The sequence below is a fragment of the Muscardinus avellanarius genome (assembly GCF_963383645.1).
Source record: "Muscardinus avellanarius genome assembly, chromosome: X".
NCBI lineage: Eukaryota > Metazoa > Chordata > Mammalia > Rodentia > Gliridae > Muscardinus > Muscardinus avellanarius.
This window is the reverse complement of record NC_137792.1, coordinates 118,805,504-119,958,936: the sequence shown is the minus strand read 5'-3', so window position 1 is coordinate 119,958,936 and position 1,153,433 is coordinate 118,805,504. Positions and strand designations below refer to the sequence as shown.

Here is a 1,153,433-nt window from a genome sequence, read left to right as displayed (position 1 = left end):
TTAATCTGTTCTTCATATCCGTGTCATCCTATTCCTCCACATTTTGTAAAGTGCACCTGCAATTTCAATACTTAGAAGGCTGAGACAGAAGAATCACAAGTTTGAGACCAATTTCCACAACATAGTGGCACCCTGTTTCAAAATGTGAAAGCTCTTAAATATGCAATAGCATTATGTCTAGAAAATGTACATACTTTAACTTAAAATATTTTCTTTTTAATTCTAACAATTATATGAGCTGTTGGAGAAAATGCACTAATAAAGGATTACCACAGACATTCAATTTGTACAAAAACAATGTACATAAAGTACAATAAAGTAAAGCACAATGAAATGAGATCTTCCTGTATATAATTTCTTATTCTTTGCATGATTTTATGGTCAATCACCAAATTATCAGTCATAAAAATTATGTTATAAAATAAGACATAAAAGCTGCTTTAAGCAATTCCAGTCTGTGAACAAAGTGCATTTTATTATGCCGGTGAAGAAAAATGATTATTTAGATACAATATTTTACCTTTTATTTTGGTAGATTTATTTCTTGATTTTTGTTTGTTTGTTTTAAATTTTGTAATGCAACATGATGCCTTAAGTTACAAATGTAAAATGTTAAATAACAATTTTTGACATACAACTTATTTCACATACATAATCTTTGTGGTAAAAACTTAAAATCTATAATTTTAGAAAAGAATTTTCAATATATTGTGATTAACTATGTTCACTATGTTTAAACCTCTAAGTTAGATGTTAAGTTTCTCTGGAGTATATTATTAGTGTTGACTTTTCCTGTGAAACAAGACAAAGCATGAAATTTTCACTCTACCTGCCTTGTACTGTACATGAGATTTCTTTGTCGCTTATACTCCTTGGGTTACTTACCATTTTATGATAATCTTGGCTTACAAATATTAAGTTATAGTTTTAAGAGTAAAGCCTGTGACACCTGTTGCATTTTATCTGTTAAAAATAAACAGCTCAGAACAAATCTAAATGTAACTTTTCCAAAAAACAGCAAAAAGTATAGTGTAAAGCATTCCTCATTAAATACAAGCTTTCCTTTTGTGATGCTCTGCATCAATGTTTTGCCTACACCTTGATGCAAAGAAAATTTTAAGTTGCATCCTGTTTAAAAAATCTTTAAGAACTGAACAAGGATGACTATAACCATATTTCAAAAATTTTTCTTCCATGTTATGTTTTGTTTATATAAAATATATTAGCACTCACACATTTTAATTTAGTTGTACCAAACACAAATTGTACTTTAAAAGAAAATTAAATTATAGATGCAGAATAAAGTTACCAAAGACATTTTGTTATTCAATGCACTTAATGTAAACATTTGGGACATTTTTAAGGTTTCCCAAAAATGTCATTAATAAGTCTGTATGATTTAAAACAACTGGAAAATGAGTACACTTTTATACCATATTTTCACAAAGTGTTCTAAAGAGACAAAAGTCATTTCTGAGTGCTTTTCCTTTGCTTTAAAACAAACTACCAGTAATTCTAAAGCAGTCTGGATCAAATATAAGTATTCATACTTTCAAAAGTGTGAGTCCTTGGCCTCTATGAAAAACATCAAATAGCTAAAAAGAGATTAGAAATCTGTGACTGGTTTCCAATAATCCCTTATTAAGTAGAAGAACTGGTAAAATGCTAGATATTAAGGAACAAATTTAATTACTTAATAAAGGCATGAACTACTACTGATACCTTCCCATGATTAGCATAAACTGGTAAGTAACCCAAGGGGCATGAGGGACAAAGAAATCTCATGTACAGTGCAAGGCAGGTAGAAGTGATAATTTCATGTTTTGTCTTGTTTTCACAGGAAAAGTCAACACTAATAATATACTCCAGAGAAACTTAACATATAACTTAGAGGTTTAAACATAATAGTAAACCAAAAGTTCAAGTTTCAAAATGATCAATGTCGTGGATCTTTTTTCTTATGATTTATTCTAGTATTTTATAGTTTCAGATTTTATGTTCAAATTTTTAATATATTTAAAATTTGTTTTTTTATATTCTATAAACCTTTGGTCTAATTTCATTCTTTTGTATATTAGGCATACAGTTGTTACAATGGTATTTGTTGAAGAAACTATTCTTTCCTCATTGTGTGCTTGGGTCTGCGAGGGTGGTTTCATAGAGGGTATACTAAGACATGCCTGAACTCAGGTTTTTCTAGATTAGGCCAGATCCCTAGGTCAGCTGTGGTATGAACTTGTAGGATACAAGATGGAATGTAGGTCAATAAGGAACTGGCCTAGCACTGGGCAGGCCTGGAGCCTTTGTCCACAAGTGCCTATCTTGTGTTTGAGGCTATAATTGCATACCTGGTTCTGGAGTAGGCTTGTAACCTGTAGTCTCAATACTGGTTTGGTGCTGGGTACAAATGGACTCTATATCCCTAGGAACTAGAATGAAGCCTGGGTCCATTATCCCCTTTCTTATGACTGTGGATTCTGAAGTTAAGTTGGTTTTGGTATGAGCTGGAAACTTGCATCCATGGTGCCCAAGCCATGTAGATTTTCACTGAGACAGGCCCATGTATCATGTCATAGGCTTGAATTTAGTGTGTGGGAGAGGATCTGAGATACTGCTTGACACTAGGATATGCTTTTAGGTTCAGAATACTGGTACTAGCCTAGAGCTTAGAATCTTAGAATCCAACCTAGAATCTGGGTCCATGAGAGCCATAGTGATGCATAGGGCTTCAAGATTTGACCTGGTGCTGAGGTTCAACAGTGTCACTCAACAGTGACATGTGAACACTAAATGAATAAATGTACAACATAAATAGAAAATATAATATCTCTAAAACACCTTGTTCTGTAGATATCAAAAATACTTAGACAATTGTTAGTAAAATCTAAATAAGGCTTTATTCTTCATAGCATAATTTCTGAGCCCTTGATTTTTTTTCATATGAAATTCTTTAACTGATTTCTCTATATCTCTAAAGCATATCATGGACGTAAATATATATATGAATGTTAAACACTAAATCAAGCATGGGATTGAGGGAGGAGAAGGGAACGGCATGGAGATTGGATAAAAGTTGATTGGACCATGTGTACTTGGATATCCAAACAAGTCTTGTATTCCATTGTGATGTTTGACTACAATGCACCAATAAAAATATATTAAAAATAAAAATAAAAATAAACAAAAACAAATCTTTCTGTTTTTATTTGGTAATTTAATGCTATAAAATTCTCTCAATATTTTTATCAGAGTCCCATATATTTTGTATGTTGAATTTATATTTTAATTTGATTCTAGAAATTTTAAAATGTCTTCCCTTATTTATTCTTTGATCTAATCTTCATTTGGTAATGTAGCATTCAATCTCCATGTTATTTGTGTAGCTCTGTTGGACCTGATGGCCCCCAGGAAGCGCGCACCCCTCCCAGGAATCACTCACAGGCAGAAGTCGATGCAATCAGCAAGAGGTTTATTTCGGCCAGCGCTGGGGTCTCCCACAAACAAGAGGGAAGCGACCCCTAGTAACCAAGGCTTATAGCTTTTATACTCTTAAATCATTAAAGTACAGTTTACACTGAACATTAGGTGTCTCATTGTCATTGGTTTTTACTTCTGACCTTTACTAGGATTAGGTAGTCTATCGGGTATTATTCTTTTTGGCAGTTAGCAACAGCTGCAGCTAGCAACAGTTTCTGCGGTGAGCCAGTTCCTGGAACACAGGGATGTGAAAAATCCCAGCAACGGAAAGTCCCAGTACCTGTAAACAGGGGTACTGGGGCAGAAAGTCCCGAATGCCGGGGCGGCTGGGGTGCTGGGGTCTTACATTCCCCCTTTTTCTTTAGGTAATTCCAATCTTGGAATTAAGGTTTTTTTTTTTTTTTTTTTTTTTTAAGGGCATGGTCTGATATCTCTTTTGTAGCATGAGGACCTGAACAGTACTGATGCATTAAGAGGAAGGGTCCAAAGGTTAACAGTATGATTAATATAATGAATGAGAGGGCCTATGATTATGGAAAGCAATGTAGCGAACCAGTGGGTTTTATTAAACCATGCCTCAAAATGAGGCAAGGTCGCCAAAGCCTTCTCCCAGTAGCTACTCCTGCCGTGACATCTAGCCCTAAAAGAATAGACAGAGTAAATCAAAATATTTCTCTAGATCCCAGTCGGCCGGGGCCCCCATGGCTAGTTTGCAGACATCAGGAAAGAGGTCTGGCCACCACGTTCCCGGGGGACTTCTCCAGACAATGTCACCCGCCCCACTTAACACTTGTCAGGTTAGGTTAAGAGGTTGATGGGGGTAGGGAGCCCTGGTGTTAGCGAGGCTCAGACACAGTACCAGTACCGGGAGAAATTTCATTTTGCTGGAGGGGCAGCTTCTGGAGTTTCAGTTTGAAAGGGTGAGTTGTTCGCAGCACCGTTCATCATCTTTTTTTCTGGGGTTCAGGCGCTGGTTTGGCGTGTGCCGCGTGGATCCAGGCTGGTATGCCGTCCATCTTGATGGCCGTCCCCAGCTTGTAGACAGCTGCCAACTGCGACCATATGTGCTTTTGCACCGCCTGTAGTCCTTTTAACCGGGCATGTATATCATTGTTATTGTGACTGAATAATTTACTCCCGTTCAGACTGGCCAAGGGGGCAGAGGCCTCGTACAAAATTTCAAAAGGGGTCAAGTTAAACCTTGTGGGGTATTTCTGGCCCTGAAGAGGGCCAAGGGAAGGAGCACCACCCAGTCTGTTCCGCCAGTCTCCACGGTCAATTTAGTTAAGGTCTCTTTTAGAGTTCTATTTATTCGCTCTACCTGTCCTGAACTTTGGGGACAGTACATGCAATGAAGTTTCCAATTGGTCCCTAAAAACCTGGCCACTCCCTGAATTACCTGGGCAACAAGGCAGGCCCATTATTTGATCCTATTACCTTGGGTGCGCCAAACCGAGGAAAGATTTCTTCTAGAATCTTCTTGGCAACTATCATGGCCGTTCTCTTTTTGGTTGGGAAAGCTTTTATCCATCCTGAAAAAGTGTCTACAAAAATTAGGAGATATTTATAACCATACCTGGCTGGACCCATTTCTGTAAAGTCTATCTCCCGATATACTCCAGGCCGGTCTCCCTGCAGGTGTCTCCCTGGCTCAATTTTTGCTCTACCAGCATTTTCCTTTTGTCAGGGGACACAGTTGTGGACCGTCTCATCGAGCAGTGGGGTCAGGCCAATTGCATAATATCGGGTTTTGGCCATTAGTGTTGCCAGTTCTTTTTACCCCAAGGTGGGTCCATTGATGCATTTGTTGTATCATCTGCTTTGCTTTCTCTCTAGGCAGGATTATCTTTCCGGCTGGGGTTGTCCACACTCCAGCTTCAAAATGAGAGCCTTTAATTTGTTTAATGGAAGCCAGGTCCTTAAAAGATTGCTCTGGACTTTCATCCTCTGCAACCACTAAGGCTCCAACTTAGACGGTCGCCTCTTTTGCTGCCCTAACCGCCATGTTATTTCTTTTCGCTATTTTGGAGTTTTCTTTCTGATGTCCGGGACAATGTAGGATGCTTACTTTGGTAGGCAGATGTAGAGCTCCAAGGAGGGCCAAGATCTCATTTTTATTTTTGATTTCTTTCCCTGCTGAAGTGAGTAGCCCACGCTCCTCTTAGCTCCTCTAAGTCTTTTTTGTTGTTTATCTCGATTTTCATTCTATATGATCTGAGATAATGCAGATAATTACATTAATATTGTTTTTAATTTACTGATGCTTGTTTTGTGGGTTAGAATATGGTTTATTTGGAAAAGCTTTCATGAGCATCTGAAAAGAATGTGTATTCAGCTGTTGGTGGGTGGAATATTATGAAAATATCAGTTATATTCAATTGGTTTATAGTGTTTTAGGTCTGAATTATCTTTACTGATTGTCTGGATGACAGAACAAATTTTTTGAAGAATGTGTTGAACCTCCTAGGATTATTGTATAGGAGTCTATCTGGGTCTTCAAATCAATAAACATTTGTATTATATAGTTATGTGTCCCAATATTAGAGGGATAAATGTTTAATATGGTTATGACTTTGTTTTGGATGGCTCCTTTGATCAGTAAGAAGTGGCTATTTTTTCTATTCTGAAAAATTTTGGCTTTAAGTCTGCTGAGTTATATATAAGGGTAGCCAACACTAGTTGATTTCAGTCTCCATTTGCATGGAAAAAATATTTCCCATCCTTTGACCCACAGCTTATGAATCTCTCTCCCTATAATGTATGTTTCTTTCAAGTAGGATATATTAGAATTATGAGTTTTAATCCAAATTTCTAGCTGATATCTTTTAAGAGGGAAGTTAAGGCCATTGATATTCAGTGTTAACATGGAGAGATGATTTTTGTTTCTTGACATTTTGAATTTAATTTTTATTGGATGTGATATTATTTTTGTTTAAATGTTTAGCTGGTATTATTCATTCTTTCATTTGTTCTGATGTTTATTTTTAATTTTTTCTTTGTGTAATATTTATTTAAGTGTTTTCTCCAGTGCTTGTTTGGTCATCATGAAATCTCTTAACTTCTACATTTATCTCAGTTTATCTTAAAATTTTACTCAGTATACTATTTTTCTAGCTAATACAAACAGGCATTTTCAGCCCCTTTTCATGATTACTTTATATTTTTTATTAAAATCATCCTATACTAAGTGCATTTTCAGAAGCACAGGAAGAAAATAACTTCACCCAATTTGGAAATACTTATTTTAATCTAGAATAGTATCATGGAATATTTATTGGAAATATTTATTATAACCTAGAATAGTTCCATGTAATAAATTACAACCTTTGACTAGCATGTTTGTAGAGAATAATATGTAGGATCAACCAATTATCCTATAATAAACTTTATTGTTGAGAATACAATACTGACTTGTTCTGAGAAGAACAATTTCAATTTCAAGATTAGAAAAGGTTCAAGAGTTGCTGTAAACCTTAGTAAAAGCACACTGATATGGAATATTAACAAATGACAGCAAAAGATAATCATAGAATCCTTGAGGAATTTGTGTGAGCAGGTTTGCATCTGTATACATGTAAAATAAATGCTAAGTAAACACGGAAATAGTAAAGAATATTTTATTTATTTATTTATTTATTTATTTATTTATTTATTTATTTTTGGTGGGACTGGGGTTCCTGGAAGCCCTTCTACCTCTGGGCTACACTCCCAGACCTATTTTACACTTTTTTATTTTTGGAAACAGGGTCTCTTTAGCCAGCACGGCTGGCTTCGAACCTGAGGGACCCTCCTGTCTCTGCCTCCCAAGCGTGGGGATTACAAGTGTCCGCCACCACGCCCGGCAGAATTTATTTATGCAAGAATTAACCCAATTAAATTTATGATGTTTATTACTCAAAAATAAGGATGAGGTATTTGTGGTTGGATGAATTAGAATCTGATTCCCAAGAAGATCATGATTCATTTGTGATCTTGCCAAAACTTGATTTGAACCATGTGTACACATAGTTTGTATTTCATTTTAGCAAACTGTAGGCAAAACGTAGATGCATTAACATTGATCTCAAACCATGTGGAGATTTATTCTTTTAACTACCCTATACTCACAAATGCGTTGTAACACAGGGAAGTTTCTGTAGTGATAACATAAATAAAATTATCATAGCATGAAATAAAATGTAGCTGTAGTTCTATTTAATTTATATGTGTGTTTTTATCTTAGAAGCTAATAGACCAAGGCATTTTAATGATGTTATTAGTAAAATGTTTTGATATAACTGATATTTAGAGAAATAGAAGGAAATGGTAGAAATATACTGCTCCTAAATCTTAAGTACAAAAAATTTAAAAAATCTATAATAAATAAATCCACATTTCTTTCAGAAATATTATGAACATATCATTTATGATATTAGATTTTTATGCATCAAAATAATGAAGTGAGAGGTTGTTTTTATTACTTAAAATATAGATAGGTTGAAAGACAAATACTACACATTCACATTTGTATATTGTCTAATGTGATGACAGACAATAGAAAAATTCTAATTAGTAGCATGATAATAACCAAGAACATCTGCAGTTTTCTAGGTGTGTATACACACAAAAAGATATTTTTTATTTGTTTAAAATAACTCCATGATGTCAGACATTCTAGAGTAAAGAAAAAGTTGGTAATAAAAATTCTAAGAAAGAATGGGAAAAAAAGAATTCTTACCCTGAGATTGGATTGATAGACTATGCTCCAAGCTATCATTTTCTTTAACAATCTATGTCAAATTAAATTTATGGAAGTTTCAGTATCATCACTTCAAGACACAGCAGTTTCACAAATATATTTCATGAAATTCTTCCATCTTAGAATTTCATTTCACAATTGTCCTATGTGTTATGATTTCTTGGAAATGGCTAGAATTTGTTATGTCACCTCTGGAGTTTTATTGCTGTCCTCTAGGTAAGTGCAAATAAAGTGCAGGACAAGGTGAAGAAAAATAAACATAGTTTTTTAAGAAATCTCACAATTTTGACCTTTGTTCTTGGTTTATAAATATTTTTATGGGATAATGGACATCCCTGTCATGTTCCTGTTTTTAGCGGGAATTCTCAAAGTTTTTCTCCATTTAATATGATGTTGTCTGTGGGTCTATTGCCTTTATGCTGTTTAAGTATGTTCCTTCTTTCGATTCTTTGCAGTGCTTTTAGCATAAATGGATGTTAGATTTTGTCAAATGTTTTTTCAGCATCTATTGAAATGAGCATATGATTTTTGTCTTGATTCTGTTTATGTGATGAATTATGTGAATTGATTTTTGTTAAAGAATATCATTTACAGAGAAATCAAATTAAAATGTTTAATGAAATTTTAAAAATTAAACCATAATGTAGATTGTTTTAATTTGTCATGGAAAAATTTATTCAAAATAAAATGTTTTCCCCAACTAGTAAAGCTACAATGCTAAAAGATTCTCAGAGTCTTTTCCTTAAAATGTCTTAGTTGCTTATAGTTACCTGAACATCTTTCTGAAATTCTAGGCATGGACCTATATTATTTTTCCTTAAAAGCATATGTAGGGAATTTTGGTTCCGTCAAAATGTATAGCTACATTCTTATATTCCCCTTTATAGAAAAATACTCTAAAATAAAACAACAAGCAAGCATAGGAATATTAAGAAATAAGTCAGATTATCTCAGGGACTTTTAAGTTTGGTGAACAGAATAGTGTTGAGCGTGAGTTCACTTGTTTTTTTTTTCTTATTGTCTCCCATTTATCCTGCACAGAACACTGCACAGTTCTGAACTCCGAATCACTAAAAGTCACAAAAATATGTTCAAGAACTGCCTGTGTCCCGTAACCAAAACCCCAATAAAAACAAAAGACAATGACCTAACAAGAACAAAAACACTTTGGTAATATATCCTGTACCATCCCACTTATATTCCCACTCTACTATCTTTCCAAAGAAAGCAGGTACTTTTCGATTTCCCTATAGGATTGTTCATCCAAAAAAAAAAAAAAAAAAAAAAGAAGCCTATCTCTAATCACCTGTCTTACAGAACCAAATGATAGCAGTTCAGTTTCTACCTGGGTGGTATCAGAGAAGGCAAATATTCTTTACCTGCACTGCTGGAAAAGGCATTCTTTCAATTCAGCCCATAGGGATATATCAGTGGGTCCCAATAGATTTAGCTTCCACTTCCTCTAGGCAAAAATAAATTTTTAAAATGTGGTGCAAATCATTGGCCAGATATCACAAGGCTTTCTTACCCATACTCCATGTCAGGGAAGACCAATTGACTTACAGCTTTAAATGTGAAAGAAAACACTGAGTAGAAATAGGACTAATCATATAAATAGTGCCCCACTTTTCTTCAGTGTTTTAAATTAAGTACTGGATAGAAATTACAGGTTCATCTGATATATTTCTCTATATGTAGAAAAAGCATTTATTATAATAATTATTTATTTATTTATTTATTTATTTATTTATTTATTTATTGCGGGTCTGGGGATGGAACCCAGAGGCATTTGACCTCCAAGCTACACCCCCTGCCCAATTTTTTTATTCGTTATTTTGAAACAGGGTCTCACTGAGTTGCAAAGGGCCTTGCTAAGTAGTTGTGGCTGTCTGTGAACCGCGATCCTCCTTTCTCAGCCTCCCAAGCGCTGGGATTACAAGTATGCGCCACCACGCCGGCCTATTTTGTAATTATATTTTAAAGTGGGAAAGATAAAAGAACCTCGATGCAAATAAAGATTTTATGGTTTTGTTTTTTTTTTTTTTTTTTTTTTTTGGTTGCACTGGGGTTCCTGGAAACCCTTCTACCTCCTACTTCGGGACTACACTCCCAGACCTATTCTATATTTTTTTTATTTAGAAACAGGGTCTCCTAAGCCAGTGCGCGTGGCTGGCTTCGAACCTGCGCGATCCTCCTGTCTCCGCCTCCCAAGCGCGGGGATTACAAGCGTGCGCCACCACGCCCGGCTATAATTTTTTATTTGGAAACAGGGTCTCCTAAGCCAGTGCAGCTGGCTTCAAACCTGCACAACCCTCCTGTCTCCACCTCACAAGTGCGGGGATTACAAGCGTGCCCCACCATGCCTGGCAAGTTTTTATGTTCTTTAAGATTTAACAATATGACCTGGGTGTGATGGTACATGCTTGTAATCCCAGCATTTGGGAGACTGAGACAGGAGGATCACAGTTTGTTAACAGCCTCAATTACTTAGTGAGGCCCTTTGCAACTCAGTGAGACACTGTTTAAAAATAAAAGAATAAAAAATAGGGCTGGGGGTGTAGCTGGGAGGTAAAATGCTCCTAGGGATTGTCCCCAGTACCATCAAAAAATAAAGAAAATAAAAATAAAAATATACAAATCCAGACAGTGATAAATTGTGTGAGTATATTGTAATTCCCAGAGGCATCACTAAGGAAAAGTGATATGTTGAAAAACACTAAATAAATCAAGATAAATTTTTAAAGGCATTTCAATAATTCTTGGGAAGTTGAAAGAATATAATGAATAACAAAAAAATGAGAAAAACATACAACATAACATGTAAATATAACATAACTAACCAAAAGACAAATTTTTAAATAAAACAAAATGAGCTTATGGTTTACCAAATGCTGGGGAAATAAAATGGCATATAACAAGAAGCTCAGATCAAATATATAATGACATTGGAAAGTTAAAATGTAAATGGCAGAGGAAGCTGTATGATACAATTAGAGTATAAAACTATGAAAGCAGGAGTTTTCATATGTATATGTAATAAGGTAGAACTGAAAGCAAGGAATTACATTAGAGAAAACATGTACTACATAAGGATACAATGGTAAGTTATCCAGAAAAATATAGTAACTTTAAGTTCATGTGCACCATAAGCATATTTTGAAAATTAATGAGTAAAATTTATAAAACGGATTGAGCAGAAAATAAAAACAGAAAGGTCTACTGTCCTAGACAGATTTCATCAGTGTGGCAAAAATACCTGAAGAAAAAATCTTAAAGCATGCAAGATTTATTTTGGTTACAGGACTCAGTTCAGGGTCAGTTGATTGCATTGGTAGGAGTCTTTGGTGAGGCAGAGTACCCTGGTGGAATAGAGATGCTCACCTCTAGCAGATAGCACACTCCTGTTGCCTAACTCTTCCAATTAGGCCCCTACTTGTAATGTTTCAACTATCTTCTGTCATCACCATCAGTTGGGGACCAAGTCTTAAGCACACGGCCATGGCCTTTGGGGAAATTTTAGGATCCAAATTATAATATCCACAATTAAGCTGAGTACTTCAAGACCTTTCTTCTATTAACTGAAATAATTAGCAGAGAGTAAATTAGCAAGAACACAGAAAATCTAGAAGACAACTTCAACCAATTCTAATTGACATACATGGAACCTTCCAGCCAACAACAACAGAATATATTTGTTTTTCAAGCACACATAAAAAATCACCAAATAGAACACACTCTATGATATAAAATGAATCACACCACATTTAAAATTATTAATTATTGAAACTATATGTTTTCTTTTGTGAATTCAACCAGAATCACACTAGAAATATGGGTGTAAACTAAAAGTAAATAACAAAAATACAAGAGAAAAAGAGATAAGCATGTGCTTTAAGAATAATGCAGTTTTATGTTTTCTATGAGCCAAAGAGTGAGTACCAAATAAAAATTAAAATATATAGAACCAAATTAAAATAAAAATGCAATATATATATATATATATTATGCTAGAAGTTTATCAATGTTATACATATTTTGAAGAACCAGCAACAACTTTACACTTACAAATTTGCAGATTTAGCAAAAAGATCCAATTTTCCCAAAGTCATCACTGTGCACCTAAATATGTCATCCCAAAATATATGAGACCTGTCTTCACTGTGGTGGTAATTAGAGATGGGGCCTTTGGTAAACAGTTACATTGAGACAAGACCATGACAATAAATTCCTCATATAAAACCATCAGTGCCCTTATAAGAAAAAACAGTCTCTTTCTTTTTCCCTCCCCTCTCCTTTTCACCATCTTTACACTTTCACTCTCCCTGAGGAATAGAAAGTGGTTGTCTGTGACCCAGGAAGAGAGCCCTAAAAAATTCTGACATAATGCCACCTGATTTTGCATTTTCAACCTTCCAAACTTTGAAAAAATAAACATCTATCATTTAGGCCACATTCTATGAAAATTTGTTCTGGTATCCTGAACTGACAAACCACAAAATGCTAACTTATACATAATCAAGAAGAAATAGACAATATTATAGATCTTTAAAAATTTATCAATTTTATTTATTATTAAAATATATTCCCAAAGAAGAATCACTAGGACTAAATGATTACTGTGATAATTTATACCAAATACTTAAAGAATAAAGACTGTCAACATTATATAATATCTTTTAGAAAATAGAATGAACAATCTGATTTATATAATGATGTCACTATATTCTGATAATAAAAAGAAAAATATTAAAAGGTGAAAAGTATGGATCAAAATGATTTTTACACTTTTATTGGCCAATATATTTTAAGAATTTGTTTTCTAAGAAAGAAAGCAAAAAGAAATATTGAAATGTTATCTCTAAATGATCACAAGTTTGATATCAGAAAAATGAATCTGTTATGTGGGATTATCATTCTTAATTTTGGATAAAATGCTATAATATTAAATGTCAACCACTAAGCCAAGCATGAGAAGGAGGGATGGGGAGGGAATGGGGAGGGATTGGGTAGGGGCTAACTGGGCGATGTGTGCATATATGTCTACACAAGTTTTTTATCCCATTATGATGTATGAATACAGTGCACCAATAAAAAAAATTAAAAAAAGAATTTGCGTGAAAAACCCTCAAGAGGCCAGGCATGGTTATGCATGTCTGTAATCTCAGTTATTGGAAGACTAAGACAGGAGGATTGCAGGTTGTTAGGTTTAGCAGATTAGTGAGACCCTCAGCATTTTAGCAATACCTTGTTTCAAAATTAAAAAAATAATAATACTTGGCTGTTAGTTCAGAAGTAGAGGTTGGGTGTTTCTTGGTTTGATCCCCAGCACACACACGATAAAGGAAAACAAAAAAATTCAAAAACAAATTCTCAACCATAAAGCAAATTTAACCCATCAATACATAAAAAAGAATTACGCATATTGATGGGGATTGAGCCTGTATTGATTGTTAATAAGATTTGTATTAATTGCTAATAAGAACAAGCTTTCATACTTAGGCAGAACAATAAAATCCCTTTCTCCACTTCTAAGCTGTCAGCCAAGATCTGTAGCCAGGAATGACCTTGGTCAGCTAAAAGTTGGCCGTTGGCTGTTAGCCCAGCTAAACACTAGAATTATATGGATTTTCACAATATTTTATGTTAAAGTTAGAGGAAAAGCAAGCTATGTTAACCTGATTGTAATTACTAATTACACAAAACAGTTATAGCCCCAAACCCTCATTCTTTAAAAGACTATATTTCTGTGTCTTTCCTTTCTTTATTGTAAGACAAGGTTATTTTAACATAATAAGCAACATTTTAGCAGACAGAGATAGGGAAAAGCTAAAAACTCAACAAGGAAACAGATGGACAATGCATGTTTTAAAATTAAAACCAAAGACAAAGTGGGCTTCTTCCATGCAGCCCTCTGATTTTGTTAACCAAGTTACACATTTTGACCACTTTTCTGTTCACATGAGGATGAACAAAGAAGGCTAACAAAAAGGCTTACACAACAGAGATAACTGGCAAGTCTGCATCTGTTTTTGGTGGGAATAGAAGACTATTGGATAAGCAGGATGGGAAGGAGAAAATGAATTCTTATAAAAATGTCACATGTTCAGAGACTTTACCTTCAAGGCATTCCACTGCATTTATCTCTGTAATGCAGTGTTTTATTGATCTGTCCCTTCTTTCTACCTTTGTAATAATAAATTTGTTTAAGCCTACGGCAGTATAGTTCTGGCTATTTTTTCTAAACTAGCTAAGAACAAGAACCCACCACAACATCTCAAACCATCACACATATTGGTTAGTTGGAATTTATTCCAAGTATGTAAAACCTGTACAACAAAAAAAAAAGGCTAGGAAAATTCATCATTTTAAAATGTTGAAGAAAATTGGCAAGATGGCTGAATAGACTCACCCAGAATTCATTTATCCTACTCAAAGAAATAACAATTTTATACTCGTGTATTTAGCAATCAGGATGGACTATTTAAAATCAATAGGAAAGCAGAAACTTTGTAAAATCTAGAGACCTGGGCGAACAGCATAGCACAAGAAACAAAATATTACATTACCTGGCACCCAGATCCACCAGGGGTGAAATAGAATCTCCCCTCCCAAGCAGTAAAGTTGAAGGAGAGTTCCCAAGTAAACTCTATCACCCCAGATACTGGGAATAATAGAATTTTTTAAAAAATGTTTCAACTCATGCAGATTTAGAGCCTAAATTGATAGCAGTCCCGAAATCTGCCCAGCAGTCTGCCTTTGGAAAAGAAATTTTTGATATGTTTGTGAATATACACCATGTATATTAGGGAATTTTAATCCCCCCATCATCCTCAGATTAATCTCTAAGTTAAACATCAGAAGGAAGTAGGGGATAGGAAATGGAGTGGGAATTGGGAAAGGGCTAAATGAGTGTCTCTATGACTCTACCATCTTATATACATGCACAAAAAATGATCTGTGCATGTATAACTCTACCATCTTGTACACCATAAAGATGGATGACTGCAATGCACCAATTTAAAAAACTCAAAAAATGAAGATAAAAAATAAATTTTCATCATCTCACATTGAACTACCAGGGTGCTGTCAATAGAAACCATCTTGAGAAAGGACCCATTTTACCTGACTTTAAATTGTTCTAGAGATCAGTAACCCCTGCATATTCCCTTATCTTGAAATACAAATATATGCCACTGTAGTGGGTCAGTGGGTAGCTGACTCCAGAGCCAGACTTGGCTTGGTAGAGTTGCTTGGAAATAAATCCAATGAGATCGTTACACTGAGGTGAATAGGTGCTCTGATACAGAGAATAGTGGAATGTACCATTCTCAATAAAGAGGGGGCAAGAGATGTACCCTCTGAGAGCAGGTGTGTGGCCAAGCATGCATGTGGAGGATAAGACATATGCATCTAATATCAGAGCAACCAATTTTATAAGAAAAAACTTGTTAGATTTAAAGGAACAGATATACTTCAATACAATAATTGTGAGGGATTTAGAATTGATAGATCATCCAAACAAAAAACGTGTATAAACATCAGAGATAAATGACAATATAAATCAAATGCCCTTAACAGACATTTACAGAATACTTCACCCAACAGCTACAAAATACACATTTGTTTTTTAGTACATGAAACTTTCTCTAAAATAGAGAAAATAAATAAATTATAACACATAATAAGACTTAAAATATCTTTAAAAATCAGAAGCATTCCTGTATGCCAACCATAAATCCACTGAAAAAGAAATTCAAGAAACACTTCCACTCAAAATATCCCAACCAAAAAAAAAAATACTTAGGAATAAACCTAACCAAGGAGTTAAAACACCTCTACAAAGAAAACTATAAAACACTTAAAAAGGAAACTGAAGAAGACCTTAGACAATGGAAAGATCTTCCATGTTCTTGGATAGACAGAATAAATATCATCAAAATGGCCATTGTTCCAAAAGTGATGTATAGATTCAATGCAGTACTCATTAAATTACCAAGGTCATTCCTCACAGAAATAGAAAAACCAGTCCTTAAATTCCTTTAGAACAACAAAAAAATCCCCAAATAGCCAAAGTAGTTCTCAGCAACAAAAAACTTTCAGAAAGAATCACAATACCTGACTTTATACTAGAAATCCATTGTAATAAAAAAAAAACATCATGGTACTGGCACAAAAACAGATACATAGACCAATGGAGCAGAATAGAAGACTCAGAAACAAATCCTCACACTTACAGCCAATTGATTTTTGACAAAGGGGCCAAACACATACACTAAAAAAAAAGACAACCTCTTCATGGATATTAACATTTTATCCTATATCTTTCTCTATTCCAGTGAAATTAAACTACCAAACAGCAAGAAATACTTTAGAAATTACACAAATACATGGAGACTGAAAAACAAAATTTTGAACCAACAATAGGTCTTAGAGGAAGTAAGAAGGGATATTTTAAAATGTATTTAAACAGCCAGGCATGGTGGCACACACTTGTAATCCCAGCATTCGGTAGGCTGATACCAGAGGATCACGGTTCGCAGACACCCTCGGCTACTTAGTGAGGCCCTCTGCAACTCACTGAGACCCGGTTTCAAAATAAAGAATAAAAACTAGGGCAGGAGGTGTAGCTCAGAGGTTGAATGCACCTGGGTTCCATCCCCAGACCTGCAAAAAATAAAATAAAATAAAATAAAATAAAATAAAATAAAATTTATTAAAACAAATGAAAATGTAAACACACTGTAACAAATCTGTGGTATAAGCTAAAGCAATACTAAGAGTTTTACAATGATGGGTGCCTACATAAAATAATACAAATATAAATAAACAGCTAACTGATGCATCTCCAAGTCTTAGTAGAGCAAAAATGAGCAGTACTCGGGTGTAATGGTTGATATTTGGGTCTCCGCCAGTCCTAATGAAAATTGTGCTGGCAGTGCTGGAGTAGGGCTTGGTTGTAATCTCAGCAGTAAATAAGTTTATGGTGATGAATTTCTCTGTGTTGTGGGTCAGGCCAGTAGGAGAAGTTGGATAACTGGGGCTGTAGCCTTGGGGACTATATATGGTTTATGCCCCTGTTGTTTACTCTCTTGTTTCCAATCTCCTTGATGTAAGAAGCAAAGTGTTGTGCTCTCTTCTCTCTGCTTTCCACCACCTATCTTGAGATCCACAGACCCTGGCCTCACATGGACTGCACCCTAAAATGCCCAAGGAAACTACAACTAAATAAATCTTTCTTCCTCTAAATTTTATGGTCAAGTTTTAGCTAATGTCTATGAGCATGCTGACCAATACACAAAGATTGGTTTAAAAAAAAAGGAAAAATGGGAGAAAAAAAGTACAGAAGAAAGATAACAACAGAAATTAAAAAGCAGAGTCTAAAAGAACAATAAAAGTGCAATAAAAAGGATCAATGAAACCAAGAGTTATTCTTTTGAGAAAGTAGAAAAAATTATAAAACTTTAGACTGTTTACCACAAAATGATGTGTTCATGAGAAAGAGAGAGAGAGAGAGAGAGAGAGAGAGAGAGAGAGAGAGAGAGAGTACAAATAGAGGAGAAAAAGAAAATATGAAAATATAATTGATACTACATACATTAAAATAATAATTTTGTATCACTTGTAAAAACTATATGATAATAAATTGGAAATTCTAGAATAGTTAAATATCAGGACACATATAATAATCTACCATCAATTAACCAAAAGGATATAAATAATTCTGAACAGACCAATAACAAGTAAGATTGACTCAGAAACAAATGCTCCCAGCAAAGTAAAGTCCATGAATTATGACTTCACTGTTTACCTTTATCAAACTTTCGCCAGGCATGTTGGAGCATGCTTGTAATCCTAGTTACTTGGGATGTTGAGACAGGAGGATCTGGGTTGCACTAAGCTACTTAATGAGACTCTCTGCAACTTAGTGAGACCCTGTATCAAAATAAAGAATAAAAAATAGGGCTGTGGGTATAGCTTGGAGATGGAACACCACTGGGTTCAATCGTTAGAACCACAAAAGTAAATATAAATAAATAAATAAATAAATAAATAAATAAATAAACTAATAAATAAATAAATAAATAAATTTACCAAACTTTTAAAGAACACTCGTGCTTTTTAAAGTATTCTATATAATTAAATGGAAATGGACCACTCCAATCTCATTTTATGAGGCCACAATTATTCTGTTACCAAAATCTGACAAGAACACAATAAAAGAAAAGTGTAGGTCATTTTTTCAGGTGAACATAGATATAAAAATCCTCAACAAAATTCTAGTGATTTCAACAGCATATCAAGAAGATCATTAAACATATCAAGATGCTTTCACTCCAGAGATGCCAGAGATGCAAGGATGCTTATATGTGCAAATAAAAAAATGTACCACATAAAAAGAATGAAGGACAAAATTCATAGGATCATGACCAGAGATGCAGCAAAATACAACCTTCCTTCATGTAAAAAAAATCCCTAAATAAGTTAGAATTAACGATCATAACTCAAAATGATATATATGAATCAACTATAGCCAAGGTCATAATTAATTGACAAAAATGAAAAGAATTTCTTCTAAGATCAGAAACAATGTAAAGATTTTCATTCTCACTATTCTTACTTAATATAGCACTATAAAATTTAACCAGAACAATTAGACAAGAGAAACAAACAAAAAAGAATGAAGTTAAATTATTCCTGTCTGTATATAATAAGATTCTCCATATAAAAATGCCTAAACACTCCACAAAGACTGCCATTTTGAAAAATGAACTTATTACTAAGTAGCAGTATACAAAATCAGGATACAAAAACCAATAGCTTTCCTAAACAGCAATAATAAACTTACAGAGAAAGAAGTCAGGAAAGCAATCCCACTCACAATAGCCACAAAAATAAAACTCCAAGGAATAAACCTAAGAAAAATTAAAGACTGCTAAAATTAAAATATCAAAACCTTGAAGAGAAAAATCAAAGAAAGTATTAAAACTTGGATAGACATTTTACATTCATGTATTCAGAGAATTAACACTGCTAATAATAATAATGAATCAGAAAAATAAATAAAAATGTAAACCACAGTGTGATATTAATTCAAACTTTCATAATAGTAAAAGTAAAAAACAATATAATAATACCAAGTGCTAGTGAAAATGTAGAGAAACACATTGTACACATCTTTCTGGTTTAAATACAGAATTAGAAAATCACTCTGGAAACCTATTCGACAGCTTTTCATGCATTGTAACATACAGCTAATTTATGATCAAGCAAAAGTAGTCCTGGATTTTTATCTCAGAGAAATGAGAACTTATTCCCACACAAAATATTTTAAAAGAATGTTTATAACAGTTTTATTTGTAATAGATCAAACTAAAAGTAAAACCCAAAAAACATAGAAAACCTTAATGCCCCTCAGTAGATAACTAAAAGAAAACTCAATCAGCCATGCTACAGAACACTTTTCAGCAAAACAATGAGAGTCATTTCCTGAATCAATCTCCAGGGAATTAAATTGAATAAAAATTCCAGTTGCGTAAGTTATAAAATGTGATAAGACATATTTAAATGACAAGATTAGTGGAAATGGAATGTGGTATAGTGGTTACAAAAAGCCTGGGGGCAAGGTGGTTATTGTTATAAAAAGGCAATGGAGAGATCCTTGTGGTGATAAAACTCTTCTGAATTTTGCCTGAACCAATGCCAATACTCAAATGTAAGAACGAACTACATCTGTGCAAAATATTAATACTAATTTAGGCATGGTGGCACCTGTCATGCCAATAATGCCAGTGCTTTAAATGCCAAGACTGGAGGATTGCAGGTTCAAAGCTAGTCTCAGAAACTTAGCCAGACCCAAGCAAATTTGTGAGACCTTGTTTCAAAATAAATAAAAACCAGCTGGAGGCAAGCTCAAAAGTATAATGTTCGTGGGTCTGACATTCAGTATCCTCCTACACAAAAATTAATAGAAAACTGGGAAGAAAGATACATAGGATATATAAGCATTTGTTTTGTTTTGTGTTACAACTGTACATAAATTTACAGTTATATCAAATAAGAGAAGCTTAATAAAAGAATGCATGTAAAGATATAGTGACTTTCAATTTGGTTAGCCTCATTACTTCACATTTTCTGTCTTAAAGATCTATGTGGTAAACCAAATGAAGAAATGCTAAAACTCACAATTGTTTTTGAAATATCCCAGAGCTAAGCATGGTTGTGTAGGTTTCCCATCCCAGTATTTGGGAGGCTGAGACAGGAGGATCACAGGTGCCAGGACAGTCTCAGCAAGTGGTGAGATTCTCATCAAACTAGAAAGACACTCTTTCAAAATAAAATTTAAAATAGGGCTGAGCATATAGCTCGGAGGTAGAATGCCCAGGGTTCAATCTCTAGTTCCACTATATATTGTGTGTATATATTCACACACAAACATATATATATATATATATATATATATATATATATATATAAAACTAGAATAAATTTAAATATATATTCATTTATTTAAAAAGCCAATACAGCCGTGCGTGGTGGCGCGCACTTGTAATCCCAGTGCTTGGGAGGCTGAGACAGGAGGATCGCACAGGTTCGAAGCCAGGCTCAGCTGGTTTAAAAGACCCTGTTTCCAAATAAAATATAAAAATAGGTCTGGGAGTGTAGCCCGGAGGTAGAAGGCCCCTGGGTTCCATTCCCAGTGCCACCAAAAAAAAAATTAAATAAATAAATAAAAATAAAAAGCCAATACATTTTTACATTTTTTCAGTGCAAGGAATTGAAACCAGGGAGATTCTTCCTCTTAGATACACTCCCAGTCCTATTTTATTTTTTCAATTTCAAAACAGGACATTCCCATGTTACCACGTGCTGACCTTGAATCATCAATCCTCCTGTCTCAACCTCTCAAGTACTGGCATTAAAAGTGTGCCCATACTGCAGAGTCAATGTATTTGACAGAGACTAAGGAAAATCATTAAATGTGATCTTATATGGTCTACTGGTCTACCGGATCCATAAAGAATTCATACAAATTAGACTAAACTATAAACTCTTTGAGTATACATGGTTTGTCCTTTATTACTTTGTACATGGATGTAGAATAGTGTCTTGTACAGACACTCAGTATGTGTAGTTGAATAGATTAATTAGTTAACATAATGATTCATCTCTTGTCTTTATGAGTTTATGTATGAAAAATTATCTAAGAAGTATATGCAAAAAACCTAACGCTTCCAAGAGTTATATTCCAAAATAAAACTCACCCTCATCATTTCAGCATACGCATTCACTATTTTAAGCTTTCTCTCAGAAATGTATTCAATGAAAATATGGTGAGAAAATTCTATCATCAGATAACATTACACCATAGACTGGAAAATCTCATGATACTGTTTTCTTTCCACTGTCAACAGTTCTCTGTACTCCCATTGTTCTTTTGTAACAAGCCTTGTTATTTCAGGGAACAGGCAGTCAAAGGCTAGTTCCCAACATATATCCTATGGTAGTAAATCTTCATCTAAAGTGTCATTTTTAGGTTTGAAATTAGTTTTCCTCTAGCTTTTTAAATATGTTATCCAATTCTTAGTGTTTCCAATGACCTTTCACCAGGGAATTACAGTCAGGATGACATCAGAAACTGCTGAGTATTTCATTTTTTAAAAATTGCCCTATTTCCTTGATGAGCTCCAGGTTTACAGGAGAGAATAACTAAAGTGCCAGAGTTTAGGTTTTATATGAACTCTATAGCTAAAAGTCTAGTTTTGACTCAGAATAGGATCTGCAAAAATTTAGTTTAAAAAAGCAATTAAGCAAAATGTCCTAGGGTAAACTTGTGAAAAAATAATCAAATTTGAAATCTCTCTCTTGGCATCCTTCAAATCTTGAAGCAATTTTGATATAAGGATTTATCTAATACTTTATAAAAATCTATGTTGTTGTATTTCAGTATACACAGATTTTCTTTCTTTCTTTTTTTTTTTTTTTTTTTTTGGTGGTACTGGGGTTCCTGGAAGCCCTCCTTCCTCCGGGCTACACTCCCAGACCTATTTTATATTTTTGAAACAGGGTCTCTTACGCCAGCACGGCTGGCTTCGAACCTGCGCGATCCTCCTGTCTCCGCCTCCCAAGCGCGGGGATTACAAGCGTGCGCCACCACGCCCGGCGTATACACAGATTTTCAATGATATCAAAAGTCAACAACATTTCAAGAAAAATAAAATTCAACTCATTTGTTTTTGTGGCACTGAATATTAAGCCAAGGGTCATTCTATCTCTTAAGCTACACTTCCAGCCCTATTTTTAATTTTTACTTTAAGACAGAAACTCACTAAGTTGATGAGAGTCTCATTAAATTACTGAAGCTGGCCATGAACCTGTAATCCTCCTGTCTCACTCTCCCAAGTACTGGGATTACAAGCATGCAAGCCAAGTGAAGCTTAAATCCAAATTTTCAAGACAAAGAAAACGATTGATAAGGTCAAAAATTCTCAGCAGGACATGGTGGTTCATTCCTGTAACCCCAGTACTTTGGAGGCTTAGACAGGAAGGGTTTGAGGATAGCCTTAGTAAGCAGTGAGACTTTCATCAACCTAGTGAGTGAGTTCCCGTTTCAAAATAAAAATGAAATAAGGAAATAGGGTTGGGTGTGTCTCTTGGAGGTAGAATGTTCCTGGGTACCCCCCACACAAAAAATTCCATATTTTTGTTACTCTTTATAGTACTCAAGTAAGAATCTCATGCTAAAAAAAAGTTTATTTACCACATAGCATACTTCTCATACCTCCTTCCCCATTCTCTACTAAAGCATTGCCAATCTGGTATATTTGGGAGCAATAATTTTAAAATATTTAGTAGCTCAGCTATAAACACTACATTCAGAACCTGGAGAAAAAGGGAAAGTGGACACTGGAGGAGGGAAAAAGTGGTTTATGTGTTCCTCCCACCTTCTGGCATACAGTACTATCTTCTGATATGACTTGTTTTTTTCTAGCTTTAACATAAAGTAGGACAGGATGAAAAGACATACTCAGGAGAACACTGAACTTGATAAACCTATAGTTTTATTTCCCAATGTTAGAGTGAATATTGGATGTTTGGCAAGCACACTAGTATCAATGGATATTACAAGTGGAGTATTATTCCTTACGTCCATACACCCTAAATTCTCATGTCCACGCACTTTTTTTCCTAGCCTGCCATGAGGGGAAGTAAATAACTGTTATTTTGTATCATTAAAATAGACTGTAATGGCCGGGCGTGGTGGCGCACATTTGTAATCCCCGTGCTTGGGAGGCTGAGACAGGAGGATTGCACGGGTTCGAAGCCAGCCTCAGCTACTTAGTGAGGCTCTCAGCAACTTAGTGAGACCCTGTTTCCAAATAAAATAGAAACAATGTCTGGGAGTGTAGCCCGGAGGTAGAAAGCCTCTGGGTTCCACCCCCAGTACCACCAAAAAAAAAAAAAAAAGACTGTAATGTATTTCTTTTCAGAACTTCTTCAAGTCAACTGATTTACATTCTTAAAATCTCTCTTCTTGTAAATTATTTACACATAATTTTTGTCATAATATGTGTTGATTTTTATATCCTTAGCATCTCTGCATTTTAATTCGTATTTGTATTCTAAAAAATAGTTGTCATTTGGTTAAATTCTTTTCTGCACTAAAACTCATTTAGGAATCAAGTTTATTTTTATTTTTCTAAAAATTTAGAGAGAACCACAAGTGCTATCTTAAGCAGTCACTAAAAGGCCATTTCTCTATTTTCCTACATATTCTATTAATATTATAAACATTGTTAGTCAATTTTGCTATATCCTTTTCATTTCCTTTTTTTTGTGTGTATGATACTGGGGGTAGAACCCAGGGGCTTTTCTACCTCCGGGCTATACTCCCAGACCTATTTTTATACTTTATTTGGAAACAGGGTCTCACTAAGTTGCTGAGAGCCTCACTCAGTAGCTGAAGCTGGCTTTGAACCTGTGTGATCCTCCTGTCTCAGCCTCCCAAGCGCTGGGATTAGAGGTGTGCTCCACAATGCCAAGATTTTCATTTCTTTTTAAAGAAAAAATTTGTTTGATAAATTTGGTTAAATTTGTGCACTCATTGAATAACTAACCATTTAAAATCAGAGACTGTTTTTGAGCATTAAGCCAAATGGAACCATTGTGGGGGGCATGCTAGGGATTGAATCCAGGGGCACTCTACCTCTGAGCTAGACCCTCAGCCCTATTTTTAAATGTTTATGTTCACATGGGATTTCACTAAGTAGCTAAGAGTCTCAGTAAGTAGTTGAAGCTGGCCATGAAACTGTGCGCCTTCTGTCTCAACCTCCCAAGTACTGGAATTATAGGTGTGCACCAGCACGCCTAGCTGGGAACATCATTTGCTTTCATATTTTAAAATATGAGGGCCTATGTTTTAAATTTTATGCATTTTACAGTTACAGATTATCAATATTTATTTATTTTTATTTTTTTTTAGGTACTGGGGATTGAACTCAGGGACATTCTACCTCTAAGAGACACCCTCAGCCCTATTTTTTATTCTTTATTTTGAAACAGGGTTCGCTGAGTAGCAGAAGGCCTCACGAAGTAGCTGAAGCTGTCCACGAACGGTGATCTTCCTGTCTCTGCCTCCCAAATGCTGGAATTACAAGTGTGGGCCACCATGCCTGGCTTAGATTATACATTTTTAATCTGTATCTTTTTAAAAATTGTTTATTGGTGCATTTTAGTCATACATTTTAATAGAGTACAAGATGGTGGAGACATACGTACACACATCACCCAATTAGCCCTTACCCAATTCCTGCCCCATCCCCTCCCCCTCCCTCCTTCGCATGTTGGGCTTAGTGACTGACTTTGATATATTTGTGAATTACATCATGTACATTAGAGAATTTCATTTTGTAATTGTATTTCTGTCTTAGAAGATGAAGCTGAATTTATATCAGACCTAAAGTAGGTCAAAATATGTCAAAAGAATTTCAAGTGTTAGTGTGTAAGAAGCACGGCATTCAAAGGTGCTCACTACATAGTATAGCTATCTAGCATTTAGATGGAATTCTTATTTGTAATGTGCTCATGTGGGCACTTGCTTGTTCATGCAGCTAAGCAGTAAAAAAGCAATCCCAGCTATTTTGCTACAAGTTGGTAGCTATTGCCTATAAGTTTAATGATTTCCATGATTTATAATTATTAGTCACTAGGAAATACTGTTTTCGTTTTGGTAAGTTATTGGAACATTTACTATTTATTTATTTATTAATATCTTTTTTGCAGTACTGTGGATAGAACTGAGGGGCATTCTTCTTCTGAGCTACACCCCCAGCCCTATGTTTTATTCTCTTATTAAAAGAATTTATTTTTTTCTGTTGCCCTTTTTATTTTATTTTATTGGTACACTATATAGTTTTATATTGTAATGTGAAATATATTGACAATGGCATACATTCACACAATATTCGCTGCCCTTCCCCTTTGCTGCCTATCCCCCCCAACAATGAGTGTCCAGGTTGACCGTGCTACATTCACACTTATACACATATTCGAAGGTAGCTCCTCCATTAATCAACCGCAGCCTTCTTCCTTCCCTACCCTTTTTTTATAGCTTTGCTGAGATTTCGCTTCCATTATCTGGAGTCCCTCTGGTATTCCTAATAGTCTCTAGTTTGGGCATACTAGAGAAAACATATGTCCCTTCTCTTTCTGTGCTTGGTTGATCTCACTTAACATAATGTTCTCCGGGGCTTTCTATCTTCTTGCAAATGATAATGATTTTGTTCTTCTTTATTGCTGAGTAGAATTTCATTATCCTTTATTTTGAAACAGGGTCTCACTGAGTTGCAAAAGGGCCTTAAGTAGCTGACGCCGGCTGTGAACCATGATCCTCCTGTTTCAGCCTCCCAAATGCTGGGATCATAAGCATGCACCACCATGCCAGCCTCCTGGCACACTTATATACTTGCACATTTATTATTTTTATTTAATTTTATAATAGAAATTGAATTCAAGGGCTTTCTATCTCCGAGCCACACCCCAGCCTTTTTATTCTTTATTTTGTAACATATTTTGCTAAATTGGTGGTAGTCTCATTAAGTTGCTGAGACTGGCCTCAAATCTGCAATCCTCCTGTCTCAACCTCCCAAATGCTGGAGATACAGACATGTGCTGTCATGCCTGGCTATAGTTACAAAATTATTTTGAGGATACACTGCACAATTAACTCACTACAGTCACTTTTCTCAGTGTCAGAATAGCCAAAATATTCACATGGAAATCTCGAATATTCTTAATTGCAGTTATGAGACCAAGCATTCAAGTCAGTGCATTATTATTAATAGTCTTAAAATTAATGAACAACTAATATTTGATAGTTTTCTTTATATAATTAAATGTTACTGGATTTTTTATAACTGTATATGTACAATACAGCCTAATAACATTGATATCTGAGTGATGTCACATATATGAATTTAACAGTCACAAAATTAGTAAACTTTAAAGTCCAACAAACAATTCAAAATAAGTTTGAAAGTGGAAGAGATAGTTTAAAGTGATTATAGATGTTCAAGAAAACCTCAGAGTGAGTGATTTTAGTCTTAAAAATGTTAGAACTGGCGATTCCCCAAAACCACCTCTGAAGAGTTGACAGAACCAGATATGGTGACATCTCTGTTCTCAGAGATGACACTACAAGAAAAACTATTTATGAGCTCATCTTTCAGAGATACAACTTATTTATTAAAACATATTTATTCCTAAATAATAAATATGATCTACAGTCACTTCCCCATACCTTGACGGTTGATTAGTGTCAGTAGAGGTTAGCCCATAAAAATGAGTTATTCTTTGAAAGTATGGGTAAGTGCTGCAAGACACAGTCTTCTTGGGGGTCTTGTATTTCTGTGACATAATAGCAATATTATTTATGCTAGGAAGGTAGTCGAATTTGAAGCTAATTGCATAGTAATTGCATACTGTGTAAAATGTATGCAAACAGAAATAAGTCAGTGACACTTAAAATGTGGAGATAAGATGATTTTTTCATTTTAAAAGATGTGATCAAATTTAATGTAATATTTTATACTATATTGTTAATATAAGTATACTTGAATCTCATCATGGTATGTGGTTGTCAAATAAATTATTGTCATCTTAGTTTCTAATGGTAGATATAGTGTGTGGACAAAAGGATTAAGGATGCCACAAATTTTTATATTGTGCAGATACAGATTTTGCAGGAGTAATGGGTTATGAGAGTTGGATTCAAATATTTGATGATTCTTCTATAGATCATGGAGCACATTATTTATTTTTATTTTAGAGGAAAATACTAAGTCCAAAAAGAAGCAGATGTGTGTTCAATATAAAGAAGGATTTTATTTATAAAATCGTATGCCAAATAGAAAAATTTACTCATGATTGTTCTCAAACCTAAAAAATAAGTGCAAAAAGTATAAAATTTCTAGAAGAAAATATAGGATCTAAAACTATGTGACTTTCTTACAAGTAAGGTTTTCTTAAATAGAATACCAAAAACAGAAGTGACAAAGGCAAAACACCTAAGTTTAACTTCATTAAGTTTGAAACTTTTCATACAGTACTAACATGAGTATGAAAAGGCATATAAAATAGAAGAAATATTTTCAAAACAAATGTCTCAAAATACACATATAAGAATACATGAAGAAATCTTATATGTCAGTTTTAGAGATCAATATTCCATGCCAGGCGTGGTGGCGCACACCTTGTTTTAAAATAAAGAATAAAAAATAGGGCTGGGGATGTAGCTTGGAGGTAGAATGCTACCTCCAAGCTACATCCCCAGTATTGCAAAAATAAAATAAAACATAATAAAATAAAATCAATAGTCCAATTTAAACATAGGCAAAGGATTTAAACAGACATTTATCCAGAGATACAAAAATGGCCAGTAAGCATAGGAAAACATGCTCAACATCATGATCTATTACAGGATATAATTTAATGCCACAAAATACTATCCAATAATCAGAAGTTTGCCCAAAAAAGGGAAAAAGAGTTGGCAGATATATCAATAAGATAGAGCTCTTTTACAATTCTGGTGAGTTTGTAAAATATTACATCTAACCTTGTAAAAAGCCTTTCCTTTTTTCACGAAGTTAAACAGAATTACCAAATGACCCAGAAATTCTATTCTTAAATATATTCTGAGGAGAATTGAAAACCTATGCCCGCACTAAACTTGTATTTAAATGTCCATGGCAACATTATTCATAATAGCCAAATTATAAAAACAACCCAATTTCAATAAACTGATGAGTAGATAAATAAAATGCACGTGGCACATGCATAAAATAAAATTATTCAGTAATGAAAAGAAATGGAGTACTGATATATGGTATAACATACAAAAATGTGAAAGAATACTAAATAAAATAAAAAATATAAAAAAATCTCACATATAGAATGATCACATTAATATGAAGTGTTCTTAGTGAGGAAAATTAGAGAAAGGAAGTAAATCAATGATTGCCAAAAATGGAGAGTTGGCAGCAGAGAGACTTGTATTTTCCTTTGAGGGGTGATGAAAGGGCTCTGAGATTAAATAGAAGGTATAATTGTACAGCTCTGTGGTTATACTAAACAACGCTGGACTGTATTTTTTAAATTATATATGAATTATATCTCAATAAGATGTTTTTAAAAACTAGTTTTGACATCGTGGGTGGTGGTGCACGCTTGTAATCCCAGCATTTGAGAGGATGAGACAGGAGAATCATGGTTTGTGGCCAGCCTCAGCTACTTAATGAGGCCCTTTGCAACCTAGTGAGACCCTGTTTCAAAACAAAAAATAAAAAATAGGACTGGGAGTAGAGCTCCAAGGTAGGATGCCCCTGGGTTCTGTCTCCAGTACAGGAAAAACAAAACAAAAAAAGTAATTTTTGTTTAACAGGTCATGCCTTCCCAATCAATGTTGAAAGTTTGTAAGTGGACACTGGGAGACTGAGGATACTGTGGAAGAAATTATTGTCACATTAGGATGGAAGGGCATGAGATGCTGTCCCTCCTAGATACACAATGATTTCCAGAAGGAAAAACAATGGATATGATGAATGCTAGTTTTCAGTAACTAAGAAAACATATAAAAAATAAACAAATTTTTTATAATTTTTCTACAACAATAATTGAAAAACACCACTTCAAAGATGAAATTGAAAATAACAGCAAAGCTTAGTAAAAATATGTATTTGAAGTGCTATCACTAGGATCTCCAATTTCAGTAGGTATGCTATGTAGACCAATAAAAACAAAAAGCAATAACTAATGGTATCAAATTAAAACCTTTTTCTGTATAGAAAAGGAAACAATCAAGAGTCTGAAGAGAGAGCACGTAAAATGAGAGAAAATAATTCCTCTGCTAGAGGACTAACATCTACAATATATAAAAATCTCAAAACACAACATCAAAAAAATCAAATAACTCAATAAATGGATATTTGAGCTTAATAAACACTCCTCAAAAGAAAGTGAAATGGTCAACAAATATATGAAAAATATTCAATATATTCAGCAATCAGAAAAATGCAATTCAAAACTACACAGATTTTATATAATTCCTTTAGAATGACGATAAGACTCAATAAGAAATGCTGGTCATGATGTGGGAGTTTAGAAATTTTTATATACTATTGGTGGATTTGTATATCGTACTACTACTATGGAGATCAGTATGAAGATTTCTCAAAAGAATAGGAATGGTATCTTTCCAAAAGAATTAAAATTAGAGTGCTATAGCAATACTTGTATACTTGATTTTATAGCAGCACAATTCATAATAGTCAATTTATCAAACTAAATTTATGTGTACATCAACAGATTATTAGATAAATAAAATGTGGTAATACACACAATGGTGTTTTACATAGTCATAAAGAAAAAAAGGTAGGAAAATCAATGGAACTTGAGGTTACTAAGCAAAGTGAGATCAGCCGGTCTCAGAATGTCAAGGGCTGTATGTTTTCATTCATATGTGGAAGGTACTGAGAAAATAGAAAATTAAAGAGATTTCAGATAAAAGAACAAAGACACCAATAGAATAATGCGAGGTTATAGTGGAGGGATAAGGAGAGAGGAAAAGGAGACTTGAAGAAGGAAATAGAACAAATAAAGTTATATGAAGTTATATAAAGATATATGAAGATATCACTACCAATCCCAGTTAAATGTAAGAAGGGGCAGGGTGAGATTCCTAGGGAAAAATAGCAAAGGAAATGGGCCTGTATAAATGTATCGCTTTGAATCTCATTACGCTGCATAATTACAATGCAACAATAAAATGACTAAAATAGTTTCATTAAAATATATGGTCATGCATGTTGTGAAATGGTGAATTGTGCACTATTGCTCCATATTCGTTGGTAATGAGCATACAATAAATACTACATATCTATTATACTTCAAAATCAAATATGAAGCAAACTTTTAAATTATTGTAGAGGTCCCAAATCAGTGTTAAATCACAATGTTCGGTAGTTTTTGTTTCTTACAGCTACTGAGATGTGCTACATCTCACAGTCATCATTTTCTCCTCTATTCAAATAGTTTGATTGATCACATTTTGAAAAAAAATGTACTCCAGTATTCTAAATCTCTTAAAATATTTCCCATAAGAATGAATAGATTTATATGATTGGAAAAATTCTGAAATTAGAATTAGATTTTTTCATAATATATTTTCTCTATTCAAGTGTAATTTCTAACTTTTTGAAATAAATGTTGATATCTCATAATTTGGAAACTTTTTCTAATCTTCATATAGTAAGTCCTATTAGAAAAAGTAAGTTACTGCCATTTTTCATAATGTTAAAATAATAGCTTTTCTTTGCATACAACCCCTGTTAGACAATTATTAAATATACATTGGAGAATCTATAAACTTTTAAACAACTGGTGCTGGGGAAACGATATCATTATACAGAAGAATGAAACTAGAATCTCTCACCCTGCACAAAAATATGATTAAAGTAGATCAAACATATGATAATTAGCTCAGAAACTTTGCAATTACTAGAACAAAAGCATAGAGCTAAATCTTCAACAAGTAAACACATGTAGAATTTCTCTATAAGACCCCAAAAGCACAGAAAATAAAGCCCCAAATCAATACTGTGATCACATTGAATTAAAATACCATCAAATAAAACAATCAAGGGAACAATCAATCAAGAAGATAGAGAGCTGGGCATGGTGGTGCATGCTTGTCATCCTAGCATTTGGGAGGCTGAGACAGGAGGATCGCAGTTTGCGGACAGTCTCAGCTACTTAGTGAGGCCCTTTGCAATTCAGTGAGACCCTGTTTCAAAATAAATCCTAAAACATAGGGCTAGGGGTGTAGCTTTGAGGTAGAATGCCCCTGGATTCCATCCCCAGCACCACACACAAAAAAAAGATGATGAGAACCTACAAAAAAATCCTTGCCTGATACTCCTCTAACAGAGCATTACTATGCAGAACATATAAAGAACTCAAAAACCACATGCAAAAAAAAAAATTCTTACTGAAAATCTTGATGTCAAGATTTAAGTTACATACAAATTAGTATTTCAAGGGCAAATTTTAGGAAAAGTTAGTGAAAGGACATCTGAAAATTCTACAAATTATGTTTTTAAGTTTTATAAAACTGTGAACATAAAAATTATGAACAAGTAGATATCATCTTACTTTAGAGTTGATTATATGTCTGTCTTCTTCATAAAATAATAATAACCTTCCTCAAGGTTCCTTGAGGGTAGGGAATGTCTTCCTCATGGTGATAATAACTATTACCATAAAAATATATAGCATAGAGATCTACCACCAGGCCATATCTTATATCCTCTGTACAAAGAAATAATTTTATACACAATCTCAAGTTCTGAAATTTCTTCTTTGCATCAAAACATGGTTTTATGTTTTTCCAATTCAACTAAGATTTATCTGGCTCACATTTCAATTAAATATTTAGTTCCCACACATTTTTCCCAATTGAATTTCTATCGTAAGATTGCAAATGAACACAACCAATTATTTCAGTGATTCTCTTGCTAGCATCCTGCTGAAATTATATTGTCTATGACATGCCATTTCTCAATGCTAAGTGAATTCCTACTCTGTTTTCTTGGCTCCCAATTGTGAACTGTGAATCATTACTACAGGGATCCATGAAACTATGCTAATTGGATCTACTGCAATTTCTTGTTGTCTAACCTCAACTGAACCATCTCTGTTGCTTGGCAATCCTTTTATTTATCAGTGTTGATTCCCTACTACACTTCCCTAAACATCTGTGCAAACGTCTTCTCATTTTCAGGCCCCCAAACTCAGCATTTCTGTTTTTATTTTAAGCCAGATATCTTCCATTTATGATAAGTTTAAGTAACTCTACAAACTTTTATTTTTCCTACCTAAGCTTTTTGGGTTTTATCGATAATAAATATTCTTTCCTACTTAAACTCCTGTTTGTCCTATGCCTCCTATTTTCGTTGGAACTTTTCTCGAACAACATGTATGTATTTCCTTCCCTTTACATCTTAAATCTTTTCTCACTCACTCCATGTTTTCAGTCTGTGAACGTACTTCATAGCCTATTCCAAGAACCACTTGCCTGGATATATCCACATTTCCTAAATGGTGAGTCCATGCTGTCTTCTGATATTGCCAACTTGTATCCTAACTTCTTTTTATATGATTTTATTTGTGCATTATAGCTTCACATCATAATATGAATCATATTGACAGTCACATACATGCACACAGAACTTGGTGTCCTCCAACTTCCTATTTTCCCCCTTCCCAACAGAGAATACTGAGATTGCCTTTGCTATATTTTCATATGTACACATAGTCAATGGTAGTATTTCCATTAATGAACCTCACTACTATCCTTTCCCTTCCCTTTGACCACCTCTCTGTTTCAACTGAGGTTTCTCCTCCATTACCTGGAGCCCCTCTGGTATCCCAATTACTCCCTAGCTTTCACATATTAGAGAAAACATATGACCCTTCACTTTCTGTTACTAGCTAGTCTCACTTAACATAATGTTCTTCAGGTCCTTTCATTTTCTTTCAAAAAGCATCGCTTTGTTCTTCTATATTGCTGAGTAGAATTACATTTGTGTATTCCCCATGATTTTGTAATCCATTTATCTCTTGATGGATACTTAGGTTGGTTCCATAATTTGTCTATCGTGAGTTTTGCTGCTATGAACATGGGTATGCACATATCATTGTAGATCTCTGATTTTAGTCTCTTTGGAAAGATACCAAAGAGTTGTACAGCTGGATCATATGATGGGTCCATTTCCAGTTTTTTGCAGAATATCCACCCTATTCTACAAAACAATGTCTCTAGTAACCATCTAGCATAAACCCCTTTTAAAATTTTCTCATTATTATCTCCCAGAATGTAAATATAATTCTATTGAAATTTTTCCTTTGGTATAGACTGATATAATTCATGTTTTACACTTTTATCACCAAACTATGAACATTTTTTAAAAAAATATTTTTGTGATACTGGGGATGGAACCTAGGAGCATTTTACCTTCGAGCTACACCCCCAGTCCTATTTTTATTCTTTATTTTGAAATAGGGTCTCACTGACTGGCAAATGGCCTCACTAAGTAGTAGCTGAGGCTGTGGACTGTGATTCTCCTGTCTCAGCCTCCTAAATGCTGGGATTACAAGTATGTGTCACCACACCCAACTTTGTTTTTCAAAATTTATTCTTAGTTGTCTCAGGTAACGTTAGCACTATTATAATCTAAAATAACTGGTCCCACAATTTAGAAGATAGATTTGATTAAATTAGAGGTTCTGGGTGTAGTCCTTGAGAAGCTGGGGTACAAATCTCAGAGCCTAGAAGCAGAAAGAAGATAGAGGGAGAGAATAAGTCTCTCCTCTCACATCACAGAGCCTGAAGACAATAGAGCACCAAGTAAGCAAGCTAGGAAATTCAAAGGCATAAGTACAATGCTCAGTGCCACAACCCCAAGGATGCATCTCCAGCCATACCCCCCCCCAGGCCAGGTTCGCACTCAGGCCATATTAAATCTATTGCAATAAGTGTATCTACTGATAAGAGTACAACCCTGAAACCTCAATTACATAAACTCTTGCCATAGGAGCTCTTCAGGGGACCTTATTATATCTAACCATGACATTAGTTTTTCTATACATTTCCCTTAGTTATCACATCTGTTCCCATGGAGTTAATTGTTATGTCTATTCATAACTTCTGTTGCAAAAACACTCAAATTCTCTCTCTCTCTCTCTCTCTCTCTCTCTCTCTCTCTCTCTCTCTCTCTCCCTCCCTCCCTCCCTCCCTCCTCGCAATGTCTTTATTTTGTGGAAATGCAGATTGAGTTCAGGACCTCATGCATAAGTGACAAGTGTTCTACTACTTGGTTATACTCCAAGCCTGAGACTGGCATATTGTACTGCTTGACTGATATACAAATTTAAATGCCTTGTCTTTATGAGATGGTAAGTTGGCAGTGTTTCTCATGTATGACAATTAGCTTTGGGGGTTATACAAGATTTCTTAATGTATTATACTGACAAATTTGTTTAGTTAATTCTTCATTTGAATGTGTACTAAAAATAATAGAATCAGTTCATCAAACCAGTGATTTCATAGTTTGAGGTTATTCTATATTACTTAGCATACATTCTCCACCTACATAAACTCTACTCAAAGCAAAGGTTTTATAGTTAATTTAAATATATTATATAAATACATAGTGTGCATTGTGTGCAGAGATGACTAATATTGTGATGATGATATACACATGGTTAATGTTTCTTTTTTAAATATATTTTTATTGGTGCATTGTAGGCAAATATCTCAATGGAATGCAAGAGTTGTGAGGATATACAAGCACATGTCACCCAATTAGCCTTTATCCAATCCCCATCCCATTCCCTCTCCCTCCCTCGATCCCATGCTTGATTTAGTGACTGACTTTGATATATTTGTTTAAGTACATCATGTGCTTTAAAGAGATTCCATCTTGCCCCTCCTATTCCCTCAGATAGGTCACCTAAATTGCTCCTCCATAGGGCCCTTTCTTCAACTAGATTTCCTCCTATTACCCATTTATTCCTAGTTTTTGCATATTAGGGAAAGCATCTGATTTTTTATTTTCTGTGATATTTCCCTGTGGATGTAGCATTGCAGGCTCTGATCCAACTCTCAAAGGCCCTGGCACCGGCCTCGTTGCACAGCAGGCTCCAATCCCGATCTCACTGGCCCCGAAACTGGCCTCACCTCAAGACAGGCTTTAATACTGGCCTTGCAGGCCTTGGCACCGGGCCTTGCCATCCAGTATTCTCCTATCCTGGCCTCAGAGGCTCTGGAAAATGCCTCACCACAAGGCAGGCTCAGATCCCAGCTTTGGAGGCCACAGAAACGGCATCACTTCAGGGCAGGCTCCAATCCTGGCCTTGTTAGCCCCAGGATTGGCCTCACCACTCGGCAGGCACTGATCCCAGCCTCTAAGGCCCTGGCAAAGGCCTCGCCTCACCAGCAGGCTCAGATCCTGGCCTCACTGGCCCTGACACCAGCCTCATTGCACAGTAGGCTCAGATCCCAGCCTCACTGGCCCTGGCACCAGCCTCACTGCACAGCAGGCTCAGATTCCGGCCTCACTGGCCCTGGCACCAGCCTCACTGCACGGCAGGCTCCAATCCCAGCCTCACAAGCCCCGACACTGGCCTCGCCTCACGGCAGGCTCTGATTGTGCCCTCTAAGGCCCCAGCACCTACCTCACTACATGGCAGGAGTCAATCCTGGCCTCACTGGCCCTGGCATTGGCCTCACTGCATGGCAGGCTCTGATTCTGGCCTCACTGGCCAAGCAGGCTCCTATTCTGGCCTCAGAGGTCCCGGCACTGGCCTCTCTGGGCAGCAGGTTCTTGTCTTTGTCACTGTGAACAGGTCATTTATAGATGTTCCATTTTTCTTCCATTTTTATTTTAATAGGAGAAAGCAGTACATGTCTTTTCCAAAAGCTGGGACCCTGAATAACTAGTGGCAATAAATTTTGCATCCACTCCAAAGGCAGAGGCCCACAGCTTCACCACAGAGAGCAGGCTCTGCTGTTCCACATGCACCCTGGCCTCCTGTGCTGTGCAGAGCAGTGCAGTGGCCATGAGAGCTGATGTCTCCAAGAACACGCATCATGGTGGCCCAACCCAGCTATGTGGGGCTCCCTCTGATACACCCCAAACTCTTTTACCACTTAGCATGTTGCCCAGAATTCCCAATCATGTAGGGAAGGAGCAGTCTACTTCTGGGGAAATTTCCTCAAAAGTTCAAGGTGGATTGGACTGGATCTGTCTGCCCCTCCAAACACTGGTCACCTCCACCGCCACCGCCACTGCCACTGCCATCTCAGTTCTCTCCTGAACACTTTTCCCACACAGCATTTTGTCCAGAATTCCTGAGCATGCATGGTGGTAGCAGCCTACTTTGGGGAGATTTCTTCCAAAGTTCAAGGTGGATTTTATCGGATCTATGCCTCTCCCAACTACTGGTTGCCGCAGCCCCTGCCACCGCCATCCTCCTGGTTCTCCCCTGAGCACCTTCCTTACATGGGATGTTGTCCAGAATTCCTAAGCATGTGTGGCAGGAACAGTTCCCTTTCACGAAGTTTTTTTTCCAAAAGTTCAAGGTGGATTGGATAGGATTTGTCTGCATCTCCTTAATACTGGCTGCCGCTGCCGCCATCCTGGCCCCTCTCTAATTTTTTTTTTTTATAAAAGAAGACAGTATGTGTTTTTTGAAGAGGTTGTGAGATAGAGCACTCAGCAGCAATGTATTTTATCTCCCCTCCAAGAGCAGAGGCCACAGCCTCACCACATAGAGCAGGATCTACTGTTCTGAGCACATCATGTCCCCCAGCGCAGCATAGACCAGTGCAGCAGCCAGGTACACTGAGCTTCCCGGGACGAGGCTGGGCTTCTCGCCTGCATTGCTGGGCTCCCTCCACCACACCCAGGTCATTTTTCTTACAAGGTATATTGTTAAGATTTCCCCATCATGCATGGCTGAAGTGGTCTTTTCTCTAATCTCCTTGAGATGTTCTTCCAAAAAATCACTTTTCTTGCATGGCAGGCAGCTCCTTGGAATCTTGCTTCTAATTCTGCCATTATCTTCTCTCTCTCTCCTGTATTCTAGATAGGAAGTCATGGCTGGAAATTCCTCCTTAAGTTGTCTCAATCAGATATTAAACCAAAATCTGGTGTCCAGGGCTTTTCCGAGGAATGCATGTCCTATTTGGCAGCTGTGGTCGCCACTGAAACTGCGGCTGCCACCATCTTGCCTCTGGTTAATGTTTCTTGAGAAACACTGGTATAAAGGAATGGTCAAGGGCTTTGAGACATACAAATGCAGATATAGCTTCAACATTATACTCAAAATATTTGCCAGTCCCTTAACACTTCAAAATCTAGGTTCCTTTAAACTAAGAAATAAAAATCATAAGACTTATCTTGAGTGATTATATAAATCAGAAATAATATATGTTCTGCTGAGGTCACTGTATACATATTTTTAAATGTATATGTACATTTGGAAGGGAAGAAACATTCTAATTATATATGAATATGAGTATTGCTTTTTTTTAGCAGGAAAAGTCTGTATTAGCCAAAGCATGACTTATCCTTTTGACTATAATTGGAAGTACACAGTATTTTCCACTTAATAAGAAAATTCTCCTTTTTCTAATTCAGCATCTTCTTTTCTAAGTCAATAAAAACAACACTACTCAGTACCACAAAGATAATTTATTAATTGAAGATTAGCAAATGGTGATTATAGTCCTGAATTCTTCTTCTAACAATCACAGGAAGCCGGGCATGGTGGCACAGCATTTGGGAGGTTGAGACAGGAGGATCACACAGGATCGAAGCCAGTATCAGTTATTTAGTGAAGCCCTTTGCAACTCATTGAGACCCTGCTTCAAATTAAAGCATAAAAAATAGGGCTGGGGGTGTCACTCAGAGGTAGAATGCCCCTTGGTTCCATCCCCAGTACCACACACACAAAAAAAAATAAATCACAGGAAAACTTAAAGTTACTACAATTTAGCAATGAAACTGATTCTTCTTCACTACCACAACTTGTGCTTCCCAGAGCTTATATTCTTATCTAGACCTATTAGACTATCAAATTTTCTTGATCTCATTTTCAGGCCTTTGAAAAATCTTGAGTTGACTCTTGTGTTGAGTGAGACTGGGATCTAATATTAGTCTTCTACATGTGTAGATCTAGTTTTTCTAACAGCCTTTTTTAAAAAAGGCTATCTTTCCTCTAGTACATAGTTTTGATTTAATTGTAAAAGATCAGTCAAAACTCAACTGACAATAAGTGTTAGGATTTGTTTCTATATTCCTAACTTCAGAAAATAAAACTTAGAATCAATAAATGGGAGGACATCAAACTGAAAAGCTTTAATGCACCAAAAGAAACAACTAAGAGTCTGAAAAGAGAACTTAGAAATTGGGAGAAAATCTTTGCCTCTGATGGAATTCCTCTGATAGAGAACTAATGCCTAGAATATATGAAAAACTTAAACTTAATACTAAAACTACAACATGGTAAAAAAAAATGGACAGGTGGAAACAAGAAGGACTTTAAATAAATAAGGAAAGAGATCAATAGAATACTAGAAAGGGAAGTAGGAAGATAAATAGAAAACTTGTTGAAGGAAATAGTTAAAATAATGTTTTGTTAATGAACAAAGGTATATTATAATATGCGGGGTTTTGGGGAGTGGGGTAGGATATGAAAGTGAACACACTAAGTGCTTTTTGCATGTATATTTGTATAACTCTGTACATCATCATGATTTTTGTCCTCTGAACATCATTATGATTTTTGGCGGAACGTGGCCGGAAGAAGTATCTATGAAAAACTAGGACATGCTGGTTCTCATAAGAAAAACTCCAAGGACAAGGACAAAGGGTCTCAGCCACCTCTCCTTGTACCCAGATATGGTGTCTTTTCTTGATTTTGTGTTTCCTGATGGCAACATTTGGTGTATGTGCAGGTCTGCCTGTTCTCTCCTGGATGTTTTCAGATTGGCTTATATTTTAATATTTTCTAAAGAATACTTTGTTTAACCAAGGCTATTTGGGTCTGACCTTGCATGCTCAGAACTGGATAACAATTCTGCTTAGATGAATAAACTTATCTGCTTTCTTGAATCCTAGTCCACCCATCTCATTTTCAGGTTCTTGCACCCCCAATCCCCTCCCAAAGTGCAGAAGTGGTATCGAAAAGTGACCAGAGAATTCGAATTACAATGCACTAATAAAAGCATATTAAGAGTTATGATTACTCATGCAAAAATAGCCAAATTTTGCAGTCTATTTTCTTTTTTAATTTTATTGGTGCATTGTAGTTATATATCTCAATGGGATAAAAGACTTGTGAAGACATACATGTACACATCATCCAATTAGCCCATACCCAGTCCCCACCCCATTTTCTAAAATTTGTGTTAACATCTTTGAAATTCTTAATAATTTTAACCTGAACAGCTCTAAAGTTAAAACAAAACAAAAAACAAAAAACAGAAGTAGTGGCAAGAGTAATGACACATGTCTGTAATCTTGATTTTTGGGAGGCTAGGACAGTAGCATCACAGGTTTGAGGCCAGCCTTAACAATTTAGCAAGACCCTGTTTCAAAATTAAAAAAAAAATTCCTGGGGGTATAGCTCAGAGGTAAACATCCCCTGAATTCAATCCCTAGTACAACAAACATACACAACAGTCATGTTTTTTCACACTCTGAATGATTGATACCTTATTTGAGGTGCATTTCTATGATATAATTAAGTGTATTTAATCATATCTTTGCATCATCTGTTACTAATTATAACACTATATGTTAGACAAGTAATTAATTTAGCATGCATGGGAGTGTGAATGCATCCACTGAGAATATACTCTGAGGTTGTTTGAGATAAGACTAAATTCATAATGAACATTACTTTATATACAAAAATATCCTTTTGTTTCTAATTTTAAACTATGAAAAGGAATGTAATAGCTTCACTAATTCTCAAAATGATTATACTAAAATCTTTATGTGTGATGCAATGGTCTGGATTTATAATGTCCCCCTAACCCTCACAGAAACAAGGGAGCAGTGTTAGAGGCAGGGCATGTTTGCTATGGAGGGGTCCTTGGAGGTGTGTTTTGGGGGATTTCATATTCTTCTTCCTCCCCTTGTTTGCTCTCTGCTTCCAATCTTTATGAAGTGAGAACAGAGCTTTGTGTGCTTCCTCTTCCTGATTTCTGCAGACACCTTCACAAACTGAGCAAATCAGTCTTTCTTCCTCTAAGTTGCATAGCCTGTCCTTTGGGATTATAGCAGTAAAACCAAGATACATGATGACTACTCAAATCACTCACACACACACACAAACACACACACACACACACACACACACACACACACAAAGAGGAATTTGAGTATAATTTTACAATAAAATCTTTATTTAGATTTTCATTATTCTTATTGATTCTCTGCTTATACTAGATTCATAATCTGAATAGTACAACCATCCTTGTTTTATTCATCAACAGATGAATGGATAACAAAAATGGGATATATACACAGAATTAAATTTTACTCAGCCCTGAAGAACAACAAAATTATATTACTTGCAGGAGTATTATTGAAACTAGAGAATATCATGCTAACTGAGATCAGTCAGTCTCAGAAAGTCAAAGCTTCTATGTTTTCTCGCATATCCAGAATCTAGAGAGAAAATAGGAAACAAAAGAGACTTCAGATAAATGAAGACACCAAGAGACTAGTGACAGGGGACTAAGGGAGGGATATGGAAAGGGGAAAAAGAGGGCTTGATGAAAAAGTCAGTTCAATTAATGTTATGGCCATATATGAAGCTATCACTATCACTCTCACTAACATGTACAAGAAGGGGAGAAGGAAGTGGGATCAGAGAGAAACACACTCAGTGCTGTGTGTGCATGTTTGTATCACGTTGCACCTATGTTTTTTAATTGCAATGTCCAACAAAAAATATTTTAAAGAAAGAATTTCAGGAATTAAAACATAGATATTGTAGTGAAGAAAGATCAATGAAGTTAAAGTATGTGCGTTTTGCCTTAAACGTGGCCAGTCTACAACTAGATATATAACAATTATATTACAGACAAATGGTTTGCAGTAAGGTAAGTTTTAGATTAATTAATGTGACCAGCAAATAGTTCTTTTAAAGATTCCAGTGAGAAATTACTTTATACAACTCACTCACTTTCTTCTCTTTTGCACTCTAACTGTTGCTGTATTGTACCTTAAGATAAAGCGAACTTATATCTAAGAGCGGAAACTCCTGAAAAATGTTTTCCTGTTGTATTTCCCACAGGACTGATACTAAACAATCCTGACACCAGACATTATTTCCGGAGCTCTATGCTTTCCATTTAAAAAAATAAAAAGTTGCAATGTCATCAAATATCTCGTATTGCCTTTTTACAAAAGAGAAGTAAGATCCTATAGATTTATTTTTTATTTATGAAAATTTCTAATAATTCATATAATTGATAGGTATTACATTATTTCAATTTTTTGCTTACTTTTGACACATTACAAAACTGTGAGATGGGGAAATTTTTTTCTTACTAAAATACATGTCCTTAGCATATAACTGAGAAATACTTCTTAATCTTTAGAACATTTTGCACTTGTGAACCATAGAAGTTTTCTTGTTTTGTTTAGTAAATAAAATTTATAAATATTCTCTAACATTTTGCACATTAAATGATCAATTCTACATAGATGCATATCCTTTTCAGTGTATTATTTCCTGGATCATATATATAATGGGTATTTCTAAGCAGGGCACACTGATGTAAACCTGTGATCCCAGCTAATCTGGAGTCTGATGCAGGAGGATTGTACATTCAAGGACAGTCTCAGCAACCTAGAAAGGCCTTGTCTCAAAACAAAAACTAAAAAATGGCTGAAGTATAGCACCCCTAGGTTTCATCCCAAGTACCAAAAAAAAACCCTCTATTACCACAGTCTTTAAAAAGTTATTTTTTCTTTATTTTTAAATGACATATTAAAACAAGCATAATGATTCATTATATGAATAGTCTCTGCATAAAAATTAATGTAAATAAAGGCACTACAGATTATTTTTATTGAGAGTTATGGAAATTTAATAAAGGACCAGTTAAAATTTTTACAACATTTGCCTCTGAATAGCTGGGAAATATGGACAGCTTATACAAATCATAAGAGAGGTTATGTGGGATACTTTTTCCCATAACAAGCTCTGTAAAAATATTTGGTTCCATTATCAATATACATATATCACTGTAGTTTCAACTACTCAGGATGCTGAGGCAGGAGGATCAATTAGGCCCAGAAAACCATGCCAAAATTTTTGTAGCAGCATAGCTCACAGCGATCCTCCTGTCTCTGCCTCCCAAGCGCGGGGATTACAAGCGTGCGCCACCACACCCGGCTACAATAGTCAAATTAAAAAATCAAGCTAGGTTTTCATTAACACATATGGAGTATTCAGCCTTAAAGAACAACAAAATTTCTAAAGGGGTTGAATTCAGAGAAATACAGCAACATATGCATACCTATGTTCATAGCAGCACAAATTGTAATAGCCAAAATATGGAACCAACCCAGACCACCATCAACAGATGAATGGATAGAAATACTGGGAAATAAACACAATGGAATTCTATTCATCCATAAAGAAGAACAAAATTATATCATTTGCAAGAAGATGGAAAGCCCTGGAGAACATTATGTTAAGTGAGATCAGCCAAGCACAGAAGGAGAAGGTACATATGTTTCCTCTAATATGCCCAAACTAGGAAACACAGAGGATACCAGTGGGACTCCAGATAATGGAGGGGAAATATCAGCAAAGTTTTAATGGAAAGATAGGAGAGGAGGAAGGCTGATCTTGATTAATGAGGGTCTACATCTGAATATGTGTAAAATTATGAATATGACATGGTTAACCTGGACAACCATTGGTGGGAGGGGGGAAGGGAAAACGGGGGCGGGGGGGAGAGGGCACCAAATATAGTTTAAATGTATACTATTTATGTTCAATAAAAAAACGATAAAAAAGAACAACAAAATGATGTCATTTGCAGGAAAATGGAAAGAACTAGAGAATATATTACTGAGATAAGCCAGTCTCAGAAATTTGAGATTTGCTGTCTTTTCACATATATGGAGGCTGTATAAAACACAGAAAACAAAAAGAACTTTATATCATTTAGAATGACCTCTAGAATAGTGAAAGAGACTGGAGACTGGGAGGTGGGAAGGGGAAAAGGAAGAACTGATGAAAGAAATGGTTCACAAGATACTGTGCTCATGTATGAAAATAACACTCCCAATTTCACTTTACTTATGGACTAGGGAGGGTAGAGGAATGAAATATGAAAGGGAAAGACACCGAGACCTCATTGTATGTTGGTTTGTATGACTTTGAACCTCACCATGATGTATAATTACATCAATAAACTTATTAAAAAAGACAACCAGGGATGGAGACACATAGTATCTTAGTAAAAAACCTATGTGATTATTCTGAGCTTTATAATGTGTATATTAATATTTTATCTTTTTTTGTGGTGCTGATTGAACCCAGGGGCATTGTACCTCTGAGCTACACCCATAGCCCAATTGTTTTATTCTTTATTTTGAAACAATGTCTCACTAAATTGCAGAGGATCTCGCTAAGTAGCTGAGACTGGCCACAAACCCAAATCCTCCTGTCTCAGTCTCCCAATTACTGGGATTACAAACATGCACCACCACACCTGGCTCTGTATTACTGATATTTTATAAAACATTTTACTGTTAGAATCACAATTCTCTAACAGGGTAGTTTCTATGTTTCATTCATTCATGTAATATCCTTTTAAAGAATCACTAAGAAACTTCTTATTTTGGAAAATTTAAACAATGAATAAAACAATGCAACCTGTGCCGCAAAATTTAAAAAGCTGTATTTTAAAGCTTCCAGTTTTATATAGTGGGGTTTTTGTCAATTAAAACAGAAGGAACAATTAAAAATTGAAAGAAGGTGTTGAGGTTTAACTATATATAATGTATGCTATTAATTTGATACTAGTTATCAGGGAAAATGCATAAATTGTATAAAGTAGTGGGAGGCCAAAACAATAAAGGTGTTGAACTTGAGACAGGATCTATGTTATATCTAATTAGAATGCTAATATTTAAGTGCCAATAATTTTAGTGGTGTGTAGCTGATAAATTTCAATGGTTAATTTTCTTTATACTTCAAAAAGGTATGCATTATTGGCTATTGAAAATCTTATATATACCTAAACTTTTAATTAAATGTGTTTTCTGCTGCTGTAGTAGAATACTGAATGTTGAATGGGAAGAAATAGACACTTCCTTCCCTGTTTTGCTCCAGTGTTTGTATGAAAATTTCTAAATCATGAGGTCCCTCTGCTGGAATACTGGGTTATTGAAATTTAAACTAATTCCTTTTACAGATCATGTTCTGTTTTCTAAAGTGAATTATCTGAAATTATTCTAATTCTTTCTTTCTTTCTTTCTTTCTTTCTTTCTTTCTTTCTTTCTTTCTTTCTTTCTTTCTTTCTTTCTTTCTGGTGGTACTGGGATTCCTGGAAACCATTCTACCTCCGGGATACACTCCCACATCTATTTTTATACTTTTTTTATTTGGAAATAGGGTCTCTTAAGCCAGCATGGCTGGCTTTGAACCTGTGCGATCCTCCTGTCTCCACTCCTGTATAATCCTTTCTAATAAACACACTATGTCATTATACTGTTGAATTGTAATAACAAAAAAGCAATAACATGTGAATATAAATTATATATAAGCTATTCAGAGAAATTCTGTTAAAAACTATGACACACAGCAACGCATGTTCTATGTGAACACCAAATTTCATCTCTGCTCCCATTCTCAATGAATAAAATTTCTCTTAGCTGAAACCTGATTAATGAGAGAGCTTAGTAAGCTACTAATTTCTTTACAGTTTCTGCTTTTGTTAATTTTTCCTACCTTCCTATTTTCTTTTTTTTAAATTTTTTATTGGTGCACTGTATTCATACATCATAATGGGATAAAAAAAATTTTTGTAGACATACATGCACACATCGCCCAGTTAGCCCCTACCCGATCCCCACCCCATTCCCTCCTCATCCCTCCTTCCCATGCTTGGCTTAATGGTTGACATCTAGTATTATAGCAATTTATCCAAAATTAACAATGATAATCTCACATAAGTTTCATTTGTCTGATACCAAGCTTTTGATTACTTAAAGATAACATTTCAATATTTCTTTTTGCTTTCTTTCTTACCAGAGAATATTTTTTCTTTAGGTGAAACTATCATACATTTATTTATTTATTTTTCAGAAAAAAACTCTATCCTAATATGGAATATGGACTCTAGATACCCAAAATGATCTCAAAAAAAGAACAAAGCTAGAAAATGTATATTTTCTGATTTCAAACCATATAAAGCTACAATAATTGAAACAGTGTAGATATAATAACTAAATCCTTCATTCTAAAGCCACTCAATTAAACAAATTTTGTTCTTATATTCTTCTTATTTTCTACATTAATGATCTTTTCTTTTACATAAATTTTATGATGGTAAAATGCACACAACATTCCATTTGGGTCTGAAAATACACAGAGGAGTAAGTTATATCTTTTGACTTTGCTAGTGCTCACTTTGTGGCACAGGATGTAGTCTATTTTGAAGAAGGTTCCATGAACAGCTAAGAAAAATGTGAATTATACTGTAGCTGTTTGGAATATTCTTTATGTGCCTGATAGGTATACTTGGTTTGTGGTGTTCTTTAGGTCTAAAGCATCTAAAAGATCAGTCTAGCTAGTATGAGAGGAGTGTTGAAGTCTCTCAATATTATTGTATTGGAACTTATGTGTAAATTAATGTCACAAAGAGTTTGTTTTATGACATGGCTGCACCTATGTTTGGGATATAAATGTTAATTATCATTATTTCCTCTTACTGGATTTTTTTCTTTGACCAGTAAAAAATGACCTGCTTTTTTCTTATGATAAGCTTGGGCTTGAAGTCTAATTTTTCTGATATTATAGTTACTACTTCTGTATGTCCTTATGTTCTGTTAGCATGGATTACCTTGCTCCAGCTCATCACACGTAGTTTGTGATTATCTTTACCTTGAAAGATCTTCCATGTTATTGAGCATGTAGAATAAGTATAATCAAAATGGCTGTTATTCCAAAAGTGATCAAAGATTCAATGTAATACTCATTAAATTACCAAGGTCTTTCCACATAGACATAGAAAAATCAGTACTTAAGTTTATTTGGAACAACAACAACAACAACAACAATAACAACAACAAAATAGCCAATATAGTTATCAGCAACAAGAACCATGCAAGAGATATCACAATAAATGACTTCAAACTATACTAAAAAGCCATAGTAACTGGTACAAAAAAAGAAGACTCAGAAACAAAGCTACACATTTACAGACAACTGATTTTTGAGAAAAGGTCCAAAAATATGCACTGGGAAAAGCCTCTTTAACAAATGGAGCTGGCAGAACTGATTAACCATATACAGAAAAATAAAAATAAATCATACTTTCTAACCTTCCACATGAGTCAATTCAAGATGGATCAAAAACTTGGAAATCTTACCAGACACCTTACAGCTCCTTGAAGAGGGCATAGGTTCAACACTTCAACACATAAGCACAGGTAAAATATTTCTTAACAAAAACCCAAAGGCATAAGAAATTAAAAGAAAGATTAATGCATGGGATTGTATTAAACTGAAGAACTTCTGTACAGCAAAGGAAACTCAAGAACCTCAACAGAGAGCTGACAGAATGGGAGAAATTTTTTGCCAACTCTTACTTCTATAGAGGAATAATATCTAGAATATACAGAGAACTCAAGAAACTCAGCACTAAGAAAACAAACCAATCTAAAAGTGGGCAAGGGAACTAAATAGGCACTTCACAAAATAAATTCAAATGGCCAATAAATGTATAAAAAATGTTCAACATCTGTAATCATTAGAGAGATACAAATCAAAACTACCATGAGATTTCACCTAACTCTAATTAGAATGGCAATCGTTCAAAACACAAACAACAACTAATGCTGGCGAGGATGTGGAGAAGTGGGAACCCTAATACATTGTTGAAGGGATTGCAAATCAGTTTGACCACTTTGTAAAACAGTATGGAGGATCCTAGAAGAATGGGAACAAATCTACCATATGATCCAGCAATACCACTTCTAGATATCTACCCAAATGAATGGAAACAAAACTACCAAACTACATGTTTATCTATGTTAATAGCCACACAATTTGCAATTGCCAAATTATGGAACCAACCAAGCTCTCCACCCACAGATAAATGTATTACAGAAGTAGGGGATATGTACACAATGAAATTTCACTCAGCTATAATGAAGAAAAAAATGACATCATTATTGGGGAAATAGATGGAACCGGAGAACATTATGCTGTGAGATTAGTCAGTCACAAAAAATAAACAATAAGATGTTCTCCCTAATATGGGGAAGCTAGGAAGAAAAGAGTCATAGGAGAAAGTCTAGAGGAAGAAGGAAAAACCATAGATAAGCAAAAAAGGCCGCCTAACTGAAGGCAATGGGAGGAAGAGGGAAATTCCCTAATGTCCATAATGTACATTTATAGACATATCAATGTAAATCAGTAAACCAAATATGAGAAGAAAGGAGGGGGGAGGGAATGGAGTGGGAATTGGAGAAGAGCTAAGTAAATGATATATGCATGTATGCCTCTAACATCTTGTACCCCATTAAAATTTATGACTATAATACACCAATAAAAATTTAAAAGAAGTGGTATAATCAAAGAAGTATGTAAAGGACACATAAATTTTTTTCTTAACAGCAGTTGAAAAATTAACTTTTTAAAGTGGATACCCCATGAAAAAAAATAAGCTAAGCTTAGTCACTGATTAACAGTACGTATCTACTTCTCTTCCCTTAAATACATGTCTATGTTAGTGTTCAAAGTCCTGACTATTGATGACCCTTCTTGGGGTGTAAATTTCACCACTGTATTTATTTGGAGTTCATCAGTCATCCTGACACTATTAGACTTTATCTCATCAAAGGAAATGCAAAAATTTGGTCTAAAAGAATGGAGAGGATGTCAAGGCACCTATAGGTAAGTAAGGCTTTTTAATGAATCCATTGACTGAACTTTGAATTTGGGTATTTATGAAAACTGTAGGAGAGAAAGAATTCTCTAATAACTAACAGTTTAGGCTGAGAATAGTAATAGAGATAAGTGAGCCAATTGAAAAAAAACAAGGTAAATTTAATGTGGACATTTTGAAACAAAATAATAAAATATCCAACTGGAGAAATATTTTAGACTATTGGAGATTGAAAAGAAAGTTAGCAATAATATATGCAGATATGAGAATTATAAGTACTGATATATTTTCAAATTCTGATAACTGAGACAGAGGAACCAATGAGCTCAAGGACAATAACATCTCCCATTAAACTAATCAATGATCTTATTTTTCTACCAATCTATGCATTCAAAAATCACCAACAGCCACTCCCGGGAAGGCCTGCTTATGGGAAGCCACCTTCCGGGCTGGAGGCCGGAAGCCCGGCCAGCTACCGGGAATGCCTGGAGCTGGGCTGGGGGCCGGTGCCAGGCCCACTCCCAAGAAGGCCCAGAGCCAGATTGGGGGCAGGCGGCCCGGCCTGCTCTTAGGAAGGCCTGGTGCTGGGAGGGAGGCCGAGCCGTGGGTTCTGAGGAACTCAGCGCTGCTGTGCTGCGCCAGCCGTGATGCGCTTAGAATAGCAGATCCTGCTCTGTGCGGTGAGGCTGGGGGACTCCATTCTTGAAAGGGAGAAAAAATTCATTGCTACTGAGTGCCTGATCCCCAAACCTCTTCAAACCACACATACTGTCTTCTCTTATTCAAAAAGAAAGAAAGAAAGAATGAGAGAAAGAAAGAAAGAAGGAAAGAAAGAAAGAAGAAAAAAAGGAAAAGAAAAAACATTGGAGAGGGGTCATGATGGCCACGGCAGCAACCAGGATTCTGGAGATGCAGATAAAACATATCCAACTGACCTGGAACTTTTGGAAAAATTCCCTGCAAAGGGGGACTGCTTCTTTCTTACATGCTTAAGAATCCTGGACTTCATCTATAAGGAGGGAGCTCAGGGGAGACCTAGGAGGAAGGTGGTGCTGGCAGCAGTGGCTGCGGTGGCAGTGGAGGCTTGTATTTGGGAGAGGCAGAGATCTGATCCAACCCACCCTGAACTTCTAAAGAAATTGCCCCAGAGGTGGAATGCTACTGTCAGGCTTGCTCAGGAATACTGGACAACATGCAGTGTAGGAAAAGAATCTGGGAAAGAATTGAAATGGTGGAGGCAGTGGCAATGGCAGTGGCCAGTACTTAGGAGAGTCAGAGATCTGATGCAACACACCTGGATTTTTTGAAGAAATAACCCCAGAGGCAGAACGCTACCACCGCTCATACTTGGGAACTTGGGACAACATGTAGTGTGAAGAGGGTGCTCGGATCAAAGCCTGCCGAGGGGTAAGGCCGGTGCTGGGGACATCGAGGCCAGGATCAGAGCCCGCCATGAGGCAAGGCCAGTTCAGGGGCCTCCGAGGCCAGGATCAGAGCTTGCCGAGGGGTTAGGCCGGTGCCGGGGCCAGCAAGGCCGAGATCCGGGCCTAACATGAGGCAAGACCTGAGCTGGGGCCTCAGAGTCCGGGATCGGAGCCTGCTGAGGGATGAGGCCAGTTCCAGGGCCAGCCTGGTTGGGATTGGGGCCTACTGTGAGGCAAGGTTGGTGCTGGGGCCTCTGAGTCCAGGGTTGGAGCCTGCTGAGGGGTGAGGCCGATGCCGGGGTGACTGAGGCCGGGAGCAGAGCCTGCCATGAGGCAAGCCTGTTTCTGGGGCCTCCAAGGCCGGGACAGGAACCTGCCAAGGGGTGAGGCCGGTGCCGGGGCCATGAGGCCGGGATCGGAGCCTGCTGTAAGGCAAGGCCAGTACTGGGGTCCCCGAGGCCAGGTTTGGAGCCTGCTGAAGGGTTATACCTGTGCCGGGACCAGTGCGGCCAGGATCAGAGCCTGCCATGAGGTTTGGCCAGTGCTGGGGCCTCCGAGGCTGGCATCAGACTCTGCCAAGGGGTCAGGCCAGTGTGGGTGCCAGTGAGGCCAGTATTAGAGCCTGCTGTGAGGCAAGGCTGGTGCTGGGGCTACCGAGGCTAGGATTGAAGCCTGCCGAGGGTTTAGACCAGTGCTTGGACCAGCTAGGCTGGGAACGGAGCCTGCCATGAGGCAAGGCCGGTGTTGGGGCCTTACCTCCGAAGCCGGGATCAGAGCCCACAAAGGAGTCAGGCCTGTGCCAGGGTCAGCAAGGCCAGGATTGGAGCCTGCCATGGGGCAAGGCTGGTGCTGGGGTATCCAAGGCCTGGATCAGAGCCTAAATAGGGCTTACGCCAGTGCTGGAACCAGTTAGTCCAGGATCTGAGCCTGTTGTGAGGCAAGACCGGTGTTGGGGCCTCAGAGACTGGGATTGGAGCCTGCTGAGGGGTTAGGCCAGTGCCAGGGCCAGCTAGGCCTGGATCGGAGCCTGCTGTGAGGAAAGGCCAATGCTGGGGTCTCCGAGGCCTGGATCTGAGCCTGAAAAGGGCTTACGCCAGTGCTGGAACCAGTTAGTCCAGGATCAGAGCCTGTCGTGAGGCAAGGCCAGTGCTGGGGCCTCCAAGGCCAGGATCAGAGCCTGCCGAGTGGTTAGATCGGTGCTGGAACTAGTTAGGCTGGGACCGGAACCTGTCATGAGGCAATGATGGTGCTGGGGCCTCTGAGGCCGGGATTGGAGCCTGCTGAGGGGTTAGGCCTGTGCTGGGACTAGGGAGGCCGGGATCACAGCCTGCCATGAGGCTAGGCCGGTGCTGGGGCCTTCTCTGAGGGGTTAGGCCAGTGCTGGGGCCAGCTAGGCCAGGATCAGAGCCTGCTGTAAGGCAAGGCCGGTGTTGCAGCCTTCAAAGCCAGGATCAGAGCCTGCCAAGGGGTCAGGCCTGTGCCAGGGCCAGCGAGGCTGAGACTGGAGCCTGCCGTGAGGCAAGGCTGGTGCTGGGGCCTCTGAGGCTGGGATTGGAGCCTGCTGAGGGTTTAGGCCAGTGTCAGGGCCAGCCAGGCTGGGATTGGAGCCTGCCACGGGGTGAGGCTGGTGCAGGGGCTAGCAAGGCCTGGATCGGGGCCTGCCATGAGGCAAGGCCGGTGGTGGAGGCAACAAGGCCAGCATCAGAGTCTGCCAGGTGGCTAGGCCAGTGATGGGGCCATCAAGAGTGGGACTGGAATTTGCAAGTTGGCATACACAAAGAGATATCACAGAAAATAAAAAAAAAACAGAAGCTTTCCCTAATATGCAAAAACTAGGAAGAAATAGGTAATAGGAGTAGATCTTGTTGAAGAAAGGGCCCTATAGAGGAGCAATTAAGGTGACCAATCAGAGGGGAGGGGATGGGGGAGGATGGAATCTCTTTAAAACGCATGATGCACGTAAACAAATGTACCAAAATTAATCACCAATCAAGCATGGGATCAAGGGAGGGGGAACGGAATGGGATGCAGAATGGAAAAAGGCTAATTGATGATGTGAACTTGTATATCCTCACAAATCTTGTATTCCATTGTGATGTATGACTACAATGCACCAATAATATATATATATATATATATATATATATATATATATATATATATATTCACCAACAATATTTGATTTACCATTTCATAATCATGGTATAGAAATATGTATGGTAGTAGAGGTTTTTCTTTTAAATTTCCAGATTGAGCATAATATATTTTAGGAAGCTAAAATAAAAAAGAATAAAGTAGATCAATGTTTGAGAATTGACAATATACATATTTAATCCTGTCCTACCCTAGGTTACCAGTAAATCCTCAAAGTCCATATCTCACCCTTGGCACTGACCAGTATAAGAAGTGCAGATTATTAAAAAGGATTTTCTAATGTGTCATCATAGTTGGCTTGAAATTTTCAAATGTTACAGAATCGCCATTCATTTAAGCTTTGTTGAATTTATATAGCTACTAAAGTTTATGTGAATAACAGGTACCTGAGGGCATACTTTCCTGTTCAAAAATGTGCAGGAAAATAAGTAGACCAATCAGTGCTAGATAACAATCCTGAAGCATGCCAGGAGTAACTATATTGCAATTTTTCTTTTTATTTCATTCATATTTCTGCATAATAGTAAGATTTATGACTATCTAAGCAGTTTTCTAAATGATATTCAGTTTCCATTAATAATTCTGTTAGGTTTGTCTATTTTACAAAGCTATACTCATATCACCATAGATTACTATCCAGTCCTCTATTCAAAGGAACCTAGAAACACTGCTCTAGGAAACAAATTAATGAGAAAAGAGTTCTAAATAACAGTGATTTATTATTGATATTTAAAGTTAGCAAAGAATTCACTATAAACGAATAACTTGAGCTTGAAATTATCTACCATCAGTGTAAAATTTCTCCTGAAAAGAAGATAATCATTTTGAGCATCAGAAAGCACTTTGTCTTTGATGAATCTAACAGAAAGTAGCAGGTATTTTCATTAGGACAAATGGATCAGGTAGAGAAATCATAGTGGAAAGAGTATTGCCATATAAAAATACTCGAGGTATCTTAAATTTTTCCAGTGTTAAAATACTATATGTTTTATACAGTTCATAGTCTTCCACAATGATGCTGCATGAAGCTGGGGAAACATGTGAAAGAGAACCATAAGAATGCTATGGCTTTGGTTCCAATACATATGTAACACCAGAAAAAATGGCCATATTAAAAGAAATTATAAAAATTAAAACATTAAAAAATCAAATAACAGTTGTTTTCTACAAATAATACACTAAATGCAAAGACACATCTATGTGTTGCCTATTCTCCTCAGATTACTACATAGTTTCTCATTGCTAATTATTTCTTTTATCACTCCAGCTAATGAATAATTAAGACTTTCTATAACCAATGATTATTTTAAGAAACATTTTAAAATGCCAGTAGCCAGACAACTACTATATGCCTGTAATCCCAGTACTTGGGAGACTGAGACATAAAGATTGAAGGTTCAAGGCCAGATTCAGAAACTTAATGAGACCCTGTTTTAAAATAAAATTAAAAAGGACTGGGGGTAGAGCTCAGGGGCAGAAGAGCCTATGAATTCAAGCCCCAGTTTCAAAAAAAGAAATTAAAAAGAGTAATAGTTGGTATGTATATGTGTGTGTTTATAAACAACTAACTGCCATTGGAAATAATTGCATATAAATGGTAAAATATAAATAATCTGTAATAAATATCATTTTATAGTATTAAAATCATTCCTTTTTTGAAGTAATATATTTTGGAGAGGGAGAGTAAATACTTCACAAAATGAGATAGATTCCTAAAAAGTATTTTGGATAAACAGTAGATGGTATAGATATGCTGTTTCCTATGTAGGGCTGAAATCAACTAACTAGAGAAAATTTTAAGTGATTTATAGAATCTAAGTAGAAAGCAATTCTCCCATTGTAGGGAATTGATTTGACAATGACAAAGGAAAATTCCCTAATGTTCATGATGTACATTCACAAACATATCAAAGTCAGTCAGTAAGCAAAACATGAGAAAGATAGAGGGGAGAAGGAATGGGGTCAAAAGTAGGGAAGGGCAAAATGGGTAATGTGTGCATTTATGCCTCTATCATCTTGTAGTCCATTAAGATGTATTACTACAATGAACCCATAAAAAGCCTTCCCCAAAAAGAAAATTTTAATAGTGTTGTGCTATATGGTAACCTGTACTTCTGTCTAACATAATATCTGTAGTAAAATACTTTCTAATATGTTTTAGATTTAATCCCTTTGTTTTGAGAAGCAGTGAAATATTGAGTATTGTTTGAAGAGGAAAATAAAGTGAGAGCAAAGGCTCAAGCAACAGTGATCCCATTATGTCCGAACTATACACATAGGCTTTTGAGCTTTAGTGACTGCAGCAAGACATGAGACATCTCATGTTATTCAAGTATTGTGCTATGATGAAGTGATATCATGCTTGTTTACATGACATGTGAAGTATCTATTTATCTTAAGTTCAAAATTTTTTGGACTGACACAAAACCATTATATATGTTTATGTTTTACAATATGAAATTTTGATTTCATATTGACTAATGATAATATCTGACTTTTAAGTGTATTCACTATAAAGATCATAAAAGTTTACAGTTATACTAATTTTTGGTGTAACAAGGGATTGAAATCAGGGTAGTTCTACCTCTGAGCTACATCTCCTACTTTATATTATTTTATTTTATTTTGTTTTATATTTATTTATTTATTTTTTGGTGGTACTGGGGTTCCTGGAAGCCCTTTTACCTCCGGGCTACACTCCCAGACCTATTTTTACATTTTTATTTGGAAACAGGGTCTCTTAAGCCATTGCAGCTGGCTTCGAACCTGCGCGATCCTCCTGTCTCTGCCTCCCAAGTGCGGGGATTACAAGTGTGCAACACCACGCCCGGCTTTATTTTGTTTTTTAAAGAAGGTCTCATTAACTAGCCAAGCCTGGCCTTAAATTTAATGTCTTCGTGTCTATTTCCTAGATACTTATAAATCCATTTTTAAGCTGAATATTTTAGCAGAACTTTCCTGATAATTGATAATTGATAAACATAAAACCAGTATGGGCATAGTAGACTTTAACAGAAACATCAATAATTTTAACACTTATATAACAGTCTACCAACTAATGATAAAATTCACATATACAATAACTATAGTTGTGTTATTTTCCCTTTGGCTACAAAACTTATTTCCTAGTGGATTTCTGAGTTTAGATTGGATTCTTTTGTGGAACCATTTGGGCTTTTATATACTGATAATAGAATTATAAAATTGTACAATAATTTATTAAAGCAGTTCTTCAGATCTTTTATAACTTAAGACATTAATTTACCCAATGACTCAACCACTGTACTCCTATGCATTTACTCAAGAGAAATGAAATTATGTCTTAAATATGTTTAACATGTACTCCATGATAGTCTTCTTCTATCATAAAGCTTTTCAACACCCATAAATAAATGCTAGACCTGAATGCACATATGTCATTTAAAAGGCTTTAGGAACTGCTCTAGTATATTGCAAATCATCAAACAACAACAGAAGCACCAGCAGCAACAAAATATTGCTAGTTCCACATCAGCCACACTCTACCTACAAATCGATCATTTATCTTGGTACTACTTTATGTACTTTTATCAAAAGTATTTATGGAGAAAAAATTTAATCTCTTTTTAAAACAATAGTTTCAAGGAATGTTATATATTATTACGGCAACTATATGATATAATTTAAACTATCCAGTTATAGCTATTGATACATTTACTGAGTCCTCACTACATGCCTGACAATGTCCTAGATCCAGGGATATAAGGGTATACAAGATGCATTCCTTATTCATAAAAATAATTACAATCTTCTATGGGAAAGAAAAATAGATAAGTTATAATATATGGCATTATGAAACAGTATAGACATGTACATGATGGCCTTCTATCTAAGACTGTGGAGTGTGTGTGTGTGTGTGTGTGTGTGTGTGTGTGTGTGTGTGTGAAAGAGAGCGAGAGAGAGAAAGGATCAAAATGGGAACAGGATTACAGAAGGCCACTTCAAGTACAAGTGAAGCTGTTCTTGTAATGAGTCTTGAAGGATAATTAAACACTGATGAGGCAAAGGAAGGTAGGTGTATCAGCATTTATAGGTAGGTAGGTGTATCAGCGTTTATAGGTAACAGCTCACTCACTGACTCAAGAAAATCTGACACATTCAGGAACTTGTAAGTAGTTGACTGTCTAGAATGCAGAATGTGAAGAGGGCTTTGATATTGTGGATGGCTGAAGGTGAAAGATACACAGGATTAAGGTCATAAAGAGATTTGTCTTATATGTTAAGGTGCTAAATATCATTTTATCACATTTTTCTCATCATTAATACTTATCTAAGAATAGCCATTAAGAAAATAAAGACATTTATGAGAAGAAGGAGGGCAGCACTCAAATTTATTGCGCATCTATTGTGTTATGCTTGGCACCACCACGTATCTGGTATGATATCTATAGAAATCTACATGCTTCTTGAGAACTTTGTGTGAGTTGAAAAACACAGACCTAAAAACTCTGCTCTGACCCTAATTTATCCATTACAAAAGTCAAACCAACTCTGCTCATTGATATTGCCATTCCTGTCATACTACCTTGTTTGATTTGTGAATAAAATAGTTTCTTAGAAAATTTCAACATGTTTTAAGTGGTATCAACTTGGTAATTGATCTATTAATTGAGCAGGATCTATCCCACCTTCTTGTAAGTGATTATAAAACAAAGAGACTATATAAAGATTTATCATATATAATCATATTTAGTGCCGGGCATGGTGGCGCACGCTTGTAATCCCCGCGCTTGGGAGGCAGAGACAGTTAGGATCGCGCAGGTTCAAAATCAGCCATGCACGCTGGCTTAGGAAACCCTGTTTCCAAGGAAAAATATAAAAATAGGTCTGGGAGTGTATCCCGGAGGTAGAAGGGCTTCCAGGAATCCCAGTACCACCAAAAAAAAAAAAAAAAAAAAATCTTATTTAATCATCGTAGCAACCATCTCAAGTTGCCATCACTACTTATGTTCTGTAAAGAAGAATAATAATCTTCAGAGACATTACTTAATTTGTCAAATGTTGCACAACTAATGAGTAGAATATCAGGAATTGAATCCAATTCTGTCAAAATCTAAAATCCTTTCAGAAAAGAGAAGTCATAAATAATGTACTGAGTATGGCTTTGCATTACTAGAGACAATGCTTACCTTATCTGTAAATTGGAAAGTCTGGAAGATAAATAATTGGCAAAAGCCACTTTTTCTACATGGCTATAACCCATAGGGAAACTGCAATGGTATGGATCTAATCTAAACAGATTTTTTCCTAAATTTAGTATTACAATTAAAAGAAAGTGTAAATGGCTGAAGGTATGCTTGGTAGCTTCTGCTGTAGAGGTAGCAAATAATCTTTCCCCTAAACTCTTTTAAATTTGTTATTTCTTGCTTGGGCTATTCTAAAGAGATTTCTAGTCTTTGTGGATTCTTTCAGAGAGAATATAAACACCTAGAATGAAAATAAAATTAAAATCCTTAGAATAGCTCAAGAAATAGAAACATGTTTATTTCTTTGTGAATCCCTTTGACCATATCTAATAGTTTAAATTGTCAAGGTGACACATGGTGATCTCCTCAGGCAAAGTTTTATCAACCAACTTTGTAGGAAGTCAGGAGTTTAGAGATTAACTTCAAACACATGAGTAATCAATCAAACAATCATGTCTTCTTACTGAAATTCCATTAATAATTCTGGACACCAAATTTCACAGTGCTTCCCAGGTTGGCTTATTCTGTATGCATTCTCACACATTAATGATAAGAGAATAACAATGCCCTGAAAAATATGATAAGAGAAAAAATGCCCTGTCTCTTCTTTTGGACAATTGTACCTTTTCTTTATACTAAACTGTAACTGTGAGTATAATTTTTTACTAAATTCTGTGAGTTTCTTTAGTGAATTATCAAAAGAAAGAGTGGCTTTGAGCAACCCTGAACTATAATACCAGAAATGAATCTAGTCTTGTTGTAGGTCCTTCATCTGATTTTTTAATTTTTAACTTCAGTTTTATTTATGACTGGTATATAATCTTTGGTCATGTTTATGAATTGCAATGTGATGCTTTGATATATATGGTGGGTTATCATCAACTTTGGTACTTAGCATAACCATCACTTCAAACTTTAATCATTTACTTATGATAAGAATAAACAAAATCCTTTTTTCTAACAACTTTGAGATATATTAGAGCTTAGTTTTTCACAGATAAGATCAGGAACCTTTGCTAGACTTGGTCATCCTGTGGACTCTGCCTTCAACTCACATTGTGGTTATCTCCAAGAACTTATATAGCTAAAATGCAATGTAATAACTTCTGGTTTGGGGAAGAGGATAGCAGTAATAGTATTTTTGTTGACTTCCATGTCACTTATATAAAAGAAAATCAAACTGACACAGACTATTTTTAAATATAAATATATTAGAGTTAAATTATGTTTCAATAGGCTAGTAAATGCTACATAAATCTCACAAAAATGGATAAAATAATAACTATTATAAAGTACAAATGCTTGTGGCACATTGATTTTTTACTAGGAAATTAACCCAGGATGTTCTATCTCTGAACTACATCCCTATACAACCTCAGCCTTATGCATTTTTCACATTGGTTTCACTAAGTTGCTGGGGCTGGCCTTGAACCTGATTCTCTTTTCTCAGCCTCCAAACACTACTATCTTATTATTAAAGATTAAAAACATGCACAATCTGTTGCTTTATTTTATTACAAGCCACAGTACTTTTCTTTTATGCTAAATTACACAGTACTCCAACTATGCCACTAGAGTGTGCTAAAACATTTTCTTAAACAATTATTTCTAAAATTGATATTGTTAACTCTTCTGAGCAAAATTTCAATTTTTGTTGGATAAATATGTTCAAGAATGTTTTATAAAATTATTCTAATAACAGAAGTTTTCATTTTTTCTATTGTGTCAGAATTTTACACTATTTTTTTCAGACCTATGAGTTTTCAAATTATAAAACTATTAGAAATTCTAATTGTAATAGCTATTAGGAACTACAGTATGATATAGATAATTTCTAGCAGGTCCCAAAAATCCAGGAAAATGAATGCATAAGTAGAAAATGCATTGTAGTTTTGTGCCAGTCTAAGAAAAAATAACACAATGAAACCTTTTGGAATGAGAAAAGTTTGGGATAAATAGGGCAAGCGTTTCAATTTTTTGTTATTTTGGTTTTATTGAGTGTATTAGAAACAAATATTGATGAAATAAGTGTACATAAATTATAAAGATCTTTTAATGGCGCAAAGTAAGAGAAAATTATGGCCTTTTATAGACATAATATTGTGTCTAGTAAGCATCATGTATAAAATAAGGCAAATCCTGCAGATTGCAATTAATGTAAACAGAATTATGGAACAGCAGGGAAGAAACAGCAAACATCTTTTACTTTCTTTTTTAAAATTGTTTATTGGTGCATTATAGTCATACATCTTAGTGGAGTACAAGATGATCTAGGCATACATGCAGACATCACCCAGTTAGACCTTACCCAATTCTTGCCCCATTTTCTCCCTCCTACCTCTGTTTCATGTTTGACTTAGTGATTGATATATTTGTAAATGTAGATCATGTACATTAGGGAATTTCCCTCTTCCCCCTCCCATCTCCTCAGTTAGGTCGCTTTATTTACTCAACTATAGTATCTCATTCTTTGTCTAGAGTTCCTCCTATGACTCATTTTCTCCCTAACTTCTGAATATTAGGGAAAGCTTTCGATTTCTTACATTTTGTGACTGACTAATCTTAGCATAATGTTCTCCAGTTCAATCCATTTCTCTGTAAATGACATAATTTTGTAAAATTCCATTGTATACATATCGCATAGTTTTGTAATCCATTCATCTGTTGATGGACATCTTGGCTGGTTTCATAGTTTAGCAATGATGAATTGTACAACTATTAACATAGGTACCCATGCATTAGTTTGGTAGTTTGGCTTCCATTCTTTTGGGTAGATATCCAGAAGTGGTGTTGCTGGATCATATGGTAAATTCATTCCCATTCTTCTGAGGATCCTTTATACTGCTATCCAAAGTGGTTGCACTTTTATTGTTTGACTTCCTGATGATGGCCATTCCACTGGGGTTAAATAAAATCACTGTGTAGCTTTGATTTGAATCTCCCTGATTGCCAATGACGTTGGACAATTTTTCATGTATTTTTTATATCTACTTACATTTATTTAATGTATTTATTACATCTTTAAGGAATAGTACACTCTTCTTTAAGAGGATATAATATGTTCTATTTTTAATTTTTTATGCTTTAGTAACTTTGTAATTTCTGGCTAACAAAATAACTATTTAATTCTTTTTAGTTTGTATGTAGGTGAGCATTGCTCAAAAGATCAGCATTTTTAATCAATAATATCCAGAGAGCTATGGAAATATACCTGCATTTCTAATTATTTGCAACCCCTTTATTGTTTAAGGCTGCTATTTATACTATTAAATCCTAATGTGAGCTCATGATTACATTTCCATCTGTTAGGAAAATAAAATAATGTACTACCTGAACACATGTCCATACAGTTTTAATTAGAAAAAAATGACCAAAAAGAAGCCTGTAGTATAAAATTCAGAAGAAATAGGATATTTGGACCCACACACAAAAATATATATTTCAAGAGATGAAGTAGATAAATGTAATAAATTTGTAATATTTTGTATTTATTTACATCTGCTTAACCCTCATTACTTAATTTTTATTATTTGGCAACTGTGCTTTTCTGTAATAAATTATAGCCCCTTTAGAATCATTAAATATTTAATACTCCTGAAAGATTTTACAAAGCCTTTTGACTGCTTTATCTCCCATTTCATTTCTTTTAATATCCACACAAACTGGGAGCCACACAAAAATGACATTGTTGCTTTGACATATTACCATATTATAGACATCAATAATTCCCCAAACTCATCCTCACTGTGGTGATTGAAATTTCCTGGATGATATCAATGGCACTTAAAAGATCAGAAAAAGTGATAGATTGTAAAGGTTGTACTTTGGCAATCTAATTCAGTGCCATAAGGACATGAAATAACTCACCAGTCTATCCTAGTAAGTAATCTAACAACCTAACTGACTTTTTAAAAACTCAAACTCTTGTCGAATGACTCTCTGAGGACAAGAATGCTATTTGTGGTATTCAAAGACAGAAGCAAGCTAAAATGAAAACTATTTTGGTGAATTGTATATAAATATGCAACATACGACCAAAATATCTGTAAATTATATAGTACTAAACAGAACATCATGTTCACAATGTTTTCTTAAGATCAAAATGTAAATTAGATTTATATTCAGATCATTATTAGGTACATTTTTCTTACAGATTGAAAATCGTTAAGTGCAGCAAGACACCTTTTAAAGTTTATTGGAGTAAATAAGGCAACCTAACTGAAGGGATAGGAAGGGGGAAGAGGGAAGCTCTCTAAAGCACATGATGTACTTAAACATATCAAAGTAAATCACTAAGCCAAGCATGGGCAGGAGGGATGGGGAGGGAATGGGGTGGAGATCAGGTATGGGATAATTGGGTGGTATGTGCATGTATGTCTGCACAAGTCTTTTACCCCATTAAGATGTATGACTACAATGCACCAATACAAAACTTAAAAAAATAAAGTTTAGTTATCTAAGGAGTTAAACTAGAAAAAAATGAATAAAAAATTTAAATATCAATATAGTGCATCATTTATGATGTCACTGTTCAAAATAGTATGCCTACAAATTCAAAAAGGTATTTTGCTTATGTAATATATTTTGATAATATTTTTCAAATTTAGATCCTTTCATCATTTTTTGAACCAAAGATTACAATAATCTCTGCCTTCACTTTTAAATTAAAATACTTTTGGGACACACATTGAATAATATCAAATGTACCTATCAATTTCATGCTTTCAAAATTATACACTTGACACATATAATAAATAAACTGTTATCAGAATCCCAGATAATAAAAATGGGAATTTTTACCCACTTCCTAAAAAATTCTTAATTCTTTTATTTCTATGCTCTTAAGACATGCATTTTTCAATTATCAAACTGAATATGATAACCATATGATAAGCCATTATTCAGTAATGCTACTAAATATTTCAAATCTGTAGTGTCTCTTTACCACTAGTAATGTGGATGTAATGAATTATAATATTCATAGATTATTAAATTATACACTTTGTTGAGCTGGGCGTAGTGGCGCACACTTGTAATCCCCGTGCTTGGGAGGCTGAGACAGGAGGATCACGCAGGTTCAAAGCCATCCTCAGCTGGCTTAAGAGACCCTGTTTCCAAATAAAATATAAAATAGGTCTGGGAGTATAATCCGGAGATAGAAGGCCCCTGGGTTCCATCCCCAGTACCACCCAAAAAAAAATTATACACACTATTAAATACCTAACCAGACGAGTGTCTTTATTTGAAATAAAGTTTGACATTCCTATAAAATGATATGCTGTCCTATCTTCCCCTTCAAAATTTGTACACTTTACCATTATATAGTCAATAAATGTATTGGTAATTGTCTTTATGTGATAAATACAAAGATGTATTAGTTTTCAACTTTTAACAAGTTGTAAATGTGGAATAAGTTTTGTCAAGAAAAAAAGCCCATGAATAAAGATATTGTATTCTATTAGACAACATTAAAGATACAGCAAAACATAATTTTGTCTTTATATTTTAAAATGGTGGTTTTATTTTAATAAAATATATTTCTAAGGCTTCATAACTTAATTTATAAAGTAAGTATAATATACATGGTGTATTGAAATGCTTATTTACAAAGAAGGCCAGATAGCTAAAAAGTTTAAGTTATAATATTAGAAATTTTAGTCACTGTAGTTCTTTTTTAAGCAGAACATTATGCTTTTTCCACTGTCTATAAATACAACACATAAAAGCTCATTATTATACAATGCCTTATTAACACCATAAGACAGTCTTATGACATGAATTATGGTTGACTGATTTGCCTGACAGCCACTTTAATACTGAGGAAGAAGATTATTTTTCTCTAGAAAAGAATGACAATGTAATAAATCATTTCTTCCATCATCTTATATAGCAATGAAGCTAAGGCTATCAGTTGATAAGTATCTAAATCAAGAGATGATTCTTTGTATTAAAGCATAGGGAAATGGAAAAATGGCTTTCTCATTTTCAGAACCTTCTAAAATAACAAATGCATAATCACTAAAAATTTGATGATATAAGTAAGAATAGTTTAACTTGAATGGCACTCTTCTGAGATCTTTGCATGTCTATTAAAACCTGCTTCAGATGCAACATTAGAAAACAGTTTAATCCATTAGAGCTACTATAAAAATACCTTAGATTAGGTAACTTATAAACAATATAAATTTACTGCTTACAATTTTGGAGGCTGAGAATTACAAGCTCAGGATGACAGTAGTTCCCTTCTCTCATGAGAAGTCATTCTGTTCTTCAAAGATATTGCCTTCTTGCTGTATTCTTATATGGCAGAAGGAACAAACTACCTTCAGCAACTTTTATGTGGATTTTGACATCAGTCTAATCTCTTTTTTTATTTTGCAATACTGGGGATGGAACCAACGGCCATTCTGCCTCCAAGCTACTTCCCCTCCCCTATTTTTATTCTTTATTTTGAAACAGGGTCTCACCAAGTTTCAAAAGGCCTCACTAAGTAGCTGAGGCTGTCTGGGAACTGCAATCCTCCTATACCAGCCTACCAAATGCTGGGATTACAAGCATGCACCACCACACCTGGCTCAGTCTAATCTCTTTTCAAAGTTTCTCCACTTTTTAAATGCAATGGTGAATAAACAACATAATTCTAAATAATAAGTGCATCAAATAAAATACTTACGACAATTTTTTTTCAGTAAAATATAAATAAAAATATAATTTTTCAAAACTCATGAAAATGCAATCAAAATCAAGCTTAGAGGGAAATTTATGACATTGCATGTATATACTATTAAGCAAGAAATAGCTAAAAACAATTACCTAATTTTCCACCTAAGGAAATTAAAAAATAAGAGCAAGCTAGGTGTGGTGGCACACTCTTATAATCCAAATACTTGCGAAGCTGAGGAAGGAGTGCAGGTTCATAGCCAGCCTCAGCTACATAGCAAGGCAGGCCCTCTACAACTTAATGAGTCTCTGTTTCAAATTTAAAAAATAGAGCTGGGGGTGCACCTCAGAGGTAGAATGTCTCTGATATCAATCCCCCGTGCCAAGAAAAAGAAAAAAAAAAAGAGAAAGAAGAAAGAAAAGCAAGTTGAATTCAAATGAAGGAGAAAAATTTAAATATAAAATATAAATCAGTGAAATGAAGTGATCAGTAAAATGGAAAATCATCTAGCCAGATTAACAGAAAAAATAGGATCCAAATTACTAATATCTCAAAACAAAGAAAGAATATCACTACAGGTGCACAGATATTATAATACTAATTTAAAAAAATACTAGGAAATCTTTTATACTTCCAAATGTGAAAATGTGCCAGACCTCAAACAAGAATAGCCTATCTGCATTAGCTTGTGTTACAGAGGAACCACCAGAGAAGACCACTCAGACTTAGATTAAGCCTTATAGAAAGTCTTTATTAGCGGGCCATCAACTACACTGCAGGGTGTTTAGTCCTGACTGCAGCTCAGAGCCCTTTCTTAGGACTCCTTTTACACATCAAAACTACAAACCCAAGAGTAAAGAATTTAAGTTATTGCAATTGATGTAATTTTATTTCTCTTTATTGCTGAGACTATAATGCACTAATAAAAGCACTAAAAATGATTTAAAAAACAAGTTTAGGTTCTCAAATATATGGACAGCCCCAACATTTTCTCTCAGTGGGTGTGCAAGTCAAGTGGAAAGTATAGAAACCAGTAACCACAGTGTGCAGGAATGCAACAATCCATGTTGGTCCCTTTTATCATCCACCTCTTCATTGCTTTAAGGATAGAAAACTCCTAACAGCCTTTGTTTCTCTGCAAATGCAAGCTAAGTAGGAGTGACAGAAGCTAAAAACAGGCAGTAATGCTGGATTAGCAAGGTATCTGGTGACAAACATTAGTTCTCAGGCTGATGAACATTAGTGCCTTAGGGTCACCTAGGATAACTTGGTGTTACTAAACCTAAGGTCTAGGCTCACTTTATCACACTTGTATGTCTATATGTATCAAAGAAATTGAATCTATAATGTATAACTTTCCAAGACATAAAGTATCAGTCCAAGGTGGTTTAACAAGTAATTTTTATTAACATTTGAGAAATAAAGTGTGCCGATTCTCTCCAATCACTTTAAGTAGGTAGAAGCAGAGAAACTTCTTACTTTATTCTATAGGTCCAGAATTACTCTAGTAATGAAAACCAGATAGACATCAAAAGAAAATAAACTACAAACCAATATCTCTTATGAGGATTAATGTTCATATGTTCAACAAAATATTAAAAATGAAATCCAAAAATCTACAAGAAACATATAGCACAACCCCATAGTATTAATTCCAGGTATCCAAAGCTAGTTAATATTTGAAATAACATTTCATCAAAAAGTACAATTGTGATCTTTTCAATAAATTCAGAAACACCTTCAACAAAATTCAGCACCAATTCATGATAAAATAGTAAACTAGGAATGAAAGAGAAATTTCTGTTTATTTTTTAATCTATAGAAAATTTAGAGTGAAACAAAATTTTATAATGAGAAATTATACACTTTCCCGCTAAGATCAAATAAAAGACACGCTTGTTCCTTCTCATGACTCCTTTTCAAGGGCATACTAAATTTCTAGGTAACACAGTAAAAAAAGAAAAGAAAATAGAGGTAACTTGGTAAGGAAGAAAAAATAAAACCATGTTTGATCACATACGATAGTGTGTGTGTGTATGCGTGTGCATGTGTGTGTGTGTATGCGTGTGTGTGTATGCGTGTGTGTGTGTGTGTGTGTGTGTGTGTGTGTTACTGGCGATTAAAGCCAGGGTTACTTTGAGCTATATATATAACCTCAGCCCTATTTTCTCTTCTTTCCTTTTTTTTTTTGAAACAGGTCTTTACTAAGTTGCAGAGGGCCTCACTACGTTACTAAGGCTGGCTGCAAACCTGTGATCCTCCTGTCTCAGCCTCTCAAAATACTGGAATTACAGGCCTGCACCACCACATCTAGCTTTCCACAATAAGAGCTGATTTTCTTTTTTATTTTCAGTGAGCTTCCTATATGCTCACATGATGAAGTCAAGTAAAATTTTAAAAATTCCTGGAATTAATGATACTTTTGATGCTGAAAATGAGTAATAAGCTAGAGATATTATCATCTACATTTTAGAAAGAGTAATATAATTTGAAACCTGAAAAATATATGGTGAAACTTAACTAGGCCAAGTTGAACAAGACTAAAAAGGTCACTTCATATGAAGAATATATTTTATAGCATTATTGGAGTTCCAAGAAAGAAGTCCAAATATCAAAGAAGAGCATCTGACAAATTTTAATATTTTGCATTATTTCTGATTTAGTATATCTTGCAATGTCCCTCTCTTACAGGAGTTTTGAAAGGTCAATGTACAAAATATGTGCTTTTCCCTGAAGAATAATAAAGGTAAATAAGATCTTAAAAGAGCTTGAAAGTACCAAATTATTTTGACATTTTTCTACTGAATGTAGATGGATAGTAAGTGCCCACATAGAGTAGTAAACTGCAAAGCTGATTAGATTTAAAAAGTCCATGTGTTCATGCATTTGTCTCCTGGATTTATGTGAGAACAAGAAAATAACACAGTTTAATATAAAATTTTGACTCTCGATTCTAGAAAATTCTCTTTCTTTTCTTAATACTTTTCTTCAAAACAAACACAAAAGAGATAGTCTTGGTCAACATTCTCACTACTATCATTCAAAGCAACTGACCACAGAGCTTAGAGGAAGAAAGATTTAATTGCTTTAAGATTTTTGAAAATTTTAGAGTTCAGTCCATGTCAACCAGTTCTGAAGAGCTCCAGGCATGGCCACGTGGAGCAGAGAGAGGAAGAGAGCATGTTCCGTGCGTTCATCATATAATGCAGAAGCAGGAGAACTCAAACAAGAGGGTTTAAATTAAGAAAGCATAGTACCTAAGGTCACACATACATGTACCCATCCTCTCCAGCCACAACTCACTTGCCTAGATTACCACCCAGTAAATCCATTAGAATGCATATTTATCCACTGATGTGGTTTACAACTTAAATACATCAACCTGGAACATTTAAAAGATGAGCTCTTCAGGGAACATCCTATATCTAAACATAAGAGAAATGTATCAGTAAACGATATAGACCATGAACTTTGCCCTCATAGAAAGCATTAACTTTGCCCTCATTAGAAGGCTATTGCAAGTATTTAGAAGTAAAATGGCAGTTAAGAGCAGAGTGAGAAAAAAAATTGAAGTGATGATAAATTATTTGATTCAACATATATATTTTGAAGGTGTAGTAGATAAATATTCCACTGGATTGAAAAATATGGGGATGTGGATGTCAAAGACACAAAGACAAAAGAGTCATATATGACTCAACTCGCAGGTGTTTGACTTGAGCAATGAAAAAGATAGGGCCACTGAGAAGGGTTTTTTTTTTTTTTTTTCAGTACTAGGGATGGAACCCAGCAGCATTTTACACCCAAGATACACCCCCAACCCTATATTTTTTTCTTTATTTTGAAACGGGGTCTCAATTAGTTGCAAATGGCCTCACTAAGTTGCTGAGGCTGTCTGTGAACCAGGATCCTCCTGTCTCAGCCTCCCAAATGCTGGGATTACAAGCGTGTGCCACCACACCTGCCTTTTTTTGTGTGTGTGTGGTACTGAGGATGGAACCCAGAAGTTTTTTTTTTGTGTGTGTGTGGTACTGGGGTTCCTACCTCCAGTACACTCCCAGACCTATTTTATATTGTTATTTGGAAACAGGATCTCTTATGCCAGCAAGGCTGGCTTCGAACCAGAGTGATCCTCCTGTCTCCGCCTCCCAAGCACAGGAATTACAAGCGTGTGCCATCACACCCGGCTACCCAGAAGGTTTTGAAAGAACATTATTATGAAGTTGAAAAGATTAAGGGCTCAGCTTTTGATCTGTTTAATTTGAGATGTCTCTTAGATATAAAATCAATATTGATATTCTGATATAAGAAATAATATTATGTGCTTAATCAAAGTAGTCTATATGTGGGAATGCATATCCAAAGTCAATTCAGAAATTATTGTGAATATTATTTAATATATAAAATATAGCTTAATCACAATTTTCAGATCTCTTCAGGATGATTGGAAAATTCAATTTTGTTTTGTTAAATGTTGAATCATTTAATTTTGTTAAATATTGAATCATTGCATTAAAATTTTACTATTTAGCAAGAGAAATAAAGTGCATATATTATTTGTGACTTATTGTAAGATATTCTAAGAATTTATATGTAAAAATGCAGGTGTGGATATCTTGATTCACTGAATAAATTTCCTGAAAACATTTTGATTGCTGTGGACATTGCATATTAAATAAGGTGTCCTGTTGAGTTTTTCATTGTCATCACTATAAGTTTGGAATAAGTCATCTTGGATTTTGTAGCAACTGAAAAATGCAATTTGACATTTTTAATATGAATCTCATAATGGTATTTAAAGATGAACTTGAGCTCAGCTAATTCTATTAAACTACAGCCTGCCAATGAGCTATAAAGTCTAATTAATCATTTTGTCATATTTGCTTTCTGAAGCTAGTCAATATAAATTTGAATAAATAGGAGGCTGCTGACCGAAGAACCTTTGAACATTCTGAATAGAGATGCGGCAACTGTAAAATATTTTAACTGTAATCTGTTTGTATAGTAACACATCCACGCCCCTGTCAGCCAATCATTCTGAAGCATGGAACACTGGCTCTGTCATTTGAAAAGTTCCAGTGAATGGGACTAGGTAATTTTAGAAACATTTATTTTTAAATGTCGTATCATGCAAATGCAGTTTTAAGATAAACAGCTTTTACTCCAAACTTTTGTAGATGACATCATTCAGTGACTTTCCACATCAAAGTGAATCAAAATGTCCGTGTTATATCAAAGTAATTCAAAGAGATAGGTGATATTCAAGCATAATGAGATATGTCAGCATTTTTATTGGTCACTTTCAAAATGTACTTATCTGGTACACATGCTTAGATGAAAGGAAAAAATACAAACAAAAATGTATGTAACTTAAAAATGAGTTTTCAAAATAAAAGTCACTATTTTATTTAAACTGTACTTCCCTTTGAATTAATGATTCTTTTAAATTATTTGTATTACTTACCCAAATGTTATAGGCCCAGATTTCCTTTCTTGTTGTACACATTCAGAGGTAGTATCGAAAAACCTCTGCACTATTTTTTTTAGCTAGTTTAGAAAAAGCAGTATGCCTTAGTCATGCTCACTACAAAATCACAAGAATTTGGTATTAGAATGTAAGTTCTTTGAAAATAAGTTCTCTGAAACCAATATTTGAATCTGTTTTGGGAATCAGCTGGCATATTCTTATTTTCCTTGTAGTACACAATTCCCAATTCAATCACAGAATAATTTTGAGGTTAAACACCATATACCTGCTGGGTGTGGTGGTGCACACTTTAAAACCCAACATTTGGGAGGCTGAGATAGGAGGATTGTGGGTTCACGGCCAGCCTATGCTACTTAGTGAGACCCTTTGCAATTTACTGAGATCCTGTTTTAAAATAAAGAATAAAAATTAGGGCTGGGGTTGTAGCTCAGAGGTACAATGACCCTGAGTTCCACCCCCAGTATCACAAACAAAAAGCATATACCACAAGTGTAAAATAATTAGAGAAGCACATTGAATGTTGTTTATTAAAATATCATTAAAGATTTTGGGTATCAGTGGAAGAGTACAGCTTGATATATATGACATATATCATTGCCATTGATGGGTTTTCTCTTAACATGAAGGAGAGTAAAATGTTCATCTTCAGGAGAACAATGGGGACGTCATTTGTGTCTGTCTGACTGACCAAGAACAATTTATAGTTTAGTTACTCAGAAGAAAATACTTGCTGATTTGAGTACACCTTTACTATAGCTTTAGGTAGAGGATGACATATTTTGCTTTCATTGTGATAAACTAGCATTTTATTTATTTTTGCAATAAAATAAAATAAAATGCTTGTAAATGTGTTTGGTTCAGCTGCTTACCAATCATCCAAACTTCCTTGGAGAAAGTTTTGAAGATTTCAATCAAAGAGACACAAACTGACTTCATTTTTCTTTAGGGGGTCATTTTGTTTCAGGTTTAATGTTTAAAAATCTGTTATTAGTCTACTTGCACATATCCAATCCTCATGATTTTTCACACACCCTCACTCTTTCTTATTCTTATTAAAGATGAATGATTATTATAATTCTCCATTTTGGAAGTTGTACCTAGAATAGCCTTATGGAAATAAACATATATATTGGAGAGGGGCCAAGATGGTGGCGGTAGCAGCCAGGATTCAGGAGAGGCAGACAAATCGTATTCAATTCACCAGAAACTTTTGGAAAAAAATCCCTTGAAGGGGACTGCTTCTTCCACACATGCTAAAGAATTCTGGACATCATATCATGTAAGGAAGGAGCTCAGGGAAGAACCAGGAGGAAGGCGGTAGTGGTAGCGGTGGCGGCAGTGGCAGTGGAGGCTAGTATTTGGGAGAGGCAGAGATCTTATCCAACCCACCCTGATCTTCTGAAGAAATTGCCACAAAGGTAGAATGCTACTGTCGCTCATGCTCAGGAATTCTGGAAAACATGCAGTGTGGGAAAAGTGTTTGGGAGAGAATTGAGATGGTGGAGGCAGCAGCAATGACAGTGGCCAGTATTCAGGAGAGGCAGAGATCTGATTTAATCCACCTTGATCTTTTGAAGAAATTGCCCCAAAGGTAGAATGCTACCACTGCACATGCTCAGGAATTTGGGACAACATGCTGTGTATTCATAAGGTGCTTGGAAGAGAACTGAGATGGCTGTGGCAGTGGTAGAAGTGGTCACTATTTGGTAGAGGCAGAGATTCAATCCAATACACCTCATAATTTTAAAGCAATATCCTCAAAGGTATATTGCTACTACCACACATGCTCGGAAATCCTGGAAAACAAACTGTGTGGGAAAGGTGTTCAAAAGAGAACCGAGATGGCAGTGGTAGCAATGGTGGTGGTGGTGACCAGAATTTGGAGGGGCAGTCAGATCCAGTTCAGTCTACCTTGAACTTTTGAAGAAATCTCCCCAAAAGTAGACTGCTTCTGCCACACATGCTCGGGGATTCTGGACAACATGCTAAGTGGTAAAAGGGTTTGGGGGGTTTGAGATGGAGCTGTGTGTTCTGGGAATCATCAGCCCTCATGGCCACTGTGCTCCTTGTCACCTTGCTTCTAATTCTGCCATTATCCACTCTCTCTCCTGTATCTAAATAGGAAATCATGGCTGGAAATATCTCCTTAAGTTGTCCCAATCAGATATTAAACCAAAATCTGGAGTCCAGGGCTTCGCTGATGAATGCATGTCCTTTTCGGTGACCACAGTCACCACTGGGACCGCGGCCACCACCATCTTGACAGAGCAGGAGGCCAGGGTGCACATGGAGCAGCATAGCTTGTTCTCCAAAGTGAAGCTGTGAACCTCTGCTTTTAGAGAAAAGAAAAAATTCATTGACACTAGATATTTGGGGTTCCAGCTTTTGCGAAAGACATGTACTGCTCTCTCATATTAAAAAAAAAAATGTTAGAATGCTGGGCGTGGTTGTGCACACTTGTAATCCCCACACTTGGAAGGCGGAGACAGGAGGATTGCACAGGTTTGAAGCCAACTTTGCTGGCTTAAGAGACTCTGTTTCCAAATAAAAATATTAAAAAATAGGTCTTTGGGCCCTGTGGTCTGGGCCTCTGGCCCCGACCCTGGGCAGGTGGGCAGGTGCTGGCAGGGCACCCTTCGGTGACCCCCTCTCCACCTGGAAGGCCCCTGTGGTCTGGGCCTCTGGCCCCGACCCTGGGCGATTGGGCAGGCGCTGGTGGGCAGCCCTAGGCGACCCCCTCCCCACCCAGAAGGACTCTGTGGTCCGGACCGACCCTGGGAAGGTGGGCAGGCGCTGGTGGGGCACCCCTAGGTGACCCCCTTTCCACCAGGAAGGACCCTGTAAAAAAGGAAAAGAAAAAGAAAAAAGGAAAATATCAGAGAGGAGTCAAGGAGGCCGTGGCGGATGCCAGGATACTGGGGATGCAGACAAAACTTATCCAAATGAACTGGAATTATTGGAAAAATTCCCCACTAAGGAGGACTGCTTCTTCTCTACATTGTTAAGAATCTTGGACATCTGTAAGGAGAGAGACTTTAGCAGAGACCAAGGAGAAAGGCGGTGCTGAAAGTGGTCTCCACATTGGCGGTGGAGACTTGTATCCAGAGAAGCAGAAATCAGAGCCTACCAACCTTATTTTTTTTTTGAGAAATTACACCAAAGGTCGAATGCCACCGTCGCGCATGCTTAGGAACACTGGACAACATTCAGAGTGGAAAAGGAGCTTGGGAAAGTTATGAAATGGTGGAGACAGTGGCAATGGCAGTGGCCAGTACTCATGGGAGGCAGAGATCTGATGCATTACACCTGGAACCTTTGAAGTAATGGCACCAGAGGCAGAATGCTACCACCATGCACCCTCGAGAACGTGGGACAAATAGTTGGGCGAAGAGGGTGCTCGGATTAGAGCCTGACGAAGGGTGAGGCCGGCGACGGACACAGCAAAGCTGGGATTGGAGACTTTCATGAGGCAAGGCCGGTGCTGGAGCCTCTGAGGCCAGGATCGGAGCCTGCCGAGTGGTTAGGTCGGTGCTGGGGCCAGTGAAGCCGGGATCGGATCATACCATGAGGCAAGGCTGGTGCTGGGGCCTTCGAGGCCGGGATCGGAGCTTGCTGAGGGGTTAGGCCGGTGCTGGGGCCAACAAGACCGGGATGAGCCTGCTGTGAGGCAAGGCCGGTACTGGTGCCTCCGAGGCTGGGATCGAAGCTTGCCGAGGGGTTAGGCTGGTGCTGGGGCCAGTGAGGCCGGAATCGAAGCCTCCTGTGAGACAAGGCCGGTGCTGGAGCCTTAGAGGCTGGGATCGGAGCCTGCTGAGGGGTTAGGCCGGTGCCGGGGCCAGCAAGGCCGGGATCGGAGCTTACCGTGAGGCAAGGCCGGTGCTGGGGCCTCCGAGACTGGGATCGAAACCTGCTGAGGGGTTAGGCCAGTGCCGGGGCCAACAGCCGGCACTGGGGCCTTCAGTGAGGCAAGGCCACTAGCTATTGAGGCCTCCGAGGCTGGATTCAGAGCCTGCCGTGAGGCAAGGCTGGTGCTGGGGCCTCCAAGGCCAGGATCAGAGCCTGTTGAGGGGTTAGGCCAGTGCCGGGGCCAGCGGCCAGCATTGAAGCCTTCTGTGAGGCAAGGCCGCTATTGAGGCCTCTGAGGCCTGGATCGGAGCCTGCCGAGGGGTCAGGCCGGTGCTGGGACCTCCGAGGCCAGGATCGGAGCCTGCCGTGAGGCAAGGCTGGTGCTGGGGCCTCTGAGGCTGGGATCAGAGCCTGCTGAGGGGTTAGGCTGGTGCTGGGGCCAGCGGCCGGCATTGGAGCCTTCCGTGAGGCAAGGCTGCTATTGAGGCCTCCAAGGCCTGGATTGGAGCCTGCCGAGGGGTTAGGCCGGTGCTGGAGCTAGCGAGGCCGGCATCGGAGCCTGCCGTGAGACAAGGCCGGTGCTGGGGCCTCCGAGGCCGGGATCGGAGCCTGCTGAGGGGTTAGTCCTGTGCCGGTACCAGTGGCCGCATTGGAGCCCTCTGTGAGGCAAGGCCATTATTGAGGCCTCCGAGGCTGGGATCGGAGCCTGCTGAGGGGTTAGTCCTGTGCCGGTACCAGCGGCTGGCATTGGAGCCTTCCGTGAGGCAAGGCCACTATTCAGGCCTCTGAGGCCGGGATTGGAGCCTACTGAGTGGTTAGGCCAGTGCTGGGGCCAGCGAGGCCGGGATCAGAGTCTGCCGTGAGGCAAGGCCGGTGCCAGGGTCTCAGAGGCAGGGATTGGAGCCTGCCGAGGGGTTAGGCCAGTGCTGGGGCCAGCAGCCATCATTGGATCCTTCCATGAAGCCGGGGCCATCGGCTAGCATCGGAGCCTGCGGTGAGGCTAGGCCGGTGCTGGGGCCTCCACGGCCGGGATCAGAGCCAGCTGAGGGGTTTGGTCAGTGTCGGGGCCAGCGAGACCAGAATCGGGGCCTCCCATGAGGCAAGGCCGCTGCTTGAGCCAGCGAGGTCTGGATCAGTCCACTGGGTAGCCAGGCTACAGCTGGGGCCGTCAAGAGTGGGATTGGTATTTTCAACATGGCATGCACAGAGAAATATCACAGTAAATTAAAACCAGATGCTTCCCCTAATCAGCAATAACTAGGAGAAAAGGGGCAACAGGAAGTGGTTGAGCTATAGAAATGGCTCTATAGTGAATCAATTAAGGTGACCAATCAGAGGGTATGGAATAGGGGAAGATGAAGCCTCTTTAAAAAGCAGGAGGTACATAAACATATGTATCAAAGTTAATCACCAAACAAGCATGGGATTGAGGGAGGGGGAGGGAATGGGATGGGGACTGGATGAGGGCTAATTGGATGATGTGTGCTTGTATATCCTCTCAAGTCTTATATTCCAATGTGATGCATGATTACAATGCACCAATAAAAAATATATATATATATATATATATATATATATATATATATATATATATAATAAAAAAGGAAAAAATAAAAATAAAAAATAGGTCTTCGGGAGTATAGCCCAGAGGTAGAAGGGTTTCCAGGGGTTAAAACTATCTTATCAATAAGTGGTATTGGTAAAATTGAATAGTCACATGTAGAAGAATGAAACTAGACCCTTACCTCTCACCAATTACAAATATAAACATGAAAAACTAAAGATTTAAATGTAAACCTGAAAATTTGAAACTTCTAGTAGAAAATATGGGGAAAATATTTCACACATAAATATGGCCAACAGCTAAATAGTTCAATATCATTAATCTTCAGAAAAATGCAAACCAAAATCACAGTGATGAGAGATATTGGAACATACTCCAGAATCTACTACAGCAAACAGACATTATATGGGTCCTATTTGTGTAAATTTTGTATACTGCTTTTTTTCCTTCTCACCATCACTCATTTTTGTCTTTGATTTACTCTTATAGTATTTAGTTTTTGTTGCTTGTTTTGTTGTTTTATGCACGTTTGTTTGCTCCCTCCCCCATTTTTTACAAGCTTTCTCTCTATATTCTATTTACTCTTTCCTCTCAAAACTTATTTCCCTTACTATATCTCCTTGTTTTATGTTCAAGATATTTAATATTTCCATACATAAATATTCCATACTAACTACAAGAATCTTAGTATATCACCATCTCACATTCTTAACCAGACAATATCTTATTAAACTTAAATTCTTATTCAACTTAATCATACCATTTACTGTACCCTACTTCTCTATCACCTCAGCTCCTCCTCCAACATCATTAAAAGAATGCTATGTAACCATTCATGAACCTGATAACACTTCTAAATCCCTACGGCTAAGATTGGTTCAGATAGGTTATCCACAGACTTACACACATAAAGAAAGAAGATGCCAAGAAAGCAGAAACAAAAACCCAAGAATTTTGAAAATATGAGAATGAGGAACAGTGAGAAAATAAGAGAAATCACGAATACTGACCTAAAAGAAATGCAAGGAGAATTCTGAATCCTGATCTTCAGTATGATGAAAGGCCTCACAGTAAGTGTATAGCAAATGAATGAGGAAATTGAGATATTAAGAAAGAATCAGAAAGAGGTCTGAAAGGAAATGAAAGAGTCAATAAATGAAATGAAGAAAGCAATAGAAAGGAATTTGGGAAGATTAGTTGAAATGGAAAACAATATCATTGTTAGAACATAGTTTATTCAAAACTGAAAGCACAGTCAATAGTATACAGAAGACATTACAACAGAACAATAACTATGTGACCATATGAAATTTTCCAACTTATAGATAAAAGGTATTGAAGAAGGGATAGAGGCACAGACCAAGGGTATCCATAATCTCTTTAGATAAATAATTTCAGAAAATTATTCAAATGTGTAAGAGACTTGGACATCCACATATAGGAGACATACAGAACACTGTTAAGACAAGATCAAAGGACCTCCACATGCCATGTTAAAATAAAAAAGACCAACATAGAGGCTAAGGAAATAATTTTAGAAGCAATGAGAACAAAAGAACAGGTGACATACATGGGCAAAACAATAAAAATCACTCCAGACTTTACAATCCAAGTCATAAATGCCAGGAAAAAATGTTACGATGTAATCCAGATCCTGAAAGAAAATAAATACAGCCAAAACTGCAATAACCAGCAATTGTATTATTCAAAATTGATTGGGAAATATTTATTATTCAAAATTGATTGGGAAATAAAAGTGTTTCAAGATAAACAAATGCTCAAAAAATTCATGAATACTAGGCCAGCACTAGGAAAAATACGTAAAGAAATAAATCATAAAGAAGAAAATAGAAGCAAATTTCAGAACCAGAGAAGAGATTAATTTAATCAGCAGGACAACTAAGCAAAAAAGAAATAACATTATATGAAAGAGAATATAGAACGTGAAGTGACAGGAAACAAAAATCTTACCTTAATAACACTGAACATCAAAGGACTTATCTCACCAATCAAAAGACATAGATTGGCAATGTGGATTAAAAAACATAATCCAAATATATGCTGCCTGCAAGAAATTCACCTTATAGCCAAAAATATTCATAGACTAAAAGTGAAAGGATGGAAAAGATATATCATGCTAATTGAGATCAAAATGAGAAGGGGTAGCAATGCTGATATCCAGTAAAACAGACTTTAAGCTAAAACATATCAGAAGAATCAAATCAGGGTGCTTCCTTTTACTAAAAGGAACAATTCAGGAAGAAGATATAATGATAGTAAATGTTTACATCCCAAACTTGGGTGCAACCATATTTGTAAAACAAACCCTTCAGGACATCAGATCTCAAATATACCCAAATACAATAATATTGTGAGACTTCATCACTCTTACCACTAGATTGACCTTCAAGGAAAAAGATGAGTAAGGACTCTTCAGAATTAAAGAAAATTATAAAACAAATGGACTTAATACACATATACATAATATTTTACTAGGAACAGCAGAGTATACATTCTTCCAAGTGGCCTGTGGGGCCTTCTCCAAAATATCTTACATCCTGGGCCACAAGGCCAGAACAAGAAAATTCAAAAGATATAATATAATTTCCTGTACCTTTTCAGATCACAATGGAAAGAAAGTAGAAATCAACTAAAAGAAGACCAAAAGAAACTATTTAAATACATGGTTATTGAATGATACACTATTGAATAAAGAGTGGGTAAGATCAAGAATAAAGGTAGAAATAATGAAATTTAAAAACAGAAAACCTCAACCAATTCAGTAAAGTGGCAGAATACAAAATCAGCCTAAATATTTCAATTGTTTTTCTATATGCCAACAATCAATCCGCAAAGGAAGAAATACAGAAAACAATTCCATTCACAGTAACCTCAAAACCAATAAAATACCTATGAATAAACTAACCAAAGAAGTAAAGACTTCTACAATAAAAACTATAAAACATTAAAGAGAGAAACTGAAGAAGACCTTGGAAGATGTAAAGATCTCCCTTGCTCATAGATAGGCAGAATAAATATAATCAAAATAGCCATTCGGCCAAAAGTGATCTTCAATGCAATTCCTATTAAAATACCAATGATATTCTTTATAGACCCAGAAAAATCAGTCATGAATTTCATATGGAGAAAGAAAAGATCCAGAATAGCCAAAGCAGTTCTCAGCAATAAGAACTCTGCAGGAGGCATCACAATGCCTGGCTTCAAAATATAGTACAGACCAATAGTAGTTAAAAACATGTTATTGACACAAAAACAGGCACACAGACCAACAGAACAGAATAGTAAAGTTACAGAAACAAACCCACACACCTATAGTCAATTAATCTTTGACAAAGGAGCCAAACTCATATGCTGGAGAAAAGACATCACTTTGCACTTTTAGTTGTGTGAGAGTGGATTTATTTTCCCCCACATATCAGAACTTACTTAGCAAAACAAAGACACAACTAACTAAAACAGAAAATGTAAGTTAGGACAATACTGATTAAGTCCCACCTCTCAGCCTAAACAAGAGGCAATACAAGGTGGATAAAAGACTGGAGAGTAAGCTAGAAATTTTGAAATTATTAAAGGAGGTCATAGGTCCAAAACTCTTGGTGATTGCCAGTCTGATTGGAGATACTTGTCTTCCACTGGAGGAGTAGCAGGCAAAGATCTTTTTCCTTCTGTCAGATATCTGTTAAAGTTGTTGATAAAGAGAGGCACAGGAGTGCTTTAATTTAATGCAATCCCACTTTTTAGTCTTCACTTTTTTTTTGTTTTGGTGGTACTGGGGTTGGAATCCAGGGGCTTTCTACCTCCGGGCTACACTCCCAGACCTATTTTATATTTTATTTGGAAACAAGGTCTCACTAAGTTGCTGAGAGCCTCACTAAGTAGCTGAGGCTGGGTTCGAACCTGTGTGATACTCCTGTCTCAGTCTCTCAAGCGCAGGGATTACAAGCATGTGCCACCATGCCCAGCCTTAGTCTTCATTTTAATTTATTGTGTTGTGAGAGTCTTATTGAGGCACAGAAATAGTATCTATAATACACAAATAACTTGAGAAAATTACTATACACAAATAAAACAATCAAAAATGGGAAAATGGGCTAGACACTTCTAAAAAGTACTACAGTGATCAATAAATATATAAAAATGCTCCATATCATTAGCAATCAGGCAGATTAAAATCACAACTGCAATGAGATTTCTTTTAACTCCAATCAGACTGGCAATCACCAAGAAATCAAACAATAGTAAATGTTAGCAAGATTTTGATGAAATGGGAACTCTTCTTCCATGTTGGTGGGATTGTAGATTAGTGCAGCCACTATGGAGATCAGTGAGGAGATTCCTCAGAAAACAGGGAATGGATCCACTATGTGATCCAGGTACACCACTCCTGGGTATCCTTCCAAATAAACAGAAATCAAAATATTATAGTGATATATGCATATCTATGTTTGTAGCAACACAATTCATAATAGCAAGATTGTGAAGCCAACCTAGGTGTCCTTCAATAGATGAATAGATTACAAAATTATGGGACATGCACACAATGGAATTCTGCTTAGCAATCAACACCAAAATCATGTCATTTAAAAATGGTTTAGCCTTGAGAACATTATGTTAAGTGAGCCAGTCATAGAAAGTAAAAGGTCATATGTTTCCTCTCATGTGCCAAAGCTAGGAAGTAATCGAGATACAAGAGAAACTTTAAAGTGAGGAAGGAGGGATGTTGTCCAGGAGATGCTGGTGGTAGAAGGAGGAAAAATTAATAAAGGAAACACATCCACTGTTATGTACATATGTGAGAATATCAATGCCAATATCAATATCATGTATGAAAAACAGAAGGAGCCAAAGGAAGATCAAGCTCTGTGTGCATGTCACTATCACTCTGAATTAAATTATGATGTGAGACTACAATGCACCAATAAAAGATATGGTGAACAATTGTATACAGACCATTGAAATAATCCAGAAAAATAAACAAATTTCTCAAATTTAAAAAGTATATAAACTGACTCAGAAATAAAAAAAACCTTCAATAGACCTCTAAAAAGTGAATAAATAGGGTTGATAAACAAATGAATTCGAAATCACAATAAAAATTTCTGGGTCAGATAAAATTGCCAGTAAGTTATTATATGATGTATTTGAAAAAAATAACACATCCTAATCTATAAAATATTTAAGAACACTTTCTGTTTTATATTCTAAGAGAATTATTAATCTTTTACAAATGCCATATAAATACATCACAATAAATAAAAATCAAAACCAATATTCTTTATAAATGTACCTACAAAAGTCCTCAACAAAATATCATTAAATCTAATCCTATACATGAAAAAGATTGTTTACAATGATAAATTGGGATTCATCCCAAGAATGATCTTGTGGTTTCATATAAGAAAAATCAATGTAATTCATTACTTTAACAAAACAAAGGTAAAACTGCATGACTACCTCAATTGATGAAAAAATGACATTTGAGAAATTGATCATTTTATTATGATAAAAAATTACTATGAAAACTAGAAATAAAAGAAAATTTGTCAACATGATAAGGGATATTTATTAAAAACAAAATATCTTATAGCTAACATAATACTCAGTGGTAAAAATTATAAAGCTTTTCCTTTAAGATCAGGAATAAGATAAGGATACTCCTTTCATGGCTATTGTTCAGTATAATACTTACTGGTCATTCTGTAAAAAGCTGTCAGAAAAAAATGTATTCAAATTGTAAATCAAGAGATAAAACTTTTTCTACTCTCAGATGACACGTTCTTAAACATTCTCAAAAAATTTAACAAGAAAGCTGGTAGAAAAAATAAATGAACTCACCAAAGTCATAGGGCACAAGATCAACACTCAAAAACTCCGTTTTGTTCCCATAATATAGCAATTAAAATTAAATAGAAAATTAATAAATCAAATTCATATATTATAGCATTTGAAAGAATTAAATATTTGGGAATAAATCTAAACAACTTGACTCTTGTGCTAAGGTCTAAAAAGTTGTGAAAAACAATTTAAAAGGCCCGAATAAATAAAATTAAATTATATCTTTATGAGTTGGAAGGCTTAAAATTTTTAAATAGTATTAATCCACCAATCTAGAGACTCACATCATTTCTGTCAAAATTCAAGTCTTTTTAAACAAAAAAGTGAATCTTCAAGTATGTGTTGGATGGCAAAGAAGCCCCAAATAGCTAAAGAATCTTGAAAGAAGAATACATTTACTTACTTAGAGAGCATATATTATTCATCTTTGAAACTTACTATACTGCTACAGTTATGAGCACAATAAATAGTGATAATGCATAAATAGTGATAATGGCTGCCCAACATTGTGTATATTAAATGTCACTGAATTGTCCTATTGTGAATGATTTAAATAGGATATATGTATGTTAATATAATAAAAATACAAGAATACAAACTTCAAATTTTATTTTTCCATCTGAGAGCATTCCATTTGGGAAACTTCAGATATGGATGATCTCTCTGGTTTCCCCAAATTGTATACATTCATCTGTATTCTAAAAATAAGTGAATACATAGAAACAGATTTGAATGGTAGGCAGTTATGAGGAGCATAAAAGAGAAAAAAAATGGGAGTTGTGGTTTAAAGGCTACAAACTTGCAGTTATGTAGAATGATTAGATCAGGAGATCCAAAATAAAACAAAAGAACAATAGCTAATTATATTGAAAATTTGCAGTTAGTATACTTTAAGTGATTTTACTATTTACTACACAAAATAAAAAATTTGAGGTGACAGATGTGTGAATATGTTAATTTGCTTGACGATAATAATCATTTCTCCAAGTATATAAATAAAGCATTTTACACCTTAAATAGATACAAGTATACATAAATATTGACACAAATTGGAGAAAAACATTTACGTAAGTATAACAAAAACTATGTGAAAGTAGTGGAGATACTAATATACAGACCTATGAAACAGAATACAGAATATAAAAATGTACTGTCAGGAAATAAGCCAGTCTTGAAATGTCACATTGTATATGATCCCACTTATGTAACCTTTTCAATATAACAAAATTATAGAGATGGTGAAGGGCCTTAAGGATTCTGAATGTTATTTCTAATTAGAAGTGGGAAATATGCCAGATATATTTGGGGATCATAGACTAGTTTGCTCTATAGCTACCACATTGATAATGATAGCTCTACATGTGTGGTAAATTTACATAGAACTGTACATATACTTTGTACAAATATTCATTTATTGCTTTTGGTATTATACAATAATATTGCAAGATATAACCTTTTGGGGAAACTTAGTGAAGGGTACCAGGGGCCTTCATATAAAATAAATAGTTTCAACAAAAGAAGAGATTTTTTGTGGCACAGTGGATTGAACCAAGTGGCATTCTACATCTGAAACATAACTCTAGCTCTATTTTATTTTGAAACAGGATCTCACCAGGTTGTTGATGCTGATCTTGAACCTGTGATCCTTCTGTCACAGTCTTCCATGAATTGAGATTATAGGCATGAGCCACCATGCTCAGCTTAGAAGAGCTTTTTAATAATTGAAAAAGATAAACAAATACAGGTAAATGCAGATTAGATTAAGTCAATAGAAGGAAAATCAAATTTATTGCAGGAGAATTTTTTATTTTTATACATGCCATACATAAAAAACACAGAGATCAACTTTGCCCATATCAAAAGAACATAGAACACTGTAGCATGGTATTTTTCTTGAAAATATTGAAGATATGTTCAATGCCCTTAGAAAATATGTCTTATATTTAGAGATCAGTCTTTTGTTGCTACACTACATTAGTTTAAAGAAGCAAGATTGAAAAATATATCCCGTTTATAGATATATTCTTATAGTGAATATTATCTAAAACAAAATTTAAAAATTCTACAACAGTTTATTTAGAAAACAACTAAAGTCAGATGGTTTCAGATTTCTTGGCATCAATGAATGATGCTCAAAGAAAAATCTATTTTCATATGGGCAAAAGCTTTGGGAATGTATCACTTTTTTACCTTTATGAAAGTAATTACTCCAAAGACATATTCCAACTGAGAAGTTGATTAAATAGTAATAAGTCACAAAAGAAAAAAACAGTATAAAATGAAAAGTGATTCTTAAAAATCAACAAATCATAAAAGATTCAATATAAATTATGTGTAAATATAAGAAAAGTAAATAAATGCCCAAAAGAAAAATCATTCAAAAGAAAAATTACATGTTAAAACAAATAATTACTCTGAAATTGGTTTACATTCTCTGGTTGAATGAACATAACTCAGAAGATTGGAAGAAGAGGGTAAAAATAAAGGTGTTTCAAATTACTCATAATGAGTATGACGATAATATTTCAGTGCTTTCCTCCCAAATGAGTTATAATGTAGGGAATTTCTACACAAAACAACCACTTATAATTTTAAAATGACAATTACATTTGAAAATATTGAAATTATGCACAGGGAAATATATGTGTGCATGCATGAATCTATCACTTTGAATCTCATTATGATGTAAAATTATAATGCAACAATAAAAGTTTAAAAAAGACTGAAAATAGGGTTTAGTGGTTTTTAATTTAATATATTCAGCATAGCTAATTGGAATGACTAAGACAAAAATAATAAGAAAGTTTTTACAGACTCATGATAGAATTCTAATTTTAAAACAAATGGGGTTCACACAGTTCTGTCTCTTTCAAGGTGTTTAACATTACTCTCTGCTATTTCTTTATCTTAATAAAATGCATTTATATTAGAATAACTACACTTTGTGTATAAATTGTCTGACATTTGGAACAATGAAACTATTGAAACACCACTGCCAGCCTGGGGCTAGTTCTTAATTTGATAGCTGTACAAATACAGAGAGGTATTAATACTGCTCCTGTGGTAAGACTACCAGCTTGAGGCTAAATTGTGTTCTTACTTATATTCAAACATGTTAAGCCTCTCTAGAGGCCTCAAGAAGACTATCAATATTTCTTTGCCCAAACACTACTCTTCTTACTACCTAGAGCAGTTTCTGATATATATTTCATTAAGAGGCATGTTAGAAAGCTAATTCTAGACTTAAAATTTGCTTCACTATTATTGCCTCAGGGTATTCTGCAGCATCTATTGACACTGTCATGTCCCTATGCTGTTTCTTACAGTATTAAACATCTAGAAATGAGTTACAGTAGTTTTCTATATTCCTTTAGTTGATTAATATGATGGTCAAAAACAGCTGATTGTTCTACAAACCCAAGTTCAAAGAGTCCTATTCTGCAGGTTCTTTGACTATCTCTTCTTGACTGATTCTTTCAACCAGAATTCTGCTCAGGCATACATAGCTTCATTTTTATGTTACAGTACTTACTTTTCAATATATTATTAGTGTAGAGAGACTATTTTAATCACTACTCATGTATTGCCCCATATGGAAGATAGCAATAAATTGACTTACTTTTTCAATATGTATTTCCAGTTTTGTCTACTATTTCAATATATCATAGATGTAAATGAAAACAAAATGTATGAGCTTATATTTCAATTAACTTGTTATAAATGTGGGAAAGTTCTTTGGATCACAGAGGATATATTTGTATGTTTTAACAAGCTCTTCTTACCATCTTAACATGTCAGTATGCTCTAATTTTACCATCTGAACATGGAATCTTTCTGACTCATTGAGTAGGCTTTTCAGTGCAGCACATGTTTTTACATATTATAATTTTGTTGACGTTTATTGAAATGTTACTTTTTTATGGTACTGGGGATTGAACTCAAGGGCGTTTTACCTCTGATCTATGTCCCAAACCCTTTTTCTTATTTTGAAACAGTTTTGCTAACTTGCTGAGGGTCACAGTAAGTTGCTGAGGCTGGCTTCAAAATCACTCTCCTGTCTCAGACTCCCAAGTACTGGAATTAAAGTACTGGCACCACCATGTCCAGCAGAAATATTTTAAATATTTTAAAAACTAAACTGTTTTATTCGTAAGACTTCTACATTTATAGAATTATTTTAAAGATTATTCAATGTGTTCAACACACAATTTTACCTATTTTAACATATACACTGGCCACGTATATTTAACATAGCTAATTACTCAACACTGATAAATTACTATAAACTGATGTTCACAATTTATTCATATTCTCAAGTTTTTACCAATATCCAGTTTTAGTTCCAGGATATCATCTAGGAGGCCACATTGCATTTATTTGTCAACATGTTGGCTTTCAAATTTACTTGTTTTTCCAATGTTGCTGAATATTGTTCACAGATCTTTTTTCTTTTGTTTGTAGAATTGAAGATTGATATCACGGCCTTGTATAAGCTAGGCAATTGGCCAATCACTAAGGTACATCTCCAGACTCCTCTTCAAAGTTTTGAGGATTATTAGCCAGATATTCTGGAAATGTTTCTTAACTATCATTTGCCTAATTTCTTTCTTAATTTTAAATGGAGGTAATTTGTTTGGGGAAGGAAAATAAAAGAGATAAAATATCAGTTTTTATTACTACATATCAAAGGCACATGCCATCATCGTGACATCATTGTTGAGGCTAAAGTTAACAATATAGCCGGAGGTATTGTTTCTCAGGTTTCTCCACTGTAACCTTATTTTTTTCCCCATTTCTATACTGTACTTTTAAGAAGGATGCCAGTATGTGTAGCCCACACTTAAAAAGTAGAAAGTTAGACATCACCTAATTGAGAGTTGATATCTAAATAAAATTTGGGGAATTCTTCTGCATGGGTCATTTTTCTTTCCTTCTCTATTCATTTATGCATTTAATTATTTACATATATCAGTATGAACTCAAGCTTATTTATTTTGTATTTTGGTTAAAACACAATACTACAACACTACTCATTTCCATGCTTAAATTTTTCCATTATCAGCCAATGTAAGATTTTTCAACTAACTCCTGTATCCTTTTCATTTATATCCATAATTTTTTAGTATGTTTCAACTTTCTGGTACTGCAAGATGCTCCAGAATCACCTTTATATTTCACTCCAAATCCTAGAGTTATCAATTTCCCAAAGAACCCTGTGTCTTATTATTGGAGTATTAGTATTTATTGGTATTAGAAATTAAAAGAATGGTGCTAGGTGTGCAGTGTGAAACTGCTTCTATGTCATATCAGTTGATGGATCCTGGTCACACAACTCATGAATGTATACACATTATAAATATTTTGACATCCTACCACCTACCTCTTTATTAAACCAAACATGAATTTTTCCTGATGATACCAACTTTAATACATTTTCACATGGATCATCTTACCCTTCTATTTTTCATGTGTGTCCTTCTATTTCAACAAGCAGAAATCTAGTGTATTTTTTTTTTTTGCGGGTCTGGGGATGGAACCCAGGGGCATTCGACCTCCTAACTACATCCCCTGCCCTATTTTTTATTCTTTATTTTGAAACAGGGTCTCACTAAGTTGCAGAGGGCCTCACTAAGTAGTAGCTGAGGCTGTCCACAAACCGCGATCCTTTGGTCTCAGCCTCCCGAATGTTCTGGTGTATTTCTAAAAGAAAATATTGAATGGTTCTAAAAGGAGGATTTCGTCTACTTTCATTAAGGCAACTTAATAACATGCACCATTCTAGTATGACCCTGCTGTGAATAAACCTTATGCTTTGTGCACATAATGAACATCTGGAAACATAGCATCTGGAGCCCTACATAATAATGAAAGAAAAAGAAAAAGGTAATAAAATAAAATAAAGAAGCATGCCTATTATTTAACTACTTTAATTATTTTCCCCCTAATCTCTGAATCCAAAAATTCTCTTAAAATGGTAACAATTTAAAATAGAAAATATTGAATTCATAAATGTTTTATTTATTAATTGTGATGTTTAATGAAATATTTTGCTTATATTAAACTCATTTACATAATGTAAATTTGTTTTGATCTGGAAATAAATATTTAATCATAATATTCATTACAATAAATGGGTCTATAATTGTTTAAAGATAATATAAAAATTTCAAAATCTTTTGAAAACAATTTCTTGGCTGGTACATACACAGAAATCTATTTCTAAACAATTATTTGTTCTTTTATCCTTATAAGTTCATTATTTTAAAATAATTTACAATATATTATTTTATCTAGTTTATATTGCTGAAATAAAATTTCATGAGAATACCACCTCAGTCAACTTATGCTCATTAATCACATCACTAATGAAACAATTAATCCATAAATTAACACTCTATTTCATGGATAGTATATATGCTTTATTTCTTTAAAGTGTATATGTGTATAAGAGCTACTAAACTCCATTAAAATGATGTAAGATTTTAAAATACTTACAAGTAATGCATATTAAATATTTCTTCAATCTTCAAGGTATATACTTCTAAATCAAAAGCAAAAAATGTTTAATAAAAAGCTATGTTTTTGCTATGAAGTCATGTTCACATTTCTTTAAATTTCTAGCAAATGTTTAATTTCTACTCAACTTTCATTGTCATTATAGGATTAACCTGTAGGGTATGTTTAATTATGACTGTAATCTCAGTAAAGTGTTATGTATGCTCTAGGATAGGAACCAAGTAATCTAGAACTTTTGAAATGTATGATTATTTATTAAGTGCTGCTTCCAAGACTTTCACTTGTTTAATTGATTGGCAACTTTGACCGAAATCATCATTTATATTGTCTCTGTCCCTCTGAATACCAGTAAGACTCTTAATATTAACAGTTCATATAAAACTTTCAATTGCTTTCTAATCAGGCAGTTAAAAAACCAATATCACATTTTATAATTAAAATACTTCTGGGTAATTTTTAATTAAAATAAAAAATATTTTAAAATGTATATTTGTTTTTTAAATTAATTGTGAATTAATGAGTGACTAACAAGAGAATATATATTGAATTTATAGAAGTGAAATCACATTTGAACTGAACTTCAATTAACATACATTAATTCAAAATTAAGAAAAATATTTAAGAAAATTAGTTAACAAACATGATATAACCTTCGTAGGAAAGATTCAGCAAAAGCTCCAGCCCAGTGCCACTACAATCATAAGTGAAATTGTGGTCCCTACAGGAAAAATCCCAGCGTTGCACCCTCAGGGTCTCAACCAGCTTTGATAAACTCCCTGGGTCTGAGATCTAGCTGTTCAACAGAGTTCAGGAGTAGGGCTGGCAGAAATTAATACACCCTACTCGCAGCACCCTCAGAGTCTGGTGCAACTGCGACTAACTCCCTGGGTCTGAAATTTTGCGATACAACTCAGGGGAGGAGCAGTGGCAGTGGAGATTACCCCCCTCCCAAAGATCCAGAGCACGATAAGTGAAGTCCTAATGAACTGGAGAAGAACCCAGAGAAGGTGGGAGTGGGATCTACTGTTGATCATATCAGAAGCTCAGACAGACTCAGGCTCAGATCAATGGAAGGTATGGGGGAATCTTATGTTTATTTCTAAACCCAATGAGTAGAATTTCCGGGAACATCACAGACATCCCAATTGTGGTGAACAGGGAGAAGTCATACTAGCCAAGCCCTAGCTGTGTAGAACTGAGACTCCTAGATTGAGTTTTGTTTCAGAGGCATATGCTACCAACAGAGGCAGGGAGAGACCTAGACTCCAAATCTGTGGAAAGTGTGGAGGCTGACTTTCAATCAATATTAAATGCAACCCCATTGATATCGACCATCTGCATAGAATGAGAAGACTCAGAGAATCAGATTCACAGAGGGATAGGTGCCAATAGCACTCAGTATCTACACAGAGAGAGACTGCTAAATATACTTGTAGAGTCACATCAATTCATTGTTGGGATTATTTGTTTTTTGTTGTTGTTGTTGTTCTTTTTTGTGTGTGTATACCTGATTGCTTTTTTTGGAGGGATTTTGTGGGTTTTTGTTTTGTTTTGCTTTGTTTGTTTTTGTTGTTTTTTAACCCTCATACCAAATCCTCTCCCAAGCTTCTTCCCTTCTACAAATCTACTCTCACCTCCTTATCCTTCTTCTATCTTTTATCACTCCCTAGTCCTGTATTAAATCCAATTCATATCTCTATACCAGAAACTATACATTGGTTACTAGAATTCTACTATATTGGTACTATCTCTAATCTTTAGTATATACTACCTTAACAAACTCATATATTATTCAACCCTATCTGAGACATTACCCTATTCTTCCATTACTCCTTCACTTCCCTCCTTACTCAACCTTTACCGTTGAAAACAACTTGCCCTTGAATATACCAGCTGACACCTAGAGACTGAGAGAAATCTACCAAAAGCAACAGGAACAAACTTCTGAAATCATGGGTAAGAGGAACAACAATGGAGCAAAGAGATCTCACAACCCCACAGTAACAGAACCTGATAACACAGAAATGCAGAGGTTTCCAGAAGATCAAATCAGGAATGTAACTGTAGAAATAATTCAGGATTTTAGAAAAGAATTTAGAGAGAGACTGAAAGAAATAAAGGATGCAATCACTGAAGTAAAGTCATCAATTCTAACTATAAACAATCAATTAGACCCCATGAAGAATAGAATCTCGCTTCTAGAAGATCACTCCATTGCATGAAACTGAAGAGCTTCTGTACAGCAAAGGGAACTCCCAAGAACCTCAACCAAGAGGCAACAGAATGGGATAAGATTTTTGCCAACTCCTCCTCTGATAAAGAACTATTATCTAGATAATACAGAGAACTCAGGAAACTCACCACTAAGAAAACAAGCCAATCAAAAAATGGGCAAGTGAATTAAATAGACACTACATAAAGGAAGAAATTCAAATGGCCAATAAATGCATGAAAAGTACTCAATATCATTAGCAATCATAGAGATGCAAATCAAAACTACCTTGAGATTTCACCTAACTCCAACTAGAATGGCAATCATTCAAAACACAAACAACAACAAATGTTGGCAAGGATGTGGAGAAGTGGGAACTCTACTACATTGTTGGTGGGACTGCAAATTAGTGCAAACACTTTGGAAAACAGTATGGAGGATCCTTAGAAGAATGGGAAAGAACTTACCATTTGATCCAGCAATACCACTTTTGGGTATCTACCCAAAATAAAGAAAATCAAACTACTAAACTAATGCTTGTGTATCTATGTTCATAGCTGCACAATTCACCATTGCCAAACTATGGAACCAGACAAGATGTCCATCAACAGATGAATGGATTACAAAACTGTGGGATATGTACACAATGGAATTTTACTCGGCTATTAAAAAATAAACTCAATTACATCATTTTCAGGGAAATTGATGGAACTGGAGGACATTATGCTAAGTGAGATTAGTCAGTCACAAAAAAATAAGAATTTGGGTGCTTTCCCTAATATGTGAACACTAGGGAGAAATGGGTAACAGGAGGAACTGAAGATGAAGAAGGAGATTCTATAGATGAGCAAATAAGGTGACCTAACTGAGGAGATGAGAGGAGGAAAAGAGAAACTCTGTAAAGTACATGATGCACTTAAAAATATAAAATTTAAAAACTAAGGCACGTATAGGAAAGAAGGAGGGGGAGAAAATAGGGCATGAATTGGGTAAGGGCTAATTGTGTGATGTGTGTATGTATGACTCCACTACTTTTATCCCATTAAAATGTATAAATACAATGCACCAATAAAAATTTAAAAATATGTATGACTACAATGTACCAATAAAAAGTTTAAAAAACATAAGAAGGAATTTAAATTTATTGTCATAATTTATTTGTGGAAAAACAAGAGTCCTCAGTATTTGTGAGAAAAGCTAGTTTTGCACTGTAAAATGTACATTACTATAAATATAAAAATGTGAGTCTCTAAAATTCCCTTAGTGAAACTTTTGCTTCTCACATATTTAAGCCTTAGAACATATCATTCCTATATCTGCTTTTAAGAGCCATAAGTGCTAAATGTATATGTGGTAGGTTTTTATTTCATTTATAATATTGCAGTTATATTTTGTTCAGATGAATTATTATACTTTGGGTGTAAAAATCTTTAGCTACCATACGGCTTTCACTCACTTACATTTATGTCTCCTTAAGCCTGGTGGTTTGGACCTTCCACCTCTTTTGTTAAATGGCCTCAATATTCTGCTGATTTTTTTCCTTGTTTTTCTCTACCTCACTTTACATCTTAATGGGATACATCTGTTAGTGGACAGATTGCCCAAGAAGAACATAAGGCACTGTTTCAAAGGTCAGCTAAATTGCCCTATTTAATCCACTCTGGTTTTAGAAATAGTCATAATTCTTAATTTCTGCCTATGACCAATTTATCAAGTTTTAGAAATATCTGGTTACATTAGAAGATCCTATTTTGAAAAAAGACATGAAATTTAGATCTAAAGATTTCTGTTCCTGATTTACAGAATGGCAGAGTGAAAGCAGGCAATTAAAATAAATAAATAGGCCAGGCATGGTGGCTCATGCTTGTAATCCTGATGCTTGGGAGGTGGAGACAGGAGGATCACGCAGGTTCGAAGCCAGCCATGCTGGCTTAAGAGACTCTATTTCCAAATAAAAAATAGATCTGGCAGTGTAGCCAGAGGTAGAAGGGCTCCCAGGAACCCCAGTACCATGAAAATAAATAAATAAATAAATAAATAAATAAATAGATGAAAACATAAAGAGATCGGAGATTCACAAAGCTAATGTAATTGGGAGGCTGAGACTGAAGTATTGCTGTTCATGGACAGCCTCAGCTTCTGAGTGAGGCCCTCCAAAACTCAGTGAGACCCTGTTTCAAAATAAAGAATAAAAATTAGGGCAGGAGGTGTAGTTCGAAGGTAGAATGCCCCTGAGTTCCATCCCCAGACCGACAAAAATAAACAAATAAATAAATAAATAAATAAATAAAACCCATAAAGCTAATGTACAAGTAAAAATGTTTTCATTTTCTTTTGACATCTTGAGAAATTTCTAGGACACATTGAGTGAAGTAGTGAGCATGGAGGAGATACATAAAGAAGCAATCTCAGTCAATGAGGAAGTCAGATTTTATTATTGAAAAATTTAGTATTTAAATTGCCTGTTCTTAAAAATTTGAATTTATTTCATTCAAATTTAAAGTCTGTTCAATTGAAAGTATAACATGAAAATTTGAAAAAAAAAACACTAAATATCAAGTGTTGTTCCATCAAGTTTGTTTACTTTATATAATTTAATTATTTTATTAAAGTTAAATAAAATCCTAAGTGGTATTGATATGGAAACTCATGTCTCATGGTATTTATGTGGCTTTTGAAAATGCATGTGGTAGAGATTAAAATATATTTCTAACTCAAAACCTACAATACATTCCCTTTAAAGAGAAATTGTCTTACTAACCTGCCTCCTTAAGAACTTTGTGATTCAGCATACTTTTGAATTGCATCTCCCTGATGGCTAACCATGCAGAACATCTTTTCATGTATGTATTGGCCATTTGTATCTCTTCTTTTTTGAAGTGTCTATGAGATTCCATCTAACCGCAATCAGAGTGGCAAGCATAAAGAAATCAAATAACAACAAATGCTGGAGAGGATGTGGGGAAAGAGGAACTCTTTTACACTGTTGGTGGAGGTGCAAACTAGTTCAGCCACTATTGGTATTAGTGTGGAAATTTCTTAGAAAACTGGGAATAGATCTACCATATGATCCAGCTCTGCCACTCATGGGTATTTTCCCAAAGGGATTGAAATCAGAGAACTACAGTAACATAGGCATACCCATGTTCATAGCAGCACAATTCATAATAGCCAAACTATAGAACCAACTCAGGTCTCCATCAACAGATGCATGGATTGCAAAATTATGGGAAATACACACAATGGAATTCTATTCTGCTATAAAGAAGAACAAAATCATGTCATTTACAAGAAGATGGAAAGACCTGGAGAACATTATGTTAAGTGAGATCAGCCAAGCACAGAAAGAGAAGGAACATATGTATTTCTAATATGCCCAAACTAGGGATTAGAATACCAGAGGGCCTCCAGATAATGGAGGGAAAATCTTAGCAAAGCTAGAATGGAAGGATAGGGGAGGAAGAAGGCTGACGTTGATTAATGGAGGAACTATATCTAAATATGTGTAAAAGTATGAATATAGCATGGTCAACCTGGACACTCATTGAAGGGAAACCATGGGCGGGGGGAGAGGACACCAAGCACAGTCTGAATGCATGCTGTTTTCAATATGTTCCACTTATAAATAAAAGTAAAAATAAACTTTGCAACTAGTTTATAAAAGTGAAGTGAATTTAACTTAAAAGAAAAAGCACTCCAATATCAAATGGGTTTTTTTTACATAACCATAAATAAATATTTGTAAGTTTTACATACCTATATTCTCAAATATTTGACATGTTGGTAGAAATGAAATTGTTTAAAATAAAATGTAAAATCTAAATAAAAGTTAATAATAAAAATAAACAAATAAAAGAACTTAACTAGCAAATATCTGGGTTATTTATTTAGGAACCTTAGGTCAAACTTCTGTCATTTGAGTTTTCTTCTTCATATATTATAGATTTGACTAAAGGATTATGGATTTTGATCAAAGGGAACCTAGGCATGAAAATTCAAGTGAAGATTTCTTAACTGTACACTGACTACTGAAAACTGAGTCCATAAAAAGTATTAAAGGATTCAAAGTGGATTTAGGACAAGGGAAATAAACTTTATTGATAATACTTATACTTTGTAATAATGCACAACATTCTAAAAACATAATTTTTAGAAGCTTACCATTGGATACAATGAGACACCTACATATAAATATTTGGTTCAGATGCTAGGATTTACTGTGTTTCTTAATATATGAATATAAAAATTATATTCAAATTTTATAACTTGGTAAATTAAAGAGTCTCTATCACTGAAAGGGGATGGCAGGAGGGAAGAGAGAAATTCCCTAATGTTCATAATGTACATTCACAAACATATCAATCAGTAAGCCAAATATGAGAAGGAAGAGAGGAGGGAATGGGGCGGGAACTGTAGAAAGGCTAAATGAGTTATGTGTGCATGTATACTGCTACCATCTTGCACTCCATTAATATTTATGACTATAATACACCAATAAAAAACTTAAAAAATAAACAGATAAAAAACAAAAAGTAACTATCAATTACAACATTTTGTATTCAATATTAGATGGCCAATATATATCTTTAACAATAAATGCCATAATTATTTCTTATATGCTCTTTTTAACATGCCAAATTCTCATGAAACATACAAGCATATATGCTTGAAGGTTTAAGCAAAATATAGAAATTTTTTCAATTTTTTACTTTTCTCCAGATTTCATCAACTGCTTTCTGCTAGATATGTAACTAAAATCCACCTTAGGTTAGATATGGAGTAACAGACTCCATAAAACTGAACCTAACAATGGCCACTCGTTGATCTCTTATTACATTTAAGAAAGGTGAAGTGTATTGATCCAGTGCCATATCTGACATCGCAACAAATGATTTGCGATGGAGCAATACATGCAAATTATGATTGTCTCAAAGTATGCTGAAGCCTATGTCTCCATATGTCTTGTTTTTCCAGGTAAAATACTCTTAAGTGTACTTTCTCACAATTAATTTTAGTCAATTAATTTTCAGATTTTGTTATTCTTTTTCATCTGTTTGAAGAAGCTCAGTTGGACAGTCTGGTGCCAAGAATCAGATTTTATCTTTACATGGATGAATGGGTTTTGTACATGGTAAAACTCCTTAAGATGCACAGTTTGTATCTCCTCCTGCTATCTAATCATCTCATAAATATATGTTGTGCTGGGCGTGGTGGCTGCACACTTGTAATCCCCGTTCTTGGGAAGCAGAGACAGGAGATCAGCAGTTCAAAGCCAGCTGCGCTGGCTTAAAAGATGCTGTTTCCAAATAAAAAGTATAAAATAGGTCTGGGAGTATAGCCCAGAGGTAGAAGGGTTTCCAGGAATCCCAGTACCACCATATAGTTAGTTAGACACACAAAACCTGGATAAAGGAATTTGTTGAGCACAGCACAATTTACTTATATTTATGAATGAATATCTCTAAATGTTTCATAATGTTTTTGAGAATAACTGACATTCCTGGACTGCTTAGCATTTGCCACTTTAGGCACCAAATTAAGGAGAGATTAAATGATACTGTAAAAGCAATGTAACCAAATTTAAAAGTTATATGACTTATAACTTATATTAAGTCTAGCATTTTCAAAGCACACTTACATATATGATTGATTTTTATTCTACTGACAGATTTTCTTTTAATTTTAATTATTAAAGTATGGGCATATAAAAGTTCTATCTTTGCAGCATCTCATAATTTCAGTTAAGAGATGAAAAATATACATTTAAGTACTTATGTATATAAGAGAGTGGAGTCAGAAATTAAGTGTTGGCAGTGACTATATATTTACACAAACATGAAGACAGTCATGGATATGCACATATGTATATGAATATGTATAATTATACATATGTGGTTTTTAATTTTCAGTGTAGCCTGATGAATTGGGTAAGCAGTGGGTTCAATGTAACAGAAACATACATGCACACAACACTTGGTGTGATTCTATAAACATCCCATTCCACTACTCCCTCCCCATACATGGTAGTGAAATTTGTAGTGATACCTTCATATAAGGACATACCATTATGAGAACTGTTTCCTTCCTCAAGTTTCCTTTTTCTCTTCTCCATCTCCTTCCTCCAATAACCTTACATTATTCCATTGGTCTTTTTCCTCATTTATGTGAAGTGCCTTTGTTTTATATTTTTTCTGTAATTTCTAAATATTAGAGAAAATATATGACCTTTTACTTTCTGTGATTTCGGCTACCTAGTGAGGCCCTATGCAACTCAGTGAGACCCTGTTTCAAAATAAAGAATAAAAAATATGGCTGGGGGTGGAGCTCAAAGGTAGAATGCCCCTGGGTTCCATGCGTAGACTCACAAAAAATAAATGAAAATCGAAAAAAATAAAAAGACTGGCAAGATGGCGGCTGCCAAAAAGGACATGCATTTCTCTGAGAAGCCCTGGACACCAGATTTTGGTTTAATATCTGATTGGAACAACTTAAGGAGGCATTTCCAGCCGTGACTTCCTATCTAGAATACAGAAGAGAGTGTGGATAATGGCAGAATTAGAAGCAATATGACAACGAGCCGCCTGCCACGCAAGAAAAGCAATTTTTGGAAGAACATCCCAGAAGAGATTAGAGAAAAGACTGCTTCATTTTTTTTTTTCAAAATGGTGACTGAGGGACACAGCACTTCTCAGTAGCTGAAGCAAATAAAGTTTAAATACATAGAAAGCAGTGTCTTAATCAACAAAATAAATACATACCAGGAACCAAAACACATCCAGGTACCTCGGCGGAACCCTGAACTTGAAGAACAAAGATCGGACACGGGACCTGCTGCAGATACAATCGGAACGCTGATCGGAACGCCGATCGGCGGGCTGCTTTTGCAGCTGCCCGAGGAGCTGCCTGCCCGATATTACTGCGGCAAGATAATCCGGGACTAAAAACGGACTTAGGACCGCATCTTAAGCAGCGAGCAGCACCCACATCAGAATTCTGTGTGCTCACCAGCGACCGAATCACAACTGCATATAGACTCCCACGGGATCCTGCACCAAGTCAGGTACCTGAGGGCGCCCTGGTAAGTTGGGGTCCTAGCGTGTGCGCAGCCCCAACCCCCCAGCACGGGCCCAAGCCTCAGAACCGAGCACTCTCCTCGCGCACCTTGCCTGCGCCATGGTCCCCTACTAGTAGTCAGTCCCTGTGCCACTGCCACCCCTAAATTGGAGCCTGCTTGTGTGTCTAGCCCCTGCTACCTTGCCAGAGCCTGCCTTCCAGGCTGCGAAAGCCCTGTGTGACCCGGAAATCTCCTTGGGGCACCCCCAGCTTCTACGTCCCGCGAGAGGCAGAGACCATTGCTGGACACCGCGCACTAGACCCTTGAGCACCTACCCTGCACCCCTGGCCCACCGCTGGGTGTTCCCACGCTCCTGGTAGCCAGATGCTTAGTTCTAAGCAAGAACACAGCTCAATACACCTTGGAAGAGCATACCAGCAGCAATAGACAGCTGCATCCACTCACACTTGGGTCCAGTATTAGTAGCGCATCCAGCCTGCACTCTCGGAATAGGCGTAGCTCTGGCAGTAAGTGTGGGCATCCAGGAACCAGCATCCATTTGCCCAGGGTACATCTTGAGACCACACCGGCTAGCCCAGCTGGAATTTCCAGAGACACAGGAAAATCCATCGGGCCACAATATCTGCACAGGATTTCAGGGGGAGGTTCCAATTATGCTTTGATCATTCTCCACCCCTGCTATAGGGAAGCACAGGCTGGTGGCTAGGGTGGTGAGTGCAGAGGTGCTGACCACAGGTTAGAATTTCGCAGAACCTGTGAATTGTACAGAATCAAATAACAGTGAAACCAGACATCCGGACACATAAACCTAAAGCAGCTAAAGGAGAGAAAGGTGTCCAAACACCCAGAGTGAACTAAGAAGATAAAAATAGAGTAAAAAGAAAACTAAGAGACATTGGATGGTATTCTGAAAGCTACCAAAGCAATCAGATACGCACATATTATATGGACCTGACCCCATATGCGTAAATAAGGAGGACTGTTTGTTTTACTTTTAATGTGGATGTTTTGTTTTATTTTGCTTTTACAGTGCTTTTGTTTTGGTATGGTTATTTCTGGTTTTTTTTTTTCTTTTAACCCACACTTCTTTTACTTTAACTTGTTGTCATATATATATATATATATATATATATATATATATATATATATATATATATAGGATAGTTTGCCTTATTTTTTTATTTCACACAGCTGCTAGTTCCTTTCATTTTATTCTTGTTCTTTTTTCCTCTTTCTTCCTCTTTCCTTCCTTTTTTTTTATTCTCCTCCTTTGATTGGTTTTCCTTCCTTTTTCTTGGATTACATAATAGTCTTGGTATCTTGTGTGGATTCTTTTTTTTATGTCTGTCTGCTCCTTCCATCACCCCTATTTACAAACCTTCCCACACTAACCTACATACTTTTCTCCCCCAAAACTTTTCCCCATAATATACCTCCTGGTTTAATACTCAAAGTATTTCTTATATCCATAATTACTCTACCAACGACAAGAGTCCTAGTAGTTAACTCTCTCTCATTCCTAGCAAGTTATTACCTTATCATTCTTAAAGTCTTTCTCAACCTAACATATCCTCTACCTAATCCGGCTCCTTTACCAATCACCCCAGCTCCTCACACATCACCCGCCCTCAACAATGGAAAGGCTCTGCTGACTAGCCAATACCCCTAAACTCCTAATATTAAGATTTGACTAAGTACATTACTCACGAACGATGGGTAGAAATCAGAAAAACAGGACAGAGAACGCTATAAATATGAGAACCAGGAAGTATGAAGAGACAGCAGAAATCACAAATACTGACCTACTAGAAATGCAAGAAGGGGAGTTCAGAATCTTGATGTTCAATATGATGAAAGGATTTAAAACAAGTATAGAGGAGGTTAAAGGTGAATTAGAAACACTAAAAAAGAATCAGAAAGAGGTCTGGAATGAAATGAAAGAGGCAATAAGTGAAATGAAGACAGCAATAGAAAGAAATTCTGGAAGATTAGATGAAATGGAAAACAGAATATCAATATTAGAAGACAGTACATCCCAAACCGAAAACACAGTCAGCGATATACAGAAATCTTTACAGCAACAAAACCTAAACATCCAGCAATTATGGGATAATATGAAGCGCCCTAATTTATGGATAATAGGCATTGAGGGCATCTGTAATATGTTCAAGGAAATAATCTCAGAGAATTTTCTAAATATGGAAAGGGACTTGAATCTTCAAGTCCAGGAGGCATACAGAACTCCACTGAGACAGGACCAAAGAAAAACCACGCCACGCCACATAATAACCAAATTGACCAGCATAGAGGGCAAGGAAGGAATCTTAAAAGCAGTGAGAACAAAAGGATGGGTGACATATAGAGGCAAAACAATAAGAATCACCCCAGACTATACAACCCAAGTCAGGAATGCAAGGAGAGACTGGTACGACGTGATTCAAACCCTGGAAGAAAATAACTTCCAACCAAGGCTCATCTATCCAGCAAAACTACTATTCAAGATCAATGGGGAAACCAAAGTCTTTCAGGATAAACAGAATCTCAAAAATTCATGAATTCAAAGCCAACACTAGAGAAAATTCTTAAAGAAATAAACCATAAGGAAGAAAAAAGAAGCAGACTTCAGAATCAGAGAAGAGAGGAAGTTAAAAAGTGGGCCATTTAAGTAAAGAAGAAAGATCGCACCACCCAAGAGTAGACAGAACACAAAATGACAGAAAACAAAAATCATATTTCAATAATATCTCTTAATGTCAAAGGACTTAACTCACCAATCAAAAGACATAGACTGGCAATGTGGATTAGGAAACATAATCCAAATATATGCTATCTGCAAGAAACTCACCTCACAGCCAAAGACCTGAAGGTGAAAGGATGGAAAAAGATATACCATGCCACCAGTGACCAAAAAAGAGCAGGGGTAGCAACCCTGATATCCAACAAAACAGACTTTAAACTAAAACACATCAAAAGAGACAAATCAGGGCACTTCCTTTTATTAAAAGTAACAATACACCAAGAAGATATAATGATAGTAAATATTTATGCCCCAAATATGGGTGCAACCACATTTGTAAAACAAACCCTTCTGGACATAAGATCCCAAGTAGACCCAAATACAATAATTCTGGGAGACTTTAATACGCCTTTCACACCACTGGATCGATCTTCAAGGCAAAAGATGAGTAAAGATGCTTTAGAACTAAAGGAAACCATAAACCAAATGGACCTAATAGACGTTTTCAGAGTATTTCAACCAGGAACTACAGAATACACTTTCTTCTCAGCAGCCCATGGAACCTTCTCCAAAATAGATCACATCCTGGGACACAAAGAAAATACCAGCAAATTCAAAAAATGTAATATAATTCCATGCATCTTTTCAGACCACAATGGAATAAAAGTAGAAATCAACAACAGGAAACTCAAAAGAAAGTATTCAAATTCATGGAGAATGAATGATACACTATTGAATGACGAATGGGTAAGAGCAGAAATTAGGGAAGAAATAAAGAAATTTATGGAAACAAACGAAAACAGAGACACAACCTACCAAAACCTATGGGACACCATGAAGGCAGTACTAAGAGGAAATTTTATTGCATTGAGTGCCCACATAAAAAGGACGGAGTACCACCAAGTAAAGAACCTAATGGCACAACTCAAGGATCTAGAAATTCTGAAACAGTCTATTCCCAAAGCCAGCAGAAGACAAGAAATCATCAAAATTAGAGCAGAAATAAATGAAATAGAGAACAAAAAACAATTCAAAGAATCAATAAAACAAAAAGTTGGTTCTTTGAAAAGATTAATAGAATTGATAAACCCCTGGCCAACCTAACCAAAAGAAAAAGAGAATCAACTCAAATTATCAAAATTAGAAATGAAAAAGGAGATATCACCACAGATAGTGAAGAAATTCAAAATATTATCAGAAACTACTTTAAAAATTTATACTCCAATAGATTTGAAAACCTGGATGAAATTGACAGATTTCTAACCACAGTTAACCTTCATACACTCAACCAAGAGGACATAGCAAGCCTAAACCAACCAATCACAACCAAAGAAATAGAAATGGCAATAAAAATTCTTCCACCAAAGAAAAGCCCAGGCCCAGATGGGTTCCCAGCTGAATTCTACAAAACCTTCAGTGAAAAAATAATACCAATACTTCATAACATGTTCCGGGAAATTGAAAGAGATGGACCTCTTCCAAATTCCTTCTATGAGGCCAGTATCACATTAATCCCCAAACCAAATAAAGATACCTCAAGAAAGGAAAACTACAGACCAATATCCTTAATGAACATAGATGCAAAAATTCTAAACAAAATACTAGCTATACGCATTCAAAACTATATCAAGAGAATAATACATCATGACCAAGTCGGTTTCATCCCAGAAAAACAAGGCTGGTTCAACATACGCAAATCAATACATGTTATTCACCACATAAATAGAACCAAGAACAAAAACCACATCATCATAGCAATAGATGCTGAAAAAGCATTCGACAAAATCCAATACCCATTAATGTTAAAAACACTGAAAAAAATTGGGATAGAAGGAAAGTACTTCAACATCATCAAGGCAATATACTGCAAACCCAAAGCCAACATTATAATGAATGAGGAAAAACTGCAAGAATTTCCGCTACAGTCAGGCACAAGACAAGGATGCCCACTATCACCACTCCTTTTCAATACAGTCCTTGAGACTCTTGCTGCAGCAATCAGACAAGAGAAGAAAATCAAAGGAATCCACATAGGAAGGGAGGAAGTAAAATTATCCTTATTCGCAGATGACATGATCCTTTATCTGGAACACCCAAAGAACTCAACCAAAAGACTTCTGGAGCTGATTGACAAATTCAGCAAAGTCTCAGGTTATAAAATCAACCTAAAGAAATCAGTGGCCTTTCTTTATGCCAACAACGAATCCACAATGAAAGAAACAAAAACAACAATTCCATTCACTATAACCTCAAAACCAATAAAATACCTAGGAATAAACCTAAACCAAGATGTAAAAGACCTCTAAAACAAAAACTATAAAACATTAAAGAAAGAAATAGAAGAAGACCTTGGAAGATGGAAAGATCTCCCGTGCTCATGGATAGGCAGAATAAATATCATCAAAATGGCCATTCTGCCAAAACTGATCTATAGGTTCAATGCAATTCCCATTAAAATACCAGTGAAATTCTTCAGAGACCTAGAAAAATCAATCATGAACTTTATATGGAGAAAGAAAAGACCTAGAATAGCCAAAGCAATTCTCAATAACAAGAAACACGCAGGAGGCATTACAATCCCAGACTTCAAACTATACTATAGAGCAATAGTAGTAAAAACAGCATGGTACTGGCACAAAAACAGATATACTGACCAGTGGATTAGAATAGAAGATTCAGAAACAAACCTACACATCTTTAGTCAATTAATCTTTGACAAAGGGGCCAAACACATACGCTGGAGAAAAGACAGCCTTTTCAACAAGTGGTGCTGGGAGAACCAGCTAACCATTTGTAAAAAGATGAATCTAAACCCCTATATCTCACCTAACACAGGAATCAACTCAAGATGGATCAAAGACTTAGAAATTAGACCTGAGACTGTGAAGTTAGTAGAGGAGAACATAGGTTCAACACTACAACATATTGGCACAGGCAGTAACTTTCTCAACAAAACCTCCAAAGCTCAGGAAATTAAAGCAAGAATAAACAAGTGGGATAACATCAAACTAAAAAGTTTCTTCTCATCAAAGGAAACTATCAATAACCTAAAGAGGAAGCCTACAGAATGGGAAAGGATCTTTACCAGCCACCATTCTGATAGGGGGCTAATATCCAGAGTATACAAAGAGCTCAAAAGACTCTACACTAGCAAAACAACCCAATCAAGAAATGGGCAAATGAACTAAATAGACACTTCACAAAAGAAGAGATACAAAGGGCTAATAGATACATGAAAAGATGTTCTTCATCATTGGCCATCAGGGAGATGCAAATCAAAACTACACTGAGATTCCATCTAACCCCAGTCAGAGTAGCAAACATAAAGAAATCAAACAACAACAAATGCTGGCGAGGATGTGGGGAAAGAGGAACTCTTTTACACTGTTGGTGGGAGTGCAAACTAGTTCAGCCACTATGGAGATCTGTGTGGAGATTCCTATGAAAGGTGGGACTAGATCCACAATATGATCCAGCTATACCACTCCTGGGTATCTTTCCAAAGGGGTCGAATTCAGAGAACTAACTACAGCAACATATGCATACCTATGTTCATAGCAGCACAATTTGTAATAGCCAAAATATGGAACCAACCCAGATCACCATCAACAGATGAATGGATAGCAAAACTGTGGGAAATACACACAATGGAATTCTATTCAGCCATAAAGAAGAACAAAATTATATCATTTGGAAGAAGATGGAAAGCCGTGGAGAACATCATGTTAAGTGAGATCAGCCAAGCACAGAAGTAGAAGATACACATGTTTCCTCTAATATGCCAAAACTAGAAAACACAAAGGATACCAGTGGGACTCCAGATATTAGAGGGGAAATACTAGCTAAGTTTTAATGGAAAGATAGGAGAGGAGAAAGGCCGATCTTGATTAATGAGGGTCTACACCTGAACATGTGTAAAATTATGAATAAGACATGGTTAACCTGGACAACCATTGGTGGGAGGGGGGAAGAGAAAATGGGGGCGGGGGGGAGAGGGCACCAAATATAGTGTAAATGTATACTATTTATGGTCAATAAAAAATTGTTAAAAAAATAAATAAAAATATGGTTGATGCAAATATTCTATATTATGAAACCTCATAAAAATCTGTAGAGTTATACAGCAAAAAAAAAAAAAAAAAAAAAAGACTGCTTCAGCCACGCATGCTGGGAACTCTTAACAACATACCTTGTAAGAAAAATGATCCGGGCATGGTGGAGGGAGCCCATCAGTGAAGGCGGGAAGCCCAGCCGTGTCCCAGGGTCTCAGCGTGCCTGGCCGCCATGCCCCTCTGTGCTGTGCTGGGGGCTGTGCACTCAGAACAGCAGATCCTGCTCTATACGGTGAGGCTGTGGCCTCCATTCTTGGAAGGGAGATAAAATCCATTGCTGCTGAGTGCTCAATCTCACAACCTGTTCAAAACACACACAATGTCTTCTTTTATTAAAAATATTGGAGAAGGTCCAAGATGGCGGCAGTGGCAGCCAGTATCCAGGAGATGCAGATAAATCCTATCCAATCCATCTTGAACTTTTGGAAAAAAAACTCCATGAAGGGGGACTGCTCCTGCTACACATGCTTAGGAATTCTGGACATCATATCATATAAGGAAGGTGCTCAGTGGAGAACCAGGGGAGCAGTGGTGGTGGCAGGTGCAGTGTCAGCCAGTATTTGGGAAAGGCAGAGATCCGATCCAATCCTCCTTGAACTTTTGAAGAAATTCTCCCAAAGGTGAGCTGCTATGGCTGTGCATGGTCAGGAATTCTGGACAACTTGCTGTGTGGGAAAAGTGTTTGGGAGATAACTGAGATGGTGGTGGCAGTGGCGGTGGTGGTGGCCAGTATTTGGGAGAGGCAGAGATCTGAGTTAATCCCCCTGGATCTTTTGAAGAAACCTCCCCAAAGGTAGAATGCTACCCCTGTACATGCTCAGGAATTTGGGACAGCATACTGTGTGAATAAGGTGCTAGGGAGAGAATCAAGATGGCAATGGCAACGGCAGCCCTAGCCAGTATGTGGGAAAGGCAGAGATCCAATCCAATCCATCTTAAAATTAAAAAAAAAATCTCCCCAAAGGTAGACTACTACTGCCGTACATGCTCGTGAATTCTGGAAAACATGCTGTGTGGGAAAGGTGTTCAGGAGGGAACCGAGATGACAGTGGTGGCAGCAGTGGCAGTGGTGGAGGGGCAGACAGATCCAGTCCAATCCACCTTGAACTTTTGATGAAATCTCCCCCAAAATAGACTGCTCCTGTCACACATGGTCAGGAATTCTGGACAACATGCTAAATGGTAAAAGGGTTTGCGGTGTATCAGAGAGAGCCCCGCATAGCTGGGTTGGGCCACCACACTGTGTGTTCAGGGAGACATCAGCCCTCATGGCCACTGTGCTCCTCTGCACAGAGCAGGAGAACAGGGTGCATGTGGAGAAGCAGAGTCTGCTCTCTTGAGTTAAGCTATGGACCTCTGCCTTTGGAGGGGAGACAAAATTTATTGCTACTAGGTATTAGGGGTCCCAGCTTTTGCAAAAGACATATATTGCTTTCTCACATTTAAAAAAAATGGAAGAATGCTGGGCATAGTGGTGCACTCTTGTAATCCCCAAGCTTAGGAGGTAGAGACAGGAGGATCGTGCAGGTTCGAAGTCAGTCTCACTGGCTTAAGAGAACCTGTTTCCAAATAAAAATATAAAAAATAGGTCTCTGGGAATGTAGCCTGGAGGTAGAAGGGTTTCCAGGACCCCAGTACCACCAAAACAAAAAAAAAAGGAAAAAAAAAAAGGAACATCTGTAAACGACATGCTCACAGTGACAGAGACCAGAGCCTGCTGCACAGCAAGGCTGGTGCCGGAGCTTCTAAGGCCAGGATAGGAGCCTACCAGGTGGCAAGGCCATTGCCGGGGCCAGTGAGGCCAGGATCAGAGCCTGCCATGTGGTGAGGCCAGTGCTGGGCCAGTGAGGCCTGGATAGGAGCTTGGTGTAAAGAAAGTCCTGTGCCAGGGACAGCGAGGCCAGGATCAGAGCCTGCCATGAGGCAAGGCCGGTACTGAGGCCAGCAAGACTGGGATAGGAGCCTGCCTTAAGACAAGGCCAGTGGCAGGGCCAGCGAGGCCAGGATCAGAACCTGCCACACGGTGAAGCTGGTGCTGAGGCCTTAGAGGAAGGATGGGATCGGAGCCTGCAATGTGGTGAGGCCAGTGGTGGGAGCCTCCCATGAGGTGAGGATGGTGTCAGGGCTTTCGAGGTCAGGAATGGGGCCTGCCAAATGGTGAGGTCGGTGTTGGGCCAGTGAGGTTGGGATAGGAGCCTGCCTTAAGGCAAGACTGGTACTGGCACCTCTGAGGCTGGGATTGGAGCCTGCTGAGAGGTGAGGCTGGTGCCAGGGCCAGTGAGGCCAGGATCGAAACCTGCCATGAGGCAAGGCCGGTGTTGGGGCTTCTGAGGCTGAGATAGGTGCCTGCCATGAGTCAAGGCTGGTACTGGGGCCTCTGTGGCTGAGATTGGAGCCTACCGAGGGCTGAGGCTGGTGCCGGTTCCAGCAAGGCCGGGAACAGAGTCTGCAAGGTGGCAAGGCTGGTGCTGGGGCCTTTGAGAGTGGGATATGAGCCTGCAATGTGGCATCCACAGAGAAATATCACAAAAAATAAAAAATCAGATGTTTTCTCTAATATGCAAAAACTAGGAAGAAATGGGTAATATGAGGAAATCTAGTTGAAGAAAGGGCCCTATGGAGGAGCAATTAAGGTGACCTATCAGAGGGGATGGGATGAGGGAAGATGGAATCTCTTTAAAGCACATGGTATACTTAAACAACAAATATATCAAAGTCAATCACTAAATCAAGCATGGGATCGAGGGAGGGGGGATGGGATGAGGATTGGATAAAGGCTAATTGGAAGATGTATGCTTGTATATCCTCACAAGTCTTGTATTCTATTGAGATGTTTGGCTACAATGCACCAATAAAAATATATTAAATAAAAAATAATAATAAATAAATAAATAAAAATAAAAATACTAAAATATAGGGTTGGAGTTGTATCTCAGAGGTACAACACCCTGGGTTCCAACCCCAGTACCACAAAAAAAAACAATAAATGAAAATCAAAACTACACTGAGATTCAATCTAACTACAATTAGAATATCAATCACCAATAATACAACAAATCCTGACAAGGATGTTGTCTGGGATTGCAAATCAGTACAGCAACTTTGAAGATTACTTTGGAGGTTCCTTAGAAGACTACATATGTAACCTCCATATAATCCATATATGCCACTCCTGGTTATTTTTCCTAAGACATGAAGTAAAAATACTACAGAAATACATGTGAATCAATTTGTATAACAACACAACTCACTAAAGCCAAATTATGAAACCAGCCCAGGTATCTGTCAACCGATTAATAGGTTATGAAACGGTAATATATACACATGATGGAATTATACTCTACCATAAACAAGAATGAATTATATCATTTGTGGGAAAAGAGTAACCAGTCTCATAATGTCAAGCACCATATATTTCCTTTTATAGGCAGAAGCTACAGAGAAACTGGAAAACAAAAGAGACTTCAAATTAGTAAGAAAAGAGACCAGTAGACAATGAAAGGGGATTTGGTGAAGAAAATGGGTAGGGAAAGGTGAGATTTGAAGAATAAAGCATTTTTTTAAGTGTTATGTACATTAATGAAGCTATGAATGCCAATTTCTATATTCTGAATGGAAAGGAGGGGACAGGATGGCACCTGGAGAATTTTATGTGCAATAATATTTTTATCACACCAAACCACAATATGTGTATGGTTACAATGAACCAGTATAAATATAGTAAAAAAAATTTTTGGTTTGTATATTTTGAAGTAGTATTACTAGATATATATTCAATTTAAATATCTTTCTGGCAACGCTTCCTTCTTTGGCATTAAATTTTTCTGAAATCTGTTTAGCCACAACAGATTTCTTTCCATTAATATTTTTCTGTATATTTTCCAACCTCAATTTTTAATTTCTTTTTTATAATGATATTTTAAAATTTCTTATCTAAACATTTTATATGAACTAAATTATAAATAAAGTATCTTAAAATGTCATAATGGCACTCTGATATTGGCATTATCACTGCTTGCATTTTGTAGATAAATTAATTGGCATACAAATTGTTAACATGATCCGCCTGAGGTAACACTATTCAGTTGCAGAGCCAAGCTTTAGGCCAACCCTCCTGACTCTAGAGCGTGAGAGTTTAAGCCTTTTGCCCTTCTGCTTCATTTCATCATTATGCGTATGTAACATGGATCTGACAAAGTCTATACATAAATAGGTCATACACAGCTGTGTCCACACCTTTGTGTTGTTCTAATTGATTAAAATAACTAATTTGAAGGCTGTATAAAATCCATTTATGCCTTCAGTGCCGTTTTTGAATTATATAAAGAAAATCTCATTTCATTGGATAGTTGCTATAATAAACCAATTGTTGTGCTAATGAAGACTATGGCCCACAAAAATGAACCATTGTAGTGCAGTAATTATTCTTTCTTTATAGCACTGCATTTTATTTAAATCAAGTACCTTTTCTTGTCTCTACCCATTCAGTAGTCATACTTCAGAACAAAACAACTTACTCTCTGATGTTTATATGAGAAGTGTAAGACAATAGATAGAAAAAAATCAGCTAAGCTGTTTGTAATTTTTATTCTAGTGCCAAGTAACAATTGTCTTTCAAGTCCTGTAACCTTTTTGTCATTTTTTATAGGTGCATTGCAATTGTACATCATAATGAGATCCAGACCGATGCATTCATATATCCACTTAACAATGTTTGGTCTGTTTCCTTCCACATATTGCTCCTTACACCTCTCTTACATGATAGTTTCATAGGGATACATTCATAGATGCACACAAAATTATTTGTTCTGCTTTCTACCCAACATCTCACCTTTCCCTCTCCTCCTCCCTTCCCCAATATACTTGCAGTATACTACTGGTCTCTCCTAATATTCATGAGATGCCTTTTCTTTCTTTCCCCTTTTCTCTCTATGTTTTACATATGAGAGAAAATTGGTGGCATACCCCACTCAGTTCCACAGAGCTTCACGGCTATAAACTTTGGTCTGCATACTGTAAATTTTTACTACCTAAGTACTACCTATGTCAGCTCCTTCCACAATATTCACAAAACCCATTCATGTAAAGAAAGTAAATCCCACAGGAGTAAGGGGGCTAAATCTCCATATCCATTCTGGCCCCATACTTCTCCATGAACGGGACAGCTGGACGTCCACAGCTGGACCAATGGCTTTAGGACAGGAAATTTCATCCGGACAGAGAACGGGCCACGCAGCTCGATCGGACAGGGGAATATGGGCAAGGGGAAAGTGTGGCAAAGCCTCTTCCCATTTAATACCCTCCCGGTGGGCAGCAAAGCATGGGAAATGAGGCCACCCTCTAGGCCCCTACTTACACAGGGTGCAGGGACAGGAGGACGACCTTCTGAGCACCGTACACTTCTCTGTCTTAAGATGAGATTCCATACATGTCCTAAATGCTAGGATAACTCGGTTTAAGTGCACAGCTCTGGGGTGGGGGGACGACCTCCGCCCAGACAGGACACTAAAACCACACCCTTTTCCCTCTCAGATGTGTTCTCAGCACTACAAGGTTGAATCCGGATCTCCACTCGCATGTGTTCTACAAAATTGGGAAAAATTTGATCCTAAGAAAGCTCTCATATTTTTTTTGCACCCAAGTATGGCCGCAGTATGCGCTAGGGGACAAAGACACGTGGTCCCCACAGGGAAGTCTCAATTACAATACTTTAAGGCGATTAGATCTATTCTGTAGAAAGGAGGGTAAATGGACAGAGATAGCTTATCTTCAGTTATTTTTTTACTTATGGGAACATCCAGAGTTATTTAAAAAGTGCAAGGTCGAGGCTATTGTGGCAGCTTTGGCTAAAACAGAATCTAAAGAGCAAATGGGACAGGACAATCTTAGAAAAAGGGCCTTATAGGAGCCACAGATCCCCTCTCATGCCCACGGGATCAAACCAGACTAAGGCCCCTCCACCTCAGGGTAGCAACCCTGATATGCGGGAGACTCAAGGGGTGCCGGATGTTCAGGGGCAAAGAGGGATGTTTCCTCTCGTTTCAGTAGGAGGAGGAAGAACTGGGTCGAAGCGAGTCCACCAGCCTTTCTCACTAGCAGAATTGAAGGAAATTAAAAAGGACTTGGGAAGTTATACTACTGACCCTGACCATTACATCAAGGCATTCAAGTTAATCATCCCCCACTGCTTTAGCCTCTTTATATACCCTCTCCCTTTCTATAGATGTCTTACTTGGAGAAATGTTAGATTACTTCTTAAACAAACTCTGACATCTATAGAAAGGGAGAGGGTATATAAAGAGGCTAAAGCAGTGGGGGATGATTATTTTGTGGCCTCCACGAATGAGGAATCAGAGGATAGACGGAATATGCCCACAGGGGAACTGGCAGTGCCACTCGTAGACCCCAGCTCCTTGCTAGGAAAAAAAACAACTTGCAAAATGCAAAAGTTCTTGGGCCTGGCCGATAAAGCCAGTGCATTCCAGGTGCAGCTTTAGCAGCCTGGGATCTGCAGGGTCTTAGTGCTGCCAGATTAGTTTCCAATTGGTTTTGCCTGCGGGCCTGGAGAGGAAAGTTCACAGTTCGATCTGTCCTCATGCAATTCATTCATAAGGATTAAATATAAGGCTATAACACCACCTCAAAAGAATAAATACTAACATTATTAGTTAATTCTTTACCCAGTAGAAGGGAAGGCCATCCTCAGACAGACTAATACTTCAGGCTGCCAATTTGGTTTGACAGAGACTTGAAAAAGGAAAGATAGATGGACAAAAGCCATTTAAGGCTTCTGGCTGCTCGCAAAAGCCTAGGCTCAAGTCTGTTTAAGATGGAAAAGCAAGCGCAACTCTGGAGGAAATGCTCTCAAACAGGAGACCATACAGGCCCTCTGAGGCCTGGCTCACAGTGCAAAGGGGGACCATTAAATGGCTGAGCACCCCCAGTTCCGGAGGGAATTGGGGTCCTCAGACCTACGTTCCCAGTGAGTCCTCCCAATTACCACCACCTGAGTTAAATAAAAGAGCCTTAGGCGATCACACAGTGAAATCTAGGAGGCCAGATCTGAAGCAGTGTCCTTCTTTCCCGGCCCAAGGTCCAAAAGCTTAGCCAGGGTGGGGAGGCTGTTCAGGCCAGCCCTGAGCCATCTGTTTACTCAGCCTGCAGAGGTATTTAAAATGACCTTCCATTCTATGTTCTTAGCCACACCAGAAAATTCAGCTCCTCTGATAACAAAGGTTTTTTTTTTCTTTTGCTGGTTGCACTAAAGTTATTACTCAAAAATATTTTTATCTCAATCAGTCTTAGCTAAAATGGTTACTTCAGGAAAGTTGTCCAATTAGACTCCTGTGAGAGGTGATTAAATAAAGTTATTTTCTTTGACAAAATAGATATTTTAAGACACTAGGAATATTTTTATGATGTCATGGATTTCCATGGTAACTTATGATACATTTTTTAAGGTGTGTGGTCAAATAAAATATAGTGTTTTCTTTAATATTACTCCTTTTGCAAAATTAAGGTTTTAAGGTGCTAATGATGTTTATTTGATGTCTTAATTTTCCAGATAATTTATAGTTCATTTATTAAAATGCCAAATGCAATGCTTTAAAATGCTCTTAACTTCATAAGATTGAAAGTAACACCTAAGTCTTATAAATGGGTTTCTTTAACTGCTGATATATGAACAACATTATTAAATGGTATGCTTTTGGGGGGTTTGCTTGTATGTAACAACAAAAGACAGATTTAAAAAGACTATAGATATATTTCTTTATATGTTGGTAAATACAGAAAAAGAAAATGTTATGAAACTAAAAAAAACATGTTGTAAGGTTTATCCTGATTGTCCGAAATGGGAAACAAGGACCAGGATAGGAAAATCAAAAGGTTAAAGTAAATTATAAAAATTCCAAAAGCTTGTTAAGTCCACCAGACAAACAATCTAGAGACACGTTCAGGTAAAAATTGACAGCTTGGTTTCACTCATGCCAAGGGAAGCTTTTAGATCTTTTCTGACTGGGACATAGTCATAGATACCAATGTTACCCTATTGTCAGCTACCAGCAAATCTTAAGTAAACTTCAAACAGGGCCAGAGAAAAAGGGTAAATTCTGTTTTGTCCAGGTGACCTGGCATTCATTAAATCATCTAAAATCTTTATTCCAAAGCCTATTCCAAGTTTCCACAGCACTACTTTCTGGATTCACGTGGTGCAAAATAAACTTAATACATCCCACTTTTATGTGTTTCAGCTTAAGTCAACAAAAATTTTAATTTTTCATTTAAATGATGTTATTAACCTATATCATAAATATTATCTCATAGGGATAAAGCTTTCTGACAGACAGAACCTGGCAGATATCTACCGAGGCCTTTGACTCGTCATAGACACAGACGACATGGACCCATCTGATATCCCCATGCCAATTACATACATATGTACCCTAAGCCGGGGCCCCCTTACGTCGCCCCTGTTCAGCTTCGAAGCAGCTCGATGAGTCGTCGCCCTGATTCCTTTGCTAGGGGTACATGTATGTATGTAATAATAATGGGATAACATTGATGGAAACTTAGCTCATGTTAAATGTTTGTAAAATTATAAATGTCAAACTATATTTTCTGTACCTACCTTTGGCCTGACAGATGTCAGGGAGTTACGAGACAAAGGGGGGAATGTGCCAGTATGGGGAATGACCTAGAAAGATTTGGGAAAGCTCTGATTATTAATATATTTCAAAAGAAAATAATTGGTATATTTCAAAATGGTTGTGTCAAAATGGAGGCAGACAGGGATAAAGAAAGGACTTGGTTTCGGCCTAACAACAGGCAGCTATTCCAGTGTAAATCAACCTAGCTCAAAGTACTTAACAAGTCAATAGAGGAGAGCTAGGGCTTCCTCTTTCTAAAGACAGATCTACATGATGATCTAGGGAGGATGGGGCAGGGTTTGACCTTGCCCTTTATGAAAGGAGACACCTTGCTAGGGGAGGTACCTTACAGGATCTGTCACGTCAGAGTCACGCAAACAAGATGGAGGTCATGGGTATAAAAAGGCCAAATCCACGTGTAAGCCCTTTGGTGTACTCATTCGAGTCATCCCCTCATGCCATCTTGGCATGGGGCTGTATTTCTATTTTCTGTATTTCTATCTTTCTAATAAACTCCTTTAAATCTTCAAAAAAAAAAAAAAAGAAAGAAAAGAAAAGAAAGTAAATCCCAAACAAAAATGAGACCTGAAGAAGGAAGCAATGCATACCAATCTAGAGACAAAGACAGAGGTTTATTTAGGAAAGTGAGGAACACATCTTCAAGGGAGAACATGGGCCACCTCAAGAGGGAGAGAGTGACTGCATTCTAATTTTCAATGTATCTTTTCACTCAATAAAGTTCTCCTTTGGAAACTGATAGCAAATGTTTCAGCACCAGGGTTTACATAATCAATACATTAAAACAGTATATACATTTAACCAGAAGTTGATTATGGTCCAAAAGTTCATTAGTACTAAAGGAGCTGTACTTTGGAGTATTTTTTATAAAGACCCTTTGCCTTACCTAGATCAATATGTTTACAAAATTATACACGTAAATATGATGAATTCTAACTTATAATATTATGAATTCTAATAATACATAGAAGGTACATCACATTACATAAAAGCTGTAGTAGAAAAACTGAAATAATTTAAACTAAATATCCTTAGTGACATATAAAATTATCTTGGAATCATATAGAATATACATTTTATACTAGATAGGGTATTGCTGGGGTCCAGCCCTAGCAGAGTCGGGGTTCGTGTGAAGGTGAGGGGGAAAAACCAAGGCCGATGAGAGAAGACGACACACGATCCAGATTCGAACTTCTTCGTTTTATTCAGGATTTGTTACTGTTTTTATACTTTATTTTTTGGCATAAAAGCAAGTGCATAGTTATGCAAGCAGGATCTTCAAGGACAGGAAATGTTATAATTTCACACATCAGGACGGGGTGTGAGACATTTAATTAGTCGTAGTATGCTTTGTCTCACTTCATAAAGCTGACTCAAACCTAATCTGATAGTGGCTCAAACTAAGGTCAGTTTGAACTTAATATTTGGCCCAATAACTTTATCCTTGGGCTTTGCTGTCTGAGTCTCTCACAAGCCGCTGCCCATCAGTTTGAGTCATAATGTTTATACATAAAGTTCCAATTATACATATTAATCCAAATAATCCTAAAATAAGTTTATGAAGAAAGGAATGCCAGACATACTTCATGGGGGATCTACGCCGTTGAGGATTTCCTGATCGAGCTTTCTCAAGATCTACATGAAATTGCTGTGGCAGGGTATTCTGAAACTGACATCAAAACAGGGATGAACCCAGACTAGTTTTAAGTGTGTGACAATTGAGAGATAGAGGGATAGATACCATGTTTTGAAAACTATATTAAAAATCTGTATAGGGCTGGAATATTAATGATATTGATCATACTTTAAAGGTAGTGATGTGAATTAGCAACATATTTATTAATAAGTGAAATTATTTTATCTAGGTACTTTCAAAACCTTATATATACATATTTGTACACACACACACACACACACACATATATATAATATATATGCAAAAGTATATATTATATTATATACTTATATATTATACTTATATATTATATATACTTATATACTTATATACTTATATACTTATATATTATATATTATATAATATAAAGTATATATTATATTATATATATGCAAATGTATATATATTATATATATACATATATTATATATATATGCAAAAGGGAAAATCTTTCTGCCACCATTAAATAATTTAAAGAAAATATGTTTTTCTGTGGAAAAAAGTAGTATAATCTTTCACACGCAGTTATAATTAGACATAAAATGGCTCCTTGAAGAGCTCATAAATTGGTATTCAGAGTTGATGCAATTGACTCCTAATGGTTGTGGTCTCAGCAGTGGATAAATCTATCTTAATGGATTTATCTAGGTGGTGATCTAGGCTGGTAGTGTGGGACCCCAGAAACGGGGTCCTTGACAGTATGCTTCACACTTTTAGATATTATATATAGTTTCCCCTCCCCATTTTCTTTCTCTTGCTTACAATCTCCATAATGTGAGAAACATAGTCCATGTTCTTAGAATAAGCAGAAAGTACCTAGATAAAATCATTTCATTTATTAACAGTAGAATACTGTTCTTATCATCAGAGTGGCTTGCAAAATTGCTGAGGCTGGCCTTGAACCTGTGATCCTCCTATCTTAATATCCTAGATAATGGGATTATTGGTAAGTGCCTGCAATTTCAAAAGAAGTTAAATACCTTTCTCAAAGGAATTCTAATGATTAAAGCAGGAAACTTCCTTTTTTCTGGATTAAACTGTGTAGCTTTGCCTGAGTGAAGTATAGAAACATTAATAAAAATGCATACTTTTGAAATAATTTCTGGCATTTCACTTTATTTCTAATTATTACATTCTTCTGTAAACTGATCTGTTGTCTACATATATTATAAAATAATTACTTAAGTGATAACTATGACATATTTTTAGAGACAAATTTCCTTAAGTCTTTGAGCTATAGACATTAAGTTGCAGTGAGGATTGGAAGTCATTTATTTTATTAATTAGTACTTGAGATTTATCTTTCATTGCTTATGAACAACAATCAAGTGGACAATCTAATGGATATTATAGTAATGCATATATTTGATTGTTTCATAATAAAGTAAAAACAATACTGGTAATGCATTTTTTGGGCGGGCGTGGTACTGGGGTTCCTGGAAACCCTTCTATGTCTGGGCTACACTCCCAGACCTATTTTATACTTTTTTAAAATTTGGAAACAGGGTCTCTTAAGCCAGCGCGCCTGGCTTCCAACCTGCGCGATCCTCCTGTCTCCGCCTCCCAAGCACGGAGATTACAAGCGTGCGCCACCACGCCCGGTGTAATAATGTATTTTAGAAAGTTCTTTTGTACTTTGTAAAATCTTATGCATAATTATGTATATATTACATATATGTATATAAATAATTGATTTCTGTACTTTCAAAATCTGAAAGATGAAAAAAATTTTTCATATTTTTCCTACAACACGCATACATTTACAACTCTTACCTCATTATATTTATGAAAAATCTCTTTTAAAAATATACTCTAAAGACAATAAAATTATTATATAAAGATAAACTGAGTGTGTTACTACAAAGAATTATAAATACCTTTAGAAACCCCCAAATAAATACTGGCCTTAGTTTTTTTGATAGAAAAGAAACAAAATAAAAATTTGACAAAATAATAAAGAAATAGCCTTTGCAAAGAATTCTGAATATCAATTTAATATTTAATAGTTTATCCCATAGCAATAAAGTTTTTATTCTTACATTTATGAATGTAATCAACACTTCCCTTTTTCCACCTGTAAATTAGAAATTACATTTTTTATGTTTTTTATGGTGAGCCATTAGATTAATTTTATGGCAAGTCCTGAAAGTTCATTTCCTTTCACTATCAATCCAGTTTTTCCTTTATTGCAAAATTATACTTACAAATAACATATTTTAGAGTAGTCATATTAAAACAGAGACCATGATATAGCACATTTTCAGGTTCACAGAGTAAACTGTTAATTTCAAGAAAATTTCTATTTATTTTCCACATTTCCCACTGAAATGAGAGCGATAAAGGATAGTTAATGTTAGCAAATGAGGCATAGATATGAAATGTTGCAACTAACAAATTTTCTTTCTAGCTAGCTCATCACTAAAAAATTTCAATAAAATATCTGGAAGCCCTTTTATAAATTATTCAGGACAATTCCACTTGAGAAAATATTCTAAGTATCTTATGAATAACTAAATTAATTAATATATTTTCTGCAAATTTTTATAGTCATTTCTTGTCCAGGCCACTGATATATAATGGACATTAATTTTCTGGTTTTTCAATGGGAAACCAAGTCATTGATGAAAGTATTTAAACTATATTATATAAAATTTATATATTACTTATATAAACTACATATATATTCTTTTTTGGAGGGGGGCAGTGGTAAGGGATTGAACTCAAGAAATTTCTACCTCCAAACCACACACTCAGCCTACTCAGCTCTTTTTCATTTTTTGTTTTGAAACAGAGTACCACTAAGTTGATGAGAGCCTTGTTAAATTTTTGAGGCTAGTCCTGAACCTGCTAGCTTTCTGTCTCAGCCTCCATTTACTGAGATTAAAGACATGTGTTATCATGTCTGGCTAAAAAATGAAGCTTTCAAAATAAATGCTATTTATTAATCAATTATTTTATTCTTTCTTTATAACTCTAATATACTTAATTCAATTGATATTATGAAAATAGTATAATAGATAACTATAAAAATTATCAGACTTTTATACTCCCTTTAAAGACACCTAAAAAGAAAATTTATAAAAAATTGCTTTTCTACTTGGTTTATTTCCTGTGGTAATGTTTTCAGCTGTCATAAATACTTTATCAAATGACTTTCAATTAGTTAAGTATATGCATAAGAATATCTGCATATGTTAAGAAGCTAGATTTCTACAGCTGGCCATGCTAAATGTTATTAGCTCAATTTAAAGCAAGAAAAATAGACACTGAATGAAATCAGGCACCAACAGGGAGAAGAAAATAAGCAGGTATGTATTTATGCTATTAAAAGTTACATATTACATAAAGCTATTTAGCTGAACAGCAGCACAGGTCTTAATTATTTTTATTCTTTTATTTTTATTTATTGTTTTGTAATTATACATCACTTTGGAATACAAGACTTGAGAGGTTATACAAGCACATACCATCCAACAAGCCCTCATCCAATCCCCATCCCATTCCCTCCCCCTCTGTCGATCCCATGCTTAATTGGTATATTTGTTTATGTACCTCATGAGTTTTAAAGAGATTCCATCCTCCCCCATCCCCTCCCCTCTGATTGGTCACCGTAATTGCTTCTCAGTAGGGCCTTTTCTACTACTCGACCTCCTCCTTTTACCCCTTTCTTCCTAGTTCTTGCTAATTAGGGAAAGCATCTGGATTTTATTTTCTGTGCTATTTCTATGTCCATGCCGCATTGCAAGTTCCGATCCCACTCTTGACAGCCCCAGTAGTAGCCTGGACACCCAGGGGACTCTTATCCCAACCTTGCTGGCTTCAGCTTTGCCTCATGGGAGGCCCCGATCCTGGCCTCATTGGCCCCCGCACAGAACTGACCCCTTGGCTGGCTCCGCTCCCGACCTCAGAGGCCCCAGCACTGGCCTAGCCTCATGACAGACTCCAATCCCGGCCTCGCTGACCCTGGCACCAGCCTAACCACTTGGTAGGCTCCTATCCTGGTCTCGCATGTCCCAGCTCCGTCCTTGCCTCACGGCAGTTTCCAATCCTGGCCTCGCTGACCCTGGCACTGGCCTTACCCCTCAGTAGAGTCTGATCCCAGCCTCAGAGGTCTCAGCACCAGTCTTGACTCATGGAAGGCTCCAATCCTGACTTTGCTGGCCCCAGCAGCAGCCTAACCCCTTGGCTGGTGCTGATCCCTACCTCGGAGGCCTCAGTAGCGGCTTTGCCTCATGGCAGGCTCCAAACCCAGCCTGGTTGGCCCCAGCACTGACCTCACCCCTCGGCAGGCTCCTACCCAGGCCTCGGAGGCCCCAGTACTGGCCTTGCCTCACAGCAGGCTCTGATCCCGGCCTCCTCTGAAGAAATTACCCCAAAGGTCGAATGCTACTGTCACGCATGTTTAGGAACACTGGAAATTATGTGGTATGGGAAAAGAGCTTGGGAAAGATTTGAAATGGTGGAGACAGTCACATTGGCAGCGGCAAGTACTCAGGGAAGACAGAGATCTGACGTAATACACCTGGAACTTTTGAAGAAATTACCTCAGAGGTGGAATACTACCACCACGCACCGCGGGAAAGTGGGACAACCTGCTGGGTAAAGAGACGGCTCGGATTGGAGCCTACCGTGAGGTAAAGCAGGTGATGGGGCCTCCGAGGCTGGGATCGGAGCCTGCCAAGGGGTTAGGTCGGTGCCGGGGCCAGCGAGGCCGGGATCAGAGCCTTCTGTGAGGCAAGGCCACTACTGAGGCCTCCGAGGCCAGGTTCAGAGCCTGCCAAGGGTTTAAGGCAGTGCCAGGGCCAGCAAGGCTGGGATCAGAGCCTGCCATAAGACAAGGCTGATACCGGGGCCTCCGAGGTTGGGATCGGAGCCAGCTGATGCGTTATTTTAAAAAAACTAAATGGAGGTTGTATAAGACATGAAAATGTGTGGTATGCCATTCATAAAAATGGAAAACCTTTCCTTTTCTATTATTCAGAACCCTTACAAATGAAAAATGTTGATGTTACTGGTGTTTTTCTCATTGTTAACATCACTAGAATGTTAGCAGCAATTTTACTATTTTATTGTAAAATGATATTCTTAATGCTGTGTTGAACAATGGAGATTTTTCCATGAAAATGAAAAGATAAAATGCTTCTATGGAACTCTAAGCCATATTTTCCAGCAACTAATTATTTTTACATAAAGTATTTCATAAACAAAAAATCAATTCATTCAACTATAGTCACTTTCTGTACTATTTAAAATCATTTGTAGTGAACTATTTACTCTTCCTTCTGCTTCCCTTATGACCAGTATGCTAACATTCATAAGCCAACTAGCCAGTTTTAGAATAATACTCATCATTAATATACAAATAATGTTACCGACTTACCTTGAGTCTCAACTAGATGGAGGTCCAAATAAGGACTGGAACTAAAACTTGGCTTGGATATTTATATAATGTATGGTTGGATCTTTATCTTTCTCAATGTTCAGTAATGTTTGTTTAATAAACTGAGGGGCTCTGATATGTGGCAAATAAATATCTGTTGTCATAGTATCCTCTTGTTTTATTGTTCCCTTTATCAATAGAAAGAAGCCCTCTTTGTCTCTTTGATAATTTTGGATTGAAACTGCTTCATTGGATCTGAGAGTAGCTACAATTGCTTTTAAGGTGTGTTTTTTTTTTTTTTTTTTTTTTGCAAGCAACACATACTTTAGTGCTGAATTTTAATTACTTTCTCCAGTCTATGTCCTTTAATTGAAGAGTTGAGACCAGTTTCACTACTGTTATAAAACAATATTGGTTGTTTCCTAACATTTTGAGTTTTGTCTGTTATCGTTAGGTTTTAATTTATTTGATTATTTAAGTTATTAAAGTTTCTTCTCTGTGTTTGAGTTGTATTTCTTGTTCTTTTTTGTGAATTTTTTCTTTAATTGGCTTCTATAGTGATGCCTTGGTGTTTATGTATTTATTAGTTTTTCTTTTTTCACAAGTGATTCTTATTTCTTCATTAAATTTGAAAGATATCTTAGCTGAATATAAAAGTCTTATTTGGAGATTGTTTTCTTTCATGATTTGGTAGATTTCATTTCATACCCTCCTGGTTTTAGAATTGGAGTTATGAAGTCTTGTATAATCTGTATTGGTTTGCCTGTGAAACCTGACCTTTAGCTCTTACTGAGAAGAATTCTCTCCTTGGTCTCATAGTTCATTATTTTAATTAAGATGTAATATAAAGTGGCTTCTTTGATCTTGTCTAATTCAAGTTTTTAACATCTCTTGTACCTGAATTTCCATCTCTTTTACCAGGTTGGGCCATTCTTTTATATTATTTTTTGAAGAAATTTATTTAAATTTCCTTGGTTTGTTTCTCTAGGCCTTCCTCAATTCCATTTAATTCAAGATTAGGGCACTTTATCATGGATCACATATCTTGAATGTTCTTTTCAAGTTGTATTATTATTTTTCTGTTATTTGCATTAAGTTCAAGATTGAATGTACTGTCTTCTAAAGTTGAGACTGGATTCCACATGGCCTAGACTGTTGGCAATTTTACCTATTGAGTATGGAGTTTTTTAGTTGGTCTTGCATTCTTCATGGCATTCAAAATTTCTACTTATTTTTTTTTCAAGGATTCTAGATCTTTGTTGACATACTCTTTTCCTTATTACTATCTCTGAGTTCCTTCATCATATCTTACTTTAGGTTTTTTATAAGATTCAGTCAAATTGCTGAGTTTACTCTCTGGAATTCTCTTTCCCTCTTCTTGCTGTAGCTTTCACTCTTATGGATGTATTTATGTATACTGATTTTTGAGAATTGAATGAGTATCTTCCAAATTCCAATGAGGAACTTAGTACAACCCAAAGGATATTAAATACTTCAAATAACAAATAACAATGTGAGTTAGCACAGAAGCAAATCTGTCCCATTCAAGCCCTGAGATGATTTCATCTTGAGCCAAAACCATGGTTTCAGTCTCTTGTGTCAATGCATAGGCCCCATTATAAAAGGAAACTACTTTGACTGATAAAAGGGAGAAGAATTAGACATTTCCATAGAAAATTTAGAAAACTAGAGAAATGAATGAACAAAATTTGAGAAGTGTGGACAGAATGATGGCTGATAGTGAGAAGGTTCCCTGGAGAAAACACAAATAGTTAGCAGGGAAAATAAAATTTGCATACTGTGATTCATAATATAAAATATATTCTCTGTCTCTGGACTGCTTATTAAATATGTTGCATTATTATGTTCTTTTTGATAGACTCCAAAGAGAGATCTGTTTTTACATCTTGGTTGGCATATGATAAAAATAAAATGTTCTACAGGACTCAGTGCTCTACAGTAAAAATTGTAGATTTATCAAATGCATATATATTTGCTCTTTTTTGGAGCATAAAGACATTTTTGAAAGCATATGCATAAAATAATGGAGAATACAGAAAAAATTTTGAGAAGTTAGAAAGCAGACAGATTATTTATAAATATGTTGCAGAATTATAAAGGCGAAATATTCAAGTATCAGAGAAAAATAGAACTAGCTTGATTGTTTAATACATAAATATAAAACAATCCAAAATTAGCAATGCCAGTCACTTCTGAAAGTAGAGCTGAAGAAGAGCATGGCCTTCTGCACCCTAGTGAGACCCTGTTTCAAACTAAAAATAAGACTGGGGGTGTAGCCCTGGGTTCAATACTCAGTACCAAAAACAAAAAACAAAAAAACTAAGACTGGCATTGTAGCTCAAAGTCAGAATTCTTCTAGATTCAATCCTCAGTACCACACACACAACACACACAAAAGCAGTTAGATCAGAGTAATTTAAGCAAAATGACAGAATAGGACGTCCTAGACTCCTTTCTTCATGACTCTAAAACTCTTAAAACCAAATAAATATAAATTTTATTTGTGAGAAATCTAGAAACCAGTCAAAAGAGTTCTGCATTCTGAATGAACATGTAATCAGGTACATTGAAACCACTAAGACAGATCATGAGCCCCTGTTCCCATGAGTTCTTCCTCTGTTGCAGCACCATAAGAACATGAGGAAATCCTTAGGTCTTAACTTCTCTCTGGAAAGGGAAATAAAAGGAAAGACTGTGCATTTAAAAGTTTAATTTTTCTGAGGACTGTCAGAGGTATTGGGTTCTGGCTTAGCTACCTTAAAAGGCTGACAGTACCAGTATGTTGTAGTCAATTGGGGACTACTGAGAACCAAGCCGTAGGTTAAAAGAGTAACCCTACATACAGGGCATGGTGGCACATGCCGGTAATCCCAAAACTTGAGGGGCTGAGACAGGAGGATTATAGGTTTGAGGTCAACCTCAGCAACTTAGTGGGACTCTCAGCAACTTTTAGCAAGACCACGTTTCAAAATAAAATAAAATAAAATAAAATGGACTGGGGGTGCCACGCACAGTCTGAATATATACCATTTTCAATATAAGCCACATAAAAATAAAATAAAATAACAAATAAATTATGTAAAAAAGAAAGACTATTGGTTCAAAGTTCTTCCTGAGAAAAGAAGAAAAAAGACATGCATCAGTTTTGTAGAGGGAAGTCTAAGACATTTTCATTTCATAAGAGTTTACATTTTCATGAGACATTTAAGTTGTTATGATTGTAATCTACTTAAGAATGTCTGCTTAATACAAGAGAGTAGATATCAAGGTTTTAGTTAATTTTATCTTTGAAAATTAAGATTTATTAGTGTGTGATTGCCCAGCAGAAAATAAAATATGTAGTTTTAATAGGTCAACATTAAATTGTACTTATGCCACCTCTAAAGTGTTACATTTTTATAAATTTCTTAAGTGCATTAATAAAATTTTGCTATACATATATAATGGTAATAGATTTATTATCACATTTCTGTTAAAAATCCTCAACCAATATTATTATTTTTTTATTGGTGCACTGTAGTCATCCATCTTAATGGGATACAAGATGGTAGAGGCATATATGCACACATCACTCAAATTAGCTCTTCCCCACTTCTCACCCCATTTCTTCCCCCTCTCTCCTTCTCATGTTTGGCTTATTGACTTTGATATGTTTATGAATGTAAATCATGTACATTAGGGAATATTATTCTTTATCTTAGATTATTATAAGTATGAACAGGATCATTACCAAATGGATAAAATACTAAATAAAATTTGTAGAGTAAAATAGAATAATACTAAATTCTGAAATTAAAATGCATTGCATTCTACTAAAGTTTAATGAGTCATTGCAGTGAGATGAGTTTTATTACCTGCTTACTGAAGTGAAAACTCCAAATACCACAAGTGGATAATTTGGATAACTGAATAAATAACATTTGAAGGCAAAATGGCTTTCTGTATTTCTCTTTCTAGGGGTCATTGTAGTAAAACTTATAGTGTTTTAATATTATCTTCAATTGAACCCTTATGCTAATTTTAAAACTAGAAACCCTCCTAGAAACAAAGAGGAGGGCAAAAGAAAGAAAGAAAGAAACCTATCTATATTGGGGGATATAAAGACATATGTAGAAACCAAATTAAAAATAACTTGACCCTTTGAATCCAAAGATCAATAAGATGAAATTTTCTCTATATAGGAATAACAAAGAGATTTCAATAGAAACTCTTTTAGGAATGTAAAATAGAATAATTGGATATTTTGCATGACAAAGATTGAGAAGCAGAATTTACAATGTTGCAAGGTAAAATTCTATCACTTTAACTATTAGCATAAAAATACCACCTAGGAAAAAATAACCTTTGTTTCACAGGTGATCTTTGTCAGTTGCTTTAAGGGATAGTGAAACCTTGAGGACTTAAATAGACAGAAGTGAGTGCTATAAAATTAATAGCTCAATTATCATGCAAAATAAAAATTTATTGGTTCATAAGTAGAAAACTAAGCCCAATATTTTAAAACATGGACCTTTGGGGACCTGGATGGGGTAGTGAATATTAGTTAGTGTTAAGGTAGACACAAAAACAAGAATGTGTGTGTTTGCATTTCTGTAATATAGATTCCTCATTCTCCTCTCTCTTAATGTTCTTAAGTCTTCCAAAACACAAATGATTTATGGGTTTAAGAACACCCCGAGAAATTAGATTCATCAATATTGTGCAGAAAACCCGAGAATGATTTTATACCTCTTCAGTGTGGAGATTTAGAGGTTTAAGTTCTTATGTAGGTATCAGTGAAGATCTCAGCTAATATGTCTGCCATATTATTTTAAAGTGTTGGGTGTCCAGGCGAAGGCTAAAAGTATCATAAAGCTTGCTAACAATACAAGGTCTATCATGCTTCTGGTCGTACAATGAAGTTAAGACACTGTTATATTTAGATAAATAATGGCCCTTTGAAGACCTTATAATTTGGGTGTTTGGAGCTGATGTGATTAATTTATGAGGGTTGTAATCCCCGAAGTGAATAAATCCATTGTAATGGGTTTACTTGGATAGTACCTGGTAAGCCATTAGGTTATGGCTGAAGGAGGTGATTACTGGGGGTGCAGCCTTGGAGATTATACATGGATCCTCCTGCCAGCTCATCTTCTCTCCTTTTGACATGCCCTGAGATTTGTGGTCCCTAGCTTCACATGAACTGAGCCCAAAACTATAAGAAAAAAAAAACTTCCATAAGAAAATAAATCTTTTTGCTTCTACATTTGTGGTCATATCTTAAATTATGGCTGCAAGAATGGCTACATATACAGACACCATATCTAAAAGAATAAAACTCCATTTTTTAGCCTGGTTTGTAATGTGTATGTTTTGTTTGCGAAAGGAAAATAATCAAATGACAGAATTTTTATCAATCAATGATCCAGCAAATCCTCATTGAATGACTATTGTAAGACAATCACTATAGCAAGAAATAGGTGTAAGAGTCAATCTTACAATCTGACAGCTTAATGTAGACACTTTTAAAAATCACCCCAATAGATTTATATGTACAAATTTATGTAAGATTCTATGTGAAGTATGAGGTTGTATTAGAAAATCTGATGTAGAACCAAACTCAAATATGATGTGGAAGCCCTATCAGAGGAAGTGACATTTACACTAATAGTTGAGTAATAAGGAAAAGCCAGCTAAGTAAGTTAGTTAACTGTAAAATATTTTCATTAAAATATTTAGCTATTTAAGAAAAATAGCTATATATTTGACAGAAACCATTGTTTAATTCAACAGTAATTATAATATTTATGTTTCACTTTCACATTGATTTTAATAATAAATAACACTGATATTTAAATTAAAGTAGAAAAATGGATACTTCAAATAACAAGATTAACAATTTTCTTATTACTAAGTAAAAAGTTAGATATTAAAGAACTTTCTAATAAGACTTCTAGATGAGTGTTTTGAAAATGGGGGACCTAATAGTCCTTTGTTGTATTATTATGTTTAAGTTCTATATTTCTTTGACATCTTCAAATTGTAGATGGAAATGTCTTGGCTAAATATTTATTAAATCTTTTTCCTGCTTTCTTTTTCTTTTAACCATTAAAAAACACAATCTTTCATAACTACTCCCTGTGTTTTTTTTTAATAAGTCAGATCTTTTTATGAAACAACAACAAAAAGAATAAAATTTGGCATCAAATTAAAAGACTATAAATCACTTTCTGTACTAAATTATCTTCAAAGGTTTCATTAACAACAAATTTCGTATCACCAAAGCCAACTTCAAAATTGGAAACCTGACAATTTTCTCCCTTGTTAGAAGGGAAAACATTTTTTTTTGCCTCTTTATTCTTTTTGTTTTTTCACCCTTTTAGGAACGAAGGAATATAAGTGGGGGGTTAAAAACACATTTCTGAATTTGGAGTACACTTAGAATTCAAAAGCAGCACCTGAATCTTTCCTAAATTTGAAGGAAATTCAATATTGTATATAATTTTGAAGTGTTTTTTTCAAAATTATGATTATAATGAGGCTTCTAATTACAAAAAGAAAGAACTATGGAATCTTCCATATTCAGGAAGGTCTTAGGGCAGATATGCATCATTTGTAATCATTGCATAAATTAGTATCCACTTAGTTTTGACTAGTATCCTTGATTTTGTTTCTTGATTATGCTTCAGAAAGATGAAAGTGTAAAATAAGAATAATAAGGATCATTACTATCTTAGCAATACTTATTGGGCAATATTGTGTCCAAGATAGAGTAAAAAGTTACTGGATCATTTTTTATTCTGTACCAAAAATAATCCCATTGGAAAATACCATTTAGAAAATTTCAATGAAATTCATAACTGTTAGTTATAGGAGTACATTTATCTGAGAAGAATGGAATTTTTCTATTAAGTTCATTCTTGGATTAAAGTATTCATTATGTAGTTAGCAGCAATGTTTTTACATTAACCAATGGTTTTGAAACACGAGTTTCATTTTCAGTAAGACCCCAGTATTCTTATATGCAACCATTTCTCCTGAAACAGAATGTAATGAGACTCCATTTTGTCACCATGAAATTTTGGCATAATTTAATTCTATGAATAGTGTAACTCATTTCTATTTTGAGAAGAATAAGAAACCATTTCAGCAACAGGTGGAATCTATCTAGGTAGAAAGACTAAGGTGAAAAAAAATGTTGCACAATGAATTCTAACAAAGGGAATAAGTCAATAAACAAAGAATACAAATTCAAAAGAAATAAATAACAATCACATCTAAATATGTGAACAAATTTTTGTTTTCTGTTTTAGTGTGTGTGTGTGTGTGTGTGTGTGTGTGTGTGTGTGTGTGTGTGTGTGTGGGTTACTCAGAATTGAATTCAGGGACATTTTACCTCAGCCCCTATTTTTTCATTTTTGTTTTAAAACAGGGTCCTACTAAATTGTGGAGGGCCTTACTAAGTTGGCTGAGGCTGGTCATGAACCCGTGATCCTCCTGTATCAGCCACCCAAGTACTTGAAATACAAGTGTGTGCCACCATACCCAGCTGAAAGTATTAATTTTAATTATATAAAATATTTTCTATGTTTTATCAGCTTATTTGTTCCCCAAAATTTAACTCAAGGATTCTACTTCTACAAAACCTTCTCCAGTTTCACAAATCTTCCTCATTTTCTTCAATAAAAATTTTCAATGTTACCAAAAATAAAGGCTGTAGAAGGGAAGGGCTTCCAGGAACCCCAGTACCACCAAAAAAAAATAAATAAATAAAATAAAATAAAGGCTCATTATATTTTAATATAAATCTCATAATCATACCAAATGATCAATTTAAAATAGTAGAAAAAGCATTAGTCCTCAAAAAAGATAGATTTTGGTTCAATTCCATAATCTTGATCAAATTATTTGACCCTTTTGAAACTAAATTCCTTCATCTGAAAAACTAACAAGAACATATTCAAGTGTTGTGGCAATAAACATCTCATTATTTCAAAAGCCTACTTGAAGTATTTTCATATAGAAAATAATTGTCTTTATTTATTCATTACCACACTTAGTAATATTTTGAACATATAACAAATTTTCAGTGCACTTTTGGTTCTTTAATAATACTAATGATAGAAGAATAGTGAAATGTGCTAGTTTCAGGCTAATTGTTGAATATGCTTTTTAGCATGTAAAGATAAAATTTTTGTTCCTATTGAATGAATATCTGTAGAGTTGCATTAGGTTCTATACTAAGAATTTTTAAGTGGACACTTGTATTCCAGAAAAACTTAGGGACGATAGAAAGAGGAATAGTCCAGAAACCATGAATGATGAAAGAAAATGAGGTTATTCTCTCAAGAAAGACTTAGAACTCTTTGCTATATTTGATAATGCATACTGTATTGTTGAAAGAAGAGACAATGTTTATTGTTGCAGGCAAAAGTAAGAAGATAGTTTATAAGGAGATAACTACTTCTTAGTTTGATATGAGACATTCTATCAGAAAATTGAATGAAGTCACTAGTTTTATATCACTAAAATGTCAAAGAACAGACTGAATACTGACTATAAATATCAGTCAAGAGGTTGGACTCAGCATAAATCATTCTCATAAATTCTCACTTCATTGTTTTTAATGCTAAACACTGAAGCAAAAAATAACAAGAAGCAGCAGAATCCTGGGATCTTGGTAGGAGTAAAAAAGTATAAAATTTCCCATAATTGAAACATTTTCTAGACCTGACTTTAGATCATATTTTGAAACATGCTATTATAAGGAAATATATTTAGTGGTATAATTTAATGTATAATTTAATATATAGCATTCCTTCATTGGCAGAAATTAAAGGGAACAATATATGGAACTATTTTGTGTGTCTGTGCTTTTATTGGTGCATTATCATCCCAGATCATAATATAAATCATGTTGACAAAGATACACACACACACACACACACACACACACACACACACACACACACAGCATTTGATGTCCCCTCACCTTTCCATTTTCCTCCTTCCCAGTACAGACTATACCCAAGTTGACATTGGTATATTCACATGTATACACATGGTCTGTGGTAGCATTTCTATTAATGAATCTCAGTCTTTCTCCTTCTCTGCCCTTAGGTATCTTCCCTGGCTCCACTGAAGTTTCTTCTCCATTATCTGGAGTTCCTCTTTTATCAAAGTACTCACTATTCTGCACATCTTAGAGAAAACACATGACCCTTCACTTTCTGATCTAATATGAATTAATGAGAATCTTTTAAATTAATGAAAAATATATTACCAGGTTGAAAAATGCAATGCTCTAATTCTCTATGAGTGCATATTATTATTATTATTATTATTATTATTATTATTATTATCAATTTGAGATACTAGGGATGGAACCCAGGGTCATTCTATCTACATGCTACACCCCAGCCCTATTTCTTATTATTTGTTTTGAAACAGGGTCTCAGTGAATTGAAAAGGGCCTCACTAACTGAGGCTGTCCTCAAACTGCGATCCTTCTCTCAGCCTACCAAATGCTGGGATTATAAGCGTGTGCCACCACGCCCAGCCCTGCAAATTATTCTTGATAGTTTCAAGATTCCAATACAACTATAGTAAAATTTTAAATCTGTTTTAGAAATGGCATAGTGTATATGAGTTCAAAAATAAAGATAATAAAATTATGTTAAAATATAATTATGTTTATATTTTAAACAATGAATTTTTATTTGCTATATTTTCTCAAAACTATTCATAGCAAATCATATATTTCAATATTATTATAATTTGAAAAATATATTCTATACAAACAAGCTGTCCTTTTATGACTAGAACAACTGTTTTCTAACAAGAAGCTATGTTTCAACTGGAATTTAATTTAGACTATATTATGTGAGTATTTTTCTATCTTAAATTTAATGCTCTTGATATCACAGTCCATTGCTTTGCATTATAATCATTAGATAATTTATATTGCTTTAATATCTTAAAATATTTTATGGTACATGTTTCATTATAACTAATATAAGCCAATTAAAACAGGGATACATAGTAGCAAAATAAAAAAATCCCAAGAATATTGTGAATTGGAGCTATGGAGGAAAGAATTATTAAGAATCAATGGTATATAAATAGTCCGTGTTGTTACTGGAATGGGGAAGAGGGACAAGAGGAATGGTGAGGGAAAGAGCTCTTTGTTAACATCTCTGTACCTGAAGACACTTTTAGAGCCTTCAGAGACACTTTTAGAGTCTCTATGAGTAGTTGGTAAAGTACATATGTTCATTGTACACAAAGTTCATATTTATGTCATAGCACATTAGTTTTATACGTACCTTGTGGTGACTGTGTATGGTAAAACATAGAGCTGGTGAATTGGCCACTTGTGAATAACTTTCTGTTATAATTGTTATGTAAGATTCATCTTGAGCATGGCATTGTTACACCTCTGGGCAGTGTGTATCAGGATTTGTTAATTAGCCTGGCAGCAGATGGACGGTAGGAAGTACCCAGGGAGAGACTGGAGCAAGTGCTTTTCAGATTTACATTTTGATGTGAGCCATTGGTGTGTATGTGCATTTTCTGTGAAGTACCATATCAATACCTTAATTCACTGAGAACATGCTTTCAACCTATTTTTTTAGTAGAACTCTGATAACTCTTTTCAAAACACACTTGCCTTAGCTCTCATTTTAAATCAAACATGAAGAGAATAGTGTGTCACTTGTAACTCTGCCGATATGTTTATCAAGAGGGCTATTGCTATTTCTGTATTTAGTGAAATTTTTGTCCCTAAGAAAGGCAGCACTAGAATTTTTTTCTAAAAGATTGAGTTGGTGTAGGATATATTTCGTTATCAAAAATTACTCTTGTAGTTTTGGGAGTTTGAATTGGTGGATATTGATGGTATGTAGAGAAGCACACAACATATTATCATTTTGATCACACAAATAGAATATTGTGTATGTATATATAGGAATTGGAAGGCCATGTCCACCTACACTGCTTGCGATCAGATGAATTTGCTCTTTTTTTCTTCTGTTTTTGTTTCTTGTAATGCACATATTAATTTTTAAAAGTTAAGGTCATTTTACAATACTGAAAATAAAATTCCCCAGCCTGTGCTATTCTGTTACAGAAATGCAGAAAGGCCTAAGATACTATATCACATGAAGAACAAACTAAAATCACTTCTAGCTAATGTCCTATAACTTTTTTATTTGGTTAATAGTAAAATGGAGGAAATTTTTTATTCAAACATTTTCTCAAGCTGGGCACTGTAGAACATGCTTGTAATCTCAGTATTTGAGAGGCTGATACAGGAGGATCACAGTTCACGGACAACCTCAATTACTTTGGAAGGCCCTTTGCAACTCAGTGAAACCCTGTTTCAAATATAATGAATAGCTGAGTAGAATTCCATTTTGTGTATTTCCCATAATTTTGCAACCCATTCATCTGTTGATGAAGATCTAGGTTGGTTTCATGTTTTGGCTATTATGAATTGTGCTGCTATGAACATGGAAAGACCTGGAGAACATTATGTTAAGTGAGATCAGCCAAGCACAGAAAGAGAAGGGACATATGTTTTCTCTAATATGCTCAAACTAGGGAGTATTTGGGATAACAGAGGGACTCCAGACAATGGAGGAGAAACTTCACCAAAGCTGAAATGGAAGGATAGGAGAAGGCTGAGGTTGATTAATGAAGGAGCTACATCCAAATTTGTGTAAAAATATAATTATAGCATGGTTAACCTGGACACTAAATGTTGGGAGGGGGAGGGGAAGTGAAGGGAGAGAGTACCAAGCATACTTTGAATGTATGCCATTTTCAATATGTTCCACATAAAAATAATAAATAAATAAATAAATACTTAAAAATAAAGAATAAAAAATAGGCCTGAAGGCATTACTCAGAGGTAGAATGGCCATGTATTCCATCCTCAGTACCGCAAAACAAACAAACAAACAAAAAAAAACTTCTCATTTCACAGTATGAATGACTATTTGGGAAGTATCCATTTAATATTGATGCATGAAAGAACAGTATTCACATGTGGAAGGTATTCCAAGTTAATATTAATGTTCAAATATCATATTAATAATATTCCACATATACTGTATAGCCTAAAATATGTAGTAAAATAATAAATGGTCAGATGTTTATATGAAAAATAAAGGAGTTTTGTTTGATAGGATAATGATATAATGATATACTCTTAAGACTAATATGCAACTAGCCTTTCAAGTTTGAAAGACCAATGGCCAGTCATATCTGTGTGTATCCTCTGAGGGCGGTTATTTGCAAGTAGAATAGTTCTTCTGCTTAATAAATGGATTGCTTTTGTAATAATATAAATAAAATTGAAGTATTCCTATTGGGAGACATTTCACACAGCCATTTGTGCAGTCAACTGGTAAATAGTTTGGAGTGATTTATTTTTCTAGTAAAAATGGTCAGAAGGGACTGAGTTGTCTGCAGAAGGAAATATTATTTCAAAGCTTCCTTACTTCTGCCAGTAATACCAAAGATAGTATGTGTAGTAATATCAAAGAAGAATACTAAAATATTTTAAGTGAGCTAGTTAGTGTAATACATAAAATGTGAATCAAATCAAGTAAATGACACTTAAACACACAATTTCTTTTAAAAAAATTAAGATAAACATTTAGTAAAATAGGCAAGTAGTGCTACTATATCAACAAAAATCTTTTAATTTGAAAACAAAATTCTTGCCTATGTTTCTTTTCTTACTGATATTAATACTTTCTCTATGAAGGTATTAGATGTAATTATTTTTATGCAATTTTTCTAAATACAATAAAAGATGAAAATTGTATAAAGTAACCATTGATATTCTGCTATAATTCATTCATGCATGCAAATATTCATTCATATAAGTACCCATCATGTGCTCAGTCCCTTGGAAAAATATGACAAGTCCCCTGTTCTAAAGAATTTTAATCTAGAAAAAAAAAGTGACATGGAAGTATGCCATTATACTTCAACAGGTTAATTCATATTGTTTTAATACAGTCCCTAGAGTTAGTTTTTCCTATCGCCTCCAAAAACCCATAAAATGCCTCTGGACTAAATAATCATTTTAGAAATTTACTTAACCATAACTATCAATACCTGCATTTTAACCACTTTGCTCTTTGGTCTATTTTTTTTTTTTTTTTTTTTTTTTGTTCTGTAGTGCGGAGATTCCTCAGAATATTGGGAATGCAGCCAGGAATAGTGACACAAGCTTGTAATCCCAGTTCTTCGGAGGCCGAGACAGGAGGATTGCATGTTCAAGGGCAGCCTCAGGTACTTATTGAGGCCCTCTACAATTTAGTGAGGCCCTGTTTTGAAATTAAGAATAAAAAATAGGTATGGGGATGTAGATTGGAGGTAGAATGTCCCTGTGTCCAATCCTCAGTACCACACACACACACACACACACACACACACACACAAATATTGGGAATGGATCAACAATATGATCCAGCTCTGTCAATCCTGAGTATGTTTCCAAATGGACTGAAATACAAATATTAGTGATGCATGTACTTCCATGTATATACCAGCACAATTTACAAGAGTCAAATTATAGAACCTACTTAGGTGTACATCCACAGATGAATAATTACAAAATTATTACATGTAATGGATTACAAACAATGGACTACAAAATATTGCATGTATTAAAATATATGTAGTAGTTTTCTGTTTTTTAAAGTTTATAAAGCTCAAAGTTCTGCATATTTTGAAATTTAAAGCTATCCATAAAATGAAATTCTACTCAGCAATAAAGAAGAACAAAATTATTTCATTTACAAGAAAATGATGGACCTGGAGAACATTATATTAAGTGAGATTAGCCAGTCACAGAAAGTGAAGGGTCATATGTTTTCTCTCATATTGCAAAAGTTATGGATTAATCAGAATACAGTAGTGACTTTATGAAATGGAGGAAAAACTCTCTTGTACTGAGGAAGGTGGCCTACAGGGGAGTACTGGCAGGGGCAAGAAGAATTAATAAAGGAATTACTTCCATTGATGTTATGTACATGTGAGAGTATCAATGCCTATCTCACTATCTTGTATGGAGAATGGAAGGGAATGGGGAAGGACACCCGAGGAAGTTCATTAAGGGCTATGTACATGTATGAAACTATCACTGTGATCTACATTATGATATGAGACTTCAATGCACCAATAAAGGCATATAGATATATGGGAAACACAATTGTGACATATATACAGAATGGAATATCATTCAGCCATAAAGGATGGCAAAATATGTCTTTGTCAGGAAAACGGATGAAACTAGACAACATTATGCTAAGTGAGAATAGTCTCAGAAAGTCAAAGGTCAAATGTTTTCTCTCATATGTATAAGGTAGAGAGAAAGTGGAGAACGAAATGACCTTTAAATAATTGAGGAGAGTTGCCAGTAGAAAAATGGAAGAGGATAAGAAAGGGATACAGGGAGGGGAAGAGGATGAACTGATGAAAGAAATAGTTCAAATGATGCTATGTCCATATGTGAAAGTATGACTATTATGTACAGAGAGGAGTGGGTAGTGTGGTGGGACTTAAAGGGAAACTCACCAAGACCTGTGTGCACATTTGTTTGGAAGACTTTTAACCTCACTGTGATGTGTAATTATAATGCATCAATAAAAATATAAAAATGAATAAAAAGTATTTACTATCCAAATTGGAGACCTTGCTTTTTGACTTATATATCCACCTATGCTGTTGTTATCATTGGATAGAGTATGAAATTGTAGGTTTTTAATAGTGAATTCCTTCCAAATTAATTTATAATGATAATGAAAATATTAAATACCCTCTTTGATGGTGCTGGGTATCAATCTTAGAGCCTTACACATGTTAGGCAGTCACTCTATAACTGCTGATCTATAACTCTACTGAACAGTACCCTCAGCCCAATAAACATTTTACAATTTAAAATATATGTAGTAGTTTTCTGCTTTTTAAGGCTTATAAAACTCAAAGTTCTGCATATTTTGAAACTGAAAGCTTTAAATATAATTTAATCTAGTGTTTTTTGAAATCATATATAAATATATATGTGTAGGTCTCTGACAATAAACTCAATTATAATTAGAAGATATATATGAGGTGACAGATTAAGCATGACACTACATCATTTGGTGTCACTTTTATTCAGCATTTAGTAATTTAAAGCATTATTTGTATTTGTCATCTGCTTATGATGTATTCTCTGCATAAAGTATAGCACTCAGCTTCTACATGTCTTTTAGGTTTCTGTAATTTTCTACACCATATGGATATTTAGAGTATCATTTGAGGATGATGTTGGAAGCTGTTCTTATGATGACAAACATTAAAGGATTGTGTTATAGAATCATGAAGGAACTTTCTTACACAGTTATTTGATAAACAAATATCTGAATGTCATGCCTGAGTGAAAATACAGAGTGAGAATCATTGCAAACAGAGAGAGAGACCACCTTTTAGGAATAAATGCTATTTTAGACTATACCTAAAATCTGCCATACAATATACTAGAGCATAAATATTTGAAAAGCATACACCTAGTATAAGTACCCTTGCTGTACAGAAACCGAAATGAGATAAATTAAGGGATTTTGCCATAGCGATATTACTTAGGTTACAACAGAGATCAGAAACTCATTTTCTGCCTTCAAGGCCATTTCACTTTCCACTACACCATACTGATCCATAATTTCTGGTAAGATTATTATTTTTGCCTTGGGACTTAATGACTAATCTTGTAAATGGGTAATCATAGTTCTGTCACAATTTCATTGGACTCTCTGGAAGCAAGAAATAAGACCACTCTGTCTTGTGGTCTTCTGGAAATTGACACTTTTGTCATAAATACCAAATGACCTTACATATAAAATTGGAATATGTCCAACTTCTGAAATATTTTTGTGCATGTTTTAGAAGTATTTCAAGTTATAGACAGGATTCTATGATTAGGACTTAAAAATTAGTAGTATTTTGTTTTAGGGCACAAAGTTTGGTGATGAATAAAAAGACATCTTTATTTTATTTTTTAAATAATTTAATAATATATAATTTAACATTATTTTGAATTGTTTTTAAAAGAATTCTTTATCATCATTTGTTTTAATAGCAGTAACTATTATAATACTTGTGAAATATTGTTAATTTTTCTCATTCATAAAATAAAAATGTTTGATAAAATATGCATCAGGAAATAAGACATATCACAAAAATAGCCACAGTGAAAACATAGTAACTTTTTTTAAGAAAATTTTTTATTTTTTAGACACATGTGTACCAGTATTGGGAATGCCTGTTAGGGTCCCGGACACAATTGTTTTAAATTGATATATTCTATGGGGATGATATCAGATTGTCACATAGGAATAAAGTCTTTTAGTAATGCATCAAATTATTTTGACATGGTTTCTGAAAAACAACCTCAATTTGTCATGGTACTATCTCACTAATTTTTTTGAACTTTATTTTTTCTTTTTCATCTGGAAATGTGAATAAGGGGCTCTAATCTTGTCATTGTTTTACAACTGGGAATATAGCTCTGGTAATAGAAAGGGAGTTATTGGCTATAGCTAAAATATGTATATGTCTACATATTCAGTAGAAGATAAAAGTATAAAATTTATCTTAGAAAAAAGAGAAACACAAACTGACAATTTCCTGGTTAGATTATTCCATATGCTCTTTACTGGTGCTTAGAAAACTGGAACTTTTAATAATATTGGGCTACTTAAGATATAAGTCTTTCATCAGCTTTCATGACAACTCCAAATAATTCTCACAGAATCAATTCAAACACTATTCAAGAAGTACAGGGACATTCCTCTACTGACTAGAGTTTGAGACTAAAAAGCAAAATAATAAGACTATTTTCTGGGACTCACTACTTTAACTGGTGTGTGTGTGTGTGTGTGTGTGTGTGTGTGTGTGTGTGTGTGGTGTGATCTTGCTTCTTTTCTGAAACCTATATGATAGGCATGATTATCTAAAAAATTGTGGATTTTGAAACCGGCAAAAAGAAGCTAAGCAACTTTTTTAGCTATCGCATAGCTAGTAAATTACCAATACCTGATATATTTTTCTTTTCTTTTCTTTTTTTATTCGTGCATTTTGTCTATATCTTAATGGGGTACAAGGTGTTAGAGACATACATGCACACATCACTCATTTACTCCTTCCTCACTTCCCACCCCATCTCTACCCCCCATCCTCTTTCTCATGTTTGGCTTAGTGATTGATATTTTTGTGAATGTACATCATGTACATTAGGGAATTTCCCTCTACTCCTCCTCCATCCCCCTCAATTAGGTCACCTTATTTATTCACCTATGGTTTCTCCTTCTTCATCTAGAGTTCCTCCTATGACTCATTTTCTCCCTAGCTTTCTCATATTAGGAAGAACATTCAATTTCTTCTTTTTTTGTGATTGACTAATCTCACTTAGCACAATGTTCTTCAATTTTATCCATTTACCTGTAAATGATGTAAGAAGAGTTATCCATTTACCTGTAAATGATTTTGATGGTTCTAGCACCTTTCAGGTTTAAGGTCCAACAGTGACATGTACCTGTTCCTTGCTTCCATGTGTCAAGGCCTCTTCCACAGGAGTCCAACAAGCTGATGTTCTATAAAGTTTTCAAGTATAATTGAATGCCTGCAGAGACCAATTTAAGACATGACTGCAAATGGATAATGGACACGATGAGAGCAGTCAGCACTCTTAGTTTGGAATGGAACAGGAATACATGCTCATGGGCATGGATGGGCATCCCTTTGGTTGGCCTTCCGATGGATTTCTTGGGCCCCACTGTCCCTATTACTGTGGTGTGGGAGGAGACAAAGCCTATGGTAGGGATATCATGGAGGCCTATTACCTATACCTGCTCGTATGTAAAAGTCAAGATTACAGGGTCAAATGCTGAGGTCATGCCTTCTCAGTGGGATTTCCAAATAGGACCTGGTGAATGAATCGCATGGGAGATCATTTTTGGGTGGCCTGTTTCATCTCGCACCATATATGTGAAAATTTTGGAGTGATAGCAACTTTTGATCCCAAGTCCATTCCTTGGAACTGCAATGGTACAGCCTGCTCTCCCAACTTTAGTGTAAGGTCATGTGGGAAGAGAAGAGCTTGAAGTACATTGAGGAAGCCATGGATAAACTAAACAAGTGGAACCAGTACCACATTCACAACCTATAATTCCAGAAGGTGGGGCTGAACCATGCCCAACACCTAAGTGGATTTCACAACACCAACATCAATGACTTTTCTGCTAGCGGAGCCAACTGTAGCACCAACATCTGTATCCCCAGGAAAAGAGGGGTAATTTTGAAGGCCATCTGCCCTCTGCCAACTGTGACCCCTTTGCATGACCAAAGCCCTCAAATGCATGTGTATTCTCAACCAAATCAGTGATGAGCCCTTCCAGTACAAAAGCTAAGCAGACTAGACTTTAGCCATGGAGCCCTTCCTAGGTCTTCTGCTACTCCAACTGCCCCCCAGTTGTCCTGCTTACCCACAGTGTAACTCAAAGGTAAAATATCAAGGTATTTTTTATTCCTTGTTCCCAGTTATTCCTGTTTTCTTTGTCCAGGAGAGAGAAGCTGGCTTTGTGCTGCCTGCAGCAGGCCAGCTGTGATTTTCTTTTGCAATGACTTTTAATTGCCATGTGCAGTAAGTTCAGAGTTAGATAATTCTGAATGTAAACAAACTGTGTAACTGACAAGAACAGCACTTATAAATCAACTTAAGATTTATAAGATTTTTTTCTGAAAAAGAAAGTGTTTAATTAAAAATTACTCAAAGACAATGGTCAGGTATCACATTTATTACAGATAAAGTGGCAGTATATATTTCTTAGTTGGGTTTCCATTATTATAGCAAACAACTGAGATAAATTATAAAGATAAACTCTGATTTGGGCTCATGATTTTAGAAATTTCAATCCATGATTGATTGCTCCGCTTTCATGCTCTCCATGACCTCAAGACCACCTACTAAGTTACTTTCTCTTAAAGGTTCCAATACCTCCCTGTAGAGCTGACCTAAGGACCAAGATTTTAACACATTTTCCTTTGGATGGCATGCCAGATTCAAACTATGGACAATATGGTCAAACTCTTTATGATATATTTAAAAGATAATTGTGATATATATATATATATATATATATATATAAGCATTTATAGAATATACATATACATGTATATACATGTAGGCATATCGATGTATGTATATATATATATACATACATCAATATATGTGCATACATATTTGCATAGATGTATGTGAATAACAAAGCTCACAGGATAAGTATATCATGAAAGGAGACTTCTCAAATTAGCTTGCACTCGGAAATAGTGCAATCACAGAGTGGCTGCCTGCACCCAGAAAAGTAGAGGAACCAGCAGCTACTCCAGTCATCAGATAGCTGGATTGTCAGATTCAAGTGACCAATGATACAGTCCCGGATCTAAATAGAAAGGCTTGAAAATGCTCCAGAGAATCCTCAGTGAGAGTCTAGTTGGAAGGATGAAGGTGTTGAAGTCCAATATACCAAGTGAGAGCAGATGCACCTCCACCCAGGAAGACTTGAGATTGCCTTCCTGCCACTTCTGTCTTATCCTACCTTTTATTCCATCTGGATCCCAGCCTATTGGACAGTGTTGATGTCATCCTGTGTGAAACTTCCCCCTCAATCTGCTTTTCTACATGTCAATTATCTCATAATCCTCCGTGATTCTCAGTCCAGTCAAGATGAAAATCCAGATTAAGCATCACATCACATGTGTGTGTGTATTCCCATATCCTTTCTCCATCATCTGTTCGTTAACATCTATTTTCTTCATGGCTATTGTGAATATTGCTGCAATGAACATGAGAGTGCATATATTTCTTCTCCATCCTGTTTTCAATTCATTTGATATATGCCCAGAACTGAAATTGTTGAATAATATGGTAGTTCTATTTTTAGTTTTTTGAGGAACTTTCACATTGTTTTCTATAGTGGATATGCCATTGTTCACATCCATAGAGTACAAAAGTTCTGATTTTATTCACCCTTGCCAATACTTCATATGTTTTTGTTGTTAATATTCATGTTAACAGGTATTAGGTAATATTTAAGAAATACTTAGTCTATCAAAATCATGTGATTATATTAAAAAAATTCAACTGGCTTTGAACAAATAATGTTAATTACAACAAAATATCACATCATTTTTACTCTTAATGCATCCCAGGAGTAATGTCTAGCATCAAAAATTTTATGACTGCACAGAAGACTATTTTAATTGCAATTTCTGTGAACTAAAATTTGTAAATTATACATTTTGGGTGTAACTTACAGAGGGATATGACTCATCCTGATAGAAAAAGCTTCTAGTTGTCTCTACTGCTGCTTATTAATTACTTTAGCAGACATGTTTTGTTCTTTTACTTCCTCTAGAGGATTAAATACCACACAGCATATGTTAGATTTTGGCACTCTTATGTTTACAGAAGTTTAAAAATATTTTGAGCAGTTGTGCATGAAATTATCTAATGTCTCTCATGAGAGGAAATGCTAACAACGTTTTAGCCAAATGAAGCCACTTTGTATGAATACATTTTATACTACCAGAAGCTACTGAATTAGCTATCAAATCTAAAAATTATTTAATAACTAGATAAAAGACAACATAGTAAATGATAGCATTATATATAAAGATATATTATCACAGAAAAACACAAACTAGAAAAATGTTTTAAGAAAGTTAAACTTTAGTAAAGTAAATTGTATGTATTAAAATCATATAGACTTATGACTATGATAATGATGAAATGGGTAAAGTCTATCATATTAGCTGTATGATAAAAAGAGTACTCATAAGTTAGCCAGTTATTTGATCACAAGTTATTTATAAGCAAATTAAATCAACCTGCCGTTAAATTTAATTTTTAATTAAAATTAATACAAAATTCAAGTATAACTTCTTTCCTAATATATAGAAGAGAAAACTTGCTTTTAATTAATTAGTTTTAATTGACAAATAAAATTTTATGTATTTATTATGTTTAACACGCTGACTTAAATTATAATTGCTTTTTGTAATAGCTAAATCTAGCTAAATAGCCACAAATATGAAAAGATTTAAATTAATTCAATAAATAATTAGAAGTATGTGGCCTTTTGGATTAGCCAGTCTCAGAAAGTAAAGAGTCATATGTTTTATTTCATATGTGGAACGTAGAAAGAATTTAGAAACCAGAGGAAACTCTGGAAAAAGGAGGAAAAACCTCAATGGAGTGATGGAGGGAGTTTGAGGTGGGGAAAGGATTTATATGAAAGGAAACACTTCAAGGAATGGTAAATAAATATGCAAAATCATGAGTGCCAATTTTAACAACATGTAGTAAGTAGGAAGGGGAGAATGGTGAGGTGGATTTCAGAGGGAAAATCATCAAATGCCATATGTTTCTAATAGGAAACTATTATTCTGAACCTTAATATGATGTATAAATATGGTATATCAATAAAAGTATATTAAAAAGAAATGTGTGGACACAACAGTTATATTTTTGTTTGTCTCAGAACAATCTGACACCTAAATGCTAAATAAGTACTGATGAATGAATTTATTAATTATACTGTCATTATTAATGAGAGAACTAAAAATCTGACCACAATTATTGTAAAATCAAATATATTTTCTATTTTATTAATAGAAAATATACTTATAATTGATTATTATTGATTTGCAATTATATTTTATGCCAAGCATTATATATAATTTTAATACAATTATGAAAAATATATTGATGTGATATTTAAAGTACACATAATACATTCTGAATTTCTAAAGGGGTAAAAAGTTTAAATTTGAAAATTGTATTAGACTAAAATAAATTCAAGACCCAGAAAACATATAGGATTGATTTTTATTCATTTAATATGTAAAATTATATTGGTTGAGATATAATAAGAGGGAAACAATGATTCATCCTTATTGTTTCTCTAAGTTATGACCAGGAAACAGATAATCATACATAATCAGAATGAAATTTCAAATCATACAAAACTCCAAGTAAAATTCATTTGATATACATCAATACCTATATCATCTATTTATAAATCAAGGAAAAGGTATTTAACACTGTAAAAGACACTGTCATAAGCAATCTGTTTGAATTCTTTAGTTACTATCCACATGCACCTCCCTTCTTCCTATCAAACCTAACAAACATAAATCTATATTATGTGTCGAAAATCTTCATATCATGGACATGTATACAAATAAAACCATATAATATTTGATCTTCCATAACTTTCTTCTTTACTTAGAACAAGGATCTCAAGTACCATTTACGATATAGCTGAGATCATTACTTCATTTCTTTTTTACTGATGAATATTATTCCATTGTATGGGTGTACAATATTTTATTTGTTTATAAATTAGTTGATGAACATTTAGTTTTCAGTCTTGGGCTATTATGAACATTAAGGTTATGTGTATGTTTATTGTTGGAACTATGTTTTTATGTATCAAGTATATATACCTATGTGTGGAATTACTAGATCACATAGCAACTAGATGTTTAACTATTTGAAGAGCTGTGAGACATTTTAAAAATAGTTATGCTCATTTACTATTAATCAAAATTTCTGGATTTTTAAGGATCTTCAAACACAAAATAATTTCATTTTAAAATAGAGATATTTTATTTTTTCCCTGAAGAAAAATGTCTATATATATTTTTTTCTGCCTAACTAGAGGATAGAACTTCTGATATGATGTTGTGTTTAAATGGCAAAAACAGATAATTTCTGTTTTCTGATCATATGGGAAAAACTTGAAATGTTCCATTATTAAGCATGAGGTTAATGATGGGTTTTTAATAAGTTTTTGTCAAAGTAAAAATTGCCATTCTAGTCCTAGTAGTTCAACTGTATTTTTTAATTTAATGACACATTTTATTTATACAGAATAATGGACTCACTGTGATATATTCATTCATGAATATGAGATTCTTTGATAAAAAAAACCCATTACCCTCCCTTATTTTCATTTACTCCTCCCCCTTATCCTCATATTTTCTAAAAGTGTTGACTCTTTTTATTTATTTATTTATTATATATTTATTTATTTATTTGTTTGTTTGTTTGTTTGTTTATTTGTGGTACTGGGCATTGAACCCAGGGGCTTTCTACCTCCGGGCTATATTCCCAGACCAATTTTATATTTTATTTTGGAAACGGGGTCTCACTAAGTTGCTGTCAGCCTCACTAAGTAGCTGAGCCTGACTTTGAACCTGCGTGAACCTCCTGTCTCAGCCTCCCAAGTGCTGGGATTACAAGCATTTGCCACCACGCCTAACTAGTGTTGACTGTTTTGATTGAGGAATATTGTTGGTCATAATTTTCTACAGTTCCATCCATTTCCCTGTAAATGGTATAACTTTGTTCTTCCTTATGGCTGAGTAACATCCACTGTGTAAATATCCCATAGTTTTGTAATCCATTCATCTGCTGATGAACATCTTGACTGGTTCCATAGTTTGGCAATTGTGAACTGTGCAGCTATAAACATAGATATGCATGCATTAGTAGAACACTGGCTCTCAGAGTTCTCCAGAGAGATTAAGCTCCAGTCACCCATAACGATAAATTACTTGACAGAAAGCCTTCACTATTTGCTGATGTCTCTTCTCTGTCTTCCTTCTCTTTCTTACATATGTTTCCTAGTAATAGTTACCAAATAAATTACTTGCTTTCTGACTCATTAATCCATGTCTCTGCTTTTGAGGAATGAAAATTGCACAGGAAAGAAAATAACACTTCTCTAGAAAGTACTTCATACAATATGCATATATTTGTATGTTTTTGTTTTGGATTTTATTGAGGTGTGAATGAGAAACAGGAATTGTATGCATTTAAAGTGTAAAATTTGATACTTGGATATATGAATGTATTGTGAAATACTCAACACAATAAATTAATTATAATACCCATCAGCTCACAAAATTACTATTTTCTTTTGTGTATGATAAAAATATTTAAGATATAATATTTTATCAAATCTCAAGTATGTAATATGCTCTTTTAACTCTAATTAGCATGTTATTCCTTAGAACTCCAGAATGCATTCTTGCATAACTGAAACTTTGTACTCTTTAACCAATAACTTCTGACCTCTGAACCTCACCAATCCACTATGTACTACATGAATTTTATTTTAGATTTCATATACAAATGTGTCATGTAGTATTTTTCTTTCTTACATGCTCAATTCACTTAACAAAGTGCCTTCCCCTTTCATCCATGTTGTTTTCAAATGAGAAAATATCCTTTGTTTTAATGATGAAGAATATCTCATTCGTGATTAATATTGGGTAATAGGCATGGGAATATTTCACACTTTCTTTCTGTAAGCATCCACCAGTTCGTGTGTAAGTCATTTCTAGATCTTGGCTTGTTGTAATGAATGTGTTATCTAGTGTGAAGGATGAAGAGGAAAGAAACTCCTATCGCAATGTTGGTAGTAATATAAATTAGTATAGCCATTATGACAAAAAGTATGGGAGATTCTCAAAAATTAAAGAAAAAATACATGATTCAGAAATCCAAATATTGGTTATATATCCAAAAGACAAAATCAGTATGTCAAAGAGTAACCAGTGTTCCCATGCTCATTACAGCACTATTCACAAAGGCCAAAATATGGAGTTAACATAAGTGTCTATCAACTAATGAATCAATAACAAAAATGTGATACATCTACACAATGAAAAAATATTCAATCATATAAAATGAATCTTAAATATGCAACAACATGGATGAATTGAACTCACTATGTTGAGAAAAATAGATCAAACACAGAAAGATGAATACTGCATAATGGCATTCCTATGTGGAATCTAAAAAAGTTTATCTCGTAGAAAGTGAGAACAGAATGTTTGCTATCAGATAGTTGAGAGAATTGAGTTAAGGGACGGATGGGGAAATATTGGTGAATAGGTACTAAGTTACAGTTAGATTAAGTGCAAGAAGTTCTAGTGTGCTATTATACAGAAGGGTGAATATAGATATTAAAAATACACAGCAGATTTTAAAAATTAGTATTTTTAAATTTTTCTATAAAATATTTTTTCAGAAATAGGAATGTATAGTTGGGCACGGTGCATGCTTATAATCCCTGCACTTGGGAGGCTGAGACAAGAGAAATGCACAGGTCCAAAGCCAGCCTCAGCTACTTAGTGAGGCTCTCAGCAATTTAGTGAGACTCTGTTTCCAAATAAAGTATAAAAAAATAGGTCTGGGAGTATAGCCCAGAAGACCCTGAGTTCCACCCCCAATACCACACACAAAAAAAAGAAATAGGATTAGCCGGGCGTGGTGGCGCACGCTTGTAATCCCCGCGCTTGGGAGGCAGAAACAGGAGGATCGCGCAGGTTCGAAGCCAGCCACGCGCGCTGGTTTAGGAGACCCAGTTTACAAATAAAAATGTAAAAATAGGTCTGGGAGTGTAGCCCGGAGGTAGAAGGGCTTCCAGGAACCCCAGTACCACCAAAAAAAGAAAAAAAAAGAAATAGGAATGTTTAACCATATTTAATAATTATACCATGTATATATGTATTAAAACATCTTGTTACCCCAAAAGTGAATATGTGCCATTTTATGCTTTCATGTATTAATTAAAATATTATTTTATTATATATGTGTTACAATAATTATTATTATAAAAACATAATAAAACATAGTAAGTATTTGTTTAGTATGTAAATAAAAAAACCTATACATTGCTGGTGAAAATGTAAATTTGCATATCCATTATGGAAAACACTCCAAAAGTTCCTAAAAAACTAACATTGGAACCACTATATGATCTAAAAATCCTATTTCTGGGTATATTTTCATAGGAAATTAAATCAATATATCAAAACAAATTTTCATTCTCATGTTAATTGCAACTTAATTATCCTCATTTCAGCAATGGACATTAAATTTTTGTTAAAATTGTCAAATCTTAGAGAAGCAAATTACTTCATGACTTTGTAATAATTAGCATTTTTATTCTCACTATGACAATTGAAACTTTTTCCTTGTAGGCTGTTTATGCCTTATTTTATTCTATAGTTTTTATTTGGGTGATCAGCTTTTATTAAATTGTTACTAATGTAAGAGTTAAATGTATAAGAAAGTTATTTGACTTTTGTTATATATGCTGCAATTATAAAATATTAATTATATTTTGTACTTGTATAAATGTTGACAGTTTACAATTTTTATGTATTAGACATATCAAACCCTTAATTCATTTTGGATTAGCCTAAAATTCTGAATAACAAATTCTAACTAGGATTCAGACTTAAGAAATACAAGTGAGCTGATAAAATCTCTAGAGACATTCAACAGACTTCACCATACATAAAGATGAATTAGTGAACTTGAAGGCAAGTCTTTTGAAAGCATCCAATTATAGGATTGAAAAAATAAAGAAAGAGCATAGGAACATAAGGGAAACTATAAAATACATCAACACACCCATAACAAGAATAATAAAAGTGAAAATAAAGAGAGATTATTCCAAGAAGTAATGGCTAAAAACTTAATCAAATTTAAGGATAAAAAGGGCCATAAAAATCAAGAAGGTCAAATTACTTAAACCAATGTAAATCTAAAGAGACAAACTGAAGCACATTATAATTAAACTATAAATTATAATTAAAAGTAAACATTCAATGACAAAGAATACTGAAAGCGATATGAGAACATCAACTAGACACATATGAAAGAAATTTCATAAAATTATCAGTAAATTTCTTAGCAGAAATCTTGCTAGTTAAAAGAGAGTATAATAATGTATTCAAAGTGCTAAAGACCAATCAACCAAGGGTATTGTATCTGATAAAACTGTTAAAAAATGAAAGAGAAATGAATATTTTCTCAGGTATACAAAAGCTGAAGGAATTCATTACCACTAGATTTTTTTCTCTGAAAAAAATACCAAAGAAGTCCATAAAGATGTAAAGAAAATGTACAGTAAGAACAACCTGAAGCTGTACACAAATATAAAGGTTTTTTTTTGTTTTTTGTTTTTTGTTTTTTTGGTGGTACTGGGAGTGGAACACAGAGGCTTTCTCCCTCTGGGCTATACTCCCAGACCTATTTTATACTTTATTTGGAAACAGGGTCTCACTAAGTTGCTGAGAGCCTCACTAAGTAGCTGAGGCTGGCTTCAAACCTGCGCGATCCTCCTGTCTCAGCTTCCCAAGTGCAGGGATTACAAGCGTGCACCATCATGCCCGGCTAACAAAAATATAAAGTGAATACATGGATACACATAGTAAATTGTATGAATAAAATTTGGCACATTAATACAATACTAATTTAGTATAAAATATAAATAAAAAGAAATTTATGTGTGCTAAGCTAATAGGTATATAATATGAAATGATATAATTTTAGCATCAGTAACATGAAGTGGAGATGAAGTTGTAAAGAATTAGGGTTTGTATATGATTAAAACATCTGTTAAGAATAAAATTTTATAACTATCAGACATCTTATATAATTTCCATACAAAAGACAAAGAAATATCTGTATAACACCGTGATGGTTAATCTGGATTGTCAACTCTACTGGGTTAAGGGACAATTTAGAATTACATGACTTGGATGAGATTAATAGAATGTGGAGCAGCACACTGAGGGGAAGTCCTGCCCTGATAGCAAGCACTTTCCAAAAGGCTGGGGACCCAGATAGAATAGAGGATGAAAGGAGGAACACCCTGGGAAAAGGCAAGTACATCTCTTCCTAAGTGAAAGTGCATCCAATTTTCTCTGGGATATAAGATTTCATCCTTTGTTTGTCTAACTTGACTTTCAGTAAAGATTCTCCAGAGAGTTTTCTGATATTCCTTTTTTCTTTCAATACTTCTGTTGGTGTATTTTATTCTCACATAATAATGTGGTTCCCAGTGATAGTGACATATATACATACTTACAGTACTATCCATGGGCTTTACGCTGGCTCTCTCCCCATTTCTTCCCCTTACAAGGTACTGAAAATTACATTGGTATTCTCACCTATGTATATGTCAATGAAAATTATCTCTTCACTGATTCTTCTTCTCTCTTCCCCCTTTTCCTAGATTACTTCTCTGGCTCCACTGGAGTTTTTCTCTATTATCTGAAGTCCCACTGGTACCCAAATTACTCCCTAGCTTCTTCATATAAAAGAAAACACATGACTCTTTACTTTCTGTGACTGGCTAATCTTACTTAACATAAGGTTCTTCAGATCCATCCATTTTCTTGAAAATGTCATAATTTTGTTCTTCTTTATTCCTGGCATTTCCACCTTGGACTGGGACTACATCATTTGTTGCTCCTATTCTGAGACTCAAGTTCCTGGACGGCTTGACCAGCTGCTGTTTCCTCCAGTTCTCTGAATGTGGGTGGTCACTTGGGACTATACTGCATCTGAGTGTAAGCCTATTTAAGAAATCCCCTTTTATAATATACATATCCTGTAGATTCTGTTACTCTAGAGAATGTTGACTAATACAAATCTACAAAAAATAAAATGAAAAGGAAATCACAGTATGCCACTATTGAAAAGGCAATGACGCAGGAAGGAAAACATAGAAAAGAAAATTAGAAATGCACAACTAGAAGACAGGCAGAGAACAAAGAACAAAATGACAGCAGTTAGCTCTTCCATATTAGTGCTTATTTTAAATGTAAATGGATTAAGCTCCCTAATCAAATGATATACATTGGAAGAGTAGATAAAAATTTAGAGTTGAACTATATTCTCTCTGAAAGAAATTCACTTTAAATTTAAGGACAAACAGGTTGAAAGTGAAAGGGAAAAATAATTTTCCATAGAAATGATAACCAAAGAGAACAGGAATGATGATACTAAATCAGATAAAATTTGCTTAAATTGAAAGCTGATATACTAGACAAAAATGGGCAATATATACTAATAAGAATCAACCATTAATAAAAAATAGGGAACAATGATAAATGTGTAATAACCAAACTTCCAAGCTCCTAAATACATGAAGCACATTTGAGAAAATTGAAGGAAAAAAAACCAATAGTCCTGTAATAATGGTTGAAGACTCTAATACTGCATATTTAATAGTAGATACAATGACCATAGTGATAATCAATAAGAAATCACTTGAACAAAAATAAATATCAATTGGACCTTACATATTTACAGAGTACTTTACGCAACTTCAATAGAATATACATTCTTCTTGTCGCGTCCCTAGGGCTCCGGCCCGCAGAGCCCCAGGAAAGAAGACACAAATGCTGAGTCTGTTGACGATGCTTCCTCTTTAATGCTTCCCTTTAATGCTTCCCCGGCCTTCCCCTGCGTTCCCCGGCGTTCCCCTTCAATGCGCACAGCAGGCAAATATATCAGTCTCATAACCCCTCCCTCATCACCCCATCAACCCCAAGCTTCCCACAGCTAGGGCATGCGCATTTCTAACCCTCTCATAGGCAGGCTGGTGGTAGCACAAGGCGCTGCGTCACTAATCATCCATAGGATGCCTGATAGGGCTCACTGCGCAGGCTCAGGGCACTGCCTCGTGACTTGGCAACATGCCTAGGCGCCATCTTGAGTCCACGCTGGCAACAAGCCTGGGTGCCATCTCGGTCCAGCCGAGTGGGCCCTGACACTTCTCAAGTGCATAACAACATTTTCCAGGATTCAACTCATATTATGCCACAAAATGAGACACAACAAATTCAAAAACCTTAAAAAATCACATGAAGTAGCTTGTCAGAACATAGTAAAATAAAACTAGAATTTAATGGCTATGAGAATATTAGAAAATCCACAAGCATTTTCAAAGTAAACAATGCATTCTTAAACAAACAATACATCAAGAAAGTCACAGGGAAAATTAGAAAACAGTTTAAGTTAAAATAAAAACAATACAGGAGTACTTAGGATGCTTTGACGGATTGCTGGTTAAAAGCAGACTCTGCAACTTAGCAAGACTCTAAACAATCTAGCAAGATTCCTTCTCAAAAAAAATAAAGGCTAGGGGTATATCTCAGAGGTAGAATGCTCCTGGATTTATTCTATAGTACCACAAAAAATAAATAAAAACACAACAGCAAATTCCATGGGATGCAACAGAAGTAGTACTATAAATTCATGTGTTAAATAGAAAAAATATCTCAACTAACAAACTTAATGTTATACCTCAAGGAACTAGAAAATGAAGACATAAAATTCAAATCTAACAAAAGGAAGGAAAGAACATAGTATGGTAAATAAAATGGGAATAGAAATAAAAACGAAAAAATCAAGAAAACTGTTGCCTTTTCAAAAGACCAGTAAAACTGACAATATCTACAGCTAGAAATTAAACACTAAATAAAATAGTAAACATGAATAAAAGTGAATAGGAGAAAAATATTCCATAGCCAGTATATTTGTTGCCACAGAATTATAGATTATAAAAGGCGGTCTTTACAATGAAATTGAAGAAATTTTAAAAATTGAAGAAATTTTTTAAATATCTAAACTCAACCAATGCACTATTATGATAGGATATAGAATGTTCCCTGATTAGCTCATGTATTAATGTTTAGAGTTGTAATTAAGCCATGAGTGTTGTAATCTTATCAGTAGATAAATCCATTCAGATGGGTTTACTGGGTCATAACTTAGGCAGATGGGCTATAAATTGAGAAGATGACTCCTTGGTCGTGTGGCCTTAGGAACTGTGCTTTTGTCTATGGACGCTTAAAATCTCAAAATAAATGATCAAATATTCTTTCCTTTAAGTTGTGTGGTCAGTTGTTATCTGTTAGAATACTGATGGAAAAATACATCAACTAACAAAAAAAGGGGGAAAATCACCAATCATCTTACTTGACCCAAAACATCATTTGAAAAGAAGATTTTACACCATTTCATAATAAAACACTCTAAAAATTATTAATAAAACAACTTTAATAGACTGAAGGCTACATATGATGAAATGACTTTTTTTAACCATTTCTACTAAACATACTGGTGATCCAAAGCAGAATAACTAGACAAGGAAAGACATTTAAATTTAAAAGGAAATTAAACTATCATTTTTTCAGAAAACATCAACAAATGTTTAGAAAATCTCAATACTTCACACCAAAAACAAAGCTAAGTTAGTTCAATAAAGTGACAAGAGTAAAGAAACACCCAAAACTAGTCATATGTGTGTGTGTGTGTGTGTGTGTGTGTGTGTGTGTGTGTGTGTAACATTTGGGAAAACAATTTCATTTATAAAGAATAAAAAATGCTATGTAGAAATAAAGTTAACTGAGAAAGTTGTCTTACAAACTAAAATGTTGCTGGAAATAATTAAAGAATATAACAATTTATTCTGAAATTTATAGAGAATTATAAAAGAGCAGTCCAGCCTGGTATAGTGGCACACACTTGTAATCCCAATGCTCAGGAGGCTGAGACAGGAGGATCACATAGATTCAAAGCCAGCCTCAGCTACTTAGTGAGGCTCTCAGCAACTTAGTGAGACCTTTATTCCAAATAAAATATAAAATAGCTCTGAGAGTGTAGCCCCGAGGTAGAAGGCCTCTGGGTTCCATCCCAGTACTACCAAAATTAATTAATTAATTAATAAGAAAAGAGCAGTCCAATGGTTTCAAGCATAAAGAAATTATAGAGAGACTTCCGGGAAGATGGCGACCAAGAAAAGCGGGGCTTAAGAGCCCAGCTAACAACTAATCTCCATTACCACAAAATCAGTGCCTTTCATAGCCAGAAAACACCATCACCAGAGAAACAAAAAAATCACCAGGCTCCAGAGAGAAAGTGGACTGAGAACAGAGCTCAGAGCCACAGAGGAGATACACTGGCCTCACGCCCAAGGACACGGCAGCAGCGCCATACTGCCGGTGGCAGCGGCGAATTCACTGGAAGGCTACAGCAAGCCGAGGTGAGCCGCTGCGGTACAGCCAGGCGGGATTTCTCGGCGAAGGAACATCTAAAGCTCCCAATGGCTGAGATCAGCACACGCTGCAAGGATTCAGAGTGGAAATCAAAACCAAGAAGAAATACGCCAGCCTCATGGCCGAGGGCGTGGCAGCGGCGCCATATTGCCACCGGCCGCAGCAGCGGCGAATTCACCAAGTCCAGTACGGTTACATCTGCGTACTCAAGAACAGTGAGTCAAATTGCGGGCCACAGAGGAGAAATCCCAGTACTGTACTCCCTGGGACTTGACCCAGTGGGGGAGGGGCGGTGGCAGAGATATCACACCATAGGAGAACGTGCAACCTGGCACCCCCCACAGTCTAATGCAGCCTCTATCGACTCTCTGGGTCGGAGACTCTGTGATACAACCCAGTAAAGGAGTAGTGGGGCCTGAGATACTACAGACTCGAGATCCAGAGCACCTTAAGTGAGGTCATAGTGACCCAAGGGAAGAACCCAGAGAAGACACAAACTTCCGAAATCATGGGAAAGAGGAATAATACTAGAGCAATGAATACCCACAACCCCACAACATCAGAACCCGATAAAACAGAAAATCAGAGATTTCTAGAAGATCAAATCAGGAAAATAACTGTAGAAATAATAGAGGTGCTTCGAAAAGAACTCAGAGAGAGCCAAAAAGAGATAAAGGATGCAATTAATGAAGTAAAGGCCTCAATTCAAAGCACAAACAACCGATTAGACTACATGGAGAACAGAATCTCGCTCTTAGAAGATGAGCAATCCAAAAATGAACTCATAGTTTCTAATCTAGGAAAAAATATCCGACAGCAGGAATCTGATATTGAAGAAATATGGGCCCATTTTAAGAGAGCTAACCTAAGAATAATTGGAATCGAGGAGGGAAAAGAAAGTGAAACCAAAGGGATCAACAATCTCTTCAAGGAAGTAATAGCAGAAAATTTTCCAAACATAGAGCAAGAGGTTGATACACAGGTCCAGGAAACTTATAGAACTCCCTTTAGACAGGATCGGAGAAGAGGATCCCCACGCCACATAATTGTCAAAAAGACCAATGTGGAAGCCAAGCAGAGAATATTAAAGGCAACAAAAACAAAGGGCCAAGTGACATTCAGAGGCAAACCAATTAGAATCACTCCAGACTTCCCAAACCAAGTCATGAGAGCTAGAAGGGCTTGGAGTAACATATTCCAAACTCTGAAAGAAAACAACTTCCAGCCAAAAATTTCCTACCCAGCAAAACTTTCTATCAAATTAGATGGAGAAATAAGAAGCTTCCATGACAAACAGAAACTGAAGGAATTTATGTCTTCAAAACCAGAGCTATAGCCGGGCATGGTGGCGCACGCTTGTAATCCCCGTGCTTGGGAGGCAGAGACAGGAGAATCGCGCAGATTCGAAGCCAGCCACGCGCGCTGGCTTAGGAGACCCTCTTTCCAAATATAAAATGTAAAAAGAGGTCTGGGAGTGTAGCCCGGAGGTAGAAGGGCTTCCAGGAACCCCAGTACCACCAAAAAAAAAAAAAAAAACCAGAGTTATAGAAAATACTCAAAGAGATTAACTACAAAGAAGAAATAGGTAACACACACCAGAACCAGAGAAACAAGAGTTTCCATCCAAAAGACAACTAAGATTGGTTATCTGTGGAGATTCATTATTTATGTTAGTCTTTTACCTATCTCTAAATGGTATTGTTTGCCTTTATTGTTGTTAATTTTTAGGATTTCTAGTTGGAATATTAATATACCTTCAGATATAGCATTTGGAAATATTTTATCCCATTCTATTAGTAACTGTTAACTCTGTTTACATTGTCTTTGGATATACAATTTTTTTTTAGGGAGTTTGTATACTCTTCTGTTGCCTGTGCCATTGAAATCATATCCAAGAAATCACTGCCAGTTTCAATGTTGTGAGGTTTTATGACCCAGATTTTCTCCTAAAAGTTTATAGTCTTAAGATTTATATTTAGGTCTTTTATCTATTTTGAGTTAATATTTGTATATGGGATTAGGTAAGGGTCCAACTTTATTCTTTTCCATGTAATTATTATGTTTCAACAATATTTAGTTAAAAGATTATTATTTCCACCACCAAATGTTCATGGAAACCTTGTCAAAAATAACTTGACAATATAGGAAAGAATTTAGCTCTAGGCTTTTATTTAACTCCAATGGTTTATATATCTGCCTTTAGAATAGTACTACACTGTTTCAATTATTGTAGCTTTATATGGTTTGAAATCAGAAAATATATATCTTCTAGCTTTGTTCTTTTTCAAGATCGTTTTGGGTATCTAGAGTCCATTTTCCATATTAGGATAGATTTTTTTCTGAAAAATAAATATATAAATATATGATAGTTTCACCTAAAAAAATAAAAAAAATTCTCTGGTAAGAAAGAAAGTAAAAAGAAATATTGGAATGTTGTCTTTAAGTCATCAAAAGCTTGGTATCAAACAAATGAAACTCTTATGTGAGATTATCATTTTTAATTTTGGATAAATTGCTATAATACTAGATGTCAACCACTAAGCCAAGCATGGGAGGGAGGGATGGGGAGAGAATGGGGTGGGGATCGGGTGGGGGCTGACTGGGCAATGTGTACATGTATGTCTACAAAAGTTTGTATCCCACTATGATGTATGAATACAGTGCACCAATAAAAAAATAAAAAATAAAAAATAAAAATTGTGTAAATTGCTGAAATACAATAGAATATAAATGCTATAAATTTTATGTTTTTTATAATTTTCACAAGCTTATAACTTTATGATTTCTGGGTGTTTTTTTATTACTGGGGATTGTTCTATTTCTGATCTACACCTACAACCCTGTTTTGTTTATTTATTTTTTGAAATAGGGTCTCACTAAATTTTTGAGGGCTTTGCTATATTGCTGAACTGGCCTTGAACCTAAAATCCTTCTAGACGTCTCAGGCTCTCAAGCACTGAAATTTCAGCTATGTACCACCACGCCTGGATATGATGTTAAAAAAAGCAAGTTAACTCTTAATTCACTTGTCTTCATTTCAAAGTAGTTGTTTTGTATTTGTATATTTTGATGTATGAATACAGCGCACCAATAAAAAAAAAAAGAAATTATCATGTTAAGGAGATAGAAATGCCAACTACACTGATTTGATTATTAGACACTGTATAAATGTATCAAATGAACGTACTCTATTTCAAAAGTATGTACAAACATTATGCTAAGTGAGATTAATCAATCACAAAAAGTAAGAAATCAGATGTTCTCCCTAATATTCAGAACCTAGGGAGAAAACGATAATAGGAGGAACTCTAAACAAAGGAGGAGAAACCATAAGTGAGCAAATAAGAATACCTTACTGAGGGAATGTGAATTGCAAATATTCACAAATATATCAAAGTCAATTACTTTGATATAAGAGGGGGGAGGAAATGTGGTGTGAATTTGAAAGGGCTAAATGAGTTATATGTGCATGTATGCCTCTACCATCTTGTACTCCATTAAGATGGATGACTACAATGCACCAATAAAATATTTTTAAAAGAACAAATAATAAAACACTTAAAGGCAAAAATAATACCAATATTACATGTAAACAAATTTTTTTCTCTAAAAATTACTGCACCAACCACTGAATAAATATATCATATTCATTGAATTTAAGTCCTAATGTTAATATGTCAAAACTACTAAAAGGCATCTAAAGATTTAATAAAATCTTAACACAATATTTTTGAAGATATATGAAATATTTTCCTAAAATTTATGTTAAATCTTGACAAATCCAGAACAGCTGAATAAAAACTTTGAATAGAACAAAATCGGAGGCCTTACACTTCTCAACTTTAAAATTAACTACAACATTGTAGTAATCAATAAAATGTGGCACAGATATAAAGCAGATATATAAATAGATGAGATAAAATCAATAGCTCACAAATAAAACATCACATATAAAACAAAATAGTGGGTTTTTTTTTGATACTGGAGACTAATCCCAGGACAATCTACCTATGAGCTACTCCTCAAAGTAATTTTTTTAAGAAGAGTCTCACTATTTTAACAGGCATTGGCCTAGAGCCTGTGATCTTTTCTTCATCTCTGAAGTAATGAGATTACAGACATGTGCCAACACACTATGTTAGACACAAATGAGTTTTGACAAATTTATAAAGATCATTTGATGGGAAAAGGACAGTCATTTCAAACAGTTGAGAAAATTCAGTAATAAGATGCAGAAGCATGAAGTTAAACTCCTATAGCTCTAACACAGTTAACTAAAAATGAGTCAGGGACTTTAATGTGTGTAAGAGCTGTTCAATTATTAGCAGAAAAATTATAGTTGAATGTTTCACTGTGTTGAGTCTGGCAATGATTTATTGGGTTAGAAATTAGAAACTAGACAACAAAAGAAAAATACAGATAAGTTGAACTTCATTGGAATTAAATGGAGTAGCTAAGAGTGGTGGCTCCTACTTGTAATCCTAGCATTCAGGAGGCTGAGACAGGAGGATTGCGGTTTGAGGACAGCCTAAGATACTTGGTGAGGTCCATTGCAACTCAGTGAGACCCTATTTCAAAATAAAGAATAAAAAGTAGGGCTGGCAGCATAGCTCATAGGTATAATGCCCCCATTTCATCTCCAGTACCAAAAAAAAAAACCAATTAAATTAAATGGAATAGACTGGTCAGTGATGATCGAAAAACCATTTAGTACCCCAGGATTTCTTATGGCAAGCAAATGCTGCTATCAGTTGGCTATCTCTTCCTCTCTGTCTCTTGGATCAAAGCCTTTTGAAAGGCTAAAATGAAGTTACAAAACTTTTAAATTTTAGCAGCTATTAACAGGTATGGTGTCATATGCCAGTAAATCCCAGTACCTGGGAGACTAAGATTGGAGGATCACAGGTTCTAGGCCAGCCTCAGAAATTTAGACCCTTAGAAAATTAGCAAGACTGTTTAAAAATAAAAAATAAAAAATAAAAAGGCTGGAGGTGTAGCTTGGAGGTTAGAATGCCTCTGAGTTCAATACCCTAGTACAAAAAGTAACCCACATTATGTCTTTCTGAATATGATATAGTCACTGTCAATTGCAAAGCATGTTCTGTAAAGTCATAACAAATGTTTCCACACCAAATTAACAAGCTTTTTACTCTTCAGAGGTAGATGGTCAAAGAGCACTTCAGTATAAGTAGAGAAGTTATTTATGTGAACATGTACAAAGCAGTTGCTGCAAATGAGCTGTTGAGAATTCAAACTACTCATATAGTCATTAAACTTCTTAAACAATGTTTCTCAAAGATTTGGGCTTCGAATGTGAGCCCTATAAACCTGAATATCCTGTCTATCTGCTTTTCTTTCCTTTTTTTCTTTCTGTAAACACATCCCCAGTTTCCCAGCAGGTTCAAACACAGATGGCTGCCTTATTGTGACAGAAGCAAAAATGCTACATTAATGTTTAACGGGATTAAAAATCCTCTTGGCAGCAGTGGCATATGTTACCAGTTAATTGTTGCACTGGAAGCTTCCCTGCTGCTTTAAAACATGGACTCATTTTACATGCTTTCTGCAAAGCAGTATGAAATGTCAAGTTTGTTGGGCGAAATTTTAAATTGAGTTTGACAAAAATCAGTCATAAAGAATATGACTTCCATGCTATCTCTTTGTGGGCTTAAATAAAAGTGGGTGCATGATCATTTCTTGTTAAAAGGAGCCTGTGTGTGCTTTGTATATCGAAAGGCTTATGTGAAAATCACAGACTACTTCAGATAAGATCAATGATTTTATTGTCTTATATACATGATTCCGCTTGATTGATGCTATGCCTATGTAATGAAAGTACTTCAGAATGCAAAACAGATTTTGTATCAAAATAAATGAAAATATATAGGGCTGAGGGTTTAGCTTGAAGGTAGAAAACTCCCGAGTTCAATCTCCAGTACCACCAAAAAATAAATTATAAATTATATATCTTTTGTAATAGCACCAGATACCTTTAAATATTTAGAAATAAATCTAACAACCTCAAGAACCTACTGTAATAAGTGGACCTTAAATGACTGAAAGCATCCATGTAGATTCCTTTGTCTAGAGTCACTCCAGTATCCCAATTTCTCCATAGGTTTTTAGTGGTGATAAATAAAAGCCATGAATCCCCAGTGTAACACCGGGATTGAACCCAGGGACATTCTACCTCTGAGATACACCTCCATACCTTTTTTATGAATAACTTTGAAACAGGGTCTCACAAAGTTGCTGAGGCTAGCCTAAAATCTGTGATCTTACTATGTTAGATTCTAACTGATTAAGATTATGTGAGTGTACTACTGAGCCTGGCTTAGAACCTCTTTTAAAATCCAACTTTACAATCTTACATTGGTTACATATCATCAATATAAACTTATTTCAATGTCTCCAACATTGTTTCTTAACTCCACCAGGTCAGACCTTTTGGTCTCTAGATACTTTATTATTTTTATATTTTAATTTTTATTTTTATTGGTGCATTGTAGTCATACATCTTAATGTAGTACAAGATGGTAGAGACATACATGCAAACATCACCCAATTAGCCCTTACCCAATTCCCACCCCATTCCCTCCCCCTCCCTCCTTCTAATTATTGGTTTACTTTGATATGTTTGTGAATGTACATAATGTATATTAGGGAATTTTCCTCTTTTCTTCTGCCATCCCCCTCAGGTCACCTAATTTGCTCATCTATGGTTTCTCCTTCCTCATCTAGAGTTCTTTCTATGACTCGTTGTCTCCCTAGCTTCTGGATAATAAAGAGAGCATCTAATATTTTATTTTTACAACTGACTAATCTCACTTATAATGTTCTTTAGTTTCATACATTTCCCTGAAAAGGACATAATTTTGCTCTTTATGGCTGAGTAAAATTCCATAGTTTACATATCCCACAGTTTTGTAATCCATTCATCTTTTGATAGACATCTTGCCTGGTTCCACAGTTTGGCTATGGTGAATTGTGCAGCTATGAACATAGACATGCATGCATTAGTTTGGTAGTTTGGTTTTCATTATTTTTGGTAGATACTCAGAAGTGATATTGCTAAGGATTCTCCACACAGTTTACAATTCTACCAACAATGTATTAGGTTTACCATTTTTCTACACTCTTGCCAGTATTTGTTGTTGTTTGTATTTTGAATGATTGACATTCTAGTAGGAGTTAGGTGGAATCTCAGTGTAGCTTTGATTTGCGTCTCTTTGATTTCTAATAATATTAAACATTTTTTCATTCATTTATTGGCCATTTGAATTTCTTATTCTGTGAAGTGTCTATTTAGTTCACTTGCCCATTTTTAGATTGTGTTATTTGTTTTCTTAGTGCTAAGTTTCTTAAGATTTCTGTGTATTCTAGACAGTAGCTCTTGATTGGAGGACTATTTGGCAAAAAAATTCTCCCATTCTGTTGATTGTCTGCTGAGGTTCTTGAGAGTTTCCTTTGCTGTACAGAAGCTCTTCAGTTTAATGCAATCCCATATATTTATTCTATGTATGCAGTGTTGGACCTCTTCCCTCTTCAAAGAGCTGCAAGATCTCTGATATGATTTCCAAGTTATTGATCCATATTCAGTTGAATTTTGTGCAGGGTGAAAAAGTGGGGTTTATTTCCATTCTTTCTGTATATGGTTAACCAGTTTTGCCAACATTATTTGTTGAAGAGGCTATCTTTTTGTTTCCAGTGTATGTAAAAATCAATTGGCTGTAAGTGTGCAGATTTGTTACTGAATCTTATACTCCATTGGTCTCTGTGCCTGTTTTGTGCCATTTTTATTACTATAACTTTGTACTATAGGTTAAATTCAGGTATTATGATGTCTCATGCATAGTTCTTGTTGCTGAGAATAACTAGCTATTGTGGGGGTTTTGTTATTGCCAATGAATTTAAGGACTGATTTTATATGTTTATGTGGAATAACCTTGGTAATTTAATGGGTATTGCATTGAGTGTAGATCACTTTTTGAAGAATGGCCATTTTGATGATATTTATTCTGCTTATTCAGAAGCGTGAAATATCTTTCCATCTTGTAAGGTCTTAAATTTTTTTCAATGTTTTATAATTTTCCTTGTGGAGGTTTTTTACCTCTTTTACCTCCTTGGTTAGGTTTATTCCCAAGTATTTTAATTTTTGTGGTATATTGTGAGTTTAAGTGTTTTATTTTGTATTTTTTGGTGGATTTATGGTTGACATACAAAAAAGCTTCTGATTTTTTAATGATTTATTTTATATCTGGATATTTTGCTTAATTTGTTGATCAGTTTGATAAGCTATTTAGTTAAATTTGTTGGTTCTAAGTATACTATCACGTTTTCTGCAAATAGGAATAGTTTTAGTTCTTCTATTTTTACTACTTTGATTTTCTTTTCTTGCAATATTGCTCTGGCTAGAGTCTCAAGAGCTATATTGAAATGAAGTGGTGATAATGGACATCCTTCCCTTCTTCCTGTTTTTAAGGAGAATGCCCTCAGTTTATGTCTATTTAATATGAATTTGACTTTAGGCATATTTTGTATTACCTTTATGATGCTGAGATATGGTTTTTCTATTCTGATTTTCTACAGATTTTTTTTTAGCATAAATGGGTGTAGGATATCGTTAAATGGTTTTTCAGCATCTATTCAAATTATCATGTGACTTCTGTCTTTGGTTCTGTTTATGTGATAAATTCCATGGACTGCTTTTTTTGTTGTTAAACGAGACTTGCATTCCTAGGATACACCCTACTTGGTCTTTGTGTATGATTTCCTTGATGTGATATTGAATCCATTTTGCTAGTATTTTTTTTAGCAGTTTTGCATCTAAGTTCATCAATAATATAGGCCTATAGTTTTTATTCTTGAGCTATTTTTATTTGGTTTTGGTATTAATGTAATCTTGGCTTTGTAGAATGTATTTGGGAGTGTCCTATTTCTTTCTATTTCATGGGATAGATTGAGGAATGTTGGAGTTAGATCCTCTATAAATGTTTTATAAAATTAACTTGGGAAACCATCTGGTCTTGGACTTTCCTTTAATGGTAGTCTCTATTGCTGCTTCAATCTCTTTTCTATTGCTGGGTTTAAATTTTTACATCATATTGACTCCATTTAGGAAGGTTGTGTGTATTTAGCAATTTTTAAATTTCTTCTAGATTTTCCTTTTTTTGCAATATAGTTTTTCAAAGTAGTTTCTGATAATCCTCTAGATTTAGGTGCTATTGATGGTAATATCTCTTTTTATCTTTTATTTTAGTAATTTTAATCAAGTATCTCTTTCTTTTGGTTAGGTTGGCTAGTGGTTTATCTATCTTTTTTATTTTTTAGAGAAACTAGATTTTGGTTTTGTTAATTTTCTGTATTTTTAAATTCTTTACTCCAATGATTTCTGCTCTGGCTTAATAATTTCCTGTCTTATCCTAGCTTTGGGGTTATACTGTTTCTTCTTTACAAGGGCTTTGAGGTATGTCATTAGGTTATTTATTTGGTGATTTTATGTTCTTATGTGAACACCCGGTGCTATACATATTCCTCTTAATATTGCCTTCAAGGTGTCCCAGATGTTTTGATATGTTGTATCTCTATTTTCATTTGTTTATAGAAATTTTTTAATTTCACCCCTTCTTTTATGACCCATTCCTCATTCAACAGTGTGGCATTCAGTCTCCATATGTTTATGTGGTTACTCTAGGTCTTCTTATAGTCGATTTCTAGTTTTATTGCATTATGGTCTGAAAAGACACTAGAATTATGTCACATTTTTAAAAATTTTCTAGTGCTTACTTTGTGGCCCATGATGTGTTCTAGAGAAAATTCTGTGAGCAGCTGAGAAAAATGTAAACTCTGCTGCAGCTGAGTGGAATTTTCTCTATGTGTCTAATATGTTAATTTGATTTATGGTATTCTTTTTTATGAGGCATCTTTACTGAACTTTTGTCTAGAAGATTAGTCTAGCAGTTTGAAAGGAATGTTGAAGTCTCCCAATATTACTTTATTGGAATCTACATTTTACTTAATGTCACAAAGAGTTTGTTTTATGAATGTAGCTGAACCTATGTTTGGGGCATAAATGTTGACTATTGTTACTTCCTCTTGCTGAATTGTTCCTTTTACTAACTAAAAATTGAACTGCTTTGTCTCTTATAAGCTCAGGTTTGAAATCCAATTTGTCTAATATCATAGTTGCTACTCTTGCTCGTCTTTGAGTTCCCTTGTCATATATTACCTTGCTCCAGACCTTCACCTTTAGTTTGTGAGTATCTTTTCTTGTAGGGTGTATTTCTTGCAGGCAGCATATAAAGAGATTATGAGTTTTGATGCATTTTGCCAATTTAGGTATTTTTTGAGGGAGTTGAGGCTATTTATATTCAGCACGATTATTAAGAGATAACTTTTAATTACTAACATTTTGAGTTTTAACTTCTGTTTGAGGTACTGTTTGTTCTTTTTTGCTTACTTGTTCATTTGATGGGAATTATTGTTTCTCTGGTTCTGGTGTTTATTACTCATTTCTCCTTTATAATTAATCTCTGAGTATATTCTCTAGTGCTGATGTAGAAGACAAAGTCTCTCAGCTGAGAGGGATTGGACAGGGGAAAAGGGAAATTCCATAATAAACATGATGTACATTCATAAACATATCAAAGTCAATCACTAAGGCAAATATGAGAAGGAGGGAGGGGAGAAGGATTGGGATGGAAATGGGGAAGGGCTAAATGAGTGAATGGATGATGTGTGCATGTATGCCTTTAACATCTTATACCCCATTAAGATGTATGACTACAAAACACCAATAAAAACCTATAAAAATAAAGTTAAAATAATAATAATAATAAGATCTAAAATTCATTTTTGTCCAGTTTTTTGGAGATGGAAATATTTCTTAATGACCCATCCAGATGTGAATATTACCAGGTATTAGGAAGTGTTTAAAGTCCAGGCCTCAGTTGTAATCTCTGAATGTCTCTAAGCATGGAGGTAGCAACTGCACTAGTCATCTCTGTGCTTGGTTGGTGACTTGTATTTTTCCCTTATGTATTTCAAAGTTCTGGTTCAAGAACTGTACAGAACACATGGTCTGAGAAGGATCTGAGAGAATGTCCCAGGATTTTCTGTATCCTAGAGCCTAGATTTTGTATTGACTCAGATAGTTGCTTTTTTATGCTAGGTGGGAAACTCTGAGCCTTGAGTTGTTAATAGAGAATTTCACCCTGTTCTTTGCTAAAGCAAAGCTGTCTTTGAAAGTTCCATGATGAACTTTACCTCATATTTTCCCCCTTCCTGAGTATACTAAACCATACCAGACTATAGTTAGATGCAAGTGTGGTGTAGGCAGCACACCCAAACTTTTTATCATCTTGCCCTTTCTTCTGTGCTCACTTTGCCCTGCTTTCTTGCCAGCAGAGGCAGGGCTTGGTGACTTTCAGTTCATGGTGAGCTGACAGTATCAGTTAATTAGACCAATCAGCCTGGTAAAAGGCATCCCTAATGAAAATATCTGCTAGTGTAGGACAAAGTTGTAAGAATTCAAACTTTTACAGAGCTGCCAGATTAGTTGTAGTCTTTACAAAATAGCTGCTTGTCAAATTATCTACCAACAAATTAATAAAAGCAGATGACTTTCACTATTTATTTGGTGCATAAGATTATACATCACATTGAAATTCAGAGTGACAGAAACATACATGTGCTGAACATTTCTGTGTGTTTTTAAAACCACTTCTTAAATATTAACCCCTATCTGCAGCTTTTGCCTCAGCTTATTCAGCCTACATTTCTCTTCTGTCTCAGAAACAGCAGTGTTTTCTTCCTTCCTTCCTTCCTTCCTTCCTTCCTTCCTTCCTTCCTTCCTTCCTTCCTTCCTTCCTTCCCTTCTTTCTTTCTTGTCAATTATTCCCCAAGACCTACCCTGATATTGTGGGTACAGGTTCAGGACTGGTGCATTTTTGTTTCCTTTCAAAATTTCTAAGTCTCTGATTACTATGGCCCTTTAGTGCATTACCTCTGACATACACCTTCCTGCCTTCCTCAGTAGCTATTCTCTTGCTGATTTGATATACAGCTACAAAGAAAGTGGGATCTGCAACCACTATCTGCTCCAACATCTTGATTCCTGTTTTGGATCTTTGCACAATAAAACATGTCAGCTATGAATGGGAACTGAATTCTTTCCTTTTAATTATCATTGTCCATTTCCCCTTTCTCACTGTATTTCATAAGCTGAATCATGAAATACAATGTTATATAATTTATAGTGGAAAACTTTTGCTTCATACAAATTCAGGGAAAAACTTTCAATATTCTATCATTAAAAAGGCTTCGTTTTTTTTGATAACTCTTTTACATACTAATGAATTGCCATTCAAATTCTGGTTGCTAGCATTTTATTCATGAATGGGTATTGAATTTTATAACATGAATTTTCTGCATCTATTTACATTCTCCAATATTTTACTTCACTGATAACATGAGTTACATTGGTTTTCTAATGCTAAATCAGCCTTTCATTTCATGTATGAAGAGCACTTGATCATGATATCTTCTACCTTTTATATATTACTTGATTTGATTTGTTGATACATTTTGAAATTTTGTGTCTATATACAATAAGAGATTTACATGTAATTTTCCTTTCTTGTAATGTCTTTGTCAGATTTTAGTGTCATAAATGAATAAGTTGCTTTTATATTATCTGGAAATGTTTAGGTTACCGTTACATTCATATCTTCCTTTAGTATTTATAATAATTCACTGGTGAAATTATAGAAGCCTGCATTTTTTTCTTATAGGAAACTACAGGTTTTATTTCTTTAATAAATATTAAATGATTCAGACATTTTTTTCTCTTTTGTGTGTGAAATTGGGGATTAAACCTAGAAGCATTTTATTTCTGACTTATATTCCCAACCATTTCTACTTTATTTTGAAACAGGGTCTTGCTAATTACCACTAGTTGTCTCCAGACCTGCAATCCTCCTGTCTGAGCCTCTCAAGTACTTGAATTACAAGCATGTGCCATACACTGCTCATTCTTTCTTTTTCTATAAGTGAAGTTTGTTACATTTTTTCAGCATTTTATGATGTTATTTCAATATTTTAATTCACATAATTATTTGTATTATCTACTCTTAATTTCTGCATAATCAGTCAGATTTCTAATATTCTCAATCTGTGCTTTTGATTTATCAGCCTTACCAGGTGATTAAAATTATTTTCAAAGTAATATCATTTCTTTTTGAAACTCTTAAATGTACATTTTCTATCTTAACAATTTATGATCTTTATTTTTATTATTTCTTATTTTTATAAGATTTTGTCTTAAATTACTGTTGCATGTTACAAATGATTGAGATAGATGTGTAGATTATGGAATTCCAGTCTTTCTTCTTTCCTAATACATAAATTTAAGCATATAAATTTGTCGCTAAGCATTACCTACATCTCACTATTTGATGTTTAATTTTTATCAATTCCAAAATAGTTTCCAATTATGATTTCTTCTTTGAAATGCATATGTAAATACTGAAAAAATCTGATTGCCAATTTTCATTGGTGCTATTTTTACTTCCTCCCACTCCAAAATTCGTTTGTATATGAAGCTGCAATAATTTTTTGAAGAAGTGACATTTCTTGGACAGGAATATCTAAGTTCCAAACTCAATGCAAATTGTTATTAAAAATTGAACAAACACGCCGGGCGTGGTGGCGCACGCTTGTAACCCCAGCATTCTGGAGGCTGAGATTGGAGGATCGCGGTTTGCTGACAGCCTCAACTACTTAGTGAGGCCCTCTGCAACTCAGTGAGACCCGGTTTCAAAATAAAAAATAAAAAAATAGGGCAGGGGGTGTAGCTCAGAGGTCGAATGCCCCTGGGTTCCATCTCCAAACCCGCAAAAAAAAAAAAAAAAACAAATGAACAAACAATTATAGACAGAGCTGTCTATAACTGATTTCCAATTCCATTTCCATATCAATTATTTCATATGCTTAAAATATTCTTAATTGCAGCCGGGCGTGGTGGTGCACACTTGTAATCTCCACGCTTGGGAGGCAGAGACAGGAGGATCGCGCTGGTTAGAAGCCAGCCTCGCTGGCTTAAGAGACCCTGTTTCCAAATTATAAAATAGGTCTGGGAGTGTAGCCCGGTGGTAGAAGGGCTTCCAGGAACCCCAGTATCTCATATATATATATATATATATATATATATATATATATATATATATATATATATAGTTAATTGCAGGATTGGAACTTTCCTCCACAATAAACTTAAGATGGCATTGCAAACAAATAAGAGTACCTTGTATTCCTAATTTGAATGTGATACATTAGAAATAATAAATAGAAAATTTACCCAGGAAGAAAATAACCTAAAATCTATTGCCACTAAAAAATGTTCTTTTATGACATTTGGAGACTTTCAGTCTTACCATCACACAACTGCACACTTTAAAACGTGCCTCTGAGAAAAATCCATATGATAATGCTAATTATTTTAAAGCATATATGCATTTATCATGATACAAATGCTTATATAAATAACATTCTCCTAATTACTAGCACCAGTTACTTCTGAAAGGAAAAGAAAAAAAGTTATTAGAAAGTGACAGACCACATTTACATTTTATTCATCCTACTCTGTTGCTCAAATCTTTTTCAATGAGAATATAATCAGTAGATTCATATGTTGTTTATATAAAATATCTTAAAAACACAAAATGAAAAGTTTTTAAATTTATTGAGCAACTAGTTTTTTCTAGGTACCTTGTCAAGTTCCAAATTGTCTAACACTGTCATACTGTAGTTGGTTGAAAGTAAAATAAATATGTTCTATTTATGTGAAGAGATTAAGGTAGATCATTGTTATGTATGAATAAACTCTATAATAGTATGTTAAACTAACTCTTTCAAGTTACTGATTGCTACAACAAAACTCTAACTTAAAATAACTTAAAATAAAAAAGTGAAAACTATTGGTCTATTGTAATGAAAATGCAAGTAAGTCATTGTTGTATATGTTATTAGAGACTATTGGACTTAGGGACAAGAATACTTTTATGAATCTCTCTTGCCTTTGTATAAGGAAGCATAGACATAGGAAGCTTCTAAGCTAACCTGACAACTTTGCAACCAGAGAAGAAAGCATAAATTGAAAAACTAAGTGAATGAATAACATCAGTCTATTTTGGGCTACAGATCAATTGTTGTGGGAGTGGAGATATATTACCCTAAGAACAAAATATGGTGCCAGACTTGAAAAAGTGACATACACTCACTGGAATATTTTATTATGAGTACAGCAAGAAACAAAAAGCTAGCCTCAGCTTACAAAAATATGTTTTTAGACAGATAATAACCTAATACACAGAATTCAAATTCAGTAGAATACTAAAATCACAGCTACAAAAGGTGGACCTGACTGAAAGTAAGGAATATAGTGCTTTGGAGACACTTTCTCCATTTTCTCTGATTCTGTTGGTGCATTGTTTTACCTTTTAAAATCATCAGATATAGCTACTGCCAAGTTCAGGCTATTATTTTTTAAGCTTTGTAACCAGATTGGGAAAAAAAAATCTGTTTCTTCCTAGATTCAATGTGGAAACATCTCAGCAAATTATTTTCAATGTTCTGCCCTCTGAATTCTTCCCACCTTTTGAATTAACCATTTTAGCTGAGTATATAAGACATTCCAATGATAGTCAATATTGAGTATCATGACTACTCTTGAAACAAAAAATGGTGAATGGATAGTGGAAACAAAAATCAGTAGATATATATTAAAATATTCAAAGAAGTTTTGCCTTAAATTTGACCATCAATTTAATCATTTGATAAAAATAGCGTTAAGGTGATTTGAAACAAGTCCAAAGCTTTACCAATAATGTTAGCGACTGTATTTGATTTATAGCGTATGTTACAGTAATGGAAATAAATATTTTGAGGCAGAAATCTAAGCAACATTTATACGTATTTTTTCCATTTTAATTTGTAACTTTTCAGTGGAGTGGTATCATTTATATGCTTCATCACCTATTAGTTTCCTATATAATGTTTCAATTATGTTTTAGTTATGTTTTAATTATTTTGTAATGTCCACTTGCCAAAGCACTTTCACTTTCCGTGAGATTATTTTTGGTTTTATAATTCACCTGTAAAATATGCTCCTTTAGACCTAAGTATATTTTCTAGCCCACTGGTTGATATTTCTATTCTGTCAAGTAAGAGCTCTCTGTAATTTGTTAGAAAACATACTTATTTACTTATCTTAGTCCACCTAAGTTTTATATGACCACCACTAAGTGGCAGTGTAGCAACATTCTTATGCATATTACTGACACCATGAATTCCCTTTTGTGTTTGGTTTTTCTTAAGAATTTCAAAGTGTTTTATTAATTGTTTTCAAATAGGTATAACAACTGTATTTTTATTCTCAATTTTTAAATTTTTTGGTTTTACCTATAAAAACAACAATGGAAATTTCCGTGAGTATGCAACCAAAGAAATGCATTTTTTCATACAGAAAGAAATTAGCTGGTCTTGCTTGCCAAGTCTTCTTCTCAATATGAGCATTAAAATAAGATAATTTTAAATTGGTTTGGTTTCTTTCTATAGAATTATAGTCAAAGATATTGATCTAGTTAATTGAAGCCATATATGTGATAGCCAGAAGAAAGCTTGGTTTAACATTTTATAAATATTATGACATTACCTCTAGAAAAGCTTGCTGGTAAATTTAACTGATTGAATTCTCTGTGCTAATGGTTGTAACAACTGCTATCAGGTATACCAAGAGGGACAGAAGACACCCTGAAGATTGTCTTATAATACAAACCCCTCATTTTAAAGATGATGAAAAGTTGGACATGGTCATGCATACCTGTAATCCCAGTACTTGGGACAGTGAGACGGGAGGATTACAGGTTCCAAACCAGCCTCAGCAATTTCGCGAGGCCCTCAGCAACTTAGTGAGACTCTGTTCCAAAATAAAAAATAAAATAAGGCTGGAGGTATAGCTCGAAGGTTGACTGTCTTTGACTTCAATATCCAATATATGAATGTATGTATTATATATATACATATAATATAATGTGCCTATAATATATATGTATTATATTTGAATATATGTATTTTAAGATGGAGAGAGTTGAAATATATGTATTTTAAGATGAAGAGAGTTGACCCTTAAAGACTCAGATGATTGGCAATGCTCACATATCTACTATGCAACAAAATCAAGACTAGGTTTCAAATATTTTCATTCTCAATTTTGATATTTTAATAATTTTGAGCTTTTGAAACTTAATCTATTATTATATGATCCTAAATAATTTTATTTATTCAGCTAATGGATATGCACAAACTGCCATATATTTGTCATATAGGCCAAATCTTCAAATTATTTTCCTCTATTGGAATAATTAGTGTTAAGTAGACATAGACAGAAAGATCTAATTTGCTATCCATTTTCTCTTAGATCGTGGTCATAAAGGTGGGGATTATCATTAGGCTTCAAAAAAGGCATATTTTAAAAAATGTTTAAATCTTCCAATTAGCATAGACTAAACTGTAAGCAAAGTGTAAATTTTAATATATTTGGATTAAAACAGTGTCCCTAATACAAGAAAAATTGTCTTATTTAATATACAGCAGTTGAATGCTCCTAGTCATATGGGTAAAGTTAAGTGTTTGCATTCTGTCACATTGCTATAGCTCTCAGCTTGTAACATTTTAATTTCAGAAAACACTCTATCGGTTCAGTTTTAAGTTTTAGGGCATCAAACTCAGGGAAATAGAATTTTTTTTTTGGTTGTACTGGGATTCCTGGAAACCCTTCTACCTCCTGGCTACACTCCCAGACGTATTTTTATATTTGTATTTGGAAACAGGGTCACTTAAGCCAAGCGAGGCTGGCTTTGAACCTGCGTGACCCTCCTGTCTCTGCCTCCCAAGCGCAGGGATTACAGGCCTGCGCCACCATGCCCAGCTGTTTTTTTTTTTTTAAAGGGATTATTTATTTATTTATTTATTTATTTATTGTGGTACTAGGGGTAGAACTCAGAGGCTTTCTACCTCTGGGCTATACTCCCAGACCTGTTTTATATTTTATTTGGAAACAGGGTCTCACTAAGTTGCTGAGACCCTCACTAAGTAGCTGAGGCTGGCTTCGAACCTGTGCAATCCTCCTGTCTCAGCCTCCAAAATGCGGGGATTACAAGCGTGAGCCATCATGCCCAGCTTGAATTTTTTTTTAACAAGAGAAAATTGTAATGAAACTAGATGACTCCTTATGACCTGAAAACATTAATCAGCTCACTTTTGAAATTCTTATGAAAAACTTTAAAAAAGAAACTTTTACTCATTATTAATTGCAAGATAGAAATTTCAGTAAAGGAATGAAGGACATGACTTTTTCTGAATCACTGCATAGTAGTAATAGCAAAATACCAAGGATCAAAAAAGTGCCTCATGAAAAAATCAGTTTTATATGTTTATGAAATAATAATTCTTACTAAAAATAATTAAATTGATTAACATTTGTTATATCATTTTTATGATAATGGAGTTTGATAAATATTACTCAAAAACTTATAATTTTGAGAATTTCAAAAGCTTATGGGCGTTTTGTACTTTGTCACATTCATTTACCTTGAATTTAATTTATGTGCTATATTAGATTCTCCCTCTTTTATATGAACTCAAACTGTCAATATATAAAAGCTAAACAGCTTCCAAAAACTGATTAAACACAGATTATGACCAAAAGATCTATCAAGTAGCAATAATTGACTATTAGTAGTCTATCTAGCATGAAACATGATTCAGATCTTTAAAACTGATCTATATTACGTTTTCTCCACCCATCTTCTGAGTTCCTAATGGACCTTCTTCCTTTTCACTCTATCTATGCTATCCAATTTAGTCACAAATGAACAAAATGTCTCCTTAAATTTGTTTATATTCAAAAATAAGGAAAATTTAGTATTAAATTCCTCATCCAAATTTCAAGTTCTTAATAAACACACATGTTAACTAACTTCTGTGTAGGACACATTATAGAACATTCCCATCTTTGTAGAAAGTTCTATTAGACAATGCCATGAGTCTACCTACTTAGCCTAAGCAATCACATCTAAATCATGGCTCACTTAACACTGAAGACTATTTTCAAATTTTCACATCTATACCTCAATTTCTACACATATTAAATAGGTATAGTATTAATACCTATCACATAGGATTCTTGAGAGGATAATATAAAATAATACATATAAATAATTTTGTGGTGCTGGGGATGGAACATAGGGGCATTCTAACTCTGAGCTACACCCCCAGTACTATTTTTTAGTATTTATCTTTTTTTGAAACAGAGTGTCACTGACTTGCAAAGGACTTCGCTATGTATCTGAGGTTTTCCATGAACCATGATCCTCTGGTCTCAGCCTCCCAAATGCTGGGATTTCAAGCCTGTGTCACCACTCCTGGCTATAAATAATTTTTAAAAACTAGACTTTTAGTAGGCCTTCACTTATTTTATTAAATAAGGAATACCTGATTGAGCATGGCAACATACTCCTAGAACCCCAGGACTTAGGAGGCTGACCCAGGAAAATTGCAAGTTCAAGGCCAGCATAAACAACTTAGTAAGAAGAAAAAGAAAGAAAGAAAAAAGAAAGAAAGAAAGAAAGAAAGAAAGAAAGGAAAATGAAAGAGAGAGATTTGGGATGTAGCTCAAAGGGAGAATGTCTCTGGTTTCAATCTCCAGTACCAAACACACAAAAAGAGAAATGCCTTCATCATGGTTAAAATAACACTCTTTTGAACTCCATAACTCTATATTTGATGACATACTGAATATCTGTATTTGAATTTTATACAGAAACCTCAAACTCAATATGGCTGAAGCAAAATAATTCATAAAATCTATTTTTTATTTTAAATTTTTTATTGGTGCATTGTAGTCATACCTATCCATTTGGTACAAAACAGTGGAGGCATACATGCACATATCAACTAGCTCTTCCCCAATTCTTGCCCCATTCCTCCCCTTCTTCTCATGTTTTGCTTAGTGATTGGCTTTAATATGTTTGTTAATGTACATTATGAACATTAGAGTTTTCCTCTTCCCGCCTCCCATCCCTTCACTTAAGCCGCCTTATTTGCTCATCTATAGTATCTCCTTCTTCATCTAGAGTTCCTCCTATGACCCATTTTCTCCCTAGCTTTCGCATATTAGGGACAGCATCTCATTTCTTATTTTTGTGACTGACTAATCTCACTTAGCATAATGTTCTCTAGTTCCATCCATTTCCCTGTAAATGTTGTAATTGTGTTTTTCTTTATGGCTGCTGTTTTTCCTTAATAAACATTTAAATACTTGAAGATAGCCATTATTTTTGTGTTTAGATTAATCTTGGTTAAATTTATTTAGTCCCTTCAAAATTTTGCTAGATGTTTTCTAAATTCTTGTCATTCATGAAGTTGAACTTAAGTGTCACTTTTTTGTGACATGTAGTGATTAGTACATGAATCAAAAATTGCATCCTTTATCCTGCACATAAAATTTTGTTTTCTTTTATTTCTATAATTAGACTAAAAGTATTAAACTATAGAAGCTGTCTGTTATTACATTCATAGGTTATAGCACAAAAGTTGGTGAAGAGTAAATACTAGCCAAACTGAATACATAATTTTAATATAAAAGAAATGTTGAACAATGACTAAAAAGTGAATAATTCGATGGTAGAGAAAAGGCAAAAATGGCACTGGTAAAGCTATCAAGGTGAGCAGTGCAAGATGATTTGCAGACATGAGTTTGGACCAGGTCAATTTGGTTAGCGGAGATAATTTGAAATAGATTGCAAGATAAGTATAAAAATATTACTGAATTTGCAAATGAGAGCTCTACATTGTCCTGTAATCATTGGGGAGTCACTGGTCAAATGAGATGAGAACAATGAAAATATGAAACCAAAATTTCCACAAGATTAGTCTGGAAAAAATCAATGGGAAAGACTGGGTGAGGGAAAACACTGTTGGAGGTGAAATCAACGAGGTGGCTCTTGTAGTACTCTAAGCATGAAGTCACTGGTGATAGTGATGAGAACCAGGTGATTATTTTGATAAAAGTGGAATGACATGTGAGGTTGATGGACAGATAACGGGGATTCCAAGAAAATGGAAATTGAAATATCTGATTAGGAACAAGGTCACAAAATGAATAAAAGATGTTTGCTTTAAAAAATACTTTGATTGAAGCTGGGTGTGGTGTGGCACGCTTGTGATCCCAGCATTCTGGAGGCTGAGACCAGAGGATCACGGTTTGCAGACAGCCTCAGCTACTTAGTGAGGACCTCTGTAACTCAGTGAGACCAAGTTTCAAAATAAAAATAAAAAATAGGGCTGGAGTGTAGCTCGGAGGTTCCATCCCCAGGTTTCCATCCCCAGACCCGCAAAAATTTTTTTTTGATCGAGATACCTGGTTGTAAGAGCTACAAAGGAAATAAATTGCCTGTGTTACAAATGATTATTGGAGTGATAAAATTATTGGGGAGCACTGAAGGTAAGAGTATAGAAATAAAAATGAGGCTAGCATTGAAAATGGAAGAATGTCATATTTAGGATTTGTGAGTAATATTTGAATCAATGGAAACTGAAAAAGAACACCAGAGAGGTGGACAATTTTACATTATGTGCCCTATGGATAAAAATTTTATTCTCTTCAGACAATGATTCTTTTTTTAATGCAAGTGGTAAAAAATCTTATGCGCTTGGCTTAATTTTTTAAATAATACCCCACTTTCTACAAAATGAGTTATACATTTCTATGACAGGCTGATCTTATTCATCTCTATGTCTATTTTCATGTTTCTGCATCTTATATCATTATCCATGCTATTATTTTCTTCTGAATAATTTTACTGTGAAAGGAAACCATTGTTTATAAAAGGACAACAAATATAACAATTTGATTTAGTTGTTCCATTTATCAAATCAATAAAACAAATGTATCTGTCTTTATTTTAAAAGTGTTCAAGATAAAGTTTTCTTTTTCTAATGAATTCTAAAAAGTTTACAGACACACAGGCTCTGATAAATGCACATCTTAGGCACAGTTTTTCAAAGTCAATTCCATAAAACCCTAGGATCTTCTGTTGTAATCAGTGTTTTGCAAGGAAATATTTTCTCTGTCGAATAGGTTTAAGAAATGATAGGATAATTTACGTTAGATAGGATTTCTAATTGCAGCAATTCACAGAGTTTAATGTGCTCAAGTGTACCAAAAGTCTCAAGGAGAATAATATCTTATAAAGTATTTATTTATGAACCATCTCACTGGGTCAGTAGTCCATGGAGCACATTTTGGAAAATAATTGCTTAAGGTAAATTGGTTTTCCTCAGGCTGTTGTATGTGTTTATGATATGGGCACAAGAATAACTTTTTCCCCCCAGATCCCACTCAGTTTCCCCCTCCCTCTCTGTGCATGTTCTTGAGATTGGTAGTGATTCCTTGATATATGAGCATAAAATTGATGTATTTTCTTTTTTCTCAAGACTGCTTTTCTTCCCCTCTTCCCATCCTTTTCCACTCTTTTACTGGCCTCTCTTTTCTTTACTATTTTCTTTCTTGGAAAAGTAACAATTGAATATAAATATATAGACATAATTGAAGTTTCTAGTCAGTAAAATTAGGATTTCAATATTATAGTGAAAAATGTCTCCCATCCAAGTACTGACCAGGCCTGACCTTGCTTAGCTTCTGGAGTGATAAAGGGGGTTTATGGAAAGGATACGGGAAGGAGGAGGGAGACTTGATAAAGGAAACACTTCAGTAAACCTGATGGACATACACAAATTTATCATTGCCATTCTCAATGTCATGTATGGGAAGGGTGAAAGAGTGGGGTTGGAATTGGAGGGAGGTTCACTAACTACTGTAGCCATGTATATCTCTATTACTCTGAAATTTGTTTTAATGTATGATTACAATGCCCCAATATTAAAAAGTCAACAGATAACCTAATAGCCATCACAGCATATTTTTCTTGCTATTCCTAATTATTTTCATAAAGAGGCCAACTTCTCAGTCCTCAAGCCCTTTTCTCTAATCCATTTGGAGCATAAATAAACATATCATATTGAGTCTCACTATATTGTATAATTACAATGCACCAATAAAATTATTTTTAAAATTTTTACCCTCCCAAAGTTTTTATCTGGACCCATTCATATATTTTATAGGGAGATCCATAGAGATCTGTGTATCTATTAATCTATATATACCCATATCATCGAATTTACATATCACTTATTTATATATAATACTCAAAGATGACATATGTTGACACACATATCATCTATTTTATGTTTATAGATACTGAATGAAAAAGTGATTTGGGAAGTGCCTAATACCCAAAGTCAGCAATGTATAAGTCATTACATGTTTATTTAAGGTCAAATCTAGGATATATAGTCCTTGTTAGGTTAATCAAATATTATAGACATAACTGAGGAACCTAGTACAAGCAGACATGATGCCAGCCAATCAACTGTAGAAGTCACAAGTGACAGGGTGGGCAACAGGAGATGGCCAAGAACCCAGGATACACTGTATCCTTAGATGGCAGAATATAGTTGTTCTGCATAACTATGCAAGGCCTCTAAAGAAGTCTACAATGGCATACCTATTTCTGTACCTAAATAATATCTAGAAACGTATCTCAAATTAGAAATTAAGAAAAAAATGGTAAACAACATGTGCTTTCAATATAATATATTGTGTAAGATATACAAGGATTGCCTAGGAGATTATATTTAGCCTCTCTCTCTCTCTCTCTCTCTCTCTCTCTCTCTCTCTCTCTCTCTCTCTCTCTTTTAGCAGTTTCAAACCAGTTTATGTTTCTAGTGGATTACTATGTATTTAAATTACTCCAGTTTAATTACTGCAGGCTGTATACATGTATAAAATTATCTTAACTGTACCTCATATAGATGCAAAAATATTATATCTAAAAATAAAAACACATTTCCATCTTTGTTTTTAACTCATTTTAGAAAACATCCATGCGATTTATTTCTACAAATAAAAGTGTTGATATGAAAAAAAGGACTATAGTTATTGTTTTCTTTTTCAATTCTATAGGGCTTGTGAATGTTTGAAGAAAATGTTCACATTTAAAATTTATAATTCTCCATAAAGTTATATAGCTATCGTGAGGAATTCCTTTTGGTATTCAAAAACCCTTTCTTTATCCCAGTGGGAAATAAAAATGTTACTCTTTATAGATTTCTAACTGATCTTATTAGGATCAAGAGGCTCTTCTACTTGAGAAAGAGTTTTAGAAAGACACAAGTATCCTATGACTTTATTAAGTATAGCAGCAATGCTACAAAATATTTACATTAATAAATAGTAACATATCTCCACAGTTTATTTTAATAACCAATTAGTGAAAATCTTTTGGAAAGAAACTTACATGAATGAATAATATATTTATTTTGATATCGTAAATAAAGTAATATTAGTTTTCCTTTGGAAATGTTTGATACCCCTGAAAATAATTAATGGTGCCTTGATAGTATTGAAATTGGGTATCAGTAGCCAGGCATGGTGGTGCACTCTTGTAATCCCCATGCTTGGGAGACAGAGACAGAAAGATTGCACAGGTTCAAATCCAGCCTTGCTGGCTTAAGAGACCCTGTTTCCAAATAAAATATAAAATAGATCTGTGAGTGTAGCCTGGAGGTAGAAGGGTTCCATCCTCAGTACCACCAAAAAAAATGGGTATCAGTAACAGAATTATTATTATTGCTATTTTTTTCTCTGGACGCTTTTTAAACAATTGGATCAAGTAAAAACTAAATAACAGTAGTTACTCTGCATTAATATTTATGATTGGTTGTCATGTGGGTAGATGATTTGCCTTTTACCCAATGGCCCTAAGTGATAAAACTAAGTACAACGTATTAATGACTCAGAGAGAGAATCTGCTTCAATATAAAACCAGCTCTCTGATAGCCAGAGCTGCACAGGGGTTGTTTATGGGCTGACAATTTACCAAACATTTAAAATGCTCATGTGAAGGATGAGTGACACTTTGGAGACTATTAAAAAGAGATTCAAGAACCAAATCATCTTTGAAGGTATTTTATGTCTCAACACTTAAGAGTCTATGATTTTATGATTTGTAAATTGATATTATTTCAGTATTCGATCTTTTAGTTTAAATATATTTTGTGAGTTTTAATAAAAAAGTAACACACACAAAAATAAAAACTAGAGGAGGAACGGTTTATTTGTCTCATGGTTTTAGAAGTTCAGTCCACGATTAGCCTGCTCCAACGAAGCAGTAGCATCATGGAAGGGTATTAGGACTAATAAAAGCTGCTTCTGCATTATGGCAACAAGAAGCAGATATAGAGAAAAGTGACAGCTAGAGACAGATATATTCCTTAAGGCCATGCTCCAAATGAATAGTCTCCTCCAGCTATGTCCCACCACTGAAGGTTCCTGCATTAGGAACCATACTTTAAACACATAAACTTTTGGGAATATATTATAAATACAAAAATTAACAGTCTCTCCAAAATAATCTATGATGTGAGTATAGTGCAAGTATTTTCTTCACATAAGCAGGCACAAATGTATGTGCAAACTGGAAAATAAAATTAATACTACAATACTCATTTAATTACTTTTTATTATGTTAGGAATGTAAAAGAATACAGTCATTATGAAAAACAATTTGGATTTTCCACAAAGATCTAGAAATAAAAGCTTGGCATAGTAGTACACACTGTAATCCCAGTATTTGAGAGCCTCAGCAATATAGCAACATCCTGTTTCTGAAAAAAAAATATAAAAAGGAGGTTGTAACTCAGAGGTAAAATGCCCTGAGTTCAATCCCCAGTACCCCTCACATAATAAGAAATAAAATTACCATATGATCCAGCAATTTTACTACTGGGTATGTATCCAAAGAATATAAAATCAGTATGTCAAAGAGATATGTACACTTCCATGTTTATTGTAGAACTATTCTCAATCACAAAGAATTGGAAACAACTCAAGTATCCATCAGCTGATTAATGAAAAAAGAAAATATGATACATATATAATACTTTTCAGCCATAAGCAAAAGTAAACGCCTATAATTTACAATAATATGAATGAAACTGAAAGTATATCAGTCAATCTGCAAATTATGCATTTTTATCTACAGTGTTTTGGCACAAGTAACTCAGTTTAAGTTAACTTGGCCTTCTAAGAATAAAATTTCAATTTTGGATATTCAATGGATAATGGTAATGTCACATAGTCTTTTGATGAATTGAATTGCCTTATATATTTGATATTAACCAATGAAGAATTTTTGGGATATAAATAAGATTCTTATAAAATTTTCAGGGACTTCCAGGAAGATGGCAACCGAGAAAAGCAGTGTTTATGAATCCTGCTATAACTTCATCTCTATTGACACAAAATCATTGCTTTTCATAACCAGAAAACACTAGCAACAGAGAAATAAAAAATGTAAACACAAGGGAAAGAGAAAAAAAGACTAGAACAACCAGAGACCAGAAAAGTAATCAAGCCTGCAACGTGGCTGCCTCATCTTCCCTCACAGCACCAGGCTCCAGAGAGGAAAGTTAAACAAGGAGCTGAAGTGAGCAGCTGCAGACCATTCGGGTGTAATTCAGCAGTTCTTTCAGCACAATGAACAACTAAAACTTCCAGTGGCCAAGCTCATCACGCCTTCCAGGGACTCAGAACGGAGCTCAAAACCAGAAAAGAGATAAGCCAGCCTCACAGCCGAGGGCATGGCAGTGGCGCCATATTCCCAGCAGCGACAGTGAGCTCACCAGGCTGGTGATAGCTCTTGATCAACGCGCACAATAAAGGAGAAATCCCTGTACTGCACTCCCAGGGACTTGCACAGCTTTGATAATCCCCTTGGGTCTGAGATTTTGCAGTCCAACCCAGTGAAGAAGTGTAGCGGTGGTAGATACCACACCATAGTTGCAGCTCCCCGTGGGAAAACGTCTAGCCCAGCATCACCACGGTCTGGTGCAGCCTCGATTAACTCCCTGGGTCTGAGACTTTGTGATACAACCCAGTAAAGGAGTAGTGGCAGCTGAGATTACCACAGACTCGAGATACAGAGCACCCTAAGTGAAGTCGTAGTGACCCAGGGAAGGCACAAATTTCTGAAATCATGGGAAAGAGGAACAACAATAGAGCAATGAATGCCCACAACCCCATATTATCAGAACCTGATAACACAGAAATTCATAGATCTCCAGAAGATCAAATCAGGAATATAACTGTAGAAATAATACAGGACCTTCGAAAAGAATTTAGAGAGAGTCTAAAAGAAATAAAGGATGCAATCATTGAGGTAAAAGTCTCAAAGTACAAACAATCGATTAGACCACATGGAGAATAGAATCTAGCTCCTAGAAGAGGATCACTCCAAAAACGAACAAATAATTTATAACTTAGAAAAAAAATCAGACAGCAGGAATATGACATTGAAGAAATATGGGACCATTTTAAGAGAGCTAATGTAAGAATAATTGGAATAGAGGAAGGAAAAGAAGGTGAAACCAAAGGGATCTATAATCTCTTCAAACAAATAATAGCAGAAAATTTTCCAAACTTAGAGCAAGAGGTCGATACACAGGTCCAGGAAACTTATAGAACTCCCTTTAGACAGGATCAGAAAAGAGGTTTCCCACATCACATAACTGTCACAATGACCAATGTGGAAGCCAAGCAGAGAATCTTAAATGCAACAAAAACAAAAGGCCAAGTGACATTCAGAGGCAAACCAATTTAGAATCACTCCAGACTTCCCAAACCAAGTCATGAAAGACAGAAGGGATTGGAGTAACATATTCCAAACTCTGAAAGAAAACAAGTTCCAGCCAAAAATTCCCTACCCAACAAAACTATCAAATTAGATGTGGAAATAAAAAGCTTTCATGACAAACAGAAACTGAAGGAATTTGCGTCTTCAAAACTAGAGCTAGAGAAAATACTCAAAGAGATTAACTACAAAGAAGAAATAGGTAATACACACTAGAACCAGATAAACAAGATTTTCCACCCAGTAGACAATGAAGCAAAGAAGAATAAACAGTATTTCTAAAAGAAATAAAATCTTAACTTGTTAGGAATTAAAAGTTATCTCTCAATAATCACACTGAATGTTAATGGCCTCAATTCCCCAATAAAAAAACATAAAGTGGCAAAATGAATTAAAAACCAGAATCCATCCACCTGCTGCTTACAAGAAACACACTTTACAAGTAAAGATAGTAACAACCTCAAGGTAAAGGGCTGGAGCAAGTTAATTCATATTAAGCAGCCATCCTAACAAATATGAAGTAATATTTCACTATAGTTTTTATTTGTATTTCCTTAATGATTAGTTATATTATAATAATGATGAGTGATATTCATGTGTTTATTAGTAATATAAAAATCTTTGGAGATTCTTTATTTTAATATTTTACCAATTTCTAAATTGTATTGTTTGCTTTTATTGTTGCTAATTTTTAGGATTTCTATTTGGAATATTAATATACCTTCAGATATAGCATTTGGAAATATTTTATCCCATTCTATCAGTAACTTTTAACTCTGTTTGCATTGTCTTTGGATGTACAATATTTTTTTTTAGGAATTTTGTTTATTCTTTTTCTGCCTGTGCCTTTGAAATCATATCCAAGAAATCACTGCCAATTTCAATGTTGTGAAGTTTTATGACCCAGGTTTTATTCTAAAAATTTATAGCCTTAAGATTTACATTTAGATCTTTTATCTATTTTGAGTTAATATTTGTATATGGTGTTAGGTAAGGGTCCAATTTTATTCTTTTTCATGTAATTATTATTTTTCAACAATATTAAGTGGAAAGATTATTATTTCCTTCACCAAATGTTCTTAGAAACGTTGCCAAAAATAAATTGGCCATATATGGAGAAAAAATTAAAAAATAAAATTTTCATAGCATTTTATTACCCTCAAATATTTAAACACTCATATTTGTTGCTTGGAAATTTTATTTATTTTATACCATTCATTTATATTAATTTTCTTTTCATGTGTTCCAATATAATTTTTTATATAATAGATTATTAGCAAACTGACATTGCAGACTAATTTTTGTGCTAAACTTTATTAGACTAATCTAAACACACAAACACACACACACACACACACACACATATATATATGTATATATATATATATATATATATAGAGAGAGAGAGAGAGAGAGAGAGAGACAGAGAGAGAGAGATAATAAATCTGTTATTAAAATTTTAAACTAGCAAGTATCTGTCTGATTGAAAATTTGTACCCTTTAACCATCATCTCCCATTTCCTCATCTACTCCCTTTGTTCACACAGCCTCTGGAAACTACCATTCTAATTTATACTTCTATGGGTTAAATCCATTCCATTCTACACATACATGAAATAATGTGTCTTTCTGGGACTGACTTATTTCCTCTACTTTCACCTATCTTAATTTGCACCATATAACATATCTGACAGTACAGATGTCAATAAACACTTTATGTAATTTACCAGATAGTAAAAACAATACATTTGGCTTTGTGGACCATGCTGTCTTTGTAAGAACAAAACTCTGTAATTGTAGTATAATTGCTCCATATGCAAAGTGTAAACACAGGACAAAGTCCAATGAAATTTATTTACAAGAATAGTTTATCCCACAAGGGAAAAATGGATGACCTAATAAGATGTAAGTACATTTATTATTTGGAAAATATTGCTAAATTTTAAGATTATAAGAAAACTAATGCCAGTGTTGGTTTCTATCAGATCTCATTGAAATGTTATCTTGTACAAATATGTGACAATGAAACCAAGCACTCTTTATAATTAATATGCACCAATATTTTTAAAATAAAAGAAGTAATTTGAAAATTATATACCATTATTTACATCATTGTTTCATTTCCCTTTCAATGCTAATGAAAGTAAATTTGAAAAAGAATTATATGTCTGAACAAGAAAGTAGATAGCATTAGTGTAGTCCAAAGAGATAAATGTACTCTATAGACCTTGAGGTTAAATGGAAAAGCTGATCTACACATGAGAGATCTTACTGGAAGACTAATTATTAAGCAAATAGATATAGGTATGTCTTTAGGATATCATAGTTGATAAGGACCCCAAATTACATGATAATCATAAGCATCTTCCTAGATCCATGTGATGAAATAAGTCGAGGAGCAAATAAGGCAAAATAAAACTCATTTTTATTGCTATTGTAACTAATTTGTAAGGAATGTTGCAAAGATTTGTTATGTGGACTTGGCTACCTGGTAAAGGAAAGAGGTAGTAATCAGAGACAACTTTGCCATACAAAGATCTTTATTGTGTCTTAGAGACATTGTAGAGAAACCTAGGAAGGAGTAAGTAAATGTCTGGCAGTGATCAATAATTCACAAGCAAGGAAATGGACCAGATAATCCAATATATCTTTTTGTTGTACTCTAAAATATTTGTCTTTATCTTTCTATTTATTTATTTAAAGACATTATAGGGTCAATTCATTCCTATTTATTTATAAATGGAGACAAGGGAACATGTACTTAAAGGAGCAAAGACAAGTTGTACATTCCTCACTACTGACAACATATCTAAGAATGATAATAGCCTCCACATGATATGGAAGCAAATATTCCCTGAAAATCTTTATGCTGAAAGAACTGAATACTCCTCTGGTAAGGCATATGTGGAACATTAATGACAGAGTAACAAAGATGATATATTAGACTTTAAATCTTTTTGTGAAATGAACTTCTTGTCTTTCCCCATCTGCCAGTCTGCTTTTAAAGTAATCTCAATGGTATCTATAGTCCTAAACAGAACCTCTATATAAATTAAAAAATAGTTTTATAAATTTTAATGATGTACATTTTGCAAATTTTTCCATTTATTTCTCATCTGTGCAACACTAGAATTTTTTATTTTTAACTTTTAAAAGACTTCATAATCTAATAAGTAATTCCCTAAAATGAAATACCATAATAAAATTTTCTATTCTCTCTAGAGCTGTTATAAAGACATTTTGAAATTGCCTATGATTTTTCCAAGCCCTGAGACAATATTTCATGCTTTTACTATAGGTGCTCTTCACTGACAGAATTCAGAGACAGGACCTTTCTTTCTTTTTATGTATCATTTATTAAATAATGTCAAAAAGAAAAAAAGATTTTGTGGTACATGGCCTCAAGGGTAAAATAAAAAGGGATACAGAGCTTTGCAAATAAGTCTACATTCTGCAAGATGTGCACAATATGCCATAATTTTATACTAAAGAAATTTTTAAGTGTGGGTTTTTTAAATACTTTTATAAGAGTATAGAAAAGATGATATTTCTGACATACTTTCATACAAGTCACAATCTATATGTCAAATAATTGGCCTAATAAGCAAATGTATTATATATGGAAAGATCAATTAGATGGAAGATCAATTACTACAGCCCACCAATATTCACTTTGATAAATAAGAATATGAAAAAGATTATATGCACTCTGTTATTCACCTGTATATTGACATTTATGTGATCGTTAGTAAAATATCAAGGCACTTGGCAAAAATCATTTAAAGAAATACAAAACTCAAAGAGGAAAAATACTAATGTAAAAGAAAGAAAGATAAGAAAAGAAATGTTAACTGTAGCTTTAAATAAAATTTCTCCAAATATGTTTCTTTAGGAAAGTAACAAAAGCTTAAGCATCTCCTGCTGTCTTGTTGTTCAACATCCACTATTACCCATCTGCCTATTGATTGGTAGGAAACTCCAAATGGGAATTTTCTCTCATTAATCATGTCATATCACAAGGATCAGGACAAAAATCCCTTTATTCTTCACAGCAGACACCTACTGCCCAGTAAGACAAGTGAACAAATATAATATGGATAGAGTATCTTCATACTAATTAAAGATCATCTGCTATAAATTTATGCATAAATATTGCTTACACTAAGCCACAACCAGTTTTACCAATTTTCTACTCTCTGTATTGTGAATAATATGAGAACATTCTATCCTTTAAACTTACTATTTTTTCTCATAGTCCATAATTGGGATTATTAAAAGTCCAATTGAAGAAATGAGTAGAAAGCATATTTAGTTTAAATATCACATCCTGGAATTATATTACACAATGTAAATAAAGTAATGTTAAAAATACTATTACACTTTCATTTTTCCTTTTGTCTTTATAGTTCATATAAAAACATATTCATAAAATTAGGTGGAAAGTAAGCATACCAAAAGTAAAGATAACATATTTATATACTGATTAGTTGTACTTTTATCTTTTTATATGAAGTTTCAATAATCTAGAGACTACAGTCCAAAAAAATATTTATCAATCCACTGTTTATCTGGGCTCTATGAGACTACCAAGACTATACACTGTGTTCGTATGGGTCTTCCATTGTTGTTTCACAGATATAGTTAATGTTTTTAGAACTGCTTCATAAATGTCTTATTTTCATCCTACACTACCAATGTTCTATTTAGTCAGAGTATTGACTGTAATAACTGAATGTTTTCCCATTAATCAACTGCTAATGTTGTCAAAAAGTCCAAAGATAATAAATCTAAGTGCAAAAATCATTTGCAAAATATTTTAAGTATAGCCGAGCGTGGTGGTTCACACTTGTAATCCCCACGCTTGGGAGGCGGAGACAGGATTATTGCGCAGGTTCGAAGCCAGCTTTGCTAGTTTAAGAGACCCTGTTTCCAAATAAAATATAAAATAAGTCTAGGAGTGTAGCCCTGAGGTAGAAGGGTTTCATCCCCAGTACCACCAAAAAAATATATCTTAAGTATAATTTAATCCATCTTCATTAACACATTTTGTGGTGCTCTTACTGGTATGTCTCTCTGTTGTACACAGTGTGTATATTACCATTTCTGTGAGTGTGAATGGAAACTGTAGAAATAATGGATTAGCACTTCCATGATGGAAATGCAATTTATAAAAAAGAAATTATGAAGGCTTTAATCAGTTGAATTTGAAAGTTTATTAGAAATAGGTTCTAGTCAGTTGAATTAGAAACTTTTGTAGTCTTTAGACTATGAAAATTTTGAAATTTCTACTCAGTAAGAATTAATCAAAAGGGAAATTTACCTATATGGACCTTAGCTAATCAGGTGAGCTCATAAAAGACAGGAGCAGCAGATGTTTCTTGTTGGTCTGAGTGTGTGTGTGTGTGTGTGTGTGTGTGTGTGTGTAGTACTGAAGATTGAATTTAGGGACAGTCTACCTCTTAACACACCCCCAGCCCTTTATTTTCAATGTTTTATTTTTAAATGATCTCCCTAAGTTACCAGGTGTTGATCTTGCTATCTTCCTGTCTCAGTCTCTCAAGTACTGACTGGTATTATGGGCATGTGTTATTGTGTTCCGATTCCTGTTGGTCTTAAAGAAGAAAACTATCACACAGCTAGAGGGTTCCATGGCAGCAAACAATAGAATTCCTCTAAGAGATAAGATAGTCAATATTAGAACCATAAGAAGTTAACCCGGGCATGGTGGCGCACGCTTGTAATCCCCACGCTTGGGAGGCTGAAACAGGAGGATCGCACAGGTTTGAAGCCAGCCTCAGCTACTTAGTGAGGCTTTCAGCAACTTAGACTCTGTTTCCAAATAAAGTACAAAAATAGGTCTGAGAGTATAGCCCGGAGGTAGAAAAGCCCCCAAGTTCCACCCTCAGTACCACATACACAAAAAAAGAAGTTAATACTTCCATCAACCAGTGATCTTGGGAGAGGACTTCATGCTTAAGATAAGATCACCATATCTGCCAACATGTTGAGTGCAGCCTACTGACATTTGAAGGAGAAGAAACATCTAACTCATGACCAGGAACCTGATCCACAGAAGATAATATTGTATTATACTGCTAAGATTGTTGTAATTTGTTGCATAGCAATAGAAAACTAATATGTACACTCATATTTATATATTTTGTTCTACAAATTGAACCCGGGGCACTCTATCTCTTAATTACACCTCCAAATAAGTTGCCAAGGGCCTTAATAAATTGCTAAGTCTGGCCTCAAGTCTGAAATCCTTCTGTGTTAGCCTCCCACCTACTAGGGTTATAGGCATGCACCACCAAGTCTGGCCTCCTATGTATGTTTGTTTATTTATTTATTTATTTATTTATTTATCTATTTCATGGTACTGTGGATGGAACTCAGGGGCATCACCAAGCAACAGCCCCAGCCCTATTTTTTATGCTTTGTTTTGAAACAAGGTCTCACTGAGTTGCAGAGGGCCTCACTAAGAAGCTGAGGCTGTCCACAAACCGCGATCCTTCTGTCTCAGCCTCCCAAATGCTGGGATTACAAGCATGTGCCATCATGCCTGGCCATGTATGTTTTTAATGGGAGAGAAATGATTTTTAATTACATATTAACACACAGAATTACACAAAATATGACATTTGGAAAAGGAGCAGATGATTTCTGTCTATATAGAATCCTATGTAACCTATAAGGCATCCTGAGCTCCAGAAAAAGAGTATGGAACTTGGGTCTTTGGGGAATGCTGATTACACAATTTATGAGAAGACAAGAAATAAAAACGTTTTGTGAATAAAGTCTGTTGTGTGTGTGTGTGTGTGTGTGTGTGTGTGTGTGTGTGTGTGTATAGATAAAAGTTTCTGGTAAGTTTTCTCAGATAAGGCTTCAAAAGAATAACTGAATAACTGATATTCTCTCTGGGCAGGGATTTTCAACTTGATCTCCTCTCCTGTGATCTGAGTTAATCGTTCCTGATTGACTCAAAGAAAGCCTTTGCCTTGGTTGCTGTTTCCCAAGGACTCAAAAGTATTCATCCAGCATGCCAAAGTGTGGTATTTTAGGGTGGTATTTCTTGAACTCCTTCACAATTATGGCTCCCTCCTGAAGTTCACAAATTTATTAGAAAGGTTCACAGAACTCAGGAAAAATTTGCCTTAGTTATCCTTATTGTATATTAAACCACATGCTCAAGAATACAATTGAGTAGTGGGGTACACTTGTAATTCCAGTAGTTCAGAAGCTAAAACGGGACGATAGCAGCAGGTTCAAAGTCAGTCTAAATAATTTAGTGAGGCCCTCGTCAGCTTAGTGAGACCCTGTTTCAAACTAAATAATAAAAAAGGGCTGGGCTGAAGCTCAGAAATAGAACAACCATAGGTTTAATTCTGAGTACTGAAAAGAAAACAAAAAAACAGAATATGAACAGCCAAATGCATAAGTACATTGGCAGGATTACAGATTCTCAAGTGCCAAGTTTCTGTCTCTATGGAGTTAGAGTGCACTACCCTCTCTCCCAAAACTCCAATATGCTCCTTAACACAGAACCTCTCCAAACCTTGTCCTTTAGGTACTGTTAGAAAGGTTGACCATGTAGGCATTATAGAAAATTTAAATTTAAATTTTGGATATTTATTAGGAGGGAGTGGCTTCTTTAATTGGTACAACTTAAACATCACATATTTTAGGGATATATCTGGGTTTTTATTTTTAATTTATTTTAAATGATACATTAAAATATAAATATGAATGGAGTACAATATAACTTTTGATATATGCATGTAGAATGGAATGCTTAAGTCATATTAGTTACACATATTTTTCTCCCCAAACATTTATCATTTCCTAGTGGTAAAACTTCAAAATACTTCTAGTTTTTTGAAGTTCTTAGTTAATTACTTCTACCTATGTTTTTTTTATTAAATTTCCATGCTTAATGCCTAATGCTTGGCACTACTGAGTATCTGTGTTTGATATATGTCTTAACCCATGAATAGCCATTAATGGTGAGAATTGATCATTATAAACATAGTTTATTCATATGCAATTGTAATATACATCCCTTGACCTTACAATTGCTTTATTTTTTTGTCTCTTTGGTTGACTGATTGTTTTATGGTACTTGGAATTGAACCCGGTTTATTCTGCCTCTGAAGTACACTTCCAGGCCTATTTTAATTTTATTTTGAAACAGGGTCTTGCTAAATTGTTGAAGATCTTACTAAATTGCTGAGGTTAGTCTCAAACCTGGAATACTCTTGAATCAGCCTCACAAGTACTGGAATTACAGAAATGTCCCACCACATGTGGTTTACAATCGCTTTATATAAGAAAGATTTTGGTTGTTTTCTTTAATATGCTTTATACCCTCATTTTCCCCAAAATACTATTTGAAAAATGTTCCTAGAATTTAAAGTCACACTATCCTGTCAATGACATCAGTGAAAAATTGCAGAATTGCCCTTGAAACAACTCTAAATTTTATAGTGAGGGCTCATTAGTTTTACCATGGAGTGCTTCTTCTCAAAGGGCTTTATGAAAAGAGCTTCACCATTTCAAATGGATTTTCATTATCTATTCTTACTCTTCAACTTCAATTCATCAAATACTTTTACTTTTCATCCACTACTCTTACTCAGAAAATACTGGCAGAGATAACCAGCCCTGGTCAAAGTGTTCTTCAAGGCTTTATACTCATATTTTTTTTATAACTTGAGAGATATATTTTCAACTGTCCTGTCTGCTGGTCATCTCCATTATATGCCCTCAAATCAACATAGCAAAAGCAGAGCTCAGAGAGCATTTCTTAAAATATAGCCACATTTGTTGTTCAATTTTTTTTTTTTTTTTTTGCAGGTCTGGGGATGGAACCCAGGGGCATTCGACCTCCGAGCTACACCCCCTGCCCTGTTTTTTTTTTATTTTTTATTTTGAAACCGGGTCTCACTGAGTTGCAGAGGGCCTCACTTAGTGGCTGAGGCTGTCCGCGAACCGCGATCCTCCGGTCTCAGCCTCCCAAATGCTGGGATTACAAGCGTGCGCCACCACGCCCGGCTCTGTTGTTCAATTTTATTTCCTTGCTCACTCAATAGCATTATCACCCTTATATATGTATACGTACAAAATTTATTGACATGTATTATATAGTTTATCAGAATTTATTTTAAATCTGTACAGATAATATATACACTTAATTAAAAAGTTCAAAGAAAAAGCTCAAATTTATTTATTTATTAATTTTTTTTATTGGTGCATTGTAGTCATAAGTCTTAAGTACAAGATGGAGTACAAGATGGTAGAGGTATACATGCACACAGCACCCAATTAGCCCTTACCCAATTCTTACCCCATTTCCTCCCCCCTACCTCATGTTTGGCTTACTGATTGATTTTTATATGTTTATAAATGTACATCATGTACGTTAGAGAATTACCCTCTCCCCCATCCCATCCCCCTCAGTTAGGTTGTCTTATTTGCTCATCTATAATATCCCTAATATCCCTCTTTGTCTAGAGTTTTTCCTATGACCAAAATATTCTCCAGTTCCATCCATTTCCCTGTATATGACATAATTGTGTTTTTCTTTATGGCTGAGTAAAATTCCATTATATACATATCTCATAGTTTTATAATCCATTCATCTGTTGATGGACATCATGGCTGGTTCCATAGTTTGGCAATTGTGAATTGTGTGGGTATGACCATAGATACACATGCATTAGTTTGGTAGTTTGATTTCTCTTCTTTTGGGTAGATACCCAGAAGTGGTATTGCTGGATCATATGGTAAGTTCATTGTCATTCTTCTGAGGATCATTCATACAGTTTTCCAAAGTGTTTGCACTAATTTTACAATCTTTTTTTTTTTTTTGGTGGTACTGGGGTTCCTGGAAGCCCTTCTACCTCCGGGCTACACTCCCAGACCTATTTTTACATTTTTATTTGGAAACAGGGTCTCCTAAGCCAGCGCGATCCTCCTGTTTCTGCCTCCCAAGCGCAGGGATTACAAGCGTGCGCCACCACGCCCGGCTAATTTTACAATCTTATCAACAATGTATTAGAGTCCCCACTTGTCCACATTCTTGCCAGCATTTCTTGTGTGTATTTTGAATGATTGCTGTTCTAGTTGGAGTTAAGTGAAATTTCAGAGTAATTTTGATTTACATCTCTGATTGTTAACAACGTTGAAAGAAAAAAGTTTTTCTCTTCTCTTCAATCCACATCTACTCAGCTTAACTCTATCCCCATACTACACATGTAACTGTTTTTATTATTTTGTTCTATATTATCTCAGAATATCATCATAAATATAAGCAAATAGGGCCGGGCGTGGTGGCGCACGCTTGTAATCCCCGCGCTTGGGAGGGGGAGACAGGAGGATCCCGCAGGTTCGAAGCCAGCCCCGCTGGCATAAAAGACCCTGTTTCGAAAATATAAAATAGGTCTGGGAGTGTAGTCCGGAGGTAGAAGGGCTTCCAGGAACCCCAGTACCACACACACACACACACACACACACACACAAAATATATATACATATATATATAATATATATGTATATTGTGTATATATATAATATTTTTATTTTCCTAATTTTTTACACAATATAGCTTATGAATACAATTATTTGTAACTTTAATTTTCTCAGCAGTGCATCATGCTATTATTTTCTAATCAATGCATTAGAATATCTTCATTATTATTTTAAAACTGAATATTTCAATGTACAAACATGCTATAATAACATAAATAGTACCCTTATGTGGAATTTTGGGTTGTTACTGTTAATTTGTTATTAGAAACAAAGTTGTAACATATAATCTTGTATAAATGACCTTTTGCATGTTTTATACTAAAATATGCAATAAATTCATTTACATAGGATTAGAATTTTTAGTTTCTTATAAGAAAAATGCTAGCTCAGTATTGTGTTATTTGCAGTCATTTTACTCTAAGTTTAACAGAGTTACTATTATATTTGAGGGTTGTAGGTATTTCCTTTATGGGAAAATCTTTACTCAGATATTTTACCTATTTTCCCATTAGGTGCTTATTCTTTTCACTTTGAATTTTGAAGCTATTTATATATTTGAGAACTTAGCACCTTATCTAGTAAGTTACTTTTTTCCAGCTGAGCACCTATGCTTGAAATTTGATTAACATGTTTTCAACTACAACTTAATTTTTTGAAATATCCTAGCTTAATTATGACTCTTTCCTTTAATGGTTCACTGATTTTTTGTCTGTGTTTAAGAGACTTCTTAAATCCCAAGCTCTGAAATAACTCTAAGGCTTTTTACTAATACTATTTATGGTTTCCAAGCCAGGCCAAATAATGCCAATTCCCTTCAAACTATTATGAAAAACCTGAAAGGAGGAAACTCTGAAATTCATTCTACATGACCAATATTATCTTGATGTCAAAACCAAACAAGGATATAACAAAAATAAAAAAAAAAACTATAGGCCAATTTCCCTTATGAACATTGATGTAAAATTCTTGACAAAATATTAAAAAATCAAATCTGACCATATATCAAAAATACCATCCATATTGATCAAGTGAGACTTACCTAAGGAATTTGCAGATGGATGAACACATGCAAATCAATAAACAGAATACAGCACATTAACAGTATGAAGAACAAAAATTCATGATTATCTCAATAACTGTAGAAAAACCTGTAATAAAATACAATATCCTTCATGGTTAAAATCTGAACAAATTAGGTATGGAGGGAACATACTTTGATGTAGTAAAGACTAGGTCTGAGGTATCTTTACTGAACTTTTGTCTAAAAGATCGATCTAATGGTGTGAGAGGTGTGTTGAAGTCTCCCAGTATTACTGTATTGAGATTTTATGTGACTTCATATAACAAAGAGTTTGTTTTATGAAAGTAGCTGCACCTAAGTTTGGGGCATAAATGTTTATTACTGTTATTTCCTCATGCTGAACTGTTCCTTTTACCAGCAAAAATGACCTTCTTTATCTCTTCTAATAAGCTTGGGCTTGAAGTCTAACTTATCTGATATCAGAGTTACAACTCCTGCTTGCCTTCTAGTTCCATTGGCATGGATTACCTTGCTCCAGCCCTTTACCTTAAGTTTGTTGCTGTCTTTACTTGTGAGTTGTCTTCGTTGTAAGCAGCATATAGAAGAATTCTGGTTTTTAGTCCATTTTTCCACTTTATGTCTTTTTATTGGGGAGTTGAGGCCGTTTACATTCAGTGTGATTATTGAGAGATGATTTATAATTCCTAACATGTTGAGATTTTACTTCTATTTTAAATACTGTTTGTTATTCTCTTCTTAGTTGTCTGCTGGATGGAAATTATTGTTTCTCATGTTCTGGCATGTATTACTTGTTTCTTCTTTATAGTTAATCTTTTTGACTATTTTCTCTAGTGCTGGTTTTAAAGACATAAACTCCTTCAGCTTCTGTTTGTCATGGAAGAATTTTATTTCCCCATCTAATTTGAGAGATATTTTTGCAGGATAGAAAATTTGGAGCTGCAAGTTGATTTCTTTCAAAGTTTTTTTGAATATGTTACTCTAGGACCTTCTGGCTTTCATGACTTTGTTTGGGAAGTATGAAGTGATTCTAATTATTTCCCTCTGAATGTCACTTTTTCTTTTGTTTTTGCTGCCTTTAAAATTCTCTCCTTGACTGGTTCGGAGCCAGCCCCGCTAGCTTAAGAGACCCTGTTTCCAAATAAAAAATATAAAATAGGTCTGGGAGTGTGGACTGGAGGTAGAAGGGCTTCCAGGATCCCCAGTACCACAAAAAAAATTCTCTCCTTGACTTCTAAATTGGTCATTTTGACTATTATGTGGCATGGAAGAACTTTTCTATGGTCTTGTGTAAAGGGGTTTCTATAAGTTTCCCATACTGTGTGTCAATCTCTTGCTCTATATTTGGAAAATTTTCTGCTATTACTTCTTTGAAAAGATTGTTGAGCCCCTTGGTTTCCCCTTCATTTCCCTCCTCTATGCCAATTATTCTTAGGTTAGCTTTTTAAGATGTGCCCATATTTCTTCAATGTCAAATTCCTGATGTTGAATTGATTTTTCTGTTATAAATTATCTGTTCATTTTTTGAGTGATCATCTTCTAGGAGCGAGATTCTACTCTCCATGTGGTCTAAGCAATTGTTTATAGTTTTAATAGGTGCCTTTACCTCAATGATTGCATCCTTTATTTCTTTCAGACAGTCTCTAAATTATTTTTGCAATTTCTGTATTATTTCTACAGTTACATTCCTGATTTGACCTTATGGAGATCTCTGAAATTCTGTGTTATCAAAGAACAACAAATACTGGCAAGGATGTGGAGAAATGGGAACTCTAAAACATTGTTGGTGGGATTGCAAATTAGTGCAGCCACTTTGGAAAACAGTATGGAAGATCTTCAGAAGAATGGAACAAATTTACCATTTGACCCAGCAATACCACATCTAGGTATCTACCCAAAAGAAAGCAAACCAAATTACCAAACTAATCCATGTGCACCTATGTTCATATCTGCATAATTCACTATTGCCAAACTATAGAACCAGCCAAGATGTCCATCAACAGATGAGTGGATTACAAAATTGTGGGATATGTCCATAATGGAATTTTACTCAGCCATAAAATACCACAATTACATCATTTTCAGGGAAATGGATGTAACTGGAGGACATTATGCTAAGCAAGATTAGTCAGCCTCAAAAAGTAAGAAATCAGATGCTTTCCCTAATATGTGAAAGCTAATGTGAACTGGGTCATAGGACGATCTCCAGGTGAAAAGGGAGATCCTATAGAGGAACAAACAAGGCAACCTAACTGAGGGGATGGGAGGGGGAAGTGGGAAACTCTCCAAAGCACATGATATATTTAAACAAACATATCGATGTCAACCACTAAACCAAGCATTGGGAGGAGGGATGGGGAGGGAATGGGGTGGGGTGGGGTAGAGTCTAACTGGGCAATGTGTGCATGTATGTCTATACAAGTTTTTAATCCCATTATGATGTATGAACAAAATACTCCAATAAAATATTTTTAAAAATTATCCTTGAAATTGTTGCTGACTCATATCTTCTCCTTCTTCATCTCATTTTCCATCATCCTTGATCAATTGCAGGTGTTCATTCCTTAAACTTTGTTACAATTATCATATAATAGGTCTTCCCTGACAAAGTCATCATTATTCCACCTTCACATTAAAATCATCTTTCTTCTCAAAGATACTCTTCTGTCTCTCTCTTTACTGTTCCTACTTTTCCTGTTTGTTTTATTCCTTTTTTATTGTTCCCATGCTCTCCAGTAGAGAATCTACCTTTTTATTTCAGGTGTTGAACTCCTATTTAATGGTTTGAGAATAATTTTCTTCCTGTTTTCCAGACTTTCAAGATTTCTATTGTTCATTTTTGCTATTTCCTGAGATGTTTACTGATTGATATTGGCTCATGGGTATTTCAGCCTGAACAGGATGAGGAATGGGTATTGAGTAGTTGTCCAAATATCGGAATAATCCATATAAAAGTTGTAGTCCAAGTCAAATGATAAGTGATACATCTCTTCCTAAGATTATTTCATTCCTGTTTTTACTGGGTTCATGTTGGTTCTACAGCCAGTTCAACATTTAAAATCTGGCCAACAATAATTTTGCTGTTGTCTCTCATTACAGTAGCCTGAGATTTTCTATCATTGATATACTGAATAAAAATAAAGACTTTATGAACAGAAAAATTAAAAATGTTGCCATATTTTCAGCATATTGCTTTCTCTTTAGACTTCTTGACAAGAGTATTGAGATTTTCAATGAAGACAGTAGAATTTATGGAGAGAGGATCAGATAAAAATGTTGACTGTATAAATAACTCAAAATATACCAAATAAAATGAATAATCCAGTCTAAGTGGAGTTAGATCAAATCTTAGTATATTTTTGATTTTAATATGATGAACTCTAACTAGTATCAAAGGGGAATTTTTTTTATAATTCCAAGAAGACCCTGTGAACATTACTGAGTTTGTGAATACTTAATGCTTTTGTGATCTCTTCCCACTATTATATTCTTCAGTCAATGCCTCTCAGGCTTTAGGTATCAAGTTTTTTTAAAAACTATAAAACTTAAAAATATTTAACTGTTATGGATTTTTTTAACTGGGGATGGAATCCAGGGGCATTTTATCTCTGAGTGACACACCCAGCCCTATTTTTATTCTTTATTTTTTGAAACATGATCTCACTGAGTTGCAAAGTGCCTCACTAAGTAGCTGAGGCTGGCTTCAAACCTGTACAATCCTGTTCAACCTCCCAAATGCTGGGATTACAAGCATGGGCCTGGCTTAGAAAATGTATTTAATATAAAAAACATTTTTAAAAGCAGCAATGTTATATTATATAAATCCTGACACATCAGGGAAGAAGTGGATGAAATCCTTTTGTCATAGAGAATTTGGGGGTTAATTGATGCAATCGTCACTCAAACAACAAAGCACTAAGATTGTGGCCTACCTGCTGCGACATTAAAATAGCCTTGTTATAGTATTATAATGGCTCTAAAAAAATGAGTCTTCCGTAAAATTGTTTTTTATTTGTTGATTGCTCATCAAATGGATTAAAATGCTCACTAGTTATACATTCAGGTATTCATTAACAATTTAATTCCTCCAAATGATCCTTGGTCTAGGTACTTAAAATATTTTATTTTACACTTTAATCACAAACATTATTTTCTTCTGTACATTTCTTCCCAGTATAGCTATAAATGAGATGTCCTCTAAGAGCTCATTTATTAATATTCAGAGCTGATATAATTAATTAAGTCATGTGGTTTGTAATCTCAGCAGTGGATACATTCATTGTAATGTATTTACCTGAGTGGTGGCTTGGACTCATAGAGTGTGGTTGAAGGAGGGGTGGGTACCTGGGAGTGTGACCTAGGGGATTATATATGGTTCCTCATTTCCCTGCTCTTTCTTGATTCCAACATACAGGGTGTGAGGAACACAGTCCATGTGCTCTTCCTCTCTCTACTTCTACCATCATGGCTTGAGATGCACAGTGCCCAGCCTCACATGAACTGAACCTGAAACTGGTTTTTACAGTTTTTTACAAAATCTTTTTCCTCTAAGTTACATGGTCAATCATTTATATTATAGCTATAAGAATGCTCACTGGAACAGATTTTGGTAGCAGGGAAGTGAGGTTGTTGCTCTTTCAAAGTCTAACCATATAGATTGTGATTCCTTGGAACTGGTTTGTGAGGTGAACTCGAAAGGGACAAAATGTTGTAGAAAGACTGATTGTAGGGACTATTATGCTCATAAGATCTTGGAGAGTAAAGATGACCCTATAATAAAATCAAGTACAGGCCATGTGTGTTACACTTTGTCAAAGAAATTATTGACATTTTGCTCATGTTGTAAAATTTTGTGTGAAGTCAAATTAGTTGAAGGACTGTTTACTAAACTGGCAGAGGAAATCTCAAACCAGCAATATACCCAAACTACATCGAGCAAATTATACACCTTATTTCAGGGAAGGAAAATAAAGCAGAGAAAATTAATATATTTGCAGCTTGGTTAGGAAAAGCATAAGTAAAGCTGGAGCTCAGATAGAGGATGTCATGTAAGGAAGTAAGATTCCTGAAAGGAAAAACAAAGTGCTGGCTTTCATAGAGGTGGGCCCAGTAATGGCCAGGTTGGAGGGCATCAGATGGAGTTGAAACCATGGGCAGCCTAGGTAAAGTTGGGGCTAGGAGCAGCCAAGATGGACTTGATGCAAATAACCTCCTGAATGCAGTGGGCTCAGAGGATGAGATTAAAAAGGTACGAGTAGCAATAATTAAGGAAGGTGTGACTGCCTTTCTGTTGGTGGCCCATCTTAAATCCATGTAATGCTGGCTCTGCTAGGAACAAGAAGCTATGGAATCTTGCTCTCAGATTTCAAAAGAAGGCCTGGAAGCCAAGGGAGATATGGAAGTGTTAGAATCCTAGCAAGCAGTTCCAAATGGAACACTTAGTAAAGCTATGAGGGTGAAGCCAAGTTCGCAAGAAAAAATCCTGAAATTTAAAGCAGCCATAATTGTGGCACAACTGCAAAGAAAGGTTGCTTGCTTTGAGCCATGAAGCCAGGTTTAAAAGAGGCAGTAAACTGTCCGTTGCAATCAGCCAGGCTATAGGGGTGGGGCTGTAAAAACCCCTTAAACTTTGCCTCTCACCATCATGTGCTGGAGATGCCAGAAATGTAACTGCAAGATAAAATGCTTGTCCTCGTGGACTTTGTTGTCATTTTTTTCATTCCATCTCTTTCTATGGCCCTGTTTCTCTTTTGGGAAATGTAAATGTTTACTCTTTGCCACTGTGTATTTACTGCATGTAACTTGCTCATTTTGATCTCCGTTGTTGTTTACAGGAGCTCACGAGAGCTCACTTTGAGACTCAGAGGATAATTTGGACTTTGGGATTGTTCAGCAATACCAGCACTGTCAAGTCTGCTTGAGTACTTGAAGAGGGATAAACACATTTTGCATTCTGAGCTGGGCATGAGCTCTTTAGGGTCCAGGGACAGAATGTTATAATGGACATACAATGTCCCCTAAAGTGTTCATTTATTAATATTTGGAGCTGATGTAATTGAGTCATGAAGGTTGTGATCCCAGCATTGGGTGGTGGCCTGGGCAAAGATGGTGTGGTTGAGAGGTGATTGATCCCCTAGGGTACAGATGTGGGGATTATGTATGGTTTTCCTTTCCCTTCTCTCTCTATTGCTTCTGGCCTTCATGGTATCAGGATCACAGCCCATGTGCTTGCTCTCTCTCTCTACATTCTGCTGCCATGGAATTGAGATCCATGGCCCCCAGCCTTCCATTTCCATGGACTAAACTGAAACCCATGAGAAAATAAATTTTCTTTATGGAACCCAGGGATATTCTTCCTCCTAACTACATCCCTAGCCCTATATTTTATTTTTTTATTTTGAAACAGGGTCTCAATGAGTTGTTGAGGGACTCACTAAGTAGATGAGGCTGTCTTTGAATCTGGATTCTCCTGTCTCTGCCTTCCAAATCCTGGGATTATGAGCATGTGCCACCATGCCCAATTACATGGGCAATATTTTTATTTATTTATTTTTGTGATAGTGGGGATGGAAACCAGGGGCTTTCTACATCTGGGCTACACTTCCAGATCTATTTTTTATATTTTATTGGAAACAGGGTCTCACTGAGTTGCTAAGAGCCTCACTAAGTTGCTGAGGCTGGCTTCAAACCTGTGAGATCCTCCTGTCTCAGCCTCCCAAGTGCTGGAATTACAAGTATGCACCACCAAACCAGGCTTCAATATTTTAAATTGTAGCTTTTAAAATCCAGATGGGGAGAGGGGCAAGATGGCAGCGGCCATGGTTGCAGTGGTGATTGCGGGTGCCAAATAGGACATACATTCTTCAGAGAAGCCCTGGACACCAGATTTTGGTTTAATATCTGATTGGGACAACTTAAAGAGGCATTTCCAGCCATGACTTCCTATCTAGAATACAGAAGAGAGAGTGGATAATGGTGGAATTAGAAGCAAGATGACAGCAAGGTGCCCACCACGCAAAAAAAAAAAAAAGTGATATTTGGAAGAACATCCCAGAAGAGATTAGAGAAAAGACCACTTCAGCTGTGCATGCTGGGGAACTCTTAACAACATACCATGTAAGAAAAAATGATCCAGGTGTGGTGGAGGGAGCCCAGCAGTGTGGGTTGGAAGCCCAGCCATGCATCCCAGGGACTCAGTGCGCCTGGCCGCCACACTCCTCCATGCTGTGCTAGGGGCTGTGGTGCCCTCAGAACAGTAGATCCTGCTCTATGCGGTGAGGCTGTGGCCTCCACTCTTGGAGGGGAGATAAAATTAATTGCTGCTGAGTGCTCAATCTCACAACCTCTTCAAAACACACATAATATCTTCTTTTATTAAAAAACATTGGAGAGGGGCCAAGATGGCAGCAGCGGCAGCCAGTACTCAGGAGATGCAGAAAAATCCTATCCAACCCACCTTGAACTTTTGGAAAAAAATCTCTACGAAGGGGAGATGCTCCTGCTGCACATTCTTAGGAATTCTGGACATTATACCACATAAGGAAGGTGCTCAGGGGAGAACCAGGAGGACAGCGGTGGCAGCAGGGGCGGCTGCAGCCAGTATTTGGGAGAGGCAGAGATCCGATCTAATGCCACCTTGAACTTTTGAAGAAATCTCCTCAAAGGTAGGCTGCTACCACGGCACATGCCCAGGAATTCCGAACAACATGCTGTGTGGGAAAATTGTGTGGGAGAGAACTGAGATGGGGGTAGCAGTGGTGGTGGTGACCAGTAATTGGGAGAGGCAGAGATCTGACCCAATCCAACTTGATCTTTTGAAGAAATCTCCCCAAAGGTAGACTGCTACTGCTGTGCATGCTAAGGAATTCTGGACAACATGCTGTGTGGGAAAAGTGTTTAAAAGAGAACTGAGATGGTACTAGCAGTGGCAGCGGTGGTGGCCAGTATTTGGGAGAGACAGAGATATTATCCAATCCACCTTGATTTTTTGATGAAATCTCTCCAAAGGTAGAATGCTACCACCACACATGCTCGGGAAATTGGGACAACAGGCTGTGTAAAACAGGTGCTTGGAAGAGAACTGAGATGGCAGTGGCAGTGGCAGTGGTGGACAGTATTTTGGAGAGGCAGAGATCCAATCCAATCCACCTTAAACTTTTGAAGAAATCTCCCCAAAGGTAGACTCTTACTCCTGCACATGCTCGGAAATTCTGGAAAACATGCTGTGTGGGAAAGGTGTTCAAGAGAAAACTGAGATGGCAGTGGTGGCATTGGTGGCAGTGGCGGTGACCAGTGTTTGGAGGGACAGACAGATCCAGTCTAGTCCACCTTGAACTTTTTGAGGAAATCCCCCCAAAAGTAGATTGCTCTTGTCCCACATGCTCGGCAATTCTGGACAACATGCTAAGTGGTAAAAGTAAGTTTGGGGCATATCAGAGGGAGCCCTGCATAGCCAGGTTGGGCCACCATGCTGCATGTTCTTGGAGACATCAGCCCTCATGGCCACTGCACTCCGCTGCTCAGTGAGGGAGGCCAGGGTACATTAGGAGCATCAGAGCCTGCTCTCTGTAGTGCAGCTGTGGACCTCTGCCATCAGAGGAGAGACAAAATTCATTGCCACCAGGTATTCAGCTCCCAGCTTATGCAAAAGACATGTACTGATTTCTCATATTAAAAAAAAAAAAAAAAAAAACGGCAGTCGGGTGTGGTAGCTCATGCTTGTAATACCCGTGCTTGGGAGGCTGAGACAGGAGGATCACGCAGATTAGTGAGGCTCTTAGCAACTTAGTGAGTCCCTGTTTCCAAATAAAGTATAAAATAGGTCTGGGAGTATAGCCTAGAGGTAGAAAGCCTCTAGATTCCACCCCCAGTACCAACAAAAAAAAATGGGAGAAAAAAGGGAACATCTGTAGACCACCTATTCACAGTGACAGTGACAGAGACCAGACCGGCAGCACAGAAAGGTGGGTGCCAGGGCTGGAAAGGCTGGGATCCGAGACTGGCATGATGCGAGGCCAGTGCTGGGGCCTCTGAGGCCAGGATCATTGAAGCCTTCCATGTGGCAAGGCCGGCGAGCCTGGGATCAGAACTTCTGTGCAGTGAGGCCAGAGCTGGGGCCAGAGAGGCTGGGATTGGAGCCTGCCATGAGGCAAGGCTGATGCCGAGGCCAGTGAGGCTGGGATCAGAGCCTGCCATGAGGTAAGTCCGGTTCTGGGGTTTCCAAGGCTAGGATCATTGGAGCCTGCCATGCTGTGAAGCCAGTGCTAGGGCCAGTGAGACCAGGATCAGAGCCTGCCATGAGGCAAGGCTGGTGCTGGGGCCTACCAGGCTAGAATTGGAGTCTGCCATAAGGCAAGGCCGGTTCTGGGCCTCCGAGGCCAGGATCAGAGACTGCTGTGCAGTGAGGCCGGTGCCAGGGCCAGTGAGGCCAGGATAGGATCCTGCTATAAGGCAAGGGTGGTGCTGGGGTCTCCGAGTTGGAGATAGGAAACTGCCGTTCAGTGAGGCCGTTGCTGGGACCTCTGAGGCCTGTATCAGAGCCTGCCATGAGTCAAGGCTGGGATTGGAGCCTGCCTTGTGATGAGGCTGGCACTGGGGTCTGCCAGGCCGGGATTGGAACCTGGCTTATGGCAAGGCCGGTGCTGGGGCCTCCGAGGCCGGGATTGGAGCCTGCCATGTGGTAAGGCCAGTGCCGAGGCCAGTGAGGCTGGGATTGGAGCCTGCCATGAGGCAAGGACGGTGTTGGGGCCTCCTCCAAAGAATGGGATTGAAGCCTGCCAATATTGGGGCCTGAGAGGCTGGCATAGGAGACTACCATAAAGCAAGGCCGGTGCTATGGCCTCCGAGACAAGGATCGGAGCCTGCCAGGTGGTGAGACTGGTGCTGGGGTTAGTGAGGCTGGGATTGGAGCCTGCAATGCAGCATCCACAGGGAAATATCACAGAAAATAAAAAGTCAGATGCTTTCCTCAATATGCAAAAAGTAGGAAGAAATGGGTAACAGGAGGAAATCTTGTTGAAGAAAGGCCCTATGGAGGAGCAATTAAGGTGAACTATCAGAGGGGACAGAAGGGGGGGAAATGGACTCTCTTTAAAGCACATGATGTACTTAAATATATCAAAGTTAATCACTAAATCAAGCATGGGATTGAGGGAGGGGGAGGGAATGGAATGGGGATTGAATAAAGGCTAATTGGATGATGTGTACTTGGATATCCTCACGAGTCTTGTATGCCTTTGAGATGTTTTACTACAATGCACCAATAAAAATATACTTAAATATAAATAAAATAAAACTAACTAAAATAAAATCCAGACAGAAATACTTCCTCTAATAGTTTAAGGGCATTTTTTAAATAATCTTAAATTTATTCACATCTTAAATCTAAAATAGTTTATTTTATTTTATTTTATTTTTATTAGTATGTATTCATTGTATATATAAATGGGATTTGCTGTGATATTTTCTTACCTGAATACAGCACGAGTCAATTAAATTCAGACAAATAAATTGATTTATACTATATATACCTGTGCTATTGGTTTCTTAAACCAATTAGTATTGCTATGACAATTTATCATTTCTTTTCTTAATAAAAAATATTGGTCAAGCCCTTAATATTATGGCATCAAGGGGAGAAAAAGTCATTTGAGGATGAAAAATTATGCATGTAATTTTCTAACTTTCTACATATAATTAAACATCACTGTTATTTTTCAAGACACTAAGCTTCTCAATGTAAAACAATCAAAAATATAACTCCAGTGATTTTAAAAATTTGCATCTGAGTCATGTTAAATTATGCTAGAGATGGTTTTATTAGTTTTATTTTTCTTGAATTTCTGTCACAAATAATGTACACCAGGACATTTTATACTGCAGTATTTATATATAAACAGAAATAAAGTATTTTACTCAGATATACTTTTTCTTGCAAGGTACATATGTTTGTGTATGTGTTTTATATACATATAGATATACCTATACATATAGATATACATATAGAGAGAGATAAAAGAATGATCTCAGGAATTCAGTGGAGAACAGTTGTTCAATAACAATTCCTGTCTGCTTATTCAACAATATAGCTATTGTAAACAGAAAGCAGGCTGGCTAATAAACCATAAATACATGTTGTATAAGAAATATTCTACAGAAGTCAAGCATTAAAGTATCTCAGTAAAATAAAATACTCTGTATGCATATACGACTTATTTATGTGTCCAATGAGATGGTGTATTTTCCTTGCTAGCAAATTTTATGTCTGTACAATTATATTTTTTTCCTGAGTTAGATAAGGAAGAAGAGTGTTCAGGATTATGTGAGGGAGGGTCCATTAAAGCAGTGACTGTCTACCACAGTGTTTATATCTTATCCAAGCAATTTATTTGAAGTGATCCCTTTTAAATTATTTATTTTTAATAATTTTATTGATATTTAAGAAGTAAAATGGAGGTTCAATACAATTATAATGGTGATACTGTAATTCAAAAATATTTGTGTTTTTGATAAGAAGAAGAGTCATCAAAAGTATGCATCCATAGCTGGATGTGGTGGGGCATGCATATAATTCCAATTCTAGGAGGCTGAGAAATGATCACAGTTTTGAGTGCAGAGTAAGAGAATAATGCCCTATTTGATAATAAAAATTATGATATATGTTAAAACACTGCAGAAAATAAGAACATAAGTCTCTTACATAAATATTATCAAAGAAAAATATTTGTTTCCTGACTGTTTAATGTTATTGCTAAATGCTTCATAACTTCAATATTTTACTGAAAACAAGTTGCCAATAGCTATCTAATCAAATGAATTCATTTTTCATTCATGAATAAAACTACTGACTGCCTACAATCCTGTGAATGCATTTAAAAATGAAGTGAAAAATACAGGAATAGCTTTTAACTCAAAAGGAAAACTCAATTTTACCAAAAGTTTATTTGATGAGTCTGCTATGTGCATAATAAAATTTCAGTATGTATCTCAATGTAATTTAAATTTATTCTAATAAAGAAATATTTTAGCTCTATAATCATTTATTTGTGATTGAATTTAGAATAGATAATCTGGTTCTATGCATACACATGTGTTTGTACTTGTGTTAAGGCAATAGTACACTTGTACAAAGACAAATAACATATGCACTTAAATCTGTAAAGTTAAGATAATGATTTTAATAAATGTATCCACACATCCAGATTTCCTCAAACTAGAATATTTGTTGCAATTCACAGAATCTTTTTTACCTGATATTAGACCTACTAATATTTCAAGAAATATCAAATAAAATATATTTTTCTTTTAATTTTATGCCAATTGAAGTCAAATTGGTTGTTTTAAAATGGAATCTGAATGTTCATATGAGAAGAAAATTTAATAAAAAATTTAGAATTGTTTAAATGAATAAAATATATGCTTTCACTTTATGATTACCATCTCAACTGATTTCTTTCTGTAGTTGTATGCTTTTGTTCATGGTTGTTTTTTTTCACTCCTACATTTATTGAACAACAATATATTATCAATTATGTGGCAGATAATACCAATATACCAGTAAAAGTTATGTTTCTCCTGTACACCCAAAGTTTAAAAACTGATAAAATTAACATCAAAAGAAACAATTACTTTTCTGATACATACTATAAACAAACAATATAAGGTGTTATGAGAGGATATGACATGGAGACTTCACTACAGGGGAAAACAAAATATTTCATGAGGAAATAATATTATTTTGAAGAATAATTAGGAGTAAATAAGTTGAATAATTCTGAAAAGAATAAAAGGTAGTCATACTGTCTACATATAGGATTAAAACAATGGCTAAAGGAATTAGTAACTGAAGAAAAAAGAAAACCACTTAAGAAAATGGTGGCAATGAATTTTTTTTAATTTTTTATTGAACATAAATGGTATACATTTAAACTATACTTGATGCCCTCTCCCCCTCCCACCCCTGTTTTCCCTTCCCCCCTCCAAGCAATAAAACAATGTCATATGAGTTTTATTAGTAAATTTAATTAGTAAAGTACAGAAATAAATTATTAATGGATTTTTCTTCTACATTAGACCCAAATATATGCATTCTTATTTTTTCCCCTGTGGCACAAATACTCAACAGGCATAGTATCTCATAACATAGAATACTACATACTTTAATACCAAATCTCAGTAATAATAATACTAAAGATTTAATAAAATACTATATAATATCAACTGCATTATCACTTGAGAAAATTTGTATTTTAGTTTTTAGAGGCTTACTGAGTTCATAAAAAGTAAAACCTATAATTGTGCTGAACTGTTAAGTTAAAATTGTTGTTAACTAAATTCCAAAGGCATAAATTTTTCAGTGTTTTCTTTTTTGTGAAAGTTAATAGAGACATTTTTTATTTAGGTAGTCTTCTAGGAGGTATTTTCCCAATGTATAATACCTTAATTGACAGCCCAATCATAAGAAGAATCAACCAGTTGAGTGCATGATTTGAGATGATAAACTTTGTAGAAGCTGATTTAGGGTAATAGTATCCATGGAGACAGAATAAATGAGTATAAAACTAAGTCATGTTATATAAGCATGTGTTTAATAAATTGGTTCTTGAATATGAACATAATTTTTGTTCTATTTTTTATACTTGTATTGGTGCATTATAGTCTTACATGATAATGTAGTTCATAGCTATAGTGATGTACATACACTCAAGGACTTGGTGAGCTTTCCCCTAGCTCACTCTCCACTATTCCCCTACCCCATACATGATACTGAGATTGGCATTAGTTTTCACAAACATGTACATAATTTAAGTGGAAGTGTTTTCTTTATTAACATTCCATCTCCCTATTCCCTCATCCCCCCAAATACCTTCCTAGCTCTACTGAAATTGATCCTCAATTGTCTAAATGTTATATCTCAATTGCTCTAGCTACTGTATATAAGAGAAAACATATGGCCCTTCACTTTCTGTGATAGGCTATGCTACTTAACATATAATGTTCTCCAAGCCCATCCATTTTCCCACAAATGACATAATTTTATTATTTTTGTTGAGTAGAATTCTATTGTGTTTATAATCTATAACTTTGTGATTCATTCATCTGTTTATAGATATCTGGGTTGATTTCATCATTTGGCTATTAAGAATTCTGCTACTATAAACATGAATATGCATGTTTTACTATAAATTTATATTTTGGTACCTTTGGAAAGATACCAAGGAGTGGTATAGGTAGATCATATGGTGGATCCATTCCTATGTTTCTGAGGAAACTCCACAGTGTTTTCTATGGCAGCTGCACTCATTTGCAATCCCACCAACAGCATAAAAGAGTTCCTATTTCCCCACATCCTCACCATTTATTGCTGTTTGATTTCTTGGTGACTACTCTTTAAATTGGGGTTAGATGAAAGGAGTTTTAATTTGTATCTTTATGATTGCTAATGATGTTGAACAATTTTTCATGTATGTATTGGTCAGCTTTATTTCTTTTATAAAGTGTATACTTAGTTTAATTGTTCATTTCCTGATTGGGTTATTAGTTTTCTTTTATAATTTTATATTCTAGATATTATTCTTCTCTCAGAAAAATAGCTGGCAAAGATATTCTCCTATTATGTAGGATATTTTCACTCTTCATGGTAACATTAATGAGCAGAAACTCGTTTATTCCTATTCCATTTATTATTTTTTTCTTTTTAAATACTAAACATTTATTTTACTAAACATTACTTTAAATAAAATTTTACTAATATAAGCATAAGTTGAATGATCTACTGTTCAAGTTTTCTTCACTAATTAAACATTTTTAAATTTAGTGCCTTGTGATTAATTTTATATCATATTTGAATACAGAGTATTAGAAAATTACATGAACACAACTCTTGGCACCTTTTCTACTGTGCCCCCTATCCTCCATCCATTTGTCTTTGAAATTGGAAATGATAATTTTGTATATTTTTGGCACTATTTCAACTACTGCATTTTATGACTTTAACACCCACTTTTCCTTCCCTAATGCCCCTCATTCAACCTCCAGAATTTCTGCTCATTTATCTAATGTTGTCCTTATTTTCAAATATCTCTCTAGCTTTCACATATAATCTACATACATCTACTCATTTTTTGAGACAGGCTATACTCTGTTTAATATTGTCATGTTGCATTCATTTTTCTGTAGATGGTATAATTTTGTACTCTTTTAGGGTGAAGTAAACTTCCACTGGGTGTATGCATCAACATTTTCTAATTCATTTATCCAGGTGATGGACACCTTGGCTGGTTCCATAATTTGACTGTTATAAATTGTGCTAATATGAACATGGAAATGCAAGTATCATTATAATTTTTCAGTTTCATTTGCTTTAGAAGGTGCCCAGCAGAGCTATTGCTGAATCTTAGGGTAGTTCCATTCCAAATCTTCTTAGAAACCTCCACAATGATGTCCATAGTGCCTGTATTAGTTTTCATTCCCACCAACAGTGTAGTAGGGTTCCTATCTCCTGACACCCTTCCCGGCATTTATTATCATTTTTGTTCTTGATGATTACCATCATAATTGGAGTTAGATGAAATCAAAGTGTAGTTTTGACCTGCATTTTCCTGATTGCAAAAAATGTTAAATACTTTTTATATATTTGTTGTCCATTTGTATTTCTTTTTTAAAAGAGTCTATTCAGCTTTATTGCCCATTTTTGGATTATTTGTTTTTTAATGTTATGCTTTTGAGAACATTAAATATTCTAGATATTTTAAGTTTATCAGATGGGTAGGTGGAGAAGATCTCCCATTTTTCAGACTGTCTCTGTAGATTATTGATGCTTTCCTTTGCTGTGCAGATTTCAAATTTAGTGCTATCCAATTAATTAATCCTTGCTTTAATTTTCTGAGATTTTGGGGTCTTATTGAAAAAATATTAACCTGTAATTGTTTATTGTAATGTTGGTTCAATATCCTCTTTTTGCTTATTAAAAGTTTCTGGTTTAATTTCTAAGTCTTTAGACCATCTTAAGTTGACTCTTGCTTAGTGTGAGAGGTTTTGGTTTAAATCCATTTTTCTACACATAGATAGACAATTTTTCCATCATCATTTGTTGAAAAGGCTATCCTTTCTCAAGTGTATGTCTTTAGCACCTTTATCAAAGATAAATTGGTTATATACGTGTGGCTATTTTCTGAGTCATCTATTCAGTTCCATTGGTTGCTACGTCTGTTTTTGTGTAAATGCCATGCTGTTTTTATTATTTTTGTAGTATAATTTGAAATTGTATATTGTGATGCCTCTAGTATGATTTTTTATTGGTGAAAATTCCTTTGAATAGTCTGGTATTTTGTTTTTTTATGTAAATTTCATAACTGATTTCTCTAGATTTGTGAAAACTGACTACTGTGTTTTTTATAGGGATTGTGTTGAATATATTGTTTTTGGTAGGCTGGTCATTTTGATTATATTAATTCTGCCTATCTAACAGCTTGGGAGAATTTTTGTTGTTGTAGTTGTACTGGGGACAAAACCCAGGGGCATTCTACCTCTGAGAGACACCCTCAACCTTATTTTATTTTTATTCTTTATATTGAAACAGAGTCTCATTTGAGTTGCAGAGGGCCTCATTAAGTACTCGAGGCTGTCAAACCACTATCCTTCTGAGTCTTTTTTGTTGTACTGGAGATGGCATTCTACCTCCAAGCTACACCTTCAGCCCGATTTTTTATTCTTTTATCTTTAAAAAGGGTCTCACTGAGTTACAAAGGATCTCACTAAGGAGCTGAGGCTGACCATGAACTATAATTATAATCCTCCTGTCTGAGCCTCCTGAATGCTGGGATTACAAGTGTGTGCCACCACATCCAGCCAATATTAATTTTTCAAAAAACCAGCTTTTTATTTTGTTGATCTTTTGAATTGTCATTTTCTCTATTCCATTAATTTATACTGTGATTTTAATGATTTTCTTCATTCTACTGGCTTTAGCATTAGGATGTTGCTATTTTAGAAGTGTCTTGAGATATGTTGTTAGATTGTTTATTTGGTGATTTTTTTTTAAAAGGGCATGCTATGTTATAAATTTTTCCTCTTAATACCACTTTCAAAGTGTCCCATATGTTTTTATATGTTGTGCCCTATTTGTATTTAAATTTAGAAAATTTTACTCCTCTCATTATTTCTTCTATAATGCAGTCTTTTTTCAATAGTGTATAACTCAGTCTTCATGTAGTTATGTAATTTTTAAAATTTTCTTGTTATTGATTTTTGTTCTCATTCCCTTATTATCTGAAAAGATGCAATAAATTATAATACATTGTTTTGAATTTGCTGGTACTTGCTTTGTGGCCCAGAGTATGTTCTAATTTGGAAAAGCTTTCATGAGCAGCTAAGAAGAATTTGAATTCATAGTTGTTAATTAGAATATTCTGTATATTTCCATTAGGTCCCATTGGTTTATAGTGTTCTTTAGGCCTAAAATGTCTACTCATTTTTTGGTCTGAAATATCAATCTAGTGGTGTAAGTGGTGTGGTGAAGGCTCCCAATATTATTGTATTTGGATATATTTGATAACTAATGTCCTGAAGTGATTTTTATAAAATGGTTACACCCACTTTTGAGGCGTAAATGTGTACTATCATTATATCTTATTGTTTGATTGTTCCTATTATTTATAACAAGTGACTACTTTTTCTCTTCTGACAAGTTTTGGCTTAAAGTCTGCTTTATTGGATATGAGATTTTCTATTCATGATTTTTTATTTGCAATTTAATCTGTTTCATTTATCATTTGGCTTCAAAAGCTTTCATGAACCTTTGAATGAAATGGTTGAAGAGATGTGACAATAGTTCTTACAAACTATGTAATTAATATGTAAAGTCTCATTCAAATTGATACTAATCTAGTGTTTTCTACATAACATAACCTTCAGATTTGTTTTTTAGAAATACTATTTACCATCATTCATTTTTTGTGAAAGTTAACTGAAGTAGAATTTAATGAAATATTATTTATTTTTTAACTAAAATGTGCAACATTCTGCAATCTCCTCAGAAATGTTTTGATGGACATTAAAGTATTTCTCTGGTTTAAAAAAGGAAAACAAATGTGCCCAATTTCTATGTCACGGATACATTTTTAAAGACTCCAGACAATTTCATGAGTGTGGCCACAAGTAGATTCTAATCTATTCCTAACAGTAAGGGAAACTGGTCATGGTCATGCACTCCTGTAATTCCAGTTCTGGGCCTTCTGGGGAGCAGGCCAGACCACCTGCCCCCCTCCTAGCTCCGGGCCTTCCAAGGCATGGGTCGGGCCACTCGCCCCCCACCAGGCACCGGGCATTCCAGGGAGAAAGACGGACCACCTGCCCACCCCCCCTCCCTGCACTCATGTCCAAGAGGGTTTGCATTAAAAATGTGGCTGCACCCACATTCAGGGCATAACCATTTACTATCATTATATCTTCTTGGTGGATTGTTCCTTTTAATAAAAGGAAGTGCCCTTCTTTTTCTCCTCTGATGTGTTTTAGCTTAAAGTCTGTTTTGTTGGATATCAGTGTTGCTTCTCCTGCCCTTCTTTGGTCCCCTTTGGCATGATATATCTTTTTTCCATCCATTCACTTTCAGTCTGTGGATGTCTTTTGCTGTAAGGTGAGTTACTTGCAAACAGCATATATTTGAATTATATTTTTGATCCACACTGCCAGTGTGTGTCTTTTGATTGGAGAGTTAAGACCTTTGATGTTCAGTGTTATTATTGAAATATGGTGTTTGTTTCCTGTCATTTTGTGTTCTATCTTCTGTTGTATATAGTATTATTTCTTCTTACTTAGATGCCCTGCTGATCAACTTCATCTCTTCTCTGGTTCTGGAGTCCGCTTCTTTTTTCTTCTTTATGGTTTATTTCTTTAAGTATTTTCTCTAGTGTTGGATTAGAATTCATGAATTTTTTGAAGTTCTGCTTATCTTGAAACACTTTTGTTTCTCCATCAATTCTGAATAGTAGTTTTGATGGATATAGCAGTTTTGTGTGGAAGTTGTTTTCTTCCAGGGTCTGGATCATATCATGCCAGTCTCTCCTGGCATTCATGATTTTGGATGTATAGTCTAGAGTGATTCTTATTGTTTTGCCTCTATATGTCACCCGTGCTTTTGTTCTTACTGCTTTTAAGATTATTTCCTTGACATCTATGTTGGTCATTTTATTATATGGAGTATAATGCAATGTCTCTTAATTTGCTCTATACTCTATTATCAACTTCTTAGGCCACTCTCTGGGTGTTTGGACACCTTTCTTTCCTTTGACAACTTTGGGTTTAGGTGTCAGGGCATCTGGTGTCACTGTTAATAAATTCTGTACACTTCCCTGGTTCTGTGTATTTCTAGCCTGTAGTCAGCATCTTTTCACTCTCCACCCTAGAGTCAGGCTTGTGCTTCCCTACCACAGGGGTAGAGGATGTCCAAAGTAATCTTGGAACCTCCCCCTGAGGTGTTGTGTAGGTATTGCATCTTGATGACTTTTCCTGTGTCTCTGGAAATTCTAACTGGGCTAGCCTGTGGGTTCCTAAGATGCACCATGGGCAAAGGGTTCCTGTAGGGTCCTGGGATGCACACAATTACCACCAGAGCACTGCCTGGTCCCAGGGCGCAGGCTGAGTGCACGGCTATCACTGGACCCAGGTGTGGGTGGGCTCAGATGCCTAGCGCCTGGTCCAGGGCTCGGGCTGGTTATACAGGGCTAGAGCTAGACCCAGTGTGTGGGCTGGGTGCTCTGAACTAGTGCCAAGTCTCTGGTTGTGGAGCAGGCGAAGATAGCCAGCTGTGGGTCTGGGGTGTGGTATGGGCACAGAAAGGTCTGGGGGAATAGGTGGAGCACAGGGTCTAGCACTGGTCTTTGGCTCAGGCAGAGCGCATGAGGGTAGCACTAGGTTCCCGGGCATGGGGCAGGCATACACGGCTAGTACTAGACCAGGTGCGCAGGCTGGGGACCCAAGGATAGCTCCTGATCTCGGGGTGCGTGTGGGCTGCACACAGCTATTGCTGTCCTGGGGAGGGGGCTGGGCCTCCGAGGTTAGTGCCCAGGCTCAGACAAAGCGCACAAGCTAGGCCCACAAGTTGAGCACTGTGTCTAGGAGTGCAGTTGGCACAGACAACTAGCGGGGTCCTGGGGCATGGTCAGGGCACACAAGGGTAGTGGTGGGTCCTGGGGCGGGAAATGGGCGCCCATGGCTAGTGCCAGACCTGGGGCACACCCTAAGACCTGTTGCTTCTCTGGACACACTCAGATACCTGGCTTCCTTGATCCAGGTGTACGGAGGACTCGCTGGGCTACTGTGGTCCCGTCTTTGGTGAGAACACAGGCTTCTGGCTCAGACGCCGCTCGTTGCTTAAGATGGTGGAGCTTTATGTTTGTTTTCAAACTCTTGGATTATTTTGCCACGGTGGTGTCAGTCTGCTCCAGGGATTGTGGTTTGGGCCGGCAACCCACGCTGGTACCGGTGGGCGGCCCAGTCGTGTCTGCAACAGATCTGATGCCCAAACTTTTTTTTTTTTTTGCATGGATCTCGTAGTTCAGGGTTTCTGGATTCCTTCTGCTGAGGTTCCTGGATCTGTTTTGGTTCCTGAGATATATTTATGTTGTTGGTTAAGATGCTGCCTTCTAGGTTGTTGAACTTTATTTATTTCAGCTACTGAGAAGTGCTGTGTCCCATAGTCGCCATTTTGAATCTCCCATGTTTTTTTTTTTTAGTTTACATTTTTGCTTTCTCTTGTACCTCAACATGCTGAAAGTTTGTAACCTAAACTGTGTACTGAACTAAGGATACTATACATTGTTTCTATATGACAACTTCTACCAAAAACATCATCTGAATATGATTTATTTATAGAAATTTGTTTAATCAAAGTTCTGTGTAAAGTAACTATTCATAGATATTTGGATAAAATTCAGTAATAATATTGAAAACAGTCTTGTTAGTCTCTTAAAACTTATATCAAAAGATTAAAGTAAAACAGCCACTCAATGGGTTTAATCTTACTCTTCATCAATTTATTACTGTTTTGGTAAAACAAAATTATATCACCTATTGAGCATACAATGTGATAAAGAAGATAAGGTGTGTTTCATTTTATCATCTTATAAAGAACAGGGAGGAGTTTGGTGGTCATAAAAGATGGCAGATGTGCGTAAAATGTACTACAGACATGACTTCTCAATTATTGGCTACTATTGCTAGGAAAATGATCTTATTATTTGGATGGCTGTCACATTCGCATTAAGTCACTTTATATGTGTTCCTGTCTAAAAGTTTTCCTGTCAAAAGGATAAGAATAAAATTACAGTGTCAATGATATGATATAGTCTCTATAATCATTCACGTATGATTCAAGATTTTCCATAATTGATATCTGCTGGTTTTTCATAGATTTTTATTTTCATTATATTCCAGTTTGTTTGTTTGTAGGTACTGAGTATGGAACCCTTCTCTGGGCTACATTCTCAGACCTATTTTTATGTCTCTTTATTTGGAAACAGGGTTTCTTAAGCCAGCGAGGCTGGCTTTGAACCTGCGCGACCCTCCTGTCTCTGCCTCCCAAGCGTGGAGATTACAAGCATGCACCACCACACCCAGCTATATTCCAGTTTTAAGCAGCTATTAATAACTGCTAGACCAGGTGTGGTGGCTCAGGCTTGTAATCTCAGCATTCAGGAGGCTGAGACAGAAGGATGACAGTTCAAGAACAGCCTCAGATACTACTTAGTGAGGCCCTTTGCAACTCAGTGAGAACCTTTTTTAAAATAAAGAATAAAAAAATGGGCCTGGGGGTATATCTCAGAGGTAGAATGCCCCTGGGTTCCATTCCCAGAACTGCAAAATAATAATGATAACAATACTACTACTAATAATAATAATGTAAATTGAGGACTTACTAAGTACTATTGTTCTAACCATCTTACATATTTAACTCTTATAGCATTAATATTTCATAATATACAGTGTTTTACAAACTCTTACTAAATGTTCATATACAATGTTACTTGAAATCATTTCCTGAATTTCACATAATGTTATACACTTAAGTGCATATATTAAGACTAGATTCTTAATCATTATATTAAGCTGATAATAAGGGTAGTAAAGAAAGGAAAATTTAGAATAGCCTAAACTCCAAGAGGTTTTATGGTTGTTGTGGAGTTTTTATTAAAATAGTTCATTAAGTTTACGGGCATGGTGGTGCACGCTTGTAATCCCCATGCTTGGGAGGTGGAGACGAGGATTGCACAGATTTGAAGTCAGCCTCGCTGGATTAAGAGACCCTGTTTCCAAATAAAAAGTATAAAATAGGTCTGGGAGTGTATCCCTGAGGTAGAAGGGTTTCCAGGAACCCCAGTACCACCAAAAAAATGTTCACTAAGTTATCTGACACAGTGGCATGGTGGTACACACCTATAATTCTTGAGAGGCTTAGACAGGAGAGTTATAGGTTTGAAGATGGCTTAAAGAGCTTAGTGAGACTCTCAGCAACTTAAAAGATTCTGCTTCAAAATAAAAAAAAAATAGAAATGGCTGGGAGGGTTAACCCAGAGGTAAAATACCCCCAAGATTGATCCTCAATATTTCCCCCAAAATGAAAGTTACCTGACAGAATGACACAGATGTAGAGAGACTCCAGACTCTAGGAGACCCTGTGACCATTAAGACTGTCAGCAGAAACTTTGATGAACTGAAAATAAGGCTTTATCTCCCAATCTTCTGGGCATAATGCCAACTTCAGTATTTTACTGTCTTTATGGGAAAGGAAGTAAAGTAGGTACCAGGATCGACTGAAAGGAAATTCTATAATTATTCTGAAATAGTTGGATTGTTCCTCAGTCCTTGCTTCCCAAGAGAAGGATTTTAAATATAGAGCACAAATAGGGGAATGTGTGGAATTTATTAAGGAAAGTGAGGATACAGTTTAAGACAAGACAATGTAAAAAGGTTACGTTCCAGTGAAAGAGCCTAGAATGGTCCCATTCTGGAGTGGAACACAGCTTCAGTTTCTCTATGTGGCAAGCTTTATTTAGTCTGGAAAACTTCTCCTGATGTATATGCATTTTGGAGTGTCATTATCTCTTTTTGTGCCAAAGCTTAATGCACCTGCACTGTTTGTACCATGTTGGAAATGTTCTCAAAGGTGCCTAAGTGATACCATAGTGGTGAAGGAGTCTTAAATGGCAACTGCCTCTGAACAGTGAATCTTCTCATGAAGACTGACTGGATCCTCAGTCTCATTCCATTCCCTGCACTGTTCATCTCTCATCTGTCTACCTAACAGGATTGTTTTGATTTTATGGAACTAAAGACCCTACTAAGAGCTGGATGTGGTGGTGCACATTTCATTACTTGGGAGACTGAGATAGGAGATTGTCAGACTCAAAGCCAGCCTCAGCAAGTTAGCAAGTATCTCAGTAACCTAGTGAGACTCTCTTTCCAAATAAAAATAAACATGGACTGGTGGTGTATCTTGGAGGTAGAATGCCTCTAGGTTCAATCCCCAGTTTAAAAAAAAACACAAAATGAAACAAAATAAAAACAAAGAAACACCCCACCAAGAGTCCTATTATTCATCAATGCTATTAAATTGAATTAAATAATTTGCATTAGCAGCTACAGAAAAAGATTAAAATATGAAAGTGAGGTTGGAATTTAGTATAAATGATAGGGAGAACATTTTAGCCCAAATGATATCATTTTCTCTCATAGCAATACAATATTCATGTCTAGGTTTGCAATGACTTGACAAACCTATTTAAACCTGACATTATGAATGGAAGAATGAATAGAGACAATGATCTGAAAGTAGAGCCAAGTAACACAGAAATATATCTACAATTTCATTAGTAGAAAACAGTATAATATAAATATTAGAAGTTAGGGATCTAAAATAAATCTATCTATATCATATGTTATGTGACCTCATCCAAATACTTAATGATTCTAAATTGTATAAATATATGAGTATTGTCTTCTAGGAATGTTTTGATGATTAGTTTATATAATATTTCTGAAGTATTTACCACAATGATCTTATGTAGTATTTTTTCAATCATGCTAACTTATTATTGAAATATGTAGCTACCTAAGCCAGGTGTGGTGGCACACCCTGTAATGCCCAAGCTTGGGAGGCAGAGACAGGAGGATCACTCAGGTTCAAAGCCAGCCTCGCTGGCTTAAGAGACCCTGTTTCCACATAAAAATATAAACAGGTCTGGGAGTGTAGCCCAGAGAAGGGTTTCCAGGAACCCCAGTACCACCAAGAGAGAGAGAGAGAGAGAGAGAGAGAGAGAGAGAGAGAGAGAGAGAGAGAGACCCTCAGAGATCTGGGTGTCCCAGAAGAACCTGAAATGAAATGAGTGCTCAGAACCTGGTGCACCAAGCAGTAGTAGCCATACCAGCCGTAGGCGCAGCGCTGGGGCCACCCTCGAGTAGAAACTCCATTCCCCTTGTCTTTGTGCCTGCTTCCCCTGACCCAGATATTATCTTGGAAAATCCTAGGACTGCAAAATGTTTCCCTTGAGTGATGCTGAAATGGGTGCCTTTACCTTCTTTGCCTCACCTCTGCCACATGATGTTTGTGAAACCAATGGACTTCCTCTTACACCATATTCCATCAAAATTTTAGGGTATTTTCAAATCCTAAAGACCATTACCCATTCCAGACTGTGCCAGTATGTGGATATTTCTAGGGGAAAACATGAAAGACTGGTAGTGGTGGCAGAACACTGTGAACAGAATCTGGAAGATTTGTTTCAAGAGAGGAAATCTGCGACCTATTCAAAGGTTTTGTGCATAGCATTTGAAGTACTTTGGGGCTTGCAGTATATGAATAAACATGGTATGGTACATCAGGTACCGTCTCCTCATAATATTCTGTTGGACCAAAAGGGACATACTAAATTGGCTAAATTTGGACTTTATCACATGACAGCTCATGGTGAAGATGTTGATTTCCCAAGAGGTTACAGCATATATAATAATATTAAACTTTATCCAATGGGGAAGCATTTACTGAGCACATTCTTTTCTGCCCATTGTGTTATAAAAGAAAGTTGTGGTATGTTCTGTTCTCAAGAGTGAGCACATTTTCTGTTTAAGTATGTGGATTTGTGATCTTAGTTTTTCAAAAAGTTATATGCAGAGACAGTTAAGATGGTGGCAGCAGCGGTCACACTGGCGATCATGGTCACGATAAGGATAAGCTTTCCCCAGGGAAACCCTGGACACCAGATTTTGGTTTCATATCAGATTGGGACAACTTCCTATCTAGAATACAGAAGAGAGAGTGGATAATGGCGGAATTAGAAGCAAGATGACAAGGAGGCACCCGCCATGCAAGAAAAGTGATTTTTGGAAAATCATCCCAGAAGGGATTAGAGAAAAGACCACTTCAGCCATGCATGCTGGGGACACTTAACATCTTATCTTGTAAGAAAAATAACCCCGGGTGTGATGGAGGAAGCCGAGCAGTGCCAGGCAAGGAGTCCAGTCACATGTCCCGGGAACTCAGCGCACCTGGCTGCCGCGCTCCAGTGCTGCACCAGGGGCTGAGGTGTACCTGCAACAGCAGATCCTGCACTTCACGGTGAGGCTGTGGGCCTCTGCTCTTGGAATGGAGATAAAATTCATTGTTGCTGAGTGATCGATCTGACAACCCCTTAAAAATAAATAAATGAATAAATAAATAAAATATTGAAGAGGGGCCAAGATGGTGGCGGCTGCCAGGACTCAGGAGATGCAGACAAACTCTATCCAATTCACCTGAAACTTTTGGGGAAGAAATCTCCACAAAGAGGGACTGCCCCTGCCACACAGACTTAAGAATTCTGGACATCATATCATGTAAGGAAGGAGCTCAGCGGGAACCAGGTGGAAGGCAGCTGCATGGCAGCACCAATGGCGCGGCGGCACCAGTGGAGGGACTGGATGCCAGGAGAGTGGGCACCCCAGTGCTAGTGCTGGTGGCGGCAGAGGTGGAGCCTGTTATTTTGGAAAGGCAGACATCTGATTCAACCAAACTTGATCTCCTGAAGAAATTGCCCCAAAGGTAGAATTTGGAGGGGCAGATGATCCAGCCAAGTCCACCTTGAGCTTTCAAGGAAATCTTCCCAAAAGTAGACTGGCTGCTTCTGCCACACATGCTCGAGAAGACTGGACAACCTACTAAGTGGCAAAAGAGTTTGGGGTGTGTCAGAGGGAGCCCCGCATAGCGGGGATGGGCCTACACACTGTGTGTTCTGGGAGTCATCAGCCCTCATGGCCACCTCTCTCTTTGGTGCAGAGTGAGAGTCCAGGGTGCACGTGGAACAGCAGAGCCTGCTTTCCGAAGTGAAGCTGTGGACTTTTACCTTTGGAGGGAAGACAAAATTATTGCCACTAGGTATCTGGAGTCCCAGCTTTTGAAAAAAAAAAAAAAAACATTCTGTGCTTTCTCATATTAAAAAAAAAAAAAATGGAAGAATGCCAGGCGTGGTGGCGCATGCTTGTAATCCGAGTGCTTGGGAGGCAGAGACAGGAGGATCACGCTGGTATGAGGTCAGACTCGCTGGCTTAAGAGGCCCTGTTTCCAAATAAAAATAGATATTTAAAATAAAGACTCAGGTCTCCAGGAGTGTAGCCCGGAGGTAGAGGGGTTTCCAGGAACCCCAGCATCACCAAAAAAAGAAAGAAATAAAGAAAGAAAGGGAACATCTGTAGACAACCTGCTCATAGTGACAGAGACCAGAGCCTGATGAACAGCAAGGCCAGTGCCAGGGACTCTGAAGTCAGGATAGGAGCCTGATGTGTGGCTAGGCCAGTGCCAGGGCCAGGGAGGCTGGATTGGAGCCTTCCTTGAGGCAGTGCCGGTGCTGGGGCCTTTGTCTGAGACAAGGATCAGGATCAGAGCCTGCCAAGGGGTGAGGCTGATGTTAGGGCCAGTGAGGCTTGGATTGGAGGCTACTGTGAAGCAAGACCGGTGCTTGGACCTCTGAGGCCAGGATCAGAGCCTGCCGAGGGGTTAGGCCAGTTCTGGGGCCACTGAGGCCAGGATTGGTGTCTTCCATGAAGCAAGGCCCGTGTTGGGGCCCACGAGACAGGGATCGAAGCCTGCCGATGGATGAGGCCGGTATCGGGGCCTACCGTAAGGCAAGGCTGGGGCTGGGGCCTCCAACGCTGGGATCGGAGCCTGCTGACAGATAGGGCCAGGTCCGTGGACGGCCTGGCCGGGATTGGGGTCCACCATGAGGCAAGTCCAGTGCTGGGGCCTCCAAGGCAATATTCGGAGCCTGCTGAGGGGTGAGGCTGATGCTGGGGCCACCGAAATCCAGGATCGGAACCTGCCATGAAGCAAGACTGTTTCTGGGGCCTCAGAGGCTGGGATTGGAGCCAGCTGAGGGGTGAGGCTGGTGCCAGGGCCAGTGAAGCCAGGATTGGAGCCTGCTGTGAGGCAATGCCAGTGCTGGGGCCTCCGTCCGAGACCAGGATCAGAGCCTGCTGAGGGGTTAGGCCAGTGCTGGGGCCAGTAAGACTGGGATTGGAGCCTGCCATGAGGCAAGGCCAGTGCTGGAGCCAGTGAGCCCGGGATCAGAGTCTGCCAGGTGGCCAGGACAGTGCTGGGGCCTTCAAGAGTGGGATTGGAATTTGCAATGTGGCATACACAGAGAAATATCACAGAAAATAAAAAAACCAGATGCTTTCCCTAATATGCAAAAATTAGGAAGAAATCAGTAATAGGAGGAGATCTAGTTGATGAAAGGGCCCTATTGAGGAGCAACTAAGGTGAACAGTCAGAGGTGATGGGATGGGGGGGTGGAATCTCTTTAAAACTCATGATGTGTATAAACAAATGTATCAAAGTTAATCAACAATCAAGCATGGAATTGAGGGAAGAAAGGGAAGGGGATGGGAATTGGATAAAGGCTAATTGGATGATGTGTACTTATATATCCTTACAAGTCTTGTATTCCATTGTGATGTATGACTACAATGCACCAAATATATATGTATGTATACATATAGCTACCTAAATGGAAAGAACCCAATAAAATCTTGTGGAATGAGTAATAAACAGTGAGAAAAATTAATATTTTAGTTAATATTAAAATTAAAATGACAATGGTGATTATAATAACATTAAAAATATTGCATAGAATTTATAAGCAACATAAATTAGTGAGAAAATTACTAGATTATAACAAAACTTACCTGCTTTCTTCTCTGGAATCAAAGAAAAATGAGCTTAGATCACTTCTACTCAAGAACAATTAGAGTACTGGGAATCACATACAAAATCAATGGCTTAAATGATCTGGAAACAAACATCAGGCAGGAACTGGAGAGATCAGTATTGTTGTTGTTGAAAAATAAATGAAACCTAATTAAACACCATATTTATTACATCTTCCTGCTGAAGATACTTCTCAGATCTGGAGAAACATATAAGAAGCTTTAAGAGAAAGTGATTATCACACTGATAAGAAAAAATCAGTTTAGAGTTTGTGGATGTTAGAATAGTTGGAAATTGAGGTAGGGGGGATTCTGGAAAGCTGATAGCACATAGAAAAAAAACAAAATTTATTTATAAATTATCTTCAAATCTGTGGCTAATTCCGAAATAGTGCATTCCCTGTGTAAGATTTTTAAGGAGCTTAGCCTAAAGTAACAGTAGACAGAAATCAATTTCAGAAGACTTTTGGTTCTGAACAAAGAGTTTGGAGTTCTAGCTTTTCCAAGATAGAAGTGACTGGAAAAAACTATTGTTATATAATATTATTTTATCTTGAATCTCATGATGATATATAACCATATTGTATAAATAGCATTCTAAAATGAGGAAATATTATATTCTAGATATTAAACTGTCAAGGATGAAGAAAACATTATTTGTAGGAAGACAAAATATACAAATACAAAACAACTACTTTGAAATGAAGACAAGTGAATTAAGAGTTAACTTGCTTTTTTTAACATCATATCCAGGTGTGGTGGTACATAGCTGAAATTTCAGTGCTTGAGAGCCTGAGACATCTAGAAGGATTTTAGGTTCAAGGCCAGTTCAGCAATATAGCAAAGCCCTCAAAAATTTAGTGAGACCCTATTTCATAAAATAAACAAAACAGGGTTGTAGGTATAGATCAGAAATAGAACAATCCCCAGTAATAAAAAAACACCCAGAAATAATAAAGTTATAAGCTTGTGAAAATTATAAAAAAAACGTAAAATTTATAGCATTTAAATTCTATTGTATTTCAGCAATTTACACAATTTTTATTCTTTATTTTTTATTTTTTATTGGTGCACTGTATTCATACATCATACTGGGATACATACTTTTGTAGACATACATGCACACATTGCCCAGTCAGCCCCCACCCGATCCCCACCCCATTCTCTCCCCATCCCTCCCTCCCATGCTTGGCTTAGTGGTTGACATCTAGTATTGTAGCAATTTATCCAAAATTAAAAATGATAATCTCACATAACAGTTTCATTTGTCTGATACCAAGCTTTTGATGACTTAAAGATAACATTCCAATATTTCTTTTTACTTTCTTTCTTACCAGAGAATATTTTTTTTCTATTTTTTTAGGTGAAACTATCATATATTTATATATTTATTTTTCAGGAAAAAAATCTATCCTAATATGGAAAATGGACTCTAGATACCCAAAATGATCTTGAAAAAGAACAAAGCTAGAAGATATATATTTTCTGATTTCAAACCATATAAAGCTACAATAATTGAAACAGTGTAGTACTATTCTAAAGGCAGATATATAAACCATTGGAGTTAAATAAAAGCCTAGAGCTAAATTCTTCCCTATATTGTCAAGTTATTTTTGACAAGGTTTCCACGAACATTTGGTGGTAGAAATAATAATCTTTTAACTAAATATTGTTGAAACATAATAATTACATGGAAAAGAATAAAGTTGGACCCTTACCTAATCCCATATACAAATATTAACTCAAAATAGATAAAAGACCTAAATATAAATCTTAAGACTATAAACTTTTAGGAGAAAAACTGGGTCATAAAACCTCACAACATTGAAACTGGCAGTGATTTCTTGGATATGATTTCAATGGCACAGGCAACAGAAGAGTATACAAACTCCCTAAAAAATAAAAAAAAATATTGTATATCCAAAGACAATGTAAACAGAGTTAACAGTTACTAATAGAATGGGATAAAATATTTCCAAATGCTATATCTGAAGGTATATTAATATTCCAACTAGAAATCCTAAAAATTAACAACAATAAAGGCAAACAATACCATTTAGAGATAGGTAAAAGACTAACATAAATAATGAATCTCCACAGATAACCAATCTTAGTTGTCTGTTGGATGGAAACTCTTGTTTCTCTGGTTCTGGTGTGTGTTACCTATTTCTTCTTTGTAGTTAATCTCTGAGTATTTTCTATAGCTCTGGTTTTGAAGACATAAATTCCTTCAGTTTCTGTTTGTCATGGAAGCTTCTTATTTCTCCATCTAATTTGATAGAAAGTTTTGCTGGGTAGGAAATTTTTGGCTGGAAGTTGTTTTCTTTCAGAGTTTGGAATATGTTACTCCAAGCCCTTCTGGCTCTCATGACTTGGTTTGGGAAGTCTGGAGTGATTCTAATTGGTTTGCCTCTGAATGTCACTTGGCCCTTTGTTTTTGTTGCCTTTAAGATTCTCTGCTTGGCTTCCACATTGGTCATTTTGACAATTATGTGGCGTGGGGATCCTCTTCTCTGATCCTGTCTAAAGGGAGTTCTATAAGTTTCCTGGACCTGTGTATCGACCTCTTGCTCTATGTTTGGAAAATTTTCTGCTATTACTTCCTTGAAGAGATTGTTGATCCCTTTGGTTTCACTTTCTTTTCCCTCCTCTATTCCAATGATTCTTAGGTTAGCTCTCATAAAATGGGCCCATATTTCTTCAATATCAGATTCTTGCTGTCGGATATTTTTTCCTAGATTAGAAACTATGCGTTCATTTTTGGAATGATCATCTTCTAAGAGCGAGATTCTGTTCTCCATGTGGTCTAATCGGTTGTTTGTGCTTTGAATTCAGGCCTTTACTTCATTAATTGCATCCTTTATCTCTTTTTGGCTCTCTCTGAGTTCTTTTCGAAGCACCTCTATTATTTCTACAGTTATTTTCCTGATTTGATCTTCTAGAAATCTCTGATTTTCTGTTTTATCGGGTTCTGATGTTGTGGGTTTGTGGGCATTCATTGCTCCAGTATTATTCCTCTTTCCCATGATTTAGGAAGTTTGTTCCTTCTGTGGGTTCTTCCCTTGGGTCACTATGACTTCACTTAAGGTGTTCTGGATCTCGAGTCTGTAGTATCTCAGACCCCACTACTCCTTTACTGGGTTGTATCACAGAGTCTCCGACCCAGAGAGTCGATAGAGGCTGCTTTAGACTGTGGGGTGTGCCAGGTTGCATGTTCTCCTATGGTATGATATCTCTGCCACCGCCCCTCCCCCCCTGGGTCAAGTCCCAGGGAGTACAGTACTGGGATTTCTCCTCTGTGGCCCGCAATTTGACTCACTCTTCTTGAGTACACAGATGTAGCTGTACTGGATTTGGTGAATTCTCTGCTGCTGCCGCCGGTGGCAATATGGCGCCGCTGCTATGCCCTCGGCCTTGAAGCTGGCGTATTTCTTCTTGGTTTTGATTTCCACTCTGAATCCCTGCAGCTTGTGCTGAGCTCAGCCACTGGGAGCTTTAGATTTTACCTGCGGCGAGAAATCCCGCCTGGCTCTTCCGCAGCGGCTCACCTCGGCTTGCTGTAGCCGTCCGGTGAAATCGCTGCTGCCGCAGGCAGTATGGCGCTGCTGCTGCGTCCTCGGGCGTGAGGCCGGTGTATCTCCTCTATGGCTCTGAGCTCTGTTCTCAGTCTACTTTCTCTCTGGAGCCTGGTGATTTTTTTGTTTCTCTGGTGATGGTGGTTTCTGGCTATGAAAGGCGCTGATTTTGTGGTAATGGAGATTAGTTGTTAGCGGGGCTCTTAAGCCCCGCTTTTCTCGGTCGCCATCTTCCCGGAAGCTACCCAATTTTTAATTGAATGATTTCTCCTTTTTAATTTGTCTTCTAATTCACTTAGTATTATCCCTAATTTGTTTTGTATGGTTTGTTTTTGTTGTTTTTTTTTCTACAGAAAAATTTCTAAAATGTCCCTAAATGTTTTCTTTTTAAAAAAAATATAGTTTTATTGGTGCATTGTAGTCAAACATCACAATGGAATACAAGACTTGTTAGTATATCCAAGTACACATCGTCCAATCAACTTTTATCTGTCGAGATCCAGCCAGACAGCGGCGGGGCTTGGTGAGATGATGAGTACCGATGGCCCGATCAGCACACAGAGCTGGGAAATATATCAAGCAAGGTCTCATTTATTCCTCTTCAAGCAATCATATATATAGCACAAAACCACGAGGGTAATTTCCAATGGGAAATAGCCTAGCCTATCAGGATAAAGATCACTAGCACGTAGTTCACAGCCAATCCCAGGCCAGTACATGAGCCATTCATGTGTGTGGAAGCTCCTTTAAAGGGAAAAAGGGGAAAACTGCTCAGTCTCCCCACCCATAATGAATGGGGAAACCACGCCTTCGTAGCTTCCTCCAGGCGCCATCTTAGCCCCTTTTCTGCTGAATCATTTTACTGCGGAAGTTCTTAAACTTTACCTAAAGCTTTGCCTTAGCCTGCAGGCCGTTCAGGCCAAGGAAGGCTGCATCTCTTTAGGCGCTGTATGCACACACCCCAACATTTATCCAATCTCCATCCCACTCCCTCACCCTCCCTCAATCCCATGCTTAATGTAGTTTTTAACATTGATATATTTATTTACGTACATCATGTGCTTTAAAGAGATTCCATCTTCCCCCATCCCATCCCCTCTGATTGGTCACCATAATTGCTACTCCATAGGGCCCCTTCTTCCATTAGATTTTCTCCTATTACCTATTTCTTCCTAGTTTTGGAAAATAGGGAGAGCATCCGATTTTGATTTTTTTTTCTGTGATATTTCTTTTTGTATGCCGCTTTACAAGTTCCAATCCCACTCTTGAAGGCTCCAGCACCAGCCTGGCCACCCATAGATTCTGCTCCCAGCCTCGCTGGCTCCAGTACTGGCCTTGTCTCATAGCAGGCTCCTATCCCAGCATCAGGGGCCCCAGCACTGTCCTTGTCTTTAGGCTAGCTACTATCTCAGCCTCCCTGGCTCCAGCTACAACCTCACCAAATGGCAGGCACCGATCCCAGCCTTGCTGACCCAAGCGCTGCCCCCCCCCCCCTCCACAGGCTCTAATCCCAGCCTCTGAGGCCCTGGCACCTGCCTTGTCTCATGGCAGACTCCAATCCACCCTCACTGGCTGTGGCATCAACCTCGTCCTTGGCAGGCTCTGATCTCTGCCTCCGAGCCCCCAGCAAAGGTCCTGCCTCAGAGCAGGCTCTGATCCTGGCCTTGCTGGCCACGACACTGGCCTCACCCCTCTGCAGGCTCTGATTCCAGCCTCGGAGCCATAGCACTGGCCTTGCTCATTGCAGGCCCCAATCCTGGCCTCACTTGTCCTGGTACCAGCCTTGCCTCCTGGAAGGCTCCAATCCCAGCCTCCTTGGTCCTGACACCAGCCTCACCCCTCAGCAGGCTCTGATTCTGGCCTCGGAGGCCCCAGCACCGGCTTTGCCTCATGCCAGGCTCTGATCCTGGCCTCACTGGCCCCGACACTGCCCTCACCCCTTGACAGGCTCAGATCCTGGCCTCGGAGGCCACAGCACTGGCCTTGCCTCACAGTAGGCCTCAATCCAGGCCTCTTTGGCCCCAGCACTGGCCTCACCCCTCAGCAGGCTCTGATTCAGGCCTCGGAGGCCCTAGTACCAGCCTTGCCTCAAGGCAGGTCCCGATCCTGGCCTCGCTGTCCACGGCTCTGGCCTCACCCTTTGGCAGGCTCCGATCCTGACCTCAGAGGCCACAACACTGGCCTTGCCTCACAGTAGGCCCCGATCCCAGCCTCGCTGGCCACAGCTCTGGCCTCACCCTTCAGCAGGCTCCGATCCCATCCTCAGAGGCCCTAACACAGGCCTTGCCTCGAGGCAGGCTCTGATCCTGGCCCTGCTGGCCCCAGCACTGGCCTCATTCCTCAGCAGGTTCCGATACCGGCCTTGGAGGCCCCAGTACCAGCTTTGCCTCAGGAGGGGCCCAGATGCCAATCTCACTGGCCGTAGCATCAGCCTTGCCTCAGGGTAGGCTCTGATCCCAGCCTCGCTGGTCCTGACACTGGCCTTACCCCTCAGGAGGCTCTAATCCCAGCCTCGGAGGCCCCAGCACTGACCTTGCCTCAAAACAGGCTCAGATCCCAGTTTCGCTGACCCCGGCACCAGCCTCACCCCTTGGCTGGCTCCAGTTCCGGCCTCGAAGGCCCCAGCACTAGCCTTGCCTCATAGCAGGCCCCAATCTCAGCCTCTCTGGCTCTGACAGTGGCCTCACCCCTTGGCAGGCTCTGATCCCAGCCTCCGAGGCCCCAGCACAGGCCTTGCCTCATGGCAGGCTCCGATCTTGGCCTCACTGGCCCTAGCACTGGCCTCACCCTTCTGCAGGCTCTGATCTTGGCCTCAGAGGCCCCAACACAGGCCTTGTCTCATGGCAGACTCTAATTCAGGTCTCACTGGCCCCGGCACTGGCCTAGGCACTGGGCAGGCTCCTATCCTGGCCTCTGAGGCTCCATCTTTGGCCTTGCTGTCTTGCTGCGCATCGGGCTGTGTTTTATGCATAAATGTTTTCATTCTTTAGGATGACTATAGCCTTCATCATCAAGCATATTTTTCTGAGTAACAAATTCTTGGGTCACATTTTATTTTCTTTAGGAAATGTGTTTAATTTTTCTGAAATTATATCAACTAATCATGAGGTATAATTTATTTTGAAGACTGTCATTTTTTTTTCTGGAGTCTTTATTACATTTTTATTAATTTCATGGCAGTATACTTTATTACATATTTTGTTTTGTTTTGTTTTTGTTTTTTTGTTTTTGTTTTGTGGGCTGGGGGTGTAACCCAGGGGTATTTGACCTCTGAGCTACACAACCTGCTCTGTTTTTTATTCTTTATTTTGAAACAGGGTCTCACTAAGTTGCAAAGGGCCTCACTAAGTAGGTGGGGCTAACCACTAACCACTAAGCATGATCCTCTGGTCTCAGCCTCCCGAATGTTGGGATTACAGGTGTGCGCCAGCACACCTTACTTTTATTACATATTTTAATAATTGTGCTAATACATATGTCAAGTTCTTTACTTTAGGGAACCATTTATGAATGTAGAATATTTTTTCATTTCTATTTCTATTTTTTCACTGATTACTTGTTTCACCGATGTGTTCACTGAAATTATCTCTATACTTTCTTCCATGTTTTATTTATTATTTATTTATTTACTTATTTAGGTGGTACTGAGGTTCCTGAAAACCCTTCTACCTCTGGGCTACACTCCCAGACCTATTTTATACTTTTTTATTTGGAAACAGGGTCTCTTAAGCCAGCGAGGCTTGCTTCGAATCTGTGTAATCCTCCTTTCTCCACCTCTCAAGCACGGAGATTAGAAGTGTGTGCCACCACGCCCAGCTCTTCCATGTTTTAAAATAATTTAAATTGTTTTTTATCCAAGTATATCCTATGCTTTTTCTAGTTTACTAATTACAAGATTTTTCCCTTTGTCATGATAATTAAAAATTCTCATTTTTTTATCATTTAGCTCTTTATTTTAGTTTGAGTTGTTCTACTGTAAAAATCATTTGTGGAGGTTATCCTTATATTACTTGGATTATGTTTTTATTTTAGTATGTTTTCTTCTTGGAACTTTGTATAAAGTTTATGGTTTTTTTTTTCTTTGTTATAAGTCACTGAAATAATTTCCATGTGCAATCTTATTAGCTTGCTCACACTACAGAAGCCCTTTTACTCTGTTCAGAGATTTTTTTGTTTTGTTTTTGGTGGTACTGGGGGGTGGAACTCAGGGACTATCTACCTCTGGGCTATACTCCCAGACCTAATTTTTTAAATATTTTATTCAGAAACAGGGTCTTCCTAAGTTGCTGAGAGTCTCACTAGATAGCTGAGGCTGACTTCGAACCTGTGCGATCCTCTTGTTTCAGTCTCCCAAGCGCTGGGATTATAAATGTACGCCACCATGCCCAGCATGTCCAGAAATTTTATTTTACTCTAATATAATCTATATGACTTTAATTTCCTTTTCAATTACTGTGAAATATTAAGATTTCATTTAAAAATACATTTTTGGTAAATGTTAGTTATACATCCTAGTGAGACTTAAAGTGATAAATAGGTACATGCTCAAAATATATGTATTTCCATTTAGATCCTACCCTGCTACCTCTTTCTCTCCATACCTATTAGTGAGATTGGTATGGATACCATCATGTATGGACATAGCATTATTTGAAAACTTTCCTTTAAGAGTTATTTCTCTTCTCTCTACCTCCCTCCCCCAATATCTTTCACTATTCTGATGGTCTCTTTCCTATTCTAAAGTCTCTTTGGTTTCCTATTTTCTCACTAACACTCACATTAAGAAAGCAGATGACTCTTGACTTTCTGTGACTGGTGGATGTCACTTGGCATAATAGTCTCTAGTTCAATTCATTTACCTATGATATAAATTTATTTAAAGACTGAATAAGATTTCACTATGTATAGTCCAAAGTTTCATTATCCATTCATCTTTTGATGGACACAAAGTTTGGCTTTATAGTTTGGCTATTATGAACATGGCTATAAACATGGATATGGATATATAAGTAGAGTATTATGACTTAAAAAGATATCAAAAAGTAGTATGGTGGGTCATATGGTGGTTCCATTTCTAGTCTTTGAAAGAACCTTCATACTGATCATCATAGTGATTGTACTAATTTACAGTCCCACTAATAGCATATTAGAGTTCGTATTTCCATACATCCTTACCAGCATTTATTATTATTTGTATTCTTGATGATTGCCATTATAACTGTAGGTAGTGGAAATTTAGTGTACTTTTGATTTACATTTTCCTAATTTAATTGCTAATGATATGAAACTTTTATATATTTATTGGTCATTTGTATTTTTTCTTTTGAGAAGTATCTATTCAGTTCAATTGTCCATTACTTGATTGCATTTATAGTGTTAATTTTTGAAAGTTATTTACATATTGTTAATATTATTCATCTATCAAAAGAGTAAGTGCCGTTTTGTATACTCTACCTTCCATCGACTTCATTTGTAGCATATAGTGATAGAGAGGAAAAAGCTGAACTCAGCTTTCTTATCCAGAATTCATTATACTTGATGTACCAACATGTATTCCACTGGGTTGTGAGGTGTACTTTATTTTCTTAAAATTTGCTCCACTAACTTGTCATCTATCCTTAGAACCTCCACTTTTTTTTCCTGAAAAAAAATTAGTCTTGTTACATTTATCTATTTTAAATATACCTTTCCAGCATCTATTAACACTTCAGAAAAGAGTCAACATAATGGTACCAAATTAGTTTGATTTTTCATATTTGGTAATATTGTCTAAAATTGTAAGACTTTTGTGGAATAATCATGTTTTCTAAAGGATATGGGTTGGTCAGGTTGTCATGTTCCTTTTTAATAATTTGCTCTTATACCACATTATCATTGATTTCTTTTCTCTTTTCTTGGTCACTTTTTGAAGCTAATTACTGACTCCTAACTTTTTTTTTTTTTTTTTTTTTTTGCGCGTCTGGGGATGGAACCCAGGGGCATTTGACCTCCAAGCTACACCCCTTGCCCTAATTTTTATTCTATATTTTGAAACTGGGTCTCACTGAGTTGCAGAGGGCCTCACTAAGTAGCTGAGGCTGTCTGTCCATACACCGCAATCCTCTGGTCTCAGCCTCCCAAATGTTGGGATTATAAGTGTGCACCACCACGCCTGGCTTTTCCTAGCTTATTTAACTATTACTAATATTTTGATCTTTTAAATTGGTTTTTATGTTTTTTCTTATTAGTTTTGATTGTTTTTAATTAAAAATTACAGGAGAATTGGATCTGAACCTATTTTTAGGCAGAATTTTCTTCTACTAAAATCTGAAAATTTGAAGATTTGATTTTTTGTGCTCTAAATCTAGACTCACTAAAAAACAACAAAATATTTTTTCTTGTAGCACTGGGTGATTCAACCAAGGAGTGTTCTACTTCTGAGATACACCCTGCCCTATTTATTTTTACTTTTGAAACAAGGTCTCACTAAAATGCTGAGGGCCCCCTTAAATTGCTGATGCTAGACTTGAACCTGTGATCTTCCTGCCTCAGTCCCCCAAGTACTGCTTAAGGCTTGCACCACTGTTCCTAGCTAAGAGAATGATTTTATGAGAGGGGGCAAGATGGCAGTGGCCGCAGTCAGAGTGGTGCTCTTCTATGCTGCACTGGGGGCCTTAATGTGCTCAGAACAGCAGATCCTGCTCTACGCAGTGAGGCTGTGGCCTCCACTCTTGGAGCGGAGATAAAATCCATTGCTGCTGAGTGCTCAATCTCACAACCTCTTCAAAACACACATACTGTCTTCTTTTATTAAAAAATATTGGAGAGAGGTCAAGATGGCGGTGACAGCAGCCAGGATTCAGGAGATGCAGACAAATCCTATCCAATCCACACTGAACTTTTGGAAAAAAATCTCTGCAAAAGGGGACTTCTCTTGCCACACATGCATAGGAATTTTGGACATCGTACTATGTAAGAAAGGTGCTCAGGAGAGAACCAGGAGAACGGCAGTATCAGGGGCGGTGGTGGCCAGAATTTGGGAGAGGCAGAGATCCAATCTAATCCGCCTTGAACTTTTGAAGAAACCGCCCCAAAGGTAGACTGCAATCAGCACACATGCTCAGGAATTCTGGACAGCATACTGTGTGGGAAAAGTGTTTGGAAGAGAACTGAGATGGCGGTGACAGCAGCAGCGGTGGCCAGTATTTGGGAGAGGGAGAGATCTGATTCAATCCACCTTGATCTTTTGAAGAAATCTCCCCAAAGGTAGAATGCTATTGCCACACATGCTCAGAAATTTGGGACAACATGCTGTGTGGGAAAGGTGCTCAGAAGAGAACCAAGATGGCCGTGGTAGTGGAAGCAGTGACCAGTATTTGGGAGGGGTAGAGATCCAATTCAATCCACCTTAAACTTTTGAAGAAATCTCCCCAAAGGTAGACTTCTACTGCCACACATGCTCCGAAATTGTGGACAACATGCTAAGTGGTAAAAGTGTTTGGGACATATCAGAGGAAGCCCTGAATAGCCTGGTTTGGCTGCCATGCTGAGTGTTCTGGGAGACATCAACCATCATGGCCACTGAGCTCCTCTGCACAGCAGGTGAGGCCAGGGTGCACATGGAGCAGCAGAGCCTGCTCTCTGTAGTGAAGCTGTGGACCTCTACCTTCAGTGGGGAGAAAATTCATTGACACTAGGTATTCGGGCAAAAGACATATACTGCTTTCTCACGTAACAAAAATGGAAGAAAAAAGAGAACATCTGTAGACGACCTGCTCACAGTGACAGAGACCAGAGCCCGCTGCACAGGGAGGCCTGTGGCAGGGCCTCTGAGACCAGGATAGGAGCCTACCGGGTGGCAAGGAAGGTGCTGGGGCAAGTGAGGCTGGGATTGGAGTCTGCTGTAAGGCAAGGATGGTGATGAGGCCTCTGAGGCCGGGATCAGAGCCTTCCATAAGGCAAGGCTGGTGCCGGGACCTGTGAGGCCAGGAACGGAGCCTGCTCTGCAGTGAGGCAGTGATCAGAGCCTGCCTGGCAACAAGGCCATTGCCATGGTCTGGAGGTCAGTATCAGAGCCTACTGTAAGGCAAAGCCAGAGTTGGGATCTCAGAGGAATGGGATCAGAGCCTGCTGTGTGGCGAGGCTGGTACCGAAACCTGCGAGGCCAGGATAGTAAATTACCATTGAGAGAAGCTGGTGCCAGGGCCAAGGAGCATGGGATTAGAGCCCACTGGTGAGGCGAGGCCAGTGCCAAGGCCAACGAGGCCTGAATCAGAGCCTGTCTTGCGGCGAGGCCATTTCCAGGGCCTTCGAGGCCAGGATAGGAGAATTCTTGGTGGTGAGGCCAGTACCAAGACCTGCAAGGCCAGGATTAAAGCCAGTGAGGCCGGGATCGAAGCCTGCCATGTGATGAGGCTGGTGCCTGGGCCTTTGAGAGTGGGATCGGAGCCTACAATGTGGCATCCACAGGGAAATATCATAGAAAATAAAAAAATCAGATGCTTTCCCTAATATAAAAAACTAGGAAAAAATGGATAATAGGAAGAAATCTAGTTGAAGAAAGGGCCCTAAGAAAGAACAATTAAGGTGACCTATCAGAGGGGATGGGGGGAAGCAGGATGGAATCTCTCTAAAGCACATGATGTACTTAAACAAATATATCAAAGTCAATCACTAAATCAAGCATTGGATTGAGGGAGGGGGAGGGAATGGGATGGAGTTTGAATAAAGGCTAATTGGGTGATGTGTGCTTGTAAATCCTCACAAGTCTTGTATTTCACTGAGATGTTTGACTACAAGGCACCAATAAAATATATTTAAAAAGCGATCTTATGTTTTTGTAGTGAACTGATTTTAAAGAAGCTTTATTATAAATAATGCATTTTGAACTACTGTAAATTATAAAGATACATAAGTTATGAAAGCATGAAAGTCTGGCTCTCATGGGCATAAAAGAAATCTTGATCAAACAATATCATATAAAAATGATTAATTTTTCCCGGGAAACATGTTTCATATGTGCAAATAATGTTAGAAGCCTTATTTAAGGCTACAAACCAAAGGAACTGTAATGTCTTTTTGTAAATCATTTATATTTATTTTTCATTATTATTTCATTTTAGTTTCATCTACTATATTACTAATATGAAAGTATTAAAATTTTTTCATATGATATTATTTTGATCTTTTGATATAACCTAATATGGCATTAATGTGAACAAATGGAAGAGATCTACCACCAAATCATATAAATTACAGATGAAAAAAGACATTGGTCATCTTATTCAGCCTCCATTTTTCTAAATATACATTTTGTTTTAATAAGAGCCAAGATTTTGCTGTAAAACAGAGCACACATTTATTTGCTTTTATGCTGAAGGTTTAAATAAAAATTAATCTCTAATGAGACAATACAAAATCCTATTTTAAGTTTATGATCTTCAGCTGATTTTGTGCATTATTAGATTTTCCTCTAGCAGTCATGTATACATTTTATTATTTTCTTCAATGAGAAAGTGCTGTGTATGAGTTACAAGTTACTTCAATGTGAACTAAAGCTTAAGTCAGTAAAACTTCTGACAGGAAGAGAATGGGGCCTAATTGCATGCACAAGAGTTTTATATATAATAGCAACTATATTTTTTAAACCAAACTATAGCTTATATTATAGCATGAATATTTCTAAGCAGTTAATAGCCAAAACCTTATTATTCTTTAATTTCTCTTTCATAATATTTTCATCAAGTATCATTTTATTCGTACATACACAATCAGAACAATCAGAAATCTGCTAACATTGACCTTTTTTTTTTTTTTTTTTTTTTTTTTTTTAGTGGTACTGGAGATGGAACCCTTCTACCTCCGGGCTACACTCCCAGACCTATTTTATATTTTTTATTTGGAAATAGGGTCTCTTAAGCTAGCGAGGCTGGCTTCGAACCTGTGCGTTATTCTCCTGTCTCCACCTCCCAAGCACGGGGATTACAAGCGTGTGCCACCACTCCCGGCAACACTGACTTTTTTTTAATTGGATAAGTAGAAGATCCCGAAATTTGAAGACACAAAATCTATAAATATAAATTCAGAATAAAGAACGTACATGTCTAAAATTTTATGAATGTATAGTACATTCAGGAAGCAAAGAAAGGCAAAAAGAAATTCATGATATATAATATCAGATAGTGAAAATTTTTTAAAAGTGTTGGGTGCAGTGGTGCACACTTGTAATCCCGGCATTTGGGAGGCTGAGAGAGGAGGATTGTGGTTCGAGGACAGCCTGAACTACTTAGCAAGGCTCTTTGCAACTCAGTGAGATCTTGTTTCAAAATAAAGAATAAAAGATAGGGCTGGAGTTGTAGCTTGGAGGTAGAATGCCCGTGGGTAATTTGAACAAATTATTTCAAAGTAGAAATGGAAAAAACTGGAGTTAAAGAAATAATCGTTGTGAAATTGTTATGTAACAACATATAGTCTTGTGGGAATCGTGTTCTATGACTTTGTCTTAAAGTAACCTGCATTTTAATGAAATAATAATGATAACTTTGCTTTTGAATTCTAAATTGTTTCACTTTGCAAATTTTATTCTTCATACATAACATATTCACAAATACAAGAAACATTTTATGAATTGTTTTCCTAAACAATAAGTACATTTCTTACTGTGATAAGCCTTGATTTTTCTGCATGCTGTGCACTGGAGAAGTACACAAATATTTTATGGGATGGAAAAAATCAGTTTTTCTTTAAAAAAATTGCCAACATTTTGAGCCAAACACATGACAAGACATTTCAGTGTATTTTTAAATGCTATGCATTTTAATATGGTTGAAGTTAAGGCAGTAAGTAATTTCAGAGGTTTTCCCTTGAGCTGCATAGTTCTTTTCATATGTAATTATTCTTTTAGTGCATTAGATAATGCTATGGTTCCCACAGCCAAATACACATCTATAAATCATTAATGAGGCAGTTAACTGAAAGAAAACTATAAAAGATTTGCATTACCCGGCAGAACCCTGCTTTAATTAACTTCTAGTTATTTACAATTAATTTTTCCTTTTGGAATAATAATTGGAAGTAATTTAGGTTTTCTCTTTTCACAGAAATTAGATGATGCCTATTCTTTAAAGTTTTCTCTTTTTTCATTAAACTTACAAACATTCAAAAACTCATTGTAACAGAAATCCCACCAATGACCATTATAAAGACTGCGGTAATATATTTACTAAATGAAATCCTCTTCTACTTCTCATTCCTAGCCTCATGTTTACCTATTTCCTTCCCAAAAGTGTATAGAAAATTAGGAGAATTCAGAAATAAAAGAACATCACTAAATTTTCCTAAAACATATAAGGGAGAATTATGTCAGTAAAATATATTTTGAAATATACTAGTTGATTATAATTTTGAATAAATATCTTTTTATTATTTTCTAATCATGAAATAATTGAAAATAAAAACCAAATAAAAGTTTTTGAATCTATGTAAGTTGAAAGGAATTATAATACCATTTAATAATGAGCACTATCTATAAAATAATTTCTTTTCCAATACGATAAAAAGCTTTAAACTTTATTGAATCATTTTATATTGCTGTACCTACATATCACATTGTAATATATTCACTTTCCATATTTCCAACTTATCTTTCATATCACTGATATATAATAAATGGCTTATTTATTCCAAAACACTATCCTTTCCTTGTCTAATATACATCAATAATGGAATCATATTAAAGAAAGGGAGAAAGACATACACAAAACCAAATCATTATTGCCTACAAAGTACCCAAGGACGTTATCCAAATATTCAACATTATTATAGTAGCTCTAACATAAATTATAAGAATTAGTTCTCCTTGCCGGGCGTGGTGGCCCACGCTTGTAATCCCCACTCTTGAGAGGTGGAGACAGAAGGATTGCACAGACTCGAAGCCAGCCTCACTGGCTTGAGACTCTGTTTCCAAATAAAAAATATAAAATAGGTCTGGGAGTGTAGCCCAGAGGTAGAAGGGTTCCATCTCCAGTATCACCAAAAGAGAGAGAGCGAGAGAGAGAGAGATAGATAATTATTTCTCCTTTTAAAATTTGTTCATAATAACCATAAGTATAAATAAAATCTGGCTCTCAGCTTTTCTTTCACAGAAAAGTAAATTTTAATAACCTGCTGTTTTGACTTGCATGTGGTAATTCTCACTTTGTCACCTATAGCCGCTCAGAAAAATTTCTTAGTAAAGAAGGGAAGGACCAGGTGTGCTGTATCTTAGTTTAAAAACAGTGATAACTAGCATTCCATCCTGGAAATTTGAGTGAAACTTGGAAACATTTAATGATTATTCGGGGCCCTCACCAATGCAAAGGATTTCCTAAGGTGAAAGGGTTCGAAGAGTGAATTGTTTTCACTTGTAAATATCAGCATTCAACCACCAAAAGAACGTCTAAAAATTGAGGTTTTTCTGCTTAGTTTACTTGGTATAATTTGCAATTCATTTAGCAGATAAATTAAACATTTAAAAAATTACAGTTATCCTTGATTGGAAAAAATATGTTAAGTGGGACCACTTTGGAGAAATGAGTATGAAAAATTATCTTTGTTATTATTACCCCCAAGATTCCTATCATACTCCTAGAACTTAGACTCAGTATGCATGATGCCCTCATTATCTATATGCTTAACTCCTCATAATTCTCCTCTCAGAATTTTCTTTACTAAGAAGAAAGACTAAAATGGTCATGTTTTGTGGTAATTAAAAAAATAATGACATAGTAAGCCTTTCTTCCTTGTTCTAATCTTGATCCTTGAGACTAGATTACTTAAAATGTGGTAGAAAATGTTTTGTTTTCAAAAGTTTTTGTGTTGTTTTGTTTTTATTTGCATTTTAAGCAAATTAATTTTATTATTTTAATAAACTTTTATTTTTAGAGCAGTATAGAGTTTGTAGCAATACTGAATAAAAGGAAAATTTTTCAAATATAATTGTTCATCATCACATATTTATAGCTTCCCAATTATTAATATTCCCTACTCTGAGGCTACTTGACAATGGCATGTATTCATGACTATAGTATTATATAGTTTCACTGTCCTAAAAATATTCTTATCCTCTGTATTGTATTCATCCCTCCCTTGTTAACCCATGACAACCATTGATATTGGTGAAATCACACAGTAAATAGACATTTCAGGTTATATTTTTCACTAAGTAATATATATTTATATTTCCTCATTTTAATGGCGTGATCATTTTGTTAATTTTAGTGCTGAATAGCATCATATTTTCTGCATATACTACACAGGTGCTTTTCACTTCAGGCTTTATTTCATGAAGGTTAGAAACTCAAGAAAATTTATAATATTAAGCATAAAGCAAAAAATTCTCTTACATTTATTTTCTTGCATTAGGTTTTAGTTGGGATCTGAAATGTCCTTCAAATGCCATATGATTAAGGCTTATTTGGCAATCTGTTCTGCTTTTTGAAGGTGGCAAAATCTTTATAAGATGGGGCCAAGTTAAAGAAAGTAGGACCCAGGAGACAGGCCTTTGAAGGGTATATTGTGTCTCTCATCCTTTTTCTCTATCTCTCTTTCTTTGCTTGCAGGGCACCATGAGACAAACAACTCTATTCTACCACACAGTCCCCACCATAATATTTTGTCTCATCAAAGGCACAAAACCATGTGATCAAGTGAAAACACACTGAAACTTTTGAAGTCATGAGCCAAAATAAATATTTCTTCTGTTATTTTTGTAGCGATTATTTCACAATGATGGAAAACTGACCAGTACGTAAAAACAGTAGCAATAAATGGGGTAATTGTTGTGGCTATTTCTGATAAAGTGAGCCAGAAACTATTAGAGACAGTTTGCAGGTGTTTGGAAGTGTTTAGGGATGCAGGCTGGAGAAGCATTTAGAATGTTATAAGCAAAGCTCAGTGGCCTCAGAAGAATACTGATGGGAATGTAGAGAGTAATGGCCAGGCTTATAGGGTTCAGATGGAAATGAGGACTTTACTGGGAATTGGACTAGAGGCCACTACTGTTACATTATGATATAAACATTTGTCAATATTTTGTCTGTTCCTGAGACATTATATGAGGCAAAATTTAATGGTGGTGGACTAATTAATTTGGTGGAGAAAATATCAAGGTAGCATAGCATTCAGGAAATGGCATGGATGTTATTTTCTGCTTTTATACAGATTTACAGTGAGAAGAGCAAAAGCAAAGCAGATTTTAAAAACTTTCAGTTTTAAGCCAGGCATGGTGGCGCTGCTTGTAATCCCTGTGCTTGAGAGGCTGAGACAGGAGGATCGCACGAGTTCGAAGCCAGCCTCAGCTACTTAGTGAGGCTCTCGGCAACTTAGTGAGACCCTGTTTCCAAATAAAATATAAAGTATGTCTGGGAGTGTAGCCCAGAGGTAGAAAGCCCCTGGGTTTCATCCCCAGTACCACACACACACACACAAAAAAAAAACCCCTTTCAGTTTGACCATAAAATAAGTACATGTAAATTTTTGTCAAAGGAGAGTGTGATGTGGATATTAATGCTATTAAAAAGAAGCCTAACACTTTGCTTTAATATGATAGAAGAAATTTCTTGAAGTAATTTCAGGAATCAACAAGAACCTACACAAGCCAGACATGAAGACATAAAAGTACAATTGGAAAAAGATATTCTTGGCAATCCATTTCCACAGAATTTCTCAGAATTTGTTTTCTGAGGATTGATTTATCCATAAACATACATCCAGTCCATTGAAAAGTGATGCAGTCATGGTCTAAATAGGCCTGGCGACTGTTCAAGCTGCAGATACACCTTGGCATCATATACATGGTTCTGATTTCATAGATAAACAAAATTCAATGATTGTAGGTTCATAGAAAATTTTACAGAGATTTTAAAGGAAGGTCCAGAAGACTAGGTAGTATGTAGAATGTTTTGAGTCCCTGCAGGCAGCTTCTGAGTAGGCAATGCATAAAACGTGGGAGAAAAAAAACACAGCTATGATAGGGACCCCAGGAAGTTGGAGATACCAAAATGTAGAATATATGTGTTATAATCAGATATAAAATGTTCCCTAAGGATATCATTTATTACTATTTAGAGTTGATAAAGTTAACTCATGAGAGATATGATCTCAGCACTGGATAAATTTATCGCAATGGATTTATCTGGGTGGCGGTGTGAACTGGTAGGCTGTGCTTGGAGAAGATTGGTCCCTAGGGCTACAGCCTTCAGGATTATATGTGGTTCCTCCTCCTCTCACTCCACTCTTTCTTCAAGCTACCAATATGTGAGGAGTAAAGCCTTGTGCTCTCCCCATCTCTACTTTCTGCACAATGACTTAAAATGCATGGTCTCTGGCTTCATGTTGACTAAATCTTACTCGCTCTAAGTTACATGATCATTCTTTATATTATTTTTTGTGGTACTGGGGATGGAATCTAGGGGCTTTATACCTTCGAGCTATATGCCCAGACCTATTTTCTATTTTATTTGGAAACAGGGTCTTGCTAAGTTGCTGAGAGCCTCACTAAGTTGCTGGGGCTGGTTTTGAACTTACACAAATCCTCATTCTTTATATTATAAAGGTAAAAATGCTCACTAATACAGAAAATGGCACCAAAGGAGTGGGGTCATGGCTAAACCTAAGTCTAACCATATGATTATAAATATTTAGAATTATTTTTTGAGAGAATATTGAAAATGTCAGAATATTGCTAGAAAGACAGATGGTAGAGACTATGCTCAGGAGATTTTGGAGGGCAAAGGAGACTCTATGGAAAGATGTAGTAGAGTCTTTTGTGTTAAACTTTGAGAAAGAACTTATCACCATTTTGACATGTACTAAAACTTTCTGTGAGGCCAAATTTTAAAATGATGAGTTGAATAAACTGGTGGAGAAAATTTCAAAACAATCAAATATCCAAATATCCAAAGTGAATTATGAATATTCATATCTACATTCAGTGAACCGTGCATTGAATATTAGGAGCAGAAAGTAAAGAGAGGCTTTACAGATTTGCAGTTTGGCCAGAAATACATGTGTAAAACTGGGGCCCAGAGAGATTGTTCTGTGAAAGAAAGTAAAACAGCTGAAGGGAAGTCAAATGCTTTGATTAGAAACATAGAAAGCAATGTGGTCTTACTGGAATTAGGCCCAAAACTGCCTATCACAGGGCCAGGTTCTGCCATAGCCATAATAGAGGCATCAGATGGATTTAGGACCAGCAGCAGGACACATAAAGTTGGAGCTAGCAGAAATCCAGATGGATATGGGCCCAGCTCTGGACCGAATGGAGTTGCCCAGCAGCCATGATTGAAGAGGTCATGACTTCCTTTCCTACAGGTGGATAATCTTGGTGCTTACATAATGCTAGTTTTACTGAAATAAAAAGGGGTCATGGAGGCTTCACCCTAGATTTTGTAGGAAGGCTTGTGAAGCCAGGCAACACATGGCAATGTAAGACTCCCTGCACACAGGCTCAAATGGGGACACTTTATGAAGCTAACAGGGTGAAGTCAAGGTTGTAAGAAAAATCTCAATGTTAGAAATGCCAGAAATGTGAAATGGCAATAAGAAAAGGCTGCTACCTGTGGTCCATGGAACCAGGCTGGAAGAGCCAATGCAATACCCATTGCAGTCATCCAGGCCACAGGGACAGGGCTGCCAAGGCCATTTGAAGATTGGTTTTCACTGCCAAGTGCCCTGGATGCCAGAAGTGGAGCTGCAAGATCAAATGCTTACCTTGCCAGCTTTAGCTGCTATTTTGCTTCCATCCCTTCTTTTTATGGCCCTATTCCTTCATTTGGGAATGCGAATGTTTACTCTTTGCCATTATATACTGGTTGCATGTGACTTGCTTTTTTCTTGATTCCCATTTTCTTTTACAGGGGCTCACAAGATTTCACCTGGAGTCTCAAGAGAGACTTATAACTTTGGAACTTTTGAGTGATGCTAGAACTTTTAAGACTGTGGGAACTCCCGGAGATGGACTAAATGCATTTTGTATTGTGAGGTGGCCGTGAGCTCTTCAGGAGCCAGGAGAGAAATATTATAAGTAGATATAGAATGTCTCCTAAAGAGCTCATTTATTAATATTCTGGTTTGATATAGTAAAGTTGCAAGAGTTTCAGTCTCAGCAGTGAATAAATGCATTGTAATGTATTTATCTGGGTGGGGGCCTGAGCTGATATGGTGTAACTGATGCTTTGGGCCTACTTTCAGTAAGGTTACATTACTTTCTATGTTTCTAATCAAAGCATTTGACTTCCCTGTGAGCTGATATGGAGAAGGTGGGTCTCTGGGGCTGTGGACCTGTGGATTATATGATCCCTTTTACCCTCACTTCTCCCTTGCTTTCAGCCTCCATGGTGTGAAGAGCAAAGCCTTGTGCTCTGTTTCCACTTCATGCTGCCATGCCCTGAGATCCACAGGCCCTAGCCTTCCATGAACGAATCTGTGAGCAAATAAATCCTCCTTCCTCCAAGTTTTGTGGACATTATTTAGATTATATCTGTTAAAATGCTGACTAATACAGTCTGCCAAGGAGATTCACAGAGGTTTAACACTGCCAGCCTTAGAAAGGGATCATGTGGGCTTAAACTAGCAAGCACATACGGTTAGGGCTGCCTAAACCATTTGAAACTCACAACATGTCACTGCTTCACATGAAGCTATAGGATTTCACATTTACTCTGTTACATTTTGATATTTCTTTGGTCCTATTTGTACTTTCGATGCCCTTATGCCTGGTGCCGGGTGGGCAGCGGGTGGCCCTGCCCATACCCCGGAAGGTCCGGGTGCCGAGCGGGTGGCCCAGCCCCCCCCCCCTCCCCGGAAGGCCCGATGCCGGGCGGGAGGCCAAGCCCTCGTCCTGGGAGGCCCGGTACCAAGCAGGAGGCCGTGCCGCATGTCCCAAGGAACTCAGAGCTGCTGTGCTGCACAGGGGCCACGGTGTGCTAAGAACAGCAGATCCTGCTCTGCGTGGTGAGGCTGTGGGACTCTGCTCTTAGAAGGGAGAAAAAATTAATTGCTGCCAAGTGCCTGCCTGATCCTACAACCTCTTCAAACCACACATATTGTCTTCTCTTATTAAAAAAAAAAAAGAAAAAGAAAAAAAATATCGGAGAGGAGTTAAGATGGCCGCGGCAACAGCCAGGATTTTGGAGATGCAGACAAAACATATCCAACTGACCTGGAACTTTTGTAAAAATCCTCGTGAAGGGGGACTGCTTCTTCCTTACATGCTTAAGAATTCTGGACATCATCTGTAAGGAGGGAGCTCAGCGGAGACCTAGGAGGAAGGTGGTATTGGCAGCAATGGCTGCAGTGGCAGTGGAGGCTAGTATTTGGGAGAGGCAGAGATCTGATCCAACCCACCCTGATCTTCTGAAGAAATTGCCCCAAACATGGAATGCTACCATCACGCATGCTCAGGAATACTGGACAACATGCAGTGTGGGAAAAGAGTTTGGAAAGAATTGAGATGGTGGAGGCAGCGACAATGGCAGTGGGCAGTATTCAGGAGAGGCAGAGATCTGATGCAACACAGATGGATCTTTTGAAGAAATAGCCCCAGAGGTAGAACGCGATCACTGCACATGCTCGGGAATTTGGGACAACATGCTGTGTGAAAGGGTGCTTGGAAGAGAACCAAGATGGCTGAGACAGTGGCAGCGGTGGTTAGCATTTGGTAGAGGCAGAGATTCAATCCAATCCACATCATAATTTGAAAGAAATATTCTCAGAGGTATACCACTAATGCCACACATGCGCAGGAATTTTGGAAAACAAACTGTGTGGGAAGGATGTTCGGGAGAGAGCCAAGATGGCAGTGGCAGCAGCGGTGGTGGTGGTGACCAGAGTTTGGAGGGGCAGTCAGATCCAGTCCAGTCCACTGTGAACTTCTGAGGAAATCTTCCCCAAAGTAGACTGCTCCTCCCATACATGATCGGGATTTCTGGACAACATGCTAAGTGGTAAAAGGGTTTGGGGGGGTTTCAGAGGAAACCCCGCATGGTAAGGGTGGGTCACCACACTGCAGGTTCTGGGAGTCATCAGCCCTCATGGCCACCATGCTCCTCTGTACAGAGTGGGAGGCCAGGGTATGTATGGAGCAGCAGAGCTTGCTCTCCAGAGTGAAAATGTGGACCTCTCCTTTGGAGGGAGGACAAAATTTTATTGTCACTGGGTATCTGGGGTCCCAGCTTTCACAGGAGACATGTACTGCTCCCTCATATTTAAAAAATATCAAAGAACGCCAGGCATGGTGGCACACACTTGTAATCCCTGTACTTGGGAGGCAGAGACAGGAGGATCGTGCAAGCTCGAGTCCAGCCTTGCTGGCTTGAGAGGCCCTGTTTCCAAATAAAAATATATATATTAAAAAAAGTGGGTCCCCAGGAGTAAATCCTGGAGGTGGAAGGGTTTCCAGGAACCTCAGTACCACCAAAAGAATAAATAAATAAAGGAGGAGAAAAAAGGGAACATCTGTAGAAGACCTGCTCATAGTGGCAGAGAACACAGCCCAATGCACAGAAAGACAACAAGGGCAGAGTGGGGCCTAAAGGCCAGGATAGGTGCCTGCCAGGTGGCTAGGCCAGTGCTGGGGCCAGTGAGGCCTGGATCAGAGCCTGCCATGAGTCAAGGCCTGTGTCGGGGCCTCTGAGGCTGGGATCAGAGCCTGCCGAGGGGTGATGCCAGTGCCAGGGTCAGCGAGGCCAGGATTGGAGCCTGCCATGAGGCAAGGCTGGTGCTGGGGCATCCAAGGCCGGGATCGGAGCCTGCCCAAAGGGCAAGGCTGGTGCCAAGACCAGCAAGGCTGGGATCGGGGCCTGCAGTGAGGCAAGGCCAGTGCTGGGGTCTTCGAGGCCAGAATCAGAGACTGCAAAGGGGTGAGGCTGGTGCAGGGCCATCAAGGCCAGGATCAGAGCCTGCCATGAGGCAGGACCTTTGATGGGGCCTCGGAGGCAGAAACTGGAGCCTCCAGAGGGGTGAGGTTGGTGCTGGGAGGGAGGGAGGCTGGGATCAGAGTCTTCCGTGAGGCAAGTCCAGTGCCAGGGCCTCAAAGGCTGGGATCAGAACCTGCTGAGGGGGGAGGCCAGTGCTGGGGCCTTGGAGGCCGGTACTGGGGTCACCAAGGCCGGGATCGATGCCTGCCATTTGGTAGGCTGTAGCTGGAGCCAGCGAGGCCAAGATAGGAGCTAGCCTAAACACAAGGACCGTGCTGGGATCCCTGAGGCTGGGATCGGAGACTGCCAGGAGACAAGGCCGGTACTGGAGTCAGCGAGGCCAGGAGCAGAGTCTACCAGGTGGCCAGGCTGGGGCTGGGGCATTCAAGAGTGGGATTGGAACTTGCAAAGTGCCATACACAAAAAAAATCACAGAAAATGAAAAAATTGGATGCTCTCCTTATTATGCAAAACTAGGAAGAAATGGGTAATAGGAGGGAATCTAATGGAAGAAGGGGCCCTATGGAGGAGCAATTAAGGTGACCAATCAGAGGGGATGGGATGGGGGAAGATGAATCTCTTTAAAGCACATGATGTACGTAAATAAATATATCAATTTTAAACACTGCATCAAGCATGGGATTGAGGGAAGGTGAGGGAGTGGGATGGGGATTGGATGAAGGCTGATTGGATGATGTCTACTTGGATATCCTCACAAGTCTTATATTCCATTGTGATGTTTGACTACAATGCACCAATAAAAATATATTATTAATATTTTTAATATTTTTTATATTGAACCAACCTCACCCCTAGGCAGGCTCTGATCTCAGCCTCAGAGGCCCCAGCACTGGCCTTGCCTCATGGCAGGCTCCAATCCTGGCCTTGCTGGTTCCTGCACCGGCCTTGCTGTCTTGCTGTGTATCGGGCTCTGGTCTCTGTCACTATGAGCAGCTCATCTACAAATGTTCCCTTTTTTTCTTCCTCTTTTTTTTTTTTTTTGGTGGTAATGGGGTTCCTGGAAACCCTCTACCTCCATGCTCTACTCCCGGAGACCCATTTTTTTATATTTTTATTTGGAAACAGGGTCTCTTAAGCTAGTGAGGCTGGCCTCGAGCCTGCGATCCTCCTGTCTCCACCTCCCAAGTGTGGGGATTACAAGGGTGTGCCACCATGCCCAGCATTCTTCAATTTTTTTTAATATGAGAGAACAGTACATTTATATCATAAATTCCTTGAGAAGAGAGAAATACTATTATGGCATAAAAATGATTTAACACACAATAGGTATTCAAAAGTTCTTGAATAAAAACTTTAAGAGACTTACTGAGAATCTACTCTGCTATAGACCAGTTGCTGCAGATATAAAAAAAAGAATAAATAAAATGCCTACCTTAAGAGAACTTACAGCATAGTAAGATATTAGACAAATAAAAATATATGAGTACAGCCAGACGTGGTGGCTCATGCTTGTAATCCCCTGCGCTTGGGAAGCAGAGACAGGAGGATCATGCAGGTTCAAAGCCAGCCGCACGTGCTGATTTAGGAGACCCTGTTTCCAAATAAAAATGTAAAAATAGGTCTGATAGGTCTGGGAGTGTAGCCTGGAGGTAGAAGGGCTTCCAGGAACCTCAGTACCACATAATTATAATAAATTAAATAATTATAATATAATTATGATAATTATAATAAATATAATTATAATTATAATAAATTAAATACTATAATAATTATCATAAATTAAATACTAATATAATATATTACATATTTCATAATAAGTTTAAAAACTTATTTATAATAAATTTATGATAAAAACTAAATTGTGGATAAATTTATATTAAATTTAATAATTACTAATAAATTACATAATACTAATGATTATGTTTTGGACATACAGATTTAACAAAACCCACTGAAATGTGCAACATATCATATTGTAGATGTGTATATATTTCTGAATTTGTAGGAGTCAGCATATTATTATATCAGCTGGCCTCTCACTTGATATTATCAAAAAGAGTATATAGACAATATTGGTAAGTTTTGGTGGGGATATCTACTTTGGAAAATAAATATTTCATAACAAGAAACAATCTCACTAGTACAAGTATGAGTGGAGCCCTACAGTGGAGTCTCTTAAGCTACTAGAAAGCAGATTGAGGAAAAGGAATCCCAAGGTTATAACATGAGGGCCAGTAAAACAAGAATTCTAAGACAAAAGAACTATGAAGTACACAAAACTTATTTATAGCATACTTTCTTTTTCCTATGTGTGTGTGTGTTTGTGTTTTAATGGGGATTGAAACCAGAGGCATTCTACTACTGAACTTTACCCTGAGCTATTTCTGTTTATTAATTTTGAAACAGGGTCTTACTAAATTAGCATGTGCTTGCCTCAAACCTGTTGTCTTCCTGATTCAGGTTCCTAAGGACTGGAAATACAGGCAAGTGCCACCACCTTAAATTTTTCTACATTTTATTACCTTTTATACTTTGTATTGGTGCATTGTAGTTATACATCTTAATGGAGTACAAGATGGTAGAGGCCTACACACACACATCACCCAGTTAGCCCTTACCCAATACCCACCTTATTTTCTTCCCCTTCCCTCCTTCTCATGTTTAGCTCAGTGACTGACTTTGATATGTTTTTGAATGTGCATCATGTACATGAGAAAAGTTTCCTCTTCCCTAATCCTATCCCACTCAGTTATGTTGCCTTATATGCTCATCTATTGTTTCTCCTTCCTCACCTAAAGTTCTTCCTATGGCTCTTTTTCTCCCTCGCTTCTGCATACTAGGGAGAGCATTTGATTTCTTACTTTTTGTGACTGACTAATCTCACTTAGCATAATGTCCTCCAGTTCCATCCATTTCCCTGTAAATGACATAATTGTGTTTTTCTTTATGGCTGAGTAAAATTCCATTGTGTACATATCCCAGAGTTTTGTAATCCATTCATCTATTGATGGACATCTTGGCTGTTTCCATAGTTTGACAGTGATGAATTGTGCAGCTATGAACGTAGATATGCATGCATTAGTTTTGTAGTTTTGTTTCCATTCTTTTGGGTAGATACTCAGAAATGGTATTACTGGATCATATGATAAGTTTGTTCCCGTTCTTTTGAGGATCCTCCATACTGTTTGCCAAAGTAGGTGCACTAACAAAATTCCACCAACTATGCATCAGAGTTCCCACTTCTACACATCTTCACTAGCATTTGTTGATGTTTGTGTTTAGAATAATTGCCATTTTAGTTGGAGTTAGGTGAAATATCAGGGTAGTTTTGATTTATATCTCTCTGATTTCTAATGATGTTGATCATTTTTCATGCATTAATTGGGCATTTGAATTTATTTCATGAAGTGTCTATTTAGTTCATTTGTTCATTTTTATTAATTTATTTATATTCTTAGTGCTGAGTTTCTTGAATTATCTGTATATTCTAGTTTATTAGTCCTCCATCAGAGGAGTAGGTGGCAAAAATCTCCCATTTTGCTGGCTCTCTGTTCAGGTTCTTGGTGTACAGAAGCTCTTCAGTTGAGGTCTTTGCTGTACAGAAGCTCTTCAGTTTAATGCAATCCTACATATTGATCTGATGTTTAGTTTCTTGTGCCTTTTTTGTCTTGTTGAGAAAGTTTTCACCTGTGCCTACATGTTGCAGTGTTGGATCCATGCCCTCTTCAAGGAGCCTCAAGGTCTCTGGTCTAATTTCGAAGTCTTTGATTCACCTTGAATTGATGCTTGTACAGGGTGAAAAAGTGATGCTTATTTTCGTTTTTCTGCATATGGTTAACCAGTTTTCCCAACACCATTTGTTGAAGAGGCTTTTTATTACCTTTCTAATTTCACATCTCTTCCCATTTCATTCCATTGTGATACCCATGATTCCTTCTCTCTTTCTCTCAATAACATTAAATTGTATAAATAAGTTAATTTTATTCAATAGTAAGATATTTGATTTTCTTGTTTTTGTTTGTTTTCACATACCCACATATTTATTTTCAAATTAAAGACACAAAAATTTAAAATAAAAACAACTAGATAGTGCAATTTCTAATGCTAAAATTTGAGATAATTTGGGAATGGAAATTTGGTTTTCTGACAGTTCCCTCCTGCAATTCAATTTACTCAACTGCTTTTGTCAGCATATGGAAGCACTGGAAATAACATTCACCTACATAATATTTTTACCTCAGGTTAAAACTATTATCAATAATAATAGATGCCAAATAAAACTATTGTCAATAATAATAGGTGCCAGATTTCCAAATTTTGAATTACATTTTAGGATAAACATCTTGAAAGGAAAATACTATACTACTATAAGAGGCCTAGAAAAACTTTTGACCGTAAAAGTATACATTTTTCTGAACAAATACAATTTATTTGTTCAGTCTTAGATGATGTGAAAATTATAATTATATATTTTTAGAAATAACAATACATTTATTAAGAGCAAATAATTTTGCTATATATACATTTTATATTTATCCTTGATACAATACTTTACAGAAGTAATATTTTAAAAATTCATAAAATTTATAATCACATATGTTTAATAACATGACAGATTATCAAATATCATGTAATTTTAAAGAAGTAAAACAAAATTAGTGGTTGGATTTCTATCAACTAACTTTTATCTATAGATATCTTGATATCTATAGTATTTCTATCTATATCTTGATATATATAGTATTTCTATATTTCTGTATTTCTATATTTCTATATTTCTGGTATACTTAGATTATTTTTCAAACAAATAAAAGTTACGTCACTCACATTTTTAAAGTGGAGAAATCAAAATGAAATACATTTTTAATTTGTCAGAATATGAGTTATTCTCCATTGCCTGTCAATATGGCATACAAAGTATTTTGAAATAGAATTACATATAATGCCATTTCTATGGAATCATGAGAGGAGAATTATCTTATAAGGCTATCTTACTGCAAAATATATTTTAAAACATATTCCAAAAAAAGAAAATTAAGTATAATATCCCATGACAGAATGAAAGGAAAAGCAGATGTTCATCTCAACTTGTACAGAAAAGACATTTGATAAAATGCAACATCTGTTCATACTATTAACATTGAACAAAATAGCCAAAGAAATAATGTACTTCAACACAATAAAGACTCTATACAATAAGATATCAGCAAACATTATGCAGAATAGGGAAAAGCTAAAAGTTTGCTGTCTAAGATCAGGAATAAGACAAAGATATCTAGTTTTAACCATTTCTAGTAATATAATACTTAGAAATATTAGCTAGGACAATCTGACAAGAGAACGAAATAATGGAATTCTAAATTATAAAATAATTCAAATTGTCACTCTTTGCAGATGATATGGTATTATTATTATAAAAATCCCCAAAGGCTTCACAATGATAGAATTATAAAATTGACCAAAGCTGTAGTATACAAAATTTACATGAAAAATCAGCAGCATTGTTATATTCTAATAGAAAATTATCTGAAATAGAATTTTAGTAAGAAATCTCATTAACAATACTTAAGAATTTTAATTATTTAAAAATAAATTTAACCAAAGAAGCAAGAATATATAAATTAAAATGATGCAACACTGTTGAAAAAAATAATAAACAAATGTCATGATGATAAATTTGTAGAGTAAATATTATTAAAATGCCCATGGTACTAAAAATAATATATATATTCAATGTGTATCATTATATCAAAGACATTTCTTTCATATTTAAAAAATACCAAAAACTAGTATGAAACCACAAGTAATATTGGATACCCAAAGTAATATGAAGTAAAGAGAACAAAGTATGTTGCATTACTCTCTTCAATTTCAAATTATACTTCAAATCTGTAGTAATAAAAATGTGGTATTGGCATGAAAACAGACATATATACATGTAAAAGCAAAGTTACAATTTAAATAAGAAATGACACATCAAGTGATTCTATTATCTAGAAGGCAAAATTATGTCACAAAAATATTGAATGCCTTACTATATTAGAAGAATTAGTCCACAGGGTCTGTTGTGATATATTATAAATTCTGAAAGAAAAACCTCCAACTAAGACTCCTATACACAGAAAATATACCTTTATAGGTATATGCCTCTAAAAATGATTGATAAATAAAAAATCTTCCAAGACAAGCAGAAACTAAAAAAATTCATGACTATCAAGTCAACACTAGATAAAAATGCTTAAAGAAATAAATTCCAAAGTGAAAAAAGAAATACCATAACCAAATAAGGAACAAAACTACCAGCTGAGCAATTAAACAAAGGATAAATAGCAATATATCAAATAAAAATAGAATTTGAAGTGACAGGAAACAAAAATCATCTCTCAGTTTTAACACTGAATGACAAACATCTAAACTCACTGATTAAAATGCAATGACTATCAATGTGGACCAAAGACCATACTCCAACTATATGCTTTTTGCAAGAAACTCACGTTATAGGGAAAGACATAAACTGACATAGGCTAAAGGTGAAAGGATGGAAAAACATATTCCATGCAAATGGAGACTGAAAAGAAACAAGGGTAGAAACTCTCATTTTTGACAAAACAGACATTAAGATAAAACTTATGAGACAAAGAAGGTCATCTGTTACTGATAAATGGAACAATCCAGCAAGAAGATATAATGGCATTAAATATATATGCTTCTAAAATGGGTGAACCCACTTTTATAAAACAAAATCTGTAGGATCTTAACACTCATATAGACCCCAATAACAATAAATAATACTGCAAGAGGTCAACATAATTCTCACACCACTAGATTTACCTTCCAGACCAAAGACGAGAAAAGTCTTTTCAGACCTGATGGACTCTATAAACCAAATGAATGTAATAGACATATATAGAATATACCAACCAACAACAGCAGAATACACCTTCTTCTCAGCTGCTCGTGGATGCTTTTCCAATAGAGACCGTGTTTTTGTTCACAAAGCAAGTATCAGAAAGTTAAAAAATGTAATATAATTACTTGCATCTTTTCAGATCATGATGAAATGACAGTAGAAATCCACAACAGGAAGACCAAAGGAAATACATCAATACAATACATCCTGCACAAGAGGCAGGTCAAGATGGATCAAAGACCTGGAAGTTAAAGCAGAGATTTTGAAAGTTACCAGAGCAGCACATAAATCCAAAACTCCAACGTATAGCCACAGGTAGAAATTCCCTCAATAAGATCCCAAGCTCTGGAAGTTAAAATATGAATTAAATGGGATTGCATTAAACTAAAATGTTTTTATTCATCAAAAGAAATCATCAAGAGTTTAAAGAGAAAGCCTACAGAATGAAAGATCTTTGCCAGCTGTTCCTCTGATAGAGGATTAATATCTAGAATACAGAAAGTAGTTAAAAGACTTATCACTAAAAAGAAATAACTAAACTAAAACTAGGCAGTTTAATTAAATAGGTACTTGATAGAAGGAAAACACAAAAAGCCAATAAATATAGGAAAAAATGTTCAACATTATTAGAAATTAAGGAGGTGCTAACCAAAACTATACTGAGATTCAATCTAGCCTCTGTTAGAATGATAATTATAAAGAAGTCAAACAAAAATAAATGCTAGTGAAGATATGAGAAAATAGAGACTATTATACACGGGTGGTGGGACTGGACATTAGTGCAGCCACTATAAAGATCAGTGTGGAGATTACTCAGAAACCTGGCGATGGATCCACCATATGATCCAGATGTACCACTCCTGGAAATCTTTCCAAAGGCATTAAAATCAAATATTATTATACATTAATATCCATGTTTATAGCAGCATAATTCACAGTAACTTAATTATAAAAGCAATCATATGGAACCAATTAATAGATGAATGGCTTACAAAATTATTGGATATACACACAATAAAATTATGCTCAGCAATGAAGAACAAAATTATACCATCTGCAGGAAAATGGATGAAAATAGAGAACATTTTGTTAAGTAGAATTAGCCAATCACAAAAAGTAAAAGGGTACATTTTCTCTCATATGTGGAAGGTAGGGAGCAACAAAGGTACACAAGGGACTTTAGGTAATGAAGGAGAAATTCCAGTGGAGTGATGGAGGGAATCTAAGATAGAATGGTGGGGGAAGGAAAATTAATGAAGAAATTGCTTCCACTGATATCATGTACATATGTAAAATTGGCAGTGTCAATTTCTATAGTATCTATGGAGAAGGAGAGTGAGTGAGGAGAGAGCCATGAAGAAGCTCACTAAGTGCTATGTGAATGTATATCACAATCACTCTGAGCTACATTATAATGTGAGATTAAAATATACCAATAAATCTATATTTTAAAAAAGGAATAATTAGTTCCATTGACAGGATATCAATATTGCTAATGGTCTATCCAAAAAGGGTATTGTTTCTGTAATTATAATGTTATTTCTCTTTTTTAAGTGATCTAAACTTCATGTCTTGTAAGTGGAACATTCAGAAATAAAAAAAAATGGATAGCACTGATTTTAGTGAGTTGCAAATACTTATAACATGCCATCCTCTCCATACAATTTCCTGCAAACTTGAAAAAGTGCATTAACATTAATTGATCTAGACATAGTAACATGAGATGATTCACAAGATGCATGCACATGTTTATATCAGGAAGATCCCATGAATCTCCATAGTCATGAAGAAAATTAGTGTTTTGGGGACAAATATTCCTACAGATAAAATGACAAAGACAACATTTGATGCAGCAATAATTATATCAGAAGTTTATACTTTCAATCTATTCTTATACAGAAATATGCTTATTGAAAATGTAGCAAAGATAAGCTTTTATAAATATTCTGGACTAAAAAATAGAAACTTCCTAACTTCAAAGTACATAGAAATGCCAGATACTACTTATAACACAATAAAAAAAAACTTAATTCTGAATCCAGTTTGGAAAAAAGTAAGAAAGATCCCTAGTAGCCAGGCGTGGTGGTGCACGCTTGTAATCCCAGCATTCGGGAGGCTGAGACCAGAGGATCACAGTTCACAGACAGCCTCAGCTACTTAGTGAGGCTCTCTGCAACTCAGTGAGACCTGGTTTCAAAATAAAGAATAAAAACTAGGGTAGGGGGTTTAGGTTGGAGGTCTAATGCCCCTGGGTTACATCCCCAGACCTGAAAAAAAAAAAGAAAAAAGATCTCTAGTAGTTGAAAACAAACAGGAGACATAAAACCAGGAAATCATGTACACTAGTAGTTGCTACATCGATTAAAAATATAGCAACATAATTAAAAGCAGTAATGGTTGATGGTTTGTTTGTATTTAAAAAACCACAGAGGACTGAGCTATGTGGTCATGGACAAAAGAGAGTAGATCTGAAATGGACGACTTTGTATAAATACTGGAATCTGGAAGTTCTAAGCCTTCTAAGAAAAGGGGTGTGTGTGTGCAAGAATTATACCTATTGGATCAAGAAGGTTCAAAAAGTTTTCTTACCTAAACTGAGTTCTAATTAGAAAACCATAATTTCTCATAAAACTTGGACATCCAGTCTTGTGCAACAAACAGTTTCAGGGTTAAAAATCAAGCAACAATAGGAATTGGGAATCCTTAGTCATGAAACTAACATTTCATCTGGTGCAAGTTTGAAGCAACTTCTAAAATGTTTAACAAAGCGAATTAAAGGCACACTAAAAACAGTTCTATAACCAAGAACATAAAAATATGCTCAGAAAGAATGTTCCCATCAAAATAAAACGTATAATATAATGTTACTGTGATCATCATTAGGGCTTTTCAGCATATATAGTTTTATTCTCATTCTGAAAACATGACAGAATTGAAATTTCTTGTGCCCTTGATTTAAGTGTGACAACAAAGCTTGCTTTGACCAATTAAATATGATAGCAGGGCAGGGCTCACCTCTAACTCCAGTAATTAAGTGACAGAGACAGGTCAAATGAATGTTTGAGGCCAGCCTGGCAAACTTATTATGAATCTGTCTCAAAATAACAAAAATAATAAAGGTCTGAAGAAATAACTTGGTGGTAGATCACTCCTGGGTTGGATCCCAAGTACCATATACACACAAACACACATGTGTATATATAATTAGAAATATCTCATTTAGGTAGAATACTTAAAAAAAAACTGATGTTCACTTTGCCTTACTTTGTCATTATTTATATTCATTTACATTTATTCATACATCTCCAAATATAGATTCTGTCAATATCAGTTCTAAAGAATCACCAACTCAACTAAAAAGTAAGCAAGAATAAAACCTTTGCCATTTTTAAAACTGTAGGATTTCTTTTATCACAGCAGCATAGTAAGCAGAAATATAAATTATGGGAAAGTACTTCAAAAAGCCCCAAATATTTAGCATCTGGTCAGTAAACAACAAAAACATTTTTAGTAGAGGCTAGAAGGGTGGTTAGTACACAATATAATTTTTAGTATATGGTTCTATACCCAGACATATAGAATAAACAATATTAATATTCTGGTTAACTTTATAAAGAAAAAGATTTATTTGTCTCACTGTTATTCCATAAAAATATGTAAATATCTTCCCAGCAATAGCATAAAAGACAAATCATGTACCAGAACAAATTGTGATTCAGGAAGAGGGGTTAGAAAACAGAATATCTGTAGTATAAGTTGCATGCTTGGGGATGTTTTGGAATAGCATTACAAAAAAGAGAAGTGCTCAGAAAAGAACAGCCCCAAGGAAATACTAAAGTGAAATAATTAGAAATAGCACTGAAAGTATTTATAAAATTTGAGGTGACAACTACTCAAATTAAAAATGTTAAAGAGTAAAAACTATAATTGAGAAATGATCTAACCTGGAGATCATTTCTTTGAAGAAGAAAATAAAATATATATTTGCCCTTCCCTTTTAAAAAATTTCCTGAAAGAATTAAGGTGGCATGTATATAATAAGTAAAAAATATGTACATAGATGTGTGTGTATAAGAAGAATCATAAGTTTTCTGTTTGTCATGTTTTTTATGTTTACTCATGATTTATTTATTTATTTGGTACTGGGGATTGAAGCCCAGAGAATTCTACCTCTGATATAATAATACACTGATGCCCACAAATGGAGAAAACATATACACAGCTACAATATGATATGTTGGATATTTTAAGAGGTTTGTTAACTTTATATGTCTAAAAATTAACTATCTTCCATTAGCATTTATTTATTATAACTGTGTTTTTCATATATTTCTACATAATCTTTACTCTGCTATAAGTTCTCTGAAGGCAGGCATTTTGAGAGCAGGAACATCAGTTGTGGAGAAATATCAATGTCCTAGCTCAAGCAGTCAGTCAGAGAGCTGGTTAATCCTCCCTCCCTCCATGTTTCCTGTGTAGTATCTATCCTAAATGGAATAAATGATACCCGCCCACAATGGGAAAAGAAACCTGCTTTACTCATTCTTATTGAAATGCTAATCTCTTCTGGAACAGTCTTGCAGACTGTTTTGTATTCTTTTATGCAATGGACAGTCAGGTGTGACCATAGAGGAGACACGGATTAGGCTCAGGAAAATAGCTTATTATATTCACAGGTCAGAGAATTAGGGGTCAAAGCATGTCACACAAGGCCACATGGGAAATACATGAGGGTGGTCAGGAGGCAGAAGAGAGGAGCACTGGGGTAGATTTTTTTTTGGCATTTCTGTGGAAAAGTGAGGCAGCAGAGGGTGACCAATCTAGGATTGACTAGTGTGAACAATTTGGGCAGACTTTGAACTGTATGGGTGGTCTCTAGTTGTCTGCTTCCTAGCTCTGGGTTAATCAAGACAAGAATATGTTTTCTTGCAGTGTAAGAATGAGATAAGGGAAGCATGACTCTGAATTGGTTAATTTGGTTATCAAATCCATGTCTCTGTATGATGTTTCCTTTGTTATTTTTAAGAATTGGCTAGAAGAGTGAAGGACAGTTTCTTCCTAGCCATAAAAATTATGTCAAAACATCATAATATACACACTTGATAATACACATAATATGTGTGTGTGCATATATCACATAGACACACCCAAAAATAAAGTTTATCTAGGTATCTGAACATCCCATTATCCAGACAAGTTGATCTATATAATTATCACAAGTCCACTCCTTGTCAACTTAGACTCATTCATTTTCTTAAAAAAATACTTAACCTCAAAACAAAGAAAATAACAGTGTCATAATACCACCTACTATGATACAGTAATACTGTGTACAACTGAAAATACACTAACCTCTTCCCTAGAAAAGGAGGTATATTAGTCCCTTTTCTATTACTATCACGAGTCTGGTTAACTTTATAAAGAAAAGAGATTTATTTTGCTCACAGTTCTGAAGGGTCCAGTGTATAGCAGTGGCATCTGCTTGGCTCTGGTATAAGCCTCATGGCTGTTCATACCATAATGGCAGGAATATTTTTGTGAATGAGAGATCACTACACAAGCCAGGAAGCTAAAAATCAATTCTGGGTCATGCTCACACCTTTAACAATTCAGTCTCATGAAAACTAATTTGAGGTTCATAAGAGTTACATTAATACCTTCCAATGGCAATACCCCCAAGTAACCTAATTACAGTATACCAGGTTCCACCTCTTAAAGATCCATGCTACTTCCCAGTATTGTCCCACTTAGGACCAATCATTCAATACATAAACAAAAACACAATATAATTTTTAGTATATGGTTCTATACTCAGAAGTCTAGAATATAGGCAATACTAATTTGATTATTAACTTTGGCAAGATAGAATTGGTAGTGTTTAGGGAGTTAACCCAAATTTCAGGTTGATAATTTTACTTAACTTTGTTGTAGTTGCAAGGGAATGTTAACTTTGTGATAAAAATCACTGGAAATGGAATAAAGATTTTTGGACAAAAAAAACCTGGGAGACACACTACAAGCTAACCAAATTGGAAATCTTTGGATGATTTTTTACTCTTCTCCTTGATATACTTAAGTTAATATTATCATGAAAAATTAAATTTATACTATAATATAAAATCAATATTTCTCATGTTACATGATGAGAGAAAAAAGAAAGAAAATATGTGACACATTGTATATACACATATAAGTATGTTCATAAAAATAAGGAGGAATATTCATGGCAATTGTAGTTACTGACCATATGCTCATAAATGTTTTTGCTTGTTTGTTTGTTTGTTTGTTTGTTTGGTTGGTTGGTTGGTGGATTTGGTACAGAGAATTAAACTCAAGCACAGTCTACTTGTGAGCTACTCTCACAGTCCTATTATATTTTTTATTTTGAAACTGGATTTTGCTAGGTTGCTGAGAATCTCACAAAGTTGTTGAGACAGGCCTAAAATTTGTGATCTTCCTATCTCAAACTCCCAAGTACTGGAATCACAACCACAACTGGCCAAAGTTGATATTAACTGCATCCTTCCATTCTTCATTTTGTATCCCTTTTGCCTTCAACAAATCAGCTAGCTATGTTTTTGTTTGTTTGTTTGTTGCTGTTTCTTTCCTTTTGGCTAAGATCAAGTGTAGTATCGTTCTTATCAGTTTCTTTTATTTATTTATTTATTTATTTATTTATTTATTTATTTATTTTTTGTTTTCCTGATGGGATGACCTAAACCTTCATTACTGAAGGGTCTGGGCTATTAATTGGGTAAGGCTATTGCATTGCCTGTATTACCTGCAGTTTGCTAATTTTCCATTGACATTAACCACATGCATGGGCCTCTTAAAAGGGAACCTAAAGAATCTCCTGTATTCCAGACATGTTCTTACATCCATTGTGTAGTAGGAGTTCCATCTCCCCTTGGTAGCCAGGATTATTTTTTTCAGCCAGCAAAGCATACCCTTGTTTGCCTGTTGACTCAGAATACAGAGGAGTTCAAAGTGGCTGAGTGTCAGTGTTAACTTCCAGACCAGTGAAATAACTGTAGTATTTTCCAATGGAAAAAAAATTCTTTAAGAATAAAGGTTTCTCTTATGTCTATCCAAAGGCCTGTTGTTCTTTCTATCTTCAGTAAAATTTTCATCCCAAGGAAGGCAGGATTACAGTTTTTTTAGTTTGAGTTAGTGTACTATATTTTTGGCTATTGAAAATACTGTTGTAGCTTTGGGGTTTTGAATTGAAAACTGATGTGTGGAAAAGCACGGTACATACTAGAATGTTGATCACACAAATGTCTTGTTGTGTATGTGTACAAAAGAGTGGGAATGTCACAGTCAACTAAGCTGCCAATGACTGGATGACTCTGCTCTTTGCTTTTCTTTCCTGTAGTGCATATATTAACTTTAAAAAATAAAGGTGATTTTATAAACCTGAAAAAAAAGAATAAAGGTCTCTAGTTCATTTGAGCATAAGGCTAAAGGAATAGTAAGACAATATTTGTTAGTAGGTCACTAGGCATAATGCTAAGTGCTACCATTCCCATTTTTACCCTTTGAATCCTGGATTCATGGCCCTGCTATGAAAGGAATAGTATTATATATTCAACAGTAAATCAGAGCAAAAGCACAATTGGGAAAGTCTATGCATTTTATAAATTGATATCCTAACTTTATAGACACAGTTACTTTTGAATTAGTCAAGACTTAAGATAAAATGATAAAATAAATTTGACCTTAGCTTTATATACAAATTGTTTTTGGTGGTGCTGGGGGTGGAACCCAGAAGCTTTCTACTTCCAGGCTATACTACCAGAACTATTTTATATTTTATTTGGAAACAGGGTCTCACTAAATTGCTGAGAGCCTCACTAATTAGCTGAGGCTGGCTTCGAACTTGTGTGATTCTCCTTTCTCGGCCTCCCAAGCACAAGGGATTCAGAGCAGGTACCACCATGCCTGGCTTAATATATATTTTATTTTTTAAAAAAACTTTGAATACCTATAATAACACACCATAGTCACTGTAGTGAGTTTAAAATCCAAACAAAGAAAAAAACAACTACATTTACAATACTCACTTTCAAGTTTACAATATGTATATGTGACTGTGCGTCTATGTAAACATATCCACATTAAGTGTTCATGTGTGTATGCGCACGTGTGTATGTGTCTCTGCAAGATTAAAGTACACATAATTTAGCATCTGGATTTTTTCACATATTTAAATATTGTAAACCGTTCTTTAAGCCCAGTAATGGATTATAAAGCAGTAACAAAGATTATAAAGCAGTCCTTTAAAGATACCATAATTTATTTAACTTACATTTTGCCTGATATATAAAGTTTATATAATGTAAAATGCTTGCCTAGCATGCACAAAGCCATGGGTTTGATCTATATCACAAAACACACTAAAAATTATTATAGTAAAAACAATGTAAATTCAAATTCATTTTGTACTATCATAGCAAAGTTATGAATTAGAGTTTTAGAAGAGGAATTACTAAGTCCAAAATTTATACATTTGTAAGGCTTTGAAAACATATTGAAAACTTGTCATCAAAAAAGTTTGACACTGTGTGAATTATCCCACATAATTTCATTAATACTAGCCATACTTAATTATTTTCTATTATTCTCAATATTTTTGTGATAATGGTGGTTGAAACCAGGGACATTCTAACTCTGAGATTACTGAAAGTTTCACTATATTGCTGATTCTGTCCTTGATTCTGTGATTCTCCTGTTTCAGTGTCCCAAATACTGGGATTTCAGATATACACCACTACACCACACACTTTATTGTCAATATTATAGGTAAAAGAAGTTTTCTCAATTCAATTTTCTTTTTGTTATAAATGAGGTTAGATAAATTTCAAATTTGTATCTTTAATAACAAATTGACTTGCCTATTTTTATTTGATAATTTCTTATCAATTAGCTATAGCTTTTATATATTGAAGTTATTAACCCTTGTTAACTCTATATTGTAATTATTTTATCTACTGTTTTCCTTTAAGTTTTGTTTTACAATATGTTAAATGTACATGTATGGCTGATTGCTAAAGTTTTTTATGGTTTCTCCCCAAGGTATTATGCTTCAAAAAGTCTTCCTCTTTCCAACAAAATACAGATATTAATCTATTTGAATTTAACTACTTGCATTTAAAAATTAGCAGTAAATACATTTGCAAATTCTATATAAGTACATTTAAACATATATTTAAGAAGCAAATTATTAGCAATTTTTAAAAGAATGATATAATAGGTTTTATAATATTCTATAATTATAAGCATACCATTGTGCAGAGATACAGGTATGAATGCACATTTGCATATATATAAGCAAATTGACTCATTTGTCTTTTAGTCAGAAACATCTGTGTTGTCTATATAAAGATATGCAGATATTCACATTAATGATGTATGAGTTTATCAGATAGTTGATGGTTTAGTCATAATTTTCACTCTCCTTTTATGGTTATATTCTAAAATATTTTTCACTGGCTGATTTTCTAAACATTTACAAATGTGCATCTATAATATGTAATTAATTAACATATATACAATTAAGGACTATTGATATAAATTTAAACAATAATTTATCATATATTTAAAATAGCTAGAAAAATTTTATATGTTCTAATTACAGATAAATGCTGAATGTTTGATATTGTGGATATGCTAGTTACTTAATTTGGTCATTATACTTTGTGTACATGTACTGAAATATGACTTGGTACCCATTAATATGCACAATTATTTAAATATAAAATAAATTATAAGCACATTTAAATGTACAGTTATATTACAAATTAGTCAAATAGATCATAAAATTGGATAGTTTGCTCTTAGGCGCTTCTATACATCTTCTACACCAATTATGAACCAAAATTTCCTTTAGTAACAACTTTGGATTATTTGTAGTTTCAATAAGCCTGGATTAATAATGATAATGATGCTGATGAATGCCTCTTAGTTAGATAAACCTGACATGAAGAAGATTATTGTTAATTTCAATCTCTGTGAATTTTAATTTCCAAAGTGAAATCACTTATTATGGGATAAGAATTATATGCTTCGTCTTTAGTATTTTCACTATTACTGTCCAGAGGAAAAATCTCCTCCTTTCTAGAAAAATAAATCTAACTGTATTCAGTCACATTTCATTGCTGCAATGTATCATTAGGCATTGGGAGACAGGCCACATTACAAATGAATATTTTAAACATTAAATAGCATAATAAGTAATGGTGTGCAGATGGCCATTGCAGTTATGTTTTTTATGGCATGGAAGTTGCTCTAGTGCCTTAGGGCTTCTACAAATGACCTTTCTGGACTGCAATCACAGACATATACCTACTTTTTTATATCCATCACTGGGGGTTTCCATAGATAGGAAAATGTTCATCCTGAAGGAAAATTTTACTGACAAATATTACTCTTCCAGAACTCTTTAGCATCCCAGAAATGAAAAAAATATTCAACATACAGAAATATTTTTCAGCAACTCAATTCACATGAAAGTTACAAAGAGAAAAGGTTTTTGTTCTTATTAATTTGAATGTAAGAGTTAGAAACCAGTATCTGCACACAGATAATCCTAATTTGCCAATATTGAGACAATGCAAAAACTCAGCAAAACAAAGTTGTTATAAGTCATTTGATTAGGTAAAGCTGAGATATTTGTACTTTATATCCTGGCCTGTCAGTACTTATCAGTAGCAAGTTAATATTAACTCAGAAATAGTTTTTCCCCAAAGCCTATCAGTTCTCTAAATCTCATTTAGCAGTAGTTTAACATTAAGAATTATTCTTGGAAGGAAAAAAATAGAAAGCAATGACATATTCACTCAGGTAGTATCAGTACAGTTTAAAGAAGTGTAAAGCAGATTTTGAGTGAAAATACTAAGATTATAGCTGTGATGTATTAAATAAAATGGAGATACTTGATTCTCAAGGTTTTCTGTATGTTATTTTTTATAATTTTAACACTTTTAATGCAGCATTATAGTTTTGCATCATATTGCAGTTAAGAGTGATGATGACATACATGCACACAGCACTTGGTGGGTTTCCCCTGGCTCCATCCCCACTCCCATCTCCCCCATACAATACATTTGAGATTGGCATTGCCATTCTTACATATGTCCATAATGTTTATGGAAGTATTTCCTTCCTTAACTCTTTCTCTCCTTTCCCCTCCCCTAGATCACCTCCCTCACTCCACTGGGGTTTCTCATCCAATATCTGAAGTCCCTCTGCTAATCCCAATTACTCCCTATCTTGCTAATATGAGAGGAAACATATGACCCTTCACTTTCTGTGACTGGATAATCTCATTTAACATAATGTTTTCCAGGTCCACCCATTTTCCTACAAATGATATAGTTTTGTTCATCTTTATTGCTGAGTAGAATTCCATTGTGTGGCTATCTTATAGTTTTGTCATCCATTCATCTATTGATGAATACCTAGGTTGATATCAGAATTTGGCTTTTGTGAATTGTGTATCTATAAAGCAGGAATATGCATGTATTGCTATAACATTCTGATTTCAGTTCATTTGGAAAGATAGCCAGGAGTGGTATAGCTGGATAATAGGGAGGATCCATTTTCAATTTTCTAAAGAATCTCCATATCGATCTCTATAGCAGCTGTGCTAATTTGCAATTTATGCCTGTGCAGCCCTACATGTATTTCTGCTGGCATTGGGAGTGGGGGGGGGGGGCTGAGTCCTGTGCATGGCTTTTGCCTGCTCTGCTAGCTCTGACTCTGCAGGGTCAACACACTAGCTAAGAAATGGGATGCTCTCCCTAATATATAAAAGCTAGGTAGGGAGAACATGGGTCATAGGAGGAACTCTAGATGAAGAAAGAGATTCTATACATGAGCAAATAATGTAAACTAACAGAGAGGATGGGAGAAGGGAAGAGGGAAAATATCTAAAGCACATGATGTACTTAAACAAACATATCAAAGTAAAACACTAAGCTAAACATGAGAAGGAGGTAGGGGGAGGGAATGAAGCAGGAATTGGGTAAGGGCTAAGTGGGTGATGTATGTCTCCACCATCTTGCAGCTCATTAAGATGTATGAATACAATGTATCAATTAAAAATGTTTCAAAAATTTTAAAATATAAAATTAAATAAGGAAAGAAAGGCTTAGGGCAATTTTCATATGAAGCTCTAGGTTTTGTGTCTGTCCAATTTACAAATTTGACAACGCCTCCTAAATAGGCTTACTTTTTAAGAATATTCTTACAAAAATCTAGTGTGTGAAAACTGGAATAACTACTTACTTCTGCAAGCATAGTCACTGAAGCATAACAAGGGTCAAAATAATTAATGAAACATGACAACAGAAAATAGAATAAAGTATAAGTGCCTAACCATAAAGTGATACAGATGTATAATCTGCATGATAAAATTTTTAAATAGTCTTTTTTTTAGCTTTCTGATACTGTGACAGAATACCTAAGGCAAAGAACTTAACGAAGGGAGTTTCTTTTGGCTCACTGATTAAGAAGTTTCAGTCCATGGCCACTTGACCTCATCCCTTTGGGCTTGTGGAGAGGAAGAACATTATGGTAAAAAAATGTATAATGGAACAGAACTGCTCACATCATGGAGGCTGAGAAGCAAAGAGAGTGAGAGGGAGAGAATGGGGTAACAATATTGTGTTTGAGGGTATACTCCCAACAACCTAACTTTCTTCTAGTAGACTCTACCTCCTATAGTTTTACTACATTCCAAAAATTTCATGGAGTGGCAATCACAACTTCAACATATGGGCCTTGGGGATGCATTTAAGACCCAAACCATAAGATTCTTCCACTGATCCTCAAAGAATCATAACAATATTATAATTCAAAATATATATAGTCAATTTCTAAGACTACCCAAAGGCTTAAATCTTCCAGCATTTCTCAGATGCACAAGTCCAAAATCTTCTATGAAACCCAAGTCATACTCTTAGTTGTGATACCCACTTAAAATAAAAAGGTACATACTTAGGGTATTAATAACTTCATCTTTACATAGTATTATTCTTTTTTACTTGGGCATTGTAGTCATACATCTTAGTGGAGTACAAGGTGGTAGAGGCATACATGCGCACCTCACTCATTTAGCCCTTGCTTAATTTCCACCTATTCCTTCCCCATCCCTTCTCATGATTGGTTTACCAACTAATATGTTTATAAGTGTATATCATGCACATTAGAGAATTTCTCTCTTCCCTCCATCTCCCTCAGTTGGGTCACCTTATTTGTTCATCAATGTTTTCTCCTTCATCTAGAGTTCCTCTTATGACCCCTTTTCTCCCTAGCTTCTGCATATTAGGGAAAGCATCTGATTTTTTGTTTTGCGACTGATTAATCTCAATTAGCATAATATTCTCCAATTCCAACCACTTCCCCACAAATGACATGATTTTGTTCTTCTTTATAGCTGAGTAAAATTCCATTGTATACCTACCCCATAGCTTTATATCCCATTCATTTGCTAATGGACATCTTGCCAAAAACTTCTGAACCACAAGGTCAAGTTAGTCATAGAAATTACCCCACTTCTCAATACCAATGTCTGTGTTACTAAAGTTATTAATCACTATGATCAAAATACCTAATAAGAAAAACATGAAAAGGTTTATTTGGCTCATGGTTTCCGAAGTTCAGTCCATGATCAGCAGGCTCCAAGGTAGAAACATCATGGCAGTAGGGTGCAGTAGAAGAAAAGTGCTTGGTTCACTGAATCCCCAAAACAGAGAGAGAGAGAGAGAGAGAGAGAGAGAGAGAGAGAGAGAGAGAGCAGACACAGATATAGTCTTCAAGATTCCACTCCCAGTGATTTACCAAAACCAAACTAAGATACAGAAAGGAAAGAAAACAAGAGTCCTATATTCCTTATGCACAAGAATGCAAAGATACTCAACAAACTCCTCAGAAAAATAATTTCCAGCACGTATTAAAATATATTCTCCTTAGTTAAGTAAGTTCATTCACAGGGATGTCAGGATGGATGCAAATTAATCAATGTAATAGAAAATAAGACAAGATGATCATTTTAAGAGATAGATTAAAATCATTTCACAGAATTCAATATCGAGTCATCATAAAACTCTCAATAAATTAGATATAGAAGGAATATAATCTCAACACAATACAATCAATGTGTGAAAACCTACAGCTAATTTCACACTGGGTAGAAAAAATGGGAACCTTTTTCTCTAAAATTTGGAATAAGACAGGTTGAATATTCTCACAACTTTTATTAAACATACATCCTGAAGACTTAGCAAGAGATTAGGCAAGAGTAAAAAATAAATAGCATCCAAATAAACAAAATAAATTGTCCCAGTTTGCAAAAACATGATATAGTATAAACCCCAAAGACTCTTTCAAAAACTGTTAGAATAAATTTTAACATACACTGAAGTTGTGAGATAGAGCTCTGTATACAAAGATCAGTAGTATTTCAATGCTTTTACAGTAAACTCTGAAAAATGAAGTCAAGAAAACTATGCCATTTTCAATTGCTACTAAAAAGTTAAGGATGTAATGAAGTATGTGAAATATCAATAAACTAAGAAAAGATAGCAATGAGAAATGGAAGAAGACTCAAGTAAACACAAAGATACTACTATTGTTTGAATGTCTCATCCAAAACATACATTGAAATTTATTTGCCACTGTGATGGTACTGGAAGATAAAATATATAAAAAGAACCTTAAAATTATATAAATGATGTAACTGGGATTTCAAAAAGACATTACAGGAACAAAGGACCTCAAATAGCTAAATAAATCTTTAGTATCAAGACCTTTGGAGTCATCATACCACCATACTCCCTGACGTAAAATATATTATAATGCATCAATAAAAGAACAAAAAGAACAATATATATATATATATATATATATATATATATATATATTATCAAGACATCAGAATGTCTGTGACTTCAGACTTTTTTGTACAGAATTCTTTCTACATCAATTATTGGGTGGCTCTCAGTGTGCTAATGGGTGCTCTTTATCAAGGGTGTTCTTTATCAAAGACAATCAATTTAGAGATGTGCCCATGGAGCATGTGTTTTTCAAATAAAAATGCCATGCCAAACAGGTTGCCTCAGCCTCACTCTGTGATAACTTGAACTCCACATAGGGAAAAGAACAGTTGAAAACAAAGAGCCAAAAGAAAATAAAAAGCAGACGCATGGAAAATTAGCTGAGTCAGAACATCCAAATACTACAGATGGAATCTACAAAAGCCTCCTGAAGGGAAAGAAGAATCACTGAATCCCTGGAGCTGCCTGGCTCCTGGACTCTGTCATTTTCCAAACTGGGTCACTTCTGTAAGGTCTGAGAATTACAAGCAGATTGCCCTAATTTCCTTCATATCCTTACAATAAACTGTACTATTTAATGTGAGGGATAACTCCTCCTTAAAACCTACACTGATTAATGTAATATTATATATTAAAATGTTTACCTTTAAAGCACTTTATATTTATGATCATACAATATGAGCTCTTGTCATTGATACCATTTAATGTAATGTGTGTAGGGTGTTAGTAAATAGATTAAGGCGGGGACACAGCAAAGTGCTAAATTAGAGAAACGAAAGCATCAGAGTGGCACATTAACAGTAAACTAAAGACCATCATCCTACTTTTGCTGTGAGTTAGGTTCATTAATAGAAGTACTACCACAGACTATGTGCATACTATGACTATATATCAATGTCAATATGGACATTCTATATTGGGAAGGAAGGAGGGAAATGGGGAAGAGTAAGGTACCAAGAGTATGTGCAAGTATGTCATTGTTAGCATAATTTACATTATGATGTGAGACTATAATGTATCAATCAAAGCGTGTATGCACACGCGTGGGTGCACGCGCACGCATGTGCATGCGTGCACACACACACACACACACACACACAAAGCTAGATGGGCAAAAAAATAAAATAATGCTCGGGAAAGAACTACTGAGAAGTATGAAGTTTACAGTCAACCCAAATCAACAAATTCAGATCCCTACAAAAGAAATTTTTTTTTAATAAATAGAGGAACAGCCAGCAGCAGCAGAGTGGGCCAATTCCAGTGGCACTCTCCTCTATACACAGGCCCCAGTGAGCACTGCTCCAGTCACAAATGTCAGACCCCATGAGCAGTTCCCCTCAGGCCTAGTACTGACCTAAGCTCACACATAGGGAGACCTACCCAGGATCTTTTATGACCACTCCAGACAGGAGTGCCCACCAGTAGGAGCAGCAGAAGCAGACCTAGATATTGCTTCTTTCTAGAGCAGTCTCCATGCCACCTGCCAGTCCCAGGCCCCACGGACAGCACCCTATCCTCTAGGACCTGCCAGAGCAGAAGCCAAAGCAGGCCTGGGTCTCTTGGTACCTCCCCAAAGACAACACCCAAAGCTTTAGTTCTACAGGTAGCAGAAACTGAACCAGGCATGGGTGTTAGCACCCAGAATAGACTTCATACCACTCATTGGTCGCAGCTCCCAAAGATACCACCCCAGGCCCCATTGCAGTCTAGAATCAGAAGCCAAACCAGTAATATGGATTACTATACCAACAATGGCCTCCTTCCAAACCCAGGTACCTGTCAGAAGAAGGTCAGAACTTTAGGAGTGGACCTTGGCACTAACATGGCCATCCCCAAATAAGTCTCAGTTCCCATTTGGATTCCTAAGAATCCCCAGTTTGAACCACCAAAAGTGACTCTAGGTGCAGAAGGAAAGTACTGACATAATAAACCAAAAGTAAATTTCCACAGAGCATATGATTACTTGAAAATCAGAGCTCTAATACCTGCTTGCAGTCCTGTATACTGAACAAGAAAAGAGCCAAGAAGGGGCTCTTATGAGCTAAACTAGACCCAGAACCATCTAAAGTTAGGGAAGACATTTTCCTTGAAATTTCCCAAGTGGCAGTGAGGTAGGATAGGAAACATTAAAATAATAAATAAAGTAAAAATAAGACAAATGGAAAAAAATGATACTGTACTTTAAATCTGAAAACTACATAATGGTCCTCATTTTTACCCTAAAGGTCAATCTAATAAAACTTAGAACACTATATCCTAGTGAATCGTGCATACATAGTTTGTTTTTAGACTGAACAAAGAAACCTAGAGAGATTGTTCAAGGCCCAATAATATGGGTACAGTCCAAGTACTACCCATCAAGCAGATAATGTCAACCTGAAGATAATGTCAACAAGACAGCTTGCCATCTCTTCTATGTCCTCTATCAATGCAATCCAACTATTATGTTGAAATCTCCCAGCCTCTCAAGTTTTCTGTTTACAAAAATTCCTTAAGACAAGCCCTAAGCTGGGTGTGGTGGTGCATGCTTCTAATACCAGTACTTGTGAGGCTAAGATAGGAGGCTGATACAGGTTCAAACCCAGCCTCACCTACTTAGTGAGGCTCTTAGAAACTTGGTTAAACCTTGTTGCCAAAATAAAATATAAAATATGTCTGGGAGTGTAGCCCAGAGGTAGAAAGCCTCTGTGTTCTACCCCCAGTACAATTAATCAAATAAATAATAAAGACAAGCCCTTCACTCCAAAGGCATGTGTTTCTCTGTAGGTGACCAGAATTCTCTCTGAAACATAAATACACCTCTGATTATGTTTCTGGCTGGATTGTTCTGAAATTATTTTCTTTATTGTAAGTCAAGGACAATGTAGATCCTTAATTGAGGAATCAACTCCTTATCCAATGGCAGTAGATTAGTACCCCATCCACAATGCAAGGTATTGTATTTTCCCCCATTTGTTTCACTTCTATTTATTTTTTCTTGTTTGTTGTATTAGTGCTGCCAATTCCTGTGCTTTTTAATCTCTCTCTCTCTCTCTCCTCTCTCTCTCTCTCTCTCTCTCTTTCTCTCTCTCTCTCTCTCTCTCTCTCTCTCTCTCTCTCTCTCTGTGTGTGTGTGTGTGTGTGTGTATTTGTTTGTCTGTTGTTGTTTATCTCTTTTTTTCTCTGTCTATACAACAAAACTAGAATCCATTTAGGAATAACTGCCTAAGCCTGGAGTGAGAAGTTTGAACTTACAGGGCAGTATACTTAAAAAAAAAAGAAAAGAAAAGAAAGAAAAAGAATCTTATTGCTATGTATCCCACTGAACCAAACAGAGGATTTGCTAACAAATTCCAGCCACCCAAAGTATACTGTTGATGGTCACTGGGGTGCTTCTCTCAATTGATTTGCATTCTGGGCAAGCTGAACCAGCAATACCAAAATCAATACAATATCAAAATGAAGAACAAAATATTCTCCTGAACAGATACCAATACTGACTCATGGAAGCCCTATAAACCCAGTGATGGCCAAAAGAGTACTCAGATATGCCAGTTACATTTGCATCATGTAAGTATCTATATTGTAAGGGCTATCCTCTATATCTCCAAAAAGAATACTGAGCAACATTTTGATGAGATTTGTGTGAACTGATTGATATTAGCAAATTTATTTTACTCTACCATACCAAACACTGTGTTAGAGTTAAATAAGATAGTGTGCAAGTTAAATAGATCCCACCAATTCTTTCTTTTTACTCTATTCACAATTTCAAACTCCCATCACTCATTTGCAGAAAAATGGGTGGAATTAAAGAATAGTATGTTGAGATCAGCAAGTCTCAGAAAATCAAGAATCAAATGTTTTCTCTCATATACAGAAACTAGAAAGAAGATCCAAAAGGATTTTAGAACATTGAAGAGTTACAAGTAGAGTTGTGGAAGGAGATGGGGGAAGGGAAAAGGAGACACTGATGAAAGGAATAGTGCTCATTCTTCTGTACCCATACATGTATAAAATTATCACTACCAATCTCACTATTATGTGTAAGGAGGGTTGTTAGTAGGTTAGGACCTGAAGGGGGAAACACACGAACACCTATGTGCATGTTTGTATGACTTAGAACCTCACTAGGATGTATATTTAAAATGCACTAATAAAAGTATTAAAACATTAAGACAAACACATATGGAGGGAATTTTTTATAATGTATTATCTCTTTCAAACAAAGTTTGAAAAATGTAAAATTAATTCTGTGACTTAAAATTTACATAATAATTTGGGCTAGAAATAGCCTCAAACAAATCATGCAAATATTTAACATGTGATGTACTTTGCCATTTAGTATGATGCAATTGCCAGATCCTCCTTACTAAAGAAGTTGTAAAAATTTAATTTAGATTTGTGATTAGTTTGAAACTTTGAGGGTCAGTAGAGTTCACCAATGGGAGTCTCATGATGTAGACAATGTCAGGCTTTTGGGATGGACACTTTCTCCCACCCCTGCAATTGGTAGAGGCAGTCTATAAGAAAATAACTCTAAGCCATGCATAGTGGCACACAGTTGTAATCCCAGTACTTGGGAGGCTAACACAGGAGGATAACATGTTCACAGGCAGCCTCAGCTACTTGTGAGGCCTTCTGCACCCTAGTGAGACCTTGTTTCAAAATAAAGAATAAAATAGGGCTGGGAATATAGCTAAGAGGGAGAGTGCCCCTGGATTTAGTCCCCAGTACCACAGAAAAGAAAAAAAAACTCTAAAAGTTTTTCTTTAATTTTTATTGGTGCATAGTAGCACTCCAGAAGTTTTAAAGCCTTCAGTTGCAAAATATTTGGTCTATTATTACTGATGTCTTCTCTTTGTAAGGCTTTAATTTTGACCACATTATGGAATATTTTCATATGTAGGTAAAACACTATAGAAGAGAATAATTTTTACATTTAAAAATTATATTGATGAGAAATTAACCCTGATTTTTAAAAATTCATGTTTTGAGATAACTATGTTTCTATGTAATGATCAAAGTATGTTTGAAGCAGAAAAGAGAAGACAAAAATAAATTTACACATTTGTAGTCACTCAATTTTTGAGAAAGATAACAAGAACATACAACAAGGAAATAACAGTCTCTTCAATGAATGAGTTTGGGGAACTGTATATCCAAGTGCAGAATAAAATTAGACTCATCCCTAGCTATATACAAAGATTAGTCAAAATCAATCAATGACCTAAATATAAGTCTAGAAAGTATAAATTTCTGAAAGTAAATATGGGGAAGCTCCATGATATTGGTCTTGGCAATAATTTTACATCACTTCAAAACATGGGAGAAAAAATTAAGCATAGACTGAAAAGCTTCTGCAAGCAGTCAAAACAACCATAAAAAGCAAATAGGACACCTTCAGGATAGGAGAAAATAGCTGCAAACTGTATATGCTGGAAGGGGTTAATATCCAGATTGTTTAAAAAACTAAACTCAATCACATGAGAAAAACCTTGTTGAAAAGTTGGCAAAAAAAGTCAGTAGATGTTCTTCAAAGGAATACAAATAGCTGATGGGTATATGAAAAATGCTTAACAACACTCATCACCAAGGAAATGCAAAACAAAATCATGATGAATTTTCACTTCTGTTAGAATGGCTATTATCAACAAGAAAAAAGATAAATAGTTCCAGTGAGAGAATATTGATATATTGCTCATGGGAATGAACCTACTATAGAAAATTTAATTCATATTTATCAAAAATTAATATTAGAACTAAAATATGGTCTGATAATACCATTATTGGATATATATCAAAAGGAAATGAAATTAGCATGCTGAAGAAATTTTGTATGACAAAGTTCATTGTAACACTACTCCCAATATTTCATAAATAGAAATAACAGGATAAAAATTATATATATATATATATATATATGCTTATATATATATTTATACACTCACATAATAGAAGACAAGACAATCTGGGATAAAATAATGAAATCTTGCTATTTCTTAAAACATGGAGAGCATGGAGGATATTACATTAATTAAGCCAGGCTCGGAATGGCAAATACCATATGATTTGAGAAATTCACGTATTTGAAATTAAAAAGAAGTGTTGATTTGATATATGAAGAGAATAGAATGCTGGTTACCAGGGTTTGAAGTTCTTAGTGGGGAGAAGGGTTTGTGAAGATGTTCACCAGAGAATACAGACTTAGAGTTAGATAGGAGGGATAAGTTCAAGAGATCTATTGTTCGTCATGTTGACTATAGTTCTAAATGACATATGGTGTTTTTGAAGAAACCAAGAAGGTTGGGTGTTGTGTTCTTATTAAAAAAATGATAACTGTGTGAAGTTATGTGTTTGTTAATTAGATAGTTTTAACCATTCCAAAATGAATAACTATTTCACCTCCAAATAGCATGTTATACATGATTAATGCATATAATTTTTTTCTATCAATTAAAAACTTCACCAGGTGGGAGACAGAGAAATTAAAACCAAGATTGTGACAGTGGAATGAGAATTAACTTGAAAGATTTCTGACATAGAAGAGTTGGGATTTAATAAATGGTTGGGTTTTGATGATAAAGCAAAGGAAAGATTCAGGATATCTCAGAGTTTTCTAGCTTGAAAATTTCAGTGATTGTTATACCTTAACTAAGAAAAATATTGTATTGAAATAAACAATTTTGAGCAAAAACTAATAAAAATATGTTTTAAATAAATGTGATGACCTTAATATTTCATGTCTGAATGCCTACATCCAATAGGTACTTGGAAATAGAAAAACATAAGTTTTTGTGGTCCGGTAAGACAGTATTTTGTTATTGTAGTAATGATTTTGTATTATTTGACTTTGAGTTCTGATCATATATATTCTTCAGAATGTGCTAAGTCCAAAAATAAGTAAAGAAACCTCATAATGTACAATATCATTCACAAATTTACTACACAAAAACAATAAAGTATATTCCATTAGACCCTTAAATTAAAAGCATTACTATTAGTGAATTTAACTAGTTTATCTTTTTCTAGACCCATGATACTTATGAGAAACTTCTTGAAGAAGAGACACAAGAAGTATCAAGGTATATGATAGAGGAATATATGTAAATAAAGAAAGTATGTAACTTTGGACATATTCTGATTATTTGACATTTAATGAAACTATATTACGATTTTCTTCAAATGTGAATTGCTTTGCAAATGTCTACTATAGTTTCTGTTATTCAAGGTAAAACTTGTCATCCACAATAATCAGGAGAATAAAATATTTTTTCTTTGTCATAGTTACAGATATCTTAAGGACTGAAGGGAGATGGTTTGAGAGATATGTTTGGACCCTCAAGTGACTTCAGAACCTTTCGAGCCCTATGATGTATTAAGTGAGAAACTTGTACTTGGAATTGCTTTTAATGTTTATTACATTTTATTTTAATTAGAAAATAATAGTACAAATATATTTTTAAGGTACAGTGTGGTGTTTCAATATATGTATACATGGTGGAATAATTAAGAAGTTAATTAACCTATCAAATACTTATTTTTTGTGGAGAATCATTTAAAATTTACCATTTTAGCAATTTGGAGTTACAAAATTGACTGTTGACTATTGTTGCCATGCTGCACAATAAATTAATAATAAAAGATTCTATCTGAAACACCTCCCCTGTCATGCTGCATTGGAATCCTAGTCTCTGGTAGCCAACATTTTACTCTCTAACCATATGAGTCCAAAAATGTGTGTCACAGAGAAGGGAAAAATAAAGGGATAAAAGAGATTATATGGTTATTTCTTTTTGAAGCATCAATATATTAAAGAAGAAAGAATTTGAAGGCAAACAGAGATAGGATTTTCATGGTTCTCAATTGCTTAAAGTTGCATATGAGGTGTTATTTTCTCTAGGAACTCTTTCTTGACCCCAGCATTTTCACAGAAACCTTTATTTCTTCCATAACACATGGGAGTGATTTAATTATCTGTAGTCCATGAGTCCTTTTACGTCTTATGAATTTAATATTCAGAATAGTGAATATTCTATGCATATTTATTTTCTGAATGAATGAAAGGAATTAATGAGTAAATGCTCTATTTTGTAGGAATATGACTCACTGTATAAATGGGAGTATTATAGAGTTAAAGTCTGATATACTTTAATATTTTGTCTCCACTGCAATTCATATTGTAATTTGAGTGTCACTGTGGCAGTTTTGAGAGCTCACTAGAAAAAACTAGTGAGTTTCCCAAGGGAATTAATTCTCATTCTCCCTAAACTAGATTATTTAGTATAAGAGTGGGATGTTATAAAGTGAGACCATCCCTAATGTTTTCTTTTGTGCACACACATACTTGCCCTTCCACTTTTTGTCATGAGTTGAAGAAGTCTGATGCCCTTATCAAGAGCTGAGCAGATGCTAGCACTATGTTCTTGCACTTCCAAACATTCAGAATCATGAGCCAAAATAAGCCTCTATTTTTTATAAATCATCCTATCTCAGGTATTTTGTTAAAGAAATAGAAAATAGACTGGGACAGGGATCCAAATAAACAGACTTTGATGCCAAAAGGAGAATATATATATATAGCAAAAAAGAAGGTGGGGAAAAAAAACATTATTAGAGTCAGTCACAAAAATGACAAAATTTATAGCTATTGCCTGGATCATAGAAAGAGAGGTCATGTAAGTTGAAAAGCAGACTTTCAAGCATGTATTCACATAGGAGGAATACAATTCTAAATCATAAAATATATAGATTAGACTTGAGTGTGGAAGTGGATAATATGTAATGCATATGTAGTTGATATTTTAAATTCAAATATATCTTTCTCAATATTTTAGTATCTAAAAGACTATTTTTAGTCATTTAGAACATTCATTTATATGATCCACCTTGTTCCCTGTCAAGGGCTATTTTTGTGGCATTACTATGAAGCAACCCCTGACTTCCATTTCCAACTAGGCCATATTCAAGAGTTTCATTGTGGTTTGGAGTGAAAAATACAGTTTTTATATAAAACTTGTCATTTAAAATGTTTATCTTCTTAAGACAACAAAAATACAATTATACTCATGAGACACCTTATCTTTGTAACCATCTGTGCTATAAAAATCATGTTCATGGGGGAAAAAGCAGCCTCATTCTGAGTTCCATATTAGACCCAAAAGATACAGCAACTGGTGCATCCTTAGTATCAGAATATAAAATTATTTCTTCATCATTTCTATCTTCTGGGTGATGGGAGCAAGGAATTTCCAGGTGCTGTAAGTATTACAAGGGTGCTCACCTTAGTGTTAGTAGGGACAGGGAAGTAGAAGTGTATACGGCAAGAGCGCACAGGGAAACTTATTTTCTCAGGTTGCAGAACAACCTACATTGAAAAGTAGTAAAAGGAGTTATCAGTGTGTAAAGTGTAATAAAGGAGATGAGATCTAGCTGGAGCCATACTTCATATATAAAACTAGTCTTTTGACATGCCATTTAGGGTTCAGGTTTTTCTTTTTTCAGTACCAGGGTTGAACCCAGAGACATTCTACCTCCAAGCCACTCCCCCAGCCTTAATTTTCATTCTTTATTTTGAAACAGGGTCTCATTAAGTTGCAGAGGTCCTCACTAAATTGTTGAGGCTATCTTCAACTCCGATATCCTCCTGACTCAGCCTCCCAATTACTGGGTTTACAAATTCCGTTTTATGATTTATGAAGTTTACATTCAAATATTTAACTTTGCAATGACATTTCTTCATATTGACTAACTCATGGACTACTTTACATCTCATAGGATTGCACACATCTGTAAAAACTGATAGCATATGTGTTATCTTGAATTATATGGCATCCTCTTTCAATTAAGAATATGTAAAACAGGAAATTGTAATTTTATGACATGCAATGACCCCTCTTCCCACACTTTTCTCATTCAATCTGAAACTGTTCATAGATTCGTTTTCCAAATAGATTCCTATTATATATTTATTGCTACCTCTTCAAGGTGCTATATAATATAGTCTCATATTGCCTATCAAACTGAAACTGAACACCACCAAAACTGAATGAGTTTGGGCTTTCTCATAGTAGGTTCCTACTATTCCATGAGCAATACACACCACTCTATGTTCTTATTCTAGGGCTTATCTGATGTTTATGTCTTTCCCTCCAGACATCATACTTATTCTTTAGAGTTTAATGCACATTTCATAAACCCTATTTATTATTCTTGTATATCTATATGTACTTTATTCTTTACCTTTGTATCTTACATATTGGCATTTAAGTATCTAGCATTTGTAGCGATATCCAATTGTTTATACTGTGAACTCTACTATCTTGATTCTACATATCTCTTTTTAAAATTTATTGGCACATTGTAGTCATACATCGAATTGTACCTACTTACCTTTAATTTAAATAATCCTCTTTTATTGTATAAAATGTATTTTAAGTGTGTTTATGTTGATATGGAAATTCTAAGATCTTTAATCTCATAAGCGCCTGGCAACCCAAGAGGCAAATTCTTCCCATAATTTTAGCTTAAACATTACCCAAAATATTAGAGCTTAACTCATTTTTAAAAGTAGCCATCTAAAGGTGAAGAAATACTCTGCTCATCAGAATATAATGGACTATTTGGTTTAAGAAGTTCATTAGCTGAGTTCAAATTCATTTGTGGTTCTTTCATTACGTGATTTTCATTAAGTGAGGCTTGTCAATGTGGCAGGTCTCAATTACAAATGTTTAATAAATATTCATGATAACCTAGAAAGTTTTACCATTGCTAAATCACTACATTTGCTTTATTAAGGATTCAATATTTCTAATGTATCCTAATTTAAAACATAGGGTGTTCTCAGCTTTAGTATCATTCAGTTTAAACCTAGAAACTTCAGAGGATAATTACAAGGTAATAATGAGATGGCATAAAAGGGAAATCTTCAATTGTCCTGTGAATTCAACAGAGGGAAATGTATGTATATTTACAGAACTGAGCTTCAGATTTCTCATCATCTAGGCATTCTATGTTCTAAATGACTGCCATCCCTCCCAATAATAGCCAACTATATACTGAACCACTGTTTTATATCTATCTCATAAATTAGTTGCCTATATGCTTCAAGAGCATGCTGAACCAAGAAATATTTAAAAATATACCCACATTTAATTTTAGAAATTGTTGACAAAAACAAAAATATTTTTGTATGTGAATGTGTGTGCACATGTATGTATAATGTATATTCACACATGCATGAAAACATGTAGAAAAAATGGAATAAAAATATTTTGATTCATTTTTCTTTACCTGTAATATCTGACAACCTGTAATATCTGACAGACTTAAGATTTCTATAATAAGAACTAGGCATGGTGACATACACCTGTAATTCCAGTACTTGGGAGGCTGAGACAGGAGTATCACAAGGACAGCAGGACAGCTTAAGCAACTAATGAGACTGTCATCAACATAATATCTTGTTTTAAAATAAAATTTAAAAAATAGGGATAGGGTATAGCTTAGGGGTAGAATGTCCCTGGGCTCAATCTCTAGTACCCCCCTACACATTTGACAGATTTCTGTAATTTGATTGATAGAATAAATTATGTTTATGATTTAGGATGGTTTTACTCAAAGTTCAAGTTTAAATGGTGAAGTTTTAGGTTCAAAATTAGTTTTTATCTTTATAACATTAAAATATAACAAAAATCAGCAGCTCTTTGGTATTATAACTTTTAAAGTAGTTATATTGCATATTACCTTTGACTTTTGAGGGCTTTCAAAGACCTTCCCATATGCTCTTAAAATCTCACATTCTATTTAAATTATTTTTGGAACACTATTCACAGAGACATATTTTTCTGACTAAAAAGGCATAAAGTTGATGTTTGCTGAAGAAGAGATCTTCATGACAAAATCTATTGAATCCCATTTACATATGAATTACATTATTCATGAGATCCGTTTTGGATGTTTGTCTCCTAAAGTGAAACACATGAAACTCATGTGTTAAATGTTGGGTCAGCCTGTGGTATTATAGGGAGGTAGTGGAACCTTTATGACATAAAGGTTCAGTGGGATGTCTTTAGGTTACTGGAGGTCTCTTACTGAAGTGGATCATAGGAATATAGCCCATTTTTCTTCCACTCTCTTGGCATTCTGGCCATAAGGTGAAAATTTTTCTTCAGTTCTGCATTCCCACCATGTCATTGCTTCATCATGGGCTTAAAAACAATATGAGCAGCCAATCTTGAACCTCTAGAATTGGGAGCCAATATATAAACAAATTTTTATAAGTTGATTACTTCAGATACTTGTTATAGTAACAGAAAAACAACTAGAAAATCTGGCATAAGTTGTTGCTATTATTGTTACTATTAACTGATGGTGTTGAAAACCCTTTGTAATTGATTTTTAGGAAGAGTTTGGCAAAGACTGGAGGAGAAAACATAAAATTTTGTGAGTGAAGTTCGACAGGCAATTTTGGTGGGGACTCAGAAGACCAGAGTGCTGCAAGAATGTAGATAGTAAAAGGTATGCTGATGAGATTTCAAATGGAAATGATTATTCTACTAGAAACTAGACTTGAGACTTCTTGGGAGGTTGAGCTAAAAGGTGATAGCTGAGTTTATGTGGTGGAGGAAATTCCAGGACAGCATGACACTCGGGCATACATATTATTGGCTGCATTAAACCAAATTTTCAGTGAGAATTGGGAGCAAAAGTAGCAGATCAGGAGAGTTTGAAAAGTCGGCAGGTGGTCTGGCCAAAAAAGGACATGAAAAGTTATGACAGATGAGGGCGCCATTGCTAAAGAGATTGTATCAATTTAAAACGCCAAAAGCTTTGCATCAGGATAACAGAAAGTATGCCTCTAGGTCATCTCAGGAATTGCAAGGCCAGCCTACCCAGTACAGGCTCAAAGGTGTAGAAATACAAATTTGCCTCAAGATTTTCATTTAAGAAGGAAACTCCAGATTGCATTTTATGAACAAAACCACCAATAGATGTGTTCCCCAGTACTAAGCTGGCAAGGCAATCTAGGCTATTGTAGCCAGGGTTCAATATGACCCAGGTACAGCTCACACTGGCAGATAATCTTGGGGTCATCCATGTAATGTTGGTTTTGCAAGCCTGCAAAAAATAAGAGTTATGGGTTCATAGAGGATTCCACTATGAACCCAATGGAAGCTTGAAAGGTCATGTAGTGTGTTTCAGTATTAGAGTCTCTGCTAGCAGCTACTGATGGAGTGATATTTGGAGCTATAAGAGTAAAACTGGAGCTGAAATATAGATGCCCCCAAAATATCATGGAATACTTGCTGAGGAAATCTACAGGTGGCATGGAGAGTCAGCCCAAGAGAATAGCCGTGTGGACTGTAGCCAGTAAGGTTGCAGGAGCAAGGCTGCTCAAGTGACTGGAAAATATCTTACTCCAGATGACGGACATGAATTTAGAATGTAATGTTTGCCCTGCTGAGTTTTGTTCTTGCTTTTGTTCATTCCATTTTTCTAACTCTGCATTTTTTTGAATGTTGGCTATGTAGCTTGTGCTTATACCACCATTGTATCTTGGAAGTCTTTTTATTTACTTATTTTTGCTTCCATTTCAACCATTCATAGGATCCAGAGTTAAATTCCTCCCCCAATTTATGTTAAAATAGTGCTTATAACTGCTAACAGGTGAGGTTAAGTAGGCAGACTTGAGCACATTGATCCCCAATAGTTGGGCAACAAATGACATAGTTATCTCTGGTAGTTACATTAGTCTGTAATTAATGCAAGCATGAATAGCATATAACTTTAGGTGCTCTCTTTTATTATGGTGATGGGTATACATTTCTACCAGAAATGTCCTGCTTAGCCAACAAAAACCTTAAGGATTTTCTCCTCCACAGCTAAAACATGTAATCCTATGAGAACTCTTTTTCTCTCCTGTATGGGGCGTGGGTACTGAGTATTGAACCCAGGTTTATTTTACCTCTGAGCTACATCCCCATAATTATTTTTATTTTAAAACAGGGTCTCAGCCGGGCGTGGTGGCGCACGCTTGTAATCCCAGCATTTGGGAGGCTGAGACAGGAGGATCGCAGTTCGCAGACAGCCTCAGCTACTTAGTGAGGCCCTCTGCAACTCAGTGAGACCGTGTTTCAAAATAAAGAATAAAAAATAGGGCAGGGGGTATAACTCAGAGGTCGAATGCCCCTGGGTTCCATCCCCAGACCCACACACACAAAAAAAGAAAGAGGGTCTCATTAAGTTTCTGAGGTCCTCAATAAATTTCTGAAACTGGCCTCATACCTGTGATCCTTCTGTGTCAGTCTCACAAGTTCTAGGATTACAGGTGTATGCCACCACATTCAGCCTGGGCCTGGGAAGATATTTTACTACTGAATAGATGGGAATAATGAGAACATAACAGGAAGAGGAATCATTTGTGGATGTGCCAACATGATTCCAGACTAGAAAACCGAGTGGTCAGAAGTACTGAGAGTGGGCCGGGCGTGGTGGCGCACACTTGTAATCCCAGCATTTTGGAGGCTAAGACAGGAGGATCAGAGTTCGCACGCAGCCTCAGCTACTTAATGTGGCCCTTTGCAACTCAGTGTGATCCTGTTTCAAAATAAAGACTAAAAATTAGGGTTGAGGTGTAGCTCAGAGGTAGAATGACCCTGGGTTCCTTCCCCAGTACACACACACACACACACACACACACACACACACACACACACACACAAAGAAGTACTGTGGACACAACCCTTCTCACAAAACAGACAAGAAGTGAAAGTGACACTGTTACACTGTCACAGCATAGAGAAAACTGAGAGGTTGCTGAGAGAAACAGAATTTGAGTGGGCTTCAAAATTTTACTGGAAATAAACCAAGCATAAGGTAAAAACAGATTATAATAACTGGAGGGCAGAAGTATGATTGGTCTTGGTTTTATAACTACATTATGATAGATAATTGGACATACACCTGGAATTTCTCTTGGCTACAGTGGACATATACCTATTTCTTCATTTTTTACTGAAGGTAGATATAATAATAGAAGGAACTTATTGGAAATAATAGACATTCACAACATATTTTCTAGTTCTTTGTCCCCTAGATTTTTTCCTGTTTCTGAGTAAAATCCTTCCTGCTGGAAGCAGGTTCAATAAACACATATGACAGAAAAATCCAGTGTGAGTCAATACAACAATTGAAGACAAGAATACTGGCTTGTTTAAACAGGTGAACTGAAATAAGGTGTATGTTTCCATGTGATTGTAAATAAACTCATTCCTATTTCCTATCTTTTTATTTGCACTGATAACTATGTTTCAATGTCTTCAGTGGTATTTAAAAAAAACTAAGTGGAAAATCAACAAAGTCAAAATGCTTTTATTTATACTGAATTTTAGCAAGTACATTTTTAACAAAGAAGGCATTTTTAACTTAATATATGGTAGAACAGAGAAACCATATATATATAAGCTTCTAGTCTCTAACACACTACAGTATTTTTTCCTTAAAAGACAAAAAGCCAAGCTGAAATGAGCATCAAAAAGCATCAAATATTGTCAAGTTACTTTAGCCATTAAGATTTAGTTCATATTCTTAAACTGGTCAATCTAATATGAGGACAAAGTTTACATCATTGCTTTTAAAATGTACACGTGTTCGTTTTAATATAACATAGATTAGATAGCTGCTTCGGTAGACAATGCTTTGCTGATAAACACAACTGAAATAACTTCATGTTGAATAGTTTCAGAAATAAACTGGAATCACAAGCATCTTCACTTATGTAAAGCCAGCGAGGACCTTTCAGGCCGAATAAAACTGTTGTGCCATTGCTAAACAGTAATAGTTACCTCCTTTAAAAAAAAGAAAACAAGTTAGTTCTTCTGTGGAATAATTAGGACACATGCTTAAAAATACTAAAACTTCTATTGTTAGGAACCTAAGATGATATCATGTAATAGGTTTTATTTAGAATTGGTAAAAAAATTAACATTTCTGTATGTTAATATGTCAGTTTTTGAACATCCTTCAACTTTCATGCTATAGCTTCTGTTCATCTTTCCACAGCACTGAAGACATTGAAGACTGATGCTCTTTTCATGAACTACGTTATAATGTCTATAGTGAACTATATTATATTTGCTTTTGTGCATAATGGTACATTTGAAGTTCCTATGGTTTACCAAGATGGGGGAAAGGAGTTATATCTGGTTTTTATCTAAGATAGTGACAGCTTTTACTTTCAAAATTTGCTCTCTTTGGGTTAACCCTAAGACTGTATATATTGCATGAAGGGAGACTGACTCTGAATATCATTTTGACCATAGTTTATGATCAACCTAGTATTTATTGAAATGTTGGTAATTCAAAGAGTCTACAACATCATAGAATTGAATACCATTTGACAGGTGTTGGTAACAGTTATCATTGAAATATTTTTAATTTTTTATTTGACCTCCTTTTGCCTTTTCCTTAACAATGGCTTATGATCTGAGTATCTAAGCACATCACAAAAACTAGCCTTTGGTTATCAAAGGAAAAGCAGGGAAGAAAGTGTAGATAAATCAGTATGAACCTGTTACTTGTGTTTAAGAAATGTTTAAGAGTTCATGTGGATCAAATCTATCATTTTCACATATAAAGGAGAATCCGGGCACAGCATACCATTTTGGGATGAAAGTATATAATGTTTTAGCTTTATATATGATATCTTCAAAATAAGTATTCATTCTGTGTAGAAGATACCACGGAAAGTCAATGAGAAATTCTGGATAACACCTCAGAACCAAAATTAAAGATATAGTAAGGTAATAAAAGAATAAAAGTTTGAATCTTTATTAGTTAAACTGGAGGGTTAGACATCATTAGAGGGCAACCAGACCTTTTCCCAAGTAGCCCATGGAATTAACCTGAATTTTTTTCCAAGGACCAGAGTAAAAATAAAGGTTGTATTCTTGGAAACTGTCTGGTAATTTGTCTCACCAGAGAATTGCTCATACCTCTTAGTGAATGAAGTATGAAAATATTAACTCTGATGAAATTGACTAGTTAGTTGTTTGGTTCTCTACTTTATCTTTTTTATACACAGCCTAAATGCCAAAGGAAAGTTCTTCAACATCCAACAGTAATTTTACCAGGATTGAAATTTATACAGTAAAGCTCAAGTAAGTCATGCAGTATAAAATGTGAATATTACAAACTTGAAAGCAATGGCAAAACAAATAATTTCATCTAAAAGAAGATACATTAGCACAACAATGAATGCCAAAGACACTCACAATTTGTCCTTTAGAAAAATGCAATTACTAAAAAATGTCCTCATTTGCTATGTTTAATAATTCTTGACTTTACTAAAAGAGACAAACATATTTGCCCACACCCATCATTAAATGTGCCTGCTTACAAGACCTATCAGGAACAGTTTCCACAGCAGCTCGAAATATCCAAAGAAAAACTAGGCTCACAAGAAAAAGACAATATTAATATGAATCAATTTTTTACCGAGAACACAATAAATTAATATTTCATAGTAGTAAGACATTCTTTCCAAATTTGGAGAATAACAGCAAAACAGATTCTTGTGTAGCGTGCTGTATAATACTGACACATATTATGACTGTTTTCCATATGTCAATACTAAATGATCATAAAAAGGAACAAGTATTGACCTGCTCACTGACACTGATCCTTGGAGCATTCTTAAAAGTTTGCCACATTTCAATTTCAAAATGCATTTCAGCTATAATATGAGTGATTTATCATTTAGTAGTAGCTGTCAAAGTAAACTCCTAGATAAAACAAAAACATCTGGAACCATAAACAGAGGAGAGCAGTAGCTGAATTTTAATCCAAACCCAGCATGCTCACTTCATTAGGAACAGGAAACAGCTAATTAGTAATTGAATGTTTCATGTTTTTAAGAGGGTTCATACTTGAACTCCAAACAGAGATGATCTGATATGCATTCTAGATGTAAACAAGATTAAAGAATAGGAAAAGCAATGAAGAAAGCCTCTCCAGAGGAATGTTAGGAGCTTGGGAACTTACAAGGAGGAACACACACTGACTTTTGGGGAGAGGTGGAAGAGTTATGATTTACTGAATAGGCAAAATATGGAATTTGATATCTACAAACATAACAATACATAAATAAATATGCAGATCCATACAGTCCTTCTTTAACCATAGTGCTATCTGACACAGAGACACCCAACGACAGAGAAGCCTGGTATGGCCTTCTCCATTCAGGAGATCTGCTGCTGATTGAGTTATCTTTCAGGGCCACAATTGGGTGTTTCAAACTCAAGTAAGTGTGAGCATTGCCTCCTGTGTCAATTATACAAAGCTTACCCAAAGGAATAGCTAAAATCACGTGTCATGGAAAGGGTGAGAAGAAAAGCCATGAGGATTCTTAATGGTTCAACTACAGTAAAATACATCTACTTGTAAAAAAACTACTGTTTTTTTCATTGGCTTAATTTGAAAATGTTGTTCAATTTCCCCTATCATTTAATATATGCCCTTTCATTGTATAGTCATAAATCATTTTGAGATTTTATATTTAGACATACCTAATTGATATATCCACTTCAAATATTTGATATTAATAAAAATTGATTCTATTGACACAGTTCTTCATGACTTATTTTTAAGTTGGCATCATGTTGTTGAATTGAGCTAAAACATCATACCTATTATACATAAGCAAACCATGTATAGTCCATGGAAAACACTAGAAGCAAAATGCCTATGCCACAGAACAAATTCAGAGCATGATATCATTAAAATGTCTCATTAATATGAATTAATGTAATATGAAAAAGCGTGTAGAGTAGGTGATCATTCCAACAAAAATTGCATGTATTTTCATAGGGAAGTCATTGTTAGAGAAAGGATTACAAACTCAGTTGGCCTTTTGCATGAAATGAGTGGTGCTTTTCACATCAGAACTTAATTATAGGACAGATATAGGTATAATACAATGCATTAGCTTTTGCTTAGTGTACGGAGAGTGCTTTAGGCGTGATACTGAATAAATTTGATCACTCAGATACTCCTATATAAAATTCTTGGGAGGCATGAAAATGACGACAGGTATCTATCATCAGCCTGTGACCAGGTTTCTACTAAATAAACAGTTAAAATATTTCAAGCCATTTCCTGGGCAATTGATGCCAAATGACCCATTAGGCATCTGGCCATGTCTAGACCAGTGGGGGAACAGTAAAAAATGTGCATGATGTTAATACCCCACTATATCTGTCTTAATTCCTTCTTATATCTATAGATTTTTCATTCTTTGCGCTTGTTGATAGCATAACAAAGAAGAAGCAATATTAGGGATAGGAAGAGAGAAGCAAAAGAACAACGGGAGTATTTGTAGTAGCTTAGGTATGCGTTTTTATTATTATTATTCCCTTTCTTACAGATAAGGAATGTGCTAGCAGAAAGGGATTAAAGGAACTGTTCCACAATTAATAATTCAAGGGAAAGCATAGGTGTCATAAAGTCTAGAAAGTAGAGCTCCCTAGATGTTCTTAAAGAACACTGTATTCAAAATATTTCTTTAAGCTCCCAGGCTGTGATAACAAATATTGATCATATGTACAAATGAAGTGTCTCCTGATATAATTTCTGTTAAATACCTTGCTGGACAAATATAAAGCTATTTCATATTAATTATAGCTTAAAGTAGGTGTGTCTGCATTCATTTTCTCTTACCTAGAAATAGAATTTTCCTGAATCTTAAAAATTCTTCCACCTACTTAACCCACTAGTGTGTCGTGTGAACTAATGTGATAATGTTTGTGAAGCACTATGAACTCCTTGGAAGAAAAGGAGTTAAAGTAGTATAAAGTATCAGATTCACTAATCATTATGATTATCCCCTAAAAACTTATGAATCCCATTCTCTAGCACATTTTTCCTGTAAGTGCAAGGTTCTACTTATCAATAATGAACAAATAGTAATCGAAGGTTCCATATTTTAAGAAACTGAATATGAAATCTAAAGAATTCCAACACTAGATAAGCAGGTAACTGCTACAGCACCCTATCCGTGCCTATGATCAGTTGGAGTTCCGCCATCAGTGTTCAGGCTGCACAGAAAAAACAATAAGACCTTGTCAAAATTTCATTTCAACAAAGAAAATTCAAAATCTACTCAATGCATGTCACTGAAAACCACAACTCTATAAAAAGTATTTTGCTATGCTATATATGTTCAAGATTTGAATAAATTGGTGCCTAATAAATGCATTATTTTATCAGGTATATCCCTTAATCAGATATTCATCTATGTGAGTCTTATTCTGTTAAAATCAAATTATACAAAGATGAGCAAAATTGTAAATTTACAGTAATTTAAAACTTAATTTTATTCTCTAGGGCTAATATTGACAATATAAAAATGGTGTAAATGATATTCTCTAACTTTAAAATATGCTTATGAGCCCCTTGTGCATGTTCTACTGCTTTAAAACCTGCAGCAAAATGCATGACTAGCTTCATAAGCAAGGCATTTAGGAAGTTTTCCTTTTTCTTTCACAGTCTGAAACATAAAGATCCACATTTTTTGTTAAGGATTACAATTTTCTCTTAGGATGAGATTTCCTTCTCTGAAAGGATGGTTATTTGAAAGTAACTGCTCACTTTTATTTTTCAAAAGTTACTAGGTGTGTCTATGATGTTTTGGGAGGTTTAATAAGTTTGGAGCAAAATGTATTTGTGTTTTTTCCTAACCAGAGCTCATATTTTCTTATAAATACTTCTTTATCACTTATTCATTTATATAAACACTAAAACACCCTTGTGGGCATACTTTAGATTGCCAGATTTTTATTTGGGGGTTTCTCACTTATTCTTTAACTAATGTCAACATTTAAAAATAAGTCTCAAGGACTATGTTTCATGGTTTCTTTAAGGTATTTAATGAGTGATATGATTTTGAAATGGGCATATTACTTGGCACCAAATAAGATCACCTCTGTCAGGTCATGGTTTTCTAAAATGAATAAGAGGAAGATAAAATAATGTGCTGGTTCAATCAGCACACTTTATTCAGAGGTCCAATTCAAATTAAATTTTGAATTAATTGCATTAATTGTATATCAGTTCTGTAAGCATATTCAGTATATAACATTATCAAATAATATAAGCAAGTGGTGTTTATACATCATCCCCCTAAAGAATCTCATGGTAGTGAGATTAGTTTAAAATCCAGTTATTAAGAAGTAAACAATGTAAGAAAAGTAAACTATTGCATGTCAGAGAGGAATACCAAAATAGACTAGTATTTGATTTTCCTTTGTTCAGAGAATATTATTTTGAGTTTTTCAGAAGGGTATGGTGTTCATTTTTAGAATAAAATAGTTCCTTGAAAATAATCACTTGTCCTTAGTCTTAAAAAAATTGAATTTATAATTGAAACAAAACAAAGGCCAGTAAAGGTCATCCTTTTTTTGAAAGTGATATATTAATGAAATATCAACCTCTCTCCTCACTCACTTTTCAACTTTTTTGTGGGTTAATTGTTTAATTCTCCGTTTTTTCATTTATCTTCTAAGATCCATCTTAAACAGGGAGAATAAATACCCTTGGTTTCTCACACAGGGATAAAATATATTTTTATTTTTAATTCTTAAAAATTTTTATTGGTGCATTGTAGTCATACATCTTAATGGGATAAAAGACTTGTGGAGACATACATGCACACATCATCCAATTAGCCCTTGCCTGATCCCCACCCCATTCCCTCCTCATCCCTCCTTCCCATGCTTGGCTTAGTGATTGAATTTGATATGTTTAAGTATATCATGTGCTTTAGAGAGTTACAAATCATATACACCATAACTATAAAGATATGTTTAAAAAAGTTTTATACATCAATTATATGCAAAATATTACATCCCTGTTAAAGTCTACATTTACAATAACAAATGCTAAATTCATGTGTATTTTATAGGGAATAGTAAGTGATAATTTTTTTTCTTTTTTGGGTGGGGACTTGGGATTGAACCCAGGGGCATTCCACATTTGAGCTATACCCCGACCTATTTGTTTTTTGAAACAGGGTCTCACTAAGTTGCTGAGGGCCTTGCTAAGTTGCTGAGGCTAGCTAAGAACCTGTGATCCTACAGTCTCAGCCTCCCAAGTACTGAAATTACAAGTGTATACAACTATGCCAGGGTTAATAATGATAATTTCTATTTGTTGTATTTGTCAGAGTTAAAAGTTAACTTATTAATGAAAATTTTACACAAAAATTATGTTTATTTCACTAAAATTAAGACAGAAGAAACTGAATGACTTTTCAAGATTAATAAATGAGTTCATTAGTAAGCAAAAACTTTGACTACTAGACCTGAGGTCATTCTACAACTTCTTCATGCCTCCAATATTCCAGTTATTAAATGACAATAAAAGTGTGGATATCCAGTATAGACCTAAAATTTGGAGCCAATGTCAAGAGCTTTCTAATTATCTGAAATCTATTTTATGACAAAGAATAGAAAGGAAGGGAAAGGAGAATAAATTAAGACTAGTATTTGCAGAACTTAGACTATGTCCGGAACCACTGTAAGCATGTATCTCAAATGTGGAATGTCATCTTTGTCTTGTAGATACTGTTAGAGTAAAAAGTGCTGTTTATATGTAATTCTCCTAAAGAATCTCATGTTCTATCTACATCCCACTTTTTGGTACATGGTACTGGGGATTAAACCAGGAGAGTCTATTTTTGAGCCACACCCCCAGCACTATTTTTTTTTTGTAATTTCTAAACAAGAACTTTCTTAGTTACCACAAACTGGCCTTAACCCTGAAATCCTCCTAGCCTCAGCCTCCCATATACTGGGAATTCCACTTTTCCTAAGTTATAAAATGTTTTAAAAGGTGAAATTTATTTGAGTTTTATATAGGATGTACACTAAAATAATATAATAGTTAAGTGCATAACTAAGTTCTTTTTGTGAGAATTCTAAGCTATTTTTACTTGCTAAATAATTATGAAAACATTATAAAAGCTAATTTCAAAGGAATAAAATATGAAGGAAAAAGAAAATTAATGGAAAAAACATTGAACCACAACTTGTACAATGTTTAAAATGAAAACATCCAAGATTCCCCATTCATTTATATGTGGAGCTAAAGAGAAACTGGGAAACAAAGAGGGTCTCAGATAAATGAGGATTGGAAACACTGGTGGGTGAGGGAGGGGGTTTGGAGAGGGACTTGAGGTGGGGAGGAGAAAGGAGAGATGTTGCTGATGGAAACTAGTCAAATATCCTTTATTCACACATGAGGTTATTTGTATTGATGTAAAGAGTATCCATTATAGGAGAGTGGTGAAGGAAATGGAGGAAAATACACAACAAATGCTGTGTGCATGTAGGTGTGTGTCACTCTGAGCCTCACAATGGGTTGTACCAATTTTTAAAAAATGAAGGTTAAAACAAAGTTAGTAATACTTACGTATTACTAATTTTTGAATTTCGAAACAAGATCTTTCTGAGCTTTCACAAACTGGCCTCAAATCTGCAATCCTCCTGGCCTCCGCCTCCCATATACTGGGAATCCCACTTCGATAGTAATATGTAAGTATTTATTCGTGCTCTCTGTTGCTGGTTTTGCTTTACTTGTTAAAAGATTGTTCGTGGATGCTGAAGTTGCCATTGTATTTATCTAATTTTCTTAAAGAAAATAATAGTACTTAAACATTTGGGAGAAGAAGATAGGGAAAAAGTGTTGATGAAAAATGATGCTTCTTGAAAGTTAATATAGGAGCTGGTGAAAATGTTGCCCTTATAATCACTTGCATTAATGACAAAAATGTAGATTCTAGCTTAATATGTATATTATAATCAATGCTACTTTTAAACGTTAAAAAATAAAAAATAAGCATGGATAATCAAAGAGGTATGTATGATTTTAAATTTCTTTATTCCCTTTAATTCTCAAAATTGAATTATATATGGCTACTATGAATGAAAAAGATGGTCCCCAGAAAAAACATAATTTACACTAATGTCCCACAGTAAGTAAATCTCAGTTGAAAATTAAACATCTGAGGATCTACTGAAGTCTAGTTCTGAGAGGCAAAGTGCATTTAACCACAAATGTAAAAAAAATTTTTCTTTTCATTACTATTTCAGCTGTCCTATACAGCTTCAAATACAAAAGGGACATGTATGGTATCTATCTAATTTTAGTAAATATTATCTTAATCTTTAAAAATTTCAAGGCAGAAGTAATCATTAAATTATAGCTTGCTCTAGACCATTTGGTTTAATTAATTACAACTGGAGAAGCCTTCTCTCATGCAACATTCTATATGGGATAGAACTATAGTCTTGTTAATATATTATATCTAATTAAATATAAGATTTTTTTTCAGTACTGGGGATTGAACCTAGAGGCATTCTATCTCTGAACTACACCCCCATACCTATTTTTTATTCTTTATTTGGAAACTGGGTCTTACTAAGTAGCTGAGGTTGGCCACGAACATGCAATCCTCCTGTCTCGGCCTCCCAAGTACTGGGATTACAAGCCTGTACCACCATGTCCTGCTAAGATATTTTTAAAGATATGGATTGACAGTGATACGTAGTGAGAGCAACAAGTGAGTTAAAATTCCTGTGTCTTAATTCCTACTTTTAATAGCAAGTAAATGCATTTATATTTGGTTATTCCCACATGTAAAAAACTGGTTAATCACAAAATTCCAATCTACCATATAGGGTTAATGCTGACAAAAGACATTTTTGTTAAGAATGGTACAGAGTTCACCTTGATGTATATACACAAGGTATTGCCTTTCTTTTTTCTACTATCCCAATTATAGGCTGTGAATCACTCATTCCAAGCCTGATAAAAATCAGCACAGGATCACCACACATGGGTGAGGCAGAGATATAATAATTTTATTATTTTGTGGTGCTGGGTGGTTGAACACAGCGGCTATGAACACTTTGAACTATGCCCATGAACACTTTGAGCTATGCCCAGATTTCTATTTTTTATTTTTAAGCAGGATCTCACTAAATTGTAGGAGGCCCAGTTTGCTGAGGCTGGCCATGAATCTATGATTCTTCTGTCTCATCCTCTCAAGTACTAAGAATACAAGTGTGTTTCATCACACCTGGCTCGCTATGATGCTACATGATTACACACTTATATTAAATGCTATGTGTTTTATTTATTAAAACACAGAATTGAAAGTGAAAATATAAAACTTATACTTTCAAAGACTTTTTCTTATGTAGTTCCTCAGGTACACACAGGTTGAAAGCAGGGTAGGGTGAATGAATCCCAAGCTTAAGAATTTGAATTGTATATGTATAGTAGTTCAGTCATGAAGTAACTGGTAAAACAGCTATTAGAGTTAAATCAAACAACTTCTACTAGATGATAGTAAAAGAAGACCTCTTGATTAATAACTTATTCTTGTGGGCTCAAAATGCTGAGTAGCAGAACAACCATCCTGTCTTGGCTTATAATTCTCATTATCTTGCTATCACTGAAATTTCATCTATCATGTAAGTGGGCTGTAGGTGGAATTATAAGTCCTAGAAGTCCTAGATCTATATATGAGATTTTATTCTATCTTTGCAATTAGGGTGACAGCCTTTCAGATACTACAAATAATTCTGTTAACTATGTAAGTGGTACAAGCTATTCCATGAAAAGCAGGCTCTAAATGATGCAGTAATTTAAGCATTTCACATCTTTCTAAGAAATAATCAGAACCATGTGTGCTGTAATCTGACAGGTATTTTAAAGCAGAGAGATATAATAAGAGAGAGAACAACAATCAAGATAAAATACTGTGGAAGAAGATGAAAATAATAGAAAAATATTCCGGAGGATGAAAATAGAAAGATGCATGACACCTTATTAACCTAATAGAGAACAAATCTACTTAAGAGAAAGATGTTCCTTGAACCTTCTCTGCAGGCAATATGCTCGAAATATTTCCAAATTTATGATGGTAGTAGTTGCAGTCACGTTTCTCTGGATAGTAAAAGGCTCCTACTTTCAAGAAAGCATTTAAGAAAAAATCTTTAAGAAGGCCTACTAATTATAATTTGTGTCCTCTCTGATTTGCTATATATTTATACTTTACAAGAGAAAATTTGCATTTTATAATGAAAATGTTAAAAGTGCCAGTGATTGGAACTGGCAATTTTGTATACATATGTAGCACTATTTCAACTGTTATTCTCTTTGCAAAGTGTTCCTCCTCCTGCCTTTCCTAAACCACCTCAATTTCTCCAATCTCAAAAACACATATAGACTTGGGCGTGGTGCCACACGCTTGTAATCCCAGCATTCAGGGGCAGAGACTGGAGGATCATGGTTCTTAGACAGTCTCAGCTACATAGTGAGGCCCTTCGCAACTCAGTGAGACCTTGTTTCAAAAATATTTTAAAAAGGATTAAAAAATTGGACCGGGGGGATAGCTCGAGTTACAATGCCCCTGGGTTCCATCCCTAGTACTGCAAAAAAAAAAAAATGTATAGGGAGGGGCAGGGTGGGGGAACCTGTAGGGAAGTGTTCCAATAATCGTGTGGATGCATGTGTCTATCACTCTATACTCCAATATGATATATAATTACAATGCATCACTCTATACTCCAATATGATATATAATTACAATGCTCCAAATTTTAAAAAAGAAAAGAAAAAAAGAGAGAGAAGTGTCTATGTATATCTTTTAACTCAGTACAAGCTATGAGGGGGAGACAAAAAATTAAATGGCGATGAAGTTAGGGCAGGAAGCAATCAGAGGAACTTCTAAAGGACAGAGATCACACTCTGGTGGAAGTTGAAAGAAAAGTCGATTAAAGAAATTCCATCTGTTCTTTCTTTTTTATCATATCACATCTAAGGAAATAAATTATATGGTATTTTTTCTGTCTCTTTTCATGAACTTAGCCTCACATTTTTTACCTATTCTTCCAACTTCCAAAGCCACAATCCTATCTCAATTCTAGTTGGTTTTAACAAATATTGGCATCACATCATGATCTCTGCACTAATGTTATTTCAGGTTAATAAAAGCAGTAAACGAAGTTTCAGGGTTCAAGGAAGGAAAACACTGCTAAAATTGATTTTGAGAGAATAGATACACATAGCAATAATATTCCATGTTTAAGATATAAATATATATATATAACATTAAGAATTTTGACATAAAATATGAAACTTGATTTATATTGTCAATGTATTTTAAACATATGAAATTTAAAATTGCATCTGCTGCTTTCAAAAGTGGAATTTCAGTCATTTGCTATTGTTCTTTGTATCTTTAGCACATTCTATGTGGATGAAATTAAGAATTTCATATTATAGAATTGTCAGTCTATAATTAGGATACATTTCACTTTTTTCTGAACAGAAATATTTCAAACAAAAAAAGTAGGTTTATTAAGTTTACTTAATAAACTTACATTTTATTTATTTCAAATTTTATTTTACTTTGGCACGTAGGTTGGATTTAGTATCTACTTCTACTGTGTTGGTAGCAAAAAGAAGAAAAAATATTCCAAGTTCCATAACATTTATGGATAAATATCAGAACATAAATATAATCTAGGTTAAATTACATCTGTCTTTGTAATATATGTAGCCAAAAAGGCAAAAGTAAAAAATCATTCCCAGACATTGAAATTCCACCTGCAAAAAGCAGTTCCTAGGTTTTTGTTGTGTTTTCTCCTTACCCAATCAAATATAGTGGCTGAAACAGAATCAATGTATCACTGTGTCCTTGTGCTTTATGTTATTATCTCTCATGAACATTTTTATTGTTTTTTTAATAGGACTAAAATGTGAGTTCATGAATGATGTTGTCTATTTTCTAAAATTTAGGAACTTCATATTCTGTTTTTTTTTACCTATTAAGATGATGTCAATTTTGAAGAATTTAAGAAACATGCACTGTCAACTGTACCAGTTGCCCCAAACAATGAAATATAGCCAGACAAAAGTTAACTAAGGTATAAACATGCAAAAGGAGAAGTCTCCCTGCGATCATAAAATGATGTTATTTTCTGTTCAGCAGTTCATGTTACTGCTGTTCATGCTAATTAATTAAAGGAGCTGTTGCAGTAATGTGCAAACAGGGAATCTGAGAAACTGAGAGGGCTTTTAGGTCTCCAAGTGAAGTTAAGTCAATCTGGGCATGGGCAATCAAATGTAATGAAATCACTTGTCAGTGCTAAGCTTGCAAAAACTGTGAAGTTTGACTAGGGAGTAAAAGGATTATAATTAGATTTCCAATAGGATAATAACTAAATGGCAGAATGCAGTAAAGAGAAAATATTACTTTGTTAGCTAATGGTACTGCTGTTTGGTTTTAGTTTTTATCAGCTCACTTGTAGTTGTGCTAATTAAATTTGCTTTTATCAGCAAAAACGTAGTACACAAATGGCACTTGAATGTTATTTGCAAAAATCGTTGATCTGAAGGTGCACTTAATGACACCTGGTATGTTTATTTTATGTGAAGCAGAGATTGGTTGATAAGATGGTTGATGTGCTGTCTTTCATGTCCACAACAGAGTTATAGGGATCTGAATAAGACCATAGTACTGTATATGAACCCTTGAAATTTCACCTACAAAGATAGTGGACATATCCATCAGAGTGAATAGTATTCATTGTTATATTGCCTAAAAACATTCACGAGGGTTTGTTATGTAAGCTTGCTAAAAATCTATGTGGTACAGAAATCATTTTATTGGACATATCTCACATGACATTTTGTTTAACATTCAAGCTACATAAAGAATAAAATAACTAAATCTGATTAGATTTATAACAAGAACCATGCTACAATGATACCTGCCTACATTAAAATCTATCAGAAATTATGATAAATATAGATATGACTTATTGCTTCTAAGGGTGGCCATGCAAAATATTTTCAAATCTCTTTTATATCCTATTGAGGAGAGGTCAGGTGTTCAAAGGGAGTGTTCCAGGTTAATGAAAAATTTCTATCCAATGGAGCTATTGACAACAGAAAAAGATTTTAATGATGCTGGAATTATTTATTACAACAGAGGTGACTACTGGAAATGGCATTGCATTGACATGCATGAATTGATACACACAAATAAGGGTAAAAGTAATTTACCATGTTAAGAAAATGTGTAATTGAGGGAGATGGAAAAATGAAAACAGTGTCAAAATAGGTCACAAAAACAAATGATAATACACAAAAGCAGATTTATTAATTGTAAAGCCTGAATTTCCTGTTTCCCTGCATTATATGTTTTCAGAAGTTCATAGATATAAAGTTAATCTTCCAAATCTAAGCATTTCAAACAATAAGCAAACTAATTGGGATTTTTAGGGTATCATTTGACCTGATCAATTTAATAAATTATGTGTAAGATTATTTCTGGCAATATTTTCAGGCATCTATTTCCCGGGATAATAGAAGAAATAATTTCTTTTGCTCAAAATAACCTCTTTTAATACTGCTATACTATCATTTAAACACAAGACATTCACCCTAGTCATCCATAAATGGCAACTTTATCATTTATAGTGTTTAAATACTGAGGGTAGAATGTGTACTTTTCTATATTTATCATGCTTATCAAGAATATTGTTTGATGTAATCTGAAATGTATATATTCAATAAGCAATTATTTGCCCATTGCATTTATCACATATGGTTAATATTAGATACAAAATCTATAAATCAGTAAGTCAATTCCCTTTCTTTAAATTGCAGTTTCATATCATTTTGCAGTTTCATATCAAATTGCAGTTTCATATCATTTTAAAGTTGTGTCTAATTCTGTTATGTTTAGCTAGCAAAAAATAGAATATTATTAAAAGTAGGCCCAGTGAAAATAAATATTAAATATGTTCTTCCCTAAGTACAAGGTAATAGATAAAAACATTTTTGCAAGTGTTATAAAGTTAAAAATTGCAGGCAAATGGATAGTGAATTTACTTTTGCATGTATCACTAAACTGATCACCAAGGACTAAAGTATCTGATATCTGTACACTGATTCAGAAAGGATAAAATACATTCTTCATGCTATCTATCCCTACGGTGGCACTAGTATATGATAGCAGCCTCAAAACCAGCACCCCCAACTAGTGGGGCTTTCTTCATGAACCTGAGCTGTGGTGAATTGATTGGACAAAAACTGAATCTTGCTCAATTTGCATTTGCTCACATAGACATAGCTGTTAAATTGAGGAAAGAAAGCAGGCAAGCAGAAAGGGATTAGAAATAGCAAAAGCTTCAGTGAATGAGCTAAACGGCACTCTTTCAACATATAACAAAGTGAATACATTTAGTCTATTCAGTTGCAGCAGAATCAGGCTTTGCTAGATGATCCAGGAGTTTTGACACTCCTGGTTTTGTAAGAAGGACTTGCCAAACTACATGAATAGGGTTTCTAAATACGCTGAAGCTGCCATATAAAATGATGGCTTTCAGCTACCCCAAAGGTTGTTTTGGTTAACACGTTATGTTGCCGTCGCATACTCATCATAAAGTTGAAAAGCGCCAATTTCTTAAGCCTCCAGAAGCAACATATTCATTGTTATTTTTTTTCAAAGTTAGGAAATAATTTTCTTGTACAAATGTCTTTTTATTAGAGTGAGGCTTTTAAAATAATAAACATAAGGATCAATACAATATACATAAACTTAAAGGGCTAGAAATCTATAAAAGTTTATAGTGGAAAATTTATAGTGGTAAAGTTTAATTCTTATTTTTAGGTGCTTTTGCACTCTGTTAATACTCATATTAATGGATTTTGTTTACTATTTTGCTACTAATATTTTAAATATTTTAAAGGGTCTAAGTATTTATTGAAACCATGTAAATCATGAATTATAAGTGTTGCTCTCATTTTCATACTTAGGTGATTTCTCCAATTAGCACTAAAATTTAAGACTGGTTAAAAAAAGATGTCTAGAATACTTATATAATGTTGACAGGTTATGATTATTTTATTTATGGCCTTTACAAAAAGTAAAGTGTAGTGAAGTTAAAAAGACATTAAAAATTCTGAAATGTAAATTATATTAACTTACACATTTTAAAAATATGCCTAATGTATAAATGTATACCATTTTAACAGCTAAACATACAATAAATTTGCTCACATTGTATATGTGAAATTACCAGTTTCTAAGTATCTGTACTGTTACTGAATTTTCAGTCATAGTAATTATATGTTTTTATAAGAAATAAAACCCTGGATATTGCTTCCTATGTCATAGAATAAGGAGACTTAAAGTTCTTTGTTTTACTTATATGAAGGGTATCAACATACATCATCCCCACCTCGCCCCAGGGGTCACATATTAGGCATTTGTAGGCAGACATATGCTGATTACCATACCTTGCATAGCAGCACTATCATGAGGAGTCCCATTCTTTTCTATTTCAATATCTGGAATTCCAGTATCTGAAAGAATTGACATCCATTAGGTCAATTTGGCATTCCCTGATTCCATTTAAAGGGAAAAATGCAGTAAACCAGTACGTTGGTCCTATAGATACAAAACCTTGAGCACTGTTGGTGGTTGTCTGTTGATTTTTTTTTTTTTTTTTTTTTTTGCTTTTGGTTTGTTTCTGTATACAAGTCTGCTTGTTTTTCATGGCAGTAGGGGGGAATTATAAGCTATAGCTGGATTCTACAACTGAATGCAGGTCCTTTGATATATCTTATATAAATATTATAGATAGTATGTTATAGATTATAATTTTACATATATAATTAATATATATTTATAGGTATATAGTAAATACTTCTTAATTCATCTCATTTCCTAAAGACAGCTTTTAGGGAAATAATTTCTCTCTTAAAAACATCTTTTTTTTTGCCCAGCAGAAAGGCCTTTGATCAGTTTCAAGTTCCTCACTGCCTACTTGACTTCCTCCTTCTGTAGGTCCCCCAAGGGTACCGGGCCTAGGAAATCCATTTCTTCCTTGCTCCCTGATGCATCTTAGCCACAGGGGTTCATGACAGCAGCCTAACCTGTGACCAGGCACCACCCAGCATTTGTGGGGACTTATGGGGTACTGCTCCTTGCCTTTAAGGTTCCTCTAGTATCTCACTCCTCAAAGCAGAGGTGGCATAGACAGGGCAGCGGGAGACCTCCTGCCTCCCATGCATCTGCTCCTGCCTGGCCAGCCATGAGTCCAAGCCCAATGACTCCCCACACTGGAAGCAGTTGTGGGGCTTCTCGGCGACGTGGGCCTGCTGGTGTCTGGAGGATGGGATTTCTTGCTAAAGGTCAAGGGACAGTGGGGACAAGAGAAACCTTTGAGTTCTGGGGGCTTCGCTGGAGAATTACTGGTTCTGGTATCTAGGCAAAAGGCTCTACTCTCTGTTGTCTGGGTCCTGGTTATAGGGCCCTCAGTTCTTAGCCCAGGTTCCAGGGTCTTAGTCACAGGGCCTTTAGTTCTAAGCCTGGATTCCTGGATCCTAGTTACAGGACCTTCAGTTCTAAGATGGGGTTCCTGGATCCTGGTAACAGGACCTTTAGTTCTAAGTCCCGGTGCTGGGGTCCTGGCCACATCCACAAGCCCCTGAGTGGACTGTGGTCTGCGAACAAGGGACGTCTATTCATTTGGTAGTACCCTGAATCATCACGATGCACTCTGGCCTCCTGGCCACTGGCTCCTGATTCTACTGTATCTTCTGGTGCCGTTTAAGCTCTGCCTTGTCTTGGAAGCCCTTCCCACCTGTAGTCCAGGTGGACGTGATGGTGGCAGCTAAGTCCAGATGAATTACTGTAGGTCTAGTCACAGAGTGAGCAGCAGAAGGGCTTCTTCCCATGATTATATGTCTGTGAGTACCCAGAGCCTTGGGGTTCCAGAACAGCTTCCCACACGGGCTGCAGATGTTGGGCTGCGTGGGGCCGTGGACAAACTGGGGCTGCGAAGGTAAGAGCTCTTGGGCTGCAAGACTGGCAGGTAAAGGGCAGTCTCACCCATGACATCCAATCTGGGGAGGGTGATGAGATTTCCTCTGTCCCTTCCAAAGCAAGGGCAGCTTTCTTATCATAAAGGGAGACTCCTTCTTGTCATCGCTGGGCCCCTCATCATGCAGGTCCTGACCTGGATCTTCTAGTTCTTCCTTCTTGGTTCTTAAAGAGAAGCCTTCTCTCTCTGTCTGTGGAATGGACACACAACCTCCGCCCTGCACTGTCCCTCCTCTTGCTCAGTTTTGATGGATAGATTTGGTGGAGGCTTGCCACAGATGCCAGGTTCTTGAAGGTTTCAGACATCACTCCCTGTTAAAAGGTGCTCTGGGTGGCATCCAGACATTCCCACTCATCCTGGGTGAAGTGCATGGCCACATCCTTGATGGTGATGGGCATCTGGAAGAGGAGGGCGGGCTCAGGGAGTGAGTGCACAGATTGACTTCCAGTGTCAAGGTTTAGAGAACGGAAACCTCTAGGAACCCAGTTTGCAGGGGCCTTGGGCTTCTGTGCATCAGTGTCATGCAGGGGACCTGGGTCTCTGTGCCTCTAAAAAGCTTTCTAACACTATCAGGTCCACATTTACTGACTGTAGAACAAAGAAAAGCAGAAGTGCCCCATCTTTATGTTACACTTTCCATTTATAATAGAAAAAAGATGTGATAGACAATGCAGTATAGTTTATGGTTTTTTGAAGTATTGGCTTTAGAAGTAAATACTATTCCCCTTTTCAGGTAAAATATAAAAGCTAATAATTAGGTTGCCATCTAGCTAGTTAGTTCTGTGTGTGTGTGTGGGGGGTGTGTTTACTAAATAGTTACTTCAAAATGGGTCCAAATGAAATGAACCAAAGTTATGTGGTTTTGCAATTAAAAATAAAATCAGAATATTCTGGAATTAAGATATTTTGTGATTTATGCAAATTTTCCACCAAATCTCCAGAGCTTTACTTCAAACACTCTTTTCAACCAGATGATCCTTAAACACCTCAACACTGATGCAATGTGCATTAAAGGAATCAGCATGCTATAGCTGATCACAACTGGAACCAACAAAATTCACAATATCGAACACAAATGGACCTGAAGTACTCAAATGTCAGTTGAAGTGAGAATATCAGTTTTCCTGCTTGTACTTTCAAAATCCAGCAAAAATTCCTATTATTCCTAGACTTTTTGTATTTCCAAGAATAGGGTTTTTATTGTTGCATTATAATCATCCATCTTAATGGAGTACAAGATGGTAGAGGCATACATGCACACATCACTCATTTAGCCCTTCCCCAATTTCTACCCCATTCTCTACCCCCTTCATACTCATGTTTGAAATTATTTTGACTAATTTAATTCATGACCTAAAGCATTTGGCCTTAAATTGATTTTTTATATTATTCCTTGATTAAGTTTTTCTCTTCTTCCTTTTCATTATGCCCTTTCCTCCTTGCTCATTTAAATCAAGTTCCTCTTTGTTTAGCTACAGTGGGTCCAAATTCGACATTACCTTTCAACATCCTCAGGCCACTGTCAGTACTAGTAGTTGCTTGCTTCAGTGCCTGTTCCACTTGCTCCCTGCGCTTTGATTCAAATTCCAAGGCTTCCTGTAGTTTTCTTTTGGCTTTCTTCTCCTTCTTTAGGCGCTTTTGCATGGTAGCTGAAATGTGGAAAGGTAGTTTGCAAAGTATTGGTCAGTACAATAGGCTTGGATAGATTACTTACATAACATAGAGATAGAAATAGAAACTGGGAAGGAGGGAAAGGGCGATAGAGACAGAAAGACACAGAGAGACCAGTTGACATAGGATTTACATGTTTGGTCCCAATTCTCATTTGGTTCATCCAAAGAATGTTTTGTTTATTATAGCTTAATCATGCAACTGACTTTTTAACGTTTTTGTATACTCTATAATATATACAAATGTCTATGGTCGTGAGAGTTGAGTTAGAGAATTATTTTCTATTTTGACCAACTACATGTGTTTAATGATAACATTAATTATTCTATAATGTTCTTAAAGAAGATATTCTTATTATTCATTAGGTTATTGTAATTTATCTTTCAAAATGCAAAATAATTAAACACTGATACAGAAACTTTCATTACCTGAATGCGTGATTATTTCTGAAATTGGAAATCTTAAATCTATGATAGTATTTCAGAAATATTGGGCTCCCACAAAGTATTGGATCAAAGCAGTAATATAGACAGATGGACATTTTTCCTTAATCTACTTTTGGTAAATGGGATTGAACCCTGAGGCATTATGCCTTTGATCTATAACCTCACACCTATTTTTAAATTTTCATTGTGAAAGAGGTTTTCACTAGATTGATGGAAGTCTCACTATTTGCTGAGGCTGTTCTCAAACTTGTTTTGGCTTCCCAAGTACTGGAATTACAAGTGTGCAACACCATGCCTGGCTCCTTAAATCTATTTTTAAAAATTAAAATATTGATGTTACAAAAATAGAAACACACTAATAGACCATTAAGGAAAATAATAAATTATACCACATTTAAAATTTTTAATGAATCCTTATATAATTAAGACATTTCAACTGAAATTACTATGATGCTAATTTGAGTTTGAATTTTATTCATCTCATAGATCAATGTCTATTCAAATGAATTATCTTCAGCAACTTGGAGAGAGTCCATTGCCCAAGTAAATTGCCAAGAAAATGAAAGAAAATGTCAAGATTCTGAGTTAATAACAAAAAGTAATTCTTGAATCATAGACAGTGAGAAAGTATGTTTCCTATTATTTTTGATGAAAGTTTATTAAATAAGATTGAATAATAAAGTATTTTACTAATATAATTGAAATCAAACCATTCAAATATAGCACTACACAAATTATTTAAATCAGAAATCAAGATTTATTGAACTTAATGTATAATTTGTCATTTTTAAATTATTTATTGATGCAATATAGTCATACAATAGGTCATTGATAAAAATGTTACTGATTATAAAATTAATGGATCAAATATATTTTATATGTTGATTGAGTTGAAATTTATGATTTAAGATTTTACAAACAATACTACAACAGATTATGTTTAAAAATATAAATAAAGCTGGGTGTGGTGGTACACACTTGTAATCCCAAAGCTTGGGAGGCAGAGACAGGAGGATCGTGCAGGTTCGAAGCCAGCTGTGCTGGCTTAAGAGACCCTGTTTCCAAAAAAAAGTATAAAATAGGTCTGGGAGTATATCCCCAAGGTAGAAGGGTTTCCAGGAATCCCAGTACCATTAAAAATATATATATAGTATAATTTATTCAGAACCCATTTTGTACTGAGTGTTTTGCTAGGACTACTACATGTAGGTTGAACGCAACCCTGCAAGACAAACACTATCATTTCCATTTTATAGAAGAATATTGAATCCTTAAGAAGACAAGAAATTTACCCAAGATCCCATCCCATAGCTAGTAATTGTCAAAGACTGAGGATCAAAGATCATACAAATAGTTGTTTCAAAGCCTAGGGACAACAGAGTTAAAGAACCAAGGCAGATGACCCTATATGATTATTAATGTTTGATATAAAAATAATATTGTACATATGTACATTATGTTTATAGATATATACATTATTGAATACATGTAGATATGTTTAATTCAAGTAGCATTGTCTGACTAGAAACAAAAAAGGTGACTAGGTTGAAATTTTTTAGTGACTGACGTTTTCTTTTATAGAAAGGTCATAAGCATTTTTTTTACCATATGTATGATATAGTTTTCCATATGTACTTATATATATAATTATTTCATATTCTTTCAATGATATTACTTTATCACAATAAAATCAACTTTTTCTTCTGTGTTTCCACCATGTGATCCTGAGTGTTAATATAGTATTTCATAAGGCAAATATAAGAAATATACTAATTTTCCAAACTTAAAAAAATAACTATGGTTTTGCTTTGTAGTATTTAATGAATTTGGTCAGTTAAGAAAAAAAACATGTTTAATTTTTTAAACAAATTGAAATTATATTTAAGTTGAATCAATGATTCCTCAGCTCAAGTAAAAGCATAGAACATACTTTTAAACTTTTGAAACAAATTTTAGAGTATAATGTTACAATTTAATATTTCTTCATTCCTTCTTTGACTTTATTTATAGTTCTGCTACACTAATGCAGTTCTAATCATCACTCTTTTGATGACCACAATCTCCATTTGCATAGTTTTCTTGGTTTTAGTTTTAAACCAATCCTTCTCAGCCGGGCATGGTGGCATATTGTTGTAATCCCAGCACTGGGGAGGCTGAGAAAGGAAGATAGCGGTTCGCGGCCAGCCTCAGCTACTTAGTGAGGCTCTCCACAGCTTAGTGAGACCCTGTTTCAAAATAAAGAATAAAAAATAGGGCACAGGGGTGTAGCTCAGAGATAGAATGCTCCTGGGTCCCATCCCTAGTACTGCAAAAATAATAAATAATCCTCTAATTCGTCCCCAGCCTCAGAGTGATATATCTTATTAAATTCAAACTAAACCACATCCTTGCTTATCTTCTAGTATTTCTCATCACCTACAAGGTAAAATTCAAGCTAAACTTACAAGGTTAAAAATAGTCTTCATAGTTTATCTTCTACTACTTTTTTATGTAGCACTTCCCACCATTCATTTTAAAAATCTTAATAACAAACTCTCTGTAGTCACTCATGTATGAAGTTTTGTTTTTGTCTCCACACTTATACTGATACCCCTTGAAAAAAAATGCCTAAATATCTGTATTCACATACCCCTCTTTACCCTACTGGATCCTTTAAGACTCAGATTCAGCTGTCAGCATCAGGAAGTACTCCTTTATCTTCTTATTATAAAGTTCTTTATAAAGTACCCCTTTATAATCCCAGAATCCAGCAAGGAATAACCATTTCACATATACGGAACTGTGAAATTATCTACATCCAGATGAATTTTATGGAATTGTGAGAGAACTGTAAGTATATACGTTTCCATATCTGTAACTGGCCCAAAGTACAGATCTAGTTCATTTTCTTTTAGTATGAAGAGATATAGTATGCATTTTTACCATGTGGCTTACACACAGTATTTGAGTTGTAGTTTATCATTAGTTTCCAGCCATTGCGAGCTATCCCTGGTGATATTTCGATTATTCTTAATTCACTCTGTTATTAAACTTGTTTAACTTACTTCGGCTTTGAAGTTCAACTGCAAGCTGTCTTTCAAGGTTTTCTCTAATTTCTCTCTCTCTATAGAGCTCCATTCTCAGTTCCTTCTTTTCTTGCTGAATCTGCTTCTCCTGGATACGAGCATTATCCAAAGCCACTTTCAGCAAACCCTGTCAAAGTACAGCAAATGGCATGCAGTTCATCTTATTTGTTTGGATTTCTCAAATATAAAATAATTTATGTAGGTGCTAATGTCTTGTATTACATTTATTTTGTTTATAGAAATATTGTTGACCTGAATGTTGGTCAACAGAGTCTCCACGGAGGACAGACTATCAGCAAAAATGAATGGTCCAGGGAATCCAGGGGGCAATGCCTGACCAGGAGCCAGTTGGAGCTTGTCCAAGGGTGACTTCATCAGAGGAATTTGAACTGGTACCTCTTCTGCAAAAACAAAATTAATGTCAGAAGGTTCACAAAATAATAGCCTAAATGTGTCACTAAGTTACTTTTCATAGACATCTACAGAGATTTTGTTTTAAAAGCTAAATGATGGATGGATGCTAACTCATAATTAGAAATCATTCCTATTCTTCAGGTGCCTCTAATTTCCCAAAATCAGTGATTCAATACACGACTCATGAAAGTGAAATCACTCTTATTATTAAAGGGGCATTATTAAAGGGTATGTTTATGAATATCTATAAACTAATCGTATCACTTCCTGGATAAACAAGCTGAATTTACATTCTCTTCAAATATATGTATTTGTCTACCTATTTATCTACCTACGTAGCTATACTCATTATTTTAATAGCTTCATTTAGTTATATTCATTTTGTATAACTAACTGAATCTCTTACTTTGACAACCCTAAACACTTGGCTATCTGTTTGAATTCTGGCTGGCAATCTTTTATGTGAGATATATAAAATATATAGAAAAGTTTCCTCTGAAACTGGGAATGGGGTTATTTTTAATATATGTTAAAATGACTGCTACAGAGAAGTATTCTTGGGATGTAACCCAACATACTCCGTTACTCCTAATTGCAGTTCAGTAGCATGATGGGTCCAATTCACTGCACCACACTTAACTCTACTCGCGATCACCACTAAATTCAGTAATAGGGCATACAAAATTTAAAAATTATGCATCTTTTAGGGATGCAATACAGTCTAATTAGTTATATTCAAGAAAGTGACTAGGCTTGAATTTTGACCTAATCAATTTTCACATGATTTTTTTAAAACAAAAAAAATTCTAACTATTGGTCAGATTCCTGGAGAGACAAAAATATATATTTATCATACAGTTAGACTTCATTTTTAATTAGATGCAGCCTACATATGTGGTGTGCAGAGTCTTGAACCCCATTGATTTTACAGTCATCATGTTTTGTTGTGGGATTTCTTGTGTGGGAATTGATGGAATAAAATTGCGGGAACCTTCAGTGAGATAACTTAATGGGATTGCATTATCTCTAAATAAAATGCTCTTAATATAGATCAGTTTACATTTTCTCTTTTTACAAAGCTGGCAGGAATAAAAATGCTAAATAATTATTTTAGAGAAGCAATGGTTTCACATTATTTGAATCCAAATGTTAAAAATGTGTATTAGTCTTTAAGAATTCAATGGTTTGAACAAACTATCTCATTAACCTTAGCACAGAAAGCTATGGTAAATATCTTCCTATAAACTATCTTTTGGAAAACTTAAAATAGCATTTAGATCATTGATGTATTATACATGTGTTTTCTATAATTCCCATGTAGTTTTATTTCCATAATATTTAGTTATATTGATTTAAATAGTTACAATTAAACCTAACCTCATAGCATCACTTTCTTCCCTTCCTTTCTCTCTCTCTCTTTCTTTCTCTCTCTCTCTCTCTCTCTCTCTCTCTCTCTGTCACTGTTAGGTTTGAGAGGTGAAATATTCTAACAATAATCTGAACATTATCACAAATTCCTTGACCTTATTCAAATAAATACATGGCTTAATTTGAAATATTTTATAAAAATTTAGAAAATAACATAAATCCTAAACCCATCTGCTATAATGTTTAAAAAGTATTGAAGACTAAGTTATATAATAATTTATTTGAAGCTGGGCGTGGTGGCACACACTTGTAATCCCACGATTAAGAGGCGGAGACAGGAGGATGGTGCAGGTTCGAAGCTAGCTGTGCTAGCTTAAGAAACCCTGTTTCCAAGTTTAAAAAAAAGGTATTAAATAGTCTGGGAGTGTATCCCAGAGGTAGAAGAGTTTCCAGGAACCCCAGTACCACCAAAAAAATTTATTTGTATTGCTTAAGGTCTACATTTGGGTAGTAATTTGTCTTTTCCACATGAATGTATTAAATGGGTAGAATGACTTCATAAAAATCTGTCAGTATTAATGGTAGCTAGAGAGATTATATACCTTTATATTGATGATTATAAATCATAAAGTATCAATTTATATAGCCTGAAATGTATGTTTTTACAAAATGAACCACTATGGGTTAGAACATTGACTGTCTACTGATTCAGAGATAACATAATGTTCCCCTTGAGTAAATATTTGGTAGCAGGGACAGAGTTCTTAAAATAATGGATTCTTTTTTATGTATCACTCCTTACACACATGTAAGTGGTGAGTATATAAGGGGTACTTTTCTGAACAAGGAAGCAATACATTCAGTATGCATAAAACAAAATTAGAACTACATTAAAATCACCAGAAGTGTTCTATTTGAAGATGAAAGAAATGCCATCAAATTGGCTGAAAGGAAAATTACTATTGACTATGAAGACAGGTTGCATGGTCTATGGTTTGCAATGTCGCTGTACAGTAGATTGAAGTTTCAAAATAGTATCACTCTTTTTTAAAGAGATAGACACAGCTGAATTAGGTGTTGCTTGATGCAGTGAGGATCAAATGCAAAAAGAATCATATTTCATCAGACCTAGTCAACACCAGGAAAATAAATAGAAATATAAGAGGTATACAGGCAATGATTCATTTTGATAATCTGGCCCAAGAGAGACACATAGAGACAGCACACAGATCTAAGCTTCTACCAAAAGACAAATAGGACACAGAGGGTGGAAACTGGGATGACAGTGTAGCAGAGGTCACATCGATTTTCAGCAGCAGTTTTCACACAGATGAGATAACCCTGGACTCTATTTGGCCCATTGTTCATATCCTACCTGTCCCACAAGCAATAAATTTCCTAGTCCTAGAAAAAGGGCAGTAAAGAAGAAGGATTCTACTTATGACTTCCTATGATTAAGTTTCTGTGCTAACCAAACATGCTTTTCAGACCAAGGTCACATTGCATGTTAAGGTCTGTAATAGCCGAACACTAGTAGAAGTATATGAGTTTTAGTGCATATGAGTGGAAACTGCCAAACTATTTATCAAGGACTTTTTCTCATTTAAATAATATGATACAAAAGTGAGTGATAAATGCATTATAAATTGATTTCAATGTTTTCCTCACATCACATCTGAATGACATACACATTTTATGTCTCAGAGTTTGAATAAATGCACTGCTATATAGATGTACTAGGTAGGCTTGAGAAATCCTAAATGGCACTGAAATTAAAATGATCAAGAATTTTTGAAACATAAATTCTCAGCAAAATAAAGCATATCTTTGTCATTCCAGGAACAAAGGGTTTGACTGCCTATTTTGACTGAAAAGATTGAAAGAAATGTATATAACACAAGGGTATATAATAAAAACAGAAATAGAACAGGACAACTGCTATGTAGTAAAAGTAATAAGTAACTTATTTATTGAACCAAATTGGAGATCGCTTTTATTGAACCTGTTTGTTAAACCTGCCATACTTTGTAATAGCTCTTGGGAATTTACTTAGAGAACAAACTCTTTTTTTTAAATTTTATTGATTAGGGCCCAGATGAATACATGTGAAAGTTAACTAGAATTTTATTTTTAGAAAAAAGATGAATATATGATAAATGCTCCAAATAGTAAAGTCCTCTTGAAAATTAAATCAATGTTTCTAGAGACCTTTTTTATGATGCCAGTGATGCTTATTCTCCCACTTTTCCATGGAGTTAAGTGTTTCCTCGCTCCTCTGGGCTTTTAGGATTGTGAAACAGGAATATAAATTGAACATGGCTGACTCACTGAGCAGTAGAGAAATGGAGTTACCTACCAGGTCATCAGTTTTATTCTTTAACAAGTAAATTATATTGCATTATTTGATTTGAGAGCTTTCTCCTAAATACAGCTGGCCCAAGGGACTCTCCTTTGTGGATGTCATTAGTATTGCATTCAGCACAAGCAAGACACCTGCTTCCCTTCCCCAAACTGAGGAACAATAACAATAACAAAATGATCAACTGCTGTGTAATGATGTGACCTGCATGAATATAAGGTAACATTCATAGTCTCAGTTGAACAATAACTCCTCAACTGTTGCCATCATTAAATGTGGAAATGAAAAACTTTATTCCCCAAATTGTTGCATATGTTTAGGGAGATGGAATAAAAATAAAAGAAAATAGAAATAGAATGCTAGTTATTGAGAATTGAGGAACGGAGACAGAATACTTCTAAAAAACAACTACTTCCCTCTTTTGTTCTGTATCCTTAGATTAGCAATTAGACAGAACATGCTATGTTATAAATTACGAATGGGAATTAAATCATCTTTCAGATAAAATAGTTTGCCATTAACAAATATTAATTCCAGTGAAAGACTTGGATGATGTAATAGAAGCAGTAATTAAGGAGCTGATACATTATTTTGCAACAAATAAATTACAGAAGTGGAAAATTATGCATGGACCATGAGACATATATGGTTAACTACTTCAAAGTTTTGAAAGGACAATCAATTTGTAAGCATTCAGACTAACCTAATCATTTACTAGCTGAAAACTGTTTTCACCATCCTTAGAATAATGTCCAGAGACTTTCCATAGGCTATTAGGTGTGTTAACAAGGGTTCCTTGCACAGATTAGCGTTGAAAAGCTTGGAATAAATGATGCCAAATATTTTTCATTAACACAAGGGCTGCCAAATGCATTACAGGTACTGTTTTCCTGAAATCTGAATTTCAGAAAAACGGCAAATCATGTTTTCTTTTTCTTTTAACAATTTCTTTATTGAACATAAATAGTATACATTTAAACTATATTTGGTGCCCTCCCCACCCCGTTTTCCCTTTACCCCTCCCACCAATGGTTGTCCAGGTAATATGGATATGTACAGATATTCCCGATGACAACCTTACGTTCAAATGATAGGCCATTTATCTAAAATTAAAATTTCATAGGGCAGAGCTTTACTTCTTTATATTTGCGAAGTCTCTAATGTAGAATGTCTCAGAGCCTTTAGAATGCTGGTGCTAATTATCCCAATTTTGTCATTGCACATGTACAATTATGTATCAATTAAAAATAAAATCCTAACATTAAATATTAATTAACTAATATTAATATTAATTATTACATGTTAAGATAGGTGGTAGTATAGTGATTAAGGTCAAAGATACAAGAAATTCAATGCTTCAATACTGCATAAGCATTCTACAGGTTGGAATCTCTGCCTTATTTCTTACAAGCCCCTGAGAAAGTTATTTAAATTTAGGTGCCTCAGTTTACCTACAGTTAAAATAATGATGATGATGATAAAATAATAACAATACTAATAATAATCAAGCATACTGGTGCACTCTTGTAATCCCAGTATTTGAGGATCGAAGGTTCACAGCCAGCCTCAGAAACTTAGTGAGGCCTTCCACAACCTAGTGAGACAGTGTTTCAAAAATAAAGAACAAAAACTAGGACTGGGAATGTAGCTTGGAGGTATAAGGCCCCTGGGTTCAATCACCAGTACTGAAAAAAATAAATACTACTACTACTACTACTACTACTACTACTACTACTACTACTAAATCTACTTCTTAGAATTGTTGTAAAGATTAATAGGATAATATTTTTAAAGTTCATATAACAGCCGGGCGTGGTGGCGCACGCTTGTAATCCCCGCGCTTGGGAGGCGGAGACAGGAGGATTGCGTAGGTTCAAAGCCAGCCGCGCTGGTGTAAGAGACCCTTTTTCAAAAATATAAAATAGGTCTGGGAGTGTAGCCCAGAGGTAGAAGGGCTTCCAGGAACCCCAGTACCACCAAAGATAGATAGATAGATAGATAGATAGATTGATTGATTGATTGAAAGAAAGATAGTTCATATAACAATGCCTGACTCTAAGTAAATACCATAAAAGGTTAAATCAATTTAATGGTAATTGAAAATTTTTAGAAGTGGGAGATAGGAATATAGTAATGTATTTGACAACCTGAACATTTACTAACACCTGTGAAACACCATGTTTGGACAGATCCTATTCTATGTAATAATAGCATGGGCATGGCCTCATCTTCAATTAAGTAAATTTCATTTTCTCAGTCATCAAATACCTGAAGAGACATAGGTCAGTTGATCTTAACCGCAGGCCATTCGGCTGCCCAGAGGATATTTGGTAATAGCATGAGACAATTTTTTTTTTTTTTGTCAAAACTTGTAGGAGTCAGGGAGTAGCCTTCTATTGACATCTACTGGGAGAGTTCAGAAACACTACAATATATCCTATGAAGGTTAGAACAGCACCTCCTTCCCATCTTCAACAAGAATTATTTGTAAAAATGTCATTATGCACTGAGAACCACCATTCTAGAATTATATGGGAAAATATCAATTGAATAGAGTTAACTGCATCATTTCTTTTCTTTTTTTTTTTTGTTTGATGGTACTGGGGGTGGAACCCAGAGGCTTTCTACCTCCGGGCTATACTCCCAGACTCATTTTATATTTTATTTGGAAACAAGGTGTCACTAAGTTGCCGAGAGCCTCACTAAATAGCAGAGGCTGGCTTCGAACCTGTGTGATCCTCCTGTCTCAGCCTCCCAAGCGCGGGGATTACAAGCGTGCGCCACCACGCCGGGCTAACTGCATCATTTCTATACTGATTTTTTTCTACTAGAATTTTTAATATTAATGGAAAAATAAAGTTCAAGTCAATGATTTTTTTAAAAAACTGCTTTACAAGGTATATCTTAGTAAGCTAATGTATTTAATGTGGGGTTGTAGCTTTCATTCTTTGCTTAACTGTCACCTTTTAGCGAAACCTACTGTGTGCATCCTATTTAACATACCAATATACACACCTATTTCTACATCCTTTGGATCCTTTTTAATGTAATATTTATTACATATTAATATAAAATACAATTTACTTAATTAGTTGTATTGCATATTTCAATCTACTATGAAATATGGGCCTTTTTGTGGTTTTATTCTCTCGCGTCTATCTTCCTCAGTACCTTGAACAGAAACTATGCTGCATCTATAATCTTAACAGTGACTGAATATTCACAATATAATCCTAATTCCATGTATGATCAGTAACCATAAAACTGATTACAGCATTTTATTTCAAAAACAAGGTTGTACATGAATATATACGGTAAAATATTTTTTTATAAGTATATGGTGTGAGGAAGAAAAGAAAGAAAGAAAGAAAGAAAGAAAGAAAGAAAGAAAGAAAGAAAGAAAGAGAAAGAAAGGTACAATATTTTTGGTCTACTTTCAGCCTTTCCAATAAAATAAATGATTATTACAACCTTCACATACTGTGACATATTAGCATTTTTAATGTTAAAAAATAGCTTATATAGTCTTATAAAATGCCTAGCATGCATTTATTGAACTTTTCTACATATCATGGTCTGTGAGCAAAAGTATGAAAGTTTTGAATCTATCTGACCTGTGAAAATATTTTCCATAATTATATCAGAGATAAAGCACACCTGATTTGGTTTGAGGCTCATTTAGGTTTTCAAAAGCCTAGAAATAAAGAGGTTCCAGAATACAAAGATATTTCATATAGAGACTAGGATTTGATGCAAAATTTGCAAAGACACAGATTTCTAATATAAACAACAAGGCAACAACCTAGACATGCACACATATCTTGTCCAGAAAAAATAGCCTGACTTTTGCTGTGTAAAAGTCTGAAAAGACAAAACATTTATAGAGAACAAATAGAATAGTCATCATCACAGATTAGCAAACAAGAGGCAGGTTTGGAGTAGGGATTATGTGAGGGAAATAAGATATTTTAAGGAGATGTGCTGAGGATATATGGCACAGAGAGTACAAATTTCCACCAATGAGTTGACTGTTACAGGTGATCACGTTTTGTCATCCCGGTTTATCTGCAAAAACGTTAGGGTTCTAATATAAGCTTGCTTTTAGCCCTTCACTCGGGGTTCAGTCATCTGGCTGACCGCAGAGGCTGTAAAGCAGATTTCTCATTTTCCTTCAGTGCCAGGAAATGTGCAGTCCTTTTCATCAACCAGGGGAAATAAACAATCCTCTGTTCTTAATCTGGCACAAATCAGGACAAGAAATTTACTGCTCCGACCTGGCAATTCAGATGTCAGTTTTAAAGTCACTGCTTTTGACTCCTTTGGTTAACATATCTGAATAAAGACGAACCATGGAAGGTGTCATAGAACAGGTTATGAATCAAATACCCTAGAGCAGAGGTTCTCAAGCTTTATCATTCATAAGGACAATTGGGAAGCCTTTTACAAGGACATTTCCCAATCCAGGAGTTTCTGATTCAGTATGTCTAAAGTACTGCCTGACAACTTGAATTTCTAATGATTGTCCAGTTGGTGTTGATAATTCTGGTATGAGAATCACACCTTGAGTATTCACAGAACTCTAGAGAAGTCAATTTTAGATGCATATAAAAGATGGTTACATTTCCTATCACTATAGCTTTTTAAATATTTGTTTTTAAGATTTCAAGAAATCATTTGAAAATGATACCAAATTTAAGTATGTATTTCCAAAGCTTCAGAAAAAATTATATAAAAATTAAGAAGGTAAATTAAGCAGCTAATTATAGAGATTTAGAGATTATGAAATAATAAACATCTATTCTATAGATTTGGAGATTCTGAAATATATGCATGTTGTAGAAATAATGTATAATGAATCTATTTATAACAGAATTAGGAAATGAATTAGGAAAAACATAAGCCTACACAGATAAAGGCAAAGTTTATTAAATAAGTTTACTAAATAAACAGGGTTTCTTTTTTGCAGTACTAGGGATAGAACCCAGGGAATTCTACCTCCAAGCTATATCCCCAGCCCTATGTTTTTATTCTTTATTTTTGAAATAAGGTCTCACTGACTTTCAAAGGGCCTCACTAAGTGGCTGAGGCTGGTCACAAACCACATTCTTACCAATTCTGTATATTTATGTGTGCATGCATGACAGCTAGAGAGAAAGAGAGAGCTAATGAAAATAGAATATTCTCTATTTTACATCATTGATACTGTGGTAACATACCATATTAACAGTATGTATATGTTATCATATAAACAAATGAATTGCAGTTAATAGTGAGCATATCGATATAAATACCAAGCACACACAATTATTTATACCTTCCTCATTAAAGCATTTGATTTCTAATCACCTTTGATTTTTTAGTCTTAGCTAAGAAAATAAAACCTTGAAGATACAGGCCACCATGTATGTATGGTAGAAAAACGTACAGTTTTTCCAATATATGAGTTCATAAATTATAATTGTAACATTACTGTAAACCTAGCCAATTAAAAATTACCTCAATAACTTAATTTACCATACAAAGCTCAATTTTTCTCAAATATATTTTAAATATAAACACAAATATTGCAATTTTATATTTTTCTTTTATCATGTGATGTAGGTATTAAGGTCATAAAAATACCTAGTTTTGGTGGTGCATGCCTCTTATTCAAGCACCTGAGAGACTGGGACAGAAGGATCACAGATTTGAAATTGGACTCAGCAATAGGATTGGAGAGTCAAGGCTGACCTCAGCCAGCAGTTTAGAAAGATCTTGTTTAGCCAGGCATGGTGGCACACGCTTGTAATCCCCATGCTTGGGAGGCTGAGACAGGAGGATCACACGGGTTCGAAGCCAGCCTCAGCTACTTAGTGAGGCTCTCAGCAACTTAGTGAGATCCTGTTTCCAAATAAAATATAAAACAGGTCTGGGAGTATAGCCCGGAGGTAGAAAGCCTCTGGGTTCCACCTCCAGTACCACACACACAAAAAAGAAAGGTCTTGTTTAAAGTTTTAAAAATGAATGTAAAGGTTCTAGTTGTTTAGCTTGGAGTCATTCTCAGGTACCAAAAATTAAATCATTAAACCCATTACTTTTCCCTGAATATCTCTAAAGCTTTATCAAAAGAGTAAGCATCTATTAGCCGGGTGTGGTGATGCAGGCTTGTAATCCCCGCGCTTGGGAGGCAGAGACAGGATGATCGTGCAGGTTCAAAGCCAGCCTCGCTGGCTTAAGAGACCCTGTTTCCAAATAAAAATGTTTAATATCTATTATATTTTACAATATTATCTGTTGCCATGAAAGTTTATACTATCTCCTAAGAAAATTATTTTTAAATAATATGAATAATTCATGATATAACCAAGGGGAGATGACCTAGGCTGGTAGGGTGTGTCTGGAGAAGGTGAGTCTCTGGGGATGTGGCCCACTGATTTAATTCTTTTTTTTTTACCTATTTGTCTGCTATTTTATTTATAGCACAGTAAATATGACTGAATATTTCTCTATTGGGATGCTATGTTTCTAAACTTTTATGAACCTGTTCAAAAAATAAGAACTACTTCAAGAGTTAAAAGACAGAACAACCTCAGACTGAGGGAATTTTAAGTGAGAAAAATAAAGTGAAAACAGAGGTATAGTACTTATTATACAGTATGCCCTCAATAAATATTGTCTGAATATTCAAGAAAACTGTAGTGTGTATGCATTGATTCCAGGACTACTTATGAAATGTTTTTAAAACAATCTTCAATATATTGAGTATAGAACCTAGTTAAAATAGGAGCAAATAATTAAATTATTCAAACATACTTTAATTGGTACATTGCAGTCCCACATCATAATAAAGTTCAGAGGGATAAGAATATACATGTACACAACACTTGGTGACTTATTCCTGACTCCGTCCTCACTCCCTCCCCTTCTCAGTACATGCTATTGAGATTAGCATTGATAATTTCATATACATACATAGCATTTTGTTTTCTCAATAACCAGACCAAAAAATCACTATTTTGTGAGTAATATCTCTAAGATTAGTATGAAATTAGTTGGAAGCCCTTAGTCTCATATTATTTGAGTGACTTTTTCCTCTTATGTTTAATTTAGGTTGCACCTTTTTTTCGCATAGAGACTTGCAAGTTTAGGATAAATGTGCTTTCTGCTAAGAAAACATGAAAACTCTACCATAAAAACTTCTTGATAAATTTTACCATATTTTATTGAGATTCCGTCACTCACTACTTTTTATAAATATTTATAGATGCATATGGAATGGCAGATGTTGAAGCACAGACACTGCAAACATTGTTCACTTTCACTTAAAACCATAGTACTTGAGGGTTTTTTTTCATCTTCTATCACAAGAGCTTTAGTTTTAAAGAAGAATCTAATGTTTACTTAATATAAAAGTTAGAATTATTATAAGACACCATATATCCAGAAGTTTGATTTATGCAGGCAGTGTAGAGTTTGATGCTCTTATAAGCATATATATATATATATATATATATATATATATATAATCTTTGTGGCACCAGGGATTGAACCCAAGGACATTCTAACTCTAAGCTACACTCCAATCCTGATTTTATTTCTTATTTGGAAACAGGGTCTCACTAAGTTGCAGAGGGTCTTGCTAAGTTACAAAAGTTGACTTCGAACCTCCAATCCTCCTATATCAGCCTCCCAAGTACTGGGATTAGAAGGATGCTCCACTACACCTGGCGTAAGCATATAGTTAAATAAAAAGCCATGTATTTAAGATGGTAAATGCATTTAAAGGCTTGGAACATAAAGGGAATTTTAGATTCAGCTCTCTAATTTCAGAGATATTTTAGGTCACTATGAATTTGACCCATTTTCTTTCCCTATTTGTTTGTATCGTTATATACATATATATAAAGGAATAACTATTCTTAACATTACGGTACACAAAGCCCTACAAAATTCAAAAATCAATTACAAATGCAATAGTTTAACTTTTTGTGTTTCTGTGAATGTTTAAAGATTATGAACCGAATATCCAGAGAAATTTTGTAATGTAAAGAAATGAAAAATAAAGTAAAAATTAAGAACTAATGTATATTTCGATAGTAATGTCTTATAATAAGACTTGAACAAATCACACAAACTTTTTTCCCTAGACTCCAATCAATGCAAGTAACATTTGCATTAAGAAAAAAAGAATAGTTTTGGTATAGAGTAACATGACTGGTTATTCCAAAATCATGGAAAAACCTATGCAAAACCTGAGTGAATATAAGTACCATAGAAGATATATGAAAAGAGAATCTTATTTTTTACAGTCAACACTGAAAATAATTACTTAGAAAAATTTTCAGAAGCTAATAACATTATTTAGAAGATTTAAAAAACTGTAGTATAAAATATATACTAATACAAATAATAATGTGATTTTTTCTATTAGATTTCTTGAAGTATTGATTTTCTACAAAATAAATTAGTATATTTTATGACTTATTATAATAAAATACCTTAAGAATCAACTTCATAACATGTGGGATAGCCTTAAGGAACATGCCTGTATTATGAGAACAGTTATCAGAACTCAGCTATCTTAGAGATTATCCTTTTTCTAATCCTCTTTGATCACTAAGGAATTTCATTTTGCTCACTACCACTGTGTCTTATTACCTCTCTTCATTATCCATTTTACACTTGGTATTTTTCCAGTGTAAATATCTAAGTGGCAGTACTTTTTCTGTGTCAATCAGTAAACCAACCTTGAGAAGGAGAGAAGGAAGGAAGGAATGGGGTGGGATTGGGTAAGAGCTATTTGGGTGATGTGTGCATGTATGTCTCCACCATCTTGTGCCACATTAAGATATAAGACTACAATGCACCAATAAAAATTTTTTTTAAAAACTAAAATTTCCTCCTCTTCTTGGTCACTGACAAGGTATTCCATTTTACTTTCAGTTAAAACACCTGTATTAATAGGTAGATAAATGTACTATACTCTGCCTATGATTCTCAAGAATGGTCAATATCATATTTTTTTGGGAAAATTTACTAAAAACCTAACCTTATCTAAAAAGAGTTTCAGAGAAGAATGGGAATGAACATACCAAATGAGACAGCAATATTACAACTGATTATCTACCCCAAAGAATGGAAACCAAACTACTAAAGTAATGCATGCATATCTAGGTTTATAGCTGCCCAATTCACTACTGCCGAACTATGGAACCAGCCAAGATGTCCATCAAGAGTTGAATGGATTACAGAACGAAGGGATATGTACACAGTGGAATTTTACTCAGCCATAAAGAACAAAATTATGCCATTTGAATAGAAATGGATAGAACTGGAGAACATTATGCTAAGTGAGATTAGTCAGTCACAAATGTGATAAATTAGATGCTTTCCTTAATATGTGGACGTGAGGGATAAAATGAGTCATAGGAGGAACTCTAGATGAAGGAGAGACCATAAATGAACAAGTAAGGCAACCTGAGGCGGATGGGAGGGGGAAGAGGGAAATTCCCTGATGTACATTCACAAACATATCAAAGTCAATTACTAAGCCAAACATGAGATGGGGGGAGGGAATTGGGTGGGAAATGGGAAAGGGATGAGTGATGTTTGCATGTATGCCTTCACCATCTTGTACCCCATTAAGATGGATGACTGCAATGCTCCAATAAAAAATAAAAAAGAAAAGAATGAAAGAAAAATTATCAGAGAGTAAAGGTAATACAACATGCTATTCAAGTTTCAATAGTGATGTATATTGCTTAATTGATTTTGTTACAAATGCCTAAAAGATACTTTCCTATTTGTACATTTACAGTACATATTATCTTCCCACATATGACTAGAAAATGAGCTCTTAGCAGAATTCTATTATTGACATCTCATAGTTACTTAAACTTTGTCAATTCTTCAAAAATTTGAAGCACATACAGCTTGCATTTTTAAGTTCCAGGTGATCATTTCTTATTTATTTTTCATGGAGTAAAACAAGTTGTAAAGGAAATTTTTGTTATTATATCTTCTCCTACTTATAATTAACAAATATTCAATCCCACACCACTATTGTAGCCAAAATAATGTACACAAAACACTGGTAGTATCTCCATAAACATAAAATTCCCTTAAGGAAATAGAAGTAGTACTCAGATCTGCTTTAAGAAAAGAGTGGCATTAAAACTGTATTACTCTTATGATACTAACATCCCCATAGGTACTTTGTGTATACACTTTCAAAGTTGTACACCTTGTTCAAATGGCATCGATGTCTTTTTGCAATATTGTTTGTGTCCAAGCAGATACAGGACTGTAGCAAATTCATCCAGGGAGCCATAAAACTGGTAGAAAACATATTTCTCTGTGGAATTTAATACTTTGAAAAATTCAATCACAGGAAAACATGTTTTACTGTAAACATTTTTAAAGCCTTATAAAAGCAATGGCTTCCCACTGCACCTGTTTAAATAATTTTAGGAGTGAAAATAGTTTTTTTTTATATACCACATCTCAAATTCCTTTTATTTCCTTGAGTTTTCACAGTCCCATCTTTTCAAATTTAAAAGAATTTAAGTGCAAGTCAATCTGAGTAATAGTATGATGATGAATAATCTAATCTGGTTGCTAGAACAATATACGCTTTTCCAAAATAAAGGTAGAAAACCTATTTTTACTCTTTTGCACAAGTTATAATTTGATTACTATAATTTAGCAAGAAAGATGTCACATTTTACATTATCTATGTTTTGTATATGTTTTTGTGAGTTTCAGAGAACCAAAATTAAAAAAAAAATACCCTCAAGGTAGAGAAATTTAGGGTTGAAATTAAAAGTGAAGACAGATGCTTTCAGGATTTTGAGGGATGAAATTCGGGGATGATTTATTTTTTATGTTTTTTCAGTTTTCAGAAGACCTTTAGAATTAAGAATTATGTTTTCAAATATCATGCACTGCCTTCTAAGTCCTGATAAGTATCAATTGCATATTTGTGAATAAGGTATTTGGTAGTGGGGTGGTGGTAGCAATTGTGGTGTGTGTATGTGTGTTTTTGTGTATGTGTGTGTGTGTGTTTTCTTATCTTTCAAGAGAGTAAAATGCATTTTACCATACTTATTTCATTCTATATAAATGTATTTTATTATATGTATCTCAATAATCAATTTTATTAACTATTGCCTTTTCTCAAAATTTGCTAGCATTTTCTAGATATTTTTTCACATACTACAGTTAAAATAATGAAATGTAGAACCACCATCCTATTTTTATTAGGCTGTCTTTATGCTTGTCTACATGCTTGTCAAAATACAAAAGCCTATTAAACATCTCATAAACATCTATCATTTCTCTCCACCTACTAAATGTATTCACACTTTTAAAGAAAGCAAAGATATAGTACCCCTTTGTTTTACTTTATAAGATAAAGTTAGTAAACTTTACCTTTATCCCTCCCCTCCCCTCCTCTCTTCCTTCCCTCCCTCCTCCTCTTCTCCTCCTCCTCCTCCTCCTCCTCCTCCTCCTCCTTCTTCTTCTTCTTCTTCCCTCTCTCCCTCCTCTTCCTCTCTCTCTCTCTTCCTCTCTCTCTCTCTCTCTCTCTCTCTCTCTCTCTCTCTCTCCCCCCCCCCTAAGGATTAAACCCAGAGGAATTCTACCTGCAATCCTCCTTTCTCAGCCTCTCAAGTACTGGGATTACAATCATGCATCACTATACCCAGCCCTTTAAAATTTTAAATTATTGCTCTCGAGTGAACCGTTTCTTGAATACCACAGCCCAAAGCAGCCTCCCATTTATTTTTTAAATTCTTTGGAGTAAGTTTTCTGCATCTTGTACTATATTCTTAAAATGTTTCTCAAAATGCTATTTACATGCATTTTCAGTAATTAAATCTTAACATGATATTGCCTTAAATCCTCAATTTGGCATCATATTATCATCATATTATTTTGATGTTTGAGATTATTATCCTGTCTGTTTTCTCTTTTTACAGTGGAGGCTACCAGTTCTAAATTACATGGAATGGAAAGCCATAAGCACATTTTTGAAAGGCTAGGGCTACCAAGAGAGCATAAATAAAGGCTTAGTACACATTAGCATAAATAGATTGTAGGCTTTGAATATTTGGAAACTCTCTATGATCCCTAATTTAAGGATAGAACACTAGAAGGGTGACATTCATTATCTGGTGGGAATGAAACTGTTACAAATTGTGGACAGTCTAGTCATCAGAAAATCAGTAAAAATGAAAAGATTTTGAAGTATTCATTTGCACCTGATCAAATCCCAGTTCCCTAAATCCCAAATAAATAGGTTTGTATTTGTGAAATTGAAAATGTGCGATTCTCTTAAAATAACTTGAGGACATTTCTCTAAGTATCTCTCAGTTTTTGTGTTAGGTTTTATGAGTTAGGTTTTTTGAGTTATTCACATAAGTTCTGTTCATGCTTAGTAGCAATATGGTATTTAAAATTTAAGTTGTTGAAATAGCTCAATTCAATTTTAACATTTTTAAAATCTGAATTTAAAATTTGTGAATTCTAAGATTTTGTGTCTTTGTTTATTGTATTCAACAAACCTAATGTAACCTTGAATACTGTATTTATACAAAAAGAACTAGTCATAATGATGATAAAAACTAAGCTTCATCTATACATATAACTATAATGACCCTTTATGTTGAACTATTTCGGTTTTAAACATTCAGTAAATTTAGAGAAAAATAAACCGTCCCTGATGTGTTCTCAGGTAGAATTGATTGTGCAATTCAATTTTAATGACCAAACTTTGTGTGTGTAATGCATGTGTGATAGTCAAGGGCATATAAAATTTAACCCACCCTCCTCATTTCTACTAAGTATAGAACAATTAAAATATTTTTTATGATAAATTAAATAATTTTTATACTCAAGTATTACCTAAAATAGATTTACTACTGAGATATTCAGTTATTTATTGTTGCTTCACTTTGATTAATTTCACCCATTGCCTTTGTCAAATTGCATATAACTTGAGAAATAGGTAACATCTATTTCTAGTACCTTAAGAAAATGTAGCAATGTAGCACAGTTATTTTAATATCAGATTACATATGTAGAATATAGTTTACTCTGCATTGTATCCATAAAATAAAAAGGCATTTACACATAAATGTGTTGTGTTTTTATCTCTTTAATTACCTTCAGTGTTATCAATATGTTCATATTTTATAACTTGTTCAAATTAATTTAGAAAATTATAAGATAGATCTACATGCTGTTGTTTAGGGTTTAATAGATGTGAACTTCTTTTTATGTTTTGTGAATAAACACAATAATTGAAAATAATTAAAAGGCAAGGAAATAGTCTTCAAATTATAAACAGAGATTGAAACGAGCTACAGCAATTATTTTTGGAATTAAAATAATTATTGATACAAAATGTAACCTCTGCCGGACGTGGTGGCGCAAGCTTCTAATCCCCACACTTGGGAGGTAGGTTTGAAGCCAGCCTTGCTGGCTTAAGAAACCCTGTTTCCAAATAAAATATAAAATAGGCCTGGGAATGTAGCTTGGAGGTAGAAGGGTTCCATCCTCAGTACGACAAAAACAACAAGAACAAACAAACAAAAAAACAAACAAAAAAACCTCTGGGGATTCAACAGTTTGTAATGGAATGTTATAATGTAAAGGTTAGGGTAAATTTGTGTATGCTAGCCATGCAAACAAAATCCAGTCCAAATAGTCATCTTTTAAAGACTTGCAATTAAATATCCACAGTTTGAAAGCCATGCAAAAATATACATCAGAGACAAATGTGATTCTCTCCTTCCTTGAGGAAGATAAAATTACCTCATAAGAGTCACTGTCATTTTCCATTACAGAAACTACAGAAATAAACTAAAATATAAGTATTTGCTGTATCAATTTCAACTTTGTTCCTGTTTCATCAATCATTAATCACATTTGCATATATTCTTAATAAATGGTAAAAATAATACAGAATAATATAAATTGAGAATAAAGATTTGGCTTAAGGGGAGAAAACCTCCTTAAGCTCAACATACATGTATATTTTCTAAAGTGACCTCTTAATATCTTCTAAAGAAAGCTAACCCCTCTTATATAGATATACCAGAAAAGGAGGAAGTGTGGTTAGATATCCCGTAGCACTAGAACTGGACAGTGTTAGAAAACTCCTGAATTTTCTCAGAGCCTCAACCAACTTAAAATTTAATTTTGCTACTTTATAAACAGGATACAAGAAAAAACAAAACACAAAGGAGAAACTTATAATGAATCTCCAGTGGCTTAAAGGTTCCTTTCTGCTTAATACCAATGTAAAAGTTTTTATTTACTGGATGATTGTTTAGGAGATACCGTCCACCCTTTCCCCCTTGTAATTTAGCTCTGAGAATGAGGAAAACCTCCACTAGATTGGAGAGAAAAAAAGGAAAGGAAAACTCTATTTGTAATGTAGATACTATCAAAATAAATCATTACGGAAAGATGAAAATGTGTATATTTGCATGTCACTGGGATCCAACAATTGTGAATGGATACACAACATGTAAAGGCATATTCAGTTCTATTGACTGGAGTTCCAAATAGCATGCTTCATTTCAGTGATATGGATTGGAATAGCAACAAAATAGTAATGTGTCACCTTCTAACCAGTGCATCTATATTTATGTTACAAAATAAACACTGCACATTTTCCAGTCCTGACGGAGTAAAAGGAATCTTTCAATTTTTACTCAAATGAGTCACAGCACAAAATTATTTTTCCATGTAAACCTCTAGAGACATATTTCTATGTCAACACTGGGTTCTGGTGGCACTGTTTGAAGATTTATTTTTCAATTCCTCATTAAAGGCAACGGTGATGAAAGAAAATTGTTTCTGGAGGGAAAATATTGTTTACCACATCAGTCTTAAATTTGTTCACAACTCTTGTGAATTAAATAAAATACAATAATTCCCAATTCAGTATCTACAATGTTGGAAATATTAACCGGAAAATATCAACGGGACTTATAAGTGGTTGATGAATAATTAGCTGACACTACAGTGAACATCTGAGATGCGACTATTCCCGTTTTTCTTTTATCACAAACTCAGTAACGATTTTCATCAGACCAATTTGGACATGCTGTTTCCATCTACATCCTCATCCATCACTGAGAGTAATTAGTTTGGCTGCCTCCTTATCATGATGATAACCATGACACTAGCACTGACTGCTTGTGGTTTGGTCCCTGCAGGTTGCAGATGTATTAACCATGATAGAATCACTACCAAGCACTTACAACGTAATGGGCAGCAGATTGTTCTTTAGGGCAGGCATGCATGTGCATGGCTACTCTCCTACTTATTATTCCAAGAACTTCAAAAGTTACGAGATTATCTCTCCTACAGACATACTAAGTGCACGAACATTCATAAGTTGATGATGCATGGAACTAAAAGGTGCTACAAGTCCACATGCTTAAGCTTTACTCCTTTTCTACAAAGCTTGAATTTTAAATGAAATGAATGTATTTCTAAAGTTTCCTTACAGATATTGTCTATTTATATCCATGCAAAAAAATGAGCGCCATTGTCATTAGTTACAGAGCTGAGTCAGGCTACTCAAAGGAATGTGGCAATGGCTGTCAGAAGAAAGTAGGGTTGACAAGCTATTTATTCCAGAAATGAAAACTGAACATTTTATAAGTAACCCATTTAAATATGTCATTTTTGTTGAGAGAGAGAGAGAGAGAGAGAGAGAGAGAGAGAGAGAGAGAGAGAGAGAGAGAGATTCTCACAGGGGATTTATTCAAGCTATTTAAAATATGTAAGTATTATGAATGTGTATATATTTGAAATTTCTATATGTGTAGTTTCATCAAAATGGTGATATTTAAGGAAATAGGAAATAATATAAAACAAATAACAGAGATCCTTAACATCAGGAAGTGACTAAATAAATTTTCACAATGTAGTAATGACTATTCCCCAGGGACCAGTAAGAACCTTCTTCTCTAAAAAGTTTTCTTTCTTCTTCCTTTCTTCTAATTCTCTCTTTCTCTCATTTCTTTCCTTCCTTCCTTCCGTCCTTCCTCCCTTCCTTCCTTCCTTCCTTTAGTTCTGTAGGAAAGATTGAAACCAAGAGCATTCTCTCCAAAAGATACACCCCTAGCCTTAGTTTTTGAATTTTGAAACAGGATTTTGCTAAGGTGCATAGGCTTGGATCCTCTTGTCTCAGCCCCCCAAGTACAAGGGATTATACACCATGCCCAACTCTATTTTTTTTAATGCACAGGGTCAGGTGTAAAGTTATGTTAAATAACTTTAATCCCTGTTATTCTCATTCAGGAAGGGATTAAGTCTAAGAAAATAAACTTGTTCAAAGTAAACTAGGGCTTACCCTTTTGTGCACAATTTCATTTGTCTTAAAATATGTGCCATGGACTGAAGGACTGTGTTCTTCCAAATTTGTAAGTTGAAGCCCTAATTGCTGATATGGTATGCTGAGCTGTAGTGTTTGGAAGGTAACTTTTTTTTTTTTTGGTGGTACTGGGGTTCCTAGAATCCCTTCTACCTCCAGGCTACACTCCCAGACCTATTTTTACATTTTTATTTGGAAACAGGGTCTCTTAAGCCAGCGTGGCTGGCTTCGAACCTGCGCCATCCTACTGTCTCTGCCTCAAGCATGGGGATTACAAGCGTGCGCCACCATGCTCAGTGTGGAAGGTAATTAGATTTGGATAAATTCATGGTGGGAGAGCCTCCATGATGAAAATGATATTTTATATGTAGATGAGGCAACCTGAGATCTCTCTCACTCTTTCTCTTTCTTTCCTCCTCTTGCCACTCCCCCTCCCCTCTTAATTAAGAACACCTGATAGCAAGCCCGCTCCAGACACAGATTCTGCTGATGCTTTGGTCTTGCACTTTCCAGCCTTCATAATCCTGAGAAATATATGTTTAGGACATTCTATCCAGGGTATTCTTGTTACAGTCACTTGAATTGACTAAAACGTGCCAGTCTGGAGTTTTTATGAAAATAGCATGTGATTTTCTTCACCTCCTAAGACTGGTGGAAACTGGACTCAGTGATCTTGGGTATTTTTTTTCTCTTTACGCCTCAGTTTTATCATCTGAAAAATGAGAATAAAATAGTACTGACTTCATAAACTTGTTGTGACATCTAATCCAGTTAATATTTATAAAGTTCATACCTGACCTAAGATAAAATATTACTATGTTTTTCTTATTATTAGTCATAATTTAAAATATTTTGGATGAAAGATTAGGTAAAAAGAACAAAGTGTAAATTCAAATTTGACATTTCCCTCGGAGTAGCACTGTGATTTCTACTGCCATTAAATTACTACTGTTCTTTGTTCTATTTGATAATATGGAATGAATGCATTATTATGTTCTATACACTTACATGTGTCATCTGGAACATCTTGTGTTAGCCATTTTACATTGTTGTGACCAAAATAACCAACCAGAAAAATGAGAGGAAGAAGGGCTTCTTTGGGTTCATGGTTTCAGAGTTGAAAGAGAGAGAGGAAAGGCCAAAGACAGACACAGTCCTCAAGGTCATGCCCCAAGTGACTCAACTCTTCCATCCATGCTCCACCTCTGAATCTTACTACTTTGGGGACCAGGCTTTCCACACATGAGCTTTTTAGGGGACATTCCAGATACAAACTACAACATACCTCATTATTTCTCTCTGTTTAATCCAAACATACTTCAACATTTTATTCATTCTCCCCTCTTCCATAAAGCTTTTCAAGAGGATATAATCCATTCCTCCTGCACCCCCACATCAATTGCCTATAACAGTCATTTGTAAAATAATCCTTTTTCTACTGTGTGACATTTTCTTTTTTTCATATTTTTAGTGCTCCTAAATTTATTTTAAATTCCCAATAGGACAAATCGTGTATTAAAACCCTTTATATTTCTATAGCACCTAGAACACTGCTTTGCATACATAGTAGATACATAAAGATTATTTGCTGATTATAATTTACCCTATTCAGCTTAATGTTGTAATAATACATAAAAAGACTGAATTACACAAAGTTCACGTAATAAAAATTACCCCACAACTTTCTAACAAGTGTATTTGCATCACAGACACATATGTATATGGTCATCCTTACACATGTTTATTAATTATATCCTGATTATAGTTGCTTTTATCAATGAACTTACATTAAATAGAATACAGCTAATGCCTCCTACTAACCATTTCCACTGAAAATAAATTTTGTAGCTTGTTAGTGAGAAAGAACTATGTAAATGATTCGAAACACCGTGTTCAGAAATGCCATTGATTGTCTTTATTACTGGAATAACAACCCTCCCAAGATAATAGCAAGTAATATGATCATTGCCCTAGCAGCACCATTAAACTGGGCAGTGAACTACTTCAAATAGCTGTGAATGTTAAACATTAGTTCAGCTTTAAGTAGGTTGATTTTAACAGCCAAATGTGCACTGCAGTCTATCTGAACATTAAAAGCACCTTTCAAACTTAATTTTACAGAAATGTTAATGACCAGAACAAACTATTGAAGGTAAAAAGAAAAGTAATTATTTCAACAGATGAAAGGAAACAATAAAAGAGGGCTCATGTTTTAAAGGGGGCAGTAACATCTCTTTTTAAGAAAATGTTCTGAGCTCAAAATGCCATGAAAATATTTAAGCTATTGTATATAGGAATTACATTCAATTGCTAACAAAACTCTTAGGGAGGAAATTAACATCTTTACTAAACTCGAGCTTTAAGTAAAGCACCTTGGGACTATTTTGCTCTCAAAATGAAATTTCATTAGTTTCTAAATGTCTAATTTAGTCAGTACCTGCAATGATGAGAAATAGATTCGAATAAACTACAAAGAGATAAACGTATATGGTAAGAAATTGAAACAAACGTTAAAAACTGATGCTAAAGGTTTTGATACACTGAAGTATTATATTGGTAAAGGTGGTAATTGCGAATTTTAGGTATATAGAATTTAATTGCCTATTCCCACTGTTACCAATGAGTAATTCTAGGAATATAGTGAAACATAAACAGGTAGACAAAGAATATAAATACTGAAAATAACACATTCTTAGAATTATTCTCATTATTTCTATGCTATTCACAAGTTACAGGTATAAATTTAAATTGTCAAATAATTAAGTTATGATACAGAAATACATTTTGAAAGAAAATTTTTGAAAAGAAACAATTTGTTGACTACAATGCACCAATTTAAAAAATAAATTAATTTAAAAAAAAATAAAAATAAAAAAAAAAAAAGAAAAGAAACAATTTGTTAATAAAATATACTTGACTTTAATCAATGTTATAACAAAACATGCCTAAAGAGTATGCAATATATATTGTATATATAGACACTTAAATATATATATATATATATATATATATATTTAAGTATTTTGTTCTATTAAAACTTTTTACTTCAGAAACAATGCAACATTGCTACATTATAACCAATACCTTAATTTTACAGTGAGAATTCTGTAAAAAATGGGAAGCTGAAGCTAGTATCTTGGTGCTTTAGTTTCTCGAACTTTGTATCTCTAGCTAAAATGTATAGTTCACTTTTAACAGGATGAGGAACACGCAGGCCCTACTAAGTAGCTAGTAAAAACAGGAGCCTTATTTTCAGAGCATTAAATGGGTTCTAGTGACTACACGGTTTCAAATGAAGTGAACTAATCACAAATTAAATAGATCCTTTGAGTTAAAATTATTTCTGCAGTTAGGAATATTTTAAGGATGGATTTTAGGGGAAATTTAGTTATCTCAAGCAGATTCTAAGTGTCTGGAAAGTAGGAAATAGATCTGTGTAGTTCATGTACTTCAACTGGAGCATCTGAGCAAATGTTCAACGTCTATGGATTTACTCCGTATTTTACAGTAAACAGTAACAACATTATGACTTATACAGTATGAAAAAATTTTTCTCAAGGGATATAGAAATTATATAAGTGTATTTTACTATAAATATTCTGAGTCCCTGAGGGCAATTCAGCCCAGAATTTCATTTCACTTGCGTGTTTAGTGAATCCATTTAAAAATAGTAGTTATATGCAATGGGAGTAGAAATATACACTCTCATCTTTCTGGTGATTAAAACGTAATAATGACTGAGACAATATGTTTCCTCCATCTTTCCCACCCTTACTGAATATGACATTCCATCTCCACTCATCCAAATGAAGTAGAAAATACCTGTGTCTTATTTTTAAGGATTTCACAATCTCTATGTTTTTACAATTTTATCAGTTATATACAAGGTGATAATTTGCACTCTGCTATTGCAGAAATACTTCTAAGAGGCTGACATTGGGAAGAGCAAAATGATCTAGGTTTCTAAATGCAGCAAAAGTAACTGAAATGGATGGATAGCTTCTTGCTAGTAATACAATTAAATGGCCTAAAACAAATAGTTATTTGTTGTAAGAATTCAGTTTTTGACCATTTGTGGGGTTTTTATATACATAATATTATATCAAACACTACAGTTAGAGTAATAATTAAACAGTTGCCACAATCTATGCTAAGCACTTTGCATTATCATGTCATTTAATCCTCATATCAACAGCAATTTTTGGTTGAAAACAGATTTTGAAAGGTTAAATATTTTTTCTCAAATGACAGAACAAAGCTAAGGAGTGAACCCATTTTTGTCTGACTATAGATTCTGAACGTTTAAAAACTCTCATAACTATAAAGCATAAAATGTCTGGCTTGAGATACCCTGAACTAATACATCAACATTCACAAAGTTGTATTCTTTTTTTTTTTTTTTTTTTTTTTTTTTTTTTTTGCAGGTCTGGGGATGGAACCCAGGAGCATTTGACCTCCGAGTTACACCCCCTGCCCTATTTTTTATTCTTTATTTTGAAACAGGGTCTCACTAGTTGTGGAGGGCCTCACTAAGTAGCTGAGGCTGTCTGCAAACCACGATCTTCCTGTTTCAGCCTCCCAAATTCTGGGATTACAAGCGTGCACCACCACGCCTGGCCAAAATGTTGTATTTTAAAAGGAAGAGAAACTGGGATGATTAGGTTTTCTTCTTTCTTTTGTTCTTTTTTTACGGCATTATAGATTCTCAGTCATGATTGCTAATGGGACATCCCTAACATACATATATCTATATCTTTATCTATATCTATATCTATCTATGTATATATATGGAGGTAAGTGGAATTTAAGAAGCCAAGAGAAAAATAAATCTTCAGGTTTAGCTGTACATTTATTTAAAAACAATATCAAATGCAGTCTTCCACAAAAGCAGCAGTGTCATTAGAAAACTTGGGTTCCAAGTTTTGTAAACGCTGCATTTTCAATATTAGGGTGTCAGTCTTCATTCACTCTTTGACAAGGTTGTCAATCAAGTAGCAATCAAGTTTTGTAAGACTTTAAAGATCAAAGAAATGATACTGCTGAGTTAACATTATCTTCCCACTTAAACACTTTCTTTCTATAGCACTGATATTAACTTCAAACTATCCTTTCAAAGCAAGCAAAATGGTAGAAACTTTAATATGTTTGAAATACCGGTTTAAGTTTATATTTTCAAGGTTGGATAAAAACATTTTGCGAATCTAATCATTAAATATTTTGTATATTTTTCAACAGAGATAATATGATTAAACATAGGCTGCCATTATTTTCATTCTCCTTTTCAGAACAAAGGGAAGCAAATAAAGAATTAGAAAATCTAATAAAGGAGTCAAGAAACCCAGCAAACAAAGGCAGTGGAAATGTTCCTAGTCTTCTCATCAAGCTTACTTGTAAACAAAACTGAGCCTAAGTCCTGAATAGTATTTCATCACAAGCCTTGCAGGACATTTAAACAAGGCCTAGTACATTTCTGTGATACTCATATTAAAAGAGTGAATAGGTCCAGGCGTGGTGGTGCACACTTGTAATCCCAGTACTTGGGAGGCTGAGACAGAAGGATCAAAGGTTCTCAGCCAGCCTCAGCTACTTAGTGAGGCCCTCCGCAACTCAGTGAGACCCTGTTTCAAAATAAAGAATAAAAACCCGGGCGTAGTGGCGCACACTTGTAATCCCTGCGCTTGGGAGGCAGAGACAGGAGGATCGAGCAGGTTCGAAGCCAGCCTCAGCTACTTAGTGAGGCTCTCAGCAACTTAATGAGGCCCTGTTTCCAAATAAAATCTAAAATAGGGCTGGGAGTATAGACCAGAGGTAGAAAGCCTCTGGTTTCCACCCCTAGTACCACCAAAATAAATAAATAAATAAATAAATAATTAAAAAATAAAGAATGAAAAATAGGGCTGCTGGTATAGCTCAGAGGAAGAATGCCCCTGGATTCAATCCCCAATACATACAAACACAAACACAAACACACACACATGTACACACACACACACGATTATTAATATTTTTTTGAATTTCAAAAGTGAGGTTTGTTAAATGCCATCATAAACCCAAAGTTGTACCGGAAAAATAAATGATAAAATACAGTATATAAATAGGCACTGATGTTATATACTAGCTTTTATTGGAAATTATGCACTGAATGATTTTTAAAGTCTCCTTTATTTACTAATGTTTGATGGATATCAGCAGGTATATGATATCATATTAAGAATTACAATCTCAACTGAATAGTCCTCAATAAATATTTAACTATATTTTTTGCAGTTCTGGGGATGGAACCCAGAGGCATTTGACCTCCGAGCTACACCCACTGCCCAATTTTTTATTATTTTGAAACAGGGTCTCACTGAGTTGCAGAGGGCCTCACTAAGTAGCTGAGGCTGTCTGCGAACCACGATCCTCTGGTCTCAGCCTCCCAAATTTTAATAGTACATTTGAACATTTCAAAACCAAAAAATAATTTTGAATTGATTACTTAAGTACAGTTAAAATATGCCCTAAATGTGTTATTTTCCTTTTAATAATAAGGTATGAAACTATATTCAAAAATTTGATCTTTTCACCTGACAATTGGTGATATAAACTATAAGGTGAGAGCCATCATGTAGCCATGTTTGAATAAAGGACTCTATAGATTTATAAATATATTATTTATATTTCTGTATCAATTAAAGGTGAGAATTAGGAGTTAAGGAGGAAATACAGAATTTTGTTTTATGTTTGTAATTCACCAGGGAAAAAATTAGCTATTTTGAGGTGAGGAGACCAGAGGCAATTCATGTATATTACTATTATATCAAGTGAAAAAAATCAACAAAGAGCTCTCTATGATTCTTCAAAAGATATTCTGAAGCAAAGACACTGGCAGTTGAGTATCCTTTAACATCTTGAACTCAGGATGTTTTTATAGGTTCCATAGTTTCTTAGAGCCAAAGATGACTCACAACAATATTTTTCCTATGAAAACGCTGCCCCCTACTTTCAGACATATTTATGCCTGAGTAAAGTAAGTAAATATCTCATATTTAATCATTGACTAGTTGTATTTGTATGCATGTGTTTGTGCTTTAAAATTTCTGGTGACTTCACTGGGCATTCTTCTTGTGAAATGAGGGCAGACTAAAGGGTCATTGTAATTATTGTTTCTACTATCAGAAGACCAGAGAAATCTCACAAAGCTTCTGGTATCATTTTGGGTGTCAAAGCCAATAACAGCATTTTGTCATTAATATAACACATATGACCTTTCAGGTTAAATGACTTTACCCTAACCTATTCTGATACTGCCAAGAATATGAGAATGTCTATGTCCTTGATTCCTAAATGATTATATGATTACAGAAGCATGCTCCTAAAATAAAAAATAAGGTAATATTATAATGTTACACTCATTTCAAATGAGTTAATAATATCCTTTTTCCTAAAAACTAGATAATACACAAAGTAATATGATTTTCAAATTCATAGATTTATAATCCAAGTTCATTTCATCACAAGGTTACTGAATTTCCACCAGTATCAATTCTTTCATATAACTATAAGCAAACACTTTATAGATGCTACAGTTTACTTCCACATAGGGAGAAGCAGTTTGGAATACATGGACTCTAAACAAAACTGACAGTTTAACAGTGCTTTACCCAGAATGAATTAAAAAAAATACTTGCATCCTTTAAAAGAAAATATAAATGTGATTACTTTGGAAAGCTGACATTACTAATCATGAAATTCTACTGTACACATAGTCATTCCCTTTGCTAGTGTACTGATAATGTAAGTACCCACTCATTCATTCACCCATATTTCTAGAAGGTACTCTATTTTTGATACGTTCTAGGAAAAATCAAATATTGTTTTAATACTTAAAGAGCATTTATTTTTGTGATAGTTTGCTTAAACTGGGGAGGAAATAATGGTGTGTGTGTGTGTGTGTGTGTGTGTGTGTGTGTGTGTTGAATCCAGAGGCATTTTACCTCCAAGCTAACTTCCAATCCTTTTTTAAAAAATTTTATTGGTGCACTGTAGTCATACATCTTAATGGAATAAAACTTGGTGGAGGCATACATGTACGCATCACTCATTTAGCCCTTCCTCAATTCTCTCCCCTTCTCTCCTTCTCATGTTTGGCTTAGTGATTGTCCTTGATATGTTAGGGAATCCACATTAGGAAATTCCCCTCTTCCCCACTCCATTCCCCCTCAGGTCACCTTATTTGCTCATCTATACTTCCTCCTTCTTCTAGAGTTTCTTCTATGACCCATTTTCTCCCTAGCTTCCATATATTAGGGAGAGCATCCAATTTCTTATTTTTGTGACTGACTAATCTCACTTAGCATAATGTTCACCAGATCCATCTATTTCCCCAGCCCTTTTATATTTTTTTCTTTTATTGTTTTGAATTAGGGTATTGCTAGGTTGCTGAGAGTTAGGGTATTGCTTAGTTTCTGAGCCAAGAAACATATTTAAATAATTCCACAAAATAAATTTAACAGTATTATTCGAAATAAATATTGTTTTAGAGGTTTTACTTTGGTTTACATAAGAAGAAAGGTTAGGGCTGGAAATAGAATTTGGAAACATGTGGTAAAGGCAGTAGCATATTGGAATTGGATCACACAACTCACCAGAGCTAACAATTTACATCTATTCTCATGTCTCTGTTCAGAGACATTATAACTTTACCTTGAAATTTCTGTGGCAAGAGAAGTTACAGAGAAAAATTCAGCAACTTTCTATAAGGTAGGGTTTTCCTTTTTTTCTTTTTCAGGGGCAGATAGACACTTGCGTGCAGTAACTGTGTTTAAAATTTTGAGTGCAAAGGTCAAGAAAATATTTTCGTATATAATTTGAAGTCACTGGAGAACTTATAGAAGAAAATTATATGATTTGGTAGTCATCTACTCACAGCTGAAAGATAAAGCCATGGTCATGGACAGTATTTAACTATTTAAAGAGTATACACAAGTATAAACAGTATTTCAAGATAAAATGTGATTTAGAGGCATAAATATTCAGAGAGAAGACTATTTGGGAAAATCTATACATGGAGAAGGAAGGGAAAAAGTCTATCAGTGAAATATAGAAGAAGAGAATAACCAAAAATAAAGAAAATTTAATATAGATCCATGTTGTAGAAGAGAGAAGTTTCAAGAATTAAGTGCTGATGGTGAGATATTAGCTTTCTCACTCTGAGCAACATTATGATGTGAACTACAATGCACCAGTGAAAGTATAAAAACAATGATTTAGCAGGACATGGTGGCACACACCAGTAAACCCAATTTTAGGGAGGCAAAGACAGGAGGATCACACATCTCAGGACTTAGGCCCTCAGCAACCTAGTGAGCCCCTGTTTGAAGAGAAAAAAGAGAAAGGGCTGATGTGTGGCTCACAATTAGAATTCCCTTGGGTTCATACCCAGTACCACACACCAGCAAAAGATTTAGAAAAGGTCCTGGGAGAAATACAAACAAATGGTATTGTATGGTCACATAGGCAAGTGGTTTCTATACATTTAGTACACATTATAGAATAATGCATCCATCTTACGTACTGAAGACCAAGTTTACAATAGGTTTTCCTAGAATGATACTAAGCCTAGAGTAGTATACGTGATAATTTAGTTCTCAAAAATAAAAAATAGAGCCAGTTGTGGTGGTGCATGCTTTTAATTCCAGCATTTGGGAGGCTGAGACCAGAGGATCATGCTTTGCAAACAGCTCCTTAGTGAGGTCCTTTGCAACTTGGTGAGACCCTGTTTCAAAATAAAGAATAAAAAATAGGGCTGGCGGTGTAGCTCAGAGGTAGAATGCCCCTGGGTTTCATCCTCAGTACCACAAAAAATTAAAATTAAAATAAAGTAGAAACTCTACACTACTGATTTAATTGCACTAGTAAAACCATTATGGAAATCAGTTGGAAGTTTCCTCAAAAAAGTAGGGATGGAAACACTATATGACCCAATTCTAAAGAACTAAAGTAAGAATTCTCTAGTGATACCTATGTTTATAGCAGAATAATTCACAATAGCCCAATTATAGAACCATTCTTATGCATCATGTGATTGTTTCTCAGTCACTCCTAACATAAAAAATCAAACCATCAAATTCATGTTTTAATTAACTTGTTGATAGATGAATGGATAAAGAAAACATGTTTATACATGATGGAATTTTGCTCAGTCATGAACAATTTAATTTAATTAAAATCATTAAAAATAAAATATTTAGAAATAAACTTAAAAGAAATATAGAATATATACTATAAAAAGAAAATATTGAAACATTGTTGGGAGTATTGAAAGAAAACCAAAATGAAAGAAAATATATCCTATGTTTATGTTTATGGATCATAATAGTTATATATACATGTGTATATATTAGATGGCAAGACTCATCTAATATATCTACAGAGTGAGCACAATCCATTTTTGAATTTGTTGCATTTTTAAAAGCAGAAACTGATCCTAAAACTGGTACTAAAATTCTTTTTTAAAAATTGCTTAATTATGGTCTCACATCATAATGAAAGTCACAGTGATTGATAGTTCCATACATGAATTTAGCATTTTGTGGACTTCCCCTGGCTCCCTCACCATCCCTTCTTTCTCCATACAAGATATTGAGATTGATATTTGTATTCTCACCAATGTATATAATGTCCATGGAAGTGATTCCACACACACAAAAGGCGACATATTGCATCTATATTATGGAACAAACCCAGATATCCATTGACAGATGAATGGATAATGAAATTCTGTTATATATGCACACAATGAAATTCTAATCAGACATAAAAAGAACAAAATTATGTCATTTGCAAGAAAATGGACACAAGTAAAGAATATTATGCCATGAGATTATCCAATCTCAGAAAGTCAAGGGTTTTATGTTTTCTCTCATATGTGCAAAGGAGAGAGAAAATTGGAAACACAGGAGGCTTTAAATAATGGAGATAGTGACAAGTAGAATGATAGAAGGAAATTGTGTGAGGGCTGGGGAGGAGCAAAGGAGGACTGAGAAAGTAAACATTTCAAATAATACTATGCCAGTATATGAAAATATAACCACCAGTCTCACTACCATGTATGGGAAGGGAGAAGTGTGGAATATGGTGGAATACAGAAGCAAGTACACCAAGAGTTATGTTTATGTATGTTTATGGTATACTAAACCACACTAATATATAATTGCAATGTAATAATAAAAGAATAAATAAAAATATCCATAACAGGCGAACAAATATAGAAAGATATCAGACTAGTGCTTGTCAGTAGCAGGAGGAAAGTAATGGAAAACAACTGCTTGAGGGAACAGGGTTTCTTTGGAGAACTATTAAAATGTTCTAGAATGAGATAGTGGTGATGTCTGCCAAATCTTGAGAATACAGTAAAACCCACTAAACTGTACAATTTAAATGAGTGCATTTTGTTATATATGTGGTACATTTCACTATTTTTAAGAAATGAAATTAGTAAGATCCCTGCTTCCAAAACTATTTTCCCTATTTCTTTAAGTAAAATTAAAGTCCCTGGGTATTATATATATAAGACAAAAATAAGAATCTGAAAGTATAGAGAAAATGGTTAACCATCTAGGAACATACAGACCAGAGAAACAACACAGAGGTGATTTTTTTTTTTTTTTGCTTTATTTCTTACTGAAGTGAAAATGGTGCTGACAGAGAAAAAGGCATAGTGGGAATTTAGGACTTGAATCACTGCTTAGCATCACTGGGTCAACCCCCTCAAACTCACTGTCAATAGAGACTGCAGGGGTAGAGTGTTATTCCTTCTTTCATCAAGTAATCTTGATCTTTTCACCTAGTCTTATATCAGAAAAGTGATTTTGGAAAGTCAAAACCTTCACCACTGCTCACATAGAAGGAGGTCATATATCCTGGTCCTGCAATGTAAATACATACAAGATAGGGAGCATATGTCCCCTTGTAGACAGAATGATTTCAGCAGAATGCATAGCCTGATTTTCTATTCACACTGAGTAATAATGTAAAGCCTCTTCAACTCTGGTAAAATTTGGACTACATCCACATTTGGTAGAAATGTAGCAATCCCCTACTCCCTACTGTATTGGAGTTATGCCAAAAGAGTCTTAAGAAAACGCAAGATTTATATAAAATTAAAACCCTTAGCTGGGTGTGGTGGTGCACACTTGTAATCCCAGTACTTGGGAGGCTGAGACAGGAGGATCCGGGTTTACCATGAACAGCCTCAGCTACTTAGTGAGGCCCTTTGCAACTCAGTGAGATCCTCTTTCAAAATGAAGAATAAAAAATAGGGCTGGAGGTGTAGCTTGGAGGTAGAATGTCCTGAGTTCAACCCCCAGCACCACAAGCACACACAAAAAATTTAAACTCTCATAATGACTACTTTAGTTCAAGAAAAAATGCTCATTAAATCAGGAATCATGGGTGTTTCAATATAAATGCCCAAATATAATGGAAAGCAACCCAAATATATTCTACAGATATTAGACTTATCTGAAAATAATTTTACATTAACTTTCATAAAAATCCTTCAATAAAACATCATAGTCAAATTTCTAGAACTAAAAGACTAAGAAAAATTTTGAAAAACACTAGAGAAAGAACTCATTACCTATCAAATTAAAAAAAAACTACAAAAATATCAGTGGATTTCTCATCAGAATACAAGGAGTCTAGGAAAAAGTGGAGTAACATTTTCCAGGTGCCGAGAAAATAACCATTAATACAGTATTGTGTGTCTAGTAAAATATCCTTTAGAAAATGGAAGGAAAATGAAGATATTATCAGATAAAGGAAAATCATGAATATGTATGGCCAGTAGACTTATTCAAAATGAATGGCCAAAACTTCTCTAAACAGGAAGAAATCATAAAGAAACACTGAATTTCTCAAGGATGGAGAAACATCAGAAATAGCAAAAATAAAAGCAAATACTTAGGAAATAGAGTAAACTGTCAAAATTGCTAGAACCAAGATAAGAAATGTATTAAGAGAAAATCTTTGGGGACTAAATTCTTATATTAGCATAACAAACCATACTCAAAACATTCATCTAACTTTCCAGTTTAAAAAAGTAGCTTTATAAGGTCTGAAATCAGAAAATATACATCTTCTAGCTTTGTTCTTTTTCGAGATCGTTTGGGGTATCTAAAGTCCATATTCCATATTAGGATAGATTTTTTTTCTGAAAAATAAATAAATAAATGTATGATAGTTTCACCTAAGAAAATGAAAGAAAAAATATTTTCTGGTAAGAAAGAAAGCAAAATGAAATATTGAAATGTTATCTTTAAGTCATCAAAAGCTTGTTATCAGACAAATGAAACTGTTATGTGAGATTATCTTTGTTATTTTTTGATAAATTGCTATAATACTAAATGTCAACCACTAAGCCAAGCATGGGAAGGAGGGATGGGGAGGGAACAGGGTGGAGATTGGGTAGGGGCTAACTGGGCAATATGTGAATATATGTCTACAAAAGTTTTTTTTTATCCCATTATGATGTATGAATACAGTGCACCAATAAAAAAATTTTAAAAAAGAAAGTAGTAAAATGAGCAAAATAAAGTGAAAGCAAGAAGAAAAGGAAAACAATAAAGATAGGATAGAAATGTATTAAGTAGTTAGGAGAGAAACAAAGAAAATCAGAGACAAAGGCTGACTTATTTTAAAAATCAATAAAATGTAAAACTTCCAGCTAGAATAAAAAAGAAAAGAAAAAAACACAAGTTATCAATATTATTATCCAAACAGGAGGTACTACTACAGACTCCGTAGATACCAAAGCAAAGAAAAATACCAAACACATAAATTCAAGAAGCAAAAATAGAGCAGTTCTTCAAAACTTGCCCAAAATGCAAAAACTGGTCTAAATATTTCTATAATTATGAAATAAATTTAATCAATTTTTTAAAAATTCCAAAATAAAATGTCTATACATAAATGTATTTAATTAATAACTCCATCAAACATCATCAAGAACATTAACATGAATTATATAAAATCTCTTCCAGAAAATGGAAAATGAAGCACTTCCTAATTAGTGAGGCCAATGTTACTCTGATACTAATTACAGACAAAGCCATTACAAAAACAAGACTATAGGCCAGCATGCTGCCTAAACATACATACAAAAGTTTTAAGAAAATGTTAGAAAACTAAAGCAAATCATGTATAAAAATAATTATATACAATGACCAATTGTGACTTATTTCAGATATACAGAGCAGATTTAACATTATAAAAAGAATTAATGTATTTTACCATATTAATATGTTAGAAATGAAAAATAAGAGAAACCTATAAATATGTACAGATTAAGCTTGTGACAAAATCTAATACACATTCATGAAAAACTATTAATAAGTTAGAAACAAAGAGAAATAACTTTAATTTGATAGAGAGTGTCTAGGAAAATTCTAGAGCTAACTTCAAACATAATGTTAAAACTTACTATTTTCTTTCTAAAATTAGGAACAAATCACGGATGTCCAGTTGTAACCATTCTTATTCAACATACAACTGATGGTTCTAGCCAACCCATTAAGGTAATAAAATGTAACAAAAGCACACAATTCAAAAAGGCAGAAATAAAAATGTTCATTTGCAGATGGCCAAAGCCTGCTTTTAATTCAGAAAAGCCTAAAGAATAAGGAGAGAAGATCTCTCCTAGACCCAATATGTAAAGTTAAATAAAATGGCATTTAATAGTATCAACATATAAAAATCAACAACTCTATCTACTAAGATAGAAGAAAACTGTATTTGAAAATACAGAGACTTCCGGGAAGATGGCGACCGAGAAAAGCGGGGCTTAAGAGCCCTGCTAACAACAAATCTCCATTACCACAAAATCAGCGCCTTTCATAGCCAGAAAACACCATCACCAGTGAAACAAAAAATCACCAGGCTCCAGAGAGAAAGCGGACTGAGAACAGAGCCACAGAGGAGATACACCGGCCTCGCGCCCGAGGACGCAGCAGATGCAGCACCATACTGCCGGAGGCACCGGCGAATTCACGGGACGGCTACAGCAAGCCGAAGTGAGCCACTGCGGAACAGCTAGGCGGGATTTCTCCGCGCAGAGAGCATCTAAAGCTCCCAGTGGCCGAGCTCAGCACACGCTGCAGGGATTCAGAGTAGAAATCAAAATCAAGAAGAAAAACGCCAGCCCCATAGCCGAGGGCGTAGCAGCGGCGCCATATTGCCACCGGCAGCAGCAGCAGCGAATTCAGCGAGGCCAGTACAGCTACATCTGCGTACTCAAGAACAGTGAGTCAAATTGCGGGCCACAGAGGTGAAATCCCAGTACTGTACTCCCTGGGACTTGACCCAGTGGGGGAGGGGCGGTGGCAGAGATATCACACCATAGGAGAACATGCAACCTGGCACCGCCCACAGTCTAAAGCAGCCTCTATCGACTCTCTGGGTCAGAGACTCTGTGATAAAACCCAGTAAAGGAGTAGTGGAGTCTGAGATACTACTGACTCGAGATCCAGAACACCTTAAGGGAAGTCATAGTGACCCAAGGGAAGAACCCAGAGAAGGCACAAACATCGGAAATCATGGGAAAGAGGAATAATACTGGAGCAATTAATGCCCACAACCCCACAACATCAGAACCCAATAAAACAGAAAATCAGAGATTTCTAGAAGATCAAATCAGGAAAATAACTGTAGAAATAATAGAGGTGCTTCGAAAAAAACTCAGAGAGAGCCAAAAAGAGATAAAGGATGCAATTAATGAAGTAAAGGCCTCAATTCAAAGCACAAACAACCGATTAGAACACATGGAGAACAGAATCTCGCTCTTAGAAGATGAGCAATCCAAAAATGAACTCATAGTTTCTAATCTAGAAAAAAATATCCGACAGCAGGAATCTGATATTGAAGAAATATGGGCCCATTTTATGAGAGCTAACCTAAGAATCATTGGAATAGAGGAGGGAAACGAAAGTGAAACCAAAGGGATCAACAATCTCTTCAAAGAAGTAATAGCAGAAAATTTTCCAAACATAGAGCAAGAGGTTGATACAAAGGTCCAGGAAACGTATAGAACTCCCTTTAGACAGGATCGGAGAAGAGGATCCCCACGCCACATAATTGTCAAAATGACCAATGTGGAAGCCAAGCAGAGAATCTTAAAGGCAACAAAAGCAAAGGGCCAAGTGACATTCAGAGGGAAACCAATTAGAATCACTCCAGACTTCCCAAACCAAGTCATGAGAGCCAGAAGGGCTTGGAGTAACATATTCCAAACTCTGAAAGAAAACAACTTCCAGCCAAAAATTTCCTACCCAGCAAAACTTTCTATCAAATTAGATGGAAAAATAAGAAGCTTCCATGACAAACAGAAACTGAAGGAATTTATGTCTTCAAAACCAGCACTAGAGAAAATACTCAAAGAGATTAACTACAAAGAAGAAATAGGTAACACACACCAGAACCAGAGAAACAAGAGTTTCCATCCAACAGTCAATTAAGATTGGTTATCTGTGGAGATTCATTATTTATGTTAGTCTTTTACCTATCTCTAAATGGTATTGTGTGAAGAGCCCCACCCATTGCCTGCTAGCTCGAAGACCTAAAAATAGCGCCGAGCGGAAGCTCTGTGAGGCCCATTAAGCAGTAAACAACTTTCAGGAAGTCCGGTAACCGGAGCATGGGGCGCACGGGAACACAACATACCACTGTTTGTAACAAATGAGCTAATTTTGCATGGAGCAAGTGATCTGAGGCTGATTGGCTGCTTGGGATATATAAGCGGGGAGCGGGGAGCGGAGAGGGGAGAGTATGTAAGAGCCTGGGATAATAAAGAGTCCGAAGAAGATCGTCTCCGGTGTCGTGCTTGAAAGCGGCAAGTGGTGGCCCGTACGGGGAATCTCTCTCAACGAGACGGTCAGAACTTTGGACTTTCCAGGGCAGCCGGCTGGTAAGTTCTCCTGTGAAGAGGGAAGCTCTACAAAGTAGAGGATCATAAGATTGTTCTTTCCCAACTCCGTTTGAGGACGAAGGGGAGCTCCTTTGAGGGGAGGATTTATAGGGTAGTATACTCTCAGGCTGGACCTGAGGCTGAATAGGTATGGGAAATAATCCATCTCATCCAATACAAAAGGCTTTAAAAGCCTTATTAAACGGAAAGGGGTTAAAACTTAGGGATAAGACTATTCAGGGTTTTTTGAGCCAAGTGGATGAGGTGGCCCCTTGGTTTGCAGTATCAGGAAACTTGACCCTGGCAAGTTGGGATAAGTTAGGGAAGGATATTAAAAGGGCAGAGAAAAACAATCAAGTCACGGGAGGAACTTATCCTTTGTGGCGCCTCGTCAGGGCATGTTTGGAGCAGAAATACTACAAACCGCTAGTGCGAGAGGGACAAGTGGCACTTGATCTGTTAAAAGAGGAACGGTCCACTTCCTCTCACCCAGCTAGTGAACTAGGCTCTGAAGGGGAGGGGGACTCGGACGAGGAACTTGCGGCAATAGAGGAGGAAGTCAGCAGATTAACCCTAGCTACGGGCCCCTCGCAGGGCTCTGTTCCTCCGCCCTATAATCCCTCAGCTCCAGGACAAAGCGGAGGCCGCTCCTTTAATGAAAAGGTATGGCGTGAGCCGGAAATGTTACTATCCAGACAGGCTTTCCCCGTGTTTCAACCACAAGGAGGAGGACCTCGGTATCATGAGCCTTTAGATTATAAGCTTGTAAAACATATTGCTGAGTCCGTGCGGACTTATGGTACCAATGCTGCATATACCGTAGCCACCTTAGAAAGCATTTACAGGTATGCCATGACCCCTGGAGATTGGCAGAACTTGGCCCGAGCGGCTTTGACCCCAGGACAGTATTTAGATTGGAAGGCTTTCCTTATTGAGTTCGCAGCAGAGCAAGCAGCGGTGAATCAGGCCGCAGGACAACCTGCCTGGAATTTGGATATGCTTTTGGGACAGGGACAATTTGCTAACAACCAGACCTGTTACCCTCAACAAGTGTATGATCAGATAAACAATTTGGCCACCAGGGCATGGAAAAGTTTGCCTAATAAAGGGGAGGCGTCAGGCAATCTTACTAAGATAATTCAAGGTCCCACTGAGCCTTTTTCTGATTTTGTGGCTAGGATGGTAGAAGCTGCTGGACGAATATTCGGGGATGTCGATGCAGCCATGCCACTTGTTAAACAGCTTATTTTCGAACAATGTAATACTGAATGCAAACAAGCTATAAATCCATATAAAAGTAAAGGTTTAGAAGTATGGATGAAGTTATGTAGAGAACTCGGCGGACCTTTAACCAACTCGGGGCTCGCTGCGGCTATCATGCAAGCATCTGGCAGGCAAAAGGGCAATAACAACACCCGACTAGGAAATTGCTTTTCATGTGGGGCGACAGGGCATTTAAAAAGAGACTGCCCAAAACGAGGCTCTCTCTCTCAAAAGAGCCCACCAGACCTATGTAAGAGATGTAGAAAAGGCAGACATCCCGCCTCAGAGTGCCGGTCCGTTAAGGATATTGACGGCAATATCCTACCGTCCCATGATCAGTCGGGACAGGGTCGCCCGCTGTCAAAAAACGGGAAACGGGGCCCCCATCCCCAGGGCCCTTACAAGTATGGGGGCCAACAAATGTACAATGCTATAGAGACACACCAAACACCCCAATGGCCCAATCTCCAACCGCCCAAGGAATCCGGAGAGCCACTCCCGGTTCAGCGGGATTGGACCTCTGTGCCACCACCCGGCTGGTATTAACCCCTCGAATGGAAATTCAAATTATGTCGACTCATATGTCAGGGCCATTACCCCCAGAAACGGTGGGCATAGTTTTGGGGCGATCATCATCCACCATGAAAGGCCTAATAACTCATCCTGGAGTTATTGACCAAGATTATGAGGGCGTTATAAAGGTTATGGTCTCCGCCCCCAGAGGAATTGTTGCCATCTCTCCTGGTGATCGGATAGCGCAGCTGTTATTATTACCTAGTCTACATTCTCTCTTCCCTTCAAAAAAGGAACAGCGAGGAGAAAAAGGGTTTGGGTCCTCTGGTACTAATATAATATCTCTCGCCTTTGATATGGGAAAACGACCTTTAATTACTTTGAAAGTGGAGGGAAAGCCGATTCTAGGATTGCTTGATACAGGGGCAGATACTAGTGTAATTGCTTCTAAGGATTGGCCCCCCGCCTGGCCCATAAAAAAGGCTGACACACAGCTTAGAGGATTAGGATACATTAAAACACCTGATATTAGTGCTAGACCCCTTCATTGGGAGGACCAAGAAAAACATTCTGGGACCTTTACACCCTATATGCTGGAAATTCCGGTCTCCTTGTGGGGTCGAGATCTACTTCTGGACATGGGATTCCGATTACATAATGAGTATTCTCCCCAGGCGCTACATATGTTTAACAAGCAAGGTTTTCATCCATCATTTGGATTAGGGCGAAACCTACAGGGACGGAGGAGCCCTGTCCCCACTGAAGGACAAAACACTAAACAGGGATTGGGTTTTGTGGAGTAGCCACTGGGGAGGCAATTCCCATCACTTGGAAGACGGGGAATCCAGTATGGGTTTCCCAGTGGCCTCTCCCCCGTGAAAAATTGGAAGCAGCAAAAGAGTTAGTAAAAGAACAACTAAAATTAGGACATATCCAATCATCCACATCACCCTGGAATACCCCTATATTTGTAATAAAGAAAAAATCAGAAAAATGGAGACTATTACATGATCTCCGAGCCATAAATGAACAAATGCAAGTTATGGGACCAGTCCAACGTGGACTCCCCCTTCTCTCAACTATTCCAAAATTCTGGCCAATTATAGTGATTGATATAAAAGATTGCTTTTTCTCTATACCATTAAATCCTCTAGATACCCCACGTTTTGCTTTTACTGTGCCATCCCTAAACCAAGAGCAAATTGACCAGAGATATGAGTGGAGAGTGCTCCCCCAGGGTATGACGAATAGCCCCACTCTTTGTCAACTATATGTGGATGCTGCCTTACAACCTGTTAGGGATAAATTCCCTCCATTGCGTTGTCTCCATTATATGGATGATATCCTATTAGCCTGTGAAAATGAAAAGGTACTGGATGAAGCGTATTGTGTGCTTGTTAAAGCCCTTGAGGAAAAGGGTTTAGTTATAGCATCTGAAAAGGTTCAAAAGGGCACCGTCACCCATTTTTTGGGAAATATTCTTTATCCCAATTTTGTCACGCCTCAAAAGGTCACCATTCGTACAGACCAGTTACACACTTTAAATGATTTTCAAAAGTTATTAGGAGATATTAATTGGATACGTCCTGCTTTAGGAATCCCAAATTTTATGCTAAAACCTTTATATGATATCCTCAAAGGAGATTCTTCCTTAACCTCTCCTAGAATGCTGACTGCTGAAGCCCGGGAAGCCTTAAGTTTGGTAGAACAAGCTTTAACTAAGGCTTCCCTTAAGCGCATTTCACCGAGGGATTCTATTTGGGCATGCATACTGGCTACTGAGCTCCAACCCACTGGGGTCTTATGGCAACAAGGACCTCTATTATGGATTCATCCTAAACTATCTCCTCAAAAGGTTATTGAGTATTATCCCTCTATGGTGGCAAAGGTTGCTGTTCTTGCCATACAGCAATGTATTCAACATTTTGGCCAAACCCCTAATAAGCTTATTGTTCCCTATAGTAAACACCAAATATTAATTTTACAAACCTCCCTGGATGATTGGGCTATATTACGATGTGTGTTTAATGGAGAGATAGATAATCACTTACCTAAAGATCCTATATTACATTTTGCAACTCAACATCCTATTATCTTTCCAACCATAACCAGAAGAACACCTATACCCTTCGCTATCAATATTTTTACTGATGGATCAAAATCTGGCCTTGGAGCTTTTATGATAGAAGGACAAAAACCCATAGTTGTTCAATATCAGCATATATCACCTCAGCTAGTTGAACTAAATATTATATTAGAAGTGTTTGAGAGATATGATTCTTCCTTTAATTTGTTATCGGACTCCTCCTATGCTGTAGAGATGATAAAGTCCCTTGAATGTGCGGGGCAAATATCAACACATACGCCCATCCACTACTTGGCATCTAAAATTCAACATTTAATTTTGATGAGGAAAAATCCCTTTTATGTACAACATATTAGGGCACATACAGGCTTACCAGGGCCTGTTGCCCAAGGTAATGATTATGTAGATAAGCTTACGAAGATGCCCATGATTTTCTCTCTCACCCCACTTCAACGGGCACAAGATTTTCATCGCCAGTTTCATGTAAATGCTAAAACTTTACAGATTAAATTTAAAATTCCTCGTTGTCAAGCCCGTGACATCATCAAGGCCTGTGGTACTTGTGCACCCTTTATCCCCTCTTCTAATGTTGGTGTTTGCCCACGTGGGTTGCTCCCCTTACATTTATGGCAAATGGATGTGACCCATATACCTGAATTTGGCTCTGTTAAGTATGTACATGTTTCTGTTGATACTGTTTCTGGAATTATATATGCTTCTACTCACACAGGGGAAAAAGCTCGTGACGTTATCGCTCATTGTCTTGAAGCTTGGGCAGCATGGAATGTGCCAAAAGAAATAAAAACTGATAATGGTCCAGCTTATACCTCACAAAAATTTCAGTCTTTCTGTAAACAGATGGGCGTAACATTAAAACATGGCCTTCCATATAATCCTCAAGGACAGGGCATTGTTGAACGCGCCCATCGCACAATAAAAGAATGTCTAATAAAACAAAAAGGGGGAATAGGTGAGAATCTGAAACCAAGGCAGCGATTATCTTTGGCACTTTTTACTTTAAATTTTTTAAATTTAGATATTAATGGCAAATCGGCCGCAGATCGCCATTTTTGTCCTTCTAGTATTCCCCATGATATGGTAAAATGGAAAGATGTCCTCACCGGAAAATGGAAGGGACCTGATCCGGTACTCACATGGGCCAGAGGCTCTGTTTGTGTTTTCCCACAGGACGGAACCGATCCGATTTGGATCCCAGAGAGACTGACTCGTCAAATAATATCGCAAGATGGCGCCTCAGGGATGGATACACCTGATCACCATGCTGATCTGGACAAAACCAGTATGGAGTGAGCAACAATGGGGCAACTGGAGCTGGGAGTTTGATAAACTCACCGAACAATTACGTGCTGAAATCATCAAGGTCAACACCACCCGAATCGACCGAACAATTACGTGCTGAAATCATCAAGGTCAACACCACCCGAATCGACCCCAAAGTGGCCCAAACGCTGGCGTCCCGGATCCAGAAGGCAGCATTCCATCTAAAAGAATGGGCCGGGTTGGGAGCATTGGGATTTTGTTTTGTTTTCCTGTGCATTCTATGTCTCTGTTGCCTGAGACGTTTATTTCTGCAGAGGGCCAAGGATCAGATGCTCCTAGCTCAGGCTTTCATGGCAGTTGAAGCAGGACAATCGCCTACTGTTTGGCTAGCCGCAATGGAAAAATCATAAAGCAGAATGTCAGCAAGGACTGCACTTGGGACCCCGGGAGGGTGCATCCCAAGGAGGATATGCTCAGCTGCATACGGGTTACCACTGTATTGCTCGCCCGTCCCTGCAAAAAAGGTGGTGGCAAATAATTGCATAAACTATAGCAGGGGTTGAGTCCTCTATCCTCTTCTGCTTAAAAACAAAAAGGGGGAACTGTGAAGAGCCCCACCCATTGCCTGCTAGCTCGAAGACCTAAAAATAGCGCCGAGCGGAAGCTCTGTGAGGCCCATTAAGCAGTAAACAACTTTCAGGAAGTCCGGTAACCGGAGCATGAGGCGCACGGGAACACAACATACCACTGTTTGTAACAAATGAGCTAATTTTGCATGGAGCAAGTGATCTGAGGCTGATTGGCTGCTTGGGATATATAAGCGGGGAGCGGGGAGCGGAGAGGGGAGAGTATGTAAGAGCCTGGGATAATAAAGAGTCCGAAGAAGATCGTCTCCGGTGTCGTGCTTGAAAGCGGCAGTATTGTTTGCCTTTATTGTTGTTAATTTTTAGGATTTCTAGTTGGAATATTAATATACCTTCAGATATAGCAATTGGAAATATTTTATCCCATTCTATTAGTAACTGTTAACTCTGTTTACATTGTCTTTGGATATACAATTTTTTTATTTTTTTATTTTTTAGGGAGTCTGTATACTCCTCTGTTGCCTGTGTCATTGAAATCATAACCAAGAAATCACTGCCAATTTCAATGTTGTGAGGTTTTATGACCCAGATTTTCTCCTAAAAGTTTATAGTCTTAAGATTTGTATTTAGGTCTATTATCTATTTTGAGTTAATATTTGTATATGGGATTAGGTAAGGGTCCAATTTTATTCTTTTCCATGTAATTATTATTTTTAACAATATTTAGTTAAAAGATTATCATTTCCACCACCAAATGTTCGTGGAAACCTTGTCAAAAATAACTTGACAATATAGGGAAGAATTTAGCTCTAGGCTTTTATTTAACTCCAATGGTTTATATATCTGCCTTTAGAATAGTACTACACTGTTTCAATTATTGTAGCTTTATATGGTTTGAAATCAGAAAATATATATCTTCTAGCTTTGTTCTTTTTCAAGATCGTTTTGGGTACCTAGACTCCATATTCCATATTAGGATAGATTTTTTTTCTGAAAAATAAATATATAAATATATGATAGTTTCACCTAAAAAAATAGAAAAAAATATTCTCTGGTAAGAAAGAAAGCAAAAAGAAATATTGAAATGTTATCTTTAAGTCATCAAAAGCTTGGTATCAGACAAATGAAACTGTTATGTGAGATTATCATTTTTAATTTTAGATAAATTGCCATAATACTAGATGTCAACTACTAAGCCAAGCATGGGAGGGAGGGATAGGGAGAGAATGGGGTGGGGATTGGGTGGGGGCTGACTGGGAAAAGTGTGCATGTATGTCTACAAAAGTATGTATCCTACTATGATGTATGAATACAGTGCACCAATAAAAAAAAGAAAATACAGAATATTTATAGCTCTTCAAACACTGAAATAGTTATAAATCTTGCAAAACATGTACAAGATGTATATGCCAAAAGCTAACTCTGCTAAGGAAGTAAATTAAAAATCTAAAATGTGAGAAGACATACTATGTTCATGGGTTTTAAGACAACATAGTAGAGTTATTAATTTCCCTCAAATTAATCTGTTGGTATAATGCAATCCCTACCAAAATCCCAACAATCATATTTTGTCTATATTCTAGCTTATTCTAAAATACACAGAAAGGCAAAAACTATACAATTGCCACAGCAATCTTGAAGAATGAACTGGAAGGAATAACTATTTTATATTTAACCTTACTATGGAGTTTCAATAACCAAGACTGTAGTACTAGGAGAGAGAGAAAGAGAAAGAGGGAGGGAAGGAGGGAGGGAGGGAGGGAAGGAGGGAGGGAGAGAGAGAGAGAGAGAAAGAGAGACAGAGAGAGATTATAGAGAACCAGCCCTGTGCAAATACAGATTGCTTAATTTTTACATGAGTACGAGAGCATTTCAATAGAGAAAAAGTATCTATTTCAACAACTGGTTCTAAAGGCAAAGAATATCAACTTTGCCATCATAGCCCGTAATTTAATAGGAAAAGCTGTGAAACTTAGAGAAAAAAATAACAGAAAACCTTCAGTATCTGGGGTTAGTTGAAAACATTTAGGACTCTATACCAAATGCACCATAATAGAAAAAGTATAAATTGAACTTCATCAGAATTAAAACTTTTTTTTCTGCATAAGACTCTTTAAAGAGGATATCAAAAACAAGCCAGACAATGGGAGACATATTTACAAACCACATATTTGGCAAAAGATTCATTTCTAAAATAAAGAACTCTAAAATATCAACAGAATGAAAACAAACAGACCAATTAAAAGATGGGCAAAAGATAAGATAAAATTTCAACAAAGAGAATATATACACTTCCGATTCAATATCATTAGCCATTAGGGAAATGTAAATTAGAACCACCAAGAGCTCCACTGCACGTACTTGATTTCTGCTAAGATTGAAAATAAAATAATTATCAAGCAAAATGGCTAGGATAGGGAGAAACTCCACTACGCATATGGATGGTGAGGATATGAAATGGTACAGCTGCTCTAGAAATATGTCAGTTTATTATCAATCTAAACATATACTTACCTTATGGCAAATACATTGTAGTCTTAGAGATATGTTCCAGAAAAAATGAAGTTATATCCACAAAAACTATATATGTATCACAGAAAACTCATTCTTAATACCCCCAAATTAGAAATAGTGAGATGTCCTACAATAGATAGTTGGCTACACACAAGTACATCTGTATTCTGAAATACTTCTCAGCAAAATATAGGAAAATTGACATAGGCAATAATCTGGGCAGATATAAAAGGAATTATACTGACTCAAATAAGGCTATTCTTCAAAGATCACATGCTATTTGACTCTGTTTATAGAATATTATTAGAATGATGAAATTATACACATACGTGTATATTTGTTTTATATTAGTATTTTAGTTTTCAAAGATTAAAAAAGAAAGGTAAAAATGGGTAAAAAATTAAGATACAGTGTGAGAGAGATAGATACCCCAATGTTTTTGGAATGACCATATATATATTCATTATGGTGGTAGTTATACATATATACATATATTTAAGAAAACTCAATAGAATATACATATAAAAGAATATTTGTCAAATTTGTGAATTATGAATAAAGCCTATGGATCATATCAATGTACATTTTCTAATTTTGATTTTACATTATAATTATTAAAGATATTGCTATTGGGCCGGGCGTGGTGGCGCACGCTTGTAATCCCCGTGCTTGGGAGGCAGAGACAGGAGGATCGTGCAGGTTCGAAGCTAGCCCCGCGTGCTGGCTTAGGAGACCCTGTTTCCAAATAAAAATGCAAAAATAGGTCTGGGAGTGTAGCCCGGAGGTAGAAGGGCTTCCAGGAACCCCAGTACCACCAAAAAAAAAAAAAAAGATATTGCTATTGGGAGAAACTTGATGTAGAATACAAGCCATCTGTGTTTTTTGTAATATATTGTAACTGTATAACAGTCTTCAAATAAAAAAATTTAAAATAAAGGTAATTCAAATAAAACAATCAGTAAGACATGTTTTGCATTTATTTTAGTTTAGTGTCACTCAATAGTATAAATATTTAAAAATTGCACCGTTTACTTTCCTTTATATAAATACATAATAAATATTATTTATAATATTTATATTTTAGTTGGTTCAATATATTAATTGTTTTAGAAAAGTATAATGTTCAAGCTGGGCATGGTAGCATATGCCTGTAATCCTAGTACTTGAGAAGGAGGATCACATGTTTTCTGCCAGCATCAACAACTTAGAACTTGTTTCAAATTAAAATAACGTTGAGGGCGTAACTCAGGTAGAATTCTCCTGGGTTCAAGCCCTAGTACCACAGATACATATATGTATATACATACATATACATATATATTTCTGTATGTATATATGTATATATAATTTCAATCTCCAGTACCTCTCTATATATTTATGCATCTATGTACATATTTTTCAGAAAATACATTTTCCACTTTAAATAGGTTTAACAATCATTTTTATACTTTTATTAGTGTTTTATAGTAGTTTTTCAAAATGCCAATCATGAATCCACTAAAAAAGTCTAGAAAAATTTTTATTCTCAAAAATAGTAAAATGCAAGCTGGACATGGTGGCACATGCTTGCAATCCCAGCATTCGGGAGGCTGAGACCATAGGATCACGGTTCGTGGACAGCCTCGGCTACATAGTGAGGCCCTCTGCAACTTAGTGAGACCCTGTTTAAAATAAAGAATACAAATAGGGCAGGGGGTGTAGCTCAGAGGTCAAATACCCCTGGGTTTCATCCCCAGACACAGAATAAATAAATAAATAAATAAATAAATAAATAAATAAATAAAATGCCTAGGAATAAATTTAACCAAGGATGTCAAAGATTTCTACAATGAAAATTGTAAAACACAAAAGAGAGAAATTGAAGATCTAATAAGATGGAAAGATATCACATGCTATTGAATAGGCAGAATAAATTCTATCAAAGTGATTGTCTATCAAAAGTGATATATAGAGTCAATGAGATCCTTACCAAAATTTCAGTGCCATTCTTCTCAGAGCTAGAATGAGCCCTAAATTTTATATGGAGAAACAAAAGACCCAGAATAGCCAAAACAATTCTCAGCAATAAGAATTATTTGGGAGACAGCAAAATTTCTGACTTCAAGTTATACTACAGAACTATAGTAATAAAAACAGCAAGGTATTGGCACAAAGACAGACACAGAGAGCAGTGGAAGCAAATAGAAGATATAATAACCCCACACAATTATAACCAATTTATTTTCAACAAAATTGACAAAGAGATCCTTTTGAACAAATGGTATTGGTAAAACTGGTTATCCATTTCTAGAAAAATTGAATCACTTCATAACCTCTTACCCTGCACAAAAGTAATTTTAAGATGGACCAAAGACCTGTAAATTAGACCAGGGACTTTGAGATCACTTGAGGAGGGCATAGGTCCAATAGTCCAATATATAGGCATAGGCAGAAACTTTTATTGTTTCTAAACTAGATCTATTAAACTGCCACTACTTCTGAAAGATAATATCTTATTTATTTTAAGAATAAATAAATTAAAACATCTAATTAAGTACAGCACAGATACTCAAAATCTATGGTACCACTGCCAGGGTTGGGGTGGACATTTGACCTATCTAGCCTCACACAAACCTGGCAGGTATTGAATATAAGGAGGGGTTGATTGGAAGCTTCCAGGGGGGGTGTTGAATAATATTTTTCTGAAAAGTGGATGTCAAGGCAATAAGTTTGAAAATATATGAAACAAGGCATATTTATATTATTAAAATGCCAATAGTAGCCCAAACCCTCTCCTAAGCTGAAATTTCTTGCTATTGACATAAATAGAAATATTATAATACTTTTATTTTAGATGAAAGATAGTTTATATTCTTAAAATTAAAAGATATCAAAACTATTTATTATTCATATGTAGACTGTGGACTAATTTAAAATATACTATTTCAATGGCCTTAAGTCTTAGACATGGTAATTTTATTTTTGTAGCTGTTTCTATATAATACCAAGTAAGATCATCAGTGTACTTTCGACATGTTGTACATAGAAAATTTTCAGTAAATACATTTAGTGTCATATATAAAATATCAAAGATGAAATTTTTGCTAGCAGTTGAGGAGACCAGTTATGCTTTGTGTCTATGCCTCCACCTGGGTGAACTAGAGAGAATTGTCCAACTATTATACTCTACAAAATACGAGAATTGATTGTTAAAGACCATGAAATGAAATGTCCTAGCAGGAAATTGATTTGATTAATTTATTTAACAATGTCTGTAGAAAAATAAATTTTAAGGCTTGATTTGTGTATCTAGTCATTATATTCAAAACACTTGATTCAAAACCAAAATGGCAAGTTTGGTAAGTCGCTGTCAATGCAGACTAAGTGGACATCACTGACAGAGAAGCCCAGTTCATTTATACTTTTATATGTTTACATATTAACGTTCAATGTGAAATGGAAATTATCATTTGAGACATGTGTTGCATTAATTTTACCCAATTTTACAAGGTGAAAAAAGGGTGGGCTACATGAAACATAGTCAAACAGTATTTTATCATTTTCTGAATTTTTTCATAGTAGCAAAACTGCCATTTTATAATTTCCAAAGCTATAAATCATTTTTAAATCATGATCATAATACTCAAAACAGATGCGAAAACATATGTTTTCCACAGTTACATAAACTGCTTACTTGTCATACTTAATAAATGTTAAGACTCCTACTTTAACTTTTTAATAACTTAATTCTATTTGAGGAAAATGTATACTTTAGCTTACTATCACAAATATAACTAGTAAAATTTTACATACTAATTCTCATTTTTTCACCCCACCATAAAAGAGGTACAATTTAATATGCTACTCTTGCTTATTAATGTCCTAATCGGGATATGTGACCAACCTATTTGTTTGAAATGAGTATAACTGTGCCATTCCACAGCAAGAGATTCAGAAATGCCAGTACATACCACTGTGTATTTTATGAAAATCAGCTATGGTACATCTGCACTTGTGCTCCAGCTGATTTTTCATAAGAAACAACATTGTATACATGAGTGCTTCAGTACATAGACCAGTCCTAAATGCCATTTTGACTTATGGAGTATACAGTTCCAATGGAATCCTCTGCATCATATAGAGCTTGAGATTTTCTTAGAAAAGCTGCTTTACTACTAACTTGTCCTTCAAACACTCATGATTTTGTGGCAAAGAGGTCTCAGGAACAAATTGTTGCTGTGTTATGAATGAAGTTTCATCTTTAACTAGAATATCATTACCTGTATAAGAGTTTGGGTAGTTTGATATACTGAACCTGACTTCTTCCATTCTGACAACTACCCTGAAATCAGTCATTTGCATCTTGGAGCCCCAGAGGATAGCCTTTCCATGTCTGGCTAAGAAAAGACAAAACATGTGGCAAGGAAACCAACCATGGATCAATGAAATTAAAAGCATACACTATTCCAAATGCCAACTAAAATGCTCATCTAGGTTATTATGAAACAAGTCAAGCCTAGAGAAAAAAGGAAGAAAAATTCTCCATTAACCGTTCAGCTCACAGTTTTGTAATATACACTGAGCATTTTTTTAGTAGAGATAGAAAATGTACCCTTTGGTGAGATGCAAACAGACCATCTGATGATCTGATAAATTATGTGTTAGCTAATATCTAATTTATGATAACAACAATGTATAATCATAATATATGATTACATATTTTTCTCTTAACATTTCAATCTTTTCAACAAAGTTGTACACAGTTTCCATTTCAAGAGAGCATCATTTTTAAATTCTTACTCTCCCTACAAAAGTGGATGATTTATAAAAGTAACATATGTACCTCAGCAGATCAAAACCGAGTTGAGGTTATGTCTATCTGCACTCCAGATAAATATGTGAAAAATTACCTTGATATACTTTCACTCTAAATAATCAAATTAGCATATATTTTTTTTAAAATTGCTTTTGAGGATTGAGAGAAACATCTCTTGCATATGGCAGCACCTCCATTTTTAAATGTAACAAAGTGGTGAGTCATTTAAAAATTTAATATGTATATGTAAAATACAAAGTTAATATATGAATATATATACATATATGAACAAGGTTAATATATGAATACACACACACACACACACACACACACACTACAAAGAGTTATCATTGGTTCTAAGCAGGCATAATTAAAGGGCTTAGGATGAAGTTTTCCAACATATGCATTGATAATTTTCAGGTTGATATGTAATTTATGACAAAAATAAACAAGCTTAAGATAAACATTTTTTACTAATAAACTAATTTAGTCAAAGATATTATAGATCTATTCTCACTCAAGAAAACATAGATGCAATATTTAATACTGAGATACTAATTGAGTTATCTGATTTTTACACGTATATCAAATAAGCAAAAATCATTTTACCTTTATTATCCCTTTGGAATTTTTTGATAGTTGGTCCATTATCCTGATCAACAATAATTTCCTCTCTACTGTTGGGCATCATAACTATAAATGAGAGATGAGACTGAGTAATTTGTTATGCAAAATATTCAAAACAAAGGCTTAGAAAAGCTTCACATAATTAATATTCTTCAATAATTTTTGACATGAATTTCATGTACTTCTAGTTATATAACAGTAGAAAAAATTTATTAGTTTGAATATCATATAATTTAAAAATAAGTAAGATGTGCAATCATGTAAATTTTAAGTTTAACTGATATGTAACATTTACATAATTGCCCCTCTGTCCTCATTAAAGTGTTTAAAATATTTCTTCTTTTAAAATGTATGTGAAATTAGTTACCACCATAATTGATCATATATTTCCCAAAATGCTCCTGGAATAAATCTATCATTTGATAGGGGAATAATTTAAGATAATTATGCAGTTAACACAGTGTGGAAATTTTGCAAGAATCATATATTAAAAAGATTAATAAAATATAACATTTATTAATAATTAATCTTCACCAAATATTTACATTGAAAGAGAAAAGAAATCTCTTCAGAGGTTGTCCTTTGATTCTGTGTAGTAATATTTTATTAAAACATATAATCAGGCATGGTTGTGCATGCTTGTAATCCCAGTACTTGGGAGACTGAGACAGGAAGATCACAGGTTTGGAACCAGTCTCAGCAACTTAGTGAGACCCTGATTTCAGATTAAAGAATAAAAAATAGGGTTGGGGGTGTAGCTTGGAGGTAGAATGCCCCTTGGTTCAATCCCTGGTACAACACAGGAGAGAGAGATGTGAGAGAGAGAGATGAGAGAGAGAGAGAGAGAGAGAGAGAGAGAGAGAGAGAGAGAGAGAGAGAGAGAAGATAGATATAGTCACAAAGCTGAGAACCATAAACCCTTTATATTTTCTATAAATAACCTCATTATCATGCTAGAACAACTATGGGAAGTGCATATAGAAGCTAACTATTGCCAGAGGAATTAGAAACCAATTTTCTCAAGACTTTTATAGGATTACACATTCTTTTGAAAATATTTTAATTCTGTTACCTATTTTTTGTGATATATCCACCACTAAGTATATACCCTATGTGTTCTGCTTTTAATAAGCACTCAATACATAAATGCACCTTGATCAATACAAAGATTATCCCAACAGCATAATGCAGATTTTAGTTTCTTAATTCATTGATGATCATTCAGTTATAACCTCTTGTCTTGTTCAGACTCTATTGAAACTAACTTGTAACAACCAGGTAGTGTGTGTCCATAGAAAAAAGTAAAATTAAAGGTTCTCTGTCATTTCTTTCAGGAATTCAAGTTAGTAAGTTTGGGGCAAAAGCCTCATGTTTTCACTGACAGGTTCTTAACCCTGGCTACACGTCAGAATCTCCTGAGGAGAAACTCAGAAGCAAAAAAAAAAAAAAAAAAGAAAGAAAGAAAGAAAGAAAATGAAAAAGAAAAAAGAAAAGAAAAAACTGCTATTGCCCAGGCTACATGCTAAACCAGTTAAACAAACCCTGAGTGTGAGAACTGTGCATCCCTAGATGTAACACTCCTTTGGTGATTATAATGTGGAATCCTATTAAGAATCACTGAGCTCATTTTGAAGCTAGATGCGTACAAACAATATATGATATTTACAGTCTGAGACCTGGATGAATTTCTACAAGGGAAAAATCACCTTCATCCTTCCCCAGCACAAATCCAAAATTTAACATATTCTGTAATTCCCTAAATTCCTCTATTCCCATCAAAAACACATTATTTATGGAGAGGACTGAAGCAATCACTCTTATGAGCTCATATACCCGAAGTCTCTATAGTAAGACTGAAAAAAAAAAAACAGAAATAATTTTCTTAAAGGAAATTGGATTGTATAGATGTCAAAAATTAATGAAGATTTTATCCAGTTCAATTGATCCATAATTACTATTTACTATGTGAAAATGGGTTACAGCTGAATATACTTATAACTTCTATAATACCTGAGTAATATCACATAGTAGGAGATGTTAGGTAGGAGGTAAAGTCACAGAAAGTGTTTATCACATCATATTTTCCTAGTATTTCAAATTTCTGAAGTGTTTTTCCACATATTATTTGACCTCACAATAATCCAGTGCATTAAGCAGAGAGGTAATTGCTTTCATATAATAGGTTAGAAACTCTAGGTGATAAAACACATGTCCACGATGTTATAGCTAGTTAGTGCTAGACCTATAGCCAGATTCAGGTATCCAATATGTGATATCACCACCAATTTCTAGAATAGTGTTTTATGGTGTAACACTTCTGAGACAATAAAACTATAGGGAAAATAAGGTTCCATATTTATGATACAAATTGTGGCAAATGTAGTTTATCATAATTTGTTCACTTTTTAACCACTCTTAAAAGACCAACTGCCTAAACCATGATTTATCATCCATGATTCCAAAGGATATTCCAAAGAATGTTCCGAAGGAACGTTCCAAAGTGTATTGCACTATTACCTACAGCATATTGAACTAACATATGTTCTACCAGAAATCTCATAATAATTGTTCTCATTCGATAAAATGATACAACAAAGGAAGGCTTTTGCAGAAAAAAAATCTAACACTTCAAATTTTATTTTGTTGGTCATTCTGGCTTCTCAATGAAAAGTGACCACTTCAAAATGCCATCTTATATTAAGAAAGTATCAGTTCCTCCAGGTTCTTTCTCTCCTATCCATTGCCTAGTGAGGGACTTTCTGAAAGAATATCTTAGACTAAGTACACATTTCAGAAAAGATATTCACCCATTCTCTCTGAATGATGATCCATCTGAGAGGGAGAGCTGGACACACTGCTGCTGGGGTGGGAGGAGGTCTGGCTCCCAGGGCGATGACTCTCTTCCAGAGAGGGAGCAGGAGAAGGACTCTCTGGGATCCGCTCCTGATACAAAAGGAAACAGAAAGGGAAACCCCATGTATACGCTGGTTTTCAAGAGAGCTGAATTCATAACATTTGAAATGCTGGTGCCCTACAGTATTACTCTGATAGTGCATAGCCACCGTACCTTGTACTAAATATACATTTTTAGACAAAAAGCATTTTGGGTTCTTGTGAACTTAATAAGATACTATTGTGAGAGTTAAATAAAAGTAGAAGGCAAAAGGGACCAGCACCACACTGGGTACAGGAGGAGGCTCAAGAAAAGTTTGTTCCCACTTCACTTCCTAGAAAACTCATGAATTATCATAAACATATGGGTGTAGTTAAAGTTACTGTTATAGTAGAATCCTGGTTCATTTAAAATTCCTGCCAAGGGCTGGAGAGGGAAAGTCATATCTAACTAGAAAGGATATCTCCTATATGTGAAAACTGGAGAGCAGTGGAGAAAAACTCACAAATAATAGCACCTGGTATGTGTTTGATTTTTCTGCACAAAAACTATGGAAATGATAGACTTTTAAGCAACCAGACTTTAAAAACTTATGTAGCATTCTACTAACAAAAATTAGGATAGTCATAGGATATAATAAATTTTTTTCCAAGTGTTAGAAACTAAGGTCTGACATTGTTATTTTCTTAGATTTTTTTAGATTTATATAGTTTTAACTAACTTGAATTAAAATGTTTTACATATTTATATTGTCTCTGCTATGGCTCTGAAGATTTGTGATTATGAAAATTATTATGAAATATCAAAGTTATTCACTATGCTTATGCATCACAAATTGTTGACTAGACCTAATTCAATCGGTTAATTTGATCAATAGAATAACGAAATTGCAATGTTTAGGCACATACAGAATAAATGTAACCAAATGACAGACATTCTAGGACAGAGAATATTTATTTTATAAAATATTTAATTAATATATAATGAATTTCTTAAATTGAATGTTCTGCCGGGCATGATGACACACACTTGTAATCCCTGCACTTGGGAGGCGGAGACAGGAGGATAGCGCAGGTTCGAAGCCAGCTGGGCTGGCTTAAGAGACCCTATTTCCAAAAATAAAGTAGGTCTGGGAGTGTAGCCTGGAGGCAGAAGGGCTCCCAGGAACTCCAGTACCACAAAAAAATTTCAATGTTCTATTAATAATTGCAAAACCAGTATTCAAATCACTATGACATGCCGGACATGGTGGTGCACGCTTGTAATCCCTGTGCTTGGGAGGCTGAGACAGGAGGATCGCACAGGTTCGAAGCCAGCCTCAGCTACTTAGAGAGGCTCTCAGCAACTTAGTGAGACCCTGTTTCCAAACAAAATATAAAAAAGGTCTGGGAGTGTGACCCAGAGGTAGAAAGCCCCCCAGTACCACCAAAAAAAAAAAAATCACCATAACCTTAATCAACTTATTGAATGTATAATGTACATTTTCATGTTGATTTTGCATGAAAGGCCCATGATTTATGAATCTTCTGGAGCCAAATAATTTTTCTAATGCAAAAATAATAGTATGAGAGTTAAAAGTTATTTCATTAACTCCAATTAACATTTTGCGACCTGTCATTTTAGAAGGCAAATGATGCCACCCTTTCCCAAGGATACCTAGTTCACATCTTAATTGTAAGAACCTATGAATATACCACATTACATGGACACGCAGGCTTTGTGAATGTCATTGAAGACCTTGACATACGGAGATTATTATTTGTGTTTGTGTGTTTGGTACTGGAGTTGAACACAGGAGCATTTCACTTAGAGGCATACCTCCAGTCCTATTATTTATTGTTTTTATTTTGAAACAGGACCTTAATAGGTTACAGAAGGCCTTACAAAATAGCTGAGGCTGGACTTGAAACTATGCTCCTTCTGTCTCAGCCTTCCAAGTACTGACATGTGCCACCACATGCCGAGATGGCCATATGGAACTCATATTGGATTATCCGAGTAGTCTCAATCTGATAAATTTTCTTAAAAGTAGAAGACAGAGACATAAAGGGAGGGTCACAGTGAATCCAGCATTGCTACCCTGAAGGTGGAGTAAAGGGACTCTAAGCCAAGCAATATGTGACCAATAGATGGGGGAAAAGGCATATTCTTCCTTGGAGACTACAAAAAGGAAGGCAACTTTGCTATCACCTTGTTTTTAGCCTCTTGAGACATTTGTTGATGTCTAACCCAAAGAACTATAAATACTAAGTTTGTATTGTCTTAAGCCACTAAATTTGTGACAAATTGTTATAACACTATTAGAACGCTACTACAGTGATAAATGTGCTGCACACTTTTAAAATGGTGTTCTACAATGTCACTTAGCATTTAATTAACCATCAATAACTATGCTGAAGTAAACAGTAGACTGTGTGTATATGTACTACATTATTGTGTCTTAATTAAATAAAAATTACAAAACATAATACATTTATTTATTCTTTCCATTTATTTATTTATTTATTTTTTGCGGGTCTGGGATGGAACCCAGGGGCATTTGACCTCCGAGCTACACCCCCTGCCCTATTTTTTATTCATTATTTTGAAACAGGATTTCACTGAGTTGCAGAGGGCCTCAGTAAGTAGCTGAGGCTATCCGCAAACCGCGATCCTCCAGGTCTCACCCTCCCAAATGCTGGGATTACAAGCGTGCACCACCATGCACGGCTTACATTTATTTATTTTATTTTTTTGTGGTACTAGGGATGGAACCCAGGGGCCTTCTACGTCAGGCTACACTCTCAGACCTATGTTATATAATATTTGGAAACAGGGTCTCACTAAGTTGTTGAGAGCCTCACTCAGTAGCTGAGGCTGGCGTCTAACCTGTGCAATCCTCCTGTCTCAGCCTCCCAAGTACTCTGATTACAAGCATGCATTGCCACGCCTGGCTAATACATTTATTTTTATAGCTACTTTCATAACTTGAAAACAATGTTTTAAATGGAGTAAAATACTGATACATTTCATTTGCAGTTACTATGCAGGACATTAATGAGAAATGTGAAAATAAAAAGAACTATGAAAAAAAGCAAAACAAAGGAATAATTTTTCCCAATTACTCTATGTATACTTTGGATCATTGGTGTGTGAAGATAAAACTCTCATGCTGTACATCCTTTCACTTTTTGAAGAGACTGGGTGTTCATTAGTTAGGAAATGCAACCTAAACTGTAATGTTTAAAAATACATTCTGTAGGGAGTATGTGTACATGCAGACATACACACACACACACACACACACACACACACACACACAATAAAAAGAATTTCATATGTGAGGCTAATTTTTCAGCTTTTACTGTTATGTAGTCTAATTTATTTATGCCAAAATATGCGCATAACATGCAGAGCACTCAGTATCTGTTTTTGAATTCTAACACTGGAAGTTTGCTGAAAAGTGTACAATTCCCTGAACTACATTTATCTCGGTTAGACCTCTGTATGAATGGATAGAGACAAAGCACAGAAGTATTTGTGCAAAAATAAAACTGAAGAGACAGAATTACTGTGTAGTGGCCAACAAGAATCACACATGCAGCATTATTGGTTGCCATAATAAAAATGGAAAATTTTTGAATGATTTATACAGTTGATCATTTGGAAAAAAAGAGAATCCAAATGACAATGATACTTGGTTGTGTCCATTCTATTTAATAAAGATTGAAAGCTCACACTGAATAAAGAAAATTGGAAGAACACCTATACAAATGGAAAATACTATGAATCATATGAAAAAGTACAATTGTCACAAACGTTTCCCCTACATGCTTAAAATTAGCATATGATCAGACAATATAAGCTTGAATAATATATCTTCAAACTATTTTGCCATTTTCAAAAACATATCATATGAAACAGTAAACTAACTTTGAGAACGTGATTTAGAGAGTAAATATTAAAAGTGACAGTAACATTTTGCACAAAGCAATATTTCTGTTCTAATATCTTGTAGCCTGCACTTTTAAAATTCAATCAAAGTTTAGTTGATTTTTCTTATTTTCCTAAGGCATCTTGGAGGTCAGCCTTTTTCCCCATGTTAATCAAGTTCCATCAGTCCAGTGTCTTATATTGATTTAGAGTTAGGTATTTTTTTAATCTATGTGGAACTGGAATGTTTATTTTTCCTCAAATAATGATAGTTCTGTGAACAATTTCTTCTTTGCAAGTAAACAGATTCATTTTTCAGCCCTGTAATCAGTATGCATCTATTTGGCTACTTAAATGCAATGTGCTTTGGTTCATTAGGTGGCTACTGTTGTGTCTCAGCCTAGTTAAAATTTCACAGCAAGTTAATCTGTTTTATTACAAATGAGAACACAAGTGATAATGTCCTCACCATTTGCCAAATACAGGGTTAACGGTATTTTCGACAAATCAATAAGGGCATTTAAAAAGGAAAATTGCGAATCTAAAACCCCAATCATTTTTACTCATTGACGACTTCATTTTATGTGGCATTTATGACTTTTATAACCATATTACTCTTCATGTATTTCATTCCTGCCCCATCAACACTAGCTGTAGCTCCTCTGAAACACTGCAGAAGTGTTCGCCAGATTCAAAGTAGCAATGGAGGGAGCTTTCCAAAATTGATACATTCCAAAACAACCAAACCTCTGTTTATCCTTGCAATTAGTAAAATTATCTTAAATAATAACACAGATTCCATCATATAATTGTATAATTTAAGGTTCATATATAAAAAGAATCACTGGAGAAATGATTATTAATTAGTACGTTGCATTACCCTCCTCTGGAATAACACTTCCTTTTTTTTGAGATATATCACAAATAGTCAAAGGAAATATTCATCATATAAAATGATATCTTCCTTTATAAAGAGCAAAACCAATGTTTAGACAATTCAAATTTTTACACAGTAACACAATTTGGTTTAAGATTCAGTTTATTGCCATTAAAATGTCAACTGTAACCATTTTTTTATAAATATCATTTTTCACCTCAGTATATTCTCTTATCTGTTTGAAAATATGGTAGAATAAATAGAATTTATACATTACAACTATATGCATATTAAGCATTTCTATTTTGTGGTCATATGTATGAGCACATGTGTTTCATTGTTTTTTTTTGTGGTATTGGGGATTGAACCCAGGGACATTCTTCCTCTGAACTACACACTCAGACCTATTTTAGCTTCTTATTTTTTAACATGGTCTTGCCAAATTGCAGAGGATCCTGTCAAGTTGCTGAGACTGACCACAAACCTACAATCCTCTTGTCTCCGTCTCCCAAATACTGGTATTAAAAGCATGTGACAAGCCCGGTGTGGTGGGGCACGCTTGTAATCCCTGCACTTGGGAGGCTGAGACAGAGGATCTCACAGGTTCGAAGCCAGCCTCAGCTACTCAGTGAGGCTTTCGGCAACTTAGTGAGACCCTGCTTCCAAATAAAATCTAAAATAGGTCTGGGAGTATAGCCTGGAGGTAGAAAAGCTCCTGGTTTCCATCCCCAGTACCACCAAAAATAAAAATAAAAATAAAAATAAAAGATAAATAAGTAAATAAAAGCATGTGACACCATGCCCAATTTTTATTGTCTTTTAATGATAGATATCTCAATGTTTACTTCTTGCCTCTAATATTTCATTAGATTGATCATTATCAAGCATTCAGTTGGATTAAGTATTACATAATATGTAATTTGTGTTTTTATTTTTATTTAATTTGAATTTAGCTTTCAGTATGCTCTCCCAAATGTTAATCCATTAATGAGTTACTAAAGGATTTAATGGAATTTCACTACTGAGGAGTGGCTTTTGGATGTTTATCTGAATACCAGTATTTTATTAATGTATTTGTCTTATTTCATGTTTAATTGGTGTATTCCTTGTGTCCTGTCACGAGAGTTCTATAGTAGAACAGATTATAAATTGACAGATTCTAATAATAAAATCAAGAACAAGAAAACAAATTTGTTCATTATTGCTCTTAATTTGGATTACCATTCATTCTGGGGAATAATTTAATGTTCATATTTTTCATTTATCAATATTATTGAATGCATGATTCTTTGTTCATCTTTATGAACCAATTAAATTAATATGTGTTCTCCAATCACCAATTTAACCTTGCTAAATTATAGTTAAAGTAGAAGAACAGAGCAGTGTTCATGAACTAAAAGAAGGAAAAGAAAAATGGGCAAGGGGACTCATGAGATTTAAATGGAAAAAAAAGTATAGCAGCAATTGTTAAATTTCCTATTTTAAGCTAGAAATTATATATGCATATTTTATAATCTATGAAATATTGAATATACAATTATTTTATCTTTTATCTCCAATAGTGGTTAAGTAACTTAAAATTCAGAGAAAATTCTCTTGATATTAGTTTTAATTCTGAAATGATTTTGAAGACATAATATCAATCCTCAAATTAAAGAGCCAACATAATACTATACAATATAAATAATGCCAGATTGTGGATTAAGATGGAACATGTAACCATGAAAGAATCCAAAACCATAGGCATACTATATTTGTTACCTATGTGATGTTTGGACAAAGACCCTTTTACTCTTCAATGTGATCAATTTGTGCTGGAAGAAGTTTCCAGATTATGGGAATCAGCCATGATATCTGCTGGTTCTTAACATGTAAATGGGCTCAAGTGGGAGGACGGTGCTTCAATAGGAAAATATGTCTTCCAAGTAGGTTGTGGGCTTGGAGCTCTGACACTCAAACAAACAAACAAATACAAACAACCTTCACTTCTCAATGTATCTGTCCATTTCATGTACTAAAAGACACTAATAGCTTTGTCGTTCCATAGAGCACTTAGAATAACTCAAAGAGTGATTTTCTAGTGTATTTGAATGATCACAAAAAGCCCTCTACATGTTGACTAATTCTAATACCAGATGTTCACATGCTAATGCCACTGCCTTGTGACCATTTCCTATCAATTCATTAATTGCCAGCTGCTCAACCAAACAAGAAACAGAGCTAATCAGATGATATTAGTAAACAGCCAAAAAAAAGCTTCCTACTTAAATTTTTAAAATTTATCAGAAAATAAGCATAGCACACTGACATTAGAATGTATCCCACAAATGAAGGGAGAAATGAGGTACAGAACACTGAAATGACAAATTGGGAATAGACTTTTATGCAGTCTGATGTCTTACCTATTTTTGCCTATAGAATTTTGCCACATTCCATGATATAACTGAATAGTCTTATAAACCTAATGATAATAATGCAATTTCCAATTCATGTTATGGCTATATTAGTTAGTAACTATGAATGATAATAGCTCAGCCAATAACTAAAAGGATCTGAGCCAGTACTGAAAGTAGCAATGCTACTGTAATAGCAATATTCCAAAATTAGTGGCTGGCAAAATAACAATAATGACAAATATTTGTTTGTGAATCTGTACTATCTTTTCCACTTTCAGAAATATAGCCTATATTAGTAAGGATTGTTCATGCTGCAAACACACCCCAAAATTTAATATGTATGGAATCCTTAGCTTTCATTCATTTATGCAACAAATATTTATTGAATGCTTAATGGGTATTTCCATATAGTATATATGTGCCTGTAGGTCAAATGAAAGGTGAAATAATTCAAATGCAAACATTCAAATATTGTTTGAAAGAAAGTACAAATCCGGTAAGTTTGGATATTAGAATGTGCACCACTCTAGCTGAACCAGGCCCCTAATCATTCCTTTGTGGCATTAAGATAAAATGCTCTTTAGAGAGAGCATCAAATATCTGTAAGTGGTCTAGGTTGGGGGTACTCTTGGTCCTGGTACTGATAAGAGAGCTCTACAGAAAAACCTACATACATGAAACTACTTCTGTCTCAGTCTAGCTTTTTGCTATGGTATTTATTCCTATTTATTACTATTTCTACATGGAACATGGAATATAACATAAATGAAATAATATTATCTAATATACATTAAATATTTATGTGTCAATTATTGATATAATTGCATTACATATTTTCTTTCATTTAGTAAAATTTTAATGCTATGAAGCAGGTAAAATTATCAACTCCATTTAATTAAGAAATAAAGCAAACTGGACACATGATGTACATTCACAAACATATCAAAGTCAATCAGTAAATCAAACAAGAGAAGGAGGGAGGGGAAGAGAATGGGGCAGGAATTGGGGAAGGGCTAAATGAGTGGTGTGTGCATGTATGCCTCCACCATCTTGTACTCCATTAAGATTTGTGACTACAATGTACCAATAAAAAATTAAAAAATAAATGGTGAAATAAGATTGAAACCCAGGAAGACACCCATTATGTCATACTGCCTTCAATAAAATCTGCTTCTGAATGCGTCTTATCTAAGATATTATAATGGCTCCTGTTGCAAATCGCATATAATTTTATAAATTATATTTAGGGTGGCCCTTTGTTTCATTTTTTTACAAGCCAGTGTGACACATTCTTATGCACATCTTACATATTTGCTCAATCAATAAGTTACATGCTTTCTGTTTTTGTCTTTTGAGAGAAAATGATGGAATTAGTAACCTTCAGAAATAATTATCATTTCTGTGCATCCGAAAGCCTACCTGCGAAACAATTGTTCATTTTTAATTGAAATTATTGGATTTTTTTCAAAGTTGACTAATGATTCAGGACATTTCATCCATATTTATTTATTTATTTATTTTGTGGTAGTGGAGAAGGAACCCAGTGGCATTTTACCTGTGAGATACACCCCCAGGCCTGTGTTTTATTCTTTATTTTGAAACAGGGGCTCACTGAGTTGCAAAGGGCCTCACTAAGTAGCTGAGGCTGTCCTTGAACTGTGATCCTCTTTTCTCAGCCTCCCAAATGCTTGTAATCATCCAATCTTCTTCATCCAATTCCAACAGAAATTTCTGTATTTCTCTATTGTTGTTAATATATCCATAAATAGCACATGGTATTGAGAATTTGAAATAAAACTGTTGCAACTGAGGAACTGACTGGACTTTAAATTTTATTTAATTAACATAAATTTAAGTAGCCATATGTAGCCTGTGGCTACCATCTTGAGTTGTAATGCTATAGTAGGAAGGTTCTGTACACTTAAGATTTATTGTTTAAATCCATGGAGGTAAGTCAATCTACCCAACTACTAAAGATATATTTTTTGTTTAGAATTCTAAGTCTCTAAAAGTTAAATAACTTTTAAGAGCTCCAGAAAGCTATTTTTTCTCCCTATCTGTGGGAAAATCAGCAGTTGCAAGTATGCTAGCCAGTTCAATTCTCCTGTTGTCATGTTCACTACTTAGGAATATTGGCAGGCATTACACCTCAAATCTCCAAACTTTTTACACACTGGGGTAAAAGTATTCACATACAGATTGAAGAAATTGGGCCAAATGCAATTATGCCAACTGCTTTCAAATTTGACATCATTCTGTGATAAAGGGTTATGAATTAAATTGAGGCCTGATTGCAGTGGTATACACCTATAATCCCAGTAATGGGAGGCTGGGACAGGAGGTTAGAAGGCTGGAGGCCAGCATGGACAACTTAGCGAGCCTCTGTTTCAAAATAAAAAATAAGCTGGGTATAGTGGTGGTGCATGCTTATAATCCTAGCATTTGAGAGGTTGAGACAGGAGGATGATGGTTCATAAACACCCTCATCTACTATTTAGTGAGGCCCTTTGAAAGACAGTGAGATCCTGTTTCGAAAGAAAGAATAAAAAATAGGGCTGGGGTGTAGCTTGGAGGTAGAATGCCCCTGGGTTCCATCCCCGGTACCACAAAAATTTTTTTAAATAAAAAATAAGAAAGGCTTGTGGTACAGCTCAGAGGTAATGTGTCCCTGTGCTCAATCTCTAACATCACAATAAATATGTGAGTAAATAAATAAACTGAATCACTTATTCTTTGATTTGTATTGCTATTTTTCAAACATTGAGTTAATTTGCTATGCTTTTCTGAAGAAATGCAAATAGGTAAACTGGTTAGAAAAGTTTGTGTTGTTTTTATTGAATTTATATGGGGAAAAGAGGTGTGAAGAGTTTTATTTGCTAAACCTTTCCTATTTTAGTCAAAGGAGAGTGTTATCTTGGAGCCTGTTTGATTCAAACCCAATTGTCAAGTGTTCAGGAATTTTGTGAGCCAGTGTTTAAATTGTTGGTAAACCCGAATCAGTCATGGTAGGAATATTTATACCACAGAAGTTGCCAAATATTATAAGTCAGAATTCATTCTTTTATTTTGTTTCATTTTGTTTTTAGAAGCTGGTCCATATACAAAATCTGAAACACCGAGCACTAAGTCCATTAAAGTAGTCTGAATTTTTTATTGTTATGATCAACACTATTTGCCTAAGAAAATAGAAGGTAATAAATACGTACATAAGTATTGTGTTCATCTATGTCTAGGAGCTCTCAAACAGACACAACTGGACTCTTACCTTATCAAAAATATGTATATTTTGTAAATATACACTCAAATTTTGTCTGCATCACATAACTTTCCTTTTAAAGAACCTAAAAAATGTAGAGACAAACATACCACACTAACTACTAATAAAACACAGAGAAGGTAGGAAAATTTAAATTATTGTATGTACTTTTTCACATTATGAATAAGAAACCCTTGTCTCCTAGAGCACAAAAGCAAACTATTTCCAATAATTCATTTGTCTATCTAAATTCTCAATTAAGAATTTATACAATAATTTAGTCCATTGTTTTTCTTTACCTGCTAAATTGTAAACTTTGGCAACTACCTGATACATAATACTCGACAAATGTAAAATAAAATTATGGAAGAACTTTTTAAACCAGGTATCCAGAGCTTCTTCTCATTCATTTGGTTGTCAATAACTGATTTTGCTAAAAAGTAACAAATTTGTTTGCTTGAATTAAGTCTAGAGGTTGGCTTAACCAGTTTACATATTTAGTCTAACTGCAATGTAAATATAAATTCTGAATATAAATATCAAAGGAAAGTATGATCCATTTTGAAGAAAGGAAAATTGAAACAAAAAATGTTAAAATAGTTGTTCGCATGGCTCCTTGGTCAGAAATGTTAAATTCTGGATATAATTATGGCTTGTATAGCCTGTCATCTATTAACTTGATATCTTCTATGTATCACAAAATCTGAATATTCAAAGCACATACTGCATGACTGGTGTCCAGTAAAAATGTTTCATGGTCATCAGTGACAAGCATTAGCACAGGGATTGGCTTAATACAAACCATACTAAATAGTGGCAAATATTTAAAATATACTCTGAAAATATGTTTGCATTTATAGCTTGTTGTATTCCTTTTCACTCAGGGAATTTAAAAAATAATTTGAAAAAATTAAATTTTCATCTGAAATTTAAAAATAATGCAAACAGCAAAAATAATTTAAACACATTGATAGGGCTGACAGTTCTTTTGTGAATTTTTAAAATTTTTAATACAACTAAACACATAAGTTATTTTTGTAAGTTGTCCTAGTATTTTACTGTATATATAAGATTTTTGAAAATTTTGATTTAAATTGATTTTTTATACAGTGAAGACAATTTAATAAATCAGGCCATTGTATCTTTCCCTAATTTTTATAGTTTGTCAAAAATAAAATTCCCTAGTTATGGAATTTTTTCTAAATTTTTTGTCATACATATTTTAGGAAGTTTATCTTTAAAATATAAAAACATGATAGCTTCAATGTAGATATTTTTAAAACAATAAACAATACTAATTACATCTAGTTTAATGTCAAACTAACAGGATAAACATTTTTGTAAATGCAAGTACATAAAATATATTTTGATTGGTTAGTTCCCATATTCAGCAAGTATTATTATAAGATAAATTCTCAATATATGTTTATCCAATGTCTTCAGGATTCTAATAGATTGAACTTTGAAACTATCCTTCACAAAGAAGCAGAGTGAAAGAGAATTCTGTTGCAATACAATTGAAACTTCATAATTCAGAATCATATGACTGGCATCATATTGATAACTTCCTGAAAGGGGGATAAAGCTTTAATACATAAACACCTATTTGTCAATTACTTCGAAGATTTTTATTACAGTAGTGACTTGATTTATTATTTTAAAATTGGATATAATAGATTGTTTGCAAGGCATACAACACTTGACAACTTTATTAAAAGCCTTTCTTCTAGTCACTGAAATTATGCTATTATTTTTATATTTTCGAGACATGGTCTCACTATGTTGTCCAGGCTAAAAAAGGAACTTTACAAATATTTTCTTCATTTCCTTTTCACACTCAAATAGATTTATAATTTTTTTCAAAATATATTTGAATTAAATATATATCTTCCAACCTACTTTAGTCAAAATACATGAAAGTAGAAATAATTTTTTTTCAGGATAAAATGGCTTCTGTATATTTGGCAGGAATAGATGCATGTGATCTAATTTCAACCTTTAAAAAGCAGTAAAAATGTGTTTGTGATGGTTCCGATTTCCTTTTTAAAAAGTGTGCATATGAAATAGAGTACTCAGCAATAAATTATAATTATAATATTTAATAAGCTAACAATAAAACAAGATTTGGATTTAAGAGACAGTAATTATCTTTTCCATTTTCATAACTATAATTATCACTACCAATGATCAAATGGTAGTTGCAAGCCCCATTCCCAAGTGCCTCTTGGCTTCAGATTCTTCACAAAGCTTTCCAAATTTCCAAACATTGAACAAAATTGTAGCTAATTCAGTCTGAGTAATGGTGCTCATGAAAACTAATCAAATGTACTTCTGAAGGACCATAAGCATGCATCTATTAAGAGTACTTTCCCATCATTTCAAAGCAGCATAACAATATCATCACTTTTAAGTATGTTTGTTTCTTAATAAAATTTTTCAATTTATGTGTGAGGCTATATTTTATTAGTTGTTATCCAATTCAATCATAAGAATCTTAGTTCATCTTTCAAACAATGTTAATAGGTAATTTTGTTCTCAAAGTTATCAGTAATTCCCAGATTAAACTCTGGCATGTTCAAACTATGATAAACTAGCCCATTAACAAGTACAGTCTGTATAGGAGCTACACTTCCACTAACCTAGGAAAATATTTTCAGAGCTTTATAAAAAGCATAAATTTGTCTTTTCTTTTTCTACAAAGGTTATGTTTTAAACTTTGTTCAGAGATTTAGAAGCTCTCTGAACTGAAAGCTAAATTTAAAATGGGACAAAAATGGCCACTCTACTACATTTTCTCTGTCTTTACTTCTCTCATAACCATGCCTATTACAACCACAAATATTTGAGTTTCAATATAAATTCATCAATGGTAATTCCTTTTGTGATGCCTCTTCCATATCTTCTCCAAACTAGGAATGATCTCTCCCTCTTCTAAACTACTGGAGTACTTGGTGGTTTTCTTATGTCGTCTGCCATAGTCTGTCCTGTCAGTTCAAGTTAAATGGATATTTAGGTCATATTTAGCTTATAAGCTCCTGGAAATTAGGCATGATATAGTATGTATTAGTTTCCCTTATTTCTGAATATAATGACATGAATCATATATCAAGTGCATAATAATTGTTGAGTAAATGAAGGGAAAATGTAACAAATTACTGGGTTGATATAATTAACTATACTGTTAAGATACTATATACTCTAAGAACACCTTTTCACCAAAAGAAAAAAAAATATTTGTTTACATCATTTACAGGGAAATAGATGGAACTGGAGGACATTATGCTAAATGAGATTAGTCAGTCACAAAAAATAAGAAATTGTATGCTTTTCCTAATATGTGAAAGCTAGGGAGAAATGGGTAGCAGGAGGAACTCTAGATGAAGAAGGAGATCCTACAGAGGAGCAAATAAGGTGACCTAATTGAAGGGATAGAAAGGGGGAAGAGGGAAACTCTCTAAAGCACATGATGCACTTAAACAAACATCAAAGTGAATCACTAAGCCAAGCATGGGAAGGAGGGATGGGGAGGGAATGGGGTGAGGATTGGGTAAGGACTAATTGGGTGATGTGTGCATGTATGTCTACACAAGTCTTTTTTTATCCTATTAAGATGTATGACTACAATGCATCAATAAAAAAATATTCAAAAGGCTAGTTCATTAAATTTGAAAAAACAGAGAGAACATGTACAAAAATAGTAGTAAAGAGGAAAATGAATTATAAAATATTCTTTGATTTACATTACCCAATAGGAATAACATTTTAAAAATATATTCTAATTTTGGTATTAATAATGTAACAAATTAGTATAAATATTTTAATGTGTCACTGACTGTAAGGAAATTTTATTTACATTATCTATAGAGACCCAATGAAATACATTAGACAGATTATTACTATGATCTTCACTTTATAGTTGAGGCAACATATTCAGGCAGGTTAAGTAATACCAAGAGTATTCAGCCAATCGGTGACAAATCAGAATTGGATAATGGGATATAAGTCTGTGCGAATATAAGTCCTGCACAGTATACCATATAACACAAATGTCTCTTAAATTCCAAAAAGGTGCACATGGTAGATTTTGTTTCATCTTAGCAATGGGAATAGTTTTATACTCTTCTACTCTGTCATCAGTCTAGCCATTCATTTCTTATACTATGCACATGATGTTGAGATAGACTGACAGAATGAATTAATACTGTGATTTTTGGTCATAGAATGAAAAAACAGAACAAAAAACCCTGTCAGGCCTTGTCATAAACCAAACTCATCAATGCTATATGATATTCAACAAAGTCAATGAGCTGTATGTTACTATAGAAGATTCAGTGATGTTGCTAATATTTTATCAAAAAAATTTTATGCAATTGCCACTTTTGTCCTCTTCTGAATAATGAGTCTTACCTTTATAACAGAGGCACCAGCTCTGGAGAGTGGACTGTGAATCTGGGCTGCAGCAGCCATGTTGGCAATAGTATTGAGATGGTTCATCTGATTCATTGCCATGGCAACTGATGCAGGAGGTAAGCTGACTGGAAGTAGAGGATGAGGCATCATCATAAATGGCAGATCCAGTCCTAAAAGAGACAGTGCTTGTTAAACTTGTCATGTTACGATGCTATAAAATTGTTTTCTAAAAGTATATAAATTCATATCAAGGCTTTTTTTAATCAAGTTTCATTGTATCCTAGAATCTATTGGGGCCATTAATAGCACCTATGGGATTCTATATTGTCCAATGATTTAAAAATATCCACAGACTTTTAATCATAAATATATTTTTTTGCTTTTGCTTTCAAAATATTAATAAGGTGCAATATTTCATCTACAAAACCTAACATAGTAAAGGCAAACATCTTTAAATTTAACAGATGAGAAATAACTATTTTAATTATTATAATGTATCGACATGTTTATAATTTCTACTTTAACATTTTCTTTAAGAGACTTAATAGAAATGCTGGTAGAAGAGAATACATCTTATGTAACCTTCAGAATAATTAATAAGACAGGAAATATATATTGTATTTTAGATATAAATCTTTAAAATGAATGCTTATAGCTCACATTTGAAGTCTTTTTCAATAAAGAATATCTTAATATTATAATATCAACTCATTTTCTATTTTAATAACAAATATCAATATTGCTTAACAGTATCAGCTATTGCATAAATTTATTTTCTGATGCAAGTTGAAATAATTTTCACATGTTTTGAAGTTCTTAAAGAATATCCCTCAAAAACTATCCTAATTCAACTTGTGGTAGTCACAGATATATTACCATGTAAAAGTTAGCAAACTTAAATTGGTATCTACTTACTCCTTATCAGGTTGAGATTTTAAGAAGAAATGTGTGTTTGAGTAAAATCTAGAGAAAGTAAGCTATGTGCAATAGTTGTTAACATGATTATAAGTAAAGCAAAGCATTTTATAATCAATTTTAAACTACTGACTCTACAGTGAGCTTTCATTATGTTAGAATCCTATAAATCAATAATCTTTAACAAATGTTCTAAAACATCTTTGCCTATAATTTTTTCAAGTGACTCTAGACTACAGCAATTCTATGAGAGTTAACATTGTATTCATACTACTCACAATTATCCAATATTAATAACAACTTGCTTGACTCTTTTTCATCCCTTTTTTCTTATTTCCCATATCATAAAAATAAACATCATGGAATCAGTATGAAGCGTTTTTTGAGGAGATATATAGATTTCATTCCTCTAAATAACAGAGGCAGAAATTCGGCTGCTATTAATTAGTTCAGTGTGGAGATTCCTCAGGAAACTGGGAATGGATCCACCATATTATCCAGCTATATTACTCTGGGATATCCTTTCAAAGGGGTGTAACCAAAGAAATACAGAAATATATGCATATCCATGTTCATAGCAGCAAAATTCACAATAGTCAAATAATGGAGCCAACCCAAGAGCCCATCAACAGATGAATGGATTACAAAATTATGGATTATACACACAGTGGAGTTTTACTCAGCAATATAGAAGAACAAAATAATGCCATTGTCAGGAAAATAGATGAATCTGGAAAACAGTATTTTAAATGGGATTAGCCAGTCACAGAGAGTGAGGGTCATATATTTTATTTCATATGTGGAAACTAGGGAGTAATCAGGAGGTTGAAGTAAATAGGGCATTAGAGTAAAGTTTTATATTAATCAGGCTGGAAATTAATCTATCTTATATACTTTACTTGCCATATTTGGGGTCAACCTTTCCTCTACTGTTCTTGATTCTGTGTCTCTTATGTTTTTGTTTTCTCTAGGGAACTCATCTTAAGTAGGTTCCAAAGCTTTCAGCTCTTTTAGCTGTAATAAAATCTGATTACATAAGATCCCTATTACTGGAGGAAAAAAAGTCTACAAATATGAGGCGGAGAAAGCAGGGTGTGGTGGTACACACTTGTAACCCTAGTACTTGGGAGGCTGAGACAGAAGGATCACAAGTTTGTGGCCAGTCTCAGCTATTTAGTGAGGCCCTCTGCAACTTAGTGAGAACCTGTTTCAAAAATAATCAAAATAAGGTTGGGGGTGTAGCTTGGAGGTAAAATGCCCCTAGGTTCAACCCCCAGTGCCACAAAATAATATGAGGGAAAGAAACATTTTACAATCTTATTATATGGGACACAGAGAGTGATTCTAGATTCTTGAGATGTGACTTTTTATTTTTATTTATTTTTATGTGGATCATATTGAAAATGGCATACATTCAGACTGTGCTTAGTGTCCTCTCTCTCCCCCTGGTTTCCTTCCCCCTCACAGCAATGAGTGTCCAGGTTGACCATGCTATATTCATACTTTCACACGTATTTGGATGTAGCTCCTCCATTAATCAACCTCAGCCTTCTTCCTCTCCTACCCTTCCTTTCTAGCTTTGCTGAGGCTTCCCCTCCATTATCTGGAGACCCTCTGGTATTCCTAATACTCCCTAGTTTGGGCATATTAGAGAAAACACATGTCCCTTCTCTTTCTGTGCTTGGCTGATCTCACTTAACATAATGTTCTCCAGGTCATTCCATCTTCTTGCAAATGACATGATTTTGTTCTTTCTAGCTGAGTCGAATTCCATTCTGTGTATTTCCCATAATAATGAGATGTGACTTTTAGAAGTGCTTTTTAGCTTCCACTTCACTTTAGAAAAGATAGAAACACTTAAAGGGTCGGTACCTAAATTTTCCCTTCCTCTAAACATCAAAATTTAAAGGTTAAAGGATTTTAGTATAATCATTTCCCTATGACAGTCTCTGTTAAAACTAGTTGTATAAATGTTAAGTAAACTAGATTGCAGGCTTTTCTTAAGGAGAATGAAACACTCTGATCATATTATAAAGTGGTTATTTTCACTTCCCCCTGACATAAGCATAAATAAAATTTCCTTATATCTTCACCCTGAGAAACTGGTAGGGTTCCTGAAGATAAAACTCGTGGAAGATAAGGGATTAAGGAATATTGTCCACTCTGAATATTTTTTTAGTCTGTGAAGTTAAATTTAGTAATTACCAAACAATTAATCAATTAATTATTAAATGTTTCTATCAAAATATAGCTGTAGCTTTGTCATCTTCTAACTTTTGAACTTTGTTTTTGATGTCTTTGCCTGTTTCTTTCATTTTTGAAATGGTGGTACCCTGTGACTTTAAACTTTGATGAATCTAAAGAATTAGTGACTTTCATATTGTGCAGTTTTCATTGTTACAAAGAGAGGAGTACTGTCCGCTAAAATATTTTAAATGCGAGATTAGAAAACAGCAGTGCTCTAAGTCACCCTCCTTATTACAGAAGTCGAACTTATTCAGTCTTTTTTGTTACTCCTTATACCACAGTACTTATAATTCTTTTAGTATTTGTTTTATTTGCCTTTGCTCAACAATCCATTTTCTATGGAAATGTTCTCTTTGAGATGATAACTTCTTTAAAGTAAGAAATTTGATTAATTTCCAAGATTTGGAACATCATATTAAGATATCTCAGAAGTATTCCATTGTCTGAATCAAAGAGTTTAGTGGTAAAAGTTTTGAGGCAAAGAACAATGAAACTCCTTCCTGGACTTTCTGCTTGTGAAATAAATCACACAATTTTAGCCAAGTAATATACACAATACTTATTATGCTATAGGAAGATTTCTGAGTCTTTTAATTCAAGACCCTTAAAACACCTTCTAAACCTGAATTTTTATAAATTAGCCATGATTAGATTATTAAGTAATAGAAATGCTGATAATTTATATAGTATTTACTATATGAAATTCACTACTAACAACTTTTACATAATTATTTTAGCCTTCATAATAAACGTGCACTGGTGTATTTTATCCCTTTTTTGTAACTGGAGAAATCAAAATCTAGAAAAGCTAAGTGATTTCTCAAAGGCAAACAGTGATGCGGAATTCAGCCTATTGTGTGTTGCAAACTTCTAATCCTAGCTACTTGGGAGGCTAAGGCAGGAGGATTGCAAGTTCTAGACCAACCTAATCAACTTATATAAACCGTGTGTCAAAAAGGGAGGGAGGTAAAAAGGGTTGGATATCAAGCTCAAAGAGAGAGTGCTTGCCTAAGATGTAAGAGACCCTGTGTTTAATCTCCAGTAGTAAACACACACAAAGAAATATGCAAGTCAAACCTAAGTCTATGTGATTCCAGAAAACATTAACTACTCTGCTAAATAACCTTCCATGCAGTTTTACTCTGCTCCCTGGCATCCCAATTTATCTCCACTCTATAAGTCCCATGATTTTAATTGTTTCCCTGTTTCCCTTCCTTTGTCACTACAAGTTGTTAAACTTTATTGAAGAGAATTAGATTAAGTTCTGCCCCCTCAAAGTGTCTAGTGGGTCTTGGGCTCCATTTTTCTCAACACATCTAGTTTGAGGAATGCAGTATACATACGATTAGTTAGCAGATGGTTTTGTTGCAGTGGATTGAGAGTAGGAGCACTCCCAAGGCCAGGTTGACCAGCCAGGGCTGCATGAGCAATTCCATGTTGGGGTCCAGAAGCAGCAAGTGGAGACTGCATCTTATCTTTATCCCATGATGATTCACTTCCACCTGAAAAAATACTCATATAAGCCAATTGCAACTTGACAATTTTCTAAGAAGGCTTTTTAGTTTGTTTTTAGAGTTATAACCACTAATATTGCTTCTTAAAATTACTACTGACCACACATATCACATTTTGTGACACTTTTAAATCCTTAATAGTATAGGGATGTAAGCTATACCCAGGAAAACTAAAAAGTTCTCACTAATTATAGAAGCCCACTACTCTTACTGGTTATCACAACAAATCTGGAATCATAATGGATATCTTTTGGAAGCACTTATATACTGTACTGAAGGCCATTAAGTAACCATACTACCTTCCATTCTATATTGTTAAAGGACAGTTTGTGTCCACTCAAAAAGAACACACAATTTATAAGAGCATAACACATAAAGGTACCAGTAGAATAGTGGAAGGAGATTCGAGGAAAGAGATGGTGAGAACAAATAATGCTATGTTCATATATGAAGCTATCATCACCAATATACTTTAGTGAGGAGTGGGGATGTATCTGGTAATAAATACACCAAGTGTTGTGTTCATATATGTTTGTAGCACTTCGAAACTCACTATGATGTATAATTACAATGCACTGATAAAAATATATGAAAATATTCAGTAAGAATAAGACGACTTATATTCAGATTCAGCCCTCAAAGAAGCAAGTATTTTCTACATACCATGCTTTTTATAAAAAATAAGTTGGATAAAACATGAAATCCTTGCTTATAATTTGAAATACTTTGATCACCTAGTAGAAGTTGCACAAGTGTAGACTAATATATTGTCATGATCCACAGTCGCAAAGCTATTTCACCTGGCCCTTAACATACTGTGCAGAAAGAATCATTATTTCAATCTATAAAGAAAGCAATCACACATATATGGGGCATTTAGAATAATTTGAACAGACACATAAAAGGTTGTATTCAAACAACTGTAACACCAGATAGTCTGGATTTAAAAAAACAAAATGGTTGTGTTTAGTTCCATCTATTTCCTTGTGTTTCATTTACTAAGGGGTCAGTGGCTCTGGTCCCATTCCCCTGCTGGTACGGTGACCATGGTATTTCCACTAGACTGACACTATCTCATATGCTGCCTAAAATTCTGACCTTGTTTTGTATAGGGTTTAAGCTTTGGATACTTGGGCACTTTATAAAATGTGTGCATTTAATGGTTATAAAATATATTAAATCAACATATTTATATTTTCAATATTCAACAGTATAATTATTTGCACTTGATTTTCTTCTAAGTTTTGTTTGAATGATACCCATTTTACATTGTATACATTGTAATATTGCTGTAGTTATTGTACTTACAAACTATAAATGTTTTATAGTAGTCTAATGAGTTAATACACTATAAGTTTTAAACAATGTCTTTAAGGGTTTTTTTAAAATATGACACTGCTATAAATTATATTGAACTCAAAGCACTTATGTGATTTATTTCCTTAAAATAAATTAATTTCCTCATGTTGAATTCTGATTAAAAGAGATAGACATTCTTATACTTTTGCTTTAAAATGCTATATTTATAAAAGCAGTTTTAGAGCACAGGAATTTCAAGAAAATGTTCTCAGGAACAATTGGTATTTTACCTTATAATTTAAAATTAGATAATCAAATATCTCTGAATAGATTCTATAAACTTTCTACCCGCTTTTCCATTCTTTCTCCTTTTTAGGGCCCTTTCACATTCCTTTGTGGTGAAAGTTATTTTCTAATCCTAAACTGAGAGCTTTAATCAGTTTTCAACTAAATGAATGAAGACAAACATCAGACTTGTTAGCAATATATGTAAAAATTAAGGGGTACCTGGCCCAACCTATAGAGATACAGATTTTCTAATGAAATGGGGAGTAAATAAGTAGCAAATTGTTCAGTTCCCGCTATAAGCATTCAGTAAACCTACATGATAAGGCAGGAAATTTGGTCAAAATTGACAGACTGGATTAATTAATACAAAATTATTATATTGATCATATGGAGTTTGCTAGGTTCTTTAAGAACTTGTAACAATCCTATGATTATACCTATTGTTCTCTTTTTTCATCCAGAACTTTGTTGATGTACACTTGCTACCAAAGGGCAAAGAGAAAATTTATGGTTTGGAGCACTGACATAACTTACCATTCTAATATTTGAGATTACAATTAAAATCAATAAGACATTGTGATTCTGTAATGAAGAAGGAATAGTTTTTGTGGATAGGAATATTTTAATAAGAAATTAAAGTAACCAAAATAAAAAATTATAATATTTTATAGCAGTAATGGGCCAATAAACATGATTAATGCCAAAAATGTAAAAGATGATTGCTGAGCAAAAATGGAACCACATCATTATTTTAGCACTACATTAAGATGTGAATTACCTCACTATAACATAATTGTAGTTTTTAAAATGAGCAAAATATTGACAAAGAAAGATAAACTTAGGAAATACTAAATTATACCAAATGATATTAATGTGGTATTTCACTACCACAGCAACAACAGCACACAGCTATACTATGGTTGAGACTATATCAATATTTATTTTATAAATTGAAAACTGTTTAGTCCATCTTCGATGTTAAATGGTACATTAGGCATTAGTCTTATACATTAGGCATTAGTTTTATACATTGCCTATTTCAAATGAACTTGAATCAAAAGGTTTCTAAAACCTCATTAAAGGATTCTAAAGTGCTCTTATGTTTACTTTGATGAGAGCTTTGGATGAATTTTCCCCTAACTGTCCCCTTTGTTAAATGCTGTGTTAATGATACAACGATGGTGTTTTCCAGCTCTTCCCCTGCACATTGAGATACCATCTTACACTACAAAAGTCAATTAATATGAAACAAACAACTGAAGAACATGAGGCAGTCTTGATGTTTAGATTAGAAAATGTCAAACCAGGTGTGGTGGCGCAATCTTGTAATCCCAGTACTTGGGAGACTGACACAGGAGGATCGCAGGTTTGAAGCCAGCCTCAGCTACTTAGTGAGGTGCTCAGCAAATTAGTGAGACCCTGTTTTAAAATTTAAAAGAAAGATAGAGCTGTGGGTGTAGCTCAGAGGTAGAATGTCCCTGGGTTCAAACCCCAGTATCACATAAAAAAAAGATGTCAATAATGTTCTGAATATATTTTTGTCTTTTGACCTAAAATTCTTACCAGTTTTAAGTATATAAAATTTGACTTGTATCCAGGCATGGTGGCACATACCTGTAATCCCACTATTTGGGAGGCTGAGACAAAAGAATCACAGGTTCCAGAAGAGCCTTAGACACCTAATGAGATTATAGGAACCTAGTGAGATCCTGTTCCAAAACAAAAACTAAAAATGGCTAGGAGGATAGCCTGGAGAAAGAATGCCTCTGAGTTTAATCTAATACTAAAAAGAAATAAATTACTTTTGACTAAATATGCATTGTCTTGTCATCCTATGTCCCTCTGCAATATTGTATACTGTTTTGTCAAGATGCAAAAATCAATGCCCTTTAAGAAAAATAGGTATTTTTACTCATCTAAATCTAGGGATCAGCCTTTTAAAATCACTATGTTGGAGATTTAGTTATCCATCCTCCATTTTCTCGCTCTTTATGCATTATATTTCTGGGGCTTCCATAACAAAATACCACAGACAAGGTGTCTTAATCAACAAAAATATTTTCAAATAGTCCTTGAGGTTAGAAATTAATGTTCAAAGTTTTAGAAGGTTTTATTTCTTCTGATGACTCTGTTTTCAGATACCTGCCTACTCCCTTTTATAGTCATATAGTCTTTCCTCTGTGTAAATTTACCCTTGCTGTATGTTTGTGTGTTCAATTTCTTTTTCGTGTAACAACTCTAGTCAGAATGTATTATAGCTTGTCTTAGGTTTCATTTTAATTCAGCTACATCTTTAAAGTTTATATCTCCATATATGGTCACTTACCTTAAATAAACATTAAGGAACATAATTTAACCCCAGACTATACTAGCTTTTTGAGGAAATTCCTCCAGAGAAACTAGATAGCATTTTCAACAGGGCAGGACTAAGATACCAAATAGCTAGTAGGTTTGGGAAAATAGGGAAACACCATTAAAACTTTACTCAATGAAACTGTATTATACTGTATTAAGTATAAACCTAACTCAATATAACCCTAAGTATATAAAGACAATGTAGAAAATATGGAAATTACTTGGAAAATAAATAAGATTATTTGATCTTTTTTTCTATTAACTACATGTTATTATTTTAGTTTAATGTTTAGTAAAAACAAAGTTTACCAATAGTGTATGAAAATAAACTATTACTACACCAATATATAGTTAATTAATTATATTCAAACCTTAGCAATGAGAAATCTAGAGTGAACATCATTTTTTATAACCATCCCTACTTTGTTGAAATATATATTGTTGACAGGCATGGTAGCACACATTTGTAATCCCAGTATTATTATTTTTTCTTGCAGGTCTGGAGATAGAACCCAGGGGCATTTAACCTCCAAGCTACACCCCCAGGCCTATTTTTATTCTTTATTTTGAAACAGAGTCTCACTGATTTGAAAAGGGCCTAACTAAGTAGTAGCTGAGGCTGTCCATGAACCAAGATCCTCCTGTTTCAGCCTCCCAAATGCTGGGATTACAAGCGTGCACCACCACACCCGGCTGTAATCCCAGTATTTAGGAGGCTGAGACTGGAGAATTGTGGTTCACAGATAGCCTCAGTGACCTAGTAAGGCCCTCCGCAACTCAGTGAGCCCCTGTTTCAAAATAAAGAATAAAAAAATAGGACCCGGGGTGTAGCTCAGAGGTAGAATTCTCCTGGGTTCCATCCCCAGATCCTCAAAAATAAAAGAAAGAAATATATATTGTTATCTAGAGTCAGTGTAATAATAATAAAGCAGTAAACAAAGGGGAGATATTAATTTCAAGTGGCATCTGAGACACCTTTATTGCCTTCATTATAAACTCTTTAATTTATAATTTTTTGAAGCTTATTGTGAGTCAGGCATGGTGGCACATACTTGTAACCCCAGTACTTGGGAGGCTGAGACAGGAGGATCACGGTTCACAGACAGCCTCAGCTACTTATGCCATTTGCAACTCAGTGAGACCCAGTTTTAAAATAAAGAATAAAATATAGGGTTGGGGGTGTAGCTCAGAGGTAGAATGCCCCTGGGTTCCATCCCTAGTACCATAAAAAAAGAAGACTCTGGATCAAATCATACACATCAAATTTAATTTTGAAAAAGGTGCCAAAAACACACTGGAAAAAAAGACAGCCTGTTCAACAAATGGTGTTGGAAAAACTGGCTAGCCATATGCAGTAAAATTGGAAATCAACCCCACTTTCTCACCCTGCACAAGAATCATTTCAAGAGGGATCAAAGACTTGGAAATAAGATCAGAGATCTTGAGAATCCTTGAAGAGGACATAGGTCTAACACTGCAATACATAAGCATAAATAAAATCTTTATCAACAAGACCCCAAAGGCACAAGAAACTGAAAGGTGAATCAATATGTGGGATTGAATTAAACTGGAGAGTTTCTGAAAAAAAGGAAACTATCAAGAACCTCAAGTGAGAGCCAGCAGAATAGATTTTTGCCACCTACTCCTCCGATAGAGGAATAATATCTAGAATATATAGAATATACAGAGCTCAAGAAACTTATCACAAAGAAAACAAATATCCCAGTTAAAATGGACAAGAGAACTAAATAGACACTTCACAAAATAAAAAATTCAAATGGCCAATAAATGCATGAAAAATGCTCAACACTGTTAGCATCAGAGAGATACAAATTAAAACTAACCTGAGATTTCACCTAATTCCAAGTAGAATGGCAATCATTCAAAACACAACAAACAACAAATACTGGTGAGGATGTGGAGAAGTGGGAACTCTAATAATTCATTGTTGGTAGAATTGCAAATTAGTGCAGCCACTTTGCAAAACAGTATGGAGAATCCTCAGAAGAATGGGAGCAAATCTACCATATGATCCAGCAATACCACTTCTAGGTATCTACCCAAAAGAAAGGAAACCAAACTACCAAACTAATGCACATGTATCTATGTTCATAGCTGCACAATTCACCATAGCCAAACTGTGGAACCAGCCAAGATGTCCATTAACAGATGAATGGATTACAAAACTGTGGGCTATGTACACAATGGAATTTTACTCAGCCATTAAAAAAATCTCAATTACATCATTTTCAGGGAAATGGATGGAACTGGAAGACATTATGCTAAGTGAGATTAGTCAGTCACAAAAATAAGAAATTGGATGATCTCCCTAATATACGGAAGCTAGGGAGGAATGGGTCATAGGAGGAACTCTAGACGAAGAAGGAGATATTATAGATGAGCAAATAAGGCAGGCTAACTGGGGGGAAGTGAGGGGGAGGGAGGAAATTCTCTAATACACATGAGGTACTTTAACAAATATATCAAAGTCAATCACTAAGCCAAACAAGTGAAGGAAGAAGCGGGGAGGAAATGGAGTGGGAATTGGATAAGGGCTAATTTGGGCGATGTGTGCATGTGTGTCTCTACCATCTTGCACCCCATTAAGATGTATGACTACAATGCATTAATAAAAAAAGAAGTACAGCAGTAGCTCAATGATTAGCCTCTATGTTAGAATCTCCAATAAAGTAGCCACGTATTACATATAGTTACTTAAATTATTTATACCTCAATTAATTAATAAAGAATAAATCTAGCATTTTCAAGTGTTCAGAAACCATATACAGTTGATGGCTACTGCACAAGGAAGTGCAGATGTCTATTATTTCCTTCCCTTCTGGAAGTTATATTAGTGCTATTCTAGAGTACAAGTGATCATGGGTTAAATTTTAAAAAACAGTTAAAACACAGAGGCATCTACATCTTCAATTTTCAAATCTAAGACTAAATAAATGATAATTCAATAAACAAAATATTACTCATGCATTTCCTATACCTGTTAGAGGCAAAATTTAATTGTCTCAACTGGGAATTCTTGAGTTTCTAGCATATGTTAGGTACTGTTCTTATGCACTAAAAAGCAGGAATAAAATGCAAAGTCCTTGCCCACAGAGATCTTTCAGTCTCATATATATCCCTGCCTTTTCTTAACCTTTCAGCTCCTGCTAAATTGCTAGCTTCTCTGAAATTAATTTTACATTTGTTTCCTTTGAGTGCCTACTACCACTGCCTTCATTTGAACATTCATTATTCTCACTTATAACTGTCTCATGAAGTTCTGAACTTATTGACCTAGGTACTATTGCAATTCACACATGTCACTGTTATGAACATTGCTATCAAAAGCAAAATTAAGATGGAGTATCAGGGGAAATAAATAGAGTAGTATCTGGAAAGCAAGAAAAGAATATCTTACTTCCATGACCAAAATGTTTACAAATAATAAACTCTTCTGAAAGGATTCAAAGAAGTGTACAAGAACTCTCTGAAAGAGTGTGGTAGATAAACCAACATGTTCTACAAGTGTTGAGTCAATGTATCACTGTCACCATGATAGGTGAAAAATTCAATGAAACAAACAAAAACTTTACTAATTTATTATTACTATAATCCCTAAGGAACTGGAGATAAGCCCCCCAAATTAAAAAAATTAATACTTGGTGGAATAAGTTTATTTCTGAATTATACAGGTTTGCCTTAAAGTATACTAATAATTAAAAATTATACACTCTACACTTGGTTGAACAAATTGCACCTGACTCTTAGGATAACAGATTTCACTAAGTAAATGTAGACATCAAACAAACTCCCACTATATTTGTTTCTGAATTAAAATGCTACAAAATGTAAGTATTCCCTACATACCATTTTGAGGAACAGTAGCTAAAACCTGAACATTACTGTTAAGTTTCAAAGATTATTTTGGCTAAATATGGAATTAATTCACATGAAGGAACAGTACTCTAATAGGTGACATGATGAGTATGATAACAGGGTTGGAGAAAATCTCACAAAACCATATTAGTTTGCATAATTTGAAAAGGATTCTGGTTTAAAATAAGTTTTCTCTAGACATAGGAATAAAATGTGACTGCCTACTATTATTTTGCTATACCAAATGATAAATCCATCTTAATCGCTCTCCTATGGTTCCAACAGAATTTATTTATTGTATTTATCATGCTGTTTTATGTTTCCTGTAGCAGAATCAATTTTTGAAATATCATTCAATTCCATAAAAGCTGTGGCTAGTATAAAGAATTGTGTTACAAGACACTGTTTTGAAATTTAAATTAATTTCTTGCTATTGTAAGTATTACAAGTTGAAAGATCCTTAAAAATGAATATAAGTTCAAGCCAGTGACAGCATTTTTCTTTCTGGGTTTGAATTCCTCCTGTCATCCTTAATGGCATGTGGTCTGTCTAAATGACAAACATATTATCAAGTAACTTTGCAGTAAATAATCATATAATACCACAATCTATCTTTTACCTCTCTCATATTTCTAAAATATTAAACATCTATTGCTAAGAGTTCATGGTAAGGATTTATTTTAAAGAGCTAGTTCCTTGAATTTATAAGTTAAGCATATGCTTCTGTGAAATACACCTTAAACTACAGACTGCAAAATTAGATACATACACTTCAGAACAAATCTACAAAGACAAAATAAAATAGTACAATTTTAATTTCAATTTTGTATTTTAACTAAAATGTAAGCACAAAATTATATTTCACTAATATTTAAGATATGGATCATCAGTAATATCCCCCTCCCTCAAGAATTACAGTAATTCTGAAGGAAATGTGAGATTTCTCAGTAGAACAACTGAATAGCCATTGCCAGCTCTAGCATCTCATTTACTCTGATCTCATTTTAATGTGTCCTATATCTACACAATTGAGTGGATTTATGGTCTATGTTAATTATTTTTAATTAAAATAGTTCTTACTAAATATACAATACATCACAACCTCAAATTAAAGATAACACAAGCACAGGAGTTCAATGATAAAATAGCAGATTTGATACATGTACTTTTAGTAAGAACTCTTTGTAACCTTCATTACAAAGCAAAAATAATGTAAAGGGCATAATATTTGCCCTATTAATCAGATTTTTCTCACTGATACTAACAATTTCTTTCTCTCTCTGTGTGTGTGTGTGTGTGTGTGTGTGTGTGTGTGTGTGTTAGCGGACATTGAACCCAGGGTCATTGTACTTCTGAGTTATTCCAGTAGTCCTATTTTATTTTTCTATTTGGAAATGGGATTTGGATAATTTGCTGATAGATTCATTAAGTTTCTGAGACAAGCTTTGAACCTTTAATCCTCTGGTCTCAGCCTTTCAACTAATTGGATTACAGACATATGCTACCATGCCGGGATGATACAATATATTTCTAAAACTTTTATGTAATTAATGAGTTACATACATTAGCTAAAATTTTGTTTTATTTTTAGAAAATGATGGCAGATTAGAAGTGCCTTGAGATAGCATTAAAACAATAAAAGATAGCTGCTCATTGTGGTAGAGGAACAAGGGAGAAATTTGGAGTTTAATGGTGGACAGAGAGTTAGAGAAACCCAAAAACATAGAATAATTAGAGAGTGAACCAGAACACTCCAGCAGTGATCCCAGGGAAGTGCCTGAGAGGGAGGAGGCATGCCCCTTTGGTGAAGGTAGAAGAGAAGGAGGGAGGATCCCAGTAAACACCACTGGCAAATGACTTAGCACCCTGCATAAATACAAACTGAACAAATGATAGTCTTAATGTTTGCATGGTGAACTAGCTCTGTAGAACTTTTCTATACTATCGTCTGACCTCTTTGCTTTGGAAATCAAGAGGTGGTTGGAACAGAAAACAATTTCATTTTGGAATGGTGATTTACTAGGCCAGAAATTAGAGTTTGAAGGAGTGACCAATCATCTAGGACAACACATGGGCGCCATGAACAGTTAAATCCATGGGTAGTGGATCACACCATATTTCCTAGACAAACAAATTCTTGAGACTCCATAGCCGTCTATCTTTCTGGCTTTGGAGGCATGTAGGGACGTGCTGAAGAGTCACTGTTATCTCCACTCTGAGTGCAGAGATCCAAAAGTGTGGAAACTTAGGAAAAGCTACCTAAGATCATCATGTTCCTGAGGCCATGTCCTTCAGGCTTTCAAATACAGATAATTATGAGAATGAAACCCATCTGAATTGCTTTTTCTGTGATGACCTAGATCAGCCACACCTTGATGAGATCCTGACTGCAGTACTTCAACAGTGTCCCTACCAGCTCAAAGCAGCCAGAAAAAATCTACAGCTAATTTCTGTAACAGCAGTTAGAGCCACTTCATCAGAGGGGAGACATGAGGCATGAAAGAGCACTTGAGAACAGAAATGATTAAAAGAGGTCAACTGAAGAAAAAATTATAACAGGAAAGTTTAATACATGATGAGGTAACAATGACCAGGCGAGGACTATGGGAATCAAAAGAAAATATGAGCCTCTTATGTGGGCTGCATTCTGTGTATACAAGGATGGAGGTAGAGGTGAGCAGATGAGTGGCACTGGGAAATTAGAGCCCACAAGTTAATGATTCAAATTAAGAATTGAACCTTGGAAAAGATATTGAGTCTCAGAACCCAATTCTGACCAAGTACAAAAGAGCAGACAGGATACCACAAGAAGGAATAAAAGCTCATATCCTAAGAACTTCAATAGAACTTCTTTCAGAGGCCTCTCCTCTCTGCTTTAAGGAGCTATTATTTTCTTGTGTCTTTCTTTAAATTTAAATATTTATACTCATACCCATTTAAAATAAATAGAATATATAATATATCATTAAAAGAAAATCATGTGCATAATATAAATAAACAAGAGAGTAATATGGACTGAAGACAAAGACTATTCAGAGAATAAAAGCAGAATATTTCCCAGAGCCGGGCATGGTGGCGCACGCTTTTAATCCCAGCACTTGGGAGGCTGAGACAGGAGGATCACACAGATTTGAAGCCAGCCTCAGCTACTTAGTGAGGCTCTCAGCAACTTAATGAGACCCTGTTTCCAAATAAAATATGAAATAGGTCTGGGAGTATAGCCCGGAGGTAGAAAGCCTCTGGGTTCCACCCCCAGTACCACCAAAAAAATATATATATATATATATTTTTTTTTTTCCAGATCATGGGAAAGACATGGATATCCCATTACAGAAGGCATTTAAAACCCCAAGTGCACATGACCAGGAAAAGAACCTCACCACACATATAAGAGTACAAAAATAAAAAATAAATATTAAAATTAACCTGGGTGTGGTAGCACACATCTATAATGTGTACTACCACATTATACTTGGGAGTACTTGGGAGGCTAATATAGAAAGGTTTTAATTTCAAGACCAGTTTCAGCAACTTAAAACCTATTTCAAAATAAATTAATAAATGGGATGGAGGATGTAGCTCAGAGGTCGAATGTCCCTCGGATTAATCCTTAGTACCAAAAAAAAACAATATTAAATACTATAAGAGAGAAGTACCAAGTCACATTTAAAAGCAAACTCAGGCCAGGTGTGGTGGTGGCGCACATTTGTAATCCCCACGCTTGGGAGGTAGAGACAGGAGGATTGTGCAGGTTCGAAGCCAGCCTCTCTGGCTTAAGAGACCCTGTTTCTAAATAATAAAAATATAAAAATGGGTCTGGGAGTATAGCCCAGAGGTAGAAGGGTTTCAAGGAACCCCAGTAATACACACACACATACACACACAAAATTAACAGTGGATTTTTTTCATAAATTTTAAAGTCTAGAAGATCATGGAAAAAACCCTTATAGAAAGTAACTTAACTGATAACATAGCCATCATTACTATTCTTAAGAATTGAAGGAGAAATTAAAACCTTCTACAATAAACGTAAACTGAGATAATTCATGACCACCCATCCAGCATTAAACGTTTAAGGAAATCCTGTACACAGAAGATGAAGAAAAATACATGAGCATAGAAGAGAATAAGCTTTACTAGAGGAGTAGATGAAGAAAATATTATTAGAATAAAACAAACATTAATATGAAGCTATCAAACATCTAAGATGAATATAGAAGGAAGAGAGTATTGCAAATAATCTGAATAACAAACCAATTGCAGAAATCAGTATATAATTTTAAGTAATAACCATGAATTCAAATAGCTTTAATTTCCCAATTAAAATATAGAGACTAGTAGACTTGATTAAAAGTAAGACCAAACAATATTCTTGTAAGGAACTCATGTCACCAGCAAAAGACATCCACAATCTAAAATTGAAAGCATGGAGAATAATATTCCAATAAATTATAAACTGAAAACAAATAAGAATAGCTCTATTCTTATCTGATAATAAAGACATTGAGCCAAAATATTTTACAAGATACAAAGGTCACTGCATTTTAATAAAGAGGATGATTCATCAAGAAAATACAATGATTATAAAGATACATGTACTGAATTTCAGAGCACCAAATTTTATAAAACAACCACTTCTAGACATAGAGGAGGATATGGGTGCCAATACAAAAGTAATGGGTGGATTTAATTCTCTTCGCTCCCCAATACATAGATCATTCATACAAAAAAGGAACATCATAGTTAAATTACATTATTGATCAATTGGACTTAGACATCTACAGAATATTCCATCTAACACCTGCAGAATACCCATTCTTTTTTTTCAGCACATGGATCTTTCCCCAAAATAGATCATATAGGTCATAAAGCAAATCTTAACTTGTCTTTAAAAATTAATTCCTTGTATCTTATCAGATAATAAAAAGTAAACAGCAAGAGAAACAGAAACAAATGGAGATGGAACAATATACTTTTCAACAAGCAGTGAGTCACGAAGAAAATCAGAAGAGATTAAAAGTCCTTGATTCAAATAAAAATATAAACATAACTCTGCCTGAATTGGTAGGATACAAGTAGTACTAAGAGCATATTGATAGCTATGGGTTCCTGCATTAAAAATAGATCTTATTTAAATAATAGATTGATATATATCAACACCTTAAAAACAAGATAATATTAGAAAACACTAGGGATTTTAGATAAATGAGATAAACCAATATAATGGTAAAAAAATTGAGGGGGAGGAAGTGAGGAGTGGGAAAAGGATTATACAGGAAGGAAACAGTTCAAATAATGCTGTTTTCTAACATGTATAGGAAGGGAGAAATGGGGGAGAGCAGGGTAAATGCAAAAGGAAATGCACGAATACCATGTGCAAGTATTTGAACCTCACTATGATATATTACAATGCACTAATCAAAATATAAATAATTTTTAAAAATTAAACACCCTTAAAATAGAATGTAAAAAATCCATGAGGACAAACAAAACCTCAAAGAAGTAGAAGGAAATAATAAGATCAAGAAAAATAAATAAATTGAAAATTAAAGTAATAATATAAAAAATTAAGAAAATGGAGTGTTCTTTGGAAAGATAAAAATCTGGCAGATTCTTAGCTCCATCAAGACCCTTAATTGAAAAAATGAAAAGAAATACACATAAATAAGTTTAGACATAAAAGGAAATATAACTAATACCACTGAACTTCACAGCATCATTATAGAATAGTGTGGAAATGGTATGCCAATAAACTAAAATATCCAGAAGAAGTGGACAACTTTCTGGATATATGACATGCTGAAATTGAAAAAAGAGGATATAAAGCCCTAATAGGTAAGTAATAAACAATAAGATTGAAGAAATAATAAAGTCCAGGACTGGATGGATTCATAAATAAATTGTATCAGATTTTCAAAGAACTAATACTAATGCTTCTATAAATATTTCATGCAATAGAAAGGAAAAAACTCTTCTAAACTCATTCTACAAAGCAAAATTACTCTGCTAAAGAAAAACTTGATAAAGACACACAAATGAAAACTGAACCAATATCTTTGATGACTGGGTTTTCAGAGATCCTTATTAAACTACTTGCAAATCAAATTCAATTGTATATTCAAAACAATCATTAACCACAATCAGGTTAGTTTCATTCAAGGGATGCAAGGATGGTTCCCCATATGCAAATCAAAAACATAATATAGCACAATAATTGAATCAAGATAAAAATCAATCATCATGATAGTTGCACCAAAAGTCTTTACTGAAACACAGCATTTCTTCATGAGAATAGCCCTAAAAATTAGGTACAGAAGGATCATATGTCAACATAATAAAGGCTATATATAACAGACTCACAGCCCACATCATAAGGAATGGTGAAAATACAAAATAATTTTCTTTAAAATCAGGAATAGGAGTTTCCATTCTCTCAACTGTTATACAATTCCTATCGAAATTATAGCAAGAGGAAAGTGATAAGTAAAAAAAAAATAAAAGGGATTCAAATAGGAAAAGAGGAAGTCAAATTTTTCTTCTAATATGACATATATTGAGTACTACACCAAAAGTTCATTAGAATTGATAAATTCAACTAGGTACAAAATTAACCCATAAAAAACAGTAGGTTTCCTATGCACCCTATGAGAAAAAGGAAGAAGGCAATCCTATTCAAAATAGCTTTAAAACCCTAAAAATAAACTTCACCATGGAGTTGAAAGACCTCTTTAATGAAACTTAAAGAATACTGAAGGGAGAAATTGAAGAAGACAGTAAAAACCTGAAAATTTTCCCATGTTCTTGGAGAAGCAAAATTAATATTAAAATGGCCACAGGAGCAAAAATGATATCCACATTCATTGTGATACCCATCAAATTATCAACAAAACCTTCTCAGAACTAGAAAATGTATTAAAATTTACAGGGAAGAGTAAAAGACTGCAAATAGTCAAAGTCAGTCCTGAGTCAAAATAGCAATGCTTGAGGCATCATAATATAGGATCTCAAAATATATTACATGGTAATAGTAACAAAAATAGGATGACACTGACAAGAATAGAAGACCAAGAAACAAATCCACATGTCTATAGCCAATTTATTTTTTTAAATTCTTTTCCTTTTTTGGTAGTACTGGGGGTGGAACCCAGGGGTTATACTCCCAGACCTATTTTTTACTTTATTTGGAAACAGGTTCTCACTAAGTTGCTGAGAACCTCACTAAGTAGCTGAGGCTGGCTTCGAACCTGTTGAATGTTCCTGTCAGCCTCCCAAGCACTGGGATTAAAAGCATGCGCCACCATGCCAGGCTAAGCCAATTGATTTTTGACACAGTTGTCAAAAATATATAGTGGAGAAGTGACAGTTTCTTCAACAAGTGGTGCTGGGAGAACTGGATGTCCTTATGTAGAAGATTGAGACTAGATCCTTATCTCTCACCCTGTGCCAAAAATGGATGAAATACCTTAATATAAGACTTGAAACTTTAAAACTACTAGAAGAAAACATGGGGAAAAATTCAAGATTTTGGCATGGGCAACAATTTCTTTAATAGGACTCTAATAACTTGAGAAAAAATAAGAACTGACAGATGAAATTAAATTAAAAAGTTTCTGCATAGCAAAGAAAAAAAATCAGCAGAGAGAAGACACAGCCTACAGAATGGGTTAGAAACATTCCCATCTCTTTGACAGAAGGTTAGTATCCAGAATGTATGAAGAACTCAGATATCATAATAACAAAAAGAACCCAATAAAAATGGGCAAATGATCTGACCCAACACATCTCAAATAAATACAAATTGTCAATGAATATATAAAATTACCCAATATTTTATTTTTCCAGGAAATACAAATCAAACTATGTTAATATTCCATCTAACCAAAGTTAGAATTGCTATTATCAAAGCAAGAAGAAAATCAAAATGATGGTGAAAATGTGGAGAATGAGGGATTCTAACAGACTCTTGGTGGGACTGTAACTTAGTACAGCCACTATGGAAACCAGTATGAAAGTTCCTCAAATAAAAATAGAACTATAATATGATCTAGGTGTACCTCTCGAGTATTTATTGAAAAGAAATAGTCAGCATACAAGCAATACATATTTGCCCATATTTATATGGTACAGCTCACAATAGTCAAGATATGGAATCAGTCTAGAATGAGCAGATAAATATTATATATATATATATATATATATATATGAATTACTCATCCATAAACAAAGTCATGTCATTTCAGAAAAATGGTTTGGATTGTAAGACATTATATTAAGCAAAAAATTCAGATACAGAATGATAAGCATTGTATATTTACTCTCAAATGTGAAAATTAAAAAGAAACAAGATGACTTGTATACAGAAGAGAAACTGTCAGGGAAGCAAAAGGTTTTCAGGGGAAGGTGGGACTAATGAGGTTAGAAGAGGTAAAAGGGAGAGTAGACCTTGTTAAAGTATTATATACACCTGTATTTAATTGTCATAATGATATCAATTAATTTGTATAATAAATATACATTACTAGTTTTAATAAAAATTAATGAAATTTTTACATATGCTATACTATTGATTAACCTTGAAAAAGGCTTAGTATAATTAATTACATGCAGAAAAATATTGTCATATATGACTGATAAGAGATACCAAGAATCAATGAATTCATAAAGATAGAAAGTAAAATAGTGATTTGCAGGAGCCCAAGGGTGTAGGGAAAAAAGAAGTTATTTCCTAATGAATACAGAGTTTCAATCTGGTATGATGACTATTTCTGCTGATATAAAATAATGATGGTAGCCAGGCGTGGTGGTGCAGGCTTGTAATCCCTGCGCTTGGGAGGTGGAAACAGGAAGATCATGCTGATTCGAAGCCAGCCTTGCTTCCAAATAAAATATAAAATAGGTCTGGGCATGTAACCCGGAGATAGAAGGGCTTCCAGGAACCCCAGTACCACCAAAATAAATAAATAAATAATAAAATAAAATAATCATGGCTTCACAGCAATGTAAACATACTTAAAATCCACTGCCTTTTACACTTAAATTAATAAATTTAGCCTCTCCTATCCTGTGCTTCAAGATCTATGATTCAAATACACCAATAAATTAAAAAACAAATTAATAAATTAGTTTAAATCATAATTTTAATGATAAAATGTATGTTATATGTAACAAATATATAAATAGCATATCTAAAATATAACATATATGCATATATAATATGCATATTTATATATTACTACAATGAACTAAATTATAGCTTTACTCTTGGTCTTTCACTTAATTTCTATCTTGTGTACATATGTTGGCTAGTAGATGTATGTAGCTCATAATTCAGTTGATGTTTATTATTTGCCTGATAGCATTCATGAGAGAAAGTTTTCAGTCAATTGTTTTAAGTGGAAAAACAACTTTAGAAGAGAACACAAATGTCCATTTATTTTCCCAACAAAAAGAAATACTCAAACTACACACTGGTAATATTACATTTTTACAACCCAGAGTTTTCATCTTACTTGCTACTTCTACAGTCTATAAACTACCAATAGTATCACTTAATACTTTTTATTAAATTGTTATTTTAACCAAATTAGCCAATTTTGAAGCTAATAAATTATACTAAAAAGGAAAGGATTATACTAGATACAGAGATTAAGGCCAAATAATTGACCTTTTGTCTGTTTTCTTCTCTTAGCAAACATAGTACACATATATTGATATCCTTTCTACAAGTATAAATAATTTGCCACCAGTATAGTTTTGTCAAGTGTCAGAAAAACATTTAGAGGAATGATAAAGTGTCCTCTAGACAATAAAATTAATTTGGTGCAATAAATTGAAATGAAGTCATGATATTTTATAAAAAATAATGAGAATTAATTACCACTCACATGGCAACTTTTCTTTGTGGGATTTCAGCTTGTTTATTTGTATGTCTTTCAGGATTGAGGTTAGAATAATTTTACCTGACTGGCAGTTGTTAAAAGGCAACGTTCTATAAAATAAAGTGACAGAAAAAGATACATGTAAAATAGTGAAAAGAACATTAGTGGAAAGAACATTAGACAGATCTGGGGTTTGATTCTGGTATATCCAATTATTACCTGGAGACCTTGAGAAGGAAACTAAAGCTCTTTGAGGCTCAGTTTTCTAATATCTAATGTGGGGGGCATAACATCTATTTACTTTATGATTGATATAATGATTAAATTAGACTGAACATGTAAAACATTTGACAAAATAATTTGACATTTTAAGTAAAAAGTAAGTGTAAATTGTTATTTAAATTATTTTAAAATATAAAAGTAGAGTGTTTTTAATTATTAACTCTATTAACATGTTTATAGCATACCAAGAATCAAAATATTTGCAAAAGTAAAACTCTATTACTTTTGCAGTTAACACACATATTTGCATGACCGTATGCATTTAATATGATGCTCTTAAAGTTAATTGTATAACCAGATATTTTAAATTTTTAAAAAATGAAAAACTCCAGATATAGATTTACTGGGCTATTTCCAAAAATGTATCAAGTGATTCAGGAGATGTAATTACTGCCAAACCTTGCCAAGGATTTGAAATGTGCCCATTAATTCAGCAATTCCCAATCTGTCCATCAGTCAGTCATACTTAAAAAATATGCCTGTCACAATGTAGGTGAAGAAATCTGTTGATAATTATGCCAAAAATCCTTTTGAAGATGTAAATATACACTGTATTTTTTAAAAAGGTATTATATTAGTTAAATCAAACTTTCTTTCAGATATAGATACAAGAAGGAGATAGTGAAAATAATGAGCATCTCAAAAGCTTTCTATCATATATACATATTGTATGTAGAAAAATATATGCATATATTTAAAATAAACGGATATACTAAAGGGAGGGAGTGAGAGCCAAACAACTAACACTGTGAAACACAAAGCAGATCGTTCTTTTTCTTCTCTCTGTACAAAGAACCCTGAGCTTAGCTGACAGATAGTGGTTGTTATTTCTAGGACTTCCTCAAAGAAAAACTGTGAGGGAGAACAACATACTTATGATGGAATATGTACTGAAAGGGGAAGTCTGTTGGTAAATGAATGGGGATTAACTTTTTTCAGTAATTTTCATGTCACTCTAAAATGAATATAAATATAATAAAAAGAGATAAAAGAAGCAGGCCAATAATAGGAAAGTTCAAGATACAAAGGGGAAAAATAATTTTCAGCAAGTAAAATGCTAATTTTACCCCAATAAAAACAAAACCTTCAGACTCAGATTTCACAGAAGTATAGAATTGGGAATAACTGTGATACATTAAAATACAAGACAAAGCATATGATAACAATACAAAAAGAAAGAAGCAAATTAATGCATCACTAAATGACATTGATATGTTCCGAGAAATGTACTTAAGTGATTCTGCCATTGTGCAAGTATACTAGCATGTACTTGAACAAATCAATGTGACTATGATACCACTAGATGATATAGTCTTATAAGAGTATTGTCATGTATGTAGTCTATTGTAGACTGGAAAATTGTTATGCATGAATGACTATATTTTGTTAAGCTGATATATTAGAGAGAATACCCCAAAATATTTTCTAGATAAAGAAAAATATAGGTAGGGGAACATACTTTCTAAAAAATGGAAAAGAAAGAAGAAAAATGAATAGTTACAGAATCAGAGTAGCAATTTATCAGAATTTTATATATGGCAAGAAACATTTACAAGATCTGGGTTCTCTCTACCAAACAATGGAGTGAATCTTTAACTTGTATTACATTGGGACTTAGAAGCTACTGCTCATAGTATCTAAGAAATTTATAAGCCTGGCATGGTAGTGCATGCTTGTAATCCAAACATTTGGGAGGCTGAAACTGGAGGATCATGGTTCATGGACAGCCTCAACTACTTAGTGAGGCCATTCGCAACTCAGCGAGACCCTGTTTCAAAATAAAAAATAAAAAATAGGGCTGGGGTGTCACTTCTTAGTAGAATGCCCATGGGTTCAATCCCCAGTACCGCAAAAAAAAAAAATAAATTTATAAGTGAACTTTTTTACTATGTTGATAACTATAACTAAAATTATAAGTTGTAGGCTGCTACTTTAAAAATTACAATGTAAAGTGATTTCCTATAGAAATCACATTCACTGAATATTTAGTATGTGCCAGAAAAATGTTCAAAGCACACTGAACACTAAAACATGTCAGAAAATATTCTTCTTATCCCCAAAACACATTATGTGTTAGATAATTATCTAACACATATGTCTATAAATTATATACATATGTACCTATAATTAGCTACATTTTACAAAGAAAGTTGAGAGTCAGAAAGGTTGGGTAATTTGCCTAAGTTTATAGTGTTAGTAAGAAAATGAGCCACAAATAGTTCTAGAAGTCACATATTAAGCCAGTATTTTCAACTGTTGCTTATACAGGGAATTTTGATATAAGTACTGAGTGTGTTTGTGTGTGTATGTGTGTGTATGTATGTGTATATGTATGCATATGTGTGTTGTTGGTACTGGAGATTGACGCCAGCGGCACTATACATCCAAGCTAAACCCACATCCCTATTTTTGTTTTGTTTGAAATAGTTTCACTAGGTTTGTAAGAGTCACACTACTTGCTGAGGTTGTCCTCAAACTTATATTACTTTCTCAGCCTCCAAGATACTGCGATGACAGGTAAGTGCCACCACACTTAGATATATAAGTACTTTTAATCAAAGCTTTGGCTGTGAATGTAAACTCTTTAGACTCAAATGAACAAAATGAAGCAGTTTGGTGAAAAACTGAGATTAGTTGTTTCCAAGACATGGTTATTAGACTAGATAAATATTTGTTGTGGGAAGACCTGTGAGCCATAAAGAGCCATAGAAAACCCCTCAACTGCACATAGATTGAAAAGATAATTTTATTAAGGCTTATCCTTTTAGAATGAAGTCTTTTAAATGTATAAATTATATTGGGTCAACTGTGGGAAGAAACCAGAAAAAGTTACATCTTTTGGTAAGGAGCCCTGAACCCCAGCTTCATGTCTCCACTCCCAAGGCTTCCTGTACCAAAAGGAATTTACACTATTTGTGAATCAAAAATTTCAATGAGAAGAGGTTTCTATCCATTTCCCCTGTACCCCTCAGCCAGGTTCTTTCCAGATACCCTATAAAGAGGGATGGTAGAAGATCACAGGTTTATTCTCATGTTCTTAGATGTGGCTCATGTTTCCCCTGAATATGTATTTTTACTTTATTTGAATTAAAATGTCTGACTTTATCTCTGACTGGTGTGTGTAGAAATTATTTTCATCATGGATGCCAAGAACCCACAGAAGTTATCATACAGGCACATGACAGATAACAAATAGACACAGGACTCATGCACAAAGAGGAAGAAGATGCCAAGAAAAGACAAGAGAAATATAAATGTTATAACTCTGAAAATGTGAGAATGAAGAACAGTGAGGAAACAATAAACTCCCACAACTCAACAAGAGAGAACACAAATACTTATCTGTAGGCTATGTCACAAGAGAAATTCTGAATTTTAATCTTAAATATGATCAAATACCTCAAAGAGAGTATATAGAAAATGAAAGATCATATCAATAGAAAAATTGCGTTTCATGTAAGAACCAAAAATGGGTTTTGAGTGAAATAAAATAGTCAATAAATTGATTAAAGACTGCAATAGAAAAGACCTTTGATATTCTAGACCACATGGAAAACAGAGTATTTCTCTTGGAAGACAGTTCATTTAAAACTTAAAACAGTCAAAAATATAGAGAAGAGTACAAAACCTGAAAACCCGAGATATATGGTACAATATGAAATGTCCTAATTTATATTTCATAGGCATTTAAGAAGTTCTAGAAGCACAAACCAATGGTATAAAAAAGCCTTCAGAGAAATAATTTCAGGGAATTTCTCAAACATACCAAAATAATTGGACATTCATTTACAGGAAACATTAAAAATACCATAGAGACATGATCAAATAAGGATTTCCCATGCCATTTAATAATCAAAATGACTAATGTAGAGGCAAAGGAAAGAATTTTAAAAGTAGTGAGAAAAAGACAAACTTCCTTACTCATGTGTCAAAAAACCAGAAAGGGATAGTATAATGTATACCAGATCCTGTAGAAAATAACTCAACCAAGACTGCTATATCCAAGCAAAGATATTGTTCAAAATTGATGGAGAAATAAAAATGTTCCAAGATAAGCAGAAATTAAACTAATTCATGACTACCAAACCAGCACTAGGGGAAATAATTAAATAAATAAAACACAAAAAATAAAAAGGAACAAATTTCAGAACCAGAGAAGTGGTGAAATCCACCAGATGGGCAACTAAGTAAAGGAGAAATAACATAGCATCAAATAAAAATAGAATTCAAAATCATATCTCAACAACAGTGTGTGACTGTCAAAGTTCTTACTCCCCAATTAAAAGACTTACACTGGCAGTATGAATTAAAGAAAATAATCTAACTATATGTTGCTTGCAAGATACTCACCTTATAGCCAAAGATATCCTTATGATAAAGGATAAAGGTTAGAAAAAATATACCATGAAATGGAAACAGAAAACAAGCAAGAATAGCAATGCTCATTATTGACAAAGCTGATTTTATCCTAAAACACATCAGAAGAGACAAAATGGTTCACTTTTTATTAATAAAAGAAACAAACCAACAAGAAGATATGATAGTAAACATTTATGCCCTAAATGTTGGTGTACCTACTTTTATAAAACAAATTCTTCAGGACATCAGATCTCAAATAGACTCAAATAAAATAATATTGGGAGGCATCAACACACCACTAGATTAGACTGATCTTCCAGACAAAAGTTGAATAAAGACCCTTCATATCTAAAGAATACTATAAACCAAATGGACCTAAAACACATATACAGATTATTTCAACCAACAATAACTGAATACACATTCCTCTCAGCTGCTCACAGAACCCTTTGCAGAAGAGATGATATTCTGGGCCACAAATAGTACCAGCAAAATTTTAAAAATGTGATATAATTATCTTCTCAGATCACAATGGAATGAAAGTAGAAAGCAACAAGAAGACCAAAACAAATTATGAAAATGCATGAAGACTGAATAATACATTTTTGAATAAGGGCTTGACCAGAAAAGAAATATAAAAATATTTAAAAATCCAGGAATTAAATAAAAAATAGAAACATGAGGTACTAAATTCTATGGGATACTTTGAAAATGTTTTTAAGAGTTAAACTAATAGTATTAAGTGTTCATAGAACAAGCAAAAAATCACCAATAAACACCTTAATTAGACACCACAAGGACCTAGAAATCCAGGAACAGTCTAAATATAAAGAGTATAAGATAAGAAGTAATTAAAATCAAAGCAGAAATCAATGAAATAGAGAACAACAAAAAAGGATCAACAAAACAAAACTCTGGTTCTTTGAAAAAATAAGACTGACAAACCCTTATACAACCTAGCCAAAAGAAAGAGAGAATAAATACAAATTATTAAAATCATAAAAATAGATAATACACAAACATCCAGAGATTCATCAGAAAAAAATTGAAAAATTTATACTCTAGTAAATAAAAATATAGAAGAAACTGCAAATTTATAGAAACATACAACGTACCTAAATAGAACTAAGAACAAATATAAAACTTAAACCAACCAATACCAAGCCAAGTGATAGAAACAGTAATAAAAAGCCTTCCAATAAAGAAAAGCCAAGGTCAAGGTGGATTTACAACTGAATTCTACAAAACCTTTATAGGACAAAATAAATACTTCGCAAATTATTTCAAGATATCAACAGATGGAACTCTTCCAAACTCTATGAGGCCATTATATCCCTAATACCAAATAAAATCCCTCAAGAAAATTGTACATAATTACCAATTTGGTTTATTCCAAAAAAGCAAAGTTGGTTCAATACATGCTGTTAATCACATAAATAGAATTAAGGTTAAAAATCACATGATCATTTCAATATATATTGAAAAGTAATTTGACCAAAACCAACACCCATTCATGTTAAAACATTGCACAATATCATAACAAAAGAAACATATCTCAACATCATTAAGGTAATATACATAAACCCAAAGTCAACATCATATTGAACAGGTAAAAACTGCAATAATACTCTCTAAAATCAGGAACAAGTCAAGGATGCCCACTAGCACCACTCCTTTTCAATATAGTCCTCAAGACTCATATTTTTGTTTGTTTGTGGGCTTGGGGTGAAACCCAGGGGCATTTGACCTCTGAGCTACACTCTCTGCCCTATTTTTTGTTCTTTATTTTTGAAACAGGGTCTCACTAAGTTGCAGAGGGCCTCACTAAGTAGTTGAGGCTGTCCACGAACCGTGATCCTTTGGTCTCAGCCTTCCAAATGCTGGGATTACAAGTGTGCTCCACCACACCTGGCTCCTCAAGACTCTTGCCAGAGAATTAAACAAGAGAAGGATATCAAAGGAATTAAAATAGATAAAGAAGAGTTTAAATTATTTCTATTTCCTTTTCATGCTTGTCTTACTGATCGACTTTGATAGGTTTATGAATGTATATTATGTACATTAGATGTGTAGAGAATGGTGTGGGAATTGGAGAAGGGCTAAATAAGTGATGTGTGCATGTATGTCTCAACCATCTTGTACCCCATTAAGATGTATGACTACAATGCACTAATAAAATTTAACAAGAGCCAGGTGTGATGGTGCATGCTTGTAATCTCAGCATTCAGGGGGCTGAGACAGGAGAGTTGCAGTTCGTGGACAGACTCTTCTCCTTAGTGAGGCCCTTTGCAATTCATTAAGACTCTTTCAAAATAAAGAATAAAAAATAGGTCTGAAGGTATAGCTTGAAGGTAGAATGACCCTGGGTTTGATTTCCAGCACCACACAAAATAAAAAGGAAAGTTAAAAAAAAACTATATTTAGACATATAATGCTGAAAGAAGTCAAATTCGCAGAATGAAAAAAGTAGAAAGGTTGTTTCAGGAATTCTGAAAAAATAAAGAACAGTAAATTATTGATCAATGGGCCTAAATTTTCTATCAAGGAATGTGAATGACCTATAGGAATATGTTGAAAAACAACACTGTACTTATAATAAGAAATACTTTATTGTACATAAAAATATTAACAGGAAAGTTTGCATTGTATTCTGACAATAATAAGATTAAATTTTTTAAAAAAATTTATTGGTGCACTTTATTCATACATCATAATGGGATAAAAAACTTGTGTAGACATACATGCACACATCACCCAGTTAGCCCCTACCCAATCCCCACCCCATTCCCTCCCCATCCCTCCTTCCCATGCTTGGCTTAGTGGTTAACATCTAATATTATAGCAATTTATCCAAAATTAACAATGATAATCTCACATAACAGATTCATTTGTCTGATATCAAGCTTTTGATGACATAGAGATAACATTTAAATATATCTTTTTGTATTTCTTTCTTACCAGAGGATATTATTTTTCTTTTTATTTTTTAAGGTGAAACTATGATACATTTATTTATTTAGTTAGTTTTCAGAAAAAAATCTATCCTAACATGAAATATGAACTCTAAATACCCGAAACAATCTCAAAAAAGAACAAAGCTAGAAGATGTACAATTTCTGATTTCAAACTTTATAAACTTACAATAATTAAAACAGTATAATACTGCTATAAATGCAGCTATAATAAACCAGTGGAGTAAAATTAAAAAGCCTAGAAATAAATTCTTCCATATACGGTCAACTTATTTTTGACAAGGTTTCCAAGAACATTTAGTGAAGGAAATAGTAATCTTTTCACTAAATATTGTTGAAAAATAATAATTACATGAAAAAGAATAAAATTGTACCTTTACATAATTAAATTTTTAAAGAAAAACATTATTTCTATTTCCACATGACATGATCATATATTTAGAATGCCAAAAAACTCAACCAAAATACTACTGAAGCTGATAGACAAATTCAAAAAAGTGTCAGGATACAAAATCAACCTAAATAAGTCAGTAGATTTTCTATATGCCAACCATGAATCCACTAGGAAAGAAATTCAGAAAACAAATCCATTCACCAAAACTTAAAAACCAACAAAATACCTATGAATAAACCTAATCAAGGAGATGAAAGAGATTTGCAATGAAAATTATAAAACAATAAAGCAAAAAAATGGAAAAACTTTTAGAAGATGAAAAGATTTCTCTTGTTCTTGAATAGGGAGAATAAACATTATCAAAATGTCCATTCTACCAAAAGTGATCAAGAGTTAATGAAATTCTTATCAAAACACCAATGTCATTCTTCACAAACATAAAAAAAATCTGACCTAAATTTATATGGAAATACGAAAAATACAGAATAGCCAAAGCAGTTCTCAGCAATAAGAATCATACAGGAGGCATCACAATTTCTGACTTTGAATTATAACCCCAGGGTGGTAGCAATAAAAACAGAGGTATTTATTACAGCACAAAAGCAGAGACAGACCAGTGAAGCAGAATAGAAGATCCAGAAAAAAATCCATACACTTATATCCAAATGATTTATTGAAAAAATTGCCAGATACATATGTGAGAAAAAATAGTGTCATTTTAAGAAATAATGCTGGGAAAATTGGTTATCCAGTTGTATAAAAATGGACCTAAATCCTTACCTCTCACCCGACACATGAGTCAACTCAAGATGGATCAAAAACCTGAAGGTTAGACCAGACAGTTTGAAGCTACTAGAAAAGGGCATGGGTTCAATACTCCAACATATAGGCACAGGAAGAAAATTCCTCAAAAAAAACCCCCAAAGTTTAGGAAATTAGATCAAGAAATAATAAATGAGATGACATTAAATTTAAAAGCTTTAGCTGTGTGTGGTAAAGCACACTTGTAATCCTAGAATTTGGGAGGCTGAATCAGGAGAACTGTGATTCCTGTACAACCTCAGTTACTTAGTGAGGACCTCTGAAACTCAGAGAGACCCCTTTTCAAAATAAAGAAAAAAATAGAGATGGGGTGTAGCTTGGAGGAAGAATGTACCTGCGTTCCATTCCTAGTACCACAAAAAAATAAAAAAATAAAAAGTTTCTCTTTGGCAAAGGAAACCATAGTCTAATGAGAAATTCTTAGAATGTATAAACATCTTTGCCAGTTATCTCTTTGATAAAGTACTGTTATCAAGAATATACAAAAAAACCTTAAAGGCTTTGCACTAAAAAACAAATAACCCAATTACAAAATGGACAGTTGAATTAGACACTTCACAAAAGGAGTTACAAATGGTCGATATATACATAAAAATGCTCAACATCATTGCCAATCAAGGATATGCAAATCTAAACTAAGCTGAGATTCCATTTAACCCCAGTCATGGTGGTGATCATCAAAAAGTCAAAAACAATAAACATTGGTGAGGATGTGGAAAAATTGGAACTTTTTACAGTGTTGGCGAGATTGCAAATTAGTTCAGCCACTATGCAGATCAGTATAAAGATTCCTCAGAAAACTGGGAATAGATTCACAATAATATCCAAGTACACACTCCTGGATAACATTCCAAAGGCGCTGAAATCAGAGAACTACAAGAATATATGCATGCTCATGTTCATAGCAGCACAGTTCATAATAGCCAAATTATGGAACCAATTAGGTTCCCATAAATGGATGAATGAATTCAAAATTATGGAATATGCAGACAATGGAATTCTACTCAGAAATAAAAAACAGAATTATGTCATTTGTATAAAATGGAAGCACTAGAAAAATATTATATTAAGTGAGATTAGCCAGTCACAAAAAGGAGTCATATGTTTTTTCTAATATGTGGAAACAAGGGAGTAATTGGGATACCAGAAGGACTATAGATAATTGAGGAGAAGCCTCAATAGAAGCAGGAAGTGGTCTAAAGAGAAGGAAAGGAAGAAGAGTGTGGTTTATGAAAGAATTACTACCATCAGCTACGTGCACATACTAATGCTAATCTCAGTTCCTTGTATGGGGAAGGAAGGTATTGGGAGAAGAACAGGAGGTTGGGGCCCCACCAAGTACTGTGTGCATGTATGTCACTGCAAACATGATTTACATTATGATGTGAAAATATAATGCACCAATAAAAGCATATAAAATAAAAATAAGCTTATGTAAATTAAATATAATTTAATAAAAATATATTATAAATATATGATAATATATATTTACATATTATATATAATACAATTATTTAAATTTGTTTATAGTATGTATGGTAGGCTCTGAAGATAAGGTGTAAAATTTAAACAAATGAGTCTATTTTGCAAAATATTTATTTTTTTAATCTAGCAAATTACTAATGGAATACATACTCCTTACATACAAACCCTAATTAAGTTGTATGATGTAATTTAGTATGAATTATTTGTTGTTCACAGGCTATCAAATCCCAATGCACGATCACCATCAAATCTTAAACTCATTTCTGTAAGGGTGCAAACATGCACCAGTACATCATAAAGGCTCATCTTATTAGGGATAAGAGTCCAGCAATGAAAGCCAAAGAATGTCTGGTGTACTTGGCCCATTTACAGATTTTCATTTCCAAGGCTAACAATCTGGCATGATGAATACATTTGGAAAAATTGCAATACATTACTCCTGCCTGGCACTGAGATCAAAGTCTACATGCTAAATTTTAAAAATATTTTTTAAGTTTTAAAAAATGTTAGTAATCTTCAAAGTAAGAATAATATTAAATGGTATTAATACTATAGTCAATTTAAATATTTAAATTTGTTTTAAATTTGTGTGACTCTTTTGCATTAACTTGTCAACAGCAATGATAATGATATATACCTACATATATACATAAAATACAACACACATATATATGTATATATACATATATATATACTATATAATATTATAGTGTGTATATATATGTATATAGATCATATGCTTTTGAAAGCAAATCTCATAAAATATAATTGAGGTATGTGTTTATTTTTGCAAAATCATCAAGTTTGTTGATCAACTAAAATATGTTGCTTGGATTTTTTTTTTTTTTTTTTTGGTGGTACTGGGGTTCCTGGAAACCCTACTACCTCCAGCCTAAAATCCAAGACCTATTTTATACTTTTTTTTTGGAAACAGGGTCTCTTAAGCCAGCTTTGCTGGCTTCAAACCTGCACGATCCTCCCGTCTCCGCCTCTCACGCACGGGGATTACAAGCGTGCGCCACCACACCCGGCTGCTTGGATTTTTATTACTGATATATTTGTAAATACAAAAGGAATTCATATTCCATATTATTTTCCCAAGTAAAATATATATTCATAACTGTTTTCAAATATTTTCTCACTAATATGTTTTCTTTTTCCTGTCCAGTTTGTTTTACAATTTTGAAACATATTTTGAATTTGGCAGAAGGCACAATAAATATTGCATGGTCTCCTATTTGACCGGAAAAATATTTTGTCTTTGAATAAAAAAGTGTACTTTTCTTCAAAAAGAAATAAGCTACTTAATATCATAAAATATCATGACCTGAAAGCATTTCATGACTATATTGCTCAGTGGGAATATACCATCTAAAAATGCATTAATCTTTTGAACTGATGTGAACACCTGCACCTTTATATTTTTCTTTATAAGTCACAGTTTTGCCATGTACCACCTTATCTTTAAAAAAAATATTAACAGCTTGCATCCTCATACCAATGCCCAGTTACACATTCCAAATGTTTTGTCACATTTCTTGTGAGCAGTGCCATCTGCCAGAGGTGGCATTTCATGGCTGTTTACCCTGACTCCCTCCAAGAATTCATCTGCCACTATCTAATACTGCCTGAATAAAGGGGATTAAGACTCTGATGCAACAGAGACTATTGATAATTTGGTATAATTGGGAAGAAATGAAGATAAATGAGGTTGAGGATGGAGAGGCAATTATTTGAGCCGCCTGTACAGCTGTGTTCTCGGCCTAGCTCCCTTGGCCTTTTCTTCAGTGGGGTATGTGCAAATTAACCATAATGACAAATACACACTTCCCAAAGCTCTTGTACTTTATAAAATTTGTTAATTCACTTTTTACTTCTGATAACTGTATTAGTTATTTGTTAAAATTGTTTTTTTACATGGTCTCCTAATGTCCTCATCAGATAGGGGTACTGCACCTGCCGTATTTCAAAAATAATTCCCCAGCACAGCCCCACTTCCTTGCTTTGAGTTGATGTCAGGCTACTGTTTACAACATGAGTACACAGAAGGTCCATAATATATTTTACCGTAATTATGGTCCAGTGTCTAGGAAACATTCTCACTATTTTCCTTTTATATAATTAGAAGCCAAGAGAACTCGAGCCAATGAAATAATTTTTTCTTTTAATTTTAGGATAATATTCTGAAAACAGTTTACTTTTTGGTAGTTTGTAATAAAAACAGGGTCAGACTTAGAAAGAAGTTTTAAGGAATCTTTAAAGATTAGCAAAACCAACATTTCCAAGGATAAAATTTACTATCCATATTAAAGTTATTACTGTTATTAGTATTCAACTTCATAAAATAAAATGGCAAAGAATGAAGTTATGTACTAATATGTTTAGCCAGTGACTAAGATAAATCTAAGATCCTTTGTTCTAACAACAGAAATGGTTGAATATTTAAGTAAGAATGGTATCATAGAAATTAAAATATTTTGATGTTCAGTATCAAAAGATTTTATTTGGAGATACTGCTAGCTTTGTATTTGGCATGTGAAAACTATTCCTATTATCCCTTGTGTTTAATGAAAATATCAATGTGTGTCTTTCTGTTATTATTCCTTGTGTGAAAATGATAAAACCATATTAATTTTAGAATATATAACTGCACTAATAAAGTATGAGGTGATAGATGCCTTTGCCCACTATATGAAAATTGTTGTGACAAAAAAGATAAATGCTTTTTCAATTTTTATTAGTTTCATTCACACAAGAAACTAGCCTAAAATTATTTATTTTGAAACAAACAGTACATTAATTACAAATGCTTATAAACTCTGGAGAAAATGTCCAGCAGGATCACTCTTATGGTTACATCCTTATTTTGTGAAGATCAACAAATTAACATTTTAATAGTTTTTATCTGAACAGAGTAATGCAGTATCCACTAGATACATGTGACTATTTATTTATTTATTGTGGTACTGAGGGTGGAACCCAGTGTCTTTTCTACTTCTGGGCTATACTCTCAGACCTTTTTATACTTTATTTGGAAACAGGATCTCACTAAGTTACTCACTAAGTAGCTGAGGCTGGCTTCAAACCTGTGCGATCCTCCTGTCTCAGCCTCCCAAGCGCTGAGATTACAATTATGTGCCACCACGCCCAGCTGATACATGTGACTATTTAAATTTAAATTTTTTTCTTCAATAACACTAATCACATTGCAAGTGGTATATGATCATATGTGGCTAGTAGTTATCATGGTAAATGATACACAAGAACATTCTCACAATCATAATAAATTCTGTTGGTAAGCTCTATTCTATATTCCAAGTTCAATCTATTCACTAATACAAATTTAGTAATGTTGAAATGTAGGCAAACTGTGCATTTAGGAACAGGAAAATCATGATGTACATTCACAAACTTATCAACATCAGTCACTAAGCCAAAAATGAGAAGGGAGGGAGGAGGGAGTGGGGTGAAAATTGGGTAAGGTCTAACTGGGTGATGTGTGCATGTATGCCTCCACTATCTTGTACTCCATCAAGATGTACAACTACAATGTACCAATAAAATTTTTTTAAAAAGAAATAAAAAATAATAAGTAAATAAAAGATTGAGTCTTTAATTTATAAAGGGCTTTGAATTGATTAAATTACCCAAATGGTAAGGCAATAAACTCCAGTTTAAATGATAAACAATTTTATAAATATTATAGGTGTGTTTACAAATCATCAATGTATTAGTAAGACTTTGAAATATTTTAGCAAAGGTTATTTTTGCTAAATTTACTTCAGCTAAATTAACTTACATTTTATTTACAATTTCCTTTAAAAAATCAGTTGTCAAAGTATGGACTGTGAAAAGAAAAAACTATCAAAAACAAGTTTGTTATTAATTTTATAATGCAGTAACTATAAAATCAAATGGCTAATATTTGAAACTAAGGACTCTTTTGAAAATTAATACTATGCTTAGATGGACTAACAATAAATATACATATAGACATAACTATAAAAATGCTTTTAAACATATCACACTAATTAACTAGTTCATCATACTCGTCTAATGTATGTATCAATAAAATTCTAAATAATATCAGAGCAGATATTGTTATGAAAAATTTTATTTATATATTTTTAAAGTATTTATTGTATGAATTAATATTTTTCAATTGGATACAGAGATGAAATATAATACAAATCAGAGACTAACATAATATGTACAGGTTTGACTAGTAAAAAATTTGTAAATATGTTTTTATATCATTTTCATAATTTTAGCTTACAATGCTCCATAATTTAAAATAATAGCACAACTTTCTATGAATTATTATGTTTCAATTACCTCTGAATGAATGGTAGACTCATAAGATATTGGTAATTCTTTAATCTCAAATGATTTTTGACTTTCCACTAAATTTCTTGACATAATTTTTCCTTCTGTGGGTTTTGGTTTTTTATGTACAATTATAAAGTTGAGCTGGATAATTTCAATAATGCTTAATAGCTTTGGTATTCTACAATTTTATGTCACAGCTATAAATAAATATTAAAAAAAAACAGTATAAAATCTGGGTGCTGTGAAGCACACCTTCAATCCCAGTATTTCGGAGGTAAAGACAAAATTATCAAAGTTTGAAGGCCAGAATGTAGTAACTAAGTGATACCCTGTTTCAAAATAAAATAAAAATACAAAGGCCTGGGGTAGAATGCCCCTGGATTCAATCCGCAATAACACAAGTATAAATGTTCTAAGTGAGACATTACGTGCAATATTTTGGCGGAGAGACAGAAAGATAGAAAAATAAATGAACATGTAAGTAAATGCAAATGTTTTATAATATTTTAGTTCTTCAGTTGTATAGTGGGCTTATAAATATTAATATTGTACTTCATAATTCACATATATTAAATATTATTTATTTAAAATATTTTAAATAGCAAATGAAAAAATAAACACATGATCTATGACTACTTTATTTTGGCCTAAGAATTATGTCAGTTAATGTTAACCACATACAAGTTCAAGACAGCACCTCTTTCAGGAAAACAAGAGAAAAATTATTGATAAGTCCAGATTGCCCAGAGTACAAAGCTATCATGAAGCATCTGTCATTTCTTTATAAAACAGATATTCTATATTTTTATCAGTTTTCAAATACAGCAAAAATTCAAAAATGCAATTTTTGAATTATTGCTGATTGTAATTTATGATTTGTAATTTGTGTAATTATTCGACACAAGAAAAGGTAAATACTAGTCAAGAGACTTTTTTTACCATGATGTTACTTATCCTTAATATCTTAATAAGTAAATCATGAGCTACAATTTATATTTTTTATTTTTTTAGTTTTATGTGGAACATATTGAAAATGGCATACATTCAGACTGTGCTTGGTACCCTTCTACCCCAGTTCCCCTTTCAAAGCCTTCCAGCAATGAGTGTCCAGGCTAATCATGCTATATTTATATTTTTACACAAATTCGGATGTAGCTCATTCATTAATCAATCTCAACCTTCTTTCTCTCCTATCCTTCCATTCTAGCTTTGCTGAGGTTTCTCCCCCATTGTCTGGAGTTCCTCTGGTATACCTAATATTTCCTAGTTTGAGCATTTAGAGAAAACATAAGTCCCTTCTCTTTCTGTGCTTGGCTGATGTCACTTAACATAATGTTCTCCAGGTCTTTCCATCTTCTAGCGAATGACATGATTTTGTTCTTTTTAATTGCTAAGTAGAATTCCATTGTGTGTATTCCCCATAATTTTACAATGCATTCATCTGTTGATGGAGACCTAGGTTGGTTCCATATTTTGGCTATTACAAATTGTGCTGCTATGAACATGGGTATGCATATGTTACTACAGTTCTCTGATTTCAAGCCCTTTGGGCAAATACCCATGAAAGGTATAGCTGGATAAAATTGTGGATCTATTCACAGTTTTCTAAGGAATCTCCACACTAATCTCCATAGTGGCTAAATTAGTTTTCACTCCCACCAACAGTGTATAAGAGTTCCTCTTTCCCCACATCCTCACCAATATGTGTTGTTATTTAATTTCTTTATGCTTGCCACTCTGACTGGGGTTAGATGGAATCTCAGCGTAGATTTGATTTGCATCTCCCTGATGGCTATTGATTTTGAACATATTTTTATTTATCTATTGGCCATTTGTATCTCCTCTTTTGTGAAGTGTCTATTCAGTTCACTTGCCCATTTCTTGATTGGGTTATTTGTTTTGGTAGTATAGGATCTTTTGAGGTCTTTGTATTTTCTGGATATTAGCCCTCTGAGTGGTGGCTGGTAAAGATCTCCCATTCTTAGGATTTCTCTTTAGGTTCTTGATGGTTTCTATTGATGAGAAGAAACTTTTTAGTTTTATACTATCCCACTTGTTAATTCTTGCTTTAATTTCCCGCACTTTGGAGGTCTTATTGAGAAAGTTACTGCCTGGGCCTATATGTTGGAGTGTTGAACCTATGCCCTCCTCTAATAACATCACAGTCTCTGGTCTAATTTCTAACTCTTTGATCCATCTCAAGTTAATTCCTGTGCATGGTGAGAGGTAAGTATTTAGTTCCATCTTTCTACAAATGGATAGCACTTCTTCCAGCACCATTTGTTGAAAAGTCTGTCTTTTCTCCATTGTACAAATTTGGCCCCTTTGTCAAAGATCAATTGACTATAGTTGTGTGAATTTGTTTCTGTATCTTCTATTCTATTCTACTGGTCTGTCTGCCTGTTGTTGTGCCAATAACATGCTGTTTTTATTACTATTGTTCTATAGTATAATTTGAAGTCTGGGATTGTAAGGCCTCCTTCCTGGATTTTATTGCTAAGGATTTCTTTGGCTATTCTGAGTCTTTTCTTTCTCCATATAAAATTTATAACTGATTTTTCTAGGTTTATGAAGAATGCCATTGGTATTTTAATAGGAATTGCTTTGAATCTATAGGTCACTTTTGGCAGAATCACCATTTTGATGATATTTATTCTGTGTATCTTTGAGCAAGAGATATTTCCATCTTCCAAGGTCTTCTTCAATTTTTTTCTTTAATGTTTTATAGTTTTTGTTGTAGAGGTCATTTCAAGCTTTGGATAGGTTCAGTCCTAGGTATTTAATTGGTTTTGAGGCTATAGTGAATGGAATTGTTTTATTTCTTTCATTGAGAATTCATTGTTGGCTTAAGAAATGCAACTGATTTCTTTAGATTGATTTTGTATCCTGCTACTTTGTTGAATTGGTTAATCAGATCCAGCAGTCGTTTGTATGAGTTTGTTGTGTCTTCTAGATAAAGGATCACATCATCTGCAAATATGGATAGTTTTAATTCTTCTCTTCCTATTTGAATTCCTTTAATCTCCTTCTCTTGTCTTATTGCTGTGACAAGAGTCTTGAGGACTACATTGAAAAGGAGTGGTGATAGTGAGCATCCTTGTTTTGTACCTGATTTTAGAGGAAATTCTTGCAGTTTTTCCACATTTAATATGACGTTGGCTTTGGGTTTATTGTATATTGCCTTAATGATGTTGAAATATGTTCCTTCTATTTCAATTTTCTGCAGTGTTTTAAACATAAATGGGTGTTGGATTTTGTTGAATACTTTTTCAGCATCTATTGATGTGATCATGTGGCTTTTTTCTCAGTTCTATTTATGTGGTGAATAACGTGTATTTATTTGTGTATGATGAACCAGTCTTGCTTTTCTGGGATGGACCCAACTTGGATCATGGTGTGCAATTCTCTTGATATGGTTTTGAATGTTTATAGCTACTATTTTGTTTAGAAATTTTAAATCTATGTTCATCAAGGTATTGGTCTGTAAATTTCCTTTTTTGAGGTGTCTATTTGGTTTGGGGATTAATGTGATACTGGCCTCATAAAAGGAATTTGGGAGAATTCCATCTCTCTCAATTTCCCAGAACAATTTGTGAAGTATTGGTATTAGTTCTTCACTGAAGCTTTTGTAGAATTCAGCTGGAAACCAATCAGGGCCTGGGGTTTTCTTTGATGGCAGAATTTTTATTGCCATTTCTATTTCTGTGCTTGATATCGGTTGGTTTAGGCTTGCTATGTTCTCTTGGTTCTGTTCAGGTAAGTTATATGTGCTTAGAAATCTATCAAATTCTTCAATGTTTTCCAGTCTATTGGAGTATAAATTTTCAAAATAGTTTCTGATAATCCTTTGAGTTTCCTCACTGTCTGTGGTGATGTCTCCTTTTTCATTTCTGATTTTAATAATTTGAGTCAATTATCTCTTTCTTTTGGTTATGTTGGTCAGGGGTTTGTCAATCTTATTAATCTTTTCAAAGAACCAGTTTTTTGTTTTGTTGATTCTTTGAATTGTTTTTATTCCTTATTTCATTTATTTCTCCTCTTATTTTAAAAATTTCCTGCCTTCTACTGGCTTTGAGATTAGACTGTTGCAGTCTTTCTAGGTCCATCAGATGTGTCATTAGGTTGTTTACTTGATGACTCTCTGTTCTTCTTATGTGGGCACTCATTGCTATAAATTTTCTTCTTAACACAGCCTTCAAAGTGTCCCAAAATTTTTTTAAAGTTGTTTCTCTATTTTCATTTAATTCCAGATATTTCTTTATTTCTCCCCTCATTTCTGATCTTAAGCACTTGTCGATCAAGAGTGTATCATTCAATCTCCATGCATTTAAATAGTTTATTTTGGGTTTCCTGTAATTGATTTCTACTTTCATTCCATCATGGTCTGAAAAGATGCAGGGAATTATAATATATCTTTTTAAGTTGCTGGTGCTTACTTTGTGGCCCAGGATGTGATCTATTTTGGAAAAAGTTCCATGGGCTGCTGAGGAGAATGTGTATTCTGTTGTTCCTGGTTGAAATATTCTGTATATATCTATTAGGTCCATTTGGTTTATAGTTTTCTTTAATTCTGAAGAGTCTTTAATCATCTTTTGCCTTGAAGATCAATCTAGTGGCGTGAGTGGTGTGCTGAAGTCTCCCAATATTATTGTATTTGGGTCTATTTGAGATCTGATGTCCACACTTTAAGTTATAAACATTTACTATCATTATATATTCTTGGTGAATTGTTCCTTTTAACAAAAGGAAGTGCCCTGCTTTGTTTCTTCTGATGTGTATTAGCTTAAAGTCTGTTTTGTTGGATATCAGCTTTGCTATCCCTGCCCATTTTTGGTCTACATTAGCATGATATCTCTTTTTCCATCATTTTACTCTCAGTCTGTGAATGTGTTTGGCTGTAAGGTGAGTTTCTTGAACTAGTGTATATTTGGATTATGTTTTTTAATCCACATTGCCAGTCTATGTCGTTTTATTGGTGAATTAAGTCCTTTGACATTCAGTTTTTTTTGATATATGATTTTTGTTTCCTGTCATTTTGTGTTCTGTCTTCTGTTTGGTATCCTGTTATTTCTTCTTTACTAGATGCCTCACTGATCAACTTCATCTCTTCTCTGGTTCTGAAAATTGCTTCTTTTTTCTTCTTTCAGTTTATTTCTTTAAGTATTTTATCTAGTGTTGGCTTTGAATTCATGAATTTTTTGAGATTCTCTTTATCTTAAAACACTTTTGTTTCTCCATCAATTTCGAATAATAATTTTGCTTCATATAGAAATTTTGGTTAGAAGTTGTTTTCTTCCAGGACATGGATCACATCATGCCAGTCTCTCCTGGCATTCATGACTTGAGTTGTATAGTCTGGACTGATTTTTATTGTTTTGCCCCTATATGTCGCCTGTCCTTTTGTTTTCGCTGAATTTAAGATTTTTTTTTGTTGGCCTCTATGTTGGTTATTTTGATTAATATCTTTTTCCCCTTCATCTTATAGTAAGCCTACTTCATATCACTACATCTAAATATTCTACACTGACTAAATGAATCCTCCTATATATTAACTATCTCTCATGACTACCATGTTAGCTTACTACACTCAAACTCTCATTCTAGTCAATCTTATCTTCCACTTTACCCTATTCCTGCACCCATCACTCTGGTTCCTCCCCCCCTCGCCCAACCTTCACCACTGAATACAGCATAAATTAACCTTGTATATACCAATGACACCTCTAAGCTCCTACTGCTGAGATTGGACTAGAAAGATGAATCATCGAAAAGGGTTGCCAGATGCTAAGGATAAACAAACCACAGGTGACAGAAAAAAAAACACCCAAAAGTTGCCACATGGAGGTTTAAAAAGTCATAAGACAAAAACTGTTCCTCTCCAACTTCTGACTCGACCTTCTATAATAGAGGTAACATACAGGACACTAGACCTTAACAACTAAAACCCATCAATGTCTCCATGGCAGTAGACAGAAGGAATCTAGAGCAACCACAATGTAGTACTGACTGTACAAATAGAACAGGGTGATAGTAGACACAGTTTTCAATGTGTATCAAGAGGTGATAAACACACAACAAAGATCAGAGAAAAACTATATAGTTGAGGCCACTCAATTGTAAGATATATCATGGTAAATATCCATTTCTATAAGATACCACTAAGAAAGAGAAAATAGTAAGAATCCTACAGACTGAAAGAAAGATAGCACAAGCAACAAAAACTTAAAAACCAGAAATCATAAGAAGGAAGAATAGAAAGGAAACAATGAGCTCCCATAATCCTACAATAACAGAACCCACCGACATAGAATTGCAGAGATTGCCAGGACAATTCAGAACTAGTCGAAACAATATAGGACTTCTGAAAAGAATTCAGAAGGAGGCTGAAAGAAATCAAAGAAAGAATAAACAATCTGACATCCTGAACAGGAATAAAGAAGAAGCCTTGAAGAAAATGAAAATTTCAATCATTTAAGGAAAGACATCAATAAAAATGATAAACAGTAGGCTAGGGCACAAGGAAAATAGAACTTTATTTTTAGAAGATGACCACTCCAAAATTGAACATGTAATATATAATTAAAAACACATCTTGATGGAATGAATTGGACATTGAAGAGATATGGGTCAATTTTAAAACAGCTAACCTAAGAATAATAGGCATAGAAGAGGGAATAAAAGCTGAAACCAAAAAAGTCAATGATTTTTTCCAAAAAAGTAATATAAGAAAACTACCCAAGCATAGAAAAACAGGTCAACACATTGGTACAGAAAACATATATAACACCCTTTAAAAGAAATCAGAGAAAAGGTTCATTATGCCACTTAATAGTCAAACTGACTAAGGTAGAGGCCAAGAAGAAAATCTTAAAAGGAAATAAAAGTAAATGACCAAGTGATATTTAGAGGCAAACCAATTAGATTCACTCCAGACCTACCAAATCAAGTCCTGAAATCCAGAAAGACTTAAAGCAACATATTCCAAACTCTGAAAGAAAACAACTAGGCCCCCAATTTTTCTACCCAGCAAAAATATATCTCAGTTTCAATGTGGGTAAGGCTGTGGAGAAATGGGAACTCTAATATATTGTTGATTATATAGAAAATTAGTGCAAACACTTTGTAAAACAGTAGGGACAATTTTTACAAAAATGGAAATTAAACTTACCATATGATCTAGCAATTTCACTTCTGGGTATCTACCCAAAAGAATGGAAACCAAACTACCAAACTAATACATGCATATCTATGTTTATATCTGCACAATTCACAATAACCAAACTACAGAACCAGTCAAGATATCCATCAACAGATTAATGGCTTGCAAAATTAAGGAACATGTGAACAATGGAATTTTATTCAGCCATAAAGATGAACAAAATTGCATCTTTTGCAGGAAAATGGATAGAACTGGAGGACAGTATGCTATATGAGATGAGTCAGTGTGAGGGTGAAAGAGGGAAACTCCTGAATGCACATGATGTACATTCACGAACATTTCAGAGTCAATCATTAAGCTGAACATGAAAAAGAGAGTAGGAGAATGGAATGGGGTGAGAATTTGGAAGGAGCTGAATTAGTATTGTGTATATGTATGCCTCTACCATTTTTTACCCTATTAAGATGTATGATTACATTGCAAAAATAAAAAGTACAGAAGAAACTGTAACTGTTAAATATTTTTGCAAGTACATAGAAAATCTTGCTAAATCCTTCTTCTGCTCCCAAACATTCTTCCCAGTATTAACTAAAATCTAAGCAAAATAATCACAAATTTCTACTTGCTTAAATGAACTGTTTGTATACATCCATGTTTTTTAAATACTAATCAGACATACATGAAATTTGAAATAAATCTACTCAGCATTTTTGTTTTTAATTTTTGGGAATGCATTTGAATCCACTATTTTATTTAACTTTCACAGAGTTCCATTAATACTTTAACATAAAGAACTGTGTCTCATGCTCATTGATATCAATGCTACAGGAAAAGCAATTAATAAATGTTCATTGAATGAATACAGATAATCCTTGACTTATGATGAAATTATGTTATAATAACCAATCATATGTTAAAAATATGATATGCTAAAATGCATTTAATACATGTAACCTGCTGTCATTGTTTAGCAACATACTATACTGTATTATATCAGTTGTTTACTATTGAGATCCTGTTATTAACTGGGAACTGTGACTCACCTCCACTGTCAAGAATTTTAAAAGATTTTAAAAATACTGTACATCATTAACTAGGGAGGGAAAATTTCAAAATCAAAATATGGTTTCTATTGAATATGTATGGTTTTTGAACCATGGTAAGGTCAACAGATTTTAAGTTGAACCATCAAAAGTCAGAGACCATCTGTATATAAATAAGGATTAGAAAAGTATATGGATTGGATGGATGTGTTAATCAGTGGGAAAAAAAAGTAGTCTTTTATATATTGTTAGGGTGTTTGGGGCAATATATCTATACAAAATTTATCCATAATTCTGTATTTGTAATGATGTTTTAGATCCCTAGTTAACAATCTTGTTCTTATACTTTTTGGTACTATAGTTATAGATATTTTTCTTTTTAAATTATATTGAATTACCATAGGAATATTCAAACTCAGTATTATTTGTTTAACTGAATTCAACTAGCATGATGAGATTCTCTGAGTACTACACAAGTGGGTAAAAACATAGGTATGTCTATACTTGTATATGTGCATTTTTCTCATTCCTTGACCATTCTAATCCAGCATTCATGGATATTATTTCATTTGAACCTCTTTTGAAATCAATATCATGACTATTCATATATTTCAAATGACTTCATTTTAACTGCTTTTTGACATCTGCTTTTGCTATATCTAGGCCTGAATTGGTCTGGTTTATGTTGTTCCAAATCTTTCTAGCTTCATATCGACTGACCCAGCATCCACCATTTCCCTCTTTCATTTCCGCTGATACATACTATCAAAACTATCAGCAGCATATTAAAACATCTTATCCTTTAGTGTTGTCAGTTCCTTGAATTTTTCCATATAATGTATAATCACCTAAATTCTCTATGATCACCTTTTATATGAACTGCCATGCTTGATACCCAAATTTCCCTGTACTTATGCTCTTTTCACTGAAACAGAACTTATTTCTCAGGTTGGAAGTGATCCAAAATAATCCATTGATAAGAACTGCTATGAGTGATTTTAGAGTAGTAAATTATTGCAATAGATTTAATGTTTTCCTTTGAAGTTTCCAACTTGAAATATATCAAATGTTTACTCACTACAACTATTTTACTTCTTAATATACTTTCCAGTAGGTTATTTAGAAAAGTTTTAGCTATAAAATATTTATTTTGTACTTCACATTGAAATTCAATTTTTAGTTTTTATTGACAAAGGAATCTGCTAATAATGAAGACAATTATAGTATTCCCAACAACATACCAATACATAAGATTCTCACCATAATGTTCAAAATACAATGGCACACTTCACAATAAACATTTAGCACAAATATATTGAGTACCTACTCTGTGCCAAGAACAACTGCTAAAATTAACAACTATAATAGATGTATCTTTTATATTTGATCATCTCAATTTTATATAAAACTATTGTTGATTAATGAACAAAACATGAATATTAAATAATCATATTGTTACATAAGTGTAAGGAACCTTCTGGTATTCATAATGAAGCAGATAGAATACCTATAGTTGATTTGGGTATTAGAGCTAAATAGGCTATTTTTATTAGCCCTTATAACTATTAATTATGTGCATAAAATTATAATAAAAAGCAGGCAAGGAAAATCTAATGAAACCCCCTCCTACAAATATTTTGGTATTTGTAATATATTGCAGCAGGGGAAGTAAAGTATATATGCTTTGTTTTTAATCTTAAGAAACAAAGATTTCATAAGTGTTGTTTTATTACTGATATAATCTTTGATTTAATTTTCAAGAAGAAAGTAGGGAACCTTGTGATGATCCAATATTTTGTAAAAGAGTGATGTTAGTTCTCATGGCAGAGAGAAGATTCTGCTCACCATCACTGAATTGAAATAAACTCAATTGCTTTGCAATGTGAGCAGAGTCATGAACCCATGGTTTGGGGAAATTTCCATTCTAATTACATTGTGTTCTTACCCATTATGATGTCACAAATATCTATTAACCCGTACACTGATGGAACCATATGTGTTCTCAATTTAATTTATTCACAACGAGTTATATTACCATGAAAGAATATAAGCTTTGGAGTAATGATTTTGACCATAATATATGACTGCACTTCACCAAATATCTGAGCTTCCTTTGGCCTTGTTTTCTTCAATTATTAAAGGTCAATCATGATAATACTTGCTCTAGTGACCATGCAGAATGTTTATGATAATCAAAGGAAATAATTACATGTACAGTTGTATTATAAACCAAATTGCTAATCTAATGTGAGCACCTAAGAAAATGACCAACAAATAATTGCTGTTACTCTTTCTTTAAATTTTGTATCTACTGAGAAGGACCCACTATGTGACATGGAAATCAAAGCAATACAATAACACCTAAATTAAGCAGCATATACTGTTAATATGTAAAATCAGTATCAGCAAAATGGATGTAACAATACATGCAAACATTCTAATTATGATCAATGGAAACATATGTGTTTGAAGGGAAGATGAAACTTTTTTATAGTACACACATATTCTTTTTGGTCTACTTTTTGTGGTCCTTTGAGTTCAATAACATGAAATGTAAAATAAAAAAATGACATCTACAGCCATTACTAAACTTTTAGTTCCCAGAATGACTTGTGACAGTAGCATTTACTCACAATGAAGAACATGATGTACTGAACAGCTGTTGCATTCAGTCTGTCCACTTTCCAAATTCTTTGTTTGAATATAAAATTGTTCTTTAAAAGACAATATTAATTATTTTGTATAATTATATTGAAGTATAATTCATGCTTCAATGATATGATCTCTGTCACTTAATTAAACTTCTCTACCTAGTCTTTGCAATAACATTCACAGATCATTATCAGGAACAAAGCAACAAATTTAAAACCCTTGTTTCCTAAAATTAAAAACAAGGTTCGTGCTCTTTTCTTCCCCCACTGCAATATATTGAATGTAACACTAAAACATTTGGACTGAAAGTTTTTATTAGATCTTATTTTTCTTCCTTTTTAAAATCAATTTCTTTGTTCCTTGCACACATCTCCTGTCAATATAATGAAAAATGATATAGATTTAGGAGGATAGTGGTCTCAGTGTAACATCTCTCATATTATTATTCCAGTATCATCTGTTACAAAGTAAGACCAATTCCCACATCTAATTACAAACAGGATTTCAGAGTCATTAAACAAAATACATTTCCATTAGTGCTGCTGTAAGAAGATAGGGGAAAAATGAAGATTAGTTCATGCTGCACCTCTGTTTTTAAGCTTTGAAGATTTAGACCTTTATACTGAGAGACTATAAATTTGCAGAAGGTCAGAAAAGTGATAGACATATGAAAATGCTTTATTCCTAACAGTTTAGGCTGTGGTACTTGTGTTTTATCATTAGGTTTTGTTGTGTTGCTTTAGTATTTATAGTAAATATAAGATGAAAGTGAAAAGTTCCTTCCCTATTGCTTGGCAGGTGCCTGGAGGTATTACCTTGTGTTCTATGATGACATGTTTCTTATATTTCAAAGTAAATTTGCTACAACAAAGCTTACATATGAAAATAGATTACTTGCAAGTAGGTAATTTTGATTCAGTGAGACAATGCTATTTTTCTGCTACTAAACACAGTGCTAGTTCTTAGAATGCAAGGAAGGTTACAGACTAGATAAATCAAGTAAAGTAGATCATGCAATATCCCTAAATGGCTCAAATACAAACTAAGAGGCATATATTTTCCTTCAATGAATGCATACAGTTCCCATTAACGTTAATGAATTCAGGGAACACTATACTCTGAAGTATTGCTGAATGAGTAAAGTACACAGTCTCCTGAATCTATTTAGTTAAAACTTTTCTTATGGAAAGTTGGTCTCTAGTAATCCTAAAAGTGTTCATGTGTTGCTGTTTATAATATTTCAAGCCACATAGCTGGATATCAAAGCTACTTTAATCTGAAGGAGGATAAATATAAATGATCTGGTCCTAGAGGAAAAAGAGAGAGGTTTCTCATTTGGGCTTAACTTTTTAAAAACAACAAATCAAATATTTTACATTAATCCCTTACTTTTTTACTGTGATAGAAAGAAGTTTAAGATTAAGGACAATTTCTTTACCATGTACTTTTGAGAAACAGTACTTGCTAATTCATGTCAAAAATACATATTCTATAATTTGAAATTGTAGAGAAATTTGTAAAGTTTCCCAAAAATCTGTATCTGCATTGTGAACTTTCTAAAATTTATTTGCAGGTAGTCCCTGAGCCAAATGGCCACTCTTAACTACACATAAAAAACCCACCCCCCTTATGCAATTAGAGTGACAGGTATTAATACTTATCCTATAAACAAAGGAGATTTGCCACAGCTGAAATCTAATCAAAATGTAATCTTTATACATCATAAAACTGAGCATCAGGTACCAGAAGGCAAACAGCTAAAGTCTCACAGCTACGTTTTAGCAGGGGTGGTTCTAGAACCAAGATCCCATAATACTTATATTGGCATGTATCCTAGGCTGCACCTTTCCAATTTCATCTTCAAGGCACCCTTTCAATATTTCATTTCCAGGCCATCCTGTCAAGTCTTTGTTTCTTGCTTGAGGATAAGGTGTATCTATCTATCTCTCTCTCTCTCTCTCTCTCTCTCTCTCTCTCTCTCTCTCATCTCACTCTGGCTCTCTCTCTGTCTCTCTGGCTCTCTCACACACACACCCTTCCAAAAACATTAACATCATTATTGCAGTATGTAAAATAAAATGTTTTTATTATTTATTCATATGTCTAAATAGTAAGTCTATAGGGAGGCATAGAACAGAAAGGATGTAATAAAAGAAAGCAATAAGAAGTTGCTGAAGTGGTAAAGAAAAGAATAACATTAAAAAATACCAAGAGACAAAAGAGATAGCCAAATGTGATAATTTATAACTCAGATAATGCAACAGGTGACAGAGAATATTAATTTAGCTCCATGATTTTTTTTGCTTATTTTGACTTTTGCCAGCAGAGAAGGCAGATAATTACAATGATGAGTTTTCTGAAAATAAAAACTATAGATTTATGTTTTCTAATGGAGACTTCTAAGTAATGCCAAATATATGAGCTTAAAAATGTTTCAACACATACTTGCTAAAGTATACACATTTTTTTTTACAAAAATACTAGTGACACAGAAACCAGAGACTGGTATGTATTTTATAAATTGTTCCTATTCATTATTTCCAATGGATATTGAGTCAAAATTTTTATAGTTTTATAACAATGTAAGACACAACTTTTCATTGGAACCACCTCATCAGCAATTGAATTTCTGAAACCTATAAGTACAGATTTTTTCCAAAATATAGATGACACAAAAGTCTCATTTTCCAATTCTAAGCCATTTTTTCCCAATTGAGTTTTTATGAGACTTTTCCTACAATGAATATAAAGTATAGAATAAAATACTTATTATTTTCTAGCTTAGAGACAAGCACTTTGAGATGCCCAATGACGCAGAAAAGTTGCCATGTAAGTCTAGAAAGCATGATAGGATTATTGGTCTAAAATGACAAGATATTATGCCATTTACCACTAATTTTATTTTATTCTTAAGATGTATAACATCAAGGAAGGCACTGTATTTGTTTGTGCCTCTTGGTTTTCTATGATAAGAATATTGGTCTATGAATTGCACCACAGTAATGATATAAAGGCATGGGAAGTTAAGAACTTTGTTATGAAAGGTAATACTAAAGAAATGTTACCCTTGTTTATTTAATAGAATTATTTGGAAGTCTATACAGTGCATACAGAGTCTTTTTATATTAGTAGAAAATAAAACCATCTGTTCATAAATTATATACTAATGTGCTTGTATCACTAAAAGTGTTTCCTTGTATTTGTTTAAAGAAAAAATGGTTAAAATTACTTTGTTCATGGGATACATGCATAAAAATAATACCTATTTTAACAACACCCAAACAGACTGGGAAAACATGCACAGCACTACAAAAGATGAAAAATAAAAGTACTTCTTTAGTTTTGTTGTCTTCATTATAAAACTATGGTAAAAGCTTAGACATTTTGCACTTTTAAAATAAAAATACCTTTCTCTTTCACCTTTTGAAGCACTTGAAAATTTAAGAGAAAAAAAATTTAAAAATGCTGTTCATGTAATAGCTGAGTACTTTTGATGGGTATAGAACATGGAAAATTACAATATGGATCTGTGCTTGCACAATTCTTTTCAAGTTGAGCAGCATCTGCCTGCTTCTGCTAACTTGGCAATCATACAGTTGACAGATTTCTGGGTTTTCTAAATAATGCATGGGCTTTTCTCTTAACATGTCAGTACAAAAATATCAATTCTGCCCCAGTGTCATTCATGATGTTGATTTGTCTTGACAGCATTCCATTAAACCAATGAGTTTTCCCCCCTCTCAATCGTTCCTTAAATATTCCTCTAAGTGATATATTTGTGTTTTTTAAAACAGATTGTGAAGGATGTTTGCATTTATGAGAAAACTCTGTGACACATATATTCAGAAAATTTATACAACAACAATAAAACTTTACAAGACATTTTCTCATTGTTTCGATTCCTCAATACGACCTTCAACATAACACCTTAATTCTCCTCCAGAAAGCAGGTCTGCACTCAAATTATTTGAACTTGAGTTCAATAAATTCCACTAAAGTATTTAGTACTCCTTGATATCTCTTTTGGCAAAGAAAATCACATACTTAATCATCCATGTTAACGTTAGAATCTATGGAAGCAAAGCAAATGCTTTGTTCTTTGCTCAGCATTTTATAGGTTCAGGAACTGTCTCCAACAGGAATAAAGCAGTCTAAGAGCTAGAATTTTGAAAAAAAAAAAAGTGCATTTGTACTCCATTTTTATAATGAGACTTATATTTTTTATAGATGTTATTTGTCCATCAAATGCAAACTTTGAGCATCTAAAGAGAATAACTTTTGCCTCCTTGTTAAAAATGATTGAGATGCAGCCAGGCATGGTGGCACATGCTTGTAATCCCCACGCTTGGGAGGCAGAGACAGGAGGATCGCTTATGTTTGAAGCCAGCTGCGCACTCTGGCTTAGGAGACCCTGTTTTCAAATTTTAAAAAAAGTAAAAATAGGTATGGGAGTGTATCCTGGAGGTAGAAGAGCTTCAAGGAACCCCAGTACCACCAAAAAAAAAAAAAAAAAAGATTGAGATGCAAATAATTCCTAGAGGTTTCTAAAGGTTTCTTTGCAAACTTCTGCAAACTATTTAACAGAAATATTAGGATATCATAATGATAATCTAGAGGGGGCACTTATATCCATTCATGAACCATTTAGAAATGACAGACAATTTAATTCATATAGAAAAAGAAACCTGGTTTGAGAATGCATTAGGTAAAACAGACATAGACTCAATTTGCAGGTGGATAAAAATCTTTATATGGTGATAATCTCAAATATTTGCCAAGAAAGATAATTGAGCATCTTTGATAAAATTTAGAGATATCTATCTTCAGGAAAGGTTGCAAGTTCATAAAAGAACGAGACACATTTGAATCAGGTAGGGTTTGTGTTTGGGCCCTTAACCTTCGGTCCTTTTTGCTTCTGGTTATATACAATCTATTCCTTACGTTTTGTCCAAGGAACTATCTTCTCTCCAAATTTTCTTTACACAAAGATATAGACAACTGACAAAAGTGAAAAAAATGATTATATACAGTAGAACTTTGAAATTAACTTTATACTCTGCATTAGGTGCATCCTAGAAGAATTGGCAATGGCAAAACTGCAATTTCCCAGATTGCTCAAATCATCTTATTTACAGATAAGAACAGTTCTAAGGAAGTTTTTTGGATTACTTGATTATATCTAATTCTGCCAAAGAAAATATGTTACCTGAGAATTCCTGCCCAGTCCACTTCCTTCAGTAAGTTAAAAACCCAAACTCTACATTGTGAGTAAAATAAATATTCCCTACAGTGATTGTCTAGACTAAATTTCTATATTGAATTTTTTCCATGAGAGCCAATGGTTTTATAGTTGGTTTCTCCTACTATTCAATTCATATTTTGCTGATAATTCACTAATACAATTAAATACAAATATAGTGAAAATATTTTATAAGTATATATGTACAATCGCTATCCTTTAATCATTAACATTATATGTTTATATATAGAAAATACATATGTGTGATATATGAATGTAAATATACATGTGTAACTTTTGGTATAATTTATTTTTTAAATTTATTTGAAAGGGCTCTTATTTTAATTGTCTTAAGGTTTAAGTTTCAAGCCTAAATGTCCATAATAAGTCAATAGGGAAGGTGAAATAATCTAAGAATATATAATAATTCCTTTTAAAAATTATCTAAATCTTATGGGGTACCTTAAGACAGCTGACTCAGTGGCAACCTCCCTAGAATTTGTTTTTTTCTTCTGTGTGCCCTTGTTCATGCTATTTTTGTAGGGAAAGCTTCTACAACTTCTTTTACCCCTTAGAGTCAAATAGACATGGTTTTATTTTAGCTAGTATTCTGCTCTTCTTTCTACCCTCTGAACAATCTTACCCCATATGTGACTAGCAAAGATTTAGAATGACAAGCTAACTCTAGGACAATAATATCTAAAAAAAAAAAGCAGTGGTTTTGATGACAATATTTCTATGATGAACCCTTTGTGTTATGACTTATTTCCCTGCTCTATATTGATATACAATAATCCTTAGAGAAGTCAGAGGTCAATACCCCTCTTCCTATATCAACCAAACTATCATATTTCAGCCCTTAAATTTTCTTTAAAGTCACAACCTTTGCCCTTCTTAACATTCCTAAGCATACTTGAATTTCTGCTGCTTGACAGGATCATCTTGCTTCTATAAAGGAAAGTGTAATATTAGAATGTAATGAAATTTTTACAATGAAAGCTATAGAATACATAGTATCCAGGAAAGGCATGCTTATTCTAAATTTAACTACTGAAACAAATATTTAAATGCATAATCCATAAAACTCACTTCAGAAATGTAAAACTTTGTGGCCATTTCAGCATTTCCTCAAAGCATTAAACACAGAATTATCATTCGACCCAGCAACTCTACTCCTAGATATATACCTCAAAGGAATATAAATACATATGCCCTCCACAAAATATACACTTGGTTGTTCATAGCAGCATTATGTTATTGACAACAGCCCAAAAGTGAAAACAAAAAAATATCCAACAAATGTATTAAATAAAATATTTCATTATATATCTGTATATATCACATATATTTGTATATATGATGAAATATTATTTGAGCATGAAAAACTAAAGTTCTCATGAATGCTGAAAGCATGGAAAAACTTTTTTAAATAATTATTCCACATTATAGGCACTATACACAAGATGTCACAAATTGCATGATTCCATTTATACAAAATACCTTGAATTGAAACCAGACTACCATAATAATGCATGCATATCTTTGTTTATAGCTGCACAGTTCTCAATTGCCAAACTATGGAATGAGCTGAGATGTCCATTGACAGATAAATGGATTTAAAAAACTGTAAAATATATACACAAGGGAATTATACTCAGTCATAAAGAACAAAATTATGTCATTTGAAGGTAAATGGGTGAGAATATTATGCTATTGAGATTAGTCAGTCATAAAATGTAAAAATTCAGATGTTCCTCCTCATATGCCAAGGCTAAGGAGAAATTTGGACACAAGAGGAACTGCAAAGGAGGAGAAATATTAATGAAGTGAAAGAGGGGGACCCAACTGAGGGAGTGGAGAGAGAGGAAAAAGACTTGAAGAGGTAAATACTTCAATGGAAATAATGTACATAAACATTCCTCTCACAGCCAACTATTGTCTTGAACATGGGAAGGTGGGGAGAAAAATGTAGTGAGGTGGGAACTGGGGGATGGCTCAGTGAATGTTGTGTGCATACATGAGAAGTGTTCAATATCATTAGCAATCAATGAGATGCGAATCAAAACTTCACAAATTCCATTTAAATAACCTCAATTAGAATGACAATAATAAAGAGGTCAAACAATAAGAAATGCTGGCAAAGGTGTTGGGAAATAGTAACACTTCTTCACTGTTGGTGGGATTGCAAATTAGTGTATCTTTTATGGAGATAAGTGTGGAGATTACTCAGAAAAGTGTAAATGCATCCACTATAAGATCCAAGCATACCACTCTTGGGTATCTTTCCAAATGGGCTAATATCAAATAACTACATTAATACATGCATATCCATGTTTGTAGTGGCACAATTCACAATAGCCAACTTATAGACCCAACCTAGGCATCCATCAAGAGAAAGAGATGAATGGATTAAAATACAGGATATACATGTAATAAAATTCTACTCAGCCATAAAGAAGAAAAAATTGTTATGTCCAGGGAAATGAAGAACCTGGCAAACATTATGCAAAATTAGAGTAGCCAGTCACACAAAGTGAAGTGTCATATATTTTCTCACATATTTGGAAATTAAGGCATAACTCAAATATAAAAGGGTCTTTAGATAATGTAGAAGAAACCCTAGTGGAGCTAGGGAGGTGGCTTTGGGTAAGTTATTGGTGGAGAGGAAGAATTAATGAAGGAAACACTTCCACCTATGGAGAATATCAAAGCCAATGTCAATATCTTATATGGGTAAGGGAGGCAATGGGAAAGGGAACGAGGGGGAAACTCCTAAAATGCTGTATGCAGGTATACTATCATTATGAACTACCTTATGATGTGAGACTATAATGCACTAATGTATAAAAATAAAATTATTTAGGGCTGGGGTATATCTCAGAAGTAGAAATACCCCTGGGTTCAATCCACAAAGCCACAAAAAAGAATTAGATACTCAAAATCAGTATGTTCAACAAATCATTCATTAAAATTTGGCACTGTAATAAGCACATTACTATTGAAATTTTATAAAGTTTAATTAATTAATGAATAAACACTTGAAATAAAAATAGGCCAATAAGAAATGATTGTAAACCCCAGTTATGAACACACCATCCCAGCTAAAATAAATATGACAACTCATTTAAAATACTTTATTCAAAATATTTTAGAGAAAAAAATTAAAATCCTTTGTTTCTTGGCCCAACTTAAGATTAATTGCTTACTTTTCCTCTCATTGTAGTTTTTATCTTTTTATATTTACTTTGTAAAGATAGCATGTGTGCCTCGAAGAAACCACAAATCAATTTCCAAATACCTTGAAGGAAGCAGTAAGCTATGTAACACTCAGGATGGCTTCCTAATGATCAGGTTTTGTCAGGACAATATAATCTGCCTTCTGTGACAGACTGACTGCAGGAGAGGTAGAGAGGCATAAACAGATGTGATTCATTTTGACTATATCAAAATAGTAGAGACCATTATAAACAATTGTCTCAATAAACTGAAAATCCAGGCAAGTCACATATCTGGAATGTGTTTCCAGGATGCAGCAAAGGGACATAAAAAGAGTGGCTATCTGTGGAGCAATGTTACTTTGGGGCTATGAAACAAAAATGATCTCCCAGATCCCAAGGGCAGAGAAGACACTTCAAACATTGTCCTAAAAACAGAGGCAGAGTCTGATCAGTCAACACCAACACAGAACTGTTGAAAATGTAGAATCTAAAATAACACTAAATGGAAGACTCATAAGAAATATAAACTGTGGCCTGTGAGAACACCAGATCAAGGACATTATACATTAAGTAAAAACAAGATAAATAAAAGATGGTGATACACCAGTAATGTTCAGGAATCACAAAAGGGAAGGTTAGCATTCAAAGAAAATACAATTCCATCAAATTCCTTCATTATAACTAAGTCACCAACATAAGAGAAAGCTTGATCAAAATCACAGGAGAAAAGTATAATTGAGATAGATATTTCATATTCATGTACAAAAATCCAGAAGTACTTAAAAAGTATGACATATATGAACAAAAATAGTAGATTCAATGCAGGTTATATCTCCCCTTAGGAGTGACATCCTGCCCTTTAGATTAATAGCCTCATTGTGGCCAGGAAGTAGATGAAGCATTGCTAAGAAAGACTGGAGTTATTACAGGTTGGTAAACTAGATCTATAAGGAAAGATGGAATTATTTTAAATTTTCCACTAGATATAAGAGATATTCTTAGACAAAACTCTGAGGTGTTGTTGTCCATACAGACCTTAATAATGCTGGCAACTAAAATATCCTTTTTATACAGCATGAGCCAATGAAGAGTAGATATAATAAACAAGTCCCCATTAGCAAGAGTTGCTTGTTCCTGGAATAAGGTTTTAGAAGACTCTTAAAAATATAATAGGTTCACCTGGCTTACATTTCTAGTAGGCATGTAAGAAAAATGGGTAAGCTAGTAAAAGTTTATAATTTTATGAGAAAAGCCTAAAAATACTTTTGATATCAGTTTCTAATGAAATCAAGAATACCTCATTTGATTCTCCAGAAACATCCTGTTCCATATCAAATGAGATATTTGGATAGTATAAAGAAAAAAGGTCATCTTGGGATTTTTTAATTCAAATCTGCAAGTTATTCAACCCTATATACTCTAGTTTTTCCCACTGTAAACTACATTTTTCTTAAAGTTAAAATACTCAACATCTGCTCCACAGAAACGTAAGCACAACCAAGTCAGGAAAAGCAGGGACTCAGAGGATAAAGATTTACATGGTTATCATCTTAGATTCTCTGGAGGAAGTCACTATACACTCTTCTTCCAAAATATGCAAAACAATTGAAATATTCTATGTATTTCCAGAACTCAATGGGCAATCCTCAAAGTCTTTGTTATTTTTTAAAGAACCACTGCTGTGTAACTAACTATATTTCTGATTTGACAGCTACAATTATGATCGTTCAGGCATCTATTTCCCACAAACTCTCCACATAACCTTTAGTGATTAATTATAAAGCTCCAGGAGCAATAGTACACAAACTAATTTCCTAAAACAATAAAAAACAGAATTTCTCATTTGGAGCTAAATGAAACACGAACAGGTTGTTATTCATGCTGAAATCCTAATGCAGAGTCATGGTACAGCCATTACAAAAGCTATTAAACAAAAATGCTGCTCTTGCCTAGGAATCTTCTAACATCTATGTTTGCTTTTCTTTTCTAAGCCTAAGGTTAATAATGCTATTTTCCCTCTTTTTCCTGTTATTATAAATTGTCCAACAATATTAACATAAAATAAATAGAAGAGGATGCAAGAAATTCTAAAAGGAAAATTTCATTTAACTCAAATTCAAACAACCTAGCTAAATATCATATCATTGTATTTTTATAGAAGTGTTCTATTTAATTTGGGATTTGTCACTAGACTACCTAGGTCATTTTTCTGAAAAAACAAAGTACACAAGGGTTGATATCCTACCCTCTGGGAAAATGTTACAATTCTCCAAATTTTCCTGTGATGTTCAAGTGCACAGCATATGATGTTTAAATATATATATTTTGATAAACTCTATCACTAAATGATAAAAGCTAGGCCTTCCACAAATAAATGGGAAGATCCAATGGCACTGGGTTTGAAAAAGAAATACATAAGAAAATGATATGCTATCCTTTTTAAATAACAAAATAGGAAGACATATAAACATGAACGGAAAAGGCATTTGACAAAATCCAACAGCCATTCATGTTAAAACAATTGCATAAAATAATAAAAGGAAATTACCTCAGTATCATATAGGCAATATACAATAAACACAAAGCCAACCTCATACCAAGTAAGGAAAAACTTCCTTTAAAATAAGGAATAAGAAAAATATGCCAATTATCACCACTCCTTATCAATATAGTACAATTCAGACAAGTAGCAATATACAAATATCAATCTACTAAAAACCAGTAGCTTTCTATATGACAAACATGAATCCACTGAAATAAAAATTCAGAAAGCAATTCTATTCACAATAACATCAAAAACAATAAAATACCCTGGAATAAATATAACAAAGGAGGACAAAGACCTCAATAATGAAATTTATAAAGTACTACAGAAAGAATTTGAAGGAGATATTAAAAGAAGGAAAATTTCTCATGTGCTTGGATAAGCAAAAAAAATTATCAAAATATCCATTCTAACAAATTGATCTACAAAATTAATGTTATTCCTATCAAACTACCAATGCCATTCTTCTCAGAACTACAAAAATTAGTCATTAATTTCATATAGACAAACAACAGACTCAGAGTAGCCAAAGCAATTTTCAGCAATAAAACCCAAACAGGAGGACCCACAATTCCTTCCTTCAAATTAAAGAGTTATAACAAAAAGATCATGATATTGACACAAAAATAGAAACATAGACCAATGGAACAGAATAGAAGACAGAGAAACAAATCCACACATTTATAGACAATTGATTTTCAACAAAGGGGCAAACACATATGTTGGAGACAAGAAAGCCTTTCAACAAATGGTATTGGGGAAACTGGCTATTCATGTGTAGAAAAATGGAATTAAATCCTTACCTTTTACCCTGCACAAGAGGCAACTCAAGATGGATCAAATTAGAACAGAGACTTTGAAGTTATTCGAAAAGGGCATAAGTCCAACACTCCAACATACAGGAACAAGGAGAAACTTCTTCAATAAGACCCCCCAAAACCAGAAAATTAAAACAAGACTCAAGCCGGATGTGGTGGGGCATGCTTGTAATCCCAGCATTTTGGAGGCTGAGACTTGAGGATTGCAGTTTGTATATAGCCTCAGCTACTTAGTGAGGTTCTTTTCAACTCAGTGAGACCCTGTTTCAAAATAATGAATAAAAAATAGGTCAGGAGGTGTAGCTCAGAGGTCGAATGCCTCTGGGTTTCATCCCCAGACCCGCAAAAAAATAAATCAATAAATGGGATGAAATTGAAGTGTTTCTGTTCATCAAATAATATTAAGGCGCAGTGTCCAGCAATGGTCTCTGGCTCCAGAGGGGCGTACAGGCTGGGGGCCCGAGGAAATCTCATGGGTGCACAGAACTTTGACCACCCAGGAAGCAGGCCGGCCAGCAAGACATCCGGGAAGATGGCAACTGAGTAAAGTGGTGTTTACAAGTCCTGCTAACAATTGATCCTTATTACTACAAAATCAGTGCTTTTCATAGCCAGAAAACACCACCAACAGAGAAATAAAAACTGTAAGTACAAGGGACAGAGAGAAGGAAGGTTAGAAGAATGGCCAGATGCCAGAGAGGAAACCAGCCTGCATTCCAGCGGCAGTGGAGCTGCACTGCCGGCGCCATCTTCCCTCGCAGCACCCAGCTGCAGAGAGGAGGGGGACTCAGAATGGAGCTCAGAACCGGAAAGGAGATATGCCAGCCTCACGGCCTGGACACGGCAGCAGTGCCATACTGCTGTTGGCAGCAGAGAATTTACCGGACAGCTCCAGATCAGTGCACTCAACCAGCCACCAGGCTCCAGAGAGGAGGGGTGGACAGGGAGCTGAGGTGAGCAGCTGCGGAACAGCCGGGTATAATTCAGCAGTTTTTTCAGCACAAGAAACATCTAAAGCTTCCAGGGGCTGGGCTCAGCACGCCCTCCAGGGACTCAGAGTAGAGCTCAAAACCAGAAAAGAAATACGCCAGCCTCATGGCCAAGGGTGTGGCAGCTGCGCCATATTGCCTTCAGTGGCAGGAGCAAGTTCACCAAGTCCACGAAAGTGTACTCAACAACTGTTGGCATTGGCTACTGTTTACTGTCATTTTATGAAGCAGAGAAACAAAATTTTGGTGTTCATTGTTCCTGACTTCTGACCTCTGCTACTCTACCATCACCCAACCCTCACCACTCAAAAAAGTACTGCTTACCTGTTAATTCTTCTAAATCCCTACTACTAAGATTGGACTATACACAATACCCACAATCAATGGGAAGACAACAGAAGAACAGTCCTGAGAACTTTGAAAATATGAGAACCAGGAATAGTGGAGAAATGACAGAAGTCAAGAATACTGACCTACAAGAAATGCAAGGAGAGTTCCAAATCTTGATTTACAATATGATGAAAGGATTTAAAACAAGTCTAGAGGAAATGAAAGATGAGTTGGAAACACTAAGAAAGAATCAGAATGAGGTCTGGAATGAAATGAAAGAGGCAATAAGTGAAATGAAGACAGCAATAGAAAGAAATTCTGGAAGATTAGAGGAAATGGAAAACAGAATATCAATGTTAAAAGACAGTACATCCAAAACCAAAAACACAGTCAGCGATATACAGAAATCTTTACAGCAACAAAACCTAAACTTCCAGCAAATATGGGATGATATGAAGCATCCTAACTTACAGATAATAGGCATTGAAGAAGGGATAAAGGTACAAACCAAGGGCATCCATAATCTCTTCAAAGAAATAATCTTAGAGAATTTTCCAAACATGAAAAGAGACTTGGATCTTCATGTCCAGGAGGCATACAGAACACCATTGAGACAGGACCAAAGAAGGACCTCCCCACGCCATATAATAGCCAAAATGACCAACACAGAGGCCAAAGAAGGAATCTTAAAAGCAGTGAGAACAAAAGGACGGGTGACATATAGAGGCAAAACAATAAGAATCACCACAGACTATACAACCCAGGTCATGAATGCTAGGAGAGACTGGTATGACGTGATTCAGGCCCTGGAAGAAAATAACTTCTAACCAAAACTACTCTATCCAGCAAAACTACTATTCAAAATCAATGGGGAAACAAAAGTATTTCAGGATAAACACAATCTTAAACAATTCATGAATTCAAAGTCAACACTAAAGAAAATTCTTAAATAAAGCATAAAGAAGAAAAAAGAAGCAGACTTCAGAACCAGAGAAGAAAGGAAGTTCATAAGAGGGCCATTTAAGTAAATAAGAAAGACCAAACCACCCAATAGTAGACAGAACACAAAATGGCAGAAAACAAAAATTGTATTTCAATAATATCACTTAACGTCAAAGGACTTAAACTCACCAATCAAAAGACATAGACTGACAATGTGGATTAGGAAACATAATCCAAATATATGCTGTCTGCAAGAAACTCACCTCATAGCCAAAGACATTTTTGGACTGAAAGTGAAAGGAAGGAAAAAGATATACCATGCTATTGGAAACCAAAATAGAGCAGGGGTAGCAACCCTGATATCCAACAAAAAAGACTTGAAACTAAAACACATCAGAAGAGACAAATCAGGACACTTTCTTTTATTAAAAGGAACAATACACCAAGAAGATATATGATAGCAAATATTTATGCCCCAAACGCGGGTGCAACCACATTTGTAAAACAAACCCTTCTGGACATCAGATCCCAAATAGACCCAAATACAATAATTCTGGGAGACTTTAATACACCTCTCACACCACTGGATCGATCTTCAAGGCAAAAGATGAGTAAAGACTCCTTAGAACTAAAGAAAACCATAAACCAAATAGAACTAATAGACATTTACAGAATATTTCAGCCAGGAACTACAGAATACACATTCTTCTCAGCAGCCCATGGAACCTTCTCCAAAATAGACCACATCCTGGGACACAAAGAAAGTGCTGGCAAATTCAAAAGATGTAATATAATTCCTTGTATCTTTTCAGACCATAATGGAATAAAAGTAGAAATCAGCAATAGGAAACTCAAAAGAAATTATTCAAATACATGGAGATTGAATGATACACTATTGAATGATGAATGGGTAAGAGCAGAAATTAGGGAAGAAATAAAAAAAATTTATGGAAACAAATGATAACAAAGACACAACCTACCAATATTTATGGGACACTATGAAGGCAGTATTAAGAGGAAAGTTTATTGCATTGAGTGCCCACATAAGAAGGACAGAGAACCACCAAGTAAAGAACCTAATGACACAACTCAAGGACCTAGAAAGACTGCAACAGTCTATTTCCAAAGCCAGAAGAAGGCAAGAAATTATTAAAATTAGAGCAGAAATAAATGAAATAGAGAACAAAATAAAAAATTCAAAGAATCAAAAAAACAAAAAGTTGGTTCTTTGAAAAGATTAATAGAATTGATAAACCCCTGGCCAAACTAACCAAAAGAAAAAGAGAATCAACACAAATTATCAAAATTAGAAATGAAGGAGATATCACCACAGATAGTGAAGAAATTCAAAAGATTATCAGAACCTACTTAAAAATTTATACTCCAATAGACTTGAAAACATGGAAGAAATTGATAAATTTCTAAGCACAAATAACCTACCTAAACTCGACCAAGAGGACATAGCAAGCCTAAACCAACCAATAGCAATGAAAGAAATAGAAATGGCAATAAAAATTCTTCCACCAAAGAAAAGCCCAGGCCCAGATGGTTTCCAGCTGAATTTTACAAAACCTTCTGTGAACAACTAATACCAATACTTCAGAATTTGTTCTGGGAAATTGAAAGAGATGGAACTCTCCCAAATTCCTTCTATGAGGCCACTATCACATTAATCCCCAAACCAAATAAAGATACCTCAAGAAAGGAAAACTACAGACCAATATCCTTAATGTACATAGATGCAAAAATTCTACACAAAATACTAGCCATACACATTCAAAACTGTATCAAGAGAATAATACATCATGACCAAGTCAGTTTCACCCCAGAAAAACAAGGCTGGTTCAACATATGCAAATCAATACATGTTATTTGCCACATAAATAGAACCAAGAACAAAAACCACATCATTATAGCGATAGATGCTGAAAAAGCATTCGACAATATCCAACAGCAGAAAAATTGGGATAGAAGGAACATACTTCAACATCATTAAGGCAATATACTGTAAACCCAAAGCCAACATTATATTGAATGTGGAAAAACTGAAAGAATTTCCTCTAAAATCAGGAACAAGACAAGGATGCCCACTATCACCACTCCTTTTCAATATAGTCCTTGAGTCCTTGCCACAGTAATAAGACAAGAGAAGGAAATCAAAGAAATTCACATAGGAAGAGAGGAATTAAAATTATCCTTATTTGCAGATGACATGATCCTTTATCTGGAAGACCCAAAGAACTCAACCAAAAGACTTCTGGAGCTGATTGACAATTTCAGCAAAGTCGCAGGATACAAAATCAACCTAAAGAAATCAGTGGCTTTTCTTTATGCCAACAACGAATCCACAATGAAAGAAACAAAGAAAACAATTCCATTCATTATAAGCTCAAAACCAATAAAATACCTAGGAATAACCATAACCCAAGGTTTAAAAGACCTCTACAACAAAAACTATAAAACATTAAAGAAAGAAATTGAAGAAGACCTTGGAAGATAGAAAGATCTCCCGTGCTCATGGATAGGCAGAATAAATATCATCAAAATGGCCATTCTGCCAAAAGTGATCTATAGATTCAATGCAATTCCCATTAAAATACCAACAACATTCTTCAGAGACCTAGAAAAATCAATCATGAACTTTATATAGAGAAAGAAAAGACCCAGAATAGCCAAAGCAATTCTCAGCAATAAGAAACATGCAGGAGGCATCACAATCCCAGTATAATCACAAATTATACTATAGATCAACAATAGTAAAAACAGCATGGTACTGGCACAATAAAAGATATACTGACTAGTGGATTATAATAGAAGATACAGAGACAAATGCACACATCTTTAGTCAATTAATCTTTGACAAAGGGGCCAAACACATACGCTGGAGAAAAGACAGCCTTTTCAACAAATGGTGCTGGGAGGACTGGCTATCCATTTGTAGAAAGATGAATCTAAACCCCTATATCTCACCATGTACAGGAATCAACTCAAGATGGATCAAAGACTTAGAAATTAGACCTGAGACTGTGAAGTTAGTAGAGGAGAGCATAGGCTCAACACTACAACATATTGGCACAGGCAGTAACTTTCTCAACAAAACATCCAAAGCTCAGGAAATTAAAGCAAGAATTAACAAGTGGGATAGCATCAAACTAAAAAATTTCTTCTCATGAAAGGAAACCATCAAGAACCTAAAGAGGAAGTCTACAGAATGGGAAAAGATCTTTACCAGCCACCACTCTGATAGGCAGCTAATATCCAGAATATTTACAAAGAGCTCAAAAGACTCTTCACCAGCAATACAAGCAACCCAATCAAGAAATGGGCAAATGAACTAAATAGACACTTCACAAAAGAAGAGATACAAAGGGCCAATAGATACATGAAAAGATGTTCTACATCACTGACCATCAGGGATATGTAAATCAAAACTACACTGAAATTCCATCTAACTTCAGTCAGAGTGGCAAGCATAAAGAAATTAAATAACAACACATGCTGGCGAGGATGTGGCAAAAGAGGAGCTCTTTTACACTGTTGGTGGGAGTGCAAACTAGTTCAGCCACTATGGAGATCTGTGTGGAGATTCCTAAGAAAGGTGGGAATAGATCCACCATATGATCCAGCTATACCACTCCTGGGTGTCTTTCCAAAGGGGCTGAATTCAGAGAACTACAGCAACATATGCATATCCATGTTCATAGCAGCACAATTTGTAATAGCCAAAATATGAAACCAAACCAGATCTCAATCAACAGATGAATGGATAGCAAAACTTTGGGAAATACACACAATGGAATTCTATTCAGCCATAAAGAAGAACAAAACTTTATCATTTGCAAGAAGATGGAAAGTCCTGGAGAACATTATGTTAAGTGAGATCTGCCAAGCACAGAAGGAGAAGGTACATATGTTTCCTCTAATATGCTCAAACTAGGGAACATAGAGGATACCAGTGGGACTCCAGATAATAGAGGGGAAATATCAGCAAAATTTGAATGGAAAAATAGGAGAGGAGGAAGGTTGAACTTGATTAAAGAGGGTCTACAACCGAATATGTGTAAAATTATGAATATGGCATGGTTACCCTGGACAACCATTGGTGGGAGGGGGGAGGGAAAACGGGGGAGGGGAGAGAGGGCACCAAGTGTAGTTTAAATATATACCATTTATGTTAAATAAAATTTTGTTTAAAAAATAAAATAAATAAAATTAAAAAATCATTAAGAGCCTAAAGAGAGAGCCTACAGAATGGGAGACATTTGCCAGCTATTCTTGATAAAGGAATAACTAATATCTGACATATGAAAATTACTTAGAACATGTAACACTAAAAACAACCCACTCAAGAAATGGATAATTGAACTTTGAAAAAGAATTACAAATGGCCAATACATACATGAAGGAATGTCCAATATTATTAGCAACCAGGGAGATGCAAATAAAAACTACAAAGATATTCCATTTAACTAACCCCAATTAGAATGACAATCATCAAGAGGTCAAACAACAATAAATGCTGGTGAGGATGTGGGAAAATAGTAACTCTTCTACACTATTATTGGGATTGCAAATTACCACAGCCACTATGGAAATCAGTGTGGAGATTGTTCAGAATCCAGGGAATGGATCCACAATATGATCTTGATATACCACTCTCAGGCATCTTTCCAAAGGAATTGAAATCAGAATACTATAGTAATATATGCATATCCATGCATATAGCAGCACAATTCACAATAGCCAAATTATGGAACTAACCTAGGTATCTACGAATAGATGAAAGACTTACAAAATTATAGGATATTCATACAATGGAATTCTACTTAGGCACAAGGGGAAAAATTAAATGGTGGCATTTGCAGGAAAATTGACAGACCTGAAGAACATTTTGTTAAATGAGATTAACCAGTCACAGAAAGGGAAGGTTTATATATATTTTCCCTCATATGCAGAAGCTAGGGAGTAATCAGGGTACAAGAGAGTCTTTACACCGGGCATGGTGGTGCACTCTTGTAATCCCCGCACTTGGGAGGTGGAGACAGGAGGATCCTGCAATTTTGAAGTGAGTTGCACTGGCTTAAGAGACCCTGTTTCCAAATAAAAATATAAAATAGGTCTGGGTGTGTATCCCAGAGATAGAAGGGTTTCCAGGAACCCCAGTATCACCAAAAAAACAAAACAAGAGAGTCTTTAGATAATGAAGGAGAAACTGAAGTAGATTGAGGGAAGTGGTCTTCAGGAGGGTGGAAGGAAGAATCAATGAAGGAAATACTTTCACTGTCATCATATACATATATGAGAATACCAATGCCAGTCTCAATATTTTGTATAGGGCATGGGGTGGAGGTAAGGAGGGAGGAAGTCAGTGGAAAACTCAGAAAGTGCTGCGTGCATGTATGGCAATATCACTATAAACATTATAATGTGAGACTATAATGAACCAATAAATGTAATTTAAATATTTTACTAAATATTTGGTATTTTTAGAGCTGCCATTCTTTGCCTTCTGGGGATTTAGCAAACAATAACAATGATGAAATTTTAATAGCACTCCCATTAAAATATGACATTTTATGTAGAATATGCCTTTTCTAAAGTTAAAACATACTACTGTAAATAAATGTCTGATAACATAGATCATAGTGAAAATGGCTTACAAAAGTAAAAAAAATTTGTAGGTTCAATATTCATATGGCCACAGATAGATGAGATGAAGAGAGATCATTCAATTTTATCTGTAACTGTACCTTATAGAAACAAAAGCTGACCATGGAAAGGAAAAAGGATATACCCTTTTTCCTTTTTCACTCAGCATGATTTCAGATCTGTACTCTAAATAATCAAGCTCACAAAAAAATGAAAGAAAAATTCTAAATCACAATCATTTGGAATATATGTTATTCTAGTATTATTTTTATTGATTAATTGAACATAGTTTTAGACTTTTTTTCTTTTATATTGGTACATTTCAGTTATATATCATAATGGAGTAAAGGATGGAGAGGCATACATGCATACATTACTTATTTAGCTCATCCCCAATTCCCACCCCATTCCTATGTTTGCTATACTTTACTTAACTGAGAATAAGAAGATAATATCAAGAAAAAAGATCTTTCAGAGATAAATTCCAAATAGTAATGCTGAGAGTAGATATTCAGATCAGGTAATGTCTGAGTTGAGGTCCAATACATACTTTGTAAACAAATTTGGTCATGCCAAATTAAACACAATCTCTTGTATCGTATCAATGGCATCTCCCATTCTAAGCTTACTTACTGAGATCCAATATCAAAGAAGGAAATTCCACTCCACAACTAGACTATACTAGAAAAGCAATTCAAACATTGGAAGCATAATGTTAGAGCAGAAAGATCAGGATACTATAAAAGAGTACTAACTTTTTCATCACCTATGCATTTGATAACAAGCCCATTTTTAATCCCAAAATATCATATATTGTATGAGGAAACTACATTTAATTAGCTCAAGTCACTTAAACACCTAATATTATATTTTAGAAAATCTTTGCCAACATTTTAGAAACAGGAAAGAGTTAATCTAAGAATGAAACTAATAAAAATTTTCTAGTAATCAAACATAACATTCCCTCAAGCCATAACTTTAACTCTTCTCCAGCTTTTAAATATGACCTGAGGGCTCTGGAAATAATTATTTGAAAATATCTACCAAAGATGGGAGTACAGTATGTTTAAAACTGGTTTTACAGCTGTTTATATTCAGTTTCATTTTAACATCCCTGAAACACCAATTCAAATGCAACATCCTATATTTGAATTTTTTCCTGATTCTCTAAAGTATACAAAATTTTTATTTCTCTATATTCTCATAGTACTTTATTTCTACTGTTGATTTTATCACATTCCATCTCAGACTATAGTCTCTTATAATATTGATTTTTTGCCACCTCTTCTAGATCTTAAGTATGTGAAATCCAATGATTTTATTTCCTTAAATTGCCAACATATTCTGTTTTCACTATGGAATTATTGTATATTGGGGATAGTTAAAAAATATAAAAATGAATTTTTTGAGTCATATAGAATTTTATCTAATCCATTCTGGAGTCGTTTAGAAATCATCACTTGCCATACTGCTTATTTAATTCACATACTTGCCCTTGATGAAATATGAATTGTTTGGTACCTGATTCAAATGTACCACTAGAATTCCATGTAATAAAGCAAAAAATAACTGCATTAGATCATAATCTAATATTCTTTCTATGTCACTTACAGATTTTGGATTTTTTGATGGGTTTTCCTCATATACCTCACAACCCATGTGATTACATATTACTACATAATTGATTTTCCTTTGCCTGGTAAGATCTGATACAGACCTTGTAAATAAAGTTTTAGTGATTTTCCAAAGCCTAGCTTTCCTTTGGGTTAAATATCCAGTTTTTCAGTTCTACTTCAATCATGAACATTCAGGAAGACCACGATCATAGAAAGTAATGAGACCCTAAACGATGTCTGTGTTCTCTTTTGTCAAGACTATCTAATTCTTTCCCTTGTAGGAAATCATTTAAGAAACCATAGTCTTTGATCTCAGATTAAATCCTGAGACAGAAGACCCAAATGACATCAAAGGTTTACTAGTCCCTACATTACCAAAATTTTCCAGATATAAATTCTTAAAATTTTATTTACAGGGATAATTTAAAGAACTACAGTTTATTATTTTACACTAGAGAAGAAATATCATTTATATAGACTTTGTAAAAACTTAGTATTGTATTTAAATTTAAATTTGTATATTGGTAATGAAACTTTTATATAGATTTAAATCTCCTTTCCTGCATTCTATCAAGATGAGGATAATTAGATTCTAATTTCACTATGGTAAAAGACACTCGCTACTGTTATTTCTACAGTACCACATATCAAACACAAATGAAAACCTAATATTTTCTACATTTTCTTTTATCATTTTTCAGGAATACTTGGAGTTAGGGCAGGTTTTACGTACCAGAAAATTATTAAATATTTAGTTTATATTTCATATCATTTTTAAAAACCAATAAACAGAAATTTTGTAAAAAGTCACTTTCAAAAACCAACAACATGAGAAAGATATTGTAGAAGTTACTACATGATCACTCACTAGTTTTCAATGGCCCAAAATATTCTTTTATAATAACATGAAATTAAAATATACTTATTTCCAAATAACAGTCTCTTCTAATGCCCTTTAAGACTTGAAATAGGACAAGTTAAGAAGCATTAAAAGTAAAGACCTGATCATCAATTATTTCACAGTATCCTCATTTTAACAATTTTTATTGTAGCAGTTTGATCAAGTCAAAATCCTTTTACAATGTAGCATCAAAGAAAAGGTAGACTATGGAAAGAAATAAAATACTGTGGGCTTAAACCAATATTAGACTGAAAATTAGGCCTACAACTCAGTAGCTTTATGACTATGGACGAACCTAAATCATTCTGTGCTTCTGTTTCCTGATCTATAAAATGGGAGTATAGAAATATTATTTTCCATTGGGCATAGGGGCACAAACTTGTAATCCCACTGAGACAGGAGGATTGCAGGTTTGCAGCCAGCCTCAGGTTTTAGTGAAGCCCTCCATAATTTAGTGAGACCCTGTTTCAAAAATAAATAAAGAATAAAATATTAAAGCTAGGGTGTAGTTCACAAGTAGAATACCCCTATGTTCAATCTCCAGTCTTCGAAAAAAAAATAAAATAAATATTCTTTTTCCAGGATTTTGGAAAAAATGAAGTATTAACACATGAAATACTTAGTATATAGTAAATGACAACCATTCTTACTGCATTTGTCATTCTTAGTGCTAAATTTAGTCTTATCTATGTGTTATTTCCAGATATCCTAAACCCAGTAAAAATGCATTTTCCATAATTCCTCAACAAATTTCACAGTTGAAAAGGAAGTGCCATCATGAGCACTGGTGGAAGAGATAGTCTTATTCTATAATTCACCATGAATATTCCAATTTTAGATAAAGATATTTACACTGTATAAAAATCAATGCAGCTTCACATATGGATTTGATTAAGTAATTTCACTCTCTCATTAAATCTGTTTCCTACTTCCCTTTAAAATAAGGTCACACCAATTTTGAACTTCTAGACATCTAGAAGAAAACTAAAGTTGTTATCAAGTTACTTATAACATTATATTTATTTAACTACAAACTTAGGTTGGAAACTTATAATTTGTAAGATTCATTGTCCCTTATTATTCTCCAATAAAATTAAAGCTTACTTATTTATGCATTTATCCATCTATCCATTTATGTCAATAGATATACCTACTTTCAAAAGACATCTGAGAGGTCTTATCTTTAAGGTCAAGGTACAATTATCACAGGGTAAAGAAGAACAAAAATAATAGTTTGAAGGGAGGAGACATTCCACTCAATAAGCATCTTTTTCTTCTATATTTTCTGGTTTTCTAGATTCCTCTTCTACCTCTTTAGTCTCTGTAACTCCTAGAGTTTTCCAAAGCCTACATTTAGCTAAGGAGGTGTGATCCAGCTGAAAAGACTGCATACCAGCCAACCTAGATTCTCAGTTTTGCCTTTTGGTGATAAATTATTTAAAGAAGTATGAGCTAAGAAGCCTAAAGATGGAGCTGGAATGTGGCAGGCTTTAGAAGACAGGGCATCCAATGACCAGAAATATAAGAATTAGAAATCATTTCCACTGCAAGGAAATGATAGAGATGACTAAATTTTCCTAAAATGGGAATCTAACTCATAATTGTTTTCTAGTTTCACTGTACAGGTGATCAATAAAGTATCTTTGTGGAGTAAGTATTTATAATCAAAGCATACAAACTTTTTCTTTTACATTCTCTTTGCTTCTCCCTTCCATCCATACACATGTGTGCATGGACACAAACACACCACCAAAAATAACAAAAAGAAAAAAATAGTAGGAGCCATCTTTGGGAAATTTTTGAAGATACTCACCTGTGTTTGAATTAAGATCATCAGGTTCTGATTCAGTCCCATTTTGGTTTCCATTTCCCTGGAGAGAGTTCAGAGCCATAAGTTTAATCTTCTGCAGTTTCATTGCTTCAGCCATGGCTGCAGCTGTTATACCTAAAACCAGAACCATCCCTTTATTATATTTTTGTTGGTGCATTATAGTCTCACTTCACAGTATAGTTCATAGTGCTTGTGCACACAGCAAATTTCTTTTAAAACTGGACCATTTATTAACATACCTGAAAGCTGGATACATTTATTTAGCAGTGATAGACAATACAGTGTAAGACAAAAGTAAATCAAAGTTAAATTTATGAATATTTTCAACAAAGAAAAGTTCATCCTGTATCATTCCTTCATCTTAGAATGGACAACTCGGGAATTTTAAAAAGGAATAAATGTCAGTGTGGTCCATAATTCAAGCCACAAAAGTACAAAGTTAGTAATATGATCATTGTTTAAAAATTTCAAGACTTTTGCTAATGTATTCTGGTGTCTGTGAAGAACTCTGAACTGCTGCTTTAAATGAAACTATATATTAATTTTCTTATAAAAGTATATTTTCAGAGGAAACACTCTGATATGCTCCAAAGAACCCCTTATACTGTGCATTCTCATTGGCACATTTGATAAATGGTGGACTGTCTTGCCTGTGAGATTCAGCTTAAAGGGGAGGAGAGGAGGAAAGAAATATGTTTAGGTATACCATTTATACTTTTATGCTTATACACTGTAGAACCAAATAAAAACTAGCATGTCACCTCTTTTTAAAAGCCCCTCCACATAACAGTGTAAGAGGGGATGGTGCAGTGGAAAAAGTAAGCTAATAATTTGGAAATTCTTTCTCCTAGGGTATTTATATCATGTAGTACCTCAAGCACACACACACACACACACACACACACAGGCACTGTAAACAGCCAATTTAAGACATTTTCCAACAATATCTTCCAACAACTTTAGTGAACTGAACGTAATTATTTTTAGATGGTGTCCAAATCCCTAACCATCTATTAGTGCACTGGTGCCATGGGCCAAACTGCGAAAATTCTGGTTGATTTTAAAGTACTGTTTTATGCACTGTGTGATCTGGCCATACCACTTCTGGGCATCTTTCCAACAGGGTTGAAACCAAAGAACTACAGTAATATATGTATACCCATATTAATAGCAGAACATTCACAGTAGCCAAACTACGTGACCAACCTAGGTCTCCAACAACAGATGAATGGATTACAAAGTTATGGGAAATACACACAATATAATTCTACTCAGCTATAAAAGAGGAACAAAATCATGTTATTCACAAGAAGGAAAGACCTGGAGAACATTATGTTAAGTGAGATTTGCCAATCACAGAGAGCAAAGGGTCATATATTTTCTTTAACATGTGTAAGATAGAAAGTAATTGAGATACGAAAGAGACTCCAGATGATGAGAAATGTGAGGGGAGCCAGGAAAGAGATATAAGGGTAGGAGAAGAGGAAGACTTAGGTCCCTTAAAAGAAATACTACCATATATGATGTGTACACATGTGAATATATATACCAATGTCAATCTGGGCATTTCATATTGGGATGGAGGAAAATGGGGAGGAGGCGGACACCAAGAACATGTGCATATATGTCATTGTTAACATGATTTACATTATGATGTGAGACTATGCACCAATACTTTTATAAAAGCACACAAAAATAAAATGCCAACTAAACAAAATACTGTTTTAGAATGCAGTGAGATATACATTCAACCATGTAAATGGGACTCAGAGAACATAAGGTGGATATTGGTTTTTCCAAAAAGAAAATATAACTTCAAGTAGAAGATCCTGGTTCTAAGAGGCAGAACCAATTCCTGTCAATGGTATAAACAGAAATTTAGCTTAGAACATCTAACTCTATCGCTTCTATTTTTTCATGCCATACTCTTTACAATACAGGAGAAACTTGTGATGAAGCCAATTTTCATGACAATAGCTTATATCTAAATCATAGCAAAAAAAGCATTTAAAGAAAATTATTTTAGTTTCTAAACTGATGACCTATATTTGTACTTTTTCTGTGTGGCCCGAGATTTTATTGCCATATCTTATTTAACTTTACTGAATTCCAGTCCTCTAAATGACCTGTCCAGTCCCTGAGGGTAAGTTCAGTTAGAAAATATGATGGCAGTGATTTGAACAAAGGAATCCTGCCTAGGAATATGGGGATACATTCATATTAAAAAATGTATCCATAAATTTTCTGCAATTTATACAATATCCTCAGAATTGTATCCTGATTATAAGTATTTACAATTTCACTATCTGTATTTGAAATATAAATTTCTGATAAATGGTTTCTTACTCTATAAAAATAAATGTTGATAAATTTTTAACTATTCTTTGATAAGAAACTTCAGGTAAAAATGCGTGTCTAACATAAGGGAATTAATGAACAAAAATTTATAACATTTTAATTCATAGAAAATATGGCAAGTGCCAATATGTGTATGTTCTTGTAACCAAATACTGTCTGTATGATATTAAAGAAAAATCAGTGAATAAATTCAAGAAGCAATATTAAAATACAAAAGAATTATATCATGATAGTACTATAAAGAAATTCAGGAGCAGTCTAATTCATTTTCTTTGTTTTGTAGAGGAGGAAACCAAATCTCAGAGTAATTTATCATATTTCATTTACTTAATAAAAGAAAAGAAACAGAATTCCAAGTTACACGATGAAACTTAGACGTAATTATTCAAATCGTAAAGTAGTTCCAAATGGATTTAATAAGTTTTTCTAAAGGATAAAATTACCCTCACTACATATAGTCATTTGATGTTAGTTGTCTTTCTGGACCTCCTTATACTCAATTAAAATTTTAGAAAATTGGCCTATATTTTCTATATGTTTTATAGACTCACCATTCATAGGACAGTGATTTTAAACTTATAAAACTTTTTTTTTCTTTTGTGGTACTTGGCATGGAACCCAGGAGCATTATACCTCCGAGTTACACACCTAGCCCTACTTTTTATTCTTTATTTTGAAACAGGGTCTCAATGAGTTGCTAAGGGCCTCACTAAGTAGCTGAGGCTGTCCACAAACTGCAATCCTCCTGGAAGCCTCCTGAATGCTTGGATTAAAAGTGTGCGCCACCACTCCCAGCTCATAAACCTCTAAAAGCCTCTTCAGTCTTCAGTACACTTCATGAATGTATGTTTACAGGTAAAACAATCAAACGTAGGACATCAGTGAAAAAGATATCGTTTATGAGACTTTTTCACAGTAACTGGTATTTCATTAAAGTGTTGAGGTAAATTTTTATTTTTGTAATGTTTCATGGCATGCCATTGATTTAAGACACTCAATTAAAACCTTTTCACAAGTTTTCAAAAGGCAGACTTGAAGATGTTATTAAAGAGAGTAATGCTAAAATTGTGAGTTTTATTTAGCTAAATTTTAATTGGTAATCAAAATTTTATCTATGACCAGAAAACTAGAAAATGGTAAGTCTAATGAGAATGGAAAGGTACCTTAAAAGTAAAAGTACAAGAACTATATGTAACTATAATCTTATATCAGTGAAGTATTAAAGTTGTGTTCTTAGTTACTGAATCTTAGAATAACTGTATAATATTATGATCAAAGAACATATATTTTTATTTTTTATTTTTTATTTTTTATTTTTTTATTTTTTATTTTTGCGGGTCTGGAACCCAGGGGCACTTGACCTCCGAGCTACACCCCCTGCCCTATTTTTTTATTCTTTATTTTGAAACCAGGTTTCACTGAGTTGCAGAGGGCCTCACTAAGTAGCTGAGGAAGTCCGCGAACCCCGATCTTCCAGGTCTCAGCCTCCCGGATGCTAGGATTACAAGCGTGTGCCACCATGCCCGGCTGAACATATATTTTTAAATTGTTGGCCGGGCATGGTGGCGCACGCTTGTAATCCCCATGTTTGGGAGGCAGAGACAGGAGGATCGCGCAGGTTCGAAGCCAGCCGCGTGCTGGCTTAGGAGACACTGTTTCCAAATAAAAATGTAAAAATAGGCCTGGGAGTGTAGCCCGAAGGTAGAAGGGCTTCCAGGAACCCCAGTACCACCTAAATAAATAAATAAATAAATAAATAAATAAATAAATTATTGAAATAGATTTGACAAGGCAGAGATTCAGTGTTACTGGAGGAACACATTTAGCACTTACCCATATGTGGGCATTTACTTCTGTAACTTCAGGATCTTCCATTCTTGTTCACCAGGTTTCATTATTATATCAAGGTCTAGTCACTGCATAGTCTCTCACATATAGAAGTTAGGGAGCAACTTAGATACAATAGGGACTCTAGATAACAGAGGCAAAACTCCAGTGGAGCAATGGAATGGGTCTAAGAGAAGGTCTTGGTGATGTGAAGAGAGAAATAAGGAAGAAAACACTTCTGTTGACTATATGCACATATGTAAAATTAGCAATACCAATCTCAATATTATGTATGGGGGAGAGGGAGTGAGGAGGCAAATTAAGGTATAAAAATAAATAGTCAAATTAAAAGAGATTAACACAGTTGATTTAAGAACAAGTTTTCCAACTTAAAAATAAATCTATGTCATAAATTTTTCTATCAATAGATTCTCTCACCCACCCACTTTTTTATTTTTTTTTATTGCTGTACTGGGGGATTGAACCCAGGGGACTTCTACCTCCAAACCACAACCGAAGCCCTAATTTTTATGCTTTATTTTGACACAGGGTCTCACTAAGTTGCAGAGGGCCTCACTAAGTACATGAGGCTGGCCACAAACTTGTGATCTTCCTTTTTCAGCCTCCCAAGTATTAATATTATAAGCATGTGCCACCACACCAGGCTCCACCCACTTTTTTGTAAGAATATTCTTTTATAAGAATATTTAGCATAAAATATACTATCTTGGCAAAATTATAACCATGAAAAACTTAATACCCTTGGACTAGTAAGTCCCTGTGTCCTGCTTTTCCCAGTCAATGGCAACTTCTTTTCTGCTTTTTTGCTTATGAATTTCAATATTTAAATTTATCATGTAAGTGTATACAGTGATATGTGTCCTTTTGTGTCCAATTTCTTTCAGAATAATGTCCTACAAGTTCATCCATGCATACACAAATGGTAATATTTTCTTTTTTAGGATGATTATTTAATATAAAGTGTATATTTATACAATAGAATATGATGTGTTTATATGTGATATTGCATTTTTGTTATCCATTCTTTTCTCAATAGATATTTAGGTTGCTTCTATGTATTAACCTCTATAAAAATGCTATAATTAATATAAAAATGATTTAAATAAAATACAAAGGACAACAAATGCTAGCAAGTATATGGAGAAGTAGGGACGCTAATACATTGTTGGTGGGATTGCAAATTAGTGCAACCAATTTGGAAAACAGTATGGAGAATCCTTAGAAGAATAGGAATGAACTCACCAATATGGTCTACCAATACTACTTCTGTGTATGTATCCAAAAGAATGAAAACCAAACTACCAAACTAATGCATGTGTATCTAAGTTCATAGATGCACAATTCACCATAGCCAAACTATGGAACCAGCCAAGATGTTCACCCATCAATAGATGAACGGGTTACAAAACTATGGGATATTTTCACAATGGAATTTTATTCATCCATAAAGAAGAACAAAATTACATAATTTGAGGGGAAATGGATGTAACTAGAGACCACTATGCTAAGTGAGATTAATAAGTCACAAAAACCAAAAAATTAGATGCTCTCCCTAATATACACAACCTAGGGAGAAAATGGGTCATAGGAGAAACTCTAGACAAGGAAGGAGAAACCGTAGATGAGCAAATAAGGAAAATTAATTGAAGGGGATGTGAGGGAGGAAGAGGGAAATTCCATAATGTACACAAGTACATTCACAAACATATGAAAGTGAATCAGTAAACCAAATATGAGTAAGGAAGGGGAAAGGAATGCGGTAAGAATTGGAGGAGGACTATATAAGTGATATGTGCATGTATGTCTCTACCATCATGAACTCAGACGTATGACTACAATGCACAAATAAAAAGTAAAATAAAATAAAATAAGAACGAGATGTCTCTTCAGAATCTGGATTTTACTTCCTTTGAATGTATATATCTGGATATGGGCTTGCCAAATCATATGGCAGTGATTTTTTAAATTTTTAGGAACTTAAATTCTTTTACCACAATGGTTATACTAATTTACATTTCACCAATAATGTGCAGGATTTACTGTTTCTCCATATCTTTCTCACCATTTATCTTTCAAGATATAACCAACACCCTAGAAGGTGTGAGGTGATAGGTCATCTTGGTTTTATCCTGTATTTACCTGATAATATGTGACTTTGAAAATCTTTTCTTGTATATGTGTGTCTTCTTTTGAAACAAGTCTAGTGAGTACATTCTCCCATTTCCTGGAATACTTGAGCATGTGTTCTTTGTGGTTTTGTTGTTATTGTTAGTCTATACAAATTTTTTAAATACTTTTATATTATCCTTTTTCAGATATATGGTCTGAAAATATATTCTCTGATACCACAGATTGGCTTTTCATTATGTTCATTCTTTTCTGTTTCAGAGCTTTTATAGTTTGGTATATTCTTACTTATATACTTTTGTTCTGTGGCCTTGTTTTGGTGACAAGTCCAAATAATTATTGCCAAGCCAAATGCCCAGCAGATTTCCCCTATGATTTCTTTCAGAAGTTTTATGGTTTCAGGTTTTATGTTAATGTCTTTAATTAAAATGAGCTGATTTTTGTGGTTGTTGAAAATAAGAATCAAATTTCCTTCTGACAAAATATCCAGTTTTTCCCACATATGTTATAGAAAAAATTGTACCTACTCTTTACCCCTCCCATGGTATATTTTTTCACACGATCTTCTTATCCAAAAATTCAATGTAGCGCCAGGTGTGATGGCACACACTTGTAATCTCAGCATTCAGGTGGCTGAGACTGGAGAGTTGTGATTCGCAGACAACCTCAGCTACTTAGCGAGGCACTTCGCAACTCAGTGAAACCGTTTTACAAAAATAAAAGGACTAGCCAGGCATGGTGGCACACGCTTGTAATCCCCATGCTTGGAAGGCTGAGACAAGAAGATCGCGTAGGTTCGAAGCCAGCCTCGGCTGATTTAAGAGTCCCTGTTTCCAAATAAAATATAAAATAGGCCAGGGAGTATAGCCCAGAGGTAAACGGCCCTGGGTTCCATCCCCAGTACCACCAAAAAAATAAAAAATTAAAATTAAAATTAAATAAATAAATAAAAGGACTAAAAAAAATGGGACTGGGGTTGTAGCTCAGAGGTGAAATGCTCCTGGGTTCTATCTCTAGTAACGCAAAAAAATTTTTTTTTCAATGTAGCAATGTGAAAAAGCTCATATTCTAAATATATGTAGGGCTATTATTATTGTCAATAAGCAAACATGGTCTATCTTCAGGCTTAGAATATTGAGGGTTTTTGTCATCATTGTTGTTGTTGCCACTGTCATTATTGTTGATTTGGTACTGGGGATTGAATCCATGGGGATTTACTTCTGAACTGTAACTCTAGCCCCTTTTATTTTTATTTTCTGTTTTGAAACAGGATCTTGCTAGGTTGCCGAGTCTCACTAAATTTCTGGGCTCTCCTCAAACCTGTGATTCTACTGTCTCAGCCTCTCAAGTACTAGAATTACACACTTGTACCACTGCACCTGCTAGAAAATTCTTAAAAGTGTGACAAATGTGGTTGAGTATTAGACAAAAACTCTGAGTTTCAGAAAGGAAAAGTCAACAGCCAGTCAGCAGTAAGGTTGGAAGGAGAACTCATGTTTACTAACTTGTAAGTGCTTTTCCCACTCATCTCTATATTCATAGTCTTGATATTAACTTAAAAAAATAATATAAAATGGATTTCTGCCATATAGGTTACTGACAAGGCAGGAATTGTGTCATTTAAATTCTCTGGGTTTCTGTTTATTCATATGAACACTGAAGAAATTGAAATAAATTATTGTTAAGATCCTTTGTGAAATAATTTTATGTTCAATTGTTTGTATTACATGGTTTTCTGAAATACTGTAGTTTCATATTTTCTATGTATAATTTTAAACAAAAATGTTCTTGCTCTCTTATCTTAGTAGTAAATAAGCCTTATAGTTACAACTTAATGTGATCTGTAGTTCTTAAACTAGAAGTGGGAAATATATGGCTTTTAATAAATTTTATAAGAAAAAAACTAGGGGTTTGGGTCTCAACAGTGAACTCAACAAAAAGGGCAATTTTATATTTTCTAATTGGTCATTTCACATCCATTCCTTCACATTAGTTTTCAAACTTTCCTGCCCAAACTGTGAATAAGTAAATTAACTAAGGAGATCTATGAGATTTATAAATCTTGAGGTTTACAATTAAGTAAATGAAATTATGAATTAGTTCACTGAAATACATTTTTATACTTAAAGACAATATCTCAAATAATTAATATTCAAAGTATTCTACTTAATAACATGCTAAATTAAAAGCATTTTAAATCTGCCATATTATTTCAGTCTACCCATCATTTACTGTGTGTTGCCTTGTTTGTTATTTGCATTCAAAGCTACTTTGGGTCAAGTATGATGCACTAGAACATGAATAATGAAACACCTTGTGGTATAAAATGTTAATGTGATATATCACACTGAATCTGATGGAAACAGTTTTGAAATTCCTAATAAATCAACTGTTAAGACCTAAACCTTTCTAAGCTGATGTAGAATTCATGTGCATTTTCAGAAGATGTTGATGCTCTGAACTCTATTCAGGAAAAAAAAAACTTGGGCTCTAAAAGATTCAGAACTTAACTATGCAGAAAAATATAAAGAAATTAATGAATTGAAAGAGCACAGAAGCCACATGTAAGTAGTTATTAGCCAATATTACAATGATTCTTAGGATTAGCTTTTGGAGATTGACACAACATTAAAAATTACTTATGGCTGTGAGAGAACAGTTAAAAGAATGCAACTGTGGGATGTTCTTACATACTGAATAACTGTTACCTTTGGCCAATACAAGAAAAACTATCATGTGATGTGTGGATTATAAGCTGATCATATTGATAAGGATATTTTGTAAACTTGGATGAATTACAGAGGGGCACATAATCTTTTCTACACAGACAACAGATTGAAGAATATAAGAGAAGGCAGTGAATTTGAAGTTCAGAATAGATCCAGAAATGATAGAGTTTTTAGGGAAATCAATACCGCATTGTATAAAGTATAACCAAAACAGAGCCCAGGAGATATCAAGATTCTGTTTTGAACAAATTGATATACCACATCCTGAAGTGCCTAACAAAATCCCTAGTTACAAAGGATCTGTTTGATTTCTTGTAGACCATTACAAAAATGTATAAAAAGTGCCTGGCGTGGTGGCATACACTTGTAATCCTAGCATTCGGGAGGCTGAGACTAGAGGATTGCAGTTCTCAGACAGCCTCAGCTACTTAGTGAGGCCCTCCACAACTTAGGGAGACCCTGTTTCAAAATAAAGAATAAAAAATAGGGCAGGGGATGTAGCTCAGAGGTCAAATGCTCCTGGGTTCCATCCCTAAACCCGCCAAAAAATGTATAATAAGTATTTAAAAGTTCAAAAGTCTAAAATTCTCTTGAAATATTCCTATATTTTGTTAAGACTATATGCAAGAAAGAAACAACAGATCAAACCTATCTCTTATGAACAAGATTCAAACTATTTTTTATTTTACTACTTGTTCTATTTCCACTAAGTTTTTTTTCATATTTATATGTGGAACATATTAAAATGGTGTACATTTAGATTGTACTTTGTGCCCTCTCCCTCCCCCCCCAGTACCCCTTCTCCCCTCCCAATAATTAGTTTCATGTTAGCCATGCTATATTCATACTTTTACACATATTCAGATGTAGGTCCTCCATTGGCCAACCTCAGCTCTCTTCCTCTCCTATCCTTCCATTCAAGCTTTGCTGATATTTCCCCTCCATTATCTGGAGTCCTTCTGGTATTACCACTATTCCATAGCTTGGGCATATTAGAGAAAACATATGTCCCTTCACTTTCTGTGCTTGGATGATCTCACTAAACATAATGTTCTCCAGGACTTTCCATCTTCTTGCGAAAACTGTTATTTTATTCTTCTTTATAGCTGAATAGAATTCCATTGTGTATATTTCCCATAATTTTGAGCTTACATTCTTGTTCAGATCTGCTGATGGAGATTCATAATAATTTTGTAATATATTCATCTTTTGATGGACACCTAGGTTGGTTCCATAATATGGCTATTGTGAATTGTGCTGCTAAGAACATGGGCACACATATATTAATGTAATTCTCAGGTTTCAGCCCCTTTGGAGAAACACCAAATAGTGGTATAGCCAAATCATATGAAGGATCCATTTCCAATTTTCTAAGGATTCTCCACACTGATCTCCATAGTGGCTGAACTTGTTTGCAATCCTATCAACAAGGTAGAAGAGTTCCTGTTTCCCCTTATCCTAGCCAACATTATTATTATTCAACTTTTTGATGATTGCCATTCTGATTGTGGTTAGGTGGAATTTCAGTATATTTTTAATTTGCATCTCCCTGATTGTGAATGATGTTGAACATTTGGTGATGTATTTATTGGAAATTTGTATCTCTTCATTTTCATGGTGTCTATTCAAGTAAGTTGCCCATTTCTTGATTGAGTTCTTTGTTTTTCTAGTGTAGAGTCTTTTAAGTTATTTGTATGTTTTGGATATTAGCCCTCTACCAGAGGGAGAGCCCGCAAAGATATTCTTCCATTTTGTAGGCATTCTCTTTAGACTCTTGACAATTTCCTTTGATGAACAGAAACTATTTAGTTTGATGCCATCCTCTAATTATTTTTAATCCCCTGAGCTTTGTGGGTTTTGTTGAAAATATCTCTACCTATATCTGTATGTTGGGGAGTTGAATCTTTGCCCACCTCTAAGAGCTTCACAATCTATTGTCTCATGTCCAGGTCTTTGATCCACCTTGAGTTGATTTCTATGCAGGATGAGAGGTGATTTCTATGCAGGTTTCTACTAATGGATAGCTACTTTTTCCAGCACCATTTGCTCTAAAGGCTGTTTTAAAGTGTATATATTTGGCTCCTTTTTCAAAGTTCAATTGACTATAAGTGTATGGATTTGTTTCTGTATCTTCTGTTTCATTTGTCTGTGTGCCCATTTTTGTGACAATACCATGCTCTTTAATTACTCTAGCTACATAGTATAATTTGAAGTCAGGAATTTTGATGCCTTCTGTATGGTTCTTATTGCAGAGAATTGCTTTGGCTATGCTGGGTCTTTTCTTTCTTCATATGAAATTTATGACCGATTTTTCTAATTTTATAAAGACTGTTATAGGTATTTGATAGGTATTGACTTGTGTACATCACTTTTGGTAGAATGGTCATTTGATGATATTTATTCTGCATATCCAAGAGCAAGGGAGATCTTTCCTTCCTCCAAAGTCTTCTTCAATTTCTTTAGTGTCTATAATTTTCATTGTAGAGGTTCTTTAACTTTTTGGTTAGGTTTATTCCTAGGTATTTTGTTGTTCTGAGGTTATTATAAATGGAATTATTTTCTGTATTTCTCTATGAATTCACAGTTGGCAAGCTACTGATTTCTTTGGGTTGATTTTATATCCTGCTACTTTACTGAATTGGTAATCAGCTCAATATTCTTTTAGATGAGCTTTTTGGGTCTTCTAGATATAGAATCATGTCATCTGCAAACAAAGATAATTTTAACTCTTCATTTCTTATTTGAATTTCCTTTAATATACTTCTCTTACTGCTTTGTCAAGAGCAATAAGGACTATAATGAAAAGGAGTGGTGATAGTGGGCATCATTGTTTTTTTCCTTATTTTAGAGAAATTTCCTGAAGTTTAGACCCATTAACTATGATGTTGGCTTTAGGTTTATTGTACATTGCCTTAATGATGTTGAGACATATTCATTTTATTCCTATTTTCTGCAATGCTTTTAACATGAATAGTTGTTGGATTTCATCAAATGCTTTTTCACATCAATTGATATAACCATGTAATTTTTGTTCTTGGTCATATTTATGTGGTGAATAACATATGTTAATTTGCATATTTTGAACAGGACTTGCTTTCTAGGGATTATACCAACTTAATTATGGTGTACAATTTTCTTAATGTGGTTTTGAATGTGCATAGCTAGTATTTTGTTTATAATTTTTCACACAAACACACACACATATAGATAGATATAATATTGGTCTGTAATTTTCTTGAGGTATCTTTATTTGGTTTTGGTATTAATGTGATAACAGCCTCATAGAAGTAGTTTGAAAGAATTCCATCTCTTGATTTCACAGAATAAAACTTGTGAAGTGTTGGGTTTAGTCCTTTAAAAAGTTTTGTAGAATTCAGCTTGGAACCTGTCTGAACCTGAGCTTTACTTAGATAGTAGAATTTTACTGCTGTTTCTATTTCTTTGGTTACTATTGGTTGTTTTAAGTTTTATATATCCTCTTGGTTCAATTTCGGTAGGTTGTATGTGTTTAAAAATCTGTCAATTTTCTCCATGTTTTCCAGTATATAATTATATAAATTTTCAAAACAATTTCTGATAATCCTCTGAATTTCTGCACTATGTTGATATCTCCTTTTTCATTTCTAATTTTAATAATTTGGGTTGATTCTTTCTTTTGATTAGGTTGCCTAGGGGTTTGTCAATATTTTCAAAGAAGCAGCTCATATTTGTTGATCCTTTGTATTGTTCTTTTATTCTCTTTCATTCATTTCTGTTCTTATTTTAATTATTTTTTGCCTTCTGCTGGCTTTGGGATTAAGTTGTTTTTCTATGTCCTTGAAGTGTGACATTAGGTTGTTTATTTGTTAACTTTCTGTTCTTATTTAGGCATTCAGTCCTAAATAATTTTGTTGTGTCTCTATTTTCATTTAATTCCAGGAATGTTTTTTATTTCTTCCCTTATTTTTGTTCTGATCCATTCCTCATTCAAAAGTGCATCACTCAATATCCATGTATTTATGTAATTTCTTTTGGTCATCCTGTTGTTGATTTCTACTTTCATTCCATTGTGCAGGGAATATATTATATCTTTTGAATTTGCTATTGCTTTCTTTGTGACCTAGGATGTAGTCTGTTTGGGGGAAGGTCCCATGGGAAGCTGAAAAGAGTATATTGAGCTTTTGCTGGTTTAAATATTTGTTTATGTCCATTAGATCCATTTGGTTTAAGAATAAAGAGTCTTTACTCATCTTCTGTCTTGAAGATCGATCTAGTGGCATGAGTGGTATGTTGATGTCTCCCAATATTATTGTATTTGGGTCTTAATTGAGACTTGATATCCTAAAGAGTTTGTTTTACAAATGTGGGTGTACCACATTTGGGGTGCAAATGTTACTATTATTATATCTTCTTACTAGGTTGTTCCCATTATTAATAGAAGGGCCCTGCTTTGTCTCTTTTGATGTGTTTTTGCTTAAAATCTACTTTATTAGATATAAGCATTCCAACCTCTACTTGTTTTCCATCTTCATTTGCATGGCATATGTTTTTCAATCCTTTCACCTTTAGCCTATGGATATCCTCAGCTATAAGGTGAGTTTTTAAATTTTTTTTTATTGGTGCATTGTAGTCATACACCTTAATGGGATAAAAGAGTTGTGTAGACATATATGCACACATCACCCAATTAGCCCTTACCCAATCCACACCACATTCTCTCCCCATCCCTCCTTCTCATGCTTGGCTTAGTTACTGACTTTTATATGTTTGTTTAAGCACATCATATGCTTTAGAGAGTTTCACTCTCCCCCCCCTTCTATCCCCTCAGTTAAGTTGCCTTATTTGCTCCTCTATAGCATCTCCTTCTTCATCTAGAGTTCCCCCTGTTACCCATTTCTCCTTAGCTTTCACATGTTAGGGAAAGATTCCAATTTCTTCTTCTTTGTGACTGACTAATCTCACTTTGCATAATATCCTCCAGTTCTATCCATTTTCCTGAGTTTATTGCAAGCAGCATATAGTTGAGTTATTTTTTAATCCACATTGCCAGTGTAAGTCTTTTATTTGAATATGACTTTTGTTTCCTGTCATTTTGTGTTCTACATTATGTTTGATATAGTGTTATTTCTCCTTTGGTTAGTTGTCCACCTGATAGAATTCACCAATTCTCTGGTTCTAAAATTTGCTCCTTTTTCCTTTTTTGTGTGTGTGCAGCTGAGGATTGAACCCAGGGACATTCTGCCTCCAAACTACAACACCAGCCCAATTTTTTTATGTTTTACTTTGAAACAGGGTCTCACTAAGTGGCAGATAGCCTCACTAAGTAACTGAGGCTGGCCATGAACCCAAATCCTTCTGTCTCAGCCTCACAAGTAGTCAGATTACAAGTGTGCATCACCATGCCCAGTTCTTCTTTTTTCTTTATTATTTACTTCTTTAAAATTTTTCTTTACTGTTGGCTTGGAAGTCATGAATTTTTAAAGTTTCTGCTTATCTTGCAATGTTTTTATTTCTCCATCAATTTTGAATGATATCTTTGCTGGTTATAGCAGTATCTGTTGGAGATTGTTCCTATAATTGTTGGATGCTTAGGTTGTATTTTATATCTTTTATATCTTTTTATATCTTTTACCTGTGCTTTGGGTTTGAATTAACAATCTTCCAAGATTTATATCCTGTTTTTCATGTGGTCTAGCTTGCCAGAGTTGTTTTCTATTGGTGTCCTCAACTCATTTATTGATTCCTTTATTTTATTCAAAGCCTCTTTCTGATTTTTTCCTAAAGTCTCAATTTCCTCTTTCATTTTCTGTACACTTTCTGTGAGGCCTTTCATCATATTGAAAATCAAAATTTGAAATTCTTCTTGTGTTTCTTGTAAATAAGTATTGGTGATCTCCCTTGTTGAGTTGTGGGAGTTTATTGTTTCATCACTGTTCTTTGTTAACTTACATTGTTGATGGGTGCTGCTCTGGATCACTGTCAGAAGAGATGGGCTCTAGCTTTATATGCTTAATCACTAAAAGTATTGTCAAATTATCTTACCATACTACTCAATAGACCATTTTTGTTTTTAAGAAAATTTCACTCATGTAAATTCTAGTAGTCCATACATCTTTTATTTGGATACATATTTTCTAAGATGACTTATTTGTGCATTGATACTGTTATGAGATGTTTCGATATAATATCTAAGGACCTTCAAGTCATGATTTAGTGTGGATCTGTTGCTATCAACCAGTAGCAAGCCCAGTAAATCTCATTATGATTCCAGATGAAAGTATGCTTTAAATATAAAGAAGGGGCTATTGAATACTTCAAATTTATAACCTTAAGTAAGCCTAGAAATTCAGAAGAACTACACAAAATTTTGAGTATGAAGAACAGTAACAGTAACCGCTTTCTACAGCTCTCCCCAGATCAAGTGCAGGATTGCTTTAAAGACCAGCACTCCAGTTAAGATACCTATCTGATATTCTGTCACAAAATATTGGATATGTCTGAAATTCACTAATCTAAATAAAATGTAAAATATTCTTATTTTTTCAAGGGATTCAGGACACTTTATAAATGATATTTGAGATGGGAATGGTGGCACATGCTTGTAATTCTAGTACTTGGGAGGCTGAGATGAGAATCACAGGTTTGTGGCTAGCCTCAGCAACTTACTGAGGCCATCCAAAACCCACAACTTAGTGAGATCCTGTTTCAAAATAAAAATAGGACTGAAGGTATAACTCAGAGTTAGACAGCCCCTGTGTTCAATCCCTAATACCATGAAAAATAAAAATGAAAACAAAGTTGAATTCTCACTTGAGCAACACATATGCTAAGAATAAAACAATTCAGAAGAAATGAGTATGACTCCTGTTTAAGGGTAACATGAAACTTTGTGAAGTTATCCAAATTGTTAGTGATGGTTGCATAGCAATGTGAGTATACTTAAAGTCATTGGTCTCAATACTTAAAAATAATCAGACCACACATTTTAACACAACCAAGCATATTTTATCAAGACAGTAATTATCTTTTAATAGAAACTACTTAAGAAAGATATAAAGAAGAAAAGAATTTCTACCTTTTGTTAGTCTGTCAAACTTTAAGCTATTTTTTTAATAGTGGCTCAAAGAAGGCATGTAAGTTAACCAAACTTTATATTGGCCATGTGCTTGATTACAATACCAGTCCAAAACCATGTATAATAAATCATATGGCATACAAATTATACTGACAAAAATCTCAGAATAGTCATATTCTTAAAAGAAATTGAAAAATATTATACTGATCCACTATTTATCTCAATTCACTTTGAAATTGTAAATTAATAATGAGTAATAAAGTGATGCCTACATTTGGGTGATATAGTAATGTTCTGTAGCTATTGCATTGTTCTATAGATAACTGTTCATATCACTATCAGAGATCAGTAAAACAGAACAAATTGGAACTAACAATAAAAAGGGAATAAAAAGAGAAAACATTGCCAAATTTAAATATATAACAAAAATGGTTTGTCTAATGATAACCTACAGAATAAAAAGTTATATTTTTATTTTCTGGTATTTTATTTGGTCATTTTTAAAACTAGATACATGAGTAAGAGGTTATATCTCATTGTATTTTGTATTTAACTAATGATTAATGATGGTAAGTATATTTTACAGGCTTTTTTGTTATGAAATATGCATTTAAGGAAATCACATGTTTAGAAATATATACTTGAATGCTTTTCATTGATAATGTTAATATATAGAAAGGAATTACTGTTAAATTTTATTGTCTCTGTTTACTATTATCATAAGACACATATTCTTTCTGCTTTGTGGAAAACCCACAATGCTTTTCAAAATAAAGCAAAATAAAACACCTTTTTAAAAAAATCAAACTCAGAAGGAAATCTATCTATTTTCTTTAGAAATAGAATAAATGGGAAATTAGCCAGTAATAAAAATAATCTATTTGAGTCTGGAATTAAACTGTAGTACTAACCTCCAAGTAGCAGCTAATGAAAATTCAAATGTGTTTTGTATTTCCTTAAAGGTATAAAACTGCCAGATCTGCCAGATCATGCTTGTAATCCCAGTATTTGGGAGGCTGAGACAGGAGGATCATGGTTCAGAGACAGCCTCAATTACTACTTAGTGAGACCCTCTGCAACTCAGTGAGACCCTGTTTCAAAATAAAAAGAATAAAAAATAGGGCTGGGAGTATAGCTCAGAGGTAGAATGCCCTTGGGTTCCATCCCCAGTACTGTACAAAAAAAAAAAAAAAAAAAAACTGTAAATAGATTCTGGCAGGAAGGATTACAACAAAAGCTTTATTTTAGAATATTATGAATGATAATATATATTATATAATTATATATAGGCTATATATATACTAGCACTATGTAATAAAATAAAGTTCTAGAAGAAATAATTGGAGCAGTTTGTTAATAGAGGAGAAAACACACACCCATTCATACACATAATAAGAGGGGTTTTATATGGATATAAGGAATGGCTTGATGACTTATATGATGGTACATGATGCATTCTGTTTTTCTGAATTTTGTCAAAGTCTTATTAATAATAAATTTATGGAGGGAGGGAGGAAAGGAGAGAGAGAGAGAGAGAGAGAGAGAGAGAGAGAGAGAGAGAGAGAGAGAAGTACAAACCATTTGTTTCCTACTTGCCACTAACTTCAAGTTGCTAAAGGGGCACACTAATGCATATGGATCAAATGAAAGAAAGGGCAAAAAGAAATTAATCTCTTTCCTAAACTTTTTTATAATCATAATTATAAACAGTTTGGCAAAAAGACATCTGACCTCAAAACTGCTATAGGTAAACTGGGCGTAGTGGCACATGCTTGTAATTCTAGCATTTGGGAGGCTGAGACAGGAGGATTGCAGTTCATGGACAGCCTCAGATACTACTTAGTGAGGCCCTTTGCAACTCAGTGAGACCCTGTTTCAAAATAAAGAATAAAAATATGTCTGGGGGTGTAGTTCAGAGGTAGAATGCTCCTGAGTTCCATCCCCAGTACTACAAAAAATTGCTATTAGGTAGAGATTAATACACTTACGGGAGATAAATGAAGATGGAAAGCCTAGCACAACGTTAGGATTACTAAATCAATTTTAAAATGAGATAAGTAACTTCATCTTTTGTGGCTTTTTGCACTACTAACATAAGTTTACATATGGTACCAACAAAGTGAGAAAAGAAACTTTATTAAAAATATTAGTTCACCTATATTTCCCTTCATTTTAATTGATTTATTCTCTTTCTAATTTTATTTTTTAGGTTTTTGAGACTTTTGAAAGAGGTTTTCCCAGAAAGACTATGGTAACTTTTTCCAACAAACTGAAATAAATCATAAGCTTTCCAGAATCAAAAGTATAATCTAGAGGTGGTCTAAACTACCACCTCTCTTGCTGACAATCCTAGTACTGAAACCATAACACTCTTAAAATTGTCCTTCTTCAATTGTTATCACTTTTAATTTTTGCCTAAATCCTCACTTCTCCCATTTAAGCTGTAATATTTTTTAGTGTTATTTTCCTAAGGAGAAGTATTATCACATTCTTCAAGCATTTCTAGTGATTCTCAGCTGCCTGTAAAATTAAGTTCTTTTATTCTGGTATTTGCAACTTCTTAGTCTCCCTTAACTCATCTTTCTAGGCAGAGTTCCTATGTTTTCCAATTAAATATCCACTACTTTAACCAGACTGAACACTTAATTACTCATATGAATTTGGTATTCATGTTCACATCTCTGCTGATTTGTCTCTATGCCTGTAATATTTTTATCCCTGTCTTGTCAACTGTGGCTTAACCAACCTTTAAGGCACATCTTGAATGTCACCAATTGCAAAATCTTTTTAAACAGTTTTCAAAACTAGGAATAATTGTTCTCTTCTATTATCTTCCCCATAGTATTTTACATAGCTATATTTATATACAAATATTTGTCACTTTCTACCTTTTATTAATGTTATATTTATCAGTAAATATCATCTTCCCACCTAAAACAAAGGCAGTGAAGGCTGTTCATAAGCATTGATTAAGTTTTACTCAGTTCTGTGTTCACAGAAGGAACTACAATAGTGTTTCACCAACTGAAAATATTTGATAAGTATTCCTAATGTTTTTACCATTGTATAGACAGAGGTTTAGTAAAGATGTTATAAAGATCTTCAATAGTTAGAATGTAGCCTTAGAAATGTTTTAGTAAATTTGTTATAAAGATCTTCAATAGTTAGAATATAGTCCTAGACATGGGTAAACAGTACTCACATACACATGCATACACTGATAAACACCATTTATTTTTTAATTCAGTTATTCATCATCTGTCTACTTACTTGTGTCTTTAATATACCATGGAAATTTGTATCTCTTTACTCAATGATGGGAAGAATGAAAAATAATATACAATCCTACCTAAAAGGATTAAGACATTTTAAACAATTTTTTATATATTTTAAAATCTAAACTGAAAGAAGTATTTGTCCCTAATTAGCCATTAGGTTGCTATGACTTGTGAGAGAAAATTACATTACAAATGAGAAGCTACCTGTTATCAAATTACAAGACCTTTTCATCAAAAGACCTAAGAAGGCGGTAGACTGACCAGTTAGCTTGTTTCCACTGACCTCAGGGGATTTTTTCCAGTTAATAGCTTCTGAAGAATGCTTCCTTTTGAGTCTTGTCTCTGACACAAAAATGATTGTCCCATTTAACCAGTCTTCTATCACATATATCAGAGAATCCTATTTACTCACACACTACTGGAACATTAAAACACAATAGAGTGATTGTCTGTAGAAGAAAAATTTAAAGATTGACTTTTTTGTACCCCAAAAGGGGGTTGAGATCAAAAGCTAACTTTAATAGATGTTTGACTAAGGTCATACTCCTAGGAAATGGAACACTGAAGATGAAAGAAAAGAAATAGGTTGGGCTTTTGATCTTAGCCAAATCCATTTGGCATTGTTTAGCTTTTATATAATACTTCAGTTTTAGGTAATATCATGAGTGAAATGAATTGACTTTTTTCTCGTGGCTTTAATATCCCTGTATTACTTTGGCATTTAACACAATTTAGTAAAACAGATTCCTACTTTCTGAACTGATGTTGCAGTATTAGTTATATACAGGTTTTCTTCATCTAAAAGTGCTACTACACATGATATACATGATAGATCGCCAAGAAAATGTAAAAGGGAGCTCGAGTACTAATTACTACAAAATGCACTTCAAAGAAAATAATCACTAAAATCACTACTATTTGTAAATAGCAAGTATCTTAATTTTAAGCTCCACTATTTTGATTGTTCATTTTCCATGAACTATAACATTTTGTACATACATTACCTCATTTTATTATCAAAATAACTCTATACAATGCAAAAACTATTCTATCAATTATGAAATGAGCAGAGTGAGAGTAGGAGAGATTAACTAGGATGGGCAAGCTCACATAATAAATAAGTAATTGGGCAGAGCATTAACTAACCCCAAAGTCTTATTCTTTCTGTGATGATTTTCACATATGAAAATTCTACAAAAAAAGAATGTGTGCATGTATGTCTCCACAAGTCTTTTATCCCATTAAGATGTATGACTATAATGCACCAATAAATAAAATTTTAAAAAATATTTTAATGTTCCATAAATTAACAGATTCTCAAAACTACAACAGAATGTGGGATAAATGGAGATGTGAAAGAACAATTATATCATTTAATTTATCAAGCACTTGCCTAGAAAACTCACATCAAGGTATGGTTTATCTAAGGTTTATAGATTATCACTGTGAAGTTTCAGAGCATGTGTCTTATATCTTGATAATAATTATTTGAACGTGACACTTCTCTTTATAGATCTAAGCTGTCTATAAGTATATGCACCTTATAATTATTTGAAAAAATAGAACAAAAGCTTTTTAGGTGATAGTATTCCTTCATTCAGCAAAAGTCTTTATTTCATGGCTTTTTTAAAACTATCACCAAAAAAGTTCTGTCATTTTAATGAGAAGCTAGAGTTCCAAAATTAACAAAGTAGCAAATATTTTCAGAGGGAAATAATAGAAAATGGCCCAAAGAAACATATACAACAATCTCTTATTAACATATCTGAAACATTTAAACTTTATTAAAAGCCAGGTCCACAGCTGTTATGTCACACTATCCTCTAAAAGGGGGGGGTGTCAATCAAAAAGATTAAGGACTCTCTGTATTAAAACCTGACAGCTACTCAGCATTGGAGATCCCCTCGAATTACTTGTCTTTGAAAAGCATGAAGATTAGGATATCCTTTTTCTCTCCTTTCTTTAACTTTCTTTGCTTGTCAAAAGATTATTTAGTGCAATTTCGTCCCCTCTTGCACTGTTCCCACTTCTCACTCTACCCACCCTGCCCTTTTCACAGTCCTTCTCAATCACAAACAGAAGGCACAGTACAGAAAATAATAAGAGAACTTTGTAACTGTTCTCTGGAATAAATCAAAATTTAAATGTCCTGAGGATAGAATGCTCAGATTAAAATACTTTTGAGACTCAGAGGATTTACAATATGTTTGGCATTTCAGTTTTAAAGAGAAAATAGACCAATATTTCAGGCAAATATAGAAGGTGTTTTCTTATCCTTCAAGGTAAAAATATCTGTAAGGGGAAGCATATATAAAGCATGCCATTAAAATTTAGTGGTTACATTCTCTGGTGCTCTTTTCTTGTGCATGAGTGTGGGGAAGCTAGGAAGGCCTTTTGTCCGTGTTGCCCATGAAAAAAGGAAGGTTTCCTCTTACTGTTTCAAAGCAGTTAGCCAGCTCCACTTTTGAGAGTGACTGGAACTCAAAGCCTCAGCAGTTATTTGATTATAAAGAAGATGCCTTCTTAGTCCATGCCCTTTGTCCATGTGCTACTTTGAAAGCAACTAACTTTTCTGCTGTAAAAATTATGACCCATAAACGACTAGTTATTCATCAACTGGAATCATCTTACCTTTACTAGGAAAGATCAAAAATAGGGGAAGAAAAGTGAAACATCTCAGAAACTGAAGCACTAAGTAAAGTTTAACCATTTAATCAATATTGTGCATATTTGTAATCGAATAAAATGGAAAGTCATCTTTCAGTCAAGGCTATGGTTCTTACATAAATTAGAATTAAAGTTTCCAATTTGTGTGAGGCATTCAGTGAATAACAGGCAACACATTTAAGTTTGTTGCTTAATCATTACAAAGCTCAATAGTTACATATATCAAATATAATTTTGTTTTAATATATTTCTTAATGTCAAAATTATTATTACAAATATGTGACTAAGAAATGTAAATTTTTATAAATACACTTGATTAAGTATTTCACTGGAATATTTTCTATTTCAGCTACTAGAGCCTTAACAAATAAGACATGTTTTCCTTACATTTATTTTCCAATTGCATTGTAATTTCTTCATTTATTTATAACAGCTTGGTATTTTAAGCATTTAATGTATATCTATATCAGCAGAACTATAAGCAGTTTGTTTTTAGCTTGATTAAACTATCATATTTACTAAAATGTAACATTTCATGGTAGAGTAACTAGGGCAAATTATTATATTATCATCCCAAGCACAACCAGTACTGTATGTACCTGTTCATTTCTCAATTCACTTGCACAGCTTGTATGGGAAAAAGCTGATAAGTTAGTACTATGCAGCATCTGAAATCCTCCAAGAACCATGATTTATTTAATAACACTGTCAGTCGAGATCTATGTCTTGAAGAGCCCTCAAGAGTTTACTATCAATACAATGGTGTGCACTGGCTGATTTTCAAAATAGCTTCTTCATATAGACAAAAAATCTTGAAGAAAATAAATTGATGCATTTATTATTATTATTATTGTTGTTGTTGTTGTTGTTGTTATTATTATTATTATTATTATTATTATTTGGTGGTACTGGGGGTGGAACCCAGAGGCTTTCTACCCCCTGGCTACACTCCCAGACCTATTTTATATTTTATTTGGAAACAGGCTCTCACTAAGTTGCTGAGAGCCTCACTAAGTAGCTGAGGCTGGCTTCGAACCTGTGCAATCCTCCTGTCTCAGCCTCCCAAGCGTTGGGATTACAAGTGTGCACCACCACGCCTGGCAAATTGATGCATTTAACATTATGTTAAAACCATTTCTCCTGTATTCTCCCCTGTCCCTTACTGGCTTCACTAATAAGACATTACAAAAAATATTGGCTTTGAGATGCTTTATCTGGATTCAACGATTCTTTCTGAAATGTTTTTAATTGTAAGAAAGGAAGAAAAAAATAAAGTATTACATAGGGTAGTTCCCCAAGTTTAAGCCATGTATTCAACTATAATATATGTGGTCTTTTAAAAAAATTTACAGCTACTTTATGCCTTTATGTTGTAAGGTAACTAAATTATCTAGTCATATAGATATTTAAATAGTTCATCTTTTTATACAAAAATATTTTAAGACCCTGATTATATCTGATTATAAATTTTCTTTCCCAGCAATGACCAAGAAAATTCTAGGTGATAGAAACTCATATTAGACGATCAAGTATATTTTCTTGGATAATTACAAATCATTATGAATGGCTTTACCATATGGGAAAAATACATGACAGAAAATATAATGTTCAAAAATCTTGAACTGTTCCTATTATGAGAGATTATTCAGTAAACATTCAAGAAATGAGCAAATGAGTGCTGGGAGAGGTGGTGCACGCTTGTAATCCCTGCCCTTGGGAGGCTGAGACAGGAGGATTGCACAGGTTCGAAGCCAGCCTCAGCTACTTCGTGAGGCTCTCAGAAACTTAGTGAGACCCTGTTTCCAAATAAAGAATAAAAAGTAGTAGGGCTATAGGTATAGCTTGGAGGTAGAATGACCCTGGATTCAATCTCTAGTACCACAAAAAAATAAGAAATGAGCAAATGGACATTATAATAAGGTTAAAAGATGTTTAGTAAAATTATTCTAGCATTACAGTCGTGTAGTTTATATAACTGAAAAAATAGAAATTCTTCTGAAAATTGCCAAATTTTTCTCTTTTAAAGGTATACATTTCCAAATAATTGAAGTATAGTAGAGAAGTAGATAGAATACAAGATGTTTGTAAGAAAATTAATCAAAAGTGCTAAAAATAAAACTGCTTATGAAATATCTAAAAATCAAAACAGTCATTAAATTCACATATTATAATCTATTTGTGTATTTTTCCATTTAAATACCTATTGATAATAGCCTACATCCAAATATAGATGTATTGTCTATTCACAACTGTAATTTAATCATTAGATAATCTCTACAAAGTAGTATACTCTAGACTTAGATCTTATCAACAATTTTGTATTATGAACACCCACTGTCAGAGATATATGTATTCATAGTACTGTGCAAATTAAATAAGAAAAAAGGGAAGTTGTTTCAGTTGGCTGTGATACAAAATACCTGAGAAGCACAACTTAGAGGAAGGAAGATTTATTTTCTCACAGTTCTGGAGGTTTCAGATGTTTCAATCTATATAACATTGGGTCACATCAGAGCTTGGAGACAGGAGGCAAAGGGCTTGTTGTGAGCTCATGGAGAAAAGATATAGTGAGGACTGAAAGCTGCATCCAATAAAAGTCCCTGTCCCCAGCCATAACCCCAAGGACCCTTCCCAAGCAACCAAGTCTAGCCTACATCCACTGTGGCCTCCAGCACATGTAGTTCATGAGAAATTTATATCCAAATATTTTTATTGGTGCATTGTAGTCATACGTCTTAATGGGATAAAAGATGGTGGAGACATGTATGCACAGCTCACCCAATTAGTTCTTACCCAATCCCTACCACATTCCTTCCCCATTCCTCCTTCCCATGCTTGGCTTAGTGATTGACTTTGTTATCTTTGTGAATATACATAATGTGCTTTAGAAAGTTTCTCCCCCCCCCCATCTCCTCAGTTAGGTTGCCTTATTTGCTCATCTATAGAATCAAATGCCACTTTAAAAGAAGAAAAAAACTACTAATGTATTTGAATTGCTTCATGGCACTCAAATGCACATTTCAATAGCAACAGAGCTTATTTTTCTTCAGATAAAGAGACTTCTATTCTGGTTTGCACGAGTCCTCTGCAGACAGGACTGATAGAAATAGGTGACACCAAGCACTGACAGAGCACTTTAGAAACTTTCAAGGTATCTAACATTTTAGACATATTCATTCAGTTCCTCTTTTCTGTGATGCTCGTGATTGAACTCAAGGGCATTCTACCTCCAAGTTACAACATACAACAGCCTAATGTTTTATTTTATTACATTTTGAAACAGGGTCTCACTAAGTTGCAGAGGGCTTAAGTAGATGAGGCTGGCTGTGAACCCAGATCCTCCTGTCTCAGCCTCACAATTACTGGGAATACAAGCATGTACCACTGTGCCCAGGTGTATAGGTCCTCTTTTAAAGATGCCTTAAAAAGGTACAGAATTGTAAAAAAAAACAGATATATTCAATGTTGGATAAAAACATTTATCAACAACAACATAAAAGTAACCATAAATATATTTTTTCTTGCTGAGATTAAATTCCTATATACAACTCAACTTAAAATAGCATATGAATTAGCCCATTTTTTTCTTTCTTTTTTTTTTGGTGGTACTGGGGTTCCACCAAAAAACCCTCCTATCTCCAGCCTACACTCCCAGACCTATTTTATATTTTTATTTGGAAACAGGGTCTCTTAAGCCAGCAAGGCTAGCTTCAAACCAGCGTGATCCTCCTGTCTCTGCCTCCCAAGTGTGGGGATTACAAGCATGTGCCACCATGCCCGGCAGACCATTTTTTCTAATGAACAATGCTGACTTGATATGTGTTCCTTCAAAAATTTTTGAGCAGTATGATAGTTATTATGGGTGGCCTTGGTGTGTCTAGTTTATCTGAGTATTGCAGCCTCCAACAGCACCACTTGCAAAAATCCCAGGGGTAAAGGAACCAAGATGATATTGAAATTCAGTGCAGGCACTGGTGGAGAGGAAGAAGTGGAACTACACTGGATTCAAGAATGCACTAATTAGTTTTCATTGTAGAGGTCTTTTACATCTTTCATTAGGTTTATTTCTAGGTATTTTATTGGTTTTGAGGTCATACTGAATGAAATTGTTTTCTTTATTACTTTCATTATGGATTCATTGTTGGCATAAAGACAAGCCACTGTTTCTTTAGACTTATTTTTAATCCTTTAACTTTGCTGAAAACATTAAAGAAAGAAATTGAAGATGACCTTGGAAGATGGAAAGATCTCCCTTGTTCATGGATAGGCAGAATAAATATCATCAAAATGCCCATTCTGCCAAAAGTGGTCTATAGATTCAATGCAATTCCTATTACAATAGCAACGATATTCTTCATAGATCTAGAAAAATCAGTCATGAATTTTTTATGGAGAAATAAAAGACCTAGAATAGCCAAAACAATCCTCAGCAATAAAAACCAGGCAGGAGGCATCACAATCCCGGGCTTCAAATTATACTATAGAGCAATAGTAGTAAAAAATAGCATGGTATTGATATAACAACAGATAGCCTGACCAGTGGAATAGAAGATACAGAAACAAATTCACACACCAATAGTGCACTGATCTTTGACAAAGGGGCCAAAATTGTACACTGGAGAAGGCAGCCTTTTCAACAAATGGTGCTTGGAGAACTGGCTATCCATTTGTAAGAAAGATGGAACTAAATCCTTACCTCTCATCATGCACAGGAATCAACTAGTGATGGATCAAATACTTAGAAATTAGACCAGAGATTGTGACATTATTAGATAAGGGCATAGGCTCAACATTCCAGCATACAGGCACAGGCAGTAACTTTCTCAACAAAATCTCCAAAGCGCAGGAAATTAAAGCAAGAATTAACAAGTGGGATGGCATCAAACTAAAAAGTTTCTGCCCATTAAATGAAACCATCAAGAACCTAAAGAGAAAGCCTACAGAATGGAAAAAGATCTTTACCAGCCACAACTCATATAAAGGGCTAATATCCAGAATATACAGACCTCAAAAGACTACACTGGCAAAAAAAAGATAACACAAACAAGAAATGGGGCCACTGAACTGAATAGACACTTCACAAAAGAAGAGATACAAATGGCCAATAGATACATGAGAAGATGTTCAACATCATTAGCCATCAGGGAGATGCAAATCAAAACTATGCAGAGATTGACCAGGCGTGGTGGCGCATGCTTGTAATCCCCATGTTTGGGAGGCGGAGACAGGAGGATGGCGCAAGTTCGAAGGCAGTCTTGCTGGCTTAAGACACCCTGTTTCCAAATAAAAATATAAAATAGGTCTGGGAGTGTAGCCTGGAGGTAGAAGAGTTACCAGGAACCCCAGTACCATGAAAAAAAAAGGGAAAAAAACTATGCAGAGATTTCATCTAACCCTGATCAGAGTGGCAAGCATAAAGAAATCAAATAACAATTGTTGTCAAGGATGTGGGGAAAGAGGAACTCTTTTACACTGTCAATGGGAATGCAAACTAGTTCAGCCACTATGGAGGTCAGTGTGAAGAGTCCTTAGAAAACTGAGAATAGATCCACCATATGATTTGGCTATACCACCCTTGGGTATTTGTCAAAAGGGGTTGAAATCATAGATCTACAGTAACATATGCATACCCGTGTTCATAACAGCCAAAATATGGAACCAACCTAGGTCTCCATCAACAGATGAATGGATTGAAAAATTATGGGAAATACCACAATGGAATTCTATTTAGCTATAAAGAACAAAATCATGTCATTCGCAAGAAGATGGAAAGACCTGGAGGACATTTTGTTAAGTGAGATCAGCAAGGCACAGAAAGAGAAAAGGGATGTATGTTTTCTCTAATATGCCCAAACTAGGATGTATCAGGAATACCAGAGGGACTCCAGATAATTGAGGGGAAACCTCAGAAAACCTAGAATAGAATAGGTGAGGAAGAAGGCTGAGGTTGATTAATGGGGGAGCTACATCCAAATATGTGTACAAGTATGAATATAGCATGGCTAACCTGTGCACTCATTGTTGGGAGAGGAAAAGGGGAAATTCTGGGGAGAAGGCACCAAGCACAGTCTGAATGTATGCCATTTTTTTTTTTTATTTTTGGTGGTACTGGGGTTCCTGGAAACCCTTCTACCTCCGGGCTATACTCTCAGACCTATTTTATATTTTATTTGGAAACAGGGTCTCTTAAGCCAGCGAGGCTGCCTTGGAACCTGTGCAATCCTCCTGTGTCTGCCTCCCAAGCATGGGGATTTCAAGTGTGTGCCATCACGCCCAACTTGCATGCCATTTTTAATATGTTCCACATAAAAATAAAAAAATTAAAAGAAACCCAAAATGCACTACTCAGGCCCTAGATCAAAAGCTGAGTTTCCAAAATGGGACAATCAGATGAGTTGCCTGTCTCTATAGATTAAATTTCTGAGACAGAACCAGAATGGCACAGAGGAGAGATGATAGATTAGATAGGTAGATGATAGGTAGATGGAGAGATTAAAAGATAGATCAATCGATTTATCTTCAACAGCATCAGATCTCTGAGAGTGATCAAAGTTCCTTGCTGGAGCCAACAGCCTTTTTTTGCCCCCTTCTATTAAACACTACACTATGATCTCCATGTCTCCTGAGTAAATTTTTTCCAAGACAAGAACTGATAGAAGCTATGAATCTGAAGTCCTCTGAAACCTCCTCATCCTGGCCTAACCTATAGCAGCTCCCATCTCAAGTGGTGCCATGACATGGATTATATTTCCTCCTTTCACTGTCCCTCCATGGAAGTGTCTCACTTGTACATTGGAGACCAGCACTATACAATTGCCAGTGCTCATTCTAGGTTACTCCCAGATAGTGAAAAAAGGCCCTGCTGTTCCTCTGTGACCACCATAGTAGGTGTTTCATTTCTACTTTTTCTCTGTACCTGGGATTCTAATCCCTTAAACATTTGGCACCATCCAGCCAGTGAAAGCCCAAAAGCTGGCCACAATCTACAAAGTTTATGAAAAGTCTTGTGATGTCTTCTTCTGGGTGAATCACCTCTCATACTGAAGTACAGAATGTTTCCTTAGAGGGGCTCAACTTCATGGTTGTTATGAAAACCCATTTGACCATCAGACACTGAAGAAGAAATGCCTCCCCTTTTTCTACACAACAGCCTGTCCTACACACAAATTAGAAGGTGGTGAAACCTACCCCCAAGTGGGAAGTATAAACCTCAATATTCTCCAACAACTAGATCTCTCTTGTAGACATTTAAAGAAGTGGTCTTAAGTGCCCTATGTACAAGTATTCTCTGCTCTCTCTGAGAATCCCAACTTTCTAAAAGAAGATCAAAACTTATCCTGTACTTCTCTGGGAAGTTAGACCCACCCCACACCATGGCTGTGGTTCATCACCTTCAGGTCCTCTTCTTTACCCTGACTTGTCTACTTTCAATTTTAGCACCTTAGCATGAGCATCCTCTGCCCAAGTCCAAAACTAATCCCCTCAGGCCTCTGATACCTCAATCTTACTGCACCCATATTCACTTTCAGAGTTGTTTTTCCCAAATGGTACATTTACCCTTTTCCCTTGAGGACATAAGGGAAATAAATGCAAAATTGAGAAAGTTCTCAGATGACTCTTATAAATGCATAAATGGGTTCTTAAATGTGGCCAGATTGTTTTTAATTAGCTTGAAGGGATTTCATGTTAAATCCAGGGCATATCTTGTCTCATACAGTAAAACAGAATATCCTATGCAATGCCATCATTTATGGAGACAACATACATGTAACCAATTCCTCTAGATATTCCACAGACAATCAGCCCATACCAGTTCAGGACCCTAAATTGGACCATAATTCAAATAATTATAAAACCTTACAGGGATCATTTTATAGTAGTAGGATCATTTTATAGTAGTAGGAGACCTTTAAACAGGCAAGTCCAAAATGCTCAACTACAAAAACTCCATCATGAACCAAAAATGCAGAGGAATCTCATGATATTTATAGAATTCCTACCTAAGGAAAGCCATTAAAAAGTTGACTTCAATAGACTCATATTACACTAAAGGACAGTTCTTCCTAAAGGATAAATTGAGAATACAGCCAGGCCCGAACATCAGGGAACAACTACAAAACAGTAATCCTGGCCAAGGGACCAATACCTGAGATGACCTCTTAAAATTAGCTACTTTGAGGAAACCTTCAGCTACTTAGTGAGGCCCTTTGGTTCCATCTCCAGTACCTTAGTTACTTTGTTTGTTTGTTTGTTTTTAATAACTGAGACAAGAAAGAGATCCATAAGAAAGAAACAAAGCAAAAACAAACCAATGCTTTAATTTTAGCATTGAGAGGTCGTTCTTTAGCCCCAGGGACCCAAAGAGCTAGTGACCACCATAAATGTAGCCAGATGGGACACTGGAAGTGGGAATGCTGTAAGGGAAGTAGTCTGCCTCCAAGAGCTTTCCCAATATGCGGTGAAGATCATTGGAAGAATCACTGCCCTCAGGGGCCAAGGACCTAGTGCTCAATGATTTCTACCTAAATGGTCCAAATATTTCTTCAGTTGATAGGTCCTAGGACCCCCAGATGACTCCTTTCCTCACTAACATCACCAGAGAGGAGCCTTAGGTAATCCTGAGAGGAGTAGGTAAGGTCATCAACTTTTTACTTGATGCTGAGACTACATATTCTGTCTTGAATTCTCTAATGGTTTGACTTTAGAATGTCCTCCTAGCCCTCATCAAAACAAAGTAGCAATGCTGGAAGTGGGGCTTAGTGCTAATCAAGGGTCCTTAGGGCTGTGACCTTGGGGATGCTATAAGATCTTTCCTCCCCCTGTGTGTTTCCTCTGTCTGTCTGTCTCTCTCCCTCCATTCCTCCTCCTCCTCCTCCTCCTCCTCCTCCTCCTCCTCCTCCTTCTTCTTCTTCTTCTTCTTCTTCCTCTCTCTCTCTCTCATTCATGCCTCCAGAATGCAGAAGATCCTTGCACTCTTCCTCTCTCTGTTTCTGGCCTCCACGATATGAGAGTAGCGCTTCTTGCTCTCCCTGTCTCTGCTTCTCATCACTATGTTCTGAGCTCCACAGATGTAACCCAGCTTGCCGTGGATTGAAACTCCAAGATCTCCAAAATACCTTTGAGCAAATAAATCCATCCTCTAAGTTGTTTGGTCAGTTTTTTAAATTATAGCAGTAAAAATATGGATCAAGACTTGGTCTAAAAGATCAATTACTGTCATTAGGTCATCAGGTCAGTTCCTAGTCCAATACTTCACACAGCTAGTTATATTCCTTGGGGAAATATTTTTATCACACTCTTTTTAGGAATATCCTAATATCCTTGAATTTTTTGGAGAGTCTTCTTTCACAACATAGAACAAAAAATACTTTTCAATCTAAATCTAGCATGCTTCCTCCCACTTATAGAGTCCAATCAGATGTGTGGGACATGAAAGATATGTTAAGCCCTTACTTCTTCTCAGTGGTGATCCACGCCCAGTAGGATTAGATACTGACTTGTGATACTGGGATTGAGGCAGGCAAATCTATAATAACTGTCTGCTAAATAAACCCAGAAGAGGACATTCTATAGCCAGGAACTTTTCTGGTTTTCTGACATCCTAATCCTTGTGCTCAATTTCAGTACTTAATTTCACCATCTTTATATAGATTTCCTAGAAAGACTTGTAGAAGTCTTAGAAGCTGAGCAAGAGTTACTTAGCTCGTTTGTTACTCTAGTGCTTCAAACCATTGGGCACTTGATGTTTTAACAGATAAAATTAAAGTTACCTCTGCACTGGGTAGTGAAACATGTTGCTTCTGGATAAATACTTTATCCCAGGTTAAGGAAAATCTCAGTACTATCAAACATTAAGATCAAATTATTCACACCATATAAAACAATGCCATTTCTATACCAGAATGGTTAAAATATTTTTCCAGTCCCTTAAATACTAAAAAAGTTGGGGTTTGTTTCTCCCCATTGGACTTCCATTATATGGCTTTGTTTATTTTGGAAACTGGTCTACACACACCTAACATGATCTGTATCTTCCAGATTAAAGGTAATTAAACTACAGATTGTGTTCCAGATGGTGCCACAGATGACAGGTCAGGAAAATTTCTACCAAACCCACTTCAATCCTCTTGAATCCATTTGCTGGACCCTAGCTTCCACTCCCTTCCATTAACCCTTCTTAACAGGAAGCACCATAAGCTGGTATTGTCCCTGTTCTACTGCTATTAGAGATACCAATAAAATAGGGGAAATAATTGTGGTGGTTGTGGTGGGTCCAGCCCCCTCAATGTTACATCACTTGGCAGCAATACTCACCAAATCTCAGGGCCAAGGGAATCAGGACAGCACTGGAATTGAGTGAGGGTACAAGTGGAGAAGGAGCACATGTGAACAGGGCACTTTCAACTTCCTAATAAGAGGATTCAAAATGGACCAATCAGGCCCCAGATTCAATGATTAGTCAGGCCCTTAATTCTAAACTGGATTTCCAAAATGGACTAATCAGATGATTTGCTAGTCTGTGTAGCCTCCGGAGCCTCAGCAGCAGAGTGATAGCAGTAGAGAGAGAGCAGCATAGAATGGTGGTGGGAGAAGCAGGAGAGGCAGCAGCACTAACAGGAGTGGCAGAGGCAGCATTTATTCAGACCAGCACTTCCTGGATGGCAGTGGCTCCTTGATGGAGGCAGGAGCCAAGGCCCTGGATGTTCCTCAGTGGGACAATTCTCCTCTTGCAAGAGCTTGACTGCCTTTTCCTGCCTTCTTCTATTAAGCACTCTACTCTGATCTCTCTGCCTCCTGAGCCAAAGTCTTATAACCTCAAAGAAAAGAAAGAGGTAAACTAGAGGTCCACGGCATATTTCCCACAGCTCATTCTACATCCTCTATTATAGTATCGAAAGCAGTGACCTGCTCTCCATTATCTAATCCGATAAAATTAAAATGTCATCAAACTCAAAAGACCATTTTGAGATGGCAGATAGGACACCAAATTGAAAATCAAAAGAATACGAGTCAACTTTGTGATTCAGTTTCCTCACCTATGAAGTGAGGATAATATCCTCTCTGTAGTGTTGCTATGAGGTGTCCATGAGGTAAGAGATATGGAGAATACTTTTGCAAACATTAAAGTTATGTTCAAGAGTATTTTCTTTACAAGACTTCTTTTTTGCCATACTGGGGATTGAACCCAGGGGCATCTACCTCTGAGCTACACCTCCAGCCCTATTTTTTATTCTTTATTTTGAAACAGGGTCTCACTAAGTTGCAGAGGACCTCACTAAGTAGCTGAGGCTGGCTGCAAATCTCTGTCTTTGCTTCCCAAGTACTGGGATTACAAGTATGCACCATCATGCTTAACTTCAAGACTTTTAAAATGTTCTCAATATTAAATTTCTTTTTCTTTCTATTTTTCCAATGTAATTTTGACAATCACTTATCAAAATTCTGAGTATAGTATTATCAATAAATTTTATTTTTATTAAATTCAAAATTCTACAAACACACTTAAAGTCCTATATAAGATAATAAGCTCTAATATAATTATAGCATGATAGATATGAATATTCACTTAGCCATCTAGATTATATATTCATTTGGTCAATGACCCTGGAATTAAAAATAAAAATTGATTCTTCAAGAGTTCAAGTTTCTTGCTTAAACATAACAAATTTCTTTTAAAATAGTCATATTATTGCACTATAGTTTTATTTGGAGTAGAATGGTAAGTAAGTTCATCTTATACATTTTTTTGTTTTGTTTTGTTTGTGGGTCTGGGGATGGAACCCAGGGGCATTCGACCTCCAAGCTACACCCCCTGCCCTATTTTTTGTTCTTTATTTTGAAACTAGGTCTCACTGAGTTGCAGAGGGCCTCATTAAGTAGCTGAGGCTATCCTCAAACCACGATCCTCCTGTCTCAGCCTCCCAAATGCTGGGATTACAAGCGTGTGCCACCACGCCCAGCACATCTTATACATTTGTATATGTGCGTAATAGGTCTGTCAGAAATCTAAAAATTCACTTATAATAAAAAGTATACACTGCACTTTCTTTTATGAAGTAGATGAGAAATATATAGAATGGTTTACATACTATCTTATTAATTAGGTCTTAAGTCTGAAAACAGAAGGACTTGTTCCATCTGCTGTAACAGACCATTTGGCATATTTATTCCCTGGTCCTGAATTATTTAGATATATATGCTTATAAATTATATATTTAAGACTATCAAGGGATCATACTACCTGGCTTAAAAACAGGAATGATAGTACCTTATCCACAGCAAAACCAGAATTAAGATAACTCAAAAGTTAAACCTGCTTTAAAAAGTATAAGATTATGCCAAGGTAGGCAAGACCAAAATAAAACAAAACTGTAGATGACATTTTTATTTTTCAAATCCAAGAAGCTATCCACTGAGCATCTCATAGCATACTCCATTAAGAAGTCTTTGCCAGGCCAGGTGTGGTGATGCATACCTGTAATATTAGTACTTGGGAGATTTACAGGTATGCATGCTGAGACAGGAGGACTGCTGATTCAATATCAGCCTCAGCAACTTAATGAGGCCCTCAGCAACTTAAGGAGATGTTAATTTATTGAGTAACTTATTTTTTTTCCAAAATAAAAAATTAAATAGTGCTGGAAGTATAGCTAAAAATAGTTTATTGCCAATATTTGACATCAAACAATTCTTACCTATATTTTAAATAAGAATTTTATTAAGTTTTATATTAAATAAGAATTTCATTTTTATAACAAATAGTAATAAGATAGTGATCTAAAGAGTAATGGTTTAAAGATAAATAAACACCTATATAAACACTGAAATAGAAAGATATTGCAGAATGCAATGGTCAGCATAGGATAGAGGTAGATATGCAGATTAAAGGAAAAGAAAGGTGAACTTTAAAGAAACACTAGCACTGAGGGGAGATGAGAAGTCAAAAAGTCCACAGAGTCTTTCATCTAAGAGGTAGGTACTTTGGCTAACCCACAAGTAAGTTATACATTATTTAAAATAGAAAACTACTGAAAGAACAAAGCTTTTTATTTTTATAAAAATGAATACAAAATATCTGTATCAAAAAATAAAGAGCTTGCAAAGTAGACAGTTTTATGTAACAAACTATATTCTACTAATTATTCATGGTAAAATGCATTCAACCCTTAACACACAAACCAACATTTTTTTTTGATGCATTGTAATCATAATGAAGTTCAAACCTACGAGTTTTAGAGTGAAAATCAACATGGAAAAACAAATGTAGATTACTTTTATAGATGGGTTTTCTGATTATAGATATTGTGGAACTAACAAAAGATTTCAACTCCTAAAAGTCAAATAGTGTCAATTTGTTAAAATGAGCTGAGGTTATAGAACAGTAACACTGTTAGTACAGAGCCTGGCATAAAGCAGATTCTCAATAAAGCCTACTTATTTCCTCCTATTCTTTTAGATAGAGAAAGTTTATTTAGAATAAATTGGACTTTTAGCTAATGTATTAACTATGCATGTTTCCTTGGGATCAATAAACAGTGAATCATTTTCACAAAGAGCAGAGAGTAAAAGAACCTGAGAAATGTCCAGGATGTAATAGTAGCTGCAAGAATTTGACCATTTCCTCTGAGAAAGAAACTTGTCATGTGATCACTAATCTATGAACTATAACTTTGGACAGAAAACAATTAAGATTTTACCAGAAAAAATAAACAGACAAAAACAAGTTTGCCTAAAAGAACACATGAACACTAGTTCCTGTGTTGCCACTGATTATTTGTATAAACTTGGGTCAAGTTACAATTTGTTTCATGGGTTCTGATGATCTGATCATAAATTTGAATTTAAGTCTACCTTTCAGCTCCAACAAATTGCAATATTATATATATATATATATATATATATATATTGTTTTCTGTAGACACAAAGATACATGATCACACATAACTGACAAGCAGATAATCTCAATTACTAATTTTTTCACACCAATGATAGTACTTATGATGCATGTAGTTTGAAGAGAAATACCCAAGATAAGAATGACACACAAGACATTATGTCTGTAATTTTTGAGCTGATATGTATGTACTTTGCCATTGAGACCACTATGGTGGGAAATGGGTAAATTTTTAACATAAAAAATTAGTATAGGGTTTTAAGTCAATTTAATTTCTATATCTCCATAGGAAAAAAATCTAACATGTACTCTACCATTATTGCGTGTATCAGTCACAAAGTTTCAGAGAGATACTCTCAAATGAGTGTTCATTTAAACCTAACTTCCTGAAAACCAGGTAGATATAGGGTAAGCAATTAAAGATATTACTAAATAGTACCACTGTCACCAACTCATTAAATACAAATATACATCCACAGTCATCTCCCACAAGTTAGCTAAAAAAAAAGACCAAAACTATGTACCCTGCCCTACTTTTGTCCCCCTTCATTTATTTAAGGTATCAAACTGATAACAGAAAAATATGTTAAAAATAAATATAAACTTGTATAAAAATCAGTCGTCCACATAAAATTGTGGCCTAAGAATAGTTAAATATTTGTTTTCCACATTCAGGCAGAATCAGCAAATGGCCCAAACAATTTGCTGATGAATAGAACTAGTTCAGGTGGACTATTTTACTACTCTCTGAACTACAAACCCTGTTTCACCCACTCCCGGCGAGTTTCTCCAAAGGTTTTTTACTCTTTACTGATAGGCAGGGAAATAATTTAGTGACCAACTACCTGTCAGCATAATTATTGCGACTATGTATATCACTTTTCAGAATTAATTGAAATCAGGGGAATTCTACCTCCGTGCTATGCTCCCAGCCCTTTCTGTTGTTTTATTTTTATTTTGAAACAGGATCTCACTAAGTTGCCGAGTATCTAAGTTTCCTCAAACCTGCAATCCTCTGTCTCAGCCTTCCAAGTACTGGGATTACAGTCACACACCACCATTTCTAGTCAGGAAATGTAAAATTTGATCAATACTATAAATCATTTAGACCTAAAGTACATCTATAGTTTACTCCACAAAAAAACAAGAGAAAATACTTTCTTATCAAGAGCATGTAGAGCATTCTCTAAGATAACCTATATGTTAGCTAATAAAAATGGATCTCAATAAATTTAAAGTAATTAAAATTGCACACATATTTTCTGAAAAAATAGAATGAAATTGAAAATTGATAACATGAATAAATTTGAAAAGTTCACAAATGTGACTAAATTGAAAATCATACTACCAAATAACTGATGAGTGAAAAATCAGGTGACACAGGAAACTAGAAAGTTCTTTGAGGGCTGGGGGTAGGGCTCAGTGGTACAGCATTTGTCTAGCATGTGCAAGGCCCAAACCTGTTCCCCAGTAGTTTGAGATGAATGAAAATGAAGACATAATATATCAAAACTTATGAAATGTAGAATAGTATACAATTTTTATAAAAATACACTTGTAAAATCAGGATAAAATTTACAAACCAAAAATAAACCCATACATCTGTGGTAAACTATAATTGACAAATTAATGAAATCTCAGTGTGGATAAGCTTGAGAGGTCAAAACTACAGGGAAGAATAGTCTAAGTGGAGCTCTCAGACTTTGAGCAGTATTACCAACAGGATATGTACCTGGTTCACACAATGCTTGGTTGCCGTGGGCAGCATACTGATTCTTCTAGCCTGTCTCAGTGGTTCCCAGCTTCCAGCCTTTCTTCATGGTCATTCCACATTTTTGGCATTTCTAAATCTCAGGGATTTTTCTTGCAACCTTGGCCTCACACTCACAACTTCACAAATTGCTTCATTTAAGCCTTTGCAGGATAACATCTTTGTCACATGTTGCCTGCCTTGCCAGACCTTCCTGCAAAATCTTGGGGGAAGATTCCATGATCCCCCTTTTCCAACAAAGCCAGCATTACATGACCGCTGAAATTGACAGCCAGCAGGAAAAGTAGTCACATGTTTTTAATCATTGATGCTAAGCCCTTTTCAATCACATTCAAGTGTCCCAAGTATATTCAGGTCACATCTGGCCCCACCTCCATTATGGCCACTACTGGCCCTGCCTTTATCATGGTCACTTCTCCCTCCTTCCCTTCATCCATCTTTTTTTTTCCACCTCATCTCTCTTGTCCCTCAATTTTACACAGGCCTTTCTGGCCAGACTATAAATCTATAGTCTCTCTGTTTAACTTTCTGTTCCCAAACTTCATTGTATACTTCACTGAATGTGGATTTTAATATCCTGGAGGCAGTTTGGATACTTCGCTGTCTTGAGATTTCCTTCGCCAGCATAATCATCCCATCACCTTAAAATTCTGCCTCACATAAAGTTTCAGGACATGGGCAAAATAACTAATAACTTCTTCATCAGAATATAACATGGATGGCTTCTATTCCATTTTCCTATGAAGTCCTTTTTTCTCTCTTAAATCTCTTCAGTGCATTATTTTACCATATGCCTTTCTACCCATATTCTGGGCCTACCATCTTCTTGCAAACCATTTCCAAAGGTTCATAAAACACGTGCAGAACTCAGAGTATGGTGTCAGGAAACAGAGAGAGGGAGAGTAAAAGGCTCTCACACAATGGAGGCCAGAATTGGAGAGAGCCTTATCTAATCCCCAAGGCCACGCCTCCAGGAACATCTCCTTAGCAACCAAGCCCTGCTTCCGACATTCTAAATAGGAACCATTATAGAACTAGACTCATATATGTCAGAGATTTTAAATTATGAGAGCAATAGTGAAAAATAATTAAGATTAATATACTAAAGTTACTAATATGAAATTGAATAACAGAAGAAAAGGTGGATAATGTGGGTAAAGAGATGGACATTCTCAAAAGTTTGAAAAAATGATATGCTAGAAATATAAAACTAGCATGGACATGGAAAACAAATAGATGAGTGTGTTCTCACCACAAAAAAAAATGAAAAGTACATGATGTTAAAAAAAATGATGGGTAAGCAAGATGATAGACATGTTAATTACCTTGACTTGATCATTTTATGATGCACACATACATCAAAGTTGATGCTGTAGATCATAAATATTTATATCTTTTATTTGTCAGTTATAATTTAATGAAGCTAGGAGGTCATAGAAAATCAGTATACACGAAGGAAGGTCAATCAAAACTTTCTGAACCGCAAAGCAAAAGGAAACGAATGAAGAAATAAAAATTATCCAAACACTATGGGAAAATTTAAAAGGTATACTATATATAACGGCAATATAAGAAAGAAAAGCAAGTAAGGTAGAAACAGTACAAAATATATTTGAAGTGAAAAAACTTTTCAAATTATGTTTATAATTTAAAAGATGTATTGTAATCATGTAATATAGTGAGATCCAAAGTGCTATATTCATATAGTCACACATCACCTGGTGTGTTTCCCTCTTGTATTAACATTGCTCCACTTCCTCCTTCTCCATACCTACTAGGGAGATTGTACATAACATTATTCAAACTATTTTCTTCTTCAATCCTAATTTTTTATCTTCCCATCTTCCTCTCTGAATCTCATTCCGATATGCTACTGCTCTTTTCTCCTAATTTATTTGAAGGCTCTTTTGTTTCCTATCTTCTGTCTACCTTCTTCATATGAAAGGAAGCATATATCTTGACTTTCTGAGTCTGGCTGATCTCACTCCGAATGATATTCTCTAGTTCCATTCATTATACTGCAAATGACATAATTTTGTTCTTCTTTATGTCTGAGTAAAATTCCATTGTGTGTATATCACTCATTTTCTTAATCCACTTGCCTGTCAATGGACACTTAAATTGGTTCCATAATTTGGCTAATGTGAACTATATTGTTAAAATAGGGGAATTTCAGACACAAGAGTATATATTCAGAAAGCTAGGAAAACAACAAAGAGTGTATATATATATATTACACACACATATATACAACAAACAGTGTATATATATATTACACACACATATATACAACAAACAGTGTATATATATATTACACACACATATATACTGATTACATATGAATTAATTAACAACTTATGCAATTGTGCTGCATATTCAAACTGTACAAAATCAAAAACAGAAAAAATATCCTGTAAGAAGAAAGGAGAAACTGTGTGTGGTGGCACACACTTGTAATCCCAGTACTTGGGAGGCTGACAGGAGGATCAAAGATTTGCAGCCAGCCTCAGCAACTCAGTGAGTGCCTACAGAACTTAGTGAGATTCTGTTTCAAAATAAATATAAAATAGGGATCTCGGTTCGTGGACAGTCTCAGCTACTTAGTGAGGCCCTCTGCAACTTAATGAGATCTTGTTTCAAAATAAAGAATAAAAAATAGGTCTGGGGCTGCAGCTCAGAAGCAGAATGCACCTGGTTTCCATCCCAAGTTCCATAAAAAGATAAAAAATAAAAAGGGGGGAACAAGGATAACGTTTATGTCAGATGTCTCTTCAAAACCCAAGCATAAGCCTGGTGTGGTGGCACATACGTGTAATCCCCTTGCTTGGGAGGCAGAGACAGGAGGATCGCGCATGTTCGAAGCCAGCCTCGCTGGCTTAAGAGACCCTGTTTCCAAATAAAAATATAAAATATGTTTGGGAGTGTAGCTCGCAGATAGAAGGGCTTCCAGGAACCCCAGTACCAACAAAAAAACAAAAATCAGAAAAACACTAAAAAAAACCCACAAGCATAAAATAGGAGAGTGAAGCAAAATATGTAAAGCTTTGAAAGAAGAAATAAACAATAACCTATAATTATTAATCCAGAAAAATTGTACTTCAAAATGAAGGAAAATAAAGACTGTGTCTGTCAAACGAAAATTAAAGGGAATTTTACAGGTAGACTATGACTATCCATGTAAGATGGAATCATATGAGTCTAGAATTTTGATACATGTAAAGAGCAATGAGCAAAGTGCAAATGAAGTAAAAGTAACTTTCTAGTTTCTATAGCCTTAGCTAATATATTAGGTGACAATATTTTCAAAACAATTATTACAAATTTTATTTGGTAATTTGAGGCATAAGGATAAGGGAATGAATGACAGAAATGTAAAAAGAAACAAGCTATAAGGTAACAGAACTAGCTGTAAAATATATCATAATATTTGAAAATAGACTTTAATTCCCTATAAATTTATACTATAAACTTCTCGATGTACTCTAGCTTTTTTTTAAGTATAATCCTCAGCTGAAAATAGAGAAGGCAGAAAAATAGACAGGAGAGAGGGAAAGAAAATCAGAAGCAAAGAATTAAGGCAATGCATAGAAAATAATTATTTTCACATTAAAAGTAATTTGTCTATTGCAAATAAAAGACAGAGAATATTACAGTTTATTTAAAAATCACACAATTCTATATTTTCTGCAAGAAGCTAACTTGAAATATAAAGACAAAAATAAAAAGAATCTGATGGTGAAAGATATTTCATGCTAATGTCAATCAAATAATGTTAGAGGGGCCATATTAATTTCAGACAAACAGATTTCAGAATGAGGGAAACTACAGGGATAAAGAAGAAAATTTATTAATGATAAAAGGTCAATTCTCTAGGAAGACATAACAATCCTTAAGGTGAATGTGAGAAACAAGAGAGTTTCAAGGTATGTGAAGCAAAACTGATAGAACTTCAGTGAGAAAAAAAAATGAACATACTATTTGGACACTTCAACACCCATCTATCAGTAATTGACAGATCCAGCAGGCAGAAAATCAGTTAAGACAGAGTTCACCAAAACAGAACCATCAATCAAATGGATTTAATTGACATTTATAAAATTTTTACCCAACAATAAGAGAATTCACATTCTCCACAAACTTATTTAGATAATTTACTAAGAAGCTGGGCCCCAAGCATACCTTAACAAACTTAAAATAATATAAATCATATAATTTTATACTGCTAAACCCCAGTGAAATTAAACTGGAAATAATTCACAAAAAGAGAACTGGGAAACCTCAATATTAAGAGATGAAAAAGCAGACTTCTAAATAACGTATCAATATAAATTTGAAACAGTTTGAAGGAAATCTAACTTCCTAATTTTGAGGGAATGCAGTAAAACATTACCTAGCAGAAATTTTGTAGAATGGCATGGATACATTATTAAGAAGAAAAAGATAAAATCAATTATCCAATTTCCTCCTTAGGAAACTAAAAAGGAAAAAAAAGATAAAATCAAGCCCCCCCCCCAAAGAAGAATAAATATAATAATAAAAATAAAAGAAGGAGTAGTAAATATATTATAATTTTATAGTAAATATTTATAGTAAAACAAATTCCAAAATAAAAAGGCTTGGAATATGGAGGTAAAATGCTACTGGCTTCAATTCCCAGTACAAAAAATACAGACATCAATGAGATTGATATCATGGAATCAATGAAACCAAAATTGATTCCTTTAAAGGAAAATTGATAAATCTTTATTCAAAGTAAAAAGAGAAAAATTACTTATATTCTTAACATTAGAAGTTAAAAAGTAATTAACAGTGAAATCAGGGACATTGATATTAAAGGAATATTATAAACAGGTTATATGCATACAAATTTGATAACATGGGTGAAATATACCAATTCATAGGAAAAAATTATCAAAATTTACATGAGGAGAAATAATCAAATTAGGAAAATATGTACTAAGTAAATTGAATTATTTAAAAATTTTTCAAAGTATAAAGTACTAGGCTAAGATAGGTTCAATGATGAATTAAGAAAGAATTGACACAAAAAATAGAAAAAAATAGAATACTTCTTAATTTGTTATATGAGGTCAATAACATCAATAACTGGTTAAGGATAGCCAGCATAAAAAGATAAAGATTTTATCAAAAAAATAAAAAATGTGATCCAGGTATTGCAATAAATGTATAAATAATTTTTATGATCAAAGTTAAATTATCATCTTTAAATAAGTTCTTATGAGTATAAATTTTTAGCAAGTCTCCTACAAGAACAAAGTAAAAAACCTATAATACATACACACAAAAGAAATAAAAATACTTACAAATTTATGACATTGTCTTTCTTTTAAAAATTAGATTATAAATTAATATCTTGCAGGTTCATTGTGAATATGCTCATGCATATGTGGAACCACTAGTTAAGAGAGATTTTAATTGTTCTATCTATAGTTTATATTCCCATTTTCCTGTGACTAGTACTGTTTATTTGCAAAATTGGTAGCTGAGAGAAAGCTGCAATCTATGACTAGGAAATAACACAACCTGTCATATGTAGATTACTCACATATTGCAAAACCCATCTTAACAACTGATCATATTCTAAAACAAAGTACAATGAAGCTTTAGTTTCATATTGCAAATCAGTCAATAATTACTTATACTAGGTTTCATAAGTAGTCTTGTTTTCCTACCATGTTCTAATGTTTTTTTCCCTTTTATTTTAACAACTACCCATCCCCTTCTAGATATGAGAGATTAAAGTTTTACTGAATTCTGTGCTGATGAACAATTATGTTATAGTAAATTTCTAGGGAGTTTAATAAAAAGTTAAGAGTACAATATAAAACTCCTTTGAAAATTAGGTATTCTTCAAGATTAAAATTTCTTTTTAGGCCCCTTCTGTTAAATGGCACATACAATCCAACTAAAACTTTGAACTAATCATTTGCCAACTGTTAATGAAATCATGGTCACTGTTAAGGGTCTTTAAGCTCCCCCCCAAATTGCAGCTGAACATAATTAACAATTTGTTTTAATTCGCTGTAACTCTAAAGCAAGCCAGATCAATTTTTTGGTCATTAAAATTTGTAAAAAATATTCTCAAGTGCCAAATCTATTAGAGAGTTTAAATTGGCATCTGTCTTTATAGATTATTTTAACTCAATAAAGTGTTTATAATGGGAATGCAATGCTTTACTAGTAAGTACTCAACACGGAACATGAGCAAACCAATGATTCATATTCAGATAAAAAATCCTTTTTATTAAATATCTCACCTATATTTAATATTCATATAAGAATCACCATAAAATATTATAAAATAATTATTAGTTAAATATTTATGGGCTTTTTTTGTTTTACCAAGAAAGTTTCTTAACTTGAGGTTTCATGCAATTTCATCATCTCCTAGCAAAGATATTTTAAAGAGGGAAAGAATAAGAGTTAATCAGAAACCTTCCAGTCAGACTTTCCTGCTTCCCTGATTTCCTGTCTTAATGACTAACTTAAATTCTTTATATTTCAAAGAACAAGATTTCCTTGGCAATTGTGAATTGAATTTGGAAATTAAAACGAATGTAATCTTATGTTTGATAGTTTCATCAAGATAAGAGAAAATACTTATCAAGTACTATGTTAGAATATCTGATTATAACCTTACATTTGAGAGATGTATGCAGTTGGGAGTCTTTCACAATAAAGTGAAGAAACTTTTAAAACCTTTGCATAATAATTCCTTGCCTATATCCCCCAAATAACTTACTTTTATTAAAGTAGAATAGAAAGTAAGCTATAATTTTTCTCCCACGTGTGCAAATGATGAACATTTAAAGCTAAATTACACTCCCATGTAATTTTTACTGTGCTATGTTCTGTGAGTCTTCAGTATACACAACTCAAGTCATCAATATTTGATTCATTCCTGTATAAGTAAAAGAGTTCATTTTCAGGGACTGAACCAAAAGTGTGCTACCTGTGCTGCAACATTTTCATTGCAGAAGTGCATTCTAAAATAATTTTCTCAACTTGATTGCCAAAGCATATTTAATGAATAATAAAAACTTTCATATGTAATACTGAATTATTTTAATAATTAAAATAAGTATTGAAGTTTACAGTGTTCCATGTGTATACTTGTAGAACAAAATGCCTGCCCAGGCACAAACAGATAACTCTATATTTTGGTTATAAAAAAAGAAGACATACTACGAAAATCTCAAAATGACAATCTGTATATTTGTATGCTTAGACATAGATATTGACTAATAAGAGAAATACTTGTAGGCATATCTTTTGGCTGGTAATTATAAAAACCAGTTGGCCAGGGTAAAAATGTATAGACCTCACAAATTAAATATCACCACCCAAAGCATAAGTGATGTATATTTTATATTGACTGGTAAATTCAGGACAACTGAGAGAAAGACTGCATATCTACCAAACATAAGGAGAGCTACACTTTCATATTACCTACAGAGGACAAAGAAAGGACAATTAATACAGTTGGCAGTGGGGCATGGAGATGTGGGAGGGGAGAGGAGACATCAATGTAAATCATTAAAGCTTGCCATGGAAAGAGAAGATTTCTAAAATTAGCATTTAAGTATTTATAATTAGCTACATGACATTCAGGGCACACTATTCCAAACAAGTAGATCATTGAGTATGGAAAGCAAATGAAGTCTGAAGTAGTATGGCACATCAAGGAGAACTATAACTTGATGCAGTTGACAAATGAAGAATAGAGCTATGAGAAGGTGATGGTATGAGAGTTGACATTAATAATAATTATGCAGGAATCAGAGAAGTGCTTTATAATAGTTAAAACTAACCTAAGAAGAAAGAGAAATCATGAGTAGTTTTATTTTTAAGAAATTAAATCTGAATTGAAAGCTAAAATCAATAATACCAGGACATGATGGCATCACTAGTGAATTCAATTAAAATCTAATTCAAAGTTTTTTCAGAACGTAGAGGAGGGTTAGCCACTGTGCAACTGACTTTATGGGCTCAACCTTATCCTGATCACAAAACCAGACAAACAACATTTCAAAAGTGCAGACTAATATCTTTCTTGAATATAGACACAAAAGTATTTCATAAAATACTGGCAAAATAAAAAACAGTAAAACTAAAAAATCCATCATAATAGATATCTATCCTTAAATGACAAAATTCACTTATTCTTAGAAAAAAAAGTTATCTACCATATTGATGAAATTAATGGAAAATCATGTAACAGTTTAAATGGATATAGTAAGAAGTCTGAAAATTCAACATTATTTTATGATAAAAACTCAGAAAATTGAGAATACAAAGAAATTTAATAAAAAGATTTATTAAACCTGTTAGAGGACATATAAAAGTTTCATAATGCTAACATAATGGTTAAATATTAAATGTTTTCCAATGAAGAAGAGGAATGTTTCAAGGATATGTATGCTAACAATTTCGGGAGATCCTATCCAGTTTAATAAGGCAATAAATAAAAAACATCCAGACTTCCGGGAAGATGGCGACCGAGGAAAGCGGGGCTTAAGAGCCCCGCTAACAACTAATCTCCATTACCACAAAATCAGCCCCTTTCATAGCCAGAAAACACCATCACCAGAGAAACAAAAAAATCACCAGGCTCCAGAGAGAAAGCGGACTGAGAACAGAGCTCAGAGCCAGAGGAGATACACCGGCCTCACGCCCGAGGATGCGGCAGCAGCGCCATACTGCCGGCGGCAGCGGCGATTTCACCGGACGGCTACAGCAAGCCGAGGTGAGCCGCTGTGGAACAGCCAGGCGGGATTTCTCGCCGCAGGTAAAATCTAAAGCTCCCAGTGGCTGAGCTCAGCACACGCTGCAGGGATTCAGAGTGGAAATCAAAACCAAGAAGAAATACGCCAGCCTCACGGCCGAGGGCGTAGCAGCGGCGCCATATTGCCACCGGCGGCAGCAGCAGAGAATTCACCAAATCCAGTACAGCTACATCTGCATACTCAAGAACAGTGAGTCAAACTACGGGCCACAGAGGAGAAATCCCAGTACTGTACTCCCTGGAACTTGACCCAGGGGGGAAGGGCGGTGGCAGAGATATCACACCATAGGAGAACGTGCAACCTGGCACCCCCCACAGTCTAAAGCAGCCTCTATTGACTCTCTGGGTCAGAGACTCTGTGATACAACCCAGTAAAGGAGTAGTGGGGTCTGAGATACTACAGACTCGAGATCCAGAACACCTTAAGTGAAGTCATAGTGACCCAAGGGAAGAACCCAGAGAAGGCACAAACTTCCTAAATCATGGGAAAGAGGAATAATACTGGAGCAATGAATGCCCACAACCCCACAACATCAGAACATGATAAAACAGAAAATCAGAGATTTCTAGAAGATCAAATCAGGAAAATAACTGTAGAAATAATAGAGGTGCTTCAAAAAGAACTCAGAGAGAGCCAAAAAGAGATAAGGGATGCAATTAATGAAGTAAAGGCCTCAATTCAAAGCACAAACAACCGATTAGACCACATGGAGAACAGAATCTCGCTCTTAGAAGATGATCATTCCAAAAATGAACGCATAGTTTCTAATCTAGGAAAAAATATCCGACAGCAGGAATCTGATATTGAAGAAATATGGGCCCATTTTAAGAGAGCTAACCTAAGAATAATTGGAATAGAGGAGGGAAAAGAAAGTAACACTAAAGGGATCAACAATCTCTTTAAGGAAGTAATAGCAGAAAATTTTCCAAACATAGAGCAAGAGGTTGATACACAGGTCCAGGAAACTTATAGAACTCCCTTTAGACAGGATCGGAGAAGAGGATCCCCACACCACATAATTGTCAAAATGACCAATGTGGAAGCCAAGCAGAGAATCTTAAAGGCAACAAAAACAAAGGGCCAAGTGACATTCAGAGGCAAACCAAGTAGAATCACTCCAGACTTCCCAAACCAAGTCATGAGAGCCAGAAGGGCTTGGAGTAACATATTCCAAACTCTGAAAGAAAACAACTTCAAGCCAAAAATTTCCTACCCAGCAAAACTTTCTATCAAATTAGATGGAGAAATAAGAAGCTTCCATGACAAACAGAAACTGAAGGAATTTATGTCTTCAAAACCAGCACTAGAGAAAATACTCAAAGAGATTAACTACAAAGAAGAAATAGGTAACACATACCAGAACCAGAGAAACAAGATTTTCCATCCAACAGACAACTAAGACTAGTTATCTGTGAAAATTCATTATTTATGTTAGTCTTTTACCTATCTCTAAATGGTATTGTTTGCCTTTATTGTTAATTCTTAGGATTTCTAGTTGGAATATTAATATACCTTCAGATATAGCATTTGGAAATATTTTTTCCCATTCTATTAGTAACTGTTAACTCTGTTTACATTGTCTTTGGATATACAATATTTTTTTCTATTTTTTAAGGAGTTTGTATACTCTTCTGTTGCCTGTGCCATTGAAATCATATCTAAGAAATCACTGCCAATTTCAATGTTGTGAGGTTTTATGACCCAGATTTTCTTCTAAAAGTTTATAGTCTTAAGATTTATATTTAGCTCTTTTATCTATTTTGAGTTAATATTTGTATATGGGATTAGGTAAGGGTCCAACTTTATTCTTTTCCATGTAATTATTATGTTTCAACAATATTTAGTTAAAATATTATTATTTCTACCACCAAATGTTCATGGAAACCTTGTCAAAAATAACTTGACAATATAGGGAAGAATTTAGCTCTAGGCTTTTATTTAACTCCAATGGTTTATATATCTGCCTTTAGAATAGTACTACACTGTTTCAATTATTGTAGCTTTATATGGTTTGAAATCAGAAAATATATATCTTCTAGCTTTGTTCTTTTTCAAGATCGTTTTGGGTATCTAGAGTCCATTTTCCATATTAGGATAGATTTTTTTTCTGAAAAATAAATATATAAATATATGATAGTTTCACCTAAAAAAATAGAAAAAAAATATTCTCTGGTAAGAAAGAAAGTAAAAAGAAATATTGAAATGTTATCTTTAAGTCATCAAAAGCTTGGTATCAGACAAATGAAACTGTTATGCGAGATTATCATTTTTAATTTTGGATAAATTGCTATAATACTAGATGTCAACCACTAAGCCAAGCATGGGAGGGAGAGATGGGGAGAGAATGGGGTGGGGATCGGGTGAGGGCTGACTGGGCGATGTGTGCGTGTATGTCTACAAAAGTTTGTATCCCACTATGATGTATGAATACAGTGCACCAATAAAAAATAAAAAAATAAAAATTAAATAAAAATAAATAAATAAATAAATAAAAAACATCCAAATTTAAAAGAAGATCATCCAAATTTACTATTCATATAAAAACATGATCATAAATACAGAAAACGCTAAAGGCTCCATAAAGTGTTGCCAAAATAAATCAATAACTCTACAAGTTCATAATACATAAGGTCAATATATAAAATATGTATAAATATTAGCAATGAACATTTGAATGATAAAATTTTAAAAACTATATTTACAATTGCATTAAGAATATACAGGTATAATCCACAGATAGAATCCTAGACTTGGGAATCTTGGGCATGTTCATCCATAGATATAATCCTAGACTTTGGAAACTGAGACAGAAGGATAGATATCAAGTTTTAGGCCAGCATGCATTAACTTAGTGAGAACATATTTCAAAATTTTAAAAAATTGATGGAGGGGTAGGTAAAAATAAAAATGGCTGGAGAGATAGTTATACTCTCAAAATCTTAAAATATTTCTTAAGAAAATAAAATGCCTAAGTACCATGTTATATATATAAACACATTAGAATGTTCAGTATTATTTAAACTTTAATTGTATATTACTTGATCTATGGATTGAATATGATGATAATCACAATAATAGTAAACTGTCTTTTGAAAAAATTGATGAGTCAAGTTAAAATTTACATAGTAAAGCAAAATACCTAGAAGTCTCAGTTTTAAAAAAGTGATATACTGCCAGGCATGGTGGCGCATGTTTGTAATCCCAGCACTTGGGAGGCTGAGACTGGAAGATTGCACAGGTTTGAAGCCAGCTTCAGCTATTTAGTGAGGCTCGCAGCAGCTTAGTGAGACACTTTTTCCAAATAAAATATAAAATAGGTCTGTGGGTATAGTCTGGAGGTAGAATGCCCCTGAGTTCCATCCCCGGTACCGCAAAAAAGTGATATACCATCTGATTTCATTACTTACAGGCAATAGTAATTGTAACAGTACAATAATATTGTAAGAATATAATTCAATGGACCATAACAGAGGGTCCAGAAATTCATATACTTATATATGGTCATTTAATTTTCAACAAAAGTGCCAAGATAATTTAATGGAAGAAGAATTTCAACAAATGATTCTGGGAAAATTGGATACCCAAATAAAATAAAATGAACCTCAAAATTTGCCTCACACCATACAAAATAATAAATAAATCATAGGAGCCAAAATGACAAAACTTTTAGAAGGAAACACAGTAAAAATCTTCCATGACATTAAATTAGGCATAACATATTCGACATCACTAATCATTATGAAAATTTAGACTAAAATTTTAAGGAAACATAACTACATGTCTAATAGAATGGCTAAAATTTAAAGATTGGCAAACCAAGTGGTGGTGAGAATATAGAGCAACTAGAACTTCTATAATGCTTATAGAATTGCAAATCAAATGAGACATTTTATCAATTTGTCAACTTATTTATAAAGTTACGTAAACTTACCATATGACCTATCAGTTCCACTCCTGGCTTCATTCAAGAGAAATAAAAACAGATATCTAAAATACATGCAACATATCACCATAAACTTATAGTGCTATAATTCATAAAAATAAAAATAACCAGCAGGCAAATTATAATCAACTGGTTAATAGATTGACAAATTTTGGCATAATCACAAAACAAAAAAATAAACTACTGAAGCAAGCAATGTCATAGATACATCAGAAGATCATGCTAAGTTTAAAAACCATAATATACAAAGAATTTAAATACTTAAAATTTAAAAAATAATTTAATCAAGAAATGGGGAAATGAACTAAATAGATACTTCAAAAAGAAGAAATATAAATGGCCAATAAATACACAAAAAATGTTCAACATTCATAGCAATCAGGGAGATGCAAATTAAAACTACATTGAGATTTCATCTAACCCCATGTTAAATAATAGTGATCAAGATGTCAAAGAACAATAAATGCTAGTAAGGATGTGAAGAATTAAAAAATCTTCTATACTTTTCGTTGGATTGCAAACTAGTTCAGCCTCTATAGAGATCAGTGTGGAGATTCCTCAGAAAACTGGGAATGGATCCACAATATGACTAGGCTATACTGCTCCTGGGTATCTTTCCAAAGGGGTTGAAACCAGAGAACTACAGTAACATAACATGTGCATAACCAGTCATAGCAGCACAATTCACAATAGCCACACTATGGAACCAACCTAGGTCTCCATCACGAGATGAGTTACACAATTATGGGCTATAACAACAGTGGAATTGTACTCAGCATTAAAGCACAGTGGAAGTATACTCAGCATTAAAGAACAAAATTGTGCCAATCTGTCTTCTAATTATACCTTCATAATTCATTTCAGTTATCTGAGTTTTGGTTTCTTCATCTGTAAAATAGGATAATATCTGTTTTGATTGAGTATTTTGAGCATGAAATTAGAAATAAGAAATTTTATGTGAAATGATTTTGAAACACAGCAAGGTTTTATGACATCAGTGATTATGATGTGCATATGCATACACCAAATTGTCTATTTTTAAAATATATTCTATCCAAAGAGTATAGTATGGGTATATAGATTACAAACCATGTAAATGTTTTCACATATATCTATATGAGAACTATGTGATACATAGTGTTCCTACTATGAATAGGTATCATTTATAAATAAATGATTATAAATAGGTATCATTTATAATCCAAAGAACTTATTTTCTCTCTCTAAAAAAACACAAAGATTCTCTAGATGGAATAGCAAAAAGGTTGCATTATAATATCACTTGAGTGTGTTTGGCTTTTTCATCTGATAGAGTTCCTCTCCAAAGACATTATAGTTCTAAGAAATGCACTAAAAGCCCAGAAGGAGTCTGCTCGAGTTGATTTATTTTATAAACAAATGTTACAGGCAAGAGTGAGGAATAAAAAAGCACTTAACCCTTGTTAACATTTAACATAGAGGGATAATAATGTACATTACTTCCATAATTGAGATTCATGTATTACAAGAGATAAAATATACTTTTAAATGACTTCATTGTAGTTTGATTAAGTATTATTTTACTGGACTAATTTATCAATATATTACTTATCTATATTAAACCTTTCAGTTAATAATATATCAATTTTAGTCTATATAGCCAAGATCTAAGAACATACAAGATATCTCACTGCATATAGTAGGTGTTAGATAAAGGTTATAAGATTGTAAAAATAGTAAAAATTATAACATTTAGAAGAATTATAACATGATGGCAGCATAAGATAGACTAAAGGGTTTTTTACCAAAAAATTACTTTCAAAAAGAAAAGAACCTAAATAAACCCTTTAAAACATCAGTAATCACAAGCATACTTCTTTTGACTTATCATTCATTGCAAAGAAAAACAACACATTGATAATGTATGATCTTTGTTTCACAGTTCAGAATAAAGATTCTACTCTCCTAGAGAAACATAGGTTTTGGACTTTGGATGGATAAAGGGACATCTTGACTTGTACTTCGATATCTTTTCTACATTAGCCATTTTTATATCATTTATCCCATGTTCCCATAATTCATTAATTAAAAATATAGCAAGATGAAGAAAATATAAAATAAATAAGAAATTACTTATTTGTCAAAATGCTCACTGCCTCTAAAGGTCCCCAAACTTTACCTATCATCAGAATCATACAAAGGGGTTATTGAAACAATTTGCTAGACACTACAGAGTTTCTTATACAGTAATTCTAGGATAGTGCCTGAGAATGTGCATTTCAACAAGTTCCCAGGTGATGTTGATGCTGCTGGTCTAGGAATCATGCAGATACAACAGCAAAACTAAAAGGCAATGCAATAAGTAAATCGATAGCTGAATGAAAAGTGTTAGAACAGAAAAAGGAGTGACTACATTTTCCTGGGGCCTAGCAAAGAAAGCTTTACAGAGGAAATATAAAGAATTGAAGAGAGGGTACTGTAGAAAATAAATTGGCCACTTTCAGCTATATTTTCCAAGAGCACAAATAAGTTCCAAATGGCAGATTATGATCAGAACGTGGAAGAAGTTTCATGGCATGCTTGGGAGTTGTACCTACATCCTGTAGACAACAGGTAGTAAAGTTATATAACCACAAAGGTCACATGATGAGATCTGTTCATTTGAGTACATAGAGGAGCGGATAGAGTGAGAAGGGGATAAAGAAACTACATAGATTTGTTCAATTGCACAAATAAAAAAGAGATGCTCTTTAGACTAAGACCATGGCAATAGAGATAGTAAGAATGCAGATGGATTTATCAACCATGTTCCCTGGGTTTCCTTATATGAATCCAATGAAAGGCTTACCATTCATATTATACCTGTTTCCTAGAACTAGGTGGAACAATTAAATGCAGTTTTAATCTAAACTGCAACCCCTGCTCGTGTGGCAATATACATGGTTGCTACTGTTGTAAGATTTCATATTACATCTTTAATTGTGGGCAGTTAGCAGACAGCCCCTGATTATTAAGATACTGCTGACTTTTATTGTCAGTGTGACCACAGGACAAAGCTAATAATTACTAGCACCAGAAGCAGCTTGTGGTTTTATATTACATTGAGGTAAATTACACTGGAATTAGAGTGGATTACTTTTATCAAATGGGGAATAAGCTGTTAATTAACTCCCCGCTGTAGCAATCTTTTTCTGAGCTTGCAACTGTTATTAGGTCTAGATTAAACTGTTGAATTAATTTCCCACTTACTTACTATTTCAAGAGTTTTTAATTTACCTGGCAGCAGTTTTAATGGGAAATTGTATTAGTGAGCATAAATTGTTTTGGGGAAGGGTAAACAGTTTGTGATAATGTTTATTAAGTCGTTTTGTTTGAGCAAAAGTATAATTGCAGTTTTAATTAGTGCATGGTTGTTGGAGTATTAGGTTTGAGATTACATTATGGCTTTCTGAGAAAACAATCACTCAGATAATCCCAGCATTTATAACTGATAGCCAATATAAAGGCTATGTCAATATGGCATTGACTTAGAATTTTTACCATATTTGAGGAAGGAAAATGGGAAATTAAGTGTTCTGTCACTTATCATAAAGTTTATTGGCTACTCCTACATATCATTGTTTGCCATTATGGGCATCTATTAATATATGTAAAGGGTTAACTGACCCAATTAAAAAACTAAGAGGTGTAGATCCCTATAAGGCAACATTAAAATGTGGAAATGATGACTATTTAGATAATATATTTCTGTGAATTTATTATAATTCCAATGGTAATAGTAAGTTTTATTACCAAAAATACTCATGCATTATGCTGGTATGGTGTCTTACAGACATGGCCCAAAAATGTTGGAACTTAGGAGGGATTTGAGAGAGCAGGAAACAATATCTCAATGTGGTTTTAGTTTGCATTTGCCTACTGACTAATGATATTGAACATTTTTCATGATCTTGGTGGTCGTTTGTATATCTTCTTTGGAGTAATGTCAATTTAAATCATTTGGCCATTTTTAAATTGTTGTGAAGTCATAACAGTTTTTATACAGTCTGGATATTAGACCATTTCCATGTATATGGTCTGCAAACATTATCTCCCATTATGTAGTGATTATTTCACTTTATTAAAATGACCTTTGATTTAACAAGTTTTTAATTTTGAAAATATTAAAAAAAAGACTTGCATAAGGATAGAGAGCTAGTATTTGAAGTAAGACAAAACATGGAGCTGTTTACATGATTACATATGCTCTCTTGGTCCAAAATTATATGTTTTGTTTCTTTCCAAAATTAAAGAATGATGAACACCTTTTGTAAATAAAATATTGTATTATATGTGGGTTGTTTTATCCCAAAATAGCAGGAAGTGTTTCCCTGTAAAGCTTTTATTATTACATTTCTAAATCAGTATTATACATGTTTCCAATGCTACATGCTATTACTTGATTTATACTTGATTTAGGTTATTTTAAACCCAAGTTCACATTAAACTTCCAAGGTGATAAAATATATTTAAGTGGTCAAAACCAAAAATATAATTTGGTGTTTTTCTCTATTGTTTTTGTCCAGAAATAATTGTGATGACATTTCTTAATTCAGCAAGCACATACAAAATAATTAAATTTTCTTAAAATTTGGTTAACATTTTTGACTCCATGAAAATTATCCACTATTTTTCAAAAATCCAGTAGTAAAACTCTCTTGATTATACCATACATTATAAAATACGTGAAACAAATCTAATTTTGTCTTACTACTTTCTTTGAAAAACACAGCAAAACAAGCAAAACCTTGTTCAAAATATAATAATAAAATCCAAATTCTCTGCATATTTCTTTCATGTGATCATGTGGCCATTTGTAATTTCTATGTTTCTATTGTGCATATAATAATATTTTTGTTTCTGATAAATATTGAATTTTGAATGAGGATAAAATGACGAACATGTATTCAGAATGAAATGTAATTATTTTAGTGCCAATATATCATATAATCTTTAGAAATAATAATTTGAAAAAGAAGAATTCTGGAAGACCATGTGTTCTATTTTGCTTTTTTGCAGTACTAGGGATGGACTAATATCTAGACTATACAGAGAACTCAAGATACTCAACGCTCAGAAAATCACCCAATAAAAAACAAACAAGTGAATTAAATAGATACTTCATGAAAGAAGAAATTCAAATGGCAAATAAATATATGCAAAAATGTTCAACATCATTAGCAATCAGAGAGATTCAAATCAAAACTACACTGAGAATTCAATATAACTTCAATTAGAATGCCAATCATTCAAAACACAAACAACAAATGCTGAGGAGGATGTGGATAAGTGGGAACTAATACATTGTTGGTGGGATTGAAAATTAGTGCAACCACTTTAGAAAACAGTAAACAGGATCCTCAGAAGAATGGGAAGTAATCTACCATATGATCCAGCAATACCACATCTGGGTATCTACCCAAAAGAATAGAAACCAAACTACCAAACTAATGCATGCATATTTATGTTCATAGCTGCACAATTCACAATTATCAAACTATGGAACCAGCCAAGTTGTCCATCAACAGATAAAGAGAGCATAAAACTATGAATTATGTACACAATGGAATTTTGCTGAGCCATAAAGAACAAAATTATGCCATTTGTGGGGAAATGGATAGAACTGGAAAACATTATGCTTAGTCAGATTAGACAGTCACAAAAAGTAAAAAATCAGATAAATTATTTTAAATGAAAAAGAAATGCCTATTTTTATTCCAGAGTAGGCAATGATTTCACTTCAAGGACATACATGAGAGTTAGCTATCTCTTCACTACAGACATCTACAGACATCTATAGAGTGGCTTCCTTGTGTGAAAAACAGAGAGCTTTTCCTATTGTAGGTTGTATCACCTCTTCTACTGCTGGTGTAAGATACTTTGTTGAACACTGAAATCACATGAGCATATGCAAATCTGATTCTTAGGATTCTATAAGGTTTTATTATAAAAGATGGATAAAAGTCGGGCGTGGTGGCGCACACTTGTAATCCCCGTGTTTGGGAGGCAGAGACAGGAGGATCGCGCAGGTTGGAAGCCAGCCGTGCTGGCTTAAGAGACCCTATTTCCAAATAAAAAAGTTAAAAAATAGGTCTGGGAGTGAAGCCTGGAGGTAGAAGAGCTTCCAGGAACCCCAGTACCATCAAAAAACAACAACAAACAAACAAAAAAAGACGAAGCCGGGCATGGTGGCGCACGCTAGTAATCCCTGCGCTTGGGAGGCTGAGACAGGAGGATCATGCAGGTTTGAAGCCAGCCTCAGCTGGCTTAAGAGAGAGAGAGAGAGAGAGAGAGAGAGAGAGAGAGAGAGAGAGAGAGAGAGACCCTGTTTCCAAATAAAATTTAAAATAGGTCTGGGAGTGTAGCCCTGAGGTAGAAGGGCCCTGTGTTCCATCCCCAATACCACCAAAAACAAACAAACAAACAAACAAAAAACCGATGGATAAAGGCATGCTAAGTAATTAGAAAGTATGCCTCTAAATTGACAAATATCTCACATTCATTATCACTTAGGCTATTTGGGGAGACTGTGGGACAAAATAGCTACTTGCACAAATCATAGTTCCCATATTGTTTGGGAAACTATGCCAGTCAAATCTAATTTAGATATTGTAGATGCTGGTATTAAAATGTACATTAACTGGGTAAACAAGTCGAGTTTAAAAACTGAAAATAAATGGTGCTTCACACACATCAGCATTATTTTGCCTTGAATTGCACTAAAACCAAAAAGGATGCATATGTTAGCCACTACCAGTAGCTTTGAAAAGTGTACAATGCACTTTTTAAAATGCATGTAAAAACATAAAAGCATTCAATTGGAGTTTATTCAATTAATTTTAGTTCCTAATTTATAAAGATTTACTATTCATGAAAAGTAAAATTAAAATGTGTTTGAAGACACAATGTGCTGACACCCAGAACAATTTTATGGTCTGTATAATACTCAAGTGATTTTTAAAATAATGGGCTTAAAATAGTAAAAAAAAAAAAAAACCTAATAGTTTTACTAAATTGCTGTTTTATTACACCATTTCAATTAGCACTTTTTCTCTGAAAAATACAAATTATGGTTTTGTTTTTACTGGAGTAGGTTATAAGAAGATAGAAATAAGAAAAAAGGCTTTTTTCAAATTGTGGCTGCCTGTCCAACTACTAGCAGACACAGCACTTTTGGTCCCAGAATATTTTGCTCTTGTAAATTTGGAAAATATTAACTCTTGAGCACATATGTGAGCTTTTAAAACATGTTTCACACACATGAAAAGATAAATCTTTGTACAAAACTCATTACTTTTACATTTAATGTAGACAAACTCCAAAATTACAAATAATAAAATGTTGTTAGCATGCATAAGATTTTGGATATCTTTGAAGTCATTAGAAGGATGCTGTGGTATTACTTAAGATATAATTATGCTGTAGCATGAGGAACCTGTTAAACTGCAGGTGTGCAGACTTATTACATATATGTTATTAGCCATCTGGTTTATAAACAATGGATGGATAATACTTTTTGGTAGCAATAATATTTCACGGAGAAGGATAAAAACATTGAACTCTTCAACTTGTCTGTGATACCCTCAATATCTAAATATTACCTTAATTTTCCAAGGGAATCTACATCCTAATTCCTTAATACAACAGACATTAATATTGAAGCATCACTTCACAAAACAAAGAAACTCAAAGCAAAATAGTACAAACTACAATATTTTGCATCACTGGAAGCACTGTCACTTCAGTCCATATATTCATATATACTTCATAACAACCTTAGAAATAAACAGGGCAAGCAAGATATTCTACATGCTAAAATGAAAAAAAATCCTTGGATGATATAAATGACTTATCAGAAATTACATTTAATTAGGTACGATGCAATCTAGTCTTATTCTATGGCATTACAATGCCAAAACAAAGTCAAAATAGAAGAAATACCATGATACTATACAAGTTTTAATATAAGGTGGCATAACTACTTCCTCTTATCCAGCTCTCTCCCAATCCATCATTTATATAGATAGAATAATATATCATAATTTATTTCATGAAATGCATGTTACTGTTGGCTAATAATGTCCTTGTAAAAATTGATAGTAATCCTTTTCATGTGATATATTATTTCTATCTTCGATATATTCATGGTGAAACATATTATAACAAATTTAAAAGGATAATTCATTTAATTAATCTTAAAATTCTGAGTAAGACAGAAATATATGTCTAATAATAAGGTAGCTACAACTAGTATAATATTGTTTTGTTGTTTGGGGTATTATTATATACCAACAGATTGTTATTTTTATTATGTCATTGTATACAGAGAACCTCTTGGTGATACCATTACACCATTCTACCTAGTACTTATGAAACCAATAACAAATCATACCAGAACATCAAAACTATTGTATTAACTTCTCATTAGCATTCATAAAACTTTATATAATACAAAATGTATTAGTTATCAAGTATTTCTAATATAACTACATTATAAAAATAATATGCCAAGTACACAAAGTACACACACACACACACACACACACACACACAGAGTCAGAAAATTATCCTGAGTAGTCGATGAATAAAAATCTCTGACCTTAGTACATGGAGATGTACTGTGGCTATTTTCCTAATATTATCCATTAATCAATTGTACTTGCAAAATGTGGTTAAACAATATTTTATAGTTAAATATTGTTTCTGGTCAAGAAAGGCTGCTTGCCACCAGGGAAACCTAAGCAAACTAAAAATAAGAATTGGTAGTTTATAACAGTTAGCCTTTAGAGTTGACTATGTACAATGAATCATTCTCAATTTCTATATGGACTTTCTTACCAACATATTAAATGACTAAATTCATCTATTTAGCTCCTATTGCCATGCACATTCATTTTTCTCTCTTTGAAATAAACTCTATTCCCAAAATGTATTTTCTGCTTGGCTCTCAATCGCATACTCTACTCTGTAACAACAGAGATATATTTAGTTATTAAAATGTACTGCACAAATAATAATAAACATCATTATATTGGAAACATTTTTGTTTTCCTATGGGACTTTCAATGCTGTCAACCTCCTACTATATACTGAATACAGAAGCTTGGAAACTCTATTATACAAAAAGAATTAACAACCATTGGATTCGATTAGATTCACATTAGCTTTAGATTTTGTGTGTAACAAATCTTGCTATAAATTTAATGAAGCTACTTCTCAATCAAATTATAGTTCATTTTACTCTATAAGCAGCTATACTCAAGCATACCATGAATTTTCATGGCAGGAATTGCATTGTTACTTATAAATTTTTTAAATGTTCAAAATTTCTGATTAAAGCAATTCAAAGTGTTTCACATTTTAATCTCTCCTAAGAAGAGTCCCATCCTTAGCTCTCTCATTAGTTGAGCTGCCTGGGGTGTTTTGCAATAATGTCAGTGCCTAATAAAGTGAAAAGAAACATATCATTAAATATGTCTTAGTGTTTTGCATTGTGATGACATAGAGAAAGACTGGAGTACGTGAAGTGCTAACTTCTAGCTACTTTAGTCATGGAAAGGGTGAGGATCAATGGTTGGTACAATGGTTTAAACTTTTTAGACCCAATTGAGCATTACAGTTGTTCCCATACAAGAGCATCTGAAAGGAGGTAGCCTGCCATGTGTTATATATGTCTTTATTTTCAATTCAAAAAGTGTTAAATTGAAAGGTACTGGCTATGTAAGGAAGAGAGCCAAAAAATCTTATAATTTATTTCTAAACATGTTAAACTCCAAAATAGATTCATAAATTAATTTATTCTTATAAATTAGCTGGTTTAATACTGAAGATAACTACATAGTTTATCTTTTGAACAAAGACACGTTTGAATGAAAAAACATGAAACCATATAGGACTTAAATAGGCATAAGACAAGAATAACCCAGGAAAATGAACAACAATAGTTAGGATACACAGAGATACTCCTAAAATTAAACTGACATGGAATAAGGAAGAATTGGGTGAAGGCTTGCTTATAAAAGTTGGAAGGCTCAAGGTTCCACAGCCTGTAAACAGCAGAACAAATGACATTTGTATGTGGATGCGGATGATAGAGGCGATTTAACCCAGGGGCATTTTATCTCCAAGCTACACTCTCACCCTATTTTATTTCATTTTAATTCATTTTGTTTTATTTTATTTTTGTGGTACTAGGGATGGAGCCCAGGGACATTCTACCTTGAGCTATATCCCCAGCAATGTTTTTATTCTTTTATAAATATCTTTTATTTTGAGACAGGGTCTCACTGAGTTGCAAAGGGCTTCACTAAGTAGCTGAGGCTGTCCTTGAACTGTGATCTTCCTGTCTCAGCCTCACGAATTCTTGGATTACAAGTGTGCACCACCACACCTGGCTTTATTTTTATTTTAAAACAGGGTCTCCCTAGGTTGCTGAAAGTCTCACTACTTGCTGAGGCTGGTCTCGAACTTGTGATCCTCTGTCTCAGCCTTCCAAGTACTGGAATTATAAGTATCTGCCACCATGCCTGACTTCATATTTTCTACTGATATCATATTTCAGCCATTTTGACAAGCTCTAAAATAATAAACATGTTTTTAAGTCATCGAAAAAGATTATATACTGAAATTAAATGAATATAACATCACAAAACACAAATTACTGATTTGCTGAGACAGTCAAATTGCTCTACTACAAAAAAAAAATTTACAATTTCCTACATAAGAGGCTTGGCATCCAATCTCATGCCCATCTTATATAACTCATAAGAGGGAAAAAAGTTTTAAAGGAGTTAGAAGCAAAACATTGACAGAAACTCTCCTTGGTGATATTTACAAATATTAGAAATCTTCAAAGGACAGATACATCACTCTTAGGCCTTATAGTAACATGGTTTGTCAACTCTGATGATTTCTAATCAGTTTCTTAAGTTAGTCACAGAGTGATAGTCAAGACCATGGGGACAAAATGCCGTGAACATAACTCAGAACCAACAATACTCTGTATGAGTTAGGTATGCTGTAACATTTCAATGATGCCTTTAAATTCTAATGGTTTCAAGCTGCTCCAAACTCCTGCAGCAATCAAAAATAATCTGTCATGGGACCAAGGGCTATGAACATCATGTCATAGCCACTCTGCTATTAGATTTATTGGAGGGCAAAGCATGTCATTTATGCATCAACTCACAGGAGAAAAAAGCAATCCCTATGAAGTTAATCTAATAATAGACTGGAAAGCAATGATTACCGTTTCATGTACACTAGCTATTTGTAGCAGTGGTTGGCCTAATTCTGCCGGCCTTGCTTGTCAGAGCTTTGGGATTAACAAGTGTTTAGCTCAAAATCTATTGGGAAACATCAAAAAATGGTTTAATGAGCAACAAATCTTTCATTTCTTGCCACTAAGAGGATGCTGAAACCACACTTCCCCTTTCACCTCTTCACTTTTTCAAAGATTGTAGCAAAAGTAACATTTTCCATGTTTCAAAAACATTAGGAATTAAATTCAGCAGGTACACAATACCTAGATGATTTTTGAAACATATTCTTCACCATTTTTAGAATGGCCATTTAAGTTTAACTCAGTCATTTGGTTATAGAACCCAAACACTTAACAAAGTTGTTCACACGAGACCAGCTTGTGGGCCAGTTTCTTCTCCTTGATCTCTGATAAAGTGAAAACAAAAGGCCTTACCCACAGATTTCCTTTAACACATAACGTTTCTGGGTACAGAAACCTTTTTCTTCCAGAAAGGCCAACAATATTTGTCTGCCACAGCATAAGAAAAGCACAAGAACATCAGAACATGGCCTAGTATGAAGAAAAGTATATGGCTCTTTTTGCCTTTTCATTCTATAGGATTTACATTGTTATATTTAACTGAAAAAAATTAAACATCCTTATTTCAGGTAGAACAATCCTATTGATAAAATTTGAGTATCTTTTTTAAGATACTATAAAATTTCAAAAATCAAAATTAAATAATTAAAAATATTTATTTTGCATTGTCTTGGAAGTTAAGTAGTTTTTACTTGTTTAAGTTTAAAGGATTAACATATTTTATATTTGATTATTGTCAAAAATTTATAAAACTCAAGTTCTGTGTTCCTAGTGTAATAACTGTTTTACTTAAAATTAACAACTATTAGACACCATGGACTTCAATTATCAAACCAAAATTATTGCAACTACTTTTACACATATATGCATTGTGGCCAAGAAAATAACCCTAATATTTTGTTGATACAGTTTTTAAAGAAATTTAAGATTTACATTCTCAGTATAATTCAACTAACATATTAAAGTAAGTATTGATGGATTAATAACTATTTTAAAGTTTATTTCAGAAAGTAATCACAGAAATTAAGATCAAAAGTAAAAATTGAAATTAAATAATTAATATCTAAATATATTTTATTCCAATTAATTGGTCTTGAGAATTCTACTAGTAGAAAAATTATAAGTTAAGTAATGTATAAGTGGCTATTTTGACCATAGTTTTAGTGATTTTCTAGGTTTTAAAAGATCTCATGAAGCTGGGCATATTAGTGCATGCTTGTAATTCCAGTACTTGAGAGGCTAAAACAGGAGAATCTCAGAATCAAGGTCACTGCACAATAATTTGGAAAAATCCTATTGCAAAATAAAAAAGGTTAGGGGGGTGTCTCTCTCTGAGGTACATCCCCCTGGATTCAATGTTCTGTACACAAAGAAGGCCTACATGACCCCAAAACTGATATGAAGAAAAAACAGTATTCTTAATTTCAACCTGAAAGAATATATAAGAAAATTCAAGTTTTTTTCTCTTAAGTACTGATTTTTATGTTTTTATTTTAAATTCACTAATGATATACCTAATAGAATCCATGAAAGTCTTAAATGACTGTTAAATTAGGGCATAATGTAAAAAGTAATCACCAATCTTAAATTTTCTTCTTATATATCACTTGAATTATATAAAACTATACTTCAAAATTAAGGAAAAACTCTATTAGACATGCCCAAACCATTCATTTATAACTTCTTTACAGAGACTGAAAAATTACTTGAAAGAAAACATACATTATGGATATAATGTGTACTATAATCAAGTAAAAATTAATATTATTTTTAAATACACATATTTTGTATACATTTATGCAAGAGAAAAGCAATCATAACTATTTCACAATATACAGTTATATAGGGCGTGATATGTCAAAGTACGTAGAACATGGGATTTTGCTTCCTAGCTATCATCCTAAATAAGTATACATGTATGATATCTGATATGTGACATGTAACATCCTACATTATAGTTCTTTAAGTACAATCTAATTTTCTAGGTGAATAAGTGTAAAAAGAAAATCCTCAACAATTCATCAGCCATTTGCCTTAAACATGTAAGAGACAGTCTGTAGTAGAAGAACATATGCGCACATCATTAAAAAGGTTTCCTTTCAGAAAAATATATGTGTTATGGCTTGGATCTGGAATATCCTAAAAAGACTCATATATGGAAGGCAGCAATTTTCAGAAGTGGGTTTTTCTTAAGAAGTATTTGGATCATGAGAGTACTAACCTCATCAATTACTTGATTGATGAGTTCCAAGGTGAATTATTAAGAGATGAAGGCTATTTGGAGAAAGTTGGTCCCTGGAGTATACATAGGAGGCTACATCTTGGCTCTAACTATTTGTCTCTTTCTGTTTCCTGGCTGCCAAGAGCTAAGGAGATTTCCTCTACCCACACCCTCCCCTCCATGCTCTTCTGCCTCACCAGGAGCCCACAAGGATGGGACCAGACAACTAAGGAATGAAACCTCTGAGACTGAGCCAAAAGTCTTCTTTCCTTCTTTAACTGATTTTCTCAGGATTTTGTCACAGCCAGAGAAAGGTGGCTAACACAATATGCAAATTTTGGCTATTCTTTAGAAAGAATTTTGGTCTCGAATTCAGGTTTTCAATTGCTATAAAAATAGCACATTTCTTATTATTTATAAGCAACAAGTGGCAGTGAGTAGAAAACTGCATGCTACAAACCTTCTTTGTTAAATATTTTAAGATACTTCATACTTTGTTTCATTCAAGTGACAAAAAAATTGACCTGTATATAAAGATTCTTATATTCATGTTACAATTCCACAAACACATACACACACACACACACACACACACACACACACACACACACACACAATGCTGTCCCTTTGATATTCTTTAAGTTAAAGATGGGTTCAATGTGTCAGTACTTTAATGATTAAATCTTTAATGATTAAAGATCCTTTAGGTTCTTTATGAAAGTTATAACAATGACTCTTTTAATTAGTATTTATCTTGTCCAGAAATTCAAAAGTATCTAAGGAACTCCGTGGAAATTGACTCACAGATGGATAGAAAAGACTATTTGGCCCATAACAAGCAAATTATTTTTTACCTAAAAAGCTAGAAATCTTACACCAGGTATGGTGGTACCTGCCTCTAACCCCAATACTTGAGAGGCTGAGACAAGAATAGCACAAGTTCATGGCCAGCCTCAACAATTTGGTGAGGCCCTCAGCAACTTAGTGAGACATTATTTCAAAATTAAAAAAAAAGTAAAATAGAGTTGAGGGAGTAGTTCAGAAGCAGAACAGCCTTGAGTCCAATCCCTTGTACCAAATACAAAATAAAAAAGAAATGAGATATGATTAATTCTGCAATCAACTAAGGATATATTCTATTTTCTAAAGCTTAAATATCTGTATTTCTATTAAGAAAAATGTACTAGAAGTAACAATTAATTTGGGTCATCTTATTTAATCTTGCATTTCTTGTGTCTCAATTTTAAGTCATAAGCATTACTTGTACAGCCAGCAGAATAAATCATAACCAATATTGGATATTTCCTAAATATATTAAAAATCCAAAATATTTCACCGCTTCTAGATCAGGAGGTTGCATATCTAAAACTGCCTGAGCACACTGGCTGATTCACATTTATTAAGTAGATTAACTGAAATAAGCATAATAAATGAAAGAGAATAAAATATCAATATCACACTAAGTGAAGGCTTGACTTATAAGAAGTGGCAGTTCTGATGGCCCAAGGCATAGAATTAGTTTTGCCACTCGATAATTTGACTGATTCACTGGAGTGTCCAGAAAAGGACATTTTCTGCCTGATTTCAGTGTAACAAAGTCACCTGCTCAGTGATTGCAGGGGTCAAGTCAATTGCACTCTACTGAACACTGAGTGTGTAAAGAGTGACAAGAAGTGCAGCTTTCTGCATACATGTGCACAACTGCTGAGCATTAATGATAGTGGGAATTAACTCTTCTCAATGCATTATTGTGCTTACCTTTCAATGTAAGATGTAATGTGAAAAGGCGTTAGCTGTCTTATTTTCTCAAATAACCAACCAGTAATCAATCAGAGCTAATAGGATGTTCTTGCCATTTTTATTTAATTTTATTTTATTGTTGGTGCTGGAGATTGGACCTAGGGGAATTCTACCTCTGAGCTGTACCCCTAGACCATTTTATTTTTTATTCAGAAACATTGTCACACTACATTGCTAAAGGTCTAAGTTACTGAGGCTTGCAACTGTTCTGAAATCCACCTGTCTCAGCCTCCCAAGTACTGGAGTTAGAGGTGTGAGACACCATGCCCAGTTTCTCTCTCTCTCTCTCATTTTTTCTTGTGGTACTGGGGATGGAATCCAAGGGCTTTCTACCTCGGGGTCTCACTAAGTAGCCAAGGCTGGCTTCAAAGCTGCAAGATCCTCATTTCTCTGCTTCCCAATTACTGGGATTAAAGCATGCGCCACCATGCCCGACTTCTATTTTTTTAATTGGTTTTAAAACACGTACTTTACAGAATGGGAAAGGATCTTTACCAGCCACCATTCTGATAGGGGGTTAATATCCAGAATATACAAAGAGCTCAAAAGACTCTACACTAGCAAAACACAACCCAATCAAGAAATGGGCAAATGAACTAAATAGACACTTCACAAAAGAAGAGATACAAAGGGCCAATAGATACATGAAAAGATGTTCTACATTACTGGCCATCAGGGAGATGCAAATCAGAACTACACTGAGATTCCATCTAACCCCAGTCAGAGTGGCAAGCATAAATAAATCAAACAACAACAAATGCTGGCGAGGATGCGGGGAAAGAGGAACTCTTTTACACTGTTGGTGGGAATGCAAACTAGTTCAGCCACTATGGAGATCTGTGTGGAGATTCCTAAGAAAGGTGGGAATAGATCCACCATATGATCCAGCTATACCACTCCTGGGTGTCTTTCCAAAGGGGCTGAATTCAGAGAACTACAGCAACATATGCATATCCATGTTCATAGCAGCACAATTTGTAATAGCCAAAATATGAAACCAAACCAGATCTCAATCAACAGATGAATGGATAGCAAAACTTTGGGAAATACACACAATGGAATTCTATTCAGCCATAAAGAAGAACAAAACTTTATCATTTGCAAGAAGATGGAAAGTCCTGGAGAACATTATGTTAAGTGAGATCTGCCAAGCACAGAAGGAGAAGGTACATATGTTTCCTCTAATATGCTCAAACTAGGGAACATAGAGGATACCAGTGGGACTCCAGATAATAGAGGGGAAATATCAGCAAAATTTGAATGGAAAAATAGGAGAGGAGGAAGGTTGAACTTGATTAAAGAGGGTCTACATCTGAACATGTGTAAAATTATGAATATGACATGGTTACCCTGGACAACCATTGGTGGGAGGGGAGGAGGGAAAATGGGGGCGGGGGGAAGAGGGCACCAAATATAGTTTAAATGTACACTATTTATGTTCAATAAAAATATTGTTAAAAGAAAAAAACACGTACTTTAAATGTGAAGCTCTCAGCAACTTAGTGAGACCCTGTTTCCAAATAAAATATAAAATAGGTCTGGGAGTATAGTCCAGAGGTAGAAAAGTTCCTGGATTCCACCCTCAGTACCACAAAAAAAATTGACAAAACATGTGCCAAAGAAACATTTTTAATATTATATCTCTCAAAATTGAATCATTTCAATGATATTTCACAGTAATCCTGTGTGTGTGTGTGTGTGTGTGTGTGTGTGTGTGTGTGTGTGCCTTTAATTCTGCATTTAAGACATTCAAGTAAAAGGAAAGAAGGACAGGGGACAAAGTCATAAAAATGTTAACAGTTGAAGGAATGCTATAAATGTATACAAAATTACATACTCCGATCTCATATAAATGTTTCAAGGTGAGAGTTAGGGAAGAAAGACCTGGTACATTCACAAACATGAAAGTCAATCACTAAGCCAAAGATGAGAAGGAAGAAAGGGGAGGGAATGGGATGGGAATTGGGTAAGGGCAAATTGGACGATGTGTGCAGGTATGCCTCCACCATCTTGCACTCCATTAAGATGTGTGACTACAATGCACCAATAAAAAATTAAAATGAATAAATGAATAAAAAAGAGGACCAAGGGATGTGTGCATGAATTTTTCTCTCACTCTATACTCCAGTATGATGTAAAATTACAAGGCACCAACTGGAATAAACATGTTGTATGGAATACATATATAATTATTTCCACAAGTTAATCCCTTTACTTTACATAATGGAGATTCACTTTGAAATATTAAGAGAAGGACAGAGAAAAATAATTGGGTTATGCAAATGGTAGATTTTATATCATTCTCATTCCTACACTAAAAACAATTTTTAATACAGGTGTATGGTCCAAACCAGGATAAGAAAAAGCAGGGTCAAATGCCACAGTGCTAATAATTAAAGAAATGGAAGTGGGAACAGTTCAATTGCTTTATAAACTTTAAAAATTTTACATAACCACATATTTTCAAACAGTAAACCAGAGGCATTTGGCACAAAGAGTGCTCAGGCAAAGCTATCTGCTATTTTTTCTCCTAAATGTATATTTAAATAAATTTAGTGCTATTTATCTCTGACTTTTTATAATAATATAGACTAAAATCAGATATGTGCTTCTATTTATCAAACTAAAGTACATAAATGTTAACATAAGGAGGCCTGGGTTCTCTTCCTACTGTTTGTGTGTGTGTGTGTGTGTGTGTGTGTGTGTGTGTGTGTGTTACTGGGGATTGAATCCAGAGCTGTCCTACCTGTTTGAGTCCTACTCCAAGCCCTATTTTATTAGTTATTAATTCTTTATTTATTTATTATGGTATTAGGGATTGAACCCAGTGGCGTCCATTCTCTGAGCTACACATTCCAGCCCTTTTTTATTTTGAAACAGGTCTCACTAAGTTGTTGAGGATGGTCTCAAACCTGCAATTCTCCTCTCTCAGCCTGTTAAGTACTAGAATTACAGGCATGTGAAACAACACTTGGCTATGAGAAATAGTATTTATATAGCATAATATATAATAAACTATTATACTATATAAACTATATAATTTATATAGTATAATTGTATAATGAGAAAAAGTATTAATTGGTGAGTTAGTATGCCTTAATCACACATCTTTACATGCATATTTCACTTTAACAAAAATATATTCATCACCCTTTAAAGGCAATATAAGTTTGTTAGTCACAGGGTGTGATGGGAAGAGGAAAGAAAATATAGACTTGGATCATGATGGTCCTCTAAAATAGGATGCAAAAGATCCAAATATTATTCCATATAGATGTAAAGCAGTATCACAGAGGCCAAAATTGCATGACATGGAGCACGTTTTCTAAAACCATCAAGTAACATATATTCTCCTGTGTCTTAAAATTTCAATATGACAGGAATGAAAGCCTGATATTTCTTTAATGTACCGTTGACTTTAATGCAAGAATGGAAATCTGCTTTGCACACCAATATTTCTGATTTATAGATTTAACCAAGCACTGTAATCATTATATTAGCACCCACATTTTTGCAACACAGGCTTTTTCACAGGTAAGCATTTGGTCATGAATATTTCAGTCCCTTGGCTCATAAGGACTAAAAAGTGAGAGATGATGTTCATTATTGGATGAAAACTTTGTTTAGTCCTAATATTCCTGGATGCCAACAAGGCAAAGCATCAGCATTCACAAACATATGGGCTATTACTTCTCTAGCACAGTAGTTACTGTTAATTTACTATATTTTTATGTAGTGAAGACCCACATATTTTCACAACCTGTCAGAGTATCAACAAATTATAGCAATCATAACACTAAAAATTACAACATAGAGCAAATATTTATCTGATGTGGAATTTATAATTTTGAGACTAAATGAATCAGTTCCATAGTACAAAACAAATAACTCTTGTCATGTTCCAGCTATGCTACCATTTGAGTTTAGCAATTTATTTTGATTTATTTATTTGTATTTATTTATTTATTTTTATTTTATTTATTTTGACTTATTTATTTGTATTTATTTATTATTTTATTTATTATTTTATTTATTTATTTTTATTTATTTTATTTATTTTTATTACCATTTGAGTCCAGCAATTTATTTTTCAGAACTACAATTTGAATATTTACCAGAAGATGGGACTTTACTGAATGTGTGAGCAAGACAGATCAAGACACATGTTGCTCTTCTTCATATTTGCAATGACTCTGATGATTAGACTAATTACTATGCATACAGATGTGATTGAGAAGATGGAACTGAAACTATTAATGCCTCGCACATGGGTTATACTATACATATTTTTTTTCAGAATGAAGGCTGTACCCTCTATCCACAGGTTCTTTCATTCATATTTAACCTCTTGATTCAATGTTTGTGATCTTCCAGGCACTTTATTTCAAATAGTAGGCTCAGTGTAGAGTTATGAGCATGCACATTTGCAGTGTGTACATGATTTTACTCAAAAATAGAAAGAGATCAATTGGTAGGTATTTACGATTATCTAAAAATTGGCAGGAAGCAGCTACGTGGTAGTAGAAAAGTAATAATTTGAATGGAATGCTTATAATGTCCAGATGTAAATAAAAGAGTACAGTGCTCAAACAAAGATTTTTAGAGATGAATTGAGTTTTTCACCTGTAAAGAAAGCAACCTCTTTTTGTACTACTGGGATTGAATTTAGGGACAGTCTCTCTCCAAAATCCCCCTAGTCCTTTTAGTTATTTTTTTTTTTTATTTTGAAACAGGGTCTCACTAAGCTGCTCAGGGCCTTGCTAAAGTGCTGAGATTGGTCTCAAATCTTGTGATTATTCTGTCTCAGCCTCCAAAGTACTGGGATTACAGATATGTACCACTATTCCCAGTTTAAACATAGCATTATTTTGGAACATTTTAGGTAAAGAAAATTAGACTTTTATAACAATAATTTTTAAATCACCCTTTAACAAACTATTCACATAGTTTTAAACCTTTCAAATCAAGTTATATAGAGAGACTCCCTTTGAAATGGATTACTCTTAGATAGAATCTTTATGCCACAGCTATGTGATTTTAAGCCAGATTTTACAAGGAAGCAATAATTGTAATGCTAGAAACTGACCATTATTATTACTATGTCAGATGCCCTGTTTTTATTTGGTTCTTACAACAAATATATGAGACTCATACTCATTATCTTCATTTTAAAGAAGAGGAAATATAAGCACAGAATGGAGAAAGCAGTATGTTCAGTCATAGCATTAGTTATTGAACACCCTTTTGTGCCTTACATTTAAATGCCAGTTCTTAATACAGTAGCCTTTTATAATTTTCCCTTTGTAAGAGCAATAAATTCTAAATTCTACTGCTATTTCATCATGTATTCTTGAGCAAATCGTTTACATTTAATTTTAACTCTAACTTTCTGTTTCCTCTCAGTAAAACTCTTAAGATAAATACTCAGTCTACCTTGAAGGATTTAATGTCGTAATATTCATGAAAGTTCTTTAAAAATTTCCAAAGTGTTATGCACAATTAAGAGAGTAATTATCATCAACAATAGCAAAATAAGCAGTTTCAAGTTGTCATAAAATGAAAATGGAAAAGTTATGCCCTCAAGACGTAGTTTTGAAAGCTAACCTCAAAGCAAACACTTCAGCACTGAAGACTGACATCTTCTGAAAAGTAGCTCATTAGCCTTGAAAATTTGCACTTGAACACTAAGAGATATACCTCATTTTCTTGCTCTGTTAGGCTTATTTTGCTCCAAAATCTGTGGACATTGCTACTTAATGATTATTTGTTTGGTCTGAAGCCTTGAAAGTGTTTCTTTTATATTTTCAAAATTCTCTCATAACTGTTCCCTTATTGGGACACTCACTACTAAGGTTAGAATAACCCCTCCCAATTGATGTGTGCATGTATGCCTCTACTATCTTGTATTCCGTTAAGATGTATGACTACAATGCACCAACAAAAAGTTAAAAAAGAATGACCCCTCTTAGCAAAGCATGTGTTGTATACTTAATCCCCAATATGATCATGTTGCAAGGTAGAGCGTAAGGTTTGGTGTTGAGATCATGAGTGCGAAACCAATTACAAAAATAGCTTGTGGCTGTGAGCTTACTTTCTTATCCTCTTTTACCCTTTCAACTTTGTTGATGTGATGGTTCAAAAAGAAGGTCCTCACAGATGAAGGTCCTCCTCAATTTTGGACTTTCCAGAATTTAGCACTGTAAATCAGTACATTTCTAACCATTATAAATTACCCAGTTTGTTATTTTATTATAGAAGCAAAAAAAGGACATAAACAACTTGGTCCCCAGAAGTGAGGCTGTGTAACAAATACCTAAATCTGTATAAGCAGCTTTGAAACTGAGTTATAGTCAAAGGTCGGAAGAATTTGGAGTATCAGGCTGGGAAAAGCTTACATTTTCATAAATGAGGCATTAAAGGTGCTTCTGGTATGGTCTCAGAAGAGGACTCTAGAGAAAACTTCAATAATCATAGAGATTATGTAAGTAGTCTTCCCAAAATGTTAGTAGAAATTCAAATGGTAAAGTCAATTCTGATTTACTAAGATAAAAATGACGAATAAGGTATTAGAAACTGGAGGAAATGCCATACTGGTTTAAAATGATAAAGAAAGTGGCTGAATTGTGTCCATTCCGTTTATGGAAAGGAGAACTTAAGAGTTATGAACTAGAATAACTGACAGAAGTAATGTCTAAGCAGCAAAGCATAAAAAGGTACTGCAGGTTTTCTTTTAACTGCATACAGTAAAACACTACAAGCTAAAAACTGATTTAAAAATAAAACGTATGACTAAAAGGGAAATAAAACTTAGGAATTTTCAACCTGACCATGTGGTCAAGAAGAAAAGACCATTTTCAAGGGAGGAAAACAAGCATATGCCAAGTGATCATTTGATAAGGAAATAAGTATGGATAGAATAAAGAATAAAGTCAGAATCTTTTCATCTGGACAGTAGGAGAAGGACCTCAAAAGAACCTCATAGAATAGTGGTGCCACCTTTGTCATCGCAAGCCCAAGATGCTGAGGTCTGAGGAGAAGCCTCAAAAGAGTAGAATATGGTAACTTCAGAACCTACTTCCTAGGGCCATCTGAAGATCTTGGGCTCACTTCCTAGGTTCTACTTCCCAGTGCCCCTGAGCCATAGCTCAAGCAGGCCCAGATATAGGTTGACTCACTACTCCAGAAGTCAGAAACATTGACTGCATGGAACACAGGATTCAAGAACTATGGGATCATGGCTTTCTCTATCTGGATTTCAGATGATATCACAGACAACCTGGAGGCTAAGGAAGAGAATTGGTACAGAGGGGAAGTTGCCACAGAGTTTCACTCAGGGCAATGCCCAGCAAAAATCAACAACAAAAACAAAACAAAACAAACAAAACAAAACAAAACAAAACAAAACATGTGACTGAAATCACCAAAGACAGTGCCCAGAAGCGCAATTGTTACTAAAGCCCAGAAGAAGAACCACCCCAAGATCTCAATATGGGGATATAATAAACTTTTGCCAATTATAAATTACCCAGTCTCAACTATGGCTTTTTGGGGGGTACTGGGGTGGAACCCAGGGGCAATCTACCTCTGAGCTACACTCCTAGCCCTATTTTTATTCTTTATTTTGAAACAGGGCCTCAATGAGTTGCAAAGGGCATAACTAAGTAGCTGAGGCTGGCTGCGAACCCGCAATCCCCGTTTCAGCCACCCAAGTAGTAGGATTACAAGCGTGTGCCACAACACGAGGCTTCAACTATGCTTTTAAAGCAGTACAAATTGGACTAAAACATCCTTCCAGTCTGGAGGATAAAGTCTTTGAAAGCAGAGGTTACATTAAAATTTGAATCCTCATTTCCAGCCACATAACAGATGCTTACTAAACGCTAAATTAATGATTTGATTGAGCTTTTACACAGATTAAATAACTCCCTACATCTCTATTTTCTTAAAAACCATAAAATTAAACAATGCTCTCCAAACTGAGGTACATATAACCATTACAAAATTTATTTATATAGGCTATCCTTTCTCTTTGTTTGTTCTAAGAAAATTTATGAGATAGAAAAGTTATTGTTTTCGCTATAATACAATAACTGGATTGTGTTGTTTAACCATTTGTGTATTTACTCTTGACACATAGTAATTGTACCTATTTATGCGGTAGAGTGTGGTATCTCAATATATGTGCACAATATGTAATGATCAGAACAGAATAAGTGTCATATCACCTCAGATTACGATTTCATTGTGTTGAGACCATTAAGAATTCTACTATGTATTTTGAAAATTTTAATTAGTTTTGTAAATAATAGTAATCCTAATCTGCAAAACAATTAGAAGTTATTCCACCTATCCAACTGTACCCTTCTAACCTGTCAAATATCCTCTCTCCATTTTCCTTCAATATCCTTTTTCTTAGGTTCTTTTAAACATTATTTTATTCTTTTTATTTTGACAAAAACATTAGTTCCCACAAAGTGAGAACATGTGGTGTTTGTCTTCCAGTGCCTGATTTATATCACTTAACATAAATTATTTTATTTCCATACATGTTGCTACAAATGAAAGGATTTCATTCTTTTTAAAATTTGTATTGGTGCATTGTAATCCTATATCACATTGGAATACAAGACTTGAGAGGATATTCAAGCACACATCATCCAATTAGCCCTCATCCAGCCCCCATCCCATTTCCTCCCCCTCCCTCAATCCCATGCTTGTTTGGTGATTAACTTTGATACATTTGTTCATGTACCTCCTGCATTTTAAAGAAGCTCCATCCTCCCTTATTCCATACCCTCTGATTGGTCACCTTAGTTGCTTCACTATAGGGCCCTTTCTATAGCTCGACCTCTTCCTGTTGCCCCTTTACTCCTAGTTATTGCTAATTAGGGGAAGCATTTGGTTTTCATTTTCTGCGATATTTCTCTGTGCATGCCGCATTGCAAGTACCGATCCTACTCTTGACGGCCCCAGTAGTGGCCTGGCTACCCGGTGGACTGATCCAGACCTCGCTGGCTCAAGCAGCGGCCTTGCCTCATGGGAGGCCCCGATTCTGGTCTCGCGGACCCCGACACCGGCCTAACCCCTCATCTGGCTCCGATCCTGGCTTCGGTGGCCCCAGCACTGGCCTAGCCTCAAGGAAGGCTCTGATCCCGGCCTCGGAGGCCTCAGTAGCAGCCTTGCCTCATGGAAGGCTCCAATGCTAGCCGAGGATTTCATTCTTTTTACAGCTGAATAAAAATCCACTATGTGTCTCTATACTACATTTTCTTTATCCATTTGCTATTGTATGAATATAGAATATGCCCCAAAGGTTACTCATCTTGTCATTATTGGGAGACAGTGAAAACCTTTAATAAGAGGTAGGAGGTTTTAGTTCATTGGAAGCATGTCTCAAAGATTATAGTATACTAGTTTCTTCCTTTGTTTCCTAACTTCCATAAAGTAATCACATACTTCCACCATGGTATACTTCCTCATTACATACCCAAAAAGCAACAGGAATAATTTACCTTCACTGAAACCACCAAAACTATAAATCAAAGTAAACTTTTCTTCTTTATTAATTGGTTTATCTGATGTATTTGTTTTGGTAATGGAAAACTAACACATCATTTCAGTGGACACCTACATTGATTTTGTGCATCAGCAGCTGCAAGTAGTGCTGCAATAAATATGTTAATGTAGATGTCTCTTTGATATATTTAATTATTTTAGGTATATATTCAGTATCATATGGTAGTATGTTTTCTAGGTTTGTTTTTTTTTTTTTTTTGAGGAACCTCCATACCGTTTTCTATATTGTCTGTATAAGTTTGCTTTCCCACAAACAATATATGAAAGTTCTCATTTCTATGCATCCTTACCAGCATTTGGCTTTTTTAAAACTTTTTTTTATAATAGCCATCCTAACTGGAGTGAGATGATATCATGTTTTTTATTTGTATTTCCTTGAAGTTTAGCAATATTGAGCATCACATGAGGAATATCTATTCAGGTCATTTGGCCAGTTTTTAAATCAGATTATTTGGTTTTATTGCTGCTGGGTTCTGTATATAATCTGAAAATTAATTACTTGTCAGGTGAATGATTTTTAAATACTTTCTCCACTAGATAGGTTCTATCTTTACTTCTAATCATTTTCTTTCTTGTGCAGAAGCTTTTTAAAGTAATTATGTTTGTCAATTTTTGCATCTTGTTGCATGTGATTTGGGGTTCATATCAAAATTCTTTGTTCATAACAATATCCCAAATAATTGCTCTATGGTTTATTCTAGCATTGTTATCGTTTCTGGTACTGTATTTCATTCTTTTTGTGGTGCTGGGGATTGAAGAGAGGTCTATTTCATTTCTTAATACATTTTGAGTTGACTTTTTATATGGCAATATATATGTATCTACTTTCTTTCTTTTGGATATGGATATCCAGATTTCCTAAAACCAATTATTGAAGACTTTACTTTTATCAAAATATATACTTGCTAACTTTACAAAAAGTTAGCTATAAACATATGATTGCCATGTGTTCTGTTCTGTTCTGTTCCATGGGCCTATGTGTCTATTTTATACCACTACTATGCTGCTTTTGGTTACCACAATTTGGGGGCTTTTAAAAAGTAAATTTATTTTAACTTGTACATAAAAACCTAAAATCATATGCATTAATGAGAACATCAAGTGTTTTGCTACATGTATGCATTTTATAATATCGAAATCAGATGAACATATCTATCTCCTCAAATATTTATTATTTCTTTAAAAAATTCAAAATATTTTCTTTCGGGCTTTTAAAATACACAACACATTATTATCTATAGCCACTCAACTGCACGAAAATACACCAGTACTTATTGCATCCATTTAACTATAATTTGGTATCCTTGGTCACCATAGATTTATAGTATGTTTTGAACACAGTAATTGTAATATTGCCTCTAGTTTCATTCTTTTTTTTACTCAGGATTTTACTGGATATTCAGGGCTTTTTGTGGTTTCATATGAATTTTGTGATTATTTTTTCTAGTTCTGTGAGGTAGATCATTATTGTTTTGATATAAATTTCATATAATCTAAGCCAGGCATGGTGGTGCACGCTTGTAATCCCAGTATTTGGGAGGTTGAGACTTAGAGAATCATGGTTTGCAGACAGTCTCAGCTACTTGGTGAGGCCCTCTGCAACTTAGTGAGACCCTGTTTCAAAATAAAGAATCAAAAAATATGGCAGTAGATGTAGCTTGGAGTTTGAATGCCGCTGGATTTCATCACCAGACTCGCAAAAAAAAAAAAATCATATAATCTATATATTACTTTAGGTAGTATGGACATTTCAACAATATTAATTCTTCCAATCTATGAATGTAGATTTTTTTCATTTTTTCTGTGTTACATTCATTTTTTATGTGTGCCTTATAATTTTCATTGTAGAATTCATTCACCAACTTGGTTAAATTTTTTCTAAGAAATTTTATATTTTTGTAGCTATTGAGAATGAAATTGTTTTATTCATGTCTTTCTCTACAATTTAGTTTTTGGTATATAAAAAGCTGTTGATTTTGTATGTTGACTTTGTATTCTGCAACTGTACTGAATTTATCAGTTATAACTGGTATTCTTGATGGTATCTTTATGTTTTTCAATATCTAAAAGCATGTCATCTGTAAACCAAGATTATTCAATGTCCTGCCTTCCTATTTGAATGCCCTTTATCTTGTCTTATTGCAAGGCCAAGACTCCAAATACTATATTAAATATGAGAACTGAAAGTAGATATACTTATTTTTTTCTTGATAGAATAGGAAATGATTTCAGCTTACTCAAGATGAGATTGACTATGAGTTTATAACACATATTCTCTTTATTATGTTGAAGTACATTTCTTCCATACCTAACTTTTAAAGGTTTTTATCATGAAAGAAAGCTAAATTTTATTGAAAGCTATTTGTTTCCATACAGATAAGTTTTTTTTTGTCTTTCATTCTGTTATGCTTACAGTTATTTCCTCTCTTATCTGAAGCAAGTATAGTTGTCCTGTTTGCTTTGTTTATTTCTGTTTTCATGGTATATCTTTTTCCATTCCTTTATATTTCTTGATATATTTCTCTATAGGTCAAATGATTGTCCTATAGGTAGTGTATAATTGGGTCTTATTTTTGGATTTTATTTACTAAGACCATGTTTGTATTTTTTAAATTGGTGAATTTAGTCCATTTGTATGCAATGTTATTATTGATATATAAAGATTTGCTATTATTTTGCTATTTTTTCTGATTTGTATATTTTTATTCCTTCTTTTGTTATTAATCTTTATCATAAAATGGTGTTATGTATTGAAAGAATTTTATTTTTCTCTTTCATGTTCTGCTCTAGTATTGATTTTTGTACTTTTGTGTTTTCATAAAAGTAGTGTCAACATTTTCTTTCTAGTGAAACACTCCTTAAACATTTCTTATATAGCCAGCCTGGAGATAATGAATTTCCCTAGTTTTTACTTAATTTGGAAAGACTTTATTTCTCCTTAATTTCTGAAGGTTGGTTCTGCTGTGCATATACATTACCAATATTTTTCTTTTTGAACTTTGAATGTATTATCCCATTCTCCAGTGGTCTTTAAAATTTCTCTTAAGAAGTTCTTTTTTCAATTGGTCCTGGGGATTGAACTCAGGGGCCCTATATCTATGAAGTATACCTCCAGTCCCATTTTTAATTTTTTTTTTGTTTTGAAACAGGGTCTTGCTAGGTTGATGAAGCTATACTCAAACTTGCAATGTTCTTGTCTTTGTCTTCCAAGTATTAGGTTTACAGGCTTGTGCCACCATGTCTGGCTTATTGAGAAGTCCTGTATTAGTACAATGGAGAATCCTTTATGTTTAATGTGATGCTTTTCTAGTGTTGTTTTTAGAATTTTCTCTTGTCATGTAATATGACAGTTCGTAATATATACCTTGGAAAAGATCTTTTCTATTAATTTGTCCTTTTGTATCTTTTATTGGTGCATTGTAGTCATATATCTTATGGGGTACAAGATGGTAGAGGCATACATACACATATCACTCATTTAACCCTTCCCCAACTCCCACCCCATTCCCCCCTTCTCATGTTTGGCTTAGTGATTGACTTTGACATATTTGTGAATGTACAAAGGATCTTTTTACATGAATCTGTGGAGCTCGTTTTGGCCTGTATATCTGTATATTTTCACATATTCAGAAAGTTTTGAGCTATTATTTTGTTAAATATATTTTATTCATTCACCTTTCTCATTTTAAATACCAATAATGCAATCATTTGTTCACTTGATTTTATCAACTACATCTAAAAGGCTTTCTTCATTTTGCTTAAATTTTTATTCCTTCCTTCTTTTTTTGTTTTTGGCCTCACTAGGTTGTTTCAAAAGATCTATCTTTGAGCTCAGAAATTCTTTCCCCTGCTAGTCTATCATACTACTGAAGCTGTCACCTACAGTTTTTAATTTCTTTTGTTGATATCAGTAGCTCCAAGTTTTTTGTTTATTTATTATGATCTTCACCTATTTGCTGAATTTCTCATTCATATCATGAGCTATCATTATAATTCCACTGAGGTGCCTGTATTCTATTGATTCTCCTTGAGCTTCTATAAAATCATTATTTTAAATTCTGATTTAGAGAATTCATTATTTTTCTTTTCTTGGGGTTATGTTGCTAGAGAGTTCTTTTGTTCCTCTGTAGATGTCATTCTACTCTGATTTTTTTCATCTTTCTTATGGCTCAACATTGCTATTTGTATATCTATTGAGTTATTTGCCCCTACCAGTTTTAGAGGGTGAATCTCATTGTAAACGACTTTCTTCCAGTGATGTGTCGAAGGGCATTGATAGGATGGGCTATGTTGGCTCTAGTTCTAGGTAGCCACTTTAGTATAGTATCCAGGTGGCTTCTTCAACCCGTGGCAATGTTTTTGGGTGGCTCAGTGCCCTAGGCTACATGTTTTGTTGGATTATTCTACAACCTGGGATGCAGATTTCTTATGCTATGTGCCCACCTATTCCAATGAGTTTTGAGTGGATGAGGTCACCCCATTTGACCCAAGTGTGTATGGTACATCATTCTCGGTAGCAAAGAAGAGTATCTTTCAGTGTCTCAGGTCTACCTCAGGGCCATTTGGCACCACTGGATCCAAATAGGGCAGTTTCCAGAGTCTGGAAGTTTCACCACTGACTTTGTAGGACCTCAAGGAGCCAAGCTGCTCTAAGAAGTCATCCCAACTGCTTCTTGGGGCTGAAGGTGCATGTGAAGGACTACTCCTCTGCTTTTCTTGGCCTTAGCATACCAAGTTTCTGAAAACAATTTACGTAACTTTCACTTGGGGTTGCAAGATGATGATGATGGGACTGCCTGGCTGCTTCTAGGGGATCTAAGTGGACAAAGTCACTCACAGATAGCTGCTTGTCTGTTGCCCAGCTTCATTAGTAGGTGCGAAGTGCTTTCTGCCTGCTTGTTCACGCTCCTAAAGACCAACCTACTCAAGGCCACACATTTCTAGGACCAAACATGAAGAAAAGAGGCACCTGGCTATTTCCCTGGGGCCTAAGTGTGTAACAATGCTCAGACTATGTACCTGGCTGCTTCTCAGAGCCATGGGATAGCTAGTTCACTGGCTGAGTTGGACAAGATGACCAGCTGCTTCACAGGACCCTGGTGAGCATAGTCTTAAGGCAGTATACTACAGCAGGATCCAGGATGCGGGAAGGTATCACGTTGGGTGGCTTCAGTCAACAGGGTAATGCAACGGTATGGTGACCTTGTAGCAAGGATCAAAATGTGCATTCATTTTTAAAGCCCTTCATATTAAGTGGTTACAAGGAGAATTAATTTTAATAACCTTGTAGGTATTTAATTTTTCAGAACAATATTTTATCTTAAGTTTGATCCTAATCAAAAGGCTTAACTGTATGAAAATAAGTCATAAGCATTATGATTCCAACTTAAAGTGTGCCATGCAAATATTTGATTCTGCATTAGTCTGACTCTAGGATAAACTTTAAAATATATTTGGGTCATATTTCTACTTTATCATACCTTCTTCTTGTCCTTATTTTATTTCTCTACACAAAATTCAAAATTTTGCAAAGAACCAAACAGCTGATCATTCTGAATAATAGGCCCCTCACTCTGCTCCTCAGTCTCTGTTACTCATTGACTCTAAACCTATACTTAAGCATTAATAGATAACCATTTATACTAACACCGCATGATTAAACAAAGTATGACTTTAACTCAATAACTAACCTTTAGGTATCCACCAACAAATGACAGATAAAGAAAATGTGGTATATGCATGCAATAGAATTTTACTTAGCTATTAAGAAAAAAATCATCCCATTTTCAGGAAAATAGAGAATATTATACTAAGTGAGATCAGCCAGTCTCAGAAAGTCAAGGCTCAAATGCTTTCTCTCCTATATGTAAGCTAGAGAGAAAATAGGAAACAAAAGGGACTTCAGATAAATGAGGAGAGATGTGGATATAAAAACTGGTAGTGGATAGGTAGAAGGAGGTCCGGAAGGTACCAAAAGGGGCTTGATTAGGGAAACATTTCAAACAGCACTATTTTCATATATAAAGACATTACTACCAATCTCACAAACATGTCCAGAGAAGAGGAATGGAGTAGATACAAAAGGAAAACACAAGTCCTGTCAGCATGTATGTTTCTATCACTTGGAATCTCACTATGATGTATAAATACAGTGCACCAGTAAGAGTATATTAAAAGTAGTAAACTTTAAAACATGTATTAAACATTCAAATTGAGACACAATTTTGGTGAAAATTTTGAATTCAGATGGAACAGGCTGATGAAAATGTATTTTTAAGACTCACCATATGAAGTTTTGGCAGTCATTTGGAACCACTGGAATATTTCTACACAACTGACTGGAATGGTATGAATTTCTTGGAAAGCAGTTTTAAAGTTTTCTATGAATGTAAACATGCACTTATCAAACAACTCAGAAATATCACTGTTATCATTCAAGAAATGATCACATATATCCACACAAAGTGTATGCAGAAGCCTCAAAGCAATATCATTTATAATAACCAAACTCTGGGGAACAATTCACAAATATCTGCAAGAGGAAAATGTATAAACAAATAAGAATATATTTATACCATAGAATACTACTAAGCAACAAAAATTAACTATTGATGTATCAGTAACTTGGAATTTCAATATAGTTATTACATTTCAAATAGGTCAAAAGTAAAGCACTCATTATTTTTCCCTTTATACAAAACATTAGAAATTACAAACTAACCTAGTGACAGAACACAAATCAGTGGTTGCCTAGGGGACAGACAGGGAAGGAGGGATGAGGTGCTAGGAAAAATGGGGGAAACTGATATTCTATGTTGACTATAAATATGGTTTCATTGGCATGCACACATGTCAAAACTTATATTTTATATTCCAAATATAGTTTATTCCATACCAATTATACCTCAGTAAAAAATTGTTATGAGACTATTCTCACTTAACATAATTCTTTCCAGGTCCTTCCATTTTCTTGCAAATGACCTACTATTTTTGTTTATTGCTAAGTAGAATTCCACTGTGTATATTTCCCATAATTTTTTAATCCATTCATCTATAGATTGACACCAAGGATAGTTCCACAATTTAGCTATTGTGAAATGTGCTGCTATGAACATGAGTGTATATATATAGTATTACTGTAGTTCTCTGATTTCGGCCTCTTTAGACTGACACCCAGAGAACATTATTTTAAATGATATTAGCCCGCCACAGAAAGTGAAGGGTCATATGTTTTCCTTCATATACACAAGCTACGGAGCAATTGGGATAGCAGAGGGACTCCAGATAATGAAGGAGAAATCACAGTGGTACCAAGGAGGTGGTCTAAAGGAAAGAGAAGGAGAAGCCTGAAGTTCATTAATGGAAATAGTACTATTGAATATGTGTACACATAAGAATATACCAATGTCACTCAGTACTCTGTATTTGAAAGGGGAGAAATGGGGAGGTGGGGGGAGGGCCAACAAGTGCCATGTACATGTATGTCACCATCATCATGATTTACATTATGATGTGAGATTATAAGGCACCAATAAAATATATTTAAAAAGAAACAAGTATCATAAAATAAAAATATTTATTTTTAAGAGACCTTCCTCAGTCTTTCTCAAATAATTATATACAGGCATTCATTCATGATGGCATATGACAGATAGCCCTCTGTATATCAAATGATCATTACCAACTGCCTTTTCACTTAATGTTGGTATTACATGACAAATTCTCCCACTTTTCTTATACCCTGGATTCAATTTGCAGGACTGCTATCTTGTGGCCCATTTTAATTACTCTTATTAAAGTGTTTAAGTAACTTAATGCAACTTCATAAAAGATACAAAGGAAAAAGGTTTTTAATATGGTTTAAAATACAGTTCAAATGCACGGCATGATGGAGCACGCTTGAATTCCCCACACTTGGGAGGCGGGGACAAAAGGATCGCACAGGTTCGAAGCCAGCTGCCCTGGCATAAGAGACCCTGTTTCAAAAATATAAAATAGGTCTGGGAGTGTAGCCCAGAGGTAGAAGGGCTTCCAGGAACCCCAGTACCACCAAAATATATATATATATATATATATATATATATATATATATTTCAAATAATTTTATATACATATACAGAATTTTCAATATGAATCTTAATAATATAAATGGGGAGAGGCATGTTGGGATGTGGAAGCAAACATACCAAGTACTTTTACTAATAATAGTTATATTCTATTGTTAACCATAAGTATATAATATAATATTATATAACTTATGTTGGTCTTTGAGTTACAAAAGTAACACTATTAAAATAATATTATTGTTGAATATTGAGAGCAAAGAGAAAACTAAATCAGAGTTTAAATGTTCCTTTTTGTGATGCCATATAATGAATTATAAATCTAGGAATTCGAATTTTTTTCCTAATGATCATGTAAGAAGCATGCTTTTCTAATACAGATTAATCACAAAGGACTAAGAAAACTCTATTGGCATTTTCAGGTATATATTTTAAAAAAATAAGAGTAGTCTGGGACAATATTCTAACACTTTAAGTTATATGTTTGAATATATTGCTTCAGGCATATACAAAAATGCATAGTAAAACTGTCACCATGAGTATTTTCAGGACTTTGCCTACACTGACTATAAACAAAAGCTCAGAACATGATCCAGAGTTTATACATTGAAAAGAAGAGTGCAAAGAAGATGCACAAATATTAATATTACCACCACACCACAGTGACCAATCTTTATCCTCTAACCTTTGGTTAATAATGAAGGCAGTACAATGTACTTCTATCAATTTTTAAAGGTGGGTTTTAGATATCAAAGCTACTCTTTGTTACTCATTTTTTGGTCATACTATACAGGTGATACTTGTACATTCTAAATCATATTACCTTTTATCATTTTAATCGGAAATGACAGTAAAATGTTTTTTCTTTATAGGATTCCTTGGATGATACTCAATATACTTTAATAACTATACAGAATAATTTTTGATGATCCTAGTGCATGTGTTAGTATAGTGGATTATTTCACTATAGTCATACACTGTATCCAATAAAATAAAGTAGTAAAAAGGCAACGTATCATCTGTCAGCCATGTTAAATAAGAAAATAGTTTTATCTCACAGTAGTTTTTAGGTTTTTATAATTTTATTGGTCCACTGTAATTATAAAACATAGTGATATTCAAAGTGATACATGTATATGTGTACACAGCACTTGGTGTTTCTCTCTGGATTACACCCCACTCCTCACCTCCTTCTTCCTCATACATATTAGATTGGAAGTGATGCCTTTATATATGAACATAACATTATTGGATCTTCCACAAGTCTCTTTTTTTCTCCTCTCTTTCTTCCCAACACATCCCTTTCCACTGTTCTACTGGTCCCTCTCCTCTTTTATCCAAAGTCCCTTTTCTTTTCTGTTCCTTTTTTTTCCCTAGAAGAAATCAAACCAACATAAAAAGCAGACACTGAAGGAGTAACATTACCTACAGTTAAAGAGTTGTACATTTCATTTTATGTGAGTTTTATATGATAGGGGAAATTGGGTGGAGATGGGCCTTGGAGATGGAAATGTCTTCCTATAATCCAATAGACTTGGCTTGTGACTATGGGATTTTTATAAGAGATCTCTCATGTGGGGATAGTTTGAGGATCAGCCAGATGGAAAGCAGGGCACTGTGGGATATATCATTTATCACAATGACAGTGTGTAGGCATCAGTGATCCTCTCAACACAGAGGGAAGCTAGAACTGCAAATGTGGAGCAGCATTGCAGCTGGACAAGTAGAGTTGGCAACACTTGGAATTCTCATTAACTTAATCATGTTAATTCATTAGCCATATATTTCAAGGCAATTCACTCAAGAATTACCACAAGAAACAATTTACAACTGTTTCTTTTTCTACACAAATGTAGGTTGCATTTATTTAAAAGATTATATTTTGCTTCTTTGCAGGTAAAATTATAGCTATATCTAATAATATAATGATCATCACCTATTTTTATATTATTTGTCCATCACTGTAAACTACTATAAGCCTCATCAAAAAATAAAATAAAAATTTTACTTTAATGAAGTTATATGACCAACAGTTAATTGGATAGATTTTTCAAGAATTTCCTACTTCTGAAACATCTGATCTCTTATATTTAACTTAAGCAACTCCAATGTGATTTATAGCTTATATTTTCAAAACATTTTTATGGTATATTATTCATATTATCTGGAAAAGTATGGTATTTATGATCACAAATACCTGGACTTTGGAATTTGGGCTCCAGCCTTGCTATCTTGAAGATTTAAGGCAAGCCATTGAAATTCTTAAAAATTCATTTTTTCATCAATCAGAAACATTAATACATTTCAGTAGTAGGGTACATGCTTAGTAATTGTGATGCTTGGCACAGAAAATTATAATAAATAATTCCAACTTCACAGGATTGCTAAGTAGATAAACTGCAATTTTAAATAGTTATTTTAAATTTAAAGTTTATCTACATAAATATATATGCATACATTAAATACATGGGAGTGTTTTTATATGGTACTGGGGTTCCTGAAAACCCTTCTACCTCCAGGCTACACTCCCAGACCTATTTTTTTTAATAGTTTTATTTGGAAATAGGTTCTCTTAAGCCAGAGAGGCTGGCTTCGAACCTGTGCGATCCTCCTGTCTCCGCCTTCCAAGCGCGAGGATTACAAGCATGCACCACCACACCTGGCTCATGAGAGTGTTTCAAAAGTGCCACACAAGTTATCATCAATGTATTGTCACCATTATCATTACCATCGTCATCATCACCATCACCATCATTATGTATGGTATACTTTAATTCCAAGTATATACCTTCCATCTACAATGGAAAAATAGGCAATAGCTTCTGCTTTATGAGTCACACATACACATCAACAACCATTGTCAAGAAACTAAAATATTGACGAAAGAAAGATTTAGATTAAAAGAGTTATACTATATATAAAAACACTGATAGACACTAACAGAAAAAATGATTTTGAGAAACTCAGAATCAGCTAATATAATGAAGTTCTTACTATTAACCTGTTATATTTAAGCTGTTTATTTAGTAGAGAAACTACAACTTCATGTTAATCTAAAAACCAACAATATGTTAAAAATATTAATAATAAACTTCTAGCTCCTATTGGGCCAATGGATCTTCCTAAGCACACAAGAAATAATTTAAAAGGCAAGTACATATAATGCACTGCTTATTACTCATGAATATAAACCATGCTTTATAATATTGCTCATTGAAAAACATAACGTCATAGAAATCAATGTGTTTTAAATCAGTCATAACAAAGTTTGATATAGTTTTTCAAGTGAGGACTCCATCAGTCCTTTTTAAATTGGCATGCTCTAGTAGCTCTCATCATATCTAGTCTTTATTATTCAAAGTAATGACTGAGTAAATGAAATGTACCATGAAAAGTGGGACAGTTATTTCAATGATGCAATAGGGTTAATTGGCATTATATTATATCATATCATAAATGTGACATCACTCTATCAAGACTAGGCATAATTCAACTTTTGCCTGAGTTAATCTTGGGTTGAATGTTGTACCTACTATTACAGAATTGGAATTCCATAGGCTTAATTACCCCGGAACTGGAATGAAAGCTGACATTCTTAAAAATATTTTGCTTTAGTACAGCAAAAGGAAAAGAACCCTGAAGAATCTACTACATTTTAAGGAATGAACACTACAGGAATTTCATTTGAAACACTTTATTACTTTCTTATAAACTATCAGTTTATATTTCTCTCAGGCCAAATTCCACATCTGTCTATTTGAAATGCTTTAAAACCTGAGGAGACATAAGTAGTCATCTTTTGGGAAATTCAAAGGCATATATGACTCATCTATCCCTTCTGTGCCATCTAAAGATATTAATATTTCTACAGAGATGCAAAGAAAGATGGGTATGATATTCCCTCTTCTTTTTCCCTACTATGCCCAAAAGTTCACAGAATCCTAGTAAATGAGAATTGTATGTATAAATATTTTATCTGGGAATCAAGAGATTGATTATATAAAAGAAATAAAGACAAACATAAAATGAGACTGTAAAAGTAAACTACAGTCAAATTATATACTATGGGGAATACTTATAACATGGGGAATACTAGCCAAAAAGGATGGGTGGAATTTGGAAAAACACATATAAAATGACTTTTATTTTAGTGTTATGTTTTCTTATATTGTTTGGTGCAGAGTAATATTCAATAAATATATGTCAAATGAAATGACAATGCATATATATATATATATATCAATATATATTCAGAAATTATACCTACCTGTCTATAGCTACATAGATATATCTAAATGAATATCTGCTAATATAGTTAAGAGTAGATCTTATGAGACTTACCTCATGAATAAGACAAATCATCAGTAATTAACATGTTGCTTTATTTTTATAACAGATTTTGCTAAATTGACTAAATATTGCCTAAGTATTTTAATGTTAGGATACTCATGAAACACACACACACACACACACACACACACACACACACATGAACACAGTTATTTTTATTAATATCAGAGTCATCAGCATTTACCTTCTCTGAATATTGAAAAATTCTAGTCTAGTGGAGTATGAAAGAATACATGAATTAGAAAATAAAATAAAATATATATCAATAGAAAAATTCAACCTTCATATTTATTGATATTATACTGCATCTTTAAATATTTGTATATTATTCTATCTAAATTGAAGGAAAAATTTAAATAAATTCAATAGTAATATCAAATGTATCTAATATTTTCACTGAAATTTTTTTCTAGCTGCTGAGGAAAAGAGTATTTAAAAGCAAGAAATAATATACAAAATATCGCAGTATCTGAAAATAGGAACCATTATACTTTTATGGTATGTTTAGACCCATGTTCAAGTAATAAAAATGGAGAGAAATAATGCAAATTAATGCAGAACAAAATTTGTTTTTAAGCAAACCTAGTAGGGTTGAAATATAAATCTCCACACATGATACTGAAAAAGTAGGCAGCAAAAGAATCTTTTTAACAAATAAGTTTTTACTTAAGTGTAAATTTACATACAGATATGCAGTGGTAAATATTACCTTACAAAAAGTTCTCAGAAAAAATTTTAACCAGAACAAATTTTAAAACTTTTCCATAAACATTTGTGGGACAAAGGGATAACTCTAGATTCTTGATGGATCACTTTAATTTATTAACAAATTTCCTCAAAAAATACATTTTCAAACAAGGCGTGGTGGTGCACGCTTGTAATCCCAGCATTCAGGAGGCTGAGACAGGAGGATGGCGGTTCACGGACAACCTCAGCTACTTAGTGAGGCCCTTTGCAACTCAGTGAGACCCTGTTTCAAAATAAAGAATAAAAAGTAGGGCTGAGGGTGTAGCTTGGAGGTAAGAATGCCCTTGGGTTCCATCTCCAATACTGCAAAAGAAATTCAGTGAAATTAATGGTATTTAAGGTTATAAAACAAAATATATATAACATAACATATGAAAGTCATCAGTATCCAACTTAAGAACAGATTCTATCTCAATTATCTTTGCTAATGGAGGACTAAAGAGGTGCCCCTAATCCAAAACAACACATAATCCTAAAATTATTTCTATTTGGATTTGCAAATCACTTTTTTCTATCATTTAACTAGAAGTGAGTAAAATATTTTAGGCTAAAAGATAAATTCAGGTAAACTAAGGAGAGTGTTATGATTTGAATATGAGATATTATACAAACAGTTTTCATTTGTTGAAAGCATGGTCCCCAGTACATCAAGTTTTAGAGGTAGAACTTTTCAGAAATGATTGAATTGTCAGGGCTATAACCTCACCAGTGGATTAATACAGTTGATGGTTTTATAATTTGAATTGATTTTTTGGAGGTAGTAAAGTATTACAGGAAGTTGTATAGAAAAGTGGCCACTGGGAGTGTGTCCTGGGATCTAAACCTGATCCTGCTGCCTTCTTGTCTGTCTGTCTGTCTGTCTGTCTGTCTGTCTGTCTGTCTGTTTCTCTCTCTCTCTCTCTCTCTCTCTCTCTCTCTCTCTCTCTCTCTGTGTGTGTGTGTGTGTGTATGTGTGTGTGTGTGTGTGTGTGTGTGTGTGTGTTTTCCGATTGCCAGGAGCTGAGCAGCTTTCCTCTGCAATGCCCTTCTGCTATGTTTCTGCTTAAGAGCCCCCTGATCATGGACTTACTCCTCTGAAACCATGAATCAAGTTATTTAATCAGGTAGTTTAGTCACAATGACAAAAAAAAATCCTGACAAACAGGGAGATTTTATCTGTGTAAATTCTTCCAGATTTATTAATAATTATTTTTTTAGTTGCCTGAATCTCTGACAGATATGGCCATGCCTTTCCTTACTCAACCCTTAATCATTAATTCTTGGCGTAAACAAAATTTAAAAGTTGAGGAATTATGTCTCAAAGGCACCCTTGGTGATACATCCAAATTATAAGATGGAAAGATAAGGCCCAGATTCAAACAGCAGGCTCCATTATCTTTCAGGATGTGAAAAGTTGAGGATATGGGGTCAAAAAGAACTGATTTAAAACTCAGCTCTATCACTCACTTGTTTAATGACCTTAAGTAATTACTTTAAACTCACTGAGCCAGACTTTTTACTTGAAAAATTTACTATAAAAATTTACTATAAAAATTAGAGTATATATAAAACATTTAGCACCTATACATAGGAACTTAATATACACTAGAATCATCCATAGTAACTTAATATACTTAGAGGTTTTTTTCTGATAATTAAGCCACTAATGTCTATTTAAGAGAAGAAAAACTTAAAAACTATTTAAAAAATATTTTTCAGTTAGACATTCTCTTAAAACCCAGACATAGACTTCAGTACTTATATGGAACAATTTCTAGGATCTGGAAATGTATTTTAGCAATCAAGAAATATATCATTTATTGAGCACCAATATATATTTCAGGTACTGTTTCATCTTCTATATTCATTTATATAGACAGGGCAACTTTCTCTCATTTTAGAGTGTTTATAAATACTTAATTTTAACAAATTATTCTCCCCCCAAATCCTGAGTCTTTTCTTAACTTCTTTCCCTCAATTAATGATACCATCATCTAGCCTGTCTCCAAAGCCAGACATGAATCATCTTAGACTCTACCCTCTCTTCATCTATACTGAATTGACTGTCAAGAGCAATTAAGTTTAATTATTAAAGCACTCTAGAATTTCTTTTCCATCCTAATGAATTTTTCTTAGTTCAGATCCTCAGTATTTCTCCTTTGAACTATAGCAACTGACCATTCATTCTTCAACTTCCTTTCTCTCTAATCTCCACAGCAATGGTTTTGAGAACATTTACTCAGTTTTTTTTAGCAGTGGTTCCCTTTATGTATAAAATGATTTTAATGACTAAACAAAATCCAGTATCAGAAAGAATATATAAATTCTAACTAAAAAGGAAATTTGAAGCCTGAAAGTACTTTTTTATCTATGCCAGCCACTAAGGAAAGCCGTGAAATACATTTTGGGAACTACTGGTCTACAGAGAAAATTTTAAACTGCTTAACATGGTAAATCAAAGACTATCTTTACAAGTTATCTTTTCCCTCTCTATTCAAACCATGGCATTTATAAACCTTCCACCTAAAATCTCTGTTTTTGTGTCTTCAACTTACTGCCCCATTTTAACACAGCACTGGACTCTTTCTCATAAGTGTTTACTTGTCTGTACACTGCTCTATCTAGAATATTCTTCCCCTGATATTCCAACCATCTGACATTCAGCCTATAAGATAAAGCTCTGAAGTTACAATCTATCTGAGCATTACCCAATTTACCAAATTGATTTAGTTGCTTCCACCTTTGGGGGAACATAGTATCCTATATGAACTTATATTGTGGCCTCTTTTATACTGTAATGCAATTATTTGTTCAAATTTATTTCTCCTTAATCCTACTGTGACCAGGACCACTACTTATATATTTTTCATTACTTATGAATTAAATCCAAACAAATAGGTGCTTTATTAAACATATATGTGTTATTGAAGTTATATGTAAAATCTTATTGTCATAAAAATAATTTTCTATAATTAATGTCTTAATTATTTAAAATTATTAGAGAAATATTAGCTGATTTTTAGTGTTTTGTATACTTGTGCATGCCTTTTGGAAAATCAAGAGAATTTAGTGATAATTATGAGACCAATATTTTTATCAGCTTATCTAGTTATTCAATTAAAAAACAATAAAATAGCATTCAAGACAATGACTTCTCAGTTTTTTCTTTTCCAATCATAATATTTTATTAAGGATAAATTTCTTTCTGCTTTTTAAACTTAGAGTAATAACTTAAAGAACACACACACACACACACACACACACACACACACACACAGATATCCAGGCTCCCTGAAAACAACAATAGTATTACCAAAACTTATAAACTTCTCTGCTGCATCATATAGGAGGCTTTGAAATGATGCTACTTTGGCAAACACCTCCCCAAATTGCTGTCCCTAACACACAAATATATACATACTTATAAAACGCCACGAAAGAAATATTATGTGCATATATGACATTTAAAAAAATAATGTCCAATTGATTCGCACTGGAGTAACAAAACTTGTTTTCATGAATACTCAAAAAATTCAATAATATGACCTCTAGTAGAGCTTAAAAATATCTGAAGGATAAGATAGTTAGATCAATATTAGTTTATTTCAAATGCCTGGGTAATATAAAGAGACAAAGCTGATCATCAGATGTATTTTATTACCTGTTGGAGTGATAAGTCCTGGCGATAAGAGGCTTGGGACTGCATGGGGCAGAAGGCGGGCATTGTCTTGCAACACTCCCAAAGAACGCTTAGGGGGCCTTCCAGGCCTTGAGCTGTTGAAAAACCAACAAAGATCAAGTTTAAATGTATGCCTTTTGGAAATACCATTACTTGCTACATTCATCTTCTGAATCTTGCTTACTGCCAAGAGTGATAGAAATTTGCATTAGAGAATGTGTACTGTAATGGATTACTAAAAGAACAATACTTTCTGATAAAATTTTCTACATAGCTATGGCAAACATTAAAGCTATAGATCAATTTCTAGTTTAGATTCCTCATTTGTGATAGACCTTGCCTGTAGTTAAAAAAATACCTATGTTGTCCACTTTTCTTAAAGCTACACGTGCTCCTTAATACTGAGGTATATTACTATGATCTGAGATAGCAACCCAACAATTAAGACTGTACAGAAAGTGAAACCATTTAGTTTATGTTCAGCTTGCCAAAAAAGAGGTTTAAAGAGCTGAAAGGTGTAGAATAAAATTTGACATCTATTAGAATTTCCATAACTTGGGAGAGCCTAGGAGGAACAAAGGAACCCACCCTCAATAGGTTTTTCCTGTTTTTTTAACTATGCTATCAATGAATTTTCTTGGAATGTCTGTATTAATAAAACCCATCACATTTGCAATCGAGGCTGTCTTTTTTTCTCAGAATTATTAGTGTTTCTAACTGATGAGTTGCAGCTAAACTTCAAACATTCACCCAACCAACTGCATTTGCATATTCTTCACCCTATTGTAAAGATTTTAGAAATTGCAATTGTAAATGTAAGATCCATACAATAATGAAATAAAATGTCTGTATCTGTTTTCTCCATCTTGTAACCTAATATAGTTAGTACACTGAAAACATCATTTGGAGACTGTCACTACGATGCAGAAACTTATAAGTCAAAAAGCATTAGGATCAAGTTACTCTCAAGTCGTCCAATATATTTCAAAAATTACTTTCTAATGTTATCTAATATGTTGTTGTTGCCTTTTGGTACAACTATATTACACAAAAAAATAATGGGGCTTTTTAAAAATACTGCAAAATACTATAATAATTTAAAACACAAAAATGTATGAGGTTCAGATAGAAAACATTTCCAAAAATTACTTTTGGTTCACAGAGAAATTTAAGTTAAACAACATTTTAGCAATTTTGTAGTAGCAAAGTGCCCCATCAATACAAGACAAACTCTGATTTTAAATGAAGACAATTTCTAGCCACCTTACACACAGGTACTATTACCCCGTTCATTTTTCATAGTATGCCGATGTTATTTCCTTCTATTGTACAACAATATTGTTTATCATCTAACCCAAAAAATTCAGGCTTCTCATTTAATGTTTCAATTTTGTAAAACAGGCTCTACTCTTCTTTCTACTCAATTCTTGGACATAATTTATTTTATTTAACTCAGTGTTATTGCCTTGTTTGACCTTGTCTTACTTTATGTCTTCCTACCTCTTAAGGAATGCTGAACAAAGAAATAAGCCACTTACTTAAAGTGCCCTAAAGGATCCCAAGATTACTGAATAATGCTCATCAGAGCATATCCAGTCATTTGAAAATGGCATATTTTGTTAAATAATCTTCATCAAATCTATACTTTGTGTTTCACCGTATTTTTCCATTTGTAATTATCTCAATCCTACTAACACTTTTTAAATCTACATGATCACTATTTATACTTTTCCATTATAAACATTTCAGTGATATTTTCATGTTCATGATCACTTTAAGACAGGCTGCCTCCAGAAGCAAGCAGCCTGATGCTTCTTCTAGTTCCCTATAATGAGCAATAGGAATATCTACTATTAACAGTTGGCTTTGGAAGCTATATATTTTAATCAGCTTTGTTCCAATTTCATTAGTAATCCTTAATATTTTAAATAATTATTTCCAAAAGGAATGAAAATATCTGTTTGCAAATGGCATGATCCTATACTTAGGAGAGCCAAAAAACTTAAGACTTCTATAGCTGATAAATAGATTCATAAAAATGGAATAATACACAATTAATAGCTTCTCTATACACTAATAACAAATTCACTGCAAAATAAATGAGGAATAAAATTAAGATACAGAGACAAATCCACACAGTTACAACCAGCTTATCCTTGGCAAAGGTGCCAAAATTATATATTGGAGAAAGGATAGACTTCTCCAAAAATGGTGCTGAGAAAACTGGATCAAAACTGGATCTCCATAAGTAAAAGAATGAAACTAAATCCCTCTCAACCTGCACAAAAGTAAAATAAAAATTGGATCAAAGATCTAGAAATTGGATCAAAGATCTAGAAATTAAACCAGAAATTGTGAGACTACTGCAAGAAAATGTAGGATCAACTCTTCAATATATAGGCATAGTCAGATTTCCCTTACTATGACCCATAAAGCTCAGAAAATAAAATGAAGAATCATAAATTGGTTAGCATCATACTGGAAAAGCCCTATTCCAATACATTGACCCAGGATTAAGAGATATTAGAGGCCTCTTAGTTTAGGGGTTCTACCTTACATTATTTGATTTTAAAATATTGGTTACATTTATTATCACTGGATATCTATTGGAATATCTCTGCCTTATGTCATAAATGACTTGGTAAACTATGTTTGTTATCAACTCAACATGATCATCATATTCTCCATTCTAGCATTCTTCTCAGTCTCTGATTTTGTGTTTTTAGTATGATTGTAAATCGTTTCTGACTAGACACTAAGTTCCTTGCAAGTGGAATGCATGTATGGTTTTGTCACTGAATCCTAAGAAATTTTTATGGTGTTTAGTGCACAGTAGGATCCAGTAGGTCATTAATTACATTAATTAATCAAGATAGGAAAATTCTTTCACTCTTTCTACAGTCTCAAAATATTCCTTATTCTTTACTCCTTTACAGCATGAGCACAGAGCCACTTTCATCATTTAATCATCACATAACCATTTTAGCATCAAAATATGATACACTAAAACCTGACTACAAGGCTACAGAAATATGTCACTGTTTTATTTTCTTAGAAGCCCTAGAAGCTTTAGCTGGGCATAATGTTCACCTGTAATCCTAGTAGCTGTGAAGGTGAGATAGGAAAATACTAGGTTTGAAGTGAGTACACAGTAATTTAGTGAGACTGTTTCTAAGGTCAAATCAAGAATGTAATTGTAGAAATAATACAGGACTTCTGAAAATATTGAATAGGAAAGAAATTAAGGATGCAATCATTGAAATGAAGGCATCATTCAAACTATCAAAAATCAATTAGACAAAATGGAGAATAGAATCCCGTTCCTAGAAGACAATCACTCCAAAAATGATCACATAGTATATAACTTAGAAAAAAACAATCATGAATTGGATACTGAAGAAATATGGTCCCTTTTTTTTTGTGTGTGTGTGTGAGAGAGTCTGGGGATGGAACTCAAGGGCATTCGAACTCCAAGCCACACCCCCTGCCCTATTTTTTATTCTTTATTTTGAAACAGGGTCTCACTAAGTTATGGAGGGTCTCACTAAGTAGCTGAGGTTGTCCGCAAACCTTGATCCTCTGGTCTCAGCCTCCCAAATGCTGGGATTACAAGCATGCACCACCACGCCCGGCTTGTCCCATTTTAAAAGAGCTAACCTAAAATTGGCATAGAAGGTGAAACCAAAAGGATCAACAATCTTTTCAAAGAAGTAATATCAGAAAATTTTCAAAACATAGAACAAGAGGTTGATACATAGGAACAGGAAACTTATAGAACCTCCTTTAGACAAGATCAGAGAAAAGGTTCACCACACTACATAACAGTCAAACTGATCAATGTAGAAACTGTGTTTCTAAGCAAAAAACAAAATAGGTTTGGGGTTATATCTCAGCTATAGAAAGCCATTGGGTTATATCCCCAGTGCCATAAAAGCTGAAGCCACAGAAGCTTGAAGATCTGCTTCAGGACTAAGCACCCCAGAAATCACACATAGATAGTGACTATATCATTTATTCAGTCATCTAGTAAACAAATATTCACTAGTTGTCTTCTCAGTGTGCGTCTGGCATAGTGACTGGTATTAGTGACATAGAGGTTAAAATGTAAATTCAACAAGGGCAAGAGTTCTGGTCTTTTTTTAATTGTTACATTGTGAAAACCTGGAACAGGTTCTACCTTTGAGGAAATAGTTTTCTAGTAAATATATGTGTTAGATATGTGATATTTGATAAAGCTATGTTTTCCTCATTATCTTATTACTTAAATTTTCTGATTGACTCCTTATTAAGTATGGTGATATGATACCTGCTTTCAAATTTAAGTAGTATTTCAATGAGCAAAAATCATACTCAGATTCCATTCTTTTTAATGTTGAAGACTTAATCCCTTAGAGTAAATTAATTGCAATGAAGACTGCAACAGTTCTTATAATCAGTAAAATTCCAAATATAAAAAAGATATATAGCTTTATTCTTACATGTAGGCCTAACAATCTTTTATAAAGCAAAATATTATTAGCACTAAACTTCCTGAATTTGATTTCTAAGAACACAGTACTGACAATATGATGGAAGTCTATGGAGGATTCAGTAGAAATTTGGGAGCGATTATTCTTGATAGATTATCCAGCCATACTTCTTATTTTTAAGAGCTTTATTAGCATCAGACAGATATTTACATATTAATCAAGACAAACATGTGGTGATTTAACTGGGAAATTGCTACGTGGGTGACAATTTAATCAGCATAGGTTGAAAGGTACATCGTTGCTGCATACTGTTTCTGCTAAAATATTGATTGCATTACTGATCTCAGTAATGCTTTATTTTACAGGGCACAAATAACCATGTAATTACTCTTTAATTGAATGATAATTGCTTCTTGGCAATTATTTGTTTTTAGTTTAATTACAAGGTTATTTGTACTTTATAAAATTAAACAGGCCTTTTTTCAAGTTCCTACCCAAACAACTCTGCCAATACACCATCCATTTACACTCTAAAGGGTAGTCATTAAGATACAAGGCAAATAATCCCATAAAATATCAAAACTTTTCGTAAATAGCTCAGATAAATCTTCCAGATTCTTCTTTATAGAGTAAATATTAGATATTATGTTTATAGGTTATTTAGAGTGAAACTATACCAAACAATTCTGGATTTTCTCTGGATCCATTATTTAAAATAATTTGTTTTGATATATGGTTTCCCCTGCATTCCTTATATTTCCTTCAAAGAATCGAAATAACAACTCAGCTTTCTTGGATCAATGAAGAGGTCAACATGGAATATTTGTCCACAGTACTTCATATTGCTACAATTGAAATGAATCACCATCAGAGCATTACCTTTCAATTTGTAAACTTTGTGGAGCTGGAAGTTCTGTAAGTTCTCTGGCATTAGTGATATATTTTCCAAGTTATAACAAACCAAGTAGCTTACGCTTTGCTCATTAAGATTATGAAATTCCAAGGCTTGGAATATGGCTCAGTGTTAGAACACTTGCCTAGCATGCATAAAGCCCTGAGAAATGTCATTGATAGACATATTTTCTATTTCATGTCTTTATCCATTTATAAATCAAGGAGTAATCAACTGAAGAAAGTGATTTTCTTGTTCCAAAGAAAAAAATCCAGTTAATAAAATAACTGATAATGTCATAAGCCCTCAAGATATTCACTAAAAATCTTATGAACAGAACTTTACTTAGAAATTGCACAAGTCATGCCATCTTCTTTAGTGAAAACCTGTCTTATTGTTCCATAAAGACACATAACATTTTTTGACAGACTGAGAAAATTGCTGAAGATATATTAATGGCAACTTTGAAAGACCACTGCAACAGAATATCTGAAGGGAAGTTGTTAGCAATAACCTGGGATTCAGTCTTCATTTTTAGGTCTATCACTGATAATTAAAATCTTTTGAGACAGCCCCTGAGTTTGTCAAGTTTTAGCTTATATTATAAGTCAGAAAACCAATAATGGCATTAGCTTTGGAGGTATTGTTTACCTGTCTGCAAGAGCACTCCTCTGGTTTTCAATGTGCTGGTTAAGTTAAATAAGAAACTGTTTGTTTGTTTGTTTGTTTGTTTGTCAAAACACTAAGACATTTCACAGTAATTGTGGACTAATAATACTCTTAGGTCTGATATTTATTACAACACTTCAAGGATACAAAAGGTTGTTAAACTCTACCTGACCTTTCAGTGCTTATGAAGAGAAATAAACTCTGACCTCACAGCAACCTGAATCCATCTTTTCTCAGTGATGGCAAACTGATCACTTGTCTATTGCACTGGATTGTATTCCTGTCCAGATCAAAGGAAGCAGCAACCAATTCAGCAACGGGGAATAAGTCATCCATGCAAAATGGTCAATTAACATTAATCATATATGAAACTGTTTAAGTTGTAAACTGGAACCTGGTCACTATGGTAACTCTCATAAAATGGTGATTGTGTTAAACTGGGTATTAATCAGTCCTTGGTTCATGGGAACTTAGAATATGGCTCATAGTTTCTCTCTGAATTGTCAATTCACGGAACAAAAACACACTGACTGGAGAAAAGATCATTGAGATTCCATTACTAATTATTCCATTTTTCAGGACTTACATGTATATCTAAAAGGTCAATACAGACAGATTAAAAGCATCAACATGAACGTTCCATTAGAATTGGGGGAGTTAATGTAATTATCTTTAGCATAAGGGTGTTGAGATGATGAAGAGAAAATTTCACTTCCTAATGTGTGATGCATTACAATATCAAGACTCAAGTGGAAGAATCTATGTTTATTCATAAATTTTTAAGTATAAGTTGAATTGCATATAGCTATTATTTAAAATTGTGGTGTTTTATTCCCTTGATAATATTAAATATCTTTTGTTAACTATAATAATAAAGGAAAACTGATAGTATATTTAATTTAAGAGTCGAGTACTCCCTTGATAGAAAGTATAATTGTGAAGCTATTTTATATTTCATTTACTTGACACTGTTCCCAATTAAAATGAAATGTGTTCTAGGTCTGGTATTAGTACTGTTAAATAAGTTTACTTTTTGTCATAAATTGACTTTATTCTAGCAAAGGTCTTAGTATAATTAACAACACTTTCATAACAAAAAAAATGGAATATGATTTGATTCCTTAGCAGCATTCTCTCACTCCGGTTGTGTAATCTCTAGTAACATGAGGAGAATTGATGCACATTAGTAAATCTTAAAGTAAATCAAATCAAATAAGTAAATTCCCTTCCTAAAATTCATTCAATAACAATAATTCAGAATCATTTGCAAAATAAATATATTATTGAATGTACAGCATATCACTGTAGAAACCTTGATATTATGAGTGGCTAAAAAGTTAATATTTACATTTGAAAACATCCCACTGGCATTTCAAATTCAGCATATACATTCCCAAATCCCACTCTCCATTCCTTTTTTTTTTCATTCAGCAATGGAGGAATGATCTCAGTTTGCAAAATTACAAACTATTCCCATCCTTTCCTTTCATCTTATATCTCCAATGTTTTATTACATTGTAACATGTGTGGCAATATTCCACTTCACTCTATTGCCACTTTTGATACTCTACTTCAGGCCATCATCCCTTCATAAGCCAGTCAATTTTTGTTTCACTGTGTTCAAATCCATTGTTTATAAACTATAGGGATTTTGGTGAAATACATCTTTCATCATGTCATCTTTTGCTCTGGAACTTTTAACAGTTCCTAACTGCATTCACAATAGTTTAAATGCCTTATTCTAGCAATGTGTCAAGAGGTTGTCCTTAGATTTTTCAATTCTTTAAATATACTTTTATTGGTGCATTGTAACCATACATCATAGTGAGGTTTAGTGTGATAGAAACATAAATGTGCATAGCACCCAATGTTTCCTCCAGATCCTGCCCTTCTCCCTCCATTTCTCTATTCATAATGTTAAAACTGCTCTTGATACCTTCAAAAATGCATGCCCAATTGTTTGAACTGCTTCCAATCACATCTTTAGTGAGTTTTCTACTCTAGCTGTACTAGTCAGTTCACTAAATTCTAAGCATAGAATTTAACCCTAGTACCATTTCATTGTGAAACAGTCTCAAAGTATTAGGGTTTCTAGAGCCATGTTTTCTTATGATCCATTGTCCTGAGAAGGATTCAGTGTAATCTGCTATGACTTGCGTTTTTACATAAAAGGTCATGACATTGGTGTGTGTGTGTGTGTGTGTGTGTGTGTGTGTGTTACTTTACTAAGGATCAAATACCTGGTCTTGTACATGCTAAGCAAGTGCTCTATCATTGAGCCACATCACCAGCTCAGGCTGCTGCCTTTCACTTTGTATCATGATAATATAGGGTATTGTTAATGGTTATGCAAAAATTGCTTTAATACTAGGATTAGGAAACCTAATAAAACAAGCCAAAATATTGTTTTCTTTGTCTGACAAATGAAGTCCCATCAGGAATCATTAACCTGTGAAGAGTCTCATCATAATCTCAACAGATATTATTTTTGGTTTGAATTTTAACCAGAAAAAAAATCCACATGGTAATAAAATCACAATTTAGAAGATCTTAGGATGCTGAGTGAGCTCTTAGGAAGCTGATCACTGACTGAATTAGTTTCTAAACATATAGTTTGGAAGTACATATTCAGCTGATAAACACAAAAAATGTTTCCTTGATGTAAACTTAAAATTTTATTCCTCATAAAAATATTAGCAGCTTATTGTAAAATGCAGGCACCTTAAGCAATCTTAGATACTTAGTGGTATGGTGGAAAAGGACTGAAAAGTTAAACCTGGTTCTAATCCCAGTTGTGATAGATATAATTCCAAAATCTCTTTCATCTCAAGATTTCTGCCTCTAATTGCTAGAAGTATAAGTATGATGAGCTATCATGTCTAAGATTACGGTGCCCTACAGAAAAAAAGAGATTTTGCAGTTGTGGTTAAGGTAACTAATCAGTTGATACTGGAAACACGGAAAGGAAATTATCAAGGTGGGCCTAATCTAATTCTATAAACCCTTTAAAGAAGAAAAGTAATTCAAAGACTATCATTACTGGCTTGAAAATGGAGGAGATTGTGAAGAGTAGTGTTTGGAAGACAAGAGAAGCCTTGTACTGAAAATCAGCAAGGAAACAGACATAAATCCTATAATTGCAATGAAGTAGATCTGCCAAAAACTTCAATGATTTATGAGGTTTTATTCCCCTATGGCTTCCAAAACAAGACATGCCTGGACAACACCTTGATTTCAACCTTGTAAGACTCTAAGAAGAAAATCCACTTAAACTCATTCAGACTGCTGACAAATGAAACTGTGAGATAATAAATGAGTGTTGTTTTAAAATGTTGTTGGTCACAGTATGTTGTATAACAATAAAATGTATCATACTAGTTTTGTCATTATTGAACTGTATGAACTGAGGCAAATAACACCAGTATTCAAGAAGTGCTTTTCCACTTTAAAGATAGAAATGTAAACTAAATAATACATGAGTTTGCTCATTAGAACCATGCTACAATTCTGGTCTACTGCAGATGACTCATTAGCTCCAAACAATAATTGGTTTCTTACATGCTCATATGCATATTTTAATTTATATTTTATATTTTAAGTTATATTAAGTTGAGGCTGATAAAGAAGGATCACAGGTTCAGTGATAGCTTTAACAACTTAGTGAGACTCTCAGGAAATTAATGAGATATTTTTTCTAAATAAAAAATTAAAATGTCTGGAGGTGTAGCTTGGAGGTAGAATTCCCCTGGGTTCAATCCCAAGTACTCCACACATATAAAAAGAATAATCCAAAAATTGTAATTGTGGTGGGCAAGACACTTAGATATTTAGCATGAACATTAATATAGGAATATTAAAAGTAATAATAACTAAAATAATTTAAGGCCAATGAAATATAAGAAGATGTAAATTGGGACATCAAAAATTTAAGCAGTGGGGAGGAGATAAATCCTCATGGTTTTTCCATGCAATAAAAATTAAATTATCAGTTGTAAACAACCTCTTGAGGTCTCAAAATGGCTGAATAGAAGTACTCAGCACTCACCTACTTTTCACAAAGAAGAATCAAAGCAACAGGTGTATAGATGCATATTGAGATGAGGGATCATGGGAGAACACTAGAAATCAACAGAAGAGAAACAGAAACCTTTTAACATCCACATACTTGGGGAAAGAGCATAGTAAGAGAAGCAAAATATTCTGGCACCTGTTGTCCTGGCTCCAAAGCCAGGGCAGGGGACAAGGGTCTGCAGAGGTAAGGATTAAAAAGAGGATCCAAGTAAACTCTGTAGATACTGTCCATATGAGATATTTGAAATTTTCACAATCTTTACATACTTGCTTGCAGCCAAATGAGATAAATAACACAGAATCATCCTAGTAGTATGACTATGGAATAGGAATTCCCATCATCCCTCAACACCTCCCCAAGGTACTGTGGCTATGAGCCATCTTGAGAAGGAACCTACTGTTTGAATTGGCCTGGTCTACACAACAGAAAGCCTTGCATATTCCCATCTCTGGGACCTTATAAACATTCTACTGCACTGGCTCAGTTGTAACTTCCTCTTGAATTCAAAGTGACTCACTAAAGTTCCTCTGAGATAAACCCACAGAGAACATTGCACTTAGGGGACAGGTATTATGACACATAGGGCAACAGAGGGTACTGCCCTCAAGAAAAAGGAATTTGGGGAGCTTTCTTAGACATGAGGCCAGTCTTGATTGGTTTCCTACAAGTTCCAGGACTTAATGCAGTTACCCTCATGGTTCCTGCCACCCTTCTCGCAAGTACATTCAGGGGTGTCTATAACTAACAGGACTGGCAAGGAGCCTTGTAGTTCTATTGCTTCCCCATCCACAGGAGGGTGATAAGGCTGTCTTGAGCAATGTTGCCTCTGCTCTAGCTATTTCCCTACAAAGTGAGTGCATAGCAAAGGAAGGTCCAGAGAGAAACTCTCATCCCCACAAACACCTCAAGCTGAGAGGCTTTTTTGTCCCACTCCAGCTACAACCCATGCCCTATCTCTGGCAAGACCTATAGTTTAAAAACATCAAAAGGGAAAAAACTAGCTGTTTCCCCATTCCCAAACCTGCTGGGCTAAGGAGGGTCTGATATCTCACTTCTAGGCAGTAGAAAGGAACATGACTGTCTACTGCTGTCACCATACCTACACAAGTCTCACTGTTGGCTGTCCCCACACCTCATCTAATCACATACTGCTGAAAAGATTGAGTATTAGCACCACAAAGGAGGTGATATGATTTCAGGCACCATCTCTTACCATAAATCACATGGGCTCACACTATTGTCTAGAGGGCAAGTGCTTCCAACTCCTCACCACTACTGGTGTTCCACTGCCAGACAGCTTTATGCATAACATCCAATCAATTGTGCCTGAGGAAACTCACTTCATCTGATTGAGGTCACCACTCTCAGTGCAGGAATAAATGCAAATGGGACACTCTATAAACTCAGCAGAATACTACAAGAGTATTCCACTCTTAAATTACTAGCAGAGAAGAAAGGTTTTTCCAACTCCTCTACAGTACACACTATGAACAAACTCACTAATCACAGTCAAAGAAGCAACAAGGAGATTACACTAAAAGGCCTAGCTGGAAATAAACTCAACATTGCATAACAAACCCAGTACCCCAAAAGTCATCTTCAGGAGAAAGTTATTTTTTCACACATCACTCATTAAGCCCTTCCCCAGTTCCCACTCCATTCCCTCCCTTTTCCTCCTTCTCATGTTTGGCTTACCAATTGAATTTGATATGATATGAAGGTACATGAATGTACATGTATATTAGGGAATTTCCCTCTTCCCTCTTCCATCCTCCTCAGTTAGGTTACCTTATTTGCTCATCTACGGTTTCTCCTCCTTCCTCTAGCGTTTCTCTTATGAACCTTTTTCTCTCGAGCTTCCACATATTTGGGAGATTATCCAATTTTTTTTTTTTTACTTTTTGTGACTGACTAAACTCACTTAGCATAATATTCTCCAGTTTCATCCATTTCCCACAAATGATGTAATCTTTATGGCTGAGTAAATTTCCATGTGTACATATCCCATAGTTTTGTAACCCATCCCATAAAATTAGAAGGAGTATCCATTTCACCAAATGTACAAATCTCAACAAGAAATATTTCAAAATTTAACATAACACCTCCAAAATAATACAGCCCTACAATGACAGATTCCAAATATATCAAATGGATGAAATGCCTGATAAAAATCCTGACAAATGATCTTAATGATTAAAGAAATTCAAGAGAATACATACCAATAGTTAAATGACATTAGTAATACATTGAAGTATATTGATGGAGAAATTTAGTACAGTTAGAAATTTTTAAAAATGACCAATCTGAAATAAGAAAATTAATCATTCAATAAATCAAGTTAAAATTTTTGTTGAGGGTTAGGGATAGAGCTCAGTGGTAGAGTACTTGTCTATTATGTGTAAGACCCTGAATTCAATCCCTCCCTAATACTATAAAAAAGTTGAAACAATCAACAGAAGACTATATAAAGTAGAAGAAATAAAATCAGAGCTTAAAGATAGTTCTTTCACTATATCACATGCACAGAGTAAAATAAATAATGAAAACAGCATTTTAGATCTTTGGAGTAACATTAGGCAAACAGACACCTGCATTACCGGGATATCTGAAGGCAAGGACATAAATGATAGGGACATATAAAACATGTTCAATGAAACAATAGTGGAAGACACCCCTAATCTTTGGAAAGATATTGACATCCAGGTACAGAAGACCTCTTAAACCCCAGATAGACCTGACTAGGAAAAAATTATCACCCTGAAATTTTAGATTCAAACTGTCACAATCATAGGACAAAGAAAGAATGTTAAAATGTGAAGGAAAAAAGCACCAACACACATTTAAGAACAACCCCATTCGAATAACATAAAATTTCTCAGATATCTGAAGGTCAAGATGATATAGAAAGGCACATTTAAAATATTAAAAGACGTTGACTTCCGGGAAGATGGCGACCAAAAAAAGTGGGGTTTAAGAGCCCCGCTAACAACTAATCTCCATTACCACAAAATCAGCGCCTTTCATAGCCAGAAAACACCATCACCAGAGAAACAAAAAAATCACCAGGCTCCAGAGAGAAAGCGGACTGAGAACAGAGCTCAGAGCCACAGAGGAGATACACCGGCCTCACGCCCGAGGCTGCGGCAGCAGCGCCATACTGCCGGCGGCAGTGGCAACTTCACCGGACGGCTACAGCAAGCCGAGGTGAGCCGCTGCGGAACAGCCAGGCAGGATTTCTCACCGCAGGTAAAATCTAAAGCTCCCAGTGGCTGAGCTCAGCACACGCTGCAGGGATTCAGAGTGGAAATCAAAATCAAGAAGAAATACGCCAGCCTCACAGTGAGTCAAATTGCGGGCCACAGAGGAGAAATCCCAGTACTGTACTCCCTGGGACTTGACCCAGTGGGGGAGGGGCGGTGGCAGAGATATCACACCATAGGAGAACGTGCAACCTGGCACCCCCCATAGTCTAAAGCAGCCTCTATCGACTCCCTCGGTCGGAGACTCTGTGATACAACCCAGTAAAGGAGTAGTGGGGTCTGAGATACTACAGACTCGAGATCCAGAGCACCTTAAGCAAAGTCATAGTGACCCAAGGGAAGAACCCAGAGAAGGCACAAACTTCCAAAATCATGGGAAAGAGGAATAATACTGGAGCAATGAATGCCCACAACCCCACAACATCAGAACCCGATAAAACAGAAAATCAGAGATTTCTAGAAGATCAAATCAGGAAAATAACTGTAGAAATAATAGAGGTGCTTTGAAAAGAACTCAGAGAGAGCCAAAAAGAGATAAAGGATGCAATTAATGAAGTAAAGGCCTCAATTCAAAGCACAAACAACCGATTAGACCACATGGAGAACAGAATCTCGCTCTTAGAAGATGATCATTCCAAAAATGAATGCATAGTTTCTAATCTAGAAAAAAATATCTGACAGCAGGAATCTGATATTGAAGAAATATGGGCCCATTTTAAGAGAGCTAACCTAAGAATAATTGGAATAGAGGAGGGAAAAGAAAGTGAAACCAAAGGGATCAACAATCTCTTCAAGGAAATAATAGCAGAAAATTTTCCAAACATAGAGCAAGAGGTTGATACACAGGTCCAGAAAACTTATAGAACTCCCTTTAGACAGGATCAGAGAAGAGGATCCCCACGCCACATAATTGTCAAAATGACCAATGTGGAAGCCAAGCAGAGAATCTTAAAGGCAACAAAAACAAAGGGCCAAGTGACATTCAGAGGCAAACCAATTAGAATCACTCCAGACTTCCCAAACCAAGTCATGAGAGCCAGAAGGGCTTGGAGTAACATATTCCAAACTCTGAAAGAAAACAACTTCCAGCCAAAAATTTCCTACCCAACAAAACTTTCTATCAAATTAGATGGAGAAATAAGAAGCTTCCATGACAAACAGAAACTGAAGGAATTTATTTCTTCAAAACCAGCACTAAAGAAAATACTCAAAGAGATTAACTACAAAGAAGAAATAGGTAATACACATCAGAACTAGAGAAACAAGATTTTCCATCCAATAGACAACTAAGATTGGTTATCTGTGGAGATTCATTATTTATGTTAGTCTGTTACCTATCTCAGAAAATATATATCTTCTAGCTTTGTTCTTTTTCAAGATCGTTTTGGGTATCTAGAGTCCATTTTCCATATTAGGATAGATTTTTTTTTCTGAAAAATAAATATTTAAATATATGATAGTTTCACCTAAAAAAATAGAAAAAAAATATTCTCTGGTAAGAAAGAAAGTAAAAATAAATATTGAAATGTTATCTTTAAGTCATCAAAAGCTTGGTATCAGACAAATGAAACTGTTATGTGAGATTATCATTTTTAATTTTGGATAAATTGCTATAATACTAGAGGTCAACCACTAAGCCAAGCATGGGAGGGAGGGATGGGGAGAGAATGGGGTGGGGTTCGGGTGGGGGCTGACTCGGTGATGTGTGCATGTATGTCTACAAAAGTTTGTATCCCACTATGATGTATGAATACAGTGCACCAATAAAAAAAATATTAAAAGAAAAAAAAATCACCAACCAAGATTACTATAAGCTGCAAGTCTAGCCTTCAGAAATGAAGGAGATATATATACCTTCTAAGATAAGCAAAAAACAAAAATAAATTCATCACCACAAGAATAAGCTTACAAAAGATTTCCTAAGTTCTACATCCATAAGTCAATGAAAAATAAATATCATTATGATAGCATGTGAAAGTATAACTCCCACTAGAAGAGTAACCAAACAAAAGAGAAATAAAAAAGAATCAAACATTGTCTATATCACAAACCATCAAGGCACAAAAAGAAAAAAAAAACAAAGAATATTCAAAACAACTATAAGAAAACGACAGGCATAAGTCCCTAATACTGAATGTACATGGACTAAATTTCCTAATAGAAGATACCAACTTGCTAAATAGATTATAAACAAGATTCAATAATATACTATGAGAAACTTACCTCACTAGTGAAGACACACACCAACTGAAAGAAAATGATATTCTAAACAAGAGAAATCTTAAAGCAAGCAAGATTAGCTCTCCTTATAACTGACAAAATACACTTTGAGACAAAAAGAGACAGATGAAGTCACTATATAGTAATTAAGGGATCAATTCATCAAAATAATATGATTACAAATTTACATGTATATAATATTAGCTCAACAAACTTTACAAAACATATATTATTAGACTTAATGAGAGAGATAGACTCCAATATATTAATAATGAATATTTCAATAGCCCAGTCTCATAAATGAACAGGTCATACAGACAAAAAATCACCAGTTTAATATCAAAACTAAACTACACTAATTACCAAATGTATTTAAGTAATGTTCACAGAACAGTCCATCCAACAGCTGCAGAACATATATTCTTTTGAATAGCACATGTAACTTCCTATAGAATAGACTAATCTTTAAAAATTCAAGAGTGAAAATATACTCTAATTTTTCTGATTATAATGGAATGAAATTAGAAATTAATAGAGAAACAAATTATACAAATTATTCAAACACATGGAAAATAATACACCTTTGAATGAACAGTGGGACATTGAATAAATCAAAATGAAAAATTTTAAATCCTTGAAAAATATAAATATGAAAACTAGCCTACCAAATCCTATTGAATGCAGCAGAAGCAGTTATTAAGAGGAAAATTTATATCAATTAGCATCTATACCCCACCCCAAAATAATATTTCAAATCAGTAATCTAATAATAAATCTCAATGTCCTAAACTCAAATTTAGTAGAAAGAAAAATGTACCAGAAATAAATAAGACAAATGATCAGTAAAACAATGAACAAGTTCTTTGAAATGATAAAGTCAATAAACCTGTATCTAGACTAGTAAGAGAAAGAAGAGGCAAGAGAAAAAAGACCAAGTAAGAGACTGTAGCCAATATAAGAAAATGCAATGGATCATAAGAGATAATTACAGAAAAAATGTCAACAAATTGGATAACTCAAAATAAATGAAGAAATTCTTGAACAAATACAACATACAAAGATTGAATTATAAATAAACAGAAAATCTCAATGGACCAATAATATAAATTTTCCCACCAAAGAGAAGTCCAGTATTTGATATCTTCTTTGGTACATTCTACCAAGCATATAAATAAAAACAATAATTCTTTAGAAAACATTACAAAATAATTCAAGCAGAGAAAATACTTCTGAATTCAGTCTACAAGACCAGCATTACTTGAATGGCCAAACCAAGCAAGGATACAATCAAAAAATATTTTTTGATTCCTAATTAACATAGATTCGAAAGTTCTCAACACAAGACTGGGAAACCAAATTCAACAGGACATTAAGATTATTATTCACTAGCTGAGGTCAGGATGTACCTCAGGTGGTAAAGCATATTCAAGTATTTCCAGCATCACAAAAAAAATCATTGACTGTGCTAAAGTGGGATTCATCCCAAAGGTACAATGATAGTTCAGCATAAGCAATTAAGTAAATATGATATATCACATTAAGGGAATGAAGGACAAAAATCATGTGATTATTTCAATAGTTTCAGAAAAAATAATTTATAATATTCAATATCTTTTCATGATAAACAATGGACTCTCAACATATTAGGTAGAAAAAGAATGTGCCTCAGCACAATAAAAGCCATTTATGGTAAAACCACAACTAAAATTATGCTAAATGGATAAAACTTAAAATCTTTTTCTTAAAGATCTAAAACAAACAAGGGTGCTTGATTTTAGCACCATTCTTTACTATCTTGGTGAAAGTCCTAGCCAAAGAAATTAAACAAAAGATGTAAATAAAATACAGCTAAACTGGGAAGAAAAAGTCAAAATTTTCTTGTTGTCAGACAACATGTTCTTATATGGAGAAAACTCTTAAGATTCCATCAAAAAAGAAAAACCTGTCAGAACTAATAAATTTGGTTAAGTGACAGTATATAAAATCAACAACAGCAGCTGATAAAAATTATTCACCAGTTTCCTTCTAGCCCCAAACAATCCAAGAAATATAATACTCTACTTATAAAAGAGAAACTTTTCCTAAAGAAAAAATAAATATTATCCCCATACTTATGTCCTTTGTTTAGCAGAGGAAATACAAAAACAATATAATGTTTTTACTTAAGGTTCTGCTTCTTATTTACTTTTTCCTTTTCTTAATTGGTGCATTATAGACATACATCCTAATGGGGATTGTAGAGGCATAGATGTACACATCACTCATTTAGCCCTTCCCCAATTCATACCCTATTAGGAAAAAGGTTCTGCTTTTTAATTTTTTATTTTATTTTATGTGGATCATATTGAAAATGGCATTTATTTTATGTGGATCATATTGAAAATGGCATACATTCAGACTGTGCTTGGTGCCCTCTCTTTCTCCCCCTACTTTCACTTCCCCCCTCCCCACAATGAGTATCCAGGTTAACCATACTAAATTCATACTTTTACACACATTCGGATGTAGCTGCTCCATTAATCAGCCTCAGCCTTCTTTCTCTCTTACCCTTCCATTCTAGCTTTGCTGAGGTTTCCCCTCCATTATCTGGAGTCCCTCTGGTATCCCTAATACTCCCTAGTTTGGTCATATTAGAGAAAACATATGTCCCTTCTCTTTCTTTGCTTGGCTGATCTCACTTAACATAATATTCTCCAGGTCTTTCCATCTTGTGAATAAGATGATTTTGTTCTTCTTTATAGCTGAGTTTAATTCTATCCTGTGTATTCCCCATAATTTTGCAATCCATTCATCTGTTGATGGAGACCTAGGTTAGTTCCATATTTTGACTATTACAAATTGTGCTATGAACATGGGTATGTATATGTTACTGTAGTTCTCTGATTTCAACCCTTTTGGAAAGATACCCAGAAGTGGTATAGCTGGATCATATGGTCGATCCATTCCCGATTTTCTAAGGACTCTCCACACTGACCTCCATAGTGGCTGAACTATAGAGTTCTGCTTTTAAATAGTCCTTCCTGAGTCCTTTTGATTCACAGTAGAACGTTTTACCATTTTCTGAAGCTAAATGGGTTTAATAGTTGCAATGAGTAATATGAATTCTATTTCAGGTGAGAATCTCTTTGATACTACTAATGGTAATTTGATTCCATAGTTCCTAGTAGCAACATGACAGTGTTGCAAAAATTTAAAAAATGACATATACACCAAGAACCTAAAATTGATTATTAATTCAATATTAGCTTGAAATAAAATTTCACCAGTTTATATATAATTTTAAAATCAAATTCTGGCAGGGGCCTTTCAATAAATTATCATTTTCTGAGTACATTCTTGATGCCTAAATTAAACAGTTCAGTTCAGGGATATAAAAATGCCCTGATACAGCTTAAATCATAAAACAATAATTTTCTTTTGAGGAAATGATTAAGTGTATACACACACACACACACACACACACACACACACACACACACAAACACACATCATTATATTCACTACTTAACACCTGGAATCCCAAAATTTATCCCCAAATATTTGGGAAGAAAATAAAAAGTATATTAAAAACCTCTTGAAATTTTACATAAAAGAATATGAGCCCTGAGAAATAAATGAGAAATGGTATATGTATTTTTTATCATGACAGCATCTAGTCCACTGCTCTTATATTATTATAATTATGGTACTAGACAACAATTTCTGTGACAAAAAACCCATAGTGTATGTATTCACTATCTTTAGACTTCCCATTTTTCTGTTATTTATTATCAGATTTGAGAAAATGCTATTTTTTGGCACAGCAGGCTAGACAATCACAAATATGATGTTAAATAACACCACCTCAAGGCAGGAGAAGATGGAGACAAATGAGCCTTTGCATCATGAAATGAAAAGTGTTTCATCACTGATAATTTTTTTCGAAGATGAATTCAACACACATGCTCCTATTACAAAATTGTTAAACATGATTTAAAGCCAATTCTGTATATTGAAAAACCTGTTGACTGTTTCTCTTTTTAAAGCAGGAGTAATATTCAGCAAGGTCAGGACCATGGAAATTGTAAGGTTCTTAGAGATTTTGGTAATTGAACTCCATCAACAGAAAGGACTGAGCAGTGAATCCTCCACCTCACTCTTAACACTTTGTCTTCATGACATCCAGACATTCCTGCATGTACATAGCAATTTTATCCTTTTATGCATTTAAGAATATAAATTCATTCAACTTGGCATCATGATAAAGAGAGCAGTCTGTCTCACTCCGCCTGATATAAAAATATAAATGTAAGTTGCTACTTGACCACACTATAGGTTTGTTTTTAAAGGGGACTTTTTTATCGTTTAAATATTGGTCAAATGTCTTAACATAGCTCTTGGTACAAAGTAAACTTCAATAAGAAGAAAAAAAAGAGGGTAAATGGAAGCAAAGAAGAAAGGAAGGAAGGGTATTATTCAAAATGATTTGCCAAGATATTTGAACTATATTATTCTAAGCATTTTGAGAGCTTCTTTAAATCTTCAGAGGTAGATGTATTTTTTTTTTAATGAACTTTTCTAACTAGTTTAAAATAGCAGAATGAACATGTGGCAGGGTCAGTAATTAGTACAACAAATGGGAACCACAATGAATATTGTTTAAAATCTAAATTTAGAAAGGATTTTTTTTTAATTGGCAGGATATGAAACCTTAAGAATTTTTCCCTTAAGTTTCCTATTTATATAAAAGAAGTGAGTCAATTTCAAATGCATTTAGTTTGAAAAGCTATACTCACAAGTTCAACTTGAAAAGTGGTCAAGCAAGGTCATTCTCAATTTACATTAAGCCACAGGAAATTGATTATTCCAAATAAGCTTCAAATGCTCACTAAGAGATTACTGTGTCCTTTATCTTTCTGTCTTCCAGAAAGTTATTGGTTGTGTTTGAACCTAAACTCTTCATTTACCCTTCTGATATAATGTGCTATGAGATGCTTTTCAGTGAATAGTAGCAGCTAAAGAGTACAAACTCTCTGACAACTTCCTCTAAATTCTGTGGTTACACGAGCATCCCACAAAACCCCTCTTCACAACTGCACACATTATAATTTACACATTAAATACAACAAGGTTTCACCTTAGGTTTTCTGCCAAGAATAATCATTTTTAAATCTTTTTATCCTTTCATAAAATGATAATTATAAATGTGAAAGTGGCAGCAAAGGCAAGTTGTTAGGAAAGCATTTAGAGTAATCTTCCCCATATGAACACAGAAAGGCTGATGAAGAAAAGTAGAATAAAAGGCAAAATGTGTGTAAGTGTGTGTGTGTGTGTGTGTGTGTGTGAGAGAGAGAGAGAGAGAGAGAGAGAGAGAGAGAGAGAGAATATGTCATGTGCAAAGTATAACATTTTAAAATTTTTATTTATTTTTATGTGGATCATATAAAAAATAGCATATTCGCCCCAACTTCCCCTTCCGCCTCCCAACAATGAGTGCTACATTAATACTTTTACACACATTTGGATGTAGCTCCTCCATTCTAAACTGAAGCTGTAAGACATCTGTCCAATTGTTCCCAACACAAGCAGACTGCCTTGGTGCTAGAAGAACAGGAAAACTCAAAAGCATTCCTGCTTGGTATTTATTGGTAGAAAGCCAGCAATGAAATGCACATGCAAAACTTGCTTACTGCTTGTACTCCCCATGAGTAGAGGCTATCTAACAAACAATTTAGCAACTCTATATTTCCCTGAAGATAAATGGATTGCTCATTTAATTTGTCTTTTGTTACAACCTGATTGTGTATAGTCTAATCTTGGAGTCTCTTCCTCCACACTACAGGTGCTTCCCTTTCGCTCATTAAACATTAACTTTGTGCAATTGTTGGTGCTCTAAAATCGGTGGTTAAACATGTCTGACTAAAAATACCAAAGAGTCTAAGTAAGTAGTGTTCCAGATAAACTACAATGAATACAAGATTTTTCTGTCCTCTGAAACATTATACTGGAAGCCTATAGTTTATTGATTTTCAAGTTTTCTCTACTTAAAATGGCATTGTTTTCTATAATATTATCTTTGAAAGAGCGAGTAGAGATATGGGATATGGATCAAAGATGTTCCTTCGAAGAGTATGTCATATTATTTAGGACATAAGGTCAAAGCTAAAGGCATAGAGATTTTGTCAGAATCTTGCTACATGCACTCTTAGGAAATTTCTTCTCTATTGTTTTGATTTTTTTCCTTCTGTAATATACTAATTAATGACTGGATTTATATACTTATATAAACAAACTGCTTTAGCTCAAAAAGTACTTCTTATGTTTAGAGAAATAGTATTATCAAATTAATAGTAACTGAGTTTTAAAGACAATGTAGTCAAAAATGTACAATTAATCATATATTTCAAAAATAATTGTGTCAAAATGGAGGCAGACCTGGGGAAAGAAAGACTTGGTTTTGGTTTCAGTCAGGAAGCAAACAGCTATTGAAACGTAAATTAGCCTAGCTAAACGTAATTAGCAAGTCTATAGGAGAGGGGAACTAGGACTTCCCCATCCTCAGTCTAAAGACAGGTTTACATAATAATTGGATAATCTAGCTAGGATGGGAGGAGGGTACCTATACTATCCATAGTATATCCATAGTATAGGTATACTTGCCTCCATATTGCTTAATTTTTTCTGGTTTTTTTTTTTTTTTTTTTTTTTTTGGTCTGGTTGGTTAAGGGGGAAAATAATCAATTGAAATGTCTTGAAATCAATAGCAACATTCATTTGCTCAAGAAAATTTTCTCATTTCTTTTTCTACATTATCAGGTATTCTTTCATTTTCTATATTAATGATCCATAAATGTCAGTGAGTTTCGTGGCAACCAGTTGTGCTCTAAGCAACAGTGTCAAGTCCATTTAAGATTGTTGTACTTCAAATTCAAAATTGTTTTTCAAAATCTGGCTAAGAATTTTTCAAAAGAAATAAGCTGCCTATGCACACATTGGGAGTTAATGGCAGCAGATGATTTTTTAAACAGGGTCATTCTAACTCTGAGCTACATTCCCAGACACATATGTATATATTATACATATTATATATTCACTTAAATATGTCAGACCATATAATTTTGAGAAAAATGCTATTCAACAGGAAGGCAAAATTCAATAAATATAAAATATTGGCCTATGAGTAAAGCAATTTAGGCCATATAAAATTTAGATACTTTAAAATATTTACTTCAATAAAAATCTAAAGCAAGGAAAATTATATATATAAAATATTACACATATTATATATATAATATTGCAGATATTATATATACACACATGTGTGTATGTATATCTGTGTACAGAGAAAGAGAGAAAGAAAAACATGATCTCAATAAGGTGCTTATAAGCCTCACTAAGTTTCTTCTTTTAAAATTTTTTTATTGGTGCATTGTTGTCATACATCTTAATGAGATAAAAGATGGTGAGACATACAAGCACACATCACCCAATTAGCCCTAACCCAATCTCACTAAGTTTTTGAGGTTAGCCTTGAACCTGTGATTATCCTGTATCAACCTCCCAAGTGCTGGGATTAGAGGTTTGTACCACTCAACAGAACCATATAATATTTTGGTTTAATGAAAACATTTACAAATGTTGACCATTTGAAAGTTTTCTAAGTATATATGGTAAAAAAAAAAAAATATATATATATATATATATATATATATATATATATATATATATACACACACACACACACACACACATAGCAACTAAGTTATCATCCCCCATAACCAGGAACACAAGCCAAACTGGCTAGACCAAGGATGACAATGACAAGACTTAATTCACTTAAATATGTCAGAATCTAATACCATATACTTTTGAGAAAAATGCTATTCAATAGGGAGGCAAAATTCAATAAATATAAAATATTGGACTATGAGTAAAGCAATTCAGGCTATATAAAATTTAGATTCTTTAAAATATTTACTTAAAATCTAAAGCAAGGAAAATAAAGTCAATAATAGCTGCTACACAACTGCCAGTTTCATTAGCAGAAACAGTTATGAGGAATGATTCATATCATATATATGCTCATATTTCAAAGTGTAAATAAGATGATATGCAGAAATAGGACACATTTCCAAAACATCAGCATGCTAATACTATGTATCCCAACATTTTCATAAATTATCTACCTGTGATACAAATATATATCTGCAATGTTATTGTTCAGCCATAACTAAAATTATGGTCACATCACTTTTTTGTGTGCTTTTTTATAGTTTTTTTTATTTTTTTTTCTTTATTGAACATAAGTGGTATACCCTTTAAATTATATTTAGTGCCCTCTCCCCCCGCCCCTGTTTCCCCTTCCCCCCCCGCCACCAATGATTGTCCAGGGTAACCATGACATATTCATAATTTTACATATATTCGGATGTAGACCCTCATTAATCACGTTCAGGCTTCCTCCTCCCCTATCTTTCCATTAAAGCTTTGCTGGTATTTCCCCTCCATTACCTGGGCACAATTTGTAATAGCCAAAATATGGAACCAACCCAGGTCTCCGTCAACAGATGAATAAATTGCAAAATTCTGGGAAATACACACAATGGAATTCTACTTAGCCATAAACAAGAACAAACTCATATCATTTGCAAGAAGATGGAAAGTCCTGGAGAGCATTATGGTGAGATCAGCCAAACACAAAAGGAGAAGGGACATATGTTCCCTCTAATATGCCCAAACTAGGGAACGTAGAGGATACCAGTCACATCACTTTTATTTGCTTGTTTAGTAAGAATAGATTTATGAACTAAAGAAATTATTCATTTTACCTCTAGCTTTGATAAACACTCCACTTTTTGTTTTATATATACTTTTCTATTTTAAAATTCTATAGTTACAATAGCTATAAATTAAATAAATTTATATATCATTATACCTATATTTTACAATATATAAAATTATATCATTTATATAGTGTGAATAATTATGTAAATCAGTGATTACTAAAACAAAACACATGCTCAGAATCTTTCCATATATTACAATCTCAAGTACTATTATAACTTTAAAATATACAATGGATGTTAAAAATGTAATGTACAAAATCACAATAATTCAAACTATTTCAATAACATTTTTAGATTGTAATACATTGTACTGTTATTTGGATATATTGAGCTAAATAAAAAGTAATAAAATTAAGCTCACCTGAGTTTTTTTAAAATGGGACCAATAGACATCTTAAAATAGATTGGTAAATATAAAAATAATTAGGTCCAGTCTTTGTTTCCTTCATTAATTTTAAAAATAAATATCTCATGCTCTGTTTTTTGGTACCACCTGCTATTTTTCAGAAGTAACACATGCTTTACATGGTACTAACTTGCAAGAATCACATTTTTAAGTTTAAATAAAATCTATTAAATATTTTTAAATTACACACAAAAAAGGAATCTTAAAACTACAAATGGAACTTCCGGGAAGATGGCGACCTAGAAAAGCGGGGCTTAAGAGCCCCGCTAACAACCAATCTCCATTACCACAAAATCAGCGCCTTTCATAGCCAGAAAACACCATCACCAGAGAAACAAAAAAATCACCAGGCTCCAGAGAGAAAGCGGACTGAGAACAGAGCTCAGAGCCACAGAGGAGATACACCGGCCTCACGCCTGAGGACGCGGCAGCAGCGCCATACTGCCGGCGGCAGCGGCAACTTCACCGGACGGCTACAGAAAGCCGAGGTGAGCCGCTGCGGAACAGCCAGGCGGATTTCTCGGCGCGCTAAAGCTCCCAGTGGCTGAGCTCAGCACACGCTGCAGGGATTCAGAGTGGAAATCAAAATCAAGAAGAAATACGCCAGCCTCACGGCCGAGGGCGTAGCAGCGGCGCCATATTGCCACCGGCAGCAGCAGCAGAGAATTCACCAAATTCACCGAGTCCAGTACAACTACATCTGCGTACTCAAGAAGAGTGAGTCAAATTGCGGGCCACAGAGGAGAAATCCCAGTACTGTACTCCCTGGAACTTGACCCAGTGGGGGAGGGGCGGTGGCAGAGATATCACACCATAGGAGAACGTGCAACCTGGCACCCCCCACAGTCTAGAGCATCCTCTATCGACTCTCTGGGTTAGAGATTCTGTGATACAACCCAGTAAAGGAGTAGTGGGGTCTGAGATACTACAGACTCGAGATCCAGAACACCTTAAGTGAAGTCATAGTGACCCAAGGGAAGAACCCAGAGAAGGCACAAACTTCCAAAATCATGGGAAAGAGGAATAATACTGGAGCAATGAATGCCCACAACCCCACAACATCAGAACCCGATAAAACAGAAAATCAGAGATTTCTAGAAGATCAAATCAGGAAAATAACTGTAGAAATAATAGAGGTGCTTCGAAAAGAACTCAGAGAGAACCAAAAAGAGATAAAGGATGCAATTAATGAAGTAAAGGCCTCAATTCAAAGGACAAACAACCGATTAGACCACATGGAGAACAGAATCTCGCTCTTAGAAGATGATCATTCCAAAAATGAATGCATAGTTTCTAATCTAGAAAAAAATATCTGACAGCAGGAATCTGATATTGAAGAAATATGGGCCCATTTTAAGAGAGCTAACCTAAGAATAATTGGAATAGAGGAGGGAAAAGAAAGTGAAACCAAAGGGATCAACAATCTCTTCAAGGAAATAATAGCAGAAAATTTTCCAAACATAGAGCAAGAGGTTGATACACAGGTCCAGAAAACTTATAGAACTCCCTTTAGACAGGATCAGATAAGAGGATCCCCACACCACATAATTGTCAAAATGACCAATGTGGAAGCCAAGCAGAGAATCTTAAAGGCAACAAAAACAAAGGGCCAAGTGACATTCAGAGGCAAACCAATTAGAATCACTCCAGACTTCCCAAACCAAGTCATGAGAGCCAGAAGGGCTTGGAGTAACATATTCCAAACTCTGAAAGAAAACAACTTCCAGCCAAAAATTTCCTACCCAGCAAAACTTTCTATCAAATTAGATGGAGAAATAAGAAGCTTCCATGACAAACAGAAACTGAAGGAATTTATGTCTTCAAAACCAGCACTAGAGAAAATACTCAAAGAGATTAACTACAAAGAAGAAATAGGTAACACACACCAGAACCAGAGAAACAAGATTTTCCATCCAACAGACAACTAAGATTGGTTATCTGCGGAGATTCATTATTTATGTTAGTCTTTTACCTATCTCTAAATGGTATTGTTTGCCTTTATTGTTGTTAACTTTTAGGATTTCTAGTTGGAATATTAATATACCTTCAGATATAGCATTTGGAAATATTTTATCCCATTCTATTAGTAACTTTTAACTCTGTTTACATTGTCTTTGGATATACAATATATTTTTTTATTTTTTAGGGAGTTTGTATATTCTTCTGTTGCCTGTGCCATTGAAACCATATCTAAGAAATCATTGCCTATTTCAATGTTGTGAGGTTTTATGACCCAGATTTTCTCCTAAAAGTTTATAGTCTTAAGATTTATATTTAGGTCTTTTATTTATTTTGAGTTAATATTTGTATATGGGATTAGGTAAGGGTCCAATTTTATTCTTTTCCATGGAATTATTATTTTTCAACAATATTTAGTTAAAAGATTATTATTTCCACCACCAAATGTTCGTGGAAACCTTGTCAAAAATAACTTGACAATATAGGGAAGAGTTTAGCTCTAAGCTTGTATTTAACTCCAATGGTTTATATATCTGCCTTTAGAATAGTACTACACTGTTTCAATTATTGTAGCTTTATATGGTTTGAAATCAGAAAATATATATCTTCTAGCTTTGTTCTTTTTCAAGATCGTTTTGGATATCTAGAGTCCATATTCCATATTAGGATAGATTTTTTTTTCTGAAAAATAAATATATAAATATATGATAGTTTCACCTAAAAAAATAGAAAAAAATATTCTCTGGTAAGAAAGAAAATAAAAAGAAATATTGAAATGTTATCTTTAAGTCATCAAAAGCTTGGTATCAGACAAATGAAACTGTTATGTGAGATTATAATTTTTAATTTTGGATAAATTGCTATAATACTAGATGTCAACCACTAAGCCAAGCATGGGAGGGAGGGATGGGGTGAGAATGGGGTGGGGTTCGGGTGGGGGCTGACTGGGCGATGTGTGCATGTATGTCTACAAAAGTTTGTATCCCACTATAATGTATGAATACAGTGCACCAATAAAAAAATAATAATTTCAAACCAACACAAGAATCACAGATTAAAAAAAAAATGTTTGTATCCCACTATGATGTATGAATACAGTGTACCAATAAAAAAAAATGTTAAAAAAATAAAAAAATAAAATAAAATTACAAATGGGACTATCATTTGTAATTCATATTATATTTTCCCTGTATGATGCTGCTTTAGAATATATATTATTGTATTGTAAATATTGGATCATGGCAATTAATTATGATGGCTTTTAAGTCTCATGTAATTTACATAAAATGCAAGAGTATTTCAATAAAACAAGATGAAATGAAGAGAGATACAGTTATCAATTGTTGATTCAGAGACAGGAAAGTATTATGCATAGTGGTTCACACCAGAAAAAATATGAGATTAAATATATTATTGAAAAGATATTGAGTTTATGAATTAGGTGCTCAATCACAGCTCTGAAATTACACCGCTTTATTTGGTCATTTCACTCATCTGTTTTATTACATTTAATATATTCTTATCTGATACATTCGTTACCCCCCAATTCAAAATTTAATCAATGTTTTATTTTCCTAACTGTATTTTGTTCTTTGAGCATCCCTGAATTTTTATACTTATACATATCACTAATGATAAAAAAAAAGCATTGGACTTATAGTAGGAATACTTTAAGAATTTTAAATTTTGACCTAGAAAGAAAAGCTTCTAATTTAAAGTCAATTATAAATCAAGAACAGTCCTTAAAAATGAATTTTGAAAATCCACTTTCATATATCACCCTTTTTTAGCTAAAGCTTTGTTCCATGTATGTAAAATACCACAAGTGTATCTTCCTACAACTTTGTCCTATTTTTTGCTCACTTGCTACGATACAGGTTTCATTGCCATTGAGGACTTTGTAGAGATCAACGAAGATAGCCAGGCCAGAGCTAGGCCTGCACTCTTCATTTAGGCCACAATAATGAGATGAAAGCATTTTGTGGCCTTCTAAGTCATAAGACACCAAATAGATCTCTAAGAATTATGACCAGAGTTTGACTTTGTGGCCTAGCTTTGTACAGATCATTTGTCATGGCACTCAAGATTGCTTCTATCCTACTCCCATTCTAAAGTCTGTGCAAAAAGGTTTCTAGGAGCTGATGAAACTGTCTATCTCATACCCCTTACTTATCTATTGTGTTAGTTTTATAAATGTTGTTACTTGTGTTTGTGTAACAAGGGGATATAGAAGTAGTTTTAATTTATTTTAATATCAGCCATAGTTTTGAAAATATAAGCAGCAACTTGAAACAAGGCAAACCATTTAACTTCTATAGGTTCCTAATGTGAAAATTGGAAGTAATAAAACCTACCTCTGACTGAGTTACTTCTAGTTAACACACACAGAGAAAACCGAGCAGGTACAAGTATATGCCTGTAATCCCAGCACTTGGAAGGCTGAGAAAAAGAGAATTCCGGATTCAAGGCCAGCTTCAGCAACTTAGCGAAAACTTGTTTCAAATTAAAAAATGAAAATAGGGCTAGGGGTGCAACTCAAAGGTAGATCACCTCTGAGTTTAACCTCCAATACCAAAATCGGTTCATAGCTGTTAAATTTGTATAAATTATTGTCTTAACATTTTTATTTCACTCTAGTGCAGTACATTATAGACAATATGTTTTACTTTATAAAAACATATCAGTACTGTTTGAGTAAAACTCTTTAGTTCTTTAATACCTGCCTAAAAATTTTTAACCACAGATAAAAGTATATGGGGAAAATAGCACTCAGTGTTTATATTCACTTTTCCCCAACATCAAAATAAATTCAAATAATTTTACTTATTTATTAATCCATAGCTACTAGCTGATGGAGTACACAGTTGGCAAGATTTAATCTAGGCTTTAGAATGTTATGCTTGTTTATTTCTTTGGGGCGTGTGTGTGTGTGTGTGTGTGTGTGTGTGTGTGTGTGTGTGAATGAAGACTTGGACCCAGAAATGTTCTATCCCTAAGTTATATTCCCAGCCCTACTATCATTATTAATTTTTTTGGTGGCAATGGGGATTAAATCCAGAGAATTCTATCTCTGAGCTAAATCTCCAGCCAATTTTTTTTTCTTATTTAGAAAAAAGGTCTACTAAGTTGTGAAGTATATCGCTAAGTTGTCAAGGCTGGTTTAGAACTGGTTTTGAACCTGCTATCCTCCTGTCTCAGCCTCCCAAGTACTGGGATTACAAGCATGTGCTACCATGCCTGGCTCCCAGCCCTATTTTATTGTTTTGTTTTGAAACAGGGCCTTGCTAAATTGCTAAGACTGGTTTCCAATTTGTGATTCTCCTGTCTCAGGCTCCCAAGTAATGGGAATACAGGTATGTGACACGATGCATGATAAATTTAGTTTTAAAATAAAACACAGAGGTAAGAGAGTGTGCCATTAGGAAAAATTAAGAATATGGGTTGTTTCTGCATTGTAATATGCAATGACTTAGAAGAAATTTGAGGACCAATTATGCTAATTGAAATAAGTCAGTAGTAGAAGGACAAATACTATATAATCCTACTTACTTATCAAAATACTCAGAAAGTAAAATACTGGGTGCTAGAGTCTGTGAGAAGGAAGAACTCGGATGTTGTTCAATAGGCATAAAAGTTTCAGTTATACAAGATAACTAGATTCTAGAGATGTGCTGTATAATGCTCTGCTTATAGTTAACAATACTGTATTATATACACTTAAAATTTTGTTGAGTATAGATCTCAAGCAAAGTATTCTCACAATAAGATAATTTAAAATATAGAGAGGATATTTATATTTAATATATATTTAATATATGAGCATCATTGTATGGAAAAGAAATGCAACTATAGGTTAGATGATAATTTGTACAACTAGATAATTTTGCTGATTAGTAAGCAGAAAGCCAAGAAAAGTTCTGTGACCAGTTAAAGTTCACCAGAAGTAAACTGCAAAGTCAAAGCAACACCTATTTTTGGCTTCTAGCATTCTTTAAAGTGTACCATGCTATCATTTTTTATCTTCTCTTTCTTAAAAACACTGAGAGCATCCTTTCAACACTGATAAAGACTTCTCAAAATATTTTTGCTGTTTTTATGGTCAAAATACATTTTGGAAATATTTCCATAGGGTGATTGGTGGGAAGGAGAGAGACTTTCTTTGTGAAAATAAAGGCTGGAAACATTTTGAAAATGCTATGAAAACACTTGGCTGCCTTAACAACCTAAAAGAAAACATTTATTTTGGCCACAGTGACTAAAATATTTGCTTCCTTTGGAAATGCTTGCTGCCAAAATAAAGGTTTAAGTTTTTTTTCATTTAGAAGCAAACATTTTGTTAAAGTATTTTATATTTTTGTGTAAGTTATTATGTATTATTAAAGCCACTCACTACCATCAGTGTGCAGAAGACGCAAGTTCAGAAAATAATAAGGATTCTTGTATTACAGCTCTCCTACATAGATTTAACAGTCTGAGATGGCAATCACATTACAGTAAAACATCTATATAAGTAATCGGAAATTCTGTCATTCTGTTAAGAAGCTATCTGTTGCAATGTTTATATTCCATTCATCGAAAACATCTGAAGTAAAAGGCACTGTGAACACCAAAAAGAAAGAAAACAGACTGGCTGATTAATTGTCCACAGTGGCTAACTAAATTGTTCACATTTTAGGCTATATTTTATTTTAATGTGGAACTAGTCTAAGGATATTTAACATAGAGAATATATTAGTGTAATATATTTAGTATATATATATATATATAAACTCAATTTACTTCTAGAGTTCATTTCTGATGGGTAAACTGATTTTAATGTATTTTATGTTATCATTTGGCTAATGGTCCTCAATTTCAGTTTTCCAAATCCATTTATATAAAACCATATTCACAGCCTGGCGTGGTGGCTTACACTCATAATTCCAGTTCTTGGAAGACTGAGTCAAGTGGATTGCAAGTTTGAGGACAGCCTCAGCAAGTAGTGAGACTTTCATCAACATAGCAAGTCCCTGTGCCTAAATCAAATAAAATCAAATAAAATAGGCCTGGGATTATAGCTCTGAGGAAGAATGGTTCTGCACTCAATCTCCAGTCATACACACACACACATACACACACACACACACACACACACACACACACACACACTTATGATCCATACATGCATATCCATTTAAAGGACCTGCCTACTTGTACAAAAATTGGGTTGCAACTCTCTGCCTGAAATGTCTTCCAATGTTAATATTATAATGTTTATAGCATTTTGTTGCTCAATAAATTAATCATTTCTTATTGGAATGTAGCTTTATCCTGAAGAAAATGAAAAGCATAGACAATTTTTTCACAGAGTGAATAGCCTTTTAATTCTCAAACTACACAACAAAATTATCTGTGAGGTTTGTAAATATTACAACTTCTAGATCTTACTCCAGATTTACTGAATAAAGGAAGATGAGTTGTAAGCCACATGGAATCATAATAGTGTCTAGGTCTGTGCATAGCCAACTGAAATCCAGATAACAAAACCGATCTGAAATCTCTACATTTGCACTGATTCTACTAAACTTGAACAAACTTGACCAAAAGCAGTTGCTATTTACCAGCATTACATTAGTTGGCACTATTCTTCAGGTACAGTCAGGCTGACTGTCCCATTTTACCTCTGAAACCATGTCCTGTATTGCTTCCGCAATATGATCAGTGATGGTACCTAGCTTGAAGAACCTCAGCTGTTCCCAGAACCTAGATTGTCAATGGAAATGTACACTTTTTACTTCACTTTGACATTCTGCAATACTAGTCTGGGCTTGGTTTGTTTTTACAATGAGACATGCAACATTTGACCTGAATGATTGAATGTTGACCCAACAAGGCACAATAGAGGCATCTATATTTGCTCTCTCTTCTAATTAGGAAGCATACAAAAAACACTTGTCTGTATTTTACGACACACATAAGGTTAGTGTTGTGAAATTAAAACACATGGCAGTGATACAAATGACCAAGTGAATGAAAAAGCACAGGGATTCTCTCTGCAGCTAAATTCAAATAGTGTCAGGCAGAAAGAGTTCAATATTCCTTCTAAAGCGTACTGTGACTTCCTGGCTTCCATTACAGAGCTTTATCTTAAGTAAACATTAATAATAGAGTAAATTTCCTTGCTGTCCAAAGAGGACAATTTCTAGTAATTTTCTAGTTTGTGTTAAGGCCTCACACAAACCAAACAAGGCAAACATGCTACATAATTATATAGAATTGATTTAGAGAGATTTTCAAATTCCCTCATGAAAACTTCTGTTTCAACCAACAAGAAAGCATTTTTTGAACTGCACTATAGAACAATACGCATTTAGCAGGTAGGAAAATAATATATGATAATACATTACTGAAAAAAATCAGAAAAGTGACAGTTAAAAGCAGTTTACCCTAAAACATTAGAAAGTGTTGTAATCTATATTGTACATTTATTTGTAAAAATTATAGAAATGTATAGTATATAATATTTGTTATACATATACATAGTAGAGTGGCTCAAAGTAATTAACATTTATATTGTCTAATATACTTATTTCCTGTGATAGTAATGCTTAATATCTACTTAGCAATTTTTAATAGACAATATGCTATATTAACTATAGTCACCATGATGGTCAATACAGTTCACCTATAATCTTTATCATTCTATACTGTTCAATAATGATATTTGCTCATCATCAGACTGAATTTTTCTATAAATATGTAACTGATATTGTATTAAACTTAAAAATGAGACTTTGAATAATAATAATAATTATTATTATTATTATTATTATTATTATTATTATTATTATTATTTGGTGGTACTGGGGTTCCCGGAAGCCCTTCTATCTCCGGGCTACACTCTCAAACCTATTTTTTATTTTTGGAAACAGGGTCTCTTAAGCCAGCCCAGCTGGCTTCGAACCTGCACGATCCTCCTGTCTCCGCCTCCCAAGCATGGGGATTATAAGCGTGCGCCACCACGCCGGGCTGAAACAATTATTAAAAGGGATTTCCTACATAGAATTAAAAGCCTGTATCATGAGCATGTACAGGGTGCACTATCAGATGTTCTGAATGGGTTACAATAGGAAGTTTAAGATGTAAGTTCTGTCCTCAGATACTTTAGAAATTAAAATATTCACTCATGAACAGATATCTAAAAATTCAGGTAAATATAACCTTATCCTAAATTCATATCATTCAGTTCTATGCAAATCTAGTATCAATTTGAGAATGGGTAGCTAGGTTGTAATGTTGTACTACATATCATAACCACTGAAAAATGCCTTAAGGATATATATTTTGAATTTGATTGTGTAGGAATGAAAATGAATGGAAACACTAAGATATAAACTGACATATAAAGTGTGATCTATGATAGAGATAGATGATAAGTAGATAATATGTATAATACATACCAAAGCTAGACCTTACTTCCCCCCAACTTGTAGACATGAAAACTAAGGTTCATAGGTAACAATGCTAAAGTTACACAACTAGTAAAACATTCAAATTAAGTTTGTTTGACTCTAAGCTTCTGTGTTATTTGTATTGAGCAGTGGTTACAATTAGAAAATATTTTACAATTTTTACTACATTGTGTGTGTGCTTTTTTCTTAAAACAAGATCATATTTTATTAATATGTATGCCATTAATAAAAGTGGTTATAATAAAGATAGTATTTATTCTTGAGCATGAAACATTTTATAAGTATTTGTCACTAAACATATGTTATAGTACAGAATATATGTTCATAAATTATATTCAAATCAAATATTTTATAACATAGCTATCACTTATAAAATTAGCTTGATAAATGAATATGAGTAATAATCTTTTGCCTCAATATGCACTAGAAAAGAGTTCTATTTTCTAGTAATTAAAATATTGCTTTTGTGTGTGTGTGTGTGTGTGTGTGTGTGCATGCGCGCGCGCTCATGCACGCAAGTGCACGCACACACACGTTACTGGGGATTGCACACAGGGGTATTCTACCTCTGAGCTACAACTTGAGCCCATTTATTTGATATTTTAAAACATGGTTTCTATTATATGCCCAGTGCTGTCCTCAAAATTGGGATCCTTCTGGTCTCAACCTCCCAAGTATTGGCATTATAGACATGCACCACCACACCTGGTTAAAGTATCAATTTCAGTAAATATTTGGTGATCACCTAACTGGTGCAAATTGATCAGCAAGATGTCCTCCTCACACTGGGCCCATATGGCCAATGCTGTGTGGGGCTTTCTGATTATCACAGTTCCCAGAATAGCGCATTATATAGGTTAACTTAGATTACAGAAAAATTATACATACTTTCTCTAATTAAATAGGAAAAGGTACAATAGGCTCTGCCAGAGTTGAAATGACTACAGCCAAAGAGATTACTTTTATTGTATCTTCAATTTCAATACAACCACAGTTGAGTAGAATTTATCTTCTGCTATGAAAGCTGGGACAACCTAGCATTTATTTTTAGCTATTTTCCAGGTTGAAATTGAAACATTCCAAAACAGACGCATCCTGACTTCAGTCCTTCTTATTTTCTTTTAAAAATTATGTGTCAAAATTAGGTATCTAGGCCAGGCATTGTGGCACACGCTTGTAATCCCTGCGCTTGAGAGGCGTAGACAGGAGGATCGCATAGGCTCAAAGCCAGCCGCGCTGGCTTAAGAGACCGTTTCCAAATAAAAATATAAAAAGTAGGTCTGGGAGTGTAGCCTGGAGGTAGAAGGGCTTCCAGGAACCCCAGTAGCACCAAAAAAAAAAACACTTGAAATTAGGTATCTATACATCTAATATTTGAAGTTTGAGTTTAGCATCTAGCAAAATTTCAGAAGTGAATATAAAAAAACTTAGTTCCATACTTCTGGAAAAACTCTTCTTTCTTCCTTCCACTTTAGATCTCAGTTGAGGAAGGTTTTGATTCCATTGCAGAGCCCATTGTGATGACGTTTATACCCTTACTAGATGATTAAAGAGAAATAAAAATAGCAAATTAACCCCTACTGTATCTAGCATTGCATTAGGTTTACATCAGCTTCCTTTACTTCTCTAAATAGTTCAATAAAATGGAACCTATTATCCCTATTTTAAGGGAGAGAGAAACTTCAGAGAACTTGGTGAAAGCTATCCAGAGTGGAGGAAATAATCTCAACCATAACAGGAAGCCGAAAAGGTGGATTTTGCATGGCTATCTCACTTGAAGTTGGAAACAACTTGCATCTCTGTGATTTACCAAAACTATACAGAGGCAAAGCAGAAAAAAAGGGTTAGGATTTTACACTGAAAATAATTTTAAGTCAAAATACATGCCAAAAACCAAATACATGGACTATAAGTTTCATATCTGTAAGTCTAGGGCAAATTAAATAAAGGAGTGGTTAAACAAGGCTGTGATAGAAGAAAACTATAAAAAGTGAAAAAGTGAAACTGGTGCAGAAGAAGGAGTCAGTGAAAAATTCATGAAGAAAAGGAGCCCGTATTCAAATGTCAAGATTGAACAGGACCTGAACAGGAAGAAGATGTCTAGTAGACACTTTTCAGACAATATCATGGAGGTGGAGGTGAAGCTGTCTAGGAATTAGCAAGTGAAAAAATAGGCCTATTAGGTAAACATAATGGCATTATGGTAATGGTGGAAAGGATTGATAATAAATTGTATAGGGCTTACCAAGAGCCAGGCACTATATCAAATTCTTCGTATTAGTCACATAATACTAGGGACAATCCAGAAACTGTTTTAAGGTCATGTTATAGCAGGTAGTGATACCATTGGGGTTTAGAACCTAGAATCATGAGTTATGATTCCAGAGTGTATGAAATGTACAAAAATAAGAAACCATAGAAACATATTCAGGATAAGAAGTACAGGTAACTACTTTGCTACAATAAATATTTAGGTTCTTGAATATAAATTAAGAGAAAGTAAATATATAGGGAAAAGATAAATGAGGAAAAGAGAATAATAAACTATTATCATTAAGTATTTCTTCTAATTTATCATTTCAGAAAATGTGATTGACTATATACTATAAGTAGGTTGAAAGATATTTTTAAAGAATTAGTATTTATGGCATACTTTAGATCTATTAAAATTCATATACTTTTATTCATTATCACATAGGATGCTGAAACAAAAACATGTCTGTAAACTTTAGTTTAATTAGCATCTTTTTATCTTAATCTGCATAATACAAAATATTTGAAATACTCATATATATCTATACACACTACATGTCTAAGAGCAAAAAGGAGAAGGCTATATTCATATTAACACTTTATTTTAGCTATTGCATTATTTATTCATTTATTTATTATTTAGTGGTATTGGGGATTGAACCCAGGGCCATTCTGCCTCTGAGCTACACCCCCAGCTCTATTTTATTTTTTATTTTGAAACAAAGTCTCACTAAGAAGAGGAGGCCTCACTAAGTTTCCCAAGCTGGCAGCCAACCTGTGATCCTCCTGTCTCATCCTCCCAAGTACTGGGATTGCAAGCCTGTGCCAACATGCCCAGTTTATTTTAGCTTTTTATAAGGCAATCATATTTTGAAAATCATATGCATGATCATCATCCCAATAATTTGTGTTAAGAAATATCTTATCCCAAAATACTGTTGTTTAATTTGACACACACAAAAATATGCTGGCACCTAAAAAGTATTTAGGAATTCTGCTTTTAAGTCATTAATTTTCAAACCACATATATTTTCCTGTATCTATCCATCATACATGACAAACTGCAACCATTGTAATAGAATGCTATTGTTTTTATAATTAAAGACAAACACCTTTGTTCTTTAAATACTTTGATTTTTCTATGACACAATGACCACTTAGTTAAAAATGTGAATAATATGTGTAAAATTATTATTTAAACCTTCCCCCACTACTTTCTAAAGATAGAAGCCAAAAAACTAAGTAAGTCAGGGTGCCTTTGAAGATATTTAATTAAAATCTAATCCCACATTCTTAAAAGCTCACATAAATTAAGCTGTCATTCAGGAGATTTATGCATTCACATTTGCATATTATATACAATTCATCAATTACTCATGTTTGAAAGCAATGCCTTTCCCAGGGTGCTGAACTGCTAACCGTGCCAAAGGCACACTGCAACACACAAAACCATACCCAGTAGTACCTTGGAGAAAGCCACTTCCATATGTTCCCTTCTCTGCACATCCACAGAGCTCCAAGCACACTTAGAAAACTATAACTACACTCCATTTGACAAAGATGAACGTTTTACTTAATCTTAAAGCAACTACATAGTCGTAGTAATTCAATAGCCATATTTTCACTATTGGCAAATTTTAAAGTTATGGTAAGGATACAGAACATTTGTTGCATTTCAGCAAACATACAGTAGTTAAACTTAGAATATTCTATCCATGATGATAGGATCTAGCTATTTGTTTAGTATAGCATATATGAGTAATCAAAACATATTACATATACTTGCATTTGTGTGTGCACATATAGACACACACACACACACACACACACACACACATATATATATATAATCAAAACGTATACCTATATACATATAAGGAGACAAGCAGATAGCAAAGTGAAAATATCAAAATGTGCACTGGCTCATTGAGAACACATGTAAAACTTGAGGTGTGGCAAAAATAAGATGGTCCTAATGTTTCTACACTATTTTTCATAAACACTATATTTTGGGAAAAAGACAATTCTTTAATAGTACCATTTCCACAAACAAATGTAAATATATATTTTTCCTAAATAGAAATCACAAGATACCTTCAGCCCTTCATATGTACTGTGAAAAGAGGTCATTCGTTTTCCCAAAGGAAAATTGGTACACTTATCAGACTCCACATAAAACAAAAAGAAAGAAGCAATCCAAATGGCATAATGGAGTAAGCTATTTCCAGCATAGACAAAGCATCATCATAGCATTCAGCATGAATTTTAAAAAATTCTCTATTTCAAAAGTTTGCCAGTGGGCTAATATTCTGCAAATTACTCATAGAAACTCAACTCCATAAAAGATGTTTTGAGTGCTCACTATATATAAGGCACTGTGATATATATGTATCATGATTGGAGACTACAATCTAATGAGAAAGAACTGACAAACAATGCATTAGAGAACATAAATGAAATATTTGACCAAGAAAATTAAAGGTGATAGAATATGATTCAGTTTTTAAACATGAGAAGGATCAAAAAGAAGACTTCCATAAAGATGTATTCCTTGGCCAGGAGCAATGCCAATCAATAGCATTACAATATTAATACACATGCTCCTGAACACGTCTGTAATTAAAACTAGTTTGAAAATTTGGTTAACATTCAAAGTGGATAAAAAAGACCAGAAATAAAACTTCACATTTTATGTGAAATAAACACTGTATTTCCTAATTATCTACTATTTTACATAAAACCTAAACCCAACTGGTTTGGTATAAAGTGTGCTTTTCTGTGTGGTACTGTGTCTAACTCTGAGCTTCACCCCATCCCTTTTTTTACTTCTTCATTTTAATCAAGAGTCTTGGTAAGTTACTGTTAACTGGTATCAAACTTGCAATTCTCATGTATTTGAATTTTAGGTATGACCCACTATTTCTTCTTTCTAGCATCCCTTTTAATTCATAAAATTATGATTTCCCCAAAACAGGTAATTGGCCTTTGTTATATGTCATATACATTTAATATAAAATGTTCTTATAAGAGGTGTTACATGTCATATACATTTAATATAAAATGTTCTTATAAGAGGGAGCATTTCTTACAATCTGGAATGGTGGTAAATAATATTATAGAACAAACTCTTAAAGGTGTGTGGGGCTGGAAATGTATCAAAATGGTAGAGCACTTGCCTAGCATGCAGTAGGTCCTGGCTTTAATCCTTACCACCAAAGGAAAAAGAGAAAAAGGAGGTGAGAGAAAGAAAGGGACAAAGGAAGGAGTAAAGGATGGGAAGAAGGGAGAATGTAGGGAAGAGGAGAGTAAATTCACCTTTTTTGGCTTTAATCCTGAGACAAAATATTTGAGTTTGGTGAACAAAATAATCTCTCATATGTTAAAAGGTCAGCTAACAACACTGGAAAACCATTTGAAATGCAATATATCCAATGCTCCAACTTTCAGAGTCTGTTTTTTGAGCCTTCAAATCCTTAACCTCTAGGCCTTATTAAATATATGTAGATTTTAATTGTAACTGAGAAAGGAACTATAGTTGTATTATAGTAAAAAATCCATGTGGTCATGATTTTAAGAATAATTACTGTTTGTAGTAATTTGACTGATTGAAACACTTCATTTAAAAATTGCAGTGTAGCAAGTATATTTCCAACAGAAGGGTATCACATTTGAAATTATTGATCATTTATCATTAAAATATGATTAAATGACACAGGTTATTTTATGGTGAATTACAGCAGAATTTCATCTTGTAGTCCTGGAATCCAAAGGCTGAAATGAGCTTTTCTGGCTATATTCATGGTGTCAGAAGAATTGGATTCCTTCTGGAGCTTCTAGGAGAGAATCCCAGTTTCTTTCTTTTCTACCACAAAGAGGTTACCTGCATTCCACGGCTCATAGGCCCTTCCGCATCTTCAAAACCAGGATCATGACATTCTGACCTCTGCCTCCATTACCACATCTCCTCCTCTGACTCCTCTAGCTCCTCTAGCTCCCTCTCTCTCGTATGGGCTTCCCCAGATAATGGAGCAGTTGGTAGATATCATGCCCTTTTTATAGGCAGGAAATCCCTTGCTGTTTCTAGTGTTGCATTTTTTTAAGAACAGGGAATAATGGAATAACCCATATTCATGCTGAGGTTATCTTTATTCTTTCTAAAGTAATTTCAATTGATAAATAATTGTATGTATTTATTGTGTACAAAATGATATGAAATAAACACATTGTGAAATGGTTGAATTCAGCTCATTAACATATGGACATTCTTATTATTTTTATACTGAGAATACTTAAAATCTACTCTTTAACTGATGTTCAAAAATACAAAGCCAGGTATGGTGATGCATGCTTGTAATCCCAGCATTTGGGAGGCTGAGACAGGAGGATCGTGGTACGAGGCCAACCTCAGCTACTTAGTGAGGCCCCATGTAACTCAGTGAGACCTGTTTCAAAATAAAGAATAAAGAATAGGACTGATGGTGTAGCTCGGAGTTAGAATGCCCCTGGGTTCTATCCCCAGTACCACAAAAAAAAATGCAATGCATTGTTAATTATAGTCACCAAATTGTACAATAAATCTCTTAATCTCATCCTTCCCAACTAACTGAAAGTTTAGGGGCACAAATCGTTACTGAAATCATAACTGCTATTTACAACTGAAGGTCTTTCATCACAATTTCTCTCTCTAAATGAAGACTCATGTATCAACCTGTTGACTTTCTATCTTCAATAAAGACTATTTCTCCTCCCCCTTTTAGGAAAAATATTTTAAAAATACATCCCCATTTTAGGATTGAAGAAATAATAAACAATTCAAGTAATGCTATGGCATATATGAAGGTATTACTATCAGTTTCACTAATGTGTAGAGGGAGGAAGCAGGTTGGAAATACAGAAAAAGCTGTGTGCATAAATGTATCATTTCACATTGAAACTTACCATGATATAATGCATTAATACAATTATATTTTTTTAAATAGCTGGATGTAGTGGTGCATACCTATGAGCTCATCAGTACTTGGGAGGCTAAGACAGGAAGATTGCAGGTTTGAGATCAGCCTCATCCACTTAGCAAAGACCTTTGCAACTTAGTGAGACCCTGTTTACACATAAAAAATAAAATAAGGCTGGGAGTGTAGCTCAGAGGTAGAATGCCTCTGGGTTCAATCCCAGCATGACACATGAACATACACACAAACTACACCGCCATCATTTTTAGATTAATTTTAGAAACTTTCAATGCTAATATTAAAAGTATCTTATGGAATAATTAGAAAATAGGCCTTCATTTTCCATATTATTTTGTTAAATTTCTAATTTTTCTTTTTTTGAGGTACCGGCGGTGGAACCCAGGAGGTTTCTACCTCTGAGCAATACCCCCCAGCCCTACTTTTTATTCTTTATTTTGAAATAGGGTCCTACTGAGTTGTAAAGGGCCTCACTAAGTAGCTGACACTGTCTGCAAATCGGGATCCTCCTGTCTCAGCCTCCCAAATGCTGGGATTACAAGGGTGCACCACCACGCCCGGCCTTAATTCCTAATTTCTTAAAGGGATAAAATATTTCCCAGGTAAAGAAGGACAGAAAAGTTAAACCAAAGGGTCTCTAAGTTCTGTTAATAACGAAAACTACCAGAAACATAATAAGAGTGACATTTTAGAAGCTAAGTATCAATCTATTCTGTTCTTCAGTATTCTAAACACTAATTAAAATTAACTAGTGGACAGAGTACTATTGTAATCCATATGTAAAGAGAAAAATATTAAGGCACTGACTATAAAGAAAATATTAAGTTGGCAAAACTTACAATTTTAGTGTCTTTTTCAAACATTTTAAAATATTGCAAAATATTTTATGCTAGAAATATGTGAAATGAGTGACACATTTGTTGAGTTACATAATATTTTTATATAGTGGTGTTCTTTTCCCTGGTTCAATATTTATAAAAAACACATTTATTTCCAACTTCAGTTCTAACAGCTTCTCTAGATAAAAATCTACAAACTTGTGGTTCAATAAAAATTAAAATGATAATAATTTGAGGGGTAGGTTTTGACAAAGTAATGAAGTTTTCTGAGATTTAAGTACTTAGTTGCTTTAGTTCAAACCTTTAGATAATATAGAAGGTGTAGTTGAATTATCAAATTATATCACTGTAAAATATCTTGTCTCTTTGACATATATCATATATATTAAATTAAGCATAATACCCCTTTACATGATATTCATTTTTAATTCATTTCCTCAGTTTCCATGTCTAAGAAAACTAACCTAAATTTAACTCATATGATAAGAACTCTGCATATAATTCATCTTATAGTGTCTGAAGATATTACATGATTCCTAGCTTTGCAATGTCTGTTATGGAAAAGGTATCACCTACCAAGAAAGATAAATGCTCTGTCCTTTATGAAACTCTACCATATGTTGCCAAGGTTAAAAAAGTCACTGAAAATGACAAGAGTTAGGTCAATCAAAATGTAGATACTAAAAGAACTTTAATAAATTGTCTGATAATCCACAAAGTACTAAAAGAAGCACAAGTGGTTACACCATAAAGGATGGTCATAATTCCTGCCTCAGGCACAACTAAATATTAAGATTTTTTTTTTTACTTTTTTTTCAGCACTCTCACCATAAGCATCCATCAATTTTGTTGTCAGGAACCCTGTTTCAATCAAAATAAGATGAACAGTGTCACAGCAGAATATCAACACAATCTCTAACTGACCAAGAACATCTGTCAGGATAGAAATAAACAGAGTTTAGGTCTGAAACAGAGATAATTAAATTCCCATTTTCAAAGCTGAAGGGTAAGGCAATAACTAATTAACTCAATTCAACTCAATATGAAAAAAATTTAGTAAATTATTAATAATTGTTCTTGATTAGCACTTATTAGAGATCTATAATTTGGAAAATTCACACAGAGAACACATGCAATGTGTATATACACATTTGCACAACAATAAAGCCATGTAGAATGCATGATACATGGCAAATTCCTAATCAATGTTTCAGTGAATGATTTAATGACTTAACGTACTGAAATTTTCTACAAGTAATTTTAAAAATGTATTGTCTTATCATTTTACAATGTCATCATTGTGAGGCTCACTGGGGACAAGGGGTTACAGGGAGGAAATTAAAATATGTCTTCATTTAAATACTGGTGCTTATCACTTTATACTTCTTTCCTTCCTAAAGCATGCTGATTAGATAGGAATCTCTTTAATTTAAAATGTATTAGAAAATATCAAATTATGAGTGACTTTTAATTGTTGGATTTTGATTATTTTCAAGTGAAAATAAAAAATTTGTATATATGCTGTACATGATATTTTGATATATGTTCACACTGTGGAATGGTTAAATCAAGCTATTTAAGTATTACCTCACAAACTTATCATTATTTTGTAGTTATAATGCTTAAAATCTCCACCTTAGCAGTTTTCATTTATATAATACTGTATCTTTTTGTTAACCATAATTGCTATGAGATAAAATGGATTTTTCAATTTATTCTTCCTGTCTAACTGAAATCTTACATCCTTTGACCAACATTCAACTCTGTAATCCTCCTACTTCCAGCCTCTGGGTGCTACCATTTTATCCTGATCCTATGGGACCAATGTTTCATACTCGATATCTAAGTGAGAGTACATGGTACTCGTCATTCTGTGTCTGGCTTATTTCACTTAACATAGTGATTTCCTGTCCTGTTCATGTTGTCACAAATCGTAGGATTTCACGGTAAATACATACTATTTCATGCTGCAATACATACTATTATATACAATGGAATACTATTCCGTTACGTTCATATGCCAAATTTTCTTTATACATTCATCGGTTGATGTATACTTGGCTTGTTTCCATTTCTTGGCTATTGTGAATAGTACTGCAATGAACATGGGATTGCATATATGACTTCAACAATGTAATGACACATCTTTTGTATATATACACAGAAGCTGGATTGCAAGACTATATAAAAGTTATATTTTTAATCTTTGAATCTTTAGCATTCTTGAAATGAACTATTCCCTGACTTCATTTGACTGACAAATGTTAGGGAATAACTATACTGAAAGCTCTGTACTTTGTCTTTATATTCTATTAGGACAATGTTATACTTTTGCAAATACAACTCATAAAATGGGATCTTTCTCAGATGACCAAAGAACTGTCTAACAGCTTAAGATCATCACTGTAAACATAATGCACCATGTTTCATACTAGAGATGCAGCAATCAAAGAAAATTGAAATGTACACTGACCCCAAGATGATTCTTTGATTGCGTAATCTTGCAGTATCCTGCTAAAAGCTAAAGATAACTCTCCCAGATAAATTTGTTTACTTGAGTATTTAAAGTAGTTATTTTCTCGTTAATCATGCTTTTGTTGCACTGTGATCAAATATTTCCTACCAAGAAGGCATGTAAACAAATATATAGTGTGCAAACATATACAGATGATTAGATGATGATGATAGTGATTATAAAGATAGATAAATAGATAAGAATACTGCAACAGTAAACAACCAGCACTAAATATTTGGCATCCTGTAATTGTCCATGGAAATTGTAGACCTTTGTAATTATTTGCAAAAAGAAATGAAGATTGAAAAATGCATCAATCAGGTGAACAATTCATGTACAATCCTCTCAAATTGAAACTTTTTTCTCATTTCAATAGGAAAAGTGTATGGATGACTACTGATTTTCAAATTTTTAGTTCTGTATTCTCTACTTATTTCCCATTCATCATCTACATTGATTTCCCTCTATTCATTTTGATTTAGTGCCAATGTAATACACAAATACAACAACCAAATCACCATTTCCAAAAAAAGGAATGTGCTTGATTCTAAGAATAATATTTCTTTTATACAAAAATTCACCCAAAAGAAACATAAAAAACTATTTAGTTCAGAGTGAACTGGTAAGATGTTCTTCTGACAAGCTATTTATAGGTTAATATGATATTTTCCTTTTCTCCTCTATTTATAGCTGTTGCTTTTATATATTTTTGAATCAATGAAAAATCAGCAATGTTTTTTTGTATATATGTAAGTATACTTTAATGTACATAAAATTTGTAGTCAAGGTTCCGCAAATATTTCCTAAAATAATTATGCTTTTTTTCTCAGATCTGTCTGTATTATTTTTTCATAGGTGATAGAGAAAATTTATCCAATGAGTATGAAACAAAGCTTTGAATGGGTAGATGTCAAAAGCAAATTAGACCTCTGATGACATAAACTGTAAGGAAAATCAAATACAATACTTCTTCTATGAATTTATAATTGCATGCCAGAAAGCAAAGAATAAGATAAACATTTTTCTGTTTGTTTTTCACTTTCACAGAAACTCCATCCTTATATGCTTTTAGATGGTCACATTTTGCTGACATTTACAAACATTTCATGTTGATCTTACATGGGTCACATCAATCATCTATACAGTTTCAATGACACTTTGTTAAATAAACTGTCAGAAAAGATTTATAGAGAATTTGATAAAAGTAAAGAAGATGTAGTTTAGCTTTTAAAGATGCATTACCCTTTTCTGAAGTATAATATCACTTCTAAAACACCATTAAGCTTTTCTGGCAATAAGTAAAGAAAGAAAAAAATCCCTTTCTCCCACACTCCCATTTACATAGCATTCTTCTTCTTCCAAAAGTTGTGGGTGGAGTAAGGAAAGAGAATCTCCATCCCAATTCCATATGTTTTGGATTTAATGGTTGCATACTGATCCCATTTTAATAGGATATTTTCCATAAAGTTAACTACATTTAGGATTTATTCTTCAAAGAAATAATTAGGATTTCTTAATCCATGCTTAAAATTACTTCTCAAACACTTTGGGTTTTGTATTCTGAATTGTATATGGTGTGATGATGATTACAGAGTACTTGAGAGGCTAAGAGAGGAGGATCACAGGGTTGAGGCCAGTCTCAGCATCTTAGGGAAGCCTGCAGCAACATACTGAGACCATTTCAAAATGAAAAATAAAATAGGACCAGGTGGTACATTCTTGTAATCCCAGTACTTGGGAGGCTGAGAAAAGAGGATTGCAGGCATTCAGCCAGCCTCACCTATTTAGTGAGGCCCTCTGCAACTTAGTCTCTGTTTCAAAATAAATAATAAAAAAAATTAGGGCTGGGAATTTAGATCAAAAGTAGAATGTCCCTGGGATCTATCTCCAGTTCTGCAAAATAAAATAAAATAAAATAAGGCTGGGGTACATGTAACTCAGAGGTAGAATGCCTCTGGGTTTGATCCCCAGAACTAAAATTAAACTAAGAAGATGACAGAAAATATTCCTTACACATTATCATGTCAAAGAAATAAGGGTTACTAAAAGTATAATTCAATTTTAAGTTACTAGCTACCTTAACCATTTGACTACATGTGATGTTTGTTTTCTAAAATTTACAAAAATCTGTGACTACTATAGTGATACATGCATATCAGTGTTCACAGCAACACAATTCACAGCAGCCAAATTATGGAACAAAAGTAGGTGTCCATCAACAGATGAGTAGATAAAGAAAATGTGGCAAATGAAGAAAATGGAGTTTTACTCAGCTATAAAGAATAAAATCTGTCATTTGTATCAAAATAGATGGAACTGGAGAAGATTATTCTAAGTGAAATTAGCTAATCTCAAAATATCGAATGTTGCATGTTTTATAGGTAGAAGCTACAGAGAAAATGTAAAACAAGAGACTTCAGAGAGTTGAGAGAGACCAGTAGATTCAAGTGATACATTCATATAGGCAACTAACATCTTGGTGCATTTCCCTTACACGCCCTCTGCTACCCCCTCTTCAATACTCCATACATCCTTATCAGATTGGTACCGAACTAAATGAAACCTTCATAAAGGAACCTAATATTGAGTCTGTTTCCTTCCTCAAGCTTTGATTTTCCCCTCCTTTCCCCTTCCCCTACTCCTCCTCCTTCCACTCTTCAACTGGTCTTTCTCATTTTGATAAGCTTCCTTTTCTTACTGTTCTCTCTAGCTTCTGCATATAAGAAAAAAAAAATAAGACCATTCATGTTCTGAGACTGGCTAATTTCAAATAGCATAATGTTCTCTGGATTCATCTGGTACCTCTTCCATTTTTAAGTAACTCCCTTGTCATTTGTTATGAAACCAGGGAAGAAAATTCGTGTGTGTGTGTGTGTGTGTGTGTGTGTGTGTGTGTGTGTGTGTTACTGAGGATTGAACCCAGGGGCATTCTACCTCCAAGCTGTATCTACAGACCTATTTTTTTTGTGTGTGTGGTACTGGGGTTCCTGGAAGCCCTTCTACCTCCGGGCTACACTCCCAGACCTATTTTTATACTTTTTTTTTTTTTAATTTGGAAACAAGGTCTCTTGAGCCAGCAAAGCTGGCTTCAAACCTGCACGAACCTCCTATCTCCACCTCCCAAGCACAGGGATTACAAGCGTGTGCCACCATGCCAGGCTCCCAGACCTATTATATATATATATATAGTGTGTGTGTGTGTGTGGTACTGGGGGTGGAACCCAGAGCTTTCTACCTCTGGACTATACTCCCAGACCTATTTTGTATTTTATTTGGAAACAGGGTCTCACTAAGTTGCTGAGACTGGCTTCAGACCTGCAGGATCCTCCTGTCTCAGCCTCCCAAGCGCGGGGATTACAAGCATGTGCCACCACACCTGGCTCCCAGACCTATTTTTTAATCTTTATTTTCAAACAAGGTTGCACTAAGTTGCAGAGGCTGGCCCCAAACTTGTGATCCTCATATTTCAGATTCCTAAGTACTGATGGGATTACAAGCATGTGCCACCACGCCTGGCAAGAAAATTCTTAATTGTAAAGAATAAAAGAGATCCTATAGAGGAGCAAACAAGACAACCTAAAGGAGGAGAAAGGAGGAGGGAAGAAGGAAAATCTCTACAACACACAATTTACTTAAACATATCGAAGTCAACCACTAAGTCAAGCAAAGGAGGGAGGGATGGGGAGGGAATGGGGTGGCAACTGAGTAGGGGTTAAACCAGTGATGTGTACATGTATGTACACAAAAGTGTTTTACCCCAATATGATGTTGAGTATAATGTACCAATACAAAATTTTTAAAAAGAATAAAAGAGAATAAAATTTGATTTTCAAACTGGCTATTTTCTAGGAATTCAGTAATCAAAGTACATTTTGAGAAGCACTAGGTAATTTTACAATACATAGTAATGAGAAAATTAATAATAAAAGCCAGCTTTATATTATGGTCCTAAAAGCTTAAAGATCCTTTTAACTTAATTTTTATACTTTATTGGTGCACTGCAATTATACACCATAGTAAAGTTGAAAGCAAGACATACACAAACATACATGTACACATCACTTGGTGCATTTTATCAAAGAAAATCTGAGTAAAAGAACTTTGAGGAATAGAAATGATAAAAACTCTACTTAATAGCAACAGGTTTGCCTACTTACTGACATGTCAGAGCGATTTTTATCCTTGTATTGTTGCATTATAGTCTTACAGTCTCACATTATAATGTAGTTCATTGTGATAGTGACATACATGCACACAATACTTGGTTTTTCGCCAGCTCCCTCCCTAATCTCCATGGTTCCTTTCCCAACCCCCTTTCCCCCATATATGATATTTAGATCGGCATTGGTATTCTCATGTATGTACATAATGTGAATGGAAGTCATTCCTTCTTTAACTCTCCCTCACTCCAACAGGGTTTCTCTTCCATAATCTAAAGTGTGTCTTGTATCTGGATTACTCCTTAGCCTCTGCATATGAGAGAAAACATATGACCTTTCACTTTCTGTGATTAGCTAATCTCACTTAACACAATGTTCTCTAGACCCATCCATTGTCCTACAAATGTCATAATTTTGTTTTTATTTATTGCTGAGTAAAATTCCATTGTGTGTATATTCCATAATTTTGTAATCCATTCATCTGTTGATGGACATCTAGGTTGTTTCCATAATTTGGCTATTGTGAATTATGCATATATCATGGATATGCATATATTGCTATAATCTGATTTCAGTCCCTTTGGAAGAATACCCAGTAGTGATATAGTGGGACCATATGGTGGATCCATTCCCAGCTTTCTGAAAAATCTCCACAATGATCTCCACAGCAGCTGCACTAATTTGCAATCAAAACTATTTCCAACCTAATCAATAGATTTGGTAAACTGAAAGCAGGGGCTCCTCATTTTGAAAGTAAAATTAAATATTATTTAAGAAAGTAAAGATGACAAAGAAGCAGCAAAGGCATTTAATCATCTTTAATATTTACAAGTTGACCTGTTTAAAGTCAATAAAATATATCTGCATCTTATATTAATTTTTCACACACACTTAGAAGTTAGTAAAATACCACAGAATTCTCATCAATTAAAATATGCAAACAGATAAAATCAACAACATGATCCCAGGTACATAATGGGTTGTCAAAGTTTGTTTGTTTGTTTGTTTGTTTGTTTGTTTGTTTGTTTTTAAGTCAAATATTTTATTCCATGGGAAGGAACTCTGGTGCATCAAGGGCTACACTCGGGGTCTAAACCTTGCGAATGCATCCCCGAGCTACCAGGGAGTATATTTTTTCCTGTTAGGATAACTTTATTTATATTAATTTTTACAATTATTTAGTTTTATTTTTTATGTAAATCATATTGGAAAAGACATACATTCACACAGTGTTTTGTGTCCTCCCCTCCTGCTATCCTTTCCCCAACCCAGCAATGAGTGTCCAGGTTGACCATGCCACATTCACACTTATGCACAAATTCGAATGTAGCTCCTCCATTAATCAGCCTTCTTCGTTTCCTACCCTTCCTTTCTAGCTCTAATGAATTTTCTCCTCCATTATCTAGAGTCTCTCTGGATATCAGAAGGACTCAACATTCATTTTAAAATATCCAATAGAATTCTGCTTAAAAGCAAATCATTGTATCTATGAATAAAATGCACCAATAATTTTTAAAAAGGAAGTACGTTCAGGAAAAATGTGTAGAAAGCCTGAAAAAATAAAGTTCTTGCAAAAGGATAAACATTTTATAAACTGCTTTCTAGATATATCCAGAAGTCTTCTAATAAACTTTAAGTATTCATGTAGATTCTATAAATATCATTTTCAATACACTTTAGCTTCACATGAAGCTAGCATAAAAAAACATGCTATAAAATAACAGAAAGGCAAAATGGATGTTATTTTCATGTATGAGGTAAAAAGAAATATTTATTTTAGAACTATTTATATGATTTGAAATAAATTGCTAAATTATCCTTATTGGTTGTATCCTTATTGGTTGTATTTTAAAATAATTCAAGCTTCTCTTCCATAAGTAATGCCTTTTTATGGCAAATTCTGTCTCACATACTTTTATGCCTTTATCTTCAAGAAAACATAATTTTTCCATTCATACTTTGTCTGGCTCTTTATATTATAAATTCTACAACTCGTTATAAGTAACCAAAATGTTTTATTGTTTCAGGATGACAATCAAAATTCTTAAAATGACCTATTCTTGGGTTATCAGTGGATAAAATTATATATATATATATATATATATATATATATATATATATATATATTTTTTTTTTTTTTTTTTTTTTTTTTTTTTTTGCGGGTCTGGGTATGGAACCCAGGGGCATTCAACCTCTGAGCTACAATCCCTGCCCTATTTTTTATTATTATTTTGAAACCGGGTCTCACTGAGTTGCAGAGGGCCTCACTAAGTAGCTGAGGCTGTCCGGGAACCGTGATCCTCTGGTCTCAGCCTCCTGAATGCTGGGATTACAAGCATGCGCCACCACGCCCGGCTTTAAAATTGTATTCTTTAGAGTGCATCGAAAAGCAGGCTTCATTCAAGAAAAGTGTCTTCTGTTGATGTATTTCTTCAGTCCATTATCTCCTTCATTAATCACATTCAATCAGGTCCTGACACTAGGTGAGCAGCTTTATTTTCAGATTGTGTGTTACCCTTTCACTTTCCTAACAGGGTCTTAATCTAGTCCTCTTTAAAGACCTACAATTTCTATCATGAACGTCAAACTGAAGAATCACTTTTAACTTGGAGCTTGGACCAATATTTACCTTTTAAATGGAAAGTTTGATATGTAATAAAAATTGAAAAAAGTTACCTAAGAGTAAAGATTATTCAATTCTAAGTTTAGACTCTCAGAAGGTAAAAACATCAATGGATAAGAAAGATAGTCAAAGAGCAAAATGTGTCCTTTGCATCTCTTTTTAATCAAGTTTCTCAGAATAATCTAGAATTAGCTAAGATATAGTCAGTAAAAGAAGTGAAGTACTATATTTAAACTTGATCACTATAGTGTTTCATATTTCATAAATTCATTGGTAAATATTCCCAGGGACAATTCCCTTTTGTGAGCTGCCATTTTCTAGGCAAATAATAATGGGTAAAAAATTGTCACCCTTCTCTCTTCATTCTAGGCCTTAAATTTTCAGTTCCAAGACCTTTTTACTTGCTCTTTTTCCAACTTAAACATTCATTATTTAGTTGCTAGGCCACATGTTTTTTTCAGGTTCAAATGTTGTCTCATTAGGAAGTTCTTCACTGACCACTATAGTTGAAAGGGCACCCCAAAGTCATTCTCATTTTTTCTCTACCTTATTTTTCCTCATAGCACTTATATGATTTATAATTTATTGACCAATCTCTTCATGATCTGTCTTTTCAAGTTATCAAGCCATTGTTAATATATTTTCTTCATTACCAAATCTTTACTGCCTAGAACAAAGCCTGGGTGGTAACAATAAATATTTTAAAAATAATATATGAGTAAACATTAATTTGATATGTTGTATTTAGGTAAATGTCCTAACTTAAAATTTTCAAAAATAGTATAATTAAATTGATTGGTGAAATTAAGGGTGATTTTGCCTAGCTGAATGCCTAGCTGTGCTCCATCAATCATAACTAGGCAATTTTCATAGCGGGTTATGTTTCATATTCCTTTATCTCATTCTGGACAGTAATAATCTAGTCCACATCATTATTGCTACTCATCAAATGGCTATCCATTCTTCTCTCCTAGAATTTCTTGAATCTTACAAGGTGAGGCAAATCACTCATTACATTCCCTGTTTTGCCATCAGCCTAGGGATACATTCTGACAAAAAGTAGTGAGACAACTCCATAACATCTCCATGAAGATGCTACCTTGCTATCCATAGTTGTGCAAAGGTAGAAGACAATACTATTAAAGCTAAATTTGACCATACTTAGCCATACATATTCAAAGTGCAGATAATAAGGTCTAAATAAAAATTTAACAGAATTCCAAGGCAGTAAGAAATAGTCCTTACTTACCTACAGAGGAGAAAGGAAGAGAATTTTATCTAACGTTTCCAGTGAAATATTTGAAACATTAAGTTCTAGAGAGAGAAACACCAAGCTACAATTCTGCATTCTGTGAAATTATCCTTCAAAAGCAAAGTAGAAATAGATATCAAAGTTGAGGACTTTTTTTTTTTTTGGTGGTACTAGGGTTCCTGGAAGCCCTCTGGGCTATACTCCCAGACCTATTTTTATATTTTTATTTGGAAACAGGGTCTCTTAAACCAACGCACGTGGCTGGCTTCCAACCTGTGTGATCCTTCTGTCTCCGCCTCCCAAGCACGGGGATTACAAGCCTGCGCCACCATGCCCAGCATGAGGAAATTTTTTACTAGTAGTTCTGACTTGCAAAAAATGTCAAAAACACGCTTGTAATCCTAGCACTCGAGAGCCAGAGACAGGAAGACTTCAGATCACAGCCAGCCTCAGTTACTTAGTGAGGCCCTTTGCAACTCAGTGAGACCTTTTTTCAAAAATAAAAAGACTAAAAACTAGGACTAGGTGTGGAGCTCGGAGGTACAATGCCCCTGGGTTCCATCCCCGGTACTGCAAAAATAGAAAATAAATAAATAAAAATGTCAAAAGCAATTCATCAGAGAAAAATATTAGGTTAGAAACTCAGAACTTCAAGAATGAAGAGGATCACATAAAATGAGTGAAAATAAAATAAAAATTATTATATTTTACTCTTAATTGATTTAATAGCTGTTCATAATAATTAAAATGTATTCAATTATTACACCTTATTTATAAGTGAAATGAATGACATCCATGATATGAAGAAACAAAGAGTAAAATTAGGAACATTTTGTTAGTAGAAAACAGATATACTACCAGTAAAGTCATAAAGCACTATTTGAATATAAACTAGAATTAGTTTTAAAAGTATGTACATGTTTGTAAAGTATGTTTTATCTGTCGTGTATTGGCAGAAGCAAATGCAATATAAATTCAAATCTAACAGATTAGAAAATAATGCACACATGGTGTTCAAATTAGAACTTTTGTCATAGATTTTTATGGTGTGGGCCAATATGGTGAATACACTATATATTTTTTTTCTATGAAAGTAAGGCATAATTTTTTTACTTAAGATTTTTTCCCATGCATCCTATTATGGATATTAGTTTTGTGGTTATGATTCTTTCTTCTTTTCTTTTAGAATGTAGCAGTAATGCCATTACTGAAATGACTGATTTCCTTTTTCTGAAATGTAATAATTGATGCTTAAATGATAGAATTTTAGTACTATAAACAGGATTTAGTCATTAATGCAAGAGACTTTGAAGAAATACATAGAGTAGACTCTTAATTGTGTCTAAATATATTTTACAGTAACTGGTTTGGTTTTGCCCTCCTTACTATATATTAATTCAGAACTTGTATTTTTTATAAGTTTGACAGTCTTTTGGAATAAAAAGAAACTGATGTTTGCATTAAGTTTTTATTTGGAATGCAAAAGAAGTTGTAAAAGGTTTCAATAATGCACATGTAAATGTAAATAATTTATTTGAATTATATACTAAACATATCAACCAGTTTCTTAAAATGTCTTTTTAAAACTCAGCATTTATGATTGGTGGAAATACCAAGTAGTATACTTTTTTCTTTCATCTTAGCTACATAAATGGTTTTGTACAATGAAAAATACTAATTCTTTTGACATCCCATATTAATCTACTGTCTTGTTCATCTTCATTGCATGTACGCTAGACTTACACCATCAATCATATAATCTGGAGAGTGTTATTCAATAAAGTTTTTACTTAGTTTGAGGACAAAATTAAAGTATCTTTCAAACTACAAAGAGGTATTAAAAGTTTTAAAAGAAGTATTTATGCAATAATAAGGCAGAAAAATGAAAAATTCCCAGTCATATCCACTGCTGGCATAGATAAAGAATGGCATAGGAACAGGCCCTGTGGAGAGCTCAGAGACTCAAACATTCAGCAGGAGAAGCACCAGCAGCTCTTGGTGACTGCACTGACACAGAGGACACTAGCTTCATTGTCATAATCACTGCAGGAGATTCCAAAGTGAGGTTGCAACTGACATCATTACTATAGGTTACTGAGGAAAAGAGAACTCATGGAAGACACTCAAGAATCTACTATAGTAAGTAGACATTACAGAGCCAAAAGTATCCATGCAGACCCAGGAGGATGGCAGAGGCCAAGTCTGCTTTGTACTTGCATATTGGCAGGTTTGGTTTTGGTTTGATTGATTGGTTGTTTTGTTATTTTCTGTGTCTGTTTACCCTCTTCCCCGTTCCTTTTACAAGATTCCTCCCTCTTTCCTCTACTTTTTTCCATTCAGCCTTTTTCCCTTTGTCTTATACTAAGCCTATTTCATATAACTATACCTAAATACTCTACATTGACTACTAGAATCCTATATATCCTATATCACTCATCTCTACCATATATCACCTTACTATACCCAAACTCTCATTCCATTCAGTCATATTCTCTACTGTACCCTATCCTTGCACACATAACTCCAGATCCTACCCTATCACTCAACCTTCACCACTGAATACAATACAACTTGCGTTTTGTATGCCAGTTGAAATATCTAAACCTTTATAGCTGGGCGTGGTGGGGCATGCTTGTAATCCCCGCACATGGGAGGCAGAGACAGGAGGACCACACAGGTTTGAAGTCAGCCTTGCTGGCTTAAGAGACCCTGTTTCCAAAAATAAAAATATAAAATAGGTCTGGGAGTGTAGCCCGGAGCTAGAAGGGTTTCTAGGAACCCCAGTACCACCAAAAAAATAAAAATAAAAAAATAAACCCTTACTGCTGAGATTAGACCAGAAAGGTGAATCACTGGAAAGGACTGCCAGACACTAAAGATAAACTAACCAAAGCTGAGAGAAGGAAATGTCCAACAGCCCACACATTGAGATTTAAAAGGCACAGGACACAAAATATTCTGCTCATACCTATGAGATGAATCTCTGTAATGCAGGAGACAGGACACCTGAAACCCACTAACACCACCATCACAGGGTTTAGAAAAAACCAGAGTAACCTTCAATTACTCTACAGTTAGAACAACAGTGATGTGAGAGTAGAAACAGTCTTCAAGGTTAGTATGAAATGATGACAAATATACAACAGAGAACAGAGGATAATTCTATAGTAAAGGCTACTCAATTGTAAGGCATAGCAGGTGGTAAATATTTACCTCTACAATAAAATACTATTAAAAAGAAATTAGACATAAGAGACCTACAGGAAGAAAGGTAATAAAAGCAAAAATATATAAAATTAAGGAACCTAAAATCATGAGATGAATGGATAGCAAGATAACAATGCTCCCACAACCCCACAATTACAGAACCACCAAAACAGAATTGCAGAGAGTGCCAGAAGATCAATTTGGAGTTTTAATAGTAGAAATGATACAGAACTTCTGAAAAGATTTGGATAGATGCTGAAATAAATAGACAAAAAAATCTGACATCCTGAAAAGAAATAAAAAAGAAGCCTTGAAGGAAGTGAAGGATGTACACATTGGAATGATGGCATCAAAACAAATTATAAACAGTAGGCTAGACCACATGGAAAATAAAATGATACTCTTAGAAGATTACCGCTTCAAAAATTAACACAGTACATACAATTTGACAGCATGAATTGGATATTGAAAAGATCTGGGGAAAGAAAACTGAGCTAGCCTAAGAATAATAGGTATAGAAGAGGGAATAGAAAATGAAAGCAATGGAATCAACAATCCTTTCAAAAAAGTAATATCAGAAAATGATATCAACATAGAAAAAGAGGTTGGGTCAACACACTGGTACAGATAACATATAGAAACCCCTTTAGACAAGATCAGAGAAAAGGTTAACCAAACCGGATAATAGTCAAATTAATTAATGTAGAGGCAAAGCAGAGAATCTTAAAGGCGACAAAAGTAATAAACCAAGTAACATTCAAAAGCAAATAAATGAGAATCACTCTAGACTTTTCAAACCAAGTCAAGAAAGTCAGGAGTGCCTAGAGCAACATGTTGCAAACTTGGGGAAAAGACAAATTGCAGCCAAAGATTTTCAATCCAAAAAAAAATCTCTATAATTGAAAAGGAAAATAACAATCTTTCACAACAAACAGAAGCTAAAAGAATATATGTCTTCCAAACTAGCACTATAGAAAACACTGAAAAAGATTAACTACAAACAAGAAAAATTTAAATAAACACAAGATTCAGAGAAATAATAATTACCATAAAACAAATAACTAAGCAAAGAAGAACAAAGACTACCTCAAATAGTTAAACTCAAAATGTTAGGAATAATAATCATCTCTCAATAATCACACTGAATATAGTCCCAACACCCCAATGAACCATGAAACAAATAACTAAGCAAAGAACAAAGACTACCTCAAATAGAAGTTAAACTCAAAATGGTAGGAATTAATAATTATCTCTCAATAATCACTCTGAACATAAATAGTCTCAACTCCCCAATAAACAGACATAATTTGGCAAAATGGATTAAAAAACAGAATACATCTCTATGCTGACTACAAGAAACACACCTTACAAGTTAAGATACTCATAAACTAAAGGCGAAGGGCTGGAGCAAGGTAATCCATGCCAATGGAACTCAAAAACAAGCAAATGTAGCAACTATGATATCAGACAAATTAAACTTCAACCCCAAGCTTATCAGGAGACACAAAAGAGGTTATTTGTACTGCTAAAAGGAACAATAGAGAGAAAGAAAATAACAATAGTCAACATTCATGTCTCAAACATGAATTGGAGCAGCCAATTTAATAAAACAAAATTTATGTAACACTGAGTCACACATAGATCCCAAAACAATAATATTAGGAGGCTTAAACATTCCTTTCACAGCATTTGACTGATGTTCTAGATAAAAGTTCTGTAAAGATGTCTCAGAAGTAAAGAATGCCATAAAACAAATGGATCTATTAGACACATAGGAATATTCCACCCAACTACAGCTGAGTTCAAATTTTTCTCAGCTGCTCATGGAACATTATCTAAAACAGACCACATCCTGGGCCACAAAGGGATCACTAGCAAATTCAAAAAATGTGACATACTCCCCTAAATTTCACCAAACCTCAATTAGAATGATAAACATTAAAAACACAATAATAATGCTGGCCAGGACATGGAGAAGTAGGAACACTAATACATTGTTGGTGGGATTGCGAATTACTGTAACCACTTTGGAAAACAGTATGGAGAATCCTTAGAAGAATAGGAATAATCCTACCATATGATCCAACAATAACACTTCTGGTTGTGTACTCAAAATAATGGAAACCAAACCACCAAACTAATGCATGCTTATCTATGTTCATAGCTGCACAATTCACAATTGTCAAACTATAGAACCTGTGAAGATATTCACCAACAGCTGAATAGATTATAAAACTATAGAAAATGTACAGAATGAAATTTTCCTCATCCATTAAAAAAAGAAAATTAAGTCTTTTATAGAAAAATGAATGGAACTGTAGAACATTATGCTAAGTGATATTAGTCAGTCGATGTTCTCCCTAATAATGTGAAAGCTAGGGAGAAAAGGGTCATCAAAGGAACTCTAAAATGGTAAAACTACAGATGAGCAAATAAGGTGACCCAACTGAGGGGATTGAGAGGGGGAAAGAGGGAAATTTCCTAATGTACATTCACATATATATATCAAAGTCAAGCAATACGCTAAACATGAGAAGAAAGGAGAGAGGAGAGAATTGGGTAGGAATAGGGGAAAGGCTAAATGAGTGATGTGTGCATGTATGCCTCTATCATCTTGTAATCCATTAAGATGGATGACTACAATGCACCAATAAAAATGAATGATATTAAATTCAAAATTAATACTCTAAATGGTAGAAAAGCAGAAGGTAAAATAAGAATAAAGAACAAAAGCAATATACAGAAAAGAGTAACAAATAGGATAGATACTAATGCAATTATATATAAAGTAATCCTTTTAAAATTCTATGGTCTAAATATATCAAATAAAATTTCCAGAGTTAATCAAGAAACATTTCCCAACTATGTGTTAGATACAAGACCCACTTTAAATATAACAACACTTACAAATTAAAAGGATAAATTAAAATGTCATGGTAATACAAACCAAAAGAAAGCCTAAGTAGCTATATTAATTTTAGGCAGAAGAGATCTAAGAACAGGAAGACTCTTTAAATGTGGATAGACTGTTTTGGACAGTCACCAAGATAGACCATATGGCTCATAAAAAACACTTTAATTGCCAAGTATGGTGGCACACACTTGTAATTCCAGTACTTGAGAGGCTGAGACAGGAGGATTGCAGGTTTGTGGTCAACTTTAACTAGTTAGTGAGTCCCTCTGAAACTTGATTAAACCCTATTTCAAAAATAAAGGACAAAATTAGGGGGGTGGTTGGAGGTTTATATCAAGGTAGATTCCCCAAGGGTACAACCCCCAGTACCAAAAAAACCCACTTAAATGAATTAAAAAGAATAGAATTACACAATAGGTGCTATCAGACCACATGGAATTTTATTATGAATCAATAACAGAAAAACAGGTAGAAAATCCCAAAGTACCTGGAAATTAAATAAAACAAACACATTTCTTTTGTGTGTGTGTGTGTGTGTGTGTGTGTGGTGCTGGGGATGGAACCCAGAGGCTTTTTACCTTCAGGCTACAATCCCAAACCTATTTTGTATTTTATTTGGAAACAGGGTCTCACTAAGTAGCTAAGGCTGGCTTCGAACCTGCACAATCCTCCTGTCTCAGCCTCCCAAGTACTAGGATTACAAATGTGCACCACCACGCCCGACAAAATAACACATTTAAAAACAGTACATAAGTCAATGAAGAAATCTCAAGAGGAATAGAAAATATTTTGACAAAATAAAAATAGAAATACAACATATCAAAATTTGTGGGATGCAGCAAAACAGTGCTTATCAGGAAATTTATAGCAATATATATATTAGAAATGAAGAAAGATATAAAATGAATCTAGTCTTCTACTTTATGAGACTAGAAAAAGGAAAACAAATTAAATCCAAAATAAGCAGAAGAAAAGTTGATTCAAAAGAGTACAAATCAATGCAGTTGAAAGCAATCAATAGAGAAAAATACTCTATCCTTGAAGGAGAAAGAAGAAAGAAAGAAGGAAGGAAGGAAGGAAGGAAGGAAGGAAGGAAAGAAAGAGAAAGAAAGAAAGAAAGGGCGGGCAAGCAGGCAGAGGCAGTGGGAGAGGGAAAGGTAGAAATATATAGAGAAAAAATAATTATTATCAGAAATTAAGAGAAGATTATCAGCACAGATTTCCTGGATGACATAAGCATAATGAATATATGAATGACTCTTTGCCCACAAATTAAAGAACCTAGATGAAATGGATGTAGTTTCTTGAAAGGCTCCATCTGTCAAAATTCAGAGGAAGGAACAGATAATTGAAGAAGCCCCATAGATATTAAAAGAATTAAGAACTGATAATCTAAAAGATAAAACAGCAGGGATAAGTGGGTTCATTAATGAATTTTACCAAACATCTAAGGAATAAATTATGTAGACTTCTTTATAATCTGTTGTTGAAGGGAGAAGAAGAGATAACTTTCTCATTCTATGAAACCAACATTATCTGGATAACAAAATCAAAATGACAGACCAAATCTGTCAACAAAATGTTAGCAAATCGATTTCAGTAATATATAAAAAGAATTATATGCCACAAACAAGTTGTTTTTATTCCAGGTATGTAAGGCTGATTCAACTTTTGAAAACCCAATTAATGTAATTTATCACAATTCATTAAATAAGAAAACTTTATTTGTTCTATTCCAACCTGTGTTTTTTCTGTTTAAAGAAATAAAATGCAGATAGAGAAAAATATACCGTGTCTCAGTTCCACTTTTGCCACTGAAGGGTTTCATTTATATGCTTGAATTAAAATGGTAGTTATTAAATAGTTTCTTCTAACTTTTTAATTGTTAATCTACAGATTTCAGGACTGTTGTATATCCCTATGGAAGGTCGATAACTTAAAGGAATTCTTATACTTCACAATACACTGTAAACCAAAATGTTATTCATTAATGAAATATAACGGTCCTTCAGGATAAGCACAAAAAATATAAAATCCCTACATAACTATCATAATAAAAATAATACTAAATAAAAAATAAAATGTATGTGAAGGGTAAAAGATATTCTGGAATGCATATAACAGTGTATTAAATCCATTTAAAATCACTTATTTTATAAATGATCGTGGACTAAAACCATTAACAAATAAAAATGCCATAAATTGATGGAAAACATACTTCCCTTCTTTGGATCACTAGTTCTGTATTAAAATATAAACATAACTCATAAATGCTATTATTTATATGCATAGTATCATTTGCTTTAGTTAAAATAAGAAAATATAGGTGAACTGCTCTAATAACACACAACCTCATCCTGCCATTTCTATATGGTTTTCTGGAAGAAAATATACAAACGAACATTGTACTAATTGTGCTCATTTATATACAATACCACAATGTGGCAGGCCTTAATAATACAAATTTAACATTCTACTTAAGTCTTCAAATGTATTTTTTAAAATTAATCCAAAATAGTTCCTCTTTGAGGCTACCCAACAACAACAACAAAACCATTTCTCCAAAATATATTGCTCAATGCATACTATCATTCAGGTGGAAAGTAGGAATATATATTGGTGTTCTATTTCACAGCATGGTAACTATGGTTGATAATAATGTATGGTATGTTTCAAAATAATTACTTTGAAAGAAATTATTTTAAATATTCTTACCAGAAAGAAATGATGAATATTTTAAATGGTGGATAAGCAACATAGCCTGATCTGATCGTTCCACAATATATACATGCAGTATATACATGAATTTTTTATTTCAAATTCTACCTCATACAAAGATATATTTTCCAATTAAACATAACATAAATCTTGGGAGTAAAAAACTTAAGTATTTCAAAATAAAAAGACATCTCAACTAATTGCAACTTATGAACTATATATGAAAAACATGTTTTAAAATATAAATCCTACCTGTTAAAAAGCAGAATTTTTTCTCTCATATGAAATGATCAAATTATCAAAACATTAAAGAATTTGAAACTATGGCACAGCCATAATTAATAATTGCTTTCACATGCATTATGTCACTTGAATATACAAAACTATATATTACATTTTATAATTGTCGTGGCCCACTCGGCTGGACCGAGGTGGCACCCAGGCTTGTTGCCAGCGTGGACTCAAGATGGCGCCTGGGCTTGCAGCCAAGTCATGAGGCTCACGAGGCTGGCAGTGCCCTGAGTCTGTGCAGTGAGCCCTATCAGGCGCCTTACGGATGATTAATGATGCAGCGCCTCGTGCTACCACCTGCCCGCCCAGGAGAAGGTTGAAAATGCGCATGCCCTAGCGGGGAAGAGAGGAGGGTTGGTGGAGTGATGAGGGAGGGGATAGAAGACTGATGTTGTTTTTACCTGAGAGGGCGTTGAGAGAGCATTAAAGAGGAAGGAGCTTCATCAACAGAGTCGGCGTTCGTGTGTTTCTTTCCTAGGCTCTGCTGGTCAGAGCCCTAGGGACGCGACAAATGGTGCCAAGACCCGGGACAAAGAAGGGAAGAAGAAGAAGAAAAATTTGCAGGTAAGCGACAAAATAAGATAGGGCTCGCGGATAAGCGAGGGACAGCGCTGTGTAGGTTCGCAGGAATTTGCGACTGATAGGTTCGCAGGAATTTGCGACTGATAGGTTCGCAGGAATTTGTGACGATAGGTTTGTAGGATCATGGGGTCTAAGGTTGCTAAAGTGAAAGCAGCCATTTTAGAAAATTTGAAAGCGAAAGAGGAGATTTCAGGGAATGGTCAACAGGCAGTCTCTCAGAGGGATGAGGAGTCCTTTGAAAGCGACTCCTCTAACTCCCCTGAGGAGGAGATATGGCCTGTTTCACCAGAAAGAGATAAGAAAGAAGAAGCTCTGTTAGAATCTTGGTGCAGATTTCAAATGTCTTGTGATAGAAAAAAGAAACACCCTGAACCTTCCGCTCCTCCCCCTCCCTCTCCTAATCCGCCACCATATTTTACTGAGAAAGGAAGGTCTGATAGATGGAAGACACCTGTTAGTCCGTGGGCGGAAATATTGCCTACACCAGGAGCATTTCCTGTGTTTCTTGACCAGAATCAGGAAAGGTATCATGAGCCATTAGATTGGAAGATTGTTCAAAGATTAAAAGAAGCTGTGTCTACTTATGGAGTGCAGGCCTCATTTACCTTGTCACTGGTAGAATCCTTTGAAAGATACTCTATGACTCCAAATGATTGGATGAATTTGTGCAGGGCTGTACTGTCTGGTGGAGCCTATCTTAATTGGAAGTCAGCTTATATAGAATATTGCTCTGATCAAGCTCATGCTAATGCTCAGACAGGGCAACCTGCTTGGAATTTGGACATGTTAATGGGACAGGGACCATTTGCTAATAATCAAAATGGGTACCCACAGCAAGTATATGGGCAAATTAATCAAGCAGCATTAAGGGCATGGAAGATGTTATCAGGGACAGGTAATTTAGGAGCCAGTTTGTCAAAAGTTACTCAAGGACCCAATGAGCCTTTTGCTGATTTTTTATCACGGCTTGTGGAAAGAGCTTCTCGGGTTTTCCCTGATGTGGATGCTGCCATGCCATTGATTAAACAGCTAGCTTATGAGCAAGCCAATAAGCCTTGTCAAGATGCAATACGTCCCTATAAAAATAAGGGCCTAGAAATATGGCTCAAGGTATGCAGAGACATAACTGACTCTGTCATACAGGGACAAGCCATAGCTGCTGCCATTGTTGCTGGGTTGCAGGGCAAGCCTTACAACAAAAGCAGAGAGGCAGTTCAGAGAATTGTTTCCGATGTGGTCAACCAGGACACTTTAAAAGAGATTGTATACAGACTAATTCTGGAGCATCTTCTAGACAAGCCCAGAAGATTCCCAAATTGTGTCCTCAGTGTAGAAAAGGTAATCATTGGGCTGTAGAGTGCAGATCTCGATGGGATGTAGATGGAAAGCCTCTTCCCCCATCGCAATCAAGTGCTAGGCCAAAAAATGGGCAGAGGGGCCCTGTGCCTAAGGGCCCTCAAATGTATGGGGCAATTCAACAGGAGACAAGGAATGCAGGACCACAGATGAGGCAGGTGCCTCGATTTCAGCAGCCTCTCCCACCATACGGAGAGCAACCCCAGGGAGTGCAGGATTGGACATCTGTGCCACTGCCCGACCTTGGCACCAAATTAGAAGATACTATTATTCGTCCTCTTAAGGTTAGCTTGAGGGTGGACAATTTACAAACTTTAAATGATTTTCAAAAACTTTTAGGGGATATAAATTGGATTCAACCATATTGCAGACTTAGTAATGCTGACCTAAAACCTTTGTTTGATTTGCTAAAAGGGGATTCAGATTTACTTTCTTCGCGATCTTTAACACCTGAGGCACGAACATGTATTCAACTTGTAGAGGAAAGATTAGCTGAAGCACAAGTGGATCATATAGATTATCAGAAAAAACTGCTCTTATGTATTCTTGCCACAGATCTCACACCCACTGGAGTGTTGTGGCAAGAGGGTCCTATAATGTGGGTACACCTCCCTCATTCTCCCAAAAAAGTGTTGCCATGGTATCCAGCCTGTGTTGCACAAATAATTATTAAGGCATTAAAGGCAACTCTGACTGCATTTGGAATGCAGCCTGATCTTATCATCACTCCATATACTAAAGAACAGCTTGCCACTCTAGCTGCCACCAATTCTGACTGGGCCATTGTTCATGTAATGGCCACAGGACAATTCAATAATCATTATCCACAACATCCATGGCTCAGGTTTGTTTTGGCTCATCCTATTATTTTTCCTAAAATCACTCGATCTGCACTGATTGCTGGAGCGCCAAATATTTTTACAGATGGATCCAAAGGAGGTATGGGGGTGATATTCAAAGAAGGCTCAGATCCACAAACTTTTCTTTTTCCCCATTCATCAGCACAGGCAGTAGAGATTTTGACAGTGATTCAAGTATTTATGCTCTATGATTCCACTCCATTCAGTGATTCAAGTATTTATGCTCTATGATTCCACTCCATTCAATTTAATTTCAGATAGCTTATATGTAGTACAGGCACTTAATAACCTTGAATGTGTAGGACATATTAAGGGACAATCTACTATTCTTTTATTATTGGCTAAGTTACAACAATATATTTGGAACCGAAAATGTTCCTTCTATGCAACCCACATGCGAGCTCATTCAGGACTTCCTGGACCGCTTGCTGAAGGCAATGCTATTGCAGATTTTCATACTCGAACTGTACTTATTTTTTCAAATGAGGACAAAGTGTTACAGGCTCAAGAATTTCACAATAAATTTCATGTAAATTCCCAAACGCTGAGACTAAAATTTAAAATCACTAAAGAACAAGCTCGACGCATTGTATTGCAATGCAAAAATTGTTTGACATTATTGCCACAGCCTACTACAGGAGTAAATCCTCGAGGTCTGCGACCTCTTCACCTATGGCAAATGGATGTCACGCATGTTTTTGAATTTGGCTCTCTTAAATATGTACATGTCTCCGTGGATACATGTTCCAGAGTCATCTTTGCCTCTGTTCATACTGGAGAAAAGGACCAACATGTAATTTCCCATTGTTTGCAGGCTTTTGCTGCCTGGGGCATCCCTCACCAAATTAAAACTTATAATGGACCTGCTTATGTTTCTCAAAGATTTTCTCATTTTTGTACCCAAATGGCTATACACTTAAATCATGGATTACCATATAATCCACAGGGCCAAGGCATAGTAGAACGAGCCCATGCCACTATTAAGTCTGCTTTAATAAAAAAAAGGGGGGAATAGGGGCTCAATGGAGCACACCAAAAGATAAACTAAATCTTATATTATTTATTCTAAATTTTTTAACACTGGATGCCAATGGACGAACAGCAGCGGAAAGACATTACAGGCCTCATGAGCGCTATGCAGGGCAAGCAATGTGGAAAGATATTCTTACAGGAGCATGGAATGGTCCGGATCCAGTGGTAACGTGGGGTCAAGGGTCGGTGTGTGTTTTCCCACAGGACAAAGACTCGCCAATTTGGGTTCCTGAAGGATTGGTGTGCCATGTACAGGAGCCAATGGAAGATGCCAAGCGACAAATGGATATTGCTAACTCTGTTGGTAATGTTTCACATTAAAATGGGTGAAAAAGATCTTTGGGGAATTATTTTTGCTTTCCCTCTTCCTTTACCTTGGTTAATGATAGTCTAGGTTGTTTTATTGATACCTTTTTTCTGACTTTCTGCTAGAATGCTTCTATGCACCCTTGGAGACTTTGGAATTTCTGCTCTTATTGCTGTAATTGTGGCCTCTGTGGCCATGGCAGTTACAGCTGCTGCCGCTTTGGCGACATCTATAAATACTGCAGCCACTATGAATGCTCTATCCTCACATGTGGCTGCTGCCATGGCTCAGCAAGCTCAATTATCTGGACTATATATAACGTATGTGCAGTAAATTTCTCCCATGCAGGCAATTTGTCTTGTCAATTAAGCAAGATGCTTCTGGGGACTTGGAGCCGTGAATTTGAACACACCATGATTGAGCTTCGAGCATCCATCGCTGCAATTAATTCTACCCGCATAGAAGTTGCTGCAGTACAACAATGGATGGACTTGATACATGGAACATTGGGTTTTTTAAAAGACTGGGGTGGCATGGCATTCTGGGCATTCTTGCTGGTGGTAGCATGATGTTTCATGGTTGGATATATCAGGCGAACTCGACAACGCACACTGCAACAACAGCGCATATTGGTGCAAGCTCTGGCAGCCCTTGAAGCTGGCTCATCTCCCCACGTATGGCTCAGTATGCTGGATCGGTAGTCAGTGACAGGTAAGATCGTCCCCGGGACCATATCAACCTAAGACAGGGAAACAATCATGCTATTGTTCTCCCAATGACGGGTAAGAATGGTCCTTGAGGGTCGACAACCTAAGACAGGCATGATCCCGAGCCTTATTTTAATAAAACCGAAAGGGGGAGATGTCGGGGCCCACTCGGCTGGACCGAGATGGCACCCAGGCTTGTTGCCAGCGTGGACTCAAGATGGCACCTGGGCTTGCAGCCAAGTCATGAGGCTCATGAGGCTGGTGGTGCCCTGAGCCTGCGCAGTGAGCCCTATCAGGCACCTTACGGATGATTAGTGACGCAGCGCCTCGTGCTACCACCTGCCCGCCCAGGAGAAGGTTGAAAATGTGCATGCCCTAGCGGGGAAGAGAGGAGGGTTGGTGGAGTGATGAGGGAGGGGATAGAAGACTGATGTTGTTTTTACCTGAGAGGGCGTTGAGAGAGCATTAAAGAGGAAGGAGCTTCATCAACAGAGTCGGCGTTCATGTGTTTCTTTCCTAGGCTCTGCTTGTCAGAGCCCTAGGGATGCGACAATAATTATGGCATACCATTCACACACCTATTCTCAAAGATTTGAGCCAGAAATACCAGGAGTATGTCTGATATTTTTCTTCATTGCTTAGGTCTCATTCATTAAACACAGTAAAGTTATGCTAATTGCCAATTTTTCTTCAAAGCTCAGTCCTTCTATCTTGTTACAATGAATGCCACCATGGACAAATTAAATGTCAGAATCATTTCCTAGAATAATTTTGTAGATCAGTTGTAATATCTAGCTATATAATTCCAAAATAAAGGCATATAAAGTGAAATGCAAATATGTATTTGTTGTCATGTTTGCAGTCAAACCTTCATTCAGAACTACCAATAATTTGAAAAAATGGAGTGTTCATTTCCTTTTATTTTTATCTACCTATGTTCTATTTAAAACTCTAATTGTTTTACACACTCCCTGGGACATATAAGAAGAATGAAGCCGGGCGTGGTGGCGCACGCTTGTAATCCCCGCGCTTGGGAGGCAGAGAAAGGAGGATCGCGCAGGTTCGAAGCCAGCCGTGTGCGCTGGTTTAGGAGACCCTGTTTCCAAAATGAAAATGTAAAAACAGGTCTGGGAGTGTATCCCGGAGGTAGAAGGGCTTCCAGGAACCCCAGTACCAGCAAAAAAAAAAAAGAATAAAAAAAGAAAAAAGGAATATTAGTCATCAAATTATTGAGAATTACTTGTTTTTCTTCTAGCACATAACCTAAGATTTACCTGGGATCATCTGAAGTACCTAGTAAATTTGTCAAAGAAATCCTAATACTGTATTTGTGCTTACTCAACCATGTGGAACTAAGCAGGTAAGGTTGTTCTTGATACCATTGCAGGAAATCACAGACTATAATTTCATCATTCATGAGAACTGATTTCTCACAATCATATTTATGTATTTAAAAGATACAACATATGCTTTTACTATGTATGAGGGATTGCTCTGGGGAATTTACAAATAATAAACCCTTTGATTCTTAAAACATCCCTAGAGGTAGTTACTAGTATTATCATCATTTCAGTTTTATGAATTAGGAACTTGAAGCACAGGCAGTTTGTGCAACTTGACCAAAACCACATGGCTAGCAAGTGATGAATCTGGGTTAGTGTCTACACAGTATGCGTCCAGAGTCCATATGTTTGACCACAGTCCTATGATTCCCCCACGTATAATTTTACTAACCATCTATAATTCTCTGATAGCAGAATTGTGTCCTGTAGTCTTGATAGTTTTCACAATGCGATTCAAATTTCCTAAGTACAACTTTTAATAAATGCCTACCTCTCACTCAACTGCACAAGTATCAAATCTTATAAATCTAAAAATAGATTTAGATAGAATGACTTTTATAAATGAAGCTCTTTACATGTTTGCACTAATAAGTCACAGGCTGGATGCAAAACAGATCTGCCTTATGCTAAATTCCATGTTAGAAATGAGATAACATTTTAATTCTCTAATGTACAATGTTAGCTCTAAGTCAGGTGAAAATAAAATGTCTGATAATCAAGCTATCTGCCTTGCACATTTGGAGCATGTGAGTGTTCTTCAAAGCTTCATGTGAAAGGCATCTCTTCTCAGCCTGGCATTTTGGATCTTTTTTTGTCTTTACCTAGACTGTGGAGGGAATGACATAACAGGATTTACTAATGAATGTAACCCTCTTTTGTCAAAGACAATTGCTATCACTCAGTACCAAGGGAAATTGAGAGCCTTGAACTCATTTGATAGTATTTATTTACATTCTACTCCACAATCAGTTTAAAACAGTCACAGCACAAAATGTCCTGGGAAGATGGTAAATACTGGATTTTAATTTTTGTACCTAGAAACAAATCTCATGAAAAACAGGAAAAACCGTTATTTTCCTGTTTATCCAACTGTTACAAGATTCTGATACTCTAAATTATTTAACATTTCAGCTGACTTTGGGAGCACTTTAGATTTTTCTGTTGAGTCATACTTCAGTGACAAGTAGCAGTACATGCAGATCATGCTTCTCAATTCATATAAAACTCAGAAAATTTTTTGTTTTTAAAATGACTTTTCTCTGAACCTCAAAATATCCTCATTACTACAAAATTGACAGTCTCCAAAAATATCCTTTCACTGAAACCATAAAAATTCAGAGTAGATATGAATATTTCATCATTAATCCTAACCCTTTGCCCTAATGTTAGGATTACAACAAATTCAATAATCAGTGATCTTTACAAGTTCAACTTTATGAGTTTAAAGATGAGTATAAAAACAATGATTATTGTAAAATTCAAAATAATAATTACATGCCTTTGCTACAAATTAGACACCTACTGTAGTTATGAATAATTAATCTATTAATTCATAGAAAATTATTTTAAGAGACTGTACAAATGATTTCTTGAATTATTCTCATTACACTCAAATTGCTTTTGTTATGATTGTGATAATTCTATGGTGATGTAATACAAGAGAGGGGCTGAATCACTGTGTATGGCATTAAGATTCATGTATTTAAATAATTCTATTTCTGTCACTATACTGCCAATCATAAAATTTGTACTCTGTGCCTGATATTTTATGTTCCCAGTTCAATACAAGCCCTCAAAAATTCACATTATTCTTACCTATTATTGCTGGTGATGAATTATGACAAATCTTGTAGTAATTAAATCCATTTGAACACAACCTTCTAAATTAGACACCATGTGTTTCACTTTAATTTCACCTCTTTGCTTTAAAAATATTATTTTGAGTATTGCACAACCCATTACTTCAACCATAAATAAGTCAATAAAAACAATTTGGCTCAATAATAGTAAACCCAATTTTCTAAGGCATACAAAATTTACGTGAGCCTGGCTACACAATTTTAACTCATAAAAACCATGAGGATAATACTGTAATTTTGCTTTCTGGCCTCTCCTTGGAGAAACTATGAACCCATGAAATATTGCTACACATGATTATTCTGCCTAGATTATTTACTCTCCAACTTAAAGAGCAGAGGAAATTTACTCAATGAAAGTAATAGATAAAATGTAGACAACTTTCAGTTGGAAAACATTAGGGTTTAGTCACTAACAACACTAGAATTAATGCTTAGATAGAAAGGGTCATGCACAATGTTGCAATTTTGAATAGAAACATAATAAGCTAAAGTAACAAAAATCACATTCATCAATTTTAAAAGATTCCAGCATGTCATGAAAAGCTTATTTGCATGACTTTATCACTATAGGTTGATATAAAGGGATAATTTGAAAAGCAAATTAAAATAATAAAATAAAATTAGGATACAAAAAATAAAGGGATAGTTTGGAATTACAGGTATATATTATATATTTAGTTTAAGAATATAGCTAAATTACATTGTTGGTGGGACTGCAAATTAGTGCAACTACTTTGGAAAACTGTATGGAGGATCCTCAGAAGAATGTGAATGAGTTTACCATATGATCTAGCAATACCACCTCTGGATATCTACCAAAAAACCCAACTACCAAACTAATGTATGTTCATAGCTACACAATTCACAATTGGCAAACTATAGAACCAGCCAAGATGTCCATCAACAAATAAATTAATTACAAAACTATTGTATATGTACACAATGGAATTTTACTAAGTCATAAAGAAGAATAAAATTAGGTCATTTGCAGGGAAATGGATGGAACTAGAGTACATTATTCTAAGTGAGATTAGGAAGTCACAAAAAGTGAAAAATAGGATGCTCTCCCTGATCTGCAGAAGCTGAGGGGGACTGAAGGGGGAAGAAGGAAATTCCCTAATGCTAAGTGAGATTAGTCACAAAAAATAAGAAATCTGATGTTCTCCCTAATATGTGAAAGCTAGGGAGAAAATGGGTCATAGAAGGAACCCTAGACAAAGAAGGAAATACTATAGATGAGCAAATAAGGTGACTAACTTAGGGGATGGGTGGGGGAAGAGGGAAATTCTCTAATGTTAATGATGTACATGAACAAACATATTAAGTCAATCACTAACTCAAACATGAGAAGGAAGGAGGAAGAGGGAATGGGGCATGAATTGGGCAAAGGGTAATTGGGTGATGTATGCATGTATGTCTCCACCATCTTGTACCCCATTAAGATGTATGAATACAACATACCAATAAAAAATTTTTAAAAAGAACATGGCTTAAAGATCAGTAAAGGAGAAGAATGCTTTTGAAGGTTCTTAAGTAGCTTTCTATGTTTCATTGTTACAAAAGATAAATCAGGAAAAGACAGCCAAACATGAGCAATACAACAACAGGCATTTTCAGTTGTTTGTAAGGATATACTATTACTGCTAAGATTTTCAGGACTGTCTTCTTCAAAGCTAGCCCCCACCTCTCACAGGAGAATTGTTAGATTTAGATATAAATGAATAGAAACAATAGAAAAGAAAATATCAAATAGAATAACAATGTTAGTAACATGAAATCTTAAATTTTTTGGTAGCCATGTTTCTTTTTTATATACTTTTATTAGTGCAGTATAGTCATAATAGCCAACTATTTTTTGCAATACTGGGGGTTGAATCCAGGGACATTCTACATCTGAGCTACACCCCCAGCCATATATTATATTACTTATTTTGAAACAAAGTCTCACTAAGTTGCAGAAGGCCTCACTAAGTAGCTGAGGCTATTCATGGACCCACGTCCTCCTGTCTCTGCCTCCCAAGTACTGGGATTACAAGTGTGTGCCACCATGCCCAGCTATAGTAGCCAACTTTTAAAAGCATAAATAAAGCAGTTAATTTTAATAATATATTAAGTCAATATGTTCAAAATATAATCCTAACCTATATTCAATATTAAAATTATAAATGAGACATTTTGTACTCTTTTTTTCATACTTTTGAAACCCAGCACCTATTTTATACTCACTGTACATCTCAATTTGGACTAGCCACATTTCACATGCTCAGTTGACACATAGTGCTAGTGACTACCACAGAAAGCACTGTTTGCAGTCCCACAATACTACTAAAATTTGGATAAGTGTCACCCAAAGGTCTATGTTTTAAATCCTGATCCCAATAGTGGCACTAGTAAAAGGGGATGGATCCTTTAGAAGGTGGAGCCAAGTGGGAGAATCTTAGGTTATTAGAGGTATACCACTAGAAAGAATTCTAGGAAAGGCCCCTTCCAATTTTTTGTTTTACTTCTTGGCCTGGAGGTAATTAACTTTAACAATACACTCCTGACATGAGATGCTGTCTCAACATGGACCCAAGGCCATGAGGACATTCAATCCTAGACCGGAACCTCCAAACTATAAGCCAAAATAAACTTCTTCTCTTTATAAGTTAATTATCTCAGAATTTATATAGACACAGAAAGGTGACTAACAAAAAGACTAAAACATGAATTATAAAATGTATATAAAGAATTACAAATATAACATAGAAACTATTAAAAGTTTAGGAATACCAGAAAAGTTTGCCTAAACATTTTCAAACGTTGCCAAATATATAAATAGTAGGGAGCCTGTCATTAGAATACATTGAAGTCACACAATGCCCCCAAATCTGAAAATATTCTAAATTCTGTTTCAATACCAACATGAGTAAAATTCACATACTTCTCTGCAAAGTATGTTTCATGTCAGATTTGTTTTATGAAATTTTAAAAGTTCTATTTTAGAAAATAAATGGAAAAAATTAGAAATGCACTTAATAACAATAATTTCATTTACAATAATATGAAGGCCCTGAAGAGCCTTATCTTTTTTTCCCTAAATATTATATTAAAGATTATAACTTCTTCATTTTTGCAAACCCACTAGTAGGTTGCATTTGGGAATCAGTGTTTATTTCAAAGCTCCCCCCAGGCATTTATATTTTCCCAAACCAAAAGCACATTCTGTTTACTTCAATTTTAGTGAACACAATATATAGAAAGCATGGAAGGAAATTCAATTATGATAAAATAATAGGACTAAGTAAAAATGCATTCACTTAAAAAAGGAGGATGAATGAAGGAAACATTTCCACTCACATGTACAAATGTGAGAATACCAATGACAATCTCAATATCTTGTATGGAGAAGGGGGAGGAGTGGGAATGGAGCCAAGGGAAAGCCGACCAAATGTTATGTGCAAATATATCACTATCACTATAAACTTTATTATAATGTGAGACTATAATCTATCAATAAATGTATTTTTAAAAAGTCCAGGCATGGCAGTGCATGATTGTAATCCCAGTACCTGAGAGGCTGAGATGGTAGGATGGTAGGTTCATGACGAGCCTTGGCAACTTCATGAGACCATCTTTCAAAATAAAAAGTAAAATAAAATAGGGCTGGGGATGTAGCTCAGAGTTAGAATGCCTCTGGGTTCAATCCCCAGTAGCACAAAAAGTATATAAAATATTATACATGTCTATTTTGCATTTTCCCAGGTCAAGAAAATCAATGGAGCTTGCAGTTACAAAAATCTATTCTTCCTTTCCATAAAATGAAAGACTAAACATAATGTATATGCAATATTCTCCAGATAAAACCTTAGTTACTGAAATCTATCATTCAATATTATCATCAAATGATAAAATACATTATGGTGAATAAAAGTTAAGGACTAGCTCACATAACACTGCTATGTAAATTTGCAGATAACTCAATGTTATTAAAGAGTTTGATACCTATTTCAAAAAATAAGAGAACAGCAAAGACTAGAAATCAATAGAGCATACTTAATAGACCATATATTTTTGTGACACTGGGAATTGAACCCAGGTGTATTCTATGACTGAACTATGTCCCCAACCCTTTTTAATTTTTATTTTGAAAGAAGGTCTTGCTAAGTTATGGCAAACAAATCCCAAACCTACAACACTTCTGTCTCAGTCTCCCACATACTGAGATTGAAGGTATGTGCCAACACTCGGGGTCCTTTATAATTTTGTCTAGTGTGAAACTTCTATACTGAACTTAGATTTCAAAAAATAAGTACATAAATGAGGAAAATGCTAAGATATCCTTACATCCCTAGGCCATTGGTTTTGTATGTTTTCTAGTCCTTTTAAGAGATATTTCCACATTGGTCATTTTGACAATTATGTGGCGTGGGGATCCTCTTCTCCGATCCTGTCTAAAGGGAGTTCTATAAGTTTCCTGGACCTGTGTATCAACCCCTTGCTCTATGTTTGGAAATTTTTCTGCTATTACTTCCTTGAAGAGATTGTTGATCCCTTTGGTTTCACTTTCTTTTCCCTCCTCTATTCCAATTATTCTTAGGTTAGCTCTCTTAAAATGGGCCCATATTTCTTCAATATCAGATTCCTGCTGTCGGATATTTTTTCCTAGATTAGAAACTATGCGTTCATTTTTGGAATGATCATCTTCTAAGAGCGAGATTCTGTTCTCCATGTGGTCTAATCGGTTGTTTGTGCTTTGAATTGAGGCTTTTACTTCATTAATTGCATCCTTTATCTCTTTTTGGCTCTCTCTGAGTTCTTTTCGAAGCACCTCTATTGTGGAAGCCAAGCAGAGAATCTTAAAGGCAACAAAAACAAAGGGCCAAGTGACATTCAGAGGCAAGCCAATTAGAATTACTCCAGACTTCCCAAACCAAGTCATGAGAGCCAGAAGTACTTGGACTAACATATTCCAAACTCTGAAAGAAAACAACTTCCAGCCAAAAATTTCCTACCCAGCAAAACTTTCTATCAAATTAGATGGAGAAATAAGAAGCTTCCATGACAAACAGAAACTGAAGGAATTTTTATCTTCAAAACCAGCACTAGAGAAAATACTCAAAGAGATTAACTACAAAGAAGAAATAGGTAACACACACCAGAACCAGAGAAACAAGAGTTTCCATCCAAAAGTCAACTAAGATTGGTTATCTGTGGAGATTCATTACTTATGTTAGTCTTTTACCTATCTCTAAATGGTATTGTTTGCCTTTATTGTTGTTAATTTTTAGGATTTCTAGTTGGAATATTAATATACCTTCAGATATAGCATTTGGAAATATTTTATCCCATTTTATTAGTAACTGTTAACTCTGTTTACATTGTCTTTGGATATACAATTTTTTTTTTATTTTTTAGGGAGTTTGTATACTCTTCTGTTGCCTGTGCCATTGAAATCATATCCAAGAAATCACTGCCAATTTCAGTGTTGTGAGGTTTTATGACCCAGATTTTCTCCTAAAAGTTTATAGTCTTAAGATTTATATTTAGGTCTTTTATCTATTTTGAGTTAATATTTGTATATGGGATTAGGTAAGGGTCCAACTTTATTCTTTTCCATGTAATTATTATGTTTCAACAATATTTAGTTAAAATATTATTATTTCTACCACCAAATGTTCATGGAAACCTTGTCAAAAATAACGACAATAAAGGGAAGAATTTAGCTCTAGGCTTTTATTTAACTCCAGTGGTTTATATATCTGCCTTTAGAATAGTACTACACTGTTTCAATTATTGTAGCTTTATATGGTTTGAAATCAGAAAATATATATCTTCTAGCTTTGTTCTTTTTCAAGATCGTTTTGGGTATCTAGAGTCCATATTCCATATTAGGATAGATTTTTTTCTGAAAAATAAATATATAATATATATGATAGTTTCACCTAAAAAAATAGAAAAAAAATTCTCTGGTAAGAAAGAAAGTAAAAAGAAATATTGAAATGTTATCTTTAAGTCATCAAAAGCTTGGTATCAGACAAATGAAACTGTTATGTGAGATTATCATTTTTAATTTTGGATAAATTGCTATAATACTAGAGGTCAACCACTAAGCCAAGCATGGGAGGGAGGGATGGGGAGAGAATGGGGTGGGGTTCGGGTGGGGGCTGACTGGGCAATGTGTGCATGTATGTCTACAAAAGTTTGTATCCCAATATGATGTATGAATACAGTGCACCAATAAAAAAATAATAAAAAAAGAGATATTTCCAGTTGGCTTAAGGATTTGTATTTGGAGGATTAGGCCAGCCTATAAATTTAAAACCTATCATCAATAATAATTACTCGTCTATCTCAAGCAAGCCAACAATCAAGCAAGTATAAGTATTGTTTTTGATTTCTGTAAAAATAAAAACCAAAACGTATCTTTTACATTTGAATTCAGTGATATTATCGGAAAGTATGCAAATATAAATTATGATCTTAATTTGTATTTAGGCTCATCCTACTAATTGAATTCTTGTACTGACTATTTTTTTTTTTTTGACGGTACTGGGGATGAAAGCCAGGGGCATTCTACCTCCAAGTCACACCCCCAGCCCTATTTTTTATTCTTTATTTTGAAACAGGGTCTCACTAAGTTGCTACGGGCCTCACTAACTGAGGCTTTTCTGGAATTACAAGTGTCCACCACCACACCAGCTTGTAACGACATTTCTTGATGTAAATGTAAAGATGATCACCTTCAAAGGATAATACTTAATCTTGAATTTTCTGCTATTATTTGGGATATTATACAGTATGTTTTTATTACATTTCAGTTACTCTCTTAATTGGTAAATCATGTAATATGGGATCTAATAATTCCATTTTGTCTATTTTTCTAAATTTAGCTTCTAAATCAATAATCAATTTGATTTTATTTTAAATAGGTTAACCAGTTTTCCTTTAAATAATGTACAAACATGTTTAAGTGAATTGGCATTTGAAGAACCCTCCAAATATTTTCATTACTGAACCTAAAAAACAGTCAAGATCAGTTCATAAAATCAAAGAAATGGTCATATTACTGAAAATATTCTTTACTTTCTAAAATAATTCTCTAATCACCAACCCTTTTAGGTGTCCAGCAGGTTAAATTATATACATAAATTTTATACCAAAATCTTGTCAACTAGGTCATTTAATTCATATTTCTTTAGCCTTGCTTTTTATATTTTTCTTTACTGAACCATACTGGTTAATATTTCATGGTAGTTACTTCTTATAGATTATACATTTAAGACTTTTTATTTATATTTGAAATATTTAGCATTATTTCAAGACAACCATAATTAAAAGAAAATTTCTCTCTATAAATAAATTGCTCTTAGAGATTTAGATTTGACATTTGTTTCAGTGAGCAAAAACCTAAATTTCAGAGATTTTCCAAATAATAAGATGGCCATAGTTTCTGAACTTGTGAATGTATTCCTGAGAATGTTGAGTAACTGCTTTTTCTAACATTTTTAGTCCCAGAATGGAGTTCTATTTTCTGTATAAGAAAAATTTGTCATATACTCAAACTAAATTTATTCCATAAAAATAAATCACTTTGAAGAAAAGTACCAAAACCTTTCCCTAAAGTAAGGAAACTAGACCTCAAAAATTTGACATTGAGTAGATCTTCAAATGCTGAATTTAAGATTTTAGACAGTTACTAGCATTATTTCTGGGAAAAAATCTAAATCCTGTATCTCTTCCCAAAACAACACTTTGTGAAACAATAAGTATGATCCATGTCCAGTGTACCACCAATCCAGGACAGCAATCTATAGCACAGCCTGTTTTGAAAGATAAAGAAGGGACTCTACGGTAAGAATAAATTGGTCTTGGAAGTTATTAAAGGCAACAAAGAACTCCTATCATTTGGATTGAATTCTTTTGAATGATATAAGTGGAATTATCAGAAAAAATAAATAACAAAAGAAATCTGTCAAAAAGGGATGTATCCTAAAAATTTGAGTGCTGCTTCTGCAAATTGGATGATAGCTATTCTCTTAATGATATCTATTTTATAAAGCAAATACATCAGCTTTTCTAGAAGCTCTAAATTGTACTTAATTTGTTCTTATTCATCCTTTTTCTAGGTTTCTGTTTGCATATTTCTTTTATTTTTTTTATTTGCTTTTTTATCTCACTTAGTAAATGAAGGCAAATGGAAATATTCAAAATGCAGAATGCACTCAGAAAGATCCCAGCTTGACTCTATGAGGTTAGACTGAGGAGAGGCAAAGACTAGGAACACTAGTTTCACGAGCCAGCATTCTAGTAAGTATAATGAATCAAATGTTTAAACCAAATGACAATAAATTTTTCTCTATATAAGCAAAAAAAAAGATGCTGACATGGAAATAAAAATAGAATTCATTCTCATTCTTTTTACAAGCATCCTCAAATGGGAAACATATACTGTTGTATAAATTTAGCAAAACTGCTCAAGATTAGGAATATATCACAATACAATTCAACCTTCCTTAAAAGTTTTCTTTGTTAATCATAGCCTTTAGAAATCCTTTTCCATGATATAAAGGGGTGTAAAGTGATGATCTAGATGGAATGGCCAAATCAGCCATCAAAAGGTGTCTTTCTAAGTAGAAGGAGAAAGCAAATCAGAGTTGAAAGAAATAGAGGGCACACATTGAGCCGGAAAAAGATCTGTTAGGGTGGTTTCAAGTTGATGATACACGTATCAATCCCCAATCAACAGATGAAATTGCAACAGTGCTACCAAATTCAGTATTATGGTAAATATACTTTTTTTTGTGGTACTGGGGTTCCTGAAAGCCCTTCTACCTCCGGGCTACACTCCTAGACCTATTTTATACTTTTTTATTTGGAAACAGGGTCTCTTAAGCCAGTGAGGCTGGCTTCAAACCAGCATGATCCTCCTGTCTCTGCCTCCCAAGTGCAGGGATTACAAGCATGCGCCACCACGCCCGGCTGGTAAATACACTTTTGCTTAGCTAACTATGCATATACAAAATCCATTTAGGGGAGAAGAAAGAATAGCTCCATGCTCTTCACTCAATTCCATAGCTAAAATATTTGCCATTTCAAAATCAGCACATTTAGGCTATTATAAATTGTGCTGCTAGGTCTCCATCAACAGATGAATGGATTGCAAAATTATGGGAAATACACACAATGGAATTCTACTCAGCTATAAAGAAGAACAAAATCATGCCTTTCGCAAGAAGATGGAAAGGCCTAGAGAATATTATGTTAAGTGAGATTAGCCAAACACAGAAAGAGAAGGAACATATGTTTTCTCTAATATGCCCAAACTAGGGAGCATTGGGAATACCAGAGGGACTCCAGGTAATGGAGGGGAAACCTCAGAAAGCTAGAATGGAAGGGTAAGAGAGGAAGAAGGCTGAGGTTGATTAACTGGAAGAGCTACATTGAATATGTGTATAAGAGTGAATGTAGCACGGTCAACCTGGACACTCACTGTTGAGAGGGGGGAAGTGAAAGCAGGGGGAGAAAGAGAGGGCACCAAGCACAGTCTGAGTGTATGCCATTTTCAATATGATCCACATAAAAGTAAAAAATTGTAAAAAGATACAAAAAATAGATAAAATAAAAATCAGCACATTTAACATAATTGTCCCTAAGCTTGAAGTTGCAGAAATGCAAGCATTCCATTCAATTAATTTTTAATTTTTTGTTAACATATCTGTACATATTTGCACAAATTTTAACACAGTTGTACATATTTACATAGTTATACATATGGTGTACAGTGTAATGTTCTAACTCACATATATCGGAATGCACTAATCAATTTAGGGTAATTAGCTTTTTTATTCTAAAACTAGTCTAACACCTGCTCATCATAGCTCTTCTAATTTCCAACTTGTTCTTCTACTACTAAGCACTACTTGTTCTCCTACCACTTACATCTACTAAATGGGATTTTTATGCTTTTAGGAAAGCTGTCATACTAACCAAACTGGTACATTGCTGTATCTCAAACCTTACCTAACCCTAGGTTTAATATTTCTCTTAATAATTTTTGCTCATAGTTCTCCACCAGATTCACTGGAGTAAGAAAAGCTGATTCTTTAACCCAACCGCTTTAAATCCAACATGGTTAAGAATGTAAGCAGTCCTTTCAAAACCTTTAATGGCTATACCTAAATTGCACAAGAAATTCTCTTGCTAAGAATTCAAAGATTACCCAGCTATATCTGTTAATATCCAAACTACTAACTTCTGAATCAACTTCCCCTTCTAAAATCTGCTAGAAAAATCAAGTGAGCCAAGTTCATTTTCCTATGTCTATATGCAATTAATACTTGCAACCCTCAAAATATGTTGTACCTTTTATATTCCCCCACATTATTTACTCAGTATTCTCATAAATACAATACATTTAGGCCTCCTATGTATGTAAGTAATTCACCTATTGCAAACATCTTCAAAATTTTAATCTTGCCTTATCCTTTATTTTTTAAATTTTATATTGGTACATTCCAGCCATACCTCTTAACGGGGAAAAGATGTTAGAGGCATACATGCACACATCACTCATTTAGCCCTTTCCTAATTCATACCCCCATTCCTTCCTCCTTTCCTCCTTCTCATGGTTGGTTAGTGATTGCCTTTGATATGTTTGTGAATGCATATCATATACATTAGGGCATTTCCCTCTCTCCACCCCATTCCCCTCAGTTAGGTTGCCTTATTTGCTCATCTATAGTTTTTCCTTCTTCTAGGAGAGGGTGTCTTTGAACCTGCAATCCTCCTGTCTCAGCCTCCCAAGTACTGGGATTTACAAGAATGAGCCACCATGCTCTGTGGACATACTTTTAAAAAGTATCTTGCCGGGCGTGGTGGCGCACGCTTGTAATCCCCGCTCTTGGGAGGCAGAGACAGGAGGATCGCGCAGGTTCAAAGCCAGTCGCGCACGCTAGCTTAGGAGACCCTGTTTCCAAATTTTAAAAAAATGTAAAAATAGGCCTGGGAGTGTAGCCCGGAGGTAGAGGGGCTTCCAGGAACTCCAGTACCACCAAAAATAAAAATAAAAATAAAGGATATTATACCCGTAAATGTCAACACGCAATGAACTTTATACAGTGAGTGTTTGCCCTCCAATTTTCATCGCAGTCCCTACATGCACATTATTGGTATAATTTTTCAGCTTTATTCTGGCCCATCGCCTCAACTCTCCCCAAGGGGTTTTCCTCATTTTCTGTTTTCCATTAAACTGTGAAGTTATTTACATAGTTGTAATGTCAATGGTAGGAACTTAAGTATTATAAATGTTAACCTATATGACTGACTAGGTTTTATTTTCCATACAACCTGCTAGAACAAACAAGGTATAAGTACATCTTGTATATTTCTAAGCATTTTCTCCCTCCAGTTAAAATTACATAGCATTCCAGAAGCAGAATTTTTGTAATAGAAATAGATTTAACAAAGGAAGGTAATACTTGTATATTAATGCCACATTTTTGAAAATTAACTGAGAAGAAAGCTATCTAAATCAATATTCTATGAAGAAATTTCCACTAGTTTAAATTCATTTCAAAATAACTCACTGTTAGGAATTTAGACTTATTTATAAAGAGATGAGTAAGGAAAAGAAAACGACTAGATCCTTATTTAAAATCCATATGCCTTGTCATCACTTCACTCACACCTGTGGCCTTCTCTCCACCTGGAACATCTTTAACCCCAATCTACATCAATTCCCATCAATCAGTCCTCAAGAGACCACTCAAATACAGTGGCTTAAATCTTCCACAGGCCATTAATAACCCTGGCATCCATGTTCTGTCATTCTTAAGGGACTCTCCTTTATTTAGTAATTCCTAGCTCCTGGGGCTGCTTTAAAGAGTCAATGAGATAAGATGAGTTAAACCACTCACTTAATTATGAAGCGCAATACAACTATGAAGTATTATCGTAAGCAATCAAATATCCTTGCTGGATACATGAGTGAAAGCATCTACTCATAACCATGAAATATTTTCTTAATCTGCATGCTCTATAAGGAAGTGCCATTAAATTCACATTTCTAGTTTATAATTTACTTATTCTTAAAATCTAAGTGCAAGCATGCATTATAAAGTGTTGTGTGCTTTTGTGCATGACAAATGGAGAGAAAAGGAAAAGTCTCAAAGAGAAACATATATTTTAGGCTTCTATAAGTGTATGAAAATTAGCCTTCTACCATCGACTCCTAAAAACTCCTTCATAATACATAATTACCTATATTTTTCTTTGAGTTTGATTCATTATATAAAAAGTCATTAAGACCCATTAAAGGGCAGCATACAATACACGAAGGTACTTCAAAAGTGTTCAAAATGTTCTATGAATAAAAAAAGCAAAATATGATCAAAATTATTAAAATCTAAGAGACAGAATTCATAGGTTCAAAACCTTTATTAATTCATGTCTTAATGAAGCAAATAACTTTAAACATTTACAATTTCCCATGTTCTTTCAATTTTACATAAATGTAAATGAGGCATATTATTATTATTAACTTCTGACATTAAGCAATACACTTTAGGTGCACGTGAATATGATTAAGGGTTAGACAGAGGGTAAATTTTCTGTAATACAATTATAGCATAAAAATAATCTGCTGGAAAAAAATGTGACAGGTTCTGTTTTTTGTTCATGTAAATGTGTTCTATTATAAAAAAGAAAAATGCTTGGGCACAAATACATGTACAGTACTTGTGATTTTATTAGACAAGGCATAAACTCCATGGAATATTTTAAGGAAGCCCTCTCTCAAGATGCTAATTTATAATTCTGTAAGGAAAAGAAAGTGTGCATGTCTGCGTCTGTCACAAAAATTTATTAACAGTCTGCCTCCTCATTTATGCATCACAAGACAATAAAGTCATCAGTGATGTTTATTTCTGGTCAAAAGAAGAAATATTTTATTCAGAGGCCTAGAGCATAATAAAATATAGACACATAGAAAATGCAGTTGCTTATTTAACTGGCATATGGCACTTTCACTGTGCCTTCACTGGCACGCCTTCCCATCACTGAGGCACATATGATTGACTAGCCTCTTTATTATTTAATTGATTTTGTTCACTATGGGTACCTAAAGTCAAAAGGAAAACTGCATGACTAGGATAAGACTGCACTGCAGGTAAGACTGGCCTTTGTTTACCACTGATACCTGTTAGGACTCAGTTCATCTTCACAATAACCTTTGAAGATACATCCATTCTTTATTTATTTATTTATTTATTTATTTATTTATTTATTTATTTATGTGTCTACCTGAGCTACACCCACAAGCCCTTGTATTTTTTTTTTTAATTTTGAAACAGTGTCTCACCGAGTTCCTGCATACTGGGCTTTAAACCTACAATCCTCCTGTCTCAGCCTCCCAAATATTGGGATTACAGTTGTGTAACAGAATATCTAGCTAAGATGCTTTTATTTTAATTTTGTAGCTGAGAATACTGAGCTTAATAATATTGAGTTTTACATACTTTGTTACTGTTCCACATAATTTTTGAGATCCTCTCAAAAGCTACACTTTCAGCAATTCCCATTCCACATCACAAAAGCTGATCATGAGAAAGTAGCCTTCAAACAGCGAAGTAAATCTACAATGTTTCCCTCTTACCTTGCTGATGAACAGCTATTTCGCTATTTGCAACTATTATAAGAAAATGTACTTCACGTTAACTACTCATTTCTTAAAATAAAAACAAACTCTCCTTTATCTCCATTTCTCTATGGGTTTTCATTTTGAATACAAAGGAATAGTTTTCTGTATATGACATTTGGTAAAATTCCTAAACATCAGTCTTTCAATTTCCCACATTCTTCTTGATTTTTCTCTAACATTTAGCTTTCTTGGTTTGGTCTTCCACCACCTGATTCTCAATAAGCTGGAGCAATCTGCTGATTGACTATGAACAAGAAATATAATCAGAAAAGGATAGAGGGCCTTGAGTACAAAAGAGGAATAACACTAATGACCCAGTTTTTCTCCTTCAAATCAGAAACCTAGTGGTTTATGAAAGTAGTCCTTAAATCTGCAATCAACATGTGCTGCACATATGTGACATTTTTGGTAGATTCCCAGTGCATCAGGTAGGTAACTCTCCCATTCTCTGACTTCACATTTTCTCTGATAAGTCTATAGGCATTGCTTAGTGGTAGAGTGCATGCTTAGAATGCATGAGGCCCCGGGTTCAATCACTGGCACAAAAAAACCCTCTGGTCACAGAAACTATTATATTTTCCCTTCTATTAGAAACTGAACTAGAGCCAATGTACAGTGAAGGCCACACATTTTCACCAGATGAAATTTTGAGATGAGTACAAATCACTCTGGTGATGTTTTTCAAATAAATTTAAGAAAAATCTTTAAAGTATTTTCATATGATGCAGAAAATGAAATTCCAGTACCAAGAATAGAAGATGGGGAAATCAGTGAACTAGGAAGAACTTCAAAGAAAAAAACTACACCTAGCCAGACCTTAAAACAAGATGATCACCTGAATATTCAAAAAAATATCATGATGGCCTGTAATTTAAAATTAAGTTGATGAAGAAATAGAATAGAAATATAAGGGCAAATCACAATACCCTATTTCTTATAAAAGTAAAAATATTAAGAAACAATTATAATTAGGTAGTATGAGTATAAATGTGAATGGTTTGCTTCCAATATAGTTCTGTTCTCCAGTGCCTTATGAACACCACAGAGAAAAATAAGGAAACTGTACAACCCTGACCAAATACTTCTAACAATTTCTCCAAAACTGATGCCTAATTTGAATAAAGATTCCAGTATGACAATCTTAGAGATCCATTATGAACTGTCCATTTTTCTATCAATGCTTGTATATTTAATAAGAAATAGGTGCTGAGACCTATTTACAAAACATCTAAATAAGACTGAAAGCATCATCTTCTGATACACTGACACTTGATACAGTTGCTAAAGCTGGATAGCTTATGAAACCATTCTCATGTCCTAAGCACAATTTTGACAATGGACTGGAAGATTAATATGGACAGACAGAACCAGCAAGTGTGCCAGAAAGATGGCTGGTTGTTAAATAAAGAGTCTCAGAAAGAGGACACAACAAGGATACTAGGAAGGTCAGGATAGTAAGGATGTTCTTCAGAGGAAATGGTAAATTAAAACATCCCTTGTAAAAGGAGAAGGTGAAAGAAATAATCTCTGTCAGGATCCCCAAACTAGCTCCAAAAACACTTATATTGGCATTTGAAAAGACAATTTTCAAATTGACTCCAGAAATTAATATCAGGGGTTCAGTGTCACAGTAGTGGCAGGGAATCCATTGAGAAATAAAATAAAGAGGAAGGAAGGAAGGAGAAAAAGAAAGAGAAAGAAGGAGAAAAACAATTACCCAAAGATTCAGTTCTCTAATACCCAGGCATAGTAGTCTGAAACTAACTTTTCCTTGCTCTTGTAGAGACTTGTGAAATTCCTGCTGTGTCTGCAAAGGATAAGGAAAACCACTAGAAAAGCAAATAGTCCCAACTGCAAACAGCTGTTATTTTCCAATTAAAATTCACAAGACTAAAATATTAATTTATTAGGTAACAATGTTGAATTTGGAAAACCAGAACATTTTCTAGCAAAGCATTATTTTTAAAAAGAAGCTGCCATGATCACTTGGCATAAATAATTTAACGTGACAAAACACTTTATTGTCTGCTGTTGATATGCAAACGACTCCATCCCATATTGAGAAATAGCTATTCAATATGAATGCGAGAGTAAGGATTGTTCTTCGGTAGAAACTAAACTTCGCTGACAGTTTCCCAAATATTTCACTTTAAGCATCGCTGTCTCAGACAGTGGAAAGTTTTTATCTTCCTATCAAAGGTGCAAGTTACTAAACTGACAATAACAAAATGATGTATCTGTCAAAGTTTATACATTAGGATATCAAGCTATAGGTTATCAGCCTATTGCATTTACACTATTCATATATCATTACTCCCCAAAACACTCCATCAGTATAGCTTACTTTCAACCAGAGGTTAAATAATAACAATATATTAAGAATGCCTTTGTCTTACATACTGTTCACCTGTTTACTTCAGATCAAGTTTCATTTGCTTTTGTTTAGGTATTTTTTTGTCTGGACAGATGGCATTTATCAGTTTTCACTGCTATAATCCAAAAGACCTGACCATTTGCTCTATTACATGTTGTATATAAAAATGAAGCACCATTCAGCCCAGTGACTACTCCAAGTGTTTCAGGCATCAGTGGTCACACACTACATCTATGTCACCTAGGGAGGATGATGGGATATGGCATGCTTTATTTGCACAACTGACAATTAGTCAAACTTGTATAAATACCTTAACAAACCATTTGTGTAGTAATGCTTAATTTTCTCTGTTTAATAAATAATTATCCAACTCTTCTTATCCTTTTATTAGTACAAAAAATTAAACTACACCCCTGAAGTGATACTGAAAGTTAGGTTCTTGAAGGGCTGGGGGTAAATAGTAAATGCATTTCAATGTAATATCATGTTCTATGGTAGTTTGAACATTTCTTTTACTCTACTCTTATTTATACAATCATTTAACTCAAATACTCATTGGGTATTGAATGATGCACACAGTACTGAATTTATAGTAAGAGAATACATTTATCAATACCTGTTCCCCAAAACTTTACGGTATAATTAGAGGAAAACAAATACAGTATCTGTAATAGTGAAGGGCTATATACTGTCCAGGTCATAACAAAAATATATAGAAATGGCACATGCCACACAAGAGAGCTCCTTTGAGATATTTTTTCTCCTCCAATTCAACTCCTACTTCTCAAGTTTTACTGCTTTATTTATTACATGATTATGTTAACTAAAATTTTTCAGGCTTAATAACATTAATTCTCATATAAATGTGGCTGGTGTAATTGTGAGATTATCATCACTAATTTACAATGTATGCACTTATCCCAATCCTAGTAAAATAATGTAAGATGCCACTCTTCATGTAAAAAAATTGGGATAAGAATAATATTTTTATGAGATTTAGCAGTGTTACTCAATGTATGTTTGAATTTTTTTCAAACTTTTATTTGAGGGCTGAGAATATAGCTTAGTGGCAGAACACTTCCTAGCATGTGAGAGGCCTAGGTTTAATTCCTAGTACCACAAAAGACAAAACAACAAAAATAAATTTCCAAACTTTGATAGGAAGAATCCCTTCATGCTCCAATAGCACTTGAATCTTACCACTAGCATAGTATTTATCATAATCCTGACCCCAACACTAACTGCACACTAAATTACTTAAGAGCAGATACAGTACATGCTCATTTTTGTGTTCCTGAAGTTTAATACTTCTCGGGCTTAAAGATAGTAATATTTACTAAATATTTCTCATCTCTTGTGATGGTATAGTTGAATATTATCACAAGCCAGATTCTATAATTGTGTGTTTGTGTGTGTTACTAGGGATGGAACCCAGGGGCATTCTACTTTCGAGCTACATTCCCTGCCCTAGTTTTTATTCTTTATTTTGAAATAGGGTCTCACTGAGTTGCAAAGGGCCTCACTAAGTAGCTGAGGCTGGCCACAAACCACAATCCTCCTATCTCAGCCTCCCAAATTCTAGGATTACAAGCGTGTACCACCATGCCTGGCTTAGATTCTACAGTTTCTAATAGGTGCATCTGAGAATCCACTACTATTCAGTAGTATATAGTCTTAATTATAATAATCAGTTTTTAACCTGGAGCATAGCATTCGACTCTGTACTGTAATGAAAGGCATACTGCGCCTTCAACCAAATGATATATGGTTAAGTCCTAGGTTTGCCATTTACTAATTTATATACACCATGATAGTTCTTTCTTCATATGGAAAATAGGAAAAATCTACCTGGTTTAGTTGGCTTTTCCAAAATTGTTGTGACCAAAATGCCTGATAAGAACAACTTAGAGGGGGAAGAGTTTATTCAGTCTCCTGATTCCAGAGGTTCCAGAGATTCCCATTCTTATCCAATTGGCTCCAAGGTAGAAACCTTGCTGGCAGGGCACATGATGAAGAAAAGCAGTTCTCAGCCATGGCAGGCAGAAGGAAGCAGAGAGTACTAGAAGGAATCCTAAAGGAGAGACCTCAGGGACAAGTAGACTCCCTAAGGACCCAGCCCCAATGACCTGAATTGTTCAGCGAAGCCCCACCTGTGAACCTTACTGCACTGAGGACACTGCTTCAATGCAGGAGCTTCAGGAGAACATTACAGAACCAAACCATGACATTCTCCTTGCTTTCTTCTCTGTTCTGAGAAAGAAATGGTTTGGGAGTACTAAAAGGTTTGTAGAATAGAAAAGGCATGCCAGCAAAGAGCCATTTTCAGCTGCTCACCCAATTATCACTGACTATTCTGAAGATCTGTTTGAATCTGCTGCAAAATCATCACTTATTGTTGAAATGGAATGCTCTACCTATATTCTTCCTATAATAACTACACTTAAACCTTTGGGCTTTATGGCAAAAGGTTTTGGGCAATATTAGTAAGAAAACCCACCCTTCATTGACTGAATACTGAGGAATAAGTACTTTATATATGAATTGTATCTTCTCACAACAAAGCAACAATGTAGGAAATAATATCCTTTTCTATAAGAAAATTGAGGCTCAACTACACTAAATAGCTGGCAAAAGGTCACAAAGTAAGAGGTGTAGTTGGAGTTCTAAATGCAGGCTTGTTATTTTCATTCAATTGTGCTCTGTTGTTTTTCCAAATAGATTTCAAAAATTCCAAGCTTTATCCTTGTACTTATAAAAATACTATAGAGTCTCAATATTTTTGATGAATGCATTAATGTTTTCTTGATTATTACATTACTATGTGAACTAAAAGTTATCAGGATAAGTCATGTTAGTTCAAGTTTCTTCATTTAAGTAGCTTTATTCTAGGAGGCCAGAAAAGAAAGAAATAAAATTACCTGGTTCAAAATTAATTCTAAGCTCCCTATGTCAATGATATCCATGCATTTCTCTCCCCATTTTTCATTTATGTGTTTAAAATTCTTCATATGAAAACATTTACAAATTGGAGTAATGAATTTTATAAATTACAGAAACTTTGAAAATAGTAATGCATACCTGTTTCTGATGTTAGAACATAAAAAGGTGAGATTATTTCCCCATACTCAGATCAAGGGTCATCATAGAACTTTGTCATTCTATCATATACTTTTGGCATATTTCAGCATTTCTGAACTACTATTCAGTTATGTCTGTATCTTACATCATGTTGATCTTAACAGAAACCATGCCAGTTCCATTAACAACATCTCTAATAAATTTCCTAATTGAATTTACAAAATTGTCAATATAATATTTTAATGTTATTTTTAGTAATGAGGGCTCTGTGGTGATTTTTTTGTTATTTTGTTATTTTCCCTAACCATAAAAATTTAATATATCCTTCAGATAAAATACTTTCCTATTAAAGAAGTAATGAATCTTGCATATGACAAATAAACTACTTGCTTCAGATCATATTGTTCTAACAGAAATCTTTTTACATTTATTTTTAATTTCTTGAATAACTCATGGCAAAACTACTCTTTTTTTTACCAACTGTGTCTTGTCTTGCCCTCTTAGGTTGTTAAGATAATGTTAAGTATGATACTTTTTAGTATTTTCATGTCATTTAGTACATTAGGTAAAAATTGCTTTCTCAGGGTTCTCTGTATGCTTACAGGATTTTATTCTGTCACAACAAAATTTAGTTTCTCATTTATTGCAATCTATACTACTGCTTTTTTTTTAAAAAAAAAAAAAAGCAACCTTGCTTCTCGGAAGAATAATCAAGGGATGCTATGAGTCATTATTTCACAAAGTAACTATTCGTGATGTTTTATTTCTTATGAAATGGACTTCCTGTATATTGAACTTGCCCTCAGCTTATATATACATTGAAGCAAATATATGCATATATATTTAGTCCTGATTATAAGACCTGTACTAAGACCTACATAGACCATAGTCAAAGACATCATTATATATGTAACACTCTATGAGCCAACTCAAAGAGTTGGTTCTTACCCTTCTATACCCTTCAAACTAATGGCCTAGAGGCAGGGAAAGTGTCTTCATTGCTTCCAGCACATTTTCACTCAGTACTTTATAAGACACTCAATTTTGAATCCCATATTATCAAAATCAGATTCTGAACTAGGCATGATGACACATGCCTATAATCCCAGTACTTGGAAGGCTGAGACAGGAGGAACTCAGGTTTGAGGCCAACCTCGGCAACTTAGTGAAAATCTCAGCAACCTAGCTAAATTCTGTTTCAAACCAGAGAGAGAGAGAGAGAGAGAGAGAGAGAGGGAGAGGGAGAGGGAGAGGGAGAGGGAGAGGGAGAGGGAGAGGGAGAGGGAGAGGGAGAGGGAGAGAGAGAGGGAGAGGGAGGGAGGGAGGGAGGGAGAGAGAGAGAGAGAGAGAGAGAGAGAGAGAGAGAGAGAGAGAAAGTAAGTTAGTTTGTAGTTTAGAGGCAACATGCCCCTGGATTCAATTACCAGTAGCTCGCTCGCTCGCTCGCTCTCTCTCTCTCTCTCTCTCTCTCTCTCTCTCTCTCTCTCTCTCTCACACACACACACACACTTAACATGTTGATATGATTATCAATCACCATATTATTGCCAACCACCATATTATCATCAACTACCCCTTCCTTTTAGAATCATTTGTTAATTTACAGCTCACTCTTTCTCATTCCTTGAAGATTTTAGCTCCCCAGATTATGGCAACTCTACAACTTTCCTATTACAATTCTTTATCTTAATAGGTGAGAACCTTCCTTAGAATAACTCTATTAAAACCTAACTTCATTTCTCTTTGCAAAAAACATCACATCATTTTCAAATCATCACGTATCACACATTTATAAGGTAACATCACATCATTCCTCATTTCAAAGCCTTCCAATCACTTGTCACTTCTTTCATGTAATCACCTACTGCTGGCTTCCTCCTCCAAGCTCTTCCAGCCCGAATAAGGCTGGACACATTGCCTTTCTTGCTGTTCTGTGACAGGCAAGCCTCCTGCCTCAAGACCTTTGTCTGGGCTGTTGTAGCTTCACATACACCCATGCCCCATTTCCCTCATGTCTTTTCTCTAAAGTCATCTGAGAGCTTCCCTATTCACCTTTACCAAAACTGCATACTATTCCAGTTCTCAAATTTCAAATCCACCTTCCTACTTTTTTAGTGCTTATTTCTATATACTATATATTTTATGAGTTTATCTTACTTGTTTTCTGTCTGCACCCACAAAAATACCAATTCCATATGTGTACTACCTGAAAGTTCCTGAAATGTAAAAGTGTTCAATGTTTTTAAAAGAAACTAAAGGAAAAATAAAATGGGGAAGAAATTTGAGGAATGGTTTATAAATGAAATGAGTTAGAATCTAGGCCTTAACAAAAAGAAAGAACAGAAAATAAAGATGATTACATTAAAAGGCACTTTTCCAATTATGTTCCAAGAAACTGAATTTAACTATGTTTAAATATCAATCAAGTGACTTAAACAAAAGCCTCAATAATAGGATGTTTCCTAATCTGTAATATTATATATGTTTATAAAATATTGATTTTTAGTCCTTACCTCTTATGTATTATTCTGAGGTAGTCAACCAAATATTGATAGGTATTTATTGAGTAATACTGTTTCACTAGTTTAATTATCTTTCAGTTACCTTTTGGCCAGCTAAATGTCACTGCTGGTTGATGCATGTTCATGAATGGTGCAATAGATATTGATATTTTCTCATGCTATGTTTGCCTATTTACAAAATGGCCAAATAAGTCCACCTTTTTTCCCCTTAAAACAACTGTTAACTTCAGGTGAAAAAAAGTATATATGTGTGATTGCTAATCTCATCAAAGTTACTATTCCAAATATATGATATAACTTGATTATGTATTTTTAAAACTACTTAGCACTGAAAAGGTTCACCTTTTATAAGAGTGGAGTGAAACTGCTTAGAAAGAAATACTATATGCATAGCCAGTCTCAGCTACTTAGTGAGGCCCTAAGCATCTTAGTGAGACCCTGTTTCAAAATAAAGAATCAAAAATAGGTCTGAGGGTATTGCTTGGAGGTAGAATGCCCCCTGGGTTCAATCCCCAGTACCTCAAAAATAAGAAAAAAAATACCTTTTCCTAGTGGAGCTCCATCTAGTCATTTAATGCTATATGTTAGAGATAGTCATTACAAATCACAGTATGCTTGTGTAAATTTTCAGTTCAGATTCATTTGTAATACTGCCCTGATTACACATCTAGACCAAAGGCCATATGTATCCCTAAGATGCTCACTCAGCATCCCAATTGAATTAAAATGCATCAATAGTAAAAGAAGGTTGTCTTAACTAGGGATCATGTCCATATACAATAAGTAAATTACAATTATAAAACATTTTTCTAAAAAGATAGTGCTTTACTGAATCGCTGAGTCAAATTTAACTGTGTGTAAAACATAAAAGAATGTCTGAGAGTGAATTTCTTAACTTAAATAATATAGCCACAAAACTTTTCAGACATCCCTGGATTTTATTTTCTGAACTTTGTTGTAAACACCTTACGTACAAGATGTTTTATATCTTATATCTTAAATCCAGAAAGGATATGTATTCTTATGAATTTATGGATAATACTTATTTCATTTTGAAAAATATCATCTTTTATGAGATCTTTAAACATTTTTTCCTTCAAAGTTCTAGCACTAAATGCAAAAGTACTTTTTAATAGCTTTTAACCAAAATAAATTTCAGTATTAGTTAACAGCTTGAAAATATCTAATTTTTAAAAAGAAATATTTTTTCATCTGGAATGCTTTCCTATAATAATGAAACTTGACTAGTATCAACTAAATACATCTTAAATTATTCAAATTACATAGCACTTACTCAATTTAAATGATGCTGTGTTCTATTTCATAAAACATAATTGATGTTCTTTGAAAATATTAACAGCACTAATACTGAATATAAATGAGAGACTACATTAATTCTTAGAGTCAACTATCACACCTCTGTTGATGATTCCCCAATGGTAATAATAATAAAAATGACAAATGATTATCATAACCTAATATTTATTAACACTTACTATATATCAGTAAAAGATGAATATTTCACAGTCTTACCCTCAAGGAACTTACAATATAATTGAGATTACAATGAACATGCCTATGCAATTGTAGCACTGAGCAGTGTGTAAGATGACAGAAGAAACTGAAATGCTATAGGAGTTCAAGAGTGGAAGATGATTCTCATTGTTCAAAGTCACCATAAGGCTTCATGGGAAAGGTGGCAGAAGAGATGAAAGGTTCAGTTTCCAAAAGCATAACATAAAGGAAGGAAAGGACATTCCTAGCTACAGAAATTACAACAGTAAGAATAGTTAACACTTATTTAGTATAATCTCAACACTGGGATATGGATAGCTGTTTTAAATGTAGTAACTCATTTTATCTGGTAGGCATGCATTTCCTCTCCATTTCACAGATAAAGAGACCAAGGCTAAATGACTCCCACAGTCACAGAGCTGGCCAAGTTCACCCCAACAGCTCTGTTTCTATTATCTTAAAAAGATCATCAAATCAACAAAAATAGATTCTCATTGACTCCTCAAAATAAAGCTTCCTTCCCAGTTCCCCAATTTTGGTTGCCATTCTCTCAGTCTATCTGATACATAAAAATCAGATTTGATTCTTCTGTCACAATCTATATAAAATCACTGACCAAGCTATAAGAATATTCACTTTGAGGCCTATTCCATTCGCCACTTTCTCTTCATTGCCAAAGCCATTATACATAATCTCACAAACCCTTAAGGCCTTTATCTTAGCATCCAAATCCACCACCCACTGATATATTTCGTTAAGTAGCATTTACTTTGTCTCAAACTGCATGCTGTAAAATGGTGATACTAAAAAAGATAAGACAGAATTCCAGCCCTCCAAGAGTCAAGCTTCTAGGCCTATGATGAGTACATTTAGTAGGTAGAGGGTAGAGGTATGGGGAGAGGAGGAATAAACCTGTGCTTAAAGTTGGGAGAACATTTATGAAATTCTGAAAGTAAAAGAGAAAATGGAATTTTCGAGGATTCCCAAGTGATTAAATTGATGGTAAGGAACAAAGTAGTTTGAGATGAGATTATCAATGTGGGCAGGATTAGACATTACATGGTGGCATTTGCCATTTCTCAACCCCAGAGCTATTGATATTTTGGGCCAGACAATTCTTTGCATTTTAGGAGCCACTCTGTGCATTATAAGATGTTTAGTAGCATCCCTGACTGCTACCTGCTAGATGCCAGTTGTAGTACCACCACCCAGTGTGACAAAGAAAAATGTCTCCAAACATTATCAAAAGTTCTGTAGGAGCAAAATCGCCTTCAAATGAGAACTATTGACATAGGACCTTGAAAGTTTTGTTAAGATACTTGAACTTTATTTTAAGAGGGTGGAAGGGGTAATGGTTCCTAAAATTAAGAATGGAACCAAACAACACATTAGATATCTAATGTTGTTCTTATTATTCACCAGTCCAACCGCTTCAGCTATTTATAGTCTGACTCTCAGCAACTCAGTGAGACCCTGTTTCAAAAAATAAATTAAAAAGGGCTGGGGGTGTAGCTCAGTGGTTCAGTCCCCAGTATGAAAAATGCATGTGTGCACACATACACGAATAATGTTTATATCCTTCAACTAAGCAGTCCTCCTAGTAGAAAACTATTGCAGACTAAGACAGGAAAATAAACACAAAATTAATAAATGAAACAGTATCTCTGACACCAAACTGTTAAAGAAAACAATTTTCAATAGAGGAAAGACAAATAAAATATTCTATTGCAAGATATTATTTTTATTTCTTCATCATATAGAAGATCCAGAATCAGAATTTATTCATTTTCTTATATTAGCTGAATTGAATCATCATTATATTGATTGGTAGACTCCTTTTTTATTAACTCCTAATTGGAAACAAAATGACAAACTCAGTATAGTCGTTGTTCGTAAGTAGAGGAATCTTCTACAACCTCAAAGGAAATATGTAAATAAAAGATTGACCAGTTTACATACATTACATAACTGATTATGCAATTTCCTCAAGGAAATGAGTATTACAGATTTTTACCCCAAAGCAAGCTTAAGTTTGCTAATAAGTATTTGGAAAATTCCTTCCATTACTATTTCAGAAATTTCATGTATAAAACTAAATTAGCTTTGATATATAAACTTCTGTTGTATTCATAGCACTCAGATCTGAAAGTTTCAGCATTTTATATTATATCTAATCACTGCCATTTCTACAGCTTCTTATAAATCACTGTCCAAATTCACTGGAAAGGACTTCAAAATGATAATCTTGCCTAACCCTTTGCTTCAATCACCTAAATGCCGAATAATCCAGCCACTTGAACCTTTCTAGAGGTCCAAAATACTAAAGGATATTACTTTGGGGATGAATTGGCAGTAAAATAAAGACAAGTGATTCATTATATTTCCAATGTTTTTAAATTATTTATAACAGAAACACTGATAGGTGATCACTTCTGATAAATGATAACATGTTATTCTGTGGCCTACTAAACATACTAAAGCCATTCTAAATAGCCAATTATGCCTTTATTCTACTTTTATAAAGATCTAACCATTAAAATCAAATTTTAAAAGTAATCTGTCTTAGGAATTCAAAGCAAGTCAAGGTGTACTGCACTCCCCCCTCCTCTCTTCCTCTTTCCTACAAAAGGATATTATAAGACGCCATAACTTTAAACAATCTAACAGCTTGCACTCCAACTTAAAAGAGGCATTATAGATTTTCTTTGAAAGGCCAGTGACAGAAACAAATCTGCCCATTTTCAGCTACTCAATGTGCTTACTAGTTTAGATGAGCTTTTTACCAAAGACATTGCCAGCTCTCACTTTGTCAGACAATTCTGAGAATCCAGACAACGCTTCCACCCAGTGTTAAATGAGATCTAATGGATTAAGGTACGAGGAGACCTTCTTGTATGTCATGTTGGAAACTTTTCACAGGCACCCGCAAGCCCGTGATAAAAGTAACCAAGGGGTGCCAATGATGAAAGACCTTGTTGCTATGGTGTCATCTCATAAATCATCAATGATTGTCTCTTATTATGAATGTGACAGCCACATACTGTCATAAAGGGATTTGCATTTTCATCTAGATTTAAGATTTTTTTTCTAGACATCATTTGCTTTGTAAAAGAAATGTCATGACAACCACAGAGCACTTAAGCTCGTTATCGAGTATTCAAGCATTCATTTGGACTTTGTCAGTTTGGCATTTTGGCATCCCAACCCCTTTTGCATTATTGAGGAGTTTATCTTTACAGTTCATAAATATATTTCTAAACATAGGTATACAGTATAATAGGCTGAATGCAAGAGAAGCAATAGAACTCCTTTGGTTGCTATGACAACCTAAACTGATCAATTTCCTGTCACTGTTTTAAAAGAGGCACTCTCCTGTGGCCATAAATACTAATTACAAAAGCAAGCCGTTTGCTAACATGTTCAGCTTACAGATTAAAACAGTTCATGCCTAATTTATCACTTAACATGTCCTCCCACATTTGTAGCGTGGTACAGAATGAATAATAACTTCGCTTGCTTACAACATTTCCAACTTGATTTCACTAATTATTTTTTCAGTTGCTGGAATTTGGGTAGGCTGGTACAAGTAGACTGGACTCAACAGATTTGCAAAGCACAAGAAAATATTCTGAAATGTCATTTCCAGATTGAGGTTGAAATGTTTGATTAAAACTCCCTAAAATTGTTCATTTAAGTTTTATTTTAGCTAAAAGAGTTTCAAGAAAAGTTTCTAAGAATATACATGAATGTCTTATTCGATCATCTACTCATTTCAATTAAGAATATATTTGGTTAAAACCTGTAATTGGATAATGCAATAAATTTACAAGCTGATACTCTAAATGGGGAATGCATCTTTTTGCTTTCTTTTCCTTTTTCTTTTCATCTAGTACTAGGGATTAAACCCTAGGGGCAGCCTACCTTTGAGCTATACCCCCAGTCCTTTTTATTTATTGTTTTGAAACAGGGTCTCACAAGATTGTTGAGAGTCTAAATTGCTGAGGCTGGTCTCAAATCTGCAATCCTTCTGTCTCAGTCTCCAAAGTAATAGAATTACAGATAGATATCACCGTGCCTGGCACATCCCAATTTTTGAAAGAAAGCAATAGTTTCAAGGGGAAAAATAATAAATCCATCATGCCTCAGTCATCGTACATATTATCTAATAGTAAGCCCTCCCTTCCCCAGCCACACACATTCGATGCAAGATTTAAGTCTATACTTCATCTTTTAAGCCTAATGAGGTAGAGAGCAAAAGAATTGCTGACCATTTCAAAATATGAATAACAGAAATGCTGCAAAATTGTTAAACTACTATTGAAGAATGTCTAACTCTGGCCAATCTTGTAGAAATCTTAGGGAATCATTGTCACATATAATGTGTGTGTGTGTGTGTGTGTGTGTGTGTGTGTGTGAGAGAGAGAGAGAGAGAGAGAGAGAGAGAGAGAGAGAGAGAGAGAGAGAAAGAAATATTGGGGATGGAACCCAGGGGCTTTCTTCCTCCAGGCTACACTCTCCGACCTATTTTATATTTTATTTGGAAACAGAGTCTCAGTACACTGCCAAGAGCCTAAGTAGACGAGCCTGCGCAATCCTCCTGTCTCAGCCTCTCAAGTAGTGGGATTACAAGTGTGCCACCACACCTGGATATAAGGTTTAACTTTTAATCTTCAATATTTTTCTCTTGTCTAGAATTCCTGAATTATATCATGGTAATATGTATATTATTTAGAGATTAAGAAAAAAACTCTGAACTGATCTTTCCTATTGTCTCACTAATCCCAAAACCTAGAATTTGATTTTAAACATTTTGGGTTTTGTTGCCAAGCTGAACAAGCTCTTCTTAGATTTCCAATGGTCACCTAGTATTTCTGAGAAAGCTGGCAATATCTCACAACAACATGATGACTATGTTCCAGTTGATTTTCTGAAAAGAGAAGCTTTAATCGAAAAAGGGTTACCCTGGGAATACTTACTGAATACTGTTTGGTGGGGAATTAGATGAAATGGAAAAGGTGAGATCACATGATTCTTCTCACCAAAGGACGGCACAACATGGCCTGTCCTGCCAACCGCCATCACAGCTGCACCTTATCTTCTGTTTTACAAAAGGGATCCATCCGATAATTACTTTTAATCAACACAAATTATACCTCCAAAGAAAGTAAAAACCCTTCAGCGGGTCTCCTGTGGTTGCACAAGAGTGACTGACAAAGCACTTCCAACTGCCTCTGAAGCCAGCAGCTGTAGTCGAGGCACTCTAGGGCTCCGAGGGCCCCCTGACAGCCTGTGCGCACAGGTGCTCCTCTTCTTCTAGCACCAGCTCAGTGACTCTGCAGCAGGGATTTTACATCACCATAGTATGGATGTGAAAGCTTCACTGCCCTGATTTCAAAGGAAAATCTGGTCAGCTTGAAGCAATGAAAACTAATCAGAAGGCAGCCAGCCATTGGCTACGGGCACATGTTCAGCAAAACAAGATTGGAATCAAAAGTGTAGGGGTCTTTTTATATATTTTTGCACACACATAGCCAATTCTTCTGTACTTTTCTGCCTATATGTTGTCACATGGATGCCTAAATCCTTTTCTGAAATGTCATAAGCTGCCATACACGTGGAAAGGAAAAGGAAATAATGTAATAGTATATATAATTCAATTGCTCAATAAATATTTATTGACTACTGAAGGCTAAATGTTAATAAAATATGCTACATACCAGGGATACAGTAGTTAGCAAAACAAAGTCATGGCCCCTGCCTTTAGACTGTTTATTAAATTTGCAGTGCAATGAGCATTTTCAAATTATTCATATATTATTTTGGTTTCTTTTAGCTTTTCTCAACATTATGGGGAGAGACATTTTAGGTCTATTTAATGGATAAGAAACTTGTGGATCTTAAGTGACTTGCCTATGGTAATAGCACTAAATGATGTTGGAGTGAGGAACTGAGCACAAGATTTCTGAATACAAACTCAAGACTCTTACCATTATAACAGCATTTCCAAAAGTATGTTTTATGGAATATTAGGTTCCAAAACCAAACAATTTTCCTTAATAATAAAAGACTGAAAGTTTTCTATTTAGTATCTTTTCTTGCAGATTCATAGAACCAATTAACAAGTTACAGATTCTGAGAAGACCTGACCTGCAGTAAAGGCGTTTGTCTACCTTTATTTAACCCCATGTTTCCCAAAATTTTCCAATCCCAAAATACTAAGGAAAAAACAATGAACCTGCAGTGACTCAGGAACTTGTCATAAGCTAATTTATTTGAATCAGAATAGGGAACAGGTTGCAGGAAAGACATATGTGTGAATAATTATATAAAAAATTCTAAATCAAATCATGACAATGGGAGTGGCCATGGAAGCCTGTGAGGATCTCCTCTTTCTTTTTTTTTTTTTACTATATTTTAGATGGCAATAAGTATTAATGTGAATGGTAAGAAGATGAGACCTGTGTGCCTTTATTAGGATGATTTAAAATTTAGAGCACTAACAAAAAATGGAGCTTAGTTTCTCTGACCCTCTTTATTAGCTATCTCAGCACTTGCTTATGATTAGTAACATAAAAAATTCCCAAATTACTCCTTGGTGAAATCACCGATTATAGGCCTGGTACATATTCTAACACAAGAAAATAAGGAAATTCACTGAAAAAAATTTTTCAATGTTGATGGCATGTAGAAGGTGCATAAGAGTCAATTGAAAGAGCTTCCAATGGCCAAAGTTAGAACAATTTGCAAAATAAAATATTGTAGTATTACATTATAACCCAAAGTAGTAAATAATTTGCTATGAGTCTATATTGTTAGAAATAAGTAATTAAATAAGTAAATGAAGTAAAAGAAAAAAATCACCCATGCAGAAAGATTCCAAATAATTTTTATACAGTGATTGCCTTCCAAAGACTCCCAAAGAATAAATTATAGAAAGGGAGGAGCTTAGAAAGTATCTTTGCAGTGGAAACAGCTGACAGATGCTACCTGAACCAGGCGATGAAGGTCAACCTCAACGGTAATAAGTCACAATGATGATATGTACCCTCAACATAATGTGACAAAAATGATATTTTACCTCGTCAGTCTTCTTCAGTAAAACACATAGCCCCAATTTAATCATGAGGAAAGAATCAGTAAAACACAGCCTGGGACATTCTACAAATACCATAACAGTACTCCTCAAAACTGTCCAGGTCATCAAAAGGAGAAAACTTCTCACAATCAAAAGGAATATAAGGAGATCAATCAGCTAAATTGAATGTGGTAGCCTACATCTTTAAACAGTCAAATAAGGTCATTCAGGGAAATGAATGAGGGAAAACTGAGGAAGTTTGAATCAAGTATAAGCTTTAATAATGGTGTCAAATATTTCACAAATTGAGACAAATTAATTCACTGATTCAAAGATATTAACAATAAAATAAACTGGATACAAGGTGTATGGGAACTCACTGTACAATCTGTAATTTTTCAATAAATTTATAACTGTTTTAAAGTATCTTTTATAAAAGAAAAGCAGGCTGGGGTTGTTTGTAGCTCAGGTGGTAGAATATGTGTTTAGTGTATACAAAGTCCTGAGCTCAATCTCCAGCATCAAAAAGGACACACAAACTCTCTCTCTCTCTCTCTCTCTCTCTCTCTCTCTCTCTCTCTCTCTCTCTCTTTCTCCACTGTTGTGTGATACCAACTTTACTACACATTTCATCCCTAAATTAAGTGGAGTCCAATTTAATTCCAAAAATCACAGGGAGCAGTTATTAAAGGAGAGGTAGATAAACCAAATTAAAGAACAATTTGTTTCTGATAATAAAACTTAAAATAAGTACACACTATTTTTAAATATACTATTTAAATCAAATGTCCTAAATCCATTCACATTATGTTTCAAATGCAAGTGGATACTCTACTGCCAAAAGTAACTCATGATAAAAAGTAAAAATACTATCTTCCTTATATTTAGTATGTTAGATACATCAACATGTGATTTAATGAGTATCCATAAAACTTACAAAACAAAGAATGTAATAACACCATTTTTTGCAATTAAGGCTAATTACTTTTTTTCTGTGTATAATACTGGGGATTGAACCCAAAACCATTCTACCTCTGCACTACACCTCCAGGTCTTTTTTTAATTTTTTATTTAAAAACAGGGTCTCACTAAGTTGCAGAAGGCCTCACTATGTTGCTGAGGCTGGCCAAAACCCTGGGATTTGACCGTTGAGGTTGACCTTCATCACCTGGTTCAGGTAGCATCTGTCAGGTGTTTCCACTGCAAAGATACTTTCTAAGCTCCTGCCTCAGCTTTCCAAGTACTGGGATTACAAGCCCAAGCATGTGCCACTAATCCAGTCTAGTTATTAACTTTATAAAGAAGCATGATAATGCAGATCTATTCAACTATATTATTACAGTAATATACTTTTGGGCTAAAGTAAAAAAATATTCAAATGAGATGAAAACACTCAAATGAAGATAAAATAAAAATTAAATGTATAAGTAAAAATATTTGCTAAAGAAAAACTATTTTATAATGATCAATCAGTTCAAAATGCTTTTAAACTCTCCCAATTATAAAGCGTGGCTGCTATTATTAACCAGTTTCAATGTTTTGTGTGTTTTGACAGCTTTTACACATTTTTAAATTTATATGACATTGAACATATCAGATGATCCAGCATTATGTTTCATGAGTTATAAATAAAATATCACATGAAATCTATTGATTGAGCAATATAGATTTTTACATTTCAGCTTTTTTATAGATTTTTAAAACTTTTTTATATATTTTGCTTATTCATTTCATAATTTCATTTCTCTGAACATTGAAATTAATTTTCAAAAAATAAAAACCAAAAGGAAACTTCCAAATGATAATCTAAATACCTTCTCTGTAGTTCTAATAAACTGGGAGATAGAGAACCGTTTGAAGAAGCAAATTCTTTGTATCAAAAACTTGGTGTTATCAAAACCAGAAAGCAGGACATGTCTTTAGGGTACTTCACATTTATCTGCAGGACTTTAGAGCGGGTTGCCATGGACATAATTCCTGCAAGGACTACAAACCAATGAACAGCCATTTTGGAATAATAGTCTCATTTCTTAGCATTATTTTGTACCATTCATCAAGATGTATTACAAACCATACCAATTTAGGGACAATGCATCCTTTTTCTAATCTTTTCTTACTGGGTCTTAGAATCAACTCCATTTTAGCAACTAATTAGTTACACTGACAAACTTTTAAGAATAGGGCTATACAATTTTAGAGAATGTCACCACTCTCTTTGTAAATTAATGATATGTTCACCCATTGCACAATAATAGGTGGTTATCAGCCTTTCCTCTTTATTCTGTCTCAGTCATTTAGTTAAAACTACCCTGTGCCTTCCAGAGAAATTCATGGTCTGTCACCCTACACGCTGGTATTTAGATTTATAGATATTTCAGCTGTCCCCTCATTTTCACATCACTAGGCAACTCCTCAGAGTTAAAAAAAATGACAGACTTCACCTGAACATTCAGACTAGTCTCCTAACAGAGAAGTCTGGGTTTTCTAGATTTCCCCCATAATTCCACTTTCCTTTATTTTGAAAGAAACCCACAGCCTGAGACCTAATGTATCACACCTTCACATTATTAAATGTAACATGCAGAACATTACATTATTATGCTATACATGGCTAGGACATTTTAGTATTCACAGGATTATGGTAATTAAGTCTTCCTTCACTTTGGGTGATGTGACACTTGCTTGACTATAATGTCACTCCACTTAAAGTCTGTGTAAACAACATTATCTTAGTCGCTCTGCATTACATTTCCAACTGTGAGCAAAATTACAAGGTCAGAGTGGACAAGAATGCAGGTAATCCCAAGGAAACATGTAAATGACTTGCTCCGAGTTCAAACTAGGCTTTTAAGAGTAGCAAAAAGGAATATTTTCTCTAGTCATTTTATAGTTTTATTGTCTAGATGCCATCTGGCAGTCAGTAGTAAAGACAAAAACGCTCATGATTTTGATGGTTTGACATAAAAAATCAGTGTCCTTTGCCTAGGCTTCATTCAAACTCACAAAAGTATGGCTACTCAGGAAGAAATAGTATATGGAATGACTGTAATTGATTTTGTAAATAAAAAGTTATCATTATGTAAATACTTATACTACTTTTTAGTAATGCAGACGATAAAGGTAATACAACAATGTTCATACTACCTATTTTCCAAATTTCCTATTTTTTGTGTGAATGTAGTCCTAGGGATTAGACCCAGACGCATTCTGTCTCCGAGCTACAACCCCAGCCCTGTTTTGTTTTCTATTTTGAAACGGGGTCTCACTAAGTTACTATGCACTGCTGGCCTCAAACCTGAAATTTTCCTGTCTCCTCCTCTCAAGTACTGAAATTACATGTATGTACCACGACACCTGGCTTCCTGTCCTAGTTTATTAATAAATATTGAGCAACCATAGTGTCTTTAATTTTTTACTGGTGCATTGTAATCATACATCTTAATGGGGTACAAGATGGTGGAGGCATACACGCACACATCACCCAATTAGCCCTTACCCAATTCCCACCCCATTCCCTCCCCCTCCCTCATGCTCATGTTTGGCTTAGTGATTGATTTTGATATGTTTGTTTAGCTACATCAAGAATGTGTGCACCACTACACCTGGCATCCTGTCCTAGTTTTTAAAAAATATTGAGAAACCATAGATTCTGTTTTTAAAACAGGAGTTGATTGATTTTCCAACAGTCTTGTCAGTCATGTAGTGAACTATGTCCAGAAGTGCTGTCTTAAAAATGCTGAATTACATCTTTGAAATTCACTTATGCTTTCTGGGATATCTTGTGTTTTAAGTGGTTTAACCAGTGTTAATTGAAAAAGTTTGAAAATGTGATTAATTTTCCACGTGGGATAGGTAGGATCCAGGAAAATATATGTTATCCTATCGGAAGTTTCTTTTCACTGAAATGGTAGAAGTAACAAACAAAATAGTTTCCAGAGTGATTAAATTTCAATGTAGGATGCCACTTAGCAAAAAATAGCAATGAATATTCTCAAATATGTGCCCTAGTCAGTTCTCAAATAGGCCAAAATGGGCAAAATCCCTCAAGAGCAACATATGTGAGATTCTCTTGGCTTATTGTTACAATTGTACAATAAGGTATATGAATATGAATATAAATTCATATTATACCAAAGAGATATATGAATATGAATATTAAACTGGAGATCAGAACAGAGTGTGCAAACCAGAATTTTCATGTACTATGTGATTTTGAAACTTGGTAGGGGGGTCAATTCACTTTCTAGAAATGTCATAGTCAAAACGTTTTCCTAGGACTAATAACAGAAAGAGAGGCTCCTAAAAATAAGTGATGATTTATATTTTGCTTGCATTTATTTTCATCTTCTACATATATAACTTCACTTATGATATATCCAATGTGCAATGTCATTATGCACAGAGCATTCTGTTCAAAAGTCATTGAAAATAATGGGTATCCTGCTTTACAGTGAATACATACTGTTTCTGTGCACATGTGGATGAGGGAGAGGGAGGGAGAGAGGGAGATAAGTAAGGAAGGAGAGAATATATGTGAATGTGATACATTCGCAACTCTGAGAATTTAAATAAAATTGATTTTAAGTGATTCCCTTTTCTAGTTAAATCTCTTACATATCAGACAAATTTCTAACTGAATATTCTTTCCAGAACATATAGGATAAAAGAAACACTGAAAATTCTGTATTAAATCTTAAGGCAAAGATCAAGATCTTTTTAATAAAAATATCTCCAAAACACAAAATCCAATTACTTATTGCCTTACCCAGAAAGAAACAAAGAATACACCAAATATTCAACCTGAATGCTCCCTCTACTTTAAGTAGTTATGTGCACCACCTTATATAAAGACACTGTTGTAATAAAAAATTAAATGAAATAAAAATATCGAATATTATCTTCTTTAAATCAGAAACATAAAATTCACTTTAAGTCAAGTACAAAGCCATAACTAATAGTGTTTGAGCTTTCTCTATGTTTCAGTATTTTGAATGTGATGCTTTCAAGTGGAAAAAAAACTGTGTTTTATGCACAATGAGTTTTTATAACATCAAGGAAAAGGGAAGATAGGTATCACAGCTCAAAGGTTATAATATTGGTTTAAGATATTCATAGTCCAACACTATTTTTTGTAGAAGATATTGAACCAAGAAGCATTCTACCTCCAAGCTACACCAACAATCATTTTCAGTTTTTAATCTGAAACACGATTTCACTTAGTGGCTGAGAGTCTCATTAAGTTGCTGAGGCTATCCTGGAACCCGCGATCCTCCTGTCTTGGATTAAAGGTGTGCACCACCATGCTTGGCACAACAACTTAATTTAGAGGAGACAGAAACTAAAGTCTAAAACCATGGATTTATTGAGAGGATTGATACAAGTCCATGGAATTTTGACCATTTTTTCCCCCAGAACTATTTCATCAAATGAAGAGTTTTATGAAAGTGTTTTTTAACCTCCAAAATACTTTACATATTTAAGTAGGGTGTGATAGCACAGGCTTGTAATCCCCGTGTTGGGATGCAGAGACAGGAGGATTGCTCAGGTTCGAAGCCAGCAGCCCTGGCTTAAGAGACCCTGTTTCCAAATAAAAAATAGTATAAAAATAGGTCTGGGAGTGTAGCCCAGAGGTAGAAGGGTTTGCAGGAACCCCAGTATCACCAAATATAAAAATAGAAATACTTTACATATTTAAAACAGTACCATTATGCTTAAATGAATTTTTTTTGCCACCACATCCAGCCCAATTTTATTTTTTTATTTTATTTTTTTGTTTTGTTTTGTTTGTTTTTGTTTTTTTTGCTTTTCTCAATGTTATTTTTTTAATATTAGTATTATTTTTTATTGGTGCACTGTATTCATACATCATAGTGGGATACAAACTTTTGTAGACATACATGCACACATCGCCCAGTCAGCCCCCACCCGATCCCCACCCCATTCTCTCCCCATCCCTCCCTCCCATGCTTGGCTTAGTGGTTGACATCTAGTATAATAGCAATTTATCCAAAATTAAAAATGATAATCTCACATAACAGTTTCATTTGTCTGATACCAAGCTTTTGATGACTTAAAGATAACATTTCAATATTTCTTTTTACTTTCTTTCTTACCAGAGAATTATTTTTTTTTCTATTTTTTTAGGTGAAACTATCATATATTTATATATTTATTTTTCAGAAAAAAAAATCTATCCTAATATGGAATATGGACTCTAGATACCCAAAACGATCTTGAAAAAGAACAAAGCTAGAAGATATATATTTTCTGATTTCAAACCATATAAAGCTACAATAATTGAAACAGTGTAGTACTATTCTAAAGGCAGATATATAAACCATTGGAGTTAAATAAAAGCCTAGAGCTAAATTCTTCCCTATATTGTCAAGAGACTTCCGGGAAGATGGCGACCGAGAAAAGCGGGGCTTAAGAGCCCCGCTAACAACCAATCTCCATTACCACAAAATCAGCGCCTTTCATAGCCAGAAAACACCATCACCAGAGAAACAAAAAAATCACCAGGCTCCAGAGAGAAAGCGGACTGAGAATAGAGCTCAGAGCCACAGAGGAGATACAACGGCCTCACGCCGAGGACGCGGCAGCAGTGCCATACTACCGGCGGCAGCAGCAAATTCACCGGACAGCTACAGCAAGCCGAGGTGAGCCGCTGCGGAACAGACAGGAGGGATTTCTCGCCGCAGGTAAAATCTAAAGCTCCCAGTGGCTGAGCTCAGCAAAAGCCGCAGGGATTCAGAGTGGAAATCAAAATCAAGAAGAAATACACCAGCCTCACGGCCGAGGGCGTAGCAGCGGCGCCATATTGCCACCGGCGGCAGCAGCAGAGATTTCACCGAGTCCAGTACAGCTACATCTACGTACTCAAGAACAGTGAGTCAAATTGCGGGCCACAGAGGAGAAATCGCAGTATTGGGCCTCCTGGGACTTGACCCAGTGAGGGAGTGGTGGTGGCAGAGATATCACACCATAGGAGAGCGTGCAACTTGGCACCCCCCATAGTTTAAAGCAGCCTCTATCGACTCCCTGGGTCGGAGACTCTGTGATACAACCCAGGAAAGGAGTAGTGGGGTCTGAGATACTACAGACTCGAGATCCAGAGCACCTTAAGTGAAGCCATAGTGACCCAAGGAAAGAACCCAGAGAAGGCACAAACCTCCGAAATCATGGGAAAGAGGAATAACACTGGAGCAATGAATGCCCACAACCCCACAACATCAGAACCCGATAAAACAGAAAATCAGAGATTTCTAGAAGATCAAATCAGGAAAATAACTGTAGAAATAATAGAGGTGCTTCGAAAAGAACTCAGAGAGAGCCAAAAAGAGATAAAGGATGCAATTAATGAAGTAAAGGCCTCAATTCAAAGCACAAACAACCGATTAGACCACTTGGAGAACAGAATCTCGCTCTTAAATGAATTTTTGTGCTTTAAAATTAAAACAGCAATAAAAATATTTTAGCAAATATTTTTATGTGTGCCAAATTATCAGAATGACTGTTTCATCTCTGTGTGTATGATGATGAAGAAGATCAATTAAAAGAATTATTTTTCAAAGGGCATATTTGTTTAAAAACTTCTTTTACACTGACAAGAATTTGGGGAAATGGAAATTCTTGTACAATATTTGTGGAAAGGTAAATCAGAACAGCTTTGAAAATATTTTGGCAATGATTATTAAATTGGAGATCTACATAGGCCAAACTCAACAATTGAACTCCTAGGTTTATATCCTAGATCATTTCTCTGCATGGACACAAGATAATATGATGTCCATTACAGCACTGTTTGGAATACAAATATTGGAACCAACTTAAATCTCTAAGAATGTGGATATTAATATACATAAATAGTATAATGGACAATTAAAAATGAACTAAAGCTAGGCATGGTAATGCATGCCTGTCATTTCAGTGCTTGGGAGACTGAGACAGGAAGATCTCAGGTTTGAAACCATTTTCAGCAACTTAGCTAGACTCTCAACAACATAGTCAAGACTGTTTCAAATTAAAATAAAATAGTACTGGGGGTTTAACTCAGAGGTAGAATACCCCTGGGTTCAATCCCCAGTACCACACACAAAAATGAATGAATTAGATCTACATGTATCTACATAAATAAGCCTTAAAATATAAAACAAAAATGATAAACAATTTAAAAAGTATAATATATTATTATATAATTTAGGTTCAATTTTAAAACATAAAGATCAATATGGTTGGTATATTGTCTTTCTCTAAATATACATATAATTTAAGATTTTCAAAGCAATGATATGTATCAAGATAGTAGTTACCTCTGATGAAGTATGGAATAGAAAGTATATTTTTGTTAATCATAGCACTAATGCAAAGTTTTGTTTTGTTTCTGTTACTAGGAATTGAACCCAGATGCATTCTAACTTCGAACTCCACCCCAGCCTGATTTTATTTTTTATTTGGAAACAGAGTCTTGCTAAGTTGTTGAGAGCATCACTACTTGCTGAGACCATCCTCAAACACGCAATCCTCCTGTTTTGGCCTCCAAAGAACTAGGATTATAGGTATGTGCTGCCACACTGGGATTATAGGCATGAACCATCACATCCTGCTGATTCAGCCTTTTTAAAAAATGAGTTCTGAATCAAATGTAGCAAAATATAGACCTGGTTATTTTTTCTATAAGTACCCCTCAATATTTTCTGCTCTATTTGTACTATTTTGTAATTAATTTGCTCATTTTTATACTATCAAATATTGACAAGAGTGATTCTGAATAGAAATGCCATTTTTCAATAAGTCAGAAATATGTGTGTATAGGTGGGTATATTTTTATGTATATTAAGCGAGGTATTTTGGAAATTAATTTGATTTTAGTTCACAGATTATAAAATACAAAGCTATAGGGGTTCAAAGCATATGAAATCTAAACGCCTTCATTCAAATGCTAGTCCTGACAATTGGAGGCTGGGCATTTCTTAGATAAGTCACTGATCCCCTTCTCTGTGCCTTAGAAACATGTATAAGACAAAGATCTTACTAATAGCACTTATTGTGTAGTGTCATGTTCAGATAATTTAATGATAAATATTAAGTATTATTAAGTTCTGGCAAAAGAGGACTAATGGTCCATCAAAACTTTATCTTAAATTGCCTATTTATATATCCATAGTGGTCAAATAGTAGTCACCAAGTTTAATTAATCCATATACTCAAACTAGTTTTGTTCTTTTACAACTACTTACAATCAAAATTATTTGATGATCTAAAAAGGGCAGCACCATCTCTACAAGTTTAAGTAAACCTCAATTGTTTTGCATATTTCCATGTGTTTTGATCATTTTTTTCCAACAATTTCTCATCTTTCAGATGTGTCTGTGTTAAATCTTCAAATAGAATAGTCAACAACTGAATTTTTCTAGTTCACTTAGGATTTGAGATTGTATATTCTTTTTCTTTTTTTTAATGTTTTCCCTTGTTTTTAAAGTTCTTAAGTTTCTCATGAGAAATAACAATGTTAAGTTACTATCCTGACTAAGAATTTATGGTGTAGATCATAGAAGTCCTTAAAGCAAGTTTGCCACTGGGGTGTTTTTCTTTTCCTTTTTATTTCCTTTTTTTCTAGAGAGATTGGAATTTAATTGTTTCCTTTTTAGACAAATATGCTTTTGGATTGCCAGTGATGAAAGGGCCATACAGATGTCAAAAGCATTGTAGCACAGTGGGATTATGTGCTAAGGTCCAGGGCAAGACAGACAAACAAGCAAAGTCTCAGATCAGTCAAATAGTTACCTCTCAATAAAATCTCAGATGACCAACTTTTGTTTTATCTTTGCCAATGCATATCAAAAGCTCAAATGAAGTCCTGTTATGTTAACTATTTACATTTCTTGTATTTCGTATGTTAACCATTTGTAAAAATAAAGAAAATTCGTTAGATGGAGTTGGGACTTTGTTTAAAGGCAAGCCAGTTTAAAATATAAAACAACACATGCTATACACATGCCTTCCTTCCTATTAAAGCCAAACAAATTAGGCTTTAAATAGAAACTTTAATTGTGTTACAGAACTATGCTTAAGTATTCTCTTTTGCACATGGCAGTAATGATCTGCTTTATACAGCATTTCATTAATAAACATAAAAGGAAAAAATTCATAATTTTAATTTTCAAACCACTATAAAGGAAATCTATTTTGAGTACCAGAAGCATTATTTACAAGAACTCCACTTATTATTTATTCTGTTTACATGATTTTCCATTACCAAGACTTTTCGGTGCATTAGTAAAATACTGTGCATTTTGTCTTGTTTTATTTTGTTTTGTGTTGTTTTTTGTTATTATACTACTCTGAGGATTTACAATTTACAGCAGAGGTCACAAACGGACAGCCCAAGGGGTATATTCAGATTACAGATGGGTTTTATTGTCCTATACAATTTTCCTTTTTTTTCTTGAGTTAGTATCAATATTTAAGAATTGGAAAATTTTATATAAAAGTTAAGATTCCTACCATTTCTTAAAAAGTAAGGCCTTAACAATGCTGAGCTTACATTCCCATATGGTAGCAATCAGTTGAGGCATAATAACTTTGGAAAAATATATATTTTTGGGCTTACCACAGCCCCTAATACTCCCTATTACTTATAGACTTTCATTTAGGTTACCAAGCTTACCTCCACTTCACAGGCATTTAGAATTGCAACTTTTCTGGTTTCTTTGTAATTTTCTGTGACTTAAAACATATAATTTCAAAAACACTTCATAGTTTTACTTGTATATCAGTAAATGTAAAAATGTATTATATATATATATATATGTGTGTGTGTGTGTGTGTGTGTATATATGTATGTTTTGATAATCCATAAATAAATAAGTACTGTAATAAGTACCGTTACATTTAGTTAAGAGAGAAGCCAACATTAATTTTTATGTCATTTTACAAGAAAAAAATAAAAGCCAATCTCAATGCCTCAATTCAATTCCATCCATGTAAAATAAGAAACACTTTCAATATCCACACTTAAAACTCAATCCATTTTAGTAAAAAAAAATCAGTAATAATTATGTCACAGTAGAATACAAAGTTTGGCACTTAAGGAGGCACATCCACTGCTTCAGGACACTTGGGTATTATATAGTGTGCATGGCATTTAAGACTAATCTTTTATATAGAAAAATGTTTCATATATTAGAAACACCATCATAGCCAATACAGATGTTAATTCTCATTTTCTATCATGAAAATTCAGGATTAATAACATAGTATGGTCCCCATCTCCCTCAAAGCTCTATGACATTTTTCTTGTAGAAAAATAAGGACAAAACTTGTATCAAGGGCAGCCCTAAAGGAAGGGAATAAAAACACTGCCAAAAGATGATTTAACATGAGAAAGGTGAATGAAAGAGAAGAGGAGGGCATTAGAGCCAGGCAATATTAACATGTTCTTGAGGACCAGAGTTGCCTTCCTCCCTTGCCCCAGAGTCACTATGCATTCTTACTCCATAACAACATGAAAGATATGAAGCCTAGAATATGCTACCAATAACTGTGATTTAACTGAAATCTTCATAGTTATTTTAGGACCTTTAAGAGTAAGTCATATTAGACTTCCAAATACTTTTGAAATATATTATTAAAAGAAAAGAAATTTCCAATATTAGAGTGACTAGCAAACATACAAAATATTTCTGTTCCTAATGCTTAGAACAACTCAGCCTGGTTCTTTTGCAAGATTGCTATAGCACACTTAATAGCCTGTGCTGCCCTGCAAAAGTGAATGTACCTTCCTAAGCATACTATACACAGCCAAGGGGTAGGTGGGCATTTGATTTATATCACCATTATTTTACATAGTTGTCATGGTTTTTAGGCCAGTGACCCTTACTCAGTCCCCACCAACTTGTAGATTTTCTCTAACTTCTTCTTTAGTTTCTAGGGAGGGAGTGGCTGCATGATCCCCACTGTTTAGTCCTAGGAAATGCTCCCAGCTAATAGATATAAATGATCGCAAACTAGAAAGAGTGAAACTATGGAGACCCCAATTAAATAGAACCGTTAAATTCATGGACTAGTTCTAATCAACTCTTTCAATTTCATTTATCTTATTATTACTAAGGATTAGGCAAGATTCAACAATTGCTGCTAAAAATTGTAAAGGGCTCCCCTTTCCTACCTTAGCAAATATAGTTTAAGAACAAGATTATGGAAGTTGGGCTGACTCTGTACAGGTTCCAGGACATTCCCAGGAAGTTGATTTTTAAAAAATAAATACATAAATACCTGTTAACAGCTTGTTTTCTTGTCATTTGCCTCTTCCTTCTAAAAGGAGAGTGTAGCAAAAAATAAATAACTGGTTAATTGAGAGTTCTGGTTAGTTAGCTTCCAATTAATCAAGGCTTTATTATATTTCATAAAAATCTTCTTAAATTCTGCATAAATTTTAGATAGATTACACACAATGAAACACCAGCAAGGAAGAGCACAAAGAAGGTAAGAAATTCTGAATTGCTATTAGATCGTGTTTTAAATATATGGATAATGTTATTACATTTCTGGTCTAATCCCAACTGAGCAAAGAATAATGTGAAATGTCATGTGGTTTAGGGCTTTTCTCTATATGAAGGCAAGGAAATAAGGTTATAGATTTCTGTTGAAGAAAATGGCCTCGGGTCGTAATGATTCCAAAAAGAAAAAAAAAAAAAGATTCAGCAATATTATGTCTTTTTCTTTTCTCTCAAGAGCCTTCCTTCCCATCCCATTGGGTATTCCAATGCTTTAGAGGGGGGAAATAAGCCTCTAATTTTTTTCTCATTTTTTTATTTGGCCAACAGGATGATGAAAGTAAGCCAATATCAAAGTTGTGCTACTTCTAAAACATGGAGCCATTAATCACACAGCTCACTATATACCTATTTTGGGAGCAATGCTGAACTATCTTACATCTTCCTCACAAGGGTTACATTCACACACAGACAAATACACACATGCATGCACACATACACAGTCATCCACAAATCCACGCAAAATAAGTTAAATATTACAAAAGAGATCATTAATAAACCTACAGAGTTAGCTTAGTTAGCAAGACAACCATTCTTTCCAGTAGTGCAGTAATTTCCAGTGTTCGCCAATCATTTGATGCAGATAAACAAAATCCAAATTGACATGCTAAGGAAAATAATGTGGAATTTTTGAGGCTAAGTGCATTTATTAGTAGCAAAAGGGAAGGGTCTCCTGTAATGCCCACTATGATCATTTGGGGTTAGTTCATCACTCGTTTTTTTCTATTGACCTTCTTTGTTAAGTATTTCCTTTCAAGCTTTTTGTTGGTCACTTATAAAATTTTCTTTTCAATAGTAGTTGCTTTCCTGCTTCAAACATCTGTAGAAGCCAGGTGTGCTGGCACATGTTTGTATTCCTAGTATTTGTGAGGCTGAGACAGGAGGATCACATGTTTGAGCACAGCCTCAGCAAGTAATGAGACTCTCATCAACCTAGCAAGACCTTGTTTCAAATTAAAAACAAAATAGGGCTGGAGGTTATAGCTTTTAGGTAGAATCCCCCTGGGCTCAATCACCAGTATCTTTCACTCAAAATAGGTATGTAGATAGGTGTCTAAATATACAGCCAATGCAAACATTTATTTGATGTTGCTGGGGAGAGATGGAAGGGAAAAGGAACCTTAGTTCACCTAATCTTATGTGCTATCACTTCACTATCAGATCTATATGATTTTCCTTTACAGTTTACTCATCCAATTTCTCTTTTATTTTATTGAGATAATAAATTTTGGTGCAAAGGGTCAAAACCAAGGAAATTCTGCCTCTGAGTTATACTTCCAGCCCTTTTCATTTTTCATTTTGAAACAGCCTCCCTAAGTGGCTGAGGCTGTCTCAAACCTGAGATCCACCTGTCTCAGCTTCCCAAGTACAGAGATTACAGGAAGTCAGGTGTAGTGGCATTCACCAAGACACCCAGCTGAGATGGCACTTTTCTAAAATAGGATTATACCTTGAAGTTCCAAATAAATGATAATGCATACTGCTTTAAAAATCTCAGTAATATGTAATTGTACTTGAAGGCTTTAATATGCAATTGTACTTGAAGTATATTTATTTGGTAAATATACTTGGATATTTAACAAATAGCCCCATGTTTTTACTTATTTATAAAACTTTCTGAACTCAGAATACATTTGACCATCATATGTATATGATTATACTAATCCCATAAAATATAAAAATTATTTGAATTTATTATGGCATGGGATATAACAATTCAATTTAGACTGTAAAATTACTGACTTCTGGAATGTTCTGGTCAAAACTTTCCAATAAATATATAAAATTCTATGCATTAACTGTCCTTTCATTAAAGACCCATAACTTTCTTACAAAATTAAGACTTTCTCTTGATATTATAAAATTTTTCATTTTTCTTATCTAATATGAAAATACATAATGATTCTTAAAACTACCTGTGACACTAGAAATTCAAAATTTGCACATTACAAATATATGTGATTGTCCCTCAGTATCTATGAAGACTTGGTTCCAGAATTTCCTATGGATAACAAATGTGTATATGCTTAAGTCCCTTATATAAAATGGTACAATATTTGCATATAATGTATTTATAACCTCCCATATACTTTTTTTTTTTTTTGCGGTAGTAGGGATGGAACCCAGGGGCATTCTACCTCCAAACTATACACCCAGCCCTACTTTTTGTCTCTTTATTTTTGAAACAGGGTCTCAGTGAGTTGCAAAGGGTCTCACTAAGTAGTTGAGGCTGTCGGCGAACCACGATCCTCAGTGAATGCTGGGATTACAAGTGTGCACCACCACGCCCAGCCTCCCATACATTTTAAATCAAGTGTAAATTAATTGCAATACCTAGTACAATGTAAATGCTATTCAAGTAGTTGCACACTGTACTGTTTGAGAAATAATGACAAGAAAAAGTCAATATGTGTTCAGTATGGATATAAAATTTCCCAAATATTTTCAATCCACACTATGTTTCCCTATCCATGGATAGGGAATCCATAGATACAGAGAACTCATTGTACTTTGTTTTGGGCATTCTAATTTTAAAAATGATTTCTAAGTTTATGAATTTGTTCCTTTTTTTGGTGGTACTGGAGATGAAACCCTTCTACCTCCATGCTACATTCCCAGACCCATTTTATATTTTTTATTTGGAAACAAGGTCTCTTAAGCCAGCGAGGCTGGTTTTGAGTCTGCGCTATCCTCCTGTCTCCGCCTCCCAAGCGCGGGGATTACAAGCATGTGCCACCACACCTGGCAATTTGTTCCATTTTGATGTCAATTAATTCATTCAATATTTCCTTAAACTTTGCTGAATAATCAACATTTTGAGAAATTTTATTGAATGAGTACATGATTCTACTGTTTTCCACTCAGTATAAAATAGCCTATAATATGAGGAAAATCACCTCAGTTTCCTGGAATTGGCTTAGAGTGTTTCACGTTCCCTAAAACATCACTTTGTCTACTTAAGTTTTTTATTTTCTGTTCCTCTCTGCTTCTGAGTCTAGTTATTAAATTAACCAGAGGGCCTGAAACTTTGTAAAACTTATCCTTATGTCTGGGATGTACATATGACCTTTTTCTCAGGAAGCTATGACCAAAATGGGGTTAAGTATAGTAAAAAAATACATTAGATACTCTCCTCAATATTCTACTATCAACCAAGTTTCTACAATATATGCTGGTAAGTACCATGGGCTCTCTTCAGAACTGACCAACTCCATCCATCATTTTTGCACTGCGGTAAGACATTGAATAATTTTACCATAGAAAGACCATTTCCCTACATATGAGTATAAGGTGATTTTATGCTGGCTTTAACCCAAGAAGTTAATAATTAAGAGATGCTGTATTTTAAATTAGTCAAAATCTCCTTTATTTTGTATCACTGATAAATTTTTATAATATTATTATTCCAACTTCTTTGGGCAACTGTAAACCTACAAATTAATGGCAGTAATAGAATTTCAGTGTGCACATATTTGATTTGAATCAATTTGATAGAAGACTCGGAGATACAGAATGCTTATATTGAAACCTAAACTTAGACCTGGGGTTACATTTACCAATATAAAGAAGAAGCATAAAATGCATGACAATAGAGGATAAAATACCACAAATAGTCCCGTTAAAAATCCAGATTCATGCCAGGCTTGGTGGGCCATACTTGTAATCCCAGGGCTTAGGAGGCTGAGACAGGAGGATCACACAGGTTCGAGCCAACTTCAGCTACTTAGTGAGGCTCTCAGCAACTTAGTGAGACCCTGTTTCCAAATAAAATAGAAAATAGGTCTGGAAGTATAGTCCGGAGGTAGAAAAGCCCCTGGGTTCCACCCTCAGTACCACAAAAAGTCCAGACTCATTAGTTGAAATATATTAGTCCTTTGAGGAAAAATTAAAAATTCACTCTAAACTATAATGTAGTATATCCAAGTTCTGATGTGAAGGTAACTAAATAGAATGCTCCTTTCAATAATTCTTCAAACACATGAAAGTACTTAAACAGAGCATTTTAAAATTACAGTTACGCAGGCATGGTGGTGAACACCTGTTATCTCAGTACTTGGGAGGCTAACAGGAGAATTGGAGGTTCAAGTCTAACCTCAGCAATTTAGCAGGACACTGATTCAAAATACATATAGCTCTTGGGGTGTCATTCAGAAGTAGAATTCCCACAATTGACAGAGCAAAAAATAAAAAAGGCAAACTTTGAGATTACCTACACCAAAGGATTTCAAACTGGATTCTAAAGAAGTTTAGCAAAAGTGGAGGTGGATAATAGAAGGAAAACAAAGGAGACACATTTCTTTCCACACCTTCAATTGAGCAGCTCTTTTTTAAGCTATGTGATATATTGGGAGTGTCTGAATTACTTTTGGTGACTCCCCACTGACACTACCATTTAACAGATGAGGAAATTAGTACCTGAGATGCTCAACTATTTGACTGAGGTCTCAAAATAAGTTAAATATAAGAATACTGACACCTAATTCCCAGCTACTGCTCTAAAGTTACTTTGCTTCCTATACTGGATATTACAGAACCAATTTTTGAAGGCTTCCAAAAACAGCTGTATCTGTTTTATTCTCATGGGGACATAATAAGGTGAAGAGACATTACATATGCACTTAGATAGTAGGAGGGGGCTCTATTGATACCTAGGCCAGTGCTCTTTCTGAACTATACTACTCTTAAAGCAGAGGCTCTACTATGGCAAACTAGGAGTGTCAAATATGTTGTTGGGACTACCCAGAGTTTAAAAAATCTGGAAATTCTACATAAAATATGAATTTCAACCTTCTCTTATTTAAAAACCAAAGGAAAGGCTATTCATAAAAGATCCATATACTTATTTGCTGGACACAAATAGGTGAATTAGAGAAGACCCATAGACAAATGCTCAGGCGTTCCCTAAATATCCCACAAATTCTCATGAACTTATATCTGGCTCTCTTAAATAATGTATGCTAGCTTTCTTGCCCCAGTAGAAATTTGTGTTTTATTACCACTATGTAAATTTTTAGTGTGTAATTTACACAAATATTAGTTGATTTTTCCATATTAGCGTGGGATCTCTGGAAACCTCCTTGTATTTATACTATTGAATGGGGAAAGTCAAAGCACTACACCATTAATGTACATAAAAAAAGTTGTATGCACTCCTTGTAATGAGGATAGACAAGTCTTGGTCCTTGAAGTTGACACCCTTATATGTAAAAAAATACCAAAAGCAAGTTATTTCAGATGAAAATTGATTCCATAAAAAATAGCTGAGCATGACTGCACACACCTGAATCCCAGTATTTGAGAGGCAGAACAGGAGGATTACAGGTTTAAAGCCAGCCTCAACAACTTAGCAAGCCCCTCAGCAAGTTAGGTAGACTCTGTCTCAAAATTAAATTGGTCTGGGTGTATGGATCAGAGGCAGAATACCCCTAGTACCAAAAAATAGAAAGCAAATAATAATTAAACTCACAGAAACCGTATCACTTGATCAGAGTAATATTCATATATTTAAAATTCTAAGAAATCAATACAAATATTTCCCATGCTTTAAAGTGGGAGTTAGCTGTTTATATTGTCCATATGAACAATATGTACCAATTATACCATTTTAGAGGAGACTAATTAGACTTCTTTACATGGATAAGATCCTTATAAGTTGTGCTATTTGTTTTTCTGGTCTAATACAATAAACAAAATGCTGATTTGAAGACAAATGTTAAAAAATGAGCATATGTCAAGCAATGCTTCTCCATACCTACAGGAAATCCTAGGTAGAAGATAAATTTCCAGTAAATATGTGTTGGTTATCTTGGGAGACAGGACCAAATCATATTAATTGCTTTATTTCTACCATTGAAGCTTTTATAGGGGATTTCTTCATGTTTACTGATTATTTTATGTCAACTTTTGTTCAATGGCAGTAAGTTTAAAGCTATTTAACCTCATTGAAATACTGAAAATTCTTTGGCAATCATGTATGTTAAAAGAAAAAATTAAATATTTTTTTTTATTTTTAAAGTATAAAAACAATGGCTTGTCTATTTTTGGCTTAAGTTTCTAGAAGATATCCAAACAAACTTGCGGTCAGCTAAGTCTCTAAAGACACTCTGTTCTGAATCAAGGCCCAAACAATGAAAACTGACCATTTTCCACCTTCCAGATTTTTCCCTTTACCTGTTTTAGAATAACAAAACTATTGATTATATTTAATGTATATCTTTTTCTGACAATTTTTGGTGCATAAGATTTTTCAATGCACTAATAAAAATATAAAAATCATTCAGATTTGAAGTCAAAGTATAAAAAAGGGAAAAATTTGAATATGGGATTGGGTAGTAAGAAGCCTATGACATTTTAAAATTAATTTGTAGGAGATGGGTGTTAGGATACACACACACATATACACAGTATTTAACTCAAACAATACAAGACTCTATGTCAGTTGTCTCTGACAGATGATCCTTTATATAAACACAAATTTGTCAGTCTAGTCTGAAGAAGCTCAGCAGTTTCAATATTTCTAATATGTCTTACAATCACAAAGAATCTCAGAAATAGGATTATAACTCATAGATTCCAATGTCTTTTTCAAGGTAATCATAATAATTAAAGTAACTTTGTCTTCTTATAATACAACAATGGCTATTCCAGTATGTGTACAAAATATGTCCCACTAAAGATGAAGCCAGTTAAGTACATTTAGTGGTTACTAACAATGCATTCTAGATAGTCTTTTTAATAACATTTTTCTACATATTCCAACTCAATAAATATCAGTCATGTACATGAACTTTTATGAGTAGATAAACTACCTTAAATCATTTAAATGGTATAAAGTAAAGCTTTAACTGTTAAAATTCCCCCCAAACCTTCATAAACATTACATCACTTAATGCTATGGCATCTTTGTCCACATTTGTTCCGATGATTTTTATCTTTGCAGCCCTGTGATCTGCTTATAGGTTTCACTGAACACATCATCAATAAACCACTGACTTTTGTACTTTGATTTGTATGGGGGCTCAAATCAGCCATTATAAGTGATGATTTTCCCAACAGTGTTACTCTAGTTCTGTTAGGCGTGCAGTTAATGATAATGTCTTTCTATTGTATGGTCAGAATGACTTGCAGAATACCCTGAGGAAATGCTCTCTCCCTCCCTCCTCTCTGTCTGTCTGTCTGTCTGTCTGTCTGTGTCTGTCTGTCTGTCTGTCTGTCTGTCTGTCTGTCTCTCTCTCTCTCTCTCTCTCTCTCTCTGTGTGTGTGTGTGTGTGTGTGTATATGTATGTGTGTGTGTGTGTGTGTGTGTGTGTGTGTGATATATTACAGCACTTCAAACCTTGAGATTAATTATGCTGTTATCTGCTTTCGGATTAATACTGTGATCACACTGAGGTGATATAAATTTGGCCTACTTCATAAATACTATGGTCCAATGTCAAGAACTGGATGTCAATTTGAAATGCTGAAATGGGAATTAAAATGTTTTTTTCTTTGTAATAGTTATTACAATATGTAATTATTTTACTTACTTGAAAACATAATCTCCATGAGAAAACAAATTAGATTTGTGTCCGCTCTCTTCAGCACCTCACATAGATGCTGGCATGTAAGAGTCATCAATAAGTATTTCTCAAATGTAACTTGTATTGGCCACATGAAGGGATACTTTAAAATTTTAAATTGATTTAAAGTCATGCTGTAGAAACAAAACATCTTAAGAATCTATTTCTACTCTGCAACAATGATTTAAATTATTGATTATGGTATATAATTTTTATAAGTATAACCATGGTATTTTAGCATCTGAATAAACATTCTCTGAATAACCAAAGTTTGTCAGAAACATTATGAGCTGAAACTTATTTGAATGGCATAAAAATATACTGAATTATTGATGGGTAAAAATTTAGATTACTTATTCATGGAGATAAAACTGATTCTAAATTTATTTTAATTATACCTTTACTTTTTCTAACATTTACTTTCTTTGTTTAATGAGGCTTAAATGAGATGAGAAAAGCTGACAGTTCTGTAAGCAGAACTTATTTAAGCTGTTTCTAAGAAAATTAGTTCATTTGCCAACTGATCATTCTAGTAATCCTATCTAGTTTAGTCTAGTTTAGATGAAGACAATCAAGCAGGGTCAGAGCAAAGGAATCTAGGCCTAGACATGCTCTTAATGTGTTATTGGGGAGCAGAGTGGGAATAAGGAGGATGACTGTTTTGAAAGTCTGGTAAATTCCTTAAATACATGATCTGATAAATCCTTGACCAGGACCATGCTGCTATTTAAGAACACAAGTATATGCCTTACCATTTAAGAAAGCAGAGGCAGATACTTAGAATTACAAGTGATGTCGGGCGTGGTGGGCACGCTTGTAATCCCCGCGCTTGGGAGGCAGAGACAGGAGAATCGCGCAGGTTCGAAGCCAGCCGCGCACACTGGCTTAGGAGACCCTGCTTCCAAATAAAAATGTAAAATATAGGTCTGGGAGTGTAGCCCAGAGGTAGAAGGGCTTCCAGGAACCCCAGTACCACCAAAAAATAAAAAAATACAAGTGATTACCTTTTAAAATACTAGATATAGCTTCTTTACAGTTTTGAAATCTCACATTATACAATAACGGCATTGTATTATTATATGGTTTTAAAGTTAACAGAATATTTCCTCTGCACAACTATGTTGTGTGCATAAATGGATTTCAATCATTGCTCCATTTTTATATATGTAGAAAGTGAGAGTGAAGGGTGTTAAATTTGATTCTGTTTTCCTCCACTTACTGCTAATGTTATTTATCTGAATGTGACTGAGTTATGATTTTGTCTTGATATATTTTCCTTGATATATTTTGTTTCTTTTACAATACACAAAGAATCAGCTTCATTAAGAATTGAAGAAAGCTCTTCAAACATGCTTATAATTGGTATATAACAGTTTGAACAGGATCCTATTGAGACCACATTTACAGCCTCACCCTATCATAGCAGCTTCTTAATTCAATATTTATTCTACAAAGACTTACTGATCATCAGCTAAGTACAAAAAGCTACGTGCTATGGTCCACAGAGAATACAAATATCTTAAACCACAGTCCCTGACATCGAGAATATTCTAATCATAAAAAAGAAGTAATAGTCACATTTTTTCACACTGAAAGTCTGTTAGTGATAAGCAACACATGATTTCTTGGCATACAGTAGACACACAATTAGTCAATAGATGTTGAATCTGAGAGCTAGAACCTACAGGCTATATGAATTCCGAAGATTAGCTGGGCATGGTCACACACTCCTATAATCCCAGTACTCAGGAGGCTCAGAGAGATAGATCATAGGTTCAAGATTAGTACACGGTAATTTAGCAAGGCCCTGTTTCAAAACAAAATATTAAATAAGACTGAAAGTACAGCTCAGTGGTAGAATGCCCTGGGGTTAAATCTGCAGTACCACAAAAAATTAAAAAATGAAAGTATCACTTTTACCTGGAGTGGTAAATGAAGGCATTATGGAGGAGGTGACATTTGGTTTGGATCTTGAAAGAAAAAAAATTCTCTAATGTATATGATGTACATTTACAAACATATAAGTCAATCAGTAAGCCAATCATGAGAAGGAGGGAGGGGGAGGAAATCGGATGGGAAATGGGAAAGGGCCAAGTGAGTGATGTGTGCATGAATGCCTCTACCATCTTCTACTCCATTGAGCTGTATGATTATGATATATCTAATTTATCTTTTCAAATGCTACACTTTTTAAAAGAAATGTGGTAACCAGAACTAAACATAATATTCTAAATAGGGTTATATGAACGTTATAATCTCGCCATATATCCTGTAGGTTTTTAAGTCTTTGTTATATGCAGATAAAGTTCAGTCATTTATTAAGAAAACCACTATTATTTTCATTTCTCCTCCAGGCATTTAATTTTACCTTTAATTTCCCAATTGGAAAATGCCTATAAATATAGGGAATAATTGAGACCATTTGCCTAATAGTGACATAGAAGAAGACACACCAGTACTCATACCACGGCCTTCCAACCAATTTTATCTTCCTTAGAGGAAAGTAAAAGGACGTAATAATCTGTATGTTTTCATCTCTTTATTAGAATGTTGAATATTACCTTACCCCATAAGTGTGTATTTACTCTATCATTTGAAACACAACAAAAAGGAAGACCCACACCTAATAAATGCCTCCTTGGAGTGTCTAGCTAAAAACCATGTATACAATCACACAATTACCGTGTAGTGGAAAAGTTGTCATAATAAACATTTAAAAGGACTGTGAAACTTTCTGTTCCTTGGCACTTCTGTGATTGTGCGTGTTTGTGTGTGTGTGTATTACTTGGAATTGAACCCGAGGCATTCTACCTCCAATCTATATTTCCACCCCAATTTTTTTTTTTTTGTTTTTGAAACAGGGTCTCACTTATTTTCAAAAGGCTTCACTATGTTGCTGAGGCTCACACCTGCAATCTTCCTGCCTCAGCCTCACAAGTACTGGCGTTACACGCTCGTGATACCACACCCAGGTTAGTGTATTCCTTTATAAAAGTAAAAACAGGTCAAATGCACTAATCCTAATATTAATCCTGATCACATTATTTTTTATCATTTGTAAAACATAAGGCAAATTCTCTTTCCTTCCTCACTGCTCAGCTAGCACTTTGTGTTAAGAGTACTGTCATAAGCTTCTCTCTCTCACTAGGCTTAAAAGCAATGGAACCTATTAAACACCATCTAGAAAACAAGATTACATCGAACATTAAAAAACAGTAAGAGAGTCTTTAGAAGGCATGTTTTTGCTAATAATTTTTTGGGGTGATAATATTGATTTCATATGGAACTATCAGGAGAAAAGCTTATTTATCTGAAGTCTTTTCTCAAGTTTTCAATGTAATAAAATATTGCCTTTTAAATGCCACCTAAAAAGTAATAGTTATTTCTTCTTTATGTTAATTGTTCCCAAAATATTGATAAACACTATTAAAATCTTTAGGAACAGTTTGCATTTTGTAACCTTCTTCGATTGTTATACCTTTTACCTCATTGTAGTGCCATAAGTTTTGAATATAGAAGATTGCCTCCAACTGAAATATCTTTCCTCAAGGAGTATTATATTCTTTCCTCCACTTGTATATTTAGTTTTCGGTCGTCTCAAAAGTGTTCCACATCATCTTTATTAATTGCCTAAGTTTTTACCTTTATCTCTTGATCCCAAATAAATTCAGGAATAATTGCCTTTTTCTGAGAATAAGCAGATAGGCACTGTTTTTTATTTTAGGTGTCAACTTTCTTGTTTTAGCAAAATCAAACAAGCCCACAAACAAGTCTCCAAATAAAATTTCTCATAGACTATGGGTATCCAGGCAGCTTATTCAAATATAAGCCTCTTCATTAAATTCACGTCAAAGATTATGAGTAACACTAATTGAATATTTATGAAATCTATTGGCAATTTCCTTTTGGCTATTCTGATTAAGTCAGTAGTAGGTTTTTTCTCCTTTTTAGAACCTTCCTGCACTATTATTGCTTTTTGTGTAGTTACGCTTTTCACTTTCTCAATCACTAGAGGTAACTCCCATGACCGCTTTCTCAATTAATGCACAAGCATCTCTTTTTCAAGCATTGTGCATGGTCCTTCAAGTCTAAAACATCACCAAGCATGTATTTTTTCCTAGAGGTTCATCAGCAAAAAAAAAAAAAAAATCATAGGGTTATGGAGAAAACACTATCGCTTCGTTCAACAAAACTTTTTTTAAAAAATAAAAAAATACAAAAAAAAACAATGAGGAAGCAAAAAGAAAACTTCCCTGTTATGTGAAAATAAATTGCTAATGAAAATTATTGGATTGTCCCCAGAATGGGTTATAGGCCTTTCCTACCCATCACATCATGCTTCTAATATCTCTATAGTCACTCCTTCTATAGAACTGCTTCTTAGTATTGCATTCTTTCTCTTCCCTGCAGTATAATGTATAGCTGTCTTCACACTGAAAATCAAGGGATTTCACACTGCCTCCTCATCTCTCCAAGGAAACTAGGCCTTCCTTTTTTCCTTCTTCCCCATTGTAGCAATCCAATATGAGATTCTTAGTCTTTTACTCTGCTTATTTGTAAGGCTCCTGGTCTTATAGTGATCACATCTTGAAGAATGTCTTTGTATCTGTGAATGCCTTCCCCTAAAAATCACATCAAGTGGCAGTGAAAGACCACCCAGTTATTTCTGAAAGTGCATTCGTAGTAGAAAACAATACATTTTTACCATGCTCACAAATAGCATGTCCTTATTACCTCACACTCACCATTTACCCATTACAATTGCAGCAAACAAAAATGAAAAAAAATCAATAGAAGTGTCACACAAAATAGGCAGGCAGTTCTTAAATTCTTCACACACAAATTACAGAGCATTTATGGGATGAGAGAAAAAAGTCTCAAAGGTGTTCAAAGCCTTGACTTTCTTTCAAAAGCACCATTTTCTCTAGATGCTTTTAATAGAAAAGAAACTCTGGCACTATTTTAATAATCTCTGAATGGTAAAACAAAAAATTATAGGCAGAAGCACAAGCATAATTTTTTTTAATGTGAACTAAAATTATTTTTAATTGTATAAGCCTGCTAATTAAATACCTTTGTTTTTGTTTCCTCCAAATTCTACTGGAGTTCAAACATTTCATCTGCTGGACATAGTATGTATACAGAATGCAAAACTGCATACAAATATATATGCGCTCCTCCCAACAAAATATAATGATAATACTTAACATGATTTTTCCCAACTACATTTCATAGGAAAATGCAATGTTACAAGTAGTTGTCATTAAATTTTTAAGTAAAATTTTTATGAAATACTTGATAAAATGAAAACAGAAACTAATGAATGGAAAGAACAAAATGTCTTCATAGCAAACTTTTGAAATTCAGTTGTCACATACTTTTGAAAACTGCTCAAATATAGCAATATGAAATTTATATCACCATGTTGTCATATGACAATATTAAGAGTACATTTGCATGATTCAAATATTTCAATGTTAGCCATATATTTCAATAAAATATATTTTTTCTGAGAATTTTTTAAAGAAATGGAGTTGTAGGAAGGATGATCAATGAGGAAGAAAATGGTTTTGCAATTCATCTGAAGCACGAAGAACACCGAAAAAAGAATACAAAAGCCTAAAGTTGATTCTTCTTCTCTGATTACTATCTTAAAAAGTTATGCAAAGCTGACTACAAATAAAGCATTTGATACTAAAACCCTAAATTAGTTGATGTTGTTAAATGTAAAATCTAACCATGTTATATAAATAAATAGATACATAGATATTTATACAATTTTATTTCAAGGAAATAGGCTACTAATAGGAAAAATTCTAAATATCTCAATTTCTTGTCCAATAATTAATCTCTAAAACCAGTTTTCCTTAGCGCTGAAAATTAATCGACGTCACAAATTAGATTCCAGCTTTGTTTTTCAATATTTGAAATAGCTAAAGTACCAGAAAACACAGAATTGAAACACTAAATTTCTAGCTGATGAGATCTCCCTCACCAATGGGTTTTTCACTAAGTACCAAAAAACTGCCTTCCTATATGATCATGATTTCTAGAATACAGGTATTATCACAATTAAAAGCAAGGTCTACTGCTATAAGTAATATATGTCACCTATTTAGCAACTGGCAAATCCATAACACTGTAAAACTACTGTCATTCCAAGTTCAGTAACTTCATAACATGTTGAAATAAGTAAATATTTTTACTCTGGCTCCAGAAAAGGGAGAGATTAAGTGTCTAAGAAAATATGTAAGTGTATGTTTTCTCTTTACTTAAGACAATTATGAAAATGAAATGGGAGAATGTCATAGAATTCAAATTGTCCTGTCATTTGTAAACCACTTGCCCCAAGTTATATCTAGGTATCTTCTGTAAATATTAAAAAATACCTGTTTTAAATTTTTGTTTTGTTAGTTTATCACCATGGATTTAATTTATTTTAATGGTTTTGGGTGAAATTCATGATTTTTATATTTAGGTTCATTTTTGTTTGTTTTTGTTGAGTTTTGGGGCATATTGCTTTTTCTGTCATCTGTTTATATGTGCATTTCAATACTTTATATTATCAAAATTAATGCCGTAAAGACATTTATGCTTTTTCTCTCCGTTCTGCTTCTATGTATATTTTCATAATTTATATTGTGAAAATGAGTGCCATAAAAATATTTCTGCTTTTGCTCTAAATTTACTCTTCACTATGTAACTGAAATTCTAGATTCTAAACTCTATATGCATCTTTGCCCTCGACTGTAACTTTTATGCAATATTACCAAATGGTTTTTATTTGAATATTTATTTTAATAGTATCTAGCATTATTCTGAAGCCTAACACTTGTGAAGTAAGCAATAATTATTTCCTGAGTGAAAATTCAAGGATCTTTTTAACATAATTTGATTGTTATTTGCTATAAGTATAATCATTAATAAATATTAAGGAGATATACTAATGTGAGTCAGATATTTTACTCTTTCTAAATTATTAAATTGTAACCATCAAGATAACCTGTTAACCTGATTTACTTATTTTGAAATTTAAAATGAAAATAGTTTCTAAATTGTTGTGTGTGTGTGTGTGTGTGTGTGTGTGTGTGTGTGTGTTACTATGGCTTGAACTGAGAGGTGTTCTATCTCCAGTCTATACCTCTGGGCCATATTTTATTTTATACTTTGGAACAGGGTCTCACTATGTTGCTGAGGCTGGCCTGGAACCTATAATCTTCCTGTCTTAGCTTCCTGAATACTGGGGTTACAATTTCATGTCATTGAGCCTGGAATAAATTATTAATTTTAAAATGTCTAAAATAAATCCTGCTGTGTCTGCCACACTTAATTAAATATAGAGAGGATAAAGAGATATATGTTATACTGTTTTCTTCTGCTCAACTGAATTTTCATTCAAAATATTCATCATTCTGTTAAATAGTATAAGTTGAACACAAGTTGTATTATCATGCCAAAATATTTTACAAAATAGGAAAGTAATTTAAGTTTATATATATTTTTCTGGTACTGGGGTGGAACCCAGGAGCATTTTACCTTTTAGCTACTCCCCATTTCCTTTTATTTTAAAATAGGTTCTTGCTAAATTACTGTGGCTGGCCTCAAACATGTCTCAGCCTCCCAAACATTGGGATTATAGGTGTGTGCCAATGTATCTGTCCTATTTATTTAGTCCTTTTATTCCTACATTCAGTGTGGGAGATAAGGGCCTCGCACACACTAATTCAGAACTCTACCACTAAGCTATATCCCTAGACCCTTTCCCCCACTTTAAATTTTATTTTGGAGACAGTGTCTTACTAAGTTGCCCAGCCTGGTCTCAAACTTGCTTCAGCCTGACAAATTCCTAGGATTATAGGCATGCACCACCACACATGACATAGTTTATAGCTTTACATCTACATGTCTGGGCCTTTTGAATCAACAATTTCACTAAATCTTGTCAATTTGCAAAAAATTATAGAATCTTAGAAGCAACAATTAAATTTACATATCTGGCCAGTTTGTCAATATCCTTAAACATTTTCCTGATTTATGAAATGATCATATTTTAAGGAGAGATAAAGTATTAACAGAAAAAATGATACTCTTGCTATGATTAGGTATACTAAAACACCAGTAAATCTCTTGAAAAGTAATTCCTATAATAAAATATCATAAACACTCCTGAGGATTTTTTAAAACTCTGGAATCTAATAAGAAATTACTGAGCAGCAAATAGCATGTGTAAACTAAGAATATTAATATCCCATTAACCACTATTCTCAAATATGAACTATATTTTTACAACTTATGCTAGTAAGTCATATTTGTAATTTACCTATGACAACCTTAATCACTTTAATTAAAACGAATAAGATAAGCATTGAGTAGGTCTACACACAAAACAAAATTATGCAAAATTAAGCATATTACATAATGCCTGTTGCTTAAAAAGCAGGTGTACTTTAAAGGATTTTTTAAGCTTTAACAGGTTGCCAGATGGGGCAGAAAAACAACAAGGTGTCCTTTCTTTTCTGAAAGTTTATTTCAGGTTTTCTATGTGTTTTTATTCAACCATGTTCATATAATGATGGGATCTCAAGGGCCCCTCAGAATAATAATCAAAACCATAACTCAAAATATGCTTAGCAACAAAGAGTGCATATTCTGAATCATCCCCTAAAATAAATATTAAAATACTGCTAAATATTAACATTAATTTAATGCCATTAAGGTAGACGTTTTAAATAAGCGATTTACTACCTATATATCTTCACTTAAATTTAGTAGGGAAAATCATCTAGCTATGACTTGTGAAAATTTCGCTTTGCCAAAGAGATAAAGAGATTTAATCCCCTCTTGGGAAAGGATAGGAGATAATCTCAGATCAAAACAAATGTACACTGGCTGGAAGCCACTGGAAGAGTGACATACTATCATCATGAAACTATTAATAAAAGAGTTAAAGCAATTATTGTACTGACACTATAAAGGTTAAAGGAATAGCTTTCCCTTAAATATTATAGATTTCACAAACGTTTACTTACTTTCTTGGGAAGAAATGGAAAACAAATGAAAAAGTGATAGTAACTGAAGTCTATTTTAATCCATGTACTTAAATATGTGTGTTTGTGTATATGTATAAAATTTTATCCTCATGTTCCATATATCACTTTTATAGTGCAGGCCTAGCTTAATTTCCAAGGAACTTAAGGTCCCCCGCAAACTCCATTAATAAAATCATTGCTAGCCTATGTCAAATATAGGGTAGTGAAAACTGTTTTCCTCTAGAAACAGCATTCACTTGTAAGACTGCTCCTTTCAGATCCTCAGTATACTTCAAAAAACAAAATTAAAGTGAGAATAGTACAGCGATGCATGCATATCCATGTTCACAGCAGGACAAGTCACACTAGCCAAATTATGGAACAATGTAGGTGTTCATAAACAGATGGATAACAAAAATATAGTATATATACACACAATAGAATTTTACTTAGGTATAAAGAACAAAATTATGTCATACTCAGAAAAATGGATGGAATTGGAGAATATAATGCTAAGAGAAATCATCCAGTCTCAAAAAGTCAAGGGTCAGTCAGGCATGGTGGTGCATGCTTGTAATCCTCTTGTGTAGGAGGCTGAGACAGGAGGATCACACAGGTTAGAGGCCAGCCTCAGCTACTTAGTGAGGCTCTCAACAGCTTAGTGAGACCCTGTTTCCAAATCAAATATTAAAAAATAGGTCTTGGGTATAACTTGGAAGTAGGAGGCCACTGGGTTCCATCTCTAGTACCCCCCAAAAAGTCAAGGGTCATATGTATTGTTTCATATGTGGATGCTAGAGAAAAATATAGGAAACAAAAGTAATCTCAGACTAATAAAGTATGAGACCAGTAGAATAAGTGGGAGGGAGGAGGGGAAGTAGAAGTGGGAGGGGGTAAAGAGAACACGAATAAGAAAGCAGACGACATAATATTATGTACATATGGGACTGTATCATTACCTCACTAACATGTAGAAAGAGGGAGGAAGCTGGTAACATGGTGGTATTAAGAGGGAAGGACACGAGGGCACATTGTTTGCATATGTGAATGGATCCATTTGAATCTCACTACCATGTATAGTCATATTGTACCAATAAAATGCTAAAAATTAATATCAAAACATAAATTAAAATCACTGGGCAAAAAAAGGGGAGCTCAAAGGGGGGTTTGCCCTAGCTACTTATTCAGTCTTGTCACTGAGCATTCCTTCTGGCTGAGATTCTCAAGTAGAATCTTTTTGGTTTCATTTGCCACTAAAATAACAAGAGGGTAGAAAGAAGAGAATGACTAGTCAGCACAGGGCAGGAGAGGCCTTGCCACAACTTTGTAACTGCTATCAAGTTTGAGTGTGTGTGTGTCTGTGTGTGTGTGTGTGCACATGCATATGTGTATATGTGTGTAAAACAAGCTGAAAGGGGGGTAATTTAGAAAAAAAATCTCTGTCTCCACTAAATCTACTGTGAACAGTACTATGAACTAAAAAATGACAGGCCCATTTAAGCAGCTGAGGAACTGGAAGAAACACATATGCAAAGAACTCTAGCTAGAGAGAGGTCTTCAAAACAAATTTTTCGCCGGGAATGGTGGCGCACGCTTGTAATCCCCGCTCTTGGGGGGCAAAGACAGGAGGACCACGCAGGTTTGAAAGCCAGCCACGTGTGCTGGCTTAACAGACCCTGTTTCCAAATAAAAATATAAAAAATAGGTCTGGGAGTGTAGCCCAGAGGTAGAAGGGCTTCCAGGAACCCCAGTACCACAAAAAAAAAAATTTTTTCTATCTTATAACTTGGCTGAAACAGAATTATTTCTAATCAGATGTTTTATATATGGAAATGCTGGTATTCCGCAAATAATAAATAATACACTACACTTGAGTTTGCCCAAATTATAATCTGTAACAAAAGCCATCAGGGGAAAAGCCCAGGAGTGAGGTCTGATGGAAGGAAACAGAGAGGACAGGAGAAAATTTGAAAAAGGGTAAATGAAGGCAAAGAGGGCAATCCTTAAGTCTATCTTCACCACTATTTGTAATCCCATACTTTTCTTCCCCCAAATTTTCTAATAGTCTCTATAATCTCAGCTCAAGTGCCACATCTTATGTCCCTGCGGTGTTAATAGTGTTAAATGCAGTGTTAAATGTTCCTGCATTTAAAAAATGAATTATACTTTTTTACCTTATATTACAGTGATTTTTACAGACCACTTCCAAGGGTCACTAGAAACAAAGGGTAAATTATTTTATAAGCAAGCATTTCCAAAGAACATTCTTACTATGCAAACAATTCCTTGTAATTTTTAAGTAAGGCTAATCAGAGCCTTAAAGGAAGAGTTCATACTGAGCTTGGATCCATCTTCACACGCAATAAACTCTGATGATGTGACAAACAAAAATGGTTTGATGTCTTTTCCTCCTCATCCACTAAACATAATTCTACTACTCAGAATCGAAAATATACACATCCTGAGTCAGTATTGCAAAGTGTAGGTCAATCATGGGAAGTCAAAAGAAAAGAAATAGCACCATTCATAAGCCTAATGGCCAAGCATGTCAACTGTAGCAACATTTCAGTATAAAAGTCTGAGCAGAATGTTTATTCCCTGATTCTGTGTGTGCATGAGCTAGCCTTCAACTAAAAAAAAAAAAAAGACAGATGGTGGGTTGCTGACTTGTAAACAGTGCTGCCACAGTGGATACCACGAGTTTGACTCTCCCTGGAAATATATCTGCATTCATTATGATGGGTGGTCTTATGAGTGACTGAAGCGCCTTCCTGATTATATGTCCAAAAAGTATTTATGTATGTATAAAAATGAGCAGTTCTCAGGCTTAGTTTCAGTCTTTAATAACTGGAAGCAAAGGACGAGAGGGGAAATAATTAGATCATAAACAGAAAATCAAGTTGTAAATTTTCAATAACTTTTCCATTAGCATAAACTATTTGGGAAAGAAAAGAATAAAGCAGGAAGTACTAGTGTCCCAATGTGTTTGATACTGATGAATGGAATCAAACCTGTCTCTCTATTTGGATCCAAATTGTTGATATCTCAGCTGCAATAGCAACATTTATGCTTCTTTGAAAGGAGATGGTAAGTCTTTAATTATTAAACCAATCGTATTTAGCAGATGGTCAAAGAAAAGTACTTTTTAAAAGTTGCCCAGAGGGTTATATAAACGAACAAGCTAAAACAGCTGGCAGCTGGTGCATGAAATCAATAATGAGAAAATGAGTTCTACTGTATCTTTGTTTTCATTGTCTGCTTGAAGACAGTGAAGGCAAGAGAAAAAGCAAGAGGGGATCAACTTGTGAACTTCACAAATGGGCTGAATGGATTATGTGTATCTAATTAGAAAGAGACAAACCTCCTGGAGTGAGCCTGTAACTAAAGAAATGGTGTGTGTGCATGCACTTGTGAGAATGTGTATGCATGTATCCCCACATGCTGTATGTGGGGAGAGGAATATGGAAATAAAATTGTCATTTCTGACTACTTCAAATATTCAGGTGCAGATACTGCATTGCTCATTTTACAGCCTGAGAAAATATAAATTGCACTTAGAGCCAATACTTTGAGATACAGAATAAAATATCAATGGAATAATGATTGTTTGAATATTGATGGTGTTGTGCACTTGTTCTTTTAGAAAACATCATTATCATTCTGAACTACATTTGGATATGAGACTATGATGCACCAATAAAAGTATATAAAAATAAAATTTCTAGAATTAAAAAAATCCCCTGCTGAGCAGCATAGAATCTTTCTGAGACCAAGTAGTAAATACTTTTCTGTTATTCTTTCACACTGATAATTATTCAGGAAGAATTGCAAAGATAGCTGTACGTGGGAAATAAATTGTCCATGAAAAGTTTATGTCTGGAGAAAACTAAACTTTTAGAACATAAAATTAAAATATAAACTAAAACATATAAAAGTACACTCACTTTTCTAGCCTTGTAATATAATGAAAAATGACTGTTGATGGTTATTTATAAAGGCACAGGGAGTATACTCAACTCAAAAATTAAATCATCATGTTCCTAATTATTGTATGTGGTCACATTTCTCTCCTCATTTACATATGCATATACATTTGGTGATGATTTTGTATTTTGAGATATAAATTCTACATTTTAATTAATCTTGACCAGAGAAATATTATTTGAATTAGAATAAAGGAAAAACACTATAAAAACTTCATGAACTGAGGCTTCACATATATTGTTGGAAAATAAGAAACAGATTTGCAGTATAGAGATAGCACATGCTGTTATAGCCTAAGTCAGCTGTTTTATTTTATTGGACTTTACCTTAAGATGAAAGGGGTACATACCACTTCAACTCATGCTGTTTTATTTTATAGGAGTTTATCTTCACAATCAAATGCTACTCTCAGCTCTAATTTACATCTGCTTTTTATTATAGTGAGTGAACAGTTTTCTGGGAAATGAGAAAATCTGAATTTGTCCTGTGATATGGAAGTGACACTTCCTGCAGGTAGTGGGGGTAGAGCAAAGCAATTAACAAAATTTTATTTTCATCAGAGAATGTTCGCTATTGCAAATAAAAATCTGGCCTTCAGCCTGCATGGAAGGATGGAAGCAGGACAAATTTTATACGCTCACAAGTAGTTAGGCAGATGATTGTCCAATGTGTAATAGTACTCCTGTAAATATTTTTTTTTTACCATCAAAGCAGTTTTGACATTATAAGACCTGAAAAAGAGCAATGTCTTCTTTGATGTTACTGGCACTTAGATTTTAATGTCATCACAGTCTGGCATTTTAAAAAAATGTAAACAGTGGTTTCTCAGCAGCCAAATTTACCTTCTGTTATTCACACAGATCCCACATAAATAAAACACAGCTATCACTTTTGTTTTTTTCTGCTGTCCAGTAATATTTATTCTCAATCATGTAGTATATGAAATGCAGATTAATGGCACCAAGTATTATCGTTCCTGTTCTTTTATTTAGGGATCTTGAAATAAGCTTTTGAAATGCTGCTTACAGCAAAACTGTAAACTGAAATGAATTAGAAAAAGAAGCAAGTGTTATTTTTCCTGTTCATTTATTTAGGGCTCTTGAAGTAAATTTTTGCAATACTGCTTGCCACAAAACAGTAAGTAAAATACAGTATAATAATATATGACTATTTTATTTTGTAAGGGAAATGTCTGCTTTCTTAAATAAGCAAGAATTTTGCATGGACATGGCCTGGCCTCATCAAGTGGTCCCTATGACTTGGGACCACATGATCCTTGTGTTTTAAAAGAAAATTGATTTTTTAGTAACACCAAATAAAATTTGAATGCTAATGGCACATTACTATCATTTCTACATAGTGATAACTTTGAAAATATTTTCTTCCTTCTTGCTATGCTTACTTCACTGCTTTTTCTTACTTTCTCTTCTTTCTTTTCATTCCTTCTTTATACTTTGCTCCCTTCCTCCCTCCATCTTTTCTTGTCATTCTTTCCTTCCTTTTCTCTTCCTTCCCTCTACTTTTTCTGCAATGAGTTTAAAAGTAGAATTTAATCTATGTCAGTAAATCAATTGATAAATGAAAACAGTCTTTATTCTTACCTTTCATCATTTCATGTGTGAGATATTAAACTCATGGGGCTATTCAAATGTGGTTTATTGGCTATTTAAAAAGAAGGTGTAACAGAACCACAATACCGATTTCCTGAGCTCACAAGGACAAAGAAACCACAGCTAACATATCAACTTCATCTGCATAAGCACATTGATCCCCAGCAACCTTGATCAGTTAATTAAAGTTAAATTTAGGCTTGAAATTACCTTTTTTCATGGAAAGGGGAGAAACACTGCATAGGAAAGTAGGAAGATAGCTTGAAAGGCTTAATGATCTAATATAAGGGGAAAAGTAAAACACTTAAACCATTTACTTTTAAAAATCTTTGGAATTTCTGATCATAACTACTTTAGAAACACCAAAGTACATCAGCAGTAACATGAAATCCGGAATGCAAAACACCTCACAGTTTTTACAATGTAATACTCATTGAGGGTATTGAGATTGATTCCAATTTATTGGCCTAGAAATAAAAGCCTCTAAAAAGTAGTCCACCAGAAGAAGTGGGTAAGATGTAGGTGTGCTGCTTTGCAACAATAAGGGAAAATATACGAAGATGTAGTAGAAATGTTCAGACTTATCACCACAGACACTTGCACAAAGAAATATGATAAATATGTTTGTAGGTGAAAATATATATCTGCAGGATTATAAAAAATTGATTGTAGGTAAGAGCAAAAGAAGTTCCTAATACTGTAAAAAGAGCTACATCAGGATGACAAGTAAGAAAATAAAACTCAAAAATTTAACTAAAGCACTATAGAATAAAGTTGGTAAGTCTTGTCGATATACTGGCTGAGCACAAAAACAAGAATCTAAAGATAAGATTCCCAGCTAGAGAACTAGAAAATTATTAATGTAAAAGAAATGAAACAAGAAAATCAAAGAGAATCTCAATTTTCACCATGATGTGCACACACACACACACACACACACACACACACACACACAGTCTTCTAAGTACCTCTGATTGAGTCTATATCATTAAGATCTTGCAGTTTGCTCCTTCTTTCCAAAGTGTTCTTCCATTGCTAGGCTTTATAAAAATAATGACCTAAGTTTGCACTATATGTCCTTTCTGTACTAGATGGTATAATTATTTGAAATTACATCTTTCAAGGACATCAATATGATGTTTACAAATAATTTCTCTGCATTTCACCTACTAATCCTAATGATGAACCCACAATGAGCAGGTAAATCCTTAAGTCTCTAAGTCCAAACTCTAATATAGAATATGCCATAGGTAGGCTGGGCGTGGTGGCGTACACTTGTAATCCCCGCACTTGGGAGGCGGAGACAGGAGGATTGCACAGGTTCAAAGCCAGCCTTGCTGGCTTAAGAGACCCTGTTTACAAAATAAAAAAGTATAAAAATAGGTCTGGGAGTGCAGCCTGGAGGTACAGGGTTTTCAGGAACCCCAGTACCACCAAAAAAAAAGAAGAAGAAGAAGAAGAAGAAGAAGAAGAAGAAGAAGAAGAAGAAGAAGAAGAAGAAGAAGAAGAAGAAGAAGAAGAAGAATATGCCATAGGTATTATTATCCCTTTAATTGTTATCCTGGCTTTTACTGCTTGGGCTCCATTCTTTCTTTTCTTCTAGACAATAGTTAAGAGTACCAGAGTGACAAGTAAGCCTTTAATGAAATAAGTACCTCTTCCATTGAAAAATGATTAGAAGTCTCTGGTGATATAGTTTTACTAGACTTTAAAGATATGGTCCTGGGAAGATGTTGCAAAAGGACACTGATGTCGCAAATATACCAAGATGAGTAGCTGATAGGATGAAGTCTCCAATTTCTTGGTCAAGGCTATTGATAGAAACTTACTATCTTGATTACAAGAAACAGATCCCTACACAACTAATTCTAGTAATTTGTAAACTCAACAGCTATTCAATAGATGCCGACTTTTTCCACTCAATACTAGATATTTGATTGGTATCGACCTTCTGGATAAAGAATGAGCCAGCCAGCAAGCCAGCCAGCAAGCCAGCCAGGCGTGATGGCGCATGCTTGTAATCCTGTGCTTGGGAGGCGGAGACAGGATCGCACAGGTTCAAAGCCAGTCTCTCTGGCTTAAGAGACCCTGTTTCCAAATAGAAATATAAAAAATAGGCCTCTGTGAGTGTAGCCCAGAGGTAGAAGGGCTTCCAGGAACCCTAGTACCACCAGAAAGAAAAAGAAAAGAATGAGCCAGTATCCAAACCCAACACTAATATAAGGCACTAATATAAGACACTAATAAAGGGCAATGATCTAAGCCAAATATCACTTGTTGAGTAAAAACATATTTTATAGATGTGTTCTGAACTATGCACGTGGTAATATGATGAAATTTGTAAAAATCCCTTAAAATGTTGGCAGCTACTTAAATATAATCTACAATTTATATTAAATTACTTTGTGTGACTAGCAAGTCCTTGATGTAACAAATAATTTTTAATGTTTGTCATCAAGGTATTTCATGTCCTATTTTCAAGAGTTTCATTTAATTCATGAAGGAAAATAAGGCAGCTACTCATTGGGGCTATGTATTATATTAGCATTTAAAAAGAATTTCTAAGAAAGGAGCTTTGAAAACTATTAGAGAGTGTTAGTTTCATCTCATCTCTTCCCACTTAATTTCCAAGCAACCTTGTACCAAACTTGTGGTGCAGGGATTAAAATTATGGACAGTTAAGCCAGAACTGGAAATTTATTCAGAATCCCATATCCTCCACTTATTAGTTCCGTGACCAAGTATTTGGTACTCTTGTGCCTCAGTTTCCTGATATGTAACCTGGGAATAGTAATGGGTCTTTTTTTTATAGAGCTCTTGTCTATGGTGAGTAACTTAAAAATATGTTAAAGTGCTCAAGTTAGTGCCTTGCACATAGTAAAGAATAAAAGTGCCTGTTATCATTATTCTGATAAATCAAGCATAAATAAAGATGTAAATGAATTTGTTTTCTTTTTCATTTGCCACAGAGGAATAGAATGCCTATAAATCTGCTTTATTTAGTAGATGGGACTTCAAATTTTAAAAGTGCACACTGGTAATTAAATTTCTTTCATTTGATTTCATATAAGGAATAATTTATTGACAACTTGGTATTATAATTGATCTTTGAGCAATGGTAACATAAAGATATTTCTTTCTTTTTTATGCCAAGTAGTGAAACTCATATTTATATTAACTTCAATTTAATTTAAAACAAATTATCAAAGAGCAAACATTTTGATCAGATTGATCTTACAGAATCTCATATATCTTTACTTTCTCCCAAATATCTATTGATCTTTAATCAGTATTAAGAAAAGAATAGTATATAAATAAATGTCAAGCTTATTTAAGTCATCAATGATACTTTTTGCCTCTGTTTCAATTTGTGCATTAGTTACTAATACTCATTGTTAGCTTTAGGATCTCTTCACCACCCCCAAGTTTCCAATTCAGATGAAATAACCACACTTTCTACTGTTAAGAGTTTGGGGTCAACAAGGTTATCCCTTTCCATAGACTCACTGAAGAATTCACACACAGGAAGTAAGCTTGTACTGCAGTTTTCCTATAGGAAAATGGAGATTTTCTATTTCATAGCCTTTTAAATTTAATGAGCAGCATCGTTTTTGTAAATGTTCATGATTTTAAAATATATTGTTGTTTCGTGTTTTAAGTTTTTTATTTGAGGATCCAGAAAACGAGATTAAGTGGTCATTTCTAAACATCAAGGCTTTACAAATTGTAAGTCAACAGGAAAAAATGAAAATATAAGAGGTCTACATCTAGAACCATTAAACCATAGAGTAGTTTAATCCCTGAATTTTGAATATTCTAAATCACAAGATACTTTCTCTGTGATGTTGTCTTTGCCCAAGAGTTAATATATTATCAGCTTACAAAGTATTACTCATAGCAAAAGATCAGTGGAAAACTTACAAGCATAAATTACTTAGAGCTTGAAGTAGTAGCATTCATCAAAATAAAACATATGCATACAAACATGAATGCCTTTCATACTCCCAATGTACTTTTCCTGTAATATAACCTTATACATTTAACGGGATGAAACCAATTTGTTCTTGCACTGATGGAATTCTCTAATATGCCATTATGAAATTTTAACCTTCTACTGTTCTAATTAAACACTAAAATCAAAGAAATATTCAGAATTTAAATCTGTGTTTTATACAAAAAATTTTTCAGTTTAGTATAATTTTTATAATAATAGTTAATTCTCTGATGATGACAGTACATTTTTCAAGTCTCTGTGACATAGAGGTGTTAGTGTTATATGTCTATAACATTTCCTTTAAAAACTAAAAATGTATTTTATGAATACACACATACAAACATAGTACTAGAGAACATACTATAGTTATTAATTTGCAGATTGACAAACTTACTAAGAAGCTGAACTTAATGGTTTGGGTGGGACTACAATCAAAATCCGTCTCACTTTAGGAATTAAAATATTTTTTGATATACACTGCTAAACACTAGATCTGGTAACATATAAAAATAACAAAGAGCTAGAAGCAGGATGCCAAATAATTATTATCCTTACAAATAATTTAGTATCCTGCAAATAGTATTTATCATCTATATAATACTGATCTCAAAAAACATCAAGGCATTCTAGAAACAAATCATTCCATTTGTCACAAAGATAAAGTGAAGAATAAATAGCCCAGAGCAGCATAGCATATACACCAATATGCCATAAAATTTTACCCACCAGCTCAGTGACTATAGAATAATAGGTACAAAACAGGATCAGCATTACAATGAAACCTTGCTAGCTCTACTGTTTAGGCAAATATGAGCTTTCATTTCTCTTATTTTCAAGTTAACTAATCATTAAACAGAAAACTTCCATTTTAATAAAACACTATTTCCAACTGAGTTTTATTAGCTGAGATAGGAAATATAATTTTCTTGTTTTTATCTCCGGGATCAGAACCTCCCAAGACATTTTGGTGCTCACTCTGTATGTGTAACATCACTAATCTAAGCACCTGCAGGTTACAGAAGGGTGAGATCCTGGAACAGGGCCATGTCTCTTTGTTCACCTTCCCAAAACACACCCAGCACACATATTTCACGTTGAAGGAATTTACACCTATACTATGTTTTTAATATCAATCTATGATTTTTGTGGTAGTTATTTTATAGCAAATAACATGTACAATCAGTACAAATATTAATAGTTGCCATAATAATTCTCTTATGTGTACATTCTCCTGCCTCATAACCCTTATGTAAGAGTAGAGTTTGGATAAAATCCCCTATATGCTAGCAATATCAGCCTGGAGAACAACTACCTTCAGAGATTGACATTGTGGTTTAGAGTGTTTAAAACTGCAAAGATAAAGGTAATATCAAGGTTTCAGAAAGGGAATCTTGTCTTGTTATACAAGTAACCTTGCTGCTACTTTAGAGCCCAGTTGTCATCAAGCAGTATAACTCACTGCATTTGGTTAGTTTCTGTTTATGGGAATCTTGTGACAGCCTTGCCTTTTGTTACTGTCTCAATGGCAGTAAGTTGCTAAACCTTTAATCCAGTGATGTATGACAGCAACAACTATTTGCTTTGACATGTACAAACACTATGGTGGAACAGGTAGGCTTTCAAAATAGCTTTCTGAGTTCACATACAAGGCTGGAATTTTACTCGTTACAGTCCAAATGGTTTGAATCACATTTCTGGAGTGAAAAATATATTTCTCTTCTTCCACTCTCAGATTAACAATGAAATCGTGACCATTTAAATAAAATTTCAAGTATAAATAGATACTTAACGGAAATGAATTCTGCACATTTGAAATCATGTTCTCTATACATATTCAAGTTATGATAGAGATTTAATTCACATGGTCATATTCAAAAGAATCTAATAATCCACTTCTAGTCACAACATTTGCCTAAAAGGAAAATGCTTTTTTGTTATTTCTTAAGTTCCCATGTGTTATTTTCTAAAGGTACAACAAGTCTGCTTGCATCATAAAGATATGCCATCCTTTCCTCTATCTAAAGATACAAATTAAATACCTTGATTATCTAGAAGTCAATTAGCTACTGTAGTCAATTAACAGCATTTATTTAGTTACACATTATTGTTGGCAGAAAACATTTAAATGTTAGTAAGAGGTATTATACTTTAATTATTATTTTTACTATATCACTAATTTCCAGACACAATGTAGAATACAGCAATATCAAGCTGTTATCCCTGCTATAGTTTTATTTATATTACCATACAATCAGAACTGATGAATAAAATAAGGATTTGGAGGTTCTAAGACATCAATCACTCAAATAAGTCTATATTTATGTTTCCTTTACTATTCTACTTATACCAATAAACAGGCCAATATGTATTAAGGTTATTTTCAACAGGGATTAATAATATAGAATTTTATTATCTCCAATCAGTTACAATCTCCTTATCTTACAAATTTTGGGAAATCCATTTTACTTTATTTCTTTATCCTGTTTCTGCAGTACTGGGGAAGTAATCTGGGGGCATTCTACCTCTGAATTACACCCACAGCCCTATTTTTTATTCTTTATTTTGAAACAGGGTCTCACTGAGTTGCAAAGGGCCTTAATAAGTAGCCGAGGCTGTCCACTCACCGACATCCTCCTATCTCCGCCTACTGAATGCTGGGATTACAAGCATGTGCCACCATGCCTGGCATTCCTTTATCTTTTTTAAACATTTATTGGCATATTGTAATTAAACATCTAAGAGAGGTTCAGCAGCATAGGAACAGATATGCACACAGGTCCTTTTGTGTTTCTCTTCAAGTCTCACCTAGCTATCCACTCTTCCCCATACACACACAACAAGTAGATTGGTAGTGCTTTCTTCATACATGGACATAGCACAATTTGAACTGTTTTTTTATCAGTTCATCCCTCTCCCCTAACCACCTCTCTCCCCCATCCCCTTTCCCTATTCTACTGGTCACTCTCCTCAATTATCCAAAGACCCTTTTGTTTCCTATTTCCCTCTAGCTTCCACATATAAGAGAAAACATTTAATCCTTAAGTTTCAGTGACTCACTGATCTCAGTTAACAATTTTAAATTAGTCAAGATATCTGGTGTAAGCAATCTACATTTTACAGAAGCTTTCTTGTTTATAATAAGATTTGTTCACAAATGTGTGGTATGTTCCAAGTTGGTTTCTATGCGGAAAATATATGAGATTTATTCTCTTTATTACACCCAGAATTAATGACAAGAAGTCTCTCACCCAAAACAAATATTCTGATTAGTTTAATGCCATATGCCTGCTCAAGAAATTAAAATTGTGCCATTCTTATTTGAGCCACCAGTGACGACTATTCTGAAAGTGTAGTTTTCTCCATTTTCTAGAAAAGTCAATTCCAAACATCTTTCAAACACTAAACTAAAATAAAACCATCCCAAAGGAGTTCCTAAACACAAGAATTCTATAACAACAACAACACTGTAAAAATCTCAATACTTAGATCAATGTCAATGGTGGTTTGCCATAAATACTAGTGAATTTGGTTGGGGCTCCAAATCCCACTGGCTGCTGATAGGCTATCATCAAATGAAAGTCCCATAACATATTCTAAAATAATGTCATAGGTCTACTATTATCCTAGAGGACCATCTCCTCTTCAGTTGTCATCCAGTAAACGGAATGCTCATAGACTTAGCCCCCTGTTCAAGCAAAATCAAATCCAAAGTTCACCAGTATTCATACACGACAAGGTCAGAATTTTTTTTAAGAAAGAAAAAAATTCTTTGATTAATGCTGAGAGCTGCACCATGTTTAGACAGGGTCGTGACCCCAGGCATCCATTTAATCAAATTTCTCTGCTGCCTGTCCCAGTGGAGCCATCTCAACAAGAAACTCTCTCAATGAAAAGGGGGGAGGGGCGAAGCATACTTCAAATCTCACATTGTTTACATGCTGTTAAGTAATTATTTCACTCTTCCACCCCCACTGGCCATCAACAGACAAGTCACCTCCTTGGAGACTCTGAAAAGCCTATTCAGCGGTATATAGCTCGTTTTGTGTTTCCCTCCCCTTCATAGTGAAACTTACTGCTTAGCTTAAAGGCTTCTTTGTGGATACTAAAGTATACTCTGTCTGTGCTAATGATCTCACTAATTATAAGTATATTTATCATATAGATACTCAGCTTCTCTTTGTTTCTCAACTATGCTAGGGCAATCATTTCTGCATAGTATCTATACCCCTATCATATCACTTCAATCTTTCCTGATGAATACCACTCTACACACACACACACACACACACACACACACACACACACACAGTAAAACCTGTTTTTATAAAGGAATTGCATCATTGTTGAAGTAGTCAAGTTATTTTTTCAGGAGTTTTCAATAATACTCTGATCTTTAATTCAGCTTTTCTTCAGGGCAAAGAGCAGAAATGAGACACATAGATAATAAAGAATTACAGTTTGCCTTTATTTAATAGCTCTATCAGTCAGAGTAATAGAGATGGATAAAATGCTAACCTATTCACCCAACCTTTTCTAATTGCTCTCCTAAAAAGCAAGAAGGGAAGTAGGAATGAGAATGAAAGGTTTATATCTAATTGTAGTTCAGGGATTAAAGGAAAGTGGCTTGAAAGCTAAGTAGAGGCAGAACCCTACAAAATCCAAATGGAAGCAGACTACAGAACACACCATGTTTAGAAACCTCTGGCAAATCTGAAAAGCAGAAATCCCAGTCCTGAAAAGGCTATTTTTATTTCTGATTTTATTCATATATTTTTTCTAATTTCTACTGAAGTAAACATATTTAGATCATTATATTCATCTTGAGAAATAGAGAAAAAAAGTTCAAAAATATTTATGGTTAAAGAATAAAATTCAAGGGAATAATTCAATGACCTCTTAAAAATTTAAGTGAGCACTTTTACATATATTACGTCCAATTTTTTTTTTTCTGGTCAATGATCACCAATAAAAATAAAATTCTTCAATGACTCCCCCAATAAGATGCCCCTAATATTATATTAGATTATTAATATTAAGCTCAAAAGTACAATTCATGCTTTCATGCTTATCTACCTAGAAATATAATATGTAACAAGCAGCTGGACCAGAATTTCTATGCTGTTGGTCCATGTAAAACATCCATTATCAAAAAGAAAAAAATACCCAAACTTTGTGCACATAGATTAATAGTTAACAATTTTTATGTGAATGAAATTATTTTTGTGTCTTCATGTGTAGCTAGAGTAAATGATATTTCCAACAATGAAAAAATAAATAAGAAAGTAGACTGAGAATTAAAGTAAGTGAAGATGAATAAAACAAATATTATGAGAACTGGAAAAGTCAGTAAATGATAAAGAAAAATTTAGAAATACATAAATGATGATTTAAAATATAAAAATAATAACTGAGTGCTATTGGGGGGCATGATATGATCCATATACTCCTGATACTATTGAAGATAGATGAAATGATTAACAAAGGAAAATTGAGGAGAATAAACTTGATGTGCCAGATAGATCACTGGGCTTAATCTCAAAAGATAGTTTCCAGTGACTATTGTGACATATTTGAGCTACCAGAGGCAAATCATTTCACTTTTTCTAGATTTTCATTTCTCGTCTATAAAATAAGAGTTCTAACTAAAAGTTTTCTGATTTCCCCCAGTGTTTTCAAACACAGTTACAATTTTGAGAAAACTGAAAGGACTGAAAATTTTTAATGTCTGCATTACTGATTTTTCCTTTTTCTTACACATATGAGAGCTTCATTCTATAACACATTTACTTTTTGTGTGTGTGTGTTACTGGGAATGGAACCCAGAGGCCTTCTACCTCCGGGCTACACTCCCAGACCTATTTTATATTTTATTTGGAAACAGGGTCTCTTAAACCAGCTGAGGCTGGCTTTGAACCTGCGTGATTCTCCTGTCTCAGCCTCCCAAGTGCTGGGATTACAGGCATGCGCCACCACGCCCGGCTCCATAACACATTTACTATCATACTATATTTTCAATAATGAATTGATTCACCAGAAAGTAAAAGGGGAAGGAAGGAAGGAAGGAAGGAAGGGAGGAAGGAAGGAAGGAAGGAAGGAAGGAAGGAAGGAAGGAAGGAAGGAAGGAAGGACTGAAGGGACTGAAGGCAGTCAGGCAGGCAGGTAGGTAGGTTGGCTGGCTCAACCTAGCATTTCTTTTTTGCTACAAGTTTATCAAAGTTTAGACTGAAAGACTGGCTTAAGAATGATATATTTCTATCTTTATTTTTTTAATACTAGGGATGGAACCCAGGGGCATTTTACCTCCAAGTTACATCCCCAGTCCTATTTTTTATTCTTTATTTTGAAACAGGGTCTCACTGAGTTGCAAAGGGCCTCACTAAGTAGCTCAGAAGTGCAAACCCCAATCCTCCTTTCTTGGCCTCCTAAATCCTGGGATTATAAGCCTGTACCACCATGCCTGGCTAACACAAGAATCTTAAAATAAAAAGATGGTATTTATATTTAGCATTTCAAGATTCATCATTCATTTTTTAAAATGCCCAAAATATTACATAGTAAAAACTGAAGGAATGTTTGGTGGTGTCTTGAGTAAAGAGAAAGTACAACATCCTTCGGGTTGCTTTCCTAATTTGGATCTAGTAGCAGAGAACTCTTATTGTTAACAAAAAAAAAGCAATTTGTGTAATTTTGTCCTTTGGGGTTTTCATTTACTTAATTTCAAACACATATTTCATTTTCATCCACTCACACAGATTTGAATGTCTATGATGGCACCTGGCACACAGCCAGTTCTTGAAAAGTAAATGAACAAATGGATGGTTGGTTGGTAGATGAATAAGTGCACAGATGAACAGTTATTTCTTTCACCTAGCTTCTTCACTAGTCACAAAAGTTAGTGCTATTTGAAATTTCTCTGAACACATCCAACCTGAAATTTACTTTTATATTATCTAGAAAGCAAAATCCCTAAAGGAATCGATTTTGAAAAATGGAAACAACAGCCACAGATCAAACAACACCAAGCAATACTAGTCACTCATCTTCTGGGTAAGTGCTGAACCCTGGAAAATTCAAGGAAGCAGCCTGGCAAAGGGTAAAATTGAAATTCTTATACACAAATACTTGATATTTGTTTTATATGCATTACTCAATGAAGTTCTCCAACAACTCATTTAGGAATACATTATTAACCCAAATTTTAAAAATGTACAACACTGAGGCTCAGAAAAACAGCTATTTACCCAAAATCACAGCTACTGAGTGTCTAAGTAAGAATGAGACCTACATCTATTACAAAGTTACAGCTTTTTCCAACATAATGCAATAATCTATGCATAAGGATCAAACTATTCACCTTGTTATAATTTTAGAATTTGCCTCAATGAAGCAACATTTTACTTATTTAAACCTAGGCTTTTTCTCTTATTATCAGTTCACAATAACAGCATCTAAGTTTGGAAATGTTAGCAGGGTATGGTGGCACATCTCCGTAATCCCAGTACTTGAGAAGCGTAGACAGGAGAATAGCAGGCTCAAGACAAACTTCAGCAACTTAACAAGACCTTGTTTCAAAATTAAAAATAAAAAGGGCAAGGGGTGTAGCTCAGTGGTAGAATGTCCCTTGATTCAATTCCAAGAACTACAAAAAATGTTGCTATGTAGTAACTGACCTCATTAAAACAACACCAAGGTGACTGTATAACATCCTTATCAAATTCTGAGATGGGTTGGGAGGCACACACTTGTAATTCCAGCATTTGGTAGGCTGAGACAGGAGGTCACAGGTTTCCAACATAATGCAGTGAGACTCAGCCGGACGTGGTGGCTCACACTTGTAATCCCAACACTTGGGAGGCTGAGACAGGAGAATTGCACAGGTTCGAAGCCAGCCTCAGCTACTGAGTGGGGCTCTCAGCAACTCAGTGAGACCCTGTTTCCAAATAAAATATAAAGTAGGTCTGGGAGTATAGCCTGGAGGTAGAAAGCCCCTGGGTTCCACCCCTAGTGCCACAAAAAAAAAAAGTGAGACTCATTTGCCTAGTGAGACTCTGATTCAAAATAAAAATAAAATGGGGCCGGGAGTGTAGCTCAGAGATAGAATGTCCCTGGGTTTAATCCCCAGTATCACCAAAAATATTACCATGGAAATTAAATTAAAATAATAAATAATAAAATAAAATGCTAATTATGAATATTTCAATTAAAATGGATCCTAACCAATTGTATAACCATATTTGATTCAACCCTCAAAAATCGATGAGTCCCCAGTATCAAATTGCAATTCTGCAAGAGAACTTCCAAGCAGAATCAGATAGTGCATTACGGGTATGCTTTTGAGTCATCCAGGGTGACATAAAAATGCCACTGGAATATCCTAATTAGTCCATCCTCCCTTTCCCTGTGGTTTCACTCATTTTTCTTGAACTTTTGATAGAAGCTGTAGAGTACTCAATTAAGCTGGAGCTCCCAGGCAAGTGCCTGGAGTGCTGACAGTTAGTATATACAGACATGAAAGCCATATGCTTTAGATACGAGATAATCACACAGCGATACACTATAACGGCTCAAGATATAACATCAATCATCTACCACAGTTTTTTCAGTTGACATTGGATCACACTGAAAAATAAAACAGAAAAAAATGCACACATGATAGCTTAAAGATCCCTGTATGAAGTCGTCGAATTCTTACTCTAACCTTAGGAGGCAATTCTTTAATTACCCTGGTTTCCAGATGTAGAATGTGAGATTTGAAATAAATACCCACTTCAGTTGCATAGGTAGTAATAGTAGGACTTGTATTCAAATCAACACGATGTTTTCTCTCAGAGCCTCTGTTTGCAGCCATTTGGTTGAGGAGTGAGGAAGAAAGTGTCCGTGGAGCACAACTTATCCCCATGGCCATTCTTTATGCAGCTTCATCTACTTGGAATGAATCTATTACAAAATATCTGCTTAGTAGGTATTGGATACCTCCTGTGCAATGCCATATTATCTTATAAATCAAATTCACTCTAAACAGAAACATGGTAACCCTGTCTCATCTTAAAGTAAGCAAAACTGCCGGTTACATTTTAGTTTATTTAGAGCTAAGATATTTCAAATTGTGTGTGTGTGTGTGTGTGTGTGTGTGTGTGTGTGTTTTACTGTCATTCTGCCTCTGAGCTATACCCCAGCCCTTTTAAATTATTTTTTGTTGTTTGTTTGAAATAGGGTCTCACTAGCCTACTTCTCTTGCCACTTTGCTGAGGTTATCCTTGGACCTGTGATCCTCCTATCTCAGCCTCACAAGTACTCAGATCACAGGCATGTACTATCACACCCAGTTAAACTTTCTTAATAGATAAAATTCATGCAAGATTCATACCATTAGATTCATGGCACATGCCTGTAGTCCCAGCACTTAGGAGGCTAGGACGGAAGGATTAAAAAATTGGAGGACAGCCTGAACAACTTAGTGAGATCCCCTCAAGTAGAAGGAGGAGTCTGCTTTTGAAAACTCTCATAAACTTATATTACAGAGCTCTTGTCCATTTCTTTTTTTTACATTACCAGGGATGGAACCCAGGGGCAGTGTACCTCCAAGCTACGCTCCCAACCCTATTTTTTTGGTCTTTTTATTTTAATTTTTTTTAACAGCATCTCACTGAGTGGCGAAAGGCCTCCGTAAGTAGCTGAGAGTGTCCACGAACCGCAGTCCTCAGGTCTCAGCCTCCCAAATGCTGGGATTACAAACATGCACCAACAGTCCTGTCCATTTATTTTTTATGACAAAACTTGGTATGAGAGAATAACTTTGTGCCAGATCATAGGACTATTTAATACCAATAAAACTAGACTGGGATTAGGGACATAGCTTCATGGCAGAGTGCATGCTTATCACATGGGAGACACTGAATTCAATCTTTAGCACCACAAAAATAAAAATACAGGCATACATTGATAAAAAAAAGGCTATAACTCAGATCTCTAAATTCCCCACACAGTGCTATTTACCATCTATTGCCCCACAGTATCCCTGGTGGTTTAAGAACATGGACACGTGAACCAGACTGTCTGGGTATTAATTCTACCTCCACAAAATACCAACTATTTACCATCTCCATGCCTCAGTTTCTTCAATCTGCAAAATGAAGATAGAACACTTTCCTTATACCCTTTAGGAGGACCATCTGAGTATATATGTTACTCTTAAAATAGTGCCAGAACATAGTAAACATTCAATAAATATTGGTTTCTATCACTACTATTATTCTTTTTAATTGCAAAACACTGCCAATTCACAACCATATTACCAGTGAGTTCCAAAGACTAGTCTTCTCTAAAGAAGACTCTAAAGATGACTCTAGAGAATTCATTTTCTCTACTGGGAAAATTTAATATCAGCATCCTAGTTATTATATCTGAAATATATAATTAGTTTATCATCTGTAAGCTTTTGCATTCTCCTTTCAAACTTCCCTTAAAAGAAATTATATATTTTAACAGTTTATTAATTTTATTGTCCTGGCAGAGTCTTGGGTATGCCTCCTGACTTTGCAAAACAAAGAGAAAATATTTTATCCCCAGCAAACCCAAGAGTTTTTAATCACATCCAGGAAAAGATATAAAGAATTACAAACAAATCTAAAATGAGAGGGAAAATTGCGAGACAAAAAGGTCTTCTTCCTTCTAAAGAGGAAATTGCAAAGGCATATAATTGATTCTCTATGATTTAGGTCAACAGTAATTCTCTGTGATTTAGGTCTATAGAAATAGTAGCCATCTTAATATACTTCACAGACATTTTCTTTCTTTCTTCCTTTTTGTATGTGGTAGTGAAGATTGATCCTAGGGCATTCTACCTCTGAGCCATACCGCCAGCCCTATATTAGTTTTTATTTTGAAATAGGGTCTAAATTTCTGAGCTTGATCTTGAATCTGTTATTCATTTATCTGAGCCTCCCAAATACTGGGACTATAGGAGTGCACGACCACAGCCAGCTAACATTTTTTCTATATAAATAAATGTCAACCACCAAGTGTAAACTAAATACCTAGATAATTCTTCGTATAAATCTGTTTTTCACCAATTTCTAGAGGAGGCTGCCCTCTTAAATTAATAGGGGGACCTTACAACAGGAAGACATAATATACAAGAAAAATCTACTTTCTAGATTTTTGCAGTTAGGAAATTAAGCTAAACACTAAAATGGTAACTATAGCTATTTAGAAATATATACTTACATGTTTGTTTTAATATAAAAGTGGATGCTCTCTATAAAACATGTGCAAACTGTTTGACTACATCGAATGTGTTCCTGTAGTGTGAGGATTATGATAAAAGAAGAAAGTATATACAGCCCTGTCCTTGGTCTTTCAATTTTCCTGGATGAATTAAATTAAAATATTTAAGCCAAAATTTTTCTCAAGAAAAAGTTTGTGAAGTAATAAGGATGTTAACTACACATTAACACTAGGTGAGGCAGTAATGACCAATTCTCCTTGTTTATCTTAAGGTCTTATAAAATAGCAGAAGACAAAGAAGATTGTAAGTACAGACATAACTTTTGAAAAATTCTAGAAATCCTTCTGTGTCTATGTCATACTGAGAACAATGACCATAATGTAGATATACGGATAAGATAAAAAATTCCAACCATGTAACAAAAATGCAGTTGACAACTTGTATATTAAGCAATTATGACTGTCATTTTATTACTGTTATTAATTTATTAGTATAATTGCAATTTTTTTCAATGTCATAATGTGATAATAAAGGACTTGTCATTACTAAGTTAACCTCCGAACATCTCTGACCTCCAGGGAGGTAGCTGCATGCTTTCAGACCAAAATGAGCTGTCAGTTACCACAACGACATTTTGATGACTACATTATCTTGTAATTAAATGTCTCAACAAACGTCTGCTTTGGATTGACAAGTAGTTAAGACTATCATTGACCACAGGGCAGTTTCTTTATATTTCAAGAATGATTTTTGGCAATGAAAGAGAAAGACAGGTTTAAAAAACTAAAATGTTTTCAATAATATATTTATTAATCTATATTTGGCACCAGTAAAATAAATTTTAACAAACGAATAGAATAATTCTATCATCTACTCCATACCACGTTTTTCCATGACTGAAATAATTGACAGCACAAAAACTGCATGTTTGTACCTGTTTTATGATCATTATTCTTCCTCCCATTCTTGAATCCAATTAATTATTTCAATATTCTAAAGACAAAATAGGTATTGTATGAAACATACATTGTATCCCTTCTCCTTTATCCTGTTTTCATCCTTAATAAATGGGCCACTAAAGGAATCCATTTTATACACTGTTTCATAATACAAACATTAATATTTGCATTGTATGGGTTTGAATGAAAACTTTTCTTCACTGAGGCTAAATATTTATTCTATTTTAATAATTTTTCAACATAGGGAACTCAATGAGCAGAGAAGATAGCAAAAGAAAAATTTCACGTATCATACCTTAAGATTCTCATAATTTATACAGTCAAGTGTTCAAGTATAAAGCCATTGAGAAGTTAAATTTAAGATGACTATCTTCAATTTTATTTTGATCACTTCTATTATGTTAGTAAAACACTCTCTTAAAAATAAAAACTACTTCTATTATGTTAGTAAAATATACTCTTAAAAATAAGACTAAGCCAGGCATTGTGGTACATGCCAATAATCCAGAACTTGGGAAGCTAAAACAGGAGAATCACAGGTTCGAGGACATTCTCAGCAAGTAGTGAGACTTTCATCAACCCAGTGAGACCCTGTTTCAAGATAGAAATAAAATAGAGCTCGGTGAAGACCAATGCCATCAATAAATAAGTAAATAATAAATAAGTAAATTAATTAATAATATTATACAATATATTTATGTAATTGTAAAGGAAACATTTTAAGAAGAATCTTTCATGATTAAAATAAAAGTAACACAAAGTTGAAAATTATACCAGTAAAGTGAAATCTCATTAAAACCCAATATTATCAGTACTAAATTAAAGATAAATTTTTCTAAAACATCATGATGCAATTTTCTTTCACAAAGTAAGTAAAGCTCAGTTGCTTCAAGATTCGTCATGAAGATGATTATATAAAAATATAAAGAGTGATCATCTTTCTGGGTATGGTACCTCATGCCTGTTATCCCAGAACTCAGGAGATTGAGAGGGGAGAATTGGAGGTCCAAGGACAGTCTCTGCAATGCAGCAAGATGCTCAGCAACCTAATGAAACCCTGTTTCAGAATATAAAATAGATATAATAGATATTATAGTATATATCATATATAATAGTATGTTTTAGTGCCAGAAAACTGAACTTTATGGAAAAGTACTTACATGCAAACACATAAATACTTCTAAAAAAGCTTACAGATGATGGAGCCAAATGGGAGATAAATACTGCATATACCCTCATTTTAAGCTAAACTCTATGTGGAACATACTTTTAGGAAATGTTTGTTTCATATCTGAATTAGTACTGACATTTTTTCAAGTTATTAAATAACCTGACTTCTCAAAATGCAAAACAATTTTTGGGGAGGTAGTAACCCTTTCTCTAACTATAGGTTAAACAAACCCTAACCTAAATCAAATTTCACAGCTCCCAGTTATCCTGAATATTCCTTAACTAATCATATCTCAGCACACAGATGTTTATGAAACCCAAATCAATTCTACGGCCAACTTTTATGTAGCAAAGAACTGAGTATCTCCTTTGTATGAGCATTTTCACAGTCACTGCAGACATCAACATGATCCGTATTATATGCACATGTCTCTGGAGATAAGACAGCAGGAGAATGAAATTCGCATGTTGGAGCCAGGAGAATATAGAAAGGAGAACTGCCTCACAGCATAACATACATATCATAATAAATTCCCTATTTATAGACCAAGAAGAGTTGATCCACAGTAACTTAATGATAAGCAACAACCAATATTATCTATGCTTCTTCAAAATTATACTATATATTTACAAATAATATTTGTGTAGCTAGCAAAAGGAAGATAAAATCTACTAAAAAATAAAATACATGGGCACAAAGTAGGAAGTTATTTTAAAAGAGAGGAAGATGTTGACAGAGTAAAGAGGAACTTTCCAACCTCAGCATATCTCAGAAACAAATTAAGAAATAATGCAACTTGCCACTGTACTGCAGTAAGAATATACATTATTACATTTCCTCTTAGCCAATGAAGAGGGTGGAGTGTCCTTATCTTTCAAGAGCACAACTTCACAGTCACAAAAGTACTTACAAATTTAACTGTATTTTTTCCCAAAATATTATGAAAATTGTATGTCTATTTATATATGAAAGGAAGAAAAGTATAGAAAAAATAGAAATTACCCAAGCAAGCAGTTCAAGCTAAAACATTTCTTGCTTTCATTTTACATCGTGCCTCTGAACTCCCAAAAGCATTTTCTACAAAAAATAATTTATTTTTTTAATTTATTTTTTTATTGGTGCACTGTATTCATACATCATATTGGGATACAAACTTTTGTAGACATACATGCACACATCGCCCAGTCAGCCCCCACCCGATCCCCACCCCATTCTCTCCCCATCCCTCCCCGCCATGCTTAGCTTAGTGGTTGACATCTAGTATTATAGCAATTTATCCAAATTTAAAAATGATAATCTCACATAACAGTTTCATTTGTCTGATACCAAGCTTTTGATGACTTAAAGATAACATTTCAATATTTCTTTTTGCTTTCTTTCTTACCAGAGAATATTTTTTTTCTATTTTTTTAGGTGAAACTATCATATATTTATATATTTATAAAATAATAAAAATAATTTATAAACAACAAGAATGACTGATCTAATTAGGTACTTTTCAAAGTTAGGAATATCTTTAGAATAACATTTTGAAAAGAAAAGTAAAGAATTATGTACAAGAATGTTTTGCCTGAATATTGCTTCACTTCTGGCTATTGAAATACTACTACTACAATGACTACTACTACTACATGTAGCTAAATTGTCTTTCAGCTAAAAACTTAAGTAAACTGCATAAAATGTCTTATTATAAAACCTCACAGAGACATTAACAAGAGCACACAGTCATTTGTCTAAGGAACCAGTGATATATAGTCAGAGTAAACAAGAGAACCCAGAGTGACTTTCAAGGCTTTCTTTTAACTATATATTAGTCAAGTGTGCAGGAACAACAGGGAGGAAGCAAATAAAATATCCCATGTTTTCTTAGAATTGGAAAATGTCCTCCAAAAAAATTCAAAGAAGAAAAGGAAACTAGAAGTTGGCCAATATGATTAAAACACTAGTGGAAATTGTGGACTTCACTGTACCAGGCACTTCCACCTAGTAATATTGCAACATCCTGACATATTCAGACTTTAAGATACGGAAGCAAAACCCATGCAAATAACATTATCTGGAACCCTATTACATTCTTGGGTTATTAAATGAATACCTATTATATGGAAATCCATTCATTTAAACTTTACCACTTCAGTACTAAGTAGGCAGATGACAATGAATTCACTACTGGCCACGTCTGGGTAATTTGTTAAATTCTCTTGTAAATTTTAGTGTCCCATTCTTAGAGTGGTGATACAGTCAATTTTCTTAATACATGTTCCCTGGTTTATTCCTGGTGTTTTAATGTAACTATTATTATTTTGGAGGAGTACTAGGGTTTAAACTCACGGGCAATTTACCTCCAGGCTAAACCTCCTGCCATTTTTTAATTTTATTTTGAAACATTTTCAACAATATTCTGAACTTCTAAGTTGCTGAGACTGGCCTTGAACCTCCAGTCTTGTCTCAGCTTCCCTAAAACTTGAATTATAGTTGTGCACCGCCACGCAGAGCCAAGGGTAGTTAATAGTTCTTTTTCCACTATCAAATATGTTTCAGTTTGGAAGATAAATGATGTAGCCTCACTATTAATATTCCATTTGCCATGTATAAATATACACAATTATCTGCTAGAGGAAATATCTGGGCCTTATCCTATATCCAGAGATTATTCCTTGGAAAACAGTATGAGAAAGAATGAAATATTTTCTAAGCCAATATAATATGGTGTGACCCTTGTACATTACCACTTGCAATTCAGTTACCTCTGATTTAACACACTGAACTCATTCACATGCAGTAACGTGATTTAACAGTGATATCTAATCTGACTGACTCCTAATAAATTCTTTTTTTTTTCAGTATTCTTGTCAAGAAGATATCTGAGATGCTCTACGTAAAATGAAACAATAACAACAACACAAAAGCCACAATAGCCAAAATAAGTTCTCAGCAATAACAGCCATACAGGAGGTTAATACCTGACTTCATACTATACCACAAAGTCATAGTAATTTTTAAAAAGCATGGCATTGACACAAAAACACATAGACCAATGTAGCAAAACAAAAGACTCAGAAACAAATCCGCACACTTATAGCCAATGACTTTTTATAAAGGGGTCATAAACATACACTGGATAAAAGCCTCTTCAACAAATGGTATTGGCAAAACTGGTTAACCATATGCAGAAAAATGGAAATAGACCTCACTTTTTCACCATGCATGAGAGTCAATTCAATATGGATCAAATACTTGGAAATTAGAGCAAAGGCCTTGAAGCTCCTTGAAGAGGGCATAAGTTTCACACTTCAACACAAAGGCACATGTAAAAAACTTTCTAACAAAACTCCAAAGGTACAAATAATTAAAAGGAGGATCAAGCCGGGCGTGGTGGCGCACGTTTGTCATCCCCGCGCTTGGGAGGCAGAGACAGGAGGATCGCGCAGGCTCGAAGCCAGCCGCGCACGCTGGTTTAGGAGACCCTGTTTCGAAATAAAAAATGTAAAAAATAGGTCTGGGAGTGTAGCCCGGAGGTAGAAGGGCTTCCAGGAACCCCAGTACCACCAAAAAAAAAAAAAAGGAGGATCAATACATGGGATCGCATAAAACTGAAGAGCTTCTTTACAAAGAAAACTATCAAGGACCTCAGAAGAGAGCTGACATAATAGGAGAACATTTTTGTCAACTATTCCTCTAATAGAGGACTAATATCTAAAATATACAGACAAATTAAACTCAGTGCTAAGAAAATAATCCATTCAAAAATGGGCAAGTGAACAAATAAACACTTCACAAAAGAAATTCAAATGACCAATAAATGCATGAAAAATGCTCAACATTATTGGCAATCAGAGCAATGCAAATCAAAACTACCCTGAGATTTCACCTAACTCCAACTAGAATGGCAACCATTCAAAACACAAACAACAACAAATGCTGGTGAGGATGTGGAGAAGTGGGAACTCTATAACATTGTTGATAAGATCACAAAATTAGTGCAAGCACTTTAGAAAACAGTTTGGGGGATCCTGAGAAGAATGAGAGCAAACCTACCATATGATCCAGCAACACCACTTTTGGGTATCGACCCAAAAGAATGAAAACCAAACTATCAATCTAATGCATGTGTATCTATGTTGATATTCATAGCCTTACAATTTACAATTGCCAAACTGTGGAACCAGCCAGGATGTCAATCAACAGAATGGATTACAAAATTGTGGGATATGTACACAATGGAATTTTACTCAACCATACAGAAGAACAAAATTATGTCATTTACAGGGAAAAGGATGGAACTAGAGAGATTAATCAATCACAAAATGTAAGAAATTGGATGCTTTGCCTAATATGTAGAATCTAGGGAGAAAAAGGGTCATAAGAAGAACTCTAGATGAAGAAGGAGAAACCATAGATGAGCAAATAAGAAGGCCTAACTGGGAGTGATGTTAGGGAGGAAGAGGGAAATTCCCTCATGATGTACATTCACAAACATATCAAAGTCAATAAGTAAGCCAAACCTGAGAAGAAGGGAGGGGGAGGGGAGGGGTGGGGTGGGAATTGGGGAAGGGCTAAATGAGTGATGTGTGCATGTATGCCTCCACCATCTTATACTCCATTAAGATGTATGACTACAAGGCACCGATAAAACATTAAAAATAATATAAAAATATAATCACATGACCACCTATTCCTAGTACAACTAACCTCCTATGATGAGTTTGCTACACGCTTTGGCATTTGGGAATTTGTTCACAGACCAATATAATTGACAAACTAATATTTTTACACTAGAAACAGAAGAGCACTGGCTGTTGCTGTGTAGTAAAAGAATTTATGTCAAATCATATGCATGTATGTCACTACCACTATGAACCGTAGTATGATATGAGACTATAATGTACCGATAAAAGTATAAAAATTCATATTGGAAACCATATATGACCTATGGGCTGTGAACTTGGTCATATCTGTCTCTTGGCCTTTGGATAGAATGCATCTAGAAAGCTAGAAACTACTGTCATCTTTAAACTCCATATTCTGAAAACTGAACTGCTTACCACTCCATTATACAACTATCAGATGGTTGGTATGTGTCACAATGCCTCAACTATTCACATTGCAACATATTTCTATATAGGCATATATTTTTTTCTATGATTCTGAAACCAGAAAGTGTGCTTTCTTATGGGCATGCATGTGTGTGTTATGAAATGTGTGTGTATGTGTGTATATATATATGTATATATATATGTATATATATGTGTATATATGTGTATATATATGTATATATATGTATATATGTATATATATGTATATATGTGTATATATATGTATATATGTGTGTATATATATGTATATATATGTATATGTGTGTATATATGTATATATATGTATATATATGTATATATATGTATATATATATATATATACATACTCTGATATCCTGTTTACTGGTTCAGTAACTTCCAATGAAATACTGCCAGTAATATATAATATTTTATCTTCTGTTTTCAGTCTCTGTAGATCCAGCATAAGCCGAATTTTCAAGACTGATCTACTATAATAATATGAATAAACCTAGCAAAATATAATATATATGTAAGGAGTTTCATGAGATCCCTTTAAGAATGATTTTAAGCAAAGTGATAGCTATTTGTAAAACCTGAAAAACTACCTAAAATCGAAAGGATTCCATAATTATACAGTTTCTATACAAAGAAAAAGAAAACACAGAAACAGGAAGTATCTAATAAAAACATGATAACATGTTTTATATAAATTTATGAGACACTGCCATTAATTCTTAAATATTATAGGCAAATTCAGATGTGGGATCTCCTAAGAACTAAGCTTAAATTTGATTTGTATACAAATATAAATATATGTCAAACATCATGAATTAAGATATTAACTTATACTTTCAAAAATAATTTTTGGTAAAAAAAAAAAAGTTGGCAGCTGGGCGTGGTGGCGCACGCTTATAATCCCAGCATTCGGAAGGCTGAGACCGGAGGATCGTGGTTCGCGGACAGCCTCAGCTACTTAGTGCGGCCCTCTGCAACTCAGTGAGACCCGGTTTCAAAATAAAGAATAAAAAATAGGGCAGGGGGTGTAGCCCGGAGGCTGAATGCCCCTGGGTTCCATCTCCCAGACCTGAAAAAAAATAAAGTTGCCTTGGGATGATGTAGCTCAGTGGTAGAGCTTTGGTTGCCATTTCCAGCCAAAAATAAGTTAAATTATTATTCTACCAAAATGCTAAATGAAATATTCTACATTAGTATCAAACTATCATTAAAATATAAAATTATTTTTAAAAGACAGTATCAGAACACAGTCCTTATATTAACTTTGTGTAATACCATAAATAAGTTTTAAGTTATATAATGATGATTTTACTTATAAACTGCTTATCACCTATGTAAACCGGGAGGTGGGGAATTACCTGGTGTTGCAATGTATTCAACCCAACCGGTTTAGACTTTTCAACCCTCACTTGCTGGGATCATGTTCTCTAAAGTACACCAGTAGAAGTATGCAAAGCTAACTGTCATGTAGTTTTACTATGTCCTAGTGTGGTGCTTTCAATATTCTGTGCCACATGATTATTTCAAGCTCCAAATTCCTTTATATTCTTTGAAGATGAGTTTATACTTTTTGTTTTTAAATAATGAATTATTCCTTGAACACCCCCAAACCTACCAGTGCTATATGCCACAGTACCATTATAGTAAAAATGTGAACATGATTTAAAATATAAAGTGTCAGCTCATTCTAAATTGATCCTAAGACAATGTGCTCAGGTTGGCTAAAAAAATGGTACCCCTAAATCTTCTGGGCCAGTATATTCAGACTGAGCGATCAGTTTTATAATTATTTCCATACAATTTTAGAATGAGTCCTGGATCAAATTGCTTCCCACTTGTTCAGAATGAAGTCAGCCAGAATATACAATACATAGGTGCTAGTACTGCTTCCTACTTAAATGTAGGTTTCCGCCATTTAGAAAAGTGCAGTGATTCATCAGTAATTTAACCCATAAGTATTTGAAGGATGGAGAATACCTCTAAGGGGCTGTTGACCTTCAACAACCAAAGGAACTGGCACTCTAGCTTCAGTCAATATATATTTATCTTTCTGTTGGGACTATTACAACTGTGCAAGTAATGCTGACCTTGAAACTTCCAGCACAGGATACACACAAATAATGATCCCTAAAGGAAAAATATAAAAATACCTAAATAGGATACCCAGATTTAAAATGTACATTCTATAAAGATCAAAATAAAGTATCTGGCCACTCAAATCACGTCTAAAATGGATAAACATATTTCTGTGATCCACTAATTTGCTCTTGGATACATGTTTGGGCATAAATGCAATAGACCAGAATCCTAAAATTTTGGAGTTCTAAATATTTCTGATTTTCCCAAAGGTTGGTGATATGAAGACTCTGGTTTGTTTACAGATGAGCTAATATTAGCTTATACTATATATCTCTCAGATGTCATTATGCCCTTAATTGACTGACTAAATGTTGATATGCTGAAACATTCAACTATTATGAATTTTATCTAACATTATATTTGCTTCAAAGGAGATATTCTTCTTTTGACTAGCCATGGTCTGAATTTTTGTTAAGAAAGAGTGGCATATATGTACACTTTAAAGACACTGATTGAAGCATCATTAAATATATAACAATTCAAGCATACTAAACAGAGTTCATAAAGAGTAAAGAAAAAGCCGGGCGTGGTGGCATACGCTTGTATTCCCCATGCTTGGGAGGCGGAGAGAGGAGGATCACGTAGTTCTAAGCCAGCCCTTCTGGCTTAAGAGACCCTGTTTCCAATAAAAAAAATAGGTCTGAGAGTGTACCCCGGAGATAGAAGGGTTTAGAGGAACCCAGTACCACAAAAAAAAAAGAGTAAAGAAAAATTAAACAACTAGTAAGTCATTGAGAGTCCTTGGAGAATAGGCTGGATGTCTTATTCAAATAAAGTGGAAGACTTCAGAATAAATTTCATTTCATTATAAATAAGAAGGAAATGAGCTGGGTGTGGTGGTGCAGGCCTGTAATCCTGGTACTTGGGAGGCTGAGACAGGAGGATCGTGGTTTGCAGACAGCCTCAGCTACATAGTGAGGCTCCTCCAGAACTTAGTGAGACCCTGTTTCAAAATAAAGAATAAAATATAGGGCTGGGGGTGCAGTTTGGGGGTGGAATACCCCTGAGTTCAATTCCCAGTACCACAAAAATAAGTAGGAAATGAATGTATAGGGTTAATTTGATAAAGAATATTTTGTAAATAGATGTGCTTATACGTTATGTTAGAGCTACATAATTGTTTCAGCATTTTTTTTCTAAAATATACATATACACCTACACAAAGGTTTAGAAATGGTAATAAAAACATGCATGCAAAATTTTTTTAGAAAACCTTAGCAAATAACTGGTTTGACTATTGAGTGGCATGGGTCATTTGCATGTCTCTCATTGGGATGTCATCTTTGTTACAAAAGGAGACACACATTTGAGGAGGAGGAGAATCTCTTTTGTCAGTTTGTAAGAATTAAAAATCCCTTTTGATGAGAAGAAACTTTTTAGTTTCTTTTAGTGCCATCCCACTAGTTAATTATTGCTTTAATTTCCTGAATTTTGGAGGTCTTGTTGAGAAAGTTACTGCCTGTGCCTATATGTTAGAGTATTGAGCCTATGCCTTCCTCTAATAGCTTCAAAGTCTCTGGTTTGATTTCCAAGTCTTTGATCCATCTCGAGTCGATTCCTGTGCATGGTGAGAGGTAAGGATTTAGTTCCATCTTTCTACAAATGGATAGCCAGTTCTCCCAGCACCATTCATTCATTCACAAGAAGATGGAAGGACCTGGAGAACACTATGTTAAGTGAGATCAGCCAAGCACAGAAAGAGAAGGGACATATGTTTTCTCTAATATGCCCAAACTAGGGAGTATTAGGGATCCCAGAGGGACTCCAGACAATGGAGGGGAAACCTCAGCAAAGCTAGAATTGAAAGAGAGGAGAGGAAGAAGGCTGAGGTTGATTAATGCAGGAGCTACATCAGAATTTGTGTAAAAATATAAATATAGCATGGTTAACCTGGACACTCAATGTTGGGAGGGGGGAAGGGGAAGCAGGGGGGCTATCAAGCATAGCTTGAATGTATGCCATTTTCAATATGTTACACATAAAAAATAAGAAAATAAATTTAAAATATCTCCAGCCTTCCTTTCATCTGAAAAAAATTATAATGCAGTGAACAAATACAATAGAAACCAAAAGAGCCACGGACTTGCTGATATATCGATTTCAAAATAACTATAATCCCATTGTGAGATCTGGCAATATTTACAATGTTAGAGAATGATTTACTCTATTCAAAATAGATTTTCAACTTATGGTGTGGAATTATCAAATAAATCTTTAGACTGACTTGTGTTTTCTGACATACATCACCTTACTTGACTTCTAAATTGATTCATATAATTAAACAGAAACCTACACCTGGTTGCTTCTCAAGGTTACTGCTTTAGGCCACCTTAACTCTACACTGAACAGAACTAGGGATTTCTCTATAGATTCCCAATCTATTCCAATCTAAACTATTATACTAATTCTCATACAAATTCTCATGACTCTTGTTATTATTGTTTTTTTCATACCTCTAACTCAAGCCACTTGTAGAAAGTGACCTCTACAATAAAATTCATGGTCTTCCTGTCATTCTTCAGTTCTCCCTTAATCCATGTTAAATATTTCTATCCTTGCCTTTTCCCCAATTTTCCTCAATATGTATCTTCTTCCAAAAATAGTATACTTATCAAATAAGCATTTTATTAATAAGAAAACAGAAGTATACAACATTAAAAATCCCTTAATTATGGGGAGTAGAATACAAAACTTTCAAATTATTATAGTCAAATAAAAATATTTCCCTTTGAATACTGCCTTCAAGGCATCCCAGAGACTTTGATATGTTGTGCCTCTACTTTCTTTTGTTTCTAGGAATTTCTTCTTTTACTTCTTTAATGACACATTCCTCATTCAGCAGTGTGGTGTTCAGTCTCCATATGTTTACGTGGTTACTCTGGGTCTTCTTACAGTTGAATTCTAGTTTCATTTCTTATAGTCTGAAAAGACTCAGGGGAGTATGCCACATTTTTTCACTTGCTAGTGTTGACTTTGTGGCCCAGGATGTGAACTATTTTGGAGAAGGTTCTGTAAGCAGCTGAGAAAAACATGAACTCTGCTCTAGTTGGGTGGAATAATCTGTATATGTCTAGTAGGTTAATTTGGTTTATGGTGTTCCTTAGGTCTGAGGCATCTTTACTGATATTTTGTCTAGCATATTGGTCTACTTGTGTGAGAAGAGTGTTAGATCTATGTGTGACTTAATGTTACAAAGGGTTTGTTTAATGAAAGTGGCTGCACCTATATTAGGGCATAAATGTCGACTATCGGTATTTCCTTCTGCTGGATTGTTCCTTTTACCAGTAAAAAAGAAAGAACCGCTTTGTCTCTTCTGATAAGCTTGGGCTTGAAGTATAATTTGTCTGATATCATAGTTGCTACTCCTGCTTATCTTTGAGTTCCATTGTCATGGATTACATTGCTCCAGCCCTTCACCTTTTGTTTGTGACTCTCTTTAGTTGTAAAGTGTGTTTCTTGCAGGCAGCAGATAGATGGATTCTGGTTTTTAATCCATTTTACCACCTTAGGTTTTTCAATTCACAATTGCCAAACTATAGAACCAGCCAAGATATCCATCAACAGATGAACTGATTACAAAACTATGGGATATGTATACAATAAAATTGTAATCACCCATAAAGAACAAAATTACATCATTTGCAGGGAAATGAATGGGACTGGAGAACATTATGCTACATAAGATTAGTCAGTCACACAGAGTAAAATATCACAAAGAGTAAAATAAAGAGAAAAAAGGTCAGAGGAGGAACTCTAGATGAAGAAAGAAAAACAATAGATGGGCAAATAAGATGACCTAACTGAAGGTAATGGGAGGGGGGAGAGGGAAATTCCCTAAAAGTACATGATATACATACACAAATATATCAAAGTCAAGCACTAAGCCAAACATGAGGAGGAGGGAGGGGGAAGGAATGGGGTGGGAATTGGGGAAGGGCTAAATGAGTGATGTGTGCATGTATGCCTCCACCATCTTGTACCCCATTTAGATGTATGACTGTGATGCACCAAAAATGCTAAAAATTACAAATTTTGGAATACAAATTCTTACTGCTTCCACCACTGCCAAATTCATTTGCACTCCATGCTATATTCCTTAATTCTCTCCTAAACCAATTTCTACTCATCTTTCCTGAGTCAGTTTCTTTAGCATTCCCATCTTTAATAAAAATCCCCATTAATTAGATACTTAGAACAAAGCAACATACTATGATAGGCATTAATGGCAAAGAACAGAATTATTGTGTTATATTTTGTGAACAGAAAATGGTAAACTCAAATCTATGCTAGTTTTTGAACTGATATTTAAATACTACAAATAGCAATTTTAGCAAGGAATATTGAAGGGTTCACCTATAAAGCATTAGCATGTTGAGAGGGTCAACCAAGGTTTTCTTTTTTGGTCTTTTTAGTTTTAGTTTTGTTTTTTGTTTTTGCAGTGCTGGAGATTGAACCCAGGGGAATTCTATTTCCACGATAAGCTCCTAGCGCTATTTTGTATTCTTTATTTTAAAACAGGATTGCACTAAGTTGTGGAGGGCCTGACTAAGTAGCTGAGGCTGGCAGAGAACCTGTGATTCTCCTGTCTCAGCCTCCCAAGTACTGGGACTACAAGCATGCACCAACACATCCAGCAAAGAATTTCTCTGTTTTTGAAGGGTCTTGATGTGCCCATCTTATACCAGTCTCTTCTTTGACTTGCTATAGTACTTGTTCTCTATTATACATAATTTTGCATTTCTGTACTGTAGAGTTCTCATGTACTCTAATTTTTTGTATGTTTGACTTCTAGCTCTGAGTTTTAAGTATCTCATATTTCTTATAAATTTCCCTTACAACTATATACAATTATAGGATCAACACATAATAGACAAACAATATACAGTTAATTGCTTGACTGATTCAAATGGAAGGTTTTATAGATATTAGTCTAAATATTAATTTCACCTATTTTAAGTCTTTGTAAATGAGTGGTAATATATACCTTTTTTAGGAATGTATGAGCACTCAAAATATAGGATACCTATATGCATGAAATATGCACACTATCAAATCAGATGTAGAAATTTTATTTCAAATACTGGTACATCTATTCCTTGTTTACCTATTTTCCAAATATAATAATACATTTGTCAAGAGTGATAATCAATGACTTAAAAGAAAATTGCTGAAATATGTTAAAATATAAAGAAGAAAAGGATTTTCTGTTTGTGGCTTTGATGCATCAAAAATCAGTAAGCACTAAGAAATTAACATCATAAGGGTTATAGAAAACGTTAGCTAGGCATGGTGGCACATGGCTGTAATCCCATTACTTGGTAGGTTAAGACCAAAGGATTGAAGGTTCAAGAACAACTTCAGGAACATAGCAATATCCTCAACAAGCTAATGAGACTTTGTATCAAAACGAAAAATAAAATAAACCTGGGAGGGTATCTCAGATGGAATGCCCCTGGGTTCGATCATCAATACAAAAACTGTTACAGAAAAATCTGACATAAAATTGATCCCATCTCTACGATTTGTAATCCAAATGACTAGAAGAGTTGCTGGCATATTACACTTGACTCAGAAACCTTTCATAATGAGCTATTCACAAGTATGTATATGAGGAAATACACTTAATGACTATTGCATTATTTTCCTTTCTAATCCATGCTAATTCCATTCTCAAAGGTCCCCTGCTCTAGTCTCAAAAAGCAATGTTTATGTTTCTTCCTTTCTATATTTAGTATTTATGTCGAGACACAGGCTTGTTCATGCAAAGTTATACTTTATGTCATAGTCTTAGGAAGCGAGGATCAGAATAGGAATCAAGATATTCCAGTATCCGCTTTTGATGCTCAGGGAATCATGCAACTTTATTTAGACCAAAACACATCCATTTGGTAACACGTATTTCTACGATTTGCATCCATCCTCATTCCCTATTCAACTCAACCGAAATGAAGAATATTTGCAATTAAAAAAAATAGATGTGAAAGGTGGTTAGCTCTCTAGGAAGAGCATTTAAAAGATAAGGTTTATCTGAATTTGTTTTCTACTTATTAAAAAGAGAGAGAAGTAATTTCTATTCACTATTTCTATTCTGGAAGCCTTTTCTGGAAACCTTTTTCTAAAAACCTTTCGTCCTGTTAGTTTAATATTTCGATCTATTACACAATAGCAGTCAATATACAAAATGAAACTTCAAGGTCCTAAAATTAGTGCAGCATTTAACTTAATATGACTAATCTCAAAGAACCCAATCAAAGGGCAAAATAAGTTCTCCAGTTCTAACTTATTTGATTATAGTTAAGCAGATTGACTCCTAATATCATTTTTATAAATATGTGTCCTATTTTAATATACTTCTAAGTTTCAGTCTTGCCTCTAATTAAAGAAAAATGAGGCCTTATTGACAAGTATTTAAAAAATGTACCCAGCTGGACTGGTGATACATGCCTGTAATTCCAGTACTTGGGAGACTGAGACAGAAGGATCTCAGGTTCTAAAACAGCTTCAGTAACTTAGGGAGACTCCCAGGAAATTAGAAGATCCTATTTCAAAATAAAAATTATAAAGGGCAGGGATGTAAAATGGAGCTAGAACACCCCTGAGTTCAATCTCTTGTACCACACACAAACAAAAAAAATGTATGCAGTCAATTCCTGAGGTATTTACATTACTTCTTCAGAAAGCTTTCCCCTGCCCTTACAAGATAATATGTGAAATTTAACTACTTATATTATAGAAAGTGCCCTTTTAAAAAATTGAAAACTACTGTCCAAGATACTAAATATATGACAGTGGATTTAACCACTAAAGACTCAAGTTAAATAGTATTATAGGCCAAAAAGATTTCACCAACACTTACACTTCTCCAAAAAGAGCAATTATAGTGTATATAATACAGATCTATCCTACCTATACTTTAAACTCTCCTCCTATATAAAACAGATATTAATTTTGTAAAATCATTAGTTCTTGTTTCTTTTATGACTTTGTTCTATAGAAAATTATCTCTAATATTACTCTGCATTGGGCTCAGGTGGATTTCGGTAACAAGGGTAACTTCAAACTTAGTAATAATAGTCACTAAGGAGCACTTCTTACCACTAGCACAGTATAAAGTCCTCAAGTAAGCTTTATCTTTTACTCGGATGTGATGTGGTCATGTTTCTTAGCTATTCTGTGCCTTAGTATAAAATGTAGATATAATAATACCTAGCTCAAATGTTGTTATGAAGTTTAAATGAGTTAATTCATAAAAAGGACCTAGAAGAGTTTTGAGCACATAGCATTAACAATTACTTACTATGATCACTTTTTATTAGCACACTAGAAACTAAGGGATTTAAGACATTTGAGATTAATTTTCCATCACATGAATAAAGTAATGAAGGAAGTTTATTATACTAAATTGCTTTGCACATTATATAATGAACTGTATCTGACTCTTGTCAACCCCCCACCCCAAGCTGAAATCAGTCTCCCTAGGAAAAAAAAACTTTTCCTTAGGTTTTTTTTTATCGTTTTTTTTTTCTCTGTCAACACTTCTCATCTACTATTTATTTTCTCAACTTCAAACACAAATACATGAAAAATTAGCACTGACCTAAAAACATTTGGTCAGAATTTAACTTGACAGACTGCTATCTATGCCATGTCTATAACAATCAGTTGTTTTATCTATATTAGCCATGGGGCCCATGTGTAGTTATAATTATAATATTATAATTATAATATTATAATTATATATTATAATATAATAATATAATCTAATTATAATATTCGGTGGCAGAGAAAAGGGGTTGGGTACACTTAATATACTAAGCCAGTAATGATTTTAAAACATTGGAACGATGAAGTATGAACGATCTTTTGGCATACTGTTGTAAGGAATTTTTTTAGTATTAACAGTGAAAGAATCATGGAATTTTGTGAATAAAAGAGACCTTGAAATTATTGACTATGATCATATCTTTTTACAAATGAAGTAATGGAAGACTTACCAAGTTTAAATGAATTGACCAATGATACACAGGTAGCTGGTAAATCATCTATGAAAAGGCATTCAATCATTAGTCTACATTTCAGGTACTGATTTAGAAGAAACTAAAGATAATATGTCTGAAAATTCAGGACAAATCAATAGCTTTTGGATTTTTCAGGTTTTATTTTTTCATATTTAATTTGCAAAATTTTATAAATATGGAATTTTATAAGCTCAAAATATATATTTAAATAGTGAAGACATCCTCAGAAGGTTATATATATATATATATATATATATATATATATATATATATATATATATATATATATATATACACATACATACATATATATATATTTTTGTGGTACTGTGGTTCCTGGAAGCCCTTCTACCTCCAGGCTACACTCCCAGATCTATTTTAAATGTTTTTATTTTTGGAAACAGGGTCTCTTAAGCCATTGCGGCTGGCTTCAAACCTGCATGATCCTCCTGACTCTGCCTCCCAAGCGCGGGGATTACAAGTGTGTGCCACCACGCCTGGCTCAGAAGGTTATTTAATTATCTTCATAGAACTTCATATGGACATGGTTCTTAAGAGTAGAGGAGCTTCCAATGAACAAAGTATGCTCACTGATCTCAATTTCATTTATAGCAGTAAATGGAATATTTTCTAACATTTTGATTTGAAATACTCAAATAATTGCATATATGTACATATATATTCACAAGGATTCATACACAGTAATGAATAATATATTTCCTTGAACAACACAGACTAACAGTGAGTCTAATCATCAGGATAAATGTATGACTGTCAATATAAATTAGAAAATAGTCTGACATACATCAGCATGACTACTTAAGGTCATCTCAATTATTTTTTATCCATAGAAGATATTAACTATCAAAGACAGATTAGTTCAGTACTCCATAAAATATTTGGAAAAGATAAATGTATATTATTGTAAATATTAATAATTGGTACTCATATTCTGCCTACTGTGGGTCAGCAACAGGTTCTAATCACATTTTTTTTTTTTTTTTGGTGGTACTGGGGATGGAACCATAGGGGCTTTCTACCTCCAGGCTATACTCCCAGACCTTTTTTATATTTTATTTGGAAACAGGGTCTCACTAAGTTGCTGAGAGCCTCAGTATCTGAGGCTGGCTTCAAACCTGTGCGATCCTCCTGTCTCAGTCTCCCAAGCGCTGGGATTACAAGCCTGTGCCACCATACCCGGCTATTCACTTTTAATGTTCAGTGCCTAAGTTGTTATAAGTTCATAAGGCAGGAATTGTAACATGTTGAAGAAACTAAAATATAGAGAAGTTAAATAACATGCCTAAAGTCACGCTCAAAGATAGTAACAACACCAATAATAAAACCCAGGTGTTGTTGAGAAAATGGAGTGCTTTTTACTAAGCTAGGCTGCTTACAAATCATGCTACAAATTCACATGCAAGATGTCGTGTGACAAGTCACATGAAGATGTATTATAGATAACATATAAATTGGCATTACTTAATATTTATTGTAGGCTATCAGTTTTACAGTAGCCTTCAAAATTATCCAATCCCTTCAGTCCATTGATAAGGACTACGATTTAGTAACTTAATTGATCAAAGTCATGTTGTTATCCAACACAAAGTAGAATAGATAGGGAACTGTGAAAGGAACAAAAATAGAGGAAGAATTTGATCATTGCACATTGTATGGACATATCACTCTGAATCTCATTAATATGTACAATTAGCATGTGCTAATAAAATAAGTCAAGAAATGTATAAAATCATTTTTAACAATAGTTATGGAAAACACACATGTTTCCAGCATAATCAAGATAGATTAAATATGAAAGTGAAATTTGGTCCATTGATTCTAGAGAAATGCTTCTTGGGTTGGTTCCTGGACCAGCAGCATTAGCATCATATAAGAACTTGTTAGAAATGCAAATTCTCAGTCCTAGCCTACGCCTACTGAATTAGAAATTTAGAGGCTGTATTTTATAAAGCTCTCCAGGGAATTTGAATGCATGATAAAGGTTGAAAACTACTGGTCTAGAACCCGCTTTTTTTTAATCAAGTTAAAGTTTTAAACAAGTTCATTTTTTTAGATAAAATATCTTTACTTTTATAAACAGGGTAGAAAGCACTTTTATGTCTACAGTGAAAATTATAAAATATTAAAGAAGTAAATTGAAGAAGGCCTTAGAAAATAGAAGAGTCTCCATCCTCTTGGAATAGGCAGAGTAAATATTACCAAAACGGCCATTCTGCCAAAGTGATCTACCGATTCAATGCAATCCCTATCAAAAGAGCAGTATCATTCTTCATGGACCTAGAAAATTCAGTCCTAAATTTCATATGGAGAAACAAAAGACCCAGAATAGCTAAAGCTATTCTCAGCTATAAAAACTATGCAGGAGGCAGCATAATTCCTGATTTCAAATAGTACTTCTTTTATTTTTTTTTTGAACATACAAAACCAAATTTATTCTTCCTGTAGCCAGAGAAAACACTACTATGACAGTATAAGGAGCATCTCAGGATAGTAGGAAGGCAGAATTGGATGTTTATGGGCTTTTAAAGTCTAATTAGGGCATATCTCAATACAGGGACCTGGGAAAAGATCATGATATAGGAATGGTAGTTATGGTAAGGTGTAGATTGTTTTTGTGTATGTGTGGTACAGGGGATGGAAACCAGAGGCATTCTACCTCTGAGCTATACCACCAGCCATATATTTTATTTTTATTTATTTTTTAATTTTTTTTGCAGTACCAGAAATTGAACTCAGGGGCATTGTACCTCCGAGTTACACCCCCAGACCTATTTTTCATACCTTTTATATTTTTTATTGGTGCATTGAATTCATACATCTTAATGGGATTAAATGCTTGTGTAGATCTACATGCACACATCACCCTGTTAAATCCTACCTCCTCCCCATCCCATTCCCTCCCCTTCCCTCCCTCCATGCCTTTTATTTTTGAAACAGGGTCTCACTGAGTTGTGAAGGGCCTAAGTAGCTGAGGCTGTCTGTGAACCGCAATCCTCCCATCTCAGCCTCCCAAATGTTGGGATTACAAGCGTGCACCACTACACCCAGCCCCCTTTTTAAAATTTTTAATGGTGCATTGTAGTCATACCTCTTAATGGAGTACAAGATATTAGAGGCATACATACAAACATCATTTATTTAGTCCTTCCCCATTTCCCACCCCATTCCTTATCCCCTCTCTCCTTCTCATGTTTGGCTTACTGATTGACTTTGATATGTTTGTGAATGTACAAAAAAAGATAGTCTGTTCAACAAATGGTGTTGGCAAAACTGGTTAACTATATGCAGAAAAATGGAAATTAATCCCACTTTTTCACCATGCACAAGAATCAATTCTTGCAGCACCTTGAAGAGGGTATAGGTTCAACACTTCAACACATAGGTACAGGTAAAAACTTTCTCAACAAGACCTCAAAGACACAAGAAATTAAAAGGAGGATCAATACATGGGATTGAATTAAACTGAAGAGCTTCTGTACAGCAAAGGACACTAATAATAACCAAAAACTGGCCTACACAATGGAAGAAAATTTTGCCAACTATTCCTCCACTGAATGAATAATATTTAGAATATACAGGGAACTCAGCCCGGCATGGTGGTGCACACTTGTAATCCTCGCACTTCGGAGGTGGAGACAGGAGGATCGCGCTAGCTTAAGAGACCCTGTTTCCAAAAATAAAAAAGTATAAAATAGGTCTGGGAGTGTAGCCCGGAGATAGAAGGACTTCCAGGAACCCCAGTACCACCAAAAAAAAAAAAGAAAGAATATACAGAGAACTCAAGGAACTCAGTGCTAAGAATACAAATAACATAACCCAATCAAAAAATGGCAAGTGAACTTAGATATTTCACAAAAGAAGAATTCCAAATGGCCAATAATGTATAAAAATGTTCAACATCATTAGCAATCAGAGAGATGCAAATCAGTACTACCCTGAGATTTTACCTAACTCGAACTAGAATGGCAATTATTCAAAACGCAACAAATGCAGGAGAGGATGTGGACAAATGGGAACTCTAATACAAATAGTACTTCTTAAAAAACTAAAACAAATGCTACTTAGATTGTACTTCAAGATGAATATGAGTCTCTTAATTACAAAAGATAAAAATTAGATAATGTTTTCTTATTTTCTCCCTTTACCTGTGTCCTATGAGAGCCAGTAACTGAAAGGGACAGAAATTGAGAAAAATTATTTTAGAATGTAAAAAATTACATTAGTCTTTTAGAAAATTAATAAGATATGTACTATTGGAGAGAAACACAGATGTTTTCTTAAGAGGAGAATGTTCCCACACTCTAGGAAGACTGTGAGAATCTGTTTTATTCACCTATTTGTGATACCTATGTGTACCAGCTTATAAAAGGAACCACTCCTAGGGATGGGGATGTAGCTCAGTAGTACAGCAGTTACCTAGCATGTGTGAGGCTCTGGACTCATTCCCCAATGCAGAAAAAAAAATGAGGTACAAGGAACTTCTATACCCGCTTTCCATAATAAACATTGATTTTCTATACACTTCAGTACTGAGCTTATTGGGCAGAACTTTTAAGATGTCTCTGAGTCTAATGGCCACCCAAGATTATCAATTCCCTCCCTAACTCTCCATGCACACACAGGATTGGAGATGATACAGCACTTTTCTTATCCTACACCGAGGTGTGTAAGTCAGAAAAAATTCATGATATAGAATGTTTCCTCAGAGAGTTGAGGCCATAGGGATTTTCTTTCTTTCAGTCCAAAAGAAAATAGTTGACTGGCATATAAATGAGTTACAAGTTTATGCAGCACAATAACAAACTGTAAAAAAAAAAAGAAGCCAAGCCCACCAATACTTTTGTAGCACCATCTTCCAATGATACTCTTTATAATATATAATATCACCATTTATACAAATAGAAATCTTGAGAAAGGTTCTGTACTGTCATACAAATAAACATATATAGCAAAACATTATTGTTTCAATTATGAGAACAGTTTTAACTTCTTCAGGATTTTAAACACTCATGAGTTTGAACTACCCATTTAACCTGAATTGAGCAGGTCCAGTAGAGATACCATGCCTTTAATCTAAAAGACTTAACCTTGGAGATTCTGAGAATAGTTTTTGAATGATATCAAGTTACTAAACATACAAAAAATTGCAATTTTAAAAAATATCTGTTTCAAAATAAACAATAAAAAATAGGGCCGGTGGTATAGCTCAGAGGTAGAATACCCCTGGGTTCAACCCACAGTACTGCATCTATGACTTCTTTATAAAATTATACTAAACTTGGCATATTATAATCAATTGCCTCTTGAGTTTTATATCCAAAATCCCTAAAAGAGAGTGAAGTTTTGGGGTAATGAAGGAAGAAAACTAAGATCTCTTTATTGAAACCAAAACTCTCCCTGTTTTGTCTTTCCCCTACTTTTACAATCTTCAGACTGGTTTCTACCTGCTATTCATTCATTTGTCTTGCATTTAGTGAGTAGTCATTGGTGGGAGTAATAAACTCGCAGATTTACCCAGAGCACTAAGATCAAACTCAATGGCATTCTGTGAGCAGCCCAAAGAAGAAGACAGTTAAAATTCATATTCAATGGTATCCCCACTGTATTTAGCAGCTGTAACTATCACAACAAGGGAATTTCTCTTTTTCTCATCCTAATTCTTTTTTCTTTTAAAAAAAAAACCTTTATATTCACTTTTATAAAATTTGAGAAAACACAAACTCCCATAATGGATTTCCATGTTTTAATCTGCTTGGTGGCTCCAGTGAATACACGTGCGTGCCACATTTAATTCAAACCGTTCTAAAATTAAAATAATCAAGACAAAAGAGTCCTATAATGCATATTCTTCTAACACCATTCTTTAAAGCTATGTTAGATAAGTGAGATAAAGCCCATTTTAAAAGCACTGGCTACTTAGGTGTTAAACTTAAGTAATAAATTCACTTTTCTAAATTGCCCCATTTATTATATTTAATCCTCTTTCTGTAATGAGGAGCACTGAAGTACATATTCATAGTTGCTTTCCTTTGACACGGTTCTTTTATTACTGTCTCTTTTCCTTACATAATGTCCTACAGCAGCTGGGCTATTATTATGATGTTTTTATCCTGTCTTTTTTCTTCAGTAGTTTTGCTAGTATAAGTAATTAAAATGTACTTACCTTCCACTGCATTTGCTGTAACTAAGGGTGCTTTGGGTGCATAAGTCTGGGAGTAGGGTGGGGGAGTGTTAATGTGGAGGAGAGCTTGAGTTGTTTGTTTCTTTTTATTTTATTTCTGAACAGTGACATATTGATGTTTCAGATAATAAATCATTCCAATTTGTTCATCCCTGCAAGCAATGGTTTTAATCTTCATTTACGACTTGCAAAGTCCGTTTTGTTAGGAGCATTTGATAAAATACTCAATTACCATTTTTTCACACTGTAGTTCAACTGCTGTGCTGATAAAAGGCTCCGGCTCAGAAGATAAACTGCAAATAATTCCTGAAGAACAAATGTCAGAGGCGGTATACAACGAATGAGATTTTTTTGAGCAGATTATTCTATCACCAATGTGACAGGGTGGTTCAATATTTATTTTGTTGAGAATGTCATTTAAATATTGTTTGACACCTGCTCCCTATAGTCAGCTACTTATCACATTTCAATTTCAAGGGATTTAAAAATGAGATTTAACTCTATGTCTGGTAAAAAAAAAATCTATAAACCAAGAGAATATATTGCTGGTATATGCAAATTATTCAAATAAATGGAAATGCAACTGAATTGGTTTTATGAATCTATATGGGAGAAAACTACTGAAGCCTGAGCACCCTTTTCTGCCTTTACTTTTCAAGTGTTTGTTTTTTGAGATTATATTTGAAAACTGGCCAAGAATACTTGCTTATTCATTCATTAGATTGCTTTTTTCTACATAATGCACAATTGAAAATTATTATTCACCTTACTTATTCAATTTCCCCCCACATGTAAGCTCTTGGCGGTATTTTTCATTGGCTGACAACTCAACTTTTCTTAGTGGAAATGGGCTTAGAGTCTTCTACATTTGCTCAAGTTGAAAAATTCTGATAAATTACTCAGCAAGTGTGGATAGTTATCATTTCAAGTATGGGCCTCAGAATGCAATAGATTCCATGAAGCATTTTCCTCTCAGGAATTCCTCTCCATCCTCTACTAGTCTATCACTTTTGACAATTTTAAATCCAACATTTTTTTGCTATGAATTTTAAATAGAGGATGTCTCCAGATGAAATCAGGTCTTAATCCCTGCTTCACTCATTGGAAAGTAGCAAGACTGAAAATTAACAGAAGAGGGAAGGGGATAAGAACCATTAGTAGGAACTGACACCTGCCTATAATCCTAAAACAGAGAAGGCTAAGACAGGAGGATCACAGATTCAAGGCCAGCCTCAGCAACTTAGAAATATCATCATCAATTTAGGGGAAGCCTATCTAAAATATATGTATATGTATACTTATATGTGTGTATATATATATATATATATATATATATATATATATATATATATATATATATTGCTGGGGGTGTAGGTCAAAGTTATAATGCCCATTGGTTCAATCACTAATGAAAAAGGAGAAGGAAGAAAGGGAGGAGGAAGAAGAGAACTAAAAGGACAAGGAAGAAAAGCAAGCAGCAGCAGCAACAGCAACACACTGTTCTTGAAAAAGCAACTGAATTTTTCTCTTTGCTTTATCATCAATTGTGTTGATGCTATCGCTTTATTATTCACTGGATTCCCCATATTTTTCACTAGATTTCCCCATGGATCCAAAACATCACATATTTCTATATTATCTTCAATGGAAGCACAATATCATCTCTTTTGAGGGAAATTACAAGAAAATGCTGTATTAAAAATGCCATCCATTTCCCTATAAATGACATAATTCTGTTTTTCTTTATGGCTGAGTAAAATTCCATTGTGTAGATATCCCAGTTTTGTAATCCATTCATCTGTTGAACTGGATGGAAGTAAAGAACATTATGCTAAGTGAGATTAGTCAGTCACAAAAAATAAGAAATAAGATGCTCTCCTTAATATGCAGAAGCTAGGGAGATATCGGGTCATAGAAGGAATTCTAGATGGAGAAACTAGAGATGAGCAAATAAGATGACCTGAGGGGGATAGGAGGGGGTAAGAGGAGAATTCCCTCATGTACATGTTGTACATTCACAAACATATCAAAGATAATTACTAAGCCAAACATAAGAAGGAGGTAAGGGGGAGGGAACTGGGGAAGGGCTAAATGAGTGATGCATGCATGTATGCTTCTACTATCTTGTACTCCATTAAGATGTACGACTACAATGCACCAATTTAAAAAAAGGAAACAGATGTAAAGCAAAGGCCAAAACACTCTTTAAGAGAAGAGAAATATATGAAAATGTCTTTATTAGTGTTTTTAATTCTTTGGTGTTTAGAGCTTTACTGAAGTACATGGGAGCTCTGAACATGATAAATAACTGGATTAGAATCACTGACAAAGGGCAATGCAGAAAATGCAAGTAATCAATCCTCTTCATTAAGTAAACAGCAAACACTACTGAAATTTCTATAGACACTGTTAAAATGGGCAACCTTAAACGAAAGTTGAACTAATGCTGCTGGGAGTGATAAGGGTTCAGAAACTGAGCACCTGGATAAGGTCTACACCCGTCATCACTTTTTGCAATGCTTGAAAGACCTTTCAAAGGATATTAATTCCATCCCTTTAAAAAGGTACAACAAGAAGTGGAAGCGAGCTAGCTCTCAGTGCTACAGTGTTACCAGACATACCAGAAACACTGGAATTAAAAGGTGAACCAGTGTACAAAGCTATAAAATGAAGATGACACACTGGGACATGGGAGTTTGAAAAGTCAGCTCAGCCTTGTGAGACTATGTGGTTAGCAAAATTACCAAGGAATAAGAGGTGGAAAAGACAGTTCACTAAAATCAACCCCACTGGGACAGGACAATAGTCTGCCCAGTTCTGAAAATGATACTATGAATTCTCCTTGATGAGAAGGAACAATTCTAAGTGGTGAGAGGAAATACATACGAAGAACAGTCAGTAAAATAACCCAGTTAGCATAGTAAATTGCTGACCCTGAGGCAGAGACATAATTATCATGAGATCTGCATCCCCTAAAGAAGCATGATGATGGAGAAGAGTGCAGGTGAAACTAAAACTCCACCTCTGCATCTGATACTTGACTGCATACCTGCTTACCCTGTAGATGCCAAAAAACTATATCTGCCTGATACTTCTGGTAGATAACACAAGAACCTACCATGCTAGTAAGAGACAAATATATCTTGGATTCAAATCCTCATAAGGTGGAACTGAGGCTTGCCACTTATATTTGCAAAAGTTCAGATTTTTCATCTACTACATAGATTTAATAACACCTTATTTTTTTATTTAATTGCTGCATTGTAGTCATACATCTTAATAGAGTACAAGATGGTAGAGGCATACAGGCACACATAACCCAGTTAGCTCTTACCCAATTCCTATAGAGGGTATTTAAGAATTAAAAGAGATTTTTGGACTATGTAAAAAAACTAGCATAAACTATGGATTAAATAAATGCATGTTAAACCAATTTATTACTTTAGTAGTGCCTTTTTATATTATATCAAGTGATTACAATTTACTTTTAAAAATTCTAGTTCTTGAACTAAATGCTAATCCAAGTGTCTTTCAAAAGTGCATGTTTCATACAAAAGATATCCAAAGTAATTTACCCACTGGGAGAACCTTGTTCAGTGACCTGTAGAAAAATTCTACAGTCTCTGCTGAGCATTAATAGGTTATACATCTGTACCTTCACATAGGACAGGTTCTTGAGAACTGGGGTTTGTAAGAAATCATCTTGAGAACAAAATGCTGACACGCCCAGTACTCTGCTAAGGATTTTCCACAATAATTGCTGGCCATCTTTAAAAGGGGAAAAATGAGCTTGAGAATTAGAAGTTGCCCCAGGGAGATTACTGTAGTTATTTGATTTTTGTCTGGTTTAAACAGATAAATAATAAGAATAGATATCATAAAATAGAGGTTATCAATACCATTTACGTATTTTAAAGAATTTTTTTAAATACACTGAAAATTTTAGCCGGGCATGGTGGCACAGGCTTGTAATCCCTGCGCTTGGGAGGCTGGGACAGGAGGATAGCACGGGTTTGAAGCCAGCCTCAGCTACTTAGTGAGGCTTTCTGCAACTTAGTGAGACCCTGTTTCCAAATAAAATAATACAAAATAAGTCTGGGAGTATAGTCCAGAGGTAGAAAGCATCTGGGTTCCACCCCCAGTGCCACCAAAAAAATAATAATAAAAATAAATACATTGAAAATTTTGAGTAGCCGGGCGTGGTGGCACGCGCTTGTAATCCCCGCGCTTGGGAGGCTGAGACAGGAGGATCGCACGGGTTCGAAGCCAGCCTCAGCTACTTAGTGAGGCTTTCAGCAACTTAGTGAGACCCTGTTTCCAAATAAAATATAAAAAAGGTCTGGGAGTATAGCCCGAAGGTAGAAAGCCTCTGGGTTCCACCCCTAGTACCACCAAACAAAAAACAAAAAAGAAAAGGAAATTTTGAGTAGATTAAATTTAAAGCTGATCTGTGTCTATCATAAACTTAAGAGTATATAATATGACCCATTAAAACCATTCAGATATGAGTATGCCTAATGAAAATAAGGGGGAATATCTTATTTCCTATAATCTATAATTTATACTGTATCAGTATGAGCAAGAATATCAAATAGAGCTACATGAACAGATGAGAAGAGGATTTTTAAGATATGTGAGTAACTGTCATGAGGAAATAAGGCCATTGACAGGAAAATGGAAGGACCTGGGGAACATTATGTGAAGTGAGAATAGCCAGTCACAGAAAGTGAAGGGCTGTATGTTTTCTCTAGTATGTAGAAGCTAGGGAGTAATTGGGATACCAGAGGGACTCCAGATAATGGAAGAGAAATCTCAGTGGAGCCAGGGAGGGGTCTAAGAGAATAGGAGGGGAAAGTCTGAGGTTCATTAATAGAATTACTACCATGAGCTATCTGTACATATATGAAAATTCCAATGTCAATCTCAGTACTCTGTATGGGTAAGGGGGTGAGGAGGGATCTGTGGGAACACCAAGTGCTGTGTGCATGTATGTCACTGTCAACATGATTTACATTATGATATGAGACTATAATGTGCCATAAAAAGCATATTTAAAAAAGAAAAGGCCAACTAACAGAAGTTAGTTAAAAGAAATCTACTTAAAGCTTCTGAAAGTTTAACTTAGATTTTATTCAATCTTAAAAATAAATCATAAACCAGGTATGGTAGCTCATACTTGTAATCCTGGCAAATTGGAAGGCTGAGGAAGTAGGATCGCAAGTTCAAGGCTAGCACTGAACACCCCATTTCAAAATAAAAAATAAAAATGGAGATAAGCATGGTAGCACATGCCTATAATCCCAGTATTTGGAAGGCTGAGACAGGAGTCTTGCAAGTTCAAAGTCAGCCTCAGAAACCTAGTGGGACCCTCTGTAACGTGATGAGACTCTGTTTCCAAATAAAAATAAAAATATGAAGGATGAAGGTATAGCTCAAAGGCAGGATGTTCCTGACCTCAATCCCTAGTATTCCAACATAAGTAAGTAAATAAAGAAATAAAAAGGGCTGGGAATGTGGCTGTCTCAGACAGCATCCTCAATGATGTGATCCAAAGACCTGATCACACGACTTAGAGGAAGATTTATTTGCTCACAATTTTTGAAGACTTAGATTTCCAGTCCACGTGAGGCCAATGTCTGTAGAGCTTAGGTCATGGTGGCAGGAAGTGGGGAGAGCAAGGGCTCTGCTCTCACCTCAGAGGCAGGAAGCAAGAGAACAAGCAAGCAAGGGAATTTAAAGACAAAACATAGTCCCTAAGGTACATCCACATAGACCCACCTTCTCCAGCTACATCCCATCTGCTTAGATTATTGCCCAGTAAACCCATCACAGTGGATTCACACACACAGATGAGATTACAACCCTCATTACTTACTGGCATCAACTCTGAACAATTAATACTCGAACGCTTCAGGGGATAGTCTATATGTAACCATAACAGGAACTCAGTGGTAGAGTGCCCCTGGCTTCCATCCCTGGTACCACAAAATAAAAATACATTATGATCCTCAAGTAAGTAACTTCAATGTAACAATTTTTTTAGTTCTTCCTATGTGCAAGGCATAGTGTTATCTGGTTAACTTTCTCCTCCCTTGCTATTAATATTGCCAGATGGGACCCTTTAAAAATCCACTATTGCTTTTCTCTTGCCTCTCAGAGAGTACTAAAGGTAATGAATCGCTGAGTTTCCAAACCTTTATTTTCTCCCTTAACACCCTGTAGTTCAATACAGACATCATTACTTCTCTGCTAGTTTAGTGATTCCTTTCGTCATGCCTGAAACAACTACAGCACAGAGATTAAATACAATCTATATCCACATAAATCATTGAATAAATGAATCATGAAATTAATATGTAAATTGTGTGTTTAACCTCTATTTATACAGCACTGTCTGTCACCATGTTGTAAATCTAAAACTAATTGCAAATTCACAACTCTGCAAAAAGAACACCATGGTAAAAGCTTGACATATTTATTAACTAAATGTTGAACTACATTGAGTAAGTAATTAAGAGTCATGCCAGAACAGGGAAAGAAAATTATATTTAAGCACAGATGTCACCTGTATGAAACGGCTAAAACTATTTTAGATTCGATTTTGATATTAATCAAAGAATACTGCTATTTAATTTTGACAGACAAATCTGTTCCATTTATTCATGATTTCATTAAGCAATTCATTTTTAAATATTCATGCCATGATCATCCATAGAAATACAAGTTGCCTTTAATTTGACTGCATGAGAAAAAAATTCCCCAAAGTTTAGATGACAATAAGTGTATCCAAAACCTCAACTCAGTGCATTAATGTAATATTTGATTCATAAACAACATAAAACAATTCCTACATATATTTTAATGATGTACTAAACAAAACTAAATGTTTAATGGTACTATCATCACCAGTATGGAAATCTCCTCAAAATGATTTTGTTCAGTAAAAAGTTATACTAAGAACTTTAAAATGGCACATAAGTATATTCACAGGAAAATGTGTTTGACTATTCTTATTCTTTCTTAAATTTAGATCAGTTTTTGTTTTTAGTACTAGGGATTGAACACAGGGGCATTCTACTTCTGACCTACACTCCTGCTTTTTATATTTTTATTTTTTTTCTGTTCACTAAGTCTTTTTTTAATTTATTGGTGCACTGTAATCATACATCATTATGAGGCACAGGATGGTAGAGGCATACATGCACACATCACTCATTTATCCCTTCCCCAATTCCCACCTCAATCTTTCTACCCTCCCTCTTTCTCGAGTTCAGGTAGGTGACTGATTTTAATATGTTTGTGAAGGTAGGTCATGATCATCAGAGTGTTTCCCTCTTTCCCCCTCCCATCTCCTTCAGTGATGTTGTCTTCTTTACTCATCTGCTTCTTCTCCCTTGTCTAAAGTCGCTCCTATGTCCCATTTTGTGTGTGTGTGTGTGTGTGTGTGTGTGTGTGTGTGTGTGTGTGTTTTACTGGAATTACAGGGTGTTCCACCATAATTGACTTATATTATTAGTTTTAAAATCATAACATCTCATTGATAGCCACCATATTTGTCAACTGAGTTTCTACTGAGATTCCATATTTTAAAAATATAATAAATATTTTAACTATAAGAAATGGCATTAAATTTTATAGTATATAATCATTATTTCAATATTATAATCACTTATTTCAGTTGGTATTGCACATGCAGATGAAAAATAAATCTGATACTTATCTTCTGACTTTTCTAACTAATTCAGTCAACTCACTAGTCCCATTTACAAAGGGCAAAGTATAAGATATTTCAAATTCAGCTAAAGGAAATCATTTCCCAGAGTTTTACACTTCTATAAATATGTGCTTTCAGTCATCTTATGTGAAGGTTCTTTATAATGTGTCAAGTATTTTAAAAAAGTTTAACCTGCAAGTAATATATATTACTTTCTGATAAAACATTGAAATAAATTTGTGAAAAATAGGCAATACTTATCATTCTTTATCCTAGGAAATTATTGTCCAATGTGCAAAAAGTGTTGTTAGTACCCAAACATCCTTATGGATGGCTTATACTGAACTGTCTATATTATCCTGCCTGATTATTTTAATAACTGGTATCATGCATTCTTAAGTGAGTGGATTAGAACTAGTAGTATACTCTATCTGTGGCATAAAATTTCTGAAGGTTTAAAATTATGAGGCTGCTAATGGATCTGGATCTCTAGTTATGGAGCTTTTGACCAAACTATTAGAGTAAATTCAACTCTCCCAGGAATCCTGAATAGAACGGAAGGAATATAGCAGAAAAAGAAAATAATAGCCACGATATTTTATATGAATATTATCCACTAGAATTAATTAGATTGCAATGATTATACAAATTTTATTTTTGCATTTTATGTGTTAAAAGCAAGAGATGAATAAATATCACTCCCTTTTTATGATCAGTGGGCTAGTTCAAATGTCAGGGGGGGGGAATGAGTGGATTAAAGAAAAAGACCATTTTTAGATCAAATAGCTAGCAACTCCAAAAGTGGATTAAATATGATAAGGCATGTAAGTAGTTTATGACACAATGCCTAGAGAATAATTAGAGAGCCTAAGAACTATTAGATATAATCATATCAATGATTGTAATTAAGATGAAAACAAAACTAAATTTACAATTTATATGTACATCAATAGAATTAACGCTTAAGGATTTTATATGAGGGATCATTATACAGTCACTAAACAACATGTTTCTGATGATTATTAAAATATTGCAGAAGTATTAATAATTTAATGTTATGTTAGAGGAAAAAAGATGCAGAAATATATATACCTTGTGATCTTTATTTTGGTAAAATAAATATATAGAAGTATATATAGAGGAATCAAGGGAAGACAATGTGATACTTCTAAATTATTGGAATATAACAGATTCATAGTTGACTTCATATAAATTCCAAACTATTCTCTATCATGCATTTTACTTTTATAAGCAGAATACATGTACAAACACACATGTCCGTGCACACACGCACACACACATATACAATGAGAAGACCTAATCTTTAAACAGAAAAATATTATGCCTTGTATCATCAGTTCTCAAAGGTTCTGTCTCAGAATCCTTCTCCACCATATTTATTAATTCCTTGAAAAAACAAGGATAAAACCGTTATCTATTAACATATTTTATGACAAGATAAGCACTTTCCAAAATAAACACATAAGTAAATAAAGATTTATTGAGAAGAATGACACTAAATTATTATTATTTGTAAGTTGAAAAGACTCATATATTCCTTGGCCTTCAGTCTCATGCATTATGTGTCTTAGTTGAAGGATATACAGGAAAAAGATCCAGCCTTGCACACACATGTAACTGGATAAAAGAGGGACCTAGGGACCCCTTGGAAACATCTTAAGAGTTCCTACAAGTATCTTAGACCATACTTTGAAAATTTCTGCTTTCATTCAATTCTTCATTTTATGAGGACTCTTTCATTACTTTTATTATATTTCTCATCTTGGAGATTAATGACATCTTTCTCTTCAGAGGAAAAATATGTTCTATTATTTTGTTAAAAATAGAGTTCTTCAAGAAGTTGTAATGTGGCATTCTACTGCTGACAAATGCATTTATTTCACTGATATTCTCTTTATTTCCCTAAAAAAGAGAGAGCTCAGTTCATATTGCATAGTTTTTTCACTAATTGTGCTTTCTGAAGTGTTTTTTTTTAATGAAATCCCTGTGTGAATTTACCTTGCCCACTGACAAATTACATGAGCCAAGAATTGGAGTAGTGGATGGAAAGAGAGAAGATTTGCTGCTCAGTTTTATATCTGCTGATAATCTTCTGTGAGGTTTTAGGCAGGTCACTCAATTCGGGGCTAAAATGATGATGACTAACTTGCAACCTTCCTAATATTATTAACTTAGCCTAGATAAATGCATTAGAACTGTTTCTTTTAGAAATTTGGTTTGTTTTCTTTCATTTGGTTTATTAAAATGCAATCAGTTTTGGCAATTTAGTGACTTACAGAGAACTTCAATGACATAATCTTGATGCAATTAAACTACATTTTTGTAAGTAATCAGGAAAAAGTTATTTTTGTTCCCACTTAATTATTTCTAGGAAAAGGCAAATTTTGGCTACATATATTTATATACACCGCTGGAGACTAACATTTTTAAGTACTTATTATACACAGAATACCATGATAGTCTCTCTTTACATGTCAATTCACTTATAAAATTACTATTATTAATATCAGGTAACTCATCAAGAGAGCCATATTCAAAGAGGGCATCCTGCCAAAATTCACAGAGTTACTTAAGTGGAAGAGCTGATGAGCCAGATCAAAACACATTTTACTGCATACTACGCCTTCTTCTAACTGAATATCATCCCAGATCAACATGTCTTTCACTCCAAATTCAGAATATGAATCCATTAAAAGTTTTCTGGGTTTAGTCGGGCATCATGGCACACACCTATAATCCCAGCACTTAGGAAGCTGAGATCACAGGTTCGAGGCCAGCCTCAGCAACTTAGTGAGGCCCTGTTTTAAAATAAAAATGAAATAGGGTAGGGGGTCTGGCTCAGAGGTAAAATACCCTGATATAAGTCCCCAGCACCAAAGAAAAAAAGATTTCTAAATTTTTCTTCAAAAAATAACAAGAGCAAGACCTTTAGAATAGCGGAAGGGGATCAGGATAGAGAGTTTTGGGAGGAACAATTGAGGCTTGGAGAAATGAAGTTAAAATAATGTTATATCCATATATGAAGGCATTGCTATCAATCTAACATATACGGGGAGGGTGCGGAATGGGGTAGGATCAGAGAGAAATCCACCAAGACATCTATGCAGGTATGCTTGTATCACTTGAGCCCTATTGTGATGTCTAATTACGATGTGCCGATGAAAGTATAAAAATACTAAAAACCATAGTATATCGAGAGAAGCAAATTGCTACCAGAGGGCATCTTCTTCACCTCATGTTTAAGCTGGAGACTATGCCGTATGTCTGTTCCCCTCGAGATTTATGTTGAAGAGATAAAACTTTATCCTACTTTTTTTGTTTTCATCTGTTCCTTGTCTCTGTCTAACATTTCATTCTGGAAAGGAGAAAGAGCTGCTCATCTCAGTGGCAGGAAAGAACAATCTTCGATTTATAACATGCTAGGAACCCATCACTGTGATAGAGCAATCTTTCCCCTAGACATCTCTCCATTACTGAAGCTGATACCTCCCTGCCCTGCTGCCACTTTAGTACTGATCTGTCAGTCCCCACTGCAGGCCTAATGGCACCACCTGCCCCCACGTGCATTTTTCATCTTTATCTCAGGAAAACTTCTTTTGTAGGTTCTTCTTTAAGCAAACTGTGAAAATGTACTTCCCACAATTTTTGTTTTACAAACCTCCTCTCTCTCTCTCTCTCTCTCTCTCTATATATATATATATATATATATATATATATATATATATATATATATGTGTGTGTGTGTGTGTGTGTGTGTGTGTGTTATGTTGTTCAAATATATATGTATATATTCAAATATATATGTGTATATATATTTGAAAAACATGCCACATACATAGCAGAGGGCTCAGATTGCACTTGCTTTCCTTCCTTTCCTTTTTTATTACAGCGTCTTAAGTTCTGAGGAAGAACAGAAAAAAAGCAAGTAGAGAAGCTTCATTTTCAGGGTACTTCAGAAATAGTGAAGCAAGAGATGGTTTAATTACTATAAATGCAAGGCATCTTGTAAAAAGTCTCCCTGCTAGGGTTGGATTTTATTCTTAGCTGTCTTTTTTTTAATTTGGCACATGATGTAAATGAGTTACTGAAATAAGACTTTAATTACTTTACAAAAAGTACTTAAGGGCAAACACAAGAGAGAGGGGGAAAGTATCATATGAGATCCTTGAGGTTTTAGAAAAATAATTATTAAGCAGACAAATGGATGGAACAACAGAATATTATGCTAAGTAATATCAGCCAATCACAGAAACTGAAGGGTCATACGTTTTCTCTTTATATAGAAGTTAGGGAGAAATTGGGATACAAGAGGGACTACAGGTAAAGGCAGGGAAACCCCAGTGCAACAATGCAAGGGTTCTAGAGCATGAAGGTGTGTGTTTCTGTGTGTGCGTGTGTGAAGACATGATGAAGGAAGCATTTCATTTGCTTTCATTGATGCTCTTTACATACATGAAAGTACCAGCACCAATCCCAATATTGAGTGCAGGGAAGGGAGGGAATAGGTGGAATCTGGGTTGGAGAAAACTCACCTAGTACTCTATACAGGTATGTCCCTATGACTCTGAACTGCCTTATAATGTATGATTACAATGCACCAATAAGTGTATGTTTCAAAAAATATAGTGAAAGACTGATAAATAGTAGACCTTATTTAGGCAGTCATCAACAATTCTAAAGATTATATTGGCCTCACTCTGAATAAATGGCACTGCTAAATTTATTTGTTTGTATGAAGATCTAGAATACATGATCAAATTCACTTAAAGATATTAGGAAGTATTAGCGAATTGTCAAAAAATCCAACTTCTCCATATTCTGAAATGTAGACATTATATTCAAAGCATAACACATTTTTATTAAATCTCACCATCTAACAGGAGGTTTGATATTGCCCTTATATACATAGATTGCTTTTAGACCTGAATCCTTTTAATTTAATACTCCCAATTTATATTTATAGAAATAATTTAAAAATCTAATAAATATAACAAAATGTTTGTGAGGACTTAATAGGCTTTTCAATAAATGTAGGAAGCATATTGACCAGTGTCAAAAGCACAACTAAAATAATCTGCAAATTTCTGTGTCACTTCTTTTCTGGTATCATCTTCCTAATACAGCAAACATGAAAAATCTAACCAGATCTCTGGGTAGCTTATGTGATATTTATATTTTTAGGCTTTATCTTTCTCCTGCTTCCCTCAGATATCTGATTTTCAATAATCCATCTGGTTCTTAAAGACAAATGTAAATAGAGCCCAAGGTAAAAAAAATAAAGAAATTGCAGACACAAGGAACACATTCATCTGTGAGTCACATGTTTATACTAAGTTGCCTTAGAATTCCTGAACTAAAACCATAAAAATCTATTATTTACTTCATCTGTCAAAAATAGTTTAGAACTCTATATGCCAAGGCTATTCACATGTTAAATTTTAATCTCGCTTGTTACAAGTTTTTAAGAAATTCTGGCATTTGCATATCAACATGCAAAAATTCAGCACATATTGATCACTTGAGCAAGAGCAAGAACATTTTTTTAAATATTCTTTTGAGATAGAAATGTCAATGAATGTCAGAGAAGATTCCTAACGCACTAACATGGTTCCTAATTCATTAACTAAATTTTCCTGCTTTTTAGATCTTGGATATTTCCATGTAACTATGAAGACAGACCCTCTCTAAACCTTATTTAATGTATATGTCTTTTTAGTGGACAATTATGCTTTACATAATATTCAAAATATATAAATTTTTGCTTCTCAGAGCAGATGCAGTCGTGTTGTATTACAGACCATTATTTTTATGTACATCCATATAATAATATAAGCTTATTGGCCAAGACCAAAGTAATGCTCTCATTGAGATGGTAGGCACATATTGATATTCCTCCTGAAACGTCAAAATAATAGATTCTGGGTTTTCTTTTTTATTATTTTTTTTAAGAACTGGGGATTGAGCCCAGGGACATTTTATCTCAAAGCTACATTCCCCACCCTATTTTTAATTCTTTATTTTTGAAACAGGGTCTTACTAAGTTATGGACAACCTCACTAATTAGCTGGGGCTAGCAGCAAACCCGCAATCCTCCTGCCTTGCTCCCCAAGTACTGTGATTACAAGTGTGTACCACCACACTCAGCAGACTAGGTTCTCAAATATACCCAACCACTGCATATAAACTGACCCCACTAATGATAATTTATATTTTCTTTGATAATCTTGCATCTTCACATTTCTTTAATTCCCTTGGCACAAAGAGGAAGAATGGGTGACAGAGAATTCATAGTGAGTTGTTATTGTTTCAATGTCTCCTCAAAGTATGTCAGCTATCATATGGCTTTGCTTATTGCTTTTATCACATTATATTCTATGTCAATGTCTGTAATAAATCCTTTATCAAACTACATCTTACTAATAATACAAACCTTATTAAATAATTAAGATTTTATAATATAAATATAATTTGACAAATATATTTTCTACCTATCTTTAACCAGTTATTATATGTGTGTGTGTGTGTTGTATACTAATATATATATATATATATATATATATATATATATATATGTTGTATACTCACTGGCAATCAAGTTTTTCCTCTCTTTACAGTAATTTTTGGTGGCAATTTATCTTAGATCAGTAAAATCTTAATAACATAGTGCTTTTACAGAATGTCACAAACTTAACAAAACATTTCAGTGCTTATGATGAGCATAGGTTATAACAGTGAATGTTTCTCCATGTTTTATGGGTGAGGAAGCTAAGAAGTTTAAGAGAAGTTCAGTGACTTGCATAAATTGACACAGATAGCACCTAGCCCAGCCAACCCAGATACACAAATATTTTGAGGCCTAGTCCATTTTTCCTTTTGCTACAGCACACTGCTTCAACCTCTAAGTAACTTTCCTTGCTCCACACATAAATCGGTGTTACTTTATCTTACCAAAATTTTAATCACTACTGGAAATAGTATTTAGATAATTAGTTTACTCAAAGGTTGATTATACAATAGAAAGGTTTATGTCCACTGTTCAAATGTACTATAGAAATGCAATAAGCCCAGCCTGATGGGACCAATGTTCTTGTTTGGCTTTCCAAGGTGACCTCACTTAGGGACTAATAACAGAAATGCTTTTAAAACTAAACCCCTCCTCTTAATACAAAATAACCAGTTCTTGAAATGTAGTCCTCCAAATATTGCTTTGTGACTATAAACCTTAATTGCATTTCCCAGATAATCAGATAGATACATATGGGACAATAAAAACAAATTATTCTAAACTACTGATACAAAAATTATTAAATATCAGAGTATAAATAAGATAAAAATATTGTCAGTTTCCTAATATAGGGGCTCTGGGATTAAAATATAAGGAATCTGGTCATTTCAGATGGAAAAAATCTAGGTGTGATTCTATGAGCCTGAAAACAATTCCACTTCAGGGTTAACTTATGAAATGATTGGATATTCTATAATAAATCATATTTAAAACAATTATCAGATATCTTTTGTACATCTCTTTCTAGCTCTACTTACAGACTTATTCTAATGGGCTGATAAAGATTACCCAGAGACCCTGAAGAACACTTTTTCTTAGAAGGAAACCTAAGTGTTGGTAACACCAAAGAACATATTCTCTGCTTCTGTGGAAGTCTACATCTTCTGACTAGTGAGCAACTTATCACAGAGATAATGTGTTTAAGGCAGAAGAAAAGTAATCACTATCAAAGAGATAATGATCTGAAAACAATGGGTGACAGAGCAAATATCTCTTCACTTTAATCTAGTCCTAGAAAAAATATTGGAAAAGGATGAAGAAAAAAATTAAAATAATACTGTGATAATGGCTCTGTGGTGATATATTTTATTACTTTCAACTTCAAAATACACTTAGCCCAGAGAACATAAGTTTAAGAATAGCCAAGTTAAATATTCCTGAAAAGTTTTTAAAGACTTGCAAACTTTGAGAGACTACTTGGTATCACCAAAAGAACAAAGCTTTCCAATGGGAAAAGTGTTATGTTTTCAATTCTGCATCGGGTTTAACCAGGTTAATCTTTCAAAAATATTCAACATTTCAGTTCCAGTGTTCATACTAGTTTAGAAGGATTGTTTCAAATAAGAGTTTAAATAGAATCAGTTTTGGAGTTTGTTTGCTCTGCGTTGTAATTGGTGAGATAACAATAAGATGAATGAAATTAAGTCATAGAAAATGATAACAAGGAGCAGGGCATGAGTTCTTCACAGTCAAAGGATAATCCAGTCAATATGGTGCTGTCATAGATGGTCATTGAGCAGAAGTTTTTGTATTTAAAAAGCCTATGCATATGCATGTTTTCTCCTCTAATATTTTTTTTTTGGTGGTACTTGGGTTCCTGGAAGCCCTTCTACCTCCGGGCTACACTCCCAGACCTATTTTTACATTTTTATTTGGAAACAGGGTCTCTTAAGCCAGCGCGCGCGGCTGGCTTTGAACCTGCGCGATCCTCCTGTCTCTGCCTCCCAAGCGCGGGGATTACAAGCATGCGCCACCACGCCCAGCATCCTCTAATAATTTTAACTGAGTTCAGCACACATCCAGGAGAATGCCTAAAGTGAAAAAGATGTATTCTACCAAGTGTTAGTGATAATATGGAGAAACTGGAGCACTAAACTCTGCTTGCTAGTGCAAGTGTAAGACTATTTGACGGTACATTCTGAAGCTTAATAGAAGCCTGATATACCGATAGCATGTTCAACAGAAAAGACTCTATATGTCCACCAAGACAATTGAAGACAAAGACAGAGAAGTACGATTCATAAAAGCCCCAAACTGGAAAAGAATCCGAACATTTATCAACAGTAGAATAAATAGTGATACAGTTATACAATGGAAGATTATGTACAATAAGGAGAATGAACTGATGTTACATGTAAACGCATGGATGAATCTCAGACATAATGGTGACAAAAGAAGATACAAAAGATTGTTATTCTATTTAGATTAAGTTTAATAATAGGAAAAATATAAGATGATAAATATGAAAATATAATTTGCCTCTTGTCAGAGTGGTACTATCTACAACAGGGCAAAAAAAGGATCTGAGGTACCCAACATATTCTAATTTTTTATCTGGGTGCTAACTACACACAGATGTTTTCCCTTGTGGATATGAATATATGTACCTTTCTATATATTTCAATTAAAAGAAAAAAATAAAATCCATGGTCTGAAATTACATCAACTCTCCTGCCAAAAATCACAACTGTTTTATCCCCAAATTCCCATCTATAATAATATTGTATCAACTATAATATAAACAAGAATGGATAAATTTGGGTATTGTGAACTTACTGTTTTCTCTCTTAGAAAAGAACTTGTTCACTGGCTACAAAAATGCAAACCCTTTGCTTTCCTTTGACCTTTAGTATTTCTCACTTTCTAGCAGTCACCCCATTAATCCTCATAAATACACACACACTAAAGCCATCCTGTTGCTCTTATCACAATTTCTATTTGCTTCTTTTTTGGTTTAAAGAACAATGTTAAGATTTTTAACTAAAAGTAATTTTATTGAATTGTAATATAAAATGACTTATCCCACTAATCAAGTGTACCCAAAGAGAAAAGTATACACCCAATATTGAAAACTTTAAAAAACTTGTATTTTTATTAATTTCATGTTCTTACATTATGCACTGGTAGGAACACACATTTATTATGCCATGCAAACTATTATTATGTCTGAATTGCTCTTTCATCCAAGTAAAGATAGAATCACAAAGAAGCAGTGAACAATTTTATTAAAGTAAACAGTATCCAAATGTCAAGTTTTCATTATGTAAATACAGTACTATTTTAGTAGTTTAATAAATGGATAATCATTCTTTTTGAAACATTACAAACATTTTTACCAACATATATGTCATTTTCAAAGGTTCTTTTAAGGTACCAGGTTTAGAACCTAGGGGCATTCTACCTCTGAACTACACCCCCAGACCTATTTTTTATTCATTATTTTGAAACAGGGTCTCACGGTGTTAAAAAGGGCCTCACTAAGTATCTGAGGCTGTCCACAAACCGCAATCCTCCTGTCTCTGCCTCCTGAATTCTGGGATTACAAGCGTGCACCACCATGCCAGGCTCAAAGTTTTAAAAATAGGTTTCATAACGATAAAAGGCTTCCAGTTTGGCATTTATTTCTTTCCTATGAAGAACTAAATTACTTCATTGGAAGAATGTATATGTCTTGTGCCATAAAGATATTTGAAAGTGTTCAGCTCAGAAAAACAGTACTGAAGTACATCATATTAAGTTATAGGCTCTTTCTTCTCACTAAATATCTGACTTTTTATCTTTTCAGTATACCTTATTCTGATCTTTAGCTGTCATGTGTGTGTGTGTGTGTGTGTGTGTGTGTGTGTGTGTGCGCGCGCGCACACACACGTTGCAAGAATTGAACTCAGGGCCTCAAGAATGCTAGATAACCTCTCTACAACTAAGCTACACCCTTAGCTCAGGCTTCAATATTAATTGTGAGTTATAAGGGAAAATAATTCTATAAGGCATATAGCATAGTTTGATAAAAATTGCAGAGTTTTATCCTCAAATTTATAGTTCTTTTACTCATTCAAATATTACATGTGTTCATAATATATGAAACACTGGTTGCTGGTTAAGGGAACAAACAGAAATAAAGCATAAGCATAAGTCTTATCTCACATCTACTGAGAAAGTCAAACAAGAAAAACAGCTATCAAGCTGATTAATAAGTGCTATACAGGAATGTGAATGGTGTTATTAACAAAATGAGATTATCTAAATCTTACTGGACAGAGAGATACCATGGAAAGTGTTATTTTTATTTCTACACAATATGAATGCATCACCTAGGCAAAGACAAGAAGGTGAGCACAAGGAATACATGTCATATGCACAGTTCAATATGTCTTCAGCATAGTTTGATTACTAGAAATGGTAGAATACTAGAGAAGATATAAAACTAAACCAAAAAGTTCAAATCATATCTTGAAAGGTCAGCATCAACCGTAATAAATCATGTTGACAATATGGATCCTTGATATAATGTGATGAAAATGAAAAAATGTTTTTCTGTGTTCATCCTTTCAATAATCCATAAAACCAGGCTTATAATGAGAAAATCATGTCAAAAATCCTACTAGGACATTACAAAATATCTTGACCAGTACTACTAAAATCCAAACAAGGTAACTCTGAAAAAAAAACTGTCACAGTCAATAAGAAGAGTCCAAAGAAACATGACAGCTAAAGATCATGAAGCAGAAAAGGGACATTAGGTAAAAGTGAAGAAATTCTCTGAAAGTATTAATTGTAGATAAAAATAATGTATACATATTGATTCATTAACTATAAAAACTTAGTGTACTAATACAAAATTGGTTGCAAATAGGGAAACAAGCAGAAGGTATATGAGAATTCTCTGTACTATATTCTCAGTTTTTCTGTAAATCCAAAACTATCCTAAAATTAAGCTCTATTAAAAAGATAGGTGACCATGGTAAAAATTTGGTAGAAGGCAACATATATATACATCTATATGTATGTATGTATATATATATATATATGGAATATCAATTAATTTGTGTGTAGGATCAATACTGCAAAGTAATGGTAGTTGGAATCACAGAAAGAATCCCAATTTTGGTAGATTAGCTTGAAACCTCTCAAAAGCACATTAAATTATACTCCATCCTCTTAACTAAATTACCACTCATTCCATATGTACATCTCACTGTCCACAGACATCAAATGGTACAGCCTGAATCATATTTTTAAATCCTTCTCATTCAGTTTAACGTCTGCTTAGTTCGTCTCTGTGAAAAGTGTATTCCTCAGTGAGACATGTGCAGGGATCCTTATCTACTATGCAGAATTAGAAAAACCTACACCAAGGGACTGCTCACTTTTCACCATCTAATAAAGGTAGAAGACATAAAGATGGGTGGAAAGGAAACACAAGGGACACAAGGACCATGATTTAAAGTCCAGACTCCCAATCCTATTATTGGACCCACTCAAAGCTAGCAGCTTTTGGAGTCACTCAGTAGCTGGGCTGCAGTAACATACAAGGTGAGGAATGTGTTGCTTCCAAAAGCCCAATAGACCCACCAGGAATTGTACCTCTTTCCTAGTTGTAGGAGAAGCCGGATGAAACAACTTATCTTTTACCTTCTGAGGTAATATTTTGGCACATCTCACACTGGGTACCAAATCTTTATTAGTCAAGGATTACTAGACTAACAGAAATCACACATTTAATAACATTTAAATACTGATATTAACCCCATGAACATTATATTACATAATATAGGAATAATGGAGAAGAGCAAAAAGAGATATATTTAAAGAGACAAGGCTGGGAGTCACTTTGACAAAGAGTGGATTTGTGATGGTTAATCTGAATTGTCAACTCGACCGGATTATGAAACACCTCAGACTATGTAATTTCATGTGTGCCAATGAGATGAATGTTTTATGTAATAACAGATTGAAGGGGAAGTCCTGCCCTAAATGTAGGCAGCACAATTCTGGTAGGCATAAGACCTGAATAAAAAAGTGAAAGCTATACAAAGGTCTGTGTGGTTTTTCTGAATGTGCTCTTTCCTGGGACATTGGCCTTCAGGTCTTCAAACTGGGCTCTCAAGATTGTTTCTCTGTAGAGATCCTGGCCTTTTAATATTGGACTGAATTATCAGTCGCTTTCATTCTGAGACTCTAGCTCTTAGATCTCTCAACCAGTTTCTGGTTTCTCTGGCCCTCTGGAGAAAGACAGCCACTTAGGCCTACACTGCTTTGGACTATAAGATGATTTCCTAAACCCCTTTTCAATGTATACATAATAAACTCACAGGAGATATATATATATATTGAATTCTTGTTACTATAGTGAACCCTGACTAATACAATGTCTTTTTTTCTCTAGGTTGACTTGCTGTCTTCCATCCTAGAGTGAATGGGATTATTCTTGCCAAAACGAGGGTTTTTCAAGTCTCAACTTAGAAATTGTTTTAACGGAATGGGCCAAAAGAGTTAAATTCCTATTAGCTCTGAAAAGAGTTTGAAGTTCAAACTCTCTATACTCAATTATTAGTGGGAATGAGTAAAAATAAATAGAGGCAGATTTTTCTTTCTTATTTTGAAGATCCTCAAATTGATTTTTTTTTCAATTTGCTTGTTCTCTACTCGGCAGCCAGGGCCAACATGCCCAAGTTTGTACACAATAATACCCCATACAGGCCTACAGTCAAAAATGTATCCGCATTTTAATGAGGACATTAATTTCAAGATTCTAGGGGATAGATAAGGGCTAGCTAATGCCAGGGACTTGAGGACCAAGCAAGTTCATGGTATAAGGGGTATATTTTGAGCTAAATGTTTACCTTTTGGTGTTCTTCAAAGCCTATCACAGGGAGTTTGGCTGAAATAATGCTTAATATCAGTAAGAATAATACAAAATGAAGAAATTGTATATGATGTCTGGTGAGATCAATAAAATCAAGAAGTTGAGCAAAGCTGGGATAAGTGACCCATGCCTGTAATCTCAGTACTTGGGAACCTGAGATGGGAGGATTGCCAAATCAAGGCTAGCCTCAGCAATTTAGCAAGGCCTTTTTTCAAAATAAAATACTAATAAAACAGGGATAGGTTTGTAACTCAAAGATAGAATAGCCATGGGCTCAATCCCCAGTGCCACACATACAAAAAAAAATGAACATACAAAATGGTATAGAACAAATTATTTTCTTTATAAAAGTAGGAAGTGAAATCTTTATAAACCAACATGATAGTTTTCACTTATCCAGCTAGTATGTGCTATATTTAAAATAGGCAGACACAGGCATGACAATATCAGAACATTGGCAAGATAATACCATACCATCTGTCATGAAACCTAATTCATATGAGCTTGGACTCTATATAAAGAATGGTACTGGACATATAAAACATGTCTAACAAATGTAGGCTATTATTTTTAAATTTTCGTAATTCCATACATTAGGTTGCTTTCATAGTGGCATTTATTTGGAATAATATTGTTCTTTGCATTTGAAAGAGTGGGTACAATGTTTGAATCTCAAGCTAAATGATAAATTATGTAAGTCTAATTAAAATAAAGGTCAGGTAAGATATATATTCAAAATATATTGCATTTTTTTATATTTTTATAACAGGACATGTATCTAGTTAAATTAAATATACTCAAGAGCAATTAGTATTACTTGCAAATGAAAAATTATATTGACACCCCAGTATATAGTCCATCATTTGTTGTAAAAGTGAACTCTTTCATATACAAAATATGCTCAATACAGATATACTAGAATCACACAGTACACCTACATATAACTTCTTGACTTGGAATACTTGACTTTTTTTCTAAGCCTATTTGTCATAATACCACAAGATAGAAAGAAAATTGCAGAATGCCAAACAGACTTGTGATTTTGTAAAGAAATTTGAAGCTCCTTTTGCCAGTATTTTTCTCTTGCAAAAATTGCCTTACATGAAAAAAAGTATAAAAGTACTGCAACTCCAGACTGAAGCTTTAATCTCTAGTCACTTCCATAAGAAGGTAGATGAGAGAGCGTAATTTGCCCTTATCATACAGCTCATCTCCTCTGTTGACAAAAGAAATCCTCATGTTAGTTTTTTTTGGACAAATGTGACCCCAACCTGATATGACACTTTATTTTTTCAGCTGTGTAACACCACCATAAAACCGGGTACTTTTTAAACTACATATGCTAATCCATAAGACTTTAGGAGATATTTTAAAGTCCAATTTTGTTCACTGCAAAACTCAAGTGACCTAGATGAATACTTCTTAATTGAATTACAAATAGGCTATCATTTTACTGTTTCTAATATTTAAAAGTGCCTTCATTTTTATAGTTCTCAAAAAAGTTTTTAACAGTCCTGAAAAAATATCAACTTTGACTTTTACAGTTCTTTTCCTTATCTTCATAAGCATATTTTCCTTCCTTCCTTCCTTCCTTCCTTCCCTCCCTCCCTCCCTCCTTCCTTCCCTCTTTCCTTCCTTTATGACACTGGGGATTGAACCCAGGGCCTTGTGAATGCTGGGCAAGCGCTCTATCACTGAGTTACATCCCTAGCCCAATAATTTTACTTTTAGTAAGGCATTAGTTATTTTACTTGTAGTATGTTTCCTTTCATTTGTACCATGATGTGCTCCTTTCTTCAACTATGAATATTCATCAGTTAAAATAATTTGAGAATCAAGAGCCTTGGCATCATGTTTTAATACCTGCTAGCTGTAGAATTTTGTACCATTGCTCTGGATTTATAGCCCTCATTGAGCCATCATGGTATTCAAAACCCTGGCTTTAAATAACTGACACATAGATATGAGTAACAAAAAGAGACAGAGTATAGCTATTGTGCCTTCAAAGAAAAGCAATAAAGAATTGTGCTTGCTCTCCTCATGTTCTTTAATTCATTTCATTTCATTTTAACTACCCAGAACAATTTCACCAGCCATTAGCCTGAAATAAACCCTTACAAAGGCTGATTGTTGTTATCAGGAGGGGTCCCAACACTCCCTCCCCCTCCTTTTCATAAGGTTTTGGACAAATAGGCTACATTATAGCTCCAGACTTTTTTAAGGAGAAAAAAAATGTGAAGTAAAAGATAAACACATTTCCAATCTATATTCAAAGACTTCAAAGTCATATTCACTGAGAAGAATCTTGAATCAAATTTTATAAACTAAGACCCCATTTATGCAACAAAGGAAGTAATGGGGAAAGTATCTTTGGAAGATTCTAAAATTAGGAAACTCCCAGGCTGAATCTTAATTAAAAATATCTTAAAACCCTAATTATCAAAGTTGTGAAAATAAGGGAGTTGAAGAATCCATAGTTTTTATTTTTTGAATCATACATGCATTTTCTTTTTTTTTCCTTTCTTTTTTTTTTTTTTGCAGTACTGGGGTTGGAATCCAGGGGCATTCTGCCTCTGAGCTACACCCCCAGCCCTATTTTGTATTCTTTATTATTAAACAGGGTTTCACTGAGTTGCAAAGGGCCTAAGTAGTAGCTGAAGCTGTCCACAAATCACAATCCTCCTGTCTCAGCCTCCCAAATGCTGGGATTACAAGTGTGTGCCACCACACCTGGCCTATTTTTCTTCTTTAAATACCTTTATTTGTGCATAAAAGTCTCACATCATAATGTAGCTCATAGTGATAATGACATACATACACGACACTAGGTGAGCTTTCCCCAGCTCCCTCCACATGCCCTGCCTTCCACATACAGGATATTGGCACTGGTATTCTCACAGATTTACAGAATGTCAATGGAAGTGTTTCCTTCATTGATTCTCCCTCCCCCCCACCACCTTCCCCTAGACCACCACCCTCACTCCAGTGAAGTTTCTCCTCCATTATCTAAAGTTCCTCTTATAGCTCAACCTGGCAGGGTACATACCATGACCATGAAAATTTTTTTAAAAATCTTGACTTCTGAATATGGTAGTGGTAGAAACTGAAAGTTTCACCAATTTGAACAGAAATTAAAAAACAATAAAATTGTGTAGTGGAACTTGGATCCATGATCATGTAATATACATACACACACACACACACACACACACACACACACACACATATATATATATATATATATATATATATATATATATACACACATACATACATACATATATACATATGATCATATAACTTATCAACCATCAGTGCAGATGATCAGCATTTTTGGAAATGCAAACTGGTGCTATTAGGGCATTCATATATTTTAATTTACTATACAAAAATAAGTTTAATGGAGAAATATCAAGGTCAGGGATCAGTAGGAAATGAGAATCAAGTTACTCTTCACTTTGTTAATAGAACATTTCCATTCCCTGTCGGCATTGCCATCTCTAACCAATTATTTAGAAGGTCACTGAAGACTACTGCTATAGAAAGAAATGGACTCTACCTGTATTATAGGGGGAAAGGAAGCAAGGAGTTGCATAAGAAAAAAACAAGGCAACTTTGATTAAAGCATATTATTAAACATATCAATGTCAATCGCTATGCCAAACATGAGAAGAAGGGAAGGGGAAGGAATGGGGTGGGAACTGGGTAAGGGCTAATTGGGTAATGTGTGCATGTGTTTCTCTACCATCTTGCATCCCATTAAGATAGATGAATACAATGCACCAATAAAAAATTTAAAAGATAAACGTTTTAGAAATTGAAAAGCATATTATTTTGATGCCAATAACCAGGGAACTATGTAGACTTTCTTGAAGACCATGCATTTTCCTATTCTTAAGCTATATAAAACAGTTGCTTATTAAATCAGTTCAAGGGTATGATTACCAAAATGATGAACTAGTTGAAAATCCAGTTGTTCTCAGCATTTGAGAAAGCTTGTTCCTTTTTATAAATGTTTTATGAATTATATTTGCAAATGTTGCCTCCCAATAAATTATAAGACAATTTTTAATTTAAAAAATCATCATGTGGCCGGGCGTGGTGGTGCATGCTTGTAATCCCCGCGCTTGGGAGGTGGAGACAGGAGGATCAGGCAGGTTCAAAGCCAGCCTTGCTGGCTTAAGAGACCCTGTTTCCAAATTTAAAAAATATATAAAATAGGTCTGGGAGTGTAGCCCGAAGAAGGATTTCCAGGAACCCCAGTACCGCCAAAAAAAAAAAAAAAAAATCAGCATGTGCAGTCAGGCATGGTGGCGCATGCTTGTTTACCCCCCTGCTTGGGAGGCAGAGACAGGAGGATCTCGCAGGTTTGAAGCAAACCTCACTGGCTTAAGGGACCCTGTTTCCAAATAAAAATATAAAAATAGGTGTCTGGGAGTGTAGCCCGGAGGTAGAAGGGTTTCCAGGAACCCCAGTACCACCAAAAAAAAAATCATCATGTGCCACCACACTTTTAAAAATTATTAACAGAAGCTTCATTTTCCTTTTTTCTGTGGTACTGGGGATTGAACCCAATGGTGTTCCAGCTCTGAGCTATATCCCCAGCCATCTCCCCTTTTTGTGATACTTGGATTTGAAATGAGAGGAATTCTATGTTGAGCTACACCCCCAATTCTTTGTACTCTTTAATTTTGAAACAGGGTCTAAGTAAATTCAACTATGCTAGCCTATAAACTATAATCCTACTGTCTCAACCTCTCAGATACTGGGATTACAGGTATGTGCCACCACATCAAAATAATTAACCACCATTTCAAATAGAAAAATAATGTTTATTAACCTTATTCTGTAATTTCTAAGTAATTGGGATAATCTACTGATATTTTTATAATTTAGTATAGATGATACTAGCTTTTGGTTAATCACAGAAAAATACATGAATCATTTTCTACTCAAGTACATGAACCACCAGATATATATGTGTGTGTGTGTGTGTGTGTGTGTGTGTGTGTGTGTGTGTGTGCATCAAGCCTCTCAATCAACAGATAGTAATTACACTAGCAAATATAGGCAGAAAAATCAAATAATTTCCCAGGATACTTTCCAAGATTTTTTTTAAACAGATAACTAAAGTTTTACAAAAATTCATATGTTCTGCCGGGCATGGTGGCACACACTCCCAGTGCTTGGGAGGCTGAGACAAAAGGATCACAGGTTCACAGCCAGCCTCAGATAATTAGTGAGGCCCTCTGCAACTTAATGAGAACCTGTCTCAAAGTAAAGAATGAAAAATAGGGCTGGGAGTGTAACTCAGAGGTAAAATGCCCCTAGGTTCAATCAGTGCAACCAAAAATAGTATGCACAGGTTCTTAACTTTTTAAACTTTTATTCACTTCTACATAAATATGAATATTTCAGTCATTTTGGTTTTTAAGTGAAATAAAAACCACGATGAATAAACTTATACACACATTATTTCTGAAGGACAGTGGTCCATTCTATAGGAAAGGGCAACGATCTGACCAACAGCCCCAAGATGAAACAGACATGACAGTCCAAACATAAAATGGAGACTGATTAAGAAGGCTAGCAAACTAGAATTTCAAAGAGAGGACCCTCTTTGAAATTGATAAATGAAAAACTACCTTCCATGTCATTACAACATACAAGCTACACAACAATAAAACAAGGCTTTACTTAAGAGATGGTCAGCAACTAGAAATGGGAACATCAGTCCAACATTCAATACTTTAGAATGTGTGCACATCGGAAGATAAATAACTACAACCCAAACAGTCAAATGAACAGCAAAGAGCTATTTCTCCTTAGAGCTCAAGTCTATCTTGTGCTTCGGCACGGAGACAAACTGTGATGTGCCTTTCAGTTTGGAACTTCCCTTGAAAGCAGAAGTTGTCAGAATGATCTATGTGCTGATAGTAAGCTTGTCCTAATAAAGACATCTCCCAATTCTATTTTCTCATATAAGAAAAAGAGTTTTGTTTTATCTAGCACCAAATAAATGAGGGAGAGAAAAAATGAGGTTCTTTACTATGCATACACACAAAATAAATTTACATTTACTTACATAATATACATAATTGTGTAAAGTTAATCATAGGCATCAACAATTTGAAGTCTCTTTTAGCTTGGTATCTTTTATTTTTGGAATATCAAGCTAATGTAGGAGGTTTAATACACAAGGTATTATGCTAAGATTTTAAAAAGGCATCAAGATAAGCTAAAATCTATAAGTAAAAAATAAAACTTATCACTATGAGATATGATGTAAAAGTGGGCACAGATATGAAACATATAAAGCTCATGATATGATTATACCTCAGTCTCTTCTTTATGGATGGGATAAATGGCTATACTGCACAGTCCTGTGATTGAATATTTAGTTAGGTATTTTTGAGTTCTTATTATTTGCAAACCAATGGATTACTAGCACAACCATGAGTTAAATTTATAAGCATTCAGAAATGTGTATTTTTAAATACCCTACACTTCCAAAGCAGAAGCTGAAGGTATTTGCTTTGTGGTTCTTGAGGTAAGTTTACATTGCATCACAATTCAATGTTTATGCCCTCTTCCCTAGATATTAAACACACATCTCACATTTTTGTGCATTTTTAAGTATTTTTCTGTCATCTTCAACTGTAGCCCTTATAAACTGGGCTTCTTTCGTATGGAGCTGATGTAATGTCCCTCAATTCATTTATGCCACTTCCTTGTATCTATTTTTCGCCTTTCCAATGCTCTCCCAGCTGCTGGTCATTTGCCTGGATCTATCTCTCTTGATTCAGTATCCTGATTTGTGACCTATTCACTAGCACTATATCCTCTTCATTAGACTTATTCTGAACACTTTGAAAAATTTGAGATATTAAGCTCGCTTTGGTGTCTCAACTACTGCCAACCCTCCACTCCTAGCACTGATTTCAGTGTCTTTACTGGAATCCCTGAATGCCTAAACATTCCAAACCCAGTAAAACCTCATATCCCAGAACTCTCAACCTCTAGTCCAAGTATGTTTGTCTTGTACATGATTCCCAAAGGAATCTACTCATTACTAAAAGATACCTACCTACCACCTGCCTTGTACCATTAGCTGTTAATTTATCCATGTGATTCTGTTAAACTAGATTTTTTCTACTCTGTATTGCCAGTATGGTTTTATGAACATATGCAAAGATCTTTAGTGCATCACAAATCATCCAGAAGGAATCTATTACTCCACCCTCTTAAAATCAGAAGTAATAATTTCTAGAGATGCAACCCATCCTGACAGCATTGGAGAGGGCTGAGAGATTTGCCTTCATAGATTTAGTCCAATTTAATATATTTATATTAATTTTATGTACAGAAAAGTATATCTTAAATAGAAGAGTTTGCCTAATGTTATGGGATAAATCATGTGTTTCTAATGTTAATATGTCAAACTCCTAACCTCCAATGTAGCTGTATTTTGGGATAGATCATTTAAAGAGATAATTAAAATTAAAGTTAAAAAGTGCTCTAATCCAATAACTGATTTCCTTATGAAAGACATGCCACTGCCCCCCCATACCACAGCACGCACGCACACACACACACACACACACACACACACACAAAGATCTGCAAACTAAGGCAACAGACTCCAAAAGAAATTAAGCTAAAGCTGTCTGAAAACTTGAACCTGGACTTCCTGCCTCCAGAAATGTGAAAAATATATTTCCATTGTTAATATCATCTATTTTGCAAAATTTTGCTATGGCTTTCTTAGCAGTCAAATACACCTGGTCTTATGAATGTACTATTGCCCCAGTTATTTGTGTTACTTAAAATGAATATAAATATACCAATGCTTTTATGGCAGAGATAGAGGTTCAGTTTCACTCAGATTCACTGCTAATCCTCTCAGAATCTTAATGGTATTTTTACAGAAATAGACATTAAAACCAATCCTAAAATTTATGTAGAACCACAAAAGATCCCAAATAGCCAAAGCAATCTTAAGAATAAATCTGAAGACCTCAGTCTTCCAGACTTCAAAATATATTACAAAGCTAAATTATTAAAGCAGGTAGGTATTGACATAATACAGATAAAGAGAAATGGAATAGGATAGAGAATATTGAAATAAGCCTATTTATATATGAACAATGAACGTTCAGCAATGGTTCCAAGAACACGGAAAGGGAAAAGGATAGTCACCTCAACAAATAATGCTGGGAAAACTAGATATCCAAATGCAAAAGAATAAAATTAGAACCTTTTTATACTTCATAAGCAAATCAATTTAAGATGTATTAAATGATGTATTAAAAGGATGTATTAAAAGATGTATTAAAGACGTAACACTTAAACCTGTAAACTACAAAAAAAGATAAAAAACGTTATGACATTGGTCTTAGAAATAGTTTCATGGCTAAGAAACAAAAAGCACAGACAAGAGAAGAAAAACAGCCAACTGACTACTACATCAAACTAAAAAATCTTGTGTACATAAAAAGAAACAGCCAATAGAAATTGAAAAGGACAATGTATAGAATGGGAAAACATTTTTTCTTTTTTTCTGCAGTATTGAGGATGGAACCCAGTAGCATTCTACCTCCAGCTGCACCCCCAGGCCTAATTTTTTATTCTTTATTTTGAAAGAGGGTCTTACTGAGTTGCAAAGGGCCTAAGTAGCTGAGGCTGGCCGCGAACCACTATCCTCCTGTCTCAGTCTCACAAATGGGAGGATCACAAGTGTGTGCCACCACACTCAGCTAATTCCACTTCTTTGAGGTACCTAAAATAGTCAAATTCATAGAAGCAGAGAGTGTAGTGGTAGTTACCAGAGCCTGAGGGGAGAGGAAAATGAGTAGCTGGTGTTCAATGGGCATAAAATTTCAGTTATACAAGATGAACAAGTTCTAGCCACCAGCTATAAAGCAGAGTGCCTATGGTAAACAATAATGCATTGTATACTTAAAAATCTGTTAACACGTGCCAGGTGTGGTGGCACACGCTTGTAATCCCAGCACTTAGGAGGCTGAGACAGGAGGATCACACAGGTTTGAAGCCAGCCTCAGCTACTTAGTAATGGAGGCTTCTCAGCAACTTAGTGAGACCCTGTTTCCAAATAAAATGTAAAATAGGTCTGGGAGTATAGCCCAGAGGTAGAAAAGCCCCTGGGTTCCATCCCCATTAGCACAAAAAAATCTGTTCACACGTTAGATCTCAAGTTAAGCGTTCTACACAAACACACAAAACAAGGGTCATGAGGAAAGTTTTTGAGGTGATGGATATGTTTATTACCTTGATTGCAGTGATGGTTTCATGACTGTGTGTGCATGGGTTCAAATCCAACAAGTTAACAAGTTGTATGCATTATGTATGTACAGTTTTTATATAGCAAATACACTTTAAAAAGACATATGTAAAGACGGGAGTGGTGGTGCACACTTGTAATCCCAATTCCCATCCCATTACCGCCTCACATTCTGAGTTTTTCCAAATCTTTTATTAGAAAAGAAACATTTTTTAAAAAAGAGAAGTAACATTTAGAAGGTAGTCACTACTAAAATTTTTGAAGTGAAAGCTAAAAAACTGGTATCTTCATTACTATAAATGTATAGTTGATGGACATTCAAACAATTTACTAGGATCTATTAGGATGTCAAAGAACTATAAGCACATTGGCCCTGTATATATTTCTTTAAATATCCTTCTATCACATTTCCAATAATGACCATCCAGAGGTAGAGATTCAGAATTGTAGTGCTACAGAATTATTTGCCTTTAAGGATAAACACTGGTTATTATTAATAAAGCAAAATCTTAGACTATATAATATAGAATGCAAATAATATAAAATCAAATGCTCTTATTCAAATATCAGAACTTATAAAATTTGCTATTCCTCATGAAAAATCATAAACAGAAAAAATGCAAGTGAAGGGTACAGTGTTAAGCTCTTAAGAACTACAAAGTTTCCCAGTAATGCAAAAAATACCTGTTCCATCTTTTTTCTTTCTTTTTTTTTTTTTTTTTTTGCTTAGAAAACTCTTCCCAAAGAGGATACCAAATAAACTTCAATCTATTGTAGATAATATATTATCAGTAACTCTTAAACGGAACGGTAGAATTTCAGAAATTTAAGTTCATTTTTCCTTCAGTTCTGGATATTCTACAGACATGCATCCAAGTTATCAACTATGTACTTAATTTTTAAAATGATAGTTTTAGTGCACTGCAATTATACACCATGGTGATGTTCACTGTGATAAAAAGATACATACACACAGCACTTGGTGTATTTTCCTGTATATTCCACCCTGATTTCCTTTCCTTCCTCCCCACCCAAGTTAGCAAGATTCATAAGTAAAACCTTCACACAGTGCTGGAGTACTATTTGAACTATTTCTTTTGTTATTCCTCCCTTTTTTCCTCCTTAGTTTCAACTGCAGCTGTGTCTCTCTATCTCTCTGTCCCTATACCTCTCCCCTACTCTCTCTCTCTCTCCATTAAAGTCGCTTGTATTTTATTTTTTCTTTCTAGCTTTCACATATAAATTAAGACCACAAACTATGCAATTACTAGAAGACTCCCTCTCCTATTATGTACTTTTTTAAGAGTAGCTTATTTGCCAAAAGTATATAGGGAAAAAAATCTCCAATAATAAAATCATTTGCTGAGTGTAGTGGTATACACCTGTAACCCCAGTACTTGGGAGGCTAAGACATGAGTATTGTAGGTTTGAGGCTAACCTCAGCAACTTAAAGACTCTGTTTCAAAATAAAAATTAAATAATAAAAAGGGCTGGGGATATATCAATTCTCAGTACTAAAAAAAACTTCCCAAAACAAAACAAACAAACAAAAAAAAAACAGTTGATGTAGCCAAAGTAAAAGAGAAAAGGAGAAAAATGAAGGGAAACCTCACCCTCTACACTCTATACTATATATATTGTGACATCACAATTTCTCCCCCACTGTTTAATGTCAATCGTGTTCTTAAGAACATTAATTACTTGAAGAAAATAAAGTCTATGTCCAAGTCTCTCTCATTTCATCATGTATGTAAGTGTTAAATGACCGTGTATTTCCTTCTGAACAGCTAAGCAGATGTGTCAACCTTTAGTTTGACCACTAAATCCTCCACTGTGTACCCTAATGTTTCTATCTATAAAGATGTTGGTTTTTATTATCTTTTTTAACCTTATACACATAAAATTATCAAAATATTATATGAATTTCTGAACTTAGTAGATCTTAACCTGGTCACCATAAAAATAAGGCCCCTAAAAAGTGGAATGAAGAAGAACTTTTAAACATTATCCAATATGTAAGCCAGGCATGGTGGCACATGCTTATAATCCCAGCATTCGGGAGGCTGAGACTGGAGTATTGTGGTTCCTGGCCAGCCTCAGGTATTTAGTGAGGCCCTTTGCAACTCAGTGAGACCCTGTTTCAAAATAAAGAATAAAAAATAGGGCAAGGGGTCGAATGTCCCTGGGTTCCATCCCCAGACCCACAAAAAAGTTATCCAATTTTTAAAATTAATTTTAACTCATAAAGTCATAAATGTGTACATTTTAATGGAGCACCATGTGATGTCTTGACAAAAATGTATACATATACTAAATAAAATTGAATGATGGTTCTTCATTCTTATTACAACAAATGAAATTTATGCCATTTACTTGTGTTATCTTTAGAAATCCCAGGCATGGAAATGAATAGAATTATATTAGAAGGTTGCACTAAAGAGTTTCAAGAGTATATGTAAAGACATACACATAAAAAATTATTATATGGAATTAAGTCAGTGCTTTGAAGGAGGTACCAATTCTGTGTTTGCTAGGTAAAAGTTGTGGTAGAAAGATATCAAGTTTATCCATTTGATCCTTCAACTAATGTACTTGAGCTTCTCAAAATAAAGGTATTAGGACCATGAGAACATTTACTCATTGCCTTAATACATACTTGACATTTTAGTAGTTAACTTATTCAAAATTAGTATAATGAGAAGTGACTCTACTAGTCAATTATACAATAATATATATATATATATATACACATACATGTCTTAGAGTAGTAAATTAATAGAAAAATGCAAAAAGAAAAGAACTGCTTCTTCAGTAGAAATATAAAAGTGCAAAACAGGGAAAATAATTTCTCTTAAAATTATTTGATCTCTAATAAATCCCAATTTTTTTAAAACCCAAATTAACCAGTGTTATATATAAAATATCATAGTTTTATGAAAACCAACAGGTACATATTATAAGATGATTACATCATAAAATAACTCTAAATAAATACACTTGTCGCAAAATTCCAAATATAAATCATTCAGGATAATAGCTAGTAAAACACAATCATAAATATTCTAAAAAGTTGTTATATGGTTGACTTCAGTATGAATAAGTACACCATTAAAAAAAGTTGTTATATGTATACAAAAGTAGACATGTAGATTTCACACCTATCTTTATACACAAAAAAAACTTAGATCTCATGTCTCCCTTTATACACAAAGATTTTCACTATTCTGGGTTGTATAATAACTTTGCAGAAAACATTGTAATCATCACAAAGAAACTGTAGTGTCACTGCCTGTTAGTTATTCAGAAATAAAATAAGAAATGCAAGAAGATATACAGTTTGCAAAAGAACATTAGTTTACTACCTGTCAACTTGATTCCAGACTTTTGCCAAACTAGCAACAGGTTTATAAGTGCAAATATCATTCAACGCAATTTAGGTCCTTTTAAGGAACTTTTGAGGGACAGATGCTTTCTTGCTTTAGTAGTGATTTTCTAAATAGCTTGTAAACAATGAACCATATCTATAAATTGGACAGGGTCAATGTCTTTTGCCATAGACTTTAATGGGGTGTAAATGTAGACACTACTGTGCTTGCTACAGAATTGTGAATCATTTCTGTACCTTGCTAGTTGAAATAGAAGAAAATATGCATGTTATGCTTTTAATTCAGACTTCTGAATGTATACATTAGATGAAAACTCAGAAGTATCACATTTTAATTAAAAAAAAGAATTTCCAAGTCAATTCTACATTACCAGATTAATTTTATACAAATAGCACTACGCATATTCAAACTTGCTGTTTAATTAACTTGAAGCAAATCTCTAAACTTAAGGGAGTAAATAAAAGAAATATATATGATCGCTTTACTTTTGACCTTCCCTTCTTTGACTTAGACATTGTATATCATTTATAAAAGTAAGACAACACTGATCACCATCAGAACTATCTCAGAGCCATATACTCCTCTCTGATCCTGGCTCATGTTACAAAAATTAGCTATTATTTAATGAAGCTGCAGTGTAGGCATCTCACATTTCCACACCATTTGCTTTAACAGCTTTGGCAGAAAGGAACACATTAATAAATGCCAATGTCTGTTCACAGTATAAAAACTTGCTCCAACGAAAAATATAATATATAGCTAAGAGTACAAATCGGCATTTATAAACAACAAATAACAGAAGCAGCAAACTTTTTATGTGAACAAGAATGTAGCTTTCACCCCAACAATGTATCTCAAATGACTTCATTGTATTCTAAGTAAAGATAAAATACTTTGTTTGATCATTTCTTTTAAAAGTTCCTTTTTTGGGATTCATCAGAAGAGAAAAGCCCCAAGGTCACCTGTCAATAACAGAACAGACCCTCACTAAATCACAGTGCTTTACAAATAAATTCCTCATCAGTAATTAAAACCAGGCCTCTCTGGCCCTGTGTTATCAGCTCATCAAATTCATTGCTCATCTAGAATAACAGATCCACATCTGCAGTCATTACAGCACGCCAGATAAATCAATCCTCTCAATGATGCTTTGAGCTATCTCTGCTCCCTTTTAACCAGCCTGATATTTATTTCCCCCTGACACTTCTGACATTCTATTTACTGTAGGCAAATGGAACTCATACGGCACCTTGTAATGGCTTTACCAAATCCCATTGTGGGGCATATCTTAGAAGACTGATGGTTGCAATAAACAAGGTTTTATGGTGTAAGTGTGAGCTTCCAACTTTTTTCCCCTAGAATTTGACTTCTGTAGTGAAGGTTTATTACACTTGATTGCAGGTGGAAGACTAGTAGCCATTTAGAGTTTTGTTAACTAAAAGTCAGCAAAAAAAAAAAAAAAAACTTTTGAGCTGATGTCAGTGTTTTTTGGCTTTCTTTTATTTTCATTTAATTTTATTCTTTATCAAGGAAATCTTGAACAAAAGTTTGCAGAACCCAAGTGTAGAGATTAACTATAAAAAGCTATTGCTAATTCATTTTTTTAATTTTTGAAATGTTTTAAAATTAAACTATCACAAGGTTAAAAGGAGGTTTGTAAATTATTCTTAAGAGGATATAATCACAGGCAGAAAAATTATATGCACATCTGAAATGCAAAAGTTCATGTATTTGAATATAAAACAGCTTTTTGTGGTCATGATGTAATATGCAATTTAATAAAAATGTGTATATTAATCATGATTTTGAACAAAGTGGATATTTCAAAGATTTTGTGTTCACGAATGAGCCAATATTGTAAACAAAGGTAAAAGTAGATGTAACTAGATATCTTAAGAGTTTTGTTATTTCAGTGAGGCAAAACTGGAGTAGCTCAAAGCATTCTTCATTGAGACACAGTACCTATGATGGCAGCATTTATACAGGGCTCAGAAGGGACTCATATTAAATTAATGTCACTGTGTTAGTGGGGCTCACTCTGGGCTCTATTGTACTTGGTTCTTTATGCCACAATAATATTTGATAGAAGCACTGTCAAGTTCTCTTCTATTACTGTCTTCCCTTCACAAGCACAAAGCTAAAGCACACAGTAGGTTGTGAACGCTGGTATCATCCACTGGACACTGATTCAAACTGACAGGACATAGTCTTTTCCTTAATGAAAATTCTATATTTATCACTCTATTGTCCTTGTGTGCTGATCCTCTCAGAGGATCTGGCTCTCAGAGGCCAAAGTTTGAATATATTGAATTTTGAAATAATAGCCTAAAGCATTGACTTGCTGGGCCATGATACACAAGTGGTAGGAGGTCTGCACCCCCACAACCCTCCTTTCACTCATTCATGTGAAGCGGGCAAACATGAACACACATTTTAAGCTGAAACTTTAGGATGGTTGTATTATCTGTACTGGAATGAAAATTATTCATGAGTTTTTTAAGGACTCTAAGGAGTACAAAAAATAAGGCTATTTTGAGAAAGATAAATCTCCCTATGACAAAGATATAGTAAATCACATGAAGGCCTCTGTTTGAAAAAGAAGTTTCATTTCTGCCATTACTTAGCACTGTACCTAACAGTAACTTCAAAGTCCAGTTTGGTTCTTCCCTCTAATTTAAAGAGATGTAATCCAAAGAAGAAAACAAACTTGGTTTAAGAGTTTTTTTTATATAATCTAAGTGTGGTTATGCTCCCCTGTAATGTCAGTACTTGGGAAGCTAAGACAGGAGAATCACAAATTCAAGGTCAGCCTTAGTAACTCATCAATGCCCTCAGCAACCTAGTGAGACCCTTTTTCAAAATCAGAAATAAAACAGGGCTAGGGGTGTAGTGCGGGGATATAATGCCTCTGGTTGCCATTCGCAATCACGCAATCACACACACACACACACACACACACACACACACACACACACAAATAGTTTGTATATAGAGGAGAGGGTAGGATCACCCAGCTCATCATCTTTTTCCCTTTTCACATACCTGAAAGGTATCACTTATTCAAGATTAATAGGAGATCTTTCATCCAAACTTTCTTTGCTGATCTTGGTTGCCTAATGAAGCTAATCAAAAACAAAATCCTGCCGGACATGGTGGCACAGGCTTGTAATCTCAGCACTTAGGAGGCTGAGACAGGAGGATCACGCAGGTTCTAAGCCAGCCTCAGCTACTTAGTGAGGCTCTCAGTACTTAGTGAGACCCTGTTTCCAAATAAAATATAAAATAGGTCTGAGAGTATAGCCTGAAGGTAGAAAAGCCCCTGGGTTCCACCCCCAGTACCACAAAAAAAAAATCCTGTGCATTTTTAAAAATCTTTTTTAGATTTTTTTTTTTTTTTGTACAGGAGATGGAACCCAGGGGCATTTTACCTTTGAGGTACACTCCCAGCCCTAGATTTTTAGTCCTTTATTTTAAAAGAGGGTCTCACTGAGTTGCAAATGGCCCCCACTAAATAGCTGAGGCTGATTGCCATGCCCGGCTTTTTTAATTTTTTTATTTATTTATTTTTTATTTTTGGTGGTACTGGGGATGGAACCCTTCTACCTCTGTGCTACACTCCCAGACCTATTTTATTTGGAAACAGGGTCTCTTAAGCCAGCAAGGCTGGCTTCAAACCTGCGCGATCCTCCTGTCTCTGCCTCCAAGTGCGGGGATTACAAGCGTGCACCACCAAGCCCGGCCTTTTTTTCGTTTTTGAAACAGGGTCTCACTGAGTTGAAAAGGGCCTCACTAAGTAGCTGAGGCTGTCCGCGAACCATGATCCTCTAGTCTCTGCCTCCCATATGCTGGGGATTACAAGCGTGCGCCACCACTTCCGGTTTACTCCTGCACATTTATAAATGGTTGTCACACCTATAGCTAGAAGAAAAAAAACACAGAAATACAGAACTAAGTGATGTCTTAATTGCATACCGATGAGAAAACTGAGATGTAAATAAGCTAATGTGATATGCCCAAATTCTCACAAAGATAACAAATTCATGATGAAAACCAAGAGGTCCTCGAGCTTCCTTCCTATAAAATAGTAGATATTAATTACCTCTACTGATCTGCTTTCTGGCACTTTACCTGAAGCAACAGCAGAAGGATTCAGTTGAAGCTTGTAACTATTTTTCTGAATCAGGGACAGAAAGTATTGTGGATTTTGTGTGTGTGTGTGTGTGTGTGTGTGTGTGTGTGTGTGTCATGTTTTAACAACCCGACTAGTTTTCAATTCTCATTTCAGACCCAATTCCTGCCATGCATGTAATGTTCAATAAATATTTGTATAATGAATATTATTTAAACTTGCATCAGGGGAATGCAAGATCCTTCTTTGAAGTCTGTAAGTAGAAAGAGAGAAGACAGGAGAAAGATACATGGAAAAATCTTTACAGACTAGGTAAAATATAGCGTTTATTTATACATATTAACACGCTGCACAAACATGCCAGTCAGAAGGAGGTAGTGCCAATAATTGTTACAGTCCTTTATATATGAGATTCTCAGGGGAAAAAATCAAAGTTAAGCTTCATAACATCCTGTATGATGTATTTAAATATTATTACCACATTTTACAGAAGGTAAATTCAAGAACAAATGTCTGAAGTTGGATGTTCACAGTCAAATAGGAAGTTTATGACAAAGTTGACAATGTGTTCCATGAACCCTGATCTTCTACTCTGAATACAACCAATTAATCCAGTTATAGGAGCCAAGCAATGATAATAAAGACACATTGTCATGCAATCTTTTTTCTGGTAGGAGTTTAAAGTCCTATGAAAACAGATTGTCTGCCCTGTAGTTTTATAAAGACCAATCTTCACACAAACAAAGGTAACTAACTCTAGTACCAAAACCTCATGAAATTATTCTATATTTCAAAATATTTATTATTCTAACTGGTCAGGAAACATTCAAGATATATTCAGACTCTAAATAGAAATTTTAATCTCTTCATGACAATTTATATGAATTTTCTATAACAGGATTATCATTATCACTCTTGAAAAATACTATAAAGTACATACTAAAATGCTTAATCTACTAGGATGAATCGAGTCTTTATTATTTCTTTAACCCAAATAAAATACATCCAAGGCCTCTACTATGTAATGAAGATGAAAATTGTTTAAATCTAAAATAAAACAAACTTAAATAAGTATTATGACACAGGACATTGCTAGGTATTTTTTAACCTCAAAGCTACTTATGAGTTTTTTTCCTGTTTAAGATGTTTAAGCAAATTATTAAAGGCACAATTCCTGATTACAAATATTTTAAATCAAATCTTCAGCCTAGATACCAATGTAATTTTTAACATTACCAAAACCAAATCACATTATTCTTTTTAGAGTCACAAAATAGTTTTCTTTTACACTACAGACATTTTCTGTTGACCAATTTTCTGTCTCCAGATTTAGGACTGTCTTCTATCAGAATCATATAGGTGTATTGGTTGGCCTTTCATCACTGTCAAATACCTGAGAAAACCAACTTAAAAGAGAGTAAGATTATTTTGGCTCGTGGCTTCTAATCCATGCTTGGCTGGTTCTATTGTTTCTGGGGATGTAGTGGACAGTAGATAACAGTAGAAGGGTGTGGTAGTCAAGGCTGCTTACCTCATCACAATGAATGAGTCCAAAAAAGAGCAGAGAGAGGCCAGAAACAAGATATACAGTTCCTTGACACACCCCAACTGAATTACATCCATAAACTAGCCCCACCTCTTACAGTTTCTACCACCTCCTCACAGTCCAATTAATTATGAATCTATCAATGGATTAATCTACTGATAAGATCAGAGCCTTTATAATCCAATCACTTTCCCAAAGCCCCAGTTATGAACATCGCTGATTGGGGACAAAGACTTTAACACATGACCATTTGGGGAACAGTCCAGATCCAAATCATATTAATGAGTGACAAAAGCCTCAAGATCTATTTTTCATGCTCATATATTTTAGCATATACTTAGTCAATTCTGCAGCTGCATTATATGTATTTGTAAATTTACTAATAAAAAATTTGACAACTTGTGGATGTAATACACCACTAAAAAATCCTGGCAACAGTGTCAAAGAAATATAAGACAAAACAATTATACAGGCTGATTGGATTATAAACTATTGAAACAGATTTGAATGGAAACAGAAGTGTAGCCTAAAACGTAAAATAGTAGACTCAGAACTGGAAACTTTTATCTGTGACTGACATTTATTCATGTTGAACAGGCACTTTACTTCCTTGTGCCTTGGTTTCTTTATGCTTAAAGTGTGCATTGTAATAGTAATTCTCCCACAGCAAAACCCTGAGTTTTGAATGAAACCTAAAAATGTATATTATTTAGAAGCTTTCCCTGCAGACTACAGTCTTTTCCAAAGACGGGGATTCATTGGTTTATAAGGTTATCAAATGAAATTATCAGTTTAAAAATATTACTATAAAGATTTAAAGGACTTACTAAAAATTACACCTAACTTCCCCCCAAATATGTGAAAATATTTCATGCTGTGAAGTTGTTTTAACCTTTTTATACTAATGTGTCCATTTAGTGTGCAGGCAATACTCTAAGTCAGAAAACTATGGTGGGGGAAGACTCAAAGATGGAATCCCTGACGATAAACTTAGAGGAAAATAAGAAAGTTACAGATGAATGGATTACAAAACTATGGGATATATACACAATGGAATTTTACTCAGTCATAAAGAAAAACATAATTACATCATTTACAGGGAAATGGATGAAACTAGATGAGATTAGTCACAAAAAATAAGAAATTAGATGCTCACCCTAATATGTGAAAGCTAGGGAGAAAATGGGTCATAGGAGGAACTCTAGATAAAGAAGGAGATACTAGAGATGAGCAAATAAGGCAATGTAACTGAGGGGTATGGGAGGGGGAAGAGTGAAATTCTCTAATGCACAAGATGTACATTAACAAACATATCAAAGTTAATCATTAAGCCAAACCTGAGAAAGAGGGAGGGGGAGGGAAGGGGCAAGAATTGGATAAGGGCTAATTCGGTGGTGTGTGCATGTATGTCTTCACCATCTTGTACCCCATTAAGATGTACAACTACAATGCACAAATAAAAAGTTTTAAAAATTAGTTACATTAACAATGAGACAAATCTGATAGTTATTAGGCCATTTTATAGATGAGGACAAATTTAGCAGGTACGCATTAATTTATCATGGTTCCATGTTAATACATTTGGAAGACAGTGCCTGAACTCAGGATTTCAGACTCCCATCTGGCTTCTTGTGTATTGTATTATGTCATGATGCATTCCTCAGAAGTGGAAAGAATATATTTGTATTTTATCTCTTGGCAGAAAAGTCTGCAAATCATTTTGCACTATACAAATGCAGTATGTCCATTCCCCAAAATATTTATTTATATAGGCAATTCAAGGGGTCAAAGGACTAAGTAGACTCAGACATAACCATCATCTAGTGCTAAAGATTCACAGTGAAGTGAATTTTTCAGCATGTGCCTACAGACAACCAGAAGAGAATTTGAAATGCAAGTAAGCCTAGTTTGTTTATATGCATTCCTTTTGGAAAATACTTCTGTGAAAATGACTTAAGAACAAAATGTATAAACTGAGTGAAAATTCATGTGTAATGCTATCTGAACAGAATAATTTGAGTGTGGTTAATCAGCAACAGCTTCCTAGGAAGAGACTGATCAGGATTTGACTCTCCACACATACAGAAGAGATTGCACTAGTCTCTCTCTTATTTATTAGCAGTAGGACCCCAAGCAAGTCATTTTCCTTCCCTATAAAATGAGAGGAAAGTCTGCTCTACCTAACTCATAAAGTTTTATGAAGATTCAGTGAGAGAAGACATGTAGGAGCACTTTGTAAAGCATAAATCTATTGATCTGGAGTAGGAAGAAGGTAAAAAGTTAGAACTCTATTAAAAACTTTGACCAAGGAAATCCAAATCTTAGTTACTTTGAAATTTCCACAATACCTTGTTTACATGAAATGTTATATATGGTGTGCATTTTATTTATTCATACATTTTTCCATTCACTGAACAATCTTATCATTGAAATAAGTTGTTAAACTGAATGAAATGAAATAACCCTACAAAAAATACTCCTTACTCCTTATGACTACCATTCTAATACCTCTCAAATAATTTTTCAATGCTTTTTACGTTTCCAAGGGCCAGAATATATAGTTCTGTTTTTATATGTAAAAACATAAATTACTGATGGGCTGCCATCCTTCTAAATAAAGAGAAAGGGAAATTTTAATATAATATATATATTTATATTCTCATGCAAAAGTCTTGTTTCTCCGTGTAGGTCAGTTCTATAGGACTTCCATTCAAGCACAGAATAGAGGGTTGCTTATGTAGTGCAATTTGAGAGTGCGGATTCCCCTTTTCTCCCCCTGAATATCTCGCCTATCTTCTTATCTCTGTGTTCCTTTATTTGAATTAAGTACGTTCTCTTTTGGACCTTCTTTATTCTTCATAATAAAATTCAAATAACTCAAGGGGAAGTTAAACCTAGAACTGCTATGAAAATGCTTGTAGTCTGACAGTTCTCTGAATGCAAGGCCCTGAAACAGCGCTTCCCCAAGTAAGTTCTAAGAAACACTAATCATAAGAAAAGCTCTGTGACAAGAAAAAAGTTTTATAATTCAGAAAACTTAGGAAAACTATTATGTTTTCCACCTGTATATGTGAAAACATGGTGAACATTCCTGCCATTAAAAATCAACTGAAAAACAACTCAGCATTTCCTAGACTTATTGTAAAGTGGAATTGTTCTCCTTTGGGAGGAGTAGGAGAAATATTTGAAAACTCTCAAAACTCATTTTCTATGGGATATGCTTTGACAAATAATTGTTGATGAAGACTCAGGTTGTTTCCAACTCAGCATGTCAGAGAAGTATCTTAACCTTAGTGTTCATTGCAGCACTGTTCACAATAGCCAAGCAATAGGAACAACCTAGTTGGAAGTACTATGCCCTGTATGTAATCCCAATACTTTGGAACAACCTAGTTGGAAGTACTATGCCCTGTATGTAATCCCAATACTTTGGAACAACCTAGTTGGAAGTACTATGCCCTGTATGTAATCCCAATACTTTGGAACAACCTAGTTGGAAGTACTATGCCCTGTATGTAATCCCAATACTTTGAAGACTGGAACAGGGGTATTGCAGATTTGAGGCCAGCCACTATTTCGTGAGGTCCTGTTTAAAAATAAAATAGACCTGGGGTGTTGCTCAAAGGGATAGCACTCTTGGGTTCAATGTCCAGTACTACCAAAAATGGAAACAACCTCAATGTCCATCAACTGATGGATAAAGCAAATATGGTACATAAGCAAAATGTAATATTATTCAATTTAAAGGAAGAAGAATAATCTTGCCATCTGTAGCAGCATGGATTAAACTGAAGGACATTTTGCTCAGTGAGATAACCAGGTACATAAAAACAATAATTGCCTGGTCTCACTCATGTGTGGAACCTAAAAAAGTTGATCTCAGAGACGTTGAGAAAAAATAGTTGTCAACAGAAGCTGGGGAAAGCTGGAGGGAGGGGATGGGGAAAGGTTGATAAACACATTATTTATAGTGAGATAAGAAAAATAAGTTTTATTGTGCTATTGTATGGTAGGATGACTACAGACAATGATAATATACTGTACATTTCACAAAAGCTGGAGAAAAGGTTTAATTCAGAACACATGCCACAGGAAAATGAATTCAGCATTGATTTTTGAGTACCTAGTCTGTTACATACATGGTTCTAGGTTCTTAGGATAGAACAATGGACACAGCCTACAAAGATCCTGTCTTTTTGGAGCTTATATTTTGATAGAACACATACGACTTTCCCCTAGGAAGCTATGAACACATCTTCACTGTAAGGTGCTAGTGAAAGTGAACCTTCACTAGCTACTCAGGTGCTATCTAGCTACTTCCATTCATATGATTTTGATTTGAGCTGATTTTGCTTAGCATTTGCTTAAACTAACAATAAGAACAACAAAAATAACCACAACAGTATCAGCAGCAGCAGCACCAATCACCTCTACAACAGCCACTGTTTCATGTTTTCTGAGGTTGGGAATTGGGTGAAAGGCTTAGAAGTTTAATTCTCCTTCCACTTTTCCTGGACTACATCCCATCCTCCTTCACAATCCTATTACTACTCCTCAGACACTTAACTTCTATTTTAGATAACCACTCACTCCCACCCCATGCTCATTTCCCACCTCCTGTCTGGCTCACAAATGTAATGATTCTCAGGTGCTATCTGCTGAAGAGTAACTTGAGGAGCTTGTTAAAAATACATATTCCTGGATCTCTTGCAGGAATTGAAATCAGAAGATGAGGGCAAACCCTGACACTGAGATTTACTAGCTGCGATCCTTTGACAAGTTATTTCACTTTTTCAAACATCAGCCTCCTCAGGTACAGTATAGGCATGATAATATATTTTCTGTCCATTTAAGGGGGCTTATTTTCAAGAATTACCTAAAGTAGCTAAACATTTTTGTGAATGTAATCCTTTGATTAAAAATTAAATAAATCTGCCTAGCAAACCTTTTAATATATTAATATATTATATATTAATGTATTTGTATATTAATATGCAATAATGTATATGGTAACATCAACATCATTTGCTCAAATGATAGCAAAGGGCAAGATATTAAATAGCCCAACCTATTCTTCTATGTTTACAATAACAAGAGAGCCAATCTATAAACATTTTATGCTTTTAATTGAAAAGCAGAATTGTTTTCTTGCCCTTAGAAACTTTAAAAATCTTCTAACAGTGAACTTTGCACCCTCAAAAATTACTGAAATATCAGCTCTAAAAACAAAACAATAAAAACTAAGTTCTTATATTTATGATAATATCTTACTAGCAAATAACTTTAATCCAATTAGACAATTGAATGACTTCTTTTTTAATCTTTTATTGATGCAGCATTATAGTCATCCATCTTAATGGGGTACAAGATGGTGGAGGCACACATGCACACATCACTCATTGAGCCTTCCCCAATTCCCACCCCATTTCCTCCCCCTCCCTCCTCCTCATGTCTGGCTTATAATTGACTTTGATATGACTATTAATGTATATCTAAAAATCACTGTGCATACTAAAATTTTTCATTTACCTCTTTTAAACTATCCATTCATCGGAGCCTTCCGTGAGGCAAGGCCGCTAATGGGGCCTCCGAGGCCGATGCCGGGGCCAATGGCCGGCATTGGAGCCTGCCAGGAGGCAAGGCCGCTACTAGGGCCTCGGAGGTCAGGATCAGAGCCTGCCAAGGGGTTAGGCCGATGCTGGGGCCAGTGGCCAGCAGTGGAGCCTGCCACGAGGTAAGGCTGGTGCCGGGGCCTCTGAGGCCGGGATCGGAGCCTGCCGAGGGGTTAGGCCGGTGCTGGGGCCAGCGTGGCCAGCATCGGAGCCTCCCGTGAGGCAAGTCCGGTGCTGGGGACTCCAAGGCTGGGATAAGAGCCTGCCGAGGGGTTAGGCCGGTGCTGGGGCCAATGGCCGGCATCGGAGCCTTCCTTGAGGCAAGGCCGCTACTGAGGCCTCCGAGGCCGGGATCGGAGCCTGCCTTAAGGCTAGGCCGGTGCTGGGGCCAGTGAGGCCAGGATTGGAGCCAGCTGAGGGGTTAGATCGGTGTCGGGGCCAGCGAGACCAGAATCGGGGTCTCCCATGAGGCAAGGCTGCTGCTTGAGCCAGCGAGGTCTGGATCAGTCTACCGGGTAGCCAGGCCACTACTGGGGCCATCAAGAGTGGGATCGGTACTTGCAACACAGCATGCACAGAGAAATATCGCAGAAAATATAAATCAGATGCTTCCCCTAATCAACAGGAAGAGGTTGAGCTATAGAAAGGGCCCGATAGCAAAGCAATTAAGGTGACCAATCAGAGGGTATGGAATAGGGGAGGATGGAGCCTCTTTAAAACGCAGGAGGTACATAAACAAATGTATCAAAGTTAATCACCAAACAAGCATGGGATCGAGGGACGGGGGGAGGGAATGTGATGAGGGCTGGATGAGGGCTAATTGGATGATGTGTGCTTGTATATCCTCTCAAGTCTTGTATTCCAATGTGATATATGATTACAATGCACCAATAAAAATAAAAAATAAACTATCCATTCCATCCTGAAATCCTATTAATGTTAGTTATGTGAGCAATGGCTCTCAAATAAATCCTTTCTTCGTCCTCACCACCACTGCTAAGTTCTCAACTTTCTCAGAGCACAACAGCAGCCTTTTAGATAATTCCTTAAGCTCTGATCTCCTTTTCTTCTATTTAATGTTGCTTTTTTACAATTTTATTTTTGTATTATATTCTCACATCATAATGGAGTTCATAATGACATACATCTAAGAATATTTTCTCTAAGCTTTTGGAAACTTAAACACAGCCAACTTCTTCAAGTTCTCTAACCAGTTCTCCCATGCATCTAACACTGTATCACCAAACCACTTAGTCTTTCCAGAACATTCAAAGCACTTCCACACATCTGTACTTTCTCTAGGCTCTTCTTTATGCTTAAAATTCATTCCCTTTAAAATCATATATCCTACCCATGTTTCAAGAACCAGTTATTAAGCTATCTTCTCTGAGAAACTGTTAATCTAAGTCAAGATCGATAACTTCTCCATCTCCATTCCCATATCACCTCCTGTATTTTTGTTGCTTCAATTAAATAGCTTTATAGAATTATAATTAGTTGAATTTTTCTTTGCCACTCTCATACAATGCTCACATCCCTTCAACCATACCAGAATGTATGTGATCTTTCCACATAGGGACTATATTTTATTATTAATACTGTTGTTTCAATTAACTAGAACAAAGTCTAACATATGCCATTGGCACTTGGTATACGAAAGTTAGAATAAGACAATAGGATGTAGTTTCTGTCCTCAAGTAGTTTGCAATCTGTTGAAGGAAGAAAACTAAAAGTATACATTGATACTCTGCAAACATACTTTCACACTTTTTGTGGTGTGTTATTGTGTGTGTGTGTGTGTGTGTGTGTGTGTGAAAGAGAGGGAGAGGGAGAGAGAAGAGAGGAGAGTTGAGGTGGGGAGAGGAGAGGGGAGAGGAGAGGAGAGGAGAGGAGAAGAGAGGAGAGGATGAATTCAGGGACATTCTACCTCTGAGCTACATCCTTAGTCCTATTTTTCATTCTTTATTTTGAAACAGGGTCTAAGATGTGGAAGGCCTCACTAAGTAGCTGAGACTGGCCATGAGCCTGTCCTCCTCCTGTCTCAGCCTCCTAAGTAGTGGGATTACAGATGTGAACCACCACACCCTGTTCACTTTCAGACTTTTAATTCAATTTTTCAAATACTCAAGAAGCAATGGCAAAGCAGTTGTAATGCTTCTTTCTCAAATTAACATGGCAGAGGAAAGATAAGTGACTTTCCCTGTGTCACATAGCAAATTATAAAGAGAAGGACAAAGTAGAACCAAGATGGTTTATGCAGAGTAAGTATATTTTTAGTAAAAATGAAATCATAGTAAGCACTTGTCCAAATTGAATGAATTTAGATTAAATTTAATAAGGATCATGATCACTTACTCTCTTAACCTAACCAAATAAAAATATGTTAATACAATAGAGCAATATTACTAAATAATTTATCTTATTAGTCCATAATGTTTCATTTTTATCATATAAAAATGTTAAGTAACAGTTACACCTTTGAAAAGTAGTTTGAGAGAATACAAATAAGTTACTTTAAGATGAACAGCACACTGACATAACTAATTTTAACTTAATTCATAAAATGACATTTGTTGGATTTTTCTACTTAGTCAAATCCTAAAGAGAAAAGACATTTTAGTGAATACAGAAGTTCCATCATGAAGGATATACAGGAGCTTTCCTAACATATGCAAATTCCCTAGCATATAATGGGTATTCACTTTGTCCAAATTCTATATGATTGTGATAACTTTGCAAAAATTAGCTCAGTGCTAATTGGTCTTTCTGTGTCAAATTACCTGAATTTGGGTATCCAGCTTTCTATGTTGCACAAAATTCTAAATAATTCTATCCTTTTGTTAGTTCAGAAGGTTTCAAATGATATAGAAAGAAGTCACTCTGGGACAACACATCACAGTAATGTAAAGAGCAAAACTCACTTATCTGATATCTTTACCAGATATCACATAATATATTGATGATAAGCTAATAAAATAATTAAATAATAAATATAAAATAAATATCTTATTATAAGATAATAAGATATCATTACCAGACATCACATATCACTTATGATATCTGGGATATCACATCACAGTGATATAAAGAGCAAAACTCACTTATGAATAATTAGAAGAATTCATAATGTATTTCCTTAGACCTTTTGCCATTAAACATAAGTATATGTTAAATAAATATATTTTAAAATATATGTTAAAACACGAAATATAATGTAATTCGAAGTAAAATAATCAGGTCTTTAAAAAACAATAATAATTCACAAATGGTAGACGAAACTCACAGTCATCTCATCTGTCTTAGTACATAAACTGAAAGAGTTCATGGTTCCTAGAATAAAAAAAAATTGGTAAGAAGCCAGATGCAGTGGTGTGTGCCTATAGTTCCAGCTACTCAAGTAGCTGAGGTGGGAAGACCATTTCAGTCCTGGGGTTTCAGAGCAGTATGGGCAACAGAGTAAGATCCTGTCTTAAAAAGTCTGTAAGTTCCATTACTATTCTCTTACGGTATTCAGCTCTTTTTTATGAGGTGTGGCTTGGCTCCTTGAGGAGAGTCAAGAAATGAGCTGAACTCAGTCTATCTTCAAAAATCTTAAAATATATTTGCCTAACTTACCTACTTGCCTTTACTTGCTATATGATTACAAAATTAGTTTCCAGTTATATCTAGAAAAAAAGTAGACTCTATCTCAGTAAGCAATAATGTTAAAAAGAAATGACTTAAGATAATTCACGGTTTAAGTGGGAAAATTAGTGCAATCCTTTTCTGACCCAAGTTATTAGAGAATACAGATTAGTTTCTCTTGTAGAATAATACAATTTCTGACTTTGTTCTGTTTCATTGAAGTGTCAGTATTAGTATAACTGCTTTCCCTTTTAAAAAGGCAAAAATAACAACTTGTGACCATATTAACGAATGCAGTTTGTCATACAGAGTAAAATAAATCTTCTTGGACTTAGGTTATAATCATTTTAAATTTTAATTAAAAGCTATAATAATTATCGTTCTCTTAACATGTTACTGTTTGTGAAAATTAACAGGCAAAAAGAGTTTACTTTCCAGTAACATCTCATAAAATGGTACTTGATTTCACGAAATGTAAGTGAAACAGAATTCTTAAGCTAGAATGAACATTCACCAGAGGGCACTATACTGCATTAAAAAGTAGAAGCAGAGTCAAAAGTCTTACAGAGAATATAGTTTAAACATGTAAAGATAAGGAAGCTATTATTCTCACACTATCCAAAAATAAATGAAAAGCAGATTTACTTTAAAAAAAACCCAAACCATCAAGAATCCTTCTCTTCTTTAAATTCCTACAGAACTTAAAGCTCTATATCACATAAATTACAATTACATCCTTTTATTTATTTATGTGTGCACATTTTGATTACCCAATAAGATTCCTTGAAGGTAAGAAACAGGAATTGGCCATTTATATCCTGAGAGTCCATTATTCTTGCCCTAGTATTAAACATAGTCTTAGAAGTAAATAGTACTAGCAAGGCATAGTAGTGCACACCTGCAATCCAAGTATAGGAGGCTGAGACAGGAGAATCATAAGTTGGAGTCCAGCAGAGTGTAGTAACTTAGAAGACAACATTTCAAAATAAAAAGTAAAATGGGGCTGGAATACAGTGCAAAGATAGATTGCCCCCTGGGTTCAATCCCAGTACTGCCTGCAAAAGTAAAATAAAAAAGTGGAGTGGTCATATATGTAAAAGGCCAGGCATGTTGGCGCATGCTTGTAATCTCAGCTTTTGGAAGGCAGAGGCCAGAGAAACCCGGTTCACAGACAGCCTCAGCTACTTAGTGAGGCCCCTTGCAACTCAGTGAGACCCTGTTTCAAAATAAAGAATAAAAAAAATTAGGGCTGGGGGTGTCAGTCAGAGGTAGAATGCCCCTAGGTTCCATCTCCAGTACCACAATAAAACAATATACACACACACACACACACAACAATATATATATATATATATATATATATATATATATATTATATAAAATATGTTATATATATTATATATATTAAAAGATAAAAAGGAGTTAGCATAGGGAATTTATGGTATCATATAAAAAGCAAAATAAGAGATTTTCCTGAGAGTACAGAAAAACGATGGTCTTAAAGACATTGAGAAGAAATAATTTGCATGATTTGGTAGTTTGAATGTGAAAGATAGAAGAAGTAAAGTTTGGGGGAAATTGTTACAAGATTCAAAAGCTAGGGGATTAAGGGATATTATTAATGGGATGAAAGAAGTAGAAATCACTATTTCATGATAGGAAGATAAATTTTATTTTCAAGATATTTTAGTGCCAGAAACACACTAAAATATAAATAATTTTTATTTTGATCTTATCCATAACCTAAAATATGAGTATTCTCTATATTAATATCTTATTTATTGATAATTATTTATGCCCTATAAATGTTTACTGATACTTTTGGAGCAACAACCCAAAAAAATGTTTATTTTCTTTGGTTTAGTGACTAGTGGAGCTTCAGACTAAACTAGAAATAAAACTAAAAATAAAGCACTAGTGTTATAGAAAAACTAAAAAAAATCAGTTTTTTCTAAACTAAAATAGTGCTATATCATATACCTCATTCCAAAGCTACCAAACCTATTATAAAGTCATATAGTTTTGAGTTATTTTAAACATGGCTATCTGTATATTTATTTGAACTTATCGATACCATGGAGTCTTAATGAGCAATTAAAATCATCTGTTCAATGCCATGGTTTATGAAGGGGGTGCAATCAAGGACCCTTATTTACTCCAAATTATCTTTCTATTTGCCATAATTGGATTTTAATTCCAATAATACAAATAACAATGTGGTAGTCTACTGCAGTCAAAGATTTCAGCTACAGTTAGAGGATAACATGCAATGTCAAATTTTCTAGACCATGGACTTCATACACTTTCTATACATGTATGCATTAATTTGGAGGCCTAAAGTGTTTTGAATAGAACTTACCTACATTGATCTTTAATCTGCTTAAGACAAATTCAAATATGTTACATAAACGCCAACAATTTTCCAGATACTTTTCAAGAATTATCCATTAATTATATAAAAGCTGGCAGCATCACTTCTAATGAATCTCTTCCTAGCTTTTCTGGTGTAATGGTCAACCAATAAATGTCAGCTGTTTATCATTTCATCAGCCGTAGAGAGATGGTGGAATTTGAGGCATCTCTTAGTTTCCTAATGCTGCTATAATAAATCACCACAAATCTAATGTCTTAAGATAGCACACACTTACTCTTACAGTTCTAGAAGTCAGAAGTTTAAACTCAAGTCTAAACAAGAGTCAGCAAGGCTGATTCCTTCAGGGAACAAATCTGCTTCTTTGCCTTTTTCTATTTATAAAGCATGCCTGTGTTTCTTGGCCCACTGCCCCTTTCCTCACTCCAACCTCTTATTTCCATCATCACATTTTTTACTATTGATTTGATCCTCTAACCCTAGTTTTATTTTTGCACTATTTTATAACCTCTTAGTATAGAATAATCATTTTATTTTGAAAATGACAATAGTCATTTTATTTTTATTGGTACACTATAGTTTCACATCATAATATGGATATTGACAATGGCATACATTCACACAGTACTTGGTGCCCCTCCCAACAATGAGTGTCCATATGATCTGGCTATACTACTCCTGGGTATCTTTCCAAAGGGACTGAAATCAGAGAACTACAGAAACATATGCATAGCCATGTTCACAGCAGCACAATTCGTAATAGCCAAAATATGGAACCAACCTAGATCTCCATCAACAGATGACTGGATTGCAAAATTATGGGAAACACACACAATGGAATTCAACTCAGCAATAAAGAAGAACAAAATCAGTTCATTCATAAGAAGATGGAAAGACCTGGAGAACATTATGTTAAGTGAGATCAGCCAACAAGCACAGAAAGAGAAGGGACATGTTTTATTTTTGTAGTATTTTTGTGGTGCTAGGGATTGAACCCAGGGGCATTTTACCTCTGAGCAAAACCTTCCATTCCATTTTATTTTTTAATTTAAAATAGGCTCTCAGCTACTGTACACTGGCCTTGAACCTGCAATTCTCCTGTCTCAACTTCCAACCTTGCTTTTAAAAGGACCCTTAAGCCAGGCGTGGTGGCGCACACTTTGTAATCCCCATGCTTGGGAAGCGGAAACAGGAGGATCGAGCAGGTTCAAAGCCAGCCACACTGGCTTAAGAGACCCTATTTCCAAATAAAAATATAGAATAGGTCTGGGAGTACAGCGCAGAGATAGAAGGGCTTCCAGGATCCCCAGTACCAACAATCAATCAATCAATAAATCAATAAATAAAGGACGCTTAAGATTTTATTACATTCACTTGAATAATCCAGGCTAATCCCCCCTACTTTAAAGTCCTTAACATTAACCTATCTATTCCCAGCTGCCATGAGTTGAGCAGTTGTCCTGCAGCACGCTTTGCCGCTGTGATATTTCTGCCTTGGTGCATGCCAACCATGAACTAAGCCTCTAAAACTGTGAACAAAAATAAGACTTTTCTCCTCTAAGTTGTTCTTAGATCTCAAGTATTTTGGTCATGGTAATGAAAAGCTGACTAACACAGCCTCAAAGTAGAAGAAAATTTCATAAATGAGTTTTCAAAAATCCATCTAAGGCAGGGTTCATTGGTGCATGCCTGTAATCCCAGTAGTCTGGAGGTTGAGATAGGAGGATCAACAGTTCATAACCAGCCTTAGAAACTTAGCAAGTCCTTCTACAACTTTTATTTTTTTATTGGTGCATTGTAATCATCCATCTTAATGGAGTACAAGATGGTATAGGCATACATGCACACATCACTCATTTGGCTCTTCCCCAATTCCCACCCACTCCCTCCCCCTCCCTCCTTCTCATGTTTGGCTTAGTGATTGACTTTGATACTTGTTCATGTACATCATGAACATTAGAGAAAATTCCTTCTTCCCCCCCTCCCATCCCCCTCAGTTAGGTCGCCTTATTTTCTCATCTGTAGTATCCACTTCTTCATCTGGAGTTCCTCCTGTGACCCTTTTTCTCCCTAGCTTCCACATATTAGGGAAAGCATCCGATTTCTTACTTTTTGTGACTGACTAATATCACTTAGCATAATGTTCTCCAGATCCATCTATTTCCCTGTAAATGATGTAATTGTGTTTTTCTTTATGGCTGAGTAAATTCCATTTGTGTACATATCCCATTGTTTTGTAATCCATTCATCTGTTGGTGGATATCTTGGCTGGTTCCATAGTTTGGCAATGGTGAATTGTGTGGCTATGAGCATAGATATGCATGTATTGGTTTGGTAGTTTGGTTTTCATTTCTTTTGGTAGATACCCAGAAGTGGTATTCTGGATCATATGGTAGGTTTGTTTCCATTCTTCTAAGGATCCTCCATAAAGTTTTCCAAAGTGGTTGCACTAATTTGCAATCCTACCAATGTATTAGAGTTCCCACTTCTCCACACCCTTGCTGTAACTTAAAGTGACTGTTTCAAGATTCAAAATAAGGCTGGGGTTGTATTTCATAGTTATAATTCCTCTGAGTTCAATTCCCAGTAAAATACACACACACACACACACACACACACACACACACACTCCATCTCAGTTAGATAAAAGCTAGCCTAAGAGTTATTTTTGAAAGAGAATTAGATACTAACTAAAATACTTATTTATATGAATTGCAGGTAAGTATCACTTTTATATAAACTTTCTTTCTATGCAGTACAATAATATCTTGTCATGCCAAAACTTCTAGATAAATTATCTTTTGATCCCATCAATTATAACATCCAGGAATTTAATATCTATGACCATAGTTCTGTTTTTTCTTGTTAAACATCTCACTTTGACCATTCAATAAATTTTATCTTATATAACTTCAATATTTCATTATCTATAAGCTATTTCACAATAAAAATTAAATTGGATAATATGGCAATCAAATGATATTAAAAAATAGTATCCAATGACTATAGGGCTCAAAAACAGTCACTTTTCTGTTTCATCATTGCTAGTTTGGGCTTTATTAATACATAACCTCTCTGACACTAGGTACCTCCATCTGCAAATAAGATAGCTCTAACTTGAAAAATGTGTCACACACACAAGTGTATGTGTGTGTGTGTGTGTTGTGTATATATATACACACTTATGTATGTACATATATATGTGTGTATGCATATATATATATATATATATATATATATATATATACAGAGAGAGAGAGAGAGAGAGAGAGAGAGAGAAATGTCATGTGTCCTACAATTTAGACCACCACTATCATTATTAAAATGTTTCTGAATTGAATTTTCTATACCTTTGCCAGGGTATATAGGTTGGGGCCTGGCCTCCAATTTGTATGGATTGTCATTACTCCTTTCCCTAATATGCTTCCCTTTCAATATTATGTGAAACTTGCTCTCTCATTCTCCTTGAATTAAATCTTGTGAAGCAAAGATGTAAAACTTCTTCTAGTTTATAGCCCCCTATACACATCCTACTTAACATTCAACAGCCTGAATTATTTGTTGAGTATTGTTACTACCTGTCTTCAAAACATATCATTTAAAGGCAGTAGGCAAGAGAATCAGAACAAAGTTTCTATTTTCCCCTGAAATAGTCTTCATTTTGGAAGCTCTTAGGGTAAGTTCAGGGAACAAGTGACTTGTCGATACAAATAAGTACTAATTATACAAGATGACAATCACTACCCAGTTTTATAACCAGAGCATTTCCCAATACCACTCCTCTAAAATGAACTTATTTATACCAATGTTAAAGGTGTGTTCTATGTTCTTAGCGATATGAAATAGGTAACAGTGAATGTGTTATCTCAAATATCATTTTTTTCAAGCCTGATCCAGTGGTGCTGTAATTTACAAATTTTCAGCTACTGTATTATTTTGGTTAGTATAGAATTAGTTAAATGAGCATAAGTTTAGTATCATAGAATTACTGGCTCTGTGTTGACTGCAATCATCAGCAATTTACCTAATTTTTCTGAGCTTTGGTTCTCTAAAATGTAAAGAAAGTCTAGCGATAACTAACTTTTAAGATACTTGTGAGGATTAAATTAGGTACTGAAGAGGATGTCCCAAGCATAGTGTGTAACTCACAGATGATACTCATTAAAAGGAAATTATTCCTGTAACTCCAAATCTATTAAAATACAATAGACTACTTTTTCTAGAAATATTGCTTGATAAATTTTAATTTTACTATAAGAGCTATATCTATGTTTAAGTATAGATACATGTTAATGAATGACGTTTCACCCATCAGGTTGTTTAAACTATTGTTATGGGTTGGGATGTTATTCAAGTTTTATTTAGTAAACACAATATATAGAACATATATAAAAAGGCTAACTATATTTAACAAATGTCACTCTACGTAGTTTATCAGATTTGGAAAAATGAGATTTCAGAGGCCCCTACAAAAAAAGACAGATATTAATTACTACCAGCAAACTGCGTATCAACTAATGGCAAAAATCTAGAGAACCGAACATGCCAAAAAGTGAAGTATGTATTGGGTAAGACTTCAGGCCCTTTAGCAAACTAAAAGGCATGTTCTTCCCATGCCTCTGCCTCTTGAACTAATTACCTAGAAATTACAGCCTGGGGTTAGACCCTGTCCTGTCTCATTAAGATTCCCTACCACTACACAGAATAAATAAAGGATTAGAGGGAGAAAAAACTCCCAAGGATGAGAAGAACATAGAGAAAAGCTAATGACTTTGCTTGCTACATTCTGAAGAAACTGAGAAGGGTTGTCTCTAGAAGTAGGGCTCAGTAGAAGCATGTATGTATACACATACATACATACGTACACACATACACACACACACACACACACACACACACACACACACCTACATCATTGACTAAGGTTTTACAAGTTTCCACATATGCATGTTAAATTTAGCATTTGCAGAAGATCATTAACCATTCCCATTGAAGAAAAAACCATAAGACGGTAATGGGTTAATATTCCCTACTTTCTATTCCTTTGAATATTCCTGTGGTCTATTAAAAGCCCAGCAGTGTTGTTTTGAATTCTAAGAAAGTAATATCCTAATTCTGTCTACAATGCAATAGCAGATGATAAACTTCTCTGATTTTTTTTCAAATCTCAGAGATAAGCCTCCTATGTAGAGGATGCCTAATTCTCCATTTGATGGGTAATCAGCTTTTTTTATGCATCCCTTAGCCTTTATGTCTACTTTAGCCTTTAAATAAATAAAAGATACTGGCATTTAGATTCAAATTGTTTCCCAACTTTCTTGACAATACTTATAGATCACTTAATTGGTTCATAGTGGTTTTAACTTCTATTTCTCATAACCCTAGGATTCTGTAGAGGTACTTTACAAACTCCAAAGTTATGGATAGCACTTGATGGCATGACTGAATCAGAGGAGACCTGGAAACTCTCCCAACCAACTAAAAGAAAATATTTTAAATCATTTGTGCAAAGAATAAAAATATTTTACTATAAGAGAATAAATATGAGTTTGAATATCATTGTTCTATTGCCATGTACAAATGACATATTGTGGAAAACATATTAGAAGCCATGAACTACAAAATCAATTAATACTATTCCCAAATATTCAAACCATTTTGTATAGTTGTGCATGGTGGCACACACATGTAATCCTAGTACTTGGGAGGCTGAGACAGGAGGATTACAGGTTAGAAGCCAGCCTCAGTAATTTAGCAAGGCCCTCTGCAACTTGATGAGAACATTTCAAAATTTAAAATAAGATTAAAATAGGGCTGGGGGTGTAGCTTAGAGGTGTAATATCCCTGGCTTCAATCCCCAGTGCCACAAAAAAGGGGTGCCTTTGATTTCTCTTTTTTTTTTGGTGGTACTGAGGTTCCTGGAAGCCCTTCTACCTCTGGGCTACACTCCCAGACCTATTTTTATATTTTTATTTAGAAACAAGGTCTCCTAAGCGAGCGCGCGCGGCTGGCTTCGAACCTGCGCGATACTCCTGTCTCCGCCTCCCAAGCGCGGGGATTACAAGCGTGCGCCACCACGCCCGGCGCTGATTTATTTCATCTTAATGGAAAACTATGACTCTGAGGATTACCCCAATCTCAAAATACAGTATTAACCAGTGAATAGTCAGTTCCTTGTGAGTATTTTAATATTATATGGTAATAGCCCACTTTTGTTTATAATAATCCTGTCAGTTTCCAAAGAAAATAAGAGAGATAAAGCTTAACTGAATGGCAATGGCATAAGTTGTAAAGGACTCACCCTTCATTTCCACAGGCTTACTTGGCCCTTCCGAATTCAGTTCAAACCTGAAGGGATTGTTCTCTTTACTGTAGAAATTTACAAAAGGCCGCTTGTCCTCCACAAGAATGCATGTGCCAAATCTCCAGAACAAGGTTCAAAAAAAGTCTACCTTGGAAAGTCCAGGAAGTTATACTAATTGGCTTCAATTGTTCAAATAAATACGATAATCAGTTTTTCTAGCATAGTTTGATGCCTACTCTTAACAAGCAAAGACACTAAATAACACTTGTAACCAGTTGGCATCAGTAAGTAAGGATCTCCCACACTTCAATGGAGAATAATGGCTGATGTGATCAGTAGGTCTTAGTGATCTGAACCTGGAATACAGGAGAATAAATTAAGGTGGAAAGAGCTGGAGAAATTATTTTTCTGGTCTACTCCACAAAGTTTTGTTTATGTTCTCTTTAGGATAAATTTGATATTTTGTTCTCAAATGCTTTGGGAAATGATTTATATTATATAAAGAAAATACCTTAGAGCTGACTATAAAAAAGTTAAAAGCACAGAGCTGAAAACAGTAAAAGGTTATATTTAAATAACATAAACATTAAGATTTCTGGGACTTCCGGGAAGATGGCGACCAAGAAAAGCGGGGCTTAAGAGCCCTGCTAACAACTAATCTCCATTACCACAAAATCAGTGCCTTTCATAGCCAGAAAACACCATCACCAGAGAAACAAAAAAATCACCAGGCTCCAGAGAGAGAGCTGACTGAGAACAGAGCTCAGAGCCACAGAGGAGATACACTGGCCTCACGCCCGAGGCCGCGGCAGCAGCGCCATACTGCCGGCGGCAGTGGCAACTTCACCGAAAGGCTACAGCATGCCAAGGTGAGCCGCTGCGGAACAGCCAGGCGGGATTTCTCGCCGCAGGTAAAATCTAAAGCTCCAAATGGCTGAGCTCAGCACACGCTGCAGGGATTCAGAGTGGAAATCAAAACCAAGAAGAAATACGCCAGCCTCACGGCCAAGGGCGTAGCAGCAGCGCCATATTGCCACCGGCGGCAACAGCAGAGAATTCACCGAATCCAGTAGAGCTACATCTGCGTACTCAAGAACAGTGAGTCAAATTGCGGGCCACAGAGGAGAAATCCCAGTACTGTACACCCTGGGATTTGACCCAGTGGAGGAGGGGCGGTGGCAGAGATATCACACCATAGGAGAACGCCCAACCTGGCACACCCCACAGTCTAAAGCAGCCTCTATCGAATCTCTGGGTCAGAGACTCTGAGATACAACCCAGTAAAGGAGTAGTGGGGTCTGAGATACTACAGACTCGAGATCCAGAACACCTTAAGTGAAGTCATAGTGACCCAAGGGAAGAACCCAGAGAAGGCACAAACTTCCTAAATCATGGGAAAGAGGAATAATACTGGAGCAATGAATGCCCACAACCCCACAACATCAGAACCCGATAAAACAGAAAATCAGAGATTTCTAGAAGATCAAATCAGGAAAATAACTGTAGAAATAATAGAGGTGCTTCAAAAAGAACTCAGAGAGAGCCAAAGAGATAAAGGATGCAATTAATGAAGTAAAGGCCTCAATTCAAAGCACAAACAACCGATTAGACCACATGGAGAACAGAATCTCGCTCTTAGAAGATGATCATTCCAAAAATGAACGCATAGTTTCTAATCTAGGAAAAAATATCCGACAGCAGGAATCTGATATTGAAGAAATATGTGCCCATTTTAAGAGAGCTAACCTAAGAATAATTGGAATAGAGGAGGGAAAAGAAAGTGAAACCAAAGGGATCAACAATCTCTTCAAGGAAGTAATAGCAGAAAATTTTCCAAACATAGAGCAAGAGGTTGATACACAGGTCCAGGAAACTTATAGAACTCCCTTTAGACAGGATCGGAGAAGAGGATCCCCACGCCACATAATTGTCAAAATGACCAATGTGGAAGCCAAGCAGAGAATCTTAAAGGCAACAAAAACAAAGGGCCAAGTGACATTCAGAGGCAAACCAATTAGAATCACTCCAGACTTCCCAAACCAAGTCATGAGAGCCAGAAGGGCTTGGAGTAACATATTCCAAACTCTGAAAGAAAACAACTTCTAGCCAAAAATTTCCTACCCAGCAAAACTTTCTATCAAATTAGATGGAGAAATAAGAAGCTTCCATGACAAACAGAAACTGAAGGAATTTATGTCTTCAAAACCAGCACTAGAGAAAATACTCAAAGAGATTAACTACAAAGAAGAAATAGGTAACACACACCAGAACCAGAGAAACAAGATTTTCCATCCAACAGACAACTAAGACTGGTTATCTGTGGAGATTCATTATTTATGTTAGTCTTTTACCTATCTCTAAATGGTATTGTTTGCCTTTATTGTTGTTAATTTTTAGGATTTCTAGTTGGAATATTAATATACCTTCAAATATAGCATTTGGAAATATTTTATCCCATTCTATTAGTAACTGTTAACTCTGTTTACATTGTCTTTGGATATACAATATTTTTTTAGGGCGTTTGTATACTCTTCTGTTGCCTGTGCCATTGAAATCATATCCAAGGAATCACTGCCAATTTCAATGTTATGAGGTTTTATGACCCTGATTTTCTTCTAAAAGTTTATAGTCTTAAGATTTATATTTAGGTCTTTTATCTATTTTGAGTTAATATTTGTATATGGGATTAGGTAAGGGTCCAACTTTATTCTTTTCCATGTAATTATTATGTTTCAACAATATTTAGTTAAAAGATTATTATTTCCACCACCAAATGTTCATGGAAACCTTGTCAAAAATAACTTGACAATATAGGGAAGAATTTAGCTCTAGGCTTTTATTTAACTCCAATGGTTTATATATCTGCCTTTAGAATAGTACTACACTGTTTCAATTATTGTAGCTTTATATGGTTTGAAATCAGAAAATATATATCTTCTAGCTTTGTTCTTTTTCAAGATCGTTTTGGGTATCTAGAACCCATTTTCCATATTAGGATAGATTTTTTTTCTGAAAAATGAATATATAATATATATGATAGTTTCACCTAAAAAAATAGAAAAAAATATTCTCTGGTAAGAAAGAAAGTAAAAAGAAATATTGAAATGTTATCTTTAAGTCATCAAAAGCTTGGTATCAGACAAATGAAACTGTTATGTGAGATTATCATTTTTAATTTTGGATAAATTGCTATAATACTAGATGTCAACTACTAAGCCAAGCATGGGAGGGAGGGATGGGGAGAGAATGGGGTGGGGATCGGGTGGGGCTGACTGGGCGATGTGTGCATGTATGTCTACAAAAGTTTGTATCCCACTATGATGTATGAATACAGTTCACCAATAAAAAAAAAGAAAAAAAAAGATTTCTGACTCTCACAAATGTACCCATAAGAAAGATTTTTTTAGGAAATTCTAAAATATCCACAGTAAACTTAATTTTCTCTGGTCTTATTTTCTGTTTTACATTTTTATAAGAATCACTCTCATGTATAAAGTTTGAACTGATTATTAATGAACATTAATAATGCTACATTAATATTCATATAACCATTAACTATTAATACAATAGTTACCTTTGATATATGTATTATATACATATATGTGTATATGTCTACACACTGTGAAATAGTTATGTTCACAACTAATTAGGACTATCACACTAAGAGTTCTTTATAATCTGGAAGTAGAAGCACAAATATGATGTAAGATTTTGCAGATATGTATTTAGAATTATGTTTGGAATTTAATACTGAGCTTCCCTTTAGAAGGACTTTTTTATGCATCATTGAGATGGACTTCAAGGGCATTCTACCTCCAAGCTATACTCCCAGCCCTATTCTTTATCTTGAAACAGAATTTCACTAAGCTGTGGAGGGCCTCACTAAGTAGTTGATGAGACTGCCTGTAAACTTGCCATCCTCCTGTCTCAGCCTCCCAAACACTAGGATTACAAGCGTGTGCCACCACAACCAGCTTAAGAAGGACTATTGTTGTTCTGGGCTAGCATGCCCTTACTTTAATTTTTCATGAACTAAAAATGATTGCTTTTTGAAAAGAGTAGTTTGAAAGGGTAGTGTGTGTTGATGACCCAGGTGCAATCACATTCCTTTGCTGCAGATGATACTTCATGGATTTAAATAGCAAGCCAATTCTTTGGTGAGATATTAAAAAGCCTTATTTCCTTGAGTATTCTGGAGTACAGGAAGCTTAACATTAATATTTGCCTTACTAAAAATTTGAAGGTAATCTCAAAAAAAGATGTGAATTATATTTCCTGCCAATAGATGACACATATCAAGTGTATGGCTAGGATATACTAACCTTCGCATTTCTTTCTGTACCTAATACATAGATTCATCTACTATATATTATTGTACCTTCAGTGGTTTCATTGTCAGCTCCCATTTTCTGCTTCCTGCATTTGTCCCTCTCCTGATTCAAAATCATCCCTTTAACACATCATTCCTAATTAGATGATTAGTGCTTGGAAGGGCAGGAGATAAGTCATTTGCATAATTTAATCATAAAAGAAGTTAAAGATACAGATTTTGCTATTCGTTTGTACAATTATCTTCTTCAGCCTGGGGGGCTGAGATATTAATGTGATTAAAGAGTATTTCTGCAAACAGGCAACTGTGTGTCCTCTATTAAAGCAAGGCTGGAGGCAAATGAAAAATTAATTTTAGGAGACAATCAATTTTATTCTACATGACTGTAATAAATAACAGCCCATCTGCAGACAACTCATTAAGCCTTGGGAGGGTACATGTGTCACAAACTCTAAATGACACACAAGGCTGAATTTTCCACCAAAATAAAACTAGTAATAAATGGCTTACCAGCTGCCATATCAGCCCAGAAAGTCAACATACAAGAATTTCTTAGAAAATGAAGTACATATACTGTCAGTCACAGCCAACCAGTCAATTTAGTACTGGTTGCAAAAAATGTCTGAAAGCCAGTTCATTTTGAAATTTGTTCTTCTTGTGTTCCGATTATATGTATGCATATGCATAGATATTTTATTGTGAGCATTACTTTCAACAGATATATATTATTGTGAGCATTATTTTCAATAATGTAACATTTACAAAGATCTTCTGTGCTGATCACTTCATGGACATGATCTTAATTGGAAAAACCCATGAGTTATGTAACCAAAATTATCCTCACTTCAGAAGAACAAAAAAAGTGAGGCTTTGAAAGTCATACATCTAGAAAGTGCTGGGATCAGAACAATTGTGTCTGAGACAGAACAGTAATTACCTAGGCTTCTATTGTTCAAGAGTAACTGTCAATCAGAATAATATAAACCTTAAGTATGGCAATAAATTTCCTGAAAATATGAACATTTCCTAAAGTAAATACATTTAATTATAGTAAATCATAGTTGCATTGTCAAACAAATTGAAGACATTTTGAGTACTTACATCCATGTATTATGTCTGGCACTGTCAGAGATAAAATGAGACATCAAATGGTTCTGAAGTTGAGGGCCTTACAAGCTAGTTTAAGGAGAGAGAAAACATCTTAAAATGTAACAATTCCCCCCAAAAAAGATAGGAAATGTACAAATAATGATTAGAGAAGTCTGGCCCAGTGGTACAGGTCTGTGACCCCAGTATTTGGGAGGCTGAGATGGGAAGATTACTGGTTCAAGGCCAGTGTACTATAACTTAGTGAGGCTATTTCAAAATAAAAGGTCTTGAAGTGTAACTCAGTGGTAGTATGCCTCTAGGCTCAATCTCCATTACCAAAAAAATAAAAATTTCAGAGAAGTGAGAAATCACTACGTGATTGGGGAAGTCCCCATAGGTTTAGGCTTCAGTTAGATATTTAAAGATGTTTTTAACAAGATTTAAGTAGAGAGAGCAATTATTCTCAGAAAGGAATCTCAATTTCATCATTTTCTGATATCAGTTTCCTTAGGCAGTACACTTCCATTCAGTTGTAATAAACCTGCTGATGATTCATGCTTAAATAAAATACTCATTTGAAGTTCTAATCTCATACAATTTGAAATATCAGGCAGGATGATTAGAATCCTAGTACCTAAAAGTCTTTCTACAAGACTTTGGACAGCATGTCCTGATTGAGACAACCCAGTGTTTAGTGCATTCATATGCCTCCTCTCAGTGCTACAAAAAGAGAAACAGGATAAAGTCAGTTCAGTAGAGTTAAAATCAAATTCTAACAATAAAATTCCCTCCCCCCCAAACAAGAGTCTTAATAGCAGATGTTACTACATCTGGCTTCCCTTTGTATTTTCCAGCTGCAGAAATTAAAACTCACTCAAAATCAGTGACAGGATCTAATGAGAGTTTGCAAATGCTGACCAAACCCTTCTTCCAACTACTCTATTAAGATGCCAGGTGAATGGCTGGGCAAGCCTCACCAGAGAAAATTTGTTTCCTGGGCAATTAACAAGGAATTAAAACTGAGATCACCAACTTCTGAGCTTTGCTCTGCAATGATTTCACATGAGAACCTGATTTAATGCTTAACTGTTTCTTCATTGCTGAACCTACAAGGTCACAGAAGTCCCAAGAGTAGGCCAAGAGTGGCTTCGAGAATTGGTGACTGAAGCAAGAGCTATTTAAGTAGCTTCCACGTGAGGTTAATAATGCATGAATCAGAAAACAGCAGGTGTTTAAAATATAAATTGATTTGGTTTTGCCACTTTGGATGCATGATAAACCATCTATAGGTAAAGAACCATGACTATTTCTTAGTTCTGTGAAATGTCAAAGAGATTTGTGGTACTCAATTTATAAAATAGTCATGTGCTAATCCAGGAATGGTGGCACACATGTGCAATCTCAGTACTTTGGAGGCTGAGATAGGAGGACCTTAGATTCAAGGCCAGCTTCAGCAACTTACCAAGCTTCTATATCAAAATAAAATGTAAAATAGGGTTAGGGATGTACCTCAGTGATAGAATGCCCCTGGTTTTAATCGTCAGTGTCCATAAAATAATAGCAATGTGCTGAAATGAAAGTAGGAACACAAACAACAACAAATGCTGGTGAGGATGTGGAGAAGTAGGACCTCTAATACATCGTTGGTGGGATTGCAAATTAGTACAACCACTCTAGAAAAGGGTGTGGAGTATCCTCAGAAGAAAGAAAATAAAGCTACCATATGACCCAGCTCTACCACTCCTGGGCATCTACCCAAAAGAATGAAAACCAAACTACCAGAGACATGCATGTGTATCTATCTTTATAGCTGCAAAGCTCACAATTGCCAAACTTGTGGAAATAGCCAAGATGTCCATCAACAGATGAATGGATTACAAAACTATGGGATATGTACACAATGGAATTTTACTCAGCCATAAAGAAAAACAAAATTATGTTGTTTGCAGGGAAATGGATGGAATTGGAGAAGATAATGCTAAGTGAGATCAGATAGTCACAGAGCGTGAAAAGTTGGCTTTTTCTCCTAATAGGAGCAAGCTAGGAAGAAAATGGGACATAGAAGGGACTCCAGACAAAGGAGGAGAAACCTTAGATGAGATGAGTAAAGGCAACTTAACTGAGAGAGATGGGAGGAGAGAAGAAGAAAGACCTCAATGGACGTGATGTACACACACAAACTTATCAAAGTAAATCACTGTGCTGAGCATGGGAAGGAGGGGTGGGAGAAGGAATAGGTTGGGACCTGGGGGAGGCTCAATGAGTGCTGTGTGCATGTATGCCTCAATCACCCTGAACTTCATCACAGTGTATGGTTACAATGTACAAATAAAAAAATAAAAATACTATTTTCACCATAATCATCAAGGATAGCTCAAACATACCTTGCCCGTGACAAATCAGAGGTTGTTTGCATAAATACTAAAACATTCATAATATAATGAATCTGGGTTATTTTTTAAAAAACACTTTCAACAACCTCAGTTCTAAATTCCAACAAATTTAGTTTTAAAAGCTTAAAAATTAAGTTCAGAATAGTTTAGATAAGCAAACTGATAGCATGACTGTATACAATACAAAATTTTAAATGAAATATATTCAGACCCTTATATTAAGCTTTACAATTTCAATAAAAATATACACATAGATATTATTAACACTCCAGCTCTTTAGTTTCTCCTGCTCCAAAAACCTTGTCATCTTCAGCAGCCCAAACTCATAATAATCCCCTATCCTTCATAATTGCCAATAACTGCACTCTTCCATATTGATAATATGATATCCCTTAGTCTCTGACCACCGCTATCTCATTCTAGTCCACTCATTCTGGTACTCCAACTCTGTCTTTCCACCCTCTCTTTCAACCTCCAATTCATTGAAATTATCATCCTTGCACTGTTTCTCCCTCCTTGGTGTCCTTTCTATCTAAATGTTTTAATACCCATTCTCATTCATTACAATTACTTTATGAAGAAAGCCCTCAATTCTTGCCCCTCTGATTTTGTTATATTATGTAGCAAAGCTCACAATTCTCATTAAATCCAATTATGAACTGAGGTTACCCTGAAAAAAAATATATATATATATACTAATAGTTATATATTGTTATATAGATTATAATAATCTATACCTCTATGGTGAAATTAAAAGCCACATTTGAATACATGACCATAAACCTTAGTGAGTATTTAATTTTGCCTACAATCATACTAAGCTTCTCTCCTACTTACCCAGATGGCTACTTCATATTTTATCTTTCTTTTCACACTCCTTTCCAACATCTCTTTTCAATACCTCCTTTCCAAATCTCACTCCCCAAATGACGACCTATTTCCACTTCACAGGGAAAATTGAAACAATTAGAAGAGAACTCCAATGGATGGCCAATAATGTACCAACTAGAATCTTCATTCACATATCTCGACTTCCCACCTGTTAAAGTAGATGCACTAATCTCATTCCTATCCAAAGCTGATGCTTCTGCGTGCTGTATTCTATTCACTATCCCCTACTCAATCATTTCAATACTCCTCTCTCTCTCTCTCTCTCTTTTTTTTTTGGTGGTACTGGGGATGGAACCCAGAGGCTTTCTACTTCTGGGCTATACTCCCAGACCTTTTTTATATTTTATTTGGAAACAGGGCCTCACTAAGTTGCTGAAAGCCTCACTAAGTAGCTGAGGCTGGCTTCGAACCTGTGTGATCCTCCTGTCTCAGCCTCCTAAGTGCGGGAATTACAACCATGCGCCACCACGCCCAGCTCCTCTCTCTCTTTTCTACAATATCAATTTTTCATTTATTTATTTATTTATTCCTAACATACAACATACTTCACATTAATAAAAATCATTAAATTCTTGACTCTCCCCAGAGTCACGACTCTCAAGCTACTTCCACACCAAGTTGCTATTTTTGCAGAAGTCTACAGAGTTGTTTAAACCAGTCTCCATGGTTTATTTTTTACTTAAACACCACTTTATTTTTATTCAGACCCTTATCTGAATCCTTACAACTTTAATAAAAATTGTAGTCCACATAGATTGTATATACTAAGTAATATTACATATTCAAGCCATTCAGTTTTTTTTTTCCTCCAACAACTTTGTCCTCTTTGGCAGCTCGAACTCAGTCATTGGCAATAACTGCACTCTTCTGTATTGATAATATGGTAGCCATTAGTCTCTGACCACCACTATTTTATTCTAGTTCACTCATTTTGGTACTTCAAGTCACTCTCCCATTTTCTGTCCTCTTTATTTTCTCTTAAATACCACTCAGGTTTATCATTCCCACCCATTTATCAAAACTGCTTTTGTCATGATCACCAATAATTTCTATTGCCTTATTAAATGGCCAATTCTTCATCATCACATTATTCAGCTAATTAGCAACATTTGACACAGTTGATCATTTCCTTCTTGTTGGTACATTTTCTTTGCTTAGTTTGCAGAAGACTTTTCTCTCTTGGATTTTGAACCGGCTCACTGGATATTCTTTCCTGGGCTCAATTACTGATTCCTCCTCTTATTCCTGATTACATTACGCTGATGTAACTGGGGACTCAGTCTTTGAAATTCTCTTTTCTGTTTATAGCCACACTTGTCCTAAATGTATTATTATTTTTTCAAACCAAACACCAGAATATGGGTCATAAGAGGAACTCTAGATGAAGAAGGAGATACTATAGATAAGGAAATAAGGTGACCTAACTGAGGAGATGGGAGGGGGAAAAGAGGGAAATTCTCTAATGCACATGATGTTTATTAACAAACACAGCAATGTCAATCACTAATCCAAACATGAGAAGGAGGGAGAGGGAGGGAATTGGTTAAGGGCTAATTGAGTGATGTGTGCATGTATGTCTCCACCATCTTGTACCCCATTAAGATGTATGACTACAATGCACCAATAAAAAAGTTTTTAAAATACCTAAAATCTAACATGTACAAAACTAAACTCTTGAACTCCCTCCCCAAACCAAATCCACCTACAGACATTTCCCTCTCTCAAATGTTGGAAACTTCATCTTCCCAATAGCTTATGCCCAGATCCCACAATTGTCTATAAAAACTTTGTTTTCTCTCACACTAAGTGTATTATTCATCATGAAGTCCCATTTGTTCTACCCTAGAAACCTATCCAGTATCTGACCAATTTTCACCACCTCTACTTTGCCACTGTACTTTATAGTGTCCAACATCTCACTGTAGTAGCATCCTGACTTCTAGTCTTATTCCGCTTTAAGTCTCCTCTCAACCTAGCAGTCAGAGTGACATTTTTTCTTTTGAGGGTCTGAGGGTGGAACCCAGGGGTATCCAACCTCCGAGCTACACCTCCTGCCCTATTTTTTAGTCTCTATTTTGAAACCGGGTCTCACTGAATTGCAGAAGGCCTCACTAAGTAGCTGAGGCTGTCCACGAACCGCGATCCTCTGGTCTCAGCCTCCTGAATGCTGGGATTACAAGCGTGCGCCACCACGCCCAGCTAAGAGTGACATTTTGAAAAGATAAATCAAACCCCCTAACATTCTAACATTTTTGCATAAAAGATGCTACAGTGATTCCCCATTTCATTCAGGAAAAAAGCCTAAGTCCTTGAAATAGCCTAAAAGGCCCTATCTGAACACCAGCTCTAAATTACCATTATGATCTCTTTCCTACTACTCGCCTCTCCTTCATTCCACTGCAGACATAATCACCCTCTCAATGTTTCTCAAACCTGTTAGACATGTACCTGCTTTAGGGCTTTTGGTCAAACTGTTACCCAGCCTGAGACACTCTTTCGCTAGATTCTGTGTGGCTTTCACATCTGTGAACAAATCTCACATTCACAATGACATCTAAAATGTTCATGCTATTAAAACTGCAAATGATTACAATCCCTTAAGTACTTAAACCATTACTCCTCTCTATTCTAAGTTTTGCATATTCCATACCACCTAACATATAATATAATCTCTTTAGTATGCATATTGTCAATTGTCTCCTCCCACCTACAATACCATACCTTTGATTATAATCACCCTTTCAGAGGAGAGATCTTTTCCCACTTGTTTTTAGCAGGCGTATCCAAAGCACTGGGAAGAGTGCCTGACACAGAGTAGATACCAAATGGCGATTTGATGAGTGAATGGTATATTTTGGAGTGTGTGTATGCGTTACTGCTAAAATAATATTTAAAACTCTCTAAGGCACCCACAGTTCCTAGCATATTATTTTGAACAAAAGTGAATATTGATATTTTAATAACTAAGTCCTAGTGTGCATGTATGCCTCTACCATCTTGTACTCCATTAAGATATATGACTACAATGCACCAATAAAAAGGAAAAAAAAAGATCACATATGACTAGTTCCAAAAATTCTTTTAATAGTATGTTTTAATAGTATGTTTTGATGAACTGCTGTCACAAACACACACTTTCTTAATTCACTACTCCTTTCATTTTTAAATTCAGAATATTAGATTTCAGTGAATTTCTATAACCTTTTTTTACATGCTTAAGGAATTGAGTTTTTATCCAGGGGAGTTTTGTTATTATATTTCTGAAGGCAGCACTAATAAAAGACAGTATTTCCTGTAAAGGTTTGTACCCTGAAGTTGTTCTAGTGAAGCTCCTAAGTTAGTGCCATCTCTCTCCTTCTAGCTTGTTTATCTCTACTACTTGCTATTAGATTTCCCACACTTCCTTGACTAACTGGAGCAATGTACCACCTAACAAAACTTGCTTGCTCAAGTCCATTGTTCAAGACAGTCTAGAGAGCTGAGCAGATGAGGCACCATAGAAGGTTTAGATTCAAGATTTAGCTTTCTACCCTAGACTATGTGGCTTTGCTTCCCTACATTTCCAATGTCTCACCTAAACTTGAGATCAGATGACCTGTCTCATGGAATTGCTGTGAGAATAAATGAAGACAGCATGTGAACAAGCTTTGCAGCCTGTGAACTTTGGCACCAAAAAAAGATACCATTGTTTCCCAGAAGCAATGCAAGGTTTATTATAACTATGAATGATGCTGATTTAGGATTGAGTGAAAAAAACCTAAATTTGATAAAGTGATCCCCAAAAGTACCATGCTGAAAAGCGATCAGCCATCAGTTTACAAAAATTTGGAAATTTCACAACAAAATTATAAAAACAGACTCTTCTAAGGATTGAATTACTTGGATCAGTGTATGTGAAGGCACTATATAGACTATAAATCAGTATATACATGTATATTTTTATTATTACACCTTGGTATTAATCTTAAACCTTCAGATATGTTTTCATACCGAAGGTGTGCAGTAAATACTTAAACTTTATTGTACTTATTAAAACCAATAATGACAAAAATACCACTTTGGCATTCTTTAATTCAAATTTTTACATTTGTCAAGTAATCTTAAATGCAGTGGTTCATATTACTCCCTGACCTGCAAACTTAGCTACGGTTGAATGCAATAAAAACTTTATATACATACCCAAAGGCAAAATTTAACCCTCTTAAAAATATTCATATAGAACATGTGTCTCAAAACTGTGCTATGGCAAGCTAGAATCAAGCTAACAGATCAAGAATCGCAAGGAAAGTACCCAGAGATATGTAAATGGTTGCTGTATAATTTTTAATGTAAAATTTAATGCTAATACTGAAAGAATATTATTTTAATGACATGCATGCAAATATTGTATTGTGATTTCTCTGTCTCCAGTTGACCTTAAATAGAGTACCATTTCCACCTTTTGCCATTAGGATTTTTGTTTTTCTTCAAAGCTAATATCAGTACACCTTCTTTTTCTGTTCATGAATTTGTTTATGCTGGCCACTAAAATAAAATGGCAATTGAGAGACATTCAGGGGGCTGGGGTAGAGCTCAGTAATAAAGCACTTGCCTAGCATGCTCAAGACTTATACCAAGAGAGAGAGAGAGAGAGAGAGAGAGAGAGAGAGAGAGAGAAGAGAGAGGAGAGAGAGAGAGAGAGAAGAAGGAGGAGGAGGAGGAGGAGGAGGAGGAGGAGGAGGAGGAGGAGGAGGAGGAGGATCCATTCAAGAAGTCTCTGGAGCCAGGTATGGTGGTGCATACCTTTAATCCCAATACTTGATAGGCTGAGACAGAACGATAGTAGGTTCAAGGACAGCCTCAGCAATTTAGAGAGGCCATCTGCAACTTAGTGAGACCTGTTCAAAATCAAAAATAAAATAAGTATGAGGGTGTATCTCAGAGGTAGAATGCCCCTGGGTTCAATCCTCAGTACTATTACACACACACAATACATACACACACTCACACAGAAGAACTCTATGTAAAGGCCTTCTTCAGTATGCACTATACTATCTACTTCTCATCTATTAACTAGTTGTTTAGTTGTTGGTCCACCCCTTATTTCCATGAGAAATATTTTCTCATCAAGTTTTCTCTACCTTTATTTAGCTTCATTCCTTTGTCCATATCCAATTACAACTAGACCTTTTGCCTTTAGAATCAAAGGACAGAAAACTAAGGTATGGTGCTTCACTGTTACTTCTTTGATAGTTTATGGATACATATGTGAAAAACACTTTTATATTTTTCTTACTAATATAAAAGACACACAGAGAGTTATTTTATTATATTTACATTTTAAAATGGAGAGCCTACAGGGAACAAAAAAACAAAAAATAAAAGCCTAAATGCACCAATGAAAATGCATTTTAAAAAACCCACCAAACTGAGTACACAAAACAGTTTTTTAGCTCAATGGAACTAAGCTGCAGTGAATAATAAAAGCTACAGGGTTTAGCAGAATGGGGATTATGGAATCCTCATACAACCTCATGAAAGAGAATATGCCCCTAAAATAACAAAAACCTGTCAATGCTCTAATCTGACAAGGTCCAATCTAAAACAATTGTTAATGGAAGAGACCAGCTATATGAAATGTACTCATACCAACTAGGCTCAGAAACAATTATTACACTCTTCAGACATGTTCAACACATACCCATCATCAAAATGACTTGACCCTCTTCTCTCGCCAGAGAAAGATCATCATCAAGACTATAATGTTTCTTAGTTACAAGTTGAAAATCAATTATTCCCTTCACAAAACAGAAATACTCCCCAAAAACTCTCATTCAAAACTATACTCATCAGTATAGTTTAACTCCAAAACCAAGCTTTCTGTGTCATTCACAAATGCTATTTCACATATAGAAGATGATCATAAGGGATCCTGAGGAAAGGAAAGTGTGTTAAAGTCAACAACTGGCCTCATGCATTTTGCCAGGTTTTGATCTGCTAACAGCCTATAACAAGTACTGTATCCATTAAGAGCCTAAATCTTTTCACAGACAATATAAGAGTAAATTCAAGCAAAATATACTTATTTAGCAATCACTGACTAACATGATCCTGCATGCTGCTCTTAGATATATGTCAGCTTCTGCTTTGTTTGCCTCTGATCATTTTTATTTAAGAATTTTAAATTTAATTCAAATTTCATGTTTCTGGACCACTTTCTTCTTTCCTCCAGTGAATACTTATAAACAAAAAATAAAATATGAAAATACGCAAACTATGTATAGGCATGTACATAATTCTGATAACATTTCACAACACATGGGAAAACCTAATTAATACTATTTTGATTTTCCATGTTTTTTAATTGCATGCAACTTTTATGGATCCATCCCTCAACATAGGTTAGCAGAGACTTAGCCATGTAACAATAAAACTACTCTGAGGCAATCTGAAGACAGGACAAAGAGAACATAGATAATTTGCAGAAATACTACTTTCTGCATAATAAATATCCTTGCAAATAGTAGGTGCTCATTAAATATTTGCCGAAATGAACTGAAATGGAAAATATCACAAATAATAGATGTATGTTATGTGTTCAAACTGAATGTTCTAATTGGCTTATAAAATGAGATCTGAAACTTGTGTACTATGCATAAAATGTACTATGCAGTAAATTTCTTGTATGAATGAACTCTTCTTTTAGCTTTCTCAACTAGAAACCTAGAGGGCACTCATGAATTTTTCTACACAAGAAATTTAGAATTTTAGCAGATTACAGGCTATTTTCAAACAGCGAGCTTAGCATTAACATTAAATGTTTAATGACAAATAGTTGTAAATGATCTTGTTATATAAAGTTATTTATACCCAAATACATTTAAGAATAGAAATGTTTTTCTCATATAAGTTTTAATTTTTCTTTATAATAATGTACAAGGCCAAACTAAATGCAGCCCTAAGCTTTTAGATCTAACTAGTTTAGAATTTTTAACACAAATGGAAATATTTTTAGCATAAAACAACTTTTAAACTCACAGATACATATTTTAATAACACTTTTTAGCTGGAATTCTCTAGTATAATTCTAAATAATGAAAAAAGTCCCAGTGTTTACTGATATGGACATGGAGTAGATATGAGGAAGGAAAGTTCATGATTATTTAAACAATCAATGTTGCAAAAATTTAATCTCAAAGATTGTATACTATAGGAAGTATAGTGGGGAAATATAATTTATACATCCTAACCAAAAGATTTAAATTTCAATAATTAAGGAGATAGAAAATAATTTACAATTATCTATAGATTAATACAATATAGCAAAAGAGATACTCACTGGGGTGTAAGTCATATCCTCAGAACTGTTTTAGTTGAGGTCAACTTGAGTTTTTGTAATTAAACTTCCTTGGATTGAACTCAAAAGAAGAATAATAAAACATCCTACCCTATCATTCATAATATTATATAAAGCAAGTCTTCAGCATCTGTATGCTTGTTATCCTTTCAAAAGCATCAAGGCCTAAAATTCATGTATAACAACACGGATGGATGGCCACAAGAAAGTTTTTATATATAGTTTCTGTGAATTTAGTATGTTTAATGACAATAAACTCAACATTCTTAAAATAGGTACTGTGTAAATTTCATGTATGTGCCCTACTATGAAAATGTATTAAGAGATAATAGTCTTGAATGAGAATTGTTTGTAAATATTTTACTACAACAGACTATCACACTATCAATATCAAATGTAAATAACCACTAAAACTACAATAATAAAAATAAATGTATCCAAATATTGCTATTATTTTAGACAAATGTGTACAACATAGACTTCTTTCAAAATAAATGAAAGCTCAAAATATAACATATTGCTGTTAGCTATAATGGTTATAACTGTTAATCCAATACACCTTTTATACAAACCCATAAACACATGAGTGGAAAAATAGCACAGATGTTCATCTCTAATGCAATTTCCATTCAATTTCCTAAGTGCGGTCCCTGTGTGCAAACTAGCTTAACATTATGTTTAGCTTGCAAATTCTTTTAATAAATAATGAATGCAATAAAACTAGGAGATCAATGGCAAGCTGAGAAATCATAAAAAAGGGCTTTTGTGTTCAGGCTGTTGCCCATTTCAAACTTTAATCTGGAGACAGATCAATATTACTTTTTTCTTTTTAACCCATCACATAAATAGCAGATAGACTAAATGTAGCCTAAATGCTGTTACCAGCTAGCATTTGCCAGCAACCTGATAAGATCATTCGACACAACTGTAATTGGATGTTTTATTCCTTAACATACATACTACACTATAAAGTAGTAAACTTACTTCAAAAATAAAAGGGTTGTACGGCAATAAAAATACTGTGGTTCATTATTTTTTAAACTTTCCTGTAGTGTGTATTTTTCCAGTAGTGTAATTGCAAAGTTTTTGCCATAATTTGCTTTAATAAACTAACTAATCATCATAGGTCAAATTAGTACATAGATATGAGTAGTTTCAACCTCAGGGTCCAAGATGAAAGGAAATTTTACTCTATACAATTAATTACACCTGAAAGAGCTAAGTTATTCACTTAATTGGGTGGTCAGGAAGATAAAGCATATAAGTTTGAGTTTCAATTAGATTGTATCTTCAGATTATATAAGAAAAATAAAGTTCTTTCATAATCTTTATCTGTTTCTATTCACAGGCTCTAGAAATAAGAAAACTGACTTCTTACCAACTCCTTGAAAATAAACATTGTTTGAAAGTAGGACTGCAAGCCAACCGCCACAATGGTTACTGCTGATATCAAATAGTATAAATCTAAATCACTGAGAACCATTTATGGTATTAGGCTTATTTTATTAATCCTTGCCTATTTATAATATGAGAACACCTCCCCTGGGCTTTTATTAAAAGGAAATGTAAAGAAGTCATACTAGTATGATGATACATTTCATCTCAAATATTCTAATTACATAGATGAGGTTTTTTTTGTGTGTGTGGTACTGGGGTTCCTGGAAGCCCTTCTACCTCTGGATGAGATTTTGATACCGTTACATGCACATTTGTGAAATGTTTGTGCCATGATCACAAATGGTTTAACACTCGATTTTTAGGGTTATCTTTTTCTAATAGCTGCATACGTTTTGTGACTATTGCTTGCTTAGTATTTTTTAAGGAACAGCAGTTACTGTAAAGAATTCTGATACAAGAAATGAATGTGTGACTGTACTCATTCAGCAAATGGGAGTTAGGTGCCTAACTTATACACAAGCTTGGGCTTAATGATGTTTTAAAGTGAATATTAATGGAGTTAAAAAATTATTCCTCAGGAATCAAGGTTTTATTTTATGCAACAAATTCAGTTCTCTCTTAATGATATCAGGATAAGTACTGATAAAGATATCAGTTTTCCATTTGAATATGTTATACTCAATTTTTCATAGAAATATCTGTATTATATCTTATATTGAGCCTCAGTATTATATTTTCATTTTGGTTTTTAGTTCAGTATAGCAATTTTACCAATTATAACATATAAATTTAACCTTAAAAGAATGTGATGAGATTTTAACATGAAAATGTTCATATATTCTAACAAAAATTTGAAGAAAGCTAACTATTGTTCGTAACTTTATTGAAGTTCATCATAAACTTCTTCTTAAACTGTACTATGGATTATAAAATGTATCCTAAACGTCTAAGCTTGGAAGATAAAATAATTGCTGAAGAATCTGAAATCTAAACAATACCATTTAATTGTGTTTTCTATTGTCCTATTTTTAAAAAAAGTTAATGATAAAATTATGATCTAAGAATAATATAAAGCCCTGTAAAGAGGATCTACTTCTAAAATCTGACTTTTTAAAAATATTCTTCAGAAAGCTGAACCTCCTTTTCAAAACTTACACTTCAAATATTAGACATTAACTAAAAACTTATATAACCTACCTCATTAAATTTAAAATACTTCACATCAACTGACGGCACTGTTTCCCAAAACCATGGAAATGAAGTGCAGAGTAAATGAAATTAAATTCGGAAGTAATAACTTTTAATACAGATAGATAATTTTCATTAGTGTTATATCAAACTTTCCTTCGGCTTGTATATGCTCTTCTATAGTCACAGGAATTAAACTAAAAGGTAACGTTGTTACTGAATTAATTATTTTCTCCAAATAACCATTCAGAATATAAATAATTTATATATACAAAAATGGAATAAACTTTTCTTAAATTTTTAGCATCATAAAGTGATAAAATGATGAATATGCAATGGACAGGCTGTATCCTTCCTACTAAAAATATAAAATACTGAAGGAGGTTTTAAATCCCTTGATAAGAGTATCTTACATCTGCATTAAGCCAACAAAAAGCTTATTAATAAGGATTTTAAAACTACCACCCTTTTGTAATCAATTTGGATACAGTGTTATTCTATTTATAGTGACACTTTCAATGTGTCCCAATCATATACTACTAATTCTCATCTTTCCTCTTATGATTAAATATTAATGTGGAGACACTATTAAGCAGTTACACTATATTTAGGTTTTATACTATATTGATTTCCACCATTTTGGAATAGTTAACAACACAACATAAGAATTAGGAATCTCTGATAAACAATTAGGTTTGCTTTGATATCTTTTTTCTGATTCCTAAGTAAAATAAAATAAATTTAGTTGTTCTAGCAGAAAATGGAAAAAGAAATGCCGCCACTTTAAAAGCTTCAATCTCTTTGACATTGTTGGCAGTGTATGGGAACATTAATGCATCTGTCATGATAACAAGCTAAGAATAACATCTAGACATCAAACCGAGCAGAGAATCCATCTGAAGTGATTCATTCAGATCTGTCTCATTGATTTATTAAACACAGGGCAACATCTGCAGCCTCACAGAGCCGCTTGGTGAAATTAATGCAAGATCAATTCAAATGGAAAAAAGTGTAAAAGAGATAAATCAAAACACAATTTGCATGCAGTTCCACAATCAGGCTTATTGGGTGCAAATGCTCAATTTCCCTTCCAAAGCAAATGTGTTTAAATGTTGTTTTATCTTTTTAGAATTGTGTGATCTGAAGTGACAGTGAAGACTTTTCCAGGTTGAGATGGTGAAAGGGAAAAAAGGAGAAAAAAATGCTACCAAAGACCTTTTCAATATGCAACAAGAATATCATTAATGCCTAATTGTTTTGCTTTGGGGGGAAGGTTTGATGTCTTTTCTCTGAAAACACAATATTTTCAGTTTCAGATCAATTAGGGTGGTCTCGATAGATATTTGAAATATAGAGAGTGGATAAAACTAAATTATGTGTATCTTTACATGACCAAGATAAAGTGTCACTAGAGATCCAGACTGCCAACAGAAATATATTGTAATTAGGGCTTCTTGCAATTAGGTTTGCCTGCAAGACACATTACTAAAACAACCAGATATTACATTAGGACAAAATAAGGTTACTTAAAAAGTGTCAAATATTTCAGATTTGATATCCTCTACGAGTATTGGGGATTTCCTAATCCTAATATAAAACATTAATGTTTGAAGACCATCATATTCTATTTATTGGCATTACTGTACTGCATTAAGGATAATATACACAAAAATTCAAAGATGTACTATATCATATCATGTCATGGATCATCTCTTTAATGTAGTATCCATCTAATAAATGAATGTTTGAGGCAAATGTGAAGAGGAGCTAAAGAATTTAGATAAATATAAAAATTGTTGGTTTTGCAGAATTGTACATTATATACTAAACATACACATCAAAGTTCTGTACATTGATGATATGACTGGATTGCTTTAAGTATAATCCCAACACCATTTGTCTACCAAAAGCATTGTTGACTATGTGGCTGTCTTTAATAGATAATATGACTATCCTTATCATCATCCTATGAAATAAAAAGCCTATATGAATTATCTACATTTATTTCTTGAACCTTTTTATCATTTGTGAAAAGATATTCAATACAAAATATTAGCCTATGAAAGTGATACAAGTTCTTTAAAATTTTGATGTTGCTTAACTTTACTATAAATTCCAAACATCAATTTTCAAAGTAAATTATGCTACTCTGTATGGATCATGAGCTATAAAGTATTCATTATGTGTGAATAAAGCCAAACTCATCGATTGCTTACAATACTCATATATCTAGTATGTGAAAGTAGTTTTAAAACATTTTGATCATTAAAATTCACATGAAGTTATCCTAATATCAAAGCACATTTATGTTCTGTTTATATAATGTCAAAAAAAACTACAATTGAACTATTTAAACTTGAATTTTAAAAACTCAATTTTATTCATATAAATTTGTTGAATTATGTCTCCAAATATATTTTAAATGTTTTCTTAATCATTTATTCTTGTTTCTTCAATCGCCCATTTAACTATATTTAAGTGACTGAATAGCATTTAATCAGTTGCTCAAGTGAAATTAAATGCCAATCATAAAATCTGACAATGTTACTTTTATGAAGATAGGTAGATAAAAAGATAACACTAAAATATGTTCATTTTTCATATTTAGCAAAACAAGTTTTTAATTTAGCATTATACTGCTACTAAACTTAGGATAATTTAGTAAGCAAAATTTACTATGTAACGTGAAAATTTAAGACATTTGCTTTCTGTATCTGTCCCTCTCTCTGGTATTAAAAATTCCAAGTTTTCTTTGACAAGAGATGAAACAAATCACAGTGCTTTATCTGAAAAAAAATCTAAAACAAGGTTATAATTGTGCCATTTGGTTTGGGGCCTCATAATCATCATCTTCCTAATCCTCAAACTAATTTCCCTATAATTAATTTTTGAAGTTATAGGGCATAAAAGGAGAAACTGTATAGTCCTTTAAAACTGTAGCAATGTAAAGCTTGACTTACCTCTTAGAACAATGAATGGTCAAGAATTTTAGTCTTACTATTTTCTAGTTGTTGAAGCAGATAATTTTAACTTCTATTTTGGGAAGATAACTTTGAGTGTTTCGGTAACTAAAACAAAATAGTTACTATAAGGCACTGGTAGAGTTCTTGTTATTTTCAGCCCTATTAAAAACAATCATATACATATTTTGCTCTTTCATTTTTCTCCAGTTCATATTGCACTGAACCAAATCAAGATGCCACTTAGTGGCAATATCTTAAGGTCTCCGTATGTGATCAATTTGACAATGGTCCATTTTATGTCTTTTCGGATGGTGTAGAAAGTATTCCAAATTAAAGCATCCTAAATTAGGGTGTGTATTCTTCCCTACTGATTTAATAGACAGGGAGGAAAGATTATTATTACACAGTAAAAGGAAATTGCCAATGACACCATTACAAACAGGCATTACACTCAACAATATATTATGAAAATGTATCCATCGGGAGATGAAGATGAATCTCTAATAAGAATGGTAGGTGAGATTTCCCAATCAACTACTGAACATAGACTTTTTTCGTATACATCCCTGCTTTTCACCTTTCGCTAGAAGTGGCAAGAATCCGTGAGTCCTAGCCAGTGCCCCATTGGTACATCATTCATCTTTGGACATTTCGATAAGATCTTCTCCACCTTTCCTACCTTCTCATGGCACCATTCTGCTCTTTTCCTACGTTTATTTTCTTACTGACCTCATGTATCATCTACCTTATATTGTCTCCCTTGAACTTCCTTCCTATTTATTTATATCACTCACTTTTCACTGAATGAAAAAGTCATAGAAATAAACACGAATATTTATTAGTGTCTGATCTACACACTATTTTTAATATTATTTTAAACCATGGATTTGGAGAATTAAAGTATATATTTTCCCAATAATGAAAACAAAAGTTATAAAGCATCTTGAATAAATGCTATATGTTGCAGTTTTAACCACATGATTATGTAGGTATTTGCATCAGTAAAATTTGGCAACATTACTTCTACTTTTATTATATTCTTCCAGAAATTTTGTTTTCCTACCTAAAAATTGCAGTGTAAATGTATTTCTAGTAGTTTTCCACATCTTCATTTATAGATTAAATTCAAATTTTTATAATTCCATAGTGTAATACTTTTAACACCATTATAGAAATGCATCTAATAAATTAGACTTATGAAGATAAGAAAATTCAATAGAAGGCAGATTATCAGATCACAAATATGTTTTCTTCCATATTTCATATTTCTCTGTCACCTTTATGCACATATATACACAAAAGCAACTCAAGCAAAAAAAAGTTATCTATGCAAATGCTGTGATAAGGGGTAAATAAATTTTAATTAGATTTAAATAACCTATAGATATAATAGGGTCCAAAATAGGATAAGACCACCTGTCTCTGGACATAGAATAATTCATCCTTTTTTCCTTTTAGTATGTAGCTCTAATAAAAATTAATTGAATTAAAGTTTCTACTTATAAAGGAAAGCTTCAAAATCACAATGGAATGCTAGTCTACTTCTAAAGTGAAATGTATAGATTTTTGCTCAAGAATGTATAAATCCTTATGGAAGGAATAATTCTTATGTGTAATAACTGCTCACTTTAAGAATGGGTACTTGTAAAATGGGGGAGGGGAAGAACGGAGAATGGGGAGGAGAAGAAAAGAGGAGAAAAGAGGATAGGTTTTCTTGTCGGCAATTATTTAAATATGTGTTTTTACATGGCAACAATGAATTAGATGGCCCTATCAGAAGTTGCTTGTAACCCTTTGGGTTTATTTATTAGAAAAATGCTTTGTAGTCAAAATAAAATTTTCTTTCTACTCTTTCAATCTATAATTGTTTTTTTATTGAAGGAGCCCATTATCCTTTGTGTTTTAAGGCCATCTATCTTCCTTAGGAAAAACTGACTTAATAAACCAGATTTGTAAGACTAAATATGAATCAGGTATGAGTTCTCATATGAACAGAACAGGTCTCTGTTCAATTGATTTACCATAGAAGAACACCGCTCAAAGGAAAAGGAAAAAGGTTCCCTTGTAAGTTCTTCAGCATTATCTTATTAGAGCAGTAAGCAACAGTTTATCTCTAAGTTGTCAATACAGTTCAACTCACATAGCAATTTGTATTTTCCAACAGATGTTGCAACTAAGGTACAGTTTTAGTTCATTTACCCAGATATCTCATCATTTGAAGTTGCATTTTGAGACAGTGTACCTCAAAAGTTCTTTGCAAAATGATAAGCAGCAGTGCCATTTCACAACACAACCCTTTACTCTTTTTAATTCAAAGATGGTGATTTCTTAGTTTGCATGCCAATCTCGGGTGCCAAATACGTGCTCCCTAAATGATATATGCCAGATTGGAAATGAAGTAAACACTAAGAAGACTAATTCATGGGCATTTAAAAAGTCAATCCTCAATATGTTTTATAGTCAATAATAATAATCCTCAAAACATTAAACATAATTTGCTTCTGGTGTGCAAATGGACATTTACTCTCCAATGTACTTCTAAACTAAACTTCTAGAGCAGGCACACTTACAAGGCAAACTGGCCATGGTCATTTAAGGAATCCTCTCTCTGTGGCAATAGGATTCTTTCAACTATTTACCTTGGGGGTGGGGGGGGGTTGAGAGTATCTTCTCTAGAAAACCTAGGGACTTCTACACCAACCCCAAACCCAGTCCCAGAGTGTCTTGTCTCCACACTACCCTCTCTATTGAACCCAAACGGACCATCCCAGGAAAGTGACAACTGTCCTTTTTTTTTTTACATAACTGGACCCATCTACTCTCCTGTATCCTGTACCAGGGAGCTTTTCGCAGCAGGCATGAGCACACGCTCTTACACACTTACACACACACATACACACACACTGCCAACAACAACAAACCACAAACATTTCACACGCACAACAAACGCACAGGATAGGGATCGGATCGAATCGCCCTCTGGGATGGATTCTAGTCTTCCAACCCTTTCTTCCCCAAATGCTGTATTCTGGGTTGCCAGCTTAGGAGCACAGTTTACAGGTCAGCCAGCCCCCGGAGAAAGCCCTTGGTGTCCGTGTTCAGGAGAAAACCTATCCGACCCGTACGGCCACAAAAAGAGCAGGAAAGAAAACCAAGTAGAGAAATTAACAAATAACCGCAGGCAGCCAAAAAGCCATGCAAGATATGAGCGAAAGGCTGGAAAGTTTCAGTAGAGGACTGCAAACTGAAGTTTGTACGGGACTTTTTTTTTTTTTTTTCAGACCCGAGCCCAACCTCTGAGCGCGGACGAGAAGGGAAGCACAATTAAAGGGTCCTTCTAGTCCTCTTTCCCAACCAATTTGCAGCATGAGGAAGCAAGCTAGTTAAGACTCACTCTCTACAAAGTTGGATGAAGGTAATGAGACATGCAAAAGAGGGCAAAGGGGCAAGAGCGAGCACCGGGCGAATCAAGAAACGAGTGTCTCACCTGGCATTGGTGCAATCGGTGAACAAAGTTTCGAAGTCTTTCCTGGTGATGAGTTTGCAACGGTTCACCCCTGGCTGGATGGCACCCAGTCCGCGGAGAATCCGGACTTGCTCGACAGTACACACCACAGGGGATATGTCCAGTCTCTTCAGCTTGGTATACACCGTGTGCAACCCTCCCACCAGGTGCTTGAGGAAAAGATCAAAGACTTGAGGCAGGCAGATCAGTTCCTGGCCATCCATCAAGAAGGAAGCTACCTTCACCCCGTGCATGTCGACCATCCGGCACTCGTTAGTGTTGGTATTGCCGCTGCCACCGCTGCCAGCACCTACCCCGCCACTCCCGGTGCCGCCGCTGTGGTTATTGGCCATGAAACTGTTGATCATATTAGGAGTGAGCCGGGGAGGCTCTCCCGGAGTCGAATACAGGGGTTCTGCCCGAAATAAGCCCCCCGGGACGCCGGCACCGCTGGAAGTTGCAGAGATCACCGGAGGTGCGGAGACAGCCATGCTCACTCAGTCTCTACAGTGGCTCCTCTTTCTTGTCCCCTCGCACTCCCTCACTCGTGCTCGCTTGCGCTCTCTGGGGCGCGTTCTCGCTTGCTCTGAACTGTTCGCAAGTCTCCCGCAGCCCCGCTCTCGCTCAAGCTCACCCACCACCCAGTAAACTGTGAGCAGCTGGACCCGCGGCGGCCCGAGACCCCACCCCCGCCACACCCCCTCCCGAGACTGGCAGCGACCCCCAGCCAATGAGCCCCACCCCCTTGGTGCCGGAGCGCGCCGAATGGCTGCCGCTGGCTAGGAGGTGGGGACTCTCTGGCCGGCCTCTGGCTACCTGAGGCGGTTCGGGGTTAGCCGGAGAGTGGAGATGCTGCCGTGAAAGGGGAGCGGTACGGTGACTCCACTTCTTGCCTGCCAGTCTCACGAAAGAATGTCCAGTTGTCACGCAGAGCTCCCAAACTGGACTACGCTACGAACCCTCGTTCTCTGCGCCCCACTAATGTAGGTTTGGGGACACAAAGCGAGACTCCTCAATGCGCCTCATTCCCCTCCTGCCACCTAAGGCTCGGATTCGACGGAGGAAAGTGGGATGGCAGGGACAATTACTCTTGCATATTGCTCCCAAACTCTGCAGGTGATAATAGGTGGTTTCGCCCGGTTTCCTAGAGAAAGACTCCAGGGAGTTCAGAAGTAAACAATTCAGCCTTTCTTCAGCCCGCCTAGTGCAGTTGGTGGAAATTCTCCCTTACCAGTGCACAGCGAAACCAGCCCCCAAGATCGCGCTCAGGGCATAGTTGCTGGGTCGCTAACCCGCTCCCACGCACTGACATTCAAGACGTGCGGGGAGCCTGCGAACACTTTAAGAAACAGAAACTTAGTGTGTGGATGGCAGATGGACACCTCATTTTACAGCATTTCTGCTACTGTCCTGTATCTCAGGAGGCTTTCTGGGTACCCATCCTTTATCTTCTCACCCATCCCTTAGTCTCCGGATTGCCCAGCCCTCTTTCCCGCTAAAACTGTCATGTCCTTAAGGACTGGAAACAGCCATTACATAATATAAGGAAAGCGCAAAGGTTGGCTTTTTTAACGTGGCATTTTAGTCCCTCCCCTATGAGCTTTGAATGTCCAGTGATAAGCACTCTATGCCCTCGATAATAGCCCAAGATTCCTCTTCCGCAATTATCAAGCGGCCGAATTGTATTGCAAGAGCTCATAATAAGCAGAACGTTGAAATAGGGCGCGTCACAGGGAAAAGTTGCTTTGCACACAAAGCAGGGTAGTCAGATCACCCACCGTATCGAAATTGGTTTAAGGATTCTTGTCAAGGTTTTGAGTCTCTGAGAGCAAGGTATTTCCTTTCGTGTTTTCATGAACTCCTCCAGAGGCTTGTAGTTATTCAGAAAGTGAAATCTAGACTTCATTTCTTTACAAAATATTACCAACTACCCAGCCAACTTCTGATATTCTCCCAGAAAGTAATTAATTTTGGAAACTTTCTACATTTTAGCTAGGGCTGATTGTGCTTAGTAATATCAAAGAGGAGAGTGGGTGGGTTCTTTTTGTTCCTCTAATAAGCCATTACGTATCCTCAACTGGATTTCTCTGCCTTTTCCTACAAACTTATTTTCTCCTTTTGTCATTTGATCAACAAGAATTAAGAAATGCCCCTTGAGTCTCTTCATACTGCTCTAATACCGTTCACATGAGATCAAAATGCTAAGACTGTGATGAGAGGGGATTTTTGAAATACAGTAATAAGTAACTCGGACATAATAGGTTGAGATACATGCAGCCACAAACCATTTTTAAATAGTGTTGAGCTGTTTTCCTACATTGGTACAGTTGTAGAAATAAGGGACAAAAGGACAGTTAAGAGGAGATGTTGGAAGCAGAAAGAACTTAAAAGTGGTTCCCAAAAAAGAGTACAACAGCTCCGACACAAATGTTTGTAGTGGTCAATATTTTAAAAAGAAAACCCAAATTTGTTCAACAAGTGTTTTTACTGAAGGGGCTATTTAAAAAGGTGTTGGAGTAACTTATCTCTGGTAACTTGTGATTACAATTTCCAAATGAATAAATATGATGAAAAGGAAAGTTGCATTTGAAATAATTCTAAGTATATTAAAAACCCTAAGACCAAGTTGTTCCTTGTATATAACTACCCCCACATTATCAAGACCTTTTTACTCACACAGTGATTTGGGCTTTTCAATAGGACATTGCACAGATGTTTCAATGTTTCCATTTTCGAAAATCCTGAACTATAAAAAGGAAAGTCTGAACACTCACGCCAGCTGTAATCATTATTTGCCAGACTGAAAAACAAACATACTTTGATAACTTCAGAAGAGGCATGAATTAAATGTCTTATATATTAATGTGATTTATCAGGATTACAGTCATATTTTCATTATTACTAGAGATTAATTTCAAATTCTAGGCCACATACTAAGAAGTCAAATTGGCCAGTGATCATTGAAGTGTTAAAGTCCCTTGGAAGCTTTCAATACACAAAAGACCCATGCCCATGGTTTCATTACTGGAATTCCTTCCCATTGCGATCCTCTAGAAAATAAACTTGGCAATTTCCTTAAACGATACTGGTAATTTAAAGATGTCATGTTCTAAGACTCCAGGTGCTGTGTCCTTAGATTTTTCTTCACCTTTTGTTTACACAATTTCTGTTAATGCCATTTCTATTATCAATTCCTTGAGACTGAGACAACCGAATTCCACACAGAGTTTGCTTTTATCCCTTTCTGACTTTAATGTTTTCCATAAGCCAAACATCTTTCTAAATAAGGCTGGGTTTCTACAAGGCCAGAGGAAGCCTTGCATGTCAACACCCTGTAAGTTTAGAATTGTATGAAGCAATATAAAATTATGAAGGCTGCAGTAAACAAAGTACCCTTGGGAGATGAGAGTCACTGCATTAAAACTGAAAAGAATATTCAAGGTTTGTGAATACCACACAGGAGCCAACCACCACAGAAAATACTAATAAAATTAGTACAAGTAGATACCACATCTCATCAGAACAAGAAGTTCCAGATGCCACTAATTCCAGTGGAATGATTTAAGGCCTGAGTGGAGTTTCTCATACAAGGAAGTGCTATAAACTTCCTGGCCTTAATTAGCAATTTACATTTTCTCCTAATTCATACTGGGTTTGCAGGGGAGGTTGCTCATCTGTGAATTTAGGCCAAATATTCCACATTGTTTGATACTGTCAGTGAAATGAAGATTCCGTTTACACACACACACACACACACACACACACACACACACACACACACACACACACACTGCAAGCTTATGCAGGACTGCAAAAAAAAAATATCCAGAACTATTTGAAAGGTCTGTTTTTCAAAATGGGAATTCGAGAAAATTCCAAGTAGTAAATGAAATTATTTGAAACCTCACCCAACTGAGGTTATAACCTCTAACATAGCCTCTAATCAGAACCTCCCTTGAGTCCACTAAGGTTCATTTTAAGACAAACAATAAAAAGAAATTGATTAGGTGAAGCAATAAATGTAAAACAAAAGCATCCATGTAACTGAGGATTTAATTGGCTAAAGCTCGTAGGTATACCCCACTCAAAGTTTTCCTAGGAAGCAGGCTATAAAATGATCTTCAATCATGAATTTTTCTCTTTTACTTGCAATGTGAAACTGAAGATGCGTTCCAATGGAGGCAAAGATAAGAGAAAGGGGAACATTGTCGCAGGAGAACTGGCCCAAGCCCAAGGAGTAAAAGTTAAAATCAGATGCTTAAAAGAAAAATTATTTTTCTAATAGAAATACATAAAAAGCAAAGTTTCAAAGTACTTAGAACACAGCACACACCAACTCTTAACATAAGTTACTGCACTGTCCTAGGGAAGGTGATAGTCCTCTTTGAATTTGATCTATGCCACTCAATGTATTGTCTCCTTTCAAATCTTAGGCTTTTAACTATTCAAATTCAAGCCATTCTAACTTCAGCTGGACTCCCACTGCTACCAGATATCCTATTATTCAGTTTGTTGACTACCTTTTGAATTCCCTGAAGCAGCTACTCCAACCCCTTTCTACTCTTTGCAAGCCACCCTCCCCTTCGCTCTCATTAGCTACTGCCTCCCACTTCTGTATGACTTTACCACAAAGTGATTCAGGATAGGAATTCCACCAACCTCCCTTGTCTCTTCCTAAAAAGTGTTTTGCATCTCTCTCATCCTACTCTCCTCATGCCTCAGAAAATAAAACGCTTTCTGCCCTGCCTTCATTAATATTCTTGACCTTTTTTTTTTTTTTTTACTTTCTTCAGGGTATGGATCCATCAATTTGTTCCCACCTCTCCTTTTGCTTCTCTTTACTTGCTCATTCCCCTTTTATTGGAGAAAATGTTTAAGGCTACTCATCAAGACAAACACATTCAATTTCTCCTCAGTGCTCATCAGTGGTTCTCAATGCATTTTCCCTGAGCTACCAACATCAGCATCGTCTGGGTCAAACCATTTAGTTCTTACACCTACTGCATAAAAAACCGGGTCGAGGACCAGAAATTTGTGCTTTAACAAGATAATCAGGTGATTAAAATGTAGGTGAAAGTTTGACGATCACTTGTCCTGGAGTAACTCTCCTTTCACAAGCTTTTTGAAAGTCTACAGCTATTTTCAATTGTTTCTCTTTTCCTTTAATATTCTCCCCCCTTAAAGTTTTCCAATTTGGTTTCTATTTCACACTTGACTGAAACAACTCTAGGGGACATGATAATTGACCTCTTAAAATGCCAAATCAGAAGTTTTCTATGTCCTCATCCTTTTATATTCTACAGTTCTTTTATAGATTATCAATATCCTTCTTGGGTCCATACCTCATGGCTTTCTGACTTCCCAAAAATCCAATTCTTCTCTTCCCTCTACCTTTTTGCTTTTTATGTCCTTGCTTTTGAAACTGACCTTTTAAAGCTCCTAATGTCTACACCCTTGCTTGTGGCACTTCCATCAACTCTCTACAGCTTCATCAACCTTCATATCTAGATTACCCTCAATTAACCTCTCTTATCTCTTGCTTTCTTAAAATTCTCATGCAGAATTGGATGTCCTCATTCAAATGTCCTATGGTTTCCTCAAACTAAACATGCCCCAAACTGAGTTCTATTTCTACCCCCTTCTTTTTCATTTCTATATTTTTATGATATCATTATGCCTCTAGTCACCTGAAGGAGACACTTGGGAGACTCCTTTAATTCCTTTCTACCCATTACATCCTCACTCACAGAGCCACTAAGTTATGTGAATTTACATTCAGCAACATCTCTCACTTCCATTCATTTCCATATTCAGAGCTGTCACCTTAGTTTTCTCCATTATGTACCTCTTTCCTGGTACAACAGATTCAACGTGGCATCTCGCACATGCTAGGCAGGCACTCTCACACTGAGATACACCACAAACCTGTTTTATTTTTTATTTTGACGCAAGGTCTTTCTAAGTTACTCTGAAACCTGTGCTCTTCCTTGACTCACTCAACCTTCTCACTGCTAGAATCCAAAAGCACTAACCACACAAGTTAGAGGAAGGAAAATTTATTTGCTGACAGTTTTCTTGAAACTCTCTGATGTACATTCACAAACAAATCAATGTCAATCAGTAAGCCAAACATGAGGAGGAGGAAGGGGGAGGAATGGGGCAGGAACTAGGCAAGGGAAAATTGGGTGATATGTGCATGTATGCCTCCACCATCTTGTACTCCATTAAGATGTATGACTACAATGCACCAATACAAATTTTTAAATAAAATAATTCAGTAAAAGATAAATAAAAGGAAATCAACTACTGATACATACTGCCATATAGATGAATCTAGAAAATACTATGTTAAGTGAAAGAAACCAGTTATAAAATGCCACATAGCTACAAAAGTCCATTTATAATAACTAGACAAAATGGAACATATCAAGGACAGAAAATAAATTAATGGTTGTCTGGGGCTTGGTGGATTGGGAGGAGTGGGAGTTAAAAAGTGACTCCCAATTGGCACTGAGTTCTTTTTAGAGTGATGAAAATATTCTAAAGGAACTGGAGAATGTTATGCTAAATGAGATTAGTCAGTCATAAAAAATAAATCGGATGGTCTTCCTAGTATGTGGAAGCTAGGGAGGAAATGGGTCATAGGAGGAACTCTAGATGAAGAAGGATATCCTATAAATGAGCAAATAAGGTGACCAAAATGAGGGGATGGGAAGGAGAAGAGGGAAATTCCCTAAAGTACATGATGTACATTCACAGATATATCAAAGTCAGTCACTAAGCCAAATATGAGAAGGAGGGAGGGGAAGGAATGGGGTGGGAATTGGGGAAGGGCTAAGTGAGTGATATGTGAATGTATGCCTTCACCATCTTGTACTCCATTAAGATGTATGAATACAATGCACCAATAAAAAATAAATAAAATTAGTATTAGTCATGATTGCAAAACTATGAATATAATACTAAAAATTACTGAATTGTACACTTGAAAAAAGAAAATTTCAGATTCAGTCCATGTGAGGCCGGGTCTCTGGCTCTCAGGACATGGTGGTAGGAAGCAGAGAGAGAGGGAGAAAGGGCTCTGTTCTTACATCATGGAGGCCAGAAGCAAGAGCGCAAGCAAGCAAAGGGATTCAAAGACACAAGCACAGTCCCTAAGGCCACACCCCAAGGTCTCACACAATTCATCCACTCCCCACCTGCCTAGGTTACCACCCAGTAAATACATTACAGTTGATGACATTCCAGTGCTCATTATTTGTTATATTAATATATTAGCTCTTCAGGGGACATTCTATATCTAACCCTAACACTCCTGCCTCAACCTTCTGAGTAGCTAGGATTACAGCTGTGCACAACTACACTGGGTACAATAATTACTTATTACTCTTCGTAATTTGGCTACTTCAGATACTTAATTTCCCCTACTTCATGTACTTTCTCTAGCAATCTAACTAGTGTGACCGATTATTTCTTTCAAAAGTTTCACTGTGCTTTTTAGAAAATCCATTACTATCCCTCTGGGTGCCAGAAAAATTTCAGATTTCTTAGACTGACATTTAATTCTTCTTTGGTTTAACTTTTTATCCTTTCCTCCAACACTCCCTGACATGTTGCAAACACCAGAAGTGTCTATTATTTCCACTACCCTTACACCTCTGTACCTTCTCACCCTGATGCTAATGCTCATGTCATTTATTTATTTATTTATTTATTGCATATTAGGGATGGAACCCAGGGGTATTCTACCTCCGAGCTACACCCCCAGCCCTATTTTTTATTCTTTACTTTGAAACAGTGTCTCACTGAGTTGCAAAGGGCCTCACTAAGTAGCTGAGGCTGGCAGCCAGCCTTGATTACAAGCATGCACCACTACACCCGGCTCTCATGTCATTCTTTCTAAATAGGATATGTTGCTTCATTCTTCGTCTCTACTCATGCAATTTTTTTGGTGCTGGGGATTGAACTCAGGTGCATTCTACCTCTGAGCTATACCCACAGCCTGTTTTTTTTTTTAATTTTTTATTTTGAAACAGGGTCTCACTAAGTTGCAGAGGGACTCACTAAGTAGCGGAGGCTGGCTGAGAACAGAGATCCTCCTGTCTCAGCTTCCCAAGTACTGGGATTACAAGTGTGTGCCACCACACCCAGCTCTGCTCATGCAAATCTTAACCATTTTTTAAAATAAAGTCTAAATCACTTCCCTGAAGAATTCCTTCATTTCTTTTCTTTTCAGCCAACAATGGGCATCCTTTTTTGTTATTCTCAGAGTACTTTCTGCCTTTCAAGACAGTTAAAGCATGCTTTATTTGCCCAGGTGTGGTGGCACACACCTGTAATCCCAATACCTGGCAGTCTGAGACAGGAAGATCACAGATTTTAGGTCAGCAAGCCTTCATTTAGTGAGGCCTTACTTCAAAATAAAATATAAAATAGGGCTGGGATATAGTTCAGAGGCACTATTAGATCCTCTCTTAGAATAAAGTTAAGTTTAGACTTGGGATCATATGTATCTTAATATAATTCAAGTACAAACCACTATTCCTGGCTCATCGTAGATATCTGTATATATTTATTCAATGAATGAATATGTGGGTATAATATGTAGGCAACTTCTTTTATTGTACGTTGGCTTATTGGGTGATTTCTTACAAGTTAAAAGTTATAATAAACCTGTATCAAGCAAGTCTATTGGCACCCCTTTTCCAACATCATGTGATTTACTTCATGTATTTTTTAGTAATAAAGTTTTAAAATAAAGTATGCACATTTTAAGTCATGTAATTGAATACTACATTGGAGTGTAAATATAACCTTTCTATTCACTGAATCATAAAAGAATCATGTGACTTTCTTTATTGCAATATTTGCTTTAGTGTGCTAGTCTAGAATGGAACCTGCAGTATCTCCACAGTATGCATGTGTGAGTTGTTGAGCTATGTAAATGTTTCTTGTTACTAATTCTGAAGCAGAGTTTAAAAGGTTGGTGTGTTTTCATGATGTTTTTGTTTAACAAAATGACAAGTTTGCTTGTTGGTAGTTTCTTGATCATTTTAGTAATGGCTGCCATTTCATATTATTTTAATTTAGCTAAGCATTAACTCGCTCATATATGCTTCTTTAAGTGTGATACATTCATACAGTACTCCTCCCCTTATCCAGTTTAATTTTCTATATTTTCAGTTGCCCACAGCCAATCAAGATCCAAAAATATTATGTAGAAAGTTTCCTGCTGTCATTCTACATCACACACTATCTTGCCCAGGATGCAAATCATCTTGTTGTTCAGTAAATCCAATCTGAATACTCTACTATCTGTCCATTAGTCATGTAGTAGCCATCTTGGCTACTTGACTATCCTGGAAGAATTGTACAACTTGGGTTCCAATAATACTTATTTTACTTTATAATGACCCCAATGCTGAAGAGTAATGACACTGGCAATTGGGATATGCCATAGAGAAGCCATAAAATTATTTCATTGCTGGGCAATGCTAAAACTATACAGAGCTAAGGTGCAAGTTTTTTATGTTGTTTTAAAAAGAACTAGAACTGAGTTGAGTAAAAAAGACTCTATCTCTTGTTTATGTACAGGAGGGAATAGGTACTTTTCTCTGATTGGGAAGATATAAATATGAGGGTATGTATATCCCTGAAAACATCAAAGCAACCTGTAATTATTCCCTTTAAATTTTGTTGCTTTTATTCTACAAAAGATGGGTAAAAAAGCAAGTAAGGGTGTGTTATTGAAAATACAGCTAATACAGCCACGAATGAATTTTGCTAGGTTAACTCAAACAGAATAACTGAACCATTTTGGCTGAATTTGTATAAATGAGCACCTCCAGGCACATTGTCACCAAGCTGATCTAAAAGTTGGCAATCAATTCTCAGTAATATGTATGCATATGACCTGAGGGATGTAAGAGTCGTATAAAATATGAAATCTTTGTAATAAAGTTATTTTATTACTATTTATATAACTAATATTTATTGAAGGCTTTCTTTACATTGTACATTGTGGTAAAGACTTCCTATACACCTTAGTTAATCTTCATGACAGCTCTGTGAAGTAGATCCTATTGTTAGTTTTGTTTCTCAGCTAAAGAAACTAAGTCTACAAACTATTTAGGTCAACAAAGTATGGTGGCACACACCTATGGTCCCAGTACCTGGGAAGCTGAGACAGGAGGATCTTAGGTTCATAGCCAGCCTCAGCAACTTAGTGAGACCCTGTTTCAATATAAAGAACAAAATAAAGCTTGGAGTATATCATATAGGTAAAACACCCTTGAGTTTCATCCCCACTACCACAAAAAAATTAGTATTATGCAAATATAAAGTGATAAGCTATAAATAATACTCTTGTATGATGCTAAAAACTCAAATTTTAACCACCACACTATACTTAAACTTTAATTTTCTTAAAAATCTTACTCTAGTGTATGTTTTTAAAAATATTTATGATGTTCAGATATCTTAAATATAAAATTTTATCTTTAATAAATAGAAGAGTTATGGGATTAAAAATAACGATCTGAATCTTAGAAGATACTTTTATCTTGGATTTCAAGCCATGTAATTGACTTATTCTCCATATGATGCCCTAAACCATAAATTACAGGTTTAAGCTTATTAAAAAATGTCAATACAACAAATTTCTTTTGTGTGTGTGGTACTGGGGATTTAACCCAGGGACATTGTACCTCCAAGCTACATCCTAGCCTTATTTATTATTCTTTACTTTTTGAAACAGTATCTCGCTAAGTTGCAGACAGGAGAATGGCAAGTTCAAGGCCAGCCTACTCAGTGTAGCTGAGGCCAGCTGTGAACTTGCCATTCTCCCATCTCAGCCTCCCAAGTACTAGGATTACGAGCATGTGCCACCACGCCCGGCTCAATAAAACAAGCTTCAAAGTTTACATTGGTAGTCCCAAAGTTCTGAGGTGAAAGAAAATGGCAAAAAAGCATATCTACACATTCCACACTATTGAGAAACTTTTGCGATCCCAAACTTGTCTCACATTGAACCAGTGAAGAGGAATACATTGTGCAAAAGCACATAAACCCAAGACATCCCACTATAGCATAAGCAGTACTTGTACTTTTTGGTTTTTTAGAAGTCATTGCTTTATTCATTCATTGCTGCCTAATCTCCTTAGGGTCACGAATTCTTCAGGCCAAATTATAGCTAGTCCTCTCTGAGAAAGCAATCTAGCAGAGTGGTTATAAGAATAAAATCTGCAGCCAAATTGCCTGGGTCCAAAGTTTGCCTCCTCAAGTTAGTAGCTGGCTGACCTTGGGAAAATACTTAACTTCTTTGTGCCTCAGTTTCCTGGTCTAGAACATCATGGTAATACTAATAGTATTGTTCTCCTAGGGTTCTGTGAGATTGCAAGAGTTAATGTGAACAACATACCATTTATACATTTCACAGGGTAAGTGATATTCCTGTTAACTGCTGTCACTTAAACTTTTGTTAAGTACTGGGGAGAGAATGCATGGGTGGTCTACCACTGAACTACACCCTTAGCCCTATTTTATTGTTTATTTTGAAACAGGGTCTCACTAAGTTACAACATGCTGGCCTCAAACCTATAATCCAGCTGTCTCAGCCTTCCAAGTACTGGGGTTACAGGTGTTTGCCACCATGACTGGCTTATCATTTGCCTTTGAATAATTTTTTCAAAATTTTAGTTTCAGCATATGCACACATTGACTCCCCCAATCGGAAATAATTTGAAAATTTGTGGGAAGGGGGATGTTGATGAGTGATAATAGAAAAGGAATACAAAGAGGAGACAAAGTCAGAATATACATTTCTACAATACAGGATGGGGGCAAGGAGTCAGGAAGCAGAGAAAAAGTAGCCCAAGCTTTAGAATAAATCACGGGTTTCTAGGAGGAGTCAGTGACATAAATGCAGGCAAGAGGATCTAATAGCATGTTTCAGAATTCAGCTAAATGGGGTCATTTTAAAAGATTAGCACAAAGATTTTTTTTCATCTCAAACTTCCAAGGCTTTATGTTTCTTGGGGATCTTTGGCTTGAGAAAACAACTCTTTGTCATAACACCTGAAAGGCTTTGAACATTTAAAGAGTGGACTAGACACAGAAGAGCATTGTTACCACCTACTAATGTGCAAATGACCAGCATTAAAGTGAAACAAGGTGATAAGCCTCTCCTGGAAACCACTGGAGTGTAGGCGTGAAAGAAGGAAATCCTGAGCCCTTTCTTAGGGGCAAAGTATGACAAGTGAACACTGATTGCACAGTCCTCAGTCTTACACATTCATCATGAGGGGATAAGCCACAGTAAGTATGACTCTTAATGGAGTAGAGTCATAACCTTAATTCAATGTATTTGAAATCTATTTGTAGGAGCTTTGTAGGTGTACTTATGGGTTCGATCCTTTTAAATCTGGATGCCTTAAAGTTCAAGTTTCTCAAGCATGACTTCTCTTATTAAAGAGACTTGTATGAACTTTGGCCTCATGGTTGGAGAAAGATCCACTTAATTCTCTTCTTATAAACTTCGCCTGCTTATCAGTGATGTCCAGTGATGTCAGAAGATATGATGGAAGTACTGCATATATACATTCAGGATAAGATACACATAGGGGATAGACATGGTGAAACACACCTGTAATCCCAGTACTTGGGAGGCTGAGACAAGAGGATCACACATTTGATGGCAGCCTTACCAGTTTAGTGAGACTCTGGCAACCCAATAAGATCCTGTTTTAAAATAATAAATAATACAGGGCTGAAGTACAGCTTAGAAGTAGAATGCCGAGGCCTGGATCAGGGCCTGCCAAGTGGCTCGCGAGGCCAGTGTGGGGCCTGCTGCACAGCAAAGGGCCAGCAGGTCCCTGCAATTGTGTGGTCAGGAAGCACTTGAAGCTGCCACTCTTTCACCCCACCTCTCAGCAGATTCTCAGATCCAAGTGACCTTTATTAAAAAATTGGGTGTGAGTGGATCATTTCTTCAAAGTCACTCACCTTCTGGCTATCAGGATTTCAGCAAATGGGAATCAGTGTGGAAAATAAAAGGACTTCCAAGCGAGAAACTATAATTGATCAGATGTGGAGAAGTATGCATTATTGGTGGGATTACAAATTAATGCAACCACTTTGGAAAGCAGCATGGACGATCCTCAGAAGAATGACAGTGAACTTACCATATGCTCCAGCAATACAACTTCTGGGGATCTACCCAAAAGAAGGGACACCAAACTACCAAACTAATGCATGTGTATCTATGTTCATAGCTGCACAATTCACCATAGCCAAACTATGGAACCAGTCAAGATGTCCTTCAACAGATGCATGGATTACAAAACTATGGGATAGGTACACAATGGAATTTTACACAGGCATAAAGAACAAAATTATGGCATCAGGGAAATGTCACAAAAAAATAAGAAATCAGATGCTTTCCCTAATATATGAAAACTAGGAAGAAATGGGTAATAGGAGAAACTCTAGATGAAGAAGGGACCCTATAGTGGAGCAATTAAGGTGACCTATCTGAGGGGATGGGAAGGGAGAAGAAGGAAACTCTTTAAAGCACGTGATGTATTTAAACAAACATCAAAGTCAATCACTAAATCAAGCATGGGAAGGAGGGATGGAGAGGGAATGGGATGGAGATTGGGTAAGGGCTAATTGGGTGATGTGTGCATGTATATTTCCACACGTTTTTTATTCTATTAAGATGTATGGCTACAATGCATATATGTGTATATATGTGTATATATTTGTGTATATATATATATATATATATACACATATATATAAAGAAGTAGAATGCCACTGGGTTCAATCCTCAGTAGCTCCCCAACACACACACACACACACACACACACACACACACGTATGGTGTTTGAATTTTAATTTATGAGAAGGAATTTAAAAATAATTCTCCAGGTGGATGTGGTATATATACCTGTAATCCCAATTCCTGAGAAGCTGAGAAAAAATTATAATAGGTTGTAGGCCAGCTTCAGCATCTTAGTGAGACCCTGTTTCAACATAAAATAGGGATTTATATGTAGCTCAGAGGTGTAGCACTCCTGGGTTCAATCCCCAGTACCATAATAATAATAATAATAATAATAATAATCCTCCAGTAACATATATTATGAAAAAATTGCCTACCTAGAAGCTTCAACTGAGCACCTGGCTGACAATTGGGCCTCATTCTGTCCACTTATCCTTCAATTATTTAGTTTCTTTCCCCAGTGGTGAGGCTCAAGCCCACAGCCCTACACATACCACGCAAGTGCCCTACGATGGAGCCACATCCCTGGATCAAATCTTTAGTTTCAGTGGTCCTATACCTGCAAATAAACCAGAAGCCTTATCAGATACTGGACTTCTCTTCCATTCTCTCTGAATTCCAGAATAGTGCAGACTTCAACACAACAGAAAAATCAGTTTTGTTTGTAAAGTGCCACCTCCACATTAGTTTATACCAGTTCCTATCTGCCATTTCTTTTCACACACATATTTAACCCTGTAAACACCTTGATACTCCTTGAGATTCAGGCAAAAGAGTTAGGAGTTTGTCAGAGAGACCTTTTATTTGAAATCCCGATTCTCCTCTACCTAATCCTGGTATCCCAGGCATCTACATCAAGTGTATAAGTGTATTTGTAGAAATAGATAAGCCATATATATGCCTGGTTCATAAAAGAACCCAGTTGTCAGCTAATAGCCAAGTTAACATAGCACATGGAATATTGTTTAATATCTTACCTTGCCAGGGCTCCGAAGTAGAACTGTTAATATTGACAATGGACTGAAAAGACTGATGTATATACATTATGTTTTTCAATAGATTTCCTATAAATGCATACATAATTCACATTTCTGCAATCAACCTGTTTTGAGGTTTTTGTTCGTTTGGGAGGGGGTATTATTGTGGTTTTTGCCTTTTTTTTTAACAGTACTGGGGATTAAACCCAGAGTCCTCAGCATGCTAGGCAAGCACTCTACCACTGAGCTAACCCCCGGCCTATAACCCAATTTTCTGTGGACAATAATTTATAATAGATTATAAGAGATACAGGAAATCTAATAGAAAATATGACTCAAGAAAGATTATTTAAATAATAGAAAGCTTTATAGTTAGGTGAGAATTACACCGTTAAAAACAAGTGCAGAAAAAGATTGGCAAATGAGAGTCTAATTATCCTCCCCTGTTTTGCTAACTAAAATGATGGTTTATTCTTTGCTTACTTTTCTTTTGGTGGTACTGGGGTTCTTGGAAGCCCTTCTACCTCCGGGCTACTCTCCCAGACCTATTTTATATTTTTATGTGGAAACAGGGTCTCTTAAACCAGCGTGGCTGGCTTCAAACCTGCGCGATCCTCCTATCTCCGCCTCCCAAGCTCAGGGATTACAAGCATGCACCACCACGCCCGGCATTCTTTGCTTACTTTTAAAACCCATCCATTGCCACGCTGAGCGTGGTGGCACACGCTTGTAATCCCTGCGCTTGGGAGGCGGAGACAGGAGGATCCTGCTGGTTCGAAGCCAGCCTTGCTGGCTTAAGAGACCCTGTTTCCAAATAAAAATATAAAATAGGTCTGGGAGTGTATCCCGGAGGTAGAAGGGTTCCATCCCCAGTACCACAAAAAAACAAAACAAAACAAAAATCCATTGCCTTTTTCTAAATGTGATAATGGAAATGATTTCCTCTGAGAACAAAAAGAAAACCATGGCTTATGGTGTGGTATTTCGAGCAGTTTGGTTATACTTTTAGTTTTACTAGTATTATTGAAATTAAACCCAATTTAATGAAAACCTTCAAGATAAGAGAGATGGAATCTTATGTTGTAAGGAATAAATAAACCCTGAGGACCTCTCTACTAGTGCTGGATATGTAGCTAAGTGGTTGAGCACTTGGCATGCTCAAGGCCCTGGGTTCAACCCCAGTACCTCGTCCAAATGATTAAACATAGAAATAATGAAAAGACATTGAATAGAATAATTTGCTTAAAAAACATTTATATGTATAATACTTACTAATTTGAGCCACATACCAACCCACAAGACTACTTGGGGCCTATTAAAATGTAGGAAGAGCCAGGTGTGGTGGTGCACACTTGTAATCCCCGTGCTTGGGAGGCAGAGACAGGAGGATGCTGCAGGTTCGAAGCCAGCCGCGCTGGCTTAAGAGACCCTGTTTCTAAATAAAAATATATAAAATAGGTCTTGGAGTGTAGCCCGGAGGTAGAAGGGTTTCCAGGAACACCAGTACCACCAAAAAAAAATGTAGGAAAAATAATAATCTACAGTACTGATGCTACTGGAATTTGTTTCTTTTATCAACTCAATTCTTCTGGACATCCTGCCTCTTCCAGTATGCACCAAGCCAGGTCCCAGGAAATCATATTTTCTTCTCATTGCTCTGCTGCAAATAGCCTCAACTCCAGACAGATTTTTGTGTTTGGTATTCTCTAAATTTACATTTCCAAGCCATTGGGAATGCTGCCTTCGTGTCTCCTTTGTAGAAAATTCTGTTAGCTTATGAAAAGCTATCTTCCAAAATGTTTAGTTTGCCTTAGAGTTTTTGCTGACTGCTACAGGTAGAGGTGACAAAACCTTCTTCAGAAACCTAGAGAATATGTTGCCATGATAAATATATTTTCTGTTTTTTAGGATCAGTATTTAAACAGCAAATGTTTGTTACATTCCTATTATGTACAAGACATTTATTAGATATTGTGTATGGTGTGTAATTAACTGTGAAAACCTGTGTAGTTTTAGGCTATAAAGAACCACTGGTCATCTGAGAGGATATCATTTAGCAGCAAATTTCAATTAATGCAATCTTGCTCCAAAGCTCATAATTTTTAGGCAATCTCTTAAAGAAGACTTCAAATGAGTTTTATATTAATATATCTCAAGTAATTCAATTTCAATTTAGATCAATAGTTATTACTCAAATTTAATTTGTTTGTTTTAAAATAAAACTGATAAATTCGAATGTCTGCATATCAACAGAAAAAATGATCTCTCTTCTGCATAATTAAGTGTATTATATTAATGTGTGCATAATGTAAAATCAATAAATAATTAATTATTGCTGATTGTAATTGAATGTTTTCATAATTTTATTGTCAGCCATGATAAATAGTCAGTACATTTATACTGCACTGAATTAATTAGTGTGTCATTTCTATTACATACATCAGCAGTGAAGTAGTGCAGTGACAACTGTTTTAATTTTTTAAAGATGGGATTTACCTTATTAAGGTTTAAAAAAGAGTTACAAGATATACTTTTAATAATTGTCAGTAATAGTGGTTATCTTCAAGGAGACCCAATAAAAGTATTTATAGTTCCTAGAACAACTATATTTTAATCCATTATCAATTATGAGTAATGATATTCAGGCATAAATCCTGTCTTTCCATGGAAATAAATTGAGGAGCTATTCTCTTGTCACAATGCTCCATCATACTAAATGGCTATCAATTAGCAATGATAGACTAGTCCTTGGCCACACTTAGAAGTTGCAGAGAGAAAACATGTAAACATAGTATAATCAGGCTATAAAAGGATAGTGTAGAGTTTTTTGGTCAAGGCCAATTTGTATTAATTTAACTACATTTTGTAATCAGTCATTTCACAAAGCCATCCTCATTTATCTCTTAAATATGTAAGGCAAACAATGAAGACAATCTGTATGGAATTATTAGATATTGTCAATGAGAAACTTCATTTTCAAAGACCTTATCAAATCCTAACTAAGGGAAGATTGACAGATTTGGCAAATAAAAAATCCACGACTCGGCTGGGTGTGGTAGTGATTTAGTGAGATCCTGTTTCAAATTAAAAACTGAAAAAGACTGAGGGTAAAGCTCAGAGGTAGAACACCCCTGGGTTCAATCCCAAGTCCAACAACAAATTTCGGCAACCCAATATTTGGGACATACTTATCCAAAAAATTGTTCAACACTGGTCTGAAATTCAAATTTGACTGGGCTTCTTGTATGAACTAAATCTGGCAACTCTAGTACAAAGTGTGTCAGGGAAGACTTCTCAGGAGCTATGATACTTGAGCCATCCTAAAGGATCACTGGAAATTCCTTAGCTGAAAGGGTTTGGCAGGCTGAGACCAGGATGGCCTTTGAGGCCCAAAATTTCCCTTCAGACTCAATAAGAACACATGTTCCAATCATTGATCCAACCTCTTTCCTTTAAAATACACAATCAAATAATGCATTTAGAGGCCAAAATGTTTGAATAGAAAGAAAATGTCAAGTGAAAGATGTGACCTGCTCTTGTGTTAAAATTTTGTGTCATCGCCCCCCCCTACACAAAGCGCTATAATTAGCAATGATTCCTAAATTATTCTGTTGGAAATGCAACGACTAAATGTCTGCATACAAGGGCAATATTGCCTGGCATGATGGCACATGCCTGTAATCCCAGTACTCTGGAGGCTGAGACAGAAGGACTGCAGGTTTTTGGCGAGCCTCAGGGATTTAGAAAGGCTCTCAGCAACTTAATGAGACTCTGTTTCAAAATAAAAATTGAAATTGGCCTGGGGGTTTATCTCAGAGGTAGAGTACTCCTGGGTTCAATCTGCAGTAAAAGACACACACACACACACACACACACACAGAGAAATATCTGGAAACTGAAATGAAATGTTCTGTGTTTCATCATATAACATTTTTACCTTTTTCTACTACTTCATTTTGGTTTTCATTTCACTTTTTCTTGAAAGCCACGGACCATGTCAACACAAATTTAAAAATTCACACACACATACATCCATTCCTCCATCCTACCTTCCCCCCAAATCATGTACTGTTTCTTCTTCACCAATAAACTCTCAATCAAGGTTATTACATGTCTTTGTCTTTAGGACAAACAATTTATTTCCATTTTGCTGCTTTTCTCCATGCTACCCATCCTGGAGTTACTGCCATCTAGTGACAAGTAGGAGTATTTAATCTATTTATTTTTCAAACCCATATTGCCTAAACATTTGAAAACCAAAAACATGGAAACAGAAGAGAGAGGATATACCTCAAGACTCTGAACAAACTCTTCATTCTACAATATATCTGCTATGCCATTACTTGACTATAAATAAAGGTAATTACATTTATTTTCTCAAATAAATTGAAGTTCTTCCAGGTTCTCAGCATGTTAACATTTTACTTTGTGATGCAAACATAAACTTTATGGCTTATGGCATATGTATTTATTTACAACTTAAAATTATTGAAATTCTATGATGAAATAATATTTATTTTTATCGAGTGAACAATTGTTTTCAATAATAATAATTTGCTATTTTTATAGAATGTGCTTACATCTGCAGCTCTTATCTTGAGAAGTTTCTGTGTGTGCAGGTTCCTGAGATGTTGTCACAAATGATTTCCTTGCATTCATGACTACATAAATATTGCCTTGAAGGAAAAATGTTAGCATTTGGTTAAAATACTTTAGAATTCTTTCAGAAATAGAGAATTAAATAACTTATGCTAAATATATCTATATAAGCCAGCTGTGTAAGAGTTATAAAGTTTTTATTTTTAAAAAATTGCCCTATTACCATCTTTCAAGGCCACACACATAGTAACTTCAGCCTGGAAATGGAACTACTGTTTAAATGAGGAAATACAGAAGTCTTGCCGAATTTCAGTTCAATCTTAATAAGAATCAAGCGTAGTCCTACTGATTATAAATGAGAATATCCAAGTAAACCAAATTTCATAAAGAACGACTACTTAGTGTCAAATAGAGCTTATTTAAAAATCACCTGTCCTGACTTTCAAAAACCACAATGAATTATATCTAATATTTTAAATGAGTACAATTTCCCCTATGGAGCAGGATGAAAATACCCACCATCGACACTGAACATCCCAAACAGGCCATTTAATCACTTCATCCAGTTGGAGAACTGCTGAGGTGATTATCCTAGTCCCTTTGTCTCTGCCTGTAAGAAAAACCCTTAAATATGAATGGTGTAGGTTCTGGGTCTCTAGGTTAGCAACCACTTTTCATTTCCCAGAGTCACTGGAAGCAAATCTCATTAATCTATGTCTTGTAAAATGTTAGAGAGGTCACATTAAGATGTGTCCTATACAACGGTTTCTCCATCTGCACTAGAAAGGAAAACAAAAGTAAAAATAGATTTATGATTCTTAGGTCTTTCATACCTTAATATCAGACTTGAATGCAAGAGGTTCCACAGTGATATAACCAAGTCATAATAAAAGGAATACAAAGATTAAATATAACCTTCATTGATTCCTCCCCCCTGCCTTGGGGAAAGCCCGCCAAGTGTTGTGCATATGTATGCCATTATCACTATGAACTACATTACAATGTGAGAATACAATGCACCAATAAAAGGATTAAAAAAATCCATGTCTACTACTTACTAGCAGAGCAACCATTTAAAAAATAAATATAGCCAAATCATTGAAAAGATAATAATTAATCAACTGGAATATTTGGTCTATATTTGGGCATGTTTTAATGTTTTTGATTAAGTACATATAATGCTAATTCAATTATGTTGTTATTGAAGAATTATGAAGGCAACCCATTTATACCATGTAAAACGTTCAAAGTCATATAAAATAGTGTTTATTCCTGATTGTATTTCTCTGGTTTCTTATTCCTTATTTTACCCTAGATGTGGAATCTAGGTTGAAAAATAGTTGAGTGCCCATAGATATAATACTACTTTAACACATGCAAATAAAGATAGTAAAAGAAATTACCCAATTGTCTAAATATTAAGAAAATCCAAATGTTTTATGGTTAAAGTGAAAATAAATGGAGCATTAAAATAGTTAAATTCAAACAAAAATATCTAAAACATCAAAAGTACATTTCCTCTTCTTGATTACTTTCTTGTGTGCCCTTTGCTTCATCTGTGTTACAAAAATCTTACATTAAAAGAAAAAATAGTAAAATTTGGGGCTGAGATTAGTGTTTTAGTACTTGCCTAGCATATATGAGGCCAGGTTTCTCTGCTATAACACACACACACACACACACACACACACACACACACACACACAAACACACACACATTCAAATTCATTAGCCAACTAAGACATTACTAAAGCAAGAATGTTCATTAGAAACTAGCATTTTGCTTTAGTTAAATAGAAATAAAATATATTTTGAGATTTATCAATGAGAATTTTATAATAAAAATTTTTAAAACATTCATTAAAGTTTTATTTCTCCAAATGCCCATATAAGTTTTTCTTCAATTCTAAACTAGATGTTTGGCTTCCCATTTAAAATGCGTGTTTTTAATGCATTCAGCATCTCTTATTTAAAAATCAGCATGTAGGTCAAGGGTTAGGCTACAGTCATCCATCAGAGAGAAACCTTCCACGTATAAATTCTTCAGTAAAATATTTTGTTTTGATGTCCTAGAGAAGCCGTGGAATGCTACATTTTTCTGTCTTGTGCTATCATAAGAATTATTAAACTGAGGGGAAATTTTTAAATTTAAGACAAAACACGATTAAAAATAAAGAACTTCTGACCATCTATATAACTGGAGGCCATTCAGTTCAGCAAAAATATAAGACCATGGATAGTGATCCTAATAGAGAAACTATATTAGAAGTTTGGGAAGTTCTCAAAAATGGAAATTTCACTATGCATCTAAAAATAATACCCAAGTAAAAGAAAAGGAGAATGAATCTAAAGATAATGTGACCTTCTTCGGAGTTCTCAGCTGAGTTTATATTATACAAAAAGGTACACAAAAGATGGAAAAATAAACACTGTGAAGGACAAATGTTTTAAAATGGCACATATATACCTACTTATGTACTATCAGGGAAACTGAGACCAATAGAGGGATGAGAACTGTGAAACTAGAAGAAAAACTTTAGATGACTAAAGGTTCCTTTGAAAAAATAATACTTTAAATAAGCATACAAAAAGAGATAGATACATTGATGCGTTCGCATCAATGTTTATTTAAACTCAAATTCCTTCCCCAGAACAAAATAAATACAAATTTTCCAGTATGAGCCCAGAACTATTAATTTTAATACTGCTCTACATGAATTTGTTTAAGTGATTATACTTTTAAAAGTCAAATGCTAGCCGAGCATGGTGGCATACACTTGTAATCCCAGCATTCTGAAGGCAGATAACAGAGGGTCTCAGTTCGAGGTTCTCAGTTCATGGCCAGCCTCAGCTACTTAGTGAGGCCCTTCATAACTCAGTGAGAGTTGGAAATGGATCCATATAATCTGGCTGTACCACTCCTGGGTACCTTTCCAAGGAACTCCAAATCCGAATATTATAGTGACATATACAAATCCATGTTTACAGCAGCACAACTTACAGTAGCCAAATTATGGAACTAACCTGGGTGTTCATCCACAGGTGAATGGATTTCAAAATTATGGGCTATCCACACAATGGAATTATACTCAGAAATCAAGAAGAACAAAATCATGTCATTTGCAGAAAAATGGATGAACCTTGAGAACATCATGTTAAGTGAGATTAGCCAGTCACAAAAAGTGAAGGGTCGTATATTTTCTTTCGTATGCCGAAGCTAGAGGGTGATCAGAATACAAGAAAGACTTTATTTTTTTTTCTTTTATTTGGTGCATTGTAATCACACCTCTTGATGAAGTCTGGAGTGATAAAAGCATACAGGCACAGACTGCTCACTGAGCCCTTTCCCAGTCCTCCCCCCACTCCTCCTCCCTCCACACATTTCCATGCTCAACACGTTGATTAGCTTGATACATTTGTGTATGTACATCATGTCCATAGACGTGTTTCCCACTTCAAGTTTTCCTTCCCCCCTCTGGTATCCCTCAGTTAGGTTCCCTCCTTTACTCCACTAAGGTTTTTTTTCCTTTATCTGGAGTTTCTCCTATGTCTCAATTTCCCTCTAGCTTCTGCACATGAGGGAGAAATCAGACCTTTCACTTTTTGTGACTGAATAGTCTTAGACAGTGGAGGATAATCCCTAGTGGAGCAAGAGAGGTAATCTAGGGGAACAGAGGTGAGTGAGAATTAATGAAGGGAATACTTCCAATAATGGTATGTATAGATGTTAGAAATACCAATGTCAGTCTCAATATCACGTATGGGGAAGAGGGAAGTGGGGAGAGAGCCAGGGAAAGCTCACCAACCACTTTCTTCAGGTATGTAACTCTCATTTTTTACTACATTACGATGTGGGGCTGTAAGACCATAATACCAATTCAAGTCTTTTGAAAAAGACAATATGTAAATTAAAATCTATCACAATTTGGAGAAAATCCGAGTTCAGTTTTTATGTTGGTATGACTATATACACCTTACTCATAGTTGAGCCAATTAGTACAGTGTGATTAAACTTCCTTTCTCTTATAGTTTGTATTCTCAGGTGATAACAACTGCTTAGTTTTACTATATGCTTAGATTTTCATGTACCTATTCTACTCAAATTCTCCATCATTATCTCAATACTACTTTCACATAAACAAACATATGAATTAATTCCTCAATTCTTATTTTTTCCTGGAGCCCTTTACGTTTTTGCTCTGCTTTGAGCTAAATAGTTTCTCTCTAGGCCCGTTGTGTGTTTATTGTTCTGGAAATTCCCTTTATCAGCATCATCATACTGTTTTAGATTCCCTGTTCCCCATGGATTTGTGCATGTAAGACAAGTGCTCTATCACTGAGATGCACTTGCAGTCCTCCCCCATTCCTTTAAATTTACTTTCTTTTTTGGTATATTATATCCTCCATTTTCCTTGCAAAAAAAATGCTAAGACAGGAAGGATCACAGGTTCATGTTCAGCCTCAGCAACTTAGTAAGACCCTCTGCAAATCACTGAGACCCTGCTTCAAAATAACAATAAATGAGTAGTTAGACAAGTAGATCCCAAATGTCAAATATTTTGGGGACTTAATCCAGGGGCATTCTACCTCTAAGCTATACTCCCCACCCTAAGCACTATTTTTATTTTTTTTATATTGAAACAGAGTCTCACTAAGTTCCCAAGGCTGGCCATGAATCTCCTGTCTCAGAACACCTGGATAGAAGGCACTTTTTGAGTTCTGAAATGGCTGAAGATATCTTTACAGCTACCAATTACCTTTGTGGTGTGTAATTTTTAAAACAAATAATAAGGCAAGTATCATCATGTATCTGAGGAAGACTCCTTATAAGAAACAGAGACCAAAATAAACAATAGATTTTAAAAGAGTTTAAGAGAGGGCCAAGGCTTAGAACAGAATAAAATCTGGAAAATAAATAAATAATATGCTTAGACAAAAATGAAGTTTTGTCTGAAAACTTCTTGAAACAAGAATAAGATACCATGAAAATAATTGTCAGAGCACAAGATATGGTTTCAGGACATTTAATTCTTTCTTTATGGTACTGAAGGTTGGACCCAGAGGTATTCTACTTCTAAGCTATACCTCCAGCCTTGATGTACATTTTTTTTGAAACTAGGTCTTGAAAAGTTGCTGAGGCCACCTTCAAACATGTACTCTTCCTATTTCACTCTCCCAAGTACTGGGATTAAAGGTGTGCATCAACATGCCTGGCTTGATTCAGGACATTTAAATATAATATAAGCTAGATCTGGTGACATGTTCTTGTTATCCTAGTTCTTGGGAGGCTTAGACAGTAAGGATCACAGGTTCACGTCCAGCCTCAGCAACTTAGTAAGGCTCTCTGCAAATTAGTGAGACCCTGCTTCAAAATAACAATAAAATAAGGCTGGGGATATAGCTTGGATGTAGAATTCCCTGGGTTCCATCCCCAACACCACAATCAATTAATTAACCAATCAATAATAAAATATAATAAAATTCTCTTGTTGGCTAACATCACATTGGTGGACATAGTCTAATGTTCTCAAGGTTTATTGTATCCCCAAACAATCTGGAGACTATAGGATGAACATGGAGGTATATATACAGACATTTAACGCTTCTCTTTCTTGAAAATGCATTAAAATAGACTAAGGAAATACTAAGCGACCAAAACAAATGGAGAAAGGGGAAATATCCTTAGTGGATAAGGAAAGTTGGAGCGTGAATAGAGGTGTGGCCAAATGCCTTAGCTTATCACAGAAGGACGTACATAGCCTCACTTCTCACTGAACTATGCTTTGGAGTCATTTCCACTTTCTTTATGAGCTTATGGATGTCTTTTATCTATTCTTTGTGTTCAGCTTTGATGTCAGCTGATTGAGTAGTTGGACAAGTAGATCCCAAATGTCAGCATTTCAAATTCTGGAAGAACAGATATGTTAACTTTGGTGAAGTCTAATTTATTAATCTTTTCATTTGTGCTTAGTGCTTTTTGTGTTTCACATTTTAAAAGTCTATGCCTACTCCAGGTGAACATAAAGATATTTTTGCATGTTTTAGTCTATGAGTTTTATTGTTTTACTACTCACATATATTTAGATTATCAATATGCTGAGAATTGGTTTGTTTTTAATGGTATGTGACATGGGTCTCTTTTCAGATAGATATCAAAATGACCCATTTATTTAAGCAAACTTCTTCTTCACATTTACATTGTACTATATCCTAAATCATGTAGCTATATATTTGTGGCTCTATTTCGGGGTTCTTTATTCCAATCCATTCTTTTATTTGTCTGTACATGTGCTGATACTCTGCAATTCTACCCAGCATATTAATTTTAGCCCTTGATAGCCAAAGTGAGTTTTATTATTCCTACCTGTGGTTGCTTTGGCTCTTCTTGGGCTTTTAACAGTATAGTTTTTAGAATAAACTATTAGTTTCTACATAAAACTCTCATGTGCTCTCATGGGGATCAAATTATGTTATTATGCAACTAACTGACATCTTTATAATACCAAATCGTTCAATCTATGAATGTGGAATATGTCTCCATTTATTTTAGATTTCCTTAATTTTTCTCAATAACATTTTATAGCTTTCAGTATAGGGTTTGAATATTTTTTGTTAGATTTGATTTGGGGCATTTTATGCTATTATAAAAGCTATCTTTTTTCTCTAATTCTAATATTGATTGACTTTTGTGTATTAAGTTTGTATCTAGCTTAAACTTACTAAACACTTATTATGTTTAGAATATGTTTATTAGGGATCTGCTCTATACATGACAATGTTGTACACTGCTGTGATCTGGATACAGTTTGTCTCCTAAGGGAGACAACCTAGAGGGAGACAACCTAGAGGCTTGGTTTCTAATGTGTCATAGTAAGTGGTAATGGAACCTTTAAGAGGTGGGGCCTAGTGAAAGGTAATTAGGTCATGAAAGGCACATCCTTGTAGGGATTAATGTAGTTCTCACAGGACTCATTTTTGGAGAGTGAGTTATTATAAAAAAAAATAAACTTGCCCCCTAAATGTCTCCTCCTGTCTGGCCATGTGATCTTTCCCCTTTGCATAAACTCTCACCATGATACCATTCACCATGTTATGATACAGTCATGGAGTCCCTCATCAAAGATTGAATAGATGAAGGTACCTGATTTGGACTTTCAGCCTCCAAAACTACAAGCTTTAAGCACATGCAAATAATGTCCTTATTTTATCATTCCCAACTTATTTATTTATTTATTTATTTTTTATTTATTTATGTTACTTTCTCTCACTAGTTTAGACACCTGGTACAATGTTGAACATAAGAGAATAGAGCAGGTATGTTGTTTTCCTACCACTCTCCATAGGAAAACTTCAGTGTTTCATTATTAAATGTAATGTTGGACATAAGGTTTTAAGATTTTAATTTATATACTATTATACCACTTATTTATACTATTCCTGGTTGTCTAATAGATTTTTGAAAAAATATAAACATAGAGTTTTAATCCCAATCCATTAATTATCACAGACTGTCTAATTTGTTCCTCCTTTCTCATTTCTCCTTTATTAATTTTGTCAGTTTAATTAACTGATAAAACAATCATTTAAAAATTTATCTTCATTATTATCATAATGTAATCTTCAATAAGCTCTTATTAAAATAGTTTGAAAATTTTTTAAATATACCACAGGAAAAGAAGAGTACTTGTAAAGCTAGAGCGACTGTTTCAGTTAGCATTCTTACTACTGTGACCCAAAAACCTGGTGACAACAACCTAGGGGAAGAAAGATTTATTTGCTCACAGATATGGAAATGTTAGGAGCTCAGTCCATGTTAGGCCTGGTGACGTGTGCAGAGCTCAGATTATGGGCTGGAAAGAAAGGAGAGATAGCCCAAGGACTCTATTCTCAAATTACAGCAGCTGAGGACAGAGAAAGCAGGAGGGGACATATAAATAGTTTCAAAGGCTGTATATATCCCCAGGGACTCCTTCCTAGAAAAAAAAATCCTACCTCCAAAATGGCTTTCTTGTTATAGGTCATGAGGTCTGGGGACATCCCCAATTCAAAGCATAACAGACACACAAATGTTTAATATATTAATTGAATGAATTTTGAATGTCATTTTACCTTTGAATTTTAGGAATAAACCAAACTTGGTCATAATAATTATTCATTTTTTCATTGAATTACATTTTATGGCTTTTTAAAGGAGTTTTAATTTATGTCCATTAGAGATATCAACCTTTAAGTTTTCTTTCTTACAATGCCCTTGTTAGATTTTGTTATCTTTCTGACCATATAATATGATCTACGGAACATTCCCTCATTTTCTACTCTCTGAAAGAGTTTGTATGACATTGGTGCTATTTCTTCCTTATAGCACCTTTTTAAGAATTTGTAGCTAAATTTTTGTCTGTGGGGAAATTTTAATAATGAATTCAATTATGCAATTTAGTGAGACCCTGTTTCAAAATAAAGAATAAAAATAGAGCTCGGGGTATAGCTCAGAGGTAGAATGCCCCTGGGTTCCATCCCCAGTTCAATAAAAAAATAAATAAAATAGTGAGGCCCTTTGCAACTCAGTGAGACCTTGTTTCAAAATAAAGAATAAAAATTAGGGCTAGGGGTGTAGCTCAGAGGTAGAATGCCCCTGGGTTCTATCTCCAGTATTGCAAAAAAAAAAAAAAAAATATATATATATATATATATATATATATGCACACACATATTGTGTATGTTTTATGTACACAGAAAATCTTTAGAAATACATGTAGTAAACTACCAAGTGGTAGAAAACAAAATATGGAAGGCATAAATTATCTGAATAGAACAAATAAAGTAGAAAATTTTCCTACATTTGTCTTTATATTTTTATTTATTTATTTTGTTTGTTTTTACATTGTTATTTACTTATTTTTCCAGAAGTACTAGCAATTGAACCTGGGAACATTCTATCTCAGCCCTGAACATACTCAACTCTTTTTATTTTGAGAAAGGATCTCCCTAAGTTACTCAGGCTGGCCTTGAATTCACAATCTTCCTTTCTTGGTTTCCTGAGAATCATGAATTACCTGTGTGTGTCACAGTGCCTGGACTCTCCTTATATTTTTATACATAAAGTGAGAAATGTTGACTGGAAATTGGATGAATACTAAATAATAGATCAATGTCATTCACAAGTTAAGTTTCTGTATTTTGCCACAGAGTCCTATTTTCTATTCTTATCAGCATTATTAGGAATGACTTATATGAGAACATAGATTACAAATTCAGCAATTTCCATTATATTAAAAATCTCACAAAATAACATATATTATTGCTTAGTGTTCAGTTCGCTTATCAACAAAACTTATCTACATTTCTTACATTACCATTTGGATAGAAATTAAGCAAATAAAGAAACCTGCTATCTGTAGTCCATTTTTCATTGCTAAAATAAAATACCTGAAACTTGGTACAGCATAAAGAAAAGAGGTTTGTTTGTAGTTTTGGAGTTTCAAGGGCATGATAGCAACCTCAGGTCAGCTGTGATTCGGATTTCATGGCAAATACACTACAATGGCAGAAGCTAATGTGGGAGGGAGAGATATAAGATGAGATAGTCAGAGAATGGAGAGGGACCTGACTCACTCTGGCAGGTACTAACTCAGGGTCCCATTAGATCTACCATAATCTGTTTTGAGGGATTAAGAGACTTTACTTCCAGCAGGCTCCACATCTTAAAGAGCCCACCACCCCTTACCATTACCACCCTTGGAATAAAGATTTTAATAGGTGAACCCATGGGGGACAAACCACATGTAAACCATAACACTAAAAGTGTCATTTTTGCATTTTGTAATAAAGTTTTGACTATTTGTATTTTTCACTGTACTTGCTAGGCAGAATGAATTTGTTGAATTCCAACTTAAATATGCAGAGTTAATTCTCTTTAAACTTAATGAGAAAGCTTTCTAAATATTTAGTTTGCCTTTTCCCACTTTTCACTTTAATTAATTTTCTATTTTAATTGACACATAATAAAGGTTTGTAGCTCTGTTGCTTGTTTTACTAAACAATCTTACAAATATTTATCTCTGCCCCTGTTTTGAACCTAAGAAAAATCAGATTGGGGTGAAGGAAAACAGACACAATATTCTTACTTCAAGATTTAAACTCTTTGAATAGCCTCATACATACTCACCATGTAGTCAAAGCAGGACCTTGATAGTTGGCAGCCCCTTTTAGATTTCACTCATCAGTAATAACCGTTCATCAATCTAGACTCCTAGTGCAACAGAAGCAATAGCTTACATGCAAGAAAGGGCTATCTATTGGTCCCTTGTGGGAGCATCCAAAGCAATTCAAGCAGACAACACTTGGAAAAATAGACCTCTAAACAAATTTATTTGCCTCCAAGGAGCATCTACATAGAGAATTATAGAATTATTTTATTTACATAGGGTTTTACATGTCATTTTCCCTCCCTCACACTCTTTGAGTATACTCTCATAACGTAACTTTCGTTTGTTCTATAGTCAGTAACATGATATCCCAATAATGGCACAGAGAAACACGGACTGGGGAAATGTCCAAATCATGCTCTGTTACAAGAATATACTGAGTTTGGCCCATTGTTCAGGAAAAAATAGAAATGTGAAGTAAATGTATAAAAAGGGAATTAATCCAAAACAGAAAATGTAATAATGTTTTTTAATAATGTCCTTCCCTCTGCTCTTTCATTTCTTGTTTGGAAAATATGTTTTGGATTTATTTATCTATAGAATTCAACTAATATTTTAGGAAATTTTGAGATCTAAGGAAGCATTTTCATCTATAAAAACTGCCAACTAAATCCAAAAAGAAACCTTGTCAGTCTTCCAACACTACTTAAGGGTCCCTGAGATGGATGTTGATCTTATTTGGGGCACCTATCTAGCATGTTACATCCTAGTGTGAGTTATATTATATTGCATTTGTTTGGAAAGAGATATTGGATTTGCAATTTAAAAGTCCAGGTGAAAAATTGCTGTGTTGCCTTCTCCTAAAGGCCTTTTTGCTCTCCACAGTGATTTAAAGTTTTTAACATTGTAGGCAAAAATTTAATTGCATACGTTTTAAAATACATTTTTATGATAATGCTAACATGTAAAGGCCAATTTTCCCAAATGTTTGTGAAGGGATTTGTAATTTTATAAACAGTTCAGTTCTGTAATAACCTATCAAGTTTGGTCCTCTACTTGTAATTAAAAGTGATCCTTTAAATTCTCCCAGAGATATGATACTGTGGGCACTGATAACTGTACCTTTGTTACCTAGTTCTCCAATGAAAAGAAGGTTCTTGTTCGCTTGATATGTTTACTCAGCTTCCACTAATGTGAATGGGCAATCCCCAAGGATAAGGAAAAAATTATAGGTCTGGCATGTGAAACACCAACTCAATAAGTTTAATTCTGCAAAGAGTTGTGAAATTCCCCCTGACACTACAAGAACAGGCTTTGATAAAATAAATAGAGAGTGAAAAGATTGGTGGCAATAAGTCAAGGTTCATTCTGTTTTACTATAGCCTCTTTTTCCCTGAAACAACTTTCCCCAATTTCCACTTCTGTCTTAAACTTCTTCAGCTCTCATAACAAAAAAATTACTGCCTACAGATTTAAGGGATACCCTTTCACTGTGTTTTACTGTGTATTTAAAATAGTTGCAACATCAAAGGAAACAAAAACAAGATGAAAACACAACCTATAAAATGGGAGAGATATTTGCAAATCATACATCTTCTAAGGAGTTAATATCCATAATAAGCAAAGAACTCATTAAAAACCCCAACTCTAATAGAAACAATAAAATAAGTAATCTGACTTTAAAATAGTTAAAGGACCTGAACAGACATTTTGCAAAGAGGATATATATCCAATAAATACATTGAAAGTTGTTCAATGTTACTAGTGATAGAAAAATACTAATCAAAACCACAGTAGATATCAACTTATGCCTGTTAAGATAGAACAGGAGGATCAAAAGTTCGAGGCCAACCTTGGCAAATTATTAAGATCTTATTTAAATTTAACAATAAAAAGAACAAGATGTGCAGGTCAGTGGTAAAATATCCCTGGGTTTAATCTCCAGCACCACACATACACACAAAAAGAGATGAGTGATGTCAAAGCAAGAAAAAAAGAGCCTTTGCACACTGTTGAAAAGAATGTAAAATGGTAAAATGGTACAGCCATTATGGCAAAGCATTACAGAGGTTCCTAAAAAAATTAAAAATTCAACTACCTTAAGACCCAAAAAATCTCACTTCTAAGTTTATATCCAAAGGAAACAAAATCAGTAACTCAAAGAGATATCTGCACTCCTATATTCCTGACAATATTGTTCACAGTAGTCAAGGCATGATGAGTACCTAAGTGTCCATCAGTGGATGAATGGATACATTGTGATGTCTTTTTCAGCCATAAAAAGAAAAGAAATCCTGCAATTCACAAGACCAAAGATAAACCGGGAGAACATCAAGCTAAGTGAAATAAGCTAGACCCAGAAAGCCAAATGTTTGATCAAAATTATATGTGGAGTCTAAAACAGTTGAGGTTAAAAGAACAGAGAAGCCAGGCCTGGTGGCGCACATTTGTAATCCCAGCATTCGGGAAGCAGAGACTGGAGGATCTCGCTGTTCAAGGACAGCCTCAACTACTTAGCAAGGCTCATTGCAACTCAGTGAGACCCTGTTTCAAAAATAAAAGACTATAACATAGGGCTGGGAATGTAGCTGGGAGGTAGAATGCCCCTGGGTTCCATCCCCAGTACCGCAAAAAGAAAAAAGGAAAAAGAAAAAAAGAAAAAGAACGGAGCGGAGCTGGGTGTAGTGACACACACTTGTAATCCCAGTACTTGGTAGGCTGAGACAGGAGGATCGCACAGGTTCAAAGCCAGCCTCAGCTACTTAGTGAGGTTCTCAGCAATTTAGTGAGGCCCTTGTTCCAAATAAAATATAAAAATAGGTCGGGGAATGTAGCCGGGAGGTAGAAGGCCACTGGGTTCCATCCCCAGTACCACACACACGAAAAAGAACAGAGCAGAATTATGGTTGCCAAAAGCTGGATTGGAGGTGGATATTTGAGGAAAATGAGATGTTGATCAAAAGGTACAAACTTTCAGTTAGAAGATGAATAATCTCTGGGAATCTAATTTGCAGCATAAGAAGCGATGGGCATGTTAATTTGATTGTGGTAATCATTACACAGTATATTCATATACAAAATAATGTTAAATGCCCTGGGTATACAATCTTTGTCAATTTTTTTTCTGTGGGTCTGGGGATGGAACGCAGGGGCGTTTGGCCTCCGAGCTACACCCCCTGCCCTATTTTTTATTTTTTATTTTGAAACTGGGTCTCACTGAGTTGCAGAGGGCCTCACTAAGTAGCTGAGGCTGTCTGCGAACCGATCCTCTGGTCTCAGCCTCCCGAATGCTGGGATTACAAGTGTGTGTCACCACATCCAGCTGTCAATTAAATATTTTGAAATCAAATAAGATGATTAGAATGTCATAGCCAATACTATGAAATGTAGGACATGTTAGGCATAGGGCTTTATCGGTGAGGAGAAATGGGTCATATATATAATTCGAATGTGGGTCAGAAAAAGCTTTCCAAAGAAAATGTCCTTGAGCTAGGCATTGATGTATACATAGAAATTAACTACATAAAAATAGAGAGGAATGGCATTCCTTTTTAAGATAGACCAGTCTTTCCCTTTTCCTCAAACTCCCTGAACTAAAAGGGGAGGGTCTGCAATAGTGGTAGGAAGGGTTTCAGAAAAAAATTATTTTGAGGTTCCTCTATATGAATTTTTAGGATTTATGCAAAGTTTAAGATTTCTACAAAAAGATTTATACTTTGTATTTATACAAAGTTCAACAAAGTTTTGTATTAAAACTAAAAATTGAAAGCAACACACACACACACACACACACACACACACATACACATACATTTGTGCACACTAAAGAGCCCCAGTTTGGGAAGTGTCATTCTTGCTTAATAAATATATTAATCCTTCAGAAAAGGAACTACAATAAATTTCAACCCCAATTCCACTGATAAAAAATTTGTTTTTATGCTGCTCTTTCAAACTTATATGAAATATTGATTTATTCTCCTCCTGAATTTAGCAATTGATTTGTATCTAAGTTGAACCACTATACAAACTAGTCTCTCCTAAATTTAGTGATGAGTTCTTAAATTATATAAAAATGTACAAACATTAACATTTTCTAATATCTTATGTAACAAACACTCCCGTATGCTATAGAATCAACTAGTTTCTCTGTACATCCGTTTTTTTTCTATAAGAAGGTTGATATTTTTCTCCCAGCAAAAATAATGAAATATTGCAGCAAACATAGCATTTTGTTTTTTAGAACATTTGAACAGCAAAAAATATAGGCCTATGAACTGAAAATGATGATAATAGTACCTTTGAATAGTTCAGAGGCTAAAGAAAACACATTTTAAAAGAGAAAGCATGAGAGTAAAAAATTAAGATGACATTTGAAATATACTAGAACTCTATTCCAAACCAGTCATTCAGGCTCACAAAGATAATGATAATGATTATGATGACAATAATTATATTCAGCTAAATACCAATTTTAATTCATACACTTTCTTTTACAAACAAAAGTCGTATTTTTTTCTTTTCCCAATAGGAACATGAACATTAAAAATGGGTCTTTTGCCACTATCCTTCTACTAGTCTCCTTCAGAATGAAGAAATGAATAATCTTTCTTTTAGTGTCAAAGTTTTCACTAAATACTTTGACTTCTTTGGGAGTATTTGTGATCCTTGAGACCACTGGAGTAATGCTTATGGCACATTTGAATGGATATTCTGGATGCATATAGCCTGGAAATGACTTTTTCTTACTCTATTAGGGTATTAACCTATCATAATAACTTGTAGTCTTAGGATAGATGCTAGTCATTATGAAGGGATAGAGTATGAAAAGAGCTAAACTCTTGAAAATCTGTTACAGGTAAAACTCCAGTAGTTTGAGACCACATAGATCTAGACTCAGTCAAAAACCTACCAACAAAAAGGTCTGTTCCCAATATCACTATGGAGAACATGTTTAGCATATTAAATATACTAATAACATACCGCAGCAAAGTGCTAAATTATTTAAGAAAAAAATGAATAATCTATGAGAATGTATCCCTTATCAATAGAAGTGATAAGAGGCTTTGTGGTATCCAAAGAAATCCAAAGCACAATTCAAGCCATAGGAGAGAAAATTATTTTCAAGGACAACTACTGTGCTCTCTTAAAGAGTTAACTTTTAAAGGGCACTACTCCAAGCCATGAAATAAAAATCTTGTTTTCATAGCTAAATTGGAAATATTGGGAGAGAGTCCAGAATGGTAAGCTTTGTCTTGCTATTTGTTATGGAAAGCAGACACACAAATGCCTGGCATGAAAGAAAAACTTGTTTCTGTCAAATACATTCTGTTCAGGAAGAGTGCATCCGTGTGAAAATATGACCCCTATAATGCTGCCAAGTTTAGCAAAATCTAAGATGATCTGTTGAGGAAGTGCTAAAAGCAGCTTTAACATACACACCCAGCTTTTAAAAAGCTTTAGAAAACAATCTCAAGGAGAACACTTATAACATGTTCTTTTGTTTATTCCCCTCTCTTTCTGACTTCCTTTGTCTCAATTTAGACTCTAGATAAATATACTCTCCTGAAAGAACTGGAAACATGATGTTTAACCTGCAACTTATGTTTCTCATCAGTTTGCTTTGCATGTCCTGGGTACTGAAGTTTCATATTTGTTTATATTCTTTATGAGTTTAAACTAAGTGTCTTCTTCAACAAATCTGAGTTTTCAAGAGAGAAATTCATATAATATCTTTATGTACTTACGGTTTCTCTTTTAAAAGTCCCAAATTAAAATATTGCATATGCAAGACATCAATGCTCTGGTTTTATGAACTACCTTAAACACTGTAAAATTTTTGGTGAAATATATGATAAAATTCCTAAGAGTTTTACCAGTTTCGAAACTTTGGAGATGGTCAAAGTATTTTTGCCATGGTTAACTTCATTTTTCAGGGTTATAAGAAGGTACTATTTAAACACATTTTCTCTAATTTTCCCATTTCCTAAAAAGACCATGCAGGTTCGAAATTGGAGCTCAGCTATGAGCTGACACAGACCTTTCAGCACAATAAAACTCACTGTGTGGTCTGGGTGAATACAAGTTAATAACTGAGAGTTAATTTAGTATTAATGACGAGAGTTTGGGTATACCTGCTCTGATGGGTTGTGACATCATCAAGACTTGTAAACTCACATGCTTCCAAATGTCTGGCAGCTCACATAAATAATTGAAGCTATCTGGTGTAATAATAAATATTTTCAAGCCGGGTGTAATGGCACCTGCTTTTAATCCCAGCATTTGGGAGGCTGAGACAGGAGGATCACGGTTTGAGGACAGCCTCGGCTACTTAGTGAGGCCCTCTGCAACTCAGTGAGACCCTGTTTCAAAATAAAGAATTAAAAAATAGGGCTGGGGGTGCAGCTTGGAGGTAGAATTTCCCTGGATTCCATCCCCAGTACCGGAAAAAAAAATGAAAAAGGATTGGAAGCAATCCTTATCTTTCATTTTCCTACTTTTGAGTGAGAAACAGCTCCATAATTTTTGTTGTTCTTGTTTTGCTTCCTTTCAATTACTAGAAGAAAAAGCACTGTCCAAGCAAAACAAAAGATAACAGCTGATACTTGGATTCAAATCTTTCTATGTGAAAGATGGGGCTATATGTTTTCAGTTTGTGACTCTTGATTTAGAGTGAAATATAAAAGTCGGTGGGTTATCCAGACACCGAAGTATCAGGCACACAGTACCATCTGGGAATTACTCTCGCTGGAAAGTTGAACTTGAATGTAATTAAGTCTCTAGAGCTAACTTTCATCTACAGAAATACATAGGATAAAGGGGCAAGTCAAATGATACTTCAAGGTAGGAAACAGATTGAGAATGTAGGATATTCCATAAGAATAATTGATGTTGTTTCTTCCAAGAAGTCGGTGGCAAGGTAAGTAAAGGTTGAGATAAAATACTGCAGTAGCTTCAAAAAGACCAAAAATGCATTTCAATCAAATCCAGTGTATGGCTCTTGTTTGAATACTAATCAAGTACACATTTTTAACCAATCAAGAACATTTGTTTATAGACTAGATATCATATACCATGAGAAATTGTTAAATATTTTAGGTGTTATAGTGGTATTGTGGTATTGTAAGAGAGAATCCATTCCTTTTAGAGATGTATACAGAAATATGTACAGATGAAAAATATGGTGTCTTGGTTTTGTCTTAAACACTTAAGAAAAATGAGACAACGAAAAAGAGATATATGAAGAAAGTGAAGCAAACATGATAATGATTGAGTCTGCTGAATGGTATCTGGGGGTGCATTGTACTATTTCATGCTTTGTTGATGTCATTCTACTTCCAGGTAGGAAAGGTTATGACCTGACCTGACAACTCTGCACCACCACCCCACTGAAAAACTGATTCTAAAACCCAAGAATAAGAGAAAAATTGAACAACTGAATATACTGGAGAGAAAACAGAAGTATGGGTTGTGCTGGTATGGTAGTGCATGTTTACTCGGGGAAAGGAAGAACAGTGAATACCTCTCACTTGAATTTTCAGTTTGGGTGAAGTACAATCCATGGCTGCCTAGGATATGCATCAAACAAAAACAAGCAAAAAATATGGCTTATGGCCTGTTAAATCAGAAAATGGAAATCAAGATGCTGTGAATGCTAAAGAGAATTGGGAGATTCTGCCAAAGAAAGAACCAGAAAATAAACTCCCAAGCTCAAATCTACCCATATATCTAATTTCTGAATCAGGCACATGTGCAAAACATTAAAAGCATTTTAGTTAAAGATCACTGTTTCTAGGCCAGAAGCTGCAAACTGAAGATTCACCAGTAATTCTTGCACATAGTCATATTTAAATTTAATCTGAATTCATAATGGGACTGCTGCCCAAAAGAAAATGTTTGATGTTTCTTTCCTGCATCTCTCCTCTCCAAAAAATTACCTATTAAAGGCAAGAAAAACCACTTAGCATAGAATTATAACAAAGTCTCCAATTTCTGCAATTTAACATTCAAAACATCCAGGATAAAGCAGAAAACTACCAGGCATATGTATGAAGCACATTATTAAAAACTGGCTTCACTGAAGCCAAAAAGGGATTAAATCTGAAAGCACACCTGGTTGTGTCTCACCACACTCGCATGGCACGCAATGCATAAACCCAGCTCTTGCAATAGACACTGGTGTGTCACAACACACCCAGTGTCTTGGGGACCAACACACAGGCACAAGATGTAATATCTAAGACCTAATTAACAACGCACAGCCACAAGGCCTGCTAACCAGGAGCACCTTCATAACAACATAGAGGTGCAACTTGAGGATGGATACCCCGCAGCTTTTTCTGCCAAGGAGCCTTGCCACCTTACCATGCCAGCCACAAATAATGAGACCAAAGGCTGACCTGGCCAGTGATAGTATCTGTCAGACAATTCCTCACCTTCGATTTTGGTTAAACACTGGTTAAGATCTGGCCTGAAGTTAGGTATTGTGGGGAGCCATTAAGGCTTTCCCCTAGATTAATGTTTCTGACTCAGCTGACAGTCCTTCACCCAGAGTCAACAAGGTTTGGGAAGTTCAAAAAGGTCTGAGAGAAGATCAGGTGGAGATGGCACGAGGGTATTAATTGATCTACCTGTAATGTATGTGCTTTGGATTGGTCTTTATTGTATTCCGGTGGTAATAGCACGAGAATGTTGATTGACCTGTGGCTGTGTATAAATACCACTGGAAAAACAAACCCAGTGTCGGGGCAATAAAGATGAGATTGCCCCAGAAGTAGGTGTTGGCCAGGAGTGTCGGCGCAATAGAGAATACTGACCCAGGCATAGTCGTCGACCCGTAGGAAATATTGACCCTGGAACAGGGGTTGGCCAGTAAAGATAGTAGGCTGGTGGCTCTCCCACATTAATGAAGAATTAAAAATTCTTCATCTTCACGCCTCATTTCAGAACCCATACTCTTGCCGGCTGGCTCCGGCAAGGGATAAGGCTCAAACCTGAGATCTGAGATCCTGACAGAGCCAGCTGAACTCCATGATAAATAAACTCCTCAACCTGCTTTCCAAGTTGTAGGTTGTATTAAGCTCTCTGCCTCCCCCACCCCTTAAAATATAAATTATATAAAGTTTACATGGAGTGTAGACAAAGAACTTGTCTTTGTCACAATTACAATATAAGTTCTCAAATAGACGGACACTGTATTTTGGTTACTGGTTATTTTTCATGATCTAAGTCTGCTCAGAACACATATAAAGAATGAAGAAAATAGAAGATAGCCTAAAAAAATCAGTCCTGTCTGAGGCCAAGATGAACCACTTGTTGGAATTATTAAACAATAATTTTATAATATATATATATATATATATATATATATATGAGTTGCTAGAAGATATGGTAAATAGAAGGGGGCAGAAAAATATTTGAAGAAACAATGGCTCAATTTTTCCAAAATTTTATGACAAATTTAAGATTCAAATTACTTAATGAATGCCGTGCTAAATAAACAAAAGGAATTCATCCCAAGAAACATCTCAATCAAACTAAATCAAACTAATGAATGAAAAAGAAAGCAAACTTTTTTTTTTTGCAGTACTGGAGGTTGAACCCAGGGGCATTCTAACTCTGAGCTACACACCGAGCTCTATTATTTATTCTATTATTTTGAACCAGGGTCTCACTAAATTGCAGATGCCTCAGTAACTAACTAGCTGAGGCTGGCCACAAACCTGTGATCCTCCCGTCTCAGCCTCCCAAGTACTGGAATTACACCTGTTGAAAGCAAATCTTAAAAGCAGAAAGTGAAAAAACAAAATGAGGAGGAAAGTTGGAATGTATGGGGTGGATCCATTCAACACTCGACTTTAGGAGAAATAAAGGAGTCCAGAAAAGAAGAGAACAAAATTTTTAGGTACTGATACAAAGACATATGTGAACTGATAATTCTATATCCATTAAAAATATTCTTTAAAGGAAAAATTAATTAAGACATTTCAGATAAAAGAAAATAAAAATAATTATATCACTAGCAAGTCTATATAAAAAACCTGCTAAACAAAGTTCTTTAGTTCGATAATTACTACCAGATGGAAACAGAGATCATTAGAAAATACTAAAGAATATCAGAAAGAGTAAATGAGTAAATATAAGAACTGGTTTTTTCACTTTTGCTCCTTTCTTAATTGTTTTATAAGGCACATAACTGTTTAATTAAAAATAACATTAGCCAGGCCTGGTGACACTCACTTGTAATCCCAGTACTTGGGAGACTGAGACAGGAGTATCACAGGTTTGAGGACAGCATCAGCTACTTAGTGAGGCCATCTGCAACTTAGTGAGACCCTGTTTCAAAAAAAAAAAAAAAGGATAAAATGTGTCTGGGAGGTATAATGCCCCTGGATTTCATCCCCAGTCTAAATACACAAAAAATAACAGTATCTTATGTAGGGCATGGTGGCACATGCCTGTAATCCCACAGTGTTTGGAAGGCTGAGATGGAAGGATTGCAGGTTTGAGGCCAGACTCAGCAAGTTAGTGATAAAAAATAAAAACGAAAGGGGCTGAGAGTGTAGCTCAGAGGAAGAATGACCCTAGATTCAATCCCAAGTACCAGTAAATAAGTAAAAATAACATTATCTTGTGAAGATTCCAAAAGGATATGATTAACTATATAGAGACAGTAGACATTAATTTAAACCCCAGGAAACAATTAAAAATAAAATACAAAGCATCCTAACAAAGCATTTATCAGCAAATAATATAATTCTTACAAACTGAATAATCCAGAATTAAATATCAAAATAGATAATTCCACAATCACAGCTGGAGAATTTAATAAAGTTTGCTAAGTTTTCTTTGTTGCCTAACAAATTACTTGAAAACTCATTGGCTTAAAGCTTCAAATATTTATTTCACAGTTTCTGTGGGCTAAGCATTTGGCACAATTTAACTGTGTTCTTTGCATCTGGATATGTCGTAAGGCTAAAGCCAAGGTATTTGTTGGGCTTGCAAGTACAGCCATCTTGACACTTCGCTGAGGGAGAATCTACTTCTAAGCTCACTCATGTGGCTGGCCAGCATCAGAAGGTCCACTTCTAAGTCCATTTATATGGCTATTGTCAGGCTTTAGGGCTTCCTCACTGGTTGTTGGTTATTAGGGACATTCATTCCTTTGCTACTTGCACCTGTCTATGGACAATCTATATTATATTAGCTTGCTTACTCAAGTGCAAGGGGGAAGAGAGAAAATGAATAAGCACTTCTACATATTTTTTGTGAATAAAGTAATTTATTTAAATGAATTATTGGGTTTACAACTTTAATTTGATAGTATAAATACCTCAGTTAGAAGAAGTCATGTGTTTTCTTCATTAGGCCGTCCCCTGTTCTACCTACCATCCTTATATCCATGGCAACGTGGCGTCACAAAATTTATAGCAGAGTTAACATATTTTAGTGTTGCTCATGGCCTCATGAGCAGCACTAGGGCACAGACAAAGCCATCTAAATAAAACACAAATGTGGAATAAAAGGCTGTAAACTATACCTCACTAACTATTCTATAGTCAATTCATAAGTTTAGAATTTGAATGCTGACAGCTTAATCATTCTCGGATGTATTTCTAAGATTCATAAGAAGTGGTACTCAAGAGCTCTAGGAATTTTGAGCCCTTGCCTCTGTAAATTTCTGTTATGGGAGTGAACTAAGGGCACCTAGCAAGAGAAGAATGGGTAGTGACTTCTCATGCATTTTTCCATTGGAAGTTGCAGGATAGTAATTGTTATAGTTTGGATTAGAATGTCCCCCTAGACCTCACACAGATAAGACAGCCATGGTAAAGGTGTAGCTTGATTGCTGAGGAGGGATCCCTGGAAGTGTGAACTCAGGGATTATATATGGTCTCTCCCTCTCCCCTCTCTGCTTCTGGCCTCCATGATGTGACAACAGGGCCCTGGTGCTATTTCTTCCTTTGCTCCCTACACTATGCCCTGAGCTCTTACAGACATCACTTAGCCCAACATGTACAGAAACCCTGAAATCTCTGACTGTGAGCAAATGCATCTCCTTCCTTTACCTTGTGGTAATCAGGTGTTTGAGGTTACAGCAATGAAAATTATGATTGAGACAGAAATACAAGAACCACTTGAGTCACAGTTCCTGAGAAAAAGTGAAAGTGCAATCTCAGCAGTAAACTCTTTCATTCCACTAATGAGTTTTCTACAACAAAATTTCTTAACTTGGAACTATTGATAATTAATAATTAATATATTTTTTGCTGAAGGGAAGGAATGGAAGGTTCTGTACACTGTAAGAAATTAAATGGCATCCATAGTTTCTGCCATAGATACCAACAATCTTTCTTTTCTAAATTATCAGAACCAAAATGTTTCCAGGCACTGCCAAAGTCTGCTGGAGGACAAAATCATGTCTCTTTGAGAATCAATTCCCTAGACAATACTCTTCAAACTGTAGGCCACACCCATTACTGGGTAAACACTTTTACTCATCTATTGAGATGATAATGTAATGTTTTTATTCCTGACTCTATGTAGGTGCTATATTATCTTTGTTGAATTACATATATTGAACCATCTTTGCATCACTAGAATAAAACCAATTTGATTGTGGTATATGATCTTTTTAAAGTGCTATTCAATTAAGTTTTATAATATTTGTTTAGAATTTTTATATCTATGTTCATCAGGAATATTGGTCAATAAATTTTTAATTTTGTCCTTTTCTTATTGCTTTTGTTGTTCTTGTGTCCTTATCAGGTGTTCGTAGTAGAGTAATTCTGGCTTTGTAAAATGAGTTTGGAAGCATTCCTTCCTTTGTTCTTTAAAAGTGGTAAAATTCAGTAGTGAATCCAGTTGATTCTGGTCTTTTCTTTGTAGGGCATTTTTAATACTGTTTCAGTTTTACTACCTGTTATTTTTACTTTCTATTCATTAAACTTTGGTGTGTTGTATGTGTCCAGAAATGTTTCCACTTCTTCTAGCTTGTTTGATGCATTAGCACATAATTTTTCAAAATATTCCCTAATTATCTTTTGGGTCTCAGTGTTAATTGTTGTAATGTCTCTTTTCTTCACCTCTAATTTTACTTATTCAGGTCTCCTCTCTCTTTTGGTTAGTTTAGCAAAAGTTTAGTCAATTTTGTTTATCCTTCCAAAGAACCAACTCTTAGTTTCACTGACCTATTAGATTGTTGTTGTTTATTTTACTCTCCATTTCTTTTATTTCTTCTCTGATCTCTGTAATTTATTTTTTCTACGAATTTGGATTTGGTTGTTTTTGGTTTTCCTAAAATCTTGAGATGTGACAATATGTATTTTTGATATTTCACTATAATTTTTAAATAGACATTCATTGCTATGAACTTTTCTCTAAATATTGATTTTAGCCAGGCATGGTGATGCATGCTTGTAATCCCAGCATTTGGGAGGCTGAGACACGAGGATGATGGTTCGCAGACAGCCTCAGCTACTTAGTGAGGCCCTTTGCAACTCAGTGAGACCCTGTTTCAAAGTAAATAATAAAAAAAAAAACAGGACTGGGGTGTAGCTTGGAGGTAGAATGTGCCTGGGTTTCATTGCCAGTACTGCAAAAATATAAATTATGTATATATATACATAGATATAGATATAGATATAAATATATTGATTTGTGATCTTCTACAAGTTTTGGTATTTTGCATTTCCCTTTTTCTTTAAGTGATTTTTAAATTTCTCCTCTGACTTCTTCAATGTTGCACTGTCCCTTTAAAAGAATGGTATTCAGTCGTCATGTGTATATACAAATTGTGCAGTTTCTCTTGTTAATATCTAGTTTCATCTGATAAGGGAACTGATAAGATAGAATTGTTCAATGATTTTGAAATAGTTAAGGATTGTTGTGGCCTAGTATATGATCTATGTTCCAAGTGCAAATGAACAGAATGTGCATTTGGAAGATATGGATGAGATATTTTGTAAATATCTGTTAGGTTCACTTGATTTATAGCTTGATTTAACTCAATGTACCCGGAGGCATAGCAAACTACAAAGCTTCTGAGGGAAAAGGGAGCAATACACCCACCACCATGAAGAGCTATGCTGAAGGAGGAGTTGCAGGAACTGAGCAATATGGTACCCTCCATTCTGGTGCCTTTAGACATGGCCTCTATGCACAAGCAAATGTTACTTATGTCACTCCCAGTCACAGAGGATGGGTTCTTTTAAACTACCAATTCCAGAGGACTTCTCTCTCCATGATAGCCCATGTTCCCTACAGTATAAACGTCTCATCCAATTTGTCTCAGAGACACTTACTCCTCCAAGCCAAGAGTGTCTCTTGTGGCTGCCACCTGCCCAGTTAATGCAGTGGCATGCCCACAAGCCCCCTGAGATATGATTACACAAGACTTTTGATACTCCCAGTAGAATAGTCCCGGACAATAGGACCCCTCTCAAGATGGCTAACTAACCACAGCACTCTGATGGTTTACTGAGAGATGCAATGAAACCTCTTTTCGAAACCTAGCTTGCTGGGCAGAGCTCGGGTCACTTATTTATTTAAGCTATTTTACTGCCAGGTGCAATGCAGCCTTCTGTGCTACACTGTGACTCTCTCTTTCAACTTTGCCCACTCAGAGGGAAAGGTCCCCTTTCCCTGATGTGGGTGCTAAGCACGAGAAGCTAGGTGTTTCACTCTTGCTTTGTTATTCTCCCCTAGTCTCTCTGGATTTTATCAGCTTTTCTTTTCTCTGCTGTCCATTTCTAGTGGTCACCCCTGCCCCCTCATCTCAGCAAGCAGTCACACACCTGTTGCTTTGTTTCCATCCTGTGGAGGAGCAGACTAGTGCTAGAAGCCTCTAACCTGTCTTCTTCTTTTTTCTGACATGAAGTAGCATTTTACAAACATTGCAATCAATTACAAGGTAATACTTTGTCAAATACAATAAAAATGATTACAAGGAAATTAAAATTAAAAAGACATAAAATTAAAGCTTCATATTTTTTCTTTTAGATTTAGTGAGGTATAATTGACAAATAAAGATAATATACATTTGAGGTATATGACTTAAATTTTTTATACACATTTACACTGTGAAATTATTTCCCCAAACCAAGCTAATAATTAGCATACCTATCACCTCACATAGTTACCATTTGGGGTTTTGTTTTATTTGCTTTGATGGTAACACAGGAGCTACCCTCTTAGCAAATTTCAAGCATACAATTCAGTGTTGTTAGCTCTAATTATCATGTACCTTAGATGCCCAGATTCTACTCATCTTGCATAACAAACTAGGAAATGGAATAATTTCAAAGAAATAATTTACTCTTTATGTTCATTACAACATTATTCATGATAAGAGATGGAAACAACCTAAATTTTCTGTCAACCTCAATTTGTAATGACAGCATATGATGATAAGAAATTAGAGGAAGAATGTAAATTATGCAGATGAAAAACTAGTAATTTCTCATTGTTATACCAACTAAATTTCGGTTCTCTGTCATCCCCATATCCCATTGGGATCCTTAAAAGTTCTAGCAAACAATCAAGGGGATAGAGAGAGGGGCCTTGGATTTAGTCCAGATACCAAAACTGATGTTCATGTCAAAGATTCCTTAAAAATCCAACTTATATGCTCATCTCCATTGTCTACTTTAGGAATTGCCCTATTATACCTAGACCTGATTAAATAGATTAAATGATTGCTTCTTTAAAAATTGTTACTCTTTATAAACGAAACCAAGAAAATTGACTAATCTAAGCCATGTTTACAATCAAAATTAAAATGCATCCATATATTTTTGAAAATTCAGGTATTCTAAGCACCCTCAAGTGTATTTTCTTCAACTCTTTTTCCTCCCAAATGACACAAGTTTTTCTTCTTTAAAATGATATACAGATGGTAAATCCATTGAATTGTATTTATGAATGAGGAAATATTTATCTAGAAAGATATAAATATCCAGTTTCTAAATCTGAATGCATATGGTATTGGAAGGAACTAGAAGAGATTGTAATTTTATCTACACTAAATACTTGTGGCTAAAAAATATGTAGCAAATGTCAACAGAAATAAGTAATTCTTATAACTTTAAAATTTCACTGTTATAGGTCTTATAAATATAATTATTAGAAATTGACTTCATTATTTTGAGTTTTAAAAATAATTTTATACCCTTTGCTACTACAGAATCATTTGACTTAAAAATGAGTTGCATTGCAGTTATTTCTTTTCTTCAAAATTATGACAGTTCCAAGAAGGAAAGAATTTGGTTTTTCTGGTTCACATCTGCTTTCCCAGCACTGGTTGTAGTTCTTGACACAAAGCAAGTGCTCAGCAAATGCTTATTAAATAAATAATATCATATAATTATAATTGGATAGACATATTTGTTTGTATAGCAAATGTAAGTTTTAAAAGATGGTGTTTGTGGAGTTTAGATTCTGTAGAGCATCTGACCTGATACATGTATCCACACTCAATACCATTCATAGGCATTAGTGTGTTGGTAAATTTATTTGGTATAATTTTCCCACCAATGTGGATTTCAAATAGCCAACTGGACATAGCTGAATTTAGAGCTGGGAAAAGATGTGGAATTTGGCTCTTGAGACCTCACCTTGTTAGGTAGCTAGATCAGATATGAGCAAGATCAGGATAGGGGAAGGAAAAGGACAGAGAAACTGGCCACTCCTCAACAGAAGAGTAAAAGAGATTCACCACCCAGCTGCAATTGATGTTTTAGACAGCATCCTCTTCAGGGTTTGTCTTAGGCACCTGGGAGAAACTTCTCACTATGGTAGAAACAGTGCAAGTGCACTAAGCTATGACTCAAAGACTCTCCTCCCACAACTGCATATGAATGAGAAGGAAGGCTAAATGAGGTAAATGAAACTGAAAAAATAGCACCATGTGGAGGACTCGCCCATGTTTTCCATTTTCCAAAACAGATTGTTCCTGAGCCTTTCTGTGGAATGTAGTCCTCTGTCATGGCATTCTCTTTAAATTTTGCCCCTCCCAATTCCATTGATCAACCTCTTATATTCCCCAATTTGTGCTTTCCATTTGAAGTCTTTCTCTTGGGAAGCAAGGACTGAGGATGAGAGATCACCACCCTATAATATGTATTCTTAAGGGAGATTACCACACAGTAGCAGTACAAGCAGGTTCCAGTTCACTACTACTGATAACTCCTCACCTGCTTACTCTGCCATAGAAAGCTTTAGATGTTGAGATATTCAAATATAGATTGCATATTACTCTCCTAAAACAATACTTATTAGGCTTGGGATTTTACCAGGAGCTCTATTTCTACCAGAAAATAGAAGCCCGCATTTAGTCCAGTTGCCATAATTCATCAGTTCTGAAAGTGAAGGTTCAGGACAACAGCATCAGTATTACCTGGGAACTTATAAAAAAAAAATGTTTCTGGCAATTTCTCAATCGCCAGCCCAGATTCACCAAATTAGGAACTGCAAGAACTCACAGAATAATTGTTTGAAAATGCTTATCAGGTGATTCTGAGATGCAAGCTTGAGAATCCTGGAAATCCCCACAGGTACCTATAACTTTTTTTTTAACCAGCCTTAATGTTTTTTCTTACATATACATGTCATTTCAGTCAATTTGACTAATATTCTGTCCCTATTACTGAATATTATGCCACTCTTCTTGTCTTAAATGACAAACAGAGCCATTGAGAATCAGCTACAGATGCCATTAAGATGAAACCAGGTATCTATGATAGTCTTTCTAGCTCAATTGTAACTCTTCTCAGGGGCTCTCAAGTAAGCTTTTTTCCTAGACAAGATTTGGGATCTAGTCTCTACTATCATGCTTAAGGGACAAGCATGATTGTATTTTTTCCTTTTGTCTACCTTTTCTCACAAACACTATAAAAAGGCAACTAAGCTTTTAATTTTGAGAACCCCTAAAGCAAAATGTAGGCTCAAAAAGTATACCCGAAGGCACTCATAGAAAAATTAAAATATAAGGATCCATATTTTCCAACGATGAGTTTCATAGATGTCATGCTTTCTAAGCACTGAATCCTTGGACTTCTTTCTGAGAAAAGCACTTTCAGGTGCCTTTGTCTTGCCCAGTTATAGCATAGGAATATAGAATATATGTTAATGCAATAAAGCACAAAAAATAATTTATTTTCAATTACTAGAAACCTATCAAAAATGTAAATTCATAAAAGACAAATTGTGTGATATGAAAGAAATTATCAAGGTTCTTAAAGAAAATGAACTATGCATAAATTTCAAATGTCAATAAATTTGAAAATAGAACCCAATATAGTTTCCCACTACCAAAATTCTGTAATGGACACCTATTGATTGTGTTAATAAGGGATCATTCACCACTGCCGGAGCCAGCTGGCAAAAGTATGGGTTCTGAAGAGAGGTGTGAGGATGAAGAATTCAACTCTAAGAATTTGATTCTCAGATATTTAATTTATTCTAATGTGGGGGAGCCACCAGCCTACTATCTCTACTGGCTGACGCCTGCTCTGGGTCAATATTTCCTACTGGTCGACCCCTGCTCCTGGGTCAGTATTCTCTATTGCGCTGATGCTAGGTTTGTTTTTCCAGAGGTATTTATACAGTTACAGGTCAATCAACATCCTTGTGCTACCACCACCAGAATACAACAAAGACCAATCCAAAGCACATATTTTACAGATAGGTTAATCAGTATCCTCATGCCATCACCATCTGATCTTCTCCCAGACCTTTTACTTTGAAATTTCCATGACCCCAAACCTTGTTGACTCTGAGTGAAGGAGAGTCAGCTGAGTCAGAAACATTAATTTAGGGTAAAGCCTCAATGGATTCCCACACACCACTAGGTTTATGACCATAATGCTCTCAGTTTAGATGCCAAGCATGGAGCTGAATCCATCCCAAGCTCCAGAGGAAGACATTTATGTCACTAAATCCTTGCACTGCAGAACTTCCCATTTCCATGATTGCGAGATGGATTTGGAGGTGGATAATTAGCTCGTTAGGAGCTAAGGAGACTTGACTGACTTGATTAGAAGAAATACAAGTGATCTCTATTTAAAGCTTCTTTATCTTAGAGAATCAAGAGGGTCAAGCTGTTGCAACCATCTTGATAACATAAGAGAAGACTCAGAGCCAAGAGTGATGCAGGGCCACCACAGTCTGAAAAATAAGTGAATACAGCAGGTATAGACTGAAAACTGGTGTGAGGAAGAGGTCTAGTGACATTGTCTGGGAAACATACTTCTTGATATTCAGTTAAAAAAACAACAAATTCTCCTTTAGATTTCAAGGAGTTTGAGTTTGATTTTCTGATAGAAACACATCATCATGAGATCTATGAGGAATAGTAAAAAGTTGTGATCCTACATCTTTACTCCACTCATCATAATGCTGAAAAGAAAAAGTCCCAGGAAAACTTCAAGAACATTGAATAAAGTATGTAGAACCAAGTAAGATATCTCCATAGAACAAGTTGAACAAATCAGTCGACAGATGAAGAAGCTGGAAGAAACTGGGTACAGGTGAAAAACATTATTCTTCTGAGAGAAATTATGGTGGGGGAGAGTGGACATCTCATTCTCTTTCTTGAATTGTAAGCCATTTGAGAAGACTTTAAATGATGTAGAAGTCCTATTAGTAAATAATGGAGATTATTTTTATGGATTATTAAAACCATATTTGGGAAGCTTATTTTTACTTTTTGGAAACAAGTTTTAATACTTTGAATTGTAAAAAATAATAAATCAAAAAATTGATAAAATGCACATTTCTTGATGAACTATTTGAGTCCATCAAGGAGCTCATAGATATATCAATGTAAGGTTATTGTATACTTGTGTATGAAATTAATGAGTAAGCTTAAGAGAAGACCATAGATTCATATACTATGAGGGTTAAGCACATAATATAAATGAAGGAAGTTTCAAGTTGAGACAAATGATCTATGGGCACTGTTGTGAACTAGAAAGTAATACGAAACTCAATTCAGTTACCACATGGGGATATGGAACCATTGTTGCCATACACTCTCAGTTGTCAAGAAAGCAAAAAAACCTATATTTTTGCATGAAATAATACAACTTAAAAATATTGGCAACTAGTCTTGCTATTGTTTCTGGTATTCCTGTGGTATGCTTTTATTGTAAAAACTATGAGCCCCAAGCAAAATAAAATCAAGATTATTAGCCATCAAATTAAATGCCAGCATTCATTCACTTGACAAATATTTATTGACTTTCTGCTATGCTACAGACTTTATTCTAATCTCCTTGAATAAAAATAGAGAACAAAACAGGCAAACTATTTGCAATTATGGAGCTTATATTCTAGGAGCACACAGTGGGCAACAGAATTTACAATAATTCTTAGTCTGTTTTGTGTTGCTATAACAAAATCCTTGAGGCTAGTTACATCATAAAGAAAATATGTTTACTTAGCTTACAGTTCTGGAGATTCAAGAGCATGCTGCTGGGATCTACTTGGCTATTGTGAAGGTCTCATGGTCAATGGCATCACAAGGATGAGAGCATGTGCAAGAGTAGTGAGTGACACCTGAAGAAGGGAGATTCAGCAGAGGGACCAAGCTAACTTAAAACAATTTTCTCACAAAAGATTTAACCTCTGGGGTGAAAATGTACTTCTTTGAGAGAAGCACTAATCTTCCTTAAAGACCTAATAATATCCCACTAGGCTCACCTCTTAAAAGTTCCACTACCTCTCAACATCACCACACTGAAGACCAACTTTCCAGCATATGCACTTTGGAGATACACCCAAACAATATCCAAACCAGAGAAATGATGCTTTTCATGTTCTTACTCATAAAAATTGACAAGTGCAAAGAGATAGGAAAGAACACATATGTAACATACATGTGTTTCCAAACATGTAATATGTTTCTTTTCTCCAGTAAGTAAATATTAATTCAACTTATATCTCAATATTATTACTATTATTTTGTAATGGAAAATTATTATTTTTTCTAATTTTTTACTTCATTTTTTGGTACTGGGGATTGAACCCAAGGGCATCATACCTCTGAGCTATACCCCCAGTCCTGTTTTATTGCTTATTTTGAAACAGAGTCTCACTAAGTTGTGGAGGGCCTCATATTGTTGAGGCTGTCAATGCTTCTACAATCCTCCTGTCTCAGCCTCCCAAGTATTTTTCACCTCTTTTGACAGAGGTAAGATAGTGAACTTAGGGACCTTTACTTGCTAATCTTATCTCCTAAGTATGTTTGTGAGCTAATATTTTGAGTTATTTTACCTCTATATCCTTTCCCATTAATTTGTTTTTTTTAAATTTTTTATTGGTGCACTGTATTCATACATCATAGTGGGATAAAAAAAAAAAAAAAAACTTTTGGAGCCGGGCGTGGTGGCGCACGCTTGTAATCCCAGCATTTGGGAGGCTGAGACCTGGAGGATCGCAGTTCGCAGACAGCCTCAGCTACTTAGTGAGGACCTCTGCAACTCAGTGAGACCCGGTTTCAAAATAAGAATAAAAATAGGGCAGGGGGTGTATCTCGGAGGTCAAATGCCCCTAGGTTCCATCCCCAGACCCGCAAAAAAATAAAGAAAGAAAAAAAACTTTTGTAGACATAAATGCACACATCGCCCAGTCAACCCCCACCCGATCCCCACCCCATTCCCTCCCCATCCCTCCTTCCCATGCTTGGCTTAGTGGTTGACATCTAGTATTATAGCAATTTATCCAAAATTAAAAATGATAATCTCACATAACAGTTTCATTTGTCTGAAACCAAGCTTTTGATGACTTAAAGATAACATTTCAATATTTCTTTTTGCTTTCTTTCTTACCAGAGAATATTTTTTCTTTTTTTTTAGGTGAAACTATCATACATTTATTTGTTTATTTTTCAGAAAAAAAATCTATCCTAATATGGAATATGGACTCTAGATATGCAAAATGATCTCGAAAAAGAACAAAGCTAGAAAATGTATATTTTCTGATTTCAAACCATATAAAGCTATAATAATTGAAACAGTGTAGTACTATTCTAAAGGCAGATATATAAACCATTGGAGTTAAATAAAAGCCTAGAGCTAAATTCTTCCCTATATTGTCAAGTTATTTTTGACAAGGTTTCCACGAACATTTGGTGGTGAAAATAATAATCTTTTAACTAAATATTGTTGAAAAATAATAATTACATGGAAAAGAATAAAATTGGACCCTTACCTAATCCCATATACAAGTATTAACTCAAAATAGATAAAAGACCTAAATATAAATCTTAAGACTATAAACTTTTAGGAGAAAATCTGGGTCATAAAACCTCACAACATTGAAATTGACAGTGATTTCTTGGATATGATTTCAATGGCACAGGCAACAGAAGAGTATACAAACTCCCTAAAATATAAAAAATATTGTATATGCAAAGACAATGTAAACAGAGTTAAAAGTTACTAATAGAATTGGATAAAATATTTCCAAATGCTATATCTGAAGGTATATTAATATTCCAACTAGAAATCCTAAAAATTAACAACAATAAAGGCAAACAATACAATTTAGAGATAGGTAAAAGACTAACATAAATAATGAATCTCCACAGATAACCAATCTTAGTTGTCTGTTGGATGGAAAATCTTGTTTCTCTGGTTCTGGTGTGTGTTACCTATTTCTTCTTTGTAGTTAATCTCTTTGAGTATTTTCTCTAGTGCTGGATTTGAAGACATAAATTCCTTCAGTTTCTGTTTGTCATGGAAGCTTCTTATTTCTCCATCTAATTTGATAGAAAGTTTTGCTGGGTAGGAAATTTTTGGCTGGAAGTTGTTTTCTTTCAGAGTTTGGAATATGTTACTCCAAGCCCTTCTGGCTCTCATGACTTGGTTTGGGAAGTCTGGAGTGATTCTAATTGGTTGGCCTCTGAATGTCACTTGGCCCTTTGTTTTTGTTGCCTTTAAGATTCTCTGCTTGGCTTCCACATTGGTCATTTTGACAATTATGTGGCGTGGGGATCCTCTTCTCCGATCCTGTCTAAAGGGAGTTCTATAAGTTTCCTGGACCTGTGTATCAACCTCTTGCTCTATGTTTGGAAAATTTTCTGCTATTACTTCCTTGAAGAGATTATTGATCCCTTTGGTATCACTTTCTTTTCCCTCCTCTATTCCAATTATTCTTAGGTTAGCTCTCTTGAAATGGGCCCATATTTCTTCAGTGTCAGATTCCTGCTGTTGGATATTTTTTTTCTAGATTAGAAACTATGCATTCATTTTTGGAATGATCATCTTCTAAGAGCGAGATTCTGTTCTCCATGTGGTCTAATCGGTTGTTTGTGCTTTGAATTGAGGCCTTTACTTCATTAATTGCATCCTTTATCTCTTTTTGGCTCTCTCTGAGTTCTTTTTGAAGCACCTCTATTATTTCTACAGTTATTTTCCTGATTTGATCTTGTAGAAATCTCTGATTTTCTGTTTTATCGGGTTCTGATGTTGTGGGGTTGTGGGCATTCATTGCTCCAGTGTTATTCCTCTTTCCCATGATTTAGGAAGTTTGTGCCTTCTCTGGGTTCTTCCCTTGGGTCACTATGACTTCACTTAAGGTGCTCTGGATCTCGAGTCTATAGTATCTCAGACCCCACTACTCCTTTACTGGGTTGTATCACAGAGTCTCCGACCCAGGGAGTCGATAGAGGCTGCTTTAAACTATGGGGTGTGCCAGGTTGCACGTTCTCCTATGGTGTGATATCTCTGCCACCGCCCCTCCCCCACTGGGTCAAGTCCTAGGGAGTACAGTACTGGGATTTCTCCTCTGTGGCCCGCAATTTGACTCACTGTTCTTGAGTTCGCAGATGTAGCTGTACTGGACTCCGTGAATTCGCTGCTGCTGCCACCGGTGGCAATATGGCGCCGCTGCTACGCCCTTGGCCATTAGGTTGGCGTATTTCTTCTTGGTTTTGAGTTCTACTCTGAGTCCCTGCAGCGTGTCCTGAGCTCAGCCACTAGGAGCTTTAGATGCTCCCTGCGCTGAAAAATCCCGCCTGGCTGTTCTGCAGCGGCTCACCTCGGCTTGCTGTAGCTGTCCAGTGAATTCGCCGCTGCTGCCAGCAGTATGGCACTGCTGCCACGTCCTCGGGCGTGAGGCTGGTGTATCTCCTCTGTGGCTCTGAGGTCTGTTCTCAGTCCACTTTCTCTCTGGAGCCTGGTGATTTTTTTGTTTCTCTGGTGATGGTGTTTTCTGGCTATGAAAGGCGCTGATTTTGTGGTAATGGAGATTGGTTGTTAGCGGGGCTCTTAAGCCCCGCTTTTCTCGGTCACCATCTTCCCGGAAGTCCCAATAATTTGGCAGTAGAGATAGCTTTCTATGTGCCATGCCATTTGTTTCAGGATGATCCTGTCTTCAAATAAGAAGTCAGTTGTAGTCTTGAATGGATTTTGAAACATGGCAGGCACAATAATTTAAAGCCAGATCATTTTGATTTATAAGAGCAAAGAATAGTAAATAAAGAACACTTTTCTTGCAATTCTAAAATGTATATGGTGCCAAAGGTATATCGTTAGCCATAAAGTGAGCTTTTGTATGGGTACACACATGGGATAATTATCTTCCCAAGGTGTACTGTCCTAAAAATTCAATGTCATGGGATGCACTTTGGTATTACATTACCAATGGTACTGGAAGGCATTCAGGAAGATAGCTCTCAGCTCAGCCTTCAGACATGGTACATATAAGCAGTTAAGTGCTTTGTAGCCCCCAAGAAGAGGTTGGGAAAATGCTGATGGCACCAGCTTAGAGAATAACATGAAAAAAATGATCAATTCAAATCCTGCTCTTATCACATTAAGAGGGAATAGCCTCCCCAACCACCTACAAACTCTTCCCCCTTCCTTACATGCACACACTGATAGTACAACCAGGGAGACTTGAAAGGAGACATACATCCACTTGGATTTTTGTCATTAAATGCTATGCAATGTGCAGTGTGATCTTATTTGTGTCTACACATATCTCCCCATATGCTCAGAAAATCTCAAAGCACAGAAGTTTAAAAAAATAAACATGTCTGGTCTGATTAGAATTCTTGTTAAAGCCATTAAAGGAGTCAAACTATGTGCCAAGGTTTGTGAGAAGCCCAAATCCAGTCACTCTGTGAACATGGGGTATGTAGCCAATAAGTGAGCCTTAAAAGGAGCAAATAAGGCAACCTAACTGAGGGGATGAGAAGGGGAAGAGGGAAACTCTCTAAAACCCATGATGTAATTAAACATATGAAAGTCAATCACTAAGCCAAGCATGGGAAGGAGGGATGAAGAGGGATTGGGGTGGGAATTGGGTAAGGGCTAATTGGGTGATGTGTGCATGTATGTCTATACCATCTTGTATCTCATTAAGATGTATGACTACAGTGCACCAATAAATTTTTTTTTAAAAAGGTACCTGTGAGCCGGGCGTGGTGGCACACGCTTGTAATCCCCGCGCTTGGGAGGCTGAGACAGGAGGTTCGAAGCCAGCCTCAGCTACTTAGTGAGGCTCTGAGCAACTTAGTGAGACCCTGTTTCCAAATAAAATATAAAAATAGGTCTGGGAGTATAGCCCGGAGGTAGAAAGCCTCTGGGTTCCATCCCTAGTACCACCAAAAAATAAAAAAATAAAATTAAAATAAAATAAAAAGTTGCCTTTGACAAAATTCTTATAGAAATCATCTCTCAAATGTGTTTGTACCTCTCTGAATCTCTTTACCTAATTTGTAAAATGAAGATGAATACAAATTAGCAGAAAAGCAGGCTTGGGGTGTAGCACAATGGAAAAGCACATGATTAGCAATGTGAGGTCCCAGATTCTGTCCCCAGCACCACAAAAACAGGAGAAAGAAATGGTGACAATTACCATAATATTATTAATACACCTCATTACACATAGTTTTTTAAACAATATACAGCCTAATATGGTGGCGCATGCTTGTAATCCCAGTATTCGGGAGGATGAGACAGGAGGCCGCGGTTCGTGGACAGCCTCAGCTATTTAGTGAGGCCCTTGCAACTCAGTGAAACCCTGTTTCAAAATAAAGAATAAAAAATAGGGCTGGAGGTGTAGCTCAGAGCTAGAATGTCCCTGGTTTCCATCCCCAGACCTGCAAAAAAAAAAAAAAAGTATATATATATATATATATATATATATATATACACACACATACATATATATATACACATACATATATATATATGTATATATATATATATATATTCAAAACTAAACATTATTTTACCCTTTGAAAAGTCTAACTTAAGCCTCCTTGTTACAAAGAAGCTAATATTAAATCTATTTTTTCCAATGTGCTAGTTCTCATTCCATGTGTAAGTTTCTAACAAATCATGTAAAAATTCACATATCATCTATATCAGAGAAAACAAATTAGCTTTATCACCTAACAATGATAAAAATATCAGAATATATATATATATATATATATTACATGAAATATTTTTATGAAGATATAAGTTTAGATTTGTCTTTATTTAGCTATAATCACACTAACTCTTCCCTATTTTTTTTTTTTTGGTTTGTTTGTAGAACTGGGATGGGACCCAGAGGCTTTCTACCTCCGAGCTACACCCCCAGCCCTATTTTTTATTCTTTATTTTGGAAACAGGTTATCGCTGATTTGCAAAGGGCCTGACTAAGTAGCTGAGGATGTCCACAAACCTGTGATTCTCCTGTCTTAGCTTCTCAACTACTGAGGTTACAAGTGTGCTCCACCACGCTTGTAACCTCAGTAGTTGCTTACACTAACTCTTCGCTATTATTCAACCATACTTTTATGATTTAATCTCTTTGAAGTTTTTTTCTAGCCATCTGAACAGAAGGAGGGGTTCTTTCCTTTTTATGGAAATGATATTTTGTTTATTTTTATAATGGCATTTATCATCTAATGCCTGGTATTATAAATCTTATAAATCATGTGTGTGTGTCTTATTTCAAAAAAGAATATATCAAGCCAGGTAGGGTGTTGCACAGCTTTAATCCAGTACTTGGGAGGCTGAGACAGGAGATTCACAAGTTCAAGGCCAGCCACAGCAACTTAGCAAGACCTTGTTTCAAAATTTAAAAAATGAGTAAATAAAAAGGACTTGGGTCAATCATCAGTACTAGAAAGAAAATATATTTTAAAAATTCATATATCCATTTCTTATGCATCCTTATAGAGTCTACTAGTGTCTATATAGTTGGTCTGCTCAATGTATTTTGGGGGTACTAGAGGTCGAACCCAGAAGCATTCTATTTCTGAACTATACCCTCAGTCCTATTTTATTTTTATATTTAAACAGGGTTTTGCTAAGTTGCAGAAGGACCTCACTAAGTTGCTGAGGCTGTCCTCAAACCTGTGAACCCCTGTCGCAGCCTCCCAAGTATGTAGATTACAGATGTGGGACACCATGCTAACCTCCAAAATATGTTTTTCATTCAACAAATTGTCATTAATTTCTCATTTGAATAGTCAAAGACATAGTGCAAATACATCTTAAATAAACTGACTTCAAGATTAAAACAAAAAACTACAAACCTTTGCTTTATCCTAAATTTCAGAGTACTAATTTAAAAAACTTGTTACTAGCTTCAAGCAATTAGTCATTGGGATAATACTAATAAGAATCAAAATGAGATGCATATTACTTTATACTCACTAAGATGGCAACAATTAAAAAATCAGATATGAAGGAATCACACTGCACATACAGTGCTGGTGAGAATGTAAAAATTGTGCAATTACTTGGAAAAAAATCTGGAAATTACTCAAGCCATTAAACACAGAGTTACCATATGATCCTTCAATTCCAACTACGTGTTTATACTTATCTTATCTAAAATAAAAATATTTGAGCTGGGCTTGGTGGCCAACACCTGTAATCCCAGTACTTGGGAGACTGAGACAAGAGGCTCACAGGTTCCAGGCCAGCATGTGGTAATTTAGAGAGACCCCCCCCATACACACACAAATATACATTAAAATAAAAATAAAGAGCTCTGGGTAAGCCAGGGATGATAGCGCATGCATTTAATCCCAGTATTTGGAGGGCTGAGACAAGAGAATCACAGATTTGTGGGCAGCCTCAGCAATTTAGCAAGGCCCTCTGCAATTTAGTGAAACCCTGTTTCATTTTTTTTATAAATGGAACTGAGAGGGTAGCTCAGTGGTAGAATGCCACTGGGTTCAATCTCCAATACCACAAAAATAAAAAAGGGCTGGGGATAGAATTTCAGTGGTAGAAATTTCCTGGATTTAATCCCCAGTACCACACCACACAAACACACACACACACACACACACACACACACACACACACAATGGCTAAAAACCATATGGTCGACCCCCAAATTTTATATGAATGTTTATAGCAGAACTATTCGTAAGAGTCAAAAAAGTGGAAACTACTCAAATGGCCACCAACAGAGCAGATAAGCAAGCAGTGGTCTATCCATGCCATGGAATATTTTTCAGCCATAAAAATAAGTATTGATACATGATGGGACATAAGTGAACTTCATTATACTATGTGAAGGAAGGCAGTAGCAAAAGGCTACATATTACAAGATTTTGTTTATGTGTGAATATCCTGAAAAAGAGACTCTATAGAGACAGAAAATTGACTAGTGGTTGTCAGGGACTAGGGTGCAGTGAAAGGAGAAATAGGGTGCTAGATAAAGAGTACCGAGTTTCTTTGGGGGAATTGAAATGTTCTAAAACAATGTTAATGGCTGTACAACTGGGAATAGCCTAATAATCGCTGGGCTGTACACTAACATGGGTGACTTGTATGGTATGTGAAATATATCTCAATATAGATATAAAATGAACAAATTCTGCTTTATCCTAAACTGTAAGGACATTAGCTTGGAAGTCTATCATTATTCCTAAATGACTTTTTCTTACAGTAATGCAAATGAAAGAGTATAGTAAGCTAACACGTAGGTAACACTGAAACACGCATCTCTAGTCACTTTGCTGGATTATTCAATTTTATTTACCTGCTGTTTCTTGGATGTTATTCGCTTGCATTTTTATAAAAATCGCTTACACGCCGGGCGTGGTGGCGCACACTTGTAATCCCCGCGCTTGGGAGGCAGAGACAGGAGGATCGCGCAGGTTCGAAGCCAGCAGCACGCACTGGCTTAGGAGACCCTGTTTCCAAATAAATATGTAAAAATAGGTCTGGGAGTGTAGCCCGGAGGTAGAAGGGCTTCCAGGAACCCCAGTACCACCAAAAAAAAAAAAAAATCGCTTACATTTTTAAGTTCACTACATGGGTACTTATCATCTCAGAAACCAGTGTTACTAAAATTTCTATTGGTCATTAATAGGAAATGCCACTCTTTTATTATAGGAAAGAATCAGAAGCCAGAATCTTTGATGATGGCTGTGCAGGGTGTATTGCATATGTGCTGCACATCCAGGGGAAAACATTCATGTAGACTATGATGTGAATGGGACATCCTAGATCTAGGCAATGTGGTAACCTTGATCCAAGCTTCCTTGGTGTCAATTGCCATTTTCTGATTAGCATAAAGTTTGACTTTGCACTGATCCTCCTATCCACTCCCCAATACACTAATTGGCTTAAATACTTCTACTGATGAGTTTCTCACACTTTTTTCTCATTCTGTTCTTCCTGTTATGTTTTAGCTTTCTTAGCTCTCTTTTCTCTAAATTATTGCAGTAGCCTCTCAACTGATCTTTCTGCCTGTCATTTCTTATTTACCATATTCTCTGAATACTCAAAGACCTTTCTTCTAAAGGTCTAACCATGTCTTTCCTTGTACAAAATCGCTTAATGCTTCAACTTGTTTATAACATCCAAAATTATCTTGCTTCAACCTACTTTGCAAAGCTCATCTTCAACTAATTCTTCCCCATGTTCTGTACTATAACCACATCAATATATCCTCTGTTCCTCAAAAGCATCAGTGCATTTTGATGCTTCCATTACTTAGGTCAAATTCTCCCTCTTGTTTACAATGCCTTTTTCTTAATTCCTGCATGCTTAATTTCCCTTTCCTTATAGTGAAACCCAAATGCCACCATCTCTTAGATAGCTTCTTCCTTCTCCTGCCAAAGATCTTGATTCTGCAGTTCCGTATTATTTTATTTTTCTTGTTATAATATTAATCATATGGGTGGTATTATAAAATATCTCTGTGTCTGTCTTTTCCTTCACCACCCTTCACTCTTTTATTCATATTTTTATATAATAAGTGGTCAAAAGTATTCAGTAAATGGGAGGAAAAAGAAATGGGCTGCAAGAGATCAGGGAAAGATTAAACAAGAAGCAGAAGAAAAGAAAGTTATATAAAATATATAAAAAATAAATATTTAAGAAAATTCTGACAATCTACTGTAAGTTGAACCCTGTAGATAGGAACTAAGCAAAGCTGTCAGTTATATCTTGGGAAAATATGATTGATGATTGATGGATCATATTAAAATTTATTTTGTAGAAGTTACTTGATGGTTTCTATCTCAGCGTTCTGCAGAGAAACAGAAATGATCTATTATTTCTTATACTAACATGAGACTTATTATAAGGTGGTATTGGATCATGCAGTCATAAAGCCTGAGAATTGCCACAATTTGCTTTTTGCTAGCTGGAAATGTAGGAAAGCTAATAGTTTAGTTCAAAGGCTAGATACAGATAAACATAGAAATAATGTAGAATCAGATAACTGGGGATCTCTCAACTCAGCCATGTTGATATGTAAAGTTATTCACTGCAGTTTCTCAAATAGATAAAAAGGCTTAAAACAAAAAATATAATGCAGGGATATATATATATATATATATATATATTATTTGAAACTATTGATACATAAAAAAGAATATCTCTGAGGGCATTTCTAATCTGAATTGTGTTTCTTTTTCTTTCCTTTTAGTTGTGGAAATCCAAAATTAGGGCCATTCTATAGTAGTGCTTGCACATTTCCTGTTCAGTGTAATATGCAGAATTGTGATCACAAATGCTTCTGAAATCATCCATGTCTCAGCTACCATACAATTATAATTTATTCTAAGTCTAAGTGAGTCAGACAGCTTACAAAGGAAAAGTAATGACCAACTTACACTTTATTTATCAAAATTGTTGATCTTAAACTAATATTTATTAGATTACATGCAAAATTCTACCTCTGAGCTATACCCTCAGCCCTATTTATTGTATTGCATCTTCTGTCTATGTTATTTATTTAAAATTTCCTAGGAATGGAATCTGATGGACCCAGGTTCCTTTTTTATAATAGGCCACAAGTCATGAGTAGATTTGATAATCATAGATTCTCTTGGGTTGGCTTCAGTCTTTGTTCTCCAATCAGTTAGCCTACAGTTATACTGTGTTTAATACATGGTTGCTGCCTTTGCCAGAGCTTTAGGAAGGAGAGCTTCCATGAGAAGGTAATTTAAAGATAACAGTCATTGAAATTACAAAAACAATCCTTGCTTTTAGTAGGCATGTCTTCTATTTCCTTCCAAACTCCTATTTATACCTCCATATAACATAAAATATGGTTCCAATGCTCTCATTGTATTCACACTTACCAGAATATTAGTTCAAGTATGAATTGGCCCTTTCTATTCTTAATGCTTTTTGACATACATAAACTTAATAAAACCTTATTATTGAAGAGATATATAGACTATATAGTGAATATAAAAGCTCTTTATATTGGGTTGTTCTGCCATTTTTGATAAAGAATAATTAAAATGCTTTTGTGTTTAAATTTAACATGAATTATTATAGTAAAAAACTGAGTTAATAAAACAAATAATAGGAGACAGTATTTTACAAAGAAAGCATACTATTTTAAACTATACTATATTCTGCATAGCCACATAATAAATTCTGACATGAGGTTTTGTCAGTGAATTTGGGGGGGGGAATAGTTCACCTTTTGAAATGAAAATATCTCCTTAAATAAGAATTTATGGAACTGGGCATGGTGGCGCATGCTTGTAATCCCAGCATTTAGGAGGCTGAGACTGGAGAAGCGTGGTTCACAGACAGCCTCAGCTACTACTTAGTAAGGCCCTTTGCAACTCAGTGAGACCCTGTTTCAAAATAAAGAGTAAAAATTAGGGCTGACAGTGAGGCCGGGATCGGAGCCTGCCATGAGGCAAGGCTGGTGCTGGGGCTTCTGAGGCCAGGATCAGAACCTGCCGAGGGGTGAGGCCGGTGCCAGGGCCAGCGAGGCCGGAATCGGGGCCTGCCATGACGCATGGCCGGTGCTGGAGCCAACAAGGCCGGGATCAGAGTCTGCTGGATGGCCAGGCCAGTGCCGGGGCCATCAAGAGTGGGATCAGAACTTGCAATGTGGCATACACAGAGAAATATCACAGAAAATAAAAAAACAGATGTTTTTCCTAATATGCAAAAGCTAGGAAGAAATAGGTAATAGGAGGAGATCTAGTTGAAGAAAGGGCCCTATAGAGGAGCAATTAAGGTGACCAATCAGAGGGATGGGATGGGGGAGGATGGAAGCTCTTTAAAACTCATGAAGTACATAAACAAATGTATCAAAGTTAATCACCAATCAAGCATGGGATCAAAGGAGGGGGAGGGAGTGGGATGGGGATTGGATGAGGGCTAATTGGATGATGTGTGCTGGTATATCCTCACAAGTCTTGTATTCCATTGTGATGTATGACTACAATGCACCAATAAAAATATGTATATATATTTAAAAATAAAATAAAATAAAGAATAGGGCTGAGGTGTCACCCAGAGGCAGAACACCCCAGAGTTCCATCCCCAGTACCACAAAAAAAGAATTTATCTTATCAAAAATGAAAAATCAAATACAATTAAATGTGAAACCGCCACATATTGCAGATTTCCATGTGTTTGAACTTTTTACTCTGTGCAACCACACAGAAAATTTACTTGGGTTGAACTTTGGGGATGACAAAACAGAAGAAAAAAATTAATTTGTTGAATGATGAAATGCAAATGAGTAGTGTTTATACTTAATCTTTTCAATGTGTGTGCTGGAATATGTTTAGGCAAGTCTAATTAACTGGATGTTAGTTCGATAAAATATTGGGAAACTTTGCAATCAGGCCACTGAATATTCAGTTTAATTATGTTGGTGTGCACTTCTATTTGCTTCTAATGCCAAGGATCCATTGGTAAATGAATGCCCATTTTGTGGTCTGTTATGCAGAAAATGTTTAATCCAGTGTTTGATTTACTCGGTTAAATCTTTCTTATTGAATGTGCTTATTCATCCATGCCGAATTGGGTATGCTGTTTTCTGTTACTATGACATTACAATTAAACAGCTAAAAGAAGAACAGCAAGACTTTCTGTAAGGGTCTGTGAAATTCCCACAAAATTATTCATAGTATTTTGTTTTGTTTTGCTTTGCAAGGACTATGAAAAATGCAAATGGGTTCTAAATATTTTTGTATTGAACAAGCCAACAAATGTACTGGTACAAATATTCATTTTTCTACTTAAATAGCACTTAAAACATTTCTGATGTAGTGGAAATTATTGCTGTGGGGACATTATCTTTTAAAAAATAACAGTAAATATGAGCTCAAACAACTTGAATTTTATTAGCAGAAAATAGATAATGGCATAGTGTCTGCAAATATTTGAAATGGAAAAATCTGAGCCGACTTCATTGGAGCATAATGTAAAATTGCTTAAGGGGTTTGTATGAACACCAAATGACTTCATGTAATTTGAGGTTATTCTTCAGTAGACTGGACTTTCTCCAGTTCTAGCTATGTTTTATTGCCCATAATATCTGTGCTCCTGTTTTCATTACCATTACAACCACAGACTTTCCGAAAGAAACATGTTAGTTCAAAGCAAGCTCGGACACTAGTTCAGCATTAAAAAAAATCCTGCTTTTATAAGTCTGGAACTTTTAATAAAGTGTTAATAAACTACTTCTGCAATTAGTATTGGTTGTATTTCATAGATGTTAAGAGATACATATTCATCTGGGCGTGGTGGTGTACACTTGTAATCCCAGCATTCAGGCGGCTGAGACAGGAGGATTGGGGTTCCAGGCAAGACTCAGCTATTTAGTGAGTTCCTTTGCAACTCAGTGAGATCATATTTCAAAATAAAGAATAAAAAAGAGGGCTGGGGGTGTAGCTTGGGGGTAGAATGCTTCTGGGTTCCATCCGCAGTACCGCACAAAAAAAGAGATACGTAGTTTCATAGACTTAACTGTTTCCTAAGCAGCTTTCTTAAATTTTTTTTTTTTGGTGGTACTGGGGTTCCTGGAAGCCCTTCTACCTCCGGGCTACACTCCCAGACCTATTTTTACATTTTTATATTTGGAAACAGGGTCTCCTAAGCCAACGCGCGCGGCTGGCTTCGAACCTGCGCGATCCTCCTGTCTCTGCCTCCCAAGCGCGGGGATTACAAGCGTGCGCCACCACGCGCGGCGTAGCTTTCTTAAATTTAAAGAACTCAGAGTTCCAGTAATTTCTACAACACTTTATTTTTGTTTATACTATAAGACCAGTTTGGTTGTTTACAGTATGGTGACAATCATATTCTCAGTTCTCAGTAGTAGTTCCAGTATTTGTGTGTGTGTGTGTGTGTGTGTGTGTGTGTGTGTGTGTGTGTGTGTAAAATAGGTGAGTGCTGAGTCATTTTACTAACACTGACATCTGAGAAGTGTATGCAGTAATTATGATTCATCTGGCTCATTACTACTCTTAGAAAACATTTTGCTATGTATGACCTGTTGACGCTGGGGCAATATCATCAACTATGAAAATATGAGAGATAATCTGGTTCATACCAGTAGTCTAGTCTAGTATTTCCCAAAATACATTCTGTGACTTAAAAGTTGTTATGAAATTGTAAATACTTTATATGTATATTTGTTATATTTGAAGAGAATTCCAGTGAAGAAACTATTTAACATTATTTATATTGTATTTGATCATAGAACCCCTGTTACTGTCCTTCAGAATTGCTTTTCTCCAGAACACATTTTGAGAAAACATCTCTAAGAATAAACTGACCATGACATGGTATTAAAAAAAAGGTTACATGGGGCCATGTTATGGATCTCTAGAACTTTAGCATCAATAAATACTTATTAAGCTCAGATTCTCTTACAGGCACTCTTTGACATGCTTACGATATTTTAGTAAACAAATATATGTTTTCCTACTGCTACCTTTTATGATCATTGAATTAATACAACCTTTTCTTAAATAGGTTTATAAACTTAATTTTTAGGACATCTTGGTTCAGAAATTTTATTTTTTTAAAGAAAAGTTTGTCTATATTATGATGCTACATGTAAAAATAACCAATGACATGGAGTAATTATTTTTTAGTCATATGAATTTAAAACCCAAAGGTCAGAAAAAATTGAAGTGATACATACTGTTATATCCCTGCAAATTTCAATAAACCATGTTTGCCAGCCTATATATACAATCTAAATAAGAAAGTGCTAAATCTTTTTAGTATGTTGACAGATATTATTTAATATATTGACAGATATTACCAATTTGTCACACAAAGAAATGGTACTAATTTTCAGTCTCATTAACTGTGTATAAATATGCCTGCTTCCTCATAGGTTTATCACTATTGTATGTTATCAAGTATTTTCATTTTTACCAATATGGTCAGCAAAAATGGTATTGCCTACATGCTCATAATGACTATTAGTATTAAACTGATAACAGTGTTAATGACTGCTTACTACCAGCAAAATACAGTAGTGAGTGACTTATTTAATGTATTTACCTCTCATATCTACCTTGGAGATAAATAATAATATTGATGATATTTTACAGATGAGAAAACTGAGTAATGGAAAGGTTAAATAACTTCCTTAAAAGCTGGGCATGGCGGCACTTGCTTGTAATCCCAGCATTTGGGAGGCTGAGACCAGAGGATCACTGTTTGAGGACAGTCTCAGCTACTTAGTGAGGCCCTCTGCAATTCAGTGAGACCCTGTTTCAAAATAAACAATTCAAAAATAGGGCAGGGGTTGTAGCTCGGAGGCCAAATGTCTCTGGGTTCCACCCCCAGACCTTCAAAAAATATCTTGCTTAAGGCCATGCAATTGGTAAACAATAAAACTGGGACTCGAAGCTAGGGAGTTCACACAAGAATCTTAATACATAAACATTATCCTATAGTGCCTATCTAAGAAAAGGGTCTTCATTGAAGTATCATTTGTAGTAGAAAAAGATTATTAAAATTTTAACTAGCCACCAATAGATAAATACAAAATAAATCATGTTGTATTTATACAGTAAAAGCATAGGAAGCCATTAAAAAGGAGATCACCTTTTACTTACTAAGAGCACAAGCTATCCAAGATAAAATAAAGAAAAAAGAAAAAAGAAACAGAAGGAAAATGTTTATAGCATGCTACCATTTGTAGGACACATATATCATCTCTAGCAGGATTCACAAGACACTGGTAAATAGTGCTTATTTTTGAGGAGGAAAATCAGGGATCAGGAAAGATATGGAGATGTATTGGTCTTAGTAGTCTTCATATCACTGATAGTTCAGGTCCCTTCCTTTCCCCATGAGACCCTGCAGTGAGGACAGGAGGTGGAACCCCGGAAGCCAGAGCGGATATGCCATGAGACTCCCGATAACGTAGGGTATACTCCGGAGGTCGCAAGACTCCGGACCTTGTGAGAGGACTGGCATTCCTACGCTGCTAGCTCCACCCCAAGATAAATACCCTCACTTCCTCTTTGCCCTGTGACTCTGCTGACTGAGTGATTCTGCGGCTGGGTCATCAGTCCCTTTTTCCCATGGTGGGTGTCTGAAGGTGCAGGTTGATTAAAGATGCCTTTAATGACTTGGCTGGTGTTGTCCTTTCTTGCGAACCCCAACTCATTTCCAATATTACAATGACCTTTTGTGCTGATTGACTTTTTTACTAACCACATGTGCAAGACTCATTTAATTACAAACACAAAGCCAGACACTGAAACAAGTTTACTGGGCAACTAACTTATTTTATTCCCATTATAAGATAATAATAACTGTTGTAAGTCTTGTGCTCTTTCCTGAAGATTTAATGTATGTTATCATTCATTTATTTATTCACCAGATTTTTTTTTTGTGGTACCGGAGATGGAACCCAGGGGCATTGTACCTCTGAGCTACACCCCCAGCCCTATTTCTTTTATTCTTTATTTTGAAACAGGTTCTCACTAAGTTGTGAAGGCTGTCCATGAACCATGATCTGGTGTCTGCCTCCTGAATGCTGGGATTACAAGCATGTGCCATTCACCAGAAATTTTTGAGTGCCATTCTGTGCCAGACACTGGACATTGGAAATAAAATGATGAACAAAACAAGCACAGTCTGTTGAACTCAATGGCTAATAGGAGAAAAGAAATAATTACATAAGTAATTGGATATTCTACATCACAGCATGTTGAACACAGGAAGCGTATAGGATGATAGGTGGACTAAACTAGAATTAGGCCCCAACAAAGACTTGTCAGAACATATCATGTAAAGGATGAGCAGGATTTAGCAAGGAGATAAAGGTGGGGAGAAGGGAAAAGGTGCCCTTCAGGCACAAGTAAGTGCATGTATAAAGGCACTGAAGCAGGAAGTAGTGTAGGCTAGTAGAGGAGTTGAAGAAGAGCTAATATGGCTGAATCTTACAGAGTAAATGAGAAGAGATATGAGTGTAGATAATACAACAGGGAATTTTAGCCTATGATTTAGATTTTGGAGTGCATGCTAAGAGCAATGGGAAATCATGAAAAGATTAAGAATAGAGGAAGGCCTGGTCAGATTTGAATTCTAAGACATCAACTCTGCTTGCATTGTGGAGTGTGGACTGGAAAGAAGCAAACACGGAAGAGAGGTCCAGCTAGAACCTGTTGTAGTATTGGCAAGAGATGATGGGGCAGTCCAGATTGAAACAAGTGGATATATCTGTAGTATGTGTGCATATTTTATTTTTATAATTTTATTCATGCATTGTAATTATACATAGTAATGAGGTTCAAGGTGATATAAATATTCATGCTCACAGCTTTTGGTGTATTTTCCTCTGCAACCCAATATGCTACCATCTTCTCCCTCTGTGTACATGGTAGTGGAACCACAGTAATACCTTTATATGTTGCCAAAGGATTATCTGAATCATTCTTTTCTTCTAAATGTTTTTAAGTTATTTTGAGTTAAATTTGGCAGGAGTTTCTGAGGAAATGGTTTAAGGGTGAAAAAGTGATGCATCAATGTTAGTTCTTGAGGTTTTGACTTGAGGGAGTAGAAAGTGGTGACATTTCTAAGACAGAGAACACTGGATAAAGAGAAGGATTGGGAGTAGAGTTAGAATGGTCAGGAAGTCAGTTGCAGACAGGCACAGAAGCAATGTTGAGTAAGGGATTACAGATATGGTTCTGCAGCTCAATGGAAAGATGTAGAGATGGGGACTATGAAATTACTGATTAGTAGAATGATAATAATCAAATTCAGGCATGGTGGCACACAATTGTAATCCCAGCACTTGGGAGGCTAAGACAGGAGGATCATGGTTCACGGCCAGCCTTAGCTACGTAGTGAGGCCGTTTGCAACTCAGTGAGACCCTGTTTCAAAAGAAGAATAAAAAATAGGGATGGGTAGTGTACCTCAGAGGTAGAATGCCCCTGGGTTCCATTCCCAGTACTGCAAACAAAACAAAACAAAACAAAAACATAAAAACAAACAAAAAAAGATAATAGCCATCTCACAATTGAGTGAACTTTTCCTTTTTTGTACTAGTGATTGAACCCAGGGACATGTTACCTCTGAGCTACACTCACCGCTTTTATAATTTCGTATTTTGAAATAGGGTCTAAGTTGTTGAGGTCTCTTAATTTGCTGAGGCTGGCCTCAAACCTTCAGTCTTCCTGTCTCAGACTCCCAAGCACTGGGATTAAAGGCAGGCACCGCCACACCCTGCTTGATTAAACTTCTTTTCCTAAAAGTTCAGGAAATCATGGTTTTTCAACTCAGGAAACCATTAAGAACAAAATTAGTGCCACAGTGATTTAATAAGGTAGTAATTTCTTGCTTATGTACTTTCTAATTGTACTGTGGCTTATCCAAAGAAAGTATTTCAGCTTTAAAAATAGATTTGATATTATTAGAATAATAGACAATTATTTTACAGCAGTTCAGCTGCTTTATGACTTTTTTTTACTGACATTATCAACTCCTATATTCATCTTTATTTTGCATAAAACTTAAAAAGAGTTCATCTGATAGAAAAGTAGTTTTAACATTTTCCCATGAAGAGGCTTTAAACTTTCCTAATGTATTAATTTTTTGAATGTCCAGAGAAAGAGAGTGAGAATGAGTCATATGACAATTTAGGAGGAAGGATAGCTAAATGCAGGTTGGTGGTATTATTTTTGATAATTGTGCTTTATATCATCACAGAGAGTAATTACTAATTTTTTTGTTTTATCCCACTACATATACCCTTTATGAAAACAGGAGCTTTTGTCTATTGTATTCATGGCTATAATTCCAACACCTAAACTAGTGCCTTGCACATAGTAAGTGTTTAATGCATATTTGAATAATAAGTTAATGATTTATATCTTAATAGCGATTGTTAGAGAAATTTCCAAAAATGTTGAAATTTACCCATATTGAAAAAGATGTATATATATATATATATATACACACACATTTATATACATGCATCTCAAAAGTAAGATAGAAATATTTTTATTTATCATATTTTAATCTTCCATCTGTGGCTTCTCATTCTTACAGATTTTGAGTTTTCTGTGTTTACCAGGGAAAGGTATTAAATTCCCTTTCCAGTTATCTCAAGAGTCTCACACACATGATCTCTTTTATTTCTGATAATATACAAAACTTTCATTTTATATCAAGGCAAATGACACAATAATTTACTGAACAATACATTATACTTCTCTGGGAAATTTGTTTTACGTGCAATATTCATCAAAGGGCTATAACAAAGGATAACTGTTTAATACAATAGGATTATCCATAAAAAGAACGAATACAACTTTTATATTGCTAATGATGAAGGCAAATTGAGACAAAGGCTCAAAGTAACAGCAAAATGGATTTTTAAAAAGCTGGGTGTGTTGGGGTGGCACGCCCAGTATTTGTATGAAAAACCACGCCTCAGGGTCTAAATGAAAGTACTGACAGGCTGGGGAAAACAGTTTTACAGGTTGAAATGAAAATCTCCTTTGTTCACAGACAGCAAGCTCCTTTCAATTTCACTTCTCCATCCTGGTCTCTCGATAATTCTTGCTTCATCATTCAAGGGTAACTAAGTGTTGTCACATTTATCCTAGTTAGCGGAATAAACAACAACAACAAAACCCTACATTTCTAGCTCTAACCTTTAGGCTAAATGAGCTACTGCGCTCAGCCGGGGAAACGAATCTGCTTTTGACCTTCACGTAAACATTTCAGATTAGAAAGGTGGTAGTGGCCAGTCGGCACCAGCCACCAAAAAACTACATTACCCAGAACGCACTGTTCTTCTTCCGCCTTCTACCTAGGGAATGCCTAACTTGATCTCATTTCCACAAGCAATAGTCACATGACACGTTTCCTGTCAAGATGGCGGATAATCTCCCTTCGGAGTTTGATGTGATCGTTATAGGGACGGGTATGTGTGGCCCCGATACTCCCCCGGCAGAGTGTAGGAAGTCTGTCTTGTTCCAACCTTCTCTGTCAGTGACTAGGGTTGGCGAGAAATGCCCGGGGGTCGAGGCCGAGAGGGAGGACGGAAAGGAAGTGAGGTAGTCTGGTGTCAGCGCGGGACTTGGCAGCTCCAGGGAGGGGCTTGGACCCGCGGTGTTTAGCGCCATTTGAGTAGGGGTCGATCTGGTCGACGCCGATTGCTGAGGTTGGTTGCTGCGGTGGTTCCTGTTAATTTCCTTAGAGGGAGGTGGGTTGCAGTTTCATGAGAATGGAGGGTTGTGATTATATCAAAGGAGACGCCTTTGGCATGACATGGTTCCCCCCCTTGTTTTCAAGGTGATTACCCCATCATTTTGCCTCGCCATTTCATAGGACTTTGTCATAGCTCTGTATGATCCTATGGTACAGTGCATTTCAGATACAACTGAATGCGCAGGTTTAGCAGGAAAGATGTTCAGTTGTTGCCCTTGTTAGAGAGGGAAAGGAAATGGATTCTTTTTTTGTTGTGTCGAGAAGCCTATGGAATTGTATTTTGAGGTAGCCATTCTTGCTTTAGGACGCCGAAAGAAAGCATTTTATTCGCCACCATTCATCTGACCACGCACAACTAAATGTGCTGAGAACAAGTGGTTCAAGTGCTTTCCATCGTTTGTTCTCCAATTTTTGGGTGGAGACAGACCCTTTCCCCACAATTTCTAGTTGACAAATGAAACGTACTACACATAACAGAAGACATTTGGCACAGTTAGCGTTTTGTTCCTTGGCAGTGCAAAGGATGGATTGTACATGGAGTGAAATCGGCTCTTGGGTGTGGTTTCCTCCTGTCTGTATAACGTGGTAGGCTGGAGAAGCTGTGGTGGATAATACAACGGTACCCCGTCCATTGTATTAATGAATTCAGTTTGCTGTTTTTCCAAACAGTAGGAGCAGCCATGTTTCCAGCGTCGGATTAAAAATAAGTCACCTGTTTTCAGTTGCTTATTACCTAATCAGTGTGCTAAGCACTTAACAAGCAAGATGTAATCCTCACAAAAACCTTAAAGAATAGGTAGTCTCTTCATTTTACAGAATAGAAAGAAAAGGAGCTTGAAATCTAACTTGCCCAAGTTCACCCTGCTAGTAAATTTGGACAGGCCTATTCCAGTCCAAAAAGAATATCAGGTGTTCTCTATCTCAGAGTTGACCTACACTGGCAGAAATAATTGTAAAACATGGTTCTAGATCTTGTTTATCCGTTAATTAAGCTGTGTTAATTGAAAAAGCCAGCCACTTAATCTCTCAGAGCCTCAGTTTCCTCCTCTTGAAAATAGAGAGGGTATTTTACATAGCCTTTAAGGTGTTGCCTAACCAAAATTCTCTTATTCTAGTGGTGTCTGGGTAATTGTTTTTAGAACAGCAAAGTCATCTTTATTTTTGGTCTGAAAACAGCATGGCTGCAGATAACCTGGCTATAGCTGTTACAAACAGATGTTGGATGAGAGCTTGAACCAGCCATTAGACTGTTCACATTTTCTTTCCTGTCTACTCTAAAATGGAAAGCCACATCCATTTTACAGTAGCTTTTTTCCAACCATACTTGAGTTCTGTATTCTCTTTCTTGTTACCATAGGACATGGGTTTATTTTTTTAATTTTTATTTAATTATTTTCTTTTGTGGTACTGGGGATGGAACCCAGGGGCATTCTGCCTCCAAGCCACATTCCCAGCCCAATTTTTTATTCTTTATTTTGAAACAGGGTGTCACTGAGTTGCAAAGGGCCTCACTAAATAGCTGAGGCTGTCTGTGAACTGCGATCTTTCTCTCTCAGCCGCTCAAATGCTGAGATTACAAGGCTGCGCCACCATGTTCGGCTTTATTTTTATTTTTTGGTGGCACTGGGGATTGAACCCAGGGGCATTTTACCTCCAAGCTACACCCTGCCAGCCCTATTTCATTTTTATTTTTTTATACAAGATCTCATTAGGTTGATGAGAGTAAAATAAGACTGTCCTGGAACCTTTGAACCTCTTGTCTCAGTCTCCTAAGTACTTGGATTACAGGCCTGCGCCACCACACCTAGCTGGGTGTGATTTTTTAAAATTGAATCAAGGGAGATTTTTCTTACTGGGTTCAAATGTTAGTTGATGAGAGGTTTTTTTTTTTTTTTTTTTTTTTTTTTTTTTTTTTTTTGTACTGAGGAATGAACCCAGGAGTGTTACCTCCAGACCCTTTTTAATTGTTTTTAATTTTGAAACAGGTTCTCAAGTTGCTGAGACTGGCCTTGAATGATCTTCATATATCAGCCTCCCAAGTGCTGGGATTAAAGGCATGGGCCATCAGTGCTGACTGGAATATTCTTATAATACACATTTTGCCTCGTGGTACGGTTTAAAATATGATGTAGATTCCTCCTGTTGGAAGTAGGAAGATCTTATGAGAAATTCATCTTAAAGGTTAAGTTGCTTAACCCAGAATGCTTAGTGATGACGCATTCTGGGCTTTATCAAGCACATAACTTAAATTTTATGATATGCAGCTTTGTTTTAGGTCCATCAAATGTATAAATATTGGATAAAAGAATAATTTCTCTAAAAATATTTTTAACAATTCCCACTGTTGCTTTTGAGACTATTTTAATGTTTTTGAACTACTTTATAAAACAGTTTGCTAAAAGTATCCTTTAACACGTGTTTGCTTATTAAATGGATTATTTTGAATAACTTACAGGAAAAGTGTTTCATTACTTGAGTTTTTTAACAAAAGGGGAATTAACCATCATGGACTAGAAATATGAAGAAACAGGCTATGAGATGTAATTTTTCATTTAGAAGAGTTCTAGTTAAAATGTTATTAAGAGACAATTACTTCAGTAGAGTCATCTGAGATATTTTGAAATCCCTTCACCCTTGACTAATTTATATTCTTATTTTCTGTAAGACAGGATAAAAGCTTTTCTGTAAAGACATGTTTTCATGTGATTATGGTAAAATTAAATGTATGCACTTTCTTAGTTAAGCCCATTTCTTTTTAAATCAGAAAATATAGAAAATAGCTCTTGTATAACCAAAGGAAGAGGAAATAAGATAAAGTACTTGAACTGGGGGAAAAAGTGAAGAAAATGGAACAAAAATAGTGCCAGTAACAGAATAGCTACTAGAGGAGACTTATCTGGCAGCCTGTATAATAATTTACAGAGCCAAGAATTCAACAAAAGAGCAGGCAAGATGTAAGTTGCAAGAGCGCTGTGATGATATTGATATACTTAGTGTGTAGGAGAATCCTTCAGGTCTTAGAACATATTTAGTTTTATTTTAGGAATAGCTCTAGTGTGCTCAGAGCATATTAGAACTATTTCATTTATAAGTAATGTTACCGACATCTGTAAAAATGATGTTTGGTAATGCTCTTTGATTTCCAAGTACAGTTGCTATGTGTATCTATATAGAAGAGACAAACACTTGAAATGCAAACCTACATCAAGCAGAACGGTGCCCTGTCACCATTTAGTGCAGGGACACTCATTTTTCATTTTTCAGGCTATTCAACTCATATTTGTTGAGGACCTAGTTAGTTCCCTGCCCTTGTGAATTTTATTGCTTTTGCTCAGAAATGTTTTGAGTTTCCTGACAGTCATATTCCCAAAGCTTTTTTTTTTTTTTTTTTTGTACTGAGGATTGAACCCAAGGGTGTTCTACCACTGGGCTACATGCCTAGACCTTTTTTATTTTGAGATAGGGTTTTGTTAAGTTGCCCAGGCTATCCTTGATCCTGCAAGCTTCTTAGGCTCCCAAATATTGAGATTACAGGTATGTACACTACCTTTTTCAGCCCCAAAGCTATACCTAAGACAACATGGCTTTTTTTGTTTTAGCCTTCTTTCTTTCTGAAGACCATGCAAGATTTTAATCTGCATTCATTTCCTTTTTCTTTTTCTTTCTTTTTTTTTTTTTTCGGTACTGGGGATAGAACCCAGGGCCTTTTACCAATGAGTCATACCCCCAGCCCTGTTTTATTTTCTATTATGAAATGGGGTCTCACTAAGTTGCTAGGGCTTCACTAAGTTGCTGACACCGGTGGTGACCCTATAATCTTCCTGTCTCATCTTTCTGTGCATTGGCGTTACAAGTGTGCACCACTATGCCTGGCCATTCCTTTTTTTTTTTTTTTAATCACAACACATTATCTTTTGGAGTTCTCCTAAGATGGGCTGTACAGTAAGTCAGCTTGGGTTTTTTTTTTTTCTTCCTTGCAGAAAGTAAACACACAGATTCTTTAAAAGAGCTTTATTAGTTGGGCATGCATACTTGTAATCTCAGCATTTGGGAGGCTATGACAGGAGATTTGCTGTTCATGGACAGCCTCGGCTACTTAGTGAGTCTTTTTGCAACTCAGTGAAACCCTGTTTCAAAATAAATAGGGCCGGGGGTTTAGCTTGGTTGTAGAATGCCCCTGGGTTTCGTCCCCAGTACTGCAATAAATAAATAAATAAATAAATAAATAAATAAATAAATAAAATAAAAAGAGCTTTCTTGCTAAAGATTAAGGAAAAAGAGAAGGTATACCAAAAGTAACAGGCATGAGGGAAATTCCCAGGGGTGTTTTGTCCCTACATCCTGCTTTCCTGAAATGAACTTGTTCAGCATAACGCAGTGAGAGACGTGACAGCATGCTGTGTGGTGATCACCTGAACTTGCTACTGTATGACTTTGGACAAATTGCAGAATCTCTTGGGACATCAGTTTGCTCATTAGTAAAGTGAGAGATTTGAAATAAGTGATCTCTCTCCTCGGGTTTGGTGGCGCGCGCTTGTAATCCCCGCGCTTGGGAGGCTGAGACAGGAGGATCCGTGCAGCTTCAAAGCCAGCCTCGGCTGGCTTAAGAGACCCTGTTTCCAAATAAAATATAAAATAGGCCTGGGAGTGTAGCCCGGACGTAGAAGGCCCCTGGATTCCATCCCCAGTACCACACACACAAAAAAGCGATCTCTAAGCTAAGGCTTTGTCTACCAGGTCTAAAGTTAGCATTGTGTGCCTAATTATAACCTTGTGTCCTTGAGAAAAAGGTTTAATTTTGTTCTGTGTAGTCCTTTTCAGAAGTCAACTCAGGCGGAGAGCATGGTGGCGCACACTTGTAATCCCAGCATTGGAGAGGCTGAGACCGGAGGATCGCGGTTCGCGGACAGCCTCAGCTACTTAGTGAGGCCCTCTGCAACTCAGTGAGACCCTGTTTCAAAATAAAGAATAAAAAACAGGGATGGAGCTGGAGGTATCACTCAGAGGTAGAATGCCCCTGGGTTTCATCCCCAGACCACCCCCCCACACACACACACACAAAAGAAGTCAACTCAGTTTTTAAATATACTTTTTAAAATTTTCCATCGAAATGGCTGATTAGAAAACATTTTCTTGAAAATGATAAGCTGGTTTTCTCAGGAAAGGTCATATAGTTAGTGTAGCCCCAAATCTTTTTTCTTTTTTGGTGCTAGGGAGCTAATCTAGGAACATTTTACTTCCAAGCTATTCTCCCAACCATTTTTATTTTTATTTTATTTTTTTATTTTGAAACAGGCTCTTGCCAAGTTGCTGAGTGTCTCACTAAATTGCTGAGGTTAGCCTCAAACCTGTGATCCTCTTGTCTTAGCCTCCCAACTATTGTGATTACAGGCTTGCACCATCACACCAGGCCAGTTCGTTTCTTCCTTCCTTCCTTCCTTCCTTGCCTGCCTGCCTGCCTGCCTGCCTGCCTGCTTTCTTTCTTTCTTTCTTTCTTTCTTTCTTTCTTTCTTTTGCAGTACTGGGGATGGAACCCAGGGGTATTCTACTTTGAGGTATATATCCACCCATATTTTTTATTTTTGATTTTAAAACAGGGTTTCACTGAGTTGCAAAAGGCCTCACTAAGCAGCTGAGGCTGTCCTCAAGCTGTGATCCTCCTGTCTCAGCCTCCTGCATGATAGGATTAGAAGCATGCGCTACCATGCCCAGTTACCAGACCAGTTCTTTATGTTTTTGAATGGAAATGTTAAGGTAGTTAACCTGGAGTGGCAGCCCATTCATTGTCTAAATTGCTTATAATAGTAGTGTAGCTTCTGTAAATCACAGGTGATAGCAATGCTGTAGGGAGATGTCTTCAAAACTAATATTTGCTAAATATTTATTTATGACAGACTCAACATAAGTGATCACCTCTCAGGACGACTATATGTGATTTTACATCACAGAATGTATATACCTCCAAACATCCATAAACCTGTTGTCTAAAGCAAGCAGGGTTTTTGTTTTATAATTGCAAGATGCTACTTGTTTGTGGGTAATGAGATGAGTTCCAGCATTAAAATAATATACCAGCATTAATAATAATAATAATAATAATAATAAATAATTAATAATAATAATAATTCCAGCATTAAAATAATACTAGCGGTAAAAACGAATGTTTTATTTACATACATACATATTTTGGGGGTGGGTGGGGCAGAATTTTAGTGTAGAGAATATTGGTTAATTGAAGCAAAGTGAAAATGATATTTCAGAAGCCCTTTAGTTTTATAAATGGCCTGCTTTATATTTTATTTACTTTGACATGCATGATCTCATTTGAGCTACAAATAAGATACATTTGAGATTCTTTAGGAAATATTTGATAGGAAATAGATACAAATGAGATTTTATAGGAAACAGTTCCTATAAAATGCTTATGAGTGCTTCAAACTGTGGTTGATTTTTATGGCCATAACGCCATACTGAGGTGCTTCTATTACCATAACTATTGCCAGAATGCTTTCCAGAAAAGGCTCATGATTTCCATGGAGAACAATGGAAAGATTCAAGAGCCCGCTTCATCTTCTCCTCTTCCCATTACCTTCTCGGTGGGAAAATACCTTTGTGTATCTATTACCACTGTTTTCATCAGATTTCTTACCTAGTAGTTTACAGATTCTTTTCTTCTTTTCTATTTTTTTCAGCTTATTTATCATTTGTTTTGAACAGATTTAGTATTCAATTTAGCATAGTCTGAAATCACTTCCTCTTCAGTAGAATAAATGCCAAAGGAACAAAAGAGAGTCTACAGATTTTGCTGTTCTGAAAAATGCTTTGTACTTCTTCAGACGTATATTGGTAGAGAAGTCTTTTCTGCACTCAATACCAAGAAAAGTATGGGGGGTTAGCCAGTTCTGGAGAAGGCTCTCTCAGAGTCGCTTACCCTTCCTGGTAAATCATAAATTCGAGTCAGTCCCGTAGAGAGAACCACATCTGTTACCTGAGTTCCCTCAGCAGCATCATTTTCATCTCCCCTGCTTCTTGTCATTTTCTCATTTTCTCTAGTGTTCTCATGATGTTTTGGATAATTCAGGCTACAGCAATTAAAATCAAATGCGTCTGTTCACCCTCACATTCTCATGTTTAACATAAAATCCCAATGCACAGAAACAATTATAATTCCATATAATTGACCTGTTGTTACACATGCTAAATCATCCCCTATTCTGTTTTAGTGTTAAGTCTTTGATCTGAAAAATGTGGCTGTGCTTATTATATATAAGTAGATCTAAATGTAAAATCGAATAAAAAATAACTCTCAGTGCCTAGTTTATAATCTGTAGAGATATTGGAAACATTTTGGGGACATTCAGTTGTGGCCAGCAGCTACGGATACTTCCTGAGATGTTGATTTATGATTTTTTGGATTTACAAATATAATTTAATTAAAGGGCACTGTAAAAAGAATGTATTGTAGATATTGATTTGTCAGCATTATGAATATGAGAGCTAGCATGCTATCATATTGATGCGCTTAAAAACAGTTTGCATGAAGAGGCCAGTGGCAGCTTGGCCATTGTAATGCCTGATGTAAATGTTTCATCTTTTATTGGATTTTACCAAGAACGGAGGTCGGTAACATAGAAAAGTACTAACACCTACCTTTTTTCTTAGCAGTTTTTTCATATACTTTGTATTCTTTCATTTGATTCTTACAATGGCCCTGTGGTGGTAAATATCATGTCACCTCCTTACAAATGTGGAGCATGAGTCTTAGCTAAGTTCAACCTGGGTCAAACAGTTAAGACTGAAGTTGCTCTGCTGAGGCTTAGATACTAGACTGAGCTTGTTTTATTGCTCCGAGCGAAAAATACCTTAAAACTATCAAGGTTAAATTCTTTTGCCCTGGGTTTGCGGTTGGCACTTTTCAATCCCAATGACAATAGCCTCATGCCACCTCTTTATAATTGACCGCATCATGGCATCTGTATCAGCTTGTAAACCTTTTGACCAAGGTGATCAGAATGACATGGTTATGTTTACCCCTTAAAATTGAAAAAAAAAAAAGAATCACAGCCACTAAATCAATGGCAAGACGTGATCAGAGACATACAATCGCATTTTAAGATATAATTTGATTCAGTCAGTAAAAATTCTTAATTGATTCTAAGATACGTGATTTTCCACTTAAATAATATCTGCAGGTGCTAGTGTTTGCCACATAAGTTTCCTTTAGTGTTCTCTACTTGCACAGTCAGTTTTCAGGTTTATGTATGGGACTCAGTGTCCAACTTCTAAAGCTTACTTTTTTTCTTTACTGTGCCTGGGATCAAACCCAGACTTTGCTCATGCTAGGCAAGGACTCTACTACTCAACTGAATCCTTCAGCCCTGAAGCTTTTCTTTTTTGATTCTTTTGGTTCCTACAGACTTCAACAGTTGTTAGCATTTACAGTGGATGTATCATGTGTCTTAATTGACAAGACAGATATGGTAATATTTGTTTACAGGCCCTCTCATTAAGAAAAAAGAGTAATAACTAACACTTTTATGCATCAATGTCCAGACCTTTTCTTTTTTTTTGTATGTGTGCATAGATGTATATGTACTTTTATTTACAAAATGTATCGTTATGTTGGCGGTTTTATTTATTTATTTTATTTTTTATTTATTTATTTATTTTGGTGGTACTGGGGTTCCTGGAAGCCCTTCTACCTCCGGGCTACACTCCCAGACCTATTTTTGCATTTTTATTTGAAAACAGGGTCTCCTAAGCCAGCGCGCGGGGCTAGCTTCGAACATGCGTGATCCTCCTGTCTCTGTCTCCCAAGCGCGGGGATTACAAGCGTGCGCCACCACACCCGGCATGTTGGCTGTTTTAAAACCTGCTTTTTTTCTTCTTAATTTGTCATGAATATTATTCCACGTCAACCAGATATTATTCACCATTGCTTGTTTCAAAGCCTTTTCATTTGGAGATAATGGTAAACTCACATGTAATTTTAAGAAATAATATAGGAAGACACTGTAGAGTGTTTTTTTTTCAAGTGGTAAGATCTTGCATACTTTTAGCACAATCAGGAAATTTTTATCTAATGATATTCTTCATATTTCACTAGTTTTAATATACATGTTTGTGTGCGGTATGTGTGTATGTGTGTGTGTTTGTAGTTCTTTGCATTCTTGTAGTTTTGTGTGAATACCACCACAGTCAAGATACAGTCACCGTCAGGACCTCTAATGGTGCCTTTTTATATTTATATACCTCTTCCTTTCCCTGTCCCTAAGCCCTAGAAAATTCTAACCTGTACTTCATCTCTAGAATTAAATTATTTCAAAATTTATATTAAATATTGTTTAAAATACCTACTTAACAAATAGCCTTTTATGTGGATATCCTTTCATTTAGGCAGTCAGACTTTTCATTGTTTCTTTTTTTATATAGACTCGTGATGAGCATGTTGTACTTTGGGGGGCACATTTATTTCCTTAGGGTAAATATCTGTAACTATGATTTTTGGATTGAATTCTTAGAATACGTTCACTAATGCTTCTGATTTATATCGATAAACTGTTTTAAGGAAAGTTCCTCAATCTATAATCTCACCAGCTGAGTATGAATATGCTTATTTTCCTATATTCCTTCAACATTGGCTATAAATGTCTTAATTTTTAATTAGTCAACTTGATAGACAAATAATGTTTTCTCACTTGAATTCACATTCTGTTATGATAAGTGAAGCTCAATATTCATTATGAATTTTGGTCATCTATGTTTTCTTTAAAAATGTACTTTATCCTATTTTCCATTGTCATGATTTTTTCATATCAGTGTATAATAATTTTTATACACTAAAGACCTCAATTCTTTGTCATATGTAGTTTATTTTTTAAAGTTAAGCTTTTTTTTTAAAGCCAGGTGTGATAGTACATGCCTGTAAGCCTAGTAACTTGAGAGGCTGAGACAGAAGGATTGTAGGTTCGAGACCAGTCTCAGCAATTTAGCAAGACTCTAAGCAACTTAGCATGACTCTGTTTCAAAACAAAAAATTAAAAGGTCTGGGGTGTGTACCTCAGAGATAGAACCCTCCTGGGTTCAATCTCCAGTACAAAAAGAAAAATTAAGTTTTTTGGTAGACACGTAATATTTATACATATTTGTGAGTTACAGTGTGATGTTTTTATTCATATATACATTGTGTAATGATCACCTTAGGGCAGTTAGTATATCTATCACCTTAAAATTTATCATTTCTTTATGGTGAGCTATTCAAAATCCTCTCTTCTGGCTATCATGAGATATATGAATTATTATTATTAATTATATTCTATTGTGCCATAGATCATCACAACTCATTTCCCCTAGCTGGTTTTTTTTTCCCCTGAAAGCCATTCTAAATAGGGTTAAGTGGTATCTTATTGTGGTTTTAATTTACATTTACCTAATGGTTATTGGTGCAGAGCATTTTTCCTATATCTGTTGGCCATTTAAACATGTTCTTTGAGAAATGTCTCTATAGATCTTTAGCCTATTTTTATATTGGATTACTTTATTTTTATTTCTTTTTTGCTATTGAGTTGGATGTTAACCTCTTGTCATATATATATATATATATATATATATATATATATATAGTTTTCAGATATTTTCTCTAATTTCCATAGGTTGTCTTTGCTCAGGTAAATGTCTCCTTTGCTGTACAAACCTTTTTTATTTTATTTAATCACATCTGTCCATTTTTACTTTTGTTATCTGTGTAGTAGGGGTCATATCCAAAAAATCTTTTCCTGGAACATTGTCTAAAGTGTTGATCCTATGTCTTCTTTTAGCTATTTTATAGATTCAACTTTTAAATTTAAGCCCTTAAGCCATTTTGAGTTTAGTTTTTATAAGTAGTGAGAGAGTTCTGCATGTGTGAATATCCAATTTTCCTAGCACCATTTATTGAACAGATTGTCTTTTTTCCATTGTGTTTTCTGGATTCTTTTGTCAAAAAAATCATTCGGTTGTATATGTGTGGGGTATTTTGGGGCTTTTTATTGCTGTTGCATTGGTCTTTGCATCTTTTTTTAAAAATGGTGCATTGTAAGCATACATCTTGAAGTTCAGGGTGATTGAGGCATACATGCACACAATACTCACTGAGCCCTCCCCCGTCTTACCCCATTCTCTTCCCCACCCCTCCTTCCTCTCCTCAGCACAGTGATGGACTTTGATAAGTTTGTTTATGTACATCATGGTAATTGAGGTGCTTCCTTCTCCCCTCCCATCACCCCCAGTAAGATCCCCTTCTTCACTCATCTAAGGTTTCTCTTGCTTTGTTTGGAGTTCCTCCTGTGTCCAAATTTCTCCCCAGCTTCCACATATGAGTGAGAACATCTGACCTTTCACTTTTATGACTGACTAATTTCACTTAGCATAATGTTCTCCAGTTCCCTACAAATGGCTTTAGTTTGTTCTTTATGGCTGAGTAAAATTTCATTGTGTACCTATCCCATAGTTTTGTAATTCATTTATCTGTTGATAGCCATCTCAGCTGGTTCCATAGTTTGGCAGTAGAGAGTTGTGCAGCTATAAAAATAGACATGCATGCACTGATCTGTTTGGTTTCCATTCTTTTGGGTAGATACCCAGAAGTGGTAGAGCTGGGTCATATGGTAAGTTTGTTCCCATTCTTCTGAGGATCCTCCACACTGTTTTCCAAAGTGATTACACTTATCTGCAATCCCACTAACAGTGTGTCAGAGTTCCTACTTCTTTGCATCCTCTCCAACATTTGTTTATCCATTACCCTTCTGTTTTAGTCAGTGCAGCTTTGTTGTTACTTTAAAATCAGGTATTGTGATGTCTCCAGTTGTATTGTTTTTGCTCAAGATAGATACATTTGTCTATTGGGGGATTTTCTGGTTCCATTATTAATTTTAGGATTTTTTTCCCTGGTTCTGTAAAGAATGACATTTTTCTTTTTTTTTTTGTGGTACTGGGGTTCCTGGAAGCCCTTCTTCCTCCGGGCTACACTCCCAGACCTATTTTTTATATTTTTAAAATTTGGAAATAGGGTCTCTTAAGCCAGCACAGCTGCCTTCGAACCTGCGCGATCCTCCTGTCTCCGCCTCCCATGCGCGGGGATTGCAAGCGTGCGCCACCACGCCTGGCGACATTGGTATTTTGAAAGAAAGTGTATTGAGTCTATAGATCATTCTCAGTAGTGTGGACGTTCTACCATTTAATTCTTCCAGTCTATGAATAATATTTATTTGTATTTTCTTTTTTCAGTATTTTATAGCTTTAATTGTAGAGCTCTTTCATTTCTTTGGTGAAATTTATTCCTAGGGGTTTCTGTGGTTATTGTAAATGAGATTATTTTCCTAATTTCTTTTTCAGATAGTTCACTTCTAGAATATAGAAACATTTCTCATGTCTGTGTATTGATTTGTATCATTTAGCTTTCCTGAATTTCTTTCTTTCTTTCTTTCTTTCTTTCTTTCTTTCTTTCTTTCTTTCTTTCTTTCTTTCTTTCTTTCTTTCTTTCTTTCTTTGTGATACTGGGGTTCCTGGAAGCCCTTCTACCTCCAAGCTACACTCCCAGACCTATTTTATACTTTTTTTCTTTTTTTGAAAACAGGGTCCCTTAAGCCAGCGCGGCTGGCTTCGAACCTGCGCGATCCTCCTGTCTCCACCTCCCAAGCGTGTGGATTACAAGCGTGCGCCACCACGCCTGGCACATTTGCTGAATTTCTTTATTATTTTCAACAGGCTTTTGGTGGAATTTTAAAGGTTTTCTATACACAAGAACATGTGTTCTTCATACAAGCACAATTTGATGACTTCTTTTCCATTTTGGATGTCCTTTATTTTTTATTTTCTTGTCCCAATGCTTTTGCTAGGATTTCCAATACTATGGCGAATAAAAGAGATAAAAGTGAACATACATGTCTTTTTTCAGATTATTAGAGGAAAAGCTTTCGATTTTTTTCTCCATTCAGGTATGTTAGCTATGGTTTGTTCATGTATGAACTTTCAGCGTAGATTGTTTTAAAGTGCAACATATCAAGAGTCAAGTAGAAAGAATAGAGTGGGTCGTCAGATCTTTTGGGAGATGGTACTTTTTCTTCTTTAAATCTATAGAAATCACAAAAAGGTACCATTTGAATACAAACAACATTATAGCATCTAGTCTGAAAAACAGCAAACTAAGAGTAAAACGGAACCAGAGTGGAAGTATTTGCAACTCATACCAAAGGACTAATTATACATAAAGAGTTCTTTCAGATTTCTGTGAGAAACATCAAAATCTCTACAGATAAATGGGAAGAGCATATAGGCAAACGAAAATCAAAATGTTCAGCTAAGTGTTGGGAAACATTTTTTGTTATTAATAGGCAAACGCAAAATAACTTAATAATTAAAACATTAAGCAAAAGTACTAATTGCTGATGAAGTTGTGTTCAGTTGCTGTACTGATGTTATATATTGGGACGCTGGCAAAGTAATATGACAGTTGATACTAAGTGTTGTAAATATGTTTGTTGCTTTACACTCAGTAACCCCAGATATAAGAGTTTATTCTAAGAAAATCACTCAATAGAGATAAAAAGCGAAAAAAAATGATGGTATCCATTTTGAAACTAGAGCATATTTTTATATATGTTAAATAAACCATATATTTTGAAGGAGGCTAGCTGGCTGGCTGGCTGGCTAGTAGAATCCACAAAATTAGAGTCTAACCAAGGATCTGGTCCAAGCTTTCTGTTTTATCCTAAATAGCGCAATACTTTCCCTTTCAATGTACAGTAATAAAATGAATTCTCATTTGTGTGGTACACAAAACTTTACCAAAACATTACCAATCCATTTAAAGTTCTGTGTGTGGTCTTTCATCTCCTCTTCCTTTCCTGAGATGTAACAAATTTATTCAGTTGTATTAATTTGTATTTTAAAGTGGGTTTATTATGTGCATGTATCTCTAAGCAGTATAGTTGTAGTTTTTTTCCTGTTTTTGATTCCTGCCTAACTCTCACAATTCTACTGAACGTATTCTTTGCATAACTTGGTGTTGTAGTACATTGGTGTTATATTCATGCAATTCATCCATATAGGTGCATATATCTGTGATTTCCCGTAGACACAATCACACTGCTATCATGCAGAGTTCCAGGTTTGCAAATATCCAACCTCACTGCATTAGACTGGTTTTCCAAAGTAAGTATCTTTATTTTCCCCTGGGTTCTCAGATTTGCAAGAAATAATGTCAGAAACATACACATTCATTTTAAAATAAGATGATTCTGTGCATGTCATTGTGCAAGTTTTTCGCTACCAGTTATCTTTCAGTTCATTCCAGCACATTTCTTTCTTATTTAGTACACAGACCATATTAGAACTTTCCCCAACACTACCCACAAGCCCTTTTCAGCTGGTCTAGGATACCAATGTCCAATTCAACATCTCGCATTGCTTCTTGAAATCCTGTATAATCGCTCTCATTCTAGTGGTGTTGTTTCTTTTAAAAATGACACATGTTGAAGCTACTCGGTCTACTAGGCCCCTACAGAGTGAGCGTTCGTCTTGGAGATTTATATGCTTTCTTGGAGTATCATTTACTCTTTTCCTGTCCTATGTTTTTCTGACAAAGGTAATGCTTTATTTAAAGGCTTGCTGGATTCAAGGTTAACATTTTTCTTAGAATCTATCTTAGGTGGTATGAATGCCATATTGGGGCATATCAGAAGACACATAATATCTGGTTGATCCACCAGATTATATTGTTAAAATGTAATGATGATAATTTGATGTCTCCGTGATATGGTTACATTCTCCCCCTATATATTGAAAATCATCTGTATGTTGTTACTTCATCACTGTACATTTGTTTGGTACCAACTATTCATGAATTGTTTTAACATCGATTGGCAATCTTTGTATAAGTATATATTTGATTAGGACTTTAAAATGATATTTTCTAATTCCTTTATTCCTTCTGCATCTATTATCTGCCACTGAATGTGTTCTTAAATTTACAAAGAAGACTGTGCCTTTGTAGCATTATTGATGCCTACCAGTTAGAGTACCTGCTTGCTAGAATCAGGTCATTTGGGAGCCAGCCTTAGGTACCTGATGAGGCGAGGTGAAGAGATATCCTATAGCAATATCGTAGTTAACAGTGCCCTTTCGATTCCGAGTCTGCTTTCTGATCTTAACTTTGCTTTTTACTGGGTATGTTAATTCCCGTGACTTTATTCTCTGGTTTTCAATTTCCTTATCTTAACCTGCCATATGTATACATGGTAAGAAAGACTGCATAATATGGCAAAATTCGAACGTTTTTCTCTAGGGATCCAGTTATGGGTGATTCAAATATTTTCATTCACAATACATCATATTTACAGTGTAAGAGAGAGGAGGTGAAAAAGAAAATAACTTGTCATGCTGCTTAAGAATTTCTTGTATGCAGTTTGAAGTGCACATTCACCAGTAAGTGATTCATGATTCTTTTACATTTTTATTTATTCTTCTTGAAGTAGTGTGTCAGAAATTTTTAATGCAGCAAAACTAATTTTGACAATGTTCTATCCTTTAGCTGTTTTATTTGAATGAACCCATTGTAATTACTGTTCCGCCTTTAAATGTCTAGGATGAAATCATTATCCTTAATGTTTTCTCAGTGATATATAGCTGATTTCTTTAAATTATTAATAAAACTACATTTAAAATGCAATTTGCAGTTTTTGTACCTTAAGGAGTCTTATATAGTCAAGAAGAACAAATTCATAGGGAAACATTAAATATCTTTAATCTGAAATTATTTTTTCGTACTGAGGATTGAACTCAGGGGCATCCTACCTGTGAGTCACGCCTCCAGCCTTGTTATTTTGAAACAGGGCCTTGCTAGGTTGATGAGCCTCACTACTCGCTGGAGCTATACTTGGATCTGCCATCCTCCTGTCTCTGCCTCCCAAGTACTGGGATTACATGTGTGCACCACCATGCCCGGCTTAATCTGAAAAATTGAAATCATAAATACTCCAAATTTCTAAACATTTTGAGTGCCAATAGACCATTATAAGTGGAAAAGTCCACATCTGACTTCCTTTGATGGGTCATTCAAAATGTAAGCTCACTTAAAATTCTGTGTAAAATTATCTTCAGGCTATGTATATGCGGTGTACATGAAACAAATGAATTTTGTGTTTTCAGATACTGAATATGAAAATACTGAAAAACCTCCCCAGATAAAAAAAATCTTAAATATTTGTGGTCCTAAGCATTTAATATAAGGGGTATTCAAATTGGACATTGATGTTTAGCTTAAAATATAGATTTTTACGTTTTTAATCTCTAATTTTTAGAAAATGGATAACCATAAAACCTTAATTAAATGTCCTTCTTTCATGTTCAGTTGAATTGTTTTTTCTTTATTATGCTGCTTCTAGTGTTTCTTTATTTCTGAAATCATCTTTAAGAAGTTTCTTCTTACTTAATTACTATTCATATCTTCCTTGTCTCTAATCATCTCCTGTTTGAGCTTTTCTGATTCTGATTTATGATGCTCTTTCGGAGATTCTGTGGCTTTAAAATTTTTCTTTTAGTTCCTATCATCACGGTTCGTTTATATTTAACTTGTTACCGTGTCTTTCTGACATGCTCTGGTTATTTGTTGGAATGTTATTTTGATCTAAGTTCTGTTTGTTCTTAATGTACCTTTAATGGGATTTCATTGAGATCCTTTCGTGCTGCTCATTTTTATGTGAAATGAGTTTTTTCTATGTCTTTAATAAGTATTGGCCAGGATAGCTTTTCTTACTTTACAGCTCCAAATCTTTCTCTTCTGTTTTCACAAAGTAAGTAAACATATAACCTGGATCTGAAATCCATGGCTGTTACCCTCCGCCCGTTTTGTTTGGACCTTCTCTTGCCTTTGCTCCTTTTCCCTGTTCTGCTGGATTTGCATGAGGTTCCCCACCAGGGTTTTGTCTAGCAGGCTTTGGTTTGTAGGTTTCCTAAGGCCATGCCCCTCAACCTACTACACCCAGGGATTCCTTTGCACTCACCCACAGTTGAATCCTGTAAGGTCTCCTCATAGGAGTGCCTGATAGCAATTTGGGGGTTTTCTGGGCTATCACAGAGTGTGTGTGTGTGTGTGTGTGTGTGTGTGTGTGTGTGTTCCCTTTATTTCCTTTTGCAAATTTTCTGATAGCAGGTGGGCTTTATAGTCATTGGTGGTTGGCAACAACCAATTTGTATTTTGAGGTTCGTGATGAAATTTTGTCACTTGGTTTTGTGCGTGTTTCTGGGTATTTTCATTTGGTATTCTGGTTGCTCCATCTGTTTTTGTGGGAGAGTGGGGATACATTCAACAACTATTGATGCTACCCTCTTCCCACGGTCTTATTATTCAGTTCAAGTCATTTGTCCAAGAATAGAGGCCAAGTCATTGATCTAGCATTAACATTCACCTTGCAGAACCTGAAACAAACCTTTGGGTCACGTATTCCAAGCCTTTCATTTTATCCGATAAGGATATTTGTAAGGAAGTTGAACTCCAGAAAGGGTACGTGACTTTTCTCATGTCACAGCTATTTAGAATACTCATGAAAACAAGAAGCCAGTCCCCCTGACTCTTAGTTTAGTACTCTGAATACTGAAACAGTATTCTTGTTAGTAGTCATTCCTAAGAGAGTGTGTTACATTGAATTTTTAAGCATTATCGGGAATTTTACATTAAATTTTCGATGAGTACATTTTTTTCTGAAACTCTAAAAATTTCATAGATATAAATATGGCACTTTCATGAGGAATAAATTCCCAGACTTTAAATTGCTACATTTTAATGTTTGATACTTTGTATAGTACCAAAGTGAATTGAAATGATTAACTTAAACACATTTTTTAAATCTCTTCTTGGTATTCCCCTGGGATATTTCCCTTGCAGTTTTTTGTTTCTCTTTAATAAGGTAGGTAGCCATTAAAAAGAAGGTAAACTTGGAATGTAGAATTTAAGGTAGGAATCAACAAAACCACTTCAACCTGGCTTGAAGTTCAGTTTCTGCCTAATTTTGCAACATCATCTTTTTCAGTGATTGCAGTGTGAATTAAGTATGCTGTCTCACCTTTGCACTGCTCTCTAGTCAATTCCCTATATAATAACGTGAATTTTGTGTTTATGATGGTGCAGAAGGTCTCTATATAGGGTTAACTAGTAAAATAAAGGATGTGGTTCTCTAAAAGCTTTTTATATTCACAATTTTTTTTTTACTAGCAATTTAATTTTTCCTTAAAAACAGAAATTATTGTGTATAAAAGCAGTCACAGTAAATTTTCGAGTTCTATGTAATTTTCTCTCCATACTGGTCTTCACTAGTTATAAATAACACATGAAATGACTTTCAAGGTAGAAAGCAAGAATCTATTTTGAAATGTTCTATAAAATAAAGAGTGATTTATGGTTTCATATGATTTGGGCTGAAAGCACTCGGGCTTTGTCAGGTCATCAAAATCCTGTCAGGGGAATCTATTATTTATCGTTCAATATGCTGGGAGTGGTGTAAGTACTTTATTTTATGTTTATCTTATGTAAGTATAGTATTAAGAAAAATAAATTGTAAATATTAATACAGTTTTAAGAATATCTCATGAAGAATTAAATAGTATATGGTTGGACAAGATGAGGTTCAACTTTAAGGATTTGGATTAAAGGGTGATTTTGGAGAACGGGTGAATAATGGTCTCATTCCTAGAAAATATTTTAGGTAAGCTTCTTCAAAATAATCATTTCATTTCATTTTGTCTCTGATTTTGAGCTAGTTCTTTATCTAATAATGAAACATCTTTATTTTTACTAGACAGATTTTAGAAAATGGCCAAAAGCTGGGGCAATGCATGATGGTATATAATCATGTAACATTCCATAAGCTATGTATTTTATAGCTAATGACTTTATAACAAAACCTCAACAGAGAAGGCCATAATGAAGCCGACCTCAATTTCTGCCTTTCTAACTGTTACAAAGTAACAATTTCATACAATATACTATATACTAATTATACTATATACTAATACTTATACTTACATACCTTATATTATATACTAATTTCATACATATACCTATGTTTAATAAGATAAATTGTGAAATTCATTGTTCTTGTATCAGAATTAATGCATACTTTAAAACATTTTTTATTGGTGCATTGTAGTCATACATCTTAATGGAGTAAAAGACAGTAGAGGCATACATGCACACATCACCTGATTAACTTTTACCCCCCCCCGAATTATGCATACTTCATATGACCTTATGGTAGAGCAAATTCTTTGTCACAGCTTTGCTTATGGATTTAATAATATTTAACAATATGAAATGTTCAAATGATATCAAATGTTTGATGAGCTTCTATAGTGTACTTACAGTAATGAACTTTTAAAGTGACATGAAGTTGTTAGATTTTTTGAAGATAAGCAAGTAATAGCTTTTTGCTACCTCCAACTAACTAATGATGTTGAAGGAGGATAGAGGAAGGAAATTAACACATATTGAATGTCAGCAACATGCCAGGCAGCACTGTGTAAGGTATTTCATATGATTTTGAACCCTTTACTCTCTAGACCCCTATGAGACATATTATTAGCCTCATTTACAGTTGAAAACATTGCACTTGTATATTTGTGCTTGAACATTTTATAGCGTGTCCAGGGAAATGCTGTGTGATTTGACCCTGATCTAGGTTGTTTCTAACTCATGTCTGGCTTTTTCTTGCATGGAAGACTGTAATTCATTATAAACCTGTATTTGTTCCATACAGATGCCTCACAAGGATGTTGTTGTGTGAATTTGAAAAGTGATTCAGAAGTTGTTCACTTTATTAAGCACTGAAAGATGTTTTAGTTCTTAATCAAGAGTTTGTGTGCTACTAAATTAAGTTTACACACATTAAGCAAAACAAGCAGTAATTTTACTTTATGGAAGTTTATTCTCCATTTTGTGGTCAGACTTTTTCCTGGAACACTGATTTTACTTTGCTGTTGCGGCTAAAATACTTTTCAAGATTCTCTGTTGCTTAGAAGTTCAAGTGCAATTTGTCTTCAACTACTGTGTTGTTTTTAAATATTCTTTTTTATAAGAACAGTTAATATGAAAACTGTCCTCTTAACAAATGTGTAAGTGTACAGTACAGTGTTAACTATAGATAAGAATGTTGCACAGCAGATTCCTAGAACTTTTGCATCTTGGATAACTTTTACCTGTTGATTAATGGCTCCCATTCCCCTCTCCCTGAAACCCATGACAACCACCATTCTTTTCTTTGATTCTTTGAAATCATCTATTTTATATACTTCATATAGGTGGAATCATGTGGTATTGGTCCTTAATATGACTGGCTTTCTGTTTGAGCAATGTTCACAGTAGGTATGATGTGAGAACTTACATGTCCATCAGTGGAAAAATAGATAAAGAAAATGTGGGAAAATGTGGTATAGCCATATATTCAAATACTACTTCATAATTTTTTTTTAAAATTAAGGCAGTACTAATTCATGCTGCAACAGAGATACGCCTCAAAAACATTATGCTGAGTGAAATAGGCCAGCACAACCACTTTATTTTGTGACTGTGGATGGAACCCAGGGGAATTCCACCTCTGACCTCCTAGCCCTATTTTATTTTTTGAAACAGTATCTCACTAAGATTCTGAGAGCCTTTCTAATTAGCTGATGCTGGCTTCAAATCTGCAATCCATCTGTGTCAGCCTCCCAAATATTGGGATTACTGCTGAATGCTGCTATACCCAGCTCAAACAGTATTTTTTTAAGCGTCACCTTTTGGTTCTCCCTTTCTTTATTCTTTGCCAGAGTGCTCTCTTCTGCTTTCCTTTCTTTTTTTCCTACATCCTTAAGTTTAGGTTGGTACAGATCCTTGAAGACCTAACTAGGGTCTTATCTTCTTTGGAACTTTCCATGACTCCCTTCTGCAGTGGGAATGTTTTTTCCATTGTGATCCTAAAACAGTTTGAAATAGACTTAATATTTTAAAATTCTTGGCCTTTAGACTTTGAGTTTTGTTAGTCCATAAATTCTTAGTCCTTTTTTTTCTGTCCTTCTTTGTTTCTCTCCTTTCCCCATTTTTTTCTCCTTCTCTTCAGCAAATCTCCAAAGAGAATCTACTACATGGCTCCTCTGTTCAAGGAACTCTTGAATATAGGATGGGAGGGAAGAAATGTGAGAACTTGGCCAGGAAGACATTGCTAACTGTATTCTTCTTTGCTATTTTAGTAATTCTGAGCATGACGATAATATGTCCTTGCCACTTAACATTGGAACAACCTATTGATTTCACCGTGTCAGGATGTTTGTGTGGAAGTATGAAGCATAACCACAAATAATATAGTCATTTTGGTTTTATGTAATGTGGGATCACATCATAATCAGTATTGAAGTCCATTCTTGGCTTTGCTTTGTCAGCAGAGGCTTGACTTCTCACAGGGTTGATTGCAGGCATGGAAATAACCACATAAATCTCTGCCTAACCAAAGTAACAGCTATTTTGGGCCAAATGAGAGTAATATTATTGTCTGCCATTGAAGTTGGCATCTGATAAAAATAAGTATATATTTGGAGTGGTGTTAGATGAAAGTATAGTGCTTCTAAAGTATATTTCTGAAGGATAATAAGAGTAGTGTTCATAGGGCAGTTACACTTGCTGATAACTAAATAGTGATATGAGGTAGATAGTACTGTTCCCACTGATGAAAAAACAAAGGCTCAGGGAAGTTTATTTTTCTGAGATTGCACAGCTACTTAACCAACCAAAGATTCAAGGCTAAGTCTTGAATTTTTGAATAATTGAGACCATGCTCATTCACTTTGTTGCCCGTATTTCTCTTATCTCAAATTTCTCTTAAATACTCATCTCAAATTTATGTCCAAATTAGAGATAATGACTTACTTACCATGGTAATTTGAATTTGGGATACAGAGTTACTTGGTTTTTGACAACTTGTCTTAACCCATTTCCCTACATGGATGATACCGCCTGTCCACCCAAGATTACAATGTAAAATAAGTGGGATGATACATGTTAAAATATGGTGAGAATCATAAAACCCTATAATATTTTTAAAACTGATTTTATCAGCATATTGCTAATATGAATCATAGTGAGGTTCAGTGTGATACAAACCTATGTGCATATAGCTTTTGGTGTATTTCCTTTCACATCCCACCCTGTACATTTTAGTGAACTTGGTAACAATACTTTCATATATTGCCATTGTATTATTTGAAAGTGTTTTCTTCCTCAGTCTTCCTTTCCCCTCTTTTTCCTCCCTTTTCTACTCCACAGATCTCTCTCATTATTTATCTGAGGTCCCTTTTCTTTTCCATTTTCTCTCTAGCTTCCACATATGAGAAAAAAATATGCAACTTTTTACCTTCTGAGACTGGCTGATCTCAAAACAATTTCTTTAGTTTCATCCATTTTCTTGGAACTGACATAATTTTGTTCTTCATTATGGCCGAGTAGAATTCCATTGTTTGTATATATCACATTTTCTGTGTCTATTTATCTGATGACAGACACCTGGGTTGGTTCATAATTTGACTCTTGTGAATTATGGTGCTATAAACATGGATATACATGCTTCATTATAGTATTGTGACTTTAAATCTTTTGGAAAAATACTTCGGCATCATATAGCTGGGTCATATGATGGTTCTCATCTCCATAGTGGTTGTACCAATTTACAATTCTACCAATAGGCAAAAGCAAATCAAAACTATACTGAGATCCCAACTAACTCCAGTTAGGGTGGTAATCATAGGAGGACAAACAATATTAAATGCTGGTGAGGGTGTAGGGAATTAGGAACTCCCAAACCCTATAATGTTCAGTGGCATTAATGCTGTCATTATTACATCTAAGGGTCTTAATTTTAACATGATCATTCTGCCTCTTAAGGTTTTTCTTTTTTCTTTTTCTTTTTCCTCTTCTTTTAAGTAAAGTGCTTACCAGTACTTTAAGTACTATGACAGTTGCATTTCATTAACGGGAAAAGTTATTGAACTGTAGCAAAAAAGTTCAGTGTAGCAAAAAAGTTCAGATGGTCTTCAGATAAAAGATACCTGAAAAATGCAGTTTTAACTGTAGAACTTAGTTTGCATAGTTATTTAAAATTTATTTTCTCCATTTCTTTCTCCTCCAAATTTTTTCATCTTATTTTTCTTGAATTACAACCAAAGTTAAGAGTGGAACTTTAGTATGGCTTATTTACAATAATTGATATTTAATGGTTATATTTAGTACTTTTGGTCAGAACTTTTTTTGAACCAAACATTATATACCCACAAAATGTTCACCATTGGAAAACTAGATCATGAAGGCAGTATTTAATGTGGTTTTTAACTAAAGATTGATTGTTGAATTGTTTCCATGTGCATATTACTTTTGACCTAAAGAAGAATAATCTTTCCATTTTTCTAAAATCCTGACCCTTAATATAAAACTACATCTTGCCCCAAAGAATGGTGCAGTTTCTTTTCTATTAGGTATAAATGCAAGCGGATCAGGAGGATTCATGGTTATTGTAGCTCTATAGAATTGCACAAAACATTCAGAACATGCCATGTTTTTATGACTGACATAAAGGATTTTATAGTCTTTATTGAAACACTATCTCATGGCAAAAAGTTATGGAAGGTTCTTACACTTAAAACAGTATTATTTATATGTAGAAAAAAGCTGGATTTCTTTTATTTTAAAATTATTATCTTTGGTAATTTCTTAATATTTGTTCACACTGGTAGTAGTAATATATATTTTATTTTAAGATAATCATCTTTATGGCATGACTACATTAGATTCCCAAACAGTAATGTTTTCTTTTCAATCTGCAGTACTGACCCAAACCCGGAATAATATATTTTGTAAATGGTCTCTTTCAAGATTTTCTAATATATTTCTTAAACTAAAAAAAGTATGCCTTTCCAACTCAGAGCCATTGAGCCTTTGAAGTTAGATCCCAGTTCAAATTTCGGCTTTAGAACTTTTTGTCTATTTTTTGTGGTACTGAGGATTGAGCCCAGGGCATTCTACCTCTGACATAGCCCCCAGCCCTTCTAATTTTGAAACAGGGTCTTGCTAAATTGTTGAGAGTCTCCTTAAGTTACTGAGTGTTGCCCTTGTATGTGATCCTCCTGTCTCAGCCTCCCAAGTACTGGGATTATAGGTATGCTCCATCACCCATCACCCCCTGCTATATGTAGAGATTCTTATCTCTCACTGCAGTTGGGAGGAGCAAATGAGCTAGTGTGCCTATATATTTATTAGTTCCCAAATGACAAAGTTTTATATGAATAATATGCTTACAGTGGTTCCTTATGATAATTTGCAGGTAAAAAGAATTTAAGTACTTGTCTTTTTTGTGGTACTGGGGATGAAATCCAGGGGTTTCTACCTCTGAGCTACACCCCTTATTTTTTTTTAAATTTGGAAATAGGGTCTCACTAAGTTGCTGAGAGCCTCATTAAATTGCTGAGGCTGGCTTCAAATCTGCAATCCTCTTGTCTCAGCCTCCCAAGTACTGGGATTACAAGCATGTGCCACCAGTTGCAGCTAGTATGTATCTTTTTAATAATACCTCTTCCACTTAATACAATTTTCAGTATTTAAGAAACATCTACAGTGTAATTTAACATAAACTTTACAATTTTGAATACAAGGATGGGTCTCTTGTTAAGCTGTTCTATACAATGATAGCGTGAGTTGAACATTATATGTAAAGTATATCTATATATTTCTACATTCTAAATGATATAGGTGTATGTTTTTATAGGTTTGCCTGAATCCATCATTGCAGCTGCATGTTCAAGGAGTGGCCAGAGGGTTCTGCATGTTGATTCGTAAGTTTTATCAATGGTAGCATTCAATACTTCCTATATATCTCTGTATAATATTAAAGTTTAATTAAACACACATGCACGCACATACCTATATCACAGATGTGCATGTATGTATATATCACATGTAAATTTGTTAAGGTAGGAAAACAGTTATAATCATTGACTTTTTACAAATAACATGAAATAGATAAGATTTTCATTATAATGAGTATGATAATATATTAAGAATATTTAACATTTAAAATACATTAAAATTTAATATTTTATAATTATAGCCTTTAAAAGAGGAATTTTTCACTTTTGAAAATAAACCAAATGCATCCTTTTAATTTCCTCTACAGTGATTTTGTCTTCCAAATGCTAACTGATGCTCCAAGAGGCTTGGAGACCTTCCAGCCTATTTGTGATATTGTGAGTTAGGCTTCATATTTGATTGCTATAAAATTCAGCCAATAGATTTGAGTACGTGGTTTCCATTAGGTTCATCAAAATCTAAACAGAAAAAGAAGTTAACTAGCACACAGTCTAGAATTAAGTTTTTACTTCAGTGTGATTGCAAACAGGAAGCTAATACAAAATACAAACTTAAGATACAGCCTGCCTTTCTATTTTTGTATTTCTCCCAAACTAAAAACCTACCTAATCTTCCACCTCTTTAGTGTTTTGACCATTGTATCTTGGCAATAAAATTAAATTGTTCCTTCAATAGGTATAGAGAGGAAAGAAGAAATTTACTTTATAATTTTGGTTAGATATTAACTGCAATTTTTTTAGAATGTCAGAGAACAAAATGCCATTAAATTTGTCACAGTTTATTGTGCCTTTCTATGTATTATCCCACTGTGAATAACTAGCATCAGTTAATTTATATTTAACTCTTTCTAAATTTATTTTAAAAGCATATTATCGTCAGTTATTGGATGGAGTTGCTAAATTGGACTTAGTGGTTTTTTTTTTTTTTCATACTGGGGATGGAATCCAGGGACACTCGAATGACACTCCCATCCCTATTTTTTATTCTTTATTTTGAAGCAGGGTCTCACTGAGTCGCAAAGAGCTTCGCTAAGTAGCTGAGGCTGTCCACGAACCGCGATCCTTCTGTCTCAGCCTCCTGAATGCTGGATTACAAGCATGCACCACCACGTCCAGCTAGATTCAGTTTTCACATAAGGCTTGCCTTTGGAATTCTCTTTCAGTATTATGTGCTCAAATACTGCTTCTGTTAATTTCTCTATTCAGTCTTTTGAAAATATCATGAATTCACATGCCAAAAATCTGCCAACTTAAAAGCTTAGATACTGGATCAGTATATTTTAAAATGCTTGATAAAAATAAAAACTCAAATGTATTTCTAATAACCTTAGTTAACCTAAAATTCAGTAAAATATATTTCCTATAAATTCTGTAAAATTTTTATTTGTTGAGCTCACATTATATACACTAGTCACCATGTTAGCTACGTTATCTATGTTAGTAGCTGAATTCCCTTCATATCCAAGGAAAGGTAGGTGGTTTTATCCAAATTTAACAAGTGGAGAATGTGAAGCATGGAGAGGCTAAGTAACTTTCTGAATTTTACCAAGTAGTACATATTTAACTTTGTACTTGCTTATTTTGTTTTCTTTCCCCAAAACCTAAAAATTTTTCAGAATGAAGACTTTTGAAAACACAGTTTACTGATTTCTAAAATTAAAATTTGATTAGGAAAACAAGAATCCTATGGTATTAAAGAGTACCTCAACCTTAAAACTTTTGGTAAAGTAGTTATTAAACTACTTTCTTCTATTGTATATCCTCTGGCTCAATGGTTTTTGAGTTTATATTTATTTAAGTATTGATTCTTCTAGATCTTTTTATTTACTGTTTTTTACTTTTTAAATTTACATTAAATTTAAGCCAGATGTCGTGGCGCACACTTGTAATCCCAGTACTTGGGTGGCTGAGACAGGAGGATTGCACAGGTTCAAAGCCAACCTCAGCTACTTAGTGAGGCTCTCAGCAACTTAGTGAGACCCTGTTTCCAAATAAAGTATAAAATAGATCTTGGAGTATAGCTCCGAGGTAGAAAAGCCCCAGGGTTCCACCCCCAGTACCACAAAAATAAATAGATAAATAAATAAAAATAAATAAATAAATTTACATTAAATTTATAACTGATATGTAAAAATTAAGTGTTATACACATTTATGGAGCATCACTGTGATTTTTGTGGGTTTGTATGTTACTAGAGATTGAACTCAGAGTCTCACAAATGCAAGGCAAAGAATCTTACTACTGAGCTTTACCACCAAACCCTTCACGTGACGTTTTCGTACATGCACATATTGAGAAGTGTTTAACTCAGGTTAAACATATCTACTTTTTCAATCATTTATCTTTTTTATGGAGAAAACATTGAAAATCCTTTCTTCTATCTTTTTGAAATACATAGTTTGTCGTTGTTATCTGTCATTACTGTCCTGTACAAATAGTACCTCAGAGCTTCTTAATTGCCATCTATCTATAACTTAGTACCATTTGATGGAATTCTTTTCTTCATTTCCTCTGCTCTCCTCTCCCTGGCCTTAGATAACCACTATTCTACTTTCAGCCTTTATGAAATCAACTTCTTAAAAAATATTCCTCATGTAGCTAAGTGTGGTAGTACACGCTTATTATCTCAGTACTTGGGAGGCTGAGACAAGAGGATCGCATAGTTTCAATTAATCTGATCAGTGTTGGAAATTCTCCTAAATTAGAGGTTTTTGACAATATCATCTCTCTTTGCTTAATCTAATTATCATGTGCGATAATTAGCAATGTACAGGTATTTTTTTGTGTGATACTGAGGGTTAAACCCAGGGGAAGGGTTTACCTCTGAGCCACAACCCCCAGCCCTATTTTATTGTTTATTTTGAAACAGGGTCTTGCTTGATAAATTGCTGAGAGCCTCACTAAGTATCTGAGACTGGCTTTGAACCTGCAATCCTACTGTCATAACCTCCCAAGTGCTGGGATTACAATCATGTGCCACCACGCCTGGCTGCATAATATAATTTTTATAAGTTAGCAAATTTATGGCAATTCTGAGCTGTACAAATTTCCCAGAAATTTGAGAGTGACAGACCTGGGAGAAGAACTAATATGGAGAAAGACAGTCCAGGAAAGGCATTTCCAGATGCATATTATATTTTCTTGTCCTTCCTATTGTCTCTACTTTTCTTTTTTTATCCTACAATAAAACTAGAATTAGACTGGAGCTTTATTGTGAAGTCCTTATATGCTGAGGAATATTGACATTTAATATTTTAGAAAATTGGTACAATGTTGTTGCGCATCGTAGTGGCATGAAAGTGATAGGAACATACACATCTCAGTGTGTTTTACTTTGCACCCCTCCCTCACACTAACCCCCTCCCCTATATGCTAGTGGAATTGATAGTGATGCATTCACAATTGAACATAATATTCTATTTCTTTCTCCAGCCCTCCTCCCTCCCCCAGGCCTTTTCCATCCTTTCCACTCTTCTATTGATCTCTCTCCTTATTTTCATAAGGTCTCTTTTTCTCCTGTTTTCTCTCCAGCTTCCATGGATGGGAGAAAACATGTGGCCCTTGATTTCCTGAGTCTGGCAAATCTCACTTACCGTGATGTTGTTTAGTTCTATCCATTTAAGGAAAGACAACGATGTTAAAGATAATTATTTAGAATGATACGCTTTTATGGATGCATTGAAATTATACATCATAACGAGGCTCAGAGTGATAGAAACATACTTATCCATAGTGGATCCCACCCCGCTCCCTCCCCGCCTTCATACATATCATTGAAATTATTATTGATCACGTCATATACGAACATAACATTATTTGAACTATTTTCTTCATCATGTCTTCTTTCCCCTCTCCTACCTCCTTCCCCCATTGTCTTTCTACTGTTCTACTCGCCTCTCTCCTCCTTGATTTTAGTCTCTTTTGTTTCCCAGCTTCTCTCTACCTTCACTTTCTGTGACTGGATAAAGACATTTACTCTTCACAGTTACCCTTAACATCTTTGTCTTTCCTTCAAACCCGTTTTCAGTTCTTCATTATGTCCTTTCAGCTCTACTAAGACAGCCCCAATTTGACTAGTTTTCTCTGTCTTCGCTATTCCTTCCAGTTCATTCTACTGTCATGTAGTATGAGATGACTCCAGGAAATTCCTCATTGGACTCTTTCCAGTATTGTCCCTAGTAATTGGCTTCTTCCTTCTTTTTAACTGCATAATATATTTCTGTCTTTCTCATTCTTTATACCCTACTACAGTTATCCTTATGTACGTTTTATTATGAGTATATGTGCCTTTTTCCCTATTTTTGCTCTTTATCTTTCTTGCTAGAAAATTGCCATTAGCCTTTTTGAAGAATCCAGCTTTAGCTTTTTGGACTTCTTCGGTGGTATCTTTGTTTGCTATCTACTATTTATAATTTCTTTCCTTGTACTTTTTTTTTTTGCATGGAATCACTTCTTTTTCTAAACTTTTAAAATAAAATTCTAATTATTTTTAAGCCTTCATTTTTGCTTAATATAATTATCTACAATACATACTTTCCACTTAGGACCACATTAACTACCCTTCATGAATTCAAAGTATTTTATAATAGTCATTATTATTTACTTTGCTCCTTTGGTTTTTATTTTTTTTAGAGGTATGGTTTTAGGTTTTCAGTTTTATTTCAACATCATTGAGTCTGTAATTCCAACACTCAGAACATTCAAAAGATATAAAAGAGAAAGTAAAAAAAATTTCTTGTGTTTTTCCTGTTTCTTCCTGCTGTACCCCATTCTCTATAACCTCAGTCCCCCCTTTCAGAAGTATTGACAGTACATTTTAAAAGTCCTATAATTTAATGTTCGGACAATTAGGTAAGTTGTAGAAAAATGTGTATTTATAATGTGTATATTATATATAATATAGAAAAAGTTAAAGGCTATGGAATGGTTAAAGCCCAGGATCCTTTATTTACCTTTTTGTAACCACATCCACCTCCCTGTTCTCTTAGGTCCCCAATTGCCAATTTTGCCAACCACTTTTTTATCTTTATATTTTATTATTTCAAATATGAAACTGTATAATATGTAAACTCTTGGCATTGGAGTTTTTCACTCGGTGTTATTCCCTGGAGATTCATCTAGCTTTTTTAATTTATCAAGTTTGTTCTTTTTTTCTTTCTGAATAGTATTCCATATTATATGTGTATCATAGTTTGTTTAAACATTCTGTTGAAGAACATTTGAACTGATTCCAGTTTGCTTTTTTCTGTGTGTCTGTGTGTGTGTGTGTGTGTGTGTGTGTGTGTGTGTGTGTGTGGTATGAGGTGCTTGTTCACTGAGTTACATTTCATGCTCTTTTTATTTTGAGACAATTTCCCTAGTTGATGAGGCTGGTCTTGAACTTGCAATCTTCCTGTTTTAGCCTGGGGTTACAGGTGATTCTAGTTTTTGACTATTTCAAATAAAACTGCTGTGTGAGCATTTATAATAGGTTTTTGTGTGTAAACATTAATTTTTGTTTGTCTGGGATAAATACCCAGGAATGCAATGCTTGTCATACCGTAATTATATGTTTAACTTTTAAAGAAATTGCCAAATTATTTTCTAGAGTGTTTGTATCATTTTATATTCTCACTAGTAATGTATGAGTGAGTCAGTTCCTCTGCATCTTTGGTAGAATATAGTCTTGTCCCTATTTTTAAAAATAATTCTCATTAGTATGTATTAGTAGCTCATTATGGTTTAAATTCACATTTCCTTAATAGCTAATGATGTTGAACATTTTTTATGTTTTTATTTGCCATCTTTATATCCTCTTCCATAAAATGTATTCTTGTCTTTTGGCTGTTTTGTAATTGGATTATTTATTTTACTGTTGAGTTTTGAAAGATCTTTATATATTCTGACAAAATATATATGCCATTTATCTTTTTTGGAACTTGATTTCTAATTTAATTATATTATTGTTACAGAATGAACTCTGCATGATATTGATTATTTGATATTTTTGAGAGTTGGTTAGTGGTTTGGAAAGATGGTTTCATGTGGCTTTAAAAGAATGTTTCTCTAATTCTTAGATATGGAGTTATATATGTTCTTTCTATATATGTATATACATAGGGACTTAAAATATTCATTAGGTCAAACTTGTTAATTTTATTGTTCATAACTAATGCTATATGATTGTTCTACTAATTGTAGAGAAGCCTATTAAAATCATCAATCTTTATTTTTTTCTATGAATTCTTATTTTTGCTTTGCTTATTTTTTTCTAGCAATTCTTTTAATTTTCGCTTTGTATGTTCTGAGTGTATATTAATGGGACATAGAACTTCAGTAAACTATAATATACTTATATAGTTATTTCTTTTTCCCAGGTAATGCTTTTTGCTTTGATGATTATTTTTTGTGGCATGAATGTAATAACATTAGAGTTCCTTGTTTTTTCCCTAATATATCTTCTGCCCATTTATTTATTTATTTATTTATTTATTTATTTATGGTGGTACTGGGGGTGGAACTCAGGGGCTTTATACCTCTGGGCTAACTATCAGACCTATTTTATACTTTATTTGATAACAGGGTCTCACTAAGTTGCTGAGAGCCTCACTGAGTAGCTGAGGCTGGCTTCAAACCTGCGTGATTTTCCTGTCCCAGCCTCCCAAGCTTTACAAGCGTGCGCCACCACGCCTGGCTTGCCCTTTTATTTTTAACCTTTTTTTTACCTCTTGACAAAGAACAAATAAATGAATGTTGTTTTCTTTTCCTTTTTTTTTTATGGTGCTGAGGATTGAACCGAGGGATTTGTGCATGCTAAGCAAATTCTCTAATACCAACCTACATCTCCAACACTGAATTTTCCTGTCTTATTTAAGTCTGACAATTTGTCTTTTAAGTGAGTTTGGTTCATTTGTACTTCTTGTGATTCATTAATATTGGGATATGTTTCTTCCATCTTAATGTATAATTTCTTTTTCCCATATCTTTGCTTTTCTTCTCTTTCCATTTGGTTTTTTTAATTGAATATATAGGAGTATGTTTCTACCCTTTCTTCTGCTTCACATACATAGTTTGGAGTTTATATATGAAATTTCTACTCCTCTATTTTGAGCAAACCTTAAGATTTTCACAAAGATTTTTAGATTAAACTCCCAAGCTGGTCAAAATATTCAATTATTTTCTAGCAGCACAATGACCACCTCTCTTTGATGTTGATTGTCATCTGGGCATTTGGGTGACACTTCTTTCTATACCCCTTTTGGTCATTGTTATTATTTTTTTTTCATTAATCAGTGCTTAGCTAGACTATCATGTCATTTTCACCAGCTTCTCTACTTATTCTTCATGCTAGGGCCAACATCCTACTTGCCGAAGGTCTTTCTATGTGAGTTTCTTAGTGGTAAACTCAGTTAATTTCTTTATTTCATGCTCAATCTCAAGTTATATTTCGCATTAATTGTGCTTTTCTCTCAGTATTCTATCCTTTGGCTTTTTTGTGGCCTTTGAGAAGTGGCTATTAGTGTGATGCTTTTGTATTGGAAGTGAATTCTCTTTTCTTTCTGTTTTAACATTTTTATGTTTGTAGTTGTACAGTCTCAAATGATCTCTTAAGGAATGGACTTTGCTTTCATTTATTCTGCTCAGACTTGTTTGGTTTTTTGACACCAGATATTTATACCTTTTTGTTGGCAGAAAAATTTCCAGATATTGCTTCAAACATCATTTTCTTGTTTACTTTTAGAATTTCTTGTACAGATATATTGGTCTTCTAATTCTAGCTTTTTTATTCCTTTGCAGGTTACTCAAAGTTCTATTGTCCACTTATTGCAAGGCAAATAGCTATGGATGTCAAGTGTGATTGGCAAGTTTACTACTTGGGTAGTAAACAGTGGGTTTTCTAGATTTCTTTTTTAATATTTTCTGTTTGGATATGAAAAACCCAATTGCTGCTGTGATTTCTGAATTCTGCCCAGTTTTCAGGGTAGCACAGGGAGGGGAGAGTGCCTGAGCTTTGAGAGCATAACACTTCTGAAAGCCTGGGGCTGGTGGTGGCCATTTGAGTCATGATGGGGGCCTGGCATTGCCTTGGCTGTGTGGGCCTCCTGGTCACCCTTTGGCTTTCTATGTATAGGGGCTCATATAAGTGGTTTGGATATTTGAACACTGTGGCTATGAACGAAGAATAAATTTCCCCTAAAAGATGTTTGCCTACCTTTAACTTTGGTCAACCTTATAGAGACCCAGCTGCTGAAATATGGCTTGCCCACAGAACTTTGCACTTCTACAGGAGTGTTGCTGACAGTGGAACTCAGGTGACATTTAAATCATTATGAATAGCCATCATTGAGCCTCTAGAGGGTGTGGCTGCCATGATCTTGCTTCTGGGCTAGTAGAAACCTTGGTGACAACTGGGGAGGGGTGCAATAAGTCCATTTGCTAAGTAGAATGTAGGTCAGTAGCCAAGTCATAACTTAGATGCATATGCAGGCTGATATTTTGTGTGATACTGGGGATTGAACCCAGGGACATTGTACCTCTGAGCTATACCCCCAGCCCTATTTTTTAATCTTTATTTTGAAACAGGGTCTCACTAAGTTGTGGAGGGCCTCTCTAAGTAGCTGAGGCTGTCTGCATATTCAGATCATCCTGTCTCAGCCTCCCAAGTACTTGGATTACAAGCATGTGCCACCATGCCTGATTCTACAAGCTGATTTTTATCTTATATTCCTCTTAATATTTGCTTGCTATTTCTCATTTTTTACTTATTTTTGGTACTTGGGATTGAATCCAGGGGCATTCCACCTCTGAGTTATACCCTTAGCCCTTTATCTTTTATATTTTGAAGCAGGGTCTCACTAAGCTGCTTATTAGGGCTTCACTAAGTTGTTGAGACTGGCTGCAAACCTGCCATCTTCCTGTCCCAACCACTCAATGACTGGAATTATGAGGGTACACTACCATGCCCAGCTACCATTTTGGGAAACTTATTCAGTTTTATCTTCTACTTTTGTGGTTGTAATCTGTAGACTATAGGTCAGCCACATGTTTCTATAAACGAAGTCTTATTGGAGTACAGCAATGCTTAAAAATACATACATATACATCTTTACATACTGATCATGGCTGCTTTCCCACTATAAAGTAGCCACAACACAGACTGCCTAGCTTGTAAAAACCTAAATATTAACAATCTAGCCCTTTAAAAAATGCTTGCAAACCGATCTCTTTTCTAGTTCATTAATGCTCTCTTTAGAAATATTTGATTTTCTGTTTATCCTAGCTTTTATTTTCACTTCAGTGGCCTTACTTCTGGATGTTCTGTTTGTTTGTTTTTAAAAAACTATTGTCTATTTTCCTGATGCTTCATTCTTTCATTTTTTCAAATCATACTCCCAAAGACAGCCATATTGTCACACTCCTGTAATTCCAGGACTTGGGAGGCTTAGATATGAAGGTGGCAGGTTTGAGACCAGCATGCAGTACTTTAGTGAGACCCTGTTTCAAAGTAAAAAAAAAAAAGTAGGGTTTGGGGTATAACTCAGAGGTAGAATGGCCCTGGGTTCAATCCCCTGTACCAAAAACAGTAACAAACAAAACCTAAAATCTATTAGATGAACTTCTTGGAGGTTTTAATTATGTTTCTATTGTTTTTCCAGTTTTAAGGTCAGTATTCTTCTTTTTAATCCCCATGAAATGATTTAATTTTGAATTTTTCTTAAGTAGTACATTATCCATGGGAGATCTCTTTACTGAGTGGTTTTACATTTCCTTTTGCCTGGTCATCCACTGTTATTACTGGCTATATTAGTTTCCTTTTGCTGCTAAAACCACTCATCCCAAATGGGTCTTAAACAATAAAAATAATTATTCTTTTACAGGTATATAGGTTACAAGTCTGAAATGAATTTTATGGGGCTGAAATTATGATGTAGGTAATGCTGTATTCTTTTTGGAAGCTTCAGGGGAAAATCTATTTCTTGTCTTTTCTAGCTTCTAGAGGTCATTCGTGGCCCCTCCTTTCATCTTCAGAGTGTATCACTTCAACCTCCGCTTTTGTCATCCTGCCTTCCCATTCTGACTTTCTGCCTGGGACTTGCCGAACTTTGTGATTACATTGGGCCCACGTGTATAATCTGAGATCATCTTTTCATCTCAGAATCCTTCATCACATTAGCAAACTCCCCTTGCTGTGCAAAATAATATATTCTAGCTTCTGGAGATTAGAACTTGGACATCTTTGGGGAGCCATTATTCTGTGTACCACACTGCTCCTAAGCAATTTTCATGTTAATTTCCAGGCTTGGGGGTTCTTGGTTTATGGAAGTATTATAAATTAGAGCATCATATTTCACTCGTGGTATACCTTTGCAGTCTTAAATTCTCAGGGAAAATTTCCCCTTCATCTGTGATTATGCTTCAACAGTGTCCCACCATGCACTGTCTCTGAATATACAGTATTCTCTCACATTTTATGCCTTCTTCTTACTGGTCTTCATTCTTTGTGAGTCATATGTGCTCTTCATTCAGAATCCAAGTAAAATACTGCTTTCTAGTGAAGACTTCTTGATAATCTCAGTAATACCAATTTTTTTTATTTCTATGCACTTTTCTATATTTTGCGGTACTGGGGATAAAATCCAGGGGCATTCTCTCTCAAGCTACACTCCCAACCCTATGTTTTAAGTCTTTTTTACTTTTTGAAACAGGGTCTCACTGAGTTGCAAAGGGCCTCGCTAATTAGCTGAGGCTTTCCTCTAAACCACTATCCTCCAGTCTCCACCTCCCGAATGCTGAGATTACCAGCGTGCGCTACCATGCCTGGCCTGTATGTACTTTAACATTTTATGTACATTTTGTGATGTGACATGTTTCACATTGCATTATTCTTTATAGATCTGTAGGCCCTGTGTTTTGTCTATTACAAGTGCCTGGAAAATAACAATTCCTTGATAAAATTGTGATAAATTGAATAGTTTAAGAATGTATGTCTAGGTCATTGTGCTCTTGATGGGACTGTACAGTTTAACATATGTTCAATGAAGCATTGGTCCAAGGATGATAATCTATAGATTTATAAATGATGATAGTTTAGAAGATAGTCATCTGTTGAAGAGAAAGTCGGGGCCAGGGTCAAAGAAGCAGATAAAAGTAGGACCGGGGCCTCTTGTGTTTTTCTCCTATATAGAAGCTAAAGGGAAAAAAATAAAAAGAAAAAACAACTTCATGAAAACGAAGAGAGAATTATGTAGAGTAATGGAAGGAGACTGGTGGAGAAAAATGGAAAGTATGGGGAAGGAGACAGGTCATATAATACCATGTACATATATGAATGTATCACTATGAATCTCATGATCATGTATAGTTACAACACAAGTAAACATTGTTTTAAAAATTTGTAGCTGGGCATAATGGCTCACACTTGTAATCTCAGTACTTGAAAGGCTGAAACAGGAGGACCACAGGTTTAAGGACAGCTTCAGCAACTTAGCAAGACCCTCCACAACTTTGTGAGACTGTTTCAAAATAAAATAAAAACAAGGCTAAGGGTCTAGCTTAGAGGTAGAATGTCCCTGGATTCAATCCCTAATACCACATATATACACACACAAAAATTGTGATTAAGCTCAGAGCAGTGGTACACACCCATAATCCTAGTACTTGGGAGACTGAGACAGGAGGATCATGGGTTCAAGGCTAGCAATTTAGTGAGACACTGTTCAAAAAGTAAACAAACAAACAAAAAAGATGCTGTCCCTAATATGCGGAAACTAGGGAGAAAGTGGGTCATCTAAGGGTCTCTAAACAAAGAAAGAGAAACCACAGATGAGCAAATAAGGCTACCTAACTGAGGGGGATAGAAGGAGGGAGAGGGAATTCCCTAATGTACAAGATATACATTCACAAACATATCAATGTCCATCACTAAACCAAACATGAGGAGGGAGTGGGGATTGGGGAAGGGCTAAATGAGTGATGTGTGCATGTATACCTCTACCATCTTGTACTCCATTAAGATGTATGGCCACAGTACAGCAATAAAACACTATAAAAGGTCAAAATAAATAAAATAGGGCTGAGGGTATAGCTTGAAGGAAGAATGCTTCTGGGTTCAACCTCTAGTACCAAAGAAAAGAAAGGAAAAGAAAAGAAAAAGAAAGAAGGAAAGAAAGAAGGAAAGAAAGAAAGAAAGATAGATAGATAGATAGATAGATAGATGGATGCAAGCAATTGTGAAGGGTTCAGGGCTAATCAGAGAATGACTCTGCTCCTTAAGGACTCAGGTTCTTTTTGCTGGGTTCTTTACTATCTCCTAGGGTTTTATTCATTTGCACAGTATATGCTGGGTCACTGGTTAGCCTAGTTTCGAGCTTCGAAGAAGAGACAGTGTATGGATATAATTTTGCCCATTTATGACTGGTCCTAGGATGGTATATATCATCTCTGCTCATATTTTCTGGATAATAACACTTAATCGTTTATCCATTTATAGTTGTATGGAGAGATTAACTATCCCTAACTTGATGGCCAAATTTCTTCACCCAGTTATAGAAGGAGGGGAAAAGGAAACAGTTTGGTAGACAAGTAGTAGTTTCTACACTCTAGGCGTGTACAGTTTTCTGAGAACTGATGTCCATTTCTGTAATAACATTTTAGTATACCCAAAATAGGACTTTTTAAAATCAGTTGTAATGGCTTTTATAGTATTTTTATGTAAACAAACACTGTGATTTAATTAACCAGTTTTCTATTGTTACTTTTTAATCTATTTTCAAATTTCAGTTATAAAAAATAAACACTTTTATGCATATGGTTTATTTCTTAAAATTCCAATACTTTTAAAAGATATTTCCCCAAATTTCTTACTATTTGTGAATTTCTTATATTTTTGAAATACTCACGATCTCTTTCGTTTTGTCTGAACATAAAGTCAGTTTGAGTTACTGCGCTGTATATTTAAAGTTAAAGTGTCTCATTAAAAGTTCTTACAGTAAGAAATAGGTAAAATTCACGTTTTTGTGCAGGAAAATGTATTTAGGTATCCACTAGTATAGTAATAGGGCTGGGGGTGTGGCTTGGAGGTAGAATGCCCCTGGGTTCCTTCCCCAGTACTAATAAAATATAATTTCATTTTGATGAACTGTTGAGTAATGTTATTTTTCCTAATTTGATTTTAGTCTTTATATCTAAGCAATGATTTATTTTTTAATTTTTATTATTTTTTGTGGTACTGGAGATGGAACCCAGGGGCATTCTACATCCAAGTTACACCCCCAGCTCTATTTTTTTATTCTTTATTTTGAAACAAGATCTTATTTATTTATTTATTTATTTATTTATTTATTTATTTATTTATTGGTGGTACTGGGGTTCCTGGAAGCCCTTCTACCTCCGGGCTACACTCCCAGACCTATTTTTTAACTTTATGTGGAAACAGGGTCTCTTAAGCCAGCAAGGCTGGCTTCAAACCAGCGCGATCCTCCTGTCTCTGCCTCCCAAGCGCGGGGATTACAAGCGTGCACCACCACGCCCGGCATGAAACAAGATCTCATTTAGTTGCAAAGGGCTACACTAAGTAGTTGAGGCTGTCTGAGAACCACAAACAACCTGTTTTAGCCTCCCAAATGCTGAGATTTCAAGTGTCTGCTACCACTCCCAGCTAGCAATGAATATTAAATGAGACAAAAGCTATTTAAGAATATCAGCAAGCAAAAATACACTTTGAACTCTTTTTATGCATGTGTCCTATTCATGACTTCCTGAATATCAACTTAATACTTTAATTTTTTATTTTTAACTTTTTTAATTTTATTTTTTAAAATGTTTTATTGGTGCATTATAGTCATACATCTTAATGGGATACAAGATGGTGGAGACATACATACACACATCACCCAATTCCCACTCCATTCCCTCCTCCTTCCTCTTTCTCATGTTTGGCTTAGTGATTGACTTTGATATGGTTGTTAATGTACATCCTGTGCATTAGAGAATTTCCCTCTTCCCCCCTCCCATCCTCAGTTAGGTTGCCTTATTTGCTCATCTATAGTATCTCCTTTGTTTAGAGTTCCTCCTATAACCCATTTTCTCCCTAGCTTCGGCATAATAGGGAGAATATCTGATTTCTTATTTTAATCTTCCGTCATTGTTTGCATTTATCTTCTGTTCTAGTGATGATGGTTGATGATTCTGAAGTGGCCCATTGGAACATACCAAGTACAGCTTCTAATGATTTATAAATACTGCCCAACGTGTCACTATCAACAGCAGTTAATTAACAGAAGTTAATTTCTGCCAAATTATAATTGAAAAAGCTCTTTTTGTGTGTGAACTGTTTCAAAAAAAGTGGAATCTGTGGTTCTTTTCAGAGAGCTACATTTACTGTAGATATTAATGAGCTGTTGACATGTAAAATTTTAAGAATAGATGTTGTGATTTAGAAGAGAAATTTGCAATTCAAAATGTAGAGATTAGCATTTATTTTAATTTTGAAGTTACTAAAAGGAAGTGGAACAAGATTAGAATCTTATATTTGAACAAAATTGACCTGTAACAATGATTAATTATTTCCATGGCCTGGTCAGCCCTTTTTCATGATCATATATATCAGTTTAGTTTTGTTTCCTATCAGTGTTTACATTCTACTGTATACCACCTTAGATAAAGAGTGAAAAGAAACTAAATCAATTCAAAATACTGCTAACTCACTGAAGTCATTTAAATTCAGTTTTTATAGTCTTTTTTTTTAAAAAAGATTGTACTTACCATTTGGGTTCTTTAAATTTCATTATAGTATATGCATATTTAGTAGATTTATAATGTGGGTCAAAATAATTGTCATAAATGCAGTTTCTGATTTTTAGCCTTATATGATAACCATATTTTTTAAAGCTAAAATCAGTTTCATATGAAATAACATGTCCAAAAAAGCATATTTAGCCAAATAGTATTATGTTAGGAGGTTAAGAACTGATGGTGTCACTATTGAATGTCTGTCATTACCTAGCCTAGATTTCTCTTTGATCTTACAAATGAAAACTTGTTTTTTTTCTAGTTAGGGATTGTTTTAGAATTTTGATAAAGATAAATAAACAGTTATCATTGTCTATAAAATCTTTTATGTTTCTTTGTTTTAAAAGATCTTTTTTCTTTAATCACTAAAATATTATTATAAAAATTCAAGCAGTGTTTCTGGCAATATATTACATCCACATATACACACATATATGGCAAATATGTGTGTCATTCTTCCTATATACCACTAGCAAGAGTCTGCTGATGGTTTGCTCCATTTTTTTTCGGAGAACTGAGAGGATAAAGCTTCATGATGAAAGAATGAATTCATGAGTTAACAGATTAAGTAAATTAAAATAGCAAAATTATGTCTTTGTTTTGTTTTACTATTACCACTATGTATTGCTCATTTTTTCCACGTGCAAGCATACTATTTAGTAATATAATGTTGTAACACTAATGGTTTAAGAACAATTTTCAAAACCTAATTTGCTTTTTACAAATTAATGTATGACCAAAACTACAGAAAAATCCATCCCACTTGATTTCTTAGGCATTGTAGAGCTATGGGTAATGACCCTTTCTTTTTTTTTTTTTTTGTTATGAAGTCAAATAATACACGTATTTTTATTTTGACAACTTTTAGATAGCCCTATTGTAAGTGTTGTTCCTTTTTATGTATGTTTAATATTAGTGTATTGTAATCTCAAATCTTACTGTAGTAAATAGTGATGGTGACAGACACACACACAGCATTGGGTGGACTTTTTCCCTGGCTCTCTTTCTATTCCCCTCCTTTCCCTTCTTTCCCTCCTCCCCCCTTCCCCATACAGCGTATTGAGATTGACATTAGTATTCTCACACATTTACTTCATGTCAGTGGAAGCGATTCCTTCATTGATTCTCTCCCTCCCTTTCCACTTGTCCTATACCACCTCTCTCACTCCACTGGGGTTTCTCCTTCAGTATCTGGAGTCCCTCTGGTATCCCAGTTACTCCCTAGCTTGTGCATATGAGAGAAAACACATGACCCTTCACTGTCTTTGACTGGCTAATCTCACTTAACACAGTGTTCTCTAGGCCCATCCATTTTCCTACAAATGTCATAGTTTTGTTCTTTATTGCTGACTAGAGTTCCATTGTGTATAGTTCTCATAATTTTGTAATCTATTCATCTATTGATGGACTCCCAGGTTGGTTCCATAGTTTGACTATTGTGACTTATGCTGCTATGATCATGGTTATACATATATTACTGTAGTTCTCAGGTTTCAACCCCTTTGGAAAGATACCCAGTGGTGGATCCATTCCCAGTTGTCTGAGGAATCTTCACACTGATCTCCATAGGGACTGAACTAGATTGCAATCCCACCAACAGTGTAGAAGAGTTCCTATTTCCCCACATCCTTGCCAACATTTATTGTCAGTTGACTTCTGGATGATTTGTAATGGACCTTTCAAAGTATAGAATGAATCCCCATTGTGCCTTTGAAGATTATTAATATTCTGGCAGCTTTTCCATTTTTAAGAAAGACAGTATTTTCCTCCAGGATTCTCTAAGGTAGGGTAATAAAAGGTATGTAGTCGTGATGGTGGGAGGGAGGACTTTTGTGCTTGCCATTTCTTGATTCTTGACTTGACATTCTGTTGACATCTCCTTTTGTTCGGTGTCATTATTATGTTCTGAAACTGAGGTGGGAGATCCTAAAATTTGTCAATAATGGTCACTTTTCAAGAAACATGTTCATTATAATTAGAAATGAGTTCCAAAGCTAAACAAATTTATGTGTTTTGCTAGCTCATGGGTATGAAGAGGTAAACAATAGCGATACAACTCCTTGGTATCTTTCCAAAAGAGTTTAAAGTTAAAATACTATAGTGATACATGCATGCCTATGTTTATAGCTTCACAATTAACAGTAGACAAATTATGAAATCAGTCTAGGTGTCTGTCAATAGAGGAATGGATCACAAAAATATGGTATATACACACAATAGAGTTCACTCATCTATAAAGAACAAAGCTATCCCTTTTGAAGGAAAATGGATAAAACTAGACAGATTATTATGCTAAGTGAGGTCAGCAATTTCAGAAGGTTAAAGATTGTACGTTTTCTCTCATTTCTGGAAGCTAGAGAAAAAATGGCAAACAAAATGAACTTCAGATAAATGAGGAGAGAGACTAGAAAAATTGTGGAAGAGGTTTGGGAAAGGAGATGGAGAGGTGAAAAGGGAGAATTAGGGAAGGAAATAGTTTAAAATATGCTATATCCATAGATAAGGTATTAGTACTAATCTCATTAACATATGCAGGAGGAAGGAAAGAGGAGCAGGGTAGGATGCTGAGGTAAATACATGAAGTGCTATGGACATGCATGTTTGTGTAACTTTGCTATATAATTGCAGTCCACCAATAAAAACATTTAAATAAAGTCAGTATATATCAGAGTAGACAACTGGGAGATGAAAAGTTCTGGAACCCAAATATATGGACTTGTAAAGGACTAGATTTTAACAAGTGCATTTGCATGATCATGCATATTGTGTCCTGCAGATTATGTAGCCAGAGCAGAATGACCAATGGTAAACACTTACATGATAATAGCAATAATTAATTTTGCTGCCTTTTGGAATATATATGAATGGAATATTGCAAAAAATACTCCCACAAAACAAAAAAAGAAATGAACAACAAAACAGACTGACCTGCTCACATGATGGACTTGAACCCTATCAGGGGATATAGCCATTAAACATGCTTAAGTTTTATATTACAAATTGTACTAAGAGGGAAATACTACAAAGGAATAAGAGGGGCCTGTAGATTCAGTGGTTGAAGGGTGGGAGTGATCCCCATAATTCTTATTGATTTATTACCTTGGATATGAGATTCTACAAAGATCTTTAAGAGCTAGTGCCATTTCCCCTTCAATCTTTTTGTGAAAAGTTAATTGATTTCTTAGTACAGGCAGATTTTTTGTGTCTTAATAAAACTAACTCATTGAGTCATCTCAGATGTTTTATGATATTTTTCTGTCCTGGAAATTAACTGTATATATGAAGAGCTAGGTGAAAAATTTCATTCTGATGCTTTTGTAACAAAAAGACAAAAAATACACTATACAAGTACAATTATTATTACCTCTTAAAAAAGAAACTAGTATTGATTCAACAGTTGCTCCTACTGTGAAGTTTCTTTTTAGTGGCTTTTAGTTTTTGGAAATTGAGGTTGCTTGTTTTCTTTGTTTAAGGCAAAAATAACAAATACATATGTGAATAGGATAAGTCATAGATAGGTTTTGAATATTTTAAAGATTCTAAAATAATTTATTTTAAAGATTTTAGATTTAAGACTATCGTAAAAAATAGGGAAATATTGTCAGTAAATACATGAAGTGTTCAACATCATTAGTAATCAGAGAGATGCATGCAAATCAAACCTACACTGAGATTCCATCTCTACCCAATTAGAATGGCAGTGATCAAAAAGTCATACAACAGTCAATGCTGGCAAGGATGTGGGAAAGCAGAAACTCTTCTACACTCTTGGTGAGATTGCAGTCTAGTTTAGCTGCTATGGAGATCGGTGTGGAGATTCCTCAGACAACTGGAAATGGATCCACCATAAGATCAAGCTGTAGCACTCCTGGGTATCTTTCCAAAAAAGTTGAAATCAGAGAACTACAGTAATATATGCATAACCATGTTTATAGCAGCACAGTTCACAATAGCCAAATTATGGAACCAACCTAGGTGTCCATTAACAGATGAATGGATTGCCAACTATGAGAACTACACAAAATGGAACTTTACTCAGCAATACAGAAGAACAAAATTGTCATTTGCAGGGAAATGAATTGGCTTAAAGAATATTGTGTTAGATGAGATTAGCTAGTCATAGAAAGGGAAGGGTCATGTTTCCTCTAATATGTGGAAACTAAGGAATAATTAGAATACCAGAAAGACTTCAGATAATTGTGAAGAAACTCCAGTGGAGCCACTCTAGGGGAAAGGGGTGATGGAAGAGGGAGGGTCAATGAAGGAATAATTTCCACCCCTGTTATGTACGTATGTAATAATACCAATGCCAATCACACAATCCTATATGGGGAAGAGGGGAAGTGTGAGGGAGCCAGGAGAATCTCACCACGCACTGTGTGCATGTATGTCACAATTGCTATAGACTACATTATGATGTTAAACTGTAATGCACCAATAAAATTATATATGAAAAATTAAAAAATCATTTGTATTGAAGAGAAAACAGAACTTTCCTATAAGGGTGAGAAAATATATAAAAGTTGGAATCAGGTGTTATACTTATTTTCTCATTTTTAAGACAGATTTCATTGTACATGCGGAACTTGCAAATGAAAATAATTTTTCTTTGTTTGAGTTAATCTAGTATTCAAGATGTTGTATGTTTGAGTTAATCTAGTATTCAAGATGTTGTACGCACTTACACCGTGTTGCAATAAGTCTCCATTAGCTCTTTTCTTGGTTCTGTGCAGGTAACATTCTGTGCAGGTGGAACTTTTTTTTTTTTAATTCTTATTACATTTCTGTAAGGAAATACAATTTCCCTCCTGTAGGTGAGGAATCAAACTCAAAGAATTGAAATAACTTCTTTATTGTCATATGTCTATTAAGGGAAAGAGTTTTTAAACCTAGGTCCTTTTTTTTGACTGCCGAGACTCTGCTCTTTTCATTAAGATAAGTTACAGTGTTTTGGAAATAGACACTGAGCTTGATAGTCAAGAGGCCTGGTGCAAGTCATGACTCTTGTCTCTGATTAGTTATGTGACTGATACTGTTTTCCTTCACTGTAAAATGAGTCTAATGCACAACCAATGAAGTTTTCCTCTGAGGATTTTATGTGGGTTTTGTGTAAAAACATTGAGGTGTAGCTATCAAGGTCGGACAATAAAATATGACAGGTTCAACAAATACTTTTTCTGTGTAATGCCAAGGAATATGTTCCACCTCCATTTTGGAAGGCAGAGTAGTGAAAAATATATGAAAGCAATTTATAAATGTGTAAGGTCTTGAAACAGGAATACCATTTTATATTTTGATTACCAAAATCTGTATGACAGGAGCTGCCTTTGCAAGTGACAATTCTTGCATAAGGAGGAATTTTTTCTTTATAGAGCTCAAATAGAGGCTAGATTGATTGAGACAGCTCTTTGCAGAAATCATGAACCATCAACTTGTTTCTAGATATTACTAACTTTGACTTGTTTTATTTAGTGGATTTGAACTAGTATAAATTTCAAATGAGCTAGAAAACTACAAGTAAAGATAATTACATACACATATGTATTTTTCATATGTATTTTCTACCTCTACCACCTCCCTTATCTTTATTTATTTTTTGTTTGGTACTGGAGTGGAGTCCTGGGGCCTTTTACCTTCAGGGTATACCCTCAGCAGTATTCCATATATTTCTTATTTCAAAACACAATCTTGCTAAGTCACTGAGAGCCTCACTAAGATGCGGAGGCTGATTGAGTACTTGTGATCTTCCTTTTTCAGCCTCCCAAGTACTTGGATTACAAGTGTGTTCCACCATGCCCGGCTTACCTCCTTCATCTCGATCAAACTTATAATCCTATTCTTTTAAAAAGAAAGTGAAAAATATTTTTCTCTTATATTTTCCTCATACTTGCTTTTGTTTTTAGCTATCATTGCTTATTTTGTTTATTTGTTTGCCTTGCTTTTACTTTGAAATAAACATTGCTCCTACCAACCCCTTGGGAGTTTGAAGGATATCTCTCAATCAACCTCGTAGCTGGAAGTAGAGTCATCTACAAAATTAATGTTTTTCACGTTTTCTTGTGCCCTGATTTTTCTTTTTTCCATTAATGAAAAGGATTTTATTTTGCCTTTCCATGACAAGGAAGAGTTAAATTTAAGGAGCTGTGAATACTCTGTAGTAAATGACAAGGAAAATGGAGAAGAAATCAGCCATCCCCAAAACTTTGATCTTTTCTTGAAACTGTGACTCCATTTTTGTCCATATCTATCTTTTCTTTTTTTTCCCCAGGGTTGTCCTTGAGCCTGTTAATGCCTAGCTGGCACTGGTCTGAGTTTGCTAGCTAAAGGGTACAGGGATTTCCTGAAATTATGTTCTTTTGTTTAAACTTTGTAAGAAGAAAAATTTAGTGATGATGATATTGATAACTTACTATGTGCTCAATGCTCTTTTAAGTGCTTTTGTATTTTACAGATGTGGAAACAGGTTTTATTTTATTTTTTATTTTTTATTTTTATTTTTTTTGCGGGTCTGGGGATGGAACCCAGGGGCTTTTGACCTCCGAGCTACACACCCTGCCCTATTTTTTTTTTTTTTTTGGTGGTACTGGGGTTCCTGGAAGCCCTTGTACCTCCGGGCTACACTCCCAGACCTATTTTTTACATTTTCATATTGGAAACAGGGTCTCCTAAGCCAGCGCGCGTGGCTGGCTTCGAACCTGCGCCATCCTCCTGTCTCTGCCTCCCAAGCGCGGGGATTACAAGCGTGCGCCACCACGCCCGGCAGGAAACAGGTTTTAAAGAGTAATCTTTAGAGGGTGATTGGCTGAGGTCAGGTAACTAGTAACTAGTGCCACAATTGGAATTTGATCCCAGTTCTATCAAGTCCCAAAATCCTTGATTAATAGCAATACATTTGTGGTAATAATTCCTTCAGTTAGCAATTATTACCATGCATTTTCCATGCGTTAAGGGATCAAAGTTGACCAAATCGTACTGTCCTTATCCTTAAGTTGTTCCCTGTCTAGTTGGAGAAAGCATTCATGCACTTCAATTGCAAGACATTGTGACAGTTTCTATAAAAGTGTGTGCAGACTGTGGAAGCATAGTTGTTTAGGTTACACATTGGTGAATGGATGCAATCAGGCAGCATTTAGATTTGAGAATTCTCACTGATTTGACTAGTTCCCTCATTAATTTTGTAATGGAATAGCAGTTTGGGCATAGTACCATTAATAAAAGCTGAGAGGCATGCAGGCACTTGGCTCGCTCAGGTAGTGTTGAGTGTATGGTTATGGCTGATACATGGCAGAGATAGGCAATGTCCAAAATTAAGACTAGAGTCAGTTTAGCACTACGCTCGAAGGATCTTGTGAAGCTAAGGATTTTGTATCTGATTTTAGAGGGATTAGTGAGTCATTCAACATCTTTCAGCTTGGGAAGGACATAATGTGGTCTGGCAAGACTTATTCACGGTGATATTAATATAGACATTGTTTTGGAAGGGGAAGAGAAACTAGAGGCAGGAAAACTTTTGATGAGACTAATGTAATAGACAGAATAATAGCCAGCAAGGGACTGAAATAAGGCAACAGTGGTTGGGATGTCAAAAATGTAAAAAAGGGTTTGACAAATAAACTAGAATGACACTTGCGGAAGAAATGAGAGTTTAAGAATTTTTTTTTAGCATAGGTATCTCTCAGGATAGAGTTGCCATTTTTGAATCAATCCTCTTGATTTTGGGGAAATCAAGAGGAAGACCAAGTTGGGGCTAATGGACAGATAATAAAATTGTCCTTTGGACATGCAATTGAATCATCTTAGACATTTAGTGAAAGGAGATGTCCAAAAAACGGATGACTCATAATTTGTATTTTTAGCCAACTAGAAATAGATATGAATGTGGAGCTAACTAGAGGGTCCCAGATTAGAGATACCAATTTGTGAGTCATCAACAGAGACATGATAAATCAGTCACTGGGGATAGATGAAATCACAAAGGCAAACAAAGAATTGAGGGCAACACTTTTATATTATTTACTCTTCTACCTGCTTGGTTGACTTTAATGGATTTGAATGGGTAGACTTGTGTGGAATCACTAACAACTCCAAATGTAGGAAGGTCTCTCTCCAGGCTTAATGACTAGAAATACAGCTAGATATTTCTTTGTATCAGATTAACCTAATTGCCAAAGCAGATTCCTGTAGCTTCATGGGACTCTTTTAAAGCCAAGTAACATTTGAAAACATCATATTCTAAAGGATAAATATGTACAATTTTTATCCGTTAAGAAACTCTCAGCCGTGTCTTCTTGTTGACATTAGAATTCTATCTACAGTTCTTTATCATGGGGGCTTGCCTTCTTTTTCTTGTAACGAGGGCATATTGAAAAGAGCTCCACTTTCTTGTGTAGCAGGTATATGGAACTTTTACTAAATGAAAATTAGTGTCAGGGGTAAATATTTCCTATCCTATCCTATTTATTTGTCACCAGGAAGATAGTGCAACAAAATTTAAAGAGAATAAACTTTTTCAAATGTGGCCATCAGGGCTGGGATGTAGCTCAGTGGCAAAGTGCTTGCCTAGCAAGTGCGTTTTCCCTGGGTTTGATCCCAAGTCCAAAAAGAAAAAAACCGACCCCCTTTAAATGTGACGATTACAGAAAGTGAAGGGTCATATGTTTTCTCTAATATGCACAAGCTAGAGAGTAACTGGAATCCAAGAATGCCTCCAAATAATGGAGGAGAAGTAAGAGTGTAGCCAGGGAAGAGGCCTAAAGGAAGGGGAGGAAGAAGACTGAGGTTCAGTAATGGAAATAGTACCATCTATTGTCTGTATATTTGTGATTATACCAACGTCAATCTCAGTACTCTGTATTGGGATGGGGGGAAATGAGATGGGGGGGGTCATCAAGTACTGTGTGCATGTATGTCATTGTCAACATATTTTGCATTATGATGTGAGACTGTAATGCACCAGTAAAAGCACATTAAAAAATCTGTATGGCAGATATATATATATATATATATATATATATATATATATATATATTATATATTATATACAGACACATATATAATATATATATACATACCATTCTTAATAGCTGGCCAACAATGCTGTTGAACTAATAAGGTTATTATTTCCCTATTCTGACCATATGTTTGAAGATATTTGTACATAGCGAATATGAGATAGGCAGTAAAATTGGTTTTATTTTGGGACCTAGAAATAGATCATCCTCTCAGTTCTGAGATTAGAACAGACATAATCATGAAGTTGTCATCCCACTTTCATTATACAAATGAATTGGGGCAGCAAAACAAATATTACACATCATTCCGTCTAGTGTTTGTAAACAGATCCTACTGCTTAGATTAAACCAGATTCCAGGATTTTTCTGTGTTTATAATTTTATGGATTTTAATCTTGTAAGTTAGGGTAGATGGTGTTATAGTGGGTAAACCATAGACTTTGGGCCTTTTAACTTTTAACTATTTTTTTTTTAGCTTTTGCTGTTTTCCTGGCTGAGTTAGACAAGACATTCAACTTCACAGTTGTTTTTCCTTAATTATATAATGGCAATAATTATAGCACCAGTCTTTCAGAATTGGCATGAAACCAAAGTGAAATAGTAAATGCGAAATGCCAAGCTTAGTGTGTGTATATATATATTTTTTTCCTATTTTTCTCTTTTCTCTTTATATGAATTAAGACCATTTTTCAAAATATGTTCTTTTAAAACCTAATTTTTTTTAGTAGTACTGGGGATGGAACACATGGGCTTTCTACTCACGAGCTATACCCTTAGTCCTATTTGTTATTCCTTATTTTGAAACAGGTTCTCACTGAGTTGCAGAGGTTCTCACTAAGTAGCTGAGGCTGTCTGTGAACCACAATCCTTCTGTCTCTGCCTCCCAAATGCTGGGATTACAAGGTGCTCAACCATGCCCAGCAAAACCTAATTATTTAAAATGCTTTTTCAACAAAAGTGCTCATTGGTCAGTTTAATTTGTTTATTCCTTCTTGAAGTGCTTTAACAGACATCACCATATTCAGTGGTTCTCAGAACCCATGCCATGAACATACCGCTTTTGTTACGGTGAATTATGTTCGGTGTGTGAGGGGAGAAACAATTCCCCCAAAACAACCAAACAAACAGAAAAACCACAGGTTCTTGTCCTGAGATAAGGATAAATATACATAGCTCGGACAGTTACTAAAGGTTTAAAGAAGTTTATTAAAAAGATAGAAATGCAGAAGGTAGTTAGAGCCCCATGCTAAAATGGCATGGGGGGCGATTCGAGGGAACACACCCAAAGACCCCTGCATGCTGAGTGTTCTTATCCTGACCAAGTCTGCAGCAGGTCCTTTGATATATAGATATGCTGCCCTATCTGTAGCCCAGTTTGCTGCTGTCTCCATCCCAGCTGGATCCAGGCCTCAGAGGCAGGGGAGGCAGCCCTGTCTCAGGGCACAGACCTCCACACCTTTTGTTACCCTCCCAAGATGTGTTAAATTGCCCCGCCCCCCCAATCTGGGATTTCCTCCCAACCTTAAGGCAGTTGTCTCTCCTTAGAAATGTAAAGAGGCCCTTTTCCCTGGCTCCTTGGCTTTCTTTTACTTCTCTTTAGAAATGTAAAAAGGCCCTTCTTCCTGACAATCCTGGCTTTCTTTAGAACAAACGATATATTTTCAAAATTGGAAATCTTTCCCAATACTGGTACATTAATATATTTTGAAACCTCTTCCCAATACTAGTACAACTTTCAGGTTTTGTTTTACTGCTTTAAACCTAACATTTTTCAGTTTTATTTTGTCACGCTGTTTCTTCCCCCTCCTCAATACCTATTAACAGTCTGTGTTATTGAAATAATACTTTTTTTGTGTGGTACTGGGGGTGGAACCCAGAGGCTTTTCTATCTCCTGGCAATACTCCCAGACCTATTTTATATTTTATTTGGAAATGGTCTAAGTTGCTGAGCCTCACTTAGTAGCTGAGGCTGGATTCAAACCTAGAGGAGGATCCTCCTGTCTCAGCCTCCCAAGTGCTGGGATTACAAGCATGTGCCACCACGCTGGGCTGAAAGAATACATTTTGAAAGGATGAATTTAATCATTAGGGCCAGGTGCTATATGAACAGTCTTTGGCGTGTTGAACTTCAGCCTTCATTGTTCTGAGGACTAAATGATGCTAGGAATCTTAAAAATTTTGGGAATTTGTATGTTGCAATGGATACCATTAGTGTCTGAGAAAACTTTGAATTGCAATTCTGTGATTTGTAGCTGTGTAGCCCTCACTAAAAAGCTCTATGTGGACAAATATTTGTCCTCACCTATAAATTACACCCTTTCTATCTAGCTCACAAAATTTCTGGGAAAATACTTGTTAAGACATTGGGAAAAAAGCTGGGTCTGGTGGCTCATGCTTGTAATCCCAGCATTTGGGAGGCTGATACCAGAGGACTCCGTTTGTAGACAGCCTCAGCTACTTAGCGAGGTCCTTTGCAACTTGGTGAGACCCTGTTTCTAAATGAAAAAAGACACTGGAAAAATAAACATGTCATTAGTGGAAGGTCATATTACACGTACTATAGGAAAAGGCAATTTAAGAGTGGCAAATGTTGACTAGTCAGCTAGAGGTGGAGCTATGCTCCTTCCCTTTCTCTCTTAACAAGCTTGGACCCCAGTGGCTAATCTGCTGAAAAACATTTTCAACACTTGAGTTTCTTTAATAATTGTAGTGATTCCAAGATGAATATACCCCAAATCAGATGCTCTCCCTTTGTTAGTATTGCTTCTGGAAGACATGTCACAGTACAGTATGTAGTTTAGCATTATGTATATGTGCCTGCTGCTGAAGAGTAAAAAATGAATTGTAATTAGGATGCACAATGGAAAAGAATATTGTTAGTATTTGATCAATAGGTTCTAGTTAATAGGTTATACTCCCAGCCTTCTCAGACAGTTCATTTTTGTGTGTGTCTATCTGTGATGTATTTCTTTTCTTTTAGGATATATTAAACAAAGTGAAGTTGCTTTATTTTTTTAAAAAAAATTTATTAGTGCATTGTAGTCATACATTTTTTTAAAATTTTTTTTTGGTGGTACTGGGGATGAAACCCTTCTACCTCCGGCTACACTCCCAGACCTATTTTATATTTTTATTTGGAAACAGGGTCTCTTAAGCCAGCAAGGCTGGCTTCGAACCTACACAATCCTCCTGTCTCTGCCTCCCAAGCACGGGGATTACAAGCGTGCACCACTACTCTTGGCTGTAGTCATACATCTTAATGGAGTAAGATGGTGGAGGCATACATGCACACATAACTCAATTAGCCCTTCCCCAATTCCTACCCCATCTTCTCCTTGCCCCCTCCTTCTCATGATTAGCTCAGTGATTGATATGTTTGTGAATGTACATCATGTACATTAGGGAATTTCCCTCTTCCCCCCTCCTGTCCCTCTCAGTCTCTGTCACCTTATTTGCTCCTATTAAGCAAAGGATGAGTTGAGTTACTATTTAATGCTATTTTTGTTATTTAATTGATTGGTATTAATGAAGATAGTTACATAACTCATTTCCTTATTGTTTCTGGAAAAGTTTAGTTGGTAGAATGAGTGAGTTAAGAGAAACCTTACATTAAAACCATATTTTCTATCATTTTAGGGTTAACATTTCACATCATGGAGAATCATACCTTAGTATTATAATTATTAAGCCTATGTATCTTCAAAATTAAAATGCCCCATTTATGGTTTTTACTATTTATTTATTTATTTATTTATTTTGGTGGTACTGGAGGTGGAACCCAGAGGCTTTCTACCTCCGGGCTATACTCTCAGACCTATTTTATATTTTATTTGGAAACAGGGTCTAAGTTGCTGAGAGCCTCACTAAGTAGCTGAAGCTGGCTTCGAACCTGTGTGATCCTCCTGTCTCAGCCTCCCAAGCGCGGGGATTACAAGCGTGTGCCACCACGCCCGGCTGTTTTTTACTATTTTAGATGAAAATTTTTATCAGTTTCCCATCATGAATCATTAGAGAGCTTTAGACATTACTTTTGTTTGCTGTTTAAATATTGTGAATACTCATTTTCTAATTCTACAAATAGGATCTAGTTTTAAGGAAATCTTTTTTATCATATGAAATAGTGTTGCTGGCAATAGAGAGAAAATTTTATCATTCATCATAAAGTACTTTTTTTACTTCTTTTACTTGATGTACAGAGGCAGTTGTGACACAAATTTGACAGAAATGTGCCAAATCCATTTTGTTATTTTTTTCATTCAGGAAGTTCTCAGTTTGTCCTTAAAATAAATCATATCTCTAAGGTTTGAGAAGCAAAACCAACAACCTATACTTGTTTCTTGCTATAGAAGCAATTTTAAGGAAATCAGAAATGCTAGTTTATAAATTGGATCTAAATGTCAGCGTTCTAAATCCGTGCCATTAAAGATAAAATTGAGACAAATACTCTGTGGGTTTTAATTTTTATTATTTCTATTACCAGTATTGCTCCAGAGAGCATATTAAAATGTCATATTGATTTTCCTTTTTCTTTTTGTCATATTGATTTTGATACCTAAAGTCGTTGTCTTTAAGGGATATTATATGAATCATATCTAGATCCATATATAAATATCAAAATGAATTTAGTTGAAATCTGTACTGGTTTTATACTGGATTTTCTAATAACTGTGTTACTGTCTTTTGTCAAAACGACCACAGTAATGAAAACCATGTTTCACCTTTTATATACATAATTGGATGAGATCACCAGATGCTGGTGTTAAGAGCACATCAACAGGAAAAGTTGAAAATGGGAGCTGCATGGAAAAATACTAGAACCAATTAGCTCTGTCCAAAACCATATGACCAAGTATAAGGAAAAAAATAGATTTTGACCATGAACTGACCTCAAATCACGTAATAATGGAAAGATACAGCAAAATGGCCCCTAGCAGTTTCTTAGGCTTTTGATAATATCCAAGAATTCTGTGGAAAATTGACACATCATAGTCAGTGCTTGAAAACTAGGGTTAGATTACTTCTGTTTTTCTAACATTTCATTATGATAATGTTCAAACAGAAATGCTGAAAAAATGGTATTGTGAACACGGATGTATCTACCAACCAGATCCTATAATTAACATGTTGGTGTATTTTGTGGGACTCCCTACCTCCTTTCCTTGTCAATTGTTCAAGCCTTTTGCCTGTCTTTAAATTTGAATATCTGTTTTATTATGTGGAACGAGTTCTTTATATGTCTTGGAGAGCAGTGCTTTTTAAGATATGAATATTTTAAGATAAGAATTTAAGTTTGTGAATTTAACATAGAATTTAATGATACTATTTAAGATATGAATTTAATTATTTTAAGATATGAATATTTATGAAATACTTTCTCATAACTTACGCCTAGGCCACTAATTTTATCAAATGATGTGTTTGGTGGAGAAGTTGTTTTGATGTTTAGTGATTTTATTGCATTCTGAGTCCTAAGAAAACTCTGTCTATGACCAGTGTGAGGTATGGTACATATAAATTGGTAGATCCATTCAAAATAAATTTACATCAATTTTGAAACTTCCACGTATTAGCTAGTGTTATCTATTTGTGACCTTATTGTGGTTCAAAAGAAGTCTTAAGTATCTCAAGAAAAAAACATAGACAGTAGCTTCAGGATTTTTCCCCTTAGCACCGAGGATATTTTGTGCTTTTGTGTGTACATATTTGAGTGTTATATTTGGCGAATGGAAAGAGATAACAGAAGTACATTATTCTCAGGCAAGGGAGAAAATAATGTAGATTGCTCTGAGACAGTTACCACTGTTTCTACTCCTCTTTTTTTCCTTCCTGGATTTCATAGTTGTCATTTCCCAGTTTCTCCTTCCATTGTTTTTCTTCTGCAGGCATCAGATTACTGGTGTCCAGACTTAGAAATTTTAGCAAGGAGTGTTCATCTAGAATTGGTAGTATAGCTGAAATTCTTTGGGGATTTTAAAGCCACTGGGAATCATGGACAATATATGAACTTACATTATCCCCAAGAGTGCCTTTACATATGAATAAGGCGGTAATATAAAGTAATTGGCATTCTTTCAAAAGTATTTGATTTTACCCTATTCTCTGTCAGAGCAAGACGGTGATTATTTGTTAAAATACTCTTCATTCTTAGAACCTATGTTAATAATTGATTGAGGAAAAATATATTAGAATTTTGAGACAATGTACTGTCATGGAAAAATAATTTTGGATATAATACTAAGTATTTTATGTTTTACTTTCGTGAAAAGTTTTTCATGGATGCATTATTTCATTAAATAAGGATACAGAGGAGCAAATGTGAAAATGGAAACAGAGCCAAGAATGGCTTCCACCCAGAGCTGGGATACTTGCTGTGGGGTTGAATCGCGTGTACTTTGTAGTTCATCATACGGTCACTACATGTGAAAAGCTTGCAAGGATTGGGAAGAGCAGCAGTCCAAGGACTTTAGCACTAAATGAAGTTTACCTGATCTTCGGAGACCCTTTGGTCCTCCAAAACAGAGTGGTCTTCTCAGGAGTATGAAATGAGGAATAGCAGCTCACCTGGCTATCTGTGGAAACTTTATATTATTTTACTTTATTTTTGTACTAGGGGTTGAATTCAGCGTCATTCTACCTCCAGGCTACACCCCCAAAACTTTTTTATTTTGAAACAAAGTCTAAGTTACTAAGGGTTTTGCAAAATTGCTGAGGGTGGCCTCAAACCTGCAATCCTCGCTGGGCGTGGTGGCGCACACTTGTAATCCCCATGCTTGGGAGGCGGAGACAGGAGGATTGGCGCAGGTTCGAAGTCAGCCATGCTGGCTTAAGAGACCCTGTTTCCAGAAATAAAAAATAGGTCTAAATAGGTCTGGGAGTGTAGCCCGGAGGTAGAGGGGCTTCCAGGAACCCCAGTGCCACCAAAAAAAAAAAAACCAAACAAACAAACAAACAAAAAAACCCAAAAAAAACCCCTGCAATCCTCCTTTTTTGGCCTCTCAAGTACTGAGATTATAGGTATGTGACACTATGCCTGACTTTATGTTTTTGATGTGAATAACTGTATCCCAGGATCTACTTTTATTTTATTTAGAGTAACCACTTTATCTGCTTTACCTAAAAGGCCCAATTATGTTTGTATGCATGGCAAAGAGAGAGAGAGCGAGAGAAAGAGAGAGAATATTAGTTTGTGTATGCATGTGTGTGTGTATGTGTTTGGTGTGAGAGGTGGGTGTGATGATGATGGCAGAGATGTAACTGCTTACGGAAGACTTAGCAGTTTTTCTTTGGCTTTCTTTGAGATCTATCAAGATTTTCTTCGTAGCCATTTTTCTTAATCCTGGTGTCATAAAAATTCATGTTACCTGCTCAGACAGAAAATTTTAAGGTGTCCAAAGATATTTATTTAGCTCTTTCTACTAGGAAAAGTTCCCTTTGGGATCAATTTTATTTCAGCTCACTACTTCTTTTGTCAACATTCCAATTTATGTGTGCTTTGGAAATCTTGAGGCAGTAATATTAAAATATGAGCTAATTTTAATGGCCAAGAAGAGTTTGGTTGATGAGTATCAGGGACTTGATTTTCACCTTTTTCTTTACTCTTATTTATCATTACAGAAGAAGCTACTATGGAGGAAACTGGGCCAGTTTTAGCTTTTCAGGACTATTATCCTGGCTAAAGGAATATCAGGTAAACTTCTTATCTAATCTTGTAATTTGCTAGGCTGTGTTGTTTGTTCCATCTGTAATATAGAATTTATAATCTATTTTTATTTTTGTGTTTGACAAAAATATGTTGTCACCTTTTTCTCTGATGATTTTCTGATATCCTTTATAATATGTATATTGCTTTTAAAATAGGCATGGTAGAGCCAGGTGTGGTGGTGCCCACCTGTGATCCCAGCATTCAGGAGGCTGAGACAGGAGGATTGAGGTTTGGAGACAGCCTCAGCTACTTAGTGAGGCCCCTTGCAACTCAGTGAGACGCTGTTTCAAAATAAATAATAAAAAATAGGGCTGGGGGTGTCGCTCGGAGGTAGAATGCCCTTGGGTTCTATCCCCAGTACCACAAAAACAAACAAATAAATAAATAGATATGTTAGCTAAAAAATAAATCATATATACTTGATGCCATTTTCTAAATACTCTGTATGTGAAACTCTGATTTTTTCCTAAAATTATCTTCCATAAAATCTATTCCAGTCCTTCTAAAATCTTACATAATATCAATTACTCTTTCATTATTTGGAGAAGATACATTAATTTGAAATGGTCTATGTTAGGGATGTTTTACATGCTCTCTAGGTCACTGTACCAAATCAATGGAAAGAAAAAGTAAAGAAAATGATTGAATATCAAATTAATATTTTTAGGTGTCATATTTCACTACTAAAACAATTGAATAGCATTGTAAAAGAACTCTAGAGGTCATGTACAACATAATATGGAGGGTGAGTTGATTAGGTAATGGAGTTTACTGATTTTTATAATATGCACTTTAAAAACAGTACCAAGTTTATACAAATAGGTTCATGGGGCTATAAATGAAATTTCTTCCAAGAATATATTGCATGGAATCAAAATCTTCTAAATCTGAAAAGAGTATAGATTATTAGGAAAGTAAAAGAAAATGATTTATTCCAGAAAATTGCATTTAGTTAGCTAAGGATAAGGTAGCTAAGACTTATTAAGCCCGTATGATTTGCTGATCACCATACTAAACACTGTATTTCTGTTGATTGATTTAATAGCATAAGTTCCTCAAAGGTGGGTTATGATGATATTACTGTTGAAGATGCAGGATAATGAATATCATTATATGAGATAAATATAGAGAAACAGCAATAATTATTTTAGCATTTCACATAATCAAAATATGTATGTCAAGAAAGTAAATGGTATAAGTAAACATTTAACCCTTTTACCTATATACTGAAAATATTCATATATTTATCAGAAACCCTACTTTGAACTTTACCTGTGGGACATATATGTGAAGGTCACCTTATATTTAGAAATATTTAGTACTTCCATGAGGCAAGTTAGTCTAGATTCTAAAGACAATAACGAAAAATACCTCAGTTATCTGAATGTACCATATCCTTTCTCCCTTCACTCTGTTTTTTTTTTATCCTGTTAATCCAGTTTCTATACATTTACAGATCTTACACTTCCCTTTCTTTTCTATTTATGTCAAGATGTTTAATAATATCTAATACTGTACCTGAAAATAACAGCTATTTGTCATTACTTGTCTTCAGTTTAAGCTGTGAAATGCAGGAGAGTGAAGCCTTTTAAAAATAATTACTACATTTATGAAGTTTTAAGTTTAGAAATATTCTGAAAATTTACTTAACATAAAGGACAATATAGTTATAATTCCTTGAGTATATACAATGTATTTTCGGAAAGCTTTCTCTACAAAAGATGTGTTACTATACATTCTTTTTTAATTATTTTTCTGAGTATACAATAGCCAGGGATTAGTTATTTTGAAGTATTTTGTTTTATTGTGCAGATTACCTTTCAGACATACTTTTTTCAGTACTGTGGATGAAACCCAGGGACATTCTACCTCCAAACTATACCCCCAGCTGTATTTTTTATTATTTATTTTAAAACAGGGTCTCACTGGGTTGCACAGAGCCTCACTAAGTAGCTGAGGCTGTCCATGAAACACGATCATTCTGTCTCAGCCTCCCAAATGCTGAGACAAGTGTGTGCTACTACAACCGGCTTCAGAAGTACTTTTATATGCAATCAAAATTGACAGGAGTAGGGAACAGCCTTCAAAGATCTGAAATTATGTAGAATAAGGAAGTAATTTTGACCCTGCTGTTTTGTCAACTGTTAAGTAAACAGACCAACAAAACACTTTACTATTAACAAGTAACTTATACACAGATATGTTTAATTCTTAGAAGGTAGAAGTTGGCCATCCTAGTTCTTAAGCAATATCAAAGAGCAGTTTTAAAATTACTTCATTAAAATCTCGCATATATTGTGACCACAGCTGGTTTTTTAGAGCATAGGGTACATACATTGTTTTCCACTTCTTCCTTTGACATTGGCATCCTCTTTTAGGATCACTTAAGTGACTCTGAAATGATATCCTTCTTTGAGTTTTAATGGTTGAAAAGAAAAGCATGGGCTTAGACACAGTTTAAATTTTCTAATTTAAGACAAGATTACAGGTTCCGATTTCCCAATTTAATTAAAAATTCTCATCTGTGTTTTCTTTAGGAAAAGAGTGACACCGTAATTGAAGGCTCAGCCTGGCAGGAACAGATCCTTGAAAATGAAGAAGCCATTGCTCTTAGCAGGAAGGACAACACCATCCAACATGTGGAAGTATTTTGTTATGTCAGGTATGAGAAGTACTTATTTGGGATAAATGAAGTTTAATGGCTTCTTTTATACACTTTAGAAGAAGCCAACTATAAAGATTTATATGGCATTGGTTGCTGTAAGTCAGTTCCATATGCTGGGCTTACCATTTCTTCAGTGTAAATTTAAATTTTCTTTTTAGATAATAATATTACATTAATGCCTTATGCTGTACCGAACTCTTTTATTTTTATTTTTATTTTTTTATTTTTATTTTTTTTTGGTGGTACTGGGATTCCTGGAAGCCCTTCTACTTCCGGGCTACACTCCTGCTTCTGTGTTTTTCCAACTAAACTTTCCTCCTTACATAATACACAATAGAATGAAATTGGAGATTATAATTTTGAATTACAATACTAAATCGACTTAGTGCTTGACATTGATGTTTGTTAAAGTACATCATGCACATTAGAGAATTGGAGGGAGGAGGAGGGGATGAGGTGGGAAGTGGGTAAGGGCTAATTGGGTGATGTGTGCATGTATGTCTCCACTATCTTGCATCCCATTAAGATGTATGAATACAATGCACCAATAAAAAAATTTTTTAAATAACTAAATTGAGTGGCCATATTATTTGGTTGCATATTTTTGTAAATTATAATAGAACAGTAGGAAGTATACATGTTTTAAGTTTCTCCAAGTGATAAATTTGTTTGTTTTAAAATATTGGACTAGTTTATTTTTTTTTTCAAATGACATATGGTCAATTTGTTGGAAAGATTTAGAGCATCAGAATGTTAGCAGTTTAATCCTAATTACAATTCAATTCACTAGAGATTCTTCATGATATGCTTTGTCAGCTTTCACATCCTTAACGTCACAGAGTGGGAAGTGTGATATGAGCCTCTGAAACGTTTGGGAAGTTGTACTTGTTTTTTTTTTTTAAGCCCATGTTCATTTCTTTCAGATAGCTAGCGTTTTCCTATATACAGTTAACAGGTGATTTTCTGCAGAAGCATAGCTTTTGGAATTACAGGTAGAGATTATAATTACATAACGCTAAATGTCATTTAGTATTAAAAAGTACAGCACACTGACATTGCTCCAAGTAAGTGTAGGAAGCTTTACAAGAAAAAGTGATTGCATTTGAAATACTGAACACTTAAATGAAGCCAGGAATAAATATTTGGTAAATTTATCATGTGACATTGTGTGCCCATGAATATTACTGGACTATAATATAGTGACAGTCACATTGTTGCAAAGAGGCACTTTTTGATATTTCAAAGCCATCTTGGCAGTTAAGGTTAATAGTTTCTAATGACTGATTGGACATTATCTGTGTACAGAGGAAATCATCTCCTTTTTTGTTCCTAATCTGTTCAGTTTCATTCTCTGAAATTCTCAAAGCCAGAAGGGAAAAGGTTGGTGGTAGAAAGTTCATTTGAAAACATTCAAGTCAGACTGCTTTATGTTGTTCTCATGACCAATTAAGAGTGTGGAGCGAGAGGTGATGGAGGTACTGTATGTTTTCATTCACTTGGAAAAGTTAGCTGGTTAATAATGTCATAGTCACTCTAGATGAAGAAGGAGATACTATAGAAGAGCAAATAAGGCGACCTAACTGAGGAGATGGGAGGGGGAAGAGGGAAATTGCCTAATGTACATGATGTACTTTCACAAACATATCCAAGTCAATCACTAAGCCAAACAGGAGGAGGGAGGGGGAGGGAATGGGGCTGGGATTAAGTAAAGGCTAAATGAGTGATGTCTGCATGTATGCCTCCACCATCTTGTACTTCATTATGATGCATGACTACAACTTACCAATAAAAATTAAAAAAAACAAATAGAAGTGAATGGGAAAAAATGTCATAGTCAGCAAGAAGAGCTAGAGAGCATGGAGAGAATTGGAGGACTGTAGAGGAAATCCACTCATTTATAATAGGTGCTAAATACATGAATAAATGGGAATGACAATATCTCTCACTTAGCGCAAGCCAAACTGTGGCATCTTTAATCTTTTGGCTCATGGCCACAAATTCGCAATTAGGGGAAAGGGGCTAGGGCCCAAATGACTGCCACAAAGATTTACTGTCTATTGAGAAGTTATTACCCAGGACCCTTCTCAAAAATCTAAAGCTTATTATTTTGGTGATACCTGGGATTGAACCCAGGGCTGTCCAACCTCTGAGATATATCCCCAACTCTTTTTATTATTTTGAAACGGATTATGGTGACTCTCTGAGGCTGGCCTCTAAAATTTTATCCTTCTGGCTCAGCCTTCCAAGTACTGGGGTTATAGGTGAGTACTACTTCACCTTGCACATATTTCTGATAACTTTATTTTAAAGGTTTTTATCTTAATAGTTTAAAGCAGCAACTACAAAAGAAAGTATTGTCTGCTAGAAGCAAGCACTCTGAGAGCAGGGTTATAGCCCTGCCTTTCCCATTAAATTTGCCATGTGATGCTGAGCAAGAGATGTGTCCACTTCGGAACTTTAATTTACCATTAGTAAATTATGAAGGATTTGCATGAGGTCACCTCAGAAATCTGACTGAGCACTAATATACTGCTAATGTAGATTCTAGGTGATAGACTAACAAACGAAAATACAGCATTAGCAAGAGCAGGCAGCCAACTTTGGGCCATTGAGTGTAGAGGTAATTGGCTTTTCATATAAAAATATTGCTTCAAGACCATTGCCAAATTGTAACAGTATAAACAATTGATTATCATAATTATATCCTAGTGTATTCTCCAGGTTCATCCATTTTCCTGCAAATGACATAATTTTGTTCTTTATTGCTAAGTAGAATTTCATTGTGCACATATCCCATAAGTTTTTTTATCCATTTACCTGTTGATGGATACCTAGGTTGGTTTCATAATTTGTCTGTTATGAATTATGCTTCATACATATTCTGATTTTGCTCCCATTGGAAAGATACCTAGGTGTGGTATAGGTGGATCCATTCTCATTTTTCTGCGAAATCTCCACACCAATCTCCATAGTGGCTATATTAATTTGCAATCTCACCAACAGTATAGAAGAGTTTCTATATCCCCACATCCTCACCAGCATTATTTTTGTTTGACTTCTTGATGATTGCCATTCTAATTAGGGTTAGATGGAATATCAGTGTAGTTTTGATTTGCATCTCCCTGATTGCTAATGATATTGAACATTTTTTCATGTATGAATTGGCTATTTGTATTTCTTCTTTTGTGAAGTATCTAGTTCAGTTGCCTGTTTCTTGATTGTGGTATTCACATTTTTTAGTGTTAAAGTCTTTTAAGTACTTTGTGTATTCTAGATATTAGTCTGCTCTCAGTGAAATAGCTGGCAAAGATCTTCTCTCATTCTGTAGGCTCTCTCTTTAAAGAGAGATATGGATTTCTTTGATGAGCAAAAACTTTTTAGTTTAATGCCATCCCACTTATTAATTCTTGTTTTAATTTCCTGAGCTTTGGGGGTCTTATTGAGGAAGTTTCTTCCTGTGCCCATATGTTGGAATGTTGGACCTATGCCTTCCTGTAGTAATTTCAAAGTCTCTGGTCTAATATCCATGCCTTTGATCCATCCTGAGTTGACTCTTTGTAGGGTGAGAGGGTGGGATTTCATTTCATTTTTCTACAAATGTATGACCAGTTTTCCCAACACTGTTTGTTGAAAAGGTGGTCTTCTCTCCAACATATGTTTGGTACAATTTTGTGTACAGGATTTTATGAACATTTCTCTGAGATGAATGTTTTTTTTTGTATAAAATTTTTCATTTCTTTGCTATAAATACTCACATGTACAGTTGCTGGGTCATGAAGTAAATGTATGATTAATTTTCAAAGAAATTCAAAATGTTTTTATAAGAACTATATTATTTTATATTCTCACCAGAAATATATGATTAATTTGGTTTTTCCACATCTTTCAGATTTAGTGATGTCATTTTCTTATTTTAACCATTCTCATAAATGTTCAATGATACTTATTTGTGGTTTTAACATGCATTTCCCTTGTGGCTGATTTCAAATATCTGTCCACTATATATTTTTTGGTGAAATGTCTATTCATGCCTTTGTTTACTTTAATTTGATTAGTTTTTACCATTGTTTTCAGAGTTCTTGTAGATATATACATATATACATATTTACATATCTACATAGATATATACATATCTCCTTTCTGCTCAGAAGTAGAATGTCCCTGAGTTCCATCCCTGGTACCACAATAAAGAAAAAAGAAAGAAAAAAGGAAAAGAAGAATATCCAATTGCTTTACCACCATTTGTTGAAGTGCTATTATTTCTCCTTTAAATTACTTTTGTATCTTTCAAAATATCAGATGGTTGTACTTGGGTGGTTTTTTTTTCCTGGGTCCCTTATATTGTTTCATTGATCACTTTGTCTTTTCCTCCACCAGTGCTACACTTTTCATTACTGCAGCTATCTAATAGTCCTTAAATCAGGTAGAATGATTCCTCACAATTTATTTCTCTTTGACAAGAATATTTTAACTATTCTAGAGTTTAAGCCTTTTCATATCAATGCTTTAATAAGCATGTATAGGTCTAAAACATCGCTAGAAATTTGATAGAAATTACATTAAAATATCAATCAATTTGCAGAGAATTGACATCTCTAATATTTTTAGTCTTGCAGGCCATGGCCATGGTATGTCCCTCTATTTATGGAAGTCATCCTTGATTTCTTTCAGTGATCCTTTACAAATTTTATCTAATCCTGTATATATTTTAATTGTAGGTTAAAGTGCTAACTTTCTTTGGAGCAATTAAGCTCTAAATGGTATTGTGTACCTAGTTTTGATTTTCACATGATCATAGTATTGATTTCAATGCAGTTGACTTTTTATAGGTTGATCTTGAACGTATCCACAAATCTCCGTGAATATAACTATTCTGGAAATTTCTTTTTGTAGATCCATTAGGATTTTCTGACTAGGTAAACATAATTATTTTTTCTGCAAAGAGAAACAGTATTATGCTTTTCTTTCTACGGACTGGTATTTTCAAGAATCTCTATTTTCTTATGAGAGTCTTGTGTTTTCTTTCCATAGACACATAGCACTGATTAATTGTATTTTCTACTTCTTAAGCTCACTTAATGAGCTCTTTTTCTCCCCAAAAGGAAATTATTATCACTTCCTGAGGACTTTGTAATTATTCAGTAATTATGGTCAATAATTTAGTCTCTCATTTGCTAAATATATTGTTTATGTGTTCCTGTGTTCTTGCATATTACTGTCTTAGCCTACACAATTCAAATCATTGAACTTATCGAATAACAAATTACCAAAAGTCCTCCTACACATTAATGGTCATTCACACCAAGAATGTACTCTATTCGGTAGTATCAAACAATATAGACTGAGCATTTCTGGCTTGAAAATCCCATATTGCAAATGCTCCAAATTCAAAGCATTCTGAGATACCACAAATGGAAAATTTTATATTTGACCTTACATGGTCTATAATAATCAAAACACAGGCTCACTAACAACATTGTATAAAATTAACTTCAGGCCATGTGTTTAATATGCATATGAAACATAAATGAATTTTATGTTTAGACTTGGGATTTATTTCTAAGATAGGTCATTATGCATGTGCAAACATTCTAAAATTGGAAATACTCCAATGTCTGAAAGACCTGTGGTACTCTGGACAGAAGTCAACTTTGAATCCTTGGTGTGTGTGTATATATATATATATGTGTAGTATTACTTTAAAATTCAGTAAATTTTATATATATTTCATGTATGCACATTTCCATTTATATTGTTAAAAAGCCTGAAATATTAGGACTTTTCTTCCCAGGTTAGACCAGATGAGTTAGTGTATTTGTAGACTTGGTGTTCATTAGGTCAAAATCTATGATTTCATTCATACAAAGTTTCAAGTAATAAAGTATTTATCTTTTGGGCATAAATAATGTTATAGTCATACTGATAGCCTATGCATTTTTATCTTTGATAACAAGGAGTACTAAATGAAAATATAAATGGACTAATACATACCTGTGACTCTTGCTTTTTGAAAATTACTCAGAGTACATGGCAAGTCATTACTTTCCATTGCTGTAGACTTATTTTAAAAAATATTCTGAAGTGTTTGACTTAATTGTTTTAGTGATCATTCAAATAATTTTAATGCTTTGGGTTATTGTAAAATTGGCCTAAATACTAAAATATAAATTGTTTTATTACCATAGATTACGTCCAAATATCACAAACTAAAGAACTATTCAGAGTGAATGATCAGAGCTGCAGTATTCTGAGTTCTGCTTCAAATAACTGGGTGTAATTTCCAGTTTGTATCTGAAAATATTTTTGTTATATAAAGATAGTTTTTCATTGAAATGCTTTTTTATAGTAATGGGGATTGACCCCAGGGGCACTCTACCACTGAGCTAACTCCCATTTCTTTTTATTCATTATTTTGGACAGGGTCTTCCTAAGTTGCTCAGGCTGGCTTTGAATTTGTGATCTTTTTGCCTCAGCCTCCCAAGTAGCAGGAATTACAAGCCTGGCTACAATGTCCAACCCAAATAATCTTTTGTGATCACATGATTGATTTATGAAAGAGAAGTGAAAAGGAAACAGAACACATTGGATATTTTCTTTGTAGCAACTATTGTAACCTAGTGTTTTACACATTTTATTTTATTCAATTTCATTTATTCTGTGCAATAGCTCTGTGCATGAGTTATAGGCATATTTTACTGGTCAATAGCTTGGGGCTCCTGGAGAGCTAGTAAGAGCAGAACGAGGTTTTGGATCCACATATATTTAAATTAAAAGCCTGTGCTGTTTCCACTATTTCATGTTGTTATTTTTTTTGCGTGTTTGTGGTACTGGAGATTGGACCCAAGGTCATCTATTTCTGAGCTACACTCCTAGTTCTATATTTTTTATTTTGATACAGGGTCTCATTAAGTTACTAAGGACCTCACTAAATTGCTGAGGCTGACATGGAAGCTGTGATCCTCCTGCCTAAGCTTTCTAAGGACTGGGATTACAGGAGTGTGCCATCATACCCAGATGTTTTCTTTCTTTGTTTCCTTTCATTTTCCTTCCTTCCTTCCTCCCTCCCTCCCTCCCTCCCTCCCTCACCTACCCTCCCTCTTCCCCTTCCTTCCCCTCCCTTCCCCACCCCTCCTCTCCACTCCCCTCCCCTCCCCTCTCCTCTCCTCTCCTCCCCTCTCCTCTCCTCTGCTCTCCTCCCCTCTCTTCTCTCCTCCCCTCCCCTCTCCCCTCTCCTCTCCTCTCCTCTCCTCTCCTCTGCTCTCCTCTTCTCCCCTCCCCCTCTCCCCTCTCCTCTCCTCTCCTCTCCTCTCCTCTCCTCTCCTCTCCTCTCCTCTCCTCATTTGCATTAGGATTTTGCTATGTTGCCCAGCTGGATTCTGGCTTGAGCTCCTGTGATCCTCCAACTTCACCTCCCAATCATCTCCTACTGTCAGAATGCATCACTGTGCCCAGCTTACTGTATCATGGTGTTTTTCAGCTAGCAGATGAACACATGTATACATATGAAGGGGGCCATTCCACTAAGTGAATACACTTTCCCTTCTGAGGATTAGCAACTAAAGAAGTGCATTAACTTTTTAAATTTGCTAGAATGCTACATGATGTCACAAATCTATCTTATATGTAATGGGTAACTTAACTACCTAACTCCCAGTGTTAAGAAGGTATGAGTTGAATCCAATATTCTTTATTTGTTATAACTATAGTGTATATGCAAGAGTTTTTGTAATATATGTGAGGAAATAAAAGTAGCTACTATTTCTAATTGTAAATCTTTAACAGACTATGAAAAGGCACAAAACACAAATTCAAATCACAAATTCAAACAATTTTAGGTAAAAGATTATTGGTTAAGTGTTTAATGTCTTCGGTGAGATGAAATTTTGCCAAAATGTTGACATTAACTGGTACTTTACCTGCCCTATTTTTTTTTTTTTTTTGGTGGTGGTACTGGGGTTCCTGGAAGCCCTTCTACCTTCGGGCTGCACTCCCAGACCTATTTTTACATTTTATATTTGGAAACAGGGTCTCCTAAGCCAGCGTGCGGGGCTGGCTTCAAACGTGTGCGATCCTCCTGTCTCTGCCTCCCAAGCGCAGGGATTACAAGCGTGCGCCACCACGCCCGGCTACCTGCCCTATTTTTATATTATTGAACATTGTATCTCCTTTTCTAATATAATATTAAATCAGGATAAAAACTTGCTTGTTTGATTCAAATAAAGTAAATCTAGTGGGCTAATACAGGCACCAAAAGTTAGGATTTTATTATTACAGGAACCTAATTACTTATTTTTAGTTATAAAATTTCAAAAATCATACAGCAAGGGTCTTGAGAAGCAATACCAGTGGAATGATATAAATAAGAAAGGAATAAAAAATATAAAGTGATTTGCATTTTTTTACATTTTAGGGGAACTTTTTCATCATTATGCACAGTACTTTTTTAAATTTTGGCTATCGCCCAAATACATAAAAATTTATAAAGGATAAAAATTTATAAAGGAAGTAGATAGGAGTGTGAGTAGGTTGGTAGGTAGTGGGTTTGTTAAATAAATAAAATTTTATAAAGGATAAAAATTTATAAAGGAAGTAGATAGGAGTATGAGTAGGTTGGTAGGTAGCGGGTTTGTTAATTATGCAGCTTAAGCACATAAGATCACTGGTGTGGATGCTGTACACTTCTCTTAGTTTTTTATCCAGGGTTACTGTGATTCCAAATAGGTTTGCATACAACAAAAACGTCTTAACCATGAAAGGAACAGGGGACAATTTTTTCCTTATACCCGTATACTTTATACTTGAAAGTCTTTGCCAACAGATCCCAGCAAATTCTTACTTAACTCAGTTGGCTAAAACTGGATTACATGCACTTTGCTTAATCTATCACTAGCAGAGAGAAGTAGGATGACCATAGTCAGTTTGAGTCAGTTATCACCCATCTCTAGGACTGGGCATCATCTTCCTGAAAGCAGAACAAAATTGAGGCTCTTGTAGGAAGGAGGATGGGGTATTGTTCAGCCAACAATCAACAATAACTGCTGTATACCACCTTAGAAAATTTTTTTGGAGAATTGCAATAAGAGGTTAATATTTCACTTATATTCTGTGTTATATGTTGGCAGCACATAGGAAATTATGTCCACTAATATTCTGCAGCAATTTAAGATCAATTAATGTTTCTTTAAATGATAGTTTTTTAGAACAATGATTTTTGGATCATGTGATTATTGTGATTCTTCTGAGTAACCATTAAATATTTATTTTAGCATTCAACAGCTGGGTAACAGTATAATATGTACTGTGCAAATCAAAAATGAATGGCCTTAGAACAAAGTGCATACATCAAAGAAAAGGAATACAATTTTTGTAACAAGCTGCATTGAAGAAAAAAGTTGAAAATGGCTGAAAAATAAATAGTGAACACCTGTGTTGAATAAATTAGCCAGCTGGTTGGCAGTTTTTCATTTGACTCATCTAAAAAGGTGACTGTTATTAAGGCATTAATAAGATATATTCACTTAGAGATGTTCTTTGTTAGTACCTTTAACTGATATGCAATATTATATAATATAAATTAGAATGTCTAACCTTAATAGGGATATATGCAGATTTTTAGAATTAATAAAAATGCATTGACACAGCAGTATTCACCAATCATGGTTATGAAGAATTATCTCAAGAATATAATCAAACTATATTGTAAATGGCCTTTGGAATTCAAATTAGCTGTAAAAATGACATTAGACTTAGTTTTTGAAGTCTATTTTGAAAAAGTATTTGTAAGAACTAATGGTGGCAGGTTATTTTCTTTTATATGCTAAGGTTATAATATTTTAGAACTAAGTTTTTTGAGGATTCACCATCCAATAACACTGTTTTATAATTCATAAATATGTTTTTGTGGTTTTCAAATACATTTATATTAATAAAATTGAGCTATTCTGAAGTTTTTGGGGGGATTGAATATCTTTTAAAGAAAATATATTTTACCACAATGTGAGATTTTAAATTTAGGAGAAGATAGTCCCTTTGATGAATAGAATTTTGCTTACTGAAGAATTATGTGGGGATTTAGGAGTTTTTATGTTTTTATAACTTCTTATTATATATTAACCTCAATCTTGGCAGAACTCCAAAAGTACTGTGGTTGTTTTTAATGGAAAGTGAGGACAATATTGTGTTTCTAAGCTTGTATTTTCCATAGTGCTAGGAATTTCACTAAATTATGATGTTGGAAATAGTAAAACATAATAATTTGTGAATGTAGAACAAATTCTGAAAGAGTAATTTTTTCCTTCCACTTATACCTTTAGGTATTTTTACTAATATCTTCCAGATTTCCAGCACTGGATAATGTAGTTGATTTACCCCATAAAACCTTCTTTCATGTAAAGTAACAGAGTCCCTGAGCAGATTAGTTGCTATGCTCAAAGTCCATGGTCTCATCATCATGGCATGTGATAAGAGAAAGTTGTCATATTTTGTTTCATCTGTAAAGTGTAATTAATTTTCCTGTCGTTTCTTAGTTTAATCCTTAGGCATGAAACTTTTGCTGATAGTTGTCATCTTAGATTGCTCATGGAACACACAATTCTTATTGGCCTTCAAAATAATAAAAACAGATGCAAAGCATGAACAATTCTGTAAAATATACACAAATCACACTTCATATAGTGGCTCTTCATTTTGAATGTTTGTAAACAGCAGTGGTGCTATTGAGTGTTTATGTGGCTATAGAGCTTCTTTAATGTGGACACAGCAAATCTAGGTATGGGTTGCCTGTTGACCAACAGGCAGTTTAATAATATAAATTTTATTAATATTTTATATTTGATTAACTTTTTAGAGTTTGGGAAGTACTATTTACATAAGTTAGGTTATTTATCTTCCACCTCTCGTGAAAGCTAAGTCCTGTGGATTGATCCACATTATTTGGGTTGGAAATCTGAGAGCAAGTGCATTGTATCTCCTAAGTAATACATCTAGGGCTGGAATTTGGGTGCCTTTCCCACTATAGTTTTCTAGATCTCAAAAGTATTGCTGTATTAATAACTATTTTTCATTAGTTTTTATTAGAAATATAGATTATAAAAATATTAAATTATAAAGTGATATGATAAAAACATGATGGCATTTTCTTGATAGTTTAGTGTTCTTTCATTATTTACTTTTGTTTTACTGTCTATAGAATTAATTTTAATAAGGCACTTCATTGTTTCACTGCACCCAGACTTTAAAATATTTAGTACATTGTTCTGGCTTCATTTTATATGTTTTATGCAAGTAAGTTTATTTCTTATATTTAAGAATATCTTTTGCATGTACAAAATATTTTTTCATCAAACATTGATTAGCTACAATGTCTGTAAAGCAGGATGTATTGTGAGGAACACTGAAGATGAGATGTTATAGGGTTGTCCGTCAAGGGAAGTAAAGTCTACTTCAGAAGATTGGGCATATGCAGGTGGAATAATCCCTTCACTGAGAGACATGCTTGGGACTAGAAATATTTCAGATTTCATATTTTTTAAAAGACTTTACCCACTGAGTATTCAAAATCCACACATCTGAAGTCCCTACTCCTCTCAAATCCAACCTTTTGAATATCATATGAGTACTCAAAAGGTTTTGGGTTTTGGAATTTTTCAGATGTTTTTTTTATTTTCAGATTAAAGATGTTAAACCCATACAGCACAATTAAAGGAGTAGTATAATGGAATTGAGAAGTAAATGCAACATATGTTGCATATAGGTATTGTAAGTATATGGAGAAATAGAGCGGTGAGTGTAGTTTCATTAAGGAAGACTATTTAAAAGTAAAATTTATACTTTTTCTTAGATTGTTAAAGTATGGGATAATGTATGGGAATGGGGGAACTGTGATATTATAGGTGATGGGAATAATATCCCAGAAAAGGAACACGATATGGGTGCCGGAGCCTGCCGGCAAAGGTACGGGTTCTGAAAAGAGAGGAGTGAGGATGAAGAATTCAACTCTAAGAATTTGATTCTCAGAATATTTAATTCTAACGTGGGGGAATTGCCAACCTACTATCTCTACTGGCCGACCCTGCTCCTGGGTCAATATTTTCTATTGGTTGATGACTACTCCTGGGTCAGTATTCTCTATTGGGCCGACGACTACTGACGGACGCCTATTTCTGGGTCAATATCATCTGTCTCTTCATTCTTCTTTCTTCGACTACTATTACTGGGGTATTTATACCGATACAGGTCAGTCAATATCCTCATGCTATCACCACCAGAATACAATAAAGACCAATCCAAAGCACATACATTACAGGTAGGTTAATCAGTACCCTCGTGCCATTACCACCTGATCTTCTCTCAGACCTTTTACTTTGAACATTCCATAACCCCAAACCTTGTTGACTAGGCGAAGGACAGTTAGCTGAGTCAGAAATATTCTTTTAGGGGAAAACCTTAATGGCTCCCCACATATGGGCCAGAACATGGAGATTAGAGTTGATAAACTGTATGATAGAGATGCCATATTGGAAGTTTGGTAGAGATAAGACGAGTCCTGAAGGGAATTTGACTTAGAGACAGAAGACATTAGATTTTGCAGAGGTGGGGGTTTAGATTTGTTAGAAGGAAGGGCTACTGATCGTTCTTGAGCAATCAGTTAGTATATATGTACTTGCCAGGAGCCATCAAAATAAAACATTGGGCCAGGTATTGAGCAGTAAGTCAGCTCAATGAAAAGAGTGGGTTCTCTAGAGGCGGAATTCCTGGTAAAGCTAAACTGATTGGGAGCATATTATATTCATCAAGGCAGTGATACACTGAGAATATTAATTCTAGCAATAACTTTGGAAATGAGGCTTTTTAGTAGAGTAATAGACATCAATACTAAAGCTACACATGGCAGGAAAGATTAAAGATCCTTTAAGATTCCACATTATAATAGACCAACTTGAAATTTTCATGGCACAGTTTTTCTCCCTTTAACGACAGTACATCTGTTACATGACCAAGTCAAGAATTTCTTAATAATAACAACTTTCGATAACTACCACTATTGAGCACTTACCATATCTCAGGTACTATGCTAGGTTATTTGAATGCAATACTGCATTTAAGACTTTAAACAATTTTGAAGACATCCGTTATTATTTCTTTGTAATAGGTGAGTAATTTAGGGCTTAGGGAAAACAAGTAACTTGTCTAAATACACAGAACTATATTGTCATAGGATCAGGGTTTGAACCCAGATCTTTTAATTCTGAAGACTACTGTGTTGATTTTCTTCTAAGGTACAATTCCTGAGTCTGCCTCAGATTATCAAAAAAGTTACATATGTCCTGGCATCCTTCACTCTGAAAAAAAGATATATATCATATACTTACATGAACATGTATATGTATGTTGTTACTAGAGATTGAACTAAGGGAAGTTCTACCTCTGAGCTAAACCCACATCCCTATTTCATTTTTTTTATTTTGAAATAAGATCTCATTAAATTGTTGAGGCTATCTGGGAACCTTAAGTCCTCCTGTCTCAGCCTCCAAAGTGCTGGGATTACAGGCATTCACTATCACACCCAGTTTTATGTGTATCTTAAAGTATTATCTGTTATATTGCATTGGAACCTTAAGAGATGAATATTTAATGTCTGGGTCACATACAGCAAAATACATGCCAAACTTTCTAAGATAAAAGAGACAAAGGAATAAAAATTATGAAAGACTCAAGCATCGTAATTAAGGTAGCAGGGTAGTATATTCAAAAGCGGGATAATTATTATATGTGTAATTTCTTATTAGTCAGGATTTACATGAATATGTGGAAGAAGCTGGTGCACTGCAGAAAAATCACGCATCTGTGACATCTGCAAACTCTACAGAAGCTGCAGACTCTGCTTTCCTGCCTACCGAAGATGAGTCATTAAGCACCGTGAGCTGTGAAATGCCCGCAGAACAAACTCCAAGCAGTGATTCAAAGAGTACCCTAGAAGTAAATGATGCTGAAGTGACAGAGGAGAAACAAAACCAGAGTGATGATAAAACTTCAGAAGACGAAACAAGGGAAAATATGCCCACAGCAGAGGACAGCACAGAGCAAACAAAGAAAACTAGAATTACTTATTCACAGATTATGAAAGAAGGCAGGAGATTTAATATTGACTTGGTATCAAAGGTAAGTGTCACTTTTACCCATCCTAGAGAATTGAACTAGTTTCTAATTGATTGAAATAGCATCTCAGCCCTAAATTCAATTTTCTTGATTTAATGTATTAAGTATGCAGTATTTGTTTTACAAAAAGACAGCAGCCAAAAGTTTGATTCGATTAAGATATTATTTATATAGAGGTTAAGAACATTTAAAATGTTCACATTAAAATACTTTTAGTGTGTTTTTATTTGTACTTAAATAATGCCTTTGTAGTTGAAGTATACTCTTATACTAGAGAGCATAGTTCATTATGCTATTCTGTGAATTGTATGGATACTATGATCTCCATCAATGAAAAATTCTAATGATTCTGTTTACAAATTCATGTTCTTTACTGTCAATTTACATCAATTTTTGGCCTGTATATAGTAACTATTTTAACATCTGTATGATGGTAAATATTCAGAATAAACGAATGCATTTTTAAAAATCATGTGTTCAAGTTTGAGGGCTTTATAGGATAATTTAATAGTGATGGAGGGAGGGAGCCTGGAACAAATGCATTTTTTGGGTGATGTTTCCATCCTTAACTCTTAATGTTAGTTTATGTGACTTCAAAAGACGTCCTTTTAACTTAGTTTTATGTTGGATTGGGTTCATAGGGAGCAAGGTAATTTTAGTGCAGATTAATAGAGCACCAGTAAGATCAAAGATCAGTACCCTAAAGCGTTATGACACAGGGTTTGGTAAAAGTGGAGAAAAAGAGTAAACCAAGTTCGGAAAATTGAGGGCACACATGAGAAATTGAAAAGAAATAGAATTGGGTGGTTGATAGCATCAGTGTTTCCTCAAAACTAAGCTTTTACATTTAATGTGCTTTAAGTTCCAAGTGATAAGGGGAAAGAGAGGGAACGATATGTGTTGCCAGTATAATCCCATGTTCTCAAACTCCCGTTCTCTTTGAACTTGATGCTTGGAAATATGAGTGTCTTTTATTATTCATTTTTCTTTCTCTCAAATAGGACTCTTCTGTCATGGTCTGAGTTGCCTGTTGCCCTGGTCCTGCTTTATATTTTCATATCATCTTCTCCATCTACTTTGACACTACCGTGCATTAGAGTCTACTATTCTTACCTTGCTGTCTCTCTCTCTCTCTCTCTCTCTCTCTCTCTCTCTCTCTCTCTCTCTTTCTCTCTCTCTCTCTCTCTCTCTCTGTCTACCAATCTATCTCTCTGTTTTTTAAATGTGGTATTAGGTGCAGAAGACAGAGCTTTCTACCACTGAATGGCACCCCTACTTTGCCCATTTTAAAATTTTGAAGCAGGGTCCCATTAAGTTGCAATAGCTGGTCTTTAACTTGTAGCCCTCCTGTTTCAGCCTCCCAAGTACTAGGATTACAGGCCTGTACCTCCACGCCTGGCTGCTATTTGTCTCCTGATGGAAGTTTAATTCTACTTCACTAATAACTCTCCTGTTCCCATGAATGGTACTCTTTGAAATCAGTTTAACAAGGACAAAAACTAAAGTAGTTTAGTAACAGATGGGTATCATTCTGAAAATTACATTTTGAATTTGTTACTTGGATTGCCTTGCCTAATGAAACATTGATATGAATGTGGTTAAGAATCAAGACTAAAGCCAGATGTGATTGAGAGTGCCTATAGTCCCCACTGCTTGGGAGACTAAGTTGGAAAGATCCCTTAAGCCCAGGAGTTGAAGGCCAACCTGGGTAACATAGGAAAATCTTGACTCAAAAAGAGAAATGTCTCTATTCTGTATGGGAGATGATGGTGCTATTTTCAGTCAGGAGTTAGTATAAAAATTATTTAATTGTATAAGGAAATGAAAGTTGTTTACAATAATAAGTTTATTTAGAAGCTGAGACAATTGAAACTCTTAAGGAGATTTCCGGGTATTTTCACAAGTTTGATGGGTAATACTGGTTCTCTGGGTAAATGAAAAATAATCCAAGTCCTTGGGAGGCTGAGGCAGGAGGATTATAGGCTCAAGGATGGCCTCAGCCAGTTAGTGAGGCTCTCTATAACTTAGGGAGACCCTCTTTCAAAATAAATAATAAAAAAATAGGGCTGGGGGTGGAGCTCAGAGGTAGAATGCCCCTGGGTTCAATCCCCAGTACCACATACAAAAAAAAAAAATAACACAAAAAACCACAAATGTAGAGCTGGGCATGGTGGTACACGCTTGTATTCTCAGAATTTAGGAGGCTGAGATAGGGGGAACGTAGTTCGAGGACAGTTTCGGCTACTTAGTGAGGTCCTTTGCAATTGAGTGAGACCTTGTTTCAGAATAAAGAATAAAAAATAGGGCTGGGGGTATAGCTTGGAGGTAGAATGCCCCTGGATTTAATCCCCAGTACAGCAAAAAAACAACAAAAAATTGTATTCAGTTGACTAGGCATAATTTGTCTCACATAGATTTCATGAGTTCGCGCCTTTAAAAAGTAATAATCAGTTATTGTGCTCATTGTATAAAAGTAGAATTATCTAAAGAATACATAACCATGCAATACAAAAAGTTCGTTCCCTTTAAATGTTATTATTTAATGGACATTTATTCAGTGATTGCTTGTTTGAAAGCCATATATTCCATGTATTAGGATCATCAGTCACTTTCTGATTTTTTTCTGTTCTAATATTTACAGTTATTACATCTAAGTTTAGGTTGTCAAATATCTACTTTAAGCCCTACCTTTTTCCTAAAGTTATTTGATATATCAATTTCCAAACATCTTGATGTTGCTACATGCATTCCATCTCAAAGTCATTATAGTATAATTAGCAAATACTGTGGGACTTTTGCAGTGTACAAAATACAGCCATAATTAACTCAGATGAGCTTAGTTAATTAAAATACTTACCCTGATACACTGCTAAGAGAAATAGAAATAGAGAAAATCAAAGATGAAATTTTTACCATAAAAACTCGGTTCTAAGGAAGTCCATGCTTTTAATCATGGAGCCAACATGCCAAATAAAGCAAAACTTGTTAGATATTAAAGCTAGTTCCCATTATTTTAATTAAATTGAAGCGTGCTTCAGGCTCTTATCACTGTAAAATTGCTATGATAGATCACTTAGAGGGCGTTGAAAAAGAGGCTTAGGTTTAAATTTGCCACATGTTTGTTAGTTCTCTGAGCTTCAGAAACAAAATGTTAAGATCATTCTAATTGAAATTTATTTTAAATCTTCAGTGGTATCTTTAGTATATTGCTTTTTAAGCTGCCATTAAATCTTAAGCTTTATTAGATCTTATTAAATGCAAATGCAGTTTGCTGACTTACATATTAATATTTGTGGAATCATGATTACTGAGGGATCCTTGAATCTCAAATGTTTGCTTTTATTGAAATACTATTTATTTATACAGTGGAGACTTGGCAATATATTTTGTATTCCAGTATATTATATATTCTATATTCCTATCAGTTGTGTATTTGTTAAGATGATAATGAAGTAACATGCTATGTTTAGGCAGGGTAATTGAATGAGTTTTTAAAAAGGAACGTTGATTTTATTTGCGTTGCACAGTGCTAAACTAATATAGTTTATAAAATTCCACTTAGCTGATAGTGACATACATAAACTCTTTACTGTTCTGTTCTATGCATAGACTAGTGGTTTAGATTGATTTTCCCTAATATGTGGAAGCTAGGGAGAAAAAGGGTCATAGGATAATTGTAGACAAAGGAGGAGAAACTGTAGATGAGCAAATAAGGAGCCCTAACTGAGGAGGATGGGAGGGGGAAGAGGGAAATTCCCTAATGTACGTGACGCACATTCACAAACATATCAATGTCAATCCCTAAGCCAAACATGAGAAGGAGGGAGGGGAAGGAGGTGGGGTGGGAATTGGGGAAGGGCTAAATAATAAATGTTGGGGGTTTCACTCAGAGGTAAAATTCCTCTGGGTTCAATCCTCAGTATTAAATGCATTATTGGTGCATTGTAGTCATACATTTTAATGGAGTACAAGATTAGAGGCATACATGCACACATCACTCATTTAGCCCTACCCCAGTTCCACCTCATTCCCACCTCCCCCTCCTCCCTCCCTCCTTCTCATGTTGGCTTAATGATTGTCTTGGATGCGTTTATGAAGGTACCTATCTCATATAAACATAGACTGCTGGGATTACAGGAGGACCTGTAATTTGATATTGTCAGTAGAAATGCATCACAACTACTTTTTCTTTTGGTTTTTGTTGTTTTGGTTTTGTTTTGGTATAACATGGATGTTTACTTGGCCTTATATAAGTCTAAAGTTCTTTATCCCAAACCCCTAAGTTTTGGTATTTTCTGTCATTCAGATTTAAATACATATATGTATGTATATTTGCAATTATATATGCATATGATAGAATATGTAGTATATCATATTTATTTGAATGTAATACAGTGAACATGCTGATATGCTGTGTATTATACAATGTTTTTAGCAGATCTGAGGAGATACTCGATTAATTAAATATGTTAACATTTCTGCAGTAAGTAATATTCACATTTATTGAGAGACAAAAGAGCTGTGTTATCAGTTTATCTACCAAACAAGTGATGACAAATATTTTGGATTACAAAGGTTTTTGAATTTTGAATTTCATAGAATGGATTGTGAAACTGTAATAAATTGTCAAGTATTATAATATAGGTATAGTGCTTTCATAAACTGTTTGAAATTTAACACTATTATATGTACTTAATGTTTATCATTTTTCTATTGTTTTGTCTTTAATCCTCTAAAATGTTTTCTTTGTACAGCTGCTGTATTCTCGGGGATTGCTAATTGATCTTCTAATCAAATCTAATGTTAGTCGATATGCAGAGTTTAAAAATATTACCAGGATTCTTGCATTTCGAGAAGGGAGCGTGGAACAGGTACTGTACTGATAAACTCTTAAGTGGGTATGTGTGTAAGTTATTATGGCTCATTTTGGAAGGATAGTCAAATAAGATTTTTATTTTCTTTGTAAGACAATTCCAGTCTTGCATTGGGATTTCCAAGTGTAAGTGATAAGATTTGTTCAATTTGCATTTCAAGTGTTAAATTGCTGATGCTATTCAGCAGCTTGATTTGGGTTTAGAGAAAGTTTCAGGCTGTCCTGCTGGATTTGAACTGTCATTTGTTCCCTGTTTGGAGTGCTGTATGCCACTGGCCTTTTAAAGGCATATGCAACAAGTTGGCAGAATGAAGTGAGAAAGCTGGCAAATGAAGTAATCAGAGAAATTAAACAGATGCCATTAGAATTTACACAATGTAAACATGAAGTAGCCATACCAGAGTGGAAAACTTTGTCATGCATGACGGGGAAAAATGTAATTTGGAATATTTGCATTAATAGGAAACAGTTTCTTAATTAAAACCATAATACTTTTCAGGTTCCATGTTCCAGAGCAGATGTCTTTAATAGTAAACAACTTACTATGGTAGAAAAGCGAATGCTAATGAAATTTCTTACATTTTGTATGGAATATGAGAAACATCCTGATGAATATGAAGGTACTGTTTTTTTATTAAGTTTCTTCAGCTTTTTATTTGAATATACTTGCCCTGGTTTCATGAGCCACTTACTACTGTTTGAAAATGCATTCTAACTCCCCACTATCAAATAGGTAAGCCATTAGCAATATGTGACTATTTAAAGTTAACTAAAATTAAAAATGCAGCCGGGAATGCTGGCACACGCTTGTAATCCCCGCGCTTGGGAGGCTGAGACAGGAGGATCGCACAGGTTGGAAGCCAGCCTCAGCGACTTTGTGAGGCTCTCAGCAACTTAGTGAGACCCTGTTTCCAAATAAAATATAAAATAGGTCTGGGAGTATAGCCCGGAGGTAGAAAGCCTCTGGGTTCTACCCCTAGTACCACAAAAAAAAATTAAATTAAATTAAAAATGCAATTTCTCAATCTCACTAACCGTATTTCAAGTGCTATGTAGCCATATGTGGCAGTGGCTTTTGCATAGATATATTCAGTAATGCAGAAGTGCCATGCTATGCTTTAATTTTTAGTCTTGTTAATTACATTCTTCTTAACTGGTTCTTTAGACAGTATTTCCTTTTTGTTATTACATTCTTTTTTTCTCATCAACAATAGGAAAATCCTGTATACATTTTCATGTTTTAGGTTTGCTTTTGCTGGAAATCTTGAACTAGTCATTTTGACTGACCAAATAAAATTATATGAGGGAAATCACTGGATTTGGAGACTTTATCTTTGCTCCATCTCACACGTGTGATCTGGAAGCCATTTATTTCAGTTTGTTGAAAGTTGAATATAGCTGGGCGTGGTGGCACACACATGTAATCCCTGCACTTGGGAGGCTGAGACAGGAGGATCGCACGGGTTTGAAGCCAGCCTCAGCTACTTAGTGAGGCTCTCAGCAACTTAGTGAGACCCTATTTCCAAATAAAATATAAAATGGGTCTGGGAGTATAGCCCGGAGGTAGAAAACCTCCGGGTTCCACCCCCAGTACCACCACCAAAAAAAAAGTTGAATATACTATTTTCAATGTCTGATAAACACAATTTAAGTATATTGAACTAGAAATGTTTTCCATTTTATACTGTTTTTTATTTTATTGGTATACTATAGTTTCACATAAAAATGTAGATCATATTAACAGTGGCATACATTCACCAGCACTTGGTGGCCCCCCTGTTTTCCCCATGCACACAATGAGTGCCCAGGTTGACCGTGCTACATTCACACTTATACACATATTCGAATGTAGCTCCTCCATTAATCATCCTCAGCCTTCTTCATCTCGTACCCTCCCTAGCTTTGCTGAGCTTTCCCCTCCATTACCTGGAGTCCCTCTGGTATCCCTAATACTCCCTAGTTTGGGCATATTAGAGAAAACCTATGTCCCTTCTCTTTCTGTGCTTGGCTGATCTCACTTAACATAATGTTCTCCAGGTCTTTCCAAAATCTTGTTGCAAATGACTTGATTTTGTTCTTCTTTATTGCTGAGTAGAATTCCATTGTGTGCATTTCTCATAATTTTGCAATCCATTCATCTGTTGATGGAGGCCTAGGTTGGTTCCAGATTTTCACTATTGCGAATTGTGCTGCTGTGAACATGATGTGGGGAAATAGGATCTCTTTTACTTTGTTGGTGGGAGTGCAACTAGTTCAGCCGCTATGGAGATCAGTGTGGAGATTCCTTAGAAGAATGGATCCACCATATGATCCGGCTATACCACTCCTGGGTATCTTTCCAAAGGGGTTGAAATCAGAGAACTACAGTAACATATGCATACCCATGCTCATAGCAACACAATTCGCAATAGATATACTGTTGATAATTTATAAACTTACAGTGAGAAGTGCAACAATGGACTTTTTTCTTGGTGGAATAATAGAAGCCTATTTTTTGCTCTTTTTTTGAAATGTAACTCATTTTATTTAGACACTTAAAACTATCTGGTATAAAGTCCAAAAAAGGCTTAAAATATACATCACAGTTCTCTACTCAAAAAGAAACATAAAAATTAATGATTATAGTGTCTGGCATCATTGAAAGTCAAGTTACTTTATTTTATTTACATATCTATTTGAAATAAAAATTCAGAAGTCATGTTTAATTTCCTTGATAAATGATAGGATTTTTCTTTCCATTTAACTTCAAATAAAGCTTCAAGTCCTTCAGGTACTATCAGATTGTTCTCCTCAATGCCTGTGTAAACTTATATTCACTCAGCAAACTTTTTGTGTGTGGTACTAGGGATGGAACCCAGGGGCATTCTACCTCCAAGCTATACCCCCAGTCCTATTTTTATTATTATTTTCACTTGATTGATTGATTGACTGATTGTGGGTCTGGGGATGGAACCCAGGGGCATTTGACCTCCGAGCTACACCCCCTGCCCAATGTTTTATTCTTTATTTTGAAACCGGGTCTCACCGAGTTGCACTAAGTAGCTGAGGCTGTCTGTGAACCGCGATCCTCTGGTTTCAGCCTCCCAATTGTTTTTATTTTTTGAAACGGGATTTCACTGAGTTGCAAAGGGCCTTGCTAAGTAGCTGAGGCTCTTCATGAACCATGATCCTCCGGTCTCCACCTCCCCAATGCTGGGATTATAAGCATGTGCCACCAAGCCAGGCTTTTATTCTTTATCTTGAAACAGGATCTCACTGAGTTGCAAATGGCCTCACCAAGTAGCTGAGGCTGTCTTGAACCATGATCCTCTTGTCTCAGACTCCCAAATGCTGAGATTGCAAGTGTGTGCCACCACGTTCAGCTTCACTCAGCAAACTTTTATGATTTGTATTTATTTAAATTATTTCTACATAATTTTTGTAATTTGCCATGGGATTGTATTTTCTATCACTTATTGTTTTCTGTTCTTGGTTTGAAATTCTCTAATGTACATGTTATACGTTCACAAAGATATCAAATTTAGCCGGGCATGGTGGCATATGCTTGTAATTCCCGCGCTTGGGAGGCGGAGACAAGAGGATCGCGCTGGTTCGGAGCCAGCCTTGCTGGCTTATAAATAAATAAAAAGTAGGTCTGGGAATGTAGTCCGGAGGTAGAAGGGCTTCCAGGATCCCCAGTACCACACACACACACAAAAGATATCAAATTCAATCACTTAGCCAACCATGAGGAGGGAGGGGGAGGGAACGGGGCAGGAATTGGTAAGGACTAATTGGGTGATGTGTGCATGTATGCCTCCACCATCTTGTACCCCATTAAGATGTATGACTGCAATGCACCAATAAAACATTTAAAAAGAAGTTTTTAGGAGCCCCTTATATTTTGATGCATGATCATATTGATGACTGCTTCTAGTTAGTCTCACAGAAATTAATTCCATTGTTTTTTAGTCATAATTCATTATTCTGAGTTTTAGTAAGAATAATACACTTAACAAAAGCCCCATATTGCTCTTACCATTTTTACCTATAGGTTTTGAATCTGTCATTTTAATCAAATATATTCAAATATAATTATTGGCCTTATTATGCAGTTTATGTGTTAATAAAGTGAGATTACTGCCAGCCACAGAAACCCATTGAGCTACTTAGTAAAAAATCCAGAAAATACTAGACAATGATTCATCATTTGAAGCTTAAAAATTGTGCCATCTGTCTAATTACATTAGTGAGATTATTTACTTTTTCCTTAAGACCAGCAATCATTGTCCAAAATGTAATAATTCCACCAGTGTCCCTAGTGAAATCTTTTAAACAGACCTGATTGCATTTGTGTGGGGTGCCTTTAAATCAAAGTTCAGTTCTGATTTTAATTGATAAATTTGCATCTTTCTTTCCATAGCCTATGAGGAAATTTCATTTTCTGAATATTTAAAAACTCAAAAATTAACCCCCAACCTCCAGTACTTTGTTCTTCATTCGATTGCAATGACAGAAACAACCAGCAGTACCATCGATGGTCTCAGAGCTACCAAAAACTTTCTTCATTGTCTTGGGCGTTATGGCAATACTCCATTTTTGTTTCCTTTATATGGCCAAGGAGAACTACCCCAGTGTTTCTGCAGGTAAGGTTGGTGTTGGTTTTCTGGTCTCTTCTAAAGATAAAGCATGTAATTATGACAAAACAGAATTATTCAAGATTTAGTACACAAACCATCCTTTATTTTACTTTTTATAATCTCTTTTCTTGCTTACCTACTTACCAAATATAAACCTAAATTACCATAACACTGTCATTCATTACTGTATTTCAAGCCGTCTTCCTCATGTATAATCATATTTTCTCATTGCTATATAGTATTCCATTGTGAATATAACTTAATTCTGTTCTTCTGTCAAGGGGCACAGGATGTTTGCAGTTTTTGCCGCTACCATCTGTATATATGTTTGAGAATATACATAATAGAGAGCTTCTTTTCTCTAGAATACATATCTAGGAGTAGAATTACTGAGTCATGGAGTATTTGAATATTTAACATTTTACAACATAGTACCCAATTCTTTTTATAGAGGGTTGTACCAGTTACATTTTACTAGCGGTATATAAGATTTTCCATAGCTCTATGTGTTTGTCAACATTTGAAATTTTTTGTCCATTTCATGTAAAATTCGATTGCATTGTATTTTAATCTCATATTTCCCTAATTTCCTGTGAAGTTGAGCCTGTTCTAATAGATTTATTGGTCATTCATGGTTTTCTTCTGGGAAATGCTTCTTTATGTCTTTTGCCCATTTGTCTTTTGGTGGTTGTCTTTTTGCCTATTGATTTGTAAGAGTTTGAAAATATTCTGAATACTGATCGTTTATCAGCCATCTGTATTACCTATATTTTGCCATAAGGTGTTTATGAATGAAGGTCATTAAGATTCATATAATTAAATATAGCAAGCTTTTCTTTTATCCTTACTTCTTGGGCAGGTAGTATTAAGAACTTGAATGGTGGAGACAGACTGCCTGGGTTTCAATAGTGCCTTTTCTGTTTATCAGCCATATGGGCAAGTTTTATAACCTGTTTTTCAAGATTTTTTTTTTTTTTTGCGGGTCTTGGGATGGAACCCAGTGGCTTTCGACCTCTGACCTACACCCCCTGCCTTATTTTTTATTCTTTAGTTTGAAACAGGGTCTCTCTGAGTTGCAGAGGGCCTCACTAAGTAGCTGAGGCTATCCGCGAACCGTGATCCTCCAGTCTCAGCCTCCCAAATGCTGGGATAACAAGCATGTGCCACCACGCCCTACAAGAATGGGGGTTTTTGATTCCCTTGAATATAACTTTGTGTCCTAGTTCATTAAATTCTGCTTATTCTGACTTTTTATTTGGCATTTTCTTGTAGTATGGAGGTGTTTATTTAACTCATCCTTCCCCTCCCCTTTCCTTGCCAATTCTTAGGCTTAAATTCAATTAAAATGTAATTGACCCTTAAGCACTACAGAGGTTAGGGGTGTTAACCTCCATAGGCAAATCTGCATGTACATTTTTATTTCCCTAAAAGTTAACTAGTTATAGCCTGAAACCTTAATAAATAACACAAAATTAGCATATTTTATAAGTTATATGTATTATATACCGTGAGAATATACAAGAACTGGGAAAGGTCAGTTCCTAAGGATTATTACCTAAGTAAATTTTCTAATATCTCAGGAAGTTGTGAAGCACAGCCTAATCTCTAACTTTAAGCTCTTTGAAGGGGTGGGGTGCTGCGTATGGAATCAAGGGGCATTCTACCTCCAAGCCACACCCCCAGCCCTATTTTTTATTTATTTATTTATTTTCTTTTGGTGGTACTGGGGTTCCTGGAAGCCCTTCTACCTCCACGCTACACTCCCAGACCTATTTTTACATTTTTATTTGGAAACAGGGTCTCCTAAGCCAGTGCGCACAGCTGGCTTTGAACCTGCGCGATCCTCCTGTCTCTGCCTCCCAAGTGCGGGGATTACAAGCGTGGGCCACCACGCCCGGCTTATTCTTTATTTTGAAACAGAGTCTCACTGTATTGCAAAGGGCCTCACTAAGCAGCTGAGGCTGTCAAGGAACCATGATCTTCCTGTCTCAGCCTCCCAAATGCAGGGATTACAAGTGTGCACCACCATGCTGCTGTTTCCACACAGCTTTTTAAGTGGATACTTGTAACACTTGTAGCTATTAGGAGGTGGCTATGAAATTATTACAGTAGTATATAGTGTGCAATACAGTTAATTTTATGCAGTTGTCATACATAGGTTTACATTTCTCTCCATTGTGAATGGTGCTATGTATGCTTTGTGTATATATAAGATTTTGATAAATATCAACTTTTTACAAAATTTTTATATAGATAAAATTGTATTTTATATAGGTAATAATAGACTATATAATCTAGATAATAATGTATATGATCTTTATAGATTTTTAAATCTATAATTTAGAATTGCGTATATTTACCATAGTAAATAATAAAATAGACTATCATTTACATATATTTTATGTATCATTTCTTAATTCATTCAGTATTTGTAGGATATGCTGTTCATCTGTGATTTTCTTTTTTGTTGCCAAACTCCAAAAAGAATTCTGTATATATGTGGACTCCTGTAGTTCAAACTCATATTATTTAATGGTTAATTGTAGTCATCTTTTTATTTTCTAATATAAGCATTTAAAATTAAAAAGGCCATTCTAACTATTGTTTTACATCATACACATTTATTGTCCATTATTTACATTTGCTTTTATTATAAACATTTTCTCTGAGTATTTCTTTATTCTATGAGTTATTATGATGTGTCTAACAATAACAAATTTGGTTGATTCTTTACTTAGCATTGAATGTAATTCCATTATGGCTGGAAAATAGGTTTTTATGGTACTAATTCTATGAACTTTGTACTTTATGTTCTAGTATATCATCATTCTTTGTTATTTTTCCATTTTTTCTCAAGAATATTTTTATCTGATTGTTTGGTACAGGGTTTTCTAATTATTGGTTTCAGAGTCCAATAAGTCAAGCTTTAAGTTACAATTTTCAAGTTTCATTTTAGTTCAGTATTTCCCTTCATCTTCTTATAATAAAAAAAATGTTTTTATTGGTTTTTGTTTTTTTTTTTTTTTTTTTTTTTGGCGGGTCTGGGGATGGGACCCAGGGGCATTCTACCTCTGAGCTCCACCCCCTGCCTTATTTTTTATACTTTATTTTGATTTTGAAACAGGGTCACACTGAGTTGCAGAGAGCCTCACTGAGTAGCTGAGGCTGTAGGAAACCACAATCCCCTTTCTCAGCCTCTAGAATGCTGGGATTACAAGTATGCACCACCAGGCCTGGCAAGAAATGTGTTTTAAAATCTATTATGATATTAAATTTGGCACTTTCTTTCTATAATTGTATCAATTTTTTTTTTTTTGGTGGTACTGGGGGTGGAACCCAGAGGCTTTCTACCTCCGGGCTATACTCCCAGACCTTTTTATATTTTATTTGGAAACAGGGTCTCACTAAGTTGCTGGAAGCCTCACTGAGTAGCTGAGGCTGGCTTCGAACCTGTGCAATCCTCCTGTCTCAGCCTCCCAAGCGCGGGGATTACAAGCGTGTGCCACCAGGCCCGGCTCAATTTTTATTTTATTTTAAAGTGAAATTTGCAATTGTTTAGTTTTTCTGATGGAATTTAAAATTTTTCATTAAAATTTAAAATTTTCATATGGCTTTCTCCATCCCTATAATTTTTTTTCTTAGTATCTACTTTGCCTGATATTTGAATAGCTATCCTAACTTTTTAATATTTGCCCATTATAAATTTCTCTGTTCTTTTAATTTTCACCCTTTTTTCAGCATATATTTAGGGGTGTGACTAGCATATTTTTGCATGTGTTTAATCCCACTTAACATTGTCTGTCTTTTATGGAGCAGAATGAATCCTGATAACAAGAATCTGTTCCTTCTCCTGAAGTATATGATTTAAAAAATTCCTTTCATTTATATCCTTTTCTAGTAAAATATGGAAACTAACTTTTTAAACTTTTTTTCTGGAGTGAAAATTTACCATGTAAACAACTGTAAGCTGACATTTCTTTTTAGTAAAGTTGTACTCCATTATTATTTATATTTAATTTGTCTGATGAAAACTTTGATGTCAGTCTGTTTTCATTTATTTATAGTGATATATGTTCATCAAACTGTTAAGATGGTTTGTCTTTGGTGGTCTGCAGTTTTAATACACTGAAGCATAGGTCTTTTTTATTTATCTAGCTTAGTATAAGGTTGAACCATATGAAGTGAACAATATTCAACCAGTTTCCACCTACACGTTTCAACCAAATCCATTGTTTTCTCTCGTTTTGAATTTGTCATATTAGAAAATTATCAGCCAATATCTTTACAGTCGTTTTTTTTTCTCCATTGTTTCTCTTTTTGCCTTTTGGAATCCAAGTAAATGTATTTTAGAATTTAGCATTCTCTTTTCCTTCTCTTAAACTCTCATTTATATTTTCTATCTCTTTGTCATTCTGGTTACATTATGGGTATTTTATTAAGATCTCTATCCCAGTTTATTAACATTTTTATGCTTATTTTTTTGTGGCACTAGGAATTGAACCCAGGGGCATCCTACTGAGATACATCCCCAGCCTTTTAAAATAGATTTTGTTTAGAAACAGGGGTCTTGTTATTTTGCTGAGAATTTTGCTAATTTGCTGAGGTTGTCCTCAAACCTGCAGTCCTCTCCTCTCAGCTTCCCAAGTACTGGAATTATAGGTGCGTACCACCAAGCTGGCTATTTTAACCTGGATAAAGTTGATCGTTTATCAGAACTTACATAGAGCCTATATCAGTAATGTGCATGTCGCTTAGATTTAAAGTTTATCATAAAAGTTTTATCTTGTCCTATCCAATTTGTAGTATACTTTAAAGGAATCATGTGATTAAATGTATCTATAGTAAAACAACAAAAGACCCTTTTTCTATTATGTCTGAAATAATATGTTAAACTTTTAAGTACTTCGTGAGTAATTAAAGTAACTCTTGAGTTCTTCCTATATTTTGTATACATGAGCCTGAGTGAATTATAATGCATTTATCTGTCCTGTAGATATTAACTTTCAATTTTATAATGGAATCCCTACAGAATCCTTTATAATTCCATATAAATATTGTCCGGTTTATATCCTAAAGTAGTAACATTACCAACAACTATACATCATAACCTACACTTTTTATCATCAGGTTATCAGAACAGGGTGTCACCTGTTCTGTGATTTCTAACCACCATTCTATATTCTGCTTTAATATAAGCCTCTTAAGCATTTCTCACAGCCAGTTACCGTGTGTTCTCATCAAGGCTACTGTTATAAATGGCATGCATACATATTTATGTGAAGGATTCAAAGACATTTGGAAGTCATATCCTTGCATTCTAAATGAATTCTGCATAAGCAGTATAACATTTTAACGACTGCAGATAACTTTCATGAATAAACGCCTTTTGAGGCTTTTATCATTTGTAATAGCTAGATTTTTTAGGCAAAGAAAATGAAGATTATTTATTGTGCTACCTAGTACCCATTAATATGTCAGGATATATAAATAGGACCATATTGGAAGAAAAATCATCAAAACCTGTGTATTTTTCTATTTAGCAAGCTTTAGAATTTTACTTACTGTGTATTCGTTGGTTAATATTTTTTTCTGGCACACTGGAGAGGGTATGTTTTTCAGCTCTCACAATGTATCTTCCAAACAAAAGGCCTTTTTAAGCCCTGACTAGACTGATTTACTTCTGTTATCTGTATGGTTGGTAGCATAGTAGCCTTTAGAAAGATCTTCTAGTTCATAATAGGTTTCCTATATTTTGTCATGTTTATATAACCTGAGAAATGGAGCAGTACCAGTGGAAACAAACTATATATGTGTGTGTGTGTGTGTGTGTGTGAATATATATATATATATATATATATTACATATCTATGTATATGTAAATATATATTTATACATATATGTGTATATATGTGTTCATATAAAATACATATATATGTATATATAAAACTTTATACATATGTTTATATATATATATATATATATATATTTTTTTTTTTTTGTAGGTAGACCTGGACTGCCCAGAGATTGTTACTTCTCTGAAACAGAAGACATTCAACTAGATAATTCATTTGTTCATTATTTGATGGCTTAGATTTGATCTTTCTTGTTTTATTTATTTTTAAGTGTGGTAGGATTAATGGACACATAGTGAGGCTTTTTTCAATGTTGCTTTTAGTATATATTTTATAAGCATGTACACATAAAAATCACCACCAAAAGTTTTTATAAGTAGTCTAGTTCAAATAACATTGCTCTGATTATTGCATGTGGAAAACCAAGTAGTTGTAATGATAATATTTCCTAAGCAAATTTTCTAATATCTCAGGATATTGTGAAACACAACCTAATCTCTAAATTTAAGCTTTTTTAAAAAATTTTATTTGCGGGTTTAACCCAGGGACATTCTACCTCGGAATTACACCCCATGCTCTATTTTTTAATCTTTATTTGGAAACAGGGTCTCACTGAGTTGCAAAGGGCCTCACTAAGTAGCTGAGGCTGACTGGGAACCGGGATCCTCCTGTCTCAGCCTCCAAAATGCTGGGATTACAAGCGTGCGCCACCACGCCCAGCTTTAACTTTAAGCTTTTAAAAGGAGCAGTAAGAGAAGCTCAAAAGTAAAAAATATACAAATATTTTATGCATCTTTAAGTCATTTACCGAAGATTATAGTAGCAGCATGGAGAGAATGAGATGACAAAGCTCCCATTAAAAAAAAAAAAAAAAAAACCCTATGCCTCAAATGGGACATAGATACCACTATGATTTGGCTATAACTGTGGGGTTTGTTTTCTATAATATGGACTGGAAAATACTTTTTTTGTGGTACTGGGGATGGAACCCAGGGGCATTCTACCTCTGAACTACACCTCCAGTCCCATTTTTTTTTAGTCTTTTTTTTGTAAAAGAGTCTCACTGAGTTAAGAAGAGCCTCGCTAAGTAGCTGAGGCTGTCTGCGAGCCATGATCCTCAGGTCTCAGCCTCCCGAATGCGTGCACCACAATGACCGGCAAATACTTTATATTTTGTGTCTTTTTTTGTTGGTTTTAAAGACTACATTCTTTAGGCGAAGTACAATATCAGGAAAACAATATATTCATTGTAATATAGTTCCATTTGTAGAAGTCATAATAGAAAACATCTTTCAGACTGAAGTAATATTCTCAGTTTATTCTATAATAACCAATTTCCCAAGGAATCTTTAGAAACCTAAGAGACATTAGTTAAACTGGACCAACCTTTTAGAAAACCAAAGGAAACATTTTTCTCATTTTTTTATACTTTTTGGATGCATGATGGTCTCCTCGTTGGCAAAAGTTGTACTGTTGAAAATCCTAAAGTTTATGTGCTTAGTTTCATATGATTTCAGAAACTAAGGTTGAGGTTTGTTTTGTTTTATATTGTTTTGGTGTCTGTCCCAGTGTTCTTTCCTTTCTACCTTAAAAAGTTGGACTTAGATGGTTTTCTTTCTTCCACAGATTTCTCTTTATAGCGTCTCTCTCTCACTCACTCTCATTTTTTTGTGTATGGTAGTAGATATTGAACTCAGGAATATTCTTCCTCAAAGCAACACTCCAGCCCTATTTTTAATTTTTGAAACAGCGTCTCATAAGTTTTTGAGGATCGCGCCAGGTTACTGAGACTGTCCGTGGACTTCTCATCCTCCTGTCCTGTCTCAGACTCTCAAGTACTGGGATTACAAGCATGTACCACTATGCTCTAGCTTTTGCTTTTTTTATTTTTATTTTATTTTATTTTTTTGCGAGACTGAGGACAAACCCAGGGGCATTCTACCTACGAGCTATATCCCCAGCCCAAGTTTGTATTACTTATTTTGAAACGGTCTCACTGAGTTGCAGAGGGTGTCACTAAGTAGCTGAGGCTGGCCGCGAACTGTAATCCTCCTGTCTCAGCCTCCCAAGTACTGGGATTACAATCTTGTGCTGCCATACCCAGCTGTTCAGCTTTCTTAATATCTTTTCTTACCATAATCAGCCTGCTATTGTAGCAGGGATAAAAGAATTAGAGCTGATAGAACTCTATATTTTTGATTGGTTGTATAATTTTATAAATGAGGAAAGTTAGAATAAAAAGAAGCTTAGGCTAAAATCTTGATTTCCTGGTACACCTTCTTCATGACTCACCTATTATACAATATTTTGCAACTCTTTCCGACAAAAATAATGAAGATAATTCATAAAATGCGATGCTATTTTTCTGAATTTTGTGACATTTGTTAGCTTTTAGCAACTTGTAATTTGTTATAACTTACTTTCGTACTATTGATGAATATTTAATTTAGAAAATTGTTGAAAAGACTAAGGGCCATTCTTACAGTGTTTTTGAAAAATGTTCTAATTCTGTGCCTGACAGGAAATACTAGTTTAGATGAATAAAGAAATTATTTTAGCTTTACACATTTTTTCTATTTAATAAAGATAAAAGGAAAGCAGACCATGAACAAATCCATCTCCCCACCTCTATAAATGAATTTCTGAGCTTAATAAGCACTCGAATAATGAGACTAAGAGTAGTTAGATTTTGTAGCCTTTGAACACTAGTGCACACTGAGCTGATTATTTTCTTTAAGCACATTGTTTCCCTCCCACGGTGTCATAGAACCACATGATACACCTAGAAATAGGTACAGAATCTAACCCTATATGTAATTGGTTGATTCAACTTGTGTGTGTGTGTGTGTGTGTGTGTGTTGCGGTACTCGGGATAGAACCTAGGGGCATCCTACCTCCAAGCTATACCCCCAACCCTATTTTTTATTCTTTTTATTTTGAAACGGGGTCTAAGTTGCGGAGGGCCTTACTAAGTAGCCGAGGCTGTCCGTGAACTGCAATCCTCTTGCCTCAGCCTCCTGAATACTGGGATTATAAGCGTGTGCCACCACGCCTGGCTTAGTGTGTGTGTGTGTGTGTGTGTGTGTGTGTGTGTGTGTGTGTGTGTGTGTGTGTTTTAAGCTTGATTATTGAATCAACATTTGTTTTGCAACAGTGAGAGTTGCATTAAGATATAGTGAAGGTTCTTATTCTAGTGTCCATAAGTCTTTAGAATTTACATGTGAAATGTTATTATATATGTGTCTTTATAAAATCCATACTTTAATATGCACTGGAAAATATTATATTTGTATTCTGATGGATGATAGTCTCATAGTTGGCAAAAGTGGTACTGTTGAAAATTCTAAAGTTTTTACTGGGCTCCATTCCCCAAATTTTAAATTGTAGATATGTAAAGGGGCATTAAAATGCATATTTTTAACAAATTCCCAGGTGTTGCTGATCTAGGGAAAACATTAGTAGAGGAAGCAACCACAGGAATTCCCTTCTAATTCTAATTAAGAGGACAGAAGTGGTTGGTTAAATTAAAAAGACCAAAAACTTGTAAAGAAACCTCTGTGACATTTGTTATAAATTTTATTTTTTTCATTTCTTCCTGTTAAATTTACATTTGTTGGTGCATTATAACTGTACATCACATCGAGGTTTAGTGTAATAGAAACATTTGTGTATTTGGCACTGCCCCTGGTGCATTTCCCTCTAGATCCTGCCCCGCTCCCTACCCATATTCCTAATATTGAAGTTGGTATTGGTAGCTTCACTACGATACATAGGATTTTTTGAGCTGATTCCTTCCTTAAGTCTCCTTCTTCACCCCACATTCGTACCCAAATCTCTTTCATTCTTCTACTGATATCTCTCCTCATTCATTTGAAATCTCTTTTGTTTCTTAGATTTTTAGCATCCACATATCATATGAGAGAATATAGATGGTCTTTCCATCAACCATTTTAAAGCATATATTTTCTGCCTAGTACTCTTCTAGATGGATTGGATGTATGTGGAAATAAATATGATGTGGATTTTGATATCAACTTCAAAGCATGTCTGATTTAGTTGAGGAAATAAAATATACACTCATGGAACAATTACAGAATAAGAATACATTTCATGAGGTTTCAAAATATGCTATATTAGTGTAATTTCCACCAATAGCCACCAGTGATTTGTAGGAGCCTAAGCAGTTATGACATGAAACTAATTTAATTAATATAGGCTGGCTACACCTTATTTAGTTTTGTAGAATCTCCGACTGCTATTACCCATCTATTTTTCCAGAGAGGCAAAGACAGAGGTTTAGTTAGTAGGAAGTAGGTAAGGCACATTCAAGGGAGAATGCAGGCCACCTCAAGAGTGAGAGGCCTTTGGGGACTTTTCATTTCTTCTTATATAGAAGACCCCCCCGAGGGAGTGGGTACAGATGCACAGCAGAGATGGAGGTCTAGTTTTCCTCAGAATCCTCAGTTTGCTGATATCCCACTGATGGGTGAATGGGTAAGGCCTGGGCTTGACCAAATGTCAGATAGAAACTTTAGGTAGGGATAGGCCTTTAGGATTAAAGGTGATAACCTTTTGGGGATGTTTGCCTAAGGAAAAAGAGACCTTTTTAGGATAAAGATAATCATGGAGTTTTTAGATTTTAAAGCTACAGTTTCCCCTTCCTCTCCTATTTATCTCCTTTCTACATATTACTTTTAACCCATCCATTTTTAGAAAGAAAAAAAAAAAGACTGGAATCTACTCTGAGCCAAGAGCCTTCAGCGGTCTGTGTGAGATGCATGTGTTCTAAAAGGTTTTTATTTTTTATTTTAGATATTGAGAATTAAACCCAAGGCCTTGCACATTAAGTTCTATCCTTAGCCCTTTTTGTATTTTCTTTTGAAGCAGGTTCTCACTGAGTTGTTTAGGCTGTGCTCAATCTGGCAAACCTCATGCTTCTAAGTCTCCCAGGAAGCTAACATTGCAGGTGTGCACCATAGCCATTATTTAAAAATATATCTTAGTTAAAAAAAAAAAACGCCATGAAATTCTGGGTAGAGTAAGAGGCATTCTTCGAATTCAGGGATTTTTAACCTGATATCCAGTGTCTTTGATTATTCACTTGGTGTGCCAGAACTTGGGGTAAAATACCCTGAAATTGCATGCTAAATTTTGTGTGAATAATGTCCATAGCTGCATTTTTCTTGGAGTTCATTAATTCTGCCAATACCTTAAAGGACTCTATGTCCCCCACCATATTCCCCAGTCAAAAACTTAGGAACCAGTGAGATGTAGTATCTCAATTGAAAACTACCCTTATTAAATTAAAAGAGCAAAGTGCTGCAGTAGATAGATGAATGAAGAGCGAGTGTCCCCAAAGTGCAAGAGTGCTATTTGGATAGGATTTGTATAAAGTGTACAATTCTGGAGGCTTCAGTAAGTACAACAACATGCCTTATTTTAAGAATCATTTGTAGATGATTTCAAAGACAGCCTTCTCTCAAGTTAATAGTTTATATTGGCATAGAGATGAAACAAAGGATACAGGTAAGCATGATTATGTTTATATGATCATTTGTTTTTCCTTTGAGGAGAGAGTGTTGCTTGGGATAAACAGCAGAGTGGTGAGATAATCCATCATCTTGAAACCTGATCTGTAGTGATGGATGGATAGATTGGTAAAGTAACTCAATAATCTTCATTTTTCCAGGTTATTCACAGATCAGTGAGCAATTTCATTAATAAAGCAATGAAATGCTCTTCTATTCTTGCCTGTATTATTCCTCAGGTTTTGACAAGAAACGACTTTTAACTCAGGAATAAGTCCTTATTAAAACTTATATTTAACTATATGGTGTTGAGGATTTATTTGGAAGATATCTTAGAGTTATACTGTCTGCACAAATTATACCATCTGTGTTTCTATGTTAGCGAAAATCAGCCTCCTTCAAGTAGATGGTCTTCATCTATTGGAACAGAAACTCACCTAATCCATTTTTATATATGTATACTACTCTAGATAGTAATCCTAGTAATTTGTATGAGAATGAAAGGTAGCTGGCTTCTTATAGAGCAAGGCCAATATTTGAAATAGACCAGAATAGGAAGCTGAAGTTTTAGTTTGATTAAACTATATGATTGTACTCACTTCTTAAAGATCATTCAAGACAATTCTTGACTCATTTCTTTGAATCCAATATATGATCATGCAAGTGTGATAGAAATAGTATGTGAAGCTGGGCATCGTGGCGCACACCTGTAATCTTGTTACTTGGGAGGCTGAGGCAGGCGGATTGCAGGTTTGAGGACAGCTTCAGCAAATAGTGAGACTCTCATCAACCTAGCAAGACTGTAGCTTGCTAGGTAGAATGCCTCTGAGTTCAATCCCCAGTACCCACACACACACACAGAGAAAGAGTATGTGAAATAATATTTTTTCAAACTAAATTGGATATTTTCATTCAAAAAATACAAATAAAATTTAAAAAAATCTAAGCCCCAAAACAAAGCCTGACAGATATCAAGATCTGAAACTTGCTGCCATTTTTTATCTATGCTTGACAGCTGGATTTGCATGTGTTCTCGGCTATTCCTTTTGTTTAGGTTTGCTTTTGTTCTTGACTAATATAATTTTAACGAAACTATCCATTTCTAATTCTTCATTGGTTTGTCTTCTACTTTGGAAGAAAATGCTCAACAACTAAGTCTTACTACAAAATTGGTTGTCATGTTCCATGGACATTATACAATTTTTCATGTCTGAAAAATATCACAGTGTCAGAATTGGGTTCTGATTCTGGCTTTCATGTAATTATTTGCAAGAGCTTGAATATGTTTTAAATTATTATAGCCTCAGTGGTCTTACCTGTATTATGGGAAGGGCATAATTTTACCTCCACACTGGGATATTTAAGACAAATATAGTATAAGGGAAAGTTTGTTCACTGTTTATCTGAACACCACTGTAGAGTATTATTATATAAAAATTGCACTGGAAAAGCCGGGCGTGATGGCACATGCTTGCAATCCCAGCATTTGGGAGGCTGAGACAGGACGATTGTGGTTTGTAGCCAGCCTCAGCTATTTAGGCCCTTTGCAACTCGGTGAGACCCTTTTTCAAAATATAGGATAAAAAGTAGGGCTGGGGGTGTAGCTCAGAGGTAGAATGCCCTGGCTTCAATCCCTGGTACTGCAAGAGAGAGAGAGAGAGAGAGGGAGAGGGAGAGGGAGAGGGAGAGGGAGAGGGAGAGGGAGAGGGAGAGGGAGAGGGAGAGGGAGAGGGAGAGGGAGAGGGAGAGGGAGGGAGAGAGACCTGTAACCATTTATCAGGACTTTGTTTATAAATTAAAAAAAATAAAAAGACTGGGACTATAGCTCAGAACTAAAATGCCCTGGGCTCAATCCTCAATATTTTTCCTTCGCTCCAAAAGAGTTGCATGACTTCATATTCTCAATCAATATTTAGAATGAATGTTTTGGTTACTGCTGAAACATTAATTTATATGTTATAAATTATCCAGTTTGTTTAAACTCGACCTGGCATTAAAATTTTCATTGTGTATTTAAATTAGTTAATAATTGTGTCTATTGATAGATATGTGTGTGGTATAAAATTTATTCATCTTTGTCTCTCCTATAGTTCCTAGCACTTAACCTTCTACAAGATAGGTATCATACCTTTTTTTTTTCTTAGTTTTGAACTTGGTGTATTTTACACAGTTACGCACTTAGAACTTTGGCACATACAGGGTGCTTAATAAATGAACCTATTTAAATTGTATTACAAATTACCGTGGAAAATAATTAAACACTTCAGGATACAAACTGTATTTTTTTTTACGGGTTTGGGAATGGAAGCCACAGGCATTTGACCTCTGAGCTACACCCCCTGCCCAATTTTTTTATCCTTTATTTTGAAACAGGGTCTCACTGAGTTGCAAAGGGCCTCGCTAAGTAGCTGAGGCTGTTCACAAACCGCAATCCTCAGGTCTCAGCCTCCCAAATCCTGGGATTACAAGCGTGCGCCACCACGCCTGGCTTATATTTTTATTTTAGGGACTAGAAAATAATTTATGACAGCTCTTTACCCCTTCCTGCCTCATCCTATTCTGTCCCCCCAAATTTGGCAATAGGTTTGTACTTGCCTAATGTAATGAAATAGAATAAAAATTGTTACCAAAGTCCTTTTACATGGTAAAAATTCTCAGATTTTAATCCCATTCATTTGGAATTCAAAATATTTTGAATGGTTTTACTCTGTATTCCATATGTAAATGAACAGTTTGCCAAACAAATGAATAGTATAAACATAAGGGCATATTATCTTCTTACACTTACTCAACAAACTAGTTTTAAAAATTACTTCTGTAATCTCATATTAATAAGTGTTTTAATAGCAACACTGGAAAGCAATAAAACTTTTACAGTATACACTTAGTCTCCTATCCTTAAGTTATCTCATAGAAATTAGGTTTTAGAATATAGGTACACATGTATTTATTTACTTATTTTTATTTTATTTATCTATTATTTATTTGTTTGTTTGTTGTTTGCGATACTGGGGAAGAACCCACGAGCATTCTACCTCCGAGCTATACCCCAAGCCCTATGTTTTAATCTTTTATTTTTTCTTTAATTTTTTATTGGTGCATTGTAGTCATACATCTTAATGGGGTACAAGATGGCAGAGACATACATGCACACATCATGCAATTAGCCCTTACCCAATCCCCACCCCATTCCCTCCTCCTCCTTCCTTCCCATGCTTGGCCTAGTGATTGACTTCGAAATGTTTCTTTAAGTATATCATGTGCTTTAGGGATTCCTTAAAGTCTTTTATTTTATTGAAACAGGGTCTCCCTGAGTTGCGAAGGGCCTCGCTAAGTAGCTAAGGCTGTCTGCAAACCACAATCCTCAGGTCTCGGCCTCCTGAATGCTGGAGTTACAAGAGTGTGCCACCATGCCTGACTATTTTTTTATTGTATTTTTTATGGTACTGGGGGTGGAACCCAGGGGCCTTCTACCTCCGGGCTACACTCCTAGACCTATTTTATATTTTGTTTAGAAACAGGGTCTCTTAAGCTAGCAAGGAACCTGCGCAATCCTCCTGTCTCCAACCTCCCAAGCGAGGGGATTACAAGTGTACGCCACCACGCCAGGCTATTTATTTATTTTTATGTTTATTTTTTATTTTGCAGCACTAGGGATTGAAGTCAGTTGCATTTTACCTCCGAGGTACACCCGCAGCTCTATTTTCTTACTCTTTATTTTGAAAAAGGGTCTCACTAAGTTGCCAAGGCTAGATACAAACCTGTGATCCTCTAGTCTCAGCCTCCCAAGTGTTGGGTTTACAAGTGAGTGCCACCATGTCCAGCTACACATATATTTATAAATAACCTTATCTATCAAATTTGTTGCATTCCCAGCTGTAGTTTTTTTATTTATTTATTTATTTATTCACTATTTATGTATTTATTGGTGCATTGTAGTCATACATCTTAATGGAGTACAAGATGGTAGTTTTTATAAGAAAATGTTTATTCTCACTGCAGCTATTTTTATAAGTAAATCTCTCTTGGCCCTATTAAAATTAGAAAATACTTTCTTCTGAATCTACCATCTTTAGTCATTATCCTCCATGCAGAGACCCCTAATTCTTCAGGGGGCACTTAGAGAGGAAATTAACTCTTCTTAGGCCCTTTTGAATGGTGCATATTTATCACATTTACTTAAATGATTAACTTTGATCCTAACTTTGTTTTAACTACATACTTCATAGGGTTGTTAGGAGGATTGAGGAAATTAATGTTTGCAAAGTTCTTTGAACAGTACCTGGAATATATTAAGCACTGGGTGAGCTGTTGTTAATCAAAATAATTTCCAAACTATGGTAAATTGTGAATATGTGAATTCAGATTCTTAAGTTTAATAGAATTGTCCCAAATGCCTATAGATGTGAGAGCCAAACTTTGACTGCAGTAATTCCACCATCTGTGATATTTTCAAAATTAATACTTAACTGACAAAATGTAACAGCCCCATGACAGAGGTGGATATATTAAGATCAGAGCATTGTCTCAAATCTGGTTTCACATCTACTTCCCTCCTTGGAATTAACTCCTTGCCTGTCCTTTTATTTACGCTTTTTATTTATTTATTTTTTTTCGTGAGGTTAGACTGCACTCTTACCTGTGCTATAGTAGTATGTGTTGATTATATAATTTTCCCACAAGCAAATGTAGATGAAAACAAGCATTTGTTTTCTTTGCACTTCACATATAAAAATAAAAATAAAGTTTAATGCTATTTGGACACAAATGCTTGAAATAGATCTTTAAGACCAACAGGCTAAGGCAGGGCCTAGAGTACAGATACATCATTTTGTTTTCTAGTGGAAATTTCAAGTTTTTAATCAAGTTATTTGTAGAAGGATCAGAATTTCTTCCTTTGTTAATAAACTATAAATAAATAAAGGGCTAAATGTACTTGTGACACTGGAAGTCACTATGGAGGAGAAAGGCTTTAAAAATATTAATCTTTAAGCCGAGCATGGTGGCGCACGCTTGTAAGCCCAGTGCTTGGGAGGCTGAGACAGGAGGATTGCACAGGTTCGAAGCCAGCCTCAGATACTTAATGAGGCTTTCAGCAACTTAGTGAGACCCTGTTTCCAAATAAAATACAAAACAGATCTGAAAGTATAGCTCAGAGGTAGAAAAGCTCCTGGATTCAACCCCCAGTACCACCAAAAAAAAATTTGATGTTTCTTTTGTTATTGTTTTTGATACTGGGGATGGAACCCAGGGGCATTCTGTCGCCGAGCTATATTCCCAGCCCTATTTTGTTTTCTTTCTTTCTTTCTCTTTCTTTTTTGTGCGGTATTAGGGGTTGGAACCCAGGGGCTTTCTTTTTACCTCGGGGCTACACCCCCAGCCCTGTTTTGTAATTTATTTGGAAACAGGGTCTCACTAATTTGCTGAGAGCCTCACTAAGTAGCTGAGGCTGGCTTCCAACCTGTGTGATCCTCCTGTCTCAGCCTCCCAAGTGCTGGGATTACAAATGTGCGCCACCACACCCGGCTTACTGTATTCTATATTTTTTGAAACAAGGTCTCACTGAGCTGCAAAGGGCCTCACTAAGCACTTGAAGCTGTCCACAAACCACAATTCTCCTGTTATAGCCTTTCAAATGCTGGGATTAGAAGGGTGTACCACCACGCCCGACTAGAATTTTTAAATTCTTAAACAGCAGATTTGATTAGAAACTGAGGCCTACCATATTGACAGTGTGGAGTAATTGTTTTTGTTTTCAAACATTAGGATGGTGTTGGCCATATGCATAAATTAAAGCTGGGATATTAAGTAACAAGATAGTTATCTGGTTTTCCATTTTATTTTAAAAATTTAGCGCATAATAAGAATGCATTACGTATCTCTAATGTAGTAGAGATAATAATGTTGTATAGTAGAGATATAATAATATCAAAACTTGCATAGAAAATATTTACCTCAAATAATTACTGGTATAGAAAATAATTGTCATCAGACATAAAATTTGGAAATGTATTTTTGAGGCTTACTGATATGTACTGAATGGAACAAAGCCATAGTCTTTATTGCTCAGTTTACCCTTTCTTTATGGTGATTGTCTTAAATCATTGTACTAATAAAATTGTTTTCATCATTGCATTATTTAAATATACCTTTAGACAGTGAGATTAAGAGATATCAATCTGTCGGCCTTATAGATTAAATTTAAGCCTGCATGTATTTGCTTCCCTTGGAAGTTATCGAAGGAACCATAGATTCCTCAAGCAAGAATATTTTCTCTAAGTTTGCACAGTGGTACAAGTTTATTTCCATAGTTTAGAGGTTATAGTTTATTTGTTGATATGACATGAGGGGCATGGGAGCGGAGATAGAGGGAAATTGCCTAATGTACATGGTATGCAGTCACAAACATATCAAAGTCAATCACTAAGCTAAACACGAGAAGGAGAGGGGGAGGGCATGGGGTGGGAACTGGGGAAGGGCTACATGAGTGATGTGTGCAGGTATGCCTCTGCCATCTTGTACTCCAGTATGATGTATGACTACAATGCACCAGTTAAAAAAAAAAAAAACAAAAAAACTTAGGCTTTTCAATAAAGTCAGTCTTTTCTGCATTAGAAGTCTTTATAAACAGATCTATAATTTAATGAGATCCTATCTCAAAATGAAATAAATAAAAAGGGTTGGGGATGTAGCTCAGTGTTAGAATGCCCCTAAGTTCAATCTCAAGTCCCACACCAAAAAACAAAAGCAAAAATAAAAAGCCTTACAACTAAAGAAATATAAAAAGCTTAAAGCTCAGAGACTAGTGCTCGTATTAATCTCACTTTCTTATGAACTCTGCCACTTTGAGTTGTATCTCTCCTATGGCCATAGATTGAGCCCCTAAACCTGTTTTATGCATATACTTAGTCCAGAGAAGAACCTCGAGTGAGGATAGTTTATTGTTTCTGTTATCACCAGTACATGCACATCTTTCTAACATTCTTTGGTAGTCATATGGCTTTTATGTACATATATGCACACATACTGTCACTTAAGGCATATTAGGTATGGATAACAGTTGTAGATTTGTTTTTTCTTTTTATTCAAAGACTTAAAACTGGATTTTTATTATATGAGAAGTTAGAAAAGCAACTGCAGCTGACTGTAAACTCAGGCTCCCTGTTTTATCACATGCAAAATTTCTATAGTTAGAATAAAGTGAGTACATGGTAATTCCATTTACCTTAGCACTTACTTTTGTAGTTTGGTGCATATTGTAGAAAGCAGAGGAAGTGTCTTTGCGGTAGGATGGTGAGGGCTGTTGGATAGAGACAAATATAATTTTAGAAAGTGAATGTACTGTGCAGAAAATAAGGTTATAGGGCAGGAAGTGATTGTTGGTAGCCGTAGGAGGGATGCGTCTTTAAAAAAGTTAATGGGCAGATAAATCCCTGCCAGAGGGTGTCATGGACGGGTGTGGAATATCAGAATATAATGTCAAGGAGTATGTCTTTGAATATTCAGGTTAAAAACACTTTGGCATTAGAAATGATAAGTCTTGAAGTTCTAAGGCAGATCCTTTAATGTACACAAATGTTAAGGTGACCCAGAGCACCAGAGTTAAGGAATTAGCTGCGAGTGGAATCTGTGACAGTCTGCCAACTGAAGACATTGGTGAACATACAGATTGTTGCTACCTGCTTCTTTGTAGCATTCCTTTGTGTTCATACTTTCTTATGGTCAAACTTTCTGCTTCTGAAATCCCATTTTCTGGGTTTGAGGATTACTTTTACTTGTGTGGGAAAATACACATCATACCCAATCTGCTTTATTGGTTTGATGTAGTCATATGATTCATCAGCTTTGATAAAAAGGACCTCATACTGAAGGGCTAGGGAACGTTAAAATAATAATAAAATTAAGTATTAAATTCAGGACACAGAATGTTCTTTGTGTAAAAATAGATTAAATGAGAATAATATATTAATGCAAGATCTTACCATTTTTCCTCTGATCTCCTTCCAGCCCATCAGGGCCTTGTGCCCAGTATTTATCTTATGAGCCAGAGATGGTTTCTTGCCACCTTTAGGAAAAACTCTGGTTAAGGGAAAGACTTAATGTTTCTTTTTGATGTACAGAATCCCACAGATATAATTTTGGAAATGAAAATACTGTTTTAGATTTTACATTTGTGTATTTTAAGGACACGCAAATATACTTATTTGTGTTTTTAATTCCTGAACCATTAATACGGTTCAGCTTTTATTTTTGCAGTTTTAAAAGGTTTTCAAATGAGTATCTATAAAATAGTATTTCCTGTAAGAAAATAAAGATACTGGATGGAGAGACACTCTCTGTTGCACTGAATTTTTCTTGAAGACATTAAAGCGACACAGTACACTCCTCTTGTAACCACAGATGTGGTATCCCCGAAGCCTATCTTCTTTCTTGTTACATTAGTTTTTAATTAAAGAAAACAACTACTTGGAGGCAGATACTTTCTGTGAAATGTAATGAAGATTTATTTTGGAAGTGACCTTCACTTTATTAGCTGAAGCAGTAATCAGCAGAATTAATAGAATAATCAAATTATATACAAACTCATAAATCATCTTGAATAGTGCTGTCAAAAGTTCAGCTATTAATGGTTCCTATTGTTTTGTGGCTGGATTTAAAAAAAATTACAACCGCTGATTCCTACCTTGATAAGGACTGAAATTGCTTTTGTAAAGGGTATGGAGGATGGGGCCTACCAGCTGAAATTTTTCACAACTCTTAATTTATCTGTAATACATTTTGATGTCACCAGGGCAAAGTTGAAATTTAGTCCAGTGTTGGTATGCCCTTTTTCTGTGAAATATGATTCATTGTTGGAAACAGTACTCCATTAAATAGAGTTACATGAGTTTAAATGTTTGTCATTTGGAGTTAATAGCATCAAAGAGTTAGGTTACCCTCCAGAAATACAGAATTCTCTGACCAATATATTGTATGGATATTGTGTTGTTTTTGCAAATTTTACTACATGAGTAATCAAAGTGGCATTTTAATTGGTGAAACAGAAACAACATCCCTCACCACACTCAGAAACTATTTACATGAATTAATGTATCTCAGAAACTATTTCCATGAATTCCAATGTTCTTTTTTAGTTTTAATTAAAATGGGACAAATAGAAATTCCATGGTGCTGAGCTTTGTAGTTCTTATAGTTGCATATATGGGAATAGTAAGTCTTGGCCACTCCTGTCATTGGCTGATGATACTTACTAACAAGTTCTAGGCACAGCGTTGTTCAGTCAAGCTGAAAAAAAAAAAAAACATTGCCAGCGTCTATTAAATAAAGTGAATTTAGTTTTGAAAACTGTCCAAGGCTTTGTAATGTTAATTGTTTTTAAATTAATGTAGTATAATTGTTTATTATGTATGCTTGAACGTGCTCTTTTTGTTTTTAAACTCTTAATTTTGACAAAAAAGAGAGAGATGCCCACAAGTGAAGATAGTTATCTTTAAGTCATTTGTCAAATAAAATGTTAAATAAATAACTAGTCCTCTCTTTTCAGATTTATAGTTCCTTTATATTAATTTAAAAACTCTCTAAAATAGCCGGGCGTGGTGGTGCACACTTGTAATCCCAGCATTCGGGAGACTGAGACCAGAGGATCATGGTTCGTGGCCAGCTACTTAGTGAGGCCCTTTGCAGCTCAGTGAGACCCTGTTTCAAAATAAATATAAAAATATGGCTGGGAATGTAGTTTAGAGGTACAGTGCCCTGGGTTCCATCCCCAGTACCCACCCCCCCAAAAAAAACCTCTCTAAAACATCTGAAACGTGTGAATATTACCTAAATTTTATTTATCTCTGACTTAATGGTTTTTAATTAAAAATGGAGCTAAGTGTAAATTCACAGGCTTTCTCAAGATACCATCATTACTTATTATGGTAGATTAGAAATGGAAATTCCCTACTGGTTTTCAGAAACATTAAATGTGGCCACTTCAGATCCCTTTCCATATCTTCTTCATGTAACTTCTGTTTCCATATCTTCTGAAGCTACTAAAATTAATGGACCCTCAGAATTGTACCAACTACATGAATGTTTGCATTTTGCTAGCTCTGGCTATTGTCTTCTTTTAGAAGCCATATTTAAAAAAATTTTAAGGCATTGCCCAACTTAGAACATTTGTGACAAGGTAAATAAGAATATAAAATTAAAACTTGGTGAACAATTGAGGCAGAGGGGTGGCAATCACAGATGTCTTATAGGGACCAGGCAGGTGCTAATACATGGCCACAAGTCTTTATTGCAAGCCCAGATTTCCCTCTTAAAGATACCAGAGATCCAGCTAATTTGTGTAAAAGTATTTTTTAAACTGTGATTTCGAATTATACTTATCTTTGGGCTGGATATATTCCCTGGACTGCAAGCAAGTCCTTGTTATAGGTAAATAATTTTTATTCGTATATTTAGGAGGATAGTATCTTCCAACAAACTGAGTTTTTAAAAGAAATATAGTTATTCTAAAGTGCTTGTTTGTTGCATCAAATTTCATAGTGGGTTATAAACTTATATCCTGTATAAATAACAACAGAAATCTAGGCTTGGATTTTGGCTTATATAAATTGAGCACTTAAGGAAACTTAAAGCATTCCACGGGTATTTTCGTCCTCACAAGCCAACAGCCCAGAAACATCAGAATTAAGCTTTGACTTTTTCCTAATTACACTGTCATTTCATGATCTCTTAGAGTTAGACTTCTTCAGTTTCCTCTCTTCTTGTACTGTTCAGGACTTATTACTTCCTGTATTCCTTCATTACTTAGCCTCCCTCTTGCTTCTAGTGTCTGCCTTTTTCATCTTCCTTCATCAAGTCATAACATCACTTCCAATAGCAAGTCCAAATGTCTCCACTGACCTCCTAACCCCCTTCTATAATGACTTCTTCTTTCTGCTCTTTCCTGTCATTACTCAATTTATATATCCATTCATTCATTTAGATATCCATGCATGTTTACTCCTTTCTGCCTTTTCTATTTTCTTGCTTTCTAGAATTTGTTCCTTCTTCTAACAGTTTAACATGTTTCTCATTAAGTCTTGTACCAGACCAGTTAACAGATCCTCCACTACCTTTAGCTGCTCCCAGCTATGTGTTTTTAGGCCAGTTACCTTACCCCGTCTGAAGATCCACAAAAGAATCAACCTGTTTATTTGCTTTGCATGCATGTTTGCACGTGAGCCTGTATGTGTGTCTTTGTGTTGTGTATGCTGTGTGTGTGTGTGTGTGTGTGTGTGTGTGTGTGTGTGTGTGTGTTACTGGAGATTGAGCCCCAGAGACATTCTACCTCTCAGCTATACCCATAGCCCTTTTTAGTTTTTGCTTTAAAATAGTCTAACTCCATTGCTGAGGCTGGCCTCAAACCTGTGATCTTCCTCCCAAGAACTGGATTTACAGAAATGTGTCACCATGTAATCCTCTGATTGTTTTAAAGATTTTTTAGTTGTGTAACTCTGTAACTTCTCTAGTGCGTGTTGAATTCTTTCTTCTCTGAACTTTATTGTTATACTTCAACTACATACTTTAGTCTTTAATTTCTCTCTTCTTGTTACCCTTATTTTTCTCTTAAGTCTAACAAAAGTAGTTCTATTACTTACTGTTTTACCTAATAAGGAACTAATACAGTGCAGGACCCCTAAAAAGTGACTAGTTGGTTGATTTTATTCCAGTTTTACATAGAACCCTAGTTGAATCATGACTGACAATTATGACTTCAGTTTCATTAACCTTTAAAATAAAATACATTTCCATGCTGTAATCTCAGTACTTGAGAAGCTAAAACAGGATAATCACTGGTTCAAGGCCAGCATATGGTAACTTGGTGAGACCATGTTTTAAGTTTTTATACATGTTTGTATTTTAGTACTAGGTTTGCAACCAGGAGATGTTTTGACTCTGACTTACACTCTCAGCACTTTGTATTATTTATTTATTTATTTACTTATTTATTTATTTATTTTTGGTGGTACTGGGGTGGAACCCAGAGGCTTACTAAACCTCCGGGCTATACTCCCAGACCTATTTTATATTTTATTTGGAAACAGGGTCTCACTAAGTTGCTGAGAGCCTCACTAAGTAGCTGAGGCTGGCTTCGAACCTGCGTGATCCTCCTGTCTCAGCCTCCCAAGCGCAGGGATTATAAGCGTGCGCCACCATGCCCAGCCTGAATTTTTTATTTTAAAACACACTCTCACTAAGTTGCTGAGGATCTTGCCAGATTGCTGAGGCTAGGCTTGTACCTGCAATCTTCCTGTCTCAGCCTCTCAAGTACTGGGATTACAGGCATGGGCCACCACATCTGGTGAGGCCCTATCTTAAAATAAAGTGAAATAGGGCTTTGGGTGTAGTTCAGAGGTGGAACACCCTTGATTTCACTCCCCAGCACCACAAAATGAAGGCTTGCAGACCTTTATTAGAGCTGCCTAACACTACTAAGTATCCTTTGGTTTTATTTGGCTATATAAGTTGTCACCTGCCAACAAAGGAAAAAAGTGAACACACAGGGTATCTGTGATCACAGAAGCTTGGGTCATATGCGCATGTGAACCATCTCAGTTTAAAATGTTAAGGGTCAGTCTTGAATAGGGGTTCAGTTTTGGAGGGCTCAGTTAAAGGAAATGAGTTATTTGGAGAGTTGAGAAGGTACAGGGGGTGTGTAGTTTCAAGATACAGGGATCCCCGAGCAGTAAGGCAAACTATTACATGATAATCAGTTTTGTAATAAATGAATAAAAGGTGAGATTCTTGAATATAGAACTACTAGGAGGAAAGAACATGGTATTTGGGAGGTAATTATACCTGAGCTGTCTCAGTGAACATTCTTACTGTTTTAATCCAAAATAACTGACCACACATCTTAGAGGAATGAAGAATTATTTGCGCACAGTTTTTTGGAGATTCAGGGGTTCAGTCCATGTGAGGCAAGTGGCTACAGAGTTTTAAGGTATGGCAGCTGGTAAAAGAAAAAGAGCAAGGGTTCTGCTCTCACATCAGGGAGTCCAGAAACCAGAGAGCAAACAAGGAAGGGGATTCAAAGACGAAAGCATTCTCTAAGGCCACACCCTCCAAGACCCACCTTCTCTAGCCACACCTCACCTGCCTAGGATACCACCCAGTAAATACATTCGAATATATTCATCCACGGATGAAATTATAACCTTTATGATTTATATGTAAGCTCTAAACATTTATACATAAGCTCCTCAGAGGACTTTTTATATCTAACCATAGCAGGAGCCCTGTAACAGTTCTTTGAGAGGGTAAATTAGTGTGAAAAATAAGGATTCAGTGAACAATTGGATTTTCAAAAGGACTTTGAAAATGTATTATACCAAGGATAGCTTTAAAAAATAAGTGGTAGCCAGGCGTGGTGGTGCACACTTGTAATCCCAGGATTTGGGAGGCTGAGACAGGAGATTGCGATTTGCGGCCAGCCTCAGCTACTTAGTGAGGTCCTTTGCAACTCAGTGAGATCCTGTTTCAAAATAAAGAATAAAAAGTAGGGCTGTGGGTATAGCTCGGAGGTAGAATGCCCCAGTACCACAAAAACAAACAAACAAAAATTGGTCTCTAATCATGGGTTTGGGGATAATGTTCAGTGGTGCATAGAGATCTATTTTAAAGACAGGAAGGAAAGAAGGAAGAAAGGGGATGCTTTAAAATGCTCTCTTATTGCATGAGCTTTTTGCAGCAGGCTTTCCCAGGAATCAATGTTTAGATATATTTATTATTTTTGTGGTACTTAAGGTGGAACCCAGGGGCTTTTCTACCTCCGGGCTATACTCCCATACCTATTTTTATACTTTATTTAGAAACAGGGTCTTACTAAGTTGCTGAGAGCCTCACTTAAGTAATTGAGGCTGGCTTCGAGCCTGTGCAATCCTCCTGTCTCTGCTTTTCAAGTGCTGGGATTACAAATGTGCGCCATCATGCCCTGCTCCAATGTTTAGATTTTTTAAAAACACTTTTTTAAACCAGGTGTGGTGGCACATGCGTGTAATCCCAGTACTTGGGAGGCTGAGACAAGAGGATCTCAGGTTTGTGGCTAGCTAGCCTCAGCTACTTAGTGAGACCCTCCCCAACTTAGTGAAACCCTGTTTCAAAATAAAGAATAAAAAATAGGGCTGGGGTTGTAGCTCAGAGGTAAAATGCCCCTGGGTTCTATACTTAGCACCATAAAATATTAAAAAAACATTGTTATAAAGGATTAGAAACTCAGCATAGTGACTTCTTACCCCACTGCTAACCTGCTTTTCAGTTTATAGTTGACACCGACAGCTTATATAGATAGTAAAAATTCTAAGTTGAAAATTATTAGCAGAAGATATTTATTTTGGTTATTCTTGTTTCTGAATTTAGAAATACCCACTTAGTGTCGATCATAGCTGTGAAGAACATTAAAAATGAAAGAGGAATATATTCTTTTTTTGTCGTACTGGGGATGGAACCTAGAGGCATTCTACCTCTGAACTACACCCCCAGCCCTATTTTTTAGTCCTTTTTATGTTTGAGACAGGGTCTCACTGAGTTATGAAGGGCCTTCCTAAGTAGCTGAGGCTGTCCACGAACTGCCATACCCCTGTCTTTGCCTCCTGAATGCTGGGATTACAAATGTGTGCCACCATACCCGGCAAAATGAAAGAGAGGAATATATTCTTGTCTGGATTCAAAATTGATACCTCCTTACCTGTATATATTTTGTGCATTTGGAGTTTTCAAGATTAGGCATCAAAATGCAACAGGGATTCAAAAGAGAATTATTCAAATTAGTGATAAATATATCATGTGTAGGCTGTCACATCAGAAAAATGGGTAGAGAAAGGAGATGGCCAAAGGATATGCACAGAGAGTCTGAATAGGTTTAATATAGATTTGTTTTCTACATCTCTATACTTTAAACTCAAGGCTCCCTTTTGAATTTCAAAGAGCTACTTTCACATGAACTTGTTTAAGTAGATAACGTGTAGATAATAAAGATGAGTGGATCAGTTTGTCTTGAGTGGTCAGACCAAAAAGTTCAATTTTATTAACTACTTAATTGAAATTGTGTTTAAAGAGTTGTCAGGAAACCTCAATGCTTTCCATCAGAAGTCGCCTTGATGTCATTGTAATAAGCTATATTGAGGAATTCGTTTATTTTTTAAGTTTATTTTATTATTTATTTATTTTATTTTTATGTGGCTCATATTGAAAATGACACACATTCAGACAGTGCTTGGTGCCCTACCCCCACCCCCGCTTTCCCTCCCCCCCCAAACAATGAGTGTCCAATTGACCATGCTACATTTATACTTTTACACATATTTGAATGTAGCTCCTCCATTAATGAACCTCAGCCTTCATTTAAATGGTGCAGTGCTTATGGCCCTTGTACAAACCAGAACTGTGCTCATGAACTGGAGATACAGAGCCTAGGTTATGACCCAAACACATAACGTGACCCCCAATATTTTGAAAGGCCTTATTTTTTAAAGATTGAATGATGACTTGTGGTCTCTAATTTATGCTAATTTATTCTGGACCCCTGGTGCAGTTATTAATACAGATCTGTTTCTGTCATCCAATACCTAAGTTTTATTGTGACTTTCCTATAGAAGGTTAAATTTAAGGACAGCTGGGAAAGCTGGGGAAAAAATGAATATATCATCTACAGAATGTCACCAAGAGCAGAGGAGACTAGATATATGGCTAAGATCTGTAAAATAAAGGCACTTTCTGGGAGTGAGTTTTCTGAAGGCTATGTATTGCTTTTTGACAGCATTTTCAAAGTTAAGCATGATGATTATACCCTCTAAGAGTGACAGTTCTGCCCAAAGGACAGTCTCTCTGCCCACAACCTTTTCCTTGAGTGAAATCTGCATCAGAAGCCCCATTGGTCTCAGATACTTTACCAAATAATTTTTGAATTATTAAAAAATCTGTGTTCTTCCAAGCCCATGCTAACTCCTTGAAGGCACAGAAAGAAATCTGTTCATTATGTCTTTCCATGTAGATATTAGTACCCAGAGTATTAAGTCCTAAATCATGATGAAAACTCAAGCGGTAGTGGATGTGTTGAAGTTGGTATCAGTTAGCTGTCTCTAATAATTACCCCATAGGTTTAGTAGAAATGCTTCCAGGGCATCCTTTCAAAAGCAATACCTGTATAGAGAGACTGTCGGGCTTGAGCAGGTGCATTTGATTGCTGCACATCTCAAAGAGAAGACTGTTCTTATGAATATGTAAATTTCCCCAAACTTGTTCTCAGGATGACTCCCTTCTCCACACAGTTGATCAGCATTTCCTGTCACTTTTATGTCTTAAATGTGCCCCCAACCTCTCCACTTCTTCATCTGCATTACCACTACATTGCTTCAGCTCGCTGTCATTTCTCACTTGGTCTGTGGCAGGCTCTTCCATTCTTGCCCCTTAGACAATTCTCCTCAGAGCATACAGGCCCATCCTGTAGAAATACAAATCTTAGCATTAAGTCCCTGCCCTGCTCCAAATCTTAAATCTTCTGGTGGTTTCTGCATGATCAAGACCCCAGGCTATCTCTGTGATGTTACTAGACATGAAGTCTGATTTAGAATTATTATAAACGTACACTGTTTCCTGTGGCCATAGGAGTCATTGTGTCTTATTTAGCTCTTGTAAAAATGTTTGGTTCTGGGCTGATAGGAAGTCTAAGGTTAATTGGGTGATTATATTTTGAGGCTTAGTGGGAATCTTGGGGAGAAATGCTGCTGCAACTTATATGCAGCCCAGTTTTGCCTTTGCAGGAGGCCAACTCAATTCAACAAAGATGGAGCTATCACTTCTGACACCCACCATACAAATACTTCTCTTTACGTTGTGCTCAAAGAAAAATATCAAATACCATGAAATTTAAAAAATCAATGAGTAGTATAAATCAATACTCCCCTAAGTAATTAACCAGGAAGCATGACATAGTAATGTAAATATGCAATATAAATATATAACCCCAAACATTTCATAAAATATATAATACATAATAAGGCTGACTTATAGCATGTGTATGTGTAAGTAGAACTAAGACATTTGGGGATCCCCACATGCACTGTGCATAGTATATATGTATTTAGCATATGAAAATAAACATACACTTAGATGCAGATCTCCATATATATATTTTTCAGACTAGTAGGCACCAGGTAAATATGATAGGAAACCCAATTGTAATGCTTTAAATACATGCTATTATAAATGTGTATATATGAACGTGTTCACAAGTAACACAGTTAAACTAAAGATGTAATCGCTGAGGTTTTATTGTTTCTCTGGACACGTAGACATGCCATACCATTGAATGGAACTGCTGCTTCATCAGTTCACAGTATACACTGAAATGTCACTGACACAGTGGTGATGATCAATGGACATTCAGACTTTTCTCTTAGTAACAGACCTTTTTTGTTTGGTTTGTTTTCAGTGGCATTTGATGCAGTGTTCAAGTGTATATTTCTAGTAACTTTTGCGGGAAGTATTTCCTAACTTTAGTACTGTTGGTGTGAGATAAGTCTCAAAATATGTATGCTTCCTTCTAGGCCTCATACTACTTTAGAGAAGGTAAAAAATGCACAGAAGTGCCTTGCCATGTGTCCTGTTAGGTGCCGGAGCCAGCCGGCAAAAGTACGGGTTCTGAAGAGAGGCGTGAAGATGAAGAATTCAACTCTTAAGAATTTGATTCCAAGAATTTTTTTAATTGTGACGTGGGGGGAGGGCGCCAGCCTACTATCTCTACTGGCCAACCCCTGTTCCTGGGTCAATATATCTACTGGTCGACCGCTGCTCCTGGGTCAATATTCTCTATTGGGCAGACAATAGGTTTATTTCTCTTGAAGTATTTATGCAGTTACAGGTCAATCAATATCCCCGTGCTATCACCACGGGAATACAATAGAGACCAATCCAAAGCACATACATTACAGGTAGGTTAATCAGTACCCTCCTGCCATCACCACCTGATCTTCTCTCAGACTTTTTACTTTGAACCTTCTATGACCCCAACCCTTGTTGACTGTGGGCGAAGGACAGTCAGCTGAGTCAGAAATATTCTTTTAGAGGAAAACATTAATGGCTCCCCACAGTTAGGTCTCAGGAGCTGCTATTAACGGCACCAAAATTTGAGCCTGCCTACCATCCGTGAGGTGTTTGGCATTGTGATAACTTCATTTCCCATCATTATATTAACCCTTGTGTCGTTGAGCTCTCAATACACTGGAAGCAAGTGTGTATAAATTGGAGCCTTACTACCTACAAAAATTAGATGGCTAGTTGTTTACCTTTTACTCCTAGTACTTTCTTTAAAAATTCTCAGCTTACATATATACCTTATCAATCACTTCATAATGTGTAGTGCAGTGCAAGGTATTTATAATTTTCTAGGAATTTTAAAGACAAGCATTTTTATTGGTATACTTGCATTGTGCTTGTGCTCTAAAATGAAGTCAGGTGGTTGATGTGCTGGCACACACCTGTAATCCCAGTACTTAGGAAGCTGATACAACAGGATTACAGGTTCCAGAGCAGCCCCAGCATCTTAGCGAGACTCTCAGCAACCCAGAGAGACCCTGTTTCAAAACAATAAAGAAATAAAAAGGGTTGTGGGTATAACTCGAAGGCACAGTGCCCCAGGGTTCAGTCCCTGGTATCACAAAAGACAATAAATAAAATGAAGCCAGGTATAATCCATTTAACATGTACAGACAAAATAAATGTCTAGATTTTGGGAGACAAGACTGTATAGAAAATGAGAAATTTTTATTCTCTTTGTAATAATCCTTACAACTAAATAGGAATTGAACATCTCTGAAAGTAACTTTGATCATCTGGCTCTATTGTTGCTTTCTGTCATGATACCAAGGAATGAGAAAAGATCGTACTGACAAATGAAGCAGATTAGTATGGGTTAACAAAAGTCTCTGGAACTAAATCATTTGGATTTTTATCTCAGCACTACCATTTACTAAATTACCTTGAGCAGATCATTTAACCTCTTTTTCCCTCAGTTTCCAAATATGTAAAACCCTGCCTCAGAGTGTCGTAAGATACAGTGCATTAATACATTTAAAGCTTTTGCATGTTTACTAAACACTGAATGCTAGTCATGACTGTTGTTATTATTGGCTATATTCCCCAATGACCTGTGTACGGCCAATAGTTATTTTCCCACAAGTAATTCCCTCTTCTCGTGTAAAAGACTGCTGTTTAAGGATTTTTTTAAAGTTTTTTTCTGGTATGTTGTGATTGTACATGATAAAGAGATGCACCGTGATATATCTGTATATGCACATAACGTGTTTTTGGTCTGATTCCTTCTCTGTGTCTCCCCTACTCCTTTTCCATAGTCCTGCCCTCTTCTACTGCTCTGCTGGTCTCTCTTCTCATTTTCACAAAGTCCTTTCTTTTTTCCTGTTTCCTTTCTAGCTTCCACATATGACAGATAACATAGGACCCTTGACTTTCTGAGTCGGGAGGATCTCACTTAGCATGATGTTCTCCAGTTCTGTCCATTTTTTTGCGAATGACATAACTTCGTCTCTTTGGTGGAGTAAAACTTCATTGTCAGCTGTAGGTCAAGTGCTTACTTCCTCAGACCAGACTTTCTCTGGCTATTTGAGTTTTGAATGCAACTCTGAAGAACTCATCATTTTGCTTTTCATCCACTTATAAAAGGTGGTTTTCTTTATTGCTCGTTGCCACCAATTAGCCCCAACAACCAAATTTAAGTAGGTAAATACATACATACATACTATATACATTCATACATACGTATATATATACATATATATACATATATGTACACACTATATATATATATATATATATATGCACAGACATATACACATATACATGGGAATAAGTGGTAAGAATTGCATATAAAAAAGTCTATCAGTATCCTCATTTCACCTGGCACTTTTTAAAAATTACTAGTTTTTGTCAGTGGAGCATATCCAGTCATTTTTTTCCAGGAGCACAAATATTTATATTTTCATTTAAAATTAAAAGGAGATCTGTTTGGCTCTTCATGTGGAGCAGGTTAGTTATAGTTCATATGCATATGGGTTCTTTCTGTATTAGCAGGAAATTGTTGGTGAAGAGAAGATACACAACTCGGCCTCATTATTAGGCTTTTTCCTCCTAATATTACAGGACATCCACACTAACCCATTCTAAATATTCTTTCTATTTTTTAGATCTGATGTATATATACTCTTAATAGGTCATATTTTTGAAAAACAGGCAATATTTTGATAGATTTTAAAGATAAATAGTTCTGGATGTCTCTTGTTTATGAAGAGCTTGGAAAAAGTGGTGCTACCACTCATGATATAAAGATCTCCCCCAGGCAAATGAAAGCATGCATTGTGTGGTCCATAGTTTTAACTTGTCCATTGGGGAGGCTTTAACCCCATTTAGCCTTTTCATGTGGAGCGGGTTAATGATAGTTGATATACATGTGGGTTCTTTCTGTATTAGCAGGAAATTGATAGTGAAGAGAGGATACATTGTCAAGATCACATCAGCTTCCTCTGTACTGGTATTCTGTCAACAATCATAGGCAAAATGTCACTTGGCTAAATGGTGCAGTTGAAAGATTTATTTTTTCTTAACGCTCCTTAGAATCTTAGAGGGAGTAATGTCTCAAATAACACCAGATGCGCACACACACACACAATTGATAAATATCGTTACATAATGTGATATATGATTGATGAATAAAACTAACAAGACAGGAGAACATCTTTTAAGTGGTATCCTGAAAGCATTTATAGTCTTAACAGATTTTCAAGCAAACACATGAAGTCTTTCTTGCTGTCTCTACTGTGTCCTTTACTGTAGTTTTCAAAATTTTCAATGGAAAAAAATCCCAATTTCCTTGTATCAGTGATGTTCTCTTGCAGAAGGAATTATTACTTAATCTTCTATTGCTAGTTTGGTTGTGTTCACTAAAGTGATTGAATTTAGAAGACACTAGAAATAGTAGAACATACTTATTAGAAAATGTCACTTATTTAGATTTTGCTTATAATATATATGGACCTTGAAATATTTTCAGAATCTCTCAAAAAACACAGAGAATATAAAAACACCCATGTACTTAGAGTTTTGCCAAATCTTAACATTTGACCATATTTGTTTTAATTCTATTTTAAAGAAACCAAGCAGTTGAAATCATCTGCGTAACTTCTGTTCTTCTGAATTTGGTGTTTCATAATTCTCTTAAATTTTTGTATATTACTTATATATGTATCCTTAATTCATATGTGGCATTATTTTATATATAAAGTTGTTAATTTTTTTTTATAAATGATGTCACTGTAAAATAATTTTTCCCTTTCTATTTTTATTCAGATTTTAAGCATTTGGAATTTATCCACATTGATAGGTGGCTCAGAAGTTTCCTCATTTATATTGCCTATGGTATTCTGTGATGTGAGGTTAGACGACTCTACAAAGGGTGTAGTTCCCAAAAGACGGCTTAAACGTTAGAGTTTAAGTTTCTTAGAGGGAAAGGGAATGAATATGGATTGAAATCAATTAAAGGAAGAGGTGATTAGGACAGAGAAGAGAGGTGTTCCAGATGAGCTTCCAGTTATCTTCTGACCTTGGAAATATTTAATTTATTAGTGAACACGTATATGATTCTCTGTGCCATGTCCTGTCTACCTTATCTACAAATATGTAATAATTAATACCTAAAGGAGCCATATATGGATAAATGTTATCATTCTATACATGAGGGACATAGGCTGCAGAGAGACCAAACGTCTTATTCAAGGTCATACTGCCAGGGGCATAGCTGGCATATGAGCTTAGGAAGTCAGAATTGTTCTTTTTAATCACTGTGCTGGCTGCCTTAAGAGAGTACAGAAACAAGTATTTTATATACATGTCCTCATACACATGTTTTAGGGTTTTTCTAAGATCTGTACCTAATAATAAGATTACTGCCCTGTAAACATATATAGCTTGAAGTTGACGAGATGCTACAGAGATTTAATTATTTCTCCATACGTACAACCAGCTGCTTCCAAGCCATTTTCGGAGTGGTCCATTCTTTCCCCACCAGTTTGTTTTCCATATATTCATAGGTCTTCCTTTTGGTTTCCTGTTCCTGACACAACAAATTAGTAGCTTTAAAATGACCAAAAAAATGATGATCTTACATTTCTGGAGATCAGAAGCCTAAAACTGGTCAGCAGGGCTGCATTCCTTCTTAGAATGCCAAGGAAGAATCTGTTCCTTGCCTTTGCTGGCTTAAAGAGACTGCCTGCAGTGGCATCACTCTGACCTCTGTTTCTGTCCTCACATCTTCTATGACTTCCCAGCACCTTCTTTTTAGGAACCTCATAATTATGTTGCACCTGCCAGTATCGTCTTCCCAGCTCAAGATCCTTTCTCACACATATGTATACAGTCCTTCTTGCCATGTAAAGCAACATATTCACAGGTGCAGGGATTAGAATATGGACTTCATAGGGGGAGGCATTTTAAGCCAACCATAGCCTTTCCTCTCAACATTCTGTTAAATTTTTCTTCTGTTTTTGATTCATCTATTTTAAGTCTTCTCATAATCTCCATTCACTAGTTCTACCTGTATAAAGTTTGGGGGAGTTTAATTCTGTTTGTTTTGTCTGTTAATTCTCAGAATGTCATATGTTTCTTCATATTTTATGTAATTTTAGATTCATCATCTGGGGACTCTTATCTTTGGCAGTCTATTTTGGATAAAATCATATCCTACCAGAAAGCGTTAGCTATTGCTCTCACCACCAAGTCACCAAGATTATCACTGATCCAGAGCCACTTTTCATGATATTCATTATTTAAGGGTGTCTTGGATCATACAGTAATTTCAGTTGGTAAGGGTGGACCTACTGGTTGTAAATACAAGGGTATAATCATCCTCTACCCTGGGCTTAAGATAAAACAATGGCTTGGGTTTTTTTCTCTCTCAATTAATGGGTTTCTTTCCTAATTCACCTTTAACTGAGATGCAGCCCCTTAAGTATCCAGATGTTACGAGAGATCATTTCCGTTTCTACTCTGCTTTGTTTAGATCCTAAGGCCTTCCTTCTCACTATGTGGGCATGCATTAAAATCCAAGCACTTAATGAGCTAGGGAAACTCCTTAGGGCTTCTGCCACATTAACTCATGTGTTTGCTGTTCTAGTTTTCAGTTTCTAGTCTAGTTTTGGGTCCTGGAGATTTTATTTTTCTGGTAAGTAAAATTTCCAGGGGTCTCACAAAGTCTTTTCTACTTGGTCCTACTTTCAAACTTCTCTGTGGTGAATTTCTTTTGTATGTCTTACACGTCACCTCATGAGGATAGTTGTAATTTATGTTCCTTAGGTATGCGTGAGCTGATAAGGGAGTAGAAGTATATTTGACCCTTGCTTGCAGATCCTTATGGCTTGGGCACAATTGTGGTTGTCAACATTGCATTGTAAGCAGTAACACCTCTGCTGCATCATGACATTGCTAAATCGTACTTCTGAGAAACTCTAAATACCATGATGGAGAAAATTATAAGTTACCCTAGGTCTTCTGTAATACCAATTAAATGAAAGATGCTTAAAATGCTGTTACCTTAGTTTTTGACCCATTATCCTAAATCTCCCTTTTCTATTTCTAGGATGTGTGCTGTGTTTGGTGGAATCTATTGTCTTCGCCATTCTGTACAGTGCCTTGTAGTGGACAAAGAATCTGGAAAGTAAGGACGATATTCAGTAACCTTCCTATATTTATACCCCAAACACAGGTGAAAAATGTTAAAGTCGATTTTTTAAAAAAATGATTCTTGAAAGATCCTCCTTGGTATTAATAACATATCAACCTTGATTAAAAGTAATTTGTGTTTAGGTCCTCCAGAACAAGGAAAGTGAGTTCAGAATATAGAAACTAAATTAATTTCCCTGTGATATGACTATAGCTCCTGATCATCCAAGCTTGGAAGACAAATCATTTCAGCTGCCGGGGGTGGGTGATGAGTGATGTTAGTTTTCCTTGTGGCCTTACCTCCTCTAATTGATTTTCATCAGGTGACAACAAAGCACTCTGTTATTGCATTTTTAAAAATGGAGCTCACCTAAAGACTCATCAGATTAATCTCTGCTGATAATGCATGTCACTTCAAGAGAAAAGACTTTAATGAGTTTTTAGGTAGATTGTTGTCATAAACTATGCTGCCCTGTTATCTGAGGATAAATTCTTTTACAACGGTATCAGGCCTACTGGCTGGCTTTAGACTTCAATAAGGATTTACCTGCTTTCTTGGGAAGAAAGCTGAGGCCTATCTATTTATTTGTATGTTTTTATATTTCAGTTATTTTTCTAAGACTTACTGTTAGATACTAAGGCATGTCTTTGTCTAAATTACATTAAATAAAACACTATTCTGCAATCTCTAGGTCTTAACATTGAAACTGAAATGGGTCAACTAGATCATCATGTCTTAGGAGCTATTGAAGTTGCTGTTTGTTTTTGTTATGTGTTACATGTTCCCAAGCATCTTCTTCCCTATATTTCTTCAATGACTTTTTCTAGGGTTCTTCTAATACTGTAAGGAAATGGTATTGTTGAGGTAATAAAATACCTTCATATTTTGAACTGAAATCTTAAACTGGATAAATTTTGAGCTGTTTCTTTCATTTTATAATAATTTTGTATAATCTAAGTGCCATAAAATGGCTATGTTCTTGTAAATTATATTTAATGTAATAACTACTAATTTTAGGTATAGCAAAGAAAAAACTCAACTCTAAAAACTATAATACTAATTGAATTTGCATTTCTGTAGTGTAAAAAATTGATCTGTAATTTAGAGTTGGGCATGGTGATGCGTGCTTGTAATCCCAGTACTTGGGAGGTTGACACAGGAAGATGGGGGTTTGCAGCCAGCCTTAGCTGCTTAGTGAGGCCCTCCTCAATTTAGTGAGACCCTGTTTCAAAATAAAGAGTAAAAATCGGGCTGAGAGTATAGCTAGGAGGTCGAATGCCCCTGGGTTCAATCCCCAGCACCACAAAAATTTTTTGATACATAATTTAAAAGACTTATGAGTTTCCATTAGCACTTTAAGAGAAAGATCCTACATAAATAAAACATGATCATCTACAGTGAAAAAACAAATCCTAAGGGCTCAAGACTTTCATATCTTGGCTCAGGAACATGACTGTGGAAGTCCATGAAGGAATAATAATTGTCTTTATAATATCTAGTCATTTTTTCTTATGCTTTTATTTTGAAGCAAGAGTATATTCCCATGAGAGAAAGACAAATAATGAATTGCTTGTTTGGTGCTATTTGCTTAGTTCATTTTACTCATGTTATTCTCAGTGACATGAAGAATTTGCATGGCTTGTGTTTTTTTTTTTTTTTACATGATTGTGCTAGTGCAATACCAGCATTTCTTGAACTAAAGACTACATTTACCTCTCCTCTCCTTCGTTTTTATGTTGTACTCTGAATAAGGGAACTTTATGATCTGTACAGATTCCCAGTTGCAACAGATAGAGGAGGGTCAAAGGCTTAGAGACCAAAAGAACCACCACACTGGTAGTTTTCAAACTTTGATATGTCTAAGTATCAACAAATAAACTTGCAAAAAAAAAAAAGTCAAGATCTCTGCACCTCACCCTCTTAAGAGCGAAATTGGGTAATATGTCCAGAGTAGAGTCAGGAGATTTTGAGTTTTAAGGAGCCTCAAAGTGAATTTAATGTAAGTGGTCTTCTGAGGACACTGAAAAACACTGACCTGTACGGTTAAGTCGAGGATTTATCCAAGAGTACTGTGGTCCATATATATGGCTTGGGGCTGTAAGTCTTAATTTATTCTAAGGCCTTATCAAGATGAACTTGCCAGATATGCTAGCAATCAAATATGAAGTAAAAAATAAATATGAATTTTAAATAGCAACAAACGGCTTCTAATTTATCATGGTTTATATCTTAATAGAAAGACTTAAAACATCACATTTTTTAATAACTGTTAAAGCATATGTAAATGTCTCTTTTGTCCTGGAATGAGAGAAGACATGGAATTCACATACTGCCCTGAATGACCCTTTTTCTATTGGCCAGTTCCTTTTTATCTTTAAGATGAGTTAGATGGACTCTTTTGTGTCTCCCTCCACATGTGACATGTTAGGTTGTTATTTAAAGCTATTAGAAGGTAGTTTTTTTCCTTGACATTTAGAAGTAATGGTCTTCAGGTATTTCATATGTGCTTATATAAGCTATTTTCATACATCGGATAATCTTCAGCCCCAGTAAGATATTACAAAAGAATTGAACAAATTACGTATGCCTGCTTGTATGAACAAAAATGATATTCAACATATTATTATATTATTTGAACCTCAGTTTTCTGAAAATATCATTATCTTGTCCATATGGTTTTTGAAAGATACAAACATTTTGGATAGTACAGGTAATTTTCTTATTGAAAATTTTATTAAAAGCCATTTCTGTGTATTTCTGTAGTATTAAGAATGTTTTTGTTTGCTTTTTGTTTTTTTGTGGTGCTAGGGATGGAACTCAGGGGCATTCAAGCTACACCCCCAGCCCTAGTTATTATTCTTTATTTTTAAACAGGGTCTCACTGAGTTGCAAAGTGCTTCTCTAAGTAGTGAGGCTGTCTTCTGCGAACTGTGATCTTCCTGTTTCAGCCTCCTGAATGCTGGGATTGCAAGCATGTGCCACCACACCTGGCAAAATTTTTTAAACTTGAATTGCTTAAATAAGATTCTTGATTCCTACTCTATTCTCACTATGTGAACTGCTGATGTGATATGTCAGGGTTTTACTTAACGAGCAAGTAATACTGGGCATGGTGGCACCCACCAGAATTCCCAGTACTTGGGAGACTGAGACAGGAAATCTTAGGTTTGAGGTTAACCTCAGCAACCTAGCAAGACCATGTTTTAAAATAAAATAGATTAGAAAAGGGATAAGAGTGTACCTTGAAGGTAGAATGCCCCTACGTTCAGTTTTTAGCACCAAGAAAGAAGAATGGGTGGATGGATGGATGGATGGATGGATGGATGGATTGATTGATGGGAAAGAGGTATAAATTTATGCCTCTATTAATACCAAATTTATAAAAGAAGTCTTTCAAAAATAGTTTCTGTAAATAACTAAAGTTAGCTTTGATTTAAGTTAGTTCAGGTTAATGTATCTTTCCCAAACATACTATAGCATTTAAAATCAAACATTTGAAAGACATACCGGTAATAGATACTTTGTTAGGACTTAATTATAAAGTGAAGGATAATTTCTTGAGAGAAAACCTTCATAATATTGTTGGGTGCATCCAGCATATGTTTCTTATGAAGGAAAGCATCAAGATCACTCAGACAATTGTTTATTCTAGGTATAATTATAATAGTAAGGAAGGAATCTGCAAAGATTTGCATTTGTTCCCTTATGGCTTTAGTTTGCCTCTGGTTCCCTGTTTTTCTCTGTGGAATGCTCAGCATCTCTCCCCCCCTGTATAAGAACTACTCATTCTTTAAGTCAGAGGTCTAAGTTTATTTCCTGATAGACTATACCAGAACCTTATGCTAGCCTCCCAGTCAGATCCCCCTGTATGATTATTTGATCGATTCTCTGTAAGAAAAGGCAGTATCTCACTATTGCATCTTCAAAACTAAGGCAGGTTCCTATAGTACCCATTATATTCAATAACTTTGAGTTAAATGAATGAATGAAGATTAAAGACTGATTATAGCCTTTTTGTGGTTTTCTTTTCACCTTCCATTTATGAAAGCTGATAGAAGCATAAATGATCACAGCATTGCGTTTAATGTGGTAATTACACATCAAAGAACTGTACACACTTTGAGAGAAGAAATAGGGCATTGAGGAGGCACATGAAATAATAGTATGTGGAATGTATTACCAAATGCATACGTATTTTAAGCTAGAACTTCTCGTTGATTTTTGTTTAATTTTCTTTTCCTGAGATCTACATTGCCTGTGCTCTCCTCACTATATTATCTATTGGTGCTGCTTTCTTAATTTGAGAGGATGTAGGTATGTATCAGTGATTCTTTTCTAAATTCTAAAACAGTACCCTCGCTGACTGCTTTCGGAAACACCAAATACTCTTGTTGAACAGCTCTCTTTTCCTTTGCAGCCATCCTGACTATGTAAAACTCCCGTAAATTAAGTTTTTCCATTTAATTTAGCAGCACAGTATGGGTAGGTATGACTTAGGAACAGATATGGATAGCCAGTAATCCTCACCTGACTACTTGAGCTAGTGTTTGCTGTGTACCTCAACTGTGTCACTTACTAGATTTGTCACTATGATAGTATAGGGAGTTATCTTTATTCTGAGGTCTGGAAAAACTATGGCTTTTGTAGATAATTGGAAGTTAGTAATGAGTAATGTTAGACTGAGTGTAAGGTGGCTGACTTATTACCATTTGTCATTACTGAAGCTTGGATTTTACCACATCCCATTAGCAAAATGGTTGTGATTATATTCTAGATATTTAATATTTCAAACCCTTTGCTAGTTGCTATGGGGATAAAGAAGTGAGCAAAATGTGGACATTCCTGTCCCTGTGTACAGGCACTGCAGTGAAGAGTGTAAGCTCTAAAGTCAGATAGACTGGAATTGGATCCTGACCTTGCCACTTTCTGGCTATGTGACATTAATTTGTTAACCTCCAGGTGCCTCGGTTGTCTGGAAAGTGGAGCAGTTGAAGTTACCTAATTCACTATGAATATTAACTGAATAAAGCCCATCAAACCATTTGTTACACACAGAACGAGCTCAGTACTTATTAGAAGCAATTATTAACATAACTGTAGACCTTGGCATCTCATAGAGGAAAACCTATCGTCACGATCCTAATATGCTAAAATGAGGCATTTGGAGTATAATTATTTGTAGTTTTAAGCAAGAGGCACTGTATCGCTCTTAAAAAAGAAGTTTTAGTAGTGATTTGGAAGAACAGCTGTGATGGAGAAGAGATTCCTTACCTTTTAAGTCAGAAATTGCACATCTTTTTTGTTTTTATACCGTTCACATGCATAGAGTATTTCTGTCATCCATCCTGTCTACGCAACAAGTATTAGTTGTTTCCTCTGTGCCTGGCGCTGGGGATGCTGCAGAGAACAGGGCAATAAGGGTCTCTGTTCTTATGAAGCTTATGGTCTACAGAGGACATTACAAAATACATTAACAAGGTAATTGTCCAATTGGATCTGTTCAGTCTGCAGATCTGATTCTTCTCTATTTAAAGAGACTCAGTGGCTTTATATTACCTCAGAATAAAGTCAAAGACCTTTTTCCAGGCTATCTGACACTGAGAACTGGCCCCCTCCTGTCTCTCTAAGGCTCCTCGCTTCCCATTTTATTGTCAGATGATAGCAAACTGCTGACACGTCTCTGTACTTGTTCTTCTCTTAGTTGACTCTGTGGCCTGTGGATATTGTCTTCTGCCTAAGACACTCTCCTTATTTGCTTGCTTAACTCTATTCGATCTTTTATAAATGGCAAATGTAGGTGATAAATGTATCACTTCTTCAAAAGAATAAATTCCCTAACACTCCAGTCCTCCATTTTAATGCAACATACATAGCTCCCCTTAAAACTTTTAATTCCCTATCCCCTATGTCTTATCACTGGATTTTGCTACTATATTTATTATTATTATTATTATTATTATTATTATTATTATTTTGGTGGTACTGGGGGTGGAACCCAGAGGCCTTCTACCTCTGGGCTATACTCCCAGACCTATTTTATACTTTATTTGGAAACAGACTCTCACTAAGTAGCTGAGGCTGGCTTCGAACCTGTGCGATCCTCCTGTCTCAGCCTCCCAAGCACGGGGATTACAAGTGTGCGCCACCACACCCGGCTTGCTACTATTTTAAAACTCTCTGAATCTGCATTTTATGGGAAGCTCATTTAGGGCATGTCATTTTTTAATTACCTGTTATTAGTGAGGCTTTATACCTGTTGTTAAGCCATACATTTATATTGAACAAATTAACCTCTGATTTGCTAGTATTTTGTTGTCTTATTACACTTAATACGAGTCTAAGGCAGTGTAGGTGATGATGGAGAGGAGACTTATTTCAAAAATATGTATCAAGTAAAATAAAAATGTAGTAGCAGATTAAGTGTGGAAAGAGAGAGATCTGAGGTAAGCAGTTATTCTGTAACTGCAGCTTGTGCTATTATCTGATAAAGGAATTCCAAGGGAGGAAAGCAGGTGAGGAGCCTTGGTAAACTCACTGGAGGTCATGCTAATTAAAAAAGAACATGGTTACTAATATTGCATTTCTTAAAATTTAAATAGCTTTTATGTGTCTTTGCCTTTCTGTATTTCTATGTCTCTCTCTCTCTCTCTCTCTCTCTCTCTCTCTCTTTCTCTCTCTGTCTCTCTCTCTCTCTCTCTCTCTCTCTCACACACACACACACAGTGGTAATCAGATGTATTACTAAGTTTAACTGCATTAATCATTACACAGTATGCCTATATCAAATAATCACATTATATTTCTTGAAAAATACATAAAAATATTGTCAATTGGGTGCTTTTATAGGAGGGTCAGAGTCTAGCTAGAAAGAAATTAATACTTAAAAATATGGACGCAAAGCTTATGAGAGATCAGGACAGAAAACTACAGATTTTGAGTTATTTGTTAACAATATGAAACTATAAGAGTAAATATTTGCCCGGGAAAAATGAATTTTAAGCATTTGGGGATGATTTCATGAATGAGGTGGCATTTAAACTCATGTGTTTGAGAACATTCAGAAGGACATATTGAGTAGGGACAGTGATTGTTTCCTTTAAGGATTGGGAATCTTCTAATTGCCTTAATTATTTCAGATGTGATTTCTGCTTTCTTTCCTATATAATTTGTTGGCTATTAATTCTGAAGAGCAAAGATATTAGATTCCTGTTAACAAACTGATTTTTCTCTTCTGGGCCAAATTCCAAATACTGAGTTTGTAACTTGCTGACTATTCTCTTCCTTATCATCATTTTGCTATTTATGTTCTCATATCATTGAACCATGAACTGGATAACTGCTGTGATTTGTTGATTTAGAAAGCTTAGCCCTAGAAATGTTCTGTCTGGCTTCAGTGATTCTTATGATCAGCTTGGTCATTGTGTCCCTGTAACTGGGAACTCTTATTATGTTCCTTCTCAATTTGCCATTTATCAGGCTCAGCAAGGCCCTCAACTAAATCCTGAATGCTGTTAATCTTTAATGGCCTCCTCAGGTTTGTATGGAAAGGGTGGGGAGGAGGCTATTTTAATGTCCGGCAGGACTGTTTCATTTTGCTGTTTCCCATTACTTGAATGTCATCTGATTTTTATATTAATCTTTATAATAAAAAGATTAAGACTTGGTCCCAAATCAATATCCATTTCTTCATTGCTCTCCCAATTAGGCAGAATATATGAAAAAAAAATATCTGAGGAGAAAACAAATCTTTACCACTTGCTTAAACATGTCTTGGTTTCAAAAGCTTTGCTTAGGCTTAGAGCCTCAGTACTTTCTTTTTCTTTTTCTTTTTTAAAATTTTTATTGCTGCATTAAAGTCATACATCTTAATGGGGTACAAGATGTTGGAAGCACACATGCAACACACACATGACCCAACTAGCCCTTACCCAAATTCTCTAATGCACATGATGTACATTAACAAACATATCAATGTCAATCACTAAGCCAAACATAAAAAGGAGGGAGGGGGAGGGAATGGGGTGGGAATTGGGTAAGAGCCTCCATACTTTTGAGTAAAGATGAGATTAACAGGTGAGTCATGCTGTTATCAACCAGAAGTTTGAGATTGGGCATGTGGGACCATCACTTCACTTTCTGCAGAAATAATTTTTTTTTCTTGGTACCTACTTTTTTTCTTCCACCTAGCACAACATATACATGGCAACAGTAACAGTGGTGTATTTGGCTGTGACTCTTTCCAGGGATTTGGGAGCTTATCAGAATCTCCAGGGGTACTTAGAATTTGAAAACGTCCCCCAGGTGTGATTCTGATTTGCTTCCTTCTCCTCTTCCTCCTCCTTTGAGAATCACTGTTTCATCAGAAGCTTCGCCATGCATAGGCACATTTACTAGTGTCTTGTCCTTGCATAGTTGAGCTCCCTAATCCCCACACTTTCACACTTCCCCTTTGTGTGATCCCGACTAATTATTCCTAATACCGTACATTCTAAACCTAATGTGTTCCTATCACCAAAACCAATCCTATTACTGTTTGGAAGCACAGAAAACAGGAAATTTCCACAAGCATGAGAGCCAGGTTTAATTTTGTGGTTGATATAAGTGAGAGCTCTTTGCAAAAGACTCATATTCTAGGATTTTTATCAACACCACCACCCCCTCAGTTTTATTCCAACATTTCATGATGAAAATTTTCAAACCCATACCAAAATTGAATTTAAAGTGAACATCTGTATCTACTATCCAGGTTCTATAGTTAACAGCATAATATACTTGCCTAATAACATTTCTATTCAGTCTTTCCTCTATCCTTTTCACAGAAAGTTTCAGCTATTCCTAGCTTCTCCCTAAACACTTCAGTGTGGATATTATTAACTACAGTCCAATTTTGTCCCAGTGCATTTCTTTCCATATAAAATTTACAGTGAAGTGTCTAAATCTTAAGTGCTGATTGCCTGAGTTTTGCCCAATGGTGAATATGTATAACCAAATCCCTATAATGAATTAAAGCAATTTATACCCCCATTTTTTTCTGCCCACATTATTTTTCTTGACTTTCTGTAGTCTCTTAAGTTAAAGTTAAGAAAAAGTTTTGTCAGTGGTTATTGGATGGAGATCAAAGTGTGTAATGATATTTCTCTTCTTCCTCACTTGAAAATGTTTATGAATGTTTCAAAACAGAAGACCAGATGAGAAACTTGTATTTTCAGTTTTTAAATAATTATTGTAGAAACTGGTTTAAATATTTTATCTGTTAAGTATTTTGTTAAGAAAAAGCTCCAGTTTAATGATATGTCAGAAGGTACGGATACAATTAGAAGTTGATGAGAAAAAAGGAAACAGATATGAGATGAGAAATTATTTAAATATTAGCCTAACTAATATTATATTAAAATGTGTTTATCTGGTTAGAATAGATAGATAGATAGATAGATAGATAGATAGATAGATAGATGTATACCATTACTAGACATCATAGTCTATCCTGACAATAGTGATGACATTTATTCAAGAATGTCAGAATACTATAGTGCTCTATGCATATCCATGTTTTATAGCAGCACAATTCACAGTAGCCACATTATAGTACCAACCTAGGTATCTGTTAAGAGATGAAGCAATATAAAAATGGAGTAAATATACACAAAAGAATTTTACTCTACACTAAAGAAAACGAAATTTGTCATTTGTTGGAAACTGGATGGAACTAGACACTATTATGCTAAGTGAGATCAGTCAGTCTCAGAAAGTCAAGGGTTGAATGTTTGCTCTTATATGTTGAAGCCATAAAGAAAATAGAAAACAAAAGGAACTTCAGATAAGTGAGGAAAGAAAGCAGTAGAATAGTGAGAGGGAGTAGGAGGAAGGTGGAGAGGGGAAGAGAAAAAACTAATGAAAGAAGCAGTTCATAGTATACTGTTCAAACATAGCACTGCCAATCTCACTATATGTTTGTGGAGGGGTGTGTAGCAGGGACGGAACTAAAGGGAAACACGCCTGTGTGCTTGTTCGTTTGTATGACTTTGAACCTCACTATGATGCATAGTTACAGTGTGCCAATAAAGGTACAGAAAAGAATGTCAGCAAAGCATAACCCACCTTTAGAAAATACAGATCCTATTCTCACTGTTAGCCTTGAATGTTAATCATTTTATTTTCAGTACCTTCATGACTGAAATATCACATATCACGCTTATGTTAGAGCAGGTGAATATATTTTAATTTTTGCGAGTATGCTTTCAATGTGATATGAGTTGGAAATTTTTTGTTTGCATTTTATGAAGAGCAACATGTAAGTGTATTTCTAATAAAAATAATTCTGTTCCCAAAAGAAGTTGTGACAAAGGTAAATTGGTATTTCCATAATAAAAAGATGTAGCAAACACATAGCCATTTGCATATAGTTCCTGAAATACTGCGCACTGGCTTTGTCAGTGCTGGTAAGTCCATTTCAAGGATGTCGCCCTTAGTCCATTAGTTTGGATAATGAGCCCTATAAAGTACATTTATAACTTGTGGCACTGCAAGGAGATGGATTCTAATTTTCATCCTTTTATCTAGACACATTGAAAGAAGGTCAATGGAGGGTTCTATATGATTCATTGTCCCAACACATATCAGATGACAGAGACCTGATAATGTCCATGCATAAGTGTTTTCCTTATTTGGAAACAGCACTTGAAAGAAATCTTTCTATGATCATCCTTTGAAGTAAAGTGGAAACAGATATTAAAAGAAGCTCTCTTCCTTTTTTTCTGTTTAAAACATTATCAAACGCCTGACCAGATAGCTATTCTTGAACAAAAGAGAAAGCAACACTTAACAGAAAAATAAAAAGCCTTTAGTAGCTTTTATAGACTGTGAATGATATAACAAGATATTTAATCAGCTTTTCTCTTTCTCTTTTCTTAGAATTGTTGAAGAGGGAAAAAAGCCTCCTTTCTAAACAAAGGAAAGCCTCTATGTTACTAAATATGAAGAAAGCTTATAATTATGCCATAATACTTGTTCTAACTCTACTCTTGCTTATCATTGGCAATCAAATAAACATTTAAGTTGTATTTCATATTCCTTTGGTAGTTTAAAAGATGTCGAAACAGAAACAAGAATACATACTTTGTAATTTAGTGTCAGTTTTGTGTTGGGAAATGTGGGATTGTAAGGAATGTTTTAACCTTCACAAGGTTTTGGTTTCAAAACCAGCAGCTGTTTATGTTGATTTTCTCAAACACTGATATGAACTTTTTTGCTATGCTTATCTTCCTTATAGATGTAAAGCAATCATAGATCAGTTTGGTCAGAGAATAATCTCTAAGCATTTCCTCGTGGAAGACAGTTACTTTGCTGATAGCACGTGTTCACGGGTGCAATACAGGTACGGTGTCCCTCCACCCACTAGGTAAGCAAACGGGAAACTTCATGCTGTGTGATTATATTAGCGTTTCTCCATGCTTCTGTCTCTCAAGTAATATGCAGAGTTGTACCAAATCTACGTTCCATTCAGAATCTTACCACCCTCTTATAGGGTCTGGTTGTCAGTGAGGCTAGCATAATGTCAGCTCCTTTGCTTCAGCTGGGGTTTGTCTGTAGGTCATACGCTCTTGTGTCATGAGCCAAGAAAAGATGAAAGCAAAACTTAGTTTTAGGAAGTGACACTTTTTATCCTGACTTAAATCTTTGAAACATGCCTTCTGGTGGTTATTTAACAAAAAATGAAACTTTTCCATGGAGTCTGAGTCACTACTTTACTCTTTTGCGCATTACAGGCAGATCTCCAGGGCAGTCCTGATTACAGATGGATCTGTACTCAAAACAGATTCAGATCAACAGGTAAATTCCCTCTTGTGTTTTTTTAAAATAAATTTCAAATGGTATGCCCATATATGGAGGTGTCACCATCAGTCTCACTAAATGTCTGTGGAGGGAGGGATATGGAAGGAAATGTATCAAGTGATATGTGCCTGCACATTTGTGTCATTTTGAATCTCACTATGGTGTATACAGTGTGTTAATTAAAAGATTAAAATAAAAAAGATTCAAACCCAGGTTCATCAAAATTAGAAAAATAATGCTTTTTCCACTTTACAACATGCCTCCCCAGCATTAGAAATTAAATACAGGCCGGGCATGGTGGCATGCACTTGTAATCCCAGCATTTGGGAGGCTGAGACAGGAGGATCGTGGTTCGCAGACAGCCTCAGCTACTGCTTAGTGAGGCCCTTTGCAACTCAGTGAGACCCTGTTTCAAAGTAAAGAATAAAAGAAAATTGGGCTAGGGGTGTAGCTTGGAGGTAGAATGCCCCTGGGTTCCATCCCCAGTACCACAATAAATAGATAAATTAATTTAATTAAATAGCATGAAATAGTTAATAAAATTATAAAATAAAAGTTGTATATGTTAAGATGGAAACTCAATGGTGTGGTACAAACCGTGAATTGAGTAATGAGTTTAATTGATATCTAGTATATATCTCTTCACACAGGTACTTTTTTGTGATGAGAACCCTTAAGTTCTACCCTTAGGAAATTTTAAGTATGTGATATGTTATTATGACCTATAACCCCTATGTTGTACATTGTATCGTTCTAACTTCCTGTTAAACCGAAAGTTCTCCTTTTGTGCATTTTAAGGCAATATTCTTTTATTTAATAAGTTTACATTAAATAATAGAACTAAAAAATTGACATTCCCAAACCACTGACTACAAGTTTTCTGTTCTTTGACATATTGGCCCATTTCATCCACTCCCCAGCCTCTGGCAGCTACCATTCATGTCTGTGTATGTGGATTTAACCCTTTTAGATTCCACATATAAGATGATATAGTATTTGTCTTCCTCTACCTAGTTTATTTCACTTAGTATAATGTCCTCCAGGTTCATCTACTATTTTGTCACAAATGGCGGTGTTTTTTTAAGGCTGAATAATATCCCATACATTGTTATTCCATATGTACGTACGTACACACACACACACACACACACACACACACACACACACAGTTTTCTTCATTCACTGACGTACACTTAGGTTGTGTTCGTATTGACTGCAAGGAATAATACTGGAATAAACATAGGTGTGTAGACATCTCTTTGAAATGCTGATTTCATTTACCTTGGATAAATACTCATAGGCAGGATTGCTGGGTGATATAATAGTTCTGGATTTTTTTTTTCATTTTTGTAGTTCCTCCATACTGTTTTATGTAATAGTTGTATTCATTTACATTCCTATGAATAGTGTACAGGGTTCCAGTTTTTTCCATATCCTCACCAACGCTTAATATCATTGTCTTTTTTATGATAGCCATCTTAACAGATATGAAATGATATCTCAGTTTCTAATACTTTCTTATGATATTGTCAATTTTATATACATGATAATATATAAATATTGATGAATTAAAGGGTGTTATATCTTGCTCGTAGATTCACAACATATTAAAGTCAATCAGTAAGCTAAACATGAGAAGGAAGGAGGGTTAGGGAAAGGGGAGGGAATTGGGGAAGAAGGGCTAAATGAGTGCTGTGTGCATGTATGCCTCCACCATCTTGTACCCCATTAAGATGGATGACTACAATGCACCAATAAAAAGTAACGCACACACACACATAAAGTATCTTAAATCATATTGTCCTAGTACTTTTTAATTCATTTAAAACTTACATAGTGAAGCTGGGTGTGGTGTTGCACGCTTGTAATCCCCGAGCTGGGGAGGCGGAGACAGGAGGATTGCGCAGGTTCAAAGCCAGCCTTGCTGGCTTCAGAGACCCTGTTTCCAAAAATAAAAAAGTATAAAATAGGTCTGGGAGTGTAGCCCGGAGGTAGAAGGGCTTCCAGGAACCCCAGTACCACCAATAAATATATATAAATATAAATATATATATATATAATTACATAGTGACAAACATGCAATAGCATTGATTTCTTAGCAAATTCTCTCCAGTAGAATAAATAGCTGTGTCCTATGTAAGATTTATTCTAGGAAAATTGAATTCATTCCTCATCTTTTACAACTATTTCTAGGAAATTGAAAATATATCGTTATGGGAGGAAAAAGAGAATTCCCAGAGAATACATTTAACTACCTTAGAGAAACTACCTTAGAGATAAAGGCTTAGAGTAGACCACCTTGAATTAGGCCAGTATGAATTAATTTGAACACACATTCTCAGTTACCATATTTCCTTTACCACCAGTGTTCATTTCTGTGCCTTCTGTCTCCTACTTATCCCAAACTCTGTAATAATGTGTCTGTTCCTCTCATGTTTAGTCAGCTTGATCACTTTAATTTCAGGGGCACAGTCCCTTCTCCTTTTAACCATATTTTACAGTGACATAAATCAGCTTACTTAGATCTAATGCCACTGCTAAAAAGTATTCTCCTAAAATTCCATAAATCGAAGCTTTCTGTTATGTAGAACAAATATTTGAGTAGACAAAGTCAATTAACAGTCCCAACTGCCATTGCTAATACGTGAACATTCAGGAAAAAGAAACACCAGCTATGGCTTTTATACTTGTAAACAGAAATCCTACTTTCATTTTACTCTTCAACAAATAACAATGCCTTTAACTACCTGCCAGCTGGTGTGTTGGGTTCCAAGGAGATAGTGGTAACCATGGTAGTGTCTCTGCCTTAAAATTTGGCACGTAGTCTAGAGGATGCAAATATAGACATCAATAAGCATGAAGGACAGTTTGGTGTGATAAGGGTGAGCCTGCATGTAGTACAAAGAATGGTAGTAGCAGCAGTTATGTGACTGGTCACACTGGACTGTCCATTGCTGGGTGGCTTACCACTGTCTCTCATTAAACCACAAGCTCTTTGAGTGGGTCAAAGAGTAGCAGGGAGGCAGGAGAATAAAGAGAGAAAATAGAGCCAACTCTCTGGAGAATCTAAGCCATGAAAGAAAAAGTGAAAAGAATTGTAACCTGAAGAAGAATATAGAAGTTCAAGGGGGCTAACTTTAAAACATTACTGCTAGCCAGGCGTGGTGGCGCACACTTGTAATCCCCGCGCTTGGGAGGCTGAGACAGGAGGATCACACGGGTTCGAAGCCAGCCTCAGCTACTTAGTGAGGCTCTCAGCAACTTAGTGAGACCCTGTTTCCAAATAAAGTATAAAATAGGTCTGGGAGTATAGCCCGGAGGTAGAAAGCCTCTGGGTTCCACCCCAGTACCACCAAAAAACAAACAAACAAACAAACAAATAAATAAAAACATTACTGCTGGGCGTGGTGGCGCACACTTGTAATCCCACCATTCAGGAGATTGACACGGGACAGTCACGGTTCATGGATAGCCTCAGCTACTTAGTGAGACCTTCTGCAACTCAGACTGTTTCAACCAGCATTATTTTTTATTCTTTATTTTTGAAACAAGATCTCATTGAGTTGCAGAGGGCCTCACTAAGTAGCTGAGGCTGTCCGTGAACCGCGATCCTCCAGTCTCAGCCTCCGGAATGCTGGGATTACAAGCGTGCGCCACCACGCCCGGCTTCCCCTACTCTTATCAACATTTTCAAGACAGGATCTATACTTGCTGGCTTCTGTTTTTTACCCCCCCCCTTCATTTGTAAACCATACCCACTTGCCCTGTGCTTACATTGCTACCACACTTTTCTTTGCTAAGTTCATTTAAGAACTTCCTGTAATCAGGGTCCAGGGATATTTTTGCTGTTTTTGTTCTCGCGTATGAGGACTTTTCTTACATGTTTGACAGTGTCATTATTCCCTTAATCTTGGAACTTGGTCCTCTTTTGACTTCATGACACTGATCTCCTGGTTCTCCTCATGACTGGCTGTCCCCTCTCTACTTCCTTTGTGGGCTCTTCTTCCTCTAATTGGCACCTAAATATCAGTGCTCCTCAGCATTCTCACTTCCGCCCTGTGCACAGTTAAATGGATGGCCCTGTATTCCCAAGTGGTGACTGCGAAAATGTTGACTAAACCCATTTCTGTACCTTTCAGGAGTGCCTGGCCTATAGACTAAACCTCCTGCAAGGAACACACCAAGCAGCACACACTTAAAGATGTAATCATCATCTTCCCTTCCTAGGCTGTTCATCATCCATTACTCCCTTGTTCCAGGGACAACCCCTTTAAGATGAGCAGTTTTCTTTTTTCTCTCTCTGACATCTCATCAGCCTTCAGGACCCTATCACCGTAACTTTCCAAAAGTTGCTTCAGTGTGCCTTTCTTCTTGGTCCTTATTCTCACTCTTTTTTTGTGTGTGTGTGGTACTGGTGATGGAACCCAGGGGAACCCAGGGGCATTCTACCTCCCAGCTATACCCCCAGTCCTATTTTTTATTCTTTATTTTTTAAACAGGCTTTCACTGAGTTGCAAAGGGCCTCACTAAGTAGTAGCTGAGACTGGCTGCGAACCGTGATCCTCCTGTCTCAGCCTCCCGAATGCTGGGAGTACAAGCGTGCGCCACCACGCTCGACTTGTTCTCACTCTTGTTATTACCATAGCCATCACCGTCTTCTGACTGGTTGCCCTGTCTCTACTTTTGTCTCCTTTAAATCGACCCTCTCTACAGCCAACCCAGTGATCAGATCAGGGTATACAGAGAGCCTGCCCGCCTTTGTTTCCTGTAGAGAATTTTCTTCCTCAGACCTTCTCTTCTTTCAAGTTCGAAGCATAAATAGAGCACTGAAGCTTAGAGAAAGGAGAAACAAGAGATGGGAGTCCAGCTAAATTTATGGAAGTGGTGAGCCTGGCGTGGTGGCGCACGCTTGTAATCCCAGCCTTTGGAAGGCTGAGACAGGAGGATCGCAGTTTGCGGACAGCCTCAGCTACTTAGGCCCTCCGCAACTTAGTGAGACCCTGTTTCAAAATAAAGAATAAATAAATGGGGCTGAGGGTGTTGCTCGGTGGTAGATAGTCCCCAGGTTCTATCCCCAGTACTGCTAAATAAGTTAATTACTTAATTTAATCATTTATTTATTTATTTACTTATTTATGGAGGTGGTAATAGAGAGTTGGGAAATTCTCTTCTAAAGGATTTTATTAATCTCTTTGAGGTTTAAGATAGTTAACTTCTCAGAGTTCAGGTAAGGGAGAGCCTATGGTAGGAAGTTACTGATTTTATCTCTGTAAAAGAAATTATGATGGTTGCAGGCATTAAAACGTTCCTAATGTTGGTGGACTTCTTAAGATACTTTTCCAAGTTTGGTCTTGTTTTTGGTTGTACTCATTTAATTATTCCACAGTGTTCAGTGCCATAGTAGCTGCTCTCTTTTATCGTGAATAGCATCGAAGGGAGTTAAGAGGAACACGTAGAGCTCAGATTTTCAGATACCTTCAGCCCCAAAATGCGCATCAAGTAGGATGGTCTAGATTATCAAAATAATTTCTACTTTTAAAATTCATGATAGAAGTTTCCTCTGTAAGATATCAACGACATTCTCAGTCAAAATCTAAACATAAAACTCATATGTAAAGTGCAAATCAGGCTTTCTGTCTGGGAAACATCTCGTACATGATAAAATGTAATTTCCTCGGATTGAGGCTTAATATTGCAGCTTTAGCTTTACAGAGGAACATCGATCTAATTGGCATTTAATGTTTTTTTTTAAAATATAAAGCCATTTAACAAATATCAGTAGTACCTAGGAGTGAATTCTGCATATCAATAAACAGTATTTAATAATAATTTTACATTTCACTTTTGACTGAATTCCTAACTAATTGAGTCTTTCAATTAACTTGATATTATTCACTTTGAAACATTTTGCTTTATGCTTTACATATTTCAATATTTTTAGGATTGGTATTATACTTCTTTTTAAATTCTCCGCAAATGCTATTTGCAGCCATTGTGAATAATCAAAGTTGAATTAATGTAATCTGACTTCAAACACCAAAGTCCATATACTTCAGAAGTAAAAGTTATAATTGAATCCTTTGAATATAATGGTTGAGGAATCAAGCATTAAATATTTGGAATATTCACTGAATTATATGAACTTAATATATAAAAATATGTAATGCAGAAATTAAATATCAAGACACAGAGTATGCATGTTATCTGTTTCAAATTCTATTCCAAAATGAAATCCTTTCAAGCCAAATATTTTCATACATCAAGGGATATTTTGGAAGTTTGAAAATTAGCACTCTAATGCTGTAAGAATGAAATTGAGATCTAACAGTTGTGTCTGATATTTTGTTTCTGCTTTTTAGATTTCCATTTTGACAGTACCACCAGAGGAATCAGGAACTTTTGCTGTTCGGGTCATTGAGTTATGTTCTTCAACGATGACATGCATGAAAGGCACCTGTAAGCACAGTAGAATTGGTTATTTGCCTTTTGTGTTTGTTTAAAGAGTAGGGGCGGAGCTATTAGAGTTGCAGCGTGGTATTGCTGATGTTTACTATTCACAGCATGGCTTCTTATAGTGCATAGAGGCAAACAGTAAGTCATTTCATATATGCCCCTCCTCTCAAAATATTTCTGTGGTTAAATCTTCACAGGCATAATTTTCACATTCTCCAGTGAAGAAATTTCTATGGCTTTCCAATTCTTTATGTAATTTTTATTAAGCTGATTGAAAACTTAATTGGACCAAATTTCTTTTCTTGATTGCTCTGTTTTTTCTTTAGTCTGTTTAGACTTCTATAACAAAGTATCTTCAAGTGGATAATTTATAAGCAACAGAAGCTTATTTTCATAGTTCTGGAAACTGGAAAGTCCAAGATCATGGTGCCAGCAGATTCTGATTTTTGCGAGAAACTGTTCCTTATGACACCTTCCTTGTATCCTCAAATAGTGAAAGGGACAAACAAGATCTTTTGGGCCCCCCTTTTAAAAATTGTATTTATTAGCCAGCCAGGCCTGGTGACACTTGCCTATAAGCTCAGCACTTGTGAGGCTGAGATAGGAAGATCTCAGGTTCAAGGACTGCCTCGGTAACTTAAGCAGACTCTCAGAAACTTAGCAAGACTCTCAAAACAAAAAATAAAAAAGGAAGTAGAATCATGTCCATTCATTCCCCATTACCAAAAAACTCTTATTTATTTATTAATTTTATTTATTTTTTAAATTTTTTCATTGTTGCATTGTAGTCATCCACCTTAATGGGGCATAAGATGGTGGAGGCATACATGCATGCATCACTCATTTAGCCCTTTCCCAGTTCCCACCCCATTCCTTCCCCCTCCCTCCTTCTCACATTTGGCTTAGTGATTGACTTTGATATGTTTGTGAATCTACATCATGTATATTAGGGAGTTTCCCTCTTCCTCCCTCCCATCCCCCTCAGTTAAGTTGCCTTTCAAAGTCCTATCTTTTCATCTTCCTTTTTGTAGATTACAGTATTGTTATCCCCAGCCACCCCACTTAAAATTAGTGCCCATTGATCAACCTTTCCCCATCTCTTCCTTACCCTTACTTTCCCCAGTCTCTTGTAACCACCATTCTACTTTCTACTTCTATGACATCAGCTATTTTCTGTATTCCACATGAGATCTTTCTTTCCCTAGTTCACATAATGTAATTATAACTAATTACCACATTTTCACAAATGACAGGATTTCATTATTTTGTATGGCTGAATAGTATTCCATTATGTATATCTACCATGTGTTTTTGTCTATTTATCAATCAATGAACACTAAGTTCTTCCTATTTCTTGCCTATTGTGAATAAAGCTACAGGTATGTGAGAGTGCAAATGTTTCTTTAATATAGAAATTTCGTTTCCTTTGTATATATACCCAGTAGTAGGATTATTGGATCATATGGTAATTCTAGTTTTACATTTTTCAGTGATCTTCATACTGTTTTCCATAGTGGATATACTAATTTAATCTTCCCACCAACAGTATATAAGAGATCCCCTTTCTCTACATTCTTACCAGCGTTTGCTATTTTTGACTGTTTCATTAATAGCTTATTTTGGCTGGAACAAGATGATATCTCATCGTTGGTTTTATTTACATTTCTCTGATGACTAGTGATTATTTCTTCATGTACTTATTGTCCATTTGTATTTCTTTTATATTTTGAGAAAGTTCAGATCATTTTTCCATTATTTATTTTGTCGTAATGTGTCATTTTTTCTATTGTTTGGAATTATTTGTATATTCTAGATCTCAACCTCCTATTAGAAGTATAGTTTGCAAAGAATGTCTCCCATTTCGTAGGTTGTCAGTTTACTCTGTTGTTTCTTTTACTGTGTGGAAGCTTTTGAGTTTGATGTAATTACATTCGTCTCTTTTTTTCATTTGTGGTCTCATCCCAAAATAGTCCTTACAAATTCCCATTTCCTAAAGTGTTTCCCCTATATTTTCTTCTAGTAGTTTCATAATTTAGATTTTAAATTTAAATATTCAATCCATTTTGTGTTTTTTGTATGCACATAACTATCCAGCTTTTCTAGCACCAGTGATCGAAAAGGGCATACTTTCTCTGATGTGCGTTCTTAGCATCTTTTAATTTCTTCATTTCAAAGTTGTATGGCCTTTTTTCTTGCCTGCTTTCTATAGCTAGGTCTTCCAGAAGTTTATTGAATACAAGTGATGAACACTGGTATTTTTGTATTGTTATAGATTTTAGAGAGGAAGCTTTCAGATTTTCTTCATTCCATATAGTGCTAGCTACTGGCTTATTATAGATGTTTTTACTGAAGTCCATCTCTTCTGTACCTAATTTGTTCATGTTTTTTTTTTTATCAAGAGAGAATGTTTATTAAATGTTCTTTCAACATCTACTGAGAAGGTGACATTTTTGTTCTTCATTCTGTTGATGCAGTATATCACATTTATTGATTTGTATATGTAAAACCATCCTAGTCTCCCCAAAATGAATCCTACTTGATTAAGGTATTTGGTAATATGTATTAATATGCTCTTGGTTTTGGTTTGCTGATTTTTTTCTGAGGATTTTTACATCTATGTTCATCAATCATATTACCTTATAGTTTTCTTTTTTTGTTATGCCCTTATTTGATTTGATTATCAGGGTAATTAATGGTGACGTCATAGAATGGTTTTGAAAGAAATTGAGTAAAATTTTAAATTCATTTCGCATTGTTAGAAATATATTTGTGGGCATTTATGTATATGTATTCACACACATATGTATATGTGCATTTGTTGAACATGAATATATAAAAATTAAATTTCAAGGGGATTATACCAGACTAGAAGCAGCAGTGATCATCTGCAAGTAGTTGGGATACAGGTATCTGACTTTTAGATTTTTCTGTTTATTTTACCTTTGTTTTCTCATTTCTGTACCTTATGGATTTAAAGCAGACATTTATTTCACAAGTATAAAGAAAGGATCATATCAATGACATTTGTTGCTGTGTGATGAAAGCTTGACATACTCCAAATTTCTTACTGTTAATGTTGATTATGTATAATTTAATCCACCATTTGGCTCATTTCCAGATTGCTACAGTATAGAAATATCTCACATGGCTATTAAACAATTTCTGACATTTTTTCCTTTAGTTGTTCCTACCTAATTAAATGTTTCCTGAAATCTAAACCAGTTTTCTAAATCACTTGCAACCTCCTGATCAGTGTGAACCATCTTCATTCAGTTGGCCCTACTTTGCTTTCTTCCTTCCTTCTTTGTCATCTGGATTCTATTCTTTCTTAATTTATTTTTTATGTCTGTGTGTGTGTGTGTATATATATTCTCCCACCACCAATTTTTTTTTTCATTCAGCTACTATAGAGAAGTCTTCCTACTCCTAGAGGAGATAAACCATACCTTTTGTGCTCTATAATCACATGTAGCCTGAAGTGGTACTGTGACCTTTACATTTTCTTTTTTTTTTTTCATTTTTTTGCTCTTTTTAAATTTTTTATTAATGCATTGTATTCATACATCACAATGTGAGACATCTTCTTATGTAAATAGTATCACAATTACTTTAAACATCCTTGGGACATTGTTTAGTTTACAGTATGTTCTGTAAGGGAAACACTAATATACACTGGAGGTCTATTTGTTTGTCTTAGTAGCTATCTCATATTTATTCATGGAATCACTAGAAAGAGGCCAAAAATCTCTCCTCATATCACTGAATTCATCAGAATGCAGTGTTCTGTGGACAGAAATGGTCTAAATATAGGAGATGGCCCATTTTTGAAGTGTCCTTCAAAAATTCTTCAAAAACCTATTCTTCAAAAAACATTCTCTGATGGTATTCATTCATTCAGTATTTATTGAGATCCTACTAAATGCTGTGTGCCAGTGGATATCAATGAGTTGGGGCTGTTGCAGAGATTCAGTGTTTACAAATCACCTAACACATCGCCTGGCAAAGAGCAGTCATAATAGATGGCAGCTTCTATTTATGACAATGAAAATAAGAATACGTTACTAATATTGGGTTATGGCTACTATATTTTGCAGAATATTGTTTTACTATCACCATGTTTTCTCTTACCTTGGTGATTTTGAATATACTGTTCCTTTATAACTAGAGGGAGCCTGCCAGCAATTAAATGCTTCTTAATCCTTTAAATACTAATACTACTTTTCCAAATCAGTCTCTGACTCATTCATGCAGCTGAGCATTTGCTCCTCTGTGTAGACAGAAACTTGCACATTCTTCAAGATCAACATTTATTCCATTTTAATAATAATAAATATAATTATTAAGAAATATAATATAATTATTATAATTAATATTATAATTAATATTATTAATATTATTATAATCAATAAATATAATTACAAATAATAATGATAATAATAATAATAAACAGGAAATAAGTACCTACCTATGTGTGTACACTGGGATCAACTCAATCTAATCCTCAAAACTCTATGAGATAGGTCTTATTTCCTCCTGTATTACTCACATTATTAAACAGGCAGAGAAAAAGCACAAAGCAGAAACTGAATCCACACAATCTGGCTCCACAACACATATATTTGGTACTGGTGATGGAACCCAGAGGCATTCTATATGCAAGATACACTCCCAACCCAATTTTATTTCTTATTTGGAAACAGGTTATCGCTAAGTTGCAGAAGGCCTTGCTAAGTTACTGAAGATGGTATCGAACTTGTAATCCTCCTGTCTCAGCCTCCCAAGTACTGGGATTACACGTGTGTGCCACCACGCCTGGCTTGACCTACACTTTTTACTGTGGTACTAGGGATTGAACCCATGGGCGTTCTACCTCTGAATTACACCCCCAAGAACTTTTATTTTAGTTTTTATTTTAAAACAGGTCTCACAAATTACTGTGTGCTGGCCTCAGATCATTAATCCTCATTTCTCAGCCTCCCAAATACTGGGATTATAGGTGTGCACCACCATATCTGGCTTATTCTTTTCTTTTCTTCTTCTTTTTTTTGGTGGTACTGGGGTTCCTGGAAGCCCTTCTACCTCTGGGCTACACTCCCAGACCTATTTTTTATATTTTTATTTGGCGACAGGGTCTCTTAAACCAGCATGGCTGGCTTCGAACCTAAGCGATCCTCCTGTCTCCGCCTCCCAACCGCGGGGATTACAAGCGTGCGCCACCATGCCCGGCCTGTTATTTTTTTCTGAGCACACTAAATACCCGTTGCTAGTTCTGACACTCAGTGTGTCTTCATCTCTCTTTACTTACTTATTTCTTAAATTAGCCCATTCTTGAGGCAGCACAAACTTCTACTTGTATCCCATTGAAACAGGGTAGAAGCCTGTGACATTTCATAATGTAATTCAGAGTTGACCTGTATTATGATGCTTTATATTAAATATTCAATGACTTTGTTACACACAGTGGAGATTTTTGTAATCTTTGTAGAAGAGGATCTTACATAGGTAAGATGTTTCAGGTATCATGCAAAAATATAGAAGATATACTTCCCTCAGTGTTTCCTATTTTTCAACAATCTTAATATTTCTTTTTACAAATGATATTTGTACATTTTTTATCCTTCATCCTGTGCTATGCAGATTTTCCACTGTAATTGTAAGTGTGTGACCAAAAATGGACTTAAGACATAAAAATACCTTGTGATTCACTTTTCCCCTTTAGTCACAACTTTTCATGAATGTCGCATTGCCTTAAATTAGGATTGATTTAGAATTTATAGAAATTGTATGGATGTAAGCAAATTTTACCTTCATGTCATAGGAGAATAGTTGATATGAAAGGAACTTGCAAGGCAAATAAAGAGTTAACAAGGGAGACGCATTATACCAGTTCACTATTTTATAGTGGTAGAGAACAGGCCAGTTTCAACAATCCGCTTTTACTAATTACCTGACCTTAGGCAAGTTACTTAATCTCTCACATGCCTCAGCTTCTTTATATTAATAAGAGTAACTTCCTAATAATATATAATAATACTACATATTACATATAGATAAAATATATGTAATACATAGATTGCACATAGATACGTAATATGTAGATAACATATAAATATGCTTATATGTATATATGTAATATATAGATAATTACTACCTCAGGATTGTTATAAAAATCATATTATGAACAAGATATCACACTTATAAGTGCTCATTAAATATTGGTTTTCTGCCGGGCATGGTGGCACACGCTTGTAATCCCCGCGCTTGGGAGGCGGAGACAGGAGGATCGCTCAGGTTCGAAGCCAGCCTCTCTGGCTTAAGAGACCCTGTTTACAAATAAAAATATAAAATAGGTCTGGGAGTATAGCCTGGAGGTAGAAGGGTTTCCAGAAGCCCCAGTACCAGCAAAATAAATAAATAAATAAATATTGGTTTTCTATTTTGTGTTGTACTGGGGATTGAATCCAGACGTACTCTACCACAGAGCTGTACGCCCATCCTTTCTTTTTACTTTGAAACAGGGTTTTGCTAAATTGTGCAGGCTGGCCTTGAACCTGGTATCCTCCTGCCACAGCCTCCCAAGTATTGGAATTCTGGGCTTTCACCACCACGCCTGGCTAGTTTTCACTTTAAGACTAATTTTCAGAGTTAGAACTAAGAGTCATAGGAGTATGCTCTAGAACATGGTGGTTGCCCTTGGAGACATGTCTTAGTGGACTGAGCCAGTAAGTGATTGTTCTACATTTAATCCAGAATAATCTGCTATTTTGAAAGCAAACTCTCGCCTGGGTAACAGAAACCTGTAGGATCTTAAAAAAGCCATAATAAAACAATTAAGAACTTAAAAATCAATAATCAAGAAACAATTCAGTTTATAAATGGGCAAATTATATGACTAGGCACTTCTTAAAAGAAAAACTTCATACATTGGACTGCTTTGGGTTTTGGTGTTTTCCAGTACTGGAGCTCATACTCAGAGCACTGGGACATACTAGGCAAATCCTTTACCACTGAGCTAGTAAAAAGAACAAATAGCCCCCAAAAGAGCAAATCCATGTGGCCAATAAAAAGTTCAGCATCATTAACTACCAAAGAAATGTAGAACAAAACCACTCTGGAATACCATATCTCCGTTAGAATGGCTGTTACCCCCAAAAAAAAAAAAAAAAAAAAAAAAGGTAAGTCCTTTTGAGCATGTGGAAAAAGAAAACTTTTATCCACTGTCGGTGTGACCATGAATTAGTACAGTCATTGTGAAGAACTGTATGTAGGTTCCTCAGAAAACTAGCAGTAGGGCTACAATATAACCCACCTATCCCACTTTGAGATATATAAGGAAATATTAGTATATCCAAGAAATACCTACACATACATATTTATTGGTACACTGTTCAAATTTTTTAGATATGGAGTGGACTCTGATGTCAATCAGTCGATGAGTGGATAAAGAAATAGATGGATATTTTAATACAGTAGTATTCAGCATAAAAAGAAGATCCTGTAATTTGTAGCAAAGTTGATATTACTGGAAAACATTGTTTAAGTGAAATATGGCACACACAGAAAGACAAATATCTCATGTTTTCTCATACATGGAAGCGGTAAAGCAATTAAAAGATCTGAATATAGAGATTGCTAGGGATTGGAAATGGCTGGAAGAAAGGAAGAGACACAGTAGGTTAAGAGGGTAGATACTAAAATACAGTTAAATAGGCATATTAAGCTTTAGTGTTCTACAGCACAGTGTAGTGACTAGTTCACAATAACTTTTTATCTGTTTGATATATAATTATAAGATAGGAGGTCAGAGACTACAAGCAAAGTAAGACAAGGAGTAAATATTATGTATTGAAATATCACACTGTATCCCATAAATATGTAATATTAATCAAATATAGAAAACATGTTAAAGGAGATGTAAATGCTAACTATGCCGATTTTATCATTACACCTTTTATATGTGTATTGAATTATCACATTGTACCCCATAAATATGTATGCTTAAAATGATATGTAAAATAGCCGGGAGTGGTAGCGCACGCTTGTAATCCCCGCACTTGGGAGGTGGACACAAGAGGATCGCGCAGGTTCAAAGCCAGCCTCACTGGCTTAAGAGACCCTATTTCCAGATTTAAAAAAAATATATATAAAATTGGTCTGGGAGTGTAGCCCGGAGGTAGAAGGGTTCCATCCCCAGTACCACCAAAAAAATTTTTTTAATGATATGTAAAATAAAACCTTTAGCAAAAATTTCCTTCTCAGGGAACTAGAGATACTTTTTTGTTGGAAATAAAGATATCTTAGGTAATTTGTTAAATAAATTTTCATTACAGTGGAAAAGAAGCTAGATAGGCAAAAGCTTGACAGCTTCTTAGAAGTGTTTATTTGTGTACAAACATCAATCATAACCCATCATTAATTTAGCACCCTCTGGCGTGCTGGAGTCTCCACAAATACATTCTTCAAATAGCCGAAATATAATTTTGGAGGGATGGAGAATGGGGGTTGATTCCAGGGATATTCTACCTCCAAGCTAGAGCCTCAGCCCCGTTTTTATTTTGAAACAGGATCTGAGTTACTGAGATTGACTTCAAACCTGTGATCCTCCTGTCTTAGCCTCCCATGTACTGTTATTATAGGTATGCACCACTATACCTGGCAATGTATCCTTTTAGAACTAAAATTTTTAACAATTTTAATAACTATTTTTCTGACATGTATCATATATTTCTTTGTCAACATATACTATATAAGAGATACCATGAATGTTATTTATTTCAGTCTATTATAGTCCAGTGATGACCTTCAGGCCTATTGGGATGCTTGGATCTGGATCTATTTGATCCTATGCTAAATGGCCCTATAACTGTGTTTTTGTCATTTCTTGCACCTCCATTTTATGCATCTTTTTTCCTTCCCCTCTGTCAGGCCGTTGTTTTGCATCTGACATGTAGCAGCATATTCTACTGACCCCCCCCTTTCCGTTTATTTGCCATTCATAATCTGCAAAGGGCCAGAAAACAAGATTGCTATGCTTTCTAACCTTGTATTAAATATTTACAGAAGGAAGTTCTTAGTGAGTGGTTGTATTAATCGGTGAGCAAGATAGTCATATTCAGCTTGGGTGCTTACAAGTGTTTTGTAGGAGGAAGAGCAGGTGTACTCTCTGGTTTGGGGCGGTGTGCAAAAAGTCCTCTGAATAAGGGGGACATTATTGTAATTGCAGTATAAATTATAGGCCAATATTATGTTGGTATTTTGATACAACTGATAAGTAATATATAGCTTTTCTAAGTAACCCTAGGTTAGCCTAGGTCTTGTGTCCTTTTTAAAGTAGTAAAATTTATATTTTCAAAAATCTTATCAAACAACTAAAATTTCCCTTAGCTAATTTTAACTTAATGAAATTGTTATATATTCTTAATTAGTTACTGTGTTTTTCAAGGCTAAAGCAGTCGTTTTTCAATTCATTATTTAGGACATAGCATTTATTTTCTACTCATCTTTTCTTATATTCTAATTGAATTTAGTCTCTGATTTATTTTCTTTTGTGTATGTGTGTGTGTGGTACTGGGGATGGAGCCCAGGGGCATTCTACCTCCTAGCTACACCCCAGCTCTATTTTTTATACTTTATTGAAACAGGGTCTCAATGAGTTGCAAAGGGCAGCTAAGGCTGTCCGTGAACCATCATCCTCCTTTCTCAGCCTGCCTAATGCTGGGATTACAAGCGTGCGCCACCACACCTGGTTTATTTTTTTAAAAATCATTTTGCATGAGCAGAATATCTCTGCAGCCCTTCCATGTAATATTCAAATTCATGAAGTTTGCATTTATTATGCATGTTCTAGTCATTTTGAGTTTCTTTTTTCTGTACATGATAATCAGGTAATAACAACTATTTTATTCTGGGATCTGTTATTTGAGGAAGTTCTTTACCTTTGATATGATTATATATTTTTCAATATGTAATATGAAAATATATTTTATATATTCAAAATAATAATCTAGAAATTTATGTAGGTTCTGGCTTCTATGCTGTTTTCTGCGCTTACAAGCCTATTAAGTAAATTCTGTATACCTTTTATACAAATGATTTCTGGGCATCATGGTGCACACTTGTAACCCTAGCATTTGGGAGGCTGAGACAGGAAGCTCGCAATTTGCATACAGTCTCATCTACTTAATGAGGCCTTTTGGAACTCAGTAAGACCCTGTTTCAAAATACAGAATAGAAAATAAGGCTGGGGATATAGCTCAAAGGTAAAATGCCCTGGGCTCCATCTACCCCCAGTACTAGATAAAAAATGAATTTAGATAATAATTTTCAATGTCTTCTTTTTCATTTGCTGTTTGAAAATGTTATATTTTAAATTACTCGTATTAGTATTGTCATGAAACATAGATTTTTTTCAAGTAAACTAATTTTATCTTGTCATCTCAAACTTATACTGTAGGTGGGTTTTTTTGAATTTTATAAAAATACAGTTCATAGTTTTTCATCGTTGGATTAATAACTCAAACTGTATGCCACATGTCATCAAACTCAATCTCTCATTTGGCATTAAAAGAATATGTGTTTCTGACCTTTCCTATGTTATTGACAAAGACATGTATTTCTTGTGCTTTATCCTATAAATTATATTTGGCCTTTATGCATATCTAAAAGATAAGTTATGAGCCCCATCAACCCCTTATACATAAATTCCTTTTACCTAGTTTTGAAGTATAACAAAGTATAACAAAGCAGACTTCCTAACTAGCCTATTTATCAAGATTCCTTAAAAGCATTTACAAAAAATTTGCCAGCTTCTGTTGACTGTTGTATGTGGTAACCTCAGAAGCTTGAGGAATAGGCTCTGGTTTGTTTTGTTTTTTTCCCCACCTTGCATTTATTTGCTTAGGTTTTATATTCACATTTGTAATAACATCCATTTTTAGTATAAAAATCTGTCATCGTCGAAAGAATCGTGACTATCAGTAACGAGTTAACCTCATAAAACTTTCAAAATATAAAAGGCTTAAATCCTCCCTTTTTTTTTGTCATGAGGATGCTGACACGAGAGACAAACTCATTTGGCTAAGCAGGTATAGAGAGAGCGGTCTTAAAAACAGACCCATAGAATTATCCTTTATCACTCTATAGTCACTTGTAAGAGATATCAGTGATCCAAACTAAGTTTTAGAGAACTGAATGTTTGTTATTACTTCTAACTTTGTGTTAATTGATTTCTGACTTCTGCATTTCAGATACTGCTTTTGTATAATGCTGGCAATCAGCATCCTTCATCAAAGTTTTTCAAGGATTACCCTTACATTCAGGGAATTAAGTTTATTTTGAAAAAAAGGTTTTTAAATGCCCGTATAAATCTAAGCATATTCCAGTGCAGGCTTTATGATAGAGAATAGCTCATTATGCTGTCTTTTTAATCCAGTAATCCTTTAAGCAGTTGCTAAATAAAATAAAAGGAGACTAATTTTCAAATAGTAGAGGTAGTGTTTAAATTGTTTTCAGTTGTTTATAATTTCACATGGTGCCTGTGAGAAACATTTCCACTTCTCATGCATATTCCACAGTCTTAATTGTCAATTGTTACTAATGAAACATAATGCTTTTAGGAAGGTATTTTACCCAGCTCATCTGACTTGTGGCCATTTTTCGCTTTTATTGAGCTACTTGATTCTGTGGGAGATGAACTACTCATGAGATGCAAAGAAATATTGCACATAGAGAGCTATGTTAGTTAAAAATGTGATAGTAGGTTCTATAGGTTTGGTTTGGTTTTAGAATTTTGATGATTGTTACAATATAATTGTACATCATAGTGAGATGCAAAGGGATATACATACACAACATCTCTTGGTTTGGTCTCGAGTTTACCTTATGGCCTTCATGTCTTCGAATTTGTGTTCATATACCTGTTGTACACTTTTAAGTTGACATATACAATTTTTCATCACGTGGCTCAAGTAATTGCAAAGAATATAATTTCTGACTTTATAAATATTATTCATAGTTGTAAAAACTATAACATTACTCGTTTAAATATACTCAGTGAAATCTAAATAGCAAAGAGATTTGATACCCACCAGCATCTATTTTAAAAATTAATGGAAATAGATTTTGTTTAAAAATTGTATGGCAGTAAGCTTCTAAGCATTTAATTTTTTCATTTTGATCCAGTGATATTACTTGTGCAAATTAATCTGTCAAAGTATAGATTTGATAAATAATCATTAAACACAAAGAATACAATTTATTGAAAGGCATCACTTAATGAAGTGGAAAGAGGTCAAGGTGAACATCTATACAGTGACTCCCATATTATAGTTAGTATACCTTGCAAAGAGTCCTTGTGTATCCTTTTGCACACCCCAGTTTGAGGACCGCTGGCTTAAATGATTGGCTGTGTCTTCTGCAAGAAATTATAACAATCACATAACATCATTCAGTAACTGAGACAAGCGCACCAAAGGCAGACCACCTGGCTTGAATTCTAGCTCCGAGTCCCAGCTATTCCTTTTATTAGTTGCATGATATGGGGAAATCTCCCATCCCCCAATGTCCGTCAGTTTTCTCACCTATAGGATGAGGATAACTGCTCTTGCATAAATGAAATGAAATACTGCTTATGTGTCAATAGTGTAGAATAACGATACATGCCCATTAGCTGTACAATCAATTCTAGTTATTTTTAATTCTTCTGGGGACTCTATAGATAGGTGTTTAATAACATTTCTCAGGCAGATTTGAGTATGATTTCTTTTTTCCTTGCATCTGTCCTAGTAGGGAAAATAATTTTCTATATTTCATGTAAAACTAGTGAGATTTTCATCATACATATGTACATCTAGATATATTGATATGTGCATGCATGTCTGTTCCACCATGTGAGTATTAATGTATGTCTATGACAAAGAAGCAAATTATCATTAGCAATAAACCTTTATCGATCACCCACTCTAAGAAAAGTTGTATTGACAAAGAATCAGAAAATGGTTTCTAAGGCTTGCTCCTTAAATTTAAATTTTAAATTTGATGGAATTTCAAAAATAATCTGAATTCTAACAACACCATCAACAATCTCTGATTTTAAGAAAACCAAAATAGTTTCAGAATAACCTATACAAGGAAGTGACTTAGGCAACAAGGAAAAAAATGTGTAGAAAGAAAAAGCTGCTTATACCTTGAGTTTGCAGATCAATGGATAATATAGCATCTGAGTAGTCAAATTATCTTCTCTTTGGCAGCACATATATGAGGCAAAGTTGAATATACAGACATTGTTATTGGGGTTATGAATGTCTAAGAATTGCGATGAGATTCATTAAATACAAGATACCAATATGAGCTTGCTAATAGAAATTTGTATTAGTATTAGCTGAATTGCACTTTTATGTTGTTAGGAAAAAGAATGATATAGTTACATTGTGTACTTCTTTAAATACCTATCTTGTTTGATAGAACTGATAATTTAGTGATGAAGATATTTTTGAACTCTACTCTCTATTTGTATTCAGGTCCATCTGCTTTTTTCCTGATAAATATTAATTGAATAGGAAAGAACTGGAAAGTTGAGAACTATGCTGTGAGCATTGATCTTTTATGAGACCTTGGGATGAAGAATGGTAGAGTCATTCTTGCATATTTTATCTGGAATTTCTGACTTTTGTATTTACACTTCCTTTGCAATTGCATAATTGTCTAGGGATTTTGTGTGTGTGTGTGTGTGTGTGTGTGTGTGTGTGTGTGTGTGTGGTACTGGGGATGGAACCCAGAGACATTGTACCTTCGAGCTCCACGCCCATCTTGATTTTATTTCTTATTCGGAAAGAGGGTCTTGCTAGGTTGATAAGAGTCTCACTGTTTACTGAGGCTGTCCTTGAACCTGCAGTCCTCCTATCTCAGCCTCCCAAGTAACGGGATTATAAGCATGTGCCACCATGCCTGGCTTGTCAAGGGAGTTTAAGCCCCATTCCCAACAACATTAAACAGCATCAAAAATTTAAATTAATTATAAATCATTTTGTTGTGAAATCTTATTTTTGAAATATTTAGTACCATACATAAAATATCACAGAACCAACGGGAATCATTGTTAAATTCACATAAAAATCCTTAAGTAAAATAGATCATTTGTTAGGCCATAAATAATTCAGGAAGCATCCTAGAAGATCACTTTCTTTCTTAGACCATGATGAGAGGACTACAAAATTTGATTTTAGAACACAATTAAGCCAGGCCTGGTGGCGCATGCTTGGAATCCCAGCACTTGAGGCTGAGACAGGAAGAATGCACAGGTTCGAAGCCAGCCTCAACTACTTAGTGAGGCTCTCAGCAACTTAATGAGACCTTGTTTCAAAATAAAAATATAAAATAGGTCTAGGAATGTAGCCCAGAGGTGGAAAGCCCCTGGGTTCCAACTCCAGTACCACAAGAAAAAAGAACCCATCGTTAAGAGTCCCTCAATTTATTCTTAAGATATTTTAGAGTAGTTTAATATGGAATGGATTTTGATAACTAAACTCTTGGAGAAGAAGTAAATATGCTTTTCTTCTGGTGTATCAAGAGGAGAAATGCCTTAGTGATTTATCTTCTCTAATATATTCTTTCTGCTATTATTTTATTCTACTCCATGCAAGCCCTTTTCTAGAACGATAAGAATTTCTCTCATTTAGGTATCTCCTTAGTCCTTTCTTTCAGTAAATATGACTTTGTTCCAGCCTTCACCTTTGTGCATAGAGCCCTTTAGGAGTTCTAATAGCCTTACTATTTCTATTTCTATGAAGGGCTTTTTTATACATGTTATTTTCTAACCTAAACATTCTCCCTGGCCCCATGAACTTTTAAATGCAAAAGAAAAGTGATTTGGGATTCCTGGAAATATTATATAGATTATTTTGACCTCTGCTATTTTATAGAATTTCAGGTGTATGTATGTTTCAAACTAAGCCAACAGTGTTCTCCAAAAGGTTTTAGAGAACCTTGTAATAAATTATTTGTTGTTCACTTACCAACAAATTGTACATAAATTGATTCTTCTGTCCAGAACAGAAAGTGTGTTCTTCTCAGAAAATACTCTACTTTCAGCTTTTCTTAATACCATTCTTTTGGTCCTTTATCTATCTTCTTTAAGAAATTCGTAATTTAGGCCCTTTTCTATGAATTAATGTTTTCCTAAACATTTCTTCTCAGTTCTACAAAAGTAACCTCAACTGCTACCTCTTCTGGAGTCTTAATGTGATTTCTTATAGATATTCATTAAAACATTTTAACAGCCGGGCGTGGTGGCGCACACTTGTAATCCCCGCGCTTGGGAGGCAGAGACAGGAGGATCGCGCAGGTTGGAAGCCAGCCGCGCGCGCTGGCTTAGGAGACCCTGTTTCCAAATTTTAAAAAGTATAAAAATAGGTTTGGGAGTGTAGCCTGGAGGTAGAAGGAGGGCTTCCAGAAACCCCAGTACTACCACCAAAAAAACAAACAAACAAAAAAAACATTTTTTAACTGCTCAATTAGCATATTCCATATAATAGAGATTTTACATGTCACATTATCACTAGATTATAAGCTCTTTGAAGGTCCTGAGGAGTCACAACTTTCTCAGTTATTACCCATGATTTCAGCTTCATGCCTTGAATATTAGTAAAAAAAAAAAAGAGTTGTGATGAGCAGGAAGACAAAATATTACTTTCTCTTTACAGATTTGGTTCATTTGACTTGTACATCTTCTAAAACAGCAAGAGAAGATTTAGAGCCAGTGGTGGAGAAGTTGTTTATTCCATATACAGAAATGGAGAGAGGTAAGAAAAATCAGCAGTGATCCATGACGGAAAGGTAGTGTAACTGTCATGCTCCTCTTGAATACCTCATGGAAGTTTCTGCAACCTCATCTGTAATATGAGACATTTCATCAACAACTTTAATATTTTATTAGTATGGTTGCACACAGTATCTGCCGAACATGGAGAAAATACTAATGTTAAAGGGAAAATAAACAAAATACATTTACACCAAAACTGTGTAGCTAAGCACCAGAGTATCCATTTACATGAATATATTCGTGCAGAGAAAAAGACTATAAAGAAATTTCTCAATTTTGATAGGATTATGGCAACTTACCTTATAATTTTCTTTATTGTATAGGTTTTTTTTAACAAAGAGAATATATTCCTTTATCAGAAATATTTACCTTTAAGTAAAAAGTTGATTCAGCTGACAGAAGATTCAAATATTAATGAGCACATGTCAGAATCTTTCATAATTAGTAATTGTTTTCTAATGCATAGCATGCTAGTTATAGATATTTAGCTCTAAGAAGTATACATGCTTCCTATTCATTTTGGATGAATTTTTAACCACCCCCCATGATGTGGTAGCTCACAGAGCTATGAATGGAGCAAGTCCGGTTCTGTGCCTAAGTCTTTGAACAATAGCATGATGGATCTTCTTCATTTATATGAAGAAAAGGTTATTTTAAGTGTAGTGTTTTCATGTCTACTTGAGTCTTGCTTACTTCCATTAATTCAATTATATTCATTTTCTTTGAATATAATTGCCTCAGATAACTATTTTTTACTCCTACCTGTTCCATTTCCTTTTAACTCATCTCCTTTGTGTGCAGCTTGTCAATGCAGTGATTGTGCAGAAAGAGGTGTTTACATAAAAAGACAATTCCATACTCAGGAACTAATATCAATATAATCAATTTCTCTTTTACTGCCAAAATCAAGTCATATTATAAAAAGTTTAATTTATAATTGCCATCATTTATATTTTATTCATTTAAAAGTTAAGTTATAACTGTAATCCCAGTACTTGGGAGGCTGAGACAGGAGGATCGCAGGTTCATGGACAGTGTCAGCAAGTAGCGCGATTCTCATCAACCACTAAGACCCTGTTTCAAAATAGAACATAAAACAGGGCTTGAATAGAGCTCAGAAGGAGAGTGCCCTTGGATTCAATCCCCAGACACACACACACACACACACACACACACACACACACACACACACGGAAACCTGGATATTTTTGTCATTTCTGAAATTTTTCATAACCTTTCTGTTATAAATTCATTGTGTGATGGTCTCAGATAATACACTAAATTTGAATTATGTATCATTTCTCTTTTTAAATGCATTTACTTTTCTGTTTAGAAACTCAAGCTGGAGCATATCACATGTTCACTATCTAGCATCCTTTAGCCACTTTGGATTTTCAAACATTAATCTTAATGGTTAAAGTGATCCCATTTTGAAATGATGTATTGTTTAGAACCTGAGTGAAGTTCTTTAGTAAGAACTATGTGCTCAGAGGGGTCCTCAGGTGCACCGAGGCACTGAAAAGCTAGTTTTCACTGACACATAGGCCTTTTTATCATCAGGATGAGGTAGTGGTCATATTTTAATTAAAATGTCAGAACAAATACTGTTGGAGTTATTGAAAATGAATCACCAGATAAAGCGAGCACTGGGCCATGGCAGGTCAAAGAGGCAAAGTCACCTGGAGAAGAGAACTCAATTCATTTTCCTGACTAAATGAGGAAGAATGAACTTTATGAGGAATATGAACTTTTAATACATTAAAGCACATTCTTCTCTCTATCAAAAGCAAAAGCTCATATTTTCACAGATTGATAGCTTCTACTATATTTTTATTATTTGACAATCATGAAGCCTTATGCTTTGCAGCATTGTAAATATTTTACACTAAAACATGCATCAAAGGAATAATATTATTTGGCCTCTTCAGCTTTTTCTTTGAGCTCTTCATCCCGTATGGTGCTGTGTATCATAAGCCTTTGTGAAGTCAGCCTAGTCATACTTTACAAGGAAGCTCACTTCTTGAAGAAGATACTCTCTTCAACTATGTACTCTTTTTCATGTTGTATCTGAGAAATCCCAGTAGGGTTCTGAAAGATATTCCCTCTTTCTTGCCTTTTCACTTTCCATGTGTCAGCCAAAGCTCTTGAAATTCTTGAGATGTGCTCTGGCTTAGGAAGTAGTCGTACTAATACTTCTAAGAGCCCTAACTGCCAGATTCCTTTAAGAACGGAGATCTCTAAACCTTCCTCTCTTTCTTAATCCAAAGAAACACCAGGCGTTCTATGCTTAACGAACCTTATTTTGCAGGTGAGTGAATGAGGTCATTGCTTATTATTCATAAATGCTTTAGTTCTTTGGTACTCCAGAATAGGCTCCAAGTAACTGAGAGAGATATACAAAGTGAGCAGTATGTGCCAGTTTCACTGTTTGAACTATCCAAAGTGGTTTCTTATTTTACCCAGCAAACCAAGACTTTCAGTACAGATTGAAAGAAGGATTTCAATAGTAGTACATCTTTTTGTTGGGTTTTGTTTTCTTTTGCGGTACTAGAGAAGGAACTGAGCGATTTTCTACCTCTGAGTTATAACCCCAGCCCCATTTTTTATTCTTTATTTTAAAATAGGTTCTCAGTCAGCTGTAAAGGACCTCACCAAGTAGCTGAGGCTGGCCACGAACCAAGATCCTCCTGTCTCAGCCTCCCGAATGCTGGGATTGCAAGCGTGCACCATCACGCCCGGCAGAATAGCAGTATTATCTTGACATGTCTAAAATATAGTGTCATCAGTGCACCATCAGCTTTCTCTTTTACCTTCCACTGCGTGTGGCTTGTGGAGTTACCCTATTCTGTATCATTAATTTCTCCCTCAAAAAGCACCGCTTCCTATGAAGAATTTCCCCTTATATGCATAAGTTTGATAGTGGTAGCTGGAAAGGAGGTTAAGTACTTGTTGCTCCATAAAAGTAAGTGTCACAATTCTCTTTGGTATTTTTCCTGTCTAGATGCAATCAGGGCTACTCTGCCGGTAGACTAGTGCAGCCTAGTTTGCTATCTCCCTACACATGGCATGCAGCTGTGGATCACTTTCTTGTTTTTATTGGAGTTGCCATAGTTGCTTTTCTTCTGTCTGCTCTATTCACTACTTACTTGAGTATAACCGGCCCAAGTTCTCATTCCAAATAACCCATTCCTTCTTCAGTCCTTCACACTATCTCACAATGAAATGAGCTATGGGAGAAAGCCACTTCTCCTGGCAAATTGCAATGCAGCCCCAGCCAAAGCTCAGCAGCTCTAATATTTTTTGACCGTTGTGTACTTCACAACTATGTGTTATTTTTTCCAACTAACTCTCTGCCTCAAAGAAAGGTGAAGCAATTATATGTCTCTTTGAAGGTTTTAAGGTCAAAGCTTGATAGCTCCCTTGGGTCCAGAGTATTTATATATATTTTTTTTTCGATACTGGGGTTGGAACCCAGGGGCATTCTACGTCCAAGCTACTTCCCACCCCTACTTGTTATTCTTTATTTTGAAACTGGGTCTCACAAGTTGCAAAGGGCCTCACTAAGTAGCTGAGGCTGACCTTGACCCGAGATCCTCCTATCTCAGCCTTCCAAATGCTGGGATGACAAGCATGCGCCATCAGGCCCAGCAGAGTATTTATCTTAAGTCTATATCAACATGTCTCTCCATGTGGTTCCTTTTCAAAGCCTTAACCTCTGCGAAATTTCTTTCCTGTAGCTGATTGGCTTATTCATTTCCCTCTACTTCTGTTGAATGAAAACTCTCCTCTGAGCTGGAACTTTGGTAAAATACACGATAAGCTCTCCTAGTATATGCATATAAATGGGAGATCTGGTGTCACAATTCATAAGTGGTATGCTTAATAATTAATCTTTTATGATTTAGTGAATCTAAATTTACCATATGGTTTTAGCTGTGAAATACGAGCCCTTTGTGGTTTTTTGTTTTGTCAATAATAAATAGGTTTTTTCATCTAGTGTGTACCTACATGAAGTTAGTGATACCTTAGACAGATAGGTCTTTGCATTGAAAATGGACACCTAAAGACTTTTCCCACTCCAAAGTTTCTTCATCCTGTCACACTAATAATTGTGGATTATTCAGGATGAACTAGAAAAATAACATTTGATATTCTTACAGTAGAGATGTTCTAAATTAAATATAATAAAATCCTATTTATTCAAAATTGGAGAATAGAATATTCTTGTTAGTTTAATACTGTAATTAGCTGAAATTTTCTCCACATTGATTACCAATTTAACAATAACTGTAATTAACTAGATAATTATACCTTTAGCATCTTTTTTATGACTTCACAAGGTTTTTCATAGCCATGGGCAATCTTCATAAACATCTATTATTATCATCATACTGAATTTGAATTTTTGTTTAGATACAGGGTAGAGAAAATTTTATAGTCAATAAGTATAATAACAGCAATATTATCTATTGTTAACCAAAGAAATTTAATTATAACATTTTTAAACAATTGAGGCAGAGAAATGATTTTCAAGATGGTAAGAAATAGGTTTTAAGAATTGAGGTTAACAAGCTCACACCTTTTTATAAGCACATCACACTTTGATTTTACTTGAAAACAGGATTAAAATAAATTCAGAAACTATTAAATATCTGTTTTGTGCTAGGTCCTGTGTAGGGGAACAAATAAAAAGAGGAGAGTAAGGACTGAGTTTGCCTCATGTGTGTATCTCCAGCTACTATGTCAGTGCCTAACAATAGATGCTCACTGTTAATGGAGACTCTGTGCTCAAAACAGTGTTGTTTCATGACCTTATCTTTGTTACTTGTTTGTTGCCATTAGTTTTGTAATCCATTATGGCAAAGCATTTGAATGTGAATTAAAATGTCAAAGTTTGAATTCTATACATACTATTTTTCATCATAGATTTATTGAGATATTTTATTCCATATGATTTACCCAAAGTAAAATACTTAATATACTCACAAAATTGTCCAAAAATTATTACCAATTTAAGAACATTCCTGTCACCCCCGAAATAAGCTTCATATTCATTAGCATGCACTCTATGTTTGACCCTGTTTATCCCCAGCCCCAACCTCTAATTCCTATCTTTATAGGTTTGCTTATTTTGGACATCTTCAAATAATACATGTATCTTGGATATATGTATTATTAGCTCACCATGTAATTTATCAAGTTAATTTGTCCATTTGAAACACAAGAAAGTCAAATTATGTTATCTTTTCACTTCATGGGAATAATTTAAGGATGAATATGTTCATGAGTCCTTTGATGCTTAATGAGATGTAATAGAAATTCAAGGGAGTTTGATTAGAGTTAAATTGAATTAACTTACTCATCAAAATAATTTTTAAAATGTAACTTAGGTTGAAAAGCCATCATTGCTAAAATACAATACACTTATATTAGAGTTTATGGATACATATTTGCTAATTTTCATATACACAGCTTTGATTTATTAGCATGCCTAGTTATGGCTTTATTGGTAATTGGGTACATAGTGTAGCAATCAACAAGCATATTGTGTTTGAGGAGGTAAATAAAATTTATTTCTACATTTAGAAAATGAAGAAGTTGAAAAGCCAAGAATTCTATGGGCTCTCTACTTCAACATGAGAGATTCTTCAGATATTAGTAGGAACTTCTACAATGATTTGCCATCCAATGTTTATGTGTGCTCTGGCCCAGACAGTGGTTTGGGAAATGATAATGCAGTCAAACAGGTAAGACTATTGGTATTTCCTAGTTCTTTATTAAGAAGTAGGTGGTATAGAAAGTACTTTCTGTTTCTCTGTAAGGACGGAAAAGAGATTATAAAAATATCTCTTTTACTTAATACCCTCTCTGAAATTAACCCCTAAATATTTTTCTCTGTGAATTGTAAGACTACCTTAAATACATTTTATCAAATATCTTCACTTATTTAAATATAATGAATTATAAGAGATTATGAGCTGGGCATGGCCTATAATCACAGTACTTTGGAGGCCAAGACAGGAGGAATATAGGATATAGGTTGAAGATCAGCCTCAGCAACTAGTGAAGCCCTCTTTCAAAACATAAAAGATAAAAAAGGGCTGGGGTTGTATCTTGGAGGTAGAATGTCTCTGGGTTCAATCCCCAGTACAAAGAGAGAGAGAGGGATAGAAATTATGTATGAGTTCTATTGTGGCAGTAAAAATAGAAGATTTAGAAATATATTTTCATAAAATGATTTGAAAACGCTAGTATTTTAAAGAAATCCCACTTCTAAGTTCAACACTTGTCAATGTATTATTTTTCAATACACAAACTTTTTTTCCCTTAAATCCCAAATCATTTCAAGAAGGGTGTAGGTAGTAAACAGCATACCATATGTAACTTTCACAATGATTGTAATGCACTTTTTTAAAAATAACTGTAATATAGTTCTTCACAATTAACATGATTTCATTAATGTTTTCACACTTGGCAATGTCCCAAGAGCTGTTATAGTTGCTGAGAAGTAAGGTAAATACAAGTGGAAGTTTGTGACAGTGCTCCTGGGCAAGGCTATGAGGAGAGGCAGCTTCATACATGCTGCCAAAAGCAAACTGTGATTCCATTAAGCAGAAGCTTCATATGCATATGCAAATAGACTTTTCTGCCCTTGACTGGAAGGAAAAAGTGGGAAATATTTTTTCAGGCACATGCCTAAACTTTGCTCAACTAGAGTTGAAACATTTGTGTATTAAACCAATAAATGGATAATTTAACATTGTTTTAAGATGGCAGATGGCAGGGATCTGATTTCATTCCCACCAGGGGCAGGTATCCTTTAGTAGCAAATAGCCTCATTGAACCTTTAATCTAATTTTAATCATAGCAGCAAGGCTGCGAACAATGACCAGGATACAAACATCAGTAGTCTTTTGCCAAAAACTGTGTTTCATCTTCAGAGTCTAATGGTGATCCTGGCAAGTCATATGTAGCCAATGATATCAAACAAAAGCAGGAAATCACATCTCTCATCCATCATTCTATTACTGTAATGGAAAACCAAGATGGCTCAAGAGCTGCATTTTGGCTTAAACCAATCAAGTCATTTTTACTTTGATGTTCCAACTTTATGAGCAGAAATTGCCAACAAGATTTTAGCCAGGTACCTTAGGTTGTTTTTACCCTGACAAAACTGTATTTTCATGTATGTATTTTTACAGTGCTGGGAATTGAACCCAGGGGTGCTCTGCCTCTGAATTGTACCCTTAGCCCTTTTTAAATGTCTTTAAATTTTGAGATAGTGTCTCACTAAGTCACTGAGAATGGCCTTGAACTTTGATCCTCCTGTCTCAGCCTCCAATAGGCATGTGCCACCATGCCAGGCTATAAAATTTTAAGTTTAAGCCCAAATGGCAGGGCTATTAAATAAAAGCTTATTTAATTATAAAGGCTTATTTAATTCAAGTCCCAGTCTGATTATAATTAGCCAGGTATGGTGATATATGCCTGTAATCCCAGGACTTGGTAGGTTCTTGGGGGGAGTTTTTGAAGAGGAGTTTGAAGCTGGAAAGTAAACAGAATTTTATTTTCCATAGATCCCTCTGAGGGTGCGTACAGGTGGATTACAAGGGGGAATCCTAAAGGCAAGAAAACTAGTCCAATTCAGAATGTCACAATTGTCTCTCTGAACAATGGTGCATACCTGAACCAAATCAATGGGGAAGGTTCAGGGAGAGTCAAGGAACAGAAGAGGAGTGACTCAGGAGGCTGAGGCAGGAGATCCAGAGAAAAGATCATGAAATCGAGAAAGCCAAGGTTTGGAAAGTCATGCATACTGATAACGTACAAGTAGTGTAATCCAGTGAAAGAACAGGTGAAGGGTGACAGTTTTTTTAAATAGTGCCAGAAATGCACATACATTTTAAGTCAATGTCTCTAAACTGTTTTATCCTTTCATTCTTGGCCAGGCTGAAACAATATTCCAGCAAATCTGTCCCAATGAAGACTTCTGCCCACCCCCACCAAATCCTGAAGATATTGTCCTTGATGGAGACAGTTCACAACCAGAGGCTTCAGAATCCAGTGTAATCCTAGAGGCCAGCTCAGAGACTCCCAAGGAAAGCACAAACCTGGAAAACCCAGAGGCGCCCTCCAAATGATGGCTCTAATCCAAACTCAGAAGCCCACTTTGGAAATTCCTACTGGCCTCCAAATCTTTTTGCTGGATGGAAGGACTATTTGGAAATACTGGAAATCAACAGCCAATTGACAGACAGAATTATAAGAAGAAGGTCACAGAAATCCAAAAGTGGATTTTTCCTTAAAGAGGACATTCCTAACCCAAAACACGTGCAAAGCACATTTATTTGCTTGTTTTAAGATATCAAACCTATGAGATTAGCAGAAGAAAATTACAATGGAACTGATGGTCAGAAATATAACTATGGACATTAAAATGATCCTATTCATTGTTTTAACAATTCTGACGTATTAGGACAACTTTTGTTGGCTACTTTGAATCTGAAAGCCTCCTTTGATTATTTGAACTAAAATTTTTTGATGAGCCAGGCATGGTGGCATGTACCTGTAATCCTATTACTTGGGAGAATGAAAGAGGAAGATCACAGGTTCGAAGCCAGCCTCAGCAACTTAGCAAGCCCCTCAGCAACTTATTAAGATCCTGTTACAAAATAAAAAGATGGGAGTACATCTCTCAGGGTTCAATCACCAGTACCAAAAAAAAGATAAAAGTATATGTAAAGTTAATGGAGAATAATGTATCAAGAGCCAGGCAGAAGCATAGGTTTGAAGTAAGTTTATTTTCTATGTTGAGAAGAATGAAAATGTTAATATTAATATATTTAGACATTTTTAGACAAATGGCAAGTCTACTTCTTAGTAGTGTTTTTAAATACAAGAAGTGATTATATATATATATATATATATATATATATATATATGTATGTATATATATATATATATGGATTATGTACACACTGGGAAAGCTCAGTAATAAAATGAAAGATTAGAAAAATCAGCTATATTTGAAGGTTATATGAAGTTAAGTAACTATCTGCAGACTTAACTTAGTCCTGGCTTTGCTACTGGTAATATTAGGCCAGCTGGCTAACTTCTGAGCCTCAGTTTCTCCATAAGTAAATTGGAAATAGTAACCCTCTGCCTACTGTGTGAAAATCATGATAAAGATCAAAGCAGTACCATCATGGAATGTTTTTTCTGGAAAAAAAATTTCTGAATTTTCCCTTTGACTTGGGAATGATTTTTTTAAAAAGCCTCATGCAGCAAATAATTGATTGCTGCCAACTCCCTACAAAGTAGATAACAGTATTTTATTGTATTAAGCTTTTTAAATGAAAGTTGTTTCTTAAATTAATATTTAATAGACTTTATAGACCATTAAACACAGTAACGCATGGATTTGTGGTTTTAAATCTCATAAAGGAAAATAGTCTACAAATTCCTCATATGTCTTATCTGGCAAGGAAACATAAAACTTTCATAAAGGACTCTGAATACAGAGGAAAACGTTTGGTAAACCCTAATACAACTCCAGGTAAAAATATGATGGTCATACATAGGCAGGAAGTCTAGGTAAAGTGACAGTGCCTCTATTTACATTTTCCCAATGCCAACCTCTGATTGTCTACTTCTTTTGAGCAATAGTCTGAACTTAGAACTGCCTATAAATAAACTCAAAGTTCCTTGTTATATAGGCTAGCTCATATTGCCTCTCAGGGAGCCACAGCTCCAGTGAAAAGCACATAGTTCTACACTTCAGCTTCAGGTGGCCCCTGACCTCACCAGGTTTCAAAAGAAGTCTCAAAGGAAGCCAGCTGTGACAGGTCACAGACTCATGGGAAATGGAAAGGGCTAATGAATGTAGCTCTTGCTTCACCTTTCCAACCCCTCCAGGTAGAGCTGAATTCTGAAGAAAGGGAAAACTTTCCAGCCCCTCAGTGTCTAGCCCCTCTCCTGTCTCAGTAGTTCTCTCTTTCCTTTTTATGTCAACACACAAATCAGGGACTGTAGAATCACATTATAACCTATTTTATTATAAGGAGTCAGATGTTTCTCAAGTCAGATCATGCTTCCCCAAGCTCAACTCGGGGAGTGCACTAAATGCCTGGTACATACCAATCGCTATACCAGATATTAGCCCTGCCCCCCTCTACCAGCAATATAAAAGTTTCCTCTAGCTGAGTGCATTGAGTCTGAACATAATCATAGTAGGTTGCAACAATGATTATATTACACTTTGTTTTTGTCTTAGAGTTAAGACCTCCTGAATGTAGCATGCACATTGATGTAAACAGACAATAATGGTAGGCCTAGAATAATTATAATTAGGAAACTCCTGAAAACCTTACTGCAGATGTCTATTTGTAGAACAATGCAGGAGTTCTTTTGTGCATCTGTGGCCCAGCCCGTAATACATCCTGTTACATCCACTCAGCAACATCGAGTTCTCTTCCATGTCATTTATTAAATACTGTTGAAATGTTTAAAAGCTCTTGAATGTGATTAGTGACACATTCACTTATTAAAATACTACTCAACTGTTAATAACCTTGGTAGAGAGTTCTAGTTATTTCCTCTTGCCTCAGAATGTAATAGAAAATTAAGATTTCTCTTCAGTTACCTTAATACTGCAAATACTTATTCTCATAGTTTTAAGTCAAAGAAAAACCTTTTGGTTTTACTGCAAAACTTTTGAGCCTGAAGTCAAGAATAAAATGAATATGTTGTAGATAATCTTCAGTAGCTATTTTAAAATTTTAAATATTGCTATTATCAGAATTTTACTCATGTGTTTAAAGCCTTTAATTATGCATGCTTCTTATAACTTAATAGTGATAGTTTTCAGTTTAGTGTTACATAAGAGAATCGATAAGTAATCCTATGTTGATTCTGGGTTTCTTTTTTTCTAATTGGTGTGCCTACCCAGGAAAACATATATGATAAAGATCAGTTTATATATTTTTCTATTGTAAAATGGCCATATTGATGGGTAACTTCTACAACAATGACAGTCTCTGAGATTGGCAGCCCTTAGTATAAAATAGTAGCCCTGATGATTAACTTGATTACTGATAATAATGATGAATTTTCTATCAAGACCATAGTTCCCTGGATTGGCTGCCCTTTGGCTAAAATCCTAAGGGGTTCTAAAAATTTTGGTTGAGAGTTCATTGTTGAATAGTAGTGATCATTTAAAGCAGATCATTACTTTCTAACATTTTCCAAAATGGTCTACTTTAATGATCAATGCAAATCATTCGTTTACTGCTACTGGTATTGAATAACGTGACATATGTTCTCAATAAAGTTTCTTATATATTTCTTGCATATTTCAAAAAGCATGAATATATATGACAATTCATAATTTGCATATTGTAACAGTATGTTTTCTGAGGAAATAAAATTGTTTTCAATGTCTTTTCAGGTGTGCTGTTCTATTTTTTCCTCATTAAATTTTGTATATATACTAAGAAATTGAAGATTATCTTGGACCTGATTTTCATTTTGGCATTAGTCTGTTATTTAAATAGCTTGATTTTCAGGCATGGTGGTGCATGCTTCTAATTCCAGTCCTTGGGAGGCTGAGACAGGAGGATCATGGTTCGAGGAAAGCCTCAGCTACTTAGGCCTTCTACAACTTAGTGAGACCCTGTTTTAGAATAAAGAATAAAAAAGAGGGCTAGGGTGTCGCTTGGAGCAGAAAGGCCCTGGGTTCCATCCCCAGTATGGAAATGAATGAATGAATGAATGAATGAATGAATGAATGAATGAATATAGCCTGTTCTCAGCTGTATATTTGATTTTATTTCCAGACATGCACCAAACTTAACTTTGTGAGAAATGCTATCAAATGATACATGGATCTGATTCACTCAGTGAACAATTATAAGTGCCAGTATCAATGTCAATATCCAAAAAGGCAGATGGGACTTTATTATGTTTGAAATTGGTGCTGTGGAGGCTGTAAGCCATAACTTTACAGTAAATATATTGCCTAAATCTGTCTTCACATCTCATGTAAAGGATGGGAATCTGAAATGCTTTTTATATTCATTTGGTGATGAAAACCTGAAATATTTTCCTCTGAGGTGGTTGAGTCTCTAAAAGCTTGTTTGCAGTACACAAGAGACTGTTAATGTTCTTTTTAAGCAGAAATCGTTTATTGAACTCTGATTTGTTCTTGAATTAAGTAATTTTAAGCAGACTGGCAAGTTTCTGTCAATTCCAATTATTTTCTAATGCTCCTCAGGCAGGATGAATTCAAAAGGTAACAGGACTCTTTCAGTACTGGCAATTTACCTGCAATTATTAATAAATCAAGTTTAAGAAAGATAAGGTTAATTGAATTTTTAAACAAGTAGCTGTATTATCCTTCAAGCACCTTCGAGCTCATACAATATTCACACTTTTTTTTAAACAAGTGCTTTGATATATTTGAGTTCTTCTTTAATGATAGCTTTTTTAAAAAAAAAATACGCCAGTTAAGTGATTTAACACTTAGTATCCCAAGTCATATTTTGAAGGCCACTTTTTTTTCCATTAATGTACAGTTTACTATGAGCTTTGGGGTCTCAAAGAGATGTCCTTGCCATACAAGTTGCGGAGTCTGCTCTTTCTGGTTATGATGACTCTTAGGACCATTTGACAGGTAATCATTAGAACTTGGATCCTACGAGAATGTAGGGTCTTTTTGCCTCTCAAAGCAGGAGGATTTATTCTGGTAACTCTTATTAAGGTTAATAGGACTTGCATGTGTAAATCCACCAGCTATCAATGAGGCAGTTGACCCCTAAAAGAAATATCAACTATTGGTGGTCTCTAGCTGATCTAGAAACCTCAGTGAATTGTTCTGTGCTGGACTCTCATGTGTAGGAAAAAATAACGTTCAGCCGATTTGTCTTTAGAGCTTGAAATTACAAAATGGTTGTTCTTAGTTTTCTATTCCTATTTATTATATATATTAGAAATGATTGATAGCAGCTAAAGTGATGGATATGTAGGAGACATTAATACATAATGGATAATAGTATGTAAATTTGCTACAGCCTTTTTGAAAGGCAACTTAGCAGACCCTACCAGAACTTTAAGTGCAGATTGCCTTGGATCAAACACTTCTAGTTTTCAAAACCTAGCTTATGGAAAATTTTATACATGTACACAAAAATACAAGATTCCCCACTATAGCATAATTTGTATTTTTGGAAACAAGTGTTCATTAGAAAGATTGGTTTAAATTACTATGTGCATTCAATAGTACAAAATAGTGTGCAAATATTTATAATGAAATTTATGTAATATATCTCCAACATATATTTAAAATTCAACTGTAAAATCGATAAGTATATTGATTTATGAAAATCTCTAAACCCTATGTGTATTGCATGCATGTGCACATTATAAGAAATGTTGAAGTATCCATGGCTGATAATAGTGCTTGTTTTGGAGAAAGATTAGTATTGATGCGGGAAGAATAAAAGAGTACTTTAACTTCTGACTTTATACAGTTTTTAGTATTAGAAATCTTTATAACTATCAAGTATTCATGTATCACTTTATTTTTAAGAAATAGGTTAATCTGTATAGTAGTCCAACACCAAATTCCTAAATAGTATGTGGGATGCCTTGAAATAGTGATTTCCAGCTTTGGATTAAATTAATATTTTTTATGAGCTACAATTCATTATAACAGGTAATAATTACCAGGTAGATAGAGAACTATGGTAACACCCATTACAATTGAGTTCTATGTAACTATAAAATGTTATTAGGAAACTACGGCTATAGTGTGATCTCCAGTATCATCTTAAATGACACAACTCTGTATACAAATATATGAGGAGAATATCTGCATTTCATTTACGAAAGGGAGATGTACTTAAAACCATACATAATTAAATGGTTACCCACTGAGAAAGGAAAGAGGACACAGCAGTGGAAGCTAGGTCTCTTTGACTTTGAAACCAAAAGCATTGCCTACAATGTTAATCCATAACCATTAAACATAACCATATGAGAAGTTATTGGCATAATTATATGGATAAGAATGAAATGACATTAAAAGACACAAAATATACATCCAAGGGAGTGGAAATAGAGTAGAAAAATATGTTTAGTGGTGATATGTTGTGATAGATGAAATAGTATTTATATTCTCAAACTCATCAAATTATATACAAATAAATGCATTTTGTACCTAGCAAATTGGCAAAAGCTACTGGTATCCTATGAAAAGTGCAAAGGAACCAACTTGAAGGGATTTCCGGTAGTCATAGATGAGTCCATTTGAATCTCAAGAATATATCACGATAGTCCAAGGTAGCAAGTGAACCTCACTGACCAGTCAGTTATTTTATTATATCTTGTAATCATGAGCTCTAAAATCACCTTTTTAAATTTATTACCTTTGTTGTGTGGATTCCAAGAAGAGTAAGAGGAATTCTAAACATGTTTATTCTATTACCCTTATGCCAAAAAGTTTGGTTAATATATGTGTCCATCTGTCTATCTGTCTCTCTTTTTCCTCCCTCCCTCCCTGCCTCCCTTTCTCCCTCCATCCAAATGAAAATAACATTACTGAGTACCATTGAATGGGTGTAACATTACAATTTATATTGCCTAGACAAATAACTATAAAATTGTAATGTTTTCTAAATCATTATATTTTTGCAGTGCTGGAGATGGAACCTAGGGGCATTGTACCTTTGAGCTACACCTCCACCCCTATTTTTTATTCTTTCTTTTGAAACAAAGTCTCACTGAGTTGTGGAGGGCCTCACTAAGTATCTGAAGTTGTCCACAAACTGTGGTTCTCCTGTCTCAGTCTCCTAAATGCTGGGATTACAAGTGTGCTCAGAAGCTTTTTAAATTCTCATTTCTACTAGGAAGATTTTAGAAGTTGCAACATAGAGGCTATTACTAACTCCCACATATAACACCTGCCTGGTTCCTATATTCAAGCTTATGGCTGTATTCTTTAAGAATCTGGTGAACAAACATACTGTGTGTGTTTGTGTGTGTGTGTGTGTGTGTGTATGTGTATGAAAGACTACATTTTCTCTGAGAAAATTTCAAGTAAGCATAATTATCAACTATAGCCACCATGCTGCTGCACATTAGATATTTCATAATGTATGCATGTATCAAAATATCACAATGTATACCATAAATTACAATTGTATTTGTCAAATGTACCTCAACTTAATATTTTTTCAATAAAACTGAAAATCATATATATATACATATTTATTTAACTTGTTGCTAACTGAAATTTAGATTAAATTTATTTTAACTTATATATAAAAACACAAAATTGCAACTTATCAGTAGGGTAATATGCTGTTTATATAAATGTGTACGTTATGTAATCAGATTAAACATATGTATCTCCTCAAATGTATATCACTTCTTTGGGGGGGAACATTCAAAATCCATTTATCTATCCTTGGGAGTTATACAGCATATATTTGCTATCTATAGCCACTCTATTATGGAATATCACACCAGAGCATGTAACTGTAACTTAGTACCCATTGATAAATTCCTTCCATTTTCTCTCTCCCCTTTATTCTTCCTAGCCTCTGAAACCCACCATTCTACTTCTGTGAGTTCAACTTTTTTAGCACACATATAAGAGTGAAATCATGTGACATTTGTCTTTCTGTACCTGGCCTATTTCTCTTAACATCCTCTGGTTACATCCGGTTTGTCACAAATGACAGGATTCCATTCTCTATGGCTGAACTGTATTCCATTGTGAGTATATGCCACATTTTCTTCATCATTTTATCAGCTGATGAACATTAAGTTGTTTTGGTTTGGGGCTTTTTGAATAGTGCTGAATAAAAATGGTAGTGCAGATATCTCTTCAATATACTGATTTGATTTCCTTTGGATACATGCCCAGGAGTGGGATTGCCAAATCATATAGTAGTTCCATTTTTACTATTTTGTGGAAACTCCATACTATTTTTCATAATGGTTGTGCTGGAATAAGACTCTTAAAATTCTTATTCTTAGGTTCAAATAAAGTTTAAGGTTTGAAGAAATCCATCTTTGTTGGTTTGGAATCCATTAGCATAAAATGTAAATATTTCAAATAGTTTTTACTGATACATAAGTGAACAAAGCAGAAAATACCCTAAGGCACTTAGAATTCCTAAGTCAGAAATGGTTAAGTTGAGCTTATGTAATAACAACAAAATTATGCAGAAATTAAAACTCTATTAATCTTTGTTATGACTTTATTATGTAGGAAAAATTACCTATAGGAAGTTATCATTTATTTTCCAAATTTGGCCTTAAAAATTATAGGGACAGCCAGGCGGGGTGGTGCACACTTGTAATCCCAGCACTTGGGAGGCTGAGACAGGAGGATAAAATACAGCTGGTGGTGTACCTCAGAGGTAGAATGCCCCTGGGTTCTATAGGCGGAAGGAAGGAAGCAAAGAAGGAAGGAAGGAAAGGAGGAAGGAAGGAAGGAAAAGAGAAAACAAGCAAACAGGACTTCCCAGGAACTGATTCTTGGCTTAGCCTTGTGGGTCAATGGAAATGCTCCAGGTTACACTGATCAGTCCAAGACTCTAGGCCCGTCTCTACCTCTTTTGAGGCCTGAATTTTTTCACTTAAAAATCAGATAACAAAGCTGGGCATGGTGGCACACCCTTGTAATCCCAGCACTTGGGAGGCTGAGACAGGAGGATCTCACAAGTTCGAAGACAGCCTCAGCTATTTAGTGAGGCTCTCAGCAACTTAGTGAGACCCTGTTTCCAGATAAAATATAAAATAGGTCTGGGAGTATAGCCCGGAGATAGAAAGCCCCTGGGTCTCACCCCCAGTACCACAGAAAAAAATTATAGGGACAAATAAGTGAAGTTTATTTTTTTGAATTTATTTTTTATTGGCTCACTATAAATCTTTCCAGCTTCCAAAGTCTTCTTCAATTTCTTTCTTTAATGTTTTATAGTTTTCATTGTAGATGTCTTTTACATCTTCGGTTAGGTTTATTCCTTGGTATTTTGTTGGTTTTGAGGTTATTGTGAATGGAACTATTTTCTTTTTTTTGTGGACTCATTGTTGGCATGTAGAAAAGCAACTGATTTCTTGAGGTTGATTTTGTAATCCATCAATTTGCTGAATTGTTAATCAGCTCCAGTACTCTTTCGGTTGAGTTTTTTCGGGTCTTCTAGATATAGAATCATATTGTCTTCAAACAAGGATAATTTTCATTCCTCTTTTACTGTTTGAATTCCTTTGATATTCTTCTCTTTTCTTATTGCTGTGGTAAGAGTCTCAAGGACTATATTGAAAAAAAGTGGTAATAGTGGGCATCCTTGTCTTGTTCCTGATTTTAAAGGGAATTCTTGTAGTTTTCCCCCATTTAATATGATTTTGGCTTTGGGTTTATTGTATATTGCCTTAATAGTGTTGAGATACATTCCTTATATTCCAATTTCTGCAGTGTTTTTAACATGAATGGGTGTGGGATTTTGTCAAATGCTTTTTCAGCACCTATTGATATGATCATGTGGTTTTTGTTCTCAGTTCTATTTATGTGGTGAATAACATGTATTGATTTGTGTATGTTGAACCAGCCTTGCTTTTCTGGGATGAAACCAACTTGGTCATGGTGTGCAATTCTCTTGATATGGTTTTGAATGTGTATAGCCAGTATTTTGAATTTTTGCATCTATATTCATCAACGATATTGGTCTATAATTTTCTTTTCTTGAGGTATCTTTATATGGTTTTGGTATTAATGTGATACTGGCCTCATAGAAAGAGTTTGGAAGAATTCCATCTCTTTCATTTTCCCAGAGCAAATTTTGAAATATTGAGATTGTTCTTCCCTGAAAGCTTTATCGAATTCAGCTGGAAACCTGTCTAGGCCTGGGCTTTTCTTTGATGGCAGAATTTTTATTGCTGTTTCTGTTTCTTTGCTTGTTATTGGTTGGTTTAGGCTTGCTTACTCTTGCTTTAATAGGTAGGTAATCCGTAAGTTAGGACATTTCATATTGTTTCATCGCTATTAGGTGTTTAGGTTTTGTTGTAATGTTTTCTTTTTGCTGTTGACTGTGCTTTTGGTTTTGCATGAACTGCCTTCTAACTGATATTCTGCTTTCCATTTCATCTAATTTTTTAGAATTTCTATTGCTGTCTTCATTTCATTTATTAACTCTTTCATTCCATTCCAGGCCTCTTTCTGATTATTAATGTCTCAATTTTATCTTTCATTTCCTGTACACTTACTGTGAGGCCTTTCATCATACTAAAGATCAGGATTCAGAATTCTCCTTCTTGCATTTCTTGTAGGTCAGTATTCGTGATTTTCCTTATTTCCTTGCTTTTCCTCGTTCTCATATTTTCAGAATTTTTGGGTTTGTGCTTTTTGTCTTCTCATCTTCTTTCTTTTTGTTTGTGAGTTGTTGTTGATCCGTGTTGTTCCAGATCGCTATTGGGAGAGATGATTCCAGCTGTTTCTCACACTTTGATATTAACACCAAAGACTCTATCTACTATCATTCCACTGTTGTTCTACCTGTAAATCATCAAAACTGAGTTGCTCTAGGGTATTTTCTGCTTGCTGTTATGGTGGTATTGATGGGTTTCAGGTGTTAAGGTCAGGTTGTTTTTCTTTTTTGCCACTAGCTTTATAAAGAGTCAGTTCAGTGGTGTGAGCAAAATAGTTTGTGACCCATATGTTTTTTAAACCTTGATGTTCGGTCTGTTGAGTGCTTCCTTCTATCAGCTGTGGTTAGTTTATCTTTATTGTCTGGTTGTCCTTTCCTGTGGATCACCTGTCTGATCCAATCTTAGCCATAGGGATTTAAAGGTGGCACCAGGTTCATGCAAGGGTAAGTAGTGGTTTTTTTTCCAATGGTGAGGGTTAGGTGAGGGGGAGGAGCTGAGGTGATGGGTACAGGAGTAGGGTAAAGTAGAGGATATGGTTAAGTAATTTAAGTATAATAAGGTAGTGTCTGGCTTAGATGAGAAATAGTGATATAAGTAGGATTCTTGTAGTTAGTATAGATTATTTACTTATGGAGATATGAAAGAGCTTGAATATAAAACAAGGAGATACAGAAAGGGAAAAAACTTTTGAGAGAAGAAAGTTGATATGATAGAAGAAGCTTGTAAAAGGAATGAGGGAGGGAACAAACATGCATAAAAACAAGCAACAAAAACTAACACTAATAGGAGTAAATCAAAGACAAAACAAAAACAAAAAACTAGCAACAGTGGGAAAGAAAAGAAAAAAACCAGTACTGCCGATTTATACATATAGGGCACATATAATGTCTGTTCACTGTAGTAGATTCTGGAGCATATTTCAATGTTTCTCATTTGCTCCATAACCTATTGTCAGAATTTGGACCCACTTTATGAGTGTTTGAACCCCTCTCTCGCCTCTCACTGCTTTGTGCTCAGGAGTCAGGGCATTGGGTGTCACTGTAAATGAGTTCCGTGTAAGCACAGGTTTCTGTGTTTTCAGGCCCTGGGCTCTGCTCTGTCCAGCCCTGGGCTCTGCCCTTCCTGGGCCTGGGCTCTGTGCCTTCTGGTCCTGGGCTCTGCACCATCAGGCCCTGGGCTTTGCATTTTCCAGCTATGGAATCTGCACTCTCAGGGCCTGGGGCCTGCAATTTCTGGATGTGGGCTCTGCCCCTTCCGGCCCTGAGCTCTGTGCCTTCCGGCTCTGTTTCTGCACCTCCCTTTCCGCACCAGCAGATGGTGTCCAGTGTAAACTCGGAGCAACCCCCTTTGACCCTGTGCCGGTATTCTACCCTGGGCACTATTGGCCTTTCCTGTGTCTGTAGGTTCTAACCTGACCACCTCAGTGGTGGGCTGCCAGATTTTAGCCCATTAGGGTCCCTGCAGCTGCTCTGGGAGGCAGTTACCTTACTTTCCTGTAGGCCCGGGCCTCTGGAGGGCTCACAGTGCGCTGCTGTAGGTTCTGGCTTCTGGTGAGCCTTTTCTCTGTCCGACGGATCTTTTTCTCTGACTCTGAAGCATGGTGCTCATCACTTAAGATGTTGGAGCTCTGCCACTGCTTTCTGCACTTCAAGTCCTTGGTTTACTTGCCTGAATTTCTTGGGGCTGCGGAGCCAACAGTTGCAGTTTGGGCCGGCGGTCCAAAATGGCGCCAGCCGTCACACCAGGTTAGTCATGCGCTCGGGCTCTTTGCTATAGATCTGGCGTCTGACGAAGTTTATTTCCCTGTGGTTCCTTTTCGTATGTTGTCATTCATATGTATCTCCGCTGCTTTGTTTTTAATTCTCAAGGAGCTGCCTTCTTGGTAGTTGGTTGCTTTGTTACAGCTACTGAGATGTGCTGAGTCCCACAGTCGCCATTTTCCTCCTCTAATAACAAAACTTTGAATAATAACATTTCTTTCAGATCTTTTGAAAATAATATATGGCTGACACACTTGAATCACTAAACACATTTTTATGTACAACCTGTCTTAAGATGTCACTCTATAAGAAAATCTAGATTCACAAGGCCCAACATTTTGGAAAGTGACTGGTTCATTACAAAGTGGTTCTTCTCTCTACCAAAGATTTCAGATTTCTTTGAAGTAAGAATTCCCAGGAGTTCCTTAGCAGCATACATTAGCACTTCACACACTATTAACTTCTAGACAGAGAGAGGTGGGTGTGGTCCAGTACAACCACTGACAAATGGAAAACAAATAACTATAGGGTATGTATCATATACCAAGAGAAATGCATATTTATCTCCAGGATAATATAAGACCCTAGATATAAACTTAATAACCATAATCATAATTTCTTATTAAATGTTGTATAGTTTAAAAAAGACATTTCAATATACTTGATGAAATAAAGGAGAAGGTTATTTACATGTCGAATTTGAGCGCAATTTTGCAAGAATACATTTTTGGGATAAAACATGTTGTTCTTAAAGTAAAAATTATTTTGGGATAATAATGTCCTCCTAGTAGTAGATATCATTTATTTATTAGGTCTCCCCAACAATGCTATATAAAATTTCTATTCATATATACTTGTGTATACTTTATTTGTATTTTTCATTCATACTACATGGCCACATTTGACAAACTATTATATAATGAATACTGTTGCTCCTTTTTTCTTATAAGAGTAAGTAGTAAAATTGTAGAAATCAAGATATGGTATTTGCCTTATTAACAAATGTAGGTATTTAGTAATACCTGGGGAAATTGCCTGTTTGAGCAAACCTCAGAAATGAATATCATAGATGTAATATCCTCTGGAAATGTGAAATATCATGAGCAAACATTCAATACATACTTATGAGGACTGAGAGGACTAAGTTGAGCCAGTAGTGGGATTGGAAAGCTGTAATTCTTGATGTTGGATCATGCAAACCTTCTCTTTTGGGGATATTGGAGTGGTTTCTGCTGCTCCTACAACATCCCTTCCTTTGTCTCTTTCACTTTCTGGTTAGTCAGCATTATAGATCTGCAGCAGAAGAAGCTTTAAGGCTTTGAGAAAAGTTATTTCTTCTTTGGACTCAGATTCTTTGTGGACACAATCAGAAAAATAGGACAATTGCAGTAGTGGTTAATATTCATGTTTATTGTGGAGCAATTCACAGTAGCCAAATTGTGAAACTAATTTAAGTATCTATAAACAAATTAATGGATAATAAAAATGTGGCATATATGCACAATGGAATTCAACTCATCCATAGAGAACAACAAAAGTATATAATTTGATGGAAAATGGATTGAGCTAGAGAATATTGCACTAAGTGAGATAAGTCACAAAAAGTGAAAGGTTGGATATTTTTCTCCTCATATATGGAAGCTAGGGAGAAAATAAGAAAGAAAGGAGACATTATATAATTGAAGAAAATGACCAGTAAAAAATGGAAGTGTATGGGGAAGGGAAACTAATGAAAGAAAATGTTGAAATGATGCTGAGCCCATTTTATAAAGGTATCACTTCTAATCTCTCTATTTCGTGAGGGGGGGGGGGTAGCAGGGTGGAACTTGAAGGGAATCAGACCAAAACCTGTGTGCATATTTGTCTGCATGGCTTTGATCCTCGTGAAGACGTATATATACAATGCACCAAATAAAGTATAAAAAATTTGTAGCCATAAAAATCTGGATTTGGATTCCTGTCCCTCCACCTGTCCTGTTAGCTTTAACTTTTTGCAGGGTACTTCAACCACTTATCACTTTCCCTGTTTGTTAGATGGGAATAACGATCATACCCACTCCTTACATTTTTGTATCGGTCAATATAAAAATATCCCCATGAAGTATTCAGCAAAGTGCCTGATACAGAAAAGTACTCAAAAATGTGGCATTAATGTTTCAGAGGAAACAGGACAGAGCCAATATTAAGATGCAGGTTTACAAATTGTTCTCTCAATAAGGACTGCAATGGCAGATATGCAAAGAAGTCTAAAGAACTAGATCCTGAATATTTTTTCAGTTTAATCAGACCACACTCCTTTGTTTACCTAATATTAGTGGTTTCGATTTTTGAAACTACAAGTTCAAGAATGTCAAGGGTCGTATCTTTTCTCTCAAATATGGAAACTACAGAGAAAATAGAAAATATAAGGGACTTCAGATAAATGAGTAGATCAATACAATAGTGGGAAGGGATGGTGGAGGGAGATGGAAGGGAAAGCAGGTTTGAAGAAGAAAACCATTCAAATAATATTATGTACATATATGAAAGTATCACTACCAATGTTACTAATATGTATGGAGAGAGAAGAGGGGGAGTGAGGTAGGATCCAGAGGGAAATACACCAAGTAATGTGTCCAGGTTTGTTCTTATCCCTTTGAGCCACACAATACATAGAAAATTCAGGAGATATGTGGAACTTAATTTTAATTTAATTTAAACTGTAGGAAAAGCATGATGTTTATTCACCAGATTTTACCCCTTATTCTAATAGTGATTGATTCTATACAGTCCAAAATGTAAACTTCATGGAAATGCCATAAGTTTCTATGGAAACTGGTACTTAGAATGTGACAAGGAAGATCCAAGAAGATGCACTAGCTGCTTTAATAGGAAGTCTTTCCAAACTTGAATGAAATCTGCTACTGTGTCATAACTTGACCAGATAAGAAAAACTAGCGTAATAATGCTCTTTGTGGTAAGAACATTTACTTGGATGTATATTAATAACATATTCTATGTTTGAATAACATTTTGTAAAATGAGTCATTGATTCATTTTTCTGTTCAGGTTTCAGTCCACACTCAAAGAATATTTTCCAAGTATTTTCTGCAAAAGCCTCAACTCTAAAGAGAACATTCTTTGAAAAATATAGCAATTCCATTACAGTGATAGGTACTCTGTTCCTATTTCTCCTTTGTATATCAAATTGTTTGCCTAAGAAAGTAGTGCTATGGATGTTACATACACAAAAGATAATCCTTCTGCTGCAATAAAAATGTCTTAAAAGATCATTTATAATTCAGATGTACATATAAATAAGGTATTTGGGGAAGTTCTAGGAATGTATAAGCACTATAAGTGTTGATAAAACAAGTAAGCAATTAATGGCATGGAGAAATGTCCATTACATGTGGTTGAACAAAAGAAGCAAGTTATAAAATCAACACTTATAGCAGGATCTCATCTTCTGTAAAAAAGAGAGCTGTAGACAACTATGTACATATGTGCATGTATGCGCACACAAAAGAGTAACAATAAATGATTTCAAATTGTGACATATTCTATGAATAATATTTTCTATCTTTTGAAATTTCTGCATTTTTTAAATGTTCTGTCATTACCAATTCTCCTCCTCCTCCTCCTCCTCCTCCTCCTCTTTCTTGACACTGAGAATAGAATCTGGGGGTAATTTTAACTCTGAGATACACTCCCCCAGCCCTTTTTTATTTTCTACTTTAATAAGGGGGCTCACTAAGTTACCACACAGTGGTTTCAAGCCTGCAATTCTGTCTCAGCTTTCCAAATACTAGTATAGGAATGCACCGCCATGCCCATCTTTTACCACCACTTCTGATATCACTCCTTCCATGATGTGAAATTGTTTGGGATATCTTTCCCGATATTTTTCTACATGTACACAGACATACAAACACAAACCACGTGTAAGGGTAGAGGGTCTTTTTAAATGTCTGTGTGTGTGTGTGTGTGTGTGTGTGTGTGTGTGTGTGTTGTTTTGTTTTTGTACTGGAGATTGAACCCTGTGCAATTCTATTTCAAAGATATACCCCAGACTTTTTCATTTTTTATTTTGAAACAGGGTCTTAATATGTTGCTGAGGGTCTTACTAGGTAGTTGAAACTGTCCTCAAACCTGCAATCCTCCTATCTCAGCCTCCCAAGTACTGTGATTACAGATGTGTCCCACTACCCTTGTGTCCTATAATTTTTTCTATTCTTACTGAACTGCCAAAGATTTCTAGTACAGTGATGAAAACAATGTGATGAGAGCAGTCGTACTTCTACTTTTCCTGAATGTAAAAAACAATTTGGTTTAATTTGTATTGTAATGTTTTGAAGATATCCTTTATTTGGTGAGGGAAGTAGCCTTCCTTTTTAATATTTTTATTTGTTAGATTATAATTAAATGTATTTGGAGGTGTAGAGTGATAGTTTCGAAACACACATGCACACAGCTCTTGGATAACTTAATTCTGAGTCCCACCCTTTCCCTCCCCCTCCCTATACATGTTTTTTGAGATTGGAATTGGTAATTTTATATACATACATAGCATTATTTCAACTCTTTAAGTTCAGCTCTTTAAGTCTTTGTCCCCCCCTCCTCCCTTCCGTAAATCCTCTCAATCACTACACTGGAGTCTCTGCTCTTCTACCTGATATTACTCTTATTTCTGGATTCCTCTCTAGCTTCAATTTATAAGAGAAAACATATAACCATTTCTTTTTGAGGCTGGCTAATCTTGCTTAATATAACAGTCTCGATTCCCATCCATTTTCCTGCAAATGAAATGACTTTGTGGTTGTGTTTTTTTGTGGCTGAGTAAAATTTCATTGTGTATGTGTCACAGTTTTGTAATGTATTCATCCATTGATAGACACCTAGGCTGTTGTCATAACTTGGCTATTGTAAATTGTGCTGCTATAAACATGGATGCAGGTATCACTATAATATTCTGATTTTATTTCCTTTAGAAAGATACCCAGGAGTGCTACTACTTGGTCATATGATGGTTTGATTCCCAATATTCTGAGAAACTTCCACACTCATCTCCATAGTGGCCGCACCAGTTTGCAGTCCCACCAACAGTGTTTATGAGTCGCTATTTTTTCATACCCCCACCAGCATTTAGTATTGTTTGTGTTCTTGAATATGACTATTCTTTCTGGAGCTAAATGGACTTTCAATAGGGTTTTGATTTACATTTTCCTCATTGCTAAAGATGTTGAACATTTTTTTTCATATATTTATTGGCCATTTCTATTTCTTCTTTTGAGAAGTATCCATTCAGTTCAATTGCCCATTTTCTTCATTTGAATATGCTTTTTTTGTGATACTGGGGATGGAACCCAAGGGAATTCTACCTTTGAGCTACACCTCCAGCCCTATTATTTATTCTTTGTTTTGAAATAGGGTCTCACTCAGTTGCAAAGGGCCTCACTTACATAGCTGAGGCTGTCCTCAAACAGTGATCCTCCTGTCTCAGCCTCCCTAATGCTAGAATTACAAGTGTGCACCACACCTGGCTTGGGTTATGCGTTTTTTTTTTTTTGATGGTACTGGGGTTCCTGGAAACTCTTCTACCTCTGGGCTACACTCCCAGACACATATTTTTTATATTTTTATTAGTAAAAAGGGTCTCTTAAGCCACCGAGGCTGGCTTCGAACCTGCGCGATCCTCCTGTCTCCACCTCTCAAGCACAGGGATTACAAGCGTGTGCCACCATGCCCAGCGTGGGTTATACTTTTTTAATGTTAAGTTTTTTTAAGCTCTTTGTATATTCTAGATATTAGACCTTTTCAGATTGGTAGAAGATATTCTCCCATTCTGTAGGCTATCTCTGTAAATTCTTGATGGTTTTCTTTGCTTAACAGAAGCTATCTGGTTTAATATCATCACACTTACTAATTTTATTTTAATTTTCTGAGCTTTCTGGATCTTATTATTATTTTTGGTACTGGGTATGGAACCCAGGGACATACTACCTTCGAGATACACCCCCAACCCTACTTTTTATTCTTTATTTTGAAACAGGATCTCACTGAGTTAAAAAAGGCCTAAGTAGCTGAGGCTGGCCGTGATTCTCCTGCCTCACCCTCCCAAATGATGGAATTACAAGTGTGTGCCACCATGCCTGGCTTCTGAATCTTATTTAGGAGGTTTCTACCAGTACCTATATGTTGGAGTGTTTGTCCTATGTCTTCTTCTAGCAGTTTCAACGGTTCTGGTCTAATTTCTAGATCTTTTATCCATCTTGACTTAACTCTTGTGCAGGGTGAGAGGTTGGAGTCTAATTCCATTCTTTTACATATGATATGAATAAATAATTTAAATAGGTCTCTTTTCTCAAGTATATGCTTTTGTAGCCTTTATAAAAATCAACTGCTTATAAATATTTGGAGTCTTCTGTTCTATTTGCTTTTATATCTATTTTTGGTCTAGTACTGTGCTGACCTATTACTATTGCTTTGTGGTATATTTTGAAGTCAGATATTGTGATGCCTCCAGTGTGGTTCTTATCGCTAAACATTGCTTTGGATATTATGGGTCTTTTGACTTTCCATATTATTTTATAGCTGATTTCTCTAGACCTGTGAAAATGACAATGGCATTTTAGTAGGGATTGTGTTGAGTATGTAAATTGCTTTTGGCAGGATGGCCATTTTGATGATATTTATTCTGCCTATCCAAAGGCATGGTAGATCTTTCCACCTTCTGAAATCTTCAAGTTATTTCTTCAGTGATTTATAGTTTCTATTGTAGAGTTTTTTCTCTTCCTTGGTTAATGTTATTCCTCTCTATTTTGTTCTTTTGGAGGTAATTGTGAATGGATTTTTTTTTCTGGATTTCTTTTTTAATCAATTTATGATTGGTGTAAAGGAATGATAATAATATTTGCAAGGTGATTTTGTATCTGGATACTTTTCTGAAGCTATTTATCACCTCTGGAAGTCTTTTGGTTGAGCTTTTTTTAATCTTCTAAGTAAAAAATCATATAGTCAGCAAACAAAGAAAATTTCAGTTTTTCTTTCCCTATTTGCATTTTTTATTCACTTTTCCTGTCTTATTGCTGAGGCTAGAGTTTCAAGTACTATGTTGAATAGGAGCTGTGACAATGGGCATCCTTAATTTTTAATGTATTGAGATAATCATGTGATTTTTGTCCTTAGTTCTACTAATGTGGTGGATTACATTTCCTGATTTATGTATAACAACCAATATCTGCAAAACATTGCAGACAAAATAACTGCGAGTTTTTACAGATTCTGTATTTGGCTGAGGAAGTAAAGAGTTGTTCGTTGGTTGTTTGGTCGGTCAGTTGTTTGTTTGGTTGTATTGGAAAATTAATCCAGGAGCATTCTACCTTTGACCTACACTCCTATCCCATATTTATTTTGAAACAGGATCCGCCTAAGTTGCCAAAGCTGGTCTTAAACCTGTGATCCTTCTATTTCAACCTCCCAAGTACCAGCATTAGAAGAATACTTCTAATTCTAATTCACTAAAGTTTTTCATCATGAATACATATAGAATTTTGATCAAAGCTTTTTCTGCCTTTATTTATTGATTACCTATGATAGGCTAAGAACTGATCAATTTTCATTCTTTTCATCTGTTGATGTGATAAACTATATTAATTTTTTTTAATCTAAAGTATAATGCCGGGCGTGGTGGCGCACACTTGTAATCCCTGCGCTTGGGAGGCAGATACAGGAGTATTGTGCTGGTTCAGAGCCAGCCTCGCTGGCTTTAGAGACCCTCTTTCCACATAAAAAAGTTAAAAAAAATAGGTCTGGGAGTGTAGCCTGTGGGAATGGAGCCCGGAGGTAGAAGGGCTTCCAGGAACCCCAATACCACCACCAAAAAAAAATAATAAAGTATAATTACAATTTTCTTGGTGACATAGAATATCCTGCCTCAGGATTCATTGAAAGCCTGGGTATGTTACCAGTGCCTAACATAGCTGCTAGCTTGGTATAAGCTTTCAATAAGCATTGGCTGATTAAATGCATAATGATAAACGTTTTACTCATATTCCTATTTATATTAATAAGTGATATGTTTTATTTCCACGGCTATAATATTGCTTGCAGCAGTAGACATAAAGCATATATCTGAAATAAATTTGGTGAAATATATAGGAAATATATTCACCCAATCTCCAAAATCATATCATATAACTTTCCACATGTGGAGCTAAATAAAATTATTTAGTGTTTATAAAAACAATATCAATGTCTCATATGGTTTTATTCTTTCCCTCATCATATTACTTGAATAGCAATTGTACATACCATTAATGTATTGCACACACAGAGCAATATACAATGGGAAAAACAGAGATTTTAAAGTCAGACAGGTTTAGGCTTGAATCTTATCTCTGACATTTTAAGCTATGTGTTTTGGATAAATTCACCTCCTTGAATTTCAGTCCCCTTATCTGTGAAAGAGGGATATTAATATTTTTCAATACTATCCTGTAAAGGGAGATAGCATGATCATGAATGTTGTTAGTGCATTGACCTCTGTGATTTCCCCACATATGAGAAACTCAGTATCATAACCTGTGATAGTGGGATAAACAATAAAATAAAATACTTTCTTTAAAAAGTCATGATTTAAGTCATAGATAGTATACAGTGTCTGGCACATCGTGAACACTAACATGTTAGTTCAAGAAATGACTATGGAGCCGGGCGTGGTGGTGCATGCTTGTAGTCCCAGTAATTGGGAGGCTGAGAAAGGAGGATTGCAAGTTCGAAGACAGCTTTGACAACTGAGTGAGAACCTTCACAACTTGGTGAGAACCTGTTTCCAAATAAGAAATAAAATTGGGCTGGAGGTTTAACTCAGAGGCAGAATACTTCTGGGTTCAATTCCCAGTGCCCCCCAAAGAAGAAATGACTATGAAATAAATATGCCTTCTTGCCTCAGAAAATTTTACTCTATCAAGAACATGGTTTCTTTGCTGGTGACTCTTATCAATGGTTGATAGATTATTGCCAATTAGAAAAAAGTTATCACCCAAATCACTTATATTTTTAGTTTATATGTTCTCTCCTTTAGAGCTGTTAATCTCACATTTTTACATAGGTTCAGCTTTAGTTTGAAGTGTGTGTGTGTGTGTGTGTGTGTGTGTGTGTAACTAAACTTAATAAATATTGTTCAAGGTTTGATTATATTACTCTGCATTTTTCCTCCAAAAGAAATCGTTACACTGTTTAGGCATATCCTCTTGCTCTCACTCTTCCTCTCTCTCATCTTTTCTTGTTTATCTTTGAGGGAATAGAATTATCATTTTGGGAGAGAAAATTTACTTGACTTTCTCAAATTTGTTTGCAATTATAAAGTTCCAAGAAATCAATTTGTGTTCTCCAAGCTTTTCCACAAGAATAAGGTACTAGACACCAGGTTTTTATAAAGAAGGTAAAAGATAATGAAGAGGCTGTGGAGGAAGGATAAAGAAGGAAAAGAGAAAGGAGGAAGAGCAAGATTAGTTAAGTAACCCAAATCTGACATGTGTCTGTCATGATTGGGATTTAGAATGTCCTCCTGACTTCAAGTCGTCCACAAGGCAGACATATTGGTAAAGGGACTTGGTTGCTGAGGAGGGGTCTCTAGGGGTATAGACTTAGGGGCTAGATATTGTTCTTCCTCTTCTGTCCTCCTCCTCCTCCTCCTCCTTCTTCTTCTCTCTCTCTCTTTCTCTCTCTCTCTCTCCCCTTCTGTCCTTCATGACATGAGAGAAGAGTCCCTCTGTGTTTTCTCTCTGCTTCTGGCTTCTATGCCCTAAGGTCCATATACTTTACTCACCCAATCATGGACTGAGACATCCAGAACTGTGAACAATTAAATCTTTCTTCCTTTAGGTTGTGGTCATAATGCTGCAGTCAGAATGCTGACTGCAATGGTGTCCATATCAGTTTCCTGACTCCTGCCAAATCCATCATTGAGGTTAGAGAGATTTCAGTTAGATAAATTTCAGTTGTCTACCCCTAAAATTTTTTGTTATTAGAACCATTTTCAATTAATGGAATTTGGTTAAGTGATGCATAGTGTCTTATTTCACTTGGAAAACATGTCATTTGGCAATTCCTCAATGAATGGAATTAGTAAATTTCCTAGCACAGTTTCTGTCAATTGTAATACACTTTACAATTTCTAGCACAAATTTCTGTCCACTCTAATACTCTAATGGCCTGAGAAAGACTATTAAATCCTTCAATTCCACATAGCACACTCACCACAGGAATATTTATTAGTGGTCCCTATCCTCAAAAATGTTCAAAACAAAGTAATATGTTAAAGAAGTCACTAAAAGATAACTGCTATTGAAGGTAAGAGAATTTTTACTGGAAAATGGTCCCAAGTGAAAAAAAAAAAAGACTTAAAAACATAATTCAGAAACTCAGATAAATTACAATATCCACACTGAGAGAGTTCACCAGACTGTTGGACAGAAAGACTTGCACAACTAAGCAATGGCAATGCTATGTTTATAGTTTATAAGTAAAGATAATGTAGTGGTATAAGATTGTAAAACCTCACATAAGAGTGACCATGTGACATGTGAGTAGCTAAAGTTAAGTTATTTTTCTCGCTAAGTCACTGTGCACTAGCCTTGAATCTGTGATCCCTTTTCACCCTCCCCAGTACTCTTTTAATGTCTTTGCAATAACTACTTCTTTTCTGGTCTCTCTAGTCTATGTTCTTTCCTTTCAGAATTATTTGGAGTTCATTGAAGATGCCATGCCATCCCTTGTCCTGTTCAGTTGCACATGATGGTCCTGCTTTCTTGAATGGCCTTTCTGCCTGAATCGCTTCTACATCAAGCTTCTTCTTAGCCATTACCTCTCCTAAAATTCTTCCCTGTTACCTCCAGTCCAAGCTAAGTGCCATGTTAGGGTACATTCTCTATGCCTCTGTTACACTGCCTAGCATGATCATTTCCTAGTTTTATAGCTCTCTCCAATAGCCCCATGAGCTTTTTGAGAGTAGAGACTGTGTCTTAGTCATCCTAGGGTTTCTGAATTAGGGTTTTCAAGTCTTTAGTTTTATGGCTTTTAGAACAATGCAAAACTTCAGTTCCAGGTTTCCAATATATTTTATATACAATATATTTTTTTATTTTTTAGGGAGTTTGTATACTCTTCTGTTGCCTGTGCCATTGAAATCATATCCAAGAAATCACTGCCAATTTCAGTGTAGTGAGGTTTTATGACCAGATTTTCTCCTAAAAGTTTATAGTCTTAAGATTTATATTTAGGTCTTTTATCTATTTTGAGTTAATATTTGTATATGGGATTAGGTAAGGGTCCAACTTTATTCTTTTCCATGTAATTATTATTTTTCAACAATATTTAGTTAAAATATTATTATTTCTACCACCAAATGTTCGTGGAAACCTTGTCAAAAATAACTTGACAATATAGGGAAGATTTTAGCTCTAGGCTTTTATTTAACTCCAATGGTTTATATATCTGCCTTTAGAATAGTACTACACTGTTTCAATTACTGTAGCTTTATATGGTTTGAAATCAGAAAATATATATCTTCTAGCTTTGTTCTTTTTCAAGATCGTTTTGGGTATCTAGAGTCCATATTCCATATTAGGATAGGGTTTTTTTCTGAATAATAAATATATGAATATATGATAGTTTCACCTAAAAAAATAGAAAAAAAATATTCTCTGGTAAGAAAGAAAGTAAAAAGAAATATTGAAATGTAATCTTTAAGTCATCAAAAGCTTGGTATCAGACAAATGAAACTGTTATGTGAGATTATCATTTTTAATTTTGGATAAATTGCTATAATACTAGATGTCAACCACTAAGCCAAGCATGGGAGGGAGGGATGGGGAGAGAATGGGGTGGGGATCGGGTGGGGGCTGACTGGGCGATGTGTGCATGTATGTCTACAAAACTTCGTATACCACTATGATGTATGAATACAGTGCACCAATAAAAAAAATAAAAAAAGGAAAACTATGAACAAATATCCTTCACCAATATAGAGAAAATATTCCTTAATAAAATGCCACTGAATGGAATTCAGTAATGTGTATCAATTTACATGCATACACATTTACACAAACTACATACACATATGTAAATATGATTGTGTATATGTTTATGTAGGTGTCCACATTAAAAAAAATAAAAGGAATTCAAAGTATAAAATATATTTCCTTTCATGGAATGAGAAAATATGTACAAGGTATGAGATCAAACTCAAATTAACATCTCAATAAATGACCCTGTGGACATTGCTAAATAAGGGAAATAAACTGTAACTATTAGAAAAGGCCTTGAGGAAGTCTCAGTTTTGTCTTTTTTCCTTGTCCAAAGCACATCAAAATTCTCTATTTTCTGTAAGTACAAAGTACATTTACTTGGTAGTAACTTAAATACATTGATAATTCTAAACTCAGTTCAAAATCAGGGGATTACAATAAAGATTATGTTAAATATAATGAGAGAACTATAAATAGAATATTTATTCAGGCTCTCTAGGTCTGAGTTTGAAAATATTCTAGCATAACAAATTTTATTAGCTCATCACAAAATTATATGTCTAATAAAAAAATCCCCTGTACAGATAAGAGAACAATTTCACAATTACTTGTACAATTCTGATTTATAAAAATACTGATTTCTCTACATTTCCCAGCCAGGAAATGCCTATTTATTCTGCTTCCTGTATCTGTCATATAATTTAGACGGGTAGACATTCAGGAGACCATAGCCTTTTAAAATTGATCATCAGCAAAAGTGCTTCTAAATTCCAACTGAAGCTTTCAGCATAAACCTAAGTTAAATTGGTTCAGTGGGTCAAGGGCAATATGTTACAAATGTGACTCTCATTGTGTTTTAGCATGCTGGGCTATAGATATGGTATGGCTGCTGAGATGAGAGTTTTGATTTGTGGACAATCTCAATATAAGACCAGGGGAGAGGTCAAAGGAAATATCTAACAAATAAATGAGGTCAATAGGAAAAGCACAATAAGCAAAGTAACTTCTTTAGAATACAAAGTGTGTGTGTGTTTGTGTGTGTATTGTTTAACAAAGTCAGGTTTAGCTTGTATTAATTAGATTTTATGATTTACTAAGACTAATAATTGCTTAACAGCTAACTCATTGTTTTAGGTGCTTTATATATTTAATTACACCAGGGATGCAGGCATTATTATTGACCCCATATTTAGAGATGAATAAACTGGGGTACAGTAATGTTAAATAACTTGCCCATATCACAAATTATTTGGCAAAGTCAAGATTTGTACCAAGATAATCTGGCTCCAAAGTCAGGACAATTAAAATATGTGGGTTTGGGTTATTTGAATTTTGTAAAAGAAAAATATCTAAATGTATAGTAGCCACATCTTTGCCTCCTTTCTGCTACCACCCTTGATTTGTTTCCTTCATTTGGTTATAGTTTACGGGCTTAAACTAAAAAGGAAGAGAAGTAGTCCAATCCCTGATTTTATGTGAATGTCTCACTTATTTAAAGCACAACTTACTAGGCAATTTTAGTAGCTCAATTTCTACAGAATTTTTTTACCAAAAGGTTTAGAATAGAAATGCCATGATAAGCCATCTATAATCCACCATAGCAGAGTTTTGTTATTTGACTTTCATTAAAAGAAACATATTTCCTATTTAAAATCTTCTGACAAATGAAACTGTTATGTGAGATTATCAATGTTAATATTGGATAAATTGCTATAATACTAGGTATCAACCACTAAGCCAAGCATGGGAAGGAGGGATGGGGAGGGAACGGGGTGGGGATCGGGTAGGGGCTAACTGGGCATGTATGTCTACAAAAGTACTTTTTTTATACCACTGTGATGAATGAATACATTACACCAATAAAAAATAAATTAAAAAAATGAAAAAAAAATCTTCTGGTCTAATAATAGGAGATGTCAAAAATGTTTATAGGCACAGTTTTCATTTGCACATAGAAATGGGCTGTATACTACACCATCAGATAAATGAATGCCTATTCTAACACCTCAACAGAATTAAATGTGTAGCATATAAACTGTACCATCTTTTCCAAAAAGCTGGGCCTTAACAGAGAAACTGGATCAATCCAGTCCAAGTTGTTTGCTAAGAAGCCTGGATTATATCCAGGAAGTTAGAGACAGATCACATTAGTTCTTCACATAATGAGAGAGATATGGCCCTATTCAATTCTTAAAAGGTACTAGAAAATGAGCAAAATAATGACATTTTAGTTAAGCTGACACTACTCCAGTTTCATTGGTGGTATCAGAACCAGTGTACAAATATATTTTCCAAATGGCTCTAAACTTTAATTAGACATAATATGGCAATTGAATATATCTTTGACAGTGCATAATCTCAGTATGCAACTCAAATTATTTACTCTGTCTGATTTAATTATATAGCTTAGCTGATAACACTCAGGGCAAACAGTCAATTCTACTATCTTCTGAGGAGAAAACCTAAGTCCAGGTACCTAAATACTGCTACAACAGTGATAAATGACTAAATCTCCTTCTTTTGACATATATAGCAGCTCTGATTCAACAGTTTGAAATATTGTTTAGCAGAGGAAACAGTGAGTGTTAATGATATGCTGTAAATATGTGCTGGAAAAAATGCAGAGGACAGGTGCAAACAATTTTCTGTGTGGAAAATCAAATATAGCTGTAATGATATGTGATAGAACAACAGATGTTTCCCAGACCAGGAACCACTTCCATCACTAATGTTTTCCTTATTTTTTTAAGTCACTTTCATTGACCCACAGAAGCTTTGCTTTGTTTGAGGCTTAATAAAACAGAGGTAATTAAAGTATAAAACAAAACGACATTTTATTGAAATATGTTTTACTTCTGCACAAGATTTGTTAGCAGAATGAAAACAACTTCCTTGTATAATTAAGTCCAAATGGTAATGTCATTGTATTCTTGTTTGATAGGACTGTAAACTTTCCTGTTTATGACCAGGTGATGAAAAAGGTCATGTTATTTTTATTTTAAAATTGTTCCATGAAATGCATGTTTAAAGATTTTCCAAAAATATTAATTTATGTACCTTTAAAATAAACATAAATTCTTATGAAAATGAATATTATTGAATCACATAGATGTTCCTATTAATGGAAACATACAAAAAATCTAAGCTCACAGACATAAATATTCTTTTTATAGGCTATTGTGTCTATTATAAGGGTGGGATAACTTAGAAAAATGAAGGGAAACATGTCGTATGTAAATACACAATAGGGAAGAATTATGATCTGTAGAGATGGGGCATTGGTACTCTAAATAGCAAGTTATCACCATGAGGAACTTTTTATTGATGGAAGACTTTTCAGATTACTGGGACTAACAAGACTATAGAGGAGTTCTGTCTTTTGAAATGAGAAATAATACAAGAAGAAACAAATTATAATTTTGTTCCTTGTCCTCTTCCAAAGACAGGATCTTGTGAACAGGGCATTGTGAAATAATCTAAGAAACTATGAATATGGATGAGGATAGGCTAGGATATAGGAAGATGTCCCCAGGTTCTAAAATGGCAGGGGAATACGAAATCTACTAAAACATGAAGAAAAGTGAGAGAAACTGGTGCATTCATTTTGGCCAAAAGGATAGGACACTCTTGTTGGAAAAGACTAAATCAGCTTACTACTTCCATAATTAATCAGAGGAGCCGACCTGACAATACAGGTTCAATTACCAAAGGAGAGAAGCGTGTTAAACAGACAAAACTATCAGTAACACAATAGACTATTAGCAATACTTCTAAATTGATGATGTCAGAAGGGTACATAGAAGTGTAACAAAATCAAAGTGAGTAAGTTGCATCTCAATTGTTTGGATAATCTCTATAAAAGTACAGTTGGATTTTTTCTTTATCTTTCTTGTAACAGCCTTAATTTGTATATTAATACCTCCTTGGTGCAGTGTTGGACCAATTGTATCAGAATCATTTCAAGATATTTGTTAAGAAATGGAGTTTTCTAGGCTCTACCCTAAACATGTTGAATCAGAACCTGGTCAGGAATTTACATTTTTAAGGTCGCTTGGGTGATTCTAACATATACTAAAGACCCCAAACCCTGGCCATTTAGACACATTCAATTATAATTCTGAGAGAAATTGTTGTGTTTGTAATTAGGGAATGTAAATACCATTAAGCTTACTGTTGATAATCTAACTCAGAATAACTATTTGGGAGCCCTAAGAGAAGGTGAAGGCAGGAAGATTGCAAGTTCCAGGCCAGCCTGGGCAACTTAGCAAGATTGTGTCTCAAAATAAGAATTAAAGTCAGACATGATGGCACATGCCTATAATCCCAGTACTCAGGAGGCCAAGACAAGAAGATCATAGATTTAAGGCCAGCCTCAACAACATAATGAGACTGTTTAAAAATAAGCAATATAGCTGGGCATGGTGGTGCATGCTTGTAATCCCAGCATTTGGGAGGCTGAAACAGTAGGATCACAGTTCGCAGACAGTCTCAGCTACTTAGTGAGGCCCTTTGCAATGCAGTGAGACCCTGTTTCAAAATAAAGAATAAAAAAAAAATAGGGCTGGGGTGTAGCTTAGAGGTACAATGCCCCTGGGTTCCAGCCGCAATACGGCTAAATAAATAAATAGATAAGCAACATAAAGGGCTGGGGTGTAGCTCTGAGGTGAATACCCCTGGGTTCAACTCCTAGTACAAATAAATAAATAAGTAAATAAATAAATAAATAAATAAATAGGATGTAGATCAGTGCTGGAGCATTTATTAACTTGTGAGAGGCTCCAAATAACCAGTACTGAAGAAAGAGAGAGACAGAGAGAAAGAGAAGAAGAAGGAGAAGGAAGAGAAGGAGAAGGAGAAGGAGGAGGAGGAGGAGGAGGAGGAGGAGGAGGAGGAGAAGAAGAAGAAGAAGAAGAAGAAGAAGAAGAAGAAGAAGAAGAAGAAGAAGAAGAAGAAGAAGAAGTAGTGGAGCCTCAAGGAGGAAGAGGAGGAGGAGGAAAATAGAGGAAAAGAAAGAAACGTGGGGACTCTGGCAATGAACAGAGGCAGACAAGATAGAGAAGTATTTATGCATCGAAAATTAAATTCCAGGTACAAACAACATTATAGTGCTTCTATCTGGAACTTTTCCAATCTTATCACTGTATTAAAAGTTGAGGGAGTTCATAGTAGATCTGGCAGGGAAAAGCAGTAGCTCCGCTGGCAGAGGAGGGTAACTTGATTTGGAATAGAGGATGAAAGCCACGTGCCTGGTGATTTTGTCAGAGAAACTAGCAAACTGGGTAGCAAATGAGCAGGGAAACCCTGCAGTAATTCCAACTTGAGGGTGCATTCTTGCTAGGGAGCAATAGTAAGCAAACAAATTAGATGAAATTTTAACAGGAAAATCCTGGGTATGAGAAACCCATAGAGTTGCTATTCCTGACTATTCAGGAAAATAGAATACACAGGGAAAACTAAAGGGCCTGGTGGAAACCAAGAGAAGGAAGATGGTGGGCACAGTGGTGCATAGCTGTACTCCTAGTACTTGGGAGGCTCAGACAGGAAGATTGCAGGTGCAATGAAAACTTGAATAACTTAGCAAGGCCCTGGTTCAAAATAATACAAATAAAAATGATTGGGGGTGTATATAAGAAGTTGAATGCCTCTGGGTTCAGGCCTAGGTACCAAAATAAATAAAAATAATAAATAAATAAAATGCAAAATACTGGAAGTGACTTGATAATGACTTAAATTCATATAATTCCTAAAAGTAACAGAATATGAATCCTAGACGTAAATATAATAGTTAAAACTATTTTTTTAAAAATAAAGAAAACAGTGGGACAAATTTTGTTGTAGATAAATTATATCTCAGTAAAGCTGTTAATAGAATAAAGCTATTTTACGATCGTTTTAGTTACAGAAGCTACGTGATGAATTATCACAAAAATTACATTGTACGGTTTATTTTTTCTCATTCTGTGTGTCTGGCTGTACAGTACAAAGAGGGGATTGTTTATGCCCCATACTGTCTGGCATATAGGCTAAAATACTATAAAGCTGGAGACCGGAGGCTGGAATGTTCACAGGTTTATTCTCCTGTCTGGTGAACGAAGCTATCAAGCCAACGCTTCAACTGGGGCTGTCACGTTGAATACTCACATGTGGTCTCTTGTGGTGTGGAACTACTTACAACCTGATGCATTTGTCTGATTTTCTCATGGTTAGATTGATGTTTCAATTTTCACAGAGGTGCAGTGCTGTTTTCATCATATCAAATGTAATGCTATCTGATTAGAGGGAAATGAACTAATAAAAGTAATGAAGCTCTCAAAAAATGCTATCAATATGACTTATCCTGATGATGTAAACCTTCATCAACTTCCATATTTCTCCTGTAAAGTTAATTTTCACTTCTTTCCTTCCCCCTTTTACTTCTTCTACTCTTTTTGGAAGCATTTAAGGAGTGAAGAGTTTTGATTCAGCTCCTGGAAGGCAGAGTACATATATAAATTATCTGGAATTCTTATGCAAGAAAATATTTGTCAGCTGGGCATGGTGGCGCATGCTTGTAATCCCAGCATTTTGGGAGGCTGAGATGGAAGGATCAAGATTCGCGGCCAGCCTCAGATACTTAGTGAACTCCTTTGCAACTCAGTGAGACCCTGTTTCAAAATAAATAAAAATAGGGCTGGGGGTGCAGCTTGGAGGCAGAATGCTCTGGGTTCCATTCCCAGTACCGTAAAAAAGAAAATAAAAGAAAAGATTTGTTTATCATTCATTTATTTTTGGTACTTGGGATTGAACCCCGGGTATGTATTATACCCTTAAGCTATACCCCCTAACTCGTGTGTGTGTGTGTGTGTGTGTGTGTGTGTGTGTGTGTGTTGGGGATTGAGCCCTGGCATGTTCTACTACAGAGCTACATCCCTAGATGGTTTTATTTTTTTTATACTGAAACAGGATGTCACTAAGTTACTGAAGCTCTCACTAAATTGTCAAGGCTTGCCTTGAAACTATGATCCTCCTGTCTCGGGCTCCCAAGTACTGAGATTACAGGTGTGTGGACCACTGTGTCTCGCTAACCATTTATTTTTTACTTACTAATTTATTTATATCACTATGAAGTCACAGATATTTATTTTATACTTTGGGCTCTAATCCAATTACTTTTCTCGTTCTAATTGGGCCTACCCTGGCCATTAGTAGTCCCTTCAATTGGCTCTTTTCCTTCAATATGCCTCCCCTCCATCATTGTGTGTGTGTGTGTGTGTGTGTGTGTGTGTGTGTGTGTGTGTGTGTGTATGTGTGTGTGTAAGGGAGAGAGAGTCACTTTTATACTTCCTAGGTTATAAAATGTTCCAGGCTTATCTTATATATTCCTTACTCCAGCCCAAGAATCAGCCATTCTTCAAGGAAATCTGATTCTTTTTATGAAGAAAGGTATAAGAAACCAACTTCTAATCAATAAGTGTGCTCACTGATACTGAGGTATTATTACTTCTAGGTCCTCCAAGCTGTCTGAAAAAGAAAATCTATGTATATATACTAATACATGTGTGCATAAATGTCTATAAATATTTCTTTATGCATCTATATCTATTAAACATGAGTTCAAACTGAGAGTTCAAACTGAGCACTAAATATAATGCTGCATAGATTCTTAAATTCTCCCGTCTATGCTTGCTTGTAGTCTTCTCCTTCTGATACACATCTTCTACTCATTTAACTCTACTGATTTCCCTTCTATTTGCATCAAATCCTTTTATTTTTCTTTTGGTATCTCTAGCTTCCACGTATAAGAGAAAATATATGGCCCCTCATTTTCTGAATCTGGCTTATTTCACTCAATATGAAATTCTCCAGTTTTATCCATTTTTCTGCTTAAGATTTTTGTTAAATATGATTGAATAAAAAATCATTGTGTGTATTTACTGCATTTTCTCTGTTAATTTATGGACTTCCAGGCTGGTTCTCTAACTTGGCTATTATTAATTATGCTGCTATAAATATGGGTGTGAATGCATTATTAGAGCATCCTGACATTAGTTCCTTTTAAAAATTGAATTGGTGTATTATAATTATATGGAATCGTGAGATTCAGTGATACATTCATATATGCACATAGCATAATTGGGTCTGTTTCCTTCTCTGTACCTCCTCTCCTCCCTCTCTTGATCCTCTTGTGATATTCCACTGGTCCCTCTCATATTTTCACGAGGTCCCTTTCCTCTGCTTTTTTCTATCTATTGTTCACATATGAGGAAAAACAAGTGACCTTTGACTTACTGAATCAGTCATATCCCACTGGCCATGATGTTCTCAAGTTCTATGCATTATCTTCCAAAGGACATAATTTTATACTGTTCACGGCTAAGTAAAATTCCATTGTAAACATATATGCCATATTTTCTTTAACCATTTATCTCTGTTGATGGAAACCATAGCTGAATTTGTAACTTGGCTATTACAAACTGCACTGTTATAAACCCAGGTATGCGTGAATTCTTATAATATTCTGATATTATTTTAGATAGATGCCAAGGAATGGTTTAGCTGGCTTATTTGGTGTTTCCATTCTTTATAAAAACATCCATACTGATTTTGATCTTGGCTGTACTAGTTTGCAGTCCTACCAACAGTGTATAAAGGTTCCTTTTCCTCGATTTCCTCACCAGTATTTTATTATTATTATTATTATTACTATTATTATTTGTATTTGTATTCTGGATGACTCCCATTCTAACTGAAGTGAGATGGAATCTCAGTGTACTTTTGATTTGCATTTTCCAGATTGCTAACAATGTTTCTAGGAAAGTTTAATTGTTGGCATTCTCCTGTTTGTTTTGAGCCTAGCCAAGTTCTATTAATGATCCTCTAATTACATTCCAAAAACTTTCTTGGTTGATTTAAATTTTGTTCAGCATAATATTCATATATCTGTATTTCTTGTGTGTGTTACTGAAGATTGAACCCAGGTACATTCTACCACTGAGCTACCTCCAGCACTTTTTAAATTTTTGTTTTGAAACAGAGTCTCACCACTCGTTATACTGGCAAAAAAGTTACTCAAATATTAAAATATCTTTAACTCAAAGCCAAGAAAACCTTTATGGCAGTGGAATAGAATATAGTTGCCACCAAAAAGAACTCTTAAATGGAGACCATAAAACCTACAAAGGCTGGCCAGGTGACATAGTGAATAAAAAGGGTCTGGTACAGACATAGTTTATTTTATTGTCCTCATATTATTTTCCTTAGTAGAGCAAGGATTCACAGGAACACCACTGGCTTTTTCATTGAATTGAAAATTAACTACATTGTACAGATATGTTCTTCTTTATATTAAAATACATTATATATATTATACAAGTGTATACATTCACACAGTACTTGAAGCCCCCCAGCTTCCCATTTCCCTCCGTCCTGATACCGAGCGTCCAGGTTAACAACGTTATATTCACATATATATATATACATAGTCACAGGTAGCATTTCCATTAATGAAACTCAACCTTCGTACTCCCCTACCCTTCCTCCCTGGCTCCACTGTGATCTCCATTATCAGAAGTTCCTCTTGTATCCAAAATAATCCCTAGCTTGAGCATATTAGAGAGAACTTATGTCCTTTCTCTTTCTGTGTTTGGCTAATCTACACTGAGATTCCATCTAACCCCAATCAGAGTGGCAAGCATAAAGATGTCAAATAACAAAAAATTTTGGCAGAGATGTGGGGAAAGAGGAACTCTTCTCCACTGTTGATGGGAGTGCAGACTAGTCCAACCACTATGGAGATCAGTGTGGAGATTCCGTAGAAAGCTGGGAATGGACCCACCATACAATCCGGCTATACCACCCCTGGGTATCTTTACAAAGGGATTGAAATCAGAGAGCTACAGTAACATTCACAATAGCCAAACTATGGAACCAACCAAGGTGTCCATCAACAGGTGAATGGATTGCAAAATTATGGGAAATACACACAATGGGATTCCATTCGGCAATAAAGAACAAAATTATGTCATTTGTAAGATGGAAAGACCTGGAGAATATTATGTCAAAATACATTTTAAACTGGTAATTTTTTGTGGTACTAGAGATTGAAACTAGGGGCATTCTACCCCTGAGCTACAAATCTAGCTCTTTAATTTTTGTTTGAAACAGGGTCTCACTAAGTTTCTAAAGCTAGCCTCAAAACTGTGATCCTCTTGTCTCAGCCTCCCAAGTACTGGAATTAGTCATCCACCACTGCATGTGTCTTAAATTGGTATTTTACTTTTTATAAATAATATTGACCTGGGTGTGGTCCTCCAAATCTATAATCCTAGATACTCAGGAGGCTATGGCAAGAGGATAATAAGTCTGAGGCTAGCCTAAAATATAGTTACCTTTAGAAAAACTAAATAATAATGTATGTTAGCGCTTAATCACACATCTTGAGAGCAGCCTGTAATGTGAAAAACTTGGAGAAGCAGAGAGATGGCTTTAACATAAATACCGTCAAATTTTTTGTGACTTGGCATTAGGCTTATGCTGCATGACAGATCACTGAAATGATAGTAATTTTTATTTCAATCCTTCTTTACATATTCTTAGATATGTAACTGTCAATCCTATCTTAATGAGCCAAAATGTGTGTCTTTATAATTTGTAAGCAGATCCAGTGTTTTTTGAAGAACATCTGCAGCCCACACTCCAACTTTAGGGGCTGCCATTCTAGACAGTTCATTTTGATGCATGTGTCATGATCTTAAATCTAGAGTTTGTCATTGAACATTAACCAGCAATATCTGAAAATGCACTGTACTTATTAGGTTGATAGATTTCTCAAGATCTATAAGTAATTCAGCATTTTGTTGAGACATCTCCACCAACCTAGAAGAGGGATGAGCATCAATTTCTGACTTTCTTTCCTTCATGGTTTCTCATTTTATAATATTGATTCTATAAACCAAACTCTTTTCCTTTTTCTTTTAGTGTTCCTTTTTCAATAAAGGCAGTTTTTCATTCATTAACCACTTTCTTATCTTCTTAGAAGTTATATATCTTGAATATTTAGGGAAAGGAGCTTTCCTACCTAAAAGTTTCCTACTGCTGGACAAATTTCTCTTTGACATTTGTGATGAGGTTTTTAAACAAAGGACAATTTTCATTCCTAGTATTGCTTTGGGATTATATGACATACAAACAACAGATACACATCTGCCTTAATGAAGCAAGGACGTGACTGTGGAAATTTACATCTTTCTTTGTTTGCTCCAAATAAATAAGCCAATATAAAGGTTGCTCTCTCATTCCTACCCACCCAACAGCTGTTCCAGCAGTAGTTGGCACGGATTGGCATCCTTGCTGACATTTTTAGAGGCATAGCCAAAGGGTAAACGAACTACAATTTAGCCTAGACTATTTCTACGACAGGTGTGCCTACAAAAGAAGTTCAGGATCATTTTAAAGGATTTGTGTATGAAACACAACACAGCTGCCAAGACCTGTTAGTCCTGTATGAAGGCTCTTTTTTTCCAAGACAGTCAATTCAATCATTTTGAAAGTCATAATCTACACTGAATGAACAATAGATTCTTTCAGAGGGAGAACAAAATGAAGGAGAATAAAATAAAATAAGGCTAGTGTTGCTACTACAAAATAGAAAAGCTCTTTCTTTACAGTGAGGTGCATACCCCTACTATACCTGTACTAGGCATATGAATGGAGCAATTCATGTATAAAGATAGCTTTAAAACATGAGACTCTCTTGTGAAAGGAATATCATTTTTAAAGTATAAGCAGGAAGGATTTTTCAATGATGAGTCTTTTTCTCAGAGTAATGTTGCATACAAACTGAAGATTGCTTCTTCTATTGAATTGTATAATGAAAAATCAATCAGTTTAATGGTTGACAAACTTTGACATTCAAATAAAAATGTTGCTGGTATTTTCATAAAGACCTGTAGGCAAAACGAGATTCCATGACTTTAATTTATGCAAACAGTAAATGTCTGCCAAAACATTGTACAAATGACTGTATAATGAGGCAATAATAACTGAAGGAATCAAGGGAAAGGAAGCAGAGGCCAGGCTTCTTCACATTTTCAGATTACAGAAATGCATTGACAAAACTGAGCAAGGCTTAAAAACAGAAGTTCATCTGCTGTCACTTAATATCATCAGACTTTAGGGACAAATTCTTTTAAATAATTTGGTATGTTGCCTTGCCCTGCCTCCCCTTATCTGTTCCTCTTCCCATAAAAAGGTAATTTAAGACTGCCTCCTTTATTTTTAAAATGTATTATTTCTATTCGCTATCTTACAGTACTTTATATGTGGTCTTTATTATCAAAAATTTTTTTTGTGGTACTGGGGGTGGAACCCAGGGTCTTTTCTACCTCTGGGCTATACTCCCAGACCTATTTTATACTTTATTTGGAAACAGGGTCTCACTAAGTTGCCGAGAGCCTCACTAAGTAGCCGAGGCTGGCTTTGAACCTGTGCTATCCTCCTCTCTTAGCCTCCCAAGTGCTAGGATTATAAGCATGTGCTACCACGCCCAGCTTCAAATCTTTTTTTTTTCAGTACTAGGGATGGAACCCAAGGGCATTCTACCTCTGAGCTACACCCCCAGCCCTATTTTTTATTCTTTATTTTGAAACAGGGTCTCACTGAGTTGCAAAGGGCCTCACTAAGTAGCTGAGACTGTCCATGAGCTTTGATCCTCCTTTCTCAGCTTCCCAAATGCTGAGATTACAAGCATGAACCACCACACCTGGCTATCCAAGTCTTAAGGCAACAAAAGATACGTAAAAGTTCTCACTTAAGAAGACTGTCAATATTATTAGCCTTATATGAAATCAATTGCTTTGATACTGATACTGCGTGATAACTTAGTATACAATTTATTGGGTAAGCCAAATGAGATTTTTCCTATTTTATTCCACTGCACATGAAGGTTAAGCATAATTACAAGGAGAGATTAAAGAGATATCAATGAATCTAAACAGTAAATAGGGATGAATAGAAATAGTGATGGCGAATGAAAATGGTAAAGGATATAGACTAGAAGCTTTAGTTTGAATAATTAATGATTATAGGGTTAATGACTTGAAGATTTGAAAAAAGGAAATCTGAGGTAGAATGAGATGTTTAAATTCATGATTTGGCCTAGTGTGGTGGAGCATGCTTGTAATCCCAGCATTATAGAGGCTGAGACAGGAGGATCCGGGTTCACAACCAGCCTCAGCTACTTGGTGAGGCCCTTTGCAACTTAGTGAAACCCTGTTTCAAAATAATAAAAAATAGGGTTGGGGTGGATCTCAGAGGTAGAATGTCCCTGGGTTCCATCCCCAGTACTGCAAAAAAAAAAAATCGTGATTTGGAGGCAATCCCATGATTATTGATGGGTAGAGTATAACCATGAGACTCAGTTTAGAACAAGGACACAAATTAAACGTGAACTGATAGTGAAAGATATTCCAAGAAAATAACAAGAAAAAAAGCCAGGTTGGCTACTCTAATATCAGATAAAATAGACTGAGTCAAAAACTTAGAAATGACAAAGAAGAACATAATTTATTGATCAAAATGCCAATTCATTAAGAAGATAAAAATTACAAACACATTTGCATCAGTCATCAGAATTCCTAAGAACATGAGGTAAAAATACATGTAGTTGAATGGAGAAATAGCTCTACAATAGTAGCTGGAGATTTTATTTTATTTTTATTATTATTATTGGTGGTACTGGAGTTCCTGGAAACCCTTCTACCTCCGGGTTACACTCCAAGACCTATTTTTATACTTTTTTAAAATTTGGAAACAGGGTCTCCTAAGCCAGCGCAGCTGGCTTCGAACCTGCGTGATCCTCCTGTCTCCGCCTCCCAAGCGCAGGGATTACAAGCGTGCGCCACCACGCCCGGCATAACTGGAGATTTTAATACTTCATTTTCAATACTTTTTTTTTTTTTTTAATTTATTTTTTATTGGTGTAATGTATTCATACATCATAGTGGTATAAATAAGATACTTTTGTAGACATACATGCACACATCGCCCAGTTAGCCCCTACCCGATCCCCACCCCATTCCCTCCCCATCCCTCCTTCCCACGCTTGGCTTAGTGGTTGACATCTAGTATTATAGCAATTTATACAATATTAACATTGATAATCTCACATAACAGTTTCATTTGTCTGGTACCAAACTTTTGATGACTTAAAGATAACATTTTAATATTTCTTTTTGCTTTCTTTCTTACCAGAGAATATTTTTTTTTCTTTTTTTTTTTTTAGGTGAAACTATCATACATTTATTTATTTATTTTTCAGAAAAAAAATCTATCCTGATATGGAATATGGGCTCTAGATACCCAAAACAGTCTCAAAGAAGAACAAAGCTAGAAGATGTATATTTTCTGATTTCAAACCATATAAAGCTACAATAATTGAAACAGTGTAGTACTGTTCTAAAGGCAGATATATAAACCATTGGAGCTAAATAAAAGCCTAGAGATAAATTCTTCCATACATTGTCAAGTTATTTTTGACAAGGTTTCCATGAACTTTTGGTGGAGGAAATACTAGTCTTTTAACTAAATATTGTTGAAAAATAATAATAAATGAAAAATAATAAAATTGGACCCTTACCTAACACATATACAAATATTAACTCAAAATAGATAAAGGACCTAAATATAAATCTTAATACTATCAGCTTTTAGAAGAAAATCTGGGTATTAAACCTCACAACATTGAAATTGGAAGTGATTTCTTGGATATGATTTCAATGGCACAGGCAACAAAAGGGTAAATAAACTCCCTTAAAAAATAAAAAAATATTGTATATCCAAAGACAATGTAAACAGAGTTAAAAGTTACTGATGCTCTTCCAAGAGTTCCTCCTATGACCCATTTCTCCCTAACTCTCACATATTAGGGAAAGCATCTGATTTCTTATTTTTTGTGCCTGACTAATCTCACTTAGCATAATGTCCTCCAGCTCCATCCATTTCCCTGAAAATGATGTAATTGAGTTTTTTTTGATGGCTGAGTAAAATTCCATTGTGTACATATCCCACAGTTTTGTAATCCATTCATCTGTTGATGGACATCTTGGCTGGTTCCATAGTTTGGCTATGGTGAATTGTGCAGCTATGAACATAGATACACATGCATTAGTTTGATAGTTTGGTTTCTTTTCTTTTGGGTAGATACCCAACAGTGGTATTGCTGGATCAAATGGTAGATTTGTTCCCATTCTTCTGAGGATTCTCCATACTGTTTTCCAAAGTGGTTGCACTAATTTGCAATCCCACCAACAATGTCTTAGAGTTCCCACTTCTCCACATCCTCGCCAGCATCTGTTGTTGTTTGTGTTTTGAATGATGGCCATTCTAGTTGGAGTTAGGTGAAATCTCAGGGTAGTTTTGATTTGCATCTCTCTGATTGCCAGTGATGTTGAGCATTTTTTCATGCATTTATTGGCCATTTGAATTTCTTCTTTTGTGAAGTGTCTATTTAGTTCATTTGCCCATTTTGTTATTGGATGCTTTGTTTTCTTAGTGTTGAGTTTCTTGAGTTCTCTGTATATTCTAGATATTAGTCCTCTATCAGTGGTGTAGGTGGCAAAAATCTTCTCCCATTCTGTTGGCTCTCGATTGAGATTCTTGATAGTTTCCTTTGCTGAACAGAAGCTCTTCAGTTTCATGCAATCCCATGTATTGATTCTCCTTTTAATTTGTTGTGCTTTTGGGGTCTTGTTGAGGAAATGTTTGTCTGTGCCTATGTGTTGTAGTGTTGGACCTATGCCCTCTTCAAGGAGCTTCAAAGTCTCTGGTTTAATTTCCAAGTCTTTGATCCATCGTGAGTTGACTTTTGTACAGGGTGAAAAAGTGGGATTAACATCCAATTTTCTGCATATGGTTAACCAGTTTTGCCAACACCATTTGTTAAAGAGGCTATCTTTTTTCCAGTGTATGTTTTTGGCCCCTTTGTCAAAAATCAATTGGCTGAAAGTGTGTGGACTTGTTTCTGGGTCTTCTATTCTGCTCCATTGGTCTATATATCTGTTCTTTTGCCAGTACCATGCTGTTTTTATTACAATGGCTTTGTAGTATAGTTTAAAGTCAGGTATTGTGATTCCTCCTGCGTGGTTTTTGTTGCTGAGAACTACCTTGGCTATTCTGGGCTTTTTGTTATTCCAGATAAATTTAAGGACTGATTTTTCTATGTCTGTGAGGAATGATCTTGGTAGTTTAATGGGCATTGCATTAAATCTGTAGATCAGTTTTGGGAGTATGGCCATTTTAATAATATTTATTCTGCCAATCCATGAACATGGAAGGTCTTTCCATCTTCTAAGATCTTCTTCGATTTCTTTTTTCAGTGTTTTATAATTTTCTTTGTAGAGATCTTTTACCTCCTTGGTCAAGTTTATTCCTAGGTATTTTATTTTTTTGTGGGAGATCCTGAGTGGAAGTGTTTTCTGAATTTCTTTTTCAGTGGATTTATGGTTGGTGTACAGGAAAGCTTCTGATTTTTTAAGATTGATTTTGTATCCAGATACCTTGCTGAATTTGTTGATCAGTTCTATAAGCCTTTTGGTTGAGTTTGTTGGGTTTTCTAAGTATAGTATCATGTCATCTGCAAATAGTGAAAGCTTGAGTTCTTCTTTTCCTATTTGTACTCCTTTGATTTCCTTTTCTTGCCTTATTGCTCTGGCTAGAGTCTCTAGTACTATATTGAAGAGAAGTGGTGATAGTGGACATCCTTGTCTCGTTCCAGTTTTTAGGGGGAATTCTTGAAGTTTTTCCCCATTTAATATGATGTTGGCAGTGGGCTTATTGTAGATTGCCTTAATAATGTTGAGATATGTTCCTTCTATTCCAATTCTCTGCAGTGTTTTTATCATAAATGGATGTTGAATTTTATCAAATGCTTTTTCAGCATCTATTGAGATGATCATGTGGTTTTTGTCTTTGATTCTGTTTATATGATGAATTACATGGATTGATTTTCGTATATTGAACCAGCCTTGCATCCCTGGGATGAACCCTACCTGGTCATGGTGAATGATTTTCTTGATGTGGTTTTGAATGCGTGTTGCTAGTATTTTGTTTAATAGTTTTGCATCCAAGTTCATCAGAGATATAGGCCTGTAGTTTTCCTTCCTTGAACTGTCTTTATTCGGTTTGGGTATTAGTGTGATGTTGGCTTCATAGAATGTATTTGGGAGAGTCCCGGTTTTTTCTATTTCCCGAAATAGTTTGAGTAGTATTGGGATTAGTTCTCCTATAAAGGTTTTATAGAATTCACTTGGGAAACCATCTGGTCCTGGGCTTTTCTTTGATGGTAAGCTCTTTATTGCTGTTTCAATCTCTTTAATTGTTATTGGTTGGTTTAAGTGTTCTATATCTTCTTGACTCAGTTTAGGAAGGTTGTATTTATCTAGGAAGTTGTCGATTTCCTCCAGGTTTTCCATTTTGTTGGAGTATAGTTTTTCAAAGTAGTTTCTGATAATCCTCTGGATTTCTACGCTGTCAGTAGTAATGTCTCCTTTTTCATCCCTTATCTTCATAATTTGGGTTGATTCTCTCTTTTTTTTAGTTAGGTTGGCTAATGGTTTATCAATCTTGTTAATTTTTTCAAGAAACCAGCTTTTAGTTTTGTTGATTTTCTGTATTGTTTTTTTATTCTCTATTTCGTTAATTTCTGCTCTAATTTTAATAATTTCCCGTCTTCTGCTGGCTTTGGGGTTCAATTGTTCCTGCTTTTCAAGGGCTTTGAGGTGTGTCATAAGGCTATTTATTTGAAGATTTTCTGTTTTTCTTATGTGAGCACTCAGTGCTATAAATTTTCCTCTTAATACTGCCTTCAAAGTGTCCCAGAGGTTTTGATATGTTGTTTCTTTATTTTCATTTGTTTCTAGAAATTTCTTGATTTCACCTCTTACATCTTCTATGACCCATTCTTCATTCAGAAGTGTGGTGTTCAGTCTCCACATGTTTATGTTGTTTCTCTGAGTCTTCTTATAGTTGATTTCTAGTTTCATTCCATTATGGTCTGAAATGACACAGGGAAGTATGTAACATTTTTTAAATTTGCTAGTGCTCATTTTGTGTCCCAGGATGTGATCTATTTTGGAGAAGGTTCCATGAGCAGCTGAGAAAAATGTAAACTCTGCTGTAGTTGGGTGAAATATCATTTTCAATACTTGATCAGCCAAACAGAAGACCAATAATTAACCAGAGGATTTAAATTGCAATATAAACCAATTAGATCTAAAGATATCTACAAAACATTTCTCTCAAAAATATCAGGCTCCAGCCCAGGAAGGTAGTATGTTTTCTCTACTTAGGTACAACACAGTATTGGATGTTGTATCCAAAGTTTTAGGCAAGATAAAGAAATAAAAGAATTAAATTAGAAAGTTAGAGGTGTAATGATCTCTATTCAGAGATAATAAAATCGTTAACATAGTAAATTCTGAAGATCATGTACACACACAGAGTTATAACTAGTAAGATATTTGGAAAAGTTACACAATACAAAATCAACACAGGAAAAAGAAGTTATAAATAAAAGGATATCAAATTTCATTGATATGGGAGGAAAAAGTCCAAGAGATCTGTTGCGTACCATAATAACTGTAGTTAATAAAATTGTATTGTATTTTTGAAAATCACCAAAAGAATATATTTTCAGTGTTCTACAAAAAAAGAAAAGCAGTTATGTGATCATATTTTCACAATGGATAATCTATAAAGGAAACTAGAAAACAAATTCATTGACAATAGCATCAAAAATAATTTTAGGAATAAATTTTACCAAGGAGGTATGTGATAACTAGATTTAAGTATCAATTTATAAGGTATTTGTGGTTAACCTTGAGTAAGCATATTGCCTCTCATAATGTGGATGGGTCTCATCTAATCAGTTGAAGTCATGACTAGAATAAAAAGACCAGCCTCACCAAGAAAGATGGAATTTGATAGTAGACTGCCTTCGGTCTTCATTTGCTCAATTGGATTGCTTGACTGTCTATCTTCTGGTATTCAAACTGAAACTACATCTTGAGAACTCCTGGGTCTCCAGCTTGCTGCTCCACATGACAAAGCTTATATATCAATCTTTATAAATGAGTCAATTACTTATAATCACACTCTCTTTTCCTCCTGAACCCACCTCCCTCACACACACACATTCTATGGATTCTGATTGTATGGATAACCCTGCAAAAAGAATTGTACAGGATCACACAAAGTTTCAGAGGGCCTCACGAAGTTGCTCAGGCTGGTTTTGAACCTGTGATCCTCCTGTCTCAGCCTCCCAAGTACTGGGATTACAAGCGTGCACCATCACACCCAGCTCCATACAACACTGTTAATATACTTAGTGAAACTGAACCATACACCTAAAAATTGCTAAAATGTTATGTTTTATGTTTTGCATATTTATCAACAAATGAAATTAAATATTTTAGATCAAAATTATTTAAAAATTTAAAATAATCTTAAGATAAGATGATAGAGGAGAAGCAGGCTGAAGACCCCAGCTTCCCTGCAGCTCAAAATAAAAGCAATGTGTGAATGTGTGAGAGATCAGCTACTCAGCAAGGTGGGTGACAGAGAGAATACACTGAGGCACAATATTAGACTGCCAGAGACTTGAAAAGACTCAGATATTCTGGTTACAGGAACAGAAAGAATTCTGCATCCCTGAATTGCATGCATAGCATCGGGGCAGGTCGGCGGGTAGGCGTGACAAATAGAGAAAGAAGCGAGGCAAAGCTGACAAATCTGCCTCAGCAACAGCAGTAGAAAAGAAAGTCAGTCTGAACTAAGCTGGGACAGGATGTCCAAAGTAAGATTATATGTGAGCAGGCCTCCATTTTTTTCAACTTGTAGATGAAGGTCTGTAGAAGTGAGCCATTTTATAAGGACCATGTGTAAGCTTGTAGCTCTGGAAAGGATTTCATTTCTATGGCTTCATTCCACCTTGAGATAGAAACAATTATTTTCAAGGGGAATGCCTTTGAATTGGCTAAGGAACTCATGTGGTAGAATCAGTGTAGTGCATATGAGAGAAAACCCTTCACTTTCTGTGACTGGCTAATCTCACTTAACATAATGTTCTCCAGATCCATCCATTTTCTTGCAAATGACATGATTTTGTTCTTCTTTATCGCAAGTAGAATTATATTGTGTGTATAGCCCATAACTTAATAATCCATTCATATGCTGATAGACACCTCGGTTGGTTCCATAATTTGGCTATTGAGAGTTATGCTGCTATAAACATAGATATGTATGTTTTAATATAAATTCAGATTTTAGTCTCTCTTTGGAAAGATACCCAGAAATGGTATAGCTGGATCATATGGTGGGTCCATTCCCAATTCTCCAGGAGACAGACATAAAATAAATTGTTCATTAGATTCCACAAAGAACCAACCCTGCCAATACCTTGCTTTAGTCTTCTGTAATAGAATTGTTTTCATTATTTTAAGCCATCCAGTTTGAAGTGTTTTGTTGATAACAGCTATAGAATACTAATACAATAGGTATTAAACTCTCCATGTATTGTTGTTTCTTTATTCCTCCCTTTGGATCTGTTAATTTTTGCATTATACATTTTTTTTTATTTTTTGTGGTACTGGGGATGAAACCCAGGGGCATTCATTCTACCTCCAAGCTATACCCCCAGCCATATTTGTATTCTTTATTTTAAAACAGGGTCTCACTAAGTAGCAGAGGGCCTCACTAAGTAGCTGAGGCTGGCCATGAACCTGGGATCCTCCTATCTCAGCCTCCCAAATACTGGAATTACAAATGTACATCACCATACATGGTTGCTTTATGCATTTTGAGGTGGTTTCTAATTATATTATTTTCCATCTTTCTACTTTTAACTTATTTATGCCTTTGAACATACAATATATGTAATATGGATCCCTCTATAGATTAGGGCCTCCTGCGTGTTAGGCAAGCACTTTACCTCTGAGATACATATTCAGGCCTTTTAATTTTATTTCAATATAGGACCTCACTAACTTGCCTAGGCTGAGCCGAAACTTGTGATCCTACTGCCTCAGCCTTACTAGTAGCTAGTATTACTTTTGTTTTCATTTCTTTTCCTCTGAGTTCTTCATCATACATTAACTGATTTTTTTTCTGCCAGTTCATATTAACTTTGGAGGTCCTTAGTGACTTATTTATTTAGGTATTTTACTTATCAACTCTAAAATTTTAATTTTATTAATTTATAATTTTTCTTTATATTCTATATTTGAAGAATCATTTTCATCATAATTTTCTTTAATTGGTTAATCATACTTGTCTTTATTTCTTTGAATTTATGACTACGTCGAAATCTTTTTCTGCTAAGCTTAGCGTTTATGGGTCCTCTCACAAGCAGCATCAAATTGTTTTAGTGTGTATATTTGAAATACTCCTGCGTATTTCTTTGCACATATCTTTCAAAGAAATATGTTCATTTAGAGAATGCATTATGGCGACAAGAGATACTGATACTCCCTCCTCCTCAGAGGGTGGTGGCTTGATGGTTTGCATTTTTGTTTAGTGACTTTGGTAACTCTGCAGAGTCTGGGATATATGGCAACTTCTGAACCCACGAGAAGCCTACTGTATCTGCTCTCAGAAGATAAAGGAACGTCACTTAAGCAGATGTCCCTATGAAATCCTTCCTATAGTGGGATTGGAATGGGGGAATGAGTACTGTCTGATGGCCACCATCTTTTGCATATTGACCTCCTGCACTACTGGGCTGGGGAAAATGGAATCCTCTGATATTCTCTACTTATGAAATATCCTCAGAATATCTTGTAAATATCATGGATCATGGCAGTTTCTACTCTGCTGTCAAGCTCTCTTAAATACTTTGTCCATAAGGCAGAGCTGTGGAGGGATGAGTTAAGTCCCTAATTCAGATGGCATGGTTACTGTTATCCTTGCCAGTTTTCTACAAGTTTTGTTGAATAAATGATCCTCAAATTATTATAACTATTCTCCTTCTATGTAGATTATGAATAAATTTCTTTATTAATTTTTTATTAACTTTAGAGGTGATTCTGCAGGACATATTTGCTTTCCATCAGCTTATTGTACCACCATTATTTATTTATTTATTTATTAATTAATTATTTATTTATTTATTTATTTATTCATGTATTTATTTTTGTGGTACCAGGCATAGAACCCAGGGGCATTGTACCTCACAGCTACACCCCCAGCCCTACTTTTTAGTCTTTTTATTTTTGAAACGGGGTCTCACTGAGTTGCAAAGGCCTTGCTAAGTAGTTGAGGCTGTCCGCAAACCATGATCCTCCGGTCTCTGCCTCCCAGATGCTGGGATTACAAGCATGCACTGGCACGCCTGGCCTACCACCATTATTGAAAAAAATGAATTAACAATAATTTTGTATGTTTCCTGGGTATAATGTGATTTTTTTTTGGTGGTACTGGGGTTCTTGGAAACCCTTTTTCCACTGGTCTACACTCCCAGACCCATTTTATATTTTTTATTTGGAAACAGGGTCTCTTAAGTCAGTGCAACTGGCTTCAAACCTGCAGGATCCTCCTGTCTCCACCTCCCAAGCACGGGGATTACAGGCGTGTGCCACCATGCCCAACATAATGTGGTATTTTCATTTATATATGCACTGTAAGATTCAGCCAACCAAATTAATATATCCATTACATCAACTTATTTTTTGTGGTGATAATGTATAATAGATACATGAAAAAGAAAACCCTCAGCATCATTGATAATCAGGATGACAAGGACATAGAGAAAAGAGAAACCGTATTCATACCACCATTCTTGACATTCCATCTCTGCACATACTTTTTAAATAGAGAAAATTATCAGAGACACTAGTTGATTAATATAGGTCATTGCAGGAGGCATTAATGGTAAGTGATCTTACTCATGGGTATATGGAGGTGAAATTAATCTGGGTTAAAGGAAGAAGACACTTTTGTTTGAGTTATTTTCCCACCTTAAGTTTTTAACAAAAGTACTTATTTATTAAATAGCATGTTAGTCACATGACTCCAAACACCCCCATTTTCAGAAAGTTTACGGTTTATTCAGGAGTTCCTTCATTTATCAGCTTCTGCCTACACATTTCAGGAATTGGTCTCTCCTCGCTAGATTTTCTAACATTTTTATACTTAAAGTTTTTATGAACAGATAACAATTGTCTTATGGGGTGTAGTGTGATGTTTTGGTACATTTCGGAATTTGCTACATATTCAGAATTGATCAACTCAAAATACTTAGGCTATCCATGATCTCAAACACTTATCATTCTTTGTGATGAAGAAATTCAAAATTTTCTATTCTGGACATTTTGAATTAAATGATACAATATTGTTAACTATTAATTGCACTATGTTTAATATTTCTCCTCTCTGACTGACTTTTCATCCATTAACCAATTCTTCCTCATCTCCCTATTCACATACGCTCTAGCCTCTACTAACCACTCTTTTTCTCTCTACTAGAAATCTGCCTTTTTCCCCTAAAATCTCGTGTGTGTGTATATATATGTGTTATTATGAATTATTAATATTATAAACTTAAACCCAGGAGCATAGTACCTCCATGCTATACTCCCAAACTTTTAAATTTTATCTTTTTTGTTCTTGCTTTTGAAACACAATCTCAATATGCTGGTAGGAGTTTCACTACATTGTTGAAGCTGGCCTCCAACCTGAGACCCTCCTGTCTCTGACTCCTAAGTACTAGGATTACAAGTATACACCAACACACCAGGCTAGAAATAATCTGTATTAATAGTGGCTCGTCACCTATTGCTTCAGATGGCTGCTCCACGTCCCATTCCTCTCCCCTCTTCTCCCCTCCCCTCCCCTCCCCTCCCCTCCCCTCCCCTCCCCTCCCCTCCTCTCCCCTCCTCTCCTCTCCTCTCCTCTCCTCTCCTCTCCTCTCCTCTCCTCTCCTCTCCTCTCTCTACTTCCTCCCTCCCTCCCTTTCTCTCTTTCTCTCTCTCCTTTTTGATTTTGTGATGTAAGGATAAAACCCATGGTCATACACATACTAAGCAAGCACTCTACCTCTGACTATATTCCTAGACCCTTATTTAAGTTTCTTTATGAATTCCTTTACTAAGATACGGCTCAACCAAGTGTAGATCCTATCCTAATTCCCAGTAGATGAAAGGCTATAGCTAATTTAACTGAATGTTACTTGAAACTTAGAGGTAATGGGGGAATATATGATATATTAATCTGTAAATAATATATAATAATATATGTGATATAAACATAAATATAATATATAAATAAAGATATATTTATTATATATAAATAAAACACAAAACTGGATATCTGATGTCAATCCTTTTTTCATAGGAGCCTGGAATTGGACATCTCTCTTTTTATTAGCTTCTTGTCAACTGCCATGTACCCTCTAAGACAGGAGTCCCTTTTTAAAAATTTTATTTTGAAACAGGTTCTAAGTTGCGGAGGGCCTAAGTTGCCGAGGCTGGCAGTAAACCTGTGATCCTCCTGTTTCAGCCTCTCAAGTATGGGGATTATAACCATGTGCCACCACACAGAGCTAGGAGTCCTTTTTGACCATCCTCCCTCCTAGGTTTCCAAGCCTAATTTTCTCTGAGACCAATAAAGGGAGGAGGCATATACCCGGCTTAAGTTCCATCTCAATTCCTTTTCCAGGATGATTGACAGTGGTAATATTCACTTTCTTCAGTTGCCCTGCCCTCTTGATCCAAGCAAAGCAATAAAAATAATCATCTTAAATAATATTATGTGCAAGGTACAGGCAGGCTAGCTCTGGATGTGTAACACTAAATAATCCAATTCCTTTCCCACATTTTTCCAATATTAGATGAAGAAAATATCAGGCTTGAACAACCCTAACCCTAGAGTTAAGGTCTGCTCTTCCTATTTTTATTGGCAAATAAAAATTATTTCAAAATGATATCTTACCTTCTAAGGAAAAATAATTTATATATGTAGTTATGGATATATATATATATATATATATGTATGTATATATATTTATAAATATATATGAAAACATGAAAACTCGACAAGAGAATTGTTCCTTTTTTTGCAGATTTGGGGATGGAACCTAGGGGAATTTGAATTCCTAGCTACACCCCCTGCCCTATTTTTTATTCTTTATTTTGAAACAGGGTCTCACTGAGTTGCAGAGGGCCTAAGTAGCTGAGGCTGTCCGCGAACCACGGTCCTCTGGTCTCAGCCTCCCGAATGCTGAATAAAGCAGCCTATCTAAAGTAAATATGCTGAATAAAGCAGCCTATCTAAAGATTATTGTGCCTAGCAATTCCCATAATTCCTGTACTTGGTGGTGGTGGGGGGCTGAGACCAAAGGATCACAGTTTTGAAGTAGTGCATGGTAATTTACTGAGACCCTATTTCAAAATTTTAGAAAATAAAATGGCTAGGAGTGTAGCCTAAGAGTAGAGCACCCCTGGGTTCAATCTCTACTACCCTCCCTCCCACAAAAAACCAACAATCTTCCTTAAACTTTTCCCCAAAAATGAAGAGGAAGTAACACTTTCAAACTCATCCCACAAGGCCAGAATTACTCTGATGCCAAAGTCAGACAAGAAAAATACAATAAAAGAAAATTACGGATTAATATAGCTGATGAACATAGATTTAAAATTTTTCACAAAGTACTAGCAAACTAAATTCTATATCAAAAGATCATGCAGGAGCCGGGCGTGGTGTCGCACGCTTGTAATCCCCGTGCTTGGGAGGCTGAGACAGGAGGGTCACACAGGTTCAAAGCCAGCCTCAGCTACTTAGTGAGGCTTTCAGCAACTGAGACCCTGTTTCCAAATAAAATATATATTTAAAAATAGGTCTGGGAGTATAGCCCGGAAGTAGAAAGCCTCTGGGTTCCACCCCCAGTACCACCAAAAAAAAAAAAAAAAAAAAAAAAAAGAAAAAAAAATCATGCAGTATGACTAAGTGGAATTTAGCCCTTAGATGCAAGGGTAGTTTAACATACACAAATGAATAAATTTGATACGTAGCATTAGCAGAATAATAAAAATCACATGATTATTTCAAAAGTTGCAGAAAAAGCATTTAACAAAATTAACATCATTTCATGATAAAAATTATCAACAAATATGGTATAGAAAAATTATGCCTCAATACAATAAAGGCCATGTATGACGGTCACACAGTAACATCATACTCAGTGATCCAGCTTTTAACAGTTTTCCTCTATGATCATAAAGCAAGGGTGCTCATATTTATTATTTTTATTCAACATGGTACTGGAAGCCATAAGGCAGCACAACAAAAAAATTGGAAAAACAAGGAACTACAGTGTAGCATGAGTGCCAAAAACATTCTTTTCATTCTTTTAAGAATATGAATTTTCTTCTTTTTTAGTGGTGCATTGTAATATATCTTGCAGCAGTTCAGGCTGATAGAGGCATACAAGCACATAGCACTCGTTGAGCCCTCTCCCAGTTCCCAGCCCATTTCCTCTCCCTCTCTACTTTCCCATGCTCAGCACAATGATCGTCTTGATGAGTTTGCGTGTATACATCATGTCCATTGAGGTGTTTCCCTCTTCAAGTCTTCCTCCCCTCTCCCATCTCGTAGGACCCCTCCTTCACTGCACTAAGGTTTTTCTTCCTTTCTCTGAAAACCTTTCTGTGTCCTAATTTCTGGCTAGCTTCCACATATGTGGAAGAACATCTGACTTTTCACTTTTTGTGACTGACTAATCTTACTTAGCATAATATTCTTCAGTTTTATTTATTTCCCTGCAAATGACATAATTGTGTTCTTTCTATGACTGAGCAGAATTCTATTGTGTATATGTTCCACAATTTTGCAATCCATTCATCTGATGATGGACATCTGGGCTGGTTCCATAGTTTTGCAATTATTAACTGTATAGCTATAAACATAGATATATAGGCACTGCTATGGTAGTCTTGTTTCAATTCTTTTGGTATATGCCCAGGAGTGGTATAGCTGGGACATATGGTAGGTTTATTTCCATTCTTCTGAGGTTCTTTCACACTGTTTTACAAAGTGGTTGCACTAGTTTGCAATCCACCAACAAAGTATTTGATTTCTTACTTGTCATCCTACTCACCAGCATTTGTTGTTTGTGTTTTTAATGAATGGCATTCTAACTGGTGTTAGGTGAAATCTCAGGGTAGTTTTGATTTGCACCTCTCTGATTTCTTGTGATATTGAACATTTGCATGTGGTCATTCTGTTTTGCTAACAGAATCATTCTTTTAAATTCTTTTTATATTACAAATCTGGAGTGTTCACTGCCCATAATTCTGAGAGTAACATATTATGACTTTAGGTGTTTGAGGACAAAGTACACAGTGAGCAACTTCTTTGTGCCAATATAACAAATGATATTCAGATAAAAATATACCTCTACTTATCACATATTGAATAGTAAATATGCTGAATAAAGCAGCCTATCTAAAGATGATTCTGCCTAGAAATTCCCTAAACCTAGTTTTTGTAAGATAATCAAAACCCAATTGACATATTTGAAATGAATAATTATTTTTATTCATTTTGTTAATGGAAGGGAGAAATTTTTAAAAGATTTTATAGGTGCATCATGACTCTACAATGATAACTGAGATTCATAGTGATATATTCATATATGTATATAACATTTCATCTGTTTATTTCCCCATGCATTTCATTTCTTTCCCTCCACTCTTGGAGGGAGAAAATGTAATTATAGTAGGAGACAGATTATATTTTGATCATTTTAGATATTTTTATGTTTTTTCAATACTAGGTATTGGACCCAGGAATACTCTACACTAAGCAACACTCTCAGCCCTTGTAATTTTTTATTTTGAGTCTTACTAAGTTTCTTAGGCTGGCCTTAAATTTGTAATTCTCCTGTGTCAGCCTCCTAGTAAATTTTGTCTTAAAGGAACAAATTGGATCCTATACACTCTGGAGATTTATGTGAAGAGTTCCTGTATCATTTCTACTTTTTAATTATGTTATAAAGACCATTTAAATTGCCTATCCCTTTATGGATTTTTGTTTGTATGTTTTTATACAATGAGAAGAGTTAGCCTGATGCTGAATATGTATTTAACTAATGCTGACAAATATGTGAAATTTATTCCTCTATCTGTATTTCATCCCAAATTATGATAAATAAAACAAGCACTAAATTTTCTCAACATAATTTTATCTTCACTTAGTTTTTTCTGCCTTGAATGAAATTGCATAGTGTTGCAGACCATCAAGGGTTACGTTTCTGAGTTTAATCAGGGAGCATCTCAGCAGTACATGCAGTAAACTGTGGAGAGAAGCATGTTTTCATGTAAACATGTTTCCAAGTTCTTGAGATACTCCAGATTACAAGTTGTTTCTGTGCATCTTGAGTTTAGCACTAACAGATGCCTTGTTTAAACTTTTCAATAAAAGAGGCTTCTGTAAAGAGACTTGCAGAAAGTAGAGAGGAAGCTCACTGCTCTTCTCCCCAGCTTCCCCTAAGTAAACTTAGTTGCATTTATGGCTCTGAGTCTTCATGTAAGGACACAAATAAGCCTGAAGTGTCTGCAGCTATTGACAAGTCACTGCAGCAATATAGCATAGTGGTTTTTGTGTAAAATTCAGTAATGTAATTTCTATATGTTGTTTAAACAACTACCAAGATTTTCAAAAGATGCTATATCTGCTGAGTGTGATGACACGTGCCTGTAATCCCAGTACTTAGTGGGCTGAGACAAGAGGATCACAGGTTCAATGTCTGAGTTTAGTAACTTAGTTTGCAAGATCCTGTTTCAAAACTAAAAAGAGGTGGGGAGATGTATCTCAGAGGTAGACCACCCTTGGGTTCAATACACAGCACCACATACAAAAAGATGATACATTATGTGTATGTCACTTGCCAAGGCAGAACAGTTTAGATAAAGTCGACTTGTATTCAAGAAAGGAAGTGATAAATGTTAGATATTTAATAGCAGAATGGCAGAAGAGAAAGTAACTTGGTCTTGGAGTTTAAACCTTCATTGCGACATTTACTAGCAATGTGGGTCTATGAAATTACTTAATCTCTTTGAAATTCAGTTTCTTTGTCTGCTAAATGGTAGTTTATTGGCTTGTTAACTCTTAAGATTATTGTAAAATTAAGAAAGGAGATATTGAGAAAGTATTTAATAAACTGCGAGTGACCAGATCTTTGTCAGGGATACTTCTCGGATGAACTTTGCCAGTCAGTATTATGTAACAGTGGACAAGCTGCTGCTGCTGCTGGTTTGTTTGTTCTTGAAAACACTGAGAATGAGAGACGGTGACCATGGTAATTATAATAATAGATTCTGAAATCATGCTGCCCTCTTGAATCCTACTTTTACTCACATACTGGCTGTGTGACCATAGGCAAGTCACTCAACTTCTCTAAGCCTGTGTCTTCATCTGCAAACCTGGAGATAATGATGGTGCATATTTAATAGGGTAGTTATGAAAATCAATTGAGAGAAATGCTTAGTACAGTATTTGGTATGTGGTAAATGCTCAATGTTAGCTGGCTATTATACACTTTAATGAGGATCAGTAACTAGAGATGATCAAGCATTTTTCATTAAATTTCGGCTCTATTAGAGACGAAAATCAATGTAAAGGAAAGTCAAGGAAGGCAAGAAGTAAACTTCACATTGCTCATAGTATACTTACTAAATTTCCATACAGTTGTTTGGAAAGCACCTTGTGCTAGTTTAAACATATACTACAGATTGTAGCTAAATAGGCAAATATCATGGCACCTGTACCTTTTCCCTGGAGGACAGGTTGCTTTCTTAATAGCAAAATGGAGAAAAGCTTCTTGCACTTCAGTACTTGTGTCAGCAGCAAAATTGAAGGTATTTTTTGTCACCTGCACTGCTGTCAGAAGAAAAAATAGAAAGTAGAAGAATACAATTTCAGCACTAACACAAGTATCAGGATGATTTACTTGTCTGTTCTGCTTCACTTTCATCTCAGCTCTCAGAGGTTCATTCATCAATATTTTATTTACACACGCATATCTCATTTTTAGCCTCTTTCTCTCCCCTCTGCCAGATGGCTCTGTTTTGTGAATAGTGTTCATCAAGGAGAATGAGAAAGATAACATAGATACATAGTATAGGCATCTGGGTGAGGCTAGTATAACCACATTTTCTAGTGTGAATCTCCCATTAATAATGGGTCAGACTGAAGTAAATTTGTGTTCCCTTGTGGAGAAATATTGGACAGTAACCACACAAATAAGCAGTTTGATTCAAAAGGGATTAATTATCAAGGTGCACTAATAAAAATTAGAAACTAAAACTGGTGAGGTCAATTCTCCTGCTTGTATGGTGGCATGCCATTTATATGAAATAAAAATCTAACAAAAAGTTTAAGTGAATGAAGTTGCTACTACTTCCAGTGAAAGGCAATTTTAGTTTTATAGATGCCCTAACTGGAGCTTTCTTTTTAATATTGAAATTAAATGTGTCTTGCAAAATAAAAATATATAGTAAGCTTATATAAATGTAGTGATTTTATTTTAATCATACTGAAGTTGTTTCAAAAACTTCAAAGGAGGCATGGAACCAATGATCCTAGTGTTTGGGATGCTGAGACAGGAGGATGCAGGATTGAGGCCACTGTCTCAGTCACAATTCTCACTGCTGTAATATAAAACTGGCCACACAACTTAGTTGAACGAAGATTTATTTGTTCAAAGTTTTGTAGATTCCAGGGTTCAGTCTATGAGAAGCCAGTATCTCCAGAGCTTAAGGCACAGATGTGGGAGGCAGAGAGAGGCAGAGAACAAGGACTCTGTTTTCATATCAGGGATGCTGGAAACAAGAGAGAGCAAAGAAGCAAGGAAGTTCAAATTCAAAAGCACAATTCCTAAGACCATATTACTAGGGATCCGCCTTCTCCAGTTACACCTCGCGTGCCTTTGTTACTACCCAGTAAATACATTACAATGGGTTTATCATCTAATGAGAGTATAATCCTTATGACTTAATTGCATCAAATCTGAATATTAATAAATGAGCTTCTCAGGGGAAGTTCTACATCTATCATCCATCTATCTATCATCTATCTATCTATCTATCTATCTATCTATCTATCTATCATCTCCATAACATTCCACCCTTCACCCATGAGGACCTCATGCCAATTTCAGGATGGAAAAGCATTTAGTTTAACTTGAAGATTTCCCATAGTCTCAACAGTTCCAGCATCTCTCAAAAGTCCCAAAGTCTAAGGTCTCCTTTGACACTCCAGGAAAGCTCTTGGCTGTGAGTTCCTTTGAAAGAAAAGAAAAAGAAAAAGAAAAGGGAAGTCACATGCATCTAATGTACAATGACACCGAGTAAACATTTGCATCCCAAAAGGAAATAACAGGACCAGAGGAAGAAGGAATGGAACCAAATTAGAATTAAAATCCAGAAGGGCAAGCATTTAACCCTGCAGCTCCATTTCTGGTGTCTGGGAACATACAGTGGTGAAATGAGATTTCCCGGGGTCGTGGCAGCCGCTCCCCTATTGGCCTAGTTGATTGCAATGGGTATATATTCCAATTTTGTTAGTTGATCTTATAGTATCATTTATTGAATTTGACTCCTCCAATTGAGGACCTAGTCTAGGACCTGAGATCACATATAGGTGTTATATCTCACTAATATCTTTAAATCTAGGGCAGTGCTAGAGGGTTTCTTTGCCTTTTGCTCAATGAAAGTGATGCTCAAATTATTTAAAGTATGATTCTTGTATTATCTTCTTTGTAACTAATGAACATCGTCTGGGGAGTTACTTTGAGACTGAAAATTTCATGATCCATATAATAATTTTCCTAAATATCTAGCCTCCACTGATGATCCTTGATGATATTATCTTTACTATAATGATTATAATCTGATGGTTCTCAGCTTTGTTACTCCCTATGTAATTATTAGAATTATATTTTAAGCAAGAACCATTCCCTTGTGTTTATTTATCTACAATAATTTATTATTGTCAGTGTGGGCTCAGGAATTCTTATTTTTCAGTTATTTATTTTATTATCTAGGTGCTTGTATTATCTCATATTTGACCAGTAAAGAGCTTTTTAATATTCTACATGCATCCTTGTAGCATATTCTTAGTAAAATAATATACATGTATATATGTTATATTTGGCATATATGCCATTATATATAATGGCATGAATATATATATATATATATATATAGCATGAAATATTTTTCTGATTCATTTTTCATCTATCCTAATCTAGTCCTTGAATTAACCACTTTTCCAAATAGGTCTGAGAAAGAGGCATTTTTGTTGTTGTTGCTGTTGTACTTGTTACATTTATGTTATAAGCAAGATTAAGGTTTTAGAAATTGATCACTATATTTTCACTCTGTTTTCCTCCATTTTTAGATAGTTTAATTATATATGAAAGAGAATGAGTTTCTCTTTCCAAGTGGAAAAAGACATTAGCTTTCAACATTTTTACTAAAATTTCTTCTCACTATATCAAATAGATAGGAATTGACACTATATCTAATTTGTAGTTGCAAGATAGTGCATGTCAAAATAGAGCAAGAGTGTTTCTCTTATAATTTGTTTGCATGGGCAAGATTAAAAAATTTAGCTATATCCTGTTTCTTCCAAATTTTGTGGGATGTACCTTAAATACTTTGAAACACAAGACTAAAACAAATAACAGTATAATATTCAAAGTTTAAGAATATTTTTTCAGTGAAATTCTTACATAAATACACAAATGAATAACCTGGATATGTTGTGGTACTGCTTGAGGCTTGAGGTATATTGTGCATCACCATATTGTAAGAGAAAGTCTTGTTACAAGCCAAAGCCCTAGACAAGTAAAGGTTCCCTACAAAACTATTTAGTTATAGTGAGCCCTTTTTCCTAGGGCAATCTAATAGGAGGTGAGGATGGCAGTGCATCACTTATTGGAAGGCAGAACAACTGTGATTTGGTTGATGAACTGCCCTAAACATAGCATTTCTGGCTCCAAGAATAGTCCATACTAACAATAACTATCTTTTCTGAAGCTATGAGAAGCTGAGAAAATGAATATAAACTCATTTCCGCATAGAGATGAGGAAGTTCCATTTCTAGGGAGTCATTTTTCTCTGCCTTGGAAGAGAATAGCCAGGCTATTCAGAAAGCAATGAAAAAGGGGAGGTTTGAAAGCTGCATGCACACTGACATGTGTTCTGGCTGCAGCCAGCCCTCTAATCTTGGGGAGGAGTGCAATGTCATTCACAGGAAATTAAAATTTCAAAGGATGAATTTAGCTATGTAGTGGAGAATGTGCTTCAATCAAAAGACTATTGCCATTTGGCTGAAAATATCCTCATTATTAATTTCCCCCTTTTTGGTTTCAGAACCTGTAGGAAACAATGCAAAATGAAATTCATTGGGGGAAAAAAGCCCATAACAATTGATGATGTTGTTTCTCCTGGTTACCACAATCTGCCTTTGACCTATGAGAGAAAAAGTATCTCTTGAAGCAACTTTGGAAGTTGGGTGTGTGAACCAAAATTAAGAAATATCTTCAGTATTAACTGGACATCAGACCTATTATAGAGGCCCCAAATAATCATGGAAATCTGGTAGCTGGTTCTCTGAAGCTCTGCATGAGAAATATAGTCTATGTTAATTTCCAGAATAAGTCTTTTCATTATTGTTGTTCAGATCAACAAATATTCATTTTCATAATATTCTTCCTTTTAAACAATTAACTAAGCAAATGTGTCCTAGCCAGAATTAGCCATAGGAATCAGCATAATAGAAGGCAAGTTTCTTATGACAAATTTTATGGGAAAATATCACACTGATCTGATAGTTCATAACTACTATGCTTTCAGAGTCTACAGCATTTCTGACTACTACATGTTTCTCCTTGGATGGTCCTCAGATATCTATGTATAGTATGTTTCCAAATGATTTCATATTCCTTTGGAAGTCTGATTTTCTTTCTAACTTCCTTTTGGAATTGCAAGGTTCAACCTATCTATGTCATCTTTGACTTTTATTTAAACCCAAACTCAACCAGAATACATGTACTACGGAGCCTTTCTTTATAGCGTCTTTAGCACTCGGGTCATATTTTCAATCTCCCATTTGCTATCATCTTGGCTTAGGTGCTTACTATTTCTTCAATGAATAACAGCAATACCAAATATTAATTTCATACCCACCTATTCCTGAGCCCCAGAAGGAGAACTCTTGCATTTATACCTCCTCTTATCATCCTCCCCAAACTCACAGGAGGATAACATATTATTGAAAGTTGCATAGAATTATAGAGCATGCTGCCTAGAATACATAGAGACATTGTGGTGTTGTACTGAAAAGTCTAGCAGACTGTCTCCCATGAGGTTAATAAGATAGCCTTATACATGTGCCAGAAGAGGATTCTTTATTTCTTCTATTCATTTAACCACTATTGATTCTCTTCCCTAAGAGAGAGACATATCTATTATAATTATACAAATAAACTAAGCTCGAGACACAATTGATATAAGAGAAAAAGTTGTTTTGCCTTAAAAATGTTATACTCTGAAAAATCTAAAAAAATCAACTCTGTTCTCTTCTTGATAATGCCTAAGAAATCGAATTCTGTCAATTATATCTGGGTATCCCACATCCTCTCTCGGACCACTCAGTCCAGAAATTTATGGATGTTGGAGGTAATGACATATAAGCACTGATGGATGTAAAATAAAATGTACTACTCAGATAGTGGAAAAGAAAAATTATTTCCCAAGAAGAAAAGCTAATGTTCAATCTAGGGTTAAAAACAGCAAGAAGAGAATAAGTGGCTTTGGATTTCATTGAGATTAGGGAGTAGGACCAAGATAGGGAACATTGTTTTTGCCAGCATTAAAGAAAAAAGGCATGTGGGAATTTTATACCTGGAATCAAACCCAGAACCTCCACTGTGCTAAGCAAGTGCTCTACAACTGAGCTACTTTCTTAGTCTGGAGTACTGACTTTCTTATCAGGTACACAAATGTGATACAAAGGAGAAAAGAGAGGAATGGGAATTGAAAGGTATCACTGGTCAAACATCAAAAATAGTTTTTCAATCTCTCACAATTTACTCCAATGGATGACTGATATCTAAAGTGTGCCACATTTTATTTCATTGCTTTTGAGTCTGATTAAGCATAAATGTTAACTCCCTAATGCCTAAATAACATAGTATAATTAATATGAGTAAGCCTTAAATCAATTTTGAAGCAAATTCCCTCAGGCTAATGAAGACAACTAAGAAAACAGGTAAGTCAGTGGGAGCTCAGTGCAGTTAAACAACTTAATGATATTGTTGACTAATTATTTTTGGTGGTACTGGGAGTGGGACCCAGGGGCTTTCTATCTCCAGGCTATACTCCCAGACCTATTTTTTATATTTTATTTGGAAACAGGGTCGCACTAAGTTGCTGAGAGCCTCACTAAGTAGCTGAGGCTGGCTTCGAACCTATGTGATCCTCCTGTCTCAGCCTCCCAAAAGCAGGAATTACAAGCATGTGCCACCACGCCCAGCTTGTTGACTAATATTTTCTCTCACTTCTTTGAATGGTTTTAGTAAGAGATTTAAATATTTCTTGATTGACTTTAATAATTTTATTTTGTTATAGAGTAGTTGAGCAGTAAGGAACTCTCTACTTATCCTGAGGGTATTCAATAATATAAAACCCCAAAGAACTTATAATTAACCCTTAAGATTCTACCAGTAATTAATTAAAAATGCAAGATATAAAATTGATACACAAAAATTAATCGAATTTCCATATAGTACCAATAAACAGCCTGAAAAGGAAATTAAGGAAAAATCCCACTTACAATAACATCAAAAAGAATAAAATACTTAGGAACAAAATTAACCAAAGAGGCAAAGAATGTACGTATACTGAGCTAATCAAGTAGACACAAATGGAAAGACACCCTTATTTCTTGGACTGAAAAATATATGTTAAAATGTCCACTTGACCTTTGTTAGCCCAGATTATCCAGAGAAACTAAACCAATAAGATATGTGTATGTGTACACACACACACACACACACACACACACACACACACACATCACAATCCTCTTATTATAAGTAATTGTCTTATGTGATAGACCTCAAGATCTAAAGTCACTGAGCAGGAGACTCAAGAGAGCCAATGGTGTAGATCTAGCGCAGGTTCAAAGGTTTAAGAAATAGAATCGAGCCAGGTATGGTGGTGCATGCCTACAATTCCAGTACTTGAGAGGCTGGGACAGGAGGATTGCAGGTTCAAAGCCTGCCTCACCAACTTAGTGAGACCTTGTTTCAAAATAAAAAAAAATTTGGCTGAGGGTATAGCTCAGAGGTAGAATGTCCCTGGGATTATTCCTCATACCACAAAAAATAAATGAATGAATGAATAAATAAATAAGATAAATGAAAAGGGCTGGGAGTATAGCTCAAAGGTAAAATGTCCATCGGTTAAGCGCACAGTATCATAAAGACAAAAACAAAATAACAAAAGAAAGAAAGAAAGAAATAATAAATAAAAAGAAACAGGAGAATTCACATAGTTTGATTTTGGCAGGCTTGAAATCCAAAAAGAGCCAATGTTTCAGTTTGAATCTGAAGGCAGGGAAAAAATTATGTACCATCTTGAATGGTATCAGGCAAGACGAGGTTCCCTCGTAACTTTTTTCTTCTATTAAGGTTTTCAGATGATCAGATGAGTCTCACCCACATTAGGGAGGTCATTCCATTTTACTCAAGCATATATTCAAATGTAATTCATCCAGAATAATCTCCATAGACATGCTCAAAATAATGTTTTGATCAAATATCTGGGCACCCTGTAGCCCAGTCAAGTAGACACATAATATTAACAGTCATACTCCCTAATGTAATCTAAAAATATCAATGTAATCACTATCAAAATTCCAGTGGTATATTTGCAGAAACAGGAAAACACCTAAAATTCATATGAAATTTCAAGGAACTCCAGACATCCATAGAAATCTCATATAAAGAAAAAGATAGAGGACTCATATATCCTAATTTCAAATCTTAGTACAAAGCTGCAGTAAACAGTGTGGTACTCACATAAAACATACATAGACCAGTACAGGATTTCAGACAAAGACCATATGATCTTTTATAACTGTGACAAGCAAATATAATGTGGAAATTAATCTCTTCAACAAATTATGTCAAGAAAACTAGGTATCCATATGCAAAAGAATGCATGTGGACCCCTACATTGCATCATATACAAAAATTACTTAAAAGGCATGAAGACTTAAACCTAAAACCTAAAATTCTAGTACTCCTAGAAAAAACAGGGGGAAATTTCATGACATTGATATTCAGCAATTTCTTGAATATAATACCAAATACACAGACAACATAAAAAAGAAACATGGAACTGCAACAAATGTAATAACTAAACTGAGCATTAAAGAAAACAACAAAATGAAAAGGTAACTCAACCTGTGCAATGGAAAAAATACCTGAAAATTGATTATCTAATAAAGGATTGATATCCAAAATATATTAAAATATGCATACAAACCAACAATGACAACAAAACAATTTCATTAAAAACATCAAAAGACTTTAATATTTATTTCTTGAATGGCAATATACAAATGAACAACATCTATATAAAATATATTTAATAATGTAAAACATAAGAGAAATGTAAATCAAAACCACAATATTAGTTATATCTATTAGGATTTCCACTGCAGATGTTCCTTGATTTTCAGTGGGGTCACATCAAGATAAACTCATTGTAAGTTGAAAATATTGTAAGTAAAAACTGCATTTAGTAAGGCAGGTGTGATAGTACACACCTGTAATCCCAGTATATGCAAGACAGGCTGGAGGATTTCAGGTCTCAGGCCAGCCTCAACAGAAGCAAATAAAAAAGGTATGAGGTGTTTCTTGGAGGTAAAATGTCCCTGTGTTCAGTCCCCAGTACCTCAAAAAATACTGTTAGTGGACATAACCTACCAAACATTATACCTTATCAACACAACACATTATAGGATTTCAACTGTTTGCCCTCATGATTGTGGGGCTGACTAGGATTTGCAGCAGTGCAATTGTGCAAATACCTAGCATCATGAGAGAATATTGTGCTACATATTAGTAGATGAGAAAAAGATTAAAATTCAAACTACAGTTTAACTTAAAATGTATTACTTTTGCACCATCCTAAAGTTGAAAATTATAAGTTAAACTATTGTGTTGGGACTGTCTGTGTGTGGGGAATTTGGGGGATTGAGCCCAGGGCCAAGAGGCATTCTACTTCTGAGCTATACCCCCAGCCCTATTTTATTCTTTATTTTTTCCTTAGTAATATTTATTTTTAAATTTTTTATTGGTGAATTATATTCATACATCATATTGGGCTAAAAAACTTGTGTGTACATACTTTTATTCTTTATTTTGAAAAAGCATCTAGTTGTTGAGGGCCTCACTAATTTGCTGAGGTTGAATTCAAACCTGTGATCCTTCAGTTTCAGCCTCCTAAGTATTGGAATTAATAGGCATGTGTCACTATGATCAGATTTTCTATATATTTATTTTTTAAAATGGAACATAGCAAGTTTTGAAGAGATGTGGAGAAATAAGAACCCTTGTGCACTGCTGGTAGTAATGTAAAGTGGTGCCACTGTTATGGGAAACAGTATGGAGGTTTCTCAAAAATTGAAAATATAACTACAATATGATCCTGCACCCCACTTTTTAGTATGTACCCAGAGAATTGAAAGGAGAATCTCAAAGAGATATTTGCAAACCCATTTGTTTCATCATAATTCACAATGAACAAGAGATGGAGCAACACACATGTCTATTGGTAGATGAAAAGATAAAGAAAATGTGCTATATATATGCAATAGAATTGGTAGATGAAAAGATAAAGAAAATGTGCTATATATATGCAATAGAATATGATTAAAACTTAAAAAAAACTTGTCATATGCCACAACATAGATTAATCTTGAGGACATTATGTAGTGTGAAATAAACCAGTCACAAAAATACAATGTTATATTATTCTACTTATATGAGGTATGTAAAATAATGAAATCCACAGAAACAAAGACTAGAATGGTTGTTGCCAGAGGAAATAAAAGGAAGAAATGAGATATTACTATTTAAAGTGTTTTTATTTTATAAGATAAAATATCTGGAGATTCATTAGACAACAAAGTAAATATGCATAACATTAATGAACATTTTGCTCTCAAAAATGGTTAAGATGGCAAATTTCATGTTGAGTGGTTTTTTTTTTTTACCACAACTAAAATGAAATCAAGCTCTGCGTGGTGGTGTGAATCTGTAGCCCTAGCCACTCAGGAGGTGGAAGTGGGAGGATCACTTGTGCCTAAGAGTTCTAGAAGCAAACCTAATCAACATAGAGAGACCCCGTCTCAAAAAAGTAAAAGAAAAGAAATTTATATAGTTTTATGCAGATATATTATGGAGGTAGAAGAAGGGTCTTGACCAGTCAGGAGACCAGACCCAACTGGCTAATTGCACAATTTGTATTATGGAAGGCTATCCTTTAGGGTAATAATAACCATTAATTCTGTATTCTCCATGAATAGTCGGGCTAAAATTTAAGCTCCACCAGGATTATATTTGGCCAAATATAATTAATAATTAAAATAATAATTATTAATAATTATATAATTAATTAATTTTAGCCTGACTATTCATGGAGAATACAGAATTTGGGCATAAACTAAAGCTATCCTGTATCAGGGTAGTAAACAAGTAGTTTAAAGAGGAAACTTGCTGTAGACTTTAACGATAATTGAACATTTGGGGGTAATTGTAAGTCAATGGATTGAGCAGAGATATCTTTGACAGAAGTTTCTAGTCCAAACCAAGTAGGCAGCAATTGGAGAAGGTATGGCCAATGGGATAGAATGGAAATCCCAGCAATTTGATTAAGGGCTATAAATTTTCAGTGCAAGATAAAGGGAGAAAGAAGAAAAAAAAACCTTTATGATCCACTGTTGGAGAGCTTTTAGAAGGTGGGACAATTTCTAGAGACAAGCGGAGAAAGGGAAGAAGGTTGATATCTTTAGGAGTGTAAAGGTGAAGGTGACATGTGAATCACCACTGGAATTAGGTCCAATGATTGAGGTGGATCTGACATTTGAATTGCAGTCATCATAAGGAATGAATCTGGAAGCTGAACTAAGGTCATGAGGGATGTGAGAGTAATCTTGCTCTAATTTAGAATATAATAATTTCAAGCCAAATCTATCACCTTTTGACACACAAACATACTGGTTGGAATGTCACAAAGATATATGTATACTGCAGAATAACAGAATACACAATGTGCAATCATTTGACAGTGGCAATTACATTCTATTGTAAATAGGATGCTGCTTTTTGTAGGCAAAATCGTGTTGTATTTTTGGTAGTCATTTTTAGCATTTTATTATTTTTAAATTTTTTATGGGTGCATTGCAGTCATACATCTTAATGGGATGCAAGATGGTGGAGACATACATGCACACACCACACAATTAACCCTTATCCAATGACCGCCCCCTTCCCTCCCCTCCTTCCTTCTCATGCTTGGCTTACAACTGTCATTATATTAACATACAATGGAAACAAAGTTTCCCCATATATAGGGGAACTCTTTCAAGTTTTGGCATTTTACTTTAAAGTACAACTTAACCTAAAATTTAATAATAGTTAATTGAAGAACTTTGACAGAATTTCAATCATTAGAATTTATTCCTCATTCAAAATTCTACAAAACTATAGCCCTCAAATTCTTTTTTTTTTTTTGGGGATTGAACCCAGGGGCATTTCTACCTCCAAACTATACCCCCAGCCCTATTTTTTAGTCTTTATTTTGAAATAGGGTCTCACTGAGTTGCAAAGGGCCTCACTAAGTAGTAACTGAGACTGTCTATGAACCATGATCCTCCTGTCTTGGCCTCCCAAATGCTGGGATTACAAGCATACACCACCATGCTCTGCTAGACCTCATTTTCTGACAGAGGATTTTTTACACGGATTCAGCCATCACATTTCTGGATATATAGCCAAAGGAAATGGCATAAGTATCTTAAAATATTTGCACCCATTAGGTAATTAAAACATTATTCACAGTAGCCAAGTTACAATAGCCAAGTTATAAAACCAACCTAAGTATACCAACATCAATCATAGACATTTGGGTTGCTTTTTCTCTTGGCTATTGTGAATTATGATTAAATAAAATTGGTTTTTCAAATATCTCTTCAAGCTTCTATTTTCAGTTCTTCTGGATACATACAAAAATATGAGGTGCTGGATCATCTATTAATGAGTGGATAAAAATATAGCATATATACACAAGTTAATAACAATATTCTTTTTTAAAAGAGTTAAGTTTTGCTGGGTATGGTGGTGCATGCATATAATCCCAGTACTTGGGAGGCTGAGATAGGAGGATCTGAGTTTGTGGCCAGCCTCAGCTACTTAGTGAGGCCCTCCACAACTTAGCGAGACCCTGTTTCATAATAAAGAATAAAAAAAAATCAGGCTGGGGATATAGTTCGGAGGTAGTACCCCCTGGGTTCAATCCCCAACACCACACACAAAAAAAATTAAAAATTAAAAAATAAAAAGAAGTTCTGCCTCTGTCACATCATGAATGGACATGTAGGGCACTATGCTAAGGAAACAAGCTGTGCACAAATGAAGAGAACTCTCCTTTCATTTTCTCTTGTCTTCCACCCATTTAGCAAATCCTTCAAACAAACCTTTCCCCAGATCCCACCCACATGCAAAATGATTATAAGTGCATCAGGGAGGCCAGACACTGACTATTGTTTAGGCTCATCCAGGACCTGTAGCTATAGGTAAGAGCAACTCAAAATCGGTTTATGTGTTTTTGAATGCCATATCATTAACAACAAAAATAGTACTGTTACTGATGTGAAAATTTAGTTATCTGATACTGTTATCTACCAAAAACAAAACTAAACAAAATATTATTCTGTATATATTATCAGTTCAAATGCCAGGTGTTGTTAGGATTTGATTAGGAAAATTTTATATTGGTCTCATTGATTCTAAAATCTGTTAATGATACTTATCAGGTTTCAGAGTGTATTCTCATTTCATAATCAAGAGAAAGTATCTGGGTACTCTGTATAACTGAAGCTGGCATACTCCTCTTATATTCTATGACATCTGAAATATGACCTTGCTCATGAGCAGATCATGAATAGACAAAGAAACAAAATATTTTCTGAGTTGTCTTTTAATTCATTTCAAGTTGCCTCATTAGTGTATCTGAGAATTCTTTTTTCCCCTGTGATCTAGCTCTGTTTTTCTAACCCCTTTTTTATCCATCAGCTTCAACTTCAGTCTCATATTCATGGGAATAATCAGTAATGACTCCATTTTGGGAGGATCTTGGTAGATGTCCATAGGCAATTTATTCAGAAATTTAACTCCTTCAAGTTATTTTTGATAAGGGCTAGAGAATTAGCAAATGATGGGGTTGCTCTCTGAAGAAGTAACTTCTAGCTCTTCTATATTGACTGTTTATTAGTATGAAATGGTTCTTTGTGATCATATATTATAAAATAGTCACTGTTAAAATTTTGATATTTTGGCTAATTTTCATTCATTCAATATTTTTTTGCATGTAAAATGTATGTATCTCATGTATGTGTATATGCATGTGAGATTTTATGGCCTGAACAGCATATCAACATATACATATATGTATATATAGAGAGATAGATATAGATAGATATGTATGCACATACATATTTAGAAAGAATAATAAATACTTTATACTTTGCTTCAGGTAGAAACACTTTCAAAATATAACTTTTTTATTCTCAATAAAATGATTTGTTGTTCATTTATCTTTTCTTATTTCTCATATAGAAATAAATTTTGTAGCCTATAGCTATTTTTAAAAAAGCGTAGCACTCCAGAAACATCATCATTAGCTAGAGCATGGCATTAAAACTCTCAAGGGATTTCTAATGGGATATAGTGCTTTTGCTGCCACAATTACTGCTTAAATCTCACTTGGCGGAACATCCTCACCATTTGATAGTAAGCATGTAAAGTCCTGTAGGTAACTGCCAACATTACCACCTAACTGATGCTAGTGAGTAATTTTATTGGAGACTCTAAGGACCACCGTCAATATTTGAGGAGACTAAGACCTCTTCATTAACTAATCCAATTCCCTTGGCTCTGATCTCCCTTTTCTAATTAACTGCTAAGAATAATTCAGATGTGCTAGATAAATAACTCATTGTTTGCTAGAAACATTAGAAAGTTGATAAATGGTGTCCTTCCATACCATTTAATACTTTCTGCGATGGAATTTTAATACAGATATGAAATTTCCAGACATATTGAAATAATAAAAAAGATAATTTTAGGAGGCTGAGTCAAAAACAGAAATATATGCACAAGTGTATAGAATTTATATCATTTTTATAAAGTAAGTCACTCTCTCAGTACAGAAACCTAGAAATCTTGTATGCATAATTATTTTGCCCATAAAATAATTCATTCATTTAGAGATATAAAGACCCAGGAATATATATAGGGACATTTTATGGAAAGGATTCCTCCTACCATTTTTTCCCTTGAAATTGCAATATCCTTGTGGCAGATGAGAAAAGCAGATGATTCTTTCGCCACAACTATTTTAGCTCCCTTGAAGCCTTCACAATATATATATTGATTCTGAATGGAGGTGGATTAGACTTAAGTAAAGGTTTTCAACTTAAGCTGCTAAGTGGAATAAGAGAATGAGAAAAATTAATGTTGGAGAATACCTACTCTGTGCCAGCATTTTTTCTGTTTATCTAATGTATTTATTTCCCTGACCATGCAAAAAGAATGGTATTTCCAATTTTCAGGTAAGGAAATAGTCTCAGGAGGGGGCAAGGAAGTTTTCATTGTCACATATATTTTAGATAGGGAAATTTTCCTTTATGTAAGTGGTTCTCAGATTTTAATGTGCAAAAAAATACCTGAGGTGTTTGTTCAAATCATATTCCTATAACAATGAGGTATTCTGAATACATATATTTGTTTTATTAACATATATATATATATATATATATGTATGTATTGATGAATTATAGTTTCACATCGTAATGTTAGTCATGTTGACAATGGCATATATTCACACAGTACTTAGTGCCCCCCCCACCTGCCCATTTCCCTCCCTTTCAAAACTGAGTGTCCAGGTCAACAATGTTATATTCACATGTATACACATAATCACATGTGGGATTTCCATTAATGAACCTTTTCCCTCTCCTACTCTTCCTCCCTGGCTTTACTGAATTTTCTCTTCCATTATCTGGAGTCCCTCTGGTATCCCAAACACTTCTTAGCTCGAGCATATTAGAGAAAACATATGTCCCTTTTCTTTCTGTATTTGACTAATCTCACTTAACATAATATTCTCCAGGTCTTAAATGATCCTATATCTAGAAGACCAAAAAAAAAAAAAAAAAAAAAAACCTCAACCAAAAGACTACTAGAGCTTATTTACCAATTCAGAAAAAAAGTGGGATACAAAATAAACCTAAAGAAATCAGTAACTTTTCTATATGCCAATAATGAATCCATGAAGAAATACAGAAAACAATTCAATTTACTATAACCTCAAAATCAATAAAATACCTAGGAATAAACCTAACCAAAGACATAAAAGACCTCTACAATGAAAACTATAAAACAGTAAAGACAGAAATTAAAGAAGACCTTGGAAGATGAAAAGATCTCCCTTGCTCATAGATAGGCAGAATAAATATCACCAAAATGGCCATTCTGCCAAAAGTGATCTACAGAATCAATGCAATCTCTATCAAAATACCAACATTTTTCATAGACCTAGAAAAATCAGTCATGAATTTCATATAGAGAAACAAAAGACCCAGAATAGCCAAAGCATTTCTCATCAATGGATACATATATTTGGACAGGGCCAGTGGTTATGAGACTTTACAAACACAGGTTTTGATTCTGAAACAGGTGGACACTGTATCATAGATTGAGAAGTAGTGCACCAAGCCATATTTTCATGCAAACAAACAGTTGTAAGTTAGAAAGCATTTCCCATATAAGTGTTTTCCCTACTTGAAAGAACATCCCTGGACTTTAACAGCCAAGTAATACATTCCTCGCCCTGTTATACTTTCAACACTTACTTTTTGCATCCAGCAAGAACTCTCTGTGAAGGCTAAGCCAGTATGTGGAGATGGTTTGGAGAGTAGAATGACTGTGTTTAGACAAAGCTTCCTAACCCAACTACCACCCACTCTATACTGACTTTGGCTGCCTGAAATGAGATGTACAACCCCAAGCAAGCTCAGCTATTGATGAAAGTGAAGTCTTAGTGATGATTCTAAAAGCTCTCCTATTTCCACAAACAGTTGCATGCAAAATATTTGAAATCACAATAGTATTAGACTTCTCATTATCAACACAGAAAGCTAGTTTATTTATCATTAAAGAAGGCTATCACTATTATAATTATCATAAAAAATATTGGGGGGTGAAAATACTTTTCAACTTAAAATGTCAGATCTGGACTCAATCAAATGTGAGGTTGTGATAAAGATATTTTCAGACATTCAAGAACTCAAAAACTATCTTCCATTTTGCATTCTCCAGGAACTTAAGAGGTTATCTATTTCACCAAAACTATAGAACAAAGAAATTGTTACTTCTGTGAAAAGTGTCAACCAGGAAGATAAATGATAAAATTTAAACATAAAGCATCATATTGTACATGATAAACATACAATTTTTTTTGTGGATGTAGCTTGGAGGTAGAATACCTCTGTTTATTTTTTATTATTTATTTATTTATTTATTTATTTTAGTTTATTTACACCATAGTTTTTTATTTTTTATTTTTTTTAATTTTTTATTGGTGCACTGTATTCATACATCATAGTAGGATACAAACTTTTGTAGACATGCATGCACACATCGCCCAGTCAGCCCCTACCCAATCCCCACCCCATTCCCTCCCCATCCCTCCTTCCCATGCTAGGTTTAGTGGTTGAAATCTAGTATTATAGCAATTTATCCAAAATTAAAAATGATAATCTCACATAACAGTTTCATTTGTCTGATACCAAGCTTTTGATAACTTAAAGATAACATTTCAATATTTCTTTTTGCTTTTTTTCTTACCAGAGAATATTTTTTTCTTTTCTTTTTTTAGGTGAAACTATCATACATTTATATATTTATTTTTCAGAAAAAAAATCTATCCTAATATAGAATATGGACTCGAGATACCCAAAACGATCTCCAAAAAGAACAAAGCTAGAAGATATATATTTTCTGATTTCAAACCATATGAACCTACAATAATTGAAACAGTGTAGTACTGTTCTAAAGGCAGATATATAAACCATTGGAGTTAAATAAAAGCCTAGAGCTAAATTCTTTCATATATTGTCAAGTTATTTTTGACAAGGTTTCCACAAACATTTGGTGGGAGAAATAATAATCTTTTAACTAAATATTGTTGAAAAATAATAATTACATGAAAAAGAATAAAATTGGACCCTTACCTAACACCATATAAAAATATTAACTCAAAATAGATAAAAGACCTAAATATAAATCTTAAGACTATAAACTTTTAGAAGAAAATCTGGGTCATAAAACCTCACAACATTGAAATTGGCAGTGATTTCTTGGATATGATTTCAATGGCACAGGCAACAGAAGAGTATACAAACTCCCTAAAAAAATATTATATATCCAAAGACAATGTAGAGTTAAAAGTTACTGATTGAATGGGATAAAATATTTCTAAATGCTATATCTGAAGGTATATTAATATTCCAACTAGAAATCCTAAAAATTAACAACAATAAAAGCAAACAATACAATTTAGAGATAGGTAAAAGACTAACATAAGTAATGAATCTCCATAGATAACTAATCTTATTTGTCTGTTGGATGGAAAATCTTGTTTCTCTGGTTCTGGTGTGTGTTACCTATTTCTTCTTTGTAGTTAATCTCTTTGAGTATTTTCTCTAGTGCTGGATTTGAAGACAAAAATTCCTTGAGTTTCTGTTTGCCATGGAAGCTTCTTATTTCTCCATCTAATTTGATAGAAAGTTTTGCTGGGTAGGAAATTTTTGGCTGGAAGTTGTTTTCTTTCAGAGTTTTGAATATGTTACTCCAAGCCCTTCTGGCTCTCATGACTTGGTTTGGGAAGTCTGGAGTGATTCTAATTGGTTTGCCTCTGAATGTCACTTGGCCCTTTGTTTTTGTTGCCTTTAAGATTCTCTGCTTGGCTTCCACATTGGTAATTTTGACAATTATTTGGCATGGGGATCCTCTTCTCCGATCCTGTCTAAAGGGAGTTCTATAAGTTTTCTGGACCTGTGTTTCAACCTCTTGCTCTATGTTTGGAACATTTTCTGCTATTACTTCCTTGAAGAGATTGTTGATCCCTTTGGTTTCACCTTCTTTTCCCTCCTCTATTCTGATTATTCTTAGGTTAGCTCTCTTAAATTGGGCCCATATTTCTTCAATGTCAGATTCCTGCTGTCGGATATTTTTTTCTAGATTAGAAACTATGCATTCATTTTTGCATTGTTCATCTCCTAAGAGCGAGATTCTATTCTCCATGTCATCTAATCGGTTGTTTGTACTTTGAATTGAGGCCTTTACTTCATTAATTGCAACCTTTATCTCTCTTTGGCTCTCTCTGAATTCTTTTTTAAACACCTCTATTATTTCTACAGTTATTTTCCTGATTTGATCTTCTAGAAATCTCTGAATTTCTGTTTTATCGGGTTCTGATGTTGTGGGGTTGTGGGCATTCATTGCTCCATTGTTATTCCTCTTTCCCATGATTTCGGGAAGTTTGCGCCTTTTCTGGGTTCTTCCCTTGGGCCACTATGACTTCACTTAAGGTGCTCTGGATCTCGAGTCTGTGGTATCTCAGACCCCACTACTCCTTTACTGGGTTGTATCACAGAGTTTCAGAACCAGGGAGTCGATAGAGGCTGCTTTAGACTATGGGGGTTGCCAGGTTGGGCGTTCTTCTATGGTGTGATATCTCTGCCACCACCACTCCCCCACTGGGTCAAGTCCCTGGGAGTGCAGTACTGGGATTTCTCCTCTCGGGCCTGCAATTTGACTCACTGTTGTTTAATATGCAGATGGAGCTGTAGTGGACTCCGTGAATTTGCTGCTGCTGCCGCCAGTGGCAATATGGTGCCACTGCCACACCCTCGGCCGTGAGGCTGGCGTATTTGTTTTCTGTTTTTGAGCTCCGCTCTGAGTCCCTGCAGTATGTGCTGAGCTCAGCCACTGGGAGCTTTAGATGCTCCCTGCGCCGAAAAATCCCGCCCGGCTGTTCCGCAGCGGCTCACCTCGGCTTGCTGTAGGCATCCGGTGAACTTGCTGCTGCTGCCGGCAGTAAGGCGCTGCTGTCGCGTCCTCGGGCGTGAGGCTGGTGTATCTCGTCTGTGGCTCTGAGCTTTGTTCTGAGTCCCCTTCCTCTCTGGAGCCTGGTGATTTTTTTGTTTCTCTGGTGATGATGTTTTCTGGCTATGAAAGCCGCTGATTTTGTGGTAATGGAGATTAGTTGTTAGCGGGGCTCTTAAACCCCGCTTTTCTCGGTCGCCATCTTCCCGGACAATTTTATTTTTAAAATATGTTATATACCTTAACATGTATATTTTGTTTGCCAGATATACTTCAATAGAGCTGTGAAAAAAATAAAAACTAATTTGTGCCAGATATGGTGGCATATGTCTATAATCCCAGCAGTTGGGAGGCTGAGACAGAAGACAGAAGAATCACTGGTTTGAGGACAGCCTTACCAATTCAGAAGGATTCTCAGCAACTTAATGAGACCCTATTTAAAAATGAAAAATTGAATAGGGTTTTATGTGTAGCTTAGAAGTAGAATGCCCCTGAGTTCAATCCTCAGTGCTACAAAAAATATAAAAAATAATAATTTGAAGCAACTCAGTGAGATCCGATTTCAAAATAAAGAATAAAAAATAGGGCAGGGGGTGTAGCTTGGAGGTCGAATGCCCCTGGGTTCCATCCCCAGACCCACAAAAAAAAAAAGCTAAGAATTCACTGAGAGAACAGAGTGGCTGTTTTGGGTATAAAAATGAAATATATCTATTAATAGATGAATAGATACAGAAAATGTGCTAATTCATCTTTAAAAAGAAAGAAATGTTGGTATTCATGACATGAATGAACCATGGATGAACATTATACTAAGTGAAATAAGTAAGGCATAGAAATACAGATACCATATATCTTACTTATATGTGGATCTAAAAACATTCAATTCATAGAAGTAAATGGTAAAGTGGTGGCTGCAAGGGGCTTGGTGGGGAGAATGTTGTTGTATAAACAGCTTTGTATAAAATGGTGGCTATAATTAATAACAATGTTTTTTATTCCTTTGGGAGGGAATATTCAACCTTTGAGCTATATCCTCAGCTTTTTTTTTTTTTTAATTTGGAGACAGGAACTCACTAAGTTGCTGAGGTTGACTTTGAACCTATGATCCTTCTATCCCAAGTACTGGGATTATCCGTGTGGCCAACATGCCCAGCTTGATCAATAATTCTTTTTTTTATAGCTTTAACAAGTCTTTATTACAAAATCAGTGGTAAATAGAAAGAGAAGAGAAGAAAAATCAGAGTGCAGGCATGCTGGAGAGCCCAAAATGGAATTCTCTAGCCAAGAATTCTTGAGGAACAAATTTGTTAAATTATAATACTTAAAACAATGGAGTATTACTGCAATGACTGACTAATTGTACATAAAAGATAATCCAAAAATAGATAAATACATATGCACAAAATTTATGGCAAATCTCTACTACAGTTTAATGAAGTAAAGCAATTGCATATCTATAGGGAAATATAGAGTCTTGACTCCATACTTCACAACAAACACTGAAATTAATTCAAAATGTATCTTAGATCTAATAATGAACACTTAAATACAGAACTGAAACTTGTCAATGAAATTGAAGGTTAGATACCCAGAAGTGGTATTGCTGGATCAAATCGTAGATTTGTTTCCATTCTTCTGAGGATTCTCCACACTATTTTCCAAAGTGGTTGCACTAATTTGCAATCCCACCAACAATGTCTTAGAGTTCCCACTTCTCCACATCCTCGCCAGCATCTGTTGTTTGTATTTTGAATGATTGCTATTCTAGTTGGAGTTGGGTAAAATCTCAGGGTAGTTTTGATTTGTATCTCTCTGTTTGCCAGTAATGTTGAGCTTTTTCTTCATGCATTTATTGGCCATTGAATTTCTTCTTTTGTGAAGTGTCTATTTAGTTTGGTTGGGATAAGAGGGGGGAAGAAGGAAATTCTCTAAAACACACAATGTTCTTAAACATATTGAAGTCAACCACTAAGCCAAGCAAGGGAAGGAGGGGTGGGGAGGGAATGGGGTGGGAATTGGGTAGGGGCTAAATGAGTGATGTGTACATGTATGTTCACACAAATTTTTTTTACCCCAATATAATGTATGAACATAATGCACCGATAAAAAATAAAAAAAAGGAATTGAAGGAAATATTTTCATGAACTTGTGGTAGGCAAAACTTAGTTAAACATGACAGAAAAATATTGTCATAAAAGCGAATACTTTAGAATTCATTAAAATTAAGAACTTCTGTTAATAAAAGACACTTATGAAAGCAAATAAACAACCATGGAGTGGAAAAAAGTATTTATAATACATAATATGTGATAAAGTACTAATATTTTGTATTAATTATTATTTGGAGTCATGAAGTTCCACTCTTTGACTCATAATGCTACAGGCTCCTAAGATGGATTAATTGATTGACTGATTGATTTTTCTGTGTGTATGGTACAGGGAATTGGACCCAAGGCTATTCTGCCTCTAGGCTATAACCCAGCCCTATTTTTGTTGTTTTCGGGCAGGATTTCACTGGGCTACTTGGGGTTTTGCTATGTTGCCAAGACTGTCCTTGAGCCTGTAATACTTCTCTCTCAGCCTCCAGAGTACTGGGATTGCAGGCCTGTACCACCTGCCTGGCTGCTCATAAGCATTTTTGAAAACATAATCTAGAAAAATCACTGACTAATAATGGCTAAATAAGTTTCCAATTCTGAGAATCAGTAAACAAATTTCAATATTATAGGCAAGACTGGAAATGTATTGTATGCTTATAGTCTCTGTACTTCAGTGGCTGATGGGAAGATTGAAGATTTGAAGTCAGCATGTGGTGACTTAGTGAGATTAATGTATATGGTGTACATTCATAAATATATCAAAGTCAATCAGTAAGCCAAACATGAGAAAGAGAAAGGAGGAAGGAATTGGGTGGGAATTGGGGAAGGGGTAAATGAGCGATGTGTGCATGTATGCCTCTACCATCTTATACTTCATAAAGATGTAAGACTATAATGCACCAATAAAAATACTAAATAAGAAAGAAATCCATACACTTAGAGCCAATTAATTTTTGACAAAGGGGCCAAAAGCATACACTGGAAAAAAGATAATCTCTTCCAAAAATAGCTTTGACAAAAGTCCATATGCAGAAAAAATGAAAATAAACCCCACTTTCTCACCCTGTACAAGAATCAATTCAAGATGGGTCAAAGACCTGGAAATTAGACCATGGACCTCACAGTTACTTTAAGAGGGCATAGGGCCAACACTCCAACAAAAAGAATGGATAAGAACTTTTTCAACAATACCTCAAAGGCACAAGAAGTTAAAATAAGGATTCATATGTGGAATTGCATTAAACTGAAGAGCTTCTGTTCAGCAAAGGAAGCTATCAAGAACCTCAAAAGAAGCCGGGCATGGTGGTGCATGCTTGTAATCCCAGCATTCCGGAGGCTGAAACTGGAGGGTCACAGTTCGTGGACAGCCTCAGCTACTTAGTAAGGCTTTCTGCAACTTAGTGAGACCCTGTTTCAAATAAAGAATAAAAAATTAGGGCTGGGGATGTAGCTCAGAGGTCAAATGTCTCTGGGTTCCATCCCCAGACCCCCCCCCCACACACACGAAAAGAACCTCAAAAGAGAGCTGACAGAATGGGAGAAGATATTGGCCAGCTACACCTGTGATAGAGGACTAATATCTAGAATATACAAGGAACGCAAGAAACTCACCAACAAAAACTCAAATGACACAACAAAAAATGGGCAAGTGAACTGAATAAACACTTCACAAAAGAAATACAAATGGACAATAAATATATGAAAAAATATCCAACATCATTGGCAGTCAGAGAGATGCAAATCAAAACTACCCTGAGATTTCACCTAGCTCCAACTGGAATTGCAATCACACAAAACACAAACAATAATAAATGCTGACAAATATGTGGAGAAGTAGGAACTCTGAAACATTTTTGGTGGTATTGCAAATGAGTATAGTACCTTCGGGAAACAGTGTAGAGGATTCTCAGAAGAATGGGAATGAACCTACCATCCGATCCAGCTGTACCACTCCTGGGTATTTACCCTAAAGAATTGAAACCAAAATACCATAGTAATACACATATTTATGTTTATAGCTCCACAATTCATAATTGCCAAACTATGGAATCAGTCAAGATGTCCATCAACAGATGAATAGATACAAAATTATGGGATATGTATATAATGGAAATCTACTCAGCCATAAAGAAGATAAAATTATATCATTTGCAGGGAAATAGGTGCAACTGTAGAATATTATGTTAAATGAGAGTACTGAGTCACAAAATGTGAAAATTTGGATGTTCTCCCTCAAATGAAAAAACCAGGGAGAAATCAGGATATAAGAAGGACTCTAGACAAAGGGGGAGAAATATTAATGGAGTGAAGGAGGGGACCTAACTGAGGAAGATGAGGGCAGAGGAAGACTTGAAGAGGAAACTGTCTTAATGGACATGATGTATATACATAAACTTAATAAAGCCAATAACTATTCTGGGCATGGGAAGGTGGGGGAAGGGCGCAATGAGTACTGTTTGTATGTATGCCTTTGTCACCCTGAACTTCATCAAGATGTATGACTATAATGTACTAATGAAATAAAAAGAACTTAATGCATTTATTTAGGAAGAATTCAGGGCTTGTTCCTAAATGCTCGAATTCATTGGGTTTTCCATTCTGTTACCAAATCAATGAATGTCTTTTTCCTTCTTCAAAATTTTTTTTGTTATGATCAATGCTTTTTCATTAAGGTTTAGTGCGATATAACCATCTAAAGAAGATAATGAAAGGGTCTTCTGGACCTCAGTTTCAGAAAACTTTTGAAGGAGTCATTATTTTCATATAATAAATCATATTTCTCTTTTACATAAAGTCTTTCCTTTTCAAAAATTTAAAGATTCAAGAAATATATGAACATTTCTGATTACAAATTCTATATCTAGTCATGTAGATTGGAGATCCTAAAACTTCTAAGATGCATTGTTTTCTATTCTATCCTAAAGTAGGAAATATATATGATGATGATTGATTAAAACTTTGATTTATTTAGAGCTATTAAGTTTCAGTTAATTTGTAATGCTTCTATATATGCATTGATGATTAAGTAATAATATATATTTAGGCAGCTTGCCACTATGGCTGATAAAGAATGCTAGCAATTGACCACATGATGTCAGAAACAAAGTTTCCTGGCAAGTTGAATAATAGCTTCTGAGGAAGCCTTGTGTTTTGATGTCCCCATATTGGAAACTAATGATTGAGTTATATGATTATTAGTTGCTATAGAGATAAATATTTATCATGAAAGTAGAGTCATAGTTATAATTCCATGATAATTGGAAAGAATAATCAAATTCATATATTTTATTGTAAAATGAAGGTTTTGATGTTCTGAGTTTTTTGGAAAAACTTAAGCACAATTTATGGCATTTCTTCAGGTTTTTTTACTGATTCTTGAAAGGCTTTATTTTTGCTATTTTATTTTTAAATGTGCAGAAAAAATTATATGCATTTATGATGTGAAATATGATGCTATAAAATATATGTATATTACAAATGGATTCAGAATAGCTAATTGACATATACATTACCTCACCTAATTATTATTTTATGGTGAGAACACATACCAACTCTATTAGTGTTTTCAAAGAATAGAACATATGGTTTTAACTCTAGACACCATTTTGTACACTTGATCTCTTGAATTATTCTTTCTGTCTAATTGAAGTTTTGTATCTTTTGATGAACATATTCCCTAGGTCTTCAAGGTTCCAAATGGTTCAGGTCTTGAATGTTCTTGCATAGCTCTGGAGGCCCCTGAAACATTCTAGATTCTAGCAATGTGGACTACAGAGATGCTGGCATGAGTACCAGCAAGTTTTAGATGGTACCTGTTAGCATCATATCATTTGGTGGTAAGGGTTTATAAACCCAATGTTGGCTTATTCCAGGGAGATCAGAAGTAACATCTCTTTTTCTCAACATCATTGTAGCAGGAGCTAACAAGATCCTATACATGTCAAGAAAAATTAGGCTTCTCCAGCTACAGCTCTGGAAATAGAAGTAATCTTGAAAAGTAAGCGTTTTTGACCTTTATGTAGCACATAAATAATATACTAGTGAGAATTTAAATTACCAAAATATATCATCTCTATTTTCAATATTAAGAAATCATGTCTCTGAGCTGCCCTAAGACAGCATGCAAGAAAGCATCTCAACAAAGGTGGCTTTAGGAACTCATTTTCTTTCAATCTTATCTAAATGCTTTGCTGTCTTTTCAAAAGACAAGGTACTAGTTAAGTAGCTATAAAATGAAAAGAACATGTGTTTATTCATCAGCTCACACATGCATGAAGCTATATATTATATATAGCTATTAAGTCCATTCCAAAATGCAGAAAATCATTTGTTCTTTGACAGTTGGCTTCGGAAAGTCTGTCTCCTTAGGAACATCAATGAAATTGATATTTAGATATGTGTTTCAGTTTGGACAGATCAGGAGATGACTCATGCTTTAAAAATAACCCTTGAGTAAGACTTTGCCCAAAATATTCTCCAGTGTAACTATATAAAAGTATAGCTATTTCTAGTGGATTAATCCTTTTCAGACCATGAAGTATGTATTTGAATACTTTGGAGGAAAGGTACTGGGATTGAACCCAGGGGCATTCTACCTCTGAGCTGCACTTCAGCCCTACTTTGTATTCTTTTTTTTTAAATAGGATCTCACTGAGTTGTGGAAGGCCTCACTAAGTAGCTGAGGCTGGTCTCGAACCTATGATGCTTCTTTCTCAGTCTCCCAAGTACTGGGATTACAAGCATGTACCATCACACCTGACTATAAAGATTCTTTACTTTATCCATATATACTTTCTGTAAAAATTCACCAATTATATCTTTTATTTGCATACATTTTGATACAAAAAAGATTTCAGTGTAAACTGGAATGAATGGTTATTTTAAGATTATTATGATATGAGATTCTTAAGGGGTTGAATATATTCAGAAACCTAAATAATTTTTTCAGGAAATTATTAGACCAGAAATTTTGATTGCATTGTGATCACATATCAACACATTTAATATAAAAACATTTACCTAAAATTTAATGTAGAGACATAAATTTGCCAATGAATAAATTTATGTATATAAATGTATATAATTAAATATCATTCTTTTTAGTAAATGCAGAATATTTTTATCTCTTTCTTTAAATTTCAAGTAAATGAAACTTACTTCTTCTTGTTTTCAGGGTCCTATAATCTTTTTCTGATAAAAATCTCCTATGAATGTGTATTTTTGCTAGTATTTTTCTAAAATGACTAAACGTTAGACCAGTGTGGACCAAGATTTAAAGATAAGGCAGGCAACATATCAAGGTGAGTTAAGAAATAAAACAAATTTACTTAAAACTTTTAGAGGAAATGATCTATTTTATATACTTTATTATAGTCAGAAAGCAAGTGATAAGTAAATATAGCTGAATTATTACAATATTTAGTATTTCTGATAGCTCCATGGGGTCTGATATTATTTTCCCTATTACTTTCCCTTTGCAAATAGGGAAACTATGGTTTTCCTCACATATTTACTCTTCCACATGAACCTTAAAACTCATTCATTCCAGCTGGACACAATGGCACACATCTGTAATTCCAGTGCTTCAGAAGCTAAGTTATTGTGGGCTCTAGTGGATGCTGCTTGGTAGACAGTCTGGCTACTGAAGGTTGCTGCTTCATGCAGCTCCCTGAAATTTATTCCTTGGTTCCTGCTACAGAAAGTCACTGCTCAGGACAGGTTCCTTACAATAGTCTTCTCGCAGGACAACTACATGAAGCCTGATGTAATAATTTTAGGAGAATTTAATAAGTTGGGGGTCAGGGATGAGGTAGATGACAATTCTTCTGGCCTTCTGTAGCCAGGGCCCTTCTTACATTAAGATTTCACACAAAGCAAATGGAAGATCATAAGTTAAGACCAGGGAGTGGCCATCCATCACAAGTTAAGACTAGGGAGTGGTAGGCTTGGGCTAAGACTAGGGAGGGTCAAGGTAAACATTTATTGTTAAAAGGAGTTAAACACTAATCATCAGGAAAGTAAAAATCAAAATGAGATATTATTTCACATCTATTAGACATGACTATTATGACTTTTTATTTTTTTGCAATACTGGGGTTGAAACTTGGGCATTCTACCTCTGATCTACTCCTCCAGCTCTATTTTTTATTCCTTATTTTGAAACGGGGTCTCACTGAGTTACAGAGGCCTCACTAAATAGCTGAGGCTGTCCTGGAACTGTGATCCTTCTGTCTCAGCTTCCCAAATGCTGGGATTATAGCCCTGCTTAGAGATGGCTATTATAAAAAAGAAAAAAGATAGCAATGTTAGTGAGTATATGGAGAAAATGAAGCTCTTATCCACTGTTGATGGCATTATCAATTAGTGTGATAATTATGGAGAATAGATTGGATATTCATTAAAATCTTAGTAGTTGAACTATTATGTAGTCCAGCAGCCAAAATTCTGGGTATATACATTGTATCTTAGTATCTTATATGTATACTTAGTATGTATACACTTGGGTATAACTTAGTATCTTATATGTATAATTTAATATTTTATATGTACACATTTTTGTCAATTATTCCTTGAGAATAATAAAAAAGAAATATTTTAATTGATAGAAAAGAAAAGAAGATGATAGTAACTTGAACATACTACTGGGACTGGAAAAATATTTTAGTTTAGGAGAAACCTGAAAATGCTTTCAAGTAGAAGAGAAAAGGTATTGTAGATCAGATTTGAGAATAAATAATTCATTGTTGGAAGAAAGTATAGTAGATCCAGTTAGAGGTGGAACCAAGACATAAGTATATAGAAAGCTTTGACAAAGGAAGAGGCACTTTATCAAATATGAAGAAAAAGGAAAGAGATGCAGATTGGTTTTTAAGAAGGAGAGAAAGAAATTTAGCAAGATTTCATCTTGAATTATTTTTATAAATAAAGGAGCAAGAAAATAAGACTAGGGTTAGCTTGAACAGTTTGAAGAAAATGAAAATATTAGAATAATTATAATAAAGGCATTAGAGAGTTACTAAAGATGCATAGGGGACTAGTAACCAGCTAGAAAAGCCTAGCTAAATTGGAGCTACATAGCATGGTTTTGCATTGTTTCCAGCAAAACCCTGTGCCTAAGAAATGAGTGAATGGCAAGTATCATCCACATCTGAGAATCAGTATATGTGGCTGAGACTGCTGATTACTTCCCAATATGCACTTTATCTCTTTTCAGAATTAATAGAACCCAAGACTTTCAGCTGGATACACAGCTACCCCAGAATACAGTTACATTTCCTGGTTTTATTCATATGCAGCTCTGTTCTGAGATGTATGCAGTAGTGATGCAAGCAAAGTTCAGCTTGAGGCCTTAAAGGAGAAAGATATCCTTTCTTTTTTCTCCCTTGAAACTGTAACTAGGTGCAATGCTGATGGCTGTACCAATTTACATTCTTATCAACAGTGTGTAAAGGTTTCCTTTCCTATGTATTATCTCTAGCATTTATCTTCAATGACTTTTATTTTTGTTATTGTTTCTATTGATGATAATGGGGTCCACACTGAATTGGGAGGCAGTTAAAGGCATAATAATTCTTTTCTTTTTTATTGGTGCATTGTAGTCACACATCTTACTATAGTACAAGATGGTAGAGGCATACATGCACATATCACTTAATTAGCCCTTACCCACTTCCTACCCCATTCCCTCTCCCTCCCTCCTTCTCACGTTTGGCTTATTGATTGATATGTTTGTGAATGTGCATCATGTACATTAGGGAATTTCCCTTTTTTCTCCTCCCATTCCCCTCAGTTAAGTCATCTTATTTGTTCCTCTATGGCTCTTTCTTCTTTGTCTAGAGTGACTCCTTTGACCCATTATCTTCCTAGCTCCATATATTAGGGAAAGCATCAATTTTTTTTTACTTTTTGTGACTATCAAGAACCTCAGCATGAGGTCCGAAAGAATGCAAGAAAATTTTTGTCAACTATTTCTCCAATAAAAGATTAATATCTAGAATATACAGAGAACTCAAGAAACTAACCACCAAGAAAACAAATAATCCAATCCAAAAATTGTCAAAAGAACTAAATAGACACTTCACAAAAGAAGAAATTCAAATGGCCAATAAATGTATTAAAAATGCTTAACATCATTAGCAATCAGAGAGATGCAAATCAAAACTACCCTGAGATTTCACCTAACTCCAATCAGAATGGGAACCATTGAAAACACAAACAACAACAAATGCTGGCAAGGATGTGAAGTGGGAACTTTAAAACATTTTTGGTGGGATTGCAAATTAGTGCAACCACTTTTAAAAGCCCTATGGAAGATCCTCAGAAAAATGGGAATAAATTTACCATATGATCCAGCAATACCACTTCTGGATATCTACCCAAAAGAATGGAAATAAAACTACCAAATGAATGCATGTATAAATATCTTCATAGCCACACAATTAATAGTTGGCAAACTATGGAACCAGTAAAGATGTTCATCGAAACATGAATGGAGCTGGGTGTGGTGGTGCACACTTGTAATCCCAGAACTTGGGAGACTGAGACAGGAGGATGGCAGAGGTTTGAATCCAGCCTCTGCTACTTAGTGAGGCTCTCAGCAACTTAGTGAGACCCAGTTTCCAAATAAAGTATAAAATAGGTCTGGGAGCATAGCCCGGAGGTAGAAAAGCCCCTGGGTTACACCCCCAGTACCACCAAAAACAGTTGAATAGGTTACAACACTATGGGATATGTAAGAAAATAGAATTTTACTCAGCTGTAAATAAGAACAAAATTACATCATTTGCAGGTAAATAGATAGAACTGGAGAACATTATGCTAAGTGAGATTAGTCAGTCACAAAAAGTAAAAAAAAAGTTGTATGCTCTCATATGCGGAAGCTAGTAGGATAAAAGAGTCATAGGACGAACTCTAGATGAAGGAGAGACCATAGATGAGCAAATAAGGTGACCTAATGGAGCTGGATGAGAGGGGGAAAGAGGGAAATTCTCTAAAGTACAGGATATACATTAAAAACACTTCAAAGTCAGTCAGCAAGCTGAACATGAGAAGGAGAGAGGGGAAGGGAATGGGGTGGGAATTAAGGAAGGGCTAATTGAGTGATGTGTACATGTATGCTTCTACCTTATTGTACCCCATTAAGATGTATTATTACAATGCACCAATAAAAAGAATAAAAAAGGGCTAGGATGTATCTCAGTGGTAGAGCACCTATGGGTTGAATTTTCAGGATCAAAGAAAGGAAGGAAGGAAACAAGGAAACAAGGAAGGAAGGAAGGAAGGAGGAAGGAAGGGAGGAAAGAAGGAAGGAAGGAAGGGAGGAAAGGAAGGAAGGAAAGGAAGGAAGGAATTTCTAGAAGTCTCAAGGATGAGTGTTACCTCCTGCCCCTGAACATATATACTCCATGTTAGCACTGCCATAAATTAGTTATTTTACTGGGCTCATGCTGAGTATTGCAGTCTCTACTGAGTGTTGCTGTCTCAGCTAAGTGCTACTGATACTTTACCTGGCATCTCAGCTTCCCTTAGGAATGATCACTGAAAAAATGCAGCACCCCTAGTTCTAAAGTCCTAAGGAATTCTGTAATTAGGTGAAGGTTGTTTCTCTCTTTTCCTGTTATACTTTCAAAGGAAGAGGCAGGGCTGCTTTTGCTTTTCACGGATTTTAATGAAATAGCTTTGTGAGTTTTATTTGCAACCTTTCTGCTCCTCCATGACCCACCAGATATGAGGATGTTAGGTGCCAAATTAAGAGACAAATCATAATTATAACCACTATATCATACTCTGAATTGTTCTTCCTTTATGAGATCAAAGCTTCATTCTGGGTCGAGGAATTCTGTCTGGCCCTCTCTTGTGCTAGGGAGAGTGATCTGAGAAATTTCTTAGTTCTCTGCAAATGTACTTCAGTCAGGACATCACACCATTTTAGCAAAAATTATCAGAAAAATCTGAATTGCAGCTTAATTTCATTATGTGGTCTACATATTTTCCCTTGCTTTCAGGTAGGCAGGGGTTAGCCCTTCAGAAATCTGGTTACGAAAAGAGCCGTAGTTGTTTCTGGAAAGTAGCCTGGGATGGAAGAGCACAACCAAAACACTGAGAGGTGACAGGTCAGAAGGGCAAGCCAAGCTTCAACACATCTAGGAAATTGCCCAGAAGAGACTAAAGAAGTACAGCATATCAAGGAAGGAAGGTACTGCTAGAAGTCTCTAGGATGAATGTTTCCAGGAACAGGTTTGGAAGCCAATGTAGAGAAAGCCAAGATCCTGGCAACAAAATAATGACAACAGGTACAGACAAATCCAAGTCAAGCAGAGAGGTTCCTGGGCAATTGTCTAATGTCATTTCATGTTTGCTGCTTCATTTGGGGGTCTGGTAATAGTGTGACCAATAGATGTATCAGCCTGGTTTAAAAGGACAGAAGTGAGACGCATCTGGATAGAGGCCAAGGGTTTCCTGTATTCACTTGATGGAAAGTTCTGGCATAATCTGGTGCATTAAGAACAATTATACAACTTATTAAGATAAAGGAACAGAGATAAAAGAACAAAGCAAAGCAAAATAAAATGGCCATAATCTCCCTGCTAAGATAACACCATTGGTAATTTTTAAAAGTAGCACAAGAATCATGGCATTTAAAAAATAACACATGAATTAAGTTAGGAATTTTATTTTATTTGGTACTGGAGATGGAACCCAAGGGCTTTCGACCTCCAGGCTACACTCCCAGACCTATCTTATACTTTATATGGAAACAGGTTCTCACTAAGTTGCTGAGAGCCTCACTAAGTAGCTGAGGCTGGCTTCGAACCCGTGCGATCCTCCTGTCTCAGCCTCCCAAGTACTGGTTGCTTTTCTTACTCTGGATTATAAATAAATTAACTTATACTCTATCTTGGGACCTTATTTTAATGTTTAAGCATTTGATTTTCCTGAAGAATATTTCAGTGTTAAGAATGAGGTAGGGATTTTATTACATATATATTTTCCCAAATGGTTACCACAAAACCATTATCGTGTTCCTGCCCCAAAGATTGAAATTGCAACTCTACTATAAACAAAATTTCCATATATATTTGTTTTTATGCTTTTCTGTTCTGTTCTATTGAACAATTTCTTATCTAGTATTATAACATTTTCATTATTATTATTAGGTAACATCTAGTAAGATTTGTTCTCTCTCACTACTCCTATTCATATTTTTCTAATTATTCCCTATGCTTATTTTTTTCACATAAAATTAGCTAATACTCTCTCATGTTCTAAGGAGTATTGTTGATATCCTAAAGAGGTCCTTTTGATGTTTTAGTTGGGATTATATTTAATTATAAAGATTAAGGGAAATTGATGACTTATAAAATCATATCATCCTATCTAAGAGCATGATGACACTTTTAATTTATTTCAATATTCTCTTTTCTATCAATAGAGTTTGAAGATTTTCTCATTGGATGTGTTTTTACATTACTTGCTTAGTTACTGCCTAGGTGTTTAATCTTTTAATTCCATTATTTTTCTATCTGAATTCATGGAATTTCAGAGGGCAAGTTTGCGTTATGATATCTGGGAACAATGACTAAATTATGGAATGTTTCCTTGTAAAGCTTCTTTCTCTGTTTCATGATAGACATCCAGAAGGAGGTACACTGGGCTGGTGTGTTTGCTACCTGGTTAAAAAAAAAACTCAGACTTATACCAACTCTGCCTTCTGTAGAACATTCTGTAGCACATGACTACATGATGCAAGATGGATCATGAGTGGTTCCAGGTAACTGCATCAAATCCATTCTTCTCAGCAGGGCTCATGTGGTACACATTTTCATGTTGGAATACCCACATTCTAGACAACAACTAGACACAAAAAAACAAGAAGTGTTAGTCTCCTTCCTTTCAAGGAGAATTTATAGAAATCCCATACTTTCTTTCTTAAGTCCCATTGGTTAGAGTTTGGTTACATAACTGTGGAGAATTGTAAAGAGGCAGTAAGATACCTTCTATTTACAGAGGCATGTTAAAAATTAGGGGTTCCAGCCATTTGAATTTATTCTTTTGTGAAGTTTCTATTTAGTTCACTTGCCCATTTTTTGATCAGGTTATTTGTTCTCTTAGTGCTGACTTTCTTGAGTTCTCTATATAACCTAGATATTAGTCCTTTATCGGAGGAGTAGGTGGAAAAAATCTTTTCCCATTCTGTTGGCTCTCAGTTAAGGTTATTGATAGTTTCTTTTGCTGTACAGAAGTTCTTCAGTTTCATGGAATCCCACGTATTGACTCACATTTTAGTTTATTGCGCCTTTGGGATCTTGTTCAGAAAGTTTTTTCTGTGCCTGTGTGTTGCAGTGTTGGACCTATACCCTCTTCAAGGAGCCTCAAGGTCTCTGGTCTAATTTTCAAGTCTTTGATCTATCTTGAATTGATTCTTGTGCAGGGTGAGAAAGTGGGGTTTATTTTCATTTTTCTACATATGGTTAACCAGTTTTGACTTCATTCGTTGAACAGGCTGTCTTTACTCAGCCATAGAGAAAAATACAATTACGTCATTTACAGGGAAATGGGTGGAACTGAAGCACATTATGCTAAGTGGGATTAGTCAGTCACAAAAAATAAGAAATTGGATGTTCTCCTTAATATGCTGAAGCTAGGGAGAAAATCAGTCATAGGAGGAACTCTAGAAGAGGAAGGAGATACTATAGATGAGCAAAAAGTTGACCTGAGGGAGACAGGATGGAGGAAGAGGAAAATTCCCTAATACACATGATGTACATTCACAAGCATATCAAATTCAATCACTAAACCAAACATGAGAAGGAGGAAGGGAGAGGGAATGGGGTCGGAATTGGGTAAAGGCTACTTGGGTGATGTGTGCATGTATGTCTCCACCATCTTGTACTCCATTAAGATATATGACTACAATGCACCAATAATTTTTTTAATTGAAAAAGAAATTAGGTGTTTCTTACTAAGACAGAGGGGGAGAAGGGATGATGTGTGGGCAACTAGCAATCACTGCCTTCCCTCCACATCTACTCTAACCCACTTCAAATTACTGCCAAATGTTCAAAACCAGCACTAGAGAAAATACTCAAAGAGATTAACTACAAAGAAGAAATAGGTAACACACATCAAAACTAGAAAAACAAGATTTTCCATCCAACAGACAACTAAGATTGGTTATCTGTGGAGATTCATTATTTATGTTAGTCTTTTACCTATCTCTAAAGGGTATTGTTTGCCTTTATTGTTGTTAATTTTTAGGATTTCTAGTTGGAATATTAATATACCTTCAGATATAGCATTTGGAAATATTTTATCCCATTCTATTAGTAACTTTTAACTCTGTTTACATTGTCCTTGGATATACAATATTTTTTTTATTTTTTAGGGAGTTTGTATACTCTTCTGTTGCCTGTGCCATTGAAATCATAACCAAGAAATCACTGCCAATTTCAATGTTGTGAGGTTTTATGACCCAGACTTTCTCCTAAAAGTTTATAGTCTTAAGATTTATATTTAGGTCTTTTATCTATTTTGAGTTAATATTTGTATATGGGACTAGGTAAGGGTCCAATTTTATTCTTTTCCATGTAATTATTATTTTTCAACAATATTTAGTTAAAAGATTATTATTTCCACCACCAAATGTTCGTGGAAACCTTGTCAAAAATAACTTGACAATATAGGGAAGAATTTAGCTCTAGGCTTTTATTTAACTCCAATGGTTTATATATCTGCCTTTAGAATAGTACTACACTGTTTCAATTATTGTAGCTTTATATGGTTTGAAATCAGAAAATATATATCTTCTAGCTTTGTTCTTTTTCAAGATCGATGTGGGTACCTAGAGTCCATATTCCATATTAGGATAGATTTTTTTTCTGAAAAATAAATATATAAATATATGATAGTTTCACCTAAAAAAAATAGAAAAAAATATTCTCTGGTAAGAAAGAAAGTAAAAAGAAATATTGAAATGTTATCTTTAAGTCATCAAAAGCTTGGTATCAGACAAATGAAACTGTTATGTGAGATTATCATTTTTAATTTTTGATAAATTGCTATAATACTAGATGTCAATCACTAAGCCAAGCATGGGAGGGAGGGATAGGGAGAGAACGGGGTGGGGATCGGGTGGGGGCTGACTGGGCAATGTGTGCATGTATGTCTACAAAAGTATATATCCCACTATGATGTATGAATACAGTACACCAATTTAAAAAATCTTAAAAATAAATAAATAAATAAATAAATAAATAAATAGTAAAAAAAAAAAACAGTTTTAAAACAGTCTTGCTAACTTGCTACAGGTTGGCCTTCAATGTGGGATCTTCCTGTCTCAGTCTCTCAAATACTAGGATTCCAGGCATACACCAAGACATTGGGCTGCTGAAGAGTTTTATGAAAAAACAAATAGCATGTCTAATCATTTGTTACACTCACAGAACTTTCTGAACTCCAGTGGCAAAAACCCTGTGTTGCCTTCACCCTGCCTCTGCTCCATATTCTTTTGATTCTCTCTCTAACTTGTTTCCTGTGGTTAGACCACTCTGACCTTCTTTAAGTTCCTCAACCACAACCATGAATCCCTTTGCTTCTCAGCCTTTTCCAATGCCATTCTCTCTGATTTGAATGCTTTCTCTGTCTTCTAGTCAACCCTTACATATCTTTCAGATCTCAGCTCTAAGTCACCTCTCTCAGGAATTTTTACTGACATTCCGTCCCTCACTCTCTCTCATTATATGGTTTTATGCCACTAGTATGTGTTTTACTTCATGACATTTAGTTCCTTTTGTGATTTTACATTTGTGTGGATTTTCAATTAAGTAATCTTCCCTTCTTGGTGGATTGTAATTCCATGAGATCTGAGATAATGCATATTTAGTTGATTGCTATGTGTACAGTGGTAAGCTCAGTGCTCAAAGCATAAGAGGTGATTAAGAATACTTATTGAATGAAGTAATGAAATTTATTACAAAGTCATAGCATGGATGCTTGGAGAAATCATAAGGCAGTATTGTCCTACAGATTTCAAGGTCCAGAGGAAAAAAGCAAGAAGGGTCTTTCTAGTCTAAGAGTGGGATTTATGCATTTAAGAAGTAAAGTCAACATAGTTCTGAACCATAAACTCTAAGGTATAGCCATGATAATGATTTATTAAAATTAAGTAAAGATGTAGATAGGTAAAATTATGAAGATCATAAATCAAAAATAATGAGTCAAAGCAATGGATAAGTTGCCTTTAAGGTGTCTATGGTATTGGCAACAATAATGGGTTTAAAGAGAAGCACTGATAACAATTATTTTTAAGCCCCGATTGTTCTTATTTTTCCCCTCTAATTTTCATCTGAACATATTCTTAATACAGAGGCTAATAGAAATTGCCACCAAGTGGCCAAAGGTCCTAATTTGTGGAACACATGCTAAAGATCACCCGCTCTCTACTCCCCTATTTTCTATGAGACATTGAGAGTCTATGGGGGGAACTGATGATCTTAAGTTTCTGCAGAATGGCTATGAGTGTTCATTATGGATTCTCTAAGGAAATTCAGAAATATATTATGTTAGTTTGTGTCATTTGACAACACCGCCAGTTCTATATAAGGATAAAAAGTAAGTATAAACTATGTTTGCAAACAATAAAAGTATCTGCAATATATATATGGTATTTCTTCTTAAACAGACACTCAATAGTACCCTACAAATGCTTTCACAAATAAAAATACCTATGATTTACCTAATGTTTCCATTTTCAACTCTCAGAGCTAATTTATTGTTTCAGGGATATGTTAATTACATGGTGCACAGATTTGCATTTACAATTCAACAAATGTGCCAGCAATCTTATTACCCAGCCAGCTTTGAAAATGTAGCTTGTAACGTACCTCAGAAACTGAGGATCCCTGCTGGGCTTGGAGCGTTTCTCCCAACTCTAGCCTACAGGGGCAGGAGAATGAGTTTAATGGCATTCTGCAACATGCCACTATGAATGAAAAAAAGATTCTGATTCTGTGAATAAAATTCTAGCTTGAAATAGTGGAAAGCAGCCAATTATTATTCTATTATATACCACAACACATATTTATTTTTAAAACATATTTCACATGTTATATTTGAGGGAGATTATGGTTCAATCATATAAGATCCTGGAGATCCTGCTATTTTAATCCATTCTGCAGCACAGGCATGCAATACAGCTAAAAGATGAAATAGAACAGAAAGACAGGAATGAAGTTTAAATCTGCAAACAGATGTCTCTGAAGTTCCTGGTATGTAATCATCATCATCATCATCATCATCATCATCATCATTCTTTATTTGTATATGGAGCTTAGCTGAATCTAGTCTTAATAGTATCATAGGTGGCAAAACACGTTACAATAATATATTGTTTGTAGAGAAATCTCTTTAGTTTGACATTTTATAGAAGTATCTCTTTCTGAACTGATACTCAAACAAGAAAGAGTAATATCAGATGTTAGCTAGAAATATGCCATATACTATATATACTAGGAAATCAGCTCATTCACTGAAAGAAATATTTTGATCTAAATTTGTAACCTTAATTTTCTTCTTTGACCTTGTGTGATACGTCCTTATTTAGTATTTCCCTTAGTTATCTGTGATATTTGTGTTTTATTTCTATTTGTACTAAGATCATCAAGTACATAGCTTTTCACAAAAGTAATAAATATATAACAGAAAGGGAATGGTGTCTGTGGTTACAGAAAGGGTCTCCAAATCTGGAATTTTTCTTAAAGTGGTATGGAATGCAGAAAACATATAATGTATAAAATAGGTATAACTGTGACTTAAATTAAATATTATTTGAATATGATTAATGATATCAGTATATATAAGGAAATATTTTTCAATCAAAAAGAGAATTAGGAAACAAAGGTGATTGGTCTAGAATAGAAACCTAAAATATTACATTTTAGTTAAATGTAAAAACATGTATTTATGTAGGCGATTAATAAACAGCAACTCTTCTTGAAGAGAATATATTTTAGAAGGGAATGCAAAAAAGTAAAAACAATATATCAATGCATACTAAAGGATGTGACAAGTGAGACATATTTATTGGATCTTGTGTGTGTGTGTGTGTGTGTGTGTGTGTGTGTGTGTGTGTGTGTGTTTGTGTGCGGTTCCGGGTATTAAATCCAGAGGCATTCTACAGCTAAGCTACACCTTCTTCCCTTTTTATTGTATATTTTTGAAACAGGGTCTTTCTAAGTTGTTGAAGGTCTCACTGAATTGCTGAGACTGGCCTCCAAGATGCAATTCTCTTGTGTCAACTTCCCAAGTACTGGGATGTGCATTGAATTTTTTTATGGTACTGGAGATGGAACCCAGGAGAATTCTACCTCCTGGCTATATCCCCAGCCCTAATTTTATACATATTTTGAAACAGGGTCTCACTGAGTTGCAATGGGCCTCACTAAGTAGTAGCTGAGACTGTCTGTGAACTGTGATCCTCCTGTCTCAACCTCCCAAATGCTGGGATTACAAGTGTGTGCCACTATGCCTGGCTCATTGGATTTTAAAGGAAGAATTAGAAACATCCAGATTGTGTAATGTAAGGGGTGGGAACATGGAGAAATGGAGTATTTCTTGGCAGGGAGTTCAGAAATGACACAGCATTATCATGGAACTACCTTCAAGTCAGTATTGCTGGGATAAAAAGGAAGAGGACCAATACATAAGTGAGGGACAGGTAATGAAGAGCCTGGAGGCAAGACTACTGAGTTTGAAAGACCCACCTTGAGTTTTTTTTCAAGATGTGCTAAATGTGGCAAGACACAGGACAGGTCTCTTTCTGAGGCATCGATTTTAATTCAATGTTGAATAACTCAAGCATTATGTCCATATTAAAATAATAATTTTATTAACTACTATTTCTGTTAAACAAACATATATAAATCTTTGGAATTAAAAACTAACCAATAAACAGATTTAAGATAAAACACAAGAATTCAAGGAATCTTTAAATTTTAGTCCTTATCATCACCCTCAATATGTTTTAGAACCACAGCTCTAAACTCTGGGCAGCCACTGATGGATTTCATGCAGAGGAAGGACAAGGTGAGTACTATATTTTAGACTACCTGACAGCTGTGTGAAGAAGGAATGTGGGGAGTACGGCATGACAATAGGTTAGGAAATGATTAGGTAAGATGTGATCAGGTGTTGAACTAAGAGTATTATAGGTAGGAGGAGGGCAAAGCAATCAGAAGGATTTGGTCAGTAAAATTTCCATTTTTTCTATATTATTTTATTTTTAATATATTTTTGTTGGTGCACTGTAGTCTCACACTGTCATGAATTTCAGAGTGATAGGGACACAGCATGTGGTAAGCTTCCCCTAGCTTCTTCCTCACTCCCTTCTCCCCACACATAATATTGAAATTTGCCTTGATAATCTCTCATATCTATATGTAATCTCAGTGGAAGTGATTCTTTCATTAATTCCCCCCACTATCTTTTAGGCCCCTCTATTACTCCTCTGGGGTTTCTCCTACTTTATCTAAAATCCTTCTTGTTTCTAAATTATTCCCTCCTAGTTTCCACATATGAGAGAAAACATACGACTGTTCACTTTCTGTGACCGGCTATTCTCACTTAACATAATGCTCTCCAGATCCCTCCATTTTTCTGTAAATGATATAATTTTGTTCTTCTTTATTGCTGAGTAGAATTCCACTGTGCACATATCCCACAATTCTGTAACCATTCATCTGTTGATGGACACCTACATTGGTTCCGTAATTTAGCTACCATGAATTGTGCTGTTCTGAGCATAAATATGCATGTATAACTATATTATGATTTCAGTCCCTTTGGAAAGATACCTAGTAGTGTACTAGCTGGATCAAATGGCGATCCATTACCAGTTTTTTGAGGAATGTCCACACTGATCTCTATAGAGGCTAGATTACTTTGCAATCCCACCAACAGTGTAGAAGTTTTTCTATTTCCCCACATTCTCACCAGCATTTATTTTTGTTTGCATTCTTGATGGCCAAAAATTGTCAAAATTTAGTGACTAAATACAGGAGGTGAGGAAAAGGGAGAAATTTCAAAAATGTTCCAGTTTCTGCCTTTAAGAAAGGTTTAAAGAAAGAAATGTTCCAGTTTCTGGCTTTAAGAATCACTTTATGTTGGATATGTTGGGTATGAGGTACCTGGTGAGGTATTCAAGTTTGAGCTTTCTCTCACCTAAATGGGTCACAAGATTGAGAGACATCAACCCCCTAAGCCTCAGGATGTCTGGGTCTCTTCTGGAGCAGCTAGAGTTCATAGCTGGTCAAGCTGCACACCTCAGGCCTTGCCCACTACTCCTAGTGTGTTATGTATTGATTTTTTTTTATGCATGTCATGCCATAAAAATTCGAGAAGCACTGGTCTAAGTGCTGGTGTGTACTTTGCTCTTGAATATATAAGTGTGAAACTCACAAGAGTTATCAGAGATGGAGATATAGATTTGGGCACCATTCATTCACAGATAGCAGTTCAAAATAGGGAAGTTGATGATATAAATACATTCAGAAGAATCTACAAAAGACTACTAGGACATGTGAGGGAATTAATTCAAGGTATTTCTAAATAGGTACATTATAAAATGAAATATTAATTGCCAACAGTTTGAAGCATTTTAATGTGTCACTCCTTGTTCAAATGACTTTGCACTTTTCTTTTTCTTTTTCTTTTTTTTTCTTTTTTTTTTTTGGTGCTACTGGGGTTCCTGGAAGCCCTTCTACCTCCGGGCTACACTCCCAGACCTATTTTTATATTTTTTAAAATTTGGAAATAGGGTCTCCTAAGACAGTGCGCACAGCTGGCTTCGAACCTGCGCGATCCTCCTATCTCTGCCTCCCAAGCACAGGGATTACAAGTGTGTGCCAACACACCCGGAGACTTTGCACTTTTAATTAACATAATCTTAACAGAAATCCCAAGAAGTAAAAGGCATTACTATTATATAATTATTCCCATTTTACAGAGCAGAGAACTAAAATACAAAGTGCACCCAAAGTTCCATAGCTAGTAAGCAGAAGAGACAGAGACTGATGTTTTTAACCAGATCATGCAGCTCACTCCACTTGTTCCATCGCTAGTCTTACCAAGCAAACTTCTGATCATGTTTTGATTTCCCATCTGGTAGAGAATCATTTGGTCACCAAATGGGTAATTTAAATCTCTTTAAAAGTTTTGATTTACCATTATATAATAATGAACCAACATTCTGGTTAAGACTTCAGTATTTAGTGAAATTGGTGAGAGTAAGTTAGCTCTTTGGAGACTAATCAGATTTAGAATACAGATAGGACTGGCAATTTGGCTTTAAAAGGCTAACTGCCAAATCCCAGATTGTGGTAACTATCAGTATAAGTGATATTGAAAGAGGACTCTAGGCAGCCAAAAAAAAAAAAAAGACTTATTCTGATAAGGCTGGATACATTTTTTTAAAATTTCTAACAGTAGAAGTAAAACAAACTTTAAAGAGTCAAAGTCAATGAAATAGGTATGGGATTTCTATATGTATAACCCACTAAATGCAGTCTGCTCACCAGGATCCATACAAGGTAAGAAGGAACTGAGACTTTAGTTCAATAAATAGAGCTAACTGTTGGATCCAGGCTGATAAGGAAATACTTCAATTAGAACCAACCATGCGTGTTGACAAAGAACAAACCCAGTTGTATTGCACAGGCTGTATTTGACTTTTGTTTACATGTCAATCAACCTCTAAACTGGATTGGAAAACCAGGAGTCAAGGTCAGAGAAAAGTAAACCACAAAGGGATTGAAACTTTAAAACAATGCCCTTGTTGGTGAGGTGGGTATCTGATAGTTATTTTTCTTTTCATCAGAGAACGAAAGGATAGCCTGTTCTTAGCAATGCTACAAAACTTTTTGCCATGTCTATTATACTTTTGCAAGTAAACATAATTTTAAATAATCAAGAGTCAAAGGAAAAAGTACTAAAGGTAAAGGTCTAAATTATGAAGAAAACTAAAGAAAAGTTAGATGCGATTTTGTACTTTATGCTTATTTACTCTGGGAAACATACTATGGAAAATTTAGTTTCCTCATCTATACATTGGGATAATGGTAGTTACTTCAGAAGTTGGAAATTAAATCAAGTTATGCATGTATATAGGAATCCAGCACATAGTGAATAATGCATGTCAGACAATAAAAGGTAGATATTATTACAAACTTTGGAAAGTCTATCCTGTCGCACATAATGTGCTCACAGATTTCCTTTGAAAATGTAGGTCATCTCGTGGTTAGCCACATACAGTGTTGACTTCTTAGAAGTATTTAGAACAAAGTCTTCGAGGTATATTTAATCTCACTGTTTTCTTTAAAAGGCTTTATGGCTATTGCCTGGTAAATCTCACACTGGTGACCTACGTGACCTTGTCATATCAGTGCCTCTTGTTTTTATACAGGTTTTAGATAATGCCATGATTCCGTCTTAAAAATACTCCCATGCAATGACAAGTTATATTTTTTTAATCTTTTCCAATTTCCAATTTCCTTTGAATCCAGACCTGCCTTATACTGCCATCTGCTGGAAATGCCTGGTCTTGAATGACTTCGCTATTTTCTTATGCCCTGCTGGTTCTTTCTAGATGGAGGAGATTCTATAGATGAGCAAATAAGGCGACCTAACTGAGGGGATGGGAGGGGGAAGAGAGAAACTCTCCAAAGCACATGATGTACTTAAACAAATGTATCAAAGTCAATCACTAAGCCAAGCATGAGAAGGAGGGAGTGGGAGGGAATTGGGTAAGGGCTAATAGAGTGACGTGTGCATGTATGTCTCCACTATCTTTTACCCCATTAAGATTTATGACTACAATGCACCAATAAAAATTTAAAAAAATGAGTGCATCCATATAAGTTTTGATGTACCCAGTGTTTCTTCTTTTAGATCCACTCTGAATGAAAATGTATAATAAGCACTCAGGTTTTCTAGAGTGCCTCATAACTTCATTTTTTGGGCAACAGAAACAACAGAGATAGTGCCAAAGAAAATGGCCAATTTGTTTGCTTGTTTTTATATACCAGTTTTACCTGGTTTGTAAGACTGAGTAAAATAAACATAATTCTATTTGCTACCAAAACTAATGTAGCTAAAACCTTCTAGATAATTTCCTTTGAAGACTGCATGGAAAAATTTGCTGAAGAAAATTTAAAAAACTAAATATTTATCACATTGGACATGATTTCAGATGATTTCCCCCAGCAATATAGCAAAGTAGAATATCAAGACTGCAAGTCAGAACGCTAGAATTCTAGGTCTTATCTTAATAATTGTGTAGCCATGTGCTAGCTATTCTCTCTCAGCCACAATTTACACACATGTAAAATAAGAGTAGAACTACGTAAGCTATAAGTTTACTACAGTGTCTCACATTCTGTGGTTTTAGAAAAGGTCAAGAAGGCACTATGAAGCCATTCATGGTGGCACACACTGGTAACTCCACCATTTGGGAGGCCGAGACAGGAGGTTTGCAGTTCACAGACAGCCTCAGCTAATACTTAGTGAAAACCTTTGGAACTCAGATCATGTTTCAAAATAATAAAATAGGGCTGGGTATGGAGCTCAGATGTAGAATGCCCCAGGGTTCCATTCCCAGTACCACACAAAAAGAAAAAAATGAAGACACTGTGATTAATCATATGTATTGGAAGTAGACTGATTTGTTGAAGATGTATTGCTGAGTTTTATTAAAATGGGAAAAGGGACACATACAGGTTCACTTTTGATAGATATTGTGGTTTGGATCTTGGAATTTCTCCCAAAGACTCATGTATTAAAACTCTGTCCAAGCCATTCATATCTAAGGCTGAGTACATCCACTTTGAAGCACAGCCACTACAATTGGACATTACACTTTGTTCAAGAAGTTGAACTCAAAGCTTGGGGACTTTTGATGGCCATACATATTAGTTTTCTATTGCTACTCTAATAAAGCACCACAAGCTGGGTAGTTTAAAACAATATAAATTTATACTCTTAGCCAGACATAGTGGCACACACCTGTAATCCCAGTATTTGGGATGATGAGACAGGAGGATCACAGGTTTGAAGCCAGTCTCAGCAAATTAGTGAGGACCCCAGCAACTTAGTGAGACTCTGTTGTTAATAAAAGGGCTTGGGAATAGTTTGGATAAAGACTGCACATAGTTAAACTCCCAGAACCAAAATAAAATTATCCACTCATAGTTGGAGGCTAGTAATATAAAATCAGGGTGTCAGCAGAACCATGCTCCTTCTGAGACTTGGGGTGGAATTCACCCTTGCTTTTTACCAGTTTCTGGTGTTGTTGATTCTCTGCATTCCTTGGCTTGCAGCTATATAGTTCCAACATCTGCCTACATCATCAAAATGTGCCCTCCCAATTGTGTCTTTAATGCATTCTCAAACATATGAAAGTCAATCACTAAGCCATACATGAGAAGAAGAGAGTAGGGAAGGAACGGGGAGGAATGGGGAAGAGCTAAATTAGTGATGTCTGCATGTATGGCCTCTGCCATCTTGTATTCAATTAAGATGTATGACTATAATGCACCAATAAAAATTTAAAAAATAAGAACATTAGTTATATTGTATTAAAGTCTCTCAATACTTCTAGCATGACCACATCTTAACTAATTACATATGCAATGACTTTATTTTCAAATAAAGCAACAAATAAATGTACTGATGGTTAGGACTTTAAGATATAATTTTTTGGGGTATACAATTCATCCCCAAATACCCTATATCAAACAAGATGTCTTATAATAGGAGATAATTAATATTGTGGGTACTAGGGAATTGAACCCAGGGGAATTCTAACTCTGATCTACATCACCAGTTCTAATTTTTATTCTTTATATTTGAACAATATCTCACTAAGTTGTGGAGGGCCTAAGTTTCTGGGGCTGGCCTCAAACCTGCAGCCCTCCTTTCTTAGACACCCAGGTACTGGGATTTACAGGTGTGTACCACAACATCTGGCTAATAAGGGATCATTCGCAGCAGAAAGTTTTTTTTTTTTTAAATCTTCCAGCCTCTAAGTGTTCTTGAGATATACTTTGGGGCTAAATTTTATATCTAACTTGCCATTTAGCCTTTATTAACTCCATAAACACAAACCCATATAAAAACTTGCATACAAAGGGAGCTGTGGTGCAGAGGCAGGGACCCTGGTCCGCAGCAACAGCCTTCCACTAGCCCTAGGGGCACTCGCCCCTGTGCTCAAGCAATCATTGTCAATGACAAAGTGACTATTGAAGTTTAATTGTTTTAAATTAATGCTAATAATTTGGATACTTTATTTTTGGCTGCTCAGGTAACTTTAGCCCTTAACAAAGCATATGTAGTTTTTCATTTGTTTTTTCTTTTTCTTTTTTGGATACAGCTGTAAAGTATTTGGATACAGAAATTGTTGTGTTATTTTTGCAGCCTTGATATTCAGGGTGAATTGCAAAATATAAATTTTTATGAGATTTCAAAGATTATGGTTATTTTAATAACATTATTTACAGATTTAAAAGATGTGGTTATCACAAGTGTGTTGAAGGGGAAAACTACTGCATAAAATAACTAACTTGGAATAAATATTTTACATCAGTTAAAAAAATAAACCTTGCATTAAGGGTAATGGCTAGCCTTATCCAAAGGGAAGACTTCATCTCCTGCACTGATTTTTGTTCTACATCAGCCACTACCAATCTATTTGTCAGTACCATTGTGACTCATCTACTATTTGACCATTACTTCCAGTAGTGCTCTAGTTTTGTAGTGTGCTGTTCAAGTTCCTGAAGTCTAAGACCATTTAAAGTTCACTGACCACCCACAGTCCTATGCTCAGTGTAATAAGCAAACTTGAGCATCTCCTACTGAAAATACCACTGGTGTCTCTATCTAACCACATAAAAATGCATGGCAAGGAAATGCCTTCATTTCTCCATCCAGAGAATCTCCTAGTATAATTGTGGCTTTTGCTCTCACTATTTCCTCCATGTTCTTGACAGCACCTATTTCTCAGTAGCTAGTCGGTGCTCAGGAAAGTTATAACCATTCAGCAATTGAGAGGAAGCTCGTGAATACTATTAAAGGATTTTATAAGGATTTTATTAGATAATAGATGTAAAGTACCTAGTACTTTGCACAGATGTTAGAAATTTAAAAATACTGATATTTAAGCTACTATTATTTCACTATATTCCTATAAGAATTCTCCTTCTAAGGATAATATTATCTAATTGTGCCATCTCTAATCTCTGCTTGTTATTGTCATCCTCAGATTTCCAGGCCAATCAAAACATTCACTGAGGATATTCATTAGTGTGGGAAAATGTTCTAAGGCTAAAATCTATTGGCTTATGGTTTTATAGCTTCTTGCTTTCTTTGCAAGAAGATTTCCTTTTTTGAAGGAACTGAGGAAAAGTGACCTCAATGCCCCTTTGCTGCCAAACCTTGCTCTTTCTTATACTTTGTTAAAATTTGATGCATTGTAATTTTACATCATATTGAGGTACAGTGTTAGAAAAACACATATACACAATATTCCTAACACAATGATCTACTCTTTAGCAGGAGAAGTCAATGATTTAATAGCCCAGTCTTAAATCTCTAAGTATGTAATTAAAGAAAGCTGAGTTTTATGTGGAGAGTTTGATTCTCTTACTTTCTACCTTCTGACCTGTTCTAGACAAGGAATGTAGTATCACAAATATTTTTTCATTGTGCCATCCTGTATCCTGCGGGTACAGAGATCAGCAAGCAGTGTCCTGTGTGAGGAGGAATGCACCAGACAACTGAGCATCATGAGCCACTCATTCAGAGAGAGAGAGAGAGAGAGAGAGAGAGAGAGAGAGAGAGAGAGAGAGAAAGAAAGAGAGAAAGAACAATTCATCCAATCTACTTCATTCTGATAAGAAACAGCAGCAACTGCTTGGGAGAGTTGCCAATGAGTGGAAATTTCAGTGAGAGGTTTCCTATCTATCATGGGTAATAGTCTGGACAAGGAGTAGCAGGTCTTTATTAAGACATTGCAACAGCTGTAAAGGCAGCTAAATGTGAGATAAAGAGGGACAATTTTAAGTTCATACAGGCAGTGATCTTGTATTGCCCACAGTTCACAGACAGAGGAATCTTAGCTTTAGGAATAGGAAAGCAGATTAGAATAACTTTAAATTGCCATCATAAGCAATGGGGAAAGACATCCCTATTCTCCCTAATAACTGGTGTGCTAGTCAGAGCTGCTTCATATCCTTTCCATACTCCTGTACAGGAGCCTGACTCTTTCCCCTCCACTCTATCTGAGGGCAACTTGTCGTCGCCACTGCCTCCTCCTCCTCCTCCTCCTCCTCCTTCTCTTCCTCATTTTCCTCCTCCTTCAGTGTTGGGATTCTCTTTGCCCATGGAGGAAAAATATCCCTTGCCATCTCCATTGACTTTACCATCTACCCCTCCTTTCCTATGGAGACTTATGAAAGATCAGAGCCTACAGTAGCTGCCTGATTATCGAGACTGCTATCAGTGGGGAAATGCAAGCATTTCCTGTCATTAAGGCTCATGGACAGCAGCCTAGACATGAATCTTGCCCTTTCAGATTTTTAAAGAGCTAAAATTAAGCACAACAGGAAGTGGCTTACAAAGTACATTGACTAAAGGAATCCTTAGAGCAATATCATCTAGCTATAAATTGACCCCTTTTCATTGGAAAACCTTTGCCCATTTCTTGCTGACCCCTGCTCAATGTATTTCATGAAGTTTGGATTATAATAAGAATTTTGTATGTCTCAGGCTTTAGAAAATCTAAATCATATTATCCCTCAAAGCTTATCCCCCAGGATACATATTAAATAAATGGAAAGCAGAAATTTTTTTTTTTGGTGGTACTGGGGTTCCTGGAAGCCCTTCTACCTCCGGGCTATACTCCCAGCCCTATTTTTACATTTTTATTTGGAAACAGGGTCTCCTAAACCAGCGCGCACGGCTGGCTTCAAACCTGCGCGATCCTCCTGTCTCCGCCCCCCAAGCCCAGGGATTACAAGTGTGCGCCACCACGCCCGGCTGAAAGCAGAAATTTTTAAAAAAGAAGAAAAGCTAGTTTTTGTTACTTGGTTTCAGAGATTCCAGTCCATGGTCAGCTGGCTTCATGCTTTGGGCCTGAGGTGAAGCACAGCATCATGGCATAAGGGTGTTTCAGAGGAAAGATGTTCAGCTCATGGAAGCCAGGACACAGAGAACAAAGGAAGAGGGTTCAAGAAAGATGATAAACTCTTCCAGACACACTGCCAACTTCCTCTAACTAGGATTTAAGAGCATTCAGCCATTAGTGAATTAAGCCACCAATTAGTTCAGAGCCCTGTGATCTAATCACTTTTCCCCAAAATACCACTACGGAACACATGAGACTTTGAGGACATTACATACTAAGTCAGTGTCCAAGGACTAATTCCTAGTACTTTGGAAATGTAGAAATGGGGGGGCTCATAAGTAAGTATGGCTAGACAAGTCAGAGGAAAAACAGGAGAATATTACCCTGGAAGAAATGTGAATAAACTTTTCAGGGAAGAGTGAACGAATATATTCAGTACTTTTAATTTGTCAGGTAAATTGAAGATTGAAAAATTTATTATTGAGTCCAACAATATGGTGAATTTTGCAAAAAAGCATGTATGCGGGTAAGAATAAAAAAGTTAGTGAAGAAGGTTTAAAGAAAGAACTTGAAAAAAGGAAATGAAGACAGTGATTATAGACAATTTACTAGAGGTTTTTTGTTGTAAAGGGATGCAAGAAATGAAATGAGACTAATAACTCTCTACAAACTAAAATTATGGAATAATCTGACTACTCAAACTCTGTTCATATATTTAAGGTGCTATAATCCATTAGAGAAAACCACATGGCCATGCTGATTGACACCACCAGATATTCATGGCCTTCAACTTTAGCTGGTCCCCAAATACTTCAAGGTATCCTTTTTACACATTCTAAACAGCTTTTACTCCTATGATGAAATGTTACCTTTTCCTTCAATCTCCCACAATCCAGATTCTTCAGTCTCACTTAATCCTCATAAGTAATTAGCAAATAAGAATATTGTTCATTTAGCCACTACAACTCATTATCACCTTCTTAATGTTTTAATTCACTCTATTTAATCTTCTGGATTATAACAGTAGCCTATCTGCAATTCAGCCCATCTCCTCTGTATTTAGAGTGGGTTTTCTAAAACACAAATATGATCCCACCATTGTAAGGTTAAAAAACCTTGCTGTAATCATATTATTCTATGTTTCAAGGACCACAGTGACCTCCCATGACCACTACAATATAGTTCAAATCCTTAGGTTCAGCATATAAAGTATTTCATGTTTTGATTGATACTGCTAATTTATTAATTCAAAAATATTTCCTGGAAATCAATTTTATTCCAGGCTTTATGCTAGTTATTAGAGGCACAAAAGTGGACCCATCATAATCTCATCTTCAAGGATCACAGTCCATTTTTATTTCTATCTCACTCTTTAATACCCACCATTCCTTACAGTCAAATTTAACTATTTAGGGTTTTTTAAATGTCTTACTGTTTCAAGCTCTTAGCTTTTCTTCACCTAAAATATCATCCATGTTCTTTTCTGGTCCTGGTTATCTTCTTTAAAATTCAATTCAAACATTACATTTTTATAAATACCTGTCTCACTTAATTGTCCATCTAGCACAATATTTATTGCTCTGAACCAATGAAATTGGTTTATCTGTTTCTTTCTGTGAGACTGTCAACTCCTTAAGGAGCTACGTTTTATTTTTCTCTGTATCTGAACCACCTTGCATAGTGTCTAATATCTAGTATGTACTCAAAAAAGGTTGGAAAGGCCGGGCGTGGTGGCGCACGCTTGTAATCCCCGCGCTTGGGAGGCAGAGACAGTAGGATCGCGCAGGTTTGAAGCCAGCCGCGCCCACTGGCTTAGAAGACCCTGTTTCCAAATAAAAATGTAAAAATAGGTCTGGGAGTGTAGCCCGGAGATAGAAGGGCTTCCAGGAACCCCAGTATCACCAAAAAAAAAAAGAAGGTTGGAAAGCATTAATGAACTAATAAAAATATAGCATGCTTTGCTATATTTCCCAATAAAATTCATCTCTTCTACTCTGAGAGGGCTTTTAGGACACTAATTCTTTCATCCTGCATTTTAGTTTTCTTTTTAAGTCTTACATATATGATCTGCATGCATTCTAGTAGACCTCTTTCTCAGTTTAATCACTCCATTAACTTTCACTTTCTGGTAACGATCTCCCAATTATTAACCTCCTAGGTAATTATGTTATCCAGATCAGATCATCCCATGATTTTATCAAATACTTTGCTAAAATCCAGGTCTTTTTTAATCTATAATATTCCTAAAACCTTTTTAGTGAGCCTACCACAATAAAATGAGTTATAAATGGGTCAAATCTACATTTTCCTTCCACACTCAATCCTCAGTGGAATCTTCTTTTTTGCCATTTATATTGGTTATTATAATTATACATAAAAGTTGGATTCATTGTATTGTATTGGTCCATAAACAAAACATAATTCTCTTACTTTTTATTTTTATATATTTTTATTGTTGCATTATAGTCTCATATTATAATGTAGATAATGCTGACAATGGCATATATTCACACAGTACTTGGTTCCCTCTTCCCCAATGCATCCCCATTTTCTTCTCATTATATTCACATATAAACACATAGATTCAGGTGTCACTTCCGTTAATGAACCTCAGCCTTCTTCCTCCCCTCCCCTTCCTCCCTTGCTCCACTGAGGATCTCCTCCATTATCTGGAGTCCCTCTGGTATCCTGAATCCTCCCTAGCTCAAGCATAGTAGAGAAAACTTATATGTCCCTTCTCTTTATGTACTTGGCTAATGTCACTTAACATAATGTTCTCCAGATCTATCTTCTTATGAATGGACATAATTGTGTTCTTCTTATTGCTGAGTAGAATTCCGTTGTGTATATTTCCCCATAATTTTGTAATCCATTCATCCGTTGATGGACACTTTGGAAGATGGAAAGATCTCCCTTGATCATGGATATGCAGAATAAATATCAAAGTGGTCATTCTGCCAAAAACTACTCTACAGAATCAATGCAATCCCTATCAAAATACCAACAACATTCTTCATAGACCTAGAAAAATCCGTCATGAATTTCATATGGAGAAACAAAAGACCCAGAATAGCCAAAGGAATTCTCAGCAGTAAGAATCATGTAGAGGGCATCAAAATTCCTAACTTCCAATTGTACTACAGAGCTATAGTAATTAAAACAGCATAGTATTGGCACAAAAACAGGCACACAAACCAATGGAACAGAATAGAAGATACAGAAAAAAAATCCATACATTTATAGTCAATTGATCTTTGAAAAGGGGGCCAAATTCTCTTACATTTCTAGACACAGGCAAAATTGTTTTCCAGCAGTGCTTCAAATATATGCTTTTATTCCAACACTGTTCCCACGGTCTGAAATTACATTCCCCACTTTTCCAATTATTAATATTATTTGAAATTACATTCCCCACTTTTCCAATTATTAATGTTATTATATATAAGACTCTGTTTGGATTCAGCTTCCTCCTAAACCCTTTCCAAGAATCCCTCCTCTCATTTCAACTGTTATGATGAGCTGAAATGGGATTGTCCCTGCCATTTTTCTGTAGTTTGGAAAAGAAAATGAAAGATATAAAGAAAAAAATCATTCTGGCATCCTTCACAGTCAGTTACAGAACAGGGAATAGAACAAATCTCCTGGTATAATAATGTCAGGATTGATACTTCACCCCATGTTTAAAGTACTGATTTTTGTCCCATAAAATGTATGGAACATGTGGGAAAAGGATTCATTTTATTGTGGTATGTTCTACAGTAAATAAAACAGAACATTCTTCTAACCCTCCCCTGATTCCCTCCCAGTATCCATAGAATACATCTGGAGATAAATTATGAGAGACAAAATGGAGTGGTAGAATTCTATGACATGAGTTATAATATTATATCACTTATAAGTTGCTTTATAATAGAATTCATACTGCTTGATTTATAAGACTGTGTCATAATTACTATTATAAAATTAAATTATTTCATTCCTGAACATGTTTTCATGAGAATGTAACTCCCTTCTTTCCTTCCTTCCTTTCTTTCTTTTTTCTTTCCTTCTTTTTTATATTAGAATCGAGCCCAGGAGCATTTGACCTCTGAGAGCTACCTCCCCAGGTCTTTGTATTTTTTTTATTTTGGAAACAAGGTCATGTTAAGTTACTGAGGGTCTTCCTACTTTTTTGAGGCTGGCCTTGAATCTGTAACCTTCTTGTCTCAGCATCCCAAGTACTAGGATTACAGACATGAGACATCATGCCTAGCTAAGAAAACCTGCTTTCTATGAGCTTCTTAAAGCTCATATTTTAAAAAAATCTGATGGTGCCAGGCATGGTGACACATACTTATAATCTCAGTACTTAGGAGACTGAGATAGGAGGATCACAGGTTTGTGACCAGCCTCAGTTACTTAGTGAGACTCTCCACAATTTAGTGAGACCCTATTTCAAAATAAAGAATAAGCCAGGTGTGGTGGCACACACTTATAATACCAGCATTCGGGAGGCTGAGACCAGAGGATCACGGTTCGTGGACAGCCTCAGCTACTTAGTGAGGCCCTCCGCAACTCAGTGAGACCCTGCTTCAAAATAAAGAATAAAAAATAGGGCAGGGGGTATAGATCAGAGGTCAAATGCCTCTGGGTTTCATCCCAGACCCGTAAACAAGAATAAAAATAGAGCTAGAGTTGTAGCCTGAGGTATATTGCCCCTGAGTTTTATCCTTAGTACTGCAAAAATAATAAAAAATTAATAAAGACTGATGCAAGTTTTCAGTTTGGAATATTCACTGCTATTATCTCTGTTGTATTAATAGCAATCTCTACAATCAACTTAGAAAGCTTCCAAATAAAGGATTAAGGTTTTGTAAAGCTTTTGGAAAGTTTACTTCTGTTTCTGCTTGGTAGCCTCATTTTCATATATTATCACAAATTAATGTGATACTTTGAACTTTCTTCCTTCAAATCCTGGTTCTACTATTTACAGTTACTATAGTCTGTTGAGTTACTGAAGCATGCCCAGTCTTAGTTTTCTTATCAGTAAAAATGGTTGAATTAAGTAATGTATGTGTAAGAGAATGAACAAATTAGTTATACCCCACCACAAATGTAGTTCTTGTCTCCTAAAATTCTTTTTCTTTTTCCTTTCTTTTTTCTTTCTGTGCTGAGGTTTGAACCCAGAACCTTGCACAATGTAGGAAAGCACTCAACCACTGGGCTACAGCTCTAGCCCTGTCTCCCAAGATTTATGTGTATTTGTGCGTGGGAAAAGGGTCATGGCATGAATTTCTCTCAATGACAAAATTTGTTTTTTATTCTCTTCCCATCTGTAGTACTATCCTGTGGCTGCTATAAGAGAGTACCACAAACTCGGAAATTAAAACAGTATACCTGGCTGGGTATGGTGGTGCTCGTTAGTAATCCCAGTACTTAGGAGGCTGAGATAGGATGATCATGCAGATTTGAAGCCAGTCTCATCTACTTAGTGAGGCTCTCAGCAACTCAGTGAAACCCAACTTCCAAATAAAATATAAAATAGGTCTGGGGGTATAGCTTGGAGGTAAAAGGCCCCTGGGTTCTATCCACAGCACCACACACACACACAAACAAACAAAAAAAAAACAGTACCTCTTTATTCTCTTACAATTCTGGAAATCAGAAGTCAAAAATCACCAAGCTTTCAGCAAGCTCTGAGCATACAGATCTATGTTTTTCAGAGTACATCAATGTGTGTTACGGATACAAAATGGTAATCTTAAAATGAATGTTATGAAATGAATTGTGTTTCCCTCAAATTCACGTGTTTTAAATCCTAACTTCCAATGTAATTATTTTTCCAGATGACATTAGGTTAAGTGAGTCTAAAAGGGTGAACCTTAGTTGAATATAACAGGTGCCCTTATAAGAAGAGAAAAGACTCCTGAGATGTGCACTCAAAGAAAAGTTTATGTGAGGGTACAGTAAGAAGGAGGCTGTAGTGAGCTATGGAGAAGACTCGGAAAAGTCAACCCTGCTAGTACCTAGAATTTGGGGTTTCAGCCTTGAGAACTATAAGAAATAAATCTATGCTGTTTAAACCACCCAATCTGTGGTATTTTGTCATAACATCTGTAGAAATGAGTAAAGGTATAAATAACTAAATTTTCCTATAAACGAGGAGAGTAATTCTGGTGAAATTTGTCAAACAGAGGAGCAGGGAGATAAAAGGAAAGTTTTGTAAGGGGTATTTCTGAGCACTCTGGAAGCATGCCAGAGCGTGTGGAGAAAGATGACCAATGAGTAAGTCTTTATAACATTTGGATAAAAACACAAGAAAAGGCATGACTAAAATTCAGTCATAAATTACCCACTTTATTTCAGTGTAAAAAATATCTCTTTAGCTCCTAACTGTAAGTAAAGTACTCCCATTGCTTTTATAGCAGTGGGACAAAATCAAGGTAAAGGAGCAGAGTTTCTCGGCTGAGTATGTGTCAAACAGGAAAAGAGTAAAAATAGGAAGTAGAGAAACTAGTTGAAAGCAAGAACTCAAAACCAGATGTGCTTATGAGACCATATTTCCCTGAGGATTCACAAATCACAGGGAGCTCATTGAGCTTCTCTACAATGTGTGGTAAAGAATTTGTGCCAGAATTATGTAAATCTCAAAACATTGCATGATATCAGCTGGCATCTGGGGAACATATACAAATTACCCAGTATAGTGCCTGATATTTATTAACCAACCATATAATGATGGTTTATTTTTCCTCTTTCCTCCTCTTAATTTCGGTGAGAATAGGTGGATGTGTCTTAAGAGCAGAAATAAAACAAACTTTTCAGTAAGGGACCGATTGTATAAAATTCAGCTAATGTACAGAAAGAAAACGGAATGTTATATACAAAAACAGTGAGGCATACAGGCCCCAAAGTACCTTGGGTAAGTTAAGAAAAAAATCTCTTTTATAGATTTTAGGAAAATGGATGGAGGGAAACAAATATTATTCTTTCTGGTATAGAGGCTGGGAAGCCAAAACTTAAAATTCTCTCCCAAAACATCAAATAAAGACTTTCTACTGGGACATTCTCCAGACTTTGTCTTAAATAGTACAACTATATACCACAGGAATGTATCTTTACCTAATTTGGCAGAACTCTGTAGCATCTTCAAATATAATATATAAATCATATGTATTAGGGTCTTTGAAGTATAGCAGCCATAAAAAACACCACAAATTTGCTGACTGTGGATGGCTATAACAGACTCCAAAATAATCTTCTCTAGAATTCTTTTTAATGGAAAGACATTTGCAGTATCTTATGTGAAGAATGATAGTCTGGAATTTGAAGAATATTTATTTAACAAACCTTGGGGAATCTTAGAAGCCTAAGAAATGCCAGCACAGGTATCTGTTCCTCCACAAGAGCATAGTACATCTATTTTGTGTGTGTGATACTGGGGATTAAACCCAGGTACATTCTACCTCAGAGCTACATCCCCAGCCCTGTTTTATGTATTATTTTGAAACAGTGTCTCACTTAGTTGCCCAGGCTGGCCTCAAACCTGTGATCTTCCAGTCTCAGCTTCTTAAAAGTACTGGGATTACAGGCATGTACCAGCACACCTGGCTTCTAGGTCCTCTATGCTCAGGTACGTAGATGTCACTCAGCAGTTCTACCATTTCAAAAGTTTTGCCTTCTCCCCCCTTCCCACAGAATTGAAAATCCAGCAATTCCAAAGTGGAGTTTTATTACAGAGCAGAAAATTATGATGTGCACCTCAAACATAACTACTGATGAGAGAGATGTTTCTTAACTGAGTCATTCTCCCCTGAAGGGGTAAAGCAAATTCTATTTCTTTATGCTTACTTTTGAAAATTATTTCAGGACTGCTGAGGGCAGCAAAAAGACCACTTGCACTTGGGGAGCTCATACCTCCTCAATACATAGATTTTTCATTTGACCAAAATAAGCTCTCCAGTGACCCTCTAGTTAAATAGCATAATTGGCTGATTGTAGATTTTTGCAGCAGACATAAGTTTCCAGTAGGTTATTAGAAAGAGACTGCTCCACACTTAAATGTATAAAAAAAGTTGCATCAGAAACTGACTTTATAAAAGTAGGCTTTAAAGATGCTTAGAATTTTATCATGGAAATATAGGCAAGATTTAAGTTAAGTGAAAAAACAGAACTATAAATTACATATCCCATTTTGTTAAAATATACATGTATTTCTTTGCACACACATACACATACAAAGTCTGGAAGTACATATACTTACCCACCTAAGCTTTTGGTTAAACTCTTGGTTAAAGAATCTTTTTGTCTATTTTTATTTGTATTTTATTTATTTTCAAAAATAAATATGAATTTTACATATAATATGATAGTAATATATTTAAAGAAATAAATTCAGTTATTCAATTCTCTTTTCCACTTTAGGTTTAGGATTATATTACAAAGTTAATGACTATTTTCTGTAGAATTTGTATACCTATTTTCACAAAATATTATATTCTTTAACCCTTTGCTTCTTTTCACTACTTTAAAAATGAATTTGGATATGGTATGTTCAAAAATATTCACTGAGAACTAACTTGGTTTCAGAAATAAACTAGTTTTCTCTACATAGTAATTGAAACAATCAAAAGAGTAAAAAAATATACTATAGTATGGGAGACAATATTTGCAAACTATTCAATCAACAAGTGATTATTATCTAGAATATTGCAAAGAACTGAAAAACCTGCGGTATACACAAAAACCTAACTAAGATGGGCAAATAATTTGAATAGATATTCCTCAAAATAAATCACATGAATGGCAAACAAGGATATGAAAAAATGTTTTACATCACTAATCATCAAGGAAATATAAATCAAAACCAAATGATATATTGTCTCACCCCAGTTAAATGGCAATAATCAAACATAAAAAGACAAATGCTGGTGAGGATGCAAAGAAAGAGGAATTCTCTTATACTGTTAGTGGATTGTAAATTGGAAAATAGTATGAACCCTCCTTAAACTAAAAATCGAACTATCATATGACACAAAATTCTCACTATAGGGTATATATGCAAAGGAAATAAAATTAAGATGTCAAAAAGATATCTATGTGGCATGTGATATTATGACCCAGAGAGGGTTCCTGCAGTATTCCCAGAGAGAATGGGTAAGGGAGAGAAACTCAACTCAAAACCAGAATTTAGAAAAACCCAAAATGCCTCTCTCTCTCTCTCTCTCTCTCTCTCTCTCTCTCTCTCTCTCTCTCTCTCTCTCTCATTCCCCATTCCCCATTCCCCATTCCCCATTCCCTTTTAAATGAAAATTGGTTAAGGGTTTATATGGGGTATCCCTGCTTCAGTATTAATGTTGTTTTGCGAAACCTCTGCATGAATGTTAGAAAAGATGAAGAAACCCTGCTCTAAGACCACAAAATAATGGGGGGATAAAACTTAGCTGCAAGCACATGGTAATTTCTGAGAGTTGATCTAGGCCCTTTTCCGGGTCCAAATATACTCTGTAGTGGGCGAAATAGTGCTTGCAGAAGAATAGAGATTTATAATTTATGTAGATTAATGCAAATGAGTATTAGTATTTATACCAAGCACATCAAATGAAAAGCTTCAGAGGTTTAAATGGGCTTTGAGAGAGCATCCAGTTTACCTTTCTACCTTTTGCCAAGATTACAGAAAAATGAGGTAACAAAGCTAAAGCAATTGTATCTTTTTTTTTCTGTAAAATTCTAGACAGAGAGATGCCATAAACACTTGGTGATATATTCCAGTCTTATGTTTTTTATGCAAATGACTTAACCCTAGTAGAGGCAGGGTTACCATAGTAAATAATTTCCATTTCCATCACTTTGTGCAGTGAGCAGGGCAAACAAAGCCACCAACAAGAGGCCTTGCACATGGTATGCACAGCTGTTAACCAGAGAACAGATTGTATGTGTATTTAGCACAGAAAAGACTAATGCACGGAAAAATCTAAACACACACACACACACACACACACACACACACACACACACACACACCACAAAGTAATCAACTAATATTACAGAACCATGTAAATTGTGTGGGAGTTGTTTGCATTTATAATGTTTAACATTATAGCCTTTATCTCAGGAAATGTTTCTTGGTTTTGGAATAGGGTTGGGTTTCTATTTATTCTTGTAACAAAATCCAATTCTCACTAGAAGGGCACTGTCCCCCATCAACTCAGTTTCACATAAAAGGTAACTTCAAAGACACTCCTCCTAGTGTTTCTGCAAGAGTAAGAGATATCCTAACAGCTGTGAAGAAAAAGCTTGCCCAAAAGCTACCACAGCCAAGGGCACTGCTACTACATGGAATAGGGTCACCAGTGGGGGTGTTCTGTATGCCATTAGGAGCGCCATTCCTTTTACCTCTCTAGGATTCTCAGCAGCTGCCACCTTCTCCACTGAGCAACATGATTTACGGATCTTAATTCCACCACAACTGATCTTTTTGTATTCTGATCCTAGATACTATTGAGCCAGAATTCCTCCAGCTAGAATTTGGCGTTCAGTAGGATGCCTTGGTTTAACCTGCAAATGCCAGACAGAGGCTTTGTCTCTCAGAACTGATTTTTTAACACAGCAGTCTGAGACAGCTGGCATACACTTTTCATGAGAGAGCCCTCTGAATCACGTATAGTCCGTTTCTTGAATGGAGGATGTAAACCTAAGAACCTCATAAAAGTTAGGAGAGAGTTCTAAGAGGCCTGCTTAAATGCTTTCCTCTTCATAATGTCCCTAGCTTGGTGCCTATGGCTACTATCCTAACTAGTTCTAAAGTTGCCACTTAGTGTTGTGGTGATGTGGTACTGCTATTCTAAGTGTCTATTTTCCAAGACAGAGATTTCTAATCTGGCTAGATAAGCAGAAACTCCCAAGAAATCAAGGCATGCATATTTCCAGGCCATACCCTACTTAGACTTACTGTTCAGAATATATATTTGAAAACTACCTGGACTAGAGTTTAGACATCAGCTAATGGAGAAAAGAAGCTCCGTGGTCTCACTCCACAAAAATATAGTTATCCCTCAGTGTCTTGGCTGGGGAATGTTTCTAGGATCCCCTGTGGATTGTAAAATCTGTGTGAACTCAAGTTCCTTATATAAAATAACATAGTGTTTGTATATAACCTACATATGCCCATCTGCATATTTTACATCATCTTTAAATTAAGTATAATACCTAATACAATATCAATGTTTTATGTAAATAGTTGTTAAACTATATTATTTAGGGAATAATGACAAGGGAAAATCTGTACTTATTCAGTATAGATATATTTTTCTGAGCATTTTCATTCTATGGTTGGTTGAATCCTTAGATAGAGAGCCCATGGATACAGAAGGCCAACTATTAAAAATCAACTATAGCCAGGCGTGGTGGCACATGCTTATAATCCCAGTATTCAGGAGGCTGAGACCAGAGGATCACAGTTCGCAGGCAGCCTCAGCCTTCCGCAACTTAGTGAGACTCTGTTTCAAAAATAAAGAATACCTGGGCGTGGTGGCACACACTGGTAATCCTCGTGTTTGGGACGTTGAGACAGGAGGATCACACAGGTTCGAGGCCAGCCTCAGTTACTTATTGAGGCTCTCAACAACTTAGTGAGACCCTGTTTCCAAATAAAGTATAAAATAGGTCTGGGAGTATAGCCTGGAGGTAGAAAGCCTCTGGGTTCTACCCCCATACCACCAAAATAAATAAATAAATAAAAGTAAAGAATAAAAAATAAGGCTGTGGGTGTAGCTTGGAGGTAGAATGACAATGGGTTCTATCCCCAGTACCGCAAAAAAAAGAAAAATTTACGAATATATGGATTATTTCTAGGGGTTCTTACAACCAAAGATCTATAACAACCAATAGCGAAAAAACACATTCAAAATAATGAGACATTGTTTGATATTTTTATAAGTCCTTGCCCTGCACCTTCTCTAGAATGGCATGCTTTTAAGGATAAAGAGTGGTCGGATTCTATAGACTGAAGAGTGCAGAGCAGACCAAACTTTCAATTTTTTTTAACTATTCCTGGGAACCCAGGAGCATTCTACCTCTGAACTATATCCCCAGCCCTATCTTTTTATTATTTATTTGGAAACAGGGTCTCACTAAGTTGTGGGGGGCCTAAGTAGGTAGCTGAGGCTGGCCACAAACCATGATCCTCCTGTTTCAGCCTCCCAAGTAGTCTGATTGCAAGGGTGAGCCACCTTTCCTGCCTGATTTTTATATTTTCTCTTGTAATAGGTATTGTCTCAAAAATGATTTCATCTGGTATTAGTAATCCACTTTGATTTCCTCAGTTACAATATATATGGAATATCTTTTGTATCTATTTAATTTTATGTATGCATATTTTAATATAGAGTGAGTCTTCTAGAGAGTACAGGCAGTTGGATCTTGTTTTAAATCTGTTTTGCTAATCTGTACTTTTTGATTGAGTTTACTCTATTTACATTTAAGTTAATCACTTAGAGCCCAGTCCAATATGGTGGTATATACCTGTAATTCCAGTACTTAGCAATCTGAAACAGGAGGACTGGGGGTTCAAGACCAGCCACAGGAACTTAGCTAGACCCTCAGAAATTTAGAGATACCATGTTTCAAAATTTAAAAAAATAGAATAAAATAAAAAGGGCCTGTGTGTCACTTGGAAGTAGAATATCTCTGGGTTCAATATCCAGTATCAAAATATGTAAACAAACACAGCAAGTAGTTTTAGGAAATAATTTACTATTACCATTTTATTATGTTTTCCCTATATGTCATAACATGTTGCCCCTCATTTCTTCCCTCACTGTCTTTCTTAACATTTCACTGATTTTTAAATTATCTTATCTTATCCTTTGGTATGTATTTCATAGATATTTTTTCTTGGTTACTTTGGGAATTACACATAATGACCTAAAGTTTTTTTTTTTTTTTTTTGGTGGTACTGGGGTTCCTGGAAGCCCTTCTACCTCTGGGCTACACTCCCAGACCTATTTTTACATTTTTATTTTGGAAACAGGGTCTCCTAAGCCAGTGTTCACGGCTGGCTTCGAACCTGCGTGATCCTCCTGTCTCTGCTTCCCAAGGGCGGGGATTACAAGCGTGCGCCACCACACCCAGCCATGACCTAAAGTTTTAATAAGCTGTTTTAATATGGTAGAAATAAAAATGATTTAGTTGGTTGGTAATGTAGCTCAGTGGTGCAGTGCTTGCTTATTTTGCAAAGGCCCCAAATTAAATCTGAAGTATTGCTGAAAAAAATCTAAAGGAAAGTACAAAATGATAAAAATAATCAAATTTGAACAAACATAAAACAAAAAAATTCCCTCAATATTTTCTTTTATATTATTTTGTTTCTTATTATTATTACTATTAACACTTTTGGGTGACACTGCTGTTTGAACACATGGACATTCTACTTCTTACTATACTCTAGCCTATTTTTTTTAAGTTTTGAAACAAAGCTTATCTAAGTTGTTGAAGCTGGCCTTGAACCTGTGACCTTTCTTTCTCAGCCTTCCGAATAGTGGGATTATAGGCATGTGCCACCTGGGCCATCTCTTACTCATACATACTAATTGTACAGAGTAATGGGATTCACTGTGATATTTCCAAACATACATGCAATGCATGCATTGTGCTTTGATCATGTTCATCTACCATCCTTTTCTTCGACCCTCACTCTCACTGTCACACCCCAACCCTACACTGAAGAACCCTTTCCAGTACCTAGCAATCCTCTTTATCCTCCTCCTACTTTCTGGACAACTATTTTTAGTTTCCATATGTGAGAGGAAACATTTGATACTTGTCTTTATATGTCTGTTTATTTTGCTTAACATGTCCTCCAGTTCCACCCATTTTGCTGCAAATGGCAGGACTTCATTCTTTCTACAGTAGAGTAATAGTCTATAATGTGTCTATGCCATATTTTCTTTATTGATTCATCTTTTGATGAAGACCTAGTTTGATTCATTATCTTAGCTATTGTGAATATTGCCGCAATAAACATGGGCATGCAGGTATTTGTTTTGTATGCTGGCTTCATTTCCTTCATATCTATACCCCAAGCATTAAATAGCTGGATTATATGGTGTATCTATTTTTAGGTTTCTGAGTAACCTGCACACTGCATTACATAATGGCTGTACTAAATTATATTCCCACCAAGTGTATGGGTTCCTTCTTCTCCATATCATTGCCAACTTTTGATATTTTTGATTATATATTTAAATATTAAAATATATATTTAATGTTTAAATTGTTAATGTTAAATGTTTAAATATATATAGTATATTATATATGCATACATATAGTGATATATATGTACATATATATGACATGGTATGGTATCTCATTAAAATTTTGATTTATATTTCCTTGATAACTAATGATATTGAATATTTTTTACATTTTTTGGCCATGTATACTTCTTTTGACACATATTTATTCAGGTAGTCTGCCCATTGTAACTGAATTTCTTTTCAAGTTTTTTTCAGTTCTTTATGTATTGTGGATATTAACTCTCTGTCAGAGAAATAGCTGGCAAAGATTTTTTCCAATTCTCTAGATTATCTCTTCACTGTTGTTTCCTTTGGTGTGTAGAAGCTTTTCAAATTGATATCATCTCGTGATTGTGATTATTTTGTTTTTGTTTTCTGTGGTTTTTGAGTCTTGTCAACAAAATAATTTCTGTACAAATGTCTTGAATTATTTCTTCTAGTAGTTTAAGAATTTCAGGTTTACCTTAATGTATTTTATTTATTTGGGGTTGATTTTTATATAGGGTGAAGGATAGTGGTCAAGTTTCTATCTTCTGCATGTGTGTATCATATTTTCCTAGTACCTTTTGTTAGAGAGACTGCCTTTACTCCAATGTAAGTTTTTGACAAATTTGTCAAGTATTACATGGTTGCAGTTCCATGTAATCATTTCTGCATACTCTATTCTCTTCCATTTGGTATATGTGTCCTTTATATGAAAATACAATGCTGTTTTAGTTCTACACTTTTTGAACATATTTTGAAGTCAAGTGGTATAATGATTCCAGCTTTGTTCTTTATGTTCAGATTGTCTTGGTTATTCTGGGTTTTTTATTCTTCCACATGAATTTTAAGATTACTTTTGATAGCTATGTGAAGAATGTCATTGACACCTTCATGGGAATTGTATTAAATCTGTAGATCATTTGGAGTAATATGGACAGTTTAACAATATTATTTCAATCCATGACCTGGAAGATTCTTCAACCCATTACTGTTTTTCTCAATTTCTTTTTTTTAAATTTTATTTTATTGGTGCACTGTATTCATACATCATAGTAGGATACAAACTTTTGTAGACATACATGCACACATCGCCCAGTCAGCCCCCACCCGATCCCCACCCCATTCCCTCCCCATCCCTCCTTCCCATGCTTGGCTTAGTGGTTGACATCTAGTATTATAGCAATTTATACAAAATTAAAAATGTTAATCTCACATAACAGTTTCATTTGTCTGATACCAAGCTTTTGATGACTTAAAGATAACATTTCAATATTTCTTTTTGCTTTCTTTCTTACCAGAGCATATTTTTTTCTGTTTTTTTAGGTGAAACTATCATATATTCATATATTTATTTTTCAGAAAAAAATCTATCCTAATATGGAATATGAATTCTAGATACCCAAAACGATCTTGAAAAAGAACAAAGCTAGCAGATATATATTTTCTGATTTCAAACCATATAAAACTACAATAATTGAAACAGTGTAATACTGTTCTAAAGGCAGATATATAAACCATTGGAGTTAAATACAAGCCTAGAGCTAAATTCTTCCCTATATTGTCAAGTTATATTTGACAAGGTTTCCACGAACATTTGGTGGTGGAAATAATAATCTTTTAACTAAATATTGTTGAAAAATAATAATTACATGGAAAAGAATAAAATTGGACCCTTACCTAATCCCACATACAAGTATTAACTCAAAATAGATAAAAGACCTAAATATAAATCTTAAGACTATAAACTTTTAGAAGAAAATCTGGGTCCTAAAACCTCGCAACATTGAATTGGCAGTGATTTCTTGGTTATGATTTCAATGGCACAGGCAACAGAAGAATATACAAACTCCCTAAAAAATAAAAAAATTGTATATCCAAAGACAATGTAAACAGAGTTAAAAGTTACTAATAGAATGGGATAAAATATTTCCAAATGCTATATCTGAAGGTATATTAATATTCCAACTAGAAATCCTAAAAATTAACAAAAATAAAGGCAAACAATACAATTTAGAGATAGGTAAAAGACTAACATAAATAATGAATCTCCACAGATAACCAATCTTAGTTGTCTGTTGGATGGAAACTCTTGTTTCTCTGGTTCTGGTGTGTGTTACCTATTTCTTCTTTGTAGTTAATCTCTTTGAGTATTTTCTCTAGTGCTGGTTTTGAAGACATAAATTCCTTCAGTTTCTGTTTGTCATGGAAGCTTCTTATTTCTCCATCTAATTTGATAGAAAGTTTTGCTGGGTAGGAAATTTTTGGCTGGAAGTTGTTTTCTTTCAGAGTTTGGAATATGTTACTCCAAGCCCTTCTGGCTCTCATGACTTGGTTTGGGAAGTCTGGAGTGATTCTAATTGGTTTGCCTCTGAATGTCACTTGGCCCTTTTTTTTTGTTGCCTTTAAGATTCTCTGCTTGGCTTCCACATTGGTCATTTTGACAATTATGTGGCGTGGGGATCCTCTTCTCTGATCCTGTCTAAAGGGAGTTCTATAAGTTTCCTGGATCTGTGTATCAACCTCTTGCTCTATATTTGGAAAATTTTCTGCTATTACTTCCTTGAAGAGATTGTTGATCCCTTTGGTTTCACTTTCTTTTCCCTCCTCTATTCCAATTATTCTTAGGTTAGCTCTCTTAAGATGGGCCCATATTTCTTCAATGTCAGATTCCTGCTGTTGGATATTTTTTTCTAGATTAGAAACTATGCATTCATTTTTGGATTGCTCATCTTCTAAGAGCGAGATTCTGTTCTCCATGTGGTCTAATCGGTTGTTTGTGCTTTGAATTGAGGCCTTTACTTCATTAATTGCATCCTTTATCTCTTTTTGGCTCTCTCTGAGTTCTTTTTGAAGCACCTCTATTATTTCTACAGTTATTTTCCTGATTTGATCTTCTAGAAATCTCTGATTTTCTGTGTTATCGGGTTCTGATGTTGTGGGGTTGTGCGCATTCATTACTCCAGTGTTATTCCTCTTTCCCATGATTTCGGATGTTTGTGCCTCCTCTGGGTTCTTCCCTTGGGTCACTATGGCTTCACTTAAGGTGTTCTGGATCTCGAGTCTGTATTATCTCAGACCCCACTACTCCTTTACTGGGTTGTATCACAGAGTCTCCGACCCAGGGAGTTGATAGAGGCTGCTTTAAACTATGGGGGGTGCCAGGTTGCACGTTCTCCTATGGTGTGATATCTCTGCCACCGCCACTCCCCACTGGGTCAAGTACCAGGGGTACAGTACTGGGATTTTTTCTCTGTGGCCCGCAATTTGACTCACTGTTCTTGAGTACGCAGATGTAGCTGTACTGGACTCGGTGAATTCACTGCTGCTGCTGCCGCCGGTGGCAATATGGCGCCTCTGCCACACCCTCGGCCGTGAGGCTGGCGTATTTTTTCTTCTCTGGTTTGATTTCCACTCTGAATCCCTGCAGCGTGTGCTGAGCTCGGCCACTGGGAGCTTTAAATGCTTTCTGCGCCGAAAGATCCCGCCTGGCTGTTCCGCAGCGGCTCACCTCGGCTTGCTGTAGCCGTCAGTTGAGTTTGCCGCTGCCGCCGGCAGTATGGCGCTGCTGCCGCGTCCTCGGGCGCGTGTGTCTCCTCTGTGGCCCTGAGCTCTGTTCTCAGTCCGCTTTCTCTCTGGAGCCTGGTGGTTTTTTTGTTTTTCTGGTGATGGTGTTTTCTGGCTATGAAGGGCGCTGGTTTTGTGGTAATGGAGATTGGTTGTTTGCGGGGCTCTTAAGCCCCGCTTTTCTCCATTCAGTTTTTAAAATATATTTTTGTTTTATAGATCTTTCACTGAGTTAGGTTTATTTCTAGGTGTGTGTGTGTGTGTGTGTTTGTGTGTGTGTGTGTGTGTGATTGTGTATGTGTGAGTGCATTCCATATTTGGGATTGTTTTCATGACTTCTTTCTCTCTTTCTCAGCACTTTCATTACTGGTGTATAGAAAAGCTACGGATATTTATTGATTTTGTCTCTTGCTATCTTACTGTATTTTTTTGTTTTTTCATCTCTAGTATTCTTTTTATGGAGTCTTTATGTTTCTCTATGCATAGAATCATATAATCTGCAATTAGGGATAATTTTACTTTCTTCTTTTCTATTCGTATGCCTTTTGTTTCTTTCTCATGTCTAATTGCTATGGATAAAATGTCTAGTACTAGATTGAATAAAAGTGGTAAGAGTGGAGACTTCCGGGAAGATGGCGAAGGAGAAAAGCGGGGCTTATGAACCCCGCTAACAACCAATCTTTATTACTACAAAATCAGCGCCTTTCATAGCCAGAAAACATCATCAGCAGAGAAACAAAAAATGTAAATACAAGGGACAGAGAAAAAGAGGGCTGGGAAATGAGACACCAGAAAGAAACCAGACTACAGTGCTGCAGCTGGAGCCGCAGGACAGAGAGGCACGGGCACCATCTTCCCTTGCAGCACCAGGCCCCAGAGAGGAAGAGGACTCAGAACGGAGCTTAGAGCCAGAGAGGAGCTACGCCGGCCTCACGGCCGAGGATGCAGCAACAGCACCATACTGCCAACGGCAGCAGCGAGCTCACCAGATGGCACCAGACCAATGCACTCAGCAGCCCACCAGGCTCCAGAGAGGAGCGGCAGACAGCGAGCCGAGGTGAGCGGATACGGATCAGCCGGGTGGAATTTGGCAGATTTTTCGGTGCAGGGAGCATCTAAAGCTCCCAGGAGCCGGGCTCAGCACACCCTGCAGGGACTCAAAGTGAAGCTCAAAAACAGAGAAGAAATACGCCAGCCTCACTGCCCAGGGTGTGGCAGTGGTGTGATATTTCCACTGGCAGCAGCAGCAGTGAATTCACCGAGTCCACTACAGCTCCATCAGCACACTCAACAACAGTGAGTCAAATTGCAGCCCCTAGAGGAGAAATCCCAGTACTGCATTCCCAGGGACTTGACCCAGTGGGGAGTGGCGGTGGCAGAGATATCACACCATAATCACAACTCCCTGCAGGAGAACGCCCAACCCTGGCACCCCTCATGGTCTAAAGCAGCCTCGATTGAATCCCTGGGTCTGAGACTTTGTGATATAACCCAGTAAAGGAGTAGTGGTGACTGAGATACCACAGACTTGAGATCCAGAGCACCTTAAGTAAAGTCGTAGTGACCCAGGGAAGAACCCAGAGAAGGTACAAACTTCCAAAATGATGGGAAAGAAGAATAACAATGGAGCAATGAATGCTCACAACCCCACAAAAACAGAACCCGATAACACAGAAATTCAGAGATTTCTAGAAGATCAAATCAGGAAAATAACTGTAGAAATAAAAGAGGTGTTTCTAAAAGAATTCAGAGAAAGCCCAAAAGAGATAAAGGATGCAATCAATGAAGTAAAGGCCTCAATTCTAAGTATAAACAACCGATTAGACCACATGGAGAATAGAATCTCGCTCTTAGAAGATGAGCAATCCAAAAATGAACGCATAGTTTCTAATTTAGAAAAAGAAATCCTACAGCAGGAATCTGACATTGAAGAAATATTGGCCCATTTTAAGAAAGCTAACCTAAGAATAATCAGAATAGAGAAGAGAAAAGAAGGTGAAACCAAAGGGATCAATAATCTCTTCAAAGAAATAATAGCAGAAAATTTTCCAAACATAAAGCAAGAGGTCCATACACAGGTCCAGGAAACTTATAGAACTCCCTTTGGACAAGATCGGAGAAAAGGATTCCCACGCCACATAATTGTCAAAATGACCAATGTGGAAGCCAAGCAGAGAATCTTAAAGGCAACAAAAGCAAAGGGCCAAGTGACATTCAGAGGCAAACCAAGTAGAATCACTCCAGACGTCCCAAACCAAGTCATGAGAGCCAGAAGGGCTTGGAGTAACATATTCCAAACTCTGAAAGAAAACAACTTCTAGCCAAAAATTTCCTACCCAGCAAAACTTTCTATCAAATTAGATGGAGAAATAAGAAGCTTCCATGACAAACAGAAACTGAAGGAATTTATGTCTTCAAAACCAGCACTAGAGAAAATACTCAAAGAGATTAACTACAAAGAAGAAATAGGTAACACACACCAGAACCAGAGAAACAAGAGTTTCCATCCAACAGTCAACTAAGATTGGTTATCTGTGGAGATTCATTACTTATGTTAGTCTTTTACCTATCTCTAAATTGTATTGTTTGCCTTTATTGTTGTTAATTTTTAGGATTTCTAGTTGGAATATTAATATACCTTCAGATATAGCATTTGGAAATATTTTATCCCATTCTATTAGTAACTGTTAACTCTGTCTACATTGTCTTTGGATATACAATATTTTTTTTTATTTTTTAGGGAGTTTGTTTACCCTTCTGTTGCCTGTGCCTTTCAAATCATATCCAACAAATCACTGCCAATTTCAATGTTGTGAGGTTTTATGACCCAGATTTTCTTCTAAAAATTTATAGTCTTAAGAATTATTTAGGTCTTTTATCTATTTTGAGTTAATATTTGTGTATGGTGTTAGGTAAGGGTCCAATTTTATTCTTTTTCATGTAATTATTATTTTTCAACAATATTTAGTTAAAAGATTATTATTTCCTCCAGCAAATATTTGTGGAAACCTTGTCAAAAATAACTTGACAATATATGGAAGAATTTATTTCTAGGCTTTTTATTTTACTCCACTGGTTTATATATCTGCCTTTTTAACAGTACTACACTGTTTCAATTATTGTAGCTTTATAAAGTTTGAAATCAGAAAATATACATCTTCTAACTCTGTTCTTTTTCAAGATCGTTTTGGTATCTAGAGTCCATATTCCATATTAGGATAGATTTTTTTCTGAAAAATAAATAAATGTATGATAGTTTCACCTAAAAAAAGAAAAGAAAAAATATTCTCTGCTAAGAAAGAAAGCAAAAAGAAATATTGAAATGCTACCTTTAAGTCATCAAAAGCTTGGTATCAGACAAATGAAACTGTTATGTGAGATTATCATTGTTAATTTTGGATAAATTGCTATAATACTAGATGTCAACCACTAAGCCAAGCATGGGAAGGATGGATGGGGAGTGAATGGGGTGGGGATCGGGTAGAGGCTAACTGGGTGATGTGTGCATGTATGTCTACAAAAGTTTTTTTTTATTCCATTATGATGTATGAATACAGTGCACCAATAAAAAAATTTTTTTTAAAGATGGTAAGAGTGGACACCGTTGTCTTGATCTTAGAGAAAATTTTATTTTTCCTCATTCAGTATGATACTGGTTATGTGTTTGTCATATAGTGATTGTTAAGTAGCGTAAAAAGAAAAATAATTTGCTTGTTCCAAAACAAATAGACTGATCACTATGGGAATTTATTTTGGTAGATTATAGGAAGCAGGTTACTTCATATATATTAGAAATCATTTAGATATTAGAATATTTGGCAAATATTTCATTTCTTGTCTTTCTCATAACCATTCTTTTTCTCTGGGACACTGCAAAGTTTGATCAGAATATGATACCTGTACTGGGAATATAAGTCAGTTGTTCAGCACTTGCCTAGAAAATACAAATCCTCAGCATCATAAAAAAATCTTTGATACCTATGATGCCAGATTTATGTACAGTTAGGGCACAAATACTTATTTCTTTTTACACAAATCTGTACATTTTCCTTGTGTCAAAAAAGCAAAGAACTTAGATCAGAATATTTTTGTATCATTGAATATATATTTGAACAACTTCTATGTTACTCAGAATATTTCCAGTGAGTCATTTTAGTAATTTACTTTGTTTTGTAATACTTCTGTTATCCAATGAAATGCTAAGTGCCATTTATTTTCTTCATATATTTATAGATCTCATATTATGTCAAAATTAAGTGATGGGGGAAACATTGTGGGGGAAAAATGAATAACTTCCATAAAATAATAAAGGGTACAAACTATTCTTTCTATTGCATTCTTTTGTCATTGCCTCAGTAAACATAACCCAAGTCATTTCTTTTTGAAAATATATTTGACCTTTTTCTAAGATAATATATATTGTTATTTATTATTATTTGATCAGTGCCAGTCCAGCAAAGTGGGAAAAATACAGTATATTGATGTTTTCATAACACTAAATATATTACATTTTTAAATAGATAGCCTTTTAATATAAAATTGTCTTATTTATGTGTGTGAAATGAAGACAGTGAATTATAATTTTGATTAGCTTATTAGCAAAATAAAAATGGGCAACATTATGTTGGTCCTTAAAACTTTGGGGAAAATTTTACTACTTTGATGTAATCCATAAATCTCAAAACCACTTCCAAAAATTACATTTTTCTGTTTTTTCCCTTGGCTTTATTTTTTCAGTGCCTTTTGTGGAACCCAGAGCCTCACACAGTTGCTTTACTACCAAAATACATCTCTGTTTGATGCGATTTTTGAGAAAGTGAGTTTTGTTTCTTTTTTGGACCACTAAAGATAGTATAAAATTATCATTGGTGATTTTTGTACCTAATCTCTTATGTCCAAATATGAATCAATATATGATTCTATATATCATTATATTATATATTATATATGATTAAATATATGACTATATATTTAAATATATTTTAAAAGAATGATTATTTAAATATTGTGAAGTAGTTCTAAACACCACCAGTAGATGGTGCTAGTGACTTTCTAACAATACAGTTTTCACCAATTTATTCCCTTCAAAATGGAAAACCAAGTAAGTCACAACTTGAAATAATGTCCAAAGTTTTAGTATTTTATAAAGAAATTTAGGTTAAAATACTAAATTAGTATATTAAAACACTTACATTTATTACTATTTTAAATCTCTTCTCTGACTTCAGTGCAATTTTGTACCTGGAAATGCTTTAAAAATCCTTTTGAGATAAAACATGCATCTAAACGTAAATTTCTGACTCTTAAGTGAGAGAAAACAGCTCTTAGAGCATTTCTCAGGTAACTTCCAAGCAGAACCTTCATGGCATACTGAAAAGGGCACATTGAAATAATTAGCATAACTCTGAATAGAAAAAAAATTACATGTGAATAACATAATTTATGTGACCCTTGAGAAATAAACAAGGTACATTTTTCCACATGAAATGGTAACAGAAGGGTAGCCTTTGTATATTGTTAGCCTTAGGAATAAACTGCTTAAAAATTGTAACATTCTCCCTGTAGTTAGGAGACTGTGACAGGAAAATCACAAATTCAAGATTAGCTTTTTTTTTTTTTTTTTTTTGGTGGCACTGGGGTTCCTGGAAGCCCTTCTACCTCCGGGCTACACTCCCAGACCTATTTTTACATTTTTATTTGGAAACAGGGTCTCCTAAGCCGGCGTGCACGGCTGGCTTCGAACCTGCGAGATCCTCCTGTCTCTGCCTCCCAAGCGCGGGGATTACAAGCGTGCGCCACCACGCCCGGCTTCAAGATTAGCTTTGACAATGTGGCAAGACCCTGTTTCAAAATAAAAATAAGAGCCAGGCATGGTGGCGCACATTTGTAATCCCAGTGCTTGGGAGGCTGAGACAGGAGGATCACAGTTTGAGGATAGCCTCAGTAACTACTTAGTGAGGCCCTCTGCAATTCAGTGAGATCTGTTTCAAAATAAAGAATCAAAAAATAGGGATGGGGGTGTAGCTCGGAGATAGAACGCCACTGGTTTCAATCCCCAGTATTGCAAAAATTAAAAAGGGCAGCCGGGCGTGGTGGCGCATGCTTGTAATCCCTGCACTTGGGAGGCTGAGACAGGAGGATCGCACAGGTTCGAAGCCAGCCTCAGCTACTTAGTGAGGCTCTCAGCTACTTTGTGAGACCCTGTTTCCAAATAAAATATAAAATGGATCTGGGAGTGTAGCCCGGAGGTAGAAAACCTCTGGGTTCCACCCCCAGTACCACCAATAAATAAATAAATAAATAAATAAATAAATAAATAAAAAGGGCAGAGGTGTAGCTTAGTAGCTTAGAGCACCCCTGGGTTCAATCCTCAGTACCATAAAAATTTTAAGCTCAACACAAATATGTATGAAGTGAAAAAGAATGGGATTTAGAATGCACTTATTTTGTGGGGTAACATGAAAATAGAAGTGAGGTGACTGCACTTCTACAAAGGACTTTTCGATGTATTGTAATTGTACCTACTAGTGAGACTCACAGCGATGCATTCGCATATGTACTTATCATTACTGGGTCTGTTCCCTCCACCAGGCCTTTTCTCCTCCCCCTTTCCATCCTGCTTTCACTCTTCTATTAATCTATCTCTTAATTCTGAAAATCTTTTTGGCTCAAATATATTGTCATATTGGGTCATAATTTATAACTAAAATCACCTTTGCAACTTTTTAAAATTCTCATTCTTAAAAAATGAATTTTCAAAAGCACTTTTAAAATCATACATGTGTAGCCCTGGGGGTTCTGAGTTGGCCCAATCTGAAAGAATGGGTGGAAAGATAGAACATGGCACATTATTTTATTCCAGCCTTTGTCAGCATTTGAATGTGGAACTTTTTTGGCCCTCCATAGGGAGAACTAAAATAACGTGCCCCTATAAAAGCAGAAAAACAAATAATTTGATGAAGCTAAAATAACCTAATAATGCCTTTAATAAGCTTTAAACATATATCTTTAAAATTATTATAATTCAACAAAATCCTGTTCATGTTTCAATAAAACAGTGCACTTACACACATTGGTTAAAATTAAATAGTTCTCTGCCAATGACCAGTTTAAATGAAGAATTCCAGATACTACAGCTAATCTATTTTGTAAATAAATCACTAGAGCTTTTTCCACATAAATAGAGGAGCCATAAGGACATAATTTTTCAGAACCCGTGGGATGCTGTTTATAACAGCAAGACTGTTTATAACAGCAAACCAAAGCATACAAATTTTAAAAACTAAGGGGAATGCCATTTTCCCAAGAATTTTCGATTATTTGTAGGATGTAAATGCTAATCTCAGACACTTTTGTAAATAATCCACCGAGCCCATATGAAAAGTGTCATGTTTTAGAGGCGTTGCATATCATTTATTTCAGTTCACCATTACAGAAACCACTATAATTATTTCATTAGAATACTATTTTGTTTTGTGTCTGTTTTAACTGGCTACAAACTAATTATTGAAATCTTGAATTGCAATTTGGAAAGGAATGAATTATGTGTACAATTTTTCCTATTACTAGACACCAATGATTTATGTGAGCATCTGTCAGCATTGAAGGTTTCAAATTTTTTTTGACTTGCAAAATTGACTACTGTGTTAAAGTTGTAAAGCCTTATTTATTTCAGATTATTTTTAATTTGTTCATTCTCTGAAAACCCACGCTGAAAATATAATCCAAAGTGAATAATATTAAGTCTAATTGCTGTCATGTGGAGCTGAGTACAGACATTATACTGTTTCTGTTACATGGTAGAACTATGAAAATATCCAGACTTCAGTAAAATGATTTACTTAAGTTCATAAAAATAATACTAAAATTTTAAATTCATTGTCCTGTGTATATTTAAGCTTGAAAAATAGCCATATATTCATGCTATACTTTTATCACGACTATCACCCAGAAAGCAAATCCCGATTCAATATTATCATCACATTATTAATATACAAACTTTTGAAATAGGTAGAAAATGGAGTAGAAAAACCACATTTTAAATTGTACCCATTTTGGCAAGCCTTTCTGTTTACTATAGTACCCTAAATTTATTTTATTTTATTTTGTTTAGTATAGATCAGAATGGAATTTTTTCATTTAAAAGGGAGAGTGGATCCGGGCCTGGTGGTGCACGCTTGTAATCCCCGCGCTTGGGAGGCGGAGACAGGAGGATCCTGCAGGTTTGAAGCCAGCCGTGCTGGTTTAAGAGACCCTGTTTCCAAATAAAAATATAAAAAATAGATCTGGGAGTGGAGCTCGGAGGTAGAAAGGCTTCCAGGAAGCCAAGTACCACAAAAAAAGGGACAGTGGATATTTTGGGGTACCTACTATGCACCAGTCTCTTTGCTATTTTTATGTCTATTATTTTATTTATCAATAGCTGTTAATATTATTATTAAAATAATCCTCTGAAATAATGTGAGATAAATGATTTTTAATTACTCTTTTTTTGTGGGTCTGGAGATGGAACCCAGAGGCATTTGACCTCTGAGCTATACCCTCTGCCCAATTTTTTATTCTTCACTTTGAAACAGGGTCTCACTGAGTTGCAGAGGGCCTCACTAAGTAGCTGAGGCTGTCTGTGAACCTCGATCCTCCGGTCTCAGCCTCCCGAATGCTGGGATTACAAGCGTGCACCACTACGCTTGGCTTATGTTATTCTTTTTGAAGAGAACTTCAAATAATAATAGGATAAATGAAATTTACGTAAAAATTACAGGATCAATCTGGACATGGTGGCACGTGCCTGTAATCCCAGCACTTGGGAGGCTGAGACAGGAGGATCACAGGTTTGTCACCAGTTTCAGTAATTTAGTGAGGCCCTCAGCAACTTAGAAATATCCTCTTCAGAAATAAAAACAAAAGGAAAATAGGGCTGGGGATGTAGCTTGAAGGCAGAATGCCCCTGGGTTGAATTCCCAATACTCTCATCCAAAATATAGTATCAGAACAGCTCATCTAGAGCTTAAGATAGCTATAGCTTTTATAGCTCATAGGCACTACTTTGCTCTTCGTTTTAAGAAGGGAATTTTACATAATCACTATATTTATGTAGATCATCAATTTAAGGTATTTAATGAACCCATGTAACATATAGAAAGCATAAATTGCAAAACCATTTTTTTTTTTTGCTATAGTGTTCTGTGCACACGTTGGCATATGGGGTTAGCCATAGGTAGAGATAACAATGAGTGACATTTCCATGTAACAGAGACACAATTTGGATACCACTTTAATTATGAGACTATGCCTCATCGTTTCTTAACCATAAGTCAATAAGTTCCTGAGGACATTGTTTATTGGACCAAAGCTAATACTGGGTAGGGCGTCTCATTATGAAGTTAAAGTAACAAGCAAACAATATAATGATAATGAGTAATCCCTGGTTGAAGACCATGTTAGAAGTTTTACTAGAAAAGCCAGGGCTGGTCCCATATGTGTCGGCCCTATACCTAACAAAGTCATACCAACATGCACCTTTGACAGAAAATAACATTACGAAATCAACATTTGTAACACCGCCCTACTTGTATGAATGCTTGGCTCTGGCCTGCATTAGGAAGGGCTGTAATAAGATGTTTTAGGACGTGGGAGAGGAATGAAAGGTAAAACCAACTGGTAGAGGAGTAGAGGCAGGTGCCATTTTAGGATTCTGTGGGCTGCAAGTTCCTCAAGGGCAGGGCCAATTTTAATCTGTGGTCTGTATCTTCATTTTTCCTAACACAGTGATCTGTACCCAGAGCATGTGTAATAATCATATGCTGATCATAGTAATACTGGCTCTCAAGGGTTAAGATGACCTGAAACACAGTGATAAGTGACAGAGTGATCACAGACTTTGAGAGAATGGGGAATCATTTTATTATGGAATCAAGTGACCTACCTACATTTATATATTTAAGTGCTAGGTCTTATTCAACGCCGCTGCCCTCTAGGAGTCAACCTCCTCAAATAATAAACATATATTACAAAAATTCAACCAAACATTTATTTCTGCTCTCTGAACAGATTATCTTTGGTAAAGCAGTATCTTGTTTTTTTCCTTTCTTTTTCAGTACTGGGGATTGAACCCAGGGGCATTCTACCCCCAAACTATATTATACTCCAATACCTTTAATAATTTTTATTGGTGCATTGTATTCATGCATCTTAATGGGCTTTTTATTACACTTTTATTTGGAAATAGTGTCTTGCTAAGTTGGTGAGAGTCTTGCTAAATTGTCGAGGCTGACCTTAAATCTGAGATTCTCCCCTCTTAGTCTCCCAAGTACTAGAATTATAGGTGTGCGCCACTGTGCCTGGCTTTTGTTGTTGTTACTGTGGATTGAAATCAAGGGCATTCTACCTTTGAGCTAGATTGCCAGATCTATTTTATATTTTACTTTTTATTTTGAAACAGGGTCTTGTTAAGTAGCTGAGGGTCTTGCTGGGTTGCTGAAGTTGGCCTTGAATCTGTGATCCTTCAGTCTTATCCTCCCAAGTACTGGGATAACAGTTATGTGGTACCCCAGCTGGCTGGTAGTATCTTAGTTTTAACAAATTCAAACTGGAATATTAGCACAGGGGAACTCTTAGACATCAGGGAAGTAGTAGTCTATATACTATACTCTTAGTAAAGGAGATATAAATATTCTATTTTAATGATTAATATCCCAATAACAATGTTCTAGAAACTACTACTCATCTTATATAGGGAGATCAAACATAGGAAACTGAAACAAATGGCCCCTCCTCAAATATCAATTCATCAGTGAACTATAGTTTCTGTCCACTGAGCAGAACTAGTAGAAGAATTATCAAAAAAGCCAAATTATAACTAAGTTTTCCAAGATATCAGTCTTTCTGAAGATGGCCCATTCCTATTATAGAAAAAGATTTGTCACGGGGATAATATGATATCATTATAGATTATAGTGTTATTATTCTAGAATATGGTATGAAAATTAATTTAAGACATATTTAAAGTGTCTGCTTTAATATAAACATACTAGTATATAGAAGCCAAGGAAAGCTTACACAAGAAAAATTATAAGTGTAAAACAGAAATATATAAGAATGGAACAACTACGGGCTAACATGCCTTTATTGCAGACAGTGGAATTAAAGTGTGTGCATCACAAAAATAACTATGCAAGGTAATTCATGTGTTATTTAGCCAGATTTGGTCACTTCAAAATGTATATAGTCTACAAATATCATCCTCTATATAGTAAATGCATAAAATTCCATCTGCCAGTTTAATAAATCATTCCCAATATTTCACTAAATCCAATTTTAAAGGTCATTTCATTAAGCAGATTTCTCTCCAAAGAAAATTCTAGAAAAATCGATATTTATTTATTCCAAATACATAGAAAACTATCTTCTACCCTCTGTCTTCTATGCATGAGGAAGAGGTGTTTCTCCTTTCCAAGGTTCTCCAACATGCACTCTTGATGCCATATCTTCTCAACATCTAATGGGCTTCACTCTATCAATTCCTTCTTGTTCATGTATTTCATCTTTCCACTCCTTTTCTTTGGGCCTACATGTATTCTCTGGTTTCTTACTCTCAAAGTAAGGAAACAAAAGTGTTCTTTTCTTGATTTCCTGCTTTCTTTGAACTCTTCCTGTGCCATATAACTAACCTTTTTCTCATTTTAAAAACATTTTATTCCTCTGATAGAGGACTAATATCTAGAATATACAAATTACTTAAAAGACTTACCACTAAAAATACAAATAATGCAATTAAGAAATGGACAATTGAACTAAATGGATATTTCACAAAAGAAGAAATACAAATAGCCAATAATACATGA

General features: G+C 35.0%; 2 protein-coding genes and 1 pseudogene across 5 annotated transcripts; 2 read left to right on the top strand and 1 right to left on the bottom strand.

Moving 5' to 3' along the window:
• The first annotated feature begins 136,541 nt into the window (after positions 1-136,541).
• On the top strand, positions 136,542-137,466 carry LOC308279061 (glutamine synthetase-like; annotated as a pseudogene). The gene has a single exon. The product of its transcript is annotated as a glutamine synthetase-like (transcript).
• Positions 137,467-279,718: 142,252 nt separating this feature from the next.
• On the bottom strand, positions 279,719-791,920 carry DACH2 (dachshund family transcription factor 2; the record flags this gene model as incomplete). 3 transcript variants are annotated; one of them, XM_080719413.1, is made up of 13 exons in its annotated part: positions 279,719-279,768; positions 295,295-295,360; positions 298,383-298,532; positions 302,045-302,192; positions 302,288-302,466; positions 353,166-353,249; positions 355,991-356,126; positions 370,925-371,097; positions 375,433-375,591; positions 442,857-442,988; positions 535,107-535,219; positions 647,651-647,689; positions 791,412-791,920. In XM_080719413.1, the coding sequence occupies 13 exons, from the start codon at positions 791,918-791,920 to the stop codon at positions 279,719-279,721; spliced, it is 1,938 nt and encodes a 645-aa protein (XP_080575539.1). The 3 variants fall into 3 exon arrangements, with proteins under 3 accessions (XP_080575539.1, XP_080575540.1, XP_080575541.1); XM_080719414.1 differs by having other exon boundaries at positions 302,318-302,466; XM_080719415.1 differs by lacking the exon at positions 353,166-353,249 and having other exon boundaries at positions 302,318-302,466.
• Positions 791,921-861,514: 69,594 nt separating this feature from the next.
• Positions 861,515-1,021,948, top strand: CHM (CHM Rab escort protein; the record flags this gene model as incomplete). Its single annotated transcript, XM_080719412.1, has 15 exons — positions 861,515-861,569; positions 886,669-886,735; positions 918,163-918,235; positions 920,788-920,912; positions 934,703-935,075; positions 939,827-939,943; positions 940,445-940,565; positions 944,348-944,570; positions 979,622-979,699; positions 990,975-991,079; positions 991,471-991,534; positions 997,897-997,993; positions 1,013,689-1,013,787; positions 1,019,394-1,019,554; positions 1,021,757-1,021,948. The coding sequence occupies exons 1-15, from the start codon at positions 861,521-861,523 to the stop codon at positions 1,021,946-1,021,948; spliced, it is 1,944 nt and encodes a 647-aa protein (XP_080575538.1). The 5' UTR covers positions 861,515-861,520.
• Between the last annotated feature and the right edge of the window lie 131,485 nt (positions 1,021,949-1,153,433).